General features: G+C 48.8%; 19 protein-coding genes, 1 long non-coding RNA gene and 2 other non-coding genes across 161 annotated transcripts in view; 11 read left to right on the top strand and 11 right to left on the bottom strand.

The window, feature by feature from the left end:
* The window catches only part of Med27 (mediator complex subunit 27), a 173476-nt gene extending 78174 nt beyond the window's left edge, over nucleotides 1-95302 (bottom strand). Inside the window, exons 1-3 of one of the 3 annotated variants that reach the window (XR_015682809.1) lie at nucleotides 95053-95290; nucleotides 92448-92592; nucleotides 33864-33994 (exon numbers count right to left, since the gene is read on the bottom strand). Coding sequence is in view for 2 of the 3 variants with exons in the window: in XM_087651296.1 (XP_087507422.1) it covers nucleotides 80635-81114; nucleotides 92448-92592; nucleotides 95053-95255 (828 nt within the window). In the remaining variant the exon portion in view is untranslated. Of the gene's footprint in view, nucleotides 1-33863; nucleotides 33995-77903; nucleotides 81115-92447; nucleotides 92593-95052 lie in introns of those variants that run through there. The other 2 variants (NM_001106565.1, XM_087651296.1) reach the window with 2 other exon arrangements.
* A 78656-nt stretch (nucleotides 95303-173958) lies between these two features.
* Ntng2 (netrin G2) lies at nucleotides 173959-233377 on the top strand. 35 transcript variants are annotated; one of them, XM_087652631.1, is made up of 14 exons: nucleotides 174443-174473; nucleotides 178533-178667; nucleotides 178925-179611; nucleotides 194375-194792; nucleotides 198008-198094; nucleotides 198787-199430; nucleotides 219819-219991; nucleotides 222249-222275; nucleotides 223230-223367; nucleotides 226490-226564; nucleotides 228255-228356; nucleotides 230005-230172; nucleotides 231385-231519; nucleotides 232136-233377. In XM_087652631.1, the coding sequence occupies exons 6-14, from the start codon at nucleotides 198856-198858 to the stop codon at nucleotides 232366-232368; spliced, it is 1626 nt and encodes a 541-aa protein (XP_087508757.1). In that variant the 5' UTR covers nucleotides 174443-174473; nucleotides 178533-178667; nucleotides 178925-179611; nucleotides 194375-194792; nucleotides 198008-198094; nucleotides 198787-198855; the 3' UTR covers nucleotides 232369-233377.
* Nucleotides 233378-244483: 11106 nt separating this feature from the next.
* Setx (senataxin) lies at nucleotides 244484-296762 on the bottom strand. Of its 10 annotated transcripts, XM_087652964.1 has the most exons (28): nucleotides 296632-296762; nucleotides 296028-296088; nucleotides 294906-295020; nucleotides 290413-290602; nucleotides 288144-288354; nucleotides 284985-285094; nucleotides 281415-281634; nucleotides 280653-280772; nucleotides 279025-279196; nucleotides 278821-278908; nucleotides 274310-278434; nucleotides 272829-272928; nucleotides 269776-269934; nucleotides 267845-268077; nucleotides 266770-266937; nucleotides 266015-266171; nucleotides 263799-263900; nucleotides 263504-263619; nucleotides 262290-262361; nucleotides 261096-261245; nucleotides 259629-259736; nucleotides 255969-256156; nucleotides 255101-255193; nucleotides 253773-253937; nucleotides 253230-253394; nucleotides 250581-250679; nucleotides 249496-249583; nucleotides 244484-247734 (listed from the first exon to the last, which is right to left on the bottom strand). In XM_087652964.1, the coding sequence occupies exons 4-28, from the start codon at nucleotides 290587-290589 to the stop codon at nucleotides 247009-247011; spliced, it is 8112 nt and encodes a 2703-aa protein (XP_087509090.1). In that variant the 5' UTR covers nucleotides 290590-290602; nucleotides 294906-295020; nucleotides 296028-296088; nucleotides 296632-296762; the 3' UTR covers nucleotides 244484-247008.
* On the top strand, nucleotides 295430-317181 carry LOC108350345 (uncharacterized). Of its 4 annotated transcripts, none has more exons than XR_015684212.1 (3): nucleotides 295430-295801; nucleotides 300786-300937; nucleotides 316721-317181. It is a non-coding gene; the product is annotated as an uncharacterized LOC108350345 (long non-coding RNA). The 4 variants fall into 4 exon arrangements; XR_015684211.1 differs by lacking the exon at nucleotides 295430-295801 and adding an exon at nucleotides 298386-298488; XR_015684210.1 differs by lacking the exon at nucleotides 295430-295801 and adding an exon at nucleotides 298481-298665.
* Nucleotides 317089-341726, bottom strand: Ttf1 (transcription termination factor 1). 6 transcript variants are annotated; one of them, XR_015683287.1, is made up of 12 exons: nucleotides 341608-341726; nucleotides 336269-337549; nucleotides 334760-334983; nucleotides 332342-332848; nucleotides 330919-330997; nucleotides 329223-329353; nucleotides 328440-328667; nucleotides 324593-324682; nucleotides 322939-323004; nucleotides 320413-320498; nucleotides 319471-319648; nucleotides 317089-318394 (listed from the first exon to the last, which is right to left on the bottom strand). XR_015683287.1 is itself a non-coding variant. In NM_001427196.1 (12 exon segments), coding segments are annotated over 11 exon segments (2574 nt in total). In that variant the 5' UTR covers nucleotide 337549; nucleotides 341608-341645; the 3' UTR covers nucleotides 317089-318375.
* Nucleotides 341727-345030: 3304 nt separating this feature from the next.
* Nucleotides 345031-467769, top strand: Cfap77 (cilia and flagella associated protein 77). Of its 2 annotated transcripts, none has more exon segments than NM_001127563.1 (6): nucleotides 345031-345256; nucleotides 412588-412687; nucleotides 413662-413887; nucleotides 433932-434037; nucleotides 440554-440655; nucleotides 466823-467769. In NM_001127563.1, coding segments are annotated over 6 exon segments (852 nt in total). In that variant the 5' UTR covers nucleotides 345031-345061; the 3' UTR covers nucleotides 466946-467769.
* Nucleotides 467770-477378: 9609 nt separating this feature from the next.
* Barhl1 (BarH-like homeobox 1) lies at nucleotides 477379-486167 on the top strand. Of its 3 annotated transcripts, none has more exons than XM_087646777.1 (5): nucleotides 477379-477462; nucleotides 477593-478505; nucleotides 478585-478754; nucleotides 482267-482489; nucleotides 483919-486167. In XM_087646777.1, exons 4-5 carry the CDS (start codon nucleotides 482425-482427, stop codon nucleotides 484211-484213), a joined length of 360 nt encoding a protein of 119 aa, XP_087502903.1. In that variant the 5' UTR covers nucleotides 477379-477462; nucleotides 477593-478505; nucleotides 478585-478754; nucleotides 482267-482424; the 3' UTR covers nucleotides 484214-486167.
* Nucleotides 486168-488269: 2102 nt separating this feature from the next.
* Ddx31 (DEAD-box helicase 31) lies at nucleotides 488270-553434 on the bottom strand. Of its 4 annotated transcripts, none has more exons than XM_087652612.1 (20): nucleotides 553008-553434; nucleotides 548694-548865; nucleotides 548515-548590; nucleotides 547674-547717; nucleotides 546135-546205; nucleotides 545310-545374; nucleotides 538748-538792; nucleotides 537350-537391; nucleotides 536426-536490; nucleotides 534242-534361; nucleotides 534003-534109; nucleotides 533010-533218; nucleotides 532187-532363; nucleotides 529601-529660; nucleotides 519596-519646; nucleotides 518030-518169; nucleotides 513109-513190; nucleotides 507340-507451; nucleotides 500850-501012; nucleotides 488270-489262 (listed from the first exon to the last, which is right to left on the bottom strand). In XM_087652612.1, exons 4-20 carry the CDS (start codon nucleotides 547688-547690, stop codon nucleotides 489109-489111), a joined length of 1680 nt encoding a protein of 559 aa, XP_087508738.1. In that variant the 5' UTR covers nucleotides 547691-547717; nucleotides 548515-548590; nucleotides 548694-548865; nucleotides 553008-553434; the 3' UTR covers nucleotides 488270-489108.
* Nucleotides 553435-553525: 91 nt separating this feature from the next.
* On the top strand, nucleotides 553526-571449 carry Gtf3c4 (general transcription factor IIIC subunit 4). Of its 11 annotated transcripts, XR_015683417.1 has the most exons (7): nucleotides 553526-553985; nucleotides 557857-557958; nucleotides 558640-560466; nucleotides 563415-563545; nucleotides 566278-566366; nucleotides 567053-567183; nucleotides 568655-571449. XR_015683417.1 is itself a non-coding variant. In XM_087654455.1 (6 exons), exons 1-5 carry the CDS (start codon nucleotides 553641-553643, stop codon nucleotides 567115-567117), a joined length of 2457 nt encoding a protein of 818 aa, XP_087510581.1. In that variant the 5' UTR covers nucleotides 553526-553640; the 3' UTR covers nucleotides 567118-567122; nucleotides 568655-571449.
* A 5242-nt stretch (nucleotides 571450-576691) lies between these two features.
* On the top strand, nucleotides 576692-576855 carry Rnu1-136 (RNA, U1 small nuclear 136). The gene has a single exon (XR_015685204.1). It is a non-coding gene; the product is annotated as a U1 spliceosomal RNA (small nuclear RNA).
* Nucleotides 576856-581821: 4966 nt separating this feature from the next.
* On the bottom strand, nucleotides 581822-697996 carry Ak8 (adenylate kinase 8). 9 transcript variants are annotated; one of them, NM_001004266.1, is made up of 13 exons: nucleotides 697848-697947; nucleotides 695271-695355; nucleotides 688580-688629; nucleotides 686251-686364; nucleotides 681125-681193; nucleotides 661428-661509; nucleotides 660874-660945; nucleotides 659648-659848; nucleotides 655951-656082; nucleotides 653186-653275; nucleotides 634864-635005; nucleotides 585499-585579; nucleotides 581822-582154 (listed from the first exon to the last, which is right to left on the bottom strand). In NM_001004266.1, exons 1-13 carry the CDS (start codon nucleotides 697929-697931, stop codon nucleotides 581917-581919), a joined length of 1440 nt encoding a protein of 479 aa, NP_001004266.1. In that variant the 5' UTR covers nucleotides 697932-697947; the 3' UTR covers nucleotides 581822-581916. The 9 variants fall into 9 exon arrangements, with proteins under 9 accessions (NP_001004266.1, XP_087508730.1, XP_087508733.1 ...); XM_087652604.1 differs by lacking the exon at nucleotides 697848-697947 and adding an exon at nucleotides 696929-697028; XM_087652607.1 differs by lacking the exons at nucleotides 581822-582154; nucleotides 585499-585579 and adding an exon at nucleotides 613688-614099 and having other exon boundaries at nucleotides 697848-697996.
* A 56-nt stretch (nucleotides 697997-698052) lies between these two features.
* Spaca9 (sperm acrosome associated 9) lies at nucleotides 698053-707513 on the top strand. Of its 7 annotated transcripts, none has more exons than XM_087651293.1 (5): nucleotides 698053-698232; nucleotides 703511-703687; nucleotides 705775-705977; nucleotides 706532-706679; nucleotides 707441-707513. In XM_087651293.1, exons 1-5 carry the CDS (start codon nucleotides 698140-698142, stop codon nucleotides 707450-707452), a joined length of 633 nt encoding a protein of 210 aa, XP_087507419.1. In that variant the 5' UTR covers nucleotides 698053-698139; the 3' UTR covers nucleotides 707453-707513. The 7 variants fall into 7 exon arrangements, with proteins under 7 accessions (XP_087507419.1, XP_087507417.1, NP_859045.2 ...); NM_181694.3 differs by lacking the exon at nucleotides 698053-698232 and adding an exon at nucleotides 698598-698667; XM_087651295.1 differs by lacking the exon at nucleotides 698053-698232 and adding an exon at nucleotides 700146-700317.
* Nucleotides 707514-708300: 787 nt separating this feature from the next.
* On the bottom strand, nucleotides 708301-757205 carry Tsc1 (TSC complex subunit 1). Of its 8 annotated transcripts, XM_087654159.1 has the most exons (24): nucleotides 756655-757205; nucleotides 747911-747995; nucleotides 747123-747185; nucleotides 739971-740156; nucleotides 738312-738415; nucleotides 737502-737654; nucleotides 736497-736641; nucleotides 735114-735268; nucleotides 734686-734759; nucleotides 727366-727541; nucleotides 726520-726635; nucleotides 726067-726181; nucleotides 725702-725820; nucleotides 723198-723267; nucleotides 722673-722777; nucleotides 721855-722413; nucleotides 720373-720416; nucleotides 719493-719659; nucleotides 718221-718403; nucleotides 717136-717246; nucleotides 716421-716543; nucleotides 713571-713758; nucleotides 713339-713500; nucleotides 708301-712951 (listed from the first exon to the last, which is right to left on the bottom strand). In XM_087654159.1, exons 4-24 carry the CDS (start codon nucleotides 740074-740076, stop codon nucleotides 712435-712437), a joined length of 3492 nt encoding a protein of 1163 aa, XP_087510285.1. In that variant the 5' UTR covers nucleotides 740077-740156; nucleotides 747123-747185; nucleotides 747911-747995; nucleotides 756655-757205; the 3' UTR covers nucleotides 708301-712434.
* Nucleotides 757206-773846: 16641 nt separating this feature from the next.
* Nucleotides 773847-786693, top strand: Gfi1b (growth factor independent 1B transcriptional repressor). Of its 31 annotated transcripts, XM_087652587.1 has the most exons (10): nucleotides 774343-774677; nucleotides 777413-777587; nucleotides 778053-778142; nucleotides 778885-778957; nucleotides 780669-780792; nucleotides 781388-781525; nucleotides 782249-782520; nucleotides 783328-783465; nucleotides 784515-784779; nucleotides 785955-786693. In XM_087652587.1, the coding sequence occupies exons 5-10, from the start codon at nucleotides 780693-780695 to the stop codon at nucleotides 786131-786133; spliced, it is 1092 nt and encodes a 363-aa protein (XP_087508713.1). In that variant the 5' UTR covers nucleotides 774343-774677; nucleotides 777413-777587; nucleotides 778053-778142; nucleotides 778885-778957; nucleotides 780669-780692; the 3' UTR covers nucleotides 786134-786693.
* A 13248-nt stretch (nucleotides 786694-799941) lies between these two features.
* On the bottom strand, nucleotides 799942-800043 carry Rnu6-592 (RNA, U6 small nuclear 592). The gene has a single exon (XR_015685040.1). It is a non-coding gene; the product is annotated as a U6 spliceosomal RNA (small nuclear RNA).
* Nucleotides 800044-812803: 12760 nt separating this feature from the next.
* Gtf3c5 (general transcription factor IIIC subunit 5) lies at nucleotides 812804-833163 on the top strand. 3 transcript variants are annotated; one of them, NM_001079941.1, is made up of 12 exons: nucleotides 812804-813203; nucleotides 816118-816337; nucleotides 819037-819235; nucleotides 824671-824866; nucleotides 825839-825943; nucleotides 827306-827420; nucleotides 828613-828693; nucleotides 828850-828947; nucleotides 829972-830054; nucleotides 830781-830923; nucleotides 831616-831795; nucleotides 832253-833156. In NM_001079941.1, exons 1-11 carry the CDS (start codon nucleotides 813051-813053, stop codon nucleotides 831768-831770), a joined length of 1548 nt encoding a protein of 515 aa, NP_001073410.1. In that variant the 5' UTR covers nucleotides 812804-813050; the 3' UTR covers nucleotides 831771-831795; nucleotides 832253-833156. The 3 variants fall into 3 exon arrangements, with proteins under 3 accessions (NP_001073410.1, XP_087509086.1, XP_087509088.1); XM_087652960.1 differs by having other exon boundaries at nucleotides 812824-813203; nucleotides 831634-831795; nucleotides 832253-833163; XM_087652962.1 differs by having other exon boundaries at nucleotides 813039-813203; nucleotides 816118-816356; nucleotides 816435-819235; nucleotides 831634-831795; nucleotides 832253-833163.
* Nucleotides 833164-835993: 2830 nt separating this feature from the next.
* On the top strand, nucleotides 835994-843476 carry Cel (carboxyl ester lipase). The gene is given in 11 exon segments (NM_016997.2): nucleotides 835994-836080; nucleotides 838081-838231; nucleotides 838311-838433; nucleotides 838673-838870; nucleotides 839438-839568; nucleotides 839720-839827; nucleotides 839981-840098; nucleotides 841272-841458; nucleotides 841585-841788; nucleotides 842366-842563; nucleotides 842920-843476. Coding segments are annotated over 11 exon segments (1839 nt in total). The 5' UTR covers nucleotides 835994-836014; the 3' UTR covers nucleotides 843275-843476.
* A 3474-nt stretch (nucleotides 843477-846950) lies between these two features.
* Ralgds (ral guanine nucleotide dissociation stimulator) lies at nucleotides 846951-887223 on the bottom strand. 15 transcript variants are annotated; one of them, XM_087651029.1, is made up of 19 exons: nucleotides 886944-887223; nucleotides 859450-859560; nucleotides 858009-858202; nucleotides 857456-857551; nucleotides 856582-856775; nucleotides 855937-856334; nucleotides 855034-855249; nucleotides 854758-854861; nucleotides 854311-854395; nucleotides 853079-853147; nucleotides 852677-852763; nucleotides 852198-852230; nucleotides 851808-851929; nucleotides 851592-851687; nucleotides 851187-851388; nucleotides 850835-851077; nucleotides 849623-849737; nucleotides 847731-847921; nucleotides 846962-847646 (listed from the first exon to the last, which is right to left on the bottom strand). In XM_087651029.1, exons 1-18 carry the CDS (start codon nucleotides 886959-886961, stop codon nucleotides 847746-847748), a joined length of 2559 nt encoding a protein of 852 aa, XP_087507155.1. In that variant the 5' UTR covers nucleotides 886962-887223; the 3' UTR covers nucleotides 846962-847646; nucleotides 847731-847745.
* Nucleotides 887224-897832: 10609 nt separating this feature from the next.
* On the bottom strand, nucleotides 897833-900773 carry Gbgt1 (globoside alpha-1,3-N-acetylgalactosaminyltransferase 1 (FORS blood group)). The gene is given in 8 exon segments (XM_087655315.1): nucleotides 897833-897882; nucleotides 897885-898154; nucleotides 898157-898258; nucleotides 898261-898382; nucleotides 899777-899908; nucleotides 900096-900109; nucleotides 900626-900647; nucleotides 900727-900773. Coding segments are annotated over 8 exon segments (759 nt in total).
* Nucleotides 900774-920608: 19835 nt separating this feature from the next.
* On the bottom strand, nucleotides 920609-923850 carry Mrps2 (mitochondrial ribosomal protein S2). Of its 3 annotated transcripts, none has more exons than XM_087652958.1 (4): nucleotides 923739-923797; nucleotides 923395-923638; nucleotides 922934-923063; nucleotides 920609-922449 (listed from the first exon to the last, which is right to left on the bottom strand). In XM_087652958.1, exons 2-4 carry the CDS (start codon nucleotides 923579-923581, stop codon nucleotides 921864-921866), a joined length of 903 nt encoding a protein of 300 aa, XP_087509084.1. In that variant the 5' UTR covers nucleotides 923582-923638; nucleotides 923739-923797; the 3' UTR covers nucleotides 920609-921863.
* Nucleotides 923851-925330: 1480 nt separating this feature from the next.
* Nucleotides 925331-929862, top strand: Pierce1 (piercer of microtubule wall 1). The gene is made up of 3 exons (NM_001106564.1): nucleotides 925331-925541; nucleotides 926281-926359; nucleotides 929275-929862. The coding sequence occupies exons 1-3, from the start codon at nucleotides 925399-925401 to the stop codon at nucleotides 929461-929463; spliced, it is 411 nt and encodes a 136-aa protein (NP_001100034.1). The 5' UTR covers nucleotides 925331-925398; the 3' UTR covers nucleotides 929464-929862.
* Nucleotides 929863-936797: 6935 nt separating this feature from the next.
* Ppp1r26 (protein phosphatase 1, regulatory subunit 26) lies at nucleotides 936798-945194 on the bottom strand. 2 transcript variants are annotated; one of them, NM_001427208.1, is given in 4 exon segments: nucleotides 936798-941890; nucleotides 943218-943418; nucleotides 944095-944191; nucleotides 945130-945194. In NM_001427208.1, a coding segment is annotated over 1 exon segment (3498 nt). In that variant the 5' UTR covers nucleotides 941833-941890; nucleotides 943218-943418; nucleotides 944095-944191; nucleotides 945130-945194; the 3' UTR covers nucleotides 936798-938334.
* Nucleotides 945195-972500: the final 27306 nt, after the last annotated feature.

The raw sequence follows: 972500 nt of genomic DNA, 5'->3' as shown, positions 1-972500 counted from the left end.
AGTGGTACATAAGAGGGAGTTGCCTAATTTGAATAAATTAATCAATTTAATTCTGGAATTTTTCTAAATCTCTCCTGGAGACCAAACTAAGCAAGTAAGGCAGTGAGAGATGATGGATGCTCCAGCAAAACCAGACAAGTCCCTGGTAATACAGGACACAGGACTCTACAGGGCCAGCAGACCCTAAGGCCATCAGGAAATGTTACCATAACAGGAGGGTCCTTAACTGAAAGAGAACACCGAAAGGCAGGCACAGGAAACGCTGGTCCTAAACGGAGGCCCTGTGGGTGTGAACAGCTGCTCAGAGAGGCCCCCACCCTCTGGCAAAACCTCTGCAGGCTGAGAGCAGACGGAGTCACAGATCCAGGCCGAGTGGGGCAGCTAACAGCTTCTGATGGCCTTGTAGCTACAGAGTCAGAGCATCGCCAGGTACTTCAGGAATTTGGGAGGGCTGCCCTAGAGTCCCAAACGAGGAAAAGGCTGAATCCTGATTCTACTTTACCCAGTACAACAATAAAAAACCAACCAGGACAGTGACTCCTAGCCAATAAAAACCAGAACCAATAACTTCAAATTGGCTTAAAAGAATAAGGAACAATTAACCAATACTAACACAAATCAACCGACCGACCGACCAGCCAACAAAACCAAAGACACAGAGCAGAAGTCCTTGGAGATGAGGTGGCTGGACGCGCATAGGCAATGAGAGCTAGGACTCAGAGACAGTGAGGGACATTAGGAAGAAAGGAAACAGAAAGAAAATAGAGCCAAGAGATCACAGAAGGTGGGCTGGACAAACAGACAGAGAAGCCAATCAGACCACATAGACAAAACAACCACGTGAGTCTGTCTGGACCATGGACATCCAGCAAAGGGCATTTCCAAGAGAGTCAGATATGAGCAGGGACTGAGGAGACAAGCTGCGAAGTTGTCCTTCCTCTGTTAACTGGGCTATCAGGAATATGATTTCCAAAGCAAACTTTCCTGTTTTATAGAAGCAAGTACTCAGGAATGAAATGACAGGGCTTCAGGGATTTACTTTAGAACGCTATGGCTCCACCAACAAGAAGCAAGCACTGGAAAGAAACAAAGGGCTGGGAGAGACATGGCTAGCAGCGCTCGTCTGCGACCTGGGCTTCCTGTGTATTCTCTTCACCAGTCTGCTTCTATGTCTGTCTATGCTCCAACGATAAAGTGTGCTGTGGGAGCACTTCCAGTGGAAATGGGAGGACACAGCAGCAGGCATCCAGAGGCCACACAACATTCAGTCCAAGGAAGAACAGGCAGAGAGCTCCAGGCTGGTAGGTAGGGCAAGCCAGGGGAGGGTGGGCGAGACTTTGGAGGCCCCAGTAGGCCAGAGGTGGGGCTTAGGTGGCTGGAATGAGGAGAAGAACCTGGAAGGATGGTTAGTCATTAAGGACAGACTATGACTTGACGCTTCGACTGATGGATGTGTATGAGGCAGAAGCTGAGCCCAGGAGGCCAGCTGCAGGGGGGCAACGAGGGCAATTAGGATGGGTAGCCCAGTGGTAAGGGCCCAGGAAGAAAGGAGACACAGTTATTTGGCCATGTCACGATTTAATTCCTTCCTGACACCCAGAATTAAGAGGGAAAACTTGGCTGCTCAATGCACTTTTGGCTTTTCCAAAACACTTCAAAAGCTTCACCACGTTTATACCATGGTCAGAGTTAGAGGACTGAGCCACATCACACACAGATAACAAAGCCATCAAGCAGGTAATTGCCAGAAGGAGGTTTACTTAGCTACTGTCAGTTAAATCAGGCAGAAACTGACACCACCGTCTGCTCTCTGCCTTCCCAAAACTCTAATTCTAGCACAGGCTTCTTCTAGTTCAGTACTTCTCAATCTGTGGGACACAACCCCTCTGGGGTTGCATGAGCCTTTCATAGGGATCACTTATCAGATCACAGCAGCAGCAAAAACTTTATGCTTGGGAATCACCACAACATGAGGAACTGTATTAAAGGATCCCAGTGTTAGGAAGGCTGAGAAGCATTGATCTAGTTGGATCTGTTCCCTCACAGACCTAAGGGCTTCAGGTGGGACATGTTTGAAGTAATGAGGATTTTGGATAGGTTAGGAAGGGTGGCCCTTCTGCCCACATGGAAAGTGAGTCCATATATATTCTGCTGCAGCTGAGGCTCAGCTTGCTTTTCTTTTCTTTTTTTAAAAGATATATTTATTCATTTATGTACATGAATACACTGTCGCTGTCTTCAGACACACCAGAAGAGGACATGGGATCTCATTACAGATGGTTGTGAGCTACCATGTGGTTGCTGGGAATCGAACTCAGGACCTCTGGAAGAGCAGCCAGCGCTCTTAACCGCCCTGGAGCCATCTCTCCAGCCCTTAGCTTGCTTTTCACAGTCAGCTGTGACCAGAGCACATGGGAGCATGTGGTGAGTGTGGAGGTCAGAGGCCTGAGAGTCTTTTTCTGTCGCTCTCCACTATTCTCTAAGGCAGTCAGTCTGTCTCTGTCTCTCTCTCTGTCTCTGTCTTTCTGTCTCTCTCTCTCTCTCTCTCTCTCTCACTGAACCTGGGGCTCATCACTTTAGTAAGGCTGGCTGGCTTCCCCAACCCCAGCTCAGGTTACAGACAGGTGCTCCGTGTCTGCCTATGACATGGGTGCTGGGGATCATCCCAGCTGAGCTGCCTCCCCAGTCCCACTCTTTCTACTGATCTACCCTACAGCTCATCACCATACCCAGCAGTGGGAAGAATCTACCATGAATGGTATTGCTGGAAAACCTGGGAAAGCCATGCTGGGAAGGAGGCAGGTGCTACCGGGAAGCAGTGTGAAGGTCCCCAGGCTAATTTCACAAAGTCAGAGGAAATGTCAGCTCCCTGGCTTAGACTGTGTGAGGTGCAGCGTGGCATAGCCCTATGGTAAGGGGCTGGGCAAGCAAAGCCTCAGACACAGCCCTGGCCTTCGAATGCTCACTCACCACAGGGAGGGGATTCTCCTCATTCACCTCCTTGAAAGAGGAATTCAGGCCAACTGGAATGAACTCAGCTTTGTCTCACTCCACCAAAGGAGCTAAGCACACGCCAGCTCTAAGTGTACAGGGGTAGACTGCATTCTCTCTGCACCCTCACCATCTGATGGTAAGGTATGTTCTCAAGTCGGAGGCCAAGAATGACTGAGAAGAGGCCCAGAAGCCAGGCATTCAGGTTGAGCTGAGGGATGGGCTAGCTTCCGGGGCTCCTGAGTACCAATCCCATAACAGGATTGAAAACCAGAATCAGTTCCCAATCCCCACCTTCCACCACACACACAGGCCTGTGCCAGGGAATGAAAGGCAAGCCTGTGAGCAAAGACAGGCGATTTGGGATGTTAGCAAAGATTCTGATTCTCTTTGCTTCCTTGAAAAGCTAAACTGTTGACCAATTTGTTTTATTGTTTGCTTTTTAAAAAAAAAAAGGATGTGTAAATATCAACTGTTCTTAATGATTATGGAAATAGCCTACCAAAAGACACAAAGTCAGTAACAAGCAAACACAGCATTGAACCTCACTGGCTCCATTTCTAACCTACAGTGCTATTATCTAATCAGAAAGGCCCCCAAAACACATCATTATGCCTTAAGAACACTGCAATTAGGAAGAGCCCTTCCTCCCTTCTGCTCTCCCAAGCCTGATCACAACAGCCTTGCAAGATTCCGCTAGCAGGAGCCCATTTAAACAGGAGAAGCGCTAATTGGGCTGCTAGTCACAGCTGTCCCACTTTGATGTCAGTTCCAAGGATGAACTTGACCACTTTTTTTTTGGCCCTGCCATTCAACCAAGCCCCAAGGTTAACCCTTTGGTGTTGGTCAGTCATCCCAGGCCCCAGGCTTGGTATTGGTCAGTCATTCCAGGCCCCAAGGTTAACCCTTTGGCCTCTGGTCATGCCAGTTGTGCTTTTGGAGTCTTGTTCAACATCTGCTTCTCCTGGAACATTCCTCACAAGACAAATTCCCTGACCATCTTGGGGCCACCCAGGACAGCCAAACAGGCCAAATATGGAAAGGCAGCTCTAGCTCCATGTACAGAGGAGCCACCCTGGCTTACTGCCATGGCGCCATCCTGCAAGCCATAGAATTTAGGTGCCAGCTCCCATGAGCCACTATGATGTGGCATCAGACCATCTTTCTAGGCCCACTTTCCTTCTCTAGAAAAGAAAGCCAGTATGGATGCTTGGCCAAGCTTGGCTTCAACTCCTTGCAAGCAAAGACTGACTGCCCAGCCATGATTTCCACCGGTTCTCAGGGCATGCGAGAGCACTTGATGAGCTGCAGGTCTGAGAGCTGTGGGGCACTCTACATGGAGTTTTGAAAGGCGACAGACACACAGTTCCCACAGAAATCCATGTTTATACCCAGAGTAATAATCACTTTTATAACAAATTGTGTGTGTGTGGGGGGGGGGGCAACTAGTCATTAATGAAAGAAGCCAGAGAGCCAACTCTGCTCTGAAAACTAGGATCCAAAGGGCAAGCATCAAGCATCTCTCCTGCTGTCCTGTCTGGCTGACACCCACACATCTGGGGACAAGAGGAAGCCCCTCTTCTTAGGAGCAGGGCCACAGCATCACTACAGCATCTCTCTGTATTCAGACCCAGCTGCAGCCACCAGCAGAAAGTCAATCAACCAGCAGTCCCGCTCTTCCTTACCGGGCACTATGCCACTGGAGATGACACCGAGAAAACAGACAAGCCTATCACTGCGAACCTGGCTAAATGTCTAAATCATGCCAATGGCACCACAGGAACACAACTGGCAAAATCCAGACAATAGAAAACAAGTTAGTTCTTAGACAACAACATTTCACAGAAAGAGAAGGGCAGGGTTTGAGGAGAGAGGGGGAAACTGTATAAAGATACAGAAGTCTACCAGCCAATCACAGATGTGCGTTCTATTTGGATGCAATTCAGACTATTAAAAACCACTGCTGACACCTAGAAGAGAACTGGAAACCTAAAACTGACAGGGCAGCTGGTGTGGGGTTGCTATGGTTTGCCTTTCAGCAGAGCGACCACATTATGGTTGTGCCTCATTAAGAGTGTTTGCATATTACAAATCTTTACATTTGTGGGCTCCGTGGTGAAATATTTAGGAATTAATAACCATGATATCTTAGATTTGCTTTAAAAATCACAGAAAAGGTTGGGTGTAGCTAGGTGCACAACCCATTATACTATCTGTGTCCTTTTGTGTACATTCAAAGCTTTCCTTTAAGAAGGTTTTACAAAAGCAAGTAAAGTGACTGCCTTATGCTGAGGTAATAAGGAGGTGACTTTGCCTAGACATAGGACTGCCATTCTGTACAGGTCTGAGCACAATGAGGCACACCATACTCTTCAAGCAAGCAGAGTTGTGGATAGCCACCTCAGGGGCCACTGTCTGAATATGAGGAGCCTTTAGGACAAGACTTCTCTTGGCATCTATGGTATGTCTACATGAGTTCTCTTGGCATCTATGGTATGTCTACATGAGTTCTGCAGCTCTCATCCTGCTTCACTACAGAGAGGCCGCTCAAACATCTTTATAACACACAGGTAATATCCACCAGCCACATAGAAATATCACTGCATACATAGAAAGTTGGGGAGCACAGTTGGTGACACTTTGGGACACAAGCCTGTACCACAGAGACAGGGTTGGGCCTTACTCAAATCCTTGCCTGCGTGCTTTTCTTTAGCCACATCTGGGGCTTGGGTGTTCCATGGGCATAGCTTGACCCTCCTAATACACAGGGCTGGGCACAGTGGACACCTACACTAGGTCAAACATGAATCTGACGCCCTCCTCTTTGCCTCATTTTACAAAACAATACAAGGAAAACACTCAAAAGCCAGGGTACCTATAAAAATCTCTGATTTCATTTGAAACATCTGAGAATTTAAGTCAAACTTGGAATCCTCCTTTCTATATTAAAAATACACAAGAGCCACTATCATGTTATTTCTTTCAACTAAGCTCCAGTACACTAACCTGCTCTGAACATTAAAAGAATCTGAATGTTTCTAGAGAAGATGACAACACAGAGGGTCCTGGTCATACTCTGCTGTCACCCTTGTGCAGAGCCTAACACACAGCAGGTGCTCAGCAAAGAAACTGCTGGGTGAAGAAATGAAGGAGGCTCGAGCATCAGTGAAGACCTTCCCTGTTTGAAGTGGAGAGTCCATGCAATACTCCTATGGAGCTATCTTCTCCATGGCAAAGTCACTAATGCTGGAATGGGTCACTTTTCTGGACCTACAACTAGCGTAGAACCTGGCAGAGAGACCAATGGGTGTGGACAGAGGGTGGAATCGATCTCAGGAATCTATAGGTTCTCTTGGGTTCTAAAAATCTTGGGCTATATATGCTTTGCCTAAATTGTAATTGTTTTTATTTAAAACATAATGTAATCATACACATTCCTAAGAACCTTAACTGTCTTTAAATGACTTTTGGTCTGTAAGTTTTCAGAAGTACAAACACATTGCTAACAAGAACACAGCTCACACTGTGCAAGCGGCTTTTAAGAGGGGGGGTGGTTGGAGGGGAGAGAGGAGAAAATGAGGGCTGGGCCAGAGCATCAGCTCTAAACACTGTGCTGCTCTGGAAATAAACCAGCCACCCAGTTCATTAGCTATCAAATGCTGGGGCAGGCAAAACTGCTCCTCTCATTCAGAGCACACCTGATTTTGACCCTAAACAGTGGACTCCTGCAATCAGCAGAAGACTGTGTGATTAAGAGACTCCACTGCTGAGGGAGGCTGAAAGGAGACTGGCAGGCAGCAGCTCACAGCCACAGTGAGCAGTTCACGTGCCTGCCCTTCCTCTTTTGTGAAACAAATGGGACCTCAGGGCAAAAATGGTAAGGGGCACAGACGATCTTATCACTCTTCCCTGGTGGGAGGAACACACCAGGCACAGGACAGCTCCAATTAGTTCTTAAAAGTAAGCGCACACCAGTCAATCATCCTCGAGCCACATTCTCATGGAAACCTTCAAATGCATTTTAACTGTTTATTGGAAAGAGGCTGGAACACATTTGCCTGCTTGGTCCCATTTTTAAAAAGGCTCTTTAAGGGTCTTTAACCTCTTCCCTGCTGCCCAGTCTGGTACTCAGTACCTTCTGACAGAGGTGGCAGCTGGCAGCAGCTAGCCCTGTGCGGTCTAATCCTTGTTAGTGAAAGAAATGGCTCAATGGAGCAGATTAGAAAATGAAACCCTGGGGGAAGAGTTTCAGTCACCCAAATTTTCTGACAAAATTTGCACATTTGAAAGCAAAGATTAGACACTTTAAAAAGAAAAAGAGAGAAAAATCAGCATAACTTTCTTTATCCCAACTCAATCTGGATGAGGGTATGGTGTCTCCAAGCAGCAGGGCTCCTAATTGCAAAAAAGAAAGCCACCAAATTTGTTACCCAAAATATAAAGGCGATTCAGAGCTGCCGGCTGAGACTCACATTTGTGACTGCATGAAACCCACCTCACACCTTGTACAAACACTTGCTCATTCACAGCACTGTTGCAAGTTTTCAGGGAAACCATTATTTGTCTTGGCTAAATTACAATCTATCTCATTCTCTGATGCTTGCCCTGAGTGATGGCTAAAGATGTTCTCCTTCAAAACAGGCACCAGCCATTTAGACAACTGCAATCTGGGCCTCTGGGCCAAGATGAAACTAAAATACAATTTCTGATACTGAAAAGTCAAACACACACGAGGCACAGATGATATGATTCCTCTCTCTGGGTTTATTTTAAAATGGAGCCATTTGTGAGCACCAACCCTAACTGGTGCTACCGTATTCCCAGGAGAGGGAACTGCTAGTTGGAGAGGGGCATCAGGAAGGGCTCAGGATTTACAGTGCATTTTTGAGAGAGCGCGCGCATGTGTTTGTGTATATGTGTGTGTGTGTGTGTGTGTGTGTGTGTGTGCGCGCGCGCGCGCGCGCGCGCTTGTGTGTATATGTGTGCGTGCACTCTTGTACATACTGAGGCTCATTTGCATCCACAACAGCAAGAAGCTATTCAACACGCTAGTGCAGTGACAGAGCAAAGCAGGATGTGAGGAAGGAGGCCCTATGAAGAAGAATGGTAACTTATAACCAGCTCTGCAGGCCCCAAGTCACCACTCTACTGCTGAAGACAGCAAGAGATACGGAAAGAAGGGCACACTGCCAGGTAAGGGACTGGCACACTTTCTAAGAAAAACCCAAGCCTCAGATTTCCAACCAAATTTAACAACTGACCCCATTTTCTTCCCACTTTATTTTGAAGTGTTGAGAAAGAGAGGATTCCGATCAGTAGGAAGTCACCTGAGGAAAGGCCCACTCCCACATACAGAATATCCACACACAGCAAACAACACACATCGCATACTCTGTCACTCTTCCTCCATGTGTGGCAGTCTGTCAGCTGACGGGTCCCGGCAGGATGTCTATGTCCTGGTATCTGACAAGGTCTGGCGATGCTCTGAGTAAAAAAGAGCAGTGTCACTGACCACCAGTCCCGGCCTGAGCACTGAAGGCTCAGCCACTTTCCATTCTGTCCCCAGAGCCCAGGGTGCAACCAAGAAGCCAAGCGAGAGTAGGGAGGCCACAGCAGAAGGGAGCTGAGGCCACAGGGTAAAAGAGCTACAGTAAACAAGCAAGTGACAAGGCCAGAGGAACAGCTGACCACCTGGGCCAGACCAGAGCGGGAATCACTAGTAAACCCCCGTGTGTTATGAAGGACACAGGAAGTGAGTCATCCCAAGCAATGGCATCTCAATTGTGAGGGAGCACACAATGCTCCACTGTTACACAGCCAGGAAGAGATGAGGTGTGGATGTGAACCCAGGACATAGGATCAGAACTGGTCCTCTAAGCCAAGAACCAAAGTCCTTTTCTTAAAGGTCTAGAGAGGAAATGCTTTTAGTTTTGCTGATCACATGACCTCTGTGGCAATAATTGACCTCTGTCAGTCACTGATCTCTTTCGATTTACAAATGAGTGGACATGACACAGAACTCTATTGAGGAAGCACAGCCAGTGGGCCTTGGCTCCACAATCACTGCACTAAGCCAATAGTTTTCTATTTTCAACTTGTGTATGTGTGAATGATTTGTATGCTCATGTGGGTGCAAGCCCACAGGTGCCGTGGCGCCATGTGAAGGTCAGAGGACCTCAGGGGTCAGTTCTTGCCTTTTACCCTGAGAAGGATCTTTACCTTTTCACTCTGAACTAACCTGGTTAGCATGCATGATTCAGACAACATCCCTGTCTCCCATCTTGCCAGGAAGCACAGTTATTACAGATGTTCATTACCATGCCTGGCCTTATATGAGCTCTGGGGATTTGAAGCAAGGTTCTCACTCTTAAAAACCAAGTGCTTCACTCGCCCAACCAACTCCCCAGCCCTCCCTTTTCCACTTTAATAAGCAGGCTAATCACCAGATGATTTTGTTGCCATGCAGTCTCATGGGGGTGGTACAATGGACAGAGGCTTGAGCTCTGGCAAGTGCCAGGAGACCTTGCTGCAGGACTACAGACAGCATGAGGCCTGTCATTCCGCTCTCTCTTGTCATATTTAACAACCCTACCCCCCAAGTTCCATCCACCGCTGTTTGACAGAGGCAGAAAAGGATCAACGAATTTGGTCAGGCAAAGCAGACCTTCCTGGGAAGACAGGGTGCTTCCCTTCCTTGCCTGGTGGCTCCCTGACTGTACTCTGATGCAGTCTCCTTGTCACATCTCCAGAGTTTTTACAACATAGACCACAGTGGCCAACCTTCCAGGCAAACTTTCCCAGCGTGCTTAGCCATTCTACCAATGTTCCTCTAGGACGGAACAGGTATGATGGCTCTTGGGGAGAGCCTACTCTCATTCCAGCAGTAGTTCTATTTCAAAGACTGCCTGGGAGACTTGCCAGAAGTGGCTCTGACTTTGGTATGACAAATATGAAATGCTTCTTTAAACACACCCCCTCGTCCATCACTAACAATGGGTATTTTTAGCATCTCAGATGGATACGTAAATATTTAGCACCATCCTTTCGAGATTGTTAAGCTTTCATTTTCGATCATGCGGAGGTATGTGAATGTCTTTATTAATAGTCTAATTATATCATATATTTTCATCCTGTACAATATTTTGCTTCTATATTTGAAATAATTGAGTTCATTTGTGCTAATAAATGTTCTAAATGGACTTTTTAATAGTTGGGATTAGCACATATTGTTCACTTCAAAAAAATATATAAAACAAGAACTCTTGTTTGAATCACGCCATGGCGAAGCTGCCTGCGACAAGCAGCAGCTCAAGGTCATTTACAGCCCAAATTCCTCTTGCTCAGCTGACCCAGACACTGGGCAGTATCAGAGCAGGGCTGCTGTGAGGCCTATAGTCTCAGGAGCAAGTCCAAGCTTGGTGTGCAGGGCCCCAACCTACCTTTATTAATACCCTTGTCCTTGGCATGCCTGTCTCAAACACCTTCCCCCAAGAGGGCCACATGGCTAGCACCCCATCTGCTCCTCCGTCACCACCTCAAGGCGTTTTTCCCTGGCTGTATTCTCTGGGTCCTTTCTGCCAGCTCCACTCTCCCTAAGGCACTGCCCTCCTCCCAGCATGCTGCACTCTACCTACTGATCCTGTGCTCTCTGCTAGAAGGTAGGGCTTATGCTTAGACTGTCATTATAGTCAAGAATCCCCACAACAGACGGAATAGAGCAGGTACCTGTATGCATTTCCTAAGTCAGTGGAGGTTTGGCGAGCATGTTCCAGGCTCTGGAGCTATAACAGTGAAAAAGACAAACAAGGTCCCACTTTCAAACAGAACTTTGCCAACCGACAGGACATAAGATAATAAGCCAGTCGGGGCAGAAGAGAGAAAAGGGACTGTAGAGGGCCTGGAGAAGCTGCTTCGGACCCAGAGGGATGACATCTCTGCAGGGGTGGCAGCACACTAATGATGGGGACAAGGAGACAATATGTAAATTATGTACATGCTTGTTCGAGTCTCTGTCACCCTGATCTGCTGTGGGCTCCTAAAGTAAGTCTTGGTCTCTCTCGGCCCTTCCTACCTCCCTCACACAGCTGGTATCTGGCTATCAGGACTTCCTGTGGATGTCACTCTCTTGCTGGAAGTTTCCCTTTCTTGACCACTGACATGTGTTTCCTGAACTTAAGAGGTTCCCTCATAGATCTACCATGTCAGGGGTACAGACAGAATCTGCCTCTATGCCCATCTCCAGTATATGATGCATGGCAAAGCCTTACTGGGGGCTGTCTGCTTCTTTTTCCAATTAATTAACAATAGCATTGTTATCCATTAGCTTCAGACTATGGCCAGTCTTACATTAGTATCCCATTCTTCCTTTGTTCTTTTGTTTTCTTGGTGGTGGTAGGGTCACATTGTATTTTTACAGCTTTATATAATATGCAAAAACCTTGATTTCTCTGTTTCTGTCTCCATCTCCATCTATCTGTCTGCACCCCGTGTGTGTGTGTGTGTGTGTGTGTGTGTGTGTGTGTAGTAGTAGTAGTAGTAGTAGTAGTGATAGTAGTAGTAGTGATAGTAGTAATAGTAGTAGTAGTAGAGACCAAAAGTTGCCATTAGGCCTCTACCTTATCTTTTGAGACTGGGTCTTTCAGTGAACCTGGAGTTCATCAATTCAGCTAGGCTGGCTGACCAGCAAGCCCCTGGGGACCTTCCTGTCTTTGCCCCCTCTGGTATAGTAACTGTGTACCACTGCACCTGACATTTTCCATTGTTGCTGAGGATCTGGACTCAGGTGCTTATGTTTGCATACTGAGCCACTCCTGATTCTAAAATCTTGATTTCTTGTTAGCCATAAGTGCTTATTCCTATACAACATGAGGAAGCTCACTCACTCTGAATGCTGGCTGGCTATGCAGTGAGAATTTCCATACCCTTCAACAATGTGATCTCTGACCAGTATTTGACCTTGGCTATGCATTTAAATGGACAAACAGCCTTGTTACCCCCCACCCCCACCCCAGAACCCATCAGCAAGAACACTGTTATATTCCCAGTGCCTGCCTCCTGGAGGAATTCACTCACTTCAGAGAACCCATCAGCTAGAACACTGTTACCAGTGCCTGCCTCCTGTAGGAATCCACCCACTTCAGACCTTCACTAAAGACCTGCTCAACTATGGAGGACCTGGGTGATCCTCCCAACCCACAGGCAGTCAATTAAGATCTGCTCCACTGGAGCAGACTGGGTGATCCCTCTACTCACTGTGCTTTGTGACTCAGTATTTTTCAAGGAAGACTTGTGACCTTTCCCAGAGGATATGTAACTTTAAACAAACAAACAAACAAATAAGTAAATTGAGTTGAAGTAAAAGAATCTTGGGTGGAACTTCCCCCTAAATACTGTACTGCTGCTGGCCTGAATAGGTGACATGAACAGGACTCAGGTAACAATTTTATAACCTGCTGTACCACCTTGCCCTGACTGCCAGCCCCTCCCATAACTGATGTGGGCGCATCACAGGTTTGGGCTTTTCCTTGTTCAACTAAATGTGCAAGCAGGGAGTCACAGGCTAGAGTACAGCCCCGGAGTGTCGTCCTCAGGGCGAGATTATTACATGTCAGCAGTGAGGACTGGATGAGGAGCAAGCCCCAACATTTTAATGAGGCCTTACTAAAACAGAGCAGTGAGTTAAAGGACAGGGTTGGGTGTGTGCATTAGGTAGTGGGTGCACCAGTCAGGAGACTCTTCGGGTGTGCTGTGTTCCCAAAGCAGGTGGGCATCTGCTCAACCAGGAAGCACTGACAGGCAGGACCCAGCTCTTTGTAAGGCTGCTTCAGGTTCTGACTTAGGAAACCAAGCCCCCCCCTACCCCCCCACCCCCCGAAACAACAAGCCCGGGAGCAGGTGTCCTTCTGATGCTGGCGCATCAGCCCTTTAGGTATTTCAAAGGCATTCTTTCTTTCTTGCAGATTACACGATTTTCTACTTCCTCTTGCTTTTTATTTATATTGTCCCAACTGTCAGGAGGGCAATATTTTGACACAATAGCAAACAATTAAAATGCTATGAGAAGTCATGATAATATGCATGAAATTGGGCCTCTCCCTGTTGGATAGGGTGCAAGGAGATCTCATTAATTTGGATTCCACTGAGGCAGTGGAAAAGACATCCAGTGGAAATTGGGATCCTTGGTGGTTATGCCTGGCTACCGGGGGCCATGTAGGTGGCCGCTCTCCTGCCAGGGCTCAGGGTTCCCAGTTATAGAAGAACACACTGAGAGAGCCTGAAGCCAAAGCTGAGAAGGACAGAGGCCATACCCGTGAAGACCTGGTGGGGCTGGAGATTTGGGAGGTGTGAGTTTTAAACATAAACTAGGAGGAATATGTATGGTAAGCCAGCACTCAGGGGGCTGAATGAAGCAGGAGGACTGCCATGAATAGGAGTCTAGCCTAGGCTACAAAGTGAGCTCTAGGCTATTCTGGGCCTAAAGTGAGACATTGCCTCAAAACACTGCAAAAAACAACAAAAAATGAGTTAGGAAAATTGTTTCTGTAAACATAATCAAAAGGTAAAATCGTATTAAGAATGTTAAATACGCTGAGTGGTGGTGGCGGTGCACGCCAGCTCAGCACTTAAGAGGCAAAGGCAGGCAAGTCTCTGAGTTTGAGGCCAGCCTGGTCTACAGAGTTCCAGGACAGACAGACAGATAGGGCTACACAGAAAAACCGAAAAGAAAAAAAAGTTAAATAATGTTGGGCATAGTGGCATATACCCATAATCACTATGCACAAGGAGGCTAAGGCAAAAGTTCATGGCTAACCTGGACTATATAGTGATTTATAAGATTAGCCTAGGCTACACAGGGAGAGCCTTTTTCTAAAAAAGACAGGTGGGGAGGGGGGCAAACTACAAGTTTGTTATTTTTTTTCTTTTAAAAGGTACATTGTGATTGTACCTTTTATTTCTAGAAAATAATATATGTATAGGGTCAGTCTTTGCCTGCTACTTTTTCCACCTAAGAATTAACACATCAATGCCGCCCTATACACTAAACCATTTACCACACACACTCTGAATGAGTGCACTTGGAGGTGTTTTAAAAAAATGACTCGTCCTCTCATTTAAAGTTCACAATGATCTTTGTTGTGTGGCTGATGAAGACTGAAAACGCAGACAGACAGGGAGAGGGAGGAATGGGAACTCACACAGTGGAGACGGACTTTGCTCTTGGATTTCCTTAAGGAAATCGCCACTGTGCCTGGGTCCTCCCTCCCTCTCAGGACGCAGCAGGCCCATACCTGAGAAAACCCTGCCTGTGTCCAGAGGCCTTGGCAGCAGGCCCTGTGCTAGTCAGCTGGACAATGCTATTGCTCTGCAGGTAAGACAGACCTAACAGGGATGGAGTTTACCACTGTCACTTCCTAATACGCACAGCTCCGTGCACCAGGTCCACTCAGTTTTTGTGAGACTTGCTGTGTTTTCAGTTCTCTGCTACAGAGAAGCTCAAACATACCCACAAGGAAGAGAAAGTCATGACAGACTCCTGTCAGCAGCTCTAACAGTTACACACATCTTTGCTTCAGGTCTCCTTCCCGCTGCAGAACTGCTCTTTAGTGAACTGCAAAGCAATGCAAACCCAGACACTGTTACCAAGTCCCCATTACCTACGCCAGCGAGATACAGTTGATCCTCATAGCTGTCAACAATAGCTACACTAGCAGGGACTTGCACAGGCACTCTTGTCACTGCCTGACCTCAGCTTGCCACTAAGAAATCCTGAATTAAGCCACCAAGCTCCACAGCTGCCCCACACCAACACACTGGTCTCCTTGCCATCTTTCTTTCCAACCTACCCGGAACCAGCTCCACCTCTGACCTTCCCCAGCTGTCCCGCCCAGCTGTCCCAACACCACCTCCCCATACCCGAGTTATAGGAAATCTGCTTCTTCCAAAGCTGCTTTACTCTTGTCTGAAGGGGTCAAAGCTCTTAACGGTTGTTTCTGCCCATGTGAAGAGACTCCACAATAAAACACCCATGGTTCATCCCTTGCTACTCAGCAAATCTTGGAAGTGAGCTCTAATGGGACCCTCTTACAGCTGCTTTGTGCAGAAGCCTCTATGTGGATTTCTTCTTTGATCTTCCCTGAGACTTTTGTCCTAGGCTCCTGAGAGTGTGTTATGTGGCCATAGACCATCTTGCTTTGTGTTCAAGATCCTTGTCACTTCACAGCAGGCTCACGCCAAAAGTTTGCTGAGCACCCCAGGGGGAAACAGAAGTCAAAACTGCTACCTTGTCCTTTTAGATGTGTGCCTGTATCCCACAGCACACTTGGCCATCAATTTTCATGTCACCTACAAGAGGGTAGTAGTTTTTTCACCCTTGACTCCATGCACTGCAGCCTGAAAGTCTGCCTTGCCTAGGAAATGCAGGTGCTGTCCAGGTCTAGGGTTTCCATTAACGCAGCAGAGCTGGCTGTTGACCCTCTCCCAGGACCTCAGCTCACAGCACTCCCATGACAGACAGTCTATACAAATCACCAGGAATTGATATTCTCTTACCTGCATCTGAAAACAATCTCGTCCTTCAATCAGATTATAAATTCTTCATAGCCAAGGGCACATAACTCTGTGCACTAATCAGACATGGGTGGAAAACCCATAAACACTTGTGGTCAATTCATTAATCAGTGTGATCGGCATTATGGCCATAGGCTACAATGGGAAACCCGAGTGTGAGCTAGAGCTCAGAGCAAAGAAGACCTACCTAGCTTTTCAGTCATAACCCAGTACACAGCAAGAGGAGGCTGTTTTCCTTTCTACGACAACTTCTGACAGTTTCTCCTAACTATGACTTGTACCCAAATATCTTAGAGGCAGCCATACAAAACAACAGACGCTTGCTATGTTAAAGTACAGCTGTGTTTCAAAAATGCAGGTGCCACAAGAGACCTAAGTCTGCACCTGTTGAGGGAGGCATACCCTCAGCCACAACCATTCAGAAGTGACATTTTACAGCAGAGCTGTTCCTTCCATATCCTTGAACCCAGCAGGAACCCCTTAGAGTCTAGGCAGAAGCATGCTAATTGCACTGGCTGCTGTGGAGAATCAAAATGGACTCATTTCCAACTGACTGTTAGAAACAAGAAACACACCTTTAAGCAGGCCTCCTACCCACACCACAGAAAGGACCTGAGCTAAACTCCAGGGTGACAGGTAAATCTTCACTTAACTCTGTAAATGATCTGTCCTTGCAACAGCTATCTCAAGGCACTACACATGTGAATAAATAATAACATGTATTTTGAATAAAAACATATAAAGTAGGAGTTAATTTCCCTTTGAAGGTTCAAGAAAGCATGCATAGATTTTTCAGTGTCAACATGATTCATTAATTATAAGTAACCAAGACATTTACTCCAACTGTCTGTTAGGGGAGCTTTTATAAGTTCATCTAGGGACCACTATAATGACGTTACTTTTTATTTGGGATCATTATTTGGGAGGGAAACTGTGTCCTCTGTGTACACTGAGTAAACACGTGTGTGCCTGGAGGAGACAGGACAGTCTTGGTACTGCCCACACAGCAGGTGTCTTTCTACAGGTTGTGGATGAGGAAAGGATGTGGCACTCAGATAAACGGGAGCCCCAGATTGAGACAGTCTATTCAGAAGCTAGGCCGTTTGCGCTGATCCTTCTTCATTTTCATCCACCGTGTATGTGCAAACAGGGACTGAATTTCTGTGAAATTCTAACCAACATTTCAATCTGCACCGTATCTCTTTTGGTGCCAGCTTTGAAAAGAGAATGCACAAAAGAAAGGCACGAAAGCCTGACTCCACCACGGACCCTTTGTCACAGCTCTCTGCTGGAACACTGAGACACTCATCTGGGACATACTGCTGCCACCATACATAATCGTTGCCACGACATATGAACAGCTAACACTTAGTGATTGCCATCTGGGACATGATGTGAGCTATGTTTCCATTATCGTCACCCTGTTTGACAAAGGAAAGGATTAAGATAGTAATTTCCAAGAGGCTGGGGAACATGCATGCAGATAAATGGAAGCCTCAGGTTGAGACTCAGTCTATCTAGAAGCTGTGCAGTTTGGGCGGATCCTTTAATCTACCACATATCCTAAACCCACTGATAAACAGCAGTTTCTTGAGCTGCTCTCTGTGGAGAGTTTCTTTCTTTTTCAAACCCTATCTGCCATGTTGGAAGATGGAGTCAAGCAAAGCACACAGCCTTGTCCTGGGGACCAAGGGGAGCAAATCCCGGTGTTCCAGCACCAGAGCTGAGCAAGAGCAGAGCCAGCAGTCAAGCATCTCATTCAAGCTCAAGGCCCACTGCAGAGCCAACTACGGCTGACATGAGTTCCTAGGGACCTCAAGTTTTGTTGAGGGAGACACATGGGTGCTTGCACAGATGGGGTAAAACTCAGATCGACATACCTGACGGTCTATTCAACAACCATTTGGAGTCCTTTGTGGGTAAAGCCCACCAGTGTAGGGAAGGCCCAACAGTCTGGTCGGCTGCTGCTCCACTCCCAGCCATACTGTATCAGAGGCAATACTGCAACACTGGAGATCAGCGTCTGCCTGATGGATCAGGGACGTGGAGCACCTTATTTATTTTGTTCACTACTCTGGCCTCTGCAGAAACCAGAGGCCTCTCCAGGCTCCTGGAGGACTGGAGAGCATTATAAGCCCACAAGGCAGAGGGCCTCACTGTAAACCATGTCAGTCGAGAAACATTTTTGTCAATGTCACCACTGAAGGTTGGCAAAGCCACTTCAGAGTGAATGTATTTTCTTTCCTTATCTCAATCAAACATAGACTCAAGCCCAGTTCATGTTCTTCGGAATGTACATAGCTTAAGATTTTCTTCTTTGGGAAAGTTCTCCTACCCTTTGCCACAATAAAAGCCCACCATGGCTGTGCCTGTCCCCTCCCAAGACTTCACCTATGGCTAAGCAAAGGAATCCAACATGGCCAACTGAAAGAGAAAGAAAAGGCCCAAATGGTCTACAGATGGGTCATCTGATAAGGGATCAGCAGCCAAAAGTACATATCAGCTGACTTACAGATCCAAGGGGTTGGCTTCAAAAATCAGCAATGAGGGGAAGCTGCCCAGAGGTTAGGACAACAGTAGTACAGCAATACTGTACATCCCACAGGAGTAGTAGCAAAGGTTATGTGATACATGGTCTCGTGGGTGGCCCACTTAGATCAGTAAGTCAGGACAAGGGCTGAAGTAGACATGTGCATGGGCACATAGGGAATGGGAAGGGTGGAAGAACCCACATATTACCATCAACCCACAAGGAAAAGGCACTGGCAGCTAGTAGACAGACTCCCAGCCCACTGTTTGCCCAATGTATCCATTCAAGGTGGCAGAAATGGGCTGAACATGAACACATCCTTCTTGAAGTGATCTGGCTACTGATGCCAATCCGCACTGCCGGCAAGAGAGACTGATACTGAGTGGCCAAGACAGGTTACTCCTCAAGGAGGCCAATCAACATCTGCTTGGTGAAGCTGATGAGCTGACATCTTCTAGCAGTCACAAGACTGATGTCTGTGATGCCAGGACATCACTATGTAAAGATGAGGTACCATCCCCCAAGATACAGGATAGGGATCAGAGAGGATCAGTAGGATGCTGTGCCTCTGGGGGAAAGAATACACAGTCTGGGAGTCAAGGGGAACCAAGAGAAATGTCTCTACACTCAGAAGTGACTTGGAGCATCCCTTTCCTGGGACCATATATTTTGACCAGGGGAAATGCAGTTCCACTGTCGTGGTATAGCTGTTTCATGGGTGCTCTGCAATCCTGGTCTTAGGATCTGTAGGAGTACAGGGGTGTCAATATCTTGCCTCAACACTGGCTCTGAGAAGGAGGCAGTGGAATGAGGTGAAATCCAGGTGTCGACCCTCATGGTGTCCTAGTATACTTACCCATTGTGACTCTAGGCGCCTGGTCTTAGAGGGGCCTGGTGATGGGGGCTCAGGTGTGTCAAGAATGAAGCTGTGTGCCTCCCTGGGCCACTTCTGCAGCTAACGGTGAGTAGACTCCAGAATGATAGCTCAGCAGCTGAGCGTCAGTGACAGCAACAGCATTCACCACTGGAGCTGGGAGACTGCGTGAGTATGCTTCTGGGGGTGGGAAATCAATGACTAGCTTTCTGACACACCACTCTGTGGTACCAGAATTGAGACTGATACAGAGCAGGGTTGGTGACATTCAGCCTAGAATCCTCTCTAGGAAGCCCCTGTGGCCAGCTTGGGGGCAATCATCTGCCAGCTGTCAGCTCCTTCAGCACCTGCCCCAGCTGCATGCAGAAGCCTCACTGCAGTGGAGCCTTCTTGGAGCCCCTGCAGCTTCTGACTGAGTGAAGTAGGATACAGAAGGGCACCTCCTCTGAGCACCAGGCAATGGCTCCAGACATCTCCCGGGAGATCAGGGCCCTGTTGGATGCAGGCGAACTGTTGTCTCATGGCTTAGACCCCCCAATAAATACACCATACCTCAGCACCCATGCCTTGTACACCTAACATGTGAGGCTGCCAGAATTCTCACACCCAGTTCTGCATCAGCGACTGTGGACAGAGTGTGAGTGCCAGTGTCAGCACACCTACAGCTGAAGAGAGTGACTGCATCTTCAGAATGACTCATTTTCCCCTCTGTGGCTGACTGGCTTTGGCCAGTGAGCTGTCATCTCACTCCTTGGACTGTAAAGCTATAAATCTAGACTCATTTGTAGCACAGAAGTATCTGTCCATCCTGGCTGATAAAGTACTGCCTCTGTCAAAAAGCAGCGTGGCAGCGGGCAAAGCTCCAGGGCCACCAGGCACACTGAAGCATGAAGCTCTGCAGAGAGGGGCCATGCCCTGCCACCTGCAGACAAGACCGGCTTGACACTGGGTTCACAGACAGGCCTCCAGCAAGTGGGCAGATGACCTCTAGGAACAGCACAGCAAAGCAGAGGAAGGGTTCAGAGACCGCGCAAGATCGTGGGGAAAGACAGACGTAACTGGGTTCTACGTCCGGATTTGTCCGCCTCTCCTAATCCATCTTAGCAGGGTGCAAGCAGGGCTGTCCTTCTAAACCCCAGGAAGTCAGACGGGTTCTCTAACCCAGGAGGACGGGGAAGCGATGCCTCCTGGCTCTTCCGGTCTGAGTTTCATGGTGCCCCAAATATGCTTCCTCAACAATACAGAAGTTCCTCTGGGGTGAGGACAGTTCTGCATAGTGTCTACATGTCTGCTGAACAAACTGTATTGAATTAATTGGTCATAAGGGACCTCTAAATTCTAAGTGTTCCTTTGTTAAAAATAAAAATCTGCCAAAAACCATATTTTTGAGAAAACCCATTCTAGCCCACATGTAATGTGGGAAGTCAGATCTGTGCACAGCCTGTGGGGGTAAGGTCCATTTCAACCGACAGAAGAGGTTTAGAGGAGGGAGAAAATGCAGTTGGTAGCTTCAACTTAATGGATTACATAATTTCACTGCTATAATTTTCCAACATGTCCAAGTCTTCCCCCGCCCCCCACTTCAAATCATCTTCTTTTTGTTGTGTGGGGAGAAGGGCTCTCTAGAAGAGCCATGTTTGGGAATCATGTTCACAGTGTTGGTAAGAACAAAGTAAATGTTATGGTGAGCCTATGAGAGAATTACAGGGCTTTGTCTTCAGAAACCATGATGCCCTGCAATTCCCTCTGAAGGCAAGAAATCCTCAGATTTAACCACCACACAGGGAGCTGGAAAAGCTGTCATGAAGAAAGTCCCTAAAGCCAAGAGTCACAGCCCTTCAATGGTGTGCCTGAGCTCCAGAACATATTGGGAAAGAGACCTGAGGACATGCATGGCACTTTAGGAGTTTCTCTGCAGAATGGACAAAAGAAAAACTAGGGCTGCCCTGTCCCATGTGTGTATCCTCCGTAGTTCAAGATTAAGCTGTTTTCAATCTGATCTGAGGCTAAGTCTTGTTACAGAAGGTTAAGGATGAGGTCACTGGGCTATGAGGTCACTAGGTGAAAGGTGACAGAAAGGTAAGCAGGGGAGTATCTGCTTAGCAAGCCTTACTCTGCAAGGAAGTTTACTGGCCCCCTACTTCTTATTCAGCACCCAGCATCCTGCATGGCAGGCAACAGGTTTTCTTCTCTGAATCATGAAAGTGACCACAAAGTGGAACTTAGTGCAAATACGTGAGAATAATGTCAATTTAAGCCAGGCACAGTGGCCCTCGGGATCCTAGCTCTCGGGAGGCAAAGTGGGAGATTCACCACAAATCTGAGGCCAGCTTGATCTATATAGTGATCTAGACCAGCAGGGACTACACAGCAAGACGGGTTTCAATTAACAAACAAAATTAAACAAAAAGAATTGCAATAGCATGAATTTAGACATCAGTGGCTCAAAAATTAGTAGGTATTCTTATAGAAAAAAAAAAATCAAAGCAAACTTGCTAGCTGCCTGTCATCACCACCAACAGCCACTCCAGACCACAGCTATCACAGCTACCCAGGAAGGAAGACAGCAAGAGCTCAAAGCTAAGGAACAGAAAACACACAGGCAAAGCTCTGTGTTTAGACCCCTGCACATTTTGGTTTCCATCTCTTTCCTCTGGAACCGCCATGGCAGTTGAGGGGATGATGAGCACACAGTAGGTACTCAGCAAACAATCAACCATAGATCTGCAATAACAGTGCCTCTTTGAAGCCAACAAAGGAAATGCTGACCTGCCTTTTGACCGACCTAACAAAAGGCCTGGCCTTGCCTACACTTCACCAAAGAAGATACCTTGGTGTTTAGTCAGCATCAGTGGTTATAGGGAAATGCCTGCTAGAGCTTTAAGGAGACTCCATTGCACCCTACTCACACATCTGTTGCTATCAGCCATGAAGAGTACGGGTGAGGGGTGGAGAACCTGGACCCTCAAACCTTGCTGCTAGGGATATGAAGTGATACAACTTCTTTGGAAAATAGTTTATCGACTTCTTAAAAAGTTAAACATATCTACAATGTGACCAATATACTGTAATCCAAATCCTTATACAGGAAAACAGAAGCGTATGTCCATGTGAAAGGTCAGAATGGCTTTGTTCGCAGCATCCAAGCATCCCAACTGTCATCCAGACAAAGGGACGAACTGTGGGGTAATCAGTATTGTACAGTAGCAAACAGAAATGATCTGTACAGGCGACACTAGGCTCAATCTCAAAGGTCATGCCAAGTGACAAAGACAGATTTTTAAAAAAGAGGGCATATGTTATATAGCTTCATCAACATAAAGTTCTAGGAAATACAAACTAATTTACAGGAAGAATGATAAGGGGGTATGTGGCAATAATTGAGCTGGGAAAAAATTTTCATTTTGATTATTGCAAAGATTATTATAGTATTTCACAATTTAAATACATATGATTTACCACAAAATACAGCTATTAAATAAGAGCTATAGAGAAAAATATACATTGTATCTACAATAAACTAAACTGTCACATGTATACAAACACACGCATATACACATTTAGTGTTAAAAATCTAAATTGTATGCTTGTGATTTTATAAATATACTAAATCTCAATACCCACAGGGCAGTGCAGCATGTCTAGTTATGCAGACTAACTACATAAATATTATATACAATGGCACGGTGAAGAATGAAAGTGGAGCCTGTCTTCCTGTAGTCATGGGCTAAAGCGAATGAAGGAGGTGGTTGGTCAGCGCTAACAATGCACTCCTGAGCTGAACCCAGCAGGCCCATGACTGCCTCAGTGAGCCTCGCAAGCTTTCCTCCCAGTGCTCCTCTCACCTGCATACTTCAGGCACTCACAGGTTCTCCAGATGCATACCCCCTACCCCCATCTCAGTAGATGAAGTAGTTCTCTGAATATCAGGTACCTGCAGGAACCCTCCTGGGTGCTGGGTCTCTCTCCCAAGCATCCCGTATGGTTCCAATGGGCAGCTGTGGCTATCTCTCCCCTTTACTTGGGAGCCTGTTCTGCACTGGCCCGGCTGTCTGAGTGCCCAGGAGTGCCCACACCCCTGCTTCTACCCTCAACAACACATTCCACTACCTTCACCACGCCTCCAGACAGAAGGAAAATATCCAATTCTTTCCACACTAGACCCAATTCAAGAGATTTATGTCCCAGCAAGCTACAAGTCAATATGACAGGGGCAGCAAACAGTGTGTTTTACTGCTGAGAACTCCCGTGTGTACATCTACTGGCAGTGAGTGCTGGGTGAGCTGGTATCACAAGACCAGAGTCCATTCTGCCCTAAGTGACTCCAGCTGAGACACAGCCACTGCCTCCTTAGGCCTGATCTCAAGCAGTCACTGTGCCTGTGAGTCTCTGGACTCTTCAGAAGTGAACAGAAAACCTGGCTGTCTGCTTCTCCATGGCCTTTAGGCTACACGGAGACCCTAGTGACTTCCTTTTACCTATAGCTTACTAATGGCCAGTGTAGCAGACAGACAGAGAGAGAGAGAGAGAGAGAGAGAGAGAGAGAGAGAGAGAGAGAGAGAGAAAGCAGCACCCCAGGAGGTTACAGGAACTGCTTTCCAGCCCAGGCAGAACAGGATTTCAAAGACTCACTTACACCCAGCTTTACTTGGGAACCCCACGGTGTGAAAAGCTGAAAATCCTAGGCTCAGCTTTTTGTTATGCAAAAGAAACAAATACCCTTTACTCTCAATTACTTTATCATGTCTGCTGTTGGAAGACTTGTACTAAGCAAAATTCAACACATAATGAAGCCATAGCTTTCTTTACTGTGATTCTGACTTGATGCAATGCTTTAAAAGGACCAGAGCCTATCTGATAAGCCTCTAGGAACCACCCATTCTTTTCTTCCTTTGCCCTGTAATGGCCAGTGATGCAATAGCCACAGCAGACAGCTGTCTTCCTGGATAAAATCACCTTGTAAAGGAGAAATGCAATTAGAGGGCGCAATGAAATATCATTTTAAACTGATTCTGCAGGCTGCCACGTCCCACTCACGGTTTAACGGCTAGGTTCTTTATTACTGTTCCCTAGTCTGTGCGACTGCTCTGTGATTCAGTGTCTACAGAAGACAGAGGTTCTTAGTTCTGTCTGTGTTACATGTAGTCTGAGACAAATACAAGACATGGCAGGGCTGGGGCCAAAGCTTGTCCCTGAGGGCTGTAGGTGCCCATGCTGACCAGAGCTGGGCACTAATGGCTTCAGGTTTCTGTGAGGTCAATGGGGCAGCATGTGACAGAGTTGTCACCATAGCTCGGTGGTCTCCCTTGCCGCCTGTCACTTGTCTTACGCACTCCCCTAGAGTCACAATGGTATCGTAAAGGTTTCAGACACACTATCCCCCATCATCCACGGCTTTGCTGTCTGCTGCTGTAGGTTCCAGCAGTCAACCACAGTCTGAAACATCTTCAGATAAACAATGTGGCATCCCAGAATTTACATTCCAAGAACCCTTACTCAACCTACGCTGACAGCCTGAACTTGCCAAAGAGAAGCTGGAAAGGGCTCCTGTAAGTAAAATAGCAGTTTCCAACTTGATTTAAAAAAGTAAAAACATGCTGAGGTTCCTAAGATCTGTGGCAACAAGAGCCTTCCGTCTGTGAAACTGGGAAGAGAACACGCTGCTCTCCCACTGTGGGCAACGTGGATTAGGCTTCATCACACATGGGCTCATATGGAAAAATGCACTTGGACTCCTGAGATTCAGTACTCAGTTTCCATTATCTGTGAACATTCTGCAGATAAGGGCATGAGTGTACACATGAACACAGGCAAGAGTACAGAGAGCCTGACAGACAAGCAGCACATACACAAGACGGTCTCATGACCCCACTCCAATAGCAGTGGTATGCTGACCACATGCTTGGCAACAGGATGCTGGAGTATTTAAGGTAAATGTGGCCCATCCATCACTCTGTCTGAGGTTTGTGAGCACCTCAAGCTGCACATGCCTTGAAAGGAATGCTTCCTCTCTCCCTCTGTTTACAAGCCCTTTCTGCCATGATGTTCCTGGTCTGGCCATCCACACCTCACCTGCTCTGAGTGGAAAAGGACACAGGAGTGCATGGAGAGCAGATCAAAGGTCCCAACAGAGGCCAGATGGGGTGGGGGTTGGGAACATCAGGGGTCTCTCGACAGGCAGTCCTCTGAGCTCGAGGAACCAGAACCCCTCTGGCTGAAACAAGGAGCAAAGTTCTGCCATATGTCTCCAGTACTACAGTCCCGACAAGCTACAGATTTTGGTCTGTGGCTATTAGCTGAATGGAACACAGTTCTCTCAAGCGAAGAGAAGCAGCTTTTACAACATATATGCTAATGAATTGCAACGATATAGAGCATTTAAAACAAAATGTCCCTATATTTATTCTCCATGGACAGATTTTTGCATTAATATTTATGAGGGATTCCTCGTTTATTTCTCCCAGAGACTTTTCTCCTGCCCAAAGAGAGGGGATAAAAGATAAGTAACACGAACCAATTATCTTTTAAACAGCTACAAAGGACTAGCTTATTCATCTGCAACCTGCCACTTGATTCATCTTCCTAATATACCACTTGCCACATACTGGGCCCTGCTTGCCAGCCCCAGGGGCCTGCTCTTCAACAGTGTTAAGGCTGGCTTTGGGGCCCACTCCTCTGTGAAAGGTTCCAAGTTCAATCCCTGCACCCTTCCCCTACAACCTTCTTCTGTCTAAATAGTCCTTGGTTCCTGGCCACTTAAACACTCAGTACTTACAGGCACACTTCACCATGAGTCCTGGGTACTGCAATCACACCTAAAATGTCTTGTAAGCATTGTTGGGAAGGTAGGAGGTGACTCAGTTGTTGAAGTAGGTGCCACACAGGCATGAGGATCTGAGTTCGATCCCCAGCACCTATATAAAAAGCTGGGCATGCTTCATATTTATAATCACATCACTAGGGAGAGAGACACAGGCGGATGATGCCAAGAGCTAACAGCCAGACACCCTAAGAGAATAAAGAGCACCTCAGTACCAGGAAACGACCCTGCCTCCAAAACCAAGGTGGACATTAGGTGGACACCAGAGGTTGAACTCTGCTCTCCACAAACACGTGCCCGCGCGCCCGCGCGCATGCGTGCACACACAAATGCACACACACACACACACACACACACACACACACACACACACACACACAGACAGTGAGAGACACAGAGACACAGAGACACAGAGAAAGGTGTTGGGTACCATGGAGAAGCCTGGGCTTTAAAAACCCTTACTGGATGAGGAGTGAGAGAGCACTCTTTTCTGCACAGGAACCGCATCACACTACATCTTCCCTCCATCCCAGAGACTCAGTCTCTGTCCTCTTCTACCTACCACTAACACAAGGGCGTGAGCCTAACAAGGTTTATGGGCTTGTCTCTCCTCAAGGGAGACTCTAAAGAGCAATAAGGAGAGAGAGCCACAAGGCGGGCAATTCCACACCTTTGGCCTCAAATGCTCTCCAAGTCTGTTTCAATAGCCCTGGGAAATTAGCGGGTGCAAGCAGCGGCAAAGATGGAGTGACATAATGTTTGGGTTGTCACAGCCCAGTAAGTGAGGCTGGGTGGAGAAAGGCCCTGTGCTCGCCCTAGCCCCTGGGAGGCTGAGTGTCTAGACCTGCCTCAAAAGCTCTGGAGACCAGATGCAGCTCTGCCGGGCTTCCTTTCTGTTCCTGGGTTGAGATGGCCGGTCAGCCACAGTTATAAACATAGCTGGCTCTGGCAGTGTTCCTATCAATATCTTTGCCTTTGCATGTGAACTGGGTAAAAGGAATAAACTGAAAATTACTGTGTCTACAAGAGAGGGTAGCAGGAGGCTGCAGGGTCTGAGGTTCCTGTAAAGGCAACCCTGGCTCTCTCAACCCACCCTTCACACTCAGGAGATCAAACAGATGGACATGCACTAGGCTCTTCTTCATGGGTACTGGAGCCTAACTCGATTCCTCACGCTTGTGCAGCGGCCCTTTGCCCTCTGGGCGTCTCCCCAGCCCATGTAAGCTGTTTCTGAGGAAGGCTTGGGACTGCTAGCCAGTCTTGGAGGAGAAGGGCAGAAGTCCTGAGTCAGAAGCTCAGACATAACGGTGTTAATAACTGAGCCCCAGCAGCAACAGTTATTGGAAACTGATCTCCTCCTTATTAATATGGTCCCGCAATGGAGAGAAAAGATCTCTCCATGTTCTAGAATGCAAACAATGTTTTAATCTTTAATTATATTCTCAATTTCAGCTCTCCTGGAAAACTGCAGCCACCTAGGCCTAGGATTATTTCTTTATTACGCAGCCTCTCTGTGGTATTTAATGAATATTGTTACTTAATGCTTGCCAATGGGGGAAAGAAGGGCTTAGTGAATTTCTACCTAAGTTTTGACGACTTTCCCCCAAACTTTTATCTGCATGCTTCCCTCCTCTGTGGGACAGCAGCACAGGCCAAACGCTTGCTCTGCCACAGCCCCAGTGCAGGCTGAGGCTGCTGTAAGCTGTGCAAAGCCTCGACAGAGGGACGGTCAGAGGCTATGCTATTGGCTGTGCTCAGGTCAACTAAACTCAGCTCCGATTCAGGCACCTGTCACCAACAAGGCAATGAATTTAATGTAAATTAATCACCATGTAACATATTCTATCCTCAACAAAATAATCTCAGGAGTGAAAAACAATCCACGATGCCACCATCACACAGGATGTAAGCTCATGGTCACTGTGGACATGACTTTATTGTAGTGCTGCAAATTTTTGGACTTCACAGCTGCTGATGGGGACAAAGCTGGAAAAGAAAACAAATCCTCCATCTTATAAAGGTCTTAGAGTGGCAAGAGGCAGAGAGCCACAGGACAGCCTCCCACACAAGCACTGCCTTTGGTGGATGACACACCAGTGGCCCAAGCAGTCCTCACTCATCCCTCACTCCCACCAAGGACACACAACACCACCGCTCTGCTCCCTGGTGTTTCTACACTAAACAAAAGGCAATGCGAGCCTTCTGAGAACAAAGCTACCATGTGGAACCATGAGTGGGTGATCTTGGGAGCCAGGCACACATAGTGGTAGCAGGAAACTCAAGTCCCAAAGCAAAATCAGCGGCACAGAGAAGGCCCTGTGTTTAAGTACAGGTGAGTGTGGCGCCATTCTCTCCCTGCCCCGAGTTGATGGCACTTCTTTCCAGCAACTGCACTGCACACGTTTGCCACAGTGATGCTATTACGCAAACACATGTGGTGTGAAGATGGCTCCTAAGGTCTTACACAATACACGTTGAGGAAGGGTCACTTGGCGGCTCAAAGGACGTCAAAAATACACCATTTGGCCTCCAATGGGACGAGGCACTGACACACACAATGAGAGTGAATCTAAAAGCTCCATATTGAGCAAATGGGAGACAGATGCCACAGCCTGCACTCCACTATTGCCGTTCTAGAGACAAACTGGAGCAAACAGCAGAGACCACACAGGCTGCAGAGAAAAGAGGAGACAAGGCATGAGCTCTGAGAGCCTGGCTGCCAAGCAGAGCAGGGTGAGATGGGAATCAGCAGGGAAAGATGGTTTGGAGACAGGGTTCCTGCAGGAGATGGTTTTGAACCAGTATGCTTTGTTTACTAAGAGGAGCAAGAGAAGGAAAGGAAACCCTGACAAACATAAAAGGAAGACCAAAGGAGAACTAGCACAGGGCGAGCAACCAGCAGAGAATGGCTTGTTCCTCTCAAGGAAGGCCTTAAAGGAACGGTGCTCTGATTCCACAGGCAGGATCTTTTCAGACAAGAAAATGTGAAAAGATGCTGCTAGCCCTGCCTACATGGCATAGTGGTAGTATTTTCAAAAAGAACCTTTCAGAGAAACTAGTTTACCCTCACACCTAAATGAGGCTGAGGCATGCTGGGTTGGATCCTTCAGCCTGACCACACAAATCCAAACTAGCATCCCATGGTAATAGAGAAGCACAGCCAAGCCCGCTATAGCTACACCTGATGGATACTAAATACAGGTCTCTCAGAACAGGACTCACAGACCAATCAAATAAGACACAAGCCAACCTCAATCCAATGAGGGGGTCAAAGGTACAGCAATGTTTCCATAGCAACAGGGAGACAGCCTCTTTTGATGGAGCAGCACCCCTTCTGCCAGCAGCATCACTGAGCTGGAGCACTCAGGATGGCTGTGAACGCACTCCATTTTCCCCTCTTTACAAGCTTCTTCGGATGGGGGTGGAAGGGGTGAGAAGTTTCGGGAGTGAGGGGGGCAGTGAGTCTTCAGCACTCACTCATTCTGTGGAGCACAGGAGCAACCAAGTGTGCAGGCGACTACTGTTCAAGCACATTCTGCAACTGTCCCACATTCCTGTTCACGGCTACTGCACAGCTCAGCAGGGCCAGTACAGAGGGTGCAAGAGGGGGCAATCCCGGGAAGTCCTGGCTGCTCTCTTCACTGGTTAAGGCCCACCTAACCTTGGAAACTTAGAAGTCTGGTCAAGCTGGAAGGAGGGAAACCTGGTAAAACTTCATGGGTCTGAAGTGGATCTTCCTTAGCACCTGACATAGGACTCTCGCTCAGGAACATGTCTACAAACATCCTCTCCTCTCCTTTAAAAGCGCCAAGAAAAATCAAAGTCTGGTTCCACAGAAGTCCAACCTGGGGAGCCACTGAATTTAGCAGGCTTCAGAGTACAGGGGTCCCTAAAGCAGCCATACCACACACAGGTGGTCTTATCCCAGGCCAGATGCTGACTTCCCTAACACAGCATCGTGGGATCCCTTCTTCAGTTAACCTCCACACTCAGTTCACCCTAGCAGCTCCTCATACCATGAGGACAAGTGCAGTTAGGATGGAATTACATGCAAGTGACCAGGAGGTGTAGAAGAGAGCCCACAGGACCTCAGGGGAGGTAAGTGACCCTACCCCCTTCTTCTGTGAGGGAATGTCAAAGCCAACAAGCCTGGTCTTGAGAGTCTCTTACAGCAGGACAAGGAAGGTGTTGGCTACTCTGCTCGGAGGATAGCCCTTTACAATAGCACCTGAGCAGACAGGGGTCTTGTCTAGCACAGGACCTGGTACACACTCATATGATGCCCTGTGACTCATCTATCCCCATCTCTAATCTCCTTAAAGCAGAAGTGCACCTCAGCCCTCTCTGAAGCTCCTGCTTGGTGCAGACTGGGACACTTGTGGGTCTAAGTAAACGGACCTTACAGGGGTCTGTCTGCTCTTAGCCACCCTTCCCTGCAGTATCTTTCCACTGGGTGCTTTTAAATCCTGTCCACATTTTTCTTGCCACTTTCTCTTTCACAAAGGACAGTTTGTGCCCTCCTGTTGAATGCCATTAGCACTCAGCGACTTATCTCTGATGAACAGGATAGTGGACAACAGACACTCTGAGGCTAAGTCAGAAAAGGACAACCTCCTCTTGGCTCATCCTTTAGTCGACTGCATTTGGAGAAGTCAGTGCCATACCTGAGGACACTCAAGAAGCCTGTGGTGTGGGAAATACTACCTCCTATCATGAGCCAACAGTGGCTGGCTTGCTGCTGAACTCTTAGAATGTTCAAATGAGACACCAGCCAGAGAGCTCAGCTGGGGTCACTGCGTGACCTTGGTGACCTGAATTGAGCTGAGCCCTTGATGATTATGGCCTTAGCTAAGTCTCAGTAGAACACTCTAAGAGACAGAGTAAGACCTGTTCAGGCAAGCTACTCTCAGAACCCTGACCTAGGATGACAAGACAGAGGATGCCTCTTAAAACTAACATTATCATCAGGGGCAATTTATCTAAATTTGAGAGTGGTGGGTTGGGGGTAAGTGACAGTTAGCTAATATGACAACCTTGGATGCTTCATAGGGGCTCAGGAATTTTCTTAAAGGCGAAGTGAACCTATGGTGATCATGTGTTTTTAAAAAAAAAGTGTTGTGATTGGGACTCTTGTATAATATGGCATGACTATTACACTATTAACATGCATATGGCATGACTGTTACACTATTAACATGCATATGTCTGAGTACTTCAGAGACCACGCCATGCTGCCTTCGTAAGACACTAGCACAGAAAAGTGGGGAAGATCTCAATTCCATCGTTTTTGGAAAGTTTTGCTTATTAAAAAGATCTCCTCTGGGCTAGAGAGATGGCTCAGTCATTAAGAGCACTGACTGCTCTTCCAGAGGTCCTGAGTTCAGTTCCCAGCAACCACATGGTGGTTCACAACCATCTGTAATGGGATGTGATGTCCTCTTCTGGTGCGTGCGTGCGTGCGTGCGTGCGAGTATGAATGTGCATGTGTATGTGAGTGTGTGTGAGTGAGTGTGTGAGTGTGTATGAGCGTGTGTGTGTGTGTGTGTGAAAGGGTCTCCCTGGGACAGTGGGATGCATTTGCTTCCTTCTGTTTTTCTTTGCATCTATATTACACACCTATATATTACACACCTATATATTACACACCTATTACTTGTGGGTCGTTTTGTTGTTATTACTGCTGTTGCTTAACTTTTTACAACTGTTCATGGTTCCAGTGGGCCACCAGCCATGTTGTGTCCTATTTGTAGCCAACATCAAACACAGTGAAGGGCTGTGTGGATGTCTGCATATAGATCCTGCCTATGAGGCAGTTCTAAGAAGAGATTCCAGGAGGCTGAGAGCCCTAGAGCTCAAAGATGTGAAAGATGAGCCGCCCGTCGATCTCTGCAGGAAATGGCTCCATGGACAGGAAATCATTCCCTGGTTGTATTCTTGGGCTGCTGTAACAACTTCTCACTTTGAAACCAAGTATTTTGAGTGATCTATTATAAATGTACGATGACAGTTGTGAACACTCCTCTCTCTCTCCTTCCCTTTGGCATCAGAACAGTGTCTGTTGATTGCCTTAGTGCTTAAAATAGCTTCTAAGTGTCCTCATAATAGCATGTCACCTGTAAACAGGTTTCAAGCCAATGCAAATTAACAAATGGTGAACAGATGGACCAAGAACTGACTTTTGTCAGGAGAGAGTTAGCAACAAACACTTTTTGGCTTCGGTCTTATGGGACCATTAGAAAGTCTTTCACTTCTTGCCAAACATCTTGCCTCAGTAGACAATCCATGCAGGGAAAATGACAGATTACAAGGCCCGTCAGACTTTGGGGAGCTGCATGCTGAGATGTGCAGAGTCACCGAGTCAACAGGATGCAGCAACAGAGTAACACTCCTCGAGAAGCTTTCTGCCTCTCAGCTTCTTTTCAAAGAACACAGCCCATGTATATGCATGCAGCATGCGGAGAGTGCTACTTGCCTGTGCTCGTCCTGTCTGGCTGGTGCAGGCTGTGAGAGGGTCCACAGAACACCGAGACAGCTGTGGACAGGTGCCGGCTGCTGCAGTGCCGCAGGGACTTTCCTCAGCCCTCTCTTTCCTCAAGTCTCAAGGACCGCTAGTGGGTCCTTGTTTGACCGCTCTGTTTAAGCCGGCCCCTCCTCCCACACTCTACTCCTGTTTCTTCTTTTCCCAGCATTAATTATAACTGGACACTATAGTATTAGCAGCCATCTTGCTTGTAATTACAGCTGCAAGACATGGAACCGTGTCTGGCACATAGTAGGCACAATCAGTAATTGCTAACCAGACAAACCCAGTAAGGTCCCGAGTGAAGGTGAGCATCATGTCTTAGATCCTTCAAGTCTTCCGTGTAAAAATGCAGCTCTGAGCAGAGGACGGGGCAAAGGGGAGGGCAGGGAAGAGAATGACGGTGAGGACCGGCTGAAGCCCACACACAGCCTCTGAAGTGTGACCCTCTCAGTTCACAGCTTGCAGGCCAGTAGCTGAACCGACTGGTGCAACAACTATTAAATGGAGTTGAAAAAGACATTCATGCTTCCTATTCTTATGCTGATCTAGGGAAATAGCTCAATGGAAAACACATTCTTTGCAGACAAAAGACTTTGGGTTCAACCCCCAGTCCATACACTTACACACACACACACACACACACACACACACACACACACACACACACACAACTAGCACAAACAACAGCATACGGTTTTATTTATATGAAGTTCGAGGACTGGCAAAACTGTCTTTTTGTTCTTGGACTTTTTTTGGTTTTGCTTTGAGATAGAATCTTACTACATAGCCCAAGGTAGCCTTAACCAGAGATCCCCCTGCTTCAGCCTCCCACACGCTGGGATTCACAGGCACATGTCACCATACCATGCTAAAGTTAAGCATTTGAAGAAATGGGAACAATACTCAGCATAGGGTTAAAGGCAGCTTGGGTGGCAACCTAGGGCCTGCCGACTGACTCCCTTAGGGTCTGACAGGACTAACTCTGGAGCTGGTGTCTATGGGGGATGGGTACAGGAAAGGAAAAGCGCGCGGGGGAGGGGGGAGGGGTTGCTGTGCCTGTTACCCCTCCTAGGGATAACCACAAAAGCACATGGGGTACTGGGTAAAGGCAGCAGCCAGCCCAGCTCTAACTCGAGGCCAGCTTACACATGTCCTTTAGGCTTGTGCTTGCCAGAATGCACACAGGTCAGCTCTACTGCTGTTCTGCCAGCTTCAGAACTGGTCTGAGGGAACAATAAGATAGGAGGTACCTAAAACTCCCAGCTGGCAAGTCATATGCTAGACACATAAACTAGGAACTATGTCACAGCTGATCCAGAAAACCTTAGGTAAGTTACACCTTCTAGTCTTATATACTTTTTTTTTTTTTTCCGGAGCTGAGGCCCGAACCCAGGGCCACCACTGAGCTAAATCCCCAACCCCACTTTCTAGTCTTGATAGGGTTCTTTTAAAAAATTAAACACTGTTTGGAAGGAAACCAAAGCCTCCCCACCAACTCCAAAGGAGAACAAAGCAATGTTCACCCACAAGGAAAGCCCTCCACAAACCCTTCACTCACTGAGGCGGTAGAACCAGAGTGGTGGGCTGGGCCTTAGGTCTCCGCTTAGCAGACACACCCATCTGATTTGCAGAGCGCTTCAAGGACTGTTGATTCAGAAGGCCAGACGCTAGACCTGCATGGTACTGCAGCTGCAGAGACAAGAGAGAACACTGCATGAGCTCGGGACAGCAGGCGGTACATTATCAACCCCAAGCCATTCTGTCACCTTACACATTTTATGTTACTTCAAATACTGCTGCTAACATTCTGCTGCAAGGAATTTATTCCTAAGGTGATAATTAGATGAAGAGAAACAGAAGAAGTTGTTCCTCACGGTAACAGCACACCAATGAGAACTGGACACCACTGAAAGTGGTTGACATAGTAAAGGGCCTCACAGCACCACTGCACTGATTTAGAAACAGCAGCCGCACAGTGAACCAAGAGACACTCACAGAGGCGCTGCAGAGCACTGCACACGTCTGAACACTAGCAGAACTGGGGAGATGTGGCTGTGGAAATTTACCCAGGTGTTTCAAGGGGTGATCTGAAAGCCTGGGGTGTGTTGTGTTGCTAATAAGAGCTGGACAGTTTTCCCCAGGTAGAGTAAGTTCTGGGAACTCTTGCTTATAATGAAAGCTGAAGACTGATCCTGGGCTGTAGTAAGCTAGGACCTCAGCTTGGCTGGTCACAGGGGCTCAGACACACCTTTCTCTAGACCACTTTTCCCACTGGTGACGGTACAAGTGTCAGCATTATGCGCCAGCTCAGGGCTCAATCTGAGAGCGACCTGCACAAACAGACACAGGGTCAGGAGGGAATGGCAGAGACAGTAATTTCATTTCCACTCACACGGCACCGAACTGTGCAGCAGAGAGGAAGCTGCATACATGGTGTGGGCTTGGGGCCAGAACCCTTTGCTTTATTCCTGGACAAACTGCTGAGCTTGGAGGTTACTTAACACAGATCATTTTACTCCCTGTAGTATTTTGACTTCTGTGGAGGGAAGAAATGGCGCTTCCTAATTCTAACCCAGACAACGTTGCATAGAAACCCATTGTACTTTTAGTTTATGTAAAGTGGAATGCATAGATTTTAAATGTACCATTTGATGGGTTTAGACCAGTGGTTCCCAACCTGGGGGTCACAACCCCTTTGGGGGTAGAATGACCCTTTCACAGGGGTCACATAAGACCATCATAAAACACAGATATTTACATTGTGATTCATAATAGTAGCAAAATTATAGTTATTAAGTAGCAATAAAAACGATTTTATGGCTGGGGGTCACCACAACATGAGGAACTGTATTAAAGGGTCACAGCATTAGGAAGGTTGAGAATCGTTGGTTTGGACAAAAGCATAGATCTGTGTGACTAAACTCTAGACAAAAGTCTGCCAGCACTGCAGAAAGCTGTAGACAGACCCCCAACTTCTGCCATCCCAACATCTGGGCTGAAAACATAGTCCCCCAGTCTCACACACTGCCAAATGCAGCACAGCTCTGTGACATGTGACAGTAACCTTCTTCTGCTTTTGTAGTCTAGATCCTAAGAACTGCCATCAATCTCTCTACAATAAAATTAGCCTTGACAGGTATCCTAGTCCCAAACAGACATAAATAAAGCACTCAGATGTGCAGACGCTAAGCTGAAAACCTGGACCAAGACCATTTCTAACAACTGATATGCTTCCTCCCCTCCTCCCAAATGAAGCAGTCTTTAGAATATATATTTAGAATTAACTAAACATACAAATAGTAGCTCATTCTGAATCAATTTCTTCCCAATTGCTTTTCCAAGGCATGGGCTGTCTTTGCTGAGTCGGCTGCATTGCAGCTTTTGGTAATGAAATGGTGACCACCACACATAAAGGACTGGGCCTAGATGTAAAGGGCAATAAAGACCTGAAAAACAAATGACCTCACCTAAGGCCACTGGGCGCACACAGAAAAAACAAAGACGATTAAAATGATCTGTTTCTGAAAGTGGCTATAAAAGAGAAGCTAGCTACCCTGTGTCCCAGGGAGGCAGAAATGCTGTATTTGGAGCACCCATACTTTCCAACAGGCACTTGATTTACCTGTTGGGGAGCCTACGGCCACCCATACAGGACAAAGGCAGACTGCCTTCACACTGAAACAGGGGCTCTTCTCGGGGTGGAGAAGGGCAGGCCGTGGCTTTGACAACTCAGACCATTGAGTGTTGCTCAGATTTGGTTTCTCCCTCAGATTCCTTAAATGGGAAATCAATGGAAGCAAGGGACAGCACAAGTTTGAAAGACAATGTTTCAAGATGTCAGCTGCTTGGGCTTCGATCTTCCCTACTAGAATCTGCAGTGAGAGCAATAAGCAAGGGCCTTTCTGGAATGAAGGGAGAGACAGCTTGGCAGGTCCATCCTGGCCCAAGGAACCCTCTCTGCCTTTGGCTCTCCATCTTCTCTGTCCACGCAAGCTCAGCCGCCCCAGCCTGCTGACTCTTTGCAAGGCAGAGTCCTGCTAACTATGCAGAGTGGCAAAGGGGATCCTGTCCACCTGGCACCGTTTGGATCATTTGCTGGAACAGACAAAAAGCAAAACAGCAGAGCTGCGTGCCGACTGCTGTCTGTCTTTTGTAGGGTCCTGCGAAAGAAGCCTCCCCGCCCTGGAGGATGTCAGCGTGCAGCTCCACAAGCACATGTAGGTGGAACACTCCTTCTTCAGGAACAGAGCCTGCCCTTGCAAGCTGACTCATAATGATTAAGTGACATTTGTTAATCATATATAAGATCCTGGTTTCCAGGAACATGGCTCCAACTGTCAAGATCTATAAGGGACCATTAAATATTAACTGAACCACCTTTATAATGGGCGGAAAGGTCAAAGTTAATAAAACTGACAGGCAGCTCCTGTCCAACTGGATTTATACATTATTTAAGCTCCAAACACTTCATTCCATGGAACACTGTTTAGATCTAAAAAGACTCTTGGAAAATGTCCACTTAGCCAATGGTTCTGAAGCAGAGGGGGTTCAGAGCAAATCCACACACATTAGGAACATATTATGCCACAAAACTCTGCCATAAATTTTCAGTTATAAGTTCGGTAATGTTTTCTATAAAAATATATTTTAATAAACATACTCCCTTCCAAATGTCTGTGGTTCAGAAACCGCTCCGCCCCAGAAAGCCACTTATTAAAGTTCTAATGTGATGTTCCGTGCAGGATCACTAACAGAAGGAACATGAGAGAGGAGAGGAATGAAGCAGCCTGGCGGCACCTTTCATATCCTCCAACTGTGGGTGCCAGAGCTTATGCTACACGTGGGGTTTTCATGTACCATGGAGCTGCCAGCCCCCCACACAGCAGCTCACGGTTCTCTGGGTTGAGGGTGCCCCAGTTAGGACTCCACTATGTGTTAATTTCAGCCTTCCACCTTCTCCCAGGACCATTCTATCACTCTCAACCTAAAGCCGTCTAGTCCATGCTATCTGCTAGTCACTCTAGACCTGGGAAAACTTCAACAACTCACCAATCAGAACTAGGAAAACTTTGATGGCAACTAATTATAAATAGTGTTGAGACTCACTGCCCATGAGAGATGCTTCAATATTGTCAGGAGGGGTCCATGAGACTGAGAGCCTGCATCAGCATCCTCTCAAGAAACTGCTGCTGGGCTTTGTTTGCTACCAGGAGAGCATGTGGCTGCACACCTCACAGCCATCTCGAAAACACACCATGCTATCTAAAGGAGCTGGGGGGTGTCTGACTCCAGCACAGGGGTGGTAAAGCCTCCCACAACACTCATACGACAGGTGATCCGTGAGGAGACACGAGCATCCTCCCCCCCCCCCCAAACTACAACCCCAAAGTCCAATCTGGAGAGTCAGTGAGTTTATTGGGATTACAGAGCATAGTTGAGGGGTGACTTACAGGCACCTGTGTGACCCCAAAGCTGCTGCGCCTTTGAAAACCCTCACCCTGGCAGTGATGGCAGGTGGAATCTCCCTTTCAGTTAACCTTCCATGCTGTATCTGCTCCCTAGATCACAAGGCCATGTGCAATCAGGCCAGAATTCCATACAGTGATCTGAGATTGTAAGAGGGAGCGACCAGACCCCCAGTGAGGGCCCAGTGGCTTTCTCCACCCTCCTTCTATGAGGCAGTGTCAACAGGCAGTCAGAGCAGTGCTAGTGACATCAAAGACCGTTACGATTAGAGGCAGCACTCTTTAAGGCTTACTCAAACCTCTTCCTCTAGGTAGTCTAGGTTTCACAGAACTTTCTTCAAAGAACCTAGCCCACCAGGGTCAAAGTTCAGCTGGCTTGAGTATGCTCTGAATTACAAATAGTAGCACAAACCGAAAGAGAACAATCAAAGACAATGATGGAGGCAGGAGTCAACGCCAGGCTCCTGGTCAAGACGTGAGTGTTTAAACATCTCAGTGAACCATTAGGTGAGTTCTCGGCTTGCTATGTCTCCCCTGCTGTCCTTATGGCTTCTACCTGCTTCAAACGAAGGAAAATGTTTTGCAATGGATCAAGAATGAGAAGGAAACTCCTTGGCCTCCTCAAGTTCAATGCACTGATTAAGCCAGGGCCCCTGGGGTCCAAGGCCACAGCATCTCTCTGTATGCAACATCTTTCTATCCTCGCCATATGGCCTGGAGCCCACATTAAGAGAATATGACTTTCACAAAAATCTGAAAACTTAAAGCCAGATCAATCAAGCTTTGATTTTATTTCCTTTTCAAGGAGTCACCCAATCCTTAAGGGAGGCCTGAATCTGAAGGGGGGATGCATTTACAAGAGGCCCTGAGGGATAAGAGGAAGAGACAGAAGGGCAGGGAGCCCCTCAGTCCCCTCTGCCTGTCATCCTAGCCCCTCTCCAGGCACATAACTGTTATCCTGGGATTTGGATAAGGAAAGGCACCCAGGAAACGTCTTTCGGGGACTACCATGTATGCTGCTGGTTACCCCATATTGCTAATGTCCAGGACCACTCACTATACACAGGGGCTGCTGGTGCATCTGTCAGTACTCAAGCAGATGGGCCACTTAGTGAGACGACTATGTCCTGGCCTGGCCTGGCATTGTTACCAATCTGGAGAACAGATACTGTTTTTACAGAAGACACTGGGACTTTTGATCAGAAAGCAAAGGAGTCCATGCACCAACGGATGGATGGATGGATGGATGGATGGATGGATAGATAGATAGATAGATAGATAGATAGATAGATAGATAGATAGATAGAACACAGTAGCATTCAGAGCCGCGATCTAAGCACATACGCTATAGGTCCACTGCATGCCTGAGTCACCTACCACCATGCGCAGCTGGGACATAAGACTGTAACATGGGTAGACTGAGCTAATTGAGATTTTCATACAGTCCTATTTCCCCAAACCATTAAATTCCAACTGGAACTAAAAACCAGGAATACTTCATCACAGCTTTGAGCTGCAAAGACCTTTGGCCCTCATTACTGCAGTAGCTTAGCTTCCTGCTAATGAGACAGCACTGCATCACTGTGAAGCTCAGCTCCTTCTGAGCCCAACTCTGGGCAGAGACCAGGGAAGCCTGCCTGGCATTGTCTGCTCCAAGGAAAACAACTACAGAAAAATACCATAAATCTAATTGTTCTGCTTGGGTTTCAATCTAAATATCAGATGACGGCATTAGCATCAGTAGCCTTTTATCTCGTAGAACTCCTTTCAAACAGCCCATTATTTTTTTTAAACCATTGAGTTGAGCTTTTATAGGTAAATAATCTTTTTACTTGGTCAAAACAGCATCAATAAACCATAAGAAGGAAGCCTCCAATTTACTTGTCTATTTGTTCTCCACCGGGCAGCTGGGACTCAGGCCCTTCAATTACTCTGAAAGCAAGCCCTGAAGCAGGGCTGTGCTTCCTGCTCAACTGTGGCATTGTGTTATGTGCTAACTGCCATTCGGATTTCCTTTTCCTTCGGATGTACTAATGCATGGACCTGCTCTACTGGTGCTTCCTGGAGTTCACGCCTTTATTAATAGGCCGTTCCCCCACCTGCTCCTGTTTACACCACAGCTGTATGCACACAATCACACTTCAAAATGCCAATCAACGAGGGAGAAATCACTCACATAGCTGAACATTCAGGAACAAAACACACTGGATACGGCTAAAATTGAAGGTAGAGCCATCAGGGGCATGTCACCTAGGAAGGAAGGACAGAAGGACAGAAGGACAGAAGGATGGAAGGAACAAAAAGAAAATGAGCAAGCCTCTAAGTAAAAATGGACAAGGGGAGGTGAGACGAGATGTTCTGTTGTCCCCCAGGGGCCACTGAGTGTCACACCAGGCTTTCTTTCACCCAGGTGCCACACAAGGGTCACAAAGAGCTGCATGGCTAATAGGCTGATGGTTCTGTCAGTCTACTGAAGGCCCCACTTCAGTACTTGGAAGTAATGACATTAGATGAGGTCACCCTGTGAAGGGACTATTGCTTGGATGAGAATTCATCAAGAGGGTGGTCAGCGGCATACATGGGAGACCATCCTCACTGGGCACCCAATCTGCAGGGACCTTGATCTTGGACTTTGCAACCTCACTGTAAGAAGCATTATTGTCCAGGCCATTCATTGTGTTATGGGTTATGAGAACAGCCTGAACTACAATGACACACCACCACTTAAGATGCAGCCTTAAAGTACAAATAGGACCAAAACCACAGTTACAGTGCAGTACCAAGATTACACACGTGCCTGAGGGCAATGACAGAGCTGAGATGGAACCCTCCTGAGAGCAGCATGGTTGGTCTGTGACCCATCATCCCCTCAGGGGCAACATGGTGGGCCTGTGTGCCCATCATCGTCTCAGAGGCAGAAGTCCCTCATGCTTTCAGAGCAGCAATGTTTACACTACCTGTTTACCCTGACACTACTGACAGTAAGGCACAATGTACACCTAACCTACTACAAAGACTTCTCTGGCTGACAAGACGGTTTGGAAAGTAACAGCACCTGCCACCTGAGTTCAATCTCTGAAACCCGCATGGTGGAAGGAGAAGCCGCCCTACAACCTGTGCTCTGATCTCCACATGCATGCACCGTGCACACGCACGTGCACACAGGCACTCGCGCACACACACGCAGCCTTTACTACTTTATAGGTTCTTCTTTTTCCCACCCTTTATCGCCTCAGTTTCACCCCCTAACACTGGATAGAAGAGCAACAAGATAGAGGGGAAAGAGGAATTAGGGAAATCTCTGAATCTAATTTCTTTCCTTTTGTTTCTTCTTTGACCACTGCTATCAACAAACCGCAAACACCTCCCTAAATGATCAACAACCCCCAACCTCACCTCTCAGGGCCCTCAAATTTACGGACCCTCTGAAAACTTCCCAGAATTCCAAATGTCACACAGTCGCAGACTATCTGCAGCTGGCAAAACCATGCTTCTGCTAGAGCACAAGGCAAATCATAGTCAGCTCTTGTAGTCAGTTCAAAGCAACCCCATATCCCCACACATAGGATTAAAACAAATACATATTCTTATATGTCTGTGTTTAAAAAAAAAATTACCCAAATTCCAGAGTTCTCAAAAATGTCACTACACATGCTCACATGCAAATAAAAAAAAATAGTAAAGATTCTTCTATGAAAACACAATCTGAGTCTGGCTTTCTACTGCAGAGATCCATGTCTGCACATTTAAGGCCACTTGTGATACAACTGTTTCACTGCTCTCAGTCTCCAGTCAAAGCTAGTGGTAGAGGGGCAGGGGTATCCTTGTGAACCCCAGGCCTGGGTTAGCCTTGACAGGTTCCCCAATGTGAGCTGACAGAAAACTGTAACACTCATGGCAGAGGCATGGGGAAGAGAGAAAGGAGGCGATGCAACAGAAGAGAAATGAATAAAAGGGGAACCCAGACACTAAAGCCTCAGCACTGGTTCTCTGACAAGTTCTGTAAACTAGGAGACGGGATCTCTAAAAGATTACCAAGCTAATGAAAATAAGAATGTGATTAAGTCATTATAAATGTCTTCTTTTACAGGTAGTCATAGAAGGGATGGCTCCTTCAGAGTGAAAAATGAGTGCTATACAGCCGCTGCCGCTGCTGCCGCCACTACTGTTAGATTTCTAAGGGAATATTAAACTCCTCTTCCTCCCAGGTCATGAACTGCCTGCTTCTAAGCTAAGTGCCAATTCAATGCCATGGCATGCAGCCCCTCTGCTTTCCCTTTGCCCACTGACCAGTAGTCTGCTGAGGGGCAAAATGGCTGCCAGCCTGGGACGGACCTGCTTGTTCCCAGCGCCTGTTAACAGAGGAAGAAGAGGGGGCAGTGGAGAGAAACACACATGGGCTGAGGTGCAGCTCAATGGTACAGCATGTGCTTACCATGCATGATGCCCCAGATTCAACCACAGCATTAGGGACTAGAGGATGAAGACGGCAAAAAGAGGGAGTCACATAACCATTGACTTGCCAAGTCCAGAAGAACAGAGAGGGCAGGAGTGGAGAAGAGCTGATGGCCCCTTAGTCTGGAGGCCAGCAAGACCTCCAAAAACAGGAAACTGGAGAAGGCAGTTAGAAAGCACCATTTTATTGATCCTCTGAGGAGCTGTATCATCTCTTCAAGGTAAGGAGTCGTGAGGCTAGTGCCTGAGGGCAAGAGGAGCCGGTGGTCCAAGGCAGCGGACACCCTCCTCCATACTGTCACGGAACAGCAAAGTAGAGCTTGGCAGTGTGGCCTCATGGGCAGCAGACAGAGCCCTACAGTCAGATGGCTAGCTGCACACAAAGGATCCTGAGTCTCCTCCTCTCTTCAGAGCCTGCATTTATTTTATCCGGCCACTGTGAACAGCAGTGTTCACTTAAAGGGACCAAGAGTGGTCTTTATGTCAACTGAACCACTCCCTAAGGTGGATGTCAGAGGGGTTCTTATTTCACATTTCTGTGGAGAATGGCAGTGATGACAAAGAAGGCCAAGGACACCAATGGATGAAGCCTGTGATGTGGACAGTGTCAAGCCTAGCACTCTGCAAACGGAGAGACCAGAGCTGCTCTCCAAGTCTGCAGAGAGCTCCTTTCTTAGCCTCAAGCACAGAGCCTATCACTCTGCATAAAGAGACCAAAGCTGTCCAAGGTTTGCAGAAGGCTCTCCACTCAGAAATGCCTCATCCTGCTAGCTAGCCGATCACTTTTTAATCAAGCGCTGTCGCCCTGCCCACATCGGATAACAAACTGGGAGGATGGAAAAAAGGGGAAGATGCAGCTGCTAGCTACACTGAGAAAAAATCCAACTTAGAATTCTCCTCACACAGTGAAGGAAGACAGTCTGGCGGGCAGAGACGCCTCCTGGCCCATCTTGAGTAAGTCTCTCACTAACAAGAAGAATGACTCTGTGGGGCCTCAGAAGCCCTGGAGCACAGTAAATGGAAGGCAGCAGAGCATCGTTGGGAAGCGCCTTCTAATAGACTGTCGAGACTGTTCCGTTTCATCTGCACTCAACCTAAATGGCTGGCTTGTTAGTTCAACCTTGATGTGTTAAGCCATGGAGAAAGGAGCACAGAGATCTCAGGGAGACAAGACCAGAGTCTCCTTCCACCCCCCCTCCCCCCCACAGGCCTTCTCTTTCTTTGTGGGACTGATGAAGGGTTTTCACTAGCTGGTTTTCAATTTGGTTTGGTTGGTGGTGCCAGGAATTGAACTCAGGGCCCTGTGCATGCTAGGCAAGCAGGTGGACCGGGAACATTGCTGCCTCCACAGCAAGAAAGAGAAGAGGCAGGCAGTGCTGGCAATCAACCTAGGTGCCGGAACTTCCCCACACAAATACAGGGCTGCAATTTTTTTCACACTTGGAAGCAAAAAAAAAAAAAAAAAAAAAAAAAAGAGGCACCCGGTAGAGGTGTTTTTGGTTTAAAATCCAGAGTGAATGTTCTATTGACCAATGAACGCAACTGAGGCAGAGAAAAGTTTAATTCTGAGACTGCGGGTGTGCAGTCATCTGTTCACATACTTGGCAAAGGCTCTCTAAGCCTGTGTCCTGTGAGTGCGGGTTCATCAGTTCACACCCACCCCCGAAGCCTCTTCTCTTGTTAGGGTAGTGCTGCCTCTCAACACTGCTCAGCTGCTCCAGAAGAAACCTGGTCTTGAGTCCTCAGAGTTGGGGAGTGATGAACACACAGAGAGAGCTGAGCAAAGAGGCTGGCAGCGAGTATATACCGAGATATGTAATTTGCGGTTGCTACTGACAGGCTGAGGTTGATGGGCCACTACCACAGGTACCCAGAACAAGCCAATGACTGGAAAGCTCGCTTTGGAGAAAAGATTTAGAGGACACAGATGAGTTTTGGCCTTGAGAAAGCCAAGTACAACTAGGCTAGAAAGCAGAACAGCTAGGCTGGGGCTGAGGCTGGCCCCTGATATACTTTCTCTCCCACCTGCCTTTTCTTCACCTTCCCTCCTTCTTTTCCCTCTCTTCCCATTCTCTTATTCCTCCCTCCCATCCATCTTCCTTCTTCTCTCCCTCCCTACTACAGACTACACACGGGACTTGATGCATGCCAGGCAGACACAATCCACTTGGCCACACCCCTAGCCCAAGAAAGGCAGCTTGGAAGAATGAGCACTTCCTCTGAATAGGTGGTGTAGCCCGTACAAACCGTTCATCCCATCTGCTGGGATGAAACTACAAGCAACTGAACCACACAGAAGCAGCAGCTAGGTGGGGGGGGGGGGGGGTTCGGGGGGAGGGGGACGGGACTCGGTATCCATGAGGGAAGACCAAGAACATGACTATACCCAACTGTGCCCATCCAGGGGAAGAATGCCCTATGGACAGGGCTGGGAAGATAAGAACAGGCTGCTGGGCTGCACTACTACTGTCCTCTCACCTTGGATACCACAAAAGCCACCCTTCACATGGGTGTCTTCAAATCACTCCAGATACCCCACTATGCCTCTCAGATGACAGCATGTGGAATTCATGCATGTCCCACTGGTTCTGCACAGGGGCCCGTGTAGATGTTCAATGGCAATACGCTTAGAATGTGCTGGTGTGCCAGATGCAGAACAGAGCTTCACGTGGCTAGAGACCAAAAGTAGTGTCTCTGCTCTCAGGTAAAGGTTTCCATCTAGTGAAACCCCTAGAGCAGAGACTTCCCTTGTCTAGAACAGTGGCTAGCCTGTGGTCAAAACGCTAACATTACTAATACACAAGTTTATTTGTTAGACTTCACTGCCTTGATAAGACTCCTGAGAAAGCAGGTACAGGGAGGAAAGAGCAACTTCAGTCCATGGTGAGCCAGCTCCTCACTGTAGGCCTGAGGGCAGGCAGAACGCTGTGGGAGTAGGTGCAAGTGGAGGAGACCTGTCACTTCAAGGCAACAAAGTACGAGAAAGAGTACAAAGAAAGAGGCAAGGACAAGATACATCCTTTCCAGGGATGTCCCCAATAACCTACCTCCTCTAACTAGGCCATGCCCACTGCCTCCCTTTCCCCCACCCCCAGCAATGCCATCATACTATGAACCTACCACAAGGATTAGTTCAATCGCCTGGCAACCAAGTCCCAATACATGAACATTTGGGGTTATTTAATATCCGGAGAATAGCGGGGCTCACTGTGAGCTAGGGACTCAAATAATCCATGTGATGACCGTGTAAAGTAGGCACTGGTATTAACGCTAAGCTGATGAGGAGGAAACTGAGGCACAGACAATGGTATGCTGAGGGCTGGAATCTGGCCAGCCTGCAGAGCACCTCTTCTAGAACCAGTACCCTGAGAACTCAGTACTGAGAACTCAGTACGGCCTGGCTATGGACTTTATAAGGAAATGAGTGAGCAAGAGCCTGACCAGTGGGGAAAGGCAGAGGAGAGGAAGAAACTTCAGACTGTGCTGAGAGTCAGCTGGGGGTGACGGAGGTCCTAGAGAAGGTTGGGTATGGGGTGGGCGCTGGCTCTAATGTCCCTGTTACTTGGTTAGGTCAGTTACAAGGAGCCGTCACTCTCAGGATGCCCAGTTAGTAAGGGTTTATCGTGAGGGAAGAAGCAGGAGAGGTGTCTGTCTACAGCCAGACCTCTTGGAAGATGGAACCATGGCGTACAACAGCCTAGCAAACTGTCCCTGCTGGCTCTGGAGTCCCAACCCACTGACTACTTTTCCAGCTCTAGAGGAGCCAACAGCATTGGACTTGCACTTGCTCTCCCAGAAGCCCCTGCTGCTGCTGCTGCTGCTGCTGCTGCTGCTGCTGCTGCTGCTGCTGCTGCTGCTGCTGCTGCTGCTGCGGGAGTGTTCTAGCTGTATACACACCTTTCACCCACTCACTGCCTTCTGCTGTCTCACACCCAGAACAGAGGATGGGACAAGAAGCTGCCAGCACAGAGCCAGGATTCCTTCTCAAAATATGAAAATGCATAAAAGTCCTCAAAGTCAAAAGCTTTCTCATCAATGTAGGCGCAGAACTCGTGTGGCAGAAAAACCTGCCATGAACTGATGTGAATCTATTTGAATCTTAATTTATCTCACTTACTGTGAAGAGGCAGACATTTCTACAGCACAATATCTGATTACAAGGTATTATCCTGGATCCCGCTGGAGAAATTAGTGTTATATGTGGTATATCGACAGACTACCTTTCTTGAACATCAAATTCTAAAATCAAAACCCATTCAGACTCTCCAGCTTTGGATATGGAGCTCTCTGAACTTGTGCCATGTAGTGGGGCATGAGTGGACCGCACACAGTACCCTGACAGCCTGCTTCACATGGATCTCAGGCACACTAAAACCTGAGACTCGTCACGGAACCATCTTAGGAAATATGAGTGGACCTGCTGATTGGTTCAATATCTCCCTGGAAGCCATCAGAAATACACAACGGGGCTGGGGAGATGGCTCAGTCAGTTAATGGGTCCGATGTCAAGCTGATGACTAGACCGTGACCCTTGGAACTCACATGGTGGGTGGAGAGAGAGAGAGTTGACTCCCATAAGTTGTCTTCCGACCTCCATACATGTAGCAGGGTGTGTGAGCGCATGCACACACCCAGATGGATAAGTACAGAAGAACTTACCATGCAACAGAGTTTCTCTTGGACAAATCTCAGTGAGCTCACTTGAGCTGTGCCCAACTCACCACAAGAATCTAGGGGTACAGATGTAACATGCTTCCAGCATGAAGAGGCACCTAGTCTTTCAGTCACCATCTGCTGTCTCCATGATGCCTTTGGGGATGAGTGGAGACAGCTTTGGGGATTCGGACTCCCTATCCAGTGCTCAGCTACTCGTGACTAAGCAAATACAGACAGGCATTGCAGGAGTCTTCAAATAGTTAAATTTTCAATCTTTATAAAAAAGAAAATCTATCAGACATGATTGATAAGTGTACTTTTTAAAACTAAAGGTAAAAAAAAAAAGTAAAGATTGGCAACATTTTTCCCCACATAATTTGCTTTCTTTGCCTTTTTCCACAGCACTGCACATAAATCAAAGAAATGTTAAGGAGGCCTATATATCACCAACTGGCATTTCAAAACTATTTACAAAGTCTTTAACAGACACAGGACAAAGTCCGGAAAACCAGGACCTGGGAGGCTGAAATTCAGGGAGAAAATTAACTCAAACACTGACAGAACTAATTAAGTTTACAAATAATTCTCCAACGAGCAAATTATGATATTTAATAAGTCCTGCCTTGGTGAAGCAGGGTTACAAAACATAGAGGGGGTAGGGAGACAGACAAGCCGACGAGAGTTTTCCAAACAAGAATAATGTATACTTGAGCAAGCTGCCTTTCTATGATTAAGCACAGAAATCTGGGAACAAGGCAGGGGAATGATGTCTTAATAAGGTCTGAGATAGCCTTATGAGCTGCGTTTTGCATTCCCTTGCAACAGGGGTGGAGATACAGCAGGAGCAAGGTGCAAGCTGGGACTCCAGGTTCCCAGGTCAGGGCCCATGCACCAGCTGAGGTGGGGAGAGGCAAGAGCAGAGAAAGGTGGGCTGCAGTGGCCATATCCCACCCAGACAGTACATCATTTCCCAAGGGAGGTGACAGATCAAATTGGTAGTTTGTGTTCTGGTTTCCAAAGACAGGGAGAAGTATGCAAAGGAATTTATCTTCCTTCTTATTGGAAACAGCACAAATGACTTGCAGGGGGTAGTGTCAAGTGGACAACACTGGAGAAACACCCAACTACACAGGTGTGAGAGTCATACTGTCCCTAGCCCCACACTGGAAAGTGGCTCTAATATCAGTGAAGTCTATTTTCTTTGTCAAGCTCAGCTTCCATTGTGCTGCCATTGCAAACCATGTGCCTCTGTCCTCAACTACTACAGTCCAGAAGATTGAACTGCCAGCAGCCCAGGCAGCAGAATGGGCTGTATGAGATAAGGCTAGCCCCTGAGGAAAGGCAGCATCCTCCTCTGCATCTCCAGCTCCATCGTCTCTCCCTTTAAGCACGGTCCATAAAGCACAAAGTCAGGACGATAAGCCTGTGTACAACACAAGGTACAATACAATACCTTAATGGAAGCCAGGGCTCTTGACTGAACATGGCAGATAAACAACATGTTCAACTGCACTCCTTCCCTAAGTCACTGTAACGGTGGGGATGAATGAACACAAAGGGTCCATTCAGAAGGAAAAAACACAGGAGTTCCTCAGCCTTCTGTCTCTGTAACAAAATCTCTGGACAAAATCAACCTAAGGGTGTATCTGGGGTCCTGTTTCATGGCCCATCACTAGCTGGCTCCATTGCTGATGGTCTGAGGTGAAGACACAAAGGCATAGAAGTGGGAGTGAACAGCAGAGGAGACAGCCAAGGCAGCTGTGAGCAAAGAGCTAGAAGAACCAGAGACTCTCTGATACCTATGTTTGTACTCAGACTAGCACAGCCTTCATCACAGAGGCTGACGCAGTGCACGACGTCAATGCAGAGACCCACAACTCGTCAGGGTGCTTAGGGTAAGTGACAGCTGAGTGCTCAGCCCTAAACAGGACATCTCTATCTTTCTCTTTGGTGGCCTGGGGAACATTGCAGAAGAGGGGGTAAAAAGAGCACACTTACTGCTGCACATACACACACACACACACACACACACACACACACACACACACACACACACGGAACTGGCTGGGAAGAAGGGGGTCAGCAGAAGTCGGAGGGTGTAAGGGAGGACAGTCAGGGTGAATATGATCACAATGTATTGTATACATATATGACATTTTCAAAAATAAAGAGAAGATGTAGAAAGGGCCAGAGACAAGACAAGCCTCCAGGGGCATACCAGCAAAGACCCACTCCCATCAACCGGGTCCCACATCCTGTTCTTATCATCTTTCAATAGCCTGTCAAACCACAAATGTATCAGTAGATTAATTTCTCAGTGAGGTCAAACCCTTCATGTCCTGTTCATAAAAGACCCACCCCTATACATGGCTGCACTGGGGACCAAGTCTTCAACACATGAGCCCCCAGGGGACAGTCCAGCAGACAAAATGCATGGCCAACACCTGGCAGAGAGAAGCTCATTGAGACTCTGCACAGTGTGGAGAGGTGGTGGAAGGTGGAAGAGGTAAAAGCCAGCCAGTGGCATGGCACACAGAATCCCTGCACACTGAGATGAGGAAGGTGTCGGGGGCACTGGGGGTGTAGGCATGGAATCGAGCAGGATGCTTAAATCTCCACTGAGTCCCCAGATCCATCAGACACTAATGTGGAGAGGCTAACCCAGCGTCAGGATTCATGCACAGCTGGAAGAGAGGCGTGTACACCCCTCCGACCTTCACAAAGAAGCAGCACACTGCACGGTGTGGTCACTCCATCCATCAGGTAAACTGACATCCATCAGAGGAGAGCAAGCCATGGGGAGAATGTGATGTGTAGGTGCCAAACCCTCCTCTTCCTCCATGGAGCCCACAAAGCATCTGAGGTGGCCTAGGCAAATTTCTCAGAGCAGCACAGGCAAGAATCAAAAGCAAAGAGCTTCAGAAAAGCTCAAAGAGGTACTTCTGAAAAGTGACATGGGGAGAGCCAGGCAAGGGACCTACCCTCTGTGAAAAGTCCTGCAGTATTAGCCTCCTTTACACTATGGACACAATTGTACTCCTCTGATGAACACAAAACTGACTCGAGGGAAGGAGACGCAAGGCACAACTCAGGTCATGAGCATGTGTGTCCCCCACCTTGCTCCATCACCTGGGGACTATTAGTTTACTATAGTAACACTTAATTTTATTTCAAGCTTTACTGCCTCAACTAAAGGATTTTACAATAGCAGATGCCTTCCCTCCCACACATCAATTAATTTGCAAATTCACTCAGGTTGTAGAGATAATGAGGCGCTGAGAGCCTTCCCCAGTGTGAGGGAGAGCTGGGCACTCCATCAGATGTGGGTGGGGTGGATACAGCACTGAGCTTCCGGGTGCTGGATGGCACTGGGCACACACAAACGGCCTCTCTCAGTGCCACTAGCTGGAGGCCCACTCCTGGCAGAAAATAAAGATGAAAGATGATGGGAAAGTTCTGGAGACATGTGAGCTGTCTTATGCCCAGGGAAAAATGTCACGGTTTTAGGCTTCTTTTTATAGATTTGTATTTGGTGTTTATTGAGAAAGCAAACTATTTGAAAAAAAGAATGTGGCCTCAGCATTCAGCTTAGGTGAACCCTGGCAAGCTGCTGATCAAGCCCACACATCTGAATTTCTTTTTCTTCATTCTGAAAGAGCTGAACCAAAGTAACCACCAATGTTGTTTCAAAACACAGTAGTCAAGAGTCACGCTACATGTGCCCTGCCAAAGATCTGTCTTTTCTCCTTTTGACTTGGATACAAGACAGGGTTTCAGGCCTCAGTGTGCCCGTGCCATCTTGTGACAAAACATGCTGGCAACTACTGACCTTCCCTCATTATATGAGCAGTGCAGGGTCTCTAGAAGCAATGGTCCCATCCAAGCACCAGCGTCCATGTCGTGGAACCCCAGACCTGAGGAAGGAGGGCTTTCCTCTGCCTCATCCCCTTCCTGCCTCTACTGTCCTCTCTCCCAGGACCCTGAGGTCAAGTTGCCCTCTCTCCTCCTGAGCAGTGCCTTGCTCCCTTGCCTGCCCTTTCCTGGCTTAATAAAGGGCCTGCCTGTGGGTTAGCTTCAGAAGGCCTCCTGCTTGAAGAATCCGCCTTCCCAACAAATTAAGTAGGCGCTGACAACAGCCCACCAGTGAACAACAACGTATGTTCTTCCTCAAAACTACGTGAGGCCAGAAGTACAATCTCACTCAAGCATTTTTCACTTCCCACCAGCCAAAGGCAGCCCCGTGCACACAGTGCTGTCTGGCTCTCCGACACTCATCTACAAAGGAGCCTGCCATGGGCTCCGGACCCTGAAGACAACAATTTTCTTTACACAATTATGAAAGCAACCTGAAGTTCCCCCGACATTTTCTGACCCGGCATTGTCTGCAAAGGGCACAGGTTAACAATGTTTAAGAAAAAAATCACATACAATATATAAATCATGAAGGTCCCCAAGACACTGTGTGGCCCAGGGCTTCAGCTTCAATACCACACCAGCGAGGAGAGAGATGGCTTTTCTTTTCACTTGCTCCCTGAACTGGACTCACAGAGCCATTCAAATGCCAACAAAGACAGTTTGGGATCTACAATCATTTGACATTTTTTTTCCTAAGGAAATTTAAACCTAAAAAAGTTGAGTAAATTTAGTCTTGTGAAGTGCCACCCGCCTCCTCCTCTCCTCCCCTAAAAAGGGCAAGAAAATTCATCACCAAAGGTCGCCCTGAGGAATGTCATCAGAGTGTGGTATTTCCACGCGTGCATTTGTGCACACAAATCTCCAACTGTGCCAAACGCTTACAGGCAGAAGTGGGAGCGGGAGACTGGGCAGGGGCAGCCGCTTTCCCTAGCAGTTTTCGGTGGCTTTTCCTCCACTCTGGTCAGTACAGCTTAGGTTCCTGGTGTTCTGGGCAATCCTGTCTCTACTCAGCACACAGGGCAAAGGAAGGGAGACCTTTCCTTTCCTTGCCCCACCATTCTAACTCAGAAACCCAAGGACATTCACACCTGCTGATTAAAAATGCACTATTTTTATTCCAAAAGTTAAACCACAGCATATTTCCTCCTTTAAAATTTTTATGGCATCCACACTTTCAATTTGAGAGTTTTCATTCATGGTAGGTGAGCCTCTTATGTTCTATATTAAATGCAAGGCATGTGTGATCAGTACTATTAATAATATAACAGTGCCAATCTCAGAAGCGGCACACGGCACCAGCATGCAGCCCCACGTGAATAGACACGAAACCATAAGTACCACGGCAACCTTTATTAAATATGTGGGAATAGAGGATGCAGCTCACTGCCCTGCCCACCCCAAGCTCAAAATCAGGAGGAATTTTTTTCTTTCTTCTCCCCAGGTACAATGTGTCATTAGTTCTCATAAATATAAACAGGTCTGAGGCAGAAGACAAGTGATTACGTTTATTAGATTCAAGGGTGAAACACAGAAGCGCTCAAATATTCGAGGTCACATCAAGACTGCAAATTTATCAAAGCGCATAGGACACAAGGATTTGAGGTCACCAAGGTCACCTGTGATGGCAGAGAGACAAACTGCTCTTCACCTTGTAGAAACTACTTTCTTCACAAGCCTTGCCCTTGACTTTGGACTTTGAGGCCACCCTAATGTTCCTGTCCACGAATAAAGGGCAACTTGGAAAGTGATCTCTAAAGAAGTGTGCGGGGAAGTCACAGAGCTTCCCTCACTGCTGGACAGAAAGAAAGCTCAATACAGGCTTCTAACAGGGAACTGAATCTCAAAATGACAGCTTGAGTTTTTAAGACATATTACATAAAGCCACTTAACTGTGCCTCATGTGTCCCCAACAGTGTCACGTACTAAACTTAGAAATAGTCCCCTGTCAGCACAAGGCAGAGAGTTAAGTGGAGACCCTGACCATGCACTGGCTGTGATCTCTTCTCTCCTGCCAGGCAGGCACAGGTTAATGAGATGAAGGCTCACAGTAAAGGATGTGACACACAGGCCTCTGAATATCAAACACGTGCGACTAGGAGAGAACTATATGGCCAGAAATGGCATAGCAAGACTGCTGGCTTAGCAGGCATCTTTACTGGTGCACTGGTGGGGCTGACACCTTGGGGTAACCAATAGCTGTCCAACTGGACTTAAGACTAGTTCATGAGTGCTACTTGAGCCCAGCCGTACCTGTGACGAATGAGGCCATGGAACATGGAGGACAACCTATTTCTGCCACTTTCCTAAATCAGTATTGCTTCTTACCACACTCTACGTGCTTACACCAACAATGCATTGAGGAAGCTTGCCCGTGCGGTACCCAGATCCAGCTGACACAGCTACAGCACAGCCCGCAGACCTAAGGCTCGGCGAAGGCTGTGGAAAGTGTGTAGAGAGACTCAGAGGACCAGGGCATCTGCTGCTGTAAGACTGTGTCTTCTGTAAAGGACAGAGAGCTTCAACCATGACAACTTAACAATGCAGTTCCCTAAGCAAGACCTGCACAGTGACAGCACCAGTGAACATGGAACAAGGGTGGGATCCCATAAGGCCCGACCCTTCATGAAGGGGAGGGAATCTTCTTATAAGGCCCAACCCACCATGGAGTGTCACAGGCAATTAATGGACTGAGAGAAGGAAAAACAGTCTTCCCCAGAGAGACGTTCTCTAACCCCAAGAGGTTAGCCCTAAAATCAAACAAATGATCAATACCAAATGAACTGAGCAGGTTGTATTTATATATCCATGTAGCGATAATAAATAATAGAAATAATACATGACAGTAGAAGGAGGGCTTGGAGGAGGGAAGAGAGCAGTGGGAGGAGAGTAAATATGCTAAGAGGGGATTAAAGATGATAAAGGGTATTACAGATATGTATAAAGTGTCATAATGAAGCACATTGTACAATTAACAAATGTAATCAAAGCACAGAACAAAAGACTACTGGTCTACCTATCTGGTGAAACAGCAACAACCACAATAGAACTCGTATCTGCTACAACACGCATTAATGATGCCTTCCCAATGCAGTCCATGGGAAGGTGTCCCCACAATCCATCTCACCCACACAGAAGAGGCCAAAAGAAGCTGTCACTTGCCCAAAGTCATACTGCTGAGACGAAACTCACAACACTTAAACTAACAGTTCTCAAACTGTGGGTCACAGTTGAATAACAGACATCCTGCATATCAGACATTTACAATTCATAACAGTAGCAAAATTATAGCTATGAATTAGCAACAAAATAACTTTATGGTTGGGGTCATGACAACATGAGGAACTATATTAAAGGCCCAGCATTAGGAATGTTGAGCGGCCCTGAAGCACTTCACTACAGATGTGTACTGCTGCCAACCAGACCTTTGCTCATCTAGTGATGAATCAGCACATAGTTAATCTCATATATAAATCTTAGAACAGCTAGTAAATACGTACTAGGCATCTAATGTCCTAACGCCTAGCCCTGTTCTGGGGTCAGTGCTGAGAATAAGCTCCAAAGACAAGCAGTAAGGAAATCATGGAACTGGTAGCAAGGAGCACAGAGAAAATATGGCAGAGACACCAGTGGGGAGGTGGCAAGGCAATCACTCCCGTATGGAAGAGTTCCTGCAGAGGTGACAGAGATCACAAAGTTGAAGGATGCAGAAGTATCATGGAGGAAACCAGGGGAGTAAGGACAGAGCAGGAGGTGTGGAAGAGAACCGGGGAATTCCATCACACCTGCAATATACCTCAATGGCAAACTTCCCAAAGCCCAGAGTATGAGATTCTCTTCCTTTGACTGCTGTGAGAGTGGGAGGGAGGAGGGGAGGGCAGGCCTAATGGATCCCAAGCATGGAGCTCTGCCTGCCAATGCTCCCTTGCACACGCTTACACACAGGTCATCACATAGTTACATGTAGGATGGCAATCTCGTGTGCTTATGCTCCTCTATCAGGTAACCTAAAACCTCTGTGGTCAGGCAGCATCCAAAAAAGGCAGAGGGAAATGGACACCAGATAGTAAATGCAGTAGCCCTTGGCTCAAAATCGTTCCTCTGCAAGTGCCTGGGTCTGAGCTTTCACACCACTATCTTCAATGTAGCTGTTATGCAAACACAAGAAATGGGAGCTGGCCTGAACTCCCTCAGGGGAGAACTGATCCTGGGAGGCCCAAGAGTGGATCCTGAGCAAGTGCTGGAAAAGGAAGCAGCTGAGCTGAGGGTGTGGCTTCACTCACTTGCTTTGCATGCCCAAGGCCCTGAATTTAAGAGCATAGCAAAGTGAAAGAAAAACCCAAACAAGAATGAGACAGAAGGAAAGACAATTCTGGCCTTTCCAGACAGCGTGCTTGGAAACAGTAGGTAGAGATAAGAGCACCTTTGTTCTGTAGCAGCAAAGAGAGGTGGGCTCCTGATCATCGCATACAGACAGCCACACCACCAAGCAGCAGGAGGAGAGGGGGTGTGGGTGGAGTCCACAGAGCTCTGCATGCACTACTGGGGACATTTCTAGAAGCTGGGAACATATCCGAAATAAAAAGTTTAAGAAAACTGTAAAGATGGCAGATCCTCACTAGGGGAACACTTTGCCACATGCAGCTGACCTGAAGCTCCCAGCATTCTGCAGTCAGTGCTGAACCCCAACCTAGCAGGGGAGTGGCAGAAGCCCTGGGTCTCCTGGGCAATGACAAGGCCAAGGCCTCAGTGACACGGACTCAGCCTGGTTAGTTATTATCACTTGAACAACAACCTGGCAGCAAAGCCCATTCTACCGTGGCTCCCAAAGAGAATCTCTTCCTGTCGCTCCCAGATGCCCAGTCTAGCTTCCTTGAGCTGACACTCTGAGTGACAACTGCAGATTCCTCAAAAGAAAAAGACTGAACTGCATTTATGTGGGGGATTGTTTAAAGTAGAAAAACAGACATTTTGGAAACATCAGAAAAGAGAGCTGAAAAACAAAAACATTCTTTGGCTAACACTTAATAAACAGGAACGTCAAATCTCCCGGAGCGTGTGGATACGCTCTCGAAAGACAGCTCTGTTGGATGGTGTGCGGCTGCTGGTTAAGTACCTTGGCAACAGGATTCTGCTAAGACCAGCACGCCTGACTTTGGAAGGAAGAGCGCCATGAAAATGTTTTGCACCTACCTCCACCCAGGCACTCTTAGGCAGGCACCCTACTCTGTTCCAGTTCCGCATGGCATGACAGAAATCACACTGTGCAAACATCTTTCTACGGCTGTCTGTGCAAACCCACTCTGGTTCCGAGAGCTCAATGCTCGGTGGCACCGGGAACCTCATGGAGGTGCAGTCTTATTAAACAGCTCACTCACTCCAAAACCAAAAGTTGGTGGCCTCTGTGAGAGATGCAACAGAGGAAAGACACAGTGCTAGAGGTGCTCACCATAGCTCACGGCAGGCGGAAGGAGCAGCACGTGAGGAGGGCCAGCATGACGGCTGTGTGCGAGGGAAGGAGGAAGAGGGCAGGGTGAGCCAGTGAGCATAGGGTAGGAGCAGAGACAGCACCTGGCCAGGGCGGTGTGGTAGGAGATGCTACAGGAGGAAGCCCGCGGCACACATTTGCTCTACCACGGAGCAGGTGGGACTGGAGTTACATAGCAAATAAACACTGAAATATGTGGAATCTTTATCTAAGAACTTACAGCAGGGGGATTTGACACTGGGGCTTTCTCAAACAGCTCTGATCTGGAGGTCCTGTTGGATAACGGCTTAAAGGAACAGCACTGTGACAGCTGGGTGCTAGCTCACCCAGTCTCAATTCCTGCCCACAATGCCTCTCAAAGTAAGAGGAAGCAAAGCCTCTGCGATGGCGGCTCTAACAGTTGAAACTCTAGCTACTGGCATACAAAACAAAAAGCCACTGAAATTCTTGGAGCGGCTGGCAATTCATATTTCAAAATCTAAAGCTTGGATGGTAAAGGGAGCAGATGGCTGTGCAATATGCAAACAAATCCACAGCAACAATGGCTTGGGCTTTGGTGGCATCCAGGAGAGCGGAGCTGCCATGCTGGCACAGGGAAATGACAATGGCATGGCAGAGTCCCCAGGAAACATCACCAAATGAAAATGGGCAAAACATGTGGTGCTTTCTGCTGTGGGGTGGAAGTGGGGTGCGTCTCCCATGCATGTTCAGGCGGCCACAGCTCAAGTTCCCTTCCCAGAAACAGCACTACCATGACACCTGCCTCCTCAACACCAGCTAGATCCTGCCTGCCCCAGGAAGCCACATCCTGGGGTGGGGGAAGGTGGTGAGTGACGCATCAACACCACTAGATGCAGAGAATCGACAGAAGTCACAGTTGGGAGGAGATGACATTTCATCTAGTACAAGCTGATATTTTACTTTAAAAATCTTAAAGACCCAAAGAGAAAGTGGCTTGTTCAAGCCCATACCTCATCCAACCAACCATCCATCCATCCATTCAACCATCCATCCATCCATCCCACAAATATCAGTGGGCTACTCCCTCCAGTGCCAGGCACCTCCACCTCCTGTGCCAGGTACTTCTCTAAACACTTAGAACACAGCAAGGCACAGAGACAAAGAATACCTCTAGGGAGGAACACATCCAAAGCTACATTTTTCAGGGAGAAAAGGATGTCACATAGGAAGATGAGGTAAGTCATGGTTTCTGCAGGGGAGGGAGGGCACAATGTTAAACACAGTGCTCAATGAGAAGATGAAGGAGAGAGATCTGAAAACAAGGAGACAGGCAGATGGGATAGGTGTAGAAGAATAGCCTGCCTAGAGGCTCAGGATGGCCAGAGAGTGGCGATGGAAGCCAATGTCAGGGCAGAGAGCAGAGTTCAGGGGTGATCACTGAGGGCTTCACAAGAGCAAGATAAGAGCTGCTGCAGAGCTGGAGGCAGATGAGAGACAGGAGCTGGCCGTCCTTGCTGAAGGACACTGCCTGCTGGCCAGCGAGCAATACAGCAAGGGAGAGCAGGAAGTCCACAGCAGGTCCAAGACAAAAACACGGAGGTCAATGTGTTTAGTAAAGCCTTTGGATGCAATTAAATAGCCCTATTTGGGCCCCTTGGCCTTCACTTTGACTTCTAAATTACAAGGAATACCATTTGTCAAAATAACTCCCATCAGAACGTTGATTACCGCTCTAGGTGGGAAAGAACTTTCCAGGCCTCGATGCTAAAGAGCAGAGTGAGGTCAGCACATGACTGGTCTAACTTCAGTCTTTTCCAGCCAGCCAATCTCCAGGTGAGTCCTGTGTCAGGGGCTCTGCTGTAAGGTGGAGCTTGGAGTGGCCAGGAGGATGCTGGGATTGAGCTCTACTACCAGCTGCTGTACCTTTTACATTTCCTCGCCTCTAACCGGGACATGAAATTAACAGACCATGTCCTCCACAATGTCGTCATGCAGAGCACGCAATTTCAGTCCCCAGGACACAGCAAATACTCACTAAGTATCAGCACTGTCTCCACTGGCTGCAGCTGTAAAGTCCCATGTCCACCCCATCCTACCCGGTGTCTACACCGTCCTATCACAGAGGAAGAAGTCTGGGGAGGTCTCAGAGTGGGTCCTGACCATATCACCTGGACTATCTGATGGCACAGGCGTCTGTGGGGCCAATGCATGCTTTAAGGAAAGGAGTATCACTTCAAGCAAGTATGCACAGAGAACACACACACATGCCCCAACAAGTGAACGAGGAACAGGAGGCAGATGTGCCTTGCTCAACAACCTCTCCCTGTCCATAAGTCCTGTCACACAGTTCTGGTCCTAGGAAAGGACCCTCATGACTAGATCCTGCCTCTCTAGACTTACTAAAAGAGACACACCCTTCACCTCTATGATACAGCACCTTCCCTTGTAACACAGTACCTCTGTGGCTTTTCTCAAACCCTACAATGTCAACATTCCATGTCTTGTTTGCTTTTGTTTCATAAGACCATGGAGGCTGAGGAGTGCCAATAAGAGGGCATTTTGATAGAGAACACACAGTATTCCCTTCACACAACAAACAGTAGGCTATGATAAATCTGAGACTACCACACCAATATCACACACTTTTCAAAATGTTATCAGGTAGTCTGATGGCCAGTGAGCCTCATCTGAACTGCTCAGGGCCCCTCCCAGCACAGGGGGCGAAAACCAGACAAAGCCCTGGCCTCTCAAGCCTCAGACTCTTCCCAGTGGCGGGAAAATGAATTATTAAAAGATGGATGTGCGGGGTTGGGGATTTAGCTCAGTGGTAGAGCGCTTGCCTAGGAAGCGCAAGGCCCTGGGTCCCCAGCTCGGGGGCGGGGGGGGGGGGGGGGGGAGATGGACGTGCAAATGCTGGCTCCGTATCTCCGTTTTCTCTCCTTGTGGAAAAACTGTTAGACCCAAACTAGATAGAGGCCTTGTGGCAGGTTCCTTCTGAACAGATGCTTGGAAACCACCTGGACCAAGAGGTGGGCCAGGGAAGGAGTTGGCTGAGTCCTGGCAGGCCTGCCTGGAAGACAGAAAGCTCTGGAGGACAGCCTGCCCATACAAAATGTCAGGAGAAAGTTCCACAAATAGGGCTTTGGTGCATATATCAGGCAAAGTGTGGGGCAGAGACCAAATATGCAGGAAGCATGTTTGCATTACGTGTAGAGCAGACCTCTCAGCTTGTCAGGCTAGAACCTGCATCATAGACACCACAGACTCAATAAGAAACACTGAAGGGACAAAGAGTGACAGAATATTACATGTAGTCTGCTTCTTCTGCCAGCATACCGTCCACGTGTGGCTCCTGTTTCCTGCCCATGCGCAGACTCTTCTGGAAAGGCAGTACAGCTACTTTACTTTCCCTTGAGTAGCTAATATTAGGCTGTGAACGCTTCAGTCAAGCTGAGGTTAGGGAAGGGGAGCACCCAGAGTCTGGTTCCCAAGCGCTAAGCTACATCCCCGACCACAAGACTGAAAGAGACAACAAAGGAAGGTAAACCTGGCCCTCTTGGTCCTCAGAGTCTAGGGTAGGCTGCTTGCAATGAGGAACATGGGGGACAGCAAAAGGAGGACAGGAGACAGCCATGCCAAGAGCTAGGACTTCAGTAGACAACCCCAGAGATTATTGCTATGGTGTGGTTGTGGCCCTTGAGTGGTAACCCTGGAGGCCGGTGAGACCATTAAGAGGCACAGTTGAGTGGGATGGCACTGGAGGCACTGGCTGTAATGCTTGTGGGAGCAAGGCGGCTTCCAAGAGGGTGCTATAATAAAGGAGGAAGCCTGGTCACACCCTGACTGCTCTCTCTGCATAGCTGCCTATGTGACCTCTCTAGCTCGCACATGCCCCTGCCACTGTGGTGCCTTCCATCAGGAGGTGCTGCAGCCAAGAAGGAGAGGGTTCCTCCCAGAGCTATTGTGCCTTTCAGCATCTGTTGCTGGGAAGTAGCAGACCTCAGGTGCTTCACTGCAATACCAAGCTCGGTCTAACGCATCCTTTCTGCCTGGCACTGCAAGCACAACCGCACACTATGTCCACACACCCTACCAAAGCGAGTACTTTCTACATGTTTAAATATTCAAATATTCAGCATAGCTTTAAAAACTGTTCTTTAAGGACCCAAGTCCAAATTAGTACCATGGCAAACAAGGAAACGGGGGTATGGAGCGGCCAGACTGAGGCAATTACAAGCGGCACAGTCACAGGCCTGGCCTGTGGTGGCAGCTGCCACTGACTTTCTTCTCCTCAAGAATGCAAATGATTAAGATAGATTAAATACCTACTTTGCTTAAATACTCTTGATAATGAGTTTCTTTCCTTCTTTTTAGGGTGTTTGATGTTGGCAGTTGATGGATCTTGAGTTAAATTGTTTTAATTCAAAACAGCACCATCTGTTGTCAGGATCTGCCGGCGCTGCAGAGAACCGAGGAGGTGACAAGTACGTGATCTGGAGCTGAGTACAGATGGGCAGGTGGCTGGGTGAAAGGAGCAGTCTGGGCCTGGCCTCTGAGCAGTGCATGTGCTCACAGGAGCTGGGACCCAGTTCCTCCCTCTATAAAATGAGGAGGCCGAGGACCACAGCAATGGTGACAATGGCCAAGTTAATGACTATCGTGCATCAGACTCCAGAGAAACAGTTCCCAGTCTCTCTTTGACTTGCTGAAATGCATGATGGGAAAGAGAGCAGGCTCAGAGAATTAATGTCACTTGCTCCAGGTCTATATGACTGCTCCAGAGTACACTCAGATGACCGAGCACTACACAGTCCAGTGGTCTCTGTGCAGACCGAAGTGTCTCTGCCCCTCTAAAATCCACGCTCCAGTGCTGCAGCCTTCCCATGTGGTTCCTATCTCTCACACATAGTAGAGCTCTCTATACAAATCTCATGATTTTTTTTTTTGTTTTTGTTTTTTTGTTTTGTTTTGATCACTATTGAGGAAGTGCAGAACCTGGAGTCAGGTTATAACTCAATGGTCCAGACCCAGGAAGCAACTCACTGTCCAGAAGAAACCTACAGTCATCCAGACCTTTGGCCCAAACAAACTAATCTCGGTGCCCGCAGAATGTGACCCCCGTAAGGTGGTAAACCTGCAAACTCCAATTTCCCGAAGAATCCTTTGGACCTCAGATAAAGGTCAGGAGGCAGCAGAAGCCAGCTCCTCAGTGTCTCTAGCCACTCGCATCCAGACAGACGTCAGGGCTGCAGGCTGTGCCGGGACTACAAGCCCCCGTATTACGTTGGGTTTGGAAGCAATCAAACAACCAGCTCCACTTTGGACCCTAACAGCTGTAAATGGAACCAACCTAAGCTCACCCTAGGGGTCCTCCAAGGTAAGGGTGCCTGTTTAATGGTACTAAGATACTCCCTATGAAGTCCCCCTATGCAAGTAAATGCCAGGAATGGTGGCTGGACATAGTTCCAGGTTTCAGAGACTACCTGGCTTGCTTGTACTAATGACTTAAAGGAGTGTGCAACTTCTGAATGTTTATGCTGGAGGAGAACCACTCCACTGTGTCCTTGTCATGCTATAATACAAGTGTTCACTACAATAGGGAAGAAGGCAGGACACACCTAACTCTAGATTCTGGGCTTCCCCAAGTGTGGTGAGCCACACCCACTCTCAGTCCCCTGTTGGTGGGGCGGGCATGGCAGGCTCTGCTGCAGTACAAACCTCGGCCTCGGCCTGGTCACGAAGGATAAACACACAGCTCTGGACCATCTAGAAAATCATGCGGGGCTGGGGATTTAGCTCAGTGGTAGAGCGCTTGCCTAGGAAGCGCAAGGCCCTGGGTTCGGTCCCCAGCTCTGAAAAAAAGAACCAAAAAAAAAAAAAAAAAAATTCACTTAACTCCATGAAGAGTTGTAACCTATCGTGCTCCTTCACACTGTGCACTTGAAATACCTCTCCATAGCTGAGATTTAGAGTATGAGATCAAACCACAGCAGAGGTGGCAAGAAAGCAACTGTGAATGTCTCCCATCTATTTTTAAGATTAAAAGAAAGAAAACAGAGAACGGACCAATAAACCCCACCAATAAAAACTTAAACCCTGTGGATGTTTGTGGGAAAAAAAAATCCCAAAATCTAAAATGGTCAACAAATGAGGAAGATTCACAGAAAACAAAAGCTTAATATTAGGCTTTCAAAGAACAATGAAAAATATCTATGCCATGTGTGCCAAGAGATATGCTTCAGACACCCTGTAGCAAATCTGTAACAGAAAATACACCAGGCAGTCCATCTATCAACAGCAGGAAAACAGACCACGTGATCCAGGATTGACTATCAAGATGTACGGCATTTATGTGGGCTGTACCCATGATGTAGTAGAAAATCAAAGGTTACATGTCTAGCAGGAGCCCACATTTTTCTTGATATCTCTCTTTCTCTCTCTCTCTCTCCCTCCCCCCCACCTCTCTCCTTCTGAGCCTTGTCTTCTTTCTACTCTCTGGTCCCAGCCCCTAAGTCATGGCAGCAGATTGGTGACAGCATTGGTGGTAGCAAAAGGAGCCCCATAAAGTCCATCGAGGAGCCTTATGTTTGAAAGTCTGGAAACTGCCTTCCCAATCAGGAGCTGTGCATGGAGGAATAGCCCCTCCCCAAGCTCTGCCTTTGTGCTCTCAGGGTCTTTCACTGTGTTGTCAGTTTCCCAGGGAGGGAAGCCCCACCCACAAGGATGGGAAAGCACAGAAAGGATTGCACTGGCATCTCTGAAGTCCCTGAAACGGAATAACAAAAATTCAGAGACAGCGGCATGGGAAATAATGAATGGAGTTGATCAAATGTGAAAGACCCAGAATTGCTAAAACATTTGCTAGGAAGAGGAATACTTGTTAAAGAACTTAACTTACCATATTCTAGGCATTCCATAAAGTTTCAATGATCAGGACATGTGCGTCCAGCATGAGCCAGACATGAGGACAATGAAAGCCCTGCATGGACTGAGTTAGAACCTGGAAATGCACTCAACAGTCCTGCTCAGCCGACTCCAGCAACAATGAGAAAAGGGACTCAACCAACAGTGCAGAAACTGCTGGACAGCCTGACCGCCATGCTCCCATGCCACCAGTAAATATAACTTAAAATTACTCTAATGTTAAATGCATACTATGAAGCTTTTAGAAGAGAGAGGAGAGGGAGAAGGGGAGGAGAGAAGGGAAAAGGGAACAGGAGGGGGGAGGGGAGGAGAAAGGCTGTGAACCAAGAATAAAAACTGAGATTCCTTGGCTATGACACAGAAAGAAAAATCACAAAATTCATACAAATGTCTACAACACCACTTAACAAAGATGAGCAATGGTCCTTCAATGTGTGTATGTCCAGATATGCAGCTATGAAAAATAAAATGGCTCCATCAGCAGCCTGGATGGAACTTGAGGCACCATGCTTAGTGGGAGAAGATGGAGTGAAGTCAGGTGCTGCACGGCTGCACTCGGGGGACACCCTCCGGCACAAAGGACGGTTGGGTCTTTTTTGTTGTCTTTGTTTTTTGTTTTTTTGCAACACAACTGTTCTGGATGCTGGTGGTAATGTTCAGTCCAATATATCTACACAAGTCCAAACTCACAAAACTGCATTTAGACAGACAGAAAGGCCACCGTCAGCTTTTTAAATGGGGTTTTCTTAAAGCCTTCCTTGTGATCAGTGGTCCTGTGTTGTTAGTATCATCGACGAAGAGGTGAGGTGAGCACGGGTGTGCAGCTCTACAGAGTACAGCGGCCCTGAGCAATCGCCTCTTTGTCATACCAGACACTACAGTCCTCTGACAGTTTCCATACTACCCACAGATGCTTGGAAACTGAGGGGGCAAAGTCCAGTTTCCATGCAACACCTTCCCATATGCCCTTCCAACTGAGCACCATGCTTACTTAACTGCAACTCCCATCTCCAAGCTCCTTTCGGAGCATCGTGTTGTTGCTGTCCTTTATTTCATCCCGTGTCTATGTGGGGCTGGCTCTGCAGTGTGAAGGCAGTGCCTGCAGAGGCTAGCAGGTGCTGGGGCTGGAGTGATAGGCAGCGATGTGAGCCACCTGATACAGGTGCTGGGGATGAAACCTGGTACACATTCCTAACCTCGGAGTCGTCTCTCCAGCTCCTATTTTGTGGTTGGTTGGTTGGTTGGTTGGTTGGTTGGTTGGTTGGTTGGTTGGTTGACCATGATAAAATGAATGTATCTCCTGGCATGCTTCAGAGATCTCAGTGCCCTTAGGCTTTGCACCTCACTCCAGTAACCCCATAGAAAATGAGGGCAACAGATTACCTCAGTGTGTGCCGAGATAACAAGAGGCAGAAGACAGGTGGAGAAAGCAGCAGCAATGGTCAGGGGAACATGAGAGCCGGCGTGAGCACCAGGAGGAAGAGCACCAAGCAGAGGGATGTGTGTGTAAGGCCACAGAAGACAGTCAACACAAATCAGCCAGAATTCGTGAAAATGTTAAAGACCTGAGCACTATATGCAAACACATACACAAAACCCTCTTGATTCAGCTGACAACTTTGCAATGAGGTAGCAATCTGGACTCTTATAAAAAGCTTATTTAAATCCTGGAAGAGAGAAAAGAACAATATGACCAGTCATCACTCTGGGGCTGGGTCCTTAGGCAGTCCTAAACAAGGCACTGATCCCATCCGTCTTGTAGCAGCAGCCACTGAAATTTTCAACACAGGGAAATAACATGGTAAATTGTGGTACATGTCCTGATGGAATATTAGGCTGGTTTAAAAAAAAAAGTCTAATTTTCTAGTGCCATGCAACACTGTCATAAATATCATACAAAATTCTTAAGGCCCAGGAGAAAATGAGACAAGGTCATTTTCATGGTGTATAAAGAATGAACAAACAAATATATTTCCCTAGAAATGGGCCAGTAGAAAAGCAGACAACAGGACACATATTTAGGTGGCAAGATTAGAGATGAGCTTTGTTCTTCTTTCTACTTTTCCAGATGGTATAGTGAGCACATACCTCTTTGAAAACTGTAATCACCCACTACATGCAAAAAAATGTTAATTTTTTCTAAAATCTTACAAACATTCTCAACATTCGCTCTCAGAATATTAAATAATATTACAGATTTTCCCAGCCCAACTTTTCCCCCTCGAGAACAAGGAAGGGTATGGAGTGAGGGGCTTGTCTCATGGAGGAACCATGGTAGCCCTTGTTTCTAGTCCTCCCGTTAACCACCATGACAAGAAAGAAGCATTCCTGCAGCTGATGGGCAATAAATACTGTGAAATTATTCAGAACTATTCAAATCAAACCATTCCTCCTTATTAGGGAGAAGTTAATAGGAGACATTTGCGATAGTGTCATTCTAACGCAGCCTGGTCGCTGTGGACAGTTACGGAATGTCAGACTGTCATCCAGAATGCAGCTAATAACTAAACTGTTCTTTTGACTCCTCATAACTTAAAGGTCCCCACCCTCCCGAACTGTCAAGGAGGCCTCTTCCTCTCCATCTGTTCTACAGCACCATACTTAACATGAAGGGCTAGCAGCAGAGCCCCGTGCCCCTGTCAGCTTGCTTCATCAACTGTTTGGAGAAGATGGCCCACTCGGTGGCTGCTGTCTGTCCTTCCTCCAGCATCTGTGTCACAGGCATGGAGAGCAGGGCTTTGACAGCCTGTTGGGATGTCAGCCCATTTACATTAGGATTTCTAGAAGTGAACCCTACCACTACTAAACCACCGCCGACTGGCTGTGACTAATTTTCAGGATAAAAATGCACACCGGGTTTTTGCCCTTTAAGTGCAGGCCTACCTGCTTGGTGAACTGGGGATGTGCTGTTAAAGGCAAATATCAGCAGAGAATAGCACAAAGTCAACTGCAGAACCCAGGCACTCTAGAATCTTCTCCAGTAGACCTACAGCCTGATTAAGCATGACCTTTAAGAGTAGTGGATCAGCTAATCGATGCTGGTCCAACAGCCTTGAATGGGATGCAGGGGTGCTGTGTAGACAGAGAAGCCTACTATGGTAGCTGTGTAGACAGAGGGCCCTACCACCTCACCATGCAGGAAAAGTTACTAAGATTTATCTGCATTGATTTTACTTGCAAGAAAAACACATCAGCAAACTGCGGCGTCAGCAGGACACTAAAGGTCGGACTCGGCTTCTTGAGGGATGAACTTGATATCAATAGTTATTAGGACACATTCATACAAGATACACAGGAGAGACAGAGGGAAGATGCTAGTAATCCTACTTAATCCTGGTGCGGCCCTAAATCAGGCTCTGCAGACTGTGGGAAAATAAGGCAAAGTCTCGCCATTCGGAGGTGAGATTCTGTGCGCATGTGCTTGTGCTCGGAGTCAACCGTAAAGCAACAGCAGCACGGTAACCCTCAAGCCCTGGGATGGAAGAAAGTGGGGGATGGGAGGCGAGGAAGGGGAAGAACAGCATAGGCAGGCAAGGCTCACCTGATCCTATGGGTCTCTGGGACAAGCAGTAGGTGTGGGCCCAACATGTAGCAGAGCCCGGATGGGCCCCAGCAAAACAGCACCATCAAGGGGCTAGGAATATTTGGATCTGGGCAGGGCCTTCCAACCAGAAAGGGCTGAGAAAACAACACCAGCAAACGACCCCTCTGTAGCTGCATCTGGAGCCAATCAGGAATTAACAAGATGCCCCTGGTGCCTCACTCCACCCTAAGGACACATTCAGTTCTCAGAAAAACCAGAAGACTGAAAGAAAACACTGCCAAAGAGAGGTGGGAACTAAGAGAAAACAAAAGGTGAGCTCTTGTCTAAAGAACAGGGTTGGAGGAACCTCTACATTCTAAAACAAAGTTATTGGGTTTTTAAATTTATTTTTATTTTATGCGCATTGGTGTTTTGTCTGCATGTGTAAGGGTGTCGGATTCCCTGGAACTGGAATTGCAGACAGCTGTGAGCTGCCATATAGGTGCTGGTAGTTGAGTCCTCTGGAAGAGCAGCCAGTGCTCTTAACAGCTAACCCATTTCCCCAGCCCTAAAGTTATTGTTTCTTAATGCAAACTTTAGAGTTCTTGAGCCTAAGTCCAAGCCACTAGAATCTACTGTGGTCCCTGGACAGAAATGAGATCACCTGGGCTGAAGAGGCTCCATGTGGGGTGTAGACAGAGGGGACAATCATAGCACTCTACTCAGAGTGGCAGCCACCACTGGGATCACCACTGAAGGACAGACACTCAGGCAGGAAGAAGGCCAGCCATCAGGTTTTGGCTGAAAATGAGCAAAATGAGCAAAGCCACTCTGTGGGGTCATAGGTCAGGCCTACGACAATGATAGAGACAAAGACAGTGGGAGCAGCTATAGCATGGATATGCAGGGCATCTTGTCTAATAGAAAGACACCAACAGCTAGAAGCCTACTAAAAAGGCTTCAAAAGACTCTGAAGCCACGCTTCTTAATGTTTGCTATGCCCAGACAGCTTAGTTTCCCACCAGGCCTGTCCCCAAACCCATCTAAAGGCCCCACCCAGTCTCTCTACTTTCAGCCTATAGACTTAATATCTTTAGAACGCTCGTCACTGCTTAATGTTGGTTCTGCACCTTGGTCTCCCCCAGCTGAGGGCAGCTTCAGGACACCAAGCCGTTGTGGTTTTCATCCCTACCATGCCAACATCTGGGCATCTTGTTGGTACCTGGGCATAAAGGACAAGTTCGATGCCTGGGAGATGGCCTAAGGCTATATTTTGTCAGCCATTACTCAGCCAAGAAACCTAGACTCAACACACACCATGAAAACACACATACACACTCCCCAACCCATGCACACACAACAGGTGCTGCAGATGTTGTCATCAATCTTTGCAGCAGAAATGTCAAAGCACGGTGGCTTTCGTAATCAATTACGAGGCCCTTCACAAGTAACATGTTCCCGATAACACAAGCTTGTCAATGATTTACTAATAAATTAGATCAGATTCAAGGTTATCCCTGATAACACATCTACCACTCATCTGCATCTTGTGAAGATTTTATTGGCAAAGGAAGGAGAGAGGCGCTGGTGGCTGGCAAACGCATCACTCCGAGGATTAATCCCCAGCACAAAGCTTCATGCCTCACTATGTGGGTGCTAGGTAGGGATGAAGCTAAGGTCCCCATGCTTGTGCAGCAAACATTTTACCAACTGGGTCCATCTCCCCAGGCCTCCTGTTTTAAAGGATTAATTGCACTCTACTTGATAGCAATGCAATAAGTATGTTTTGAAGTGTAGACTCAGGATAAATCTGCATACAGTTGTAGAAGTCACATTTCAAAGGTTAAGACAGACAGACAGACAGACAGCCACAGAAATGGTTCCATAATGAAGCCCAGGAAGGACAGGCACAGCAGCTGCACCCCACATTGCAGGTGGGTCCACCCCACTCTTCTTGAGCATGCACTTCAGTCACTATGCTTCTGTGCTCATCAAATATCCGTGGGTGTGGCTATGAAGAGAACCAAAGAAAGGAGCTGGATGTAAAGATGCTGCTGTCCTGGGTAAGCTCCACAGAGCCGAATGCAGTATTCCAGAAGAGACAGCATCATGGAGGGCATGAGGTCTTCCCTCCAAAGGCAGGGAGGAAGATCTGACAAAGGCTTACCTTACCCACCCTCCCTCAGCTATTACAATCTGGAACTACTACATCCAACGTGTGAAAACACAGGGACAGACAGTAAACGACAACCCTCAAGAGTAAGCAGCAGAAGCCAGCTACAGACCCAGTGGCCTACCTACACCCAGAGCCAGGCTTGTAGCTCCGAGGCTGTGTTCCCAGCCCCTCACTGTTCTGCCTCATTGACTCCTCCTTCATAGAAAAACAGCCAAGTCTCATTAGCTGACTACACAGTCAGCCAAAGTGTGTGGGGTGTACCAAGGTTTAGCAGACAGCTCCTGGGTGATTCCAGGCACACTGCTCCGCGCTCTAGCACATAGATGTAATCCATTAGCAAATCCCTGTGTATATAATTAATACATGGCAAGAGCTCCTTTCTAAAGCAAATATACTTTTAAAAAGCTAATTTTAAAAGATATCAAGTAATCAGAAATAAAGATATTTAAGTATTGCAAAAAAAGGAGCATTCTCTCATCTTCTCCCCTTAACCTCCACATCACCCATCAAACACGGACAACCTAGGAAAGCCAGCCCCTCCCTAGTCTTCTTTGGTGCACACAGCAGTATCTCCGAGTCTACAATGCCCTTCCTTTGACTTTCAGCCCTGTACCCCTACTCCCACCCCCACATGCATTCCTCTCAGTGTCCTGGAAGTGCTATGACAAGACCTGGTTCCCCAGAGTTCAGCAAGTGGCTCTGGGCACAATGGTCCAAAATGACCATGTCAGGTCTCCCCCAGCATTCTTAGGGAATATTTCTACCATGGAATGGGAAGAAGCACAAAACAGGTATGCCTGTATAATGTGAGTGTGTGTGCACATGTGCGTGTGTGTTCAGGTTGTGCTTGCCCATGTAGCATGTAGAGGTCAGAGGCCGACATCGGGATGTGTGTGTGCATGTGTGTATATGTGTTTGTGTGGGATCCCTGTGTGTACACATGTCAGGCTATGCTTGCCATGTTCCTCAATTACTTTTCCACTTTGTTCTTTAAACAGCATTCCTCCCTCAGACCAGGGCCCATCACACTGGCTAGGCTGGTCGGCCAGCTAGTCTCTGAGATCCTCCTGTCTCCACCCACTGGTGCTAGGAATATTAACACATGCTGCTGCACCTAGCTTTTTATATAGATGTTGGGGATCTGAACTCAGAGCCTCATGTTTGCAAAGCAAGCAAGTTACCCTCTACACCATCTCCCCAGACCTACCACACATTTCTTAAAACAAAAGACTGGGATAGGAATCATCCATCAAGCTACAAGACCTGGGGATTCCTTTCACTTTGACACTCATCAGGTTTTCTGCCAGTCTATAGACCTAAATGGCGATAAGAGTTTTCCTAAGTCCTCCACAATATGCCCAGCCTCCTGTGAGCACTTTATAAACAAAATACAGTAATTAACCTTGGGACCATTGGAAACCACATGTACAAACAGACTAAATTAATATTTACAAGATCAAACAGGATAGCAGAGACGATTAGATCAAGAAGGATTTAGATGTGGGTCAACTCATACTGCCAACCACAAATGAAATCTGCTATTAAGATGCCTCAGACTCACTAAAGAACAGATAAGCCGCTTCCAAGAGAGCGCATTATGAAGGGGAACACCATTTGGACTAACATTAGCGCAGAGAAGACGCCCCACTACCAAACCTTTGTTGGAGCCAACAGGGCAGCCAAAGCCATTAAATCTGCAGACAATGCAAAAACTCCTGTTAGTCAAACCCCAGCACAGCCCACTCATACTGAATGATGGTGCTGAGAACAGCAACTGTTTACTGAGCCCTTACTACGTTCCAAATGCCCTCTAACAATTCCATGAATCGGTAAGGTGGCTACCCCATTTTTCAGCTAAGGAAGCAGAAAGAGAAGAAATCACATGGACCTGGACATCCAGGAAGGGAACAGCAATGCCAGCGGCTAAGCCTGGCACCGGGGTCCATGTGCTTGGTCATCACATCTGCGCTGTGCTCCAGGTCTGTGCCTCAGCTATAACTGACAGTTCCCACCACAATCACGGGGGCATACTGTTTACCTCACGCCTTTGATAAGGTAACCTCATTAGGGAGGACAAGTGCCAGCGTTTTTCACACCTCCTTATTCCGTCTCTAACAAACACTGCTCAGGTAGGCAAGATGCAATAATAAATCTTTCTGCATCTGCACGGTCCCCAGTTGGTGCCGCCCTAACAGGAAAATGGGAAGATTAGAGCTTTAAAACAAAGGTTGACACCTGGCTAATAATTATGTTATAGCCAATCTCCTGTTCCAACAAGAAATGAAAATGCTGGGTCAGATGACCACCAATCTTCTCTTTAAAACTAGAATCAAAAGATCCTTCACTAGGCCCACAGTACTGTAAAAAGAATTATTTTAATATAAATGTAAACAGTGAATTAACCCAGCGGCTGCATTTCTTTACCTTTGTTAGTTCAATAACCACACAGGGAAACCAAGACTTATTTCAAGCTGCACCTCAATATCTAATCTGGCTACCTCCTAGCCATGATCCTAAATACTACTGGAAATTCGGGCTTGAGGCGTTTCTTCTCGTGATGTCTTCTCGGACTCCCTGCCTAGTGGTGGTAGCCCGTCTGAATCTCTCTCCCAGCTTCTCTCTTTCTCCTCAACTAAGCTGAAGAGGTGTGACCTCAGAAGCACAGGGAAACCTTGTTCCACCACTACAGACAGAAAAGCCAACAGAGACACAATGAAACAGGGACAAGGGACCATGAGGCCCAGGAGGGCCAAGACCCACATTGGAGTTGCCATTAGGAGTCCAACATGGCCTTCCCACCAGTTCCATAAATACCCAATAAATGTACTTTACTAAAAGAAGCTAGACACACGTAAAGGTGAGCCTCAGACTGCAGGCCTGATGTAATCCTCAGCCAGCCAAGTCAGACAGATGAGCGGCTGGAACCTGTCTGGGGAGAGGAGCAGCCATACACAGTCCAGGCCTCCACCAGAGTGCTGTCTGGTTTTAGGCTTCTTTCTGGTCTTTGTTTTCCTTGACCCTGCATCCTCATCTGGCAAACCATCAGGGACTGCCATGCTCAAAGGACTTGATTCATAAGTCCCTAGGGAACAAAGGTCAGACACAAGAGTGGGAAATTCGCCTTATTGTAAACAATTACTTCCCTGGAAATCTGCACATAGAGTCACCACATGCAAAGGTGGTAACCACAGTTGGCACGGACCACACCCACACTCTGTATGGTGATCCAGTGGTCTCTTACACCTGCAGCCAGCTTCCTCCTGGCTGAAATAACGAGGAGTAACTTCGATGGGTCCTCATTCAGCCTTACTTATGCTTGGATAAATATAAGCCACTGAGAAGGCTGGATTTCGTTTCCTAGAAACCAAACCAGCAAGTGACCAGCCAATTAAGCCAGGAACAGTGCTTTTCCAGCAGGTGGTCCCAAATCAACAGACTCCCCAAGTTTCTTTCCTCAGACTCAAATTGCCACCACCTCCCTTTTCTCAGCATCCCCTTGATGACAGCAATGGAGACTGGGCTCAAGAGAATTGCCCTGGGGAGAAGAATGGCTGCAATGACAAGCTTTTCCTGATGAAGGCAGAGGTTGTTGTGAGTTTCTTGATATGAGTGCTGGGAACTGAACTTGGGTCTTCTGGATCCAAGTCCCAAGAATCTTTTTTAATATCAAGAATTTAATGTCTTGTACAGAAATGTTATGAGGAAAAACCTTCTATGAAGCCAAGTGAAAACACGCTGAATGTGTTCATTTCAAAGTCAGACATGACACACGGCCACAAGCACCGCCCATCTTTCCCATTTTCTCTAGCAGGGTTTGGGGGGGGGGGACGACGCACTGGTCAAAAGCAAGGCTCACTGCTCTTTTCTGGAATTTGGGCATTCACTTGAAGGTCACTGAAGAACAGCAGCAAAAAATACCTACCTCTTCACAGCTTCGGTGAAACTGCCTGAAAAGCTAAGATTGCACAGCCAACCGCCATCAATAAGTCATAATTCACTTATCCTAAAACCTGACGTCGCAATGTCTCCCACCATCCGGGGGTCTGAAAATTATCTGACAGTGTCTTGCTTTCTCTGGTCGTTTCACAGCAGTACAAAAAAGAACGGCATGCCTTGTAACCAGCAATAACAGTCAATAAAGCACAACCAACTTTGTGTGTGCCCCCCACATGCTACTTGCAACCCCTCCCCGTGCTTGGATAGAACACAGGAGCCTGCTCTAGTCCCATTCTAAAAATCCCACTTGACTCAAAGACTGAAGCAGCAGCAGGCAGCTTCAAAACCTTGCTGCTGAGAGAAAACGGAATTGCACTCACAGGCAAAGATAAAAGAGCCAGTTCCTGCCCTGAGATACGACAAACGGGATCAGACTCCAAACCAGTGCTCTGCTCTTCTCAAACGCTTCTCACTCAAACTAGAGTATTCACCTCGGAGAGTCTGGTGTCTCAGGACGACAAGAGAGTAAGAAACACTCTCGCAGAGACTTCGGGGAAGAGCCATGGACCAGCATGGGGCTCGGGAGGGGAGACAAGCTTCCAGTTTAAACAGTAATTTGTGCATAATTATCCTTGCAGGTTGATACAAGATAGTTAGATTAAATAAATTAATCAAAGTACAGATTGTGCTGGCAAACTCCGGTGCCTAGCATCTCCTAAGGCCAACCTGCCAACAGCTCCGATGCTATCTCACAGTCACCAAATCAGAGCTGACAGCTAATGGGTCAAAGAGATGCAGTACCTCTGGAACCTGAGAGGCAATCTGCAGGGCGGGACCAGGGAGGGCTCTCCTGAGCCATGACAATAGAAACCTTAAACACAAGATCCATTACAGCCTGCACGCCCACAACCATTTGCACGTGATGGATGGAAATAAATTCTCCAAAAAGCAGCCATTAGTATACCTTGGCCAACATGGCTGAGGCATCCCGTCTGTTGTACGGTGTCCCTGGGACACCTGATTTCCCACACCCTAACTCCTTGCTCCTACTGTGGGTAACACAGGTCAACATTCTTAGCGTGGACATTCAGGAACATATCTTCATCACCACACTGGTAAGAGCTAACATGCCCATTCTTTACCAGTGTTAGCTCCTGGAAATCATCACCAGACACTGACGCAGTAAGAACCATGATGACCTTACTTAAAGACGAGGAAACTGAGAGTCAAAGCCACACAGCCTACCCAGGGTCACATGTTGAACTTGCTCATCTAAGGAACTAGAAAGGAAGACCATATTCAAGGTAGAAAATCATTAACAAAAGCAGTTCAAATACTGTTCTCTAGGGTTTTTTTTTTTTTTTTTATTTTTTTGTTTTGTTTTTTGACAAGACTTGATTAGTGTAAGAATATGCATGGTACAAGGAGGAATCAGGTCTCTGCCAAGAGGCCAGACTGTAGGACCTACAGGGAGCTGTGCCACTGCGTCCAGAGAGGAGAACACATGGGGAAAGGCACTGCACAGTGCCTGGGGGTGCTAGCCCATCCCCAAACTCTAGTCATGCTTCTGTGGAACCTTTAGGACACGCTTCCTTCTCCTGCAAAGCCTTCATTCAGTGCCTCCTCAGTGTCGTGCTCGACATTCCAACTTCAGCATTTTGAAACATTCCTTCCTTTTTCCAGAGGAAAATATCCTAAAGTGTCACCTCTCCTGACAGCTGTTTATACATACTATGGCTATCTTCATCAACTAAATGGCAACACCAGATCCTTTCTGACAGACAAGCATTCCTGTAGTGTTAAGGAGCATGTTAGAGAAAAAAAAACCAAGCGCAAAGCAGCCTGGGTGAAGCCTTGAGAGACACAGGATGAGCCTCAACTTTGGAAATGAATTATCTAATAGAGAGAGGACATCAGGGCCAAGAAAACTAGGTCATCTTACTGCAATGTACCTCTGTTGTTCCTGCCCAGAGGCTCCAGCAGGGTCCCAGGAAGCCCAGCAAGCACCAGAGGGGTGAACTGAAGGGACAGGGAGCACCAGAGGGGTGCACTGAAGGGACAGGGAGCACCAGAGGGGTGCACTGAAGGGACAGGGAGCAGCACTGCAGATTTGTTGGGGTGTAAGCTTTTTAAACTTATGCAGATGGTAGCTGGCAAGTTGTCACACTGTGTGTGTGTGTGTGTGTGTGTGTGTGTGTGTGTACCTGTGAAAGCCAAAAGACAACTTTAGATGTCATATGTCATTCCTCAGGTAGCATTTACCTTGTGTTTGGCTGGCCAGCAAGCCTCAGGGGTCCTCACATTTCTGCCTCCCCATTGCTGAGATTACATATATGCATTACCACGCTTGGCTTTTTTAAAAAAGGGTTCTGAGGGAATCAAGTTCAGGTCCTCATGCTTGTAAATCAAGTCCTTTAGCAGCTAAGCTCGCCCTGGCTTAATCTGCCATGGTTTTAAGTTACACTGTTGTGGTTGGAGCAGTCTGATAGACAAAGTGAAAGTGTTCATCTCTGTAAAATGTGCTCTCATTCCCAGATGCCAGCTACTCTCCTGTGAGAGCTCTAGGCTCAAAGCAACCCTGAGGTGGAGACCACCCTGAGCCCCAGTTTACACACCAGGGGACAAGATTGTCCAAGGTCACAAACCAGTGGAGAAGTACACTGTGAACCTAGGCAGTCTGGCCCCAAGGACATCTTTGGTCCCATTTGGACACGATGTCTCCCAGGTTTAAAAGATGAGAAGCAGGCCCAAGCTTCACACTGTACAATGCTATGAGGTGTGTAGTAGTTTGAAAAAGTTTGGCCCACGCAGATTCCTGCGTTTGAATGCTTGGTCTGTAAAGAGTGGCAGTATTAAGAGGTGTGGCCTTGCTAGAGTCGGTTTAGCTGTGCTGGAGGAAGGGTGAGGGTAGGCTGTGAGGTCTCCTATGCTCAAGCTCTACCCAGTGTGGAATTCCAGTCTCCTCCTGGCTACCTTCAGATCAAGATAAAGAACTCTTGGCTCCTCCAGCACTGGATCTGCCTGCATACTGCCATGCCTCCCTCCTTGATAATAATGGATTGAACCTCTGAAACTGTAAGCCAGCTCCGGTTAAATTATTTTTATAAGAGTTGCCCTGGTCATGGTGTCTGTTCACAGCAGTGGAAACTCTAAGACAAGGTGTTTCTTTAATTTTCACTTTATACTTATCCTGTCCTTTTCCTATCTACCTTAAAAAAATCAAGACATTTTGCCTTCTGTTTATGTCCCCAAACTAGTCTAAAAATATGCATTGTCCTTCAGCAAGTCTCCCATGAGTGGAATGCATAAACCAAAGACAGATCTCCTGCAGTTGTCAGAGACCCCAAGCCACCAGCAAATTAGGACCCACCATGGGTCCCCATTTCTGTCTCTCAGACCTACAGGTATGAGAATATCACTTCCCTAGCTGGAGTTGTCCTTGTTGGTTTGTTTTCCTCTCATGAGCCTTGGTGGACAACAGAAATACAAGGTCAAAGAGGATGACATGATCCCCAGTTCTGGTCCAGTACCTAGAATTCAACTGAGTCAGGTCGTAATGACATCATCATGGGGAGAGCAGGTGGCAGAAGCTCACAGAGGGGCATCTCACCCCAGCTTGTGGGTGAATCTCCCAGTGTGTGATTCTAAACAAACGCACAAGAGAGGAACCATGAGTCAAGCAAAACAAGGACTTGGAGTCCAGTGAAGCAGAGCATGGGACGTCAGGTGCTCTTGGGCATCTCGGGGTAAACAGGTGTCAAGTTGAAGTGCAGCTGAGACAGTGCAGGACCATTAGTGCATAAGACGTCCTTAGCCAATCCTAGCGGAGCTGTATAACCAAGCTTGTGTTCTGAAAGGCCACTCTGCTGCAGTGTGGGGCAGCAGTCAGTGTGCAGCAAAGTCAGTGAGGCTGGTAGAGACTGCTACCAAACAGCAGTGGCTCGCTCCTGCAGCAAATGCTTCCTGCGCCTTCTGAGGCTCCCCGGGAAGCACATTACAAGCCACAGACGACTGTCAATGTTCCCCTAGGACCAAGTCGAAGGGGAAATTGAGCAGAGGAGCTTCTGCTTCCCAGAGATCCCCAAGGATATGACACTGTTTCTGGAAAGCACGACCCATGCCTACCATGGTAGTGACTGGGAAAAAGGCTTCTCTACTTGGGAGAGGTCACAACAGAAAAGGCAGCATCCCCACGAGACCTCTAGCTAGGAAATGACTACATTCCAGCTTCCTTGGCAGAGGTCCCCAAGTACAATGTTGTGGCCAAGGATCCCTGTGAACTGCCAGCAGGATAATGTGGTCCTCCGCCTGAGGATGTGAAAACACTCATGCCTCAGTGTCTGAGTGCACACAAACAGAACCAAGACAGCTGTTTAAAGCAAGGGACAAGAGTGGTGGCTGCCACATCCCACTGCTGGCTTTTTGGGTTGCTTTTCTTTTTTAATTTTGTTATCCCACTATTATAGTTTAAATGAATGTCCCCTATAAGTCTCAGGCATTTAATACCTGATGCCCAGCTGATGGCTGTTAGAGGAGGATTAGGAGATGTGGCCTTGTTAGAAGTATGTCACAGGGGCAGGCTTTAGAGTTTCAAAAGATTTAGGCCATTCTGAATTAGCCCTGTTTCCTTTCTGCAATTCTAGCCGTGAGCTCTCAGCTGCTGTTCCAGGTCCCTGCCGCCATCACTTCATACCACCATCCTGGACCATAACCCTCTGGAAGCCCCAAATAAACCCTTCCTTCTATAAATTGCCTTGGTCGTGGTATTTTATCACAGCAATAGAAAAGTAACTAAGATACCGCAACCTGAGGGTCATGGAAGGAAAATGGCACAGGGAAGGGAAGGAAAGAAAAGAAAACTGAGACCTACTGAGTGTCTCAATGTGCCTGTCCAGCACTAGGTGCATTCTCTCCTGGAAAAGAAATGTCTTCGGACCCACTCTGCATGAAGACAGTGAACTACCCAGTGGTTTAAGCAGGAAAACACACTCCTGTTTACTTGGGGCTTCCAGAGGGTTATGGTCCAGGATGGTGGTATGAAGTGATGGCGGCAGGGACCTAGAGCAGTGGCTGAGAGCTCAGAGCTAGAATTGCATACAAAATTCTTCAATGGTGGCCCAATTGCTTCCTGTTCACTAGAGAGTCTGAGAGCCCAGTTTCTCTGGATGCTCAGTTGAGTCCTGCTCATCATAGAAGCTATGGATGACATCCTGGCTTGAACTGATTCATTCAATTCAAAGAAACAGGCTGGTTTATAAAAAGTAATTTTAAATGGGAAGGCAGGGTCAAGGAGATAGCTCAGGCGGTAAAGTACTTGGCTTGGAAGCATGAGAACCTATGCTTCCTGCCTAGAATTCTCATTTGAACAGCAGAAATGGTCACTGTAGTCCCAGTGCTGGGGTAGAGTCCTGCCGGTGAGAGAAGCCCACTCAAAAGGTGAACAGTGCCTGAGAAGCAATACCCGAGGTTGTTCTGTGGCCTACACACACACGCGCTCGCGCACACAAACAAACAAACACACACACACACACACACACACACACACACACACACACACACACCACAAATGGTGAGGCAAACACAGCTCCCTTGGCTGGATTATTGATGGAGAACCAGATGGGCTGTCAGGCAAATGGAGGCCAGGTAGTGTGTTGAAGTGGGACAAAAGGCCAGTGTACACATGAGCAAAATTACCCTTCAGGACTTCCAGCATCCAGACTCAGAGGAAAATATAGTCATCCCCATAACTATGGCTCAGCTTTCCATAGCCTCAGATACCTACAATCAGCAGTCTGGAAGTGTTAAATAGAAAATTCTAGAAATCAGTAAGTCATAAGATTTAAGTCCCATGCTATTCTCAGGAAAATCGTTGAGGTGTGTGAATGAGAATGGCCTCCATAAGCTCACGTTTGAATGCTTGGTCCCCAGTTGGTGGAACTGTTTGTGGAGGATTGAGGTGGCCTTGTTAGAGGCGATATCACTGGGTGCAGGCACAGAGGCCATTCCCGGTGTGTCCGCTCTGTTTCCTGCTTCGGACAGACTAAGATGTAAGCTGCCAGCTGTCGCTGCTTCCATGCCTTTGCTCTGCCATCATGGACCCTCTGCAACAGTGGCCTCTCCACTGAGGATAACCCAGTGTCCTCACCATTTATGCTACCTGTCTGCGAACACCTCAGCAATGCCTGGGTTACGGGGTGACTGTTGTGCTATTATTCAGTAAGAGAGCAAAGCATAACAGATGTGGTGACTCAGACATGTCAAAGAAAAGCTACAAAGGCTTCAAGTGAAGAGGCAAACACTCTTGGGTTAACAGGGAGAGAGAGAGAAAAGCAGAAGCTGAAGTTTCTCAGATCTAATACAAAGAACGACTCTCCTGACCATGAATTAACAAGGAACTAGAACTCCACACTAGTCTGGTGTGCCGCCTCCAAGTACAAGAAAGGTAGCCACAGTGCACGGCACTTCCTTAGGGTGACACAGGCACTCCACTGTAGGACTCAGCTCCACTGGGCTCTGGAAGGCCTCCCCTGCAGTCATGGAGTGACCATACAGGGAAGGAGAAGAGAGCAGCACTGTCTGCTATGCTGTCACCAGCCCATGTCATGAAAATATGGGAAGTTGTGACAAAAGCAGACCAACTCGGCCAGGTTTAAGGCTGACAGTGCAAGAAAGCTGGTACGTTACGTGTGATGGCTTATCACCACTGTCACCTCCACCAGACGTGATTCACCTAGTACCTGGCGGGGGGGAGGGGGGAGGGCTTTTCCAGGGAACCCACTCTGAGTGTGGGCAGCACCATCCATAGGCGAGGGTCTGCTCCCCCCTCTGCAGGTACAATGTGAGCAGCTCCCTCACCACTGCTGCTATCCTCCCCACCGTGGTGGATTATACCCAACCACAAGCCCAAATAAACTCCCCCTTCAGTTGTCTCTGTCAAGTGTTTGGTTTTGGGATGAGAAACAAACAAGAGCATCCTAACGTTGATCGTGTGACTACTTCTCCCTCTGACAGATGTAAGACATACATCTTGAGATCAACGAGAACCCCTTAAAACAAGCTCAGCTTTGGGCTGGAACAGGGTAAGGGCAAGCTAATCATATCCAAGGACCAATAAGCGAGTTCAGGGGACAGCACTAGAGATTTGCCTCTGTATTGTGCAGGGGCAGAATTAAAATACAATGAGCTATAACAAGATAAAACTTAAGATAAAACTTGGATATTAAGACAAACCAGCCTTTGTGTTCAAACCCTGTTCAGCTTTCCTCTGTGAATTATGTCCCTCTGTGACAATAGGAATACAGTATGCTGAGCCATTTCAGGCTCTTAGCTAAAGAAAAAAACGTGAGGAGAGATTGGGACCCAGCAGTGGGGCCGAAATCATGGTTATAAAGCTTGGGGCACTGCACTCTGTCTAGTTAGCAAGCTGCACCAGGATTGGGAATTTATCACCTTCATTCGCCATGTCTAGCACAGTGCCCACACGGCAGGTACCTACACAGCAGGGCTCAGTTCATCTGCAATGGGCAGGTTGGGTATCACCTAGCAAAGAGTGCTCTGCCCTCTTTGATCGTGACTCAGTATCTTAGAAGTGTAGCCACTCCCTCACCCAGACACTCAGAACACAGCTGATTCTAACAGTATACAGGCATGGAGAGAGCTGAGCCCAGAACATTTATGTGGCTGGGGGTGGCCACTATCACACAGTACCACTCTCTGACCTAGAACACACAGGCAGGCATGAGTAGGGGGAAGAGCCACTCGGGATACTCTGATTCTTGGTGAAAACAAAGACAGCAGGGTTTGGCACTTCATTCACTGATGCCCCTTTTCATGTCAGGAGGTTAGCTGAGGCACTGGACAGTCCCATTGTCCTTCATGAAAGTCCTGGAAATTACTTGCTAAGACCTTCACGTTAATGTATCTGCAGCTCATTGCAATAGAGGGCTGCAGCCTTTCTAGTGAGGAGGGGCCTGTGGCTGTTTTGCCCATGATGGTGAAGGCAATCCCTGACCACGCCCAAGCCTGGACCACTGCTCCCACGATGGGAAAAGGGGCCTCGGCAGCAAGGAGCAGCTCTGCTCTTCCAAATATCAGGCAGCCTTCCCTGCTGCTCTCATGAAGAGGGCCAGTGCATGGCCAGGGGCAGGTTATTTTCTGAAGGTGAGGTATGGTACCGTACCCGACTGCTGGCCCTTGAGGTCTCATGCTCAGCTGAAGAGGTCCCTGAGTTTTCTTGAAAGTACAGTAGGTAAGGTTCAGTCGCCAAGTGTCTACCAGATACAAGGTGTCCGAAGGTGGCCCACAGTTCCAACCCTGGAGAAAGAGGGCACAACAGGAAGCCCCTTGATACAGTGTGATCAGTGCAGCCACATGAATGCTAAGGAACAATGACAGGTGGGACTATACCTGCTTGACCTCTCTAGGACAGGAGGGAGGGTATATGCACAAAGCCACAGGCATCCCAGGGCAAATGGGCAGCTCAGCAGTCATGGCTTTAGCTTCCAGTTTGCTGAAACTGGCTAGTCGGACCAAGACATCAAGAAGTTCTACTTAGTGTCAAGTCAGCAGGAAGAAGCCCAGCCCAACACCAGCCAGTGCTGGCCAACAATGGCAGGAACTGAACCCAGCAACAAGTCTCCCCAAGCCCTGGGGGCACTGCAGTGAGCTGCACCTCCCAAATAAATGAGTAACTGCAGCAAGGGAATGCCCACATCGGGAGAGAGGTCAAGCCAAGACCTAGAGCCAAAGGACAGCGCAGCGAGCACGAGGCAAGAGAGATGTGCCTCACCTCCCAAGTCTGGCAGACCCCTGAGCCCAGCCTTGAGGAACCCAGAGAAGCCCTGAAAGCAGGGGATGGCTGTGAGAGAGGTGGAGAAGGGGCTTGCTTCCACATCCACACCTCCTCCCACAGGTCTCTAATGAGCACAAGGAACTCTGCAAAAGGTCAAAGATACAATCTAAAGGGGAGAGAGGAGGGTGGGCTTAAGTTTAACTTGGTTCCAACACACAGAGAGGGAGCCAATGGCAAAAACTACTTGAAATGTCACTGTGAGCCCAGCCCTGAGGTGGAGACAATGGAAATCTGCAGCACAGCAGACAGAGATCAGAGCAGCTCTGGGAGCTTAGAGTCCAGCACACTAAGCCCTAAAGGCTTCAGAAACTGCTCAAAGCAGAAACAGGCTTTGTCTTGTGATCAAACAAGTGGTTAAGCCAACAAACTAGGATAAAAGCAACAATGGGGACAAATGGGGGCACCTACCAGATTTCAGAGAAGCAAGGACAGCAAGAGGAGCATAGTGACTAAGACTTTTAGAGAGAGAGAGAGAGAGAGAGAGAGAGAGAGAATGAGAATGAGGTGTGATGAGATGTAAGGAGAGCATGCGCAAAGGCCCTCAGGAGACTGCAATGCACTTTGTAAGATCAAAGTGGCCAAAGAGGGGCAGGCAGAGACCAGTGCTGGACACACTACGGAACACTGTGTCTGGTCAGTCCTGCTGGAGGATAATGCATGTTAGTAATGCTAACATTCAGAAGGCAAAGGCAGGAAAACTGGGAAATTGTGCCCAGCCCTTCCCTTCAGCAAAAAGAAAAGCACTGGGGGGGGGGGGGGGGGGCACGAATGAAACAGGACTGTAAAAGGTCCTGAATTATCAAGCGAGGTATATAGAATATCAAGTTTGCTTTCTCTGCTGCTGTGCTAAAACACCAACTAAAAGCAACTGCAACTTGGGAGGAAGGGTTTGTTTGACTTGCAGGCTAGGTCCATCATGGAGGGAAGCCAGGTCAGAAGCTGGAAGGAGCCTGAAGCAGAGTCCACAGGGAAAGGCTGCTTCTTGGCTTGCTCCCTCTGGCCCGCTCAACTACTTTAGTTTGTTTGTTTGTTTGTTCATTTGTTTGTTTGAAGACAGGGTTTCTCTATGTATTCAGGACTATCCTGGAACCCAATTTGTAGACCAAGATGACCTTGAACTCACAGATCCATCTAGCTCTGCCTTCCGGGATTAAAGGCATGAACCACCATGTCCAGCTTCAACTACTTTTTGTATATCGCCCGGCCCACCTACCTAAGAATGCTACCACCCACAGTGGGCTAGGCACTCCTATATCAATTATTAATACAAAAAAAAGCTCCACTGACATGTCCACAGACCAATCTGATAGGAGGCAATTTTCAATTATGGAGGAAATTTCCCTTTTCCTTTCCAGGTAGGTCAAGTTGTCAACTGAAGCTAACACTGACAAGAGTTATGTAATCCTTATTTCTGTGTCTATTTGAAATTTCCCATAATGAAACCTTTTGTTTTATATTCTGCAGGAGGGAGAGGAAACAGGAAGGGCTAAGGAGGGCATTAGGGAAGCAGTGTGTGCCAGGCCATACCAACAGGCCCACCTGGAGACCACGGACGGAAGCAGATTCAACCTGTGCCACACACAAGTCACCATCATGGCAATGGTCAGGCAGGACTGCCAGGACCATTTCATAGAAACTGAGGTGGAGTGACACACTGAGCTTCACCACACTGGTGCTAAAATGCTCTGCATACCATTCAGGGGGCTGGAATCACTCCCACAAGAGACAGGGATCACTGGAAAGTGGCAGGAAAATGGCATGCCTTGAAATCTGAAGAGAGAAGTTCACTGGACAGGAGAAGCTTGTGGTAAAGCTCAACTAAGTAGCAGCAGCCTGAGTGAGGATGGACAGGTGAAGAGGCCCAGCCCAGAAAAGGCTGGCAGAGCTGGGGGTGGGGAGGGAGGTGCCTCTCAGGGCAGATTGCTGGAGCAGCTGTGTTAAGGCCCCAGGTTCCATCCCCAGCACTGCAAAAACAGTGTGAGGCAGGGTAAATGGAAGAAGGCCACAGGTCTGTTACAAAGCTGCAGTTACCATGGGTGGGCCAGCCCTGAGTCACAGAAACCAAGCGAGTCACAAATGTGAGTCCAACAACAACAAGGTAACTGTTTTCACAAATTACAACTAGTAAGAACAGTAAGACGTGGACTGGTCTGAAGCCCTGGGCTGGAAATCATTTACATATGGGGTGTCACCTGGCTCTCATTAGCATTTATACAGGCACACTGCGAGAGCCAAGGTGCTGAAGAAGCTTTGTGAGGTAATTTTCCACTGAGCCCTCAAGGGCTGCCTTGTTCTGCCTGTCAGACACTTGGAGCATGGACTCAGTTCCGAGGGCTTCCTTCAGAAGCTTCCTGGACAAGTGAAGAACAGGAGAGTTCCTCCCCAGCCCTCAGGAAGCTTTTCCTCCCTACCCACAGCATGCATCAAGGCCACTGAGCCTTTCCAGACCAGGGCAGAAAGGACCTTCAGAGCACATCCAGCCCAACCTTTCAGTCAGCCAAGGGAAAACCATCGGCATCAGATGGCAGAAGAGCCATGAGACAGCTTACTACCTAGTCACCACAGATGAGTCACTCTTACCCTGGCGACAACTCTGAACCAGCAGCTGCCTAGGAGGGCATACAACTCACCTAGTCATAACTGCTAGTGACAAACTGGACATAATCCAAATCTTCTTTCCAAATCAGCCTTTGCATTCCTGCAGCTGAGGACTATGGGAGCAATCGCAATTCTAAACCCTGTGACAGACATCTTACTGAACCTCCAGGTAAGATGACCTCTGGTCACTCAGTATACTTGACTGGGCCCCTCCCTGCGGCCTTCTCCTCCTCCCTGTGGCTTCTTCTGAGCAGGCTCTTCTCCCTGCTGGCATGCCTCACAATTCCCAACCTTTGCCAACTCCCCACCCCTCACTCCACACCCACGTTTTACAAGGAAAGAACTGACCACAGACCACCTTGCACCATGTGTGAAGGGTTGCTATTGCTGCTCAGGCACTTCAAAGAACGTCAGTACCAATGTCAACGGATGGAGGGCTGCTGTCAGAGTGGAAGCAATGACAGGGAGGTCGGAGCATCCTGGGAGTCTCTCCTCAAAGAGACTCCTGTTTGGAATGTGGTACCACCAGTCCTAGTAGTACTCAGAACTCCTAGTCATCTCTCTGAAACATGCCCAACTTAGGGAGTTACGGAAAGAAGCAGGAAGGCTGGTCTCACGCCCTCAGTATTGGGATGGGATGTGCCAAAGTGCTTGGGGCCTGGAGCTTACACACATACGCCACACCACAGATGCACATGCATTTGCACACTCCCATATGCTGAACACAGCCACCACTCATTTAATGCTTACTACGTGTGAGTTTGCTGTGGACAATTTCTGTTTTTATGTTGCCAGCAGAAGATGAAAGCCAGGGCCCCTCGAATGCTAAAACAGATGATTTACCACCAAGCTACACCCAGCCCAACAGCCAAGGAAGGCATGGATGGAAACCTTAGTTCTAGCCTCATTTGTGTCAGGACACCCCCACTCAGGAAGAAGTTTATTGCTCAGACAAGGCACTGGGTGAGTGAAGAGCTGGATCAGAACCCAGGCAGCCTGACTCGAGAACAAGCATCCAGGCCTACACAGGTCCAACCTCAGGGCAATGGAGCGCCAGCAGGCTGCCTTGATGTCAGGGTTTTCTGTCTGGTGATGTTACTCTTCAGTCTTTCTAGCTCGCCTCACATGAAAGGGGAGGTGCCAGGTCTGAGGCTAATGAGAGCAGTAGTAGATTTCAGTCAGCCCCCAGTGCCAGCATAGCTCACTATGTGAGCAGGAGCTCTGAATACCAGCTTCAGGAGAAAACACCTGTAAGAATGGTCCTTCCCGGAACGGTGCCAGGTCCCATGGTAACAAACACCTAAGTAACTGTCTGACCCATCTCACTTGTAAGAACTCGTGCCCACAGGTTCGCACATACAATGCATATGTGCATGTGTCAGATATGCATAAAAATGGTCAGGGCCAGGCCTGGAGGCCAGAAGACTCTAGAACAGAAATAATTAATAGGTAGTAGTGGGAAGATGGATGGGTCAGTAAAGTGCTTGGCACAAAAGCATAAGGACCTGTCTGTACCATCAGTGTCTTAGTTAACCAAGTATCAATTTGCACAGCATAGAGGCATCTGAACGGAGAGTCTCCCCTGAGGAACTGCCCAGATCAGACTGTTGTATGGGCAGGTCAGCTTGTATAGGATTGTCTTGATTGTAATTGATGTAGGAGTGTTGGGAGCACAAAGGGCTTTGCACCCACAGATCACCAGGTAAACCAAAAATGTTAATCATTTGGGGTTGACATCTCCAAGGAGGAAATAAATATCTGTTTTCTACCCAGAGGACTGGGAGGATATTGTCAATGACCTGGTGACCTTTGCTATTTATAGAGCCAGACCAGACCCAAAGCCCCAAATGTTTATGCCAGTCTTTCCCCACCCCCAGACCTTTATTTGTAGCTTTATTGGTCAGCAGAGCCCACTCTTGGGGGGAGATGTCACATACACATTATGGCCTGCTGACCTCTACACTATATTCAGTCAGAGACCACACCAGAACCTAGGTCCTTAAGACCGCTTCAAGGTCATACGCACTTTGAGATTAGATGTAATTATGCCTGCTTGCACCCCAGGAATTGTATTATACTAGAAATTGTTTTCAAGTTATACTGTGTTTAAATAAGCTTTCAATAAACTAGCCTGGTGCCAGACTCTGTAGAAGTCTGAACCAACACTGACTAAATCAGACTAAACCAAGTTTTCCTTCTTGCCTCTCACAGTTCATTTTCTTGCTGGCCTTCATGCTTGCAAGAGCCGCCATATAGGAAGACCCAGTCTCCTGTGGAAGGTACAAGCCCTGTGGAGGTGATGTTGAACTGTACAGAAGCGAGCTGAGAAGACGGCAAGGTAAGAGCCTTATTGTCCTCCATAGATCCTGCTGTACCTCGCTGGGGGTGAAGTGGGTTCCTTGGTCAGAGGTCCTGCTGTGTGAAACAATAAGCAGCCTGCTCATTGTCACATTCCTGACTCAACTTTCCTCAGTGGTGGAGGAGCGGTCAGCAGAATAAAGCCTTCCTGTCCCAAGCATCTGGTCAGTACTCTCCCACAGCAACAGACCACGGGGCTGCTCACTGGCCAGTCAGCCTAGGCAAGCCAGCAAGCTCCAGGCTCAAAAGCAAGGTGGGACTGAAGAAGACCCCCAGTGTTAGACTTCTGGCCTTGAGAAGTGTGAGCATACATACACACACACACACACACACACACACACACACACACACACACACACACAATTGAGAATTCATAAAGTGGGACCCCCGAGATTGGTAGAGTTGACCCTGGGCAGTTCCTGTGATGCTGTCAAAGCAACAGCTGTCACAGAAAGCCTGCATCAGGTTCGGCAGTTCAGACTTCTAACAAACTCTGTCCCCTGCTAAGCACTGGCTGTGGATCTGGCCCACTAAGAAGGGCACCTGGGTGACACCACTCACAAATGAGCCTGCTTCGCTCAGCCAGCAAAGAGCTTCCCATTGCCTACCAACTGACCTCTGCTTCAACTTCCCAAATTACCCTCTCGCAAGGCAGGACCCTCGAAAGTCCTAGGATGTCATCTCTTCTAACTGTGCAACTAGACTCTCAGAAATGGCTAAGAATGGACATACCCTGTCACATTTCATCAAAAACGCAAGCAAGAAAGCCACACCGGGTCGTGAGTTTAAAATCAAAATAAAAGTCCTTCCATTCCTTCAGAGGTGGTCTCTGCTTCCCACATGCTATGCTAAGCAAGCACTCTGCCACCGAGCTGTGCCCCAGCCCTCACGGGGTGAGTTTGTATTGCATCTTTATTCTGCTTGTCTATCAGGTTCCTTGCAAGGTTCTGGAACAGCCTACAAAGAACAAGATGGCTGTGGTGCTTCCCCTCTGGGATTTACAGTTTACCCTTAAAACAAGACAGGCTTCCTACAGGAAAACTCAATGTCATACTCTAAAACAACCCCCAGACCTGCTAGTTCCAGAATGCAAAATCAGAAAGCACACTTTCAAAGACAGGTATCAACCTGGACACGGTAAGCCAATGCTTGGGAAGTGGGGCCAGGACGATCACACAGTCAAGGCCAGCTTGTATGGGAGGCCTCCCAGGCCCCACGAGATATGTGGCAGATAAACATCACAGTAACTTAGAGCCATGGAGTAACTTGAGTTCGTGGAACAAAAAAAAAAAAAAAACAAAAAGCTTGTGTTTTATTTTATTTTATTCTCAGACAGGGCTGAGCACATAGCCCCACTTGGAACTCACTTTACTAGACTTGCCTAGACTCATAGAGATCAGCCTGGCTCTGCCTTTCAAGTACTGGGATTAAAGGCATGTACCACCACATCAAGCCAGAATCTTTCTTTGAAAAATAAAACATTAAGCCAAGTATAGTAGCACACACCTTTAATCCCTGAACTGGGGAGGCAGAGGCAGGTGGATCTCTGTGACTTTGGGGCCAGCCTGGTCTACAAAGAAAGTTCCAGGACTTTTGGCTATTATAGTAAGAAATCCTGTCTCGAAAAACAAAAAATTAAAGATGTTAGAAAAGTAGGAAAATGGGGAGGAGGAAGGAAGAGCAGCATCTTGCTCTGTTGGTCTCCCCCAACTCAAGTAGCTGTGATCTGTTACTCTCGGTATCTCCAAGGAAAGGCAAAGTTATGGTTGGCTCTTCTAAGCCTGAGCCCTCCCCCAGTTCTTATCTGTGAGTCTCCAAATTCAACCAACTCCTAGTAGAAAATACTGCTCTTATACTGACTGTCACAGACTTTCCCTGCCATTATCTCCTGCACAGTGAGGTCCACAGCCATGCCATAGCAAACGCACTGTGCTGCTGGGCATCACATGACCCAGCAACCATGTGACACGTGGGGGGGAGAAGGTGGGCATGGTGGCAGAGGGAGAAGAATCGCTTGGGGGATACGTGGACAGTACAGCAAGAACCCATCTACAAAAGCACACAAAAAAAGAGGAGAAGGCAACATATTTAGTTATATGCATTTACAGCATTGTTTTACATGCCGGACTTCAGCTCCGTGGACCTCCTAACTTCAGGCATATGAGCTCCTGGGATCAAACCCCTACTGGGACCATGGAGGGCTCTAAACAAAGCAGCCTTCACCACAAAAGGGTGAAAAGCAGCAATGTCGGAAATTCAAAGCCTGGTGACAGCCTGAGGTTCCACTCCTCAGAAAGGGACCTTCAGGATACTCGGTCTCCCTCACATATCAAGTGACATAAAGTCTGTGCTGACTACTTTACAGCAGGGTCAGCGGTGGTGCCAATTATTTCCTGTCCAATTGAGAGAGCTTGTCACCCGTCTGCTGAGCAATTATCTACAGGCGCACTCAAGTAAGCAGCTCAGCTCTTTCCACGAGTCAGCATGAGGAAAGCGCTGCTCGCAGCGACTTGACACCATTTCACTAGATTAATCTCTCAACGCGTTATTCTAACAATTATGCCAACTACCATGTAATTAAGACTCCAACTGACTTTACAAAATTTAAGAAAACTCCCCCAAAGAAAATAAGCGGTCATTGGACATGCATGAGACCTTTCTATGGCCAACTGCACACAGAGTCCCCCACATAATGGGTGGTGTCAAAGCCTTTGCCCTGTCCTTCCGTTCTCAGCAACAGTGCAGAAAGCTGACATGGGCAAGATACCCAAATCCCTTCACACGTTACTGCGCACACTGTTTAAATTCCTTGGATAAAATGATGAATGGTGACTGTTTTCGCAATTAAAATCTCTTTTCATTTACAGAGGCAAGTAAAACACATAATTAATGATTGGCCCCTGGCACGTCAACAGCGGGAAACGAGAACACTGGCTTCTTCCTTAAGGCTACTTCTTGTGTTCATTTAAGAAATGTATATAAGGCACCCCCCTGCTGGCTATCTTCTTCTCTTTCTGGATTTATAGATCTCATAATTCTACGTCTTTCCCGGAGAAGAAATGAGTAAGGCCCCCTGTAGCCCTCCCCTGAAGTGCCTGGCAGTAGCCGGCTGCCCAGACCTAGAACATGCATACAATTCGGAGTCAATCCTGCAAAGAGTCTTAGCAGAAAAGAACGCAACAGCTGATTAGTAATGTCTACCCAGGGAAGAGCTAACGTTTGAAGACCCACATACCATGTATTTGTCTTGCCTGCCTTTTAATAAAACATGGAAATGCAGGCAAACTGAACGGCTTCTAAAAAGAAGAGAGTATGAACAAAATGACAGAATTTCTTAAGATGTGGCCAAAGGGGAGAAATGTTTTCTAAAGTTGAAAATTTAAGCAAAACTGGACCATCAAGTTTCAGGGAAAAAAGGAAAAAAATATAAAAGAAATTAAAAAAAAAAAAAAAACTATCTCAAACCGTAGTCCAGCTAGGAGCTATGACAAAGACAGTTTACTGGGCTTCAATCTGCTTGATTCTAGCACAGAGGCTCAATTCTTCTGCTGGTGACCCAGGGGACTAGTGAAAGAAGACTGTGGCTTTCTAAGCACATCACCACATGACAGGGCATCCACCAAAGCTCCTGACACTGGCTACGGGAGACATACAGCTTTTTCCAAGACAAGCTTCCATGAATGTCTAAACCTGGAGCACCTCTGAGGCGAGAGGTCCACACACACATATTTATTCTCCTTAATACACTTTCTCTCCTTGAGACAAAAGCAAGGGCCCGGGGCTCCTGCTTACATAGTCAAATAATCTGATTTCCTTACATTATGAAAGCAGCTTTGTTCAAGTGTAAATTGCCATCACTCCAATGTAAAACTGTCGCTTCTTCTGTCTGTCTCTGTCTTGCCACTCAGGCTTGTTACCCATGTAACAACAGGACCTCCTCAACCAAACAGGATTTTCCGGGAGTCAAGTTGGAACAGTTAGAGTCCAGCCATTCATCTGCTGGCCAGCTAGCTTCCACCCACTCAACAGCAAACTCATGCTCAGATCCTAGGCGCACCCCAGGAAAACCAGCCTCCATAGGTCAGCCTAGAAGGCTGGGGCTGTGGCCTCAGCACCTGCAGCAGACACCTGCCACTGTCTCTGCCTGGTGCCTGCTCTGGTTGGGCATGCTTAAGTGGGGGCTGTTACTGCCCTCCAAGCTTCACTGGTTAGCAGTCCCCTACATGGTGATTATCCCTTAAGAGGAAGAACCTAATAAGAGGTCCTAAGGTCAACTGGGACATGTCCTCACAAATGACTGGAGGACACCAGCCTCTCTGACCCCTATCTGACAATGATATCTGTCCCTCCTACATGCTTGCCCACTGCTACGATACTATCTGTCATAAAGTCCTCACCAGTATTAGATAGTCAATGCAGCACCTTGCCCTGGTATTTCCAACCAAGTTCTGAATAAACCTCTCTTCTTTATAAAGTTAGTCTAACTTCATTACAGGTACTTCATTACAGTAGCGAAACAGACTAATACACTCTTCTTTTGGGTAATGGCCCTCTCCAACACCAAGGAGAATCATTCCAGTGAGCCAAGCCGAGACTCCCAACCATGGATCCTATTAACCCTCCCTAAGGACGTCTATCACATGGGGCCTGACACAGTCACTGGAAGCACTACATAAGGATGCACAAACCTGCAGCTGACAGGCTATGCTTTCTCCCACCAGGGGAGTCTCAGAGCAACAAAAGCTAGCAAGCCCTGAGAAGCCCCTGAGTGACAGATACAGCAAGCACATGTGAGCTGACCCTCATGAGCTCAACTTCGAACCAGGGAGCTCCCTGACCACTGGAGTGACCAACTCAAACTCCAGGGCAGGTTTCTACACTTGGCACCACAGAGTTTGGGGAAAAGGTCTTAAAGGCCAAATCAATATATTCAGAGTCCAAGTTCTTTTAGTTCCTCAGTGGCAATCATCTTTCTAAATCTCCAATTCGCTTCAAACCAAAGAATTCTAAAATAAGCCTACCACAGAAATTCAAAGAAAAAAGAAAGAAACCTCAGATAAACTATCAAGGTTCATCTGTCACCAAGGCAGATGAGAGGAAGAGAACCCAGGCAGAGGGTAAAGGGAGGACCTTGGGGAGCATGGCAGTTCACAATCAAAAGCAAGAGCTACTGAGCAAGGCTTCTATGCCTACTCCTAAAACACACCACTTTCCATCCAGGAACACACACAACACACAGCAGACAGACACAGGGACTCAAGCAAACAAACTGCTTCCAGGTTCGGAAGCTCAATGGTTCCTGTGATCTTACACAGTTGCTCAGTTCTCCTTTTCCAGCTTTTCTGAGGGCTACGCCATGGTCCTGCCCACTCAACGACACCACAAAAACTATACTCTGTAGCATATGGGTTCAGGAGAAAGTGGAGTATAATCTAATCCATGGCACTCTCCAGATACTCTCCCAGCATGACACAGAAAATGCAACACAAGACCATAAACAATGTGAAGGGCTAAGCCTTCCCATCTGCAGTCTTTAAACTTGTAGGAGTCTGGAGCCCCTGGTAAGCTGAGAGAAGCTAGAAGAGATGGGTCTTCCTCGGGCAACACTGCACACACCACAGCACAGTGCATGCACCAGCCATGGTTCTATAAACAGCTCTCCACACCTGATCTCAGGCTAAGCATACCCGATCTAGAATTCCCTATCATCTACAGGAAACCCTAGAATTCCAACTCTACGGCCCATGCAGATGCAAAAGAAAACCTGCTTTCATGCTCTGCATTTCTGGGAGAAACACTGGGTTTCGCTCTGTCAGCTCCATCCGCAGCAGCCCCTTACCTTGTTGGACCATTTGTATGCTTGAAGAAGCTGGCTGTAGAGTGGAGTTTTGTCCTGCACAGGATCCAGGCTTAGCAGCCCACTGTTATGGAGAGGGTGGTTCTCAGACGGCTTGCCTACCAGGTTGCTCAAACGTTCCAGTTCGCTAAAAGTAAAGAGAGAAGCTACATAAACCTGAATCCACTTCACTCCCTCAAGGCCAAGCACACTACTTCTTCTGATACCAACAGACAAAGGCAAAAAAACAAAACAAAATAAAACAAAACAAAACAAAAACAAACAAAACAACTAGGGACAAACAAGAGAGTGCCTAACTGGGGAGTTCTAATCTCAAGCATATTTGCCAAAACCAGAACACCAGTCATGGTGGCCCACACCTTTAGCACTGGGGAGTCAGGTGTGGTATATCAATGTGAGTTTGAGGCCAGCCTGGTCTACATAGGGAGTTCCAGGGCTACACAGAGAGGAAAAAAATAAGCATCTCCTGCTGTGGATGAATCTGAGCTGTTACATCCCAATCTTCAGGGAACTCGGAGCTTCTTTGTCCCCTAGGTTTGTCTTCCCTCTGGAGTGGCATGGGACTGCTATATTTTGTTCCGCTTTGTCTGCGTGGCCCTGGTCAGCTGGGCTGTGATGGCTCAGCAATGTTTAGGGTCTTGCAGTGGAGTCTAACACTGCTTCTCACGCAGGATTTTTCAGACCCATGTGCGGTTCACTCCATTTGGCAGAGCAGCAAGTACCTGACTAAATCCTGATTATTTATCATTCCACATTGGGACAGATCTGTGCGCAGTGCTTCACAGATGGCAAAGCTTAGCAAAACAAAGAAGAGATAAAATAAACAAATGGAATGGGAAGACACCATCATGGGGGCTGGGTCAAACCAGTGCACTCCAGCCTAGCAAGAAAACCAGGGAGACCTGGGGAAGTGCAAACAGTGAAACCGGGCACTCTGAGGAGCCAGTTCCCAGCAACAGGACGCTGTGAACCACTCCTATGCTGCATTCAATCTCAAATCTGCAGCCACCTTCTTCTTGGCACTACTGTACATTTAAAAAGTCAAAGAAATATCCACATTGCTTAAGTTTCTAAAGTGACAAAGAGCTGTGACATCCTGTTAGAAAGCAGGACAGAGGCAACACTCTTCTTTAATCCCAGCACTCTGGAGGCAGAGGCTGGGGCATCTCTGTAAGTTTAAGGTCAGTCACCATGATCTACAAAGAGAGTTCCAGGTCAGCCAAGCACTACACAAAGAAACCCTGTCTTGGAAACCCGCCCCTGGGGAGGGGGGTCCTTTGGGGGGGGGGGGAGCATGTCATCTTCAAGCTGACACTGCACACAAAAAACATGTACATGTGGAATTTAAGGAAGGGAGTGGAATTTGGGGGAGGAAAGGTACACATCACTTCACTACTTTCTCCACCATCCTACGTGGCCAGTTGAGAGGTGGAGGGAATCCCGGGGTTAGCCCAATAGCCTGATACATGGAAGGCCCTGAGTTGGAACCAGGCACTGTAGAGGAACATGAGATTGGAAGACTGGAAACCCAACCTGTCCAGAGATTCTAGGTGACTAGGTCACTAAATGCTCAATTTCAGAAGTAACTCTAAATTCTAAGGCAGGAAGAGAACACAAGTTCAGGCAAATAAGAAGTGTCTGCTAAGCTGGGCGTGGTAGTACACGCCTTTAAGTACACATCTTTAAACCCAGCACTCCGGAGGCTGAGGCAGGCGGATATCTGTGAGTTTGAAAACATCCTGGTCTACAAATTGAGTTCTAGGACAATCAAGACTGTTACCCAGAGAAACCCTGCCTCAAAAATCAAAGTGCCTTCTATGTATAGCATCTGACAAATGTCCTCTCAGTTAATTCTTAATAAATTAATAAATAATAAAGTAAAAGAAGGAATCTTGTGAGGAAAATATGTAATCCCCAATTATTAAGCTGCTCAAACATGCCTTTCCCGTAGTGGTGGACTGAGTCCTCTGAAACTGAACCTAAATAAATCCTTCCTCCTAAACACCCTAACAGACGTGAGACTGCGTCTCTCACAAGAAAAGAACGGGACAGAAGGAATGATGGTGACAGACAGTACTGAGCAAGGTGGTAGTTGGGGATTGGGGTTGGGGTAAAGAGGCAAAAGGTAACAGAACAGTGTTTGAGGGTGAGGTGAGGTGGAACTTAATTCCAGGCTCTGAGGGTGAGAATTGGAGCTCATTGGATCGAGAAGTACGTAACTGGGCCTGGGACGATGTTAATGGGGAAGCTGGCCGGATGTGATGGAGCCCAAGGTAAGAAAACTAGGAAAGATCAACGAGGTGGAAGTTCCTGAGAAAAGCTCCTTTCCTCATCAGAATACGACCACTGTAGCGGAAACGGAGGACCACAAATGACAACCGGGACGAAACGGCCAATAGAATGAAGACTAGGTAACAGGATCCAAGACAAGGCGTCCCTGAGGGGCTGACAGGGGCCAGGGGATGAGCGAAAGTGACAGCGGACTGCGGATAAAGGAGAGGCCCGTGACTAGGAAGACTGGCGCGGGATCCCGGCGGGACGGGTGCCAGGAGGGTCCTCGACCCCGATCCCTTCAGCCAGTACCTACTTGAGGTCCCGGTTGACGGAATGCAAGTTGTCCTGGAAGTGCGCGATGAAGGCCTTCTCGCGGCCCTCTAGCGTCTCTTTGTTGCGCATGCCATCCTTAAGGCAGTCGAACACCCTGCTCACGCTAGAACGCAGCGCCTGGATGGCACTAATGGCCTGCGAAAAGGCCTCCAGGTTCACCCCAACGCTCAGCACATCCGCCATGTTGCAGCCGCCTCAGCCGGCTTTCCAGAGCTCGCAGCCTGAACGTCGCACGGCGCTTCATGATGACGTCGTCCTGGGAGGCTTTTGGGACGTGTAGTTTGCGACGTGATCCAATCCAGGGAGCTCTGTGAACATCTTGGAAAACAGCGCCAGTCTGACTAAATGAGAGGGTTGACCACGAGGTGTGATCTCCATCTAGGGAAGTCAGGTTGCCCTCGCCTTTTGCTTGATAGTGAATGACAAAGAAATACAGAAGCCCACCACGTATCCCCAAAAATTGGACAGTCATATAGGAATTTCTCAGAACAATAAAATATCCCCACAGTTCATGAATAAAATGAGTCCATATTCATAAAGGGGAAGAACTCTCTTACCTACAGTAAAATGCCAAGGCATAACTGAAGACGGAGTGATACTAGAGAACCGCCACTTAACAATCTAAATAATCGATTAAGGTATGAATCAATTGATGTTTAAGAAAAAAATCAAGGTATTCTATAAAGTCTCGAAGCGTTTTTCTCAATGAAACTTAATAGGACGGAGAAATCAGTTGGGCTACACGAGGCCCCTGTGTCCAAAAAGTAAATTAATAATAACAGTAGAAATGATGATATATTCCCAGAAGAATTGAAAGCAGTGTGTAAATGAGATGTTTGTACTTCCAAGTCCATAGTAACCTCATTCACAATAGTCAAGCGGGGAAGGAGCCAGGTATCCACCAACAGAGAAGGAAATAAGCAAAATGTGCTTATATGTGATACAAATCGATATATACTGTGAGATCAAAATGAACAACATACCTTTCAAGTTAATGGGAGATCAAAAGAGGAAAAATAATAGACCTTGGAGGTTAGGGCATCTGTTTGTAGTTAAGAGTAAGTTCCTGTTTGTTCTGTACAGGCTAAAGTTTCTGTTTAAAAATGAAGTTCTACTTGCCCCAGGTTAAATCCTTGCAAGTTAGGACTTTTATTTGTAATTAAGAATAAGTTTCTGGGGGTTGGGGATTTAGCTCAGTGGTAGAGCGCTTACCTAGGAAGCGCAAGGCCCTGGGTTCGATCCCCAGCTCCGGAAAAAAGAACCAAAAAAAAAAAAAAAAAAGAATAAGTTTCTGTTTTTTAGGTAAGCCACAAAACATGTTTTTAACCTACACTAAACTTGCAGCCACATTGACATGATGAGCCTCCTTCCCTTGTTCCTCCCTTTCATTGCATCTTTCTAACAATGTGTAACAGCCAAGTCTCTCATCCCTGCGAACATCTTATGACTCCTATAAGAAGGACCTCAAATCCTGACTGAGGGTGAGACAGCTGGCTGGCCATTCTAGGTATACCCCCAAATAGATTGCTTTAATTGGACGACAGTGGATTTGCTCTTTTCTCAGGTTTAACATTGCCTTTCTAATAGAAAGAGGGAAATCCTGACACATGCTACTCAGATAATAACCTAATAACATCTGTGGATCCAGTAATCATTTTCTCAGTTAGGCATGATGATAAACACCTGTAACCAGAACTGGAGACTAAATTGGAAGTCTAGGAGTTTAAAGTCCACCAAGGTACGGCATGAATATTATACAAAAAAAATAAAATAAAATAAAAAAGAGGGCTTAGTGGTTAAGTGCACTGGCTGATCTTATAAAGGATGTGGGTTTGGTTCCCAGCACCCACATGGCAGCTCACAGTCAGCTGTAACTGCAATCCCAAGGGATCTATTGCTGGCCTCTGGCCTTCAAGGTCACAGCACACACGTGGTGGTGCACAAGTGTTCGTGTAAACAAAATACCCTCGCAAATAAAATAATATGGGGGCGGGGGGAGGACACGCATTTGCCAGTGACAATTTCACAGATGGAACCAGAACAAAAGCTATAGGAAGCAAAAGTTGTCACAAAAGCAACAAATACCGTAAGATTCTGTTTTTGTGAAGTATAGAAGCCATCAAAATCACAGGGAGAGAAAGTGAAACTGCAGCTTCCAGGGGCTGGTTTCCAGTGAAGTTCACACATCCAAAGGAAAGACTCCTAGCACAGATACTGTAGAAAGAAGAGAGAGCATGGGATGTAAACAAAATGTTATCCAAATCTGGCGCTGCAATTTAAAGGGTCTTACTTATTTTTCTGCCATGTCAACTGTGGACTGGTCCTGTCCTGAAAGGAGCCTAGCACACACAGTTTGGAATAGAAAAGATAGAGGAGTAAGAAGGAGTTCATAATGCTGAACTTCAGTGCGTCTTTGTATCAATCGGGAGGTGAGTCCTTCTGGGGTTTCTAGGAGCAACAAAAAGAACCCGCTTGTACTTGCAGTGGTAGAAGGCTTCCTGATATAGGTGAGGCTCTAGATTCAGTCTCCAGTCCCAGGACCTGAATCAGTTATGCAGAAGCTGCAGGGAAGAAGAGTGTGGCCTGTTGTCTTGGGAACATTAAAGAAAGTAAACTTGGAAAAGTCTCTGTGGATGGCAGATGAGGACTCTCACAGAGCACTGTGAATGGTTTATACAGCATTGTGAATGGATGGAATGTCACAGAACCAAGCATGTATGATACAAATAAACAAACCAGAGACCAGAGAGCTGGCTCAGCAGGTAGGGGCCCTTGTTGCTCTTGCAAAAGGCCTGGGTTTGGTTCCTAGCACCCACTCAGTGACTCACAACCATCTGTAACTCCAGTTCCAGGAGGTCTGATCTACTTGTGCCCCCAACACATGGTGATGCACACACAAACATGCAAGCAAAGAAACACACATAAAACATGTTAAAATAGATAAATAAAAGTTTAAAACTTTAAAGAAAATATCTCAGAACATTTTTTTCTTTTTTTTTTTATTAACTTGAGTATTTCTTATTTACATTTGAGTGTTATTCCCTTTCCCGGTTTACGGGCCAACATCCCCCTAACCCCTCCCCCTCCCCTTCTTTATGGGTGTTCCCCTCCCCATCCTCCCCCCATTGCCGCCCTCCCCCCAACAATCACATTCACTGGGGGTTCAGTCTTAGCAGGACCCAGGGCTTCCCCTTCCACTGGTGCTCTTACTAGGATATTCATTGCTACCTATGAGGTCAGAGTCCAGGGTCAGTCCATGTATAGTCTTTAGGAAGTGGCTTAGTCCCTGGAAGCTCTGGTGGCTTGGCATTCATATGGGGTCTCGAGCTCCTTCAAGCTTTCCAGTTCTTTCTCTGATTCCTTCAACAGGGGTCCTGTTCTCAGTTCAGTGGTTTGCTGCTGGCATTCGCCTCTGTATTTGCTGTATTCTGGCTGTGTCTCTCAGGAGAGATCTACATCCGGCTCCTGTCTGCCTGCACTTCTTTGCTTCATCCATCTTGTCTAATTGGGTGGCTGTATATGTATGGGCCACATGTGGGGCAGGCTCTGAATGGGTGTTCCTTCTGTCTCTGTTTTAATCTTTGCCTCTCTATTCCCTGCCAAGGGTATTCTTGTTCCCCTTTTAAAGAAGGAGTAAAGCATTCACAGTTTGATCATCCGTCTTGAGTTTCATGTGTTCTAGGCATCTAGGATAATTCAAGCATTTGGGCTAATAGCCACTTATCAATGAGTGCATACCATGTGTGTTTTTCTGTGATTGGGTTACCTCACTCAGGATGATATTTTCCAGTTCCAACCATTTGCCTACGAATTTCATAAAGTCATTGTTTTTGATAGCTGAGTAATATTCCATTGTGTAGATGTACCACATTTTCTGTATCCATTCCTCTGTTGAAGAGCATCTGGGTTCTTTCCAGCTTCTGGCTATTACAAATAAGGCTGCTATGAACATAGTGGAGCATGTGTCTTTGTTATACGTTGGGGCATCTTTTGGGTATATGCCCAAGAGAGGTATAGCTGGATCCTCAGGTAGTTCAATGTCCAATTTTCTGAGGAACCTCCAGACTGATTTCCAGAATGGTTGTACCAGTCTGCAATCCCACCAACAATGGAGGAGTGTTCCTCTTTCTCCACATCCTCGCCAGCATTTCCTGTCACCTGAGTTTTTGATCTTAGCCATTCTCACTGGTGTGAGGTGAAATCTCAGGGTTGTTTTGATTTGCATTTCCCTTATGACTAAAGATGTTGAACATTTCTTTAGGTGTTTCTCAGCCATTCGGCATTCCTCAGCTGTGAATTCTTTGTTTAGCTCTGAACCCCATTTTTAATAGGGTTATTTGTCTCCCTGAGGTCTAACCTCTTGAGTTCTTTGTATATTTTGGATATAAGGCCTCTATCTGTTGTAGGATTGGTAAAGATCTTTTCCCAATCTGTTGGTTGCCGTTTTGTCCTAACCACAGTATCCTTTGCCTTACAGAAGCTTTGCAGTTTTATGAGATCCCATTTGTCGATTCTTGATCTTAGAGCATAAGCCATTGGTGTTTTGTTCAGGAAATTTTTTCCAGTGCCCATGTGTTCGAGATGCTGCCCTAATTTTTCCTCTATTAGTTTGAGTGTATCTGGTTTGATGTGGAGATCCTTGATCCACTTGGACTTAAGGTTTGTACAGGGTGATAAGCATGGATCGATCTGCATTCTTCTACATGTTGACCTCCAGTTGAACCAGCACCATTTGCTGAAAATGCTATCTTTTTTCCATTTGATGGTTTTGGCTCCTTTGTCAAAAATCAAGTGCCCATAGGTGTGTGGGTTCATTTCTGGGTCTTCAATTCTGTTCCATTGGTCTATCTGTCTGTCTCTGTACCAATACCATGCAGTTTTTATCACTATTGCTCTGTAATACTGCTTGAGTTCAGGGAGAGTGATTCCCCCTGAAGTCCTTTTATTGTTGAGGATAGTTTTAGCTATCCTGGGTTTTTTGTTATTCCAGATGAATTTGCAAATTGTTCTGTCTAACTCTTTGAAGAAATGGATTGGTATTTTGATGGGGATTGCAATGAATCTGTAGATCGCTTTTGGTAAAATGGCCATTTTTACTATATTAATCAGAACATTTTTTAAACTTAGTAACATAAAAGATTGCTTAGCAGGTAAAGACAGTCTGGATTCAATCCCCAGGCCAAACATGGTAGAAAAGGAGAACCAGTTTCCACAAGTTGTCCTCTGACATAAGTAGGAACATGCATAGCATGAAATAATAATAGTGTGGTAACGATACACTTTTTCAGAGCTGAGGACCAAACCCAGGGCCTTGTGCTTGCTAGGCAAGCGCTCAACCCCTGGGCTAAATCCCCAACCCCCAATGATACACTTTTTAATGAGGAGGAAATAGACTAGACATTACAGACAGCAGCTTACCTGAGGGGTCAGGATCACCATTACTGGGGACAGAACACACTGTGTTCTTCCTGACGCCGTGTACTGAAAGGAGACACTAAGACTTCTGTTTTTGCTCCCCTGCCCCCCTCTCAAGAATGCAAACCTTGAATTTAATAAGAACCTAAACTAAAAGCCAACCTCAAACTGAAAAGCCTGCAACAGAATAATTGACCTGTTGGGGGTTTGGAACGGAATAGTAATATTGTGTTAACAAGAGCTCACAAAGGCAGGGAAGCTGCTCAGGGCCAAGCATTTGCTTTCAGGATCTGACAACGGAGTGCAATGCTTTCCCTATGCTCCTCTGACTAACCCAGCTGACAAAATCTGAGCAAGATATCTGTGAATTAGTTGTGAGCATCTGCCCATGACAATTTCGTGGTGTTGTTCATCATGCTGTGATTGCAGAAGAAGATCCCCTTGTTGGGGATCGGGAGGATATATCTATTCAGGTGTGAGAATGACCATCACTATGTCTGCATGAGAAAGGAAATACCACGGATATGCCTATTTGGAGGGAGGGAGATAAGCAAACCTGGCAAGGTGTCAGGCGGCAGTCCTTCTACATGACGATTCTTTTTAATATTTTTATTTTGCAGCTGTAAGTTTGAAATGATGTCACTACCCATTGTTTTAGGTGACTTTATGATTTTAGGATCAGGAAAAGTAAAAACACAGTCCAGAAGGTCAGCAAAGTTTTCCTTTCTGCCAGGCTATGCTGACAGAACGCTGTGTGAACTGCTCCTCCATCCCCACTTGCTTAATAACTCCCACCTTCTCCTCAGCCTGACTGCAGCATCTCAACTTTAACCCACTGGTTTTGAAAGTTTAAAGAAAGATTCTGGGGACTGGAGAGACCGCTGCGATGTTAAGAGTCCTGGCTGCTCTTACAGAGGACCCAGGTTCCCAACACCCATGTGCTCGCAGCCACCTGTAAATTCCAATTTCAGAGGATCCAACAACGTCTTCCATCCTCCACAGGCACCAGGCACACATGTGGTGTGCACACGTAAAACACTAATGCACATAAAGTAAAAATAGGCCAACCTTTTAAAAAATAAATTCTGTACAAAACTCTGGTCCCCAGTGCTGCTTTGCCTGGGACAAACAACACTCAAGTGCTGTTTAAACCAGTTCACAGTTCCACACGAGGGAAAGGCATTCGGTTGACCTGGGTTTCAACAGTCCTGTTCATTTCCAGGCATCACCCTCACCTTCACAGTGCTGCTAGTGGGAGCTTTCCTTACGGTTGGAGTGGGCGCTGTAAGGACATTTGCTAGAGAGAAGACTGCGAGTGCCTGCTGTGCAGCCATTCCGACCTGAGTTTGAATCCCCAGTGCCAGGGGGAAAAAACCCAGAAACACAGGAGCCTCTAACCCCAGGGCTGTGGGGTTGGAGATAGGAGAATGACAGAGACCTGCTACCAGCTGATCAACAGATTCATAGGTGAACACCCCAACATGTTTACCTTTACATACACCACACACACGCACATGCCACAGACATATAAATAAAAAAAAAACTTTTAATTTCAGGCTGTGGAGTTTTACCTCAGTTACTTCTCCTTCCTAAGCTCTGGTTAGTTTGTTGCTTATTACTTTTGTTTTTGTTTATTTGAGACAGGTCTCTCTATGACCCTGGCTGGCCTAGAACTCACAGAACCCTGCCTACCTCTTCCTCCCAAGTGCCGGAATTGGGTTGTTACCTTAAAACTGATTTTCATAAACTAGCCACGACTTTAATGACTATCCATGCAGGTAGACGTGTTTAGATCTGAGGCAAGAAGATCACCTTAATTTTGAGGCCAGCCTGAACTAGAATGTGAAACCTCATCTCAAAGATGAAACGTTTTAAAATAATACCTGGTATATAAGAAACACACAGAAAACCATAGCCACTGGGAGAAGGTGCCTGTGACTCACCACAGGCGGATTCTTTATAAACAAACATGCAAGGGTTAGCATTGGGTCTATTTGTTCCCAAGATTTTTTTTTCCGGAGCTGAGGATCAAACCCAGGGCCTTGTGCTTGCTAGGCAAGCGCTCTACCACTGAGCTAAATCCCCAACCTCTGTTCCCAAGATTTTTAATGGCATGGTCCTGTTGCTATTACATTGTCAATTAACCGTGTCCCATGGTTCTCTATTTGGGGTAGACTTTTCATCAACTCTGGCATATAGGGTCTTTATGGTGTTTGTTCCTATTTTACAAAAAAGAAAACTGAAAAGGAAAGGAAAGTGTCTGAGTCCCTTGGCTCGGCAAGGCTGGACACCCTAAATTCTGGCTTTGTGTATTTATTTTTTTTAGTGGTCCCTAGAGGGTTAGAAGATGTGACTAGACATCTTCTAACAGGTTAGAAGATGTGACTAGACATCTTCTAACAGGCTAACATCTTACAGGCTCTCTCACCTGTAATCCTACCACATGGATGGCTCTGGCAAAAGAACTGTTGTGAGGTCAAGGCCGGGCTGGATACAAAGAGGTCCAAGGCTACAGAGCAAGAATGACCCTGATCAAAATGGGAAGAGAAGTGAGGCAGAGATGGATCTCTGTGAGTTCGAGGCCATCCTAGTCTACATAGCAAGTTCCAGGACAGACAGGACTACTTAGAGAGACCCTGTTGCAAAACAGACAAACAACAAAAACAAGAAAAGAAGGGGAAGGGGAGAGGAGGAGAGGGAACCCTAAGGTGTGTCCTTTGTCCCTAGGAGGGAAAATGCACTAGATTGTCTTCTCTTGTTCATATTTACCCAGATGAGATTCCGTGACATCTGTGGCGGGGGTGTCGTCCCCCCCCCAGCCTAAACGTGACCCTCTAGCTAATGCTCTCCTGCAGTCTCCATTGTGTCTCCAACGCCTTAGATACAGAGGCTGGGGTCTGTACACGAGGCAATGAGTCAATGCAGGGTGGCCTGCCGTTTTGTCTCCTTTTTCCAAATGGCTCTATCTCTCTTGTATCAGAGTCACCTCTTCATCTTGTCCAGCCCCTCCCCCCACCTCCCCCAGCATCTTCCTTTGTCTCCTTCTGTGATTCGGTAGTTTCCACCCTGATTGGAGCAATAAAGTACAAATAGAATTTGCTCCTGAAGTCATTAGTTTTCTGAATTTCTCCATGGCTCCCCTCTTCTGGGAAACTGAGAAATTGATCAGTGAAAATACACATTTCCCCTGAACCTAGTAAGGAGTCTTTTATCACGTCAACAGAAAACTTTTCATTTCAGAAAGAAATGGACAGGGGTTCTCTGAGGTGTTGTAAATTCTCGAGGATGTTGGCGTGTACATGCCGGCATCTGTGTGTGTTGGCGGGATATAAATTATTTTAAAGGAGTTCATCTTGAGCAAAATCAGATTTTAATTATTATGGTCTTCTGTTTGGGTAAAAGGCAGTCCCCCACTGCTAACATCTTCTGAAATGAGCAAGCCATTAGCTGGATGTTACAAGCTCAGGAGTCTGAGAAGAGGCAATCAGAATCATAGTTGTCAGTATTTAATTAAAATACGCTTGTGACTCCCATTGTATGCTGAGAGCAGGCAGTTAAAGCATTCAATGAAGACATCCTCATCAATTAATAATTATTAAGGGCGCCCTCGGTACAAAGCTATGAATGAGACTTTTGGGCAGAATGTCACCAGAAAGACTTCCCCAGACCTGCCCTGGATCAACCACAGTGACACTGAGCTGCCTGTGATCATAAAATATAATGCTTAAGACACTGTGGGTTGGGGCAGCGGCCGCGCAGGGTCCTAAGACATAGTCTACATTCATGTTAGTCATTCAGTACATATGCACACGGGATGTGTTCAGCACTTTGCAGCAGCCTGGAGGTGGGGGCAATGGTCTGGATAGCCCAATAGACAGCCCGAGAATGTGTGAGGGAGATTATGTATTCCTCTGTGTTTACCTGGCTAAGGCTCAGACGCCAGTCATTTGTAAAGTGCTCATCATCAAGTCTATTGCTATCCATCTGAAGTGAAGGTGGTGCGGGCTCCTCCCGTGCTCTCTTGCTTTCTGCCCACCAGGATGCTGATGTGATGCTGAAGACCGCAGGGTGGTGCGAGCAGTGATCAAAGTGACCCCAGAGTCAGAGAGGCCCCTGCAAATGAGCCTAGGCAGAGCCCTCTGCCCCTAACCCTTCCAAACCTGTGTTCTTTCATTTCTTTAAAAAAGATTTCTTTTCATTATTTTTGTATATGTGTATGTGTGTCCATGTGGGTGTATGCCACATGGATACGGGTACTGGTGGAAGCCAGATGGGGATGTCAGATTCACAAGGAGCTGGGGTTACAAAGAGTGCTTGTGAATCACTGAACATGGATGCTGGGAACCAAAGTTGGGTCCTGTGGAAGAGCAACAGGCACTCTTAATCCCCGAGTCTCTCTCTCCAGCCAACAAACATGTGGTCTTGCATCTAGAAGACAAGGAAGCAGGGGCTGGGAGGATGGCTCAGTCAGTAAAGCACAGGCGTGAATACCTGAACTGGGATCCCCAGGGAGGTCTGATGGTGACTATACACATCCACAGTACTGATGGAGGAGGTGACAAACAGATCAGTCCCCTGGAGATCACTGGGCAGGCAGCAAAGCTGACCGAGCACCAGATTCAGGGAGAGGCCATGTCTCAAAAACTTAGATGGGGCGCAATCAAGGAAGACACTCAGTGTCAGTGTCTGGCTTCCACATGTGTGCACACTCATAGGCATGAGCAGTCACACATATGTTCATGCAGAGAGACACAAGCACACACATACACACACAAAAAGACAGACTAAGGCATTGGATTCTTCCCAGATCTCACAGCATGGGGTATGATAACGGGGGGGGGGGACTCTATCAGTCCAATGAGACAAGGGGGCTGAGAAAACGTCTTGGTGGTTAAAAGCATATGCTACTTTTGTAGGAGACATGATTTTGTTTCCCAGCACCAACATCTGTCACTCACAAACATCTGTAATTCCAGCTCCAAGGATCCAATGTCCTCTTCTGGCTTCCTCAGTTACCTGCACACACACACACACACACACACACACACACACACACACACACGCTTAAAAATAGAATAAAGCTCTGTAATGTCAGGTTGTCAGGTATGGTAGCACACATCTTTAACCCAGCACTCAGGAGGCAGAGGCCAGTGGATTTCTGTGAGTGCAAGGTCAGCCTGGTCTACACAGAGTTCCAGGGCAGCTAGAGCTACACAATGTTCCAGATAAATAAATGCATCTTTTTTTTTCTTTAAGAAGAGGAAAAATAAGCACTGATCCTCTGCTGCCAAATTTATTCAGTAACAGCCACCTAAGAAAGAGACTCAGATCTGAGGGTTGAGGACACCACGGGAACACGGCCTACAGCAGTGCTCATGGAGGCTCCCAGAGACTGAAGTGACAATCAGAGAGCCTGCTGGGTCTCTGAACACATTATGCTTATGTAGTTTGCTGTTCCTGTGTGACTGCCAACAATGGGAGCGGGAGTCTCTGATTCTTTTGCCTGCACTTGGGGGGCCCTTGTCCTCCTACCGGGTTGCCTCACCCAGTCTTGATATGAGGGTTTGTGCTTAGTTTCACTGTAACTTGTCCCATGTTCCATCGCTATCCCTTGGAGGCCAGCTTTTTGAAAAGGAGAGGAGCAGATCTGTGAAGGTGTGAGGAATGGGGGTGGGGAGCTGGGAACAATAGCAGGAGGGAAAATTGTGACTGGAATGTAACCTATGAGAGAAATTTTTTTAAAAGAAAAAGAAAGAAAAGAAAGCTTAATAAGGGTTCAAATAAAACATGCTTCCCTGTGGTTTAGAACGAATGCGCGCGCGCGCGCGCGCACACACACACACGCACGCACGCACGCACGCACGCACGCACGCACGCACACACACGAGCGCTCGCACATGCATACATACATACACATGTGTGTGTGTGTGTGTGATGTATTAGAATGTCTTACAGTTTGCCTTCCAGCTAGTCCAACGATGTCTGTCTACCAGTAGAAGGTCTGAGAATCCAGTAGTTGTTCAGTCCATGAGGCTGGATGTCTCAGCGGCTCTTCGGATGATAACACCAGTGAAAGAATGGACGTGTCAGTGAGAGTGAAAGCAAGCAGACAAAGAGAACAAGCCTCCTTCTTCCATGTCCTTTATACGGACTGTCAGCAGAAGGTATAACCCAGATTGAAGGTCTATTTTCCCACCTCAAAGATCTGGATTGGAAGTAGATTTAATGGTCAATTAAGGAAAAAGTTCCCTGCTGGGCAGGGTGATGCACACCTTTAATCCCAGCCCTCCGGAGGCAGAGGCAGGCGGATCTCTAGGAGTTCAAGGCCAGCCGGGTTGTGGTGGTTTGAACGGGTTTGGCCCCCATAGACTCATGTATTTGAATGTGTGGCCATAGGGAGTGGCGTTATTAGGAGGTGTGGCCTTGCCAGAGGAAGTGCCTCTCCGTGTGGCTGGCATCAAGGTCTCCTTTGCTCAGGCTCCACCCAGTGTGAAATTCAATCACCTTCTACTGCCTACAGATCAAGATGTCGATCTCTCAGCTCCTCCAGCACCGTGTTGCCTGCCTGGAGGCTGCCATGCTCCCTGCTATGATGATAAGGACTGAACCTCTGAAACTGTAAGCCAGCTGCTGCAATTAAATATTTCCTTTGTAACAGTTGCCTTGGTCGTGTTGTCCATTCACAGCAATGAAACCCTAAGACATCAGTCTAGAAAGCAAGTTCCAGAGCAGCCAAGACTACACAGAGAAAACAACAACAATAACAAAGCAAACCCAAACAAACAAATGAAGTCGCTCGCAGGGTTGGATTTTAGTTGATTCCAGTTGTAGTCCGTTGACAACCAAGAATAACCATCACAAGGTGGGCATGCAAGGTAAGAGATGTGCAGAGGGAGTTCTGGAGTGGCTACAGAGGATGGATAGAACACCCCCAGCCAGGGGGAGGCTGAGATCTAGCTCATAAAAAAGAATAGGGATTTGCCAGGTGAAGCAGTGGGAAGGGAGGACTTGTACCCAGGGCAGGTTTGGGCAGTAAGAAGCAGCGTAGTGTGCAAAGCCTGTAGCAAAATGTCATAAAGACCTTAGCCTGCACTTGTGTTAGTCTGTTTTTATGGCTATGACAAAATACCTGAGGAAACCAACTTAAGTAGAAGAAGGGTTTGTTAGGGTTCACAGTTTTAGAAGTTTCAATCCTCGCTGACCTGGCTCAGTTGCTTTAGGACATGTGGTAAGGCCACATTAAGGTGGTGTCTTAGTTACTTTCCGATTGTTGTGTTAAGACACCATGACCAAGCATTTTATTTAGGGACTCAGTATGACCATCATTGTAGGGGACATGGCAGCAGATATGCAGGAGGGCATCATATTAGGACAATAGCTGAGAGTTTACATCTGGCCCACAGGCAAGAGGCAAAGAGCAACAGAGCTAACTGAAAATGGTGTGGGCTTTTGAAACCACAAAGCCCACCCTCCAGAGACACTCCTCTTCCAATAAGGCCACACCCTTAATCCTTCCCAAACAGTTGCACCCACTGGGGACCAGGCATTCAAATATATTTGCTTACAGGACCATTCTCATTCAAACCACAGTAAGTGGAGAGACTATAACAGAACGAAGGTGGCAAAAAGAGAAAGGGAGAGGCTGGGTCTGTTATGTCCTTCAGGAGCACATCTTCAGTGAGCTCACTTCCTCCCACTAGGCCCCACCCTACTAACTTCACCACCTCCCACTGGCACCATAGACAGGGAGCCCAGCCTTTATACCACATGGAGACTTTCCCCATGCAGACTAACGTACAACTTTACAAATCCAGGTAATAACTGCCCTAACGGGGCCTGGCATCATGTGGGGGTGGGGTGATTTAGGAGATAATCTTAAGTGGAGACATCGGGTGATTAGATTTGCCTTTCTGAAAGTCTCCTTGCTATGGAACAAATGGGCCAAGGGATTCAAGTTTAGGAGCGGAGAGACCAGCAAATCCGAGACCCACACACCACACTGCAGAGTGACCAACAGAAGACCGTGGGTGAGCTGGGTGCTACCCATCACAGAAAGCTGAGAGGTGTTTTAAACGTCATAATAAATTATTGATCAACCATTTGGACATTCACTTAATCAGTCTCTGGGCATGTTGTGAGGGGCCTCCACCCGCTCTCCCATACTCATCTGTAATTAAGTACAATGCATCTCAGGAATGGACGCTTTTACCAACACATTAAGTTAGGTCAAAGCAGAGTGAGATGCAAGTTGTTTGTTCAGCCCACTTGAGAGTGGAACTGCCCACTAATTCTATTACTAGGTTCTGTGGTGATATGCTTTAACCATGGGCTGCCCACAGCAGACACTTCTAACCCTGGAGCCCTCAGTAGAATCTGGGGTCAGAGGGCAGATGCCCTGGGTCCCAAGCTCCCAGGAGAGAACATGGTGCATGGGATGGTGACAGACCTGGGATCTTTCCTTTTTTTTTTTTTTTTTTTTTTTTGGAGCTGGGGACCGAACCCAGGGCCTTGCGATTGCTAGGCAAGCGCTCTACCACTGAGCTAAATCCCCAACCCCGGGATCTTTCCTTTTTAAAGATGTATGTATTGTTATTTTCTGTATATGAGTGTTTTGCCTACATGTATGTCTGTGCAATCCATACGTATGGTGCCCATGAAGGTCAGAAAAGGGCATGGAATCCCTTGGAACTGGAGTTACAGACAGGTCTGAGTTGCTTTGAAAGTGCTGGAAATCAACCCAGGTCCTCTGCCAGAGCAGCCAATTCTCCTAACCTCTAAGTCCTCTCTCTAGCCTCGGCCCTGGGATCTCTAGTTCAGAAGGTCGAACCCCTGACTGTCAGCCGGACTCCCAGCCGACTCCTGGTAAGGCAACAGAAGACGGCTGGTGAGCATCCCAGCTAGGAAGAGGGTGGCTCCCCTTGAAGCCTTCCCCACGTGCCCTGCTTTGTTTTCTTCTAATTAGAAAATAAATCATTATCCTGGAATCCTGGAAACTATAGGAAATGCTTACATAAGGAGATAAGTTACAGATAATCATAGCACTCAATGTTTCAGAAATTCATACATACACAGTCTCTCACATAACGGAAATCTCAGGATTTTCAAACTTCTCTCTTTTTTTCCATCATATAGCTTAAATTCCTTTGTTTGTTACAAACACTCTCCTAAGACATCATTTTAATGACCACCAACGAGCCAAGTAAACGGCTTTGCCCAATAGCTTGAATCCCTGTTGTTGGCAGCTAAGGTTTCCCATAAACTATACAACTGTGGCCATTTGTGCTGCGCAGAGAGGTTCCACAGAGCTGGTTTGTCACCGTTTGACCAGGCCAATGTTTTTCCTAAGTAGGGACAAGTGCAGCAGATCACGGGAGCCTGGTGCCATCAGTGTGTGTGTGTGTGTGTGTGTGTGTGTGTGTGTGTGTGTGCATGTTTGCATGTGTATGTGCGTGTTTGTGTGTGTGAGAGTACATGTGTGTGCAAGCATGTATGTGTGTACATGTTTTTGCCTGTGTGTATGCATGCATGCATGTGTGTGCATGCACTTGTATGAGTGTGTGCTTGTGTACGTGTGTGAATGTGTTTGCCTGTGTGTGTGGGTGTGTGCATGTGCACACTCACATGTATGGAGTACAGAGAACAACCTCAGATATTGTTCCTCAGGAGCCATTCATCTTCCTTTTCCTTTCAATGTATTTATTACATGTATTTATTTATTCATTGTATGTATTTATTTAGTTAGAGAAGATGTGTGCACGGCACATTCAGGAGAACAGGGGACAATTCTCAGGAGTCACTTTTCTCTTTCTACCACGTAGCTCCTGGGAACCAAACTCAGCTAGCCAGGCTTGCTGGCAAAGACCTTCACCTGCTGAGCCGTCTTGCTGGTTCTGTCCTTAGTTTGAAGACAGGGTCTTTCTCAGGCCTGGAGCACACCAAATGGGATACACTGGCTGCCTATCGAGCCCCAGGGCCCCTGCTGGATGTACCATCATCAGACCTGGATTTTTTCATATGGTAGCTTGATTAGGTCTTACTTTGTACTTTATACAACCCAGAGTCACTTGTGGAGAGGGAGTCTCAGTTGAGGGAACACCCAAGTCAAGTTGGCCTGGTGGATTCCTGTGGAGACATTGTCCTGATCAATGACTGCTGAGGTAGGGGCCCAGCCCACTGTGGGCAGTGCCACCCCTGGGCAAGTGGTTCTGATTTGAAATAAACTGAGCACGAGCTAGGGGACAGGCAGAGAAGTGTTCCTCCATGGCATCTGCTCCAGCTTCTCAGCATCCACCAGGGCAGCCCTCAGTGCTGGGCCGTAAGCTTGAGATGGACGAAACCCCCTTGTCCAACTTGCTTTTAGCTGTGATGTTTATCACAGCAACAGAAAGTAAGCCGGGATTTACAGATGGCTGAAACTCAGGACAAGCGTTTTACCAACCAAGCCATCTCCCAACTCCCCCAAACCATTCTTCAACAGCAACAGGTTGTGCGTGCGTGGCAGGGAGGGTAAAAACACACGAGAAGACTTCCTGCTCAGACCCTGGCTCTGTCAGTCACACAGAGATATCCCCAGCACAGAAGTGTCTGGCTGAAGTCAACAGAAAAGCTGCCAGTGGACGAAAGGGAAACGAGCTTGCTGCTCTCCATACGAGGCTGAGGGTGGGTATGAAACACCACGACCAAAGCAATTCACAGAAGAAGAGGGTTTATTTGGGCTTATTGTTCCAGAAGCCTAGAGTCTATGACGTAGAGGGAGGTATCAGGCTGCAGGCACACGGGTGGACTGAAGGCTCACACAGGCGAGAAACAGAAGTTGAACTCAGAATGGCTAGAGGATTTGAAACCTCAATCCTACCCTCAGAAACATATTTCCTACAGTGAGGACACACCTCACAAGCCTCCCCAAATGGCAGACCAAACCCTTGGGACACATTTTCACTCAAAGCACCACAGGATACATACATGTGGAGACTGATGCAGTGTCTCCCCGGCACCCCACCTTTCAGCAGACTGTGATACCCACCCTGAGCCTCACCCTTGAGTCTTCATCTCCATGTCCCATTCTATGGTCGCAGGATGACTGAGCCCGACCACATAATAGAAAGAAATAAGCTAGAGGGAGAGGCAGAGGCAGCAAACTAGTTCTCATCTTTCATCAGCCAAAATAATGTCCCATGGCCACCTCTGTCTACAAAGCTTTCTTTCTTCCCCAGCTTCCCAAAGTACCACCAATAAATACAACCTGGGCCACAGTTATAACCCAGGCCCCAATTGCCGTGTTCATCAAGTAATGCCCCTCACACCCATTAGGGCGGCTGCTAGAAAAATAATCATCTGGCCGTGAAGATGGCTCAACCAGTTAAGTGCTGGCCATGCAAGTACCAAAGGCCTGAGTTTGATTCCCAAACTCAGATTTAATAAATAGATTTAAAAGGCTGTTCAGAGCTAGACATGGTGATGCATGCCTTTGATCCCAGGACTCAGGAGGCAGAGGCAGGAGAACCTCTATAAGGCTAGTATGTCTATGTAACAAGCTGCAAGCCAGCCAAGAGCCCTGACTGTGAGGCCCAGTCTTAAAAAAAAAAAATGCCGGGCAGTGGTGGCACACACCTTTAATTCCTGCACTTGGCAGGGATCTCTGTGAGTTCAAGGCCAGCTTGGTCTCTAGAATGAGTTCTAGAACAGCCAGAGCTACACACAGCTACCCTGCCTTTAAAAAAAAAAAAAAAAAAAAAAAAAAAAAAAAAAAAAAAAACAAGGGTTGGGGATTTAGCTCAGTTGTAGAGCGCTTGCCTAGCAAGCACAAGGCCCTGGGTTCGGTCCTCAGCTCCAGGAAAAAAAAAAAAAACAAAAAAACCACAAGGTATGCAGGCTGGCAAGATGGCTCACTGGGTAAAAGCCAGGGAAAAGGAGAAAACTGACTCCTATAAAATGTTCTCTAATCTCAAACGTTCCGTGGCAGTCATGCACCCACACACATATACATGTACATGAAAATCCAGAGTGAAGAGAAACTGGATTAGATGTTCACAGTGAGGACGAAGCAAGGGCATCCTAGAGCAGGCACACACTGAGAACTCCAAGGATGCTGTGAGCAAGGAAATAAGAAGTCACGAAAGGTCAAAGGCAGATCCTGTGCATAGGAGGGACCTGAAGTGGTCATTATCTAAAGAGACTCAGAGCTGAACAGAGCCTACCATGCCGGTTCTCAGTGAGGGCCCCACTGAGAATGCACAGTTCACAGGCTGTGGGACAGGTGAAGGCTCGGCATAAGTTCTGGCTTCCCAGAACTTCTCAAGGTACCTAAAAGTCAGTTCCTAGTGATAGAAAGTACAAGGGGGGCTGCTGGGAAGGGTGGGGGCTGCAACGTCACAGGGTCTAGAAGTGCACAGTGGTGATGGGGACACACTACGGCATGTCTGTGCCGAATCACAGACTTAAAGTGGTTAAGGACAGGGCATGTTCAGTGACACAGGGTTTGCGGCACGTGCTCAAGGCTCTGGGTATAATTCTCATTACTACCTTTCCTCACAAAAACTAGGAAACAATTTTTTTCTTTGTTTTCGACAGCACACTCTCGTTGCTTTGCACCTCAGTGCAATAGAGAAGTACAAGGTTTTACTAGCCTGGGCTAACAGAAGAAGTTTTAAAGACTGCTCACTGATGCCACCAAGAAGTCCCTAGGTAGAAAGGAATCTGGGCTGTGGGGCTATCGAAACGCACAGGTCCAGACAGAGATGGCTCCTGTCCGTTCATCGGGTGAAAGAGTTAGACTATTGACCACTCACCAGCACTGTGATCCAACACATTTGAGGGTTCATTTGCCCTGCAGAAGGCCCCTCTTCCCTTAGCTGGGTGGAAAGCAAAAAGAAATATGCTTTCTTGTGCATTACATTTTCTTATTAAAACATGTCTTGCTTCGTAGGATGCCGTCTATTAAGCCTGCAGGAGACCCCCTGGGTGTTACTGAACTGCACTGTATGTGTGTGCATGCGCACACGTGTTTGTGACAGCTCAGACAGTTTCTTACAGCGTTACTTAACACACCGTTCTCCCGTGTCAGACACACAGTAACATGCGTTCATAATTTGCATGAGAAGAAGTAAACGCACCTCATATTTGTTGTTGCCCACAATTTGGGGATATTTAGGTTGTTTCCGATCTGGGGTAGCTATCAGGAATCACGTTGCTATGATGCTTTGTGCACAAGTGCTTGAGTGGATTCCCCCCCCCCCCCATTCTATTGGATATTTATTTAAAAGTAGAATTGCTGAGTCATCTGGTAACTCTTGAGATGGTTGAGAAATTGCCAAACTGGTTTCCATAGTGACTGACACGCCCACCGGCAATGATAACGGCTGCTTTCTCCCCTGCTCACCAAACACTTTTTACTGTATGCTTTCCGATTCTAGCCACCCCTCTGTGTGTTTTGGTTTGCATCTCTGAAGACAGGGGATTCTCAGCATCTGTTGCTGGACATGGTGGCCCATGCCAGTGACCTCAGCATTTGGAGGTTGAGGAAAGAGGGTGGTGAGTCCCAGGCACTAAGGCAGTGACTGTGGTGGTTTGAATGAGACTATTCCCCATAAGATCTGGCATTTGAGCACTCGGTCCCCAGTTGATGGTGCTGTTTGGAGAGGCTCGGGAGGTGTGGCCTAGCTGGAGAAAGTATATCACTGGGGGTGGGATTGGGGTTTCAAATATTTGTGCCACTTGGAGCTTACTTCCTGCTTCCTGCTTCCTGCTTGAGGATTGGGGTGTGTGTCCTCAGCTTCTAGTCTAGCTACCACGCCTGCAGCCTGATGCTTCCCACTCTGCATCATGACTTTTGGAACCATATGCACCCATAAGCCTTCTCGATGGAGCTCTGTGCTTTCTAGCATAGTGGCGTGCCAGATAGATAGGGCTTGGGTAAGGTTCGAGGAGATAAGGACTCAGGGGATTCAATGATCTCCTTGGTGCTAACGAGTCAGGTGTCATGGAGATGTCCAGGCTGGTGCGATGGTGCTCTCCGGTGCATGCTAGAGTCTGCAATTCCAAGCACTGGGGAGGCAGATGCAGGAGGATATCGAGTTCAAGGCCAGTTTGGGTGAGACCGTGTTACAGGAAAAAAACACACTAGTTTGGAACTCTTAGAAGATAAGTTGCCTTGGTCCTGGTGTTTCATCACGGCAGTAGCAAAGGACCTAGTGTACACCACAGCCACTGTGCACTGTCTGATGCAAAGCAACTAGACAGGTAACCTGATAAAGAATAGATGGGGGGTGAAGGCTGGGGAGACAGCTCAGAGCTTTAAGAATGCCTTACTGCTCTTGCAGAAGACCAGAGTTCAGTTCCCAGCACCCGTGTCGGGTGGCTCAAGATAGCCTGTAACCCCAGCTCTAGGAGGTCCGAGAATACCTGAATTCATCCAAGCACACAGGTACACCCACACCTAAACAGACAAAAATGGAAGAATACATTGTAAACAGACAAAGGGTAGCGTGGGGTATGGGACTCAGTCAGTAAAGCACTCACACTGCAGGAATGAGGGCCTGAGTTTCATCCCCACGACTCAAGTTAAAAGAAACAAAAATCCAAGCATAGGTGCTTGCCGTCCCCGCGCAGAGGCAGGTCAATCCCTGGCACTAGTCTATCTTTTTATTAAGTTCCAAATGGATGTGTTTTTTTTCTGTGATGAGCCAGCCTTGGATCCGAGATCCTCCTGTGTCTATCTCCTGAGTGCCAGGACTGCAGGCTCACGCATGCGCCAGTCGGCACCACCACACCCACCTGGATGTCTCCCGTCTCCTCCATGAGTGCTGACTGGCACCTGACACTCACTATATTAGCATCATGGAGAACAGCATCAAATACTCTGAGCTCTTCGTCATCCTAAACTTCACCCAAGTGCTAACCAGCACTCCATGTAACACTAGAAAGGACAGGTTTCCATCTTTAAAAAACAAAACAAGAACACCTTGCCGGGCTGTGGTGGCACACACCCTTAATCCCAGCACTCGGGAGGCAGAGGCAAGCAGATCTCTGAGTCTGAGGCCAGCCTGGTCTACAGAGTGAGTTCCAGGATAGCCAGGGCTACAAAGAGAAATCATGCTAAAAAATAAACAAATAAATAAACAAACAACAAACAAAACAAAACAAAACAAAATAAAAACAACTCAAGCTGAACCTTTGCAACTTTCTATTTCCGGGGCAGACAGAGGAGAGGACATCATTCCATTTTGTACTTTGTGTTTCCTGAGTGCCCGCTGGCATCTGATTGAGTGATTGCTCTCTGGGATCTGTTGCTAACAAGAGAGGAAGAAACATGAGTCAACTTACACTCAAGCTGTCGTAGGAACAAGGCCATTGGAATAAGGTTTAATGGACCCAGGTGGGAGAGGACAGTCAACTGGCAAGAGCGGGTCAGAACCAGCTCGTGAGAGAGACGGCAGTAAGACAAATCCATTCACCCTTAGGTCTGTCTGTGGCATATTCTTTAGCTCTGTAAATGGGCTCTTGACCATCTGTACAATGTGCATGAATTAATCCGATACTCAGTGCCAGGCATGAACTGGGCTCAGAGGATATCAAAGGACATTTGATAAAAGTCATCTCTTTGCACCTACTGAGGCGAAAGCAGATCATCTGAAGGAATGGGTGCGTCTATGATGTGCCACATGGTGAAATGGGTTAAAGGAGAAGGAAGCGGAGTTGTGGACAGGATGACAAGGAGGTGGCTATTTAAATGTGTATTTGTTTGCTGTCATTATTCGTGTGTGCACACACACATGCCGTGGCATAGGATGTGGCAGTCAGAAGACAGCTTTGTGGATTCAGTTCTCTCCTTCAACCCTTACGTGGGTTCTGGGGATTGAACCCAGGCAACCAGGCTTGCACAGCAAGACAGTATTTTGATAGGTTGTTCCAATAAGACCTTTGGGTGTCCCTGGTATGAACCACAAGGCTACCGATGGGAAGGAAGGGCATTCCAAGAGGGAATAGCAAGAAGAAAAGGCTTGAAGGACAGTGCAGAAAGCAGGTGCTGGGAACACAGGAGGGAGGGCAAGAGGAAGAAGAGAGCTGAGTTTGGAATACAGGACGAGACCGCATGGACACGACAGAGCAACATTACTAGGGAGAGGAATCACCTTGGAGCTCCACAGCCACAACATGCTATTGGTCCATTAAATTGCTAGCAGACCCAGGCCAAGCTGGATTGGGGGTTTGCGGCTTGTCAGACGGGGAAGGTCTCTGAGAACCTCTCCCCTGCTTAGAATCTGGGCTCCAGCCAAGCCACGTCTTCTGAGAGGATACAGAGAAGGAGGAATAGAAGGACCAGGAATAATGCAGAATCAGAGGACTATTGGCTGAGTCTGGCTTGTGGTTGGGTTTTTAATGCTACTGTTCCTAGAGTGTCTGCCCAAGCGCTTGGTTCTTTCCTCACTGGAACTGAGGATACGAGAGAGAAGATGGGCAGGAGGAAGGTCAGGCTGGTTGAGCTTCAACCCCCTTTCATGTTAATGAGGGAGAAGTGACCATCTGCATTATTTGGGGAAATAAGAAGGGTCCATATACAGGGAAGGCTCCGGTCTGATAATGTGAAGGACTTTCTACAGTCAGAAAGGTGTCCCCAGGACTGAGTGTCTCTGGTTGACATCCCAGGGCACTTTTAGGCAGAGCTAAGATTCCCACATCGTGTTGCTGCTGTCTTTCTTCTGGGTCAGACTCAGATCATTTTGATGAGAAACTGAAGAACATGTTGAAGGTCACTTACAGTACACCCGAGTCTTTCCTCGAGTCTCGAGCTGCTGAGGGGTTTTAATTAAGCTTTCCCCTCTGGGCACAACCAGCTTGTTTTTGGTGAGTGCAATATGCCATCCCAGAATATGTCAAACTTCATTTGCAAAATATCAGACTGCTGTTCCCCCCACTCCAGAGCCAATCTGCAGAGTAATGTGTTCAATAACTTTGCTCTTTTTTGCTCCCAAAGATAGGTCTCTTTCTGGAGTCAATATCGCAATAAATACGGAATCTGGTGCAAAAGCCAATGGAAAGAAAAGATATTGTTATTTAAAGGCCAAATAACGGCTTAAAATTAGAGTCGTGAAGGCATTGAAAAACACCAGACTTCCCAGATGGCTTGGAGATAATTCACTTTGCACTGGGTCCACTCGTACGCTAAAAAAAATCCCTTTGACTCCGTTTCTCCCCAGATTGAAAGCCGGTGCCTGCGTTAAACATATGTGCTTCTCTCTTTAAATTTAGCTCTGAGTCATGTTGCATCACATTAGGGATCCAGCAGGCAGGGCTTGGAAAATGTACATCCATGCGTTTATTTTTAAAATGATACGAAAATAAAAATATATATGTTTAGCTATATTAGGCAGTATTTTTGCCCAATTTCAAAATGGTTGTTCTTCAGAACAGATTAGATAAAACAATAATAAGGATGACACTCAGTTCTGGACCGAAGCCCAATCCCGAGAATCCCGGAGTGACTTGGCAGCTCCCATGGCTCCTAGCCCCCTACACAGCTAAGTGCGGGTTTCGGGTTTCGGGTTTCGTCACTGAAGCCTCCGCCTCCACCCGGGACCAGGCAGCTCCCTTAACAGCTGCAGGGTGGCCTAATTAAGATGCTCCTGCCTCCGGAGTGGCAGGTCTATGGGCAGAAGTCAGCTAAGGGTGGGAACAGTCAGGTGGGAAGAGGCCAGAGGAAGACAGTCTGGAGGGACAATTTTGGTTTAGTGGCTGTCGTAATGTTTTATGCTTCTGTATCAGAATACCTGAGAATGGGGACTTTATGAAGGACAGAGATTCATTGGTCAGAGTTCTGGAATGGGGGAAGTCCAAGATCAAAGGTCCAGCATCTGATGAAGGGCTTCGTCCTATGAAAGCCCATGGTGGAAATTAAAATTGCCTCTGTGGGGGTTGGGGATTTAGCTCAGTGATAGAGCGCTTGCCTAGGAAGCGCAAGGCTCTGGGTTCGGTCCCTAGCTCCGAAAAAAAGAACCAAAAAAAAATTGCCTCTGTGTGTGTGTGTGTGTTCCTTTGTGTGTACAGGAATATGAGTGTGCAAATGAACGTGCATGTGTGCACCTGTGTGTGTTCCTTTGTGTGTACATGTTTTGTGTGTACATCTATGTTCCTTTGTGTGTACAGGTATATGACTGTGTAAGTGAATGTGAGTCTGTGAACCTCTGTGTGTGTGTGTGTGTGTGTGTGTGTGTGTGTGTGTGAGAGAGAGAGAGAGAGAGAGAGAGAGAGAGAGAGAGAGAGAGAAAGAGATCTCCCAAGCAGGATGAAGCAGAACTCACTTTGTGTGTGTGTGTGTGTGTGTGTGTGTGTGTGTGTGTGTGTGTGTGTATATACACATGCTCCCATGTGCTTTGTGCATGTGTTATGTGTTAATGCCTGTGTAGGGAGACCAGAGTTCATTATCAGGTATCTTCAGTCACCCTCCACCTCTCTCTCTCTCTCTCTCTCTCTCTCTCTCTCTCTCTGTGTGTGTGTGTGTGTGTGTGTGTGTGTGTGTGTGTGTGTGTGTGTGTGTGCTATATAGCCCTGGCTATCCTGGAACTCACTGTGTAGACCTATGTAGACAAGCTGGCCTCAAGCCCACATAGTCCAGCCTGCCTCTGCCTGTCCCTCACTCTGCCTTCCTAGTCCTGGAATAACAGGGTCTTATTCCCATGCCTGTCTTTTTATGTAAGTGCTGGGATTTGAAGTCAGTTCTTTATGCTTGTACAACAAGCACTTCACTGACTGAGCCATCTCCCCAAACCAAACTGTTATAATAATCCACTCCTTCGGTAGCAGCATTAATCCCCTCACAAGCGCCAAGGACGGGAGCGCACCTCCCCTCAGTCCCTTCCTCCCAACACTCCTAAGTACTGGGGATTGAGGTTACAGCACACAGACGTTGAGGGACATGGAGGAGCTGAATATATGGGCTTTAGGGTAGTCAAGTCAGACAGTGCTGCCTTCAACTCTTGGCTTTGCCCCTGCATTCCCGGGAACTGACGGGGCCTTACTTGCATCTCGCTTCTGGGAAATGGCTGATGACTCCCGTGACCTACTGTTCCTGCTGCCAGGGCTGTCTGGGACAGCTCGTCTACTCATCTCGTCATTCGCCTACCATACCCTCATTAACGCCTTCAGGACAGACCCAAGACCATAGACCCAAACGCCAGACCCACAGCACCCGCCCTAGGGGAATGCCAGCTAGTGGATGGAGACATGAAGAAACGATACAAGTACAGTCTCTCAGTGAGAACGAGCATGCAGAGAGACTGTCTGAAAAGCAGAACCCCCAGCGTCTGAAGGCTCGGGATAGCCTCCACCAAGACACAATACACCAAGGAGCATCAGCCACTTAGTGGATGCTTGTTGGTTCCTGCCTGTGTTTTCAGTGGCTGCTGTCACAAATGGCTGCAAACTTAGTAACTTTAAATAACACACATTTGTTATCTTCAACTTCTGGGAGTCCTGAGTCTGAAATGAGTCTCACTGGGCTGAAATTCAGCAAGACGTTGGCAGAGCTGTGTTCCTTTTGGAGGCTCGAGGAGAGAATCTATTTCCCTACCTCTTCCAGTTTCTATTTTGTGTGTGTATGCATGCATGTGTGGGCATGGGCGTGGGTGTATATATGGGGATGGATGTGTGCTTTTTGAGTATGCGCTTGTATGTGTGTGCATGTGTGAGCTTGTATGTGTGATTGTGTGTATGTGGCATGCCTGTGTGCATGTGTGTATGTGCCTGTGTATGTGTGCATGACTGTGTATGCATGTGTTATTTGTGCATTTGCATGTGTGTGTGTGCTAGAGGTTGGCATCAGGTGTCTTCATCACATGCTCTCCACCTTATTTTTTCACTGAACTTGGATCTTGCCCAATTTGGCTAGACTGACTGAACACCAAGTCAGGGGAATCTTTCTGTCTCCACCTCCTTCCCGCTGGAATTACAGGCATGCCCTGCCCAGCCTAGCTTTGTATATAGGCACTGGCAATCCAAACTCAGGTCCTCACATTTGCAAGTACTTAAGCAGCTCAGCCCTCTCTCCAGTCTCCTTTTCCAGCCTCTAAAGGTCTCCTTCTTTCCTTGGCTCTTGGCCCTTCCTCCAAGGTACATCTCGCAGCCCCTGATGCCATTGTCATGGTTTCCTAACTGTAGCAGCCCTGCCTTGTGATATAAGGATCTTTATGATTCCCCTGGGCCAAAAGAAACAAGCCATGGCAATCTCTCATCTTGAGACCCTTCCACATGATCTCCCCACCAAAGCCATAGCCAGACAAGCAAAGCAACCCATTCAACAGATGCCAGGGGTTAGGGCACAGGAACCGTGAAGGCAGTTATTCTGTTCACACAACCCAGAAGTTCAATAACCAAAGCTAGGAGCTCCCATCAAAGAACAGACAAAAAAGAAGGGAAAAATTACTCAAGAAGTAACACATGGATCCCCAGCCAAAGGGCACATATCTCGGGACTTAGAGAGCCTTTGGTGTGCCCAGGGCTGAAATGCTTCGAAGGCTTCCAAAGAGAGGTTGGTCATCTATGCCACAAAACCACAAGAGCCTCAGTTTGATCCCCAATACCCACATTTAAAAAAGCCTGCAGTCTCAGAACGGGGGCGGGGGAGGGTATAAGAAGGCCCCTGGGTTTCACTGGACCTCAACCTTGCCAGATTGAATTGATACCCACAGGGATCAGGAAAAAACTCTGTTTCAAAAAAGGATGCAGAAGGGTGTGAAGGAATATGTCTGTAATCACAGCACTCAGGAGGCAGAGGCAGGTGGATCCCTGTGAGTTCCAGGCCTGTCAGGCTACATTGTAAGGCCCCAGGTCAAAAGCAAAATAAAAACAAAATAAGCAAAAATAAGGTGAAGAGTCAGGAGTCAGGCGGACACTTCTGGTCTTCTCCACACCACACACACACACACACACACACACACACACAAGCTTTCCACAAAAGGATGTCACACACGAATGATCCTGGATTAGGACTGGAGTTTCCAGCCCCGTTACTGGCCACCAGAAGACATGGTGAACATCTTTCATGGTTCCCAGAAAAAGTATCTCCAAGCATTGCTGAGAATGCCTTGCCAAATACGCCTGCCCTGCACCCTTTCTGAAGAAACCCTCAGAGGATTGCTACATCAGAATAAGATAGGAAACTAAGAAGTGGGAAGCTGAAAATCCAGGAAGGGTCCTGTAACATCAGAGAGGTGCACACTGTCTGATCCACCAGTGGGTATCAGACAAGCCATGGCAGCCAGGCCCCCTTGGACCAAAGTCAGAGCGAACAGAGAAAAGGCAGAAGCAGCAGGTTTTCTGGGTGTTTTGTATATCAGTAAGAACCTAACTAAGCTATGACACAACACAAATAGAAAACCACGGAACTCTGACAGGAATACAGATTTACCAGAAAATGCAATTGCCAGCTTCTGTGAGCAGGGAGGTCGCGTGTAGCTCAGTTGGTAAAATGTTACACGAGGCCCCAAACTCGACCCCCAGAACCCACATAAAAGTCAAGCATGACAGCTCACTCTTGTAAACCCAGAACTGGGGAAATGCAAATGCGGATTCCTAGATTCCTTGGCCAGCCGGTCAAGATGGAGACGCTGGAGAGGAGGCTCGGTGGCTAAGAGTACTTGCTGCTCCCCAGAGGACCCAGCGCCCACACCAGGCAGCTTACAACATACTGATTCCAGCTCTGGGGCAGCTGATAGCTTTTGGTCTCTACAAGCACCTGCACACACGACACACATCACACGCACAGTCACACACGCAAATAACTAAACATCTTGTTTTAAAAGTGGGTGACTTCTGAGGGACAGAACCCAAGATTATCCTTTGATCTCCACGTGATTCGCACACATGTGTGCCTGCGTATGCATGTACAAATACACATGAAGTCCTGCACTAACATCATATGAGTGATAAGTCAGTAAACACTGGGTAGTGACTTAGCTAGAAACTATGGCATTAGGGAGATAAGGAGGGGCCAAGTTAATGTTCTGAGAAAAAGACAAGGGGGAGGTGACAGCAGGGCATGAATTAGTGGAAATAAACTCAGAGAGTTGCATGTGGCAGCCTCTGAAGGTGAGGGCAGACACAGTGAGCGGGGTGTGACATAGGCACTTTCTAGGTCTCTTTTACTCTTTTGAGGACTGTGAATGCCTGAGTTCTGTTAAAAATGTTTAAAGTTCTCAGCTCGGAGGGTAGGGAAGGATGCTAGTGTGCTCCTGAGGAAGGAGGCGGGTGATGGTTGCCAGGATGAGACAACCCCTCCGGCCTCTGCAGGTCCTCTCTGACTTCGGCCTCATTAAGTCACAAGAAGGCGATGATCTCTACGAAGGACATGGAACCTGTGGGAGGTCCTTTGAGGCCACGCAGCCCTCCACCTGCCGCCATAGAGCAAGCAGGGTGGCAGACAGGGCCTGGAGAGCAGCAGGCACCTGTCACTGCTCAGAGTCCTCCCAGCAGGCTCGGTGGCCCTGGTGGAGGGGTCATTAGAAGAAACAAAGCCGTGGGACAGACCTGAGTGGGGAAGTGGTGGGAACACAGCTCTGTCTTGGACTTGAATGCACTCCACCCTCGTGATGCCCCCACCGGAGATACGAATCCAGGTCAGGTCGCTGCAGCAGCCGAGACTCTCTGCCTTCTGAGGACTTCGACTCACCTCTCCAGACTCTGACTCAGAAAAGATCTCAAGAGTAGAGTGCGGCCCCTGGAGAGGTGGCCTGGAGATCACAGAGGGCTTCATCAGTGAGGCACAAACTCCCGCTGCTCCTTTTTTGCCCCATAGTCATTTCACCCCATGGGGCTTCACGATCCCTAAAACTAGGAAAGGATTGAGTAAGGCCCCCAGGAAACTCAGGGTTCGTGGTCCAGATACCTCAGAGCTCAAAGACAAGTGGTCGTCTACTAGACCTGAGACCTAGCTCAGTAGGTAGGGTATTTGCCTGGCTAGTAAGAAGCCCTGGGTTCCACCCCAGCATAAACCGGGTGTGCTGGTGCATGTCTATAATCCCAGCACTCAGGAGGTAGAAGTAGAAAGACCAGAAGTTCAAGGCTATCCTCAGTTACACAGAGAACAAGAGACCAGTCTGGGCTGTACAGGAGAGTGTGCCTTATGAACAGAGTGGCAGGTGACCTTACACGGTTCCCTCTATGCCTCTTTCAAAAGGCAGTGGCTGTCAAGACATGTTTGATCCTGACAAGTAAAAAGCTCACTTGAAATGCTGTTGAAACACTAGAAACTAAATGGCAAGAGAGGATCTCTTTTGTGCACTATCTTCCTCTCCTGCTTTTCCTCCTTTCATTTCTTTATGCGCGCGCTCTGTGTGTGTGTGTGTGTGTGTGTGTGTGTGTGTGTGTGTGTGTGTGGTGTGTGTGTGGTGTGTGTGTGTGTGTGTGTGTGTGTGTGTGTGTGTGTATGTGTGTGTATGTGTGTGTACTTACCTACCAAGCCACCAAGTCAGGCAAGGAGTCCACTTCGTAAAGGAAGGCCTTCGAGTGACAGACTGGAACCCAGGAAGGAGCAGGTGATTCCCCACATTCTCCACAGAATGAACACAACCAGTCCTTCTGGTAGCATGACAGAAGGTGTGTGTATGTGTGTGTGTGTGTCTGTGTGTGTGTGTGTGTGTGTGTCCAAGGCCACTTATGGGAAAATGCTAATTAAACAAAGAAAATGGGCAGGAATATGAAAAACATCACTATTCATGGTAAACACCCCAGAAGTTACACTTTTGGACAATTGCGCCTGCTTTCTAGAAAGATTGCATGTTGCTGGCTTTCACAGAATGCATTTTGGAGAATACCAGCCAAGCATCAGGAGCTCCTGAGGGCTTGTGCATTTACAAAACCAATTTGCAATGTGCTTAGTGAGAACATGAAGCTTTGCTATTCCTCATCTCCCAGCCCCGCACCCAACCTGCAGCCCAAGATGCTAGCAGCATGGACCCATGCTTTGATCCTGCACCAACCAGGGATTTCTGGTATTCACTCAAGGCATCTTTGTGTTTTGGTAACATGTATCTTTCTTTTTAATCTTATGTCTCTGGGTGCTATGTGAACATTAGTGCATTGTCTTCGGGGACCAAGGCATCGGACCTCCTGGAGCTTGAGTGAGCTCCTGCTGGATGTGGTTGTTGGGAACCAAACTTGGGTCTTTGCAAGAGCAGAATGTGCTCTTAGCTGCTAAGCCATCTCTTTGGCTCAGCCCCACATCTTTGGGTTTTTTTTTTTTTTAAACCGATCACCTTACATGGAGTCTTGGAAAAATGGGGCTTTAGGTGACCCAACTCTTCTGATTCTTTTGGGACTCCTTGGGATTTTTTTCACTTAAAAAAAAAAAGCTTTGCACATTTTTATGCCACACTCCCTGACTGAGAATCACAATGTTCCCTGACTTCATTCTTCATCAACTCGCTGAGTCTAAATCTTATCTCAGCAAAGCCCTTTGGCAAAAGAGAAGGAGGTTCTCACACTGTCTAGGTGCTTCAGGGGCACCAGACGATGAAAGTGATCTCGGGAGCATCCTCCCCCCGACGCACACACCCCAAGCCTCTGGCTGTGCAAACCCCAGCCAGGTAAGTCAATAACCCATCAGTCTTCCTTGATTCATCCATCTGTCCAATATGTATTTAATTAAGCAGTGGCTCTGAGTCAGGAACTGAGCTAGATGCTTGAACATAGTGACCAGGAAGAACGTTGTCTCTGCCCTAGTGGGGCTGACAACTCACCTTCTTAAATGACTACTTCCTGCCAGGCCACCATGTGTGTGTGGTCCTGCAGGGCAATCTCTGCACCAGGGCTGCTGGCCAAGGGGGCATGTGGGAGCTGAGACCTACCCATAATTCCATTGGTCAAGTGTCTCAGTTCACTCTCTGTAACGAAATACCTGAGGCTGAGTCATTTAGAAATGAAACAAACTGGTTTTTTGGTTTTGGTTTTGGTTTTGTCGAGGACCTGGAGCCTGGAAAGTTCGGTGAGATGCCTGCAGTTGTCTGAGATGAAGGGCTACTTTGTAGCTTCCAAGATGACACAATGTTCCGGAAGGGAGGAAAATGTGTCCTCACAACCGGAAGATAGAAGGCGGAGCCGGCAGCCTCTTTCACAAGGGCCTTGCTCACATTCCTAGAGGAGGTGCCTTCCTGGCCCAATCAACTCTTAAAGGGCCCACCTCTTACTATCACTACACTGGAAAGCCCTGAGCATTGGAGGGGCTCTCATTAAACCATAGTATTATAGTCAAAAAAATACATAGTGGCAATGGTGTCTTGTCTGCCTTAACAAAATCTGAATCACGGGAGCTCAAGAGGTTGTTGTGTAGTCTCAGTGCACCTGAGGCTGAGACTGCGCCCCACACACGGTTACAGCTCAGTAAGTAGCCGCTCAATGAATGACTAATCTCTTACACCAATAATAGTAGCTGTCACAGGCAGTGGGTCCCACTTTCCCTAAGGCATTAAAATTAGACTATGTGGGAGGTGGGGATAGAAAGGAGATAAGAAAAGCTCCTAGAGACTCTGATGCTCCCCCTAGGAGGTAACCCTTCTTCCCATTTAGAAATCATTTTCCACAGGGAATTCCAAAGACTTCATTCCCTCTCCTCCAGGACCAAGATGCTCTCAGTGTCACACATCGGTCCTTACACATGTAAAGAGAATCAAGGACAGCCAGGGAGCTTGGACCAGGACCCTCCTGGGACATCTACCTTGGAGACCTCACACTGCCTGAACTGCTTCCCCGGGCTTGGCACTCGTGTACCCTGGGTCAGGGCTCAGGCACTGTCAACCTTGCAACTTGCTGCCTAGCTCAGGGCTACCATGCCTCTGCCCAACATGGATTTCATGGCACAAAACCTGTGTCTCTTCCACTCCACCCTCTCCAGCAAACAGAGCTGTCTGGGCCTTGCCTTTTGCTTCTTCTATTTCTGTGGGTGTCCCAGTGTTGACAGTCACAAAGAACCAAGTGTTTTCCCTACGTAGTTCAGAATAGTGAGGCCCCTCTCTGTTTGGTTTTTATCAGGCAGTCGTCAGACGGAAAAACCTCAAAACATTTGGGATAAGTAAAGAAAGTTTGGAATCACAGCAATGTGTTACTGTCAGATTGATGACTCCTATGGCCATCAAAGCCCAATGGGTGCCTAAGCCTGAGGTGCCCAGCTCTGTGCCTGAGGCCACAGAAAGGGAGCTGCCAGCTGCATCCCAGCATTGAGGGAAGCTCACATTCATAAGAGATTTTTGAGGAAGGACCGCGTGAGCAGCCACGGCCGGACACGTGACTTGCTACCCAGACTGATGACCTAAGCCCACGTGTTGGAAAATGACTCCTATCAGATGACCTCCGATCTCTGTGTGGGTGTTCTGGCACAAACACCCCCATCCCACTCACCCTCCCAAATGAATGAATAAATGAATGAATGAATGAGTGAGTGAGTGAATGAATGAGTGAGAATCAGAAGTTGTGTTTAATAAGAACTAGGAATCGGATAGATAGCAGGAATAGCATTAATAGTAAACACAGCATCTCCCCAAATCCATGACCCATCACACATTCAGTTTCTTTTTTTGTCTTAAAGGGATATTTTTTCCTTGATTATAAGAACTATATTTATCAACTAAAAATAGAAAATAAAACACAGAAGTATGTGAAAAGAATGAAAAATGTTCCCAATTCTACTCTCGTGTGGATATGCTATTTGTGTCTGGCTCATTCATGTAGACTCAGGGGTAAGGTAGCAGCAGCATGGCCTGAGTGGCCCAGACTCCATGTGAATGTCCCTGGCACTCTGCACCCAGGGTAAGCTCCATAAAGCCACCTCTTGAGAAGAAACCTGACTGCAGCTTCCACATTCTGAATATCACCCCTACCCCCAACCTTTGAGGCTCAGAGTAGGATTTGCTTTCTGTGTTGGAGGAACCTTACCATGCATGGTGTGCCATCCAACTGGTCCCAAGTGTTCTAGCAAACATAATATATTTCTAATCTCATCAGCTCTCACCACCTGCTCAGTACCTCCCCGGTCTGGGTCATGATCCTCTGTCCAGAACGATACCATCTCGTTCCCTCTGGCCTTCTTACTTCCTGCTTTGGTAACGGGTACATTCTTTTTACAGAAGACCCAGAGGTCTTTTGTGGAAGATTCATTGTTTTATTATTTTTAATTGTGTACATATCAATGCAGATGCTCAAGGGCAGAGGACTCAACGGGTTTTTTTGTTTTGGTTTCTCTAGAGAGAACCCTGGCTGCCCTGGAACTCACTATGTGGACCAGGCTGGTCTCAAACTCACAGTAATCCATGTGCCTCAGCCTCCTGAGTACAGGGATTAAAGGCTACACCCCACACCCAGCTCAAGTCAGCTTGTTTTAAACAACACTTTTTTATATCTGTTTCTGAGTGTCCGTTTCCCACACATATTCAACCCATGGGTCTGAAAAGCTTTTAGTACACACAGCAAACAGTACATTTTTTAAGTGCTTCATTTTTGCCTACAGTTATCAGATAAATATGACCATACAGTACAAATGGCACTGAAAGAATGAAAGTGTGTATCAATAAGCATCATGTGTCTGCTTCCTCCCTCGAGCGCAGTTAGTGTACCTTAACTCCAACACCAGGCTCCTAGCGTGACACGGACCTTCAGCTCCACGGACAGCTACCAAAGTCCTTGTCCCAGGAAAGGATAGTTCTCAGAGTGCAGCCAACAGAGTGGGTCAGACTGAAGAGTGAGTTCTAGATCTCTGAGAAAAAGAAAAAAAAAAAACTCAGAAACATCCTCAATACAAACTGAAAATAGGACAAGATGGTGACTTGCTTGAAGACCTTCAAAAAGTCCACTGTGGGGATCCCCAGAATTCATGTAAAAGCCACATTCTGTGGTGTGCATGTCTCATCTCAGTACCCCCACAAGAAGATAGGAGACAAAGACAGGAAAAGCCACAGAAGCTCGTGGGCCAGCTAACCATGCAGAAGCAAACAAGAGATCACATCAAAACAAGGTGAGAACAAGCACCGAAGTTGTGCCATAGCATGTATGTACACACACACACACACACACACACACACACACACACACACACACACACACACGACTTTAGAAAGCCACTGTTAAACTACAGTGGAAATACGAAATATGGGCCAGCAAGATGGTTCAGTGGATAAAACGGGCTAGCTGCACAAGCCTACTCTCCTGAGCTTGCTCTCTGAGGTGCACATAAAGGTGAACAGAGAGAACAGCACCACAAAGTTGTTCTCTGACCTCCACGTGTGCACCATGGCATGTGTGCCCACCTGCATGTAACACAACTATTAATAATAAAATAATAAGAAAGGTTTGGCTTGAGAAGAGGGGTGCAGATGATCAAGAGCCCTAGGAGTCTGGACTTTGTCTCAAGAGGTGTGGCAAGCCACTGGGGCATTATGAGATGAGCAGCAACTTAGTAATAATTTCTTTTCAGTGTCTTCTTCTGCACTGATTCCAATGTACTAATGGATATTTTTCTTGAAATTTTACTTTAATTTTAATTGAATGTATATGCTTGTGTATGGGTATTTGCATGTGAGTGGGGGACCCATGGGAAACAGAAGAGGGTGTTGGATCCTTTGGAGCTGGAGGTACAGAAGGTTGTGAGCCACTTGGTCTGAGTGCTGGGAACTGAGCTCAACTCCTCTACAAAAGCAACAGGCACTCTTGCCTGTGGAGCCATCTCTCCAGCCGCCAGGATATTTTCCCTTTACTTTCCATCAGGCAATATCTTACAGGATACAAAATTTAAAGTAATCAATGAAAAGTCTATTTTCCCCTGAAATAAGCAACCAATGTTATTCACTTCATATGCATATATAAGGGTTATATCTACCTAGAGATCAAACACACACACACACACACACACACACACACACACACGTATGAATATAAAACTCATGTATAGACATTTTAACAAATTTATTTTTAAAAATTACAAATGCATGCTTCACCTATCCTTCAGTACTGTGGCGGTTGGCATACGTTTGACCCCGGGAGTAGCACTATTAGGACACATGGCCATTTTTAAAGTAGGTGTGACCTTGTTGGGGGAAGTGCATCACTGTGGGGGTAGGCTTTGAGGTCCCATGCTCAATTTCAGCCCATTAAGGAAGAGAGCCTCCTCCTGGCTGCCTGCAGGCGACAGTTGTGCTCTGGTAGAACCCTTGGTTCTTTCAGTACCATCCCTGCCTAGACATTGCCATGTTTCCCACCATGACAACAATGGTAACTGTAAGCCAGCCCCAATTAAATGCTTTCTTTTACCTTGGTTATTTTGTCCCTTCACAGCAATGAAACCCTAAAAACAAGACAAGCACCTAGTGTTTTCATTGATATCAATATATCTGGGGGTTCAATGATTGTACCTTGAGGACCCATTGTCTTGTGCAGCCTCGGCAAATGGTCTACCACTGAGTAACATCCACAACCATCCCTAAATGGTCACACAGCTTGAATTCGCACTGGAGAAATTTACTCTGTCCAACAGTGTGTCCTGCTATTATTTGTAAAATAAATAAATAAATAAATAAATAAATAAATAAATAAATAAAAATAAAAAATAAATAACTTTTTTCTCTAGATGTAATTATCATTTCAGAGGCTTATTGAACATGTTCACCCTTTCTATTCTTTCTGGGCTCTGGCTGGCTGGTTCAACTTAGCTGTTCTGGTTCAGACTCCTCTCTGAGTTTACTGATTCAATCTGGCTTCTCTCTACTTCTCACTAAATTGCTCTGCTTGGCCTCAAACTAATTCTGGCAATTTGTTCTAATCCTCTGAATCCTTCTTATTTTCTGATTTCAGCTGTCTCTGCTGACATGCACTGAACTGCATGAGCTCACAAATGGACTGACTCTACTGCCCTACACTGGATTGGACTGCACTGGACTGCACTGCACTGGACTGCACTGCACTGGACTGCACTGACTCCCGATTGACAGAATGGACTCTCTCCTCTTGCACTGTTCTTAAATAGCTTTTCTCCTGAGAGTTGGGCGTATCCTATCTTTGACTCATTCTTTCAAATCTTTCTCTGATTCATCACTTTGTCTGTCTCTCAATTAGATGTCATTGTTTGGGATTAAAAGTGTATACAAAGTGCATATCTGTATTCCAGCCAGAAGGATTAAAGGTGTGGCATATCTGCATTTCAGCCAGACCACACAGACCTAGAAGGTCTTGGATGTGATCAGAGAGCAGCCATGTTGCTGAATTAAAATTCCTCTATGATTATTTCATTATCTTTTCTTTTGTATGTTTTTCCATGTATATGTATGTGTGTTCATGTGCAGATATACATAAGTAGGTAGTAGTATTGTGTATGCATGTGTATATGGAAGCCGGAGTACAACATCAAGTGTCAGGACCAGTCTGGCTCTTTTCCTGTGAGAAAGATCTCTCACTAGGGCCTGGGGCTCACCAAGTAGGCTAGGCTGCTGACCAGGAGCCCCTGAGGATTCCTTTTCTCTGCTTCTCCATCTATCACTATGATTACAATTCCATGCTTTGTGAAAAGATTTCTCTTTAAATTGTGTGTACTAGTTCATGTCTTTGTGTGGTTATGTGAACACAAGTGCCAGTGGAGTCCAGAGATGGCATTGATTTCCTTGGACTTGGAGTTACAGGTGCATGGGAGCTACTTGATATGGCTGCAGGACAGCAAACTCTAGTCCTCTGCAAGGACAGTAAACACCCTGAACTGCTGAGCCATCTCTCCAGCATCCACACTTAATGTGGGTTCTGTGAATCAACCTTGGCAAGCACTTTATTGACCGAGCATTGCCTTGGGTTTCATGATCTTTTCTTGTAAGCTGTGGTCTTGCTTTTGGTCTCAGTCTCTAGGGTATTCGCAAATCTTTCTCTCTTCACCTGTATCAATATTTGCCAGAAAGACAAAGTCAGTAAGATATCTGGATAGAAGATGGATGGATGGATGGATGGATGGATAGGATAGGATACAGGCAAACAGATAGACAACAGAGAGATGAGAGGGAATTGACAGTGACAATTGGCAGACATGCCTGTGAAGGCTAAGAAGATCCACACTGCAAGCTGGTGACCCCCAGCTCCCAGCCCCAGTTGTATGGCCAATCCAAAGAAAGACCAGAATGAAGGACTGTATATAATACACAATCTAAGGCTGATAGCCTAAGAATCTGGCACTCAAAGCTTTGAGTTCTGATGCTCATGACAAGAAAAGAAGGGCCCCAGCTACACTAATAAGAGCAGATCAGTGGGGTGAAACTCCCATCAGCTTAGCAACTTACATGACACCTTAACAACCACACTCAAAACTAGCCCTTCACCGGTTTTTAGGCCCATTGATAACAGACACACTGACTGTGACCACATCTCATCCCCTGTTAATTCAGAAGTGTCAGGTAAATGAAGTTCAGTGGCCATCTTCCTGTAGACATTCCTTGGCCTGAAATGAACTTGGGAGGCTCACATTCCTCAGTAGAGTAAGTGGGGCTCTTTCTGCCTATGCGGGCTCTGAGACCCCTTTCCCAGGCTCTTGAAAGGGATTTGCTGCAGAAGAGTTGCTGGGGCAGATGCTGCTTGAGCCAGCCTCTCTCCTTTGTGTGAAACCCTGGTCAGCTCCCACTTTCTGACTCTTTCTCTGTGCTTGTTGATGACCAATATTTTTCTGTTAACAGTTCCTCTTCAGACAAGCTAGAGCACAATCTTTTACATGGCTACCTTCCTTGTCAATCCAGAGGCTAGGTTGTGATCACCTTGATTAGATTTGAGTGTTCTCCAGGTCAGCAAGGCATGCACAAGCTGTTTCTCTGAGTGGGTCCAATTTATGGAACCTATACTCCCTTTTTTCTTTTTCAATTTTCATGGATGCATGGTATACACGTATAAGTTTACATGTTTGAGTGTGAGGGGACACATGTCGGGGATGAGTACATGTGTACATGTGCGTGTACGCATGTGGAAGCCCAAGATTGATGATGGAAATCATCCTTAATCACTCTTCCACTTTACTCATTGAGGCAGGGATTCTCAATCAAACCCAGAGCTCATTGATATATCAGGTCTCACCAGCCAGCTTGCTTTGAGGATCCCCCTGCATTTAAGACATTGCTGGGATCTGAACTTCAGTCCTCACCCTTGCAAGGTAAGCACTGTAAACACTGAGCAATCCCCTTAGACCAAACGCTAGTTCTTGATAGAACTGCATTTTAAGAGAGCCTCTAATCCAAAGTTGGGTCACTTACCATACTCCCCAACAGTTGGTTTAAACCATTGGGGAATTAAACCAGAGGGCTTTAAACTCCATCTTCATTGCTGTGTCTCCTACCCTGAAGCTGTCTAGCCCCCATCTTCAGGTTTGCTTGGCTAGGCTGTTTCATTGGCCAGCCATCCTCTCTCTGGAGTAACTACCAACTCTTTCAAGGCAACGCCTTTGTTTTCTTCTTCTTTGCATGTTTTATATCAACCTCCCACAGTGCCAGGCACACCAGTGTTGATTAATTATCTTTTAAATAATTCGATGGGAAAGGACAGAAGTGTATAACCCCTCTCTCCACTTGTCAAGCAAAAAGGAAACACAGCACACATTGCTTAGTGTCTGCAAACGCATAATTTTTCCTGATTTCCTATCTTTGGATTGTCTGGACACATCTTAAACTTGGGGTCATTGGCTTCAGCTAGGAAATGATGCTCAATGTTCAATAGCCATCCTGCAAGTCAGTGTGTGCATGGGGTGGGGGCTGAGGGTGGGTGGCTCTATACCTTCCCTCCACACCTTTCCACTGCCCTGCTTGTAGAAGATATCTAATGAAAACTAGAGGGGTAGATACAGTCTATACACGTAATTGAGTAGTCACAGAAAAACTGGCTGTAAAGGCTGGGCCTCCTCAGAGGTCATGAACCCTTAGATTCCTCTCTCAACTTATGTAAGAAGTGGTAAAGCAAGCTTGGCTTTCTCATAGTCCATGTAGACCTGGGGTGATGCCTAGTCCTGCTGTTCTTGCTTGGCTCTGTCTATGGCAATGTCTCTTCCTTTGTAAAATAAGGTCAGTGTTAGCTTCTGGGACTCCCTTGAGCAGGCATGTAAATCTTTTCATGCAGTGCCCTGGCACTGTGGTTGCTCAATGTGTAGCAGTGACTATCATTAAACTGGCATGGAAAAGTAAGGCTGATTTCTCTGCAGGGCTATTTTCTACCTGTGTCACAAACTTCTTGGGGTCCAGAAGGCATCTGATGATGGTGACACACAACTTTCTTGTGTAACTTTCCTTTAAGGGCTCAAGTGAACATGTTGGGTCTTCTTGTTAAAGATGAAGATAGCCTGATTACTAGTTAGATAAAATTTGAAATTCCCCCTGCCTCAACTTACCCCTTCAGACCCACAGAATTTGGCCATAGGAAGAAGATACAGAACACTTTGATTGATGGATTCATTAGGGCTTGGAAAGGGGCCTCTGGTCCTCAGAGCCAAGGGCCGTTATTTAAAGAACACTGATGGAAGAGAGGAGTTAGATATTCAAATCACCCTCCAAGGACCAGCAAGTCAGCCAGTCATCGTGGGGCATTTAGAGAGCTAATTCCTTGCTTCCGTATTTAAGGCCTCCCAAAAAGCTACATCTATCTTCAAGGAAGAAAAAATGTTCTCGAGTCTTCCTGCTATCCAGAGGTTATTTACTGCTCTGGTATTGATGCCACTTCTGTAGGAAGATTTAAAGACGAAAACGCAATGTGTTGGAGCGTTGGTCATTTTTCATCGTCACTTAGTGACAGAAGAGCCTGGAGTCAACCACAGCAGATTTGTCTTTGTGATATTGATTGTGGGCTGCATGCACAACTGATCCCAGATCCTTGGCTCCCTCTGCCAGGAGCCTCAAAGAGGCAGGAATGAGACGGGGACTGGGGAACCTCACCTCCAGATCGCTACTCTACAGAAAGTCTGGGTAACTAATACCAGGGCCAGGTGGGCCAGAGATGGCTGTCCATTAAATACCCCACCACTTGATAGCATGACCTGCTACCTAGTCATGGTGGAAGACCCCTGAGGCCTGAGACCAAAAGGGGCTCAGAGTTCTTGCATCCTGGGGCTTATTAAAAACTGCCAAGCTGGAGTTTCACTCCTCTTTGAAGTTCATCTCTCTTTTGGAAAAGTGTGTGAATCAGCAGCTCCTAGGCCTTGGTAAGAGGCTACTGGCTAGAGGACCACACCCTTGGCTGTCCCTTGTAACCACAGGGATATCTGCCAGAGGCAGCTGAGCTTCAGACACCTCCGAGCTTCCTCTTCTTAAAAAACTACTGGGGAGGGAAATGGGAGACCAGAGCGGAAAGGAGGCTGCAGGGAGTCAGGGTGGGGCACGGGCATGGTAGTCATTATTTTGCGTTTCACAGATGAGACTGAAATGAAAGGAAAGACTAGGGCCTGCCCCCAAACCACCCCACCCTTCCTGCCTAATCACTTTCTGTCATCTGCTTCCCTGTGGTAAGCTTAGCCTAGGTCACTTTCCTTTCCAATTCTAGGCAGAAAATGTGACAGTTGGTGGGGCCTGGCATCTCAGTGGGTGAAGGCACAAGCTGCACAGGTCTAGAGATCTGAGTTCAATCCCCAGAGCCTGTGTGAAGGTGGAGAGCGAGAATCTGCCCCACGGAGTAGTCATCTGACTTTTGTATATGTGTCATGGTACATGTACATACATGCACACCCACACAGAGAGGAGGGGCAGACAGACAGACAGACAGACAGACAGACAGACAGACAGACACAGAGGGGGCAGAGAGGATTCTCTGCAAGGCTGACCTAGCTGGGTGCACATTGGAAGCACAGCTCCTTGCAAAGAGGCTACAGTGAATTTTGATACAAATTTAGATCCCAGTTCTCCATCCAACCATGTCTAGTATCTACTGGTGAACAGAAGACTCCCAAGGGCTCTGCTCCCAACAAAAGCCATCAAAAGTGCTTAAAAAACCTTGATTCCTGTGGAAGGCAGAGCTCCAGACATCTGGGTTTCTGACATCTAAGGTGCAGATGCTGAGAATTCATAAGAGGGCCATCTCTCACTGTCAGACAGCTTTCCTCAATATTTAGTCTACATCCACTCTTCCTAAATTCCATCCATCATTGCTCCTCAGACCCGTGAAGTCATCCTCCCTCTGCCCGAGGCTCTACCCTTTCCGAGGGATGTCATTTTGACACCTCAAAGACAACCAAGAAGCATTCTCACACCCTGTCCCACCTCAGTCGTAGATACATGGGTTTCTGAAGAGAATTGAGGCCTTAGAGATTACAGGAAATTCTTCAACAAATGAAGAAAATGAGGCCCAGAGAGGGAACAATTTCCACAAGATCTCAAAGTTTCAGAAGAGTTTGGCCTTCTAGAAATGAATATAAGATTAAACAAACTTTAATGTATCTTCAGGTTTTAGTGGTAAGATAATGCCTACAGGGCCGAGAAGCCAGTTTAGTCAGTAAAATATTGGCAGGCCCAAGATTGATATCCAGAAATCCAGCATACACATCAGGAATAAATACAGGGAAAAAAAAGAAAAGAAAAAGAAAAAGCCAGGCACAATGTGCACACCGGTAATCCTGGTGCCAGTGGTAGAGACATGTAGATCCATGGGCTTGTTAGCCAGCCAACCTAACCTATAAGGCCTGTTCCAGGTCAGTGAGAGACCCTGTCTTAACAACAACAGACAGACAGCTCCTGACGAATAACATCCCCAGCTTTCTTCTGACCTCCACCCACATGTGCAAACACACACACACACACACACACACACACACACACACACACACACACACACACTGACATGCATCACTGCAACTGTGAAGGGCACTTGTCCCTGCCGTGACCCTCAGAGGTGAGTGCTGTCACCGAGTTGACTGAGGCTCGGAGACACTAAGAGCCTTCTCCACAGACACACATCGGTCTGCAGGCACACATCAGTCTTCACACAGTTGGGTTTCCAGTCTGTGCCTTCAAAACTTAATGACCATCACTTCTGTCGTGATGACATTTGTGACCAGAGGTCACAAATCACCAAATGTCAAATTCTAAAGGTGAGAACAAAGCAAAGTGCTCCTTAGGAGCCAAACCACTGGGCATCCCAGGACAAGGACACCAGGGACTCCTGGTACCTCCATGTCTGGTGGAGAGGATACACAGTCGTTGCTTTTGAATGACAGACACTGAAAACTGACTTCATCAAAGGGAAGACTGAGCTGGCTGATGGTGGCACTTGGCTTTAATGGCAGCACTTCAGAGGCAGAGGAATGATTATCTCTGTGAGTTCGAGGCCAGTCTGATCTATAGAGTGAGTTCCAGGAAGACTTCATATTCTAGCATACCTTCTGCTTACAAATGGGGGTCAAGAAGGGATGTCAATGTCGCCCCAGATAGAAGTCTGGCGGAGTGACAGAGAAGCAGGATAAATGCTGAGACCATGCCTTTTACTTTCCAGCCGCCCCTCCCTACACCTCAGCCAGGACTGTCCCCGGGTCCTTCCTCAGGGAGGTTAGGGGGAGGTCTGAGTTTCCTGTCCCCTCAGGCCCAGACATCCATGAGTACACACTACTCTCTTGTAAAACTGGTAGCTCCAGTGATTGGCATTTCACATGTCAGTGTCTGGCTAGTTCAGAATTAACCATCTGACACAAAGTTCCTGACCAGCCAGCCAGACCTCTCACTGAATTAGACTTGAGACCCTAGATGGGTCTCCTGCCTCCTGCTTGCTGACCTCTCGCTGCTGGGGGATTTTTGCTGTTGTTTGTTTTGAGATAGAGTTTCATGTAGCCCAGGCTAGCCTTGAACTCCCTATGCAGTCAAGAACGACCTTGAATTACCTGCCTCCATCTGTTGGGTGCTGGGATGGCAGACATGTGCCCAGTTGATGCAGTGCTGGGGACTAAGCCTAGAGCTTCGCATATCCAGGTAAGCTCTGAGCTACATCCAAACCCTAATGTTGCTGTTTTGACCCATGTCCATGTTTTTGGACACACAAACATCCAAGGAGAATCGTCTTAATAGAGTGTCTAATTGCGACACTATCTCCTCTATTCCCATGGAGGAAGTTGGCCACCCTAGGAGACCCACCAAAGTATCCTCAAGAGAGTAAATACCAGGACAGGGGCTCTGTCCAGTCAAGAAGAGCCTCAAACATTCTGCTCCAGATTTTCTTCAGAGGGAAAATAACTGGCATCTCCAAGCAAGATTGAGCAAAGCACCCTTCACAGAGGGGCGCAGCCTGCCTCCCTGCCTCCCTGCTTTCTGGAGCCCATTTCCAAAACCTGCTGTTTCTTTCGCTGGATCCAGAAAACAGAGTGCCTTTCAGTCAGCCTGACTGGCCTGCATCCCAGAGTTCACCAAGGGCCATCTTGTCCTGGCTCTGCTGCCCTCCCCGGGGATAAAGACTCTGGGAACTGGGCATCCAGTCCCCAAAAGGTCAGGATGACTTTGAAAAGGAATTCCCAGGTTTTTCTCCCCCATTTTTCTAGGCAAGAGGTCCAAGGCTACGGAGACCTACAAGGCTCAGCATGATGTCTCTGAGGTATCCCAGAATGGCAGAGGTTGAGGTGGGCTCCCTCCACAGGAATTCTTGTCTTCTCCAGGAGCTTGGCCATTTTCCATGGAACCTCTGGCTAAGCTCGCTGTTCCCAAGCTGCTTACAGCATTATTTCTGCATTGCTCTCTCTTGCCCTCTGGGGAATATCCTGTTTTAGACTTTCTTCCCAATTGAATTTGTCTTCCTCCCTGTGAGCCAAATCTCATTTTGTTATTTTTCCATCGATGTCTTTAGCCCCCTTTGAGGCGTCTGCTTCATTCTTCTGCCTTCTTGGTGACAGCAACACCTTCCAATTAAGAATCATATGCAAATGTCATTAGTGTGCTGTGGACTCCTTCTTGCTGATCATTATTAAAGATGTTAAATGAAGACGAGCAAACACTGCCTGCACAACACTTCAGCCGGCCTTTGCTCTTCACCTGGTTTGTGTGTGTGCGTGTGTGTGTGTATGTGTGTGTGTGTGTGCCTCTGTGTGTGTATGCATGTGTGTGCCTCTGTGTGTGTGTGCATGTGTGTGCCTCTGTGTGTGTGTGCATGTGTGTGTGCCTCTGTGTGTATGCATGTGTGTGTGAGTGTGTGTGTATGCATGTGTGTGAGAGTGTGTGTATGCATGTGTGTGAGTGTGTGTGTCCCTGTGTGTGTATGCATGTGTGTGCCTCTGTGTGTGTGCATGTGTGTGTGAGTGTGTGTAAGCATGTGTGTGTGAGTGTGTGTATGCATGTGTGTGAGTGTGTGTGTGCCCCTGTGTGTGTATGCATGTGTGTGCCTCTGTGTGTGTAAGCATGTGTGTGCCTCTGTGTGTGTATGCATGTGTGTGTAAGCATGTGTGTGTGAATGTGTGTGTATGCATGTGTGTGTGAATGTGTGTGTATGCGTGTGTGTGTATGCATGTGTGTGCCTCTGTGTGTGTATGCATGTGTGTGCCTCTGTGTGTGTGTGTGTGTGTGTGTTTACTCCATTTACCAAGAAGATTCTTTTTCATCCTGAGGTGAATTCATTTTGCAAGAAAAGTTGCATAATATGCTACAGCAAATGTTTTAATAAAACCTAATGTTATCACTACCCACCCTCCATCTGTATCTGTGGACACAGCAGAAGAGGGAACAGGCTTAGGTGACTTGTTTGTGTCCCATAGAATCTGGGCAGTTCATGGTCTCCAGGACACCAGCTAAGTTTCCTTGAACATCTCTGTATTCCTTGGTCAATCAACCAAGGGCGTGTGCTAAATATCTATGTATTTATTCAGACTTCTTTGTTTTTGGGAGGACATGTCAAAGTGGGAAAGCATAGTTATGTTAGTTCATTTTCTGTTGTAACAAAACTCTCAAGGTTGGGAACAGAGAGAGAGAGAGAGAGAGAGAGAGAGAGAGAGAGAGAGAGAGAGAGAGAGAGAGAGATTAATTATAACTAACCAGCAGTTTTGGAGATCATCCTGTGGCAGCTGCATTGATGTGGCTTGTGGTGGAATCTATGGCAAAGAAGTCATGGTGGCAATATGTCTAAGGAGATCACCCAATGAGACAGGAAGTCACCAAGTGAACAAGCAGCTAAAGAATCAGATTCACTCCTTTGTAGCAGCTTACTGTGGTGAGTCAGGGTCCTCAGAGACCTCCCCTCATCTGTTCTGAGAGTAATGTCCCCAGTGACTTAATGACCTCCCACTACACCCCTCCTCTTCCCGATCCCACCACCTCACCCCTACCCCACATGCTCACAAACCACAGCTAAGGCCCACGTTCTCAAGGCCAGCTTAGTTAGCGGAAGGAGTCCTCCAGCCCACAGTCTCGGGGCACACAGAAGGGGGGAAAACTCAGATTCTACGGAAAGTCGAACAAAATCAGAGGCAGGCCACCCACTAAAACATTCAAGCATGTTTTTGTTTTGCTTTGCTTTGAACTGTGTGTGTGTGTGTGCCTGTGTGTGTGTGTGCTGATGCCCTCAGAGGTCAGAAGAGAACATCAGGTTTTCTGGGGTAGGAGTACCTGGAGGTTGTAAGTCTCCTCAGTTAGATATTGAGAACTGAACTCAGGTCACCTGTAATAGCGGTACATGGTCTAACTGTGGAGCTATCTCTCCAGCTCCCATGAGCATGCTTTACACGCTTTGTGTCATGGTGTTTCCACACACTGCTTACCCAGCATGCACACTTGCAGCATTTGCTACTCTTATCTCATAACTCCTTTTTTCCTCCCTCCTTTTTGATAACATTATTTTAAACTTTTTATTACTTTTTTTTTACTTATTTAGTGTCCATGTGTGCATATGTGGGCACACATGCTGAGGTCAGAGGACAGCTTGCAGGAGTCAGTTCTCTCCTTCCACCATGTAGGTCCCAGTGATCAAACTCAGCTTCTCAGGCTTGACAGGGAGCACCTTTATAAAGCACTGGGCCTTCTCACCTACTCAAAATGCACCTTTGACCAATTAGTCTTTCATTTTTAAGGTAATGTTTATATTAATTCTTTGGGAATCTTGTACAACGTATTCTGTCCATATTCAATCCCTTCCTCCCCCTCTCATGTCTTCTCCCCAACCTCCCAACCCCCACCCCCATCCCCCACCCTCAGTCCCCCACCCACAATTCCTACCTTCCCAACTCCATGCCCTTTCCCTTCTTTGAAACGATGTCTATCTTCTGCCCCTTGTTTAACCTTTGCTGGACTGTGCCCTAGCCCCCAGCCAAAATAAAAAGCAGTCTTTTTACAGTTGGAGTACTTGGTCTCAATTAGGGACTTTATACCTGATGGAAATGCCTCAGAAATCGACCTGCAATACAGCCTTGTAAATGTCATTTGGGTGTTGAGAGCTGTTAAGTCACCTCGCCTGTAGACTTATGAATGAAGACTGTTCCAGAAGATCTTTGTCATATAAAATATAAATATAGAGATACCTGTACCCTAAGTGTGAAGTCTTAGGGTTGGAAAGGAGCATGGAGGTTACTTGTATAAGCCAGATCCTCACCGGAACACAGAAGCCGCATCAAGAAGAGGCTGACATATTTGACAGATGTGTTTCCCCTTCCGTTTGCAGAGAAACCCATTTTGAGATTCTTGTAAATAACACATTGTCCTTGCATAGATACACAGCACTGCCCTGCTTAGTAAGTGCTTGCTTAGCACGCAGGCTCGCACGCACAGGTGCAGAATAGCTGCTGCCTGCAGTGTGCGACGCTGGGGAGGCTAGAAAGTGAGAAGGGAGGGCAGGGAAGAGCAGGGAGAGGAAGGAAAGGAGAATTAAGATAGACCAGATAGACACGGATAGACCAGGGAAAAAGGGGGAATAGGTGTGTGGAGGAGAGCCCCAGTGTGCTGTTAGGCCCCCAAGGGAAACAGCTAAAGCAAAGGTGGTTGATGTCTGTGCAGCTACAACCTGTCCTAAGGGCTTTCTTTGTTTGTTTTGAGATACAATTTCACTGGGTTGCCAAGGCTGACCTTGAAATCCTGGGCCAAAGTTATTCTCCTGCCTCTTGGGCAGCTGAGAAGAGTGTGTGTGTGTGTGTGTGTGTGTGTGTGTGTGTGTGTCCTCCTGGGAACGCTGTCCTCTTCTTTTGGGACAGGGTCTCTCTGTGGCCTCTATGAGCTCATCCCGTTAGGCTACACTGGCTAGTGAGCCTCGTACATCCAGTCCCCACCCTCACCCCAGTGGTGTGATCACAAGCACACACCTACAGTCCACGCTTTTTGTACACACATGAAGCCCCATGACTTAGGCTTTCCACCACATACCTGTCACAAAGTTGAGTCTGCCCATGCTCAAGGCCGAGCTCCATTTGCAAACCACAGACAGGCTGTTTATCCTGCTTCTCTGGCAGCAGATCTTTGCATTGGGGAGAAATCTATGGAATCAATCGGGTCTTGTAACAGGTTGATTGGGGGATAATAAAACCTTCGGCTAAGCAGAAAGAGGGAACAGGCTGATCCCTTAGAGGCTTCCTTGCTGCCGGCTTCGCAGCTTCGGCAGAGTGAACTTGAGATCAGTGCTTTCTCCCTTCCTGAGGTATGTATGACACACTCTGATCATTTTGCATTTCCAGCCTCAGCTTTAGCTTTTAGAATTTTCCCAAAATACCAAGTAGGTTAGGTAAGCCCTCCAGGGCCCTGGAATCACAGGGCCTGACATGCTGATTGTGCATTTGTTTACCTATGGGGATCCAGGTGAGGGGAGTAGCTCCCCACCCCTCCTTGCCTACCTTGCCTCTTTGCCTTGTTGCCTCAGGGCTCCTCTTGCAAACCACAAAGCCAGGCAGGGCAAGAGAGAAGGACCCCAGCCTCTGAGCACTCCCTGCGGTTAAAGAAAGTATTGGTCCAGTCACTAAGGACTGGCAGGAGGGATGCCAGGGGCTATCAGCATGTCAGGGTCAGTGGACTTAATTCCTCCGGTTGCTTTGGTTTGAGACGAGGTCTCACGGAGTAGTCCGTAGTAGTCCATGCTAGCCTGGAACTTGTTATGGGCCAAGGATGATCTCGAACTTCTGACCCTTCTGCCTCTATCTCCCAAGTGCGGGAATCAAGGCCTGTGCTACTATATCAAGCTATAATGTGTGTACCAGACCCAGGGCTTCATGTGTGGTAGAAAAGCATCTGCTGAGCCACATCCTTGGACCTGTGTTTTTACTGAGGCTTTCTATCCTCACAGCTGTCTCAGACATCCATTCATGTCCAGTTCCTATTGAAATAAGGTCACAAGACAGTCGTCTGCATCCAGTCGGGGTTCCCTGTCCTCTTGTCTGTTCATCCCCGCAACTCTGTCCATAGCCCTCTCTGAACACCAGCCCCTCAGTGTTCTCTGGCATGTGGTTTCCAGAGAAACACTGATACTTTCCCAACTCCATTAAAAACCCATTATTTAGAGCGGTCATTCTTACTTCCTCCCAGGCAGGCCCCTCACCTCTCACCACGAAGATCTCCCTTCAGGAAGCTAAGTGTTTCCTGAGGGAGAAAAGGTCCCTCTGCATCCGGCAAGTGACTCACACAGCTGAGACCCATGCAGGAAGGAGCCTTCTTGTTTCGTTCCCAGTCACCTGTTTGGACAGAGCTCTCTATCCTGTAGGCAGAGAGGAAGGGAGGCAGAGGCCTTGGAAGCCAATGCCTTCCTCAGAGCTCTTCACTATCGATCCCTAGCAATCAATACCTTCTTTTCAATCAGCAAGTCTCATATTTCACCATCTCTCCAAGAGCCCCCGAAATAAACCCTACCAGCAGTACAAACCCATCCCCCATTACTGCTGGTATCTTCTCAAAGCCAACTTGACTTTGTTTCCAAGTAGGAGCATTCCTGCTGCCACCACTGCTGCTGCTGCTGCTGCTGGCCCGATATTGAAATGTAGAAGTCATGTCTTCTTTCTGAGTTTTTGTTTTTGTTTGTTGTTTTGTTCTGTTTTGTTTTGGAGACAGGATCTCACTATGCAGCTCTGACTGTCCAGGAGCTCCCTATATGACCAGAACTCACAAAGATCTGCCCGCTTCTGCCTCCTGAGTGCTGGGATTAAAGGGGTGTGCCACTATACCCAGCCTTTTTATATATTATATATGCGGTTACTTATATCTGTGTGTGTGCATGTGTGCATATGTGTGTATAAGTATGTATGCATGTGTGCATGTGTGTATGTGTATGCCATTTATTCATTACATTTTATTTACTAGTTTTCTATGTGTACGCTGGCAACCTGTTGGAGTTGTACTTCTTTCTCCACAGTGTGGGCTCTGGGGATGGAAACTAGGTCCTTGGGCTTGGTGGCAAGGACCTCTCCTTACCAGTAGAGCGAGCTCGCCCATCCATTCACTTCATTTTTAATTTAATTTAATGAGACAGGGTCTCTCACTGAGCCTGAAGTTCACCATTTTAGGTAACCTGACTGACTGGTGAAGCCCAGGCTGCCCCTATCCCCAGTTGTAGGGTTTCAGGTGCCTGCCTCTGCACCTGGATTTTACCTGAGTTCTGGGGTCCCAAACCTAGGTCAGCATGCTTGGTCAGTAGGTATTTTACCCATTAAGCTGTCTTCCTAGCCCAGAGCCATGTCTTTGCCATGAATAAGGGCAGCAATGGTGACCCATCCGCTGCGCCCAAGAGCTCCAGAGTGACCCCGATCCTCCTCTGGCCAAAGCCCCCTGAGAGCTGATCCCCATCTCTCCAATTACACTGTTGGTTTATTAATAATTCAGTCGAGATCGAGGTTGTCTCTGCTGGCGATTGTCTCTGCAGGTTATTGAAATAGTAATGCTACCCATTTATCAGTCCTTGCTGATGGAGTGTCAGAAGTTTCTGGAAGTTGCAAGAGACACAGAGCCGCTGTAGGAGGGATCTGTTGGTTGTCGGGAATCTGTGCATGAGGACATCCAGGTGTACCAGTCCTGGACCCTTGAGGGAAGACTTTGGCTCAGACTTTGAAACACCTCCTGGGACAGAGGCCAAGGTGGGGTCACACAGCAACTAGTTGGTTTAGATTTTAAATCTGGCACACAGGCCCCTGTGAGGTCTTTCTACGGGCCCATGTCTGTCTGTCAACATGTGGGCTATGCTGGGGTATGAGTGGACTCCCCACAAAGTTCCACACTCATGATGCCCTACAAGCCAAGAGCAGCTCCCTCCTCCTTCCAAGGGATCTGTATTGGGAGAGTTTACTGCCTCCCTCACGCCTGCTCGTCTTCCTGAGGGAGAGCCCCACACCCGCAGGCTCCCGTGAGAACTGAGCACTGAGTGTTCGGGGGGATTTTGTTATATTTGTTTTTATCATCTCCTTATATTTATAACTGGTTGTACCAATCTTCAGTTTACCATGCTGATACATGCTTTCCTTTGAAAGAACTTATATTCAAGTTAAACACCTCCTGATTGGCACTAAAAATATCAGGAAAGTCTGAGGCTGTGGAAATCCAGTCCTAGATGTAGAGGGGACCACGGAATGCCAGGAGTTCAAGAAATCTGCGTGCGTTTGCACTGCCTGAGAAGCTTGAACACTGTCACTGTTTGGTACTCTGGGAGGTAATTGGACAAGTGGCGTGTTTGTCATCAGGGAAAGGCACGCCAAAGCCCCTGAGATAACCTCACAGCACCAGTTCCTGGGGGTAGAGACAGGAGGGTCATAGTTCAAAGGTCATCCTCGGATACACAGCAGAGTTCAAGGCCTGCCTGGGATACCTGAGAACTGTCTCAAAAATAAAAATAAAATAAAATAACCAAAACAAACCAAAAAAAAAATCCAAAGCAAAAATCATGAGCTACCACAGTGATGGTCAGTCTTGGCTGTCAGCAGGACTGGATCTGCAGTCAACTAAAAGGCTAGCCGCAGTCCTGTTTCTTGGTCAGATCATGTGAAAGAGCAAGACTTGCCCTGAGTGAGGTGCTTTCTGGTGACAATGCAGATGAGAGAGGGAAGAAGGGTACTTTGCCTGCTTGACTTCTCCCTCATCTATCCTGTTACTGTTGCCGCTACTGACTCCATTGCTGATAGCAGGACCCAGCATCAGGCCTCCAATGGGGATTGAACGCTAGCAGCTCTCTGGGGATCCTCACCAAATTGGAATCCTGAGGCATACAGCTCTATTTACTGAGTGTCTACTGGGTCCCCAGCCTTCTCCGTGTGAGACAGCTGTTGTTGGACTCCCTGTACCATATCCTGTAAACCAATCTAGTAAATCCCCTTCCGATGTGTATTCGTTCTCTCAGCACTGTTTCTCTGGAGAATGCTAATATGCCAGTTCACACCCACAATGCCCTAGGAGGGTGGAAATCCAAAATGCTGACAATACCAAGCATTAGCCATGAGGTAGGGAAATATGCGATGACTGACTCACCAGGGAATTCCTCAACGGAGGAATTGCCTCCATCAGATTGGCCTGCGGGTGTGTGAGTAGGGGTATTTTCTCGATCGATGTAGAAGAGCTCAGTCCACTAAGGAACAGACCACGTCTAGGCGGATGGGCCAGGTCTGGGTAGGAAGGGAAGCTGAACACGAGCTTGGAGCAAAGCCAGTGAGCAGTGCTCCTATCTGGATTCTGCCTCGAGCTCATGCCTTGAGTTCTTGCTCTGATTTCCCTCAATGACTGTAACTTGTAAGATGAACCAAGTCCTTTACTCCTCAGCTGTTTTTGGTCATGGTGTTCATCGCATCACCGGGAAGCAAACTGGGACAAACAGGGACCTGCAGGCTCCGTGGGTGAGGACACAAAATGGTGTGGCTGCTCTGTCAGACAGTCTAGCAGTTCCCTACCAAGAGAAAACAGTTATCATTTGTGCCCGCGATTCCCCATCCACGAGAAACGAAGGCCTGGGAACCTTGAGTTAGGTGTGTTTGCAGCCTGGGTGTCCATCAGCGGCTGAGAGGACGGAAAGAACACAGTGTCTCTTGAACGAGAGGATGTTAAAAAGGGTTAGGGAGCCAACCGTGGTAGCACACAGATAAACTTGAAAGTCCACGCTAAGGGAAACCAGCCAGCCCCTGAGAGTCTGAGTCAGACTCCATGAACAGACAAGCAAAGCCAGAGGCAGAAAGTAGATTGATGGCTGCCAAGGGCTGGGTAATGAGGGGGTGGGACGCTTGGGGGTGATTGGGAAGGGTGGCAAACCGAGGGGAGTGGGGTTTCATTTTAGGATAATGAAATTGTTCTAAATTGATAGTGCTGGTGGTTGAGCAACCATGGGAATATGCTAAAAGCCACTGAACAGTACGATGCAAGTGGCTGGATCGGAGTATGTGAATTATGGCTCAATAAGACCGGGGAGAGAGCTCTGACTAACTTACTGGTTACCTGTATGATTCAGGAAGGTTTGGGAGATGTGGTCACTTTGGAGCTTATTGAAGATGTTCTCTGATTGGCCACTATCTGGGCACAGGTGATCCCCAGGGCTCTGCCAACTGTTGATTCTTGACTAAGACCCCAAAGCCATGACCCTGTGGGACCCTGTGGGCCTGAGTCTTCCATTTGGCATAGAATTTAATCTAAGCATATCCAGTTAGGGAGAAAAGAGTGGAAGGGAACAGCACACGCAGGCAGAGCCGCAGGGGGATGCGCTGAGGTATGGCTGCTCATGTGCCAGGAGCAGCAAATGCCTGAGTCCGGGGAGATGGGGTAGGTGACAGAGGAAGGCAGAGATCCCAAGAACTAGGGACACTCAGCTCATGGTAGCTCCCAGAAGGGACTCACTGGCTAGCTATCATTCTAGGACATTTAGTTGTAAAGTCTCCCAGAGGGGAGATGTCTTAGCAGTTAAGAGCACTGGACCCTCTTCCAGAGGATGCAGGTTCAATCTCCAGCACCCACATGGCAGCTCACAGCTGTCTATGAATCCAGTTCCAGGGGATCTGACGCCCTCACACAGACATGCATGCAGGCAAAACAGCAATGCACACAAAACAGAAGAATAACTAATGGAAGTCTCCCAGAACGGGGGTTCTCGTCATATCTCCTTTGTGTCCACATAAGAAAGTGGCATCTGTACTAGTCACTTGTCCTATTGCTCTGACAAAGCACCTAACAAAACAGACTGAAAGGAGGAGGAAATGGGTTGCTTGGGTCACAACTTGAGGGTCCTTCCCTCCTGTCCTAGGAAGGTACGGCAGCAGGTGAGTGAGGTGGCTGGTCACGTCGCATCTGCAGCCAGGAAGCAGGGAGAAATGGCTGCTGGTGCTCAGGTCACTTTTGTCCTTATATTAAATCAAGGACCCTAGTCCACAGGATGGTACCACTCGTAGATAAAGTGTGGTTCCTACCTCAGTTAACCTGACCTAGACAACCTCTCCCAGGCAGGCTTGGAGGCTTATCTCCTAGGTGAACAAGTTGACAATATTAACTGTCACAGAAGTTATCCATCTTCCCACAGACTAGGTCGAACAACTCTAATACATGGACCAGTGTTGTCAATCTGGAAGGAGAAAATGGTGGGGCCTGTAGGAAAACTACTGAGAAAACTGTCTTGATTGCCAACTTAATGAGGATTACCAGAGAAACAAACCTCTGGGGATGTGCCTGGGGGCTTCCTGGATTGAGTTAACTGAAGTAGGGAGGCCCAGTCTGAATGTGGGTAGCACTGGTCAGTGGGCTGGGGTCCAAGGTTGAGTGAAAAGGAGAGAGGAAGCTGACCATTGACATCTGTCTCTCCCTCTGCTTCCTGACTGCGGGCACAATGTGACCAGGGACTTCAAGCTCCCCCCTCTTTGCCTTGCTGGCAAGGTGGAATGTATCCCTCAGGAGGCAAATGAAACCTTGAGGCAAATTAAATCATGAGGCAAAATAAACCTCCCTTAAGTTGCCTCCGTCAGATGTGTCCTCACGGAGATGAGGTCATCCACCCGAGCAGAGCAGTCTGGCTGTCTCATTAGTGCCCACGAGTCAAAATAATAAAGAGTTGCTTCTTACTGGCCCATTTCAGTGTGCCAGCCTCTGACTCAGTCAACAGAGGCCCAATTCCAGCAAGGCTTCAGAGTTACCATGAAGAAGTATTGTCCCTGTTTTATAGATGAGCAAACTTTGGTAGAGAGAAGTTAAAGGACCCAGCTAGTCATGAATGGATTTTTGGTAAGTCCCTTGTGGGTGGTTCTTCCAGATTCACTTCTGCTGTGTGACAGAGCACTCTAGCAAAAAGCAACATGGAAACGGTGTCTTTTATCTCATAATTCCTGGTTAGAGTGCATCACTGTGGGGCAGTCAAGGCAGGAGCTTGAAGCAGCTAGCAACACCGCAGCCCAAGTCAAGAGCAGAGTGAGGAAGGAACGCATGCAGAGCTCGAAGCTCGCCTTCCCACCTCCCGCAGTCACAGTGGGCTGGGTCATCCCACAGCTCAAGGGAAGAAAGACAAGTCCTCGCAGGAGTGCCCAGCCAGTTCCTGATCTACACAGGCCTTCCTCAAGTCCCTCTGCCTACGTGATTCTAGGTTACGTCAAACAGACAATTAAAACTAAGCATCACAACAGCTTAAACGAAACACAGATGTTTTATTTACTTTCCTCCTCTCTGTAGCAAAATGCCCGACAGAAGCAACTCAAAAGGGAAGAAAAGCCTCTTGACTCCGGGCTTGAGAAACTGTCTGTTGCGGCGTGGAAGGGTGGGTAGCCGGGGCTCCAGCAGCGGTAGCAGGAGATTGCGTTGAAGTGTGGTACATCTCAGCAGATCTGGGAAAATGGTGACACAGTGACACCCCCACCAGTGATGCCTCCTGGCCCAAAGATTCCGCAACCTTCCCAGGCAGCACTCCCAGCTGGGAGCCAAGTATTTGAACATATAAGCCTGGGTGGGACATGTCACATTCAAACCGACATATTGGACATATAAATTATAGGTGTTATTTCCTATAGGTGGGTGACAAGGAAGAATGAGCAATGTTGGCCACCCTGTGCCAGGGCCAAGCGTGGCTCCAAGTGCTTCATGTGCACCATCCTGGGGAGTCCTGATGAAAGGACTGTAGGTGGCTCTGGTGTTGTTTTCTGTGTGATATGAGGGGGAAAGCTGGTTTTTTTTTTTTTTTGGTTCTTTTTTTCGGAGCTGGGGACTGAACCCAGGGCCTTGCGCTTCCTAGGTAAGCGCTCTGCCACTGAGCTAAATCCCCAGCCCCAGGGAAAGCTGGTTTTAATTCCACCCTCAACTATTGGGGCTGGGGATGTGGCTCAATTGGTCCAGAGCCTGCCTCGCATGCATGAAGCCCCGGGTTCAATCTCCAGTCCTCCATAAAGCTAGGTGTGGTGATGAGCATGTGTAATCCCAACACTCTAAAAATCCAAGATCAAGAGGGCAAGGTCATCCTTGACTGTGTACCGAGTTTGTAGTCAGCCTGGACTACTTGAGACCCTGCACATAAAACAGTTGTCCATCATCTGCATAATGAGCAAATGCAGGTATCTCTGTTCTGTGCCTGTCTGCCAGTTTGTCTAATAGTTCACCAGTGAACATGGTTACCGCAGCTTTGTGAGATATTTAATGTAAGTGAAGGCCTGGCTTCCAGCCTGGGGCCAAGAAGGAGAGCTGGGGATCACTTAGTTTGCCTCTCAAATACGTCTGATTCCCTGTCAATCACAGAGATATTTAGGGATGCTTATTCTGGGAAAGTTCTTGTAAACGGGATAGGTCACTTCTGGTGTCATTGCCGCAGCTGGCCTTGAATGAGTTTTGGGACCTCCCTGACTTGGCTGGAAAGGAGGAATGTGAAAATCATTGAGAGAAGCAGAAGAAACAGTGGCGATTAGACAGCATGAAACACCAGCGCGTGCATCAGTCCGCGACCATGCCTTCTTTCATGCACCTACAGACATTTATTGAAAGTTCCAATGGTGTCTGTAGCAACAGTTACCATAGCAATGCTACTCATCTAGTGGCTAGGGCCATAATGGTTTTAATGTCAGCCAGCACAGTACCAGTGGCTGTAGTAACAGTGGCTGAACTAATGCCTGTAGCAATGGTAGCTACAGTAACAGTGACTGACTAGAGTAATGGAGGTCACTGTTCTGGGCTGGAGACTATCTAGACTCCTTCTAGCTACAAAATGCAAGACTTCAGGATTTGTCCAGAACCAACCTACGGTCCAACTCTACTCCCAACCTGGCTCTTCCCCAGGCTGGCCCGGAAGAGCAGAAGTCATGTCTTTACCAGGGTTTTCCTGAAACCACCTACAGTGGTGGTCAAGCCTGGCCTAGGTATAAGGACTGAAACCCAACGAGGCTGGACTGTCCTGCTCTGACTCAGAAGGGCCCCCTGCCAGGGTCCCAGCCCGAATACACATCCATAAATCAGACCCAGGAAACGCTCAGCCTGAGATTTGGCCTGGCCATGAGAAAGACCACAAATGTTTTCTAGCTCCTGATTCAACCTCTGGAGTGCTCCTAACAAACCGACTTAGCTTGGGAAATTTCTCCACCCCAGTTCTGTTCAACCATTGTCTGACCAAGATGTGGCCTGGATTATTATCCGTCTCTCAGCCTCTTGGCATACACATGTGATATTCTCATGGTGATCTGAAATGACTGACACTCTGGCTGCCCAGTCACATGCAAGTTCCTGCCCACGTAGAGGCCACGCCCACAGCACCTGGCTGGGGCTACAGCCCACCTTCAGGAACTTCTAGGCAAAGTGGGGTGGGGAGGGGAGCAGACAGCCAAGCCATATGGCTAAGCAGCTGACTCTCTCTTTTTTTCTGTTTGCTCATGTGTCTGGAGCTCCCTAGGCCCTTCTAGAATCTTCTGTCCTGCACTTAGCAGATATCCTCTCCTTTGACAATGGATTCCACTCCCCCTTGGATCAGGATTCCGCTGACTAGTGTGCATCCTGCATTATAAAGTGTGTATAGGGCTTGGCACTGGCAGTGCCCTTTCTCCAGTCTCCTGTCTGTTCCTCCTGGAAGATGAGTAGCCGGGGAGGGCAGTGGCCAGCCAGGGCTGTGGGTGCTGCCTCCTACAGCTCTTTCTTCCTCTTTTCAATACAGTCCCACAGTTGTTAACTGCACAGTGTCCTACACTGAGATGCACCCCGGGGACGCCAAACATGAGCAGAGGTGGGGGAAAGAAGGCTGGGGGCTCTGCATGTAGCCAACAGGGGAGGCTCAGACTAGAAGGATGCAGCTCAGTTTGGGAGACGAGTCAAGAAAGTTGCAAGTGGGGGGGGGGGGAGGATCAGAGGTTGAATCAGGAAAAGGATCACAGCTAGGAAACAGTAGAGACGGGTCTCTAGGTGTCACAAAGAGAATGGCAGCATGGCTGCCACACAAGCAGAGGCCAAAGAAAACGTTTCTTTCTTTTCCATTCCTTTCCTTTCTTTCCCTTTCTTTTCTTATCTTTCTTTCCCTTCCCTTTCTTTTCTTTTCCTTCCTTTCCTTTTTTCTTTCCTTCCTTCCTTCTTTTCTTTTTCTTTCAAGACACTTCATTGTGTAGAGGTTCCAGGTCGTCCTGGAACTGTGTAGACCAGGCTGGCCTCAAATTCAGAGATCTGCCTGCCTCCGTCTCCCAAGCTCTGGGGTTAAAGATAAGTGCCACTCCATCCAGCCAGAAGTAGGTTGTCACAAACAGTGGTCAAATGCCATGCGAGGTCCTCAGGCAAGGCAGCTTGGGAAACCTAGCCTTGCCACAAAGGTGGGGCTCTGCTCTGTCATCAGCGTTTGGGATTGTCCAGGCCAGTCTCTAAATCCACCAAGCCTTGGTGAGACACCTAAAAGCTGAGCCCAGCCAGCCCCACACAGTGCCTGAGAACAGTCACCTCGGGGTGCCCACTTAAGCTCAGGATAAGGGCAGAAGATGCCACGAACCAAGGTGGTCTGGGTAGTTTAGAGCGATGGTGTGGTGAGGGAAATCAGTTTTGTCAGCAAATGTTTCATTCTAATTTGCTCATGGAGACGGGAGTGTGAGAAGATTCTGCCCTGAGACTCAGCCGTCTTCACCCAGTGCCTGGTCCCTGCTTGCTGCAGGCAGTCCCTGCTTTCCCAAGGCAGACTGTTCCTGTCTGCACTGGGGTGTCAAACAAGATTGCTCCAGAGAAACCTGCATCTTTAATTTGAGCTCTATGGAAAAGAAATGTGTTACTCAGCATTAAAGCACTAACTCCTACCCATTCAGGAAAATTAAATAGTATATTTATTAAAGAATATCCAGATATGGCCTGGGCTGTAGCTCTGTTGGTAGAGTGCTTGCCTGCTAAACAGGAAGCCCTGGGGTCCATCGCCGGGATTGCATAAACTTGGTGCAGTGACATATTCCTGCACTCCAGAGGGAGAGGCTGGAGGGTTAGGAGCTCAAGGTCATCCTTGGCGGTACAGTGAGTTTGACACTGCATGAGACCCTACCCTAATGAAAACCCATATAGAGAGAGGTAACTCTTTGGGTGGTTAATCTGAGACAGCCCCTTAACTAGAGTTGGGATGGATGCCCAGGTAGCTGGTGGGGCATATTTCCCTGTGTGTGTGTGTGTGTGTGTGTGTGTGTGTGTGTGTGTGTGTGTGTCCTGTGTTTGAACACTTAGTCCCCAGCTGGTGGCACCATATTGGAAGACTGGAAATTTTACGAGGTGGAGCCTTGATGGAAGGTGTAAGTGGGGTAGGGGCTTGAGTTTTGATAGCCACACTTGAGTCTGAAGCAATGAGACCAACCACGTTCATTCCCCTCCTGCTGCCGTGCCTTCTAGCCATGGTGAACTATACCCTCTAAACCCTTCCTCTTTTAAGCTGCTTCTTGTCGGGTGTTTGATCACAGCAAAGGAACACGCATATATGCACGCACTTCTGTCTCTCCAGAGATCCCTAATAGAGCTATTAAAGATTAGCTCTTATTAAAAATTAAACTATGTGAACCTATAATTAAACAAATTATGCTAAAATCAAAGGTGATTACTACTCAAGACATACGCCTTCCTAATTATTTTACCGCACTCTGGCTCTCCCCGAGCTCCTGAAGTTATTTGCACCTCTGGAGTCAGCATGACAGGAATGAGGACAGCCCCACAGGTTGTGACATCATGCTGGTGAGTGTCGTGCTGGTGAGTGAAGTCAGCCATGGCAGGGATTTTTACACCTGGAAGTGCCCAATGTACAAATCGGGGCGGGGGGGGGGGAGCAATTGTAAAACTTTCCCTCTCCCTCTCCCTCTCCCTCCCCCCTCTTTCTCTCTCGCCCTCTCTCCCTCTCTCTCTTGCGCTCTCTCTCTCTCTGTCTCTGTCTCTGTCTCTCTCTCTCTCTCTCTCTTGCTTTCTCACTGGCTCGCTCTGTGTGTGTGAATATGAGTGTGTGTGTGTGTGTGAGTGTGTGTGTGTGTGTGTGTGTCTGTGTCTGTGTCTGTGTCTGTTTGTCTGTCTGTGTGACTGTCTTAGAACCGGTCTGCTTTCTAACTTGTAGTAACCCTCCTGCCTCACTCTTCCACCCAGCACAATATTACAGGGAATGCACCTCCACAGCCAGCTGTTAGCTAGTCGCAGCTACAGCATGCATCGAAATCTGGTATCCTGTGCAGTGACACCTGTTCTCAGCAAGCCTGTGGCATCCATGTATGTGCTTCTTCTGATTTTGTCCACAGATAAACGGCTTGTTCCTCTGCACATTTATGAGCAGCATACAGGCTGCAAGCTGAAGCCTTTGTCCACATGCCCTATCTTCACCTTAGGTCAAATGTTGTCACTGCTAGTCTTGATGGTCAGCTGGACAGAACCTAGAACTATCTAGGAGAAAACATCTGCGCATGTCTGTGACTGAACTCCTATGTAGAGCTACCCACCATAAAGACAAGTGGCCTCATCCCATAGGTTGGAAGCCCAGGCTGCAAACATAAAAAGCTAGCTGAGCGAGCATCAGCATTCACTTCTCTCTGCTGCCTGACAGCGGACACAATGTAACACAACATAACACAATGTAACACAACGTAACACAACGTAGCACAATGTAACTAGTCCTACATGCCTGCTTCCAGGACTTCACCCTCATGGTAAGACTACTTGAAACTCTAAGACAGAACAAGCCCAGCCCCTAAGTTGTTCTTGGAAGGTTTTTTGTCACAGCAGTGATGTAACCAGGGTGACATCATTGGTCCCATTGATCTTTGGACTCATAGAGCCTAAAAACTGGACAAGCACAATAATAGCCGAGGCAGAAGCATTCTAGGGGCTGCCTTCTCCGGTGGGACAAGAAGGCCTGGACGGGGATCCTGGAGGGGAGATATGAGTCAGGGTAGAGGCTTTGATAGCCAGCCACACTTTTGGCCATCCACATTATGGTTCTAGAATTTAGCCCTGATTGGGCTCCAGCCTGTAAACTCTGAGGGTGTTGTGAGGGGCACCTCTCCACTTTTACTAACTCAGGAGCCTATCCAGTCTGAGCCGTGCGCACATCTGAACAGTGAGAGAGATGAGCTTTGTTCAGACTGACATAGCAAGCCAGGGTCCTTGAGAGGGAACACGAACGTGGTGGCTCTTCCTGGCCCTTGTCTATGCCCAATCCTTGTGCTCCTGACCTCCAAGAATGGCCTCCAGCATTTAGGGGCTTCTGGAACTTCAGAGTCAGAGGGATGGGATTAAACCTTAAGTGGGATGAACTCAGGCAGGTCACAGAATTCCTAAATCTTTATTTCCTTTTCTCAAAGGCCAATGGCAGATGTGGCAGCTTAGTGCTGTTTTGAGGGACCAATCTCATTGCCTTCACTATAGCTCACCACACTCCTTCAGACTACATAGGCATGTGGGTAAGCCTCTGCTAGCAGCCTGTGCCTATCTGTTTCACTATGTAGCTCTGGCTGGACAGGGTTTGTTTGTTTGTTTGTTTGTTTGTTTGTTTGTTTTGAGTCAGGGATCTCTTATAGTTTGCGCTGGCTTCAAACTCTCTATGTAGCTGAGGATAACCTTGAACTTATCCCCCTGTCTCTATCTCCCAAGTGCTAAGATTATAGGAGTGCACCACCACGCCTGGTTTCTGAGATGCTGGGGATTGAACCCATACCTTCCTGCCTCCTAGGCATACACTCTACCTACTGAGCTGCATCCCTGGGCTGGAACTACCATCCTCCTGCCTCAGCTTCTTGAATGTTAGGATCCCAGGTGTGTCTCCCCATGCCAGGCTTGATTCAGGTTTTAACAAGTTAATTGCAGATGTTTTGCTGTCTGGTATCTTCAAGACGACAAAGGAAAGAAATCAACCTCATGTTCCTAAGCCTCAAGATAGAAAGCCATCCACAACAGAGCCAGAGCCAGAGCCAGAGCCCTGTGGTCACATGACCTCGGGCAAACCCTTCCCCCTCACCAGCCTTGGTAATGATCTATGAAGCTGGATCCTGAGGAAGACTACTACAGAACCTTCCAGGGCAGGACTGAAAATGGTCACAAGGCTCTCATGGCCTGATGGGGGCAACTCAGCCATCTCTGTGGTCTGGTATCTTCCCTCCCTGCTTCCTCACCCACCACTGCTCCCTTCCCTGCCAAAGAGGCCCTGGTTCCCAGAGCAGGGTCCAAACAAGCAGCCTTGCTGCCACTTGGCCCTGTTGATGGGAGCGGGCTTTATACAGAGGCTTTTAAACCTCCCTGCTTCAGTCTGAGTATCGATCATCCTGGGGCCTTAATGGGCTGCTTCTAAGATTGTCAGCCTAGGTTCCTCCAGCTTCCATTCTTCTGGGCGATCTCCGCTTTGACTGCTCCTCTCAACTCAGAGCAGGCCAAGAGTCACCACTTTCCTTTGAGGGAGAGGGAACTGGGAAACAAAGCCACTGCTCTTTTGTGTGTGTAGGGGGTTGGGGGGAGGGGGGCTGAGTCTCTGCCTCTCACCACAAGTGGCAGAGAGCAAGCTGCAGAGAGGCTCCCAATGAGCTGTTTAGTGGCTGCTATTGTCCTGAGTCTAGTTGAATCTCAGCCCTTGTTAGAAGGCACAACCGCCACCTCTCTGACCTACCTGTGTCCTTGTGCGGATGACTTGCTGTAGCCCCAGAGGCTTCCTCCTTTTGTTACCAGAGAAACCCCACAAAACCTCCCCTCAGGGTTGAGCCCCCCTCCTTCTTCCTGGGTTTCCTCATCCCTGGGTAGCAGTCTTCTGATCTGCTGCTGCTATGGACTCTAGCCTGCGTCACTGTGGTAGCACAGGGTTGGCTGCCTGCCCTGGGTCCTCTGGCTTCCTTTACAATCGAGTCAATAAAAGTGTCACTTCACCCTCCCGTTTTTTTAGGATCTATGTTTCAGATCAGTGTGAGGCCTTCAATTATCCTCCAATGGTTTACCCAAGCACAGGACTAAACAGTCTCGTTTGAGAGAGGTCCAGGAGGTAGCTGGATTCAGTGTTTTTCAAACACCTACCCGGTCCGATGTCTACCTTGATTGGAGTCCCTTAGTGCCATTCCATGATGCTGGATGTAGATCTACACACCACAGTTCTGTGTCCTGACAGGTGGCTTCACTCTTACAGTTCATGGTCAACCGGTATGTGACATTTTCTGTGGCCCCTTCCCCAAAGAAGGTAACTTCAAGAGGGACTCACCGGCCCCCAAGGGGAAGCTGGGAGAAGAACATGCTTGTGCTGGGTTGCGTGACATCTTTGGTGGCTGAGCCACATCCAGTTAGATGACAGCTGGCCTGAGTCCATACATTCTAACAGCCCTCTCCTCAGGCCATCAATAAAGCAGTCAATCCAGTCACTTCCGAAGTCATACTGGCCCCAGGGCTGCCTTGGAAGGCAGCCTAGAAAGGAACACAACCATCCAAGGGGTGGACTGAGCGTCTACAAGAAGGACACAGTGACAGGCCATAAACAACACAAGCCCCTCAGTCCCCCAGCTGCCCTTGGCCAGTTTCTCCTGGCTCCCTGGCTCCCTCACTGTGGATGTTGTGATGGGCCGGAAAGGGAGCTGTCCAGACTTCAGGAGCAGAAGGGAAGCGTCATAGAGACAGCTCACCGGCAGAGCCAGATGAGGGAAAGGAACTTTCATTTAGGTTTTACGGTCTAATTTGGTTGGGGGAGGGGCACAATATGCACATGCCACAGGACACATGGGGTTAGTGGCTAGCTCCCAGGGCTCGGCACTCTCCTTCCACCTGAGAGATTGAAGTCAAGTGCTCTTATCTGGCAGCAAGTGCCTTTACATGTAAGTCATACCACCAACCTGGAAAGGGAGATTGGTTTTGTTTTGTTTTTAAACAAAACATTTTTCCTATTTTACAATTTAGGGAGCAGTAGGACATCAAGGAGGCAATTGGGACTGAACTCCAGGCCCTAGGTCTGTGAACTGTATGACGACTTAACACTTCCAGGTGTCCCTTCTGTGTGAGGTGGCCATAAAGTTAATGGGAGGGCGCAGGGACAGACCCACCAGGGCCTCTGTCCCACAGAATTTGCCTCATAGCCACTGTGCAGAACCCACAGGAGATCTGAGAACATAGTTGGTGTCATTGTCAAGGTCATCACTGGGAAGACTGGGTGACAAGAGCTGGGGATGTGCAAGGGACACCCAAAGGACATGATGGGTCATGTGTACCAGGAGATTCTCCCCTATTCTCTTTTTTATTTTTCTCCCCACCCTTTTGGTTGTTTAAGGTTTTAGATGAAATTCACATTAGTACATTCTTGATGTACCAATTGGGAATTTAGTTCCAAATCTTTATCACTATCCCAAGGTAGGACTCTCATGACCCTTGACATTCAGCCCCTCATCCCCTACCTTGTCACCCTCTGTCTATGGAGTTGCCTTTCCTGGGTGTTGCATATAAGAAGGATAACACAATGTCCTTTGGTCTGGCTTCTTACACTTAGCACCAGGACCTCATGTCACTCTATGTGGCCGCCACATCAGTGTTCTTGCATGAGGTACTTTTTTGTCACTATAGCCAAAATGCCGGAGAACACCTTAAAGGGAAGAACTCTTTATCTTGGCTCATGATTTCTGGCTGGGCCATAGTTACTTGGACCCATGTGATGGGAGATCACCGTGGTGATATTCTCTTTCCTTCCTATTTCATCCAGACCACAGCCCATGAGCTGGTGCCACACACACTCAGGACAAATCTTACCCTCTCTGGGATCCCTCACTGACACACCCAGAGAGCCATTCATCAATCTCCTAGGAGAGTCTAAATTCAGTCAAGTTGGCAATCAAGTCCAATCACCGTAGACTCCATTCCCTTCTGTAGCTGAAGTCCATTGTACGGCCGTACCACACTTTATTATCCATTTCCTGCTGACAGACAGTGGATTTTGTCTCACATTTTGGACTGGTGTGGGTAACGCTGCCGTGAAGATCAATGTATACCATGAATGTCTTTGATTGGCACTGCAGCCGGGTGTGTGTCTTTGATTAACAACCAGGTGTGCTGCCTTCAAACCTGCCCCCTTCTCTCTTCATGTCTCGGGGTGCATCCTAATCTATCTCCTTAATTTAATCCCCCTTATTAACTTAGATGGACACTTACCCACATGTCAGGGTCCAGTCCCATGCCCGTTCTTCCAGGAAGCCTACCTGGCACCCTTAGTCTGGTTCCCTGCTTCTAAGGGGATGTGGCAGGATCTGTTATCAGTCATCTTTGATGAGATGGCCTGGGCTGCTCTCAACACCATATGCCTGGAGACCTGACCCACTACTGATTGTATAGTAGTCATGAGAGAGAGACAGAGAGACAGAGAGACAGAGACACACACAGAGAGAGACAGACAGACACAGAGAGACAGAGAGAGACAGAGACACACACAGAGAGAGAGAGACAGAGAGACAGAGAGACAGAGACACACACAGAGAGAGAGACAGACAGACACAGAGAGAGACAGACAGACACAGAGAGACAGAGAGAGACAGACACACACACACACACAGAGAGAGAGAGAGAGAGAGAGAGAGAGAGAGAGAGAGAGAGAGAAAATAGAACAGATGTCGACCTTGGATCTTTTCTTTAGATACATTCTACCTTGTTTTAGAAAGGCTCGCAGAGTGTGGAATTGGGAATTGCAGATTAAGTTACACTCCCTGGTCAGTGAGCCCCAGGGAGCCTTCTGCCTCCTCTCTGCCCCCATGCAGGGATTACAAGTATAATTGCAAGTGTAAATTCCAAGTGTGGAAAAGATTTATTTTATTTATGCGTATGGGTGGTTTGTTGGCTTGTATGTCTGTGTACCATGTGCATGAAGTCCAGAATTCCCCAGGGTACTGGAGTCACTGATGGTTGTCACTACAGGGGCTGTGATTGGACTCTGAAAAGCAACGAGTATTCTTTTACAGCCCAGTGCACCCAGAGGTTGGTTTTGTTGTTATGTTGTTTGTTTGTTTGTTTTTGTTTGTTTGTTTGGGGAGGTCTGAGGATCAAACTTGGGTCCTCATACTTACAGGATAAGCACATGACCAACTGAGCCATCTCCTTAGCCCCATAGTAGGCACTTTAAAATGCTCCTTGAGTGACTGACTGTGTGAACATAGTCTCAGCCATTTCTGATGGGAACAGCCACCTCTATTTACTATTCCCAGAAGCAGAATACCCCTGGGAGACTTGTTGATACGAAATGCCATGTGAAATGGAACCAGGGCTGCCATTAAAAATGATTAATGAGAGTGTCACCATTCGTCCAGTCCAGAGCCACACCGTCAATATTAATGACCCTTAAGAACATTCCGTGCGCACACACTGACTGTTTAGTTCTGTACTTTGCTATATACCATAGTTTCATCCTGTCCTTTTAAGCTCTCTCTTAAAGCTTGGCTCCTCCCCAAAACTGTACCTTCAGGGGCAGCAGGCCACAGTTTGTGCAGCTAGCTTGTTCATGACCTGTGAGCATTGTTTCCTGGGTACACAAGTGTCAGGCAGCTCAGAAGGCACCATTCCCTCCCATGCCAGCCTTGAAGCAGGCAAACTCCCTTTGACCTGTTGTTTTATAGCCCAGTTTCTGGGAAGATCAGGACAGTGTGGAACCCTGGGGGAGAGGGCTCAGCTTTCCTAGTAAGATGGCAGCTGAGAGAGAACACAGATGCCACAAAGGAGCTGCCTCCATGGGGGACTGAAAGGACACCATTCACAGGGTAGCAGGGCCTGCAGGGCCAGGCGCCTGGTGGCAGTGAGAACACTGGCTACAGTCTGGGAAAGCGCCAATTAAACTGACCTCCCTGAACCCTGACATGTCCCCTTGGGTTCCTTCCCCAGCATTGCCAGGGAGATGGGATAGGCTCCAGAATGGCCCATTTTACTCTGTTTGGGGAATCAAACATTATCCCCCTCTTCACTCTCTCTGTTTCTTGTCCTGGTGACATCTAAAGCTTGGGAAGGGACACCTGCTCCCAGATCCTTGGAAGGACAGTGGCCATCCTGGCCCATCTGAACCTGCCATGGAGAGAGAAACTGGCTTTCTCCCTGCTGCTCATCATGAGCCTTCTCATGCAGCGGTGCCTCATAAATGCTGGTTCAGGATTAATTGGGCTACTTGTCCCTCAAATAGGTGGCCCTCCAACTATCTCTGCAAATGCTCAGGGCAAGTACATTTATTTGCTTGGGGGGTGTTTTTTTTTCAGTTTGTTTGTTTGTTTGTTTGTTTGTTTGTTCGTTCGTGTTTTAATTTATATTCACAAAAGAAGTATGGATGTTAGGCATTTGCCAAGAATTTTTTGTTGTTGGGTCCAAGATGTGTGAATTAAAACTTTTTAAAAATAAAACTTTAAATGCAACAGGCGTTTTCTGGGGCACTGGGCATGTGTCTAGGCCTCGGGAAAGTCTTATAGACAACATGCCCCATAGCGCCATAAGAATAACTTATTCAGGTTGGTCCCAAATAAAAGACAGCTGTCCCTGCCCCTCCACTGCTCAGCTGCACCAGCGCATGTGTGCAAGAGCACACCACTAGAAAGAAATTCTCACTCTACAGACTGAGTTCCCCTCTCACCTGTGATCTTGGAGAAGAAACAGAGACAAGTCAGGTAACTTCCTGGTGTCGCGGGCTCATTATGAGGCACATGCAGTTGAAGCTTTACAATTTGAAAGCCAGAAGTTTATTCAAGTGGATCTCATGTCCTCAAGCGAACAGTATTTCCTTCTGATTTGGTGTCATGTGACCAGCTGGTATCACATGACCCACTCCTGCCCCTCCAGTGGAAGTAGGGTAGATCTCAGGGCTCCCACCTTGCAAGGGTATCCCAGTCCTGCCAGCTGCTAGCTGATCAAACCTGCCCCCCTCTCCTACCTACATCTGCCTTCAGTCCCTGTTAATTAAACGGCAATTCCCCAAGGATAAAAATTGAATTATCCAATCATGTCCTCCTAACCTGATTACTGTTCTTAACACAGGTGTCTTGGTGGCACAGACCAGCAGGTGTTATTGGGGCTCAGTGTCTGCTCCCTGCCCAAGCCCACATATCCAGTGGCCTGTGCCAGATCAGTCACTATCCCTAAATAATGAATAGCCTGGAGCTCAGAAGTTGATGGGGCAGGGACTCCATCCCTCCCAGAAGCCCCATCCCACTGCCAGTGCCTGGACCTCTAGGTGGCCCCTACAGAACTGGATGCACTTCGTTCCTGTCTGTTTCATGTGTTCACCCTGGGGGCCTCTAGTAAGTATCTCCATGTGCCAGGACACTGCCAGGAGCTGAGCTCAGAAGACAAGTGCTCAGTGTCCCCTGGTCATGGGTGAGGGGCACAGTCATTACCCCACCCAACACAGAGCAGAGCTCTGAGCCCATGACAGAGCAGGGCTGAAACATGTGGGTGAAAAATAAAAATAGCTATTAAGATAAAATTCTCATTCCACATGCACTGTAATGACTCCTTATTGTGTGAGGTTTCTGTGTAGCAGTGCCCATTTCTCTGAAATGAAATCTAGTTGTTTTTACTTCTTAATTTAAAAAATATTCAAGCCTACTTGGGAAGAGTAAAGTTAACTCCTTGGTACCTGTCCCCTAGATTCACCAACTGTCAACAAGTTGCCCATTTTCTGCAGGTAGGCTCTCTGTTATCATGGCTGGTGTTTTGCCTGGTCTTGGAGGAGAAGCCACTGGCCTTAGGGCCCTTCACCATGAACTTCTTGCCTGAGAACAGGCAAAGCTGTCTTTGGACAGCCTTTGATGCTGGGTTGCTATGAGAATTTTCCTGAACAGATGTGAGCAAACATCTCTTCATCCCTGATAGAGAACTGAAGACAGCAAAGTTTCAACCCAATTTTAGATTAGCAAACCAGCAAGCTGACGGAGTTTCCTTCAGGAGCTGTCAAAGACAATTGCATTCGCGAAAAAGCCCACTGCAACTTGTGAGGACACATCAAAGCCACATCTCTGGTGCTCCCTCCAAGTACTCCCCACCACTTGTTACTGCTTTTATAACTGTGGGAGGTCCCTGTGAATCCTGTAATTTTCAGGAATTTCCTGAGCCCTTTAAGTTTCCTCTAGTTCTGGAGTCTTATAAGCTTCCATCCTCTCTCCAGAAGGGAATGTTTCAATAGCTACACTACAGGTCTCTGTGTTGTTGTGTGTCCGCTACAATGACAAAACACCTTCCCAAACACAGCCATCAACCAATACATGAGCCTATGAGAGACATTTCTCAGTCAGACCACCATTTCAAACCACCATAGTTTGCTTCAGAAAATTTAATAATTTATGATATATGTGCGCATTGGCTAATTTTCTCAATATTGATTTTAAAAAACAATTTATATTATTTGTTTTGTGTGGTGGAGTCAGAGGAAACTTGTGGGAATCAGTTCTCCTCTTCCAACCATGTGAATCTGTGTGGAAATCAAACTTCATCATCAGATTTGACAGCAAGCACCTTAGTCCACTGAGCCATCTTCCTGGCCCTCGACACTAATCTTTTCAACAATTTTGTTTTTCCTCTTGACCTCTGAGGACTCAATCTAAGGCCTGTATTTTGCTGAGTTGAGCCTCTGTAAGCCTCTTTGGTGCAGACTAGCTCTTCACACAGTGAGGCATGGCCTGGGAAATGCATACTGGGGGGATCTTGTAGGAGCATCCGAGGGCATCCTCACACACAGATGGCTGCTGCCACTTCATGACACCAGGTGGGCTCTTGATGCTCAGGCCTGAAGCTGTCGCGTGCCTCTCAAGCTGTTGTAGTGACTGTATTTCATAAATAGGAGAAGTACTCTCTAAGATAACAAGAATCATACAATGCTAAAAGTTGTAGAGGGCAGGTCACAGAAAGGACGCCAAGATCAATTAATAAGTAAGAAGATGAAAAGAAAGCCAGGTGTGGCTATGAACACCTTTAATCCCGGCACTCAGGAGGTGAAGGAATATGGACTCAGTGCCTGCCTGGTCTACATAGTGAGTTCAAAGCCAGCCTGAGCTACCTAGTAAGACTCTATCAATTCCAAAAAGAGAAAAGAAGAAAGATGAGGAAGAGGAAGAGGAAGAAGTTATTAGCAGACATTATATAATTTTTTAAAGGATAGTATAGTAAACCAAGTGTGGTACATATGCCTGTAATCCCAGAACTCAGGAGTCTGAGGCAGGAGAATTGCCCTGAGTTTAAGGCCAGCCTGGGCTACCTCATGAGTTGCATACTAGCCTAGGATGCATGAGCCGCTGCTACATCAAAAGAGAAAAAGGAGAAGGGGGAGGGTGGAGGGAAATAATTCAGGAGAAGCCACGGGGTAATATGCCAATGGCATAGCCTTCATCTACACCTCAGTGGGAGTCCTGGAGACCTGACACATCTTAAAAAGAGCTTCCACTAAACAGCAGTGGGGATTTGAACCCAGCTCTCTCCAGGTGAAGGTCCCCACAGCCCTGAACATTCTGATTCATTGTAGTGGAGAAAGCCAGATGGGATGGCCAAACAGGCTCTTGGCCACTCTTTAATCAACCTGGGGACTACTGTGCCCGGGAGGTGGGGTCGTCTTGGAGGGCAGCCAGCACCCCTCTGCCACTCACTGAGGAAATACTAATCTGGGGGCTCCACTTTAATGAGGGGTCCAGCTGGTGGGAGCTTTTATTTTAGCAAAGTGTGAATGCTGTTGCCATGAGACGCAGCCTTGTGTCCAGGGAGCAGGAATCACCAGGAAGGGAAGCCACTGTGATGCCTTTGCCTTTATCCGAATTCGGCTTCCCTTTGAGAGCGGCTTCATTTCAGTCTGCATGGAAAGCTGGCCCGCCTTCATTAGTGAGCAGCAAGGCAACCTCACAGGCTCCCTTTCCCCTTCCATGTGTGCTCGCACTGCCCCTCCTGGGCAGGGAGGGAAAGAAATGGAGATTTTCCCACTGTGGATGAAAATAGCATCCCAGTAAAGAGTAGCCAGAAAGAGCCCAGCGTACTGATTGCCAGACCCTCGTTCTCAAAGCGCTCTCCTGAGCTCCTGTGGAGACTTGGCTTAGAAAGTCTTGAAGAAAAGCAGGGTTTGAATCCCCCACCCCAGAGGATATAGTAGGTAAACAAACATCCCAGAAGTCACACGTGTGGCAGGCCACATATGCAGGCTTCTGAGTTGACAGGCTGAGGTCCATTTCTAACTAGCTAGATGACTTTGGGCCAGAGGCTGTGGTTTAGTTTGTACAGCATTTGTCTAGCTAGCACAAAACCCAAAGTTCAGGCCTCAGCCCTTCAGAAACCAGGCGTGCTGGCAGTGTTCTGAGTGTGGCATTGCTCACGCGTATGAGAGCAAGTGGCACGCACATTGCCTTCTCATGTCCTGGGAGAAGAGCGAGCGTGTCTATTTCAGAGCTGGGGTTGTGGGCGCTGTGTATGCTTGGAGATAGTTCATAGTCCAGACAACTGTCCAGGAGGAATGAGTTGTCTGACAATAGGAAGACCTAGATGGAAATTTGATCTTAAATATTCCAATTGTCAGCATAGTTGCTGGGCCCACGTCTACGCTCAGCTGGCCCGGACTAGCCTTCCCGTAACAAGCGAAGCCGGCTGTCCAGCAGTGCATGGAGAAGGAGCAGAACTCCACATCACAGTGTGACAGGATGGGGACGCATAGAACCAACCTGTCCAGAGCCTGCCCCAGAGTCACATCTGACTAGCTACGCCTCCCCGCCCATCCGAGAGTTCCAGGGCAGTGTCCTTCGCAGCCACTCTCCACCTTAAGGCCCATGTCACAGTCCAAGCAGGTATTTGCTGCACACCAGCAGCAGCTACCGAATGCAGTGCCCTTGACAGTCACAGCCTGTTTCACATAGCTCCGTCTCCTTCCTGGGATGAGGGACTGGTTATCCCTCCCCCACCCCTCCTGTCTTCCAAGGCCCCTCCCCTCTCCATCAGCACCTGCTACTTTTCATAGATGCTGCGGGGAAAGGGCAGGTGGAAAGGGGGCGGGGCAGGTCAGGAGTCAGGAATATCTAACATGCTCTCTGTGCATCTTAAGCTGAAACTCAAGAGCCCCCTGACTCAGCAGGGTATTAATAGCCCTGGCTGGTCTGGGAGGCTGGCTCTGTCAAGGCTATGAAGTGGGGCTCCACCAGATTCCTGGTGCTACCCAGCAGCCTTTGCACCCGTGGCACTAATCTTGTCTGTGTCTCCACACAGGGTTGTGCCTCTGAAGCTCTGAGCTCTTGGAACTGATATGGGTTTGCGTCTTGAGACGCCCTAACACGGAGCCTGTTATACAGCCCTCAGTGTGCTGAAATATTGGAATACTCTATATATTTATTTATTTGTATGGGACGCCAGGGAAGCTGCAGCCTTATGTGTGGATGGCTGGTGACAATGGATTCTTTCTGCAAAAGGTCCTGTGGCACCTGACTGAGGAGTCCAAGTCTCACGCCTTCGGGTTTCTGAGCCCTCATAGACGTGTAGCAGTCTCATGCTTGGCCGTTGAGCCCCAAAAGACATTTCTGGAACCCTTTCTGACAAACAATTAAAAAGAAATAAGAAATCAAAGCCACAACCAGACCTTTGGGCCGGCCTACCTGGCACCTCAGTGTCCCTGGTGGCCTCCCTCACTGTTCTCATCACTGCAGCCTCTCCTATGCTGTTCTGCCTGTGTGTTAATGTCAGGCTTCCAACCAGCCTGCTCCAGATGCCACCTCTCTGCTCCTTGGGGAACTGTCACTCTGTTGATGAGAAAACCACTCTGAGCCGGCTCAGATGCCAGTTCAGGTTAGCCCCAGGAAGTGTCAGAACATCCAGAAACATTAAATCGGGAGGACCCCAGGCCTCCCTGCCCCACTCCCTCCCTTGACCACAAAGATCCAAGGCCTCAGAGGGAGCCAGGGGCCTAACAACTCCAGGGTATAGATTGGAGCAGGGAACTCTGGAGCCTGTGTGGTGTTTGTGGGAAGTGAGAGGGACCAGGGTAACAACTGTGGGGTCACTGGCCTGGGGGTAAACCTCGGTATAGGACTTGGGGCAAGTGTTTACCTCAGTTTCTCAGTCTATAATGTAAGGATGACTATGAGCACTGCTTCCAGGGCCAGTCCTCAGTGTGTTATTTGGAATGGGGACAGAAGGACAGGGAGTGTGGCTTCTGGCATCACAGGGACTCAAGCTGGCCTGAAACACTGAGTTCATGAGGATAGACAAGCTTACTCGGGAATCCCCACCCTGTTTTTCACCAAACTGCTCCAACTGCTTCTGGCTTCCAGTGCTGTCTCAGTTTGTTGCCTGAAGATTCAAATCCAGAGGCGGAGGCTTTGCCCCTCTGAGGTGAGAGAGAATCCACAGACTGTGCTGGACAGGCTGGGGGTGCCCTTGAGAGCTAAGTCAGCCTGCAGCCTGCATGCAACTTGACTGTGCCGGAGGAGAGCCCTCGGAGTACAGCAGCGAGTTCGTGGTTTGATCCTCCTGACAAGTGGGGGTTGTTGTGGTTCCCATAGCAGCCATAGGAAACTGGGGTGCAGCAGGCAGCCTGAAATCCCAGGGGGTATGTGCAGGGATTCCAATCAGATTCTGGCCCCAGAACTCCCAGACTTACTGTAAGTATGGTCATGGATTTTTATGACCTCAATTGGACAAGAATGAGGTGAAGGGGTGTAAGCCCAGAGCTTCCTGTTCCCGCACTAACAAAACTTCAGAAGCTCCCATAGGGATGGGAAGGGAGATATCTGGAACTGTGTCCTTCAGACAACTTCAAAAGCAATGTGTTTAGTCAGATGGCAATGGGCTCTTTGCCAGCTTCTACACCTGGATTTCCTTAATGAAGGGGACCCAAGGGTGTGTGTGGGAACCAAAGAAAAACAAGGTCGGTGAGGAGCCCCAGCCATGGGGAGAGGCAATAAGAACTCCAAGAATGGGAGGACCCCCTTCCCCATGGAAACAGAGGCAGTATGAGTTACCAGTGAGAGATCACAAGTAATGGCCACCAAAGCCAGCAGAGTGAGAGAGACCAGGGGCTTCAGGAATTGTCCCCACCCATTAAGCCAAGGACCACTAAGTGAGAAATCCACTATGAATCAGTAGAGCTTTCAGAGGGATGGCACCCACCTCCCCCAGGTAAGTTCCTCCCATCTCGACCTCTTTCTCAGATGGGCCCAGGGCAAAAGGAGGCAGGAGCCAGGGGCGGTCTCAGAGTGGACAATTTTTTTTTTTTTTTGGTTCTTTTTTTCGGAGCTGGGGACCGAACCCAGAGCCTTGCGCTTCCTAGGTAAGCGCTCTACCACTGAGCTAAATCCCCAGCCCCCAGAGTGGACAATTTAATGAGGAAATTGTTGCTTTGGACAAGTAGTGTGACTGACTGAGAGAGGCCAAGAAGACTGTTGGAGGATGCCTTTCTGGGTGTTTCTTCAGCAGCTGCCACTTCCTTTCTTCAGCAGCTGCTCAGCTTGCCCCACCTCAAGCAGTTCCTCTACAGAAGACGTCCATGCTTGCACATGGGTGCTCTGTGCTGGATGCTTGCTCGGGGCTCTCCCAACCATGCCAGTGACTGGGGAGAATGGGGCTGTGGGCTCTTGCCAGCAGAGCAGGAAGGAGAGGGCCAAGGTGCAGAGCTGGTATTTCTATAACTGGGTCAATTATTTTGTGATCAGCACCCGTCGGAGAGGAAGGGCACATCTGCTGTGCCACCCTGACCCAGATCACCTGCTCCAGGAGGGAAACCCACTCTCCTATAGATATGGAGCCGGAGCTGGGGTGGGTGGGAAGCAGAGTGTGCCCAATGTTTCCCTCCTGTGGTTTTCCTCCAACTCTTCCCCTCCAGGCTGGTGTGCTGTCTCCCCAATGCATCATCTGCAAACAGCCCTACAACCACCAACTGGGCAGCCCCAAGAGAGTCCTGCACACCTTCCAAGAGGCAGGAAGACAGCAGAGATGGAGGCCAGGCCAGCTTCTGTTCCCCAGGTTGATGGTCAGCAGAAGCATTCCTCAAACAAAAGAGATGGATGAGCTTTATGGGCTGAGATTGCTGTAACTCCAGTGTGTGTGTGTGTGTGTGTGTGTGTGTGTGTGTGTGTGTGTGTATGCGTGTGTGCGTATGTGTATGAGTGTGCTTGTGTGGGTGCCTGTGTTTGTGTGTGTGTACGTGTGTATGCATGTATGTGTGTATGTGTGTACATTGGATGCATGTGTGTGCGCATGTGTGCGCATGTGTATGTGTGCGCTCATGTGTGTGTACATGTATATGCATGTGTGTTGGCGTGTGTGTGTATGCATGTGTGTATGTGCATGTGGATGCATGTGTGTCCGTTTGTACGTGTGTTTGTGTGATGAGCACATGTGCATATGTGCGGACCACCTCACTAGCTTGACATTTGTCTGGCACATGGCACAGGCTTAGTCACCCTTTGTATGATGTGTGGGTAGCATGGATAGTCTCACTAGCCTCACTATGGTTCTGTCATCTCTTGGGCCCAGCAAGATGCTGTACATAGTAAGGACTCAGCTAGGATCCCAGCATCACCTGCAGAGAGACACCTTTCCAGGTTCAACCTGGTGAGATCAGGCAGTCACCTGCTCTCTGGTAGAGGGGCTCTGTGCATCCTGTCCCAGGACCGCAGTGACTCCCCGACTCCAGGCTCACAGAAGTGAGCTTCACTGTTCCCACCAGTGAGGCTTCACAAGCAAGATCTGCTGCTGCCAAGGAGCCCTGGGATGGAGTGCGGATGGAGGGGACAGGGCATGCCTGGGCTTCATCCTTCTGGAAGGAATCCAGCAACTTCTCCACAGGGGCTTTGGGCTCTTCCTCCTAGTCTGGGCTTCACTAGTCCCCTCTCTCTACCACACTGTCATGCTGCCTGGAGTTTGGGAAAGTGACATTCTGACCCCCTCCCCATTACAGGAATCCTGACCAGACACTCTGGGGAAAGAGACCCAGTGCAAGAAACTGGGCATCCATTCACAGCCTGTTGTGAGCTGACCAAGGGCTCCTTTGGTGTGAGCTCTACTGGAGGTGCCAGGCCTCTCCAGGTCCCTGTATGCTTCGCTTGCGATTAGAGACTGCCATTTGAGCTTCCTCGAAGGTTCCTGAACAAGAGTCCTAGAATAATAAACATACAACCAAGACCAAATATCAGTGAACCCAGGATTCCCGTGAGGCGCTGGCCAGACTGAACAACCCAAGACCGAGTCTTTAACCTTGGTGCCTTCCTCTAAATAATGGGGGAATACTACCCCCTCTCTTCTGGCAGCAGAGGGTGGAGATGGGAGACCACCGGCAAAGTATCATGCATCTGCCGGGGGCAAAATGGCAGAGCCAGTCCTTGCTACTCACCTTCTAGAAGCCAAAGGTTTCAAGTATTTGCTCATTAAATGCTTACACCAAGCTTAAGTCTTTGGATGCCTAAGACTGGGCAGGATGTGTCCTTGGCTCAAGGTCACAGAACCAGAAAACGGCAAACAGGATCATGAGTACCTGACTCTGAATCCTCAAAATCCCAGCTGCTACTGTTGTTGGTGCTCACTGAAGAATCTCCTGAAGCGAACCTACCATCCCATTTTATGGTTTTATTTTCCTGTGTGTGTGTGTGTGTGTGTGTGTGTGTGTGTGTGTGTGTGTGTGTGTGGTGTGCCGTTACGTACAGAGGCTAGAAGAGGGCATTGGATTTCCCTGGACCTGGAATTGTAGGTGATTATGAGCTGCCTAAAATACGTGGTGGAAACCAAACTCAGGTTCACCTCATAACTCCTGGACCATCTCTCTGACCCTCATCATCCCATTTCAGTGCTGAGAAAATTGAGGCCCAGAAAAAGAAAAGTCTATAGACAGATCTGCCACAAGCTTAAGTTCTGGTGCAGTAGTTCCGAGGTGTTTAAGTGGTTTTGTCTCATTCAAATTTCACTGTAGAGCTGTCCAGAGAGAGAGGGGCTACTATTAATGCCACTGTGATTCAGGCAAATGGAGGCAGGAAGGAAGCAGCTTGCTCAAAGTTACACAGCTCATTAGCAGAGAGCCTAGCTCTAGAGCCCTGACCCAGAGCCGCTTTGTAGCATTGCTTTCTGTAGAGGAAAGCTGGTCTGGTTCAAGATCCAGGGGCTCCTATGGACTTGTCTGCCAAAGAACTAGTCTACAGGACTCCCAGAACACAGCCAACACCAGGCAAGGCAAGATGCCATTGCTCAGAAAGACGGGCAAGGAGATAGGGCTGGCAAGCCCAGTCTGCCCAAAGACGATTAGCCCCCTGCCTCTGTGAAGAGAAGTTTATTCAACAAAATGCAGACGAGCTAAGAACAAGTCCTGCTCTAGGTGAGTCGTGTTGTAGGCTGTGCACATCTTGGGAGATGTGTGGATGAAAGGCGCCATATAAAATGCAATCAATTATGAATCACCATTACTGAATTAATCACATGTATGATTAATACGGTAATAATAATTAATGGGAGTATGATCTAGAGATTACAGCTGAGAACCGGCAGGGAGGAGCTGGATGCAGCTTGCAGTTGCTGCTGCTGCCTGGAGGCATCACCTTGGGGAATGCCCTGGGAGTGAGTCCTGTTCTTCATCTCTTGCACCAACCCAGGCTGTAGAAATCAGAGACCCTGGGATGTCTCGAAACCCCTAAATGCTCCTAGATCCGTCCCAGGCAGCTGTCACCAACTCTGTATCTCGACTGGTCAAGGTCAAAGGGACAAAGGGTTTCTCAAGAATCCAAATTTTGGTCTGGCACAGAGAATGCAGCTACTGTGGGTGTGGCCAGAACGCTCAGGGTCCTTAGGTGGTATGAGTTCACTCGATCTGTCCCTCCTGTCTGTGCTGGGATCCCTGGGGGCGGGACCTCATCTGTCACCTCTCACTGCAGAGCTAGGAGTTTATTTTTGCATGTGACTTTATAATTTCCTGTTACTCCTCGATCCTTTTGTTTATCTCCCGATAGCAAAGGATTCGGAAGGCACTGGGAAGATATGTGCAACAAAGCCTGCCCAACTCCCGTCTCCCCTGCTTATGGCTTGATAAATGTCTCCAGAGTCTTCGTACAGTCTCTCTCTATGTATGTAACGCGAGCATATGCACACACATATATGCTTAGACACACATCCCTTTTTACCAATAAAGACCAGCCGGCCGGTGCCATGTTGCTGCACTGCTCTGGGATGTTTTTCAGTAACAGATTTTCACACACACACAATTCAAATTACAACAGCACAGTGAGGGCCGGAGTCCCACCAATGAAGATGATTAGCCGCTGGAGAGAGGGAGCCATCGATGATTCTGGTGGGGGTGTTCATTAACACTTTTCTGCCCCTGGTGCTCAGCTGCTTTTCTCTGCCAGTGAAAGGTCATTTGTCAGAAAGCACCTTAATGCACTTTAGAAATGAACGGGGGCCCGGGCCACCTGGTCCCTACATGGCTGGAATCCTATTCATTCCTGGATGCTTTATTATTCTTTGAAAGGAATGCCTTTTCCTGGAGGCTTCTGTGGAATGCAGCCAGTTCAGGATGGAAAAGCAGGGGCTGCGCTCCTCTTTGCACGCACTCAGGGAAACTGAGGCTAAGGGCAAGGAAGAGTTCTCCCCAAAGGCACACAGCTCGTTAGGTGAGGAGCCAAGAAACTCCATTATCTTATCGCCATGGAGCTGTAATTTCAGTGGCAGAATCTTTGCATGTGTGGGTCACAAGAGCCATCCTGAAACTCACTAGGAGGACCAGTCCAGGGTCCCAATTCATCTGAACCCAGAGCTACAAGCATCCTCCTGCACGCCTTGTTGGCTGAACCCCAGACAGCATCCAGACACTGTGTGATATAACAGCAGGGTACTGCTGGGGATTGAGGGCCCCACGTGGGGGAGACAGCAGGCCAAAGGCCTACAGGGTCATCATTCACCCTGGGCAGAAGTCGCACAGTATGCCCTTCACTGCTGCCTGAGGTGCAGATGCTTACAATCCAAGATTCTGTGGCCTTCCTTCTGAGAGTTTCCTCTAGTTGGAGGCATTGAGGCCAGGATAGGAGCCCGTGTGTGCTGGGGGAAGGGCATCGGCCTGCATCTGCTTTCCTGGACAGCTTGGTGGAGTGGCCCCTCTTTGAAATCTGAGGACATGTTCAAGTTGGTACTCAGAAAAGGAAGGTCTTGTCATTCATACTCGACAGATGAGGAAACTGAGGCTCTGAGAGAACTTGTGTCATACCATGAATAATCCAGCAAGCCAGTGGGGCAACACCCAACTAAGAACCCGAGATCCATCTCTCAAGCCAGAATCTTCCTTGGTTGTGTGACCTTGGCCAAGTTTCTTAAGGTCTCTAAGCTCCAAGTTGGGGTTTTGCTGACAGGGGTTAAGTCACACAGATTGGGGACGAACTAGGGACCAATGCCCACAGGCCGCTTTGCATGTTGCCTGACACGAAAGGTGTCCCATAAATGCTTGCTAGTGTCATCGTCATTATTACCGATGACAACCTTTAATTCTGCTTCTTCTGCTTGCTTTGTCACAAGATTCCAAAGGTGATAACCAACAGAACAACCATCTTTTAAGATTTAGGCTCCCCTAAATGTTGGGAGCAGGGAAGGGTTAAAGAGAATGTAAGCGCTGGCAATGGGGTAGGGTACTGAGGTACAAGAGCCTACCTTGTGACACCCTCTGTGACCTTGGACCAGTCTCTCTCTCTCTCTCTCTCTCTCTCTCTCTCTCTCTCTCTCTCTCTCTCTCTCTCTCCCTCCCTCCCCCCCTCCCTCCCTCCCTCCCTCTTCCCTCCCCCTCCCTCCCCCTCCCCCTCCAGATCTTTTGTTCTTGATGCATCCAAATAACATCTTTGTAAATACTGCAGCGCGAACCCACCCAAAGGAGGTTAGGAGCACCCTAAAAGACCCACAAAGCGCCCCTGGAAAGACCAGGAAGCAGTCCTACAGCCCCGAACGCAGCCTAGCAGGAAGCCTCCAGGGGGCTGAAGAGAGCACAGGGCTGCCCTAGCGCAGTCAACTCAGTGGCCTCTGCCCGGCCTCTGCTGGAGTCCTCCCACGTGGTCCTCCCAGGCCTGCCCCAGGGAGGCAGAGAGCTCCTTAGCAAAGGCCCTCCTGCCCCCCTACTCTGCGCTCCCTGCAGAGCTGGCTTGGCTTCTCCGTCAAAAGCAGGGCCCATCAGGCTGGAGGCGGCGATGTGTCAGCTGGTATTCAGGCTTTGGTTGTGCGCTCAGAGCGCTCCCCCTCCCCAGCTCCCCAAATCCACCCACCCACCCCTTTACCCACTGCTCAGGGCCTTCTGGGTGGCAGCGCTTCACACAGAAAGAAAGAGACAGAAACCAAGGAGCCAGCAGCCTAGAGCCCTGGCTGTGGGGGGTGGGGGCTGACTCACTTGGCCCCCTCCCTGGTGCCGATGGGGCAGCCCCCACACCCCTGGGCGCTGGCACGGAGTCAGGCCCCACAGTTGGGAAGAAGGGAGATGCAGCTCCGCTGTGCCTGACCCGAGTCCGCTGAGGATGCACCCCAAGCTCAGGGACCGGTTGGTCCTCGGGCCGACAGGCGATGAGTAGGCAGCGACCCCCCACAGCAGGCTCACTCCGGCGGCCGCCTGCTGGGGCCACCCTGGCCGCGGGCCCGCCGGGACAACCCTGTTCGCCGCGCCCCTCCCCGGGCCGAGCTCGTCCCCGGAGCTTCGCAGTATTTCCTTCCTGCACCTTTAAGAAGACCGTTGCTCCGTGGTGGGATGGTGTGTTAAAGCCACACAGAGGAAGTTACGCAGCCCGGATCAGACCGGGAGATAAAAGCCCCGATGGTGACCGTGAGTGATGGCAAGAGGATTTAGCCTCGGCATTAACTTGGAGCGGAGTGCAGGGGGGCGGTGAGGCGCCCCGCCATCTGGCCGGCGCCGCGCTAGGGGGATGCTCAGGCGCCTGGACCAGCCGCGGCGAAGCCCACCCAGACCCGGGGCTGAGTGGGGCGCGCGTGCAGGTTCTCCCCTGGCTGCACAGGGGGCCCCAAAAGTTTGCACTTGTTAGCAGCGACCTCCCAATCGGCCCGGGAGGGCGATGCGAGCGGCGCGGTTGGCCCCCTTCCCTGGCCCGTGTCTCCGGGACGGCTGCGAGCGGGCCCCCCGGCGGCCCGAGGGTTCCCCAGCCCAGATCTGACGGTGACCACCGCAGCGGCGGCCCGGGGCAGGAGTCCCTGGCTCTCAACCCTGCGGCCCCTGCGTCCACCCAGCACCCGCCAGAGGGTGGCGGTCTCCGGCCTCTGGGGGCTCGCTCCGGGAAGCTGCTCCGAGCCCGGGTAAGGCGAGCGGGGAGCGCCCGGGCGGCGGGCGGGGACGGAAGCGCCGCAGTTTCGCCAGGGTGCTTTCATTTTGAAAAGGCTTCAGTGACGGTGCCAGTTCTCCCCGGACCGGGGAGTCACTCCGAGCCTACCAGCCGAGGCTCGGACGCAAAGTTATCTGGTGGCGACTGCTACTAAGGAGGACTGGAGCCGCTGAAGAGGGGTGTGTGTGCGCGCCGGGTGCAGCATCTTTAAGAAGTAGAGTAGCTAGTCTTCTCTCTGGGCTCCCCGCCACCCAGCTGGTCTTTTTCTATCCTGTGCGCCTGTGTGGAGAGGGGATGGGCCGTTGCAATAACGCTGCTTACTCGTGTCTATGAAAAGTAAATTAACCCTTCTCCGCCAGCGCTCCCCTCCCTAATTTAGTCGCCTCCGGGCTCTAAAGGCGCAAGGAGAACTCTTGGCCAGGCCGGTTAGAAACTTCCTTCGGTGCTGTGGAGGGGGTCGGCAGGTGGAGAGGGGACTCCACCACCGTGGAGAGTCGCACTCCAGGGGGAGCAGAGGCAGCGGGAAGGTGGGAAGTGGACCTCTGGATCTCCGGTCCATCCGCTTTGGAGTAAGTTGCAGATCTGGGCTGGGGGTGGCGGCGACAGCGTCTCCGCGGGAGCAGGGCGCCGGGAAAAAGAATGCAAATAATTCCCTAGAGCTTTGCTCGGTGTCTTTTAATTAAGGGAGGCGATGTCAAATGAGGGGGCAGCCTGGATGCTGGCCTGGCCTTTATTAAAGGCGTGATTATTAATTGTGCCAGTGGTTTGCACCGAACTTCGGAGAGGCAAAATGCAGTGGCGGTGTGTGTTCTGTGTGCGGTGCACGCCACTGTCTACTCGCCCCAAGCTCAGCGCGGACTCAGCCAGACTCCTGGGTGTCTGCGGGTCTCAGGCTAGCCCCGCCCGTCCTCGGGGACTTACACGCGGCAACCTCAGCTACACGTCCTCAGAGCTGGGTATTCTGCCCCGCCCCCAAGAGCCCAACTTTTTGGGGCCCTCCCCAGCCGCTGTGAGGGTGACAGGGAGAAACCAGAGTCTGGAGAAAGCTCCCTTCCCAAAACTGGGGACACCGGGACTCCTGAGCCCGAACGTCCACCAAGGCAGCGGTGAGCGTGGGGCAACCCAGGAGGGGGTGGGGGTGGGAGGGAAGGTAACCGCCGGCCATGGGGTTCCTCTTTCCTTCCGGATCCTTCCTACCGCCTCCAAAGCAAGTTTCACACACCCTTCTACCCTTTGTCCAGCCTGGGTAGAAGAATTAGCCTCTAGTGGACTGCCCCCCACCCTCCCCATTCCCCCCCACCCCCAGGGACCCTGCGCCCCACAGAGGCAAGTTTCCCACAAGGAGAGCGCACAGCCCGAGACTCCGGCAAGAGCCTGTTGGCAGCCCGGCCAGCTCGTAAAAGCGCTAATTCAATAAGACAGAGAAATCCGAGTTCAGAAATCTTGATAAAATCTAATTTTCGGGTTTTAATACCCAGGCTATCAGACCCCCCCTCCCCGTTCCTGAGGACTCTTAAAAGAAAATAAAGCGCATTGATTCCATTTGTTTCAGAGAGCTGCAGTTTCTTAATAATATCAGGTGAAGATTTATTTTCCAAGGAGAAAACGATCCGCGAGGATGCAACCTCTTACTCGGAATTTCTCCCCTGCCGGCTCCTCGCTCCCTGCTATCCACCTCGTTTTTTTCCGCGGACTCTTGCCTGAGTCCCCCGCCCTTGATTTTCTTTTTGGCAAAAAATCTACTGTAATTTTCGAGTGCCGAGCTCACAGTGCCCCCTCGATGCCAGCAACGCCCAACTGATTGACGGGTTGTAAACACATTTTCCCCTGGCAGATTTTGTTGTTGTTTTCCCCACCCCCATTTTCTAGGGAATGTGTGGTGCTTAAGCCAACAAAATTGCAAAGCAATTAATAGATTTGCAAGTTGCGCCGCTTGCTCCTCGCCGGGCTCCGGCCTCAGGGCCTGGTTGCCTCCCCACCCGGGCCGGAATCCAGCGCTGTCCCAGCCAGGAGCAGCCGCTGGCCCTGCAGATGAAGCCGGCAGCTGGGCCCGCCTTGAGAGCCGCAGCCTGGCGCTCTGGTCGTCCCCAGCCGTCAGGAGCGCCCTACCTGTTAGTGAACAGTCGGGAGCCGGCTGCTGGAAGAATTAATTAGGGGCATGCTGTTTTCTGGGCAGCTCAGAGCTTGGCTGGAAACGTCCAAACCATTGCCGGAGCCCGTGCTACTTTATTTTTACTACATTTTCTCTGGTTGGGAAAAAAAAATAGACGCTTGGTCACGTTCTTTCAGAGAGTTTTCTAGCAAGAAGCGAGCCCGGGGCGGGGTCTAGAGCAGGTTTCTGTTTAAGCAGTCAGAGGAAAGGTGTGAAGTGTGGTCTGACTGAGTTCTCATCCATCTATATTAGGAGTCCTTCATCCCAAGAGGGGGCAGGGGCGGTCTTAACCTAGATGGATGAGGCCCAGTGCAGCCTGCAGCAGAGCACTGGCTGGGGGCTTACCCCTGAGCAAGGAGCTCTCAGCCACCAGGCTGGACCAAAATGTCTCACCCTCCTACTTGTCATTTGAGGGCAGGAATGTTCTGTGTCTGGGTGTCAGTGTTCTGTATAAACACAATTAACTCCTCTGGGACTTTTGGTATACAATGGCTGACAGGGGTTTCCTTCAGGTGAGAGTCAGGTGGCCTTTTGTGAGGTTTGGGAATTGAAATGTAGTATCTGTGAGCATTATAACCAGAATAATTAATAACACAGACTTTATTTATTTATCTATTTATTTACTTCCTTCCTTCCTTATTTTCTACATCCATTGCAGTAACCTTTGCCCTGGTTGGCCAGGGGTTTTGGTGGGGAATCTCATCTGGCCGGGACTCTGATTCCCCCCTGTAGCATCCGCCTGGGAATACACTAGAGTCTGAGAGTCATGTGTTTCTAGACGCAGTACTCCTATTAGCTATATCTATTTTCGCTTTTAAATGATTACTGCTGGCTTAAAATAGATGCTACTCTCCTAAAATGATTGCAAACTGTTGGCCTTGGTCAGAGAGTCTAATAGGACAAAACACTCCATCCCCGTGGAAGCTTACAGCATCCCAGCCTCTCACTGTTAAGTCATTGAACACGGTGCCGGTGACAGGGAGCGGATTGTGGGTGGCCCACACAGAGACCTCCCTATTGGGCTGTAGCAGTAGGAGCATAGTCTGCTCAGTCGGAGGCTCAGGCCTCTGTTAACAACTTGGACATGTTGACTGCTCTAGCCTAGTGTGTTAAAGCAACTGTTAAACATTGTCTCTTGGGGATGTTTTAGAAAGTTCCTGATCCTCGAGAAAGGCCACTTCCACTGAACAAACATCTCTACAGATGATGAGGAGATGCACCACATTTTTAATAGCGTGCCCATCTCTAAACAAGTAACTCAGATATTAATAAGAAAAAAAATAGCCCAGCTTTCTCTGGAGACCGCACTAATGCAACCTATTTTTTGTACACATTTTGCCAGACAGCTTTTGTTCTTCTGTGTCTCTAAGTGCCCCCCCCCTTTAATTTGTTGCAGGTGCTGCTGCTAATGAACACATTCTCTCTCTTCTCTCTTCACGATGAAAGCCAAGCCAGAGCTCAGGTACCTGGATGAAGTGAGAGTTGAAGTCTCTGGAATTTCACAATAAGTGGCCGATGGCTACTAGCCAAGGTCAGCTGGCCCCCGTCAGAGCAGAGGCAAATGGCCTCTCCTGTTAGCATTTTAGTGGCCTTTTAATAGGCCAGTCACACAGTCATTGTCACTTTCAGCCCATATGAAAAGAAATCTTTTTTATTAGTCTGAGAGACCAAGTCCAGTCCCAAAGAGGGGACTGGTTTCCAGCTAACGTGTACACGTCCTGATTTCATGTTACTGGTTTCCAGCTAACGTGTACACGTCCTGATTTCATGTTACTGGTTTCCACGAAGGCTGTTATGCAGGCACGCGGAGCACAGTGCACATTAAGGGCCCTTTAAAGACCTGGATTGATTGGAAGGACAAAAATTAAAAGCAATCTGATCCAGCCCCATGCCGGATCCCTGCGGATTTCCTCCTTATCCCATTTCCATCCACGGTCACAATTTGAGAGTCTGCCCGATTTGATCAGCTTCACCTCCAGGGGAGGTGTAACACCAAGGTTAGGAGGACGCCAAGTTACAGGCAACTTTTTGATCTGCCCATCAGCAGCCTGAGAAACGCTGGCTCTGGATTTTCTGTCTCGGCCATTTGGAGAACGCAAACTCCCCCGTTGGCAAACCAGACCTGCACTGTCGAATCAATGGTACAGCCCAGCCGCCATCGCCTGGTAGATGTGGCATTTCCATGCTGAGGTCCCAAGTGCCCCCTGACCCCACCACCTCTCCAGTGCCCCTCTGGGCCCCACCCATTCGGACTGCGCAGCCATGCTGCACCTGCTGGCCCTCTTCCTGCACTGCCTCCCGCTGGTCTCTGGGGACTATGACATCTGCAAATCCTGGGTGACCACAGATGAGGGCCCCACCTGGGAGTTCTACGCTTGCCAGCCCAAGGTGATGCGCTTGAAGGATTATGTCAAGGTCAAAGTGGAGCCCTCGGGTATCACGTGTGGAGATCCCCCTGAAAGGTTCTGTTCCCATGTAAGTCATCCCACCGCTTCTCTACCGCTTCACTGAATTGAGGGGTACAGGGACAGACGTGGGGGGGTGGCTAAGCAGAAGCAGAGGCCCTGATACAAGACCACCTCCAAGTCCCATTATGGAAAGATGCCAAAGCCAAGCTACCCTGAGGACCCTGGGGGTTGAGTGACATTTTGTGGGTGGAAGCAGTCTTGGCCAGCTGACCCTGGCATGGTTTCCTGCCAGGATTTGCACAGCAGTCATGGTTCTTTGACTCAAAGCCAGCCCCTCCTCCTATGCAGGAAGTCAGCATTCAGACCAGAGATCTGGGTACTATTTGCAAGGTTACCCTCCAACCTGCATGGGCTCACCCCGCCCCAGTGGTGCACCATCCCAACCCACCCAGTCCAGTCCAGTGCATAAGTAGCATCAGGATCCCAGCCCCCACCAGGCAGCAACCAGGCATTTTGCGGAGGACAATTTCTGGGAGGCTTGGGAGGGTTGTTGAAGGAGGAAGCATGGTGGTGGTGGGGATCAGGCCGTGTAGATAGTGCAGCATCTCGGCTGGTGCTGTCCCCCTAGTCAAGTGCTCAGGCCTTGTCACGTGAGCCCCAAGAAGAAGGAATCTTAGAGCTATCAGGAGCTTCAATGCTTAGGCAATGTTAACAAGGGAATCGCAGCCTTTGACAAGAGCTCGGGATGTGTGGTTGAAAGCCCAAACAGTGTTGTTCTATTGGATTTCCCCCTGGGCTCCACCAGGCTGATTATACCTCAAACAAAGTCAGAATGTTGAAATGGGCTGAAATGCTGAAACAGGTCTCAGACCACTGTCACCATCTCTGGGTTGTGCTCTTGTCAACTGTAGGGTGGGTACAGTAACAGAGTACATTAAGGAGTCAATGGCTCTGTGGATACATGTCCGAGGTCAGACTGGGCGCAGAGAAGGTGTCCCAGATGTTTGCTCCTTCTGGTCATATGGATAAGGGGTAGGGGGCTGTGGGAAAGGCCCTTGGCCAAGGTCACACAGCAGAAAGTGGTGACGCTGCTGAGTTAGGCTTGGCCTGCCGGATGCAGCAGCCTGTCCCTGGCAGAGGCTGGGCAGAGCAGCCAGAGCAGCAGGCAAGAGGGGTCCGATGTCACCCTGCAGGTGGCTGCTGCCTCTGAGTGTCCTTGGGGAAAGCTAGGTTTATTGCACAGTCAACCTGGTGTCCCCAGCCTGAAATGCCTCAGTCCCTTGGGATGGCTTCAGTCACAGTGCAGTGCAGCTAGCTCAGGAAGGTAGATCCCCACTTGGGCTTGTCAATGGTGATGAGGCTGTCACTGTGGGTGGTGGCTGGGCCTGGGCCAGCTTGGAGAAGGGGAGGGAGTGAGGGAAGGAGAAAGAGAGAAGACAGCCTGGGGCTAGGAGCCAAGATTGGATTACGTATGGACATTGTCGAGCATCGAAAGACCACACGCTGGCTCAAGACAGGCGAAGGCCATGAAAGTTAGGGCTGAGGCTGTAGAGAACCCCGTTCTGGGTCCATAGCTCCTGTGGGAACTGCCTTCACCACCCATTTCTCAGGCGGAGTCTCAACATGATTTGTCTTTTAAATATTAATCATTGCCAGGGTTGGGAACAATTCATAGAAACAGCTTCTACTCGAGGGTGTAGGAGCTACAGATGACCACCAGAAGCAAATATGGGGCCCTCTCCTGGTTTCTGACCTTGATATTGGCTGAGCTCTGGGGTCTGGATGGGTGGGAAGTCTAGGAAGAACCCCTCAGCATTTTCCCACTTGCCTGATGGTTGCAAATGTTCCGTGATTACAAGTTTGAAACTAGGGAGAACAGAGTGCCTCAGGGGCAGGTGGAGGGCAGCCCTCAGAAGGTCCTGCGAGGTACACCCCAGTCTAATCCCTTTCTAAAGATTAGAAATATCGTCTAAGTCATGCCAAGGTCAAGGAGCTTAGCAAGCAAGCCAGAAACTCGTCTGTGGCCAGAGCGCATCTCATGCCTACCCACCAGAGTTCATGGCTTCCCTCTCTGAACCTCGGTTTTCTTCCTGTTTCAATAAAGCACGGTAATGTAGGTGTCCCACTGCTGGTGCTGGCAGGGAGACAGCTGGGCCAAACACTAGCGAGCACGAGTGCTTTAATGTGCAGTGGCCGTAATTATCTTACGTCACCATTGTTATTGCTCCCTCGGTGGCTTCCCTGGAGTATATTGCTTCACTCCAGCCTTGACCACATCCCAGTCTGCACTGCTTGTGTACAGGCAGCAGGTGGAAGGTGAACTCTATGCCAGAGCAGGTGTGGCCACCAGAGGGCACCCCGTGGCAGCCAGACCACCCAGTGCCCTCTTAGTTCTCTAAGCTAAGGCCAGCTCACCCCTGCTCTCTGGCAATCCTCCTGCTGATGAATTTGGGCCTGCCTGTCCCACACTGCAGACAGAGCATGAACACCCCTAGACCATAAGACGGGACAAACGGGCCAGGGCGCAGCCCCTTCTCTCCCAGGTTCCTGTCCTTCAGCAAGGCCACTAGAGAACTGAATTGTAAATTCCAGCCTGGTGAGGAAGGGGAGGGGGATAAAAGACAAGATAAATGAATAAATAAAAACCTATTGGCTCTAAACGCGTAAGGAAGATGAATAGGGATGAGCTTTCAGACGAGGGCTCTTGGGCAAGGGCGAAATTTCAATGAGAGCTGCGGGTCACAGAGGGAGTCCCAGGAGGGGAGGGAGGAGGAGGAAGAAAAGGAGGAGGAGAAAGAGGAGGAGGAAGAAAAGGAGGAGGAGAAAGAGGAGGAGGAGGAAAAGGAAGAAGAGGAGGAAAAGGAGGAGGAAGAGGAGGAGGAATCCAGCAGAAAAGGCCCTCTTAACTTTACATAGGGTGGGCAGCTAAGGTTCCTAGACACTCCCCCTCCCCCGCATGAGGCAAGTGAACTGGAACCTGGAGCCTCCTGCCTTCAACCTTCATTCCTTTCTCTATGCCAGGGGACAGAACCCGAGACTTAGGACAACAGGGGTGAAGGAGGAGGGACTGAGTGTGTCCAGACCTCTTGCAGTCTTATTGCCATAGTGTGGACCCTGGACTCCAGCCTCATCTGCCTGAAAGACAGACTCCCAGGCCCTGCCCCAGACAGGCTAAGCTAGACTGTAGCACATGCAGACACAGGCAGGGTCTGGCCTATGGTGGGAAGGCTTATTCTGAAGGCTCAGGAGACCTGCTGTTTTCTTGGGATCTCTGCAGCTTAAGAGGAATGATGCTCACTGCTCAGGAAACAGAGGGGAGAGAGAGGAAACTTGGAGTCCCGAAAGAAAGGTAGTGGGTCAGGCAGAGATCATTTGGGTTGGAGTGCACCAAGACTAGGGTCTGCGTGAGTGAGACAGTGCCTGCTTCTAGGGCACAGACCTATTTTGGTGACAGCTAGAGACCTGGAATCACATCTTAGCACTACTTCTTTGGGCTCTATGGTCTGGAATAAGCCATCCAAACTCTCCATACTGGGCAGTGGATGTGGCTCAGCTGCTGGCGTGCGCAGCATCCACAAAGCTCAAGGGTCAGTTGCTGGCAGGTGCTATGGCAGGAGGGTCGGAAGTTCAAGGCTAGCCTGAGCCGAAGGAGATCCAATCTCAACAGGCAGAGGTGGGGCTGGAGAGATGGCTCAGCAGTTAAGAGCACTGGCTGTGCTTGCAGAGGACCCAGGGTTGATTCTTAGCCCCTGCATCATGGTTGGCAACCATCTGTAACTCCAGTTTCTGATGCTCTCTTCTGGCCTCCAAGGGCACTGCACACATGTGGTACCCAGACATACATGCAGACAAAATACAAAATACCCATGCACATAAAATACTTTTTTGCTTATTTTTCAAGACAGGATTTCTCTGTGTTCCCTTGAATGTCCTAAAACTTGTTCTGTGGACCAGGGTGGTCTGGAACTCACTCTGTAGACCAGGCTATCCTCAGAGAACCACCTGCCTCTGCCTCCCAAATGCTGGGATTAAGTCATGCACCACCACTGTCCAGCGTAATTTTTAACTGAAAGAAAGAAAGCTGGGCTTGGTGGCACGTGCTGTTAATCCCAGCACCAAGAAGGCAGAAGCAGGTGGATCTCAATGAGTTCAAGACCAGGTTATTACATGGTCAATTCCAGATCAGCCAGTATTATAAAGTCAAACCCTTTCTCAAAAGCAAAACAACAAACAAACACCCAAAGACAATTGTCTAGACTTCAGTTTCTCCATCTAACAGCCTGCCTTGCCCACCTCATCCCCTTCCTGAATAAGGAAGCAGGTCTCAAAGCCTGCAGGTGCTCAGTCAGAACTCATCCGCCCGCTAGCCTGTAGCTCCTCTCCATCATCTTGAATTTTCCATGTTGGAATGTGTCAACATCCAACTTGTCTAAGAATCCTCCAGAGATACAACAGTTTGCAGTCTCACACCATTTAAGTTTCAACACAGGATGTAACTTTGAGTCCTCAGAGTGGGGCCAGTAGGAGACCACACCCAGGACACTGTCACTAGCTCAGTGCCTGACACAGGGACTTGCTTCATAGGGTGCCTAACAAGAGTGCCTCCCACCATGCAGTGCATGCATATGCATTTAATCTCAGCACTCAGGAGGCAGAGGCAGGCAGATCTCTATGAGGTCAAGGCCAGCCTGGTCTACAGAGTGAGTTCCAGGACAGCCAAGGCTATACAGAGACCCTGTCTCAAAAAAACAGAACAACAACAACAACAACAGAGTGCCTCCCTCCTGTTTTCCTGCCTAAGAATGGTTTGCTGGACAAACGGACGGATGGGCAAAGGGATGCCGTGGCCCAGGAAGCCTTCCCGGAAGAGGAGGGATGAGTGCTGAGCCTTGAGGAAGACCCAGAGCTATGATCAGGATCTAGGGCAATTGAAAGAACTCACTTGTCCATACCCCTCATGGCTGTGGGGGTGCCCAACTCTCTGCTTAACTGAGTTGCAATGTCTTGGAGTTGCCAGCACCAGCCTTTGGCCTTTTAGGGCAAGAAAAGATCCTGGGAGGGAACTTGTTACACAGAGATGCCTCCTGCTGCCCACAGATGGGACAGGATGGAGCAGTGCTGCCACTGAATGACAGGTCCTGGAGGCCATCGGTGCTTCTGACGTTTCTGGTGGGAAGCATTGGGTCCAGACACCCTGAGGTGATCGACAGAACTTCCCAGTAGTGAGAACACAAAAGGATCTAGGAGAGATACCTAGTCAGAGTACCAAGGACTTGGAGAGCCTGAGCCTACCGCCTTTCTGAGCTCAGCTTCCTTTCTGTCCACATCCCGATTTTTATATTTTTATTTGCTTTTTTTTTTTCTTTTGAGGCAGGGTCCCATAGAGCCAAACTTGGCCTTGCAGTTGCTATGCAGCCGAGGCTGAACTTAGACATCCGATCCTCCCCTCCCACCTCCACCTCACAAGCGTAGGCATGACCCACCACATCCAGTTTATGCCATGCTGGGGATCGAACTCACAGCTTTGTGCATACTAGGTGAGCACTCTATGAACACAGCCAGTCCACAGTTCTTACCCTAGATCTAAGAACTTCTTTTTGAGTATTTACTATGCCTTTAGGTGAGGCAGGCATTTGGTGGACAGACAGCCATGCAGGCTCTCCACTCCATGGGCTTTGAGACTCTGAGTTTCTAGGAATGAGGTGAGGCAAGAGGCCAGCATCAAAGGAATGCAGAGAGAAAGGGGGTGTTTCCATTCTAGAATTAGCTAGCAGAGCAAATGAGATAAACACAGAGACAACAGGCAAAAGATGGCACGTCAGTCAAAGTGCATGACGAAGTTGTAGGGGCAGTGGTCAGAGGTGGAAATTCCGGAAGATTCAAAAGCAGAGGGCAGGAGAAAGTGGGTGGTGGAAAGGAGCAGGCTCCTGCTGTGCCTCTGTAAGGCCTGAGAACAGGGAGCCACACTGCTTACCACTGCACTCTCCAGCCAGTTTCTCCTGATGTGTCTTTTAGGCCAGATGTTAGTTGACTCTCTGTGAAGGATTAGGGGGTGGGTGGGATGGCTGTGTCCCACCCCCACCCCTATCAGCTCTCCAGGTCCCCCCCCGTTCCTCTCCTTCTCCAGTTCCTCTCCTTTTCCAGTCAGTCAGGAAAGTTCCCACCTCGGGTCTGCTGTATAGTAAATACTAAGTCAATATGTACTCCCTCCAGACTTAAGAGCAATCGGACATCGTCCAAGGCCAGAGGAACCCTACTCTCTATAAGCACACTGTAATGGAGCCAACCAGTGGCTGGCCGCTGGCTGCTGGCTGCTGGTATCCCTCTGTTCACAAGTCCCTGAGATGTATCGCATCCCTAGCAAGTACTAGTCCCTGATGGAGTCCAAGCCCTGCAGGCACAAGGCTCTCCACCCTGGGCCTCCATCTATCATTCACATCCTGGATTTGATCTCACACAGTGACACATGGTAGGACATGTGGGACATAAGCTGGAGGGCACCGGTAGCAGCTGAGGGCTGGAGCTGCTCCTACACAGTCAGCAGGTTAAATGTGCTCACTTTCCGGCCCACCTAGGCAAGCCTTCCCAAACTATCACTTCTATCACCAGAGCTACCTCTCTGAACTCCATCTTGAAGACACCAGGAGTCAGAGATCTCACTCTTAGCTCTGTCAGTAATCGCTTTCCTGTAGAAGTACCGTGAGGGTATAAGGTCAGGCTGAGGCAGGATATGATGGTGGTGGGAATATATATGATCATTGAAGTCAGCACCTTTGACGGTCCTTGAAGTAGGATTCTGGGAATGCGCCCTCCATGTCACGTACTGGCCATCTCCCCTGGCACTATACATATTGTGCTTGTTTTTATACTTGATGTATGAAATCTTTTCACCCTCTCCATAAGATTGCCACACAGATGAGGGAAGGGACATTTAGGTAGGTGGAGACACTTAGCCAAAGTTGCACAACCAAAGCTAGGATCCTTCTCAGAACCTTGCCCACTTGTCTCCCCCAAGCCTTCTTCCGTGCATAGGTCTGAATGGCTGCTGTGACAGTGGGCAGCTGTAAGGAGACCTGGCTCCTAGGAAGGGGCTGAAATTGAACCCCCACTTGATAACCAGATCTAAACCCTGGCAGGGATGTGTGTGTGTGTGTGTGTGTGTGTGTGTGTGTGTGTGTGTGTGTGTGTGTGTGTAGAACCACCCCTCCTGCAAGGAAGATTCAGTGTAGTTTGTCATATGTCTCTGGGGACGCTTCAGACCTCCTCAGCCCCCATTGCCTCTCCCTCCCACCGCCAAGTCATCTGTCCACTTGACTGGAATCACTGCCCAGGGAAATAAGTGGAAATTAACCAAGACCCTGTACACCCCTGCCACCAGGCACTCTGACGGTTGCAGGCAAAGGTGAATAGGAGGCTGGGAGAGGCATCTACCGGGGAGGCTGCAGGCTCTTGCAGAGTGCCCTCCCTCTGGGGGATCACAAGCAGCAGGACAGGAAGAAGGGGAGTCAGTGGTGCTGGGGGGAAGGCAAAATGCCTCCCAGTCCTTTACTAACAGTTGTGTGGCTGATCCTATGTTGGGCCAGCTCCTTGGGACAGGTCTGCCCTCTGTAATAGGAGGGCAGCATTTTTACTTTCCCCCAAAGAGGAAGAATAAAGAGGGGATCTGAGTGGATACCCCTGAGGTCCCCTGCACTCCTGACTCCCTCCATCCTATTTACTGGCGGACAGAGAGGAGCACCCTCCTCCATGAACCAAAGATGACCTAGGAGAACCAAAGGCAAAACCCACTCCTGTCTCAGCTCCTGACTTACAGAACCACAGCTGTCTGAGAGCTTGTAGGGCTTTCTGGAACAGGACCCGGGCATGTGTACAAGCATTTGTGTGTGCACATATAAGCACAAGGCTATACACTGTGTGGGCATTTCCCATGTGGGACAGCCAGAGCCTCCTGTGGACCCCAGTGCACAACTCAGTGCACAACCCCATCAATGCAACTCAGGAGGATCCTGCTTGCCTGGGCTTTAACCTCGGGGAAGTCAGGGTATGTCTTCCTGCTATCTAGCCATTGTGATTCCACACCCTCCATCCCATTAGAGACACATTTATTGAGTGTCTAGTGTTTACATAAACTAGTTCAACTGAATCCACACAAAGAACATGGTAGGATATTTTAAGTATCTTAAATATGAGCAGTTTTAAGTATGAGCCTATTTTAAGTATGAGTAATCTCCAAGTCAGAGAGGTTAAGTCACTTGCCCAAGATCACACAGCTTCTAGCATGCTGAACTGTAGACCTGTGTCTGCCCAGGTTCCGCAACTGATGGGAGACTGATGGGAGTCTCTCTGATTATCTCAGAAGGAAAGGGAGCCGGAGGTAGCTGTCATCTCTCTCTCTCTCTTTCTCTCTCTCTCTCTCTCTCTCTCTCTCTCTCTCTCTCTCTCTCTCTCTCTGTGTGTGTGTGTGTGTGTGTGTGTGTGTGTGTGTGTGTGTGTGTGTGTGTGTGTGTTGAGCAGAGTCCCCATCCGCCCTGGAGGAAGGAGGCTGAGGAGGGGTGATGCTGTGTGTTCCCGCCCACTGCTCTTTGAGCTGAGATGGAGCCTGCTAATCCACTCATTTGATAACTTGCTTGCTCTGCGTCTATTTGGAAGCATGAGCGCTCCCACGCACCAGCTCCAGCAAAAGCGAGGTGGCTTTGCTTAGAGGAACCTGATCTGCCTTTCTGGGGATGGAGTGGTGAAACTATACCCACCAGTGGGCAGTAATGGGCCTAAAAATAGAGGGTGCAGGGAGTGGCGGGGGCGGGGAACGTTCCGGGTCTGACTGGCACTCCTGCCTGCCTGCTCACCTGAACTCCGGAGCACTTAGGATCCTCTCGGCTTGGAGAAAGGTATGGGAATCAGGATGGTGAGGAGACAGAAGGTCCCACTGATGCCACCGCCCGCCTCAAGATGGGAAGTCATCCCACCATCTGAGGTCTGGAGGCAGTAGCCCTGCCCTGGGCACCCTGGAACTTCCTGGATAGTCGTAAGCTGTCCACTGCCAAGGAAAACCCCAAGATTTGTGCTGTGTGGTGGGTGTGGGGATCCCCGGGCTTTCCACTGTGGGGTGGGCAGAGCGTCTGTGCTATCCTTCTGACCAACCATCTCAGCGTCCCAAATCCAGCTGCATGCATAGGTCTTTCTTTGACTGGTGTATTAGCTGCTTTTCTTTTTGCTGTGGCAAAAATAGCTGATGAAAGAAACATGTTTGGGATCACATTTTGGGGGTACAGTCATCATGGTTGGGGATTCATAGTGGCGAGAGTGTGAAATGGCTGCTCACTCCACCCCACGGTCAGGAGCACAGAGAGAGGAACACTAATGCTCACGTCACTGGTCCACTCTGCAGCTGGGACCAACGCTCATGGCGTGGTCCGTAAAGAACACGGGTTTCCTTCTTCAGTTAAACCTTCCTGAAAGCAGACATGCTCAGACATGTATCTCCTAGGGGATTTCAAATCCTCTTCAGTCCACGGTGAAGATTAACTCTCACAGCTGTTCAGTTGGTTGGGTGACTAATTGGTCTATTGGTTAGCTGGTTGGTTAGCTGGCTAATTGGTTTGTTGGTCAACTAGTTGGCTAGTTGGTTAATTGTTTCTTGGTTAGCTAGTTGGCTGTTTGGTTAATTGGCTAATTAGTTTATTGTTTAGTTGGTTGGTTGATTAGCTAGTTGGCTGGCTGGTTAGTTGGTTTGTTGGTTGATTGATTAGCTGGTTGGCTGGCTGGTTAGTTGGTTTGTTGGTTGGTTGGCTATCTGGTTGTTTGGTTAGTTGGTTAGTCACACACCCCCGGACTTCTGAACTTAAGACTCGTGAACACTGCTACATAGCCTTTCCTTTTGTCTGATGTCTGAAGCTGCTTCTGCAGAGTGACATTTGAGTGGCTGACAATGGCTGATAAATGCATAGAAGAATAAATCTGTACCTCTGGCCCAACCCTGATCCAAGGCTTCACCTCCACAGCCTGCAGCTGCCTGGGTGCACCCCACCTTGTGGCTCTGCCACATCTCTTAACTCCCCAAAGAGAAGTAGGAAATCACCATGGCCCTCTGCAGCAGCCATTCCAATCTGTTTGGATGCTCCGTCATGCCTAAGACTTTTTTCTGGCTGCTGAGGTCCCCAGAGAGGGGACCCACTGAAGAGGCTCTCGCTCTGCAGCCCTGAGTGCATTTCATGGGCCACACTCTGTCCTGTCTTCTCAGAGCCCCCTGAGCAGGTCGTGAAGCTTGCTCTTAACCAACGATGTCATTCTGTGACACTGTGGTCAAGTGTACAAATAGGCAGCTGGGACAGAGCCAGGGAGGTGTCCTGAGGTCAGGGAAGTGCTGAGGGATGCTCGTTCAGATACTTGCCACTGGGTGGCACCCTGAGATAGAAGTGCCCCAGTCTGAGAAGAGAGGTGGAGAAGCTGGTGGGGTGGCTCAGCTGGCAAAGTACTTGACAAGGAAGCTGAGGACCTGAGTCCTTCCTCACACACCAGTGATCCTGGCTGTGGGGAGGCAGAGATAGGTGGATCCCTGAGGCTCAGTGGCCAGACTTAGGACTCACTGGCAGATGTCCTCTACTATTCGGAAAATTCAAGGTCAACGAGAGACTCTCTCATTGTCTGAGAGTCATAACTGAGGTTGTCTTCTAAGCTCTACAACCTACACACACACACACACACACACACACACACACACACACACACACACACACGCACCTTCCCCAATCCCCCAAAAGAAAGCAGAGGCAAACTGGAGAGAGGCTAGAGAAGAGAGAGAGAGATGAGCTGTGTTGGAGAGAATGGGCAGGACTAGGGTCCAAGGCTTGGGCTCATGAATATCCCAGGTGCTGAGGCTTAAGAGGGCAAGGCATCCACTACATCACTTCACACGAGGTGGCTGATGTCAGGTGGAGGATGGGCTGGGGAGAGGAAGTTAAGAGACTGGTGGTGTCTCCTTCGGGAACAGGACGGGGGGCTGGGACAGAGTTACCAGTGAGTTAGTGGTGATTAGGTATGCTGCCCCTGTGGGTGCCTTGCCTTTGACTCTGTCTGTCCCAGGCCCCAACCCTATTGCCCTACTCTTCGGCAAGCAAGCCCAGGGCAGCTGCCACCAGCAAGTGGAATGACTGGGGCTCTAAAGGCCCCAGGGCTATCTGGAGGGGCCATGCTGCCCAGCCCTCACCCCACCCTGCGCTGGAATCCTCAGTCTGCCTTTTCCCCTGGTGATGAAATATTCATGTGAAGAGAGTAGGTCCTCTCTGGGAAAGATGCCTGCGTCTAACTTATGCCCTGCACAAGCTTTTAAAGAACGGGATGCTTTTCCTACCCTCTAAGCATTTTCTGAGTCTCCGATCAATAATGCACTTTACCAGTGGCTTCCTCTTCTCCAAGCCCTATTCCCAGCCTACCCCTTCCTCCCTCTTCCTCTCTTTCCTCCTCCCACCCCTTTTCCTTTTCTTTCATTTACTTGTTAAAAAATTTTTTTTAAAGTAAATATCTTGATTCACTCCGGTGCTGAGCATAGCCCCTAACAGAGAACGAAGTGGGTAGGAGGGCGAGCCACCCAGAGTGTGAGCTCAGAGAAGGGGTGCGCAGATGCCACAGGTGGGAAAAGAGCTAGAGGGAAATCTTTGAGCCCTGCTGAGCTCGGATTTGAGTTTGTATCAATTGCTGGACAGGTTGCATAAGATGCACATGAACCCTGGGATTGATCCCCTGCACTGCATGAACTGGGTATGCTGGCACACACCTGTCATCCTAGTGCTCAAAGTAGAGGCCAGACGGTCAGGAGTCAAAGGTCAACCTGAACTATATAGGGTGTTTGAGACCAGTTGGGATATGAGAGACCCTCTCTTAGAAAAAGTCAGGAGGTCCAAGTTTGGTCTCATGAGGCCCCCTCTCTCACCTTCCTCTAACGAACTGGAAATTTTTGACGTCATAATGAGAGTAAATAGGACCACAAAAGGGGTCCTGGAACATGCACAAGGTAGACATGCCTACGTGTCTCCGAACAGAGCACTCCAATCAGAGAGGCCTGCCTTTTTGTGGTAGTGAGCACCCTGTGCCTAGATGTATGCTAGCACAGAGAACCATCCTCTTCCGAGGCCGGGGCTCACATGTGTCTGCTTGGTAGGTGGTACATTGAGGGCCTGGAGCACATTCATTGCATGTGGGGGCCGCACGGCTGGGTGCCAGGCACGCTTCAGAACTGGGAAAGAGTTTCCCACCCCAAACATTCCTGGAAGTCTGGCTGTGGGAAGAATTCACATATGCCCAGGGCAAAGCAGAATGGAGCCTTTTTTTTTCTTTTTTAAAGATGATTTTGAGTTCTTGGAGAGATTAACCCTCATGTAGTCACTGCCTTGGCAAAACTCTCACCCCCACTCCCTGTGGCTGCTCTGTTGGTGGAGAAAGCCAGCCGTGCTGGGCTGTGTCCCTGCAGGCAGGGCGAGTCTGAACAGGATTTGGCTTTCTGCTTTGAGCCAATACAGCACCTCCTGGATGTCTCAGCCACACGCACAGCCCTGTGTCCTGAGGTACTCTGAAGGGCTGTTGAACCCCAAACAGACTGAAGGTCTTGGGGCTGGCATCTCAACTGCTGCTTAACCCACAGCCTGCACACAACTCTCATGCACAGGGTGAGAGTCTCTGCTTGGTTGTTCAGTGGCCCTACATAAAGCCATTGCTGGGTGATCCTAGAAGGAGGACAGTGGTGGGAAGGTTTGAAATGAAAGGGCCCCCGTTGTCTTCCTCCAAAGCTTCCCTGCGTAGTGAAGGACCATGAAGTGTTTTTGCTGACTCGGGCTAAAGCCAGGACAGGCTTGGAAGGTGGCCTGAACACAGTCACTGAGGCTGGGTCTGGGGGAAGAGGACAATTACTAAGACTCTGGATGGCACTCTGCTAGGATAAAGGGTTGAGGATCAGCCCCAGCATAGATGGTTTGTCCTCCATGCCTGCAGAATTGACAGAACATGAGAGAATTGTCCCCACAGAATAAGTGTCCCTGGACGGTTGTCCCTCTGAGTGGGTTTCTGCTGATTCGTGAGTGAAGCAGGTGACCTTGCTGTCGGCTGGGGCAGAGGAAGAAGATGGGATAAATCAATGAACCCACAGAAGGATACAGAGAGCTAGCCAGAGGTGGAGCTCAGCGAGGGAGGAGGGAGCTAAGGAGACAGGGCAATCCGAATTAGGACCAGCAGCACAATCTTCGTTTCCGTCTTGTTAATAATTCATCGCCACTGCAACTTTTCTTACCAAGAAATAGGAAATAATTTGTTAGGGCGAATTCCCCCAGCACTTGGCTTTCTCCCTGCCACTGGGGAGGAGGACATGGCTCTGTTCCCTTCCTACTAAGCCACCAGGGGAGTGAAGACTATGAAGAATTTGAAATTCTAGGATAGTGATCGCACAGCTGACCTATCTGCTCCCCGCTCTATCAGTTCCTGAGTAGGGAGACTGAGTATAGACAGAGCCAGGCTCAGCCCAGGCTTGCACAACACTGGTGCTAGGGAAAAAGGCACCTAGGAAGTCAATGTGCTTATTGCCTTCTAGACTGTCCAGGCCAGGACAGTTTCTCCCCAAGTCCGAGGAGAAGGAAAAGGCTTGTTTGACTGCCTTTGGGTTCTCCACCACCATCCCAACCTTCACTTCACCCCTAAATCCCAAGTCTTTGTAAGAATAGTAGTTGGCATTGTGTCCCCTCATCTCAGCACCCCATGCCCTGGCTTACTCCTTGGGAGTCTCCTGCCTCCCACCTGGGTCACAGAAAGTATCTTCAGCCCCCATTGAGGCTGACAGCTCGGCAGCCAAGTTCAAAAAGAATCTGTCAGCTGCTGAACTGTTCAGGGCCCGCCCACACACCCGGTGGCAAAAACACGGCTGTCTGCCTCCTGGGTGTGGGGTGAGTGGCACGGGCTGGGGGTGGCTATGTCCTTTCCCTCTTGGACAAATGGGAGTTTTCCTAACTCGTCTTAGAGCTGGGTATTGGGCATTGGAGACTCTGACCCTTGGGAAGCAAATGGGTAATTGTGCCGCTGGGTTGGGACAGGCACATACATGGTGGCCCCAGAATGGACATCTTGCCTAGATCCAACATCCATGAGCATACATTACACAGGCTCTCGTCTTGTGGTATAAAGTCAGGGTCTCACAGTGTAGGCCTGGCTGGCCTGGGGTCCCTTGTGTAGATGAGTTAGACCACAATGCCTTTCCCTCACCCACTCTGTTTGCATATGAGACCCATACAAAAACCAGAGGCTGAAGAGACAACTCCAGGCTGGTTTTCCAGAAGACTCAGGTTTGATTCTCAGCAGCACACAGCAGAGCCCAGCATCTATAACCCCAGTTCTAGGGTGTCAGTGTCCTTCTATGGCTTCCATGGACAGCAGGCACCTGCATGGTACCCAGACATATATGTAGTCAAAACACATAAACAAACAGACAACTTTAAGGGAAAGATCAGGAGACTGGGAGTGTGGGTCAGCGTTAGAACACTTGGGCAGTGTACACAAGTCCCTAGGTCCGTTCCCAGCACCAGGAAGACAGAGGGGAGGAAGGAAAGGAGGAAGTAAGAAAAACATAGATTAAAAAGAGAAAAATGTGCTTAGTTTAGGTTAAGTGTGACATATGAGCCTTCGTAAAGACTAGGACAGAGTGGGGCTGTGTGTTGTTAAAATAACTTGAAGTTCTATTTACTATTACTGTGTATGTGAGTGCATGATCTGAGGTGAGGCTGGAGGAGAACATCATGGAGTTGCTCTCTCCTTACGCCTACGTGGGTTATGGAGCCTGAACTCTGCTCTACAGGCTTGCACTTCTTGTGCTGCTGTATCCTTGTGTGAGCAAGAAGATGAAGCCGTGACACAAGGACTGTTTATGACCCAAGAGGCTTGTGAAGAGACTCACATGGCTGGACGTTCCCAGATGAGGGTTGCTCCACTGGGCAGCTCACTTCCTGTCCCATGGTGCTTTTGACCTGGATCTTGCCCGGTGCGTGTACCAACCTCTGACTCCTGCCCTGAAAGTAACAGAGGAGCAAAATCACTAAAGAGACAAAAGAGAACAGTTTCTCCACAGGCTGCCCCATTTAGAGAGACCTGCCATGCCACCCTACCCCACCCTGGTGCCTGTGCAGCTGGGTCAGGGCTGCTGCACTGCCTACCCTCCAGGTGACTTGCTTGGGTGTGTGGAAAGAGGAACACTGCAGAGATCCTGATTCTCCAAGGTCAGTCCCGTCATATCCAGGGGAGTGACATTGGGCCGGTACATAGTGACCATAGCAACAGCGTCTGCCCCTGGCCCACTACTGTGCTCCTCTGGGCTAGCTGTCACTGAAGCAGTCTGTGTTCAAGGTGGTATGCGTCATGGAGTCCCTGGGTTCTCAACATCTCCCAGACTCCACCTTCCCACTCCAGCTGACACGCACAAATCGGCTGTGTACAACTGTCACTGCTGGATGGTGACATCTCCCCAGTTTCTCATGCCATATCTAACAGACACAGGACAAGAGAATAGAGGCTCAGAAAAGTCACATGGCTTTCTCAAGGTCACAGAGCCTCTAGAAAGAAGGTCGAGCTGAGCTGAGTAGTGCTTTTAGACCATAGAAGCAGTTTCCTTTATGGCCCCAGACTTAAACAAGTAGTTCGAACCCTTGGTCCAGAGGGGGCCCCTAGAAATTATATGGGAAATGTACATGGTGGGTGACTGCAACCAGGGGAGGGGGGCCGCCAAGGCTTTTTGTGTATGTAGTGTGTGCATGTTTTTGTGTGAATATATGAATGGAGGCAGAGGTCAACCTTAGGCACTATACACACCTTGGTTTTGAAATAAGGTGCCTCATTGGCCTAGAAGTGGCCAGTCAAGCTCAGCAGGCTGGCTGCCGATCCCTGTGCATATTTCTGCCTTAGCCACCACAGTATTAGAGTTTTAAGTGGGTCTCTCACCTAGCGCCTTTTTTCTTTTTTTACTTTTTATTGATTCCTGGTGAACTTTACATCATACACCCCAATCCCACTCATCTCACTGTCCCTCCCCAACAAACAAAAACATCTCACCATGGAAGCTTCGATGTGTCACAGTGTGCCACACAGTGCACACATCTTTACTTGCAAATGTTCATTGCAATGAGTCATTGGCCCGGTTCAAGGCCTCCGGCTTCTGCTGTATAATCAATACTGGAACCTCACAAGGTCCCCTTGGATGGACGTCCTATTGTCACCCTGTGTCATGAAGATCCTGCAGCTTTGCATCTGCAGGACTGACCCCTTCACACACTCCAGCAGCTCATAGATGGGATAGTTGTTGCGTGGGACAGCTCACAGCCCTGGATTAGGGCCTGGGAGATAGCCTTGGTCAGCCCACAGCTCTCCCAAACTTCTCCACTGCCTGCAGCTGTCCGGCACCAGGACCAGCCTCCAGAATTGCCCAGGCTAGCTCACCCAGTGCCACAGCTGGCAAGTTCACCTGGCTTTTGAGGCTCAAACTAGTGTCTCTACAGCAAGCACTCTGCTGACTGAACCATGCTCCAAGAACCTAAGGCTTTAATAATAAGAGGTGTGTGCATTTGTTCTGTTTTGGGGTGCTGACCATTAAATGGTCAGAGAACAAGTGCTAGTTTTGAAAGCATCAATGCTTAGCCTGAGTTCCCTTCTGCAAGGTAGAAGTGTGTCCAAAGCGTTGGCTGTCCTTGTCTGGCTGTTTTCATTAACAGGTAATCTGCTCTGTAGTCTTGGATGCTAGAGACCCGGAAGGCTGGCAAAGCCACTATACTATACTGATATAGGGGCTCTGCCAGGGGCTGGGGACCCCAGCCTGATTCAAGATCCTTGCTGCCCAACCTGCAAGGCCCTGCCAGCCTCACCCCAGCCCCTGGGAAGCAGATGGTGAGCCACTAATGAATGAGCCTGTGTGTTTACCAGCCTCATGGCGGCTGCAGAGAAGGCTTTGCCAGCTACAAGCACAGCAAATGCTCCCAAGCCATGGCCAGCATAGTCCCCCCAGCTTCTTCACACACCTCACAGCCACCCCAAGATCTGAGTCCTGCCTCACCAAGGAGGCATGGGCTGTGTCCTCACTGAGTCAGCTCCCTTCTGAACATTCATTGGTTCAGGCCCTGGCTTGCTCTTCATGCCACTCTAGGGAGACCTCCAGGGGAGCTCCAGCCAGCCCTGTCCCTACCCAGGTGGGACAGCTGAGGACAGTGGGAGGCTGGGTAGGTAAGGCAGGGGGCTGGAAAAGGATCCATCAAAAGGTCATACATGGTGACTCACAGCTGCTGAGGTGGGGTGTGTGTGTGTGTGTGTGTGTGTGTGTGTGTGTGTGTGTGTGTGTGTTGACACAGGAATATTGACAGTCAATATATGATGGGCAGACATTAATACAATTACCAGGAGGCCAGGTAGCCTATGACAGGACATGGTTTTCAGAGGTAAGTGAGGTGGGTAAAAGAAACGAGTTTGTGGAAGAGGTGTCTCTAAGGACACCCTGGAAAACCCAGGGTGGGCAACACCTCTCTGAGCTGCTGCCCCGCCCACTTGGCTCACTAGGATGAGCCTACCAGGAACTGACATTTCCAGTAGACATTTATTGTCGTCCACTGGGTTAAGACCAGGATGCTGGAGGTGCACTGCCTCCTGCAGCTTCGCTCCGTGAGGTGATGTAGCCACCTCTGTGTCTCATGACCTTCCTCTGTGGGGTGTGTGTGTGTGTGTGTGTGTGTGTGAGAGAGAGAGAGAGAGAGAGAGAGAGAGAGAGAGAGAGAGAGAGCACTCCTGCGCTCCTGGCATTTCCATGTGTGTCCTTTTTCTGTCCTTATTCAGGGGTTTTTCCCTGAATAAGGAGAAGGATCACCTGAGGGCCTCCTTCAACTCTGTAAAGACTGTCTCAAAACATAACCTTTAGAGGTCTCTTAGGGTTAGGCATTAACGTATGAATTTGAAGGGACTCCATTGAGTCTCAGATGAGGCTCAGAGCAAAAGAACAAAGTGAGTGAGAGAGAATCCAGCCTGAGTCAAGCTGCCCTCCAGCTCCCTCATTAACGCACGAACTTTGTCTGCCATCCCAGTGCACAAGCAGGAGTGCTTGGGTTCCGTGTTTCCCTCACACTACCTGGAGCAGAAGGTGGAGGGGTGACCTCCTGGTCAGCCAGCCACAGTCTGTTGCCTTCTCCTGGTCTCTGGGCTTGGCCTCTGCTTGTCATGGAGTCTGTAGAGGTCAGTCAGAGTCTTCCATTCAGGAGTAGGCGTGAGACGAGTCACCAGTGAAAGTCACAAAAGCTTCTCCTTTGTCACTATGATTTGTAAGTTTGCCAGACACTGAGGCAGTGTAGGGCTGGGGGAAGGAAAGAAGCTGGGTGATAGGGAGGAAAACAGGCAGAGAGGAGAGCGGGGAAGAGGGAGGATGAGAAAAGAGAGGGGTGCAGAGAGGGCTTTCTTCTTTCAGAAATACCTCCAAATCCTCTGAGAAGACCTGGTTCATCTTGCCTTCCCTGGGCCTCAGTTTCCCACTCAGCAATTAGGAGCTACACTGGTGAGAAACTCCTTATAAGGTTTCAAGCCTCACCCATCCTCAGGGACAGGCAGGTGGGGTGGACACTGGCACCACAGGGCATGAAGGACAGAGTTATTTTGGTGGGTCAGGGCTTTGTGGGCCCTGCCTTAGTGAACCCCTGGGCTAGCTGTGGCCAGGTGCCCACAGAGCAGCCCTAGGCTGCCTGGGCAGCAGCCCTGGTCTGTGGAGGATCAAAGCCCGTGGCCAGTGGCTGACTGCAGTGTTGCTGGCTGCAGTGGCCAGGGGATGGTGGCAATGTGTCTACCCCCTCGGGGGCCTCATGGCTCATTAGAGAGTGAGAGGTTTTTAACTCAGATCCAAGCTACTTTGTCTCTGCACAGACACCTGAAATATTCATCAAAGTGGCCGTGTGAACTGAGGCACTGTGAGGCTGTCAGTGGCAAGGTCTGTTGTTTGTTAATTAATAGGTCTACCACCTAGAATAGTTAAAGGCTTAGAGAGCACGCAGTAGAAAGTGCAGAATGCCTTTGACCCCCACCCAATATCTTATTATCATGCATCTGCTGTCTGTGTGGGACAGCCATTTTCCACGCCTGCATCCAGGGCTTGGTGGTGGCTAGCAGGTGGCTAGCTCAGGCACAGAGCAAGCACATGACAGACCCTTTCCATTGACCAGGATGGACTTCCTGACAGACTCCCTTCCCTTGCAGGAGAACCCTTACCTGTGCAGTAACGAGTGTGATGCCTCCAACCCTGACCTGGCCCACCCACCCCGGCTTATGTTTGACAGGGAAGATGAGGGACTGGCCACCTACTGGCAAAGCGTCACGTGGAGTCGCTACCCCAGTCCACTGGAAGCCAACATCACCCTCTCATGGAACAAGAGCGTGGAGTTGACAGACGATGTGGTGATGACTTTCGAGTATGGCCGGCCCACGGTCATGGTCCTCGAGAAGTCTCTGGACAATGGCCGCACCTGGCAGCCCTACCAGTTCTATGCAGAAGACTGCATGGAGGCCTTCGGCATGTCTGCCCGCCGCGCCCGAGACATGTCACCCTCCAGCGCCCACCGGGTGCTCTGCACCGAGGAATACTCACGCTGGGCAGGGTCCAAGAAAGAGAAGCATGTGCGCTTTGAGGTAAGGGACCGCTTCGCCATCTTTGCCGGCCCTGACCTGCGTAACATGGACAACCTGTACACGAGGATGGAGAGCGCCAAGGGCCTCAAGGAGTTCTTCACCTTCACTGACCTGCGCATGCGCCTGCTGCGTCCTGCGCTGGGTGGCACCTACGTGCAGCGAGAGAACCTCTACAAGTATTTCTACGCCATCTCCAATATCGAAGTCATCGGCAGGTAAGGCCCAGAGCCACTGGGATGTCAGGTGGGATGTCATCTGTTTTCTGGAATGTTGTCACTTGGTACCTGGATGTCTCCGGGAGTATCTGGTTTTTGAGGGATATTGTATGATATTTGAGCTGTCACCTGGTTCTAGACATGTCACCTGTTACCTGGATGTCACCTGGTTCTTGAGGGTGTTATCTGATATCTGGGAGGTCACCTGGGTGCCTAGAGATCACCTCTTTCCTGGGATGTCACCCGGTACCTGAATGTCTCCTGACGGCAGGATTGTCGCCTGATTCCTGGAATGTTCATGTGAACCTGGTACCTAGGTGTCACCTTGTTCTCAGGATGCCACCTGGCTTCAAGAAGACACCTGGTCCAGATGTTACCTGGTGCTACAGCCAAGGACTGCCCGTGCAGTCAAGATCCCCAAGCTTCGCTATTGGGGGAGCCTGTGCAGGTGGTAAACGTGTGAGAGGGTAGAGGTTCTGCACCATCCGGGGAACTTTGTTCGTTAATAGACACCATGCAGGCTTTGCAAGAGGTCCTCATTCCCAAGCCACCTGTGGACCTCAGGGTGCTCAGATGAGTCAGACTTGGCAGAGCTCACGGCGGTGCTCAGCATGCAATAAATGCTTTTTAAAAAAGGTATTGAACAAAGCGAATGCTAGCCCAGGGGATGGCCCCAGAGGGCCAGAGCAGGCTGGCAGAGGGCAGTGTGAAGCCTGGGGGTGTTGAGGGGCTTTTGTATGTCTCTCCATTCCAGGCTCTGTGCTGCCTAGGGTGTAGCACTGACATGGGGGGGGAGCCATTAATTGCCCCATGTGTCTGATTAGGTGGTTTTTCTTTTGCTATTGTTTTGAGCTTTTTTTTTTTTTTTTTTTTTGGTTCTTTTTTTCGGAGCTGGGGACCGAACCCAGGGCCTTGTGCTTCTTAGGCAAGCGCTCTACCACTGAGCTAAATCCCCAACCCCGCTTTTTTTTTTTTTTTTTTTTGAGAAATGTATACACAGAGACTGTATTTGTATACAATGTATACAATGTATACACAGAGACTGTATTTGCATACAATGTATACAATGTATACACAGAGACTGTATTTGCAGCATTTCTACCCCCCCCCCCGTAGCCTTCCCCACACCCTACTTTTGTAAAACACACAGTATTCGAAACATGTACTTTCATATTTGACCAGGATTGGGAAGAAGGGGTGTGGAGTGAGGAAAGCCTTGAGCCAGTTCCTTCCCTCTGCTTGGAGTGGGATGGCCCAGTGGGGTGGGGTGGGGTGAGGTGGGGTGGGGTGTGCTGGGGTGAGGTGGGGTGGGATGGGGTGAAGTAGGGTGTGGTGGGGTGAGGTAGGGTGGGGTGGGATGGGGTGTGCTGGAATGAGGTGGGGTGAGGTGGGGTGAGGTGGGGTGGGGTGGGGTGAAGTGGGGTGGGGTGGATGCCACTCTATTGAGGCTGTGTGTGCATGTCCTTCTTGTTGATACTGTATGTGGATTCCAGGGATGAAGATAGAGGTGAATCAGTCAGGAAGTAGAGTCAGGTTCAAAACTGGCAGGAAGACAGAGGCAGGTGCACATTGGTCAGTGGCTGCCTGTGATTTACAGGTCTTACCTACTTGGGACGGGGCATTTCAAATCTGGCATGTTCTGGAAGCCACTGAGAGATAGCATCCCCCCTCCACCCATTACTGTGATAAAATCCCCTGAAGGGAGCGGGCGGAGAGCTGGCTCAGCGGTTAAGAACGCCCGTTGCTCCTGCCGAGGACTCAGGTTTGGTTCTGAGCATTCACACAGTGACTCACGACCACCACCCATGACTCCAGTTCTAGGGGATCTGAGCCCTCTTCTGACCTCTGTGAACACATACATACAGACAGGCAAAGAAATTCTATGCATAAAAATAAGTAAACCTAAAAAAAAATTTTAAAAACTCTGACAGAGGGGCTGGGGATTTAGCTCAGTGGTAGAGCGCTTACCTAGGAAGCGCAAGGCCCTGGGTTCGGTCCCCAGCTCCGAAAAAAAGAACCAAAAAAGAAAAAAAACAAAAAACAAAAAACAAAAAAAACCCAAAACTCTGACAGAAGCACCTTAAGGAAGAAAGGGTTTACTTTGGTTCAAAGTATAGTTCACCATGGCGGAAAGAATAAAGGGGATCAGTGGTTCTCACCCTTCCTAATGTTGTGACCCTAAAATACAGTTCCTCACATCGTGGTGACCCCCAACCATAAATGTATTTTCTTTGCTACTTCATGGCTGTATTTTAGCTACTGTTATGACTCGTAATGTAAATATCTGTGTTTTCCAATAGTCTTGGGTGAGTGACCCCTGTGAAAGGGTTATTTGACCCCCAAAAGGATTGCAAGTCACAGGCTGAGAACCAGTGCTGTCTGTATATCATGTCCCAGTTAGGGACTCATTGCAGACAGCAATGAGTGCAGGCTGTCCCTCAGCCCCGTGTCTCCACTTACACTGTCCAGGATCCCAGTTAAGGAGTCGCTGTCACTCACAGTGACATCCCAATTGACATGAACAAGATAATCCCCACAGGTGCTCACGGTGGCACTTTAATCCCAGTACTCAGGAGGGAGAGGCAGGTGGGTATCCATGAGTCTGAGTCCAGCCTCGTCTATACAGAGAGGTCTAGACATAGAGAGACCTTGTCTTAAAAAACAAAACAAAAAGCTAATTCACACAGGTGATTCTAGAGGTTGTCAAGCTGTCAATGAACAGATCAAAGATATTGTAATAGGAAGCACAGGCCCACACATTTTAGCATTGATGTAGCAGCCATGTCCCCAGGCCCCTCAAGACCCTAGCCTGCTTTCTTTGTCCACTGCTACAAGGGACCCTCATGTCCAGTATATCCAAGACTCTGCCTTAGAGGGCTGCATGCTCCCTCCTGTGATGAAGCCAGTGAGGACCAGAATATACCTAGAGCCCCAGCAGGGTAGCAGCCATGTCTCTTGTAACCTGGTTCAAGCCCCACACCTCTACACCCCCTCTAGACCTCTCCTTTCCATCTGTGTGACAAGACTGGGACCATTGGGAGCCGCTGTCTCCATGGCAGGGTGGCAGGGAGGTGAGGTGGCAGGCAGCCCCTGCACTCTTTTGGCATGCAGCCTTTGTGGGCATAGGGATCCTCTGTCATGGTGGCAAGAGTGTGGCAATCAATTCACGGGAAGAATGAGTACTCTTCAGGTGGCTTGGTTGGCAGGAAATCAGCAACTTGGTTATTGATTAATTAGGTCTAGTTAGATGGTATGAGGCAAATGTGTGAGCCAACAGAGGGAGCATCTGAAGTTTCCAGTGGTCTCAAGCTCTATGGTTTTCTCACCCTGCAGCACCTGCCTTCCTTCCCCGGCCTGCAACAAAATAACAATAAATAACCTGCAAGTTGGTGTTAAGGTTGGAGCATCCAGCAAGCTGCACTTGATCTTGGCCCATGGTGCTCACCCTGTACTCTCTGCCTCCTGTTTTCTCAGCTGAGCTAAATGTCAGCCAGTCAGGATCCCAGTCTAGACTAGTCCAAGGTCAAGCAAGCCTCAGATGGCTTTCTCTAATGAGGCCCTGACCCCTGGGTCTCCTGGGTTCGCATCCTAGCTCTGACTTCATCCCTCAGTGCTGAAGCAGTACGCACCACAAGACAATGTCCCCACCTCCTCTCCCAAGTCTAGAGTTCTTTGTTTCTCTGGTGGTCCCATGCTTTGCCCGAATCAGCAATTGTATCTCCAAGGAGAGCCCAGATGGCTGCGAGGGTGGGATCAGGAGGCAGAGGCACCTGGTGTGGTGTCAGGGAAGAAGAATGGGCACACAAGGTGTGCCAGAGCTGCAACGGAAGGGTTGCACGGGTAGCTAAAGTGAATCCATCAACCAGCACCCTGGGGTTCTGCCTCCCTGCTGCCCTGTCTCCAGGGGCCCATTCCTGGAAGGCTGGAAGGAGGTGGGAGCTATTTTCTCCTGCGTGTGGGGGAGCTCAGGTACAGAGTCTGGGCAGGAGAGGCTGGCTTGAAACTGCAGGGAATGCGGGCCAAATACTGCACTGGAGGAAAGAGGAGATCACCCAGACTCATGCGGAGCAGGGACACACAGCCTGTCCCAGCGGTCCAAGCCTCACCCTGAATTTCCAGGTGTGTTTTATACAGTAAGACCCACCACAAATTGACTTTCATCTGGCAGGTACAGAGAGGTTCTTGCACAGCCCCTCCAGTGAGCTGGGGAGAGGGGAGTCTCCAGGAAATGAGCTGCCAAATGGAAACTTGCCTGAGTCTCAGTTTCCTCATCTGCAATATGGAGCCATAGGCCTAATCTCCCCAGTGTGTGAGTTGCTGATGGTGTTAGAATGTGTCCCCTTTTGTTCCTCAGGTGGCAGGGGACAAAGGAGCCAGGGGCAAAGACAGAGCTGCTGGGGAAGATGTCTTGGCAACACCCAGCCCGGGTCTTGGCACCTAGAAAAAGCAAGAGGAAGTGTGCCTTTGGGCTAGCAGGGTGTGCAAGTCCAAATGGCTTCCAAGGCTCAGGAGCACTGGGAGAGAGGGGCAGTGTCTTCAGAAGCAGTAGGGAAGAGAGAAGCTTGTGAGAAATGCAGCCAGTCCCTTGCAACCCAGCAGCAAAAGAGAGAAAAGGCACACGGCAGGCACCTGTGTGAAATCTCTTGCTTTTTAAGATACCAGTGTTGCCTCTCAAAGTCTATGGATTCCCTGCAGACCAGCACTGACAGCCCCTGGGCCACCTTACAGCTGTGAACAGATGGCTGGGCTGACACACTGAGGGCTGCTATGCACCAAGTCTGGGAGTCAAAGGGAAGTAGGGGGCCACCCAATTCCCACTACCAGGTCTTACCCTGGAGACAGATTTTTTTCTACCCAGAAATCTCTTACGGGCTCCAGGAAAACTGCCACACTGCACCCTCTTATACCAGGGACAGAATGGGAGTGGGCTCCCTACTCAGCTATCATAGTGCCAGGTGTTGGCTGGGTTCTGTCCTCTTTTGCCCTGAAGGGGGTCAAAACCCTTAGAAGGAGGGGACCTGCTTGACCCCAGAATCCTCACTGAGCCTATGGGCAGCTCTCTCTGTGGGCTCTGGGCCACGCCCACCCCGGTCTTCTCCCTTGACCCCGCCCCCTCTCTTGCCTCCCTGTCTTTTTCATAAACCTCCTGTGCCTATTGATCGCCAGTAACTGGAGATGCAGTCACAGGACAAGAATAGCAGTGTCAGAGAGAAGCAAACCTCTGCTGGGGCAGGCAGTGTGGGGGGCAGGGAGGGAAGGCACTTTTCCACTCACCCTATGCCTCTGTCCCCCTTGACTCCCCACTGCAAACATGGATGGGAAGAGAATCCCAAGAGGCTGTGGAGGATGGAGATGACCTTCATCAATAGTGACCATCACTTACAGAGCAAGTCTCCAAGGCTAGTGACCCCCCCCCCGACACTTCATTGAGCCCCGCCCCAGGAAGATCCATGTCCCCATTACATAAATGGGAAACTGAGGCCTAGGAATTAAGATATGGATGGGACTGGGTGTAATAGTACACGCCTTTAGTCAGGAGGCATAGCAGGTCGGTCTCTGAATTCCAGGCTAGTGTGGGATACATAGCGAGTTCCAGAACAGCCAAGGCTATGTAGAGAGACTTTGTATTTAAAAAAAAAAAGTAAGAAATACAAAGAAATGCTGCATATACCATCAGAGGGCTGTGGTAGGGGGAAAAAAACAGCCCTAAGTGTTGGTGAAGACTTAGAGCAATCTGCATGGCTGGTGAGAATGGTAATGCCCCAGCTCTGCTGAGAACAGTATGGTGACACCCGAAAACGTTGAATGCAGAATTAACATGTGGGCCAGTGGTTCTCCTTCTGATCCACCAAGAAGAACTTAAAACAGGTATCTATACACCGTGTTACATCATCAGGCTCACCAAAGCCAGTGATGCAAACAGCCCAAGGGTCTTTTGGAAAATAGATAAATGCCAGGCAGTCTAGACATGTGATGGAATATTACTCAGTTGTATAAGAGGAGAAATCAGTGTGTGGTGGAGCAGCTTTACAGCCCCGCGTTAGGGGGAAAGGAAGAAGGATTCTGAGTTTAAGGCCAACCTGGGCTCTGTAGTGGGTCTCTCTCTCTCTCTCTCTCTCTCTCAGTGTGTGTGTGTGTGTGTGTGTGTGTGTGTGTGTGTGTGTGTAGGCTGAAATCACAGCTCAGTAATGGAGCGCTTGCCTATGACCTGGATTCTATTCTTAGAACAACACAAAAATGAAAATGGATAGGTAGATGGATTGATAGATGTATTGATGGTGGACAGATGGATGGATGGTAGGTGGATGGATGGATGGATGGATGGATGGATGGATGGATGGATGGGTGGATGGATGGATGGCTGTGTGAATGGGTGGATGGATGGATGGATGGATGGATGGATGGGAGACAGATGGAAGGATGGATGGGAGGACAGATGGATGGATGGGAGGACAGATGGATGGATATGTGGGAGGACAGATGGATGGATAGATGGATGGGAGAACAGATGGATGGATGTATGGATGGATGGAAAAACAGATGGATGGGTAGGTGTTAGATGGATGGATAGATGGAAAGGTGGACAGATGGGTAGATGGATGGGCAAGTGGACAGATAGATGGTGGATAGATGATAAATGGGTAAAAAGAGACATGGATGGATGGGTAAATGGACATATGGATGGACAGGTAGGTAAGTAGATAGATGAGTGGGCAAGTAGATGGATAGAGAGAGGTAGGTGGGTGTATACATAGCTATGTATGCAGTTATATGGGTGGGTGAGTAGATGGATAACTGGCTTCCATATTGTATTGTCCAGGTAAAATTCTAGTGTCTGGTATGACCAGTTAGAACAAGAGAACTAGCCTATCTGTCCTCCTTCCCACCTCTGTGGAATGGAGACAGGGGCCATGAGCTTGTCCCTGAAGGAGTATGAGTCAGAACCAGCTATCGTGGGCAACTGGAAGGAGTCCTGGGTTGCAGGAAGCCAAAAGGTTTTCTTCCTGGATTTGTGGGCTCATAGGAGGGCGAAACACCTGAAGACTCCGAAAAGTGTGTTCTTAGAGTTTGTGTGTGAGGTCTGCTCAGGAAAGGGCCCACATGGAACTCACATTAAAAGGCCTTGACCCCCAAACCTCTGGTCAATCTCTGGACAAACAATCTGGCTTCTGCTTTACATTGTCATTTACTTACTTACTTACTTACTTACTTACTTACTTACTTACTTACTTACTTACGAATTTGGTATGCGTGTGGTGCGATAAAAGACCCTGATAAAAGTAATGTGAAAGAGAAGGGATTTATTTTAGCTCGTAGGTCAGGAATACAGTCCATCACAGTGGGAAGTCAGCAGAAGCACAGTCACATGACACCATAGTCAGGAAGCAGAGAAAGATGAAGGCATGCTGCTTGTGTAGTCCAGAATCCCTGCCAAGAGAGGTCCTGCCTACAATGAGCTGGGTCTTCTCCCATTCACGATAATCCCTCCCAGGCATCCTCGAAGCTCTTGCTAGTCTTGGTAATTGTCCACAGGTCCCTAGAGTCTTGCTTCATGGGTGATCCTCAATTCTGTCATGTTGACAACACTCAACAGGCACAGTCCTTTATCTTTAACTGTCTCTCTCACACCCTCCTGAGTGTGTATGAGAGTTGGGTAGCAGATCCAGGCTGAGTCATATGTACAGGACCTGTAGGCCCTGAGGCCCTCTGGTTGGTGGGTTCTGTTCATGCATTGGATGGGGTGGACCCACCCTCTGTAGGGGAGAACTGGAAACCTGGCTTTTGACGGGGATATCAGGACGTCCGGGAGTCTCACAGGATGGGTCTCTTGGGCTGTGTATCTTGTAACTGCCAACTCCCTGGTCCCTTGTTTCAGGGGTTCCCCTCTGATCTTTCTTACCCCTTGTTAAGTAACTGGCAGGTTCTCAGGTACTATATTGGCATCCATCCCTGTGTCAAAGTGCCACACCCCGGGACCTTGACACCACAAGAAGAGCGTTTCCATCTTACCTTTCCAACTGAGGTGCCAGCTTCTCTGAAGCCTGGGGCAGCCTTGGCAGTCTTCATGCCATTGCAGTTGCCTCCTCCCACCTCGCCTCTCTCTGAGTCTTGCCTGGCTTTTCCCTCTGTCCTGTCATAGAGATTCTGAGCATAGGGCTAACCCTATCCAGGATGGCAACATCTTAATTAGTTAAGATGGCCACATGTCCATGGACGTCACATATCTGTGGGGTAGTAGGGTAATGATCTAACCTATATTGTCACCTACAACCTGCTGGTTATGAGCAGGGGCTGCGGGTGGTGCAGACACCATAAAAGAAAGAGTGTTGGGACCAATCAAAGTCACACATGGGAACTGAACCAACGAAGACACAGGATAACGCTGGGACCAACTGAGAGCTGGACCTAGATAGTCAGGGGGTGACTTCTAAGTGGCTATTGGAGGCTAAATGGGGGAGGGGAGCCTCTCCCAGCAAGAGCAGCAGGTGCAAAGGCCTTGTTTAAGACAGCGCAGAAGGCACTAAGGACTCAAGAACTCAGTGACGATAGCTGAGATGTGGTGAGGGAGCACAAGAGGGGACCAGTACACGCAGAGCTGGGTGGCTGTGGTCCCTGAAGCTAAAGGGAACAGTGGTTTTAGTCTGAGGAGAGGTGAGGTGGGGCTGTGAGCAGGCCTGGCCAGGTCTCTGATCTTAGTGAAAGGCAGAGGAAGATTCAGAGAGCACGTGAGGTCAAGCCCTATTGCAGCTATGACCCAGTCTGGTGGTGGAAGGTGGTGGTGGAAGGTGGTCGAGGAGGGGACAGGTAACAAGCCACCTCAGGACAGCTTCCATGGGCTTGAAAGAGTTAGTGGGAGGGAGCTGAGAAAGGGGGTTCCCAGACTCCTGGGAAGGAAACCTTGAGATCTTTGAGGGGAAGGCAAAACACAGAGGTGTGGAGGTAGTTAGGGCATCTCAGAGGGATGTGGCCCAAGGCGGGTTCACTATTTGAGAACCCGAAGGTTAGCTTACATTGGTACAGACTGTGCTGGGCTCCAGGGAAGGAGTCACCAGCAGCTGCAGGGACTGTCATCTGAGTATGGGAGGCTTCATCTGGCTTCCTAATGGATAACGGGATTTATCAGTGGGCCTGCACAGGTGATGTATGTCGGGGCACTTAATAGAAAAGGGCTTGCACAGAAGCCCAGATTTGATTTAGCCAATTAACTCAATTGCCGGCCATCAACTCCAGGAGGAGCTGCAGCCTGCATCTGTCCCCATTACCTTGGCATCATCCAGCCAGTCTGCTCACGGTGGCCCCTCATCCTGCAGTGTAACATCCCCTCCTCCACGGGCACTCAGGTCTTGATTGGCAGTGTTCTTTTTGGTTCCAGTTTCAGGTCCCCCAGCCCTGAGACTTCTGTGCGGCCCCTTAGCAGGTTTCTTTCAGCTCCCCACGGTCATGGTCACAGATGTGTTATGCCCTCTGGACACTTGGGTCCTTCAGCTTCTTTCTTGACTTTTCTCTTGCTTTTAGTGCAGATGGCCTGTCCCCAGTATCACAGAGCCCACCAAAGATTCAGACTTCCCACCCACCAATGGCCCAAGGCCACAGGTCACCTGTCTCATTATCCTGAGCTCAAAAGGGACAGAGGTGGGAATTAACATAGACCTTGAGGCCTACCCCACCCTCCACCCAGCTGTACCTCCTGTTCCCTGTAGACCTCAGGAAGAAATGCCCTGATGACTCCTTTGTCACTCAGAGCTGGCACCTGGCCAGCCAACGTAGAGTTGGAGCCTGCCCTGTGATAACCAAAGGCTCATCAGTTTTTTCCCAAATAGAAGAGGATGCTCCTCTCGGTGAGGGGGGGGAAGGCACTGCTGTCTTTTTTTTTTTTTTTTCCGGAGCTGGGGACCGAACCCAGGGCCTTGCGCTTGCTAGGCAAGTGCTCTACCGCTGAGCTAAATCCCCAACCCCGGCACTGCTGTCTTAAAGAACTAGCTTTGCTTCCAACTTTAAGGGTCAGAACCCGTAACCGTGGCCTTGGCTGGACTCCTGGGTGACAACAGGTGGCCGTTTGAGGGAGAGAACAGGTTTGGGGGACCTTTCTGTAGTGAGTTGCTTTATAAGGAGACAGGATGGGCTCTCCCCTGCTTCCCACATGGTCACCCCATTTTTGGAGATGTAAATGTGCATCCCTTGGGGCTCAGTCTTTGTGGGGAGCCAGATCTGGGTCCCGTCCTGCCTATCTCCAACACCCCTTGTTCCATGCTCACCCAAACTCCCTGCAACTTCCTCTTTGCCCCAAGGAGCAGGTGACATCACTCACTGGCTAGGAAGCTGACCTACATTTCCCAGCTCCCGTCTGGGAGTTGCTCCAACACCCGCTTCTCTTGCCCAGAGGAGAGAAGGGCCGGCTCACGATTTCTGTGGCACACTGGTGCCAGGCTGGGGCCCAGATGGTGCCCCTCCTGGTAACTCCTGGGCATCACCCGCCCCTCCCTGCTGGGCAGGGCACGCTCAGGCCTGGCACAGGCCAGAGCCCCTGCGATCCTCCATGTGGCTGTCAGACACCCAGCTGGGCCTGCCACGTGTCCTGAGAGTTAGGCTTGTTTGGTGTGTGCTTTCCCTGGGAGGTGAATCTGGCCCTGTCTTGGAAATGTTATGTTCTCCAGGGGCTGACTCGGGACCTGTCAGCTCCAGAAAAAGGCTGAGGTAGGCAAGACCACAGAGACTCTGCAGTCTGGGAGACATGAGGGCTAAATTAGGCAGGTGAGTGGGTGCACCCCACGGGCCAGAGCAGAGGGCATGTCTTGGCCACATGGTAACCAAGGGTGGCAGGTGAAATACAGGACATCTCAGGTTCAAGCTTTAGAGGAACAGAAAATAATGCTTAGTCTCACGGCATGGAATTATGCAAACAAAAAGCATTCATTATTTACATGAAATTCAATCCAACCTGGGGTCCTGTATTTTTGTTGTTGCTTTTAACACAGAATCATTCCATGTTGCTGAGGCTGGCTTCAAACCTTTGACTGAAGCCAGCCTCTTGCCTCTCAGACAGTGAGAAGAACAGGTATGCCTCCCAGCTCCCAGCCAACAACCGTGTCTTTATTCACTGTGTGTCATCCACAGAGGCTTGGGACACCCTGTGGAAGTGATTTCAAGAGGTTAGAAGCTATACCCTCCACCCTGTAGGGGACCCTAGAGACCTCAAGCAGTCACATTTGCTCTGAAGTCTGCTAGCCACTGAGACATGGGACTGTCCCTTGGGGCCACCAGGAATGGCTGGAAAGTACAGTTTTCTCACCCCACTGGCCTTTGTGCTTGTTGGCTGTCAACCATAGCAAGTGTTACTTTTCTGAGCCCAGCCCTCTGCATAGACTTGCTATCTCCTCCCATAGTAAGTGCCTGCTGCCAGGTCCACAGGCCACTGGCTACCCAGACACTGGCCACCATGCTTGCACAGCACTGGGGCCTCTCTTTTCTCTCCTCCCACCCTCCTCCCTCTCCACTGCACCCTCCTCCCTCACTCCCACCCTCCTCTCCATTCCTACCCTCCTCCCTCTCCATTCCCACCCTCCTCCCTCTCTACTCCCACCCTCTTCCCTCTCCTCTCACCCTCCTTCCCCACTCCTTCCTTCCTCTTTCCTTTCTCTGTTTCTCCTCCCTCCTTCTTCCCTCCCTCTCTCCTCCATCCTCCTCACTCCCCCACAGAATTCAAGAGCTTCCTGGGTAGCCAGGCAGTGTGTTAGGCACTTAGGAAAATTTAATGACAAGACTGAAAATCCAAGGTCTGATCCAACCACTCCTTTCATAACTGAGACCCAGAGAAATAACTCTTCAAGGTCACACAGCAAATCAACCCCAAGGTCTGGGCTAGAAGGAAGGTAGCTGCTGAGTCAGCATTGAGAGAGTGGCCCTCCTCCCCCTGCCATCCCAGCGGTGAGGATGGAAATGGTGTATCCACCTGCCCCTGGCAGTGTGGGCTGGCCCACCCCACACTGTCCCCTTCTTTTATGATTAAATAATTTATTCTGATGGCTGAGCTGAGAAGAACTTAGTAGTAAGGGAAGGCAGCCTGGGCCAGAGTTTTCTGGTGAACTGATTTTCAAGGTCAAAACTAGTGAAGAGACCCTTGGGAGAAACAATTCCTCCATGAAGGAGAGGCATCTGAACCAAGAGTGTTGTCAGGGGCCCAGGGCCACCCATAGGGTCTGGACATAGGCCCTGCCTGGAGGTCCTGCTCAGAGAGGCCAGGCCTCACAACTCTTCCACAGCCCTCTGCTGCCCCCCAGAGACCTGAGTGATGGCCTTGACCTATGGAGTTCCTGCCTTCCCACACAGGAGACAGAGAAGTGGGGCCTTGTGAGTATTCTCGAGATTTGGTTAATAATGCAGGTGCTGGTGGGTAGCAAGGCTTGGAGTTACACACATGCTTGCTTATTTATTTTTCCTTACTTCAATCCCCCCCGTCTTCTTTTGAGGCAGGGTCTTGTGAAGATCAGGCTGGCCTCTGACTCTATATGTGAAGAGGGTGAAGTTCTGATTGTCTTGCCTCCTTGTCCCCAATGCCGGTATCACTCTCCTGCACTGCCTCCTGCAGAGCCTAACAGGTTAGGAAACTGAGGCAGAGTAAAGACCAGCATTCTTTCCTATGGCCATAACAGTAAGTGGCCGGTAGGACCCAAGGATCACGGCCACCAGTTCCCAGGTGCTGTTGAAGGAAGAGAAAGAAACTAGCCCCAACGCGTGGGTACCTACTGTGTGCAGGGGGCTTTGTGTCATATAGTGATTTCAATGTGTGTGTGTACCACAGGACAGACACCTGCTCTCTGTCCATCCATCACTCTTTCATTTGTTCCCTCATGAGTGGTCAGTGTTTCTGGTCTCCTGACAACCCAAACATAAAGGGGATTTGTGTTCCCATCATATGGATGAGCAAATGGAGACTCAGATGGACTGAGCACATGTGTACCTGTGCTCAGAAGCCCTGCCCACTGTTGTGCCGCCTCCCTATGTCTACCTTGGCTCTAGAGTGCTGGGAGATTAGCCACGGAGAGCAGCTGCGAGTCTGACTGATGTTTGAACTCCAGCCTGGTACCACCTTTGGCCTACCCTAGGTGAGCCCTCAGAGCCTCTGTGGCCTTTCCAGGCCTCAGTTTCCCCATCTGCATATTTGGGTGGGGGTAGGTTGCAAGAGCTTATAGAATGGTTCTCATGCAAAGTGGGAGCTTCAGGGCCAGCTGTCTTTGCCAGAACTTTTGAAGGCTGGAGAGAACAAGGCTCTGGTGGAACAGACACTGCCAGTGAGCCTACTCTGGGGCCACTGTCACTCCCCTGACCCAACCACATGCACACTGTCCATTCACTGACCGGAGCTCTGCTGGACGGAGTTCACCTACTGTACATGCACCCACTTAAAGTGGGCTTCAGTGCCCCCTAAGAGTCATAGAGGTCTAGGGAAAAAAGAGAAAAACAGGTTTGGGAGCTGGAGAAATGGCTCAGCAGTTAAGAGCACTGACTGCTCTTCCAGAGGTCCTGAGTTCAAATCCCAGCAACCACATGGTGGCTCACAACCATCTGTAATGAGATCTGATGCTCTCCTTCTAGAGTGTCTGAAGACAACTGCAGTGTACTTAAGTAAATAAATAAGTAAATAAGTAAATAAATCAGAAAAAAGTAGAAAATTCATAGAGAGCTGGCCATGTAGCCACCAAGCCTAAGAGTGTGAGTTTGATCCTGGGTTGCACGTGGTGAAAGGAGGAAACTGACTTTTGAAAGCTGTCCTCTGACCTCCACACATGCTCTAAGACCTCCACATATATTCTGTAGCATTTGCACACGCAAAATAAATATATGAAATTTTAAAGTTTTCAACCTCAGCTACTTGAGGCTAGCCTGGGTTATATGAGACCATCAAAAAGAACACTCAGCCAGGCAGTGATGGCGCATGCCTTTGATCCCAGGCCTCAGGAGGCAGAGGCAGGCTGATCTCTGAGTTCAAAGCCAGCCTGGTCTACATAACAAATTCCAGGACAGTCAAGGTCTACAAAGAGAACCCCTGTCTGGAAGAAAAAAACAAAGAACAAAAAAGAAAAGAAAAGAAAAGAAAAGAAAAGAAAAGAAAAGAAAAGAAACACACACACACACACACACACACACACACACACACACACACACACACACACACACACACACACCAAGGTCTCTCTACATAGCCTTGGCTGGACTGAAACTCACTATGTAACTGTGGCCCAGGCTGACCTAGAAGTCACAATGTGACAATTTTAGGACATCGTCACCACCTAGGAGGAAATACTGCTGCCCCACAGACCCTCTCTCCCCTCAGTCCAGCCAACTCCCACTAGTTTGCCCTCTGTCTGCACAGGGTGGTCTCTCTGGACAGTTAGTGGCAACTGACTTATACATTGTATCTGGCTTATTTTGCTTAGCATCTTGTTTTCAAGGTTCATCCAGGTGCAGTATGAACCAGCATTTCCTTCCTTTTATGGCATAATAATACTCTATTCTCTATCTATGCTGCCTCTAATGTGTCTAGGTATGTGTGGAACCCAGCTTTGGGGTACAAGAATTCAAGAGTAACATCAATTTCTCTTGCATGTGTATCCTAGCAAGAGCAAGAGCAAGGAGGGCTACCTTTAACCTTCAACCTCATGCATTATCTCCCTGAGTTGCCTCATACACCCAAACATAGGAAGCAACTCTGAATGTAGTGATTTAGGGAATGTGGTTGAGAGGCATAGCAGACTAAGAGGAAACGTGGCTGCCAGATGCCTCATTGAGGAAGTGACATTGTTGTTCAACTTGCCACCTTGGCCTCAAAATGTTAGCTTTGGAAAAGGGACAAAACTAGGAGAAGACTGGCTCCCATGTGGTTAGGACAAGGGTCTTAAAACTCATACCCACAGTGACACACTTCCTCCCACACGGCCACACCTACTCCAATAATTATACACCTCCTAGTAGGGCCACTCCCTGGGCCAAACATATACAAACCATCACAGAAAATGGAGGAGAGGAGCCAGTGAAGTTCCCCCACTGCACCCCCACTCCAAGAGACAAAGTCATCCAGAAGCACTTGCAAAGTCAAGAGAATAAGAATGCTCTGGGCCACTAGTCCTTGGGTAGCCCCCCTTACCCCAGTCAAGGCTCTCCAGTCCTTCATGGCAATGCAAAGACCAAGATGCCGTCTATGTTCTGGCAGAAGATAGGGAAGACTTGGGGCTGCCAGGGCGGGGCCTGAGCAGAGCCAAGGTCAGGGAGGGACCGGCTGCTTGGCCCTAGACAACTCCCTCCTGTGCCACCCAGGCCACTGGGCTCTAACAGCCAGCCTTCCTGTTAGCATGAACACAATCTGCTCCTCAGATCCAGCTGATCTCTTATGCATTTTTAATAAGCCAAGGTCAATGTTATCATCACCTAAAGTTGATGGCAATCTTTTCTTTACGTAGCTGATGTCTAAAAATATCCCCTCCTCAGGCCAGAGGTGTAGAATATACTCCTGGCTTTCTACAACTGGGTGTTCCTCTCCAGCTAGCTCAGCAGGGTGTTAAATAAAAATTCACAAGAATTAAAAAAAGAAAAGAAAGCTTTGGAGGTCACACACACTTTGCAAACAAGTTTCTGTCAAAGTCAGATTTCTTTCCTGGAGGGCTTGTAGGAGACTCTGGTGCACTAGTGTGCACTGTGAGCTGGGTTGTTTGGGGGTGTCAGAGCCCCGTTGCATGTTCGAGCAAAGAGGCTCAAGCATGGGACCTTCCTTTACATGGATTTCCTGGGGCCCAGTGTTCCCAAGAAGAACGTACAATGCCAGCTAGTGCCTACCATCCACCTCTGTGCCTTTGGAGGGGTGAGCTGGCTTCTTTGCACTCTACCCTATAGCTCAGAGCTGCAGTGCGAGCACACAGGGCCAAGCCAGCTGCAGGACAGTGTGTGTAATGACATCTGTCTGTGTGGTTTTCCCTGCTGCTGTGACAACACATTGACAAGAGCAACTTAAAGAAAGGAAGGTTGACCCTGATCCACAGGTCAAGAGGACAGTACATGATGGCAAGGAAGTCAAGGCAGCTGGTCACATGACATCCAGTCAGGAAGCAGCTCAGCTCCCTTTCTCCAGGATCCCAGCCAGTGAATGACACCACCCACAGTGGGCAGGTCCTCCCATTTCAATTAATGCAATCAAGATCAACCCCACAGGCATCCCCAGAGCCCCCAGGTGATTCTAGATCCTGTCAAGTTGACAGTTAACATTACTGTCACGGTGTCTTGTCCTGGTTTCCTCTCTGTGGCTGTGATAAAGCACTGAGACCCAAAGCCACTTGGGGAGGATGATTTATTTGGCTTGCACTTCCAGGTCACAGTTCATCATTAAGAGAGTCCAAGCTTGAAGTGAAGGCCTTGTTATTTCACACAACATTACCTCCAGCCAGGACTCAGGCACAGCCACAGGAGTACAGCAGAAACCGTGGAGGAGGATGCTGGCTGGCTCACGCAGGCTTATACTTAGCTAGCTCCCTTATATAGCTCAGGACCACCTGGCCATCGAATGGTGCTGTCCACTATAGATGGAGCCTTCTGCATCCATTAACATTCAAGACAATCCCCACTCCTATGATACAAACCAGTCTAGACCTTGGAAGGGGTTGGATCAATGTGTCACGTGTAACTCATGTTGTAAGATCATTTGGAAAAGCATTCCTATACCACCCCCAAATCCTCTGCTCTGCCAAAGAGTGTGTCAGTGTGGACCTAGGGAGCCTAAAAGCCAGGATGTGATTCAGTGAGTGTAGAGCTCACCTGTTACTCATGAAGCACAGGTTCCATTCCTCACACTGCACCATCGGGTGCTGGTGCTACCCCGTGATCCCAGCACTCCAGAGGTGGAGGGAGGTAGAGGCAGGAGGATAAAAAAATTCAGGGACATGTTTAAAGAGTTGAAGGCCTGGGATACACAAGACTATGTCAGGGAAAAAAACTGTCATAGAAAAAAGTAGAAATCATTTGTAATCCTGTCCATCTCTCCACCACTTGCCTTTATTTTAGGGTTTGGGGTACTGGAGTGTGTGTGTGTGTGTGTGTGTGTGTGTGTGTGTGTGTGTGTGTGTGTGTGTAATTTGGGGGTGGGACAGGGTCTCACAATGTAGCTCAGGCTGACCTGAAACTCACTTCATAGCCCAGGTTGGCCACAAACTTGTGGCAATGCTGACTCAGTGCTGTTACAGGCATGAGCTTCCCACTGGGCTATAGAACTGAGGGCTTCACTGTGTCCACTCTGGTATCTACTTTGTCATGCTCCATGCTCTATTCTGTGTGAGCCTTGTGACTTCAGAAGTTGAATTCTGAGTCCATGTCTTCATCTCTGAGGAAGCTGATGCGGGAGAGTGGAATGAGAATTTTCAGGAAATGTGACTTTTTGCCCCCACATTCAAAATGTTCCTTGCAGCTGGAAGTATTCCTTGGCATGTGCATTTATGACTGAGTAATATTCCATCTCTTGGACATACAGCACTTTAATTTACGATGGATCCTCATCTATCAAGCATCACAGCCCACCTTAAGCGCATTCCCAACATTCCCTCCGGTTAGCCTGTGGCTATGTAGAATTGCCACACTTGGTGGCTTATCTATAACAAACCATGGGGCAGCTGGTGTAATTGATTTTGTTCTGTATGAGAGTGTAAACAGAACCTAGGTATGCTTCTGCTCCATCATAAAGTCAAAGATTGAAGGACGAGAGACCATGAGTGGGGGCCTCTTAAATCCCTCGCGTGTCAGGATAACATGAAGGAAGCCACGGAAGGCAGACAGCCTGGGCAGTCCAGCAATGGGGGATATTTGGTGGGGTTTGCCTCTCATATCCCTGCCCCAAAAGGGGTCCCCTGCCGAGACTGCTTCTAGTGGGGGACACAGGCACAGGAAGAGAGAGGCAGAGACAAGACATGATGAAGGGTGACAAGAGGTGTTAGCTATGCACGGTGTGGGCGTGAGGAGACAAGCAGCCATGGGCCTTCTGGGAGGATAGAAGGAGTGGGTTGGGGGACACAGACATCATCCAGCCCAGGTTGGCAGGGGAGCTGTGGGGAGGGAAAAGAATTCAGTAGACAACTTTCCCAACCCCATGCTGGGGATAGAACCTGGAGCGTGGCTGGCTACTCCCCAGATCCCAGCAGTAGTCTTTTTGGAATGATGTTGTTCACCAGGTATTGCAGGGATCCAAGATAGCTGCTGGTGCCCTGCCTGGGCCTTGTCCCCAGACACATCCATGTGCCCAGAGGAGCCACACTGTCGTAAAATGTCAACCAGCCAATTGTATCCCAGCAGGATGCTACTAGCTGCCACCATCTGAGCCTCCTCTGCATCCCAGGAACCTCCTCAGGCTCTTGATCTTTCTAGAAGGGTCCCTGCTTCTAGACTGTCCTAGGTTCGGAGAAGTTCTCCCTGGAGCTCCATCAGAGCAGAGCTCTGCCCATCTTCCTTGACAACCATTAGACTTACCTAATTCATTAAACCCCCAGCTCAAAGCCTGCTACATTACTGGTGCCCTATAAATATTTTCCTTGCATATTTTAATAAAAATAAGATTCCATTCAGCATACCAGTCGCAATTTGCTTTTTGCAAATATTGACAATATAACTTGGGAGTCTGCCCATTTCAGAATAAGGCACACTCACGTCGCACACAGCAGCTCCCTGCCCCAACTCCCCACTAATTTTGTGAGTTTGGCTTAGTCTTCTGGACAAGGACTTTCTATAGCCCTGGCCAACCTGGAACTTGAGTTCCTCCTCTCAGCCTCCTGAGTACCAGGTTTTCCAGGTATGGACCACTGTGTCCAGGTCTCTCTTTTTAACTTTGGGCTGCTAAGAACTTCACATTCACACACACACACACACACACACACACACACACACACACACACACACACAAAGAGCACCTCCTGTTCCAGTCACCATCTGGGGTCCTCTTTTCCTTAGTGTCTTTGCTGTATGGCTCTGTCTAACAAAAGGCCACTCTCATCTGTCCCATAACTGCATTTACAAATATTTCTGGATTTCTCTAAAAGACAGACTCTAAGGGCTGGTTTGCAACAGCATTGTGACAGCTGACTGCATTGATGTCATAAACACCCTTAGTGCCAATTGCCATGGTACAACTGGCATTCACTTGAGTGTGTTTCCACCAAGGCCCAGCCAGGTGCACATTTGGCCCTAGGTTGACACATCTTTGAGGTTCACTGGGGTCCCCTCCCTTCATAGCAACCGGCACTCTCTGGCATCCACTTATGAGCACCCAGGTGCCCGCTAGCACCGTATGGGCTGCATCCCACTGGGTGGTAGTCAGTTTGCTCTGTGTCCTCTGCATTGCTGGCCCAGATTTGGTTTAATTCAAGTTCCATGCCAATGTGAGCGATCTTCTAGAAAGTCCCTGCTCTGGTTGTGTCATCACTGATCTTCTGGGCTGTCATGGCTCAATGTCTGGAGCCCTCGATTCTTAGGGGTCCCCAATTCTATCATGAAATGCTTCTTTGAAAAAGAATGTGCCCTCATCAACTTTAGGTTACCCTAAGGTAGAGCTTGTGGAGGTCAGGTGGAATCCACACTTATTCTTTCCCTTTATTTAGCAGTTTGCACAATGACGAGGTGCCTATGAATATTTGAATAAACGGTGAATAATACATGTGTGGGTGAACTGACAGGGCTGGGAAGCTGGGGTTTTCTCTGTCACCCTCAAGTGCCTGGGTCTGCAGCTTTCGGCCAGGACTCTGTATGTACAGGACATGCTGGGGCACGGTTCACGACCTGTCTGTCACCTGTCTGCCCACCTTAGTTAAGAGGTAAGGTAGGTGTGAGGATGTGGCTTAGTTGTCAAGTGTTTACGTAGTGTGCACCTAGCCTTTGGTTCAATCTCCAGCACACACACACACACACACACACACACACACACACGACTTTCTCCAGCACTTGGGAAGTAGATGTGGGAAGATCAGAAGTTCAGGTCATCCTTGGCTATGTAGCTAATTCAAGGCCAGCCTGGACTTTTGTGAGATTTCTCTTAAAATAAAAAATAAAAATAAGAAGGAATTAAGGTGGTCAGGTTGCTGAAACGTCTGGGATGAGGGAATCTCTCCTGACCCAAGAGCAGACGTCTAAGAATTCAGGTAGACAGCAGTCAGAGTCAACCTCAGGGGTCCAGAGCTCCCATGGCTGGGAAGGGTCTCCAAACCATGAGAGAGGGAGTCTGGACTCTGCACAGAGGAGAGTCTGAGTGTGCACTGGCCTCCAGGGTCTCTCTCAGGACAGCACAGACCTGCCTACTCCTGCTCCAGAACCCTTGCCTTCACAAGAGGGCCTGACCTCCCCCTCAACCCCGTCCTCTGGTCTCCTCAGGTGCAAGTGCAACCTGCATGCCAACCTGTGCACTGTGCGTGAGGGCAGCCTGCAGTGTGAGTGTGAACACAACACCACAGGTCCTGACTGTGGCAAGTGCAAGAAGAACTTCCGCACGCGCGCCTGGCGAGCTGGCTCCTACCTGCCCTTGCCCCACGGCTCTCCCAATGCCTGTACGTACGTAACCTGCCCAGCTGCAGTCCTTGTTCAGTGACCCAGCGCGGTGGCTCACATGTGCATTGTGTGCACACCACACACGCACACACGCACACACAGAGGAGGGGAGGAAGCATCCCTCCTCCATGTCTTCTGGGCTTTATTTTCAGTCCTAGTTAGAGGCAGGTCAACCTTTCTCAGTATCTCGTCTGCCACCCTTCTTCGTTCTGAGATCAGGGCACGAACCCCATGGAGATGCAGAACAGGGGGTACAGTGAATGGACCCTAATGATGAGTCTTATGGGATGTATGCCACATGGCACATCTGGTACTGTGTCCCCAGCCCAGCTGCCAGCACTCAGTGTAACTGTCACATTTTGTAGATGTGTCCTTTGAGACTCTTGGTCTGAGCCCCTGCTCCCAGCCCAGTCTCGTTCTCCCTTGCTCAGCCATCGAAGGACGCCATGTTTTGTCCACACATGTCTGCATCATGAGCACCCTTTGAGAACCCCCACCTCCTCGGAACCAGAACATGCTGCACTAAATCACAGCTCCCACAAGTCTCTAGGCTGTGAGCAGAGGAGAGCCTAGGCTAGCATGTGAAACACACCAAATGACCTGTTCCAGGCTGAGGCTGCACCAGATGCCACATGTCGTTTCCCTGAGACCTCACAATACCACAGGAGTGTCATGACTAACCCGCCCTCCAGATGAGCATCCGGAAGCCCAGACAACCCAGTGCCCTCCTGGTTCTATGGCTGGTCCCAGACAGCATAGGACCCTGTGACAAAGCCAGGGCTCACGTAGCTCCTAAGCCAACTGTCCCATCTGGCACCCTCCCTCACCCCTAAAAGATTCATGTGGCTTTAGACTGATCAAAGCTAAAAGCTGCAGCAAGGCAGACGGTGACAGGCCTAGTGCGCGTGGGCTACAGCCGGCAGTGTGACAAGCCTTTGAAGAGGTGACTTGCCAGGCACCTCGAGGCACTCAAGGGTCTTCAAAGGCACAGAAGGGGCTTGGCGGACTGCTGGCCTGCCCCCTGTCTAGCTCCCTTATCCTGGGTTACTCTCCACATCTCTTTGTACCCTGAACCTTCCTTTAGTCCTTGTGGTTGTCTCTCGCTGGTGAGCTTGTCTCCCCTCCTTCCGTCCTAAGGCCAGAACCAACCCCCAGCACTTCTGCCTGGTTCCTGCCTCAGCCCCTGACTGACTGTCACCTCCACCATCACGGACCAGGACTCCGACCTGCAGAACACCTAGGGCACTGTCCCCATGCCCTGCCTAAGCAGCGGACAAACAGACCCGAGTTGCTTTTGTGTGTCTTGTCTCCTTTCTGCTGAGAGAGCCTGCCCCCACCTCACCCCCATTTCCCTCTACCTACCTCCACTCAGGGACCTCTGCTTCATAATCACTGGGGCACCCCCTCCTAGGTGCCCACTACCCCAGAGCCTTGGGGATGAAACCCTAAGTTGTCAGTCCCCCAAGTACAAGGCCCCTGTGAGATCACCATACCTTCTGCCTCCGTGTCTCCCCATCCCTCTAAGCCCCGTCTCTTGGAACTGGACCTCTCCCTCAGGGGCAGACTCTGAGAGAGTCTTGCCTCTATGCCCCACTCCCAGCATCTATGAGCCCTTGCTCTCAGCTCCCACACTCCCAAAGTCTTGTACATATCACACGCATACGGTACCTGCCGAGCTGTGTAAAACCAGAGTAGATGTCAGGAAAGTCATGTCACCCAACCAGCCCACTGTCCCCTCCTAGGGTAAAGACTTTCTCAGAGCCCCCTAGAGTGAAGTCATGACTGACTCCTTCCTTCCGTGACTGTGACAGTTCTACTCTGAGATGGTGACATCCTTTGTCAAACCATAACCCGGGCTTCCTCTCCAACAGAGGCACAGAATACCTAGAGAGACTTGGATTCAGCCTCTCCCACCACCATGTCTCCCAGCAGGCCACACCTCCAATTCCCCGCTGATAACTGTCCATGAGGGACATTATACTGCCCTAGGGAGCCTGAGGGTTGAGGCTAAACAGGAGGGAAGACTTGTCACAGGGTCCTGGGAAAGAAACAGTTTATTGTGTCCCTCCCGTCTGCAAAATGGACTAAAAGCAGCCTTCAGGCAGTCAGTGCCGGGAGTCCCCATAGGTATGGTCCCATCGAAGTTGCCCCTGTGACTGGACAGTCTTGGGCCCTCCTTCCTTAGTGGGGCTGGAGGACACCTCTTGGCTCCCCACTCCTTGTGTCTAACTCTGTAACCCTCTTGTGCCCCTGTAGGTGCAGCCGCAGGCTCCGCCTTTGGCAGTAAGTACCTTGCTCTGTACAAGACTCTGCAGCCGGGCCTGGAGCTCGGGCATGAACGGGCTGCTATCTGTCGGGGCTACCTCTCTATCTCTCTTCCATGTAACCTATTGTACCTAAGCACACCCATCTGCCTCTCCTGCTCATCTCAGGTTTCCTAGGAACTTTCTTATGCTGCTTTGAAAGAGGAACCGGGCTTTTGTGTGATTTAGTTCCCTGACCCCTGAGTGGACAGACCCCCCCTGTCTCCTGAGTGGACAGACCCCCCTGTCTCCTGAGTGGACAGACCCCCCTGTCTCCTGAGTGGACAGACCCCCCTGTCTCCTCACACTCTGTTCTGTCTTTTTTGCACAGCCAGAAATAGGGGCCTTCTTTACTAGAGCAATGCCTGTCCCCTGAGTTTGACCATTTGGTACCTCTCCAGGCAGCCTCTGAAGCCAGTTTGCTCTGCCACAGGCTGGAGGGGGCAAGTCTGATGCCAACCCTTCTTTGTATGTCTAGGGTATGTCAGGCTGGGGAGGGGCATCTGCAAGAGTGCAGGTGTCGTAGAAATCCCAAGGATGGTGAGGGGCTCTGATGTAGGTGCCTGTTGACTCCCATCCACATGGTCCTCCCAAGCATGTAGTGGGGCCAGGTGGCTGTGCATGGCAGCATCTCATTTAGCATTGCAAACATAGCCCCTGCCCCAAAGCATCTTCTACTACTCCCAAGAGTCAGCAGGAAAGGGCTTGTCAGTGTCAAACTGTGGCAGACCCTGAGCCTTAAGGATGCTTCTGAGGACTTCATCATGTTTCTGTGGGGACACACCCTGCCCCACTGCCTTGTCTCAAACAGCCTGGGATGCTAGCGGGCAGAAGGAAACTGGACTCTAAGCGACACTGGCCCCGACATCAGAGTAAGGGAAGGAGTCTCAAGATGCCCCACCCACCCTTTCTTACTTTCTCCATGTCTTGCCAGGTACCAGCAGGTCCAGAAAAATCCCTGCTCCCAAAGCCCCTATGGCCACTGAGGCCACAAGGAGGGGCCCAGTCACTTCTATTCCCTCCACATCTACCATCCAAGTCCCTACAGCCCCAAGCACCCCGCACCCCACAGGTAGGTATGACAGTACACCAGGGATGCCCGCCCCTTCCCTTCTTGCCTTCCTCACCTGGGGAGACCAGGCGCCTGCCTCTTAGAGTAGAAACTGCTAGCATCTAGCCCCATGAAAGCACTGACTGAGGGGGTCCCCAGGCTGTGTCAGGAAGCCATTCCATCAGGAGTCCTAGCCAAGGCAACCCCTGACACTCCCAGAATTGTCTTGTTTGTCCCGCCAAGCATTGTAAAGAAAGGCCCAGAGGCCAGTGTAGCGGAGGGTACAGGGACCTTGTAGGAGGGTGCCCATGGCAGCAAGTCCACCCAGATATTCAGCCAGAGACAGTTCTTTGTCACTCAGACATGGTTTGTTGTGTGTCCATGGAGCTGGCTCAGGATCTGTCCCCAGTTGGTTCACCTACTGGGTCCTCTGTCCAGGTGCTGGCCAGGGGGGAAACAGGGCTGGATTCATAGAGATCGTGAGACAGGCCCAGGCCAAATTCCTGCCTTACAGAAGATCTACATGTGCATATACACACAGGCCTACAGACTTGGCTGACTCTTTGCCCTCCTGAAGCAGGATTTGTGCATGCAAGTGGTATAGGTTCCTGATGTGGCCCTCTGGACTCACCTGGGAAAGTCTTACCAGGTCTGGTCCACTGCAGATGCTGGGAATCTGAAACGATTCTTCCTGCCAGAGGGTACCAGCAAGATGGTGGCCAAGTAGCTTTCTCCTGGCTCCAGCAGCCCATCCCTCCCCAACCCTTTCAGGGGAGACCTGGCTGAAACTCCTTATTCCTTGGATAGTCCTGACCTTTCTTCTCTTTCATTCATTGTCCCTGACCAGACACCCCTTGCCCCATGGTGGGCAACATCTGATAGAGATTCCTCAAGCAGTTGAGGAAGAGGTCAAACCCCACACTGTCCTATCTCTGTCTGCTTCACAGGGTAGCCTCTCAGGTCAACAGACAGCCTTGAGAAAATCACCTTCCCAGGACCACACCACAGGGGCTCTCCCTGAACCTCTCTGTGGGGAATTGTGTAGGGAGCTGAATCAGGAGATAAAGACTTTTAGGGGAAACCTTTGTTGTCTGGGGTCCCTTTGAGGTGGAGGAATCTGGGCATTGAAGCTTAGCATCCTGGGCCTCCTTCAGAGACCTTTGGACTTTACTGAACCTGTGATGGTGGGGGGGGGCAGAAATAAGCAGAAAGGGGTGGGGGCTTCCACCTGACACTGAGCAGTGGTCCTCCTAGGTGGGAGACAGGCCCTGACTGTCAGGTACTGAGAAACCTTGAACCTACCTGGAAGCTGCCTTCGTGTAAATGTTGTGGGGCAGAGAAGGCAGAGGGGGGCCAGTGAGCTCTCTCCAGAGGTGGGGCCTGAGTTCTGAAACTCCCCCTGGGTTACAGAAGTGGCTGATTCCAGAACTTTGCTAGTGAGCAGGAGGTATGCCCATCTTCCAGGCAAAAACAGCAAACTTTCAATGACTGTCAGATCTGCAATTCTGAGCCCCGTGCTGGATGGCTGAGCATTGAGGGGAGGAAGTGGCTTCAAGGTAACAGCCAGCAGCCTGCATCTTCCGCATCTAGGTCATCCTTAGCTCTTGTGTGGCCTGTGCCCAGAGTCCCCGGGACACTTGGCATACCCTTGGTATGGGTCCCAGTTGCATGCAGGTGTCTGGCCGGACAGTGTTATCTTGCTAGTCTCACTGGAGGAGAGGACGAAGGCTTAGGAAGAAGTTGCTGCATCTATGGTATGCAAATTATACCTCGATAAAGCTGTTTTTTTTTAAAGACAGAGAAAAGACAGGAGAGGAGAGAGGGAGAGGGAGAGGGAGAGGGAGAGGGAGAGGGAGAGGGAGAGGGAGAGGGAGAGGGAGAGGGAGAGGGAGAGGGAGAGGGAGAGGGAGAGGGAGAAAGAGCTTCCCACGGTCCCAGGAAATCCACAATCCAAGCAGGAGCACAGGGCTGACTCACTCCATTCACTCCCTGTCCCCTCTGCCATTCAGAGATACTGCCCTGAAGTCTCAGGTGCTTAGAGGTGATCCCACCATTAAAACCCAGCTAGCATGGGTTCTTGGTTCCAAAAGACCTTCTGTCTAGTCTTGGCACACAACACAGGACACCTGAGCATGTCCTAGCAAAACGCAGCCACAAGTTTTCTCTTCCTGGACCCAGCGCCTTCCACCGGGTTCTCAGGCCTCTTTAGCTATAGCCCAGCTGGGCCCTGAAACCCCAGCCCCAGATGCTGTCTGGAAGGCAGTGCTCTCCTGAAAGCCAGGCTAGAGAGCCAAATCCGTCCCAGCCTCCTCAAGGGGGTGGGGGAATCCAAGCTCAGAAGCAAGATGCCTTCGGGGTGGTTTTACCAGGGCTCTAATTAAGCCCTTGCCAATTTGGGTCCTGCGGTCTTGTCTCTTCACTGAATACTGTATTAATGTCAATTTGATGTCCAAAGGCTTCAGGCTCCCAGCTGGGAATCTCCCGCCATTTTTTTACCTAGTAGAATTTCTTTTTCTTTCTCCATCAACCACCACAAATAATCCCTTTCCAGAGGGGAAGACATCAACTTCCCCTGACCCCCCACCCCCACAATCTTCTCCCAGTTCTGTCCTTTGAATTTGACAAAGCGAATACTGCCTGTGCTCCTTGCTCTGGGAACTGAATGTTGGGGATGGGGCAGTTGGTGTCTCAAGCCAAGGATCAGGAGGTGGAAGGGCAGTGATCAGAAAGGAGAATTAATTAGACATCCGAGGACACTCTGGGGAACCTTCTAGAACTTTTCTCAGTGTGTCTATCACCCTGGCCAGGACATCATCCCCCAGCACAGCATTGGAATGTGTCTTCACACACAGGACCTGTTCTGGCTGTTTAACTGGAACAGAAACCATCCAAGGAGGGAAGGGTTTTCGAAAGCAGTGCCCGGTGAAGGAAGAACTATTCAAAGCCCACAGAGCCACAGGCATGGGGGCCTCCTCTCATCAGTGTGCGCACGTCCTCTGCAGCTTCAATAGTGTAGATGCTGCCTCTGTAGTGAGTTTGGACCCTGGTAGACAGAGCCTGTGGTGCTGCCTCTTACAGGAGCCTCTGAAGGGTAGGGACATCATCCCTCGAATGACTTGATTTCTTCTCTTCTTCCTCCCAAGGTCAGACCAAACCAACTACTGTGGCACCCCTTGGGGACAGCTCCTTCTGGCCCCAGGTGTCTTCCAGTGCAGAAGGTATGGGGGCAGGACCTATGGCAGGCCTGAGACCCCAGGAGCTCCATTTTAGACCTTCCCCCTGTAGTAAGGGTAGCAGGGTGGGGGAGGACTGAAAGGGAGGGGGCAGAAGTTAGAGTGAAAGCACTGAGACGAAGAACCCTTACCCTTACTCCCAACTTTGCCTCTACTGGAAGCCAGTACGTAACATCTCTAACCCTTTTCCGAGAGCTTCAGAGGGTATGGAAGGACGTTCCTCATTCCGGAACCTCTCTTCTCCCTCCTCAATATGTGGGTCACATGTGGGATACCTAGGCAGCTGGTGAAGCCCAGAGAGGGTCAGATGGACTCAAAATAGGTGTGGCTGTGAGTAAATGAAGGTGGCAGAGGAAGCCTGAGGCAAAGACTTGTCAACCTAACAAAACCCTTGTCAGTGAGGGTATGAGCCATATAGAAGCCCCCGGGACTAGGTCAAGAGAATTAATTGTTCTCGAACTGTGGGGAAACACCCAGGACAGGGGGCTCGCCTGTAGCCATAGATGGATGTGGATATACCTGGGCTAGCTTGACTCCTCTGAAAGGAAGGTTGCCCTAAGTTGTTCCTAGTTGACCTGTTCTCTGTCCTATTATCCTTGCCCCACCCCATTCAACATCAAAAGTTCCCCTCCATTACCCTCCCCATTGAAAGAATGAGCAGTGAGCCGGGCTTTGAGCGCCCTCTACTGGCAAATGTTTGCACAACTAGTGGGGTCAGACGTTCTTTTAGCATCCTAGAGGTTCCTCAATCAACACGTCCTCTCTAGAGATGAATACACGAGTCATCTCCTGCCCTGGCCCACTAAAAAGCCACAGAGTCCTAGGGGGAAGTACAGAGCCTGTGTTCTCTGTGATAATGTTGTGCTTACCTTCAAGAATGGACCCGGGCCCTGGTGGGATTCCAGGCAGGGAAGGATACTGCTGCTGCATTCTTGGCTTAATGACACTTTCAAGGACAGCAAAGGACCCACCCTAGCTAGAGCAGAAAGATGTCCTCTGAGGGGAAGAAGATGCAGTCTTAAAAATATTTAACATACTTATTTTATGTGTGTGTTTTGCTCTCATGTGTGTATGTGCACTACGTTTGTGCCCGGTGCCTATGGAGGTCAGAACACCGGAACTGGAGTTACAGTCAGTTATGAGCTAACACACGGTGCTGAATCCACGTCCTAAGAACAACAAGCACTCTTAAGCACTGAACCATCCACCTCTCCAGTCCCAAGATACAGTCTTTAATGCCAGGTTTAGACTGGAGATTTGACCAGGGGAGATTGGGAGACAGAGAGAAAGGGCAGAAGTGCGGTGCCATTTGCTTTCAAACAGCCACATGTCTCTCAGTGTCAGCAAATGACAAAAGTGTCAGCAAGTAGAGGGTGTTAAGAGCAGGAGAAGGTAGTTGGGGGTTGCTCCAGAAGATGTGTAGGTGTCCTCGGGGAACCAGAGACAGTAAGTAGCTACCCACTGTCATGGCTACAAGATGCTTCAGCCTGGGACTCTGAGAAGACCCACACTCTACACCATGTAGTCTCTCCCTACTTAAATGTGAACAGGTAACAGGGTTGCCTGGGACTGACCCAAGGCACTCCGAAGCCTTGATTTAGCTTCTCCCTTGGTGATAGCTTCCCTGGTGGCTGGACCATGGCAGGTATAAGAACCCATTTCTTATCTCTCTAAGCTGTGACTATCCCTGTCGCCATCCCTTCCCAAGCCAAGGACTCTACACTTTTCCAGCTCAAGCCCAGATCTCCTCAGGTGATACCCATTGAAGAGTTTCAAGGTAAGAAGACGGCCTGAGTCAGGCCTCCCACCTCCTCCCCAGGTCCCTGGAGAAAGACGGTGCAGGGCAGACCTAGCTAGTAGGAACCAACTCAGAAAAGCCTCCCAGAATAGCTGGGTCAAGGTTAAGCCGAGTCTCTCCAGCCCCAAGGGAGCTAAAAGCTGGGATGAGTCAGAAGGCAACTCAGGCACAGTGGGCAGGCACATGGCAGGAGAAGCAGCTGCCACAAATAGCCTGTCCTGGCTCCCCTGGGAGGTGTGGCCCAGGGGCTTGTCTTGGTTGGAATGGAATCTGGGACACCCAGGTCACTGGCAAGGCTCTTTGGGAGGATTTGGAGGATGCTTCCTGGCATCTTTGGAAGGCCAAGGTAAAGAAAGAGTCAGGTCAAGTAGAGCCATGAGTGGCTCTACCAGCTTCTCTTAGATGTGTCACAAAGATTTCTTCAGGCTCTCTTGTGCATTGACAATATGGAGACCAGGTCAGCACCACCCTGCTCATCACAAGAAAGGGAGCTGAAGCCTTCTAGGGATAGTTGCTCCAAGGGTGGCCAGCTTTCATGTCCAATGGCATGGGGCTACGGAGTCCCTTGATGGCCCATCCTGCTGAAGGAAAAGTGGCCCTCCACATTGACCTCTGCTACTCCAGATCCTAGGATCCTTGGCCTAGGCAGTCATGGAGTTGATAGAGTTGTTTGGAAGGTCAGCCTGAGAACCTCGAGTGGCAGGTTGAATATGTGGTGTGGTTGGTAAAGTGCTTGCCTAGCACACAGGAAGGAAGTCTGCACTAGAGTCTCAGCACAGCATTAACTGGGTGTGGACTTGCATGACTATAATTCCAGGAGGCGGAGATTGGAAGACCAGAAGTTCAAGGTCATTCTTGGCTAACTCTTGAGTCCAAGGTCAGCCTGAGCTACCTGAAACCTCCTTGGGTTTGTCTTAAAACAACAAAACCAAAATCATTTGTGGGATAGAAAGAGTAAAAGCTCCCACAATGGCTCAGAGGTGGTTTTCCTTGGTATAAACTGAACGGTGAGATTCAGAAGCTGGGCTGAGGCCAGAGGAAGCCAGGAGATTGGTGCCCTGAGTCTCGCCGAAACTAGCAATTCAATGCCAGTCAAACTCGTGGGACATTCAGGCCAGTGACTTGCAGAGACAGTAGCCAGCTTTCCTCTTCCAAAGCAGCATGGGAGGAAGGTTCTTTGTCCCATTTCATCATGTCCACATCATGTCCACATCCATGTGTGACTCCTCCATCCATAGGCCCTGAGGGGACTAGAGCAAGCATGGAACCTTTGCACTGCCCTTCCGTGAATGCAGCCTACAGCATGACCCTGCCCTCCTAATCAGCCCCAGCATGTGGGCATCCTTCACACAGCACCTTGCCCTAAGACCCAGTCAGACTTTAGCATTCCCCGGCTTCCCTGACTATCTTCCCACAGGCCTCCTGGGGACTCAAAGGTTGCAGGGCGAGCTCTATCCACATGCTACAGAAGTGTCCCTGACCTGAAACCCCTTCCAGATCCCCCTCCAAAGATGCTTCCTGTCACCCTCCCTGTATATCCTTGGCTATGTCCTTCTCTGTATCCCTGTTCCCCCAACTCCCCCAATGCTCCCTGACCACTGCTGTTTCTCCTACTCGGCTGGTCCAGACTGTGAGTGCTACGGGCACTCCAACCGCTGCAGCTACATTGACTTCCTGAACGTGGTGACCTGTGTCAGCTGCAAACACAACACTCGAGGCCAGCACTGTCAGCACTGCCGCCTGGGTTACTATCGCAACGGCTCTGCCGAGCTGGATGACGAGAACGTCTGCATCGGTAAGCACCAGGTGCGGGGTGGGCCTCAAACCCAGCAGAATCAGTTTTGGAGGTGCGGACACCCCATGGTAAGGCCCCCTTCATCTGAGCATCTCTAGGGGGCAGATCCACTACTAGTGACCCCCCAACTGTGTTGGCACTGGAAGCATAGGTGCTAGTTGGAGCAGAAGACTTGCTCTGCGAAGTTGCCCAGTCCCTTGCCCTCTCTAGCCCCAGAGAAAGCTGGGCAGTAGACTACTAGGTGAGCAGTTTCTATCTCTCCTCTGTTGTTGAAACCGTCCTTCAAAGAGAGTTTAGAGCCAGCCATCTAAAGCTGTGAAACTGCCTGCTGTCATAGGCACCCACTCTTTCTTCAGTGTTCTGGTCCACATTTGCCTTTCTGTAGAGAAGCCTCTTGGCACTCCTTGGGCCTGGACAGTAGACAGACCCTAAAAACCAAACCCATAGCCCCCAACTGGTACCCAGTAATATAGAACGGCAGTCAGGACTGTCCATCTTCCGACCTGCTTGCAGCAGGTGCCAGACAGGTCTCAGGTCTTAGCCATCAGTCAGCCCATCCCCCCACCACACCCCCATCCCCCACGGATCAGTTGCAAAGCTAGAGCTGTCACTCCGGATCATGGCTGAGGCCTTCAGATAATTCCATCAACTCTAAAGTGATCAAGCAGAATTGTGTTGCCAGTGTCACACAGGGCCAGCTGCAGGGACAGGGTAGAGCCAATGGATCTGATTAGAAGTGCCCTTTCTTGTCTGTCTGTGCCTCCATCTCAGGTCAAGGACTGGGCTTCAAGGACTGGGGGGCCAAGGACACATGCACACTCATTCGTGCGTGTGCACGTGTACACACACACACACACACACACACACTCCACACTGAAGTCTCCTGATGAGACACCTGTCACACTCATAGTTTGGAACTGGTAGCCCCCTTCAGCTGTCCAGAAAGGGATGGGGCCGGCTCAGCCCTCACAGTGGAACTAGAAAAAATGTTGGAGGCCAGGAGAGGAAAAACTCTAGAGCCTTTTCTCGCTATGTGAATGCTCCAGCAGTCCCAAGTACAGACCAGCCTTGTGGGGAGCTTCGTCAGGGAGTGCAAGAGACCCAGCTGAGAAGGATATAAAGGCGGGTTATAGAAGTTGGGCCTGGGGCAGGACCCATTTGTAGGTGTTCACAGGCCACTCTGGCTACACGTGCCCTCTTGTTTCCCCCCAGAATGTAACTGTAACCAGATCGGCTCTGTGCACGATCGTTGCAACGAGACAGGCTTCTGCGAGTGCAGGGAGGGCGCAGTGGGGCCCAAGTGCGACGACTGCCTTCCTACACACTACTGGCGCCAAGGATGCTACCGTGAGTAGACCAGCCCCTGAAGGCAGAGGCTTTAGACTGGGGGCGTGGTTCAGCATGATGGGAGGGGCCTACGTGGGCCTGCTGCTGCCTGGGGTATGGGCTTTGAACACGTGACTGCCGTGAGAAGGGTCTGATGCAACCATGGGCAGGGGTTCAAAGTGTGTTGGGGGTGGTGAGCTCGAGTGGGCATTGCCCGGTCTCCAGTGACGGAGTCCGTGGCAAGTGCGAGCCAGGAAGGAGGAGAGCTAAGGATTGAAGGGGAGATGACTAAAGTTGGCTGAGAGCTCTGGAGTGTGCGCTCAAGAAATGAAGGCTTGGGGAGATACGAGGAACATAGGTTGTCAGAGCGATCCAGGTACCTGCAGCAGAGTATGCAAAACTCTGGGGACAGACAGCAAGTACTTCTGCAGAGCCGCGCCACTGCGGGGGAGGAACGGGAGAGAGAAGGGGGTCACTGGCGGGAGACAGGTAGGGGCCAGGTCCCACCTTGCAGGGTTGTTTCCCACGGTGTGCGTCCTAAGTACCGCCCCCCCACACCGAGGGAGTGTCCCAGCCCCCTATTGCAGAAACTCAGTTCATCCCTACAGCTGCCTCAACTGTCCCCTCCTGTCCGCAGCCAATGTGTGCGACGACGACCAGCTGCTCTGCCAGAACGGCGGCACCTGCCAGCAGAACCAGCGCTGCGCCTGCCCGCCTGGCTACGCCGGCATTCGCTGCGAGCAGCCCCGCTGTGACCTCGCCGACGACGCTGGCCCGGACTGTGACCGCGCGCCAGGCACCGTCCCGCGCCCCGACACCCTGCTCGGATGCCTGCTGCTGCTCGGGCTGGCCGCCCGTCTGACCTGCTGAGCCCGTTTTAGGGGTCCGGGGGTCCCGGGCCCGGCGGCGATACGGGTGCGGCCGAGCTGCTCCCAGGTGCTACTCGCAGAGTCCTCCTGCCCTCCCTGCTCCGCCCGCTCTCACCAGCCCCGCCCGGCACTGCCCTCGCCGGCCACAGGGGGCGCTGTGGAGCCCTGGCTCGGCGGACTGCGACTTTGAGTTTTTTTATGACCTAATGTCTCTATTTTTTTCTCATTTTTCCATTTTCCCATGTTTCTTTCTTTGCTCTTTCTTCTTCTTCTTCTTCTTCTTCTTCTTCTTCTTCTTCTTCTTCTTCTTCTTCTTCTTCTTCTTCTTCTTCTTCTTCTTCTTCTTCTTCTTCTTCTTCTTCTTCTTCTTCTTCTTTTTTTCTTCTTCTCCTCCTCCTCCTCCTCCTCCTCCTCCTCCTCCTCCTCCTCCTCCACCTCCTCCTCCTCCTCCTTCTCCTCCTCCTCCTTCCTCTCCTCCTTTACTTGCTCCTCCTACCCCTCCCCCCTTCTCTTCCTCCTTTCTTTTGCTGGTGGTGAGACAGGGACTGGGAAGAAACGCTGCTCATCCCAACACCCGCAAGTCCTGCCATACACAACACACAACACACACACACACACACACACACACACACACACACACACACACACACACACACAGAACTCTTGTGCACACCCCAGCGCCTGTTCCTGGCTGCCACCACCAGCCAGCGGACCTGGAACTCCAGTTGCCTACAACTCTAGTCACTGACTTGATTCTCTTTTGTATCTTTCTTTCTTTCTTTTTTTTTTTTTCACTCACCAGACCCCAGGCCCCCAAGGAGGCCTAGAGACAGAGGTACTCACTGTCTGGGGGAGGGGTAGGACAAAGGGCGGGAAGGGGTGGAAACCTTGTTTTCTAGAGAACTATTTTGTTTGTATCCACTGTCCCTGTGAGGAGGGACTCGGGTGGGAGCTGGTCACCAAGGGTGGCTGATGGTGTACAAGCCCACAGTAAAGCAACTTCACAGCTGCCTCTGCCTGCTTGCTTCCTGTGTTGATAGACATTCCAAAGGTTTGCATAAAAAAAGGAGCCCACAAAAAAGCTTGAAAGACTCCCTATTGGGGCCACTCTTCGAAGTCTGTCCTCTCACTGTACCCTCCCCCAATTTTACCTTCAGCCAAGATGCTAGCCAGCATCTGGTAGGTGGTTCTAGAAACAGAGGTGCCCTACCCCTTTCCTACAGCTCCTCCAAATCCAGGGTCTCTGCTGTGGAAGCCCCAGGAAGAACTCGGGGAGAACTCTTAGAATTTTGCTAAACCCCATGCTGACTTGTAACCCGCTTCTGTGGCCGTCTGGGATAAATGTGTTGACTCAGGACCAATGGGAGTTACATAGAACTCCCGGCTGCTGCCTGCCTGCCCAGTGTGTCCCGAGGTGGGCACTACACCTGCTGGCTTAGGCGCTTTGGTATGTGAGGACCCAACAGGTCACTGAAGCCGGCCCAGTGTCTGCAGCTCAGTATCCTCTGCTCACCCTGCAGGAGGTCCAGTTTCCTTCCTTCCATCTCCAAGCATCCCCCGCCTCCTTGTCCAGGTTCCTAATTGCCCTCTGCTTCCACAAGAGTCACCTCCTTGTAGGCTATCTGCCAACTGCTCTTTCTAGCCTGGGCTATCCTCAGGCCTTTGATCAAGTCTCCGAGGCAAAGCTAAGATTCTGCTGAACACAGGCTGGGCATGATGGCACACACCTTTAACTCCAGAACTCAGGAAGCAGAGACAAGCGGATCTCTGTGAGTTTCAGCCAGCCTGGTCTACACAACCAGGACAGCCAGCATTACACAGAGCTGCCGTGTCTGGGAATTGGGAGGAGGACAGAAGACGGAACGTTGATCGACTGAGACCAGATACTGCCCCTCAGGCCACTCTCCACTCTGATCCCCTGCCTTAGGTTTCAGGAGTCAGTTCCAAACTCCAAGGGCGGCTTCTGTCAGGTCCCTGACCCCATACATGAACCCCAACATGCATAAGAAATAAGCAGAAATGACAGAAGGGACTTCCAGAAAGTCCCTAAAAGCCCTTCCCCCGACCCTGGTCACACTGGCTCCAGTCCCTCTTCTGCCTCTCTCCCTGGTACTCAGTCCAAAGGGTGGAGGCAGGAGCCAGCAGGCTGAGCATGAGTGGAATGACCCGTAGGATGGTGGAGCAGAAGCAGACATTGCCTCTGTGAAGACCCAGGCAGGCTGCAACCCAAACTTCTGAAACTTGACTTTATGTGAGGCTGTGAGAACCAAGATCTCTGTTTCAGGCAAAATGGCTGCTCCCTAAATCTCTGACTCTCCAGGCTTGACATCCAAACATCCACTGAGTTCAGAGAGAAACCAAAAAACCCAGTTTACTACACAAAATCAACACCCAAGCCTGAGACATCGCTCCCCAGAGCAGGGTGGGCCTGCTCAGTAGGGACGCAGAGGGTGAGCTGATGCCAGCCCTCTTCCTGCAGATGGCTGGGAGGCTGGGGTGTGGAGGAGGATCCTGCAGCAGTTAGAACCACAGTGACAGAAGCCCCTGCCCGGACGTAGAGGAACAAGGACGTGTGCACGGATTAACAAAGGTCTCAGGGAGACTCTAATAATGGAGAGAGGGGAAATGGGCCTGGGAGTAGGAAGGGCTCAGCTGTGGCCTGACTCATGGGTTGGGTGGGGCTGTGAAGCAGACAAGCTCTCCTGGCAAGGCTCTTGTCTTGAGCAAGGGTGTTGTGGTGCAGAAGGAGGCCGCTGGGTCTGTTAAGGGGCTATGGTAACAGTGGGGCAGAGTCTCCTTCCTGCAAGAGGCCACCACATACACTTACCCCTTTACGTCACCGGTAGTGTCCTAGGACACTGGAGGAGCCTGGGAGGAGAGGGGGACCCACTCTGTCCTTCCTGACCTCTCAGCTGGCCTTGCTGTGTCAGCATCTCTAGGGGTAGCCAGTCATCTCCAGAGCAAAAGGCTGTTATAGCTCACTGTAAATCAGAATGGCATCCCCAGTCCCTACAGACTGCTCAGGCCCTGACCTCAACTGGAGGTCAGGGTGGAGGGGAACGTTGCCAGCAGCCATTGGGAAACTCTTAACATCTTCCAGACCATGGAGCAAAGGAGAAAGCAAAGTCACCCAAGCCAGAGTCACAGCTCAGCTTTTGATGCCTGGTTCCCCAAGGAACAGGCAGAGGGGGAGGCACTCTTGACCCAGCTAAGCTCATAGCAGCACCCACCTGAGCCACCATTTGGGTGTCAGGATGTTAGCCCTGCCCTTACCCCAGGGCCAGGTTTTTGCACCAGGGCTCCAGTGATGCCAGGGCCCCTACCCCAAGTGTTGACATCCATAGGCATCTCACAAACGCCCAGGCTGAGGTGTACTTGCCCTAGTTTGAGAATCACTGTGTTAGAAGGAAGGGATGGCTCATTTCACAGAGGGGCAAGTAGAGGGTAGGAGGAAGGAAGGGACTTGCCTGAAAGCATGGATGGGTGAGATTCATCCCTAAACCTTGCGTGCCTCTGCAGGCCTCTGTCTCCTCTCTGCCCACCTCCCTCTTCTACTCTGAGTGGGGGATCCCTGGGGAGCCTGGCTTCATCCCATTGACTGCTGGGAGCCAGGGGATGCTCCCTCTGCACAAAGGCTGCGTTGGCCCTGCCCCCTAAATAAACAGGACTGCTGCGTTGGCAATCTTGCCTCCAAACATGTTTCTCAGTTATGAGGCATTTATGGGCATCTGGGGAACAACTTGCATCTCTTAAAGGTCTGGGAGAAATGGGGTGTGCGGGAGGATCCAGCTAGCCTCCCCAGAGTGAGGCACCTAGCCCATCCTAGCTCATTCTAGGTGGGGATTGTGAAAGGATGGGCCCAGAAGAGAAAAGCTTAACCAACTCATTTTTCCTGTTGGAAGTACACATTGCAATGTATAGGGAAGTTGGAAAGCACGAGAAAGCTAACAAAACCTATGTATACTTTGAGGTCTTGCTATGCAGCCCAGGCTGGCAGAGGACTCCTGATCCTCCTGCCTCCTCGGCCTCCTTTGTGCCAGGATGACAAACGTGTGTCAACTTCACCCAGATAGTCATTTTTGTGTTAAAATTACCCACGAGTCTCTACTCAGAGCTAATAACTGTCAATATTTCTGATGGACATTTCTAGTATTTTTTATAACAAGCACGCCTATGGGAATTAACCTCGTCTTTCCTTCCAATCCCACAGGATGCTGGGATTACAAAGGCACCCACTCTGGCTAGCTTCTGTGTATATTCCGGAGATCCAAATTCAGGTCTTTACCCCTCTGTGACAAGTGCTTTACCCACTGAGACTTTGTTTTTTGAGACACGGTCTTATTGAATCTGGGGCTTACCAATCAACTGGTCAGAATGTCTGTCAAACTCCAGGATCTACCCTTCCAAGTACTGCGCCTATGGTGGGTATCGCTACCCTCCTTCTTAACTGGGCTGCTTTTACAGCCTCATAAAGGCTTAAAAGAAAGGTTAGCACAGCTTTTGCCTGACTCCTGACCCTTTGCCTCCTTCCTCGCAGCCTCAGCTGTTGGCAGGACTTCAGACCTCCACAGGGAATTGCTATGTTTCTCTGTGAGGACAGGGTCTGGCCATATCCGTGTCCACCCACCCCACCACCACCACCACATGACTCTGGTGGCAAAGGAGACCTTGCTGTCCTGAAGAGGCAGGAGCCCTACAGGCTGCCAGGTGGTTTCCAACCTATTAGGACAAGCGGATGACCCTGGTGACACAGCCAGAAGCGGAGATGGGCACTTTCCTTAGCTGACCAGTGCTTACATGGCTAACCAAAATAGGGAAGCCAGAGAAGATGGCAGCCCAGGGCAAGGGCCTAGGGCTTGCCACCTGCATTTGAGTCACTGGGTATCACTCAGTGTCACTCAGTGTCTTGTCTTCTCATCTGTGAAAAGGGACACGGCAAGAGTACTGCTCTCCCAGAGATATCTCTGAGTCAGTGAGTTCACACTGGTGGCGTTAAGAACATGTCTGGCCTAAAGCCAGTCGTCAGCCAATGTCTGCTGGCTTATGGATTGGTTACCCCTGCCCTGTCACCTCCATACCTGTCATGTGACACAACCTCACCCCTGCTCTCTTTCTCCCTCTTTTCTCTCATACACGAGTATGCCGGGCTCACAGCCATAATGCACAAGCGTCCTTGGATGCCAAGGTCCAGTTTCAGCATGAGGAGGGTCCTGAGAAAGGGATGAGTGGGAGCAGTGCTGATTAAGTCAGTGGTGGGCTCTCTCTCTGTCTCTGTCTCTGTCTCTGTCTCTGTCTCCGTCTCCCTCTCTCTCTCTCTCTCTCCCTCTCTCTCTCTCTCTCTCTGCTCCATCTGGTCAGAGAAACTGAACCCAGTCTTTTATTTACTAAAATTACATTAATCAGATCTTTTGATTATTGTTAATCATTTTCTTAAAAAAAAAAATCCATGGTTACATAAATTCTAAAATCCCAGATCATTACCCACAACCCCCGATTCTTTGAAATAAAAACCAAACACAAAGCAAAAGTACATTTCCTTATTGTTTGACCACAGCGTGCTCTTCACGGGCAGCTGGGCACAGCTCTTGCGATCTCCTGGTAGGGCAGACAGCAGTCGTTACAATGGCTGTTTTCATGTGAACAGACCACTGAGGTTAGGATTGTTCCTTAGGAAACGTTTAGAATCTATGCCAGTAAGGCAGCTAGCTCTCGCCGATCTCTGGGCACTGTTCTCTCCAGCCCTTCAAGCAGCAAGGAGAGCGAGGAGAGCTTTTCAGAGGCTTCTACATCCATCTTTTTTAAAAAAGATTTTATTTCATGTACGTGAGTGCACTGTCTTCAGACACACCAGCAGAGGGCATTGGATCCCATTACAGATGGTTGTGAGCCACCATGTGGTTGCTGGGAATTGAACTCAGGACCTCTGGAAGAGCAGTCAGTGCTCTTAGCCACTGAGCCATCCGTCCAGTCTCATCTTTTAATTCTTTAGTCTTCATTTCCTTATCCTAGAAATTCCATGGCCTCATGTCCAAAACTGACCACCTCTCCATGAAAGCTAATTCCCCAGGCCAGTGTCCTTTTCCATTAATCCACACTCTCCTAATACTGGTTTTTTTTTTTTTCCCCCGGAGCTGGGGACCAAACCCAGGGCCTTGTGCTTGCTAGGCAAGTGCTCTACCGCTGAGCTAAATCCCCAACCCCTTCTAATACTGTTTTGAGATCATATGCACCCCTTCCTCCTACAGGATAAACCCATCCATCTTTCCTTTTAATAAATCCTCCTTTTTCTATCTATGCCTTTTCTTCTCTGTCCTTGATGTCCCCAAGTTCACCCTGGCTAATTAATACAGCAGCCTTTGGACCGGAGGGTACATGTGTCTCCTCATATAATTCCAAGTTTAAGGCCAAGTCACATAATGAGCGGTTTTTACAAAGGACCACACAGGTTTTTTTTTTAAGATTTATTTATTCATTTATTATACATAAGTACACTGTAGCTGTCTTCAGATACACCAGAAGAGGGAATCGGATCCCATTACAGATGGTTGTGAGCCACCATGTGGTTGCTGGGAATTGGACTCAGGACCTCTGGAAGAGCAGTCAGTGCTCTTAACCACTGAGCCATCTCTCCAGCCCCACCACACAGGTTTTTATGGCCGCTGTGGTTATGTTGTCTAGGTCCTTTCCCATGGCCCCAAAGGCCAAGCAGAAGGGAGGCCTGTTCCTCATCCCACACAGCCTCATGACCACCACCATTCCTCATTCCTGAGAACCACATCTGTTTCATTTATTATGGAGGGATTAGCGCCAAGTAATGGGGAAAATATATTCCCCAGAAAGAGAGATTGACGTTGAAACACATGAGACAGCAGATCAGCTTCAGGGCAACAGCAACCATCAGCAGACTCGGGGATCCACAGCCTGGCGATGGATACTACAGGGGCAGGAACCGTGTCACCCCGTCCCTTTCACCACAATGCTGGACCTGGCACTTGGAGGCTAATGAGTCCCAGCCCTTCCACCTGCCCTAGTCCTTCCCAAAGTTAGGCAGCTGTTGTTGTAAAAATATAAAAATAAAAAATGTAATTATTGTCTTTTACCCCGCTAGGTCCGCGCGGCGGTGTCCCAAGATATTGGCTAGATATCTGGGTGGAAACACATCCCAGCCGCACACTTTCCTACACTCAAACCTTCACATAAAAGAACACACAACACAATAATCTTAGATCCAATTGATAAGATATAATTGCCCACTTAAATATACAAAGCCCGGTACCATCCATCCCTAGGAACATTGATAACAACCTGTAAATACACAGAGCAGAATATTAACATCACCTGCCATGGCTTTTCACCCTCTCCTTTCTCCTGTCTCCTCCTTTCTCTCCTAGTCTCCTCCTCTTCCTTCAAACTTATCTCCCACCCATCCTTCCTTCTCCTCCAATGACAGGCCTCCTTCTATCCTGTACCTGCCTCACCTGTACTTTACAAATTCAACGGAGAGGTGGTTCTGGTAAAGTCACCTGAGTTCTGAGTACTGACTAGGCAGCTGTCCTTGGGGCAGTGGAATTAGCATCAAAATACAGATAACTTCAGGGCAAACCACAACAGGCAGCTGCCCAGCATTCATACCAACCAGGACCCGAAAGGCTCTGCAGGCCTCTGCCCACTGTGTCCAAGGGATGCCCTTGCTCCTGGACTGCCCTGCGTGTAGCAGCTAGAACGTCAGGGCAGGAGCCCTTCTGCTTACTTCTTCATGGCTGCCCTGGACCCATAGCAAACCTCCTTCCCCAGCCTTGAGTGTAAGGATTACAGACGTGAGGCTTGCTTCTTCTGTTTGCTCTCCTGCACATGTTGGGTACTTTGGAGCTTGGGACTAGGCAGGGGACATTAGGCGGACTGGAGAGAGAGGTGTGGATGGGACATTGGGAATCCAGGAAATGGAGGTCATGGGACAGGAACTCCCAGGGGCTTTTCTGGAAGGCACAGATTGTCACGTGGCTGTCCTAGACTTCCCAAGCCAAGGGAAGCCCTCTGGCTGATTGCACAGCCCACCTGCCTCTGCTGACCCTCCCTGATCAGCAGCACCCCTATCCCCACCCCTTCAAGGTTCTGCTAGGCCCAAAAATTCCCAAAGAGGTATAGAGGGGCTGGAGGAAGGATATGAGGGCCAGGCAGGGCTGGCTCTAAAGGGGTCCCAGGGCCTGGCTGAACCCTAGAACCGGGTGGCAGTGGATAGGTCTGGTCTAGGAATGGGTGATGGGGCTTCTAGAGAAGGCCAGGTCGTCATGCTGGGATCGCAGACTTGGGGGTAGCTTTGTCTGGGAAATGCCTTTGATCCCCTGAGGGTGGGAGACCAGCTTCCAGGACCCCTGTGCATCCAGGAGAGGAATGAGGTCACAGATGGAGGCCCATATCCATAAGCCTAGTTAAGATCATGCCAGACATAAGAGGCACAGGCCTTTAATCCTAGCATTGGAGAGTAAAGTTGGATTCCACAGCTAGCAGACAAAAAGCCCAGAGGCTGGATGCTGGGGCCCTGGACCAGCAAGGTCAGAGGAGTCTCATGAACTCTTATCCAACATGGGGTATTTTTTCTTAAGACTGTACAGCAATACTCAGAGATTTTTACTGTGGCATGGGAAGGGTGATGGGAGGGCAGGCACTGGCACAGCCCCAGGGGGACAGGAGGAAGCTCTCCATACTGCACAGCATGATAAGCATCCAGCATTGACAATTACTAGTTGAATACTTCAAAAGAGCTGGAAGGGAGCAGGAAAGAGTTCTAAGAACCAGGCATCTCAAGGGATGAATGTGCCTCTCATCCTGACGTGGTCACTGCACACCATGTACCTGTACTAAGAGATCATACAAGTGCCACAAAGGAGCCCAGTTCCTGTGAGTCACTAAAGGTCAGGAGTAATGATTGACTGCCTCAGTTCAATCTCAGGAGCTACACGTGAGAACAGAAACAACTCCTACAAATTGTCCTCTGACCTCCGCAGGCAGTAAGTACTGTGGTGTGTGTGCCTGCACACACAAGATACAGAACATGCAATTTAAGGGCTAAGGAAGTGGTCCGATGGCTGAGAGCACTTGTTGCTCCTGCCGAGAACCTGGGTTTGATTCCAAGCACCCACATGGCAGCTCACGACAACTCCAAGGGATTCAGATCTCTATGAGCACACACATGTGGACATGACCACTGCCCCCAGCCCCATATTCACATAACTCTGAAAAGAAGGTTTGAATTTCCAAGTGAGAAATGGTTTTTCAGCCTTTTAGATGGATAGAGTAAATGACATTAAGACAAATCCTTTGCCGGGGGCAGTGGTGGTACTCACCTTTAATCCCAGCACTCAGGAGGCAGAGGCAGGTAGATCTACAGAGGGCCAGCCTGGTCTATAGAGGGAATTCCAGGGCTACAGAGAAGCCTGTCTCCAAAAACTGGAAAGGAGGAGGAGGAGGAGAAAGGAGAGAAGGAAGAAGAGGAGGGGGAGGGGAGGAGGAGGAAGAGAAGCAAATCCTCCGATATAACCAAAGATATGTATGAAAAGGCACAAAGCACAAAGCAATACAGAACACAGGAAATGGACAGGATGCGTGATTCACACCGGAAACACTGCTTCTAAAAGCAAAAACAACGAAGAGTACAGGAGAAAAATGATCAGAGAATGTGAGCCCCACTCCCCAGACGTGGTGGGTGTGCACTCTCGGCAGAAGCCTAGCCCTGCAGGCGTTGGGAGGAGCCTAGGGAGAGACAGAGCAGCCTTAGGCTGCACTGGTGTTAACCGGATGGCTGCAGCACCTGGCAGTCACCAGGCCACAGGCAGAGACCTGCATCCTCCAGGCTAGGGGTGCTGAAATCTTCTCTACACCCAAACTCCTTACGGTACAAGGTTTTTCATGGCCACAGGTGTACACAAACCAAACATCTGGCTGGTGAGGTGGACAGATAACTGGTGTGAGCTCTTCATTTCCATTATAAAGGGTCAGCAGTTAGGACCCCTTCCAGTTCATGCAGAGAGCCTGCACGAGGTCCCTGCACCCTTGTCTGACAGCTTACAAACTGCTTGTAACTCCAGCTCCAAGGATGTCTTTATCTGCTGCCTCTGAAGTCCGCATGTACCTGCACATGCTTGTCCCCCAGATGCACACGGATACACACAATTTAAAAGTATATATATAAAAAAAGTCTTGGGCTGGAGAGATGGCTCAGAGGTTAAGAGCACTGTCTGCTCTTCCAAAGGTCCTGAGTTCAATTCCCAGCAACCACATGATGGCTTACAACCATCTATAATCAGGTCTGGTACCCTCTTCTGGCCTGCAGGAGCATACACGCAGGCAGAAAGCTGTATGATGTATACATAATAAATAAATAAATGTTAAAAAAAAGTCTTGGGGGGCTGGGGATTTAGCTCAGTGGTAGAGCGCTTACCTAGGAAGCGCAAGGCCCTGGGTTCGATCCCCAGCTCCGAAAAAAAGAACCAAAAAAAAAAAAAAAAAGTCTTAATAAGTATCATGAAGAAGTACAAAGAGATAGTTAACCAGATGTCGTGGTGATGCCTTAAATCCCAGTACTCAGGAGGCAGAGGCAGGTGGACCTCTGAGTTCAGCCTGATCTACACACAGAGAGAGTTCTAGGCCATGTAGGGAGACCCTGTCTTTAAAAGGGGAGGGAAATCTCTGGGGGTGTGATGGATTGCTGGCCTAGTATGTGCCAGGTCCTGGGTTCAATCCCCAGCACTCAGGAGGCAGAGGTAGGCAGATCTACAGAGGGCCAACCTGGTCTACAGAGGGAATTCCAGGACTACAGAGAAGCCTGTTTAAAAAAAAAATGTCGAGTGAATGTCATGACTATCTAGAACAAGTGCACACACAGCTTTGGAAGTGGTGGAAACCTGTCTCCATGGTCTTATACATATCTCCAAGCCCAGAGTGTCCAAACCCAAGAGCAAACCCTCAGGAAAATCAGTTTTGAAATGTGGGCTCCTTGTAACTAATGAATGGGCTCTGGTGGGAGGATGGGTTGGGCCATTTTAGTTTCCTCCCTTGGCCCTGCTGCACTGCCCTGCTGCACCTCCCCTCTCAACAGCAACCGGTGTCCCATTTACTTTTCTTGGAGGGCTACATCCAGAATCTTAGATGATGTACTGACCCCTATGGGACCCTTATTCCTGCTGACTCCACAGGAGGTAGACCCCAAGGCTCTGCTATAGAAACACCCGAGAGCTCAATCTTCAAGAGCTGTGCCCTAATCTGTTAGATCAGAAATCATGGGGTGGGCCAGAAACACCACCTTTTAAAAGGTCCTTTGCTGACTTCAAGGCCAAAGGTTCCCACTTGTAACAGAAAGGCAGCCGTGTTCCGGTACTCCATGGCTTCAGATGCCATTGGAGAACTCCACTCACATCCTACAGCAGCAGCGGGTGATAACTCAGGTCCCTTGTGTGCAGAAAACTGCCTCTGTGGTGCTTGCAACACTAAATTCTCTGACGTTCGAGCTAAATCTTATGCTGCCCCCTGAATTATTTATTCCTCAATGAATAGTGAAACCCAGGGAGTGGAGGGACTGCATGCAATTGTGGATTGGTACAGAGAGGGATGCCTGGTCACTTTAATCACTGACAGCTACTGTGCTAACAAATTCCAGATGAAGTGACCATGGCACAGTGCTCAGCCCATTGGGCAAATTTATTATCAGCCTCCGTCTTCCCTGTGATTTCCAAGTGCACACTGGGTATAGCAAGATGTGGAAAGCAGATTAAGTGCCCTTTAAGTGCTTCATTCTGTAAGCCACTGCGTGTGTTCTCAGTTATCTGTGACCACTAGCAATTACCCAACTTAGACATGGATGGGCCATGCCTCCACTGGCATTCCCAGGAGTGCCTGTCCCAAGTCACTGCTCATTTGTGTTCTCTACCTCCAGCCCCAGACTAACGAACTTGCTGGAATCTGCAGTATGTCCATGTGCCAACGGGGACTGGGTATAACCTTACCCAGATTCTAAAGGGACCGGGCAAGGAGGGCGATGAAAACAGAGCTGGCAGGGGAAAGGGTCAGCAGGCAACTCGTCCAGCTCTAACCTAGCAGCACAAAGTACTTCTAACCCAGGCCAGTTTTCCTGTTTGTTTTTATTTCTCCATTTTCTCTTAAATTTTAGGTTTTAACAAAGATAACAGGTTTACTATTTGCCAAAGTCCAGTTATGAATCCAGAGCATACAAAACACAAGCTACAGAAAAATCCCCAAAGTGCACAAGTAATTTTAGAAAATAGTTTAGCACACTCTTGTTATAAAACACATTTACAGGAAGTTATTCACATGTGTTTGTTCAAATTTACTCCTGGTAATTCATGAAAACGTAACTGAACAAACTGTGGTAAATCAAGAGAGAAGCAAAGTAAGACAGGTATGATACATTCGCCTTGAAGTAACATTTCAAAGTGGTCGGGGCATGTTCTTTTAACCACAGCAAGGACAAAGTGAACTTTTCATCTTGTCAGGGTTCACCATTTCTGACAGCACTGTTAGGAAAAGGCCACTGGACGCAGCAAACACTTTTCTCCAAATACCTTTACCAACTGGAATAATTAAGAATTCAAATCTAATGTTACGCAACTACATTCTGCTGAGAAAAGGTCTAAGGTTTGCTTGCTGGAAGAGAGGATCCCCTGGCCAGAGTCTAATGCCAGCAACCCTTACACTCACAAAGTAGGCAGGCGCAATACGAATCCCAACATTCTGCTGTGGCCAGCCGGGAGCCAGTAGACGAACACACAATGTCCACAGCATACTTGGCAGATAGCGGCCAACTACATGTTTGGGAAAACTTCTTTTTACAAAGGCGTTTCTTTAGCGTCAAGTGGGAAATGTCCTGGCTATTGCTGTTTTCTTACGCCCCCCTCAGAAGCATACTTTTGCCTTTAGGTGGTTACAAGTCTCTGCTAAACTGAGCACACCCCACACACTAGGAAAGACAAGTTCAAGTGACAGTGAGGTCTCCTGCCAATGCAGGAGCTTACTGAACTCCCTACCCTAGCCAGAGTAGGATTTCCTTCCCACCTAGCTGGGTACAGCCAGGAGGCTGAAGCGCTTGAAAAGGTACCTACTCCCCAGTTTCAAAAGTGCTCAGCAGATATTGGGGTTCATGTCTGGGCACCAGTGGAGAGAGATCAGGAAATTCAAGTGTTGAAACTTGGCAAAATGCAGAATTCAGCAGAATTTCTAACAAAAACTCTTGTTTAAAAACAGATGACAAGGGGTTGGGGATTTAGCTCAGTGGTAGAGCGCTTGCCTAGGAAGCGCAAGGCCCTGGGTTCGGTCCCCAGCTCTGAAAAAAAAACCAAAAAAAAAAAAAAAAACCAAAAAAAACAAAAAAAAAACCCAACCAAACAAAAAAAACAAAAAAACAGATGACAAAAACCCCTCCAAGTAGCAAATGATTATTTTTAAGGCTGTCTTCTTGCCCCAAAGCAGCGGTGTGTACAGCAGTCACGAGAAACCCCACTCCCACTGCTCTTCTACATGCAGACTGGTTAAGCAGCCGTCCCTTGCCCTGACTCTGACTGACCTCCAGCCCCCTCTGCTCTCCTCTCACAAGCTCAGCAGCTCTGACACAGGCTAGTGCCTCAGTGAGCCAACAGATTGCACTTTCATCTACTGGATGGTCCTACAGCCCACATGGCTGCTCTCCTTTCTCACCGTTTCCCTCCTGCCTGAAGATAAGCTATCTGCTTTGCTCCTGTGTGGCTCCCATGGAAATCCCTTCAAATGCATCCTTTTTCATTTTCCTGGCAACTCTCAAGTCTTCACAAACATCCTAACTGGACTCTTCCAGGCCAGGCCAACAAGCCACACAAACCCTCCCTTTGGTACATAAGCATGTCTACAATTCGCCAGTTACACCAACCTCACAAAACATTGGAAACATGGATGGCAGTTCAAAAAACTGTTCTTCCGTTTGGAGAAGGGAAAGAAATTCAGCCAGAAAACTAAGTCATACACCAGTACAGGTAAATGAACTTGTCACAGTAATGCCCTGTGCTGAGCTGTCTTGTCTCAAAAATGCACCAATGAGCACAACAACCCCTAACTAATATGCTGGTTTCTAAAGGCCTAAGAAACCCTAGCTCAAGACACTGGCCACTGGTTCAAAGCTGGCTAACTCCCAGTACTGAGGTTGTTAAACTTGTCTACTACACAGTGGTTGAAGGACCAGTCCTCCTCTCTCTCTCTTTAAACATGAAGTTTGTTCTGTTGGAAAATGACCAATATTTTAGGCTGAGGAAGGAAATGTGGTCTACCAGTTTACATTTTAAAAGAATTTTCCATTTGCTATATAGATTCATAGTTTAACCTTTACAGTACTCACTCTGATCTGACCTTTTCTCCAGAACGAAAGCTCCCAACATTTTGAATTCTGACCTCAAGAACAAGATTTCAGGCATACAAATGCCCTCTCCACGTGTATACAACTGGCAAGAAGTAAGCACTGAACACAAGACCAACAAACAGACCAAGCATCAGAAGGTATTCCTTCCTCTAACAGAGACTCTTCAAGGGAAACAAAAACAAAACCCAGTTTATATGTAAGGTGCTACTAGTTGGCCTGTGGTGACAGTCCCGTCCCCAGGCGCTACTATAGAAACCGTCTCCTCTTGGCACTGCTATCATCCAGCCTCCTCCTGTCCAAGTCAGTGCTTCTCAGCGCATGATGAGTCACAGAGCCGTGCCTCCCCTGCTCTCCAGCAAAGGCCCTAGGCTCTCTTCTGTGGCTGAGCCCAGCATCTGGGTCACTGTACTTCCTCTTACTTGTGGAGGCGGCAGCAGCAGGGTGAGCAGGTCGTGGCTCAGCCTGTATAGGCGACCTGTGGCTGCCCAGAGGAGCAACGATGGCAGTGGATGGTGGCACAACAAAACCTAGGTCCTGGAAAAGCACAGGACAGCCAGACTCTCCCAGGAGATGGACTACCCCAGGGAGCTGGGGGCTCTCGGGCTGTGGATCCCTCAGGAATGTCCCCTTGGCTTCAGCATCCAATCTCCTGAGTAGTCGTGGATCTCGAAGTCGGTCTTGAAGAAGTGGCCTTTCAGGTTCCTTTGAAGTGACAGTATCAGAGGGTGTGTGATATAAAGAAGGAGCAAAAGATGTTGTGGCAAGTCCACTGTCCAGTCTGTTGCTGGGCAAGCCACCCTGAGGTCTGGGTGCCTCCGGAGCAGTGGCTGGGGGATGGGTCAGACTCCTCTGCAGCACAGGCTTCAGTTTCAGGATCTTCATGGCGTCATGTCTATAGTTTGGGTCACAGGTCTTAATAATGGCCCCACGCTTCTGAGCATCCTGAATCAGTTCATACCAATGTTGATTTTCCTGAAACACAGAAGAGAAACAATCACACCCTACAGAAACACTCATTTTGCTGGAAAAGCATGGGTGTCCAACTTCTGTTTCTGAAGGAATAAATATAGTCTGATAAAACAGACTCTCAAAACTTCACCACTCAGAAGACAAGAGTGAGAGGAGGCGTTCAAACGACCAGCCCTAAGGCGGCATAATAAAAGCCAGGGCTGGTGACAGCTGTAAGGAAACCCCACTCCTACCCCTGCCATCCTTGCAGCACAGGAAGATGCCTCCTGCAGATCTAGCCCTACTGGGCTATCTATTTTAAATTTGTTAATTGAAATGAAAATTAAAACTACAGCCCCTCAGATGCATCAACCCCACACGTGCACAATGGCCGCACTCCTCTAGCAGCTACTGTAATAAGCATCCATCCTGCGGATCTAGATTGCCACCAGGCCCTGGGCATGGCTGACATTTTAACAGTTAACACTTAGTTTTAGAAGGCAAAATCCTGACCATACGTGACTGTTCTTGAAGAAAACCCACAGCATTTATTAACTTCTCAAAGGACTATCTACTGAGAGAAGATTGGGAGAGCTCTTAGCCCCTGAGCACCTCTCCAGCCCCAAACCTCTCTATTATCTTACTCTAATCTTGCTTAAGTTGTATGCACACTGCTGGGGACAGACTCAGGCCCTTACACCTGCTATGTCCCCAGGCCATCGGTAATGGTTTATAATTTATTTCTGTGTTCTGTGTTTATGTCAGTGCAGTTGCTTTCAGGGACCTTGAACTTAAGTTACAGGCAGTTGTGAGTCATCCAACATGGGTGCTGAGACCCAAACTCCTGCCCTCTACAAAGGCAGCAAACGTTTTCAACCACTGAGTCATGTCTCCAGTCCCCATGACTTTAAACTATCAACATTTATGTTAGAAACAATCTTTTAGCAGTATTTATGATAAAATTTCAATTTTCCTTATCAACTTAAAAAGAGACATGAAACCAGCTTTTATGGCTCCCTTTAAAGGGTACACAAACAGCACAAGCTAAACCACAGGTGTAGGTAAGTGTGAGACAGGAAGGAGATACATCTGAATGCCCTTGGTTGCTATTAACAAAACAGTGAAGAAAAACAAGCGAGTTAGCTCCTCTCCTCAGAGGACCACTTTCTTAAAACACCAAAAAGTTATTGGGCTGGCAAGAGAGTTAAAAGATGTTAGAAGATAAGGCTCACAGCCAAACTTCAAAGCACCACCACACTGAAAGCCTCAGACAAGCTGAGCAGCAAGCACATGCTACCCTGCTGCCTGCCACCGGCTTCACTCACACCATCTATCCACCGAAAATACAGAACGCTATGCTTCATCCCAAGAACCCCTGCGGCAGAACAGCTCTGGGGCAGACCTCTCCTTGCAACCCATGTGCCCATAGAAGGCAGTCTCACATGTGCCTGTACTCTCTGGAGAAGCCACTCACACCCACGCCACTGTTTGGTAAACTCTGTCCTAGCACGTCCTATGTAGATTTACACACCCTCTTGGTCTTGTCGCTGATACACAACAGGTTTTAGACGGGCCACCTTGAAATCCTAATGTACACACTTGAGCTTTGAGCTAAGAAAGAACAGTTTGTACATACACGAAGGCTCACAGCTAAGCTGCTGAAGGACCTAACAATTTCTATTGTAACCATGAAATCATTTCCATTTTGATGAAAAAACAAACAACAGCCAACAACAGATAAATTTAAAACTCCCTGTAGCCCCACCCCCCGCAGAGTGTACCTACCATCAGAGTCCTCAAATGTCCAAGGATAAAGAGGCTGTACTTGGCTCGTGTAATGGTGACATTCAATCTCTGCAAACTTGCCAGGAATCTATGCAACGACAAAGTTATTTCTGTGAGCTCACTCTCAGGGTGTACTCTGTCCCAGGTCAGGCACCATCATGCACAGCTTTTAGCATGGGTACTGGACAGTCAGTCACATTCAGGTCCTTATGCTTGTATGGTAAGCACTTTACCAACTAAGCCATCTCAATGGCTAAGTTATTACAGTGGTTCTGCCTAATGCTGAAACCCTTTTATATAGTTCTGAAAGAATAAAGATTTTTAAACTATCCCCCACTGTCCCTGCTGTGAGGGCCAGTGCACCTCACAAAAGAATAATATCACATGTTATGGGGAAGTAGTCCGGCCATAGACCACTGGCCTCAATAAGGCCTGACTTACCAGTCCTGAGGAAAAAGAGTTGGGGTCAGCTCGCCCCAGAGGCAGGGTGGCCGGGAGTTGGACTGAGCCCAAGCTAGATCATGTGCGCCAATGTAAACAAATAGTAAAATTGCTTTGCTTTGTGTGACTATTGCCAACTGCCTATGTTATTTTCCCTATAAATCCCTTCCCCTAATTGGGCTCGGGGTCAACTCCTCTGTCTCCTGTGTGAGGTACGTGTCGTCCCCAGAGCTCTGGTTCCTTAAATACACCTCTTGTTCATTACATCAAGACCGGTTTCTCGTGAGTTTTTGGGGGTTGCGTTGTCTCGAGATTTGAGTGGGGGTCTTCCCCACCCCGCTGGTCTTTCAGTTCTCCCTGTTGTGGTGTCCCCACACATAAAATTATTTTTGTTGCTACTTCCTATCTGTAACTTTGTTACTGTTGTGAATCATAATGTAAGTTATCTGACAGGATGGATATCTGATATGTGATCCAGTGAAAGGTTATCTACATCCCCAAGAGGTCGTGACCACAGATTGAGAACCACTATTTTAAACAAAAGAAAAGGAATAAAACAAATGATAGGGCTCTAAGGGCAGTCACTGGTGGAGCTAGGTGACAGCTGCTGCCCAACAAGTGACAAAGAAATGTGAGCTACTTACCCTATCGAGCCTTGCACAGCACTTGCCCTGACACAGGTAACGATGATGCAGTCTTTCTGCCGGCCCTGGAAGGCATCTACCGTATCCACTTCTGCAGGTCTGTTTATAAAAGGTGTGAGTTTACTAAAACATTTAAATTCTGAAATACACATACACAGGCAGTATTTAAAACTCTTCATTGGATGCCGGGTAGTGGTGGCGCACACCTTTGATCCCAGCACTTGGGAGGCAGAGGCAGATGGATCTCTTGAGTTTGAGGGTGGCCTGGTCTACAGAATGAATTCCAGGACAGTCAGGGCTACACAGAGAAAAATCCTGCCATGAAAATGTAAAAAAAAAAAAAAAAAAGTACTAAGTTGTAAGGTTCGTTGTATATTCCAGATAACATAGTCTTTTCAGATAGACTTCTGAGGTCAGCACAACATCCTTTCTCCTTTCTTTTCATAGAGTCTTTTGAAACACAATTCTTAGTGTTTATGAGGTCCATAAGAAACCATCTCCTATTCTCAGGCTATACAGATCTCTACGTGTGTTTCCTTAAGCCTTCCAGTCTTCAGATGACTTCCATCAGAGGCAGGTGGAATTCTGGCAGAAAAAGCATCAGCCTTCCTGAGTTCAGCCACTGGGACTGCGTCTTCTTATCTTTCCGGGTCCTGGGCGCTTAAACTTTCCTTGTAGCACGCTTTGTACCTTCCAGTGGATGCATCTTCTGCTACTGGTCTGATTTCCTCCTAAGTACCTGATTACTTTTGGTGCCATTATAAATAGAATGTTTTTACTTCTTGAGCAGACTATTCACTTACAACCTTTTTTTTTTTTTTTTTGAGCTGGGGACCGAACCCAGGGCTTTGCGTTTGCTGGCAAGCGCTCTACCACTGAGGTAAATCCCCAACTCCCATTTTTTTTTTAATATATTGATCCTGTATTCTACAAGTCTCTTTTTTTTTTTTTTTTTGGTTCTTTTTTTTCGGAGCTGGGGACCGAACCCAGGGCCTTGCGCTTCCTAGGTAAGCGCTCTACCACTGGGCTAAATCCCCAGCCCCTCTACAAGTCTCTTAAACTCAAGTGTTAACCCTAATATTTTCTTTATGTAGCTTCATTACTGAATCTATAAATATAACCATGCTGAATTATTTACAGACTTAGATAAGAAAACTCTTGCTCTGGTGAGAACATCTACTGCAATGGACAACAGAAGTAGTAATAAGGACAAACATCCTTTGTGGTCCACAGGAAAGACTGCTTGAACTACCACAGAGCAAATTACCTATGTGTTTTCTACAGACAAGACATTTTCTCTGTACTCCTAATAGTGTTTTCTATTGTGAAAGATAGTTTTTGCTGTCTTTTCTGTCATCTGTTAGTATGACACGTGGGTCACCTTCTCAATCTGTTCTTTTAAAGACACAATCTCCATTTGGTAACCCAGGGTGGCCTCAAGCTCATGTTTGTCCTGCCTTGGCTTCCCAAGTATGGAGGTTCCAGGAGTGAGCTGCCAAGTCTTGTTTTCTTCTCTTATTTCATCAATATACTGAGCCAACACTGCACTCTGGGATAAATTCCATGTGGTGGTGATACACAGTCCCTTTAATATGCACTGGACTTAGTCTACAGCTGTCCACTTAGCATTCTTAAATCTGCAATCATTAGTGTTAGCAGTCCCATGGCTCTTGTTCACACCTTCCCTGGTCTGCTGTCATAAAAAAACTAGTATCCTTGGAGCTGGCAACATGGTTCATCACATAAGACAGCTTGCTTGATCATCAAGCCTGATGACCTGAGTTCTATCCAGAACCAATTTCTGAAAGTTGTTTTCTGACCACATGCACACCATGGTGTGCCTGCCTTACATAAATTAAAAAAAAGAAAAACAGGAAGTGTTCTTAGGCTTTTGTCAAGTCCTAAGTATTACTGAGTTTTCTGTTGTTTTCACATATGTAGCCAAGGTTGGTCTAAAACTCTAGATCCTCCTGCCTCAAACTCCAGAGTGCCAGGACTGCAGACACACAGCTAAGTTAGTGCTGACTGTGGACTGACATTTGGTGGAACTCAGCAGTCAAGTCCAACCTGTTTCTCAGGTTTTGGTTACTACACTAAGAGGTGTGCTATATAAACATACATACATACATATATTTTTTTCTCCAGATTTCTTTTCTCTAAAGTCAGTTTTGTGTGTTTCTAGATGAAGAAACTTAAAATGTTGTTAGTTTTGGTATTTTAAAAGATGTGTGTGTGTCTTTGGAGTTACAGCAATTGTGAGCATGTGAGGAAAGGCTTGAAAGCACATGTTTTCTCAGACAGGCTGGAAGCCAGCCAACCCCCAAATCTCCCCATCTCTGCCTGCTTGGGAGCTGTGGTTACAAAGAAGCGTACTGGACTCTCAGCTTGTTGTCTAAGTACTGGGATCTGAACTCTGGTCTTCATGACTGCAATACAAATGCTCTTAACCACTGAGCCACCTCTCCAGACTGTTTTGTTGAGACAGGTCTCACGCAGCCCAGGTTAGCCTTGAACTCAACTACGTACCAGAATATGATGATTAGTGTTAATACTCAACTTGGTAAAAGCTGCACTAGCCTAAGAAATGGGTTGGGGGATGTCTTTGGGGGATTATCTATTGATGGTGTTAGTTGAGTTGGGAAGACCCACCCAGTGTGGGTGGCACCATTCTCTAGGCTGGAGATCCCGGACTGTGTAACAGTGGAGGAATCGAGCTCATCACTAGCATGCATACATTCACTGCTCTTCTGCTGCTGCTTGGAGGCTTCCGAGTCTTGTTGCCTTGATTCCCCCATCATGATGGGCTGTAATAAACTGTGAGGTGAAATAAACCCTTTAATGCTTTTGTCAGAATATCTTGTCACAGTAATGGGAAAAGAAATTATGGTACCAAGGATGACCTTGACTGATCGTCCTGCCTCCACCTTCCAAGTGCTGGAGTTACATGTTTCTCACCACACACCTGACACTGACTTCCAGATTTTTATCTTCAATTTTAGTGTAGAAGTAATCTTAGCAGGGGCTGGTGGCTGAGGCAGGAGGACAGCAAATGGGAAACGTATAGACACGATCACAAAAATAATAAAAAGATATTAGAGCACTTGCCTAGTATACAAAGACCCAGATTCAACCCCAGTACTGTTAAGAACTAATTCCACATAAACACCAGAAATACATATAAAAGTACATCACCCTTTCTTATCAAATTCTTTCTCCAAATCCTTCTGGATCATCGTCTTCTGAGCCTTGTAATGAGTTATTATGCCAATATTTCGGAAGGAAATATCTTTTCTTTTCTCTTTAATAAGTTTAATTATTTCCATCACCAACTTTATTTCTTGAACATTTATGTATGAGCTAAAAAAAAAAGATGGGAAAAGAGGACAAGGTGTCAAATCTCACAGCAGTCTAGTCGCTCACTACTTCTAGTTAGTTTATTTCCCATCACAGTAAAGAGCACATAGGTAGGTGTTTTCCCTCTAGTCAGGCAGCAGCATGAAGATGATGTAATTCGTGATTGTTTATATATATAAATAACTATAAAATAACTGTCCAATCCAGGAAGTAGTTGTAAAAAAGGAATTTGTAGTCAGCTAAGTTTAAACCAATAAACCACGAAGCTGAAAAGATATCACCCAGACAGCTAAATATGAACAATGGCTGAATGTCAGAAAGCTACCTCATCATCCTCTCTGCTCTCCATATCCTGTTCTCCCAGTCCATACCCCAAGTATGTGTGTCCTTTCATTACCAGAGTAGATCCAACCGTTACCAACAGGGGCCCTTGTTTTCCTGAGTCATGCTACTGTCATGCTATCAGCTATGCTAACACATCACAGAAAGACGGCTCACTCTCCTAGACCTTAGCTATCCCTCAGGTTACGACTATCAAGTCCTTGTTGCTTTCTGATCCTGTAATGTGCCTGGGGCTCAGCTCTTCCTCTTCTGTTCTCCTTTCCAAGAAATCACAGGAACCTTCCTTACTGTTGGGATCCCGGTGCTGTTGACCCCTCTTTACTTTTCACTGTAAGGGAATCTTCTGCCCCATTTCCTATTCTCATTTTAGAATCTGTGGGGTTTTTCAGATTTTTGTTTTTGTTTTTTTTTTACATTTTCCCCAAAGCAGGGTAGTATTTAGTTCATAAACAATGCCTCCAAGGCTGTTAACTCCTCTGTTCAGAGCAATCCTTGGCTCTTCTGTTACATTTGCTACCTAGCAACATACCGCCTAGCTCCACTTGTCTATCGTTTTATAGGTACCCAACACATTCCTTCACAACTCAAAATTTTAAGGACTACCCATGTCTGCTTTCCCATGAGATCACAATCATCTTTTGATGGGATCTTGCATGGTTGTAACTGCTGAAGGACTGAAAAGCACTGGTCACCTGAAAAGGGAAGCTATCAACACAGATACCAAAATGACTATGCCTTGGTAATGGAGAGGTATGTATGGGAAAAGCTTATAACCTAATAATTCTGAGGCCATTACTGGAGACTGAAGGAAGACAAAAACATACTCATTATCCCGTTGTTCTGAACCATCTCCAACATCAAACACGAGGTAGGGCTGAAATGGCCACTCTGATGAACATCGAATGGTTTCAGTCAATCTATAGAAAAGCAATCATATTCAGAAAATATGCTCTAAAGCACACATTTTATCAATATCTTCTTCTTTTATTTTCTGTGTGAGACAGAACCAGGAGAAAGTTAGGAGATTAAGAGATCTTCTTTCACAAATGCACAGTAATGAAAAGTCTAAACTGGATTTTATTTCCATTCTGGTACCCAGGAAGAAGATCTGAACAATCGTGACTCAAGAACAGCTCACAACAGTACAGGAGACACACATTCAGGGCTACAAACACAAGGTGCGGCCTCCAGGGAGAGCAAATGCACAAGCAAGACTAAGAGCCTGGCTTCAATCTCTAGTACCATAGGTAGGCCATGAAATCACCAGTGATTATTGAACATGGTGATTCTCCCTTCCCCTTTTTTGAGACAGCTTTCTCCATGTATCCCCAGCTGGCCCCTAACTTGAAACCCTTCTGCCTCTGTCTCCTAAGTGCTGGGATTAAAGATGTGTGCTGTCACCACCCTGCCCCCTCTCTTCTTTTCAATCTATCTGCACTTCATACAGTCAACATAGCACAATGATTTAAGGTAAGCACCCTCCCTCCTGCCACCTCCAAACAGGGTCTTACTCTGTAGCCTTCGCTGGCCTCTTAAGTCTCAACAATCTTCCTGCTTCTACTTCCCAAGTAAATAGGGTCACCTGCATTGGCTAACACAGCTAGTCTGGTTTATGCTTTTTACACCAAGACATCTTCATAAGCAGCTACCGCTTCCCAAAGGACAAGCTTACAAGCACTACAGGACACCCACCTATTTGTCTTCAGGTTTTTATTATAAACGTAATTAGAAGGGAAGAGACATATGTCTGGATGCATCCTGTACTGAATGGTGAGCTGTAGCACCGGCAGCCTGCCAATCATGTTCTGCTCCACATTCTCTTCCAGCAGCTTGCAGAATCGCGCCATCATCGACTGGTCATAGCCATACTCCTGTGCTTTCTGGGAAGAAAAAAGGTTTGTTAAGAATTTATACCCGGGGGGGGGGGGGGGGAAAGCTTGGGGCAGTGGTGTACACACCTTTTATCCCAGCACTCAGGAGGCAGAGGCTGGTGGATCTCAGTTTGAGACCAGCCTGGTCTACAGAGTGAGTTCCAGGATAACCAGAACAACACAGAGAGACCCTGTCTTGAAAAACAATCAGTTTTTTTTTTGTTTCTTTTTTGTTTTTTTACAAGTTCCCACTACTGTAACTGATATTCTGAAGCAAATGCGCGTCAAAAATCAGGTGGTCCAAGACCACTATCAGCGTAAGATCACTATCGGTCAGGTTCAGGAAAAGATGTTTCAGATGCTGATCCTCAGGGAGCTGTGACCCTTGACTGGAAAATTCGATGTTCTCTCTCTAGAAAATCTACAAAGTGCTGTGAATGAGGTGAGGGTGTGAATGACCACAACAGAGCTCTTCTGATAGGTCCAAGAGGCCTCCCGGATGAACAAAAAAAGAAGCACAGAAACTTAACATAGATTTGAACAAATCTTTGTGCCCTCACAGCCCTCACAAACTTAAGTGTTGGGCATCACTACAAGGAAGGCTTTACACAATGGCTTTACACAGACTCATGGTGCCAAGTCCTGACACTGCTAAGTCAGCTAGGATCAAACCTACTGAATTGACCTTACAAGCCAAGTAATGGGTTATAACGCTAGCATGAAAAACAGTGACCCAAACAGATGATGAAAATTGCTCACGTTCTCAGAGTTGTACTATATAATTTTCAATGTCAGTATAAAAGATTCAAATCACATATCCTGGAAGTTAAAATGCCCTCTAAAACCTGTACACACAAACATGACCATGCTAATGGCAATACTCACGCATGTCCAGGAGGAATAAGACTGTTACGCAAACTTCCACAGTGCAAGTAAAACACTTGTACCCTAATGCTTATGTACAGATTTGTACACCTGTATGTATACGAGCTTGTGTAACTAAGCAGTCGTTAAGAGATATCTGGCAATTTTATCTATATCTTCCAGAGTTTACTCAATTTAGCCCCAAATCCAATTTTCCCAAATCCAATTTTAAATCTCTCTGGGAAAAATAGAAGAATTTACACAACATAATAGACCTACTTAAGAAGACAAAAAAAGGGCTGGAGAGATAGCTCAGAGGTTAAGAGCACTGACTGCTCCTCCAGAGGTCCTGAGTTCAATTCCCAGCAACCACATGGTGGCTCACAACCATCTGTAATGGGATCTGATGCCCTCTTCTGGTGTATAGGTGTACATGCAGGCAGAATGCTGTATACATAATAAATCTTTAAAAAAAAAGACAGAAAAAGTGAGTTCAACTTACAAATTTGTACTTGATGACATAAAAAAGGCTGTCCCTGAGGTAGCTGGAAAATAGTACCTCTGCTCTTAACAAAACCTCATATATATACCTGGGCATGCATCTATCTATCTATCTATCTATCTATCTATCTATCTATCTATCTATCTATCTATCTACTTACCTACCTACCTACCTACCTACCTACCTACCTACTACTTCTTACCTCATCCTGTAACTCGATACTGTCTGCCACCCACCAAGCCAGAAGCACCATGAGTGTAAGGACTTTGTCTTTTTATCATCACAGCCTCCATATCTACAACAGCGCCTGGCCGAGCTGGCTGTGGGAGTGCATACTCATAGTCCCAAAACGCAAGCAGCTGAGACAGGAGGATCACTGAGTTCAAGTCAAGCCTGGGTTGCAGAACAAGTTCCAGGCCAGCTTGGGCTACATAAAGAAAACTATCTCCACAGTAATTATCTCCAGAAAATAGTTTGTTTAAAAAAAAAAAAAAAAAGACAAGAGCACTAGAAAGTTGGCTCAGTAGTTAAGGAGCACTTCTTGTTCTTGCAGGGGCCCATTGATTCCCAGCACCCACATGGAAACGCAATACCTCCTTAAGGCATGCATGTGGTAGAAAACTCACACAAAGAATTTATATACTATACACACATACACACACACACACACACACACACACACACACACACACACACACACACACACGTATGAATGACGCAGTGTGAATATCGATTTTGTAACCATTTGTAAGTTTTTCTTCAGTAAGCTTCTTTTATTGCTCACAAGCAGGGCCCCTGCTGCAGTTCCCCACAGTGGCTGTGCACCTGTGCCTGCAGTTACATAACTGCACCATTGTTCTAATAAATCCAAAATCAAAAACAAATGGCGACAACAAACACACACTCATTGAGTAACTGGACAGAGATGTTTTCAAAGTGATCTTTTTTTCTGAGATTATGAGGCCACCACTCTGTATAAAAAGATATTAGTTAAAAAAAACAATTTTGGGGTTGGGGATTTAGCTCAGTGGTAGAGCGCTTGCCTAGCAAACGCAAGGCCCTGGGTTCGGTCCCCAGCTCCGAAAAAAAGAAAAAGAAAAAAAAAAAAAAAAAAAAAAAACAATTTTATTAAATTTCAGAACCACGGTATAAGCCTATTTAAATGACCCAAAACAATTACTGAGTTTGATTTCTGATACGAATTTGCAGAAGACAAGTCTAGTATGGAGATGAGTCCAAAACAAAAAAGGCAGCCTGGCCAGGCAGTGGTGGGCACGCCTTCAATCCCAGCACTCAGGAGGCAGAGGCAGGTAGATCTCTGAGTTGCAGGCCAGCCTGGTCTCCAGAGCGAGTTCTAGAGCAGCTAGGCCATACAGAGAAACCTATCTCAAACAAACAAACAAAGGGGCAGCCTGGAGCACATCAGTCCTCTAACACAACTCTATTTACATTGGGTGCACCTTCTTCTGTTATCACCTGCACTTTCAGGTGTGAACTCCTGAATAAAAATAAGCCAAACAGGGGTTGGGGATTTAGCTCAGTGGTAGAGCACTTGCCTAGCAAGCGCAAGGCCCTGGGTTCGGTCCCCAGCTCCGAAAAAAAGAATTAAAAAAAATAAATAAATAAAAAATAAGCCAAACTGAACATCTGTTTCCAAACCATGCCTCATGTTTTGCTTAGCTTCGAGAACACTTAGTGTAAAGCATGAACGGTGTGTGCGTAGGGGGTGGGGAGTAGTCGTCTTTACATTTAAAGTTCTCTTATGTGTTTTGTGTTCTTATCAGATAGAGCCCCTCCTCTGAATGGAAAGCATAAAGTAATGTGAACTAAGATTTTTGTGGCTAAGAGACTCTCGCCCATACACTCAGAAGCACAATTGTGAACAAAGAGGACATTGGCAAAAACTGTTCAGTGTGTTTTGAAGCAGGTCTCACTGTGTATCCCGGCAGGCCTCAGCACCCAGGGCAACCGGCACTGCCTGGCCACAGTTTCCCTTATGAGACTTCAAATAACACTTCTCTTTGTTCCTGTCATTTCCCAAATAAGAAATGACAATTTAAGACAGAACCATTTTCACAATCAAGGCAGAGCCTCTGCCGTCACAGAGGCACTCACCATAGAGATGACTGTGGGAGGGAGCTGCTTGGGGTCCCCCACCAGGACGAGCTTATTGCAGCGGTGGATGAGAGGAGAAAGCGTCTCCACCTCACAAGACTGCCCGGCCTGGAAGGAAGGAGAAAGGGAGACAGTGCCGGAATGAAGGTCTAATCATCCAAAGGAGCACCTATACTAGAGCTAGACCTTTATTGTTATTGCTTATTATTATTAATTTAATTATGCAGGACGACTTCATACCTGCTGGGCAAGTGCGTTATTACTGAGTTATATCCCAGCCTCCTCTAAACCAGGTATCAAAGATAAGCATTTTTTAAAAATGATCAAAGTAGATCATACTTTTATGAAAATGTCTTTATGTAGGACATTATACCATGTACAGTGAAGGTATAGCAACAAAAATTATACATATAAAAGATTTCATCGTAAGACAAAAACAAGTTATCTAACACAATTACTGGTTTACCAGCTGAGCTCACTTTCCAGCCCCTAAACACAATTTTAAACAATCTAACAAGTATTGTGAACTCAACCACCACCGCCGTCCTGTGGACAGACGGCCCACAAGGCTGTGCACATCTTAAGTGCCTGCTTCATTCCTGCTGAGCCGGCTTTAGAACTCTGCCTCTGAAACTCAGATGGTACTGGAGGCCTGACTGTCTCCTGACTTTCTAATTCAGTAACATTGTCTTTAATGATTTCATCATTTCTACTCTTTCTGGTCGTTCATTTTACCACATAATTTATATCTATGACAGGGGACAGGATCTCCTAGAATGGTTCTCAGTATCTAATGATCCACTCCTTCTGTCTTCTGACTTTTCACTCCAGCCAACCATGTACACAATTAGTCTTTAGTAAATGAACAAGAAATAAAAGACGTCCCCTAAAAATGCAGCAGCCAAAGCTGTTCCAAGTCATAAATTTGTATTTCAAAAAAAAAAATTGTATTTCAAAGTTAACAGAGAAACTGCTGGGGCTGGAGAGATGGCTCCGCGGTTAAGAGCACTGACTGCTCTTCCTGAGGTCCTGAGTTCAAATCCCAGCAACCACATGGTGACTCACAACCATCTGTAAAGAGATCTGATGCCCTCTTCTGCTGTGTCTGAAGACAGCTATAGTGTACACATATATAAAAAATGAATAAATCTTAAAAAAACCCAAAAAACAAAAAAACAGAGAAACTGCTGCATCTCAGGAGAGACAGTGCTGGAGAAGACTACAGCCCTCGCTCTGCAGCAGACGGTCAGCACCATGTTTCACTGCATGAGGAGAACATGGACAAATCAGCTAAGGGCTGGGGACACAGAGCCTTCCTCACAAGCAAGGCTGGTTGTTTACTCTCCAGCACTGCAAGAGCAGTGATCACTAAAGAAAAACCCCATTTCATCCACACTTCACCCATAATTCACCCACAACTTTTCTTTATGGTCCTAGTCACACCTGGACACTTGATTGTCCACTGACCTCATCTACGATGACACAACTGAAGGGGACACCCCCTTGCCCTCGAAAAGCAGACTCAAGCAATAAACCACCACTAGTGCTCAATGTGCAGCAGATGACATGGGACTCCAAGATGATGGTATTCTGTGCTCTCTGTGGGCGTCCCTGCACCTAGAATGACAAAGGGTAACTATAGCCAGTTATACGCAACTCCTCTAACACTCCTATTTTTACTATAAAATATTGTCCTTTATTGTTCATGTGACACAAGAATATTTAATAAAAGGGGCTCAGCTCTAGGAAGAGAAATCCTTCTGCACGAATCCATTCTAGACTTCAAGGACAAAGTATGTGAGTTTAAAAGAGGTGGTAAGCTAGCTCCAGTACTAAAGCATAGCCAGGGTCTCTCCTATTAGCCATAACTGTAATGGGTGTTCCCCCAAAAATGATTAATTTAATAGCCCCTAGAAGACACAATGAGCAACAAAGCTCACAATACGGATGAACAACGCACTTCGCCTCTAGGCATTGAAACACTAGTTTAGAGGTTATTTACGCTGCTAAGGCAAATAGACATTAAACTCAACTGTGTCTCCGGTCAAAAAGCACAAACTACTAGTTACCCTTAAACTGTTCTTCTAAACCTACTTTGGACTGTGGGTGGGTGACCCAGAACTGGGACCAACTGTATGATGCAAGATCCAAACAAAAGCACAGAAAGCTTATGTTCTATGCCAAGAGTAGAAAAGGGGGGCTGTATGTTTTTATGCCTAACTGCATCCCACTGTCACTCAACTTACATTCATAACACAGAGTCCATGATAGTCCACAGTTGCTACGTTCTTACTAAATTACTAACATGGTTCATTCCTGTTTTCTCTCTCAGTATCAACAAACCTAGTCTCATTAACTACTCAGGTTAGCAACTCTATTTGCAGCTGGTGAAAAAAGAAAATATTTAGTACTGACCTATAACTAAGGGAAAAATACTGAAGTCTTCACTTTTGCAAGTGTCATGTTTATGTTAAATACTTTTCCCTTTTCTTTTTTTCGGAGCTGGGGACCGAACCCCAGGGCCTTGCACTTGCTAGGCAAGCGCTCTACCACTGAGCTAAATCCCCAACCCCCCTTAAATACTTTTCTAAGCAGACTTCAGCCCTTATGTCCTCTGAACTGTTTCATAAAGAAAGTGAAATATGCAGGTTAACTACTTACCTCTTTAATTTTTGAAGCAAGTTCTTGCCTTTCTTTTGAAACTATGACAATGTGTTCATCTAATTCTTGCCTCTGAAAACAATTTTCAAATCACCATGAAAACCAAGCACTTTAGAAAGCTCTCAGATTTAGAATAAAAAACATCTTACCCATGAAATTCACTGAAACAGTGTGGAATCAAGTCTGGTCAAGTCCCAACACTGCTCTAGACACCCGATGGGCTAAACTATGTCTCCCATGTGCCCTGCTTGCTGTCTGCCTAGGTTCTCAAAGCTTCCTAGATCTCGGCTTCATTCTTCCATCACAGCTAAGGTGTTCACACACAGCAATCCTGACACAGGGATGAGCGTGCAACATAATGAAGACACAGGAAATCATGGCACCCTTCCCCTAAAGAAAACCAGGGATCAGATCTGCTTAGCAACAGAAACTAATCAGAATGTATCCTTTGAACAGACACAGGGTGTCAGGCACAGCCAGAGTGGTGGTGCCCAGAAACACTGGCACTTGACTTTTCATGGGGGAAAAAAAAAAAAAAAAAGAGGCTGAGATATAAAGAAAAGGAAACCAAAAGGTGGCAAAACGTTACCAGCTAAGTTTCTTGATCTAAACATACTGAAAGCTAAGTCACTCTTGGCTGCGTCTATGAGCCAGTAAATTCTCTTGTCTCAACCTAATCAGAAATATTGGTTACTATTATTGCTGTGTACATGTGTTTTGTTTGCATTGTGTCTATCACGTGTGGGCCCAGAGTCTGAGAAAACCAGAAGACAACATCAGCTCCTTGGAACTGTAGTTAATTGTGAGTTGCCATGTGGAGGTTAGGAACCAAACCTGGGTCCCCTGGAAGAGCAGCCAGTGCTTTTAACCACTGAGCCATCTCTCCAGTCCCTAAAATGGGTTTAATAACAGAAAAGTGCCTAATAAATGAAATATGCCATCTCCTTTTATAAATAAATCTTTACTGCAATACAATTGCAGCTGTTTACACTGATCTGATGAGGCTTTCGAGCCCCAGTCAAGCTGTCAGAGACAACAGACTATGGTCTATAAAACACACAGTATTTACAAAAGAGGCTGCTAACCCTGACACTAACCAAACAACTCCTACATTTTATGGAGTCACACCACATGGTAAGAGCAGCACTATGCACCCATTGACTAGTTCATGTCTAAGCCACTTCTGCAAGGCCCAAGTGAGGAGATGTTCTTACCTGCATCTCCCGCCCACCTCGACACAGAGCTCGCTGACGAGAAAGCTCATCAAGTTGAGCATCTAGAATTTCTTTTCTTCTAAGCATTTCTTGAATATGAGAAGGCAAGTCTTTTTCTAATACAAAATTTAAAATTACATGTCAACTCTGGCAAAATTCACACAGGCACATTTCACAAACACAATGAGAAAGAAGCCAGACTAGTTGTGGGGTCCGCAAAATACCACTAGTGCCCCCATCATCACTTGTTATAAAAACAGCAGAGGAACACCAATGTAAACGGGCCAGCACTTACTCATTCTATGGCTGACTTGGCTATCCAAACTGAATTTTAGGACCTCTGTATTAATAGACTTTTCTGGACCCAGTCTTACTAAATTTATATCTCCACAGTTTCCTGTTGATAAAAAGACATAAAGTTAATAAGGACATTGCTAATAAATCCCATCTCCACATGAATCAGGGAAGGGCAACAACTCTCAGCTGCATGCCAGGAGATGTACTAAAGCCTCTCACACATTCTCTCAGGATACCCAGATGAGAACTCTAAGACAAGTACTTACCACTTCACACAACACAAGCTAGGAAGGTCACATGATAGCACATGCAGAGCTCATACTGTTAGGCTGTTTCTCAAATTCTTCTCTATACAGTGTTCCATGAAGAACACAGATGAGGAATGAATGATAAATGTAGATGCTGAGATTAAAGGCATATGCCCCTACACCTAACGCTTAAGTTTTCTTTACCATATATTATTATATATTTAATTCAAACAGAATCTTACTTGGTCATTCCCACCCCAACACCCAGAATTAAGATATTTGAGAGAAGGTTTTGTATACAGTTCAAGCTGGCCTGGGGCTCATATGTAAACCAGACTGGTCTTGAACTTCTAACAATCCTCCTGCCTGTTAAGAATGGGGCATATGGGGGTTGGGGATTTAGCTCAGTGGTAGAGCGCTTGCCTAGGAAGCGCAAGGCCCTGGGTTCGGTCCCCAGCTCTGAAAAAAAGAACCAAAAAAAAAAAAAAAAAAAAAAAAAAAGAATGGGGCATGTGTACCCACTTGACACAAATTTTCAAACAAATATATGGAGAAGAAATGGCATATTTATATAGTTACCTTTAATACAAGTTCTTTAAAACCCTAGTTCAGTTCCCTCTCCTAAATGTAAGGCCATCTTCTCTAGTCTACACTTACTTGAAGTTTTCAACATATCCAGACAGAGTTGAAAACAAACCTAGGAAGCACAGAGTTCTAGTGGTTTTCCTGGATTCTGGAGCAGGGCAAAGGAAGAACACTGACAGATGGCTGGGCATTTATTATGCTCTTTAAATTATCATCATTAAGGTATAAGTTACATTCGGTAAAATGCAGGCTTGAAAAACCTCGTCTTGGAACAAGTTCCAGGACAGCCAGGGTTACACAAAAACCCTGTCTCGAAAATCCAAAAAAATAAAATTGCAATGACTCGACCCCTGAAAAAAAATTCAACAAGTCACAAAAACTTGCCAAAAAGAACAAAATAAGTCAACACCAATACTAAATAACAAACTGTATGAAGTCGTCTTTTTTATCCCGTTCTCACTTATGACCACTATCTTCGAAGCACTAAAATAACACATTAGCAATCAAGCATTGTCCCCTCAACAGATATAAAGACAAAGTGTCATCACCCACTGACAGCCGTTCAGACTCTTGTTTCTAACGTCACCTGTACTTGAATACGCTTCAGTATAGGTGTCTGTGGGGGATGCCCCCTCCCAGCTCTGCTACTCCACTGCATTAAGAGCACACTGTGTACAACACCTGCAGTTACATCTCCTGACTACACTTGCAGCTCTCTTGGACGCTGCTACCCAAACTGTGGCTTTCGAGCCAGTCAGCTGACTACACGGTCAGCTTAGGAGCACAGAGTTGCTATTACTTCAGAGAGGTAGACCAGAAGGATATAAGGATAATGTCTCTGCTCACAACCACTAAAAAGAAACAAGAGTTTGGCTATAGACAGACAGAGTATTAAGTCTCAGAGGAAATAAACTGTTTATTAGGTGTACATATGAAAGGAAAGCAAGAATATATGTCATCTCCCAGAATACAGACACGTCCCACGTAATTTGCAGTGGAAGGGAAATGAGGAGATGAGACTAGTGCATCTAGGAAGGCTCCTGAGACAATGATCATTTGTTCCCTTTGTCATTTCACCTGTCCTCACTCTGTGATGACTCATACTGCACATGTAACAGCTATCCCTGCCCAAGAGTACACTAAGGAACGGAGATTACGACACAGTAAGGCACCAATACAGAAGGAATCTGGTTTTCCAAAGACTGCACAGTGCCCAGACTAATGAGCTCACTCCCTAAGCTTTGTGAACCGGAAGCCAATGTACGCCATGCTTACACAGCACTCTGCAGCTGACTGACCCTAACTGCTAACAGGCAGAGTCTGATATCCTCAAGAAAAATACAATCAGGAGAAAAACAACAAAAACAAGTGCATATCATACCCAAAGGATTCTTCTTGTCTTTACATTTTTCTTTGAATTCGAGGATAATTTTTTTCATAAGCTCATCAACCGCTGCATTGGAAGGTGCACACACAAGGACTCGGTTTTGCTTGATTTTGGCGTTGAAATTTTCATCTGAATGGCCCTTCCTCTGGCTCTACAATTGTCACACAGCAGACAAACAATGAGCTGTCACAGTGGTTAAAGGACAGCATCTATTCCTTCCACAATATGAGAGTTACTGTGGCAAGCAGTGCACACACACGAGCACATACAAGATCCTAACCTTCATTCCTACATAAAACACGCACAGCACACACAGAAAGCCGTCTCTGCCAGAAAGGTTATCACAACTGTTGCGGGGCTCTAGGCCTTACATTTTACAATTACTTAATCAATATTCAGTCCAACCAACATTTAGCTCAAGATTACATTCATTAAAATAAAGAGCACTGGGTGCTCCTCCAAAGGACTCGGGTTCAATTCCCAGCACCCACGTCATGGCTCACAATGTCTGCAGCTCAAGTTCCAGGGAAATCTTGCCTTGCCTTTTTCTAGTCTCTAAGTGCTGTATGCAAGTACACAGACATAAATGTGAGTCAAACAGCCATACATTTTATTTCATATTAAAAACAATAGTAGTTAATAATAAACCTTTTTAAATACACAAGTAAAAGGGCGAAGGTACTTTAATGCCCACGTCTCTTAATTCGAGTCAAGCAGAGCCATGGCCAGGCTAACAGTATCACACCTACCTCTGTCAGTAAGCGGTACAAGAGACCTACAATTGTTTTTGATTTTCCTGTTCCGGGTGGTCCATGAATCAGACAGATTTTGGCAACTGATGGTGAGTGCTTCACCATGGCATACGCAGTTTCTATGGCTTTCTTCTGGTCTTCATTAAAATCTTTTAAGTAGGCAATCTATAGAAAAGATGTGTGTAATCAAATCTTTCTGTGGTAACACAGGGGAGAAGGTAAGAACCGCATCTGTTCAACTTTCTTCCAGTCCACATCAAACACAAAAGGTAAGTGACTGACCCCTCACAACTAGAGAAAAGCTAATTGGATACTAATTACTACTTAGCACCTATAGCTGTCAGCCCACTTATTACTGGGTTAATTACTAGTTAGCACCCATAGTAGTCAGCCCACTTGTAACTGTGCTTTAATGTGTTTTTACAAATATGACAATTTCCTTAAGTAACTTTTCTTCAATTATTCTGATAGTTTACATTTAATCAATTCTCTTCTTAGACAGTGAAAGCTCTAAGGATTCTTCTTTCCTAATACAATGTCACAAGGTGGCAAACAGTTTTCACGGCCAGACCCAGTCTAAATTTAGTCCTTCAACTTAGATGGCCATATTCCTAACCTCTGATTCATTAAACTAAGACAACTCCTTCGAAGATGAACAATGAGGGTTAGAAGTACTGGTTTCCTTTCACGTTTTTTTGTTAATTTTCTGGACTATATGTACTTTTTTAACAGTGAAAACTACAGGTTCATCTCTTCATTTGCAACAATCCCCCAGTTCTCCCAACTCTCTTTAAACACAAAACTCACTCCACAAAATCTGTTAACTCCTGAACGGTGAGACCCAGCAAATACTGAAGCAGATGCCGGAGAACAGCTGAATGGTGCTCTTTTAACACACCACACCCTCTTCACTTTCTTATCTTTACCCTGACATAAGCTAACCTACTTGCCCACCTTGCAACACTGAAGGGAACAAAGCACCGCTGTGTACAAGCGTACAGGACCATGTAGCAGCTAAAATGTCCTGACACAGTTCTTTCAGTTTCCTGACTTCATTCAAATCAGCACTCACAATTCTTTCAGAAGTTGTAGTCAGTAGATCTTTGGTACAGAAGTCCATGGGGTTTGGATTTAGAACGGCTCTGGCCAACTGGTTCCGACCGCTCAACAGAGACATGGCTTTGAGTTTCCTCTGTGTAGTCACCAGAGAACTGATTACGATACACTTTGTAAGCTCTTTAACACTGGCTGGCATGTTATCTTGTGTCTGGATGCATAAGGAGCACTCGGTTTTCCCACTGCGCACTATAATCAAAGAGGAGAAAAGCAAGCACCGGTGTAATATTATCCATTGTTTAGAACTTGTATTTTACATGATGTCCAAGTCACTTCTATTTAGCAGATGTAAAATTATTCTGACTTTTTCCCACTGTTCAGGAGTTGGTTTGGGGTTATTTTTACACTGGAATGACTGGTGGAGAACTGTGTGGAACTGTTGCAAATGAAATAAACCTGTAGCTTTCACTGTAAAAAACAACAACAAAAAAACCAACCTCTGAGTTTGAGACCAGCCTGGTCTACAGAGCTGGTACAGTGCAGCTTTACGTAGCCAAGGACCATGACCACAGAGGCTTACATTATGGACTTTCAAATACAGAGTTCAAAAGTTTTGATCTTATCTATAATGAGTTCAGAAAAAGAACTTGTAAATTAGATACTTATAAAGCAGCAAATGTAATAATCATTTTCAAGAGCCAAAAACAAAAATTCAGTCACATCCTGCTGTAAATCTTCCCCATCAGATAAAATGCACCATGGTGCTGTAGTCTCAGGACAATTGACAGTCTTCTGGAGACACAATGTAGTAAGGATGCAGAAGTGGGAAATCATCTCTTCATGCAAGTTAGAATACTAGCGTGTCAACTGTCAAAAAGCAGAGTGAAATAAAGAACTTGGACTTCACAGTAAACTGCAACTAGGGTTTGAACCATGTCTAGTGACACAACCTGCATGTAGTAGCAGCAGCTTCTTGGGAGGCTAAGGCAGGAGAATTATGTGAACCCACTAGCTCAAAAACAACTAAGCAACACAGAATGGCCTGACTAAAAACAATGATTCATTATGTCCTGTGAACTGATGTTAACAGCAACCTTGGCTATATTACTTTATACTTCTGAGACATGTTTCCCTTAGTAACAAAGAATTAATTCTCACCACCTTTGGAGAACACTACAAATGTGCAGGAGACCAAGACACACTGCTCAGCAGATGTTCTTAAGCTCAGGCTCTGGGGGAATCCCTACAATGCAATGGTTGGAAGGGATGGAAACATTAAGTTTCCAACTTAAGCTGCCTTATGATAATAAATTGTTTGTTCTTCTCATTAGTAATTAGTGAGAAAGCTAAGGTTAGAATTTGACTTATTAAACAGTTGACTTACAAGTGATAAACAAAAATGGCAGATGGAAGAATGCCTCAGAAGAGGACATTAAAACAAAGCCAGGCGGTAGCAGAGCGTGCCTTTAATTCCAGCACTAGAGAGGCAGAGGCAGAGGCAGGCAGATCACTCACTGAGTTCAAGCCCAGCCTGGACTACACACAGAGAGTTCCCAGACATCCAGAGCCAGAGCCATACAGACAAACCCTCCACATAGAGACACCCGCCACAAAAAGAAAAAAAAAAAAAGTTCAAGGCTGGAGAGATGGTTCAGCTGTTGGGTTCCCAGTACTCATGATGCTGGGCAGCTCATAACTGCTTGTAACTCCAGCTCCCAGGGGATCCAGTATACCTGGCCTCAGCAGGCAACTGCATTTGTATGCACATACCTACATACACATAATTAAAAGCAAAGCTTTTAAATAGTAAGCAGTAAACTCGGGATCTTAGGTAGGAAAAAGATTTCTAAATGGAAAGTGATCAACCTGGCATATAACAAAATATGGGACGAAGAAAGCACAGTGTATGGCAAATGAGATCACCTTGTTGCCCCCTTATTTACTTACTGACTGAAGTGCGGCGAAACTTATGAACATAGCCACAGTAATAGTGACTGCGATCTTGCACGCTATGCCTGTCCATGTATTTCTTCTCAGGAACCAAAAACACCAGATCATTTTCCTTTGGATGAAGCTGTTTAGCGAGTTCAGATTCCTCCAGGTAAACTAGGAAACAAAAATTAGCATTTATGCAACTTTTAACAGATTTCAAGATTTACAAGAAATTAAACCTTTGTACTAAGTTCCAAAGTATAAAGTCGTGATGAATTCTCTACATAATGTTAAAAGGGTGACCTAAGCCAAAACAAATTTAAATATCTGATACAGACCCTAACAGTGGCAGCTGTGGTGGCCTATATATGGAAAGCAGAAGGGCTCCACAGTCCCACCACTGGCTGAGGAGTTACTGAATGCTTATAAGGGAGGAAGGGCCACTTTTCTTTAGGAGGATGGACAGTTGATAAGATTCCACAGGTTCCAGTGAAGACCCCACATTGAGAGACAGAAAAGTAGCACCAGCTGGGCTCAGTGGGCTTTAAAGGAATCAGCTGGGGGGGGTGTGGTGTACGCCTTTCATCTCGGGCACATCTTCTGAGTCCTAGCCAGCCTGGTTTACAGAAGTCCAGGACAGCCAGGGGCTATGTAGAGAAACCCTGTCGCAAACCCCACTCTACCCATTCATACAATCTCCTAAGATTTATTTATGTTGGTACCCTGTAGCTGTCTTCAGACACAGCAGAAGAGGGCATCTGATCCCATTAAAGATGGTTGTGAGCCACCATGTGGTTGCTGGGAATTGAACTCAGGACCTCTGGAAAAACAGCCATCATACAGTCTTCTAATAAGACCAGAAGTGACAGCACACCAGTGACTCACAGGAACAAAACCAAGAGGAGAGGGGTAACTAAAGAATCCCAAGTAAATGTTTTGGAGGGTGGGAGGAAGCCCCTCTCTTCAATGAGGGAACCTAACTTCTAAATAAAGGTAACTTTGAAGTATCATACAAGGGATTGGGGAGGTAGGTAGCTTGGTAGGTACTTAGCTCACAACCATTGAGGACCTCAGTTTCAGACCTAGAACCTACATAAGAAGGCTGGGCATGCTGCAAGTGGAGCAATGGGGTTAGGATGGCTGCTCTTCCATAGGACCCGGGTTCAACCCTCAATACTCACATAATAGCTAATAACCATCTGCAACTCTAGTCCTAGCAGTCCAGCAACCTGTCTGCCTTCCACACCCATACACAGGCAACTTTAAAAAAACAAAAAAACCCAAAAAAACTGGTCATGGGGCAGGAGAGATGGCTCAGAGGTTAAGAGCACTGACTGCTCTTCCAAAGACCTGAGTTCAATTCCCAGCAACCACATGGTGACTCGCAACCATCTGTAATGGGATCTGATGCCCTCTTCTGGTGTGTCTGAAGACAGCTACAGGGTACTTATATATAATAAATAAATAAATCTTAAAAAAAGAAAGACTGGTCATGGCAGTACACACTTATTAATACAGTATGGTTAATCAGGAGATACAGATCCCTCTGGCTCCCTGGGTCTGCTGGTCTAACTGGTGAGCTCCATGACAATGAGAACCTATTTCAAAACCTAAGGTTGTTGTTCTCTGGCCACCATGGTGCTCATGCAGGCATGCACAGGCGCATAAGAAAAATACTGAATAAACTTGGCAATAGTTAGGATTGTGAAAACTATCTTTAACATGAACTTTTCAACTATGTTATGATATAGCTCAGTGGTAGAATACAAAGGTCCTGGGTTCTAATCTCAGAACCCCAAAACAAATTATAAAAAAACAAAAACAGGGAAGAAAAAAGGGACACAACACATTGTTGATTACAGGTGGAAACCAGTAACTTCACAGAAGATGCCCAGCAATCAAGTGATCATTTAGCTGCTACCACGAAAAAGCTACCCTTCTGTTCTATTTTCACCAAAGGCATAAACCTCTAAAGTAGTATCTAGGAAACAGGATGTGCTCTACGAACTAACAGGACAGGACTCTTTAGGCATCAAAGCATGCAATGACGACCAGCTGAGGAATGCACTACTCTAGACCACTGGGGACCGAAGACAGCACAACTACAGATGCTGGGACTTCAGACTGGATCTCAGGACAGAAACAGACATTACTGGGACCACAGCTATGATATGAGGTCTCTCTCATGCCCTGTACTATTACTGCAATGGAAAAGCATGTGCGTAAGATGTTAGCACGTGGGAAGGCTTACTGAAAACTGTATGTGGACTCTAGAAGTTTTACACTTTTTAAACTCTAAAATTTGAATGTGAAAAGTTAGTTCTTCCAAACTAAATGCCAGAATTTAGCACCTAAGCCATTCTATAAACCCTCTTCCCATGAGAGCGGTTTCCTAATAATATCAGGGTTTGCATTACTCGCAATCCACACGAGTTCTAGAGAACCACAAAGGCAGCTCTACCATAAATGTACCAGGACCTCTGTGGACATATTACAGATTATAGATTTGGTGTATAAGAGTCACTTTTTTTTTCTATTGTATTTTACTTCTTTGTCACTCTTTGCTGATTTAATAGTACAAAAGTCAGGTATGTTGTGTGCTGTGCGCCTTGAGTCTCAGCACTGGAGAGGCAGAGGCAAGCAGATCTGTGTGAAATGAAGGCAGCTTGGTCTACTATCGAGTTCCAGGCCAGCCAGGGAGAGACACACAGAAAAATTCTGTCTCAAAAAAATGTCGCATGTACATGAAAAGTTTACTTTTTAATCCGTTCATATTTTCTCTACATATCACATACACATGTGCTAAAATTACAGAACCTGTTAACTGAACTTCTGACCATTTGTTCTTTTTATCTCAAGTAGTGTTTTCTGCCTTAATGTCTCATTGTAACAAGAGCTAAACGAGATGAGTTTACTTGCTGTCTTCATCTGATTGCTGACTGCTGGCTGTAGTATTCTGGAAACCCTTAAATGTTTGTCCCACTGGGCTACCCTACAAGTCCCTAGCATCTCTCAAATAAAAATTTCCAGTTATCACATCATATATTCCAAGTTGCATATGAACTTACTCAGAAATTCCCAGTATTTTTTATAGTCGGCTGGAAATTTTCGTAAATGCAACTGATAGAAATTCTCTTTATTTGGAGAGTTCAGCCATTCCTGTGCCACCTACACAAAGCAAAAAGAAAAAAAAAGAAAAAAAGTCAAGAAACTGAGAAATAAAGAACATGTAAAAGTCACTACATACAACAAAATGTTCCAAAGTGGGGCAAAGGAAAAGCAGATCAGCATCCCAAGTGAACACCTAAGAATCAGTCTGTGAGGTCTGTCAAGTTGTCCACAACCGTCCTTTCCAATTCAGCAGCCATTAGCCACATGTGATTCTATTTGTCAACTGAACTCCAAAGGCTAGAAATACTATTCCTCAGAGGAAATAGACACCTCTCATGGTCAGCAGTGACCTATGGCCCTGGAGCTGGTCCTGTGCTGCTAGATCTTACGGGTAGCAACTACTTCACAATGAGACCGTCTGACCTACATTTCTCTCAATCTCTGGGAATTGGCACAAGCACTCTTCCTGTTGGTTTCTATGTCACACGTAGTAGTCTTTCAAAGCCTCAATGAAACCCAGAAGTATCTTTGAGATCTTTCATGAGTTAAAAATGACTACTCCTGGGGTTGGGGATTTTGGCTCAGTGGTAGAGCGCTTGCCTAGGAAGCGCAAGGTCCTGGGTTCGATCCCCAGCCCCCTCCCCCCAAAAAAAAGAAAAAAAAATGACTACTCCTAAGCCCAAAATTATAAAAAAACAAAATAAAACAAAACCCTAGTGTAAAAAGGCTATTTTACATTAAAAAACCAAAACAACAACAACAACTGGCCTTTGAAACCTTGTTTTATCTCACAATAACATTTCAGTCAAGTAGCTAAATCTGCATCTGGTCCTCAGTTCCTTGTATAACTGTTCATCAACCACTCAGTGCCAAACTACTTCTGCACAAAGTTAACCAGGCAGAGGGGTAGACACAACCCACTGTCACACTATGCATCACTTTTGTCTAGAAAAATCCAGCAGGGGCTTTCCCACCATGTACTGCTCCAGCCTATAAATCAGGAGAGGTGAACTCAAGAAGTTCTACCTTACTCCTGGCAGAGAGTAAACATAAACATTACAATAAAACCAGGTTAAGCCTCAAAAGAGTCATCTTTTCAATGTCCACTCATCAGTGTGATATTCTAAAATGTACCTTTCCATCCCCACAACTACCATCCAAAGCCACCATTTTACCCCCAAGTTGCTGTAACCAACCTGTAACTAGTCTATAAGGTCTGTTAGCCTTTCCACATTTATTCTCTACCCAACAACCAAGGATGTGGGGTAAGAAATAAGCTAGTGTGTATTACTAGTCCCTGGTCTAAACACAGACCAACTCCAAACCTTCCAATAGCTTCTCACTGAAGTGAGTATAGACTCAACCGAAACTTAGGGAGCTATATGCTCATAACCATTTCTCTATCTACAGAAGGGGCAAAGAATTAAAGAATACTTACTGTTTCAAAAGCATTCAATATTATCAAAGGTAGAAAAACATTAAAATATTCTGCACAATCTTGAAATCGGACAGGCACAGGTCTTGAGATAGACTGACAGAGACTTGTTGGAGCACCACACTTATCAAAGTTCAAAAACATTTGGTATTTCCATTTTAAGACCTCTTTAATGAAGGTGTCAAAGATAGACTGGGATGGCAAGAGAATGTCCACTGAAGAAGCAGCCGACGCAGGCCTGTTCTCACTAAAGGTAAACTTGTAACTCTGTTTGCTGGAACTGCTCGGAGTCTGAAAATGGAAAATATTGCATAAACTTTTCACCTCAGCCACTGGCTTCTGAGACCCCAGGGAAGAGGATGGTGTCATCTTCAAATTAGACTGTGCTCCACTTGACTTATTTTTCAGTGCTGACTGAAGTGTGGTACTTTCCAAAGACTTGGAAAGATTGGCAGTTCGTGAAGCACTGCTTGAGCTAAATATCTTGGTAGTAGTAGGTCTCGAGGACCTGGCTACAGAAAGTGGCAAGCCAGGTTTACGAAACACGTCGTCATCTGCCGCTTTAGCTTCAGAATGTTTTGGGCAGTATTCACCCTGGTTTTTTGTGGTTTCAACACAGTCTTTGTATTTACACTTTATGATACTCAAAGACTCCAACTGAGGCCGACTTAGAGAGTCTTCTCTCTGAACTGTATCTTTATGAGCCACAATAATGGCTTTAGAATTTTCCAACTGTGAGCACAGATCCATATCTTGAGGGTCATGTTGTGTTAGGAATAAATTGTCATCATCATCTGTATCACTACTGGACTCTGGCTCTGCAGCTCTCACTGCTGCCACCTCCCCAACCTGCACTGTGAGAGCACCTCCACCCACAGGGTCCTCTGAAGCAGAGCCCATCAGCACATCTGTTGGCACTCCTCCACTTAACACTCGAGATTCACACTGGTTCACAAGACAAGTTATACCTGTTCCCCAAGGACCAGAAGCAGCTTCTGCCACTTCTGCTTTGGAAAGCGTGCCTTTCGCTAACTGCTTTTCACTGCTGATGGCAAGCGGCTCACTTCCTCCAGGATTATCCGGCTCATCAGAGTCTGCTGCAAGTACATCCGAACCCTGCACTACGCGTGACACTGCTCTTACGCTATCAGTATTTTTGTAATCAAAGTCTCGTTTTTGGTGTGATCTGGATCTCATAAGCCTTTGAAATTGAAGATCCTGGCTTGTCAGAAGCTTCTTATTATTTTTGATAGAGAGAGTCTGAGGAGAAATTAATTTAGTCTTTTTGGGGGCTTCAACTACTCCAACAGTCTTGCCGTGGTCACGTAATTGGACTATACACTCCAGAGACCGCTGGGACAACTCAAATGCTTTCCGAGGACCTTTTTTCAGACCAAGTTTTTCAACTGTCGAAGTTGGCTCTGGACACTGGCGAAACTTCTTTGGTGGTACAATAGCAGGAGAAGTTCTACAACTTATATAACATGAACTCTTAGTCTGTCCTCTTCTGGTATCTGGATGGGTTTTCTTAGTAGCCTTTGAAGCTGGAACTTTCCTAACAGGTTTTGAGTGAGGGCGAGGCTTTGTAGACTTCTTCTGTAAAACCGTAGAATCTCTCTCAACACTAGAACTGGGAGCTGCCATGTCCACATCTGCGCTCTCTAAGTCCCTTTCAGGAAGATCTCTGTGCTCAGCCAATTGTTCAGTTCTGACAGAAGATGAAGGCCGCTGAGGATCTTCAGCTGTAACTTTATCACATCGTTTCCTCTTAGGTTTTCTTACTCCAATTTTACAAAATCCCTCAGCAGAAACACTACTGTGTGGTTCTGCATGCTCTTTAACACCCTTTTCTTTGTTTCTAACAACCTCTTCAGACACAGAATCTGCACCACAACCTAAGTTATTGTTTGTACTATCAGCTACATGAGCTATACAGCTCTTTTGATCCTCTTGAAGGGAACTTTTGCTGTCTATTTTATGATCTTGCCAAACTGAAAAGACTTCAGATGAACTTTCAAACTCAAAAACCTGAGATTCAGAGTCCTCAAATTCTATAGGACAATTTGTTTCTTCTTCCTTCACAAGCTTCTTTTCCACACTGGTGTTAACTACCAAATCATGCTGCTCTGAACAGTCATTCTCCCTGGACACTTTGCTCTGTTCGATGTTTCCCTCAATACCACAACGTTTATCCTCATCTTGCTCATCAGCATCATCTTCATCATCAGAATCTGAAATAATAATAACTTGTTCATGGCAGGTGGCATCTCTGTTGTGGTTAGCTGTCAAACATTTTTTATCATCTTTCTGTAGCTGAAATGAATTCTGTTTACTTAAACCTGAGGGAAATTGAATAACAGTGGTTTGAGATATTAAAGTTATGTTGCAAAGGTCTACCTGAGGACCTGCTACCAAAGCCTTGTTGCTGTCATGAGGCACCTGTCCTTCCAAGTTAGAAGTCAGCACTCTCATCTCCTTATTATCTCTTGATTCAACTGCCACCTTTACAGAACCCTCGCATGGAGTTTTCTTCACCAGTGTATCAGTAACTTCTGTAAATGATATCAAATCATCATCAGCATGGCCTTCCTGGATTTGAAGCTTGTCTTCATCATCAAAAGAACTATTATCCAACTTCTCACTTTTTATCTCTTTCTTGAACAACGAACTGTTTTTAGATTTTTGCTCTTCATGGTCATCATTCAGAACAGAGTCTGAAGACACATCATGTTCGATGGTATCTTTTTTTAGAGCTCCTCTATCTGTTCCTGAACAGTTCTCAAGGTCAGACGTGGCTGCATTTTCCTCTAAATCAATAATGTTATTGACCAAAGTACTTTTCCTGTGTTGCTTCTTTAGGACATGTGATAACTTTGCACAAATTTCATCTTTCTGTACTTTGAAATTTGGTTTTGAAGTTTTACCAACAGTGCCATCCTTTAATGGGACATCTCCATTTGATGTAGATACCTTTTCCAGAAAATCGCTGCTAGAATCAGTCAATGAATGTGTTGATATAATTACTCCTCTGTCACACCCCCATTCTGGACCACTTCTTGAAGTACTATTTGGTGCTGTATATGAAGAGTTTTCTTTTCCAGACTTTTCTGTGCTTATTTTAACTTGCTCTGGAGCACTTTCAGAAAGAAGAGCCTCACTTTTCTGCTTCACGCCCAGCTCAGCCGGCAGAGGCTCTTCTTCATTCAAGTCAATATAGTGCTGCGTGAAGTCCTCCTCTTCTGTAGCACTTGCTTTCGTCGGCACTCGATGGCTGTCAGCTTTCATTGGCTCTTTAGAAGGTATTGGGCTGCAATTTCCCAAGGAATGAATGTCTTTTTTAGGCTTCCTGTCTATTTGTTCACTTTCTTCTTTAAAAGATGGAGGGGTTTTGAATGTAGAAGTTGTATCCCCAAAAGTGCTATATTGGGGCATTTTGATTTTTATGTTTCTAATTATTTGTTTCAAACACATTTGTAACTCATGGGTTTCTTGACCAGTCAACTGCCAACCCAGAGACGAATTTCCTCGTAAGAATAAGTTAAGTTTATCCCAGAACCGCTTACAAAGTGTTTGCTGACCAAGCTGATAACCTTCTTTGAGGAGACCCCTAATCAACTGTACACACGCAAGCTGGACAGAGTTAGATGGCACTGAATGCAACGCCAAGGACGACATTATTGCTGCTCCTCTGGGGGTACTTCCAGGTGACTTCTCACAACTCCGTACAAATGCGGTGGTAGGAAGCTTGGCACACTTCACAACAGCATCTACCCACTGCTGAGAACTCACCCACAGCAGATGCAAGCATTTTTTATTTCTATGCAGTTCAATCACTGATACTAAAATCAGAATAAAAAATTCAGTGACTTTGTCACACACAGCATCTGTCTGGTTGAGGACATCTTTGACTTCTGAGTATAGATGATGAATTACTTCTACTATGTAAGCCACACCCAAATCCTTAAGATCCATGAGTGACTGAACAAAAGGTATGAACCACAGAAAGGTGCTGTTATGAACACGCATATCTTGACCAATATCTGACTGAAGTACATTGGCTAACGTTTCCATTTCTTCATACATGTTTGGACAATAATCTGGACAAATGGCTGATCTCCACCCAGAATCCTAAAATGAAAATGATCAATATTCAGTAAGCAAGTATCAATGGTATTAACACCCAATCTGTAGAAAAGGACTATAACGTGCAGCTTTACTCTCCTGGTCTATAATATGCAGTACTTAATGTCATTTGAATTATAAAATGCTTCAAGAAAATGCAAATTCACATCTCCACATACTTCAGTCTTCCTATCAGTTGGCTTGATTACTATTCCTCCTAACAAGATACTCCCCTCCCTCTGGTTAGAGTCCATGTTCCCCACATGAAATGCATCAACCCCACCAAAGGGCCTTTATGAAACAGTGGATTTAGACCGACTACACAGTCAACAAGCAGTCACTACCCAGAACACTGTCTCTACAGAGTCACTCAGCTTTAAAATGTTCTCTACCTTTTTGGTCTTTTCAGGATTATAGTTATACACAATCTGGCTGCACGTCACCATATCATCAAAATGTGGCTCCGGTTCTAATTTGGTCCTTAAATATTAAGAATAAATAAAAATTACTGAAATGAAAGGGGTTGGAGAAGAGGGGGAAAAAATCTTAGAAAATCAGCTACAATATGTTATTTTAAATTCTAACATTTAGCGAACCTTATAGAGCTGTTCCGTATATTCTGGATCTCTCTGTTGTAGCTCTCGTTGTTAATGATGGTTTGAAATGCTTCAATAGGGTCAATAAGTTGACCCCACACCTTAGATCCAAGGCGATCAAGAATCACCATGAAACAGTGTAACGCTGGCCAAAAAGGATCCATGCTGTCATCTAAAATAAAACGTAACGATTACTAAATTACAAAACAATAAAAAAAAAGTCTAAGATATATTGAAAACATTTTTAGCCAAAAAAAAAAAAAAAAAAAAAAAAAAAGAGCAAAATACCAAGTAATTTAAAGTGGTTTTTTTGTTTTTGTTTTTGTTTTTGTTTTGAGACAGGGTTTCTCTGTAGCCCTGGCTGTTGTGGAACTCCCTCTGTAAACCTGGCTGGCCTCGAACTCCACATGTGGAACCTCGAAGTTAACACATGCTTCTGCCGCCCAAGCACAGGGAAGATTTGGGCCATTATTCCTGACATACAAATTTTCAAAATGTTCTAAAACTATAATCTCTTTGCAAAAAATAATGGGAACCAAACTGATGATCAACAGAACAGTCTTCTAATCTGTCTTTCTCATTCTAAGTATTGTCTGAAAGAGTGAAAGAATAAGAAATGGTATTTACTATCTATATAAGGTGTAGGATCTAAAACATTCTGCTCCAGCAAGACCCTTAATTTTGCTTACTATGTCACAGCATGCTGAGGATTAAAACTGCTGGCCAACAGCAAGCACTCTCCACACTCATTCTTTTATCTTTGCTGTCCACTTTTTTTTTTTCTTTTTTTTTTTTCGGAGCTGGGGATCGAACCCAGGGCCTAGCGCTCTACCACTGAGCTAAATCCCCAACCCCTGCTGTCCACTTTTAATAACTCACACTACCCATGCTCTCCCCCTTTCCCTCTCAAATACAGTGGCAAGATCCCGGTTAATGACCTTTGATGATTCCTCAACATCCTTAGTCAAGCTTAATTTCTCACATGCCCATAATCTCTCTGTAGCAAAACAAACCCGCTACTTGCAGATATTACCAGAATGCCTTCTCCAACAGCACTGCCTATCAAATTCCTGACCATCTTTACTAGATTCCATACTCTGTTAACATTCCCAGGTGTTTTGATTCCCAGAGTACACTGTTAAGTGACATGCTTTTGCAAAAGAATCTCACAGAGACTCTGGTTTACATAATGGAAAAGAAAGCTTACTTCTCTGGATTCATTTCCTCTAGCAAAGACAGGAGCTAAATTAAAGTGTAAGGGGTCCTTTTGAAATTTAAAGTCTGAATCTATGACCTAACTCAGTCCTTGGGTCACACTGTGCTAGAGCACTTCCCAGCATCCCTGAGGCCTGAAGGTTCTTTTCACCACACTCTTACAACCCCAAATTCTTATAGTGACACAAACTTTATTTTTTGGCTTTTCAAAACAGAGTTTTTCTCTGTGTATCCTTGGCTATCCAGGAACTCACTCTGTACGTGAGCTTGAACTCACAGAGATCTGCCTACCTCTGCCTTCTAGTGCTGAGATTTAACAGTGTGGGGCACCACTCTGCCTAGCATCACCAACAATTTTAAAAGTACACCATCACAGCATTATTCAAAAGCATTTTGCAAGTAAAGTATATTACCATCCGATTGCTTCTCCATGGTGTGAAGAATTGATTGCATAAAATCATTTTGTTTGTCTGAACCCAGCAACAGTGAATCCATGGCTTGCTCCTCAAGAATAGTCAACAACATGCAAATACCTGTAAGATTATCCCAGTTTACTGGACTGATGAAACAACACTACACTAAATGCAGGGAGAAAGCAGGGCAGGAAGTCAAAGCAGAACAGACTTCAGCTGCCAAGACGGCTATTTAAGTGTGAGGCACTTCACGCACCACTCCCCAACACTTTCTTTCCCTGTGAAACAGGTTAAGTGCTGGTAGCCTTGGTAGAAGGTAGTTTCTAAGATGACCATCACATAACTTGAATTTCACAAGATGCCACAAACATTCATAAATGTTATATACAGTTCATATACCACTAAGAGGAAAATTGCTACCAACTATGACATGTAACGTTAAAGAACAGACATTAATGAAATAGTGACTTGCAAATATCTCTCACCACATGGAAGCTTTTATACATTAAGATAAACGAGGTAATAATAATCACGCTGACACTTCTACTCCAAACAAAAGACTTACTCACCAGGGTTTGAAAATGTATCTGTTTGGAAGACATCTAGAATAAATGGTATTTAATAAGATATAAAATACTTAAGCTAATTTAGCAAAGGAACAAGAACTGGGAACCATGAAAACTTGCAATATGGAGATTGCTCAAAGATTGCTCTGTGCTCAGAACACTAGGGAAGACACGTCCATGTAGGAATAATACTCACCTAGCCAATAGTTTTTGTAGTTGGTAGTATCATACATGTGTGCAGGCAAAAGGATCAGTTTGCCTTTTTCAAGCACAGAAGATGTGTAAATGTCTGGACTTTCCAAAAGCCCCAATTCAATGACTTTAAAAAGGCAAGTTAAAACTTCCTGTAAGTCATAATAGTCATCTCTGTCCACCTTCCCCAGGTTTCTTGCAGTCAGAATAGCCCATCGCCGAACCTAAGCAATTGTATTATAAATAACATTGTAGGTTCATTAATTCAATGAGCAATGAACAAAGAAAATCTTCTGGTTACAGATTTCTGTAGACTGATCAAAGAGGCATCACTACAGTGTATGGGCCTTATTTGATCCTGATGATCATTTTCATTGATTTAAACACTAGCAGGAACCCGTCCTATGTCAATATCTATTTAACATTATTATAAGCACTTGGTAATTTTTTTCCATTCATTCCATCAATCTTTTGTGTTCACTTACATTTTAAGTATGTCTATTAGAAGCAATCCACTTAAGACTTCTACTAGCCGAATTGGGGATTTAGCTCAGTGGTAGAGCGCTTGCCTAGCAAGCACAAGGCCCTGGGTTTGGTCCCCAGCTCCGAAGGGGAAAAAAAAAAAAAAAAAGACTACTAGCCAATCTACTCTTTAGCTATTAAGTTCAGCTGGTTTGATAACACAGATTTGCTCAAACCTGTTTTTATGCATGAACTTTTTCCTTTAATACTGTAAGATTTATTCATTCATTATGTATACAGCGTTCTACCTGGAGGCCAAAAGAGGACAACAGATCTCATTACAGATGGTTATGAGCCACCATGTGGTTGCTGGGAATTGAACTCAGGACCTCTGGAAGAACAGTCAATGCTCTTAACCACTAAGCCATCTCTCTAGCCCCCCTTTAATAGCTTTTATTCTTTGAAATTTCATAATTTTACAATATATCTTGGTCATTTTCATCTACCATCACACCCAACTTCATTTATAGCATGCCTTTCCAAAATAACCCACATTCGCCTCTGCCCTTAGGGTGATGCCTTCTGCTTCTTTCAACCCCATTAACATTTTGAGATACCAAGGCACTGACATGCACTTTCCTTGAACTTGGTTCACCCCTTCTCCCACCCCAGTCCTTTCTACTTCAGACTTTGTTTGACTCTGTAACCCATGAAGCCTGGAACTCATTATGTAGATCAGACTGGCCTCGGATGTGTGGCATCTCCCTCCTTCAGCCTCCCAAGCACTGGGATATCAGGCATAAACTACATGCCCAACCTGAACAAGATTTTTGGTTTCATTGTTATGCAAAGGCTTCTAACGTCCACATTAATGATAATCAGCCGTCTGTTTGCCTTATCTCTCAGACTCCTCCTCTATGTACTGTTTCGTAAAAGTCACTGTGTGACACCTCTTCAAGAACCTTGAACAGTGGTATATTCTAATATCTAAGGAGTTTGCCTGGATATATAATGTTAAGCCCTTCCCCTAAAATCTCTGTACAAACGCACTTGTCTTCTCCCATCCCATGTGAAAAGGCATTTTCCTACAGTTCTATTTGTTTCTGTCATTGGGGACTGCAAAAGAAACTTTTACCCTGACTTCTGCTTCGGTGACTTTAAGAGAAATTATATGTCCTAAAATCTGGTGTCCCTCCCCAGAGTGGAGAAAAGAGCAGTTATTCTTGTCTCCTATCTAATTTGTGACTTCTAGAAATATCTCATTTTTGTATCTTTGTATATTATCCTTTAAGAATTTTTTCAAATTTGGCTTTGATCATCTTCCAGTATTCTGCACAGGTTTGGGGTTGCCCTTCTCTCTCCTTCTGAAACCCTCAAAGGTTCTCCATGGTCTTATTTGTGCCAGTGAAGCTGCCTCTACTGTTTCCTTGGTTTTTTTTTGTTTTTTGTTTTTTTTGTTTTTCTTTTTTTCGGAGCTGGGGACCGAACCCAGGGCCTTGCGCTTGCTAGGCAAGTGCTCTACCACTGAGCTAAATCCCCAGCCCCCTTGTTTTATTTTTATCTTTCTAGACTTCTTACATCGACTTGTAACACTACCATCTTTCTATGCATCTCAAATCTTAATTTCCTTTCTAGGATTTGCTTATCTCATTTCACTGAGTAATACACTCTCTGAAACATACATATGTCCTCATTTTCATTATCACATACCTAAAAAGTCCTTTTCTCTTAAGATAGCATCTTCTGTTTATCCCCAGCTGATCTAAAACTTGCTGCATAGCTGAGAATGACCTGAGCCTCCCCACTCCCACATGCTCACTATTACCATGGCTAGTTTGTGTCGTGAAAGGGGTCAACCTCAGGGATTTATGCATACTAGACAAGCACTCTGACTGAACTACAGCCACAAGGATTTAGTCCCCAGGTCAGAAAGCAGCAGCAAACAGGTCAAGGCTACATTTTCCCTCCATGAACCTGAAGAGGCACAATATTAAAGTCATCACTTAAGCTCTTCCACTGCTGGTCTATAGAAACACTTAGTCTGACTACCTCACTTCCTCTCTGGGGACTTTTCCTACCATTTGTTTAGAAGGAAGGAAAGATTCACCATCATTTTGACTACAAGTCTATTACTATGCTCCTTTTTTCCCCTGAGACAAGGTCCCACTATGTAGTTGACTGTCCTGGAACTATTAGACTAGGCTGGCCATGAACTCAGATCTACCAGCCTCTGCCTCCCAAGTGCTGGGATTAAAGGCATGTACTATTACACCCTGCAGTATGTTCTTTCCTTGCTGCAGGTTTAAAAACATCTTTTCTTGTCATTACTTTGGCAGAGCAGACTTTCTCAGCAATAACCTTAAAATATTGACTCTACTCTAACTGCTAGTGTACAAGGAACTGTACGTGGAGGCAGTCTCACTTCATGGTAGGCTAGGGCCTGTCTCCATGCTTAGGGGTAATGTCTGTATCTGTTCTTGTCCACTCTCGGAATTTTATCTTTCTTCATCTCTAGCACCTAGGAATTTTTCTTGCTCCAACCTATCCTCTACAATTGCACTCCCTTCAATCCCATTTATTAGCAAATTATTTAAAATGCCATTGCCACATATCTCAGCAGCAAAGTGAGAAAAGCAGGACTCTTTCATTAGTTCAGTTTGATACTATGCTGGCTAATTTTGTCAACGTAACACAAACCTATAAATATTTACAAAGAGCAAGTCTGGGACACTGTCTTAATGACCGAAATGGGAGGGCCCAGCCCACTGTGGGTAGTATCTCTTGTCCTCTGGACAGATGATGGCTCTGGATTGTACAAGAAAGTAGGCTAAGTCAGTAAGTAGTATTCCTCCATGGTTATCTGCTTCACTTCCTCCTTCTAGGTTCCTGCTTTCCTTTGATGAACCCTGATATGGCAGTGTATTATGAAGCAAACCCTTTCCATTTTTTCCAAAGTTATTTTGGCTCGTACTTTATCACAACAACAGAAAGAGAAAAAAAGTAAAAAGCTTAACTAATACTTTAAACAAAATACACACCACGTCTGTAATTGAGGCTACCTGACATGTACCAAGTAAAGGCAAAGCTGGCACTGCCTGGCACTCATACTCACCATTTCATTGGGATGAACCAAAAACAAATAGATGCCTGGGTATTTGTCAAAGACCTGAAAGGAGCAATTGTTTTGTTCCATTCGACAAAGCGCTTCCACACACAGTTCATCTAAACAGAAAGACAACAAATGATTAAATTCAGGGCCTCAAGAGGCCCTAAACATTGGCTCTTAGGTTATTTTGTACATAAATGTTAATTGTTTTTAAACAAGGCATTAAAAATTCTGATGCCAGGCTGGAGAGGTGGCTCAGTGGTTAAGAGCACTGACTGCTCTTCCAGAGGTCCTGAGTTCAATTCCCAGCAACCACATGGTGGCTCACAGCCATCTGTATTGGGATCTGATGCCCTCTTCTGGCATGCAGGCATGTACACAGGCTGAACACTATACATAATAAATTTAAAAAAAAATGCTGATGCTGAAATTGGTTAGACTGGTATTTACACACACACACACACGCTTTGTTTTTGTTTTTTGAAGTGCTGGAAATCAACCCTAGTTCCTGAGGCAAGTCTCTACCACTGAGTTACATTCCAGTTCAGACAGGTTATTCACTGTGCTCATCCATGGCATGTTCCTCTCATTTTAAATTTACTGAAACATGTATTTATACTTTATGTAATGATCTACAAAAGAGTAGCTTAGGAGCATAGTTTCAGGTCCAGTGTCTTACGTTTGATTATTTGGTCCGCCTGGACTGGAGTTAGAACAAGGGAACCTTCTCCTCCTAATGTTAGTCATCTCAATTGCATTTATTGATCAATTAATTTTATTAGATTTAAAAATCAATTTTAATTTGTCAAGCTTCAAAAACAGTATACTAATAACAGCACTAGCTTTGGAGGGTGACTATGACTTGGTCAGCTTACTGGGAACACCTGCAATACTATGTATGACATATATGAAAGCATAAGCAATCTTCAAGCTTATATAAACTTTTATGGATTTTCACATTTTTTAAAAATTTTATGGATATGAATATTTTGCCTGTCTGCATGTTTATCTACCACAAAGACCTGTGGCCATAGAGATCAGAAGGGGATGGGGCGTCAGATCCCCTGGGTCTGGAGTTACTGACAGTTGTAAGCTGCCATGTGGGAGCTGGGAACTGAACCTAGGACTTTGGCAAGAGTAAGTGCTCTTAACTGCTGAGCCATCTCTCCAGCCCTGGCATTTATGGGTACATTTTTCTTTAATTAATGTTTAAAAGGCAGGAGGATGGCTTAGCTGTTAAAATCACTGACTACTCTTCCAGAGACCTGGAATTGATTCCAAGCACCCGCACAGTGGCTCACAATCATCTTTAACCACAGTTCCAAAGGGTCAAACATCTTCCTCCAAACTCCTTGGGTACTGCACATATGTGGTGCATATATGCAATTACATGTACATATATGCAGGCAAAACATTCATACACATAAAAAATATTAAATGAAAATGTTTAAAAGACTTTTAGTTTAAAAATCAAGTTACTTGGAATTTAGTAATGTATCTAGTCAAAAGTAGAACTTGGTGATACACGCCTATAATCCCAACATCCCAGAGGGAGGTGAATCTCTAGAGATCAAGGCAGCATGGTTGCTAGGGCTACAAAGAGAGACCCTGTTTCAAAAAGACTAATAAAAGAAAAATAAAAAAATTAAAAAGTATCACAAGAAAATTGAAAAATGCATAAAGTGTATATTTTATAGAGCAACTGTGTCACATAGCAATATATAAATACACACACAAGTCTGGTGGCAAAAGCCTGTAATCCCAGCTCCTGGGGAAGCTGAAGTGAAAGGATCTCAAATTCAAAGTTTGCCTAGGCTACAGAGCTGCCAGCCTGGCAACTTAGTAATGTGCTGTCTCAAAACAGACAATACTAAGAAGGCTAGAGAAGGGCTGGAAAGGTGGCTCAGTGGTTAAGAGCACTGGCTTCTCTTCCAGAGGTCTTGAGTTCAATTCCCAGCAACCACATGGTGGCTCACAACCATCTGTAATGGGATATGGTATCCAATGCCCTCTTCTGGTGTGTCTGAAGGCAGTAACAGTGTACCCATATACATAAAATCTTTTTTTAAAAAGGCAGCTAGGGTTATAGAGTGCTTACCTAAGGTGTGCACAGCACCAAAAACAAACAAAACAGGGCTGGGGATTTAGCTCAGTGGTAGAGCGCTTACCTAGGAAGCGCAAGGCCCTGGGTTCGGTCCCCAGCTCCGAAAAAAAAAAAAAGAACCAAAAAAAAAAACAAAAAACAAAAAAAAAAAAAAAAACAAAACAAGCAAGCAAAATAACCACCCCACATATGTGTGCAAGTAGACTATATTGGATTAAGAGAAAAATATAACCCAACTTAATGTGTTGTCCTTAGTCACTCTAAAACAAATCGGTTACATACCACATTTGTAACTTTTGAGAATATATGGGCTAAATACTATATATCCTAATGTGTTTTTTACATTATGCATTTTACATTATACATATATATGCTGGTCCACACTTCTTCCAACTCTGGAGGCTAAACTAGGATTTTGATTTCAAGGCCATTCTGGATAGACAGATTCATAGTAAGAAATGCAAATACAGCAAAACTGTTTAATGTAGAACCTATATGGATGGGTATATCATGCTCACTCTAATTTGTTGAAAACAAAATATTAAAGTATCCTAAGTATGTATGAAAGCCAACAGATTTTCATCTCACATAAACAAATTTAAAAAAATTTCTTTGTACCCAGAGCCTCACACATACACTAAGCTATACCCAGACTATTATTTCATATGTATTATTTTATGTGGTGTGTACCAGTGAATACCCAAGTACATATGTGCATCACACGGCTGTAGGAGCCCACGTGAGCCAGAAGAGGGCATCAAATCTCCTAGAGCGATAGTTAGAAGTTATGTAGCTGTGCATCACCCAATGTGTTGGTAACCAAACCCAGGTCCTCTGTGAGAGTAGTACAGGTTCTTAACCACCGGGCCATGTCTCCAGCTCCAACAGATCCCAATTATGTTTAATTATTTTATGTGCATGAGGTATGTGCCACCATGTGGGTGCTGAGAATTGAACCAAGATCCTCTGGAAGAGCTGTTACACTCTTAAAATGCTAAGGCATCTATCTCTTCGGTCCCAACTCCAACTCTTAGTAAAATTTATACACCCAAGATACTCACTAACACGCTCATGCAGAAGCAAGTAAGGGTACTTCAGTATTTCAAAAAGAGGAACTCTAAGCCTATTTTCAAAATCTTGGCCACTACAGTCAAAGAGCTGCTCCTCTCCATTGTTGTCTACTATATATAACTCGTCGTCATCCTCAGCTTCTGCCTTCATGGACTTTTCAAAGTGACTTATGAGGCGTAAGGTTTCTAGCTCCCATAAAACCTGCAGAAAGAAGAAAAGGGGCAATGTTTTGTATCTTAACAAAATATGCTATGTGTATATCTTTCCTGTGGAAAGCCTTTTCCTCTTTATGTTTAGAAAATAGAACTGCCTGGGGGTGGTAGTGCACATCTTTAAATCTCAGCACTCAGGAGGCAGAGGCAGGCAGATCTCTTCAAGTTCAAGGGAAACCTGGTCTACAAAGTGTGTTCCAGGACAGCCAGAGCTACACAGAGAAAAACCCTGTGAGAAGCTTAAAGCAGCACCTATCACACAGACATAACTTGGAACTAGAGGTTTGGTTTCTACCACTGCAACGAAGTGAGTACTGAGATAAGTAAGTCTCACCCACCGTTTGGCTTCCCAATGTAGGTAAAAGTTGTTTACATGATTTCAGTCCCAAAAATACTATATATATATATATATATATATATATATATATATATATATATATATATATATATATGAATCAGTTTTAAAAAGCAAAAATGGTTTAAAAGCTGTGATGCAGCTCAGTTGTTAGGGCACTCACCTAACAGGCATAAAGCTCTTGTTCTACCTCAGCACAAACAGACTTGAGTGTGACGGTACATGCTGAAACCCAAACACTAGAGAGCTGAGGCAAAAGGACCAGACGAGCTCAAGCTCACCTCCAACTCTATAGAGAGGTTGAAGGCAGTATAAGCTAAACACCCATGTCAAACAAAAAAGATTTCCCTTGACATCCACAACTTAGATTTAGAAGTTGTTGGGCTGGAGAGATGGCTCAGTGGTTAAGAGCACCCGACTACTCTTCCAGAGGTCCTGAGTTCAATTCCCAGCAACCACATGGTGGCTCACAACCATCTGTAATGGGATCTGATGCCCTCTTCTGGTGTCAGTGTACTTATATATAATAAATGAATAAAAAAAAAAAGTTGTTAATAAGGTTTAACTTTCAGCCAGTCTTGGCTTTTACCATGCCTTCCTCACTAAGCAAATCTAGTTTTTGCCTGAGAAATGATGTGCTAGTCTTCCTTTTACTTGAACACTTTATGTCATTATAGGTGGACTAACCTCAAAATGGTTATCTTAGCAACTAAGGAAGCCTAAGGAGATGGAAAGAGACAGGAGATGTCAGGTGAATGAAGCAGGCAGGATTCACTCATTTACTGATTAGGGAATTCTCCTGCCTTACACGAGTGTGATTCATGGCACTCCAAAATAGTTACAATAGTAACTTCAGGATGGGTGATCATCAGAACCTAATGACAATGATAAAGTTCAAAATGGAGAATTATATACAGTGACTCAGAAACAGGATGTTGAGTCCATGCTCCTAGAAAAGTGGGATTGGTGAGATTGGCTAATAAACCTCCAACTTGTAAGAGTCAAACAAGACACGCTACATAAACTAAAAAACGTCCAATGTCATGAGAAGCTGCTGTTGCTCCTTCAAATACATGAAAGCCGTCATTTTTGCCTTGTGCATGCTTGAAATGCCAGTATTCACAAGGTGGAGACAAGTAGAACAGAAGCTCAAAGTCATTCTTGGCTACTACTTAGCACGAAGTTAGTTTTGTTTCAAATGAGGGGGAGGGGACACATTTCTTTAAATATAAGTTTATACACAAATAGGTTAGATAGTTTGAATATAAAAATTAAGGATGGGGAGATAGTCAGTGAGGTGATTTCCCCAGCATATATCTGTAATCCCAGTACCAGGCTAAGATAGATGAATCCCTAGAACTTGGTGATCAGCCAGCCTACTTGAATGTGAGATCCTGTCTCAAAAGCTAAGGTGGAGTTCAATCAAGGTAGACATCCGACATCAATCTCTGGTTCTTTCTCTCTCTTTTGCTATTTATAACAAAATAACTGAAACTGACAGATCATAAAACTGTACTTTTAAGTTTCAATTCAAGCCCATCGATAAGCATTCATAGCAACTGTTACATACCGGATGTTAGGTGCTGGAGTTGTACTGGATTTCAAAGCTTTAGTCATAGCATCATCTCCCTGAATGCTTCTCACAGTAAACTACACCTACTGTCTTCCCGGTTAGGATCTACTGCAAATTACCTCATGCAAGAATGGCACCTCATCTCTGGCTCTGTGGTACTCAGCCACACACTCTAAGCAGTAGCAGAGGTCTTCATCAGCTGTCTGAAATTCACTTGATCCAGTGCTAGATGCATAGCACTTCAGGACATCAATGGTGGAAGAACCACCTGGAGTGCACCAGCAGCATGTGCTCATTCTGTATCTGTAACTAAACAGAAACGAGAGGACACTCAGAAGAAACAGCACTTGAGACTTTCTCTTTACAAAGAACAGAATGCCTTCTACTTCATCTAGAAACTGCCTCCACAGCCAAAATGTTCTGTTGGCTCATCGTAACTGACTGCACCCAAATCTGAAAGCAGGGCAGAGGAGAAGCATAGCGACAGAGTACTTGTTCTAAATGAAATCTCGGGGTTTAATGCCCAACAGCAGCAAAAACCTCAACACATTCCATTAGTTATAACACTGTAAGGGGTACACTACTTAACGTGTGCCAAATGGGATCAACTACACGTTACTGATGCAAAATCAGAGAAAAACACAATTCAAGAAAGTAGAGTCTCCCACTAACTTAAAATCAAAAGCTAAAAAAAAAAAAAAAACAAAAAAAAAAAAACAAAAAAATTCATATTCTTTTTTTTGTGAGTTTTTTAAAATATTTTATGTTTCATTTATATGAGTGCACTGTAACTGTCTTTAGACACATCAGAAAAGGGCATCAGATCCCATTGCAGATGGTTGTGAGCCACCATGTGGTTACTAGGAACCAAACTCAGGACCTCTGCAAGAGCAGTCTTAACCACTGAGCCATCTCTCCAGCCCCACCTTTTATAGTCTTAAAAAGCAGTTCTAGAAATTTCTAGAAGTAAAAAACATAAATCTATACCAATAGTAATACACACTTACTAGTAAGATCATCTTCTCTTATTTGACCCAAATTGCTGCTCTACACTCCCTGACACTCAATCACTATAAATGGCTACGAATGGTACACAACCTATTGCTATCGAGGTTTTAATACGATGACCTACTCCATCCTTCACTGTCCAAACTCCAATTTGAAAGGTTTTAAGATGACCCTCCAAATCTGACCTCTCTGAAGAAAAAGCAGCAAGGACAAGGAAACCTGAAAATCCAAACACAACAAAGATCCAAAGAAAGACACTTGTTTTGTTTTATAGTCAGGGCTCACTGTGAGGCACGGAGCTCACTGTCAAAGAAGAGGTTTCAGGCAATTTGTGTATCAGAATTCCAAACACAGTAAGGATTACCAAGCAACATCAAAGCCAGAAACCAAACGATCACTGGATGAAATACAAGAAACTTTAAATAGATGTATGAAACAGTATACCGTGGCTGAATAGAAAGCAAATGTGTGCCCTGATACACATTAAGAAACATATGTGAACCCCCAAAAAGACCAAGGAGCCAAGTCCAATGCAACAGCATTAGGGTCTCTTTACTCAAGCTTTGGTTCCCTGCCAACCCTGCCACAGCAGGAAGTAGAGCCTTGAGCCTAATTTTAAGCAAGTATTTATAGAGGCAAGAAGAGGGTATCTAGCCTGATATATATCGGATTGGGGAGCGGGGCATTATGGCCTTTAACATAATTGGCTGGTACTAGGAACTAAACTATAAACTTAACTTCTGATTTCCTCCTGATTGGTGGTGGTTAGAAAGTGAAGTGCCAGAGCAGGCTTGTAACCTGGAGGTGCAGATTTGTTGGGGAATAACCTGAAAATTGGTACTAGACACAGATTTTGCTCGGGGGGGGGGGGGGGCACCTGGAAACTGATTATAAGACATAGGTCTTGTTGGAGGTGGTGGGTGGGGGAGCCTGAAAACTGGTGCTAGGTACTAGTCTCTTGAGTTCAACCTTACGTCAGGTTCCCTACGTCAGGTTCCCTAAGAGTCTGAACCTAAAGATTTGGTCTCTCAATAGGTTAAGGCAGGTAAAATGAAGAGTGAGCCTGGAGCATCTTGCACTGCCAGACATAAATGAAAAAGCTCAACAGTTAAGGCAGAAACACTTTGAACAGGATAAACAACACTAAATAAGTCCTATAGTAAATCAGCACAATTCAATTACAGTAAACAAATAAACAAATGAGACAGGAGAGATGCACCTTCCCTAAGAATCCCAAATAACCAGCTACTTCTTGTTGCAGAAGGTGGAGCTTAATCCCAGCTACTCAGAGTATATAGGAGACATTAATTAGGGATGAGGGGTAGGGGAGGTCTTTGTATAGCCCTGGCTGTAAAGGAACTGTCTGTATCTCTGTAGAACAAGCTGACCTCAAACTCAGAGATCCGCCTGCCTCTGCCTCCCCAGTGTCACCACTGCCAGGCTATGGAGTGGATTTCTTAAGCCACCTCCAAAAACCAGAAAGGTATAAAACACATATACTTTCTAATGCATGTGAACTATAGCCAAATGAAGAAAAAAGTTACAAGTATCATTGCAAAGTTCTTTGAATTCAGCCCACAATGCCCTAATCCATGCATTCATCAAGCCGTATCACTCTTTAGAAAAAAACAATCTGGGGTTGGGGATTTAGCTCAGTGGTAGAGCGCTTGCCTAGGAAGTGCAAGGCCCTGGGTTCGGTCCCCAGCTCCGAAAAAAAGAACCAAAAAAAAAAAAAAAAAAAAAAAAAACAATCTGTGAGAGAACAATTTCCTCAGACATAACACATATTTGCACACATTATACAAAGACAATATATTTATTAGCGGTACTAAATTTCATGAAAAAGGCAATTTTAAGAAAAAGGTTTAGTTTCTTTTCACTAAGAAAGAAGAGTTATCAAAGTCTAGGAATCTCATCAGAGCCACTGAACACTTGCATGTAGCAATGTGACACTCTAAAATGCAGAGACCATGATCTCTGCTACTAAGAAAACATTAAGATAGCCAGGCCTTTAATCCTGGCACTCCTGAGGTAGGGACAGAGGGAACTCTTTAAGCTAAAGGCCAACCTGGTCTACATAGTGAGTTCCAGGATAGCCAAGGCTATGTAGAGATCTTTAAAAAAAAATTTTTTTTTTGTAAGTAAATCACACCTTTCTGAGGCTTTAAAACAAACAAATGAAAAACCCCCAGGAAACTACATAACTTCTTAACAAATGTAAAGATAATTACTGCTCTCTCAGAGGACTACAGTTCAGTTCCCAGTATCCATGTCAGGAAGCTCCCAACTTACTGTGACTCCACCTCCAATAGGCACCTATACTCTCCTGCCCACAAACATACACACAAATATGAAATATGGCTAACTTCAACAACCATGTAGGTAGTGCACCCCTTTAATCCCAGCACTCGGAGGCAGAGGCAGGTGGATCTCTGAGTTTGAGGCCAGCCTGGTCTGTAGAGTGAGTTCCAGAACAGCCAGGGCTACACAGAGAAAACCTGTCTCCAAAAGAAAAAAATAAGTTACTTTTACACCTAAGAGCACAGGATGCTTTCACAGAGGTCCAGGTTCAATTCCTAGTAACCACCTGGCAGTCCAGGGGATCTGACACTCTCACACAGACATATACAGACAAAACACCAATAGGCATAAAAATACATTATTAAAAAGAAGGCTGGAGAGATGACTCAGTGGTTAAGAGCACTGGCTGCTCTTCCAGAGGTCCTGAGTTCAAATCCCAGCAACCACATGGTGGCTCACAACCATCTGTAATCAGATCTGATACCTTCTTCTGGTGTCTGAAAACAAATACAGTGTACTTATATATAATAAGTAAATCTAAAAAAAAAAAAAAACCTTGCACTAACTGCGTGTCCCCCTACACTGATAGTGCTACCGCCCACTCCATCCCCAGAGTCGCCTTGTTCTTTCCCTCTTTCTTGGTGAGTCTTCCTACACTTTCATCATTTGCCGGAATTTCGAAGGAAATCTAATCTCTCTGCCTCCTCTGACCCACCTCCAATACTTCCTACAAGACACTGCCAGAGGTTACTGCACAAATTAGATGTGTAAAACACAGGTTAACGCCTGCACTTTGGGGATAAAACTCTATCACTGAGCCGCACGTATAATAATCCCCCCATGTCCTTGGTTTGTTCTCTTTATATATAGCTCCCACTTACTACATTTGTTCAGCCCAAAACTCATGGTGCATGGCATTCTGTACTGTAGCTCTCCCATTCGCTTTCAACACACACACCCTTCAGACCAGTACAGTTCTTAATCTTAAAATGTAAACCATCAAGTTGACAACTTAATGCACTCCACTAGTGATTCTGAAAGAACACCTACTGAAACCAGTGTACAACACAATCCTGAGTGACCTGGAAGCCTTTCCTCTTCCAGGGTCTTGGAGACCTCCTCCTCCCTGTCCTTCATTTTCATTACCTTCTTTCCTTATCAAAGTGGTTTGGATTTCTGTTTACTTGTCTGCCCCTACCCTCAGTAATTAGGGATGTTAAGGTATGGACTTATTCTACATTTCTGTAACTCAAGTACTTATCAAATAACTGAAAAAGAAGTGATTGTTTAAAAAGACAGTTACCTTGACAAACGTCTCACAGTGAAGTGATCCTCTTTGAGCTTGCTGGGCTTATCTGTGAATAGATGTAGCTCTGCATCCAGATATAGTCACACTTTCGCCCCCAAAAAGAACATTTCTGAAATTAAAACAAATTAGAAACTGATAAAATGTCCTTTAATTTATGTATCTCACCTGGGCCTTGCATCAACCTTGCACAGTGTCATCTAATAAGTTACCTCGGTCAGGTTAGACCACACTCTACCGTGCATGAAGGAGAACAATTTAACACTAATTTCTCCAAGGGCTGTTCCCCCTCAGGGGCTAAATAGGTATTTGATCAAGTCTGCTGCGGGCGTGCGGGAGGTCATCAACACTGCAACGCCTGGGATAGTAGGGAGGGCGTCCCAGTGCCCAAGCGGAAGCGACGCCAGGGCAGAGGGCAGCATCCAGTCGGACCCATACCCGGGAGACCTCCCTCGCCCGGAAGCTCAAGGCCCTCCCCGTACATCGCAGCCCAAAGCCGGCTGTGCTGGTGCCTAAACCGCAGGGCACCGGGGGCGGGCCTGGCTAGCAGGAAACACCAAGCGCTGCCTGCCCGGGGCCGCCGCCGCTCCGTCGCGCGCAGCTCTCCAGAAGGCAGGCGCCTTCTCCCGCAGGCCGCGCACGAGTTACAGCGGCAATATGCCGCGCACCCCTCCATGCGCACGCGCCCTCCCGCTTGTTCACCCGCTCGCGGCATGACCGCTGCACTTCTCACCCGGTTAGGCCCGGTTGCAGCGCGCTAGCCCACCTCCATGCCCCCGGCTAGATGAGCAGCCGCAGACGGAAGTGCGAGGCAACGCCCAACGCCCAACCCGCCACCGCCGCGAGAGCGGGCTCCACCCTCAACCCGCCCCCGCCAGGGCCTGCTTGTTATGGTATGCCAAGGGGGCGGACCATGGGGGCGGAGGAGAGGTGGGAAGAGCAGCAGCCGGGAACCACGGGCCAGGCAGGAGGATACGTGGCGTCACTTCCGGAATGAGGGGCAAGTCCGACCAATTAAGAGCTCCTGTCCAAAGGGGCGGTAAATTAGCCTAGGAGCCTGCCCCGCTGCCCCGCCCCTTTCCTCACCCCGCCCCTCTTCGAGTTGGGTGCTTAACTTACCGTTTCCTCTCAGCGCTTCCACTTCCTAACGTCCGATGCCGGTCACGTTCCCGTCCGAAATCTAGACAATAAAATGTGCGCTTGAGACAAAAAAGTGTCTATGCAAAGGCGCCACCGAGTTCAGGCTCCTGCAAAGCCTACATGGATTAGTCCTTGTTTCCGACTCAGAACAGGCTCTGATAACGGAACACGGTCACTCCAGATTTCCCAAAGGACAGTTGGGTCACCCAAACCCTCTCCCCCTCAAAAATGGAATTTAGAAAAGAAAATCACTTTACAAGCCCAACATAATCGTAAAATTTTACAAGTCCAACACGCCTGTAGTCCCAACACTCTAAAGGCTTGAAGCCAGAGCATCCACGGCCAAAGGCCAGCCTCATACATAGATTTTGAGGCCTACATTATAGTCACCAAAAATTAAAAATTAAAACAATTCTTTTTTTAAAAAAAGGAACGAGTGCGAGGAGGCAACTCCAGATCCAAAGGCCAGTCTCGTACACAAAGCAATGTCGAGGCCTACATTATATTCACCAAAATTTAAGAATTAACATTATTCTTTTTTAAAAAAGGAAAGGGTGTGAGGCGGTAACTCAGGAGCACTCACCTATCACACTGTACCCCTGGGTTCCACTGCCAGCGCCACAGAAAAGAACAAGGCTCTTAGAGGTGGCAGGTGGGTCAGAGACCGTCCTACCCTGAAGAACCGTCCTACCCTGGAGAACCTTAACGCAGAATGAGAAGCCAGCGCCAGAAGCACGAGTATAAAGCTCTAAGGAACGTTCCAGAAAAGGGGGTGTGGTTTATAAGGCAGCAGATGACCGTTAGAAGGACTTTAGCCAATCAGGAATCGGCAGTTGGGTCCCCCGATCGACTTTAGCCAATCAGGATTAGGCAGTTGAGTCCCCGCTCGCGGCTGACCGTTATTTTCTTGCCTTTTTTTTTTTTTTTTTGTTTTGTCAAAGGTTTCTACAAAATCAAAGTTGCAAAAAATAGTTTCAAATTAAGAGTATGTGTATGCATGGTTTTTAAAATAACACATTTATATGATAGAGTTTTTTGTTGTTATTTTTTTTTTTTAAATCAAGGCTCTGGATGGCTAGCTGAAATTTTCAGAAATGGGGGGAAACGATAGGAACTACCTGCAGTTCCATGTCCCTGATGATACAGATCCTTGCAGAATTCGTAACAGATTTCGGATTTCAGCAATTTACCATGCTTTATTCGTGAAAGAACAAATGCTAAGTTACTCGTGGAGTGTAAGAAACACTAGTATGACGCTGGATAGAGAGCTCAGCAGTTATGAACACTTCATGCTCTTCAAGAGGACCCAGAGTTAAGTTTCTGGCGCCACATTGCTGTTTACATCTGTCTGCAACTTTTGTCCTTAGTGATCAGAACAGATTCCCTTCTCCTGGCCTCCTTAGGCATTTCATGGCAAGGAGGCAAATACACACAGGCAAAATACTCACACACATAAAGATGAAATAAAAAGCAAATATATATAATAAATACAAATAAATACTACACTATATTTTTAGAATTATAAAACAAAATATAAATAAAATACATATTACATATATGTATAATTTGCTATAGGATAGCTACAGGATAACTTAGTTTTAAGGTGAACAAAAATGTTTTGTCTTCTTACGAAATCAGGACAAAAAGGTGTATTCTGACAAAGATACTTTCCATGTAATCGTGTATTTGTTCTTATACCAGCACAGTCATAAACATGATTTTTGCTACTTCTTTTGTGGGTTAAAATGAAGACAAATATTTCCTGCAGCCCACAAAATATGTACTTTCATCCGAGCCTCTGTGGCTCTTTAATCTCCCCACCCTTGTTTTTTTCTACAAACAACAGAACAATTCTAAGAAACTTTTAACTCTGCATGATTAGATTTTAGATTGTACCATCAATCGTAGCACTTGGGAGATGGAGGCTGGAGGATCAACAGGAGTTCCAAGCAAGCTGGGGCTATAGAGTGGATTCCAAGCCTTGTAAGATGCAGAATGAGAGCTTATCTCAAAAAGCCAAACAGGCGTTTGGGGGTGGCCATATGTCCCAGTCCTACGGAGAAAATTCATGCTGCTTTTGGCCTTGGCCAGAGAAGCTTCTTTTTGCTGTGGGTAACAGTTATGCAGACTCTCATAACTGGTCAAAGTGTTCAGGGGCAGGGAGTCATCTACATCATCCTCCCTAGCTAAGCTCAAAGAAGCCAAAAGGTAAAAACTGGCAGACCGGAAGGAGAGCTGTGAGGTGCTCACTTTCAGACATGACGGGTACGTGCATGAAATCGCAGCGTATGGACCAGCACAGCATCAAGCCAGCCAAAATTCCAGCACTGGTGGGGGTGGGAGGGACCCCAAGGCCCCACCCTTATCAGAGGAGCTATTGACAGTTGATGGCAGTTGAAGGAGAGAAGGGTCACTGTCCTTTGGGAGGATGTGACTGTTGGTAGGTGGCTTGTTCCCTGGTGGGTGGCATCACACCCACGTGCGTGTGAGCAGCTCTAACTGGCTTGGGATGATGAATGGCAACAAAGAGAAATAAAGCGGATATGAAGCTGGGAAGGAGGGAGCATTGGGGAGTTGGAGGAAATGTGGATGAAATAGCATCAATATCCAGGAATGGGTAAAGCTTTCAAAGAATAAAATAAATTATTTTTCAGCCAAATATGTAAAACTGACCCCAAGGAGTTGAAGAGCACAAACCATGTACAATTCCTAATGCTGTCCAACTCCTAATGCCAAAGTGGGAGGAGAAAACCATAGATCCTAATGACCATGGCCATGTAGACGGACAGGACGCCTCCCCTTAAGGTGGTGTTCAAGAAGTCAGCATTGGATGTGAGGAAGACTAGGTTTGTTTGTTTGTTTTTTTTAATAGCTCAAGGATAAGGGTTTTCCAAATGGCATTTGGAAGGCAAACGAGTTGGGGTTACAGAACCAGAACAAGGTAGACACAACAGGCGGCCACAATAACCTTTTAGAAAAAAAGAAGTAAGGTTTCAAAATGGTATAATCTTTGAAACAAAGACATGGCTGATCCCTGGGAGCAGGCAGTGCAGAACCAGTTGCCGTTAAGGTTACAACAGGGGGAGCATAACCTAATCCTTGAGAAACAGAGGCTTAATCAGAAACAAGATTGAGCCTAGTCTGTCTTCATTATAAGATGGCTTCAAGCCCAAGATGGAGGTTGGCTGCTTCGACACGACAAAAGTACAACGCTAAATTAGTGCTTTGTTTGGAGACAGGCTCAGCACTCACTGTGAGGCTCCCATTGGTCTTGAACTCTCAGCAATTACCTTGCCCCCGCCCCCGCCTCCGCCCCCACGCCATGCTTAAAGGATTAAGGTGCGAGACAGTCTGTTGTTCCTCTCTCTTGTTTCTGCCACCATTACCATCACCATTATCATGCAAAGGGCTTGGAAAAGGCTAGACCGTAGAGCTACGTGGACAGCCAACTGGTGGATAGCTGCTGCTGCCAGGAGGGTGCCGTTGGCACCAAATGTTGCCCAGGCTAGTCCAGAACTTGCTATGTTTCGGAGGATAACCTCCTGCCTCCACCTTCCAAGTGCTCAGATTGTGTGCCACCATGCCTCTTTTACTTGGTCTTGGGATCAAGGCTTAGGGCCAGACTCATTCTAGGAACAAAAGTTCCAACTGAGGTACACGAGCAGTCCTGGGTTCGCATCTTTAGATGCATATTATGGGAGTATTATTGTTACTGTTAGCTTTTATTTTATGTGTAAGTGTGAGTGCCTGCATGTATTACTGCGTACCACCACATGTACCATGAGTACAATACCAAAAAGAGGGCTTTGGATCCCCTGGGACTGTAGTTACAGGTGATCATGAGACACCGTGTTATAATAGAGAGAGCCCACCAGAAAACACCACTTAGACACAGTTTATAACCAACTGAAAGTCTGTATTTGGTGCTGGAGAGATGACTCAGCGGTTAAGAACACTGACTGCTCTTCCAGAGGGCCTGAGTTCAATTCCCAGCAATCACATGGTGGCTCACAACCATCTGTAATGAGATCTGGTGCCCTCTTCTGGTGTGTCTGAAGACAGCGACAGTGTACTTTAAATAAATAAATAAATCTTAAAAAAAAAGAAAGAGGGGTTAGGGAGCTCAAGGCCCTGGGTTCGGTCCCCAGCTCCAAAAAAAAGAAAAGAAAAAAAGAAAAAAAGAAAGAAAGAAAGAAAGAAAGAAAGAAAGAAAGAAAGAAAGAAAGAAGGAAGGAAAGTCTTTATTTCAGAAGTTGGGACTACATTTAGGTAATCCAGATCAAATATAGCCCCAAGGGTTATCTAAAAGCAAAACTTATATCCTGGATCTTACTCTGCAGCTGCAAAGGGAGCTTACACAAGCAAGCAGCTTAACAGAAGGCAATAGTTAGAGGAGATTCTGCACAAACAGGAAGTTAACAGAGGAAGCTGGAGCATCTTGGCCTCAGGTCCTAGAATAGATCTGGATAATTCTCTATGGGATTCTCCATCAAAGAGATCAAGTTCTAGCTAAACTTGAAATGGCCCAGCAAGAATGCAAGATGAGGGAACCTCTGCATTGCCTTGCCCTGTCACAATCTATTGATGAATGTTTAGGCTACTTCAAGTTGGAGAGTCATTGTGAATTGGGACTGGGAGTTGTTGGTTTAGTGGTTATGTTAATCTTATAGACTCAAGGAGAAAGACCACCAACCCATTTCATGGCCAAATTAAAGCAAGCTTTATTTGTGTATACAGGCTGACTTCCCCCTAATGTGGGTTCAAGATATAGCCAGTATCTGCAGCAGCCTTCAGATGAAGATGTAGAACTCTTAGCTCTGCCTGCACCATGCCCGCCTCAATGCTGCCCTGCTCCCACCTTGATGATGATGGACTGAACCACTGAACCTGTAAGCCAGCCCCAATTAAATGTTGTTCATTATAAGACTTGCCTTGGCCATGGTGTCTGTGCACAGCAGTAAAACCCTAACTAAGACACCAGGTCAGCCTCACTGCTCCTCTAGGGACTTGGTTCCCAGGCTTGCACTCTGACCCAGGAGATTTGCTATATTATCTGTTAATCCCTATGGGAAAAAAATACCTTCAAGGACAGTATTTTTTATGTGTGTCCAGAATATCCAAGCTCACCAGAGAGGCTGTGGAGGAGCCTCACACTAAATTGTTTACAATGGGGTTGTGAAAGCATAGGCTCCATCAACTGGGAACCCTCCTTCAAATCTGACTTCATCAAGCTAGTTAGAAATGGAACACACACACACACACACACACACACACACACACACACACACACACACACATGCTTTTCTCAGACTTCTATTGCTCACAGCTCTCACCCAAATCTACCTTGCAATGCCCTGACACTCAGCTTCACAGGCAAAGGAAAACAGGCCACAGGACGGGATATGGGTTATGTTTGGGGGTTGAGATTACATCAGAGAGTAGGGGGCTCATATGGAGGAATTCTGTTCACTGTCAGACAGTTGTTAGACAGGTTCTAGGGATATCCATTGGACCCAATAAAGTCCTAGCAAGGCCTTTGCTCACATCTATTCCTCCCACCCCTCACCAAGAGGCAACTTCACTAACCTCCTGCTCCAACAAAACCCCACTTCTCATCCTGGCTCGGAACCCTGCCAATGCTCCAGCAGCCCAAGTAAGACTTCTCTCAGTCAAGGGCCTAGCAACTTTCCAACTTTTTAACCTTTTCCTGTCCTGACACTGGTTTCAGCCTAATCTAAACCATATGGGAAACTGTTATGTTCTGTTATGTAAGTCTCTTTATGAAGTATGTTGTTGTGGTTTGCCCTGAAGTTATCTGCATTTTGATGCTAATTCCACTGCCCCGGGGACAGCTGCCTAGTCACTACTCAGGAATCAGGTGACTTCACCAGAACCTTCTCCCCGTTGAATTTGTAAAGTACAGGTGAGGGGCAGGTACAGGATAGAAGGAGGCCTGTCATTGGAGGAGAAGGAAGGATGGGCGGGAGAGAAGTTTGAAGGAAGAGGAGGAGACTGGAATAGAAAGGAAGAGAGAGGAGGAAGAGGGAGAGAAGCTGCGGCAGGACAATGGAGGCTGACGTTAAGATTCCGCGCTGCACCTTTAAAGGTTGTTATTAATGTTCTCAAGGGATGGATGGTACCAGGCTTTGCATGTTTAGGTGGGCAATTATATCTTAGCAATTGGGTCAAAGATTATCGTGTTGTGTGTTCTTTTTTTTTTTTTAAAAGATTTATTCATTTATGATATTATAAGTACACTGTCGCTGTCTTCAGACACACCAGAAGAGGGCACCAGATCTCATTACAGATGGTTGTGAGCCACCATGTGGTTGCTGGGAATTGAACTCAGGCCCTCTGGAAGAGCAGTCGGTGCTCTTAACCGCTGAGCCATCTCTCCAGTCCCATGTTGTGTGTCCTTTTATGTGACAGTTTGAGTGTAGGAAAGTGTGTGGCGGCAAGAGACACTGGGCCACCATGGAGTTGGGATGTGTTTCCGCCAAGATATCTAGCAGATATCTTGGGGTGCTGAGGTGTCAGACCTAGCGAGGTAAAAGACAACAATACCCCTTTTATTTTTATATTTTTACAACAACAGTACGTTTTTGGGTTAAAATACTAGAAGAGCTTCAATACAAAGCTGACTTTTAAGGCTCAAACTTAATAGGGATTGATAGGCTAAAAACTGATACAGTTAATTATAAGTTAAAGCTTTAGTTTCCTGTTTCATGTTTGCATGGTAAAGTTTAGTATAAAAACATTGCTTAAGGGCTGGGGATTTAGCTCAGTGGTAGAGCGCTTACCTAGGAAGCGCAAGGCCCTGGGTTCGGTCCCCAGCTCCGAAAAAAAGAACCAAAAAAAACAAAAAACAAAAAACAAAAAACAAAAACAAAAAACATTGCTTAACTCAAATATGATAGGTAGATACTAGCCCTCAAATGAAAATGGCATTTAATATGTTTAATCTCACTGTCCCTGCATGCTGGTAATTTCTGCAGAGTAAATGCTCTTTATTTTTGCATACTATTTGAGTTCTTCGGCAAATCATGAACCCTTACATTAGTTCTGGGTTTTATAAGAAGACATGCTAAGGAAGCCAGGGGAAGCAATCCAGCAAGTAGCACCCCTCCATGGCCTCTGCATCAGCTCCTGCCTCCAGGTTCCTGCCCTGTGTGAGTTCCAGTTCTGACTTCCTTTGGTGATGAACTTCACTGTGGAAGTGTAATTTTTTTTTTTTTTTTGGTTCTTTTTTTTCGGAGCTGGGGACCGAACCCAGGACCTTGCGCTTCCTAGGTAAGCGCTCTACCACTGAGCTAAATCCCCAACCCCTGGAAGTGTAATTTTTTAACCTTTTTTTTTTTTTTTTTTTTTTTTTTTTTTTTCTTTTTTTGGAGCTGAGGAACGAACCCAGGGCCTTGCGCTTACTAGGCAAGCGCTCTACCACTGAGCTAAATCCCCAACCCCTTTACCTTTCTTTTTTTTTTTTTTTATTCTTTTTTTCTTTTCTCCATCTTTATTAAATTGGGTATTTCTTATTTACATTTCAATTGTTATTACTTTTCCCGGTTTCCAGGCAAACATCCCCCTAGCCCCTCCCCCTCCCCTTCTATATGGGTGTTCCCCTCCCCATCCTCCTCCCATTAACGCCCTCCCCCCAACAATCGTGTTCACTGGGGGTTCAGTCTTGGCAGAACCAAGCAAGGGCTTCCCCTTCTACTGGTGCCCTTACTAGGCTATTCATTGCTATCTATGCAGTTGGAGCCCAGGGTCAGTCTATGTATAGTCTTTGGGTAGTGGCTTAGTCCCTGGAAGATCTGGTTGGTTGGCATTGTTGTTCATATGGGGATGCGAGCCCCTTCAAGCTCTTTCAGTCCTTTACGGGGGTCCTGTTCTCAGTTCAGTGGTTTGCTGCTGGCATTCGCCTCTGTATTTGCTGTATTCTGGCTGTGTCTCTCAGGACAGATCTACATCCGGTTCCTGTCAGCCTGCACTTCTTTGCTTCATCCATCTTATCTAGTTTGGTGGCTGTATGGGCCACATGTGGGGCAGGCTCTGAATGGGCGTTTTGTGTGTGCCTACAAATATGTATATGCATATGACTGCAGTGCCCAAGAAACCCAAGAGAGGGCAGCAGATCTCCCAAAACTGGAGTTACAAGCATTTGTGAGTTGCCACGTGAGTGCTGGGAATTAAAAACTCAGGTTCTCTTCAAAAGCACCTAGTATTCTTTTTTTTTTTTCGGAGCTGGGGACCAAACCCAGGGCCTTGCACTTCCTAGGTAAGCGCTCTACCACTGAGCTAAATCCCCAGCCCCAGCACCTAGTATTCTTAACCATTAAGGCATCTTTCATGTGTGCAGTACCTTAGTACCTTTGGAGAGTGTCAGAGCCCCTGTAACCTCCCAACTTTACTCTCCCTGTATGTAACTCCAAGAAGCCAGACCTGAATGGAATGTTTTATTTAGTCTAATGCAGGTGCTCTATTTAGGGTGAATAGATACTTATTGATGTCTCCCCAGGAAAAGTCACCCCAACAGACTTCAGTGAGCCTCCTTTAAATATGATGACATCTGGGAGGGCAAACCAGAGGGAGGTTGACAGGGCAGAGCCCTGACCCCAGGGTTGCTGCTCTGCCTCTGATGCTCCCACTGCTGTGCCTGCCATGGAAGGCTGCCTGCTCTCCAGGACGGTTGTCTCTACTTCCTCTCCAGTCAGCTTTGTTGGCTTCCAGAGAGCTGATCCAAGCTTTAACTTCTGTATAAGGGAGAGATCCCATGGGAACAAATTAAAGGCCAACACAGCAGGACACCTAGAGGAACAAACTCCTTGAGCTACAAACTGTCAACACTCATTGGAGAAGACACAGGAAATCTGTGGAGCTGTGTAACAGAGACTGACTCAGGAAACAGGCCTGACAACTGAGAGGCATCCAGGTTGGCAGGTGTTCAAACTGTCGCTGTCATCGTTAGTTTTGTCAACCTGACTCAAACCTAGACCCCTGGAGAGACAGAACCTCACCTGAGGAATTGCCTCCAACAGATTGGCCTGATGTCTGTGGAGCAATCTTCTGTCTCAGTCCCTTGCTGATGGGCTATAAACCGAAATACTCTCCCCAGGTTTACATACACACATACACAAGCTGGGACCAACACACACTTAGCTGCTCTCTGACGTAGGAAGGGGAAAGAGCCCACGATAATTGCCAGTGGCTCACATATGCTGCGGTGAGAACCGAGGCCATGCTAGAGACTAACAGCACAGCCTGGAGCACCAAGGAAGATGGACAGGAGGGCTTATAGCTGGCTATGAGGTAACAAACTAGACAGAGAGGAGGAGGGCAGCGTGTTAGGCCAGCAGCAGCCCCTCCACCATACCCCACACCCACTTTACACTTCCACATTGCTGCTCATCGCCAAAGAGGACATGTGTAACACCCTACAGTCTTTCCTTTTCTCCTCGCTTTGAATGCAGCTAACATAACTAAGTTGCAAGTAAATAGAGGAGACTACATCCCACCACCTTATAGACATAGAGCTGAATATGAGGTAGCTGCACCTGGATGGCTGGGACAGTTAAACTCTGCCCCCGCAGAGCCACAGGCTGTAAGAACAAAGAGGCTCACTGTAATTAACAGCACTTGAGACACCTGCAAGGTCAGAGGGTGTAAAGCTCGCCAAGTGACAAGCAGCTAGCTGACTGCAAGGTCAAAGCTGGAGTCGCAGTGGGCAGAGGGGGCTTCAACCACCCCTGTGCGGGCTGAACACGAGCACTGCAAAATCATCATGACTGAGCCGCTCCTTAGTGAGGGCCCTCCATTGGCTCTGCCCATGATAGCCAGAAAATTAATCTCTAATCTCAACAGAGACTATCTCAGCCTTTGTTCAGTTTCTGCCATGGCCCAATTAGTCTGAAGGCTTCTCCCTGTCTTAGAAGTCCTTCCCACTCTTGGGAGTTTCTCTTACTCTCTTGATTTTCCTTAATCTTATTTTCTTGTAAAGGTTCTTAATAAAGTTTGATTTGCTTCTGAATGCTTCTGTCAGAGTCTGTGCCCTTAACACAGTGGAGCTGGCCCCAATGGTGAAGGCACGGGTGAGCTAGCCCAGAGGGTGAGAGAGGGAGCTGGCCCAGCCCCTCACAAGCTGCAGTACTTGGGAGAGTGGGCCCTGCATCTTGACAGGGCAGCAGAGTGGAGCTGGCTCTGGAGGCATGGACACGAGCCAGCCCTGAGGGCATGAGAACTGGAAAGCTGACCCTGCCTCCTGCTGATGTGGCCTAGCTGGAGTAGTGCTAGAAAGCTTGCCCTGGTGGTAGATAAAGGAAGGAGTGGGCAGGGTAGCTCATCTACCACCCAGGCCCAGATCCAGAGCTCTGAGTTGGCCCAGTCCAAATCTACATCATTTGCAAATGGTTTCACTTAGGAAAGGGCCTGTCCTGCTGATCCAAAATTGCGGGATTGCCACGATACAGGGCAACAACAGGATAACTGGGAAGAGTCTCAGGGAGGATCTAATATACATACAGTCTCACAGAAACCAGAGCTCTTGAACTAGACCAATGACTCATTGCTTCAGTGAACATTTGCAAGTGAAGATGTGTGGATGGAGGGATATCCTGTGGGCCACACTGTGGCATAGCACAGGTTCCATGGCAAGATGTTTTCTATGGTTTATTTTTGCTATTGTTGTCTGTGTGTTGCAAGGGCAAGGAGTGGATATAAAGGGAGGGGGAGATGAGCAGGACTGGGGTGCATGTTGTGAAACCCACAAAGAATCAAAAAGTTTTTTTAAAAAATCTGTGCCCCTAAGTTTTGTTGTCGTGAAACAATGAACTCAGAGCCACTGTCTCAGGGTGACTTTTGTTGACGATTGAGTATCAGGCACTTTGGGACCCAGGGCTAACATAACTAGAACAAGAAAGGTCACAAAAACTCAAAACCTGTGTCACCTGTGTCAGGAAGATACTTCCTAACTTATCCCATGAGGCATCATGACACTGACCGCAAACTCAAAAAGACATGTCACAAGAAAAAGATTAATGTGTCATAGTAATGCAGTTATTCTATAATCAATCTGCTGATTTATGCCTATACTCCAGGAGCTTAATCTATTTAAATTTGATGCAGTAAGATCTGCTGAGGGGTTGGGGATTTAGCTCAGTGGTAGAGCGCTTGCCTAGCAAGCGCAAGGCCCTGGGTTCGGTCCCCAGCTCCAAAAAAAGAAAAAAGAAAAAAAATCTGCTGAATTTTCTCCTTTTTTGTGTGTGTCATATGAAGTGGAAATTTCCGGTTTCTTTGGAAACTCAGTTGTGTCATTTGATGTTTTTCCGGAAGCTGTCTTGTGAAAGGACATTTTGCTGAAGCAGACGCTTGAGAGGGTGAGTGATGTGTAGTAAACTTTTAATAGAACCTCACAGGCAGTGAGAGGATGCTTTTGCATTGCTACCCCTTGCAATGCCTCTCTGGTCTTCACTGGTCTTCACTTCGTAGAGCAAACACACCAAATAACTTCTCGGGGTATTCCCGTTGACTTCCACTTCTGCTGACCAGTGCTGATTCAGCAGAGCCTTGCGGTTTCTGCTGGATAGAGCCGTTGCTGCTGATTCCTGTTTGGTGCTTGCTGTTAGATGGACTGCTGGTGTCCTGACAATGAAGAGTGGAACTGCCACAAAGAACTACTTTTAAACAGGTCCCATAACTCCCCTTTCCTGTAAGCCTTATTTCCCCCCTACCTCTGGTAGAGAGGCTAGAAGAGGGTAAAATGTTCTAGAACCTTAAAAAAAGAAAGGTTTAGAAAAATCTAAGCCTACAGTCATACCCTTTTTTTCCACTCACTTTTTTTTTGAGACAGATTCTCACTGTTTAACCCTGACTGGCCTAGAAATTACTGTATAGATCAGGCTGGCCTCAAACTCACATAGATCTGCCTGCCTCTGCCTCCTGAGTGCTGGGATTAAAGGTAAGCACCACCATACCCAGCCAATTTTGCTTAACTCTTCATTACTACCTTTGCTTTTGTTAAAGATCTTATTCTAGAATAGCATTTTATTTTATTTTTTAATAACATTTATTTTATGAGTGCTCTATGTTTATGTACACCTGCATGCCAGAAGAGGGCATCAGATCCCAGGACAAACGGTTGTGAGCCACCATGTGGTTGCTGGGAATTAAACTCAAGACCTCTGGAAGAGCAGCCAGTGCTTTTAACCTCTGAGCCATCTCTCCAGACCTTATTTTTTAAATTGATTGATTTTGTTGTTTTTTTTTTTTAAGATATGGTTTCTCTTTGTAGCCGTGGCTATCCTGAAACTCACTCTGTAGACCAGACTGGCCCTGAACTCAGAGCTGCCTGCCTTTGACTCCCATGTTCTGGGATTAAAGGTGTGTACCGCTAGCCCTGGGCAGACATATTTATTTTTATTTTATGAATATGAATGGTGGCCTGCATGTATGTCTGTGTACCAGTACCACATGCATGCTGGGTACCCAATGAGGCCGGAAGAGGTCATCAGATACCCTAGAACTGAAGGTTGTGATCATGATGTGGGTTCTGAGAACTGAATCTAGGTCCTGCTGGGTCTGGCACGGCCTTGTTTGGGGATAGAAATAAATGCTCCCTGTTCCTGGCACAGGGTCAGTGGACGTGGGCCTCCTCGAGTGTCTATGGCTGCTGTAGGTGTAAGACTTGTTTGTATGATATCTTATACTCCTTCAAGACATTTCCTCCCCGTTAATGTTAATGACTCCATGATAATCAGAGATAGCACAAGTGTGGGAGGCCAAAGTGTGGGTAATGTCTCAGCAAAGTGGTAAATGCTGGGACCTTCAGAACAGCCCTTAAGGCTATGGGAAAGAACTCTAAATACATAAGTTAGAAAATACATAATTTCTCAACTATGCAAAATATAAAGATGCGATATGCAAAATGCAGGCAGATTACTGAGTTCAAAGTCAGCTTGGGACCCAAGTCCAGGCCCAGGTGTGGTAGAAACAGTAATTTCAGGACAGGGTCCCACCCAGCTAGCTTATTGTCTGTCCTTAACCAAGACAGGTAGATCTCAGAATTCTTTTGCAAAATTAAAAAGAAATGTGTGCTTGCTGTCTCCAAAGAATTAAAGGGCTGGGTCACAGGATGCTGATTCATAGGAAAATCAAAAGGAACCTGGAATAAATGACTGGATTGATATGTAAAGACCATGGGCTTATGGTCTGCAAGAGAGGAGTTATCCAGGGAATTTTTTAGAATTGCAAGAGAGAACTGCTTAGAGAACTGAATCAAGCAGAACAGAGAGAGAGAGAGAGAGAGAGAGAGAGAGAGAGAGAGAGAGAGAGAGAGAGAGCACTATTTGGAGATCTTCAGAGGCAGCAGATCAGAAAGAATGCAGAACAAAGAGAAAGGAGGCCCGGGAAGCTCAGAGCCACGATTTGACCTCGAGTCAGTAGTTTGTTTTTGCTGCTCCCAGACACCTCTTTTCTCAGAAGCCTTCTCCAGGCCTAGCCATGGGGCCACCTCTACAATTCTCTTTCTTATTTTGTCATCTATATGGCTGTGTGCATGCATGCGTGTGTGTGTGTGTGTGTGTGTGTGTGTGTGTGTGTGTGTGTGCTGCACGCGCGTGTTCACATGTGGAAGGTACCTATGTATGGGAGTGCCAGAGGCCAGCCCCAGGGATGGCCAGGACGCAGAGAGCAGGTAGTCAGCAGAGGATCGAATGAGACAGAGAAGATGAGGAATCTTGCAGCTCTGACGAGCAATCAGGTTGCTTCTTTACCCAGATCTCATAAAACAAGGCCAGACTCATGATTTTCCAGGAAATACAGATCATATTATTTTGGCCCTGGACACGTGTTTGAGTTTTCACTGTAGGTCTCAGGTCGCCGGTTCAATTACAGTTACCAAGTTCAGATAGAACAGATTTGGTTTTTAGTATCAGAACCATAACCCAATTTCAGAGAATCTAAATTGTTCTGCTGAAGCATGCATTTAATATGCTGCAGCCTATTCTTAATTTCAATACACTAGACAAATGTGTGTAATTTTAAAAAGCATGCATACTCCTAGCCTGGTCTCCTTGCCCAGTGCCACCGCCCTTCACGACTTAGCTCCTAGATCCCACCCGTGCTGCTAGGACCGCCCAACAACCGTCCCTCCCGAGAACGTGAGAGGATTCACCGCTCACGGTTCACTAATGGAATGCCCCAGTGGCCCGCTTTCTCCTATCCACCTGAGTCACCATGGATGGAAAACAACAGACTGCCTTAATATTTGAAAACCAGCCAGGTAACACAAGCACTGGGCACAGAATCTATTGTCCTAAACTCATCAGCTATCTTATTCTTCTGGTGGCGGAGGCCACCACCAGTTCTAACGGTGTCCGTGCTCCTCTCTCCAAAGCCTGGCCCAAAAGCCCCCTTTCTCTATCTCATCTCCTCCTCTTCCTCTGGGGACACAGAAATCCTGCCCCTATATCCTTTCCCAACAATTAGCTTCTTCTGTCTTTATTGACCCAATCAAGAAACAATTAGGGACCCTCCCCTTACAGACAAATAGAAAATGTCTGAGCAAGTCCAGATGAATCACTATGCTTTGAGCAATGTATTATTAACGCTTGTGGTCAAAATGTTACTTACGGGGTTGGGGATTTAGCTCAGTGGTAGAGTGCTTGCCTAGCAAGCTCAAGGCCCTGGGTTCCGTCCTCAGCTCCAGGAAAAAAAAAAAAAAAAAAAAAAAAAGCCAAACAAAATGTTACTTACAAGTCAGCCTGAGTCTGAGAACCTTCTCAGGAGTAAAAGCTGTTATTTAATCTCTGTTATCAATCCAATATTTAGATCCATGATCTCTAAAAAATCTATTCATTTGTTTAAGAAAGTATTTTTGGCTATGCATGGTGGTTCACTCCTTTAATCTGAGCACTTGAGAGACAGGGGCAGGTGGATCCTCCAGTTTGAGGCTAGCCTAGTGGACACAGAGAGTCCCAGGACATCCAGGGCTATACAGAGAAACCTTGTTTCAAAAAACAAAAAGAAAATAATTTTTTTCCTAGTTAAATGATGTAACCATAGCCTATGTGAGCCAGCCTTTTTATGAGTGGCAAATCCTGATATCTAACTTTTTTCTCATATATTTAAAACATCTATGAATGATATTAAGTAGGATGAAAGGTTATTTGAACTAATCTAACTTTATTACTGAGTTCTTTTTCTCTAGGACAGACCATTGATCCCCTATCTTGTAAGCTACATTTTCAGGGAGCTCTGAGCATGTAGTAGGAGGCCTCTGGTCTGTTACCAATTCTTCTGGTCGGTCGGAGCTTGTCAGTGTCTTCTAAGTTTATACTGTTTTGATTATTCTGTTTCTCAATTTGCTTAGGGATGGATGTACCAAGAAGATCTGGGAGCCATAGCCTCATAAAGAAATTGTAGTGTCTTTGTGCTTATCACAATCTCCAGGGTACAGGGAAGACTCCCAAATAGGGCCAGATGAGGTTATTTCTCCAAAAGCAGAAGGGGTGGTACGCTTAGGACTCTCTGAGAGTCAGACATAATTTTCTTGGGAAAAGACATAAAATGAACCATAATACAGAAAGCCCCCCAAGAATGTCACATGCAGACACCAAAACCAGAAGCAAGAGACAGCATGACAGCAATCTCTGTGTTTGGCTCAGCTTTGCTGAAACAGTCAAGCGCCAGTGCTGGCTTCATGATACTTGCCATTTCCAGTAGATATGGACGTACCACGAGAGCCTGGACATTGAAGTCCAATGTGGATGTTATCTTCCTTATTTACTAAGGCAGGGCTCCTCGAGGAGTCTGGAGCTTGCCAATTCCAGCTACTCTAGATAGCCAGATTGTACTAGGGGTCCCCTCTCTGCCTTCTGAGTGCTAGATTGCAGGCAGCCACCACATACGCCTGTATTTTCACATACGGTCTGAGGACCCAGATTCCAAGTCATTATGCTTGTGTGGTCAGGGCTTTATTTACTGAGCTCCCTATTCAGTCCCTCTATCTCATATGTGTGTGTGTGTGTGTGTGTGTGTGTGTGTGTGTGTGTGTGTGTGTGTTTGTGTGTGTGTGTGACAAATGTATTATTTTTATGTATATGAGTGCACTGTAGCTGTCTTCAGACATGCCAGAAGAGGGCATCGGATCCTATTACATATGGTTGTGAGCCACCATGTGGTTGGTTTCTGGGAACTGAACTCAGGACCTCTGGAAGAGCAGTCAGTGTCTAACAGTATATATATATATATATTGGTCTCTGTCTTCTGTTGGAGACATTCTCTTATTTTTTTTTTTTTTTGGTTCTTTTTTTTTTTTTTTTTCCGGAGCTGGGGACCGAACCCAGGGCCTTGCGCTTCCTAGGTAAGCGCTCTACCACTGAGCTAAATCCCCAGCCCCTGAGACATTCTCTTATTACATTGAGTTTTGGACCAAAGAGTGTCTTGACACAGTTGTGCCCTCTCCTCAGACGATTATGCAATATGCCAGGAGACTCACAGAGGCAAACTAGAGACAAGAATAGCTTCAGGAAATTATCTTTGTTCCTGAGATTTGCAGAACTGAAAAGCACATTAGTGGTAGGCAATTGAGTGAGGAAGGGCCTCCACTTTTCCCCTGCCATCTCCTCAAGACACTGCCCTAAGTCGGTCTCTTGACAAGATGATGTATAGAGTGGTAGTGGCGGGGGTCAGCCCTGTCAGTGGCCAGGAGATGAGGAGTTGGTTGGGAAGGAGTGAGTCAGGCATGGTGGTTGGGAGAGTCTTGTATCCTGACTGACTGGCAGTCAGAGTACTTCTTTATTTATTCAGAACTCAGTAGCAGGGATCGATTCATGTCATTCTAAAACATAGATCATATCATTTTTGTCCCGGACACGTGTTTTGACTTCCTCTTGGTCATAATTTTAGTCATCATTGATAAACCAACTGTGACAGAACTTTTCTAAGAAGGGAAGGCCTTAATTCTTCATCCTCATCATTCTTCCTTTGTCCATCACTAAAGGCCCCTGTGTAGGGCAGAGATAACTCCAGACATCTAACCTTGCTGCTCTTTTTCTGAAGGGCCATATCGTATGTGGCTCCCAGTCTTATACACCACAGTTGCTGGGCTGTGGTAGGAAGAGGCTTTCGATCTGATCTGCTGCCAAGTCCTCTAGCCCTCTGCATCTTGTTTACCTTTTAACATTTACTCTGTTTGCATTCTAGTGCTCCTGAGTAAGCACAGGGCTATCTTGGAGTGGAGCCTCATAAGGAGGCCTTTGGCATCTTCTTGTGAGTCACAACCTCCTGGGCATAGTGGGGCCAGATAAGGATATTTCCTGAAAGCAGGAGAAGTAGTATGCTCAGGACTTGCCTGGGGGAGCTTAGAAGCAGCACTCCTGGGAGAAGGCACAAATTTTTCAGAAGAAATTCCCCACCAATCCAACATTCCCAAGTTGTACAAATATTAAATGACCCCTGAGCATGCAACATGGGAGATCAAGACCAAGAGTGAGAGACCCTCGCTATTCCCATTAGATATAGCTGTGTCTCCTTAGTGTGCTCAGTCATTAGCTGAGCTTAACAAAGCTCTCCCTCCACCACTGCCTTGCACCGATTGCCTCGGGTGTGGAGCACTTTAAGGCTGTACAGAGAGATAGCCTGTCTGGATCCTCCCTCCCCTTTGAGGAAGTCTCTGTTCAGCTGTCCATAGTACTAATAGGGGGTGGGGTGGGGAGCAGACAACTTGGGGGTGCTCTAAGAAGGTAAACTGGAGTTCCAATCTGGTGCTGGCATTTCTTGTAAGAATCCTATGAGATTGTCCTACCAATATTATATTAGTCAGAGTGTGTGTGTGTGTGTGTGTGTGTGTGTGTGTGTGTGTGTGTGTGTGGTGTTTTATATCATATGGGATCATTGATGGGGGTGGAAGAGATACTTTGCAGGATGGATTTGGGCTTCTCAGCATCAGGGGGATCTGCCTCTTAGGGACTGAACACTGACATCTTCCTAGAAGCTCTTTGTTACACAAAAGGCTCTTTTAGCAAGTCAATTTCCACATACCAACACTTCTTTTCTGATCTAGGGGTTGTCTTCAAAGACTTGTCACCTAAGCAATTCTCAGCTATAGGAGACTTCCTGGTTTGCCTGACACATCTAAAAATTCAGTTTTGCAAAGGCTTTGAGAATCCTTCAAAAGAATAACCCCATCAAATCACTCCAGATTCATGGCAGATACAACTGGTTCTGCTAACATACATATATATATATATATATATATATATATATATATATATATATATATATATATATATATATATATAAAGTGGGGATTTATCAGATTGGCTTACAGAGTGTGGTCCAGGTAGTTCAACAATGGCTGTCTCACAAGTGAAAGGCTGAGAATCAATAATTGTTCTGTGCGAGGTGCTGGATGTAGTTACGAAGTTCCAGTCTGGTGCTGGATCCAGGACGGTTCTGGGAGAGCTGCTGGTCTTCAGTCTGGAATCCTAAAGACCCTGGATTTGATATTGGCTGCAGCAACACAAGATGAACTTGCCAGCAAGAGTGAGCACAGCTGGCGAAAAGCAGTTCCCTCTTCCGTGTCCTTTTATGTGGCAGCCACCAGAAGGTGTGGCCTACATTTAGGGTAGATCTTCCTGTTTCAAATATTAGCGTTAGGAAAACCCCTCTCTCACAACCATCACTATTCCCTGTGTCAAGAATGTTTCCTTAGCTGAGTGGTGGGGATGCACACCTCAAGCAGCCTGGTCTACAGGTCTGAATTACAGGACAGCCAGGGTTACACAGAGAAACCCTGTCTGGAAAAACAAACAAGTAAACCCCCAGAAAAGAAAGAAAGAAAGAAAGAAAGAAAGAAAGAAAGAAAGAAAGAAAGAAAGAAAGAAAGTAGGAAAAAGAGAAAAGAAAGACAATTCATCTTAGGAGCTCCTAGCAGCTTAGAAAGATCCTACCCCCTAAATTTGCATTCGTTTGCCCTGCTGTGACAGCAGCCATCACTGTCAGCCATCACATCATTTTGTTTGTTGTTTACAAACTTGGCTCCATCAATTCCCCCTTTCACTCATCTGTTCAGCCTAGACACTGTTCAGGTGCTGGGGGAGCAGGCTAAGTCAGGCTCTGTTTCCTCCTCCTTCCTCTCCTCCCCCTCCCCCTCCTCAGAGCCGGAGCCTCAAAGTGGTTAAGAACCAAAATCAGGATCCACATCAAATGTCGCAAAAGTAAAAGGAAGCAGAGCAATGCTAAATCCTTGTGTGTGTGTGTGTGTGTGTGTGTGTGTGTGTGTGTGTGTGTGTGTTGGATGGGGTACTTAGCTCTTGCAATGTAATTAAGGGGTTTGGCCTTGTATAAGTAAGGAGGCCCTTAGCTTTTGTCAACTTGACACACAATGTGGAGTAGCAGTGAAACAATGGCGACTGGGGGTTGCCTGTGGGAGACTGATTATCTTCATTGTTAACCTGGAGGGCCTGATCTATGGTGGGTTGAGTCATACCTAGGCAGAGGTCCTGTTTTAGAGGGTTTTAGAGCCAAAGGCTGTCCTTTGAGGAGGCCTTGTTCTTCCCAAGTATGAACAAAGAACTGAAGTGCTGGGACTAGATATCCCAGGGTAGGGTGGTTCCCAAGGGGGGGGTCCCTTCTCTGAGAAAAAGGGGGCAGTGGGGGGAGGGCTTGTAGGGGAGGTACTGGGAAGAGAGGGGTTGTGACGGGGATATAAAGTGAATAAAAAAATAAATTATTGGAAAAAACCCACCTAACCATCAGAGGTGAAAGACCCAGAAAAAGGAAAAGAGTTCACCGAAGCAGAAAGCACATTGTGAAGTAGAATAAAGTAAGAGAGAGAGACTTTTTATTAGATTCATTGATTTATTTAGTGATTTACTTAAAGCACTGCTTGTCCTGCCTGCTTGCCTTGCATGACTTCACTTGTACTTGGAACACAGCGACCTGGAGAAGTAGCTGAAACAATGGGTCGTTGCCCTTAACAACCCGTGGACGGCCATGTCCGGCTTGTTCACTTGTTCACCCAACCTTGTGGTTTAGAATATAAAATGAGATTGCAAATTGGACTGAGATCAAAGCCTTTCAGGAGCTGCTCTGGCTCGGGTCTGCTGTGACATGTGACATCTCTCCCATCTTGAGTGCTTATTCCAGAAAGATTCCCACAATAGCAAAAGAGCGCCTGCAGGGCTAGGGTCTGTCTCCAAAGCTTCTAGGCTGCTCCATGGTTTCTGCTGTGAGTTCTTTCCCTGGCTTCTGTCAATGATGACTGGGCCTGGAAGTGCAATCAGAAGACGAGCCTCCCTCTGGCCACTGAGCCTCCCTCTGGCCTCGCTCTTCACCCCCCCCCCCCTGCTGGGGACCGAACCCAGGGCCTTGCACTTCCTAGGCAAGCGCTCTACCACTGAGCTAAATCCCCAACCCCAACACTACTCTCCTCCTCTCACACAGGCAGTTTTTTCTCCAAATCCTGTGACTACTGCTACAAAAGGGCAACTGGTGGTGGACAGGAAAAGGGGTGGTGGTAAAGGTACGATCTATGTAGTTTCCTGGAGTGTGTGCACTTGTGTCGATATCTGAGAAAGATAAAGAAAAGGTTAGGGACCTTGAACGTTTCCACAGCACACAAGCTCCCTGGAAACGCTGTGCCTTCGGCCATTACATGCCTGTGGCTTGCTTCTTAGGAGCCCATCAGTCCAATCTGCTACGGATGCACTGACTCTATTGGGGCACTGCCTTCTCAGCCACAGCCACCTTCAAAGCTGAGCCACCCAGACCCTGCTGGCCACACTAACAGCTGTGCCTGGTAGATCCGGATCTGAGAAATGGCGCCAAGGCCACGGCAGAAGCAGAACGGACTGTTGCCGCTGCTCCAGAGCCATGGAAGTGAGGCCATCCTGTGTGGGTAAGAAAGCCTCAAAGAAACCACAGAAAGTCAGCCCAGTAGCCCTGGCCCAAGTGAGTTTTGGGAGCTCCCATGGTGCTTTGGGTCTCTGGGTTCTAATCTGTCAAATGTGTAATGGGCCGGTTTTCAGGTCAATCCGCACATCTGTATAAACAACCAATTTATTCTTCATTTTTATAAAACTGAGAAAATATACATTCTTTTGAAATATTTCACAAAAATATACTTTCATGTCAACCAGATCTATTGTAATCAATTTAATTTACCATATAATATTCCTTTCTAGGACCATACTTCATGTTAAAGAATATTCAATTTTTTCTCTATTACAAACATAGAATTGGTTTATACATTAGTACTATTATTTTTGTAGGAGTCATTTAGTCCTGTTAGCACAGAGACTAGAATGCCTGAGGGATAGAGGGGGCTGGGTAGAGAACCATGTTCTAAAATAACACCATTCATACAATGCTTTGTGTGTGTTCGAGACAGAGTTATCCATAGCCTAGGCTGGCCTAGAACCTGCTACTTGCAAGGACCACTCAGAACTCCCGATCCTTCTGCCCCATGTGAATGCTGGGTTCATTAGTGTGTACCACCGATTACTCTGTTATCTGCACGTCTGTGCTGGATACATGGCAAGCAGAAGCCCGTTATTGTGCTTCCTTCTCACAGTAGCTGGCTTAGCCCACCTTCTAATGGTGCCATGGAAATTATGCCTGAGATTTCTGGGGGCAGGTCGGCACATGGATACAGTAGACTGCCGAGTGGCACCGATGGGGGCAGCAGTATACTGTTTCATTAGCCACAGTTTCCTTTCTCTGTCTCCCCAGCACAGATGGGCCAGACTCCTTGCAACAGTGTTCTGCTAAGGGTCACACATAGATGCATTTCTCTGCAGAGCAGTAGAAGCAGTCGCTGCCAGCCTGGGTCTGGGGAACAGCTGGAAGAACACAGGGAACCGGAGACTGCAGAGCTGGAGGTGGGCTGCCCACTCTCTGGGCAGTGCTCCAGCATTCCAGGTCGTGGTGTGTGGTGCTTGAGAAACTGTGGAGCCCGGGCTGGCCTTAATCCTGTGACCCTCTGCCTATCTCCAGTGCATAGTGTGTGTCCCATGCATAGACCTTGTGGGATGGGACCTAATCCCTAAGTTCTCTCTCTGAAACACCTACAGTTGGTTTACCTTCCCGACTGACCCCTTTCACCCAGTCCTGAGAATCCAGTGGGAGCTGTGCTCCAGCTGCCAGACTCTTGCAGTTGGACAGACTCTTCCAAGACCAGCAGCTGGGCTTCTAGGAAGAACACGAGTGCTCCAGCAAAACACCGTGTGAATTAGGAGCCCACATGGGAGAGGCTTCATAGGAAGCAGGATCTATGGCCAATGCACAACAGAGGTCAAGAGAATAGAGCAGTCTGCGGGAAGAGGAGATCCAGTCACTGTGTATCAGAGGTGCTGGAAGAGAGCAGAGTGACAGTCGTCAGGAGGCTGGCTTTCTCATTTTACAGCGGGCTCTGCTAAAACTGGGGCTGGTGGCTGCATTGCTTCAGTGGGACCATCAGTGTAACTGCTTCAATACCACAGTACTGAAGTATTGTCAGCTCACTCACACTGTGCTCTCACAATCACACCGACTTTAACGTCAACGCTAATACTTTTAAAGATGTGTGTGTGCACATGGATGTTCAGTGAACACACATGTATGTGCATGTGCAGCCCAGAGGACAGTTTTTGGTGGTGTTCCTCAAGTGCTGTTCTGCTCACCTCCTTTGTTTACTGCCCTGTGACTTCCTGATTAGACTAGTTTGGTTGCCTATCCTTGAAGATCCATGCCCGGGTGAGCGCTGGGGATCTGACTCCATTGTAAGCAAGCACATGGCATGGTCTTCTCTCCAGCCCCCAACTGCTCACCCACCCATCACACCATTTGTTTGAGACAGGGTTTCTCTGTGTAGTCCTGGCTGTCCTGGAACTTGCTTGCTAGACCAGGCTGGCCTTGAACTCAGAGATCCACATGTCTCATCACGCCATTTTTAACAGACATCAGGACTGAAAATCTTCCTGCCTGGTCATATCTCAACCACTCCCCCAAGGCCTTCATGTATCGTGTGAGATGATGGTTGGGCATGGGAGTTCTGCAGGCAATGGGGGTGAGCCTTGAAAGGACTGTGGGATCCTTGTTCTCTTCTGCTGCCTGGTTAGGAGGTAAAGGATCTGCTGTCGTGTGTGCTGCTTCCACAGGCAGAGAGCACCAAGGCCTGGACTGGAGCTACAGAAAGCCAAAGCGACCCCTTCTTGGTTTTTTTTTTGTTTTGTTTTGTTTTGTTTTTGGTTCTTTTTTTCGGAGCTGGGGACCGAACCCAGGGCCTTGCGCTTCCTAGGCAAGCGCTTTACCATTGAGCTAAATCCCCAACCCCGACCCCTTCTTGTTTTAAGGTGAGCAACTTAGGTGCAATTTGGAAGAGGAGCTGATTGTCACGTGTGCATGCAGAACCTAAGGAACAGGAGGGGAATCAGTGACCTGTACTTACCTGGGTTCCTCTAAGCCCCCTTCATCGCTGTCATCATCGCAATGGAAGATGTCTTTGAAGAGGAAGTTTTGTTTGGGAGCCATGGGCTTCTGGATCTGGCTGTCTTTTTTCTTCATCTTCTTGGCTAACTTTTCCTTCAGCAAAGGCAGACTGTTCTCATATAAGTAGTCAATGATTTCTACAGAAAAGGTCATTTTGGACATATCTGTATAAGCCTCTAAGGTCAAAGGTCGCAGAGCCTTAATGATAATGCCCACACCTATTAGCACACGGAAAAGCCAGTTTATCTGGTGCACAGTCTCTTACACAGTCTTTGAAAAAACCCTACAAGGCAGACATTATTTCTTCTTCTTCACCACCACCACCGCCACCACCACCACCACCGCCACCACCATCATCATGGTACGGGTGACATCTGTGTGGAGTCCAGAGGCTGATGTCAAGTGCTTCCTCAATTGCTCTCTACCACATTTCTCCAGACGGGGTAGCTTTGCAGGCCTGGCTGAGTCCTGTCTTTGTCACCCACAGTTGCACAGTAAACACTTACTGAGACAATTCCCCAGCTCCCTCTAATCGGCCTTTGCAATAAGGACACTGAGGCCTGACAGTATTAGTCCTGGACTTGACAAGGAGGTGAGCTGGGTAGTGATGTCTGCACAGTACAGAACAGTGTTTTAGGCCACTCTTCAGGACAGGGTCCCTCCCTGACTGGCTTTATGAGGCAGTAGGGCGCAGCACACTGCCCTGAGAACCTGTCAGAGCCCTGGACTTAGCCTGAAGGGGTGGAGACTCTGGAGACAGGTTCTCATAATGCTCAGGTGACGCTGTATAGCAGAGGCTGGCGTCTACCACACAGATTCTGATACCCCACCTCCTCAGTGCTGGGATCACCTCACTGGGACAACACCATACTCTTAACTAGACAAGGGTTTGCATACTGACCTGGAAAAGTCTTTTTCTGCCAAAAGGGAACACAGGCAGCTTTCAGCTTATAAAATTTTGCCTGAACGAAAGGTGGAGGGACATCCCTTTGAAAGGAAAGGTAAGAGAAAACATCAGTGAGCACGTTATCAGTTCTTTTGTGATGGAGTCTCATGTATTCTATGCAGGCCTGGGACAGTCTATCCAGTCAAGGATGACTCTCAACCCTCCTGCCTGAAATGCTGTCCTAGTAAATCCCTGTATCTAGGGTAAGCATTAGAACGAAATAGCCGTTTTCCACTGTATCTAGAGCAGACATGAGAATGAAGAATTGTATTCTAGAAATACTTTGACCTTGAAGAAATCTTTGTGGAAAACAGTGATCACTTCCTGTTATCTACAGTTGTACTTCTGAAGGAGCTTTACAGCCACATGACTTTGGTCACAAGACAGTCCTGGCGCACCTGGAGTCTCCTGTACTGTTGAGTACTGCAAACAGTGAGCTATGAGGATTAAAGTTGCAGGGCCGGGAAATACAGAGATGAGATCAGGGGCTTTGGTATGAGGAATTTGTTCTACCCAAAAAACAACTTTTGTGTGACAATCAATAAATGTGCTCTGCTGTCCGAGGGTCAGGTCAGAGGCTGGATTACAGTCTGCCGTGACCCTCTTTGATTGTCCTGAGCAACTCAGGACACTGACAACTAACTTTACCTATAATGCTGGCATCATAGGTGTGGTGACCAAAGCTGACTCTACGTGGTGCTGGGGACAGAGCCCAGGGCTTTGTGCATGCTCTCCGATCACAGGCAGCTACCACGGCAGGTCATTCTACATATAACTCATCCCAAGTATACCGAGAGTTGATTCTGTAGACTGTATTTCTAGAAACAGAATTACTGGTATCCAAATGGAATTTCTCAAAGGGACTTTCCAAGTCCTGCGGGGTAGCAAGGCTCTAAAGCAGATGGAATTTACTAAGAAAACAAGCAGAAGAGGTGGACACAGCTGAGTTAGGCTGGTCGGCTGCGACCAGTTTCTGAGGAGGGGGTGGGTGGGTATACAGAGGCCCATTTCTTCCTTTGTCTCTTTAAATCCGGATAAAAGGTTAAAAACTACTAGGTGCTGTCATAAAGCAATCCTTAGGAAAAGGCAGAGTTCAGTAGAAAAGAGGACTTCTCAGGAAGCTCAAAAACAAACTCACAGAGCAACAGAATAACAAAGAGAAGGGGGGGAGGGAGGGGGAAGGGGAGAATGCAAAGGAGGAAGTATTATTGAGCTAAATCCCCAACCCTAGGAGGAAGTATTATAAAAAGACTGACTCAGTCAAAGCTGGCCCTCGGAACGGCAGTCCCTGGAGACCCTGCAGGTGGAGGAGGAGAAAAGTGCAGGGCCAGCATTAGCTGTGACAGTAGGACACGTCCAGGGCCTGTAGGCCTCTGCACAAATGCTCTGGGAAGGGACCCAGAGGCCAGTTTCCCATGGTCAGAGGGCTACTCACTGTTCCTTTTCATGCCTCTCTTATTCTGGACAATGTAACCTATTTTCTATTAAAAAGTCAAATTGTGCTGGCTACATTATGTTTGTCATAAGCCAGAAACATTTTGGAAGAGGGAAGCTCAACTGAGAAATGCCTAGGGGCAAGCATGTGGGGCAGGTTTTTGAATGTGGGAGAACCTAGCACACTGTGGGTGCTGCCACCCCTGGCTTGGTTCTGAGTGGCATAGGAAGGCAGGCTGAGCAGGCAGTGCTCCTGGCCTTGGCATCAGCTCCTGCCTCCAATCCTTGCCCTGACTTCCCTCAGTGGTTGCAGGTGAGACATCAGGGACCATGTAACACTTGTCAATCAGCAACACCATCCTACTGCTTCTGGATGTGGACTGCTTCCCCTAAACGTTCCCCAGTTCTCTAAGTTGAAGGCGAAAAGATGGTGAGTTTGAGGCCAACCTGGGCTACATAGCAAGATCCTGCACAGAGAAAGCAAAGCAAAGTGAAGTACGAGGTGCAGGGATGACCCAGCGTGGCTGGTGCTATGTGTGGAGGGTGGAGGCTGAAGCCTTCCTCATCATGTCCACCTTATCTTTTGAGATGGTGTGCAGCTCGGGCTGGTCCTCCGATTTCTGCCCACCCTTCCAGCAGGGGCTACAGATGCCGCCACCCTGTATGGCTTTGATATATGAGGAGACTGGACTCAGATCCTTGTGCTCTGGTGAAAAACACTATAGAATGAGATAGCTCTCTACCCATCTTCCTGCACTCACACACAATTCCACATATGCCATGAATTTTTGGCCTGATAAGGTATGGTAGGGAGTCATGTATTGAAAGTTATCTCTCTGGATGCCGCCACAGAGCCTGGTAAGATAAGACTGATCTCTATAACCCACATGGTGAAGGAGAGACTGAATCTCACAAGTCTTCCGACCTCCACGTACGCACCGTATACACAGGCACATACACACTCACACACAGGCACATACCATAAGGAAAGCATATTTTAAAATGTCTCATCATTGAATAAGTTTACTGTTCAATAAGTGGTCTTACCCTATGGCACCAGCAAGATCTTCCCAATCTATTTCATTAGCATCATTCACATTTAATTCATACAGCCTGTAAGAAAAAATAAAATTTTCAAGGGAAATTCACCTCTATAGGCTCACAGAATACCAAGATCTGAAAAGCCAGGGGCTTTCACCCCAATTCAATCTCCTCAACTACACTACCCAGCCTAGCCCAAGGTTAATCCAAGGTCAGAGAATGAGCTATGGAGCTGGGCTGAAAAGCCATCTCTCTATTCATCACAGATCCCCAGGAACAGCACACTGTCTCATGCCCTCTCCTCAAGACACTATAGCATTGTGTGTGCACTACACATGACCAACAGCCGGCAGTCCCATGGGGACAGGTGGCATCAGACAAATAAATGGAGCTGAGGGTCTGGGCCGACTCAATTTGTCACAACTACCAATTGGTGAGACCCAGGACCTCAGTCCTGTCTGGTCTTAGATGTCTCCTCAGATCTGCTCATCTGTCTCTCCTGCAGGAGGAGTGGGGGATAGCCAGTCAGTGTAAGACAGGAAGCATGGCAGACAGCTGGGATATAGAAGCTGGATAGGATGGCCACAACAAGGGCCTCTGATGCTCTTGCTGGTCCTCCAGCATCATCAGCCTAGGTCTGCCAGACTCACGGCTGTTACAGAGATTCTCACACCTCCACTTCCCTTGAGACTACTGTGATGAGAACTCTGCATAGACAGGAACTCAGGACAAAACCACGCAAGTCACACCAACAGTGTCATTGTGGTGCAGTGTAGAGGGATTGTAATCCAGCCAAATGGCTGCTCTGGCAAGGGATCACATTCAAAGAGCTTCTGGGTCTGCATGATACAGCTGGAAAGCTACATCTTTAATCCCAAACAGTGAGGGTAAAGTTAGAGGGAAGCAGCAATGTTTCAAAATGAAATTAACTGAGGAGCAGACAAAGTGATGAATCAGAGAAAGATTTGACAGGATGAGACAGGATATGCCCAACTCTCATGAGGAGAGGGAAGACAGGCAATTGAAGAAAGCAGCACAGGGAGGTGGGGAGGAGGCAGGGGTGAGAGGAAGAGAAGGAGACAGCAGTTTTACAAGGACAGTTTTAGAGAGACAGGTTGCAGGTGAAGACAGAATGATCCAGAGAAGGAGGAGGAGCCAAAGATTAGAACAGATTGCTAGAGGTACTGTGAGACCAAGCAGAGTAATTTAGTCAGAAGCCAAGAAAAGCCTGTTTGAATCAGTGTGGAGAGGAATTTGAGCAAGAACAGCTGAGTTGAAATAGTCAGTCAGAGTGCAGTAAGAGCTAGAAATGGTGACTTTATTCAGCAACAAGTCTCCAAGACAACAATTACATATGGCAAAAAAAAAAATCCATTTACAGTGCAGGGGGCTATCTAACTTTTCCCACAGGGACAGCTCTACAGACTGAACTAGCACCCTTGACTGAGTACACAGTGTGACCGCATGCACTGTCTCTCACTCTCCCAAGAACACTGGGCACAGGTAACTTCTATCAGCCTCATTCAGAGTTGGTCAACTGAAGCTCAGAAAGGCAAGTCACACACCCACTGGGACACACGCGAAGAAAGGTGCAAGCAATGGCACCCTAATCTCTGGATTAACAAACGGGTTCACACAGCACCCATCCCTATTTTGGTACCTTTCAATAAGAGTTATTTTGGCCTGTAGAGCCTTGACCCCACGATACACGAACCCACCATGGGTCATCCTTTTGGTAAGAATCTCTGTCCTATTAAAAAAAAGAAAAGCATAGTTTAATTTTAGTTTTTTTTTTTTTTTCCTTTTTTTTCGGAGCTGAGGACCGAACCCAGGGTCTTGCGCTTGCTAGGCAAGTGCTCTACCACTGAGCTAAATCCCCAACCCCTTAATTTTAGTTTTAAAAGTACAACTTTCCAGGGCTGGAGAGATGGCTTAGAAGTTAAGAGTATTGACTGTTCTAGAGGTCCTGAGTTCAATTCCCAGAAATCACAATGGTTTATAACCATCTGTTATGAGATCCAATGCCCTCTTTTGGTGTGTCTGAAGATAGCTGTAGACTGGGCTGGGGATTTAGCTCAGTGGTAGAGCGCTTACCTAGGAAGCGCAAGGCCCTGGGTTCGGTCCCCAGCTCCGAAAAAAAAGAACCAAAAAAGATAGCTGTAGACTGTACTCATATACATAAAATAAATAAATCTTTTAAAAAAAGGGGGGTGGGTGGCTGGAGAGATGGCTCAGCAGTTAAGAGCACCGTCTGCTCTTCCAGAGGTCCTGAGTTCAATTCCCAGCAACCACATGGTGGCTCACAACCATCTGTAATGAGATCCCATGTCCTCTTCTGCTGTGTCTGAAGACAGCTACAGTGTACACATATATAAAATAAATAATTCTTAACAAAAGTACAACTTTCCTATTTTAATCACAGCAGTCGCTCTCATTCACTGGGCAGGAATAAATACATGGATAAAGTGGGCATCAAGGTCGAATGTGGATAATGGGCATGAGAGTCTATTTTGTGGTATGAAATTTTTGTAAGGGAAAATTTTTTTTCAAATTGATAAACGACAAAGTTTGGTTTTACTCATGAAGATTGATGAAAAACCATTACTAGTTCTATAAAAGTAGAATATTTCAACTGAAAAGCACTTACTTACTTCAAACTACACTTATCAATACTATTTTCATGATGCACCTTCAAAACATCAGCATGCTGACTTCCCTGTACAATGGACTTTGCAACACGTTAAGATACACGCATTCCGAAGGCTGTCATCCCCATCCTTCTCACCTCCATGTTTTCTCTTCAGCTCCTCTGCTGACTCACTGGCTGTGCTTTGTGACATCGTATTAGTGGAAATAAGACTGTTTTTAGACCCAATTAATTGTGGACTAATGAGAACATTCTGAACTGCTGGCTTTGCAGGAAGTGAAGCTTTCACGTAAGTAGGCATTTGCATGGTAAGACTGCACCAGAAGGGGCACTGCTCTCCTACTTGACTTAAACACATGGGGTTTGTGGAGTTAGTGGGCCAGGTTTGGGCGTAATGTGTCTGCTAGTGACAGAGCCAACATGTAACCCCAGAACTGTCAGGCTGCTGCTGCTGAGTTGTACCCTTGACAGCACTCCTGTTCTAATTGCCCGTGCTTTTACTGGGACACAGGCTGGCAGCCCAAACTCCAACCATGAGCCTCAGGCCCCAGGAGTCAGCATTCGAACTCTCAGCAAGCTTGGCATTAGTGTTCAGAGGCTTGCAATGGTAGCAGGAAAGCTGTTTTGTTTGCTTGTTTTTATGTTTATTTACTCGTATGTTTGAATGCTTTGCCTGTGAACTCAGGTCCTTAATGCTTTACCCACTGGGCCATCTCTTTATAGCCCCGTAAAGGCAGTGTTGGAGAGAACAAGATTAAGCCTGTTTATAGCCATTGAAGGGCACTCTGCATATGCTCTTGTGACTGTTTATAAATGGCTATTGGGGCTCAGCAGGTAAGAGCACTGGCTGTTCTTCCAGAGGACTTGGGTTCAATTCCTAGTACTACTATGATGGCTCACAACTGTGTGGAGAGAATCTCTTATGTTCTGTATGGAAGCATCGCCTGTCAATAAAAAGCTGATTGGTCAATGAGCTAAGGCAGGAAGTAGGAGATGGGAATTCCAGTAGGGAAAGAGGAACTCTGGGATAGAGTCAGACGGGAAGAGATTCACCCCAAACTTTTAGGAGACAGATGCACGAAAGTAACCAGCCGTTGGCACTCATAGAATAAACAGGTTATTTAAGCTATGGGTAGTCAGGGAAGAAGCCCAAACTTATGACCTAGGCACTGATTTAGTCATATATAATTACATGTCAGAATTGTTATTTTGGGAACTGGGGCATGGGTGAAAAAGCCCTTGACTACACAACTGTCTGTAACTCTAGTTTTAAGAGATCCAGTGCCCTCTTCTGACCTTAGAAAGCACCAAGTATGCACGTGGTACACAGACATATATGCAGGCAAAGCATTCAAACATACGAATAAATAAATCCAAAACAAACAAAACCAACAGTTTTCTTGCTACCAATGCAAGTCTCTGAACACTAATGTCAAGCTTGCTGAGAACTCGCATGCTGACTCCTGGGGCTCGTGGCTCATGGCCGGAGTTTGGGCTGCCAGCCTGTGGGTAAAACTCAGCAGCAGCAGCAGCAGCAGCCTGACAGATCACTTTTTCCATGTACACACTTTCCCTCGTCTTCCCTCTCTCTCTCTCCTCTTCAGGTTTTCAATTAATGTCTCCCCTCTGTGGCCAGTGTTGGCCTTGAACCCTTAAACCCCCTGCCTTCAGCCTTCTGAGTGCTGGGATGGCAGGACTGCACTGCTATGCATAACACACACACAGCTAATACACACTGCTCCTCCCAACCTGGGTCTGAACCCCAGAATAAAACCAAAACAAAGTACCCAAATATCCCAAGCAGAGTTGAAAGTTGTATGGATAGTGTAAGCCATGGGTCTACTTTTTTTTTTTTTTTCCTTTTTTCTTTTTTTCGGAGCTGGGGACCGAACCCAGGGCCTTGCGCTTGCTAGGCAAGTGCTCTACCGCTGAGCTAAATCCCCAACCCCCATGGGTCTACTTTTAATGCAAAGTATTGTACTGTAACAGATCTTACCCTCATTTGGAAGGTGGGGTCACTGAGTACCATGGACAGATACTGTGGGTCCAGCCCATGAGGAATCACTGCTTCAGGCAGGATGTTGCTGCATGTCCAGGACTTGGGAAAGTGAGAGCAGGTAGGGAGCATGCAGCCAGAAGGGAACAGAAACTGCCCTCCTAGCTCAGGGTGTGACTACAACCACTGTGCTGTAGCAGAGCCCAGAGCAACTGCCGACCTACAACTGCAAACACACAAGGCCAAGCTATGCTGCCACTAGACCCTGACATCCTTGGATTTCTCTCTCAAATTCTGCCATTTCCTTCAGTGTTGCATATCTCTAACTTCTGGGTCACTACTCAGCAAAATATGGGGTATGGAGAAGCTATTTTAATATAAAAGAAAAAAAGTCCTATTTGCCAAACTAAAGCTATGGAAAGATGTGGTTAAGAGTCCTAAGACGGGCTGGAGAGGGGTTGGGGATTTAGCTCAGTGGTAGAGCGCTTGCCTAGCAAGTGCAAGGCCCTGGGTTCGGTCCCCAGCTCCAAGAAAAAAAAAAAGTCACAAGTCTAGCTAGTCTACTGTTGAACCTGGTCCCAAACTTGAGATCCTCCTGCCTCAACCCCTTGGATACTGGATTCACAGGTGTATACCACTAAGCCTGTCTTTAGGATCTGAAAGAGGAAGAAATACACACGACACAGAGGCTGCTGCACACTGGCACCCTGTCCATCAAGGTCCATTAGGTGAAGGAGGTGCAGTGGACGCTGGAGCATTCCTGGCACTGTGTGCTGTGCACACTATTGTGTGTACCTCTTGCCCAGACCAGACACTGAGAGCCCTACTGCAGGGTACACAGGAAGCCTCACACTTACCACTTACTTTTGCACTGCATCCAGTTCCGGGTCTCCACTCTAGCTTCCACCTCCACCCATGATATGCCCTTATAGAGTTTTTCCCGGACAATCGACAGGCGACCTTCAGGGTCTTCCTGGAGTCTAGAATCTAGTTCTCTTAATTCTTGGGAAGACATCTTCTTTAGAATCACATCCTCCACAGCCTTGATCAGCCTCTGAGTTTCTGCCTTACTCCAAGTGCCATGGTTTCTATCTGCAGACATAAAAGGATGATCCTATATCATAGCTGCTCATCCATTTGCTTCCAAGCACATGAAAAAGGGGATAATAAATCAGGTGCTTTCCACAAAATAATGGGAAAAGCTCACCCAAACAAACTGAAAATAACTGACAACAGGGTTTTTTTTTTTTTTTTTTTTTGGTTTGTTTTTTGAGGCAGGGTCTCTATGTAGTTCTGTCTGTCTTGGAACTCACTATGTAGGCCCAGGCTGGCCTCAAACTCACAGAGCTCTGCCTGCCTCTGCCTCCCACAGGCCAGGAGTGTGCCACTCTACCCAGTTTAAGGCCCAACATTTAGGGGCAAAGTAGCCGCACATGTCACTCTCATGGGCTTCCTCCTGGCCAACCTCTGGAAGGCCTGCCTGGCACGAGCAGCAGCTCATGCTGCAGGGTATGGACTGACGCATGGTTAGTGCATACAGACACGTCAAATGAACAGGCATGGAGAGGGTCTTTAAAAGGAGCACACACTGAGAGTGGACCACAGAGACCTCTGCATACCGGCTTATTTCACAGAGAGGCCACTCACCACCATCAATCTGAGAGAACTTGAGGGCAACTGAAAGGCTGCTTCGGGCTACCATGGCCCCAATCTTTTTCCAGTCATTTCCATGGAGGGAATGGTAGGCCTTCAGCTTCTTAGTATCTTCCTCATTGTACCTGAAGAGAAGGAAAAAGATTGCTAGGTTTAATGAAGTCTAAGACTAGGAACGGCATCTCATGGTAGAACATAGGAAAAGCTAATGGCAGCACTGATAGGAAGCCATGCCTCTCCTACCCATGGCTGGAGCCCCTCCCACCCATGGCTGGAGCCCTTCACTGTCTGTCTGTACACTTCAGTGGTTATTATGCCATCAATCACGGCTGAAAGAGCCAAGGTCTACTCAGTCTCTCATAGGCCATGCTGAACCATCTAGGCCTGTTCTTACGTCACAGCCTGCATTGGCTTGAACATGGATGGCTGTCTCCACCCACTGGTACTGCTATCTGGATGGTACCCTGCAGGGAACACTGAGTGCCCCTGCTGAGTCTCCTCTGTGCTGCTCTAAGCCTGCAGTCAACATCTATGGACCCCTGGATCATACTATGTCCTCTAGACCAGTGCTGCCTACTGTTAACCAACATCATGTACGCCACTCAGTCATACGCCACCCCCACATGGAAGAATTCTTTCACTTAGTATTCATATGATCAACGCGAGAACCAACTTCCTTGGAGCTGTGACTTGGATGTGACTCCATGACTTGGCATTTTGTGACAAACACAAGGCCTGGGTTCCACCTAAGGCCTGGACAGATGGCTCACAACCTAAAGGACGTGAACTATAGGTAAAGGCTGAATAGATAGCTCAGTGGTTAAAAGCACTTACCATTCTTTTTTGGTTGTTTTTGTTTTTTGGGATAGCCCTGGCTGTCCTAAAACTTGCTGTGTGGACTAGGCTGGCCTCAAACTCACAGAGCTCCTCCTGTCTCTGTCTCCCCATGCTGGGATTAAAGGTATGCACCATCATACCTAGCTACACTGACTGCTCTTGAGAGGCCCCAGGTCAGATCTCAGCACCCACATGGTGGCTCACAGCCTGCAACCCCTGTTTCAAGCAATTTTATGCTTCTTCTGACCTCTGCAGGCTCCTGAGTATGCATGGTGTATGTGCGCACGCACATACTCAGACACACACAAACAAAATAGGTTTTCTAGATTAAAAAGGATTGAATTGTGGGTGGGAGCATAAGGCTACAGTGGGCAGTGGTGGTGGGAGAGAGGGAGGGAATGGGTCCAGGAGATGACGCAGTAGGTATGGTGTTTGCAAGTCAGCATGAGTGCCTCAGTTCAGACTCCCAACTCAATTCAGAGTGTTGGACATAGATGAGAACTGGGGACTTTTTGGGGAAGAAGAAGGGAGAGGATGAACCACAGGGCAGAAGGGAACACTATGGTGCTTACTGCATCAGAGAGCAGAGCATACAAGAGCCACAGAAGAAAGGCAGGAGATGTCCAGTGCTGAAGCCCAGGTACAAAGGGACAGAGGACACAGGAAACAGAAAATTCCAGAAGGCTTATTAAAGAATTGGGAGTGGAAATGAATCTTAAAGGTGTAAGCCTAACAATCTCCAGTCAGGTTTTAATGCAGAAACCTCTGTGACCCTCACCTGTCACTCGGGGCTGTGGCTATTTTGTTTCTTGACATCAGGACAAATTTTGGTCCCGCACTGAGAGTTTCTTACCTGCCTTTGTAATTATTCACATCAAATATCTTCTTTGCACGATAGTACACAAGCTTCCAGGGCCGAGCAATGCCCTTCCCTACGGAGAGTTAGAAGACAGAGTCAGGGAGGTGGTGTGTGGCCAGTGTGAGTCATGGTCACAGACCAAAGTAACCTAGCAGAACCCTCGGTAACATGATCAAGTGCTATGCAGCAGTGTGAAGAGGAAGGGGTGTCCTGCGCCCTGCACTGTCAGAACAGGAAACACTGAGGAGCAGTGCACACTGGGTTCCCAGATCCACTCACTGGATTGCCACTTCGGCGTGAGCTGAGGGGTACCAAGCTCTTCAAGACCTTCTCCCAGCCTCCCCATCTCCCTCTCTCCAGAGAGCCTTCCCCCTGCCTCCCTGTGTACACTGAAAATACTTGTGAGATTACCATCTCCAGATTCAAAAGCGGTTCTTTCATGAGGGACCTATTACTACTTACTGATCTTTTTTCTTTTTTTGGAGCTGGGGACCGGACCCAGGGCCTTGCGCTTGCTAGGCAGGTGCTCTACCACTGAGCCAAATCCCCAACCCCCCTTACTGATCTTTTTTAAAAATACATTTTTTTTTTTTTTGCCAGACTTGGTGGCACGCACCTTTGATCCCAGATTTTGGGAAGCAGATGTGATTGGATCTCTGAGTTCGAGGCCAGCCTGATCTACAAAGCAAATTCCATGATAGCCAGGGCTACACAGAGAAACTCCTCAAAAAGATGAAAACAATTAAAAATATATTTAGGGGGTCTGGAGAGGTGCCCCAGAGGTTAAGAGCACTGTCAAGTTCTTCAAGGGGTCCTGAGTTCCATTCCCGGCCACCACATGGTGACTCACAACCATCTGTAATGTAGTCTGGTGCTCTCTTCTGCCTGCAGGCAAACATGCAGGCCGAACACTGTGTACATAATAAATCAATAAATCTTATACAGTGTATTCTGACCATATTCACTCTTAACTCTTTTCCCTGACTCCTCCAAGGTCCACCTCCTCCTTTCTTCTCTCCCCAACTTTGTGTCTTGTTTTTAATAATCCGCTGTGTACAATTTCTGCTTCCATAAACTTCTAGGCATGGGGTCATTCATGGGAAGCCTTACTGAGCTCCTAACTCTCTCAGCAGCAGCCCCCGAGCAGGGATGCTGCGTAAAGCCCTTCACTTAGAAGATCAGAATGCATGGAAGGACGTGTTTCATGCAGAAGGAATGACAGACAGGAACAGATAATTACTGCCAAGTGGACAGGATAGAAGATTGTTTACTCTTTCACAAAATCCATGGAGGACTACTCTTGAGAGACACGGAGACACTGCAAATCCCACGGGACTCAGAGGAAGTACTTCCTCACCACGGGACTTCAGGCAGCTGTGGGAAGGCTGGGGGAGGCTTGGTCTCCTTCCCCACTTACCAATGTGCAGTCTGAAGGCATGCTTCCGTTTGAGGTTAGTGATCAGAGACTTTTCCTCTGGGTATCTGTCTGTGTACAGCAGCTTGTCTGCACTCTCAATTCCAGTCAAGGACAGGAAATCTTGCACATTTTTCTCTATTTGTTTATTTTCTTTAACAGAAAATTTGCCAAATCTAATAGCTACCCCTAGAGTTGGAGTGAGGGAGTAGAGACAAGTACAGACTGTCAATAATGAATATAAGCAAACCGACTACATTCATTCCCCCTGCCCCCTCTGTGTGTGTGTGTGTGTGTGTGTGTGTGTGTGTGTGTGTGTATGCGTGTATGCGTGTACGTGTATGAAGACTACAGTTGTCATCCTCAGAGCCATCTTTTTTGGTGACAGGTTCTCCTGTTGACCAAGCGGGCCAGGCTGGCCGGTCAGCAAAGCCCAAGGATCTTCTGGTCTACCTCCCCAGTGTTAGGTCACAGGCATACGGCACCAGGTCCAGCTCTGTTACATGGATTCTGGAAACAAAACTCAGGTCATGTTTGTGTAACAAGCACTTTATCGACTGAGCATCTCTCAGGCCCACATGGAAAACCTATAGGATTCGGACTAGCTGGGAGCAGCCCATTGGGCAGGAGTGGCCCACTGGTATCTTTGGCACAGAGTGGCTCCCCAGTCCCCATCCTCAATTCTAGCCTAAACCATATCTCTTCTCCCCAAGTCTTCCCAGACAGCCGCTACCACAGGGACTAGCTTGCTTCCTCAATATCTTTAAGATAGTTATATTAAAAATAACGGACATTTTAGAAGATTCTAAAAGAAGCCCCACTCTACTTCCACATCACTAAACTCCCTGAGAGTAGTGTTCACAGGGGCTAGCAAGTCTGCTGAAATAACACAAGCTTTCTATGAATCAATCAAACACAACACAGTTAATACTGAACTCCTGTTCCTTGTGCAATCATTAAGGATCAAATGTGTGAAACCCAGTTCTTTCTTTTGGCAGACTTGGAGACTCAAGAGTTCACCTGTCTGGTTTTAGCTGTTTTGTTTGGTTGAGGCAGTTTCATGGAGCTCAGGCTGGCTGCAAACTCCCTATGTAGCTAAGGAGAGACCTGAACTTCTGACTCCTGGGATTAGACATGCACCAGCACACCACACTCAGTTTATGTGGATTCTGGGAATTAAACCAAGCGCTGGATGCATGCTAGTCAAGTGCTCTCCTAGCTGATCTTTATTCTCAGCCCTGACTTTAGGTTTACTATTCATGGTGAGGCTCCCTCCTTTGAACATAATCATAGCCACTTTGTATCTAGACGCCATGTTACTCATAAGGTGAAGTTAAGATCATACTTATTACTTTAACTGACACTGAAGAATGTTATTAATGAGCCAAAAAGTTATGGCTGAATCACTTATATCCGGTTATCTCAATGTTCTGAGACTCCCCTGTTCAACACCTGCCACCCTCCTTACCTCACTCAGGACCAGTCAGCTTGAAGGTCGGCTGATAACACTTTGTCTAGTTAGCCAAAAATGCTATACCACTTCACTGCTTGCCTTAAACTTTTGAACCTGGGTTTTTATATAAAAAGTGTGCCCTGAGGACAGACAGGTGCCACAATTAGGTTTTCCTTCTTGTGGCCCCGACTGATCAATCTGAAAGTGTTCGGTAACACCTTCATATTTAAGACTGGTGTCTGAATGGTTGGTGCACGGCTAACCCCAGGCCTAAACAATGCATGCATGCATATATACACACCACAAAATTAAATAAATAACCCAGTAATTTATATTTGGAGCAAGGCACGGTGATACACAAATGTTAATTCCAGCATTTGGGAAGCCGAGGCAGGAGGATTGAGAACTTGAACTCAGCCTGTTCTACCTCATGATTCAACTCGAGGGGGTATTCAGCAAAGGGAAACCCCCAAGATACTGTTCTGTAACTGTGCCTATGTGAGGTGCTTGGGGTGTATTAGATTGTTTCTAATCTCTTCGATGCTTTGGCTCCCAGAGTGAGAGGCCCCTCACTCGACGCACAGTGCATACTTATACGAAAGAGCACTTACACTGTACACTCCCATGCATGACAAAGACACGCAATGAGGAGGAAACACTTTAATGGGTGACTCTGACACTCTCTGGCCAGCAACTGCTCAGTACGGACTGCTCAGTTGTGGCCTTCTAAGACTTTCTTTCTTTCTTTTTTTTTTTTTTTAAAGACAGGGTATCTCTGTGTTGCCTTGACTGTCCTGGACTCAATTGGTAGACCAGGCTAGCCTCAAATTTATAGAGATCTACCTGCCTCTGCCTCTGCAATGCTGGGATTAAAGGTGTGCTCCACCACTGCCCAGCTTTAACATCTTTTTAAAGGATGCTTCTCCATTAATTCCAGTCACTCAAAAGCAGCACACTGGAAAGCTTACCTTGTGCCTTAAACTCTTTGAAGCGCCCTAGGTCATCTCGATACATGCGTCTAATTGTGGTGGCCGCCCTTTCCTGTATGTCAGGAATGAACTCTTGGAGCTGCCTCACTGCAGAGCCCAAATCCACATCTGACTCATCAGAATCTCTCCTGTCCTCAGATACGCATCTTGTTGCAGAATTGCTAGCTGATTCCAAATTGCTTTCTTCGTGGGTAGGTTCTAATCTAAGGGGAAAACCAGGTTACCAGCAAGTCAGCCCTCCAGCTAATCCCTTAACTCTTCCTGAATGGGTCTCAGTCTAAAAAAGTACTGAAGTTAACCTGCACCTTGGAGGGAGCTATTCATTCCATAATATTCAAATTCTTTCTGCACCCTGATTAGATTAAATGAACGTGTGTGTGTGTGTGTGTGTGTGTGTGTGTGTGTGTGTGTGTGTGTGTGTCTGTGTGTGTGTGTATGTCTGTGTGGACAGGAGGTAACTCGATCCTACCAGTTAGTGCTAGTTTGTGTGCTACTTCTCATCCTTGGTTCTAGTAAATAAAGCCCTTTTGATCTCTACAACCCCCACACCCCTGCCCTTACAATGAGTGGAGCTGTAGAATACACTGGCTCCTAGCTGGTTAGCTGGGTGTTCAGGGTGCACCTGCTGCATAGGCCTTATCTCTCCCTTTGGGTTTTTTTTTTTTTTTTTTGGTTCTTTTTTTCGGAGCTGGAGACCGAACCCAGGGCCTTGCGCTTCCTAGGTAAGCGCTCTACCACTGAGCTAAATCCCCAGCCCTCTCCCTTTGTTTTTGATGTGTCCATCCCAATTGTTTTTCCCAGCTCTCCAGCAGATGGCAGAATCTGACTGCTTCGTATGTTCAGGCTCAACACCAGTGAGTCCGTCAGACTGGAAGCTATACCCTCCAGCCTACTTGTCACCAAGTTAGTGACTTTCCTAAGACCTGTGGCCCCAGGAAAGTTAGAGCTACAGCCCTAGCATATCCCTGCCTCATGATCCATGTACTGACAATGTTCCAGTGAGAGGACAGTGTGAATGCCCATTCGTGTTATCAATACCATCCCATGTGACACTTAACATTTAGCAAATATGCAAAACTAGTCAAAGCCAGAACTACTAAACAAACACAAAAAGATTACTGAGTGAAAAGTAAGAAGAGAAAAATCTGTCTCGGGTCCAGGATCTGTAAGTAGGGAAGTAGACTAATACAGCAGTAACCATAGCTACATTCCTTGTGTGAGAGCCAAGCTTCTACTGCTCCAGAATCCCCAGTTTAAGGTACATAGCCCTTATGTCCACACGTACTCTCAGACAAGCTGTGGGGGCTGGAAATCTTAAAATGGCTCAAACTTATAGAATTAGGTAGAATAGATCTCAGTGAAAATCTAATTTAACTATATTTACATATGAAGACATCCAGTTATCTCCTCAATTAAGACCGTCACACTAGTCCTAAGACTGCTGTCACCTCATATGCACACAGAAGACACATCCCATTTCCACCTTACCTCTGTATCTCCTTCCTGTGCTTCTCGGTGGGACGGGCCTGGGCTTCTGCCTCTGTTGACCCGTGGTCCACGTCCTCTTCCCTCAAAGTACCATTCCCTTCTGGTGAGTCCACGAGGGCACTCTCAGCCGTGCTGTCCAGCACTGAGACACTGTCACCAGAGGTGGCAAGAGTAACAGACTTGTGCTTCTTCTTCTTGGACTTTTTCCGGATCCTGTGGGATTCTTTGATGCTCTCACCTTCTTCTTCAGTCTCATCCTCTCCTCCATGGTGTGCACTATCAAGACTCTCAGGGATAGTCTCTGAGCTAACAAGACTCTCAGAGACGGCCTCCAATTCTTGGCTCCTGAACACTTTTTTTTTAGACTTCTTCTTACAAAACACTGCTATTTTTGTGTTTTTGCCTTCTAGATCCACAGGAGACAAGGACTCTGACTGGGGCAGGGAGATCCTCTCAGGCTGGGTTCCCTGGATAGCATCCTGGGGTGCAATTTTCTGGGGGTGCTTTTGATTCTTTTTGCTCCTGATATCACTGTGCAGCTCTCGACAGTCACGTTTCTGGGTTTCAGCCATGGGCAGCTCTTCTGTGTCATTCACTTTTGCTGACCTTTGTCCCTTGCTCATATCAACATAAACAATATCCACATCCTTTCTAGAAGTCTCTAGCAGGTTCTCCATGTTTTCTTTATCCACAAGAATGATCCCAGTTTCCATATCCACCTCCCAAACACTATTCTTTTTCTTTTTGTGGGCAGCAGTGGTTTTTTTAGCTTTATGGAAGGTCTCTGAATTTTTCAGAAGGGAAGAAGTAAGCTGCTGGGACTCCTTCTCCTTCTTCTTCTTTCTCTTGGCTTTCCAAGGTTGCTCACTCTCTAAGCTCTCCTCAGCTGGTGTCTGGGACTCCCTCCTCCTCTTCTTCTTCTTGGCTTTCCAAGGCTGTTCACTTTCCAAGTTCTCCTGGGCTGGTGTCTGGGACTCCCTCCTCCTTTTCCCTAGCATAGACATTGGAGTCTGCTCACTCTCCAAGCTTTCCTGGGCTGGTGTCTGGGACTCCCTCCTCCTCTTCTTCTTCTTCTTGGCTTTCCAAGGCTGTTCACTTTCTAAGCTCTCCTGGGCTGGTGTCTGCGACTCCCTCCTCCTCTTCTTCCGCACAGATACCTGAGGCTGTTCACTCTCCAAGTGTTGAGAGGGCCATTTTTGAAGTCTTTTTTCAGACACAGAAGACCATTTCTTTTTCTTGTGCAAAGTTGCAGTGTGGGTCTTAAATTTGCCCCCTTCCATCCTGGGAAAAATGTGACAACAATGGTTTATTTTGGCATTTTAAACATACGTGTGGGGGCAGGGTGACAGGACAAACACAACTGTATGACAAATGACAAGCCAGGAGTCATGAATATAAATTTTATATAATTTTATACTATTCAAAATATACAGAAAGCTCAGTGAGACCCACTTTGCCTAGTCTCACTGCCTTTATGATAGACACACACACACACCCCTCCCAAGTTCACAGAATTCATGCACAGCCTAGGGCCACAGGCCACCTACAGACTCATCTTCTATGATGGGTACTTGCTGTGGTTCCCCCAGCATGCCTAGTCCTTTCCTGACTCTCAGTAGGTTCTCTGCTGACCCCCAGTCTACCAGTTGCTGTTGGGGCTCCCTTGCCTGCCTGTGAGCTTAGGTAGGAGACTGCTCTGCTTTATTTACTAAGACAAAGTCTTGCTATGGAGCCCAGGTTGGCCCCCACCCTGGCTGCAGTCCTCCCATCCCAGTCTCCTCAGTCCCAAGACACCAGCATGCATCACAACACCTGGCGGGAAGGTCACTTCTTTAAGAAAGTTTACTCCATACTGTCTAGCTTTCACAGTATCAGAAGGTGCTATGTGGGTTGCTGGGTGGAAAAAAAATCATCACTACCCAGCTGTGAGCCGTGTGGACTAAAATGAACAGCATGGCAAACTGTGCCTATGGGTGCAACAGTGGCAGAACTTGAGGGTAGCCAGCTGCTTTCTGGGTGGATTTAAGGCCTGCTCCACAGGAGGAAATACGCTCAGTACTGCAACTCTGGACCAGAGCCCATGGTTAGGGAGCTCCCAGCCCCAGGGTGAAGCTGGCACTGTTGTTGTGCTAATCAGACATGGCATCACTATATCTACACTTGTCCTCTGGACCACAGACTGGGGCAGCTCTCGGGCTGCATCACACAAGCTTCTTTGTGCAGTGGACAGCAACTGATTGGTGAAGAAACTCACAACCAGTCAAGGGACAGGGAACAAGTGTCAGTGGAGTGCTCAGCCACAAAAGAACAGCTGGATCCCCTGCCCACCCTCCAAGGCTCAGTGACCGTCTCAGAAGGGGAAAGAATTTACGAGCCAGAGGCTGGGGGAACTGGAGCAAAACATGTCTTCTGGACAGGCTAGGGCCGCTGTGTTCATAACTTATAGCAGCTGTACGGAGTTGCCTGTACGAGATCAAGCCAGTCAATATTCAAACATGGAGGGGAAGGGGCTGGGCTAATGCGCTCCAACTCCTAACTGAGGCTCCTGGGGAAGAGAGAGTCAGTGTTCTCTAAGGTATTATCCCTGGTAGGTTGACATGGCTCCAGAGGCTGGCCCCATACCCAGAGTACAGGGTGGCACAAACTTGACTGAATAGGTCATTTTTAAAACAGAAAGAGGACATAAAATTGTGGGGAGGGGGAGTAGGTGGGGGTGAATCTAGGAGCTGCGGAAGTAGTGGGGGTGAATCTGATCAAACAAATACTATGAAATCCTAGAACACTAGTATCATAGTTTTCACTTCCTTTCTGCATTCTCTGTGGCAATCTGTGCTTTTCTGAAGCACTGTAACTTAAAAGTTAGCAATCAGCCATTCAGTCACTCAACGTCTAGCTCCTCTGTTGGCACTCAGAGCCCACAAAGGCAGGCAGCTGTGTGTGCTGCTCCATTTCTATTGCCTGCAAGCCCTGGCCCAGCCCTACATTAAAATCAGGCAAGTCTCGACATCTTGATACCACGACATAGCCCCAGACCTCAGGCAGGGTCACTGGGCCCTGACAAAGAGGGCAGATGTGCCTTGTCAGTGACCAGCAAAACAAGAACACTCCATACATTTACAGTTGCACATACCTGTAACCTGGCACTGAGGAGTGGAGGCAGGAGGAGCCTTCTCAGCTACACTGTAGGACTGAGGCCCTGACTCAGCCCCTCCCCCTCATGCATAAAGAATTACATACAAACATTTCATATTCCTCTCCTCAATCTGAGTTGCTTCTGGGTCCAAATATTTAGAATTTATCCTTGACTAGATGATATATTTATGTGGTTCAAAACAGCACATTCCCCACAACCAGAGAGAATTTCTGTGTGACCCTGGCTGTCCTAAAACTCTCCCTCTGTAGACCAGGCAGGCCTGAACTCACAGGTATCCAACTGTTTCTGTCTCCTGGGAGACAGCCTTAAAGGCATGTACTACTGCACCCAGCCAAAACCAGTATATTTGAATTTCTTCCCAGTATGTTCTGACCTGTAGTTCCTGTTTTCCTTACAGACTGAATCTCTCTCTAGCACCAGAGGCTTTAGCCAACCTAGATGCTAAGCACCTTCCCTGTAGAAGGTACCTACCTCATCCTGGGTAGTGCATGGCAGCTGTGAGGACTGTGCTTTAGAGGTAAGAGGCCATGAACGAACACTTAATCTTTCACCTTCAAGGCAGGTCCTTCCCCTTCCATGGGGTACCAGAGCTGTTTTAGACCTGCCTCCCTTATAAATATCTCCCAGCTGGGACGTGCTACCTAGGGATGCAGGGGACCCTTTCAAAGACTTTTCAAGGTCTCAGCAGGGGTGCACAATGGCTACCAAGGATCTAAGACAGTCTTACACAATCACTGTGGCCCCAACACCGAACCTGGTTCTGCTCTTAGTAATTTTCATTTTTTTGGCATGGATTAACGATTTCTCTTTGGCTGTGCCTGTGCTGCTGAGAATACAGGGAAAACCCACAAGTGGGCAGATGGGCTGTATTCTAATCACGGTTGGAACCAAAACACTATCTAGAACCAGTTCTGTTTCTTTAGATCCGGAGTGTCCCCTAGGGTAGCCAGATGAGGTTAATGAGCACCTGAAATGGGGCAGAGCCAACCCATAAAATGGAAATAGATATGCTAGCAACAGTCTCTTCACTGAGCACCGTCCCCAGCGCTACCCTAGTTCCTGACCCTTCCAGGAGCCATCAGTAGGAGCGGTTTCCCTATTTTCCTCCACATCCTTATTGTTACAGCACATTGTTATTGTTTAGTGGGGTTTTGTTTTTTGGGTTTTTTTTTTCCCCTTAGCTGTTGAGCTCTTTTTGGCCCCAAATGAATTTTTGCCATGGTCTGTGGCCCTTTCAGTAAAATTAATTACAACTGCCCCTTCTGAACCTTGCCTTTAATTTGAAAATAGTATATGTTGTGTAAATGAATGCATGTCTGCTGGGTGATCGTGGAGGTCCCTGGAACTTAAGTCATAGATGGGTGTGAACTACTATATAGATTTGGATGCTGGGAACCAGGCCCAAGTCTTCCACACAAGCAACAAGTGATCTTAACCCCTGAATCATCTCTCCACACCCTTACCCGCTCTTGAGGAACTGGAGGGATTTATGCAGAAGAGCTTATTTACTTATCCTCACTAAATGCACAGGAGAAGGGTGTAAGTGGGGAAGCTAGGAGTTCAAACTCGGGTCCTCATGTTTGTGCAAGTTTTACTTGCTGAGCCAGCTCAACCTTAATTCTTTTGTCTGTTATCCTTTATATAAAATCAACATCCTTTCAGACTTCCAGGGCCTTCAGTTCCTCATGACATAGCCTGACCCATGCTGTGCATTTCCTGGCATCCTCTCTTCTTGGAACAATGTTTTGATTTCCTACGAGAGACCTCTCAATGCCTTTATGCCCGGTGACTAGCCTCGGTGCAAAAGCCATTTTAACAGGGTACCGTTACGGACTCCATAACTGGGTCCCATTATCCCTTCGGCACAGACTTCCCAAACAGCCCAGCGGGTTCCCGAGGAGCGCTCAGTTTCAACTAAAGAGCGGAAATCACCTATCCCTACTTCCGGCCCCACGCAGCCTCTGCTCACCGCCCTGGCTTCTGACTGACCCTGCTCTGCCCCTGCCCCGGGGCAGCGACCCGAGGATCCCGCAAACCGCGGCCTGGGCCCCAGGCCCCCACAACCCCCGGCGGCGAGGAACAGGCCGATCCGCCTCAGGCCGCGGCCTCGCTTGGAACAAGGCCACAGCGCAGTCGCCCGCCACACTTGGGGGGCAGAAATTCAATGAAAGCTCGTCCAACCTACCCTGAGATAGTGTAGCACTCGTCTTTCAACCCGGAAGTGTTGTGAGGCGGAAATACTGTACTGACTTCCGTCTTGCTGCGCATCCGGCTGCCATAGTAACATGGCGGCGCGCAAGGATTGGGCGCATGCGTAGTTGCCTACCTATGTTCCTGCCGTAATGTATAGGATAGAGAAAAAGTGTGTCCTAATTAAGCAAGCCAGGCAAATCCCAGCCCTCCAGAAGCAGAGGAGGTATATGTGAGTTCGAAGCAAGCCTGATCTACATAGCGAATCTGAAGTCAGTCTACAGTGAGACCCTGTCTTAAAAAAAAAAACTCCAAAATTTAACTTATAAGAAAAAGCAGCCCGGTGGTGGTAGCACACGCCTTTAATCCCAGCACTTGGAGGCAGAGGCAGGTATATCTCAAAGCCTGGTCCAGGACAGCCAAGGCTACACAGAGAAACCCCATCTCGAAAAGAAAAAAATAAGTCAAAAAGTAATTGGGCCATCAAATTATCAAATTAGAGCTAATATCACCCGAACGTTAAGCTTTTTGTGTGGTGGTCATAAAAGTCGAAAGACTTTCTCTTGTTTGAGATAGGATCTCCTGTAGCCTGGGTGCCTTCAAACACACCATGAACTTCTCTGCCTCTACGTTCAGAACTGAGATAACAGGCAGATACCACCACACCAGGTTTTTTATTGTGCTGAGGACAGATCCCAGGGCCTAATAGATGTTGAACAAGCACTCTACCAACTGAGCTATATAGCAGCCTAAAAGCCATAAGTTTTATTCTTTACTCTTACAAGAATCCTATGTCGTAGGTATCTTTATTAGGTAATACTGTCTCAGTCCCATTTTGTAGTGGGAAAACTTGAGGCTTTTGGCAAGTTGGTAAGATGATTTATCTGGCCCAGGGATACAATCCATGCTTTCCCCTCTACTTTGCCATTCTCCTTCAAACTACTGTGACTTTCTCTGTGTGAGCTGTTAAGCATCTTTCATTTAAATGGGCTGGAGATATGGTTTAGTGGTTAAGAGCACTTACTGCTTTTCCAGAGGACCCAGGTTCAGTTCCCAGAACCTATAAGGTGCCCTACAACTGCTCATAACTCCAGTTCTAGGGGATCCAATGCCCTCTTCTGATGTCCTCATGCACCAGGTATAGACACATGGTGCATATACCACATGCAGGCAAAACTTTCGTATACATTCAAAAAATCTTTTAAAAAGCACAATTGGCCAGCTGAAGTAACAAATGCCTGTAATCCCAGCATGTGTAAGGCTGAGGCAGGAGGATCACAGGTTTGGGTTACATAGTGAAGCAGCCTGGGAAAACCGTAAGTAGACACACTGCATCCCTGCAGGTCTGTGTCAAGCCTTGTCTGAGCAGCTGGACGTCTATGTTGTCTGCTTTGGCACTGACAGTGTCCACTGATGGTAGGCAAAGCCTTGGAGTTCATATTGGTTGTCAGTGCATCTTGCTCCGAGGTGAACTCAGAGTCTTGTGGAAGTGGGTATTTTTGTGTTTAATGTTGAAGGTGGAACAATGAACTCACATATACGGCATGCACTGAGGCATAGACTTTCACGTAGGCCGAAATCCATATGCGTACAATAAAAGGGAGCATTTTACAGAAATAATTCTTTTTTATTTTAATTTTATGTGCATTGGCATTTTGCCTGCACGTGTCTGTGAAGGTGTCAGATCCCCTGGAATTAGAGTCACAGGCAGTTGTTGTGAGCTGCCATGTGGGTGCTGGGCATTGAAACCAGGTCCTCTGGAAGAGCAGGCAGTACTCTTAACCATTGAGCCTCCAAAAAGAATTCTTATTTTTTCATATGGACTGCATAATAGACATCATTACTGCACCATGTTACAATCCATGAGCGTGGAGCTGGAGGAGAGCTTATTGGTTAAGAACACTTGTTTGCCTTGCAGAGGACCCAGCACTATACCGAGGCTCACAAACATCCATTGCTCTGGTTCCAGAGCATCCAGAATCCTCTTCTGACTTCCGCAGGCATCAGGCAGACATAGATGCATTAACACATGTGCTGACAAATATACTCATACACATAAATCTGTAAAGAGTCTTTATAACAGAGCTGTGGACTTGCAAAGCTTCATTACACATCTTTTTTTTTTCTTCTGGAGCTGGGGACCGAACCCAGGGCCTTGCACTTGCTAGGCAAATGCTCTACCACTGAGCTAAATCCCCAACCCCTTTATTACACATCTTTAATCCAGCCCTCAGGCATCGGAGGCAAATGGATCTCTGAGTTCCAGGCCAGTGAGGGCTGCACAGTGACAACCCTCTCCTAATCAGTAGCCATGGTGAGGACCTGGTCATATCCCAAAGTGCCCTTGACAGTTAATGGTTGTTGGGGGGCAAGGAGGACTTTATGTCCTAGTGTAAGTCACCCTCTCCTATGCTTAGGTCAGCAGCCTTAACTGAATTCAGTGGGGCACAAAATGATACCTGAGAGTGGAAGAGGGACTTGCTGACCAGAAGGGTTCAGCAACTGGGGAGAGGAATAAGGAGATGGTATGAACACAGCTCGTCATGCTTACGCATGAAATTGTTAAATGGTTTTTAAAATGCCCCAAGAGAAAATGCCTTCGATACAGGTTGAAATCTTCAGGGTCTACAGTGGTTCGCCTTGAATGAGAATGGTGTCATCTATTTAAACAGTTGTTTTCCAGTTGGTGGAGATGTTTGGAGAGGTCTAGAGGTATGGCCTTCCTGGAGTAGGTCACTGGGGTTTCAAAGTCTCCTGCTATTTCCAGTGTTCTCTCCCTCTCCCTCCCTCCCTCCTGCATGATTGGGGAGTTCAGGATGTGAGGTCTCAGAAACCTTTTCTAGCCACCATACCAGCCTGCCACAGGGGACCCGTATCCCTTTAGAACCATAAGCAGGAATAAACTCTTCCTTCTCTAGTTGTTCCTTGTCCTGGTGTTTTATCACAGAGGGAGAGGGAGAGGGGGAAGGAACTGTGACTAGAGTGGGGTAGTTAGAGGGAGGGTGTAAGCCAAGGATAAACCTCTTTTCTTTTAACACAACCTAGATTCGATTCTTGGGTTTTTCCATATGGACTCGAGACAAGTCTAAAAGGTCTCTGTGGTTGCTAAGAATTTCTGGAAAGAAAACCGGAAGCTCCTGAGCTGTTGGCGTCCTGTCGCCAAGGAGACGGGACATTCCATTTCTCTGAAAGGGGTAGTCTAGACACTCTTCCCTGTCTCAATCTGCAGCGAGGTGCCCAAATCTCTCCGAAGAACTGGCGGCGTTTAAGCGTTCGACGGAGGCTCCGCAGGTGGGCGCGCTCTGCTCCGGAGTCTGCTTTGCCACGGGGTACACCCCAGGGTCCCCGTGGTGCAGCCCGGAGCGCGCGCACGCTCGGGGCTGGGGTCCTCAGACAGCGCAGAACTCTGTGGACTTTGCAGCCAGGGTCTGATCCCGGAGACCCCCAGGATGCCTGACCCGGGGAAACCCCGGAAAGACCTCTCGCGATGGAAGAAGAAGAAGCAGCCCGTGCACCGCACGGTCAGCCAGATCTGCCCGCCGCCCCGACGGCCGCTGACGGTGGTCGACATCCGCCCGGGCATGGAGAACGAAAGGCTGGGGGTCGTGCGTGACTCCATGTTTCAGAACCCGCTCATTGTCAAGGTGAGCGCCCGGGCGCGATCGTCCCCTCCGCGGGCACCGACGCCGCCGATGGTTTCCGGCTGCTGAACCCCCTGTCCTCAGGGCCCAGGGTTTGGGCGCAGTGTTGGAAACTTGCTCTGGGGTGGAACAGGCCTGGACTCTCTGCAGTCGTAGCCGGTCCCTGAACCTCAGGAACCTCTGTGTCTCAAGTGGCACACGTTAGTGGGGTCTTTCCCCACGACTTGGAAAGACTATGGATAGAGCAATATCTACGGGGCTCGATCTACCCGCAGGGTGATAGATCTCAGGTACCCATCCTTGCCCTTGCCACCCAAGACCCACCTTCCCCAGCACCTCTGGTCTACAATGCAGCAGGTGCTCTGGGACTCTCGCGGAAGCATCACATCACCACCCTAAGTGTGTCGGGATGTGGGATCCAAACCCCTCTAGGAGACAGGGCTGGCACTCGCGTGGGAGCAGCGTTTATAGACGGATCACTTTCCCTTTCAGTGCCAGTTCCCCGCACCTTTGTTTGTTTTCCTGCCTGCCTGAAAACTACACGTGGCGGTGGACTCTTTACGCGCGGGGAGACAGAAAAAGTAAAGTTGAAGTTTAGTGGAGCAAATTTATATTGTGCCGCTAGAGGGCAGTATGCTTCTAAAAATGAGCTCGGTTTCCCAGGTTCCGGAGAGGGATGGGCGCGCTGATGGTTTCTCTGACTATAGGCAGACTTATATAATTAGAACTTTCTGGGCTAATTAAAGCTCCTCGGAGGATAGAATCTAGATACAGTGAACCCGTGCAGCAGCATTCTTAGCACTGGCCCTCTGAGTTGTCTCTACAGTGGAATAGGTCTTGCTTACTTCTTCGATTACTAATCTCAGCAGGGACCTGGGACAGACAGTTGGAATTCATTGCCTTAGGCCAAGGAGAAAATCAAGTACCGCCTATCAATGGCAGTACTAATAATTTTCCAACATTACTTCTATCTATCTATCTATCTATCTATCTATCTATCTATCTATCTATCTATCTATCTATCTATATCCCAAATGCTGCCCTCCTCTCACCTCTGTCCTCCCTCCAAGAGTTCCTCCCTTACCCCTCCCCTCTGAGAGGGCATTCCCCGTCCCCGCTGTTATCCTCCTGACCTGGTGCATCTAGTCCAACATCGCTTTAAGCAGGTGTCACTAGTGTGCAGCTCCTTTCCACTTAAATATGAGAGGAAGGGCATTATAGAGTCACTTCCACAGTGAATTCTTCGGTAACGTTCATACCAGGTGACACATATATATGTATATCTGCATTCACTTGTATATATGTCTAGCACACACATGTGTTATATATTTCTCACTATATGTTTAGCATTTGTACGTAGATGTATAAACTACAATGCGTGTCAATACAACATGTGAATACCGCCCCTCTTCCCCTTTGCTTTCTCCCTGGCTGTAATGAATGACAGCATTTGGCCTGTAGGTGGCGCTAACTTGACAGCCTTCAGGAGGAATTCCATCCTTGTTTCTGGAAGAGAGTTTAGGAATGATCTTTTTTTTTTTCTTTTCTTTTCTTTTCTTTCCTTTTCTTTTCTTTTTTTTTTTAAAATGGGTGATGATTGATCCACCAATGGGGTTCTGTTTTCAGGCTGTCCTGGTCCCTGATCCCTGGTCCCACCAATAGCAGGGGCCCCGTGTTAACACTCTTTGTGACAGGGCTTGGGACACTCTTACAAGTAGCAGCAGGGGGCAGTCTTTTCCTCCAGTTGTTCTTGGTGTTGGAAGCTCAGCTAGCTGTTAGGATGTCCGCATTCAATATTTGCCTCTTCCTGTAAGATCTTCCATCAAAACTCAGCCAGTATAAAAGTTGGCAGAGAGAGAGAATGTGAAAAGGAAGCCGGCTACTCCCTGTTGCCTCTTCTAAACCAGTGCATAGGGAAATGTCTGCAAGGTTTGACGCCAGGTTCCGGCAGAGATGGCTTAAAAGCCATGCCTAAAAGCCCAACACAGCTTTCTCTATGTAAAGAAAAATTGAATTCTGAAACATGGGGTGGGGGAGATTTAAAGAAAATGGAAATATTAAAGGTAGTTAGGGTTCCAGAACATTTAATATATATATATATACATATATATATATATATATATTTGTACAAATGTCTTGCTATTTTGATTGAGCTTGACTTGTAGGATCCAGTTTTGCTGGCCCCACTGTTGGGGTGAATAGCTTCCTCATCATGTGGGTGCTTCTGGGTCTGGGTGTCTTTGGGGAATACTGGGAACTGAGGTGTATGTTAGCTTATCTGTTCCTGAGCCTGAAGCAGTACATCTCTATGAGAGGAATCCCACACCCCGAAATGTTTATCCTACCATATGGGGGGGGGGGCTGTTGTGCACATTGAGTCTCCTCATGGATAGGTCTCTTGTTTGTTTCTCCTCCTCCTCCTCCTCCTCTCCCTCCTCCTCCTTCGTTTTCGACTTCAAATGCCGAGACATTGACTGAACAAACCCAATCTTCTTATTTTCCACCCGTGGAATTTACCAGGATGTATCTGCCTCAGTTATTAAAACACATCACATATCTTCATGAAGCCACAGCAACCAGAGGAAAAGGGGGAAACCTCAGATTTGCTAGCAGGTGTTTTAGCCATAAACACTCAGCAGCTGCTCATGTCCTGAAACCCAGGCCAACTGCTGACTTAATAGCCATTAATTGAGTCAAGATGGTGTCTTATGCAACCACAAAAATAATGTAAATAGTTTTCATTGGCAGGGGCTTCTCTATTGTCAAGTGATGTGCAGCCAGCCAGCTCTCCTTCCTGTGCAACTCTTTGGGAAGCCTAAAATTAAATTGGGAAAGAACCCAGCTTCCCCCTGCTTGGTTCTCATTTCCCTAGAATCCGGAGACTCAACATAGAATCCTGCCACAGTAGCCTTCGAGGCTCCCTCACAAAACCTGTCAGAGCATACCCTTCCCACCACAGCAACTTGGCTGATATCCTGTCAATACAATTACGGGGAGAGACTGCACAGTTTGCTCCGCTGACGGCTTTGAATCTTCTGTCACCCCAGAGAGGCAGGCTGCAGTACAGGGGCGGGATTGATTGAATCCAGCACCCTCAGAATGTGTGAATGATCAGGGCCCCTGATTTTTTTCATAATTTATTACCGACTTTGTTTTTTTGTTCCTGAGGGGGTTTATGTCACAAATAAGAAGAGCATACATTTGTAAAATAAAGTCATAGAATCAAGCATTTGAGGCTAGAAGGAAGTTTGCTGACATCAATGTATCTCCTTTTGGGAGGCTTAGGGAGGCCTCCAACCAGGGAAAACACTCATCTGGGCTGCTCCTGTGACCTGGTGTCTGGTCTCCTGACTTACAACCTCATGCTATTTTGGCCACAAGCCATAACTAATTAATCAAGGGTGACCCACGGTTGTCACATCCTGTATAACAGGCAGTCGGAAGTGTTCACAGATGAATCTGATTCCAGCATTGTCTCACTCAGCATCTCTGCGGAAGTGATCAATACTTTCTTAGGACTTGACAAGAGTGAAGAACTAACTTCTTAAGTGTTTATTAGACGCCTAGGGCCATCCTAAGCTGGGGTGTGGGGGGAAGCATAGAAACAAGTTCAAAACTCAGCCCCTGCCTACGGAGACTTGACTACTTAGGGTTTACCTGAAGAGATGAGGTCCACACATAGAGACACAGCCACACATAGAATCATGCGTACAGGCATATAGGCACACAGAGATACAAACAGGGAGACACACACGTGACAAAACACAGGCACACATACACAGTAAGTCAGGCAATGTCACAGGTCACCTCCTCTGAGATTTCCAGTGAACTACAAGCCCAGAACATTCCGTTTTGAGGAGAGGGAGCCCAAGGTAGGTCCGTGTCAGGGGTGAGGAGACTGGAGAAGCCAGCCCGCTGTGGATAGATGCTCTACCCTTCCGGAGAGTCTGAGCATTGGGGCCGTTCACTCTGACTCAAGTTCTAGTTCCTAGGACTCAGTGCTGCGCTGTTATCATTACCAGCACAGGAAGTGTTTATCCAGAGCAAGTGTGTTCAAATTGGATGCTCTACAAAGCCAGGCAGGCGCACCAAGCCCACTAATAGCCTAACATCGCTAATAAATATTAATGCTGGCGACCGTAAGCACAGAGACAGAGATGGGCATTAGGAAGGCAGGCTGGCCAAAGCCGAGTTGCACAAAGATACCCATGTTTTCATTACATGGTGGGGAAAGACTGTGTGCGGTTTGTCTGCCAAAGAGAATATGGCTGTGATCGCTTGGGTCCTTTACATTCAATTACAGTGTAATAGGAGGAAATGAAATGTTAGAGGGGAATTAAAAACTATCCTGTGGAACAGCCTGGGCAGGATGCACTGCCGTGGGTTTATCCATCTTGCTCTCTCAGTTCCTCCCTCCTCCCCATCCTCCCCTTTCTTACCCTTCTCCTCCCCTTGCCCCTCCTCCCCTTTCTCCCTCTTCTCCTCTTCCTTCTGCTCCTTCCTTTCCCTCTTCCCCTCCTCCCTCTCCCTCCTCCTCATTCTTTTATGTGTGCAACTGCGTGTGTCTTTATGATTGTGCACACCCATGTTTGTGTTGAGTGTGTATGTTCAGAGGCCAGAGGTCAACTTCAGGTGTTTGTTTCTCAGAAGCCACCCACCTTGTGTTTTTGAGACAGGATTTTACTAGCCTGGAACTCATCAGGTAGGCTAAGCTGGCTGGCCAGGGAGCCCCCGCAAATCACCCATCTCCACCTCCCGAGAGCCAGGATTTCAATCTCGAGCCACCTTGTCTTTTAAAAAGCATGGCTGTCGGGGTTGGGGATTTAGCTCAGTGGTAGAGCGCTTGCCTAGCAAACGCAAGGCCCTGGGTTCAGTACCCAGCTCCGAAAAAAAGAAAAAAAAAAAAAAAAGCATGGCTGTCCCCTTTCTTGTTTTAAATAAAAGCCTTCTTCTGGCTGGCTGATGCCCAGTCTCATCCCTCAGGGGCTGGAGAATGAGGTTCCGGTTTCTGGACTGGCTCCTCACTGCCCTGGCCTAGCTGCATGGCCACCTCTTAGCACAAGGAGGCGCTAGAATGAAGAGGAGACTTCAGAACCGGGCTGTTCCTACCGAACCCAGCCAGCCTGTGATCATGTGACCCTCAGAACAATGCTGGGGCGTGAAGGAAAGCTGTTCCTTTAGGGAGAACTCTGAGACCTCTCAGGACAAGTTCGAGGTCACTCCCTAACACCGATGGGGACGCTTTGGACCCAGTTGTTGCTGTGTAAGTCAGGCTCGTCTGTATTTTATTTGTGTGGTGATCAGAGGACACCCTTCAGGACTCAGTCCTCTTTTTCCCCGTGTGGGTTCCGGGAACAGAACTCAAGTTGTCGTGTTTGCACCGGAAGTGGTGACTCAGTAGGGTGCTGATCTCAGGCCTCAAAACCTGTTTTCTATTACAGTGGTTTTCAAACCATTCTAGGGTTTCCAGAAGCTTTCGAGATCTCATTGAAGGACTGATTCTGTTTTTAAAATGTATCTAGACTGGGGGTGTGGAGTTGTCCCGGGTGTGTGCGAATTCCTGATTCCTACTCCAGTCTCACAAAATAAGTAGATACCAATCATTCACTCGAATCACCCCCGGTTTTAAAACAAACACCATTAGCTGCACCCTCACGAGATGCTGATATGGACTCCCTCAGTGTGCCTTGCCATCTCACTCTGGACTGTTGGAGGTGCACTCCTGTTTGGGATGCCTATACCTGTGTCTCACCTACAGGAGACTGGGCCTTTCCCGATCTGAGACGTTCCATTCTTGAGGGGAAAGTGCCACAGAGCTTTGTCCTGACCTTTGACATGTGAACCTGTTAAACGATGGGCCTGCTGCACTCTTCCTCCTCCCTAGTGGCCTTCAGGATGGATGGACAAAACCAAGGGGGGCTCAGCACTTCGAATGTGCGGCCTCTGGCAGGCTTTTAGCAAAGACAGTAACCGCTGAATCTCTCATTGTTTGCTACTGCAAACAAACGTCAAGGAAACTAACCTCCCAAGCACGGGTTGGCCACTGGTTACAGTTCAACTCTAAATGCAAACGTCCCCTGGTTCCTCTTTAAAGTTCATCCATCTGTGCAAATGAGGCCTCTTTGGACAATTCCAGCTTGGCTGGGCAGATATGAAACTTCAGCTCCCTCATGAGGAAAAGGCCAGCAGAGTGGCTTCGAACCAACAAACCCCAGCCTTCTGCCACCCCTGGTGAGTAGGGGTGGAGCTTACCTCTGAGACGAGAGTTGGTACCTGTTCACGGGAGAGTCTTGAGGATCAGCAGGTTGTGACTAGCCATGGGTGTCCTCAGAGGGCATGTTAAAAGCGAATGCTTGGTTTTGTGATCACAAACCCTTATGTTCCTTAAGGTAACTCTTGTGTCCTCAGCTGTTGATGTTAGGTAGGAGAATGCTCAAGGCTGGAGAGATGGCTCAGCGGTCCAGAGGACGTACCAGGAGCTCATAGAGGATCAAGGTTCGGTTCCCAGCACCCATATCAGGCAGCTCCGGGATCTGACTAACTCTTCTGATCTCAGGCACCTGCATACGTGTGGTGCCCATAAGCTCACACCGACACACACCCATACTGTTTTTAATCTGAAAATAACATTGAGTTTGTTGAGTCTAAACACAGGGAACTTACAATGAGACATGCTTGCCGAGTGCTTAGGTTGGTGTCACTGTGCGCTGTGATTGACAGCACTGTCACCCAGTCCATCTGTCACCCTACCACCCTAGAGCTGACAGTGCACCCTGCTTAAGCCTGGTGAAAACCATTACTGGGTTTTCCTTGCCTACGTGTCCAGGCTCTAACGAAGACTGGTTTAAATGCGATGCTGTGTCACAGAAACGATGACGTTGACACCGATGGTACTCAGCTCAGGCCAGTATCACTCAGTGGCGCGTCCAGGAGATCAACAGACTCCGGGCACTCACTCCTAGAGCCGTTTTGTTTGTTTGTTTGGTTTTTGGTTTTGGTTAGTGGAACAGGAGGAGGTGCTCAAGGCCCCCGATTAGTGGACGGACTAATCATGGATGCTATTCAGGTTGTCAAAATGTGAAACCAGACCCTCCCGACCTGCAGCAAGGGATCGGAATCTCTAAGTTCCAGGCTGAGAAAGCTCGAGCTAGAAGCCATGAGCAAAAGGCTGGCCCGTCTATAGCTCACCATAGCCTCTTGAAAACCTAATGTAATCTCAGGGAGACTCCCTTTCGTCTGTTTTCTTCCTTCCCCTTAGAGCTGCTTTTGTCTGCTGCTTGTCTGCCTCAATCCCTGCCCACATTACAATTTAAGAAAAAAAAATTTTTTTCAGCCATCTTACAGGTGGCTCAATAAACTCATTAAGAAAACTAATTAGCAGAGAGACCGGTTTGTTGAGCAATCACTGATTGGGGTATGAGCTTCACGACTCTGCCTTACCAACTCCCAGGATCCTATTTCACTCTGCATGAACGAAGATTTGAAACAGGATTGACGCAGGGTAGAAAAATTCGGCTCATAGTGGGCGGGCGCCGCACAGCAGAGCCTGCGGTTTCATTGTGACTCTAAATACCACATTTCAGGGAAGCAGGAATGGGCTTTATAAGGAAAACAGCTGTAATGGTCCACCCACTAATCTGAAGGCACATCAGGGGTGGGTCAAGAAACAGACAAGGGTCAGTGAGTCCAAAGGTCAGAACGGACAACACCCAGAAGGGGGAAGGGTCTGTCAAAAGGATTGCAGAAAATACGTAATGACCCGAAAAGAGGGAGTGTTGATCTTTTATAGGAACCAAACAATACATATCCAAGAGGCCGGCGAACTCAGAAGCATGCAAGCTGAGTCCTTTGTGTTGACCAGCATCCTTTGTGTCTTGTCTAAGAGATTAAAAGCTCACCCTAAGAAGCTCTGTGATTTCAAGTTGTGGATGGCCACACTGCTGCCGGGTGGCTGGTCATTCGTACGTGATGGTAGAACATTCAAGCTGGACTACCGTGCCAGAAAATGTACCAGTTTACAGATGCTGAGAAGTCCCAGCCTATCCCAAAGAGCATAGAGAGGGGCTGAGGCATCCACTCGGTGGTCTGCCAGTGGCTTTGTGGATTCATTTCTGTGGACCACAGTGAGTTAGGCCATGTCGCCACCTTAAGGTGCCATTGTTTGAATTCTGTCTAATTGCGCTTCTATTTTTCCTCGGCCTCCTGGCAGATCTTTTAAGAAGACAGACGCTGAGGGCTGGGGTAGAGGTCAGTGTGTGAACACTTGCTTAGCTTCTGAGACCCTGGGTTCCACTGTTAGCCCTGCAAAAATAAACAAAGCCAAACAACAATGGAGGTTTGTTTTTGTGGTGGTAGCATTTGAAATTACTAATTAATCCATCAGTCCGTGCGCACATGTTTATCGCCCTACACTGTGGAGACATGGCTGGAAACACAAGGGTTAAAGTTGTGTGTGTGTGGGGGCAACTGTCTTTATTGGGAAATCCCCAATCTTCAAAGATTGGAACCAAGTTTTTAAGGGCATTAAGAGAGGAGAGGAAAAAAAAAAAAGAGAGGAGAGGGAGGCCAAGGCACTATATTCAGAGGTTGAGGCAGGAGCGGAGAGCACAGTACAGCTGGGCTGGGTTATCCAGTGAGTTGGCCCTCAGGGGTATGGATGGGAGAGGGGGGCACCTGGGGAGAGTCCAGTCTGGGCAAGGACAGAGTTGTGCAGATGTTCCCGACGAGAAGGATGGAACCTCCACCCTGAGTCTGTTAAGGAGGTGACAGAAAATGACACGTGAATTCAACCGCTGCTTTAGCCACCGTCTCCTTTCTGAGCATGTGTATACCTCTGGCATAGGAGGGCTGGGTACAAGACCTTAGCCTTGCACTCACAGAGCTCACAGCCATAGGCAGAAGAAAGACAAGGAGCAACAGTAGAGGCCTAGAAGATACAGTAGGGGTAGACAGGACATGAAGGGTCTCTGCTCAGGGCTGCAGACAGCTGGAAGGGAAGGCGAGGGTTTGCAGGAGGATTAGGTGTGCGTGCTGGGGGCTGGAGCAGTGAGAACAGAGGTAGATTCTGAAGGCAGTTTGGGGACCTCTGTTAATTTTTTTTTCTTTCAGGTTTCATGTAGACAAGACTGGTCTTGAACTCACTATGTAGTCAAGGATGGCTTTGATTCTCCTACCTGATTCTCCTGCTTCTACCTCCTGAGTGCTCAATTCCAGGCTGCAAAGCTCAGTTTTAGTTGGGTGGGGATTGAACCCGGGGCGTCGTGCATGCCAGGTGAGCACTCTATAGACAGAGCCACGCTGACAGTACGAAATGATAGTTTCAGAAGTCATGCTCAGTAGCTTGGAAGAGGCCGTGTGCTAGTGAGTGAGGCCGAAGCTGGTGCTTCATTAGTCACTGGGTAAGTCAACTTTGACTGGAGGAGAAAAGTGTTTCAGGAGAGGGGATCGTATGTATGGTGTGGTGGGGTAAAGGGTACACGGGACAGTGACACTAGAGAGTCCTTTGTTCCTCTCCTGGCCATGTGTCATTCATTTACTAAGTATCACACAGTTCCTCTGATTTCCGTGTACCTGGCCACAGTGATGAGCTCATAGTCTACTTGTAAATCACTCACTGCTGTCAGTCCTGTTTCTTGCACTGAATTCCTCTTCCCCTGCAGTCACCCTGAGACCACACTAACTTTGCCTGCTCAGCTATTTGCCAAAGGTTATAATGTTATACCAAATGTCTGTCTACCAGGGGCGACTCCTAGGACAAGATAGCCATTGTCTCTGCACCAGACAATTCATGAGGCCTTGGAGAAGAAACAGTAAGCCCAGAGTTCTTCAGGACAAGGGTGATGAGGGACCTGTTACCAGGGGCTAGACCCACTTCTAGGCTTTTAAGACTGACCTTCTGAAAAGCGTGGGGTATCCGCATTGTGTTTAGGGACTCGTGAGAGGAGATTGTCCCAGGACAAGTATGAAGTTGTGTGAAAGCAGATTCAGGGACAATCTGGGGCCCTGGAGCAGAAGGAGGCCAGGGTGGCCACCATGAGCTTCTGGAGACAGAAAGGGTTAAGGTAAGGCTGTGCAGGAAGTCAAGGCCTGGAAAGACTCATAGAGTCCAAAGATAAGGGATAAAGGATGCAGAATCCAAAGGCCCCAGAGTCAGGTCCAGAAAGCAGCCAGAGTCCCAGCTATGCCTGGCAGCTGCAGTGATGGGGATTGGCCAACAGGTGACAGACAGGGACATATACATTTGCAGGTCGCTCTGCATTCTGATATCTCTTCTGGCTGGATATAGAGAACTAAATGATGGCAGGACACATGTCACATTGATGGCTTAGGGTCACAGTCTTCCCTCTGCTTCCCTTTTGCAAGTTCAACAAGCAAGTCTGAAATGCTTTGACATCTCCAACAATTTGAGAGAACCTTCTGGAGAGGTTCTGAGGGTCCCTTTGGGCTGAGCACTCTGGTTGCTTCCAAAGCTTTATAAACTGCCACTGAAGCTTTTTGCCTGCTCTGGAAGCTATGAACTCAGCGGGCATGAATTCAGAGGCTTAAGTAAATCTTTTAAGAACTCTTCTGACAAAAGGAAAGCAGGTGCCTACCCCGTGTTCCGAGCCCCTCTGCTTCCTTCAGCCTTGTAGCGGGATGCTCTGGGGTTTGGCTTCTTCTAAAGTGGGAGTTGTCAGGAGAGACTGAGCCCAGAGCCTGCAGCTCTTGGCTGGAGACCACTGGACCTGGTAACAACAGTACTTCAGGTAGGGGACTCCATGCTGAGCCAAACCGGCCCTTCGGACACATTTCGTACCTTGTGCCTTTGCAACAATCACAAATGTGGCCGTTCTACTGTTCCCATTTTACAGTAAGGAAGCTGAGGCTTACAGAGTTTGCATAACTCGATTAAAGTCAGAGGAGCTGGACTTCAAGCCAAAGTAGGGACTTGAAGCACCAGGCCACAACCAATGTATAAACCAAGCCAGAAGAATTTAGGGGCAGCAATGGCTGCAGTTTGTCAAGAGCCTCTCACGTGTTAAGTCATTCCCTCCCTTCCTCACTCCCTCCCTCCCTCTCTCCCATCCCTTTCTGCCGTGCTTATTAAGACTTTGAGGGGGGTATCATCAAGGCCTGTTGACCTGGTACAGTGGGTAAAGGCACTGTCACCAAGCCTGAAGGCCCAAGTTTGATCCCAGATGCCTGAGGGATAGAAAGAACTGATTTCCTCACGTTGTCTCTGACACACACACACACACACACACACACACACACACACACACACACGTATTGCCATCAAAGGTACAGTACCAACACAGTCCTGGCAGGTGACTGCATACTGCAGCCTGCTACTGTTTGTCTCCCTTGCAAATGTACCCAAATGCATAGCCTTCCCTCCTTCTTTTTTAAAAAAGGTTTATTAAGTATATACTGTTCCGCCTGTATGTGTGCCTGCACACCAGAAGAGGGCACCAGACCTCATTACAGAGCCATCATGTGGTTGCTGGGAATTGAACTCATGACCTCTGGAAGAGCAGTCAGTGCTCTTTACTGCTGAGAGCATTCAGCCCACCCTCCTTCTTCACACTTGCTGGGACAGCTCAGGGGGTTAGCTGGGAGGGCTAAGGAGATGCCACCTCCACCCCCCACCGAGCTGCACCCCCCCCACCGAGTTGCACCCCCCCTGAGCTGCACCCCCCCCCCCACTGAGCTGCACACACCAACCCCTCAGCACTGTACCTTCCATACCCATCATCTTAGCTCTGGGAGGTCCATATTTTGAGCTCAGAAAGGCTAACAGCCCCAAGGTCATGTAGAGGACAAATGTGGGGTCTGCATTTGTGAGTGAGTTTGCAGCTTGTCAGGTTCTGTCACTGCCTGGTACCTTAGGAGATGCCTTCGTCCTGATGGGACAGGAGGATACAACAGGTCCGCATGGAGGTCTGATCTGTCTACAGAGCAGCCTCTTATGGAGAGGGCTGGAGCTGGCTGGGCAGATAAGCAGTTCTAGCACGTGAATACTGCTGAAGCCACTGCATGGGGACGCCAGTGTGGGGCTGTGATGTGGCCTAGATGCAGAGCTAGGAAGAGGGAGAAGGCTTGTACCTGGAGTGGTCCAGCAGGGGACTGATAGGATGGATGCCTGAGAGGAAGCGGAAGCTCGACTCCCATAGGAAATGTGAAATAGGAGAAGCATGAGCATGGACAACCTGGGGAGGAAACAAAGGCACAGAGGGCAGTCACTTGGGTAAAGGACATCGGGGTCACATTGGGACCGCCTTCAGAATCCGCACCAGCAGTGACACCACTTATATTTGAAGAGGAAACTCAGCATCACCAAAACCCAGCATGGCTTTTTGCTTTCCCACGGAAGCCCAGACCTGGGGGTGTATCTGCTGGGCCAAGCTGGGATGTCTCTAGCAACGACTCTATCTAGGCTGTCAGGGGTAGCCTTCCCCTTTCAAAAGGAAGGTGCCCTGCTTCTCCTCTCCCACACAGGGTCCCTTCTCTCTACCTCCCTAATCAGAGAAAGCAAATTGTTATCAGATTAGTCCCAGCAATGAAAAGCAGAGCTGGCCCTCTCGGTTAGTTTCCATTTAGATAGACTGGGCCGGGCCACACAATAGGCATCAAAGCCTGTCTCTGGGCAGCGGGAGGGATTAATTTCTTTAACCAACAGGCCTGATCTGGCCTAACTCATTACCCTGCCTTGTCAGTGTGGATGTTCGATGCGATTGAAGATTATACCATTTAGGCCTCTCCCTTGTCTTCTGCGCAAACCGGGGCTATTGAATTGCACATTCTTGCGAAGCTCCCCCCGTCGATACTCGGGCAGCCTGAGGTTCTAATTCTGCTTCATTTAAACTTCATCAACTTTTCCAATCAAGTGGAAGGATCCGAAATAGGTTCTGTACGCGGAAAGGCACGATCCCTTTGTCAGATAAATTTATTCCGGCTTCTCCCCTCCCTGGCTCTCTTTCTCTTTCCAGTCTCGCTCCCCAATCCCTTCTCGGCACTCCCCCCCCCTCCCCTTATCCCCAGGATGAAAATGAGATTACAGTATTTAAATGACTATGGTAATCAACCTGGGGACCCTGAGCTGAGATTGAGGTTAATTTTTCTTAGCAGAACAAAGAAGCGTGATGCCTTTGGGGACTTGGAGGTACAATCTGGGGTTCTTGCTTGTGGGTTTTTCCCTATGAAATTGCAGTTTTAGGAGTCTTTTCTTGTTACTAACTAGACACCGAATGTGAATGTTTTTTCAAGGCCACAGCCCCTAAGAGAACAGAAATATAATTTGGGGATGATAAACAGATAACAGCCTTCAATCAACAGTTTGAATAGGGGGAAAGTCACTGCCATGAGCACAAATTTAAAGAGAGGGCGATCCTTTTCCTCGTTCAGTTTTGAATACGCTCAGAATAGTCTCCCACCGTGTTAGAACTCATAATTACAGCCACCCTGGGCACCTGCAAACTTTTGAATGAAGAGCCTTGTCACTTGGGTGGTCTTCTCCCTGGCAGCTTTTATTGCTGTAAAAGTTGAGATTTCTGTCATGTTTTGGCTAATTAGAAGCTGGGGGTCATTAGACCATTGAAAAGTCGACATGAAAGTGGCTTGTTCACTTGCGGCCTGGAACATTCTGAAGCCGGCCAGTCATTCTGCCAAGCACTCCCCCCCCCCCCCCCCCAGCTTCTAAAGCAACATCAAAACCTGTGTGCTTCCCTGTCTCTCCTTGCTACCTTGTCATGGCTGTTTTACATACTTGCCAACCGGTGTTAGCTTTTATTTGTGTCAGGAGGAAGAATTGTGACAAGTTCCGTATACAGTGTTCATTTGGTAAGGCGCGTTCTTCAGAGAGCTTTTGAATTGGGAAATGAAACTGTCTCTCAGTGCAATGAGTTACATTGTTTCTGCACAGACTCACTAAGAGGGGGGATGGCTGAACTTTATCCCCCGGAACAGTCCTGAAAAGTCTTAATGGGTTTTTGTAAAAAACAAACAAACAAACAAACAAACAAACAAAAACCCCCCGTAGGATTTGGTTCCAATGGAAGCCCAGTGGGGGAAGGTGTGAAACAGCCACAATGGCTTCTCGTGGGGTGGGGGATGCCTGATATACACCTCTCCTTGGCCCCCCCCAAGTTCTTAAAAGGCCGGAATAAATTGTGGCCCTTCTGTATTTTAGCGGCTTCCTTTCATGCCCTTTAACTGTAGTTGAGTTCCTGACAGTCATCTACATATGCAAAGCAAAATATTTAACAACTACCATCCTCCCTACAACTGTGTTTGTTTGAGTGGCACCCCACCATCTCCACCCCAGCCCCAACCCCTAACCTTCTGGGTTTCCATCCCTGTTTGCCAAAAAAGAAAAAAGACAAAACAAAACAAAACAAAAACCCGCCTAACCCGTTGTGCTACCAAATTCACTGGGGGCAGTGGTTTATGGTGACATTTTTCTTTCTTAAAGTAAATATTGACTCACCATGGGGAAATTAAAACTCCATTAGGCATTGCTACACGGTAAGGAGGGCTGCGTTAGAACAGTCGGGCTGCTCTTAATTGGCTTCTTCTTCGGGAATAATTCCAGGAGGGCAGAGGAGATGGGGGGACAGGAGATGGATGAGACCCGTAATTCCTCCAGATGACACCGTCTAAGTCATCAAAGGTAATCATTACATAGTTATTAATCTAAATAGAAACAAGGTCCTGGCTAAGAATGGGGAAAGTCATCGATATGAAAGGCTTGCTACAGAGTTCTTTCCGGGCCGCAGAGAGTACTCGGGAGAATAGAATTCAGGTGGGCCAGCCTCACCCAGCCTGAGCATCAGCTGCACCACCCCTCCCCACCCACCCCCGACCCCGCTGCAAGGAAGGGGATGAAGTGGCGGTAGCAAGGCTTCCTTTCCTTTCACCCTGTTACGCTGTTCCCTGTTCTTAAAAAAAAAAAAAAAAAAAAAAAAAAAAGCTGGGGCTGGGTAGCGGTGGCTCTCACCTTTAATTCCAGCACTCAGGAGGCAGAGACCGGCAAATGTCTGTGACTTCAAAGCCAGTCAGGTCTACAGAGTAAGTTGCAGGACAGCCAGGGATACACAGTGAAAACCTGTCCCAAAAACTAAAAGGGAAACAAAAACAAAATCCAAGAAACCCAACAAGGATGACAAAAGGAAAACAACAAAAACAGCGTGTATTTGTGTGGTGTGTGTTCATGCCTGTATGCCTGCTCGAATGTATGGCTGTGCTAGTGGAGGCTGGATGTTGACGCTGGAACTCTTCCTCAATCCCTCCAGTGGGTTAGGTTATCTTGTTGAAGCTGGAGCCTGTTTCTAGCTATCCAGCTGCTCTCCTAGTGCGGTTAGCTTCCCAGGAGTGCTGGGATCCAGGGGGCTGCCATGCCTGCTCAGTGTCTGTGTGGGTGCTGGGGGCACAGTGCCAGTCCTTACGTTTGTGTGGCAAGTACTTTACCCACTGGGCCGTCCAGCTCCAGGCTCCCTTTACAATAGCGCCGCCCTGCTCTTCCTCCACTCTCCTCTGCCTGATGTGCCAGTCCAGCCCCGGTCCCATCTGCTCTGTCACTCCTTCCTGGGCACTCACAGCTGCTGTCAAGAGAACACACAGAAGCTGCAGGCGGCCCAGCAGTTAAGAGCACTGGCTGCTCTTCTGTAGGACCTGGGTTCAGTTCCCAGCACCAACTCTTCAAACTGTCCAGTAACTCCAGTTCCAGGGTATCTGATGCCCTCTTCTGGCCTCTTTGGGCAAACGGCATTTACGAAATACACAAGCACACTTGGAGTGTATTTACACACATGTAAAAATTTAAAACTTAAGAAAGATAAGAAAACAAACAACAAACACTGACTAAGATTCAGGGAAAGGAGACTCTTATGCTGCTGCTGAAATGCAAAACCCCAGCAAGTCGTACCGAAGATCAGTATGACGTCCCTTAGAGAGATGGAGAACAGGACTATCATGTGACCTAGCTACTACACGCCCAAGAATATCCCCAGATGAGTCAAAGTCGGCGCCTGCTGCAGAGGGGCTGCACACCCAGTTCCAGCCCGTTTATGGAATAACCTGGGTGCCCATCAGCAAATGAATAGGAGAAAATGTGGTACGTATACTGTATTCCGTGGTCACGGAATACTCCTCAGCCATCGGGATGAATGAAATGTTGGTGGCAGGAAAATGGATGAACTGGAAGTCATGATGACAGGCGCAATGGGAAGACATAGGTCACCTGATCTCATATGGGGCAAAGAATAAATGCAAATATTTTAAAAATAAAGTTTAGGAGGGACTGTTGAGAAAGGGAATCAGTGGGAAGAGGAGGGGTACGGGGAGGGCAGTGAAGGCAGGTGTGATCATGAAAAACCTCCTCATAGAAACCAGTCGCTTGGTTCGGTCCCCAGCTCCGAAAAAAAGAACCAAAAAAAAAAAAAAAAAAAAAAAAAAGAAACCAGTCGCTTAAGGAGACATTTAGCTGGGCGAGGTGGCACACATCTTTGATCCCAACATTCATGAGTCAGAGGCAAGTGGATCTCTGTGAGTTCTAGGCCACCCTGGGTTACTTACAGAGTTCCAGACTAGCTAGGCAACACAGTGAGACCCTGTCTTTAAAATAAATAAATGAGAGTTTGGGAGCTGGAGAGATGGCTCAGTGGTTAAGAACACTGTAGTTGTAGGGGACTGTGGTTGGATTTCCTGTGGGTATATGACAGTTTATAACGATCTGGTGCCCTTTTCTGGCCCGCCTCTCTGAGCAGTTCACACATGTAGTACACAGACAATCATGCAGGCACACATATATAAATCTTTAGGAAAAAAGAGCATGGCTTAGTTGTTTCACAGTTCAGGAAGTCAGAGTCAAGAGAGAGCTCTGTCACGGGCTCTCCTCAGTTTTGTTCCCAGGACACTCTCTCAGGCCACTTGGGTTAGAGTTCAGACTTCAGCATACGAGCGTTGGAATCCTACACTCTGGACTCCTGGACCACAGATGCTGATCGAGACTATAAAGGAAACGTGGGACACCTCGAATATCCCTGGTAGTAAGGCTCCTTCCAGGCACATTCAAGGCTACAAGCACCTGTCCCCTCTGCCCATCTGCATCTCCTGCCAGTGAGGTTGCGCTGGTGGCTTGTCACTTCCGCTTATTAGATGTGGTCCCAAGTCCCGCAGATTGGCTTTGAACTCTATATAGCAGGGGATGACTTTGAACTCATCCTCCTGCCTCCGCCTCCTGAGTGCCAGGATTACAGGTCTGTGCCACCATTCCTAACTTTACTGGGTGCTGGGATGCCATTCAAGCTTAGTGGATGCTCGCCAAACACTCTGCCAACTGAGCCGCACCCCAGACTTCCATATATTTTAAATAGTATCAGGAGCTGGAGGGGTGGCTCAGTGGTTAAGAACGCTGGCTGTTCTTCTGAAGGACCCGAGTTCAATTCCCAGGACCCATATGACAACTCACAACTGTTTGGAAATTCCAGTTCCAGGGGATCTGACACCTCCACACACAGACATACCAATGTACATAAAATAAAAATAAACAAATTATTAAATAATATTTAGGTTAATCATAATACTTAACACAATGTAAATGCTAGGTAGATAGTTGTTTAAGGAATACTGATAAGAAAAACATGTCTACACGTGCTTACAGCAGGCCTTGATGTTTTCTATCAGTGAGCAGTCAAATCTGTAGCTTCAGAACCCCTGGACAGAATCGGTAGAGTCCATTCCCTTCCCAACACTTCCCTGTTGCAGGACTTTAAACCTTGACACCCCTGTCACCCAGGATGGGCATTAAGTTGACACAAGTCAGTCACCTGCCAGTGGCCAGACTGCTGTCCCTGCCTGACGTGGCTTCTCTACCCACCACTGTGCCCTCTAGGGCTCACGGTTCCAATCGTCAGGCATCTTGGAAAAGCTGTCTCTGTCCGTCTTGTCCGTCTTTCGGCACCCTGCTCTCAGTTGTTTTATGTACCCCGACACCTACTCTAACCTGATTTCTCTCATTGCTTCTCCCATCACGTTAAAGTCTGCCTTGGGCGGTACCTTGTGGGCAGAAGCTGTGTCCTCTTGATTTTTGCACTCCCCGTGCCCACAGTGCTTGGCATAAAGTAGGTGCTCAATAAATGCAGGATGAGTGAATAAGCAGACGGTTTAATGAGTACCTGGGAGACTGCTTCCTAGTTAACAGTAGCCTTGCCATTCCTACCGACGTCTAGGTTTATTTTCAACTGAGACTTAAGGCCCTTTTATTTTAGGACTTAAAGAAAGGTTCTCTGTGAAGGAAGGCACAGTCAGCCTTACACACAGGTGGACAGAAGCTGTGCATTTGGCCTCACCGAGACTTGTGTAGTTCTGTGCCATTTGCACACAGTGCACATCAACGGCACCGTGCTCTCCCGCCTTTTTGGCGCCTGGAGTCAGTGACCCACTGTGCTGGTTGAGCATTTAATGAGGAAATCCAAATAAGGACTTTGAAACCATGGTCATGGCCCCTCATCAGACCCCTGATCTGCCTAAACAGTCCAGGACACAAAAGGAAAATCAAGAGGACACAGCTAGCCTCGAGTAGAATGGGGTCTTTAGTAACAGGATACTGAGCTGTTTGATAAAGCCCAATATTGCGTGTTAATCAGACTTGAATGCCCTGGGAAAGAACAGCGTTTGAAGGCGCTTAACATGGACTGGGAGGACCCCTTAGTGCTGTCGCCTCGAAGGTGGCATCCTGGGCTGTGATGCTCTGTCATCGTTCTCATAAGCTGACAGGGTAATCCTGGGGACAGCAGGTGGGCTGGCCACCAGTGCAGGACTTCTCAATCCCATTAATTAAAACAATCCTTCGTCTCCCCTCGAAGGCTCCTGAGACAGAGTGAGTGAGAACTTCTCTGCGATCCACCCACTTATCTAGTCACCCACTGTCACTGCTTCTATCTGGAAGTTCTGGTAGAAAAATATTCAAGAGTTTACTAGAAGCCTGCTCCCCTTCCCCACGGCTCTGCACAGCACAAGCCACAGAGCACGCTGATCACTGGTGACCCAAGTTGTAGCATCAGTTGTCAATAACAACAGTTGTAGGGATTCTAGAAAAGCCCTTGTTCGTGTCGAACTGAATGAAAGTCATCTGGGTCCTTTCCAGTTATCCATTTCCCTAATTCCAAGAAGCCCCGATCACTTCTGAAAGCCCAGCTCTCCTCGTGGGTGGGCCGGTTGGACCAAAAGACAACCTGTTTACTGGAAGGAGGCTGGTGAGATGGGAGAAGCTCTTCCGAATTCGGTTCTGACAGGGAAGATGGTGAGGGTCCAGTTAGTACGGAGTTTAGGAGAGTCTCCTGCGACTACCTCTTTCAATCAGTGTATGCTCCAGGCCCCAGAATCCACACAAATCCACCCTTCCTTTCTCTCCCTCACTCAGTACATAGTGGGTGGTGATGACATCATTAGCTGAGGTCATCCAGGATTCTAGGGTGAGTCGAGGGATTGAAATGAACACAGAAGACCCCGGAGAAAACTTAATTTCCCTCTCTGGGAAGCCATTAAAGGCCTGTAGCTCTTGATCTACAGGTGGGGCCTTATGAAAATTTCCCCTGTCCATGCTGGGATGTCAATAGAACTCTGTAACTGGTGAAAACGTCTAGAACAACAGACCGTGGGGTGCCCAACCCTAATTGATACATTTATCTGTATCACAAGCCATACACCAGAGGCTTAGAGAACATTGCAGGAGAGCGCAGGATTGTAGGGCCCTCCACCACGAGGAGGAGGCGGCGGCAGGAGGAGGTGTGAGGGAAGCAGAAGTTGTCCCTCGGCTGCATCTTGAGCCCTGCAGGTGTGTGGTCTGCCCTTCTCATAAAGACCTCCTGGGGCCTGGGTCTTTCTTCCTTAGAAAATCTATCTGGTGGCTTAGACTTGTTTTTGCCACAAACCCTGTGCGTTCAGCTCAAAATGGCTGCTGAGTGTTGGTCAAGGCTCCTCGATTTGAAGTTTGCAGAGACCACTGGTCCAGTCTTTCTCTCTATGCGCCGCCTTGGTCCCCCCATCCAAAATACATAATACCAGGGGTGGTGGGACAGCCCACCTTTGTTTTCAAACCTCACTGTAGAAAGCAGGACCCCCTCCACCTGTCATTTGCATATGGTCTCTTTGGGAGAAAGGTGGCTGTGGGCCTAGAGATTTCTATGCAGTGCTGCTCATTATTTACACCGTCAAGAAGATATTTCAGTAAGAATGCGCTGGGCTCTGAGTGACAAGGTATCTCTCTGCAGTGCAGGGTTCAGGGAAATTGTAGTGAAGTTGACAGCTTTTTAACGTACAGCCGCTATTCCACTGAAATACGGCGTGTTTTTATTTTGAAAGTACAAGATGACCTATTTATTAGCTGTGATTCCAGCTGAGTTTACATGCTCAGAAACACAAAGAGAGACGAAGAGCTTGTTTCTTTGGGGGGCCACAGATTCCCACTCCCCTCTCCTCCCGCCGCACAGAAGAAAACATCGAAGAAAAAATGGGTGTTCTGAATTGGAGTGGACGGCTTCTCCTTGAAATGACAGCTTGCCGTGGAATCACGGGAAAAAGTTGCCAATTACCTTAATCAGCCTTCTCCAAGAAACAACAAGGAAGAGCTTAGTCGGCCTCCGTGGGAGGAGACAGCGAGCAGGGACTTGGAGGGAGACAAACGCCAGGTTCAAAAGCCTCAGAGCATACTAGAAAACTGCTGTTTGTTTTAAAAACAAGACTGGGGTGGAGGGGGGTGGGTGCCTGGCATGTCCAGTGTTTGCTCCTTCAAGGGTAGACATCAGACCAGTGGCTGACATGCCCTGAGCCTGGTTACAAACGTGAAATCTTAGCCCAGACCCAGCCAAGTGTCAGAAGCATTCCCATGCGTGCGTGCAGAAGCACTGGGCTGGTCCCTCTGCCTCTTACTCAGGATTTTTAATGACTGCCCCCTCCGCACCCCATATTAGGCACAAACCACACCCAAACACCTACTTTCACAGAGAGATCCTTTCTTAAGTGGGGAAGAAAAGGTTAAAGTGGCTGCTTTCTGACTCAGGCAGAAAAACAGCAGCATACAGGACCTTGCAGGTGTAATATTTGAGAGGAGAAAGTCTGTTCGAATGGCTAGGATGCGATGGTATGTTCTGATTGGACGAATTAATTAGGTGAACCGAAGGGAGCTTTGAGGGCTGGACTGTGGTAGTCAGCCTCAGGACGGAGTCTGCCATAAGAAAGTTTCCAAATAAGGGAATAGATCTTGCTGGCCGGCTTTAGGGATATCATCTGTGGTTCACAGAGGGACGGGGAGAGGGAAAGGGAAGAGGCAAGGCCTGGCAGTGCCATTTTTGCCAAACCTGGGCTTGCTAGAGCCCATCAGGAAACACACCTGCTATAATCAATCCAGGATCACTTACCAGTCACACAAACCTCTCCTAGGCGGGCTTGTTTTGTTAAACGCAGTAAGGATCTCACTATGTACCCTGGCTGACCTGGAATCTGATGTGTAGACCAGGCTGACCTTGAATTCACAGAGAGCCACCTGCCTCTGCCTCCTGAGTGCAGGGATTGAAGGTGTGCACCACCACGCCTGGCCTTCACAGTTACTTATGTAGAGGGGTCCTGAGTTAAAATCCCAGCAACCACTTGGTGGCTCACAACCATCTGTAATGAGATCTGATGCCCTCTTCTGGTGTGTCTGAAGACAGCTACAGTGTACTTATATATAATAAATAAATAAATCTTAAAAAAAAACAAACAAAAAAACCCAAACTATTTTTTTAAAGATTATTCACTTCATGTGCATGAGTGTTTTACCTACATATGTCTGCCCACCATGTGCAAGCCTGGTGCGGAACTCAGGTCCTCTGCAAGAGCAGCAAGTGTGCATGACTGCTCTCCATGCCTTTGTAAAGTTTTACTTCTGTAATCTTTGTAGGGGCCAGTGAGATGGCTCGGTGTGAAGGGGCTTGTCACCAAGCCTGGTGACAGGAAGGAGAGAACTTACTCCTGAAAGTTGTTCTCTGGCACCTGCATGTGTACCGTGGCTTGTCTATGTGTGTGCACATATACACACAGACGAAATAAATAGATGTTTAAAGCTTTAGATATGACACCACTCATTCGTTCGTTTATCTATGGAATTCATATTTGTTCGGTTTTGTTTCGATTTAAGTTAGCAGTAAGTGCATGAGACATACTTTCTGGATAGGTGTCCTTCGTGAAGCGACAAGGCACAGTTGCATTGTCAAAAAGTCAGGTTTTTTGTTCAGTTGTGCGTCGGTAGCTGTTTTTCCACGTCTGTCCAAATTCAGTCTGTCTCTGAGAATGGGAAAGAGTGTGTCTGTGAGGCTGAAGTCAGAGTGTCATCTTGAAAGCAGGCCTCCAAGTGTCCTGCGTGAACTCCCAGACACACTCGAATGGTAGACATTGGCACTCGAGAACGACTCGTTTGGTTTGCAAAGCGTACATTTTGTACCCATATTGCTTCATGGAATCAGCAGCAGCTCGGGGCCGGCTGCCCATTTCATCCAATCAACCACTGAGTTTCGTTCGCCAGCCATTTATTGTCGACTTTGCGCCGGGCTCTGGGGAGGTGGTGGTGGTGGGGCCTCCAGGGCCCTGGACGCAGGTGCTTGGACACCCCAGAGATAAGAGTGGAGCAGCCGTGAGGGTGAAGGGCTCAGCATGCCCCTCCTCTGAAAACAGCCTTCCCCTTGCTCCTTCCTACCCGGGGGACCTTCCGGCGCAGAGGAAGCCGCGGGCATCAGCAGATGCAGTGGGGGGAGGCATTTGTGAGGATGAGGCATCAGATGGAGCTTTCCAGTCAAGCAAACCTAGAGCCACCTGCAGCACTGCCAGGGAGACAAATGCCACATCTGGAAAGATCTGCATAATCCACAGCTTGTCATTTGGGCAGGAAGTACTCTGTCTCCTCTGGGAGGCTGCCTAATTATGGGCTGGATCCCTGCCAGAAGAGAGGAAGGAGCGGAGCTAAGAGGCAGCCACGCTCTGGCCTCATCCGTGTCATGGCAAGCGTGGGATCTGTTTCCAGGTTAGCGCAGGTTCCAGGAGGACCTAAGGTCAGGTTCAGGAGCCCGTGGTAGGGCTGAGGGCCTTGCTGTGTCTCCTGAAGTTCTGCAGGGGTCACATCAGTGAGGCGCCACTGATGTCACTGCAGGGAAATAGCAGTGCCTTAGCTTATTGGCTTTTCTTCTTCTTAAACACTGTGTGTGTGCGTGTGCTTGCCTGTGCGGGTGAGTGTACAACCTTGGGGATCGTCTTCCATTGCTCTCCACCTTCAGCCCGCTTGTTTGACTAGAGTGCTGGCCGGGACTCCAGGGAACCTCCTGTCCGCTCTTCAGTGCTGGGATTGCAGGGCTGAGTTGCTTAGTCTGCCTTTTATGTTTGCTTTACTCGGTCACTGGGAACCCGAACTCAGACCCTCATGCTCATGGGAAGTGCTTTACAGACTCCTCAGCTCCTTTTAATGCAAAAGAGAACTGCGGTCAGATGTCCTAGACATGAAATCTGCTGTCTGGTTGGACACAGTGGTGCACGCCTATATTTCCAGCCCTGGGTGGGCAGAGGCAGGGGAAGCCACAGTTCAAAGTCAGCTGGATTGGCGCTTATGTCAAAAAGAAATGAATTTCCATCTTAACCATTTCCCCAAGTACAGCTCAGGGCAGCAGATATGTCTGTGTGGTGTAGCCATCTCCACTGCGCATTCCCAGGACGGTTTTTCCATCTCACAAGTCTGTACCACGTGTCAGGGTATCCCCCATCTACTGATGGACAGTGTTTCTGCCTTCCCGCGCCTGCCGACCAAGGTGACTGGTTTGAAAACACCACCAGTAAGAGCCTTCGCCAGTCTCATCCATTTCACATTGTGTTTCTGGGGTGCTCTCAGGGGAGGAGGGGCTCTGGACACAGCTGGGGGCATCAGGCCCCCTTCTCCACCCTCTGATCTGGAGACCCTGTTGGTTGGGTTGTGTTGATGTCTGGCCATTGTTCTCATTGCGTTACCCCACACGTGTGTGTGCACACGGGGAGGTTTCCTTAACCTTCTCTGTGCTCCCTGATGCTGCTAGATGGCGAGTGATGGAGAGCAAGCGGAGAAGAGACTCCTAACAACTTAGGCTCTTAGGGGCTAGGGAGATGGCTCAGCAGTTAAAAGTACTAGCTGTTCTGTAGCCACTGGCCACCAGCCTAACTGCAGGTCCAGCGAGAGATCCTGTGGAGAGCGTCATAGGACACGGGATGTTCTCTACTGTCATTGCACACATACCTACATGTATCACAGACACATGTATACATAGCATACATGTACCGTAATCATGCATACACGCACGCACATAAAATTAAAGAGAAAAAAAGATGAGAGGCTAGGGAGATGGCTCAGTGGTTAAGAAAGCAGAGTCCTAACTACCTGTAACTCCAGCTCCAGGGGCACTCTGAGGACTCATGTGCACATATCCCCACATAGATACACATACATATAGTTTAGTGATGGAACACTTGCCTAACATGAATGAGGACCTACATCCCTAGCACCACTAAACAAATGACAACCAAGGCAGGTACCGCATCATTAGCTGTGGTGACCCACCAGCCACCCAGAGCGTATTAACATGTAACAGACTTTTATATCCTTTGGCTAACATCTCTCTAGTTCTCCACCTCCAATTCCTAGACATCGCCTTTTATTCTTTAATGCTATGAGTTTGACCTTTTTTAGATTCCACATTTAGTTTAAATCATGTCTGTTCTGGCTGCTCTTCTGTTGCTGTGGTAAGATGCCCAGACAAAAGCAGTTTTTTTTTAAAGATTTACTTATTTATTATATGTAAGTACACTGTAGCTGTCTTCAGACACACCAGAAGAGGGCATCGGATCTCTTTACAGATGGTTGTGAGCCACCATGTGGTTGCTGGGAATTGAACTCATGACCTCTGGAAGAGCAGTCGGGTGCTCTTAACCGCTGAGCCATCTCTCCAGCCCGACAAAAGCAGTTTTAAGGGAGAAAGGGTTTGTTTTAGTTCACGACTCCAGGTCACAGTTATTGCAGGGATGACAAAGAAGGGACTTGAAGCAGCTGATCACATTCACAGTCAAACACAGAGAGAGAATGAACTTAATGCTCAGCCTACTCTCTAGCTCACACAGTCCAGGATTCTCTGCCTAGGGAATGGTGCCACCCATAGTGGACTGGATCTTCCCACATCAGTTATTATATTCAAGCCAACCTGATCTACAAAACCCTTGACTGAGATACTTCCTAGGTGATTCTGGATTATGTCAAGTTATAATCATTCTAAGGCCATATTATATGATCTTTCTTCATCACATTCATTTCTCTTAGCAAAAATGTTGCTGCAAATGACCGCCTCCTCTGCTAAGGCCGAATGATGAGGTTCCCTGTGTGCACACACCAGGGTTTCTTCATTCAATTACTTCTGACTGCCACTCAAGTTAATTCTATATCTCAGTGATATCTTGTAACTAACACTGGAAGGATCATGGAAGCACAGTGACTTCGAGCTACTGATTTCTCTCTTTGAAGAGATTCTGAGAGTGGGGTTGCTGAGTGTGGTGGTTTGAATGAAAATGGCTCCCATAGACTCTTAGAGAGTGGCTCTCTCTGATAGGATGAGGACCTGCAGCCTGTTGGAGAAGGTGTGGCTTTGTTGGAGGAAGTGTGCCACTGAGGGTGGACTTTGGGGTTTTAGATGCTCAAGCCAGGCCCAGTCTCTCTCCCTCTGCCGCCGTGCTTCCTACCATGACAATAATGGACTAAACCTCTGAACCATAAGCCAGCTTCAGTGAAATGCTTTCCTTTGTAAGAGTTGCTATCATCATGGTGTCTCTTTACAGCGTTGGAACATTGACTGAGGCATGGGGTCACATTGTAGGTACCTCGGTCTTTAATCTTTGGGCAAACTAATACCATGTTTTCCATAGCGGCTGCATCACCATGTCAGACATGGTGAACTTGTCCTCTTTTGTCCCTGCCCACGGTCCATCCCTTTGTGACTTCCTTTACATTGAAGATTTGGATTCTTAAAAAGTGGGGTTTGGCTTCACATTCTACATATTGTTCCGTGTGTGGATGTGTGTGAGTGTGTGTTTGTGGACGCTACAGTACAGCTTTAGGGCCCATCCACACTTAAAATGTTATTTTCATTTTATTTTTGAGGGAGAGGGGGTTCTCTCATTGACTCATCAGATAGCCTGGGGAGCCATCTGTCAGTGCCTCCCCAGCCCTGGGATGAGAAACTCATAGCACTATTTCTGGCTGGTCTTCTTATTGTTGAATTTTAAGTGTGCATGTCTGCATGTGCTTGTGTGCACGTGCGTGCAGGTATCTACAGAGGCCTAGGATCTGGAGTTATAGATGGTTATAAACCTCTAGACAGGAAGGCTGGGAACTGAACTCATGTCCTCCAGAAGAGTAGCAAGTGTCCTTAACCACTGGGCCATCTCTCCAGTCTCCCGTTGCTGCATTTTTATATGTGGATTCTGGAGACTGAACTTGGGTCCTTGGGCTTGCAAGGCAACACTGAGCTATGCCCTGAGCTTGAAAAGGGATATTCTAGATCACCAAAAGGTAGAACACACTGGGAAACTGGGTCGATTGAAGAACGAACCCGCAGCTGCTTCTCAGACCAGCTCTAGATAGTCTTTCACTAAAGCCAGCAGCAACATTCAAAGGTCGCCTGCTTAAGGGGAGGCCTGCTGAGGCCTGGATTTACCCTACAGCGATGGTATTTATTTTTCAGTAAGCTGAGCTGCTGCTGTGCTCTGCGCAGGCACTGTTGGGGGAGGTGGCCACCATCACAGTAGTGACACTCTGTACAAATCTCACCCACTGTTTTCCAAAATGGCTGCTCCCACTTGCAGAGTGGGACAGCAATGGTTGCTTTTCATTCCCTCCAGAGCTTGTGATTACTGGCCCTTTTAACTTTAACTTTGCTACTTGAGTTTTGGAGGATGACGAGGAGTTTGGTAGGCAAAAGTGGTAGGGAGGACACCCCTGTCAAAGAAAATATGGCATGGAGAAACAGGACAGGAAGGTGTTCAGCCCCTGTGCAGACTACAGGTGCAGGTGGGTTGGAGGGAAAGTAAGAACCATGTGTAATTACTGTGAGGGCAGCCGGAACCCATTAAAACAGCTTCCTCAACCTGTGGGTCACGTCCCTCGGCAAACTTCTAACTCCAAAGATATTTACGATTCATAACGGTAGCAAAATTATAGTTAGGAAATAGCAACGAAAACAATTTTATGGTTGGGGGTCACCACAACACGAGGAACTATATGAATTAAAGGGTCACAGTATCGGGGAGGTTGAGAACCACCGCCTTAAAATCTGCACTTGAGTGCCAGGCTTCCAAAGGGAGACTCTCCTGTTATCCCCTTTTACAGATGGGAAAACTGAGGCATGACTCAGTAACATAAACATACAAATAGTGAGCGAGCAAAAGAGCAGACAGTGAGCTCTAGTGGTCTGGCAGCCCACAGGCGTTCGTTCCCACCATTCCTCCCACATACGTGCTAGGAAGCCTTTAGACTTTATGGCTTCTAAAGGAGTTAAATGGGGGTGTGAAAGAATTTATGTGATGTTCTGTTAGACCCTGTGGCTGCAGAGACCCTTGACTGGAGAGTTGAGCACGGAGGGTGGGGCTTGAGTAGCCTGGCTGGGCAGGGGTGTTGGGAAAGACTTTGTGGGGCAAATTTGGCTTAAGCATCTGTGTCAGTGACAGCACAGAGAGGAGCATTCCACTTGGAGCCGTCCATGCAGAGACCGGGGCTGCGGACAGTGAGGGCGTCTGCCCGCTTGGCGTTCTTGCATGCTGGAGGCCTTAACTGCCAAGTGGGCCTGTGCCCTTCAGAGTCAGAGTTTTGTGGACAGATTTACGTATTGTGCACTGTGAGAGGTGAGTGTATGTAAGCGTGTGTATATGCTTGTATGTGTGAATGCGTATGAATTCTTGTTAATATGTATATGTATGTGTGCATATGTGTGTGTATGTACTTGTATGTGTGCATATGTGGCATGCATTCAGTAATCACTTTCACTAATGTGTGTCCTCTGATTCTTTCCTCCTGCCTTTCTGAGTCCATACCACCCTCCTCCCTGTGATGTCAGGGCCTCTGCCCTGCCCTCTGGGATAGCCATAATTGCTTCCTAACTTATATCCCTCACCTGCCCAGCCCTCCCCTCTTCCGCACACGCCAAGGAGTCTCTAAGTCTGTTCCCACTTCAGGCTCATTAAGGTCTGCCAGGCCTTCAAGATTGGTCACGCCTCCCGCAGGCTGCTCTGAGCTATAGAGAAGGAGTCATGGCAGAGCTCCACTGAAGATCTTCCTGAGGTAGATGAAACCTGCTCCCAGGAGAGCCTGACAGTGGCAAATGCCGGTGCGAGCCGAGGCATTTGGAAGAGACAACACCAGCCCCATGACCCTGTTGCATAGGGAGCACCCCGTTGTGTGAGGAGCACCCTGTTTCCTGGTCATCTGGAGTGTTGGGGGCCTGATGTGGAAGGAAGGGACACACTCTAGAAGCCTGATCAGAGTGGCCCAGGTCAAGGAGATGAAAAGTCAGAGTTGAATCTGACCTGGAGTATCTGATCCTAAGAAACCACCTTCTTTTCTATTTTGCTCCTAAAAGAATTGTTTGTTCAGCTGCTACCAACACCAGGCTCTCCACCAGGTGTCAGGAACATTTAGGGAGCTGAAGCTTGAGGCTGGGTTCCTATGTTCAGGGGGGCGGAGTCCGGCTGCTCATGCATGGGAGATACTCTTGCACGTGCCGTGCCCATCAGTGAGGTGGGCTCATGCCATGCAGGGGTCAGATCCCGAGTTGAGTCCAGCCTGGAGAGTCCGGGGCTGCCCAACACTCACTGAGCCCGAGCGGAAGGAAGACCAGATGACTGGCGGCCCTTTGTTTCTCAAATTCTTGGACTGTAGGCGTTAGCTCTGTTCCTGGTCAGAGCAGATCGGCAGATCATTTCACAGGGCTGAGTTGGAAGCACAGGGTGAGCTGCCCATCAGTGAGGTGGTCTCATGCCAGGCATCCCAGCCATGGAGCTGGAGAAGTTGGGGAGGTTGCCTTGGTCTTGAGCCAAACCCATCCTACGCGACCTCAGCATGCCTCATTTTCTTCTGTTGCAAAAAGGAGATAACTCAGAGTCTCTTGAATCATTCCCAAATGTAACTCTCAGCTTCTAAAATGCCAGTGCAGCTCGTATTTCAAGCAGAAGTTGCATTGTGTTGGCCAAACTAGAGACGGAAAGAGCTGTTGTCTAAAATAGCACACGGTGGTGAAGGTGGCTCAGTGGTTAGGAGCGCGTGCTTCTCTGGCAGAGGACCTGAGTTCAGTTCCTAGCTCCCATATCAAGTGCTCCACGATTGCCCCAAAACTCGTTCCATGGAATCCAACTCTCTTCTGCCTCTGAAAGTACCTTCTCCCCACCCCTACCGGTGGCCTTCGTGCATGCTTGCATGTGTGCATGCGTGTGAACACAGGTGGTACCTTGCTTCACAAAAGGGTTGCAGCCTGAGGTGGGGCCAGAACCACAAGGTGTAGATAGGTCTCAATCTTCTATCTTCCTAGCTGATTTTGTAGCAATTTCTGGTCTCTGTAAGGAGTATTTAGAAAGCCTGGACGGTAGGGGTTTCCTTTCTTAATTACCTTTTGGTCCTGAGTTGTGTGCATAGCAGAAACATTTCCCTTTCTAATTTATGTCAGTCTCTTTTGGAATATTGTTCCTTCCTGATTCGGAGAAAGGAAGATGTTCCTGCTAATAGATTTGCATTTTGTCAGCCTTCGTATCGGTGCCAGAGTACAATAATTGTAAATTACAGTCCCAATCAGCAGGCTGTCCAGAAGGACAGTCACGACGCCCCCAACAATTGATGCACACTCTTTGGAATTTAGGAGCATCATAATTTATTGGAGTTCATTTTTTTCCCTATCCAATTTGAGGAAAGGCAACTCTATTTTGTAAGCAATAACCTCTGCCGTTGTATTTCTTGGCTAAACAGAGAAAAACATTATTATAATATATATATTTTTGTGTGTATTTCCTAGTCAGTGCTGCAGAATCTAGTAGCTGCTTTATGGGAAAGAGTTTATCAATATTTCAATTATAAAGTCCAACTTTCAGGAGGTTTGTAATTCATCTTTTAAAAGTCAGGTAAGATTCTGAGTGTGGCAAGTGGTGTCCTCCCAGGACCCCAGGTGCTTTCTACAATAGGCGCGATGACTCTTTTCTTTCAGCTTTCAGGGTGAAACCTTGCTTCTGCTTTCCTAGGTGAATAGGGTTGAGAATTAAGCTTTTCAGATGCACCTGGGTCTTGCCGAGGTCCCTGCCCACAGCTGGAGGGGACAGCTGCTGGGGTCCAAATCTCTGACTCTGTTTGGTAGCAAGCGTTTCTGGGAAAATCCGCCAACATATCACATCGTCTGTGAGTTGACCGATCAGTTGCTAAGACACTCTGGGAAGCAGACTTATTTCTTGAAGTGGTGTGTGTGCATGTGTGCCTGTTGGTGAGCGTGTGTTCATGCATGTATGTGTGCACGGGCATGAGTGTGCATGTATGTGTGTGTGTGTGCACGCACGAGCATGCATACATGTGGTGTGTGTGTTTGGGTGTGTTCCTGTGTATACATATGTGTGCTTGGTGCACACAGAGGCCATCTTGGTGTCCCTCACTAGGACCTGAAGCATGCTGTTTAGGCAAGGCTGGTCAGCCAGTGAGCTGCAGAGATCTGCTCCTTTTTGTATAGGTTCTGGGAATCAAATTCCCGTCTTTATTCTTGTAAGGCCAGCATTGGATGTCTCCCTGCCCTGAAGACATCAGCAAAGCAAATGAGCATTCCTGATGATACAGCTGGCATGTTGGTCTTTAAGAAAGGGTGGATCTGGGGACTGGAGGGGTGGCTCAGTAGTTAGGAGTCCTCGCTGCATTTGTAGAAGACCTAAGTTCAGTTCCTAATACTCACACCAGGCAGCTCACAACCGCCAGTAACTCCAGTCCCAGGGGATACAATGCCGTTTCATCAGTATCTAAACATGTGTAATAGCCTATACACACATATACAGAAGTAAAAATGAAAGTAAAGATAAAATCCAGAGAGGGGGGGGGCGAGAGAGAGAAAGAGATAGAGATAGAGATAGAGAGAGAGAGAGAGAGAGAGAGAGAGAGAGAGAGAGAGAGGCCCAGCCAAGATTCAATGCTACTTTTATCACTGAGAGGCCCATGATGGGTCAGTCAGCTGCGTGGTGTCCCTGCTGCTATCCAGTCATGTGGGTTTCCGTCCCTGAGTGGGACTAGCTCCTGCCCTCAGCCATGTGCCTTGGCAGGTCTCTTAAAGTCGCTTTGAGTCAAAGATGAGTGATCACCTCCAACATCCCAGGGTCACCCAAAGGGAGACGCCTCAAAATGTCACGACCTCACATGCAAATTCTGCCTAGTTATAACCAGCTATAGGTTTTGTTTTATCGGGCCGGCCCTTAAAGATATAGCAGATAAATGGGACTGCTCAGAAAAGTCCTGCACATGGCGTGGCCTGGGGACAGCTGAGCTGGAGCAGACAGCCCAGCATCTTCTCTCTTCTTGCAGCCTTGGCCAGGACTTCTGTTAGGTCTTACGGATGCAGCTATGATCCTGGTGATGACGTCATAGGGGAAGCCTTAGTGCTTTGTAGTCCATGGGATTATCATCTGAGAGGACTCCAGAGTATGCAGTCTCCAAATACAGTTGCCAGCTCCAATTTGGGGATCTGGGGGGGCCTCCAATGTCTGTGTGTGTGTGTGTGTGTGTGTGTGTGTGTGAGTGGTGGCTTTCCCCAGGCCTGTTCACCCCAGACTCACCTTCTTACCGTCAGAGGACCATGAACAGATTGCTAAACCCCTTTGGGGTTGTACACCTGTGAACAGGGCCAATCCAGTGTACCTCAGAGCATCGCTATGGGGATATTTTGTTTCCAACACAGGGTTTCTCTGTGTAGTGCTGGCTATCCTGGAATGCTCTCTGGAGACCAGGCTGGCCCCAAACTCAAGAGATCCACCTGCCTCTGCCTGCTGAGTGCTAGGATTAAAGGCATGCGCCACCTCACCTGATCGCCAGGAGGATTTTACAAGGCAGGCGAGAGCACGGTGCCGGCACGCACGCCTTCTTTTATTCAACCACTGGGTTTCTGTCAAGCACCTACTGTGTGTCAGGTGCTGTCTAGGTCTGGGGAATGGGTCAAATGGGACAGACTTGGTGCCGTTCTTGTGCTTACTTGTTAATGGGGAAGGAGGAGACACGCAGTAAATAACTATCAAATAACGCACCTTTTCCAGTGAATAGTGGTTAGGAGCAGGAAGGCCGTCTCCAGTAGGTCATCAAGGAGCCCATCTGCCCCTTAGCCTGATGTCCCAGTCTGACGTGCCCCCAGCATAGTCCCGCTTTGTTTTCCCCTTGGCAAGCTCAGACCTGGGGCTGACTCACTGGCCCTGAGATGCCCCGGGGCACTTCTCTTCCCAAGAAAAGCATGCAGAGTCCATGCCTTTTACCCCTGTGCATGTGTGGGGTACACACACCCCTCCCCGGCCCTGAGCTGTCTGTGTTCTCTTACTCAGAGTCCCATTAGGATTTCTAGAACAAGGCATTCCTGCTGAGTCCTGCTCATGTCTGCCCTGAATCCGTGTCTTCTTTCTCAGACCACCCCCTCTATGCACGCGCATGTGTGGGTGTGATGATCATGTGTGTGCATGTTTGTATGTGTGTGTACACATGTGGCATGCGTACGATCAAGCTGGAGGACAAACTCGGTTGTCCTTCCCCAGACACCGTCCTCCTTGTTTTTTGAGACACGGTCTCTCGGTGGTCTGAACTCACCAAGTAGGCCGGGCTGACTACAGTGAGGCGGGGGGATGTTCCTGTGAATGGTTCTTTTTTTTTTTTTCCTGTGCATTTTGAATTTTGAGCTCAGGCCCTTGGCCCCGTAAGGTGAGTACTTCACTGTCTGAGCCTTGTCAGCTCCATCTCGGTGCTCACTGACGAGGTATTGTGAGATCGCCACTACAGATTTTACACAGGTCCCAGGCAGACTCTTAGGAAGATCCTTGCCTCAGTCCCGCTGTGAAAACAACTCTGGCCCATGCATTTGGGAGCCGATTAAGCTCTCTGGCAAGTGGGGGAGCTGATGTCAGGGTGCAGAACCCTCTGTCCCACGTCAAACAGTGGGACCCTGACAGCTGCATTCCTATACATGCTCCTGAGCTGATACCAAACCCCAACAACTGACCAGAGGCCCCATCTTATGAGGTGGAAAGAAAAAAAGGATTAAAATCTGAATTTTGCTCTCTGATAAAAATGCGGCATACAATGGCTGGATCGTGTCGCCGCTTGGTTTTTCATCTGTGTTTTTGTTTCATGCCACAATATCTAACTCCAGCTGCTCATGTCGTCTTTTCTTTCTCCTCACTTTGATCTATTCGTTTTCCCCAGAAATGGGGTTTATAAATCACTATAATGCAGCCTTGGGAAGGATGGTGCTTAGTGCCGGGAGAGATACATTGCTGCTAACAGCCCCGGCAGGGAGAAAAACTCCCGCCTCGTTGCCGGGTTCCGGCGACAGGTTACTGATGGTGTTTGCTTTTTATGTCTGTGTGCGTGCCATCGGGGCAGGGCCAGAGGGAGCGTTCCGTGCGCCACCTTCGTCATATTTCAAGATTCTTCCAGCAGTTGAAAACAAACTGCTCCTGCTGGCTTCTCAAGGAAGCAGAGGGAAAAGGAAGGAAAGGCATCGCAGGGAGAGCACCTGGATGTGTGTGTGTGTGTGTGTGTGTGTGTGTGTGTGTGTGTGTTTTATGCATCTTTCTGTGTGTGTCTGTGTGCTGTGTCTTTCTCTGTGTGTGGCGTGTCTCTCTGTGTGTGGTGTGTGTCTTTGTGTGTGAAGCTGTGTGGCGTATGTGTTCATGTGTGTGTATGTAGTGAGTGTGTCTGTGTGTCTATGTCTTTGTGTGTATGTATGTATGTATATCTGTGTGATATGTGTAGAGTGTGTGTGGTCTGTGAGTGTGTGTTCATGTGTCTGTGTATGTGTGTGTATGTATGTGTGTCTGGTGTGTGTATATATGTGTGGTTGTGTGTATCTGTGTGATGTATGTGTCTGTGTTTGTGTGTGTATGTATGCATGTGTATCTGTACATGTGTCTGTGTAGTGTGTGTGGTGTGTAGTGTGTGTGGTATGTGTGTGTGTGGTATGCATGTGTGTCTCTGTGGTGTGTGTGTGTGTGTGTATGTGTGTGTGTATGTGTGTGTGTGTCCATACATGTGTATGTATGTGGTATGTCTGTGTCTATGTGGTGTGTATATATGTCTCTGTGTGTTCATGTGTACATGCCTCTTTGGATAAAATCCACCTCCTAAAACATCCCTCTGACTTTCTGATGCCAGCCTGTGCCTTCTAGGTGGGCCCAATTATCTGGCATTCCAGATCATAGCCATGCGTCAAGAAGGCACAGTTAGAAGTCTCACAGCCTGGCTGCTTTTCCAAAGGCCTTGCCAACTTTCATTGTCCCATTTTCTCTGTAGCTCAGAGCAGCTGAGGATCTTGAGATGAGTCTTTGCCTGAGTCAAGGCAGCAGAATGACCTTGTGTGACATCCAGGGTAAGGCCATGAAAATGCCACCAGGCCCTTAATCAGAGAGTACAGAAGATTCCCTCACATGGGAGCCATAATTGGCCTCAAAGACCTGGCCCAGGGGGATTGGAGTACTCGCAAGTGCTGTGGACAGCTGCAGACATACGCATTTGCGTTCTTACCACCCACGAAAGCTCTCTCTAGCTGTGTCTCCTGCAGGGCATAGTAAGAGACCCAGTACCCTTCCTTACACCAGGAATTTCAACTCTGTCTCTCCATGTCTTTCAATCCTAATAATGGTCTCTTTTAAAATGTGTGTGTGTAGTGTGTGGTGTGTGTCTGTGTGAGTGTGTGGTGTTTGTGTGTATTTGGTGTGTGTCTGTGGTGTGTGTGTGTGTATGTGTGTGTATGTGTGTCTGTGCACGTGTGTAGTGTATGGTGTGCGTCTGTGTGACTGTGTGGTATTTGTGAGTGTATGGTGTGTGTGTGTGTTTGGGGTGTGGACATGTCATATATTTTGGGTGTACATATATGCATGTACAATAAAACCATGGAGGCTGGTTAGTACATGCTTCAGGAAAACCATGAAATGTGTATGTTGGGTGCGTGTGTACAGGTGCTCACACAGTTCAGACGAGGGCATTGGCTGTGCTACAGGCAGTTGTAAAGCCCCTGATGTGGGTGCTGGGAATTGACTTCTGGTCGTCAGGAAGAGCTGCACATGCTCTTACCTGCTGAGCCATCTCTCCACCCCCTGCAACCCCAATGACGATCTCCGCTCACACAAGAGGACTCTCTGAGTGGGTACGTTTTTCCTCCATCTTGAAGAGGCACCCACACAGGTGCTGACTGAGCACTGGAGGCTGGGTGGGAGACACAGAAACTGAGTGGCCATCATACCAGGCAGTACTGACACAGTCAGGCCCCCCGAAAAACGAAGAAGCAAATCTCTGTGCGACATCTTTTTGTTAGCTTGGCAGTCAGTCTCTCAGGCAGCACAGGGTGGATCTAGAAGATAAAAGCAAGGAGGAAAACCATGAAACAGTTGAGCCCTTTTGAAGCCACACTGCCTCCCGAGTTTAGCCAGGGGTGACAGTTTGAGCAGACTTGATAACTAGACCAGAGCTGGGAAGGAGGCTGCTGGGGCAAAAATGAGCAGAGAGTCTATATAAATATGTCTTCCTTTCCTTGTGCTTACTCAGTTTACAACCCAGAGTCACCTCACCTATCCATGTGCATCTAATCCAGCCAGAGGGATAGAGTGAGTGTGTAGGGTGTGTGTGTGTGTGTGTGTGTGTGTGTGTGTGTGTGTGTGTGTGTGTATTTGTAAAAACCATCAAGAACCTTCTGACTTTCCAGGCCTCCTGATGTCCACCCTGGGCAGGCCCCATCTACCAGAGAGGTTCACCACCAGCTTACAAAAGTCCCAGGAGTTCTCTGCCAGGTGTGGTGTGGCATAAAAAGTTGTGATCCCTTCTTGGCTGTGACCCCGGCTCGTGCCCCAGCCTCTGACAGCTCAGTCACCCCGATTACATCTGTTCCCTCTGCATTGTAGATTCCTGGGGCCGTGGGGAAAATGATCTGATTAGCCAAAACCTCCTCAGAATGGAGATGATAGCGGTGACCGGCCTCCAGATAGCTGGCTGGGTGTCTACCTGCTGGCCTGGACGGGCACACAGTGTGGTCCATCCACATTAAGGAATAGAATTCAGCACTGAAAGGGGTTGAGGCAATGACCCATGACCTCAGAGTGAGCCTCAGAGACTCCCAGCAAGAGCCAGAGCAAGAAAAGAGACAAAAGGCCACGTGCAAGGTGATGTCATTCGTAAGAAGTATCTAGAACAGGCAAATCCACACTGAAAATAGTTGAGCGGTTGCTGGGCCTTGGGGAATAATAAATTATAGATATAAATTATATATACATAAATGTAAACATATATTTATACTTTAAATATGTATTTATATAATATATGTGTGTGTAAATATAAATAATAAATAATGAGGACATTTTGGGCATTATAGAGATGTAGTCGTTGTGCCAAGCTGTGACTGTCCTAAAAGGCTTGGTAGAATGCACTTTGCAAAGGTTGGTGCTGAGACCAGGACATGGCTCAATCAGGAGAGCTCTTCTTGCCTTCCAAACAGGAGGACTTGAGGCTGGATCCATGCAAATTAAAAAACCGGTGTAGTGAATCCTGACCATCAGTCCCAGTGCTGGGGAGGTGGAGACGCAGCCATAGGGACCACTGGTGGGCTGCTCCGGCCTACTCGGCAGTGAGAGACCCCCTCACAAAAGCAAAACAAAAGGTGGAAGATGCCTAAGGAGTTGACCTCCCCCCTCCTGTGTCTATGCACATACCCCCTTACGTGGACAGGCATGCATACACACACACACCTAAGTAAAAATGTTAATGTATTAACTAACATGAACACTCACTAACGTGAAACTCTGGGCACAGAGCCTGGACTATTGGGACGGGCACAGCGGTCGTACAGCCTGTGCCATGTGCTCATGGCGATCTTTGCTTCGGACCCTAATGACCTCTCATGATGTTCGGGCTCCGTGGGTCTGGGTGGTGCTCAGAGGCGCTTGCGGATGGAACACGTGAGGCGGGACCTCTAGGTTAGACGGGGCCTCTAGCTTAGACAGAACCTACAGTGTGTGTTCAAGGATATGTGTCTGCAAGGCTCTACCTACTGCCATGACGGCAGGATCGGGAGCACCACCTGCGGTCTGGCTGATGCATACACTGCCTCAGCAGGCTTCCCTTGGCTTGGGGACCTCACTTTCCTTTCTGCCCTGTCCCCAATAGCCAAGAGGGGCAAGCCTTAGCAAGCGGGAGCAGCTTGCTTCCTCAGGGCCGAGCAAGCTATAAATCTCAAGGTTTAATCATGACTCCATGATCATTCAGCAAAGAGCGGCAGAGGATTCATTCTACCGGGAACTGCAAAGGGAAGACCGCAGGGGGCTGTTGTGGGGGATATTGGTTTAGCAGAGGCAGAACTGTTCCCCTGGGCCCTTCTGGGGACCGCCGATGAACGATGACACCGATGGCCGTAACAAGGCAATTACTGGTGTGCACAGCAATGCTTTGTTAACGACAGACAGGCTCTGTGAGTGCCAGTGGTGGCCTTTGTTGTGTGGCGGCGTCATCTGCCTGGCAGAGCAGAGTGACTGGGAACCCTCCCATGGCTGTGCTAGAGCCTGCGTCCTTGAGAATGCAGTAAGCATTTTTTAAAAGCCCCAAGGGTCCTTTCCAGTCTTCTCTGCAAATGTTAAAGAGGAAGAGAAATCAAGGAAACCCAGAGAGGACTCCGTGGTCCCTTGCACGCGGCAGGTACCTAATATCTGTTTACTGAACATCCTGGCGCCTTCATTTTATGGGAAAGAAGAAAGAGGCTCAGAGAGGGAGCGATTAGTAACTGTCACAGAGCCGGCCTCCCAATTCCCAGTGTGAGTCCATGCTTTAGTGCCTGTCCTTGTTTATAGAGCTGGAAGTTGGAGCAGCAGAAAAGGGGAGGCTTCCCCTGGGACAGAGAGAGGAAATCCAGCCCCGTTTCCCATGGGTGACAGGAACCGGGTACTTTCTGGGTTACTCCAGAAAACTCTGAAATATATGCAAGCGCTCTTGTCTTCTTTCTGTTTAGGAGTTCACTTTAGAAGACATAGCTATTCTTTGCCTGCCTGTGTGCGTGCCCGTGTGCGTGCAAGCGTGCACATGTACATACATGGAGGTCAGAGGTTGAATCTTCCTCTCTTGTTCCCCACCTCTGTTTCTGAGACAGCGTCTCTTGCTCATTGCCTGGCCAGTGAACCCCAGGGCTTCTCCTAAGCTCTAATCCCCAGCACCGGAACTACTGGGACTCATTGTCTAGCTTTTTACATGTGTGCTCGGGAAGCCAAACCCAGGTCCTCATCATTACCTAGAAAACACTTTTTCTTAGACAGGGTCTTGCTATGTAGTCTGTGTTGGCCTCAAACTCCTCATCCTACTGCCTCAGCCTCCCAAATGCTGAAATGACAGGGGCACCCCAGCGTGCCCCCCTCCCTTTTTTTAGGTTCATGTATTTTATTTTATGTGTATGGGTATTTTGCCTGCATGCACCACATGCATGTCTGCTGCCCACAGAAGTCAGAAGAGGGTGTCAGATCCCTTGGAACTGGAGTTGTGGATGGTCGTGAGCTATTGTGTGGGTTCTGGGAACTGAACTTGGGTCCTCGGCAAGAGCAGCCAGTGCTCCTAATCACGGAACTACCTCTCCAGCCCCCATTTTTCTTCCTCTTTTTTTGAATGACTTTGACTCACCGAATTTCCTGGCTATGCCTAGGATATACTCCTATCCATCCTTCAGCCAGCCCTGTCAGTGGTCATTTACATATGCCACTTCCAGATCCTCTACATTAGAGCACTTCTTGCCAGAACACGTGTGCACATGTAGGCGAAGTCTAAATAGGGGAGCCACTGGTATGAAGGTATTGAGACTGACTCTTGGCACAGGTCAGCTGACTTTTCAGTCTCATGGTCACCTGTTACCCCACCCTAGCCTTGTGCAGTCATCCTGTGTGTGTGCACCCTGAGTCTGCTTCCTTTGTGTCCTCTTGCCTTCCTAGCCAACCCCCAGCTCAGCCTCTGGCCAACTGCTGGGCCACTGGACTCAGGAAAGGTGCTTAACAGCCACAGGCCAGTTAAGGACCCTGCACACATGGACTCCCGCGGGTATTGAACTCAGTGCTAGGGTGAAAGACCCAGGACATCTCCACTTGCTCTCTCAGAAGGAGGCTGGGATGAATTGCTGGCTGTCCCTCCAAGCCACCCAGCTGGATTTCTCCAGTGCCTATCACTTATTGAAGTCACCCCCACTGCAAGGACAATCTGACCCTGATAGAGGACACCCCCACATCCTAGTGACACAGAGAAAGGAAGCAAGAGCCTAACTGATAGAAGCTGGTGACAGTGGCTCAGGGGTGGAGGGGTTCCCTGCTGGAGACACCCCCTGGCATTCCCCACATCCAGCTTGGGGGCTTCTGGAAGCAGGCCTGGGCCTGGAGTCATGAGTTAAATTAGGCCTGTGGCAGATGTCAGGCCCCCGAGTGCCTGGCACCTGCAAACGGAGCTGCTGAGATTCCCACCTGATATGTTCCAGAAATCTCTCACCTCCGCTCAGGATATACAGACATCATGAGCTCCCATTACGCTAACCCCAGGGATACCTGAGTGGGAGTGGCCCTGAGTTCCTGACCTAAGCTGCAGCTGCACAGAAGCCCTGGGCTGAGGTGAACTCCCCTGTGTGCTGACTCAGCCTGCGTCACCTATCCTGAGCCTTGCCCTATGCAAGATTTGTTTTCCATTCATCGAGAAGAAAAGCAGTCCATTTTCCCTTAGGAAATGGTATCTGAAATGAGCACAAGCAGCCCCTGGTTTCATATTTAAAGGGAACAGGCAGCCAGGTGTGGTGGCTCACGCCTTTGATACCAGCACTTGAGAGGCAGAGGCAGGCAGATTTCTGTGAGCTTGGGGCCAGTCTGGTCTGCAGAGTGAGTGAGTTCCAGGACAGCCATGGCTACACAGAGAACAAAACAAAACGACAGGGTCTCTTCCTGAATCTGGATAGGCCAGTGGCCAGCAAACCACAATGGCCCTCCTGTCTCTGTCCCCAGTGCAAGGCTTACATGTGCTCGGCCTTTTCCATGGATGCTGAGGAATTTACCTCAGGTCCTCATGCTGGATCGACCAGCAGTCTTACCCAGTGAGCCACCTTCCCAGACCCCTGTGATGTCTCTCCCGCCTACTGCTCTGTGCCCAGTATGCCCCAGAGTAGTTGCTCGTCTGATGGATTTTGCAGAGACGCCAACAAACGCCTGTGTGCTTCGTGAACAGCACCCGCATCACACACGGCACCCGTATGTTTGTGTCAACCTCTCAGCTGAATCCACAAACCAAGGCAGCTTTTTCTGTCCAATGAAGAATCAAAAACAAGGGTCCTGGAGAGATGGGTCAGTGGTTAAGAGCACTGGCTGCTTTTGCAGAGGACTTAGGTCCTGTCTCAGGACCTACATGGTGGTTCACAACCATCCGTAACTCCAGTTCTAAGGGATCCAACATCCTCTTCTGGTCTCCACAGGCTCATGTATGCACATGGTGCATGGACATATATGCAGGCAAAACACTCAAACGTATAAAATACATACAATTTTTGTAATCCATCGTAGGGACTTATAAGACGGCTCAGTGAGCAATGGAGTTTTCAGCCAAGCCTGACTGTCTTGAGTTCCATCCCTTGGGTCCACAGCCTACTCCCAAGGGTTGTTTTCTGGCTTCTCAATGTGAGCCATGGCAGGTGCAAGCCGTCTTCATCTCTTTTATGAATGAATGAATGAATGAGTAAATAAATAAATAACCCAAAATATTTAGTAATCCATTGTTGGTTTTGATTCTCCAGTCCTTGGCTCCTTCCTCCCACAGGTTGCCTGTCTTGCCTCTCTTTCCTGATTAGGTACAAAGTCTAGGAAACCATTCCACACCATCCTTTAAAAACCAAAACCCAAAACGGTCTCTCATCTTGAGCTCCCGAGCTCACAGATCCTCCTACCTCTGCCTCTCAAGCTGGCATGAGTCACGGCGCCCCAGCCAACAGCACCAGTTCTTGCTATGTGCGTCTCTGTGGTGGAGCTGAGGGGCTTGCTAAGGGCACAGTGGTGCTGTGTGTTAGCCGAGGGACGAGCCCACCCTCTCCATAGCGGAGTAGGGACGCTGCCACCAGATGGACAGGTGGACTAGCTTGTGTGACCCGAAATATCTGCACCCACCCCAGCCTAGGAAAGAGGCTGCGGGCGAGATGAAGGCGCCCTCTTCTCCCCTAATTTGTAGTTTTCTGGTGTTAGCAAGGCTTATAAGACACATGCTCCCAATTAGCTGCTGCTCTTAATTTAAATGCTTCATAAATTATCTCCTGCGTGTGGATTATCACTTCATAATGCGAGTTAGCATTTAAATAAATAGCTGTGGTGTAGGAAATTAGAGAGGTTTACTTCTGAGGCTGAGGCATAATGAAGGGAAATACCAAGGCAGCCGAACGGGGCTGGGGGCCTGGGGGCGGGCGGTAGGGGCGGCGGGGTGGGGGGCTCATGGAGTTCCTGGAAAATGCAAGTTATCTGCAAGTCCACACACTCTTTGCTGTGCACAGGGAGTCTCACTGGCCCATCTCAAAAAATAATATTATTTTTTTCAGTTTTAAAGTAATTAGAGGTTTCGATGAAATTGCAAAAACTGTAGAGAGAAGAAGCGAGTAGCGTCCCTGAGTCACCCCCAGGGGTAACGGCTCAATAACAGACGAAGTCACAGAGCCAGGAGGATGACAGGGGTCTAGCCACAGGCCTGACTTTGATTGTGCTATCTGTCCCGTCATCTTAAGGAAGGTCTTTCAGAGACACCCAGAGTTAGGAACGGCGATAGCCAGTGTCATTCAGTGAGCATTAGTGAGACTGTGCTTCACTAACAGATGAGGACAGGGCTCTCCGGAGTAGCCTCTTACTCGGCCCCCTTGTTGGTAAGTGCTGGAAAGGATTAAGGGCTTGAAAGCTGGGGTGACCATGGGGAGGGGACCCCTTGTTCTATACCTTTGTGTTCACAATGTCTTCTGTGAGATGGGAGAGATCTCATTCTGTGACTTGGAATTGGAGAGACTTGTTTTCTGTGAGGAAAAACAAAACAAAACAAAAAAGCAAAACACAGGTGAAGACAGGGACAAAAGCCAGCTCAGGCACATGCCTATAATTCTAGCACTGAGGGAGTAGAGGCAACGAGATTAGGAATTTTCTTTCATGGTTCTCTCTGGGATATTGGGGCCAGCCCGGGCTGTTGAAAATCATGTCTCAAAAAGTCAAGAAGAGGAATCCGGGAGAAGAGGAGGAGGAGGAGTGGGAGAGGAGAAGAAGAAGGGGAGAGAAGGGAGAAAGGGAGGGGAGATCGGGAAGGAGGAGAGGGAGGAGCGTGCAGCAGTGGCCATGTGGCATGGGCCATCTCCCAGGCAACCACACTTCAAGCATTTGACCAGTATTGACAGACACAGAAGCAGAGCCCCCAGACCATGGTCATGATCTCTGTTCTGTGACCACAGGCTTTCTCTCTCTCCTTCAGAAAATCACAAGCTTTGGGGACCTGGGATCATCTCTCTCTGTGTTGCCTTTACTAGCCACAGGTGACTCAGGGATTCTGTGAAGCGTGTGTCCTGAGGGCCACAGGGGGTCTCTGTGAGGTAGCCTGCTTCCTTAGGCACTTCTTTGTCATGGGATGAAAAGGCCAGTCTATAGCACAGGTAAAACACGAAAGGCGCTGTAGCGACTTCAGATAGTAGACACGTGTGGTCACGGTGCACAGATGGCGCTCACACAGCAAGCACCGTGGCTTATGGTAGTCTAGGCTTTGCTTCATGTCAAATACAGGGAAGAGGCTCCTGCCGAACCATATGAAATTATCCCAGCCTTCCAGTTTGGACCCATAAAATCAGCAAGCTGAGCCTCACACTTGGCAGACATGTCCTTATCTGGGTCTTAGAAACTCTCGGAGGCATTTTCTCTTTGGCCTCCCCAACTTCCACGGATGGTTTTGTCAAGGTTGTGCAGCTGGCTCCCCAGGGCTCTGTCCCCAGATCTGCCTCCTCAGTTTGAGGAAGAATAAGTGGACGCCTTGCCTTGAAGATTGGTTTTCTTGGTGTTTGTTCTCCTTGGCTCTGTTTCCCAGGTACCACTCCTGTGAAAACCTGTGCACCCAACGCACTCAGTCACACCTCAGCCGTGGCCCTGAATCCCCTTCACCCCAGGGAGGATCCACACCGAGTGAAATGGGATAAACGTGGCAGGCGTTTTGCGGCTGGTTCATGTCACTCAAGTCTGTGGGGATCAAAGGCTGCCCCTGGAATGTTCCACGGCCTTTGAAGCTGATAACAAAGGCGTCTTAGAGAGTCCCATCCTTAGAACCACGGGGCTGCTCACAGATGAAACCGCTGGGGTCCAGCTGCAAAGGGAACAGAGAGGGGTCTCAGCAGGAGATGCTTCTGCACGGAGAGAACGGTTAGGGGGTTATCAGGTTGGCGACAAGTGGGTATGTGGACATTATCCCTGAAGTAGGCAGAAGTGGGTGCAGCCCACCTTCCCACCTGACCTTTGAATCTTGTTCCTTCGACAGTTACATCCCTGACCCTTGTAAAAGGATCTCATGGAAGCGTGTTCTAAGCTGTATTTTAATAAGTCAATAAGAAAGCTCAAAAATTATTTAAAGCTTCTTAAAGAGGCTTATATTTGATTTCTTGTGGGAATTCTGGGCTGTAGAATAGCAAAAACACACAGACCATCCCAGGTTGCTTCATATGAAGGCAATGTCATTTTAGACAACAAACAACAACAACAAAACTCTATTTGAATAGAGTTGACCTAGCGAGAAGGTTTTTGTCACCTGTAGGTGACATTGTTGGAGCTTGAGGTCCTCAAGGGGAGAGGAACTGACTTTGGCTATCTAGCAAAGTGACACGGTCCTTGAAAGCCTCAGCCTGGCCTTGAAAAAACACATGTCCCAGGCGTCTAACAAAGGACAGTCAGCTTCCTCAGGTCTGAAGGGCAGGGAGAAAAGGCTAGCATCTGGGAAACACATCTGGGTCAGAGCTGAGATTTATTCTTGATCCTATGACTATGTTCACCCCAGGTCCCACCACCGAGGCCATTCAGTGTCAGGGGATGCAGGACCTCTGTTCACTGAAGCCCAAAGCCACGTTATCCTGCTGAGGGTATGCTGGGAAACCCCCTCAGATAACCCTGTCTAGATTTCCCTCTATATTCTATGAACTGATTGACCCAGTCTAGGAGGACACCAGGAGGATGAGGCAGAGAGAAGCCAGAAGGGCTTCACTGAGGGTCACGAAGAATAAAGAATTAAACGTGAACCTGGGCTAACAGCTTCTCTACAGAGAACCATTTTTGAGGAGGTTAGAACCCAAGGGGTCATGCTTCTTGTGTTGGCCACTGCATTGGGTGAGTCCCTAGAGCTGCTGTCCACACGCAGACGGTAGCAACCCCCCTAAATGGTAGGATTATGCTTTGTGGTGCCATGTGGTCAGAGATGTGGGAGTTGAATAGTGTCCTCCCATAAGATACAACTACATCCTAATTCTAATCTCTGTGAATGTGACCTTAAGGATAAATGCAGATCAGGAAAGTCTCTTGGGATACCACACTCCATTTAAGGTGACAGGCATTTCACAGGGAAAAGAAGGTAAGACTCGAGATGTGTACTCTGGAGTGGAGCTGTGTGAGACAGGCAGAAACTGACATAGTGTGGTCTGAAGCAGACAGATAAGGGCACTGGCAGGGGTGGGACAGGAACGTTGAAGCTGAGGCTTTGGCTTCAGACTTCTGACATATTTAAGTGCCACATATTTAAGTACCACAGACATATTTAAAAATTTCTCCCATACAGTGCTTCGTGCCTTCATTCACTCCACATTCATCTGAAGTCCCTGCTCCCAGTTCCCTTTCTAGGCCGAACAGTGAGGGGTAAAGCAAGAATGATCTAGACAGAAAGAAACAGGAACTTTTGGAGCTCCTGGTTGGTGGAGTTTGCTTAGCATGCACACTCCCATGTGCAAATCCATCCGAAGCATCACATATGCCAGGGGTGCTGGTGTGCACCTGTGATCCTATCTCACAACAAGAAGGATGAGGAGAAGAGGAGGAGGAGGATGGATGGTGAACTGGGCGGGCTAGAGTGGGGAAGAGAAGCTGTGGCCAAGCTTGGGTCAGTGAGTGTGACAGCCACTATCGGTCACACTCATTCAGCAAGTTCTAGCCCCGAATATGAAAAAGCTCAAACACGCACTTTTTCTTGAGAACGAAGAAAAACATTTGGTTGGAGATGGGGGTCAGGATGAGGGACAAGTAGCTTAACCAGCTTTGGCCTGCTTTCATTTCCACTCGAGGGGTCGTCAGACACATACTCACTGGGTTAGCCTCGTAGGCCTTTCTTGGCCACACTCTGCTCATTCCCAATAAAGCTCGGACCCTTGCCTAGTTCCTGGGTGATGACCTATAACCTCTCATCCTACCTTGTTCAAAGGTCTGCATTCATACCAGCTGGTCCAGGGTAATAGGGCAGTTTATACTGGGAGCTGTGGACTACACAGTATCAGCTAATCTTTGGAAAGACCAAAATCTAAGTTTAAAATTCAACCTAAGAGGAGGCCAGCCATGTCTGTGATGTCTGTGTACCAGTTTTGTTTGTCTGTCTGTTTTGAGGCAGGATTTCTCTGTGTAGCCTTGGCTGTCTGGAACTCACTGTAGATCAGGCTGGCCTCGAACTCAGAGATCTACCTGCCTCTGCCTCTGGAATGCTGCCGGGGTTAAGAACGTGCACCACCACCTCCGTCCAACAGTGTGCCAGTTTTAATACAAAGTTTGGATTCTGGGACTGGGGAGATGGCTCAGTGGTTAGGCACTCCTGCACTCCTATTGTTCTTCCAAAGGGTCTGAGTTCAGTTCCTAGCACCCAAGTCAGGCAGCTCCAGGGGTTCTTGTACCTTCTGGCTTCCATAGGCACCTGTACACACACACACACACACACACACACACACACACACACACACACACACACACACACACAGAGAGAGAGAGAGAGAGAGAGAGAGAGAGAGAGAGAGAGAGAGATAAAAAACCCTGGATTCTGAGGCTAAGACAGTGTCTCAGTCAGTAGGCTGTTTACTGCATGCACATGAGGTCATGAATCCATCCCCAGCACCCCTGTGCCCGGCATGATGCTGCATGCCAGCAATCCCAGTGCTGGCAGAGGCCAGGTAGCCTCGCTGAATCAGCGAGCTCCAGGTTCAGTGAGGGACCCTGTGAAAACCTAAGACAGAGAGCAGAGAGCTACAGAGGAAGACACCCGGTGTCAACTTCCGGCCTCTGTATGTAGATACAAATGAGTCCACATACACAGATGCTGACCCAGGGTTCAGGTCATCATCTCTGGTGGGCAGCACTGCATGTTGTCACTCACTGCTCCTGAAGGAAAGGAAGCTTCCCGATAGCCTTGTCAAGCTTGCCCAGTTTAAAATGATACAAAAAGTGGGGAGCAGAAGGTCCTCCCCCCGCAAGGCAGGTACACCCAGGGTGGACTGAAGTGTGGTGAAGAGTCTTATGGCCTGGTGAAGCCCCAAGCCAGTCGGAGTTGCACTGGCCCTTTAAAGCCCCAAGAAGGGCTTCATTTGCATTTAGATCTCCTTGCTCCCTCTTTTCATCTAAAGACAAATCCTCACAAAAGGCTGCTTAATTAGACCAAATTAGATTTCCACTCAGCCGCTTGTCATTCATTACAAAACGCTGTTCTTTTTCTATTTTGGTAATTACGGACTGGTCTCCGCCCGTTTGTAGCCCTCACTCCAGCCGGCGAGCCTGACTAGCATCCCTGATCTGGTAGGGAAGAGGAAAATTACCCAGCAGCACCGACCTGTCTTTTTATAAGTTAGATCCAGGCCGCCACTGCCACCTGTGCCTCGTACCATGTCTGGGTGGGCGGGTCTTCATTCTCAAGTCTTTACTGATTAATTGTAGAGCAACACAGCGTCTGGACATGTTCAGGACGGAAAGCCATGGACAAACAAACAGCTTTCACATGAACAGGGTATACCTCTGAGCTGTTTGCCTGTGTTGCTGTTACCTCACCCTGCAAGGTCACCCTCTAGGTCACCAGCAGGGCAGCCCCTTGCCCCTCAGCCCCTGCAGTTTCTTCACCCTGAGCATATTTGGGGAACTTGGCTGTTTTCTTGCACGGTTTGTCTTTTCTCTCCGATCATAGTAGGCTGGTATCACCAGGTGACAGCTGGAGTCACAGACATGGGTGTGTGGAGCTGTGGCGGGCCCAGACAGCTGGGGCAGTGTTCAATGCTGGCCAACTAAGAGGTGGGTGAGTTGACACAGACCCAGCTCTGGCCACTCATGAACTCTCCCTCGTGCAGCTCGGGGTTTCTGGACAACTGAAGCATGTGACATGGCTCAGACAGGGCTCTAGGTCGTGGGGTCCAGGAAGAAGGTGACAGAGTACATGAGGCCCTCCGGATCAGTTTACATTTTATGAATGGAAGTCTGAGGCCAGAAGACAGACAGGGGCCATGCAATGCCTTCCTGAGCTACCCTTGCTATTAGGCTGTGCTCTCTCTCTCTCTCTCTCTCTCTCTCTCTCTCTCTCTCTCTCACACACACACACACACACACACACAGAGCTGTCTCAGGCAAAAAGATGCCATTGTGGAGAATTTTGTGCCCAGCAACTTTTAACCCTTACTGCCCCTCAGGAGACGAGGCCAGAGGCTCAGGAGTTTCAAGCCCATCATTGGCTCTGTAGAGTTGGCAGCCGCCCTACGTTACACAAAAGCACGTGAAGGCAGGAGTTCGGAGCAAGCCTAACCCCTGAGTGACCTGAAGAACACATTTTATTTCAGATCTGGACAGGGAGATGGTGTGCTTTGTCCACTAGCTTCCAAAATATTAGCCAATATGCCAAGCATGACCCTCAGCCACACCAGTACTCCAAGAAGACTGCTGAATACCTACTGTGTGGGGAGCTCTGGGATCCTGTAGTGGGGGACTTGGGCCTGAACTGCAGAAACCACCACCCACTGACATGGGGCTACTGGGGTATAACGGCACAAGCAGGGTGCAGAGTCCAGGGGCACCCCCTGGTGGTGGGATCTACGGTTCTTAATTATTTTTTACATTTTATTTCATGTGCCTGCATGTATAGATATGCACCCATGAACGCAGTGTCCGAGGTTAGACCCCCCCCTCCCGTGCTGGAGTTACGGGTGACTGTGAACAGCCGTGAGGGTGCTGGCAGCTGAAGCTGCAAGAGCAGCCAGTCCTTTTAAAGGTTGAGCCATGCTCTCCCTGGGTGATAGCATTTGACTGAGGCATTTGGGAGCTCTAGGGGCGGAGAAGGAGGGCAGACTTTACTGGCTTTACTTGGAGAGTGGTTCAAGCTTTTTGAAAACTTCGAAAAGAAAAGGCACTGTTGGAAGGGAACATGAGAGGGTGTGGACAGGCAGTGGCCGGGAGCCGAGTGCGGTTCCTGCAGCTCCCGGGCTCCTGGCTGCACCACAAGAAGCACCATTGTCTTTTGGTCCCACGTGGTTTGCTCTTCTCGGAGACTCGGAAGCTGAAAAGCCTTCAGGCACCAGTCTCAAATTTTTATACATTCAATTATTTTAAAAGCTGCTCAAGCAAGCAGAATTTTAGCTGTTCAGAACCTGTGTGCGAGTCTATTGTATGAAACTGGCATGGTAGGCTGTGTGGGATAAAGTCCCCGGTTTCTCTCTACTTTTTTGCTAATTTTGTTTATTTGTTTTATTTCCTGAGACAGGGTCTTCTATGTCCCTAGGCTAGCCTCAAAGTTATTATGTAATCCAGGGTGACCTTGAACTTCTGACCTTCCGACCTCCACCTTCCAAGTGATGGGAGCATGCATGTACACCACCATGTCTGGTTTATGAAGAGCTAGGGACCAAACCCAGGGCCTCCTAAGTGCTATGCAAGCGCTCTACCAACCGACTCTAATTCTTACAACTGTAAAGCTCTGGTACCAGCACTCACAGATGCTCCTGAGGCTCAGAGACTTCCTGACGCCACAGTAGATGCACAGCAGCTCTCTGAGCTCCTCTCCCTGGGAATACTTGCTTTCCCCCACGCTGGACGGTCCCTGTATGCTGGACAGTGTAAGGGGGGGCTCCCCTTTCCATGGAATGACTCTTACAGTGTCATCACATTCCCCCCTTGATTAGCCCTCAAATCCTGGAACTCATTCCCACACCCCTCCTCCTCCTCCTGTACCCAGGAGCTGTCTTAGAAGCTGCCCCACCCCAGGAGACCAGTCGCCCATGGGACATCTGTAGTGGCTGCCACTGCCTCCACTACTCTCCTTGGGGAGCATGTCATCCCCACAGGAACCCGTCACCAAACAGTCACACAGGCTGCAAAGGAGAGGGCGCAGGCCCCTGGCCTTTGAGTCTTCCAAGTTTTTGCTAAAACCATCCCACAGGCTTCCCCACAGCCTGGCCCCCATTCCCACTGTCCCTGCCTTATTAACCAGTTTTGCGTCTCCCCCTCCTGAACTTCACTACACTCTGTGAACGGGTCAGCGGCTGTTTTGTGTTAAATTCCTTCTCATTCACTACAATACTGCTTTTTTATTGGCATGGAAATAAAACTTACAATCAATGAGCTCTTATGAAATATACATCAAAGAGGAATGCCGCAGTGCCACGGTTTCGTCTGTTCCAGGGAAGGAACAAGGGGTGGGGGGTGGGGGGGGACACCGAACATTTTCCTCCCCGATTACATGATGCGATTTTCAATGAATCTATAAAGAAAATGAAAACATAAATACAGTGTCCAAACAGGGTGATCCCTGCAGCTGTCAAAACTTAAAACAGCTCACTTTCCCTTTGATTTCTGTTTTAAGTTTTGAAATGTACATAGATCATTCTCAGCTTTTTTCTTTCTTTCTGTCCCTCCCCCTTTTCTTTCTACAGGGAGTCTCTTTTTAAAATCTGATCTTCCCTGGATCCTCCAGCTTTGACCCTTGGCAAAAACTGACACAATGCCAGCTACCCCAGGGTTGCTTTCTCGGACTCAGCCTGCCCATGCCTCCTCGGTGGAGGCCTCCCTTTCCATGGTGCTCTTCAAATCAAAGGTTTCTTCCTTCTGTGAAAACTGTCACACTGAGGTGGAAGGGGACCTAAGACCCCCGCTGCTGCCTGGGTTCTGTGGACCCACTGTGTTCTGCACCTCTCAGTGTTTTTCCAGCCAGGGTCACACCTGAATGTCTCTGCTGCACGGGGAGTGGGGGCCTCTTGTGTGTGTTTTAAGGGTAATGAGGCACAGACACCCAAAGAAGTCGAGCTGTTCAGAGTTCCACAGTAGAGGATGATGGACTGGGAGATGGTTCGGCTGTTAAGAGTGTAGACTGCTCTTTCAGGGGATATAGAGCCAGGAGAACCCCTTGGAGCAGAAGTGGTAAGATCCGGGTATAAGGATGGCACTTTATTAACCCCTCCCCCTACCAGGGAGGCAGAGACAGGTGGATCTCTGTAAGGTCAAGGCCAGCCTGGTCTATACAGTAAGCTGCAGGCCAGCCAGGTCAGGATACACAGAGAGATCCTGTCTCAAAAATTAAAATAAATAAAGGTATAGATAAAATAGAGGCGGAGAATGACTGAGGGAGACACCTGATGGTGACCTCTGATCTTCATATGTATGCATACACAAAAGTACACATGCACACACATGTGCACACACACATACAGACATTCACACAGACAAGCACACATACACCACACACACGTGCACACAGGCATGCACACCCACAGACACACATGCACTTACACATGCACACATACACCACACACATGTGCACACAGGCATGCGCGCACACATGAAATTAGCAATCACAGCTTCAATTCCACACTCCCTGTCTATCCTTTGCAGAGGGCTGTGGAGCTGAGTGACCATCCTCAGGCTTCTTTCCTTCTTGTTTTTCTGAGACAGGGTCTTCCTGGCTGGCCTTGAACTCACAGAGATCACCTGCCTCCCCAGTGCTGGGGTTAAGGTAGTTCACCACTATGCCTGGCCTTGACTATCGGGCCTCTCTTCCTCTCTTCTCTCCTATTTCTCTTTCCTCTTTTCCTCTCCCTTCCCTTTCCCCCCTTCCCTTCTCCTCCCCCTCTGGGGGAGTGGGATGGAATGAAGAGTCTTACATCTGCTGGACAAGTGCCCCATCGCTAGACCCATCCCCAGCCCTCAGCTTTCTGGGGCAGGCTATCCTTACAGTAGCTCAGACTTAAACTCTACCCTCAGGCTCTGAGTGAGTGTCACCACACCCAGTAATATCAATCTAGTTTTTAAATGAAGTCTGGCATGGGGACCATCATTTGCAAAGCATGTCATTGAGCCTGCCTGACTGGGACAGGATGAGGGGCTTCTGTGACCCCCATGTCTTCTTTCTCCATTATCCACCTAAACCTCTCGGAGCCACAAGGGATGGTGGCCCTCTGGGAGGTCACTCATCTCCAGTGTCTGGTGCTGTTGGGAGCAGGGGCATGGATGGGGCAGTGCCCGTGACTCCATGCTTACAGTGGCCAGCCTTCCACAGAGAGACCAAGGGAGTTGAAGGCAAGGTCTGTCCAGCTTTGCTCATCATTAGTTTGCCTTGGAGCAAAAGTGCTAAGTCCAGGGAGCTTCCAGCAGACATGTCTTGACAAAATGAGCCATCCACCATCTTTTCCCTTTTACTGAAAAAAGATCTCCTCCCCGTCCCCATTGGGCAGTGGCACAGCCTTTAATCCCAGCACTCAGGAGGCAGAGGCAGGCAGATCTCTGAGTTCAAGGCCAGCCTGGTCTACAGAGTGAGTTCCTGTACAGCCAGGGCTACACAGAGAGGTCCTGTCTTGAAAAAAACAAGAGGCAAGAAATGAAAACAAACAGCTTCTGAGAAATAATGGTATAATATAATATGAAAAAATAAAAACTAACACACCAGAATTTGACAAAGCAAAAAGGAAACAACCACCATGATGACAAAACCCAACAGAAGGAAAAGGGCTCAAGAGCAGGTGCAAGAATCAGAGACCCAGTGTTTCGTACACTCAGGAATCCCATGAAACACTGAATTTGAAGCCACAACACACACACACACACACACACATGTACACACACATGTACACATATACCACACACACAGACATACACACACACACACACACACACACACACACACACACACACACACACACACACACACACACACACACACACACAGAGGACCTGGAGGGTAAAAAGAGGGAAGAAAAACATACATTAACAAAATAGATGATTATTTTTATTTAAAACATTTTCTAAAAGGAAGAGCCCTGATAGAACATTATGGGACAAGGACCCTACGAAGATGCCCTGAGTTCCTTTTCTGTTGGTGTCTCCCGCAGCCAGGCAGCCTGCCCTGAAGTCTGCTTCCCCAGTGGACTGCACTGGAGTAAACTAAATCATCCGTAAGTGGTTATCAATCGGAGACAGCCTCTGGGTTTGGGATGGGGCACGTGTCTACTCCTCTCAGCTCTAGGACCCCACCTGTTGCAGATCGGCGCAGACCAGTGTAGACCGGTGCAGACTGGTGCAGACCGGTGCATGCCGCCCACCTCAGTCTCTGTGAGTTCTTATGTCCGATGATCATACTTGTTTCTTTGGTGTCCTCTATCTCCTCTGGCTCTTACACTTTTCTCGCCTCCTCTTCTGCGGGGCTCCCTGAGCCCTGATTGGAAGAATTTGATGGAGACATCTCATTTAGGGCTGAGTGCTCCAAGGTGTCCCAGGGGACGCTTCTCTGACGATGGCTGAGCAAGGCACTGATCCATGAGTGTAGCAGAATTCCACGAGGGATCATTTTATTTCTCCTCCTCCCCCCTCCTTCTCCTCCCCTCCTCCTCCCCCCTCCTCCTCCTTCTCCTCCTCCTCCTCCCCTCTCCTCCCCCCTCCTCCTCCTTCTCCTCCTCCTCCTCCTCCCCTCTCCTCCCCTCCTCCTCCTCCCTCCTCCTCCTCCTTCTCCTCCTTCTCCCCCCTCCTCCCCTCCTCCTCCCCCCTCCTCCTCCTTCTCCTCCTCCTCCTCCCCTCTCCTCCCCCCTCCTCCTCCTCCCCCTCCTCCTCCTCCCCCTTCCTCCTCCTCCCCCCTCCTCCTCCCCTCCTCCTCCCCTCCTCCTCTCCCTCCTCCTCCCCCCTCCTCCTCCTTCTCCTCCTTCTCCCCTCTCCTCCCCTCCTCCTCCCCCCTCCTTCTCCTCCTTCTCCTCCTCCTCCTCCCCTCTCCTCCCCCCTCCTCCTCCTCCCCCTCCTCCTCCTCCCCCTTCCTCCTCCTCCCCCCTCCTCCTCCCCTCCTCCTCTCCCCTTCTCCTTCTCCTCCTTCTCCTTCTCCTCCTTCTCCTCCTCCTCCTCCTCTGCCTCCTTCTCCTCCTCCTCCTCATCCTCTCCTTCTCCCTTCTCCCCTCTCCCCTCTCCCCTCTGCCTCTCTTCCCCTCTTCCCCTCTTCCCCTCTCCCTTCCCCTTCCCCTTCCCCTTCCCCTTCTTCTTCTTCCTCCTCCTCCTCCTCCTCCTCTTCTTCTTCTTCTTCTTCTTCTTCTTCTTCTTCTTCTTCTTCTTCTTCTTCTTCTTCTTCTTCTTCTTCTCCTCCTCCTCCTCTCCTCCTCCTCTCCCTCCTCCCCCTCCTCCTCCCCCTCCTCCTCACCCCTCATTCTTCATCTCCCTCCTCCCCCTCCTCCTCCCCCTCCTCCTCACCCCTCATTCTTCATCTTCCTCATCCTCCTCCTTCATCTTCCTCATCCTCCTCCCTGTTCTTTAGAATAGTGGTATTTTTACCCTTGGTCCCTGAACTACCCAGTCTCAGATTCTTGGTCAACTAAGCAATGTCGCACATGGGTTCCACCTTGTGGAATGGGTCACAAGTCAAATCAGATATCAACTGGCTGCTCCCACGAGCTTTGTGCCACCACTGTCTTAGCCTATCTTGTAGGCAGGACACCATCAACCAATTTTAAATGTACAGGTCGGTGGCTCTCGCTAGGTTCACAGCACTGCACAGTCACTGTCTACTCAGTCCCTGATATCTCCATGCCACAGAGAACACACACGCACACACGCACGCATGCACACACGCACGCATGCACGCACGCGCACACGCACACACACACACACACACACACACACACACACACACACACACCTTGGAAGTCTGCTTCTATCTCCTTGGATACACCTGTTCTTCACTTTCCACCTGAATGGATTCATGCAGCACAAGGCCTCTGGCTGCCTGGCTGCTCCCACTTGCATGCCTCCAGCGTCCATCCAGACTGTTTGTAACCTATCCGGACTGCCTTGTTCTTTTTCATGGCTTAATACTTTTCCATTGCGTGGATATACCACATTCTGTATCCATCCATCCACGGAGGCAAGTCTGTGTGGTTTTCTTCTTTTGACTATGGTGAATAGTACTGCTGTGAGTGTGTGTTCATAGGGTGACTTGAACTTCTGTCTTGCTGTGGGGATATTCCTAGGTGTGGAACCTCTTGGTTTTCATTTTATAACCTGTTTATTCACACAGAGACAGAAGGGCCAATAAGGCTGTGGTAACACTAACACACGGCCTGTAGCAGATAGGACTTTTTCTTCAGGACCCACCAAGCCCTCTGCTAAGAACTCGATGGATTTGGAGAGCACCCCCTGACCCTGGTCATGGTGAGGACCCTGAGTGCTTGGAAATTAACTCGTTCAAGGTCACAGGGAGTCAGGCTGCCAGAGCCACACCTCGGGCGGCTTGGCCTCAGCTCATTCTCCATCACTAAACTGCCGTGTCCCAGAAACTTGCCAGATGATTTCCTCTTGAATCTGGATGATGTGACGGGGGACAGGCTGGCAGCCGTGAACTCCATCCTCACCATGCCAGGCGCAGGCTGTCAGGAAAATGAGTTTGCCTGCCTTGAGCAGGCCCAGCTGTGGACAGCAGGAGTGTGCCTGCTTGGGCTCAGAACCAGAATTCACCTGACACACTCATTAACCCATAAGTGTGTGTGTGTGTGTGTGTGTGTGTGTGTGTGTGTGTGTGAGAGAGAGAGAGAGAGAGAGAGAGACACTGCTTCATCCCTCTGTTTCTTCCTATAACAGTCTGTCGCCCAGAATTGTACTGCTGTGTCTCCACAGAGGGGAGGCCTGGTGGGCACTGTGTCTCCCTAAGTCTGAGTCGTGACCGAGTCTGGCCATAGGGGTATGGCTGCTGAGCTGCTGGCCTCAGACATTCCTATGAGCTGATCTGAGCAGGGCACTTGCTCATTGCCTCCCTATATCCCAATTGCCTCTTTCCAGAGCTTCCTACTCCTCCTGAGAGAGAAGTTTCTGGAAGTTCATTCCCCAAGAAATAGACGGCCTCACAGGAGCAACTGGGCCCTCCTCATAATCTGAAGTGACAGCTAGCCATTTTCATTACTTAAAAAAATAAAAAGGCACTCAGACCCTTGGTGAAAGTTCCTTCCCATCTCCCAGTTAGCCTCTGTGCCCCCTCATCCACCTAAACCTGCTGCTGAGTTACGGTCCCCCAGAGGCTGTGGCTCTGGGTGGATGCACTCTCCCAGCCGCCGCCTTCTCCGAGTGTAATCAAGCATCGAGCTAAGTAGCAAATAAATCTCCCCATCTCATAAGCTGCACAGCGAGATCATGTAAATGCAAATGAAAGACCTGATTTCAAGCTGTCGACAGGGAGGGGAGACAGCACCAGGGCTCTGTCACCGTGACCGCCTCACTGGGCGAGGGCCATACATCAGACACAAGCTCTGAGCTGGGGGCTCACAGAGGGAGGCCGGCTGCCCGGGAGCAGAGAGCAGCCAGGTGGGCAGGTGGTGGGGTCCACGCGGCCCAGGGCCATGAGAAACAGGCACGGGTTTGAAGGCTTGCTGGTCAAGCCTTAGGGGTCTAGAACAGTAGTGTGCCTGCTGCCCTGGACCTGGGCTGGAGAGGCACTGTGGAGGTCTTAGCAGCTATTCCTGTGGGAAGGCAACCGATGCTCACTGAGCATGCCTGCTGGGCTCGGTCTAGGGACGCCTCTGCTCAAGAGGCTTGGTGGATGAGGAAATGGGGGAGGCGCAGACAACTCCAGGGACATGGAACCCACTCCAGCCACCTCAGTCCCTTGGCTGCAGTGTGTTGAAACTAGCGTCTCCGGGCTCTATATACCTGGGCTCAAGTATATATTTTAAATATACTATATGAAGTAATGATATATATATATATATATATATATATATATATATCAACCAACTCTGCTTTTTGTCCTTTTTAAAAAAAAAGTTATTTCAAGAGAATGTCATGCAGAACAGGTAGGACTTAAAGCCCTAGTCCTCCTCTATGTCCTCAGTGCTGGGGTCATGTAGCCTGGTTTCCTGAGGTGCTGCGGAGAAGGCCAGGGCCTGGTGCATGTCAGGCAAGCCTCTTCCAACGGAGCTGACTGCTTTTAAGTGAAAAAAGTGACATCTCCGAGCCCCGCCCCCAAGTGCCGTCTCGAACCACACACCCTCACGCTGCACTTTGTGCATCTCTGTTCCTCCCTGGATTCTTTTTGAAAGCATTAAAAAAAAAAAAAAAAAAAAAAAACAACCCAAACAAACAAACCAAAACCCATGTCTGGATGGTGGTGATATGTGTACGATGTTGAGTCCTGCTGAGTCTTTTCTTCCCATTTGATGTTATTTTACACGCCTTTGATCATATGTGGATGTGTTCTTCCGGTGTGTCGCTTATGGGATCATTATGCAATGTTCAGACAAGCTCACAGCTCAAAGCCCGGGCTGCCTGGGTCCTTTGATGCATAATGCGCCTCACTTCCCGTGATTGTTTATCTGAGGCTCTCATTATGGAAATAAATAAATATCCCTATGCTAATAGCGATCACAATTTGCATTTATATTGTGCTCTTCATTGGAAGATCTTAAGTTGTTTTACAGTAATGAACTACCCTGAGCACAGGCGCGGGATACGTGCGTGCATGTGTATGTCGAAGTGAGGCGGTGTGCAGATATTTATTTAATAACTACTGGGCAATAACTGGGATTTCACCTCCCTGGGTTCTAATAGGATGCAGGGTAGCGAGCGAGGGGAGGCTTTACCATAGCAGACCCAGCATCTGTTTTGTTCAGATGCTGGCTGGGGAGTTAACAGGTTATATTGTGCGTAGTGCTCTGGATGCGTGCGGAGAGTGGCTGATGCCTCAGGGGCGTTGCTCTTGTGGGATGGACTTCTAAGGTGAGTCTGGAACCCAGGCATCCAGCTCCCTGGCACAAAACCTGCCATTTTGGAAAATGAACACATCTCCCCATCCGTCCGGAGCAAGTTCAGTTTGGACCACCCAAGTCCAACGCTGGCCAACAGTACCGTTTTCACACACTTGACTGGAAATGAATGTTCACTAAGGATATAAATGGGTTTTGGGTGAGAGGCGATTCTACTTTGGCTTCAAGGCTCAGCCACTTCTCCCGCACCAGCCTGGGGGAAAGGCCATGGTTCTCACTGGACCGCCAGCCTCAGGCGGTTTCAGGGCAGCAGACCCACCCTTATTGGGAGTGTGTTTTAGAGCTCCAGTCTTTCTGTTGGGGAGTTGGAAGGAGCCGCTGTTGTAGAAGGAACTGGGAGAATCCCAGGACCCCTGGGACGAGGAGAAAGATGGTTTTAATTAAAGCAGAGAGGACAGGACTAAGGCGGAGGGGATGACATGTTAATAAGGCTTAATGAAGCTGTCTGCTGATGGGGACAGCTGTCACCCAGAGCTGTATTCCAGCCAAGCCACTCAGTGACAGAGGAAACTCCAGGAGAGAGTGCTTTGAAGGAGGCTGGGGAGGCAGGGTGGCCAGGAGCTGGGATTCTCCTCTCTGGAGTTTAGCGCGCGCACACACACACACACACACACACACACACACACACACACACCCCCCAAGATGAGGGAATCAGGTTAGGGAGCCATACTTAAGTGGCTTCCAATAGCTCCCAATTCCCTGATTGCAAAACCGAGCCGTGCCTCTTGCAGACCTGAAGGACTTGGGTGAGGTAGGTGTCTTAAGAATCAGCTATAAAAACGAGGAATGCAGGGATTTGAAGGCTAGTAAGACTTTATTAGCTTTTTCCCTTCTGGAGGCACTGTCTCCCATCTGTCCATGGGAATGATGTTGGGCTAAGCACAGAGGCTTGGCCTTAACCCATCTGTTTGCTCCTGGAATGGACCAGATAGACAGATTCTGCTTTATTTCTTTTTAAGATTTTACTTTCATTTTTGTGTATGTGTGTCTATGTGTGAGTGTTTGCTACATTTATGCAGTGCTCTGGGAGGCCATAGGAGAACAACAGATCCTATATAGTTACCCCTGCAGGTAGTTGTGTGCTGGGAACTGAACCCAGGACCTGTGACAGAGCAGTGAGCTCTAAGCACTGAGCCGTCTCTCCAGTCCCTAGTACAGACTTCTTTAAGGTTCAGTTTACCCATCTGTAAAATGGGAAAGAAAAGCAACCCCTCATAAGGAATTCTGTGAGATCAGGGAGAAGGACAAGAAGTTTGGCATAGTGTCACAAAGGGACGTGCCTGGGTGCCATGCCTGCCTCGCATACAGGTTTATTTAGAAAACCCGTATTCTTTGTATATTTGGCTTTTTGAGTTTCTCTGTGCAGCCCTGGCTGTCCTGGACCTAGCTCTGTAGACCAGGTTGGCCTCGAACTCAGAGATCCACCTGCGGCTGTTGGAATTAAAAGTGTGAGCCACCACTGCCTGGCCCCTAAATGTTTATTCTTTCCTCTGTTTCTTCCTTCACTAGAGTCAGCATAGTGGTTTTTGTCTGGGGAGGGTGTTCCCAACATCCCACCGTGCTGCCTGGCCCAGGACCTTTTCATAGACCACCCTGATCACTGGTCCAGAGACCTGTTTTGCAAGCCACCATCTCTTGTCACGAGATGAGAGGCAGGCTGCTCGGGGACCCACGTGACCCATTGTAGCTGAGACCTGTGCCGTAGTGACATCAGCTCCACAGATGTCAGAGTGGGGTTGCCATGGAAGAGCAGGTGACCACCAGGGCCACCTGAGTTTCCTTGCAGCACAGTGGCAGCTGGCCTCAGACACCTGTCATGGCTTGTTTGTCCTAGTCTAGAATTCAGGGTCAGGAGCTCCCTGAGCACACACGTGCCACACAGCCTGGGAGGGGCCCAGAGTCCCCTCTGTCTTTTCTCCCCCGCCTCTGGATAGCTCCTTCTGCGTCCAGGAAGCACCTTATTTACTGGGCTCCCCACCCTTGTTGGACACCTGCTGGATACAGTTTGAAATACTCTTCCTGACTGCTTCACCAGACTCAGTGAGACATCTTGTGTCCAGCTGGCCTAAGCTCTGTTCTCTGAAGTGGCTGCCACTTCTACAGCTCTCCTCACTAGTCCACTTACAGGACAGTAGCCACAACCTGGGCGTCTCCCAGTATGTGGCGGTGTTCTAGTGAGGAGGCAGGCACATAGAAAAGTCACAGGCTCGGCTACTTGCAGGAGCAGACCCCACCGGGTCACCCACTCCTGGGCCGACTTTGCCCATCACTGAATCTGAGATGAAAGGGTACTGAGGACTGGGCTCGAATTCTGCCTTGGCCTTTCATTGATTCTGAGCGGGCAAAGGCAGACTGCTCTCCTGATTCTGTCCTCACCTTCAGTACGGTAGCAGGGTGGCCCTCCAGCATCGTGGGGGAACATCGTGTTGCAATGATAGGTCAGGAGAGCCAGGGCACACAGCTGTCCTGGGCTGTTCGTTAGTGTCCTGTGGGACAAGCATAGGCTCACAGCTTTTCTAGAGACTCGGAGGTACCATGCCTTCACCCAAAGGAGCTGCCCCAGTGACTTCCCAAGGATGCCAGGTACTGGGGACAGATGGCATAGAGGAGATGGTAGAGGAGAACTCCCAGGTCCCCACATAGGCTGGTGCTCCACACAAGGCACAGGGCTGTTCTCAGCTGTGATGGCTTTAGGCTCCAGAGGGCCGTTAGGTCAGCACAGTTTGCTGCACACTGGCTGTGATCTTCAGGAAGGGCAGAAGCGGCTTGCTCTGGGAAAGTCTGAGGTAGGGAGGAAGCTGCACCCTGAGACTGCAGGATGGATCTCCTCGAGTGTGCCACTGATTTCCTTTGCTGGTTGCCTATACAGTATCCTGTGGGAAGAGGGTGCCTATACTCCCATGGAAGGACCGCAGCAGACAGGAAGTTAACATGAAGGCTGGATCAAAGGTCATAGTGACCTATGCCCCAGAGCCCCTGCAGCTTTCACCCTCAGCCCCCACTCATTCTCTGTTGGCTAGCGTGCTGTCAACTTGACACAAGCTGGAGCCACCTGGGAGGGGAACCTCAACTGAGAAAATGCTCCCATCGGATTGGCCCATAGACAGTTGGGTGGAACGTTTTCTTGGCTGATGGTTGGTGTGGGAGTGCTCAGCTCACTGTGGGTAGTATGATTCCTCAGGGCGGGGGATTCTGAGTTCTCTAAGTAAGCACCCCAGGCGTGTTGGCTGTCAATCCCAGTACTTGGAAGGCAGGTGGGTCTCTGTGGGTTAGAGGCCAGCCTGGGCTATGTAGAGAGACCCTGTCTCAACAAAACAAGAAACAAAAACCAAAATGGGGTGGAGGCGGGGGGTTGGCAAACTGAGCAAGCCACAAGGAACAAGGCAGTAAATGGGGTTCTTCCTTAGCCCCTGCTTCACCTCCTGCCGTGAGTTCCAGCCTCAGCTCCCCTTCTTTAATGACTATATCTATAAGCTGAAATAAACCCTTTCTGACCCACGACATTGCTTCTGGCCACAGTGTTTTAACATAGAATAGAAAACAAACTAAAACAGCCCTGGTACCAGAGACGGGTTGTGGTAGCATCTCGGTTTCCTATGTGAGGACGGCATTGAGTTCAGTTCTGACTTCTTCTGGCTCAGGCAGGACAGTTGCTACCACCAGTGTTTAATTCTCTGGGTTTCTCCACTGGCCTCACCACTGGCCTCTGGAGACAGCTCTTATATAAAATGATTAACCATGTCTCTGACCACTGCCCACAAGCTCAAGGCGTGTGTGTGTGTATTGACTCCTTTTCAAGTGTCCCTTGGGGAAGAAACTGGTTCTAGTTAAAAATGACTGCATGAGTCTGTGCGGTGACAGCTGCCCTCTGAGGGTTCTGGCACTGTCCTGAGCTGAACTTCATCAGATACAGATGTTTCAGGTGTGCACACACATACTTCTCCAGTGTTATGCTTGACCTCAAACCCTGAAAGCAACATCTAGAGGAGGTCTATACTGTCTATGGCTTCCCCATCATAATGGGGAGGGCACGGCATTGGGAGCATGAGGTGGCTGGTCACCTTGCACCTGCAGTCAGGAAGTTGAGTCAAGAGCCCAACTAGCTGTCTCCTTTATATTCAACTTGGGACTACAGCCCATTGGATGTTGCCACTCATGGCTAGAATCATGTCTCCTAGGTAATTATAAATCAGTCAAATTGACAGTGAGGATGAACCACTAGGGGTGTCCAGGACATAACAGTTGGATTATAGGCTAGACAAATGCTTGACTGTAACAGCTAATGCCAATTTCCCATGGCTGTACCAGTTTACAACCTCACAGATCATGAGTGCTCTGATTGCTTCAGACAGTGACAGTGCCATTGAACTTTTATGTTGTGCTTTTCAGAGGTTGAATACCTTGAGGTGTGGGCCTTAGCTACTCTGACATCTTTTAAATGAAGTACATATTTAAACCTTTTACTCATTTTTTTCCTAAAGAAGTGTTTTCCTTTTTATTGATTTGTGGATGCTCTTTATATAGGATGAATACAACAATAAGAATACAAATCACTCATCTCACTTTGTAGCCTCAGAAGTTTTAAGGTGGAACATTCCAAGCTTTCCTCATTGCCCTTGACTATCGTTATGTCTGTCCTCTCTGTAAGACAGTTCATGTCCTAAGAGCAAGGCCATGCAGCTGCTTTCATCTTGGAACCCCTGGCACAGGGCTCTCTGCAAAAAGGGAACAAGCTGAAGATCTGTGGAATAAACACAAGCAAACCGTGCCCCAAAGGTGATTCCTGATGGGACATGGAGACCGGGCTTCTACTGGCTGCCTGCCTCCTGCTGAAGATGTCCTCATTGTTCCTCTTGCAGTTGGAAGTACACCTGCTCGGAGGGAGGCAGGGCCTTTTATAGAGAAGCCATGTTTTAACTAACTTCCCCGGCAGTCCCTGGCGACACCAGCTTTCATACATATTTTTTTTTCTTTTCTTTTTTTTCGGAGCTGGGGACTGAACCCAGGGCCTTGCGCTTGCTAGGCAAGCGCTCTACCACTGAGCTAAATCCCCAACCCCACGACACCAGTTTTCAATCGAGAGGCTGGAGCTTCAGTTGTACCTCAAAGTGGGCTTTGTGGACAGGTATAAAACCAAACCACCCAGCCTCCGTGCCTACCTGGAGCCCAGAAGCCCTGCTCTTCAGGGAGAGAAATGGCTAGCTGCTTGTGGGAAGAACGGTGACTTTCAGGGAGGCCATTTCGCTGTATGCTGTGTCCACATTCACCTGGGACTGGGTGTTGGCAGACAGAACCATGGGGTTGGGTCTTGAGAGTCAGCCCCTCACAGTTGGATTTGTGCCCTCCTAGGGAACGAAGGGGAGCCCCTGGTCTGTATTCTCCATCGTGTGGGGCTTCGGGTGAAGGGAAGCCGTTCACTGACCAGGCAGACAGACCCTTCTCAGACCCGATGGGCTTCTGTCCAGATCTGAGACTTCCCAGCCTTACAACATCTAGAAAGAACCGATGATGTTCAAACCACTCAGTGCGGAGTGAGTTTGTTAGCACCGTGTTTACCACAGGCCTTGTTCATCCATGTTCTCACACAGTCCATGTTGCTAGCTTCTATTGCGTTGTTGGTTACTGGGGAAAACCAAACGTAACCTTTATTTATTTATTTATTTATTGGTTCTGTTTTTCGGAGCTGGGGACCGAACTCAGGGCCTTGTGCTTCCTAGGCAAGCGCTCTACCACTGAGCCAAATCCCCAACCCAAACGTAACCTTTAAATATATTATCCCATATTTCAAGTCACGTTAAGATCAACCAAATTATTTCACCCTCTTTAAATTTATTGTTCTAAAATGGTAAATGTTCTAATATGTGTTAAGGTGACTATTCAAACAGGGTGGAGAAAATAACTCAGTTGGTAAAGTGCTTGCCCTCCAAGCACAAGGACCCAGGATTCATGCAGAAAGCAAATGTGATTAGTGCATGTTTTGGACTCAAGTGCAGGGGAGGCAGAGGACAGCAGGAAGATCCCGGGCTCAACGTACACTGCAAGCTGCTGGCTCAGTGAGATTCTGTTGCAAAAAGCAAGCAAGGCAGAAAGAATTCTGAAGAATGACACCTAGGGTTGTCCTCTGACCTCTAAGCACACAAGCATACAAGCACACACACACACACACACACACACACACACACACACACACACACACACTTGTGGGCACCCTGGTCTACTACTCCCATAGGACACAGCCTCCAGGAGATGGGGTGGAGTTAGCCAAACATCAGGTGATCGCTGATTTAAGTACTTTCCTTCACGCCTCTCCCATGGCTTTGTTTGCAGTGTAATTATTGTACCATTCAGCTCCCCTGCTCTCAAAGCATGCTCAAAGCATGCAAGATGTCACACCCTCAGGATAACAGAGTCATACAGCTACCAACACCACCCCATAGAGCATTTTCCTCCTCCTAGAGAACTGTTCCTCAGTCAGCCACAGCATCCCTCACCCACCATCCAAGCCTGACCGGGAAGCCTCACACCTTCCTGTCTCTGCCAACAGCCTGCTCTGGGCATCCACATGATGGGCTGTCATGGCACGTGGCCCTGTGTGTCAGCTTTTGCAGAGTCATGCTGTGAAAGCCAACTTGTTGTGCTAGATATGGGCTTGTATGGGCTTTTGGGAGGGCCATGACCTTGAAGGGCGACAAGGACCCTGTCCGGACTGCCATTCCAGAGGCTTCTTCAAAGATACTTTTTATAGATTATTTATTTATTTTTATTATTATTAAATGTGGTATACACATTTAATCCCATCACTTGGGAGGCAGAGGCAGGCAGATTTTTGTGAATTCAAGGCAAGCTTTGTCTACATAGTGAGTTCTAGGGCCTCTCCCTGTCTCTCTGTCTCTCTGTGTCTCTGTCTCTGTCTCTCTCTTTCCTCTGTCTGTCTCTGTCTCTCTGTCTATGTCTCTCTGTCTGTCTCTGTCTCTCTGTCTCTGTCTGTCTGTCTGTCTGTCTGTCTCTCTCTCTCTCTGTGTCTCCCTAAAAAACCAAAACCAAACCCCAAATATTTATTTTAATTTATTTGTTTGTGTTTGGGTATGTGCACATGAAATGCAGTGCTCATGGAGGCCAGAAGGGGGCACCAGATGCCCTAGAGCTGGAATTACAAACAGTTGCAAGTCTCCTAGGTGAGTTGGACTCCTAGGAGGGTAGTACCCACTCTAAACACCCAGCCCTGAGGCACCTGTTACACACCTGCCACATGTCCCCAGGAGGAACATACTTAGTGACTGTGACCTGTGCAAGAGGGTCTAGAATGTGTGTCCCTGGCAAAGGAGCAGGGCCCTTCCAAGTCCAGTGAGTGGGACAGGATGGAAGAATGACATTCAGGAGTGGGGGCTGTGGAGCAGTTGGTAGAGCCCTTGCCTAGCGTGCACAAAGCCTTGGGTTTCACCCCCCAGCACCACATAAACTGGGCAGGGCAACCCAAGCCTGGAATCCAAGCATTTGGGAGGTGGAGACAGGGGGATCAGAAATTCAGGATCACCCTTGGTTTAGTGAGCTCCATCTAAGGTTACATCAGACCCCAGCTCAGAAAAATACGAACACTCAGATGAGGGAGGGGAAAGAGGGTGTGGCAGCAGAGTCAGGGCTTGCGGGGTAACGGGCAGGCCAGGGGTGTAGGAGGTGAAACTGGGGTGCCTGCCGATCCTTCAGCCAGAAAGCCGCATGGCCCTGACATTTCCTCAGCCCATGGGCAGAAGACAGAAAGCTGGAGCTCCCAATGAGACTCTCCCCTCTTACCATGGCCATATGCAACTTCCCTCTCCCCATCTGAAAAGTGGGGGTGACGAACCCTGATCCCTAGATCAGTGGTTCTCAACCTTCTTAATGTAGCGACCCTTTAATACAGTTTCCCATAAAATTATTTGTGTTGCTACTTCATAACTGTAATTTTGCTACTGCTATAAGTCGTAATGTAAATATGTGATATTCAGGATATCTGGTTTTTGGCCCCTGTGAAAGAGTTGTTTGACATCTAAAGGAGTCATGACCCACAGGTTGAGAACCACCGAACCTGATGATTCTAAGAGATGAATGAGAAAAGGCATGGACAGAACCACAGGAGATTGGTCATGTAGTAAGAAGAAGGCATGGGATGCTCTGGGTGCCAGGCAGGGCAGCGCCTCCAGCCAAGGGGAACTTTAGTTCTAGAGAGGTGTAGAGATTAAGAAACAGCCCAATCTTGGGTGTAAGAAACAGCACAGAATGGTCCATTGCAAGATAGAACTGTCTTGTCAGCTTGGGCCCACCTAGAGAAAAACTGAAAACAGTGAGCCCTCGGAGACACCTGCTGGTTTGGCTATCCTCACTCAACTAAAAGTTTAGCGTCAAGAATGAACAGCCAAGTTGGCTTAACAATCTACAGACCCAACAAAGTTCATATAGCTGAAAAGCTTTAAAATAAGAAGAGTGTAAAAAAGGTAGAGATGACTCCATGCAGGGTCCGTTGAGAAGAGATAAACCTGCAACAATCAGATAGCTCAGCAGGTAAATGGCGTGTTGGCTGCCAAGCCTGCCTACCTGAGTTCAGGTCCCAGAACTCACGTGGAAGGAGTGGAGTCCCACAAGCTGCCTTCTGTGTGGGTTAGTTTTATGTCAGCTTGACAGAAGCTATACCCATGGAGAGGGAACCTCAGTTGAGAGAATGCCTCCATAGGATCAGGCTACAGGCAAGCCTCTAGGGCATTTTCTTAATTAGTGGTTGATGGGGGGGGGGCGGCGCCTGTTATAAGTGATGCCAACTGTGGGCTGGTGGTCCTCGGTTCTACATGAAAGCAGACTGAGCAAGTCATGAGGAGGGAGTAAGCCAGTAAGTAGCACCCCTCCACGGCCTGCTTCTGTATCAGTTCCTGCCTCCAAGTTCCTGCCCTGATTAATTGAGTTCCTGTCCCGACTTCTTTCCACGATGGACTATGATGTAGAAGTGTAAGCCAAATAAGCCTTTTCCACCCCAACTTGCTTTTGGTCATGGTGGGTGTTTCCTCATACAGTAACCCTGACGAAGCTCCCCTCTGACTGCCATCCCCACCCCTGCAATAAATAAATGTTAAAAAAGAAAGGAATGTAAGCAACAATGTGTAAGATTTTGGCCACCCCACCCCCACTGCCACCCCTGTACTCAGCCAACCGGGAAAAGGAAGAAGGGAGCAGCCCTCTGGGTTGTATGGCTGCCCTCCGTGCTTGAGGCATGCCCGCCACTGTCTGTGTTGGCACCCAACCTTGTAAGATCCTAAGAAAAAGTCCTCTGGCTTTCCCTGCCGTGAGTCTCCATTGCTCATTCCTGTGTGAGGGCCCTCGTTCCTCACATAGGCTAAATCTGCCTGTCCTGGACAGACTCCCCATCCCTTAGTGGTTGTGGGCGATTGCTCTATAAATAGGGGGATGTCTGTGGCTGATAATGATGACATCCCGGGAGTCGTGGAAGAGCTTTCTGCAGACCCAGAAGGTAGGACTCACTTTCCAGGTGCCAAGAGGGTGACAGGCGCCCTCCAGACACCGGTGCTGGCCCAGCAGGTGCAGTATTAGGCAGAGAAGCTGGCCCTCTCTCCTGCCACCTCCCTCTGTCTTCTTGAACGTATTTCCCAGTTCTAGGAGAGTGGGTCTGGACTCCCAGGGCCAGCCAGCTGCTCTGCCTATTTGTGACATGAGGTGCACAGGAAGCTTGTTTGCCAATGCACGGGAAAAGCCCTTATCACCTCTGCTGCTGGTGGAGACAACGCTCACTCCAGCGGTCTTACCCCAGCCCTCTCTCCCTAACAGGCAGAACTTGGCAAGCCCAGGGAGAGAAGCTGCAGCCTGCCTGGCGTCGACTTTAATTATGGACTCTACATCCAAGGGATAGATGGAGGGGTTCCTGAAGGTGAGTGGGTGTCCGTGGCAGCATTGTATTTGAGAGGTGGATTGGGGGCTCCCACCTTTCCCCACTCTCAGCCAGCTTCAATAAAGTCGCTTGACTGGGGCTGAGGGAAAATAAGAGGGAAAGACAATATCCTGGATCAAAAGTGGTAGGCCATGGCCAAAGGACACGGGGGAACCAGCGAAGATACCCTTCCCTGCCTCCTCTGGGGCTGCTCTCATTCTTTACCAAGAAGCAAGCACTGAACGCTCTCAGGGCCAACCCTGGAGGTCCGATGCAAGTCAACGCCAACTGGTTTGGTTCTTGTGATAAAGAATTCTGACAACAAAGCTGGTGCAGTGGCCCACACCTTTAATCCCAGCACTCAGGAGGCAGAGGCAGGAAGATCTCTAAGATCGAGGCCAGCCTAGTCTACAGAATGAGTTCTAGGACAGCCAGGGCTACACAGAGGAACCCTGTCTTGGGGGAAAACAAGTCTGACAACAAACAATTTAGGGAAGAACAGGGCTTACTTTGCTTATAATCCCAGGTGGCTGCAGGGGAGCCCCAGAGGCGGGCAGTAGATATAGCAAATCCTTTGTCAGGAGCAGGGAGAATGAATGTGTGCCTGCTTGCATGCTAACCTGTGCTCACCTCGATCTCTGCACTCTCTCGCAGCGCAGGACCCCCGTCTAAGGATGGTACCACCCACAGTAGACTGGGTCTTTCCACATCCACTCACTTAGTTAAGACAGCCCCCCACAGGCTAACCCCATGTAGACAATCCCTCCTTGAAATGAAGTTGACAGTGAAAGCTGACCCTCACAGGCCTCCTGTGGGGTCTCTGGGAGACCTATCCCTCCCTTCAGGTGGCTTGTTTGCAGGGCCAGGCATCAATGTCCCCTGCAGGAGGATGATGGGAGCCCGTACCCCCTTTAAAAGTTCCAGGTACCTTCTTCCCACTGACACCCACCCCTTGGTTGTCTCCTTGCCTGCAGCCATTGGGCACTGGAATGTGTTTAAGCAGCAACCCACCTGTCCCCATGAGCTGACCCGGAACTATATTGCCATGAACCGAGGGGCAGTCAAAGCTGGCCTGGTGACTGCCCGGGAAAACATGCTCTATCGTGAACTGAATGACATTCGAATCAATGACCAGGAAGACCGGCGACAGAAGGAGCCGCCCTCCATCCCTCCCAACATGACCTTTGGCATCCGTTCACGGTAAGGACTGGACCCACCTCCAACCTTCCCCGTGACTACCAGGGAGCTGGGGCCAGAAGCAGAGCATTGGAGGGGCCGAAGCCAAGTTGTAGTGGGAATAGCAGGAGATCGAACACTCGCCAGTGGTTTTTCCGATTCTGTAAGCATCTGTAAAGACCGGAATCTGCCCCCAGGAGTTCAAGGTCAAGGTGGTAGCATTCACCTGTAATCCCAGTACTTTGTAGGCAGGGGCAGGGTGGGAATTCATCATTCTTGCCAGCCTGGGCTACATAAGACCTGGTTTCAAAGCCAAACAAAACAAACGAAAAATGCCAACTGGGTCCAGAAAGAGGGCCCAGACAACCAAGAACCTGCCACAAAAGCACCAGGAATTAAGTGAACCATGACTAGCCAGGGGCTTGCCTCAGTTCTCATACCTGTACAGTGGGATCAAAGCTGTGACCTCTGCCTCCCCTCGCTAAGAGGTCCCAAGACTTAGCTTTGTTGAAGACCTTATTACGGGAGCTGCAAAGAGCAGGCCCTCAGTGTGTGTGAGTGGTGTGTTTGCTTAAGGTGACATGATTCAGAGTGTAGACCCAAGAGTGAGGTGATTGGGGGCAGGAAAGACCGACTCAGAGGTGCCTAAGAGCTCATGTTACCTTTACAAACGACCCAAGTTCAGTTCCCAGCACTTACATGGGGGCTCACAACCATGTGTACAGTTCTGGGAGACCTGATGCCACTTTTGGCCTCTGTGGGCTCTCCACACACGGTACACATGCATGCATGCAGGCAGGCGTACACACAGAAAATAAAAAACCTTTTTGTTTTGACTTTTCCATGATAAACTCGGTTATCAGTGTTGGCTTTGTGAGATGAAAAGTCTCCTGACCAGCAGATAAATGTAGAAAGTCTAACCTGTACCCCAGACGTATGGGTTACCCTGAGAGGAGCGCTCTCTGCCTCCATGTTCTCTAGAGCAAGAACACGAGCAGTCTGGGGCTCAATCATTCCCTTCAGACCAAGAGAACCCACCCGTCCCAGAGCACGGGGCCTGCTGGCTGCCCATCCAGCTTCCAGGTCCCACCCCTCCCTAGTTCTATGGACACAAACTGCCTCCATCTTTCCCTACCATCAGCCCACGTGCATGATGGGTACTCGTTTCATCCTGATTCCAGGGTGGGCCACGGGATCAAGCTTGACCATTTGGGAATGCCGATTCCCCTGCCCCCGCAGTTGGCTACACCAATCCCTCTTGGTTGGTTGTTGCTTCTTGGTTGGTGATAATCCTTTTTCCTCGTGCTTATCGTGGTAAAGTCAGGTAATATAGATCTATCACTTTAACCAGTGCGAGCGGGCACATGCCTGTCGCCATCGGCCAATAGCATTGTTTTCACACCTTCCCGACATGAAACTCACCCTCCCCGCAACACATACACACAACGCCCAACAGATCCTGGCAAAGAAGTTTCTGCTTAGGCCTCAGACACCTTCTGATGACATTCTTGGTCTTTGAGTTCTGTGTGTACCTTACTAAAGAATATTAGCTCAGATACAGGTAGACAATGAAACGCTGTCAAGGAGTCTTAGGATAGCCCAGGATAACCTGGCCCTGGGCCTGCATCATTCCCTCGGCAATCACTGAAAGTCTAGTCAACCAGCCTTTTAGAATGTTTATCACAGGTGCAGCCGTTTCTGGGAACTTCGGTTCACACCATCTCGCTGGGAAAAATGTTCTAGTTCTTCAGAGACCAGACCAGCAGGCCCTTTTCATTAGCTCACCCTTCTCCTACTAGAAATGCACTTCTGTCCATACAACCTTAAAACCTGGGACAGGGTAGCAACGTGGTAGCGACATGGTAGTGTCCTGGTAGTAATGCGGCAGCGATTAGTGACGTGTAGTGACATGGCAGTGATGTGGGCGTGCCCTGGCAGTAATGTGGTAGTGGTGAGACACACTGGAAAGTCGTTCTGCATTCCACTGGTCACCTGTGTTCCTGGATTGCCGCAGCCCAGCTTGGCAAAGGCAAGCCTCACCTTGTCCCTGCAGACCGTAGACATGATAGCCCATCCTGGGCTCCTCAAGACAGTTTGTTATCAGTCTAGGTCAGGAGTCGGCCTCAGGTACCAGTTCTGCCTCTGTCCTCAAGTCCCCAGAGGAGAGAACACTGGACAGGGAACCTGCTGGGGGGTTCAGCAGGGCTCAGTGAAGCACCAGCTATGTGACCCTCAGAGCTATCTTTATCTTCCTCCCATTCTTCCTCGTTTATATATGGGCTCCCAGCGTGTGATCTGTGTCTTGAGCTTTGACTGTCTCTTTCAGATGGGAATTCTCCTCCTAGGATATGGGGGTGGGGCGCGTACCTGTAACCTGGCTCTCTCTCCATCTATCCTTACACCTACACATCAATTTCATTTTCTTGCCGTTAGAACCTTCACTGGAGTCTACCAGGGGTCCTGTCGACCCCGTGGGAGGCCAGGGAGGGTTAACTCACCTTCCCAAATTCATACAAGCCGGAGCCTGGCCCAGATTCTTACCCTGGTAGACTTCTATTCTGAAACATTTAACATTAGAACAGGTATTAGCAATCACTTATGGAGTGCTCTTATTGAAAACGGGAGAAGTAGAAAGTTCAGAGAGGCGATGGGAGTACCCCAAGTCACACAGCACTGCTGTGAGCAGATGGGAGTCAAGTGGGCAGGCTCCTTATCTGAAGCGCATCCTTAGATTCCCCCCTCTATCTGATGTCGGAGTGGGGCACACACCCTGAACCTCTGGTCCCTGGGGGGCTTCAGGTTTCCATCCTTCCAGTCAGCTAGGCTCAAAAAAGGCATGCATTACCATCAGTTTTCAATATCAAAATTTTAAATTGCTATAAAATGGAGTGGCCCCAATTCCAGGGCGAGGACGTGATGAAGTGCTGGGCCGCATCTCCCGTGATGGTAAATGAGCTTTGCATATGCAAATTGAATGGATTTTAAAATGGTATTTAATGACAATTTCGTGGTCGACATTAACATTAATTGCACAGAAATGAAAATGTGGCATTAGGTTGCTGTTAGCTGTGCGTATCGGGCCATAAAGCTCCATCTTTATCAGTGAGGCCCTTCCCGTGTGACAGGGCCACTCCACAAATTGCAGTCACAGGGCTTTTACGGATCAGAAATATCCCCCAGCCGGCCTGATCAGCATCAATTTCGCTTTATTTCTTCGTAAATGGAGGTTAAATGGCTTCGGGAAGGGCCTGGTGCTGCCGGGACACTGAGGTGAGCCCCTCTCCCTTCTGACTTAAATGCCTGGGAACAGTTAAAAACCCATCACCCCGCCCTGTAACGGGGGGCCGATTCCCTGGTGGTCCCACTTAACAAGCCTCTACCGTATTTATTTCTTTACTTTAAAAGCATGTTGAAAACCAAATCAGATTACACTGGACTGCCCAAGAATTGTTAGAGTGATTTAGTTCGATGAATAAATGATGAGGTAAATGGTCACCACCCACATACTTCCACAGACAATGTCTTAAAAACGAAGTCAACCCAGATACATGTAGTCGAGTGTGCCAAACCACAGTAAGCAGAAGAAATCCGGAGCGTGCGAAGACGCAATGCCGACTGGCCCCGGGGGTGCACCCCTCTTTGCCAGACACCCCACAAGCTCAGGTTCAGGCATCATCTTGTGCCAAGTGGGTGTCGGACCTGACTTTGGAACACCTCAGTCACTTTCTTGGTGGTGAAGTTTCAGCGTCTGAGCAGGCGAGGTGCCTCGAGCCCCCCAAAAGCAGAGCTCTGAGCAGGCATCTGGAAAACAGGGCCACATGACCATGGTCACGAGTGGAGGAGGGACAGGGGACAGGACAGAGAGGTTCCCTTGTCTTGTGTAATAATTTTTAAGAGGGCTAGAGAGATGGCTCAGTAGGCAGAGTAATTACTTACTAGGCAAGAGTACCTGGATCCCATGTAAAACTACCTGACGCCCTCCCACAGAGCCATGCGAGGTGGAGGTAGAAGGACACTGAGGCACTCCGGGCATGAGATGGAAGGTGATGTCCAACCCCTGAGGTCTTCTGATATGTACCCACATCTGTCTGTCTGTCTGTCTGTCTGTCTGCCTCTCTCTCTCTCTCTCTCTCTCTCTCTCTCTCTCTCACACACACACACACACACACACACACAAACACAGAATTTTAAAAGTTTGAATAGGTTGTCCCATTCAAAAGAAAGGGGTGGGGGAACTGCACATAAAGACTGGACTCCCTGTGCGTCTAGACCAATCAGAAGCCTGGGCAGCACTCTTGCCACCCACTGGCTGTGCTTCGTGCGGAATCCGTGTTCTCCATGTACCCAAGCTCATTAGACCGGCTTTTCAGGACTGTGTGTCCCGTTATCAGAGTTTACATCTACTGCTAGAGGCCAGCAGGAGCCTTACTATTTTTATTTATTATTTTTTAAGACAACACTGCATGTGTCCCAGGCTGGCCTAGAACTTGCTATGGAGCCAAGGATGGCTTTGAACTTCCGATCCTCCTGCCTTCACCCCACACCCAAGTGCTGACATCACAGCTGTTCCATCGTCTCTATTCCTGATCTCTTAATTCACTGTGATCCTTTCTTGTCCTTTGAAGGATCAATGATGCTCTGACCACTTAGACATCAAAGGCATTTGGCGTGCACACAGCTAACCCCTGCCTTTTTCTTCTGCAGCAGGGTCAGCCTGATGTAGGCCCTGAGAGGGAGGGCCAGGACTTATCTCAAGGAGGAATGTGAGGAGGGTTTATATAGGGTGTGCAGTCTCTGGTCAGACCGCTGTGAAGCCTTGGGAATGCCCCAGTCCTGCCTCCCTCTCCCAGGCCAGCGTTACAGGCTGGGTGGGGTTGTCAAGCATCATTGCCAGTACAGAAATCCACAACGCAGATCTCAGCACACGCTGTCACCCGAGGCCTGTACAGAGACATGTCTGGAGGCTAGAGATGTAGCTATTAAAGGCGTGCTTAATTATTGATGCATTTTAACAAGGGCTTCTGGGGAGGGGGTGCCCATGCCCTTGCATATCTTAATTGTTCCTGCTGCTAATTGGCCCTGTGTTCTCACTAACAGCGAGTCAGAGCTAAGTAGCCAGGGATCAGCCACAGCCAGGAGCTGGTGGAGTCCAGGTAGCCAAGGCTCTCCCACTATCGAGCCCGAGAGCCCATACCACACTCAGCAGCAGTGAGCAGTGGGTGTCCATCTCTCAGCAAGCAAAGGGTACGCTGATCACAGGCCAGATGAGCTCTACACACACCCGTCTGTTACTGTCACTCTGTTGGAAACCCTTATCTGCATCCTCATGAAATAACAGGACAGCTCCAATGTACGTCTCTCTGTGTGAGAGTGTGCACATGTGTGTGTGTGTGCCTGTGTGTGTGCACATGTGCGTGTGTGCATGTGTCCCCTTAGAACCCTTATATTTTCATGTTTTCAGAGAGGAGACAGAGGGTCAGAGTGGCAAACTGACTTGCCTGGGGCTTCTCTGTAGTGGGTCTGGGAATTGGGTGCCAGGGACAGAAGCACTAAGGGACGGTGACGTGACTTGGGATGATACTGAAGTGTCCCCAGAGTCGGGACAGCAGGGTGGATTTCTCCAAAGTCCTCAGAACTTCATCTAAACATGTAGGAGCTCAGTGAGGTTCCCCGCCTCCACTCCAGGATCACATATCACCTTCGCATCAGCTTAGGAGGAGGAGGAGAAGTTTATTTGGAGCTCAGAGTTGCAGAGGTCACTGGTCCACGGGCAGGTGGCACTGATGCTTTGTGCTGTGCAGGGTTAGCCATTGTGGTACGGGAAACATGGGAAGTGATATTCCCCATGGTGGCTAGGAAGGAGGGAGGGAGAGGGAAGGAGAGAGAGGGAAGGATGGAGGGAAGGGAGGGAGGGAAGAAAACAAAGAGCACCCAAGGCTCCACTGTCTTTCCGGTCCCTTTCGAGGGCATAATTCTGCATGACTAAAAGGCATCCAGTCAGATTCTACCTTTTAAAGGCTCCCACCTTCCAGTTCAGTCCCAGGCTAAGGGCCACACCTCTTCTTCCTCTCCTTCTGTGACTTACTACCAACAGACTCAGACCCTGTGAGGGAACATCCTGACAGAGACTTCCTCACACAGCCACACCAGGCCTCTGTGTCTCTAGGTCTAACTAGGCTCTTAACTGAAAAGGCCCTCAGTAAAGATGGCGGAGTGGCCATGCTGAGATCCAAGCGTCAGCCCGTAGCAATGCTCTCCTTCCCAGAGGTCATCCCATTAGTGTGATGTGGGCAGATGGCAGATCAGGGAGCTGAGCTTTGGGATGGAGGAGAAATGAGAAGCAGGGACTGCTGCTTCCAGCAGGTGCTGTTTCTCCTGCTCTAGGGCATCACCAGCCTGAGGAGACAAGAGTGCAGAGTGGAAGACGCTTCATAGGCAGTTAGATAAATGCTGCCACCCTGACAGGCCGCGGGAATCTCTCTGCCTAGCTGATTTATTTTTCAAATTTACAGTGGACCCATCAACCACACTGTCTTATTTTGTTTCTCCTGGAGCCGATACCAAAATCCAAGTCAGATACCCGAAGTCCCAGGAGGCTGCTCAGCTGTAGTCAGCAGGGCCCAATGGCTGATGAGGGTCCTGGCTGACCACAAGGGGGAGCCAGCAGATCTGGGGAAGACCCTTCCAGGAGATTGCATGCAGATTGTATGCAGAGTGTGCAGCTGTGGGTTGCATCCAGCAAGCCTCACACACAGTAAACTGCACTTCGACCGCAGGCCAATTTTCCCTTCTGGTTGCTCAGACCCCAGAAGACTGAGACGATGTCAGCTTCATCGAGCAGTGTCATTGTTAGGCTGGGGATCCCTTGCCTATCGTGACACTTGGGATTCTATCCCCACCACAAGAATGTCATCAGAGCCTTAGTCTCTGCCTGGCACACGTAGGTTTTGGCTAAGTAGGGAAAACACAGTCTAGGTCTGTTTCGGGCTTCGGGACAGTGACTGAAAGCAGAGTCTGCCCAGGACTCGGAGAAGGGACAGTCGCTGTTCACTGTGCCACTTCACAGACTCTATCCACTGCAGCCCCTCTGCCGGTGTGCGGGTGTGAGCGAAGCACGATGCTGCCTCATCTACCAACTCCATCTCTTGGTTGTGTTCAGAAGTAGAAATGAAGAATACAGGGCTGACGACCTGCCCGCTGCGCAGTCATGCCCCGGAGCATCAAGTTAAAAAAGGGCTGGGCACACCTAGGACCATGGCTCAGTTGGTAGCTTGCTTGACACTTACGGAACCCTGGGACGGGGCACCCCTAACACTGAGGGAAAGCAGACATGGTGGTGATGCATGGCTGTAACCCTAAGGTGGGAGTGGAGGCAGGGGGATGAAAAGTTCAAGGTCATCATTAGCTACATAAGGAGTTCAAAGCCATCCTGGGCTACATGAGACCCTGTCTCCAAGAAAAAGAAAGACAGTAAAAGAGAGAGAGAGAGAGAGAGAGAGAAGACAAGGAAGAGGAAAAGGAGGGAGAGGAGGAAGAGGAAGAGAAGGAAGAAGAAGAAAAGGGAGAGGAAGAAGGGGAGAGGAGGAAGAGGAGGAGAGACTATGTATGTATTTAGGAGAAGGTCCCCTAACTGGACAGTAGCCAGAGTGGAGCTGCCAGGATAGTGTGTGGGACAGGGAGAAAGTGCTAAGAATGGAGTCCTGATGCTGATGTGGTGAGGAGACGCCACATCTGGCCTCAACTCAACTCCCTGAGGCCATGACAAAGACAATGGAGGGGCTTCAGGGACCCCCCCCCCAAAGGTTCACTGAGTCTGGAGGCCACACTCCTGCCTGATATTTGCACTGTCTTACCTACATGGCCCCTGGTGCTGCAGTGAGCAGCCTGACACTGTCTCTAAAGAATGGGAACCAAGTTCCCTATTCTATCGCTGGAGAAACGCAGCCTCCAAAGGTTCATAAGGACGACGCTACACAGCCAGTGAGCTGGTGGTAGTGCCAGGGTTAAACCAGGCCTCCCTCCATGGTAACTGTGCACACAGGCTTCCAGAAGGCAGAGCAAGACCCTAGGAGAGACAGTTGCTCCTCTCCTGGCTGTTACTGTGGTGATAATTGTGGTTTGGTGCAACTGTGTGACCCCAGTAGCCAGAAGTGCTTGGAACAACCTGTTCCTGGTTTTCAGCATGGCCCTGTGCTTTCCCTGGAGCCAAGTGACTGATGCTCTAGACAGCTCCTGTAGTGAGCACTGGAAATGGGCATAGAAAGTTCTGTTCTCTCATGAAAGGTCACAGGTCACCTAGTGGGAGAGTGAGGGTTCATGCAGAAGCTGAAGGGGGTCCCAGAGGTGGTGGCTCTGGCTAGCATCCAGATCTGTCCAGCTGCCCCACCAGGGACAAGAGCTTCTGTCCTCAGGGTCACCGGCTTCCATGAATCTGGATCTCCAGGGACTCAGGTTGAATGGGGCCCACGCTGAGATAAGGTCGCACTCGGGATTCCTGCCTCTTTGGGGTGCTTTCCTCTCGCCTTACGCATGGGCTTTGTAGCTAGAGCTGGGATAGAGACATTTTTCATACTTTGCTATTTCCCCTTTGGCTCTCTGGCTGCCCAGACAGAGATTTATCCCCAGCCCGTTGCTTGCGGTGCGGAGAACAGGGGGCCTGTAATGGATCGTGATGCGGCTCCCATGGGGCCTGTCCAGGCTGAACCCCATCCATCAGGAACTGCTGGGTGCCAAGGTCAGCGCTAACAAGGCTGGCTGCTTCCTCCCGGGGCTTCCCTGCCGCATCCCGTGCCACCAGCTCTGCTTCAGGTTTTCCCCGCGTTAGGCTTCAGCCGGCACAAAGTGGGCTGAGGACCAACTCCCAGCTGCTGGCTTCTCCCTGCTCTGCACATCATCCGGAGGCTGCTGGGACCTGGTGGGTTCGGCTCCCCTAGTAACACAAGGGTGCGGAAAAGTCATGTGGCTATGAGTGTATGCTTTGGGTAAAATCCAGATTTTACTTCCCGGCACACTGTTCTTTATACTGTGCTCCCCCCTTCCCGGAGGGGGTGGGGGATCCGTGGCTTCTCGTTCCCAGGTGCTAGCAGCCTCCATGGTGAATTTCCCAGCCCTCTGGGGAAAGTGCTCAGCCATCTTCCTTCCCTCGCTTCTACCCAAGGCCCCTGTCACACTGGGGGCAGGCACCTGTGCTGGGAGCTGCTAATGGAATGAACCAGTCTGAAGAATAATGTTAACGAATGGCAAATGACCCCCTAGACAATCTAAAAGTCAGGACGGTTGATGTGACAGGGCCGCCCAGTCTGTCATTAGCTTTTATGTTAGACCCACAAACAATTAGGAAGTAATTTGTGAGCCCAGAGGTCTCCCATCTAATTAGCTCCCAGAGTCCTGTCAGGGGCTGGTCACTGCCTTCCCAGTTGTACACCAGAAAGCCAAGGCTAAGGCAGTGGGGCTGACCAGCCCTCCTCAGTTTCCGGGAGAGACAGATGGCCCTCGGGGCAAGAGTCCCATGCAGGGAACCACTGAGTGGGGTGTGCCTTGGAGAATTGCAGATTCCTTGGCTCTGCCCTGGCTAGAGCTTTGGAATCTGCCGCCTGTGATGCAGGTGTCTCTGCCAGTGTGTGTTTGGGTGGGTGACCGTGTGTACGTGGAGGCCAGAGGTTCCATTCCTCAGGCTCCATCTACCTCGTTTTCTTGAGGCAAAGCCTCTTACTGGCCCAGGAAACTAAACTGGCTGGCCATGAAACCCCAAGGATCTGCCTGTCTCTACTTCCCCAGCTCTTTCCCACAATCTCTGGAGCTCAAACTTGGGTCCAAGTTCTTCCGAGGCAGGCACTTGATAGGCTCAGCCATTCTCCAGTTCTGCTTTCAATCTGGACACTTGGCATTCTCTCCCGAGTGTCACCTGATCAGCAGAAGCAGGGGACTTCTGATCCAGGCTGATGAAGTGGGCTGGCTTGGAAGGAGTGAGGAGGTGGGATCCTCTTTCTCGGGCCTATAGGAGGGCTTCTGAGGACACCAGACACCCCTGCCTTCCTGAACCATTTCTACCATTCTTGGTTCTGCTGGGGTGAGGATAGATAGATTTCAGGCTGATTTTAAAAGAAATTAAAGAAAAAAATTCATGGGTCCTGAAAGTGTGTTGGGACTTTGCAACTTACCTCCTGGGCTGAATGGACACAGATCCTGCCTCATTTTGCTTCGCCACCTTTAAGGGTTCCCCATTCTCTCACGCCCCCCCCCCCCGTGCCAAGAGGTGAATGGTGTGGCATGTGGCTAGGGCCATCTACCATATCTTGGGCTAATGGCTTCCCACAAGAGACAAGGTAGCATTGCCAGCTTGGCTCTTGTTTCCTTGAAAGCCCCTGATGCTGTCTTGGCGTCACCTCATAACTCCATCTAACCCTAATAACCCACCTTCAAAGATCATCAACCTGTAGGTTTGGGGATCAGCTTTTCTTTTTCTTCTTCTTTTTTTAAAGTTCATGTTCATTGGTGTTTTGTCCGAATATGTGTCTGTGTGAGTGTCGGTAAGACCCTGGAACCATGGTGTGAGCTGCCAGGTGGGTGCTGGGAATTGAACCTGGGTCCTTTGGAAGAGCAGCCAGTGCTCTTAACCACTGAGCCATCTCTCTAGCCTCTAGGGGATCAAGAGTTCAACACAGGAAACTTGGATATACATTTAAACCATAAGCTCCCTCAGAGCTCAAAAACACCAAAAAGCACAGAATTCTCTGCTCCCATGCCTGGTGTCCACGGCTTAATCTCTGGGGGTCCCAAGTCTAAATCAATGTGACTAACGCAGCTTCTGCACATGTCAGAAAAACTGATGTGAATTCATCTCTAAATAGTTCTTTGAGCAAAATTTTAATGAGCATGAAGTATTTTGTGTTGTATAAGAGGTGGAGACCTGGTTACAAGGTAATCACGCTGCAGGTGAATAGGGACACTGCCCGTGGGTTCAGTAATAAAGAGAGGTCGGGACCATGCCGAACTCAAGCACATGCCTAGACTAACAACAGCACACGGGTTTTTTTGTTTGTTTGTCGCTTGTTTGCTTTGTTAATGATGGCAGTGGCCTTACTGTATTACCAAGGCCTTGACTTATGCTCTCCTGTCCTAGGCTTTGCCTCTGCACCTCAGACACTGACATGTGGGGATGTCAGAAATGTACTTTAGGTCTGTGGCCAATTGAACCTACAGAGTCAGAGCCTGCAGGTAAGACTGTAGGGAAGCAGGGTGTGGTGACCACGCCTTTAATCCCCGGCGATTGGGTGGCAGCGGCAGGCAGATCTCTGAGTTTGGGTCAGCCTGGTCTACAGAGTGAGTTCCAGGAAAGCCAGGGCTACACAGAGAAACCCTGCCTGGAAACAAACAGACAAACAAAAGACAGTACAAGTAAAACTGGGGAAACTCAAGTAATGTCAGTGGGCCATAGGAATGCCACCATCCTGGATGTGACGTTTTGCTACAGGATTGCAAGACATATGGTCAGGGGAAGCTGGGCTACGGATGAATGGGATAGAGGTCTGTGTTAAACCCTCCAAGGATGCTGCAGTGATCGTGATGGCAGTACATATGCACGTGTGTGTACCCGTGTGTGCATGTGCCTGTGTGTATATGCATGTGGGGAGGGGGCGTGTGTGAGCCCAGACCTTGAGGCAAATTGCAATGAAAGAAACTAAAGACTAGCCCAGGTGCAGGGTTGCTAGTCAGAGTTTTAAACACAAGCTAAGCCCTCAGTAAACAGCCTCCTTAAGTACCTCAGGGGCCGTACCATGAGCCCGCTGCATAGCGTTAGATGTGCAGAGAAGGGAAGGCACTCTGGCTAGCCACTTGGTGCTGTCTAGAATACCAGGGTCTTCTCTGGAAGGCATACCTGGGTTAAGTCCCAGGAGTGAGCGAGGGCAAGAGATCCCTTAGGTGGGCTATGGGTTTCGTTGCTGTCACTTCTTTAAGTCAGAGTCTTATTGCGTAGCCCCAGCTGGCCTGGAATTCACTCTGTAAACCAGGTTGTCTCCAGCCTCATAGAGATCAGCCTGCTTCAGCTCCTGAGTGCTAGGATTCAAGGCGTGTACCACCATGCCTGAATCAAGGGCTTTAATCCAAACCAGAAGAGAAGGACAACCCACCAGACCCTCCCTCTCTCTAAGGTGAACGGCTCCCAGTCAAGGCCTGTGGACTGTATAGCTCAGAAGGAGAACCCTGTCAAGTTTTCCTTTTCTAAGTTATTTTGGAAACAGGATTTTGCTATGTTGACCAGGGCAACCTCAAACTTGCATCCTCCTGCCTGGTCTCTCCAGTAGCCAGATTTACAAGTGTGAGCCACCGTACTTGGCCCATTGTCCACTCCCGCATCCCCTTGAGGCTGTGTGGATGCTCATGCCAACAGCTCCTGGCTTCCCAGGAGCAGCAAGCTGCTGGTGTATTAGGGGCGGATTTTAATTTTATTTTAACAAAATAGCTGTCTCCACTGGAAGAGGCGTCAGGCGTGAAAGAAGGGCCCGTCTGGAGTAGAATCACATTGAACAGACCTCCGTGCTGTCATTGATTTTCTAGGAAGAAAAAAATCGCCTCTGGCTACTAAACGGAATTAGTAGTCACTGATGACCAATTATTTTAGCCCGCTGTGAACGGAGCGCTGCACTGAATCCAGTTTGTCAGACCCGAATCTCCTTCTTAAACACCTTTCAACACATGTGTACCTAAAGTCCCTCAGAAGGCATCTTCACTTTCCTGGCTCCCGCCAAGTTCTGGGCTCAGCAAAGTTTTAATGAGCGTCTCGGATGAAGATGAGTTTCTATGAGAGGGCCTCTCTGATCCACGGAGCTCTTGCACAGAGGCGGCTGCAAATCAGAGCTGTCAGCCCTCATTTGTGCCCACCCCGCACCACGCTGCACCCATGTCAACCTAACGTTTGCAAATGATCCCCTCCATCTCCCTTGTGAGCTCACCCCGAGCCTTCATTGGAGATCAAGCCTTGGTCTGGGGTATCAATTGCAAAGCTTTGAGGGTAGATTTGATGGACCGAATCTGAACCTTCCCGGGGCCCGCCTGCAGCCCGAGCTGGCTTTCACTGCGTTTATTCTCGACTTTTCGCACCATTAGACTTAATTGTGACATGGTGTGGCTGAGACAGGAGCACTGGGGCCTGGAGGGACTTCTCTGAAGGTTCCTTCCAGGTTACAGCAAAGGATTTGTCAGAGCTCTGAGCAGTGGCTTGGCCATCACAACAGATGCTGTGTGAGGATCCACAGGCCAATGCCAGGCTGGCTTCAGAGGCAGGGAAAGCAGCGCGCCCAGCGCGGGCACCCAGTGTGGATCAGTACATGTATAAACCTTGCTGTCCAGTGGAGACAGGGCATGTTTCCATTCTCTGAAAGCTCTGACGTCTGCTTGCAACCAGCTCATCCCCACCTCCGACCTGGCTTGGCTCTTCCTGCTACTCCTGGAGCCGCCTGCTCTTCTCTACACCCAAAAGCCTCAGATATCTGGTTTTCAAGATCGGACACGAATGACTGCTGCTGGTGTCCGTGACTCTAGTCCCGGTTCAGGAAGGCATGGCCAGCCTCCATGGGTAGAGAGACCTCTGACTCTGCTCTGTCATGAGGATTCACAGGTCAGACACATCAATGCTTGCCGAGTCCCTGCACCATCTAAGGATGTCGGGGCTGTTACAGGGCTGTTAGCAGGGTTCCTTGAGGGTAGGCTCACCTCTCTCTGGCGTCCTCTTCCTGAGCTGTGCAGATGAGTGGGGCAGTTGTCCTTAAGAGCACTCAGAGACCTCCAGGGATAGTTGGTGCTTATCAGAGGATATCCAACAGTTGGCATGTCTGCTTACATTAGATGAATTATCTGAACCCATACGGAGCTGTCAACCTGCAGTCTGCCCATTTGGAGAACCAGTTGCAAAAACCCAGTTATAGAAATAACAGATAGTTGCCCATACACCTCAGAAACGCTAATAAAGCGGCTACGGATGATGGAGACCTGGCCCAGCATGCAAAGGCCCTGGGTTCAGTCCCTATAAACCAGGCATGTCTGGTGCAATTCCATCACTCAGGAAGCTGAGGCAGGAGGATCACAAATTCAAGGCCTTCCTTGGCTACATAGTGACTTTGAGGGCCACCCTAGGCTATATGAGTCCCTCATATTCTAGGTAAGTTTAGGATTGTGTGTTGGGCCAACTTATTGCTATCTTGGGCTGCAAGTTTGATACCCTTAGATGGAGTACAATTCCAACTCCAGCCAGGAGATCCCCAGAGAATGACATGGGGAAGCTGATCAGAATAGGTTGGAAACGTGGACAGTAACCCCTGACATTATGAATGATCTCAAACTACCCCGTGCAGAGTACAGCCCATAGTAGCTCAGGGTAGCCTGGCAAAGAAAGGAAAGGAAAACCCAGGAAGCAGAGACATTCAGGGAACCCTTGGAGGATCAGGAAGACAGGGGTCAACTGAGATGTGGCCAGAGACTCCTTAGGAGATGGAGCAGCCCATCCTGAGGGCAGAAGGAAGCCACAGGTGTCAGCTTGGATCAGCCGTCAATCTCCCCTAAAACTCCAGCTCCTGTGGGGAGGGGGGTGAGGGAGCAGGGCCGGGCACCAGGAGACATAGTGTCTACTGATGGAAACAATGCCCGAGAAAGCCTGGGTCTTCTGTATAAGGAGTCAGACTCTCCGGACTTGGCCTCCAGTGAATGCTGATTAGAATTTATTAGGCTGTGGTGTGGAAAGCTGAGAGTCTAAGCTTCACCACTCATGCGTGCTGTGTGACCCCGGGCAAGCCGTTTGACCTCTCTGGGCATCCACTGCCCGAATCCTACCCTTTCCTGTGCACATTTAGTGAGGATAAATAATTAAGCTTTTCTGTGTGAACCCCTCTGGCTCCTCAAAAGAGAGGTGCAGGAAGGGCAGCAGTAATTGTTACTGAAGGGGCTTCAGCCTGTGGCAAAATCATTCATGTTGGAGGCAGAAAAAGCTGCACTAAAAAAGCTGGACTAAACAAAACAAAAATTAAGTAAGTGGGCCATAGCAAGGACGCTGGCTGTGGAAGAAAAGAAGAAACCGGCTCTGAATGCACCTCCTTCATGAACCAGGGAGTGCTGGGATACCGGAGCGTGCTTACCCAGCCTGCAGGAGGCCCTCACGCCTTTACACGCATGCCAGGTACCTGAGAGGTGGAGGCCAGAGAACCAGGCCCAGGTCTTCCTCAGCTATAGAGTGAGTCTGGGGATAGCCTGCCTCCATGAGACCCCGCCTCAGAATCCTCAATGAATGAATAGTCTTTACCTAGCGCCAAACCTCAAAGGTTTTCTCTTGAACCGATATTCACCTGAAGTGAGAGATGTGTGTGGAAGGACGGGGTTTGTTTTGTTAGTTGCTCTAAGAGGCTTAGTATCGGGCACCACTTCACTTGTGAGGAAGGCGGCCATCCTCTCCAAGATGAATCCCACCTGTCTAATCCCATAATTTACTGTGTGTAATGCTCACACAGCCTAATTTGTACTGTACAAACTGAAGAAAAAATATCTGCCAAGAATTCGCTTAAGATTTCTTTTCCTTTCTCACCCCACCTCCGTTCTCCCTGCTCCATTTTCATGTGTACGTGTGCGCATGTGTGTATATGTGTGTGTGCATGTGTGTGCATGTGTGCGCATGTGTGTATATGTGTGTGTGCATGTGTGTGCATGTGTGCGCATGTGTGTATATGTGTGTGTGCATGTGTGTGCATGTGTGCGCATGTGTGCATGTGTGTGTGCATGTGTGTGCACATACATGTGTGTGCACATGCATTTGTGCACCAGCTTGCTGATTCAGCTAGCTGGCTGGTCATCACCCTCTGACCTGTCTCTACCTCCCTAATGCTAGGATTAAAAGTATGTACTACCACACCCAGTTTTTGTCTTTTTTTTTTTTTAACACGGGTCCAAGGGGATTGAACTGGGTTCTTCATCATTGGTGGAGTTACACCCACATACCTTTCCAGGGTGGAGCCCTGTCAGCCCCCAGCAGGCACAGAATTGTTTCTGCCCTCTCTCCCTGTCTGGCGTTCAAAGGTTCTTTGTGGCCAGAAGAAGGATGACTGGGCTCGTGCCCAGGTGGAAGGACACCTAGCCAGGCTGTTTAGGGCGGGGTAGCTGAGATCCACCGTTAAGCCTCTATGCGAAGGAGAGACTGCATATGGGGGTGTGCTGGCAAGGAGAACTCTACCCAGGAAAGCCATGCAGGGTAGAGTCGGTGCCAAGAAATGAAGAGGGAGCTAAGCCAGGGGAGCCACAGCTTCGAGTCCAGGTTTAGCACAGAATCGGGAGTTGGTGCAGGGGCAATGACATCCAATTTATGGCCTGAGTTCTCTCCACACCAGGCCAGACTCTGCACCTGTTTATCCACGTTAATGAGCCAAAACAGAAACTGGCCAGCTTGTGGGTGGCCGTGGAGGACCTAGAGCAGGGTCGCCTGCCATAACTCACGGTGTCGCAGGTTCCCCCTGGCTCAGCCTCCACTGCTTCTTCCCAGAGAATAAGAATTGCCCGGCTGGCCAGAGCAGGACGCTGAGTGGGTCAGCCAGGCTGGGGGAGGGCTGAGGAGCTGGTGTGATGTGATGGATCCAGTGGGGTGCTGGGAAGATGGCTGTTCTCTGGGAGCAGCCTCTTGGGGTAGATATTTCCAGATTACGTACACAGTGTTGTTAGAAACACGGCTATAAATTAGGCTGCTCAGAAGCATGGGGCGTGTAATAATTAAGTAATAAAAGTCGCCACAGGGGTACAGGAGGCAGGAACAAAGAGGCACTGTCTGTCTTTGAGAATCAAAGCCTTGGACCTCTGCTCAAGTAGAATCCAGCCTCACACACGCCCCGGGTCCTCTCGTGCCCCTCCTGTGCCAAGGTGCAGTAGACTCGGGGAGTAGGTGGATATTTAGGATCCTGGCTAACTCTGGTTGCCTCTGGGCCCACACTTCATGGAAAGGGCCTGTCAGGATTAGAGTTTACTAGTGCCAGGACAGCAGGGAAAGCTGAGAACTAGGGCAGCTGGGACGCAGGGCCAGCCAAGGTCACTGACTGGGAATTCCGGCCTATGTGGTCAGAACTTACACACTTTCACTATAATTGTTTTGAAATGCTGGCTGTCCTGTTTGTTCACAGGGAGGTGTGTGTGTGTGTGTGTGTGTGTGTGTGTGTGTGTGTGTGTGTGTGTGTGCATGCAGAAGTCAGGGGTCAACTATGGGGTTAGAGGTCAACTGAGGTGTCTTCCTTGTTTTTGAGACAGGGTCTCTCATCGGCCTAGTGCTTGCCAAGTCTGCCCAGTGAGTTACAGGGACCTGCTGGTCTTCCCTGCCCCAGTGCTAGGTCTACCAGTGCCTATCACCACATCGGGCTGTTTTTACATAGATTCTGGAGATTCGAGTCAGGGCCCCTCAAGCTTGCAGAGCAAGCATTTCACAGAGTGAGCATCAACCCAGCACAAACACCCATATTTCTAAGCGTTGACAATGATTTTAGTCTTTTAGAGCTACCATTCAGACCAGATCAATCAAATCCAAGGTCAAATCCTCCTGACCTTGCTGGGTGGTTAAGGGGCTTGCTTCTCTGGTCTGGGCAGAAAGGTTCTGGTTGAGCTGCTTCTCATACCCACCCTCCATGACTGCTTTGGAAAACTCTCCGCGCTATGACTGTCCAGACATGTGTCTGTATGCAGCTCAGAGGTGACCGTCGAAGCTTCCTAGGACCTCAGGGCTGTGTCTCAGGACTGAGAGAACCCTTAAATTACTGTGTATAGTGTTTCTGGCTCTGACTTTCTCACAGCATTTCCCAGAACGTCCTGGGGCTTCCTTAACAAGTTGCCACAAATAGAGACTAGGGAGGTTAGGGAAGGAGATGGGAGGACAATAAACAACACAAACTCGGGTTCGCAAAGCTGTGGGGGCCAGAAGTCTCACCCCGAGTGTCACCTCTCCCAGTAGCAGTGGTCCCAAGAGACTCTAGCTTGCATTCTGTATGGCTGGAAGATGCCTCTACTGGATAGCACTGGTCTGGAGGGCCGGTCGCCTGGACCTTCCCCAAACACATGTGGCAGAAGATGCTGCACCCTTCTGGAGCAGACCACTGCTAGCAGGGTTAATACGGTCATTTGTTTTTGTGGTGCCGGGGCTCGTACCCAAGGCTTCACACATGCTAGGCAAGCACTCTGCCATTGAGATAGCCCAGGCTTAGATGCACTCCTTTACGCCATGGCTGTGTTGCCACAGTGGTAAAATAATAGCAATAAGGGCTGGCCCCCCGGCTCTGAGGCTGACGTGACGTTCATCCACTGGGGGTTTCTCCACTGGGAATTCCCCCTTAGCCCCCACCGGTGAGAATCACCTATACTTCTGTCCATCATTCTAGTTAATTATATATTATTTAATTTTAAATGCATGTGTAAGAGTACTTCTCCGGTGTGTACTATGTCAGTACCTGGTGCCCTCAAAAGCCAGGACATCCATCTCCTGGAACTGGACTTACAGACAGTTGTAAACCGCCCTGTGAGTGCTGGGAACAGAACTTGGTTCCTCTGCAAGAGACTCCAATGCTCTGACTTGATGGACTGTCTCTCCAGCCCTTTTTATCTGTTGCAGTAAAATTAAGAAAGCAGCAGGAACCAGTCCTGCGCGGACATCTGCCGCCATGTTCTCTCGGCTCTCCCGCTCCTTGCTCCAGCCTCCTCAGCCTCTCTAAAACTTTTCTCCCGCCCATCCTTCCTTCTTGTCCAATGACAGGCCTCGTTCTGTCCAGCACCTGCCTTCACCTGCAGAATGACATTAACCTATAATTACCATATTTTTTAGAGACAGGGTCTCAGTATGTAGCCCAGGCAGTTCTCCTTGCTGAAATATTAAGTCTTAAAAGGTACGTAGCTAAGGCAGGGATTCATGAAATCACGTGGGCCTTAAAATCACAAGGCCAAAGGTGACCTTGAACTTGTGATCCTCCTGCCTCCACTTGCCAAGTGCTGGAGTTATGAGAGAGTAAAGCTTTATTTTTCTGCGCGTTTGACACAGCGGGGTGGCTTCTTGATTTTTGACTCTAGGCAGTAGGATGGCTTCCTGTCTTGTGTATGCTCACATTCTACCTTACAGGCTGTTTAGAGCTCATTCCCAACCTGGAGTCCTGGGTACAAGGCGGTACCAGCATCAGGCTGCCTCCTGAACAGCCACTGCTCTCGAACATCAGGGTTCGCCTTTGTACGCGGCCACTGTCCCTCCGTACACCTGTCATTCCATCTGTTTAGAGCTGGGTCCCAACCTAGGGCTTCGATCTAGGTTAGCTTTGAGCCCCGTGGCTCCAACTGCTCTCCCTCAGAGTGCTGCTTGCCACTGCTCTAGGACCACCTCTCCTCCTCATCGCCAAGACGGTGAAGGGTAGCAGAGCCCTCAGCAATGGCCCAGGTTTCCAAACTTCGAGCGGTGGGGCCGTCCAGTGCAACTTCAGAAAGAGATGGGTCCCGCCCGGTGCGAAGCTGAGGTCTGTCCCACCAGGCCAGTGGGACTGACAAATGTGGGACCAATTCTCCAGGACAGGGACAGAATTTGAGTGAGAAGAGACCCCCACCTTGGCAGCATTCTTGCTGGGGTGGACCAGGATAATGAGACCAAGGCTGTAAAGGAAGAGCCTGAGCATTCCCGGGGGAAGTTAGACTCTGAGGGTGAACACCTTCCTGTCAGGAGTCTTTTCCAGGACTGGCCTCAGCAGACTGAGGGAAGAGCCCAGGGTCTGTGAGAGGCATAGCTGAAAGGGTTCTGAGGAGCCTATGAACCTTATCTAACATCAGTTCGAGGGTGGAATCTTTGCTCCATCTGGTTCCCCCATGGAGGCTCCCCGTGTTTACAGAGCACTTCCTATATGGGATCTGAGTCTCTGGGGTTTCTAGGTGCTCCAGGAATCTTTCCTGGCCCTGGGGAGGGTGATTTGGTCTTCACCTGCTGATGGTGAGGCCCGTGGTCCATGGAGAGGGAGGTGTCTTGATCTGTAAGTGGATGCCCTGGTCTTACCCAGGCCTCAAGCTCTGTGTGGCCTTCTCCCCACAGGCCCTCGACACCCTTCTTTGACCTGTTACAACATCGGTACCAGCAGCTATGGATACAGGAGCAGAAGGCCACTCAGCAAGCCATCAAAATGGAGAAGAAACAGAAGGTAGCTGTGCCCTCACTTCTGAGGGGCTGAAGCTTGGGGAGGAAGAGAAGAGTTAGCATCAGGGTATGCGGTTGGGGCAGGAGCAGGGACCCTGTCACATCTTGCTGCAGTGAAATTCAAATCTAGACCAGTCTCAGTGATGCTCTCTCATTCAGCTTGTACCTAATCCTGGATTGGGTAAAAGATGGCTGGACATCAGTCAGCAGGCCCTGTCACCTCCAAGCTTCCAAGCTGGGATTAGGACCCAGTCACATTGACTCTTTTTTTTTTCTTTTCTTTTTTGGAGCTGGAGACTGAACCCAGGGCCTTGCACTTGCTAAGCAAGCACTCTATTGCTGAGCTAAGTCCCCAACCCACACCTTGACTCTTACATGGAGACCATTCCCTGAACTTCTGCCTGACTTGCTACAGAGGAAAGTAGGCCTCACTGCCACCAGCCTAGACAGGTGTGTGTGTGCCCCACACTGGCTTATGTGACAAGGAGTGTGTTAAAGAACATGTTTTCTTAAACAGTAGGAACGTGTTTTGTTACTGAGTACTGAGTAACCTTCTCATGAGTAACACAGCTTCTCATGCCGGGGTGGCAGGAGGCAGCACCCTTATCCTACATCCTAGGCAGGTGTCTTAGTTAGGGTTTTACTGCTGCGAACAGACACCATGACCAAGGCAACTCTCAAAGAGGACAGCATTTACTTGGGGCTGGCTTACAGGTTCAGAGGTTCAGTCCATCGTCATCAAGGTGAGAGCATGGCAGTGTCCAAGCAGGCATGGTGCAGGAGGAGCTGAGTTCTATCTACATCTTCATCTGATGCCTGCTGGGAGATACTGGCTTCCAGGCAGCTAGGACAAGGGTATTGAAGCTCACACTCCCAAGGCCACACCTCCCAACAGTGCCACTCTGGGCAGAGCACATACAAACCCTGACCACAGGGAAAGCTGTAAGAAGCAGCCAGGGATAGCACAGGGAAGTGGGAGCCTCAGGCCCAAACTCCTCCAGTTGCTACTGATGTGTGTCATTTGCAATGGTGTGAAGTCACTTTTTACCAGAAAAACACTCCCAGCTTTTCTTCATGCTGTCCCACACATTTTAAAGCACTCAGAGGCTCTTCCTTTAAAATATTCCAAACGTGAGGCTTTGAGAGGGTCCATGGTGCCTCCTCAGTTGATCCAGACCTGTGACTGACATGTCAAAGCCTGTGCTTTTTAGGTGTCACTGGAAGTAGAGGCAGCAAGCCAGGTACGCACTCCCCACGCCAGCACCTGGAGGTGGAGTCAGAAGGATGAGGAGTTGAAGTTTAACCTGACCTGCCACAGCGAGTTTGAGGCCAGCCTGGGTTGGGGGAAAGAACCTCTGGGAAAGCAGAACCAACCGAAACCAGTCTAGAATGCAGATCCCTGATCTTACAACAGTCACGGACAACCCCCAAGCCTTGTTCCCTCCCGAGAGCTGGCAAGACCCCACGGCCTCCGCTCGGGCTTCCGGGAGCTTTAACAAGTCAGCATCTCCAACTAGGATCTTAGATTGCTTCACTTTATGGAAGAACTGAGGTTTGGAGAAATGAAGGGACAGAGACTGGGGCGATAGCTTACCAGGAAAGCACCAGGACCTGAGTTTGGATTCCCACCATCCTCATTAAAAGCTGGGTGCCCAGTGCTGAGGACAGGGAAGGGGAACAAGACTCCCGGGATTCAGTTGGGAAGTTCAGTGAGAAACTCTCTCTAAAAAATATAAGTGAAGGGGTTGGGGATTTAGCTCAGCGGTAGAGCGCTTGCCTAGCAAGCGCAAGGCCCTGGGTTCGGTCCCCAGCTCCGAAAAAAAAAAAAAAGAAAGAAAGAAAAAAAAAAGAATGTTCTTTTAAAAAAATATAAGTGAAGAGTGATTGAGGGAGGTCCCAGACATCAGCCACTGACATCCACAGGCATGTGCGTGGACGTGGATGTGTAGCCCTTCCCCCACACACAAACACACAAGTGCACACCCACAAACAAAAGACAGTGAGATGAAATGACTCCCAGTGGCTTCCGACCAGGTGTGTCTGGCCCAAGTGTAGGCTCTTCTTGCTGATTACTTGAATACAAGAAGATCAGCAAAATGGTTCTAGGGACACGCTGGGGTTCAGAGGAACCTTCGAAGGTGGAATTGTGTAGCCTTTAGGATGGGTGTTCCACATGGTTTGGTATTCATCAGAGAGGCCAGCCCTGGACTGTTTTTAAAGTGGCCCGTGGTCTGTCTGTTAGTAAGTCAACACGCTGTGTAACAGCGCTTGAGCTTTAGAGGCAGCATTACTACCCCAAGCTGCTTCGTAACTCCACAGGGGAGCCTCCCACTGTAATCAGCACTGGTTCCCACCACTCAGAACCTCTCTGCCCTTCCCACTAGAGCTGACAGCCATGTCGAACCAGAAGATATTTATCCTGGGTTCCTAGTGAGGACCTGTGTGATGAAAGAGATGGACAGAGGGGCTGGAGAGATGGCTCAGGAGCTAAGAACACATGCTGCTTTTCCAGAGGACTGGAGTTCAGTTCTCAGCACCCATGTCTGTGGGTTCACAATGATGCAGTATTCCAGCCCCAGAGGAATAAAGCTGCTCTGGCCTCTGCAGGCACCTGCATGCACGCACACACGCGCGCACACACACACACACACACACACACACGCACACACGCACACACGCACACATGCACACATGCACACACGCACACACCAGATAAAATATTTAAAATTAGGAATTCTCCTGACTCAGGAATCTTTCCAAAGAAATGAAGACCCAAAGAAACAGGCCTGCATATTTTCATATTGGGTTTGAGGAGATGGTGGGCCATCCTGGGAAAGAGGAGTAGACTGAATTTGGTCAGACAGTGATCTTTAAAGGTGCATGTGTTCAGATGGCCCTCTGGCCTGCATTTTCAGAGACACAAAGGTCCCTTCCTCCTGTAGGAAAGCAGCCCTTCAGAGGGTCTCAGGGCCCTGCAGCAGAGCATTCTTCCTGTGATGTGGGTCCCACCTCAAGGATGAAGGGTGGCAGGATGTGAGGGCTGGACGAACTTCCTGGGTATGTCTTTTCGAGAGACTGAGGTAGTAAGTTTAGGGGAATAATGTCACAAGTCCCCTGCTTTAACATACAGTGGACATTCAGAAAGTGGCACGCCAACCTCAGAATCCTCCTCTTCTCATTCTGTGTGTTTGCAAATGCACGCACACATGCACACACATTCAGGTATACAGACACACATCTAAAGGCCAGAGGTCAACACTGAGTATCTTCCTCAGTCACTCTCCCCTTGCTTTTTGAGAGAGTCTCTCACTAAACCCGAAACTCCCTGGTTCATAGACTGTCTGCCCAGCAAACCCCAGGATCTTCCTGCCTCTACCTCCCCAAAGATGAGGTTAAAGGTAAGTGCCACTATTCCCAGCTTTTAACGAGAGTACCGGGATTTGAACTGAGGACCTCCCTCCCTAAGCATCCTGATCCAGGTCTTTGTAGGTATCGTGTTGTCTCACATACACCAGGGGAGCCGCCAGGTGCTGAGCTTTGTCTGAGCTGGTCACAAATCACCAGGCTTGAAAAGATAATCAGTTTTCAAGGCCAAATCACCCACATCCCAGAGGAAGCCTGGCTCTACCATAAGCCTGCATGCTGCTGAGGGGAATGCTGGCTCTTGGACAGCACTGATCCCTAATGAAGTTCTTGGTGACAGTTGCCATCTAGTGAGCAATGACCTTGAGCTGGGTTCTCTGCTCAAAGCACGAATAAGCAACTCCTACAAGGACCATGCTGTAAGGCATCGACACACCCTTTCTAGTCTAGGAAATGCAGCATCAGAAAAGCCACAAGCCTGTGTCTGTTGCATTCCTCAGCCTGGCTTGGCCACCTCTCACTGGACGGTCTCTCTGCTCTGACTTAAAGTCTCAACCTTGTTTTAGAAGACAGAGTGAATACCCAGCCTATGGGCTTAGAAGTTTCTGGAATACATATTACATTAGCAGAATGGCTCGACCGTAGGAATCTGCAGAAACAACGGCTTTTTTCCTTCCTTCAGTTCTCTAGTTGTCACAAACGTTTGCTTATACCTAAGTCACTTTAAGTCTGGTTCTAGAGTTTTGCACTTTCGGCCTAACACAGTTGGAAGAGTTCTAGGAACAGGTAGAAGGCCATTTTACATCTGGGACTTATATGCTACAAATGGTGCCTAAAAGATTTATAGAAACCTGTAGAATTCAGTTGTAGGCCAGCCAAAGTTCAACCCTAGTCTACTGCATGGCCTGACCCCAGGGAACTGCCACAACAAAGACTGTAGGAAGCAAAGCAGTAAAGGAGCAAAGAAGGCAGGCTGAGGAGGTCCTCTGAGAGAGGAGGGAACCCACTAGGACCTGTGCCTCTCCACCCTCCTCCTCACTACTCCAGATATGGCTCCAGCATCTATAACTCCAAGATCAAGGTGCCCGCAGGACTGACTTCTGCTGAGGTCTTGCTCCTTGGCTGCAGGCAGACACCCTCTGCTGTGTCCTGACATGTTGGGGATAGAACCCTTATCGCCCACCCCCTGTTCTACGGACCATAGTTGTGTTGGATGGAAACTCATGCCTGACTCCCTTTAACCTCAAGAACCCTCATGAGCCTCATCTCCACACAGTCACACGGGGGTTAGGGCTGCACCATCTGAGTTTGGTAGGGACACACCTCAATCCTGGACAGACACCAAGACGGCTATGGGCTTGCTGGTACCTGTTAGTGGGGATTGAACTCAGGTTTAGAAGAAATGGGCTTCCCCACCTTTGAAGCCTATGAGAGACTTCTCAGGCTCTAGGTATGCTCAAGTTTTCTCTCCCCAAAGATGCCCACCATCATTCCTTCTTCCTCCTGGGCAGCCATCATGGGACCTGCACCGTGAGACAGTGGACCCTGTTGAGCCATACATTTCCTCACATAGATACCAGGGTTCCCTGTGAACCACTGGAGATGTGTTAGTTTTAGTGTAGGAGGTAGCGACTCTCAAAAAACTGCTACTCCGTGGTCAAACCAGAAACCAAAATGTCTTAGTCAGGGTTTTTATTGTGTGGTGAAACACCATGACCAAAAGCAAGCTGGGGAGGAAAGGGTTTATTTGGCTTACACTTCCAGATCGGAGCCCATTATTGGAGGAAGTGGGGACAGGAACTCAAAACAGTCTGGAACCTGGAGGCAGGAGCTGATGCAGAGGCCACGGAGAGGTGCTTACTGGCTTGTTTCCCCTGGCTTGCTCAGCGTGCCTTCTTATAGAACCCAGGTTGTGGGGGTTGGTCTTGTGCGCTATATATTCAGTTGCTGATTTCCATGCCCAGAGATCTGGTTACACTCCAGACGTTAACATTGTGGTGGTTATTGAACCATTTTCTGTATATTTCCTGTTGTGCATAGAATGGTCCCCACTTATCTCTGATTGGTTAAAGAGTTGATCAGCCTATGGCTGGACAAAGGAGATAGGAAAGCTGGACTTCCAATCCCAGCTGGGGTCCCAGGTAGAGAGAGAAGTAAGAAAAGGACCACGTAGAGAGAAGGTCAAGAGAGGCCATGTGGAGAGGCCAGGAGGATACACTATGTGTTTGCAATGGGAAAGCAGACATGAGGACACACATGAACCTGAGTGAGCCAGGGGGAGAATCAGATTAAAGGTAAAGAACCATGTGGCTAGAAGGTAGATAGCCTTAGAGGGTCAGACTAGTTCAGAATCTGCCCAATCTAGGCTTAAAGCTTGTTAATAAACTTAATAGGCCTCTGTGTCAATTATTTGGGAGATAGAATGGGAATAGATAAGGCTCTCATGCTTAAATTAAAGACTACACTCAGGACCACCAGCCCAGAGATGGCACACCCATATGTGCTGGGCCCTCCCCCACTGATCACTGATTGAGAAAATGCTTTACAGCTGGATCTCATGGAGGCATTTCTTCAAGGAAGGCTCCTTCCTCTTTGATGACTCCAGCTTGTGTCAAGTGGATACACAAAGCCAGCCAGTACCCAAAGCAACCATGAACTGTACACAGGGTAGGGCCAGGGTGTCAGTGCTATGAAATGGCCTAGGAGACAGATCAAGTGGTGGAGGGAAGGGGCCTTCAAGACTGTCGGCCCACAATCCCAGCCCCTACCCCAGGACCTCATGGTCACTGCCCTGGTGTGTTAGCTGTAGTATTGCTATGACATGCATGACAAAATGACTTAAAGAGGGAGGGACTTCTTTTGGCTCAGTGTTTGAAGACAGGTCCCTCATAGCATCATAGCGGAGAAGGCTTTTGGAGGTGGGAGTTACATTGTATCAATCAGGAAGCAGGGAGGGAAAGGATGTCTCTGCTCAGCTCACATCCCTTTCCCACAGGACCCCAAGCTGTGCGATAAACGTGCGTGTGTCTTCCCTCCTCACTTAGCCCTGTTTAGAAACTACTCCACAGACATGCTCAGAGGCTTTGTCTCCATGGCGATTCTAGAGCCTCCCCAGGTAGCAGGGCGAGCATCTCAGCACTGCCTTTCCGGCCTGCAGGTAATCCTGGGAAAGCTGTATGAGACGAGGAGCAGTCAGCTGAGGAAGTACAAGCCTCCTGTGAAGCTGGATACTCTCTGGCACATGCCTCACTTCAAGAAGGTCAGTGGCCCCTTCATTCACCAAAGCCCGGGCTGGCTGACGCCACCTGTGTCAGAGTTCTGCAATGCTCAGGACACAGCAGCAGATGGCAGCTGAAATCTGGGAACTTTCCCTCCATCCAGGTTCTGAGTCCAGTGAGCTCATCAGAGATTCTATTTTTTTTGGCCGGTGTGTAATGTGTGTTTGGAGAGGGGCAGTAGTGTGCACATGTGTGTACATATGTGAGCACAGATGTCCACTATGAAAACAACTTTGGGCGTCACTCCTGGCTTTTACCTGAATCTAGGTGGACTCTCTGTTCTTGTTTTCTAGTGATGGGTCCTAATGTATCTTGTATGGGGAAGATGCCCTCAGATGGGAAGCAAGCTTGTGCCCTCACTGCTAATGCACCTGAAGGAGAGGCAGGGAATGACCTTAGCTTCTGCCCCGTAAGCAGGGCATCTGAATAAGAAGGAGTTGACACAGGGGCCAGGCTCACTCTGACTTTAAAGCAGACCTTGTTTTTTCACCACGTGGCCCTGTAACACCCAGGGAGTCATGCTCAGAAATTTGTAGCAAGACAAGGACAATGTGGGGTGGGGCAGGGTAGCAGACTAAGGGAAATAGGAGGACTAAAAGTGCTGGGTCTAGGACAAGAAAGGCTGCATAGACCGTGTGCAGCCAACCCAGGCAGAAAGAGCCTTTCTTGAAGGTCATGAGGGACACCCCTGGCCTTATCAAGACAGCTGCACCAGCAATATTCCCAGGCAGCCGGTTAGACAGTGACGACGGGACCGCTGCCTTCCTGAGCCTAATGCACTTGAACAAGCCGCTGAGCTGCCTCGGGAAAGCAGCTCTGCCACACTGGATGTGGCCTCTTGTGTCTTGCCCAAGTGGCCTCTATCGACAGATGTCAGTGACCATGTGCCCTGCTGCCCATCAGCCCAGGCCTCTGCTGGGCTCACAGCAAATGTCACGGAAAGTACATGACCGAACACTGATCAGGAGGTGGCAGGAGTCACCGCCACACTGCCACCTCTTAGCACCTGTCAGCGCGGAGTCTCAACAGCAAAACCTCCCTCTGGTTTCTCCATCTCTCTGTGTCCCACAGATCTCTCTACTTGCCTTCAGTTGGTCGATGCCTCTCCTGAGGCCCCTCCCCTGTCTCATTTCCTCCTTGGCTCTCTTTTCTATTATGCCAGTGACCACGTTCATGCAGGCATCTGGGTGACATTGCCAGAGGGGCACCAGGACCCCCAGCTCCCATGGGCACAAGATACCTTCCAGGTGGCCTCTATTTTTACAGTAGCTGGCCCTGATAGAAGCTTGGGGGGTAGAAATGAGTCAGTGCTTCTGTTTGGAAGAGAGGGGGTTGTCTCAGGGTCTGCCACCCATTAGGACTTCTGAGGTACTGTTAGAAGCAGTTACCCAACCATGACAACTCTTTCTGGTGGCAGGCATCAAGTGTGGCTAATGTGGTGTAGAGAATGTCATTTTATGCTCAGGACAAACATCCCAACCCTGGGTCCAGTGCTTCTTCAGGCTCCCTGGAGTGGCTAGCCTGGAACATTGCATAGTGCCTTTCTTGCCCATGCTGGTAACACACTAACCACTTGAGACAGAGGGGCAAGGCCAAGCTCCAAGTTTTTCTTGTGTGTCTTCCAAGGACACCCCTGGGATCACCTACTACACAGGCCCTGGAACGCAACATGTGTGCCAGGTTCTTTTAGCAGGACATGAGAGAACCTCAGACCTCTGGGAGCTGCTGTTATCGTAACTGAGTCTGCAGCACATACTCAGTGTTGGGCAAGCACAACTTGTATGTGTCAGTGCACCAGTGTGGATGCTGAGGATAGAGCTGCCTTAATCTTGGGGTTCCTGAGACTCCTTCCTGTCTCTGAAGCACCTCTATCAGGTCCTTCCTCATCGCCAAGGGGTACCTCAGGCCTAGAAGCTTCCCTTTGAAGGGCTTAGCAACTTTGCCATCAGGTGATTAACTAGATAAACTAGATAGTCTTTTATCTTCCTCAGTAATGCGTAATGTAAGTCCACAAGAACCAGGCTTCAAGGCTCTAGCCATGTCCTCAGGGCTAAACGGGGTGCCTGGCACAGAGGAGGCGGTGAGTCACCCCTGGAATAAATGAATGAATGAATGAATGAATGACCAGCATCCAATGACCAAAGATTTTCAAAGCCTCTGACAGACACAATGAAACCCTCACACAGATGCCCCAGCGCTGCCATATCCCTGCTGCCAAGCAGGGGCTGTGCTCAGAAGGCATGCCAGGGCCAGGTCAGGCTGCTGTTGTTGCACGGTACATGAAGCCCCAGGGGGGTCTTTGTCTGGGTCGCATGTCACTGCTGATCTGACGCCTCCATCCTGGCCCCATTATGATGGGGGAAAAATGCACTTCCAAAAAAGTTGAACCTGTCACAGTGATGGATAACGTAAACAGACCCTCCCTGCTCAAGAACAGATGTGGAGGCTGAACTCTGTCAGAAATAATTAAACACCTTTCACGTGGAAAAGCAGCGTGCAGGGTGGGGCGTCCACCCTGGCTGGGTCACTGTGTCACACAGGCTGTTTTCTGCTCCTATCGCCAGCCACAAAGGGGTCTGGGGAGAGCCCCAGGCCGAGGAAAGCAGTGGCACATCCTTGTAGTGGGTCCCACAGACAGGACTTCCGGTGGCCCTGGCTTCTTTCTAGTCTCTGTATCCTGCAGTTGGCAGGAAATAGCAGTACCAGGGTTGGGGGTTACCCATTAGCTGGTTTGGAGCCTTGCATCCAGGATACTCATAATGTGAGGACCCAGTTGAGAGGCTGGGAATTTGGAGTTTCAGTCTCTACATCTAAAAATGAGAGAGTAGGCTCAGGCCTGTGAGGCCTATTCTGGACTGACTCCACGGTTTCCTCTTACCTGGCCAAGGAGCCATGTGGGAGGTGGAGCAAGAACTCTTAGAAATAAAATACCCCATACTATTAGGAGAATAACTCAGACTCTTTGTGTTTTCCAATGAGGGACATGAAGTCATCATCTTCCACCCCTAAGGAAAGAGCCACCAGGAGCCCTTTCTGCTCCCAGGGGCTTGAAGACTCTTGTTCTGTCTGCAGTGTGTACTGGGGCCCTCAGAGGAGGATAGAGGCCAATGGCAGGGAGGTGGGAATGGCCTAGTAGATATCTGTGTGTGCAAGAGAGCCTCCAGCATCAGGTAATCAAATCAGGTAATCTGGTGGTACTTTGCCCTGACCAATGGCTTTGCCTGTCTAAGACTCACATCCTTTCCTGTAAGATGTGCTAATGAAGCTCTCTGTCAGGACACAATTGTGCAGAATTAAGCAGAGCTCCTGGTTCACAGTAAGCTGAGGATGGAGGTGATTGTTCATCCATCCATCATCCATCTATTCATCATCCATCCATCCATCTATCTATCATCCATCTATCCATCCATCCATCATCCATCCTCCATCCACCCATCCATCCATATCCATTATCCATCATCCAACTATCATCCATCATCCATCCATCTATCCATCATCCATCCTCCATCCATCCATCTATCCATCATCCATCCTCCATCCATCCATCCATCCATCCATATCCTTATCCATCATCCAGCTATCATCCATCATCCATCCATCATCCATCCATCCATCCATCTATCCATCATCCATCCATCCATCCATCCATCCATCCATCTATCCATCATCCATCCATCCATTCTCCATCCATCCATCCTCCATCATCCATCCATATCCATCATCCATTCTCCATCCATCCATCCACCTATCATTTACTCATGTATCTGTTCACTCATCCATTCACAAATTTCCTCCTTGAACACCTCTGTGGCAGGTTCTCTAATCTGAGGACATGGTGATAAACAAGCCAGAATGACTTTGGCCACCCTGCTGCCATGGAGTTACCAGCCATTGAATTAGCGGGACATGGACAGAGAAGCCACAGACTGACAATGGGACAATATGTAGGCAGCAGGGGAAGTTTAGAGAAGTATTGTCCTCAGTGGCAGAGCAACTCCACACTTGGAAGGTGGTAACAATTCCTATAATGACAATTGTATCATCGAGGCATCTACACACATATGCACACTTCACACATACCTATACCACACACATCACACACACTCTATACGTATCACACACACACACCTATACCATATATTATGCACACTTACGCCACACGCATCACACCACATACCGATACCATACACACCACACACACACTTATACCACACACATTACACACTTCTACCACACCCATCACACACATTTGTATCACATGCTTTGCACACACACACACACACACACACATATATACCACACACATTTATACCATACACATCACACCACACAGATCACATACACATTTATACCACATACATCACACACACTTATATCAAATGCTTTACACACACACACACACACACACACATACTGGACACACTTATACCATGCACATCACACCACACATGTTACATACACACTTATACCATACACATCGCACACACTTATACCACATACATTACACGCACTTATACCACATACATTACACACACTTATACCACACACATCTCACACACTTATACCATACATATCACACACACTTATACATATCACACGCACACAAATCCTTGCTCATCCCTGCACACCCCACCCTCCCTGCTTGCCCTTTTCTGTCTATGGTGCCGATCCCCAACATTACATAGTCTTTCAGTCACTAAAGGATGAACAAATTGACTATATTTTCATTTGGCTTTTGGTTTCAGCCCCACTGCTTTAGAATAATGGTCCAAGCCATTAAGCTAACAGTTTGATTTACAAGCTCCTGTGCTCGGACGCTGGGATCAGCCTCCTCTTTCTGGGGAAGACTAACCCTGCCTTGGGTCTCCTGGGCCTCTGGCTCCTTAACTAAAGCTGGAGATCGAGGGAAGAAATGCATCTGCAGTCAGCCAAGCAGGGCCACCCAGAGAAGCAACCGATTAGGAGAAGCAGCTGCATGTAAGAAAAGGATTTTCTTTGCCACCTTTAAGCTCTCGTACAAATCATAGCTGGCTGCAAAGTTAACTCTCTGTTAAACCCCAGAGGTCTCCCACCCAGTCTGCCCTGCGGCCTCCATCTCTTCAAAGAACTTAACACAAAGAAGGAGGACCACTCCCTGACAGCGCATGTCCAACCCCAGCATCCTAGTTCCTAGATCCAAGCAGGAAGGACAGAGGCAGATCTGCTGCCCCTCCCTGAGCTTAGGCTGTTACTGTCGAGTTAGAGTAAGAGACATCTGATGTCACCTAGAAGGGCACTGAGTGCAGGAAGGGGATGATGTGTCACAGGGAGAATCAGGAGGATGGAGAGAGTGACTTAGACGTCTGGTCCTGCTGCTGGGCCTCCCTACCAACGCTGCCCCGTTATAAACAGATCCAGGTAGAGATGCTGCCTGGGGTAGGGCCACCCTTTACATAACCTACACCTTCTAGGGTTCCCTGCCCGGAGGGTGAATTGACGTTCAAGTGCCTGGAAGTCACAAACAGCCAGAGCAGAGGACACACAGACAGGAAAGGAAGGACAGAGCTGGGTTGGGGCAGAGGAAGGGGTGCTGGACATGTACCTGGAACAGCAGAGATGTTTGGGGTGTCTGCTATCATGGGGCTGGAGAAAATGACATCCAGACCCAGCTGAGGCTGGCACCCTACAGGCTTTGTCTTGCCACGTGAGGACCCAACCCTCTGGATCCTGCCAGCTCCTGGAGATTTTCAACTTAATCCAGAAGGTTCTCCTCCCCTACTGACTTTGAAAATATGTTGAAAACCAGAAGCTAGGCCTGGTGGTGCACACCTTTAGACCCAGCACTCAGAAGGCAGAAATGGGTGAATCTCTGAGTCCAAGGCCAGCCTGGTCTACATAGTAAGTTCCAGGACGGCCAGAGCTACATAGTGAGACCCTGCCTCAGGAAAGAGAAGAGAAAAGAAGAGGGGGTGGGGACGGAAGGGGAAGGGTCTCTCCTCTTTTCTTTTTCTTGAGACAGGGACTCATGCATCCCAGGCTGGCCTCAAGCCCACTATGTAGCCAAGGTTGGCCTTAAATGCTTATATCTAATTAGGGGTATTCTGTGTGAGTATAGGTGTCTGTGGGGACTGAAGACATCGGATCCCCTGGAGCAGGCGTGAGCCAGATAAGGGTACTGAGAACTGGATTCAGGCTTTCTCCAGGAGCAGCAGTGCTCTTAACTGCTGAGCTGTCTCCCTAGCCCCTGGGCTTGAATGCCTCATCCTCCTGCCTCCTTCTCCTGAGTCCTGGGATTATAGGTTTGCCTCACTATAGCTTTATGTAGTGCTGGGTCTTGAACCCATGCCATCATCTGTGCCAGGCGAGCTAAGCATCCACTCCAGCCCAGGGATGACTCTCTAACCTCCAAAGGCAGTGAGAATCTCAGGCTCACTTTGGGGAATGAGGGAGATCTTAAGTTTCTCAGCACCTTCTCTTAGCTCATCTACAAGGGACTAAACGTTCCCTAAGCTAAGTTGGACCCTATGACTCAGGGAAGAGCCTGTCCTTTCTGAAATGCCTTCCTTCATGTCCTGCTTGTCACCTCCTGTCAGCCAGCACCAAAGCGACTGGTAAAATGGTCGCTGATGTTGCCTGACGCCCATGTGGGTTCTAGCAGGTAAAGGGCATTCCATGACTGAGTAGGATAAATCCGGGGCTTGTGGGTAAGCAGGTGAAGTGTACGAGGCTGTTACTGGAGCAAGTGTACCTTCACGGGCTTCCTATGGAGAAGATGTGCCCACAAGGGCATCAGAGAACACCCTGGAGAAAAGGGTAGTGGACACGGTGGCCTTCTCCCTTCCTCTACTCAAAGGCATCCTGGGAAATGGTGTTTTAGAGCAATGCAAACAATTAACCAAAGACTTGTGGGTGGAAGCAAGCGGGGGAGGGAGTGGGGATGTAGCAGAGAAGATGGGTGCAGGGACTATGACAGCCATGTTCTTGGCCCACCCATGCCTCGTACCAGACTGGGTGCCTCCGTGAATTGTCCCATTTCGTGGCACTCCCTCAGTGACCCAGTGGCACTCCCTCAGTGACCCAGTGGCACTAGAGAGTCCCCTGCCTTGGTGATGCCCGGTTAATAGGCAGGAAGGTGCCCAGTAGAGATGTGGACTTTGACTGGCAGCCTCCAGGGTCAGGCTCTGGAAGAGCTGATGAGGGCTGAAGGCCTGAAGCTGAGGTCAGGGGTCAGCGGTGCTAACTGCAGGGCCTGGGGAGGGGAAAGGAGGAGAGAGAAAGTCACACAGTAGCAAGGCTTTGATGGGTATCCAGAGGGCCGTGGCCAGCTTTGGCTGATTTAAACCCTTGCTGTAAAACTTCCCACTGCCCTGGAAGCCATTAGACTTTGAGAAAACCTCTGACATCTTTTAAATTGCAGTTTGGCCCCTAGGCCAAAGAGGAAAGAGATCGTCGATGCGAGACTTTGTTGCAAGTAGGAAACAGACGCGATTGTCATAAGTGGCTCAAACTTGCAGGCTGAGAAGCCGCAGGCCGGCTCTGTGGTTTGCTTGCCTCGTGGCCGCTCCCTCAGTGTAGTGTGAGCACGGCGATTAGGAGCAAAGGTTGTATACAAAGCACTTGGCCAGGGCCTGGCCAGAGGAGAGTCAAGTAGCACCACAATGTCTGGTCTGTTAGGTGTTAGAATCTTCTCCCATGAGTCATGTACTCTCTAGCATAGACCTGGCGCTTAAATAAAGATTCTAGGACCTGATCCAGCAGATGTGGGGCAACCTCCACACTTGTACTTTTGGCAAGCAGTTACCGGAGCACCCTGGGTCCAGGTTAGCACCTCTGCTTGGTAGTATGGGCTATGTACTTACTAGGGCAGGTGGGTGAGTATGATATGCAGCAAGCTGGGTCCTCCCATGGGAACCAGACCTGCTGGCGACAGGCCCTAAGGACCTGTCTGTCCTGGGCTACTATCACAGAACACCCCAGGTTGGAGCAGCCTGCTTGGGGCTGCTATCACACAGTACCCCAGGCTAGATCCACCTGCTCAGGGCTGCTATCCCAGAACAGTCCAGGCTGGACAGCCTCAGCAGCAGATGTGGCTGTCTGGTGTTGGAGGCTAGAAATTCAGTCTGCAGTACAGGCAGGTTCTGATGAGCATGCCTTCTAGCTGTGCCCAAATATGAGGAATGTGGTAGGGAAGGGGTGGTGAGAGATGGGAGTGGTCCTTAGATGGCCACCTGTGTTATCACTGATGCCCCTGATCACAGTATCACCTGACCCTAATGGCCTCCTGAGATCCTGCCTCCAATACCACCTCACTGGTGCTTTCACTGCGACTTGAAGGGACCCTTCAGTCCTTGGCAAGTTCTTTCTCAAGTTCAATGCAAATCTGTCTCCTCCTGCCTCCCACCTCCTGGTTATATTTCTGGCTTCTGAAGCCCCCTGAATCCCTGGCTCCCCCTTGAACATGACAGCTTTGCAAATTTCCCAAGGCAGTTACTTTTCCACAGCTGCCAAGTTCTTCACTGCTCTTGGGGGCAGAGCTCTGAGTGTGGAAGGTAGAGCCCTACTTTGAAACAATAGGGACCCACCCAGACTGTGACCTCTGGCCCTCAGCAGTGTCTTCTCTACCTTTTGTCCCTGTCATGATTTGTCAGTCTGAATGTTCTTCTGCACATTTTTGAACAAAGCCATGGCTGAAGATGCCTGACAGATGCCCCCCGACTCATTCCCTGTGGGAAAAGCTTCCGCTAGGGAGCGCTCAGGAAAGACGCTGCTGGGTTTGTGAACCACTTTGTGGTAACAGTAGCAGCAGCCACTCTGCCTTGAATGCCAGGGCCAGGTGCTAGAATCCAAGTCATGAACCTGACAATGACCCCATAGGATGAATGGACCATGTGACTCTAACTTTGTGAGAAACTAAGGTTCCTGGTCACACAGCTGACGTGATGGGGCCAGGACTAGAAGTCAGCGCCATCTGCCTCGGTGCCTCTACTCCTACACACGATACGCCAGTGCTGTTTCTCCTGTTGTAGAAAAGCGTGGTTGATGCTAAGCTGTGTGCTCCTTTGTGCCTCACATAGCAGACCCCAAACAAGAGTTGGAACATGTTCAGTCAGGGGGCCCAGGACATCTGAATTTCACTTCAGGCTGGATCTGCTTTACACAACCCTGGAATATATTATATCCCCTCACATGCAATCCATTGCTGACCATCAAATCATCTGGAAGGAGAGAGGGTAGAGATATTGGAGAAAATGAAATACTTTCTCACACTTAGAATTTAAATTGAGCAAAGCAGATGAATTTCTAAGGGCTCTGTTGTCTCACTTCAGGTTCCTAATCCATCCACCCATCCATCCACTCATCCATCTATCCATGTATCAATACATCCATGTATCCACCTATGTATCCGTTCGTCCATCCATCCATCCATCCATCCATCCATCCACCCATTCACACAGCATCCATCCATCCATCCATCCATCCATCCATCTGTCTGTCCATCCACCCATGCATCCATCCATCCATGTATCCATCTATATATCCATTCGTCCATCCATCCACCTACCCACCCGTCCATCCATCCATCTGTCTGTCTGTCCATCCATCCATCCATGCATCCATCCATCCATGTATCCATCTATATATCCATTCGTCCATCCATCCACCTACCCACCCATCCATCCATCCATCCGTCTGTCTGTCCATCCATCCATGCATCCATCCACCATCCATCCATGTATCCATCTATATATCCACTCGTCCATCCATCCACATACCCACCCATCCATCCATCCATCCATCCATCTGTCTGTCCATCCATCCATCCATACATACATACATACATACATACATACGTCTGTCCATCCATGCATGTGTCCATGCATGCATGAACCCAGGCAGCCACTCACCCATCCATTCATACATCCACTCATCTTTCCATCCATCTATCCATCCACCCATTCATCCATCCATCCATTCATCCATGCATGCATGGACCCTGGTGTCTATTCACCCATCCAATTCATACATCCACTCATCTTTCCATATATCCATCTTTCCATCTATATATCCATTCCACGTATTCCATGTATCTGTGCATCCATCATCCATCCTTTTGTTCCTATAGCAAATACTCATCAAACGTCTACTGAATACACTTAGTGGTAGACATTTCCCCTAGAACACCGTCCAGAACACGGTGTTGACATTCTTCCTATCTAGATGACTTGACATAGTTAGCATTATTGACCATGGGAAAGTTCTATTCTTAAAACACAGTAGAAGAATGTGTTCCCAATCATTATTCGACGAAGAGACAGAGCAGCATTAAGCCCCACACCCACAGGCTGAGATGCCAATCATCTGAGAGAGACCCTGGCTGCCCTAGCAGTATTGCCTATATGAATACTCAATTAGGTGCAGGGAGGCACCATATGAGCGGGACAGCAAAGGACTTAATTTACAATCGAGCACAAAATCAAAGACTCTGTCAACCGAGGAACTGTGCACTCAGATAACCACCTGAGAAAGAACTACCCAGGAAATTTCCAGAGAAAGTAATTAAGGAATCCCCATTGACCAAATTCAGCTGCAAAATTTGGAGCTCTGGAGTTTGAAGCTCATCAGGGATCCAGTGTCTCCTCCCATTTGATCCTTCATCAAAATGAGCTGTAGTATCTGGGAAGGGATCTGCTGGAAGCCTCCCTGGCTCTCCCTAGCACACCTCTCCAGCACCGCCCGTGCCTGCATGTGTTGTCTTGTCAAAGAAGCTGTAATCAACAAATGAGACCACCACTTTTTAAGACGGAGAGATTAATGCACCTCTGCTCTTCAAGATCTGCCGAGAGCCAGTTTGTATTTATCAAGTACCTGTGGCGTGAGTATTCTGAGAGTCAACACACTGCACCCATCCGCCCTGGCTTCAGGGTGACTCCACTCCCGATTCCTATCCTGACTGATGCTCTGTGTGCCTGGATGTGCCTTCATTGGTCAGAGAAGCCAACAGGTACTTAAGCCGTATTTTCTGTGAGTGACTGTTTACGAGGACCATGTAGGACAGTTGGCCACATGTCCTTAGCATGCCATGATCTCTCCCAAGGGGATGCTGCTGAGATAACCCAGTTCCCTGGGGCTATCCTATTTACAGAGGGTCCTCAGAAAGGTCGCTTTCAGAATATCTCCTCTCCTAACTTTTCTAGATAATCGAGCATGACCGTCTACCTTCCAATATTCTGAAAGGGTGGGCAAGCTACAGCTGAGCTTGGGGTACCCACTGAGTTATCCCACTGCTTGCTAGTTGTCTAAACCCCCTGTGACTGGAGGCCTGGGGACACATCTGCCACAAGAATAGAGCCAAAGGACACCCATCATGCAGCCTCTGAAAAGGGGGATCCCCCCTTCTCAGCAGCTCAGCTTTTCACTGAGTTTGTTGACAGGCCCATTGAAAGGAGACCTCCCTGCCGCTGTGAAGTTCTGTCTCCCATTCACTCTCAGACAGTTTCTGAAAGAGGAAAAGTCTGCGCGAGCATACACACACACACACACACACACACACACACACACACACACACACGCACACACACGCACACACACACACACCCCATGTTGGCTCCTGGGCCTGGCCCAGCCCGCAGAGGGAGCAGGGGTACAGCCAGGGTGAGCCAACTGCTGGGCCTCCTCACCTGGTCCCACAGTGCACCGCCTCCAATTAAATCAAAACGGTTTGTTTTTAATGGTCTTTTACGCTGACAAGTGGGCGATCATTTTGGGCCCACGAGCTGTCAGGGAGCTGAGGCAAATCCTCCGTTGATAATGCCCAATGCTTCCAATTAGGAGCTGCGGCCGATCCTGGCGCGCTAACGATTCCCCAGTCGCCCCCCAGGCCCCTTTGGCGCTGGCTGTTTCTTCTGCCTCCTCCACCGCAAATTACTGACACAAAACGGAGGGCCCCTCGTCTCCTCCGCCACGCCAGGCCCAGGCCCTGTTGGGTTTAATGAGCCGATGGAAGTTTCGTGGCTCCGGCGCTAAATTCTTTTCTTGTTTGACAGCTGCTCGGCTAAGGCGAGTGTTGACCTTATAAAAGATTTAGTGTCTCTCATTATTTTCTGTCAAGTTTCACAGTGATGGGTGGGTGGTTATCATATGCATCCCGGGTGTGTGTGTGCAAGCATGTGTGCGTGTGTGTGTGCGTATGCATGGGTTACACGGGGGGCTTGAGGTGGAGACAGAAATGGGGACAGAAAAGGGCTCTCTCTGTGCCACACACACACACACACACACACACACACACACACACACACACGCCCCAACGTGTCATCTTCCAATGTGACATTCTTCCTGGGCTGAGGTGTTTCAAAGAGCAGGAAAGATGCAAGTCCAAGATGGTGTGTGGTTCTGGGGTCCAGGTGGCGGGAAACCGTGGTGGAGCCTCAGGAGGAAGCTGTGTTGGACAGACACTGGGTGGAAGGAGCACACTGAGGCTCTGGATGGATGGCGGCTGCACAGGAGACCTTCCCAGGGAACTCAGTGCTCACACAGCTATGGCCACAGCTTTTCCATCCCTGCTCCAAAGCCTGTTCAAGAGTGGAGCAGTTTTAAAGGCAGGTCCAGTTTTTAAAATGGCTCATTTAAAGCACATAATGGTGGTGTGCACTTTTAGTACCAGCACTAGGGAAACAGAGGGAGGTGAATCTCTGAGTTCAAGGCCAGCCTGGTCTACAGAGTGAGACAGCCAAGGCTACCCCTTCTCTAAAACAAACAAAACCAAAATGAAACAGACTCTCTTAAGATAATTATGGAAGCCTGCATTGCTCCCGATCTTATTCCGGACCCATACCACACTAAGACTGTTCTGTAACCATGAGGCTGGGGGGCTCCACGTCCATGCCTTTGCAGGCCCCGCTGCCCTCCCTGCCTCCTCTTGAACCATTCCATTCCACACTGCCAAGGAGAGATGACGCCCACCACCACACTGACAGTCCCAGGGCCAGGAGACCTGAAGTTACCTAACGAGGGAAGTCTATCTTTGTTGCCTTGGAAAATGGTTTTGAGGGGGTCATTAAAATAAACCTCTTAAGTAGTTGTTTTCCTATTTTCTTTCTTTTAATGTCCTCTCAAGATGATTCTTTGTGCAAAAAGAAATAAAATATAACTCACTAAAGCAAACAAACACATAAACTGGCTTTCAAGTGTTCTTACTTCTTGGCCTTTTGACCAAGATAACGAATAAGTGTGTTTGTGCTCTAAATACTATGTCAGGATAATGAAATAAAATGGGGGTGGTGGTGCATACCCTGATATCAGAAGTTCAAGGTTATCCTTGGCTATGTGATGAGAGTTGGGCCAGAAGATCATGCCTTATCTGAGACGTGCACCCGTGGGTATATGAGGTCCTCCAGTAACTTGATAATAAAATGATAAATGCCCCAAATTCAACATGAGCAGATACTCTCTGAAGGTGCCATCCAGACCGCCCGTCAGCACGAGATGCCCAGCATCGCTGGCCACTGGGGAAATGTGAGCCAAGGCGTCAGGGGGCAAACCTGGCACTCAGAAGCATGGCTACAATGAGAGAGACAATATAAATGTGGGCAAGACCGGGAAGAAACCAGAGTGCCCATGTGTCGCTGGTGGAAATACACAAATAAACACCCTGCCCACCTTTGTAAAAACACTCTGGTAGTTTGCTCTGAGCCTAAATGGTCCCACAGGGCACAGCAGTTCTCATCATGTACAACCAAGAGATGTGCAAACATACAGACACACAGAGACTTGTACTCAAGTATTCCTAACAACATCCATCCGTACATACATACATACATACATACATACATACATACATACATACATACATGGCTCAAGCATCCATCGGTTAACACACAAGTAAAGAAAATGCAGCCTGCCCATGCAAGGAAGCAAGGCTAAGTCATAAGGAACAGGGTCTGTCCATCAACCCACACAGACTCTGAGAACATCATGCCAAGGGATAGACATCATCACCAAGAACTACAGGTGTCTAAACTGAAAACTGTGCCAATGCACAGGGACAGGAAGTAGATGGTGACTGCAGAAAGATTGCAGCAATGGCCTATAGCCTATGAACACGTCCAGATAGTTGATTTCTACACTTATGCTAAGGAACAGTCAGGCTTTCCTCCTCCTGTGTGGTATGTGTGCACACACAGGGAGGGCCTGCATACACATGCACATGAGTGCCTGCGAAGAGCAGAGGATGACTTTGGGTTTTCTTCAGGCACTGCCCACTTTTCCTTTCCTTTTCTTTCCTTTTCCTTTTGAGGAAGCATCTCTCCTTGGCTTAGAACTCAGCATTTTGGCTAGATCTACCGGTTAGCAAGCTGCAAGGATATACCTGTCTGGCTTCCCCATTGCTGGCATTATGAGAGCATGTGCCATACCTGGCTTTAAAAACAAGCACAAAACCATGGTTCTGGGAAGTGAACTGCAGCCTATGCTATCTTCCAAGCCCTTTGAATCTCGTGAAACAAATGAGGAAGCAGCTCCCTTGGCTTTGAGGAGCAGTTTCTGTGCAGACCCTCTACCATGGAGGACAGAGCAGGCTGCTCTCTGACCTCTGATGGTAGGAGTCTGTATGCCCTCAGATCTCACTTACACAGACACAGTCTGTGGCTAGAGGGACAGCCCAGCCTGACCTGGATGTCTGTGGGAAGTCCAGCTATACACCCTACCTCATGACTGAGGCTGCTGTAGTATTATCCACCTCCCCCGGCAACAGCAAATGGCTTTATTGTGGAATTTTGTTTTCAACTGCTGCAGACCGGCTATAGCCACTCCTAGGACGTGATGGAGAGATCCCGGTAGATTCTCACTTGTTTGTGTGCCGTGTGTGCATGTGTATGTGTGTGCACACGTGTGTACTCGTGGATATGGAAGGCAGAGGTTGAGATCAGTGCCTTCCTCTGCCTGCCACCTCCCATCCTTTCCCATCTCTGCTCTCCTAAAATTATTTTATTCATTTGTTATTGTGTGTGTGTGCGTGTGTGATGACCATGTGTGGGCCATGACGCTACCGCAGGGGTCAGAGGACAACTTATGGACTCAAGTTCTCTCCTTCCATCTGTACACGGGTGCCAGGGATCGAACTCACCTTCCCTGCAGAGGTATCTCTCATTGCCCTCCACCTTGTTTGAGGCAACACCTCTCTGACCCGCAGCTCATTGAGTATGCTGAACAGCCCGGCCAGTGAACACCAGGGATCTGCCTGTCTCTGCCGCCTCAGTGTGGGATTCTAGGCGAGTGTTGCCCAACTTTTATGTGGGCTGTGGGGATGGACTTCAAGTCTCATGCTTGCAGGCACCGACTGAACTGTCTCTGTAGCCCCAGGGTCTCATCTTCAGAGGCGCAAATGCCCCTGATTTCTCCTGGCCTAGTGAGTGGGTAGACACAGACCTGGTTTTCTAGTAGCAGAACCTCTCCAGGTTTGCAGAGAGTCATTGTCTCTCTGCACTTCAGTCCCCCGTCTTGTCAAGTGAGGGTGGTCCCTCCCCCAACCCCTTTCCAGTCATGAGTCAGGACTGGTGCTGAACAGAACCCTTGCAGGGAGGCAGGAAGTTTGCCTGCACAGTTGTTCTTTGAAGCCCCAGTGTGTGTCAGCAGGGAGGGTCGGATTCTGTGTCCTTGCTCTGCTATTTTTGGAGCCAGTAGCAGAATAACAATTTAGGGGACCAGATGTCTCAGGAGAGATTGTTCTCCTCATTAATTACTTAACCCACAACCTGCTACATCAGAGGGGAGGCTCCAGCCTGTTCGCCAAAGAGGTCTTGCCCTGACTAGTGTTCTACTGGGGCCTCTGACCTCCAGCTGCCCCGAACTTGACAGAAATTACTGGCCTGGGACTGATCCATAATTTTCAAGTGCCTCTCATTAGAGCAGACAGCCCCTCAATCTTTACAGCAGGATCGCTGTCCCAGTCACCTGCGCGGTTGTCATTTAAGAAACTCAACTAAACCTCAGTGGCTGTCACCCCCCTCCCCCGAGCTCTTTGGTAGATTTTCTTTCTTTTTTTTTCCCCTACTCTGGCTATTTTTCCTTCAAGCCTCTCTTCACCTTGTTAGGCCTCAGACCTGTCTCTGGAAAGCTGGGGCCCAGTTGGAGACCATGTGTAACCAAGTGTCAGAGGGCCCAACGATGGGTATGTGTCAGAGACTGGGAGTCTAGTGAGCTCCGTGGAAAAGCTGCTTGACCTGGGTGTGTGCACGGTCTTGGGTTTGAGTTTTCCTGGCCATTGCAAGCATGGGAGGGGCTTTGTGCTCCACGCACCAGTCCATTCCAACGCTGGCAGTTACCCAAGCAGACTGTAGGACTCCATTTTGAAGCTTGTGGCCAATTCCTGCTGCCCTTGTCCCTGGAAGAACCCCACTACGGCAGCTTAAACTCTCCATCTGTAGCAGAGGCTCAAGCTGAAGAAATGTGGAAACCACAAAAGAGAAAGGGGAGAAAACCAAACGAGCCTTTGACCTTGAGCAGGTGCACCCAGGCCGCCCAGTCAGCCACAGGCCATCTGCACTTGACCGGTGCCCCATGCCCTCACCTCTCTTCTGTTTTCATATCAAAGTGGGCTGGAGAGATGGCTCAGCCTTCAAGAGCACTGGCTGCTCTTCCAGAGGACCTGGGTTCAATGCCCAGCACCCACATGGTGGTTTACAACTCCAGTTCCAGAGATCTGACACCTTTTTCTGGTGTCTCCCAGCTCTGCATGCACCCATGACATACATTCAAACAAAAAACAAAACAAACCCCAAAAAACCTGTATGTATAAAATCAAAATACATAAATTTAAACGACATCGGCCCTATGTTCTAGTCGGTAGCCATTTTCTGTGATTATTTCCATACAGCCTCGTGGCTTTGAAGTGTCTGCCTGTTGATTCAGATAAATCCAGAGAGTGTGGTCACCTCCCCAGTGGCTGCTAGCCGTGTGGATGGAAGCCGGGCTTTGTTTGACTTCGGTTCCCTGCGATTTAAGGGTTGCTGTGGCGGTGGGGTCTCCGCACTGTCCACTGCCTCAGTCCGATAGGCTCCGTTGGCTTGGTCCTGTCAAGGAGATGTGTTCTGGGTTCCAGTGTTCATTCCATGTTACCATGTCACATGTACCTCCTCTGTCACCGTTAGAGGACACTCTGAAAAGTCTCTCTAGGTTCTCTTGTGATGTAAAACCACTGGCAGGACGTTTGTGTCCGGGTGCATGCATGTGTGTGGGTGCGTGTGCGTGTGCGTGTGCGTGTGTGTGTGTGTGTGTGTGTGTGTGTGTGTGTGCTGTAAAAAAAAATTATGTTTTCCTTCCCAGCTCCTACTCCTGGAATAAAGGCCTAGGCCACAAACCTTGGCTCATCCCTGACTAGCTCGTAACTTATTTAACCCATTCAAACTATTCTGTGTCTTCCACAAGGTTACTTACCTCCCCTTCAGTCCTGGCCTGCTTCTTCCTTCGCTTCTTCCTCAGGGTCTCCTCCTCTATCTCTCCCTGCATCTCCTTTTATTCTCCCCCCTTTCCCAGAATCCTTTCACTTCCTGTCAGTGTCCCACCTCCTATTTCTTGCCTCATCTCATTGGCCATCAGCTTTTTTTTTATTGACAGGTGGTGCTTATAAGAGACTTTCGTGTGTGTGTGTGTGTGTGTGTGTGTGTGTGTGTGTGTGTGTGTGTGTTGTAAGCTGGGTGTGGGGAGGGGCACGCTCCCCTGTGTCTACCAGAGATCGACTTCTTCTGTTGCTTCTGTCTCCCCTTGGAACCAGAGCTCACCATTTCAGCTAGACTGACTAGCCAATGGGTACCCGGGATCTGCTGTCCCCACGTCCCCCGTGCTGGGATCATACGCACTTACCATTGCCCCCGGCTTTTGTGTGGTTGCTGGGAATCTGGTCTTCGTGCCTGGGCAGCAGCTCTTTACTGACTGAGCCGTCTGGCCAGCCTCTGGTTCTGTTAGATGAGGTTTCACTAGGTAGCACAGGCTGCTCTCAAACAAGCCTCTACTTCCCAATTCCTGCGATTACAGGTACTTCTCACTGCGACCAACCAGCAAGCATGCCTGCGTTCAACCTCAGACATAGTTACTGCTGATCTTATGGACCCGGAGTGGTGTCCCCGCTCCCCTCCCCATCACTCTGAGATCCCATGAGCCTGTGTCTGTGGGCCATGGAGGCCTCCACGCTGGCATCCACGCACTCGTGTCTTCCACCCGTGAGCCTATCATCACGGGGCATACATTCCTTTCCCTGCCTTCCCATGTCACCTTTGTGTGGCTCTGCATCCAAGTCTCTTCCACAAGCCTCTCCTCAGTCTGCGTGTCTGTAATACAGAATACACTTGGCCCAAGGGAAGGATGTTTTAAATGAGGAGTGATGGTGTACTTGGCCTTGGAAAGTATAGTCAGGAAGATCAGACATTCATCATCATCCTCAGTCATAACATGAGTTCAAGTCTAGCCAGGTCTAGAGACTGCGGGTAGGAACAGCATTCAAAGAGAATGACTGTTAGAAGGGAATGAGTGCTTGTGGGGGGAGCCCAGGGGAAGCAGGATAAGGTGGAGGGCAGGGGGCAGGGGGAGGGGCCAGGGGAGGGGGAGGGGCCAGGGGAGGGGGAGGGGCCAGGGGGAGGGGCCAGGCTGGCTCACTGGAGACTCAAGATTGCTGTCTGCTTCTGGGCTGGGAGCTCTTTACCAGTGGTGTGTTGCATTCACAAAGTCTCTGCCAGCCCCAAATTTCTGAGATTCTTTTATTTAATCCAGCTGCAGGGAACAAAGGACGCAGCCTGTGAGGGGATGGTGACCCCAGGCACACTGGGGATAAATCTATCCTGGCACTGCCAGTCAGCTCCCTGCCTGGGCTCACTGACCCAGGCCACACTTGCTTGCTTTCATTTCCTCTAATTTGCCAAGATTCCTTCCACTTCAGACCTTAGGTTAACCCCTCCTGTCTGGGACATTTCTCTTCTTCCTTCCCCTGGGCAGTTCTCATCCTTTCTAGAGATTCTGCCTATGCCCATAAAGTTAGATTCTCCTGTCCCAGATCTCATTTAACAGCTCCGGTGTAAGCTGTAATTCAGCAGTTGTGTGCTTAGCAACTGTGCCGCTGGGCAGTGTGGGCCAGGCTTGTCCTGTCTTCCTCTGTGGTGTCTCTAGGGCACCGTGGAGCGGACGCTCAGGTCCATCTTTGAAAAATGTTTAGATTCATGCAGTGTCCCGCCTTTAAGCAGGGCCACACCGTTGACGACTAGGGGTAGGGTTACTGGTTTGCAGTGTTCCCTGGACTGCTAGGAAGCTGCTATGGTCATACTCTTATTTACCTGCATTGACCTCAGAGTGGCTCAGAGCTCCACTCAGCCAAGCTCTCTCCTGCCAAAGCCATTACAGTTTCTTAGCTCCAGGCGGAGACAGACCGCGGATGGCTTAATTTAGAAGCATCTCAGAAGGAATTTCCTTACTCCACGGCTCTCCACCAGCGGCTCCACAGGGTCTAACGGTCATGACCATGCAGGGGCTCTCAGGCTGATGCTTACCGGGCTCCTCCAGGGCCGCAAGTGGCTCCTTTGTAAGGGGAGCTATTACAGAAGACTGTGAGCTTAACCCCAACACCTACACTGAACCTCTGATCCTCCTGCCTCTGCCCCCAGTGCTAGGATTCACAGGAGTATGCCACCACGCCCAGTGTATGCACTGCTAGGGGGACCCCAGGACCTCATGTATACTAGACAAGCACACGATTTGCTGAGCTGTACCCCCAGTCACTCCTCTGTTCTAGAGGCCTACTTACTTGAGATGACTTCCAGGTAAGTCAACAGGCTGGCCACTAGGCATATCCCTAGAGTCTCACTTCTTAGACTCCAAGCTCAGGAGGTATACATTCCCTCTCCCTTCTGCTGAACTGTTTGCCCTCTAGAGCCTACCTTCCCCTCCCAATCCTCCCACCCGAGGCCACGTGAATTATATCCCTTTTAATTGGGTCCATCCTGTTTAACCACGTATCCAGTACCAGGCCTCATGTTGAACGAAGATCATGCTTCAAAGAACCTCGTGCTACATGTGCAGGCCTGCCCAAGCTCCCACTGTGAGTGAGTCCAGTACAGAGGCTGTCCTACAGTGGTGTGTGCTTGTGGCTTGCCCCACAGTTAGCCTGGTACTACTGAGAACAGGGCAGGTGAGGGATGCCCATGACCAGCCTCTGAAGAGGACTTCCCACAGCCCAAACACCCAGTCAGAAAGTAAGCCCATGAGAAATGGAGAACGGACTGATGCTAGGTAAGAAATGTGAGCTTGCTGGGCATGGTGGCTCACCCCATTAATCCCGGCACTCGGAGGCAGAGGCACGCAGATTTCTATGAGTTTGAGGCCAGCCTCGTCTACACAGTGAGTTCTAGGATGGCCAGGGCTATGTAGAGAGAGCCTGTCTAAAAAAACCAAAAACAAAACTATAACAAAACAATACCAAAGAGATATGAGTTTAACTGTCAGAGTAGACACTTGGTGCTTAATAAATGTATTCCAGATGGATGGATTGATGCATATTTCTGCTTCAGTGGGGTTGTTTGGTAAATGGGGGATGCAAAGTGAACGTGTCTTTGGGTGGTTGAGTTTGTGTGTGCATGTGGAGGCCAGAGGTTGACATCTGGGGTCCTGTCTCTGTAATCAGGGCTCACCTTAGTTTTTTATTTTATGTACCTAAGTATTTTTGCCTACATGTATATAAGTGCACCATATATGTGTTGTGCCCTTGAATACCAGCAAAGGACACGTGGGTCCCCTGGAATTGGGGTTACAGTTGCTTCTGGACTGTCATGTGGTGTTAGGAAACAAACTCAAGGTCCTCTGCCAGGGCACCAGGTGCCTGCCCTTAGGTACTGGACACCCCTCCAGCATCTGCTCACTGTAGGTCTTGAGACACATCTCACAGTGGGACGTGGGGCTCACCAAGTGGGCTAGACTGTCAGCCGCAGATCCTGTCTCTTTCTCTCTAGCCCTGGGAATATAGACATGTGTGTCTGTAATGGCTTGTATGTAGGTGCTGTGGATCAAACTCACATCTTTATGCTTGCAAGGCAAACACTTTACTGACTGTGGCGTTTCAGCTCTATGGTGTGATTAAATATCCTGGCAAACCCAATTTTTTAAAAAGATTTATTTATTTTATTTATATGAGTACATTGTAGCTGTCTTCAGACACACCAGAAGAGGGCATCAGACCTCATTACAGATGGTTGTGAGCCACCATGTGGTTGCTGGGAATTGAACTCAGGACCTCTGGAAGAGCAGTCAGTGCTCTAAACCACTGAGCCATCTCTCCAGCCCCAGCAAACCCAATTTTAAGGGAGAAAGGATTTTTAGCTCACAGCTCCAGGTGACAGTGTATCACTGCAGGGAAATCAAGGCAGGAACCTGAAGCAGTCACATCCAGTCAAGAGGAGAGAGAAAAGGAGTATATGCTCGTTAGTGCTCTGCTCACTCTCTCCACTTATACAGTTCAGGACCCCTTGCCTAGGGAATGGTTCTGCCCACAGTGGCCTGGGTCTTCCCACATCAATTAACCTCCCATAGACATGCCTGCCCCCGGACCTAACTGATTTAGATGATCCCTTATGAAACTTTCTCTTCCCAAGTGATTTCTTGATTATGTCAAGTCGACAATCAAAAGTAGCCAGTACATCAATTGTGCTACCTCCTCAGGCCCCACAAAAGGCCATTTCTATCAGGGCTTCTCTTACAGTATGTGAGTCAGCTGAGCAGTTCCACAGGGCTTCCGTCTCCTGCAGGAATGCCCAGGTCTGCCTTGAGGCTCCCGTAAGGAATCACCCTCAGCGTGGGGGTTAAACCACAGGAATGTGTTCTCTTACAGCTCTGGAGGACAGAAACCTAAAGCTAAGGTTTGGGCTCCTTCCAAAGGTTCTGAGGATCCATCCTGCCTCCTCTAGTCTCTGGTGGCTCCTAGCAGTTCTGGGCCAAGGTCCAGCACTTCACCCTCTTTCATGTCCTCCTCTGTATCTTCTGTCACTTAAAAAATGCCATGGATAGGGAAATGGCTCAGCTGGTAAAGATATTTGCCTCAGACCTCTAAAACTCATGGGTGAAAGCCAGGTGATGGTAAGAGAAGAGGCAGAGACAGGTGGATTCGGAAGCTAGAGTCAACTGGCCTGGCCTCTGGGGACGATGTTCCAGGCCTGTGACAGACTTTGTATCAAACAAAAGATAGGAAACACCTAAGCACCCATACCAGAGGCTGTCCTCTGATCTTCACCCTCACACATGCATGTACACACAAGAACACACACACACACACACACACACACACACACACACACACGTAAAAACCAACCAGCAAACAAAAATACTACTCTGGCACGGGGAGATGTCTCAGTGGCTCAGGTACTTGCTGAAGAAGCCTGAATTTGAGTCCCCGGGACACACATGAAGAAGCCACATATGGTGGCGTGTGCCTGAGACTTCTTTGCTGAGGAAGTGGAGACAGGTGGGTCCCCAAACTCCCTACCCCGCCAGCCTAAAATGGTGAGTTCTGGGCCAGTTAGAGACCCCATTAAAAAAAACGAAAATGGGGAGCGATTGAGGAAGCCATCTTCTGTCCCTGCTGGCCTCAAACTCTCTCCTGCTGCTGTCACTGGAGTGCTGGGATGAGCTGTGCACAGCCACATCCACATTTTTTATGATTTCAAAATCATCTTTTATTTTCCAGTGTTATGAAGGTTTAAATTTTTATTGTGCACAAATGTGTGATGGAGATGTATGTGGAGGCCAGAAGACAACTTTGTGAAGTTGCTTCATTTCACCCTTCTGTGGGGTCCAGGGATGGACCTCAGGTCATCAGGCTTAGCAGCAACTGCCGTTGCCCAGATCACCACCCATATTTATTTACTTTAAAACAAGGCTAGGTGTTGGAGAGATGGTTCAGTGATTAACAGCACTGGCTGATTTTCCAGAGGACGCAAGGTCAATTCCCAGAGTCCATATGGCAGCTCTGTAACTCCAGTTCCAGGGGATCCAGTCCCCTCTTCTGACTGCTGAGGGCACCAGGCACCTGCTTGTGGTGCACAGACATACATGCAGGCAAAACACACGTACACATAAAATAAACAACAGTTAAAAGCTCTGGCTGCTCTTGCAGAGGACCAGGTGTCAGTTCCCAGCACCCACGTGGCAGCTCACAACTACCTACAGCTCCAGTTCCAGGGGATCTGGCACCCTCTTCTGGCCTTCCATGGGTACTACATGCACGTGATGCGAGGAAGACACTCATCCATCATACAACACAAAATAGGAATAAACATTTAGCAATAATATAATAATAATAATAATAATAATAATAATAATAATAATAATAAAAACCAAAGTTTCCTATTTTCCCAGCTGGCCTCAGGTCTGTGCTCCGGCCTCGGCCTACCCAGTGACTGGGACTGTAGAGCGTGCCACCACACCCCACGGGAGAGTCTTCCGGGACGAAGGAAAAGTATTTTCAGTGATGTTATAGCAACATGGAATGCTGTTTTGCATACTGTTAAACGTCTTGTAAAACTGCCTTTTACTACTGCAGACACTGAGGGGCGGACCGCTTATATTTTAAAAGGCAAACTCAACTGGTTAACTAGCCACTAGGGACAGAACTCCTCTGATCATGATGTGGGCAGACTGGGAGACCTAAGAATGAGCCACTGAATGACCCCTCAGTGGGGTGCCTGAGGCCCAGAGACCCACGAAACCACTTTCCTGAGAAGCTTCAACTGTCTTTTAGGAGCAAAGGGTTTCTCTGCTCTCTGACAGCCCTAGACCCATCTCTGAGGACTAGTTTCCTCCAGGATTGGGCACTGGGCCAGAGACTTCCCACTAAGTTCTTTCCTTTCCTCTCTCTCTGCTACTTTATCCTTTCCTGGGTCTTTTCTCTAACTTTTGTTACATGAAGGTGCTGAGCTGGTGCTGAGAATATGGCTCAGTAAAGTCAGAGCTGGTGGCGGTGCCCGTCTATCACCCTCGTCTTGGCCAGGGGAGGGTTCAGAGGCAGGAGACTGATGCTGTAGCTATTTTGTGAGCTCCAGGTTCAGTGGAAATCCTTGTCACAAAAAATAAGAGGCTCGAGAGATGCCTTGGCAGCTGAGAGAGCTTGCTGTTCTTTGAGAGGACCCAAGTTCAGTTCTCGGCGACACACAACCACCTGTAACTCCAGATCCAGGGGATCCGACAAACTCTTTTGGGTTCTGCAAGCACTAGGGCTAGCAGAATATGTCACATACGTGTGCACACGTACAGAGGCTGCTAACCCAGACACACACCTACAAGGCTGACACTGGCCTGGGTTCTTGATGAGGACTTCATGTCTGAGGCCCTGCCTTATCCTGAAGCCACCGGTGCTCCTGACAATACAAAACTGTCTGTCGGTCCTCGACTTCAGCCACTCCATCTCGTCTTGAACATAAGCTATAACTGAGTGGGGGTCAGCAGGCGTGCCCTCTCTTCTCTTCTCCAGCCCTTTCCTCTGGACCCCCCAAGCCTTGGGTTCAGGCTGTCGTCGAACACACCTACCTTTCCTGACTGTAAAGAAGTACTCTGGGGGTTGGGGATTTAGCTCAGTGGTAGAGCGCTTGCCTAGCAAACGCAAGGCCCTGGGTTCAGTCCCCAGCTCCGAAAAAAGAAAAGAAAAAAAAGAAGTGCCCTGGAAGTTGTTGGGCGACATTTGCTCTCCAGAAGGGTGGGTCTCCCTGGCTTACATTACGTCCCTGTCTGACGCAGAGCTGTGTTCAACAGGCGTGATTGAATAAGACAGGGAGAGAACTGACTGAAATATCAGTGGTCAGCTAGAGCCTACATCTTCCTGCCCTCATGGTATTCCAAAGAGAAACGCTTTGTGGGGGATTTTGCACGATGCACGGGGTCTCCCAGCCTCTGGAACGGGCCAGTCCAGGGACAGCAGCAGAACAGACAGGTTCTCCACTTGCCACTATTTCTGGAGAGGGGACGGAACAAGCTGAGCAACTGAGGCTTGCTTGTTCTTAGCTTTAGATCTTAAAGTTGTATTTGTATATGTATGAGTGTGGCACCTGTCTGTGTACCGTGTCTGTGCCAGGTATCCACGAAGGCCAGAAGGGTCCCCTGAGGCTGGAGTTACCGATGCTTGTGAGCTGACATGTGGGAGCTGGGAACTGAACTCGGGTCCCTGCAAGAGCAGCCGATGCTTCTACCTGATGAGCTGTCTCAGCAGCTCACCCCAACCCTCTCTAAAAATTTATACTTTTCCTGGCTGGGGACAAACCCAGGGTCTCACACAAGCCAGCGCCTCTCCCTGAGCCACCCACCAGTGTCCCAAACTGCAGAAGTTGTCACTTCTTCAGTTCGTCTCCTTCTTCCCACTTTTTATTTTGGTTTACTTTGAGACTGGCTCTCATGTAGTAGCCAGGCTGGCTTTAAACTTACTGTGGGTGACCTTGAATTTCTGATTTTTCGGCCTCTGCATCTCAAGTACTGGGATTGAAGTTCTTTTTTCATTTGGTGCCACGAATGGAATCCAGGGCATCTCACATGGTAGGGCCAGCACTGAGCCAGGTGCCCGGCACTCCCCATGCCTTCTGTTTGCCATGTTCCTGCATTGTAAGGCACCGTGTCCCTGACCTGAGAGTCATGTCCTCACAGGAGAGGAGAAATTAGATTGTCCTCTTGGGAGAAAATGTTCTCTCTCTCTCTCTCTCTCTCTCTCTCTCTCTCTGTCTGTCTCTGTGTGTGTGTGTGTGTGTGTGTATCTGTGTCTATGTGTATGTGCGTGCGCACGTGTGTGTATGAGCTCACACACTCAGGTTTGGCAGCAAACATCTTTACTCCCTGAGCCATCTTTGGGGAATTTAATAGTAGAAATTTGCCACGTGAAGGTTACCAGCTCCGACTGAGTGTCAACTGCAGTCACTGCTGGGTGATGTCTGTTAGACATAAATCTTCCTCAGCAATAAGCTGAAAAGAACCTATGGTGGTCACTGCCCCTGCTGCCTTTGCCCTGGCTCCTCCAGGCTGGAGACAGAGCTGGTACCTTCCTGCCTGCTCCACTCACAGCTGCTTCCATTACTCCTCTAGGGTTGAGGCTTGCGGAGGGAGGGGAGTCAGGACAAGCCTCAGCTGACTGCGCCTCAGTCATCTGTCCTTTCCCTCTGTCCACAGGCGGTTTCCCATCTTGATACGTTCCCTACGGATGCCGCTCGCCAGAGGGCTCTCAAAGCCCACAAGGAAGAGCATGCTGTACGCCAGGGCACCCTACGAATGGGCAACTACACCCACCCCTAGCCTCCCCACAGGGGGAGCCTCCTAGATGCGCTGGGAAAAAAATCCCCAAAGAGCTCAGTTTTCTCCCCCAGACCCCAGGACGACAGTCCTACACTTTGACACAACCCTTTGCCACAGGGACCTCAGATTCAAGTCTTAGGTTGCTTATTTTCTTTATAAGAACCCCGACCCACACACACCCTTTTGTTACACAACACCAGTCCTGTCTTTCCTCTAGTTTCCCTTTGCCTAGAAACCACCATCCTCCTCAAAATTCTTTTCCCCTTCTCCTCACCCCTTCCTCTCTTCTTCCCTTTCTCTTTCTATTTTACCCCCTCCTCCTTCAGGAGACCCACTCTGCCTCTTTGCAAGTCTTACTTTACAAGATAAACCAAAAATACAAGGCAGTTCTTTAAAAAAAAAATATCCAGGCTAAGAGTCAGCTTCACTGCCTATGCCTGTGCACTTCCACAAGGCGTAGCGCCAGTAGGCGTTGGAAGCACTCATTTCTTATTCCAAACACGAGTTTTAATTGCCCTTCTGGGCACGGCTGGGGTCTCAACACAGCAGGAGTCTCTCTCTGGGACCCCTGACAGTAGGAAGAACCCGCGGTTCATTACTCAGAGGTAGGCCCCGCCCTCAGTGCTGTGGCCCTGTCAATCAGACAGACCCGCCTGGACTTCTTAAGACTATCTGGATGTGGTTCACTCTTCCAAAGGAGAATGCCTTGTGGTGGGCAGGTGGCAGCCGTGGGCTATCTCTTGATTCATACCTTTCTCTGGTGTCTTTGGCTTCTCTCCACAAATTACAAAGGGATTTATTTTAAATATAAAAAGATGACTTGCCCTCTTCTCCTTGCGTCTTTATTTGAAAGCACACTGTAAAAGGAATGAACCGAGGGGAGTTATGGATGTTGCTGTGCAGAGCCTTTCGAGGTATGCCAACCTCGAAATCATGGCCACAGAACCCTTCTTCAGGCCAGTTTCCAGACTCTCAAAGCTTGCCTTAGTCACTGTACTGTTGCCATGAACAGACACCATGACTGCAGCAACACTTACAAAGGACAGCATTTCGTTGGGGCTGGTTTACACTTTCGGAGAGTCAGTCCATTACCATCATGGCAGGAAGCATGGCAGTGTGCAGGCAGACACGGTGCTGGAGAAGGAGCTGAGACGTCTACACCTGGATCCATAGGCAGCAGGAAGAGAGCCCCTGGGCCTGACTTGAGCCCTTGAGTCCCCAAAGCCCACCCCTAGTGACACACTTCCTCTAAAAAGGCCACAACTCTTAATCCTTGTCCAACAGTGCCACTCTCTAATGACCAAGCATTCAAATATCTGAGTATATGGGGGCCATTCCTATTCAAATCCCACAGAGCCCCAGGCAACTTGAGGTTCTCAGGGCTCGCCTGTGTCCTTGCCTGACTGATACCTGGGTAGGGAGTCTGACATTTCTTTCTTTCTAATCAACCCCACATATACAGAATTGTTTCCCCCAAACTTGCCTCCTCCTTAGTCTTCCCAGATCATAAGTGACGCCATGCACTCAACTGCTAAAGCTCAAACCTTCCCTTGCTCAGGTCACTTTATCTGTCACATCTAACCCACCACAAGACTCTGAGGGTGTAGTCCACTTGGTAGAGCGCATGCCTGGCACGCACAAAGCCCCAGTTCCATTCCCAGCAGGGCATAAACCCCATACAGAGGCATTCACACCTATAACCCCAGCTCTTAGACAGAGGCATGAGGGCCTATGTAACATAGTAACCTTGGGCTGTGTGGGACAGGGTCTTAGAAAATGTAGGCATAGAGGTGCACAGCTTTAATCCCGGCACTTAGGTGGCACAGGCAAGAGGATCTCTGTGAGTTTGAGTCCAGCCTGGTCAACAGAGTGATTTCCAGGACAGCCAGGGATATATAGTGAAGCCCTGCCTCAAAACAGAAAAACAGAAACAAAACAGAAAAGAAAAGCAAAAAGAAAAGGGAAGGAAAGGAAGGAAAGAAAAATAGGTAAATGTGATTCACCAGGATCCTGTGGATGCTGTCTGCAAAGCAGAGCCCAGCAGCCCGACTTTCTCTCTTTCTCACTCTGTTCCGTGCATCTAAGTTTCGTCCCAATCCCCCCTCCCCCCCACACACACGCATACGCCACATGCCCACCTGCCACTTCCCAGCTCCTTACAAGCCTTGCTCTAGAGCAGGCTTTCAAAGTCTGTGGCTTCTGAAGGAAGAGGCCCGGGTCCAGCAGATGAGGTCCCTAGGCCCAGCATGGAGTCATTTCCTACCTGAGCCCTGAGTCACCTACCACCTCCTGCCCTTCTTATTCCCCTCTAGGGATGCTCACTTGTGCCTCAGGCTTAAAGTCTGTTTTCTTCTCTGCCTGCTGCACTGGAGGTCCACACTGTCACCTGACTCGTCCTTGTCTTTCAGATCTTACCTGAGTCCCTCCTCCGACAGCCCCAGGTAAATTCACACCAGCCTGTCTGGATTCTCTGCAGCGCATGACCTCACTCCAGTTTCTTCGCTGCCTTGCTGTCTGTCTTCCCTCCAGAGGGACCCTATCTCTACCATCAGGGATCTCAGACCTCAGAGCCAAATCCCAGGGGTCATGGGCTGGGTACCTGCTAGGTTTTCAGGGCTGCATAGTACCCACTGATTGGAGATCCCCTGAGCCTGGATGGTTGCTGCAGCACCAATCTGAATAGGCACCCCACACACACCTATACACACATATAAACAGTACATGTACATGCACACACATATTCATATGCAACACACGCACACCACACACACCTATGCTACAGCCCATTAGCAGCCACACACTGACCCCCTTGGAAACCCGTGAGGCTGTGATGTACCCTACATTACCTGTGGACTTGAACCCTGCTCTCATTCCCAGAGGGAGACAAGTCTCCTGACTCATTTGGCTAAAGCCATCCTGAGTCCCTGAGCCTGGTATTGATGCAGAGATGAGCCAGAGAGGGGCTTCGGCCACAGAGCTAGCAAATCAGGTCACTGTGGCAGAGAGCATGGGGCTGGCATGATCTGGATCAAGTGTCTTAACCTCAGCCTGGACGTGGGGCAGCATCCTGATCCGTCATAGCTGAGTCGGCAGGACCTTAAAGACCTCAAAGAGCGGCCATGTGATAAACTTCACACACTTGCCCTAAACCACACTGGAGTGAGAGAGATGCTAGTCCCACCTTCAAAGGGACTAATAGGGCAAGGAAAAGATATTTGGGATTGAGCCATCTTTTAGCAAGAAGATTAGCTATATAGAGAGCCAGAGAATTTTCCAAATTACCCCCCCCCAAAACCCCCAAAAACCTAGGCTTTGAACTACCAAGAATGGGGTTGGTCTTTCTCTGGAATTGAGAGTAGCTGGCAGTCCCAGGCAGTCGCCAGTACCTGGCTGAGGCAGTGGTTGGACTCATCCCGCACACACACTCAAGTGTCTTCCTTGTTCAGCGATTGTTTGTCCTGTGCCAGTTGTGGTGCCTGTGACAAATGCCTGGGTGCTGACCCCACAGGGGGTCATGATCAAGATCACGGCCAGATCGCTGAGCTCAGTGAGATCCTCAGCTCCTTGTCCTACAGCGCCACGCTCTGGAGAGCCAGCGGCAGACCGTGGAGATTCCCTGGCCCTGCCTCTTGATTCTTCTAAGCTCATCAATTATTCGAGCCCCACAACTGGGTCTGATCTGATTTTACTGCTTCAGGTGTTCTGTCACTTCAGCCAAAGCCCTGCCCCCACTCCAGCCTGGCTTGTGGTTTGGGTGCAGCCGTCGGTAAATCTAGGATGGAGAAGCCCTGAAGGCTACAGCCTACACTGACTGGGGATTCATTTTGTTAACTTCATGAACCTCCCTCTACCACAGTCCTCGACAATTTCACAGGCGGCAAATGTGTGTTCCGAAGACGCTAGAACCCAGGGCTAGGGAGATGGTATAGTCAAAACTTGTTTGCCTTACAAGAATAAAGACTTGCCTCCTCCTCTTCCCAATCCTCCTTCTCCTTCCCCCTCCTCCTCCTCGACAGTGTCTCACTATGTAGCTCTGTCCTAGAACTTGATATGTAGACCGGGGTGGCCTCAACTCAGAGATCTGACTGCCTTCACCCCCTAAGTGCTCGGATTAAGGTGTGTGTGCCAGCACACGGAGCCAATGTGCCTGCCATCTTGTAATCCCAGTGTTGGGGCATGAATCCAGGTGTACCCCTGGAGCTTGCAGGTCAGATACCTACCTACTTGGCCGGCTCTCACCGGTCCAGTGAAATACTCCATCTCAGAAGGTAAGGTGGATGGCTCCGGAGGAACATCGTCTGAGGTTAATCTCTGACCTGATTCCTCCTCACACACACTCACACACTCACACACATACTCACACACACTCACCCCCCCCACATGCACACACTCACACATACACACACACTCACACACATACTCACACACTCACACATACACACACTCACACTCACACACACACACACACGCGCACACACACACAGAGGAATAGAACTGAGTAAGGGTAGACCATGTATCATTTCAGAACCTGCCCCTAAAATGACTTCTCAACTAGGGATGTACACAAATGGGGAGAACTTGGCATCCCATCCCCGGTCCCCCCAGTAGTGCTGGGTGAGTACAGGTGTCCTGAAGGTACACCTGGAGCCCCTGTTTTGGCCATCCCTTAGCATCACCAGTTAGAATTCAGGAGCATTCTTCCTCCCAGTTGGTGGCCCTGGTGAGTACACACTGCCTCGGGAGCCTCAGGAAGGCCTGAAGTCTGGATGCACTCTAGACTGCTTACGATTTTCCTGATTTGCCTCCTGAGGTGGGGGCAGGTGGTGCCAAGCAGATATGCGTCCGGCAGGAAGGGACAGCATGTACGGGCCTGTGGTCTAGGAGGGTTGAAATGGAGCCCCTGAAGGAAGGGCTTACAAAGAATGAAGAGTTCAAAGAAATGGCCTGGAACCTTCCAGGGAAGCTGTGGGAGTTGGAGTGCCACTCAAGCAGCAAGTCCAGAAGAGACCTCGAGCACGGCAGGGTCCCATCTCCTCTTGGGCTGAGCCCCTTCTGCCTACAGTATAATTCCTAAATCCAAACTAGCATCATTCATACTCCTGCCCGCTGGAATAACTTAAGAATATTTTCTTCCTTGAGACGAGGTCCCATGAAGCTCAAGCTGGCCTTGACTGTTCTATTTTACCAAGAGTAAGTAACTGAATTCCTGATTTGCCTGCCTCCACCTCGAGTACTGGGATTACAGACATGTATCACCATGCCCAGTTTTACCTGGTGCTGGGGATGGAACCCAGGGCTTTGCGCCTGCTAGGCAAGTGCTCTATAGAACTGAACTGCAGCCTCATCACCCAGACAGTAACATTCTTGTCCAGAAGGAAGGAAGTGGCTTCTGAAATATAACTTCTTTAGCAAAGGATTGTCTGAAAGCAGGGTTATCATCAGGGCCTGTGCCACTTGCCTGAGACATTTCATAGCCCCAATTCCAGTTTCCAGAGGGGACCCTGGGTCCAGAGAAGCCTTGCTCTTTTTCCAAGTTAGGGGTATAGCTCAGTGGTAAAGCACTTGCCTGACCTGACATTCGAACTCGGGATCCTGAGTTCAATCCCGAGTGTCAAACGGAAGGAACATGAATCAAGTCAACCTAGGGCTGGGGACTTAGCTCAGTGGCACATTGTATGTCCCTCATGGGCAAACTCTGGGTGAGGTCCAGAGTCTTTTTTTAAAGACATTTTTAAAGACACCCAACTTGAAAGTTGAACATGCCACACCTTTAATCCCAGCACTTGGGAGGCAGAGGTAGCAGCCAGGCTGATGGCTCTAAGTTTGCTGTCCTCTGCCCCCATGTACTGGGACAACAGGCATGTCCCTTTCTACCCAGTCCTGGCCTAGCATTCTTCCTCTGCTCATTCTAGCACCCCAGCTAGTGCTGGCTCCGAGGGGTGCGGAGCAAGCAGCCCCCTGCTCTGGTGCTGAGGTAGGCCTGCACTGTGGCCACACTGCTCTCTGTCTTCAGCCTAGCCGTTTCTCTTATCCTTATCGTTGTGGACCAATTTCCTTTCTTCATTACCTTCCCTGGGGGAAAGTCTTTGATGTTTGGGCTAATCATTAAGGGAAAAGAAAACACGTGGGGGGGGACCAAAAACTGAAAACCTCAGCTGGCTCCCCCTGAAACCTCACCCAGAGTCTTGCCCATGAGGGACAACGAGCCACTGAGCTAAGTCCCCAGCCCTAGGCTGACTTGATGCATGTTCCTTCTGTTATATGCAGGGAAATGACAAACTTGAATCTATGGGTGGGAAATCTACAAAACACGAGTGCGTGCGTGCGTGCGTGCGTGTGTGCGTGCGAGGATTTGAACCCCGGGCCTCACACATATTAGGCAAATTCACTACTACACATTCACTACCAACTGTGTTATGACGGGGATTTAGACAAACATGCAAGATTGGGTCCCTGGGTGACACCCTAAGACTTGCTGGCATCTGTCATGAAGCAAAGATTTTATGAAAGGGAGGGAGGAAGAAAAGTCAAGAAGGCTTCTCCTTCTGGTTTCAGGGGCTCCCCAGGGCTTTGGCCTAAACAAGCATAAAGAATTGGGAACAGCCTGGCCTCAAGGCTGCTGTTTGTCCAGGGCCTTTTGGACCCATCTGCCTGAGAGCACAGAGATGCCCCGAGGCCTAAACTGCACCCCCAGTTGTCCACCCTAAGAACTGCCTTGGTAGGAAGGTCCTGAGCAAAGGAGTAACTGATGCCTCCTGGGACTGGGGAGCCTAGCCTGGGGCTCTAGTCTGCAGGCAGGGACAATTCTTTTTATTATTAGTTCTGGTAGTCTGGATGGCACAGTACAGCTATTCTCCAGGATCAGAACCAAATGCAGAGATGCTTCGAAGAACCGCAGAAAGTAGGCATCTAGAGCCTCATTTTATAGATGGAAAGACAAAAGAAAATGAAAGTTAGAAAAACAAACAAACAAGGTCAGAAAGCAACCTGCCGTTTTGTGAAAGGTGATGTTTCTTAGGGTCCTCCTAGAACAGAGCCTCGAGAGAGGCAGGTACAAAGTTTAAGGGAATCCCAATATAACCCAGCAACCAAGACAATATTTAAAGTGAAATCATGTTTTTAAAAAACCCAGGCTGGATAAATGAAGATGGGCTGAGGTTATTAGGTCCCAGGCTAAGATTCAGTCCCTCTGTCTGGTTCTTGAGTGGATGAATATTCAGAGTCACCTGGCTCTGTTTTTTAGTGACCCAAAGCTTAAAGGATGGCCCTCTGTATATATTAGCACAGAACTTGAAGGCATTCTGGAAAGACACTGAGACTTCTCTGTATGGCTCAGCCTATAGAGCCCGGAAAGCAGAAGGAGCAGAAACAAGCCCAGGCTGTGTCCAATCCCAGGCTGAATGTGGTGCTAGGGAAAGAGTCGGGGGGGGGGAGCTGGGGGGGTGTGGAACTGGGCAAATGAAGCATCCAGGTCTAGCCTTGACTCAAAGGCAAGTCTGAGTCTATGGCCCTTGATGGAGAAGGTTATGCATTCTTCAGGCAGGCTGCTTTGCTCTACCCACAGGACCCTCCTACCCTCATGTCTTAGGACAGAGCTCTGTGTGTGCCTTTATAGTAAAGGAAACTTGAGCCCCTAGCAGGAGCGACAAGTTCAAAGCAAGCAGGAGCTAGAGCTTCTGAAGACTTGTCGTCACACCTGCCGCCCTGGCCACACCTTTCTGGTAGGGTGGTTTTGGGTTTTGCTGGGGATCTGGATCTATGAGAGGCAATCTCTCTCGCACACGAACAGGAAGCAAATAGGAACTGGGGTCTGAAGCAAGGAATTGTTAAAGGAAGTGGAAAGGTGGGAAAAAGACCTGGGTCCTGAGTGTGAAGCCAGAAAGAGGGGCTTTCAATGCTGAAATGACAGCCCTGGGTCCTGCAGTGACATTGACTGGAGTCATAGGAATGCTCAACTCACTCTTTCCTTTGAAGCCCCCAAATCTTCAGGAGAGGACCTCCTACTGTGTACTACTATGTAAATGGAAGAGGTGCTCAGAGAGGCTAGGAACTTACAGAGGCTCCAACTGGACCTCTTAGGACCCCATCGACCTGACACCCCTGCCTGCCAACCAGGCTTTCTCGTTGAAGAGTGGGTTGGATCCAGGCTCTCTGGACCACTTGGTAAAAATTTCCCCTCGTATTTCCTTCCCAGACAAACACAAGGCCAGTTGAGCCCACACACTCACCCGGGACCTGCTTCAGACTGGCTGAGACGCAGAGTATGGGAGGAGTACCTCTCTGGTCAATGCCCTAGGTTGGGGGGAAAAAGGCAAGCACATGAGAGAGAGCTAGACCCCAAATCTCAATCGAAACAAGCCACGTAGCATGTTTTGTATTGCTATAGAGTACAATAATTCAGTACTAATGTTGTTATATTAACCAGCTGTTAAATGCTCGTGGGCCTCCAAGCATGGAGAAGCCAGCTCGCGCCGCAAGAGGTTGGGTCCTTGCCTGGTTTATTTTTTCCCCCTGCTCTGAGAAGGATCGAACTTTCTCTGCTTTCTCAGACTCTGATCTATGAGACTTTTGCTGGGTCTGAGATCTCTGCCCAAGACTAAGAAAGCTGGCCCGGGCAGGAGCTGCTAGGAACCCTTGAGGTAGAGGAGGCTGGAGACATCTACAGAAACCGCAGCTCTTTGCCAGGGCCGGGACAATAATGCAGACAAGCCCGGAAAAAGTGAGGTATCTGCGACTCATGTGAACTTAGGGTGCTACGAAAAATGAGGGTCCTCATGAGATGAGAAGCAGCTGAGATGTGGGCGACCGGATAGGGACCCGTCTGCAGCAGCAGAGAAGCCCAAGTTGGAGGCTGGCAAGGGAAGGCCAGAGACACCCGCTCACGGTGATTTATGACTCGCATCCCCATCCACCAAACTGAAAAGAAAGACAGGCAAGGCCCAGCGGGAGGCCCCCAGCGCAGGGGCCGCCGAGCTCCGGCCGGGCCCCCCCCCCCCCCGCCTCCCCGACAGCTTGCAGTCGAGCTCGACCCGCAGTCCCCCGGGAGCAGCGGGCCCTCGCTCCCAGCCCGGCCGGCGGCGGGGCCGCTTCCAATCTGCCGGTCAGAGCAGAGGGAGTGCGCGGGGAGCCGGGCGCGAGGCCACCGCTGGCCCAGCCCGGGAGAAGACAAAGTTTCCGTTCTGCGCGCTGCGAGGGGCCACTCCCGGCCCGAGATCGCGTTTGCAGGCTGCGGCGCTTAACGATTTTACCGCGGCCTCGGACGCGGAGCTGGACGCGGGCCACGGATAGTTTCCCAGGGGCCCAGAACAAGGGGTAGAGAAGGGCCGAAGGGGAAAGGCTGGGCTCCCCGTGAGCCGCGGGGCCCCTGATGCCCTTGTGCGCAACTCTGCTCTCTCGCAGACCAGAGCACAGTCCACCATCCAGGCCCCTGATCCGTTGCAGCTACTCTGGAGACCCGGGCCCCTGCTCTAGCAGTGGCTGACTCCACAAAGGAGCGGAACTAGAGCGCGGTTCGGAGGGCGAAGGGGAAAAAGCCTTATCTTCATTTTCAGCACTGCCTTGAAAGTAGCATCCAGGCTAGCCACGGCTGGCCTTAGACAGCCTCGTACTAGCTCAGAACTTGCATTGTCCTATCTAGAGGTACATATCACACACACACACACACACACACACACACACACACACACATATCCAAAAACCACTAGCTTCTCAGAACATGCCCCCCAAGGAGGCCACTGGCTGAGGATGAAGAGGTCACTGCCTTGTTTCTTGTGTCTCCTCCCTCGGGCCAGTCTTATTCGTGGGTCCCCTTAAGCTTCCGGACTTGATCTTTCCCATGGCTCAGCTCTCGCCTCCGAATTAGGCAGCGCTCGGGTCTCTTCTCGAAAGACAACAGGCCTAACCTTCTGCTGGCCCAGTGGACCAGGAGAGAATTGCCATGTCCTACATGGTTGTGTGTGTGTGTGTGTGTGTGTGTGTGTGTGAGAGAGAGAGAGAGAGAGAGAGAGAGAGAGAGAGAGAAGAAACCCAAGCAAAACACTCTGAAAACAAATTTTTAAAATGTTTTCTTGTACTAGGAGAAGAATTCCCTACACACTAAGGTCTTTTCTCCACCGGGTTTTGCTGCCATTTTTGTGGGATGAGGAAGGAAATTGGGAGGAAGAAAGGGGACGTAGACAGGATCGCGATTCAGTCGAGTAGATTGAATAACTGTGAACAGAATCGGGAGAAGGCTTTCAAGGCCCCACATCCAAACTGCAGGCCACGCAGCCCGGCTGGCCCTCCTCCCACTGGCCCCTGCCCCCCTTGGCTAATCATCTTCATTAGGGGCGTCATCGCCAACCTAATGAAAGCAAACTGTGTGGAAATCGCCGGTAAACAGTTAGGTCTGTGCTGTAATTAATTCAGTGTCTCTTTTAATCAAACTGAAAAAGAATCGGGCCGCGGATTGTAGAGCCGTGACATCACCCCCAAAATCGGCCCGAACCAATCAGCGTCATCACTCCGGGGACACGTGGGTGAGTCCCCTTTTTAAAAAAAACACAACACAACGAAAAAAAAAAAGAGAGAGAAAGAGAGAGAGAGAAACAACAACAAAAAAGCCAGCCCTAAAGTAAAAGTGACACAAGTTCTATTTTTTTTTTAAAGGAAGGAGGGGGGTTGGCGGCGAAGGCGCGCGCCGAGGACAGGTGAGAGCTGCAGTGGGAGCGGCAGGGAGCTGTCCACGGTGCTGACAGGCCCTGGCGGGGCCGAGCGTGCACGCAGGAGCTCTGGGGCCAGGTGGGGCTGCTTGATCCTGGGGCCGCGGCCGCTGTCCGCGGTGCTGAGACCTCCAGGTGCGCTCCGTTCTGCCTGCTGGTAACGCGGCCCGGGCCGGCTGCTATCCGCCGTGCTGACCCCTGCCCTGGGCTACCGTTTGCCTGGAGGAAGCGTGCCGTTTGGATTTTGCTTTTTCAAAAGACGATCTTTATTCAGATTCCATCAGCCTCGCGTTTCTTCAGTGCCAAAGGGGCCCTCGGGCCGTTCTTCTACCCTTTGGCTCTTCCCAACTTGGCGCGCCCTCCTCCCATTCCTCCCTGACACTCCCACCACCACCACCCCACCCCCTCGGCTCGGCGGCTCGGCGCGGTGCTGCAGAAGACGCTTTGAGCCCTTTTGGATGTGATGCGCAGAGGAGGTTGGCCCAGAGCTCCCAGGCTCCCCCAAGGCTGAACTCCATCCAAGGTGCCCACAGGCTCCCTGCCCGCCTTCCCCATGCCAGCCCGCAGCTAGGGGCAGGGGCAGCGGCGGCTGGGGTTGGGGGTGGGTGGGGAGCTTTTGGGGAGGACAGGTCGCAGCTTGGCTATGGAAGGCTCCAATGGCTTTGGGATTGACTCCATTCTCTCCCACCGAGCGGGCAGCCCCGCCCTTCCCAAGGGGGACCCCTTGCTTGGGGACTGCCGTTCACCCCTGGAGCTGAGTCCACGCTCAGAGAGCAGCAGCGACTGCTCTTCACCAGCCTCGCCCGGAAGAGACTGTCTGGAGACCAGTACCTCGCGGCCTGGTGCAGCATCTGGCCCAGGTTTGGACTCCCACCTGCAGCCGGGGCAGCTTTCAGCCCCAGCCCAGTCGCGAACTGTCACCTCCTCCTTTCTGATCAGGGACATCCTTGCTGACTGCAAACCTCTGGCGGCCTGTGCACCCTACTCTAGCAGTGGGCAGCCTGCAGCCCCTGAGCCTGGGGGCCGCCTTGCGGCCAAGGCCGGGGAGGACTTTCGAGACAAGCTGGACAAAAGTGTCAGCAGCGCTTCATCGGACTCTGAGTACAAAGGTAAGAAACCAAGGGGAAAACTGGGAGTTGGGGGATTTCTAAAAAGTGGTATGTAAGAGTTGAGAGCACACACTTGGAGACAGGAACATAGTCATCTCTGGTATTTCCCAGGCCCAGGCTGAGAGTTAGTTTTTGTCTAGACCTCTCTCTCAGCCCCAAAGGTTGGGGCCCTGGAGCAACAAAGAGTTCAGTGTGTGTGGCTGGGAGAAGTTGAGGAGGATACTGTGTAGAGGAGAGCAAGCCTCCCCAGGTGGACAAACTTTCTAACTTCCTGACTGGGACCACAACTCTTCCAGCAGCTGTGCTGGTGGACAAGAGCCTCCCCTTCTGAGGATCCTGGGAGGAGACCTTGCAACAGTGCATAGCTTGGAGGCTGCTGCCTTGTTGGAGTGAGAACCTGGTAGAAAATTCTCACCAGAGCCCTTAGTACAGTAAGACATTTCTAGCTTTTAATCTGAATTTCCCAATAAGAGGAAAACGTGGACCTCCCCATTTGGGTGCAGGTGTAGTCTAGGCCTGGGAACCATGAAGAAAAAGAGATCAACTCGAACAAGGAACAGGCAGTTAGGCCACCAAGTGGCTGGCTGGAAAAGGTTCTGAGGCGATGGGGAAGAATGTCACACCTACACAGCAGCTCTCTCTGACCTGGGTCTTCAGTGGGTTGAATAGTGGTCACCAGGCTGTGTTCAAGACCCAGGGATTTCTGAGTGGTCAAGTTAATCCTACTTTCACTTTGGGAATCTCTGTGACAGGAAAAAAGAGGAGGGGAGGGAAGAAAGAAGGAAAAGTTTCCTTAGTTTTGTATCTTTCCTTTAGGTTCTGCCTTGACTCTCGATGTTTATTGGGTCCTGGGGCACAAAGTTCTCTCGCAGGAGAAGTTGAGTGGCAGAGGCCAGGGTGTCAGAGGCATCAGATGGAGCTCTCTTAGCAGGCATCAGAAAAGCAGGACCTGGTAGAGACTGCTCCTGGGTTGTAACAATTACAACGGACTCTCCAAGCCTCTTCCTCGGGTGAATACTTTGCTAGAAAGACAGCGTCATTTGTGCTAAATTTCACTAAATTTAGTTAGAGTCACTTGAGTCTTCCTTTCAAAAAAGAATTCCTTTGAAGGTAGACCCAGACTCCAAAGTGAAGCCCACCAGGGGTCTTCTAGACCTCCTTTCTCTCTTCTTCCCCTAGTAGAAACGGCTAGGTCGCCTTCAATCAGGCTGTGGAACCATCGTTTCTACAAAGTCTCTAGTTTAACCACAGAGCTCAGGAAGAGGTGTTCGGGAATTTTGGCCCTTGTGCCTCCCCCGACTTCCCAGGGGCCTGTTTAGAGAGGCAAAGAGAACTCACCTTGGAGAAAGGTGTGTGTGTGCGTGCACATGCGTGTTATTCCTTACAATTTGCAACCAGATCTACCTAGTTTCATGATTAGGGCAAAGAGCGATTGGGTCTCGCCCTGCTGTAAAACTGTTACTTCCTTTTATGGTTTTGCCCCTAAGCAGGATTTTGAGGGGCGATTCCATTTCGTTTAAGATAATTGGAATATCAATTTTCTTCTCCGGTCCCTGGTGATATCTGAGGAGGGAGATGACAGAGAGAGTCGGCTATGGCTACAGCTAAGGCTCCGTATCACTTAAACAGGTTTGGAGCAGGGATGCTGTAGGAAGTTCCAGCCACCCCTAGGCACTGACTGTTGCTTTTGCCCTTAACAAAAGTCTCTGAAGTAAATGTGTGTGTGTGTGTGTGTGTGTGTGTGTGTGTGTGTGTGTGTGTGTGTGTGCGCGCGCGCACGTGCGGCCCACAAAGCCATGCCTAGCACATTTCTCAAACAGGGGTGACTTGCAAAGTCTGAGTTAGGAAGCTAGTTTGAGAGACAGACACAGGAGCCAGCCCGAAGGTGCATTTAAGTCCATCACCATCCAGCCACAAACTATTCTGAGTCATTTCATCCTTGGAGGCAGGGGTGGGGAACAGGCCAGTCTCATCACAAGTTTCTGGTGGGAAAGGTTTCTTAAACAGTAATTACTGAAGTTGGAACGGGGCTCCGGAAGTAAGGTGGGTGGCAACAGTACACTGGCTGGAGCTCTATGCTCTTGGAGAAACCAAACCAGGCTTCACTCCACGAAGACAGGGTCTTCGGCCCCCAGGCTCTAGACCCACGGAGATGGAGTGCAGCTCTGAGGCCAAAGTCTGAAAGATTGGACACGAGACTGAACTGCGGGAGTAAAGGCAGAGCCGGGAAAAGAAACGGTTGGCCACTCCACCGGAATGAGGGATTGTTATAAATAGTCCAAACAATTAGGAGGTAAAGTAAGACTTCTGCAACAACAAGTTTGAGGTTTGAATAAGGAAAAGTTTTAGGCTTTCGAGGGAGAAAAGTCATCTTTGTCCCTGCCGGGTTCTGAAAAGCCTCCCAGCGGAGGCAGAAAGCGGAAGGCCGTCTGAGGCAGAGTTACTCCGGACACCAAGTGCTTGGGTGCTGGGGCTTCAGGCTCCCTCCCTGCCTGCCGTAAAGCACAGCCTTTCCGGCTGAAAAGCCTCCCTCCCCAGTGGCTCAATTAACCGGATTATTGTTTCCTACAGAGAAAAATAACCTCGCATTCAGCTGAACCCTGTCACGGCAAATGCCACGCACAATGAAACTCACCATAAAAGAAAAGAAAGCAAACAGGGGGTAGGGTGGGCGGGAGCCCCGGCCTACAGGGTTATTTTGGGAGAAGTGGACTGTTCTGTTCCAATCTTTCCTTGGGAGATGGAGAGGGGAATGCCAGCCTTGTTTAATTAAGTGTTTTCTGTTAAGTCAAACCCAACGAAAGTAGAGGAAAACGAAATAATGTAGCTTTGTCTGGTCTACATTGGACCTCAGGAGCCGGGAACAGATGGACATTTGCCCGACCGAGGGCTGTTGCGCGGGTGGGTGGGAGCCACAGCGGGCACAGCGAAGCCGGGAGCTCTGTAATGCACGCAGCTCTTTGAGCCCTGGGACGATGGGTGTTTCTTGCAGCTCAGAGCACTCTCGGATGCCGGCATTCCATCCGCTTAGTTCGAAATTGGTCTAGGAACCCATCTCTATAGATTCCTGGCCAAACCAGGGTCGGTGAGGCGTGGGCACAATTGTCTGCTCTTTGAGGCGATGCGGTACTGTGGAGCAAACAGGGTTTTGTTTCTTCACGCCAGCCTTGCACCCAAACGGAGCCCACCCTCCAGATTTCTGTGCTCGGCCGGTCCGCCCCAGGCAGTCTTTATCCCCCACCCCCCAACCAACCCCCGGGGAGGCGGGAGAAAAAGGGTTGAATTTTTTCAGGGAGCTGCCAGCGGCCTTGGCCCTGTGCACTTCTTACACCATTTTCTCCTCGCTCATAGTTCACATCATTTTGCGGGCAGGGAATCCCGGCACCGAAGGCCGTGCTGTAGCGTCCCCACGGGTTTGGGTATTATGGGACCCCAGAGGTCTCTGCCCTGACGACTGGGACCCGAGGGTGCAGGCACTGCCCAGCCCTGACATGCTTTCTGTGTCTCCGCAGTGAAGGAGGAGGGCGACCGCGAAATCTCCAGCTCTCGGGACAGTCCTCCCGTGCGCCTGAAAAAGCCACGCAAAGCACGCACCGCCTTCACCGACCATCAGCTGGCGCAGCTGGAGCGTAGCTTCGAGCGGCAGAAATACCTGAGTGTGCAAGACCGCATGGAGCTGGCCGCCTCTCTGAACCTCACCGACACGCAGGTCAAGACCTGGTACCAGAACCGCAGGTGAGGTTTCGCTTTGGGGCGGGCTCCGAGGAGCCTTGGGTCTCTCCCAATCTGAGAAAGTAGGGACTCTGAGGCTGTGAGAAAAGACTCACTCACTGTGCCGGTAAGTCCCACAGTGAGGGACAGAAAGGACACCAGGCTGGAATCCAGGACAGGTGGACCTACACGGAGGGTTTCAAGCCACGCTCCATCCCAGCCCAAGTCCCCAAGGACAGCCCTAGGCTAGGCTTTGAGGCTTCTGCGCTCTTTGGATTGAAGGCCCGAGCCCTTAGGGGAGAGTGGCGGCCCCAGTCCCCAGAAAGCAGAGAGGTCTCTGAGATGGTCGTAGTAGGAGTCGGTGGTGACTGCTTGTATCTCAGAGCTTGTCTTCCTTGGGCCTCCTAGCATTTACAGCCAAGAAGGGGCTCTCTGCCTCACCCCAGCTCCTCTGGGACAGAGAGACTGGGAAATTGGTATTAAGACACTGGTCTTGAACCTGCTTCTTACTCTCCTTCTTGGACATTCACAGGACTTAAATAGATAGGTATAATATACATACACAGACACGTCAATCAGCATAGTGACACACATTTCCCACATACATAGCAGAGGCAGGAATGACGCCTTCCATAAACAAGCCTCAGAACACACAGCCCCATTAATAATAAATACCGATTACTGCTTCAGGCATCAATAATTAAGGCTCGTTGCAGTAATTACACAATTATGATGATGATGAATTATTCAGGGGGGCGGGGACAGGGTTAGTGTGACTGAGCCCACCTCAACTTCACTGGGACCTAGGCAGGCATCCCCAACCTCACTACAGGTGGGTACTGAGCCTTTGGGTTTGATTTCCTGACGTCTGCCTTGCCCTAGGCCTCTCAACTTCTGCGTCAGAGGGGCTCCTGGCTATCTATCCCACACTCTGGGAGGCCTGAGTGTGGGGTAAGCTGGGAGAAAAAGTGTTCATTCCTTCAGAGAAATCTTTGCTTGCAGTCCCAGCATGCTTGCCTCAATTCCGGGCCTCTGGGACTACACGGGGGTGGGAGGGAGTGTACGGGGTGGGGCAGGACAGAGGCGACCAGTAGGCAGCTCCACCACTTTCATTAGGGGCCTTCCTAGGAGAAGCAAATCCAGAGGAAGCCCCAACATGCGAGTTTGTAAGTGTGCTTGGAACAGGGGCTCTGCTTGCCACTTTGCAGACCTTTGTGAAAACTAGTTCATACCTCAAGCTTTTAATCCGTAAAATGGGGACAAAACTTATGGAAAGCCGGTGGAAGAGGGAATGATGCAGGCGCGTTTGATATGGATACTCCATTATTTATTAACAAGTTAGCATGTCCCCCGTTGGCCATCTTGCGGCTCTCGGTGCCAATCGCTAGGAAGGGGCAAGGGCTGTGAGTGTCCTAGTCCTGATCCCTTCGTCTGTCTTGATTTCGGTTCCTAGGACTAAATGGAAGCGACAGACCGCTGTGGGGCTGGAGCTGCTAGCGGAGGCAGGCAATTATTCGGCGCTCCAGAGAATGTTCCCGTCGCCTTATTTCTACCCGCAGAGTCTCGTTTCCAACCTGGACCCCGGCGCCGCACTCTATCTGTACCGCGGACCCAGTGCGCCACCACCTGCCCTCCAGAGACCTCTGGTGCCCCGCATCCTCATCCACGGACTCCAGGGCGCCAGCGAGCCGCCCCCACCGCTGCCCCCGCTGCCCGGCGTCCTTCCGCGCGCTGCGCAGCCCCGGTGAAGCGCGCGCTTGCCCCAAGCCATGCTCTGGGACCCACAGCTCAGCCTGGGCGCGGGTCCCTCCCTTCGTCCCGGGGCAGGGCTGCCCGGCTCCCCGCCGCAGCCCAGTGTCCCCGTGGGAAAGAAATTCACTGAGGCTACCCCTCCCCTGCGTCCTCTCTTGGCTGCTCCATCCAGGAACCACTCACACCCGCCGGATGTACATATGCGCCCCTGCCCACCTCTCAGCCACCCCCAGGTCCCTGCCGGCTTCCCCAGGTGTCCCCTGTCCCCTCAGCAGCAGGTAGGGGACGCCGGTCTCCCAGACCTGGGCCCACCCTTCTTGCGCCTCTGCGGGACAGGGTGGGAGCGCTGTACGGAGTTTCCCTCCCATTTCTTTTATTCTCCCTGAGCCCCGGGCTAGCAGCGGAGCTGTACATACAGTGTGCAAAGTGTATATGAAGTTATTTATTCGTGACCCATGAGCCCGTGACCGTGTCCGTGAATCAGTGAGTCTGTGGCCTGTGCCCTCCCCATCCCGGGTGGGGCAGGAAGGGGCCGAGAGGGCTTGCCCACGCGTCCTGGCCCCCAGCCCCGCTCGCTCCACCCAGGTCCCAGGACAGCCAGATCTCTTGGGTTCTCTTTTTTTAAATGTGGAAATAAACTTCTTACAAATGACCAGGCGCCTGTCCGCGCTACCGTCCGTTGGCTCCTGCTCAGGTCCTCCCCACCCCTTCCTCCATAAATAACTTCCGACATCTCTCGAACTACAGATCCTTCCATTCGCAAGAAGTAGTTTTGTCTCCCCCTTATCCCGGTCCCCAATTCCTGGGTGCTGTAGTCATGTTTAGGAGACCTCGGCTGGACTCCCAGGGGCCTTCCCGTTTCCACCCCAAGGCTCTCGGCCTTCCCATCTGATTCGTCTCGCTTCCACACGGCCTTGGGGGTCACGGGCGAGACCAACGCTCGGCCTCCCTCTGCTGCGTGGCAGGCCGCGAAGCACTCACTGAGCCGACTCATCTGGCTCAGGCCAGGGCGCCGGCAGCTGGTGCCCGGCCCTGCGGGCGCCGGGCAGACAGATGGACTCCGAGGCTGCTCCCCGTTGCCCCACCCTCCTCGGCCCGGCGCCCTCCGCTCTGGCTACCCGCAGCTCCTAGTCTCTAATGCCTGGTAGGACCCCTTGGGCCTTCGCGAGCTTGACGCCACGTCGGGCAACCCTTTGCTCTCTCTCTATCCTCCCCCTGTCCCCGTCCTGGGAGAAATAGGAGCGGGGGAAGGGGCGGATCACACCACCCGCCTCTGGCTCGGAGATTTCAGGAGAGTCAGCTTCCAGATCACGTTCAAAGGGCCAAGGTCATCTCCTGACACTGGTCTGTCTCCCGGGACGTGGGCGCAGGTGCTTCCCCTCCCCCGCACCACCTGCAGCGCCCTGACCTGCGGATGGAAGAAATGCTAGGGAGTTTGGTAACTTCCAACCTGGAGCACCTTCCCAGCATTTCTGGCCCAACTTGAGAGAACCGGGCAGTGGAGGGAGGGGACGTGTTCAGAAAGCACCCCCGCCCCCAACCATTTTGGCTACTGTTTCCTCCCCACCCCCCAGCATCCACGCACCCAGACTCTGCTCTTTTCGGACGGTGGGGGTATTATTCTAATTTTGCAAAATGCACAGCAGCTAATTAAGTCAAGGAGCCCCTCGGCTTTCAAGTTCTTTTGCATGTGAATGCGGGTTGGTAAATCCCTCGATCTGGCTGTGGTGGGGTGTGAGGGGGAACTGTCCCCAACTCAGGGTTAATGAAGTGGGAAAGGAGTCTCTCATAGCCTCCTGCAAACAAAACCCCCCAAGCAACAAACCCTGCCCAAATCCTACACGGATTGACTTAAACCCAGGGGATAAGTGCTTTAAATTAATCTCATTGAATAAGAATGAGACCAAACAAAACTCTTTAAAATCATATTAAAAATCTATCAAAGGACAACTTGCGGTGGTGTGCTTTTCATTTTGTGAGAGTGGAGGAGGCAGGTTGGAGCAGCCACGCTCACATTTACACAGTGCAGTGTAAACCGCAGACACATTCTGACTATGTAATTGTCCTTGTACCTCAGAGGCGATTTCATATCTTACATTAATGAAGAACAAGGCTTCCCTACAAGTTTATAATTACAATATTCTAAATTGCCCCACACGTCCCACCTGTAATAGCTCCACAACCTCTGCAATGAGGTGGGCTTGTGCTTCCCATCCACTTAGAAGGCTAAATTGGTTTCTCTTGTTCCTAACCCAGGGGCTGGGTGCCCTCATTCAAAACAGAAGAAAAAAAGACCATGAGAGACCCCCAGTGGACCAAACAATAAGGCAGGTCCTGAAGCAAACTTTCCCTTTTAAATCTAGACTCCAAAGGGCAGGGGCAACAAAGTTTGAGGTTAGCTGACCCTCAGCTGTAAGACTTACGGAACCCTGGCTGCCTTTTCATCTTGGGGGTGGGGTTCGGGGTGGGGAGGCGGGGTGGTGCACTACCAATAACTTGGTTCTATATTTTCCTACTGGTCTAGCTGACTGAGAAAGTTTGATGGTCATGTAGGCAAACTGGAAAGGCCTGGTGATGGGTTTTTCAATCCTGAAAGCTTGTCACTGGAAAGACCTGAAGGTCCCATCTCTGGGAGTGGTGGTTGTGGTTTAATGGCTTCTGCTGGCTGTGTGAAATGCTGGACCCAACCAGTGGCAGCTTAGAGTCACCTGCACTGAGAGGTGCACTCTCTTCTTCTCCTTTGTGCCAGGAGGAGAAATCAGAGCAGCCCTCGGGGCTACCATACATTTCCTTGGCTGGGCCATGCTTGGCCCTGGCTTCTGTGGGAGTGGAGGAGATCCATCGAGTCACTGAAGACAGCTGCGTACCAAGGGCTCTCTGCCCTCCAGGAATGGCTCTTCACAAAGGACAGCAGCTGGACTACAAAGGGAGACGCTTTGGGTCCCAAACAAGTACTCTACAGCCCTCCCTTTGCTGTCTGAATCTTCTGAGACTTTAATACGGCAACCAGACTGACGTCAGAGATACACTAAGTCTGGGACCTTAGAAAAAGGTATGATTAAAAATATACACAAAGGGCTGGAGATGGTTCAGCAGTAAAGAGCACTGTTTGCGCTTCATAGGACCTGGATTCAAAATCCAGCACCCACACGGCAGTTCACAACTGTCTGTAACTTCAGCTCCACATGATCTGACACCCCCAGGGACTCAAACACAGGCAAAACACCAACACACACACACACACACACACACACACACACACACACACACACACACACACACTGTATAGTAGAATGGGCTAACATACTGTGTCCAGTGGATACCTGGAATGTGCAACTTATCACGATCCATGAGATACTCCCTTTAACCCTTAATCTGTCAAGTCTCCATCACCTTATCGACTGGGTGCCGTGTTCACTAAGCAGCAGGTCCATCCAGCATCTGACAAGACACCCTTGCTAAATTAGAAACTCCATGTGTCAATTCCCACTTTGGGTGCGGTCACTTCAGAAACGTCCAGCACACCTCACAGCCCTGAGCGGAGGAGCTGTTAGACGTTGCGGGGAGGCAGACTCAGGTTTTTACATGTCCATCCCTGTTTACAGGCACTAATCCTGTTTCCTCACAGCTCGGTCAATCTTCATAGTTTGATCCCTTGTTTCCCATCAGAAGCATGTACGTCATTACAAATCCAAAGAAAGGTGGCCGATTTGTGCAGTCAGCCCACACCTGCTGCAGCTTCACATTCTCCTTCTGAATCTCACCAACAGGCTTTCCCGATTCTGTGACTGCCAACCCTGGCACCGCCATGATCCCCATCCATAGCATTTTTTTCCTAGTGTGGGTGTTCCCCGACCTTCCTCCTCTCCCTGCCACAGTGTCCACCCTGCCAGCTCTCAGGAGGAGCAGAGTGGTACCACAGCACTTGCCCTAGGGCTGGCTTCAGAGGGCCTGGGTGGGCTGGGCACACAGTAACCCAGAGGAAAGCAGACACAGAATGGTGTCTGAATAGAGCATGCTGAGCTTTAACCCTTTGTCTCCTGAGTCCTCTGTAGTGCCCAAATCTTACATTTATTGAGAAATCAATACGCTCCAGGGATCCTCTTTCAAACCTCCCAGAAACACAATGGTGTGTGGGTTCTGGGTCTAGGTCACACACAAAGACCTCAGACATTGAAGAGCAGTGAGGCTTCCCCAGGGTAAAAGGCAAGATCGGGTGCTGGTGCCTTTTGATTTCAAAGGCAAGTAATAAAAAGGCACCAGTAAATCAATTAGCCCAGAGAAAAGAGAGTCCTCTGTGGACATGAAGGGAGGCAACACGCATGGTGCTGTGCTGCGCTTACAGCGTTGACAGAGGCGCTGCTCCAACACAGCCAGGCTTTTGACCTAAAGTAAAAGCCCTCGGCCCTTCCTAACAGAACATGTGGACTAAGAAAATAACTATTCAATAATTATTTTATCCTTCTGTACAAAGTTCAATTCCTGTTTTTAACATCTTTTATCTTACAGCACTCATGCAATACACATGTGGCTGCTTAATCTGGCAAGCTTGCCAGGAGCTACACTCCTCCAGGCTGACACACAGGATGCTTGCTGTCCATGAGTGCAATCTCACAGGGCCTGGCCAAAGGTGGGTATCTGTTTAGCACTGGCCCCGGCCTACTTGGTCTCATCAGGGCTCCTCCTCCAACAGGTGAGGGTCTGTGCTCTTGTGAGTCTGTATTCAGGGAGAGGTGCCAGTCATTTTTCAGAATCTTCACTAATAACAGGACATCAATCTAAAGCTGAGAGGCCATGTTGGATCCACCCTGACCTGGTCCTGTAGAAATTAAAACACAACCCAGAGAAGCTTGCTGGCTGGCAGCAGCTTCCGGATGCAAAAGCAGCTTCATTATCTCCGTAGCCCAGGCTTGCTGGGTGCCATCCGAAGGCCTTGCTTTCTGCCCTTCGTGCCATTGCCCTCCAGCCCACTGGAGTGTTCCGAGTGCAGGACTTCAGCAGGCACAAGGTGGTGCTTCCTCTGGGTCTTCCTCCGAGGGTCAGGCCTAAGGAACAGTAACAGCAGGGGAAACTTTAGTGTTTTCTTTCCCATTGGGAGAGAGGCTGACAGCAGCTGGTTGTGAGCCCAGGAGGCTGGCATTTTTGTATTAGCAGAAGAGCAGCCTCTTCAGTAGCACTTGTTTTGATAGTCTATGCACCGGAAGATTAGATACGGTACTGACAGATTTTCATAATGGTGGCAAAATATCATGGCATTTTTAAAAGTGAGGCTTTGTTCTGAGTTGTTTTCATGGGGGAAGAAAAGAAGAAACCTATACTCACTTCTGACGGCAAAGGAGGTGTATGAGACAGCAGTTTGCCCATGGGTGGGGAAGCCCACAGAAACCTGGGAGTACAAAGCAGTTCAGCTGTGAAGCATCCATGTGCAGGTCCTGGGATGAACCCTTGAGGGCAGACTATAGGCACAGTACCTTGCTAGGCCAGCTTCCAAGCTGGGTATGTACACAGATGCTCCAACACTCACTAAGTGCAGAAGACACCCTGATCCCATAGAACCCAAGCCCAAGGGCATCTAAACGCAACCACTACATAAACCTTGGGCTACAAGGTCATCCCTGTCCTGACCCACAAGATGCCAAAGCCTGCCATCAGGTTCAGTCCTACCACCTGATCAGAAGAGAGAAATTGTAGAAATGCAATCACACACGGAGAGGTGAGAATGCACGGAAGAATAAAACGAATGAACTCAGAGGCAGTGAGAGTCCATGCTGGCCATCTGGAAAGTCTTTCAGCACTCACATGGCAGCAACCCAGGGAAACTCAGTGTAAGGAGCTCAAGAAAGGCCACTTGCTGCTCTCTGACCTGACAGCATGTTCCGTGCTGTGGTGGTCAGAAACCCTGTACTCAAAATAAACAGTCCTTTAAAGTCCAAGAATTAGACACAGCCAGCACTGTGCTATTAACCTGATTAGAAAGGTTTGAAGAATCCCATAATAATAATAATCTTATCCAGAGTACAGGGTTGCAGTTGTAAGAAGCTGATTTTTCTTGCAACAGAGAAAGTCAGTCTTTGCTAGGGAAAAAGATTTGAGGAAAGGGTGTGTTAGCAATGACACTTAGGACTTTATTTATTCAGTAGATGTGCTGAGGCAAGTTCAGACCACTAGCATCATACATCCCTGCACCCATGTTATCCCTGTTTTACAGGGGTCTATGCATTGTGCCCCCACGCTGACCCTGGCCTTCCTTCTCCTCACAGGGAGAGCATGTGCTCTAAGGCTGCCTGCCGTCTGAGCTTCCAGGCCTGTGCAGATGGTTGTTGGAAGCGCTGCCTTGCTCCATCGCAAAGGCTGCAAGTTCCTGTACATGGAGTTTATTTTTAGTCAGGTTACGTGACAGAACGAAAGGTTCTGACAGGAAGGGATGCCTTTTCTTCCCTCTTGTTTGAAGTAGGTACTCACAATGTGTATAATTTTAAATTTAACAACCTGAGTAAGCTTCAAGATATGCAAAATTTCTCTCAAAATACTCTGCCAAGCAAAAGCACTTGCTTCTGCCATCACTGGAGACAATAGTAAACAAACTCTTACCTGGTGACTGATCCTTGAACTGCCTACAGAGCAAGGCAGCCTGTGGGAAGTGGCCCAGAGCATCAAACCCATGCCTTAGCTGCCAGTGACAGCACACCCCATAGGCCCCTTCCAGGGTGCCAGCGTACATCTGATCTCAGGCAGGGAGCAGGGTGGGACAGAGATGGGTGAGCTCTGGGGCAGCGGATGTTTAGCAGGCACAAGCTGTCCTGCTCACCTTCATGAATCACCGTCACCCTTCCTAGCATCTCACACAAACCCAGTGGCCCACTCATGCAGCAAACAAGCAGGTACCTATACATTCCAACTCAGGCTATTAGATGGGCAACCCTGCAGGGCCTCACTGATGTCACAAAAGCCATGCCAACAGGATGCACTTCTCCCATGGCCAACTCCCAGTTTTCTCCTTTGTTCTTAGGCCCATAGCTGAGAAAGTGCAGTACAGATGGGAAGGTGAACCCTCGAAACCCAAAGCGCGCATCCGGCATTCACGCCTTCTGACAAGCTGCCGTTGTCTCTCAGCTCCTGCCAACTTTCTAGCCCTCCAAATACCTGGCTGGACTCAGCCTTTCTGACTCAGGCTTCCTGAGCATCCACTGTGGTTACCAAGCAACAGATCAGTTTATCTAACTGCAGGGAACTCTCTCACAGTGAAGGCTGAAGACCCTGTTCTCTAGGCTAGATTATTCAGCAGAGCAGGCAGGTGCTGCTACTTAAACTGCCAGCAGAGCAGTCAGCCTGACCAGTGATCGTCCCCACTGCCACCAAGGTCCCCGAGGGAAGTAGTGCACGCAGCTCTTGACTTTATCTGCAAGTTCAACAGGCACTGCCTGGGCAAAACGCAACTTAACCCAGGACTCTGCTCAGAGCATTCTTTTACAGGACATAATTTATTATATCCATCCACCCATCCATCCATCTGTCCATGCGTCCATCCATCCACCCATCTGTCCACCCATCCATGCATCTATCCGTCCATACATCCATCCATGCATGCATGCATCCATCCAATCCATCCATCCATCCATCCGTCCATCCATCTACCCATCTGTCCGTCCATCCATCCATCCATCCATCCATCCATCCATCCATCCATCCATCCATCGTTTTTTCAAGACAATGTTTCTCTGTGTAGCCCTGGCTGTCCTGAAATATACTCTGTAGGACAGGCTCGTCTGAACTCAGATCCACCTGCCTCTGCCTCCCAAGTGCTGGGATGAAGTGCATGCTACCATGCCCAGCTCATGACAGGAAAAGATCCACTTTAAATCACTATTTCTTCTTTTTATTTTGAAAAACAGCTTTAGGGTCACAGCACAGCAAAGCCTTTAGGATTTTTTTTTTTTTTTTTTTTTAAAGACAGGGTTTTCTTTGTGTGACAAAACCCTGGCTGTCCTGGACTCTTTGTAGACCAGGCTGGCCTCAAACTCAAGAGATTGCCTGCTTCTGCCTTCTGAGAGCTTTGATTAAAGGTGTGTACCAGTATACCAGCCTTGTTTTAAGATTTTAAAACCACTCAAGCATATCTTCTTGATGACTACTGCTTCAACTTCATCTTGCTTTCATATTGCCTTAAGACACAAATGCAACCATTTCTTTCCAAGTGTCACCCATAATACTAAACAGTAAGTCCAACCTCGGACTGTGAGTTTCTGTGTAACTTCTGGCTTTTAGTTATAAAATGGGCATGTGCTCTTTCAATAATGATGGATAAAAATCAGTATATTTGGTTTACAGGAAACAGGTGTAATTTGTTCTATTTGGATTTTCTATTTTTTGAAAACTTCACTGCTTTTTGGCCTCACAGTTACTTGATTTCCCAAGCCCTCTTCTGTTGCAGTGTAATTAAGATGCCCGAGGACCAAGTCTTCCTTTCTAGTCTTTCCTGCTTTCTAATCTGGGAAACTGAGTGTATGTATACAATCCAGAAGGCAGGAATGACCTCAGGCTGACTACAAGTTTCTCCACTGTGACTATCACCAGGTTCTCTTGGCGCGAGCGAGAGCCAGCCCTCCCCTAGTATAGCATGGAACTCAGGTGAAGCAGCAGCCAGCATGGGAGGATCAGCTGGCCTCCTGAAGGGGAGCATGCCCTTTAACACCCAGCTCGCTAAGTCATGAGTGGAAAGGGAAGGAAGGCATCAGCCAGGCCCAGCTTTTAGTTGGATGGGCAAAGACCTTAGCTGGCAACCCAACCACTGAAGGTTTTATCCTGACTCTCAGGATCCAACTAAGTCTACGTTCTGTGTCTCCATGGACCCCACTGCAGACAGAAGTCAGGCCTAAGCAACGTGTGCTGCTTTTGTCCACTAAGGCAGGCTAGTTATCTGAGAAGAGGAAACCTCACGCAATTGAGAAAAACCTGCACCAGGCTGGCCTGTGGGCACGACTGTGTGAGTATTTCTTGATTAATGATTGATGTGTGAGGGCCCAGTCCACTGTGGGCAATGCTGCTTCAGGCAGGTGGCCCTGCATAGTATGAGAAAGCAGGCCGAGCAAGCCATGAGAAGCAAATCAGGATTACTCTATAGTTTCTGCTTCACTTCTGGACTCTAGGTACCTGCCCTGACATCCCTTAGGAATGGACGCTAAACTGTAGGCTGAAACAAATCCTTTCCCCTCCCAGTTGCTTTAGATCATGGTGCTTATCACAGTTAATAGAAATGTAACCGGGACACCTGAACATTCAGCTTCTATCAAAAACCAGGGCTACTGAAGACTTGAACAGTCCTTAGCTAAAAGCAGACCAATGTTGGGAACGTGAAGTGTGCCAACTGGCAAAAGCCTGCAGAAGCTAGGGCTCATGTACTATGTGGGAGTGCAGAGGCCCTGTCAGGTGACTCAGGAAGTGCTGAACTAGAGTCCTCAAGTGGGAGGAACCCTGAGCTTTCTTAGCCCAGGAGACCAAAACTCTGAGGAGACTTCTCAGCCCTTAGGCATGGACCTCAAACGTCAGGTGGCCATGTTGGGGGATAGGGAAAAGAACAGAATCTGCTGGCAGTGGTTTGAACCCCAACTCAGACACTCATCAAGCTGATGACTTGAAGTCAGCAGCAAGTTCAGAAAAGGGCTGAGCAGAGAGGATGAACAGCAGAAGCATGAGAGACTTTTGGTGTTATTTCAGAGCTCCATACAAATAGTATTATTGTTAAGGTGGGTAAGTAGTGGGTAGTCCTGGAAAACAAACACATTGACCAGCTTAAGAGCAGAGCCTTGGGCCCAATCCGAAGGCTCAGCCCTCTGGCCCTCCTATCTAACCCTTCTGTCTGCGACCTGGGTGCATTTATTACATTACAGAGGGAGGGCAGCACAATGCTCTACTGGACCCAAAGGACAGGCTCAGAAGGTGACCTTCAAGATGGACATACATGAGGCCCTTACTGGAGAGTAAGGGGAAAGGAGCTCCTGAGTGCAGTCACCCGGCTGTTAGCCAGGTCTGATCTGGACTTGGAAGGCTCTGGAGAGACCCACCCTGCTGACAGCGGTGGGGCTTCAGGCAGCCTCATCTGTAGACACAGGAGGATGAAAATAGGTCCTCTGAGGATGGGGCCAGGCCCTGGTGGTGGACATCAAGTCACAGTTCCTATAGACATCGTGAGCTGCACTACTGCAAGTGCCCACCTGGGCACCTGTGCTGGGCAGTGTCTCCTGTACGTGTGAACGGTTTCCATGAAGCAGATGAGTGTTATTAGTAGGGATAATATGGGACAGATGGAATAAAGGGGGAGGTAAGGGCTGCCATCTATCTGTGGCCTCTTGTGGACCAAGGACTGGTTGATTGCTGTCACCAACACCTTGCTGCTGTATGCAAATGGTGCACACACAACATCCAAGTGAGTGAGTCTCACAGGGAACAACTGGTGGGAACTGTGGCCTATTTTGGGGAACTCTAATCTAATGATATGCTGGGGCCACCATCCCTGAAAGTGGCGTCTGAGACACAGGCTTACTGTGGCACAGGCTATACTGTTCATCAGAAGAGTGTTAGAGATGACGGCCAGGCCATGGTAGATCAGAAAGAGGCCACAGGAAGAAGAGAGCCTTTCCAGAGCACTCCTGGCTTCACCCTGCACTGCAGGCCAAGCATTCATGGTTTCCTCTGACACCAGCTGATGATCTGCTGCTGCCTTTCCCACTTGACAGTTAGGCTGTCACAAAGTGCTAGGGGTTAGGACTATTCAGGAAGGGTCAACTCCAGAACCGGCTACCTCTGCTACCTCTGCACACACAGAAACTGACACCACTTCAGAGCCAGACTTTACTCATGAGTATCTCGTTACAGGCCTATTGCTGGCTACCCCATAAGCAGAGCGGTAAAGCTCACCTGCTCTACATACAACCTTGTCTCTTTCTCTAAGTCCATTTCTTTGGTTACACAAAGAATAATCTCACATTAAAAAAAAAATCTCCTTGGACTGGAAAAATGGCTTCCTGGGTAAAGGTGCTTGCTGTGCAAGCCTGCTGACCTGAATCCAGTCAGCACCCTGAACCCACGAACAGTAGTGGGAGGAAAGAACCAATGGTGCAGACACACACAGAGGGGAGAAGGGAGGGAGTAGAGTACAGTCCCTAACAGGGCTACATGCTTGCTACTTAGCTCGAGAAGACTCTAAGAACAGACATCACTCTTGCCGGGAATGGGTCTCCACAGGATAAGTCATACAAGAGAATCAGCTTGGCATAGAGCAGGAGTCCTGAGGAGTCCTGCTGCACGCTGCCTCATCTGGTGTGGCCAGCTTTTGAGACCAGTCACAGCTTCCAATCCCAGTGCTGGGATGACTCTAGCAACAAACATCACCATCTCCAGTCTTCCCAGGAGAGGCTGGCTGGGTTCCTGCTCTTTGTTGTCAGCCTGACTGTGTGACAGAAAGCATACCCTATGGCTCCTGCGGTCTGCAGGTGACTCAGGTGTGGAGGAAGCTCAAGGTCACTGTGAATTCCCCCTAATCGCCTCATTAGCTGGGTGCGGATGAGGGTGTGTTTTTTCCACAAGGAGGCAGAAAGCTGGTAATTGCACAGTGTCACATAGAAAAAAAAAACAGTGATAGGAACAAGAAGGGCAGATGTAAAGGTTGCATGTGCAGAGCTGTAATTACCCCAGAGTCTAGGGCAGCAGGGCAGAGAGAGGAGGGCCCACGTGGCCAGTCCACTTGGACGGGCTTATGACAGGTAGGCCCATGCCCTGTGCTGTTAGTATTCTCCACCCAGAAGAGCCCACTCACTCACTCAGCCACCTTCTTGATGGATGAGCACCCAGCCTGCACCTGCACATTTACTCCACTGTCTGGCCAAGGGCCTGCTGCATAGCTCTTCTGCCCTTCCTCTGTGGCAGACTCTACTGGCACCTGCCCGTCACACTGTTAATGACATCCTTTTTAGTCCCCAGGTCAAGTCTGTTGTCATCTCTCTGTTGCTCTCTGAGTGAACTGTGGTCTCTGGGATGGGGCCTGGGCACTTGGTGTTTCATGGTGCTCCCCAGCAGACTTTGTTCTGTCCACACTCTCCCTGGGAGGCCAAGGAGACAAGTTGATCTTCCTAGGGGACTAGTTGCAATCTGGGGGTAGTCTAGCCCCACTCTTCTCCACACAGAAGGGTGGCCACCTAGGACACAGAGCTTTGAAAGATGAGGGCTCCTCCATGTAGGATTGGCCATCTTCACAGTTCACTGAATAGTAACTGGGTTCACCTCCCTTCACAGTAGAACGACTCCTTTTCCCTCAGAGTTCCAGAAGGATTCCACCCATCTAAGTCACAGTGTTTCCTTTGTACCTACTATGCGCCAGGAGTGAGTTGCAGGCACAGTGAACAAAGCCTAACAGAGTTTCTCCTGAGGGGCCTCAGACAAATCCCACCCTAGAACCAACTGTGCCACTGTGTCAGAACAAGTGAGGACATCTGCCTGCCCAGGCAACTCTGAGAGGAGAAGGGTGAGGGCCCATGCCAGGCCCAGGTCTTGAAAGTGACAGCAGGATGTCACCCAAGACTCTACGTCAGGGTTGCATAGATTAGGAAGGGAGTGGGAGCTGTCTGCACAGCAGTGACCACAGGAGGCATGGAAAGACCAGGACCTCAGAAGTCAGCAGCTGAGAGTACTCAAGAGTTTTAAACCCAAGAGTTTTAGAAGTCTAGGGAAGAGATGGAGTCAAGTAGGCCTAAGGGACCAAGGTTGTTACGTGCTGCAAGATGGACCAAGAGAGCACCAACTCAGGTGCAGGAGGCAGGCATGGAGAAATCCTCAAGCTTCCAAGTGGCTGTGCCCAGCCTCTCATCTCACATTTGGCCAGTCTGTTGTTTGCAGAATAACTGGCTCAAAGAAATTGAGAAAAAATTCACAATGGGCAAGATTCCAGGTTTCCCTTCAGCTAATTAAGTGATATTAGGGAGGTTGTAAATGCCACGTAAAAATTGGCAGGCAAGCTGCTCCTAATGATGAGGATACTGCTTCACAGGGTGACACAGCTGCAGCTTCTTAGTGCTCATCTTCAGGGAACCTGATTCTGCTTTCAAGGTTGCTCCAGAGTGCTGGAAGGTTGCAGCTGCTTCCAGACATTCTCTGGTCCTTAGCCCCAGCAATACTTGGCTACTGGAGGCCAGCAGAAAGGACCAGACCAGTCACAAGGCCATCACCACAATGGCAAACTGCTTGTGTCTTACAAGACACTGAAGCAATGTTTCGTATTCAGCATCTGGTTTGTCTCCACAATGATGGATAACATGGTGCCCAAGAATCTTCCTTCAAGAGGCAAGAGAGCTGAGACATAGTTCTTGGCGTGTGCCTAAAGGTGCACACAGCATTCAAGTAACTTAGCCTACCCGTCGTGTGACACTTTAATAGACTTAGGAAGCAAGGGGAAGGCAAGGGAGACAGCTAATGGGGAACAAACAGAACCAACAGCAAGAGCTAAGCAGTCACATGGGTGAGCCCTTCCTATCTGTTTACAGTGCCACAGCACAGTGACGGCTGTTAACAGGGAATGTGCCCCAAGCCAGTGAACTTCAGTGATAAGGCTTCGGTGCTGATTCAGGGAGGGTCAAGGCTGTCTGCAAGTAACTGACTGCCATGTGTGATTTCCATAAAGATGTTTACTATTTTGAGACATGAAAGACTTGTGGGGCTTTAGAAGTGTGGAGGTTAAGAAATGCTGTGCTGTGCTGGCCAGGTAGAGCCAGCTCTCAGCATGTTCTCCCTGACTAAGCACAGCCACATCTAGGAGGAGGCTTTAGAATGCTTGTCTTGTAGGCAAAATGGGAGCTAGTAACGCTCTGACAAGGATGAATTGAGAGAACATACAAGTCAAATAAAATGATTTAAAACAGTTAACTGAGACTGCCATTCCTCTAATTAATTTTAAAGGAGATGAGTTGAGAACAGAACCAAGAGTTGGATTCTGATGACACTGTGGCTGATGACCACACTGGAGATGTCAGCAGAAGCTGAGAGAACTGTCTTGGGAAAGTGGGCTTGGTGTAGGGAATAATTCACACAAGATGGGGACTTAGAAACTGCAGTCACATTTCCACACTATCAGTGGCATCAGTCTTGTTATTTTGGAACCGCTTCCCACTGAGTGAAAAGGAATTATGGCCCTCACAGAGCATGTCCCTGGACTCGCTTTACTCATTCACGCCTACACAGACACCTTGGCCAACAGTCCAACCGACCCTGTGCAGCAGACAGGCTCCGCCCCCAGGTCTCTAGGAAAGATGGCAATTTTAGAGGACTAGGTTACCACTTTTGCTTCCTGGGAACTGCTGTTTTTGTGATGAATGTTGCTGAGGGGCCATTCAATATTTTACCAGCAGCATCTGTGTAGATGTTTGGGGTGGGGGCTGTTGACAGGTTTGTGTGTAGGTGCCAAGAAAGGTTTTGTGACTCTGACTGTACTCCTATGTGTAGAGAGATGTTTACTGTTCCTTTTCAGAACTGAAGCTGAGGGTCGGGAGGCTGACAGAGACCTGACTGTTAGGATCTCATTTAGAGATGTTACTTATTTTCTTGCTCTGAGAAGTGGATGTGTGAAGAAAGAGGCCATGTACACGGAAGACAAAACCCCTTTGCCCGCCCTTGGCTTGCACCTGACAAGCACGAAGTTTCCCACCTGAAGTCGACAGGCTTGCATCTGGCTGGACTTTGCTAGCAGACATCATGGGTTTGAGCACAGCAGGAACCAGAACTGGGAAGCAGAGCACTGAGAACTTAGTGCCACCACTGTACTCTTCTGCACGGGACAGAAGGACCCTGTTCTCTTTCCTGACAGGCAGATTTCAGGGAAGACCTTCAGCTCAGAACAATAATCATGGCGACAGCAGGCCTAACTCTTTGTACCTTGTGAGGTTTAATGGACTTTTCTTTGCAGCCCTCAAAAAAAAAAAAAAAAAAAAAAAGCAGCAACTGGCATTTGCTTGAGTCCTGACCAAGAAGTGTGGACAATCTGTCAGGTTCTCCCTGCCACTCACCCTGGCCACAATTATACAGTGCATGTGCAGATTAGCTGCAAAGCCACTTCTTTTCCAGGAGTGACAACACTTTCCCAAATACAAAAAGGTAGCTACAGTCTCCTCAGTGCCCGTCTGTGTTAGAAAGCCAGGGGAGGGATACGTGGTGAGAAACACCTTCAAAATAAGGACACAGCAGAAAAGGGTTGTTCCACATGGTGACAGGGTAAGAACAGAGTGGCATAGGCACTCAGAGTAATCCTGTGACACACTGCTGTCACTCACTGCCTGGCTCCCTGCTGCGCCAGCCCGACATCAAAGACTGCCCCATACCATCGTACATGCTCTTTAGCAGCTAATCAGCCCATTCTTTCCCGAATAAAGCCCAGTTCAATCAGCTGCTCACAGGGGTATAGTGGTCTTGATGCCCATCTGCTGGCTAGGGTCAGCTGAGACATGGGGTGGTGATTGCTCTCTCCCCAGTGGCCTCTCATGGTAATGTCAATGCTGCCACTTAAGTCATCTGCTTCCCAGGACCCCGTCAGAACGGAGCTGGAAGTGAAGTCTGAGGCCCCTGACTCTAAAACCCTACACTGGGCAGCCCCCTTCCCTCTGAAGCTAGGTGCTGACTGGGCTGGTGAGGCAGCAAGTGCTTCCTGGTAAAGGGAACACCAGCACAAGTATGCCTAAGCTCCACACATGGTTACTGGAGGTCGATGGCAGCACCTGGAACTAGTACGCAGAAAAAAGGCACACAGCATAGTAAGTACCCGAGCAGTCAAGGAATTTACACCAAAACCTGGGCAAGGGAGGCAAAGTTTCTATACTCCAACACTCACAGTGTCCCTCCCACACAGGTCACCAAAAAAATGCCCCTCCCCCAACCCCTACAGAGCCCCCAGAGGGGCTTCCAGCGCTCAGACTATGGTAGGAGGCTGAGCCGGCTGTTGGAAGACCACCACTCCTGAAGGAGAGAAAACAGACAATGCAGACATACAGACAGCTTGCTGAACAATCATTAGCTTAGGTCAGTACTGTGGGACTGGGCTCAAGGACAAGCCAAGTTCTCCACTCCGGGGACTCAGGATAACTGAACTCAAAGGTCAGTTTTGTTTACACTGACATTCCTTTCACAAAGATTCCTTGGACGAAGCAATCCTGCACCTACATGTGCACTTTGTGGTGGAAAGGGCAAGGGTCTGTGCAAAACTAAGCACCAGAGCTAATGATATAGAATACACAAGAAGCCTCCCAAGTCCCTGGGTTCGGTCCCCAGCTCCGAAAAAAGAAAAAAAAAAAAAAAGCCTCCCAAGTTATTCTAGTGGGGCATGAAGACAACAGACCCATCTTCCTGTTCAGTAAATCCCCACTGTGTTTGTGTCCAACTGATTAGGGATGATTTTTCCTCATGGTCCAAGTGCTTCTGTACTGAAGACAGGCAGACACTAGTGGTGTATCTCTCTCTCTCTCTCTCTCTCTCTCTCTCTCTCTCTCTCTCTCTCTCTCTCACACACACACACACACACACACACACTCTCCCCCCCCCCACGTGAGCTCACCTGCTAATGTAAACAGAAACTTGCACATGGTCTAATACCCATCTCACCTTTTAAAGCTTGCCTTTCTCACAGCAGAGACACCGAGGTTTCTAGGAGCATCTCTTAGTCCGAAACTCTTAGCCACATGGCCAAGGTGTAGGGACCGGACATGGAAGATAGACTTCAGCTCCTTGGGGTAGGTGGCATAGGCTCGGATGAAGGACTGCAGGGCTAGAAGAAAGGGGGAGGAGGAGGTCAGGACAGGGGTTCTGAAGTCCCAAAGCTACCTCATCCCTATCTTACCCTACTTATCTTGCCAAGAAAGAACAGAACCAGGACAATTACAACACAGGCACACTTGTATTTTAAAGTCTCTAAAAGGCCTAGGGAGATGCTCAGTGGTTAAGAGGACTTACTGCTCTTGCAGAAAACCTGAATTTGGATACCTACATTGGGCAGCTCTGCAGGGATCTGATGCCTCCCTAGGCGACTGTACTCACCTATGTATATGACTGCATAGATATACATGCATACATATAATGAAAATAATAAAAATAAAGTCTGGAAAAAAAGTCACTAAACAAAAATTATAGCCAAAATTATCACTTAAATAAATCCTATAAAATTTCCTTTGCTTTATGAAGAGCTGTCAAGAATCCAACAGAACAGGACTTCTCTTTTGTCACATACAGTTTCAAGGCCTACCACAGAGCCTGGCATGTCACATGCACTTGATACCTGTTTGGTACATATAGTAAAATGAAAGAAGAAACCAAGTGATCGACACTTCTTATGAAAATGAGAAACTCTTAGATACTTATATTAGGGGAAAATCAGTTACTTTGAACAATCAATGCTCACAGCATGCCAAGGAGAAAGGAAATTATAAAAACTAAAATAGTGCAGATGGCAGTTGACCTGGGTGCCTGCCACCAGCCTGGAGAGCCCAGTTGCAAAGCTGCAGTCCTACTGTAAAGCCAGGAGCAATCGATTCCTTGTTCTAGACCCCAGTGCAGATACAGAGGATCTGGGCTTTTTCCCTGGGTGCTGGAGCTTTGGCCAGGCCTCAGTACTTTAACCTGACATCCTCCTTGAGGACACTCTCCTGCATCTGTTTCCTCCTGGAATAGCCCACAAGCTCCCCTCTTCCCAGCAGGGAGATGATCCGCACTGAGCCCTGCCCACCACTGTTCTTTTGCTTTTACACCAGCTCCTCTACCAGGAGGGACAGAACCAGCCCTGTACCACTGACAAAAGAGGCACCAAGCACCAGCCTCCCTCAGCTAGGTGGTTGAGCCACTGGACTGGCAAGTTTGCCCACAGCTTAAGTGTAATATCCCAGCAGTACCTGGAGATTGCCGTTTATGAACAGTAATAAAAAGTGTCATTTTAGCAGATCATCTCCTGGAAGGATCCTGGGAATCCATCAAAGCTCTATTTACTGAGCAAAGTGAACTCCTTTTCCCAATCGATGGAAACAATAAGCACAGCGACTCCTCTGCACCTCTCTTAAATCTGTGTTCCCTTCTCTTCCAATAACCAGGGACCAGCTTTTCCAAAGAGCAGCTTTAACGCTTCAAATCGTCTGCCCCACCCACGGCTACTCACATTCTCAGAAAGGAACTCACTGGCACTGCAGTGACCACCAAGACCTGACTTCCCTTTTTTCCTCAGTTCTAACACTGTTCTAAATCCAAGCTGATTCAAGAGTCTGGGTCACCCCAAGGCAGCTTCTATGTCACTTCCTGCCACTTTTCCACATAAGAAGCTGAGCCCCAAGGTCACTGCTTGGCTCACAACCATCCTCTCCTCCACAGAACGCACTTCCCTGAAGCAAGCAAGTAGACAGATGTCTGTCCCAAGAGTGGTAAGGACCCAGCTTTACGGGGATGACCAGTTGCTGAGCAGTGGCAAATGGCAGGGAATCTTTAAGTCCTAGACATCAGCCCAGGCAGCATTTTACATTGCATATTTTAACCAAACCTTCATGTCCTCTAGGCTCTAGTGTCACTGGGGACAGCAGCAGCAGTGTCCTTGCCCACTTGCATGGACTTCCATGTTTGGCTAACTCTGAGACAGCAGGGGCAGGAAGTGGTTCATGCTGGCAGTGTCTAGAATGTACAGAAGGAATATGGCTGTGAGGCCAGCACAGTACGAAGTGGAAACCTGAAGGAGATGTTTATTCAGGGTGACGGACGGAGCTACAGGCAATGGAAGTTGAGCATTTGAGCTGCTGGCTCTTATTTCCAGGGAGCTATATGTAAGGTGCATGAATTAGAGGAATCTGTCTACAATAATCCACCCGGACACCCTGGTCTTTTTTTATTCATGGGCATCTGGATCAGGAATGGAGGTGTCATACAGCTGACTCCTAGGATAAGAAGTCAGAGGAATAATACTACAGCCTGAAGACAGTCCTCCGGCCCTGTATCATAAGCCCAGTCTGGTCCATGGCAAAGGCATACACATACCTATGCCAACAGCCATATTACCTAAAGGATGTGAGAAAAGAAATACCTTCTTGCAGTTCTCTTAAAGACAAAGGCCTCGGCAAGGTGCCTGGCCGATGCCATCCACTGAGGAGGGGTAAGTATATCACTACTAACAAGTGTCCTTTGCAAGCCCAGGTGCCAGGGCCACACATGACCCCTACTTTGCAGGGAGGCCAGAAGATGATCATGACAGAGCACCAGAACAGGGCAGGCACAGAGGGCTCTGCTCGGTAAAACTTCCCTTCAGAGTCTAGAATGAAAACACAATACCGCTATTTCTACAGCCCAAGTCCTAGCTAAAAGACACACAAAGAAGACGAAAAGGAAGAAGTAAGTATTAGCATTCTGTCTAAGCTTCACCCCCAGTTACCTGGCAACAGCCAGGTATGCCTGACACTATAAAAGGGGTTGCTTGCCCCCTCCTCACTCTCTTGCTCCTCTTGCTCTCTTACCCTCTACCCGCTTTGTCCCCATCTCCCCCTTCTCTCCACATGTTCATGGCCTGCCTCTAGTCCTCTCTTTTTCTCCTCTCCTCTCCTCTCTCTCCCTCCCCTGCCTCCCCCCCCCCACCCTTTCTCTGCCCCTGCTACCCTGTTAACTCCCCTCCCCATGCCCTGATTAAACTCTATTCCATACTATAGTTGTGTGGCTGGCCCCTCAGGGGGAAGGGGTGTCTCAGCATGGGCCGCACTGAAGCACCCACTTTCCCCAGACCTCCATAGACCATATTCACGCCCCCCTCTATCTTTTCTAAACACAACACTGGTGCCGAAACACGGGACATATCCTCTATCTTCTTATAAACACAGGGACAACAAGGAAACAGCCAACTCCTAAGACGGGACAAACATCACAGACCCACTTTCCTAGGTTCCCTAGAGACACACTGCCCCAAAACGAGCATGAAGCAGTCAGAGATCACAACAACCCTATTCCTGCCCCACCGTCGCCTTTCTAATTTTTCTTTTTTAATTAAACCAAAATGGGGGAAGGTTAGCATGCTGTCTAAGTTCTGCCCCACAGTTACCTGGCAATAGCCAGGTATGCCCTAACACTACAAAAGGGGCTACTTGCACTGTCCTCACTTTCCTGCTCTGGCTCCTGCTTTCTCTTGCTCTCTCTCTCTTCCCCCTTTGTCCCTTCTCTCCCCATTCTCCTCCCCCTTTCTCTCCACGTGCTCATGCTGGCCTCTACTCCTCTCTTCTACCTCCCTCCCCCTCCCTCTCCCTCCCCCCCCTCTCTCTCTGTCCCTGCTACCCTGTTAACTCCCCTCCCCATGCCCTGAATAAACTCTATACTATAGTTGTGCTGAGGCACCCCCTTTCCCCAGACCCCCATAGACCATAATCCCCCTATCTTTTTTTTTTTTTTAAACACAACACTAGCTGTTCTTGGACTGCAACAATCAAACTGATTATTAACAAAGATGGGTCAAACAGTGAAAAAGTCTACAAATGCAGACTTGGCCCAGTTTCTATCTAGTTTTCAGCTGAAAGGCAAGGGCAGCGGCATTGTTAATTATTCATGAGGTAGGTTCTGCAATGCCACAGAGGGGAATCAAGTTGGTTGAGGAATTTAAATATGTAAACTAAAATGCAAAAGGTAAGTGTCATCTTATGGGATACAATGGTTTTCCCTATATCTTTTTTTTTTTTTTTTTTTTTTTTTTGGTTCTTTTTTTCGGAGCTGGGGACCGAACCCAGGGCCTTGTACTTCCTAGGCAAGCACTCTACCACTGAGCTAAATCCCCAACCCCGGTTTTCCCTATATCTTAAGTTCAGTTTTTTAGAGTCCTAAAGTCACAATCCTAAGTGATTGGAGAGATTAGTGAGGGGCTTTGTGTCCCAAGGTAGGTGACTAGGATCTCTGGGGTGAGGGCAGCTGGTTCCAGCCCCTATCAACCTGGAGTGAAAGTGAGTCAGCAAACAAGAGACCGAAATAGAAGACAGTGACTCTGACGACAGTCAACACCCCCAATCACAATCTCTGACAACTGCTTGTTAATTTTCAAGGGACTATTTACACAGGGCAGTCCCAAGGCATGGGAACATCACTGACATGCCCAAAGTGGATGGTGTTGGGCAGGCATCTTTTTTTCCACTGCAAGGTTATCAACCTGAATTCAGCTGAGTCAGTACCTTCTTCCAAAGACCAAAATCACAATGACAGTCTCTACAGAGAGGTTCTTGGGAACTACTTGGAATTGCTGAACTCACTTTTGGGAAATGCTGAAGACAGAGCATTATTAGAGAAAAGACCAGAAGGACATCAGTACTTATCTGGCTGGCGTGACAGACTTCCATTGCATGCGACTGTGTCTGAAGTGTTCTGACAGTCTAATGTGTGCAGAGGATGAGTGGTGGCTATCTGCAAACATTTGTCTTTATTGGTAGTGCTGGGGCTGGAGCTCGGGCAAGTGCTGACCACTGAGTTCCACCTCTAGTCCTGATGCTGTTTTTCTCACCTACTGCTTGCTGGCCATTCACTGTAGCCTGGTTTCTAGCTTTCAATTTTACCCAGGGTCAATTCTCATACTGTAGCTAGGTGAGCTTTTAAAACACTGGTTCACTGAGCCACATCTCAGCTCAAAGCCTCCCAGGGCTCCCAGTTCCCTCAGGGTGACCTCAGAGCAGCCTCTGGCTCTACAGGGCTCTGTGTCAGCTAATCCAGTCTCATGCATAACCCATTTCCTCCCTTCAGAAGACTGAGTGCTCATCCCATTTTGTTTTGCTCACTCTGACCTCTGTTTGGGCTTACTCTGACCTTACCAAACACAGTGCAGTCACTACCCCTGACTCCATACCTGGTCTACTTTTCTGTAGGTTGCAGCGCTGTCTAAAGCACTCCCTCACCAGGCCCACTGTCTTGAAGCCACTCCGGGCCCTTCAATACATTAGCTTACAAAGCAGAGGGTGCTTCCCACCTGCTGCCTCCCGTGCTGAAGGCCTGGAGCACTGCCAAACCCCAATACTGCTAAGTAGTTATTTTTAAAAGGTACTTGTAGTTGGGAGTGGTGGTCCGCGTTTGTAGACCCAGCACTTGAGAGACTGTAGCAGGAGGGACCCAAGTTTAAGACCTGCTTGTAACATGACCCTGTCCCAAAACTAAATGAATTTAAAATAAAGAATGATAGATAGCAAGGCCTAATAACACCTCCAATCCTAGCACTTAGCAGACAGACAGATCACTTTTGAGGCCAGCCTAGTCCACAGCATACGTTCCTGTCTTTAAAACAAAACAAAACTTCTCTTTTCTCAAAATTCTCAAGGAACTCATAAAAAAAAAACTGTGTACCCAACTTGGGTCTTTTTGTTGGTTGGTTGGTTGGTTTTTTGGGACAGGGTTTCTCTGTGTAGTAATGACTGTCCTTGGAACTCACTCTGTAGAGCAGGCCAGCCTCTGCCTGCCCCAAGTGCTAGGATTAAAGGTGCTGCCACCATGAGCACTGCCAGGCTCCGTCTTAGGTTTATTAGCATTAATCAGTCACCATCGGAACATCTCCCGAGGAAGACGAGCTGGCTATTTATGGCCACCGTTCAAGTGGAGCTATGAATGCCACCTTTAGCACTCGGACCCCAGGGATAACTTACACTACAAAGGGTCTGAGAAGGACATTGGCATCCTTGGATGAACTGTCCAGGTTGAAGGTCTAAGCCCGTCCTCACCTCACCAATCTCAGTTTCCTTGGCCCTTCAGACAGGAACTGCTTAGGCCTGATGCTTCCAGCCCTACCCTCACCTCCAGCTACTTCTGCCAGCCTTGTCACCTCTGCTGCCTGGTGTTCACAGACAGAGAAAAACAGATCCCCAAGATCCAAGTTGTTGGGTCAAAGCTTTAGCCTTAATATAAGCCAAGATAAAGCCTCATTTGTGTAAAAGATGGAGATGGGTAAAATTAACATTTAATATCCCTTTAAAGCCTCCTGAGCTTGCTGCCAAACCCTGCCGAACTACTGCAGAACGAAGGCTTTGATGGGTACACAGAGGTTCCTGGACGTCCTCTCAACCATGGGTGGCTGTGCTGAGGGGGCAGTCACAGCACTCAATCTCCTGAGAGTCACACTGACCTTTCTTTGCCCAGGAGACCATCCTCTGACTGGAGTGCACATAATCTTCAAACACTGTCTGCAACACCGTGGCTCGCTCTCGGATTTCCTGGGGGCCAGTGGCATGGGATCTCTGGGAGGGTGGTGGAAGGATTAAAGGAGAGACAGAGTTGAAGTCAGGAATAATGAAGCAGTTTATAATAGATTTAATAACAGTAAAATCACACGGTAACCACCCAGGGGCCAACGAGAGTAATCCTTTCAATATTACTAGGGAAAGAAGGGAGCTATAAAGATGTTAAAGTCAAGCAAAGATGAGAGCTGAGTAAAAAGGGGGCAGACCAGGTCTGTTTATTTGTTTGCCCACTTTCCTTCACGCCCTCTTATTGCTCAAAGTGGAAGACCTTTGGTGGCACTCTGGAGTTTTCCAAGTCTGATTCTGGCATTTCAAATGATGAACGACAGGTTGTTTTCAAAGAACTCTTCTCTCTTAAGATTTTTCTCCCTTCCTCCCTTCCCCCTTATCAGTGGAAAAAGCATCCCCACCCCCCATAAGACCATTCCAGTGATCTGCCTAAAATTCAGCCTTATAAAGCTATATATCCCTGAATTTTGAGCTTGCGAATGGTGAGTGGTTTAGATCGGCTCCAGAAGCCGGTAACAATCCAGCTGAGTTCTGAGGATCTATGAAGAAGGCAGCTTTCCAGTAAGTCACATTCGGAGGCTGCCCGAATCTCTGCAGCCAGCTACTCCTGCAGCCTCTGAACACCATTAATAATATATAGGACCATTTTCATCTTTTAAAAGTTCCAGAGGAAAAAAATGTCTTTTAAAAATTCCTTCTAGGAAGTACTTTTTATTTCCTATATCGCACAATATGAAACACAGGTGTTTTTACTGACTAGAAGGCTCTGCAGCCTAAGTAGACGGGCTGCTGCTCATGGGAAGGGGCTACTGAGCCCCGGACCCCACCCTCACGGGTGGAGCCTTGGCCCTCAGAGGACAGGCGTCAGACCTGTGTGTGACCCTTGTCTTCCCTTCACTCTTAAGGCCAGAAGAGGAGGAACAAAGGAGAGGAGGGAGAGCCTCCCTTCTGGGGTAGACACTCATCTCTGCATTAATAGAGACTTAACAACCTGAAGATGTTTTTGGTGTAGTCACATCGTCCTGCTGCCTATTTGGCTGATGACAGTCTGGCTGATTTCACAGTACACGGTCCCCCTAAGGGTTTTATCCACTACGATGTCAGGAGCAGCGCCACTGAGGAGCTGTGTTACCAAAGTGGACATTTGCTATTGTCATTAGCAAGGATTTTTTTCACCCCTTAACTGATGTGAAATGCAAACTTCTCCGCTGCCCTCCTTTCGTTAAGCCACCTCAGCAGCACAACTGTCACCTTGCCTGCATTTTTTTTTAATATGAATGTGAAATTAGTGAGGATGCCCTTTCCCCTGGCGGACAGAATCCTCTGTTATTAAAAAGTAAAGCACTTTAATAATGAAAACTTTTTCCTCTTTTTCCTGTGTTTTAACTGTTTAAAATTAATGAGAAGGGCAGAATGGTTGTCAAAGCGATATTGAAAGCCGGGCAGCCAGGACCGAATAAGCACAAAAATCCCTCTAGAGTGTTAAATAAACAGAGCTGCAGCCCTCTCTGGATCCCTCTGTTGGTTATTGTATACATTCTGTAACAGCTCTCAGAATAGATCTGAGAGCCAGGGAGGCAGAGAGGTTTCAGAATTCCAATAAAGGCCTCAAATTAAAGACAGCCTGGTGCGAATTCCAGGAGAAAATTAAAGAGACCTCAAGCTTAAGTGACAGGTGACTTGCTTCTGTGTCACAACTGTCAGGGGATTTAGTGATAATATGGCAATATATTACAAAGGGCTTTTCTTAGTCCCCCCTTTAGGTTTCAAAATGAGGCATCTTTTCTTCCCAACCAAAAAAAAAAATTACATATATATAATGTGAGTGTGTGTACAAGTGAAATGTGTAGAAAATGATAAAATCAGGCTTACAGTTAAAATGATGAGGTCAGTTTAGAGATACGTAGGAAAAAGTTAATGACAGAAAACAATGCATGTAGGAAAAAGCACCCTTACCACACTTCCAGAAACAGCGTTAAGACTGCCCCTCCTGAGACTGAACGAGGTGACTTTAGTTGTGGGGAGGACAGTCTAAATTTAAACTGAAGACAGAACGGGGCAGAGTTCGGCAGTGCCACCTCAGCCCGAGACAGGTAAATGCTCCTTTAATGAGAGGGGGTCAGAGCCTGAGGCTTGTGAGCAGGCAGCACCGCCTCTCCCACCCTCACAGACACAGGCTACCGGTTAATGAAGTCAACCTGCAGCCAGCAGAGCACAGGCAGTTGAGAAACCCTGCCTCCAGACCCTGCCTCCAGACCCTGCCGGCCGGCTCTCGGGCGTGCCTCTCTCTGCAGCACCCCACTGATCCTTCAGAAGAAAGACCACAAGAAAGGATGAGCTGGGGCTCTGATCTGATTTTAACACTTCCCAATGCTAGCGACAGTCTGGAGAATTTTATGAGCAGAGCTCACAAGACAAAAAAAAAAAAAAAAAAACCAAAAAAACAAAAAAAAACTTGTAGAAAAACATGCTGGGAGGGTGCATGCAGTGCATGAAAACTTCACAACACCCAGAAACTGAGGTGCCCCAGTGAAAACTAGGCCGGGCCCCTTGAACCTATGAAAAGTTTTAGGTTGTGGCAGTGGCACGAAGGGGTGTGCACATTGAGGCATTGTGCTGAACAGCCAGCTTCCAAAATATATTTAACTAAATGGAAGGGTTTTGTTTTAATCACTCCTGCCTAGCTAAGCTTCACCCCGTGGTCCCCAGAACCTTCTGAGTGCCTCCCAGTCAAGCTGAAAGATCAAATTTATTCTCTTTGTAGGGAGGTGAACACTCACACCCAGACGCAGCCGTATATATATTTCATATACCTAAATATGAAATATACATTTTACAGATGCTTCACTAGCTTTCTTTCTGTTCACAGAAGCCCAAAACTGTGTGTGCCAAAGGGACATTTACCATGGGCTCGAGTGGAGCTGGTGAAGTAGAGGGGACGGTAACGAGGTACAGCATTTGTATGCTGGCCACTTGTGCATCTGCTGCAGAACTGTCTGCACTGCAGGGAGTGGGTAGCCAGGACAGGTACACTTTTCACCAGAAACAGAACGAAAAGAAGCTGGGCCCCTCCCTCCCTCCACCCTCCCAGGCCAGATATCTGTGTGATTAACAACACAGCAACTTAGACCAGGCGGTCCTTCCTTTGAATTAAAATACGGCTGGGTCCTACAAACTAGGTCTCAACCAACAGGAAGTTTAGTGCCATGAATTTAGTTTTCCAAGTTAATCATATCTAGCAATGTTAGTAAAAGCCCAATCTTACTTAGCATTTCCCCCTCAAATAAACAGCAGCAAATTATAAAACTATAAAAACATTCAATTCATTCCCACCAAAAGGTGGGAGCCTGGGGTGAAGTGATGAGATGGTCTCCGCCAAGCTGTTTCTGCCTCATTTCACTCAACCCCCAGGCAGCCCTCAAATATGGGCACTCTCATAATCCTTCTGCAGAAAGGAAAACTGAGTTCCTGCCCAAGGCCACAGAGGCACCAGCTGTGAGGCACGGACTCAAGTCCTGGCTGACTCGACTCTTGCAACTCTTGCTCAGACCTTTACAATGGCTCTTAAGGCTCAGGACGTCTTTGAGGCTGGCCCCTAGCCAGGAAAAGGCTTAAGGAGAAGGCCACAGAAGGGCAGATGTTAAAAATGACATGGCCAGTTGCTGAAAGGACAGAGGGAAATGCAGCTGCTCTGTTCCTTCCCTGGGGACATGTACTCCTGTGAGGTGGGGGTGCTGCTCAGACTTACACAACAATCACCTCCCTAGAGGAAAAAAGTCTGTGTTCAGGGATAAAGACTACTCAAACCAAAGCTGGTCTCAGAAACAAGCTACAGAAGGCTAAGTTTGACCCAACCTCTACGATTTCACTCGTCATTTCCAGCTGGTTCTCCTTTCTGCAGGGCAGGCACAGGCTCGTGATCTGTTTATTAGGATACAGCACTGCCGGCCCAGTGTCCAACTACAGTGTAGCCTTCTGTAGCTTGCAGTAGGATACTGGGCACTTTAGAACTGTTTCTTACACTACTCTATACTCTCCTCGAGTGAGTACTGTATATCTCAATTTTTACACGTGAAGACACTGAGACTTGCATAGGCCCAGAGCTCTGCCAGTTTCCCAGAGGCAACCAGCTGAGGAGTCTGACCCAGGAATCTGCTCTCACGCACTCTCAACACTGCATCCTCTGTAGCTCCCAAGCTCCCTGCTGACACTGTGGAGCTGGACTGGAACCACAGTGAAGTAGCCAGTTGAACATTAAAATAAACACTCTAAACACAACAGTTACAGAATGACTGCGCAAAGACACTGCGTCTGTGTCAGCTGCTCGATCCCTTAACAACAGACTGATACGCTCACTCTGGTCTGGCCGCTGTTTCATACAGAAAGTCATTCAAAATAACTTGCTGACATAAACTCCCTTAGTTGTGCTCTGGAAGAAGAGAGCTTAAGCTAAGACCAGATAAATCTAACCCCTGCCTCAAAAGCAGCATCGACTCAAATGCTGCACCTGACACAAAATGGAACTAGCACAGCCGGATCTAAGTGGGTCTGATCTTCCCACTCTGTCATCAGGCCTAAGAAAACAAACATAAACATGCATGCAATTAGCCCAGTCACAGAGCAACACACGTGTGCACACACTATACTAACGATGGACTAGAGCCACATACGTGTGCACACACTATACTAGCAATGGACTAGAGCAACACACGTGTGCACACACTATACTAGCAATGGACTAGAGCAACACACGTGTGCACACACTATACTAGCAATGGACTAGAGCAACACACGTGTGCACACACTATACTAGCAATGGACTAGAGCAACACACGTGTGTACACACTATACTAGCAATGGACTAGAGCCACATACGTGTGCACACACTATACTAGCAATGAACTAGAGCCACATACGTGTGCACACACTATACTAGCAATGGACTAGAGCCACATACGTGTGCACACACTATACTAGCAATGGACTAGAGCCACATACGTGTGCACACACTATACTAGCAATGGACTAGAGCAACACACATGTGCACACACTATACTAGCAATGGACTAGAGCAACACACGTATGCACACACTATAATAAGCAATGGACTAGGGGGCAGGGCCGAGAGGCAGCAGGGAGGGGATGCTCAGGCCTGTGGGCACAGCTCGGTATCTCCATATGGAACTGCACGGATGGTAAACATTTTTCTTCTTAATGATCTCAACTTTACTCTTCCTCTGTAGACAGTGCATTCCATTAAAAATGGGGAACCTAAGTATGTCTGAGAGAGAGACAGCGATATTTATTTCTTCCATCGTGCTATGAACGGGTCTAGCCAGTGGTCCTTGCTGATGATCTGGAGGGGCTGCCACCTGGGTGAATTCACAATGCTGGCTCCAGACTCAATGCCCTAGACCACCTTTCTGCAGAGCCTGCTGCTGCCTGGCAGTCCTCCAGAATGGACTGGTGCCCATTAACGGAGTGAGACTAGCTAACATATCCAGAGGGAAGAGAAGGAAAAAAATCCAAAACATCACCATCAAGGTCTGACTTCATCTAGTGCTCATGGTCCTTAAAATGTACACTCTGTCTGGCAGAAGACACAGCCCACACATAAAGTCTCCATCAAGATATGAACCACTCACCTGGGCTCCCCTTTGTCTCCTTTTAAAACAATCATCCTTTGCCAGGACAGCCAAAATACCTTCCAGCTTAATCTCAGAGACACTGTAAGAAAAGAGCACAGAAGTCAGCCTTTTCAGTGTCCCAGAGATAGCCCAGATTCTGATGTATAAAACCAACCCATTCTGAAATGAGAACTAAGGACAAGCAACATCTGAGAAAGGGGAGAGCAGGCTAGTGAGTACCTCAGCTGGCACAGGAGCTTGTTACCAAGCCTACAACTTGACTTCAACTACTAGGACCTAGAAGGAGAGAACTGAATCCCAGAGTTGTCCTCCAACTTTTATATTTTTACCTCCCCCACAACATAAATGTTAATAAAAAACTGTCAAAAAGACGATAATCTTTTTTTCTCCTCCTCCTCCTTTTCCTCCTCTTGTTGTTGTTTGAGGCAGGGTTTCTCTGTGGCCCTGGCTGTCTTGGAACTCACTCTGTAGACCAGGCTGGCCTCAAACACAGAGATCTGCCTGCCTCTGCCTCCTGAGTGCTGGGATTAAAGACAGGTAATTAAAGAGAATTTTCTTAAGCCTTAAGGCATTTCAAAAAAGGAAAGGTGGCAACAGGGCCAAGTCAGCCAGTGTCCCCTGCTGATGGGCCTAAGACAGGTTACCTCGCATGGGGGTCTTCCTTGTATCTGCCCACTCATCATGCTTTCCTTTCCTTTCTTCATCCCCTTTTTTGGGACAAGGTCTCATGTGCCCTAAACTGTCGGTCTCTCACTATGGAACCAAGGCTGTCCTCCATCCCTTGCTTCCATCCAGTGCTGGGTGACAAGCAAATATCACCATACTAGGCTTCTGCCATCCCTCCCTCCCTCTTTATTCCTTCCTTCCTTCCCTCTCTCCCTCCTTCCTTCCCTTTTCTTTGTACGTGCTTATGTGTGTACACGGGCACACACACAACATGGCTTGTGTATGGGAATCAGAGTAACTTCAGGAGTCATTTCTACCACGTGGTCCTGGGTATGGAGTCGGTCAGCAGCCTTGCCAGCCCTCTGCCATTGCTTCATCCTAAAGTGTAGTTACCAACACAGTAGGCTTATTTCTTGACATGACACTTGAACTTGAACAGGCAAGAACATCACTTCACACAGGCTGCTATGCAGGATCCATAACTAGTGGACAAGGACTGCAGTGACAGTGGTGAGTGTTCTAGCTCTGTGCATAGCTCCTCTGTTCTTTCTCTACTCTAGAGAATCTTTACTGTTCTGGCCTCTAAACCATTGAGGGACCTAAGACCAAATGATCCCCTAAGACCTGCAGCCATAAGCAAACTGCTGAAGGCAGGAATCAAAACAAGGGAGCATGACTGGCCTCTGAGAAGAGTCTGGCAGGCTCCAATGCACCTGGCAAATACAAGATCATGGCTCTAGAACTGGCGAGCAACACAGAAGCACAACTAGAGACAAGAAATGTGAGAGGCTGAGCTCATCTTCCAGAGGAAAGGGAAGGAGAAGCTCCAGGGGAGAGAAACAGATCATGAAAAGACAAGTGATTTCGCTGTATATTTTCTTTCTGTTTTTTTTTTGAAAATGTTAACAGCAAATTAAACCATGAATGGAAACCTCTTCTGGGTGAAGACAGTTCTCTCTTTCCCCAATGGTTACTGTGACAAGGCTGTGAATGAAGCTGCCACATCTGACAGCCACTCACCTGAGACCTGTCAACTCTCCTGAGCTTCAAGCCTAGCCCCCGTCCCTGAGCATCCACAGACCCATGAAGGAGAGGCGTTGCTAGAGCAGGGAGCGGTAGGTGCAGGAGTGGAGGGCTGGGGAGACAGAAGGAAGGGCAGGGCACCCCTTCCCCCAGAAGCATTTTCTCCAGGTCCCAACCTGTGAAGGACAGAGACATATATGTGGTGGCTGACTCTGAGGATGGGACTTGTCTCACATGACTCCTATGTGTCATCTGTAGGGCAGGCAGAGACAAATACACTAATGGAAAATAAATTGTGAAGTGGGTTTTGAGGGCTCACAGCTACAATTACAGCATGTGGGGCTAAAGCAAGAGGACTGACACAAGCCTAAGGCTAGCTTAGGACATGCGATGTTTAATGCCAGTCTGGGTTCCAGAGTAAGACCCTGTCTCAAAAGTTAAAGAAAACAAAAACAATTTTGGGGGTGAAATATTAAAAGAGAGGAGAAAATGTGATAAAGAGCTAAGGGGAGGAAAAGTGATTAAACAACCACCAAACCAATTCAGTCCCAGAAAAGAAAGACGCTTTTGCACGCACAAGGTCAGGCATCAGCAAGCTGGAATTTTAGGTAAAGACCTGCAGTCACCAAGTTCTCCCTAACCTGAGGCAGTGCTTCTGAGAAACAGAGCAGAGCTACCATGATTAGTTCAGTCCTATGGACAGATCCAAATAGTTCTGTCTTGCTGGGACACCCGGCATGTCCTGACAAAGCTTGTACATTTTAACAAACCAGCAATGGCTTTCCTAGCAACACTGAAGCAGGAAGGACCCAGCAGCATAAACAAGCGGAAGGACAGAGGGACAAAGCTCTGAGCATAGATGGAGGTGGCAACAGCCCAGGGCTCCTGTCCCTTGCCCACTATGCTAGAGCAGATTGTGAAGAGAGCACTCTACATCTCCCACAAGAGCGCATACCCCTCTTCTACCGCCTTGTCCTTTGAATGATTAATGTTCCCTTTAATTTTCAAAAACGTCCTGGACTATTTCTGTCTATTACATATAATGTAGTGACTTTAAAAAGTTTTAAAGATTCTTATTTACTTACTTACTTTTTAAGACAGTGTATAATGTAGACCAGGCTGGCCTTGAACTTCGCTGATGACCCTGAACTTCTGACCTCCCAAGTACTATGATTCGAGGACTGTACCACTCCTCTCAGTTTCCACTGGTCTTGGGAACTGCACACATTAGCAAGCACTCTACCAGCTAAGCTCCAACTCCATCCGGCTCAGCTCCTGCAATGTAGTCTTTCTCATCAGAGTTTATTTTAGTTCCTATTTAGGGGACCAACAGAATTGCTACTGTGGACTGTGAGAGAGTAAGCAGCCGTGAGCACCCTGAGCAGGCAATGAAAGGCTGAGTGAGCAGGCCTGGCTGGCCTGGGCTGGGAGTTAAGGAGATAGGAAGATGGGCTGCTATGGGGCATGCAGACATTCCTTCCCACGACTGCACTGCTCCAGGCCCTCAGCACAGGGTGCTGTGGTGAGAATCAGCAGGGGAAACTGAGGACCAGCTCCAGCAACAGGCTTCCAACTCAATTTGCCAGGACTCCCCAAGAATACTAGCCTAGGAAAAGGGCAGCCCAGATGCGGACTACCACGAGGAGCACCATAAGCCCCAGGTTGGAAGGCTCTGAATCCAGCTGGACACATCAGAGAGGAAAGATAATGACCTGACCAGTATGGCCTCATGAGAGAGAGCAAACAAGGGCACCAAGGAACAAAACCATTCTTTTTCTTCACAGACTTTTTTTTTCCTTTAAAGATTTATTTATTATATATAAGTACACTGTAGCTGTCTTCAGACACACCAGAAGAGGGCATCGGATCCCATTACAGATGGTTGTGAGCCACCATGTGGTTGCTGGGATTTGAATTCAGGACCTCTGGAAGCAGTCAGGGCTCTTAACTGCTGAGCCATCTCTCCAGCCCGACAGACTGTTAAGACGAGGAACAAGGCAAAGAGAAAGGAAACCCAAGCTACCTTAATTTAGGCCCACTTGAATGACAACCAGGAATAGGTGTCTACCTCTCCATATCAGAGGTAGCTGGTGTACTCTGTCTGTCTGGTGCACTCTGTCTGTTTCAGCCCACAGATGCCCACACCAACAATCCTCAAAGAGTTCTGAGAAATCTCAGTAGTCAGAGAGAGTACTGCCTGCTGGGAAATGGTCAGAGTTGGTGGGACAGCCACATACAGCTTTGCAAGTCTGCAGTCAGTTGGGCTGGCATCTCCACACCAGGTCCCCAGCAGTGTTTACAACTTTGTAAAGGAGGAGAGAATATCCTTGGAGTTTCATGTTTTACATAAAATGTATGGCTGGTCAAAGAGGAAAAGACAGGGAACCACTTGGCAGCTCCACAGAGATATGCAGACGCACGCCCGCTATAGAGCATCCGTGTTCAGCAACACCCGAGCAGCCAACAAGACTTGTGGGCTTGGCAGGCATCATGTCCCAGCACCTTGGGCAGACACATGGCTCTCCCAGGGCTTCCAGACAGACATGCATCCGCCATCCCGCCATGTCTGAGCAGAAGAAACTCTTAAAAGTAGACCCGTGTCAGACACTGCATGCCTTTACAAGCTCACTGCCAGAGTCTGTGACTTCAGGAATCAGAGGATTTATGGAAGGCAGGACAAGTCCTTATAAGTGGCCCAGGCCAACAACCATTTCCACGTGAGCTTCCCACAGGGGCACAAGGCCAGTTATCTGACAATACTACACACAAGACAGAAACTGGGCAATCCTGGCTGCAGCTATGCAGACAGTGTCTTGTTTCGACTACTCTGAAGATCCCTTTCCTTCCTGAAGGAAAAAGTCTGTGCTTAGCAAAAACATTCTTCTTTCTATTCAGACAAACCACACTGAAGCTGTTAAGATGCTAACCGCAAGGATGGAAATTGAGAATGAAGAGGCTTCTGAGAAGCCGGCGTTAAGGGCTTGCCTCCTACTGAAAGCTGAAAAGCCAGGGGCACAGACGCCCTGTAAGTTACTGGCACTGCAATGAGAACTGCCAGGTGTGAACGGTACTGAGGGTTTCCGTTTTTGCCATTGGCTATTCTGGAACTCATTTAGGGATCACAAGGGTTAATGGCTCTTCTGCAGCTTACAAGGCCCATCCACTCAAAAAGCGACAGAATGTTAATTATGTGAAATCTGCTGAAACCCCTTTCAGGTTTCTGACTCACTTGATTTTGTGAGAAGCCAACGAGTTGACATACTCTGCCTCCGAAGGAGCCAAAATGAGCAGGCTGCTCCCATGACAGCCGATCCGGGCAGTCCTTCCAATGCGGTGAATGTACTCTGCAGGTGCAGACGGAGCACTGTACTGAAAAGGACAGCGCAGATGAAGGGGTTCAGACATCAAGGGCTGACACTAATAGGAGGAGCACCCCTCACCTGCAGCAGGCACCAGGCTACGGCTACTCTAGCACAATTGGAAATCTGGAATTATTCAAGCTGAGGCTGTTGGCTTCACTGGAACACGGTTCTCCCTTTTCCAGTTTGTGACCTTTCACTGAAGTGACTATGCAGAGCACAGTGTAAGCAGGTGGGTAAATTTCTCCAGATGACCACATGACCTTGGCCTACTTCCTTGGTAGACACAGCAGCTGGGAGGAAGCAACAGCAGACAAGAGGTGCAAGAATGAAGGACACCAACCACTGTGCTGGCAGAGTCCACCTCTGCTGCTGGCTCCAGGGGCACGCAGGCCAACCACCTCACTGGTGGGGACGTAGACCGTTAAGAGCAGACAGTGCAGGTTTGTGCTATGGGGAGTGTGTTCCTGACTCAGGGAAAGGGCAAGCTCCCACTCAAGAGAACAGGCAGGCATCTTGTTATCTTTGGCAGTAACCTTACCACTATTAAAGTTAAATGACCCGACCCCCCCATTCCCCTCTCCCTCTCTGCTGCTACACAAATCAAAGATTAGCAGTCCAAGGTGAAGATATCATACGAAAGGCCAGTCATTTAAAACTTGTCAATATCCACAGTATGAGTCTTCCCATAATCAAAGCAGAGTCTGCCCCTGGCACACTAAAATCGGCCCTGAATTCCCATCTCCCATTGGTTCTGTGGCCAGCAGGAAAGAGACACAATACTTCTAGTCCCAACATGATCACTTATGACGAGCAGATCAAGATCAGATTTTCCAGCATAAGACAGGCAAGAAATGCCACAAAATGTGAATAAACCATGAGTCATGTAAACAGGGCACATGTCCCCTGGCCCCCACAGACAGGCTTAAAAATACCATTCTGCAGACTAATGAAAAAAAACCTAAACAAAAACCCCAAACAAACGAAACCCAACTAGACTATAGGGCTAACACCTTTACCCTCCGGCAGAGTGTCTAAGGCAGGAGGTGTGTGTAAGATGCTGTCAGGACCTTAATTGCTCCCCGCAGGTCAATGTACATGGACATTGCTCTCAGGACAGCTGAGCCATTTCCTTCTGGACACAATGAGGCCTCCCGGGGGCCTGGGTAACTCCTGTTATTTTCAGACTCCAGAAACTTTGGTTTGTGACAAGAATTAGACTGGAAGCAGAAGAGCTCATGCCCTCTCCTGAGAATGCCGTCCTGGCTGCTCTGCTGCAGTGCTGCAGAGGGGCTGGGCTAAGGAAAGATGTCAGAACTGTCGAGATACAGCTGGCTGCTGCCTGGTTACCAGGGCAACACCCAAGAGAGTAATACTGATCATTCAGTGCATTTTCTCATGCTCATATACTCATACCTCAGTGACTAGAAGATTACCTGAACAATCCAGGTGACTTGTGGGAGATCCAAGCCTCGAGATGCAACATCCTTTAAAACAAAGAGAATATGGTTTATGATTTAAAACTGAGTTTCTCTGCCTTTTTTTTTTTTTTTTTAAGACAAAATTACTACTCTGTGGTCCTAGAACTTTGTAACCCAGGCTGGCCTTGAAGCTGAGGTAATTTTCCTGCCTCAGTTTTATCAATGTATATTACTATTCCTGGCCCAAGAGCTAAACTTTTAATACTTAGTAATACAAATTCTGAAGACAGACAGAGACAGACTGACTGACTGTCTGACACACACACACACACACACACACACACACACACACACACACACACACACACACCACAAGGCATGCTCAAGATTCTGAATACAAAAAGGGCCCAAAGCATTTCATCTATCATTAAAAATTCTGAGTGAGGGGGTTGGGGATTTAGCTCAGTGGTAGAGCGCTTGCCTAGCAAGCGGAAGGCCCTGGGTTCGGTCCCCAGCTCCGAAAAAAAGAAAAAAGAAAAAGAAAAAAAAAAAAATTCTGAGTGAGGAGCTAGCAAGATAGCTCAGAGGGTAAAAGCTCCTGCCATCAAGCTTGACAACCTGAATGTGATCCTTAAAGTAGAAGACCAATTCCCACACGCTGCCCTCTGACTTCCACACACGTACCAGGCAATGAAACCCACCCAATGTAAAAATATAAAAAATTTGGTGGGCTGGAGAGATGGCTCAGCGGTTAAGAGCACGCACTACTCTTTCAGAGGTCCTGAGTTCAAATCCCAGCAACCACATGGTGGCTCACGACCATCTGTAACGAGATCTGGTGCCCTCTTCTGGTGTGTGTGAAGACAGTTACAGTATACTTAAATATAATAAATAAATCTTTTAAAAAAGATTCGGACCTGGGACGAGTTAGGCAAGATTCTTTCACAACTCATACACAATGTGCAGGTCAGCCCTAAACCTTGAACTGCAGCTGATGCTGTACCATGTAAGAGTTCTGAAATCGTGAATGGCTTCGATGGCACACACCTATTAATTCCAACACTTGGGAGACTGGGGGGAGGAGGATCAGGAACTGAAGATCATTTTCAGCTACAAAGCAAATGTGAGTCCAGTCTGGGCTATAAGAGACTGTTTTAAAACACACAAACAATCATCCCTCAAATTAGAGTAAAAAGCCATTAGGATAAATGTACCATGGACCGCAATCCCAGCCCTTCAATACCAGCAATGCCAAGAAACTAACAGTCACAAAGCAAGCTGGCATGCTTTTGGAACACCCCTCCTCAAGTCATTCGTGTGTAAAGGTGGTAAGCTGCAGTGTTTACTGAGGACTCTGCCTGTTGGGTTTAGAGCAGGAAAGACTAAGTAATTTGTAGTTGTAGAAACAACTACAAATTAGGATACATTCTAACCCTGCCCACCACTTCAAAGACTTGACTGGACAACTAAGAAGTCATAAAAGGGATAGAGATTTATTTTCCCTTGCAACTGGTCACCATCCAAAGAGCCCAAGTTCTCAGCTCTGTGCCATTCTGGCAGACTAGCTGGAAACACCCAGGCTATAGCAGTAATGTGCACTCGGATTCCACACTTCAGTCCAGCAACCATAGCAAGAGTCCAGCCTTCAGCATTTTACTTACAGTATCTCAACTAATCCTTATTCAAAAAGGTATTCCGTGTATTTAACTGGGGCATAGGGTGGGGAGCATGCCACTGCACACGTGTGGAGGCCAGAAGACGGCCTGTAAGACTGGTTCTCTTCTCACACTGCATGGTTCCTAGGACTACAGTTATGTGGTCAGGCTTGATGGCAAGTCCTTTACCTGCTGCGCCATCTCACCAGCCTACCCTACCTAATCTTAAAAACAGCCATCACCTCACTGATCAGGAAAAAAACCAGGTCTGAAGCAGGATACGAGGCTGTGGTAACTTCAGATGCAGCCTCCGTCATCTTGCTTCATTCTACTCCGCAGGAAATGCTGGGTCTCCAACACAATGTGGTGGGGATGCAGAAGCGGGCACTCTCAGCAGGGCGTCTGGGGATACTTGAAAAGCACGTTTGCACTTGCCCCCAGAAAGCAGCCTCACTTCTACAGAGATGCTGGCAAAAGGCAATGCCAGGCAAGTGGAAGCTATTCCTTCAGCAGTGTCTATGAAGAAGCAGACTGAATAAAATGTAGAAAAAGAAGAAGACTCTACTAACTTGGAGAGTTTCTAAGAGACCTCTGTGTGTGTGTGTGTGTGTGTGTGTGTGTGTGTGTGTGTGTGTGTGTGTGCGTGCGCGTGTGTGTGTGCGTGCGCGCGCGCGCGCACGCACGTGCATGTATAAAATGCTTTTGTGTATGAATCATAAGCATACTTGTTTATATTTTTTTTAAAAAAAATCACTTTTCTTTTTTAGTTACCTTCAGGGAGAGGAGATCAGGAGAAAGACTGGCCAAAGACACACAGTGGACACTAGAGTGTCTGGTGTGAAGGACGGTGATCAGCTCTTATGCAACAGAATCAGTGTGGCCTACAATACCTCTTGCCAAAAACTAAAGCCTAGAAGCCAAATCTAACCAACTGTCTAGAACTAATTATTAATTTGCAGGAACACAGGAGACAGGAACATTCTAAATCACTCCAAAAAGATGTACCTCAGAACAAGACCATGAGAAAAATGAGAGCGAGGAAGGCTCAGAAGGTAAGTGCTTGGCAGCAAGCATGAGGACCTGCGTTTGAGTGCCTAGAACCACCCAAAACTAGGCACAGCAGTGCCTGTCCATCAGCCCCATGATTAAATGGAGACAGGAAAATCCCTGGAAGCTCATGGGCCAGTCAGCATACACAGTTGGAAACAGCAAAGAGAACTTGGCTCAGATAAGGTGGGACAGAGCTGATGGAGCTGCCCTCTAACCCCCATACATGGGCAAAGGCATGAAGCAGGTCTCCAAAGGAGACTCAAAACTGCCACAGCTGTGCGCCATGGTTCACACCTGTAATTCCATAATCCCAGTGTGCAGAGGCAGAGGCAGGATTATGACATTGGGTTAAGGTCCAGCCTCATGTACATAGCAAGGTTTAGGCTAGCCAGGGCCCCATGGTGAAATCTTGTCTCACACAACAAAAAGCACCCGATTTTAGACAGAGAAATTCAATGTGGTTCTTACTTTTCTGTTCATATTTTCCTGTAGTGTTTACTTTGTTTTAAAGAATAGGTGTTATCCATTCCCCTGAAATTCTGATATAGAATTGCAACCTACAGAACAGTGAGTGTCCATCTCTTCGGTAACCCATCAACTGCTAATCCTTAACACATTTGCTTTCTCCTTCCATCGGAACACAGACACAGGAGACAGAGAGTTGAGCGGATGTGAAACACACGCACACACAAACCTTAATTGTCTAAAGCCACTTGCAAATGTCGTGACATTTCCGTCTGCAATACTTTAGCAAGGGCTCCCAAGTCAAACAGTTCTCTTCTACTAGCCACCGTATTCGACTCCAAGAGAAGGAGAAACACTGTTCTCATCAACAGCCGGTGGCAATTTCTCCACTCAAACTGAGATGGGATGCTTTGCTCTCCAGTCCAGAAGCAAGCAATGATCACAGTCCTTGCTCAAGACTTCCTTAATCCGGAATGGTGCCTGAATGGTCTGGATGAAAATGGCTCCAAAGACTCAAAGGGAGTGACACATATTGGAGGTATGGCCTTGTTGGATGGAGTGAGTCACTGGTGGGGGAAGGGGTCTTTGAGGTTTCAAAAGCTCAAGTCAGGCCCAAGTGTCACTCTCTGCCTACTGCCTAATTATTGAGATGTAGAACTCTCAGCTATTCTCCAGCAGCATGTCAGCCTGCACACCCACTGTCGTGCTTCCTGCCATGACAATAACAGACTTAAACCTCTGAATGGTAAGCCAGGCCTAGTTAAATGCTTTCCTTATAAGAGTTGTCATAATCACGGTGTCTCTTCGCAGCAGGAGTACACTGACTAACAGCATCTTTGCTTTCCATTGACTTTTGAGTTTTAAATTTTTTATGTGTATGTGTGTGGGCCTGAATATACGGATTCCATGTGCATACAGGTATAGTGGAGACGAGAAGAGGTGTAGGATCCCTTGGAGTTGGAGATGCAGGATTCTGGCAGGAATGGTACCTTTGGGCTGTTATGGACTACATATGGCTCCATGACATTGGGAGGCCTGCTAGCTGAACATGGGGAAGTACCTAATCATGGGAATAAGTGGTGTCTACCCGCTCTTTCTGCTGATAAGGACACAACTGGAAGTCAGATGTAAGTCATGGCACTATCATCCCCAAACATTCCATCCAAGGATCTCAGTTCTATGGATTTCCTTGTCTTTATCAACTACCCTGACGATACAAGAATGACCAAATCCACCGTGCTTTCCTTAGTTTCACTGCTGAGCAATGTTGGAGTTAAAAACAGCTTCCCAACTGGGTGGTGTTGGTGCACACCTTTAATCCCAGCACTTGGGAGACAGCGGCAGGCCAATCTCTGTAAGTTCCAGGCCAGCCTGGTTTACACAGGCTACACAGAGTAACCCTGTCTCAGGGGAGAAAACAAAACAAAGAAAGCAAAACCAGCTTCCCCTACCACCTTTTTAAAGTAAGGATTTTACAAGGTGTATGGGCTCAGGCCTTTACTACAAGCAGAGCACTTGAGAGAGAGGCAGGCAGATTTCTAGGAGTTTGAGGCCAGCTTGGTTTAGAACAAGTTTTAGGCCAGTGGGGGCTAGATAATGAAATCCTACCCTCTCCGCCTCCCCCAAAGTCAAAATAATGACTAAAAGAAAGAATCTGGACAAACAAGTCTCCTAAGTTTCTGTAAGAAGCAAGGACAGGACTGAACAAGAGACCTGAGCAGGACGGGGCTGTATCACTTATGCCATCAGATCAAAATCCTTCCCGAGCCTGAAGCCAACACTGTAGAGCTGCTCGTGAATGTGTTTGAGAATGCAGTCTAGAATGTTCTCTACACACAGGGAGCAGGAGAAGCTCTCAGCAGTATCCACTGCTAATGCTTAGGAAGACCAATGGCTCTGCTAAGTGCCTGGAGAGAAATGACTAGCTTTCCGTGCTCTGTTGTGGGGACTAAAGCTACTTGAGCTTTACAGACAGGCTTGGTGAAAAGCTCAATGCTTGGCTACCTGGGATAGACATAGAAAACTACAGCAGCACCTAGATGAAACTGAGGCTGGAAAGGCCATGTTTGGCCATCGCAAACTTCACCCCACACAGCAAGCTTAGTAAATTCAACCAGGAGAGATTACATTCTCCAAGAGGACTGAAGATACATCCTGGTGCAGCACTTACCTGGTGTGTGATCTTGTGACACTCACTGAGCCCAAACGTCCTGACAGTGTGTGCTGAGGGGCACAGCAGCCCTACATCCCCCACTGCTTTCCCTACTCCAGCAAGCACCTACTTACTGCCTCTGGCAGACTTGCTGAGGAGCCCAGGCTGAACTTGAACTCCATTCCTCCCATCTCAGCCTCTCAAGCTATGCTGTTGGCATGTGTCACCTCAGGCTGATTCTTTTGTCGGGTTGAGCTTTCGAATAGCCAGGCACTTCCACCTAGGTTTAATCCAGACACTTTCTGCATGCCCTGCCTAGGCACCAGAGGGAAGGAATCAGACCTGGTCCACACAAGGGAGGACTGGTATCAGCATGGCAGCAGTGGGGGCCAGCCAGCCAGGGGAGGGCAGTCAGCCCACTGCACTAAGCCTTTACTGTAGCTAAGAACTGCCTTGTTAATGAAGGACAAAAGAGACAGACTATGCAGGAACCACCCTAGAACTGTAACCCAAGTGTGTTGCTTCATAATGAAGAAATGGTGGCAAGTGTAACACTCCCGTACCACTTCGTGCTTGGCCCTGGAAAGGCACCAGAGATAAACCAACAATGGCTCCATCTTCCAGGAAGGTGTTAGCCACCTACATTACATCAACAGAAAACTGACTTGCTGGAAAGGCTTCAGTTCTGTCCTCTCAGCTCTCAGAACTTAAGCCTAATCACAGCCTCATTTTATTCCTTTAACCTAATTAGGGCAAAAGAATCACTAAAGTCAGCTCTGAAAGACATTCACCAGTGAAGCCTTGAAGGCCCTGGGCTCGACAACTGGCAGCCTCCACGAGACCCAGGAGTACAGATGGAAGGCAGCTTGCTCAGGTGCCAGCCTGTCAGTTGGATTAAAATGACTCATTTATTTACCCAAGAACCTCACAAAGTGCTTTTACTAACAGGGAGAGGGGGCCTGCCATCTCTCTGAGAAGGGACGCACAGACTCGCCTCTGACGCCTTCCTGGCCTGCCAAAAGTCATTATTGCCATGTGTGGAAAGCCATCAGCAGGGTACAGGCCCCCGTTGTCCGGGTGACAGATTGGGCTGCGTAATCAGAGGAGGAAGGGGAGAGTGCAGAAGCTGTCAGAGGCGAGAGATCTTGGCTGGAGCCGCCAAAAAACTGGCAACATGAGTTAGCGTGACTGAGTAAACAGCAAACAATCTCCAAGTGAGCCTTCCATTAGCAGAGAAGAAACAGTGTTAAGGATAAACTTCCCCTGAAAAGCAAGACCAGAGGAGCACAAGAACCACACTCATGCCGGGCACTGAACCCAGGCTCGGGACACGTACAGTCCTTGCTCCTTAGTCTCTTGGCTGGCACAGTAAATTCCCTAGGAGGAGAGGACATTAAGAACTGCAGACAACAGTATTTCAGTCAGAGAAAACAAAGCAAAAGCAATGAGCCAATGGAGAGGTAGCACAGCTGACTCACACGTGTATCTTTTAGGTATGAAACCTACCTGGTGTTTTTAACCAACAAACTCAGGAACCTGAAGCTCCTCCTTTCTGAGGAAGGCACTGCATCCTACTCATCCAGTGGCAACCAAGGAACAAACCCAGGTGCCCACCTCAAAACCAGAGGGGACTCGGAAATATCATTCTGTGGTCACCCAGTGGCATCTTCTTGCATGAACTAAGGACAGTACCTCCTCCTGCCTTGGTTCTGGTCAAAACAATCAACCAGCAGAAAAAATGCTCTGTAGATAAATCAAAATCCCAAACCTAATTCCTTTGATTTTTCAATCCTATTTAAAACAAGCAAACAAACAACAACAACAAACAACAAACAAAAGTCAGGCCTTTAGCTTTGCTGTCCTGTCTCATCCTTACTCTGCCTCACTTGTGGTTTTGGAACAGGGCATTTGGAGGTCTAGGTCTATCTTCCTGCTTCTACTTCCCCAGTGCTGTGATTACAGGGAGGTATATACCAAAACATCACCCACTCCTCATCAGTTAAGACTTCTCTTGTACACAGCAAGCTTCTGTCCCAACTGTCCTTTAGTTCTGCAGGCCACCCCTTACCACAACCCTATACTATCAAACAGCCAGTCTCCAAGAGCCCTAATACGTATCTGGTCCTGGGAAAACCTCGTGACATTACAAAGGTCCTAGCTTGTAAGACGAGTACAATTAAGACGAACACACATCTTACATACCCTTAACTGTTACTACAGGAAGGAAAAATGAAGTAGAGAAACTTGCAAACAATAAGGAACACTGTGTAGTTATACCAACACCTGCATATTTTCATGAAGACATCCACCCAGTCTTCTCTAACCTTATTAAAAGAATCTAGGGTGGTTAGTTAAAGGTAAAGGCTTGGTATAAAGGGGAAATCCCACACAATTAACAACATGATTTATCAAGAGAGACCAGCTCTCCATCTGCCTAGTGCTGACATGGCCCTCATTCCTCATTAACACCACGGAGCCTCCTGGAGTGTTCAGATAGTCTGGTAAGCAACAGGCTGCTTATAAGGAGTTAGAGTGACATTCTCCCCAGCCTGAGCATCATCTATCCCGGTAAGGCTCACATACCCTATGGCTCATAGACATTGTACTGAAAGAGAGCAAACAAATATAACAGTAGCAGCAGGGACCTAGAGGGACACAGCACATAGCACCATGGAACCTGAGCTGAGTCCCACTCAGTTCCGCAGTCTCTGTAGCGCTGAGAAAAGTTGAGCCCACAGTATACACAGCATACACGCCGGAATTAATCTGACCAACATGACCGAGAGTTCAAGAAATTAGATGTAGACAAGAGTTTGCTTCACTCATGGTGGGCAGGAGCTGAAGGCTCTGTGTTTTGCCAGGACAATGGCAAGCTGACATCAACTGTTCGCAGGTAGCAGCCAGAGAGAACAGGAAGTGAGCACGTGCTTTTGACCCCACAAGATTTACTTCAGAAGAGTGATCTTTCCCTCCATGTAGAGCTTCTAAGACATTCAGCTTCAGATAACTGGACTTTCTAGAATGCAAAGGTCCCCAGTATCTAGAAAGATACTCTTTACATACAGGAGGTGTCAAAGCAAACCAAACATGGTAAACCTAAGTATTCAGACTCCTACCTCCCACTCCAGCATAAAGGTTCCTACTAATCCGTATTTCAATAAGGACTATTTAAGTTCACTTTTCAGAATTTATTCTTCATAAGTAAGTCCATAAAACCGCACCTCTGTCTTTTACAAACAGGCAGGTCTAATCAGTCTCAGAGGCCTATCTACCCACTCAGCTTCTGCATAAATACCGTGGGCCTACCATGCTCCACTGGGATAGAACTGAAAGTAAGCAGCCCGGTCTTCTTGGAGAACTGGAGCTCTAAGTGTGAACTAGCTGGTCTATGCTAGGCATAAAGAGGCATACAAAGAAGTGCAGTGAGATCCAGAGCATTCTTATTGGTGGTGAGGGCTACTAGACATTGCCTTACTAAGTGCCAGATTGGATTTAATCTTCGCTTCAGCAAAGTTATTTGCTCAGACACAGGTCTCCTTGGGAGGCAAGTGGTTTAAAGAAATTAAACGTGTACAGGTCTGAAGAAATGTGTGCAGGGTCACTTTTACATAAACATAAGAAAATGGCATCGGGGTAAGGTTTCTGGGTAGGCCTTATAGTAGATGGAAGTGTGCATGTGCGTGTACACACACACACACACACACACACACACACACACACACACGAAAGCTGACCTTACCTACAAACTGTTTCTGAAGGAAACCAGACTCTATTACTTTTGAATTAAACATGGAGTAGGAGTTCCTTAAGAAGTAGCTGCAGTAAATGAGGCATTCGGATGGCTGAATGTCACTGTCTCTACCCAGCACTGGCCTGCAAGATTACTCGGTTCACAGTACAGTTAGTACCTCATTACACTCAGAGGAGTCTCTCCAATAGCCATTTGTGAGTTATGCCACCCATATGGCATGCATAGGAGGAGAAGGCATTTAATCTTGGGAGGGAGTAAGGAACAGCTAAGGAAATGTGGATCCCTAGGGAGGTGGAGGATATGGAAGGCATGTGTTTTCAATCTCAAAACAGCATTAGAGAGGTATGTGTTGGAGGCCACAGGACAGCACTGCAGACGGAGGCATAATGAACTGGCCTGAAGCTCCTAAGACAATCATGGTTTTAAACTAGAGCAGTGCTACAGTGATAATCCCAGACAAGAGCAGACAGAACCTGCCAAGCGCTGTGACTTTTCTTCAGGACGTGAGCAAAGCACAGGCCCCTGTTGTGCAAAGACTTCCTCAGCTCCAATCACTCCCAATAGCTGTAATTTACAAGTTTTTGGTTGATAAATTCACACCTTTTCACACTAGCAGCTGCCACTATTAGAGAGCAAATCGCCAAGTCTTCTCACCGGTGGCAGCCAGTACCATGTGCACAGCCAGGTGGCAATCCAGAGGTGCAGAGAAAGCAGACTCACCAAGAGATCCGGATGTGCCAACTATCCAGGAGGTTGGACACAGGACAAATGTCAGAGGATCAGCAGTCAGCCACCTCTGGTCATGGTAGAGGGCAGAGGCAGGAGGATCTCTGTGTGGCCACAGGACCACACAGTAAGACCCTGTTGTCTTAAAAAAGAGCAGCAAAAAAATAACCACTGCCACTGTTGTCCCAGGAATCCACCTGATAACGTGCAGGGACACTTACTGTGCAGAGTAGGACTCCAGTTCCAGAATGTGAGAACTCATGAAACACAGAAGTTCTTTCCTGCAGAAATGGGAAAAGTCAGAGAAACTCCTGAGATAAATGTTAGCAAAGGCAGGCTTAAACACAACTTTTCAAAATTTTTTTCTAACATTTTTTCAGGTACAGAAAGGTTCAGGTCTTTGAAGCCCAAAGGGGTTCAGCAGAGAAGAGGAAGGAAGTGGCTTCTTCACATTTCATAAGGTGTACATGTATGACTGAACCCGAGACCAGGTAAAGCAGAAGAGCCTTGTGAACCGCACATTTCAAAAATCCAGTGTCAAGGGGTATTGCCTAAAATGTCACTCACTCATAAATACTAGCACCAGCAAAGAAGAAACCCATTTAAAGTATTATTAATGAAATATTAGGGGGAGAGTCTAAAATTTTCCCTAATTGTGTCTAGTTTTTAAATCTAGAAATTATGCAACCTAAATGAACAAAGTAGGTATGCAAATCATTTACTTTTAGTATGTCACGTAAGTATCTACCTGTCTGCTTGTCTGTCTATCTAGAGGCAGGGTCTCTCTGTGTAGCCAAGGCTGTCCCAGAACTCAGAGATCCGCCTGCCTCTGCCTTCTGAGTGCTGGGATTAAAGCTGTGTGCTTCTAAGCCCCTTTTCTATGCCATTTCATGGAGTGCAGTAGGACTTAGCCAATCAGCTGTAACATTATTGATGACCAGTGTTTTGTCACTAGGTGAGCTTTTCTTTAAAATGGCTCCTTTAGTTAAATTTTAAAGAGATCCATGGTGGCGGAGGGGAGTGAATCCTGAGACTTCGGAATGAACTGTGGCGTGCATACCAAGTGGCCTAGATTCCAGCGCAGCACACACCTGAGATCTGGCTTTCTCTACCTGCTATCAACAGATACATACGGTGCTGAGAGGATGCACCCTGTGGGTGCTGGCACAGTTCCAGTCATTTGTGGGTGTGCACTCTGTCCTATGGCTGCAAGCATACCTCACTCAGGGCAACAAGGGACACAACAGCAGCCAACCTTCACCAGGGGCTTTTCAAGTCTTAATGTAAGTACTCCTTAAGAAACTCACTGTCTAAGCTGTTAGATTTTGGGGCCTAGGGGTTATCACATTAGTCTTCTATGATTTTCTCTCAACTGTGAGTTTGCAGTCATTGACACCACTGCAAAAGTAGATTCCCGCCCTTCACAGTCAGCAGGAGCATGGACATCCTCATGGCCTCCAGCACTGGCCTATGTCATGGACCGTAGCATGATATCTGGTGCTAGCACAGGTCATGGACATCAACATGGCCTCTGGGGCATGGTCTATGGACATCAATATGATCGCCAGCAGCATCAGTTAGTAGCACAGACCCCTGACATTCACACAGCTTTTGGTGGGCCACAGAGAGGGCTTTTATTCTTGTCTCAAGTCAGAGAGCCAGAAGACAAGCAGTCTGTCCCAGAAATATACCATGGAGGACTTACCACATCACATATGAGATGGACAGTCTGGTACCATTTAACTATGAATCTTTCCTGATTTACTAAAACCCTTCAGTCTTTTAGGTCCATAAGTTACTCATTGTCCTCAGTCACCTCCCAAGGAATTGCTCTGGGAAGCAAGGGCCCAAAGGATTAAAAATCAAGTTTAAAACAAAACCCCAAACCACACATGGCACTCAAGGAAAAACCAACAGACTCAACCAATCGGGGAGCTGTAAGCACAACAGGAATCTACCAAAGGCCAGAGTATCCTGTGACTTCTATAAATCTAGTGGCAAGGAAGAGAGTCCATGAGTGACCTTCACCAAGGACATTTGTAGGCTCCATTTAAAAACAAAACCATAGGGAACGGACCTGCTTCCAATCAGACCTCTGGCCTCTCTTTTTAGCTCTCCTGACATGTAACTTTCTGAGTTTCTAAGATGCCTGGAAACCTCGTCACAAAATGGCTTCTACGTCAAGCCTATGCACTGTTTTAAGAGGGAGGTGTCCCTGCCAACTCCCTATGATGGCCTTGCTAAGAGCCTAGGAATGAGGCTTACATGGGACATCTAAATGCAGGGAAGGCTGTTCTTCTTCAGGAGGCTCACTCTGCAGAGGAAGAGCGAGGACCAACGCCTTTTGGTGTGCAGTAAGTACCCTCTCCCAGCCCCAAGTGCTCAGAGTGCAGCGCTGTGTCTTGTTGACAATGACAGCCGCCGCGCTCAGCAGTACCATATGGGATCTACAATTTAGCTCCATTAATGCTCTTAATTTGAAGACATCAAGCCCTAATTACACACTGGGTACTAAAAAGGCAAAGCCTTCCCTGGTGCCAGCTACTTAGTGCCACTCAGTTGCCGTAACAGCTGGCTCAGTAGACACAGGCCGCGCGGGCCTGTGAGCTCTCAGGTGGAAAGAAGAGGCAGCTCCAGGGCAGGAGCCCAGGAACAACGGGCTCCTTACCGCACCCTTCGGCAGGCCCCAGCTTTTCTGTTGGTTTCTTCCTTTTCTGTCCTGGGCCAGGAGAGCCTGAAAAGGATGTAAGTGCACCAAGACTCTAGCAACCAGGTCATGGCATTTGGGGTGCGGAAGAGCAGCTCACCTCCTGCTTCATGTTGCCATGCAGCCGAAGGAATTTCAGTGGCCAGGAGGCAGATGGCAGCGTCTCTGAAGCAGGGGTCCCGGAGTGGCAAAGCAGGGTGTGAAGGAAGAGGTTGTAGTGGAACTCTACCAGCTCACAACTTGAGAAAAAGACAATCATCTTCTGGTCCTTCTCAAACTACATGAACAAGGGGAAAGCAAGCGCATGGCCGTAAGCACAGATCCCCTAAGAGTGAGCAGTGTCTCTAAGGTACAGGTCCACGCTGGTCCTGATGTGGTGACGCGGAGACACAGCTTTTAATTAGTAAAAAGTACCAACATTCTACCCTACAAAGATGACAGAAAGGACAATGACAAGAGCTCCAAGCTCAGAAGGAAAGACAAATGTCCTTTAGGACGAGCTGTCCCACACATGTTGGTCTGTTACCATCAGTAATCCTGGCCGCAGCCCCAGTGTGCAGTGACTCCTAAAGCCATTCTCTCACATCCCAGAGTCACCCCACGAATCTGGGAAGCAAATGCACTAGTTCTAGGAGAGTGTACGAAACACTTCACTCCTGCAAGCCTGCCATCTGCGATGTTCCCCCAATGCTAGCCTCCAAAGGCAGATGGGTTCTTTACCACTGTTTTGGGATTCATAATCATATACTCACTCACCCACCCACATACATATCCACCCACACATACCCACCCACCCACCCACACACTCAGAACAAACTTAATATCTCTTTCCTTTGTCTTGGTCCCTTGGCGCAAAACTGTTTACCCAGCACAAATGAAGATCTACTTCTCTAGATCGGTCCAGATTTAAGCCACACTCCTACCTTGCACTTCTTCAGGATGAAGGCTGCAAGGCAGACAAGGCGCAGCTTGCTGGGAACCAACACCACATACTGGTCGAGACTCTCTGGTATGGCAAAGCTGTCCAGCTGGATACTAGCAACTTCCTTAGGATTGGGCTGGTCCCAACTTTTGTCCAGGACAGAGATACTGACTGGATTGTGCAAACTGATATCAGCCAGCCGAGTTACACCTTAGATACAATGAGAAGGACAAAAAGGGGTGGTCACATATATATCCCCCAGAGCACGCTCTTTAGGAATCTGCCCCTTGCCATGTTGGTGGAGTAATGTACACACTGCTAGAATTTTCTATGTTCTTATCAGATGTCTGTACCTCACTGTAGTAAAAGTTCTCTGCTAACCAAAAAAACCTCACATCAAAAGAGTTCCATAGGGCTGGAGAGATGGCTTAGTAGTTAAGAGCACTGACTGCTCTTCCAGAGGTCCTAAATTCAAATCCTAGCAACCACATGGTGGCTCACAACCATCTATAATGGGATCTGATGCCCTCTTCTGGTGTGTCTGAAGAGAGCAACAGTGTACTCATATATAATAAATAAATAAATCTTAAAAAAAAAAAAAGAGTTCCAGAGACTTCTTGGCCACATGCCTTCTCAGAATCTTTACTGAACTCATGACTACTGTAACCCAAAAGACTGAGGTCATAAAACAATCCTTAGATTTATCTGACCACAGAATCCCTTTTCTGAAGATCATTTCTCAAGAATAATGTTTCTCAGTAACACTTTAAAAGTCACTCAAATGGCACCTAACTCGTGTTACCTTATTGTAGCCTAGATAACCAACTCAACCCCCCACCGCCATGAAAGCACTGGTAGTGTCTGCACAGTGACTCTTTATGGAGGTGGAACTGGTGAAGTGGTTCTGTTTTCTAAGCCTTAGTTTTCCATCTGCAGAACAGCTAAGAGCTCTTGCAACGGTAGAGTCAGAATGTGGACTCGGCCCACAACGTACCTTCCGTGAGTGTCGCTGACAGGAGGACATTCTGCCGCTTCTGACACTCAGCATTTACAGCATTCAGAATCACAGTGACATCCTTCTCAAAGCCCAAATCCAAGATCCTGAAGATGTAAGAAAAGGACTTGACCCCATGCAAAGAGGAAATCTGACACTACTAGGCCACAGATTTGTCCTGGAGATGGTTGGACAAACAGCCCCCTTTCAACTTTCCCTGCTTCCTAGACGAGGCTCACCTGTCTGCTTCATCCACAACCAGCCACCGTACTCGGTTAAAGTGAATGTTCTTTGTGGATTTTATATGATCCACTAACCGGCCAGGAGTTGAGATAAGGATATTTATGCCTTTGCGGAGTCTGTTTAAATTATATATCAAGAAAAGAAAAGTATGTCAAACAATGTAGCAACAAAACCCACAAGAAACAGGCAAAGGAGACAGTCTTTTTATGTCCACCATAACTGCTACAGCCTCAAGTCAAAAGAACAAACAGGTGAGATTTCACTCTTTTGTGTATAGAACTGCTAAGATCTAAAGATACATGGAATCATAACCCTCATTTTGAAAGGGGTTTTAAATCATATAACCCAATGCTTTCTATGTGATTCATGGATTCTTTCTAGAACACTCTGGATAGATGGACATCTAGCCAATCCCTTTCTTCCTTTTAATATCAATTCCTACCCCAGGATAGGGTTTCTCTGTGTAGTCTTGGCTGTTCTGGAACTCCCTCTGTAGACCAGGCTGGCCACAAACTAACAGAGATCTGCCTGCCTCTGCCTTCTGAGTGCTCAGATGAAAGGCATGCACTTCCACTGCCTGGCAAAAGATCTACTTTTTAAAGATTTATATATACTATCATTTTCTATGTGTCTGTGCCAATGTAAGTATAAGAAGAAGCTCCTGAGCTCGACTTACAGGCAGCCTATGAGCCGCCCAATGTGGCACCGAAGTCTGAACTCTGGTTCTCTGGAAGACCAAATGCTCTTGACTATTTTCCAGCCCCCTATTTTGTGTATGTATATGTGAACACTTGGGTGCTCATGGAGCCCAGAGGGAGTGGTAAATCCCTCTGATCTGAAGTCACAGGTGTGAGGTAGATACCGGGGGTGCTGGAATCCAAAGTCTGCAGTAAATTCTCTTAACTTCTGAGACATCTTCCTAGCTCCCTAGCCAGTTAAGGCTTCTATCCCAGAGAACCAGGTGAGCAGACATAGATTACAGATTCCAACTGCTAGGACAAATAGTCTAACTTTAGTTAGGATATATTCTGTCAGTACACACATTCTAGTTATTAGGAAACAAATCTAGCCATCAGGACACACATGTCTAAGATGTTTTCTTATATTGAGCCTTCTGGATTGATGTCATAAAATGCCAAACTAGCATATCCTTCAGGTCCTTTAAAACAAAACAAAACAAAACAAAATAGTAACTTTCTGACTTTCCAAACAACCATAGTCCCGTTATTAGAACACAATTTTACTGGGATAGGTTCTCTTGTCTTCAGTCAAGTGGGGCAACATGCTATGCTTTGGCAATGGAATAAAAAGAGTGCATAATCATACATGTACCTCTGCCTGGAGGATCTATGACGGTTTTTGTCACTTCTAGTAAGAAATGAATAGTGCAATGGCTGAAGCTCCCACGACAACCCAAAGCTATGAAGTGTCCTTGCCAGAGGAAAGCCTCCAAGAACACAAGATGAAGGAGTGGGCCTGGACCCTCTGCTGCTGTTTACAGCCTACTCTAACCTGACCTAGGTTTTTAAGTGTCAGGCTTTATGTTCACTCTCAAGTTGCGGGTGAGTCAAAGAACTGTGTAACCGCTGAAGTGTCATTTACCTATCTGTCTAACAATTTTTTAATGACAGCCTCTAATGCAGAGTTGGAAATGATAGCACTAAGAACTTGCTAAGCATTAAGGAAGTTATCCTGTTTTGTTTTTCCTGTTATTGATTTTGAAATACAGTGACTTATGTAGCCCAGGCTACTCTTGAACTCAGTACATAGCCGAGGCTAGTCTGGAAACTCCTGATCTCCTGTCTTAGCCTTCCAAGTGCTGGGGTTACAGATGCAGGCCACAGGTCTACCTATTGCCTTGTTTTTATATATCTAAACAGCAAAACCAAACTCCCAATATACACCAAAGGGAGTCACATGAAAGGGTGTGCACCAAACAAGAGGTCCATGGGGCACCCAGTGGGTGGGTTAAGCAGGTCACAGTACTGTCACTAACCACATGAAGGGAATCTGTAACAAAGAGCACCGTCTAGAGGTAACTGCTGACCTGGTCTGTCTCTGTATGTGGAGACCAAGAGGCATAGTAGCACAGGAGGCTCTCATATGTTGAAGAACCAAGTGTTATTGGACAAGACAAGGCAGACTCCAAGAGTTAAATAAATAAGCCCACTTCCTCCTACCTGGCCTTTTCTGATTTCCTCTTCTCTCCGCCCATCAACACTCCAGGAACAATCCAGGTAAATGGCTATATAAAAATACCAGGCCACAGTGAACATAAAGCTTCTTCCTTAAATGCAGAGCTTATCCTAAGTTCCTAGCAAAAGCCAGTCTGCAGCAGGGAGTACTTGGTATTTACAGAATGCGAGGAGTCTCTGTGCAGATGCAATCTGGTGGCACCGAGGCACCTGGCATTATTATCTGCAGTCTAGATAGCAGCTATACAGCAGGACAGGACAAATGTGAGCTTGCAAAATGAACCAAGTAGCTCGCTCCCCTGCTTTTCCTCACGGTGTCCAAATAAAAAAATATTTAAGTTAAGCCCACTGCCTTGCAGGTAGGGTGGGGGATAACACATTCCCCACTCACTGGTAGGTCAAAGAAAGGAAAAATTCTTGGCCAACCTTTGTAGGTGCTGAACTTTAGCTCTGCTATCTTCTCTTCCAAACCTCCTTAAAGGTTCTTGTTGCTTTCTACTGGGTTCCTGAGGGCTGCACATTCAAGTCCCTGCATGTGGCTTGCTACAAACCAGGGTGAGCTAACAATAACACTTAACCACTAGCAACTACTAGCAAGAGTTATTAGCTGCTGGTGGTGATGCCTTTCCCAGTATTCACGAGACAGAGGTAGGCTGAAGAGTTCCAGAGTAGCCTGGTCTACATAGTGACTTCCAGGATAGCCAAGGCTACATACACAGAGAAACCCTGTCTCAAAAACCCAAAAAGTTGGTGAAACACACCAACTGCTCTTAGGGAGACCAGAAACAAGCTGGGAAGATGAGACAGGAACCATCCCCACTTTCCTAACAACATAAGCCTGTGCCACATGGCTCTCTTCCCCTCACAATGTCAGAAGGGAAGACCACACTGACACACGGCTTCTCTTACCTTAAGTAGCTTCTGAACAGTGTCAAAGCTTTGCAGAGCCAACTGTAAGTATGAAAAAGTTGGAGACAGTAAGCAGGGCCCCTTGCTTCCTTTTTACATTTGTAAAGAAAAGACCGTCTGAATCGATCAGGGTACAGCCCTGGACCTCAAGGCTTAGGACAAGTAAATGCTCTACAGAGATCTCTTCTTAAGACTGGTTTGAAATCTGTCAGTTTAGGAACTGAGAGTGAAGATATCACATACATTCTTAGACATAGAAAAACAGTGTTCTGTGCTCCCTCTGCTGGCTCAGACTCCCAGTGTCACACAGAGAAGTTCAGTGTAGGCTTGGAAGAAAATGAAAAGATGTCAACTGGTCTTGGCTCTCCACAGAAAGGAAGCGTATTGTGCATTAGAGGGAGAGCACAGCAGCAGCCTGACAGGTACTGGGGAACTTGGCTGTATTCTCAGGTGCACAGGGTCAGTCCTGAGTTTACAAAGAGAAGCCCAATGGATTTAGGAATAGTAAAATTAATCTAGGTGGTAACTACTAAACACTATCAAAACAGTCCTACAGAATGGTGTCCATAGTTGTGTGCTGTCCCTACAATGATTAACATTCTAGAGAAGTGACAGGTTTGCTGCCGAAAACATTTCAACGTGCCTCCCCGCTCATGCTCCTCCCTGGACAGAACAGACACAGAGTAGAGAGCAGACTGTATGAAAGGCAGACCAGAGAGGCTGGACAGAGCTTAGCAGTCAAGAGCACTGGCTGCTCTCGCAGAGAACCCAGGTTCGGTTCCCAGCACCCACATATCAGCTCACAGTTGGTTCTAACTTCACTTCCAAGACTGACACCCTCTTCTGGTATCCATGGACACTGTACACATATGGTTCACAGACATACACATAGGCAAAACACCCAAACACATTAAATAAAAATAAATCTTAAAAGAAAACAAAGTCAGAAACAAAGAAAGCAAAGCTGTCTGGAAATTTCCATTTTCCTGAAAGTTCTTTGAGGATGCATCACCCAGATCTGACAGAAGCTATTTCTATTTACTTCCATGAACAACAAGGTTCATTTTTAGATCCAAATTTTTCAGTCACATTCTTTAAGATACTTGGAAGCATAAAAATGCAATTCCTCTAATTTATTTTAAAGGATTAGCAATCTAAGTATTGTTAGTCTTTTATTAGACAACGGAGAAATGTCTTCTCGTACCCAGCCCGTGATTTTTAAAGAGCACTTAACCATTCCTCCTTAACAAACCCCGCAGGACAGGTCCTGAGAAGGCATGTGAAGAAAAGCAGGGGCAGAGATTCGTCTGCAGGGAAGTGAAGAAAGTGCTTCAAGTCAACAGGCCACCATCACTTACAGTGCGCACAAACCTCACCTACAAGTATCTGCTTACTTACCTCTCTGGTGGGCACTAGGACCAAAGCATAGGGGCCATCACTACGCTGTTGATAGAAAAAAGAAATACCAATGAGTAGAGAGCCAGGCACAGGATGAGGTAGGAGGGTCAGAAGGTTTTTAGTTTGAGGCAAGCTTGAGCTATATGAGATCCTATCTTTAAAGAGAATTATAAAATGAATCCCATGAGGACAAATGGAGGTTAGACTGAGGATACATAAATTTATGGGTGGTTGGCTAAAAACATCCAAAGCTTTTCTATGGAAGACAGAGAGGAGACAAGAACGGCTATTACACCTGTGACGGCAAACTAGGGTCCCAACAGTCCTGCCCCATTCAACCAGATAGGACGAAGAAATATGTACAGAACTGCAAAATGGAAGACAAAATTATAATCACAAGAATATAATGTTATTTTATCTTAGATGAGGGAAACTATAACAGTATCAATAAGGTATTTCAGTCAAGTAGCTGAATGTAAATAATAAAAATAAAAAGATCAATAGCCAACCAGGGCTGGAGAGATAACTCAGTGGTTAAGAGCACCAGCTGCTCTTCCATAGGACCTGGATTCAGTTCCTAGCATCCACATGACACCTCACAAGTGTCTATAACTCTAGTTTTAGGGGACCCAACACTCTCTTCTGGCTTCTACAGACAAAGCACACATGTGATGAACAAGCATACATGCAAACATAAACATAAACAAAACAAAAACCAACAAAAAAACCAGCTAAGTCAGGCATGGTGGAGCGCATCTTTAAACACAGAACATGGGAGGAAGAGGCAGATTGATGTCTGTGATTTTGAGGCCACTCTGGTCACTATAGTTGAGTTCCAGACCAGCCAGGACTACACAGCAAGACCATGTCTCAAAAACAATCACTAGGCAGAGCAGTGCAGTGAGCAGGAGAGCTATTCCTTCTGCCCTATGGACTCCCAAGCACACCAGGATAACACACCACGATATAGATTCAAACAAAGAAGAAAGAAAACCAACCGAAACTCAATGGCCTTCTACTATAAAAAATTAAGACGATGTAATGAAAAGAAAAACTTCATGGCAATAGCAACAACAAAAGATACAAATATTATACAAAAATATATGAAGTCTTAAGGACTGATGGCTTGTGTTTACAATCCTAGCACTTAGGAGGCTGAGGAGGGGGATCCTGAGTCTGTTATAGACCCAGACCACACAGTGAGAAACTTCCAAAAAACAAAAGGAAAGAAAGGACTGCATAAAAAGGTGATGAAGTTATTCTAGATGAAGAACAACTAAAACACACTGTGGGACATAATTTTTTTTTTTTTTTTGGTTCTTTTTTTTTTTTCCGGAGCTGGGGACCGAACCCAGGGCCTTGCGCTTCCTAGGCAAGCGCTCTACCACTGAGCTAAATCCCCAACCCCAGGGCATAATTTTTTAAAGGAAAGATGTCTCCTGTCCTTGGAGAAGATTCCGTATCAGTGACTCTCCCTAAATGAGTTCACACTGTAGTGCAGTCCTACCGAATGCCCCAGGGAATGGGGCAAACGACAGCAGAGCCACACACGGGCAGTTTCAAGGCAAGTGTGCACCTGGAAAAGAACAAAAGCCACTAAGACACATTTGTGAGAAAACATCCCACATGAAGTGACTTAAAGCTGTAGCAGTCATAAAGCAGAATTGCACATAGAGGTTACCAGAACAACTGGGGTTTGGAACATAATCCAATACAGAAAGACTTGTAAAGCAGCTGAGTGCCGATGGGCCGGGACCAGATAGCACACTGCTGGTAGGCACACCCAGTAGTAAAGTCCCTAACAGAGCAACACGAAACTACAAATCCCACTTCCAGGAATTATTCCTACACAGCCCGTGTGTAAGGAGTTGGAGAGTATTTCACAATGTGGAGAACTGTAACTGTTGTCTGCACACAATACTGGACATAATGTATGAGTGTCGCTTGCCGGGAATGGCATGGCCTAGCAATTCATGACACACACATAATGAAAAGCAAAGGGAGGAGCAGGGTCAGCGCTGAACGAGACTCTGCCACAAAGCAGCAATACAAGCAAGAGCACAGCCAGGTGGCACAGTGAGAAACTCCACTACCCCGGGCTTGACAAAGACAGCACAACTGCCATCCGGGAGAACCAGGTGAGGGTCTAGACCACAGCCCTATCAGAAGGGCAAGTGAGTGCATATGCCAACGCCTGTGCGTAGCAAATGCAGAAACAAAGTACTCCATGAAAGGTGACGAGAAGTGTGCAGTCCTCTTTGATGAATGCGACAGGCTGCCCCTTGGAGAAGAAGGTGAGGCTTTGTTTCTACCCTATATATTCTTAAAACTCTTTGACTAATTTTTTACATGTTGTATCTAAACAACGATAATAAAAACCAAAACCAATGTAAAGGCGGTCCTATCTATGGAGCCTTCCTCATCAAGGGCTCAGAGACTATGAGCAGCCCCATGTGAGAGCGAAGATCGGGCTCTGCAGCAAATCCAATTAGGGTTTGGCTCTCATGTTGTGCACTGGGAACATTTACTCAGGAGAGGAGGATTTAGGATTTGAAGCAGAGTAATCTACACTTAACACCAACTTTCTGAGAGACTGCACTGGAGCCCAGCGAGGAACAGTAAACATGCTAGTACAACAGGATTAATGTGCCACCATGTGACGGCAGGAGATTCTGACATTTCAAAAGGTGTTACTACATAGACAAGAGGAAAGAAAAACATCAATTCCTCGAAGGTGTGAGTACATGAAGTAGGATGGACGTGATGTTTAAAAAAATCAGAGCCAAACCAACATATCTTGGAGAGCAGATGCTGCCGGGGTCTACTCATTCATACCTGCCCCTCAGCTGAGAATAAGCTAGGGCCCAGGGCTATGGCTTCCAGGTCACAGAATTTTATGATGAACTGCAAGGAGCTGCACAGAGCACAACTAGAAACAGTGAACTAAACTGAGGCTTACAGGGGATAGACGGCTCAGCAGTTAAAAGGCTTGTTGCTGCTTTTACTTACACACACACACACACACACACACACACACACACACACACACACACACACACACACACACACACACAGGCGGCTCACTGTAATTCTAGTTCCAGGCTTACAGGGGATAGACGGCTCAGCAGTTAAAAGGCTTGTTGCTGCTTTTACACACACACACACACACACACACACACACACACACACACACACACACACACACACACACACACACACAGGCGGCTCACTGTAATTCTAGTTCCAGGGATCTGATATCCTCTTCTGATCTCCACAGGCCCTAGGCATTTTGAATAAACATATATGCAAACAAAACACCTGTTATCATACAATGAAATATATAAATCTTTAAATTGGAGTTTCGAAAAATTTTGTTTTACATTTTTTGAGACAGAGTCTTGATTGTATAGGGCCCCTGTCTTCTGTCACAGCTATTTGAAACGGCCACATGACTGTGCTGATGGTGCTGACGACTAATATTCAGTGACCAGCTCCAGATGCTAGGTTTCAACACCTACAAGGGCAGCTCATGATATCTTATCATAACCTTGGGAACAGAGGCGTAAAAGGATCTGCCCAGCTAACCTTGGGGTGGGAGAGGACATCACAACAGAGAGAACTGAACACGCACAGGCCCCTGGGCTCAGTCTTGGCATTGAAATAAAAATAAAACCACTATTCAGGCCAGGGTTTGAATCTACCACCTGCCTGCCACCTGCCTGATGTCATCTAATCTTTTGATCTCAGTCCACTGTATTCGAGAGCTGGGTTGAAACTGTGGGATTAACCCCAGCTCAAATATTGTCAAACTCTACAGCGTGGTATCAAGAAAGAAAAATTCTCTACTGGCCAGTTCTCCTAGAATCTATGGGTGGGACTTGGCCACACACATAGCAAGTTACAGCCATTCTTCTCCGACTGTGTGCGAGGGACAGGCTAAGCACTGTACATGAACCTCTATAAAGTTCTTAGTGGGGCAGTCACTTACCCTAGAAAATGGAATTCCCCACGTCCCTCCCTGTTAGCAATCGGCTGACCTGTAATCCACACACACTGTCTCAGCTTGCTTTGTACTGCTGTGTGAGCAAACACTAGCTGGTTTAGTTTGCAGTCCACCATGAAGTGAAGTCAAGGAAGGAACCTGGAGGCAGGCACTGATGCAGAGGCCCTAGAGGAATGCTGCTTACTGTTCTTCTGTTCCTGTGGTTTGCTCAGCCTGCTTTCTTATAGCTCCAAGGACCAACTGCCTAGGGCTGGCACCACCCACCGTGGGCTGGGTCCACCAAAATCAATTACTAATCAAGACAGTGGCCTACACACTTGTGACAGGCTCATCTGATGGAGGTAATTCCTCTAGTCAGAGTCCTACCTCCCACATGTGTATAGGTTTGTATCGGGTTGGTAAAAAAACCAATTGGCAGATACACAGGCAGCACTAAATAGATATTAAATTTGAGGGTGTGGGCTGGTAGGGAAAAGTAGGGAGACTGGAGGAGGAATAAGATCCAAACATACCAGATGCATATATAATGATTGAATAAAATATTTACTTTTAAAAATTGTTGAGCAAGACGTGGTAACACACGCCCACAATCATAGCACCCCAACAGCAGAGGCAGGAGGACCAGGAGACAGGCTTGGCTGTATTACACCTTTTCTCACACAACAAAAGCAAAGCAAAACTCACAGCCTGGCATTCTAGATCGCTGAGCCAGGAGTCAAGGACCACTGTAAAAGCACAGCCATAGCACGCACTTCTGTAGCCTCACTCTTCTTCAGCTAACAGAGCAAGAGCATGTGTTCTAGTCTACAAAGTATAAAGAAACACTGCTTTAAATATTCTTATAGAACCACTTTTAACTGATTTAAAAGAATTGAACCTATTCACTTTGAAAGTTCAGGATTTTACAAAAAAGTAAAAATGGACAAATTAGGCAACTAACTTTGACATTCTCAATTTGTAATGCCATCATTCAAACTACAGAATTATCAGAACCAGGAAGTGAGCACTGACTCAGTATGAATCGAAAGGCTTCATTCAAATCTCATCAACTCAGCCTAGACCCCATGCATATCATTGGCGTGCTTTCTTTGTCATGCTCTGTGACAACCCTTCGTCTGTAACATTCTTCAGTATTTCTCTTTTATCCCCTCAACCTTCCCAAAAACTGCCAGCCAAAAATCCTGCAGAGCACCTCTCAATTGGTATAATCTCATGTTTCCTTGAGATTAAACTCAGTTCTGTCAAAAACCAAAAACCAACCTATACAGAAGCACATCCTTCTCAGGACTGGCGAAGGAGTAGCAGCCAGGGCTTCCTGCTGTAGTCACTGTCTTTCCTATCTGCTCAGAAGTCCCTGTATGGGTATGTGAAGGCCATGGAGGTACCATTTCTCCCCTCATTGTCAGCTTCTCAGCTCAGCCTCTGATGACACACAGCAGAGACAGAGACCAAGAGCAGGCTCTTGCAGCCCCTTGCCTCTCTTCTGTGTCGATTCAACATCCGCTCTACACTGGCTCTACACTCAGTGCTCACTCACCCAACACCCTTCTCCTTTTTTTTTTTTTTATTGGATATTTTTTATTTACATTTCAAATGTTATTCCCTTTCCTGGTTTCCTGGACATAACCCCCTATCCTGTCCCCCTCCCCATCCACCTCCCAACACCCTACTTCTGATCACACCATTTTCTCTCAAATCAAAGGAAGGGCACTGCACTGGTAAGACTGTTTGGGATAGAAGATGAAGTCTGTGCCCACAGTTTACAACAGCCACCCAAACTCCTCACCCTAACTTTAGCTGTCAGTCTGCCCAGAGCACTAACCATGTCTCACACTCTAAGAACAGAGTCTAGACAATGTTGACTACATAACAGCCCAACTGCTAAACCCACTTAACGACATTCAAATCCAGTCGGCATTAATAAACCACATGCTAAAGATAAAGTCCGGCTCTCCCCAGTCAGAAGAAAACTCACTGGAACGTATACAGCTGCAACGTAACTCTACATGATATACAACTGATCCCTACACGTGAAAATAAATGGGACAGGGGCCAGTCAGAGCACGTTGGAGTGTTTCCCTAACAGTCATTCTGTACGAGGTTCAATTCCCAGTACTATGAAAGACAAAGGGAAGGCCCCCAAACATGGTGGGAGCCTGTAACAAAGCTTCACCACAACCCCTGACCCAGATGACAGTTTCCTCTCTCCAGTCACACAGGAGTAAGGTGGGAATCTATGCCCACTGGTACTTCTACGTTGCCTTGGTTGTTTTACTTTCCTACACTACTAGGGTCACAGGACACCCATAACTTGACGGTGGGCAGAGGGTGGAGTTAAGAACTGAGATGTGCCCAGCACTTGGCACATCTGGCACACTGGAAGCATTCTACCCATATGCCCTGCACGCGGACTCCACTCTTTGTACACTCACACTTGATAGAAGACAGAAAACGATGCCAAGTGCAGACAGAGCAACTACTCTAGTATTCCACTACTTGCCTGAAGCGAGGCAGGAGCATGGGCACAGCAGACTACAGCAGAGAATACAATTTGCTCACCTGTATTTTTGATGTCAGTGCTTGAAGAGACTGGACCACAGGGATGCAATAGGCAAGAGTTTTACCTTTCAAAAGAGAGTAACATCAGCTGGGATGCACACAGCCGGGACGCACACAGTTGTAAATAATGCTAAATCTGGGAGAAGCTGAACTGTGTGTTCTATATCTACGAGGCACTGCATCTGTCATGACTCCCAACTTTGCTTTGTAATCAGTACTCCAAAACCTCTGAAGTTTCAGCTCCTTAGGTTATCTATAAGGGAGGGATGATGCCTTTCACATTTGATAGAAGCTAGCCTGACAGTTGCACGTGAAAGCTAAGAAACGGCTATTTCCAAGTTCTCGCTCTCTCAGCTAAATGGCCTCTGTGGTGCTGGTGTGTCAGGTATGAATCCAAGCCAGTCTCTGAAGTCAGAAAGACTAAAGGGAAGCTTTGAACTTCTCACCATGGCTAAGCTTGCAAGAAGGCAAAAGTGGGGCAGAAGTACAGACCAGGTAGAAAGTGGTCTATCCCTGACACTACTGTGTTCAGGCTGGAACTGCTTTCAAGACATAAACTGTCAATCCATCCAGAGTGAAGGCTGACCACTGGCAGCAGGCACACAGGAAGCAGCAGAGCTCAACTGTGAATACTCCCTCATCACCAGTGACCACAGCCCATCACTACCTTCCTTCAACTTAACACAGGTCTCCCAACAAAAGCGAACATGGCTGCCCTTTCCCAGACAAGTCAGATGTTGCCACCACAAAACACCTTCCTGAAGAGGCCAGCATGTAACCATGGTGCCTCAAGATAAATGGCAAGGTAAACAAGCAGCAACTGACCTGAGCCCGTCTGCGAGCGCACAAGGGCATCTCTGCCTTCCAGCAGCACTGGGATACTCTGCTTCTGGACACTGAGGCAAAAGAGAGAGCACACTTCTTTACCACACGGCTCCATCATGCATGCAGGCAGATTACACAGGTAACCTGAAAAAGACCCTCTGCTTGGCTCTGCCTACTTACCGCTGAAGTTTCCTCATTGAGTCAAAGCTTTTAAACTTTTTTTTTTTTTTTTTGGTTCTTTTTTTCAGAGCTGGGGACCGAACCCAGGGCCTTGCGCTTCCTAGGTAGGTGCTCTACCACTGAGCTAAATCCCCAGCCCCGCTTTTAAACTTTTAAACTTGGCTGAGAGTAGAGAACAAAACTAGAGATCGGCTACAGTATTAAGCTAATTTAAAAAAAAAAAAATTTTTTTTTTTTTGGCTGTGTGTGATGGCACAGCCTTTAACTCCAGCACTGGGGAGGCAGAGGCAGGTGTATCTCTCTGAGTTTGAGGCTAGCCTGGTCTACTGAGTGAGTTCCAGGACAGCCAGGGCTACAGAGAGAAACCCCGTCTTGAAACCCCCCCCCCCAAAAAAAAAGAAATAGGCATAACAACAAATCAGAGTCAACCACAAGCCTCCTGCCTGCTGTGTGGCATGGAATTGGGAGCATGTAACACAGAGAGGATTTCCACACAGAAAAGCAAAGGAGGCTGCAGGCACCCAAGTAACAGCAGCAGCTCCCTTCAAAAAACAAGGAACATGGGGGCTGGGGATTTAGCTCAGTGGTAGAGCGCTTGCCTAGGAAGCGCAAGGCCCTGGGTTCGGTCCCCAGCTCCGAAAAAAAGAACCAAAAAAAAAAAAAAAAACAAACAAGGAACATGTACTGAAAACAGTGCCTACATGAACATTAAAACCCAAGCCCAAAATGGATAGAGAACTCATTTAAGTGTGGTTGATCCAAAAGCAAGCCAGGCATGATGCACAAGCCTGCAATCATAGCATCTGGAAAACTGAGCAAGAGAAAAATAGGTTTGAGGCCAGCTGAACTATGAGACTGTCACAGAAGCAAAACAAAATGGAAAAGGCTGGTGGTCTCTACTCTTCCATAGTCTTGCGGTTTGCTTGTGCAACGTGAACTCTGATTACACAGCTCACTGCTCACAGTCTAATTCTGAATTTCTCTTTTACAAGCATTTAGAACACTTTTTCAGTATCCCACTAAACTCCAGCAAATATATACTCCCATCATTTTGACTGACCTTATTTTTACTGCTAAGAAATAACATGACCAAATAGTGTATTTTGGCCCAAGTCATTTTCAGAGATGGCAGATGTCCTAAACCAGCTATGTCCTACAGTAGGGAGCTGGAAGGAAACCCTGCCTGCCTACGAGCAGGTGGGGGGCTCCACAGGCTAAGCACTAAGTCAAGTCCTCAGCAGTTTGTGTGGTTTCCAGCACCAGACACAAATGTGCTCTGCCTTCCATGGACAACTGGGGTTACCTCTGCTTGTACTCAAAGAAACCCTAAGAAAATAAAAAATAGCCTCGACTTCTTACCTGGTCATACTGGACATTTTTAAAACTGTATTTATTGTGGAAATCTAAAAGAGAATATAAAAATAACTATTACTTTAATGCAAATATATTCAATGACATAAAGACAAAATACTGGAGTGACATTTGGCATTTATGATCAAATTCAATCCCACTAACCCAGTACTTTCTACTGGGGAGTGAGTCTGCCCTCATTATCTGCAGGGTTTGCTTTTACAGAGTGATGACATACAAGGCAACCCTCATAACTCATCACTGAAGCCCCCCATAACACTTACGCTGAGAAACAATCCTACATAGCCTACCCGAAAGAAAAGGTCAGCTGTGCCCAAATGACAAGGGATCCAGGCTTCCAATGCCCTTTTCTCTCCCTTTTCACAGTAACCAGAAAACTCACTCATGCCATTAAGCAAAAGGAAAAAAAAGTTGAGGAAACACACTTCAGTCTTTTTTGTCTTTAATTTCTGAAAACATGCAGGTCCTTTGACAGTAAGAAGCCAGCTCAGTTCCCTCCCCAAGGCTACACATCTGCCACCATAGCAACATCACATCTATCCAGAAATTAGAAAGCTGCTTTAAGCCCAATAAGTCAAGTCTGAAACTTAAAAATCACTGTGGAGATGAGAGTGGGGATGACAGCACAGGCTGCTGTCAGGGAGAGACCCATCACCTGAGGTCACCCAGGTGGCCAGACCAGAGACAGACTGAACATGCACGCACGCACGCACGCACGCACGCACACACACACTCTCTCTCTCTCTCTCTCACACACACACACACACACACACACACACACACACACACACACACACACCCACCCTGCAAAGCAGGGCAGGGTACTTACTAGATGTGGGTGGAGGTCCAGCTCCTGGAAAGCTTCTGGAGAGAACACTTGCTCTCGAGCCTGCTTCACTACTGTTCTGCAGAGGGAAGACAAAGTGTGCATCAGTGCCAAGGCAGCAGAGGAGAATGCGTCGTCCGTGACTGCTCACACCCAAGGCACACTTGCACTGCAAAACACACCTGTGGAGTTCTGGGATCTCGGGATTGTTTTTAAACAGCGACGAAGTCTTAACACACGGCTTCTCCTCTTGCCTTTCATTGCCTATAGTGTCCAAATGCTTCTTTGGAGGAAATGTTTTGTGTGCGCTCCCTTTAAATGCTCTCTGAGTTTCTTTATTGCTGGCTTTCTTGGCTGAAAGAGAGGATATTTCATTCCTCCGTTTTGCTGGTGGAGCATCGCTGGACACTTGGTGCTTTCTCTTGGTAGCCTCTGTTTGCTGTGTTGTTCCCAAAAGGAAAGATGAAGAAGGGGTGCATTAGTCCATGAAGACAGTCCTCAGAGTGAAGCCTGACTGCCCACAGAATGTTCTCTTCCTGCAGAGATCATTACACCCCATATGCCAACCATCAGTCTAGGGTTTACAACCAGATCCTGGGCTTCATCTGAAATGGGGGTGGGGGAGACACAATCTCAGCCCATTCATCTAGCAGGCCTCAACCCATCTGAACTGCTAAGTCACCCAGGATGACAGTGGGGTTCAGGAAGAGAGAGGTGTCCTGCCAGCTGACGTTAACCAATTCTGTCCATTCTAAGAGAAGCAAGAATCTACCTTGTGAAGCACTCATGCTTATTAAGCCAAACCACACCCCCAGGAGTGAGTCCATCTTACGTGAGAACAGAGACACACAGGGAAATGAAATCTGTTCTTCTTTTTTAACCAACAAAGCACATTAAGATGAGATTGGAGAGGCGAGTGGGATGTGGAATCCCAACGCGTGCCCAGGAAGCGGAAACTGTCATTACTGTTCTTCCCTAGGGCTTGGATCTGTCGTCCTTTCCCCTCAAGCTGCTCAGATTCAGATGCTCTAGTGTTGGTTCCTACTTGCTGTCCATCCCCACCCAAATGAGTGTCGCTCCATCCATCACTTCCATGGTATTGCTTCCAGCCCTCCTCACCTTAGAGTCCCCGTCTGACTGCTGACCACAGACACACACCATCGGGGCAATTCTCGCCTGTTGCTTATTCTCACAACATTGGCGTGATTAAATGTAGAACAGTGAGATTCCTCTGGGAATCTCAACAGCTGATTCCTCTGGGGTTCAAACGGCCCTTTCACAGAGGTGACATATCATATATTTATACTATGATTCATAACTGGAGCAAAATTATAGTTATGAAGTAGCAATTTTATGTTGGGGTTACCACAACATGAAGGATTTGTATTAAAGGGTTGCAGTATTAGTAAGGTTGAGAACTACCACCCTAGAAAAAAACATCTTGTATTTTCTTTAGTCTTTTCTTCCAGTCTGCAGAAGGACATGAGAAGTCAATGTCTTGAGTTTTAGAATATATTCTCTTCCTCTTTACTTGAAACAATGACATGTATTTTCACAATGACTTGTTTCACAGAGACTGTTAGCTTCGGACCAACCTACCAATGAAAAAGACAAACCTCTTTTCCTGGCAATCATAAGAATTCCTTTAAAGAATTCAATGAATACAACTTGAAATATTGAATATTATTAGTCAAGTAATCCTACTTCATCTTAAAATTTGTTTTTGCAAAGTTCCAAGTTTATGAGTTTTCCAGTTAAAGAAAAATGAAGTCAGCTTTCAGGTCTGCTGAATCTTTTGTCAGAGAGCAAAGATTTGCAAGCTTCACCTGGCAGTTCCAAAAGGCCTGAAGAGTCACTTACCACAGGTTTCCTGAGCCGACCTAGCAATCTCTGCCCACAGACCTCCTCTACTTGGGTTGCAACCTATTCTGCTCCAGGCCAAACTCAGGTTCAGGAAGCTTTTCAACCAATCAAGACTAGACCCTCCTCCTTGAGCATCCAGGTACCACCATGATGATGAATGATGCTGCAGCAAGAGCAAGCGGAGGGTCTCCTTTACACACCTTCCCCTTCCCTTCTTTGGACTAAACACACCAGGTAGCACACAATGAGACACCTCCACATCCTACCTCCGTTACAGATAAGTCAAGGTCTCTGGGAAAACAAGCACTCAGAAGCTAGCATGACAGCTCACACAGATAAGCCTAGCACTCACGAGCTTAGGCTGGAGGGCTGTTGAGCCTTAGGTCAGGCTGGGTAACAAAGTGAGTTCCAGGCACCAGGCTAGAGTAAGATCACATCATAAACAAAACAAGTGCTGAATTGAAGCAGGTTCTTCACTACTGCTAGGCTAACCCTGAAAAATCTCCGGGGAGATCTAGGAAACTTCCAGATCTCTCAGCCTTTACCCTTTGCCAATCTTTCTTAAATTCCCAAAATGCACCATGCTCTTTCATGAAGATAAGGCTGAGATGCCTGATTAACTATAGCCTATCTGGCTAGAAAAAAAAAAAATCACATAGTTATGTTTCTTTAAAGGCTATATATCAAAATGCTGAAGTTATTTCTGGGAATGTTGACTATAGGTAGGGTTGTATCTTCTGATTTTTCTTAAATGAAACTGTATACTTTAATAATCAGAAAACATCCTTAAGAAAAAAATTTTTGCATAGTATTAAGACAGAGCAATCCAATTTAAGCTGTGAAGGGTCTTCCAAATCTAGTCTATTAGCTATCCACCCCAGTTCCCTTGTTAAGTTTTTTGCTTAAGCAAATCTGCTCAGTACATCTTCCACTCCCACTTGGATATATAAACCAAAGCACAGACATCAAGGCTTCGATGGGTACCTACAGTATCTATTGGTTTGTGTGTGAGTACATATGTCAGTCAGCATGTGAAGGTCACCCAACTACTGTGAGTTCTCTTTCCCCCTTTACATGAATCCTAGGGATTAAACTCAGGACATCAGGCTCAGCAACAAGCCCCTTCACCCACTGAGCCATCTCACTGGCCTCTATCACCCTCCTCCACTACCACCACCACCACCACCACCACTTCTTTCTGTCTCTTCTTTCTTCTTCTTTTTTCTTTTTCCTCCTCCTCCTCTTCTTCTAGAGAAGTCCTCACTATGTGGCCCTAGTTGTCCAGGAACTCATTATGGTCTCAAACTCAGAGACCCAAAGGCCTGTACCTCTCCTCGGTGCTGGGATTAAAGGCATGTGCCACCACACCCTCTTAATCACCTTTGAAACAACAGATAATCCGTTCACTCAATAAAATTTTGGATTTCTTTCTTTTCTTCTTTTTCTTTTTGTATAATTGAGGATGGAACTCAAAAGCCTTGTATACTAGGTGAGCAAGGTACAAGTTCCTTCTCCAGGGCTGGGCATATCCAATGCTGCTGACCTAAGGCAGCCACATACTTCCTCAAATGGAAACAAGCAAAGCTGCTTTTATTTCTATGACTGGCAAAGTAGCAACTGCCTCTAAGGACCTGACAATATGCAGTCATTGCTGGTATTATCCCATTGGAGCCTCCTAACAATATTCTAAGAAACAAATTAGTGTTCCTATTTATGGAGAGGAGAGACTAACTCCCCCAAAGTCATACAGGGTACCGTGTTCCATCTCTAATAGCTACTACTGTGTTCCAAAACTGACATCTACAATAGCCCAGGTCTACTCTACTATAAATCTTATGCCCCCTCCTCCACTATTCTGAAGATTATCTGTATTTTTCCTCCCACATAGATTCAGCTATCCCAATGGCCGGCTTGCTGAAGACTCCTTACTTCTAACCATCCAAGGACCCTTAATAAGGTCCCTCCTTCCTTCTACCAAGGTGAAACTAGGCAGTGGGTGTTAGTCAATGGAGGTTAACAACACTGGTTGACCTGAAACTGGCTGGCAATTTGCATTTCAGTTTCACTGGCATTAGATTATTATTTTTTGAGTGAGGGGGTAAAGCCTATCACATCTTCCTAGACTGTCAAGAAGACAAACCAGCTACCCTAAAACCATCTTTTTGCTGTAGGAGTTACTTTTCTCCTCTCTAGGGAACGGATTATAATGACTGTATATTTTTTTCCTGACACGTGGATGAAAACCTCCAGTTTAAAAAGTTCTTCAAAGAAATGAGTCCGGTCTCCATTCCTAACAGATTTGACCCTTCTTGCCAGCAGAAGACGTGGCTCCCGGCAGTTAAGACCTGTCAAAGCTCATGTCTCAGGCATTATTTCCCAGCTTGCATACACCCAGCCTCCAATCCTTACGCTGACTAGTCCTCCCATTTAGTCTCAGGAACTTGACTAGTTACTACAGCCTCCGATCATAACCTGTCTAACTAAGTTCTCTGGAGCCCGCCGGTCTCTTGCCCCCAAGGTGGGGTTCGCGGTTCATCCACGTGTTTCCGAGAGCTGTCCGCCAGTCCCTCTAGACACCTTGAAGAACCCAATCCTGATCAGTGCTGCAGCTCCCGGGTTGGGTTTGTACTCACCCGCCTCATCTTGGTGTGGGTGCGTCCGAAGCACGTCCTGGGAGGCCGGTCGGAGAGAGCTTCAGGCTGTAGCCAAAGTCCGAGCTCAGAGCCACAGACCGAGCAGGAGGCCCGAGCAGCACGTGGAGAGTAAGATTCTTCGCAGCTGTTGCCCGTCCGCTGCCGCCCCTTCCGGGTCCGGGAGCCAAGGCTGCAGGCACCGGCCGGAGACAAGAGGCCCCGAACTCCTCCGAAACCGGAAGAGGCCGCGCGCCGCCCACCCAGCGGGAACTCCCTCAGCCACCACGCTGGTCTTCGCAGTATTTCAGTCACCCACGGAAACTCACTCTCCCGTGGGCTCTTAGTCGGGCCTAGCACCCAGTCTCTAGGAAAAGTGACTCGCTGAAGCTCCCACCTTCTCCGCTTGTCCGCAGGCGCGCCGCGGGTCAGCTCTCCCGGAGCGCACTTTCCAGACAGGCAGTTCTGCGGCCACCTAGCAGGGTGGCGTTGCCTAGCAACGACGGGGTCCTTTCTGGCTCAGTGGCGCTCGGGACCTGCGGGGATCGAACGGCCGCGGAGGGCTCTGGGAGCGGCCGAGCGACGGTGGCGAGCGCTCGGTGTGCCCGGTAACTCGACCTCCTCGCCCGGAGTAAGATGAGCGAGGCGGACCAAGCCCGGGTGGGGCCCAAGGCCGACGAACCTTCGTCGCCCGCAGAGGAGAAGGACGAAGGGGGCGGGAAGGAGGCGGCTGCCGACGCGGCCCCGGGGCCCAGCGCCTCGTTTCGCCTCATGGTGACTCGGCGGGAGCCTGCCGTGAAGCTGCAGTACGCTGTGAGCGGGTTGGAGCCGCTCTCCTGGTCTGAGGACCACCGTGTGTCTGTGTCCACGGCCCGCAGCATCGCCGTGCTAGAGCTTATCTGCGATGTGCACAACCCAGGCCAGGACCTGGTGATCCACCGCACCTCGGTACCCGCTCCTCTCAACAGCTGCCTCCTCAAGGTAAGTCACCTCCACCGGTTCTCCCGCGGACGCGCCACGGATCCCAAAGGTAGCCCGACCTGCACCTGACTCTAGGATTCCCTGCGCATCCAACTCTGAAGAATGAAAGGACTAGCATTGCCGCAGCTTTTTAAAAGCCTTGAAAGCTTTTGCGCTGTTAATAGACACCCCCCGCCCCGAGCCAGGATCCGCTATCTATTCTATTCCTTCTTGCTTGGTGGAACAACTATCGCCGTTTGTCCCGGTTTTTCTGGGACTCTTGTGACTCCACCCCCAATGACCCAACCCCTGACCTGTCTCTACCGTTGCTCCTATTGTCTGGGGCCAATTCCCAGAGGCCCTGGGCTGGCTTTGTTTTTTATACTGTATTGCAAGCGCTCTCCTCTCGCGCCACTTTTGCTTTTAGAAGAAAAACTGGTCTATTTCGTTGTCTTACCTGTTTGACAGTTTCATTGTGAACGGTCCTTGAATCTCCTTGAGTAGACAGCTCTAAATCTTTGGAAGTTGGATGAAAACTAAAACCTCGGAGAGCATCCAGTGCTTAGATTTCTAAACTCTAAATTTAGTGCCTTCAACTTCATATAACCCAAGTTTGCTCCCGAACTTTAGGGTTTCTAAAGTTTTGTTTTATAAATGTACATTTTCAAACATGGTTTACTTTAGTGAGCAATGTTTCTTTTCATAGCCTAGAAGTGCAAAAGCTTACTTTTATTTCTACTTCTGTATGTATATACAGTATGCAATCAATCAAGTTGAGTAGGTGTCCACCAAGTTCTAGGATAAATCAGAGTAGACAGCCCCTGCTCTCAAGGAACCTACATCCTTTGGCAGGTCATGAACAAATAATGTAGTCTAATAGCAAGGAGTGCTAAAAAGCTATATGTGCATATAGCGGTATGCTTACTTGAAAGTAAAGTTGTTCAATACTCTTCTAGACAGTCATTCCAAATCTAGGCAGTTAGTCACGGTACCATTTGAGTAGCCCTCATGAGCTCTTTTTAGCACACTTGATTCAAATTTCAAATACAATGTTGAATGTGGATAATGTTTTTGTTCTTTCTTTCTTTCTTTCTTTCTTCCTTTCTTTCTAATAGCATCTTGAGCTTGATAATCTTGTCTGGAATTACTACAGGCTTACAGATTTAATTAGCCAGCTTGACTGAGTGAGCCATGTAAGCTCTTCTTAAAGAACAACTGAATGAAATGATTCAAATGTACACTGATAGTGCTGTAGTACCATTTAAGTGATACACATAGGGAGGGAAACGGAAGAAAGGTGCTCTGGACAGCTGCACCCTCTGCTGAAAGGATTGCTTCAGTGGATATTCCAGTGCCCACCAGTTAGGGAAAATCTGCACCTAGATGGTAAAAACTGACTGAGTTTGGTGAAAGGAATAGGAGTGGGGAGACACATCAGGGAAGATCACTGAGTCTGTAGCAGTCCTAAGAAATGGCAGTGTTTGGTTTATCAGGAAGCTCAGAAAGGCCACTCAAGGTGGCAAGCAAGGCATCCCGTCATAGATCTCCCATCGTAAGTGGAACAGTGTGACTGTTGCTTGAGTATTGATGGATTGCCTAGAGCTGAAGAATTCTTTCTAGAGTCAAGAAAGTGACACCAGTTTAGAGACTAGGAAGGTTAGTCCAGGAAGTTTCTTGAGTGCTGTTTCAGTTCATGAGGATAGAATGATCTAGTGTAGTTTAAGAGTATGAGACTGCTTGGGCTGGAGGTAAGCAGATGATTGCAGGGCTGAGGATAAAAATGGGGGTTAAGAGACTGGGCTTTGGCACAAGATAGACCTAACTATAAGACAAGAATAGTAAAGACTACCTTGTTTAGACTTTATGGAGCTTTAAGTTTGATACATAAGACATCACATAGCATATAGCACTATCACTTAATGTCTGACACTGAGTTAATGCCTTCATACTCTAATGTCCTCAGGTTCTTCATCTTTCCTTCATGCTTTCCAGGCTTGAGGAAAAGCCTAGGTTAATGTTGTATATGTGGATCTGCACTTGATCTTAGCCAAAAGGCCAAGAAGCAATGTATATGTGGATCTGAAGGTGATACTAAGAGTCTGAGAAATTGGCTGACATTTTGCTACATTTGACATTGCCACACTGTTTAAATAGCAGTAGAAAATCTTTATGTAGCCCTCCAATTGATAAGGAGTTTACATGAGAGGCCTCCATTGTTGCAATGGTATAACTATAAAGAAATCACCAGTTCTTCTGTGCCCTACTACTGATCATCCCTAAAGATTTAAATCTGTTCAGTCTTGTCCAGCTAGTTATTGCCTCAACTCAATAGCAGATAATTTGTAGCCTAGGGGAAGGTTTTTAATATGTAGAACAGCTAAAGCACTAAACACTGAACCGTTTTTTGAAGCTGATGCTCTTATGATTCTGTTAAATCACAGTTCAAACATTATCAGTTATACGTAAGTTATTATCTTGGATACTTCTAGGAGGAGTGGTGGGTAATAGTAAGCATTTTCAGAACTTAACTGTCCATAGAAATCTTTGGTAGGAGCACTTTAGGATAGTGTTCTGTAGTGGCTTTTAGGAAAAGTTGGCTTAAGCTCTAGGAACCTGCCACCTCCACCTCAGTAAGATTACAGGTATGCACTGTACCTAGCTTCTTTTTTTTTTTTTTTTTTTTTTTTTTTCTTTTTTTCGGAGCTGGGGACCGAACCCAGGGCCTTGCGCTTGCTAGGCAAGTGCTCTACCACTGAGCTAAATCCCCAACCCCTGTACCTAGCTTCTTAACAGGAGTAAAATGAATTCCATTCCTGTGTTTGTAAGGCAAACTCTTTACTGATAAACCATGTCCCCCGCTTCACTGCTACCTCACATAGTGTTCAATGCTAGTACATTGAGGAACGCTGTTACTGAGTAGCCTTAATAGCTCGCATACACTTAAAGATCTTTTAAAAGTGGTGTCTGTGCTGGTTCACACTGCTAGGATGCATGCACGGGTTCCTAGTGGTTATTTTCCAAGTTTTACTGTGTCCAGAGCATTACTTCAGTGCGTGGGAACTTACCATCAAGTCACTTTTAATAACTCCATATACTAAAGGGATTTGGACTTCCTTGTAATCATGCCCTACTCTTTCCATTTCCAAGATCACATTTCTTTAAGAAGAGTGGCACTAAAATCAAAATGGAAACTTGTACTTTTTCACTGTTCTCCTTTATTTTCTTTGGCTATTTGAAATAAAAGTCTGGTCACATACCCGCAGCTGTCCTGGAACTTGCTGGGGTGATAGCTACTGACTCTGATTACAGATGTGCACCACCATGCTTTTTATCCATCTCTCTAAAAACAATAGTGTTCTTCCTACTTTCAGTGTGTGTGCTAGGAATATCTTTAGATCAACCTATGTTCTTTTTGATTCAGTCCTGACTTTAATTTTAGTCATAACTTCCCCTGTCTTTACTGTCTCTTTAAAATCTTTTTACAGAGCTTTCATCATTTGGCTGAACACATGATACATGTTACAGACCCAGAGAGGGGGTGATAAAACAAAGCTAGAATGATCTGAGAAGGCCTCCTAAGATTAGACGTGCAAAGATAGGTGGGCAGGAGCAAGTCAGGCAAGGTGGCCAGGAAAAGTAGTGGTTGGAATAGAGAAGTTTGATAGGAGCCAGCTGACTGATAGCAAGAGTAGTAGAGTAGTAGACAAGGCAATGTGTGTGGTTTGTTTTAAAAAAAAAAAAAAAAGCTGCAGATTAAAACGCCTAGAGTTGTTCTGTAAGGTTTAGCAGGTAAAAAGCACAGACTTGGTGACTTTGGTTAAATCTCTAGAACACACATGGAAATGGAAAGCCCAGTGTGATGGCTTGTGTCTTAATCCCAACATTCCTTTAGTTAGATGGAAGGCAGAGGTGAAGAATCAGGAGGAAGCTGACCAGCTAGCTAACCTGGAGTACACAAGTACAACAGAAACAAGACAGCCCTTACCTCAACAAGGTGAGGGGGCGTGGCATGGTAAAATGAATAAAGAGGCTGGGATTGGGCTGGAACTTTGTTTTATCTCGACTATAAGTTCATAGTTCCCTAACTTTTAAAACTACTGTTGTTTGTAACTGGCTCAGCTAAGTGTTCCTCTCACTCTGGATCAAATGTTAACTCCATAGGCCAATTCTAAAGGGAATATAGACAAGTGGTGCATAGTCACATTTACTTTAAGTTAGTTTTTCAAAAGCTATTTCTTTGAGTAAGTGAACATTTTTCTTTTTTCTTTTTCTTTTTTTCGGAGCTGGGGACCGAACCCAGAGCCTTGCGCTTGCTAGGCAAGCGCTCTACCACTGAGCTAAATCCCCACCCCCGTAAGTGAACATTTAATCTTTAAACATGCTTCGTTTTTTAAATCATTATTGTTTGTTTTGTTTTGTTTGGGGATAGTTGTTCTACCTAGCTTCGGCTGGTTAAACATATGATCTTCTCGCCTTAGCTTCCAGTGTGCTTGGATTAGCAGGTGTGCAGCACCACACCTGGTGGTTTGATCTTTTAAATGTACATAATGCCAAAGTTAGCAGAATTAGTATAATGTGTAGTAATATAGTGTGTGTGATATAAAATTATTTTGTGTGTTAATGCAGGTACTATGGGTAGATATTATCTGAGAGCTTCTCTATCTCTTATTTTCAGGTTGGCTCGAAAACAGAAGTTGCTGAGTGCAAGGAAAAGTTTGCTTCCTCTAAAGACCCCACCATCAGCCAGACTTTCATGCTGGACAGGATGTTCAACCCTGAGGGGAAGGCATTGCCCCCAATGCGGGGTTTCAAATACACTAGCTGGTCTCCCATGGGTTGTGATGCAAATGGCAGGTGCCTCTTGGCAGCGCTGACCATGGACAATCGCCTGACCGTGCAGGTAAACCTCAACAGACTCCAATGGGTTCAGCTGGTTGATCTGACTGAGATTTATGGAGACCGTCTTTATGAGACCAGTTATAGACTGTCTAAAAATGAGGCTCCTGAGGGAAACCTTGGGGATTTTGCTGAGTTTCAGAGGAGACACAGCATGCAGACCCCAGTCAGAATGGAATGGTCGAGTATCTGTACCACTCAGCAGGTCAAGCACAACAACGAGTGCCGGGATGTGAGCAGCGTGCTCCTGGCCGTCCTCTTTGAGAACGGGAATATAGCTGTGTGGCAGTTCCAGCTGCCGTTTGTGGGCAAGGAGTCCATCTCTTCGTGCAACACTATTGAGTCAGGAATCAGCTCCCCCAGTGTCTTGTTTTGGTGGGAATATGAGCACAGCAATAGGAAGATGAGTGGCCTTATTGTAGGCAGTGCTTTTGGACCCGTAAAAATTCTCCCTGTCAATCTCAAAGCAGTCAAAGGCTACTTTACTTTACGGCAGCCTGTTGTCTTGTGGAAAGAGATGGACAAGTTGCCTGTGCACAGCATCAAATGTGTGCCACTTTATCACCCTTACCAGAAGTGTAGCTGTAGCTTAGTGGTGGCCGCAAGAGGCTCCTATGTGTTCTGGTGTCTTCTTCTGATCTCCAAGGCGGGTCTGAATGTTCACAATTCCCACGTCACAGGCCTTCACTCGCTGCCCATCGTCTCCATTACCGCAGACAAGCAGAACGGAACCGTGTACACCTGCTCTAGTGACGGAAAGGTGAGGCAGTTGATTCCCATCTTCACAGATGTTGCATTAAAATTTGAACACCAGCTGATTAAGCTCTCAGATGTATTTGGCTCAGTGAGGACTCACGGCATTGCAGTGAGCCCCTGTGGTGCTTACCTGGCCATCATCACCACTGAGGGCATGGTCAATGGCCTCCATCCAGTGAACAAGAACTACCAGGTTCAGTTTGTTACTCTCAAGACCTTTGAAGAGGCAGCTGCTCAGCTCTTGGAGTCTTCAGTTCAGAATCTCTTTAAGCAGGTAGACTTGATTGACTTAGTCCGCTGGAAAATTTTAAAAGATAAACATATTCCTCAGTTTTTACATGAAGCTTTGGAAAAAAAGATTGAAAGCAGTGGGGTTACCTATTTTTGGCGTTTTAAGCTTTTCCTCCTAAGGATTTTGTATCAGTCAATGCAGAAATCCCCATCCGAGGCCTTATGGAAACCCACCCATGAGGACTCAAAAATCTTACTGGTTGACTCACCTGGGATGGGCGATGGTGAGGATGAGCAGCAAGAGGAAGGTACTTCCAAGCAGGGGACGAAGGCTGGCCTGCAGGAGAAGAGCAAAGAGGGTGGTGACACGGAGGAGACTCCTGAGGATTCACTCACTGCCGTGGGAGACACCGGAGGCCGTGAACCCATAGAGGAGAAGCTCCTTGAGATCCAAGGGAAGATTGAGGCTGTGGAGATGCACCTGACCAGGGAGCACATGAAGCGGGTCCTCGGAGAAGTGTACCTGCACACCTGGATCACGGAGAACACCAGCATCCCCACCAGAGGGCTCTGCAACTTTCTCATGTCTGATGAAGATTATGATGACAGAACAGCACAGGTAAGTGTCTGTCACAGCTGAGCCATCTGTCTCCCTAGGTAGAAGGGTCTTGGTTTGGCTTTGCATTGGAATTATTAAGGTAACTGATTGGCATGCGGCACAAAGGGAGTAGATGGGAAGTCTGGATGATGCTGAGGACACACTCTCCCTTCATGTGCCCCGGAGAGCTCTGCGGGGTCGGCCAGATGACATTTTCAGGCTGTGGATGAGCTAAAGAGTCTGCAGTGGCAAATGGGGTATGATAGACAGTCATAGCAGTGGAGATGCTCCCCCATACTGTCTTCGTCATTTTTACAAAGGTTTATTGTGGTGCATGTTTTCTATTTGAAAGGCTTGAGGTTGGATATTGTAAAGAAAACAATTGTTAAGTCCAACTTATTTTTTTAAACTGGGTTGTTATGTTATTTTGGTACTGGGAAAATGTAGTAGTCTTGTCTGCAGTGTATTCCACAGATGTCAAGGTTTCCCCAGAGGTCAGGAAGGCTACAAGCTTAAGGAATATGGTAGGATGTGCTCCTCAGTAAGGTTCCTTCCACAGGCTATCATCCTGTGGGTTCTGAAGACTCTTGCATAAAGCAACTGTTACCTAACCTCCCAGGCTTGGTCACAGGAACAACATTAGAACAGCAATTCCTAAAGAGCTCCCTACCAACTAACAGGCTAAGCATTGGGGTTAAATCACAAGGGTTCCTTTCTGGAGATTGGCGCTCACTGACTAAAGGCTTGCTGGAAACAAGAAGTCCAGATAGTTTTGTCCCTGCCAAGTTATTCACAGTGAATGTCTCTGCCCCTGAAACTGCTGCCCACAGGACAGTTGCTGTGATCCTGAACACAGTAAGAGGTACTGGTCAGGCTGGAGAGATGGCCCAGCAGTTAAGAGCACTGGTTGCTCTTCCAGAGGTCCTGAGTTCAAATCCCAGCAACCACATGGTGGCTCACAACCGTCTGTAATGGGATCTTCTGGTGTGTCTGAAGACAGCTACAGTGTACTCACATATAATAAATAAATCTTTTTTTTTTTAAGAGGTACTGGTCATATATGCAACTTTTCTTCTTTAAAAGTAAATGTTCAAACTGTTTCCTGCGTTCTAAATTGTCTGGAAGAATATTGTTTTTCACTGACATGCAATTGGCTGGAATTACTAGAAATAATTTGTGACATACTAGCAGAAGCCTTTAGGGAGGGTTGTAGTGTTCGTCCTTACCTTTAGGATTCCTGTTTAGAGTGTTCTGGACTCAGACACCCAGCGTGTCTAACATGGCTATGTGGTTCTGGCTAAGCCAGTATAAAAACAATGGAAAGACTGTACCCTACTTTCTCATAGCATCTCAGTTCTAATTAAAAGAAGGACTTGTGTGTCCTGAGAATCCAGTTATGCTTCATACAGAGACCTTTCAGCCTATGGTGTTGATTTTACTGCAGTTTTGGATGTTCTGTGACTTCTGGGCATGCAATATACATCTCACAAACTGTTTTCATTCCCAGTTGCCCCACTTCCCTTCTCCTAGCTCTTGGATAGAGGTCCTTGATGTGAAGTACTATAAATGAGAATGCTGAAAGCCAAAAAATTTAGACCAAGAAGTATTTAAATTCGTAAATTAAGTTGGACGTGGTGGTGCACGTGCCTCCAATCCCAGTGTTTAGGAGGCAAAGGCAGGAAGATCACTGAGTTTGAGGTCAGCCCTGTCTACATGAGAATTCCAAGACAGCCAGGGCTACGTGGTGAGACCCTATCCAAAAAACAAAGAAAGTCCACAAAAATTTGTAAATTATTACTAAAGAATTGAAATGACTAGCTCAAATTAGTGATTAAGGTCACCTTTTGAGATTTGGGTGAGTTAATTAACCCAAATTACTAAATCTTGTCAACTGCCAGAAGTAGTAAAGCATAAATGCATTCAAACCTGGTAAGGACACGAGTTATTAGTAAAAGGAGTGGCTTAAGGGTTGGTATACACACCCGTGCCTGTAAGATGCCCCGTGCCTGTGAGATGCCCCGTGAGTGTAGGACGGGGTGGGGCAGTGTTTCAGCAAATAATAAGATAGGCAAATGCCTTTCGGATATTGTCTCTGAAGAATGTAGTCTCATATCAGATCAGGCCTGCACTCTAATCCAGCTGTTCCGGAAGCGCAGGGGAGGAGTAAGTATAGCAAGTCCCACACTGTCTGGACAGCCTACGGTGACCCTGTCATAACATATGGGGTTCAGCGGTAACCCTTGCCTAGTGCTTGCAAGGCCCCGCATTCAGTCTAGGACCTCCCCTACACCTCCCCCCGCCCCCAGCACTCTCAGTAAAGGCCAAGGAAAGCACCTACTTCTCCCATGCCGGGTTACTTGGGGCTTTCTCGGGTGCAGATGCTACTAGATCAGTCGTCTTTGAGCCCTCAGAAGGTGAGCAGTCTGAACTCCCTGACAAAAGACTACACACTGGCCTGGAGAGGGTCTGCCGTGCAACAGCTGCTGCTCTTACAGGGGTAGTCTGGCACCCACTTTGTGGGTCACAGCCACTGTAGCTCCAGCTACAGGGCCCCTCTGGGCACATGTCCACAAGTGGTGCATACACAAGCAGAATCTGAAAGATAAATGGATTTAAAGATTATAAACATGTATATATTCCTACAAGCGTCACGGTTTTCACCTAGGGAAATTATGGATTTCCTTGTGAAAGCAGCCTAACTAAAAACTATAACAGCTAAAACGAAGTAAGACCCTTGATTTTTAGAGGTTTCTCCTTTGAGTAGAAAGTAGGTTGGGGTCGCTGGATCTATTTACTTTCCTATGCTGTTGACACTGGTTGAAGGTGCGGGTCTTGAACTCTTTGGACAGCTTCTGTAGAGGCACACGCCTCTACTGTCCTGGCACAGTCCTCTGGTCACTATGAGGAGCCTTCGATCCCAGAAACCCCTACTCCTCCTCCTCACTCTGCCACCTGGGATGTCTTACCAGGTCTTGATTGGACATATCTCCAAGAAGATGAACAAGCAGACCTTCCCTGAGCGCTGCAGTCTGTGTAAGGAGATCTTACCATTCACAGATCGCAAGCAAGCTGTTTGTTCCAATGGGCACATCTGGCTCCGGTAAGCCCCCAAGGCTGCTCACCCTTACATTTCAGTTTTGTGTAGCATAGAGCCACTATCCAGGGCTGATCTGGTTGACAGACAAAACTTTTCCTCCAGCCTATGACTTCATTTCTAGTGCAGCTTCCTTGTCATCGCCACAGTGCCTAGCCTTTGGTCACCCACTGTTCCTAAAGTGTTCTCTTATTGGTTGTATACAGATACATTTGTATCTGCTTCGGTCCAGACTTGCCTGCTTGGCGTCTTTAAGTGTTCCTGCTTCACTTCACATGGACCCCCACCCCCCACCCCACCCCACCCCCCCGCCTCTCTAATCCTCCCCTAGCCCCCGACACTGTTCATGCACTTGATGGCAGCTATCTTCCACCTGAGCCTCCTGCTCCCATACTCGAGCCCTCAGTCTGTTCTCTGCAGTTACAGTCATGACACTCAGTCTCTGTCTGCTCTTGTCATGTCCGTCCTCAGTACTCTCCACTAGGGCTGGGGTCTGGGTCCCTGAGAGAACACACATAGCATTTGCAAGGCACAGTTCTGCCAAAACCAACAAAAGCTCTCCAAGAGCTGACTAACCATTTTTGATGGGAAAGCTAAAACTCTTAGTGACTTGCAGACCCTCACAGCCTGTTCTTGCTTCACACCCTCATTCCTGCTCTGAACTCAGGTAACCTGGCCACCATGCTCGGGTCAGTATGGCCCCTCTCCCACTTGAGGACACAGTAGATTTCCTGATGCTCCCTCGGCTTTCTCTCACATGTGCACACACTTAACCTAGTGCTATGTATCCCTCTGCTTTTTCTCCTTATGACCACATTTCATTCTTTTTTCTTTGTCGTTTGATTGTTTTTTAAAGGCTGAGTTGTCCTGTAGCTCAAGCTGGCCTTGAACTCACAAAACTGCTGAGTGCTGAGATCAAAGGCATGCATCACCACACAAGGCGCTTTTATACCTTTGCCTGACACCCTTCCTTTGGACTAGGCAGTTGTGTGAGTGCAGAGTCTAAAGCAGTGTCTGCCACCCTCAGCAGACATGTCGGGTTTATCTAACTAAGCAGGTCTATGCTATGCAAAGCATTTACTCATTTTCTTTCTTGTTTTGTTGACAGATCTTACCATAGGCTGACCTCAAACATAAAAATCCTCCTGCCTCAACCTCCCAGGCATGTGCCACCATGTCCAGCAAGGGTTCCATTGGGGGAGTTGAAACACAGTTTCTCTTTAGACCATGCTGGCCTCAACCTCAGAGATGCACTTGCGTCTGCTCCCAGATTCTGGGACTAAAGGTGTGTGCCACCGCTGCCCAACCAGGGTTCACCTCTTGCAGAGGTGAGGCTGGAGCTCTCAGTCATACGGGCGCTCTCTGGTTAATTATCTTACTGACACATTTGTTTTTTCACTTTGTCCAGACCGTTTTCTCCTTGAAGGGAGAGGACAGTTAGCAATCTAATACTGGATGAGCTCTAGAGTTATAATCAAAGTAGCATCTGCTGAGCAGCCAACTTGCCAGACAGATTGGGACAAATGCACATCTGTCAAGTGACCGTGTCCTCACAGTGGTCACACACAGGGCAGATTTGCATTTTATAGGTAGAGTGCTATTGGGGAACAGCTCAGAGCCCACACACAGTTAACACTGCCTGCCCATACCTCCCACATCTGTGGGTTGTTTCACAGAAGTTGTTTTTCATTCTTCTGATTAAGGTTAGTCTCAAAATGCACTGGTATGATTTCTCTCAGGTAAACTCTCTTTTTCTGTATCTCTAAGTCCCAAGGTCAACTTTGGAGTCCCTCCCCCAACCTCCCATTTTCTAATCTTTAGTTGCTTACCTGAATACCGTTGCTCCTTGGAATTTTGGCATTTATTAGTTTGTTTGAATTTCGTCTTCAGTACCTAAAGAGAAGGGGGCCTGGAGTGGGGCTGTTCGTCGTGTGTGGTCTATGTGCCTGAGGATTACGTTCACTTCTGTGTGTAGAATCTGGAGTAGAGCAAGTGTCCTCTATCAGTCTCCATTCTCTTCCTTTGCTGCAAAACCTCTTTCTGGACTAGACCTCACACTTTTCTGCTGGGTTGCCTGGCAACAAGCCCCAGTGAGTCTCCTGTCTCTGCCCTGCTCTGTACTGGGCTGCAGATGCAAGTGGGAATACAACTGGCTTGTGACATCGGTGCTAGAGTCTGGACTCAGGTCCTCAGTCTTACACAGCGAGCACTCTTACCTTCAGAGCTATCTCTCCACCCCAGTACCTAAGGCAGTGGTTCTCAACCTTCCTGATGCTGTGACCCTTTAATACAGTTCCTCATTTTGAGGTGACCCCCAACCATAAAATTATTTTCATTGCTACTTCATAACTAATTTTACTACTGTTATGAATCATAATGTAAATATGTGTTTTCCAATGGTCTTAGATAACCTCTGTGAAAGGATTGTTCAGCACCTTCCTGGGGTCTCAAACTACAGGTTGAGAGCAGCTGACCTAAGGGCTCTTAAAAATGGTCTGTATACCTTATCTTGAAAAGTAATGAGTGGCTTTGCATATGATATGTGAGTGCTGTTGATGATACCGAGAATGCAGTTAGGGAGGACCAAATGGAGCTGTTGTTTCCCAGTGCTTCTGGAACTTTCTCTAGAGAAGTTTTGTGTCTCTTCAGAGAATGCTGGTGTAGATTTGGCCACACAAAGCATTGCCTGATAACTATGGGCCCAGGGAGCATCCTCTGACTGACCTGTCTTCTTTCAGGTGCTTTCTAACCTACCAGTCCTGCCAGAGCTTGATCTACAGGCGGTGTTTGCTCCATGACAGCATCGCCAGGCACCCTGTTCCAGAAGGTGAGTGCTGGCCTAGCCTTGCGGTAGGGGTGGAGTCAGGCTTGACACCACTTAGTGTCACATCACATTGGTTCAAGCAAAATAAGTGTGCTGTCTGCAGTTACTGTGAAGCCAGAACCAGTTAATGCATGCTGCCTGTTGTGTGTGCTATGTCAGCTGACAGTGGAATGGGGGCTTCAGTCCAGTGTTAGGGCCTGGCTCAAGGGAGTGTGTAGGGCAGTATTTGGCTGGCAGCTCTGCAAGTAATGCTGTGTAGAGAAGCAGCATTGTTGCTGTACTGGTGCAGGCATGGCTCTTCTAGAAGCCGCTGAAGGCTACTTCCTGGCTGGTCTGTGTGCACGTTAGCGTATTGCTGTTTCTGAGAGCACTAGCTAGAGATAAGGTCTTAGGTGTGAGCAAGAGATCAGGCATCTATAGTCCTCAGAATGCCAGTTGTTGGTGTGAGCTTTGCTAATCGTATACTCCAACCAAACAGGCCAGTGAGGCAAGTGTGTAGAATCAAACACAGTAAACAGAAAACAAAAGTATTCTACTTAAAACTCAGTCTGTACTGATTTTTGCTAATTCTCTCAAGGCAGCATGGATTCTGTTTCTGCTTTCAGTTGACCTCAGTTCTCCGTCTGTCATCCATACCTTGTCAACCTTTTCTGAAGCTGATGCTTGGTCCCACTGGCTTTCCCTTGCAGATCCTGACTGGATTAAGAGGTTGCTGCAGAGTCCTTGTCCTTTCTGTGATTCTCCTGTCTTCTGAGTTCGGTGAGGAGGATGCGGGAACATGAAGTTGGCTAAAGAGAGTGCCCTGAAGCCTGAAGAGCAGGTGCGCTGGAGAGAGCCTGGCGCTGCTCAGTGGAGAGACACTCTGCTAACTGGAAGGGGGAGGTCATCCTAGGAGCTCATTTCACCAGCACACACACCGTCTTCACGTACTGAAGGCGATCTTGTAAATGACTAGATTCAGAGAGTTGAGTCATGTAAGGGGAGCATTAGCCGTCCCCAGCTCCCCACCTGGTGAGGACCACTTGCTTCCCAAGTGTCTTGCCTAAAGCAGCTTGAGCAGAAGCCTTCTGCTTCTAGAACGCAAAGGTCTCTTCTAGAGAATCTAAGGACCTTCTCGTGAGTTAGGTTTTCGTCCTTGCTTTGTTCTGGGACTGCCTGTAGCTCCAGAGGGCTTACATTGGTTGGTACATGCATGACACTGCGTATGCCAATACACCTTCAAGTGTATGAGGCCAGCTGTTTGTGGCTGGTGTGTGCTCAGCAGACTCATTGCCCATTGACTGGTTTTCACTCATATGGAAGACATTTTCCTAAAACTATATTTTTGAAGCCAAGAATAGAATCATCTTAATGTATCAAATGATCAGGTGACTATTAGAAGTTAATAATTGTCATCTAGTTTCATCTCCTGTGTCATCAGATTTCCTGTCCCGGCTCTTTAGTGTGTAAGAGGAGATTAAGTACCCCGGCCCTCATCACAGCTCCACTTCATGCCCATGTGGTAACCTAGATATTTGTACATACGGGGGAAATGTTGTCTCCTTTTAGTATTAAATCAAAGCTTCAGTATTTCTAACACTGACGTATCCCGACATCTCACTGAGTATTGGGGGAAGGCTGGTCTAGAGACCTCTGGAGAAGGCTGGTCTAGAGAAAGATGGAGAAAGGTGGAGTGGAGGTCCTTGAGCTCTGTGCTACAAGCATGTGCAGCTCAAGTGGAAAGCCTAAGAATTTCCTCTCTTGCCAAAGGGCCTCCATCTTTGGAATACAGGTATTTTTCTGTGGGCTTAAGGAGGAGACACGCACTATCAGTTGGCTGCTAGCTCTTCGCTGAGACCTGAAGCATTCTGGAATGGTGGTCTGGGGTCATCAGAGTAAGTCTCCTAGGATTGGTGCTAATGACTTGGACTGCAGTGCACACATTCTGAAGCTGTGCGGTTGGAGAGTGAGGCGGAAACTAGAGAGCATGAAATGCTTTACTCCTTGATGATCCTTTTTTAATCATTATTATTATTATTATTTTAACATACTTTCCCACTTTGATTTTATATCCTTGGCAAAAGACATTTCGTGGTCCTCACTTCAGAAATGATGTCTTAGTACTTGGGTACCACCACGAGAGACAGACCACATGCCACCCTGCCACACTTCCTGCCCTGAAAAGTAGCTGCACACTGGGCACAGACCCTAAGACGCTTCCAGAAGCTGCTCTGAAATTTCCTATTAAGGTTCTTTCCCTGTGCCATGTGTCTAATGGATTGTTTGTTGGGGTCTTTAATGTCCTGACATAGGGTTGTTTCAAGAACAGCGTCTATCCAGACTTGAGGGGCAGCAAGGACAGAGCCCTGAGTGACCCAGTTTAGACTCTGCATGGCTGCAGCTGAGCCCGCAGCTGTCACTCCTCAGAGGAAGAAGACGGCAGGAGTGGCGATGGTATTGATGGTTGTTCCTTCTGTGTCTACCATGCATGCCAAGCTTCCTTTCTCTTACTCTTGGATCAGTCTCCCTCGGTGTCCTCAGAGACTTCGTGAGAACTTAGAACCTGCGGTTCTTTAACATTTTAACAATTAGAAATTACAAAACAATTTCCAGGGTCTGTACTTGTGTACAGGAAGAAACGTGGCAACTGGAACACAAGTGTTCAGCAAGAGGCCTGTCCCTGCAGCATTCTTAGGACTCTGAAATCTAGCCACAGCCAGTAGGAATCTCTCACACATACACACACACACACACACACACACACACACACACACACACACACACACACACACACACACACTGATGTTACTCTTCAGAGCTGGTGAACAAGAGAATTTGTGGTTGATGGTAGCCTCCTGCAAGGGTCTGTATATAGGACCATGGAGGGTTGATGGAGAAAAGTGGGAGTGATCCCAGCGTCTTGTCCCGCTTCCAGCTTGTGCTGCTTGGGGGAGGAGTTGAGGTCTCTTTCAGTTGCAGCTGTAGTAGCTGTTTCAGCAGGGAGAGGAAAAGTAGCCATCAGATTGCTGGCCTGCATTTAGAAGACTAGAGCAGAGATTCCACAGAGACCTTACTGCAGCACTGCTGGGTACCAGGCTCCGTGCCTGGGGCTGTTTGTTACTCTAGGTAGGAATAGGCAGCTTGTTGTGGTTGCCGTTCGTACTGATGTCCTGATATGTTCACCCAGACTCTCTACCTCCTACCAGATCCGCCAGAAGCTGTCATGAGTACCAGTGACGTTTATGGTCAGTCGTAACATTGTTCTGCTTGTCCCTCTGGGGTCTAGCAAGTTTTTAAGAACATGTGTGTGGAAGCATGTAGGCCGAACCTAGCAATAACCTTACCAAGTGAACTAATTAGACTGGGAAAGGTATTTTGTTTGTTCTGTCTGGTTTTTGAGACAGGGTCCCACTATGCTGTAGCTCTGGCTGCCCTGGAACTCTTGTGGACCAGGCTGCCATTGAACTCATATCTGCCTGCCTCTGCCTCCAATATGGGAAAGTTTTAGGGGTTAGTAATTATTAAGTCATTTGATTGGTTATATTGGTATCAGATAAGGTGCAGACCTGGCAGAGGCTAAATAACCTGGGGAGCTGAGCACCTACAGCTCCTGAAATAGCTCAGGTTTACCTTCCCTTCCCCAAGAGGCAGCTCCCAGCATGAGGATGCATTCAGGGCCAGGAAAATAGATAGTGATATAAATTTCTAACGGCCAGGCCATGTGGGTCTTCCTAGAAAACAGCAGTGAGCATCTCGTGGGCAGAGGGCCGCGGAACTCGGGGCTGACTGCAGCTTCATGCCACCACAGTGTCAGTTGTCTGAGCTGAGTGGAGTACAGTCAGTCAGATGCACAGAGTTCTCACACAGCACACCTTGGACTTAGCCACAGCTAGTCACTTATGGTGTGGCAGTCTGCAAAACCTCAGCAGCCTACCTCCCCCTGGAGGATTGGCTTGGAAGGACACCCGGTAGGGTGCAAGGAAACAGATAGTCTGGCTTTACTTATGGAGAAGCCCTAGTGGACGCTGAGGTACACTTTAGAGTATACCTCAGACTGGCGTGGTTAGTTCTTATCTACTCTTTGTTGAAGCTAAGAAGTTCTTGAAGGTAAATCTGCTTAGAGTCTGCTGCTCAACCTGAGTGCTTAGTAGATAAAATGTCCTTAAATGGAGCTAAGCTGCACCCAAGGTAACCTTGCTTCTAGCTGCCAACAGACATGGCAGCTCTGTCCATGGTTCAGGCAGAAGGCAGTGTTCTTGGATCATGTTCTTCAAGGTCATGTTTCTGTCTGGGGAGATGATGCAGTCTGGGATCTAGTCATAAATTTATCTGGAGCCACGTGGGTGTGGCTCACCAACAGGACCTAAGTATTCCTTCCTTGTGATGAAGGAAGCCGCACACATCTGGATTACATTGTAGGCTCACGAACAAAAAACTGGTCCTGGGTTGAGCAGGTCACCTCAGAGTTCTAAATCTCCACTGTATTTTTAAGACTGAAGTTCTTTATCTCAGAGGGGGGAAGAGCGCTTGCTTAGCATTCCTGAGGCCTCAAGTCCATCCTCTGCCTCACTTGGGGCAGGGTCACTGTTTACATCACTACCGTGACATTGTGTTGTTTTCATAGCAAAGAATACTCTAAAATAGATTGGGTGAGGCATGATGGCACACCTATGTTCTAAGCACTCAGGAGCCTTGAGGCAGGAGGATCAAATTGAAGGCCAGGCTGGGCTGTGTGGAGAGAACCTGTCTCAGAGCCAGTGCTCAGATTGGGCAGCATCAGAGGTAGTGATGATGCTGCAACATTTTCAGACCAGGTCTGCATTTTGGCTGACAGACTAGGGTGAGTACTGGTGTTCTCACTCTCTCTATAAGGTACTAATACAAAATCACACACAAGTGTCCATGAACTGTGTCTTTTCCAAGGCTTTGTTTCACATTTGTATTTTGATACGACATGGATGTGAGCATCGCAGTTGTTTAAACAGATGTCTGCTGCGCTTAGTGGTTGAACCTCTGTCTGCCTGATGTCTGTGTAAAGTCTGTGCTTGGCTTTGAATTGTATGTTTACATCTTACTGTTTTTAAATAAAGAGAAAATTTTATGGTTATGCAAAGGGCCTTCTTTTTTATTCTTACCATCTAATGAACTGTAATTTTCAAGATTTTAGCTAAAAACTAAGAATAATAACAAGTGTTTTGTTTTTTTTTAAACAGCTGCCAACACAGACAAGGCAGCCATTTGTTTCCCCCTGGCATGTGTACCCAGTGCTGTTAGCCTGTATGCCTCTCTAGGCCGGAATGTGTCTCAGTCAGATGCTGGTGAGCTGGCCAGTGGGGCTCCCCTTCCTTCACTGCCCCTTATGGTCAGCTATGGAGCCACTGAGACAGGAGAAGGCAAGGTTGATAAGACCACAACACAGCACTGTTTGGTCTTTAGGCTTTCCAGATCCATCAGGGCTGATGAGGGTGCTGAGGCCCAACTGGGTGCTATTGGAAACATCCAGTCCCGTGCTTTAGCAGACGTGGCTCCCCTTTAAGGATGAAGGGTTCCTGACCATCACCTTCAGAGGTTCCCTGTCCTTCTCCCTCCCCCAGGTCAGAAACTCAGTTCCTTTTAGCCTCGGGACAGGAGTGCAGCTCACTGGTACTTGCCCAGCAAGCACAAGGTCACGGGTTCATTCCTAGCACTGCCAATACCCAGGTCAGGATAGGGTTGAGAACAGGCTGAATGGTCACAAAAGAGCCATACAGTTTCAAAGTTGAGGAAGGAGTGCACAGAGATGTGGCTAGCCTAGGTTCAGATCCTAAGGCAGCCACAGTGACAGACACCATTGCTGCCTCATTGCAGTGTCAAGAGGGACCTAAATGCTCCTTTGCCAGAAAGGAGCAGATTAGAAGAGAGACCTGAGGCAGGGACCACTCCTCCAGAGAGAGAGCAGACACCCTCAGCAAAATCAAGAGCAGGACAGACATGGGGGTCAGGGAGAGGCTAGTGGTTGGCTGTGTTCCAGCCCAGGACTGACAGTGAGTGGTCAGTAATGATCGGTCAAGAATGGGATTCCCTTGTGTCCCTCCTGATACAATTCTGGAACAGCACAGATGAGGTGGTGGCCCTCAGATGAAAAAGTGACCAGTTGATTCTCAGGAGTGCTGCAAAGTCTGGCCCTGACCCATAGGTCCTGGTACTTTAGGGGTGAGGGACATGGTGAACTGAGCCATGAAGGTATTTGATTTTAACCATAATTAGTAGACCAGGGCCTTCAAAGCACATTGTCCACATCACCCAGCCTAAAGCTGGCAAAGCAAGGTTGGCTGGCTAGCCATCGGGCCCCAGGGATCTGCCTTAGTGCTGGGATTATAGGCATAGGCCACAGCACCTTGCTTTTTCCAACATGGGTTCTGGGGATAAAAGCCAGGCCTGTGGGTTTGCAAGGAAAGCACTTTACCAGCTGAGCTATCTCTCTGCACAACTACTAGGGCTTTCAAGACAGACCAAATATAATGAATATATGTAAGTCAGCCTAATAAAACTCATATGTATGTACATATGTACATACATGCATACACACACACACACACATACATATGGCCAGAACAGTCCAACAATGGCTGACTCATGCTGGAAAGGACAAGAACCCAGTAGTTGGTTATTCCACAAGGCCGAATGCTCCAACAGTCCCATTTTGACATTGAAGGCCTGGAGAGATGATGGTCCTCAGTCTATATGAGAAGCCCGAAGAATCCGGTTCTGACATCAGCTGCAACAGGATCAGGGTTCTGGTTATGAAACTGTCAGTCTTCCCATCTGTAAAATGTGTATCACAGAAGGCACCTGTCTAGCAGATCAGCCCTGGCTGGAGGCAGGAGGCCTCAGTTCTTCCCTCTGGCTTTCACCCTCACTGGGAGGAAGGAAGCACTTTAGCAGTTGCTTTTCCACATCCTGTCCTGCTTTTTCTCACCCAAAGCTGCTTCTAGTTCAGACACTAACCCCCCCTCCTCCACACAGCCTAGGGCTACAGGTAGGCTGGGCTCTCATCTCCTGCCTTGGATGGTCAGCACTACCAACACCCTGTTCCCAAGGGGTATTAGGGAACAGGCTGAATGGTCACAAAAGAGTCACACGGTTTCAAAGTTGAGAAAGGAGTGCACAGAGATTGTGTCTGGCCCAAGGCTCAGATCCTAAGGCAGCCACAGTGACAGACACCAGTGCTGCCTCACTGCAGTGTTGAGATAGAGACCCGTCCTGCCTTGGATGATCAGGAACCCTAGAAAGGCTCAGACCCAGGCCTGGCCACAGGGCTTAAGGTGCTCCAGGGAACTGATGTCCACACCCTCCAGGAGTGGGGTAGTGATTCCTACCATCCACTGGTTCAGTTTGTTTGTCTTCAGGACAGGGTTTCTCTGTGTGGTCCTGACTCTATAGATCAGACTGGCTTCAAACTCAGAGATCCACCTGCCTCTACCTCTCAAGTGCCTCCTAGCACTCAGGAGGCGAAGCTGGGGCATCTGTGAGTTTGAGGCCAGCCTGATCTTCAGAGTGAGTTCCAGGACAGCCAGGGCTACACAGGGAAACCCTGTCTTGAGAAACAAAACAAAAAATGGCCAGGTCCACCACCTCCAAGCTCTGTTTTTGAGACAGGGTCTTTCTATGTAGCTCAGACCGGCCTTGAACAAATGATCCTCCAGCCTTAACCTCCCGAAGACTGGGATTATAGGTGCTTACTACCATGCCCAGTGCCCTATCATCGTAAGGAAGAAACAGCAACTTACTACCATGCCCAGTGCCCTATCATCGTAAGGAAGAAGCAGCAACTTCCCTCAAATATCTTATTGGCTAGGTCCATATTCTCTAGGAAAATCAGGATACATAGCTGTTATCTTAGCAACTGAAGTAAACAAAGTTATCATGACATAGAGGGAAAGTAGACAGACAGCACAAGGCTGTGGAGATGGCTAATCATAGAGTGCTTGCCACCCACATGTGAAGATACCCATCACCTAGATATACCAGAAATGCCAGTTAGTCATGCCCTGCCTGTTATCTCAACACAGGGAAGCAAACTGGCAAGCTAGACTTGTGGAATTTGATGCGCCCTAGAGTCAATAGGAAACTGGGCCTGAATACAGAAGATGGAGAGCAACTGAGGAAGATAACTGCTCTGGTCCATACGCACAAACACCAGCATGTGCATGCACCTATGCAAGGAAGTTTTAAAAACAAGTGTATGCAATAGAATCCTATCATTGTATCCATCCATCCATTTACCCACCCATTCACCACGCAGCCTTCTATCCACTTAGCCTGTTACCCACCCACCCACCCACCCATCCATCACACTAGTCATCCTTCACTTACCCACCCACTCGCCTATCCATTCATCTGCCCACCCACCTATTCACCCATCCATCTGTCCATCCATCCATACACTCATCCACCTGCCCACCCACCTATTCATCATCCATCCACTCATCCATCCATCCATCCACCCATCCATCCACTCATCCATCCATCCACCCATCCATCCACCCATCCATCCACTCATCCATCTGCCCACCCATCCATCCACTCATCCATCCATCTATCCATCCATCCACCCACCCATCATCCATCCACTCATCCATTCACCCACCCATCCATCCATCCAGTCACCCATCTGCCCACCCACCCACCCATCCATCCACTCATCCATCCATCCACCCATCCATCCACTCATCCATCCATCCATCCACCCATCCATCCACTCATTCATCTGCCCACCCACCCATCATCCATCCACCCACCCATCAATCTATCCACTCACCCTCCCCTTCAGCTGAAATTGCAGGGCTTTATCTGTGGTCACCACAGCGATGGCCAGGAGGATGGGCATTTTCTTCCTGTGTGTTCAGCCACAGTATTTGTACTTTTTTTTTTTAAACAAGGAACATATTTAAATAATAAAAGATACCTATAATTATGTTTTCTAAAAAATGGAAGTTTGTTCTGTGGTCAACTATATGGCTTTTTTTTAATGACCCTAAACTTCTTTATGCACCTTAAAACTCAACATCTAAGCTGCTTTGTCTTCCGTGGGGTCTCCCATGAGTGTGGCTGCATTTAAATTGCCTCCTTTCTGATCCCCTGGGACTCCCTAGACTAGCCGTAATCCTACCGCGGTGCTCAGGAACCTTGACTGACAGCCCTAGGTAAGAACAAAGCCTGGTGACAGATACAATTATTTAATAGGGTGGGATGGTTCTCAGGGGCCATCAGAAACCAGATTGTTTCCCTCTCTCTCACTTTTGCTGTCTCTTTATAGAAAATGCCAGTCATGTGCACAGAAACTTTGCCTTTTCCCCTCTACTATCTACCTAGCCCTGGAGAAATGGCTGAGATTCAGTAATCATTTGTTGGCCAGGAGATGTGGTTCAGTTGGCAAAGTGCTCACCTTGAATGCAGGAAGCCCTGGGTTCCATCTCCAAAGCTGGATAAACCAGATGTAGTGGTACACACCTGTAATCCCAGCACTCGGGAGGAAGGTGGAGGCAGGAGGGCCAGAAGTTCAAAGTCATTCTTGGCTACATTGGGAGTTCAAGACCTGTCTGAACTTTGTAAGGCCTTGTCTCACAATATCAAACAAAGCACACAAGCACTTGATGAGGGAACAAGACTGGCTTCCCCATTTTCTCCAAGCAAAGTTAGACTACTCTCCTGCACCAGGCATATCCCAGATCCTCTCCCTTCTGTGACAGCCAGGTGTAGCAAAGGGTAGCCAGCTGCCCCTGTTTTTCACTCTGAGCCTAGGGAGAAGCTGATTGGACAGACAAGGCAGGTGTGTTCCTGATCTCACTGCAGCCACAACCAAAGACCAGGTCTCACTGGAAGAGGGGAACATGGACACACCCCAAAGGTACCTCCCACACCAATATGAGCTGATTTCACCTGAGACCCTGTGATGTCCAACTCTTGCAGAACTTCAGTGTCTGGATGGCAAATTATTCCAGGGGAGTTCATATAATACACAGGGGTCCTGCAGATGGCCCTACCCTGGTGAGGGGCAACACAGACAACTCTCTGAAAGCCAGGATGCCTGTCCCAAAGACACCTGGACAGCTAAAACAGGAAAGCAGGTAAGGCCAGGATCCACTGTCCCATATAGTCCAAAAGTCATTGTCAGAAGACTTTGGTCCTGTCTCCCCTACTGCCATGGGTGGCCAAAGAGCAGGCTGTCTAACTTCTTGGAGCTCCAGTAACCCCTTCTAGGAATGAAACAGGGACTTCTTGGTTCTGTGGAAATGAGAAGGCTGTTCTACCTATCCACTGCCTTTGTGTGTGTTAACTTTTCCTCTCAAAAGATCCTAGAAGAATACTTACTTACCTGGCAGGGGAGATACCATGATCACGAAGGTGGTTTTCCCAGGGCGAGGCTTATCCATTGCACTCCAGATGTGCTGACCCCTGCGATTTCCCCAAATGCGGGAAACTCGACTGCATAATTTGTGGTAGTGGGGAACTGCGTTTGCGCTCTCCCCTGGCCAAAAAAAAAAAAAAAAAAAAAAAAAAAAAGGCTCCTAGAAGACAATAGCTGTTTACCCTCATCTTAAGACAACACAGGCTAAACCACTTGTTTTGGTGGCTATTTTTTTTTTTTTAATAAAGCACAGGGCTACGACAGTGGCTTACAAGTGTCCCAGAGGTTAAGAGCACTTGCTACTCTTCTAGAGGACCCTGAGTTTGGTTACCAGCACCCATGTTAGGTGGCCCACAACTGCCTGTAACTGCACACACACAGCATGTGTGCACACACAGAAATAAAAATCTAAAAAAGCTTTTAAAAATTATATTTATGTATATCTCTGTGTGGGTTTGTGTGTGCAAATGTCCTGCTCATGAAGACTGGAAAAGGGACATCAGACCTCCTGGAGCCAGAATAATAGGCAGTTGTGTGTGAGCTGCCTGGATTGGGTGCCGGGAAGCAAGCCTGCATCTACTGGGACAGCAAGCCGCCACCACCACCACGGTGGCTATTCCTCATCCCCCTCCCCCTCCCCCTCCTCTTCCTCCTCCCCCTCCCCCTCCTCTTCCTCTCCCTCCTCCCCCTCTTCTTCCTCCTCTTCCTCCTTCTCTTCCTCCTCTTCCTCATCCTCCTCTTCTTCCCCCTCTTCCTCCCCCTCCCCTCTTTCTTCTTTTTCTCTCTTGAGTCAAGGTATCATTATATAGCTCTGGCTGTCCTGAAACTCACTACGTAAACAAGGCTGGCCTCAAACAGAGGTCCACCTGCCTCTGCCCATGATTAAAGGTGGGCGCCATCAGGCTCAGCTTGATGGGTAATTTTTTTTTTTTTTTTTTGAGCTGAGGACCCAACCCAGGGCCTTGTGCTGTAAGACTCTCAGAGAGAATCTTCCCTCAGGAGGGAGATCCTCAAGCCCAATGACCAGACCGAGTCCATAGGCTGCAATCTGCAAGAGGATTTTTATTGATCAGGAAGCACAGGTATCTGTGGGCGTCCCAGTCAATTCAGAAGACTGGCGCGCCTAGCAGAACCAGGGACGGGTTTTTATAGGGCATTGAGGAGCAGAAGCAGGCTTACAGAAGCAGATGCATGGTTACAGGGATGTGATTGGTGGAGTAAATGAGGCATACGTGTATGTTACCTATTTTGGCTATAATCATAACAGTGAGTTAGCAAAAAGTACATGGTGGTCAGGGCTTCCGGGGGGTCAGGGACTTTTTCTTTTTCCTGCCAGGTGGCCCATGGAGCAGTGCCCATAATTTAGTCTAGTTTCTGCATTTTGTTTTCTTTTCTGGTCTGTTTCGTCTAAATGATGGGTCAGCTTGTCCCACATATCTAAAAACTTACTTTTTACTTCTATAGTTGAGGGCCTTGGGCTTGTATAATTCCCTTTCTGGGAGGGGGTCTTTCAGTGCTTGCTAGGCAAGTGCTCTACCACTGAGCTAAATCCCCAACCCCTTGATGGGTAATTTTAACATTGACTTGCTGAGGTTAAAAGTCACCATAGAAACACACCTGTAGGTGTGTCTATGAGGGGTTTTCAGAGGACCTTCTGTGAACATGAACAGCACCACTCCATGGGCTTGGAGATCCTGGACTGAATACAAGGTGGGAAGCCAGCCAAGTATCAGCGTTCATCTCTGTGCTCCCCGACCATGGATGCAGTGTGACACAGAGCTTCACATTCCCACTACACACCTTCCTGCCATGGTATCTACTCTCAAACTGTGAGGCAAAATAAACCCTTCCTTCCGTAAGTTGATTTGGTCAGGGTTTTTTTTTTTTTTAAGTGTGTGTGTGTGTGTGTGTGTGTGTGTGTGTGTGTGTGTGTGTGTGTGTGTGTGTGTAGGTACCCACAGAGACCAGAAGAGAGCATCTGATGCCCTAGATCTGAAGTTTATAGTGGTTATGAATTACCATGTGGGTGCTGGGAATTGAACTTCTTCCTCTAGAAGTCTAGTAAGAACCCTTAACTGCCGAGCCATCTCTCTGGCCACTTTTATCAGGTACTTTTGTCAGCGCAATAAGAAAAGTACCTAATACACTTGTCTAAAGCCACTTGGTGGCATGGGAAACCAGGCCATTGAACTGGACAAGGCCATGCTCTATGGGAGGGACATCCCTCCTCGATAGGCAGCCTACTATGTTTAACAAGCTGGCCACAGAGTGCACACAACTGAGGCAGGAGGGTGGGCAAGAGGGAAGGAGGGTTAAGAATGTGAGCGATTGATCATGCTACCCACAGACGCCACTCCCTACACAGACCATGCGTGAATCTGCTCACTGCAAGTGTGGAGTCCCACAGTTGTGGTTGTATGAGGTCACATTCTCTGGAGTCCAGAATGATGTGCAGAGGAGGGAACAAGGAACTATGGGAAATAAAGCCTAGCTAAACTGGTGTCCTGCTGTCTCCTCTGATCAAAGAGGAAAGGGCTAAGTGGTGGAGCCTCTTTACCTATGTGAGAATTCATGTTTTCTCAAAGGCAGCTAATCTGCCGGTTACCAATGTTCCACAAATCTCCCTTCTGCAAAGGAATTAAAACCTTAACTTTTTTTTTTTTTTAAGTTTTTGGACACAGAGTCTTTGGGGTGATTGAATGAAAATGACTCCCATTGGCTCCTACGGAGCAGCAGTGTTAGGAGGTGTGGCCTTGTTGGAGGAAGTGTGTTATGGGGTGGGCTTTGAGGTTTGAGAAGCTCAAGTCAGGCCCAGTGTCTCTTCCTGCTGCCTGCAGATCGCCTGCAGATCCAAATGAACTCTCAGCCACCTCTCTAGCACTGTCTGCCTATGTGCCACCATGTTTCCACCATGACGAAAATGGACTGCAAGCCAGACCCATTGAAATGTTGTCTTCTCTCAGAGTGGCGATGCTCCGTCACACCCATAGTAACCCTAACTAAGGCAAGTCTCACTGTAAGCCCTGGCTGGTCTCGAGCTCACTGTGTAGACGTAATAATCATACGCGGAGAGGAGTGCCTGCCTGACCAGGTTAATTTTGCTTTATTAAGGTGTTCCTTTGTATGACACAGAGAATATTCTTTCCCAACACCCTGCGGGGAGCCCTGGCACACGAGACATGTGCTAATATGGGTGTGCACTGCCAAATATGTTTCAAGGTGGCCATAGCAGGGAACCTTGGTGGGGGAGACCCTGGTGGAGATTTGGGAGGTGAGACTCAGTGTCTGACAGACTAAGAAAATGAGAGCTGAGGCACACTCAGCAGACAGGAGGCACGACCCACAGGACGCGCCCCTGGACCTGTGAAACCCAGCTGAGGCAGGCCCAGGGGGCAAGCTCTGCTAGATATTCTGTGAGCTGTCCTAAGCTAGAAGGGCCTTGGGGCATTGGGCCCAGGGTTCTGACCTTCCCAGAGTCCTGTGTGCTAGAATCAGATCAGCCTGGTCCCAAGAGTCCTAGATTTAGGGTAAGTCTTAGGACAGGGGACCTTAGGCAAGGGAGTTATCTTCTTGCATCTGCGTGTGGCGGACCATCTGGAGGGTAGAGACAATGGAAGGAGGCATGAGAGGAATTTCAGTCACACCATCAAACCAAGGTCTCCCTGTCGCGGCTCCCCTGCTGGGTCTGTGGGCTGCACAGAGGACAGGGGATGACTTGTTAATCTACAGCCCTGCAATACTGCCGCCACTACTGCCACCATTACACACACACACACACACTCACACTCACACAGACACAGATACACACACAAACACAGATACACACACACACAGATACACACACAGATACACAGACACAGATACACACACAGATACACACAGACACAGATACACACACATACATACATACACACATACATACACACACTCACACAGACACAGATACACACACACACAGATACACACACACAGACACAGATACACACAGACACACACACACAGATGTAGACACATACACTCACAGACACACAGAGAAGATACAGATATACACAGACACACACACATAGACACACACACACCCCTCTTACAGGGCAGCTGCTAGCTGAGAGGCAGTTTAAATTCGAATGTGTCAAAATTAAATCAAACTTAAAACTCGCCTTTTCAGTGGCACTACCACACTGCAGATGCCTCGGGCGCCTCCTGTGACTAGAGGCTGCCAACATGGGCAGCACAGATAGAAGCAATGTCCTTCATTCCAGAGACTTCCACTGGGTGCCAGATTTCTCTTCTTCTTGAGACAGGGTCTTCTGTGATACAGAATGACCCTGAACCCCCTGGCTCTCTATGTACCTTGAGGCTGTCCTTGAATTCTCAATGTTCTTCACTCCATCTCCCAAGTGCTACAGGTGGGTGTCATCACACCTGACTCATATAATTTGAATGTTTGGCCATAGGGAGTGGCACTATTATAGATGTGGCTTTGTTGGAGAAGGTGTGTCACTATGGAGGAGGTTTTGGGGTTATATATGCTCAAGGTATGCCCAGTGTGAAACAGTCCCCTTCTGCCTAAGGACTTTTTTTAAAGTTTTATTTTATGTATATGAGTACACCGTAGCTGTCTTCTGACACACCAGAAGATCCCATTACAGATGGTTGTGAGCCACCATGTGGGTGCTGGGAATCGAACTGAGGACCTCTGGAAGAGCAGTCAGTGCTCTTAACCGCTGAGCCACCTTTCCAGCCCTCTGCTGGATTAAATTGTAAGAACTCTCTGCTCCTTTTCCTGCACTGTGTCTGCCTGCCTGCCTCTCACCATGATGACAATGGACTAAACCTCTGAACCCATAAGCCAGCCACAATGAAATGTTTTCCTTTATTAAGAGTTGCCTTGGTCATGGTGTCTCTTCACAGCAGTGGAAAACCTAAGACAGCACCCACCCAGTTGCCTACAGTGGGATGGCGCTGCTCTTTGAGGTGGGCCTTATCGGAATCTGACTCTAGAAGAAGGCCTAGCCTCTGGCATTCCACTCTGCCCTGCCATGCGCCTCTTGTCCTGTGCTGTCAGACCCCATAAGAAGGCTACTGAGGCTGTGACTAGCATCTTTATTGGCTGGGTGGGGTCTGATGAAGGTTGAGGGCAGGGGATTTGAGTGTCTTTGGGGCTTGTTCCTGGCTCCCCACATATCAGGTAACTTTCCTGGGCAGAGGATTAATGATTCCACTCTCTATATACTCAAAAACTGTGTATGGGTCCTGGTCACCGTTGACAATGATGGCCCGATCGTAGTACTGCTCCAGGTCCCCAGAGTTCCTATAGAACAAGTCCGTTTGGAGCTTGATGTACTCCTCTGAATCCTTGGGGTTCTGCAGGAGGCGAGCCTGGACCTCTATGGTGGGAGGGGGCTTGTACATGAGATGGAACCTACAAGGGAAGCAGATGACAACGGCCTCAGTCCTCTGTTGCCCTCACTAGAGTCCCCTTGTCCTGTCACCATGACTGCCAGACACAAATGCCAGCTGAGCATCAGGACTAGCCTCAGGCTTCTGGGGCAAGAAGCTATGATCCCAGCTCAGGAAAAGGACAAAGGCCAGTGAGTGGGGGTTGAATATAAAGCCACAGTAAAAGCCAGATCCCGCTTTGATCTCAGAGGCCCAGGCAGGCAGAGCTCTGCAAGTTCCTGGCTGCCAGGTCTGTGTCGTAAGACCCCACCTGAAAACAAAGCAAACAACATACAAAAGGCCCAGTTCCTTCATTCTTCCTTTCCCCTACTTTTGCGGCACCCCCCCCCACCGCTCTCCCCCAGTCATGTGTGCAGCTGCTGAAGGCCAAAAGAAGATGTTGGGATCCCTGGAACTAAAATTCTACACTTTGTGCAGGCAGCCTGTATGAGGCATGGAAGAGGGAGCTCTCTCTGCCTGCCCGCCCTCGCTCTCACTGGCAACCCCATTCCTCCACTGGCACTGGAGCCGACTTGTTTGGGATTCCAGCATATACTGAAGACCAACTCTTGAATCTTCCATTGGCAGACTGGTATTGTTGGATCAGTGGTTCTCCATCTTCCTAGTGCTGCAACCCTTTAATACAGTTCCACCCATCCTTAAAGTTATTTCATTGCTGCTCCATAACTGTAATTTTGTTATGAATTGTAATGTAAATAGCTGATATGCAGGGTATTTGATATGCGACCCCAAAGGGGTTGCAACCCACAGGTTGAGAACTTATCAGTTAGCTGGACCACAGCCTGTAAACCACTCTAATAAATCCCACATATGGGCTGGAGAGGTGGCTCAGCGGTTAAGAGCACTGACTGCTCTTCCAGAGGTCCTGAGTTCAAATCCCAGCAACCACATGGTGGCTCACAACCATCTGTAATAGGGATCCGATGCTCTCTTCTGGTGTGTCTGACAACAGCGACAGTGTACTCATAGGCATAAAGTGAATAAATAATTCTTTTAAAAAATCCCACATAGATTCATTCTACCACTTCTGTTCCTGTACAGAACCCTGATAGATACCGGTCCTGGGGTCTAGAATAGGAAAATGTTCTTCAGCAGCTCCGAATGCTGCTCTACCGCTTGGACTTAGGAGCCAGCAGACCCAGTGGTCCTTGAGGTGCTGTTTAGAGCCTGTGGCAGGCAGCCCCTATAGGTGACTCACAGAAGATACCTTTGGGATTTGGGAGCAAGACTCTACCATTGTCTGTAGACAACTATTCCCTGTAAGAGACAGCTCTTGGCCTGCTATTGGGCCTTAGTGAAAACGGGACATTTGACAGTGGGCCACCAAGTTACCATGTGACCTGAGCTGCCCACCATGAGCTGGGTAATATCTGGCCCACGAAGACATCGTGGGATGTGCACAGCAGCAACCCATTATCAAGTGAAAGTGAATACATGACTGGGCCTGAGCAGGCCCTGGGGGCACAAGCAGGTTGCAGGAGTTGCCCAAATTTCTACTGCAGTTTCTACTCCCAGCACGGTGCCATCGGCCTCTGGGCATGCACTCCTTCTGGGGTGAGGAAGAAGATTGGGGCCTCGTTTACTGATGGTTTCCCACGCTGTGCAGGCACCGCTCAGAAGCACAGCATTACAACCCCTTTCTGGAACAACCCCGAAAGATACCTCTGAAAGGAAAATCTTCACAGAGGGCAGAATTTCGGGCGGTACACATGGCCACGTGTTTTGTTTGGAAGGAGAAATGGCCAGATGTGTGACTGTTCACTGATTCAGGGACTGTAGTTAAGGGGTTGGCTGGATGAACAGGGACTTGGAAAAATCATGATTTGAAAATTGGTGAGAAGGACACCTGGGGAAGAAGTGTGTGAACAGATCTCTGCAAATGGGTGAAGGATGTGAAGATACGTGTGTCCCATGTAAATGCTCACCGACAGGTGACTTTAGCCGAAGAGGAGGTCAGGAAATATGATGATTGTTCTGTGGCAGTCAGCCTCTCTACCCAGTCAGTCCTGTCATTGTCCAGTGGGCCCATGAACAAAGTGACCATGGTGGAGAGACGGGGGTTAAGTATGTGCTCAACACCATGGACTTCCACTCACCAAGGCTGACTTGACTACAGCTGCTGCTGACTACCAGGTCTGCCAACAGCAGAAACCAACACTGAGTTGGTCTTCTGAGTTCATGGCCAGCCTGAGGTCTACAAAGCAAGTGTAACAGCCAGGCTGTTACACACACATACACACACACACACACACACACACACACACACACACACACACACCTGTCTCAAAGAAAGCAAGAAAGCAAGCAAGCAAGAAAGAAAGAAAGAAAGAGAGAGAGAGAAAGGAAGGAAGAAGGAAAGACAGACAGTCAGACAGAAAATCCATCACAAGTGTACCCAGCCACTTGAGTTTTAGTTAATTCCAGATGTGGACAAGTTGACAACCAAGAACTGCCACCACACAGAATTTCTTCTGTGTAGGACTTCCTGCTGTCCCGGAACTCCCTATGTAGACCAGACTAGCCTCAGAAGAGCTCCATCTATTTCTGCCTCCCAAGTGCTGGGATTAAAGACATATACTATTACAATGGGCTTATTATTTTTATTTGTGTGTGTATGTGTATGGGTGTATGATGTATACATATGTATGTGTGGCTATATGTGTATGTGTTTGTATGTGTATGTATGTGTATGAGTATGTGAGTTTGTGTGTGTGTGTTTGCTGTATATGTATGTATATATGTGTGTGTTTGTGTGTGGGGGTGTGTGTATGTGTGTATGTGTGTGTTTGGTGCATATGTATGTGTGTGTTTGTGTGTGTGTATGTGTATGTATATGTGTGTGTACATGTGGTATGTGTGTATACACGTATGTGTCTTGGTGATTGAACTCACGTCCTCATGCTTGCAAGGCAAGCATTTACCAACTGAGCATCTTCCCAGCTTTGTCTGCCCCTTTTTCATCTTCGCAAACATGATTTGTCCAGTACTTCGGGCCTACCCATCCGGTGCAGCTATTTCTGAGGCTGGAGTCTAGCTGGGGGCCAGGATCACGGTGGCAGACTTCACCAGTCTGCTGCTGCCGGACCTGGTATGTCCCTTCCCTCTTTACCTTTCAGACAGAGGGAGCCAAAGGCATACCCAGAGGAGCTCACTGAACAAGCGTGTTTCTTGCCTCTGTCTGTAGTAGCCAGCACTACCCTGAAGCAGGCCCACAATAGCACTGCGTGCCTAGATGAAGAGGTGGCTCTCGGGGGACCTGGCCATCAGCAGACCTCCATGACCAGCCACCAGGAAGCCCTGACCAACCTTTCTCCTGTGACAGGGTCTGTCCTTCTCAGTGTGAGCCGCTCCAGGATGGAATCCAACGGCACATTCAGGAAGAACACCCTGGAGAGAGACCACAGTAGTCAGTTGTCAGTTGCAGGGCCAGGCAAAGTGTTGACAGCCTGGGCCTGCTAATCCTGGGGAGACAGTTCCTCCTGGCAACACGATTTCGAACACAATTTCGTACATAGCAAACTCACCAAGAGCCCGGAGCTCCACCCACCTTCTCTGTCCACTCTCTCTCTAGGTCAGTAACACCCTAATGGCAGAAATAGGGTGAGTAAAGACTGCCTAGTAGCCCAGAGCCTTCCAGAGTCACCCACTGGCCACCCTGTCCCCTTCCCTCTGCTGCTCCACCCCTTCTCCCCCAACCCCCCGCCTCCGTTGTGGCCCTGGGGGACACTAACCCTCTTGTCACTCATTTACCTCCATAGACCGAGTCCTGCTATAGTCAACCACAGGGAACCCCATGGTTGTCATTATTCCCCACATGTGGGTATCTATGTATTTCAGGGAGGGTCTGCCCCAGATTCCTGAGGCAGCCAAGTGTGTCCTTGCTTCATTCCTCTTGTCTAGGAGACACCTTTTCCCTCTGGCCCTCTGATGCCTGTGGCTCGGCTGTGACCAAGGCTTCGAGGAGGCGAAGCTGAGCTCAGGCTCCTCCTGGCTGCAGGGCTCCTGCAGACCCAAGCCAAGCCAGGCAGGTCACCTGCTGACTGCACAGTGGGAGAAATGGAAGCCAAGACTTAGCCAGAGGGCCTCCAGAAGAAGGCAGCTTGCTCAGAGCCACCAGGGAGGTGGCCAGAGACACTAGGACCAAATGTTGCCTGAGGCCGATGCTTGAGTTTGACTGACACAGGTGTGCAAATTTCTTTCCCTTAGGCCAACTCTCTCTGGGGCTCCTTCTAAGACTTACCCAAAGTTATTTTTTTTTAAATTCTTAAAAACGTTTATGTACTCATTTGGGGGGAGGTAGCGAGTGGACATGCACCACAATGTGTATTTAGAGGTCAGAGAATAACCATGAGGACTCCTGCAAGCTCTAGTGGAGACGAAAGGATGAAACTCGGTTCAGCCCCACTTACTGAGCCGAAACTGGTTCACACTTCTAAAGTCTGACACCAGATGGTTCATTTTAGCCGTATTTAAGCACAGCACAGTTTTGGGGAAATGTTTCCCAATGATGGTACTCAATCCTGTGTACGAAAAGTTTAAGACATGTTTACATTGGAACTCTACAAAGAACACATGCTTCTTCCATAAAGATGATCAAGGCAAAGACCTAGGGAGAACGACGGAGTCATGGTTGGCCTGGTGCAATAGAAGTTACTTAGGCTGTTGTAAATCAAATGTGACATCTCTCATAAGGATGCATTGAACTGAGAAGCTTGAAAAAAAGCCCAATATTCAGTGGAGAAAAGTCAGGGATGAACAGACATAATTGTCTGGGGATGTGGGTGAAGCCCTGCAGACAGCAAAACTCACCAGGTGGTAAACCCGTCCGTTCCCAGCATTCCAGCCAGAAGGCAGGCAGACATCTCTTTCCTTTGAAACATGCATGCGTGTTTAACCTTCCTGGGTTTCTTAGTGTTTGTCTGTGAGGGCAAGCATCCGGTACCCACAGACAACTTGCAGGAGTCCATTTCTCCTTCCACCAAGTGGGTCCCAGGGATTGAACTCAGGTCATCAAGCTTGGCAGTCGCCCTCACTACTGAGGCTGTGCCCTACTACATGACAAGAAACGGCTTGAGGTCGGAAGCATTTGCTCTGGCTCACCGTTCAAGGACACAGGCCTCCTGATGGAGAAGGCACGCTGGCGGGAAAATGAGGCAGCTCTCACATCGTGCTGACACGAAGCAGAGAGCAACAGGAAGTTGGGATGTGTCATTAAAACCTCAAGGCCCGTCTCTGGTCCCAGTGACAGACTTTTGCTAGCAAGGCTTCCACTCCTAACGGTTCCAGATCCTTCCTAGAAGGCACCAAGGGGCCACACACAGCAGCCAATCATGGTCCCTTCACATTCAAACCACACAGACACCTGGACACTTGCTGTCATGCACTAGAACGTGTATGAGCTCAAAAAAAAAAAAAAATCACCACCACAACAACAAAACCCAGATGAACACCAGACAGGCAAGCAGAGCCCAGAGTTCCTTCTAAGGACAGACACTCCCAGGACTTACCTCCTTTTCCCTTGCCCAGTGTGATGATTTTGCTTATGCTTGGCTCAGGGAGTGGCACTATTAGGAGGTGTGACCTTTTTGGAGTAGGTGTGACACTGTGGGCACGGGCTTTAATACCCTCATCCTAGCTGCGTGGAAGCCTGTCTTCTGTCTGCCTTTGGAACAAGAGGTGGAACTCTTAGTTCCTCCAGTCCGGTGCCTGCCTGGACACTGCTATGTTCCTGCCTTGATGATAATGGACTGAACCTCTGAACCTGTAAGCCAGCCCCAATTAAATGTTGTCCTTATAGGAGTTGCCTTGGTCATGGTGTCTGTTCACAGCGGTAAAACCCTCCCTGCTGGTGCCGAGTTTAACTGCAGCTACCCAATGAGGCAGGCACAGCTGGTTCCCAGCAGCCTGGCAAACCAGAGCCATGACCAGCCTTTCCTCATCACACTGTTGTCTGTCAGGCTCATTCACTCTCTTGACACTGAGAATGATGTTGTCTACAAAGTTTACACTCAAGGACCAAATCAGGTTACAACCCATATGCTTTCGCACTTACTTGCACACACACATGCTCATATACACACACACTCATGTTTTACTAACCCAGGCTGCAAGTGGCCCACGGGCTTGAGGTGAACACACCTGCTTCCTAGCGACTCCAATTCAGATGGCACAGGACACCACCAATACAATGCAGTATTCGAAGCGCTGTATAAATTAGTGAGTCAGGTCCACCAATACATTAAAAGAATAATTCACTATTACAGCGAAGTGGGCTTTAACCTGGGAATGGAAGCCTAATACTTTTCAACTCAACTTTACATTTAAAGTGAAAATTACCATATTTTAGACTAAGTAGACAGCCTTAGTATGTAGCCTAGCCAGCTGTTTGCTGCTGCTGCTTCGCAGCTCACGATGGCCTTGGATTCTCAATCCTCCTGCCTCCAGCTCCTGGGTGTTACAATTGCAGGTGCATGCCACCGTGCATGAGGAGAGAGGACAGGACGGGTCAGCTTACAAAACAACAGAACTCCTAACGCCAAGCAAAAGGTAAAAGACTGAACGTTTTCCCCTGAAACAGGTCACAGGGCAGGGGTATCTGTTCTTACTACCCCTGCTAGACCACAAGTACACACACACACACACACACACACACACACACACACAAACACACACACACACAAACACACACACACAAACACACACACACAAACACACACACACAGTGATTTTAAGAAAACTGTATACCAAGCTATGTTAAAAAATAAAATATAAGCCAGAATGGGGAAAATATTTGGGAAATGCGTATTGGATTTGTATCCATATTTCAGAAACTGTGAGCTGCACACATGGTTGGCAACGCACGTGTGAGTGCTCCGGGGCTGATATACAAACGGGAAGGTGGCACACTCAAAAGCAGGTTCTGGAAAAAGACTCAAGTTGCCTCCCCCTTCCAACAAAGACCCAGCCTCTGTCCTGGGGAGCCCTCTTTCAGGCTGACAGGCACAGGGGCTCTGTCCAGGCCATCTCTGACTGTCCCTGGCCATCCTGGCCACGGGACAGCTTATGGTGTTTCCTCTCAAGAACAACAACACGGTGACCACCACTAAAGGAGGAGCTGGGAAGAGGAAACATATACGGGGCAGCAGACTGGGGCTGAGGATGGCCAAACGCCGAACAGAGCACACTGCTTGACTGGAAGCACCATCTGGGACAGGGAAGGAGAGGATGATGCCAAGGCGGTCCTCTGTCATCGGCAGACTTCAGGGTGTTCCCAAGCACAAAGCAGAAGGAGCCAGTTCTTTTTTTCTTTTTAGGTTTTTTTGATGTAAATATTTTTTATTTTATGTGCATGAGTGATTTGGCTACAGGTATGCTGTGTTCCACATTCGTACCTGCTGCCCACAGAGACCGTAAGAGCATCAGATCCCCTACAACCAGCCTATGGATGGTTGTGAGTCGACATGTGGGTGCTGGAAACAGAACCCAGATCTGCCAAAGCAATAAGTGCCCCTAGCTGCTGAGCGTGCGCATGAGGAAGCCATAAACCATCCTTGGGGGTGGTCCTGAGAGACTCTGTCCACCTTCCTTGAGATAGGGATCTCTCATTTTTCTCGAGCGAGCTCACCGATTGAGCTACGCTGAGTGGCAGGGAAGCCCGGATCTTTCCGTTTCAGTCTTCCTAGTGCTCGGGTTACAGCCACATCGCAGCATACCCAGCATTTTTCTGTGCATTCTGGTGATGCGACCCAGGAAGCACTTTACTGACTGAGCCACTTCCCAGCCTCACAGTCTCCACTACACGTTAGGACCCTACTGGAGGATACTCAGTCTCGGATTCAAACTTTGCCAGGCTTATGGACATCAAGGGCCAGGACAGGAGTTGAGCCTGCCTTGTTGATGCTGTGTCCTTCCCGCCCTGCAAATGCTCACAGCCAAAACCTATGCTGAAAGTGGACAGCTGGCTGTCAGCACACGAACTGGTCCAACCCCGTCTCGCAGCAAAGCACAGCTTTGACTCCCTGCTGTTGGCTTCTTGGCTCTCCTGGCAGGTGCCTGGGTCACAGGCAAAGCCTGCTAAGATTCCTGGAATTAAGTGTTGAGGGCGGCTGTGTCCAAACGGAGCAGTGGGGACATGAGAAGAGTCTGGACACGAGGCTTCCCTTGCCAGGATTTTAAAGTGTTTGCTTTGCAGATGTTTCACTGTAACACACTTCCATGAAAATCAAGGGCCAAGCCTTGCCAGCTGGTCCTACCAACCTGAGTGCCGTGTGTCTGGCCGTGTGTAGCAGTGACAACTCTGCTCACCTCCAGTCCCCATTCCTTCAAGATAAGGGCTCCCGCTGGCCATTTCTTGTTGAAACCAGTGCATAATTGACTGCACAAACTTACCCTGTGGGATGTGCAGTCTCTCCAGGGCAAGCAACAAAACTCACTCTCCGGCTGCTAACCAATAAATTAGTGCACACTCTTGGCAGTTTACCAAGTACATTTCCAAACACAGCAGTCCAGTTGAAGGGAGGAATGACCCAGGATACTCTAGCATAATCCAGCTCTTTTGAAAAAGCCCTCTAAAAATTTCTACCTCCTTCACACCAAGAAGAAAGGAAAAGAAATTTTCCCCATGTGCACACTGCCACCCAGGAGCTCCCCAGACAATGAGGAAAAGCCAACTGTCAGAGCCAGGTGGTTCTGCAAGATTCTCCCACAGAGAAAAGCAATGAATTTAAGGAAAAAATGACAGTAGACAAGCTGGCCACCAACAGTAAAGCCAAATCCCTTAGCAGGATTCCCGGGAGACCCAAGACATCTCAGGCCATCCTTGGGGCTTGGTAGGAACAGGAGGATGGAGGTGGGACAAAGTGTTCAGCTGCTCGAGCCTTCTGGTTTCACTGGTCACTGGCTGGCATGTGCACTCTCATACAGGCTTTGGGTCAGAAAAGGGCTGGGACCCGCATTCCTGAGACAAGAAGCCAACAGGACGCAAGACCTTCTAGGCTCTGGTGAGCTTGAAACATCTTCATTTGAGCAGCTTTTATGCCCTCAATTCCATGTTCAGACTCCCCCCATTATTCTGTTGTTTTAAAAACTAAGTTCTTGGGCTTGGGAAATAGTTCAAGAGATAAAGTGGCCTCCTTTCAAGAGCAAGGACCTGAACCAATCTGCAGGGCTTATCTATAGATGGATGGATGGATGGATGGATGGATGGATGGATGGATGGATGGATGGATGGATGGGTGGATGGATGGGTAGATGGATGGACAGATGGACAGAGAGATTCCTGAGGTATGTGCTGGCTATCCCAGTGCTGGGAGGCAGAGACAGGTAGATTCTCTAGTTTATGACTAGCCAGGCTTGCCCACTTGGCAAGTTCTAATCCAGTCAGAGACTCTTTCTCAAAAGAGAAGGCATTGCCTTAAGAATGAAAGCTATGAGTAACCTCTTTGACTTGTACAATCAGGCCACAGGTCCATGTGTCCTTTACAGCTTGACCAACATCAAACATTGACAAAAGGGTGCAGATACTTTTTTTAAAGAAAGAAGATATATTTATTCAATATGTATATGTGAGTTCCTGTATACATACATGTTCCCCACGTGTGTGCCTGGCTCCCACAGAGGCTGGAAGAGGGTGTTGGATCCCCTGAGATGGAGCTACATGCATTTGTGAGATCCCAAGTGGATGCTGAGAACCGAATCCCTGTCCTTTGCAAAAGCAGACTGCGTTCTTAACCATGGAGCTATCTCTCCAGCCATCAGAATACAAACGTTTTTGTTCTGATCACTGTCTGGCTAACACAACCAAGTGGCCCAGCTGGTATGATATGGGAAGATGTTCTAGTTTTATTTCCATTGCTGTAATAAAATACCCTGACCAAGGTTACAGTCTATCATAACAGGGATTTCAGAGTGGCAGGAACTAGAAACATCTGGTCACATCATCTCCACAGTCAAGAGCAGAGAGAATGAAGACATGCTTGCTTGCTTGCTTTTAGCTAGCTTTCTCCTCTCTTACACTAGTTAGGAATCTCTGCCTAGGGAATGGTGCTACCCATGTGGACTGTGTCTTCCCATATTAACAGTCAAGACAGACACCCCAACTCCAGACATGCCTGATCTCAAAAATTCCTTATTAAGACTCTCTTCCCAGGTGATACTAGGTTGATTCAAGATGACAGTTAAAACGACCCAGAAAGGTTTGGAAACGTCCTTTGTGGGACCTTCTTGTTTGAGACGACTATGATTTTGAAATGAAGAAACAGAGATATTGACTTGTGAGTATTAATACAACAAATGGTGCACAGCACAGAGATGTACTCACGGTATGTTAAATGAAAACAATAACATTGGGACCAGAGACTAAAGACACATGGTAAAATGCTTGCCTAGGTAGCATGAGGCCCTCGGTTCTGTTCCCAGCACTGCAGAAATCGGCATGTGGTGCCTGCTTGTAATCCCAACATTTAGGAAGTGGAAGCAGGAAGATCAGAAGTCCAAGGTCACTTTCAGCTGCATGAACAGTGAACAGAGAGGTGAAATTGTCTGATGCCACTCGAAGGTGACCAGGACAAGCCAGGCGTGCTGCTGTACCCTGCACTGCTTACTCAAGACTGACACAAGACGACGCTGGTGAGCTCAAGGGTTTGAGGTTACCTCGGACAACATGGTGAGATCTTGTTTCCAAGACAAAACAAAAGCCCAGTGGATAGAATAATAAAGATAACCCTCTCTTGCCACTGGTAGGACTACAAGCTCGCACACCCCCTCATCCTTCATGGTTTGCTGGGGATCTAGCCTCTGCAGGTCAGGGGGAGCCTGGGCAGTAACAGCACTTGTCCATTCCCCTGGTGTAAATTCTCCCAGCATATCTGCAAACTGCTTATCTGACAGCCTGAGCACGGAGCTGGGAATGATACAGAGAGTGATGTCTCAGGAGCTGGAACACATTGGCTCTTGTGCCTGCCACATGCTGCAGCCTCTGGGGACTACATGGCTGAGGGGTTCTTGAGCTTTGAGCTGGGTCCTGTGGATACACTGCTTTACTCCATCCTCACAACACCCTGTGAGGCTGTGGTACTATGAGGACATTAACACATCTCAGGCTATGAAGATCCAGACCCTGGACAAAGCTATTCAGCTGAAAAGTGCCTGAGACCTGGCCTTGGGACCACTTCCAGATGTTTGTTGCCCTCAGCTTCCAGATGTTTGTTTGCCCTCAGCTTCCAGATGTTTGTTGCCCTCAGCTTCCAGATGTTTGTTGCCCTCAGCTTCCAGATGTTTGTTGCCCTCAGCTTCCAGATGTTTGTTGCCCTCAGCTTCCAGATGTTTGTTGTCCTCAGCTTCCAGATGTTTGTTGCCCTCAGCTTCCAGATGTTTGTTGCCCTCAGCTTCCAGATGTTTGTTGTCCTCAACTTCCAGATGTTTGTTGCCCTCAGCTTCCAGATGTTTGTTGCCCTCAGCTTCCAGATGTTTGTTTGCCCTCAGCTTCCAGATGTTTGTTTGCCCTCAGCTTCCAGATGTTCGTCCCTGACCTCCCTGTGCCATGCTTACTTCCTTCCAAGTTAGTGAGGGAATGACTTCAGTGACTCCTGCTCTGGGCCTTCAGGAGGCCAGAGTCGTGACAGTTACCATTGCAAGAGCAAGAGACCTACCGGGGCTAATTCCTACTCTCTGGCCTCCTTCCCTCTGGCCTGCTAAGTCATTGTCCCACTGCCTGCCTGCACCACGTCCTTAAAGGTTTCAAGTGTTTTGCTTCTTTGCTTCGGTTTGAATCTGTGGTCTTCCATTCATTTCCAGCACCAGCACCAGCACCGTCATCATTAGTCACCACTGTAACTACCATCACCCCATCACCACCATCACCATGGTAACCACCATCACCACCATCACCATGGTAACCACCATCATCACCATCAGTGCCATCAACGCCGTCATCACCATTGATGATATCATCATCACCATTAACAGTGGCACCATCAACACCTTAGTCACCAACACCATCGTTTCTATCAAAAACTTTTGTTAACTGTGTGCCAGAGATTTGTACTAAGCACATGACACATTACGGCACCCATCCTCCGCCACGAGAAATACCTGCATAGGTGCTGTGGCCCGGCACTCAAGGGTCAGCCTAGAGGCTTTGTGCTGTCTCTAGGCTGCGCTCCAGGTCCATCAGACTCTGCGTACTCTGTCGCCGCCCTGTGCTCCTGTGTCAAACAACAGTGAATCACTCTCCTGAGTGGATGGGATATTCCAGACCTCAGGGAGACTTGGGACTGCACAGCGAACACTGAAGCTGCGGAACTCCAGGATGTGGCTAACTGCTCAGGGCTCTGTGTCCGCCCAAGGACTGACTGACTCCTCACTGTCTTCAGGAGGGATGGCGCTAGCTGCCTCCTGGGGCCAAAGACAAACAATGCAGATTACACACACACACACACACACACACACACACACACACACGGTGGCTGCCTTGCCTGAGGACTCTGACACTGTTTTTCTTAAACCGACACTTTAATTACTCCAAAATTATGTTAACTCCTTGCAGAAAAGCAGCAACAGCCCTCTTCTGAGGAGTTTCATCACAGGAAGTTGGGCTGTCTCCAGAACACTTGGTTAAAAGGAAATAGAGGTCTTCAAAATAAAGGCAAGGAGTCCGACCTTTGTCCGCCCCTCCAGGGGTCAGAGACTTGGAGGGGCCAGAAACCTCCCAGTTTACACACAGAAAGGAAAGGAAACACCCTTTGGCTCTGCAATGTAATAGGCTTTACTTCTGGAAAAAAAAAAACAAGCCCAATTAAATATTAATAACCAGTGGTATTAATTAAGGGGGAAGAGTCCATCAAGAGAACCCCAATATGTTTACAGTGTCCCCAGGAAACTGGGAAAATTCACAATCAAGTGTGTAAATGTTCTAAAAAAGGATCTTGAATATTTTATGAATATTTGTCATAAAACAGAAATAATAACCACTGTGCAGAGCTATTAGAATTAATATTTATGCCGCCCGCCATGAAATATTCATGGGGACAGAGAGAGGGGGGCCTAAGACAAGAATTAATTTACATTGGGCTCGGTTTACCCGCTGGCTTGATGTTTAAAGCCAGTTGACAAGCCTCCCTATGAATCCACCAGTCACTTCCCTACAGTCTAGGACGTGGAGGGGGTGGGGACTGGTCCAGGCTGCTGACAGCTCACAGATTGAGTTTCTGACAGCCCTGAAAAAAAAACCTAAGTGGCCCCCACCTTTTTTCCCTTATTCCATTGCCCAAGGCGCTCTGTTCCAAAACCGTTAGTCCTATCTCCCCTTCCATCTGCTGGAATTAACGAATTAATGAGCGCCGATACACTTTACTGGTGGGCCCTATGAATGTTTACAGGCGATTAAATTATAATGCAGGGGGTGACTGTATAATTCATGAACCAATTAAAGAAAGTGTTAGTTGATTTGATGGGACTAGGACGTACAAAATGCATTTAACTAATGGGGAGCCTCGGGCTGCCGAGGGCCAGCTCCCCTCTCAGATTACGCAGCTAATTGCCCGACTTTGCGGGGCTGTCACAGATAGCCATGCATATTTCATTGTTCTCAAATACTTCAATTGTCTGCGTCAGTGCTGGGGCTGTAATGTGGAGAGGCCAGGCCAAAACTTGGGTGTCGTTACAGTGTCTGGCCTGGCCTCACCAGAAACCTAGACCAGTGAGCTCAACAACCAGCCATTAGGTGATTAAAAGGGCTCAGCATGTGATCGGTTGTCTTCTGTTTGACTAGGGGACACTCACTCCACTCGCTGACTTCATGACCTTGGGGACCCTAGGGACTTGACCCCCTTTTATCAGGGGAGATGGGAACTGAATTTTGCAACCCCCTGTATTGTTTCTACCCTGGGAGCCCTCCCCAGCACAGTACCAATCCAGCGTTCCGGGGTTCTGAGGGTCCCCCTGGTTTTCCCCAGGGCAGCTCACCTGGAGGCACTTGCCACTCTAAGTGTCTCCTTCAGGCCTGACTTTGTCCATTTGTACAAAGCAGCCACTCGGGGCTTCATTAAATGCAGATCACGGCAAACTTGGACTTAAACTTGAATTTCTGCCACTGGATGCTTGAGGGGCTCAGGAAAGGAAACAGGCAAAAAAGCAGCGGTACCCATCTCAAGCATAAGAAGTTGCCTGTGCCAGAGAAGAGGGAGGGCTAAAGGAGGTGAGAGAGGGTCCCACCTCCTAGCTGGAGCAGCTGGATGCCTGGGGGAGGGTCTGCCTGCTGACTCCACCCACCCCAAAGTTTTCTAGCTCCCCTCAGATGGTCAGAACCTCCGTAGTGACTGAATCATACTGTCATCTCTGGGCATCCAAGTCAAATCACATGAGAGAATTACATAGGAACGCCTGAATGCACACACACACACACACACACACACACACTCACGGAAACATGCATGCACACAGTCACACATGCACGTGAGCAAATTAAAAGCCTGCAAGGAGCTCGGTCAAGCCCGTATGTTTGCTCCTACTCGTCCACAGCTGAGGGGAGGACCGTACAGAACCAGCAGCTTCCCCTTTACACAGACTTATTGTTGACGCCACACCCTTCTTGGGAAAAAGCAGAAGGCACCGTTTACTCACTTAGGAAGGGTGAGGATACTACTAGAGTTGAGGTGAAATGGATCTAACCCCAGGCTTAGCATCTAGGCTGACCTGATTGTCATCTGCTTCTGCTGAGTGTGTTTTCACAGAACCTGACTCCTGGGGTCTGGTCTCATCCCTTTTCTCCACCCTCTCCCTCCCTGCACCTCACAGCATGGGTCAGCCTTTGCTCCCCATCACACTATGCTGTCAAATTAAGCAACTGGCACTGCCTACAGGTACAGCCTTGGCAGCCATCAGGATCTCTGGAGATGTGCGCTGGGAACCTCCTGGATAGGTGGCACAAACCCAGCAACCACAGGTGAGAGGAACCCAAACAGCAGCCAGTACACCTGCAAACTCAAGCTTGCTTTTCCATATTCACTCGGAGCCTCTGCTGAAGTGGGCCAGCAATGGGTGGTCAAGCTGGGCTTAACATATTCTAGCTTAAAAATTAAACCAAACTGTCATTTACCAGGCACACTGCCTTAGGGGCTTTAAAGATATCACCTTATGCCATCTGGGAAGGCAAATGGTATTCGTGTTGCATAAATGGGGAAACTGAGGCAAAGGAGTTCACACATCTTGACTCAGAACTTCTTCTGTAAGAATACATTAGCTGCACAAGAGGAAAACTATGTGGCCTTGTAGAACAGCCACCAATTGCTTGCAAACGACCATTATGAGGCCTGTTGATTTCCCTCATAGAAGGAGGGGTGAGGCGGGCTGTCTATACCCTCACCTGAGATGCCAGACACTGTTCCCCACCCCAGCTATATACACTCTGGTCTCAGGAGATGCTGCCAAATGTAGTGTGTATGGGTTGCCTGGAGATGGGGGAAATACACCTAGATAGCTACAGAGACATTGGCACCCATGCTGGGGCAGACTTAAGGGGTCACCTATAATCCTGTACTGAGCCTCTCACCTGGGCCTCTGTAAGCAAACCCAATACACTTATCAGTGTGCCAAGGTAGGCTTGAGTGGAACCTTGAGTTTGAGGCCAGCCTAGGCTTCAGTGTGAGACTCTCAAAAGACAAACAAAATTCCTGAAACATGTTAAAGGCTGTGTTACTGGCGTCGATTATAATAGTCTGGTTTTGCTCAACAAGGAAAGCAAACCTGGACAGATATATAGGCACCCAGTGACTCAGAATGATCTGGGGGAGGGGAGAGGCAAGAGGACAACCATTTGTATTTATACAGGTCTATTTGCTGTGTTTAGTGTGGCTGCACTGCTCTACCGATGGGGAAACGTTAGCCATAAAATCTTCAGAGAAAGACTCTATTGTACTGTAACGGAGGTAGGGTGTCAGGCTGGGGGAAGAAACCATTTGCTGGGCAAGTGCTCTGCCGCTCCAAGCTGCACCCTGAGCCTGAAAAGAATATTTTGTATTTGTTTCTTTTTATATATTTATTTTCAATGTGTGTTTATGAATATTTTGCCCATATGAGTGCAGTGCCCATAAAAGCCAGAAGAGGGCGTCAGATCCCATGGAACTGGAGTTACAGATGGCCATGAGCCCCAAGGTAGGTGCTGGAAACTAAATCCAATTTTTCTGCAAAAGCAGTTAGTGCTTTGAACTGCTGAACCATCTCTGCAGCCCCCAAAGATTGTCTTTAATAAAGGAAAAGTATCCATTTGAAGCGAAAGGAACAGCACAGTGGCATGTGTGTAGACCGGTCTTGGTCCTCGCTGCTGAATTAGAATGCTCTTGTTTTGCTGTTACTGAGGACAGGATTTCATACCTCAAGACCTGATACTCTGTGCTTTCTTTCCCCTCAGAGACGGAACTAAGATACACTGCTCCTGAGTGACACCTGCCACTAAAAAATCTTATCCTCAGCATCCTTGAAGACACATGGATGCCAGACTCTGGGAGCAGACAGAGGCGGGATGAGTCAGACCCAATTGCCAGGTGTAAGAGGGGCTGTAAGTGAGAACAGAACAGCTCAGTACAGATCAATGCCTCAGGGCTAGGAAAACCAACTGCTGTTGTCATTCAATCAGTAACCATGTCCCCAGTGCTTCCCGTGGAGTCTCCACAGGGAGGTAGTAAACGAGCCCACAGTGGCTGCTTCCACACACCAGACATCATCTACCTGTGTTTGGAAAGTGGGGTGGGTACCACGATTTGGGGATGGTGCCCTCCTGGGACAGGTGGTCCTGGGCTGTGTAAGAAGATAAGCTGAGCAAACCACAGAGGACGAGGGTAAGTAGTGCACCTCCATGGCACCCATGTAATTCCTGCCTCTTGGTTCCTGCCCTGACTTCCTGCTTTGGCTTTTCTGGGATTTCCTTAGTAATGGACTGTGGCTGTGAACCAGATAAGCCCTTTCCTGCCCGGGCACTGGTGGCTTACACCTTTAACCCTAACTCTGGGGGTGGGGGCAGGGACAAAGGCAGGCGGATCTCTAAGTTTGAGGCCATTCTGGTCTACAGAGGACAACCATGCCTACACAGAGAAACGTCTGAAAAACCAAACCAAACCAAGCCAAGCCAAACAAGCAAGCAAACAAAAAATTTCCTCCCACAAGTAAAAAAAATTAAAAGTAAAACAAAATGTGTTTTTACTAGAAAAGATGAAAAGGAAAAGAAGAGGAAGAAGATGATTATTATTAAAATATATTTTTTCGTGGTGCCCTCTGGGTAGTCAGCCTTGTCCAGATGGAGCTGAGTATCTCCTTCCCAGCCAGCAGCTATCACAGACTTCCTGAAGTGGATGAGGAACACAGGCGTCGTGTTTTCTATGTGGTCAGAATCAGTGGTGAGAGCAACAACAAGGTTTTGCCATGAAGCAAACCCACAGCGCACCTGCTGTAGTGAGGGGCACTCCTGTTAGAGACCAGGGAGAGCTGGAGAGGGGAAGGTTATTGCTGAGAGAGAGAGAGAGAGAGAGAGAGAGAGAGAGAGAGAGAGAGAGAGAGAGAGAGAGAGAGAGAGACTACTGCACCCAGGAATCAGTGTCCTGTTCCTCCACTATCCTGACACACAAGCATTGCTGGAGAAATCAAACAGCACGCTAAAACAAGGAGGATGCCAGGCACATTGAACTGTTGCCGAAGAGAATGAAGGCAGCCAATGAGAACACTAGGGTCAGATTGCCAGGGTTAAAGCTCGCCACAGGTTAGGGAGAAAGAGCGAGAGCACTGGGCACACGAGTTCCTGTAGCTAAGGCTGTGGGCGGCGCACACAATCTTTGGCTTGAAAGCTTTTCCATGACGAGTCTGAGTGGTCACCAGCCTTTGTCCTCGGTGCTGATTGTGGGCTGAACGGAATCCTCTCCCTACAGGTTCTGGGTACCACTGTCCCGGACAGGATAAGAACGGGAGCCAGGGCTTGCAATGACTCCAGCTCTTCCAGGTCACATCCCAGGTACGGAAAGGCCAAGTTCAAGCCACCTAATGTGCAGTGGTGACAGTCACCTTACCAAGAGCCCTGGCCTCTTCAGAACCCACACCTAGTTCCGTGTAGGTAGGATGCAGAGGACAGAGCTCCCCCACTCTAAGGGTGGGAAGGTTGCTGTTACCATGTACCAGGAAAGAGTCTCTGGCCGCGGCTGAGCCCCAGGGCAGTGCCTTTGCTCAGTGGTGTTGGCGCATGCGCTCTCACATTCTCTTCAAGAGGCTCTGCTCACTGCTTATGTTTTTGTTCTTTTAGTTTGCTTTGGAGTCACAGATTCATGTAGCCCAGGCTGACCTCGATCTGGTTAAATAGCCCAGGCTTACCTTGAATTCCTGATTTTCTTATTTCCACCTCACCGGCCACTACTATTTTTAACTAAGATGAAACCCACAGGATGTGAGACAAGTCACTTTATGGGGTACAAGTTAGTGGCACCCAGTATGTTCACAGTGGTTCACACTTATCCTCCCCACTGTCACAGATGCTCTGCTTCTGCCTGTGGCCTCGGACAGTCCACGCACCCATGTGACGTCCCCTTCTATGCGCTCGTAGCATCTTCGTTCACATGGCTAAGCTCAGGAGTCAGGAGGTGGCCCTCCTGGTCCTCACTTTGCACTCCTGGCCACAGGCTTCTCTGCTGGGCCTGGCTCTGTGTGGCACATTAGTCAGGGTTCTCTAGAGTCACAGAACTTATGGAATGTCTCTTTATATTAAGGGAAATTACAGGGATGACTTACAGTCTGCAGTCCAACTAACCAACAGCGGGCAGCTATGAATGGGGAATTCAAGACTCTAGCTCCCCTCACGAGGCTAAGTGCTTCAGCTGGTCTTCTGTCTACGCTGGAATCCTGAAGAAGCAGGTTCCGACAGACATGCTGGCAAGTAAATGCAAGCAGGCAGAGAAGAGTGAGCCTTCCTTCTTCCAGTGTCCTAAAGTCCTCCAGCAGAAGGTGTGGCCCAGAGTAAAGGTGTGCACCACCACCCTACACCTAAGCTGTTCTTTCTGTGGAGCTTGCTCTGTCCAAGGCTGGCCCTGAACTCAGAGATCTGCTTGCCTCTGTCTCTTGAGGTTAGAGGTGTGTACCTACTTTGCTTGTGTCTAAACTTTTTATGGCCACTATGCCTCAAGAATTGGATCAAATATGTGCTTCATCCCATGTCAAGATCTGGATCACAGGTGTGCCCTCCATTTCTGGATTGTAGTTCATTCCAGATGTAGTCAAGTTGACAACTGGGCACAGCCATCACAGCAGGCCAGCTTTTTAGCCTGGGGTGTCCATGTCCTGGGTTGACACAGGCCCACCTCTAGGACTCTGCTGAGATGGCACTATGTTCCCGAGTCTTCACTTTGTCTCTTTGTAGATGGTGACATGTGTTTTATATTTACTATTTGCCCCCTGCAGGGGCAGAAAGCACCTTCAATGTCCCCTGCTTTTAGCTCTTGGGACAGTGCCTGACACACAGTAGGTACACTGTAAATGTCCACCAACTAAAGTGTGTCAGTCTTCGAGGAGGTCTCAGAAGGATGCGTTGAAACCAAAGGCATCGGGATAGATCTCAGGTATGGAGAACTGACAAAGAGTCAGTTGTTGCTGTAGGAGGCGACAAGACAGAGCCCACGGGGGTGGGAGTGGGGCTTGGCATGGGCGTGGATCCCATCCGTCATCTTCTCATTTCCTCCAAGACAAACTTCCTCTGCCTTCCTGCCTCCAAAGTATTGATGCGTATTTCAGAGTCCCGCGGTGTGAAGAGACAATGAGGGCCTGCATGAGAGTTGCTCGTGGGCTGGGCTTTGCAGCAGCCTCCCATGTCACCTGTGGCGGGCATCTCCTCCTCAGGCTCTGCTCGTAGCCTGGACAGATCCACCCTCTCTTCTATTCCTCCGTAATTGCTGTTCAGCATGGGGGCCAGAGATCTGTGTGACACAGCCTGGCTTTCCCAGCATTAGTCCTGAGCTGAGGAGACATCTCAGCCAGTGAAACACTTGCCTTGCAAACACAAGGACCTGGTTTGATCCCTAGAATCTACAGGAGAAAACTGTGGTGGTGCATGCTTTTCATCCATGAGCCAGGGTGGTAGAGACAGGGGGTCATGGGAGCCCCTGACAAGCTGTTCTCACTTTATCAGTGTGCTCTAGGCCAGTGAGGGACCTTGTCTTATGACCAAAAAAATCAGGTGACATCGCCCGAGGACATCGTAACTTGACCTCTGATCTCTACACGCATACTCAAACACTATGTGTGCATGGGAGTGCGAGAGTGAGGAGTGCGTTTATATTTGTGTTCACGTGCAAGTGTGTTAGCATGTGTGTGTGGCTCAGAGGTCAATATCCGATGTTAGTCCTCGGGAACCATCAATCTCAGGGGTTGTTTTATCATTAAGATTTATTGTACGTGTGTTTGTGTATGTGCCCTATGTGTGCCTGATGCCCTCGGAGGTAAGAAGAGGGTGTTAGAACTGAAAAGCATGTCACTGACTGACCCATAGCCCCAGCCCAGTATCAACCGGATACTGAACAGGGCCACTCTTACCTCCCCAGTCTGCCACAATATTCCTCACTTCCTCCTCCTCCTCCTGCTGTACTGGGGAGGAAAAGCTTCAGCAAGGCTGCTTTCTTCTCCCCTCTCCCAGCTCTGAGGGTCCCACACTATGGGTTGACATTTTCCCAGCTTTGCTGTCCGTCTCCCACCACTGAAAGGCAAAATCCTCAAAGCTAAACCCGGTCGCTTCTGACCTGAGCTGAGTTTTGATCAGCATCTTCCCTTGGTCCAGCTGACCTGGTTCAGCACTCGCTCAGGGAACCACAATATTTGGGTCACAGTTAACTGCCTAAAATATCTAACAGATTTCTTTTCATGTGTCAGAGACCTTGAACTCCCTGGGCTTCTTGTCTGTTAGTTTTTCCTGCACCCTGTGAGCTACCCCTGCTGTGGATAGGCTAGGAGCTCAGACAACTTAGAGAGTTCCTGGGGGAGGAGGTCTGGGTTAGGCAGGGCTTGCATCTCCGGAGCTGGCCCTGTGGGCACACAAACTTTACCATAGGGTGTCGTCAGGGTTTGAGGAATGCACAAACAACTTGTACCCACTTGCTGACATCGGGAAATCATTAATCATCACAGAAATCATTAATTATCACAGAAATACCCCAGTAGCAGTTGCATTATGGCATCCCCAGACCAGAGAACCCCAGGAGCCTCAAACTTCACAGTCTTTGTCCAGTGAGTGCCTCTAGACCTCAAGATTTCCAAGCAGAGAGACTTCCTCTGTGGGTCCCATTGCTGGTGAGTTTTTTCTCAAACGGACAACTTTACAGAGACTAAAAGAGTTGCCTCTCTCCAGATTCCAACCAGTCCCTTCGAACTCGCTTTCCTTCCCTTTCTGAGGAAAAAACAGCTCTTCTCATGCAGAGGATTACCCTGGAGGAGGAGGGAAGCACCCAGGCTTTGACCTGGCAGCTTCCAGGGCAGATCAGACTTGCAACCTTCCGTGGCACCTAGGGGAAGGCTCCTGGGAGGCTCTGCTTATCCTCAGCTGGGCTTGGGGTGCAGAGCCAGTGGGCGAGTGTCTGCAGCTTCCCAAACCATTCGTTAAACGATCACGTTGCTTACTTTGAAAACTTTCCCTGCCTTATGGGTCACAAACTCTCCCCAAAGCATAAACAAACCTGAGTGGCCCCTGACCCCAAAATGTCAATGACTCTGCTGAATATGACTCCAGGTTCCTTCTCAGCCGGGCGTGATAGCGCACAGCCATGATCTCAGAACTGAGGAAGTCAAGGCAGGAGAACTGCAAACTCAGTAGTCCTGACGCCCCCTTTCCCAATGACATCATTCTGACCACGTGACGTGATGGGTGCCCACGATGGGTGCCGGCTTCTTCAGAGCTCATAATGAGTCATTTACTTTTTACCACAGGTGCTCATCATCGACCCCAATTGGCAGAGGTGAGAGAGCTGCCCAAGGTACATGGCCAGAATGTGCGAAACAGGATTTAGACCTGCACTAAGTCTTCCCCACCGACACAACAGCTCTGAGCCCCCTGAGGGACCACAACAGGTTTGGAGCACATTCTCTACCCTGGACAGCTCCTCCCCTCCCCCAGACCTCCTCACTCTGCATCCCTGCTCCAAGCTGTGGTATATGCGGCCTGCTAAGCTGAAGCCACACCTGGCTGCCCTCTAGGCTCAGATTTTGATGCCTTGTGGATGCTGTTAAAGGCGGATGCTTTCTAGGAGGCCGCACCTGCCACTATGTAGCATAGGGCACAGGGCGATGTACTCGAGCAGCAGCGCAGCCCCCGATTTGTGTGCCTTTCAAATTAGCATCCACACACCCACAATGTGGCTGGCTCAAGATCATTACCAGCCTCTCAGAGACAACTCCTTGGATTGGTGTCTAGAGAGTTCTGCCTGGCTGACTTTCTCTGTCTCTAACCACTTTAAAACTAACTGCTTCACCAAGCCACTCCTCCCACCCCCGGATCATTATGATCTGAAGTGTTTATTAGCCTCTCTATCATGATCAAGATTTTATGAGCACTCCATTCCAACTGTGAATTAAATACATAATTCCGGACCCATCATGTCCCAGTTTGGCGCTGCGTTTGTCTCTATTATGCCACAGTGGTTGCCGTGGGCATTCAGCAGATGACAACTGAACACATTTGACCAGGGGCAGCTAAAGTGACTGACATTTCAATCCAGGGCAGCCACGGGGGTTAGGGCCATTAGCGGGAAAGATCTCCACAGCTAGGGATGGTGATGGCGGGGCAGGGCAGGGAGCTGAGGAATGGCTGCCTCTAGCCCTGCCTCCTCCAACACAAGGTTATCTACCCACTCAGTGTTTAAGGAAAGATGGCTGCCGTCTTATACCTGCAGAGGTGGGAAAACGAGGTGAAAAGACTTCTCATTCTTCATACAGCAGTACCAGCTCTCTGATGGAGCGATCTGGGCTACACCTGGGGACCTACTGGTTAATCCTGCTCTCCGTGGATAATTGCCACAACGCTTCACTCTGTGTACATGGCCTCATTTGAGCCTCCGCAGTGTGTCACATAGCATACACTACTGATCCACCTTGCCAATGAAGGAACTGAGGCTCCAGGGTGGAGAAACCCTCTGCCCTTCCTGTTTCCTCTCCTATCGGGCCATGATCGCTCTTCCCCATGAGCCTCGTGCTCATCCCGGGGGCTCAGCAGTCTGCTCTGCCGTCAGCTCATGTGCAGGAGCCTAGAGAGGAAGCTGGTCTATGTGCCCTGGCCACTCTGAATGCCTGTTTACTGACATGAAATCAGAATCAGCTCTCTCTGGTTCCAAGACTGTTCTCCTAAAGGATTTAGCAGCCTGGCGTGTTTAAGTCACCCACCTACTCCCCATAGGACAGCAACAGAAACCCCGGGAAAAGGGCAGAGCTGACCAGGTTCAGGGGACCCACTGAGGCTGCTCTACAGATGGCTGATGCCGATCAGCTCCCCCTTCCCAAGGTGGCAGTCTACGTCTCCCCAAAAGGCCTTTTCTCATGACTGTTTCCCTGCCTGTCTCATGCTGCTTGCAGCTTGCCACTCAAAGTGCTAAGAGTAGAAATGATTGTTATTGATTAAAGGCTCTACATAGACATGAAAAAGCAAACCCCTAGGGCTGGGGAGGTGGCTCAGTGGGAAAAGTGCCTGCTGCACAAGTTCAGATCCCCAGTGTCGTGAGTCCAGTGCTTGGGAGGCAGATCTCTGAGGCTTGCTGGCCAGCTCATCTGGCTGAAATGACCAGTTCCAGGTTTAGTGATCCCTTGTCTCCAGAGCTAGGTGGATGGGGTTACAGAGATGGCGCAGTGGTTAAGAGCAGTGGCTGCTCCTGCAGAGGACCCAGGTCCAATTTCTAGCACCCATACGGTGGCTCACACCATCTATAACTCCAGGTCTGGGGGATGCAGCACCCTCTTCGGACCTCCACAGGAAGTGCATACGCATGGTACCCAGACATAAATGCAGGCAAAACACATACAATTCAAAAAAATGTAAATGAAAGATAGAAGGCAATAGAGAAAGACACCCAGACACCTCTGGCCTCCATGTATGAACCACAGGGAAGGGTAACACACACCCACCCACACACACACACACACACACACACACACACACACACGTACGCACACATATACACACACATGCACGCACAGCAACTGCTGTGTGTACACAGTCAGTCTTAGAGAAAACATGGACATATTTAAAACCTGTCACTGCATCACTGCTCCTAGGCAACAATCAGGCTTCCTAGAGTTTACATTTCCTGCCGTCAGACATTTCTACCACCTGAGCCTGGGGGTGGGGATTCAGCTGAGCTGAACTGAGAACCCGAGGAGGGCTGCAGACTCGCCAGCCCCAAACCATCACTCACATTGCTGTTGTGAGTCTTGCATCCTGGTCTCCCTGAACATGCAGGCTGCCTTTGGCTCTTGGGCACAGCCATCTCCAGGGCTCACACCACCCTGTATGGTTCTTTGTCCCCTAAGCACATCAGGAGCTCCGTGCATGTGGGTGGCACCCAGGGACAACACGCTTTGGGATTTTAGTATTCAGACAGGATGCTGACTGCATCACTGTTTACTGAGTGAAAGGAAAAAGCAGCCCAACAGAGACCCGGCCAGGCCATCCTCAGGACACGCATGACACAGGGTTATGGAAAAGTAAGAACAATCTGACCTATGTACACTCACGTGTCCATCGATAGAAAGACAAGTGTATAGATTTGTATCGATGCAGAAGAATTTTCTAGAATACTCTAGAAGCCATTACTAGAGACTACTTCTGGGGAAGAGAGTAGAGGTCTGGGATGAGAGGATGGATGAGAGTATTTTTCCCCACTTGATCTGAGGTACAAAGTCACCTGCATCTACTTCAAGGCCAGCCTGGGCAAAGTAAAAGCCCTGCACCGGGGAACAAAACCAAAACCTGTTATGCAGTAAAGATTTTAGAATTACAGCTATGTGTGCATGTGCGGTGGGGAGAGCCTGTGAGAAGGGCGTGGTACCCAGAGATTGAACACAGGTCCCCAGGCTTGGCGGCAAGCAGCTCTACCTGTTGAGCCGTCTTGCTGGTCCTGTGATGGTAAATTGTGATTGTCAAGGTGAAAGGGTTTCAAATCCCCATAGAAACGAACCTCGGGACACATCTGTGTAGAGAGGTGTCCTTGAGGGAAGCAAGAGCAACAGCATTCATCTCTCTCTCTGTCCCTGGGTGTGAGACAATGTGAGCAGACGTCCCCAGTTCCTGCTGCCATCCCTTCAGACCGTGTGAGTCAGCACCAACCTCCCTCCCTGAAGCTGCCTTTGTCGGACGGACGCTTAGTCACACATGGGGATTAGTACTGAATACCCAGCCTTTGGCTGCATAGAAATTCTCAGCTTTCAGACTGTGGGGCTCACTGGCCTCTTCTCTGAGGCCTGTTTTAGGATGCTCTCTCTATTCCAAGGTTGCAAGTCATTCCCTCTGCATTCTAAGAACTCTAGACTCCTTTTCCTTTCCCATTCAGGCTATGGATGACTTGGGAGGACATCCATTCTTTATAAATGCTTGTCTGATTCAGCCTTCCCCATATGTATTCAAAACCGTTCTAACATCATTTGTGGGGAAACTCATGTTTTCACACCAGGTCCTGCTTCTCTGTCCACATCAAGGAGTACTTACAGGCATGAGCTGTTTCTCGGCTCTGCACTCTCGTGTTGGCCAAAGGATTTACTCTAGTGTTGGTAGCTAATATCTCAGACAGCCTTGGTGCTTGACAGGGCAAGCCCTCCCACTTGGCCTTTCTTCTGGAATATTCTTGCCTCTCTGCTTTTCTACATAAATCACAGAATGAGCTCAAAAACATCCACTACCCTCACCACCACCAACCATGCAGCCCTCGCTGGCTTGGAACTCAGAGATCCGTCTGCATCCTGGATACAGGGATTATAGTTGTGCATCGTCACATCCAGCACACGGAATCTTTTAGAATATTTCTTATTGTGGGCATATATGGGTAGGCCAGAGGGTAACTCTATGGAGTCAGTTCTTCCCTTCCACCTTTACACAGGTTCTGGGGACGAAATCAGGCCATCCAGTTGCCAACTAAGTGCTCACTGAGTGATCTCACCAGCCCCTCCCCCTTTAAACAGTATCTTTAGAGTAAGTGGGGTCTGTAGGCTCTCTTGGGTCTCGTGTGTCACAGGCTGCCCTCCAGCTCTGTATATGGCTTGGGATAACCTGGTCCCCCAGCCCACGGCTCTCAGATGAGGAGGACAGGTCTGCAGCACCGGGGATTGAATCTGGCTTCCTGTGTGCTAGGCGGGCACTGGACCAGTTGAGCCACATCCGCAGACCTGCCATAGAGCCTTCCAGGTTTTCTTAAAGTACACGACCATAAATCCACACATGGGGGCTTCTGGTTCTTTTAGACCATGTTCCTCGCCCACATTATTGATGCTTCGTCATCTGGTTATATATCATAGAAATGTCAGAAATGGGAAAAAACTTGATTTTAAAGCACATGCATTTCCCTGGCGAGGTCTGTGTTTGGTATACGTGTGGTTTGTATGAAAAGGGCCCCATAGACGCTTACGGTATGGTGTTATTGGAGAGGTGGCCTTGTTGGAGGAAGTGTGTCGCTGGGGATGGGCTTTGAGGTCTCAGATGCTTAAGCCAGGCCCAGTGTCTCTCTTTCACTACTCCTGCTGCCTGCCAGTCCAGATGTAGAGCTCAGCTGCCTCGCCAGCACCATGTCTGCCTGCGTGCCACCATGACAATGGACCAAACCTCTGAACTGTAAGCCAACCCCAATTAAATGTTTTCCTTTATAAGAGTAGCCTTGTCATGGTCATGGTGTCTGTTTACAGCAATGGAAACCCTAACTAAGAGAGTATCATTTGGGAAAATATTCTATATCAGGTTAAGAATTCCTTTTCATTCACAGCCAGTGATGTTTTGGATTTAAAATTAAATGTCTTATTTTCACCGGTTGAAATAACCATGTACTTTTCCTGTCTGTCTGTCTGCTGTCTTCCTGCCTGCCTGCCTACCTGCCTGCCTGTCTGCAGTCTTCCTGCCTGCCTGCCTGTCTGTCTGCTGTCTTCTTGCTTGCCCTCTTATATACTCCAGATTGGCCTTGAACCCATGATCCTCTTGCCTCAGCCTCCCGAGAAGAGAATACAGGGAGGCTGTGCCCAACAGGCTTCCTCTGGAGAGCTAACCCTACGGTGAGTTCGAGACTAATTTCTGATGCTGAGACTGTCGTGGATGTCTGACATGCAGCTGGATTGGGCTGCGCTAATGTTCTGTTTAGGAGCTGGCAACTATGAGTCACATCGCGTCTCAGTGGCCTGTATCTCTCCTACCTCGTTTACCCTTGGCTTTCACAGTTCCTATTACTCCTGCTAAGTGTATGGTAGAATGTCTCTCAGTGTCTGTCTTCTGGAAAGTGTTCATTCAGAAGATGACGGATCCCATGAATGTCTTAGTATGTTTCTGTATTAAAAAAATATAGGGGTTGGGGATTTAGCTCAGTGGTAGAGCGCTTGCCTAGCAAGCACAAGGTCCTGGGTTTGGTCCCCAGCTCTGAAAAAAAGAAAGAAAAAAATGGCCTGGTGTGGGGGGAGGGGAATTTGTGTTTGATTCAGTTCATTCTGTAGTTGTAAGTAATTAGGATAACTGGAGTGGCTGAGGTGGTCATTCATAGCACAGAGCACTGCGAGGGCCTGGGTCCAATCCCTAATACTGAGAGGAGAGAGAGAGAGAGAGGTTGTTTGGTTTACCATCTCTTATGTCATTATCGATAAGACATTATTTTCCTTTTGTCAATATTTCCAAATGTACTATGCAGTTATCGATCTAATTTTTCTAATAATTTAATATACTCTACATGGACTGTATAATGGTGTCTATTATAAACACTATAAACTTGCTTATCCTATTCCTAGAGAGGTTTACCGACCTTATTAATTCTCTCTGAGACTCAGCCTCTGGCCCTGCAGGAGCTGCACCTTTTCTCTGCTCAACCTGTTCTTAGAGCACTTTTTGGAGTTATTACCTCAGGAGCTTAAATGTTTAAAATCAGGAATTTTTGCTGGGCAGTGGTGGCTGATGTCTTTAATGCCAGCACTTGGGAGGCAGATCTCTGTGAGGTCAAGGCCATTCTGGTTTACAGAGGGAATTCTAGGACATTCCAGACTACACAGAAAAACCCTCTTTCAAAAAAAAAACCATTAATTTTCAGTTATTCTCTTAAGATTTCCTTTTCAATGAATCCCCAGCCTTTCAATTAAAGATCCATTTATATTATTTTTATTTATATGTCTGTGTGTGTGCCTGCATGAGTTTATGTGCATCACACACATGCCAGGAGAGGGCATCAGATTCCCTTGGAATTGGAGTGGCAGATGGTTGTGAGCCACCATGTGTGTGCTAGGACTTGCGCTCCCATCCTGTGCAAGAGCAGCAGGCACTCATGACCATCGAGCCAGCTCTCCAGCCCTGACCCTTCCAGCTAAAAGAGTAATTAGCTTTGGAATTGGCACTGCAATCCTGTTTCTGTGAATTCTTCCTAAGAAGCCTAAACCAAATACACTCTCATCATAGGAAACAGAAAACTGAGCCCTCTGCCAACAGAGGGCGTGTGGATGCCCCCTAACACACACGGACAGTGTAAGACTTCCTGGTGCTTAGGGAGGTACGGTTCCAGGTACAGATAGGGCGACAGTATTTTGTAGACGAAGAAGCAAGCTGGATGCAAGGACCAAGGACTCTTTGTTCAAAGTTGTTGTTTTGCAGCTCCGGGAAGCAACTAGGTCATGGCCCAGGTGAACTCTTCCAACTGGCTTCATGGCTCACTCACCAAACAGTGACCAAGATGGAGTCCCTGAGGCTAGGGGGCAGGTGGCAGGCAAAATGAAAATAGTGGGCAGTGGGACTTCATGGTGGTCAACCTCCTGGGAGGAGGCATCAAAATCACAAGACAGCAGAGCCCTGCTTGCTGCTCCCTGGAGTATGGTTTTGAGCTCTAGCCCCACCCACCCGAGTTTTTAGGAAACTTGCTATTTATTTATTTATTTATTTATTTATTTATTTATTTATTTATTTAGGCGCTCTCAAGATTATCCACTGAAAATCTCTCTGGCAGCCGTGAGCAACCGGGCTGACTTCGTGCTGACTCCAGAGTCAGTGGGACGCTCCCTGGGCAGGGACCACAGGTGGTGCTGGGTCCCAGCATGGCTCACGTAGAAACAGTAAATGAAGGTCAGGCAGCAGGTGAGAGTGAGCAGCCAGAGTGAGCAGGAAGCTCCGTTAGAAGGGCCGGAAAGAACCGGAAAGAACGTGAAGACTTCTCCGGAACAGTCCGTGCAGGTGCCAGCGAGCTTGCTTCTGGCCTGGCGGGGGCTGAGCCTCAGAACCAGCAGCAAGGCCCCCACCATCCCCATCTCTTACTTTCTGAGAAGCCCAGCCTCTACACTGCCTACCACTTGCCACTCCAGCCTGTAACCAGATCTCTGTTAATTAATAAAGCTGTCAGCGGACAGTCCTCGCTGGTCATTAGGAGCCTTTCAGAAACACAATCCTGCCGTCATCACCCACCCCGACCCTTCCGCTTATGGTGCAATTAACTTAATGCTATGCAAATGAGAGGCTCTTTTCATCATTAGCTTATAGCTAATCGCATAATTGGGCCTTCAATGGGGTAATTAGACACGAGCTCCTCCATTAGTCTTACAAGGCTAATTATTGTTGAGGGAGGGAGGGCGGCCCTCCCAGAGCCTCTTGCCTGGTGCCACATCTGGCACAAAGCTAAAACAACCAACGGAGAAATACCAGGGAAAACGCCATCCAACACCATGGCCCGCCATAAGGCTGGGCAGGAAGCAAACAAGGTCTTGGGAAGGCTGGTGGGCAGCTCTGCCCTCACCTGTAGAATATGGCATTTTACAGCAAAAGCAAAAACAACTGAGGCCAGTGCCAAGCCTTAGCTGGGGCAGGAGGCCTATCCCAAACCACCAGTAAATAGCTCAGGGGACCGGCTTCAGCTCTCTGAGCTTCCATCTCCTCTTCAGGGCCGTGAGGAGGGCACTTGTGGGTGTGGCTTTCCTTACTCCATGCAGTGAGAAAAGACAGCCCAGTGTCTTGGGCCTACAGTGACAAAGCAGCAGAGAGGGATTGGGAGGTTGGGCGGTCTCTCCCACCAACACCCGCTTGTAACCCAGGAATAGGCACAAGTGATAACTTTCCAGACTGGTTGTGTTACCATCAGGTGACTGTCTGCTTCAAGCTCTGACAAAGTGTGGGGGTCTGGTGAACAAGCTGGGGAATGTACGGGGGCTCCATGGGTTTAGGCCGAGAGCAATAACAGGGTCCTAGATTGCCAGTCACCTCACAAATACTGAAGGACCAAGGCCCCTAGCCCCTGGGCTCTAGAAACAAACACCAAATGAGCCAGGGTCAAATGGGGTGAGCAATGTTAGAACTCCTCTCCGAGCCGGCAGGGCTGAGCTGGGGGAGGCTTCCTGTATCTCATCTGGATAGTGAGAGATAACTCAGGGTGAAGAGCAAAAGCCTCACAGGAAGCAGTCAATAAAACCCCCAAATCAGCCCTAAGGGGTATACCAAGGGCTTCTCAGAAAGGGAAGAGCTAAGCTTGGAAACACTGTGAAGAAAGTTGGTTGGTGTGAATCTCCATCTATCTAGAACATTCTGACCAAAATTCCCTCAAGCTCTCAGCCTTCTACTGCTCCATATGAACAACCACTGTCCATCCATGTCACATTTGGAACCACCAAAGAAATAAGCAAGGCTGGAGTTCCTTCTAGAACCCCAGGGACACTACCGTACTGAGCATGCATGAGCTGGAGGTCCAATATCTCCACCCCACCCAGCTCGACTTACCTAGATCCCTCCCGGTGTTCCGCACATGCTAACCTGAGCCCCTGGGTGTTCCGCACATGCTAACCTGAGCCCCTGGGTGTTCAGTACATGCTGACCTATTCCCCTGAGATTAATACGAGCAACTCCTGCTCTTGGTGCTTCAGAGGGCAACTGTGTCAGAGAGATAGGGCTTTGGAGTGTGACTCAGATACTCTCGGCAATTAGAGGCTGAGCCAGCATGCTCTGTGTGGTCCTGTAAGAGGGGACCCAGACATTCCAAGACACCTGGGGCCCCATGTGCTCAGGCGGATGATCATGTGAGGACATTGCTAGAAGAGTCTAAAGCCAAGGAGAGAGGTCTGTGCCTGCTGTGTAAGCCAAGCTGAGCAGGAACTTGAAGTAATCCTATTGCCTCTGACTCCTTAGTGTTGAGTTTACAGGCATGAGATACCACAGCTGACCTGACTTCTCCTATTAAAACAGGGGGGCTGGGGCTGGGACCTCAGTGGTAGAGACTTGGCTAGCATGCATAAGGCCCCGGGTTCAATCCCCCAACACAATAACACGCAGAGAAGGCAGATCTCACCATACACCTGTCTAACTGCAGCAAACCTCTGTTCAGTGTCACAAAGGCCTTCCCTGGCCACCTTCCAGCCAATACGTTCCCTTTTACTCCCTTCCCGCTTCCTCTCCCCTTGTTCTCTACAGAACCTGGTACGTCGAGTGCATGCTGGCTGTTGATAGCCTTCCTCACTCCAGCCCGAAGGTGAGACGCATGACGGCAACGAGTACTAGGTTCCCTCTCCCTTTGTGTCCTGAGAACTCAAGTGGGGTATGCCACGCAAGCATTCCACGGCGTGACCACTGACCTGTCACACCAACAACAGTGTGTGTAGTTCTGCGCTTCTGTGGAGCTTAGAGAGACCGCAGCAGGCTTTCCTACAGGGGGCAGTGTTTGAGCTAGACCTTTAGGAAACACAGGATATCTGTGAAACCCCACAGGGCTCTGAAAGAAGAAATGCCATGTTTAGGGAACTGGAAGTAGGCGGGACAGGACAAAATGGGAGTCGGGGTGGGGTGGGAAGGAGCGCCTGGACTTCTCTCCTGCCTGGAATGCCTTTGGCATGTGGCCCTGTCTCTGTTTCTGGAATACCCTCCCCAAGGGCAGAGGCCTAGGGCAAAAGCAGAGGTGTCATACTGAGGACCCAGTGGAAGCTCTGACTGAGAGCCAGCCGGGGGCAGGCAGCTCTGGAGCCACCAGGCGTCTGGAGTTGCACAGTGAAGCTGCACTTTTATTTGTGGGAGACTATCTTAGAGTTTTTGATATTAAATGGTTTAGCTGATATTTAGGCAGGACGGCCTTGCACTGCCCACCGTGTGATGCCTCATCTGGCAGGGGCCTCGGCTTTCCCGCTGGAGGCTGGGTTCAGCAGATCAGCACTTTATTTAATACCTCTGAGGAAGCTGGAAATTGAAGTCTACACTGACGTCTCCTGAGTCTCCTCTGAGTAAAGAAAAACAAACACCATTTCCCCAAGTCGGCTGATATTGCTAGGTGCTTGCCCGTCTCCAGGAAATGAATTTAAGTTAACGGTTGAGCGTCATGTCTGTCTCAAATGGGGGCATCTCCATCATGGCGCCACTCAAATGCCAACTACCTTGGGCTCCATTCTGTTAAAGGTCACCTGTCAGTCTCCACCTGAGGCAGGAGATTGCTTTGATCTGACTTCTGCCTTGCAAAAGGCCTGTTTATCTTCCCAGATGTCTTCTAGCTATCTTGGGCCAACCTGGTTCTGACTGAACGCAAGGCACTGGACCTCTAATGAGAGCCTGGAATCCATGGGGGGGGGGGGGAGAATGAGCTGGCTTTGCCAGAGAAGAGACGGGGCCTTGAAGCTGGGCAGAGGGGCAATTCCTGGCCCTGAGGTTTAGCAGTTGCTGATGCAACGTCCAGAAGGCCATTTCTTTCTCTCCAAATGCCACATGCACTTGGAAAATTGTACCAACCAGTCTTCTCTCTATGACCCTACACCTGGTTAGAAGTAACTTAAGGAAAGAGTATTTATTTCGGCTCACTGTCTAAGGATACAGCCAATCCTGGTAGGGAAGCCCTGGAGGCAGAATCATGTAGCAGCTTGTCACGAGGCATCCATCGTCAGTGAGCAGAGAGCAGTGAACACTGGCTCTGCTCACTTTCCTATTTGCATTCCGTCTGCATCACCTGTCCACCGGATGGGGCTGTGGGCTTCTAGGTGGCTCCTCCTGCCTCAGTAAAGCTTCCCAGAAAACTGTTTGACATTCCGGATCTAGTCAAGATGATGATTAACCATGACAGCATGCTAAGATTCAGGGACAGCAAAGAACCTCTCCTAGGCCTCTTAGGGGTACAGGAAAGTGGGGTCCACGCTATTAGCAGGTCTGGGTGCCCCTGGGCTACATTCAGGAAAGCTGGCCAACAGCACTGAACTTCAGTACATGCCTCTGACTTCCTGCCTGTTCTTTTTTAGGTTCCAGGGATTAAAGTCAGGTCATCAGGTTTGGTAGCAAGTGCTTTACCCACCGAGTTACATCACTGGCCCAGTGCTTAGCTCACAAAATCATGTTTAAGAAAATATTACATCAGGGGTTGGGGATTTAGCTCAGCGGTAGAGCGCTTGCCTAGCAAGTGCAAGGCCCTGGGTTCGGTCCCCAGCTCTGAAAAAAAGAAAAAAGAAAAAAAAAAAAAGAAAGAAAGAAAATATTACACCAATCCCTGCTCTCCGGGGTCTCTTAAGCCAGTCTGCAGGGACTCTTCCTTAAGATAACCTGATTACTTGAAGTACGGGCCAGCTCTCCTGTGCTCGCCAGCCGTTTGCCACGCTGAGACACCACACAGCAGTCTTCCCAAGGCCCAGCTTCCGCACCGGGCCCACAGAGATACAGCTGTGGCCCCCTTGGCCTGTCTGTCTCTGAGATGTGCAGATTTTAACACTCTGCAAAAATCCTCATGGCTGCAGGCAGAGGCCAAAGGCCATTTCTGAAGTTCTTGCTTCCAAAGTAATTGCTCTTGTGCTCTCAGAGACAGACAGCGAATCCAGTGACAGACTGCCATCAGGTTTTCACCCAGGAGAAGCAGTGTGCCCCTCCGTCTGCTCAGGGCCCTCTTCCCCAGACTTTTCCCTTACACAAACATCAGAAAGAAATGCTAGAGAGCCAACAGTCTCTTGGCTGCCGACTAATGGGAGCATTCGCATCGTCCGCTCCATTTCTGACTTCCTGAAAGATTAAAACGCTACAACTCCAGGGACTGTGGGCTGATGGCCCCTCACTGCCATAACTGGTCTCTACCTTGGGCTTGAGGCCCAAGGGTGTATGTACCTTTCCCTTTGTCTTCAACCCCAGACTCAACTCCTGAGGCAGCCTGCCCTCTGACCCCGGACCTCTCAGAGCTCAGGCACTCAAGCACCTTGTTTCAGGGTAGCCCCGCCCCTCAGCACCCCTAGAAGTGGCTTCCCATTGGGCCCTTAGCTTCTGCTTCCTGCAGGAGACTCACTGTTAGGTCAGTCACAGTGCTATCTCCAAGCACCTTTGTAGCTGAGCCAGCAGCCCTAGAAGCCCGTGTCTCTGCCTTGTGAGTGAGGTCTATGCTAGAGACAGTGCATAAAAGACAGCCCAGGACCCACATGGTGCCACAGAGAGACACAGGAAGGTCATGGTGCTGCAGGATCCAGAGATGAGAGGGGTTGGATTCCTGAGTGAGCTTTAATGTCACTTGGTCAAGGAGCAGCACCAGCATAAGCTGTCCCACGGAGGACCAGGTATACCACATTACAAAAGGGCTGTCTTCATCCCAGCTTGAAGTTGGGGCTAAATATTTTGATTCCTGGGGCCAAAGAGAGAGAGAGAGCTCTTTCAGAGGACCTGAGTTCAATTTCCAGTACCATGCCAGGTGGCTGTAACCACAGCTCCATAGGCAATTATAAACACTGCACACATTCACACACACGCACGCACACACACACACACACACACACACACACACACACACACGCACGATTAAAAATAAAATTTAAAATTTTTCTGGAGGGTTGCTAAGCCACAGCCATTCCAGAGCCCAGAACCCTACATGCATCAAAAGCCGGGAGCCTAGAAATGATTAGAGTTTGCCAGTGTACGGGAAGCCTTTGAACTCTGGTATCTGTGGCTAGGCATGACCCTACCTGGCAGCTCCCTCTCACTGTAAGTGACAGACCTTGGGCTTCCATTTCTCTGCCTGTCACACTGTGTCATATCTACCACTCAGACATGACCAGCTTCCTATATTGCAACATAGTGAGCGATTTCATCTACAAAGATCACATCTTAGAATCAAGTCATGGGGCTGGAGAGGTGGCTCAGTGGTTAAGAGCACTAACTGCTCTTCCAAAGGTCATGAGTTCAATTCCCAGCAACCACATGGCGGCTCACAACCATCTGTAATGGGATCTGATGCCTGCTTCTGGCCTGCAGGTATACATGCAGATAGGGCAATCGTATACATAAAACAAATCTTTAAAAAATAAAAATAAAAAGAATCAAGTCACACGCGCACAAATATATACTTCAGGAAAGGGAGATTTCGAGGAAGATTTTGTGTCAGGCTGAATGCAGTGCTCACTTGGCCTTGGCCTCATGTGTTTCATGGGCCACAGGTTGGACACACCTGGGCCCTAAAGCGCCTTTACTCTTATGTGGCTGCAGGCATCGGAGATGAGAATACACGTGGTTTTCTTTTCGTTTTTGTTTTTTTTAATTTACAGATGGACACCAGTGTCTGTGTGATCTCAGAGGCTCCTGGGCTGTGAGCACACCTGATCTCTTGATGTCTCAAAGGGGACATGTTGAGTCTTTGCACCCTTGACCCCAGAGTCTTAGCTGAAACAGTGATCACTTCCTCCAAAATCAGTGTGTGTGTGTGTGTGTGTGTGTGTGTGTGTGTGTGTGTGTGGTGTGTGATGTGTGGTGTGTGTGTGTGTGGTGTGTGATGTGTGGTGTGTGTGTGTGTGTGGTGTGTGATGTGGTGTGTGTGTGTGTGTGTGTGTGGTGTGATGTGTGGTGTGTGTGTGTGTGTGGTGTGTGATGTGTGGTGTGTGTGTGTGTGTGGTGTGTGATGTGTGGTGTGTGTGTGTGTGTGTGTGTGTGGTGTGTGATGTGTGGTGTGTGTGTGTGTGTGTGTGTGTGATGTGTGATGTGTGGTGTGTGTGTGTGGTGTGTGTGTGTGATGTGTGGTGTGTGATGTGTGGTGTGTGTGGGTGTGTGTGTGTGTGGTGTGTGATGTGTGATGTGTGGTGTGTGTGTGTGTGTGTGTGTGTGTGTGTGGTGTGATGTGTGGTGTGTGTGTGTGTGTGTGGTGTGTGATGTGTGGTGTGTGTGTGTGCGTGTGGTGTGTGATGTGGTGTGTGTGTGTGTGTGTGTGTGTGTGTGTGTCTCACTCTACAGTCCAGGCTGGCCTTAATTCATGGACCCTGCCTCAACCTCCCAAGTGCTAGAATTACAAGCATGAAACCAAAGTAGGAGAGCTTAGGCCTGCAGGCCCAGAGTGACACCTGCCTAGCAGACCAAAGGCAGCACCTGGCCCCGAGTATGCTCTTGCTTACGGAAAGCGATCATTCAGTGCAGAGACCGCCCTCTCTACCCCTGTGCCAGGCAGCTCTGCTCACCTGCTTAGAGTCTAGAGTTTGCAGCTCACAGGCCTCAAGAAAGGAACCCTACCTAGTCAGAGACATCCGGTCTGCTTGGTGATAAGTATTCCAGCCCATGTCTGGCAGACTCTGTGACGACAGCAGCAAGCCAGGGTCACCCGGGTTCTATTAGCTCAATTAATGAGGAGTAAGATAAGGCTAACACCCTGCTGGTCGGGCAGCTCAGGCGTAGAGCTGCGGTAATGGAGTTATTAACCTCTGCCAGCTGCGGAGTTCTGCCGCGGAGTCCAACTCCATTTCTTCATTCAGGCCTTCATTAATGGGCTGTTTATTATCCCTAATCCACATAAGGATCAGCTGCTGAGATGTGAGAGCTTCCTGGAAGGACCAAGTGATAATGAGAGGAGACAGAGAGAGAGAGAGAGAGAGAGAGAGAGAGAGAGAGAGAGAGAGAGAGAGAGCAAGCAAGAGAGCGCATGTGCTCCACAAAAGCAATTCTACTTTGCATTTTAATTTTTCTTTGCTCTTACTGCCCTCTTAGGAATGCTCTTCCTTTGGAGCGATTAGAAGAGGCCCTGTCCTCATCCGGGGGCTTCAGTATGCTCTTCTTGCCATAGGGAAGGAAAAGTAGCAAGCTTTGAAATGAAACCGAGAGAGCTAGGACATATGAACTTCCCGCCAATTCAGTTCTGGACTTCACGGTACAGCAAAATATTCTATGACTTAAATATTAACAGAATTATCTGGGTACACAATTCATACCTGTGGTGCCAGCACTTGGGAGGTTGAGGCAGGAGGATCGGGAGTTCAAGGTCTCCTTGGCTACTGTCATAGAGTTTGAGCCTAGCCTAGACTCGAGGAGCCCGTCTTATAATTAGTAATAATAAAGCCTGAGCTGTTTGTGTGAGTGTCTCACAGACAGTCATCTCTGGCATGAAACGATTCAGCCATTTCTACTTCTACTGAGCTGGGACTAAACAGTGCATGGTGAGTGTCATTAAGCAACGTGTTTACACTCAATCTCAATAAATATCCCTGAGGTTGGGAGGGTGTGTACAGGCTACGCTATGACAGCACTCAAGTTGCATCCTCCATGTTTGAGTGAGCCTGCCCAGTGGGAGACTGTGTGAAGTCAGCTCATTTCAGTCTATTGCAATTACAGAATTTATATCAATCACCCCCTTATACACACACACTCACTCACATACATACAACACACACACATAACACACTCACACACATATACACTCACATTCACACACATATATGTACACACACAAACATACACACATTCACACAGGTTCACACACACATGCACACACACATTCATACACACATATATACTCACATGCATATACACATGCACATACATACACTCACACACATACACTCAGACACACACACACACACACACACACACACACACACACTCATATTCCTTCCATTCTCTAGAGCAAGCTGCCGTGAAGTTAAGAGTAGTGATCGCCGCTTCATTTGATAGACAAGGAAACTGAGGTTAAGTGTGGCCATAGGAATGAACACTAGTCCCACTGTGGGGATTAGTGACAGTTCCAGAGCTGGGTTTGAGGGTGGTCTCTACCAGGACCCAGCTGCTGGAATACAGCCGTCTTCCCTGAATAAACCTGCCTCACGGCTGTGGATGGGATGGAAGAGGGGCCGAGAGCTAGCACTCTGCAGAAACCCTGATCTGTAAGCCTTACTCCTGTGCATCACCAAAGGGGGAGGCGGGGAAGCACCCTCCTCAGACTCAGAAACAGCCACAAGCAATAGATGGTCCTGTGAAGAAAGGACCACTGAGGTGAGCAGAGAGTTCTCAAGAGATGAGGTTCAAATGAGCAATGAACCCAGGGAAAACGTTCGACTTCACCTGTCATCAGAGAACACAAACGAGACACACTGGGATCAAGAGGAAGCACTACTCTTGCAGCATTCAGTTCCTCCCCGAACTCCAACTCTAGGGGATCCAACATAGGCTCAGCACGCACATGCATGTAACTTAAGATGAAATAAGTCTTGAAAAAAAAAACCCCATTACTACATTGAAACTCTACCTCACGCCCATCCGAATGGCAGTCATTGTGAAACTAACAGCAACAGATGCCGGTGAGGATGAGCAGAAAGCTGGGCGGGCTCCTCCAGCCGTTATGGAGGTCAGCATGGACATCCTGGAAACCGCTCTTCCCCAGGACCCAGCTCCACCCCTCCTGGGAACTCGTATGGAAGATTCCAGTTAACAGGTCACACCGGTGCGCAGTGCAGCCTACGGCCTGAAAGCCAAATGCTCGACTCGGAATAGCTGTCCAGGCCGGGTGTAGTGTGCACACCTCTGAGCTCAGCACTCAGGAGGTAAAGACACTTGGATCTCTGAGTCTGAGGCCAGCCTGGTCTGTACAGTGAGCTCTAGGCTGGCCAAGACCACAGAGTGAGGCCCTGTCTCAACAACAAAACAAACAAGAACCCAGGTGCTCAAACAGTAACAGACCAAAGGTAAAGAAAATGTTGTGGGACTCAGCGGTTAAGAGCACTGACTGCTCGTTCAAACATCCTGAGTTCAATTCCCAGCAACCATCTGTAATGGTTGTGAGCTCTTTTCTAGTGTGTCTGAAGACAGTTACAGGGTACTCATAAATATAAAATAAATGAATCTTGAAAAACGAAAATATTGAGTATGTACACGATGGGATTTCTAACCATGAAGAAGGCGGCCATTTCCTTTGAAGGAAAACAGATACAGCTGAGGTTCCTCACATTGTGTGGGTTACCTCCGGAGGACGATATTGCAGGGTGGTGGTGGCCCACGCCTTTTATCCCAGCAGAGGAAGGAAAGGGAGGCAGAGGCAGGCAGACCTCTCAGATGGAAACCAGCCTACTTTACAGAGTGAGTTCTAGGACAGCCAGGGCCACAGAGAAACCCTATCTTAAAAAACCATGATGATGATGATGATGGTGGTGGTGGTGGTGGTGGTCGTGGTGATAGCGGTGGAGGGAAAAGAGGAGGAGGAAAAGAAAGAGGAGGAGGAGAAGGATGAATGTCACTCACCCACTTGCTTTCACTTGTGGGGTCAAGACGCTCCCTCTCTATGCACAAAGTCACTTTCATGTGGATGATATGAAAGTGGGAGGGCCCTGTCAGGGGAAGGAAGGGGATGGGCAGGAGCTGGGACGGGTGAGAAAGGGGCATAGGCCAACTCATATGGCATACTCCATGAAAACGGCCTTAGTTAGCCAGTATAATATAATTAAAATCAGCGGTTAGGAACACGAGCTGCTCTCCCAGAGGACCTGGGTTCAATTTCCAGCACCTACACAACAATCTAGGTGCCAACTGTCTGTAACTCCAGTTCCAGAAGATCCAATGTCCTCTTCTGGCCTCTGCAGGCACCAGGCACACATGTAGTACACATACATGCATGCAGGCAAAAGCCCATACACGTAAAATACATTTTAGAATTTTACTGAGACAGGGTCTTACTATGTAGACCTTGAACTCATAGCGACCCAACTGTCTCCACCTCTCAGTGCTGGGATTAAGACCTGTACCACCATGGTAAAGGAAACTGGAAAGAAAGCTTGGCTACATGGAAGGGCTGGCTCTCTCAGACAGACTGCCCTTGAGGTGTAGCCTAGCCCCATGCACACAGGGTTGGTTTGCTGGCCTCTCTCCATACGGGTTGGTCTTTACATCCTTGGAGGCAACAGCTATGCAAAGTGTCAGTCTAGCAGAAAATACCAGCAACCAGCACCAACAGGGTGCTGACAGCCACAAGGGAAGAGCCCTTTGTCTTGGTAGAGACAAGCCAACCTCTGGACGCAAGACACACATACAACTTAGAAAACATAAAATCTATGAATCCAGACCCCACCATTCCTCAGAGGAGCCTAGATGCAGTTTCCAGTTCGGCACAGTCTAAGTCACAGATGGGGAACATTCTAGTGTTCTTGATGGTCATAAAGTTAATCCTATGGGATAGAGAGACACTGGAGAGGACAGCTGCCACAATGCCCTCGTTAGCAGTCTGCTACAGGGCAGATCGGCCAAGGTCCTCTCCTTCAGCTCCCTTTCCAGGATCCACGATTCTGACTGAGACCATGGGGGCAGGGTGGGCTGAGGTCTCAAGGAAAAGTATGGCTTCAGATACCCAGCTGTCTGAGATGCCACAAACTTCCAGGTCTCCTTCAGAGCCTAGGCCCACCCCCTGCATAGTGAACATGGGTCTTAAAGAAAACACATGGCCACAGACTTGCAGCAAGAAATGAATTATTTCACAGCAAGGCGAGGGCAGGCTTCTGTGCACGGCCTTGGAAGCGGCTCTCTTTGTCTCTCCCCCATTATTATTACGTTTTAACAAACTTTATAGCCCATTTTATTTGTTCTCAAATAACTTTTTCTCCTTCCTCTCGACACATCAATTGCTGGGCTTCCCTCACCGTGCGGTGGTAGAGCGGAGAGATTGATACTGCTCGGCGGAATGTAATTTACTATTATGGGCTGTGGGTTTATGAGGTAGGAGCCTGACAAAGCATTACATTTGAACACACTGCACTTATTGGCTCAAAGAGGAGATTTATATTTGGGGAGGAGACAATAACTTTGTTTTCTGATAAGCCAAAGAGGTCTATTTTTGAGTCTGGCATGCAGACAAGCTTGCCCTTCTCCAATAACTCTATTTACTAGTGTGAATATATTTTAATAATAAAATTGATATATATGTAAATTTATTTTATTCTAATTTCATTGAATCCTCCTGGAAAAAAAAAGAGGAGGGTGGGCGGCTGGTGGGCCTTCGGAGATGGTTTCTGTATCTGAGTTATAGGTTTCTGTATTGTATCCCTGGACTGGCTTCATGGCTATAATTCTGCCAGGATTTCCTCCTAGTGTCAAGCCAGCAGCACCAGAGCGGAGTGTTTTATGGCTGGCATCACACCCAGACCAGAGTTACAGTGCTGGTGTTTGTCCTCACGCCAGTCGGACTTATGTGAGGACATTTCTCTCTTCCCTGGATGAATCTGGGGGTCTGGGGAGGAAATGGCTCATGGTTGAAATCCCTTTCTGAGTTAATCACCAAAATATTCAAAGGTGAGACGCTGTCAAGGGAAGATGCTGTGGGAAGAGAAAGGGGGAGGAAGGAGGGGGAGGAGGGAGAGCGCACAGTACTCGGGAAGCAGAGAGAAAGGTGTACCAGGGCACGGGAGTGGACTGTACTGTGGACAGCCATCTTGGTACACTTTCTGCCTGTCTTATGTCCTAGGATCAAATAAAATAGATGAGAATTATTTACAAAGTCCTTAGAAAGTGGTTTTTTAAAAACTCCATGGTGATGGAGATGTCCACTTGCCAGCCTGCCTGAAATCAAATTGCTTCTTGGCTATTCTTCCTGTGTGCTCCAGAGCCAGGGCACCCTCTCCTTGCCAGTCCTTCTGTGCCGGCCGAGCGCCCTGAGTTGACCGCCAACACTTGGTTCTCTTCCTGAGCTGTTGGTGGTATCTGTGTACACTCCCTTAAAGGAATATTTCACAGCCACACACCCTGCCCCAGACTCTACCCACCCTTGGGATAGAATGAGCTGCCGCTGCCCCTAAGGCCTGACTTAGTCCCAGGGGCTTTGACCATGCTTGGTCCGGCACTGCTGGCCACCTGGAGGCTCACACCAAGACTTCTAAAGCTTTGTCACTCATGATCCCTTTTCCTGAGAAATGTTCATGCAACCCCGCGGCCCTCTGTATATTGGTGCATGATAAAGTAGACATGTAAACCAAACACGTATTGATACTAAACCATAAAGGAATTGATTTTAAAACAATTCTTTAGTAAAAGCATATTTACTAATCAAACAGGGAAATAAATTTGCATACAAGTGAATTCAATCTTGGCAGAATATTATATACTATAGGACCCACAGTAGATGGATATTTGGTTTTATAATAGTCAGCGCTGAGAATGCCACCTCACATCAACAAAATGGCAAAAGTGTATTTTGGAGGTTGTTAGAAATCCCTTTTCCTCCCCAGGAAAGCGACACTTTTGTTTCTTTTCTTTTCTTTTCTTTCTTTTTTTTTTTTTTTTAATTTCAGAAGGCAAAGTAGCAGGTTTCCCTGTGGCATTTTTAATACCTGCTAGATTTTGGCTGACCCTCCGCACCCCTCAACCTCCCTGCCTCTGGTTCCCACGGGAGCCCTCGGTCCCTCACAGGTCTTCCGTTACCCACACTCCCTTTCCACCTTCTTATGCTCTCCCAAGTGCCCTGCCACACGCGTCTGCCACTGCCACGTAGATGAATATTTATAAAAACGGGAGCTGCGGTGAGCAGAGGAGGAGAGTACTCAGTGCGCTTTGCCTCTCTGAGCCTGGATTACCTCATCTGAGCATGCAGTTTCTGAAGGACAGAGAGATCCAGCAGCTAAGGCTCTTCTAATGAACCCGAGTTCAGTTCGCAGTACCCACAGCTGGCAGCTAGCAACCTGCGACCCCAGGGCCTGGGGGATCTGTTCTCTGTGAGCACCTGCTCTCAGATTTGTATACCCACCAGGCAAATAATTAAGAATAAAATATTTAAAAACTGTATTTCCACTTCCATCCCCTTTTCTGTAAATTGTATAATTTCACTTTTCTTCAAAGCTGAATAAAATTCCACAGTGTACAGCACTTGTGGTGGCTGCCCTTGGTCGTCCGCTCGACGACATCTGGAATTAACTAAAACCCAAAATGAAGAGTGCACCTGGGAGTGATTTTTGATTAATTTGCAGTGGGAAGGCCTACGGCTAATCCGGATCTACATGGTAGGAAGACAGACCTTTAATCCAGACCTTTGGGCTGGGAAAACCCACTTCTAATCTGGGCCACTTCCTCTGGGACACGGAAGAAGGAAGCTTTTGCTCTTTGCCTACTCTCCCTTGCCCTGCTGGCCAGTCCTACTTCTTCAGGATTCAGGGGTAAACTGAAGACCATCTGAGACACCCAGCCTCACAGACCAATAATTCTATTGGATTCTCGAACTATCTGTTCACAGCCAGCCATTGTTGGATTAGCTGGACTCATTAGTCTGTAAGTCATTCTAATGAATCCCCTTTCTATGTATACAAAGAGATTTATTCTGGAAGTTCTGTTACTCGAGAGGACTCTGCCTAATCCAGATCTAAGTTCACGTTATGTATGCTTCAGTAGACTGACATCTAGCCTAGTTCTAACCTCCAGCTGTTTTTAATAGAGCTTCAATGAACAAGGATGAGTGAGTGTCTCTGTGGCAGGATATGGAATATTCTGGGACTCAGGAGTAATATAGCTAGGTCACAAAGTAACTCTATTCTTAGCTTCATAATAAACTTCCACAGTGCCAGTCCACACTTCCACCAATGGCGACTAAGGCTCCTCTTTGCCACACCCTCTCCAACATTTGTTTGCTTGATGACAGTCACTGGGCAGAGTGAGACCAACCACTTGGGAGTCCTGACCTCAAGCCAACATATTTTGAGTGACTTTATTTGTTTATTTTTTTTCTGGACAGGGTTTCTCTATGTAGCCCTGACTGTCCTAGAGACCTGGCTGGCCTCAAACTCAGAGATCTGCCTGCCTCTGGATCTTGAGTAGTGGGATAAAAGCAGGACACCAGCACTGCCAGCCAAGCTCTGTGTGATGTTATAAGGTTGTGACCCGCCTGGTGTAGATGCTGGGAACTGAGCCCATGAACTCTGCAAGAGCAGCAGAGTTCTAGAGCCTTCTCTCCAGCCTCATTGAATGATATTTTTTTCCCTAAAGACAGGCTCTTAGGGGGTCCAGGGTGGCCAATACCACTCTATCTAGCTAAGGATGACCTTGAACTTCTGACCTTCCTGCCTCTACTTCCCAGTACTGGGATAACGCATGTGTTTCACCATACCCAGTTTTTATACCGCTGTGGGGATCGAACCTAGCACCTGGTGCTTTGCAGGTGAGCACCGTATCCGCTGAGCCACACCACCAGCCCTGACTTAACAATTTAAAATTGAAATCCAAGTCAGCAAAACAAGCAGCAAGTTTTAAAACCAAATGTTCTAACACAAACAGACTAATCTGCTACTCACTTGACGAAGAACAATAGTAGGGAGCGTGGTTTTCTGTAATTAAGCCATTGTTTCCATAGAGCAGAAACCTGTTGGTGCCACAAAACCCCTGCAGTTTATAACACCCCTGAGCTGTGGATGTTTTCAGCCTCGTTCTTGGCATTGTGTGGCATAATGGCATATACAAAGCAAATTTGTGCACGTGTGCGTTCAGAACCAAGTTCCGTGAATTTTCACCTTGCAGCACAGGCAAGCGCTGTCAGAGACACCTTGGGTTCGAAATGTGTTTCATTACAGATTCCTGTTTTGTTGTGTGTTCAAAAGCCTTTTATTGTTGCCCCATTTTTCCTAAGCCAGTCATGTGACCCCAGGTGGAGTGGCAATATGTCTACCGCCTAATCCCCAGAGTCCACAGAGGACAAAAGGATATGCAATGAAGCACATTAGGGACCTCGGTGTGCCCATCACCCTTGGCTCCTGGGATGAGCCCCATCTTCATAGTTCCTTGGATCTACGGGTCTAGGTGCTGGCCGGGATGAAGGTGAGATATGAGCCAGAGACCGTGGCTGCTCCTCCCCCAGCCTCAGAAGAAGGCGGCCCAATGGAATCTGTGCAGTTTGGAGAAGACAAACTTGTAGTAACTTATGACCGAGTCTGTCAGACCTAACACACCAGCACCCTCCGCTGTGAGACATGCACAGGCCTCTTCAAAGACAGATGATTTATGAAATACCTTGGACGTAGGAGCTTCTCAGAAAGGGAAGGAAAGTGATAAAGTTAATTTAAAAAGACAAGAAATATGCTTTAGACGAAAAGTCGCTCCTCAAAACATAAGGGCATTTTAGATGAAGCCTTATCAACATGCTCAGAGTCATTTGGAGAGGACAGGCTCCAGGGAAGTAAGTCAAAGAGGGCGAAGTTCTCAAAAGGACGAGGACCCAACACGGTTCAGAGAAAAGCCCCACGGGAAACCAGAAGCTTTTGGAACGGAGGAAGTGGCCATGAAAGGGAGCAAGCCCAGCAGGGGGTGGGGTGGGGGTGGGGGTGGGGGTGGGGGGGAATAGATCGGAAAAGGACAGAGGCAGGAAGAGGCAAAGTCCAGCCTGAGAAGAGACTCCAGGCGGGGAGAAGACTAAGCAAAGGCCAGGGAGGAATCCATTCACACCCTCGAGGGGTGTGTTCCTAGCACTTGTGAACTGAGGGGGCAAGAAAGGAGCAAAAGAAAACGAGAGAGAGAGAGAGAGAGAGAGAGAGAGAGAGAGAGAGAGAGAGAGAGAGAGAGAGAGAGAGAGAGAGAGGTGGATGATGGAGAGAAGGGAGGGGGTAGAATGGTATCCTAACGTCCTCAGGGCCTTGGCCCCACATGGTGTCACAGGCAGAAATGATTCAGGATCCTGCTGGATGTGCAGGGTGTTCGTGAGGAGAATCCTGCCAGACGATGCTGACAGGAAGGGTGTACAAAGGCATGCTTAAGGATGCACATCTGGGTGTTTACAAGCCCTACTGAAGATGGCTCCGTATAATCCATTGAAATGAAAGATGGATCAGAATTAATAAACAGGGAGGTGGCTGGAATAAACAGCTGGTGACCATGGCTGAATCTGACTCACAGAGAAGGACTTTGTGAGGTAAAAATGGGAATTGGAAATTGTCATAAATCTAGAACCAAAGAAGATCAAGACAACAGTTTATGTAACGGACTGACACACAAGTATCCCAGGATGCATTGGTCTCTGCCTCCCTACCCTCAAAGTGGAGCACAAGGTAAAGGCCAGTGTCCATTTTTGGAAGAGGAAGGGTATCTAGTATCAGGAGTAGAGGGGTAGAGGGAACTGTTGTCCATGAATGGGGGAGGGGAGGAGGGGGAGAAGTGTGTTCAGGAGGCAACTCCAATTCAGAAGAAAGACAAAGAGACTTCCCTTAGTGCTAGCAAAGGAAGGCTCCAGACAGCCACAAGAGTGAAGCCAGTCCACACAGGACCACAATGGGAGTCACCCAGAGAAAACAGGAAGGGACAGATCCCTCTGCAGACTCTGTGAGCTTCCCTGAGGGACTGACCCTCGTGAAAGAACAAACATGTGCAAAGGAAACTGGCCAGTGGGAAATTGAGGCCATTGAGCTGCTCACTTGCCCAGAGGTGACGGGGACACGAATGAGAACTGGCCCTTCTGCCCTTGCTCTATGTCTGTCTTTGCTAGGGCCAGTCTGCAGCTTGGCTCTGTGTAAGTGTTAGTCACAAGGAGCGTTGATCTACCTCATCCATCTCATCTCCTTCAAGGCACAAGAGGCTGAGACACTAGTAACTAAAGCAGTCTGCTGTCAGTTTTTACAGTATCCTGCCACAGGTCCCCCCAGCATCTACAGGTCTCCAGCCACTGTCCTAAAGCTCCAGTTACCCTTGGATTGCAGGGGCAGCAAAGCTTCACGGGGCTGACCAGGCCCCACGAGGAGAACAACTGCAAGAGGCTGCACCCAGGGCGGATCATCCCAAGGAACACAGGCTGGATTTACCTTATCACTGTGGGGCCTGAGCTGGCACAGTGCTGGCGGAAGCACACCTTCGCCAAGGCTGCTTAACTCCTGTGCTCCTGTTCCTCCTCTATTAAAACCCTGCCATTAAAGCTCCTGTCGGCAACCTGAGGTAAACACAAGGTGGCTGGACCGCCCCATTCTACTGTTATTTCTCCTCCTTTCTCTGTCTCCTACCATTATTCCTGTGTCTTACTGGATCCATGGAGGAAAGCTGGACTGGTTACTGTTTGTCAACAGGACACAAGCTACTTATCTCCCACGTCACGTGGGAGAAGGGAACCTACACTGAGGATATGTCTCCCTCAGATTTTCAGTGCCTGTGTCTATGTGACATTTCCTTGATTGTCGAGTGATGCAGACAGGCTCTGCTCACTGTGGGTGGTGCATCCCCTAAGCAGGTCATCCTGGGTTCTGTTAGAAGGCAGGCTGAGTAAGACAGTGAGCAGCTCTCCTCCATGGTCCTGTTTAAGTTCCTGCCTTTACTCTCCCCAATCATGGACGGTCAACCATGATCTGGATGTGTAAGCAAAACACTCTCCTCCCAAAGTCTTGTTTGGTTCTGAGTCAATCACAGTGAAGAAAGCAGAGGACAGGGGTTGAGCCTCACCTGCTGGGGCATCTGACTTAAAGCTCTGAGTAAAACAATTAGCTCTGAGGAAAACAAAAAGGAAAGAAAGAAAGAAAGAAAGAAAGAAAGAAAGAAAGAAAGAAAGAAAGAAAGAAAGAACGAACAAGCAAAGAGCTGAGTCCTCCAGTTAAGTCAGCTCTTTCCCAGTTAACTACTTGCAGCACTTAGGCCAGAGCAGAGCAGGCTGGTTCCACACAGCTATTAAGACTGGCGGGCTAGAGGTGTGGTTGTCTAACATGTAGAAAGCCTTGGTTTAATCTCCAGCACCACACAAACCAGGGCTTTATACATGCAGGTTGTACATATGCAATCTCAGCACTTCAGAGGGTAGAGACCGGAGGATAAAAAATTCTAGCTATATGGGGAGTTCAAGGGCAGCCCAGGACCCACGAGGCCCTGCATCACACATACAGAAGCCTGGAAGTAGACTCTGTTTGCCAGTGTGTTCTGTTGTGGTTTGAACTGGAGTTGTCTTTGCAGGATCCTGTGTTGGCCACTTGATTCCCCCAATTGGGGGCACTGTTTTGGGAAGTTCTGCAAACTCTAGGAGGTGGGGCCTAGTCAGGGAAAGGTCACTTAGGTTGTGCCTCTTGAAATTATACTCCGTCCCCAGGCCACAGGCAGTAAAGACACTCCCCACACATGTTCCCACCCCCGTCATGTCCTGCCCAGGCCCATGGTGCTCAGTGACCACATCCTGACCCCAAAACAGTGAGAAAAAGGAAACCCAACCTCTCTTAAGGTGCTTCCCCCAGGTGTGTCATTCACAGCCTCCGAGAAGCGCCTCACACAGTAACAAACACAGCACCAGACCACACGGGCAGAACCACAGGAAACAATAAAAGCAGGCAGAAAGGCCACGTGCCAGCTCTGGCAGTGAGCTCTGAAACCCGGGAGACGATGAGTTTGAGGCCGACCAGGGATAGTGACCCTGACTTAAATAACAGACCTGAGGTGGTGGCTTAAAGATGGAGGGGGATTGACCCCAACCCTAAAAGCGAACCAACAGGGAAAGAAATGCCATATTAGGGAGAAGTTGGCAACCACTTGGTCCTTAAGGGGCTGACCATGGGCAAGTTTTTGAACATCAGTAAGAACGAGGAGGGTACAGATCTGAACACACCCTGCCTAGACCGTATAATGACATGACATTGTAACATACATGTTAGAGAGAGTGAGATGGCTCAGATAAAGGTGCTGGTCTGATGGCCCAAGTCGGATCCCTGGGATCTACATGGCTGAAGGAGAGGACCAGTGTCACTGACTTCACACGTGTGCCCTGAGGTGTGTCAGTTCCGTTGCTACCCTAACAACCTCAATTGCTTGGAAATACTAAGGTAGCCTCTGTAGGCAGGATCTGTATGGGTCTGGGGTGGTGGCTCTCCCCTGGTGCTCACTGATGGCTGTAGAATTATTTTCCTTCTAGAACTGTTAGGGGCCCCCAGTCTTCCAGCCAGCAGTGATGTGCCAGGTCCTTCCCTTGTCCGGCCTCTCTGTGACTTCTATCCTCATGAATTTGAGGGCTCATTGGATAATTTTGGACTCATCTGTGTAGTTCAGGATAACCCTGCTGTTTCCTTAATTTAACTTTTAGATGTGGGGTGTGTGTGTGTGTGTGTGTGTGTGTGTGTGTGTGTGTGTGAAGTCCTGTCTATCGTACAGCTGGCATATTTTTCTATCCTGTCATTGTCTGTTAGGTTTTTTTTGAGACATGGTCTCACTATATTGCCTTAGTTGGCCTGGGCCTGGAACTCACTATGTAGACCAGGCTAGCTTCAAACTCACAGATTATGTAACTGATTCTGCCTCCTGTGTGCAGGGAATAAAGATGTCTACCACCATGCCCAGCCTGTGTAGAAAATTTTAACTCCATGTAGGAAGAAAGGAACACTTATTCACTCCTGGAGGGACTGTAACATAGGGAAGCCATTATGGAAACCAGCACAGAGGTTTCTCAAAAAAAATCACAAATACATCTCCCACATGACCCAGACACACCAGTACTAGGTACATACCCACCACACCCTCTGTGTGTATCCAACCACAGAGATGCGTGGCCATCCCTGTCTAGCTCGCTGTATTCACAATGGCAATGAGACCAGAGAGCTGTCCGTCAGCTGTCGTGTGTGCAGTAAGAATGCAGAACACAGACACAGCCAATAAAAGGAAATGAGATTACGAAATTGTCAGGAAAATGGATGAACTTGTGAAGGATAAAAACCACATTCTCACCAAGACTCAGAGTCCATGCTCATGTCCATGCGTAAGTGGATTGGGAATGCACGTGACAGGACAGTGAGTGACAGGACAGTGAGGAGGGAGCTGTGGAGACAAGGACAAATGAGGCAGCGCATGTAGAGGCAGGAGGCCTCCTACAGGAGACTCGGGAGCGGCTCTGTATGGTGAGGACCCTCCCCTGTGGAAGTCCTTGATGAAGGAGACAGTCCTTCCTTGTCCAAACAGCTTATTCATGGCAGATGAGGATGCATAGGACTTACTCAGGGTGGACCAGGGATTGAATACCTTTGCAGGGAAGGATGCCCAGGAAGGGAAGCTCATTGGCTAAACCCTCAGACAGCCCATCGAGATACTTCATTAGCATGGAGGACTCTGGGCTCTATGCTACATGACCAGTTGTCATGGTCCTTTTAGTGGGCCGTTATGGTCATGTGCTCCATAACAGAAACCTGGTCGGGACCTTATTTAAATGCCTCCTGTTCTCAATTATGAGATTTACCAGGGTCTTTTCTAATCTGCTCAACTATACCAATTATTCCATTTGGTGACTTGGCTCCACTTGCTCTACAGGGGCAACAAACATCAAGACTGGAAAGGAAGAGAGGTGAAGGGTCCATCACCTTCACCTGGAAACCTGGAGAGTGACAGGTGCAGACACTTAGAAAGTTCTAGAAAGGAGCTAGAGAACATATTAAAAAGCAAGAAACAATGTCTTCTCTGTTCTTTTAAAACCAAAAAAAAAAAAAAGTAAAAAGTTAAAATGCATGAAAACAACTCATCCAGATATCTCCATGGCAACAAGACAACTCATCCAGTTATCTCCACGGCAACAAGACAACTCATCCAGATATCTCCACGGCAACAAGACAACTCATCCAGTTATCTCCACAGCAACAAGAACAGACAACATCGCATCTAGAAATGGGCTCAGGTTTCCAAGTGTGTGCCCCAGGAGAGCGCTGGCCCTGTCTCCAGCAGGCTAGGGTCCTGCAGAGCAGTTGATAAGCCAAGGCAATTCCCATGGCAGCCCTCCCTCTGTCCATGTAAGATAAATCCATCCTCCCCCCATCCCCCGTATATAAAGAGCAGTAAGAGAGGGCCATGCGATACATGGTGTTGAAGTATGTCACAAAACTAATTCAGCTAAGGCCGGTGAGACAGTAAGCACACCTGAGTGTGTTCCCCTGAACCCACAAAGCATGCAACAGGCATGCAAGCACACACGCACACGTGCACATGGCTCAGTGGTGTGATGGTATTGGGAAATAGACATGGGGATCAGAAAGCACGGAGGTGGACCTAAGAAAGTCGAGCGTTGTTAAGTCTCGAACCCAGGACAAGTGGTCGAGGTGCCTATTGAACACATCACAGTGGGCCTGGCCACCAGGCTCTCCCAGCATCCCTCAGTCCCTCCCTGTTACAGGGTATGGCTGGCATACATCTACAATAAACTTTTCCCTCCACCATACCTAGGAACAGTCCTGTCTTCCCTTAACTTATTTATTTCATCCATCTGGTGTTGAACAGTTAGCAAAAACATAGGAAGTTAGGTATAAATCTCTCGGCCAGCTTTTGTTAATCTGAGTAGACCTTTGTAATCTTAAATTTTTATCATCGGAGAAGTCCATACCCATCCAAAATATTCTAGGGACTAGTTGTTGTTTCCTTAGTCTAAAAAGAGATGCGGTGATAACCTAAGGGACTGGGGGGAAGTTTTACAGTTGTTGCTTTATGCCCCATGGTCATCTTAAGATGGTGAAGTCACATGGCATGCACCGGTTAACCTCAGTAAAGATGGCTGCCAGGCATGCCGTTGCTTCCATGAGGTCATGCTTGGTGAGGTCATTAGACAAGATGGAGGCAAGTCACATGGTTGCCGTTTAAACCTTGCTTTCCTAGCAGATCTATTTTTAACAATTGAACTCAAGTTACATAGACATATATTCTAAACCAGAGTTAAATCACAAATGTAGTGTTTGTAGCTGTTTGGTTTCAGACCCTGGGAAGAGACTGGGGTGCATATTTTACATATCAAAGCAGACCTGGCCTCCAGGTTCTCCCAGCATCCCTCAGTCCCTACCTGGCACACCCCGCCCCCAACCTTGAACTTTCCAGCCCAGGAGCTGGGCTGCCCTTTCCCCATAGGCTCTTCCCTGAGTAATCAAGACCTTTTGGTCTCCTCCCTCTCTCTCTCCCTTCCCTCACCCTCTTTTTCAATGGTGACCTCCCTAGTCTCTGTCTTTAGTCATTTCACTGGTGGAGAAATAATTTATCAGAAGCAAACTGAAATTACCTATGTATAAGTGTTAACTATAAACGTTTCATTTTACATTTTAAACCAATTTTGGTTAGATTTCACTGACTCTTTAACCATTCCAGATGAACTCACAAAGACCAGGTCATGCATGTGGATGGGGCCAGGGCACACATTAAATAAAATTCGAACCCACAACCCAGAAGCAAGAGGGCAAGCCAAGCAGGATTTGAACCTTAGCCTGTCAGAGTTCACAGGGCAAAGGGAGTGGGAGGCATGGGATGGGATGACACAGCCTGCTACAGTGCACCAGAAACAACTGGCACCCACCACCAGAACCTCCGTGGGAAGTGACTGCCAGGGCCTCAGGAGAGGCTGGGGCTCAGAGAAGGCAGCTCACCTGTTGGGACTGTAGCCCATAGAGTTCAGCAGCCGGGCCTGGTCCAGGTCTCTTGGGAAGCCGTGCAGCACCCACCCTTTCTGGATGCAATCTTGTTGCTTCAGACGCTCAGTCAGAACTCTGGTGATGATACTGTCTGGAACTGCAGAGGAAAACAGATGACAGAGCATCCTGTAGCTTTCTGACCTCCCAGGCCACACATGGCTACTCCAGGGTAGGTCTCTGCAGAGCCCTCTTGGGGACTACCTGGAAGCTCTGTGGTCCAGCAGCACGAGTTCACCTTTCAGACCTTAGCAAGACACCATCTTGGTCTGTTGTGACAACTAAACCAAGATCTCAGGAACTGAGAAACATAGCAGGGGGAGGATTGGGCTCTTAGATCTGGAGACTAAGAGGCCAAGCTTAGGGCAGAGTGCTGTCTGAGGAGGGCACTTTCTAGCTGATAAGTTCCCTGCTCCTTCTTGAATAATGGACCTTCTGTGGATATTGACAGAGGTGTTTTAGCACAAGCTTAAGTCTGAGGATCAAGACAAAGAGAGTTGTTCAGAAGAAAGACCACTCAGAGTATGCCTTTGAGAATCTGACGTGTGGTGGGTGTGGTCTCCTGGGTGGGTTGTTACTGGGGATCTCTTGTTTATTATTTACCTATAATTCATTTGGTGTGTCTGGGCATTTTGTCTGCAATGTCTTTGGTGCACCACATGCATGCCTGGTGCCCTCAGAGGCCAGAAGAGGGAGTCCCGAGTTACAGAAGGCTGTGAGCCAAGTGTGGGGGTTGGGAACTGAGGCTGGACTCTGTGCTGTCAGCAGCTGACAGCTTTCCAGCCAGTGCCCAGGTCTCATTCTCAAGGGATGCAAGTGGAGGTCAGACAGAATTATATGGAGTCATATCTCTTATATACCTTTGTGCGGGTCCTAGGGGTTGAGTTCAGCCTGTCAAGCTTCCGTGGCATGGCATGTAATTTTAGCTACTGGTCCCTGGAAGGAGGGCTCAATCCCACGACGTAATCATCCCTTCGTGCCTTATCTCCTCCCACCTCCATATCAGTCAGCATATGAAATTGGGTGCAGGGACACAGGATTGGGACACGTCAAATGCTTCTCATGGAAGCACTCTAGGTCTGGTGTTTTAATTTCCTTCCAATAACATCAAGGTTCCATCCCATTGGCCTCAGTGGATTAGAATTCACCAGCAACCCCTCTGGTCTCACCAAGAGCCTCCCCTTCTCTGTGCAAACCCAATCTCTCTCTCCAGAATCACCGCTCTGCTTAAACCCGGAGTCTGAAACAAGTTCCCAGCACAAGGAGATATGAGAAGCCTGTTTACATTGCTGCGAGTGACCTTTTCCTGAAACTCATACCCTCGTCCTAGACTCATTAAATGTTCCATGTTGCTAATGTTCTGCGTCCTGGCAATTTGCACGGCATCGCCCGCGCTTTGCACTCATTTCCCCAGAAATGCTCGGTAAATATTACCACTGTTTGCCGTGGATGTGGGCCCCAAGCGGGGGGATGCCTGGATGTTTCTCTAGAAGCTTCTGCAAGGTTCCTCTCTCACCAAAACTCTGTGGGTCCAGCAAGTGGCCCTAGAGCATTTTCTGATGCTTTGCGAGGCCCCACAGGCTGACAGTGAGTGAGAGGCACTTTGCTGCACACCACCATTTGCTGGGTGCTGCCCTGTCTTGAAAACCCCACAGACTGTACTCCAAGGGACGTACATCTCCTTCGATGAGGGGCTTTCCAGCCAGTACAGTGGTGCATACCTTTATTCCCTGCACTTGGGAGGCAGAGGCAGGTGGATCTCTGGGAGTTCAAGGCTGTCATATGTAGGGAGACCCTGTCTCAAACAAAGAAACAAAGCCCTTGGCTGTCCAGGGTGGTTGATAGGGTGGCAGCTTGCCCTGCAGTGAGTTCTCTCAGGGCTTGACAGGAACCCACTTAAAGGATAAAGGTTTGATTTGTTTGTTTGTTTTAGTTGGTTGCTTGGTTTGGTTTGATTTGTGTTTTTAGGTCACAATTCCAGGTCGCTGTCCATTATACCAGGGGAGTCAAGGCAGGAACTTGAATTTGCTGGTCACAGCACATCCACAATCAAGGGGGCTCAGTGTGTGTGCACATTCACGTGAGTCCACAGGAGCCTGGCCTTCTACTTTGGGACAGGATTTCTTTCTTCACTGCTTGTACTGTTTGCATGGGCTCAGAACACTGGACACTGTCCCCAAAGAATTCCCGCCCTCCCTCCATTCCTTCCGACTCAGGATCTCGATACGTAACTAATAAACATCCATGAGCTTCTTGTCTTCCGTCTCCCTGCCTCTACCTCCTAAGTGCCAGGATTAAATCATCATTCCTGGCTTATGTGGTGCCGGGGATTGGATCCACGGCCTCATGTATGCTTCACGTATGCTAGGCAAACATTACACATGTAATAAGCCATGTTCCTAGTCCCATGTGTTATTTCTTTAGAAGAGGAACTTCTGTCTGCAGGAGCTTGCACTGGCCGCTGTGACTTGTTCCATGGGACAGACTCCCAGAATGCTGTCCTTAGGTCCATCAGGTGGCTCCCACATGAGGAGGAACTCCTGTCTTCTTGTTTTAGCAGCCTGGGAAGTTATGTCAGGAGGCTGGCATGATGGGGGCTTGCCCAGACTTGCCCATCTTGGGTTATCCTGGCAAGGTCCACCATCCTTGTTCAATGGGGAGCATCAAAATCCACAGAGTCTCCAAGGGGCTACAGAGCCCAGGCGAGTGGCCATCTTTTCTTTTCAACTCTTAGTGTATTGTGAGGGATCTCTTCTGGGGCCCTGACTGTGCTGTCTTATGTGGACTGAGGTGAAGGGAGTCAGAAAGACTGCTGGCAGAGGACAAGAGGCAGACCCTCAGGACATTGCCTCTGGGCCACTGCCCCACCCTCCATACAGCCAGCAGAGGGGTACGGTCTGGGTGTGGAGGGTAAACCTTGAAAACCCCCAGATGTGGCCCAAGAGTCTGTAGGAGGCTTGTAGGTACTTCTGTGTGTCTCTGCTTCACAAGCGCCTGCTTCCTGCAGGGACTGGCATGCTGGCCCAAGCCTGCACGCTCTGACCAGTCGGTTCAGCGGCATGAGCTCCTCAGACCAGATTCCACGGAGTTGCTCTGCTGCAAGTTTAAAATTCCCTTGATACCAGCCACATTTATCCTTCATCCTCCTCTCCCAGAGATTTTTCTCCGTCTAAAGTCGTTCACCATTAAGTCAGATGCCTCAGGCTTGATTTCTAGGCTTGACAGTTAACATATTACCCTTCATACCAGCCACTGCCAAGGGCTAGTTTCCCAGAACGTCCTGTCAACCGAGGTTAGCTGAGTGCAAGACAAGAGTGGTCTATTACTCCATGACATCATTCCATTCGGCGTTGGTTAGTTGGGTTTGTTGGTTGGTTTTTTTGTTTTCCTTTTCTTTCCAGGGCCATTAAAATCTCAGTTCACTGTTTCTGGGGCTGGGTGTGCTTGACATGAGTTTCCTGGGGTGCTTCCAGGCCCAGAAGGGCACCTACCAAGACCCAGGAGCTCTGGCCAGCCTCTGGTCTTGCATTAGGGGCTTGTGGTTAAACTCTCTGCCTACATACGGCTTCCTGCAAGCATCAATTTCAGGCCCCAGATTGGACAACAAAGCTTCCTGAGGTGACCACTCGTGGTATGGACCAGGACATTGGTTCCTCTCTGGCTATGGGTCTGACATGTCAACTTTAGCCTATTCAAGAGGAGGTGCAAGCCACGGACAATATCCAGGGTGTTAGCAGACCACAGTGCCCCTGCAGTCCATCCAACCAGGAAGCCACCAAAGTCTGAGTCTTTTGATCCTCCTCGACCTCTGAAAGAGCTTTAACGGACTTACATCAAATATCTAGTCGCACCTTCCTTCCACACTCCCTTACAACTCCCTCTCCAACCAGTGTGTCCCTCCATACACCCCTCCCCACTCCTGTGCTCACACACCCCTCCCCCGCACCCACTCCTGTGCTCACACACCCCTCCCCCGCACCCACTCCTGTGCTCACACACCCCTCCCCCCGCCCCCACTCCTGTGCTCACACACCCCTCCCCCGCACCCACTCCTGTGCTCACACACCCCTCCCCCCGCACCCACTCCTGTGCTCACACACCCCTCCCCCGCACCCACTCCTGTGCTCACACACCCCTCATATTTCCTTCAAGCTGCTCCTGTAATTTCTTTCCTCCCTTAGCTCTTCTTGGAACACTATAGATGCCAGTGTCCTCCCCATAATGTCACCAGAATCAAGACTGGCATGTGAGCCTGAAGGTAGGCCATCCAGAATAGGGCTCCTTCCCCCTGTACTCTACTCCCTGGGTCTCCACTCTGTCCCTCCTGAGTCACCAAGAAGGGAGAGCTAACTACCATAACAACAACAGCAACAAGGATCTTGGAGAGAAGAGGGCTGTTTTAGGTTTGACTTTCATTCCATATACCCCAATGCTCCAGAGAGGGAAAGTGCTAGATGCCTTCCAAGGCTTAGCCTAGGTCTTGGGAATCTCTAACTCTTGTTTAAGTAAACAAAAGAAAAGCAGCCATTTCCAGGAGCCACTTTCCTGATGGTGCTGCCTGTGGCACTGATGACCTGTAAATCCTCCCTATAATGTCACCAGAATCAAGACTGGCATGTGAGCCCGAAGGTGGGCCTGAAATAACTGGACCTGGTGCCCAGTGTTCCTGGAAAAGACGTTGTTTGTTTATTACGCACTGCCACCTAATGTCCAATTGTGGGTACTGCACCTGAGTGAGCCTACAGCTAGCGGTTTCCTAAACTGCAAGGGAGGTAAGGAGAAACCTGGGTTGCTCTGCCTGCTGCATCCTGCAGTTGCACATGAACAAAAGCCTTTAGGTCTCTCTGGCTCTTTAGTAAACCAAACTCACATTCCCCAGACCATCCCGTCCTGCCAGACCTTGGACCCCAAGTGCAAGGTTAGACCAAATGTCTTCTAAGGTTTCATTAGATTCTGAAGCCTTTTTCTTTTTGAAAACAATTAGTGCAAACCAATTTTACAAAACTGTGGGTTTATTATGCCTTCATCAGTGCACAGTGGTTTAGCCACACACATCTGTTTACCTTCTGCCGGCCCCTCCCTCTTCCCAAACAGTCTGACCGATTCTACTTTCAAAAATGAGTCCACATATGAGGAGGAGGAGTCCATATATCTCTTTCTGGGTCTGGCTTATTTACCACAAAAATCTTCAGCTCTCTGTCTTCCATCGAATGGCACAATTTCTCCTGTGAGAGGCCTCTATTCCCACATCCATGTTCCCTAACCATGAACCCATCTGCTTGGAAAACAATGGCTCCTGGGAAGGTCAATGCTTTCCTAGCCAGAACCGTATGTTAGCCTTGAGCTCTGTGGATTCTGGAGTCTACTTTGGTCCTCACTTCTCAAAGCCTGGCAACTTCCTGCTCTGTGATGCCTACTTAGATGACACGACATGGTGCTGGTGCCAACACACCCATAGCTGGGACATCTCAGTTCGTCTCTGTCTTCTATAACTTCATATAGACAGCATATGATGTGAGAACATACTCAGCCAGCCACACAGTGCGCTACACCTTGGCGGCTGGTCTTACCCCCACCTTACCACCCCCTCTGTCTCTGTCTCTCTTTTAAAGATTTATTTTATGTATGTAAGTACACTGTAACTAATTTCAGACACACCAGAAGAGGGTATCAGATCCCATTACAGATGGTTGTGAGCCACCATGTGGTTGCAGGGAATTGAACTCAGGACCTTGGAAAGAGCAGTCAGTGCTCTTAACCATGCACCACTGAGCAACCTCTCCAGCCCCCACTTTACATTTTTAATGGGCCCTGAGAGAATCTGAGAAAGTAAGACCAGGTCAACCAGTGTGTGCGTGTGTGCGTGTGTAAACTGAACGAAAGTGTGATGTGCTAAAGTCCCGGAAGTCAATCCCTTGCACCACAAGCATGTAGCTTGGAAACAGCTTATTCCTCTTACATCCTCCTGGCATCTTGGATATTGTTACCCTGGTGATAAAGACCGATAGCCATGGTGAAGGAGTCCTGTGGTCTGGATAGAGAAGAAGGCCGCTGTGGGTGTCTGTAACCAGAAGTGTGCTCCAGTTCCTTCCCTGAGCCAAGCTCTTGTCTGAACACGTATGTTCACTTTAAGCCAAGTAGTAAATCACTTCATCATTGTGATAATGATCCTATGTGCATGGTGACAGCAGTGTCCCAGAACCGAAGCGTAAGAGGAAGAAGCCACCTGGCTGCAGCTGCACAGATAACGGGTGGCAGAGCTGGGAGACGTACAGCCAGTCTGAATACTTGGTGGCCCAGTCAAGCTCTAAGTTCTGTCAAGCCTTTAGAACTCTACAAGAGTAAAACCAGGAAGCCTGCATTGTGCCCATGTCCATACGGTGCTAGGGGAAGCTAACCACGGCTTCAGAAGGCTGAAGGACCTGAAGTTAGTACATGTGTGAGAAACAGAGCCAGCCACACAGGGACTACAGGGAGAGATGCATGGCCAGCCCCGCATGCCCCACACTTACCACCCAAAGCACAAAGCATACAGCTGAGGGATCTGGGTTGGTCATGCTAGCCCCAGCAGAGATATATGGAAGAGGCTCTGGGGGAGAACCCCCCGATGCAAGGCTCTGAGGACCAGCCAGCAGTCTTCAGGAATTCACATGTCAGCTAACCCCAAGTTAGGACAGAGTGGAGGCCAGCCCTCTACGGGGGCCCTATTCCAAATCCTCATGCCAAATCAGATGGTGATAAACGAGCTCCTATCTTAGGCCACTGTGGGCCAGCTTATCACAGGGTTACTATAGAGACCAGGCATCCAAGCAGGTGGCTTTCACAGGAATAGAACAAGATATCCAAAATGCATCCACGAGGGGTAGTCAGATGGCTTGGTGGGTAAGGTGCTTGCTGTGCAAGCATGAGGACCTAAGCTGCATTCCCAGCATCCACATAAAAGTGGAGTAACAGTGCACATCTATAAACACAGTGGGGGTAACAGTGCACATCTGTAACACAGTCAGGGTAACGGTGCACATCTGTAAACACAGTGGGGGTAACGGTGCACATCTGTAAACACAGTGGGGGTAAAGGCACACATCTGTAAACACAGTGGGGGTAACGGCACACATCTGTAAACACAGCTCCGTGGAGGTGCAGACATGATGAATCCCTGAAGCTCACTGGCAAGCCAGTCTAGCCTAACTGTCAAGCGTCAGGTTCAGTGAGAGACCCTGCCTCAAAAAATCAGGTAGAGAGTGAGGAAGACACTCAACGTTGACCTCTGTCCTCCAGAGGTGCAGGTACTTAAAACACACATGCGATGCACACATTAAATGCATGTGTGTTCATGTATGTCACCACTACAATAGCGATGACCCCTGTCACTACATGGCAGGGTAGTGAGTGGGCCCTGTGCACACACTGTGCCTTGCATCCTGTGGTAGTGTGTGGTCACCTTTCTGTTCTTTCTCATTGAGAAAGAGGTAGCAGAGGGCAGAGGGCAACATCTGGGTGCCAGGGTCAGGGGGTCAGGTTCTGTCCACAGCGCAGGGGCTGTGTCATCTGTCACCTGTCTGCTCTCTTGTTCACAGATATCAGCTGATCTGTCCTCGTGAGCATGCTGACGCTGGAGCTGAGCACTGAGGACTAGCCTACTAACCCATCCTCTGAGAGCAATGCACAAGCAGACATAGGTAAACGCTTAGTTGGGGACTGGGGGTGTTCTTTTCACCTCCCAGTATCCTAGTCCTGCTCAACAGGCTGGGAGGAGTCAGAAGCCAAAAATCAAGGTCAGGGGGTTGGGGATTTGGCTCAGTGGTAGAGCGCTTGCCTAGCAAGCGCAAGGCCCTGGGTTCGGTCCCCAGCTCCGAAAAAAAGAAAAGAAAAGAAAAAATCAAGGTCAGGGTGAGAGTAAGGAGGATGAAGGACTCCCTCCTCAGTACCAGTGCCTGGATCCCTGCACAAGGCTGAGACCCCTCTGTTCTCAGACCCTATGCCCCTCAGCCCCAGCCTGGCCAGGTCCCTCTGCACTCTGATTTCTGTTGCCCACTGCCCCCTTACTGCCATAATGTCACTCAGGGTGATATAAACAGGCGTGGAGTTGCAGGCTGAGTCCAACAGAACTGAGCCAGCCTCCCCAGAACTGACTGGAAGCTGAGCCCTCAGATGTCCTCTTGTACCCCTGAGCTGGGTTTGTAGGTACAGAGGCCACAAGAGGCAATGGTGGGGAGGTAGCTTCCTCCCTGCAGCTCAGGCTTTAGTGGGTCCCATGGGTCCCACGGGTCCCACTCGAGAACGAAGCAGCCTTGCTTCCCTCAGTTGGAGACAGTCCCAGAGGAGAAGGGGCTCTCAGCCACCCCTGCCTTTGGGAAGGCCTGAGAGGGGCTTGATCAAAGTACCAGCCATGCCAAGGGCTGCCCAGATGGTATACCGGGACCTCCTGCCTGGAGAAGCAGGCTGGGCTTCTAGGGAAAACCTGTCGAGGACAATTTCACAGCTGAGCGCCTCGCAGTTCCATTTCTCTCTGAGGTCTCTTTGGCCCCCCAGAGAGGAAATGCTTCCAGAAACTCTGGTCAGAGCAGAGGAGGTGGACACTTTGCACTTCTGGGATCTCCATGGACTGCATAGAAACGTCTGGGTTTGTGTCGTTATCCACTGGATACCTGCTACACAGCAAGCAGGCTTGGAGTCTGCGGGAAATCTGGGATGGGTGCCAAGCAGCAGGGATGGCCGAGCTGCCTGGCATCTTGTTCCTGCTTGCACTCAGGAATGGAGAATCTCCAGCTATCTCAGTTTCCCCCACAGGACTAGTCACATAACAGAAAATCTCTTGGCTTGTGGTGTCAAGGTGACATTGGTGACATTGGATGTCATTTTAATCTCATAGAAAGACAATGTGCACTTTGCAAGGAAAGTCAAGTAACCACAAATGGGCGACTGAGCTTCCAAGAGGCACAAACCTGTTGACAGTACGGGGTGGAGTGGGTGGGGTGGGGACACACACGTACGGACCCCTTTAGAGACCCAACCTCATTAACAGGCCCTTGGACCCTCAAAATGCAAACAGCACTTCCATACCAGGGGCCTGTTTGGCTAGCCTGGCCACTGTGCTCTACTGGGCTGAAAGGAAGTGTGCTACCTAGTTTCCATAAGGAAGTCTTTGTAGCAGTCCCAGCGGAAAAGTCAAAAGTTTGATTTGAAAAAGGGAGCTACTTCAAACGCATTGTCAGGCAGAGGTGAGGGATCCTGGTGAATGCATACATTACAGGGGGCATCCATTAATCCACTGTCAGGCCACCCTTCAGCGGGCTCTGGCTGAGGGGGGCACCCTGAGGGACATGGGTCGACATACCTAGGGGAGGCAGCTTTAGGACAGCCCGTGTTGAATAGGAAAGTGAATTAATGCGTTTAGGATCCAGTGCTTGGACTGTGTGCCTGTGTGTCTGTGTGTGTGTGTGTGCACGTGCACGAGTGTGCATGAGCACAGGGGTGGGTGGGTGTGCATGCACAGAAAATGAAAGAAAAATGTGGGGTTTTTTTTCAATAATAAAAAGGAAGTTACTCTGCGGGGCCCCTAAAGCTTGTGAAAAATTAAACTCGACGGATTCAAACTGTCCTATTTCCACTTCAAAAGCGAAGAGGCGCTGAGCTCTTCCCAACTTAGCTTCAAACGCCCAGCACCCTAGAAAATTTCTGTAGAAAAATAAAGGCTGGCTGTTCCCCCAAGCGTGTGCCGGTTACTGTGCCCGCTGTCTCTCCTCCACTAATTATGCCCCTGTGAGTCTATTAATCATCTGGTAAATTATTTAGAGAGGCCTGCGCCGTCTTCAGCGAGTACAAACACAGCACACTGCAAGGCTGCTGGTAGCGGGCAGAGGTCCCCCAGGGTCTCCCCTCGGCAGGAAGGCAGTGCGCAGCCAGCACAAGCTCCAAACAAGGCCCAGCATCCTCTTACCTCCTCAGACGGGGGGCTTTGTGTGGTCTTTCAACTACACAGCTCTTTGCAAGTTTTAAACAAAAGGGGAGAGAGCAAGCCCATTGTCGGCTCTTTCGTGTGCATTTAGCGGTGAGAATATTAATTCCCGATTTTAACAAAATGAGGGGTTTGCGACTAGGCTCTGATGAAGGTTGCCCCCTGGGACCTGGGACTCTCGGAATGCTCTCAAAATCGCTGTAACCACCCGTTTGGGCTGCTGTGGGCTGCCATGGCGTCCTTGAGCTCTGTTAGCTGGTTTTGGAGGTGATTGCTCAAGTGAGGGTCTCAAATCTCTGTCAGACCTCCCACCTCTGTTTGGATTCTATGAGACCTCAAGGGACCTTACCAGGCAGACATGTTTAGGAAATAGAGGCTGTGTGGGAGAAAATGCCGCTAACTCTAGGTAATGATCTTTTCCCAAACAAAACACAGTAGAATTGCCATTTTTATCACGCCAATTAAATAGCTGCAGTTCCCCTGGAAACAGGCACAGGCCTGGGATGCGACAAGGAGGGCGGGCCTTCCTATAGGAACCCTGCATCAACTGCTGGTAAGTCAGGAGGAGCCCATTGCAAGCCTGCCAAGAGCCACCTAGGCAGAGCTGTGGCGAATGGCCCGCCCTTCTTTTAGAGCCAGGAGATGGGGAAGCTAGAACCCAGTTCTAAGGAGCCCCACTGAAGAGACATGTCCTGCCTTGTGGGGTTCTGATGGGACCAAGCTAGCTGTGGCCTTCAGCTCAAGATAAATACAATACACATTTAAAGCAAAGGCTTCAACCAAAGCTAAGCTAATCCTTCGGCTGACTAAGAGTCCTGGCTGGCCTGGAGCTCTCAGAGGCTCGCCTGCCTCTGCTTCCTGAGTGCTGGGATCAAAGCTGTGTGCCACCACACCCTGCCCTTTGGCTGTTTGTAACCTCCTCCATTGAGAACCCAAACGGTATCCAAGAACAAGACAGATGACCAGATCAGGAGTGGACGCTGCCCTCCTGAACTGTGGTGAGGCAGGAGGGTGTCACCCACAGTCTGGAGCTCTAGCTCCCTCCCCACCAAGGGCAGTGCATATTTTCCAACCAGGTGAGTCAGCACAGCCAATGAGGGTCAGCGAACCAGACCCTCTGATCGCAAGGATGCATTGGCCACTTTCCTGCCCGATCCCCAGAATTCAGAAAGTCCACAGCAGCAGAAACCTTTCGGTAGGAAGCCAGCCCAGGGGAGGAGCCACACCGCCTGGAGCTGGGTCACTTCCAGCACACATGGAGACTTCCTAGCCCTGTACTTGATTTTGGGGAAAGAACCTTGGCCTGTTCCGTGGGCTTCCATAGAAGCAGGGAGGGAGTCCGTGCTGCTGCTGATTTGATCTCAAATGATCCAGGAATGCTGGAGAACTTGCTGTTCTGAAAGTCTGGAATCCTTTTTTGCTCATTTCGTACCCAGGCGGAAGCGCCTGGAAGCTCTTAGGAAAGGCGACATGCTTGAAGCCAGACCCTGGCTGGCAGACCGAGAGCCCGGTAGGCCGTTACAGAGGAAACTGCCTGGAGAATGATGCGTATGGAGCCCTAGGGGATACATTTGTTGCGTGTGCTGAAGCTCAAGTCAGAATGAGTTTGGGAGGTCAGACCTAGATATTTCAAAGTCTGGGATAAGCAGGATAAGCAGTTCACTGGCCCTCTGTGGTGGTGTCGCCTAGAGTGGGATCAAGAGATTGACAACAAACCAAGATGGGGCCCTGGAGTGCTTTGCCCAGAAAATGTGGGAAGTTGGGAGAATGCATAGTACACTTATTAATTTTCTGCTGAATCGAGGGAAAGAGGTGTTGGCAGCAAGGACAGAGAGAGAGCATCACCAAGTCCGATGAGGTCACAGCTGGGACACAGCAGCGTGAGGCCCAGTGGGGGCCTTGAGGAAGGCCGATGACATCTGGATCCACCCGGCTAAGCCAGTGACAGAATTGCAGGGTGGCAGGGACCACAGAGCTGGGTGCATGGTGAACAGAGACATGAGAGACTGTCCCAGCAAGAGGTCCTGTCGATGGGAGAGGTGACCAGGAGGCCAGGAATGGGAACGTGAGCGAGCAGAGTGCTTGTGGGCACTTACGGGTTCTAATGGAGTCCGAGCCGCCTGACCTGGCGGTTGTTCAGGGTGAGGCTAGGTGGTGGTGTTGCCAACCAGCTCAGAGGCCCCAGGGGCTGCTGGGCCACAGTGTCGTCTGTCTTTTTACTTCTTTTTTTCTATACGTTTTCATGTGGCTCCAGGCTGGCTTCAAACTTAAGCTATAAATTAGCAGTGGTGGGCGTGGTGGCTGTGGTGGCGCACGCACACCTTTAGTCCCAGCAGTGGGTGGGCAGAGGCAGGGGGATCTCCAGGTTCGACGTCAGCCTGATCTACAGAGTGAGTTTCAGGACAGCCAGGATACACAGAGAAGCCCTGTCTCAAAACCAAACCAAAACAAACAACACCACAAACAAACCAAAACCAAAACCCTAAATGTAAGCAACACAGCTGAGGGTGGCCTCGAACTCTTGACCCTGTTCACTGTGCGGAAGTGCGGTGATTACAGTCACGTGACACATTTCTCCACAGTCTCTGTTTTTATAATCCTCTGTACCCTGTGGGTCTTGGTTATGTTTGGAAAAAATTCATAATTTAGTATTACCACATTCCTGGGACGGCTGTTGGCACTCAGGGTTAAGGTACTGGAATACGACTAGAAATCTGAAGAGGGGCATCTGAAATGCCTGGACAGACTCCTGTACACACAGACACACATACAGACACACATGCACACATATACATACACAGACACACACACATACAGAGACACACATATGCAGACACACACATATACAGTGCACACATACACATATACATACAGAGACACACAAACACACACATAGACATGCATACACATACTTACACATGTAAACACACACATACATACATACATACATACATACATACATACATACATACATACACATACACACACTATAAGTGATAGAGGAGCAGCTGTGATCTCCCTCTTCTGACTTTAAAGTGTGACAGAGTGTGCCTGTCTTTTAGTATGCAGAGAGACCATCTGACAGGGCAGTGTAACAACACATGACAGGGCCTCTTTCGGGAGGGGCCTTCTGGACTGCTGCCTTCTGCCTCTGCTCAGCAGAGGTCTCGTTCTGGGCGAGGTCTGAGAGTCCATCTCACAGGCCCACCATCAGGATGTGGACATTTTGGGTGTCTTTCCTCAGGCCTGGAGGGCTATGACCTCAGACCTCAACCACATCTCTACTTTGTGGTCCCTGCTGCCCTGGGAGCTACCTTTTCATGGAACCTGCCTCACAGAAGAAATGGTTTATTCTGACTCATAGGTCAAGGTACAGCCTTTCATAGTGGGAGATTGAAGCAGCCTCTCCTGACTAGTTTTGTGTCACCTTGACACAAAGTAGAGTTATCTGAAAGGAGGGAACATCAATTGAGAAAATGCCTCCAAAAGATTCAATGGTGAGCATTTTCTTAATCACTGGTTGATGCTGGAGGGCCTAGCCATCATGGGCAGTACCATCCATGGGTGGTGGTCCTGGACAGGCTGAGCAAGCCATGGGGAACAGCCCATAAGCAGAAACCCCCATGGACTCTGCATCAGCTCCTGCCTCCAGGTTCCTGCCCTGTGTGAGTTCCTGTCCTGATTTCCTTCAGTGATGAACAGTGATATGGAAGTATAAGCCCAATAAACTCTTTCCTTCCCAAGTTGCTTTGGTCCTGGTGTCTCCTCATAGCAATAGTGACGCTGTCTAAGACACAGCTGTTGACATCACAGCCATACTGAGGAATCAGAGAGTGGAGGATGCATACTGCCTCCCTCCTCGCTTACACAATCTGGGATTCCAGCCGGAATGTTCCTGCCCACTCACTGTACGGTGAGCCGGCCTGCATCAATTATCATATTAACCACAAGCTTCACAGGCCTGCCTCCTAGGTCCTGCCAGACCACAGTCACAGGATCGGAATTCAGGAGCATTCATTCCTCAAGCCTGATCATGACACACCTGTGGGCTAGGGTCCTCTTTAATCACAGGTGTCATGGAGAGCTCCCCCAGGCTGTCACATAGCAGTGACTTGGCAGTAGGTGTGGCTGTGGATGGTCAGGCAGTCCCTTGTTCCACCCCACCCTCCCACCCCAGCCTGTGTGGAGTGGCCTCTCCAGCTTGAGCAGAGCTATGTCTGTCCCCTCCTCAGGCCCAGAGCTCTGACTGGCTTGGCAGCTACCCCTGAAGCCACTAATGAAGCCCTGAGTGGTGACGTTATGTAAATGCACTCCTGGCTGTGCCTGTGAGATTGGGCTCAGTGAGACAAGAAGGCAGGTTTATTGCTTCTGTTGGGAAGGTCTGATGCAGACAGTTGTAGTGTCATTAATTTGTAGGATGCGTGAATGCAGCGTGGTGCACAGTCTAAACAAACACAGAGCAGCAAAGGGATGAAAACCAGCACAAACACCGAGGAAAGAAGCCATCCAGAGGAACACACGGCTGTCTCATTCTCACAAGGCCCAGGAGCAGGAGGAGAAAGCCATGCCTGTCGGCTGGGCTCCTCAGCTTGTCTGGGTGAAGGCTGAAGGAGCCACTGTATGCGGAGATGGGCCACATCTCCTGGGAGGAAGTGGCGAGCCACTGTTCCTGATTACAGCATCTGACTGAGTAAGTCAAAAGCCTGGTACCCACTCCCGAGGAGAAAGGGAGAGGACGAAAAGTAGAGGGCTGTGTGCCTCAGGACCCCACCAAGAAGCAAAAAGCAGCACCTTAGGAAAACCTCCTCGGTGATAGTGACATCCCAGGACACCTGAGGACAGAGTGGCTGGGACAAGCCACCACACTCCCTTGGCAAAATACCAAATCTTCAAAAGTAGTCTGGGACCTGAAGTATGCTGTAGGCATAAGGATCTTGTGGAAGATCCAGTAACAGCACTTAAGAGCATTTGAAAGCAGTGACAGCCACCAACCAAACGGCCCAAACCTTCACTGACGGTGGGGCTGGGGTGTGGGGCAGCGGCGGGGCACTGGCCTAGTGCTGGGCCCTGGGTTAGCACACCCCCAGAACTGTAATAAACAAATGAATAAAGATTTGGTAAAGTGAAACACAAGCCACAGCAGTACACACACACACACACACACACACACACACACACAAAGGGAAAACATGTAACAATTATCTTAGCAGATCATAGTCAACCCTACCAACCTCACTTATAATCAAAAGGTGCTCACAACTGAAAATAGGTTACATGTTGGTCTAACAGGTGAGCAAAGCTAGTTTTTCTGGTAGGCAGAATAGCACTCCTCCAGCCCCCAGTAGATGTCTATGTCTTCGGGGCAAGAAGCATAAGGAACAGTCTAGCAACCTCAGACTCTGCTTGGTTTGGACCATGCACCTGCCCCTCTCCAAACAATGCATCTAGGGTTAAGCAGCCTAGGATGCACCCACATCAGGCTGCTCCTGTGCCTGCATTAGATGAGGGCAATAAGTTACTCCCTGTCCTAGTCTGCTTCCTGCAGCTTGGGGAGGAAAGTGTTTATTTGGCTTCCAGGTTACAGCCTATCACAGAGGGAAGCCAGGGCGGAACTCTGGAGGTGGGAACTGAAGCGGAGTCTATGGAGGAATGCTGCTCACTGGCTTGCTCTCCAGCGCTTGCTCACCAACCTATCTACCTTTCTTCTTCAACCCAGTTCCAGCTGCCTAAGGAGTCCACCGTGGACTCCCCCACAAACCAAGAATCAAGAAACAGCCCACAGACATGCCCACAAGCCAATCTGTGGAAGCAGCTCCTCAGTCGAGGCTCCCTCTTCCCAGATGTGTCTAGGTGTGTGGTAAGTTGACAAAAACTAACCTGTACACCCCCCTCAGTGGTCCCCTTGAAAACACCCCATTTCTCCTTAAACAGACCCTGGGTGGAATCCAACAATTACAGGCTGAGGGCTGGGCCAGATCACACTGGTTTTAGGTGCATGTGCAGTGAGAAAAATTGTGTCCTCGAACATTTTTAGGGCAAGTTCCCTAATGCCTCAGTGAGTGTGAATAAAGCCAGATGCATCATGGGAAGGAGTGTGCACAGTGAACAAAGGTTTACACAGTCAACTATTCATCAAAACACAGACCAGCCCTCACGGTGCTCCTTACTGAACTCCTCCTCTGAAACCCCTATGAAAAGAAAGCCCCGAACGATAACCACACACGTGGTTATCTGTCTGTCTGGACAGTATACTTTTGATCTGAACCGTTGCTTTGCATTTAAGTGAAGTTTCTCTCTACCTCTGCACACCTCTGAGTCCATTATTTCAGTCCTTGGATGATGGCGCCTGCGCCGCCAGTGTGTGATATCATATCAGGCATAGGTCTGCAGGATTGGAAGAAAACACATACATGGGCCACCCGTTTTCAGAGAGTGCCACCAAGGCTTTACTGAGATCTCCTTATATACCCGAGGCAAAAGCCGTGGAAAACAACAAGTCAGGTGAAAATCCCCAACCAGGAAAACAGGAAAAGTCTGTGTGGTGAAAGTTCCAGCCCAATCAGGGGCATAAACAACTTCTTAACAACGACAAGCTGGAAGGCTCGGTGGGGAGGAAGGGTGCCACGGAAAGTCCTGCCTCAAATCAGGGGCTAAGAGCAGCTGCCAAGGGTGTAAACAACTTCTTGCTATAACAGGCTAAAGGCTCATCGAGGGGGAAGGGAAACACCCCAAGGTAGGGCCCAACACTTGGGGTAAGAAGCCAAGGACAGCTGACTTTCAGTAGGCAGAAACAGGCAAGTCTGTGTGAGCTCAAATCTGCCTGGTCTACATAATGAGTGCACCTACACAGTGAAGGAGGGAGACAGGGAGGGAGGGAGGGAGGGAGGGAGGAGGGAAGAGAGAGAGTGAGACAGAGACAGAGAGAGAGACAGAGACAGAGAAAGACAGACACAGACAGACACAGAGACAGAAAGGCAGAGACAGAGAGAGAAAATGCTACATTGCTTTGCTTCTAAAAGGGAGGAGGCCTAGCAGTCAAGGACTACAGGAAGTCTCTAGAAGCTGGGTGTATATTCTTGCCAGAGCTGGGACAACCCTTTAGTTCAGGATTTCTGACCTCCATAGTAAAATAAACTTGTGTTACTTGATCTACAAGGCCTATTACATCAACAGACAAATGTGCTAGTGATGACCAGAAGTGGCTAAGAAATGGAGGAAGCAGGAGCACGCTGAGGTCGCCATGCACCACAGCACAGTTCAACACCCCAATGTTAAATGAATCGGTGACTTCTGATTCAATCCATCAGTGGGCAATCGGACAGGCTGTTAAGCATGTCTACATGAGAAACATACTTCATAGAATAACCCGAGGGATGTGAACTTGGAAACTAGTCTAATGCTTGCTTTTATGCAATTTCATATTTTGGGACACCTGTGGGCATGTTACGCAAAGGGTCAAGGGTTGCTGTACATCCACAGCTGCTGTTGACTCTGTGACCTTGGCTTGGCCACTCTCTTTGGGTCTAATCTCCTAGGTGCTGGCAGGGAGCTAGTTTTTCAGTCATCAACAGCAAGTCACAGGGTGGAAGCCAAGACTACCCAGTTATGTGCCTTGGGCATTCTGCCTATTCATTCAGTCCACGTCTCTGCAGAGTGGGACTTGGCACCCTTAGGGCAGGGGCGGGACTCAAAGAAACACATCAGGTGCCCCGAGTTTGCTCCAACTGCTATTGTTATTGTTGTTGTTATCGTTATTGTTATTGTTGTTACCATCATTATTATTCTGAAGCAGGGTCCCACAGAGCTCAGGCTAACCTTGAACTCACAACATAACTGGGAGTGATCGTCACTCCCGAGTGCTGGGATTCCCAGTGTGCATCACCATGCCCAGTGCACGTGGTGCTGCCTCAGGACGCTGGCCTGAGGACTCAGGGATGTTCTGGAGAGTCAGATCTGGGAACACTTTCAGAGTGTACATCACACAGGAGACTTGAAAAAGCTATCTGATACCGTTTCCCTATCAAGCCCTCCTCTGGTTTATCCTGGAATTTGTAAAACCACAGGAAGCTTCTGGCTTCCAGCAGTTGCTCAGGGTAGCCCACCCTGTAAGCACACTGTCAGTTGTGAAAAGTAACTAGGAGGAGATGGAATGTTCTAACTGCCAGTGGCAAGCCACCACATCTGTGACTGACCTGGCATGGGACCAGGTGTGGATGCCACAGCCACGGCACATCTGCATCCCCTCCCTTTGCCCACAGGTGGACAGAGCACCTGCCCCGGAGCCACCAGGCTGAGGCGGTTAGTGCAGAGTGGTCTACCTACCTGTCATCCTCTTTTCAAAGAATGGTTCTATGAGGTCCCCAAGGCTCGATTCGGCTGCCATAGCTTCCTTCAGCAGCTGCCCGCAGCTGACTGAGGGGAGAAGAGGGGAGACACTGTTAAATTTTAAATAGAAGGAAGGACGAGAAAAAAGGCATTCTGGCTCATACTGCCTGCTGGGATGGGAAAGGTCGTTGAAAAAAATATATAAAAGGGTGCGGGGGTGTCCAAGAGAAAGTAAATATCAAAAAAAGGGGCCTGGAAATGAGGAGAGAGGGAGCCGCGAATGAAAAGGAATGCATTTGCCAAAGAGCATTAAGAATGGACCACTCGGGAAGACACTAACGAGCCTGGCGCCGAGAGGGAGGCTCCTGCAGGGTCCTGGCTGTACCTGGAACCGAGGCACAGACTCGGTGCTCCCTGGGTTGCAATGGAGGAATGGCATGCAGGCGGGGACACATTCACAGTGTGTTGATGCGGGGAGGCTGGGAAGCATGGTGATAACCCAGCCCTTCCTGGGTCCTGGGGGTTTGGGGGTGTTCAAAAGGATCAAGGGATATCCTAAACGCATAACTAAGACTCTGTCAGAGGTGCCTGCTGGCTGCCACGGTCTTCATTGCTCTGGCTGCATGTGCACTGCAGCAGGGCCTTGTCCCACTGTGTCTCCTGCTCCGATCCACAGCCAGCACATGGGAGAGCTTGGTCAGTGACTTTCGAATGAAAAAATAAAACACTCCAAAACCCCAGAAACTTTCATCCCTAAACAAAGCCACAATCGTTTGTTTTAAGATAGGTTTTGTGTGTGTGTGTGTGTGTGTGTGTGTTCGCGCGCGTGCGCGCGTGCGTGTCACGCATCCTCCTCGATCACACTCTGCCTATTCCTTTGAATCAAGGTCTCATCTTAGCACATGTGTGGAAGTTAAAGAAAAGCTCTCAGGAGTCACTTCCTCCGCCATCTTGTTGGATCTGGAGCTAGAATTAAGGCCACGAGGCCTGTGAGCCAATGGCTCACCTCTGAGCCAGCCTGCTGGTCTTGAATTTGAAATTCTCAATACAGAAGTCCAAAATTCACTCTCAAAACAAGCACCAAAGTGTCCAAGTATGAAAAATGAGAATTACTAGAAAACTTAGAAAAATGCAAACCTTTGCAAGGAAGGAAATGGACCACAGGCTCAGGTCAACAGACAACATAGCATCAGAATTAGCACACCAAGGCTTCGGAGCAGCAGCACAAAGTGCATTTTCAACTTCAAAAGAAAAAAATAGTTAGCATGAATGAACAGATGGAGACCTAAAGCAGACGAATGGAAACAGGGAAAGATGGGACGACATGAGAATCTTTGGAACCGGACACTCACTACAGGCTAGTAAATGAGAATGTGGCTGTATCCAGTGGATAAAAGGCAAGAAAAGTGGAACGGATGACTCTAAAACCAAGCCCAGAGCAGGATGGCAGACAGCCCAGGGCAGTGCTGGGCAGACGAATATACTCATCATCAGAGCCCCAGCAAACAGAGAGGAGGAGAGGGACACAAAACACCCAGGAAACAGTGGCGGCAGAATTTCAGATTTTGGTGACAGATACAATATTCAAGAATCAATGTGTCCCAGGAAGAACAAACACAAAGTAAGCCTTCCCCTATGCAACTGTATGAAGACTGTTAAAAGCCAACAAGAAAGAGAAAACACTAAAAGCCGCCAGAGGGGGAGAGACAATGCTTCTATAGGCAGGGTGACAGGACACAAAAATAATCTGAGTTCTTATCAGAACACGAAGGCCAGGAGACAGTGGAATGACACCTTCAAAGTACCGAGGGGGAAAAACCCACAACCGAGTCTGTCAACACAGATTTCTATATGTAACGAGCATTCTTCAGAAATGAAGGCAAGAAAATGATATTTTCAGACATATGAAAGGAGAGAGAAGTTGTTGCTGGCAGATCTTAAGGAGAAGAGATGTTAAAGGAAGTTCTTCAGGCTGAGAGGAAATGGGAGGTGGAAACCCATATCTCACCAAGAAATGAAGCCTGGAGATATGTGAGTAACAACACAGTCGCCTCTCCGCCTCATCCCTCCACGTCTTTAATAGCAAAAGCATTAAAAGGAATGGTTTTTATTTTACCAAAGCGTGACCACGACTGTAATCTATCTCTAGGTATATTTACATATGTGTACTATTTTGGGAATGTCTGTGCACATTTGTGTATTGGGGGGAAAGTAATTTTCTGAGAAGTTAGTTGGGCTGTGGCACACAGGGGCAGCACCTTCAAATGCCCCCAGCACCATTCTGTGGGCTCGGCCCGCAGCAGCTTCTCTCTCCTTCCCGGCCCTTGATCCTACTAACACAGGCCAGCAGCCAAGGCCGCCTGGGACTACCTCGGCAAAGACCTGGAGAGCTGATTTTAATATTTCTCTCTCTGCCTGGTAAAATATTTATTGAAACTGTGCAGAGTAAGACGCCTTCCTCTGGTGCAGAAAGTGTTGTCTGTTGTCACACCGACCTGGGTTGGGGGGGTGAGGGGTGGCAACTGAAAGGACAGAGAAGAACATTGCTCCAACAGATTGGAAAATGGACAGCGAGGACACGGTCTGGCCCTGTGTGCTGTGGACACGGTTTTTTGTTTAATGTCTTATCCCTACGCGGGCGAGCTAAGAGGAAGGGTTAAGGACCAGGCAAGGCCATTGCTACTGCTTCTTCCCCATCAGCCAGGAACACACAAAGCCTAGGCAGCAGAAGGCAGCAAGCAGCACTTTGGGGAGATACTTACTGTTCACGAGGCCATATTTCTGGGACAGAAGGGCAGCCTGCAGTTTCTTCCCACAGCCCATTGGCCCACACAGCAGCACCTTGGGGGTGAACGGGGCATTACATCGGTGGCCAGATTGGACGTAGGTCAGAGCTAGAACAAGAGGAGTTGAGAATATCAAACCTAGGTCCTATGGGAAAAGAAGATAGCCCACACCTCTGCTTGGACTCTGTCTGCTTGCAGCACACCGGACCCCTCTGTGCGCCTGACATTCAGACAATAGAGGAACCGTCAGGGGGAGGGTCTGCACAGCTGGGCCCAGGCACCGAGGTGTACGGGGGTCATGCAATTTCTAAGCACTGCCCTGGCATCTCTCCAGAGCGTGCATACGGCAGGCAGCTGTTTGCCCCCAATTTGAATTGGGGCTGAGTGTGTTGGAGGTGGGAGGCTGACCCGGGCATGAAAGCATTTCTTATTTACTGTTCAGTTAGTTGGTTTCCGCCTTTATCCAGCCCAAGCCTCTAACCTGAAGCCACAGGACCAAGCTAGTCTCCTAGGGGAGGTGTGGGCTGTATGTCACACGTAGGCTTTGATATGTGCATTGAGCTGAGAGGGAGCCTGGTGTGCAGTGACTTCTAAAGGACTCGGGAATCGGTGGAGAATAATTTGTGCAGCCACACTCCAGGGACACTACTTTGTTGCAAGTCTCCAAAAAGGCAGTAATGAAATAGGTCACTGGAGTGGGCAGACTCAGCCAGGCTCTCCTGACCGAGCTGCACCTCTGGCATTTGATGAAGAGAGAGGTGGGAAGACAGGGGTGAACATCAACACTGAGGAGTCTTCTCCGTGGGAAGGCATGGGATGCTGGAAAGTTCAGGGAGGATGTACTGCACACCAAGCATGTCCCCTCCTGCACCCATCCAAACAAGGAGAGCTTTGAGGACAGAAGGAGAGGCTGCAGAGAGCTGCCTGGTGGGTACAGGCACAGGACAGCTGTCCACCAAAGAGCCTGCAGACTCGCCAAGGCCAGCCAGCCATGAGTGGCACCTGCCAATCTTCCTTTGTCAAGGAGATCCTGTCCTGAGGAGGGTGGGGCCAACATGTCTCCTTCAGGAAGGCGTGGGTAGGTGTGACTATTACGGGATTTTTCCAATCTTGGTGTGAGGGGCATTTGAAGCCCACACTGGCCTCTATCCATATTCAATAAATGTGTTCGGACATGATCGAATGTCTTCCCCTGGAGGGTGAACTGTTTAGTGAGGGCAAAAAGTAGCCCAACTGGGCAGCAGGATTATTTGTTCATGTGCAGACTTTGGAATCTTTGCGGGTTGCATCTATGGTACATAGAAGGGTCTACATGTGTCAGTTTGTGTATCTGTGTGTGGGTGTTTCAAACCTGTTTTAAACATGGGTGCTGGGAATCCAAGCTCAGGCCCCACGCCTACATAAACACTTTACTGGCTGAGCTGTCATTCTTAGAGGACCATCTCACTGGTCATCAAAGTTTAAAGCTCCCTCTTCTTAGAACTAGCAGCACAGTGAGTGAAAGTTGAGCACCCCAATGCTGAGGTCACCTCTGTTGTGGGCACACCATACCACAGCCACACGTGTGAACTGCTGATTAAATAAATATCCCATGCCATTCCATGAGGGAGCTGTCATTCTTGTCCTCACATACAGACATGGTAATTCTCAACGCTGTGGCTGGGGTTCCATGCCTCCTCTAGGGCAGCTCAAAGCAGGGTACTCTCACATGACTCTCCACTCTTCTGGAAGCCAGCACCTCTGAAAAGCACAGCCACTCGGCCAGCTTACAAATGATGCTTAATTTACAGCAAATAACTAAGTTAATTAGAAGTAACGATCCCCCAGACAGTCTCCACATCCAGCTATTCTTTTTGGAAATAGACAGCTGCTGGATGCACAGAGAAGAGATTAAACAAACAACACAGAGGGAATCTTGCAGCCTGGTTTTCAATTTATCTCTCCGCATTATTAATTAATAATAATTAATATTTAGACACTCACGTTTTTATTTACAATTCCAGGCATGAATTCTTTATGAATGATCATATGAACTTTTAAATTTAATTAAGTAATTTAGAAGTAATTAATGTGTAAATTCGGAACCGTGGCATTAGATAAATGTGGTAGATGTTTAGCTTAAGAGCACGTGTTTGCTGCTAAAGATCTTTCTAAGATGCAGAGCTCTGGAAAATTGCAAGGCAGCCTCAACCTGACATGGCAAGCAGCACCACCTTCTAGATGCCTGCCCACTGATGAATGCAGCAGGAGAGGGCCTGGTCTTCTTCAGAGTACGCAGAGAGGCCCCAGCCAGAGAGGACTGCAGAAGGTTGGCATAACTCTGAAATCTACATCCAATCAAAATGGCACTTTTCATTTTGGGGTGTGTGTGTGTGTGTGTGTGTGTGTGTGTGTGTGTGTGTGTGTGTGTGTGTGTGTGTGTGTTTGCTTGCACACAGGTGCACGTGAACATATGTACACATTTGTGTGGAAGTCAGAGGACATTCTCAGGAGCCATCCACTTCGTTTTTTGAAACAAAGTCTCACTGGCCTGGAACCCAGAAGGTGAGGCTGGGACCTGTTGGTCTGTACCTCTCTCTGTCTGGACCTCCCAGCCTTGGGGCTACAATCATGGATTATCACACCTGGCTTTTGTCACATGGGTACGGAGATTAACCTCAGGCTGGCAAAGCAAACACCAGTGAAGCCACGCCTGTAGCTCTGTGACTTTTCAAATGAAAATGTTTGCTGCAGGATCACCCTGGACTTCCGAGCTGGCCTCAGCTTACTGACTTTCCTGCCTCAGCATCTTTAAAGTACCGGCTTCCCAGGATGCACCATCACACGCAGCTTAAAACAATTTTTTTCTTTTTTAATCACACGGTCTCATGCAGCCCAGGCTGGCCTCAAAAATCTCTACGTAGCAGAGATGGCCTTGGACATCTGCTTTTCTGTCTGTAACTGCCAAGACCTGGGATTACAGGCGTGGGCCAGTATGCCAGGTTTTATGTGGAAGCCAACACTTCAGGCACCCTTCCAACTGAGAGCCATACCAGCCAGCACCCCACTTTTTTCCTTGAAGAGATTTGAAAGAGACTATGAGAAAGGGGCCATCAAGGGTCTCAAATGTCTGCTGTCATTTTATTTTGTCAAAACACTTTAAATGCCTTTCCCCCCTGGTATCACACAGGAGGAGATAAGTGGATTTTGAAACATCAAGATTTAAATATTTTTTAATATTTATAAATAGCCCTTTTGCAAGGCTGCCCTTGAGCACCTGTTACATACGGGGACAGCTATGAAGTGTGGTAGTGGGTAGCAAGCAGCTTACTCTGGCTCATGTCCCCTTGCCTGTTTTGTGTTGATGAATATGTTTTTGTCTGAATTATTTCTCTTTCTTCTCCTTCAAGATCAGGCTCCAAACCTTTACTACCATTCTGTCCCTGCCATTCCCTAACCAGAACACTGTCAACCCCTCTGTGGGCTGGGGATACAATCACAGGAGTGTCAGATTTTAGCCCTGGGGCAGGGCTGGGGGAGGGTGGCCCATCAGTGACTTGCCTCCCAGGGTGCCCACATACCCCAGCCACTGCTGTTCCCAGCCTGAGGATATTGGGACAGGGAGGGTAGTCAGGTATTCAGAGTGGGCCCTGGCCCTTGTGTGGGTTGAGGTGAGGAAGCCTGCTGTACTTACCCTGGTAGAAGACATCCACACATGGCTGGTCTGAGCTGATAGTTTTCAGGATTTTAGGGTAGGAAGGAAGAATCCTGATGATGTGCCTGTGGTATTCCAGCAGCTTCTTCGCTGTGTCTATCTCCGAGATGCCTTCTGGCTGTATCAGCCTGTTCTGTATTTCAAGCTCAGGGGGCCAGTCGAAGGTGGTGTGATAGATCTCTGCACAGGGAGAGGCACAGGGTGAGAGTGCCACCAGGGGCTGCTGCAGGCTCTGCTGCTAACAATTCCCAGCCAACAAGTGTCTCACTAACAACATCGATGCGTGAAGAACATAAGCTGTTCTTCATAGAAACAACAACACAGTGATGGGGTTGGAGGAGTTGTAGCTTAGTTGGCAAAGTGTTTGCCTCAAATCCACAAAGCCCTGGGTTTGATTCCCACACAAACCAGGCATGGTGGTCCGTGACATTCACAGGTTTGGTGGAGTCATGGCAACTGTCTCAAACCTAAGCTGGTATACCATTCCGCCTCCAGAACATGCCAAAGCTGGGGACCCTCAAGTGGCTCCCTCTTCTTAGGCCTTCTAGAACGGAGACAGGAGGATCAGAAGTCCAAAGTCACCCTCAACCACATAGCAGGCATGAGGCCAATCAGGATCTATGACTCATAGACTCCTTATCACCTCAAGAAAAACAGACAGCAGTGCCTGTCAGCCTGGAGCTGAGAGCAGACGTGGACCTCTGAGTGCTCCCTTTGTGCTGGGACCTAGGATGGGCCTTGTAGACTCAATTGATCCTCACAGAAATTTGGAATTTCACCCCAAGTCCAGAGAAAACCGAGCCCAGGAGAGGTACCTTCCCCTTGTCCCTCAGTGAAGACGGGATCTTTAGGAAACTCATACGCCTTACTCCTCCACACAACGTGGGACATGTGGCTTCCCAGGAAGAGGGGCACAAGTCCCCCTGAGCAATGTCCCCTGTGCATGAACCTGAGCCTCAAGGCAAGCTCCACAGAGTCCAGCTTCCTGGGCACAGTCAATGCCCAGAGTCCAGTTTCCTAAGGACCAGGCCACCATTACCCAAGATGACATCTTCCCTTGCCTGCTGGGATTTCTGTTCCCAGTGGCTTCTGAGTCTGAGCCAGGCCCTCTCAGCTGTGGCCTCTGAATGCCCAGAGCAGACAGTGGGACAGGGGTGTTCTCTCCCTGTCTTTGAATCCCTTGGGTGGGGTTGTGGGGGCTGTACCTCCAGTGACAGGATCAATCCGTTTCCCCACATTTCTCTCGATCAGGACGGAGTCTGGAGCGCTAAGCACGACTGAATAGAGAAGAAAGGAACAAGCCAGGTGTGCTGGGCTCAGGTGCCGCGTGTCTCAGACCTCTGCCGTGCGATAACACTCACCCCCCACCCCGTGTCACCCATCTCCCAGATGGCACTAAACCATCCCGAGACAGGTCTGTGGTGGGACATGTTCCTGGCTGTCAGTTCTCACTGTGGAAAATCACAGTGTAGAGATCTCTGTGACTCAGACCCTGCCGCTCTTCCTTCCCTTGGTTTCCTAAAGAGGCCTATAGCAGAGGGATTCCTTACACAAGGAACCCCACTTTTCTTACTGACAAACCCTAAACACATTTAGTTTGTGAGTGAGGCTCAACTTCACCTAATGTGCCTTTTTCCTGCTGGGTCCCAGGCCCTTGAAACTGTCCTGTGGGCAGGGATTGGGCCTAGGGTAGAGGATGGGGGTGGCCAGTGCTAAAGCATAGTGTGTACTCAGGGCAGCTGGGGCAGGGGCTACTCACTGACGTGCTTGGGTGCCAGTCCCAGGGTCTGGATCATCAGAGCCTGCTCCCGCCTCTCGGGGATGCCATCCAGGATCCAGCCCTAGGTAAACAGCATGGAGAGCTTCTTCACTATGTTTCTACCTTTCTTTATTTTGTGCATGCATCTGTGAGTGGGTGGGTAGTGTGTGTGCATGTGTGAGTGTGTGCATGTGTGAGTGTGTGCATGTGTGAGTGTGTACATGTGTGAGCTGTGTGAGTGTGTGCATGTGTGTGTCTGCTGTGTAAGTGTGTGCATGTGTGTGTGAGTGTCTGCTGTGTGAGTGTCTGCATGTGTGAGTATGTGTGTGCTGTGTAAGTGTGTGCATGTGGGGGTGTGTATGTGCTGTGTAAGTATGTGCATGTGTGAGTATGTGTGTGCTGTGTGTATGCGTGTGTGTCTGCTGTGTGTGTGCATGTATGTGTGTGCTGTGTGAGTGTGTGCATGTGTGAGTATGTGTGTGCTGTGTGAGTGTGTGCATGTGTGAGTATGTGTGTGCTGTGTGTATGCGTGTGTGTGTCTGCTGTGTGTGTGCATGTATGTGTGTGCTGTGTGAGTGTGTGCATGTGTGAGTATGTGTGTGCTGTGTAAGTATGTGCATGTGTGAGTATGTGTGTGCTGTGTGTATGCGTGTGTGTGTCTGCTGTGTGTGTGCATGTATTGTATGCTGTGTGAGTGTGTGCATGTGTGAGTATGTGTGTGCTGTGTGAGTGTGTGCATGTGTGCATGTGTGTGAGTGCTGTGTGAGTGTGTATGTATGAGTGTGTAAGTATGTGCCGTGTAAGTGCCACAGCACACAAGCAGAGGTCAGAAGACAATTTTCAAAAGTTAGTTCTTAGGGGTTGGGGATTTGGCTCAGTGGTAGAGCACTTGCCTAGCAAGCGCAAGGCCCTGGGTTCGGTCCCCAGCTCTGGGGAAAAAAAAAAAAAAAAAAAGAGGATCAAATCAAAAGTTAGTTCTTGGCTACTACCCTATGTGGGTCCCAGGGATTGAACTCAGGCCACCAAAGTTGACAGCAAGCACCTTTACCTGCTGAGTAGCCCCTCCCTAGTTTACATGGTATTTCAGGAGGTCTAAAGAGTGCTGGAATCTTTGAAGCCAAAGAAGTGTTCCTGACAGCAGCAACACCTTTGCTGGTGAACCTTTGGAGCCAGTGCTCGCGCACAAACGCACGGCAGGCCCCTGACGTTCTGGCTGTCCCCAGCTGCCCTCAGCAGGTGTCCATGCCAGCATGGGCCTTCACTGCCTCTGTTTCTGAAGGTTTATACCACATCCCCTAAGTGATTGAGCCGTGCTGCCAGCTTCACCCACAGCTCCACGAATCTGTAAACATCTTTCACCATCTGTGATGGCTATTCTTGGTTGCCAACTTGCCTACATCTGGAATTAACTAAAATTTTTTTAAAAATGGAGGGCACGGGGTTGGGGATTTGGCTCAGCGGTAGAGCACTTGCCTAGGAAGCGCAAGGTCCTGGGTTCGGTCCCCAGCCCCGGAAAAAAAAATGTTAAAAAATGGAGGGCACATGAGTGAGGGAGTTTTGCTGAATTTGAAGTAGAAAGAGCCACTTCTAATACAGAACAACTCTGAGGTAGGAAGACACTCCTTTATCCTGAATTTTGACACACCTTTAATCTGGGCCAAGCCACTGGCTGGAAGCCTATCTAAGGGCATAGAAGGTAACGTTCTCTCTGCCTGTTAAACCCTCAACCTTGTTAGAATGTCCATTTCTTCAGTGGCACTGGAGCCTTCTTCAGGATTCTGACATCTACTGAAGACGACTGAGACATCCAGCCTCAAGACAGAAACAACCACTGGATTATTTGACATTTTGTTCAGTCAGCCACCATTGGGCTAGCTGAACCAGAGCCTGTAAGTCATTCTAATAGATCCATATATAGACATCATATATGTATGTACATATATACATACACACATACATATACATCATATATTACACATATATGATTCTGTAATTACACATATTCATTCTGTAAGTTTGTTACTCTAGAGAACCCTGACTACACCATCATAAATGTCACTGCAGGGAGCGTCTTTGGGTGCACAGCCCTTTCGTATGTTGAATTTTCTCTGGGATACAGGATTGCTAAGACAAGGAGTCACCAGGATCAAAGCCAAGCGTGGCAGTGCACACTTACAATCCAATCCCAACCCTTGAAGGTGGAGACAAATGCATTGCTGGGGCTGGCTGGACAGACAGCCCAGACAGCGAAAGACAACTGTCCCCTATAACAAGGTGGATGCTGTTCCTGAGGAAGAGCAACTGAGGTCCCCCTTGCCTTTACAGGAAATGTGTACATGTGATTCACACATAACACACAACGTATTAGGGTTCTCTAGAGGAACAGAACTGATAGACATACATCATACATAGACTACATAGACATATACATGTACATGTATGTATGGTAGAGTGGCACAGCCTTGTGGCTCAGCTTGTCCAACAATGACCGACTATGAACAAGAAGAATCTAATCGTCGTTTTGTCCATGAGGCTAGAAGTCTCAGATGGTCTTCAGTATACACTGGGATACCAAAACATCAGCTCCAATGCCAGTGGAGGAATGGAGTTGCCAGTGAGAGCGAGGGCGGGCAGGCAGAGAGAGCTCCCTTCCTCCATGCCTCATACAGGCTGCCTGCACAAGGCGAGACCCACACTGAAGGTTGAATTTTCCACCTCAAAAAAAATGTGGACTGAAAGTGCATCATCCCACCTCAGATAATCCAGATTAAAAGTGAGCTTTCCCAGGTCAGGCATGGTAGCCCATGCCTTTAATTTGAGCCTCCAGAGGCAGAATTTGAAGCTAGCTTGGTCTACAAAGTGAGTTCTAGGACAGCAAAGGCTACAGAGAGAAACCCTATCTGGGGGATGCGAAGGGGAATAAAATCAATTTAGAATTGTGTGTGTGTGTGTGTGTGTGTGTGTATGTGTGTGTGTGTGTGGTGTGTGTGGTATGTATGGTGTGGTGTGTGATGTGTGTGTATATATGTGTGTGGTGTGTGTGTGTGGTGTGTGTGGCATGTATGGTGTGTGATGTGTGTGTGTATATATATATGTGTGTGTGTGTGTGGTATATGTGTGTAGTGTGTGGTGTGTATGGTATGTGTGTGTCTGTGTATGTGTGGTGTGTGTGGCATGTATGGTGTGTGATGTGTGTGTGTGTATATATATATGTGTGTGTGTGTGTGGTATATGTGTGTAGTGTGTGGTGTGTATGGTATGTGTGTGTCTGTGTATGTGTGGTGTGTGTGGCATGTATGGTGTGTGATGTGTGTGTGTATATGTATGGTGTGCTTGTGTGTGTGTGTGTGTGTGGTGTATGTGTGTGTGTGTATGTATGGTGTGTGTGTGTATAGTGTGTGTGTGTATGTATGCATAGTGTGTGTGTGTAGTATGTGTGTGTATAGTGTGTGTGTGTGTAGTGTGTGTGTGTGTAGTATGTGTGTGTGTGTGTATTTTAAACTTTTGTTTTAAAGGTTATTATGTGGTTGTATGTCTGCATGTGCCATGGATGCCCTCAGAGGCCAGAAAGAGACCTCAGATTCCCTGGGGCTGAAGTTATAGAGTGGTGAACTAGCTGATGTGGGTGGTGGGACTTGAACTCAGTTCTTCAGAGCAGTCACAGCACTCACCTGCTGGGCCACCTCTCCAGCTCCATCATACCACAGTTTGTGACTGGTGGCAAAGCACCTGTCTCCCTTCCCTGCATAGTTACCAATGCTGGACACTACTCCGGGAGAAAACCTGTCCCACAAAATATAATATACCCCAGACTGCTTTAATTTACACATTAAGAATCAAATCCACATTGTCAAACACTACCATAGCCATTTGAGGCAGATCCTTGCCACATTTTCCAACGTTTGCCTGTAACTGCCAAGTGTGTGCTCAAGGAGTTTTTGTTAAGTCAGTGCCTCTGCTTTGGACTATGGTGTTTGTGGGTGCATAAAAAGGCCTTTCCTACTACAAAAGGAGGTAAATATTCTCTTGTATTTAAAGCGTGCTCGCTCATGGTTTCAGACTGAAAATTTAATAGAACGATGCTTTCTTTTGTGAACACAGGAGGCTGAGATCTACTTTGCTACCTGGAGGCTCCCAGCCGTCCCAACCTTGGCCCAGAACAGCTCTCCCCATCAGAGGCCTTTCTTTTCAGACTGTAATGGCTGCCAGGAACTTGGCTGTCACCTCTTTCTTTGTAGATTACTAAGCTATGTTTGTTTAACCTTTAAAGTTATCACAATTTTATGGTTTATTGTTTTATATTTAATAGAATCTTTCCTCCTCCTTTTTCAAAAAATGTACTCTTTCAAGTGAGCATCAAAACATTTTTTGTTGAGTTTCCTGCAGGACAGAGGCTCTGAGGACTTCGGAGTAACACTGATGGCGTAGATTAATTCATGAGCAGCTGATGGTCTATGCAGAAGCCAGTGACTCGTTTTCCCGTTTGCTTTCTTCTGCCCATCAGCAACTCCTGCACTTAACAGTTGCTACAGTCCTTTCAAGTCCAGAGAGTCTAGAGTTAGACCACGCACGCACACACACAGGCACACACACATACACACGCACGCACGCGCACACACGCACACACACACACATGCACACACATGCACACACACACGCGCACACACACACATGCACACACGCATGCACGCACGCACACTACATCTTTAGATTTGAAACTCTGACACAGCAAAAGTGAACTTTTTAAGAGTGAAAGCAAGCCAGCAATCAAACAGCTTTGAGTCCACCTCACAGTGAAGGGAGGCCAAAGAAGCCCTCCACTTCCCAGAGACCCTCCCAGGCATCCTGAAGAGTCAGTGTCTGTGGCTGGAAGATGGACTGACAGGGTGAGCCTATACCCCACATCCTGACTTACGAGACGGAGGGCAAATGGCATCTTTCCTTAGAATCAAGACTTTGCTGCACAAACATGGGGGCCAAGCTTGAATTCTCCAGGATACACATAAAAAGTCAGGGTGTGTCTAAAACCCCAGCTCTGAGGAACTAGAGACAAGAGGATTTCAGGGGCTCCCTGGCCAGCCAGTCTAACTGAATGGTAAGTTCAAGGCTCAGTTAGAGACTTTCTCAAAAAATAAGGCGGAGCCAGGCAAAGTGGCACATGACATCATCCCAGCTCTCAGGAGGCAGAGGCAGGCAGATCTTTTAAGTTCTAGGTTAGCCTGGTCTACATAGTGAGTTCCAGGTTCAGCCAGGGCTACACAGAGAAACCCTGTCTCGAAAACAAACAAGCAAACAAGAAAATACACAAGCTGGAGAGAAATAGATGACATCAGATATTGACCTCTGGCCTCTACACACACATGGACATGCACATTCATACATGCATTCACACACACCATCATGATCCTATTTCTTCACCTTGGAAATATTTAGGTGCCAAAGCCTCCCCGTGTGGTTTTGTAGAAAGCTAAACAAATTTACTGCCTAAAGCAGTTGGAAAAACCAGGCAACATTTCATTAATTCTCTATATAGGGAAGTACTGCCACAGGGCCTTGGTTTCAGAACGAGAGAGAGAGAGAGAGAGAGAGAGAGAGAGAGAGAGAGAGAGAGAGAGAGAGAGAGAGAGAGAATTAACAGTCTTTGGATCCCTCGAGTCTTTGTTATAGGCACTGACCTTGTTAGGGCAGAAGGAGCTCCTACAGTGGTGGGCAGCCATGGGGGCTGAGGAGAAGCTGCTGCCTACCCCTCCCTTTCAGATCTGGAAGAGGGGACCGGAATCCTCAGGTACTTCAGTTAAATTCTTACACACACACACACACACACACACACACACACACACACACACACACACACACACTTCCTATGATGGGCACTGGGGAGTAATCACAAGCCCAGATACATACAGCTATCTCTAGTACAAGAGCTAGTTGTTCAGCTTTAGCCCCCTTTTCTTTTCTTTTCTTTTCTTTTCTTTTCTTTTCTTTTCTCTTCTCTTCTTTTCTTTTCTTTTCTCTCCCTTTCTTTCCTTTTCTCCTTTCTTTTTCTCTTTTCCTTATTCCTTCCTTCCTTCCTCCCTTCCTTCTTTCCTTCCTTCCTTCCTTCCTCTCTTTTTCTTCCTTCCTTCCTTCCTCCCTCCCTTCCTTCCTTCCTTCCTTTCTTCCTTTCTTTTGGTTTGTTTTCTGGCTTTTGGTTTTCTGAGACAGGGTAGTAGTAGTGTAGTTCTTGCTTTCCTGGAACTCGCTCTGTAGACCAGGTTAGCCTCAAACTCAGAGATCCTTCTGCCTCTGCCTCCGAGTGCTGGGATCACAGGTGTGCATCACCACATCCAGCCTTTGTTTTAAAGACAGGGTCTTGGTATGTAACTAGGCTGGTCTCATACCTCTGTATCAATCCTCCTGCCTCAACTCACCTTCCAAGTTTTGGGATTGCAGGTTTGAGTCACTTCTGGATTGCCCCACTGAGCATGACTCCACAGTGGATTTCAGGACTGGTCTGAAGTCCTTAAAGCTGATCTCAGGAACAGCGCTCACACACTTTGTTCAAACAAAAACTGGGTTCCCAATGACCAGGAAAACAGGAGACCAGGAGCCCTGGACTCCTGGGCTTATGGTAACATCCTATTCGGGTTGGAGACCCTAGGAAGAGGAAGGGTGTCTCCAGGTCTGCTCTGATGGGGAAGATAAACTATAAAGAAGGGGGCTCCTGTGACAAGGAAGTCACCTGTCACACAGGGCAGGCGTCCATGGACACACCTATCCCTGTGCTGTCCATGTGGGTCTACATCAGTTGCCCTTGGAGGGACAGTAGTGGATAAAGGCTTCAGTGTGAGCATCCCCAGGCTCAGTGCTCAGAAAGCCCTCTTCCTCAGAGCGTGTGCTTGCACAGACACACACACAGACACACACTCATGCACACAGTGGCTCGATCACTGCACAGTTGTAAAACAGGCTGCAGTTTCCGGGGGAAATGGCGATTGGAGCTGAGAACATGTTCACTAAAGCAAGCAGTAGTTAATCAGGAAACACCAACTGATGCCTACCATGCCAGGGACATCGAGACAATTGCCACCACTGTGTTCTGCTAGGTTCTCGGGTCCAGTGGCCAGGACCGGCCTGGTGCTGAGGTGTCAGGCAACCCCTAATTAGATACATTATCCATTTTCTTGACACTTCAGTGAGTTGTCTGTTCCACACTGGAGCCCCAGCTTTGTTCCGAGCAGGTTAATTGATATTCCGATGCCTCAGCTCACCATACCCCCGTGGCTCGGCTCTGTTTTATCACACATCAAAAAGGCCGTATGCTCAGGGCACTCTGCACAGAGCTGGGGGCCTGCACAGCTGTAAGGGGTATGGTATCACAGGAGGGACAGGCACTGAGCAGATGTCACAGCTGCAAGAAAGGGAAGCAGAGAAGCCAGGCAGCCCGGGGAAGTTGTCGAGGCTCAGCAGAGTTCAGCCTGACGTGCGAGGCTCAGCCTGCACTGTGCACAACACTGGCCCTTTCTGCCCTCCTGACTTATCAAAGCGCAATTAGCGAGGCCTGTGGGAAACTTGGTTGCCCTCTGGGCCGCTGGCTCTGTGATGTGCTTCCCTCCTTCCCTGACTCCTCAAAAAGAAGCCAGAGTATGGGTTCTCCCTATCATCCTCTGGCCCCAGCTGAGGACCACTGGAGAAGGCTACGTGGGAGGCGTCTGGGAGCTTTTGGCTGCATCCTCCAGGGCCCCCAGGAGACCACAGAGGCCTGAGGCTTGGATTTCAATCACATTCCCTTGGTCCAGAGTCTGAGTTACCAAGGCAAGTGTGAGAAGCAACAGAAACCCACCACCACCCTCCTTTTTCTCTAAACGAAATGCTATGTGGTCCCCAACATGTAAGAGAAAAGGAGGGCTCAGGGGTAAAGATGGGTGTACGTCTCTAGATTTACTATGGCCCTCAGAGTTTTGAGAAAAGTGAGCTGTTCTTTGTGTGCCTGGCTCAGACTGGCTGGGAACTTTATACCTGATCATCTAGCTTCAGACTCATGTCTACTCCCTCCCGGTGGCTAGACTCTTTTCTCCGCCTGCCTGTAGGAAGGAATCCTACTTGGGTCTGCAGAACTCAACAGAGAAGTGGGCCACAGGGAGGAGAGGCTGGCCTTCTCCCTGACCCCAGTCCCCAACAGGACCTGGTTCGGACATACTTCAGTCTGCCAAGGGCACAGATGAGTTAATTCTCAGTGCTCAAACTCGTGCCTGACTATACCACCACACACCCCTTCGCCAACCCGGTTGTTCAGCTGTCAGTATTGTGATTCCATACAGGAAAGATCAGCTGTGGGCTTGAGGGGCGGGGCGGGGGCGGGGCCTCAGGTGTCTGTGATGTGCTTCCCTCCTTCCCTGACTCCTCAAAAAGAAGCCAGAGTATGGGTTCTCCTGATCATCCTCTGGCCCGGAGGATCTCGGCTTAGTTCTGCCCATCTAGCTGAGATTGAATGAATGGGCATGCTACTCATGATACAAAACAGGAGCCAACAGGATGATAGGATGCCTCTAAGGACCCTTTCGATAGTAAAACATAGTCATTTCCTTTGGGGATGGGGATGGCACAAAGGACACCTAGAATCTCAGGACTGGGGAGCCTGAGGCAGGACAGCTATACGTTCAAGATCAACCTGGGCTAAATAGTGAGAGAAGATCTCAAAACAACCCTTTCCCCAACAAAATAATCCCATAGTTTGCTTTTGTTCACACAGCCCAACTCTCTCAGTGTAATCCTGTTAGTTTCCTAAAATAGTTCAGAGAAAGTGAAGTTCCCATGAAGTTCTGGAGCAGGCACGGCACTGGGGTGGCCACATAGGTCAATTCAACAATATGATGGCTCATCCCTCCGCCGGCACCAGCCACACACCAGCCACCGTCCCCACCGCCTGCCCCCGGCTGTCCGATCCCCTCTATTGGTACTGCACTCTAAACTCTACCCGATTCCCACCCAAAAGACAACCGTCTTCGCCTAGCCTCAGTGTCCTTTGACTATTTGCTCTGAACCACCCCAGTCCCGAACCCCTGATCTCGAAGGCACAGCTACTTTCCCTGTCAACCTGAACCTTTGTCTTTGCATGACTTTGACCGGACTCCCATCACTGCTCCAGGAAAAACTCCAGGTCATCCAGTGGCTGGAGAGGGAATCTGAGGCCTCCTGTGCCTTCTTCCGGCCACACTGTGCCTGTCGCTCAGCCTGCAGACATCGGCCCACACCTCCCAGGCCAGTACCAGATCACATTCACCATGACCTCAGTCACGGTGAGGTTCCATGGCCCTCCAGGGAGGGCTGGTAATGTGGTAGTGACGTTCCTCACCCTACACCATGGCTGTTTACCTGCTTCTGAGCAGAGTTCAAGCCTCGGCTTTGTTTCCAGCCCCTTCCGTCCTAGATACGTCTGCAATGAGGCCTCAGAGCCTCAGGTATGTCAGCAACAGCTACCAACCCTTGACCCTCCACAGCGGCTTAGCAGCCCATGTCCTTGGACTGACAGGCTCTGATGTGAGTCCAGTAACACTGCAAGGGGGTTAGCAGGCAGCCCCTGGCTCTGTGCAATCGATTGGGCTCCTTAGCTTGGGTTACATCTCTGCCGTCAAGCACCTATGACCTATGACCAAAAATGAGGGTGGAGTTTCTAGAAACACACCGAGTAAACGTAAAACTGAGGGTCAGAAACACATTCAGTGTTCCAACTTTGTTGGGAAATCAGAATTGTCATGATTGCACACAAGGTCTAAAAGAAACTTATCTGTGAGTACCAAGAGGAGCTTTAGGTTCTATGTGGAGTAAAGACAATAGCCAAGGCATTTCTGTGGCTCTCAGGAGGGGAGACAACCCAGCTTCCAACCCCCTCCAAGGGTCAGAGCTGGCCTCTCTCTCTTTTTTTTTTTCTTTTTTCTTCTTCTTTTTTCTTTTTTTCAGAGCTGGGGACCAAACCCAGGGCCTTGTGCTTGCTGGGCAAGTGCTCTACCACTGAGCTAAATCCCCAACCCCAGAGCTGGCCTCTTTTTTTTCTCTCTTGAGACAGGATCTCACCTACCCAGGATGACCTTGAACTCAATAGTGTAGCCCAGGATGACCTTGAACTCAATAGTGTAGCCCAGGATGACCTTGAACTCAATAGTGTAGCCCAGGATGACCTTGAACTGATGATCTTCCTGTCTCCACCTCCCGACTGTTGGGATTACAGGTGTGCCATCATGCCTGGTTTTATGCAGTATTGGGAGATCAAATGTAGGCCTCCTGCATGCTAAGCAAGCATTCTACCAACTGGGCTCTATCCCCAACCTGCTGTCTGCTCTATCCCTAGCACATAGACCAGCCTCATGCACTCACTTCCTGCCCTTCCTCTGGGCAATGGGTGCCATGCTTCCTTTGGGTGAATTGATAGGCCAAGCAAGCTAATTTCCTTACTGCAGACCCTCTGCCCTCTCTTGCCTTTATGGGTCAGTTGTTCAGGGCCACTGGCGGGTGTGTGCGCCAGCAAATGCTGGCTCTCCACAATTTGTGGGAACTTCCTCCCAGGCGGCAGTTGTATTCTTCACTGTGTGTGCCTTCTTCTGCTTACAACCCTACCCCTCAGTCTGAAACGCAGTGAGCAGAACACAGGGTATCTGGGTTCTTGAATTATGCCCAGTTGCTTTCCAGCCTGGGGACAAGCAACTGTTCAAGACCCGGAGGCTGGTTACGGCTGGTTCTCCCTTTAGGGCCCCCTGTGTAAAAGACTGCACTCCTAGGTATGATGTGCTACCGACACTGTTAGATCATGGTCCTGAAAGTGTCCTTTAAGGCTCTTGGTATTCCACAAGTCCACACTGAAAATATGCAAGACTCTCCCTCCCCCTCCTTCTCCTCCTTCCCCTCCTCCCCCTCCCCCTCCATCTCCTCTCCCTCTTTTACCAACCTTCTTTTCTTCCCCTTTCCGCCCACCTGCCCAAGTGCCCCAGTTTTCCCAGACTTTGACTGTCCTCATGGATCTGGTTCTGGCAACAGAACAGGGCCTGGCACAAGTGTGTAAAGCCACAGTGACAGCAGCTGACCTAAAGCTCTGTTGTGGTGGTCTGGAAAACACCCTCAGTTCTGGCCCACTGGCCCTCAAACCACAGCCAAGTCCCCAAGCACCTCAGTTCCTCTCCTCTAGTTATCTGTGTGTCTGTCTGTGTGTACATGTTCAGGGTTTGTGCATGCATGCATTTGTATACGCATGTGTGTGGAAGCCAGAGGTCATGCTCAGATGTCTTCCTCAGGAATTTCCACATCCTCATCCTCTTCCTCCTCCTCCTCCTCCCTCTCCTCGTTATTATTTTAGGTGCTGATGGACTCCAGGAGGGGCCTTTAGGTACCCTGGAGCTGGAGTTGTAGGCAGCTGTGAGCCACCTGATGTGGGGGCTGGGAACCGAACCACTGGCCCCCCAAACCAATCCTGAGTCCCCGGAAGAGCAGCAGGGACTTAACCACTGAGCCATCTCTCCAGCCCTCCAGCTTCTGTGATGGGGCTTTCGCTTTTACCCAGTTTGCCTGTCTCTGCCTTCCTGGCACTTACACGGCAGGTGCTCCACCGATAGACCATCTCACTAGCCCCAGTTTCTCTTCTTGTAAAAGGTTTTAAGGAGATAATTTCTGAGAAGAAAACCTATGAAAGTATATGTTGAAACAGGAAAGTCGATGTCTTAGGGGTTTTTTGCTGTTAAGAGACACCGTGACCATGACAACTCTTATCAAGAAAGCATTTAATTGGGGTTGGCTTACAGGTTCAGAAGTTTAACTCATTATCATCACCATGGGAAACATGCCGGTATGCAGGCAGACATGGTGCTGGAGGAGTCGGGAGTTTTACATCTGGATCCACAGGCAGCAGAAGGTGACATGTCACAGGGTGTAGCTGGAGCATGGGAGACCACAAAGCTCCACTCCCACAATGCCACACTTCATCCAACAAGGGCACACCTGCTCCAACAAGACTGTACCTCCTAATAGAGCCACTCCCTATAGCCAAGTATTGAAACACATGAGCCTATGGGGGCCATGCCTAGTCATACCACCAGAGTCAGGGTGATGGTACACCTGTAATCCCAGCACTTCAGAAGCTGAGGCAGGAGGATTGCTGAGAGAGAGAGAGAGAGAGAGAGAGAGAGAGAGAGAGAGAGAGAGGCTATCCTAGGCTACAGTATGAGATCCTTTCTCAAACAAGCAGAGAGGATACTAAGAAAATAAGCTTGAATTCATCCACAAGGCTTTGTGGCTTAACAGCAGACATCCTGTTGGTTGAACCTCATTTCTATTAATGGAAGGAATAAAGAAAAAAACTGGGAAACTACACAGCAGAGGGCGCCGCGTAAGCATGAAAGAGGCTCCGAAGAACCCGAAGCCCCGGTCAGGATGTGCTGCCAGCTAGGGATGTAACGGTTGAATGTGATCAGCGTGTGGGAGACCAAGGGTGAACGAGAAACTTGGGAACATAAATGGTGGGGACCTTCATCAGGGTGTCACCAGAGAACCCCCCACCATCCATCTAAAGCACCCAGGGCAGCAGCTGCTCTGTCTCTGTGACGGAGCCTGAATACAAGCATGTCCACAGTGCTCACACCTCCTCTTAAACTTTCCACCCTGACCACGTGCCTCTATTGGACTTTAACCACCATCCCCACTCTGCTGGCCAGCAGCAACTTGGAGAGGGTTTTATTGCCATGGTGGTGGACAGCTCCAAGTGGCATCCCTTCCTTCCTTCCATCAATATTTACAGAGCATAGGCACCATGTGAGAGACTTGGAGATTCTTCACTTCCTAGAGCCTGGGCACTCAGTGAACAGTGCATTGAACATCTCTCCCCTCTCCTTGCATTACAAACATCGGCTAAAAATAACCCATGTGGTATGCGTCTCAGTGAGCCGGATCTCATGTCAGCCACCTGGATCCTCTTCTTTGGGTCTACAATCAAGGTAGCTTGTGTCCACCTCTGCTGGGTCTAAGCCACCTCTCAGAGAGCTGGGCTGGGGCATGCAGACAGGAAATGACCAGAGAGTCTCCCAGGCTTAGGTGGTGCAGTGCACGGTCCCTGTCAGTGACCACCTCATTCTCTGGTTGAGGAGCTCCAGCGCAGTGCTCAGCACCATGTGCTGTCCCGGTGTCTACTTGGACGGAGTTAAGAAATGCCGCTATTGGAGGAGCTAGGTGAGAACATCTGAGAGTCTCAGGGGGACGATGGCTCTGGCTCCTTCTGTGTTTTCTGCTGGAGAGCAGTGTCAGCTAGGTGGGCATGCACAACTCTGACCTCAGCACTTGGGCAGGTGGGCGGAAAGGGGAAGAAAAGAAGGTTGGTAAAAGAGGGAGAGGAGATGGAGGGGGGGGAGGGGAAGGAGGAGAAGGAGGGGGAGGGAGAGTCTTGCATATTTTCTACACAGCTGTGGGCACCAGGAAGTAGAAAACAGTGTCAAGGTCCTGAGTAGGGTGGGGTCAGTCCAGAGGAGAACTCAAAGGCCTGGGTATCCAGTGGGAGTGGGGGATCAATGCCAAATGCAGGCAGCCCTGCTGAGGAGGGTTCTGGGGTTGTAAGGACATAGCTTGGAAAAGTTAAGTGCACAGGTGAATGCGTGCGTGTGGAGGCTGCACAGGTGTGTGCATGTATGCATGTGGAGGCTGTGCATGTGTGTGTGCATGTGTGCATGTGGAGAATGCACAGGTGTTATGTTTGCATGTGGAGGCTGCACATATGTATGTGTGCATGTAGAAGTTGATTCTGCTAGACTCTCAGGCTAGGGATCCGCCTGTCTCTGTCCCCCCAGCTGGGTTACAGATTTGTGCCGTACCCAGATTCATATCTGTTTTAAAGAAATGCCATCTCCTCTGTGTATAGCAGCATCTTCTGAAGGGTGAGCATCCAAGGCAGGTTTCCCCATAGCTGTCTTGAGGGGAAGAACCATATGGTGGTGGTGGTTTAGGGTGGCCAGAAGGGCCGTCCGTATGTTCTGAGCTCTGAACTATTTGAATGGATTACTGTGGCCAAAAATAAATTCACTTTTTTTTCTGTCATATTGGGTTTTTTGATGCAGTGCTGGGAATTGAATGCAGGGCCTCGTGCATGCTAGGGGCTGGGAAGCCACATGAAGGAAGCCATGGGAGGAAACCTGGACCAAGGAAGAGAGTGTCAATCACCCGTATCAAGCAGAACGCCACATGCTGGCCAGGGCAGCACAGAGTCTCTGCTTCGGACCCTTTCTTTCTGTGTGCTTCACAAACTCATCCCTTCCTCCTTAGCTCACCCTTGTCCACAAAAGTGGTGCGGGCACTCTGACCTCCGGGACGTGACCGTCCCTACGGAGCACCTCTTAAATCTCTGGCAGGTTGAGCTGCCACCTTTTCATAGTTCTGAAACAAATTGCTAATTTCTCTTTCTCCAATGCATTTGATGGTCACTTCAAATAAAATTCTTCAAAGAGATTGCAAAAGAAGAAAAAAGCAGAGAAAAGAAAAGAAACAGGGCATTAACTACAGACTCCTGATGGGTTACGTTTCCCTGAGCGCTCTTCCCTGCGATCTTTTTGTGCTCTAAATTACCAATTCTAGTCCCTGCGTAGCTAAATAATAATAATTACCATATAAATGAATATGCATATGTGTCATTTTTCTCCCGAAAAGCGAGAGAGCCTCCTTGTTTTGGGTGAGGGCTTGTTTTGCTTTTGAACAACCAAAGCTCATAATTAGAAGCCTCGCCTCGCCCTGGAAATCTGTCTCCATCGGGAGGAGATGAAAAACGGCCTCGGATGCCCCTTGAAGGTTAAAAGAAATCTTAAAGCAAACTGGAGGTGGTGGCTCTTCCCCTCCAGGTAACTCCGGCTGAGGCACAACCACAGTCACAGACATGTAGGTCAGAGAGGCACCTCTGTCTTCAAGGCCAATGCCATCGTTGGACAAGTGGGGAGGTGGGAGGCGTGAACACGGACGGAATGATGGCCGAGTCTCAGGAGACATAACCTCCATGACAGGAGGCCCTCCTCAGTACAACACTGATGTCAAACTCAGGCCTCCACACACATTGCACGTGCGCGCGCGCACACACACACACACACACACACACACACACACACACACAGTGGGGGCGGGGGAGGGAACACACACACACACACAGTGGGGGCAGGGGAGGGAACACACACACACACACACACAGTGGGGGCGGGGGAGGGAACACACACACACACACAGTGGGGGCGGGGGAGGGAACACACACACACACACACACAGTGGGGGCGGGGGAGGGAACACACACACACACAGTGGGGGCGGGGGAGGGAACACACACACACACACACACAGTGGGGGCGGGGGAGGGAACACACACACACACACACACAGTGGGGGCGGGGGAGGGAACACACACACACACACACACACACAGTGGGGGCGGGGGAGGGAACACACACACACACACACACAGTGGGGGCGGGGGAGGGAACACACACACACACACAGTGGGGGCGGGGGAGGGAACACACACACACACACACACACAGTGGGGGCGGGGGAGGGAACACACACACACACACACAGTGGGGGCGGGGGAGGGAACACACACACACACACACACACAGTGGGGGCGGGGGAGGGAACACACACACACACACAGTGGGGGCGGGGGAGGGAACACACACACACACACAGTGGGGGCGGGGGAGGGAACACACACACACACACAGTGGGGGCGGGGGAGGGAACACACACACACACACAGTGGGGGCGGGGGAGGGAACACACACACACACACACACACACAGTGGGGGCGGGGGAGGGAGGGAAAGAAACAGCAATCACTTGGAGAGATGATAGAGGGAGCACTTGGCCTGGCTCCATGCTGTGGGCCTGATCAGGGCGGCCACCGTAGGTCACGGGCTTTCTAAATAGTAAAAATGAGCCTGCGATGAGCTGCAGCAGGTAAAGCTGTTCGCGCGTTATCAGTCACCATGGCAATAAGTATTATAAATATCTGTGTGGTCAGCACTGTCAATCACAATACAACGTAATCACACAGAATAAGATATAATCAAGGCTGCAACTGTGACATAAACATGTCCATAGCAGGAAATGTCATCATTCTGATGGCAGTGGGAACTCTTGGCAAGGACTCTGGAAGCTTGGCTTCGAACTAGGTGTCCTGTGAGAGGAGGGTGCATAGATCAAGCTTGTAAGTAGGTTCTAGAAGGCTCTAGACATCAGACTTGGTTAGGCTGAGAATGCAGCTGAGGCAGAAGAGAGATGGCCTGCCACATGCAAAGTCCTGGGCTCACCATCCCCCACTCTCACAGACCTGTATCATGGTCCCTGTCTGTAACGCCAGCACTTAGGACATGTGGGCACAAGGATCAGAGATGCAATGCCAGGGTGAGCTACGTGACACTTCTGTATCTTGGAGGGCGAGCTTGAGATGTACAACTGGAATCATGGAAGAACCACAGTTTCCCTGAAACCATCACCCTGTGACCAGTTGGGTTTGTGTCTATTTCATATTTATGTGTACATGTGTGTGTGCATGTATGTATGCAAATATGTATGCAGCTACCTATACATATTAAATTAGATTCCCCGGAAGTTGGAGTTATGGGCAATTGTGAGCCACCTGATTGCTGGGAATCAAACTCTGTAACAGCTGTAAGCGCTCTTAATTGCTTAGCCATCTCTAGTCCTGCATACTGCATTTCTATGTGTTACAATAAAACACAGAAGGGCAGCAGGAGAATGCATCTCGCTGCCGGGACACACAAGACCACTCTGTAACTCAGCTTGAGGCATTTGCGGCTGTGCACTGCAGGCTTCCACACCGGGACACTGTCACTGGGATGCAATGGAGTCAGAGAAAACACTCTCACCAATCAGTACTGTTTCTTCTACTCTGAGGCCTGAGAGGCCTCTGACTCTCAGTGCTTCTCAGCTGGCTCTGATGCCTCGGTGTCCACACTGGCCAGTTTGTCCCATTACACAGCACCAAGGAGAGCTTCCCCTCCCCGCCTCTTTACCTCCTTGCCTCCCTCCCACCTTCTGTGTTTCCCTACAGTTGTAGCTGAAGGATGGAGAGGAGACCACAGCACCCCTATAGACATGTCCTCTCCACCGCAACTGCCAGGCCCTCCAGGGTCACTCCAGCAACTCAGGCCAGTTATACACACCTGGCCAATCCTAGATGCTTTTGTAAAGTTTCACTGGGATGCAGTTGTGCCCTTTCAGACACCTGTATTTAGCTGCCTTTACGTTACATCAGAGCTGGGAGCTGCCGCACGGACATAGAGCCAGCAAGCCCAAACGATCTCATCACGGCAAAGTTTGTCAGAAGAGCCCTGGCTCTGGGAGGCAGAGGCAGAGGCAGGTGGATCTCTCTAAGGTTGATGCCTGCCTGGTCTACAGAGTTAGCTCAGGAACGGGGTCCCAAGAAATTGGAGTACATGTCCTGCTAACTCTTTCTCTACTATCCCAGTGTGTGGTCCTGGCATGGGGGTGGTCTGTAGGAAACATGAGAGAGGGTCCCAGGAGTAAAATCCTGAGGAGTACAACAGGAAGTGGGCAGGGAAGGGACCTAGGAAGGCAGCCCGAGTTTTTATTATTATTATTATTATTATTATTATTATTATTATTATTATTATTTTCTTTTTAAAGAAATGGTGATTGGCCTGCATTTCCAGCCTCTGGATTCAGAACCACCATGGAATCCCCTCCCTGGGTGTCCAGGAGAGCATTTCTAAAGGGTTAACGGAGCAGAGAAAACCCACGTGAACATTCGTGGCATCATCCCATTGGCTGGGCTCTCAGTGAGCTGAGCACCACCCCCATCTCTCGCTCTGACTCCTGTCTGTGGACACAACGTGGCTGACCGCCTCACACCCCTGCCACCACACGCCTTCCCCAACGGTATTCCAAGGAATTTGCTGAAAAATGAAGGCTTTGACCTCACCCAAGTTCTCCTGGGTGGTGCAGAGGCAGCAAGGAATGGCGTGGCCCTGCAGTCCTCACAAAGCAGCTGAAAGCGAGGTCCACACCAAAACCAAATCCCAGAGCAGCCTGAGTGGAACTTGTTAGATAGAACCCAAACGAATCAACTACCTGCCAAGACGAAAATGTCAACATTCTCACAGCACAGGACCCAGAGTCTCATGACGTGAAAAGCATCCAGGATTTAACCTGCTCAGCCCAGGAGATCAAGGCCAGTCCTGACTCATATGGAGGAAGAAAAACTATCACCAAGGTATGGCTCTGGGACTGAAATCACTCACGAAACAAAGACTCTGAGGCCAGCTAATTTTTGTTGTTGTTTTGTTTTTGTTTTTCAAGACCAGATTCTCTGTGTAGCCCTGGCTCTCCTGGAATTCACTCTGTAGACCAGACTGGCCTCCAACTTAGATCCTCCTGCCTCTGCCTCCCAGTGCTGGGATTAAAGGTGTGCACCTCCACTGCTGCCAGACAGCTATGTTTTTAAAGCCAATCTAGTAAACATGGAAAGATACAGTGTCTCGGCAATGAAACAGGAGTCAGAAGAACCAACTGGACTATGGGGACTGAGGAAAAAATAACCCAAATAAAAACCTCACTGGATGCGCTCAGTGGTGGACAGAAGATGGGACAGGAAGAACTAAGGAACCTGATGAAATTCGCTGTAAGTTATCCTATCTGAAGAACAGAAATAAAGACAGACCAGAGCCCTGGGGTCCTATAAGACAACACCCGTGTTACTAGAGCACCAGAGGGAGAGGAGAAAGAATGTATGGTGTGTGGGATCAACTGATGTGAGGACAGCCATGTTGGTTGTTACTGCCATGCTGCCACTGTCACCCCAATATGCACGCCGAGCCCCAGAGAACAGGTCACCAGATAGTCATCACGTTGCTGCACGGCCCCTGGCTCCCGCCTTGCTGCTCAGCCCACTCTGGGTGTGGAAAGGCCAGGCACACTGTGAGACACCCTTGCGTGCCTTAGCATGGGACCTTTCCCCCTGCCTTGTGGGGCAGGAGCCATCTGCTCTACTGTTAGCCAGCACACGCTTCTGTCCCCTTTCCTCTGATTGCTTTTAATGTGACACTGCTTACCTGTGGCCGGCTCTCAGACTGAGCCAGATGCCCTGAAACTGTCTGGAGAATGGTGGGAAGGACGAAAGCTGGGGCTGGAGCTCCACAGTTAAAAGCCCTGGCTGCTCTTCCAAACCAGAGTTTAACTCCCAGCATCCAACTCGACAATGTCTATGTCTGCAGTTCCACGGGACCTTATGCCCTCTCCTGGCCACCATGAGCACCCCACACATGCAGTGCACAGGCATACATACAAAACGAAGGTGAAACACTGACCCATAAACTAAAAATAAATAAATCTTCAAAACAAATAAAAAGCTAAAGACCTTGGTCACTTCAGTCACTAATTGGTTCTCTCAGTGTCTACACCACACTCTATGGCTATTGCCTTTTGCTTGCTGGGCTCTCCTAGGGTCCCTTCAGAATGGGTTAATTGTCCCCATAGACACCCAACATAGTTGTCAACACCCACAGCTACCCTGAAGCCCATGACCACAGGCTGACCTTTGTTGAGCTTCTAGTTCCCAATTTCACCTTCTCTGATAGCCACTCTTGAAGATGGACACCTCCCTTCCCCCTTATCCTGGTAACCACCCCCAGTTGGGCAGTGTTGTACCATGCAGGGACGGGCAGTCTTACCCTTCTGAGGCAGTCATCCTCATTCAGACGCTCCTGGACCAGGCTGACAAGAGTCGAATTGGGCACTCTCTAAAAGAAAGACATGCTGTGTGAGGCCCCAGTCCCAGCCTGGAGCTCAGGCAGGCAGACATGAGCAGTGCCCTTGATTGGGCCCTGAGCATTCTCCCTGGAGAAGGCATGCCCCTGTCAGCCCTTCCACATCCTCCGTCTTTTTTACCACCCAAATGCCATGCCCACCTCCCAACAGCAGGCTTCCCAAACCCTCCAAGTCTCTTTGCCTCCTGATGCCCCACAGCGCTCGGGTGGAAACCCCAGGAGTGCAGATACTGAAGGTCCCATTCCACAAGCTGTTCAAGGATGTGTCTGTCTTCCCCAGCAGTGGTAGCAGCATTTCTCAAGGAAAGAAACTGTGTCTTTGGCCTTTGTACCACACACAAAATAGGGGTGGGAGCCACTGGCCAAGGCCCAAGAGTGTACGTACGCCTCTCTCCAACCGCACACTCAGTGACTTCACACTGCTGCCCAAAAGCCGGCAATGTTCACATCATGATAATGGGCAAATGATGTGAGTTCTTACCCCAGAGAGCCGGGTGGGAACGTTGACCAACAGATCCCTGCCAGGGCATCATGTTTCTGGGAGCCTGGCCTTTATGAAGCAGTGACATGTCTAAGTCCTGGAGTCATAACAACCAGACCTGGCACCTCTGTCTCAGGAGCCACCTACTTTGCTTTGTGAGACAGGGTCTCTCCCTGGCTTAGAGCATTCTGGGTAGGCTAGGCTGGCGGGCTAGCAAACCCTGGGACTCTTTGTGTGTCTATCGTTATGCGTGCTGCATACCTGACTTTTTCACATGGGTGCTGAGGCCTGAACTCAGGTCTTCATGCTTGCATAGCAAGCTCTTTCCCTATTTACTCATCTCCCAAGGGCCCCTCCCACAGCCCCTGCATTTTTTTTATTTGTTTGTTTTGTTTTTGTTTTGAGATAGTTTTTTTTCTGTGTATACCTGATTGCCCTGGAACTTGCTCTGTAGACCAGGCTGGCAAACTCAGAGATCCTCTTTCCTCTGCTTCTTGAGTGTTGGGACTAAAGGTGGGTGCCGCTGTGCCTGCCCCACCCCTGCTCTTCTGAGAGAAGGTTTTGTGTTGCCAGGGCTCTCCTCCAACTCCTATGTAGCCAAGGATGCCTCTTCTTTCCATGTGCTGAGATGACAGGCACGTGTTACCATTCTCAGCTTACTGAGGGTCTAACACCGGGCCTGATGCATGCATGCTAGGTGAGTCAACTGGGCCACACCAGCCCTGCCAGTGGTTTTCCTGGAACCCAGTCGGGAAGTTCTGGACTTGAGAATCTGTTTTTCCAACATGTCCCCAAGTGATGGCATTGTTCCTAGAGTGGGGGCCTCACAAGGAGAACCTCTGGTCTAAGGTGACCTCAGAGTCAAAGGGCCCGCAGGTGAGGAGCCACTAGCAAGTGAGTTGCCTTTTGTTGGCACCCACTTAGTCCCAGGGGCCCAGTGGAGTTCCCTGCGTTGGCTATGTAGCAGGAGTGGGTAGGCAGCACCTTCTCATTCTCTTCCAGACTCCTCCCAGCCAGCACAGTTCCCAGGGTTCCCCCTCCCTCCCTCCTGCCATTCACCAATGCAGTATTCACATCGGTATAGAAACAGACAGGGAATTCAAGCAGTCAAAGCAATGAGGTTGAAAGGAAGCAGGCCAGGGTGGGGTACATGCCTCTGGAAGCCCTCCCAGCAGGGGCTAGGTAGTGGCTTTGAGCAGGGCCCATCCCAAGTGCCCCCTGCCGTTCCTTGACATTGTGCTGTCTAGATGGCAGCTTTGATGTGTCATATCACCACAAGGGCTTCTGGGCTGCTTCTCGAAGCCCTGCCAAACTGTCTTTGCAGGAGTCAGGCCTCTTCTTTCCAGAATCTGGTGGTGCATCCCCACCTTTAGGGAGGAGGGGCACAGACAAGTAGACAGAGCCCAGGGTGGCCTCTCCCAGCCCAGGTGTGAGTGCCTAGACTGACCTTGGGCAGTCGGCATCCTCACTGCTGAAAGACAGCCCTGGCTACATCTACTTCAGCAGCTGGGGGTTCCTTTTCTCCCCTGGCAGCGTCCAGTGTTGCTGATAGCAGCTTCTGGGGCCCAGTGGTGTATGCCTTACTCTCTTGAAGGGCATTGTCTATTGGCTGCCCAGAGGTGCCAGGTTTATGGTCTGTGCCTGGTTCTGCCTCCAGGACCACTTAATTCCTAGAATTGGACTTCATTTCACACAGGAATGGTATGAATTTGGGTCACTGGCAGGTTCTGTTCTCAGCCACCCTAATGTCCCTGGGTTACCTAGGTGGGCACTTTAATACCCAGTACAGACTCCAGCAGTATAGCAGAAAGGGAGGAACTGAGAGTCCCTGGTTAAGAACCTTTCCCAGGTCCAGAGAGATAGCTGAATGGGTAAAGACAGGAGCCGCCAACCCTGATGACCTGAGTTCAATTCTTGAAACCCACTGGGTGGAAAAGAGAATCTACACTTCCAAGTTGTTCTCTGATCTCCACAAGTGCCTTGGTGCCTGAGTACACACACGTGCACACATGCTTAAATATAATTTCAAAGTAAAATGTTTTTGTTGTTTTGTTTTTCTTTGTTTTATTTTGTTTTGCTTTCTTTTTTTTTTTTTTTTTTGTTTTTTTGTTTTTTTGTTTTTCTGGAGCTGAGGACCGAACCCAGGGCCTTGCGCTTCCTAGGTAAGCACTCTACCACTGAGCTAAATCCCCAGCCCCGTTTTGTTTTCTTAAAAGAACATTTTCCAGACTCTTATGCAAAGCTCAGCTGCTGCAGGTTAGCAGGAAATTAAGAGGCAGGGGTTGGGGACAGGGGCAAGAGAAAGAAGAGAATGAGAGGGGCACACTCTAGCCAGTGACACCCTGGGAGAAATGGGCAGCCCTGGAATCTGGGGAGAGGCTACCAAGCTAGCTCAGAAGCCAGAAACGAGGGCTGTATCCCCCAGATTTGAGATTTGTAGACACAAAGCCGAGCGTGGTGGCACGTGCCTGCCATCCTAACGCTCAGGACGTGCAGGACAGAGCATCGTAAGCTGAAAGTCACTGTCAGCTACACAGTCAGTCTGGGACGCAGGGGGAAAATACACTGTAAATAGTGTGGAGAACTGAATTAGGGAGAGCCAGCTGCAGGAAGGCCTCTCTGAGCCTAGTTCTCCAAGCTCTGGTCCAGTGCAACATACGATTGAACTCCCACTCCTGACACAGCAACTGTGACACAATTAACTGCAGGGACAGGGAAATTGTATTGGATGGTGCTGCACTGGGCTCTCATTCCCAGGACCTTAATGTTGCAGCTGGACCCTGCTCCTGAAGACTGTCTCTAAATGAAAGAAGCCACGCCACAGACAGTTTCTAAGATGCTGGGGCTCCATGAAGCTAGGAGTTTGCCTAAGTTGCGTGTTTCCTGTGGAGAATCAATCCTAAAAGCTGTGGGCCTGGCATGGGAGCAGCTGAAGCCAGGGCCTGGCCCACAAGGTTCTCATGACTCCTGCATATCTTTAACATATTTCATAATATAAAGTTCAGCACAAGCCAAAAGCTGTATGAACCCTGGCTGCCATGATTCCTCAGTGTCTTGCCTCTTGGGGTGTTCTGACACTTTGGTCCCAGGCTCTTCTGTGCCTGCCAGTACCTCAACCTTGCCCTTAGGAAAGCATCAAATGAACCTTAAGACCCTTCAGCTCATGCCCTCGCAGCCTGTGCATGTGGCTTGGCAGGTGGTGGGGGCACTGGACAGGTGGTGGGGGCACTGGTCAGGTGGTAAGTCACTGGACAGGTGGTGGGGGTCACTGGGCAGGTGGTAGGGCACTGGGCAGGTGGTAAGTCACTGGGCAGGTAGTGAGGCACTGGGCAGGTGGTGGGGTCACTAGACAGATGGGTCACTGGGCAGGTGGTGGGTCACTGCGCAAGGTGGTGGGGGTCATTTGGCAGCTGGGGAGTCACTGGGCAGGTGGTGGGGGTCACTGGGCAGGTGGTGGGGCACTGGGCAGGTGGTGGGGCACTAGGCAGGTGGTGGGGCACTGGGCAGGTGGTGGGGCACTGGGTAGGTAGTGGGGCATTGGACAGGTAGGTGGTGGGCCACAGAGCACACTGGCATCGTGTCTGACCACTGATCTTATCTGCTGCAGTCCACCTTAGTCTTTGGTTTGGTCCTTTGTCATGGTGGATAACTCAAGTTCAGGGTTTGGTTGGAAGATCAGACAGGCTCGTATTTCCGTCTCACGGGTGAGCATAACGGCTGGCTGGGGCTGGGGACTGATGGATATGGCTCCTGTGGTTCAGAGGCTAAGCACTAGAAAGGCCAAGAGGCCTTGATTGTGGCCAGGGCACCAGACAAATGAATGATGGGGCTGAGGGGACAAACACTCAAATATTAGCAAACCCCCAGGGTCCCACGGGAGGAGAAGGGAACCTGAGCCTCAGAGAATGACAAAAGACACATCCTCACTCTTTGCCCTAAACGGGGAAAAAGGGTTTTGCTTTTCTCTTTGACTGAAGAGAAACAGTGCCCTGAAATACAAGGCAAGGATCTAAAACAGGCAGAGACCCGGGTCACTAGCAGGACAGCCCAGCCTCACAGGTTGGGCTGTAGGTTCAGTGAAAGGTCTGACTCAAACAAGGAAGGGCCTGAAACCCCCCTGCCCTCCATCACATTTGCCTGAATCCTAGTTACCCAAGACTTTGCTGTTCGGTAAATTCAAAAGAAAATGGAGGGCTGGAGAGAATGCTCAAGAGTACTCGCTGTCTTCCAGAACATCTGAGTTCCCAGCACCCATGTTAGCTGTCTTACAACCGCCTTGAACTCCAGCTCCAGGGGATCTGACACCCTCCGCAAGCCTCTGAGGTCAGCAGCACACACAGCTGCGCGCGCGCGCGCGCACATACACACACACACACACACACACACACACACACACACACACACACACACACATGCAGAAATAAGAAGAAATCTCATTAAAAAAATTTTAAGAAGAAAATGGAAACTAGCCAAGCAAGTAGGAATGGAGATCTAAAGCCTTTGCTGCCCTGTCCTCTGTCCTTGGCCCTTGGCCCAGGGCCAGCCTTACCTTGTAAACCTGGTAGTGTTTCTTGGCTTCCAGAGACAGGAGGGAAAACTCTCTCTCTAATAAGTTCTCCTTGGTGATGAGGTTGCTGTTCAGATGTTTGCAGAGCCACATCGCCTGGAGAGAGGGAAGCAGGAAGGACAATGATCACAACACACTCCTTGGGTATACAACTATGATGGGCTGGGGATGACTCAGTCCGGAACGTGTTTCCCTCACAAGGAGAAAGACTTGAATCCAGCCCCCAGAACCATGTAGCAACTCCTGGTGTGGTGGCACTTGCAACCCAGTGCTGTGAAGGTGGAGGCGGGGATCCCTGGTCAAGCAGTCTAAGCCAGGAGTGAGTTCCCTGTCTCAAAGGAAGTAGACGGCACTAATGAGTACAATACTCAAGAATTTGTCTTCTGGTCTACACACACACACACACACACACACACACACACACACACACACGCACACTCAAGGCTGGGTATGATCCTACACTGCTGTAATGTTAACATTTGGGAAGCTGAGGCAGGAGAACTGTGGAGGCCAACCTGATCAAATAAAGGGACCCTGTCTAAAAACAAACAAAACAAAACACAATGAAATTAATTCTGCCAAATCCTTCCACATTCTATTAGAAAAAAAGATGGCTGAGGTGCCGGAGATGGGACCTTAGCTTAGCAGTGATGGACTTGCCTGGCATGTGTGAGTGAGAACCTGGAAAAAGAAGAGAAGGCTGGCCCTGGGAAATGGAGCCGCTCTTGGGTAACTGGAAAGGCCCTCAGGAGGTGGACACATCAGGTGCTTCCCAGCCTCTCTCTCATCTGCACTGTCTTGCCCGCCATTTTGGCTCTGTTTGGCTGTCCACTCATGGGCCAACGGCTGCCTTTCTGAGTGAGTTCTGTGGACCACAAGGGAGAGGTGGAGACTGGCCTCTGTGTTCCACACCTGCTCTGCCCAGCGACTCCCTCTTTGTGATCAGAGAGGAGCCTTTTACCTGAAGGAGGCGCTCAGCCCAGGGTGCTCCACTACTGCTGAGAACTCAGCTCAGTAAGAGAGCCCAGCAGGCATCTTAAATGCGGTCCAGCATAGCCCGGGGGTGGCACACCGTTCTATAGCAGAGGCCAGGACTCTGAAGTTTCCAGGTAATGCCAAGGACTCACAAGTTGGGGAAACCCTGTCTCTAAAAGTGAGGTAATGGTGGGGGCTGGGTTTGGGGAAACTGACTAAAAGGAGGAGACTAAACAGAAAAACTACAAACGGAGACACAGGACAAACCAACACAGAGACAGATGACGACAGCCGTGCTGACCCTTACCGTGCAGTATGTACTGGGTGTGTATGTAAGAATCACCCAGGACATGACACTCACCATGACATGAACGTAGAAGGGAAAAGAGTCCCACTTCTGATTATCACAATCTAATCCATCTGTGGCCTTTAGCAACTACAACTAGGGGCTGGCTTGGTGGGTTTGGGTGCCTGATGCTAATCTTGATGACTTGAGTTCGATCCCAGGGACCCACCTAATAGAGAGAGCATCAACTCCTAGCAGTTACTCTCTGACCTCGATATGTGAACTATGGCGCCCTCTCCCAACCACCAACGCACATGTGCACACATAAACACATGTGAAATAAATAGAATGTAAAAAAAAAAAATCTTAAAAAAAGGAAACCTGAACCTGCAGCTGGACATGGTGGCTCATGCCTGTTAATCACAGCTACTGAGAGGCTGAGGAAGGAGTGCTGCGAGTTTGGGGACAGTCTGGAGTCATGGTCAGCACTGAGACTCCATAGGGAAGCCTCTAAGGGATGCAGGCTGCTTGATGGAAAAATCCTTCTAGAAATGCACTCTACAGCTACAGCTGAGGGAATGCCCGCCTGTGATGGATGGAATGAAAATGTCCCCACAAGATCACAGGGACTGTACTATTGGAGTAAGGGTGCCACCGGGGGTGGGCTTTAAGGTTCAGGCTCCACAGCTCACTCTCCCTGTTGCCTGCCAATCCAGATGTGGACCGCTCAGCTACCTCGCCAGCACCATGTCTGCCTGACGCTGCCATGCTCCCCACCATGATGGTAATGGACTAAACTTCTAAACTATAAGTAAGCCAGCCCCAGCTGAAGGTTTTCCTTAGATGAGCTGTCATGGTCATGGTGTCTCTACAGACAGAAAACCCTAACTAAGACACCTAAGTAAAACCATAACTAGAAACACGAGCTGCCACTTGTAAGGAGAAAGTGGGCAGGAGGAGAAGTGTGGGAGTGCGGACAAGTGCATAGCCTCCTGTTCACTGGAGCATGAACGACGCATTCTACAATGACATTTAATATAATGCACTTACGATGGTGGTTTTCCCTGAGGCAGGCGGACCTAATATCACAACTCTCGGCACTGTGGAAGAAAAAGATTTGAATGTCAGCTCTGGGCATGACAAAGTGGCCTCCCACGCCTGTGCTGCTCTGGGTCTATTTCTTTCTTTCCTCCCCAGATTGCGTCTCTGCCAGTGACATGGCCATTCATAACACTGAGGCTGGGAGACGCCGAGCCCCAGACGCATCCTCCGTGTTTAGAGAGGTAAGCGATCACCAAGGTGGGTTATTTTTCGATCTCCGCTGGGACACAGACGCAGTAACTTGTTTGCCAAACTAATGAATATCAAAAACAATTGGGATTTTCAAATGCCATAAAGCATTTTAAGCAGGGACTTTGTCTTGGGGACACTCTTTCAAATAAAGTTGTATTTTATGTAAATCGACCTTTGATGCATTTTATATATATATTTATGCCTTCTTATTTAGCAAATTGTATCCTCCCACCCCATCATTTTACAGGAGAAAATAATGGAAAGAAACCTGTGGTGTACAGGCCAGATTTATAAAGCCCAAGGTGGGCAAGTCTTTGTTTCAAATGTGGGCATCTCTATGCAAAATTTTTTTTTTTGGTTCTTTTTTTTTCGGAGCTGGGGACCGAACCCAGGGCCTTGTGCTTCCTAGGTAAGCGCTCTACCACTGAGCTAAATCCCCAGCCCCTTCTATGCAAAATTTTTAAAACCCTGGCAGCTTCTTTGTGGCTGTAAGTCCTGGCTCTGAGACAGTATTGGTTTCTGCAGAAGCCCTAGTGGGTCATCTCAGAAACCATGGAGTAGTTGCTGGCAAGAGAAGCATCCCACAGTGCAAAGGATCAGGTCCCAAACAAGATCAAATGGACACGTAGGCCCACGGGTGAGTGCCAATGAAGTGTCTTGATGTCACCTCCATCCGACTTGTCCAGAGTGACTCCCCTTAACCTTAGGACACAGGACACGTGAATACTGTCTATCCCAACTCTCTTGAGACTCTACTGTGCACATGGAATGACTCTTTACCACGTGGCGGTGACATGTGAATGACTGTCCACTCTGGGAGAGACACAGAGGTGGGTCCAGGGATCCTTTAGCTCTGTAGTTCCAAATTCCCAGAGGACATGACAGGTTCCACATGTCTCCACACAGAGGGCAGGCTAGGCGCAGTGAGCCATATAACTCGGGCACCACAGTACTCTGCTGACCATGTCTCCTGATACTTTAGGTTCCTTTGAACCCCACAGGAGCACTGCTTCCAAAAGGTTGGGAAAGGCCTCACTTTTCCTAATAGTTCTGGGGCTCAGAGAATCCCTCTGGGGTCTCAAGTGATCCCCTCCTTGTGCTGAGAGGCCTGAGGCAGCCCTGGTTTTCCCAAATGATCCAAACATACTTTTCACTGTCAAGAATGTCCTGCCTCCATGCACCCGGGACATACCCAGGGTCTCACTGCTTCTTCCTGCTTGAGTCTGCACCCAGGTTCGACCATGAAGGGCTTGATCAAGCTATTTGCAGCAGCTTCCCTTCCACCATGGTGAGTTCCATTACAAAGCCTAAAAATGGTCACAGCTGTCCTCAGCAAATGGCCAGTCCCCTGCGGGCAGGTACAAAGTCTCATCCACAGGTCACTCACTGCTGCATGGTCACAAACACGGCAGCACCGGCAATAGCCATCTCAACTGTCCCAAGCTCTGGATGTAACCACTGAGTCACCATTGCTGCCACCCACAGAGGGCTCCCTTTGCTGGTCAGCATTGTAGGAGCTGCTAAGGATCCTCAGGGGGCCAAGTCAAGACACACACTTTAGTAAAAGGGAAGAGACTCAAAGAACCCCACACAGCTAGGAGCTATGCCAGGGTTACCTCCCGGGAAGGAGACCCCAAGCAAAGCTTCAAAATGGTCTGGGGAAAGCACTGACGCTACAACCTTTGTCCTTGATGTTCTGTGGTTCCCAGGGCTGCCACTGGCCACTGCCATCCAGAGTCCAGGCCTCACAGAGCCACTGGCAAAGAGGGGCAGCACATGGCATAGATTGTCATGGAAACTGGGGGCATTTCCAGCATCTGAGATGTCAGGGCAGGGCTCAGGGCAGGAAGCAAGGGACCCATTCCTACTCTAGAGTCACAGGCTAGGACAAGGCCTCCCAGGGCCTCCACCTGAGGGAGAGATGCCACAGCAGGTAGGAAATACCCGTGGGTTTGTGGACACTCGGTCCAGTGAAAGGTGAAGGTACGGCTGGAGCCAAAGTTTAATCTAGGGTTTGGAGAGCAGCAGGGGAGTGATCAAAGGTTTCCTGCTAGAACTCTGGAAAGTTGCTATGCCGAAAGAATGCCTGCTCAGACAAAGCCAGGAGGATGGAGGGCTGCTGTGTGAATCTACTCGGCACCCACTGCTCTGAGCACAGGCCTTAGCCCGTTCCTTGGAATGCCACTGGATCCATCAGGGTTCAGGGGTGCTGGAGCTGGGGAAGGAAGGAGACTTCTCTCCCGTGGGAGGTGTAACCAGGGCATCCTGGGACTAAGTCGGATAACTGGCTGGGGAGTTCATATTGGTGAAGGCCCTGGGCTGGGGCTCTGGCGGGGGTGGGGATGGGGTGCTCCTCCTCTCTCTTCCTGGCTCTTGTAAGTGCCCCCAAATTGCACAAGCCTAAGAAAACACTTTAAAGAGGAACATCGTGGCCCTTCTCCCCTCCCAACTCCTCGTACTCACTTATGTGACTAATTTTGGTTTCTTAAAATCTAACACCTTGAAACTCCAGCCTAGCTCATGAGTAATTATTTATAAACAGTGTCATAAAAGGCGGCTTGACTGCCAAGAGTAATCAAATTCCTCCAACCACTTCAAAGAAAATCAAAGAACCTTTCCATCCATGAAGCCTTTTGAGGCTTAACTAGGAACATGATTTAAAATTCACAAGGAACCCCTCAGGTATCAGAACTCTAATACAAGGCTTTCCTGGACAAGCGTTTGATAGAAAGCGAAATGAGCCATTATATCCGCCGCCGCCCGTGCTAATATTGCCCAGGGCCACCGTAAATGCTCACTTTGTACTAAATGCTTTTCTCAAGGCAAAGGGGCTGCTAGCCTGAGTGTGGGGCTCCTTCCCTCCTGCCTGTGCATGCTCACAGGCCCGATGACTTCTGCCTCCCATGTCAGTCGCTGGTCAGTGTTGCCTGTGCCCAAGTTTGCCCCACTGCCAGGAAGCAGGGTCAAGCTACTCTTACTGCCGCCCACCCAGCAGACAGAGGGAAATGCATGCTGGATGTCTTGGGACCTCACTAAGCTCCAGAGAGGTGTAGCTCAAGCTGATGTTATATATCTTATCTGAGACACCCCCGAGAAGTTGCAACAGCAAGGTGGGCCCCTGCTTCTCCTCCTCCCCCAACCCCCCATCCTTGCTTTTCTGGGAATGAAAGTCTGTGGATGTCCCTAACCAGATACAGATGCCCCATAAATACTTGCCAAGCCTGAGAGTAAGGTGGGGATCTAGGGGATAATTAAGCCCCTAAAGCCTTGGTTGTGGGACTAAGTGTGTGTGCCCGAAGACCATCCAGACTGGAAAGTGACACCCACCCCCACAACAGATGGGAGGCCGACCTGTTGTCCCCAACACAGGCCTGTAGCAGAGGGTGCTGCATGGAGTTAAGAGAAAGGCTCGTGATGAGCAGGCTACAAAGTCGCAGCCTGGAAATGTGTAGTAGGTGGCCACAAACTGTCACACAGAGAGGAGGTGGCCAGCCCAGAATGGTGGTGTAGAGACTTTAGCAAGCTGCTGCAAGGCATTGGATGCTGAAGTGCTGATCTGCAGCCAGCACAGCAGTACTGAGACTGAGAGAGAAGGCAGAAGCAGCCTCAGGTTGCAGCCTCTTATTCCAGGCCGAGGTTTACAGAAGCCTCGGGCCATTGGCTCAACACACCCCACCCCACCCCCCTCTACCCCTGCACACACACACACACACACACACACACACACACACACACACACACACACACACAGTGGGAGTTTAGACTGAGAGCTCAGTCATTAAGAGCACTGGCTGCTATCGCAGAGGACCTGGGCTCAGTGTCTAATACCCACATGGTGGCTCACAGCCATGTGCACCTCCATGGGTACTGCGTGTATATGGTGAATTCATACAAATAGGTGAAACACTCATACACAAATAATGAAAATAAATCCTAAGACATATTCCCTAAATGGAGTAGAAACTTAAGGGTTCTTTGGGAAGTCAGTTGGATGTTGCGTTGCCTGGGCAAACACATGAAGGAGTGCTTTCCTGAAGTGAACATGGTTTAGCTGAAGGAACATTTAGCTGAAGCAGACACAAGTGAAAGGACGTTCTACTAAAGCAAGCACATGAGAGGACACGTGATGAAGGATTCTTTGATAATGACACACAGGTATTGGTCCACCTTGCATTGCATAGTTGAGCTACATTTTTCGGGACTTTGCAGACTCAGGTTGATTGGATGCACGTGCTGAGGCAAGAGTCCTGCTGAGGCAAGGCACGTAGAGGACACGTGATGTTTGGAGGGTATAAATAGGACTCCATAGAGTGACACAGACAGAGCTTAGGTTGCTGGTACAGCTAGCTGTGCAACACTTGTGGGTCTCTCATCTTTGCTGATCTTCACTTCCCTGAGAGAGGCACAACCTAGAACTTCTCCTGGTGTTCCTGCTGGTCCCTCCTGTTGTCTTGGCTGAGGCTGAGGCCCGGCCGTCTCTACTTGCTGGGTCCTGTTACTGCTACTGCTGTCCCACTCTACTGAATTGGACTGCTGGTGCATCGTGAGGTGTTTATGAATAGATCGAGCTGTCGCTGCCTGCTAACCTATAAACGGCCAATTTCCATCCAACACAACTAACTCTCCAAGAAGTTTCCACTTCACCTGAGAGGCACACGCGCCCAGGCAGGACATTCATGTCAGCAGCAGACAGGGCCAGTGCAGAAGCTCCCTTCAGCACAGCATAGCCGCCAGTCAACCAGGGACGAGGCAGAGGGAATTAATTGTCGGGGGAAGGATAGGTAAGGTTGGAAAAAGCAGATGGAACTCTAGGAGACAGACTTCTCCAACTCCCTCCTGTCAGGGCTGTTTCCACTCACTCTGTGGTCTCAATCTCAGCTGAGTGCTGGGGTACCTAGACTCGACCACCTCTGCCCTGAAAGAGCCTTGGGGCTCCCTTAGAACTGTATGAGGTCCACAAGCTGGACTTGGGATAAAAAAGGACCCTCATCCTGACGACCACCAAGGTGTGGTGAGCTGGCTGTATCTGCAGGCACGAAGCCTGCTCTCTCTGCCTTATAAAAAAAAATTCAAGATTTCTTCTAGTTTAATTTGTGTTGCTAAATCATAAAGACTATAAGAGATAGTTAGTAGAGCTTAGAGTTCCAGGCTACAGTTCATTGCTGAAGGGAAGTCAAGCCGGAAGCTCACACAGCCAGACACATTACGTTCACAGTCAAGAGCAGGGAGAACCCACCTGCTTGTGCTCAGCTGGCTTTCTCTGCTTTCACCCAGTGTGAGAATGGCGCCACCCACGCAGGGCTGGGCCGAGCTAACAGTTCTAGTTTAAGCATCCCAAGATTGATTCTAGCTGTGCAGAGTGTGTGTCTGTGACTGTGCTCATGCCAAGGCCAGAAGAGGGCATTGGACCCCTAGAGCTAAAGGTACAGGCGTTTGTCGAATACCCAGTTTGTTATGGGGACGTCGGAATTCGAACTCGAGCCCCCACGTTGTGTAGCTCTTAACTGCTGAGCTATCTCTCCAGCCCTCCTCTCTCGACCTTTTTTGAACCTAACTCTTTTTGTTTGTTTTGGTTTTGGTTTTTCAAAATAGGTTTGCTCTGTGTAGCCCTGGCAGTCCTGGGTAGACTTCATAGACCAGGCTGGCCTCGAACTTAGGGATCCACTTGCCTCTGTCTCCCGTGTGCTGGGATCAAAGGTGTGTGTCACCACCCCCAGCTTAAACCCAAACCTAATTTTTCTTAGACAATTTAGCATCATTTCTGACTATATGCAGTCCAGTTTCACCAAGGGGCATGTCAATCCTTGAAAGCTAACTTCACTGGTAAGATAAAGCTCCCTCAGAACTGCTAAAGAACCAACCAAGACACCAGATCCCTCAGTGGCTCGCCCAGGGCAGAAAGGTCTTCTCTTGGCTTGGCAAATCTAAACCCTGGGATGCAGGGAGGGGACCTGCTTATTGGAGGGCCTTCCTCTTCCCAGTTCTGCACTCGAGCCTGGGGTCTAGCAGCCTGCCTTTGGCCGAGATTTGGAGAGATTGGCAACTCATTAGCAGGTGCCGATAATGAGACCCTTGGAAAACTCCAAGTGTTCGCCTGTCTAGGTAGACCAGAAACCAAACTTCACCTGACAAGTGGAGTGATCAGAGAGTTTAAACCCAACAGGCGACATCAACGAGGGCAGGCGGAAGCATTAATAATTGATTACATGGGCCATTCTGGGATTTGCATTTTAATAGCCTGGCAAAAGAATTTTTATTAGTTAGGCTCAAAAAGAAAACCAAGGCGTTCTCCAATTAATTAACTGCAACTTGTCAAAGTACCTCCCCTCCCTCTCCTGTTCTGATCCCCATTTAGACACAGACAGGACAGAGGGCTCTGGGCCGTGGTCAGGATGGGGTAGGGTCGCTGAGGGGGCAGCAGCTACTCCTCATGGGAGTGAGTGCCTACCATTATCGTTGTTCCTGCGAAGGTGACTGATCATGAAGCTGATGGGGTCCTCTGGCTGGTGAATCAGGAGCTGCTCCAGCATGCTCTGTGGGCCCAAACAAATTTCAAGGGATTAACACCTGCAGGGCCCCTGGTTGCCATGGGGACCACCTGTTGGGACATCTGCTGGTGTCAGGGGCCTGAGGAAGCTCAAGCAGCCAGGTCCCCCACCTCTTCTTCCTTCGTGTTTCCCACACAGCCTTCCTGTGGTTCAGCATGGCTGTCCTGTTGCAGCACCTCAGTGAATGCTGGCCTTCTGCCTAGAGGGCCTCTCGCTCCTTGACCTGGCTTCTTGGTCATCAGATCTCAGTGCACCAGGTAAACCCCCGATGCCCTCTGCTCCTGCACAGGCCTGCATGTGTACACCTGTGTTCTCTGCCTCATCTTATTCCTGCTCAACCACTCCATGGGTTCTGTGGTCCTCCCTGTCTGCACAATTACAGGAGGTGCCCAGTGCAGATGTTAGTTGGGAAATGAAGCCATTACTAGTGGCTGAGTCTTTCCACAGTGGGACAGAATACTTATCAGCCAAATATTTAAATAGTCCTGGCTATTCTGGCCATTTAACCCAACTGAGCAAACAAAACACATCAGAGGAAGCAATTTTCAGAGTGGCACACCAGAGAACGGGAAAGCTGACAGGAGTGTGGCTGCAGGGGAGGTAGGAAGAGGCCTAGAGGTGCACAGTAGTCAATAGCACCAATGGGGAGTCCTGTTCAGACTCTAGATCTCATCAGCAAGTCCCTTCCCTTCTCGGGGATTCAGCTCTCTTTCCACAGCCCCCTACCCTTCGTTCAGTGGCACAGCTGGGCTAACTCTGTGCTTAGACGCTCTGGTGTTCACTTCTTGACTAAGAGGCTCCACAGATATCACATCTGCACGCTCCAGACTTTGGTAAGGCCAAGAGTATTTCTCAGGACAAGACAAAAAGCATCCGAGTCTGCGACAGTGAACTGAACTCTGAGGACAGTGTTAAGATGGATAAACAGCAGTGGATCTGTGACTCCCATAAACCACAGACATCTGATAAAATTTCATAGAGCTGCACACAGAAACCCGAGAGCAGGTGAAAGGGGAGGAGATCCAAGAGGAGCCTGCAGTGCGGGCTCAGGTACTGGACCCACTTCTGCCTCCTGGCTTTGAGAAGGCCCAGGCTACATGACCCAAGGGTAGACAAGAGACAAGAGATCAACACAATTTTTATAACTTCCCAAGCCTAAGATTATTTGAAAATAAAGTGATAATAAGATAAAGTATTCTTGGTTATTGCCCCACCGACTGAACTAGAAAACAGACCAGAATCATGAATCTCTCTTCTTGTGACTCCAGATTTGCTTCTCTCTCTCTCTCTCTCTCTCTCTCTCTCTCTCTCTCTCTCTCTCTCTCTCTCCCTCCCTCCCTCCCTCTCTCTCTCTCTCTCTCTCTCTCTCTCTCTCTCTCTCTTTCTCTCTCTGTGTGTGTGTGTGTGTGTGTGTGTGTGTGTAAAATCTAAAAATACCTATGGCCGGGGTTGGGGATTTAGCTCAGTGGTAGAGCGCTTGCCTAGCAAGCGCAAGGCCCTGGGTTCGATCCCCAGCTCCGAAAAAAAAAAAAAAGAAAGAAAGAAAGAAAAAACATACCTGTGGCTCTCAGAACCATCGAGTGGTAAAGAGCGCATCTGTCTAGCCCCTACAAGACATTTTCACCTCTGGAGAGCACAAGTCGAAAGCTGGATCACACCTAGGAGGGGATCTGGTTTGGCCAAAGGCCACAGTTGGCTGGGAACCAGGACAGGGTAGGAGATACAATAAGGGATGAGAGAGGAGGGCTTTCAAAAGCTCAGTTCTGAGGATGGAGGCTATGTAGAAAATACTGCTGCCCTTTGGGGGACCACCTGGAAAAGGAATGCCATCTAAAATTTAAACAGTCGTCTACTTGTCCTAACAGGGTCAAAGACACCCCCGTGAGACAAAACATGTGTCCCTTTGGCTGACAGCTGAGGCCATGGTTCCTGCGAACTGGAATTACCCAGGACTCCAGGAGAAGGAGCTGGTCTCCAGGGAAGACACTCCACAGAGTTCCTACAACTGGTCAGACCACTTTGCAGGAGGGAGTGGAGCGGAGACAAATATGGGTCAGTGATGTGTGGGACCACACTTAACAAGGCTTGCTTAGTTATGCACCTCATAATCCTCATTCCGGACCCCAAAACTACACCCGGGGGGCAGATCACCGGACTTCTTGTGTGTGTTCCTCCTCCTGTTGTGGACACAAGGAATAAATCTTGCTCTGATTTTTTTTAACCGTTACTTATCTCTTTAACTGATCTTAGGGTGAGGTGGGTGAACCTAGCTTGTTAGGGCTTCGAGGGCCCATCTCAGTTAAGACTCAGGCCTCGGGAACCTGCTGAGGTGGTTTCCCACACAATTCTAGAGGAGGCCCTGGAGACTACTGCGGGATTTCACAGGTAGGGAAACTGAAGAAATGGATTCCCCTAGACTGTTCTGCCGGCCCGGCCCGGTAGCTGTACACCCTATCTATCCTCAGGTGCCTGGTCACCTGCATCATCTCGAAGATGTGGTAGTCTTCCCCGTACTGAGGCATTTCTGGGGGGATGCGGTGCGGGGCCGAGGTAGCATCCATGTTTCGGACAACGAGCCGCTCCTTAGTAACGGCGTTGCTAGGACGCCAATCTATGCGTCATCGGTGAGCGCCTCTGCTGTGGCGAGTCCTGGTCCCGGGTTCCATACACCGTGTTCCTGACCTGCAGCAGGTTCTCCTTCTCCAGGGCAGAGGAGCACCGGTCGGGCTACAACACAAAACCCCAGAACGCCTGTGGGACCACTGCGCAATGGCTCTAGGACGCCGGGAGAGGGCACAGAGCAGAGATTCAAAGACGTCCCGAGGAGCCGCCCTGTGTGAACGTCTCCAGGGGGGCGAGGAGGTGGGGACCTGAGAGGGATTGGATCACAGAAACAAGCCCAGCTTCTGGTGTAGCCATTGTGTGGATCTGGGTGCTAGAAGCTGACCCTGCTTCCTGGATCTTAGTTTCCCTATTTTAAACGAAAGACGCTGGGGTAGACGTGGGACCGGTGTCTAAAGGAACAAAAGTCATATGCGCCCAAGTCCCGGGAGTTTGGGGGGAACTGGGCGGATCTCCTGGTTTGGGCCGCCAGCCGAGCCATGTGACCGGATTGCCATAGCACCTGTGGTCACAATCGGCCAAGCCCTCCTGGTCTCTATGGCCTCGACCCCGCCCACGCCCATTTCCTGAGACCTTAGGAGGGCTTTCTCGCCCTCCGGGGGCCCACACACCCACGGAGGCACTGCAAGCTTCTGGGCAGTCTGTGAGGCGAAGGCCAGTCCAAGTCAAACCAGGGTAAAGGGGGCTGCGGCGCCGTCCATGAACTGGGTGGAAAACACTAGGGGAGTCAGGGAGAAAGAGGTGGCGGTTTCCTGACCTAGAGGGAGGAGAGCTGCACGTTGCTGTGGAAGGGACAAGGGTGGCAGGCAGCGTGGAGAAGGCATTGTGTACTAACCCAGAGGGAGGTGCGCACAACCTACAGGGACAGCCACAGCCCAACTTGTGTCTAGATGTTGTGAGTTTGACAAATTTGCCGTGGGCGGGCCTAGTTTCTACCCTGAGCAATGGGGAACAACTTAAACATTCCTCCCACGACTAACCTAAGTAACTGGCCTATAGGAAGTGGACAGTGTGGGCACATAGTGATAAATCTCACTTAACTGTTAGACTGATCTTACTTAACCTCACCTCAGTCACTTTAGACAACAGGAGCTCCTGTCTCACAAGTTTTATTTTTATTTATTTATGTGTATACCGGTGGGACAGAGGAAGAGCCGAGGCTGGAAAGGGAGTTTGGAACCCTGAAGCTGGAGTTGCGGGCAGCGAGCCGATATAGATCTAGTGCTGAGAACTAAACCCAGGTCTTCTGGGAGCGCAGCAAGTGCTCAGAGCTGAGTCACTGCAGCCCCTACAGTTTGTTTACATGGGCCAAGTACCAAGTTGGGCTTTCAGGAGCTCCTGGGGCCATAGCACCAGGCAGTGTCAGTCCAATGAAAACCTTTCTACTCGGAATACAGACAAGACACGGCAGATTAAGACAGGCCAGAGGAGTTAGCTGGGTGACTTTGGGCAAGTCATTTCCCCTTTCTGGATCTCTTTCCTCACCAGCGCTGGGCAGAGAGGAAGCTTTCAAGAGTGTGAAGAGTTTCCATCCAAACTCCCTCCTTTTATAAAAAACAGAGACTGAGGCCTAGCAAAGGGGAAAAGCCTTGCCCAGGGGCTGAGAATGAAATCAGAGGGAGCCTCAAGGCTAGAAGCTGGAGTCCTGACCTGGGATTATGACACCTGCCCATATAAAGCCGGCAGCGTGCAGCCCTGCATCCCCATGACCTGCTTCCTCAGAGGCCTCAGGCCTTGGTAGACTTGTCAGCTGGGGAAGCAAAGATAAGGCCTCCTCAACAAAGAAGCCTGCAGCTTGCACTGGGGGGTTCATGTGCTTCCTGGACATTTTTGAAGTGGCTTTCGTCTCTCCTCATTTATTTTAAGCCCTAGGCGCTTTTCATACCATGATCTAATCTTCTTGAGCAGCCTGGAAAAATACAAATCAATTAAAGCCTCAAACCTATGGGGTAATCACCTTTCCCTGCCTTCTCCCCCCAGAGAGAACGGAGCTTGCTTCTGGGTCTTTCATCTACTCTAATTTGGCTGCAGAGGCCTGTGGTCAGGGGCCAATCACTTTGGATAGCTAGTTACATCCCCTTTTGTGACATCCCTGACATGTTCATGTCACAAGTTGCTAGGATCAAGAACTGAGTCAGGTTTGCTCTAGGGAGCTCATGGGGCGCAGCAAGCCAGTTAGCACGGCTTCCTTGGAGAACCTGGGAGCCCAGAGGATGGGCTGAGCCCACTGCAGTGAACCCTGTGAATGCTACTTCTCATTGCTCTGGGATAGGAGTGGAAGTGAGGTCCCGAGCCCAGCTAGTGGAGGACCCCAGAAGTGGCTGGGTAACTTTTCAGATCCTTGCTAGAGCCATCCACCTGTTCCCCAGCAGCCACAGCCACCCTGATGTCTGTCATCTTGTCTCTAAGGGATATAAGAGAGAGAGAGAGTCTAATCAGAGAGCCACACTGAACCAAACAGGGAAGTGACAAATCTTAGCTGGCCCACTACCTTGTGGTTTTAGCTTCACCCTCAGGTCATCCTTTGTGGTTATTGTGGTTCCTTGTCCTGAGCTATGGCCAGGGATTGAGATGCTGCATGCCCAAGTCGTCCCTAGAACACCGTAGAGTGAAAGGCTCTTCTAACTCCATCATCAAACCAGTGTCTTGCAGATGTCTGCAAGCATCTGCCCTGTAGATGCTCCTCTGGTTGACTGCATGGCTTTGTTTTTTGTGTATCCATCCCTGCCTTCTCTGAGCTCTGCCTTGACCGCCTCCAATGCAGTAGAGTTCATCCAAGGCAGGGCCTCACATACCTTGTCCATTACTGTCGAGCCTAGCACCCAACTACATGAGGCACAGGGCAGGAAGGGTGAATGTGCTGTCCCCACCCCTGCCTTAGATGCCTTCAGCAGTTCTGAGTAACTGGTTTGACCAGGGGTCCCTTGTCCTGAGTACTCCACCCACCTGCTCCCCTTCTTTTCAAGCTTGGGGTTCAGCCCGTCCATCAAGAGAGAGAAACTCTGAGCAGCCCCTGCTTCTCTTGAGTCACTTAACACTCCTTTGAGGTATTCCTCATTGCCTGGATGCTGGGTAAACATAGCTCTGGGCTCTGAGGTCTCCACCTTCTTCGCAGCTGTCACCTCAGGGTATGCCCACCCCAAGACTCGGGTGGCTATTGCTGCCTCTTCCTGTGTGTCAGGGGACATGCTCAGACTATTGTCATCTGAGGTCAGTAGTCAGGGTTGAACAGGATAAGGGGATCTGTACCTGGGACTGGTAGTTACACAATGGCTGCGATGATAGCACCAACCACAGCACTGAGCAGCATCGGCAGAGGCCGGGCCAGCAAGGCACATTCCCTGTCTCCCTGGAGACCCAGCACTGGGCATCTTAGACTTTCCTAGGTTACGGCTTGAGTCATTTGTAGGCCTCAAGCTAGAGCAAGGCAGAACACTGGTCTCTGAATGGATCTCAACAGTCAAAATAGATACATCAATGCACTATTGTTCAAAATTCAAAATGAGTGGCAAAAAATCCACTTAGAATAAGCTATCAGGGCTGGAGAGATGGCTCAGCCGTTAAAGGCTAGGCTCACAACCAAAAATAGAATAAGCTATCAACACTTAATAAAGACAAACATTATTACAGATTTTTCTTACTCAGATTTTTGCCACAGGCTCTGGTAGGTAGGGGAAGGCACAGTAATTCTCTAAAATTCTGTCATTTTGCTCTTGTGGACTTTTTTTTTTTAAGTATTTCTTTACTCTCTTGAATGGATGCTGAAGTTTTTTTTTTGTTTGTTTTTTTTTGTTTTGTTTTGTTTTTTTGTTTTTTTGTTTTTTTTTTGGCACCCAACCCTTAAATTTTGTCTTCCTTAACCCTTCACCTTCAACCCTCCCTGGCGTGTCAGAATTCAGGGGAGGAACAAGAGAAAACCACTGTGTCCAAGTGAGCAGTTCTGCCCTGTGAGGAAGATGCCAAGGGCATGGCAAATGCCCAATAACAAGAATCCCTACCTCATCCTCACCCTGTGTGCACGGCAGGCAGAAGGCTAAGTACAGGAAGGCTGGAGAGGGAAGGAGGGAGGGGCAGCCTACCCTGGCTCCAGGGGGCTGACCTGCACCAAGCCAACCAGGGCTGCAGCTACACCCAGCTGTTGGCAGACGTGGTGCACGTTCTGTTAAGTATATAAGGCCCTCGCTTGGTTTAGCACAGTGCTGTTTGGAACAACCCTGGGTCTGTACAGGGTCTCCTGTAGTCCTCTCCAAGCTCTCTGATGTGCAGACCAGCATCCATAGAGGCCATGTCTGGTCTCTTCTCAGTTCTTACATTCTCTGGCTACCATTTACTTTGACACAGAGGTGGATTCCCACTTTCAGTGTCCCCATTAGGAAGCCACCGATATACTTTCTTTAATGTGCCTTCCTTATGCTTTTCCTGGCATGTCTGGCCCCTTCTACTTCAGGCATCTTGGAATGGCCTTGGATCATGTGATGCAGGCTGGCATGCTGGAGCCTGGGCTCTGTGTGTACCCATGGAGGGGTGGTGGGTAGTGAAGATGCTGTTTAGATGTTGGGAAGCCTGGGACCTTGGGATCGATGGCACAAATTCACTGGGTCTCCCTTAACTCTAGGTCTCCAAATACCTTCTGGAAGTTACAGGATAGGGGCTGAGGTCCCTTCCAGCACTGACATTTCCTAGAGACTATAAGCATTTTGCAGAGGTCAGTGACAGCATGGAGTAGGGCACCCCTGCCATGTCTGCTCAGGGGGCGGATTCTCAGTGCTTGAGGACACCCAGCATCACATCAATGCACCTCCTACAGATGGCTTTACTAGTCAGGTGATGCAGGGAATAGGTAATTAGCATAAGACAGGAGAAGAGTCTATACCCATACTCACCCTGGAAACCTGAAAACCTGAGGTGGGGGGAGGGGGGAGACAGGGGGAGACAGAGAGAGAGAGAGAGAGAGAGAGAGAGAGAGAGAGAGAGAGAGAGAGAGAGATGGGGAGAGAGGGAGAGAAAAGAGGGGGAGAGTCACTCAGAACAGCCAAGTGCTAACTCTTTCTTTATCCTGGTTTTCTCACAGGAAGAATCCCCAGACTTTCAGCAACTTCAGTGTATTAGACACTTTTTAAAAACTGCTATGTTGCTGGTTTGGGGGTCTTGTGGCATGTCTTTGATTCCCTGTGTTCTGCACAGAGAGGTCCCGGATGCTCTGTACACACACACTCAAGACGGTGTGATGTGTATGCAGGTATACCCTGTGATCTGGAGACACGGAGGACCACAGAAGCTGTTCCCGGGTGAAGGAAGCCATAACTCATGGCAGACTGTGTCCTGGGAGGGTAAATAGATAAGGGTCAGACTTAGTGCTGTGGCGGACAGCTTGAAGGACCTAGAACAAGCATGTCGCTTCCAGGCCCTGCTTCCTTTTCCACAAAGTAGGGACACAAAGCTTGGGAGTATGCTCCCGTCCAAAGCTGATGGAGAATCTGGCCTCTCGGGCTTCAAGGCTCTCCTCTCCTCCCAACAGACCCTTCCTGTCCTGTGGGACCTAACAGCAACAATGAATGAGGTGAAAGAGTCCCTCCGCAGCATCGAGCAGAAGTACAAACTCTTTCAGCAGCAACAGTTCACCTTCATTGCTGCTCTGGAGCACTGCCGGGAGAATGCCCACGACAAAATCCGGCCCATCTCCAGTATCGAGCAGGTGATGCCCGGCAAATGTGTGCGTGCGTGCCTGCGTGCGTGCGTGCGTGCCTGTGTGTTTGCGTGTCTTCTCCCCAGCCTCGCCTCCACCTGAGATATGAACAGTGGAGCCCGAGAGAGAACAGGTGTGTGTGAGTTGGAATGCAGACTCGGATTCTACCTGACGAAGAGAGTCCCTTGGTTATCCCCACCTATCAGGCACATAACAGTGATTAAAGTAGGGCTCGAGACTCAGACAGCTTGGGCCTATCCGCCTGCCACCCTGAGCCTTGAGCCAGTGACTCACTAAGCACTCAGTGTCTGGTGTCACCTGCTACACCTGGACTGAGCAGCGTGGATTTGTCAATGAGTGGTAGGTACTGGTCCTTCTCAATAGATTCTGCCATGAACTGGCAACTGGCCCAGCTCACTGGTAGAAGCTTTGCAGACTTTTATTAACCCATTTCTTTTAGGGGGAGCTATTGTCCAAGTTCACTCAGTGGCGGGTAGGGGGTGGAGGCCTTCCTGGATGTTAGGGGCCCCAGCCCGCAGGGCAGCTAAGAACACATACACAGGCTAGACCCTAGAACTAAAATTTTGAGGCTACCACCAAGGAGTCAAGCTCCCCTGTAGGACTTAAAAGGGGCTGGAGATGGGTGTGGTTCAGGCTCTGAGTACTCAGGAGACCAGGGAAAACAAGTGACCTTTGCCCAAGGCTCTCTTCAATGTTCTTTTTCTAAATTTTGTAAATACTTTGTGTTTTATGTGAAAAATGCTGACATGAGGGAAATCCATTCCCACAGCCAGCATCTACAGCTACTTAGCCATCCCCATGGTCCACTTTTCCATGCTTATGCCCCTGAACTACTGAAAAGGCAGTCGCTTACACTTCCCCAACAGCTCAGCCTTCCAAAGGCATGGGGCAGGTTTTCAGACTCTAATAGTGGCCCAAGTATACCCAAGCACCCGCATGGAGGGGCTTCCCACCACAGGCCCAGAAGGGGTGGTTCTTGAACACCCAGGGAAGCCAAGGATGCCACTGTGTTGTGGTCACACTGTGAAGCAGCCCCGCCCCAGGTGCCTGGACAGGTGAGCTGTTGGAAACCCCTGCCTCTTTCAGGCTTGGGAGGGGTCCCTTCAGATCACTAAAAAACAACAGCCCTGTCTAGACGGACAGTTTGGAGGGTGGGGGAAGTAGCCGGGCCCCTTTCGTTACTCTAGAGAGTCCAGCTGGCTGTGAAGTGATCAAACCATCCCTCGGTCCTGCAGCTGAGGCAGCCCCTCCCTCAAATGAGACCACTCAGCTCACCTGGCCTGTGCCAAGTCCCCGGGTGATCCCAAGCAACTGGCAAAAGACCCATAAGGGGTCCCTATCCCAGCCAAGGAAGCAAGTGGAAAAGCAGATCAGAGAATTAGTGTTCTCGACAGGTTGTGTGGCTCCTTTAGGCGAGAACCCCATGCTACCTACGTAGCCACATGGCGGGTCTTCAGGAGTACTTGCTCTTCTAGGTATGGTATGAACTTGTACTACTTCCCACCAATCGAGTACACACACACACACACACACACACACACACACACACACACACACACAGTAGTTGGTCTCTGAATCTGGATTGGGGTAGAGAGCACACGGCATTGGCCTGCGGATAGTCATCTTCCCAGTCAGGTCTGTAGCAGACCTTTTTTCTAACTCTAGAGTGTAGTACAACCAGCCCAAAGGTTTCTTGCTCCTTCTCCTCCTCAGTGGTTTGGGTGAGCAGGGTGGTGGAGCCCAGGGACTGTGTGAGGAGGCAAGTCAGTCAGGCTACTTCTGATGGCACCCAAGCAGGTCCTTTTCACTTGTCCGGACCTCTAGCATTTAGGAAGTGTATTAAATGAAGTCAGGAAAAGTCCCTACCTAGTGTGGAGGACTTGGGTGATGAGAAAGGGAGGTTAGACTTAAGCAAGTATGGTTTTGTAATGGTGCTTGGAACACAGGCATTAGCTGTATACCATGACAAATGCTTTGTCATTCAAATGCTTTGTGTCAGCATCAAGTCCATGGTCACGGAAAGCCTGGGGCAGTGTCCTCTGTCTCTCTAGCTCCTGACATGATGGCCTCTGCAGGTGCAGAGCTACATGGAACATTACTGCAATAACTCCACCGACCGGCGGATTCTGCTCATGTTCATGGACATCTGCTCGGAGCTCAACAAACTGTGCCAGCACTTTGAGGCCTTGCACTCCGGCACCCCTGTCACCAACAGCCTTCTCGAGAAATGCAAAACCCTGGTTAGCCAGAGCAATGACTTGAGCATCCTCAGAGCAAAGTAAGTCCGTCACAGGGCAGAGTCTCTGCTGAGAGGACAGGGACCTATGAGCCCGCTCTACCTCGCTGACATAGGTTCATACAAGTCTTAGGCCCCAATTACCTACTGGAGTCACTGACTTAATCAAACTGACCTAAACTGGGTCACAGACACAGGAGGAATCAAAAATGTCTCCTAGGACTTAGAACTCTAGACTAGGGAGAAGTTGACTACAGAAGGGACAGTGCAGTTTTTATCTCCTGGGAGTCCTTTGTGACACTGAGGAATCGGGAGTGCCAGGAATCCCATTTCCATGGGCTCTTAAGATGTTAGGGTGAGAAGGGTTTGAGGTAGTAGCCAGCATTTTACAAAGGTAGCAGGGTTCTCCAGCACCTGGTCTTGGTGGTTGACAGCTCTTGTCATCCATACCACAAGTACCTAGGGCTCTTGGCCTTGAACTTTCTGAATCAGAACCATGAAGACTGAGCCTGAGTTTGTGTGCCTGGTTCTTACACCTCTAGTCCATGCAGTCGAGTCCCCTCAGTAGGTCTCACCGCCTGCTCACTGTCCTGCAGGTACCCGCATGATGTGGTGAACCACCTCAGCTGTGATGAGGCCAGGAACCACTATGGAGGTGTGGTCAGCCTCATCCCCATAGTCCTGGACCTAATGAAAGAGTGGATCGCTCATTCCGAGAAGCTGCCTCGCAAAGTGCTGCAGCATGTGAGTGAGATCCTGGGTAACCTGGCAACTCCAGCACCAGCCGCCACCAGCCCTGCCCAGACCACGGTTACCCAGAAGTGGTTAGGAAAACACAAGTATAGGCAGCTTGCAAAAGAGAGCCTCAAACCTAGTTCGAAGAACAAAGCCTCCCTGAAACCTCCCTGGAGGCCGCCTGGTGGGAAACTGTAACTGATGTCAATGTACTTGGCTTCCACTGGTCATATTCTCACTGGGGGCCAATACACTATTGAGAATCTCTCTCTTGCTCTTCACTTCTAAAATGTCCGCCTCTTGACCTCCGTGTTGATGAAAGGATCCCCTCTCATGGAGCTGCCCAAACAGCATGGTGTTGGCAGGGTATGTCCCAGAGGAAGGAGGATGTGCTGATGCCCAGGCCTCTTGCCTACACTGTGGCCTCTGGCTCTGTAGAATGCCAGCTGGTGGGGGCCGCTTAGCTCTGTCTCCACAAGGGCAAACTGGATGAGCTGGAGGTCTCTCATGAACCGGTGTGCGGGGGGATCAGAAGGCTGAGCTCACTTGTGTTCAGTTCTCTGGACCAAAATAAGGGATATATGCTCTCTCTTGTAGCTGAGAGAGGGAGACCATGGCAGAAGTCAGAAGAATTGTTTTGTATCTCTTGAGCGAGACAGCAGCCTGGTCTTGATCGCAGTCTAGTCTACCCACACTGTAAGATGTATGTATACTCCTGGTGTCTCAGCTTGACACGTGTGAGGTCTGACTGTTGATTTTTCCCTTCACAGGGGACGACTTAGCTTCTGTACTGTTGCTTCCTCGGGGGGAGACATTCAAGAATAAAATGTTCTGCCACTTCTCTGCCTGGCTTGGTTTCCTGGGATTTACCCGACAAAAACCCTGTACTTGTAAGACATCAGAGGACATTGGGTAGTGGTCACACAGGCAAAGGGCCCTTCCGATCAGCACCAGAGGCCTCTGCAGCCAAGCCAAGCACTTCCCTTCAGAATGGGCTGCCTCTGGGAGGCTCAGGCTACTGAAGCCAGCCTGCAGCCTTCTTTCTCCAAGGGTGAACTGTCTGGCAAGAGACTTATTCAGACAAGAGACCTATTTAGACAAGCAAAAAACTGCCACCACTGTCTGCTGCTGTTAAGCTGGGCAGTGCAGTTAATTCCAGACATGTCCTGCTTGAGGCGTTGCCATGCAGTTTGTACCGTTTCTGCCTGCTAAGGCCTTTGCTGAGTGGTAGGACTAGATGGTGGAGAAATCTCAAAATTATGTAAAGGTTATCTCTTATCTCTGCCCAATACCTGAAGGGCAGGGTACCAGGCAAGCAGATGGTGGTGGTGGCGTATTACAAACACAGCTGGCCAGGATCAGGTAAGCGTCTGCTGGGTTCCGTCAGAAGGACTTGGGATGCAGACTAGGGTAGCCATGTTGTTGGAGGTGGCCTTCTTCCACACATTGCTTTTATGTCGGGCCATGAGTTTAAGACAGATGAATTATCTGTTCTCCAGCCCAAGTCCAGTACCTGCTATTAACCGTCCACCCCTGTCCATCCCAAACTGATTGCAGTGCCTAGACCATCTCACTTTACCCACAAGCCCCCAAGGCCAGCACAAAGTCACTCCATCTCAACACTGCGGAGTGCAAAACAATAAATCTTTATTTGTTCACAGTTAAACACAAGCAACTGCCTTGACATTTTCGAACATTCTAAGGACAGCAAACCTTTGATTCCATTCACTGAGACTGTACCATGTTCTCCTGCAGCCCATACTTATGGCATCTGATTCAGAGTGTTTGACATGCTTTTAAGATCACAGTGGGAAAGTTTAAACCTTTTGAGAAGTGACTTCCATTGAACTAAAAAGTTTTTTAAATTTTTGATTTGTTTTCACTGATGGGAACCCCCCCCCCCTTAAACTCCAAGTTAGCCATATATGGTTCATCCATGATTGATTATAAAACTAAGTTATGTCTTGGCAAAACCTGCTCCTCCATAATGTGTTTGTGGTCCAGTCTCAAGAAGGGTGACACTGAACTTCCTAGTGCAAAAAATGCCTGCCTGCCTGCGATGTGCCAGGGAGCTGACAGACAGCATCGTGTCCTCTTCTCCCTTCAACACTGTGTGGGCTGAGGCAGGAAGAGGGTCAGCCCAGCGCCCTCGGACTCCAGTGGCTCAGGCTGCCTACTTATCCAGACGTGGATAATGCGGGAGCCCTGGGAAGGGGGAACACTTCTGAGACCCCAATTAATTTCATTCTAAGATCAAAAGTGGTCAGGGTGCAATTTCTGTTGTAGCTGTTGCTGCCTTTCTATACAGCATTTAAAACTCAGGGTGATACCAGAGATGGACGCGCTGCTCTCCTGAACATACCGGGGACTCACAGACTGGAAAGCTGAATGAGAACAAGACTGGACGCAGCAACCCAGGGACCTGTCTTCCGCCCCCTTTCTACATCTACACAGGCTAATCCCAAGACAATCAGCGACTCTGCAGCCAACTGGAGGCCGGAGGTACAAACCAGACCTCTGGATGTTCACAGGGACACAGACACCTCACACTGAGGTTTGCTTTCCAGTGCACACAGCAGTGATTTACAGTATGGGCCTGGAGCAAAGGTGCAGCAGATTCGGTCCCAGTCTGCAGGGCCACTGGCCTCTGGCTGAGGCAGACTGCACATGCTGCAGCCCAAACTGAGCCTGTGCAATGCCCACACGGCTACCAGCTTGTCCAGGGTCTCCCACCCCCACTGCTCCTACCTTCCTATATGGTATGGCTGTTTGCTCCTTAGTTCTTTCTGGCGTAGTTCTTTAGGTGGTAGTTTCCTGCTGGCTGGTCACACTGCACTTCGGTTGTCACGCCTTCCTTGCTTTCTAAGCTTACTCCCAGCCTGAGCTCTGTGGCCAGGTCTCAGGTCCATTTATCCTTGACTACTAATTCTCATTCTCCTTTGAGCACTAGAGCTCAGAGATTCTGCAAGTGGCCCTGAGTCTACAGCTTGTCACCTATAGTGCCACCACCGTCCTGGGAGATGCTTGGTTCCTAGCTGCAGCAGCATGGGGTGGGGAGATTTTTGTCTGCTTTTTAAACCACCAGTAGTCACCAGACTTCTCCTGGGTCATGAGTTTGCCTTCTCAGAAGCCACTCCCTGCTAACCATGTCTCACAGCTGGACCCTTCTGCAACTTAGTCCAGAAGAGCAGGCCTTTTCTCCGAAGGGTCAGAAAAGCTACTGAGCTCAGCATTCAGCCCTGGTACCTATGCTGTGACTCCAGAGATTCCCCCTGTCTCCTCATTCTCACTGCCATACTGCTCTTGTTCCCAAACCCCGTGCTTAGGCTTCAGGGAGGGATGTTCTCTAGATATGTACAGAGCTCCTCTCCCGGGCACTGACCTCTTCCACTACCGTGGCACTGTAGGGCTGCTTCTAACAGATTCTGGACTACATGAGACACAGCCTCCAGTCTCCCTGGGGCCCATCAGCAAGCACAGCACATGTTCTAAGTGATTAGAGGATGAAGGCCATTCGACCCCCACACTCACACACACACACACACACACACACACACACACACACACACACACACACACACACACAAGGCTGCCCATGACACCTCCTGCTCTAATGCCTTGGCCCAGAACTCAGCTGCTTCTCAGAAGCTTTGCTCATGCCTCTGGGAATACCAGGTGACCCACTGACTCCCAGATCATCTGTCACTGCTCTCTAAAATGGAAGCCACCCAACCACACACTGATCCTGGAGTCCTTTGAAGGAGCCAATCTTTAGCTCCTTAAAGATGACTCTGGGTCACAGTCCTCCAACCCTTTTGGATGAAAAAAGTCTTAACAGCCTTCTAGAACTCAAGCCACACAGGATGTTCAGGCTCTGCCACTGGGCGTGGGAACAGGCTGGAGAAAGTGCGGAGGGCCCAAGTGAAATCTATGGAGATGGCGGCCTACACATTAGCTCACCTCACCGTGCTGCTGCCTCTTCTCCCTAAACACCATCACCTGTACAGTCTGTTTTCTTTCTCAATATTTTGTTCTCTGGCAGATCTTGGTGGTGGAGGTGGTAACTCTTGGAAACTGTTTACCATTAACCTGCGAGATCTGTTAATCTGCCATTTCTACAATGGACTGGGGGAGAGGATATCGGGCTTTAGCTTTGCTTTGGGCAGAGCTACATGAGAAGCACGCCAGCTGACACCCACACTCCAAGTGTGCAGAGGCGATAGCTGCCCTCTGCTGGTCTGAGAGTGGTCAGTGGCATCCTTCCTGTGAGCTGGCTGTGTCAGCTATGGCAGAGACATGGCCCTGACAGGTCTCCAGAAAGCGCTGCCATGGTGACATGAAGTCTTGTCTCTTAGGGATGCTAGGACATTTACTGCCACACTTGAGAAAGGCTTTTACCCTCAGGCCGGAAACTTTCACATGCAGTAAGAGTCGTACCATTAGTTTAGTTTTGTTTTAGCTTTGTCGTAACTAAACCCTTTTCTTTGTACATCAGACAGAATAGAAACAAGAAATCCAAGCTCATGGCTCCTTCCCAAGTCCCTCCTTGACTGGGCCAGAATATCAGGCAACAACTCTTACACTTCCAGCATTTATTTCAGGAGCACTGGTTGAGTTTGGGCTCTGCCACCATTGTGCTCTGACTGTGACCGATGTCACCTCTCCTGAGCATGAGGGCAGGCAGTGATATAGGCCACCAGCCTTTATCAGACTCTGAATTGCTCTGCTGTTCCTAACAGAAGTGTTTGATATGAAGCTCCAGAGAGTCTTTCCTGTGAGTTGGAATTGGTGTAAAAGCTGTGAGAACCTAGCACTGTGAGGCGATCCCTCAGCCCGAGAGCCATCATCACATAAGCCCCAAGGAGCTGACTTCTTCCCAGTCTGTCTGCTGCAAAATCACAAAGCAGCTGGACCCGAGGGGAGGCAAACAGGCTGAAGGGTGGAGCCATGGCCAGCCAGAGGCACACGAGCCTGGGAATCCTAGTTGCCCCTCCTAGTGACCACTCCCCGCTGTCTGCAGACTGCAGGTCGACCACCTATACACCCACCCAACAGGCAGCACGGTGCCAGCATTCAAGCAAATACCAAATCAATAAGAGGTAGTGGGGCAGAGGGGTAAGGGCTTTCTAGAGAGGTAAGGCAGTGCGGCCTCCACAGTGCCAACTGCATTATCAAAGCAGCTGGTATTCTCACAGAACCTTCTAGGAAGCATGTCAGAGCTGCCAAGAAAAGGCAGAGGTGAGCGAGCCATTTTCTCTAGAACTGTGGCTTAGATGCTAAACTTCAGAACCAAAAAGCAGTGGGAATGCTCCTGCTAAGATAACTTTGTACGTTATGTCCCCCCGGCAGGGACAAAACTGGACTTACCTGCAGTGCCACTAACTGCCTGGTCTACCCAAGAGCCACCCAGCTGTCTGAACCTCAGGAGAGCAGAGTGGTATGTTGGACCCAAAGATGAAATCTGGCCTCATATTGCACAGGTTCAAATGACATAACCATTTGGTGGAAGAAAATGAAGCACAGGCCCTCAATTAGTACATACTGCTGGGTAGAGGAAAGAGGCTGGGGTGAGGTGAAGGGAAGCGTCTCAATGCCAGACCCAAAAACCATCATCCCACATTCTACCCTCTGTCAAAAGGACCTCTGTCCCATTCCCACCACACAAGCAGCTGCTCAGACCCTGGAAACAGAGAAGCCTACACTGTGCATTCACACCTTCTGTTCTGTGCCGACAAAGACGCAAATTAACACTGACAGACCCTCTTCAGCTGTGTTCGTGATGAGTCTCATTGTAGTCCATGATATGGAGCTGCCCCATACTGTCTGAGCTTGGGGAAGATGGGTGTGGGGCGTCTAGACTTGGGGGAGTCTTGTTTTCCATGCCCGCCGAGTCTTTGCCCAGTTCTGTCTTCAGGGTCTCAGAAAAGCTACTCATGGTCATGCCATCCTCATCACACTGGCTCTCACTCTTATTACGGAACAGCTCCCGGGTCTTCATGCCCAAGAAGCTTTTGGAACTGGGAAGTGAGCCAACAGTGGTGGGGATGCTGCTGGAGGGCTCACCCATGGTGGGCTCCCACCGGCTGCTGAACCTCTGGTTCGGGGGTTTCTCTGGAGTGGAAAGCTCACTGCTGCTGCTGCTGCTGCCTCCAGTGACTCTACCTCCACAGCTGGCCCGGGTGCCACCAGGTCTGGAGGTCCTGGTCTCACCATTGTGACCAGCAGCCTCTTCATTATGTCCTAACAAGGAATCTGAGCATCCATCAGTACAACAGTCAAGCCTGTAAGAGACGCAGGGAGAATGCAGTCGGTAACCCCAGCACTGCAGAGCCAGTGCAGAATTATACCTGCCTCCTGACCCTGCGTGCTCCTTCTTTAATTAATATTTGATGTGTATGAGTGTGTGCATGTGTGTGCCTGATACCTGAGGAGGCCAGAAGACAGTTTCGGATTCCCTAGGTCCGGGAGCCAAACCAAGGTCCTCTGCAAGAGCAGCGCCCTTAACCACCATGCCATCCCCCCAGCCCCACCCCTGCTCCCTCTTCTGTAAGAGTAGCTACAAGCAAAAGTCTCAGGCAGCAAACAAGGACGAACAGAGAATGGCAGGCAACCCAGCTGCCTTTCAGAGTCCACCTTCCTTTCGCACAGCCCGACGTGGCTGCACTTACCTCTCTTCAGCTGCCTCTGCTGCCTCTGCTCTGTCCTCTTCTAGTTTCTGTAGGCGGCCATCTTTCTCCAATCTACCATACAAGTCTAGGATCTCCAGTTCCAACACCCGGGTGATCTTTCTCTGAGCCTCATACCTGCTCTCTGCAGCCAGCAGCTGTCCACTGAAAGACAGGGCGTGGTTCAGAATACGGAAGGGACCCCACTCACACCCAGACCTTTCCAGTGAGTCACCTCGCCTGGCTCTTGACATCCTCAAGGTACTTCTTCTGCTCTAGGAGAAGGTGGTCTTTCTTGGCCAGAAGAGATTCCAGTTCTAAAACTCGCCTCTGTGAGGCATCCAGCCTCTGGTTCTGCTGGAGAAGGTGGCTTCTGTTTTTCTCTAGTTCTTTCCGATAAGCAGTTTTCATCATTTCTACTTCCTATAAAAAGGTCTGGAGTCAGTACTTTCAGACAAGTGCACAGGGTAACTCTACGGTGTCCTCAACACTGAGAGGCACTTAGTGCCATGACCGAGCTGAGGGAGGAGGATGTCCTGGCAAGCAGGCTGGCTAGGCATTGCTGATGTCTCTCTCTAAGGAAACCATCTCAAACATCAGAAGACACCACCACAGCATGTTTACGAACGCAGATGACCCTCAGACATAACGTCAGGACTCTGTGAGAGAAAGCTTACTGTGTACAGGCTACAGAGTACCGGTAAAAAGAGATGACAAGTGAGCCATAGCCTACAGGACGGTGCCTACCACAGTACACTGACAAAAGCGTTTACGATAGCCACGCTGCACAGCTGGAGCTTCAGGTTAACCACACGGTGGCCATTTGCCTTCCCTTACCCTTTCTCCCCCTTCTACAGCAGCTGAGATGGTGACAAAGGAGACATGTTTGTTCAGGAGTAGTCTTTTAGCATGGGAACCTGCCAAAGTGTGTCGGCACAGGTCACACAGGCGGCCGCCTACATGAGCAACCCGCAGTACTGTAGAGTGATGTGCCCCCGAAAGGTAGACAAGAGGCTTCCCTGACAACTGTCGCTATGTGCTCAGCAGGCCACTCACCACCCCACTTGTCATTGTTCCCTAACACAGCAGCACAGATGCTTATCGCACGTCAGGCGCTTGCATGCCACCTAGTGATGGTTACAGTACATGGGAGGATGTGCGAAGGTTAGGGGCCAACACCCAATGGTTGTAAGAGGAACTAGCCACCTGGAATCTTGCAGGACCCTAGACGAAGACCCGCACAGCAACAGTGACACCTGTACTGATGTACGGAGACTCACACAAGGACTCTAAGGGCAAGCCCTGCGCAGGCATCTCCGTTGCCCAGACAGCCTGTGAGAAGCCTGCCCCTCCTCCATGGGTCTGAAGAGCAGCAACCCAGCTCCCCGCCCAGAGGAAGTTCTTGGTCTACTCAAGGCCTCACTGGCCAGTAACAAGCACCATTCAAAACTAACCAAAAGGAAAGTGGGATAGGAAGCACGCAGAAAGGTTTTGAAAAAGGTTTTTCTTGCTGAGACACCACCCATAACGGGAACCCCATGGGGGTTGGCCTATGTGGGGCACTGGGCATGTCAGTGTGTCTGGCTAGAGGACAAGGCTAACAGGGTAAGATGGTAGGGAGGGTCAAAGAGCCTGGCCTCCTCGTGCTGACCCCAAACTGCCACCACCTTCATCAACTTGGCATTCACCTGCATCAGGACTTTCTGTTGGATGAAGCAATAAAGCTGTGTGTTATTAAGCAAGATTTCCCCCACCCCCCCGGGAGCTGAGGACTGAACCCAGGGCCTTCCGCTTGCTAGGCAATCGCTCTACCACTGAGCTAAATCCCCAACCCCAAGCAAGATATTTTGTTTGTGTTTTGTTTTGTGATGTTGAACAGAAGGCATCCCAGCTAACACGAGTGGACTTCTCAATTCATAACTATGAAACAGCTCCCAAGAAGGAACATGCCCGCTGCCAATCTCAGGGTTCCATGTAACAGAAGCCAGCCCAGTTATGCGTCATCTCTCTGGAGGCATCAAAAAGTTGCTTCAACAGCAGACAGACATGGTGGCAACACATTTGATTCTAGTCCATGGGAGGCAGAGACAAGTGCATCTCTGTGAGTTCAGGGGTATCCTGGTCTGAGAGTTTCAGAGCAGCCAACACACATAGGGCTAGCCTATCTTGAAAAACAACAAGCTCTTTAGGGCTGAGTCCTTGGGTCTGTTATCTACCGTCTCTCAAAACTCTTCTGCCTCCAGGGTAATTAGCATTTGGATTCTAGGTAATGCCTGCCATTTTTGACATCCAGAGTCTGAACTGGAGGCTGAGAATTAAGAAGCAACTCTCCCATGAAGTTGTCTCCTCAGTTCTGAGACAACACTGTACTTGGAGACCACAAATGACCTTTGATAGAGCTTTGACCCAAGGGTGACTTGATGGAGGAGCAGTGTCAGAGCGCTAGAGTATACTCTACCGAAATTCAACCGAGCTCCTTTCTGACTGCCCGAGGCTGACTGTCCAGTGACACAAATGTCTGTCTCAGCACTCCTGCAGAACCTAACTGGTCCTGACCGACACCGGGACCAAATGAACGCCAGCAGGAGCAGTCTCAGGAGAAGGAGACAGAGCAGCCGCACACACCATGGGTCCTGACGTGGTAGGAGACAGCCTGGCTGCCCCCATCTTTCCCCTCACTCCTGCTTGGCAGCACTCACATCTCATGCTTTTACTGTGTGATGGCCGATCTTACCAACTTACAGGACACATAATCACTACAGAAACAAAGCTCTGGGCCTCTCCACCATGTCCCCTCCTGACTGTGACAGTGAGAGCCATCCTCACACTCCCATTACCATACACCCTTAAACTGTGAATCAATAAACTTTTCTTTGCTTCAGTTTTTTTTGTCAGTTTTGTCCCAGATAGGAGGTCAGTAACTGACATTTAGGTAGCCTGGACCCCTGCAAAGCAGCCCCACTTGGGCGCATGCCTGAGGCAGTCTTCCCATGCCTGGACACTGGTGTGTGGCTGGGCCTGGATGCTCTGCAGAACACGGGGCCGGGCAGTGCAGTCTGTGTCTCTCAGTGCCCTGGCCACATACCTTGGTGGTGTCAGGATGCTTGCTCTGCAGCTGCTCCAGGTACAGCTCATTGACCTCCCCGAGCACCAGAAGCTGCCTATTCAAGAACTCCATCTGCTGCTGCACTGACTCACTATTGGAGAGCTGCCAGGCGGAAGTGAGAAAGTGCAAGGTCAGCATGGCAGAACTAGCAATGGACAGTGACAGTAACTACTGAGGAGCACAGTGCACTGCAGGGCAGAGCAGACCACTCCCCTGAGTCCATGGCTAATAGAGAGGAAGGCACCAAGGGCAGCAGAAACACATCTGCGTTGTTCTCTGCACAGAAGCAACATGGATGCATTTCAACATAGCCAGTCCGAGAACACTGGAGCGGGGCAGCTATGTGAAGCCCAGTGAACTAACCTGTTTCTGCATATATGACACAGGTCTCACTGAAAGCCTATGGAGAGTCACAGCTCAAGAGCCTTAACAGATTTCAAAAGCAGGGTATGAAAGAGTCCCATGGGCGTGCCTGGCCTCAGCTCAGTAGGTACTTTTGTTGTGAGGACCATCTGCACTGGAGAGTGTGCTGCACTTGGACGTCAGTATCCACGGGCCCTTCCTACTCACTGTCTCCAGATGGTGCCAATGTGTTTGGGTAGAATCGCTCACTGCTGGATCACCAACACAGACGTACAAGAAGTAATGCAGCTGCCTGGCTGGGGGGGGGGGGGGGGGGGGGCTCTGCTCTTACCTTCTGAGAGACCTGGCTGAGCAGCAGCTCGGTGTGGCACACCTTGCTGTTGGCCTTCTTCAGCTCCACTCGAAGCTCCGCGATCATGCTTCTGCAGTCCTCCAGCTTCGTCTGCCAAACACCAGCGGCCGAGCGGTTACCAGAGCACAGCGGACACAGCCACGGGAGAGCTGTGGGTGCTCTGCTCCTCGACTGCTCTGCCCATCAGTATCAGACTTTCCAATTTTAAAGGAGAGTGTCAGAGTCTCTTACTACTTAAAATGAGGGAGGGAGCAAGGGAGCGCGGGCACATTCCCAAAGACCTGATCCCTACAGTTCCAAAACTGCATGTCCTAGACCATGCGACAACACAGAAAGTGGCCCAGACTTTCACTCTTCTGAGGGGACTATAGCAACATCTGTGGGACATCGAGGGAACTACTGATTCAGTGGTAGAGACAGTGCTACACAGGTGTGGATAACATCACTTCCTGGTATTATCTATGTGCTAAAAAAGCAATATGAGAAAACAGAGTGAAGGAGGAAATGAAGGCATCACTGTCTGCTGATTCTGAAGCCAAAGCACTGTGCTGACACCAGGGTCACCTGACAACCATGGCCATTTAAAAGTGAAGGCTAAAGTATTTTTAATGTAGGTGTGTTGTTTCTCAACAGCCACTATGCCAAGAGGACTCAACCCCATTCAGATCTGCTTAGAGCAGAGGTGCTCAGTGTGTGGTCCTGATCTCTGTCGGGTTGTCAGGGGAAACCCAATCATAAACTTGTTTCCACTGCTATTCCTCAGCTGTAATTTTCGACTGAGTGGTATGTCTATTCCAAAGGCCATAAAATGTGTGCTTCCCCTGTGGCGGTGACCACAGGCTGAGAAGCACTGGCTTTAGGACCACTAAGTTGCTTCTTTTGGCTTCAGGGTGCTGGGGACCCCAAGGGAACACTGAACGGAGAGAGCTGGGGACCTCTGCCCTCAGTTAGATCCACCCCACAAGCAAGACACTTGCCACTTCAGAGCGAAGAATTCAGAGTGAGGTAAGAAGACACGGCTGACACCATGCCTTCTGCCACCCGCCGGGTATAGCAGCCAGTACCTGTAACTCCTGACTCTGGTTGTAGAATTCTTCTCGGTCATGCTGCAGCTGTCTGATTTGGCTATGCAGCTGGGTCACCATGGTGTCACGTTGTTGCTGAAGCTGACTGTATCGGGCTTGTTCTTTCTGCAGACTCACCTTCCACATCTGGATGTCCTTCTCTTGTAACTTCAACTGATCTTTCTAGCAAAGGCAGAAACACTACTATTTTAGCTGTTACCCAACATGGGCAGTGACACTCAAGCTTAACACATGTCACCAACATTGACAGCTACACACTGCTCTGAATGCTAATCATATACTTAATGGGTCTGGTGCCTCTCTACTGTCAAATTTTTTTCTAAACTCACATCAGCACATGGAACCTTTTTCAAGGAACTTCTGACACTTGCTGAAGTCCTAGATGCCTACTGAGGAGGACCTTGAATACACAGTGTGTATCCTCTGAAATGCTGGGCCCTGACTCAGTGTGCCAGCTAGAGCAAATGCTCACTGGTATGAGTTAACACCACAGGCTACACACAGAATGCCACTAACTCTTATTATCTACGGAACGTGAGAAGAGCATCAAAGGCTGAACGTGAGACCCCTGCTGTGGTGCGCACCTTAAATCCCAGCGCTTGGGAGGCAGAGGCAGAGAGGCAGAGGCAGAGAGGCAGAGGCAGAGAGGCAGGGGCAGGGGCAGGGGCAGGGGCAGGGGCAGGGGCAGGGGCAGGGGCAGGGGCAGGGGCAGGGGCAGGGGCAGGGGCAGGGGCAGGGGCAGGGGCAGGGGCAGAGGCAGAGGCAGAGGCAGAGGCAGAGGCAGAGGCAGAGGCAGAGGCAGAGGCAGAGGCAGAGGCAGGCAGGTCTAGGTGAGTTTGAGGTCAGCCTGGTCTACACAGTGAGTTCCTGTCCCAGGGCTCTATAGAGAGACCCTGCCTCAAACAACAAACAAACAAACAACCCCCCCAACAAAAATATCAAAGGCTTAAGGTAAAAACCAACACTCAAAGTCCATATCTGGTTGGCTTTAAATCCATGGCATCAAACATCTTCAGTTCTGCGCCATGAAACAAACTCCTTTGGCCCTTTACATGAATGCCACGCAGTCACAAAGGCATTTGTTCTTGTGGTTCTTGAGAGTGTGGGAGAATTAGCCATGTACCCCTGTAACTCACAGCTAAGTGGCCTGCCCTTGGCCACTCAGGGCAGAGCTGGGACCCCCACGACACCCCCAACTCTGCAGCTGCTCCCACAGAGCAGTGGATGGGTGGGCTCGCCCTGGCTGCTCACCATCGCTGCGTTGTGCTCCTCCAGGGCCGCAGCTCGGATCACCTTGCGCAGCAGCCTTCTGTTCCTCAGTGCATGCTGCTGCCGCTTAAAGCGTTCGTACAGCAGCTGATTGTGCAGTAAGAGCAACTGGTCTCGGAGGGTCCGGATCTCATCTGAGGGGGGAGAGCCTGATTGTAAAGCAGAGGGAAGGTGGCAGATAGGCCTTTTACACATAGTTCCATCAAGGCCCTCCCATGTGCCTCACTTAAGAGACAATTCTCAGGGTCTTGGAAGACAGCTCAGACCACGAAGCGCTGTGCAAGCATTGGGGGCCTGGTTTGACCTCCAAAACCCATATAAAAAGAGACAGCACCCTTGGGGCTTGCTAGCCTGCTACCCTTGCTACACTGGCAAGCTCCAGTCGAGTGAGAGACCCTGTCTCCACGCACATGTACACACAATTCCAACACTTCCCAATTAGTCTGCTAGTTCCTAGCACCACCATTCCTGGGAAATGGGGAAATCTACTTTCCTTCCCTTTAAAGCACCCACAAGTGGTATGGAGAGAGGCTTCTGAGGCTGGAGCCTGGTCCTGGAGATACATCTGACCTCCTTTCTCTCTGCCACTGTCCCTCAGTGCTGGGCTTCCCAGGGAGATTTCCTAGCACATTCCCACCAAGTTGATCTTCTTGAGGGAAACCTGGGGCTCACTTTTTCACTAAACTCCTAAGATCACACCTGCCACTCCCTAAAAACACCAAATGCTGACTGCAAGGCTTGGGGTTCTCTCAGCAAGCAGAGAAGCTGACTGGGAAGGAGCCAGAGGAGGTCCCTTCCTAAGGGCACCCCCAGGACAGAGAAGGGGTGAGTGGGTCTGGATGTGAACCGAAGCAGCGTTTACCTCCAAAGTGGGTCCAGTCAACAGACTTGCTGGGCAAGGACAACCTAGGAAAAGATTTCACAGGAAGTTACTGATCATCTGATCTTCAAAATGTGAACCCGGACTTTCTGTTGTTGGTGTGTTCTGAAAAAGTCTCATGCAGCCTAAGCTGGCTCTAAACCTGCTATGCAGTCAAGGATGATGCTGAACTTCTAATCCTCCAGCCTCTACCTCCCAAGTGCTGGGACTGCAGGCATGGTCCACTGTGCCCCATTTTATATGGTTTTGGGGATCAAATGGAGGGCTTTATGAATACAAGGCAAGCACTTAGCTAATTGAGCAACACTCTCAGCCAAAACAAATGGACTTTCAACTGGAGAGCTTAGCTCATGTCTCGTGGTCAGAATCTGCAGTGCTTAGGGAAACTTTCAAACTCCAATGACACAGAGCTGAAGGGAGTCTTAGTGGCAGGGAATGGGCGGGCAATTCATTGTATATAACTAGTCCCAGCCCTAGCACTGAGCTCCCAGGCTTGATGGCTGTGCCACAGGATTTCTCCAACCACCCTCTGCAGATAAACACGAAATCCTCCTGCCACCACTCTCCTTATGGACACAGAGCCACTGTCCTTGGATAAGCTACTGTCAGCCTGTTACGATAAACGTAGTTCATTTACCTGACTCCAATACATCAAATTTCATCTTGTAAGTGGAGGTTTCAATATTACAATTCTTGTCAAATTTCATCTTAGTGTATTATATAGAAAAAAGGTAAAAACTAGCCAGGGATGGTGATACATCCTTGTAATCTCAGCTTCTGGGAGACCACAGTAGGAAGATTATGAGTTCCAGACTGGCCTTGGCTACATAGTGAGACCCTGTCTCAAAACAAAGAAATAAAACTAGCATTTCCCCAGAACCAGTGGCAACTTAGCCAGGTGATTCTTTTCTTTTCTTTCCCTGGAATCCTCTAACAGGTGACAGGGTGTAAAAGAAAAAAGAAAAACAAAACAAACCACTGAAAACTATTGCCTGAGGATTCAGTGGCTGAAGACTAGGGTACCTCTGTCCTTCAGGAACCCTGGCACTCTGAGGAGTGTCTAACCTCCTGAACATGAGAATGGTGGCAATCTAATCTTTCACCAGTAGCACAAGAGAAAATAAACCACTGTGACCGGAGGACATAATGAAACCGGTGTAACTCAACACTGAGCTATTGTAACGTCAATTTTATGTCTGCTTTCCAGAGAACAAATGTGCAAACAGTCACTGGGGCATCCATAGAGGCCCAGAATGACCTGCACTGAAGACTAATTTACAAATGGGCACCCTCTTCCTCACAGATCATCTCAGACTGTACACATGCAAAAGCAACAGAAAAGGAGGCTTACTAAGAAAACACAAGAGAACAAGCTGCCTTGGGTACGGGTGGACAGAGGTAGCTGTGTCCTCACGATCTTGTGCCATGTAAAACAGTTAAAGGCAACAGCACGGCCTGGCTCACCTGCTCAGTTCCTTGCTGTGTGCCCCTGCTCCCTGCTCTAGCAGTCTGTCCAGTACTTCCATTGGGGAGGTAGAGGGCACACAGTCTTCCTCAGGGTTTCCTTTCGCTTTCTTCAACAGCTCTTCAGTCTTTTTGCTGACAAAGTGACAGGCAGTCTTTGGCAAGGCCACCTCAAAGAGATGATCATATGGGGGAAGCTGCCCACTTCCAAAGCTCACTCCCCTCTGAGGTGGAATTTTGCAAGGGCTGGGAGTGAGGATACTGGTCTCCAGAGAAGTCTGGCGATCCCTGTCCCCAGCGGGACTGGCATCAGCACTGCCAGAGGGTGGGTCTATGGGAGTAAAGGCTTGCTTTGGTGTGTCAGGCCCATGTTTGTCCAGGGAGGAGTGCAAAGGCTCAGGGTTCACGCTGAAGCCCTGAGTCCCAGAGGCTGCTGAGTGAGTCTTCCGCTGAGAACCAGAGAGACTGTCTCGGTAGAAGGGAGAGTCAAAGCCCCCTCGAGGAGCTACAGGATCCGCCTCTGCAGTGGTGATCTCAGAAAGCTCTTTAGATATCGCAGCTGAAGGGAGAGTGGGGAAACAAGGGAACCCTGTAAACACTCGGCCAGGCAAGTGGGCTTGGGTTTGTGTACTACAGGGATTGTATGCTGGCAATACATGTTTCCTGTATTCCTGTATTTCCTTTTCCTGTACATGCTGGAACCAACACCACCTTTCACCCCAACGCAGAAAAGTCAATCGAGCCTGAGTTATGACTCTAGAGCCCAGGCCTGAGACAGAAGGACACTTCATCACCTTGTAGCCACCCAGGGATGTTACCTTCTTCCTTATCTTTCTCTATACTGTCTTCCTCTGAAGCCAGGTCACCTAGGAAATCTGGTAGATTCCTCAGAGTGACGGAACCTTTGCTTCCAGGTAGATCCTCTGCAGAGAGACAGACAGACAGAGACAGAGACTCAGGCCATACTGGTTAACCCTGGAAGCACAGTGGCATGATGTGCACACACATCTACAACAGTTCTTCTAGCTGAGCAGAGAAAGTTGGGACCACTACAGAAGATGGAGAACTTACACATCATTTTCAGAGGTTTCAAACCCAACCCCATAAAAAGGACAGTTCTCAGCCATAATGTCTCTGATAATAGATAAAATCACCTTGTTTGACCCGCTCAGAGAAGATGCACTTCAGAGAGTAGCTTGACAACCTTCTAATACTGCTGTTTCATATCCCTGGGAGGCAGCATCGGTGCTATCTCAGAGAACCCTTCTTCACCTGGCTTAGCTTTTAAACTAGAGTTCAACGCGAAGAGGCAAGCAAGGTCTACCATTCCCCGGGGAGCTTACCTAATCCGCGGTCACTCGGAACATCCTGCTGTCTGGGTAGGTAAGGCCTTGAAGAATCTGCTCTTTCTTCCTGAAATGGAAGACAGTGAAAACGCTGGGCATATTCTGTGGCACACGGAATTTAAAGGAATCTAAAGGTTAGCTTAGTGAACTGCTGGACTCCAGGATCCCTTTAGAATCTTAAAAAAGATCCTTAGTGATCCCTGTCCCAAGCAGGACTGGCATCAGCACTGCCAGAGGGTGGGTCTATGGGGGTAAGGGCTTGCTTTGGTGTGCCAGGCCCATGCTGAAAACAGCTCAGGGTTAAGAGTACTGACTGGGCTGGGGATTTAGCTCAGTGGTAGAGTGCTTGCCTAGCGAGCGCAAGGCCCTGGGTTCGGTCCCCAGCTCCAAAAAAAAAAAAAAAAAAAAAAAACCATTAAAAAAGAGTACTGGCTGTTCTTCCTGAGGACCTAGGTTTGACTCCTAGGACCCACATGACAACTCACAGCCATCTATAACTCCAATCCCCGAGTTACACAAAGTATCTGATGCTTTCCTCTGGCTTCTGTGGGCACCAGGCACAAATACTCATACACATAAAATAAATACTATATATATATATATATATATATATATATATATATATATACTGTATAATATATATATATGCTTCTATTTTATGGCTAAATTTACCAAAAATGTTTCATATAAAATTGAAACATAAATTAAAGAGAACTTATTAACTTAAAAATACAACTATGTCATGTTAATGTGTATAGCATACTTTTATGGAAAAAAATGCATTTTCTAAAACAATACTTAAAATTGCCACATTTTTACACTCTCTTTTAATAATTTTAATTAATGAAAACCAGTTGAATGTGCCTACATTTTACTCTCAATATACTTTAATGTGTTACTTTGGCTGAAATGTAAGAAAATCAGGGTCTTTACAGATATTTAACAGTAAAATGTATATTACATCTTACGGTTTCTAATCATAGCTCTAGTGTGGAACCTGAAAACACACATTCTTCCTACTGTGTATTGATTTGTTTTTTGTGTGGTATGAACAGGGTTCAGAGGTCAGAATCCCACGTTATCACTCTCTGATGCCTTCTGGAGCCTGGGCCTGTCACTTAACCTGGAATTTAGATGGAGCCAGCATCTACCTGAGACGGAGGTACCCCCGACCTCCAACGGCAGGGCTGGGGGACACAGCCTGCTCAAACATGTGGCTTTGGCATGGGTACTGAAACCTGGCTTGGATCTTCAATGCCTACACAATTAGCACTGATGCAAGCGCAACACTTTTCTTGTTGGCTTGGTTTGGTTGCTTGTTTATTTTGAGACAGGGCTTCTCTGTGTAGCCCTGGCTGTCCTCAAACTCACTCTGTACTTGGACTCAGAGATCCACCTGCCTCTGCCTCCCAAGTGCTGCAGCTAAAGGCTTGTGCCATCATGACAGCCACAGACATAGAGGCACAAGATATTTTAGGGTTTTTTGTTTTGTTTTGTTTTGTTTGTTTTGAAACAGAGTTTCTCTGTGTAGTCCTGGCTGTTCTGGAACTCACTCTGTAGACCAGGTTGGCTTCAAATAGGCACAAGTTTTTTAATGACCTATTTTTCCTTGCAAGGTTGCATTTTAAAATTGACTTTAGATATTGTCAGCTGTTTACCTTGAAGTGACAGACTTGGTTTATCCTTTAAGAAACTGTCATAGGTAGAAGAAGAAAACATAAGCAAAGTGCATATAAGAATGAAAATGTTATAACAAAATCCATTAGCTTGTACTGAGTTTGAAAACAATCAATTAAAAGGAAAGTTCCTGCCAAATATTCAGGCCGGAATAAACCAGTCAGTTGTCTTTCAGATAAATCAAGTTGTATAGGAAAAAAGCAGCGAGTTTAGCTCCCACTCCAACAGCAACAAGAGGACTCACCTCACCCTGCAGTGTGCGATAAATCACGTTTGAGTTTATTTTGTTCATTTGCTTGTCCTTTTGAGACAAGGTCTCACTGCTTCTAGACTGGCCTTGAATTCATAATCCTCCTGCCTTCACCTCTGGAGCCTGGATTAAACAAGTGCCATGATACTAGCTACATTCCCTGTGGGCGTGTACATAATTTCAAGGTCCAGATTTAATGACACCTCACCATTTCTTTTTCCTGTAGAATCATGCTTCTCATCTCCCCCTTCTATTTCTAAGCTAAAAACCATGTTAGGGAAGATACAATACCTTGAGAGTCTGGTCTGTAACTTGATCTATGCTAAGGGTATCTTACTACTGTCTGAACAGTCAAGGCCATGAGAAGGGCACACATGAGAAGGCACCCAGCGGTCCACGCTGACTTGAAAGCTGGTCTAATCCACTGGATCCTGGGATTGGCAGCTCTATCATGAGAACTGGTGGCATCTACTTTTCCATTATTATGATTCCACTCCATCCATCTGGACCAAGACTGTACCTGGCTTCACAAAGTGAGGTGTGGGTGTACTGGCATCTCAGGCCTGGAGCTCACCTTCCTGGGGGGTGTGGCTGAGGCCTGGGAGGCTGGACCGTGCGCACAGTCGTCTTGGGGACAAGGCGGGGCTGGGGGAGGAGAGGTCGCTGGGGTTCCTGAAGGAGTTCCTTTTCCACCTGCTCAGACACAAGGACAATACATAGAAAGGCTGAGCCAAAAGCAAGGCTGCTGTTTCCTTAACACTGCTGTCACTACAGATACGGTGATCCAGTTAGCTTCTCAGTGTCTGTCTGCTTTCTTACTCATTCTGAGAAGCCCAGAAACTTACACTAAATTTCAAAAACAAGTTTATTACTGCCATATGGCCCCCATAAAACACAGGCCCAAACCAAGCAATCAAGTCCCACCTAAGACCCACATACCAGTGGTAGTACCAAAGGCTTTACTGTATGGATGTGACAAATCAGCCGGGACATTTCCAGGAGACGTAGGAGGAGTGGTCATACCACAGACTGCAGATGGGCTCCAAAGACTAGCCTACAAGTCAGATCAGAAATCAGCAAGGGAGCACTGAGCCCTGCACACACTGAGCCCCGCACAAGGTCTCTAGGCAATGTTTGCTTTTGATGCAGAGTTTCAACTACAAGGAGCATGTTGTGATATCTTTACCACAAGACAAGTTGTATTTCAAGTGTCTGGACTCCAAGGTGCTTCATGGCAACAGTGACTTTGTCTGCTCATATCAAGAGCGCTTAAATGGCCCTCCTGAAACTCACACTGTGTGTGCAATTTCCCCATTACATACGAAATCCTGACCACTGGCCCAGCTTCACCCGGAGGCAGAGGTGGAGAAGGGATGCTGAGTGGCACCGTACTTGCAGCGGCTCAGGTAACGGCCGTGTTGATAGTGAACTCAAACTCTGAGGTAGCTGCCCGGGGGTACTGAACAACATCAGCCGAGAGGTGGAGGAAGGGGTGGAAGTAGCGCCCCCTGAAATGAAAGGGAAGGAGGCAGGGGTGAGTGTAGGGTGCTGGGCCACTCTGATAGCTAACCACGATCCTCTAGACCACATGATAACACTCAATTCTCTATTTAAAACCCTTGGCACTGGGACATCCCTGGGAACAGAGTAACACTTAGGGTTCTCATGGGGTTTGAGACAGGGTCTCGCTGTATATCCCTGACTGCCTAGAACTGGCACAAGGACCGTGCAGGCCTGAACTCTGAGGTCCACTGCCTCTGCCTTCTGAGCGTCAGATTCCATGTGTTCACCACTTCTACCCTTTAAAGGTTCTTTAAGTAGCTTTTGGAAGTTAAAAGTTCAGGTAGGCGTGACTCTACTTATGTACCAGGATAGTTTAAAGGGCACACCATGTCTAGCAGTCTGATGTGCAGACTCCATTCCAGCTAAAGACAGAAAGTGCTGTGCATCCAGATTCTTAGACCATGTCAGTCTAGAGCCTGTGGCACCCGCCCAGTGGAAGCTGAGCTTCAGTGTCCTATGACACAGGGGCCGCCTGTAAGCACGTGGACCTTGACTGTGTTATGTGCTGTGGATTGGCCTGGGATCTGCTGTTATTAGATAAGACAGCAAGAACAGTTAAGCTTGAAGGATAGAAAACCACTCAAACAAAGCGGAGGCAAACTCTGATGCATTTCAGAAGACCCTAGGTAGTAAAAGATGAAGTTGCAAACACAGGAGACCAAAGCAGCTTTTTACCATAGCTATTCTGTGTGTCCACGTAAGAGCTGGTGGTGACATCAGCTGAACGGTGAGGGAAGCAGGCAGAGAGCTGGTGAGACACAGCATCGCCATCTTCATATGAGGCTTCGGTAGGGTCCAGAGAGATTTTGGCACACTCTATTACAACATCATGAGTTTCTAATGTCTTCCACCTAGAAAAGGGAACATAAGTCAAAAAAAGCATGCATAATCCATCTAAGCACACCAGTTAAATCAAGAGGCCAGCTCAGTGGCAGCCACTGGACTGTGACTACCAAAGAATGAGGCACAGCCATGCCAACCCAGGCAGGAGACAGCACTAGGACAAAAACTTGCCATCAGTTAACAAGCCACTTCCTCAAGTTAGCATGGTTTCCTCATGTTAACAGAACTAATTGGAGAAAAAAACCATCACCAACAGAGACAAAGAACAGCCTCTTAAACTACACAGATGGCTCTCAGGGAACTCTGCTTTGAAACAAAAGAATCAGGAAATGGAGGAGCTGGAAGGCACCAAGGAGCTGGCTGACCTAAGGTCTCCAACCAAAGCCTAGGGGTTCTTCTCGCACATCCCTGGATTAGGAATACTGTGTGACCAACTAAGACTAAAGGTCATGTAAAGCACTGTTAAAGGGTTCCTCCATGTGAGCCTCAGGCCCACCTCCAATTAATCCTACAGAACCACAAGAGACAGTGCTGCACCACAGCATGGCTTTCACAGAAATAAGGGCAGTCATAGGGAGCTGTCCTCCAGCTGGACGGTCAGTACAACATTGTGAGCAACAGACTTTCAACAGACCAGTTGCTGCTGTGGGCCTTGGAAATCTTTTTTTTTTTTGGTTCTTTTTTTTCGGAGCTGGGGACCGAACCCAGGGGGAAATCTTCTTTACTGTGGTCACAGCTGTTGTCAAAACTTAACAAAACTATTGTGTGTAAACCATACACCTCATTGAAGGCAATTTTAAAAATTATGCCTTCCAATACTGAAGGACTCTCACCATCTTTCTGTTTGAGTTTTCTGTCTTAAGTTTTTTGAGACAAGGTCTCACTCTATGGTCCTGGCTCCCCTGAAACTCATTCTGTATCCCAGGCTGTCCCTGAATTTGTGACAATCCCAAGTGCTTGCTAAGATGCACCTGCCTAGAATATAATCTCTTTTTAAAGGATTTCTTTTTCTCTTTCTTTCTTTCTTTCTTTCTTTCTTTCTTTCTTTCTTTCTTTCTTTCTTTCTTTCTTGGCAATGCTACAGCAAGACATAGAGATTAAAAAGATTTCTTTTTCTCTTTCTTTCTTTCTTTCTTCCTTTCTTCTTCCTTCCTTTCTTCCTTTCTTCCTTTCTTTCTTTCTTTCTTTCTTTCTTTCTTTCTTTCTTTCTTTCTTTCTTTCTTTCTTTCTTTCTTTGGGGGTAATGCTACAGTGAGACATAGAGATTAGAGGCCAACTCATGGGAATTAGTTCTCTCCTTCCATCACGTAAGTCCTAGGGATTGAATAGGACTTAGCAGCAGGTGCCTTAAAAACCAATGAGCTGTTTCATTACTCTACACTATCTAAAATGAGAAAAAACAATACAAAACTGCCCTGCTGTGTGCCCACAGATAGAGTGACAGTATAGACATTCAAAGAACTAGCAGGATTCAGAAGGTAAAAGTGTCCACCCCACAAGGAAGCCTGGTAGGCCAGAGTTGACCCCTGGTACCCACAGAAAAAGCCAGATGTGGTAGTATTCAACTCTAATCCCTACAGCAATATGGGAGACAGAGACAGGAGTCTCAGCCAGAAGCTCTAGGTCAGTGTACTACAGTGACAAAAACATGCAAAGACCCTGCCTCAAAACACAGTGAGAGAACTAACTGATCCCTGAAAAGTTGCCCTCTGACCACCACATACACATGCCCTCCCACCCCCGCAAACACAAGCTTGGACTATAGCTTTGTCATAGATGCTTGCCCAACATCTACAGAAACCTGGAGTTACAGGCAACATCTATTCTCTTGCTTCCTTCTTGTATCTCTTCTGGGTCTGCCAAATGTTCTACAGATGCCCCTAAACCAGAAGAACACTTAAGACTATGCACACTGCCCTAGTACAAAATTGCTTGTAGAGCACAGAGCTCTAATGTCTGTGGTCTGAGTTCATAGTCACTCTCAGGGACCCTAGGGAGGGTGGATGGGGTGCCACCAGAGCACAGGGCTGCTTCCCTAAATGGCAAGTGTTTCAAGCCCTAGCCCAAGTCCCTTGGGTTATGGCAGTGCAGTGGGGAGGGCTCCACTTTCCACACCCTCAGTGTCACTAAACAGTGATTAAGTAAGGAGCAAGTCAGGACACATATATGCACAAGATTAATTTTAGTAAAGGAAGTAAGATTCCTTAATTAAACAACAAACAAACAAACAAAAAAACCAAAAAAAACCACTACATGGCTGCCAAGAGGACTTAGCAGGTAGACATCTGCAGCCAATCCTGACTGGCCAGGTTAAACCCGGGAACCCACCCACATGACAGAAACAGAAAATGATCCCAATAAGCTGTCCTCTGACCTCCACACACATGGCTCATGCATGCATGCATGCACACAGACAGAGACAGTAAATAAACATAAAAGAGGATTACACTAGATGTTTTACTTATGTTTGCAGTGCTGGGGACTGAACTCTGAGTATTATGCATGCTAGAGAAGCATCCAGTTACATATTTTTACAATTCTTTTTATTTATTTATTTATTTATTTTGGTTCTTTTTTTCGGAGCTGGGGACCGAACCCAGGGCCTTGCGCTTCCTAGGCAAGCGCTCTACCACTGAGCTAAATCCCCAGCCCCTATTTTTACAATTCTTTTGTGTGCAATAGAGCATCCCTAAAGGGGTCAGAGGACAACTTATGGGGGTGGCTCTCCTTCCACCATGGCTTCAGGTCCTCAGGCTCATGCTTTCGGCCACTAAGCCACCCACTGGTTCTAAATGTTTTATTTAAAGATTGAGCAAAATCATGCACTGTATTTCCTTGATACTTAAATATATTTATTAAAAAATTTTGTATTTAGTCTTTGTGTGACAAGGTTTCTCTGTGCAGCCCACATTGTCCTGGAACTCATTCTGTAGACCAGGCTGGCCTAAAATCAGAGATCTTGCCTCTGCCACCTGGATACTGGGAGTTAAGGCATGTGCCACCATCCCTGGCTTAAATAGACTGTTTATATTTTAATATCTCTAAAATTGCAAACTACAATCTTAACAGCTACACATCTGTTTAGCTGGTATCCCTCCTCTCAGATCCACATAAAATGTGTGTTGTGCATTTGATGGCATCTCAGGGTCAGTTTATAGTCCCCACAGACTATGATCACAGGGCCGGGGGGATGGAGACAGGAGACTGCGCGGTCAAGGCCCACCTGGACCTTGTCCCAAAAACCAGAAACAAGTCAGTGCCACGTCCAGGTGCCTTGCCCTGTTCTCTGTGACTGCTCTGGCTACTGCCTCCACGTCTGCTTCTGAACTGCTTCCCCCTTAAGGCTCAACAAGTGCACTGTGCTTCTCACTTGCTGCCCTGCTCTGAGGACCAGCGTCACTGCCATGCACCCTTCCCTCTCCTTGAGTTGAACAAGTATTAAGGCTATGTAAGCACCAGTCCTGGAGGGTTCTGATACAGTTTCTCATGCGGTATGACCTGGCATTGTTTCCTTCTCCCAGTTTGTGAGGTGTCCAATGCTAAGTGAACTACCCAGGCCACTCTGGACTAATGCCCACTGTTTCTCTCATATAATGAAATGCAAAATCTACCAGATTAGTCCCCTCTCCCCACTGAGCTCCCTTCTGGAGCTGTGTCAGCCTCTGGCTCAGTGTTCTGACACCTCTGTGACCAGCCTACCTTCACCCCTCTTGGGCTTACTTGGGAAAACACTCTCCCATAGCCAGCTGGGGAGGCAATGGGGTAACTCTGAAAACTCTGAGTCTTGTCCTGTCCAGAAGAGTCCCACACCACAGAACTCTAACCTGGAACCTTCTTTTTTTTTTTTTTTAAGATTTATTTATTTAATGTATACGAGTATACTGTAGCTGACTTTAGACACACCAGATCTCATTACAGATGGTTGTGAGCCACCATGTGGTTGCCGGGATTTGAACTCAGGACTCTGGAAGAGCAGTCAGAGCTCTTAACCGCTGAGCCATTTCTTCAGCCCCGACCTGGAACCTTCTTGAAGGAGTTGAGAAGCTAACACTATCCTGGCTTCTGGTTCTTATTGTCTGGGTATTTTCATCTTCCCACTCTCTGAAAGGTCTATTCCTCTAGTGTTCTTCAATCTCACAGAGTTGAGGCTGGGCAGCATTCCTTTGCACTGATGGAGCTGTGCACTTGACCAACACCTTCAATCTAGAAACTTCAACTTCAGGAAATTTCTTTTACAAGCTCTCCTATCAAAGTGTCCTCTTCTCCTTTTACAGGTGTTTTTATTGTCTATTGGGCGCCACCCAACATTTTAAATCTGTCTCCTGCCTCTGTCCTTTATTCAACTGAGCCAGTCTCAGCTCTATTCCAGTTCCTTAGCTGAAATACTTATTTGGGAGTTCATTTTAATTTCAAGAGAATTCTACTATGTCAGAATGCCTTTACTGTGTCACCCTGCCTCCATATAACCATGCACAATTGGCTGCTCTATGGCTTTGCTGTCAAGATTTTCTTCCTGGCTCCCTTTCCTCATCACAGTAGACAGAGCCTCCTTCCAAGACCAAATGGTCCACACCACCAGGCACTGAGCTGCTGTGTGTTACTTCTGAGAGAGAAGGTCTCAGGTTAATATGGCGGACTGAATATTTCTACCCCACTGTACAATCTCCTGATGTTCCGCCATCTATAGTAAAGACCTATTTTCAAATACAAAGCACAGGGAGAAAGAGAAGACAGAGAGCACAGTGTCTAAGTCCGGAGAGCAGCAGACAGACTTATGTCCAACCTCAGAAGCAAAGTCCTAAGCCAGAGCTTAAGGGAAAAAGAAATGCTTCAGGCCACCAGTTAGCTGCCACACACTGAGAGCAACCCTTAGGAGTCCAAAACCTCACAACACGGCCCCAGTGCTGGTATCCAACCCTGGATGCAGGTTCACAGAAAGGCTCTAGATCAACACGCCCAACCTCACAAGTACAGTTCCTGTCTTCCCACCCAAAGCTTTTATGAAAAGCCTCAAAGACTTAAAAAGGACAAATCAAAACAAGTAAATGAAGGGAGGGTGCTTAGAAGAAATAGACCATGAAGGGAAAATAAAAGACACTGTATCCAAGAGACAAAGAAAGGAGACTAAAGACAAGCACTCAGCAAGCTAAAGAGAGCACTCAGGTGAGAGGCACAAAGGTGGGAATAACTAAAGGGGAAGCTGCATTTCAATGACAAGAAAGCCTGTGGAGTAGACTAAAAATAGGTTCTGATATCACCACTGGGGATGTAGAAAGGACAGACAACCAGAGTAGGAAAGCCACTCCTGCAACATTAAAGAAAACCTCCTAAGACTTAAAGCTTGTATGCTGAACAATGACAACAGATTCATGCCAAGGTGTGTCACAGGGAAACTTCAGAATATCATGCCAACAGAGATATATTCTGTCAGACCCCATGGAGGAAAACGTACCATCAACACTGTCAGCAAAATGGCAGTGGGTTCTGCCTCCAATTTCTGAAGAAGACTAACTCTCAACTCAGCATTCACACCCAACCAAGTCAACAGCATCTGGCTAGAAGATACAGTACAGCACAACCTAAGTGAGGGGCTGGGAGATGGCCCAGTCAGAAAAGGAAAAGTGTTTGTACAATCCCTGGAACCCATACCTATCACCAAACAAAACAAAACAAACATAGTGGGGTGCTTTGCTATGATGAATTCCAGATTCAGTAAAAGATTATGCTTCAAAAATAAGATGGAGAATTGATTAAAGAAAACACCCACCTCTGGTCTTCACGTGCACACATGTGTGTGTAACTGCCAACTCACACAAGTAAAAAAAAGATACAAAATATAGGAAATAGTAGATGGTGCCCAGGAAACAGGCCAAGCAATAGCTCAGGAGAACAAGCCCAAAGTTAGGTCACCACAGGCTTATCCTAGAACAGACCAGCCAAGAGACAAGCATGTTACAGCACACCTCCTCTTAGCCGAGGTGCAGCATCCAGTGATCTGAGAAAACCTGTCTCACTACACACTGAGGAAGCTCACTCCCTCCATCAGCACAGCCTTTACTCCACAAAAGGATTCTGCACAGACCTCCCCTGATACCAGAGCATCCAAAACAGCATATCTGAAGCACAGCCCTCACGAGCAGCTTTGGGAGACACACACAGGGATAGTCTATGCTTCCCAGGCCTCACTTGTGACCTCTCGCAATGACTCCCCTGAAGGCAGCTTAAAGAAGGTGAAGCCAGGCCCACGAAGGCTGACAATGCTCCAGTCTATCCTCATCCTCTGCAAGGTGGCCTCTAAGAGCAGTCAGCTCTCAAAACAAGCCACACAAGGCAGACTACAGAAAGAAGAGTGAACAGAAAGGAAGGCAGCAGCTGCCTCTGAGGAAGATCGGGAGCAGGGAGGAAGAGCTTCTAAGACAGAGCTAACATGTTTGCATGCTCTTACAGTTTGCTTTAAGCTGACTTAGGCTGCACCACAGCAGTAGACTGTAGAGGCACAACTCTAGAAGGATTACCAGGCACGAGCCAGTCTTTCAGAGATACCCCAGCTCAGTTTTCCCCCAAAGCTTCCACCCCTCCCTGGGGATCGTAAGCCTGCCTGACAGGCAGAGGAGCTGTGCCTCTTGCAACTCAGCAGGCCCACAGCTCCTCAGGAAGCGCGTGGAGATTCCCGCAGGGCCCATGGTGATTGGGAAAGGAGGAATCAGACACCTGGCAACGTTTATGGAGAAAGGGACCCAAAGAGGCTCCTAACTCCAAATCTGGTCTCAGTAATCTCCTAGTTTCTTTGTTGTTGTTGTTGTTGTTCTTCTTTTCCTTTTTTCGGAGGAAAAAAGGGCCTTGCGCTTGCTAGGCAAGCGCTCTACCACTGAGCTAAATCCCCAACCCAATCTCCTAGTTTTTGGCTTCCCAATTAACTTACCGACCCAAATACCAAAAAGCAAGCCTTCCTGGGCTTCATGAGACAGGCAGTAGCTGTCACCACCTCTGCTGTGCTCACAGAGTCAGTAGCTCTCTGTGAAGAGAATGCTTTAGATGCAAAGTTCTAGCCCATTACACAAGTGGAATATCTATATTCCCACCGGTATCCATAGATCACATTTTCATCTCTTAAGAGACTCAAAAATTCTGTCACTAATTTAGTTTCTGTACCTTCGAGGGTCCAGTTCATGGTCCTTGGATCCAGTCACTAATTCCGGGTGAATTCGCACATGCTCCATCATTGGCTAGAAGAGTTCGGGTTGACAAATTATAGATGTGAAGTTGTGTGGCAAATCCACATGATGGAACATTATTTGACAACAAAAAGGAATACATGTCACAACACAGATGAACCCTGAAATAAGGTGAGCAGCCCATCACAAGAGACTGCACGCTGCATGATCCCATGGATGCACAAACCAGCAACTCTTGACTAGGAAGTCAGAAAGAGGATTAGTGGCTACCTAGGTGTGAAGTGCAGATGTCAAGGATTTCTTCCCAAAAGTTCCTGTCTGTCATATAATACAAAAGCTATAAAAGCACCTCTCTGAAAGCTCTAAGGATCCAATCAATGGGCAGGGTTGTTGGTTTGAACTCACCTTGACCACTTCTTCAAAAGTCTCCACGTTTTCCTTCATGCTGTAGTGAGAGCGCAGGAAGGAGACGAAGTTACAAGGGTACATTCCATAAAGGCGATGGAAGAGGGCATAAACACTGGCATGGAGGTGGACCAGGTAGACTTCTGTCACATGGCCTAAGGAAGGAAACCAGCGACAGTCGGCTCGCTGTACAGACGAACCTGAGGGTGGCAGCATGCTTTCCCTTGGAAGCTCTCCTACCGGGTTCCAGAAAGGTAAGACAGATGTACATTTGGATACACCACATGCCCCTGTTCAAAACACACCAGGGGATCCTCGGGCAAACTCCACTCTGCTTCACACGACCTAAAAGGACATTTACTCATCTCTGTCGTCCTCCTCCTCTCCAAGCATCCCTGCACGAAAAACTCCAAATACTCTTCCCACACTGAGCTGCCTGTGCACCACAGTCACTCCCTACAATCTGTACTGACATTTCCTGCCTGATTCAGATTTATCTTGAAAAGGGGCTCTTCCTCTCCCCCAGTGTTACACATAGTATTTGATACAAAATGTACATGTAAGGGTTTGTAGAATGAGCATGTAAGAGACTTTTAAAACCAAGTTAAGAGCTTTGCTATGCAGATTTGTACCTGAAGAGGAAGCATTACAAGGCAGAATTAGTTTAAGCTGCTGAGATATTTCCATTAATCTGGCCTTATCAAGATCCTATGGAAACTCTAGTTCTCTAGGAGTTTCCTTTCTCCCAAGAAGGTGTGACCAGGCTGATGCTCAATGGCCCCTATGCAGAAAGCTGCTGCAGTCCCCCGACAGGCCATAAATATTTCATCTTCTAATATAAATATTTCATGCTATGATTACCAGAAAACCCTGCAGTTCACAGACTGACAGCTGAACCACTCTGATCGGGCTATACTGCCTGCTGATATGATCTACTGTGGGAAAAATCCTACACACTGGACATATGTGTCCTAATGAACACTAGAGGCAGCTTCTTCCTCCTCCTCCTCCTCCATGCACAATCAATAGGTTCTCACAACTGAAGCTCTGACACTGTGGCTGTAAACATCAGCACAGGGCACAAACATTTTGTAAGCTCAGCTGTTTAGCACCCAGAGTTAGAGGCTGGGACTTAGTTTTACTAGTGAGATTCAGGAAGCTGTACATCCTGTGCCCAGTGTCTCTGACAATCCTTTCTGACCACCGTCATAAAGACAGTGTCTCACCAGTCCCGCTTCCTATGTGCCCTGTAATGAGTGCCCCCAAACATTTTCTCTTCTATATAGTGAATACCACATATCCTTCCTTCCTGGACAGCGCATGGCTGCTAACACTAGGGACAGCATTCTCTTGAGAAGCCTGATGAGGACCTTGGAGTTATACCTGGTTTCTTCAGGCACCATGATGAAAGACGGCCAAAGATGTCAAAGAAGTCGAGAAGGTGCTGCTTCCCTGACTGCGGGATCATCGGTAGCATGGTGATCAACACCAAGACACCAGTTGTGAGAACCACAACATCAGTGTCCATCTGCAGAAGGGAAGGGCGACGTCAGGCTCAGCACTGGGATGAGGGTCCAAATCCTGAGGTCACAGATCTGAAGCCCCTCTTGTGCTCATTTCCTGACCCCTAAGAATTTGAGGGACAGCACTGAAATAGACTTAGCAAAAAAAGAAGCACTGAGCCCTGTTGCCATTGCGGTGAGACTGGGAGATCATTTCCCATGTTCTACTTGGCTTGAAACTCCCGAATCCCAAATCCCTATCCCAGTGCCTGGATATGACAGTGTAAGAGACAGCTGGCACAGGGAACAGGACCCAGGGCACAGGGCACAGGACACAGGACAATGCTATCCCCACCTATCTGGCTAACCTCTAAGATGCTGACTCTCTGTTAACTGATTAAAGAACACTGCACATGGAGAGTCAGTTTATTATCTCACTAGTACTGGGAACCAAACCCAGGGCCTTCTGCATGCTAGGCAAGAGCTCCAACATAAGCCACATCCCCAGCCCAAACCACTATTTTTTAAAGGACTAATACAGGCCAAACATGGTGGCTAACTTCTATAATTCTAACAGCTGGGAGGCCAAGGCAGAACGATTGCTTTGAGTTGAAAGCCAGCCTGGTTCCTCAGTAATATATAGATTAACCAGGAATACATGTCAGGATTCACACATACACATAAAATACAAATAAACAAATCAATCCAAGGCAAGGGAGGTGGCTCAATGGATCAAGATACCCAGCACCAAGCCTGACGACCTAAATTCCCTGCTTGAGACCCACGTGGTAAAAAGAAAGAACTGACTCCTACAAACTTGGTTCAGTCCCTTTTCTGAACCAATATTTACAGAGGTATTTCCCTCAAAACCTTACAAATATCCTACCTTGAGACATTTCAGTAAAGAAGGCAGAAGAGGTGCTTGAGAGAGCTTATGCTTCCAAGATGGCTGCAGCCTCACAACATGCCCCAGCAGCGAGAGGATGGATAAGCGGGTGGCAGCTTTGCCTACATACTCATTCATTTTGTCCAAGAGGTGCTGAAAATATAAAACATCAAGAGAAAATTTCCGGGAAGCATATGAAGTTTACCAATAAACTGATAAACTCCAAGGTCTCAAGACTTCCTCTAACACAAGCACCAAAAGATGGGCTGGCGATGCACCTGCCCTGTAAAGGCTAGGGCTTGTTCAATCCAGGATTTCAGAACCACACTAGTGAACAAAGTTTTCTTCCTGTGGCCTGAGAGAACAGCTGCAGTGTAAGAAAAAGGATCCCTAACGACTGTAACAGCCAAGCACATACGCTCTAGCCTCAGCTAGAAGGCAGGCGCTATGCTGCTGCACTCAGCCCAGAATAAAGAAGAGCATGCAGCCCTGGGTGAACAACTTCACCAGCACATGCAGACGTAGAGGGCTGCACCAGGGCTTTCCCCTGCTTGGTAAATCCAAAAACCCGACTCACAGCACAGGTTTAAAGATCTTTATTTCAACTGTCATTAATTTACTCTAGTACTAGAATTATAAGATTTCTTTAAAGAGCAAGATCTGTAAAAAGCCTCTGAAATCAGTGCTATTTTGTCGATGTTCAGATTTTCCATGTCGATTTTCCAACCTATGGAGGAGCTGTTGCGGCTCACACCCACCCTCGCTTGGCTGAGGATATACGGACTGCCATGCTATCCCACCAGCACTCACCTTATCATGTGGCTCTTGCAGGGTGGTCAGGATGTGCAAGACCGGCTGAGAATTGGTTTCCAGGTAATAATCCACCAACGTGTTTACAAGCATAGGCCCACGTTCTAAACAAAAAGAGCAATCATCAAACTTATTTCCTTTTCCCTCAATGGGTGTCATAAAAGCCACAAAAAGCACTGTTTTTGGCCTAAATAAACACAAAAGTATATAAAATGCTATCTCAGTTAGATGGCTCGGTGGGTAGAGTGTTTGCTGAACAAGCATGAGAACCTGCATTCAAATGCCCAGAGCACATATAAAGAGCTAGGCTGGAGAGATGGCTCAGCGGTTAAGAGCACTGACTGCTGGGGCTGGGGATTTAGCTCAGTGGTAGAGCGCTTACCTAGGAAGCGCAAGGCCCTGGGTTCGGTCCCCAGCTCCGAAAAAAAGAACCAAAAAAAAAAAAAGCACTGACTGCTCTTCCAGAGATCCTGAGTTCAATTCCCAGGAACCACATGGTGGCTCACAACCATCTGTAATGGGATCCAGTGCTCTCTTCTGGTGTGTCTGAAGACAGCTACTAAATTAACAAACAAACAAATAAATAAAAGCTGGGCACAAAGCCAGGCAGTGGTGGTACACACCTTTAATCCCAGCCCCTGATCTACGGAGCAAGTTCCAGGACAGCCAGAGACACACAGAGAAAACCCTGTCTTGAAAAACAAATCAAAACAAACAACCACCACCACCACAACAACAAGCCTGACACGGTCATGAATGCCTGGGAGGTTGAGACAGGAAGATAAATTACTGCGACTCGCTGCCCACCAGCCTCACTCCAGATTCAGTGAGAGTTGATGTTTCAACGGAATAAAGCAAAGACTGGGATGCCCAAATGCCTTCTTCTAGCCTCTATGAGGTGAGTAGGTGTGCGAGCACGTGCACCAGGAAAGAAAGAGAAAGAAAGGGAGGAAAAGACAGATGGACAGACAGACTGGCTCAGCAGTTAAGAATTCTTTCTGCTCTTACAAGGACCCTACTATACCACCTATAACTCCAGTTCTCGGGAATTTGATACTAACCTCTTACCTTCGGAAGCACATGCACATGTGCAGTACACATAAACTCAGGCAAGCATGTTTGAATACATGCACACACAGACACACACAAACGTACACATAAACACAGGGGCACACATGGGACCTGTACACGTATAAACAGTCATACATGCACACACATTACATAAACAGAAACACATGAGCACACGCGCACCACACACACACACACACACACACACACACACACACACACACACACACACACCATATATATTTTAAGACAAAATGGCAGAATCTGAAGGAGAATTCACGAGCTTACTGTATGGTCTTCATATTAATCAGTACATGTATGAGGACTGCCATAACTAAATGTCTAGAACACATGCAGGATGAACCCACCAATTCTCTCTGGCCTAGCAGTTTAAGACTGGCATGGAGGACCCACCTGAAGTCCCAGCATTTGGAAAGCTGGGGTAAGAGGGTTTTACAAGTTCCAGGCTAGTTTGGATTGCATAATGAAACAAGGTCTCAAAAGAGATACAAAGAAAAATGAAAACTAGCATTTGCCTTCAACCCCCAACTCACACAGCTCCAGGTCAAGAGAGAACAAGTCTCTACTTACCAGAATTGAGGGACTCCTTGAAGATGGTTGTCACGTCATCACGCACACCCAGTGTGGAAGAGTCCAGCATGGAGAGTAGCTCCCCAATGTTGGCTAGCTGGGCCATTCTCTCACTCAATTATGCTGTGTGGGCTCCAGGACATGTGCTAAAGGCTTCCACAGCTCTTCATTAGGGCCACTACCAGACTGCAAAAGGGAAATATGAACAGTGTGACAAATGACTGTTACATGACACCACAAAAACTAAAAACCTGCAGGAAAACAAGCCAGAGAACCCCATCATTGCAATCTATGTTGGGCAGAACTATGTGGATGAAAGACTGGGAAGTTGTTTTTTGTTTTGCTTTATTTTGGTTTTTTAAGATTTATTTATTTAATGTGAGTACACTGTAGCTGTCTTCAGACACACCAGAAGAGGGCATCGGATCTCATTACAGATGGTTGTGAGCCACCATGTAGTTGCTGGGAATTGAACTTAGGACCTCTGGAAGAGCAGACGGTGCTCTTAACCTCTGAGCCATCTCTCCAGCCTGACAGGAGAGTTCTTTTAAGGACAAACTTAGGATGCCAATAGAGCTCTGGGACCATCAGCATAGCTACTTGGTGGTTCTCTGTGCCTCTGGGTCCACCTGGGTGCTTGCTAACACTGCTTCAATCCTGCTCTACTAAGGAGAAGAGCTGTTTCCACACTCGAAGCTGCACATGCTCCTCTCTTCATGACACTATCACTGCTGAAGTTGGAAGAACTGGTGACAGTGCCAGGCCAACAGCTGGAGTAAACCAGGGATTTTAACACACACTAAAATCCATCACAGACACACCTACTGCATACTCAACTGCTGGTAATAGGCAAGTGGTTGCACAGTAGGACCACTAAGACACATCTGCCAAACTCAGTGCTAGGAGGTAGAGCAACTACCGCCTTATCTTTACATTTCATACAGAAAGCAGCTCACTCCCAAAGCGGTACTAAACACGTGTGACAGTTTCTAAAGCTTCATTTTAAAAAGGCAAAGTCTCTACTGCTCATAAAAGGCACTGTGTACTTTCCATGACCGTCCCTGCATATGCTCCTGATACCACTGCCACATGATGGGCACACATGTCTATGTTAGAGAGAGGAAAAAGCAAATAAATAATTGCCTCTTGGTCACAAAGCCTTCTTCACACCTCTGCAGGCACTTGCACGAAATTGGTCAACATAAATACATTCAGGCACACACATTTACATATAAAATAAATGAATCTTTTTTAAAAAGCTTAAAACTAAAATTAGAAATAAACTTTATCTTCTTTAAAATTAAATTAAGCTCAGAATGAAGACAGTATCACCACAGCTACTCCTGCTCAGCGGCAGATGAGGTGTGGAGCAGAGCACTTAGCAAAGGTTTGTGCACTCCTCACCGACCAGCCGGACCCCACCACAGGCTCAGAGACAGCTTTGGACCACCACCTTTAGGACAATCTCAGAAGACCACGTTTACCTGGTTAATCCCTGAACTTCCTGCCAATAAGTCACAACGGATTCTTCCAACCAGTGATGAAGAATGCAATGCACAAATTTCTGTCCCGAGTTCGGTCCTACAAGGTTAGAAGATTCTGTCCTCTGCATAGGCAGAGGCGAAAGATGCAGTACAGAATGCAGTAGCAAACCAAGATGGTGTGCGTTCCATTACCTTGGCAATGTTAGGACAAGGCCCTTGGCTTAGCTTGTTTTCAAGTGTAAATGACATTTTGGTAAGCAACGGTTTGTGGAGCCTTGTCCTCCTATAGAAGTCTTATAGAAAGCGAAGATCAAGTTTTATTCTAAAGCACATCACATTATTATTAGCAACAATCTTTTTCTCTGTGGTTCTAAAGTAAACTTTTTTAAAAAATCTAACTTTTAATCCCAAAGAATAAAAAAATGGGTTTTGTGTGAGATTTTCCATCAGTAACCACAGTTCAAGCCCTTTTGACACTACAGAAAGCCCTCATAAAAGTTGTCACAGGCTTTGAGATCGGCTCCTACACAGAAACATTAACTTAGATTTAGGGACTACAAGCTACCAAGATGGATGTGGTAGGTGTGATGAGAACGCCTATGCGCTCACCACAGAAACAAACAAGGCTCAGTGCATGTGCGAAGGGGAAGAGAAGAGTCTCCGCCTGAGCAGCGGCTGGATGCGCCTCACCCTGCGGGAAGTCAGCACCACAGATTTGGTGACACACCCTCGGGCAGCTATGGAAATCACATACTACAGAAAAGCACAATCTAGAGAATTTGAAAGACAGAACCCAAGGAATGACTTCTGCATCCTTCAGGGCTAAGCAACATTTCCTTTTAGTCACTATCTTGGTGGCTGGATGCACATTACCACACAGATGGCCCTGCTCATGTAAAGGACTCATGACCTTCAATAACTACTCCCAACTCTCAAACCTGTTGCCCTGTGTTGTATTCTGAATCTCTAAAAGAAACAAACATGCTGGATGACACCCCGACCCCCAATCCCTGCAACCCTACATGTGCCCATCTGCAAACCTTCCTCTCAGAAACAAGAGAGCAGCAGCCTCCCTTACTCTGCCTGCACTCTGCCTCTGGCTCCCACTTAACATCAGCCAGCTTCCCCCGAAGAATCAGAGCCAGACTCGCCAGTGTCCTATACCACCCATGGCATGCAGCCAAGCACACTGCCCTCACCTCTGCCTCCTCCTAATAAGCCACTGTGTGTCTCTCTGTATGCTAGCCACACCTACAAAATTTGTCTTCTCTCTACTCCTAGAGCCCTCTCTCCACACCCTGTGGCTGTGTCTCTTCAGTTCTCTGCTCAGAGAACCATGTCTGAGCAGCCTCTTCTGAGCACTTGATTTAAAGGAGCAGAGGTTGTTGGCACTGCTTAAAATAAGGGAAACTTTCTAATCATGAGAAACCCTCTACAATGAGAAACCAAGTTGACCCTCTATAGCTATGGGTCAATTCTGACCACCTGGAACATTCCAGTCCCAGCAGCAGGAGAAGGAGGATCTGGCAAAGCTGACTTTCAGTCTGCATACTTATGGCAGGCCAAAGTGCTAGTCTTTGAAAAGCTACAGATGAACCCTCAGTTCACAGCATACCTGGCTACACCTCAGTCACGGACAAGAAGTGCATTTAGACTATTTAACAGTTCATAGCCACATATTCACTCAAATAAAACATTCAAGACAAAACCTAAGTTTATAAGTCAAAATTCTGTCAATTTAAGTACAAAGTGTGTAACTATGAAAATAAAAAGTGAGTTTAATATGTATTTTGCTTTTCGTTTTTCAAAACAGTTCTGGAGATCTAGCCTAGGGTCTTGAACATAGTAGGCTAACACTCTCCCACTGAACTCCACCCACAATCCTAATCAAGCACATTTAGATCACTTGATATACTAATTAATAATACAAATATTAAATGAGTAGTTTATTTAGATAACTTTATAAATAAAAGTGTATGTTCTTTGAGCCAACCACTTATAAAAATTTAAATAACATAAAAGCTAAATTCTATCCTAATCATAATTTCATGGAATCACTTTCTAAACATTTATAGTTGCTCCTCTGTGTGCATCTATCTCACGTGCACCGCACTCATGAATGGCGTTCAGAGGTCACTTTGAGGAGCTGGTTCTTCCCATCTGGTTTTTTTTTTTAAGATTTATTTATTTAATATATATGAGTACACTGTCACTGTCCTCAAACACACCAAAAGAGCGCATTAGATCCCATTTCAGATGGTTGTGAGCCACCATGTGGTCACTGGGAATTGAACTCAGGACCTGTGGAAGAGCAGTCAGTGCTCTTAACCACTGAGCCATCTCTCCGGCGCTGGTTCTTCTCTTCTACAATGAGGATCCCAGGGATCCTACTCAGGCCTTCAGGCTGGGTGACAAGCATCTACGATCTCAGAGCTATCCCTAGTCTCATGTCCCCAGAAATGTCACAGTACTGTTTTTTGAACCTTATTACAAACAAAATAACCTGTAAAACTGCATTTAATTCATAGTCTTTTAAGAAGAAAATTATGTTGGATGGTGGTAGCATGCACCTTTAATCCTAGCACTTGGGAGGCAGACAGGTGGCTCTCTGAGTTCAAGGCCAGTCAGGGTTACACAGAGAAACACTGCCATTCTGCCTCCCACCTTTTTTTTTTTTTTTTCTTTTTTTCGGAGCTGGGGATGCCTCCCACCTTTTTAAAGAAGAAGAGGAGAAGGAAGAGGAAGAAAATAGAGAAAGGAGGAGCGGGAGGAGAAGGTAGTAGAGAAGGGAGGAGGGGATGGGGAAGGGAGGGGGAGGGAGGGGAGGGAGAGGGAGGAAGAAGAGGAAGATGATGATGATGGTGAGTAAAGATAAAAGAATCCTTTTACCTCAACCTTATATTAAAAAAAAATTATAAAAAAAAAATCCATAGCCACCACCAGTAATAAAAGCTGAAAGAGAGAAGAGGGTTGGGGGTTGGGATACCTGATTGGTAGAGAGCCTTCCTAATTAATATTAGAGCTTGGGTGCCATCCCCACCACCACAAACAAAACAACACAATACCAAGAAAGTATATAAAAACACAGAAGGGAAACAATGTTGAGAAAAAATAGAAAATTAATTTTTATCTACTAGCCAAATTTGACTCTCTTCTTTTTTTTTTTTTTTCTTTTTTCTTTTTTTTCAGAGCTGGGGACCGAACCCAGGGCCTTGTGTTTGCTAGGCAAGCGCTCTACCACTGAGCTAAATCCCCAACCCCTTGACTCTCTTCTTTATAAAAACCCTTGAGTTCTGTGCCTATTAACAGAAAGATGCTGGAGTGAGAACTGAGGGTTGCAGTGCCCCCTGGCAGCTAGGGGGTGAAACTGAAGATGGCTGAGGATTTCCAAGCTGTGAGTCCCTAGACAGCCACCTACTGGAGACTTCCCTGAGTGTGGCTTGATGACAGGACCCAGTGTGCCTGCTCAGAGTGCACAAGCACAACAGACACAGTGATCACAAGATAATCTGGCACACTTCACAACATTCTTACACTTTTTAAATCTGACCACTACAATAATGGAATTGTCCTAATGAAAAATGCTTAACCCTCTGACTGAGTTCATAGTCAGTGAAATTCTAAAAGGAGGTATGGTAGTTCCAAAATTCTTGGCCCATGGGAAGTCACACTATTAGGGGGTATGGCATTATTGGAGGAGGTGTGGCCTCGTTAAAGGCAGTGTGGCCTTGTTAGAGGCAGTGTGGCCTTGTTAGAGGAAGTGTTTTATGTGGGATGGGAGGGTGGGGCTTTGAGGTCTCTATGTTCAAGCTCCACCCAGGGTGGAAAGAGAGCCTCCACCTGGCTGCCATTGGATCAACGTGCAGAACTCCTGATTCCTCCAGCGCCATGTCTGCTTGAACACTGCCATGCCTCCTGCCTTGATAATAATGGACTGAACCTCTGAAAGTGTAAGCCAGCCCCAATTAAATGTTGTCCTTTATAAGAGTTGCCTTGGTCATGGTGTCTGTTCACAGCAGTAACTAAGACCCTAACTAAGACAGAAGACAATACAGTCCAGTGTGGTGGCAAACACTTATAATCTCAGACTCTGCTGGCTGAGACAAGAGGATGGAGGTTGGTCTGGACTACATGGTGAGGTGAGAAGGGCAGGATGAAGAACATGGTTGACCTGAAAAACAAGAGTCACCATGAGGAGTTCTCATTCTTGAGAGAATGACACATCCATTCTCAGTATGGAATGCCATCTACCATCTGTGCTAAGTCCCTGTTTATGAAATCTGACTGCACTTCCTGATCCTTGGACAAGAAGAGTGAGGCACTGACGGACTTAGCAGCTACCACTGACCGTGAAATGAGTCACATTGCTGTGTATGTATAAAACTGGTAGTCAAATGCCAGCCCATCTTCCATGATTCCTGAACAGCACACAAGCATGACAACTGGTACTTGCAATGGCTAACCTTCACTGTCAACCGGACGAGATTGAGAATCACTATAGAAACACACTTCTGGGTAAGCAGATTAAGATGCTGCTATAAAGGTTTAACAGAACCCAGAAAACCTACCCTGAGTGTGGGTGGTGCCACTCTATAGGCTGAGGCCCAGACTGGATAAAACTGAACAGATGAGCTGAGCATTAGCTTGGCCTCCCTGTTTCTTAACTGCAGATGCAAAGTGACCAGCTGCCTCAAGCTCCTGCCACCATTTAACCTCCCAGCCATGAAGGAGGACAGCCTCAAACTGTGACCCCCTTCCTCTTCCTCCAGTTAATTCTGTTAGGGATTTATCACAGCACTTAGTATAGCAGCTTTGCTAACAAATTAAAGAATGGAGCTGGATGGCAGGTAGATCACTAGGACTAAACTCATACCTACACACCTGCCAGAGCCTCAGTAACTATAAAGGATATATCCTGGGCCTTCGAGACTCCATCAATTCTTAAAAACCAATAGAAGAAATAATTTATTCAATAATTTATTCAAGCTGACATAAGACCATGAACAGATACACACACATCAAGATGCCAAAGTGCTAACTCAGGAAGTCTCAATCCATGATGCAAATCAGAGTCACCTGCAGAGTCTACAGTGACAAGGCCCAGGCCCTCGCTGCACAGCAGCTCACAGGCTGAGTCCTGAGATGGCATTAAGTTTGTTTACAGAGGGGTTGGGGATTTGGCTCAGTGGTAGAGCACTTGCCTAGCAAGTGCAAGGCCCTGGGTTCTGTCCCCAGCTCTGAAAAAAAAGAAAAGAAAAAAAAAAGTTTGTTTACAGAATCGAAAGTAGATTCCTGAGGCCCAGGCAGGGTTAAAAACTGGTTAAGTGACTTGCTTTAGGCTTCAATATAATTAGTGACTAAAACTAAGATTTGCTATTCACAGAACTGATTTTCATCTTTGAGCCCAATTCTTCTCCTGTAAAATGGAAATATACCATGTGTAGTTATGAAAAACTGTGTATTACACGATCAGTGCCTAGCATTGAACAGCATTTAGGAGGTCACTGGCGATGCTGTTAACTACCTCAAGCTCTTGTGTCGGTGGGGAGCTAAGACCATAAACATTAGCCACCAGAACAAAGAAGCATCTGCACACTGGGGCACCCACGGGCAAGGTGAGACCTCCCCTCCTATCCTCCCCAGCCACTAGACTAAATGTCTGCCTTACCTGTTCTGGGGACAGACGGTACATCAGTTTCCAGTGCTGCCAGCCTTGTGTCTTCCATGGTCACTGGAGGGAAAACCAGATACACATGTATGTATAGTAACCTTAAATGAAGGAGAGCCTGAGACCTCCTCAGAAGGCCTTTAGGTTGGTCAGGTACAACTCTGCCCCACCAACCCTGGCAGGTGCTCACCTGCTCCCCAGCGCAGTGACCTCCTCTCCTGCTCTAGAGGAGGAGCTCTAGAACCTCCTCACCTATGCACTATTAGCAAGAGGGCATGGCGGCTCTAGAATAGAGTCTCTCTTATGAGCTCTATAACCGTGGGCTGTTCACTAAGTCGCTAATGTCTTGCCTTGGTTACATTCCATGAAGTGAAAATGGCCTCAACCTCAACACCCATACAGGATGTAGAGCTCCAGCGAGGACCTCATGAGAGTGGGTGTAGTGGTGAGTCAGCAAACACTTAGAGGGTCTGCACCATTGTCCTTTCACTGGTTACACCCCTCTCAGCCCTGTGATGTTGCCTTCAGAGCATTTAAACCCCTCAGTCAATAAGGCATCAGATACCCCACTTGAGCACCAGGCACATCCAGCCACATACCTAAAAAACTCCACCCTGCCCCTCCTCAGCTAATTCTTCATTTTTCCTAGGCCTTCTCGACCTTCCCACTGCTATACCCCATCAGGTCAGGCTCCTGATCCACCAGCAGCCTGTACTGGTCACTTCCTAAAACCCCATTAAGAAAGTGTGAGGAACTGTTGGACACACTGGGGAACAACTGCTGCCTACCATCCTTGGCCCCAGCAGCTGCCACAGGGGCTGGTAAATGTACAACGCCTGCTTCTGCCTTCCACAGCACAGACTAAGTCTAACCCTACAAGACAAGAAGAAAACATTTCAGCAGCAGCTTCTCTACTTTCTTCCCTCTACCCTACTTCTGTCTGTGCTGTTCATTATCCATGTCAAGAAAGTATGTATATGAGTATATTCTAGTTTGGTTCTCAGCCATGAGCCCTCAGAACTGAGATGGCTTGGGGGTACAGGTGCTCGGGGGTACAGGTGCTCAGAGGGTACAGGCGCTTAGAGGGTACAGGCACTTTGGTCCCTAAAGACCTACACAGTTGGTACAAGAGAGCCAACTCCTTCCAATTATCCTCTGACCTCCACATGATCAGTGGTGTGTGTACATACATACACGCATACATACGTACACATGCATATATAACAAATGAATATGTAATTCAAATCATTTTTCAAAATATATGGGTCCCTGGCCCCAAGTTTAGGGATCATTTGATTGGAAGACTGTAAACTCCATGAGGAAAGGGTCACATGTTTGAGACCAGGACTATCTTGGTACCTAGTACACGAAAGGAAATATATCCATTCAGACTGTTCCCTAGGACACCACTAAGGTCTCTGACTACCAGTCCTGGCTCCACACTACAGACATACACTTACATGAGGTCCTCTAGGACAAGCTCTGGAATACACGGTGCTGGTCAAAGGCAAACAACAGGATTGAACACCTCTCCAACACAGTATCTGCCCTAGTGACAGGGAGATCACAGTACCACATGGCACACACTCAGGGAGCCATGCCAACTGTCTCAGCAGCCACTGCAAATCTGTGGCAGCAGTGTTGCTGGCCACTGGCCCTACAAAAGGTCTGGCCAGGCCTTGCAAGTAAGAAATGCTACCTAGCTACTTCCACTCCACTGAGTAACAGAGCTGAGCTGGTGTGAGAGCCTCTCATCTTCAGAGCCCTAAAATTCATCAGCTAGTCAGTGGGTCACATTGCCTTCCTCTAATAAGGTAATTCCACATGGATCGTCTACCTGAAAAGAGTGCTTAAGGTGAGGAAAACACTGGGATACAGTAAGGTGAGATCCGGCCACCAGCTAAGGCCAGTTTCCTAGACAGAATACTACTACAGGAATCAGAGTGGGATACGTCTCAACATCATTACACTTTGCAGTAAAGTAATGGGACTGGACTGGCATCAGTATTCTGTGGTACAGTAGAGCCTACCCACCATTATTCCATTTTTAAGTGTTCATTTATTCATTTATTCTGACATCCTGACATGGGAGGGAAGTTCTACTGGGCATAATATTCATGTCAGCAAAGTGAGATATAAAGCGTGAGTCTCTGTGGAAGTAAGGGGTGTGGATGGAAAACACTCATCAGAAAAAGAAAAAAAAAGAAAATCTCCCCAGATCTTTAGAGTTCTCCTTCCTTCATATTTGACGTAAAAGCCATGCTGCCTGTAACTTCATTTCTATAAGCAGTCTTTTTGGGTAAAAATAAAAGGCAGAATTGAAGAAGACAAGGGCTTTGTGTGTCAGTACAATGAGAACAGAAAGAACACTGGTTGGTTTTCACAATTTATCTTAATTAATTTCAGTCTTTAGATATTGCCAGATTGTTTATGTGTCTGGGATTACACATGAACTCCAAAGCAATGGCTGTCATTAGCATCGCCTGCATAAATCTTTTCACTACCTTTGTCAGGATAGTGGCTCAGATAAAACAGATTAACTGTATGTCACCTCAGGGAGCTTTGTACCCACTGGTCTATAATAAACAAAGGCAACTTCCAGTATCCATAAGGGTTATCTCTAACTATAACCTGTCTTCACTGGTCTTGGTTTGTCTATAAAAACCTAAAGGCAATTCAGACAGACTCCTACATCAAGTAGATCTGAGACAAAGCAAAACTGTCGCACAGCTGTGCTTGGTCTAGCTCAGGAACTCACAGGTGACTTAGAGTAATTCCTATCAACGGAACCAGATGCTCTCAGCACCAATGCACCCATACAGATTAGACACTTAATTCTCTCTTTCTGGACGCAAAAGGAAGAAAGGGTAAAAGAGCCGATGAGAAGGGTGTGATTTACAGTCTTAGCAACTGTAGAATCTCTCGAGGTCACAGAAGCCAGCACAAAAGAGGTCCAACATGCCAGGCTGTCTGCTCAAAATTTCTGTCCCACAAGTCCTCAGTGGAGAATGGACAGTCACAAAGCTCACTCAACTCAAAAGATGACAAGCCCTCTAGTCATAGGCCCACAGAGCCACAGCTAGGTTCCACAAGGCATATTTTTTCTTCAGATAATAGTTTATTTTTGACTATTAGCATGAACAAAATTATATACCAAGAAAATGCATGCAGACTGGGCATGGGGATGCACACCTGTGATCAGGCAGAGACGGTCAGACTGTAGCGAATCCCAGGCCTGCCTGAGCAGTAGAGCAAAACTGTCTCAAAGAAACAATAAACAAAATAAATAAGAGATACCACATGCATATTCCAAGTAGTCATACATAGAGCTTCCCTAAACAGAAACGGTCCAGGGCAGTTGAGTACAGCAGGCCATGTGTGGAACTGCAGCCCTCGGAAGCTGAAGGAGTATTCTGAAAATTTCAAGGCCAGCCTGAACTACTGAGTGCAAATGGGATAGAGTGAGAACTTGTCTCAAACAACAAAAACGAACAAAAAAAGAACAAGTCTAGAGTAGAAAGCCACAGGACATGACAGCACAGGGCAGTGAGTCTCCAGTGTAGTCCCCACAGCATCAGCAATGCCCAGGAACTGACCAGAGATGCTTGTTCTTACAAAAGGAGGGAGACAGGAGCAGGAATGCAGGCAAGTACCTGGCTCTTCGTAGGAATCTTAGGCATGAACCTTTGAGGTGATCCCAACAACACTAAAGGTCAAGACCCAGGGATGGGAGTAGGGGCCTCAGGAGAGATGCCTCGGCAGTTAAGTGCACTGGCTGTTCTTGCAGAGGACCCAGGTTCAGTTCCCAGTACCCACATGGGGGCTCACAGCCATCTGTAATTCCAGTTCATCCTTACTGAAGCCTCCTAACCAACTGGACACATTTGATGCAAATATACATACTTTGGCTCGCGCGCGCGCGCGCACACACACACACACACACACACACACACACACACTTAAAAAATAATACTTAACTAAATCTTGGTGGGGGTAGGGCACAGTGAGGAAGGCACAGTGAGGAAAACCCAGCGAGAAGAAAGTGGTGGACACAAAAGACAGTAAGGGAAAAACCGCTCTTACTCCTGCTCTTCTTTTCTTCCCCTTCATCCTTTCTCTCCCCATTCCCTTTCCCCCTTCCCTTCACAAGCTCATGGCTGGCCTCTACTCCTCTCCTCTTCTACTCTTCTCTCTCCCATCCCTCTCCCTTGTCTTGTCCTTTCATTAAACCTCTCCACGTGGAAAATAAGGGAAAAACCTATATGCAAAAATCTTGGGGAAATAATGGGGTCCCCAGGTGCCAGCACAGTCTGAATGCCAAGTCCAACAAGCATTAGTATGTCGTATGCCTAAGTCTTTATAAAATGTGTTTGTTTTTGTTTGTTCGAGACAAGGTCTCACTGCACAGCCCTGGCTGGTCTGGAATGCTCTATGTAGGCCCAGAGCTCACAGAGATCCTCTTCCCTCTACCTCCTGAGTGCTGGGACTAAAGGTGTGCACCACTATCCCCAGGATGATTACTTTTAAATATGGTACCTAAGGCTGAATTCCTAGTGAAGCATACAGGATCATCCAGCACAGACGTTTAAGAAAGTGACTTGTAACATAAACAGCCCCCAGGACTGAGCTACAGTTTAGCTACTGTAACTGTGAGTTGGCCTCCCCCCCCCCACACCTGCAGGCTCATGTATTTGAATATTTGGTCCCCAGTGCTAGAGCAGTTTGGGAAGGAGTAGAAGGGTCTGGTCTTGGAGGAGAGTTGTCACTGAGGGTGGGTTTGAGGTTTCAAAAGCCTACACTGCTGCCAGTTTGCAGTTAGCTCCTCTTCTCATGTTCTTTCTCATTCATATTCTCTCCCTTTTCTCTCCTCTCTCCCTCTTGTGTTTATGGAGCAGATGTAAGTGCTCAGCTACTGCCCAGGCACCATGCTTGGCTGCCTGCCTGCTGCCATGCTCCCCTCCATCATATTCAGGTACCCTACCTCTCTGGAACCATGAGCCCAAATTAAATGTTTTCTACTATAAATTCCCTTAGTCAAATAAAAAAGTAACTAAGAACCTGGAGAAGAATCTGCCTGGAAGGCAGGAGTATCTAAGTTTGATCCCAGCATCCACATAAAGCTAGGTGCAGTGGCACACATATAGCCCAGTGCTAGGGATAGAGGGAAGGAGCCTAGGGCTCAGTGGTCAGCAAGTCTAGCTTAACAGGCGCAGGTTCCAGGCCAGTGGCAGACCCTGTCTCTCAGCTGGTGTTCTGAGATAACACCTGAGGTTGTCCTCTGGCCTGCACATGTTGTGGGCATATGTACATGCAGGAACGCAAGCACACAGACATTGAGTGAGTGGTGGGGCTAGTAATGCAGCACAGTTGATAGAGGGCTTACTTGCCATGTGCCAAGTCCCTTCATGCAACTCCCAGTATTGCAATAAAATAAATACACAAGAAAAATTTAAAAGTAGGCCTTTCCTTCCTACCAGTTTTTTTAAAAAAGTTTTTGATAATGCCCAAGTGTGCAGGGTTTGCTGGTTTTTTGTTTTTTTGTTTTTTTTACTGTTGTTGTTTTGTTTTTGCCTTTTAATATGTGTTTTGCCTAAATGCATGTCTGTGTGCCACAATTGTGCTTGGCACTTGCAGAGGCCAGAAGACTGTGTCAGATTTGCTGGAACTGGAGTTACAGATTGTTGTGAACCCTTATGTGTTGATGCCAGGAATTGAACTCACTTAGCCACCTCTCTAGTCTCTAAATGTGTTTTTAAGAGCAGGAAGCTATCTAGAGTGACAGGTTGGGTTCTAAGCAAGATTCATAACATTTCTAACATTTGGAACACTGGTTCCAAAATCCCATTATATATAGTCATTTTAGGGTAATCAGGTATCAAATGCGGATATTGGCTCACAGATTTGTATAGACCTTAAGAGAACAGATTTGCTCCCACCACAAAAAAGTTTTAAAACCACTACCTAGGGCTGAAGAGATGGCTCAGTGGTTAAGAGCACTGACTGCTCTGCCAGAGGTCCTGAGTTCAAATTCCAGCAACCACATGGTGGCTCACAACCATCTGTAATAAGATCTAGTGCTCTCTTCTGGTGCATCTAAAGACAGCTACAGTGTACTCATATATAATAAATAAATAAACCCTTAAAAAAAAAAACAAGAAAACCACTACCTAGCCAAACATAATTTCATAACAATAATTTCAAAAACTCAGGAGGTTGAGACAGGAGGATTAGAAACTCAAGGAAAGCCTTGCCTACATAGTAATTCAGGACTGGCCTAAATAAATAAAAGTAAAATAAAGTAAAAATCCTACTCACCCATGTAGTGAATTTAGGAGATTAACAGACTGGGCAGTTTATCTCAATGCAACATTAAATAGTTGGGTTCTGAAGTCAATCAAAGTTCATCTTCAAGCTCAGCAGACTTGCTATCAGAATTCTTTCCTATCCTCCTCAAGGTTATAGGAAGAGTAAAGGGGATGAGACACGAAAACTCTCAGCTATGCCTGGCACATAACAAACCTTTGTAACAATGTTACCACCAAACAAAAGGTATTGCAGAGTACAGAGTGTATAGCGGCACAGCCATTTACTAGCAGGTATTTGAAACACTAAAAAAACCATCCTGTAACTTAAAACCGATACACTTCAAATTTGCTACTGTTCTCTGTGAGGGACACAATGTAGCATAAGTTTAACCCCCACAGGCAGAAAATCACTGCATGGCCCTCCATCACCACCCTGCTCTGCCCTATTGCATGGCCAGGGTAAGACAAGATCAAGCATCATGATGACCCTACAGCCCTATTTATTTACATCACAACCTATGATACTCAGGTCAGTAGCTACCATGCCTTGTTTGGGAATAATGCTGTGCATGTAAGTCACTTTACTCATTAGATGTCAATCTAAACTCATTCAGCTACAAAATATATCCTTTTACTTTACTTTCTCTATTTCCTTGTATACAATCCGCCCCCAAAAAAAGGAGGGACTAGAAGAAACTGACAAGGTCCTAAGGTCTTTTATACGCATGGAAATATGCATATCTTTCTATTCTTTCTAATTAAAATTAACATTAAATTAGTAATTTTTAGCAACTACAGACTTAAGAAGTAAAAAGAAAAATTAAGCTCAAATTTACGGGAAATCTCAATGAAATTTAAATGAGTATGCACACCAAAAATATTGAGTTTACACACAAAACTCTATTACACATAGTTATCAACTGATGATCTAAGATTTTTAAAACACACATGTTCAAAACAACAACAACAAAATCCTCAACTATTTCATATACTTGTCTTTCAAGCCTGTAGCCAATAAGACTTGTCTTTAAAAGGAGATTTATAAGAGAACATACAGGGAAACATTGTTTAAAGGTAAACAACCTCACTGTCCCATCCAGCCCAGGAGTCACTCATTTTCTTTGTCATTATAGAACCATTAACATAGTAGGGTCAAGACCAATTAGCATGTGTCAGAGTATTTACTAAAGCTCAGGAAGACTTTGAATCACAGAAACCTGGCGTTAAGGACATCAGTCAGTTCCAGAAGTAAATACTCACTCAGTATAGCACTGGAATTTTTTTTTTTTTTTTTTAAAAAGGAAGACCTGCAGCTTCAAAAACTTTGAAGGAAGACAGAATAGATCAAGCCAGCTGTGTGCAAAGTACAAATTCACCACAACTTCACAAATAGGCTAGAAGAGAGCTTAAGAAAGGCTTCTGTAATAAATTATAAACTGAAAGGAGCAAATAGCCAAAATGATACTTTAAGCCCATGATCACCTAGCTCTTGGGTACACAGAAGCAGACTTCTTCCCAAAACAAAAAAACAAACCATGCACAGAATACCTCTACTCGAGGGCAGAGCACACAGGTATACCTACTATGCGGCCAGATGTTAGCTACACAGAGGGTCAGATAGATTCGTTTGGGATTCTTTGCCTCTGGCAATTCTGTTCTCCTGTAAACACTGCATGTTTAGGTTTGAGTTAGATCTGCCCTGGTCAGACTGTTTAGTTCTATCCCCCAAGTCTGCCCAGAAAGCATCACAGCACAGCAGCAGCAGGACCAGGTAACTGCTCTTGTCAACAAGGAAGAGTGCCACTTAGACACAAGACTGCAGACACTTCAGCTTATTGAAAACATGCAAGACATTGGCAGCCCACTTCCTTCTACCTAGGAATTTAGGGACATACCAAGTGTTCATGACAACAAGAGATGCATGCAGCTGAGAACGCTTACCTCATCTGCCCTTCTAGCCCCATGATGTAAGGGTGTTTTTAGAGAAGATATTAACTTTAGTGAGAAGGTATTTCCTGTTCACATCCTCTATAAATACCCCTTACATTTACACCAGGTGGTTAGAAAAGTCTGAACAGCCTCGTTTGCCTGATGTATGACTGTTACAGGGGCATTTCCTTACAAAACTCTAAATCAGTTTTCCCATTTGCATATCCCAGGTTTATTCAGCGATGCTCAACTTAAGAATCACATGTGGGTTGCTCAGTAAATCAAAGGCTCCCAGAAGATTAGGCTCTGTGATGCTTCTTGGAATTTACCACTGCACTTTCCCAGCCTGTTTGAATGCAGATGACTCCAACTTGATCCTAAAGTTATAAATCAAAACATCTCAGAAGAGCATTAATCTATTTTAGTACTTTCACAGCTTTGGCTACGTAAAGTGAAGTGCTAATTCTATTCTTTTTTTTTTTAAAGTAAGGATTTCAGCTTTTTTTTTTTTGCAGTGAATATCATTAGTTTTTTGGAAAATTACAAAATACTTTGTAATCCAATTTGTATTAACAAATACACGCTACTCTAAGAAACAAAAGCATACAACAAATTAAATGCACCCCGCTCAAAATCAATATCTCTCTCTCTCTCTCTCTCACACACACACAAACACACTCACTCAGTCACCTACCTTGGCCAAATAATTAACTACACTCACTTAATAATAGGCCAGCTTTAATCAAATAACAGACAAATGAAACCAGTCAGACCTCAATTCCAGTGCTGTCTCAGACTAGGGGGGTGTGACCTTGGGCAAATTATCCCAATCTCTCCAGGCCTCAGTTTCTTCATCCAGAAAGACTGCAAATTGCTTCTCCTTTGTCCAGAATCAAAGACAGGATGGCTACTATGCACTTCCAATAGTGCCCGGTCACACAGACAACCCCTAACCCCGCCCCCCAGGATCCCCCCCCCCTTGCAAAAATAGTTGCGGTTACTGGCGGACCACATTCCCAGCCATCCCCACGTCGCTGCCTTCCCAAATCCCAAATACAAGAAGCCAAACTCTTTTAACCCACAACACAAAGAAAGTGCTTGGATTCTAAAATGATGTCTGGGATGGCAGGCAGCGGGTCCTCCAGTTCCTCAAATGAATGAATGAGCGTTCAGCAGTGGCTGGGCAGGTAGCTGTCTCTAACCAGCACCTCTCCGACTTGGAGGTAACTGTCTTTCACCATCAATTAAACACCCACAAGTACACCCAAAGCTAAGCACTCGGCCGTGCACACTCTCACCGAGACAGCGGGCGCTGGACAGCCTCCGGTGCCCACAGGCCGCCTTCATTCATTGTCCACCCCCAACTCCGGCTGCTTCTGTCGAGTCTCGGGCCGCGACCCCACCCCCGGGTCCCCGTGCTCCGCCCGGGGTCTCTGACCTGCGCCGCACACCCCTACGGGAGCCTGTCACCGCAGCAAGCGAGGGGAGCGGGTTAGTGGAGCCACCCCGGGCCCGGAGCTGCAGCCATCCATGCCTTCGGACAGACCAGGCCCGCTTCAGTTCCCCGGGGCCCCGCCAGCCCTAGCCGAGCCCCACCGGAGCCAGCGCGCGATGAGGGCGAGGAAGAAGCTCCCTGAACCCCCTTCCCTGGACCCCCGACTCGGCCAACGCGCTCCGCAACGCCCTGCAACCTGAGATCACGCTGCCAGGGCTGCCCCGAAAAGCTCACAAGGAAAAGAAGGGGAAACACCCCCGTACTCACCCACCGTCTCCTCCCCCTCAGCTGTTTACCTCACAGTCCCTCCAGCCTACAGGGCGCCGCCATCTTGGACGCGCAGCACCTCCCCCTGGCGTAAAGCGTCCTGAACGGCGGAGGCCTCCGCTATGAAAAAGAGTCCCTGCCCGGGTCTCTCCTACGCCCGAGCTTAATGCCAGATGACCAAAGCCTCAGACACTCCAGATAAGATAGGATATACCACTTATGACGATACAAGCTGGCCGAGAAAAATAAAACCTAGATTTTAATGTGGGGATGGCGGAAGGATCGCGAAGGTGGTGGCCCACTGAGAGATCTTGTGACTCTAAAGGAGGCCGAAACAAGTGCCGGCGCAGAGGGCGGAGCCTCGAGAGCTGCCGAGGGGTGGGGTGGGGAGGGGCGGCCACGTGACGGTGACAGGAGGCGCGCGCACGGAGTAAGCATAATCAAAAACAAGCTGGCAGGGCTAGGAGCCCTGGAGAGCGCTGGCCCATCCAAACCAGGTCCCTCTGCCTTCGTCACACCTGCCACCTTTGGGGTCTCCCTGTGGGGCGTTCCTATTTCCCAAGGAGCCTCTGAGGTCCGCTTGGATGAACAGCCTGTCAATCACAGCAAAGAGGATGGGGCTTTTGTTTTTCTCCCACTTTCTCCTTTGCAGAAGTGAGTCTGTGGAGTGACTTATAGAGGCCAGCCTTAGTCACAGGATGCATTTTATATTGTAAAGCCAGAATACCTTGATTTACTTGCATGCGGTGACAAGGTGTCAAGTATTTTCATGCCTCGGTTTCTTCCTCTGAAATGGCGTATTAAAGAAGCAACGAGCTACAGCAACTCATGATACTGGGTCTCATGCCTAATGAGTGCGCATTGGCAGGATAGGATAAACAAGAGAGAGAGAGAAAGTAGAGCTTTGCATTACCGGCTGTATTGAGGTTTTCTAAGACAGAGTTTCTCTGTGTAGCCCTGCCTATCCTGGAACTTGCTCTGTAGACCAGACTGGCCTGGAAGTCAAGAGATTCTCCTGCCTCTGCCTTCCGAGTGCTGGCTTTAAAGGAGTGGGAGCCACCGCCGCCGCCTCGCTGCTGCCACCACCACTTGGCATTGCTTATTTTTTGTTTTGGTTTGTTGTTGCTGTATTTTGTTTTTTTTTTAATTTGGGTGGGTCTTTGGGTTTTATTATATTTAAACTTATATAATAAGACCTAGTGAGATATTATAAGCAGGACCTGTTCCCAGAATCATAGAGCAACTCCAAACCACCTGTTACTCCAGTTCAAGGAGATTTACGCCCTCTTCTGGCTTTCTTGGGCACTAGGTCTGCTCACCTGAACATACATGAGGCTCTCATTCTTGTACATAAACTAATCGAGAGGAGGCAGAGGAAGGGGAAGCTTCTTAATAAAAATAAAAATAAGGGCTGGAGAGATGGCTCAGTGGTTAAGAGCACTGACTGCTCTTCCAGAGGTCCTGAGTTCAAATCCCAGCAACCACATAGTGGCTCACAACCATCTGTAATGAGATCTGATGCCCTCTTCTGGTGTCTAAAGACAGCTACATACTTATATACAATAAATAAATAAATCTTAAAAAAATAAAATAAAATAAAAATAAAACGCAAAGTACTTTAAAGTATCAAGACTCAGTAGCACTGTGGAAATTCTGTTTACTTCTGAAATGGGGTCTGAGGCTCTGCAGCCCAGACTGGTTTTGAATTAGAGATTCTCTTTTTTTTTTTTTTTCTTTTCTTTTCTTTTCCTTTTTTCGGAGCTGGGGACCCAACCCAGGGCTTGCGCTTGCTAGGCAAGCGCTCTACCACTGAGCTAAATCCCCAACCCCCACTAGAGAGTCTCTTAACTCAGCCCTTTCCCACTGCTTGGATTACAGAAGTGCACTACTGTCCTAGTTTGCTTTCTGTGTGATGAGGACCATGACCAAGAACAACTTAGGGAGGAAAGCATTGATTTCTTCTCACAGCTTATAGTCTATCATGAAGAGAAGTCCTGGCAGGAATTCCTGACAGGACCGTGCAGGAATAGTGCTTACTGGCTGGATCTCAAGACTCCCTCTGCTTGCTCTTTCTATGATGCAGGACCACCTTCCCAAGCAGGACACTACCCACAGTGGGCGGAGCCCTCTAACATCAGTTCCAGGCTGATCCGAGGGGGGCATTTTCTCAGTTGAGATTACCTCTTCCCAGATGATCCCAGTTTATGTTGACTTAACCAAATAAACGAACATCCTAGTCAGCACAACTACCTACTCTCGGGTTGGATTTCACATAAAAGCTGATTTGGGGGAAATAGAAGAAGGAGAGGAGGGGTTGGGGATTTAGCTCAGTGGTAGAGCGCTTGCCTAGCAAGCACAAGGCCCTGGGTTCGGTCCCCAGCTCCGAAAAAAAAAAAAGAAAAAAAAAGAAAAAAGAAAAAAGAAGGAGAGGAGGCTGCAAAGAGAATAACATCCCAGACACAGGGTGTAGAGCTTTACAAAACGCAGTAGTATAGTGTGGCAGGAGGGAGCATCTCTACGGGCCCTGCTAACATATTCCTAAGGAAGAATCAATCAGCCATGTGACAGACCTAATATAAAAAAGGTTTATTGGTGGGATGAGAAAAGGGTAGAGACAGAGAAAAGGGGGAGATAGAGAAGGAGAGAAAGAGGAAAGAGGAAGAGAGAAAGGAGGGAAAAGGCTGGCCAGGGACACGTGGGGAAGAGAGGGAATGGAGAGGAGAAGATGGAGAGAGAAGTGGGGGGAGGGAGAAGTAACGAGAGGTCTCTCTTTTTTTTTTTAAAGATTTATTTATTTTGGGCTGGAGAGATGGCTCAGTGGTTAAGAGCACTGACTGCTCTTCCAGAGGTCCTGAGTTCAATTCCCAGCAACCACATGGTGGCTCACAACCATCTGTAATGGGATCTGATGCCCTCTTCTGGTGTGTCTGAAGACAGCGACAGTACAGTGTACTCATATGTCATTGTCATAGAGGCAGATGGGAGACATTGTAGATTCCAGACAGAGTTTCCCATCACACTAACCAGGCAAGCCTTAGTTTCCCCAACACACACACACACACACACACACACACACACACACACACACACACACACAGTGGTGCTAAGGAGTGGGACAAATCCAGTATGCCCTTAAAATGCAGACAGTGCACAGCCTCACTGGGTTATTATCAAGTTTGCTCAACCTGTGCTCACTGTGGACGGAACATCCATTAGTCCCCAGACTTGGTCCACATTTTGCACATTTCAGTTGCTCAAGCACAAGCCCCCAGGGAAAGTTCAGGGAAAGGAAAGGGGAGGGCTTGCGCCGAGTCTCTCAACTTCACTAGTCCATAAGCCATTTCACAAGAGTGGATTCTTGCCTTGACATTCCCACCAGTGTGAGGGTTCGAGTATGCTCAGAGACTTCTGAGACCACCAGTGGCTGGGAGACTTGGAGGGCTTAAGGAATGGGGGTTCCCCTCCCTGCCCTGCTTCCCTCAGCTTGCTGACCTCATGGGGCTGGAATGTTCTCACAGGCAGATGGGAGCAGTGAGGTGCTGAACTCAGGGATGCTGGAGAGAGGCCATAGCCACTTTGTTACTGTTTATACAGTGTCTGGAAGACGAATGATAATTGTTCCCGGGATATGGACCACCAGGGACCGTTAAAGGAAGGCCAAGAATACAGGCAGATTGACAGCCGAGTCAGTAGCTGTTTTACCAATCCAGGCTCTTTGAGATTGGTTTTCATTTCTGAAGAGCTGTTCATCAGACCGTCTCCTTCTACACAGCACCCTAGAGCCTCCCTATGGCAGGGACTCCCTAACTGTGGCCAGTGTGGGCAGATGGTGTTGATTTGATGCAGACTGTGGGCATCTGTCACTTTAGTCCAGGCAGAGAGCATCTTCTCTCTTCTGAGGAGGTGAATTGCCCTTCCCCCTTTCTACTTGTGGTCATCATAGCGCAGACCAGCAAACGTGGATCAGGCCTCATCAAGGCAAGATTCCTATCTTCCAGCTATACTGATAGGCCCCTGTTTGAACACGTGTCTAGAACTTTTTTTTAGTAAGGGAAAACATTTTTTTAAGATTTATTCATTTATTATATATAAGTACACTGTAGCTGTCTTCAGACACACCAGAAGAGGGCATCAGATCCCAATACAGATGGTTGTGAGCCACCATGTGGTTGCTGGGAATTGAACTCAGGACCTCTGGAGGAGCAGTGAGTGCTCTTAACCGCTGAGCCATCCCTCCAGCCCTGACTGGAACTTTTTTATGGAACTATCCTACCAGCAAGACTGCCTTCTTCAGTTTGTAAAAGACCACCCCACGTGGGCTTGTTGACTCGACACTCCTTCATAGAAGGAGTGGGCAGGAACGGTCACTGGATCCTCACCTTTAGACCTAGCACTTGGGAGGCAGAGGCAGGCAGATGTTTGAGTTCAAGGCCAGTCTGGTCTACAGAGTGAGTTCCAGGATAGCCAGAGTTGCACAGGGAAAACACTTGAAAAATAAACAAGCAAACAAACAAAATCCAGGGACATGGGACCAACTGCGTGATGAAAAGAACCCTCGGGCTGGAGAGATGGCTCAGTGGATAAGAGTACTGGGTGCTTTTCCAGAGGTCCTGAGTTCAATTCCCAGCAACCACATGATGGCTCAGGATTACTATAATGGGATCTGATGCCCTCTTCCAGTATGCAGGCGTACATTCAGACAAAGCACTCATAGAATAAACAGACAGGCAGACAGACAGACAGACAGGTAGACAGACAAAAAAGGAGTCCTTTAAGATAGAGGTACAGAGGTCAGGGGTCCAGGAGCTGTTCTTGTCACATGTCACTATGGTCATGCAGTCCCAAAGGCCACGGGTAGGCCTGGCTATCACCTTTCTTTCCCTGCCTCTACAGGGAAATCCCTTGGTGGGGGATTGTGTACCTCTGCCAAGAATCTTGGATAGTCTTTTAATTTTTCTGACAAAACTCTGGGTGAGCTTGTAGCTCTTCTGGGGGGACCCAAGTTTAGTTCTCAGCACTAGGAAATTTGACTCCCTCTTTTGGCCTCAGCAGGCACCCATATCCATGAGACACACATTCAGACAGACAGACAGACAGACAGACAGACAGACACACACACACACACACACACAAGCACATTCCTCAACACAGATGTACATATATACACATAATTAAAGATAAATCTTGTCTCTCTTATCTCTTACTCTCTTACTCTCTGCCCCTTCTCTCCCTGCCCCTGCTCCCTCTCTTCCTACCTCTCTCTCTCCACATGTTCCTGGCTGCCCTTTCCCCCTCCTCTTCTCTCTCTTTCTTCTCCCCTCTCACCTCTCTTCCCTCACCCATTTTCTCCCCCTCCCCCCTCTCTCTATGTGTTCCTGGCTGGCCTCCCCCACTTCTCTTCTCCTCTTCCTCCTCCTCTTCCTCCTTCTCCTCTCTCTCTCTCTCTCTCTCTCTCTCTCTCTACACACACACACACACACACACACACACACACACACACACACACACACGAATAGACCATGTTTTGTTTTGTTTTGAGATAGAGTCTTATCATGTACCCCTGGAGACCAAGGGTTTATGCCTGCCTCTGCCTTCCAAATGCTGGGATGAGGGACACTACCACAATTTAGATCAACTGCTTTTTTAATGGAAGTAGATGCTTGGCCTACATGTATGCCTGTGCACCGTATGCACTCTTGGTGCCCATGGAGTCCAGAAGAGGGTGCAAGATACCCCGGAACTAGAGCTACAGACAGTTGTGAGTTGCCACAAAAATGCTAGAAACTGAACTGTCCTCTGCAAGAGAAGCCTCTTACCCACTGAGCCATCTCTCCAGCCTCAAACCTACTGTGAGTAAGAGAGAGAAAGAGAGAAAGAGGGAGAGGGGCAGGGGGAAGGGGAGGAGAGCAGGGGTTTTCTTTCTACATAGCCCTAGCTATCCTGGAACTTGTGTAGACCAGGCTGGCCTCAGACTCGCAGAGATCCACCCACCTCTGCCTTCGAAGTACTGGGATTAAAGGTGTGTGGCACCATGCCTGCCTTCTCAAATCTACTGTTTAAAGAAAGAACTATATTGGGAAAATGTTTTCTGTGTTCAGATGTTCCCTCTCCATTTCTAGCATCCACCCTGTCTTCTTCTTTTTTTTTTTTTATTCTTTTTTTTTTTTTTGGAGCTGGGGACTGAAACCAGGGCCTTGCGCTTGCTAGGCAAGTGCTCTACCACTGAGCTAAATCCCCAAACCCCGGTCTTCTTTTTTAAGACTTACCTTGTGTGCTCTATCTGCACTTACACTTGCATGCCAGAAGAGGGCAACATATCCCAGGATAGTTGTGGGGCACCCTGTGGCTGCTGGGAATTGAATTGCCTCTGGAAGAGCTGCCAGTGCTCTTACCCGCTGTGTCATCTCTTCAGTCTACATCTGTTATTTTTAAATGGAGATCTACATTCTCATCTACACCGGTTCCCTTCTCTCACTACTGGGTTGAATCCCCAACCCTCATAAAGGTTCTTAACATAATGGTTAACTGATTGGTTCTAAAGCATCCTGAGTATAACTTGAACACACACACACACACACACACGCACGCACACGCACACGCACACGCACACGCACACGCACACGCACAGAGAGAGAGAGAGAGAGAGAGAGAGAGAGAGAGAGAGAGAGAGAGAGAGAGAGAGAGAGAGAGAGAGAGAGAGAGAGAGAGAGAGAGAGAGATTGAAATCCTTGGACCACACCATTATGGAGCCTATGAAGTCCAAACTCTGTAGGGTGTTTGCAAGTTGCCAAGCAGGAAAAAAAAATGTTGCAGGTCAAGTCTAAAGGCCAACTATAGCAAAACTATGGAGAGGAGTCTGTTCTACTCAACCTTGCTCCAATTTGTCACGGCCCACCCACTTTGTGGTACAAAGTGTTCTTTGCTCGTAATCCACTGATGTAAATGCTAATCTTATTCAAACTGCTCTCACAGAAACATCGGGAATAATGGTTGATCCCACTTGGTCCTTCAGAAGTACAGGAGAGGGATACTCATGAACTTTATAGACCAAAGAGACAGGAAAATTGTAGGGCAATAATAACTACCACCCGACAGGTGTTCCAGAGGGCACCGTAACAGCTACACCCCCGACTGATAATGCTGCAAATGGAGCATTAGCCAGGAAAACAGAAGCCTGTTAAGACCAGGCTAGGAAGAGCAGGAATGTGTGTGGAAAAAGACAGGGACAAGAATGCTGGAGCAGTCAGGAAGCTGCTGTCCTAGCTAGGAGATACAGGAGACAAGACACAGGTGACATGAACCAAAACCCCATGCTGTTCTGAGTGTTTGCATGCGTATGTGTAACCTTCAGAGCAACCCAATTTTATAAAGAAATTGAGTAAAGTGGGTGGTTGGTGGCACACACCTTTAATCCTAGCACTCGGGAAACAGAGGCAGGCGAATTTCTGGGGTTCAAGGCCAGCCTGGTCTACAGAGTCAGTTTCAGGACAGTCAGAGCTACGCAGAGAAACACTGTCTTGGAAAAATAAAAAAAAAAAAAAAAAAAAAGCAAAAACAAAAAAGAAAGGAAAAGAAAAAGGAAGAAGAAAAGAAAAAAGGGGGAAAGAAACAGAGTCTGTCCTTGGTCATCAGTTAATGGGCCTGCACAGGAACTGCTGGAACTGTGAGCAGGCCAGGTCCTGAGGAGCCTAGCACATGAAGGCACTTCATCTTGTCTCTGGGATGTGGAGAATGGATAGAGGAATCAGGACCATTTCGAACTGGACTGGTGAGCTCCAGTTTCAGAGAAGGACCCTGTCAAAAACACACAATCGAAACCAATGTGGGGATTAGTAGAAGAAATACTTAACATTGTCCTCTGGCCTCCACCTGGGCACAATGGATAAGTGCACTTTCTGTGCACACACACACCCCAGAGAGAGAGAAGAAAAACCTTGAGGGAAAAAGAGAGAGAGAGAAAGACAGACAGACAGAGAGAGAAAGAACTAAACTTTTGGAAATTGGCAGTGACCGTGATGGCTGGCTGTTGGACAACTTTAGGAAACGCCCACCTTTTGTCTACTTAAGCGATAACTACTCTTATTTTCAGGAGAAATATACTCAACTGTGGATGAATTGTCCTGTTGTCTGTGTTTTCAAACTATTCCATCAGAACTAAACATGCCACATAAATGTCTACGTGGATCAATAGAGAAAAGACAGATTTGGCAAACACTGTGATCTAATGTAGATGGTAGATCCGGAGTGTTCCTGAGATGGGGCTCGTTGGCTTCTCTGTTTGAATTTTGTATACAATAAGACTTGAGAAGGTATTTGAAGAGCCATGTGGTGTCAGGCGGAGAACCATGCCTCTGCTTCTGAGGAACTCTGACCAAATCCAGTTGGAAAGAAAGTTCTCGGAGGACGGCCCCTGCTTTTAAAAGGAAATGCAAATTGGGTACAAATTCTGGCTTCCTGGTTGACTCCTCCCCTGCCTCTCTCCCTAGTTCTGATCTGCGTGGAAGTGGAGCCCATGGGGCAGATGGGGACAGTCCCCTGCAAAGGGACACTCGCTCTCTGAGCTCTTGTTCCTTACTTTAAAGCTTTGCATTTTCTACCTGCGGTGAAAATTCCTTTCTTCTCCCCACTAGGTAGCTATGAGGGAACCACTTACGGTAATGAACATATGCGCACGTGCGCACATACCACACGCACACACACACACACACGCGCACACACACACACACACACACACACACACACGGCTTGCTGGACAAAGCACACATTGCAGTAAGTGTGTACGGTCCATTGAAATGGCTCTGTACACTAGTGAGTGAGGCACTCTCCTGCTAAGGCCAGTGTGCCCTTGGCCATCGTGTCAGTGTGCCCAGGGACTGGTGTTCAGACCCCAATTCTTTAACAAATTCTATTGATCCTATTCCCAGTCATCACAAAATGCTTCTTCCTAGGACCAAAGAAGAGTCCCGCCAACCCTTCCACACCACTTGGCCACTGTCCAGGACTTTTACTTTCTCCTTCGCCTCCTGCAGTCTCAGGGTGAAGTTTCTCAGAGTCTCTTAGGACAATGCAAAGGCGGAAGTCACTGGAAGTTTATAGAGCAGTAACCAAATGCCAGGTGCTTCATTAATGATCAACCCACCATGTAAATTCACACAGCTTGCCTGATTGGTCCTAGGCCAACACCGTCTGCCCTGTCCTCCTGTCTTCCTCTCCACCCCCAGCTACCAAGGTTTCTCTTGGACATTCGACTAAAGGGAAAAAGGTCAGAGCGTGAGTGTGCAGTCAGCTGCCAGCTAAGCGAGCTGAGAGCTGACTACAGTTCAACCTTCTGATGACGCCCATGGGAGCGTCATTCTGTCTCGCTCTGCAGATGCTAAGTCTGAGGCCTGTTCATCACCATGTGCCGCCAGTGTGGGTCAAATCCAGCCATAGTATGTAGTCCACACACTGCAGCTGGAGGCTGCCTGCCCTGCTGGAGGCCAGTGGCCATTTACATTTAGTAGACTGAGATGTCAAGATTACAGGCAATAAAACAAAGGCCTCCGGAAAGGAGGTGAGAAGGGGGGGGGGGGGCGCTTCTCTGCCCTCGATGTTTCTCAGGAGCCAAGTGCATTGCTTCCTCTCAGAGCTGTCCAAACACCTGGCTAAGTCTACTTGAGACAAGAAAGGTTGATTTCCGCTCAGGGTACCCGTCCATTTCAGCAGGGAAGATGGCTTGAAGCAGCTGGTCACACTGCACCTGCAGTCAGGAAGAACACTGGTGCCCAGCTCATCTCTCATTCTTACTCAGTTCAAGACCTCAGCCTGTGGAATGGCACCCCCTCATATTCAGGGTGGGGTCTTTCCACCTCATTTAACCCAGGCTAGACACTCCCTTACAGACACACCCAGAGGTCTTCTGGCTAATTCTAGATTCTGTCATATTGACAACACTAGGTAACCCAGAGGGTTTCTCACGGAGCCTCAGTTTCCCCCTCAAGGTTGGCAGCTTGCCTGGCCCCTCCCTGAAATAAACAGACAGGCTCCTCAATCTCATCCCAGCCAACAGCTCTCACTGGCCTCCTGTAGCAGCAAGCTCCATCGGCTCTGCCCTGAGTTACAACACACACATGCTAACTGGCAAAGGACGAGAGTCCAGAGTTCTGGCCATCTCACATCCAGACAGCTCACTTGACTGTAAAAAGTCAGGTGATGCCCAGTGGTAGTGACACACATCTTTAATCCCAGCACTTGAGAAGCAGAGGCAGAGATCTTTGAGTTCAAGTCTACAGAGCGAGTTCCAGGACAGCCAGCACCACACAGAAAAACTCTGTTTTGAGCAAACAAAGCAAAACAGAATCAGAAATGGCATTCCTTGAGTTGAGGGCGTATAAGGCATAAACAAAGGGAATTTTGGGTAAAAGTCCTGCATGTTCTTGTGATGCCCACCCAGGGAGACCATGCTCTCTCTCCCTTGGTAAACACCACACCTGGCCTTGCACACTGAGCATCAGGACAAGCCTTCAGCTGTGTATGTGTGTGGGACGGCTTCAGTATTCTTAAGGAAAATCCACAAATTTTCTGGATTCCAACGTAAGGCATTATGGGGAAGGATGAGACAGGGTTCTCAACAGTCTTCCTAAACCCAGAAACAAGAGGCTGGAGAGATAGCTCAGTGGTTAAGAGCATTGACTGCTCTTCCAAAGGTCCTGAGTTCAAATCCCAGCAACCACATGGTGGCTCACAACCATCTGTAAGGGGATCTGATGCCCTCTTCTGGTGTGTCTGACAGTGTGTACTCATATATAGTAAACCCAGAAACAGGTTGCTGGAGGTGTCGAAGGAATGACTTGAACACTGCTACCCGACACTGCTCTTTCTCCCCACCATGTCCAATAGACCAGGGGTTCACCCTATGCTCTTTTTCAGAATGTTGCCTCACGGCGGGGTTGGAGGACTTTGAAAAGCTGTTTCTCCACCTTGGGAAGATTCTTCTAGCCACATGGCTACCCAGGCAAATGTCAGTAATGATAAGGTTGAACTGAAGCCACTACACTCACATATGATGGGCGAAAGACATGGAGAGAGAGGCATGGAGAGAGGAGGAGGAGGAGGATTGGAAGGAGGGGAGGCAAAGAAAGGAGACAGGCCGATGGAGACAGGGTGAGAGAAAAGGAAAAGGCACGGAAATTAAAAAGAAATTGACATTAAAATATCAATAAAGAGGCAAATTTTAGATTCTTATTTCTATTCATTCGTATATTATGATTCAAACGGTGCCTTTAAATTATTTTTGTTCAACGAAAAGGAGGAGAGAGTGCCACCGTGTGGCCACATAGTAAAATGCTTCTCTAGGAGCTAGAGTGCTCACGCGGGTCGGGCTGATCCTGGAAAGAAGCCTAGGTTTGGAAGAGGCCACAGACCCCCATTCCCACCCCTCCACCTGACCCCCTTCCCATCCCCCCACTCCCACCCGGTCGAGTCCAGGTCTTCTCCTCTTCTCTGCCTACTACCCTGATCTTGCACTTCAAGCCGCGCATGCAAATGGGTGTTTTCCTGGCACCAAAATACATAGAGAAAGATAAACCCCAGATTCAACGGAAGGCTCACAGATGGCAAAGGCCACCTGGCCTATTCTTGGGTTCCTCCTCTTCTGTGTGCAAGTGTGAAGGCCAGGGGATCGTGTTGAGTGTCTTCTTCAGTGGTTCTCTGTGTTTGAGACGGGAATATCTCTTTGGGCTCGGAGCACACGGATTGGCTAATCTGTCCGGTCGATGTGCCGCCGCACCCCCCCCCCCCCCGAGATCTTACTGAGTCTGCTTGGCAAGTACTGGGTCACAAGTGCATGAAGCCATGCCTGGCTTTTTACATGGTCCTGGGAACCTGAACTCAGATCTTGACGCTGTGCCACAAGCACTTTACCCATGGGCCATCTCCCCAACCTTTCTACTCAGTACCCCTTCTTAAACTGTGAGTCAAACTGCACAGTCAAAGAAGTGAGGTCATGGCTATGATTATCTGATCCTATAATTCTTAAGCCTTCTGAACTGGTCTATTAAAGGATATAGAAGAATCTGGAGCTTGAAGCCACAGATTCCTGAGAACGCCATGTGTAGAGTTTATTGAACCATTCTGACGAGAAAGGAGCAGAGATGAGCTTAAAGATACAAACGAGGCAGAGACAAGAAAAGGATCAGCCCCACAACCGAGAAGACTTGGCTCCAGGGAGATAGCTCAGTGGTTTGTTTAAGTGCCTGTCCCAAGCTGACAGCTTGGGTTCAGTCTCCTGGACCACATGGTGGAAGGAGAGGAGTGACACCCACAGGTAGTCCTCTGACCTCCACACAGATGCCATGGCAAGTGTTTACCCACTCAATAGATAGATGATAGATAGATAGATGATAGATAGATAGATAGATAGATAGATAGATAGATAGATGATAGATAGATGATGATAGATAGATGATAGATAGATAGATGATAGATAGATGATAGATAGATAGATAGATAGATAGATAGATAGATAGATAGATAGATAGATAGCACAGACAGACAGACAGAGAGAGAGAGAGAGCCTTTTCTCTATGCAGATCCTGGGTATTGAACTCCGGTCCCTAGACCTGTGTGGTGTGTGCCTTTTTCCACTGAACCACCTCAACAGCCCCACATGTGTATGTCTGTGCGTACACACACCTCCTCCACCACCACCACCACCACCGTGGTCGTCGCCGTCGTCGTCATCATCATCATCATCATCATAAGTAAATAAATAAAACAATTTCCTAAAGAGAAGCCTTCTTTGTCTCTTTCCTGGGATAATAGGCAAGACCAACTTGGAAATATGCAAATTCATTTGAAAGGAGGGGACCTGACCTGAGACTATCGCTGAAAGATCCTGTGTTGAAAAGCAACTGCCCCAGGAAGTGTTGTCTGAGGTTTGCTCCCCAAGACACACCCTGGCTGTGGTAGCAGGGAACAGACCACAACCCAAGCTTGCAGTGGAATGTGGCCTTGTCATTCACAGGGTGCTAACTCTGCAGATGGGCCAAAAGGCAGGAGTTGTGGGGTCACAGAGCCACTGAGACCGGGAAAAGGCATTCACCTCTCTCTGCTTCCAGCGAGAGGCTGCTTCGTGCAAACCTTCCTTCATTAAGTTACCCTCTTCCGTGTTTTGCCACACAATGAGAAAAGTAATCTAGACAATGAAGACCACTGAGAATCCAGATTGTATCTCGATAGCAGCGCCTGCATCCAACCGGATCTGGGGCGGAACGTGATCAGTGGCAGGATGTGGTTGTTAGGCTAGTGTCGTCAAATTAGTGAGCGTTAGGGCGGGAAACGCTGCCCAGCAGCTAAGGACACCTGTTGCTCTTGCAGAAGACCCAAGTTCAAGTCTCAGCACCTACATGGTAGCTCAGAACCACCTGTAGCTCTAAGGGACTTGATGCTTTCTTCTCATGTCCGGAGGTACTAGGCTTGGACAGAGTGAGCATACATACTGTTTGCTTTCAGACCCCACCCCAGACAAGAGACTGAGGTGCATATTTTACATAGCAATGCATCCCTCCAGGTTTTACCAGCATTCCTCAGTCCCTACCTGGCATAGCCTGCCCTCAACTCTGCCTTCCCCCTCAGAGGTTGTTTACTATACAATCCAGACATTTTGGTCTCTCCCTTGATCTCCTCTCTCTACCACTTCACCCTTTCTCTCTTTCTCCCCACCCCCAACTTCTCTCTTCCCATGGTGACTTCCCTGGTCTCATCAGTCCTTGGGGTTAGTGAACTCACTGGAGAGCAGCTTCCCAATAAACCTGCATCTAATCTGGCTTGGGTTGGCTCACTTCGACGGCAGAGAAATAATTTATCACATATCTGCAGGCAAAACACTCAAACACAGGGCTGGAGAGATGGCTCAGCGGTTAAGAGCAACGACTGCTCTTCCAGAGGTCCTGAGTTCAATTCCCAGCAACCACATGGTGGCTCACAACCATCTGTAATGGGATCTGATGCCCTCTTCTGGTGTGTCTGAGGACAGCTACAGTGTGCTCATATAAATTAAATAAATCTTTAAAAAAACACTCAAACACATGGAATGAATAAATCTAAAACAAAACTTTTAAATAACTTGTATTGAGTTTCTGCAGCTGGCGTCTGAAATCCAGTTGTTATCTGACAGAGTGCTGACATTGTGGAGGACACTGACTGCTAAGCTCCGACATGCATACTTTGGGCCCCCAGGTAAAGGGAAATCAGGGGCAGCCTTTACATGCCCTCCCTGGCTTTGTTTCCTCTGTCCTCACTGGGCTCCCCTGGATTCAGTCTTTCACTTGAACTTGGCTGTGGCCAGTTCCCCTGACTTCCTGGCCTCTAGCTCTCTGTCTGTGATGTTTCTCTTCTCAGTCTCTCCTATCCGCCCAGGCATCCATTTAGAGGCCACTTCTGGGGACTGGAGAGATAACTCAGTGTTTAAGTGCACTGGCTGCTCTTCCAGAGGACCCAGGTTTGATTCCTAGCACCTAAGTCTGTCTACATTCTTATACATAAATAAAAATAAAATATTTAAAAGGTGGGACAAAAGCATTCCTTTAGTCTTCTGTCATTTGCCCTGTATGGTCACAGCCTTATAAGGTGTTTATCGGGCTAGAGAGATGGCTCAGCGGTTAAGAGCACTGATGGTCTTCCAGAGGTCCTGAGTTCAAATCCCAGCAACCACATGGTGGCTCACAACCATCTGTAATGGGATGTGATGCCCTCTTCTGGTGTGTCTGAAGACAGCTACAGTGTACTCACATACATTAAATAAATAAATTTAAAAAAAAAAGGTGTTTATCCCTACAGCCATGTGAGAGGGTACAACAGGGGCTCCTATTAACAGACCTTGACCAAGCATAGAAAAGAGAGGAGGAGGAGGAAGAAGAGGAGAAGGAGGAAGAAGAGGAGAAGGAGGAGGAGGAGGAGGAGGAGGAGGAGGAGGAGGAGGAAGAGAAGCACCTCATTTAAGAGCTGCTGAATAAGCGAATGAATGACCACGTCTCTGGAGGCATTGAGCCCTTAAGAACAAAACGAAGGCACAGCCTCCATGACTGACCACTTACAGAAGCAGTGTTGGCTCCAGAGGCCAGCTAAAGTGGCTTGGTCCAGGGCTGTGTGGGCTTGTCATGCCAAGTGGGGGTCCTGGTATGAAGGGGCTGGTACCCTGGCCACTGCTCTCCCAAAGAAGGGGGGTCGTAGCCTAAAAGAGACCTGGGTCTGGGGTCCTTCAGTGGCGGCAAGCCCCACCCCTTCTTTAGTGTGACCACAGCTTCAGAGCCACTGTTCAACTGGCTGTCCTGCATGGCAGCCTGAGGCCAGGCTTCAGGCAAACGATTGTGCATTCAGAAAGTGAAAGCTTTGGTAAGGTTATGGGGAGGGAAGGGGAGTGACAACCATTAAAGATGTCAACAGAGGAGGATTTGAATGAGATGTGGCTCAGCGGGAAAGACAGCAAGTGTAAGTGTATGTGACAAGAAATGGGGGCTGGTCCCTGTCAGGGAAGGGTTTAAAAATGTCCTAAGTATGGTCTATTAAGTTTTCTGCATAATGGCTTAGTTCCTACTGAGCACTGGCTGGCAACATGTACCATCCAAAGAATATTCAAGATTTTCCCTAAGTCTCTTTTATAAAGAGAGAACAAGGGGCTGGATGTAGCTGTCTCCTGTCCGTGGCCACCAGTTGGGACCTGTATCCCTGGTGTTCTGTGTACCCCTGGGGAATCTTTTGTGGCCTCCGGCCGCTGCCACAGGGTTGGCCCCTCAGCAGAAAGGCCTCAGAGGAAACGTCTCTTTTCTCTACCCTTCGAACCTTGGACTGCAGTTCCAATTGGTGCTTCCTGTCCCCACGTTTGTTTTCTTTATGAAGGAAATGTAAAATCTCTCCAGTCCTGGCTGCAAGAGCATGCAAATCAGCTAACAGTGCTGTTTGGTGGAGTCTCTGTATGCAAAACCTCCTGGAATAAATCAGTCATCTCCAAACGGGAGGAGGCCAAGGGGCAGAGGAGGAGAAAGAAAGTGGGGACCAGGGAATGGGGCTCTGCTCAAATGGGGTGAAATGGCCCATGTTGGCCTGGGTATCCAGAGGGGCCCCCATGGACCTCTTTGTCTCTTTTGCTGCCACTAGATGGCAGCACACGCCAGCCCTAGTACTTGGCATTCAATCTGTACTTGGACTTCACCAGGCACAGGGGCCAAGGCCCCCAAATTCACTACCTTACTTTTTTCTGTTCTTCTCCTCTGCCTGCCTGCAGTTCTACCGGCCTGTGGTTGTCTTGGGGAAACTCCTTTTTTTTTTTAATATAAATGAGTTCAGTGGGAGATGGAATCTTGTTGGTTATGGGTGATCTGTACTGACCCAGGATCCAAGAGCTTTAATGCACAGGGGCCCCTCTGATGCCCTGTGATGCTGGAAGCCAGGAGAGGAGGGGTAAAGGAAGAAAAAGAGGAAAGAGAATGAGGAAAGGAAGGAAAGGGGGAAGAAAAGGAGGAAGGATGGGGAAAGAAGAAAAGAGAAAGGGGAGAGGAAGAGAGGGAAGGAGGGAAGGGAAAGAAAACCTAAAGCAAGGGCCAGCTCCTTCCCACAGCCCCCCGAAGTCAAGGGACTGTAAGTAAACGCTTGACTTTTAAATTTTAATAAGTTAACTACTCCTTTTCACCCAAATGCTACTCAAAGTTTCTGGAGAAAATTCCAGTGGGTTAGAAGCTTCTGTGAAGTTTTGATAAGCAAATGTGGCTGCACTCGGGCGCCCTGGTCATTGGCTGACGCTGCAGCCGCCAGATTTTGACACAAATAATCAGATTGAAAATCAGGGAGGGGAACAGTAGAGGGGGGAAAACACAGAAACGAAAAGGAGAAGTGTCTGTTTGTGCAGAGACTCATAAAGTTGACAGAGCTGAGAGCAGTCAGCGTGGAGGTTCTCGGCTCTCAGGACTCGGGCAGAACTCAGGAGAGGGACAGCTCCCTGACGGTGAGTGCTGCCAGACCGGTGCCGGCTGGGCTCCGCTGAAGAGTTCCTGTCCTGGTGCCGAAGGCAGGAAGGGTATCTGCTTCCCTTTATGGTGAAAGGAAGAATACTGTGATAGTCTCTCTTCTGGACCCAGTGCTCATCACCAGGGGAGAAAAGGAGGAAGGAACACGCGCCAGACTGAGATGCCCCACGATAGCGCAGGAATCGCGTTTTCCCTCCTGTGAATTTTGTAGACGGTTACGCTTCATTTTCACCCAGATACAATCTCTCTCTCCCTCCCTCTCTCTCTCTCTCTCTCTCTCTCTCTCTCTCTCTCTCTCTCTCTCTCTCTCAATCTCTCTCTCTCTCTCTCTCTCCACACACACACACACACACACACACACACACACACACACACACACACACACACGGCACTTTTCTAGGGGCACCAGAGGGACACAAATCGGTGTCTCCCTGAGCCAGAACTGCCCTCTGCCAGGAACTCAGACGGAATTGGTGTCTCTGACAACCTCAAAAGTTCCTGGAAGCACCGGGGAGTCAGACACCCTCTCCTAAGGAATTCACTGAAGGGGAGTGACAAGGTGAGGCGGAGCAGCCTCTAGGAAGCACAGGATTATGGGGGGGGGGGGGGGGGGGGAGACGGTGCCAGGGGTTCTTGGCTCTTTTTACCTAGAGGAAAAGGTGAGTTTGAGTGGTGGGTTTCTTAGAGACCAGGGCTCATTGAAGCGATGCCCACAGATGCTGTGGTCTGTGTGGGTCCTGAGAAAGCCAGCATCTTTGTGAGACTACTGTGGGGAAAGTCAAGGCACCGCTGGCTGTGGGGTCCAGCAGCCTGGGTGCTGGTAGAGTTGAGCCTACCCACCTGTGCTCCTCCAAGTCCTGCAAAGTCCTCCCTCAGGAGAGAGGTAACGTCTTGATTTAGGGGGTCAACCTGTAGAAAGTTTGGGAGAGTCAAGCAGTTCTGGATGATTTCGGTCTGACTGATGGAATCACCCCAGTGGTAATCGCCATTCCTGGCACCTCAGAAAAGGTGGATGCAGGTCCCCCTAGAGGTTCTGGGGAGCAGATCGCTCAAGGTCTCCCTTCACTGGGACCCAAAGCACACTCCCAGGCAGAAATAGCAGGAGGCTCCTACGTTTGAAGGTGTTTGTATTGGTTCCTTTCTGGTGGCAATCCCAGCCACGGCGGGGTAGGGGTTGGGATGCTCTGCTCTTGGTATAGACAAGTGCAGACAATGTTTTGTTTGTTTTGTTTCCATCAAGGTAAAACATGTCCATAAAATTGACCATTTTTTTTGCTTTTGAGTTGCGTGCTGTTCTTGTGTGTGGGCATGGGATTCAGAGTCTACCACAGACGTACACTCCCAGGTCCCCAACTCCTTCCTTCTCTCCTTTTACACTATGTAGCTTTTTTTTTTTTCTTTTTTTCGGAGCTGGGGACTGAACCCAGGGCCTTGCGCTTGCTAGGCAAGCGCTCTACCACTGAGCTAAATCCCCAAACCCCACTATATAGCTTTTAAAAAGACCCTTAATTTCCGCTCCCACCTCCTGTCTTGAGCTGCATCTCCAGCCCCTTTCTTCTTTTACTTCATTATTTTTTAATCTCTCCTTTCTGTTTTTAACTTAAGATTACTATCATTAACTAGGCCTGGAGACGCACGCCTATAGCCTTAGCACTTGGGAGACAGAGACAGGTGGAGCTCTGTGCGTTTGAGGCTAGCCTGGTCTGCACGGAGAGCTCCAGAATAGCTAGCGTCTCTTAGAGATGCTCTGCCTCAGAAGAACTACAAAAAGTATTGTTGTTTGTTTGTGTGTGTGTAAGAGAGATGCAGGGCGCACATGCCTTGGAAGACATGTGGAGGTCAGAGAACAACTTTTGGAGTCCATTTTCCTTCTGCCCTGTGGGTTCTCAGGACAATACAAGTCATCAGGCCTGTGTGACAAGTGTTCCACTCATTAAGATAGCTCACTGACCCACTTTCTCCTCTGTTTGACCAGGCTGGCCCAGAACTCATGGGCTCAAGCAATCCTCCTGACTTCTTCCCAAGTATCCAGGACTCCAGATGCTTGCCCCATATGCCGAGCTCATCATAAGAGCTGGGGAGCAGATCCATTAGCAATTGAGTAGATTCATCTTGTTCAACTATGGTCACCACTGATCCCCAAGGCCGTGTCCATTTGTGAAACTCAGACGCCACACCTATTAACCAATTCTGTTCCTCTGCCCCAGCCCCGCTAACCTCAAATCTACTCCAGTCTGTGAACTTGCCTATTTTGCACAACTAGATATTTGGCCTTCTGTCGCTAGCTTATCTTGCTCCCCATGTTTGAGGGGTTCATCATGCCACGTATGCTGGAATTTCCTTCCATTGGAAGTCTGAATCCTATTGTGTGCTTTGGCCTGGCTCTCCCTTTGCTTATCCATCCTGCCTAGGCGGACTCCTGCACCTCTCAGCTCTTGAGGATGGTGTTGCTGTGGATGTCGATGGTCAGAGTCTCTGAACTCTGTGCTTCTCTGTGCTTTGGTGTATGCCAGAGGTCATTGCTGACTTTATGTGCTTATTGGTGGTGCTGGGGATTGAACCCTGGGCCTCGCACATGTGGGCCACTGACTTGAGGCCCCCTAAGGTCACCCAGGCTCCTGGCTGTGACTCCGTGATGTGACTCTGCAGCTTGTTTGTTACCTCCCTCCCTTCTGTCCTTACACATAAGGAAGTCCAAAGGGTCCCCTGTAGCTGACCCTGAGAATCAACCCAGTCTTGCCCAACCCTCCTGAAAAGGGAACCTAACTGGCCAGTGTCTCAGGCAAGGTAGGTCAGTCCCCAGCTGAAGGTCAGCAGATTGTACACGGGATTTTAGAGTAAAGGGGAAGTTTAGAAATCTCTCAGCCCAACCGTCTCCTCCGAGAGATAGGAAAACCAAACCCAGGTTAGCGGTGCACGCGGTCACAGAATCAGACTCATCCCCCAGGGGCTGCACAAGATGCCTGGAGTCAGGAAAACCTGGCGAGCCCACTATGCTCACAACCTGGGAGTACAGGATGCTACAGTCCTCCAGGCAGCCCCAGGATGGAAGGTTTATAAAGGATCCTGACAAGGGGCCTCTTTCCGGTGTCCAGATACCATCACTCTCTGTTTATGAAGAAATCCCAGTGTCTTTCACAATCTCTGCCTGAGCTCTTTCTCAGAATGGTCCATGTGAATCAAAACTGAGTGGTTGCTAATTAACTACATTACAGGTAATGGTTCCTCTTTCTTTCCTCTCTCTCTCTCTCTCTCTCTCTCTCTCTCTCTCTCTCTCTCTCTCTCTCTCCTCAGCTAACAAAGACCAAAAGGAAATTCTCTGGGTACAGTTGGCTACTGTAGGCTTGGGGGTCTGACGACGTGTCAGCTATCCTGCCCTAGAAGGGCAAGGATAGAGCTAAGGCAACCCAATGGGAGGAAGCCAGAAACCCAGGACCTCTTTCTTCCTGTTGTAAGCATAATGCATTCAGTAAGTGCTTATGAATATAGGAGGTGCTGATCCTGTGCTGCTCTAGGTTTGGGTCAGTGACCTAGCGTCGTCTTTAACTGGACCACGGGCAAAACTGCCTTTAAGGAAATCTGTTCTTTTCTACTTTCCACGTGATGCTGTTAGGACCCTGTGTGGAATCTTTGAGGATCAGGGGAAAAAGACCCCTTGTTCCTAGCTCCCACTTTCTTTTGATACTATGATCTACACCAGTGGCTACTGTGAGGAGCAGAGATCGGTGTGGTGGGGGTTAGAGAGGTGGGTCAGGAATCAAATCCAAGCAGGACAGTAGCCCTGGGCCTGGCTCTGTCCTGACCTCTGAGTCAGCATCCTCTCTAAGCCTTGAGATCCCCACCTGCAACCTGAGGACACTTCCTACTTCCCTGTACTCAATGCACGAGTACAGCAGCCACCATGGCTTGTTTTCCTCCTTGATGTACTGCGTAGTGACTGTCTCAGTGAGGACCTGACATGAAAGGCCTGGAATAGCCTGTGGCACATGGACCACGCTGAACAAATAACCTTTGTCCCAGTGCTGTGAGTATGGAGGTCCTGGGCCTAGATATATGCATGCACTCTCCTTCCCCCTGCTCAGGATTAAGAGTCCCTCAAATGAAGGGTTGGGGAGATTTGGGGACTGGGGTGGGAGGGAGAAGGCCAGGAAGGGAGGGGGCAGGGGAGGAAGGCTGGCCCTGGAAGATAAGGTCGTGGCCGCTGTGTGTACCAGAATGAGCAGAGGCCCTTCCAATCCTTTGTTTAGAGAACTAAGAATCTGTCAGTGGAAGAGACCCAAGAGGCCAAGTCCCATCCTTCATTTTAGAGTTCAGAGAACGGAGGGCATTGAACTTATGGCAGCTCTCTGGTTTATCCTTAGAGGGCACCTGCTGGATTGAGCCTAGCCTCCCTCCTGGCCCCTTCAGCTTTTCCTCAGCCGGTGGAGAGGCCATGTGATAGCTCAGCCTAGGTGTCTGCCATGCACCTTACAAGTTCCCAACAATGACAGACATTGAATCAGGCCCCCTCCTTAGTGATCTAAATATAGGCCTCACAGCAAGAAGTGCTGGACCTGTCTACACTGCACAGAGCCCCAACCACCGATACTCCCCAGCAGGACTCTGGGCCATAGGGCAAGTGGACTTAAGGCCTCTCCTGCCTGGTTTTGGTTCACCCCCTGGGACAGAGGTGACTCAAGCACCCTTGCCACAAGGCTAAGTAAACTCCAAGCTGTCTTTCCTAATCTTGCCTCCATCCTGGTCTGAGCTGAGGTCTTATCACCTAGCCTTCACTGTTGTTCAGAGGCAGCCAAATCCTTTTTCCCGCCTTTGCTGGGCATATCACAGATGCAGCCTTCGGTGAGTGGCCGGTCCTGGGTGGGGCTGGGAGGAGTCTGAGCTTTGGCCTGAACAGTCTGGAGTATGGGGAGGATAAAGGACACCAAGGGGCCTCTCTGTCTCCCAGGACCGTGAGAACACAGCACAGACTAGGACAGGGATAGGAGTCACTAGTGGGAGAGCAACCACATGCTGTCTTAGAGGACTCGGCAGGAGACATCTAGGGAGGTCAGCATGGTTCCCGCCTTATGAACTGGGCGGATCCTTTGGCTCATTCGGACCTCCAGTTCTCTCCCAGTCCCTGACTAAGAAGTTAAATGATGATGTCCACCACTGGAGTTGACGGACATTCACCTCTCCGTGTCCATCCACAAGGAAACTGAACCACCAGATGAAGTGGATGGGTCTCCTCAGGCTTCTTTCCACAGTTAACAGACAGAAATCCCCACCATTTCTGGAGAGCTGGCTGCAGGCTTAGGCTCCCACCTGCAGGGCAATACCGGCTTCAATTAAGTCTCTACTTGCCTCACTAGCCTCAAGCACCTTTAAGCACTGCCCCACCCCCTCAATCCCTGCTACGCATGGGCAGTGAGAACCTGGGTTGTTCGCCAGCATTCCAGGCTGGATAGCACAGCACACCTTAAAGTAAAGGAAACTGGCCCGGAGAAGTGAGGAGTCTGCCCAGATTGAACAACGGGCAAGTTGAGGAACTCCCCTCAGGAGCTTCTTTGTGGGGGGGGGAGGTATTTTGTTGTTTGTTTGCTTTGCTCTGTTGAGACAGTCTCACTATACTTGTCCTGGTTGGCCTGGAACATGCTCTATAGACCAGACTGACCCTGAACTCAGGGAGATCCACCTGCCTCTGCCTCCCGAGTGCTGGGACTAAAGCCAGGCACCACCACACCTGGCTTCTCCATGAGCTTTTAATCTAAAAAATCTAAGCTCAGAATGTGTAGTCTCGTAAGCGTGTCAATCTGGTTCTCAAAAACAACTTTTTAAATTTGTTGTCTGAGGATGGGTTTCAGATAGCCCAGGCTGGCCCTGAACTCATATCTTGCTGAGGATGACTTTGAACTCTTGCATCCCCTGCCCCCACTTCCCAGGAGCTGGGGTTATAAAATTGTGCCACCGTAACTGGTTTTCTCCAGTGCTGGGGATGTAGCACGTAGGACTCCACCGACTGAGCTGCACCCCAGTCCCTCAAGTACAACTAACTGGGGTCCGCATGTGCCTGCTTCAGGGGTTCCAGGTCTATCTGTCCTCCCTTCTCTTTCCCAACACAGTCCAGGCTGACTCAAGTTTCTAAGGATGAGTATACTCTGCCTGTGACTAATTCGTCATTCTGGGGGGAGGGGCACATGGTCAAAGTCAAGGTGTCAGTATGTTTGGTTCCTTCTGGAAGTTCCTAGAAAAATCAGTTCATGGATCTCTCTGAGCTCTTGATAACGGGAAGCAGCCCTTAGCGTCCTGAATCTTAGAGGCATGTCTCTAATCCCCGCTTCTGATGCACAAGCAGCTCTCCCCACGCCCAGCCCACCCAGGGGACACTGGTCATTTGGGGAGCAAGGCGGATCTTCGGGCACATCCTAACTTGATGTGATATTCACAGGTGCCAGGTGGATGTAAACCTTTGGGGAACATTATACAAACCAGCATGGGATAGCGTGTCATTGTTCCAAAGGAATGATACTGGTCGATCTTAGCCACTCCCATTCCCTCCCATCCCCCACAGGTGCGGAGCACACTCTGAAAAAAAATGCCGAGGTCCTTTCTAGTGAAGAGTAAGAAGGCGCACACCTACCACCAGCCCCGAGCACAGGGCGATGACCTGGTCTGGCCTCCAGCCGTAATTCCTGGTGAGTCTGCGCTTGGGCTATGGCCCACCCCACGCCTACTTGGCACTGTCTTTTTTTTTTTTTTTTTTTAAGATTTATTTATTTATCATATACAAGTACACTGTAGCTGTCTTCAGATACACTAGAAGAGGGCATCGGATTCCATTACAGATGGTTGTGAGCCACCATGTGGTTGCTGGGAATTGAACTCATGACCTCTGGAAGAGCAGTCGGTGCTCTTAACCACTGAGCCATCTCTCCAGCCCGCCTTGGCACTGTCTTGATGATGCTATGGCATCTCTCCTGCGTCTCTTAGCTGTCGCTGAGTGAATGAATGAGTAAGTGCATATGTGAATGAATGAAATAAACACTCGTCTCCTCTGGCCTGTGGAGTTCTGGGAGCATCGGATTGGGAGCCGGGAAGGAACTATGGCTCCAACTGAGGTCTGAAGTCAGGGTGCTCTGGGTTCCTACACCTCTCCCTGTCCCAGCAGAGGTGTGAACAGCAGCAGGCTGGTGTCCCTGGGTGCCCTCTCCCTGGAAATATGGTGCCCCTTGCTCTCCACAGGCATTCCAGAACTGATGGTGGTGACTCTTGGGTCTTATCTCCTCACAGTGGCAAAAGAACATACCCAGAGTGGCAGCCCTGTTCTCAGCACACTGCTTCCAAGCCAGACCTTGGACTGGAGCGCAGTCAAACAGAAGCAGGAGATGCTGCTGAACCAGAGCCTTCCCAAGATGGCCTCAGCCCCAGGTACCCAGCCAGGGTCTCCTTTGTCTCCTCCAGGTGCCAGAGAGGAAAGTGGCTGGCTCTGTGGTAGCACTTCTTAGGGTCATGAGGTTGGGGAGCATCAGTTGCTAGACGCCATCTGGACTCTCAGCTTCTGCTGGGCACGTCTAGACTAGCATGAGGAGTTGTGTGTGTGTGTGTGTGTGTGTGTGTGTGTGTGTGTGTGTGTGTGAAGCAGCTGCAAGGTCCATAGGGCAGTGGCCTGGTGGTCCCCCAGGGGGACAGAGCTGAAACTGCAGTGAAGACTCACCAATGGTACACAGTCAGGCTGCACATTGGAATCCTCAACAGGAGGTCACCAGGGGAGATAGACCACCAGGGCACACAGAGAGTTCTAGGACAGCCAAAGCCATATAGAAAGACTCTGTTTAGAAAGAATAAGAAAGAAAAAGAGGAAGGGAAGAAAAGAAGGAAGGAGAGAGAGAGAGAGAGAGACAGAGAGAGAGAGAGACAGAGACAGAGACACAAAGAATCTACTGGTGGCAGTTAGGAACATTCACTGGTCTTCCAAGACCTGAGCATCACAAGGCAGCTTACAGTTGCCCATGGCTCCATCTGTGGAATCCAGCACCCTCTTCTAGCCTCTAAGGGCACCCTCATTCACATGGTGCACACACAGGTACAACATACATTAGAGAGCTGAAGGCAAATCCTCAAAATAAGTCATCTGCACATGTCTTTGTACAGAGGGGCCTCACGTGACATCCCAACCCCAGGATGGGGAATCGCCACTCTCCGAGTCACCCCCTTTCTATAAGCCCAGCTTCTCTTGGGATACGCTGGCCTCCTCCTACAGACACAGCTACCAACAGACCCCCTCCACCATGCAGTCAGCTTTCCTGGAGCGCTCCGTGAGGCTGTACGGCAGCCCGCTTGTGCCCAGCACCGAGTCCCCCTTGGACTTCAGCCTCCGTTATTCTCCGGGCATGGACACTTACCACTGTGTCAAGTGTAACAAGGTAAGCGATGGGCATGGGTGGCATGTGCGCCCTGCTCAGCACCCCTTCTCTCTAGGACCTTGGGCCCTGCTATTATTTATGGTTGGACTGTCCTGTGCTTACAATCTTGAGGCCATGTTGGATTCAGACCATGCCCTGACTGTCTTACCTTTGCTTGACATGAATAAGATCTTGGGGGATAGAGAGAGGTTGAGACACGTGCCCCAGCCCACAAGGAGATATCAGCAACAACATCTATGTGGTTCTAGCTAGCTCTGGCATTCTTATTTTTTTGAGACAAGATCTCGTGTAGCTCAGGCTGGACCTGAGCTCTTTTTACATCCAAGGATGATCTTGAATTCTTTTTTTTTTTTTTTTTTCAGAGCCGGGGACCGAACCCAGGGCCTTGCGTTTGCTAGGCAAGCACTCTACCACTGAGCTAAATCCCCAACCCCTTGAATTCTTAATCCTTCTCCCTCCACCTCCTAAGTGTTAGGATTGCAAGTATCACCACAACTGGGTTTTCCTGGTTTTACGCAGTGCTAGGGCCCCATGTGCAATATGAGAGCACTCTCTCATGTTATCAGGTCATTCAGCCTCCAGATGGGCATGGAGGGACCTTCTGGCTCCCTCCGAAGCCCCCATTTTATAGACAGGAAAACTGCCACAGAGAGGTAAGAGACTCCCTGAGATATGCTTCAGAACAGCAAAGCCACCAATGAGGTGCCCTTCTCCTGTTCCATCCTGCTCTGGAGCTAGGCCCACGGCCAGGATAACCACAGACCTGCCCTCCTCCTTCTGGGGGCCTGACTCTTTGCTCTGCCTCAGGTGTTCTCCACCCCTCATGGGCTAGAAGTGCATGTCCGCCGCTCTCACAGCGGAACCCGGCCCTTTGCCTGTGACATCTGTGGCAAAACCTTTGGCCACGCTGTGAGTTTGGAGCAGCACACGCACGTGCATTCCCAGGTGAGCAACTGACAAAGGCTGAAGGGGACACAGGCGGGTTGGGGCGGGGAGCAGACTCTCTACTTGCCTCCCTGGGTCTGCGACTCCTAACATTCTGGGTCTCTGATTGGTTTGAATGGCTTCACATCTAGTTGGAAGGAACTGGGGATTTAACGGTGGGAGCTGGAGTGTGTCTATGAGGAAACCATCTATGCTCTGGGTAGCCCCGCAGCCATCCTCAATTCTTAGTTTTAGAGTTCAATTTAAATGCATATCTCACCCCTGATCTCTGTCCGTGGGGACCCATTCCTTTCCAGAGCGGATCAGGTATCTAAGCAGCACTCTGCCTGCTTCGAGAAAGGTCACAGGCCAGAGAGAAGTGGGTTACCAACACCCGGGGAGGTGGGAAAGGTGGCGGGATGTGACCCTAGGAGCTTCCATCCCTCAGCAACAGGCCAGGAGCTGGCTCTGTCCTCTACTTCCCAGCCTCTCACAGCCCAGCCAGGACATGGCTGGAACTGCCCCAGTGCAGAGATGAAGAAACCAACCAGAAATGGCTGCCCCCAAAGCATGTGGCTACTGGGCTGGTGGGGGCGGGTCTCAGTTGGTAGCGTGCTTGCCTGGCGTACATGAAGTCCTTGGTTCGAGCCCTAACACCAGATGAACCCGGAATGGCCGTGCCTATAACAGCACTCAGGAGGTGCAGGCAGGAGGATCAGAAGCTCAAGGCTATCATTACCTACAATAATAAGTTGTTCATGGCCAAGCTGGACTACACAAGAGCCTGTCCTAACTAAATTGAGGCAGCATGTCACCAGCTAAGAGGAACTCAGTCTGTGTTCCCGGTGAATCCCTGAAAAACTTCCATTTCATCAGTCAGTCAACAAACACACCCTGAGGCTGATTTTGGGGAACATACTGAGAGAGGCACAGGGAAAACATCTCATAGGAAGCAAGTCAGACCCCAAGCCTCAGGCCACGCTGAGGAATCAGGGACAGGGGTGGGGTTCTTCCTGCTCCTCTGGACCCCTGTTCTTGAGGCCACCCCAACGGAGTGTCCTCTTTCTCAGGGTGTCCCAGCCAGGTCCAGTCCCGCGCCCAGCTTGGCTGTCCCGGGCCTCGAGGCCCCACCTGCACCTGACCCCCCAAGGCCTCGTTTCCTCCGGCAGGAGCGTAGCTTCGAGTGCCGGATGTGTGGCAAAGCCTTCAAGCGCTCATCCACTCTGTCCACCCACCTGCTCATCCATTCGGACACTCGGCCCTACCCCTGCCAGTTCTGTGGGAAACGCTTCCACCAGAAGTCGGACATGAAGAAACACACCTACATCCACACAGGTGAGTGAGCGCCCATGCTGAGCCTGGTTTCTTGGCAGCCCACCATTTGCCCAGAGGTCCCCCTGAGGAGGGTCTGTAGGACTGGGCAATCACTCGCTGTAAAGAAACACTGGCAAGATAGCCCAGCCAGCAAGGGCCTGAGGGCAGAAAGAGGCCAGCATGGGGATTCATTCACCCTGCCATTCACTCTGTCCACTGGACCTCAGTGCTTCTTTGGGTCAGCCCTTGCACAGCCATAGTGATTTATTGAGAATCAAGGAGGGCCTGTGCCAGCTTGGACAGGCTGAGAAATGGAGAAATCCAGAGAAAGACTGTACCAGTTACCTGACATATCATTGTGACATAGATGCCTGACAAAGGCGGCTTAAGAAAAAGGGTTATTGTGCCTCACAGTTTGAGATGAAGTCCATCATGGCAAGATGGCTCAGTGGTAGGAACACGAGGCAGCTGGTCACATTGCTTTCGGAAGGTATCAGCCATATTTAGGGTGAGCCTTCAGTTAGCCCAATCCAGAAAATCCCTCAGTGACATTCCCAGCAGTGTGTCTCTTGAGTGACCTTAAGTCCCATCAAGTGGACGGTGTTGACCATCAGAAGGGCATTTTGCTTGTTTGCTTTCTTGCTTATTGAGACAAATTCTCATGTAACCAAGGCTAGCCTTGAAGGTAATATGTAGCTAAGGCTAACCTCAACCTCAAACTTGCAATCTTTGCCTCTACACATTTTCTTTCTTCCTTTCTCTCTTTCTTTCTTTCTTTCTTTCTTTCTTTCTTTCTTTCTTTCTTTTTTGTGTGTGTGTTGTTGTTGTTGTCATTGTTGTGTTGGTTTGGTTTGGTTTGGGGATATTTGGGTTGTTTTTTTTTTTGTTTTTTGTTTTTTTGTTTTTTTGTTTTTTGTTTTTTTTTTTTTTGTATTTTTGGGGACAAGATTTTTCTGTGTAGCCCCGGCTATCCTGGAATTCACTCTGTAGACCAGGCTGGCCTAGAACTCAGGGATCAGTCTGCCTCTGCCTCCCGAGTGCTGGGTTCAGAGGCATGGACACCACACTTGACTATTTCCCCCACTTCCTAAGGATGGCCATAAAAGAAGCACAATATAGAATGAGTGTGTGCAGGGCGGTGGCTGCAGGCCTAGCACTGCCACCTGCCCCTACCCTGCTGTCTGTCCCTTCCCCAGGTGAGAAGCCTCACAAGTGCCAGGTGTGTGGGAAAGCCTTCAGCCAAAGCTCCAACCTCATCACCCACAGCCGCAAGCACACAGGCTTCAAGCCCTTCAGCTGTGAGCTGTGCACAAAGGGCTTCCAGCGCAAGGTGGACCTGCGACGTCACCGTGAGAGCCAACATAACCTCAAGTGAGACTACTGGCCAGCCTGCCCCGGTGTGTCTCGCCTGAAGGCCAGCCTCGTGATTCCAGTCCGGATCCTCAGGCCACCTGGAAGCAGCCCTGCCCATGAGCCTCTCTGCTTCCTTCGAGACTGGGTGACCTCAACCAAGCCATGCCTCTTCTCTGACTGCAGCGGGTGTAGGAGTCAACTCCGGCCTTTCGGAACTGAAGCAGTCACAGATGTGCTCTGGTCACTTCCGCTGCCAGAGCATAGAAAGAAGCAACAAAACTCTGTGGGCAGAGATGGCAAAAACAGGCAAGAGCCAGGCTCCAAGAAGCCTTCTTGCTTGCTTCTCTGCGGCTGGTGAATGCATTTTTAGGGATTCTCTTTCTGCCTGCCAGTCAGAGTTGTCCCCTGCCCTATAGGTCTGGCACCCCTCTGCTTTGGCTAGATGTACTGGCTGTCCCTCACCTCTGACCACACTCATCTGCCCACTGGGAGTGGCTCCACAGGTGAGCCACCAGGCTGTGAAAGCAGGAAGCCTGCCTGCCCGTCAATGTCAATAATAAAGATGAATTTGTTTGTGTGTGACCCTGTTTGTAAAGGGCCTACTAGGCGCCAGGACTGCCTGAGGACTTGAGGGCCTTGACAAGGAGCTAGCAGAGAAGAACCATGACAGGTGTTCAGGAGGACAGGCCTAGAGCTGCTGCGGGCAGTTGTCAGTCTCCAGTCGCAGCTCGAAGGGATCCCAGACCTCATTGGTGTTGCCTTGTGGGTGTGGCAGAAGTGTGTGACTTCACGTGGGGCTCTGAACCTCTCTGGAGTTCAGCTTCATTGAGCTACACTGTAATCACAGCAGTCCCGTCCTGGTGGGGATATTGGCAGGATTCTGTGAGATTACCCATGGAAAGCAGTGCACACAGCAAGCCCTCAGCATTCTTCTTTAAAGTCCTGCCCCACCAACAAGGGCATGCCAGTGCCACCTCCTCCATGAAGCCAGAGGTTCTCTCTTCTGACACTAAGCTATTTGTACCACATGTCCATGATCCAGGAGCTGCTTACAGTCCTCTGTAGACAGTTTTGGCCTTGGTGAAAGGCATAGACATGAGCGTTTACATACATTTTCTCCAGTCCATACAACCCTCCACAAGGCACATTGTCCCATTTTACAGATGAGACAACTGAGGTTCACAGAGCCCAGCTTCCTGGAGATGAGAAGGTATTCAGAAAAGAAATTCCATGGGCTTTGCTATAGCAATGGTACAGTGCTTGCCTGGAATGTGTGCAACCTTGGGTCAATTCCTAATACCAAAACCCAAAGAATCCCATTGTCTTCAAATGGCTTCTCTACAAAACACAATTTAACCCCATGTGGTGTGTATTTGTTTCATGTGTGTATGTGTGTGTGTGTGTGTGTGTTTCCATATGTATGTCTATGTCTGTATCTATGTGAGTGTGAGTGTGTATTTGTGAGTGTGTGAGTGTCTGTGTGTATGTGTGTGAGTGTGTGGGTGTCTGTGTCTCTGTGTATGTCTGTGTGCGTGTCTGTGTCTCTCTGTGTGTGAGTGTATGTCTGTGTGTCTGTGTGTATGTGTATGTGTGTACATGTGAGTGCATATGAATGTGTGTGAGTCTATGTGTGTCTGTGTATGTGTGTCTGTGTCTCTGTGTGTGTGTGAGTACATGTGTGTCTGTGTGTAAGTGTGTGTGAGTGTCAGTGTGTATGTGTGTAAGTGTGTGTGTTTGTGTCTCTGTGTGTGTCTGTGGCTCTGTGTGTGTGAGTGTGTGTGAGTATGTTTCTGTGTGTGTGTGTGTGTGTGTGTGTGAAATTCTGCACCTCTCAGGTAAGGAGATAAAGTGTGAAGGTAGTGATTACTCTGAACCTACATGCATTATGTGCACACTCTTGTGCACACTTGATTTGCATGTATTTTGTTTGCTAAACAAAACCGAGACAATATCAGGGTTTCAGCCACTTCTGCAGTGGGGCAGGGTGGGGCCAGGAGAAAGCTGAGCAGAGAAGGGAAACCGGTAGACACATCCTCCATGTTGGCTGAGGTGGAAAGTGGGTGAAGCCAGGCACAGTCAGTTTGTTTATCCACTGGGTACCCCCAGTGCAGAAGGGGATAGGACCACAGAGGCCTCAGAGAAGGGAGTAGGCTGGCTCTCCATTTCACATCACAGACCAAGGGAGCAGGGACCAGGGCGCAGGCTGCGAAGGCTTTATGGCCTAGGCTGGGCTGGAGTGGCTCTGCACCCAGAGATAAGTGGAATTCTGTAGGATGGGTTTCACACAGACAGCAGCCCAGGGGCTGAGGAAGCCTGGAGGTACCTTACAGACTGGCCTGTGATAGTTTTGTCCAGTGGGAACACAGCTAGCTACAGTCTTTGTCTCTGTCAGGACACTGTACATCAAGAAAGCAGAGTCAGTGGGTGTGGTGGACCCCGCCCATCTATTGGAATTTGTTAAAGACCCTTCCTAGCTTCCTACCTGGCCAGAAATTTCCACCACCTGTATCACTGTATGAACTGAGAGACACCACCCAGCCCTGTGGAAATCACCTGTCCCCTTCCAATTGTTACAGATCAGACTGGGAGGCCCTCACTCAAGGTCACAGGGACAGACATTTAGGAACCCTATCAGAATCCAGCTTTCAAAGTTTTAATCCTCCAGCTGCAGACTCAGGAGCTACAGAGTGCGTTGGGAGGATGGGGGGGGGGTGTAAGAAGGCTGCCAGCCCTAACTCTTCTGTGGAGGGCAGGGGAGGTATGGAGGGGGGAACCTATACCGGGTGGTGCTGGTGAGCCAAGACAGGGCATCAGTCAGCTACTCACCGGAGAAGAGCCAAACAGATGCTCACAGGCTGCAGAAATGGCTCGATGCTTAAGAGCTGCTTCTCTTGCAGAGGACCCAAGTGTGACTCCCAGCACCCACATCAGGCAGCTCACAACTGCCTGTAAGTCCGGCTTCAGGGAAATCCAGCCTATGGCTTCCAGGGGCACCACCAGCACTCGTGTATACACACACACACACACACACACACACACACACACACACACACACACGCATAAAAGAAATATTTTTTAAAAAAACCAACATTTTAATATTGAAACAAATTGGCCACATCAGGAAGTGGACTGTCATATAAAATCTCTCCTTGGTTGACTGCTTGGCACTGTAGCCCCAGCACTGGGCTCTGTGCTCCTTTTGAATATGGGTGAAGCCTGGCCCATGGCTGCCAGGTAAATCCCTGATAAAGATGGAAATGTTCCCTAGGTCAGCTGAAGACTGTGAGCGGCTGAGTTGGCTCCATACTGCCTCTCTGTACCCCCAGCTAGATCGTGCTGTCAGAGAAGAGGAGGTTGATGGGTGGAGGTCAGGAGGCAAGGCCAGATGTTGGACATTTGAGAGCGGAGAAGTGAGAGTCCACGCTACCTTTAAGACTGAAACAGCCCTGAAGGGTCCCTAAAGCCCAGGTGTGGCCCATCCTATCATTCAGTTGAGCCCTAACTCTTGCTGCTCTTAGTGACCCCACTTTCATGGGTGACCTCAGTCCCCAGATTTGACAGCCCTTCGCTCAATCCTGTCAATGCCCTACACACCCCATAAGTCCTCTCAGGTGACTGGGCGGAGTTCCAGACGGGAAGAGCTGAGGATAAGGAAGAATCTTGTCCCTCTGGGTTCAAATGCAACAACGGATCCTTGTCTGTGGGTCTGAAGACAGGGAAGACAGAAACAACAGGGAGCTATGCTTTGGAGGGTGACTGAGGTAGGTAGGCACCACCATGGCCCTTGGGGAGTAGAAAGTGTCCCAGGACAAAGGAGAGGCAGGAGCAGGGATAGGATATTGGAGAACCAGTCTCTGCCCCAAGCACTCCAGGAGAGCAGCAGGTCTTCTCCTCATGTCCATGGTGTCTCCTCTGTGGGAGTTCTCCTTTCCCTTCCACAAGTCCACTCAGTCTCACGTGCTATCTCAGGGGCCTCAGAAAACGTTTTCAAACCGTGATCAACCCTTGACCCTTACTCCACTTCCGGGGGATGGGCCATGGGTGTGCATCCTGTCTATAAAAAAGAAAAAAGCGGGCTGGAGAGATGGCTCAGTGGTTAAGAGCACTGACTGCTCTTCCAGAGGTCCTGAGTTCAAATCCCAGCAACCACATGGTGGCTCACAGCCATCTGTAATGCGATCTGATGCCCTGTTTTGGTTTCTGAAGACAGCTACAGTGTACTTATATATAATAAACAAATAAATCTTTAAAAAAAAAAGAAAAAAAAGAAAAAAGCACTCTCAGGGGCCATGAGAACCAGCTGGCCACATGGCTGGTGGCTGGTCTGTATACAGTGTGCTTTTTAAGAACTGGTCTGAAGGGTTGTCTATAAGGCTGAGCAGAAGCACCAGCGCATAAGGGCACAGCAGTCTTCAAAGCAGCAGAGATCTGTTTGTCTGGCACTCCCAACCTGAGCCTGCCAACCGAGGAGAGGAACTTTATGGGGGAGAAAGAGCCTGACCTAACCATACCCAAGCCTTTTCTTATGAGGGTTTTTGGTTGTTTTTTAAGAGTCCCTTGTTTTTATTTTATGTGTACATGCACTCATGATTTTATGTGCAGGTGCCTGCAGAAGCCAGACAGATGGCACTGGATCGACTGGGACTTGAGCTACAGATGGTTGTGAGCTGTCCCTGTGGATGCTGGGATGTGAACCTCTGTTAAAGCAGCCAGTGCTTTTCCCCATGGAGCCATCTCTCTGCCCCCTTTACCCACTCTTTCTCGTCATTCCTGAACAAAATAACGATCATTTCCATCATGTTAGCTGGTATAAAGCCACAGAGCCATGATTTAAAACATGAGAGGAGGGGTTGGGGATTTAGCTCAGTGGTAGAGTGCTTGCCTAGCAAGCACAAGGCCCTGGGTTCGGTCCCCAGCTCTGAAAAAAAGAACCAAAAAAAAAATTTATTAAGAACTAAGACATTCACAAAGGAAGTTATTTCAAGTGGAGAGGTAGTTTAAAAGTCAATACAGGGGGGTTGGGGATTTAGCTCAGTGGTACAGCGCTTGCCTAGGAAGCGCAAGGCCCTGGGTTCGGTCCCCAGCTCCGAAAAAAAGAACAAAAAAAAAAAAAAAAAAAAAAAAAGTCAATACAGATTTTTAAAGTTGGCTCAGCAGTTCACAGCGAGTCCTTCTTTTGAAGCAGACCTAAATTTGGGTCCCAGAACCCATTTTGAGCAGCTCACAATCCCTTGGAACTCCACCACCAGGGAATCTGATGTCTCTGACCTCTGCAAGGTGCTTGTGCACACTTCAGGCCAAGAACCAGCACACAATCAATACACAGAGTTGGGCAGATCATTCGACGGTTAAGAACACTGGCTGTAGGGGTTGGGGATTTAGCTCAGTGGTAGAGCGCTTGCCTAGGAAGCACAAGGCCCTGGGTTCAGTCCCCAGCTCCAAAAAAAAAAAAAAACAAAAAAAAAAAAAAAAAAAAGAACACTGGCTGTTTGCTAGTCCAGAGGACTCAGACCCAATTCTCAGCACCCACTGGCTGGCTTACAACCATCTATAACCTAGTCCCAGGGCCTCAGAGAGCACTAGGTAAACAGGTAATGCACAGACAGACAGACAGACAGACAAAGCACCACACCCACAAACATAGATAAAGTTTTTTGAATAAAACAGCATATTCTTTATGATACTGTTCTGTTCGTTGCAAGCATACATGGAAGGGAGGAGCACGCAGGGCCACTGTGAACTGTGAGAGGGTGTGTGTGTGCATGTGCGTATGTGCGTGCGTGTATGCCTTTTTTTCTGCAACAGGCATGAATGATAACACTATCGTTGGTATTAAAAAAAAGACTCCCACAGCTCAAATATAACTTGAGTTTCATATTTGAGATTTATATTAATTTGAGGTTTGGCTCCCCCCTACCCCTTCCCTTTAAACTGCCAGCCTCTCAGGCTCCTGTTACGTGAGTACATGATGGCTCCTTGGGGACAAGTTTCTTTTTGCCTTAGCAATGTTGCATAGCAAATGCTAGGTCCTGTCATTTGGGGCTGAAACCTAGTTGTCCCAAGTAAATTTAGGTCCACAAGGACCTGGATCTGTGACAATTGGGAAAGGATTTCCTAGGTAGAGCAGGGCCTTTAGGAACTGAGGTCTAGACGGTGGACCGTTGACCCTTCCCAGGATACACAGTATTCGTTCTGGGAAGATGCCATCCCAATGGCCCCCATAGATCTAGCTGGGGTTGGGCCCTGCCAGGGGCCAGCCAGGCTGGCCCTGTGCTTCTTGGGGACTGGGAGTGCAGAAAGGCAACTGGAGGGAAATCTGAGGCAGGACACGTTCTGACCTAGCCATGCTCAGGTTTGGCCTGATAAGTTTATCAGCCTCTGCCGGCTGCCAACTGTCAGCAGGGAGCCTGGCAGTGGGCTGGGTGGGAGGACACTCCTGGCTCGATAGCGCCTTCCAAGTGTTATCAGGGGCACAGTGGGCCAGAGCGCGGGAAACGGAGGAACAGGAGAAAAAGACTTCCAACCACTTTACCCAAAGACAAGAGCTGGGAGGGGGAAAGAGGCCTCAAGGTTCCCGGGGACCCTGACAACTGCTGTGACGCTAGCAGACACAGCTGAGAACCCCCAGGCAAGCCCAAGCTGAGGACCCTGTCATGGACATCCAACCAATTGGGGAGCAGGGCTGCTGTAGTCCAGCATTTGGGCAAGTTCTGGAGAAAAACAATCCTGTTCTCTAGAAGGTTCCAATGCTTCAGAACACATGAGGAGAAGCTTTAGGAGCACAGACCATTGAAGACACGTCACCATTCTTTCCCATGCCACCCCCTCCTTCTGCCCCAAGTTCTCAGGTAACACTTGGTAACAGTTGGACTCACTTTCCATTAAGCAAAGCCACTAGGCTGTCCAGCCCAGCACTTGTTGGATGTCATGACCTTTGCTGATGAGCTTAGACTCGCCCAAGAGTAAAATCACTGAACCTCAGAGTCAGAGTAGATACCCGAGGTTGAAGACAAGGGCCCAGGAGACCAGGGGTGCAGGAAAGGCAGGATCCTCAGAGACCTACTATCCCAGCATCTCTAAGGCTCTGGGGCACAAGGGGAAAGTCGCTTGGGATGATGTCACACTTGGTGTTCAGCAGAGCTGCACTGAGCCTGATTCTCTGCCCTAAGAGCCATCTACAGAGGGAGTCACAGATCCCAGTCGGTGTTAACTTTACTGTGAATTTTTTTTATATCCTTTTTGCTATTTTCTTCTGGGGTTTCCATGGTTTTTATAACAAAAAGTGTTTTGGAGAGGAACCCAGGGAAGGGTGATTATGTGTTCTGTTTTTAAAGAGAGAGAAAGGGCAAGGGGCAATGAGGCTCGGTTGGTGCTGTGCCCACTCAGCTTGTGCCCTAAGTTTGAGCTCAGCATGGGAGGTGGAGGCAGGAGGGTCAGGAATTTCGTGTTGTTCTCAACAATACAGTAAGTTTGAGCTTCTTGGCTGTTTGAGACCCTGTCTGAAATAAATAAATAAATAAACAATAAAGGGAGAGAGGGAAGAAATTCAATAAAAGGAAAAGAAAGAAAGAGGGAGCAAAGAAGGAAAGAAGAGAAGACGGACGGACAGACAGACAGACAGACAGAAAGGGGGAAGCTCCTGCTGTGTTTCCCTGCCTTTAGGGAAGAGGGGTGGTGAGCTGGGCCTTCCCACCCAGGACAAGAGTCTGTGTCTGCAAGTCCCCCTTCTGCCTACACAAGGCCCAAGTAGGTGACTTGGGTAACTGCAAGTCACGTGTCCAGGAGAGTCATAATGAGAGCTGGACCCAGGACCCTTGCAAAAGTACAACAATCATCTGTCTCACTGAGTTGAATGTCACTCATGCACATCCATTACTGGTCTGTCATCACCAGGCAACCTTCTAGGAAGAAAGGTCAGGGTCTGGGGATGCCAGCCAACAATCTCAGCTTCTGCCTGGGGGTTGGGGGCACAGAATACACAGATCTGATGAGAGAGGGGTGTAGCATGGGGTGAGGGTAGTGATGGCCAGGGGACTCACCAAGTCAAAGGGTGCCTGAGGAAGCCTCACCAAAGCCCTGTGTGGAAGGAAGCCCTGGACATGTGTGTGGGATGGGGGCTAGGGATGGGGAGAGCATGGTGTATGGGGTGCTGGCTGCGGGTATGGCTGGGTGCTTTGGTTAGAAGGCTCCTCACCTTTGCTGTCCCTTGCCCTGTCCATCTCTGGGATTCTGGATCTTCCACCTGCCTCCCCAGCAACCTGTAGATTGCTTTTTGTCATTTTTCTTTTCTTTTTGAAACATACTCGTGTTATGTTGTCCAGACTGGTATCAAATTCATTACATAGCCAGACTGGCTTGATCCTCCTGCCTCAGCCTGCGGAGTACTGAGATGATGGGTAGGCCACCAGGCCCAGACTCTTCTGTCAATTCCTGAATGAGGGAATGAAGGGTGGAGGGGGCAATGATGGGGAAAGAAACCACACCATGGAGATCCATGAACACTGGAAAAGAGACATTTGATGAGTCTGCTGCTCACCTCCTGCCTGGCATGGCTGACAAGAAGCTAAGCTCTAACATTCCTCAGGGACTCACATAGCACCAGACAATGGGACAAGAAGTGTATTTAACAAGTTTGAAGACTGTTGCTACTACTCCCATTTCCCTGGGAGGGAAACTGAGGCCAGAGAGATTGCACCACTTGTGGATGTATAGATGGTATGCTGTAGCCAGCACTTGCCAGTGTCCCTGATGCTGGGCCTCTGTTTTTCCTGTCCCTCTACCCCAGTGGCTCATCCCTTCCTGGCAGATTGCTTTCTCCCAACCATCCTGCTCCAACCCAGACTCCATGCTTCCTCAGTAGCTCCCTCTCTTCTGCAACTTGTGTCATGATTTCAGCACCTCCCGTGAGGCAGTGGGGAACAATAAATGTGGCTGTCAGTATTATCCTTAGGGACAACTCTGGTTTGGGGGAACAGGCCCAACCTTCCAGGTCAGCCTGGGGCACAGGTGGCACCCTGCCGTTAAGTGATGGTCCCAACTGTGACACACTCCTCACTCACCCTGCCACCAGCTGCAGCCACAGGAGCTAGGCAGAAGCTCGGAGCTATTTCTGCCAAGGGTGACTTAGAACTTCCTCCCGGATCTCTTAAAAATAGAGGGGTTATCATGGTCCTCAGACCCCTTCCTCCACGTGGGGGATTCTGACATGATTTCTGGGGAAGGCCTGGGCCCCTGGCCTCTCTGGGCCACACAAGGACTTATCTCTGAGCTCAGTTGGGCAGCAGGAAGGGACCAAAGCGACCACTGTGGGCAGCTCTTCCTGTGCCCAAAGTCCCTTTTGGGAGCAGCAGGGGATGTGGCCACAGACTCAGGGGTATCAGTCACCCCCCTTCCCCAGGGCAGTGGTTGCACATTGGCCTTCAGGGAATCAGAAATAAACGAGGTAGACCAAGCCCTGGGGAAGCCCCCGGTTCTGCCTTCACTGAACCGATCTGTCTGCCTCTCCCTAAGCCCAGCATAATTCCCAAGACTGTGTGTGGTCCACTCAACTGCCCGGCCCCAGAGAGGGGCTGGGGGTTCAGGCACTAGAAGCCAGGTTACAGCACTCTGCACAAAGTGTACAGAGGAGAAGTGTAGAGGTGGGAGGGAGGCAGGCACACCTTTCTTAGCCACTGGCTCAACACCCCAGCAGATAGGAGACCCTGGAGCCTGCGATCTCATTTGAGGATTTGGTGGCATCAGATAGGTCCCAGCGTTTTAGAAAACAATTCCCCCTAAGAGTTAGAGAGACCCTAGGACTCCTTGGTTCTGCTCTGGGTTACTCCCTGTGAGGTAAGACCTGGGGGAAAATGATACTGGGGACTAAGGGAGTTTCTAGGCCCAACCCTAAGAGTCAGGAAGTGTTTGCAGAAGAAGCACAGGGAATTTGATCTGTTAAAATAAAGATGGCCTTCAGTGAAGAAGACAGGTGCTGAGACTGGCCAAAGAGACCAGACCCCTCCAGGCCTCTCCAGGCCCCTCCCATCTGTCCCAGCTCTTCCCACAAGAGAGGCCTGGCCCAGCACTACCCTTCCAGGGCCTCATGCAGTCAATGTGTACACCAAAAAAGTGATCTAATGTATCCCACCATGACCACTGTTACTGTCCACACAATCACAGGATGTGGAGAAGCAGGGAAGGCACACGTTCCCCCACCCCCACCCCAGAGCCCTGCCCTGTCCTCTTGAGAAGCTTCGGAGCTTCAGGATTCTGGGCTCAGTCTCCTCAGGGCAACTCTACAGAAGACGTCAATCTTAGCTAGAAACTGTCAGCTCTGGGTTTCCTCCCACCGGCTCCCCAGTGCCCCTTAGCTCAGCCTCAGACTTATCAGAGCCCTCCAGCTGCCTAGACCCCCAACCCCCTCCACCATCTCCCCAGAATGACTCAGCAAATCTTCCCTTGGTGGGGAAAAAAACAAGGATGAGAAATCACAATGTCAGATTACAAAGCCTCAACTGTAGGGCAGGCCCTTGGCTGAGAGATAAGGGGTCTGCCCCAGCACCCCAAACCCTTGTGCAAATAAGCCCTCTCCCAGCAGCCCCCGGCTGCTGCAGGCACAAGCTGGGACATCTGGGAGGACAGGCAGAGCAGTTGGGTGGCCCTTGGTGACCCTGCAAGTTGCTCTGTCACTGCCCAGCGAGCTGGGGAAAGAGGAAGCCCTGGTGTTGCCATCCACCCCCGTCCACAGGGCAAGAAAGAGAAGGGCGGGGGCCTTTCTAGAAAGTTCGAAGGGAGGGTACCCCACAAATGCCCTTCACAGATAGGGTGTGGGTGTCCCTGTCCCAGCTCAGCCTGCAAATTGTGTTCTTTGCAGGACATTAGTGGCATCCTTTCTGGGCAATTTAGCAGCTGCTGTGTTGAAGAAGTGAGGCCTGGTCTCAGGGACCAGGCTGGTAGCATGCAGGCTGGGAAAGCCATTCCCAACCTGGAGATGTGGGGGCTCTGGGTGTCTTTGGATGATGGGGTGAAGCTGAAGGTGGCTCCTAGTTGAGCTGTGGTAGCCCTGGAGACCTCTGGGAGAGTCAGCAAGTGGGAACATCAGGAGCCCCAGGCTGAGGAGAGGGAGAGGTGGGGATGACAGGCTGGGAATCGGACTCTCTGCTGCCCTCTGTCACCGTAATGCTAATTTCAAAATGAGAGATCTATCCTGAGACCTAAGGTGCCCACAGCAAGAAGGCGTGACCCCAGGCTCTGGCCTCTGTTTCCCAGGCTTTGGGGACCCGTGACTGCTAGAATGGAGGTATAAATGGACATAAAGCTCAGCACGAGGCCTGTGTCCTGGGCACAGATCCATATGTCCAGTGTCCAAACCCTGTCGTGTTCCCCAAATCTCTGCCATGGCTTCCTCTTCTGAGTTTGCGTTCTCTGGAGCTGCAGAAGGGAAAGAGCCTGTCCAGATAAGGTCTCCAGAGCCTCAGCGTGAAACTTTGCAAAAACACAGAATGCTGGACTGGACAGATGAGTAAGTGGTCAGGAGCACTTGCTGCTCTTGCAGAGAACCCCGGGTTTAGTCTCAGCACCTGCATGAAAGTTCGCAACATTTCCGAGCTCCAGTCCCAGAGGATCTGACGCCCTCTTCTGGTCACTCCTGGAATTGCATGCACATAGAGCACAGCTCAAAACCACCCAAACACCAGTACACATAAAGGCAAATAATCTTAACAAAGCAAAACTGCTCGGCTGTGGGGTTGAAGCACTAACATAGTGGAGGCTCTGGGTTCCAATCCCAGGACCACGTAAAACAAAACGTGAACAAAACTCGAACTGTTTATTGTGTGCGTAGCTGGCCCAAAGCCAGAACCAAAAAGCCAAGGGAAGCTGATTGGCCTCGAGCTGGTCACAGCATTGCTTACTGTGAGGGTAAATCTTGTTTGTCAGTTTGGCGGATATGGAACCAACTATGAGACAAGCCCCTGGGGACATTCTTGATTGCATCCACTGAAATAGGAAGATCCATCCTGAATAGGGAGAGGCCCAAATATAAGGAGGTTGGAAGGGAAGGCTTTGGGGTTTCACCGGCTTGTTCTTCTCTTATACTGCAAGTGCATCTACTCCTGTGAAAGGTCATCTACACTATTGCTGCCATCCTTCTCTGACTTTAAGGCCAGCTTTTTTGGCCTTCCATGGCGGACTGAAACCATTGACTCTCCAGGAGTACTGCAGGTCTTCAGTGCTAGGCTGGGGCAGCCAAGACTGCCAGTCCCGGGGCCCGGGAAGTTTGATTCTCAGCTGCTCCAGTAAGAAGATGGCCATGGTTGGATGATGCACTGACCATTGTGTAACCAAACCTAGCAATAATGTATGTTCATGTATTGGGTCTCTGCCCCTAGAGCAGTATTTCTCAAACTGTGGGCCGTGGCCCCTTTGGGTAGAACAACCCTTTCCCAGGGGCCACCTAAGACCATTGGAAAACACGGATATTTACATTCCGATTCAAAACTGTAGCAAAATTTCTGTTATGAAATAGCAATGAAAATAATTTTCTGGTTGGAGGGGGCGGATCGCTGCAACATGAGGAACTGTATTAAAGGGTCACAACATTAGGAAGACTGAGAACCACCGGTCTGGAGAATCCTGGCACACCAAGAGTAGCCAGAAAGTGGTGGTAACCCACAAGCCCACTGACAGTGAACACTCGAATGTGCGTTACGGGGGATATGGTCCGGCCCTGAAAGAAAAAAAAAACATTCTGACATGTGTTACAACAGATAACCTTATAGAGACCACAGTACTTGAAGGAAGCCAGTCGCAAAAGGCTCGGGCTGTGGGATCCCTCTAGGGTGCCTAGAGGCAGTACTAGAGGTAGAGTTGAATGGGGACCATGTGGATGGTAGGATTAGCATATTCAAGAAGCCAGCTGACAAGACTGCTCTGGAAGACTTGTCTCTACCTGAGTCTACAGGAAATAAAGCATGCTCAAAAAAGCCTGCTGCATACACACGCTGGAGGGACGGTGTGGGCAGGATCATGAGTCTCGTAGCCCAGTTCTCCTGAACACAAGCATTTACCCAGTTCAGTAGCTTATAACGATTCACAGAGACTGGGGGAGGGGGAAGGGGTGAGGGAGGGCTTGGGTTCTTTTTGTTTGGTTGGTTTTTTTTATTGTCGTTGCTGCTTTGTTTTCTTATGTACATCAGTGTTTTGGCTGCATGTGTGTCTGTGTGAGGGCTTCAGGCCTCCTGGAACAGGAGTTACAGACAGTTGTGAGCTGCCCTGTGGGTGCTGAGAATTGAACCTGGGTCCTCTAGAAGAACAGCAGTGCTCTTAACCATTGAGCCATCTGTCCAGCCTTTTTTTTTTTTTTTTTAAATGTTTCAAGATAGGGTTCTCTGTGTAGTCTTGGCTGCTACAGAACTTCCTATGTAGCCCAGGCTACCCCTCCAACTCAGAGATCCCCCTGCCTCCATCTCCTGAGTGCTGGGATTAAAAGTGCACACCATCACCACCATGTATGACTTCTGTCTTTACCAATTAATTAATTAATCAATTAAACTGTCTTCAGACACACCAGAAGAGGGCATCAGATCTCATTACAGATGGCTGTGAGCCACCTTGTGGTTGCTGGGATTTGAACCCAGGACCTCTGGAAAAGCAGTCAGTGCTCTTAACCACTGAGTCATCCTTCCAGCCCCTGTCTTTTTTTTTCTTTTTTTTCTTTTCTTTTTTTTTTTTTCGGAGCTGGGGACCGAACCCAGGGCCTTGCGCTTGCTAGGCAAGTGCTCTACCACTGAGCTAAATCCCCAACCCAGTCCCTGTCTTTTTAAAAACTTGTATTTTGAAATTTTTATTTACTTTAATATGGAATGCTTCACAGCCTTGTGTGCCCTCCTTGCTCAGGGGCTATGCTAACCTCTGTATTGTTCCAATTTCAGTATTGTTTTGTGCTAAAACAAACACTGTTCGTTCATTTGTTTGTTTTGGGGCAGCGTCTTCCTATGCAGCTCTGGCTGGACTGGAACTCACTATGAAGGGCAGGCTGGCCAAGAGAGCATGGAAATCTACCTGTTTCTGCCTCCCAAGTGCTGGGATTAAAGGTGTGTGCCACCCTGCAGCTGATGGATGGAGGTATGGCTTGGTCTGGTCCTCAGGCTTGGTGTGGTGTCTTTACCCACTTCACCATGTTGTTGCCTGCCCTTCTCTTTCTCCCTTAACAAACTGTCTCTGTTTCTGTTCCCACACGTCCCTGGAGCATGTCTTCGTCTGAGGGCGTAAGTTTCGGGAAACTTCAGTGCTTGACAGAGACAGAGCTCCAGTTTTACAAGGCAAAAGTTCAGTGCAGTGATGGCAGCACAGCAGCGAGGATGAGCTTCGTGCGTGAACCACACTTAGAAACGGTTCAAATGGACGTTTTGTAATGTGTATCTTTGCACCAACCTCTCCTCAAACAAAACATCAACTGGTTGGCACAGAGTGACCCCCATCTTTGCTTTAAAAAAAAATCGTAAGAACCAGCCCAGCCCCCACATCTCTCATTCAGGGAGAAAGCAGGGAGATCCAGGAACGGGGTCCACATCCATGATGGAGCTGTGAGGCACCTGCAGGGGTGTGGGAAAACTGCAGAGAGACTCCCCTTCTAGGAGTGACCCTCAACGCCAGAACCCCGGTGTCCTTCTCTTAGACTGCCTTTGCCTGCCTCTGAGCTGGGAATGATGGCCCCTGAGCCTAGAAGCAGTTCTCGCAACGTTTCACCTTCTTTATCCCCTTCCCGTCCCACAGGGAAACTTCTCCTTAGTTTGAGGAGAGTCACAGCCTGCAGACACTATCCCTCTGGCTACGGAAATGCCATAACTGTCACTGTAACCTTAGTACATGGGGGGCTGAGACAGAGGCCACCCTGGTCCTGTGAGACCCAGGTTTTCTTTTGTCTTTTGTCTTTTTTTAAGCATTATGGTTGGAATGTAGCTCATTTGGAAGAGTGCTTGTCTGTCCTAGGCATGGTGGTGACATGCCAGCAAGGAGGAGATGGGTGAAAATAGACCAGAAGTTCAAAGTCACCTTGGCTGTGTAGCAAGCTTGAAGTCAGCCTAGGCTACATGAGACCCTATCTCAAGGGATGAATGGGTGGAGGGTGGCTGGGAGATGGCTCAGGGGTACGAGGCTACTGAGGACCTGAGAGATTTCCCAGCATCATGGTGTGTGTGTGTGTGTGTGTGTGTGTGTGTGTGTGCGCGCGCGCGCGCGCGCACGTGAGAGAGCACGGGCACGCACACACACACACACACACACACACAAATAATAATAAAAATTCATTAAGTAGCTATGTGTGTCACCATGGAAACACATTTTGGAGCGGTCCTTCCTGCTTTCTCAGCAATCGGGAAAGAAATTCTTTTCAATGTCTCCTCGTCCGGAGCAGACTTGATGTTGGTGGTTGGATAGAAGAGCCTGTGCCTATGGTGACTTTAAAGGTCATCTGCCAAAGCCTTTATAACCTATCTCCTCTCTCCTTTCTTTCCTTCTCTCTTCCTCCTGACAGCAGGTGGCCAAGGACCTGGGGAAATTCCTTAGTTTTTAGTGCAGTAGATTTTGCTGCCCTTAGCAGGAGAACAGAGTCCCTATGGAATATGCTCACCAAGCCTAGGCCATTCTCTTGACGCTGCGGAGGGAGCATGGCGCCTCCTGGTGGCAGTACCGCGGAGGAGGCCTCAGAACTTGGACACCCCCACAGGTCTCAGTTCCCTTAGCTGGGTAGCTTCTTCACCAGGGACATGAATTCCAAGTCTATCTGATTTCTGCCAAGTTCTAGGAAACTAAAGGCCAGGGAGAAGGGAGACCCGGTGGGATGCTACGAGCTCACCACAGGCAGGGCCTCATAGAAGTAAGGTCGCCAAACTTCTCTGAGCTAGAAACGGGGTGTCCACAGCAAGGACACCAGGACCTGTGGAGGCCCTGGAGCCACAGTTAGGAACTTGGCGGTAAGGAACGAAACGGATGCAGCAGGGGGGAGATAGGAGAGCCAGAATCCTCCGAGTTTGTTAAAAGGTTGTGCTTGTAACCTGTAGGTCTTGGGCAGGCTAGAGACGAAACAGACATGGACTTTGGGGAGAGTAGGGTCAGGTGCGTGGAAAGAGAAACTGTAACAATCATGAGCTCCTGCAAAGGAGAATGGAGTCCCCAGACTGAGGGGAGTGGAGATGGATAGATGGCTTAGGGCTCAAGGCTGCTCTTGCGTTCATAGCCATCTGATCCGACACCCTCTGAAGGCACAAGGCACACAAGAGAATGAGGTTTGCCTCCAGTCTTGCAAAACCTTTCAAGGTGAAATTGTTCACAGGCCCCAGGACCGAGACACTGCCATATACCTTAGAGACCCCTGGACCTTCACCCAGGTCTCACGAACAGCGAGATACAGGTTGCTATGGACCCAATAGGGAGATGTAATTAAGGCTGACAAATCACAGATGCACACGCCCTTCCACCCAGTGTCTCCCAGATTCTTAGCCCAAGTGTAGAAAACCGCAGCACAGTGATTCACTACAGCAGAGTTTGGGTTGGGACAGGCTGGAAACAACCTAAGTGCCCATCCTAGAGGCCTGAATAAATCATGGTCCAGCATATGGGGAACAGTGTGCGTCTGTCGTAAGAAATGAGGAAGTGTTCTGTGAATTGATTGGGGAGTGATTGATTCCATGATATGTTGCCAGTCGAAAAAAGGAAGGGAGGGAGGGAGTGTCCAGTGAGAGGCCATTTGTGGTCAGCTGAGGGACAGATGGACTTATATAGCAATGAGTCACACAAGAGCCCGCCACCCCCACCCCAAGGGAAGTCAGTAAAAGAACCATTCATTACAGAAGGGATAGAGCAATAGAGCCAACTTGTGGGTGAACTGTTCCCTTTTTAAGTGGGGTGTGGAATATGTGTACTATTTTGGGTTCAGGGGTATAGGTTTTCTCCAAAGATATGAACAAGAAACTGCCCGCACCAGTCACCTACAGAGAAAAGTTGGACAAGCACAAGGACCTGAGTTCAAATGTTACCACTTCATGCATGCCTGGATACCAGCACTGGGGAGGTAGGGACAGGAGTAACCCTTGGGTTTGCTGGCAGTACTAATGGCTCGGTGAGAGAGGCTCCTGCCTCAAAAATAAATAAGGGCCCGGGGAGACGGTTAAGAGCATTGGCTATCCTTTCTAAGGGCCCAGGTTGGATTCCTAGCACCCAAATGTTCGCTCACAACCAACTCCAGTCCCAGGGGACCCAACACCCTCTTCTGGCCTCCATAGTGCACAGCCATGAATGCAGGCAAAACATCCATACACATAAAAGAAAAGAAAAAAGATAAATGCATTAGGTGGAAGGTAGACAAGTGAGTCAGTGGTAAATGCTCTTGCCATTAAGACCGATGGCTGACTTTGATCCTCAGCTCCCATGTGGTAGGAGGAGAAAACCAACTCCTGCAAGTTGTCCTTTGACCTCCACGTGTCATCTCCCCCCACCACACACACACACACACACACACACACACACGAAGTACCTGGGTGTCCGAGGGACGTCAGAGAAAGGGAAAGCACCACTGCATGGGGCTTGTAAGAGACAGACTTCAAGCGTAAGGACAAAGAAAGGTTGGAAATGGAAAGATGGGAGACGATAAACGCAACGAAACCACTTTACTAAAGCAAATCTCATTTGGCTTGGTCATAGAACCAAAACTTTACTAGGAAGCTGGGTCAGGGGTGCAGGCCTGGAATCCCCGTACTCAGGGAGGCTGAGGCAGAACGACATGAATTCAGGATCAGCGCAGCCTAAGCTTACAGAGAAGCACCAGGCCAGCCTGAGCGACACAGCAAGGCTGTGTCCCAACAAAGCAAACATGGCCTGAGATGAGAGGGATTTCACATGTCTCAGGGCCACGGACCAGGAACCTATGACACCTTAAACTTTCTATGAGTATTACATGCCCCAAAATGTATCTAGAGTAAAACTGACACATAAAAGAAGAAATGGGTAATTTCGCAGTCACAGTGAGAAAACTACTTGCCATATATATAGCACAAGCAGCTCAAAACCAAGTGTAAATAAAGACAAATCAGAAAAAACAAAACAAACAAACAAAAACATGGAATCCTGTACTTGGGGTCTGGGGGATATTGATGTTTTTCTCCACTGGTGAAATGAGTGAATTCAAACCAGATTTAAGTATATGAAGGCAAGTTTATTGGGAACTAGGCCAGGGAAGTCGCCATGGGGAGGGAGGCAGAAGGGAGCAGAGAGAGGGGGGGGAGGGGAAGGGGGAGGGAGAGGGAGAGGGAGAGGGAGAATGCATGTGTATGCGGAGAGGTGGGAGAGGAAGGAGAGGTGGAGAGAGGCAAGTGGGGAGGGGGAGCAAAAGTGTCTGGATTAAGTAGGAAAAAGCCTCTGGGGGAGGGGAAGTCCAGCGCCTGGGCTGGAAAGTTCAGAGTAGAGGACAGGGTATGACAGGTAGAGACAGAGCGATGCTTGGAGAACCTGGAGGCCAGGTCTACCTTGGTAGGTAAAATGTGTACCTCAGCCTCTTGTTGTGGGTCTGAATCCCAACAAATAAATGTCTTGTTTTTCAAACATCTTTTCTTTTGCACTACATTATCGTGTGTGTGTGTGTGTGTGTGTGTGTGTGTGTGTGTGTGTGTGTGTGCACATTCACATAGTTGTACCAAGGTACACATGAAGAGGTAGGTCAGAGGGCAACTTTCAACTGTTGGTTCTAACCTTCCACTACATGGGTTCAGGGATGGAGCTCAGGTCTTTAAATTTAGCAGTAAATGCCAACTCACCGGTCTGAGAACATGTATGCTTTTCAAACGTTTCCCAGAACACTTCTTCAGATAGACTCTGTGCTAGACACAAAACAAATCCACACAAGCTTCAAAGGTACGGTATGTTGTTTGATCTCAATGGAATTAGGCTAGACATTTATAAATATTTAAAAATAACCAAAATAAAAATAACCAAATTTTGGCTGTGGGCGATAGACTTATAAAGGAACTTATATATTAAGGAAAAACTTCTATATTAAGGAAAAAAATCGAACAACAATGCCAACCAACCAGAGCTTCCAGGGACTAAGCCACTACCCAAAGACTATACATGGACTGATTCTGGGCTCCAACCTCATAGGTAGCAATGAATAGCCTAGTAAGAGCACCAGTGGAAGGAGAAGCCCTTGGTCCTGCCAAGACTGAACCCCCAGTGAACTTGATTGTTGGGGGGGGAAGGGTAATGGGGGGAGGATGGGGAGGGGAACGTCCATATAGAAGGGGAGGGAGAGGGACTAGGGGGATGTTGGCCCGGAAACCAGGAAGGGGAATAACAATTGAAATGTAAATAAGAGGGGTTGGGGATTTAGCTCAGTGGTAGAGTGCATGCCTAGCAAGCACAAGGCCCTGAGTTCGGTCCCCAGCTCCGAAAAAAAAGAAAAAAAAAAAAGAAATGTAAATAAGAAATACTCAAGTTAATAAAGATGGAAAAAAATAAAAAATGTCAACATAAAAAAAAAATCATCTGGGCTCTGTGACACATGCCTTTAATCCCTACACTAAGGAAGCAGAGGCAGGGGGAATCTCTGAATTTGAGCCCAGCCTGTTCTACAGGGCGAGTTCCATGACAGTCAGAGCTACACAGAGAAAAGTTGTCTTGAAAAACCAAGAAAAGAAAAGAAGAAAAAAAAAATCACAGAGAATGTTATATGTGTGCAATGAGGGAGGGGGAGGGGAGGGAGGAAGGGGATGGAGAGGGGAAGGGGAGGGGGGGAGGGGGAGGGAGAGAATGGATCTGAAAAGCATCTGTTCCTTTGATCACACTTAAGGTGGACTAAAGAAATAAAGTCTATAAAAGAATCTATAAAAGATGTTCATGAATTTAGAGACGAAAGATTTCTTAGGACACCATGAAATGAACTGTAGCCACAAACGAGAAACAATTACATTTTAGTCAGACATTATACTATTAAATACTACAGGGTTTTGCCATACAGAAGCTGAAACCCTCACCAAAAGACAATGGTAAACATGCTAGGGTGAGGCTCGACTGCTAGCATAATTGCCTGGCCTGTACAAAGTCCTGATTTTGACCCCCAGAACCTCCAAACCGGGCTTGCTGCTGAGAGAGAAAAGCTTAGGGTTTCCGGGGTTCTGCTCTGTTGCAGACTTGGAGCATTAGACCCATGTCTAGTGGTGCACAATCCTGTTCCTGAGTGGCGAGGAAGTCAATGAGGGGAGGAGGAGGCTGGAACCCCACAAATCGCCTTCAAGGGTCTATCACCTAAAACACCTCCCTCTGGACTCCCTCACCTCCCAGTAACAGCAAATTGGAGGCTTAGCATTTTACGTGTGGCCTTGGAGTTGAGCACATCTTTAGTCCCAGACAAAGAGGCGAACAGATTTCTGTGAGTTGGAGACCAGGTTTACACGGTGAGTTCCAGGATCCAGGGTTACTTAAAGAGACCCTGTTTCAAAAACAAAACAATGCAAAACAAAGCAAAACGCAAATGAGTGTACAGCCTTGGGGGTTTTCCAGATTCAGACCGCAGCAATGTAGGGACAGACAGCATGGTCTGCTTGGCTGTGCTTGATGCTTGTGGTACTGACACAGATATGGGTAAATTCTGTTATTAAAATCTCAGCCCACCCTTCCTTCCTTCCTTCCTTCACTTTTTTTTTTTTTTTTTTTGAAGGCAGGTAGGAGATAGACTAAAGAATCACAGGCTGACCTCAGATTATAAAGCCAAGGACGACTTTAGGATTACAGATGTGCACCACCATCCCTGGTTTACTTTTTTTTTTTTTTTTTTTTTTTTTGGTTCTTTTTTTCGGAGCTGGGGACCGAACCCAGGGCCTTGCGCTTCCTAGGTAAGCGCTCTACCACTGAGCTAAATCCCCAGCCCCCCTGATTTACTTTTAAACTGCATTTTTACTTATTAGATTTGTTATTTTATGTGTCTGGGTGTTTTGCCTGCATGTGTGTGTCTGTGTGCCAATTATGTGCCTGGAGCCCTTGGAAGTCAGAAGAGTGCATTGGATTCTCTAAACCTGGCATTACACATAGGTGTGAGCATTACACAGGGTGGACGATGGGAACTGAACCTGGGTCCTCTTCAAGAGCAGCAAGTACTCTTAGCTACAGAGCCACCTCTCCAGCCCCTATATTCATTTGTTTGTTTAGTGAGCAAGGGGTGTGTGAGCAGAGGTCAGGAGACAACCTCGAACAGTTGGTTCTCTTCTAGCACTCCTATCTCGGGTGGAGTTTTGATTGGCAAGCCCTGCATGGAAAACCTTTGCTCCCGGAGCTATGTCGGCAGCCCTACCTTATTTTCTGAGACAGGGTCTTTCTGCGACCGTGTTTTGTGTTCGTTCACTGCCTGGTCAACAAACTGCTGGAAACTCCCTGTCTCTGCTCACACCCAGTGCAAAGGTAACTGATGAGTTCTGTTTTGTTTTTGTTTTTAACATGCCCGACTTTTATGTGGATGCTGGGGACCGGAACTCAGGACCTCCTGTTTGTATTGCCGACCGCTTTGCCCAGTGAACCAGCTCCTTGGCTCCTCTGTTTAGCTTTACACGTCTGCTCCCTGATGGATTTCCCACAGGATGGATTATGGCTCTGGAAGTCAAGAGGGCTTCATCCCTTTTGGTACCTCACAATCCGTAAGTTGTCACGGATGGGGCATGTGTTCCTGGAAGCCACTCCCACAGAAGACATGAGCAGCTACGGAAGCGACTGCAGGCCACACCCATACATCCTATTCATCCCATCCATTCCCAGCTCACTTCCCCTTAGCCAAGTCCCCATACTCCTGAGACACCCAGCAAAGTGTGACTGAGGACGGCATGGCTGGAAAGGGACGGATGTCTTAACCAAATGCAGTTAAAAACATGCTCCCACACGAGCACGATGATGATCCAGGGCCTCCCAACGCCTTCAGAAAAACCTACGCGCAATTGCGGGGCTACGGTGCTTAAATTTCATTAGCTTTACTCTGAATGTGTCTCGGCTAGACAGCATTCTGAAAAGATCTAGCTTGGCAACGTAAACTCTATGAACAAGCTCTGAAGCCTGGTCTTGTACTTGGTTTCATTTTGCCTTGGAATGACAAGCTGACCTGGTAATCGTTATTCCTTTTGGAAGAGAAACCTGTGAAAGACTTCACGCCCATGTCCTGTGGGTCATTGTCACACAATTGATGACAACCTGCCGTGCTGGACCAGATGGGGAGCAAGAATACTGGCCCTGGGACTAGCATTAGCCTTTCAGGGGGCTGCTGAGCTCAGGCTTAGACTGGGATCTCTCAGTGCTGCAACTTCTCTTCCAGGATATCCTGAGCACCTACCACCAGCAGATGGAGGGCCTGCCTATATGAATGCCCTGTCGCCATCTGATGGCCAAAAGTAAACATTACACTTCTCATCCAGTCCAAGGAGACTAAAGGCCCAGCAAGGAAATATTGTTTTTTCTTGGATATTTTTTATTTACATTTCAAATGTTATTCCCTTTCCCTGTTTCCAGGCCATAAGCTCCCTATCCCATCCCATTCCCCTTCTTCTATAAGGGTGTTCCCCTCCCCCTCCCCCGTCCTTCCAACCCCCCACCTCCACATTCCCTTACACTGGGGGTCCAGCTTCAGCAGAACCAAGGACTTCTCCTTCCGTTGGCACCCAACAAGGCCATCCTCTGCTATATATTCAGCTGGAGCCATGGCTTAGTCCATGTATATTCTTTGGGTAGTGGTTTAGTCCCTGGGAGCTCTGGTTGGCTGGTATCGTTGTTCTTATGAGGTTGCAAGCCCCTTCAGCTCCTTCAATCCTTTCTCTAATTCCTCCAACAGGGACCCATTCTCAGTTCAATGGTTTGCTGCTAGCATTCACCTGCTTATTTGTCATGCTCTGGTTGAGCTTCTAAGGAGACAGCTATATCAGGCTCCTGTCAGCATTCTTAGCTTCATCCATCTTATCTAGTTTTGGTGGCTGTATATGTATGGGCCACATGTGGGGCAGGCTCTGAATGGCCGTTCCTTCAGTCTCTGCTCCAAACTTTGTCTCCATATCCCCTCCTATGAATATTTTTGTTCCCCCTTTTAAGAAGGACTGAAGCATCTGCACTTTGGCCGTCCTTCTTCTTGAGCTTCATGTGGTCCCAGCAAGGGAATATTAAAGAAAGCACCTACTGTGTGCTCTGTAGACTGACCTTGCACATACAATGAGTTATACCCCATCTCTATTGAAGCTCAGAAGAAAATATTGTCCAAAGATTTCCTTTTACTCATTGATGAAAGATTAACACTCTCTCCACTCCTGGTTCCTCCAAAGGGACACTGCGGACAGTACTCAGTGTTCTGCAAAGCCCTGGGTAGGAGGACTGTTACGCTGCTTCCCTGACTGTGCTTTCCTGCAGAATTAGGGTCCGCTATGCAGCTAGCGCCCCCTTTCTATCGTCTTGGGTCACCTCAGAGAATAGGACAGCCGTCCTTCTCCAAGTCCATGTATCAGGGGCAGGACCTGAGATTTGAGTGCACATGTGAACAGCTAAGGCCCAGAATGTCCTTAGTCCTAGAGCAGTGGATGGAGGGGTGTTAAGGGTGTTGGTCACCAAACCTGTCTCCACACTGGTGTGCCCCAGTTCTGAGCCTTGGATAACTCACCTCATGTTCCAGAGCCTGTTGGAAACTGAATCCGAAGGGGCTGGGTGCAGAAAAACAAATAAAACGCCATGGGCTTGATCTTTCTTCGACATTATCTTTGCTAGGTATAATGACAGGTGGGAGGGGGCCTAGAGATGAAACCTAGCACCTTGAACATGGAAGCATACCCTCCACCGCTGAGCAGCCCCCCAATTCCTTTGCCACTCAATGCATGTTCTAGGAGGACAGGCTTTCTGATTCACCATCTATTCCTCACACAGACCCACACATGCAGGAGACAGCATTCCCTAAATGCTAAATGTGTGGACACCGCTTTCATTGGCTGCCTGATCCCTTTGGCTCCTCTCAGCTCCCAGCCTGACCTCCCTGGCTCAGATCCCAGGCAGGACCAAGTTTCTGTCTCTCAGAAGCTTGGTCTGATGCCCTCGGGTTGGTCCTTGCCTTCCCCTCCCCTCCTGCCCTTCTCCTTGGTTTCCGTTCACATACGGACATTCCTCTATGGAATGAGACCCAGTCACTGTTCTTTGGCCATGTCCTGATCTAGGACTGGATTGAATGAGTCAAGAGAGTCACCTCATTCATTCACTGGCTCACAACATCTTTCCTGAATGTCTACCTCTGTGTCCAGGTCTCAGAGGTCTGCAGCAAAGCAGTCCTTACCCTTAGGAAGCTGCCAATGCAGTAAAGCAAGGCCAACAGTAAGACTGCCTGATGTGTGCATTCGAGTGCCATGTATACCAAGGAAATCACCAAACTAGGCTTCGGTTATCATGGAGGATTCCCAGGGAAGTTAAAGCTTACACATAAACCTAAAGGTGAAGAGAAGCTGACAGCTAGGTGGTGGAGGGAAGAGGGGTTGGGAGCCCACTGTGACAGGAACAGCATGAGATCTGTTTCTAAGGTCATGTTTCTATGATAAGGAGAAGAGATTACAGCTGAAAACCGAAAGTGTTACTACATTGGAAGAGGATGTTAACTGAGGCTCCATATAGTTTATTATTTTGCCTTTTTGGGGGGAGAGCTGAGGACCGAACCCATGGCCTTGTGCTTGCTAGGCAAGTGCTCTACCACTGAGCTAAATCCCCTAACCCCCCCCCCCCCCATGTAGTTTAGAAGCAGCTTTGTAGGTTCAGGAACCCAACTTCTCCTCAGTCAGAGGTATGAGCACCACATTCAGCAAACAAAACGTACCGACCAAGTCAGACCCTCATAGAACCAACAAGTGGTTAGACTATGCTGCAAATTTTGCTAAGCAGGTGCTATACATACGTCCCGATATGGGATGCAATGTGCAACTAATATTTTACTGTCATCTCTGGAAGATAACAAAAAGGGCTCGGAAGTTTGTGTGTCAGACTCACAGAGGTATGAGGATAGGAAGCTGTCAATTTGTTAATTTGCAATTGCACTCAGCAGTAAAAGAGCATGCTACTTAGTCACGGTCTCCTTTCCGGAAAATTAAACCATCCAATGATGCTTGGAAAACAGGGATGACAAAAATACACATTGCAAGTTTTTCTCAGTGTGTGAAAAACTGTGAAGAGTCTCCTGGCTTCACCACCCAGGGTAGTGTAGTGGCAAAATGTGAGGTCGAATTGGAAAGGGTAGGCCAAGAACTACAACTCCTTTAGTTCAGCTGCTTTTCAGTGCACATTGCCAGTGTCTTTGTTAGCTGATGGCTCAGTGTGCTCAGAAGGGGATAGACAATAGTTCAGCGGTAGAGTGCTGCTGCTCCAGAGGACCTAAGTTCAGTTCCTAGCATCCATGCTGGCAGCTTGTAGCCACCTGTAACTCCAGCTACAGAAGGTCAGGCATGATCACACACACACACACACACACACACACACACAGACATACACACACAGAGACATACACATACACACACATACACACACAGAGACATACACACATACACACACGCACACATACACACATACACACACAGATATACACATACACACACATACACATAAACACACACACACACACACACACACACAGGTTTGGGTTCCTGGATGGGTATTTCAATTCAAATAATCATAAATACTTCACATCAGTTTGTGCTTTTCCTTTTTAAAATGCTGAACTGTCTAAACTTTGCAGATTTATTCTGCTTCAAATTTTTAAGAGATTAAAAATATATGGCTATGAGTGTTTTGCCTGTTTGTGAACCACATGCATGCCAGAAATATTTGTCAGATTTCCTGGAACTTTAGTCGCGGGCCATTGTGGCCTCTTGCAGAGGAGCCAGTACTCAACCACTGAGCTATATCCAGCCCCTATTGTGGCTTCCTAATCCAACAACAATGAGCTCTCTGACTGAGAGAAATCACTTTAGAAATCTAGGGTCTCCTAATATCCTCCAATGCACTTCCCAAAGTTCCTTCTCATACCCACCTTCCTGCCCCCAGGATGCATCTCCTGCCTGAATTAGGCTGCCTTGTCTGAATCCACTTTTCGCCTTCCTAATCTATTCCTCCTCACAAGAGAAGTCTTTACCAGAAGAAGTGTGTCTGCCTCCTGCCCTGAGGTCAGAATGTGTGTGGTGTGAGGAGAGCACTTGGTGCCCAATGACACAAGCCCATCATTCTTACACAGAATTCCCTCTAAGGGCGTTGTGCCTGGGCCATGGTGGCGCATGCCTTTAGGGACTACCCGTGTTGCACACCGTGTCCTCAAGGGCAGGAAAGCTGCACCCATGAAATCTCAACAATAGGATGTAAACATCACGATGGGCATGCCAAAGTGGACGGGGAAAAAAATCTCACAAGGGCCCATCCCTAGATAAAGAGCTTCCGCCAATCAATGGCTACTGAGAGAATTCGCCTTCTCCACTGCTAAGACCCCTGATATCCAGTCTCAAGTGGTCAGCCCTAAATACACACACACAGAAGCAAGGCTAAAAAGACTCAGCAGACCGTTTTTGTTTGACAGCCGAAAACCACCTCACGGATGGGAGGCGGGCCAGAAGGCTCCTTGGACACGCCTTCAAGCTCTCATTGGACAGGACGTCCGGAAGAACCCGGTCAAATCCTGGTTGGGTCACACCCTCGTCTCGCCCCTTTGTCCAACCCTCTTCTTTTTAAAGTAAAAAGCCTCTAGGCCGCTGTGGGGTCGCAAAATGAACAGATGCCATGGCGCCCCGGTTCCTGGAGGCCTTTGAGTCTCCCTGATTTAAGGAGACGCGAAAGGTAAAGAGGATCGGAACAATTCCTTCGCGGAACCATTGAGGTGAAGCCTAGAGGAGCCATTTGAGAGCGGACGGCGGCGGGCCGGGACCGGACTGGTAGGCATGGAGGCGGTGGAGTCGGATGCGGACCCGAAGGCCGCCATCCCTGTGGACCTGCGGCGAGAACGGCGACTGGTGTGCGTGGAGTACCCGGGCGTGGTGCAAAACGAAGATAAGATGCTACAGACTCTGGGCGGCGAGGAAGGCGTCTCTCGAGTAAGGAGCTGGGAAACTCCAGGACCGCGGGAAAGGAATCTACATCTATCGAATGGGCGGGACCACCCGGCGGGAGAGTGGTTTCCTTGGCAACGGAGAGTTTAGGCATGCTCTAGGACCTGTTGTGAACAAGACATTGTTTTCTTTCTGTCCCCAAATGTGAGTGGCATGCTTAGCATTTGTCCCAGGACAGTGAGCTGCTCTGACCTTACTGCTCTAGGTAGAAAACCGAGGCACGGGAGGAAAGAGTTAAGAACTTTTGCACCACCTGTAGTTGAAACTAAAAGTGATAGAATTCGCTGACGTTGTGTTCTGTGGTAAGCACGTATATACGAGTGAACAGGCCACACAACAAGTAGGGAAACTAAAGTGATACTCTGCGGGATCTTGGAATATTTCTTTAGAATGATTTCCCTGAACATCTTAGCATAAGTAGATTCTGTAGTTAATATCTGGCTTTCCATTGAATTACACTCAGACTTCAATTTGGTACATTTATTACCTGTTCATGTATTATATTTATTGGCCCTGGAACTGTAAACTCAGAGCTGGGACCTCTCTTGTTCTAATATCTGCTCCATTTTCTTTTTCTTTTTCTTAAAGGATTTATTTACCTTATGTATGAGTACACTGTTGCTATCTTCAGACACACCAGAAGAGGGCATCAGATCCCATTACAGATGGCTGTGAGCCACCATGTGGTTGCTGGGAATTGAACTCAGGACCTGTGGAAGAGCAGCCTGTGCTCTTAACCACCGAGCCATCTCTTCAGCCCTCTGCTCCATTTTTTTTTTTTTTCTTTTTTTCGGAGTTGGGGACCGAACCCAGGGCCTTGTGCTCGCTAGGCAAGCGCTCTACCACTGAGCTAAATCCCCAACCCCTCTGCTCCATTTTTTAATGAGTGTGGAAAAGAGCTGATGGAGCTAGTAGAGTTTCCATTACTCATGCTATGACATTGAGGGAATCCTTATTCTCCCTTGGCCCAGGGATGCCTGATAGGGACCGTCTTCTATAACTCATACATTCTACTTGGTTTTCTGGAGTACTCCTGATGTGCCAGGCCATGATAACCCTAATAGGCTCATCTCTGCTCTATTAGGTCAGAGCTGTGTGTTTTATGAGAAGGAGAGTTGAGCCTTATGTTTAATTGTGTAAACAGGTGATCGTGAAGGCCAGAAGAGGGTGTTGGATCTCTTTGAGCTGTGATTACAAGTGACTGCACTCTGCCCAGTGTTTGGGTGCTGGGAACTGAACTCCAGTCTTGGGAACTGCAGCGAGTGCTCTTAACTGCTGAGTGGTCTCTCCAGCCCCCAGGCTTCTTCTGACTTTCATGTTTTTCCTCGCTTGCTACTGAGCACTTCATGAAGGCCCCTATCCTAAGTATTGGGAGTCAGGAGTTGAACTTGTGGGTGAGACGAGTGGATTGACACTGTTGGTTCACACACACACACACACACACACACACACACACACACACACGCACGCACACAACTAACACTCACTGCATGTCTCTTACCAAATGTGGGGCAAACATCTGTTCACATGTAGGTGGCATGTGTTAGTACTTACCAGGAGTTAGGCACCACTCTTCTAATTTTAATACTTGTGGGGTTGGGGATTTAGCTCAGTGGTAGAGCACTTGCCTAGCAACCACAAGGCCCTGGGTTCGGTCCCCAGCTCCGAAAAAAAAGAAAAAAGAAAAAAAAAAAAAAAAAAGAAATACTTGTAACACTATGGTGCATGAGCTGGACACTAGTCTTTGAGTTTTTGTTGGTTTCTCTTTCCTTTAAGGAGAAGGAAGGCCATTGGTAATAAAAATGACTGCCAGAAACTATCAATTGAGTCCTGGAGCAGGTGGGTAGTGTTTGGCCTGCGTAGCCCTACCCTAGTCAGTTCTGAAAGCTCTGCCTGTTCGGAAGTAAGTAGGACAGTAACCCTGCCTGTCGTATGGTACCAGGAGAGTCCCTTTGTGTACTGCACTTGATAGGTGATAGCACTTAATCTCTCTCACTTTGTAACTTATTGGAAGGAGGCTCTTTGACTTCATTCTCTTTACTCTTTAAACATGAATAAACTTGGGTTGAAAAAATGAGTCCTGGGCTGGAGAGATGGCTCAATGATTAAGAGCATTGACTGCTCTTCCAAAGTTCCTGAGTTCAATTCCCAGCAACCACATGGTAGCTCACAACCATCTGTAATGGGATCTGATGCCCTCTTGTGGTGTATCTGAGGACAGCAACAGTATACTCATACATAAAATAAATATACCTTTAAAAACTGAATTAAAAAAACACCCATATGCATACAAATTTTAAAAAGTGAGTCCTACTTGGTCCACAGAATCAACTAACTAGAGCCCATGGGAACTCACAGAGACTGAAGGGACAGTCAGGGAGCCTGTCTGGGGCTGAGCCAGGTCCTCCGCATGTGTGTTATGGTTGTGTAGCTTGGTGTTCTTGTGGGGTTCCCAACACTGGGAACAGGGGCTGTTGCTGAGTCTTTGCCTGCTTTTGGGACCCATTTCCTCCTCCTGGGTTGCCTTGTCCATTTCGATATGACGCTTGTGCTTAGTCTTATTGTATCTTGTTATGCCATGTTCAGTTGATATTCCTGGGAGTTCTGCTCTTTTCTGACGGGAAATGGAGGAGTGGATATTGGAGAGACGGGAGGTGGGAGGGAGGGACTGGGAGACCAAGAAGGAGGGAAAACAGCAGTCAGGATGTACTATATGAGAGAAGACTAAATTAAAAAAAAAAAAAAAAAAAAGAGTTTACTGGCATGAAGAGCTGGAAGTAGAGCGCACTCCCCAGGCCCTTCCTGAGTCCCTGTCAGCTGGGCATCGTGGGAAAGGAGCAGAGCTCTGCTGGGTGTTCAGCTGCTTACCGCTTCCCTGTCTCCCTGGGCATTGCCACAGATCTACACTGACCCCACCAAGAGGCTGGAGCTCTACTTCCGGCCCAAGGACCCATACTGCCATCCAGTGTGTGCTAACCGCTTCAGTACCAGTAGCCTGCTGCTCCGAGTCCGGAAAAGAACAAGGCGTCGCAGAGGTGTCCCGGGAGACGAGGCCCACCCCCACGTCACGTTCGATCTGGAAATCCTTGGCACCATCTCCACAATTTACAAATTCCAGGGTAACTGCGACATCTCTAGGTGTACCGGGTGATCTCAGGGTAACTGCGACATCTCTAGGTGTACCGGGTGATCTCAGGGTAACTGCGACATCTCTAGGTGTACCGGGTGATCTCAGGGTAACTGTGACATCTCTAGGTGTACCGGGTGATCTCAGGGCTCCATGTGAAGCCACATGGAAGTGGGGTAGAGTGTGCCCGTGCCTGAGGCACAGCACAGCCGTTTCCCATTGTGGAAGCAGCCATTAGTCAACAGTCCTTTATGGATTGTGGGCATACTGCTTGGTGATGAAACACATGACAAAGCAGCGTGGGAGAAAAGGGCTATTTCACTCGCAGCTCCATATAACAGTTCATCAAAAGCAGTGAGGAACGCAGGCAGGGCGGGAGCTGATGTAAGGGGTTGGATGCTGCTTACTGCCTTGCTTCTCATGGCTTGCTCAATCTGATCTTACAGAAGCCAGGACCACCAGCCTAGGGGGGTGCCACCCACAAGAGCTGGGCCCTCCCTCATCAGTCACTGATTAGTAGATGTTACACAGGTCTGCCTACAGACTGATCTGAGGAAGGCATTTTCTTTTTTTTTTTTTGGTTCTTTTTTTTCGGAGCTGGGGACCGAACCCAGGGCCTTGCGCTTCCTAGGTAAGCGCTCTACCACTGAGCTAAATCCCCAACCCCGGAAGGCATTTTCTTAATTGAATTCCCTCCTCTGTAGTGTGGAACAAGTTGGCATAAAACTAGCCAGTACACAGGGTTTCTCTGCATAGACCTGAGTGTCCTGAAGCTCTCTGTGTAGACCAGGCTGGCCTGAAACGCACAGAGATCTGCCTGCTTCTGCCTCCTGGATGCTGAGATTAAATACGTGTACCGCCATACCTGGTTTTCTCTCTCTCTTTTTACGTTTATTTTCTGTTGTTATATGTGGATATTCCACATGTAAGTGCATGTAAATGTCTGAAGGAAGGGTCCAATTCCCTGGAGGTGGAATTACAGGCAGTTATGAGTCATCTGATATGGGAAGTAAACGTAAGTCCTAGGAAAATCAGGAAGTGTTCCTAACCCCTGAGTCTTGTCTCCAGCCCCAACCTTTTATACACTTATGAGAAGCTAACAGACTGGAGAGATGCCTTAGCAGTTAGGACCACTGGCTGCTCTTCCAAAGGACCTGGGTTCAGTTCCCAGCACCCACATAGTACTCAAGACCCTCTGTAACTCCAGTTCCAGGGGATCTGACACCCTCACACAGACATACATTCAGGCAAAACACCAATGCACATGAAATAAAAATAATGATTAAAGAAGAGAGAGAGAAGCTAGGAATCTAGAGTTCCGTGAGAAACCTTCCAATTTTAAGATAAACGGTTGTGTGGGACCAGATCAAACTAGTGGTCAGATCTCCAGTCTGAGACAACCGTGTTTTGGGATCTTCTCCCAAGCTGGCCTTAAACTCTACGCCCACTGAGCCTCTATATCAGCCTCCCAAATGGTGCAGTTGCAGCACGGTGACTGACAGCGCAGTTGCAGCAAAGTGACTGACTGGCGCAGTTGCAGCAAAGTGACTGACTGGCGCAGTTGCAGCAAAGTGACTGACTGGCGCAGTTGCAGCAAAGTGACTGACTGGCGCAGTTGCAGCAAAGTGACTGACTGGCGCAGTTGCAGCACGGTGACTGACGGCGCAGTTGCAGCACGGTGACTGACTGGCGCAGTTGCAGCACGGTGACTGACGGCGCAGTTGCAGCACCGTGACACTGTCTGCCTCCCCAGCAAGTTTCCCCAGCTGACTGGATGCCTTGTTAGGATCCTCATTGAGCATTGCTCTTTCCAGGAACTGTGGGGAGGAAGCAGGAACTGGAAAGGCAGCACCCCCAGCATTTACTTTGGAATTGTGGTTTATAAGCCCTGGCTGCCTGTTACCAAACTTTAAGTTAGCGTGTACAGTAGTGAGCTTCCCCGTAAGGTTTTCACACAGGCACGTCACTGTATTTGTTCTCCCACACACCCCACTCCCCAGTTTCTCCAGGCAGGAAGCTCAGTCTCCTTATCTGTGTACTAGGGCTACAGAGCCAGCATTCAGTAGGCTCTGGAGAAGATTCACAGAGACGGTGCTTCTTAAAGAGCAAGAGCTTGTGAGAGGTGCTTAGCAAATGACCAACATTCCTCAGATGGCTGGTTATAGCTGCTGCTCTAAGGGAAAATCTGAAAAGACTAGTGAGAAAAGAGAATCCAAAGAGAAAAAAGGAGCAGGAGTGGAGTCTGAGGCCAGCCTTGGTTACAGGAAAATCATGTCTCAAACCTGGAACAAAGGGAGAATAGGACCTGGACCTGGGGTCCCTTGGGCTGGGCATTGATGTACATCACCCTGATGGGTGAGTGTTCACCACGAGGATTGTCCTTCCAGAGGGAAAGTTGTTCCTAATGTAGCACAGTTCTGTTTCTCTAATTTGCCAACACCCTGCTGCTCATTGTGGCCCTGGACCAGCAGCCCCTGCAGCATGGCGGAAATACTGTATTAGAAGCAGAGGTTCACTGTGTTTTATGGACTAGCTCCCTGGGCTTTTCCCTGCTGGGCCATGGCTTCCCTGTCTCCCCCGAGCCATTCTTACTGCACCGCCCATTTGGCACCTCCCTGAGAGGGTTTGGGTGTCAGCATAGCAGCACCAGAGCCTGAGGGAGAGTCTGCCATCTGCTCTCTGTCTTTCCAGGAATGTCTGACTTCCAGTACTTGGCAGTGCACACAGAGACTGACGGCACGCACGTGTCCATGTACGACAGAGTGCTCATGCGCAAGCCTGAGAAGGAGGAGTTCTTCCATCAGGAGCTGCCACTCTACATCCCCCCGCCCATCTTCTCCAGGCTGGACACCCCCGTGGACTATTTCTATCGCCCTGAGACACAGCACCGGTAGGCAGCCCCCAGCCTCACCCAGGCCTCAGAGCAGCAGAAGGCCTGCAGCCAAGGCATCAGGATTAAATTCAGAAGGGGAACGCCCTAAGCAGTGGCCTGGTGGTCACACACTGGCTTCATTCCCAACATACAGTGAACTAGTGGGACTCAGAGCACCTGATGAGAAGTGCTCTCTGGTTTTGACCCCCTGGTCACTGCTGACAAGCCTCTCTTTGGACCTTGCAGTCACCGGTAATAGTGCTACCTGTGAAATGCCATATTCGAGCATCCCACACCAACCCAGGCCTTTTTTGTCTCCTCTGTCCATCTCATGGCCTCCTGGTTCCTGTCCTAGCAGAGTGCCTTCTGCCATCTCCCTGCAGAAGCTCAGTCTGTTTGTCCCCTTGGCTACCTCCCTGTCTGCACACATGGCTGGAGGGAGCTGCCAGCACTATCCAGCACTCACCTATCTGCTGGGCCCTCCCTCTGAGCTGATGATGGCTGTCTCTGAATCCTGCTCACTGAGTACGGGCTGTGGTCTGTGTTCTGAGGATGGGCTGCAGATATCTCAGTCAGCGGTGGGCATCTCTTGCGCTCAGGGTTGTAAAGTCCCAAATAAGACCACATGCAACTCAAGCGAGATGAGTCATTTAGTATTACACGATCTGGACAGAATGGGGCTGTTGAAAAGGCAGGTCTCAGGCATTGTCAAATGTGGGCTTTTCTCTGGAGGCATCTGTACATTGGCACAGAGGAAGAAGAGTTCCTGTGTATAAGAGCCAGGACTGACTAATGTAGAAGAAATTAATTTGAATACTCAATATGAGATTAGTAGTGCTCACCAGCTGTGGTGAGGTATCGAGCCTGCATTTGCTCTCTCTCCTCCCAACACTTGACAGTTCTTTGTCATCCCCATTTATAAAGGGTGTAAATGAAACTTGGGGTCTCCAGGCCACACAGGAAGCTCTGTGTCTGGCCTTGCCCAGTCCTTGGGCCTTGCCCAATCCTTAGTCTCACACTGTTCCTACTATTACGCTTGTGATATTTAGAGAAAAGGTCTGTCTCTGTAGCCCAGGCTGGCCCAGAGCAAATCGCAACATCCAGGCTAGCTTCAGAATTGCAGCCTCTCTAGCCTTAGCTTCCCAAGTGCTGGGGTCATAGGTTAAAGTCACCATGCCTGTTACTTTTTTAAAATGACATACGCAAAGACAGCCTTTCTTGTCGTGCTGTATGCTTCCCAGGGCAGTGCTTTGACTGGCTTTGCTCTCTCCTATAACCAAGTGCTGCCAATGGCTGGGGCCCAGTGGCAGGAGCCTTGGGAAGCAGGTCAGCACACAGATAAGCCAGAAGAGGAAGGCAGCTTGGAAGCCAGCCTGCGGTTGGTCTCCCGTGTTCTTTGAGGAGACTGTTGGCTGTGCGCAGTCTTCAGAAGGTCCAGCTCGAGGGCTGACCTGGCATGTGGTGGGTTCTGGGCAGGTGCTAGAACAGACACTGCAGTGTAAAACAAGTGGTAGTGTGAGGGACAGCAGAGGCATGGGATGGTCCAGGAGGTGTGTCCAGGGTGGCCATGTTTGGATGGGGTAGGACAGAAACTCTGATACAGTCCTGTGGTGACCCATAGGACTTGGTGTCAACAGATTACATGGCAGGGAGGTTTGTTCTAGGTTGGAGGCTGGGAAGCAGGGCAGAATGTGAGCAAATGCGTAAGTGCATTAAATACATTGTGAGGGTGGCTGGGGCTCCAGAAGCCATTAAGGAGCTAGTTGTAGGGGTTGGGGATTTAGCTCAGTGGTAGAGCGCTTGCCTAGCAAGCGCAAGGCCTTGGGTTCGGTCCCCAGCTCCGAAAAAAAGAAAAGAGAGAGAGAAAAAAAAAAAAGGGGAGCTAGCTGTAAAAATGAGTGATGGAGGACCAAGGCAAGAAAGTGTTCAGAGAGAACATTCTAGACTAAACCTGGAGCCTGTGCAGAGGAGGCATGAGGAGCTGCCACTTCCAAAGCCTCTGTGTGTGTGTGTGTGTGTGTGTGTGTGTGTGTGTGTGTGTGTCACAAACACAGAGAGAGAGAGAGAGAGAGAGAGAGAGAGAGAGAGAGAGAGAGAGAGAGAGAAGAGAGAAGAGAGAAGAGAGAGGAGAGAGGGATTGATTGATTGATTTGGGCCTGGCCTGGCTTTTAAAACCTCAGAACCCCTCCAGTGGTACACTTCCTCTAACAAGGCTACGCCTCCTCATCCTTCTAATCCTTCTCAAAAGGTTCCATCCTTTGGATAAGCATTCACATATATGAGTCCATGGGGCCCATTTTAATTCAGGTTAAAATCCCTAGGCTGTTGCAGCAGGCTTAGATCTCACCCCAAAAAGCATATTATTCCCTCCCTGTGAGGAGGATTTGGTGGTGTATGCCTTTAATCTTAGCACATGGGAGGCAGAGACAAGGGAATTTCTGTCTGTGTGTTCAAGGCTACCCGGTTTTCAAAGCCAGTTCCTGGACAGCCAGGGCTGTTAGAGAAAACCCTGCCTTGAAACAAAAAAAGCCCACATGAGCTGGAGGTGCAATAGTATATGCCCATACTCCAGTTCCCAGGAAAGCCGAAGCAGGGCACTCACCTGAGCCCAGGAGCTTCCGACTAGCCTGAGCAACAGAGAGTTTATCTCAAATAAGTACAACTGCTGGGATTATAGATTCACACGCTGGTAATCCCAGCACTCAGAAAGTTGAGGGTCACAAGTTTTAAGGCCACCCTGAGCTGACTTAAACGAAAGTAGAGAATGGTGGTGTTGCACAGTTTTAACCCCACCACTCAGGAGGCCGAGGCAGGCAGAACTCTGAGGTTGAGGACAGCCTGGACTACAGAGTGAGTTTCAGGACATCCAGGGGTACACACAGAAACCACGCCTCAAAAAACAAAAAAGGGAAGAGGCTTCCGTGCCTTTCGTGGTGCTCTTCAATGCCTTCTCCCAGGGCTGTTTGGTCTGTCGCTTTCCCTCCTCTGCTGGTTGTTTTCATTGTGAAAGTAAGTTGTGCTTGTTAAGAAGAAACAAGTGTTAAGAAAAGAATCAACCACAGAGCATAAGTGCCACTGCCTCCCTGCTGAAACCCTTCGCGGTAGAGGACCACTCACTGCACTGCCGAGTGCCTGGCAGGAGAGTGTGAGCCCCGCATTGGGTAGGATTATTTATCTAACTAGTAGTGCATGTGTGCGTGCATGCGTGCGTGTGTGTCTGTCCGTCTGTCTGTCTGTGTGTCCCCATGTGTTTACACCACTATGCTTGACTGCCTCGCTTCTTTTTCAAAATTTCTGATGTGCTTACAAAGTAAGCTTACTCTTACAAAGTACCTGGCACCTGTAGTTGGAAGAACTCTACGCAGAAGACCATGGGCTATGCTCTGCACAGAGGGGCTGGTAGGCAGCTGTCCACACTTCCGGAGTAGGTCGTGGCTTGGGGCCAGCTGTCTTTGGGCCCATGGGTATGACCCTTTTCTTCCTTATGTGATTGGGTAGATTCCTAGCACACGGAAAGAACCTGCTTTTCTTCCCAGGCACTATTGATTTTGGGGACTTGTCTGGCCAGGGGAGGAGGGCCTGGCTGTCTGCCCTCTGGGGTTGGATGTCCTATAGGCTGGGGTTACAGAGGGGAGGCTGGCAGGGTGTTGAGCCCCTTCTGCTTCTACCAGTGGTTCTCCACAGATTTAGGGTCACTGTGGTCAGTAGAGCTAGCCAGAGAGAGCCCTGAGGTCCTTCCCTTACGCCCCTCTCTAAAATGAAGGCCAGCCACCTACTTCTCTTCTTGAGGGTGTTGGGGGCTGAGGGGGAAAGTCTTTAAAGCAGGATAGGGATGTACCTACCTGGTATGGCTCCTGAAAGGCACATTTGAAAAAAAAAAACCCACAGACTTGACCCCTTGTTTCATATTTTGTTTGCCAATGGAAAAATCACTTATTTATTTTTTAAGTTTACGGTTGATATGCATGTGTGGAGAAAAGTAGGGTAAAGTGCAAACTGGATGGGGTTGAGCAGGATTGCTTGAGCCTAGGAATTCTAGACCAGCCTGCGTTCGTAGCAGCATACTGTTCTTATAAAAGGGTGACGGGGCTGAGGTGGCCCAGTGGTGGCAGCATTTGTTGCTCTTCCAGAGGACCAGAGTTTGTTCCCAGCACTCACATCAGGTGGCTCACAACTTCTGGCCTCCTCAAAATCCACACATATGTTACACAGACATACAGACACGTCCACATAAAAAGGAGATGACTATGTGGACGGGACTGTGGCATCCTGGATACACAGTAAAATGTACTTGTGGTGCTGTGGGGTGGGACTGGTATGGGGGAAACACAGGCTGAAACTGAGGGTTCCTGAAACTGCTGTCTCTGAGCCTGCGGCTCCTGCCAGCTATCCTTAAAGAGTCGCTCTAAGAACCTTAGGAGCCATCTCCTGGGCAGGCTCTATGCTGCTGATACAGGTAAATGCGTGTTCGCAAACTGCTGCTTTAGCCGGGAGTGGTGGTGTTCGCCTTTGATCCCATCACTCAGGAGGCAGAGGCAGACAGATCTCTGTGAGTTTTAGGCCAGCCTGGTCTACAAAGTGAGCTCTAGGACAGCCAGGGCTACACTGAGAAACCCTGTCTCCAAAACAACAACAACAACAACAACAACACTATTTTTAAGGTTCATGGCAAACTGAGGAAGGTGTAGCTCTCTGCCCCGTGTATGAGAAACACTGCTCGCCCACCTCTCAACCCTCCCATGCACACACAGATCACCGCCACACAGCGTGCAGGTCACTTGGGTCCTTCTTGGGTTGGACACTATGGGGTGGATAGATAGGACCCTGGCTTACCCTCTGGGCTTTGGTGACACCATCTGGCTACATCCTTTTCATTCTTCTGTGCTGCCCAGATGCTTCTGAGCCAAGTTGCTGTCTGCTCAGTAGAAGACCAGTTGGCTCAGGTAGCTGCAGCCAGGCTTCTTGGGGCTAAGGCCCAGCTTCTAGCAGGAGAGTTAAGTGGGTCATGTAAGTAGGCAGAGTCCACCACGACCCTGTCCACGTGCAGCTGATGGGCATTTGGATGGTGTTCTCTGCACTGGCCAGATGTTGTGTGGCTCTGCACTGGCTGGCTGGTGTCGTGTGGGGCTAGATGAAGTTGCAGTTGAGAGACCACCAGCCTTTCGATGGTGCCCTTTCCCATACCCAGCTCTGAGACATAGGGACCTTGCCCTCCTTCAGGGCCACTGGCCCCAGAGTTTCCCAGAGCCACTGCAGGCTGTTACAACCCAGTCTCACCCTTGAGGGAAACCTAAGGGCACGTGCTTTTCCAGTAGGTAGTAGTGGGCGTCCCTCCACTGAATCCAGAGAAAGGCATGTGGGTATGGTCTACTGGTGAGACCTGCTGGATCCTCTGCCTGCCTGACCAGGCCTGTGCCTCACATGGTAATCTAATCGTCTCCCTCTGTCCACAGAGAAGGCTATCACAATCCCTCCATCTCAGGAGAGAACCTGATTGGACTGAGTAGAGCCCGGCGCCCTCACAATGCCATCTTTGTCAACTTTGAGGACACTGAAGTCCCTGAACAGCCGTTGGAGGCTGCAGTGCAGACGTGGAAGAAAGCCTGCACCAACCCCATCGATCAGAAGGTGGAGGAGGAGCTGAGGAAGGTGAGCTCATGCCCCCCTAGCCTGCTGGGCCACCACACTGCACCACCACGCTGGCTCCGCTTTCCCTCCCACTGGCCAGTTAGCACCTCCAGCTGTTACATCTAAAAGCTGGGCTTGGTGGCCCAGCCTATTAGCCCAGGAGCAGGGGTAGTTGACTGGCAGAGTGAGATTGGGACTAGCCTTGACAATTAGACAATTACTGTAAGTAAAATAAAAAGAGGGCGGGAATCACTGTGCTGGGGCAAGGCTGAATGCTCAGGACCTCAGAAGCCCCGCATTTCCAAAGTTGAAAATGGTCCCTAGAGTTTTTTAAAAGTCCCTTAGGGGTGCCAGAGGTGGGTCGTTGCTGAGATGTGGCTAGAGTGTGGCGCTGGTCTGACAGTCTGTGTAGACCTATTACTTGTAACAAATGCACGGGAACTGGCCATGTGCCAGGCTATGGTGCCTTCACCCTGGGTGTAACTGGAAGCATGTCACAGGACACTGCCTTCTGGTTTCCAGTGCTCTGTGGCAGTGGCTGGATCTCTGCTGGGTCTACTGTCCTAAATAGCAGGTTCACATGGGGCTTTCTATTTTGAAGCTAGAGTCACCCTGCTCAAGGACTGGGTCCTTCAGAGACTGCAGCCCTTGCTGAACCTCAGTAGTCACCTGAGGCTTCCCCTGTGGCTCACAGTGCCTAGTACAGCCTCCCCCGGACCAGGCCATCCCCTCACCTCCTTCAGGGAAGGTGCCTTCCAGGCTGGGAGTGATCAGGGCTCTGGGGTTTCAGTGTGTGCTTGCTCAGCCCTGTACTGTGAACCATGTAAGGTCGTGTCCAAGAGGTAAAATCCATGCCTCTAAGGGATTGGGGTAAGGAGGAAGGGGTCATGAGTGACTGGTCGGTATGGTGGGTTCCAGATACACAGGGACAGCTGATATAGAAGCCAGTAGCTGTTGGTGTTTATCTCAAACTCTGTCCTTGACTTTCCCCAGCTCTTTGACATCCGTCCCATCTGGTCACGAAATGCTGTCAAGTCTAACGTCAGTGTCCATCCTGACAAGCTTAAGATCTTGCTTCCCTATATGGCTTATTACATGGTAAGTCTAGTCTCTCCCACCAGTGTGGTCCATGATCCCTGCTGGGACATATTAGAGCCATGCCAACAGAAGGCACACATACTTCCTAGCATCCCTCTTACCTGACACCTTGAGACAACTTGTTAAAACTATTTACAGAGCTGAGAAGATGGCTCAGTGGGTAAAGTGCTTGCTACAGTGGCTTGAGGGTCCCCAATACCCATGTGGTAGCATGTGCCTGTGACCCCAACACTGAGTAGGTAGAGTTGGGCAGGTCCTGGGGAATTGTATCTTAAAAATAAGGTGAAGAGTGAAAGAGACAACCAACCACACCCTCTGGTACTTGATACACACACACACACACACACACACACACACACACACACACACACACCACATCACATCACATACACACACACACACACAACACACATCACATCACATACACACACACATCACATCACATACATCACACACACACACATACACATCACATCACATCACATACACACATCACACACACACATCACATCACATACACACACACATCACACACACACATCACATCACACACATATCACATCACCTACCCCACAACCATGCGTGCACACACACACACACACACACACACACACACACACAGAGACGTATACCCACACATGTGAACACACACCAAGACCTATACACATGGACACCAAAAAAGAAACAGAAAGATTTCAAAGCCCCTAGGTCTACCACAACTTTCCAATCAGGCTGTGTGTGGATGACTTTAAAGGAAGAAGTATCACCTGAGTCTTAGGTAAGCCTTCTGTGCATAGTGATGTTGTAGTGAGAAATTCCTGAGGGCCTGGCACGGGATGAAGCTACATATCACTGCCTTCATTCCTCCTGGAGGTGGCAGTAAGAGTCCATTCTTATTTCTGAGGGAAAGCTGGACTCAGGGTCTTGACATGTCATGTCTTGGTTCTGCAGCCAATGAGTGGCAGAGCTACCTGAGGCCTCCCAAGAGAGGATGGAGATAGGGGTGGGGGTGGGGTGGTCCAGAGCTTCCTACAAGTTCAGAAGGAAGGGGGTCCTACCTGCCAGCATAAAACATAACCATAGCGGTTGATGCTGGACAGAGGCACTGTTGGCCTCTAGCCTGGAAAGCCACCTTCTCTCACTGAACATAACTTCTTAGTCTAACTGTCATGGAAGAAACAGTTGGGTACCACGAACAGTGGTAGAAACTCCTGATCTCACTTTACCCTCATAGAACCCCATCAAAGGGTGAAGCCTAAGGCCATGCTTTCAGAGCTCAGGGGCTCCTGCTGCCTCACTATAGGGGTTGGCCCCACCTATGGACTAGAGGATCCTCACACTCAGTTTCTTTTTGGTCTCCAGATAACAGGCCCATGGAGAAGCTTGTGGATTCGATTTGGCTATGACCCTCGTAAGCACCCAGATGCCAAGATTTATCAAGTCCTTGACTTTCGAATCCGTTGTGGAATGAAATATGGTAAATATGTTTACTTTCTGTCTTTGTCTCTGTGTCCACCATTTCTAGCACCATCCTTACCAAAACAAACAAACAAACAAACAAACAAAAATAAGACATCTGTGTGTGTATCTGTGTGCATCTGTGTTTTGAGTATCAGCAGCACATGTGTGTGCAGGAGAGCGCTCCTGTTCATACACGTGGGAGCCAGAGACAGGGTTAGGGTCCTTGTCACTTTCTACCTAGCCCTTGAGGCAGAAGCTCTTTATGAACCTGGGGCTCACATTTTCTCAGTTGGCTAGAAGCCCCAGCAATCCTGTCCCTGTCACACACCCAGGGCCTGGATTGGTAGGCATGCATGCAGGGTGTCCATCTTGCTGTGGAGGTGCTGGAATCCCAACTTGAATTCTTACGTTTGCACAGCACCTCTCCAGCCACCATTTCTAGCACTCTCTTCTGTTCTGGAGCTGAATGGGGATGGCTCAGCAGTTAGGAGTGCACACATGCTTACCGAGGGCCATGTTTAATTCCCACCACCCATGTCAGACAATTTGAAGTGTCTGTAGCTACAGTTCCAGAGATATAACGCCTCTGGTCTCCATAGGCACCTGTATTTACATACACATACACATATACTATATAGCTAATGTTATATAATAAAACACTATATGCATTATATATAATTATGTATAGTATGTATTTACTTGTTTATTTTTAAAGAAACCATTTCCAGCAGGACAGAGTAGCACATACCTTTAATCCCAACATTCACAAGACAGAAGCCGTCGGATCTCTATGAGTTCAAGGCCAGCAGTCTTTATAGTGAATTCCCAGGCAATCAAGGCTACATGGTGAAAATCTGTCTCCAAAAACTGAGTCTACTCCTGTGGAGCAACTAGGCTAGAAACCTTTCTGTGTCCCTAGCCGCGCCCACTACCGAGAGCCTATGGAACAACATAAAGAGCTTGGGACTGGAAACGCTGGCCCTTTGCTGGCTGTGCTGTGCCTCTAGCCCATAAGCAAAGCCTGACATGGGTCTTCCTTAAGTATCCAGCCCAGGGTGCCAGGGAAACCACATAAGGAGATCAGTGCCAGATGAGCTGGCGTCCATCCTCCTGTAGGTGCAGGTGGAGCTGGCCACCGTGAGGTGGGTCCCCGGCCGCTTCCCAGATGGCTTTGGCACCCACTCCTGACACATGGCTCTTGCATGCAGGATATGGCTCCAGGGACATGCCCGTCAAAGCGAAGCGCAGCACATACAACTACAGCCTCCCCATCACCGTCAAGAAGACACGTAAGTGGCTGAATCGTCCACATCAGGACCCGCAAGGGAGGTGGGCATCAGACTACCAGATGGGAGGGTCTGCCGGCCCTTCCTTACAGGCAGATGCAGAAGGTCAGGTGGGTGATCCCCACGCCTGTACCAAAGCACAGCCTTGTTTCCATGCAGCCAGCCAACCTGTCACCATGCATGACCTGAAGCAGGGTCTGGGCCCATCAGGAAGCGATGGCCCACGGAAACTGACCTACAATAAGTACAAGCTCAAGGTGAGTGCTCTCTGGCTCCGTGGACGCTCAGGTGGGGGCACTGAAGTGTCACTGCAGGGCTGGGCACTTCTAAGTGATGCTGGGGTCTTCGACTCAGCTCTTCCTACCCAGTGCCTTTGCGTTACTCACCCCTTAGGCCCCTCCACAAACAAAGTGAGAATCTGGGGTGCCATCTACCCAAGGTCATGGGCAACTAGAGCCGTCTGGGCAGAGGTGGTGTTGAGTCTTAAAGAGGGAAATTTGACCACAGCAGATATATGCAGCTGCCCCTTGGGAGCCTGGCTCCCTGAGGCCTATAACTGCTACTGGGATGTGGGGGTCAGACATATACATGAGCAGGCCAAGCGAGAACATCTTCGGATCAGCTGTGGGGTGAAATGCATTATGGGATGCACACAGCCCTCCAGAGCTCACACTTTCATCAGCACAGCCCAGCAGGAGCTAGCACACTCCCACACTTCTGACCACTCCACAGTCCTGGAGAAGGCCAAGCAAGTGTGTCTCTACCCTGGAGTCACTGCTTAAGTAGCTGTGTCAGAAAATTCAAGTTGAGCAGAGACAAGTGACATGAGGAAAACAGCTATCCCCTAGTGCCATCATGCCTTGGCCACCAGTGTCTTGGGGGCCTTGTCTTTGACTCTAGGGCTATATTCCAAGTGGAAAAGGGGGAAAATGATACTCATTAAACCCTGTCTTCCTCCCCAAAAAGTGGCCAAGGGAACATGCAGGGTCCATAGAGTGACTGAGTAGAAACAGCCAGTGAGGAGCAACCCGGCTCCTTTTGGAAGATGCAGAAGGCAGAGCCCAGCATGGATCCCATGCTGTAAACTGAGGAGGGCCTTACTGCCTCCATCCTCCCAGCACCTCCTGGGGAGAGAGCTTTCTCTCTCCACATCTGCTGGCTGCCCTGGGCCTGAGGACAAGCCAACCCCTTAGACTTCCACGAAAGTCACAGCATGGGTGTCCCCTGCATTGTTAGACCTGGGGTACTCTGCAGCCATCCCATCTCTTCCCTCTTCCTCAGGATTCGGTCTACATCTTCCGGGAAGGGGCTCTGCCACCCTATCGACAGATGTTCTACCAGCTGTGTGATTTGAATGTGGAAGAGTATGTATGGGGCGTCCTGTGCCCAGGGATAGGCCCTGGATTCTGGGTTAGAACTCGCTCAGTACTAGTGTTCTCTGTAGCTCTTCCTGCAGCTGGGCTCTTAGGGAAGACTTGGCCACTGGGACGGGTGCAGCCCTGAGTCCTGCGTATGTGAGCTGTAAGACTCCTGACAACCGCAGGCTTGCACTGTGCCCTGTAGAAAGCAGCCTTGCTTGCTAGTAGCAGTCACTCCTTGCATGTATGGTTCCTAATCCTGGGCCCCTTCAGCCTGTTTGTTCTCAACCACAGCTAAGAAACACCAAGAGTGGGCAACAGCACTAAAGGGGACATGCCAAACAAGGCAGCATGTGGGTGGGACCCAGGGAAAGCTGACTGTTAGCAGGAAAGCATCTCTGGGGGATACATCCAGCTTTGTGTAGGGTTTTATTTGGGTGGGTGGGGGTGTTCAGAGACTACAGAAGTTAGGGAGCCCAGCTGAGACCATTCGCCCCTGCAAGCTCTCCATCACCCACTGCCTCTGAGACACCTGTCTGAGCACCGTCTCCCACGTAGAGACCATGTACAAATCTCCCACTGGCCTCCTGTTTGCACAACCCCCCTGCCCATAGCCCTGTGTTAGAACATCCCATGATCCAGCGCACATGGAGTCCCACTCTGGGTCTCTGAATAAGCTCCCCAACAAGCCCTGTCCAGGGATTCTATCCATGCAGCTTTCTCTGCCCACAGGTTACAGAAAATTGTTCACCGCAATGATGGGACAGAGAGTGTATGCACAGAGAAAGATGGGTGGTGCCTCCCCAAGACCACAGACCACCTGAGAGACACTATGTCACTCATGATTCTACAGACCATCCGCTCTGAGAGGCCTGGTGAGAGCCACTTGCAGGGAAGCCTCAGACCTGTTCAAAACAAGTCTGACAAAAGCTGACAAGAAGCTCCAGAGACCTTCCTACTATCTATCTATGGTAGAGGGGAGGTCTGTGAGCCAGCACTCAGCAGTGACACTGAACATGTGCCGACAGGAGGGAAGCGATGCGACCTTCCCATACAGGAAGGACAGCTCTGCCCATCCTTTCCCATGGGGCTATGTGGCCCATGGCTCTGCACTGCATTTCTCAGCCTGTTGCTCAAAACAAAGCCTGAGCTAGCCCCTAGGGCACTGGAAAGTGAGGTGTTTGCAAGGCAGGGATCTACAAGGGGACCTGAGAGCAATGAGAAGCTCTTGGGAGGGACTCCTTCCAAGCCGGGTAGCAGGCATCTGAGTAGAGCAGGCTTCCTGGCGGTGTTGGGGTGTAGGCTTCACTCTTGGGAGCCCAGTGAAGGCTTTGAAGCTTTTCTGGGAATAATGGTGTATGCCCTCCAGGTACACTGGGCCCCAGGCTGCTCATGGTTCTCCCCAGAACATGGATTCAAACATGCCTTACTTGTCTGCACCCCGCCCTCTTGGTCCCCGCCCTCATGCTTTGCGTATTATTTGAGCCAGCTTCCCATCACAGTGAGTGGGCTCTAGGGCCACCTAGAAGCCTGCGTTGGAACACAGCCTTCTTTCCTTCTCGTGCAGCTCTGTTCTCCAACACAGGTAAGGCTGATCATGGGAAAGAGCAGCTGATGTTTGAATCTGGAGAGGAGGAGGAGGAGGAGGAAGAAGAGGAGGAGTTCAAGCCCTCAGATGGGAGTGAGAATGAGATGGAAACAGAGATTCTGGATTACGTGTGAGGAAGCACTGCTCCCGGGTGGCCAGGTGAGACCAGCAACTGTCCTCACAAAGACGCCAGAGCAAGGTCACGGAGGAGCCTAGAGGCTCCTCTGAAGAGAGCTGGTGTCCTAACCAGAGGCCCTGGCTCTGGCTATGTCTTGCTGCTTGGTACTATCTGCTTTTCTGTCCTGGGTGGAAGACTGCCATACAGATGTCCCAAGGCTAAGACCAGCAAAAGCCTGAGGTAGATGTGGTAAACCTAGGGCACCCATCCTGGCCCTAAGGGTCTTGTGAATATAGTGACAGGGGCCTGAGGAGCCTGGTTGGCTAAACTGCCTTTTTGAGCACCATCTGTTTGGGGTGGCCTTGGTATAAGCCAAGACCAGCCCTAATTGTCCTGTTAATCAATTTTCCTGGGAGTCTCAACATGGGGGGTGGTAAAGTTGGGAGTGCTTCTTTTGCTTGAGGCTTTAGCACCTCATTTCTTCCTTCCCTCCTTCAGGACATGCTGGTATGCCATGGTGGGACAGTTGGGACAGGCTTATGTCCCATCCAGAGTGGTGAGATGAGGACACTAGGCAACCCCAGGCTGTATGCAGCCTGACTTCACCAAAGGACCAACTCTTCAATTCCCTGAAAACACCCTGTCTCACAGCTTCCTTTTGTGCAACCAGAGACTGTCAAGTCCCTGCCAAGTGGGCCTCCATGGAAGGTCCCCTGTGCATAACCTCCCCCGGGCAGCAGCACCACTTCCTGAGGGTGCTGAGCCAAAGATGGGCCATTGCCTTGTCTCTTTGTGGCCTCAGTGCCTTGAACAGCCTGGCACACACAGTCCAGACACAGCCATTCACAGCCAAATGCCTCGAGCCAGCCCATCCTCCTGACAAGATTGAAGACCATTGTTTGACTTGGCTCAAGTGATTCCCCAGCTCACTGGGGATCGGCCAGCCAGACCCGAGTCCTTGCTGACCCTGCTTCCTGCTGCTTCAAAGAACACTCAGCCCAAAGGCAGGAAGGAGCTCTTCCCCAAAGGCTCGCTAGCCTTGCCTGTGCCCAGAGGACTTCTTTCATAGTGGCTGCCAGGACACTTCAGCTGGGGGCTTTCCCACTCCTAATGACTGCCCATCCTTGTCCTTGGGGAGGAGACCTAGGTTCCGATCCCATCTACCCAGGAATACTTTGACTCTGGATCTGAGGAGGGTGCTGAGGGAGGGACCCTATGCCCTCTAGAGGCCTCACCTGCACAGAGCCCAGGGCAATGGCCGTCTTGCCTTGGGTTGGCCAGACTAGAAGGACTTCCTGAAGTCTAGCCACACTTAGTAAAGTATTGTAATTCTCCTGAATTCCCATGTAAATAAAAGTGCTTTTAGTAAAAAAAAAATAAAAATAAAAATAAACCCCCCTCAGAAGCAAGCACTGGTTCTCGATGTCCTGGCCACTGGCGTCTGACGTCATATTACTGAGTCTGTGTATTGCACCCTATATTGATTTATTTTCCATTTGTGTTTTTCTGGGCGTGTTTGAGAAAGGCTGTACTTGTCTCCAGCAGAGCTATAGTACTAAGAAACAAAAAGAACTATAGTACTTTGTGGCACTTGCTAGCCAAGACTCTCAAGAAGCAGAACAGTCAGGATTTATTGTAAGCAGTTGGCTCCCAGTTAAGGACAGGTCCACAGTCTTGGGGCATGGGATAGGGTGGAGATTCAGCCAAGAGCTGTAGTCAAATGCAACCTGCTGGCTGCATAATCCCACCCCCGCCTCTGCTGCTCACCTTGTCTCAGCCCTGCAACAGGCTTGTGCAGGCCTGTTGGAGGCCTAAGTGGGCTTGTCAGCACCCACTAACTTAAACAGCATTTCATCAAGAACGCCTCACAGAAACATCTAAGATACTTGACCAGATGTTTCAAAGGTTGTCCTTGGTTGGCTGGTTTGTTTGAGACAGGCTCTCCTGTGTATCGTCCTGGAACTTGCTGTGTGGACAAGGCTAATGTTGAACTTAAAAGGATCCTCCTGTCTCTGCTTCCTGGGTGCTAGATTGAAGATGTATACCCCCATGTCCTCTTTGGCCAAATACCTGGGTACCAAATTAGTCAGATTAATACATGAAGTTGATCACCATCCTTGACACGATTCCCAGTTATTTCTAGTCCTTTCCAGTACCCCCCTCCCCAGCCTCTCAAGGCACCTGCACTCATGTGTATATACTCTAGAGACATAAATATACACATAATTTAAAATAAACCATTGGAGTGCATATGTTTAACAGTTGGTAAAGTACATACAAAGTTAGGGTCATTTTAGCCTCCGCTCCCTGTCCACTGGGTGAGTTCTGCAGACTGGTGTCTGAAGGAACTATGCTCACACAGGCCATTCAGTGACCCAGGCTGGGCCTACTGCATCCTTTATGTCTCCTGAGAACTGCACACCTTTCTTTGCCCTGCCCAGCAGGCTGGCAGGCTGGCAGCAGGCCTGGCCTTGGCTGTGGTGGCAATTCTGCTTTATTTGTCATCAAGGTTGGTGGGGTTTGGTTTTTTGTTTTTTGTTTTTTTTTTTGTTTTGTTTTTTGTTTTGTTTTGTTTTGTTTTTCGGAGCTGGGGACCGAACCCAGGGCCTTGCGCTTGCTAGGCAAGCGCTCTACCACTGAGCTAAGTCCCCAACCCCCTTTTTTTTACTTTTAGGAAAATTTTTCTCTTGAACACATTCACCTGCCCCTCCCCAAACCTACTTGCCCACGTCCTGGTGTGTTTGTGTCAGTGAGGTTAGTTTTCTTTGTGGTCCCTCTGTCAGTTCGCTTTGAAGGCCCAGCCTTCAGGAGATTGTGGGCTCTGAGCATCCAGCTGTGGCCCTGGAATCAAACACATTTATCCAGTGTCTGCAACAGCCATCACCACAGGGCTGTGTGACAGAGAAGTGTCCTTCTGGGTATGTCACTGTAGAGAGTCACTCCGGTGCTGGTGAGTGGACATGGGGGACTCCCCTTCCTGATCAAGCTGGGTACAGAGAGGCCTCTTCTGCCCTAGGCCACCCACCTTGCTCAACCCAGCACTCCCCAGTACTGCCTTTAGCACTGGTTCTCAGAATCAGCCCCAACATGTGTTTGGGCTGCTACCCCACCTCTGCTCTGTCCCAGCTTCCTGCCTGCCCCCCACCACTCATCTGCACACCTACTGTGTGCCATGCACACTGGGTTGGGCAGAGCACATGGACACACTAGTGGATGTGGTTCTGTAGTTCCCCCCAAACCCCATGCTCTGGCACAAGTGGAGCTATGATCTGAGCTGGGGACTTGAGCTCCCATAGGGGAGGAGCTACTGGCCTGGGAAGACTGGCTATGCCTGACCAGCTGCTGTGCCTTCTGGGTCTATCATAAAAAGCCGTTCCAAGGCAGCTGGACACCTTAAAGGGAGCCTCTTAAGACTTGGTTTATGGGCTGGCACCAGGATAACCTTTTCCTGGTAGCTAAGGTACACATCCCTAGGATCATGGCCTTCTCTCTGATGACCTCTTACTGGCCTTTGCTTCCAGGCCCATTACTTTCCTCTCCCAACCTCCCTCCCTCCCTCGCTCATTCCGTGCCTCTCTTCCTTCTAGGCTTTCTTTCTGCCTGGGTGCGCTTGGTATTCCCAGGGAGCCCCACCCACCCCTAGTGAGCACAGACATGAAACATTACCCTTTCTCTGAAGGTGCCACCAAGCCCTGGTAAGTGAATCATGCCAGGTTTTCTCGGGGAGCTCCCATCTGTGCCACCATGTCCTCCCCCTGCCAGGATTCTGCCTCCTGCACCCAACTCAGCCTGCACTACTCCATACCTTAGTGCACTACTCTGTCTCTTGGGCTCTCTGAATTACCAAGCATCAGCCACACCAGTGCCCAGTAGCACCCAGCCACCTCTGGCTCAGGAGTCCTTCATGGATTCCCCACTAAGGTAAGGAGCATTCAATGTCTCAAGATGAAGCCCACCCATTTTCCTGAAGGTGACACTAACTGAACCCTGAGAGGACCATGCAGAGTACCCAGCACTCAGCCAGCCCTCCCCCCACCCTTCCCCTACACGCAGCATCCACGCCACCGGCCTCTGCTCCCAGGTGGGCAGTTACCCACACAGGTGCACTCCGGGTTCCCAGGGCCAGCCTGGCCTGGGAAAAATGGCCCATCCCACACCTGTGTGTCTGTGTATACATGCTATGCACACACATGACCTTGGTTCCAGCTCCATAAATACTGGAGAAGAGGCGAGAAGGCTGCCTAGAGGCAGACACTCACTATGGGGCGCCTGGAGGTTCTGTTTCTTGGCCTCACCTGCTGCTTGGCAGCTGCTTGTGCTGCAAAGGTAAGCAAGTCAGAGACTTCCAGGGGGACAACAACGGCTCTCTCTCTCATTCATTAAGATCTGAAAACTGGGACAGAGCCTGGAGGATGGGGACAGAGAGCACAGAAAGGGACTGAGTAAGAGGTCAGGGAACCCAATAGCACTCCGAGCTCTGGTCCTGCCCGAGATACCCCGTTTGTCTTGTTTACATGAAGTCCAGTGCATCATGCAAAACTGCACCGGAATCAGACTCCAGCAGTGTGTTTATATAAGGACGTCCCATGCACTGTTTGAAAATTATACTAAGAAGCCCACTATTGCTCTGTGGTTTCAGGTGTGTCTAAGTCTAGCAAACCTCTCCACAGACCCTGACTTTTCCTTTTTCAGAACCCCCCACCCCCCAACAGAGAAGCAGCTTGCCTGACATTACACAGCAACCACATCCTGTTCTTGAACAGGAATCTGAAATATCTGTTCCAAATCAGGGCCCTGGCTCCCAAGTAACTTCCATTTCCTGCTCCTCCTGAGAAGGGCCAAGACCTACCTGCTGTGTGCAAGCTCTCCTCCAAGAGGAGGCTGCAGCAGCTCTTCTGGGGTGCCTGTAATGCCTGCCCTTTAACCATCCTTCTCGGGGGTGTAAGGATGAGGACAAGTCACAGAAAGCTTCACAGGTGCAGGAAGATGGCATAGGTCTCTGCACAGGGACCCCAGCAATTCACACAGCTCTCCAGCTGTTAATTCTTCAGCCCTTGTCTTGCTCTCTTGGGCCCTGGAGACCATCCTCCCTCTCCTGGAGCCTGGAAGTTGGGGTTCTGGTCTGGGGCTCCTGCCATGGGAAGGAAGTTTTCTTTCTTGGAAGAGATTTTTTTAGGGTCTTTGAAGGACCTAAACTGTCCCCCTACTACTCCACTACCAGCATGCCCATCCTGCCACTGGCCCAAACTCAGGCACTTAAGTCTACCACTACCACACAGACACACTTCTGAGAGGTGACTCTCTCTCTCTCTCTCTCTCTCTCTCTCTCTCTCTCTCTCTCTCTCTCTCTCTCTCTCTGTGTGTGTGTGTGTGTCTGTCTGTCTGTCTGTCTGTCTTTCTCGAGTGCACACACACACACACACTCACACACCTAAGCTGGCTTTCTGACTCCTACCTGCTGTGTGCAAGGAACACACAGTAATCAGGAACCTTAGATGCCCCAATGCTCTGTGTAGTCCCCCTGGTTCCTCTCTTTCTCCAGTTTTCTTACCCAGTTAGGTCCATCAACATGGACTTAAGGGGCTGCTGGGATCCCAGCTTGGGCCACCTACTTCTCCCTACCTGAATGCTTGCACAGGGGAGAAGCAGGTGGTCGGTCACACCATCACTGCTGCCAAGTAAGCAGAACCTCCTGCATGTGCCCTGGACCGATGCAGGCAGGGTAGGAGGGGACATGCACTGCACAGAGGTTAGGCAGCCTCGTCAACAGAACTTCCGGTGGCAAAGCCTCTGCACGTCAGTTTGCAGGGCAGTGAGCAGATGAGAACCTGACTCCAGGCCTCTGGTTGAGGCTGGACACCAAGAAGCAATGCTGATTGGCCCTGTGAAGACTTGGACATGGGGCCACCAGCTCCATGCCCATCTAGCTAGGCAGATGGGAGAGGTGAGGGAAGCAGAGTGGGACCTCAGAAACCCGTGGCTATGTTAGAAACATCCTGGAAGCATTGAGCATCCACCACTGTCTGTAGATAAACAGGCCTTCCCTCTGACAGCCATCAAGCCTTAGGGGAAGGTGCTGTGGCCCATCTTACCTACCAGGAAACTGAGGCCCCAGGTTTTAGCCGAGATCTAGACCGGCACTCCAGTTGAGCAGACGTGTGCTGAAGTGGCCTCAGATAGCTAAGGAAGGATGTACCAGAGTCTGAGAGGAAAGGGAAACAGCCCCTCCAGCACTTGGCAGAGGATCTGCTGGCACCTTGAGCTCCCTCAGTCAGCCACTCAGGATTCAGGCTAGCCCATCTGACGCTGCCCTGTCTCACCTACAGTTGGGTGCTGTGTACACAGAAGGCGGTTTTGTGGAGGGCGTCAACAAGAAACTCAGTCTCTTGGGTGGTGACTCTGTTGACATCTTCAAGGGCATCCCCTTTGCTACCGCCAAGACCCTGGAGAATCCTCAGCGTCACCCTGGCTGGCAAGGTGGGTGCTGGGTGTTGGTACTGGGTGCTAGGCTGGCCCTGGCTGGTTCTCTTCACACCTTGCCCTTCTCTCACTGTAGGGACACTGAAGGCTACAGACTTCAAGAAACGATGTCTACAAGCCACCATCACCCAGGATGATACCTATGGGCAAGAAGACTGCCTCTATCTCAACATCTGGGTCCCTCAGGGCAGGAAGCAAGGTCTGGATCCTAGTTTCCCAGAGGATCCGCCCCACCCCCAACCCAGAGCTCCAACCCTGGTCTGGATTCAATTCAGTGCTGCCAAGCTGAACAGCCCTGAAATCAACACTGAGGGGAGGAGAGGGGGGCGCTCACTGCTGATCCTCACAGCCCAGGCTGAGCACCTGCTCCAATAGGGTTAGCCAGCTGGCTGGGGAGAGGGCCTGCTGGTGTCTTAAGTCCCCGTCTGCCCCTTTCAGTGTCTCATGACCTGCCTGTGATGGTCTGGATCTATGGAGGTGCCTTCCTCATGGGGTCTGGCCAGGGAGCCAATTTTCTCAAGAATTACCTGTATGATGGGGAAGAGATCGCCACTAGAGGCAATGTCATTGTGGTCACCTTCAACTACCGTGTCGGACCCTTGGGTTTCCTTAGCACCGGAGATGCTAACCTTCCAGGTATGTGGGAGCCTCTGACCATGAGAGCAAGAATAATAAATATGCAGGACCCTGTGAACTCTGACCCCAGCAGATGGATGCACTTCAGAAGCTTCCAACTTGACAGCTGTGGAAAGGTCCAGAACCTTCTACACAGAGTTGGGATACTGGAGCTAAACTGTGAGACGTAGGAGCCTGAGGCAGCTATCAGGAAATGAGAGGGGCCAGTCAGAATGACAGAGAGGCAAGTTGAGTCCCAGAGACCGATAGGAAAGCCAAAGTAGACACAGATGCCAAGGAAAGACAGATAGGAGGAAGAAACGTGTGCAGAATGGAGTCAGGCCAAGCCACTGGTGGTTGTACCTCCCATGCCTCCTACCCATCCCACCTTTCTGACCCCTCCACCCGTCCCACCCCCCCTCCCCTGGTATTCCCCTTTAAGCTCAGCCTCCTGGAGATCCACCATTTGCCCTCCTGGGCACTGGTTGCTTCCTGTTCACACTGACTCTGTGTAATGTGAACTCATCTCTAGGCTCCTTCAGCTGTAGTGGAGGGCCCTCCTGATGAAGGCTCTCCCCTTACCCTCAGGTAACTTTGGACTTCGAGATCAGCACATGGCTATTGCCTGGGTGAAGAGGAACATTGCAGCCTTTGGAGGAGACCCCGATAACATCACCATCTTTGGGGAATCTGCTGGAGCTGCCAGTGTCTCTCTGCAGGTCTGAGGCCCTCTGGTGTGGAGGGTCTGACCCCAAGGTTAAGAGGTTAAGGGAGGGAACCAATGGGGCCTAGGATAATGGTCAGAGCAGGGTGTAGCTGGGAGCCCTGGACCCAGGTACAGCCTGTTGATAGAACTTCTGGGTGTTGCAGACCCTCTCCCCATACAACAAGGGCCTCATCCGGCGAGCCATCAGTCAGAGTGGTGTGGCACTGAGCCCCTGGGCCATCCAGGAGAATCCACTTTTCTGGGCCAAAACGGTGAGCACACAGGGCAGGAGTAGGCAGCGTGGGGACCTGTTTCGTTTCCATGCCGCCCAGACCTCCATGCTGTCCCAGACCTTCTGTTTGCCCTTAGTCATTACAAGCCTCACCACCGGCCTTCTCTAACCTCCTGCCTCTGCCTTTCCCTAGATCGCTAAGAAGGTGGGATGCCCCACAGAGGATACCGCCAAGATGGCTGGGTGTCTGAAGATCACAGATCCCCGAGCCTTGACACTGGCCTACAGGTTGCCCTTGAAAAGCCAGGAGTGTGAGTGGCGCTCCTGGGCGGGAGGCATGTAGGGTGGAAGAGGAAGGCCCTTGTAAGACAAGGCTGAGCTCCTGGACAAGACAGAAAGGTGCCACACTGGGCCTGTCTCTACCCTCTAGCAGGCCCCAATGGTAAAGAAGTGTCTCCCGGTACTCCAGGGACTTTTAAGAAGCCATATATGGCCAGGCACACACCTGTAATCGCAGCAGAAAGGAGGCAGAAGCAGGCAGATCTCCGTGGGTTCAAAGCTGGTCTGTTCTACACAGTGAGAGGACAGCCAGAGCTACACAGTGGGACTATCTTTAAAAAAAAAAAAAAGATAGGAAGTTAGGGAGGGAGGGAGGGATAGAAGGAATGAGGAAAGGAGTCAAACATTAGGTCAAACAGCAGAAACCCATACGTAGTTTCCGGGAGATATGTGGACCCAGACCCAGAGCCACTATGCTGGATGGCTCTGAAGCTTCTTTGTAAATGTGGCAATCATTTGTAAATTTCCGAACACCTCCTGTGGCATTTGGTTCTTCCAGCTGAGGCATGAAGAACCAGCCTGCTGGCCTAGGACACGGGACTTGTCCTCTGCTTACCCTTCCGAAGCAAACCAGGCAGCCTGAGCATCCACACCTTCTGCCTTTCTTTTTTCTTTCCATGCCGTAGACCAAACCCAGAGCCTGTGCTCTGCCTCCGAGCACCTCGGCCACCCAAATGGGCTATTTTATTTGGAGAGCCACTGAAGAAAACCTGGCTGTGCTGGCCCCAAGGGAAGCCAGGGTGTCTGCAAGTCTAGAGGCCAGGCAGGCCACACACAGCGGCCAGCAGGCCACCGTATCCCTGGTGTAGGTTCAATAAGGAGAGAGCGAGCAGCTGGGGGTGCTCAAGCAGGAGGACAGACAGCCGTGGTCCTCAGAGCAGTGGACTCTCCATGTGGTCGTGAGACAAAGTCTGGGAATGCACCCGGAAGTGTGCCAGTGACATCTAGCAGGTTACACTAGGGACACTGCTCAGCATCCCACACGGAGGACAGTCACCCCTGTCACTAGCTGACTGTGGCCAAAGGTCCCTGGGGCTGGGGTTGAGGAACCTTGGTCTGGTAAGAAAAGAAAGAGGTCAAGTCTAGTACAAAAGGCCAAGAGGAGGAAGAGGCAGGCACTTGAAGGTGTTGGCTCTCCCACCCAGACCCCATTGTGCACTACCTGGCCTTCATCCCTGTCGTCGATGGTGACTTCATTCCTGATGATCCCATCAACCTGTACGACAACGCTGCTGACATTGACTACTTAGCGGGTATTAATGACATGGATGGCCACCTGTTTGCTACAGTTGACGTGCCCGCCATCGACAAGGCCAAGCAGGATGTCACAGAGTGAGCGGGGTGTGGTGGGGGGCAGGATAAGTGGGAGGGAGGTGGGTGCTGTGTTGGGGAGAGCAGGGGCAGACATGCTCCGGTCCACACCAGGGCAGTCCTCCATGTTTGATCATTCTCATGCAGGGAGGACTTCTACAGGCTAGTCAGTGGACACACTGTCGCCAAGGGGCTTAAAGGCACCCAAGCCACCTTTGACATCTACACTGAGTCCTGGGCCCAGGACCCGTCCCAGGAGAACATGAAGAAGACAGTGGTGGCCTTTGAGACTGACATACTCTTCCTGATCCCCACAGAGATGGCTCTGGCCCAGCACAGAGCCCATGCCAAGTAAGGTTCTGGGAAGGGGTTGGCTGCAGAGGCTCTTGAGAGGGCTGCCTAGGCTTCTTGGCTCACTAAACAATGAACATAGCTCTGGGCTTCCTATCAGTCAAGGTTAAAAGTATAATAGGAGTATATACTTTGTCTAATCATGTGAGAAATGTGAGTTTAGGTGGAAAATGAATGACCCTTGATCCTGGATTATGGGAAGAAGGAGGCTTCTGAATATTGTAGGGTGGAGACACGAACATTGAATGTGGGCTATGGTGTTTCTTTCCCTTACTATCAAGAACTTCAGTTCAGAGCTGGGGGTGGTGGCACATACTTTTAATCCCAGCACTCACAAGGCTGATCTCTGTGAGTTCAAGACCAGTCTGGTCTATATAGTAAGTTCGAGGCCGGCCAAGGCTACATAAAAAGACCCTGTCTTAAACAAACAAACAAACAAACAAACAAACAAACAAGCCCTAGTTTTTTGGTGAGTCTCACTGGTCCCCTCAGGCCCTGCTCTGTTCCTCCTGACTTCTCTCCAGGGCCCACCTCCCAAGGGAGGCCCCTACCACTCAGCTGCCTCTGCTTCCCACAGGAGTGCCAAGACCTACTCTTACCTGTTTTCCCACCCTTCACGAATGCCTATCTACCCAAAATGGATGGGGGCAGACCACGCTGATGACCTCCAGTACGTCTTTGGGAAGCCCTTTGCCACCCCACTGGGCTACCGGGCCCAAGACAGGACTGTCTCCAAGGCCATGATTGCCTACTGGACCAACTTTGCCAAGAGTGGGTAAGATGTGTGGTGGAGTCCAGGACCAAGGGCAGCAGGCTTGAGGGCTCCTCCATCGCTTTGGCCCTGTAGGTCTGTTCTCTCACTTGGGCAAACTTCTTATCCTCAAGCCTTAGTAGCTTGCACATGAGCAGAAGAGCTTCAGCCCCAGCCCCAGCCCCAGCCCCAGCCCCAGCCCCAGCCCCAGCCCCAGCCCCAGCCCCAGCCCCAGCCCCAGCCCCAGGGCCGAACACATGCTCTCCATGACAGCCTCGAGAGGTTGGCTAGGATGGCCAAGCTGTCTGTGCAGAGCTGTCTGGGAGCACAGGCCTCCAGTCTCGTTGCAGGCCCCTGCTCATTCTCTTCTTACTCTGCAGGGACCCCAACATGGGCAACTCACCCGTGCCCACACACTGGTACCCTTATACCACGGAGAATGGTAACTACCTGGACATCAATAAGAAAATAACCAGCACCTCCATGAAGGAGCACCTAAGGGAAAAGTTCCTCAAGTTCTGGGCTGTGACATTCGAGATGCTGCCCACTGTGGTTGGTGACCACACTCCCCCTGAGGATGACTCAGAGGCTGCCCCCGTCCCACCTACAGACGACTCCCAGGTTGTTCCTGTCCCACCTACAGATGACTCTCAGACAACACCGGTGCCCCCAACAGACAACTCTCAGGCTGGTGACTCTGTGGAGGCTCAGATGCCTGTCGCCATTGGCTTCTAAAGTCCTATAAACCGGGGCTAGAGATGGCTCAGGAGCTAAGAGCTCTTCTTCCACTGTTCTTCTGAAGGTCCTGTGTTCAATTCCCAGCACCCACATTGCTGCTTACAGCTGTCTGATTCCGTCTACTGGTGTGCAGATGTACACGCAGACAAAGCGCCTATATATAGAAAATTCATACATAAATAAAGTCTTATAAGCCTTGGTCCCAGGGTCCTCCTCTTATTAGCTCTCCGTCAAGAAAGCCTCAGCCATTACCATCTGGTATCTGATTTGCTCCTGAAACAGCCTGGAGGAAGGAGGGACACCCTGTGAATGGTGACAGGCACTTGGCCCATTCCCTCTGAGCCCAAGGCTGCACGAGTCAAAGGACTCTCTTTGGGGATGGGTCAGTAGCAGTGTAGTGGGGAGCGAGGGGTTTTGGTTCTTTTTTTCGGAGCTGGGGACTGAACCCAGGGCCTTGCGCTTCCTAGGCAAGCGCTCTACCACTGAGCTAAATCCCCAACCCCGTGAGGGGAGGCTCTTTCAGGCCATGAGCAACACCCTGGGATTCTGGAGGATCCCAGCTATGATGGGCATCCTGCAGCCCTGGCCAGCATGTGTGGCAGAGAGGCGGGGCCATCTGAGGCACAGGCAGCTATAGGAAGCTGGAACCTGCTTCATAGGCCACAGGATGTTAATGGGAAGAGGTACCCTATGGCCTTAAGCACTGCACTCTGGCTTTCCCAAGCATGGTGCAGCAGGAGACGGACCCCTAAGGTTATCTGAGGGTCTTGGCCAGTGTCCCACATGTCTGCAGGTAATCCTCCTCCTTAGACTTTTACAAAGGACTTTGAAGTTTACTTGTCCCTAAACTGTGACCAAATTCTCCACCGGTGTGGGACGGCTTTCTCTTGGTCAGGAAACCATCCTCTCAAGAGGCTTTTGTCTGGAACCCAGGTCTTACAGTATTGCCCACACTGGTCTCAAACGCTGGGCTCAAGGGCTCCTCTGCCAACAGCTTTCTGAGAAGCTGGGCCTAGGAACTATAGCTTAGAATAATTATGTACATTAAACGAGATAATTATGTTTCAAGCCAGAGTTTTGCCCTCTATCTCACTCAGGTTAGCTTCCAACTCATGATCTTCCTGCCTCTGCCCCCACATGCTGCCATCTCAGGGATGCGACGTTGTGTTCAGCCTGCATGTGTCAAATTCTTAAAATCGTGCTAAACAGGTCAGCACAGCGGCTGAGTGGGTGAAGGTGCCTTGTGGAAGCCTGACATTTAGAGTTCCAGCCCCAGAATCCACACAAAGGTGGAAAGAGAGAACTCGCTCCATCAAGTTGTCCTCTGACCTCCACACAGGTACACTCCCCAGTGAGAAATGCTCATTAGCAAGGTGTGACAGCACACGTGTCTCAGGCTAATTGGACCATTTTCAGAAGAATTACACATGTGTCACTGTTGTAAAAACATAAAAAATAAAAAGGGTATCTTTTATCCCCACTAGATCCGGCACCACAGTGCCTCAAGATATCTGCTGGATATCTTTTTTTTTTTTTTTTTTTTTTTTGGTTCATTTTTTCGGAGCTGGGGACCGAACCCAGGGCCTTGCGCTTCCTAGGCAAGCGCTCTACCACTGAGCTAAATCCCCAACCCCATCTGCTGGATATCTTAAACCTCAGTCAGCAAAGCCTCTCACCCGCTTTGCTCCATCCCATATCACACTGCCGAAGGCCTTTCTCTGAGCCTGGCAGCAATCTCTCCTCCTCTCTAGTTCCCAAGGCAGGTTTCCATGCCAGAACCACACATCCCAATTCCATGGTGGCCCAGTGTCTCTAGTCGCCACACACTCCTTACACTTAAATTGCTACATGAAAGAACACACAACACAATAACCTCTGATCCAATTGATAAGATATAATTGCCCACCTAGACACACAAAGCCCTGCACACATCCATCCCTTAAGAACATTCATAACAACCTGTACAGGTACAGGGTGGATTCTTAACACCAGCCTCCATATTCTCTCTTGGCGGCTTCTCCTAGTCTCCTCCTCTCTTCCGTTCCTTTCTCCTCTTCCTTAAAACTTTCTCCCGCCCATCTTTTCTTCTCGTCCAACGACAGGCCTCATTCTATCTTGTACCTGCCTCACCGTGACATCATCCCACATGTCATCAATGCCACTACCTGCTTCTAAAACCCAGATAGGCGCTGGACCCTCTGAACAGCAAGCTTCCACCTCCCTTCCCTAGCCCCTTGTGACCTGCTGTTCGGCATCGTTTCAGATGCTTGTGTAGGGTGATGGGGGAAGCACTCGAGACCTGTCCACAGTCTCCAGCCCTGCTCCTGGCTGAGCACACCCCTAGTCTCTGGCTGGTGTCTGAGGATGCTGAGTACTCCTTTTGACTGATGCATAGGTGACAACGATGCTCTTGCTTCCAAATCGGAGCGACTCAGGTCCTCTACTTTTCTTTGCTGATCTAACTAAAGGCTTGTTAGTTTTGTTCATCTTTCCAAAGAACAGATGGTTCTCTATTCCAGTCCTCTCTGGCATGTATTTTCCCCATTTTCGTGCATGTGGTGTGTGCATTTGAATAGGTGTGGTGCATTCATACAGAGGCCAAAGGTTGATGTCAGCAACCTTCCTAGATTTTCTTCTGTGGTCCGGGGAATCGAACCCAGGGCCCTTCCCCATGAATACAGGACATGTCTCCGGCACCCAGATCCTGCTTGTTTTTAAAGATTGATTTATTTTTATGTGGACGAGGTTTTATTTACATGTGTTCATGTGCCACGTGTGTACCTGGAGGCCAGAACAGGGCACCAGATTTTCTAGAAGATACATGTGGTGGTGAGCCGCCATGTGGAATCCAATTCTGTCCTCTGCAAGACCAACGCACAAGAGCTCCTTCCAGACCCTCTTTCTAAAAATTATAAACATGTATTAACTCGTTTAAGAACACGCGCACACATGTTCTGACTGTTCACCACCATGCTGGTCCTAGGAAGCAGACTTGGGTTGTCGGGCTTAGTAATGAGGGCTTTCACCTGCTGAGTGTCTTACTGGCTTATGACCTGCCATTCCCTTCCCTTTAAAGTTCTATTAAGTTCGTTCTATCTATCATCTATCTATCTATCTATCTATCTATCTATCTATCTATCTATCTATCTATCACCTATCATTTACCCATCCATCCGTCTGTCTGTCTATCTATCTATCTCCTATTATCTACCCATCCATCCATCCATCCGTCCGTCCATCTATCTTCTATCTGTCTATCTATCTAATGTGCACGAGTGTTGGCTGCATGTGTTCCAGTGCCTGAAGAGTCAGATCCCCTGGAGCTGGGATTACAGGTGGTTGTGAGCTGTCGAATGCGGGTGCTGGGAACCAAACCCAGGTCCTCCCCAAGAACAGAAGCCTGCCTCTGGGCTCTGTCCTCCACACACGTCCCTGCCCCCTCCCCATATGTGTGTGGTCTTAGCTGTAGAGCCATCTCTCCGGCCCCATCTCACTCCCCAATCTCCCATCTCTATAGAAACCATTGTCTGACGCCAGCCGTTCAGGAGCCACTGGGGATTTAGCTCAGCGGTAGAGCACTTGCCTAGCAAGCGCAAGGCCCTGGGTTCGGTCCCCAGCTCCGAAAAAAAAGAAAAGAAAAGAAAACAAAACAAAACAAGAACAACAAAGCCAGTGACCAGGCCATAGTAGAAACGGGATTTTAATATAATATTCAAGTCTAGCATTTTCTATTTACAACAAATAAATATTGCCCCACCCCAATCAGTAAACTTTTTACGTTTTATACAAATATCCAGTCGTCTTCCCCCTCCCCACAAACCTCCCATTGCATGTAGTCTTGTACACCCGGGACGCAGCGGTGGTGAATGGCACTTTCAGTGGTATGGGGTTCAATGCCAACCAGGCGGTCCATGAGAGGGCTTCTCTCTCTGATCCATGGGAGGGCTTGGGCTCGTGGTGGGCGAGACTCCCTCACTCTGTAGGCCCTGAAGGTGGAATCTTTGGTGCAGCCTAAGAAAGGCTAGGACCTCCATGAAGGTCCCAGGCCAGTGCCTATGGGCACAAGGAGAGAACGCAGTTGGCAGCCCCGCTGGGTGTGTGGGTGTCCTGGAGCATCTGGGAGCATGGGTGGCAGTGATCTGCACTTGGGGAGGTGACAGGAAAGTGTGGTGGACATTGTCCAGGGCAGGCGAGGCTCCATGCCCAGCTGGCAGCACCCCTTGGCAAAGTCAGCTAGTCCTCTGGTTGCAGAGAGCAGAAGGCACCTAAGGCGGTGAGCGGTCCCCGGAGGCCAGGTCAGCCTGTCAGTGGCAGGTGTCAATCCCGGCAGCAGGACAGGTTCGGGGTGAAAGTGGAGTCTGGGAGTAGCCTGGGCTGGCAGGAGGGCAGAGGTACCTGTGTGGCCTGGGCCACTCTAGTCTGTAAGTGCTTAGTCCCCAGCCAGCCAGCCAGCCCCTGGGAGACGTCCTTAGAAGATGCCTCTGGCAATCCTGAGTCCCTTCTGCTTCATTCGAGGGAGAGTGGAGCTGGCTCCATGCTTGACTTTAGCCCCCTTAGTGAAGGCCCGCTTCTTTAGGATGAAGTCATAGTTGGCGGCAGAGTTCATGGCATAGAACACATTGGCGTTCTCTGGAATTTTCAGCTCTGGTGGGAAAGGGACAGGGAGGGGTGCTTATGTGGCTGGGATGCCCCCACCACTGGAGAGCCTCCTCCCAGCAAGTCCTGAGGGTCCTCCAATCCAGCTCCAACAAGGACCTCTCCTGTGACTCCATTAGAGACTGATGACAGCCTAAGGAAGTCTCCCCACACCACCCTGTGGCTGTCGCTGCTGACTGGGACTTCCAGCCAGAGCAGGCTTCCTGGAATCCACACTGCCTTCCTTGGTGCTCCACTGCTACTCAGAAAGGCTTCAAGGGCCAGCAGAGGGCAGAACCTTCCTCTGGGTTCCATTCCCACTAGTCACCTCTGGCATAGAATCTGTCCATCCTTGCCAAGCTGGACTTGCTGCTCCTGCCGACCCTGTGTCTGACTAGCTCCTTAGCCTCTAAGGCCTGCTTTCTGGAAGGTGGCGGGGTGGGTGGTCTCCTCACCCTGAGCATATAACTGAAACAGTGTAAGAAGCTGAGAGAAGGTTTACACTATAACATCTAGATGTCCTGGGAGTTACTGCAGATGGGCAAATAGTGGGGGTGTTCAGCTTACATCAGCAGTGTCTGCAGCGACAACATGCGTGGGTGGCCTCTGTGGTGATGTCTCTCTCTAGCATTAACCTGCTGGGCATAGGCACAGAGCCCCTGAAATTCTCCAAGATCCTTGAGAATGGCCTGGTTCTTTGATTTATCTTTTTAATTACGGACATGCCTCTATGGAGGTCCACAGGAGGTTGTCAGCCAGCTGGTGTGTGCTGGGATCTTCTGCAAGAACATTACACACTGATGGCATTATAAGTGGTTGCAAGTCACCATGTGGGTGCTTAGGAACTGAACTCAGGTCCTCTGGAAGAGCAGCAAGTTCTAACTGCTGAACCATCTCTCCAGCACACAGTTTATGCTCTAACCACCGAGCCAACACCTCAGCCCAGGCTTATTTTTGACTCTTATCTTTCTCCTGTCTAGAAGACTGACTTGTCTGTGTGCTTTTTGCATCTTATGTGTGGATTTTTTTTAAAAAAAGATTTATTTATTACATATAAGTACACTGTCACTATCTTCAGACACACCAGAAGAGGGCATCAGATCTGATGATTGTGAGCCACCGTGTGGTTGCTGGGATTTGAACTCAGGACCTCTAGAAGAGCAGTCAGTGCTCTTAACCACTGAGCCATCTCTCCAGACTGCCTGTGTGGATTTTTTTTATAAAAGACTTACTTATTTTTATTTTATGTGCGTCAGTGTTTTGCCTGCATGTATGACTGCGAAGATGACAGATCTCTACAAACTGAAGCTAGACAGTGATGAGCTGTGATGTGGGTGCTGGGAATTGAACCTGGGTTCCCTGAAAGAGCAGCCAGTGCTCTTAACCGCTAAGCTATCTCTCCAGTCTCTCGTGTTTGGATTTTAACACGTGAATATTATTCCTGAAGTGCCTGCTTTCTTATTGACAATGTCCCCTCAGGCAGACCCATGCATGAGCCTCTCTCAACTCTTGCCTCCTGTGGGGAGGCCCAGCAGCAGATGCTGGGGCAGGGAGGAGACCCTGGGTGCCAAGGGCTGCCAATAGTTTGTGGTGAGCACCGTGGCCACACTTGGCTGCTACTGTGAGTTCTAGGGTCCTGGCCTTGGAGCTGGGGCAGGGGCTGGTGCTGGCCCACCCCTCGGGCACTGGCCTGCAGTTTGACGGACTTACTGTGGTCCTCTGAGATGATCTGCAGCAGCTCATAGTCCTCGGGCTCGTCCTCATCTAGGTTGTGTTTGTCCATGGCTTTCCGGATGACAGTCGGAGCCTTATCCTGGCTGGTCACCTGAATAAGAATGGGGAGCAGGCTATCAGGACAGGGTACAGTGGCCTAAAACAGCCTGCCACCAACTCCCACACAGCCTCGGGGAGCTGTGTGCCCCTGAAAACGAGAGGATCTGTTGATCCAGGAGAAGCAATAGTTTCCACTCCATGGTAAGGAGGAAGCAACCAATGCTCACCAATGCTCACCGCCTCCTATGTCTTGCCCTGCCCTGAGGCTGTGATGGTGGTAGCACAGGCTAGCTCATGGGGCTCGGTCATGGCCTCTCCCAGGTGAATGAGACTTAGCACCCTCCCAGCTCCTGGCACAGGGGGGCCAAGGCTCCATTGGGGTGGAGTACGTAGGGCACCTGACCCGGTGCAGCAGCCGTCTGCAGTCCAAGCCCTGGCAGGTGGGAAAGGTCCTCCCTGTGTGCCCATCCATAATCTTAGTGGATCCCACTGGTTCCACGTTCAAACAACATCCACACCTTGACGCCTGTGACTCTGCCCATGGCCATCAGCCTGCTTTGGCCCCTGCGTTCCTGAGCCTGGACTGCAACGGCCTCCTTTTTTTTTTTTTTTTTTTTCTTTTTTCTTTTTTTCGGAGCTGGGGACCGAACCCAGGGCCTTTACCACTGAGCTAAATCCCCAACCCCTCCTTTTTTTTTTTTTTTTTTTTAAATGTATTCATTTATTATATATAAGTACACTGTAGCTGTCTTCAGACACACCAGAAGAGGGCATCGGATCTCTTTACAGATGGTTGTGAGCCACCATGTGGTTGCTGGGAATTGAACTCAGGACCTCTGCAAGAGCAGTCGGTGCTCTTAACCGCTGAGCCATCTCTCCAGCCCTGCAACGGCCTCCTAAGCAGTCGGCCTCTGCCTTGGTCAGCTGCCTATGCCCACGGCACACCAAGTCACCACCAGCCTCTGTTTCAGCCTCCAACAGAAAGTCAAGGGCCTTACAGGTCAGTGGGGTCCTGACTGACTCTTACTCCCTGCCCCACTGCCTCGGCCCTGATGGGCTGTGGGCCACAGTTCCCTGGGGGCCTGGGTATCTGTGCATGTCAGCTGCCCAGCCAAGCCGGGCCCCATACGGACACCGGCTACCACTCACCAGGATGCTCTTGTACATGTTGCCGTTGTCCACATCCAGGCTGACCCTGATGATGCAGCAGTCGCCCACCTGCTGGTTGTAGAGTGGCAGTGAGGAGCTGTAGCTGCAGACCCCTGAGACAGAGCGCTTGTGGGTGCGTGTGGTAGACACCGGTGTGGTAGAGGCTGACGAAGAGGAGGTGCTGCTGGAGGCCGAGCTGATGCCAGAGGTCTCTGGGGACGACTGGGAGGCTGACTCCCAGAACTGTGGGCGACAGCAGTGTCAACAGCAGCCTGAATCATGAAGGGCCCCGAAGGCCAGCAGCCAGCTTTGGGGAGGAGGGGCCGGAGGAGGAGGGAGCATGGGTGGTCACCTTCTTTTCCTGGCCATCAGGAGACTCTGGAACAAAGCTCATGTTGATCTCCTCCACGTCAGAGCTGGATGAACCAGCTGAGTGCACACTGAGTGCGTCCGTGATGTCCCCGCTGCTGAGGTAGGGGCTGCACCGGAGCTGGTCACATGACTTGGAGTGTGCACTGCTACTGGTGCTGAGCTCCGTGCTGGGAGCCTGGCGGCTGCAGGAAGAAGCTGGCTTACTCTAGGGGTCTTCCCAGGGATGCCGACCCTCACTGCTCTCAGTTCCAGCCCACCAGTCCTGCCTTCCCTGGATATCTGAGGGATCACCCCATCTCACAGAGGTGAAAACCAAGGCCCAGACTGCTGATTCAGCTCCCTCCATGGCTGGCTGGTGGGTGCTAGGGTAGGGCCCAACACATACTCGCTCCAGCGCTTGACGATAGCTGTGCTTTTCTTGCTCCTCAGGGTGTTGCTGGCTGACTCAGACGGGGGCTCCAGCTCACACGACAGGTTGTAGCTAAGGTAGAGGTGGCTGTGAGGCTACCAGGGGCCAAGCTGGGGCTCCCATCGGGGCTAGCAGCTATCAGCAGGCACCAGTGAAGACACCATGACACCCCCCACCAGCCAGTGCCCTCACCTCTCAGCCTCGCTGAGCCGTCCCATGGCTCGGAACCAGGCTCCAAAGTGCTCCTCGGGAACAATGCTGTAGTTGTTGCAGGCCGACTGGAGCAACTTGATCTGGGCGATGACTTCGAACTCCTGGATCAACAGACAACAGCGTGGTGATGGGCCTATGTGGGTCTTTATCTACTTCCCCACTTACACCCACTCAGGCCCCTCCCTGTTTTCACAGTCCAAATAGCCAGTGTCTGGACTTGCACACAGGAGGCTATCCTGGATGTTATCACCCCAGCTCCCTTCCTATGGAATAACCTCTGAAGAGTGTCCCAAATATCACCATAAATCAACATGTGCCTTGCCCAGTCCATGTCCCCATCCCCATCCCCTGAGGGCGGCAGCTCCTCACCTTCCTCCTCTTTTCAAAGTTGATCAGTCTCCCCTAGAAGACAGACAGCCAATGTCCGTAAGAAAACAGCACCTTCCACCACTCTAGTCCTGCCTACCTTCTGCACTACCACAGACACCCACTAGGGGGCAGGAAGCATCCACACCTGGTTCTAGGCACTAGCACAGGGGAAACCTGAGGGCGGAGGGTAGACATTTCTGTCCAACCCACTCTGTTAGAAGCCCCTGCTTGGCCCACATGCTGTCTGACCTTGGAGTGCCAAGCTTCACTCGCTTGCCCAGAGCCATCATCTGAGGGTCATGCACGACTACTCTGGCCAACCCTCTCCTCAGTTCTGCTCTCAGAACTCTGTAAAGTCCCCAAAGGGGCAGCTTTCAAGCTCTCAAGAGAACCAGGGCTCAGGGGTCAGTAGGGGGCTCTGTTCTCCCAGGCCTCAGGCCCTGCCCCTCAGATCCCACCTTGGTTCCGGGTTCACTCACATATAGATAGTCCTTCATGGCTGTGTCCAGCATCACCAGGTCAGTGAGGAATGTGCCCAGGTAGGGGACAGTGCCCTGGATGACACCCTGGGGCATCAGGTGGGAAAGAAGCAAGCCTCAGGGCCCTCTCCACTACTCACCTGACCCCAGCCCCACCAGGGCTTTCCATGTAGAGCAGCCCAAGAACCTTTGCTGCTTCCTTCCCAGGGTTCCCTGCTGCCCCCATCCCAGGCTAGCAACATCTATGACCCCTGCTCATTCATACCCTCCCCAAAGAGCTCTGCCAAGCCCCATCTCTGATAGAGCAACTGGTTCTTGTCCCCAAAGACATAGCTGGTCACCTTGCCATGGGAGCTAAGGGCCAAGGGAACCCCTTCCTCTCCCAACCAACAGGTCACTCACTGTCTCCTTCTGCCGCCTCTGGGTTCTCCTAGGGTTCATCTCCAGCGTGGCAAACTTGGAGGTTCCTTCCTGCCAGAGTCGAATGCGAAGTCAATGAGAATTTCTTCCTCTCCTGAGCCAACCTGTGCTCCAATCCTGGGCCTGGCTGGGCCAATGTGTCTGGCTGCCACACTGGTATTTCTAAATCAGTGTCCTATTCTAACACACATGGGGTAGGGGAGGGAGACCTGGGTCTGGCCTTGGTGCACCTCACCTTCGAAGTTCTTGGGGACAGAAGGGCTCAATTCCTGGTCCCTAGTGCCATTTTGACTGGCTTCCTGCAGCCTGGTGACCTCCTGCACACCCCTCATTTCCCTCAGACCTCATTGGGCTCCTGTGGGCTCAGAACCCTCCATTGGCAGCATCTTGCATGGAATCCCACGAGGACCCAAAGGAGTGCAGCCTACTGACTGGCAGGATGGTCTCTAACTGAGCTCTATCATAACAGGAGATGGATAAGGTGTCTCTAGCTCCTTGCTCCACTCCCTTCCCGGCTGCCCAGGTCCATTAACAGGTGCTTTGTTCTCTAAGGACCCTGGGCCCTGCAGGGCCACCTCAGCCTGACCTGTACAGCAAAAGCAGGACCCACTGATAATACTGCTTTTGTTTTTATGTGGAAGCTTCTAGGGTGAGAGAGAAAAGTGACTTCATTAGTCCCTGATATGTCTGAGATGCCTGGGCACCTGTGGCCTCAAGGGACACAGCAAGTCCACCACCGTTCCTCATGCTGGCCAGCAGTTGCTGCCTCAGGCCAGAGGGAGAGCCACCTATGCAAGCATAGCTGCACCTTGGGACTAGATGTTTGGAATGGAGGATGACCCCCGTCCCAGGTAGCCTCTCCCCTGGGACAAGCCTGGCACCACAGAGACAGAACGGGCTGGCTCAGGGAAGTTGCCCCCTCTTCCATCGGCTATTGGTCTGCCAGTGGCTAAGGCCCAGCAGGAAGCTGCAGACCTGCTAATCCGGCTGCTTCATCTTCCCGCAGCAGCCTGGCTGGCTGTCCCCACTACATCAGATTACCAGAGGCCTACCGTTCCACCAAATGCCTGCCACCTGTCCAAGGAACAAAGCCATCCTCCCCTCCTGTCCAGTCCTGACAGGACTGGAAGTCAGCCAAAAGCTTGCAGTGAGGAACTGAAACCCTGCCATTTCCTGCCTGCTCCCTTTCCCCGACACTGTGGCTGCCACCTCACCTTGATGAGCAGCTCTCTGCTCAAGGAGTAGTTGTTCTCATCAGAGAAGATTTCTGACAGTTTCTGGAACACTCGAAAGCTGCCCCTGGAGGAGGCACAGAGTGAAGGCAATGGTTGGGAAGAGCGTGCACCAGGGCAAGCATGGTGCGTACCAGGGCAAAACGGTGGGGAGCCCGTTTTCCCGTACAGCAAAGATTCTGAGCTGCTGGAGAAGAATCCTAAACGTGGTTCCACTGAAGACCACCTGAGTATGCAAAACTGTGTTTTGCTTTTAGCTGGACAGCTCTGTGGCTGTGTGCAAGCACGAGACACTTGCCTGGCTCTAATCAGGGTGTGCACACTGAGCTGTGCCTACCAGTGGGCCCATCCCTCCATCTTTGCTGCTGGGCCTCACTGAAGGCAGAGACAGCTTGGGGTACAGTAGGGGTTGGGGACGGGGAGGCCTACCTGGAGACCTCTTCCCATGTCTTCTTTAGGCGGTGGATGGCATTGCTCTGTAGGGCAGAGAGGATGGCGTAGAGGGAGGAGAAATTCTTGAGCACCCTGCACTCCTGGGGACAAGGAGTCTGTGAGTGGAGCCCATGGACGAACTTCCTTAATGGCAGGAAGCTCCCAGAGGGCATGCCAGGGACACACGCTCACACAGCACCCAAGTGTACAGTTCCAGGAGAGTGCATGCCAGCTGTGTGGCCCTGAGGTCCCCAGGACCCCCCTATAGCCTACCCTGGCCACCTCGATCCAGTGTTCCACCACCCGGGCCCTGTCCGAAGCTTTCATACTCTGGTCCCCAAGGCAGGTGGTGATGACACAGTTGGCCACGTTGTTGAACTGGGCGACAGTGGCACGGATGGTGGGCGCGAGGTGCTCCTTGCCCTTCTTGTCCCGCTGGGACCAGATGGAGCCCAGGCAGTGGTAGGGCACAACTTTCTTGAATAGCTCCTAGGGAGGGGATCAGTGTCACTGGGCCCTGCACAGCCCAAGGCAAAGGCTGCAGCACTTAAGAGTGAGGATGCGTCTGAGCCTGTGCGACTCTCGCCCCTCCACCTGACTTCTGAGGGCACCCAATGCAAGGCAAAGTAGGAAAAATGAAGGGGAGAAGAAACATACACACAGCAGTGGCTCCTGCCTCTCATCTCAGAGAGCATCTGCTGCCCCTCCCCAGTGGGCACGTCACAGCCTGCCCTGTGTCCCGGTCTCCCGTGCACGGCAAGCACTTCACAATGCTGAGGTTAGGGGTGGAATGGAGGAGGGTGGCCCAGGCACACCTCAGCAAGCACTCCTCCATCCCTAAGAGGTCAGCATGCAACACGCAGTCACGCACGCACCCCCACACACACACACACTCATGCACACACGCACCCCCACACACGTGTACACACACACACACACACACGCACTCATGCACACACGCGCGCACACACACACACACACACACACACACACTCTTCATGACCACCATGGGGGTGGGAAATCAATGCTTTGGGTTAAGTAGAATGCCCTAATCACATGTTTGTTAAGAGTGGAGCTAGGACTTGCCCTGGGACAGAGGCTCTGAACCAGAAAACAGGTCTAGACAGCAGAGGACAAAAGGAGGCCTGCCCCGCCCCGCCCCCGTGAGCCACTCACTGCGTCCATCAGCGTAAACTGTTCAGCCACCAAGTCTGGAGGGAACAGCAGTAGGTGAGGCTTTGCACACAGTCCGTTCTCCGTGGTTTCAGGCAGAGGCCAGGAAGGCTCTAATGCAGGAGCGGGCACGGGAGCGGGCTCGAGGTGGAGGCTCTGTGAGACAGTGGGGTCCAGCTCTGGAGCAGGTGCGAGGGTTGGCTCAGGGTCTAGGGGCGGCTCCAGAGCTGGTTCTAGCTCAGAGGCTGGCGCCACCACCGGGCTGGATGCCAGTACTGGCACCGGGGCTGGCTCTCGTACTGGAGTGGATGCCACAGCTCGGCTGGGCGTCAGAAGCAGGGCGGGAGCTGGTTCTAGCTGTGAAGCTGGTTTCAGAGACAGCACTGGAGCTGGGGACAGGGCTGCAGGAGAGAAGATGTCCACTATGGCAGCCTTGTCCAGAGCATTTTCAAGACAGAGAATCACCAACTGCCAGAGAACAAAGCCCTGTTCCCACAACAAGAGGCTACCCCAGACTATGGTATACTACCCACTGGGTGGGTCCCAGGCTGGCTCTTGCTCCTGGCCCAGTGGTTGGAGCCTCTCTGTGGTAGAAACAATTACTGACCCCTCCTAGCAGGTTCTGTGTAGCTACCCCTGGCTCCTCACCCTCAGGCTCAACCTCACTGGGCTCCAGGTCCTCCAGCTGGGCCAGGAGAAGGTGAGCACGGCGCTCCAGGTCTGAGCCAGGCATGTTGAGCTGCACATAAGCCACCAGCTGCTTGAGGCAGGGAAAGTCCGGGGGTTGACAGAAGTCCTCGGAGTATTGGTCCAGCCAGGTGCCCAGGATGGAAGAGATGGCACTGGGGACAGGCAACAGAGTCAGAGGCATGGTTTCTCCTCCCATCCTCCCACAGCACCCTGATGTGCCCCCACCCACGTAACTAGACAGAGGCTACAGAGGATCCTACAGGAGAGAGCGAAGGCTCATCAATGGAATGGGGGGCTCTCCTGGTTCTTTAGGGAACCGTCCCCACTCCTGATGGAACACAGATGCCTCAAGGGTCTGTCCTCTAGTCTGCCATTCACCCAGCGGCGAGGGTTACCTCAGCACCTATTCTTTTTGAGCTGGGTGTGGGTTGCATTTTTCTGAGGGACACGGGGACCAGCTAAGCGCCCATTCCTAAGGAGTGAGGCTGCATGTCTATTGAGATAGGCTATACAAGGGAAGGATTTTCACAGTGACTGCTTCTCTCTCTCTCTCTCTCTCTCTCTCTCTCTCTCTCTCTCTCTGTCTGCCTGTCTGTCTCTCTCTCTCTTACACACACACACACACACACACACACACACACACACACACACACACACCCCCACCCCTCTACTCAGCTCCTTGAAAGTGCAGTATCACCCTGAATTCTATCTTCCTTCGGATACAGGAAGAGCCTTAGACCTCAGCCCAGCAGCAGGAACCAGATGTGTGGGGCCTATAGTTTGCTCAGCCCTTGTTCCCCAAACCTCCCCTCTGGACTAAAAGCCTACTTACTTTTTGAGTTGGTCCTGTGGTCCGCCGTCCTCACTGGAGTAGGGAAGGATGCAGCCATATCTAGAGGAGGCCGTGAGGGCGTCACATCTACCGTACCTGCTTACGATGTCTAGTGTTACTGGTCAACTCCCTGATGGGAATGGAGCCCAGGGAGGCAGGGACTGACTCTTTGCTCTTGTCACAGAGTTAAGTGCCTGGCAGCATGGCTAAGCACAGCAGATGTTTTAGAAGCTCAGGCATTTCAGCAGACCTGGGGCCTCTCAGTTGACTACCACAGGGCCATCCTTGCTCTGTGTATATCTAGGTTGAGGCCTCCTTCCTTTCTAGGTAGGGAACCCACTTAGCCTGAGGCTGAGGAGAGAAAGCTTCTCCACAGAGGAAGGGAAAGTCATATAAACCCCATAGGCCTTGACAGCCCAGGCTGGGGCCGTCCTGGCAGAGCCCATCTAGCTATGAGGATGCTTACCATCAAACTGGGGCTCAGAGAGACACAAGGCATCCCCAAGATGTAGCCAGGAGGAAGGGTGTCCCTGGGTCTGGAGGGGGTGCTCACCTTTTGAACAGCAGGTCTAGCACCTGCTGAGTGGTTGTGAAGGCTCTGTAGGTGCACAGGAATACGGTGACGTAGGAAAGGTCACTGCCCTGGAAGGCAGGCACCAGGTGTTCCACCAGCTTCTCCAGAGTACCGGCCTTCACCGTGCGCACCTTGCAAGTCTCGTAGAGGTTCAGAGCTGACTCATTCTCGCACTGGGGGAGCAAGAGAAAGGCACGGTCAGTGGCAGGGTCATATTCTCAGGGAAGCTCTGGAGGCTGGAGCTCGGATCGTTTCCTGTAAACCCTCCGTAGAATGTGGCCAAAGCCGGGACAAGAAGGTCTCTGATTTTAAAAAGCCTTGTATTTTCAAGCAGAATTTGAAGTATTGAACCCTTCAGGGTAGTTTCTTAGGTGACAACATTCTCTAACACACGCTTGGGGAGGGAGGGTGGGATGTTCCAGCCTATCCTAGAGGTGGAAAGACTGGCTTACTCCAGGGTCATGGGGTTGGTCTATCCTATCAAGACCCAGAACATTTCCTGGATGGGTTCAGTGCCCCAGGGAAGAATCACGCTGGGAGTAACAGCAGTGATGCATGGCAGCTGTGGTGACAGGGCTGTCTTCTGGAATATCATGTGGCTGGGTTAGGCTCAGCTTCTTAGCTCAAGGGGTCCAAAGACTTCTGAGTCAGAAAGGTGCAGAGCACTCTATGTTGAAGAATTTTGTCAACTTGATGTATCTGACAAAACTAGAGTCATCTGAGAGAAGGGAACCCCAACGGAGAGACTTATGCCGCCATTAGACTGCTGTGTACAAGGCAGGGAGGCATTTCTTAGTTAGTGATTGATATGGGAGGGCCCAATCATTGTGGGTAGGGCCATCCCTGGGCTGGTGGCCCTGGGTTCTATAAGACAGCAGGCTGAGCAAGCCAGCAAGCAGCACCCTTCATGGCTCTTACGTGAGGCCCTGCCTCCAGGTTCCAGCTCTCTATGAGCTCCTGTCCCGACTTCCTTCAGTGATGGACTGTGATGTAGAAATATGAACCCATGAAACCTTTTCTCCCCAGCCTACTTTTGGCCATGGTGTTTCTTTAGAGCAACAGTAACCCTAAGACAGGAGGAAGTTTACAAAACCTAAACTTCCATTCACTGGGGGTAAAGGGTAGCCTTACTATGTGAGAGGATTTTGGACTAGGAGGAAAGAGGGGAAGAGTGACATGTGAGGACAGGCATTAAACCCAGCAAAATATTTGAATATGCACTGCCTTATGGGAAATGAGAAGCAAAGTCAATGGTGTCTCCTCTCCCCTGTAGGTAGGTATGTTCACAGAACCTTTGAGCATGGGCTGGGGAAGGGAGGGAGGGTCAGCCCAGAGTTGTCAGAGGGACTGAGACCCTCAAACAGAAAACCCTGAAAAGGAGTTGCCAGGGCCACCCTCCTGGTGTCCGCTCCATACTTACCCCTAGCCAGCGCTGGCCCTTGGTGGCTCCTGGGTGTAGCTGAACCTTGCGCAGGGAGATGGAGTAGATGACCCCGTTGATCAGCTCCTCCCCAATCTCCTGCGTAGAGCTCTGGAAAGACAAGGTCCAGGAGTCAGGCCAGGACATCAGGGGTCTGCTGCAGGGAGATGGCACAGACGGGGCTCCTGGACTTCCAGGGTAAAGAAAATGGAGAGCCCAGAACTTTCCTCCCCACCTGGTTCCTCATGATCATAAGGCCAACACCTCAGGAACCTGCTCCTGCCTCGTACTGGACAGCCCTACCCCAGTATACCTGAACAGGTACTGTTATTCACCCATCTCAGAGAAGGGTAAGTGGAGGCCGAGGTAGTCAAACTGTCTTGTGTATATGACAGATCCTCTATCCTAAGGCCTTAGTATGGTCACAGGTGGCACTGACCCTCAGAAGAACCTAGTCCCCAGAGCCCAGGGCTTGGGTCACCCGCACTCTCATCTCTGTGCAGTCTGAGGTTCCAGGCTGACCAAGCACCATCAGGCAGCTCTTTCCAGCCCAGCGCTCGAGTCAGCATAATGGGTCTAGGCAAGGTGCGGATGCTGACCACATCTGAGGCCACTTCCTTCCCCTTCTGCTCATTCATGCTTCTGAGACTTGTTGAGCAACAAGGGGGTTCCCAGCTGGCTGTTCTTGCTCACGTGAGTAGGGAACAGCAACAGTGCTGGGGATCCACAGAACCCCAAATCACAAGGCCTATTTGGGGAAGGAGGGAGTCATGTGGCTGCCTAGAGCCTAGAGCAGAAAGGAAACACTCGCTTCCCCTAAACCCCAGGCTTCTCCTTCCTGCCATCTGGGGAAGGGTTATAACTAAGATGGAGAGGATCTGATTCCTGGAAGCCAGTGGCTAACAAGAAGGCTCACGACCCTAAGCAATCCTGGCCCACAGCCCAGGGAACTTCCCTTCAGAGGCCAGTGGCACTGTCATCAGCTAACCTCTGACCCACATGTAGAAAGTCTTTCAGCAGAGAAAAAGGAGACCACGGCGCTGGAACAGCCACTGCACCGGCTCAGGCTGGAAGAGCCCTCCTTTCCCAAGGAGCCTGGCTATACCTGGCATCAACCGCAGAGTCAGAGTCACACATGAAGCTCCTGCCACGAGACGCTGGATTTCAGCCCAGCGAACCCCAGAACAAGGCTAGTTTGCAACAGGTTTTTATTGATGCCCACAGGACAGAACTCTGCCCTAGCCAGGCACACTGCAGGAGTAGCTGGATGCAAGCAGAAGCCGCCATCCCTGAGCAAGGATCAAGGCAAGGCTTTGCTCAGCCCCGAGCTTCTGCTGATAGCCCAGCAGCTGGCCTGGGCCCTGTGGGAGTGTCATGTGATCCCTGCACCCTTCCCCCACCTGAGGGGGGCCATTCTGCCAGCTGGATGGGGGTGGGGGTGCAGACAGACGCTGAGCGCCATGCATGCCTTCCTCTGGGGAGTTGACACCCTGTTGCACAGATGGGAACTGTTCCGGCCTGAGGAGCTAACCCCATGCACTCCGTTTCCTTCAAACAACCACAGCAGGAATGAACCAGGCCACCTCACCATACAGAGTGTAGGCCCCTTTGCACCAGATACCCAGAGAAGGCAGAGATGCTCAGGTCTGGTTAGAAAGCGACAGAGAAGAGCTTCTCCCCCAAGTCCAAGGTCCCTCTGAGGTTGGAAGGGCAGGGGCCACGTAACCTAAGGCCACCTTGGGCTACTTTTGTAGCAGGCAGCCCATGTAGGAAGTGTCCCAGGAATACTCAAGCAGTCCAGGGAGAAGAGGGGGGAAGCTGGCCTGGCAAACAGCTGAAACAGCAAAAATGTCTGCCTGTCTGCCTGCCTGCCTGGGGCAGGCATCCAAGGAGCCTTTGAGCTCCAAGGGAGGAATGCCACATGGTTGGCTGTGTCCTTAGAGAGGATCATCCCCTCCCACCCCCCAACCTCCCAAATGTGCAAGGCCCCCAGGGACCTGGGATGAAGCTGGTGGCTGTGTCTAACACACTTGGGGGTGAAAGTGTCCCCGGGAGTCCTGGGAGCAAGCTGCCCCCACAACCACAGTCTCTTGAGCATAGCCTAGAGCTCTCAGAATGGGGTGTGTCACCTGATCAGAGTTCTCAAGGTGGCAAGCTAATAGGATATATGTGACCAGCTAAAAGCGAGGGCATTGCAGGCCAAGCCCAGGACAGCAAGTAGCAAGGGGCTCAATAAGAATGGGATGCCAGGGGCTGGAGAGATGGCTCAGCGGTTAAGAGCACCCGACTGCTCCTCCAGAGGTCCTGAATTCAAATCCCAGCAACCACATGGTGGCTCACAACCATCTGTAATGGGATCCGATGCCCTCTTCTGGTGTATCTGAAGACAGCTACAGTGTACTTATATATAATAAATAAATAAATTAAAAAAAAAAAAGAATGGGATGCCAGGCCTGTGTCATCTGTCCAGTCAGACACAGGAAGCCTTAGCAGATACGTTGAAGCACAAGATCACAACTTCTCTCTCCATGTGCAGAGGCTCAGGAGATCACGGCTTCTCTCTCCATGGGCAAAGGCTCAGCCTACTTGGTGAGCCAAGGCGATTCCAACCTCACCATACCTACCTGGACCACCAAGTCACTCGGGTACCCCAGCGCTCCAGCAGGTACTGCAGACGTCCTACAGCTCTGGACACACAGGGACCCCAGGAGCAGCCCCATGCACTGTATCTCAGGAGGAGTCTCACTCCCCAGCTTGGCTTAGTAAGCTGGCCTTCGGCTGAGAGAGAACAGCAGCAGCTAGCAGGTGACATAGCAGGGGTTGCAGCTGACCAAGGATGGCAGACAACACCTGGTACAGCACAAGAACTGGTGATGTATGAGCGCTGCACCTGTCAGAGGACCGCCGACCACCCGGGACTACTGGACCCAGATGGCAGCTCACTCAGAGTCCTGGCTCTTGCTTGGAATGGACCTTCCAGAACAGAGAGGGGGCGGTCCAGATGCCAGTGAGCAATCTCAGGCTCTTATCACGGTGGGAGAGCACCTTTCCTGCTTTACAGGTGGAAACCAAGGTTCAGGGGAGGGGCCAAATAGACAGTGTCCAGGGAGAGGTGAGAACCCAAGACTTCTCAAGCTCAAGCCATAAGCTCTGACAGAGGGATGAGATGAAAACATGAAGCATTAGAGCCCTCCATGCCAGCTCCAGCACTGGGTGGACAGCCTAGATGCTGAGCCCTCATGGCAACCCTCGGCCATCAGGGGAAGCCTCAGCTAGGGAGTGTACAAGGTGCCTGGTTGCCATGGCAGCAGGGGAGCACCAAGCCCTCAGAAAGAAGTGTCTTGGGCCTGTGCAGAGCTACCACAGAGTCAGATTCAGGTCCCAGGAACCCTCCCTGTCAGCCTGAGTTCTGCTATTGGCCAAGTTAGCATTTCAGGAAAGAAAACTAGGCTCGAATGGGGGGGGGGACCCACCACTTCAGTAATCCAAAGCCTTGTACCCCCCCACCCTGCTGTCCATTTGCAATGGCCACCATCGGGCCAGGCCTGAAAGGGGGCATGCCCCAGTCCTCACAAGGTATAAAACAGACCCAGCTGAAGTCAGACTCACACCATACCATCCAGTTAACACAGGCACTTCCTGTCCCAGGTCCTCTGTACACTTAGTGCATGTAGCTCGCCCAGTATGGTGCCTGGTAGATGAAGGAACACCCAGGTAGGGACAGGCAGAAGCCAGCTCAAGTAGAGCTAGGAAACAGCAGTCAGGACCAGGATTTATCCCTGGCCTGTGAGGACACACCCAGAGCTGGCTGCTGCTTCTATCAGGGCAGGGTCCAGCCAAGGTACATAGATGCAGGGGAGAGGCTGAAGACAGAAATGACTTCCTTGGGCTAGAAAGCAGGTGGAAGGTGGCCAGGCCGGTGGTGTCACACCCGTGCCTCTGAGCAGAAGCTTAAGGACATGCCCAGGGGAATGGCTCTGCCTCAAGGCTAGCTTCACTACCGGCTGTTAGTCTCACGTGGTCCACTCCAGAACTCCTTTTTTTGTTTTTGTTTTTGTTTTGTTTTGTTTTTTAGACAGGGTTTCTCTGCGCAGCCCTGGCTGTCCCAGAACTCATTCTATAGATCAGGCTGGTCTCAAACTCATGATCTGCCTGCCTCTGCTTCCTGGGATTAAAGATGTTGCACCACCACCGCCTGGCAACATGTCCGTTCTACAGGTGAAGAAACTCTGGGGCTCAGAGGGGCTAGGCTGGCATTCCAGCACAGAGGCCTTCCATAGAGCTCAGAGCTCAAGCTCTGTGCCTCTTGGGTTCAAAAGGACAGACTGCCTGCAGGTGTGACCCATAGGACAACGGCTGCCGCCGGCAAAGGCATCAGAAGGAGGGGAGCGTGCCAACAGAACAGCCACAGCCCAGCAGTTCTGGTCCCTGTGCCCTGCTAGAGTGAGCAGCCCTCAGGTTGTCCTTTCTCTGGAGAACTGAGTTTGCTTGGAGCCTTAGCTCCAGCGTTAGGAAGCAATTCATGTCGATCTCTGTCACTCTCACTGTGCTGAGGTGGCTCCCTCCCTTTGGGTACACGCCTGAGAACACAGCATTTGTAAGAGCATCAGAAATCCGACTCAGGGTAGGTGCCAAAGTATGAGCTCTTCAGAGCGCTGCTGAAGCCCCTGCAGAAGCTTCCTCAGAGCTGAGGGTCAGTGAGAGGTCTACCTACAATCCTGAAAACTGTCCGACCACCTCCTGGACAGTCAGTCCCTGCTAGCAATCCGGTTCCTCCTGCTTCCAGAGCTGCCCGGAGGCTCCCAGGAAATAGGCCAGCATGTCTCTCTCAGTGTCCCAGACTGGAGACAGAGGACCAGTACCAGCCATCTGGGCCTCCTCATCCTTGTCTACTGTGCCTCTGAGGAAAGCAACCGTAGGAGAAGGAGATCCTGGGGGCATAGCTTTGATGGCAAGTCTCCTCATGAACATAACAGACTCTGAAGTTCCTGAAGGCTGCCCTTTTAGAGTCAGCCAGGAAGTACCTCTGGAGGATTATCATGTGTACACACACACACACACACGCGCGCACACACACATGCACACACACGTGCACACACACACATGCACACACATGCACGCACACACACATGCACACACACGCACATGCACACACATGCACACACACACACACACACGCGCGCGCGCGCGCACACACACACACACGCGCGCGCACACACACACACACACACACGCGCGCGCACACACACACACACGCGCGCGCACACATATGCACACACACACACACGCACACACGCGCGCGCGCACACATATGCACACACACACGTGCACACACACACACACACACACACACACACACACACACACACACACACCCTATGTACCTATATCTCTGAGTTTTCAGTGTCTAGGGAAACAAAAGAACCCTGGGGTAAACTAAGAGCTGCACACAGAATGATCAAGAAACCAGACAGCCCAGAGGAAGAATCCCTGGCCTCACTGTGTCCAACCCACACAGCCTTCAGGCATCACAGGCAAGTTGCCAGGGTAAGAAGCCTGCCTGGCCTCCCTCTGCAGTTGACCAGTTTGCTGAGCGCAATCTAATTAGTTGTTTCATTGGTTAAATGGGCTATTAATAGCCCTGACCCCCCCAAAGGACAACATGCATGCAAATTATTTAGCCTAGGCTCTGCTACCAAGCCCTAGCGGCTGCTAGCCATTATGTTAGGCCCCTGGTTCCACTGTTCCCAAGAGCTCAAAATCTGGGGTACTTTCACCTTCTCCTGGACTCTAAATAAACCTCTCCGTATCTCACTTGGCCAAAGCCTTTTTTGCAGTGCCTGGGTCAAGCTCTATCCATAGCCTTTGCTGGCTGCTACCGCTCACTAGCCATCTCTGCTGTGTCCTGCTCACAGCTCGTACATGGAGCAGGCACCCCAACCCCGATCCCAGGGAACACAACAGTTTGTGCTCAAGTCCCGTCTGCGACCCTTGCTGACGATATATTCATCTAGGTCAGGGACTTCACCTCTCTGCCTCCAGCCTCTTGGCAGATGGCGCTGGCATCTAAACTGGAGGTCTGTGTGAGCCGGGGAACATGGTACCGGTGCCTGCTCCAGATCCACAGATCCTTGCCAGGACGAAGCTGAAGTAAGCCTGTAGCGGAAGCATGAACTATATGACCTCCCTAAAGCAGGCTGGAGCAGGTCAAGCTAGGTCATTGGTGGCTTGACTTAGAATTGAGAGGGCAGGCAGGTGCCCAGATGTGTGAGGACATCTGGCAACCCCAGGCTTAAGGGGACAAATGACGGAAGAAGAAGGCAGAGACAGAGAGTGAGGGGACTTCAGGCCGTAGACCGGGTCTGCTACCAGGAAATCAGCCTCAGGATGGGGATGGGAGGAAATTATTGGCAAAATACAGGGATTTCCCTGCCCCTCCCCCAGGCGAATGCTAAATGGTCATTGTGTTCAGTTTCCGGCTGTGGCCTCCTCTCCTGCCAGGACCCTGGCTTTCCTGCCCCAGCCAGAAGCTTCCCCTCTGATTTCTAAACAGTGAGCAGGCTGCATGACAACACAGAGGCCTGGAGAGAGGGGTGGCAGAGGAGGCACGGACAGCAGCTACCTGTGCAGGGACAGAACCTTTCGTTAGCCCTGCTACAAAGGGTCAGGCATGAGGTCAGATAGAGCCAGAGAGAAGCCTGACACCCCCTCCAGGAGTGATCAGGCCAGGCCCTTCCAGCACACAAAGCCGGAGACTCTGCCAGACATAATGAAAGCCAGATGAGTGCAGGGCTGGTGGCGGGCCGCCCACTACCAAGCTCCCCGGAGTCCCTCCCCAGCCGCAATGAAGATGAGACCATTGGGTGAATGAGGAGCCTGGCTTGGGACACCTGCCAAGCACAGGAGGCCTCCCAGGCCTGGGGCTCCATGAGCAAAAGCTCCCAAGCATGCTTTGTCCAGACCCTCTCTAGGCAGAGCAGGATAGAGGGCTGCCTTAGGGTTCCATTACCTCTGGAGCATGGTGGGCGGTGCACACTTAGTGGAAGGAAGAGGGCACTGCTCCTACCCACATTGATTACTCCCACCTCCCACATGTAACGGCATGGTCTCCCTTCTCTGAGTCCTCCCAAACTCTTACAAAGTCCTGGTATCAGCACATTTTCTAATCGGGCAGAAATGAATCAAAGGTTACCGTGATTGAACATCTTACACCCTCTTACTGACTGAACCCTTGGTTCCACGCACTGGAGATCAGCACCTTCCACCCCCTTTCTTTCACTGCCTCCTCTGAGTAGCCTTCATGTTCCTGGGTTGTTAGGCCTATGTCTGACTCAGTGATGGGTATTCAAAGGCCCCGAGGTTCCACTCACCTCTGGGGGGTCTAGGACTGTGTTACTACAACCATTTCCTGGTCCACTATATTGTGTGGCTTTCTGGTGTCACATGCCCCATTGACAAGAGTCTGAAATAAGGACAGGCCCTCGTGGTTGGAGCATTCATGCACCACAGAATTTGTAAATAGTGATAGCATGGATGGGCTTAAAGGTCTGATTGATTGCAGGGATTGGTTGGCGTTGTCACCCCTGTGATGGGTGGGCGCAGGTACTGGGATAAATCGCCGGGGTATGGAAATTCAGCTGTGATCCCCAACTGACTGTCCCGGGACTGGTGCAGCAGGGGGATTTCTAAGGAAGAAATCCCCCACCCCCACACAATGCTGCAAAGGACGTTAGACCTCGGTTCACCCACCTCCAGGCGCGGCAGATCGGGGTCGAGCTGCGTGAAGCTGTGCAGCACCACTGGACAGCTGTCAGGGACGCCCACCTCCAGACGCACGGCGTCCCACACGCTGCGGCTGCGCCGGGAGCCGGGAAACAACGGCTCGGCGCCCCCTATGGGCCCGGACGCCTCGGCCCACATGCGCTGCACCATGGACGACTCCCGGTGGCGCGGGTGGCCGGCGGGCCGCGAGACCCGGGGCGGCGTGGGCGCAGGGCCGGCCGGCGCGGCTCCGCGCTGCCTGCGCTCTGCGCCCAGGGCCGGACTCGCTGATGTCAGCTGAGGGTGGGGACTGACTGATGGGGGCGTGGTTTCCGAGGGCCGTAAGCCTCCTCTAGTTGTTAGGCCTGGTGGATACCGCTGGCACTAGGGAGTCTGCGTTGTGTGGGCGGGCCCGTGATGCTGTTTTGCTGAAATCAGATCCACTTCCTGGGAATTCCAGTTACCACACCCCCTAGCTCTGTAGCCTCAGTTTCTTCAACTGGAAAGTATGGGTAATGAAAATGACTTCCTCCAAGAGTGACTAGGAGGGAGGATGTCATGAGGTCACTGGCTATGTGCTCATATACATATGGGGAAGGGTGACCCTGAGTATTTGGGCTAAGTATCCAGAGGGCATTGGCATCCAGTCCAAGCTCCACTGGGAGAGGGGCGCCCAGCTCTGCACAAACTAGGCAGACCTACTGTGCAAAAGCAATGCTAGTTACCTCTAGGTGAGGCTGTATACTTTTAAAAGGTTTGTTCATTTTACTGTATGTGTACAGTTATTTGCTATGCAAGTGTGTACACCGCATATGTGCCTGGTGTCTGAGGGGAACGAACTGCCAGCGCCCATATGGGTGCTGGAAACGAAACCCAGGTCCTCTGAAGAACAGCAAGTACTCTTCAGTGCTAAGCCATCTCTCTGGCCCCAGGGCCTAATTTTCTCTGAAATGTTTAACTGTCAGAAAATATTTTTAAGAGCAGGCTCCACTGATAAATATGATTTAAGAAAAAAATAGGCAGATCTGGCTTGGGGCAGAGATCCCATCCCCTAAGGTTGCTGCTGGGGAAAGTCCAGGTGTGTGTGTGTTTGGGGGTGGAGGGGATATCACAGGAAGGCAGTGGCTTCCACACATTCTGTAGGTTTTCCTCAGCCCTATTCCTGGGCCAAGAACCCAGCTGGAAAGTCTGTTCGTGGATATCTCATGCACAGGTACAGAAACACACACATGTGTGGGCAGATGCACAGAGGGAGAAACAAAGAAACTCCCTCCCACAGTCCAACAGTTCAAGCCTTTTTACTCTGACCCCCTTTCACCAATGTAAGTGTCCTATGTCCCTGCGTGCTGCCCGAGACCCCACAGGGCTTACACCCTTAGCATCCTCAGCGCCAGCTGTGACTTTCTAGATACTTCCAGAAAGCAAGCCCTCCCCAAGGCCTCCTAAGCTTCCCCTCATGATTACCCCAACCTGCGGGGCATGTCCTTTACGAAGAGCAGGTTGACCCTAAGAGAGCGGATAAGGACAATGTCCTGCAACCCACACCTAAATCCAACCATCACTCGGGGGAACGACAAGAGTCGGAAGGAGGACATCCTCCACACACCAGCAGCCTATAACCTACAAAAATCCAGCCTGTAAGACCGACAGGGGGTAGGGAGGTACACAGAAAGAGGAGATACCAGCCAGTGTGTGGTTTTGTGAACCTGAAATGCACAAACTGACTGCTGGGTAGCAAGGCCCCTCGTACCAGAGAGTGATGCACTCTAAGATACCCAGCAGGATATTGAAATAAGGGGAACAGTGAACTGTGCTAGGTCTCATAATGGTCACAGCAATGGTCCAGGCAGCCAAGTGGCTCACTAGCAAGCAGAGTGTTTGAGTATAGTGGGCAAAGGGATGATTTCACGTCAGGGTCAGGGCGTGGGGAGGGAAGGCTTGATTTCATTAGGCTCCTCAGAACAGCAAGAGATTTGATTCTAGAATTTTCCAGTTACTATTGTTGGAGCAGGCTCAACCTTAGGTAGCTTAAGACTACTGCATATTGATGGCATTGAATATTGCTGCTGCTGCTGCTGCTGCTGCTGCTGCTGCTGCTCCTCCTCCTCCTCCTCCTCCTCCTCCTCCTCCTCCTCCTCCGTTATTTCATTTTTGAGGCAGGGTTTCTCTGCATAGCCCTGGCTGTCCTGGAACTCAGAGATCTGCCTGCCTCTGCCTCCGAGTGCTGGGATTAAGGGCGTGTGTCCCATGCCTGGCTGGACATCTGGACTTGGCCGTTGTTTCTTAGCTGACACAATGGTACGGTTATTGTTAGGAGTTACATGGCGGCTGTGCCTGGGATTTGCGGAGGAACTTATTATCTTATTAAGCTGTATGCTGCCATATTCTCTACCTTGAGTCTATCTGGGATTGCTCCATGATAAAAGTTAAAAGAACAAAGGGGGCTTGGCTGAAAACTTCCCCACTAAGGCCCCTGGGGCTCCCAACAGTCGATAAGGGAGGGTTATAAGCTTTAGACCCTGGGCTAGATTTAAGCCATTTCCTATGTGCTTCACTCTGCCCAGTCACTGACAGGATCCTGAGAACAAAGCAGCCCCAGGCAGTGGGTCCTTGGGGAAACTGAGTCCTGATGCTCACATGTTCATAAGGGAGGTGGGGGACAACCCTGGTGATTGAGGGAGGGTGAGTCTGAAATGTGAGGCTCACCTTAACCCTAACGCCTGGGCTGTCACACAGCACTGCTCTCCTCTGCAGGAGAAGGTTACAAGGAAGGAGCCTCTCTCCCCTTCCTCATCCCAGCCCTCCTGGGAGTGCATCTGGCCCTCACTGGGAGGCACAACAAACCCCTCAAGAACAATGCTGACTTACACAGTTGGGTGATGTCCCTCAAAGAGCCAGGCTTTGAGCTGACAGTCGGAGACTAGAAGCAAGCCAAGAGTGCCTCACACATGTATTTTGTTTGGACTGCAAAGTGTTTTTAAATGTTTGAGCCAACAGTAAAAGGTCAGGTGATTTCACATAAAAATCCGAAATTCAGGCGTCTCCTGTAACTCTGGGTGACCCGACCACACCAGCTGTGTTCCCGAACATGATTAGAGGCTGCGTGGGAGCTAAGCGGCACCTGTGGGCTTTACCCCTGGACACCATCCCTGATTCCCAAATGAGCCCCCAACTGCCTCGGTCCCTGGAGTCTGGCTTCCTGTCTTCTGAACCTCCCCCGAGTAGGATGAAAGTCCACCCTCACCCCACTTTGGTGAGCGCTCACTAGCCCTTCAGGCTGCCAAAGCTGCCCTGTGATGGCTCCCAGGGCCCAGTTCCATGCTGCTGGGTATCAGACTGCCAGACCTGGACACCAGGCAATGTCAGAACAACCACAGAAATGAGTCAACACTTCTTCATACCCAAGCTAGGCCACAGCCAGTGAGGACAGCAGCCGGGTGAGCCCTGATAGAAATCCTTTTGTCCCTCTTGTCTAGGCACAGTGGCCAACACCTGCAACCCCAGCACTGGGGAGGCTGAAGCAGGAAGATCATGAACTTGGAACCAGCCTAGGCCACAGAGCAAGGCCCTGCTTCACAACAGAAGACTTTTCACCTCCGGCTGGCAGGTGAAGGCCTGCCCGCTCATCTGTCTGTTGTTCTACATTTCCAGCTCATGGCATTAGGTCACTGCTAGGGTGTGGCCCAGCTCATCTCCTCTGTCATTTCCCGACTAGGGCATCATCATTCCTGGCCTGCCTGGGTTCTGGGGTGGCCCTGCGTGGGCGTGTGAGCACACACCTTGGTGGGAGGTGACGCACCTGGGCCTGAGTGGCCCAGCTCTACCCTGTGCCCTGCAGTCGCCAGGAGCCTACGTGGAGGAGTGGAGGAGGGAACTGAAGTAGCAACTCCCCCAGGAGGTCATACTGGGTGGAGGGATGTGACATGATTACCCCAAATCTCTGACCTCACATAGAGTTACTGCCCAAGGAAAACTGGAACAAAAGCAGCCTGAAGCTCAGCGGATGCAGGCTCACTGCCAGACAGTGCAAGCCTGACGGTCTGAACCCAGCTACGTTCCAGGGAAGCTGTCTCCTGTCCACCACACATGCACGGTGGCACACAGGCCCACATACATCCCATGTATATGCATACACATAATAAATAAGAGGGGCTGGGGAGATAGCTCAACTGTTAAAAGCACTTACTGCCCTGGAGGAGGACCTAAGTTCAGTTCCCTGCATCCACTGCTAGCTCAAACTCCAGCGAGAGGGGATCTGATGCCCCTGACATCCCTGATATCGAATAGCTATACCCACACGCAGATGCACACATCTAAATATAATTAAAAATATTAAAAATGTTGTCTGTATACAGGAACATGCTAAATGACTGTTACACACACACACACACCAAGAAGCCTGGGGCAATGCTGATGGCCCATGTAAGGACACACATGATTCTGGATCAGCCTCTCTGGGTTCAGCCTCAAGGAATCCACACTCTGGATTTGCTCTCTGTCCCACCAGTGCAGCTCCACACTGGGAGCGCTCACGGTGGTGAAGCCCAGTCTAATTGGCACCATGAGAAGTGTTATTCATGGAGCAAGAACCAATGTCACCCTTATGGCTGCTCCCCCTAGTCACAAAATACCCACTGTGGTTGTTGACAACCCTGGGGATCAATAATGCTTCAGGTACCATGTGAGGTACATGGAGGCAGAGGAGAAAGCCAGTGGGGACACAAACACATAGAAATAGAGACTGAGACTCAGACCTGAGCCCCAGACAGAAAACTGAAGAGAGTAGGAGGCCCGAGGGGCAAGCTCGGGCCTGTGTGGGCTGATCAGAGCAGTCAAGGGAACCACTGAGCACATGCAGAAGCTCCACATGTCCCACAGTCTCATCAGTCCCCCAGGACCCCAGGAAGGCCCTGGCATCAGGCACCCATTCTCTCCCTTCCCTGAAGAGTGGTCAACAGACTGCCAGCCCTGCCCTCCTTACTCTCAGCCAAGTGCCAGGCGGGAAGCATCCCGGGGGATCTGGAACCTAGCTTTGAGCCCTACTCCCTGCTCCACACATCCTCAGAGCCCCAGGCGCACCTCAGAGCTCAATGTCTCTGCCAAGAAGATAGAGACAATGAGGACAACATACCAGCTCTCCTCGGAGTCAAGAGTCAAGACACAAAAGCTGTGTAATCCAAGAAGCACCAGCCAATGTGAGCTGCTGAGACAGGCCCACAGGCATGCTGCCCCGGCTGGGGACAGGTGGCCAGCCAGAGCTCACACACAGCACCCCAGCCTCTGAGCTGACACTGGGTACAGGAGACTCAGTCTCCTGGTCCTTCTAACCAAACTCCTTCAACCAGTTCTGACAAGGAGAGTAAGGAGCCCTAAGGTGCCAACTCCCATGGCCCAGGCCAGGTCTTAGCTGTGACCTGACAGCTTTTCCCAGCAACACTCACCTCAGCAGAGGGTACCAGCAGGGGTGCCAGACAAGGTGTCGGAGGCGGGGGAGGAGTGGGAGAGCAGGCTGTGGTGTGGCGGGCAATGGCCCACCGCCTGGCAGTCACCACTGAGACACAGGCAAAGAACACTGATCTCTTCCTTCCCCTGGGTACAGGAGGCCTAGCATGGACCCGGTCTGCTTCCCGGGCCATAGTAGGGTGAGAACCCAGTGGGGGAGTGGGCTCTTTGGCCGGCTGTTGGATAGTGTGTCTGTGGCTCTCCTGCCCCAATGGAGTTGAGCCCCAAGAGTGCCTAGGCCTACTGTCACCTGCATGGCTGTCATACCTGCTGCTGTGACGGGCAAGGCCAGGAATTCCCACTTGTACCAGCCACAGGGCAAGCAAGGATGAGTGGCCAGGACTCTGTTCTGGGCTGGCCCAGTAATCTAGCTCTAACTTACACCCCTTAGATGGCTCTCCTCCAAGCCTCTTTCCCCAAGACCTCATCCCACTGATCTCCCTTGGGGGCTGGAGGTCTCTACACTGGGATCAAAGCAGCCTTTGATGGGGCAGAGTCACCAAGTGGGCATAAGCCAGGTCTTGGTAGCCCTGCTTCCCCACTCTAAAAGCCTTTCCTGACCACCAAACTCAGAGCTCCTGTCCCGGGTATCTGGCATGGGCTTTTATTTTTTCTTTAAGATGGTGTCTTGTAGCCCAGGTTGACCTCTAACTTTCTATGAACAAGGATGACCTTGAACTCCTAATGCTGGGATTACAGGTGCTGCCAGCCAAGACCAAGTAGGGTGGTAAAAGCTGAGTACCGGGGTTGGGGATTTAGCTCAGTGGTAGAGCGCTTGCCTAGCAAGTGCAAGGCCCTGGGTTTGGTCCTCAGCTCCAAAAACAAAACAAAACAAAACAAAACAAAACAAAACAAAACACCAAAACAAAACAAAACAAAAACAAAAAACAAAAACAACTGAGTACCACCATTGCCAGGATTTTGGAAAAGAGACCTCAGAAAAACTAGGTAGGGTGTCTGTCCAGTCAGAAGGGCAGCGACAAAGCTGGTGTTAGACTTTAGAGCAACCCACCATCCTTTCCCTAATGTTACTGCAAAACAATCCCTGGAAGCCACTAAACGTGCTCAACACATCCATCGGACACACAAGAACCAGAGTCAGGGAGAGGAGGACTTGGCCAAGGTCTCACTGATCCTACAGCAAAGCCCACCGATCCCCGGATGAAATCGGCAGAGGCTAGGCTGCATTTTTACCTCCTGGGACTCTGGCAAGACAGGCATCCAGACAGGAGACAGGAAGCAAGGTGGGGGCCGCCAAATCTACAGCTCCCCCAGAGGCACTTCAATCCCCGGTGGGGGTGGTGGAGACCCAGCATACAGACTGGGCCCCACCAGCACCCTAGCTCTATCCTCTGAGCAATCTACAATCATCCAGTGGTCTTCCTGTGCAGAGTGACAGACTGACAGCTGGCTCAAAGCCTTGAGGAGGGAAGATTGCAAGCGCACCCCACACCACACTCCTCCATATTGGCCCCTCTCTCCCGCACTGCCCACCTAGCCATTGGCATTAGCTGGTATAGGTTTACCAGTGAGAAAGGGGTCTCCCACAGAGGCCTGTGGAGGAAGTGGGAAGGGACCAGGAGGCGTTGTGTTAGTGCCTTTGAGGACAAGCATTCATATGGACTTTCTGACCACCAGGCCTGTGCAAGACACAATGCCCGCCTCTGAGGCACACTCCTTATTGCCTGACACTCCCTCATCCCTCCCACCATTCCCCTGGCCTAGTACCCTCATTTCCCCATCAAGCCCCAACCTTTAGCTTAGGCTGCAGGGCTTGATCCTGGGGCTATTCTTATTCTCTGCCTGGGGCAGCAATACTGAGCAGGCTGAGAGGCCTGGAGGGCCTGAGTCACAGCCAGGTCAAAGAACAGCACCAGAAGGACCAGCTGCCACTCCAGAAGCTGGGGTTCCAGGAGGAGGGACCAAAGGGAGGGAGGAGCCAGTTGTCCTCCTGCCCCTCCTCCCGTCTACATGCTCCCGGCCCCACCCTGCCACAGGCTGGCCCGGGAGAGCAGGCCCTTTGTTCCAGGCCCTCAGGAGCCACGTGACACCTGTCACTGTCACAGCCTAGAACCGAGGATGGCCACAGGAGTTCCCAGAGCCACAAGAGTCGGCTTTAGGGGCCGAGTATAGCCCCTGACACAGGGACAAAGCAGCACCCCTGCCTGCACACTAGCGTGTATGCTCCTACCTACTCTCTCAAGACACCCGTGTCATCTGCTCTGTTCTACACACCAGTGGCCCTGGGAGAAGGTACCTGGCCACTCACAGAAGTCTGTGTGGCGTCCCTTGGCCCAGGTGCTAGCATCTGTGGGGGTACTACAGCTGGGGGAGCATCTTCCTGCCTTTCACAGGTGGGGGGCAGGCTCTGAAGGGTGAGAGCCCATTGTTTATAAACAACTGGTGGCTGTTGCTAGGAGCTGTGACTCAGTTGAGTGGTGACTTCCAGAGCTGTTTACTCTGTATAACATCCTGTCCAGGAGGCTGACTAGAGCCAAGTCTCTGTTCTTCTTTCCTGATGCCTGTTGACCTGATGCTTAGGGTCCTACAGGGAAGGGAGGGGTCAGTTCCTCTACCCCCCCACACACACACCAGGAACTGGCTGTCATTGAGTCACCCCACACATGTTCTTGTGGTCCAGGCTTCAGTGGCTTGTCTGGGGCCAGTGGAGAGCGCAGGCCTCGGGTTAGGGGAGTATGCCTTAGCTCTCTGACCAAAAGGCCCTACCATTGGCTACCATTGTCTGTACTCCTCAGTCCCAAAACAAAATTTATCCGTAGAGGGAATAGATACGGAAGCCCTGGTCCCCAGTCAGGCTGGGCTTTTAACGCTTCTTAGTGAACACAAAACATTTCCTATCCAGCCTGGGCCAGAATGCTGAAGCTGGCATCATTATCTTCATAGTAAAGCTGGGAACATGGAAGCCCAGAGAGGGTAATCTTCCTGAGGTCACGAGGCCATGGAAATGCGCAGACCCTTTCAGTTCCCAGGGCTGCCTGCTTTCTTCTACTCTGAATCAAGTTAAAGGTCAGAAAATATTCCTTGTAGCACTGACAGGTAAATGGCTGCAGGGTTCATATCCCTGAGAACAGTGGTCTGTCATGTGGATGAAGCCTGGGTTGGGATACTGATCTCTGTTTCCCCTGACCACTATCCCTAACCTGGTGGGTGCCTGCTGTCCCAACAGCAGAAGGACAGAAGGACATTAGGTCAGAAGGACAGGTCTTTTTCAACCATGCCACAGTTCAGATTCATGATTTCAGGGAGCCCTCACTTAACAAAACACACCCAGTGTAGACATCACTGAATCACCACAAAGAGTCAGGCAAAAAGGCTCCCTCAGGGTTGAGCAGCAGAGCCAGTCTATCCAATACTGCTGACTGTAGCTGCTGCTTCTAGCTGCTCCTTCCCAAAATCCCTTGCCTTTCTTAAAAAGACCAGGATGCCTTTGTCCTCACAGCGCCACCTATGGTCAGGGTGTCAGGGGAGCATTTCGGGAACTCCTGGGGTTTGAAAGAGCCAGAGCCTCCAAGTGACTTATGGGAAGCTTCATAGAGCCATGGGGTGTTTGTTGCCTTCTCCTGCTCTGGACTGGGGAGGCCAGGAGCACAGCAAGCACATGCCACACCTGCCCCAGCATGGGCTAAGCCTAGGGGGACCAGGTTGGCAGCTGAGGCCCGCCCCAAGCACCTCACAAGAGACTGGCTCACCACAGGGCTTCCCTGTGCTGCTGGCTGCCTTGCTGCCAGGCCTTCCACCAGACCACTGAGTCATGCGGTTGCCAAGAGCTGGAGGACCTGAGAATAACTGCCCGCCCCAGCCACTCCCACTGGCGTCGGCCCAGCAGGATCCAGCACTGCCAAGAGCTTGAAGCTCCTCTTGGGGGCAGCTGCAGTTAGCTCTGCCTCCTGCAGCCTGGGCCTAACCCCCATGATGTCCTGCAAGTAGCCTGCCTCCAACTGGAAAGATCCAAGTGGCAGCTGGGAGCTAGGACATGGACAAAATTCTAAGCCACCTGATGGCTGGGTAGGTCTTTTTTCTTTGTTGGTCCTAGCCCACAAAGAGCGAATTAATCTCTGCCTCACACAGGCTGCACATTTAAAATAAATATTCAGTGGAAACATGACAGGGCCTGGCGTGGGCCACTTGTTCAGAAGAAGGGCACCCCAAAGCTGCTCAGCTGGTCCTCGGAAGAACCAGGCCAGGTGTTTTTTGTTAATTAAGAGCCATGACACCTTTGCAAAATGTAACCAACATGGCTTTGGTGACAAATGCTACAGTTTCTAAACCTGGTCCGTATCTATACTTAACTAGGAAGGTCACAGGATCTGACCATCTAAGACCACAGACCCCCACCCGCACCCCCACCCCCGGCCACACAGCAGCTTGCATTAACATCAGTCTGGTGACACTGTTCAAAAGCCAGTGATACACTATCGAGCAGAGCAGATGCGAACCCACCCATTCTAAGCTGGGGGACACTGCTCTGTTGATAGAGCCCAGTGTGCATGAGGCCCTGGATCGAGCCCCACAAATGCACAAACTGGACATAGTGGTGCACACCTATCATCCTCCCACTTGGGAGTTTGGGACAAGGGAGTGGGGAATTCAAGGGCATCTGTGGCTACATAGAGAGTTGGAGGCCAGTCAGGGTTACATGAGACCCTATCTCAAAACAGACATGTCACAACTCCCCTCAAAGATCCACCTCTCATCCTAGGGCTTCACAAGTAAACTACATGTTTGAAATTGAGAATGGCATAGCAGGAGAAGAGTGGGGTTGGCACAAAGGATGTCACAGCAACTGTCCACAAGCCAAGGGGCCCTAAGCTTTATGGGCACAGCAGCTGTGGTGTCCTGCTTCTCACCTATGTCCACGGCTAAAGTGTGCTTGAAGGCAGGGACTTCTCACAAGTATTGACAACTAAGGGGATGCACACACGTGTAACAGCACACACACCAGCACTGCTAGGTCAACCTGCAGCCTTCCTTCCTTCTGACGCTAGAAGGGATGGGAGCTGGGTACCTGCCCCTGGAGGACCGGGACTCTGCTCCCGGCATGGTAGGTGCCTGACTCGGCACTGGTGAGTACCTGCATAGACAGGTGGATCTGAATGTCCTTGTGGCTCCTGTGGCTTCCAAATTCTTGGACTCTAGTCACAATTCCTCAGGACCATGAGAGCGAGCTTCACAGAGGAGGAAGGGTGCATTGTGTGCCCACCTGATCCAGCAGACGCGTTGTCTCGCCCCAGAGGAGAGTGAAGCAAAACACCAAAGCACGGGAAGGTAGGGGAGGTGGCAGCCAGGCTCTCTGGGAAACAGCCGCCCTTTTCCCTAGAACAAGAGCCAGGTTCTTCCCAGAAATCATCTTGCTCTGAGATGCCAAGTCAGCTCTGGTTCAGCACAAGGATCTTCCTTCTTTCCTGGCTGGCCAGAAGCAATTTTAGGCAGTGGCTCTCTGGCCATCGGCTAACTATAGGTTGTTCTGGTGCAGCTTGGCCCGAGCAGAGAAGCCCACACCAAGGGTCAGCAGAGAGCTGGGAGAGGCTGTGGGTGAGTGGAGCCCACAGCCAGGCTCTTGTGCCCAGCAGGGCATGGTCATCCAGGGTTCGGGAACCACAGGAGTCGGGACAAATGGGCCCTTGTGGTGCGGGGGGACTGTTTGCTGTGCCAGGGACACTGCGTGCCCAGAGCTGTCACCAGTCTGCAGCCCAGGGCTGGGAAGCAGACTACCCTTTCAGAAGGACCTCCTGAGTTGCCCTGACCTAAGAGGGCTTGGGACTGCAGCTGGATGCCAGGAGATGGCAGAGCTGGTGCCTGCTGCCCTCTTTCCCACAGAACTTTTCCAGCAAGGAAGTTCCCCAGCCTGGGGGCTGGTACTGCTTGGTTCCCCACCTCCACCCCCAGCCCCCAGCTACCTGCTGGCTCTCTACCAACCCTAGAATTTTGTTCCTCCATTGGTGTCTTTCCAGAAGGCAAGACTCTCAGATGCTCATATCTGGGAACCTAACAGAAGAGCAAATTGCCAGGTCTCCTCTCCTGTTGGGGCCTGCCAGAGGCTGCCTGGTCTCCATGTCCCCATCTGGAATGACCATGCACACCAGGCACTATGTAGAGCCCTTCCCAGCCACTGAAATGCCAGGTGAGCTGTGAATGGTTATCAACATAGGAACAGATCAGGAAACGGACACTGAGGCAGCGGAGGGCAAAGGCTCACCTCCTCACTCCACAGCCAAGATGTGACAGGCCCTGCACACAGCTACTTGTCCCTTCACGTATATACACATTGGCTCAGTCACCTGTAGGTCTGTCCTGTCTGGGGACACACACACTAGTGGACCACAGTGACAAGGGCCTGGATTTGCTGAAACATGGGACAGGGAGATATTCCCGAGCCACTGGCATGCACACAAAGCACACACTGATGTGCGTCCCACACAAGGCAGCAAGCGACACAGCCGCTCCATCTTGAAGCTGAGGCCTGGAAGGCCTAGCATCTTTCCCACACACCTACCCAACAAGGGCAGAGTGAGTGTGACCCGGTGGCTCACTCTCTCAGCGCCTACATCCAGCACCTGTTCCTGGCAGGGCTGCTGGGAGCAGTGCAGGAAGCGAGGGCTCCGTGAAGGGATTTCCCAGCCCTGGCTGCCAGGAAGGAAACACTCTCAGAAAGAATCCCAAGGCGTTTTGAGGCTATGAATCTTAACCCCTTCCTACTGGACTCTACCTGCCCACATGCTCCCTCCAGCCTCCGGGTGTCACTCTGGCCACCCAGGGCTGCTCTAAGCCAGCTGAACCACCTTGCTCTTAAAGACCAATTCTGAGCATGGATGTTCAGTTCAGAGGCCAGTAATGGGCCCTTGGGAGGCAGTGGATGACGGCAAGGCCGCCTCAAATGGCTCAACTTTTCAGGGTCTGTCTGGAAATATTTATGGATTCAATTCAAAGTCTGCAAGTATTCCTGCCTGTTGCCTGTTCCAAGGGCAGTCACTCCTGCATCTATCAGGCCTATAGAATCCTGTAGCTATATGCCATCATACACTCCCTGTTCCTTTGGTGTCTGAGCACCTTCACGCATACTCCATGTCTTTAAGTCTGCAGGGGAGATCCTGGAGGCTCGGTGTTAAAGAGCCTGTCCAGGTCCAAGCCAGGATTCCCACCAGCCTGGATTCATCCTCCCTTCTGACTTCCAGACCTGCTAGCACCTACCCCTCCTTGTGACAGGGGATAGAAGATGAGGCTGACAACCAGGGCTGGGCCTCAGCCAGGCATAGGTAGATTCCTTTAGAATGGATTCCTTTCAGGTGGGGAGAGCCCCAAGGCCTCAAAACCCTTTCTTCTCCGCCCTCCCAGTTTGAACTTTACGGGATATCTCACCCACCGGCGGTCTCTTGGGACATGTTACCTAGGCTCAGGATGGAATTTTAGAAGAGATAGAAGAGGAGGTAGGTTAGACAGGCTCACTTCTCCTCATCTCCTTTGGTAATAAAGGCACTACTAAGAGAAATGGCTCAGCTCTTTGCAGGAGAGAAGACTCTGGGTTCCAACTCACGTAGAGGAGAGCAGAGAGAGGACTCACTCCTCTCACCTAGCTCCAGAAGAACAAGAAGCCTCGGTTCCTTTAATTATGCACCCAGTCTAAAGGGCATGGCTACGAGGCCAGGGGGCAAAGCTGTGCAGAGGGTAGGGTGCCCAAGCAGTGGTGGGTTGGGGCTCTAATTTCATTCCCTCCATGCTGGGATGGCATGAGCAGGGACAATCTTGGTCACTGTTTACCCCACTCTTCCCCTTGGTGAAGCCCCTATCATGGGCTTGCCCAAATTGTGCCTCTGTCCCTCCCAGAACAAGCAAACTTTGCTCAGGTCAGAGGCCAGGCCATAGCCCAAGGTTATCCAGTAAGAGACTGAGCGACTGTGACTCCTCCTGGGTCAAGGAGTAACCAACAGCTCACTCCCTGCTGCCACACCCAGATAGAATGGCTGGAGGTTGTATCCTCACATCTGCCCCTCCAAAAAGTCCACCAGCGGGCTAGAGAGATGGCTCAGCGGTTAAGAGCACCCGACTGCTCTTCCAGAGGTCCTGAGTTCAATTCCCAGCAACCACATGGTGGCTCACAACCATCTGTAAAGAGTTCCAATGCCCTCTTCTGGTGTGTCTGAAGACAGCTACAGTGTACTTATATATAATAAATAAATAAATCTTTAAAAAAAAAAAAAAGTCCACCAGCTCCTTCCTGCCCTCTCCTCTATGCTGCAAGGCCAGTCCAGGTGGTCAGACGCCGCCTCTTGCTCAACTCTGTGCCCGGGCAGCCTTCTTCCAGCACCGGGTTGGGCTCCGCAAATGAACTTAGCACCTAAGGGAACCTACAGTTACACAGTCCCTTGCAGGGAAGCCAGCGGTAGGAAATTCCTTGGAGAAAGGGGAAGAAGGAGAGAGAACAGTCAGGTTCTGAAGGATGGTGGCACTCATCTTTATCCCAGCATGTAGGAGGTAAACGCAGGTAGATCTCTGTATATTCAAGGCCAGCCTGATCTACATGGTGATATCGTTCTCAAAAAAATATACAAACGAAAAACACAGACTAGCTTAGCAATCATCTCAGGATATTTAGTACTAAAGCCCTGAGTCTGGTGCCCAGCTGCACAGACAGTGTGCTGGAAGCCAGTTGCCTCAAGTTGAAGCCCTGGAATCTACTGGCTGAGGCGGACTCAGGCAAGTGCAGGCCCTGGGCCCGATTTCTCACATCCCATGCAAGTCCCCAAAAGTGACATTAACTTTCAGGGTAGCATTTATGTTTAAAGTGTTGAGCACACAGGAAGAGAGGCGAATGAGTCACAGGTGGAGAAACAGGCTAATAAGAATTATTATGCTGGGGTCACCTGGCCAGTTAGTCTCAAAGCTGGTTTAGGACAACAGCCTTGTACTCTAGGCGGTCCAGGGGACTCTCGGTCTTTGCCATATCCGAGATGCCACCTTGCCCCAGGACTAGGGAATCTGGGACTACAGGTGTTTGTGTATGGGCTGGGGTGTTGTTAAAACATCACACCTGTCCCTCTAGTATGGCTGGCACCAGGTTACAACTGACTGTAGCTCTGATTCTGAATTTTCTGACATTCTCACACTGTCCACAGTCACGCAGACATTCAGAAAACGGCACTGGTTGCTAGGGGACTGGCCTGACGGTAGGCAGCTGCAGCCTGGGGTGACAGGAAGAGGGAGTAGACTGGGGTTTCTCTCAGAAACGATTCAGGAGGTGAAGGCTGCTAGGTCCTGTGTGGAGGTGTGGGTGAATCAACCTTAAGAGGTACCCAAGCAAACTCAGAGCTAAGAGCCACACACAGGCGGTGGGAAAACCCCTAGCTGGGAGCCTTTCTGCAGGTATTTTGGGGGACTGTGGTTGCTAAGCAACTGTACTAGGTTGCCATGGGAACTCTCCCTTCTTCTGGGGCTTGTCATTTTTAAGGGGATGTCACGTTCCTTCCCATCTCTACCTCTTCAGGCTGTCTCAGCTACCTGTAAGGGGACCTGGAGGCTCCCCAAACCTACCTTGCCCACAAGGAAGCCACCTAGCCATACCTCTAAGAAAAGACTCTTGGATTTTTTGGGGGAGAGGGGGAAAGAGGTCTCACAATGTACCTCAGGATGACCTTGAACCCATAATTCTCCTGCCTCGGCCACGATTAGAGGCGTGGGCCACCGTGACCCTCTAAGACAGCCTCTTGAGGCCCCAGACCCAACACAGCACAGAAAGCAGAGCTAAGGCCCTCATTAAAATTAGGGGATGAGAAAACCGTCTAGGTTGGTTTGCATCTCCACTCCCGCTAACCACCACCTCAGGGCCTTCCCACCCTGCCAGGGCTCTGACTACCGGAAGCCCAGTATAACTAGAAAGCATTCCTGACACTAGCCCTGGTGCCTGGCCCCTCCCTGGCTTGTCTGTAAAGGAGTGTCACCTGGGGCTTGTCATTATCCAGCTAAGGGTTGTCCCCATGCCCAGCCAACCAGTGTCCCCACCCAGAAGTAAAGTGCCAGCCTGGAGGGAGAAGCGAACCTCACAGAGCTCTTGGCAGATGATTAGAGGCTAAAGTGCAGTCAAGGGGTACCAGGACTCCCACCGCTCCCTGGCATGGGATCCTCACCCACCAGACTTCAGACAGCTGAGCTGAAGCTGAGCTCAGGTCCCGAGGCCTCCGTCACACCCTCTCCCATCAGACCAGCTCCTGGCCCCATATTCCTGCCCTGTGTTCCTCTTTATGACTTGTTTGGTGACAGGCTGAGGTGCTGTCCATGGGAGAACTGTTTGGAAACTGCAGTAGGCCAGGACAACTTACTGGTGAAGATCCAGAGGGAAGCGAAGTCCAGGCCCCAAGGAGTGTTTGTGTTGGAGAGAGGGGTGGGGGACGAGCTCAGGTCTCCTCCTCAATGGCTATCAGTAACACCCTGCGGCTCACCCACTTTGATTCTGATTTCCTTCAGTGTGTGTCACCAGTGACGACTCCTGACCTGTTTACAGTTTGCTTGGTCTCCTGGTAACCAGGTGAGCCTTTGTGGAAACTCAGTACCGGGCAGTGCAGTTCTGGACCTACACACCAGAAGTCACAGCGCCACCTACTGGTGCTACCCTTGGTAGCCTCCAAGCCTTCCTACAGGGGTGAAATTCCTGCCACATCCTCAAATGCCCCCTAAGACCTGAAGGAACCTGGCCTTCTCCATACCCTCACCCCAGGCTCAGCTGTGTCCTTCCAAAAGACCTTGGGTCCTGCAGATACAGTCAACACAAGGCTAGACTGGGATGGGTTAAATCAGGCAGAGTTCATCCTAACACACACACACACACACACACACACACAAAGAAGGAGAGGGAGAGGGAGAGGGAGAGGGAGAGGGAGAGGGAGAGGGAGAGGGAGAGGGAGAGGGAGAGGGAGAGAGGGAGAGGGGCAGTCCTGTGAAGGCAGAGGACTTGGAGTGACATGTTTGGGGGGTGGGATTTAAAAAGCTAAGGACTACATCCATGCCAGAGGCTGAATGCTCTCCTGGAGCCTGAGGACAGGACTCAGTGGTGTTGATGCCCTGCTTTTTAGGCCTCTAGAACCATGAGAGCAGGTTTCTGTTGCACACGGTCATCCTGTAAATGGCATCTTGGCTAGAGCAGCCACGGGACACTAACACAATGTACCAGGTCTGTCACCTATTCATCACTGTCATGCTTACCTACTTGACTCCTGTCTCACTCCCTGATAGCTTTCTGCACTGCTCTTCCTGCCTTCTCTGGTGTGGCCGGCCTATGAGGTACACAAGCAAATGGACAATGGGTCTCTGTCTCTACTCCATGTCCGCTACTTTACCAAGTTCAGACGACCAGAAGAGTCAGAAGCTGGGGAGGTGGCCCAGGGGTTACAGGGCCGGGACCGACCCAGTCAAATGCCTGATGGGTGCAGCTATCCAGCTATAACTCTAGCCTCAAAGGGTAGAGACAGGGATCTCCAGAGCAGGCTGGCCAGCAAGACTGGTCATATTAGTTGAGACCCTGCCTCAATGAATACAGCACCTACCATATTCGTGGCCCACACATGCGTCTAAGCCCGGTGTGGTGGAGTTCCCGAGCACCTGGAGGAAGATCTCTGTGAATTCTGGGGTCTAGAGAGTGAGGTGCAGGACAGCTAGTGCTATATAGAAACCCTGTCTCAAAACGAACAGACCAAAACTACGAAAAGCAAATGATCGAAACACATGCATGCATAACATACATGCACATATGTACACATACATGTGTAACACACATACATGAAAACGGAAAAAGAGTCAAGAGACAGCAGCATGCGTGGAGCCGGGAGTGACAGCAACGAACACAACAGCAGGTGAGGAGGTGGCAGCTTCGTGCCGCTCATGGTCACCCCGGTGCGAGGACAACCCGTCTGTGTCCACATCCCTAGCCCTTCAATCTCAGGAGGTGAAAGGCCATATGGGTCACCCATCTTGGCCCTCTGTTTTCCTGGGGTAGCCATGGTGCCTCTCAGGGCCTGCCTGGTCTCCCATGAGCACAGTGGAGGGGGGGTGTTCATTCCGGCTGTGTGTATGAGATGACACCGTAACACTTGGGGGTTGCTGTCAGCTGTGACTAAAACACAACCTTAAGAATCACGGGCAGGGATGGAAAGTGGCGGGGATATAACCCACAGCACTCCTGGCTCTGGGCAGGGTGCAGGGACAGTCATGCCCTTTTTGGTCCCGTCCCCTTGTCTACACACTGGAGGGTTGACAAAGTCAGGCAGTGCCACTCTGACACACACCTCCCCGTGGCCTGCGTGCACACTAAGTCTTCCGAAGCTCAGCCCATACCTCAACCCAGAATGCCTCCCACTGACCTGCCTTTCCTAACTCCATCCCCTGAAGTGTGCTGGATCTGACCAGCTTCCAACCAGCAAGTACTGTGACCACAAGGCCACCACCAATATTCGGTTTAGAAGTGGAAGTATTTTATGTCTTACTGGCTTTCTCTTGTTTCTTCCTGGCCCTCCATCTTCCCTGCCGGGTTCTGAGGAAGCAGGTTCTGATGTTATGCGCTGTCCTACAGAAAGGCAGGTCCACGTGGCAAAGAACCCACAGAGGTATCATACCCATGGTCAACACAGATCTGAGGTCCAAGGCCCTACTGGATCCTACCAGTCACATATGAATGAGCTTCAGGGCGGTTCTTCCCAGCTGAACCAGCGAGGGTCTTGTAACACGAAATGGATTATTTTCAAGGTCTGGGGGCCATTCGCTGTGAGTTAGGGGCAGACTCTCGCACCCTGGAGGATAAGCAGAACTTCTGCTTGTCCTCTTGCATTCTTAGGAATTCTCGAAGAACCTATCTACAGACATCATTTTAAGAGCCACACCCAGGAGCAAGGCAGCCACTGGTTAGAGTTCTGGCACGCAAGGTACACTACGTGAAAGGACAAGAGGAAGCTGGGGTCCTTATACCCAGCTCACTCTGAGGACAGGGGTGCTAGTTGGGAGAGGCCTAGAAGAGTGGAACACACAACACCCAAAGAATGACTCTTGGAACTCTGCTCCCCCTCAAGTTGCTCCATTGAGTACAAGGACACTGCTGCCCCCCAGTGGCCAGTACCGACACTACAGCCCCCAGGCAAGGAACCCTGAAAACAAAACACAACCTTTTGTTTGCGTGTTGTCAAGGTAGCAAGTCTCCCAGGCCCCAGCTGGGCAAAGGAACAGGACCTGTAGGTTTCAGGGGTTACCACAAAGACCTCAGAAGCCTCATTTCTCCCCTCTTTCCTTCTGATGCCTCTGGGGCTCTGGCTCACTCAGGAGGCCTCCTCTTTCAGTCTAGGAAATGACTCGGACCCCATTTCCAAATAAGAACCACACATTCTAACGAGGGTGGTGGTCTTGTCCCTGGACCCTGGAGGAATGGTCTAGAGTTTTGTCTCCCTGAGTTACCCTGGCCTTTAAGTCACTCAAACCCTAAGGCCACTCGCTCTCTGCTCACCAAGTCCACCAGGGGGAAGGCATTTTCCTAGAATTCTTATGGGTCATTGAAGGACCAAAGCCAAAAGACATTCCACAAGCCCCTGGAACGCCCCCGGGGAGGGGGCGGTCCCAAAGGCTAAGCATCCTAACGTGCAAAGGAGGAAACTGAGGTCTCCTCCGCAGCCTCCTTCACACTAAAGACCTCCGCCCTGCCCTCCAGGCTAGTCTGAGGATGGTCCCTGACAAGCAGACCCTGGGAATCTTAGCATCTCTCTGTCCACAGCGCCTGCCGTACAATAGGCACCCCCAATGTTGCTAGGAGACTGGACGCCTCAGCCCCAAGACAGAGCTGCCTCCTGCCTCTTCTTCCACCTCACCACACCACCTCCACTGTCCCACCCTCCTCGGAAACCTAGAAAGTCTGTAGAATCTACCGAGAGTGAGTAGGGGTGTGGGCTCGTGCCCGGGTGGGCTCCACGAGGAGGGGTTAGCCAGTGTTACCCAGGACCTCAGGAGACTCTCATTCCTCTCCGCGAGGTTAGAGCCCTGATGACCCCAGGGGCCGGAAGCCTTTCCCTCTCCGCTCGTCTCCGCCCACCTGGCGTGTTTCTTTCCAGACCTCAGTTTCTCGATTGTACTAAGACTGGTTGGAACAGTGTTAAGTGCACGCTCTGCGTGGATGCGGTCACTCTCGCTCTCCAAGTGGGTACGGGCCTTGTCCACGCCCACGGCTACAGGGCCCCACGCCAACTCACCTGGCAATCTACCATCATCCTCAGCCTCGGCAGCTCATCGCCAGCCCCAGGGCGCGGCCCGGGACTCGCAGAGGCCGCTCGCCTCGGCCCGCGCGCGGCGCAGCGGGGCGTCCGGCTGCGGGGCTCATGGCGCGGCCTCCGGTCCTCGCCAGGCCCGGAGCTCCGCGGCTCTCGCCAATGCCGCTCCCATTGTCTGCACCGCGCCTCGCCTCGCCGCGCTCACGGCCTTTTAGGGCCTCGCTGCTCGGTTCCGCCGGAGCTCCCGGGGCTCGGGACGAGTGGGCGGAGACAGTGCGGCCCCGCCCCGGCCCCGCCCAGCTCGCCCGCAGGTGCGAGGGGCGGGCCCCGGTGAGCGAGCTCGGGGACGCGCTCGACCTCCTTCCTTGCGGGACGCTGAGGACTAGACCGGGGACGTCCGCCTGGTGTCCACGGTCCGGCGCGCGCACGTGACCCCGCCTAGCCGCGCGCACGCGCCGCACACCGATCGCTTCACTGGGCTGGTCTCCCCTGTCTCTCAGGCTAGCTGCCTGCGTTGTACTCCAACCCCGGCAGAGTTTAGAATCACCATCACCGGTGCGGAGTCTGGGTGGACATGGAGATCCTAGACACTTTGTTACCCAGGTACCTTGTCGCCACCTGCAGGACTCAGCTTGGTGGCAGTAGACTCTGAGCCTGGCTGGAAAATCAAGTCGCTCCTTCCAGTCCCTGGACCTCCATCTCTTCTATCCCTTTTTTTTCCATGTCACTACAGATAATCAGGTTGCCTCTGGCTGGTATGAGGGTTAGAACCTAAAAGGAGGTTCTTGTACCTGGGTATGTGCAGGTGTTGGGTAGAAGAAAGTTTCTTCTACCAAGAAGTCCTTGATCACTCGGGATTAAGCCTCCTTTTAGGAGTTGGAGAGATGGTTCAGCTAGTAAGAACGATTGCTGCCTTTCCGGAGAGCCCAGGTTCAGTCAGCACCCATCCTGAAGCTCCAACACTGTCTTCTTGCTTCCATAGACACTAGCATACATTCACACATACACACATACACCTAAATAAAAATAATTCTTGCTGGGTGTGGTGATGCACACCTTAAATTCCTGCTCTGGGGAGGCAGAGGCAGGCAGATCTCTGAGTATGAGGCCATCCTGGTCTACATTGTAAGTTTCATGCTAGCCAGGGCTACAGAGTGAGACCTTGTCTCCAGATGGATAAATTGCTTAAACAAAAAGCCTCACTTGTAATGAGCAGTGGCACCAATGTTCACGACTAACCAGCTGTGACCACCTCTGGCTTTGCCTGGGAGACTTAAAAGCGGTCGGCATTCCTCCTCTGTCCTGGGTTGAGCCTTCCCCAGCCAGTTTATCTCCTGTATCAGCCTTTGGAGGCTCTCCACTTCCCCGTTTTACTTTGAAGCACACTTACAGGGGTAGTCACTAATGCACTTTCTTTTCTGTTCTCTTTTTCAATTTGTTTTACTACTTATGTGTATGACACATTTCTGTAGGACTTCCGTGCAGTGTCCAAGGAATCCAGAAGAGGGTATCTGGTCCCTTGGATCTGCCTTGTGGTTGCTGGGGATTGAACCTGGGTCCTCTGGAAGAGCAGCCAGTGCTCTCAACCACTGAGCCATGTCTCCAGCCACTAACCCATTTTCAATGTAAGAAACAGGTTTTCAGAAGTCACTGAGACCCTACCTGTCTCTGGTTATGATGAGGCCCAACTATGACTTTGAAACAAGGTCAACAGGCCCCAAAGCTGTGTGTGTATGGGAACCCAGGAGGTGTGATGGGGGCTCTGAGGAACTAGGGCTTGGAGTGCCCAGTGATACCAGGCAAGGAGTTGAGGGCTACTGCAGGCTAGGGATCCTGAACCCTGTCTAAGAACTCTCCTCAGAGCCAAGGCCTGTTAGAGAGGATGGCTGGAGGTGTTGGGTGGGTATTGGTACCCTGACATGGACCCTAAGCATCTGTTTCATTGCCTTTCTGTGCCTCATGGAGCTATGAGCAGTTGCGTTTCCTCAAAGGTACAGTCTACTGCCTGGATGGCCAAGGGCTGGAGTAGTCAAAATAGCTGTCCAGGAAGTGCACATGTCAAAAGGTCTAGCCATCATCACATTTGACTGGGTTCTGACGGGTGGGTGACCTGCCCAACATTGCATAGATTCTAAAACAAACTCCTAAACTAATGTTCATCCTCCTGCATCTCACAGAGCCACTCAGACTGTGGAGCACTCTCTGGATGTCAGATACAAGCTCAGCGGCTGTCCTGGAGCCCACTGCCCACAAGGACACTGCTTGGGATGGGGAATCAGCAGTGCAAATGATGCTTAGTGAGAATTTATGGGGAAGCAGGGAAGCGCCCACTCTAGAGAACAGCAGAAATCAAGGCAGGCTTCCAGGAAGATGTGTCAGTAGAAACAATTGCCTGGAAATCTCTCCTCCGTCCACTGGCAGATGTGCCTGTGAGTGGTGTGAACAGAGTTGTAAGCTCAGCCATGACGATGGATGCCACTGCCCACGAAGGGACAAGAGTATTTGAACCTGGAGCAGGTGCCCTGTGCTTGAACACCGGCACAAGTGTTGCTCCTCTGTCACTATCCACCCCTTTGGAGCCATAGTCCCTTTTACTGGCCTGAAGCTTGCCGATTAGGTCAACAGCCAGTCGGTTCCAGGGTGCTGACCCACTCCAGCTCCCCTGCACTAGGATAACAAGTGTGTACCACCACATCTGGCCTTTTCTAACTCTTCGGGAATACCATATGAGCACAGCGTTTACATCATCTTCTTACTCCAGTTCCTCCCATGTCTGTCCCAGTCCTAAAACTCATGGCTTATTTGTTCAGTGGTTACACTCAGACACACACAGTTTATCAGTACGGACTGCTGGGCTGGAGAGATGACTCAGTGGTTAAGAGCACCAACTGCTCTTCCAGAGGTCCTGAGTCCAACGCCCAGCAACCACATGGTGGCTCACAACTGTCTATAATGGGATCTGATGCCCACTTTGGGCACAAAGGTATATATGTAGAGAGCGCTCTCATATACATAAAATAAATAAATACATCTTTAAAAAACTAAATATATTCAACTGAGTTCATTTAATGTTGCTCATATGTGTTTAGAGCTAATCTTTTGGGATTGGCTACCTTATCAGGGAGTTTGTCCCCAAAGAAGACTGATTTGCCCTCTCCCAGCAACATAGTTCTCTCTAGGGGAGATGCCTGTGAGAATTTCCCTATTGTCTTAGGGTTTCATTGCTGTGAAAAGACAACATGACCATGACAACCTTATAAAGGTCAACATTTAATCATGGCCGGCTCACAGTTTCAGAGGTTCAGTCCATTATCACCATGGTGGTAACCATGGCAGCATCCAGGCAGACATGGTGCTGGAGGAGCCTAGATCTGAGGGCAGTAGAATGGGACAGTCGCCCTCAGGCATCCAGGATGAGACTGTCTTCCACACTGGACAGAGCCTTAGCATAGGAAGCCTCAAAACCCACCTACACACGGACACACTTCCTCTAACAAGACCACACAGCCTCCAATAAGGCCACACCTCCTAATACCGGCAGTCCCTGTGGCCTAGCATTCAAACATGAATCTATGGGGGACAAACCTATTAAAACCACAACACTTCGTGTCTCTGACCCCCATAGGCTTGTAACTATAATATAATGCAAAATGTATTTAGGCCAACTTCAAAATTTCCATAGTCTATCATAGCCTCAACAGTGCTTAAAAGTTCAAAGTCTCTCGATGTGGTAATATTTTGAACCTGCTTTCAACTTCTTGACAGATGTTCATGTGGTTCCTCGCCACCCACTTCGACGTTTTGGATCCTAGATGGAAAGACACACAAGCTGACATGTGTGAGTGTGAGTGTGTACGTACGTGTGTGTTTTCATTTGTGGATCCAAAACACCTGGGCAGGTGTAGAGAAGGCATGTGCACCCACCAGAAATCTAGAGCGGAATAACAATTTACTGCTTTAGTCTCTTCTAAATGCAACTTCTTAACTGTAATCCCCTATAAAACCAAAATAAAAACGCAGATCACAGATTTCCAACATCACAGGACATACATCACCATTTCAAAACATCATAGTGAGGAAATACTAGACCAAAATAAGACCAAAAACCAGGTGGGCAAACGCCAAACTCTGCCTCTCCATGTCTGATGTCCACCTTCTTTCAGCTTTGTTGAGCCCAACACAATTCTTTCTGTTGAGCTGGTTCCCTCCCTGTTAGCAGCTTTCCTCAGTAGGTGTCCCATGGTTCTGTCATCTCTAACATCTTGGAATACCCAAGTCAACTTCAGCTTCACAGCTTCTTGTTCTGAAGGACCCTAGGGGCTTTCGCTAGCCTTAAACTCACCCGCTTTAGGGCAAGGCTAGGCCAGGTTCAGCTTCCCGCCTCAGGTTGAGGCTAGGCCAAGTTCCATTCTCCACCCAAGGAACATTCTTGAGTAGAGAATTCTCAGAATGTACTGACTGATGCTTGCTAGCCAATACATTTAAAGGTCAATATGCTTAGCCAATAAGTTTGAACTGTAACCTTGCTAAGGTAAGCTGTGCCCCTAAAAAGTATAAAAACTGCTTGTAAAAGCCATTTAGGGGTCACCTTCTAGTCACTCGCCTTGAGGAACTAATTGAAAGTTGACCCTGATGTGCTGGAAAATAAACCTCTTGCTTTTACATCGATCTGTGTCTCGGTGTGCACTCGAGGGCATCTCGAAGTAAGTACCACTGACTGAGGGTCAGGTTTACAGCTCCAATGTCTGGGATCCACACGTGATCTTCTGGTCTCCTCCAAAGGGCTGGTGTCACTTCTCCAGCTCTGCCCTCTGTAGCACTGACTGACTCCACGGAGGCTGCACCTTCACCAGTGGCCTTTCCTGGCATTTCAGAGAGCCAAACCTTAGCTGCTCTCCCTGACCACTTCATGCCTTCAAGACCAGTCTACCTGGGTGACTCTTACACATTACCAAGTCGGACTAGCAGCATGATGTCTATCTCTGGAACACAGCTTCTTTGTGCTCTCAGAGAACACTTTCCAGATGATTTTGTTTCAGAGATGTTGTTTTCTTCACTCCAGTTAACAAGTACCAATTGTCCCACTAACCCCTTTAACTCTTGACTCTAAAGCCAGAGCCATGTGGCTGAAGCTGCCAGGTTCTGTGGAACATGGTCCCCTTGTCCTGTTACATCTTCACCAGTGTTCTGGTTTTGATTGTGGTTCCAGGTTCCACCTCTCCTCTCAGGATATGAGGACACTGCCAGTACACCAGCTCAGAGAGGACAAGGTGAAGTCTGGAACTAGTGGGGTCCACAGTCCACCCTTCCCTCCAGGGTATCAGACACTGTTGTCCTTCTCCAAGCTGGAAGTGGGAAGAGGATTCTAGAACAAGCCAGATACCAGTCAGTTGTGAGTGAGTGCCAGGAGGTAGGAAGAGAGAGGGGCTTCTCTGAGAATCTCAGTGTTAATGGCTCTTTTAGGCGAGAGACTTCTCTGATGATCTTTAATGAAGCAGCTCTCTCAGATGATCTTAGCTTGCTTGTATTTCTTATTGGGAATGGGTTTGGCCATAGACACCTTATTTGGGGTGAACCAAGGGTTATATAATTTTGGGGAAGGGCATGAGAATATCCAGGGGAGGAAGGTCATTGGTACATAAGGCTTAGCATGGAGAAGAGGTGTTCCAGGTGTTGGGTATGTGATTGACTGCCTATGACAAGGAAGGGGCTGGTTCTACTCCTGCCAGTCTCAAGTTTTGGGATTTCTGGGGTTTGAACTTGCTCTACCTCACCAGCTCCATGCTGGTTCCTCTTGTGGCATGAATGTTTGGCTGTTCTGGAACTTGCTCTATAGACTGATGTGGAGAAACCTTGCTGCTAAGGTTGAAGTCTGACATTACCAGAAAGCCCCGAGCTCAGTGCAAAATAGCAGACTTCCTTTACCTTTTCCTTCTCTGATGTTGCCTGGGGACCTTGAAACCCCCACATCCTCTGTCTGGGGAATGCCACCTCGTAGCTTTGGTTAGATTACAGCTTCAGCTTCCTCTCTCCTGATAAGGAACCTGTTGAGCAAGCATCTGAGATTCCTGGAATGCCTCCCTATGCTAATGAAGCATCTCAGTACCTGAGCCTTCAGCCAATGACCTTTGCCCACCCTGGATATTCCTACACCCTTCCCTGAAACTATATAACCCTTGGTTCACCCTAAATAAAGTTGATCTGTCTCCCCAAGCTGATCCTGATATGTGATCCCAAAATGTCACCACGTCATTTGTACTCATGGGCTGTCTAAAAGCCTTTTCATGGGTTGGGGATTTAGCTCAGTGGTAGAGCGCTTGCCTAACAAGCGCAAGGCCCTGGGTTTGGTCCCCAGCTCCGGAAAAAAAAAAAAAAAAAAAAAAAAAAAAGCCTTTTCATAGACTCTGCTCTCTTTGTCCCCATGGGCCAGTGGCCAGTTACCCCAAGGGTGGGTCAGTGAGAGGACCACAGACTGGCCTTGAACTCAGAGATCTACAAGTTCTTGTTTCTTGAGTGTTGGGCTCAAAAGCATATATCACCAACACCTGGACCTAAGTTTTTCTTTACCTGGAACTTGCTCTGAACCAGGCTGGTTTTGAACTGAGAGATCTACTTGCCTCTCTCTCTCCTGGAGTTAAATGTGAGTAACAACTTTTCTGGACCTAAGCTTTTCTTCAATTCCTTTACACAATATCTTTATAAGCATGACCATTATGCTTCAAGATCTGGGTCAAAAGCCCGTGTCTTCCGGCCTCAAGATCTGGATCAGAGGTGTGCCCTCCATTTGTGGATTGTAGTTTATTCCAAATATAGTCAAGTTGACAATTGAGACTAGCCATTGAAAGACCCCTGAAGTGGGGAGAGCCTCACTCAAGTCTCGGGAAGATGCGACCCCCCAAGAACTCACGCGAGACCATCCTTGCTGTATCACCTGTAGGTCTTTTAGCCTGGCATACAAATCATTATTACTATGACATGTTGGTTTAATAACATCATCTAATATAGTCAGAGGAGCTGGGGTCCCATATAAGATCTCAAAGTGGGTATGGCTGAATCTGGAAGGGGTATTTCTTGCTCTGAAGAGTGCCACCCAGTCTGTGCCAGTTTGGTCAATTTGGTCAGAGTCTCTTTTAGAGTTTTATTTATTCATTCTACCTGTCCTGAACTTTGAGGTCTGTAGATATAATGTAATTTCCAATCGACTTCTAAATATCTGGCCACACCCTGGTTTACCTTGGCATCGAAAGCAGGGCGGGTGTCTGACCCAATTACATTGGGCACTCCAAACTGGGGAAGATTTCTTCCAGTATCTTCTTTTTTTTTTTTTTTTTTTTTATAAACCAAGGTGAAAGTTATCCTGTGTGCTTCAACAAGGAGTCAACGCTTTTTTTTTTTTAAGATTTATTTATTTTATTAATAGATGGCTGTGAGCCACCATGTGGTTGCTGGGATTTGAACTCAGGACCTCTGAGCCATCTCTCTAGCCCTCCAGTATCTTCTTGATGACTACTGAGGCCATCTTTTGCTTGGTGGAATAGCTTTTATCTATTCCTGAAAAGGAATCTACAAGCACTAGGAGATACTTGTAGCCATATTTTCCTGGTTTTATCTCAGTGAAGTTCACTTTGACTTCTCACTAAACTCCCTAGGTCTCTTTTCCCTGTTTGTTTGCTAAGCATTCACTTACTGACATACCCCTGCGTAGGAGTCTTGACCCCAGTGCACTGGTTCCTATCAATAAACCTCATGTGATTACAGCAAAGATGGTCTCTCATGAGTTCTTGGGGGGGGGGTCACGTCACCATGAGACTTGAGTGAGGGTATCCCCTCTCCAGGGGTCTTTCACCATCACAATCTATCCTTGTCAATTTGACATACAATTATATCTCCTTATGTCCAAATTAAAATAATAACCAGGTCATAATAATGCCTGACATAACTCTCCCTTGTTGGACTGCAAACGAATAAACGTGCTTCCTAAAATAATAATACCAACGTCCAGACAGTACTCGGCTTTCTGCTGATACAGAAATCAACATTTGAATAATACAAACCATTATTGCCCTAAGGTCAGCACTCCCTTAATTCCATTTAACACCCTTGAACACAGGGTTTAGCTCTATTCCACTTCCTGGTCCCCCTTTTATACTTGACCCATACATTTTGTATTTTTCCTTTCTAAGCTTGCTACATTTGGTCAAAACTCTCTTCAGAAGAGTGACCCACAGGGCAGAGTCTATGCTAGGCTGTTTTGAGATTTCCTTCCTCAATACAGTTAATCTAAAACTCTTCAGTTTAGCACCAGACAGTGCTGGGATAATCTTCTTGTAAACTGTGTAAAGGTTGTCTTTGTATTATTCTTCTCCTCTGAAACCTCTAGAGCCAGGCCCCCACAGTTCAAATTATCTTGAGGTCAACAACTATTTTCCATGTTCCTACTAAGATAGCCCATTAAGCCCCACTTAAAGCATTCCACATCCCTCCAAATACATGGTCGAGCTCATCACACCAATACCCCAGTCTCTGGTACCAACTTCTGTCTTAGGGTTTCATTGTTGTGAAGGGACACCATGACTAAGGCGACTGTTCTAAAGGACATTTAATAGGCACTGACTTACAGTTTAGTCCATTGTCCATTGTCATCATGGCAGGAAGCATGGCAGCAGGCAGGCACACGTGGTACTGAAGAAGCCCAAAGGCAGCAGAAGGGAATAATCATAGGAAGCCTCAAAACCCACCTATACAATGACACACTTCCTCCAACAAGGCCACATCTCCTAACAGTGCCACTCCACACCGTCAAGCATTTAACAGATGAACCTGTGGGGTTCAAACCTAATGAGATCACCACATCCGTCCTTGTGGCATAGCAACAGGTGGTGTTATTTTCTTTGTCTTATTAAGGCAAGAATATTGCTGTGATACTTCTGGGTGATGCTCCACTGGCAAACGTAAGACACTATCTTGAAGCAGGCAAACACCCATGTCCTGCCCTGGTCTTTTGGCTCTTCCAGTCTTTCCACACCCTCTTCTGACATGGCCTTAGGTGTCAGGGTAGTATTTTAGATTTATCAACTGGGGTCTGGGTACCCCATCGTCAATTCTCTACAATTTGACCAGTTGTGGCTTTCCACAATGCTGCAAAAAGAAGCTTCTTTGGTGAGGGGTAAGAGCTACATTTATCTTTGGGTATGGCTAAGTATTTAGAATTCTGTTAGAAATTTTTATTGGTTTTGAAATGACCGCACCAGCCACAAGTAGTGGGTTACCTTTTTTTTTTTTTTTTTTTGAGACAGGGTTTCTCTGTGTAGCCTTGGCTGCTCTGGAACTCACTCTGTAGACCAGGCTGGCCTCAAACTCAGAGATCCACCTGCTTCTGCCTCCCAAGTGGTTAAAGGCGTGAGCCACAATGCCTGGTACTGGTGTTTGGTTTTTGTTTTAAACAGCAAAACACAGTGTGCTGGATAGAGGCTACAGTCTGTCCAGCTCCTCTGTCTAGAAGGCCCAGAGGCTCTCCTACCAGGCTGTGCCCCTGCTCTGGAGGCTTTGCCTGGCTACTCTCATAACCACCACTGCTTGGCAGATGAACTACAAGGTATAGAAAAAACAGGCTCGGGGTAAGTCTCCAGTTTTGCCAGGGATGGGTGGATTATGGGGTACCATCATGACTTCAGAGTATAGCCCCAATCCACACGCTGCTTCCTTCCACAGAAAAGATGCTGCAGCCAAGGGAAGGCAGGCAGGCTCTTTTTTTTTTTTTTTTTTTTTTTTTTGGTTCTTTTTTTCGGAGCTGGGGACCGAACCCAGGGCCTTGCGCTTCCTAGGTAAGTGCTCTACCACTGAGCTAAATCCCCAGCCCCAAGCAGGCAGGCTCTTGATCAATATCCAATTCTATCTTTTCCTGGCCCTCAAGGGCCCTTGAGATTCTGGACCCAGACTGTTACACCCTCTGATCTTGTCCTATCTGTCCTACTGCCCTAGAACTGAGGGGTACAATGAGGCTGTTGAGCTTGCTACCCTCTAGGTGTGGCACATCTGTCCACAGGACCCCACCTTACCCAGGCTCCTGGAACTGAAATGAGCAGTCCGTGGCAGCAGCCAGCTTTAGCTCTATCTCCTGGAATAACCATTGACCAACCCTCGCCTGACATGGATTGTTTGAAATCCATTCTGCTTGGATTCCCCAGAACTATCTAGACTGGCAAAACAGTCCACCGTAAGGGTAAGATCCTGGTCAGGATCTACTATACACCATCTTTATTGAAAGCTGCCTCAAAATGTGTAACAAAGTGGACATCTGGTCCCTGAGAGTGTCGCTCGCTCACCATGGGATGCAGGGGACCAGAGAAGCTAAGCCTGGTCTGCTTCAGAGGTAGCTCAGGAATCCAGAGTAAAGAGCAGCTGCCTGTGGCTGGGGTGCAGCATTGTACTTGGGAAAAGGTCTTTAACATGTGGGGGTGAGGATGGCTCAAAGGCAGGGCATTTCCCTTCCATGTGCCTGCCGCAGGTTTGATCCCCACTGTCGCAGATTAAAACGAAACTAAAAATCAGTATTTAACTAACAAGGGAAGGTAGTGGCCCCCAGGTACCTTGATCAGAGCTGGATTCCCCAGCCTGCCGAGAGAAGGCACATCCATCCCTTGGGTAGGTGTGGGGAGGCCTGACAGGCCCTGTGTTTCGTGATGCCTCCCTCTTGTCCAACCAATCATGTGCTGGACCGCTGTGGGTACACAACCCCTCACAGTTCACACCGTCTCTATATCCATTTTCCTGGTTGGACTCTCCTGGTATACCGAGGTATGCAAGGGGTAGACTGGGCTTGGCTTGGGGTGGGATCCAACAGGGCTCTGGGCGGGTCTTAGCTTGGTTTGTTAGTTCCTCAATCAGTTGGTATCCCTCCCCACTGAGGAGAATCGGATGTCTTCAGGTTTGGTGGCTGAGTCTTCCTGTCATCCCAGAGGTACTCATACACCTTGGCCACTCGTCTCCCAAAGACTGCCCCACCATAATAGAAGTCCCCCTCGCTGTCTGCCACAAAGGCAGAGGGAACTTGCCTGCGTTCATAAGGGAGTTGCTAGTGAGGTACAGCAAAATACCCTGGGCGAATGGCAGCCACCAGATCCCTCAAGGTCTCAGGGCCCCATCGGTTACGGAAGACCATATCCACATCGACACAGAAGAGGTAATCCACTTGTGGGCCCTCTTGTCAATGTGTTTGTTGATGGTCTCCATTCAGCACATAGAAATCTCCTCCCACTGGGAGGGACCCTGGATGGGGATGATGCTGAGGAGCCAACTGGGCCCAGGGGAACTCTGGGAACAGCTGCAGGATCATGGGTAAAGAGGTAATAGTGCACTTGGTACCCACGCATAAAGAACTCTTCAGCTGACTTCGGGAAGGACTGAATGAAGCAGGTGTACCTGGGAATGACAGTTCTGTTAACCACTGCTGTCCACCACTGTCCGGGTCCCCAGTATGCACTGAAGTCTACACACTAGTTCTCCACCTCAGAAAGTCATTGAGGTCTAACCTTGGGGTCCTTATCTGTCAGACTCCCACAGTCCTTATCAAAGTTGGACACCCCCATCTGAAAGCCCTGCTTCAGAGTTTTGGATTAAGATGTATTATTGTTGAAGTCTACACAAATTCTAAAGTCCGTATCATGAGACACTTCCGGTCCAAGTGTTTCTAATTAGTGATATCAGGGAGACTCAATGTGTAACAACCATTTGAGCCTGATCCTTAGTCACATGTGCACACATGTCCCGGAGCTTGGTGCTGGACATCTGGGCATCGTCCTTGCTCGTGCTCTGGTTTTTGGTTTGTGTTTTTGTTTTTGTGAGACAGGGATTTCCTGTGTAGCCCTGGCTGTCCTGGAACTAGCTCTGTAGACCAGGCAGGCCTCAAACTCACAGAGATCTTCCTGCCTCTGCCTCCCAAGTGCTGGGATTAAAGGCCTGCACCACCACCACCTTGGCAAGGCTCGGTGATGTTCCTATCTCTGCATCCCTGGTGTTGGGATTATAGGTGTGTGCTGTCTTTTTTTTTTTTTAACATGGGTGCTGGGGATGGAACACAGGTCTTCATGTATGCATGAAAGCACCTTACTGGCTGGTTGTCTTCCCCAGTGTGTAGTATGCTTCCTTAAATTAAAAATAGACATTTATTTATGTGTATGTGTGCGTACAGAGGATAGCTGTGAGGAGTTATATCTTTTCTTCCACTCTGGGGATCGAACTGAGATCACTGGGCTTAGAGGCAAGCTCCTTTACCTACAGAGCCATCGCGTTTTGATTGAACATTTACTAATAGGAGTCCCATGATCTCTATTAGAGTATTAATGCTCTGCTCAGAAACGTGGCCGTTTTATAGGAACACATATTGAATACCAGGAGGGTGAAGGTAGTTGAGAAGCTATGGGGGGTGGGGGGGAATCGAGGGAAGATGAATGCTAGACACTGGAGACATACAGCAGAGTGGACGGCATGGATCCAGCCCTAAGACCAGGGGTCACCTGACCTGTGTGGTCCGTTTTTCATCTGGCCAGTATTTTAAGTCCCAGGGTCCAAACACAGTCCCAGATGGACTCAAAGGAAAAGGCTGGGTAGGGCCGAGGAGAGGCAGGGAGGACAAACCTCTCCCCAGACCCTACTGATCCTCGCCCAGGCCTCTCGAATCTCCTTTTCCATGGCCTTACATCAGAAAGCTCTCCCACATCACTCTACAGCACTTGATCAGGCTGGCCTCTCTCTAGACCAGACACCCGTGTGTCTCAAGGAGACCGAGCCCCACCCCTGCCTTATCCATTACTCACTTCCCTACGGCAAACATGGTGACTCTGGTCAGGTACAGTGGTTGATACATATTCTTCAGAAGCTCTGGGTTGAAGGTTTCCGTGGAGACGATGGGTGCCAACCAGGGGGTAAGTGTCAGCAGCTCTGTGGGTCTAGCACAGGGGAGGCTCAGGCCATGGAAGCCTCCCTGTTCAGAAGGCTGGGCAGCATCTTGGCGCTGTTTGCTGGGCCTCAGTTTCCCCATGTGGAAATGGGGATAATAACAGCTATCTCTAGCTAGGCTGGGAAGCCTGGGAGTTGGGGTGGACAAACAGACTGTCTAGAACAGTGGTTTTTAACCTGTGGGTCACAACCTCCACATGAGTCACATATCAGATATTTACACTTATGAATCATAACAGTAGCCAAATTACAGTCATGGAGTAGCAACAAAATAGTTTTATGGTGTGTGTGTGTGGGGGGTCACCTCGACATGAGGAACTGCATTAAAGGGTCACAGCTTTAGGAAGGTTGAGAACCACTGCTCTGAAGGGTCCTAGCACTCCTGTTGCAGATCAGGGGATGCCCATGAGGTGATAGACTGTACCATGGTGGCATGCCCCTGTCTAAGTAAGGCATGTCCCACAGAACCACCATTTACTGTTCCAGCCTTCCACAAAATAGGTAACGTATGATCTCACGAGGTAAAGCTCAGAGCAGATGGCCAACTGCTTAAGGTCACACAGCCAGTGATGTGTGGAGCTCGGCTCCCTGACTCTCTGAGGCCCAGGGTCCCTTTGCTATTGGTCCCTCCACCATCCTCACCTTCCTCTAGCTGGGTCTCTTTGGTCTCCCTCCCTGCCACTACCAAGTCACTCCCTGACACTTACCTTAGGCTGAGGGTACTGTAACCTGTAGTCAAGAAGAACCAGTGCGAGGGAGGCAGCACCCACTCCTGGGGCCAGAACACATGAAGAAAGGGTCTACTTACTGGGCCACAGGCTGGAACAGTTCCTACCGCCTGAAGGGCAGCTTCATGTTGTGGGCGATAAAGAGAGAGGGGGACTTGGTAAGGACACCTCACTGTAAGCTTAAACACAAGCACTAAGAGACAGAGAAGCATGGGAGAGGGGTCAAGGTGGAGGTGGGTTATAAGACACACAGGAGAGGATGGGAGAGGATGCATGTGTGTTCAAGGGAGAGTTGCCTCATCTTTTCTTTGAGAAAAGAAAAGTCTCTCACTGGTTTGGAACTTTCCTACTTTCCTAGTACGTTAGGAGGGAGAGGGAGGGAGAGGGAGAGGGAGGGAGAGGGAGAGGGGGAGGGAGAGAGAGAGAGAGAGAGAGAGAGAGAGAGAGAGAGAGAGATTTTTTGTCATTCTAAAGATTGGTCTACTGATTTGTTTAGTGATTTACTTAAAGCACTGCGTGAATTGCCTATTTGCCGAGCATGACTTCACTTGCTACCTAAAAAGCTACCAAAACAGGATGAGCCAGAGAAATAGCCTAACCAGTGCAGACTGGGACACTCGCTTACCGATGGGCTGTTGCTCTCAACCACCTGCAGACTGTGACATTCACAGCTGCAAAATCTTGCTTGCTTGCCCACCTTGCCTTGTGGTGTTAGCGAATAAAATACAAACTGGGCCCCTTTCAGGAGACATCTCTCTTCCGGTCTCTGTGGTGTTGGAGTGCTTCTTCCAGGAAGGTATTCAACAATACCCTGAGTGCAAAGTCCCAGTAAAGTCAGGGACCAGACAAGGCTGCCCACTCTTTCCCTACCTATTCAATAAAGTTCTCAAAGTCCTAGCCAGAGCAATCAGACAACAAAAGAAGGTCAAAGTGATACAAGTTGGAAAGAAAGAAGTCAAAATATAACTATTTGTAGCAGATGATATGATAATGATCCCAAAATTCCAACAGAGAACTCCTGCAGCGGATAAAAAACTTCAGGAAAGTGGCTAGATATAAAATTAACTCAAACAAATCAGTAGCCTTTCCCTACTCAAAGGATGTATAGGCTGAGAAAGAAATTAGGGAAATGACACCCTTCACAATAGTCACAAACAATATAAAATACCTTGGTGTGACTCTAACCAAGCAAATGAAAGATTTGTATGACAAGAACTTCAAGTCTCTGTAGAAAGAAATTGAAGAAGATCTCAGAAGAGGTTAAGATCTCCTATGCTCATGGATTGGCAGGGTTAATGTAGTAAAAATGCCATCTTGCTGAAAGCAATCTACAGATTTAATACAGTCCCCATCAAAATTCCAGCTCAATTCTTCATAGAGTTAGAAAGAGAAATTTGCAAATTCAATTGGAGTAACAAAAAAACCCAGATAGTAAAAACTATTCTCAACAATAAAAGAACTTCTGAGGAACCACCATCCCTGACCTTAAGCAGTGTTACAGAGCAATACTGATAAAAAAAAAAAAAAACTGTATGGTATTGGTACAGAGAGTGGCAGGTAGATCAATGGAATAGAATTGAAGACCCAGAAATGAACCCACACACCTATGGTCACTTGATCTTTGACAAAAAAGCTAAAAGCATCCAGTGGAAAAAAGACAGCATGTTTAACAAATGGTGCTGGTTCAACTGGTGGTCAGCATGGAGAAGAAAGCAAATCGATCCATTCTTATCACCTTGTACAGAACTCAAGGCCAAGTGGATCAAGGACCTCCACATAAAACCAGATACACTGAAATTAATAGAAGAGAAAGTGGGGAAGAGCCTTGATCACATTGGAGAATTTCCTGAACAAAACACCAATGACTTATGCTCTAAGATCAACAATAGACAAATGGGACCTTGTAAAATTGCAAAGCTTCTGCAAGGCAAAGGACACCGTCAATAGGACAAAATGGCAACCAACAGATTGGGAAAAGATCTTTACCAATCCTACATCTGATAGAAGGCTAATATTCAATATATACAAAGAACTCAAGAAGTTAGACTCCAGAGACTCAAATAATCCTGTTAAAAATGGGGTACAGCTAAACAAAGAATTCTTAACTGAGGAATATAGAATGCCCATGAAGCACCTAAAGAGATGTTCAACATCCTTAGTCATCAGGGAAATGCCAATCAAAACAACCCTGAGATTCCACCTCACACCAGTGAGAATGGCTAAGATCAAAAACTCAGGTGAAAGCAGATGCTGGCGAGGATGTGGAGAAAGAGGAACACTCCTCCATTGTTGGTGGGATTGCAGACTGGTACAACCATTCTGGAAATCAGTCTGGCGGTTCCTCAGAAAACTGGACATAGCACTACCTAAAGACCCAGCTATACCATGTCTGGGCATATACCCAAAAGATGCTCTAACATACAACAAGGACACGTGTTCCACCATGTTCATAGCAGCCTTATTTATAATAGCCAGAAGCTGGAGAGAACTCAGATGTCCTCCAACAGAGGAATGGATACAGAAAATGTGGTACATCTACACAATGGAATATTACTCAGCAATCAAAAACAGCAACTTCATGAAATTCTTAGGAAAATGGATGGAACTAGAAAATATCATCCTGAGTGAGATAACCCAATCACAAAAGAACAGATATGATATGCAATCACTGATAATTGGATATTAGCCCAAAAGCTAGGAATACCCAAGATACAATTCATAGACCACATGAAGTTAAGAAAAAGAAAGACCAAAGTATGGATGCTTCAGTCCTTCTTAGAAGGGGGTGGGGGGACAAACATACTCACAGGAGGAAATACAGGGACAAAGAGTGGAGCAGAGACTGAAGGAAACATCATCCAGAGACTGCCACACATGGGGATCCATCCCCCATGGAGCCACCACACCCCAGACCAGTAGGCAACTAAATGGGGCATTTTCCTGTTTAATAGTTAATGTGGGAAGGCCAAGCCAGTGTGGGCACCACTGGGCAGATGGTCCTGGATGGTATAAGAAAGCAGGCTGAGCTAGCCAGGGGAAGCAAGCCCGTAAGCGGCACTCCTCCATGGCCTCTGCGCCCAACTTCCTGCTTGACTTCCCTTTGGGCTGTGATGGACACATGTAAGCCAAGAAACTCTTTTCTCCCACACTGCTTTTGGTCATGCCATCATAGTACAGTAAGTGGGACAGTGTGGTGGTTTGAATAAGAATGGTCCCCACCGGGTCATAGAGGTGTGGACTTGATGGAGGTTTCAAAGCCCCATGCCAGCTCCAGTCTCTCTCTGCTGCCTGCAGACCATGATGTCACTCTTAGCATCATATCTGCCTGTGTGCTGTCGAGCTCCCTGTCATGATAATGGATTAAATTCTGAAGCTGCGAGTAGTCCCCCAATTAAGTGCTTTCTTTTGTAAGAGTTGCCTTGGTCACGGTGTCTCTTTAAAGCCACAGGACAGTGACTAAGACACACAGCCTGAGCTGCATAAGGTCCCGTACAGGAACTGAAGAGATGGCTCAGTGGTTAAGAGAACTGACTGCTCTTCAGAGGAATTATGTTTAACTCCCAATACCTACATGGTGGCTCACAATCACCTATATTTCAGTCCCAGGGCATCTGACACCCTCTTCTGGCCACTGGCGGCACCAGGCACATGGTACATAGACATGTAGACACACTGAAACAATAATAATAGCCAGGTGGCGCCATATGCCTTTAATCTCAGCACTCAGAAGGCAAAGGTGAATGGATCTCTGTGAGTTCAAGACCAGCTTCTTCTAGGACAGCCTCAGGGACTACACAGAGAAATTCTGCTTCAAAATAATAATAGCCAGGTGTGGTAATACAAACTACCTTTAATCCCAGGTAATAATAAATGAAGAATAAATTCAAATAATAATAAATTCAAGGTCAGCTTGGTTGATGTAGAGAGGAGCTCCAGGACAGGTAGACCCCGTCTCAAAAAACAAAACAAAAACAACAACAAAAAAAAAAACAAAGTAAAACAAAATTATCTTCAAAAAAAAAAAGGAGTCTAAAAAATGCACACAAATCTCCATTTCTTAGCATACAATGAGAACTGTTATAAACACCTGGGCAAGGATTAAAACTGTGCTGTATTCTGTTTTTAATAAAAGATGTGTCATGCCTGGCAGTGGTGTGCACACCTTTAATCCCAGCACCCGGAAGGCAGAGGCAGGTGGATCTCTGAATTTGAGGCCAGCCTGGTCTACAGAGCAAGTTCCAACAGGCTATATCATATCCCCCATCCCCAATCACAAACTGTCGGAGGCATTTTTCTCTGATAAAGACACACTGAATGAGAGATCATCAGGATCTGGTGAGGTATGATGGAAATCCATCTCTTCTAATTCCAGAGGTAAATCTGACAGCAGTGCCCACTGCTTTTCTTCGTCATCAACTTTCATAGTGAGGATCAGGTTTCTACCGGAAGTCTGGAGCTTAAAATATTTTTGCTTTTGAATCTCTAGCTCATTTTCAATGAACCTGACTTCTTCGTTCCAAACTGTTTCACAGTCCACATTTAATTCAGTTGCAACAGCTTCAATCCTCTGTCTATATACAGAACCCCGGCTGGTCATACCATTGTCACAGTACTTCTCAAGAGTAGCCAAGTCTCGGTTGCTGGATTGAGGACTTGCTAATGCTCGTGCTGCCACTGCCGCACACCTCCATCTCTTGGTCCCAGGGGTCCTCCACAATCCCAAACATTTTTGCTTTGTCAGAGGCTCCTCTGGGCTTGGATTTCTTCTGCATGTTGTCTCTGTCGAGCTGTTCTGTTTCTACTTTGTGCTACAGCAAGCCTGCCCCAGCCGTTTAGCTCAGTGAGCCAACCAGCTCGCAGAGTGGTTGTTGGCCAAAGGTGGTTCCAGGCCGTGTGTGCCATTTGCTGGCTTCTCTACCCTGTCAAGCCCGTGCCCAGCTGCAGGCTTTCACCTGTGAGCTCTTTTCTCAGACTCTAACCTTGGATTTTCTGCCCCATGTTAGGAGCAAATATACCCACAGGCCTCTCTAAGCCTGCCCCACATCCCGAATAATGGCACTGGGAGCTCTACTTTTTATAAATGTTTGCCCTTATAGCAGGTGTTGTTTCTCACTGGCTCAGGACTCGGTTGTCCTGTTTGTACTAATCCGAGTTCTGCCACATGGCCGGCTAATTTCCTCTTTTTCCTTCTCGCTTGTTTCTCCCTCCATTCCCAGCTGACTCTTTCCCGTAGTTCCTCTCTCTCTCCAGAAGTCCCACTTTACTATTCTGTCTTTGCTATATAGGCCATAGGCTCTTTATTTTAATCAATTAGAAGATGTCCTAGGCAGGCAAGGAAGGGCAGAGACACATCTTTACACAGTGTAGAAAGCATCACTCCAACATGTAAGAACTACCCTGAACAGATCTAGATAGGAAGAAAGAGGATATCAAGTTTGTTTGTGTGGTGACAGAAGTTGCCACCATTGAAAACTGAGCATGCCAGTTATGGCCACTGAACTGTACTGGGGCCAAACTGTTTGTTGTAACAGAGTGAGGATTTGATAAAATATGAGCCCATGGAGGAAGAGTGGAGGGGTTGCAAAATGAATTCCACCAAAGGGAGCTTTATAAGCTCCAAGTAGGAGCTGACAGACAAAAAAAAAAAAAAAAAAAAAAAAAAAAAAATGAAGCCCAGGAGGGCATAGAGAATCTCTGAGACTTCCATGGTGGAGCTGAGAGACAGAAGGGCAAGGTTTCAGAGGTCAGGAAAAGCTTAAGAAAGCTTCAGGACTTAGCCAGCAGCTCCTAGGGAGAGGAGGCAAAGGAACAGGGATGGGGGAAGTGGGGTTGTTCCAATATAGGGAGAGGAGCGAGTGTCTTAGCAACTAGAGAATTACCAACATGGTGGGGCCCCTGGAGAGAGGAGGGTATAACAGGCTCCAGGAGTCAGAGAGGACACCATGTAGGTGAGTTGGTGAGGAGACACACAGAGTCATTGCTGGTGGAGGAAAGAAGTTGCTGAAGAGGTGGTCTCTAGAGTTTGGAGTGGCTGAAGCCAGCAGACGCGGTGTCTGTACACATCTCCGGAGAGTCTCATCGGCACTTGAGTTGGTTGGAAATGGTAAGACGTCAGGTGGTGCTGCACACCTTCAGTTCTAGCACTCAGGAGGGAGAGTTTGGGGCAACCTGGTCTACAGAGTGAGTTCCAGGACATCAGGGCTTCACAGATAAACCCTATCTCAAAAAAAAAAATGTTGAGGTACGGGCATGGCTTAAAGATAAGTGTGGCATCCTCTACCGAGAGAGAGAAATTAGGAAGAACGTTGTGTTTGGAGTCCCTTGTACATTAGAAGATGGGATAGATAGTGAGGAGAGAACACAGAGTGAATGAGCGGAGGGTTAACTGTCGGGGTCCAGCCTCCACACAGGATGGGAGTTCTCAACGGGAAGCAGGGATATCTGGAAGGCGCATAATAAGTATACACAGACCACTCTTTGGGTACAAATTGACAGGCAATTTTTCAAGGCTTAAAGTTCCTCTCTTCTCACTCTCTGTTCTTTTTGTCTCGCTCACTCACAGCTTGGCTGCACACACTCTTTATTCCCTTGAGCACTCTGCTTTCCTTTTGTGTGCTCTTCTTTTCTCGAACTCCCACACTCCTACATGCCTCTATTCATTCCCCTTTCCTTCTCACACACACGTCTCCACACACCTCACAATCTCTCTTCACTCATTCTTCACACCAGTTTCTCTTCACTCACTCACTCTTCACATGCTCTCTCTCCCTCCCTCCCTCCCCCTCCCTCCCTCCCTCCCTCTCTCTCTCTCTCTCTCTCTTTCTCTCTCACACACATCTCATGCACACTTCATTCTCTTTACTTGCTCTCCACTTGCTCTTCACATGCTCACACATGCTCTCTCATGCTCACACATGCTCTCTCATGCTCACACATGCTCTCTCATGCTCACACATGCTCTCTCATGCTCACACATGCTCTTCACATGCTCACACATGCTCTTCACATGCTCACACATGCTCTCTCATGCTCACACATGCTCTCTCACTCGCTCCCTAGCCTTTCTCTTGCCCGAGTCTTTTATTGATACTCCAAAAACAAGTAGAAAAAAGGGCACTGTATAATCATTGCCAAATTAAATTCAAAAGAATAACCACATCACACAAAGCATCAAGAATTACAATTGTTCCCCAAAGTTTCAAGCTTCCCCTATTTCCAGGCCTGTAGCCAAAATAATAATAATCGCAAACTTACCATTATTTAAACTTTAACTTTTGACTTATTATACTTCAGAGCTCAGAGCTCCAATGTCAGCTACTTGCATTTTCCTGTGAAACTCTAATGATAAATGACATGGGCAAAGCTGCCAGGCAGTGGCCAGAAAGAGTCAAGTTAACCCTGAACTCAGTAGTTCCGCTGGCTTTCTGCTTCTGCACATTGCACAGGGTGACTCTCCTAAGAATCCCAGTGCTTTGACTTAGTTTTACTGCTATAAGATTTTATGCATTCTATACTTACTTATTCAGGAACCACTCTCAAATGTTGTGCAAAACTTATTTCATAATATCAATAGTTTTTTTTTCCTTTTTTGGGGTTATAATGTTGGCTCTAATTCATTTTCTAATATTTTCTTCAAACTTTCTTTGCAAGTCAAGCATTAATCTGGAACTACCATTGTGCAGCTATTGCATTGTTTCCAAGACGTGAACACATTGCATGTACCTGGGCTGTTAGGTCTGTGCTGTGCTGTGCTGTGCTGTGCCCCTATGCCTCAATTTTTAATTGTTTAAGAATCATTACATCAAGGAACATCTAGTTTCCCTAGCATTGTCAAAAGCAAAAAATAAAGTGTTTTTGTTTTTGTTTTTAAAGAGGTTTGGATGTGGCCAGAGCACACAGGCAAGGAGGCCCAAAGATTAGTTCTAATTTTTTCAATAAGTATGCAACATAGACAAAAGGTCCTAGGCAGTGACCCAGGTCCCTGAAGGTTTCTCCCTCCTTTTCTGTGACATAGAGAGAGAGGAAGCAAGTTAAGTTTGGAAGATGTAGGGCCAGGGTCTGCTGCAGAGCCTGTTGAAGCTTATGAAAGAGTTTGGAAGTGGGAGTGACTAGATTAGGTATTTCGTGAAAACCTCTCTAAGCAAAGATAGTCCTCCTCATATCATCCAACTACAGAACTCTTTCGCTCCTGGCCAGGGCAAAAGCAAGACCTTGCCTGTCCACCTGGTCCTGGTTGTTTGGAAAGTTTCGTCTGTCTGTTTTATGTGTACAGATGTGTCTGTGTTTTCCAGTTTGGGGGCAAACATCAGAACTGAGATGTCAGTGGTTCAGTTGACTGTATGAAGGATGGTGGCCACCATGTTTTGTTACTGCCTCGTCTTTGGGCGTGTGAGCCTTCTGTGGTCTAAGTTTTTGGCTTTGGTTTTGCTTTCTCTGCTGCTGCCAGCTACCAGTTACCACCACTAACGGCTGTAGCTGGCCTTTGCTCCCTTGGGGTTCTTCTTTTTCCCCACCTTTTATCCCCTCCACCCCCAGTTTCATCCCCTATCATTAAATAGGGGAGAACGAATGGTAGAGAGGTGGGGGAGAGAGATCCCTGAATCTATTTTTTCTCCTTGTTTCTTCTTTGAGCATGACTACCAACGAACCAATGAACTACAACCAACACCACCACCCCACAATCAACAATCCCACCGCTGACGGGAGCTCTTAGCATCTATAGACACTGAAAAATTCCAGAATTCCAAACATCAAACAATCACAGAAACTGTCAGCTGCTGGCAAAGCCACGCCTCTGCCAGAGCACGAGGCAAATCACAGTCAGCTGCTGTGAAGCAGCCCCACGTCCCCACACCTGCAGTTAAACAACAACGTATTCTTACAATATTTCTGTGTGTTTTTAAAGAAACCAAACCTCCAGAATTGTCACTACATCTCTCCCCCTTCTGTTTTAAGCCATTAATTATGATGGGTGTAATGGGAAATTGTTAACAGATATTTTCAATGATCTAAAAATGAAACAAAAGGCTCTCTGGATCCCTCTCCTACTCATTCTAAATTCTATCAGTTTTAATGGTATCATTTCCTGTGGAAATATAAACAAATTCATGTCCCCAACACAAAACTTTCACTGGCTTCATTCTGATGTTAACACATCCTTATAGTACATACGGTGATTTAACCCCAAAGGGTTTTTTTTTTTTAATTTTTTAACTATAATCCAGTGTGTCTCAGTTGTTATTCCTTTCTCATTAACATTCAGAAAAATTAAAGTTAACAGAGCACTATTTAGTCTGTCTCTGGGGGTCTTCATTCACTCTTTTGGTTTTAAAGCATTTCCTTTAAGGTACAAGTAGATCTTTCTACAGCTGTTTGTCCTGTAGGATAGTGTGGTTTACCTGTAATTTGCTTTATATTCCAACATGCAAAGAATTGCTCATCTTACTGGAGACATGTGTGGGGGCACTGTCAGTCTTGATTTGTACAGGTGTCCCCCTAATAGCCATAACTTCCAGGAACGTGGACTGACAGAATCCACCTCCTCAGATCTCAAAGCCCATTGGAACCCTGAATATGTATCCATGGTATGGAGCGTAAACTGTAGTTTTCTATATTCTGCAAAATGAAACACATCTGTCTGTCAGATTTCATTTCTTTTGTGACCCCCCTAGGGTTACTCCCAGTGGGCAATGGAGTTTGGTTATAGGAAGAACAAGTAGGACATTTTCTTATAATTTTCTTGGCTGTTGCCAGGAGATTGAATTTTTTTCTTTAAACATTTACTGTTAACATGGTGGTTTTACATGAAGTTTTGAGGGTTTTGACACATTTCCTATTAATAATTGATCAATTTCTTCATTTCCTCATGCAGTGGACCTGGCAATGTAGTGGGTTGGCCTAACGCTGCTTGTATTCTAATGTTAATCTGGGGCCCCCAAAACTGGTTGCTCCAGAGATGAGAGAGTCCACATGTAAGCTGCTGAGTGACCCTGCCCCCAAGTTATTTCCGATTGGTAAATAAAGATGCCAACACCCAATAGTTGGGCAGAAGAGACATAGGTGGGGTTTAGGTTTCATAGGCTTGGGGCTGGAGGGGGCCACAGGGAAAGAGAAAAGGTAAGGAGGAGGAAGGAGAAGCTACCATGGGTTAGGAGTCAAGAGAACATGACCTATGGGCTGGCCAAGTTAAGTTTAGAGCAGCCCAGATGAAACAGCACAGAGTAACTCGGGGTTATTGATGGGAAAGTAGATTCTAACAGCACAGAGAGTAGTAGCTGTTCTTGTGTTGTTTAAGGCTTATTGTAAACATGAAGGATGTGTGTGTGTGTCTGTGTGTTTCATCCAGGAACTGAAGGGGCAAAGGCGGGGTAGAAACCTTGGGCCGAGATTGAAATAATTTCCAAAACACTGGCAAGCCTATGTGAGACAGAATATGGGGAATGTACACTGGAGAGCTCCTATTTCTGACTGTGTGCAGCTGTATAAGTAACCAGGTTAATTGTGAATCACCCAGAGTAAACGCAGCAGTTTCTATACGCAGAACAACTCTTTTTTTTTTTTTTTCTTTTTTTTTCGGAGCTGGGGACCGAACCCAGGGCCTTGCGCTTGCTAGGCAAGCGCTCTACCACTGAGCTAAATCCCCAACCCCGCAGAACAACTCTTTCTGCACATTGAGAGTCAGCGACTGTTTTAAGAGATTCAGGGAAACCTAATGAAACCATAGACTCCACCCAGCCCTGATTTCTCTCTCAACTGTATGGTTTTGGATTATTTTGCTCATTTTGTCTGACTTATTGCTTGTCATTCCCTACTCATTTGCATCAGTTTGCAATGAGTGCAAACTGTAGGTGCCTTGGGAGTTGCCATTCCTTTTAAAATGTGTGGGAGAATCCAATTAGTTCTTTTTATACACTGAAGATGTCTGCTTTTAGGGTATTTACTCTTATTTCTCCAAAACAGTTGCTACAAGCTCTTTGCCAGTCTTCATTGATTACCCACAATGACACAATCTCAGCACTGTTGTTGTTTGTGGTACTAAGATTTCTTTTAACCATTTTTAAAGATTTATTTATTACATATAAGTACATTGTAGCTATCTTCAGCTACACACCAGAAAAGGACATCAGATCCATTACAGATGGTTGTGAGCCACCATGTGGTTGCTGGGAATTGAACTCAGGACCTCTGGAAGAGCAGTCAGTGCTCTTAACCACTGAGCCATCTTTCTAGCCCCAGTACTAAGATTTCTACCTGTTCCTGACAACTGACATAGTCTTATTCTAACTTTTATGATTAAATTAGAAATGCTTTCTATGTAATTCTTTAATGTTTTACTTTGTGTGTTAAGAAAATCCATTTTCGGGGTTGGGGATTTAGCTCAGTGGTAGAGCGCTTGCCTAGCAAGCGCAAGGCCCTGGGTTCGGTCCTCAGCTCAGGAAAAAAAAGAAAAGAAAAGAAAAGTAAAGAAAAGAAAAGAAAAGAAAATCCATTTTTCTCTTAGCAAAATGAGCCCAGGAGAAGAATGAGTTAAAGGCAAAATAACCAAAATATAATCAAGTTTGGGATCTATGCAATCCACATATGTGTCTTACAGTCTCTGTTCTACTAGAGTTCTCTCTCTCTCTCTCTCTCTCTCTCTCTCTCTCTCTCTCTTTCTCTCTCTCTCTCTCTGCTTCAGCTGTTAACCATTTTGGACTGTTTAAGTCAAAATCTCCTTATAACATTTGAAACTAATTACTTAAATATTGAGTAGTTAATCCAGTGGTAGGCCATAGCCACTTAATATCTCCTATTAATTTTTGAAAATCATTAAGAGCTTGCAACTGATCTCTTCTGATCTGTACCTTTTGTGATTGAATTTTTAGTTGACTTATTTTATAACTCAAGTAGTTGAAAGGATCTCCTCTCCGTAGTTTTTCGGGACTATTCTCTATTCTGTAGCCCCCAACATGGCAGAATTCTTTGTGTTTCCTTAAATATCTGCATATGAATCAGCCAACAAAATATCACTCATTTACTGATAAATAAAAGACTGAGAAATACTAATTATTTCTAGTGGTTGTCACAAAATATCGACATAAAGTAGGACTGTGTAACATTCCCTGTGGAAGGGCTTTCTACTGAGACCTTTTTACAGGTTGCGTATTGTTATTAAGTAGCACTGTGAAAGGAAAGCAAACCTTCCCCTCTCCTGCTCATGCAAGAGGATAGCAAAAAAAAAAAAAAAAAAAAAGAATAATAATAATCATTTAAATCAATTACTATCAGAGGCCATGATTTAGGTAGTAAAGGAATTCCAGGCTATAACGAACCTGTTCTTAAATCTGTTAACAGCCTCCATTTTCCTCGTTTACTTTTTTTATAAACAACCACAGGGGAATTCCTCCAGCTGCTCTTGTACTAGCTGCTCAAGTGCCTGTAAACTTTTCCTTTGCTCTACCACACAGGCTTGTCAATCAACTATTTTAAGGGTGGGGCTGTTGGTACTTCCACTGGCCTCCATTATAAATTTGGAAACTCAACCCCTGTGTGTTTGAACAATTGGCAATGCCTGTTTTGGTTCTTTTGGTTTTGCTTTTGATGACCTATATCAATACCTTCCCTAGGTACATCTACCATTTCACTCCTTATTTCATTATGGGCTTTCTCTGGGATTTCAGGAATGCTAATCTGAGTATTCTACTATTGTAAAAAAAAATCCCTTCCCCATAAATGTATGGGTATTTCAGTGACCTACAGCTTTTAATTTTATTTTTTTGACCTTATAGTCCCACACGTTTAACCTATTACACACTTTGATTTATCTGAGATAACTTTCCAATTCCTAAAAACTGGGCATAAACCTTTTGAAGGGCCAGTTCTGAATGCCAAGATTTTTGTGAAATGATAGTCACAGCAGCTCCTGTATCCACCAAGCCTTATATTTCGATACCATTTACTTGATATTTTAATTTGGCCTCCGATCATCTATTTTCCAGAACACATGTTTTCCAGTTCTTCCAAACCCCCCTGCTCTTTCTACTGGAATGGCACAGAAACAGTTAAATTGCTAAAATTGTTTTTTTTTTTTTTTTTTTTTGGTTCTTTTTTTTCGGAGCTGGGGATCGAACCCAGGGCCTTGCGCTTCCTAGGTAAGCGCTCTACCACTGAGCTAAATCCCCAGCCCCGCTAAAATTGTTAAATTGCACCTCTCCTTTTACACAGGCCATGGTTTTAACTTCTCCTTTGAAATCTTCATCTATAATTCCTGGATGCACAATGAATCCTTGGGAAGTCAACCTCCTCCTTCCTAAGATCATCCCTACTGTCTCTGAGGGCAAAGGATATAAGTGAATTGTGGGGCTCTTAGTATCTATAGACTTCTGAAATTTTCCAAGAGTTCCAAACATCACACAATTGCAGAAACTGTCTGCAGTTGGCAAAACCAGGCCTCTGCTAGAGCACGAAGCAAATCAGACAGCTGCTGTGAAGCAGCCCCACAACCCCATACCTGGGATTAAAATGAAAAATTCTTATATTTCTCTCTCTCTCTCTCTCTCTCTCTCTCTCTCTCTCTCTCTCTCTCTCTCTCTCTCTCTGTGTGTGTGTGTGTGCGTGTGCGCGCGCGCGCGTGTGTGTGTGTGTGTGTGTGTGTGTGTGTGTGTGTGTTTAAGAAACCAAAATTCCAGGACCCTTACCACAAATAGTGTTTGTTTTGGCTGCTTTGGTGGTCAGGCCAGGGCTTAGAATTTATCTCTGGGTTTTCTGGTCACTCGATTCAGTACAGCAGGGATTCAAATGTCTTTTGAGGATAGATAATATTCAAGTTATTTTAAACTTCTTGTTTAATATTCAGACTTTAATATTTAAAGTTTAGTATTTTAACTTCTTGTCTTCAACAACAGATCCAAAAGATATCTATCCAGACTTTTAATCAGTTGCTATTACAGGATTACCAGCTCCAAGCTACAGAGCCAGGAGTCTGTAACTCCTGATTATACCCTTATAGTGAAGATCAAACCCAGGACCAGGGCCAAGAAACAGAATCCCACCAATCCCTGAGCTGGCCCCCAAATCAGGCCATATAATCCCTCCGTTGGGGAACCTTGCTATTAAGGTAGCAGTCCCCCACGACTGAATGGCTTCCTGAACTTGGCACAGAATGGGGGACTTCCATTCTAAGCAGGGCTTCCCTGTCTCTGCCTGTCTTTGGAGAGTGTCATTGAACACAGGTGGCTGGCCTTGTCTAGAAAGTTACCTTTGCAAGGATGCATAACTTAGCATACATGTCTCACTCTGGCTTCCTGCGCACAGGATAATTTGAGAGTTCTGGAATTTTAATTAAAAAAAAACAAAAATATTATAAGAATATGTTTTCATTTTAATTCCAGGCGTGGGGCTGCTTCTGACTGTCGGCAGCAGCTGACTGTGATTTGCTTGGTGCTCTAGCAGAGGTGTGGTTTTGCCCGCTGCATATGGTTTCTGCAGTTGTGTGACATTCGCATGGGGGACTGCTACCTTAATAGCAACATTCTTCAACAGAGGGGTTATATGGCCTGATTTGGGGGCAAGCTCAGGGATTGGTGGGATTCTGTTTCTCCGACCTGGTCCTGGGCTTGACCTTCACTATTAGGATATAATCAGGAGTTGCAGACTCTTGAATCTGTAGTTAGGTGCTGGACTGCCGCAGACCACCCAGGGGAGTGTGTCAGCAGAGGGAACAAGGCTTGGATTTCAGGTAGAGAACGGATTCGGCACGACAGACAGACACAAACTCGAGGTGTGTGCTGCTGCAAAAAGCTTTACTTCTTGGCACAGATTTAAGCAGTTAGAACAGGTACATCATAATTGGCAATCATCCAGCTCTTATTCATCACCCCACCAATGTCCCAAAGGAGGAAAGCTAAACATACAGTCTAGGAAACAATTCTCAACTGCAAACAATAGTTTAAAAAACTGCAGTTATACTGCCAGATTTGTGGGCACCAGGTATGCATTCATCATTTACCTTTGTTTTAATAAAGTTTAAACTCTATATTTATGGCCCCTCAGATAGTAAGGGAACTTTTTTTTTTTTTATTAACTTGAGTATTTCTTATATACATTTCAAGTGTTATTCCCTTTCCTGGTTTCCGGGCAAACATCCCCCTCTCCTCTCCCCCTCCCCTTCTTTATGGGTGTTCCCCTCCCCATCCTCCCCCCTTGTCGCCCTCCCCCCAACAATCTAGTTCACTGGGGGTTCAGTCTTAGCAGGACCCAGGGCTTCCCCTTCCTCTGGTGCTCTTACTAGGATATTCATTGCTACCTATGAGGTCAGAGTCCAGGGTCAGTCCATGTATAGTCTTTAGGTAGTGGCTTAGTCCCTGGAAGCTCTGGTTGCTTGGCATTGTTGTACAAATGGGGTCTCGAGCCCCTTCAAGCTCTTCCAGTTCTTTCTCTGATTCCTTCAACGGGGGACCTATTCTCAGTTCAGTGGTTTGCTGCTGGCATTCGCCTCTGTGTTTGCTGTATTCTGGCTGTGTCTCTCGGGAGAGATCTACATCCGGCTCCTGTCGGCCTGCACTTCTTTGCTTCATCCATCTTGTCTAATTGGATGGCTGTATATGTATGGGCCACATGTGGGGCAGGTGCTGAATGGGTGTTCCTTCAGTCTCTGTTTTAATCTTTGCCTCTCTATTCCCTGCCAAGGGTTTTCTTGTTCCCCTTTTAAAGAAGGAGTGAAGCATTCACATTTTGATCATCCGTCTTGAGTTGTAAGGGAACTTTTGTAACCATAGTTAACTCTTGATAAGTTTGTTCAACTTGTTGGAACTTATCTATGATCTTTCTAAAAGGATCATTACTATTTTGAATCATGTTAAACAAAACTTTTCCAAAAGGGGGGAAAGGCTTTTCTGGAACAGTCATGTTGTTAGTAACTGCAATAATTCCTCTCATATTTGCTGGGAGCTAATGGATACAGCAGTTGAATTCATCGCAGCCATTGAGTTCATCAGGATCATGTTGGTGTGAGACGTTTCCGTCTCGGAACTTTCAGTTCCTGAGACATCTAAAGGTACATGCCCATCTTCCCACACTGCTATATTCTTAAAATCAGATATTGTTGACAGCTTAAAGTTGCTAAGATCACCAAGGCTAGAACACAGAAGGCACCTCCACCACAAGCCTAGACCCTGGTCATCATCTTTTTGTAGGGAGACGGCCAGGACCTCCAGGAGGGCAAGCCATTCCAGGCACAGGCCTCTGTCTGGACAGAAACGAAGCACAAGAGCTTCACGTCACACAGGCTCCACTGAAGTGGGCGTGGCACTGGACTATAACCAATCGGCTCTTTCTGCTTGCTTGATGTCATGACCAATTATCCCTTCCCACCTGTACTCCTTATATACCCTACTCCCCAAACAGTAGACTTCTCTCACTGCATCAGTCTCCAACAGCCATTCTGTCTCCTTGCAGCTGTGCAAACTCTGCTCTACCTCTGCTCCTTTTCTTCCCTCAGGCTGTTGGGAGGTGAAAGTGGGGACAGACACAACCCTCCACTTCCCAGCCACCCTGGAAAGCAACTCTTTCCAAGAAACCCTGTATAAACTCTGCCTCTGCTCAGTTTCCTGCTGTTTCTCGATGCTGAACAGATGCGGCCACTCTCCTGGGTTTCTTCCTGCCCCCAATAAATCTCTTGTGTGGAGTTGTTGTGTGGCTTGACTTTGTGGTATTCCTTGGCTCCCGGTTGCCAGGATACCTCTAATAGCAGAGCTGCCACACTTTCACTGGGGAAGCCTCTCCCTGCCAGAACAGGAGAAGTTACTCTTCCATTAGGAAAACTTCCTCTACAGTGGAACAGAGTGCAACGCTTTTGTAAAGGGAGCCTTATCCTTTCAGAGCTGCAATACTTATTTTTGGTATATATATATATTTTTTTTTATGTTTTGGTATCTTGACTGAGGCTAAATGTTTTCTATCTAGGCTGATGGCCTTGAGAATTGGAGCAATAGCTAATCCCAGATAAGTAACCTGAGGGGTGGGGGCCCCTACATCCCTAGCTGGACAGAAAGTTTAATAAGGTAGAGGTGTCTACCTGGCTAACTTATGCTGTGTGACTTTGTGGTTCTTCCTTGGCTCCTGATTGCCAGGTTAACTTTACATTCTGAGCTCTAACGTCTGCACTGGGGAAACCCTTCCCCTTAGAGTTTCACACTTGTAAGTTTGTAAAGGGCTGATCACACATAAGGGGGAGGAGAGCTGAAAAGGGCTCCCATGACTTATACGCTAATATCTAGGGTAAGAGAAACTGCATATGCACTCGGAACATGGGTGGGAGAGTTGTAGCTCGGGTCTTTGCTATTTTGTGGGTTCTTCTTTTTCCCAACTCTTTTCCCTTGATTTACCTCCTATCACTAATCAAGAGAGAAAGGATGGAGAAGAGAGATTCTTGAATCTAATTTCTTCTTTAAGCATGACGCCTAACCAACCACAATGCCCTCCGCCCCCCACCTCCCAACGAACCTCCTCCTGGGGCCCTAGCATTTATATAACCTCTGAAAAGTTCCCAGAATTCTAAATGTCACACAACTGCAGAAACTATATGCAGTTGGCAAAACCATGCCTCTGCTAGAGCACCAGGCAAATCATAGTCAGCTGCTGCCGACAGTCTGAAGCAGCCCCACACCTGGAATTAAAATGAAACATTCTTATAATATTTTTGTGTTTTTTTTTTTAAAGAAAATAAAATTCCAGAATTCTCAAAAATGTGACTACATGTGGGGATAGGGATGTTATTGTTTGGTTGGTTTGGTATCCTTTTTTTTTTAGATAGGTTTTTTTTTGTGTAACAGCCCTCACTGTCCTGGATGTCACTGGTAGACTAGGCTGGCCTTGAACCTACGGAGATCTACCTGCCTCTACTTCCCAAGTGTTGAAATTAAAGGCATGTGCCACCACACCCAGCTTGGCCTTACTTTTTGTTGGAGCGCAAGTGTGACCTGAAATAGTACTTGGGCAGACATAGAAATGTTCAGGTAACTAGCATGAGGGCCAGAAAGATCAAAACAAGATACAGGCAAAGGGAGCCATGAATACGTGGCTCGGTGTTTGCCGTTCCTTCTCTGCCACACTTGGCACAGAAACGTACACATGCACATACGCACCGTTTACACCTTTGTATATGTATATGTGTGTGTAGTGTATATACGTGTTTTCATGTGTATGTGTTGTGTGTTGTGTGTGCACACGCTCATGTGCATGTGGAAGCCCAAGGTTGACATCAGGCATCTTCCATTGCTCTCCGCCTTAAACACTGAGGAATATCTTGGGTTTTCTTTCTTTCGCATCCTCTGATGCGCATGTGTTACTGATGAGTCCAAAGTGGTTGCTTGCTCCAGCTTGCTTGGTCTAGTCAGCATAATTTCATTGAGATAGTGCACCAATGTGACATTTTGTGGAAGAGACAAATGACCAAGATCCCTTCTAACTAAATTATATAACACAGGGCTGGAGAGTAAATATGACTTTGAGGTAAAACTGGTCTTGACAACTGAGAGCAAGTTGTTTCTAATGGTCCTCATGGACAGAGACTGAGAAAAAGGCATTTGATAGATCAACAGTTGCATACCATGCACCAGAGGTGTTAATCTGCTCAAGCAAGGATACATTTGGTACAACAGCTGCAATCAGAATCACTACCTGTTTTCCATAGTCAACTGTCATTCTCCATGATCTGTCTTCTGCACTGGCCAGACAGGGGAGTTGAGGAAGCTGTGGTGGGAACCGTCACTCCTGGATCCTTTAAGTCCTTGAGGGTGGCACTAATTCTGCAATTCTTCCAGGGATGAGATACTGGTTTGATTCTCTTTTTTAAGTTGCCAGTGGCAACTTTAAAGGCTTTCATTTAGTTTTTCCAACCATAAAAGCCTTCACTCTACAGGTCAGGGAACCAATCTGAGAATTCTGCCAACCTCAAATTCTAAGCGTCTCTATCCCAAATATACCTTCTGGGACAGGGGTTAATAACCGCAGGATGAGTTCAGGGACCCACTGGGGACCTACCGAGTTGGACATTAGCCAAAACTCCATTCCTCAGTTGACCTCCATAAGCCCCTACTCTAACTGGAGGACCACAATGTCTCCTAGAATCAGTATCCAGCAGACCCTGGAGTTTGATTCTTTCCTTTTCCCTAGTGTAGGAGCTCTTGTCAAAGGCTACTCCCTGGAGAAGGACTAGGAGAAGGCTAACAGTGGAACCTTTAGGTATTTTATCAAGGTCCTCCCTCAAGAGAACCTGGCCAACACTTCACTGTGGGTCTCCAAACTGGAAATTGGTTCCTGGATTGAGAATCTCTTTTGCGCTGATCCCGTGTATCCTTGCTGATTTGTTTGAGAATTTTCCCACTTAATGCAGATGCAACAAAAATTCACTGCGGTTCTTTTCTATTTAATGTCTGGAAACACTGTGACGGATTAGCTAGTTCCAGAGGCCCACACAAATCATGCCTCCATCAAATTCACTTTTCCTGTGCTGACCGTCACAGGTCAGGCCAGTATGGCAAAGCTTTGTCTGTGCTGTTCATGGTGATAACTGTGATCACCTTGCCTTCGGTGACTCAGTGCTGCCACCTGGCCCCCGCTTCTTCAGGAGGCCCACATAAACCCACCACATTTAATTCATCCAACAGAGCATCTCCAACCCTAAGGTCTAGTACAAGGAAAAGGGCAACAGCAAAGCTCCTCAAATGTGTTGGTGCCCCTCTTACCGATCAGTGAAAAGGCTTGTCCTCTGAGCCTTGTCGTCATGGAGGATTAGGTTTTAGAGTGTACCACTCTAGCATTACAATTTCCGAGCCTTAGAAGCCCTTCATCACCACTAAGCCAAGAGATTTCCCGTATCTCCAACCACTTTTCAGCAGGCTTTGGGTGGTCCCTGCGGGAAAATAAAGTGTGAAAGGCAAGAAAGAAAACTTGCCTGACTTAGTTTGTGCTGGTTCAAAGTTCTAGAGTCTGACACCATGTAGTTTATTATAAACATATTAAAACCGTACAATTTTGGAAAAAAGCTTCCTGGTGTAATACAACCCCAGGTAGAAGAGGCATAATTACATCAAAACTCAGCTCAAAGTACACATGACCACAAAGATGGGTCTTATAGCTTAAGGGCCTAGGATTGGTGTGGTCTCTTGATATCTCCCCTACGGATGGGTTCTATTGGTGGAGAAACCAAGCTAAAAGTAAAGGTCTAGGAAAGGAAAAGTCCGAGATAAGCATTTAGGGGGATTTGGGTAAGGTCTGGCTCCACAGATAGCAAAGGTCACCAGGTCATTAACAACAGTCACTCCCAGTCCTCTGGGTGCAAAACAGGCATTGATTTCCCTTCTTTGAGGAGACAACCCTATGTGACTAACATGCCTGGTTTTCTTGGTGATCTGTGGGCTCAAGGACTTTGGTGCCTCCAGCAGTAGGCTCTTTTAAGAAATACTTCAGCCAAACATTTTTCACTATCAGAGTTTCCGTTTTAAACATAGATCTCTACTCAGAGAGCCCATATCAATAAACTCGTCCTGATTTCAATTTTATGTTCCTCCAACCATTACCCCACCTTTAAAATCTATTCCTACACATATTCCCCAGACTTCTGCCTGAACGGGTTAGCAAACTCCTAAGTTCTTTAGGTGTGTCACAACGCATGGGCTGTACTTCCACCTCCCCTCTGGGAGCCTGCTTGCTTAGCCCTATGTCTGGTTGCAGGTCTAGAGGCAACTACTGGGGTTCCTGAGGGACATCAATATTGTCTGGCATGGAATTTTCTTCAGAGAATGAAGGATTAATTAGCAGATAATGAAAGATTAATTTCTAACTGAAAAGAGAAGCCAAATGGAACCCACGTGAGACAGATCTACTTCTGAAGTGGAAGTAAGACCTAGGAGAGTGAGAGAGAGGGAGATGGGGGCGGGGGAGCGAGAGAGGGAAAGGGGGAGAGGAAGGGAGGGAGAGATCCACTTTGCTAGCTATGTTCAAATCTTAATAGATGCAAGAGGCCATGTGGATATGCACTTTACCTGAGTTTGTTCCCAGAAAAGAGACAGACCAGGGTTAGCTCAAGATGATTGAACTTTGGGGTGGCCATATCTAGGGAATATAGGACTGTGGTGCTGATGCTGAGGATGGAGAATGGGGACATAGACCAGGGTTGGACAAGGACCTTCCTGCTCAGAAGAGGCCTGGCTATCTAGGGTGGGAGAAGGGCTTTCTGTCATGGGGAATGACTTTGATCAGGTGCAGAGGCTGTCCCAGTGCCCTCGGACCCCTTGGGACTCTGTAGCCGATGGAGGGCCTCCATCTGCCTCCTCTTCTCCTTGGCCCTGTTGATGGTTGTCCGGAAGAGCTTGCAGAAGAGCTGGATAGCTTGGGGTGAGTCATCATTGCCAGGGATAGGGTAAGTGATGAGGCATGGGTTGCAGTTGGTGTCCACAATGCCCACTGTGGGGATGTTCATCTTGGCCGCATCCCTCACGGCTACATGGGATTCAAAGACATTGTTGAGTGTGTGCAGGAAGACGATGAGGTCCGGCAGGCGGACTGTAGGCCCAAAGAGGAGTTGTGCGTTAGTCAGCAAGCCACCCTTGAAGTAGCGGGTGTGGGCATACTCCCCGCAGGCTTGGGCTGTAGTCTCAATTAAGTGAGAGAATTGACGATTCCGGCTCACAAACAGGATGATGCCTTTGCGGTAGGCCACATGGGCGGTGAAGTTCAAAGCCAGTTGGAGATTCAAGGCTGTCTGATCCAGATCAATGATATCTTGGCCCAGGCGGTTCCCAAAGATGTATGGCTCCATAAACCTGCCCCAAAATCCCCAAGGTAAGCGGAACAGTGTTCGTGAAGCTGCCCTTCCCCTTCCACAGACGCCTATCCCCAATGTAGGCTTTTATATGAGGGCACTGCAGGCCGAATGGCACTATTTACACTTACTGACCCCCACTACCCCATGTCTAGGGACAAGGGACACAGTTGTGGAGTTAAGCTAGGATCAGGTTTGTGGCTCAACGGTCTCGCCTTCTCCCTGTGGAGATTTGAGAACCAACTGCAGATAAACATGAACCCAACCAAGGTGTTCTGTTTACTGGAGCACTCTATGGCCACTTCTGTTCTATACAGCAGGACCTCTCAGGAGGGGTCCCCAGTCAGCAATGACCCTCAATTTTCACCATGTCTGTGAACAGCATCAATATTAGTACTTGGTGTTGCTCCAGACACCCCCACCCAGCCTCACTTACGACCTTGACCCAATCCCACCACTCTGCCCGCACTGCCCGTGCCAACTACCTATGGCGGCAACCGGCTTTATGTCCCAGGTGTACTCGGGCCTCGAAGAGGCTCTTCACAGAAAACAGCTCCTTGACATTGAAGAAATCTGAATGTTGTAACGGCACATCTAGTATCCTGCTCTGGAAATCTGAAAAAGGGAGGACGGACAGACACTGTGTCCCATCACCACCAACCAAAGACTCACCAGTCTCCTGGGAGTGGGAGCCTTAAATCTGCGGAAGAGAAACACCAGGAAAGATCTAGAAGACATAGGAGCATTTTTATATCACCGAGAGGCTAGTGTCAAGGTCTGAGGTGACTGTGTGAGGAAAGCCTGGTCAGCTTTCTTCCTTTAGTCTCTAAAGTCTTAAGAGAAAAACGAGTCGGGGGCCTCATTGACTTCGGCCTTAAATGCCCCGCCAGAAGACCAGCAAGATGGACAGATAAAAAAAACTAGTCTTCGTGGTCTCGAAACCTACCAGGCCACAGGGGTTCTATTCTCCATCCCACCACACTCAGATTGGTACTGGGCTCGTTTGGGGATCCTGCAATGACAACCCCTCCACGATTCCGCGCCTTGACCCAGCTCCACCCGCTGGCCTTTACCGTCGCCGTCCTGGGGCTCGCTGACTGCGGGGACCGGGGCTCCCGTGACCTTCCTTCCATTCTGCCCCGCTGGGCCCGGAGCCGCCTTCTGCAGGAAACCTGGCCAGCGCCGCAAACCTGCGGGGAGAGAGCCGGTGGGGCCACGCCTAGCTCACGTCCCTGTCCTCCCTTCTCGGATCCCCGGATCCCTCCGGTCTCCGGGATCCTCTGCGCTCACCTGCACACTGAAGCCGGGTCAGCACAGCCGGAGCGGGTGCCATGGTAGGCGCGTGGACTGAGATGCCGCAGAGACTCTTCCTGCCTGGCAGAGCGCCTCCCGGGTCAAGCGCACGGGGCCGCAGCGCCGCTTGCTGGCTCGGAGGACCGACTCCCGCTGTGCACCGCTCGCTGCGCCTGCGTCTTTGTAAATGGGCGAGTTGGTACTGTGGTTGGTGCTCCGCTAGGAGGTAAGGACGAGCGGACTCTCACAGCTCGTTCCTTTCGGTAAAATTACAGCATCCTCTGGAGGAGACCATCCTCTTATTCAAAATTGTTTTTTAGTGGGGGAGAGGTTGTTGTTTGGTTTTCTTTGTTTTTGTTTTCGTTTTTTCCTGAGACAGGGTTTCTCTGTGTAGCCTTGACTGTCATGGAATTCACTCTGTAGATCAGGCTGGCTTGAACTCAGAGAGCCGGCTGCCTCTGCCTCTAGAGAGCTGGGATTAAAGGCATGCCCTACTACCGCCCCGTTTATTGTTTGGTTTTTAATTGCATTCTTTTCTTTTTTAACATTTATTTTAGATTTACTGATTTATTTATTTATTTATTTATTTGCCTATATGTATTTATATGCACCTTGTGAGTGCCTGGTCCCCGTGGAGATCAGAAGAAGGTGTCTGACCTCCAGGAGCTAGAGTTAAAGATGTTTGAGTCACCTTGTAAGCTCTGGGAATTGAACCCAGGTTCAATTTGTCGCAAGAGCGACAAATGCCCTTAAGTGCTGAGCCATCTCTCCATCTCCAAATTACACTAAACAGTGATGACGACGACGACGACAAACCAATCTTCCTGACTGGCCAGACATTCATAGAGATCTGACTGCCTCTATCTCCTGGGCGTTGCAATTATTGGTGCACACCACCATACTCTGCCTCAAGTAGTTTTTATTGTTTGTTTTAAAATTATTTATTGTTATTATTGTTGTTAAGACAGGGTCTCGATATATACCCCTGACCGGTCTAGACCTCTCTTCGTAAACCAGGCTGGCCTCAAACTCAGAGAGCTGCCTGCTGGCATTGCACTAGCACTTCATTGACCAGTCACTCTTGGCGTCTGAACCTCCATGTGAACTACGTGCATGGCTCGCAAGCTCATTTGCTATATTTGGCCTGGGATTCCCTAAATTTAGTAACATCTCACAAATAGATTTAGGCTGAGTTGTTGGGGGTATGGGGTGTTGGAGGCCAAGGAGAAGCCATGGCCAGTACAGTAAACGACAGACTAGTGAGGACTTGCTCAGGTAGAGCTTGGAAGCCGCTAATCCCTGCCTATTGGCTGGTGAACTCCCAGGATCAAAGGTTTCATTAGCCGGGATCTACTTCCTAGTGCATTTTGGGATGATACAGGGTTGTTCCCACAGTCCCAGAAAGAGACCAGCGGAACTCCCAGAGGAGCGGCAAGTGGACGCTTGGAATTCCTTGCTTAGAACTCACGGTCTCCTTTGTTATTCGCCCTCTGGAAGATTCTAGACTTGACTACAGCTCCTAGCCAAAAAACTCACAAAAGACTACAAAAGACCATTCCGCCTCCTGGTCAGGTGACTTCGTTGCCTAGCAACAGGACGCCCTGCCGCAGTAGCCACAGACTTGACTGTCCTGGGCTAGTTTCCTGTGGGAGGCCAAATGTCTGAAGAAAACCCCCAAGAGTGCGCCGAGCCGGTGGAGCCCAAGGCTAAGCCTGCCCCAGAGAAAACGAGCGACTACTACCGCATTAGCGAGAAGCTCCCAGACAGGTTCAACAACCCGGGGTGGTTTCATGGCTACAGGTAAGGCCCTAGCTTTGGCCATGAGTGTGAGAACTCCCAAGTGCCTGGCTGCTGAGGTCAAAAGAAGTCAGACATGAACCCTGTGCCCGTGTCACCATTACTATTAGGGTCCTGCTGTCTGAGCACCACAAGAGTGAACGTGTGTGAATGTAGCCTTGTTGCAGGCAGGGGGTGTCTCCAGTTTTAAAGCTTCCCTGAAAGTTATACCCTGTACAGAGCAGCCTGTCTCTCTTGAAAATAAGGATGGAAGCCGTTGACTTCTGTGAAGCAGGTGCAGGCACGTCCCCTTTCTACACAGCTTGCTTGAGGCCTCCGGTGTGGAGAAGAGCTGCTGGTAGCCTCTCTGTCACAGACCACAGCCTCACACACTAGATTTCCTTCCTCCTCTCCACCTGACAGAAGCTCTGTAAGGTTGGAGCTCAAAAGCAGAGGGGTTCCTGAGTGATAGGGGTCTGGAAACCGAGATGTCCCTGAGGTAGCTAACAAACCTGGCAGTGGCAGTCTGTGCCAAGGTTCCACCAAGACCCCTCCTCCAGCATTTGCATATCCTGAAGGGGTTCCCTTTGGAAGGATCAGGGGCCACGGCCAGCAGAGGAGGCCAGAGAGGCAGGCCTGATGGGAGAGGGTATTGTCTACGGGGACATGGCCCTAAAAGTTCCATCAATCAAATTCTTCCAGGCTATGACTTGGCTGACTTATTTTGAGGCTGGATGGGAAACAGTGTATCTCTCTTCCACAGTACCAATGAAGCTGTTTCCATGTACAGGACCAGTAACCAAACCTATGGGAGCAGAGCTCCCACAGCGCATGAGATGCCGGTAAGTGCAAGCCACATATGCCAGGAGGAAGTACCATCTGGAAGAACGGATCCCCACGTTATAAATGCATGGTACTTCAAATCGCAATCGAGTTAGAACAAGGCAGGGCAGAGAAATGATAGAATACAATTTCGAAGCAAAATATATTGTAGAAAGAGAAGTCCAGGTAAACTTGCTTCCACAGTCTCCTCCTCATCAGACAGGCATGCACTTCTTCACATGGGCACATACACCTTTGCAGGGGCTCCCAAAGGCAAATTAGTGAAGCCCAGTGTTCGTATGAGTGGCAGAACTCCTCTGAAGAGCATGTCCACTAAAAGATTTTCTGGACTCAGTGTTCTAAGACCAGATGCAAGGTGTTTCTGAGGGAAGCAGGAACATGGGTTCTGCTGTCCATACAGTCTTTTTTTTTTTTTTTTTCGGAGCTGGGGACCGAACCCAGGGCCTTGCACTTGCTAGGCAAGCGCCCTACCACTGAGCTAAATCCCCAACCCTGCCCATGCAGTCTTAAATCGCATTGGCCTTGTCTTGATGTGGGGGTGTACCATGGCACACAAGTATGGAGGTCAGAGGACCACTTGGAAGAGTTGGTTCTTGAGGTGGCTCTCCTCAGTAGTTAAGAGCACTGGCTGCTCTTCCAGAGGTACTGAGTTCAAATCCCAGCAACCACTTGGTGGCTTACAACCATCTGTAATGGGATCTGATGCCCCTTTCTGGTGTGTCTGAAGACAGCTACAGTGTACTTATTTATAATAAATAAAAAAATCTTAAGAAAAGGAAAGAAAATACACTGTACCTTAAAAAAAATAAAGAAAAAGAAAAGAAAAGGAGTCGGTTCTCCTTTCACCAGGCTCAGCAATTAAGGACCTTTAGCTTTTTTCTTTGAGACATGGTCTCAAGATAGCCAGAGCTAGTTCTGAATCAGTTCAAAGCTTTGAACTCCTGAACCTCTGGCCTCCACCTCCCAAGTGCTGATTTAGAGGTGTGCTCTCCCACATCCTGTTTCATGAAGTGCCAGGGCTTTGCAAATGTTAGACATCATGTTCTACCCAGTGAGCAACAGCCCCGGCTTCTGCTTCTGCCTTTGTAAAAGGCCACTGAGAAGAGGCCACTCTTTTTAACGCTAGGTGCTTTACAGCCAGGTTAGCAGGCCATGATGGGCCACAGGCTGCACGCAGGTATCTGAGGCAAGCTAGGAGGTAGGTATTCCCTGCTTCTTAGTCCTGTTCTTGGGGGTTGGCTTTTCAGCTTTCTGACTCAGTCTGACTGCACTCTGTGAGCAGCTCTTAGTATTAGTCTCTATGACACTACAATGGTGGATATTTATTATTATAGACCTGTCAGAATGCACTGATTGTCCCCCCAAGTGTTCAGTGCACAGCTCAGTAGCAGTATTGGCTCAGATAGATCAGGTCCGCCTGCAATACACCATGCAAACAATGGGGGGAGCTGTGTGTATTGGAATGGTATTCAAACACCCCCCCCCCCCCTTTTTCTGAGTCAGAGGTTCTCTTGTAACAGCCCTGACTGTCCTTGACTCTTTGTAGACCAGGTTGGCCTTGAACTCACAGAGATCCGCCTGGCTCTACCTCCCACGTGCTGTGGTTAAAGACGTGCTCCATCTCACCTGGCCTTGGACACTATATTTTATGTTCAGTTTTCTGGGAGGTCTCAAACGTGCTTCTTCAAAAATGCCTGAAATCATTTCTCTTTATTTGTACCTCCTGCCAAAGAGAGAAGGCAGGAGGTGAGCCTGACCCAGGGTGGTCCGAGGACAGGTCATCTGACCAGGACACCACTACCTGGTGGAGGTCAGTCTGCACACGTCAGACATCCCCCTGTCATCTCATGATTCCGTCTGGCTAGGCAGATTCTCACTGGAGCTCCTGGACTCAAACTATTCACACTTTCAGCAAGAACTGAGTGCTTCAGGCCACAGCAGGGCGCAACCCCTTCCATACACTGGGCTGGTGGTGCATCACGCCCTGGAGTCTTTTTAACTTTTTTTTTTGTTTTGTTTTGTTTTGTTTTTTTTGTTTTTTTTTTTTCTGGAGCTGGGGACCGAACCCAGGGCCTTGCGCTTCCTAGGTAAGCGCTCTACCACTGAGCTAAATCCCCAACCCCTACGCCCTAGAGTCTTTTTAAAGCACTTGACAGAGGATTTTGGCTCACAGGCTAGAACCTCATTGCTAAGGCCTAGAGGAGTTGACCCCAAAAGGTCTGTGTGTTAAAGACAGGGTTATTTTACTAGTGTGTGCTTTTGGGACGTAGGACATTATAGGAGTTTTCAGGGCTCTGGAGAGGGATCCTGGGATCCAGCCGGGCCTCTCTCTGCTCCTCTTCATGGTCCATGGTGTTTGCTCTCATCACAGTCACCCAGCAACCCCAGCCAAGGGCCAGCAACCACATGGTGGCTCACAACCATCTGTAATGGGATCTGATGCCCTCTTCTGGTGTGTCTGAAGACAGCGACAGTGTACTTATATGTAATAAACAAACAAATCTTTAAAAAAAAAAGAGAGAGAGAGAGAGAGATTGCAAACACAGAGGAGAAGGTTGAAGCTTATGTAGGCCCTAGTGGCTTGGCTTGTGTGGCATGGCTAGCAGGGGTAGACTTTGGTGTGTGTGCGTATTTAGGGGTATAACTGACCTACCCCCAGGTTAATGATGGTTGTCACACCTGTGGCAGGCAGATGATCCCGTAACTTCTCTCGTTGTCCATGTGGAAAGGGGAGGTGTTAAGTATATTAGATTAAACTGAGATGGTTGGAGCATCTGGCTCACCTTGGTTTCTGGGCTTCCTCTCACCAGAGGCTATAGTTTCTCACAGATTCATCCTCTTTGTCCAAAAAGAAGGTCAGTCTGCCTGCTTGAGTGTTACCACTAATCCTCTTGTCTGTTTGTTTGACTTTCAGAAAGCATATTATCCATCTTCAAATAAGTTTTCCACACAACACGCAGCTTTCGGAATGTTCCGGAGACATAATATGAATGTCTGCCTGGATAAGAGCCTAGTGACTGGGCCGGACAATCACGTCACCCACTACGACCCCTTAAACTTTCACCCCAGTTACAATGTCAACAGGCCATCCATCTGTGACTAAGGAAGCTGGCTGCCTGTCGTCGGGGCTGTCCTGACTCAGGGCTGCTGTAGGGAGCACGGATGCCCCTGATTCTGGACAAGTGCCCCATTCTAAAGGCACGGAGCTCACTGCCTTCTCAGAAAACACTTTTCCTTTCCAGAGGAGAAAATTATGTAAATAGGGCCATAATGTCTTGTGTTCTGCATTTCACACAGGAAGGATGCTGACAGAATCTTTGTTTTATTAAAAAGTTGCCACGGCTTCAATTTCTGTCGTGCTTCATATTTGTCCTGAAGTAGCAGGGGACCCGCACATCTTGGAACCCGAGTCTTGGTTTGCAATGTGGGGTGTTCTAGGGAGTGCCACAAAGCATCTTTATTTGGGAGCTGTTGCCATGTGTGTGACTGTTACTGGGATAAAGTCTGCACAGACCCCAGAGAGTGTGGTGTGCCCCACCTGGGAGGACAAGTGTCCAGTGAACCTCCTTCAGCCACAGCGAAGGGCGGGGAGGAACATATGCCATGTACCAAGGTTGACTATGATCGTCATGGTGGAGGTTGCAGGGTTCCCATCCAAGTCCATCCAGGTCTGACCACATTTAGCTTCCCGGGTTGGACATGCTCTCTGGTCTTTTTTTTTTTTTTTTAAGATTTTATTTTAAAATGTGTGTGTGTGTGTGTGTGTGTGTGTGTGTGTGTGTGTGTGTGTGTGTGCCTGAGGAGTCCAGAAGAGGATGTTAGATTTCCTGGGGTCACAGGAGGTAGGAAACTGTCCCAAATGGGTACAGGGACCTGAACTTTATAAGAACAGTATTAACTATCCATCTCTGATTTTCTCTTAACTCTTTTTTTCTGTCAGGCTTGTCAGCAAGTGCTTCGTTCAACCTGCTAGCCATTTTGCTGATTGCCTTAGTTAGGGTTTTTTTTTTTCTTTAAGATTTATTTATTATACATTACAGATGGCTGTGAGCCACCGTGTGGTTGCTGGGATTTGAACTCAGGACCTCTGGAAGAGCAGTCAGTGCTCTTAAGCACTGAGCCATCTCTCTAGCCCTTAGTTAGGTTTTTTTATTGCTGCAAGGAAACTATATGACCAAAACAACTACGTGACCAAAAAGCAAATTGGTGAGGACAGTGTTTATCCAACTTATACTTCCACATTCCAAAGGATGGCAGGCCAGGAACTCAAGCAGGACAGGAACCTGGAGACAGGAGCCGATGCAGAGACCATGGATGAGTGCTGCTTACTGGCTTGTTTTCCCTGGCTTACTCAGCCTGCTTCCTTATAGACCCCAGGACCACCAGCCAAGGGATGGCAGCATCCATCCATAATGGGCGGGGGCTTCCTGGAATGATCACTAAGTGAGAAAATGCCTTACAGGTAGATCTCATGGAGGCATTTCCTCAACCAAGGCTTCCTCCTCTCCGATGACTCCAGCTTGTGTCAAGTTGACACAAAGAGCCAGTGCACTGAGCTTGATTAGTGTTTTCAGTGCATGTGTGCTCCTTCACCTGGATGTACACAGTGAGGCTGTATTCTGCCATGTGTGCGTGTGCATGTGTGCGTGTGTGCATATGTGTGTGCATGTGTGCATGTGTGTGCATGTGTGTGTGCATGTGTGCATATGTGTGTGCATGTGTGTGTGCATGTGTGCATATGTGTGTGCATGTGTGCTCCTTCACCTGGATGTACACAGTGAGGCTGTATTCTGCCATGTGTGCGTGTGTGCATGTGTGCATATGTGTGTGCATGTGTGCATGTGTGCATATGTGTGTACATGTGTGCATGTGTGCATGTGTGTGCGTGTGTGTGTGCATGTGTGCTCCTTCACCTGGATGTACACAGTGAGGCTGTATTCTGCCATGTGTGCATGTGTGCATGTGTGCATATGTATGTGCATGTGTGCATATGTGTGTGCATGTGTGCATATGTGTGTGCATGTGTGCATTTGTGTGTGCATGTGTGCATATGTGTGTGCATGTGTGCATGTGTGCATGCCAGAGGCTGACATCTGTTGTCTTCTGTTATTGCTCTTCACCTTGTCCTGAGACAGGGTCCCTCACAGAACCTGGAGCCTGGAGATCCAGTTTTGGCTGGACTGACTGGCCAGTGAATCCCCTGCATCAGCTGGTGTTTGTCTTTCAGTGTTAGGGTTAGAGATGTATGCCTCTGTGCCTGCCTGGGAATCCAAACTCAGGTCCCCAGGTTTGTGAGACAAACGCTTTACCCACTGAACCACCTCTCCACTCCTGATTGTTTTTTTCAAACTTCATTCCCAAAAATGAGGTCTTCTCACTACTGGAAATCTGGGAAGGGTTAAGCTCAGAAAGAAGAAATCCTAACACACAGTCATTAATGTTTTGTTCACAGAAATTAAACACCCTAGTTTTTTCTCTTCAGTATTATTAATGCACAAAGTAAACCTTTGGCAACAGTCTTAATGTCTAACTTGGAGTGGAAATGCTTTCCAGAAAGAAAATCGATTGGTTTAATTAAAAAGCTATGAGCTGAGGCCGATGCCAGGATCTTCAGACTGCCCCTCTGAGGTAGAAACAAGGAAGCTAGGGTGTCCAAATGAAAAGTCGGTCTTGTTTTATTTTGTACTATTTATTTAGGGATTTGAGGAGGTGATCCATGCCTTTAATCTCAGCACTAGGGAGGCTGAAGCAGAGGCAGGCAGATCTCTGTGAGTTTGAGGCCAGCCTGGTCTACGTAGCCAGTTCTAGGATGGGCGGAGCTCCACAGAGAGACTCTGTCTCCAAACGATTTTCTTTTTAAATTTAAGGTCTGGAGAGATGACTCAGTGTTAAGGGAACTGGTTACTTTTTCAGAGGGCATGAGCTCAATTCCTAGCACCCACATGGTGACTCTCAGCTCTAACTGCGGCTGTACAGCCTCTGAAGCACCATGTACCACACACACTTAGATGCAGAGAAAACATATATACACATAGACAAATTTATCATTTGTGTACACATGCATGCCTTCATGAGTTTGTGCACCACATGAGTGCAGGGGCCTAAAGAATCTAGAAGAGGGGTCCCCGAGCTGAAGTTACAGGAGGCTGTGAGCCACTTTATTAGGAACTGAACCTGGGTCATCAGAAAGTGCCGTACTGCTCTTCCCTGCGCAGCCATCGCTCCAGCCCCTGAATCAATCCATTTGTGGCTTTTCGAGACAAGAGTCTCTCTACATATCCCTGGCCAGCATAGAATCAACTATGAAAACTAGGTTGGCTTTGAATTTACAGAAGCGAACCTGCCTCTGTCTCTCATGAGCTGGGATTAAAGTTGTGAACCATTAGGTTCTTGCTGAAAATAGGTGGAATGGTTTCATATGCTCGGCCCAGGGAGCAGCACAATTAGAAGGTGTCGCCCTGTTGGAGTAGGTGTGTCACTCTGGGTGTAGGTTTTAATACCCTAGTCCTAGCTTCCTGGAAGTCAGTATTCTGCTAGCAGCCTTCAGATGAAGATGGAGAACTCTCAGCTCCTCCTGCACCATGCCTGCCTGGATGCTGCCATGTTCCCACCTTGATGATACTGGACTGAACCTCTGAACCTGTCAGCCCCACCCAATTAAATGTTGTCCTTATAAGAGTTGCCTTGGCCATGGTGTCAGTTCACAGTAAAACCCTAACTAAGACAACCAGCACAGCAAGCTGCAAAAGGGAAAATATAAAATATATGGTTTGAGTATTAAAGGGGCACCAGGAAGTGGAATGGAGCTGAATCCTGTGTTCAAGGACATTAAATTGAATTAAGGGAGTAGTGACCTTGAGGCTAAGTTTAGATCCAGGCATGACAGTATAAACCTTTAATCTCAGGAGGCAAAGACAAGCAGATCTCTGAGTTCCAGGCAAGCCTAGAACAGACAAAGTTCTAGGTAAAGAAAAACTTGGCTGGGGATTTAGCTCAGTGGTAGAGCGCTTACCTAGGAAGCACAAGGCCCTGGGTTCGGTCCCCAGCTCCGAAAAAAAGAACCAAAAAAAAAAAAAAAAAAAAAAAAAAGAAAAAAAGAAAAAAAAGAAAAACTTAAATCCAGGCTTGGTGGAGCACACCTTTAATCCTGGTCCTTAGGAGACGGGCTAGCAGATCTCGGAGTTCAAAGTCAGTTTACACAGCAAGTTCCAGGCAGTGAAAGGAGTTGGAAAACAGAAAGCTGGTGATAGTGTAATAGAACAAGGGGGCCAGCCATGTTCCAGTCCTGGCAAGCAGCAGAGCTCAGCAGCTTTGGCCACATGGCTTTGGCTTTGGCTTTACACTCCAGAATAGAAAGGACTTCTGGGGCAATTGATGCTGGTTAGCTAAGAAATTAGTGGTGGTTAAGAAGAGACCAGCATGGGCTGGAGAGATGGCTCAGTGGTTAAGAGCACCGACTGCTCTTCCCAAGGTCCTGAGTTCAAATCCCAGCAACCACATGGTGGCTCACAACCATCTGAAATTAGTCTGATGCCCTCTTCTGGTGTGTCTGAAGATAGCGACAGTGTAATCATAATATATAATAAATAAATAAAATGTTTAAAAAAAAAAAAAAAAGAAGAGACCAGCATCACCGAGGTGAAATTTTCCGGGGAGTTTTTTCTAAGAACACAAAGAAGCTGTGTTCCAGAGATAGCCAAAGTTGTACCTCGTGCTGTGGCTGGACTTGGTAATGTAAGAGTCGCCCAGGTGGTACTGGTTTTGAAGGCATGAAGGGGTCATGGAGAGCAGCTGAGGCTGGGCACTGTGAGAGGCCACGGAAGGCCATTGGTGAAGATGCAGCCTCAGTTGCAATTGATGGCCCAGGACTGAATGGCTCATATAAAGGAGTTGAGGCTTGGCACCATGAAGAGAGCCTAGGAGAGGCTATGGGTGAAGCCTAGGTGCTGTGGAAGACCCCAGTGTATTGGAGATGCCAGGGCCATGGGGTGATCACCAAGAACAGCAGCGGCAATGAAGTGGATCAACCTGAGCTTAGAGTGCTACAGAGGGCAGAGGTGGAGAAGAGACACCAGCCCTTTGGAGATGCCCAGAAGATCATGCGTGGATTCCAGACATTAAAACAAGGAGCTGTAACATTGAAGTTGCCTTGGAGACCCTAAGATGCCAGAGCTGTGGGCTATCTGCTGAGGAAAGCCGCTAACAGGGAGTGGAACCCGCCCAGGAGAAAGAAGTTGTTGCAGTCAACAAAGATGCAAAAGGAGGTGGAAATGTGAAGAGGGCTTTGACATCAGACATGGAGATGCGGAGTTTGGAGTTTGCCCAGCTGGCTTCCTGTCCTGCTTGGAGGACTACAGTTAGGGGCTTGGATGGATCTCAGAAGAGACTTGAACACTGTTGAGACTGCTCTAGACTGTGGGACTTTGGAAGTTGGACTAATTGTATTTTGCATTATGCTATGCTTAGGTGTGGCCCCAGAGACTCATATGTTTGGACAAGCCTATAGGGCCAGGGAGTGGAATGTGCTGGTTTGTATATGCCTAGCCAGAAGAATGGTACTATTAGAAGGTGTGGCTTTGTTGGAGTAGGTGTGTCACTATGGGCATGAGCTTTAAGACCCTCATCCTTGCTTCCTGGAAGCCAGTATTCTGCTAGCAGCCTTCAGATGAAGATGTAGGACTTTCAGCTCCTCCTGCACCATGCCTGCCTGAATGCTGCCATGTTCCTACCTTGATGTTACAGGTTACTTCTGAACCTGTAAGCCAGCCCCAGTTAAATGTTGTTGTTTAATTGCCTTGGTCATGGTGTCTGTTCACAGCAGTAAAACCCCAACTAAGACAATAGGTTAACAATCATTAAAAATATTCGTTAAATGCCACCAGCCCTTTTCTGTTTAGCCTCTCCTGTTTCCACATTACTGAGGATGATCTTGAACTTCTGACCCCTGTCTCAACCTCCTGAATGCTGGGGTGACAGGCGTCCACTGCTACACTTGGTTTGTGTGGTACTGAACTCAGCTGTGTATCTTCTGTGGAAAGAAGAAGGCCACAGGAGCCAAGTGCTGTGGAGAGGGGATACCTTCCCAGCAGCCATCCTGCAGAGCATGAGGCTAGCCCAGGGTGACTGAGCTGGCCTGCTGTGGGATGAGGTGGACTTGTCTCAGCAACTGAGGGCTGGACTGTCCCCACTTCCAAAACCCAGGGTAATATGGGGCCAGGGCTAGGATTGTCAGCTGGCAAACAAAATGTGGGTTGGCACAGGGACCAAGCTTGCCTGCGGGCTGTGTGGGCTTCATTTTGGCACTACGGTTGGGCGCTGAATTGCTTTAATTGGCCATGTCCAATAAAATGCTTTTGAAAGTACAAAGCTGACAAAAGTACAAAGGTAGACAATGCCTGGAAAGCAAAAAAAAAAAAAAAAAAAAAAAAGCAAAACCAAAAAACCTTTGATGTCATTTACCCCTCTTACTCCATTTCCTGTTTGTATAACAAATTATCTTAGGTGTATGGAGGATAGAAGTTTGGTGGCTCGGGCTTCTAGAGCCTCCCTAGGCCGTCCATATCAAGGCCCTGCTGTCTGCTGAGCCCCTGCAAGGCCCTCACTCTGGACTAGAACAGGAAGAGGCAACACAAGGAGGCAGAACAGGCCAGCTGAATCAGGTCTCTGACAAAGCCACTAGAACTACAACAGAAGCATTTATCCAAGTTCCGATCGCAGTGGTGATGTGACCAGCTGCTTCGTGATCCTGCCACTGGCTTCCCCCGCTGTGATGGGCTGTATCTCTGAACCGAACCAGAATCAACCCTGAAGTTGCTTCTGTCAAGAGCATTTTATCACAGGGGCAGGACAAGAAACCAAGATACCGGTGTGCATGTGGGACTTGCTGGCCATAACTGACCAATGATACAGCCCTCAACCCAAGGGTGATGTCCTTCCCAGAGTCAGGAACCGCTTCTCTGTTGCACACAGCACAGCAGACTTGGAAGGAAGCATTACATATCCTGGGTTCAGGAGACTGGACCGGTGCCATCCCCATTGTCTGAGTTAGAATAGCTGTTGCTGTGAAGAGACACTATGACCAAGCCAACTCTTATAAAGGACATTTGATTGGGGCTGGCGCACAGGTTTAGAGGTTCAACCATTATCATCATGGTGGGAAGCATGGAGTGGAGAGTTCTACATCTTGACCTGAAGGCCACTAGAAGACTTGCCTTCAGATAGCTGGGAGGAGGTTCTCAAAGCCCACCCCTATAGTGACACACCTCCTTCAACAAGGCCAAACCTAATAGTGCCACTCCCTGGGCCAAGCATATTCAAACCAGCAGACATGGAAGGGAGCAGGAACAGGACTGAGGGACACTGTTTCAGGACGTGACACTGTGTTTGCCCCACTCAAGCCAGGCTATGTTTATAGACCCTCCCAAACAAAGGACAAGCTAATTTGTGGATAGTACTTCGTTTATTCATTAGAAAAACAAAAAACAAAACTGGACGGGCCTTATATACAAAATAAGATGTTTTTTTGTTTTCAAGGCTTAAAAGCACTCTAAAAATTTAAGGTGGGAACACGGATGACACACAAAGACGTTTCTTCCAGAAACACATGAACAAGTATGCATAATAGATGTTATTATACACAGATCCAGATCATTTAGGACCAAAATGGGACCCTAGAGCTCTACACCACGTCAAAGCTCCAACATGGCAGACACAGAGAATGGTGGGGGTATGTGCCAGCATTTGGGCACAGAAGTGATCTACAATTCAGACCCAGGTACATAAAGTAGAAAACTCACTTCCATGGTAGAATACCAACAGAATTCAGCCACAAGGTAGACACACAGCAATCCAGTATACTGAGCTGCAGAACTCAGGGGAGACAGGTGTAGTCACAGCGCAGATGTAATCCTCACATCTGGGGTCCAGCACATCCTCAGCGCCAAGGTGTATCACTCTGCCTGACTCCCAAGACTCCGATGCCTGCAGCCTGGCCTTAGCACTGGCCAAGCCCTTCTTCCCTGGGTAGGAGCAGGGTTGCAGAAAGCCATGCAGACCGCTGGTGTTTCCAGGGCTGGGGCTCACCATCACAGGTGGCTAAGGTGTTTGGGGACCAAGTCATCTCATGGCCTCAATACTCTCCCATACAGATCAAGATAAGGACAGTCAAAAGGAATGTGGGATCTCCTTTTAGAGCCACGATTAAAAGCGAATCTGTAGCTCACACATGAAGGGGTTTATATGGATGTTAAGGACCCCCCAGCAACCGGATACTGGATGATCTGGGCTCAGCTGAACTACAGAGCCAGTAGCCGGATTCCCACCCTACACAGGGGTGGTTGGTTAGCTATTTGCTGGCTGCTGTGCTTTGAAATGCTATCCAATTACAGGCCATGACTACAGCATCCAGAGACAGCGTCTGGCCCAGTGGTATCCCGACACACCTCAACCACATTGGCACGTCCAAGGTGGATAGCTGCTATCTCCAGCCTGAATACTTGCCCTAGAAATGGTGACCGGTTCCAGCCTCTGTCTCTGACCCTCACAGGGACACTTGGAACCAAGTGTTTACTCATCTACCATACATGCACGGAGAGCACAGAGGCGTTGCAGCTAGGAACACCCTGAAAGACTGAACAACGTTCTCAAAAAGTATTTTGTACAGCACTTTTAAAATAATTTACAAAAATCCCTACAAAACCTATTATGTACCAGGACACATTCATTAAATAAAAATGTCATTTGAAGTTAGTGTACATATTTATACAGGGGCAGGGGGTGCTGCATGGAAGGGACCCAAGTTTTGCTCTTTAACTGTCAGGACCCCCTACTTCTACTCTATGCTGCCTCACACACACACACAGGCATACATAGGCAGACATACACACAGGCACACGCACACAGACAGGCAAACACACACGCACATCATATAAGACACAAGCACTGCTTCCCATGGCTATGGCAAGAGCCATGTCTGTCACAACTTGAGGCCTTTACTGCTCACTGTGGCACTGCCCCCATCCTCCACGGAGGTGTCACTGAATTCGCTGGCATCACTGCCCAAGGTCTCCTGGTCCTGCTGCTCCCTGTCAACCCTGTGCCGATATCTCAGGTCTAGGACTTTGTCCTCAGAGCCAGAATTCCTCCTGTCCTGCTGTCTCAGGGTCCCCTGAGCCTTCCGGCTTGGCCAGTTCCCACTGTCCTTCATTAGCAAGCGTGGGCTTCCAAATACAGGGTTGTGGCCAGGCTGGGTCTCCCTGAAGGCTGAGAAAGCTGGACCCTGCAGAGGTAGGCCCAGATTGGGGCTGAAGAAGCCAGCCTGCTTGCCTCCCCAGGAAACATTCTTCCCAAAGTGGAAGAGCTGCGTGGAAAGGAAAGGCAGGCCCTTCCTGGGGCCTGAGGAGAGGCTGGGTGGGTCCCCAGCCTGTGGTGTGGTCCCCTTTTCTTTCTCACCCCGAAAGACCCCTGTCCACACTGTGCCTTGACCCGAGTTCAGCATCCATGGGCTGGAGAGCCTGCTCTGCTGTGCAAAATCACTCCAAGGGAGGGAGAGGTCAGCCTGGGACCCGGGGTTGGGGGTTAGCAAGTTCTGACTGCCACAGTTCAGGTGAAAGGTCCCCTTGGTGCTTCCAGCCTCGGTACCCACTGTGGCACAGCTGGGCAGCTGACCGAACACACTTTCTGCCATTGCAGTCTGGATCCCCTGTGGGCTGTGGTCTTTGTGAACGTTAGCACTTTTCCTGCTGGGTAGAGAGGCTTTGGCAGAGCTGTTCTTGCTGGTGTTCTTGGGTAGTGCTGGCTCGCTTCGGCCCAGGGCAGAGGTGAGGTGGGTGGCCTGCTCCGCACGGAGGGCACCCCTCCCAGTCTGGCTCAAGAGGCTGGTTGCCTGTGTCCGAGCTCTCTCTGGGCCTCTCCTTCCTTCTGCCAGCTGAGGGGTTCCCCTGGCTTTTTGGCTCCGTGTGCACACTCCAGGCTGCAACCCCAGCGTTGGCTCTTTCCTACAGGCCATCTCCGGCTTGGCAGGGACTCCTTGAGGTTCCGCGTTGCGTACAGACTCCTTGGCCTTTTCTGCCAAAAACCTCCTGATCTCCAGCTCAATGCTGTCATCACTGTCCACTGCGCTGTCCTCGGATGTGGGGCTGGAGGCTGAAGGAGGGTGGCCACTGGCTCCTGTGTCCTTGGAGGGAGGAGCCCCTTCTGGACTTTTCCTCCTGGGGAGAAAGGTGGGGATGGCATCTTCAACCCCTATGCCACCCAGCTTCCCCCTCTCTGTCACGCTGCTGCAGGTGCTTCCTGGGCTTCTCCCTGGGCCATCTTTGTTGTCCCCTCTGCACTTGTGCAGACAGCTCCGTAGTGCCTGCTGTCTGTGGTCTTTCCAGTCCCCTGGAAGGCTGCTCAGTTTCTCCCCACACCGAGTCTCTGTGCTGCCAAATCTGACCTTCTTACACGAAGCCCGTGGGTCTCGGCCCCTCTTCCTAAACTTCCGCTTGGATCTTAACAAGTCCTTGATGGCCATGTCCAGGTCCTCGTCACTGTCCAGAGAACTGCTCTTATCCTCAGAGCTTTCTTTCTCACTGGCCTTCCCAAGGGCTCCATGGCCTTGTGATAGGTGTGTGTCACTGAGCCCAACTATCCTGGAAGAGACAGGCGGGTCCTTGGCTTCAGCCTCTCCTCCTGGGGTCTCTGTGATTTTGCTCTGCCCGAGAGGGTCCCACCCATCATGGCCATGCTGGACCTTCCCCTGGATGTGGTCACCATCCTGGGCGCTTTCTCTACCCTCCCTTATTTTCTTGGGCACTGTGGTGCTGCCCCCACCTCTCCGTTTCCGTTTGAAGCCCAGAGGGAGATCTGGTGTTTTAGCCTTGGGGACGCCAGGCTGGCCGCTGGGGCCAGGTGAGGGCAGTGGACCCTGGGCAGGCTGAGGACTCCCTACTTGTGCCTTGAGGGCCAAAAAGGTCCGGATCTCCTGCTCGATGCTGTCGTCACTGTCAACGTTGCTGCTGTCACCTTCAGAGCGGGGAGGCATAGGTTGGGGACAGAAGAGTAGGTTCCTGGATGGTGGCCTGTCATGTCCTTCCATGGGGGCTGGCAGGATGGTCTTGGAGATGTCCAGGATTGCTTCTGCGCACATCAGCTCAGTGGATGTGTCTGCTAGGCATGAGGCCTGGTGCAGCACAGCGTCACTTTTGGCAGCTGTGTGTCCTGGAGATACAGAGGTTCTCGAATCTGTTAGGAGCTTAGAGAGGGGGTCAGGGTGGAGGCCCCCCTGGGTGGTGTCTATAACCTTTGGAACTGCCACCTTTTTCTTGCTAGGGGGTCTCCTGTGGGCTTCAGGCAAGGCACTTGGCTGGGTACTACCAGGGCTTTCCTCTTTCGGCTGGGCTCTCAGAGGTTGGTCCCCACTGGCCTCCTTCCTGGTTTTCTCTAGCTGGTACAGCTGAATGGCTTCCTCAATGCCGTCGTCACTGCTGGAGTCCGATGCCTGGTGCACGGGGGCTGAGCTCCTGATACGCTTGCTACGCCTGGCAGGCACACCTCTCCTCATTCCACCCCTGCTCTGGGCAGCCTCTGGTCTGTGGGCGGCCAGCTTTGTGCTCACTGGGGTCTCAGGCTCCGTGGTGAGCTTAGGCTGTGAGTTTCTCGGCTGTGTGCTCACCTTTGTTAACCTGGGAGGTTTTCGGAAGATGAACTCCTTACAGGTTCCTATCAGAGCTGCCCTGGCTGAGGTTTCTCGGTTTCCTCTAAGTCTCGCAGGGTTCTCGTTTGGGCCTGATTTCTTATCCACAGACCCATCACACTTCGGGTGTTCGTGCTGTCTTTTCTCATGAAGAAACTGTTCTATTTCAGCTCGGATGCTCTGTTCAAAGGAGTCCTCGCTGCTCATGCTAGCTGGGGAGGTGGAGCCCTGGTCTTCACTGGCTCCCACAGGAACACTGCCTGAGCCAGGAGTGAGCTGTGAGGGACACGGGATGGGCAGGGCACTGCTGTGGGCAGGCTCTGGGATAGAGGGGACCCCCTGGGACACAGGTCCAGAAGCCCCACCCTTTGCCTTCAGGTACTCTTGGATAGCCTCCTCAATGTCCCGGTCCACCGAGTCATCACTGTCAGAATCCAGCTCTAAGGGACCATGTCTCCCAGCTTCATCTTTCTCCAGGGTGCTGCGGTTTGCAACAAGACCACAGGCAGGGAACTCTGGCTGTTCTTTGCACACAGCAGGCTTGGGGGCCAGCCTGGTGTCCCGGGACCTCTCTGCACGTTGGCCTCTCTGTGTGACACGCTCATGGTTCATGCCCAGGGCAGCCTCGTCTCTCTGCAGGGTGCTGATAAGCATCTGTACCCTTGCACTCACTGAAGCCCTGGAGGTGTCCTCTTTAGACTCGGAGAAGCAGTCTGGAAAGCAGAAGCTCCTGGGCTGGCCAAAGGCCTCCCATCTGGATTGGAGCGCCACCACTGGAGGGGCGTTCATGAGGAACATCCTAGCAGGCAGGCTGGGGACTGAGAGGCTGGGCTTATCCGGCAGCCTGTTTCACATCCTGGGAAGAGAGAAAGCACAGTGAAGGCTATAGCTAAGCAGGTACATCCGCACACACCCACGCTGCTACAGGAAACAACACACCTGCGGCTACAGCCTACTGTCTCGTTGGCTGGGGTGGCTTAGGCCAGCCTCTTAGGCCTCAGTTTTGCCAGCTGTACTAGGAGTCACTTCCATCCTGTAGGTGAAGGTTCAGTTAAAAACAAAGTGCGAGGGGCTGGGGATTTAGCTCAGTGGTAGAGCGCTTACCTAGGAAGCGCAAGGCCCTGGGTTCGGTCCCCAGCTCCGGAAAAAAAAAAGAACCAAAAAAAAAAAAAAAAAAAAAAACAAAAACAAAGTGCGAACTCCAGCAGCCCTTTCCTTTCCCTTCTGGGTCTGACGACAATAGAGACGCCTTGACCTCCCAGTGTCATCAGAAGCCACAGCAGTCTACAAATGCTTTCTCTGAGCTTTAAGAAGAGTGACTACACACTTGCCCAGGTTTCTGGAAATGGCCAGAAACCTTTAGTCAAAGCTGCACCATGTGAAGGACTCAAAAGACGCTTCCTCAAGCCTTCTGCAGAGTTGCCTGCCCTACACTGTTTTATGTGGAAAACGTCAAATGTGTATTTGACAGATGCTCCTCAAAGGCTGACACCAATTGTGGCCAATTAGCATGAAAGTTGTGCCAACATTTTGGTGTTCCTATCATATGGGCGGGTCTGGACACAGGACTGGGTGGCGTGTAGACAGATCATGGGCTTGTCAGCCCAGATGCCCAGGATGCTATGAAGTGCCACATGTGGTCAGAGCCAGGTCTCTACATATCAGCTAGGCTGGTGTCAGGAACACTAAGAGAGTTCACAGAGTCACCAGAAAGAGGAGCCTTATCTAGGAGGCATTGAGTCATATGGAAAAATACCAGCTGCCCTGTAGAGCTCTCAACTCTTCAGGCTTCTCTGACGCCCTTCTGCCTCCCAGAGATGGAGGAGCGCCTGCAGGACTGAAGGACACAGAGCTGAGTTCCGGGGAGGGAAGGCAGGGAAGGTTGTCCCGCCCCTCACCCAAGGCCAGATGGTAGAGCCTGGCCTGCTGTTTGCTTTGCTTCTATGTTCTGTCCTCTCCACCAACTATTTAACTGGGACCCGCCTTTCTGACAGGCCGTGGTGTGCCGTAGACAGACTGAAATCCCTCCCCCAAGAGTTGGGGCTGGCCATCTAGACCAAAATCTACTCGGGGAGGCAGGCAACAAACTAGAGGACACTGCGAATGCAGCGGCAGCTCGTGGCGATTCCCAATGTGTGCTTCGAGAGTTAAACTAACATAAAAAATAAATCTACTGTAATTACTTGAAAGTCTCAGGAGCACGGCTTCGGGGATGAGATCTTCACTCTTTCGCTCTGTACTTCAGGGCATCTTCCGCCAGCTTTTAAAATGGGCTGCGAGGGCTGGGCACGGTGATGCACACTTTCAATCCAAGCACCAGGACAGCCTGGTCTGTACATAGTGAGTTCCTGGCTAGCCAGGGCTCTCTAGTGAGACCAAATTGTCTAAATAAATAAATAAATAAATATCAGCGTTTACTACCGGATTATAATCAGTAACATCTAATTTAGAAACTGAGCACGACTTACAAATACTTTTCCTGTTATGAGGTCATTAATGTAAAGAAAGGCTTGACCAATTGGGGAAAGCTAGCTCTGACACCAACTACATCAACTGCAGCTCATTTGCCTCTCTTGCAAGAGCCACAGGGTGGGAGGTGCTTTCCTCTACCTGAGCTCACATCCTGGCCGGCCAGCCACCTCAACAATAACTTTGTCTTCCTGAGACACCAGGCTCAGGGCAGTGGGAACTAATGGGGAGAGGAACTTCTTCACTGGCTCAGGGACCTACTACAGAAATCACAAAACACTTGCTCAGCTTAACTGTGAAGGGTCTGAGTCAAGTAGGGTATGGTGGAGGTATGTCTTAATTTCAGGTGAAGGCCAGAGGATCTTGAGTTCAAGGCTAGCACTGGTTCCTTACCTATTTCAAAGACAGCATCTGGACTACTGAGATCCAGTCTCAACCCACCAAAGTAAACACGACCAAACGTGCTCTCCTGGGCGGGGCAGGGAGGGGAGGGGCAGGGCGGGTGGGGTGAGTAACATTCCTATCTAACAAGAAGGAGACCATTACAGCAGGTGCAGAGTTGAGGGAACAAATCAGTTTATTTCCACTCACCTGCTCACAGCTTATACGATGGACCCAGAGCTGGGCTTCTCTGACAGTCTCAATGGTTGTTGGTTCAACTACCTGGTCAATCTTGGGAGCTGTCATTCTGGAGAACCATGAACTTCAGAGAGTTAGAAATGTGAGCTGAAGCCAGGATTGGGGCTTTAAGGGGAATCAGGTATTCAGGGTGGTTGTGGGTACAATCAGTCCCTGGACCCCAGCATGGCCTCTGCACTTAAGTTATGATGTAGAGGGCTCTGTACTCCAACTTAAAGTGGGTGTGGATAAGATTTGGTCTTTAGGAGCCAGAGGTGCTGACAAGATTTGGCCATTCCCCGTGCACATTGAAAGCAAGGGGAGACGGATTCCCGCTGCTGCCGGAGAACTGACTGCTCATCTTGCTGCCTGAGAGCAGCTGGAGCAGCAGTCTGGTCTTCAGCAGGTTAATGCCAACCTTCTCCAGGCAGTGGCAGGGCCTCCTGTTGGTCTGTGATCCCACCCATCCATCCTCGGAGTCATTTTCTGGGATCCCAGGTTTAGGGAATCCAGGAGCCTCGAAGCTGCTCATGGCAGGGCGAGAAGGCAGCTTTGAAGGCCAGGCAGGCCTCGGTGACCCGGAGCCCGCCCCTCACCTGAGCCTCACCTGGGCCGGACCTGCGCCCGCTGGCTCTCGAGGAACGCAGGGCGCAACAAGCGCCAGGCACGCGCCGGAGGCGCCTCCCGGGGGCCATGACCCTCTCCCGTGACAGCGACCTGCCCCAGCCACCAACCCGATCCCGACCTCGCACGCCGCGGCCTGCACCGCGAAGCCGGACCAGCTGCCCGCCCGGCGCCCCGCGTCCCGGGAGGCGCCAGGCCCGGAGAGCGGGGAAGCGCGGTCACTAGCGCCCCGCCCTCCCTCGGTCCGGCGCCCGCGGCCACCCCGGAGTCCCTCCGGGACTCAGGGGCCCGGCGCGCCGTGGGAGCGCGGGAGAGGAGGGCGGGGCCGGCGCGGCGAGGGGCGGGGCGACCCCCTCCCCCCGGGCGGTCTCTCCCGCCACCTACCCGCGGCGGCTGCAGCGGCGGCCGCGCTCCGGAAGCCGTGCCCGGTGGCTGGGCATCATGGGAATGGCACGGCCGAGTTCCGGGGGAGGCGCGCGGCCCGGCCGGACCCCCGCCCGCGAGAGCGCGCCCACCTGCACCGCGAGTGCCCGCGCTCGGACACGCACGGCGCGCGGAAGGAGCGCACCGCCCGGCTCGGAAGCGGCCACCGCACCCGCGGGACTCGGAGGCTGCGCGGCGACCCTCCTTGTCCTCCCACCCGGGGCCTGGCGCAGCGCCCGCGCCGAGAGCGTGCGCAGCCCAGGGGTGCTGGAGGTCGCGCGCGTCGCCAAGTTGGACACGGCGAGGGGCGTGGCCGTGGAGAGCAGGAGGGCGGCTGGACCCTCGCACGTACCTTTAACTGCTTTATGCTGGTCCAGATCCAGTGGCCCCCGCGTGCCTGGCATCTGCTCACAGTTGCTCTCCCTGCCCTCAAAGCAGCAGAGGTGTACTTCCTTGCCCGGGGTTTGTTTGCACCCAGCTCAAGATTGCGCTTAGCATGCCTGATGCCTGAGCTGGACACCACGGAGCCTTCTGCCAGGGTCTTTGGTGTCGCCCATAGCTTCTGGACTGCCCAAGTCCCCTTTGTAGAACCGTTCTATACATCTGTGCACAATGCTCCCTACCCCACCTTAGGCAGACCTCAGACGGTGCTTAGAGATAGGGACCCTGAGGTGAGAAGAACTAAACCGGAGTCATGCAAGATGACCTTGCTGCATGTTCTCACCTGTGGTGTGGAGGAATAGGTGGGGCGGGACTAGCTTCTGTGAACGGAACGCTGTCAGGGTTGTACAGTGGAATTCCTTGGTACTGTGGCACACTCTATGTGACGTCGGAAATCTTCCTAGGTTTCTTTTATTTTTTAGACAGGTCTGGAGATAACTGTGTTGATAATGTCAGGAACAAGCCAGGCTCACCCGGGGCCCCTGGCACGCACCCTGTCTGATAAGGTAGAGGAAATGATTAGAGAGTGTCCGGGATCTGAATGGAGAAAACCCGAGAGACTTTGTTCCAGAGAAGAGCTCCTTCCCACTCTCCTCACCCGTGCTTCAGCACTTCTCTGGCTTTTTTGTTTTTTTATTTTTAGATAGGTTTTCTGTAACCCAGGCTGGTTTGGGCCTCTTATTCTCATGCCTCTACCTCCCTAATATTAGGATTAAAAGTGTTACTATGCCTAATACAGGAAAATGTATTTTTAAGCTTGGGGAATTGGGGTGAGGTTGGGGGTCAAGAAACACAAGACAATTTAGTGCTTCATGACTGCCCCCCCCAACACACTATCTCTTTCTCTTGTTTCTTTTTCTTTTTTAAATATTCATTTATTTTAGCTGGGTGTCAGCAGCACACGCCTTTAGTTCCAGCACTCATGTGGCAGAGGCAGGCAGATCTCTGAGTTTGAGGGTAGCCTGGTCTACAGAGTGTTCCAGGACACCCAGGGCTACACAGAGAAACCTTGACTGGAAACAAAATGATCCATTTACTTTATTTTATGGGCATGATTGTTGGGTCGGCATGTACGCAAGCCCAACTTGCTCGCCTGGTACCCAAGAACTACCAGAAGAGGGTATTGGATCCTCAGGAACTGGAGTTTCAGGTGGGCCACCATGTGGTGTTGGAAATTGAACCCAAGTCCTCTGCAAGAGCAGAATAGCAGTTAGCTATTGAACCAGTGTCCAGCCCCCACCTCCTTTTCTTTCACTGTGTGACACCCCCACTGGGGGCATTATTTAAATGAAGCTGACCTCAAACTAACACAGATCCACTTGCCTCTGTCTACTGAGCTGTGGGAATAGAGGCCTGAGTTATTGTTACTATGAAGAAATATTAACAGTATTTGGAGAGAATTACCCAACCAATAATGCCATCAACAAGATGTGGCTGTAGGCCTATTTTGGCATGCTCTTAGTGTTGTGAGAAACATCTTTGGGTGTCCCTGGAGCCACTCTGAGCATGTCTTCTGGACTAATGCCTAGAAGCCAGCAGTCTGCTTGGCAGAGATGCTGACACTTGGCAGGTGCCCCTCAGAGATGGGGACTGTTAAGTTATTTCCTATTGCTGTGAAGAGACACCACGACCAAGGCAGATTATAGAAGAAAGTTTATTAAGCTTATGGTTTCAAAGGGTGAGTTCATTACCATCACAGCAGGGAGCACGGCAGCAGGCAGGCAGCCATGGTGCTGGAGCAGTAGCTGAGAGCTCACATCTCGATCCACAAGTGTAACACAGACAGCAAACTAGCAATGGCTTGGGCTTTTGAAACCTCAAAGCCCACCCCCAGTGACTCACCTTCAATAAGGCCACACTTTTTAATCCTTCCCAAACAGTTCTACCAATCAGGGACCAAGCATTCAAACCTATGAACCTGTGGGGGGCCATTTTCATTTAGGTTACCACAGGAATCTACCTCACTGTCTTTGGGGCGTGCAGACATGCCATTTTCCACTTTTTTTTTTAAAAAAAAGATCTATTTATTCTATAAGTACACTGTAACTGTCTTCATACACACCAGAAGAGGGCATCGGATCCCATTACAGATGGTTGTGAGCCACCATGTGGCTGCTGGGAACTGAACTCAGGACCTCTAGAAGAGCAACCAGTGCTCTTAACCACTGAACCATCTCTGCAGCCCCATTTCCCACTTCTTGCCAGCCTGTAAAGCTACCATACCAATGAGTCTTTGTCACTCTAATGCTAATCTCTTAACTGTTGATGATATTGAGTATCCCCCTTCTTTTTTTATTGGCTAATGGAAAATTGCCTGTTTATGTTCCTTGCCTTTTTTTTTTTTTTAAAGTTTTCTGTTGGGCTATGTGTTTGTGCCTTATTGATTCTAGAAGGGTTATTTGTGTGTGTGTGTGTGTGTGTGTGTGTGTGTGTGTGTGTACGTGTGTGTCACTGAAGTGGCCAGGCCTTTAACTGCTGAACCCTCTCACCAGCTGGGATTCTAGTCCTCTTAAATATTAGGAATCCCATCCTGTCTCTTCCCTGTGCTTGCATAGTGCGTTGTAGTAGAAACTTAGTTTCTCATGTTGCCGTCTCCTTGTCCCTCTCTCTTCCTCCTTCCTTTCCATGCTTGTCTCGTTCTGTAGCCTTGGCTACCCTTGAACTTGCAATTCTTCTGCCTCGGCCTCTGGAGAGCTGACATTACTTTGGAGTTGCTCTTCCTCCTCGTCCTCCCCGTTTTTCTTCCTCTGTGGTATGGGGGATTGAACCCAGGGCCTCACGTATGCTGGGCCAGAGCCCTACCACTGGGTCCCACCCACAGCCAAGGGTTACTGTTTCCATCTGTTTGTTTACTGTTTCCATCTGTTTGTTTGCTATGCAGTTTTTTTTTCTTTTTCTGTAGTTTAATTTGTCAGATGATTGACAGCTGGGCTTGCATGAGCCCACAATAGCTTTGACCATGACGTGCTTATTAGTTAGTTTTTCATTATTGTGGCAGAATACGTGAGCTGAACAACTTTGAAAGGAAAAACAGGTCTGGAGAGACGGCTTAGCTGTTAAGAGCGCTTACTACACCTGTAGAGGATCCAAGTTCTGTTCCTAGCCCCTATGGTGGGTGACTCAGGACCAGCTGCTGATTCTGGCTCCAGAGTATCTGATAACCTCTTCTGGCTGCCATAGGCATAGGCACCTACACTCTCTCACACACATGCACTTTCACAAATAATTAAAATAATCAATCTTTAAAAAGCAGGAAAGATTTATTTCAACTCAGGGTTTTGGAAGTTGCCCTTCTTGGTTGCTTGGCCCCATTTCTTAATCCTGTGGCAAAGTAAACCATGGCAGAACGGTGTGGTGGAGACAGTTGTTCACCTTATGGCAGCCTGGAAATAGCGTGAGAGGAGGGGGCTGGGCTCCTTTCCCCTGCTGATGTCAGTTTCTGTCTCTAGACCCATTGCCCCTTTGTCCTGGTTATACCTAGGGTCTCACCCTTGTTTGTCGTATACCACTAACCCATGTATCTAGCGCTCTGTTTAGTGTTTACACATTCAGAGACTCTCCTAGGTTGCTCAGGTTAGCCCTGGACTTATTCTGTAGCCCAGGTTAGTCTTAAATGTGTGATCCTTCTGTCTCAGCTCCCTGAGTGCTGGGATTACAAATGTGAACCGCCATATCCCTTCTTACTTTATTAATTAGTAAATGGTTTATTTTTATATAGTTGAGCGTTTTTCCTGTGTGTATGTATGTGCATGCAGTTTTATCCTGCAGTTCTCTGTTCTGCAGGTAACAGAGGTAGGAAAAGGGTCTAGACACTGCATGTGGAGGCCCCTGGGCAAGTTCGGGGTAGAATGCCACTCAAACCCTTCTCTTGGCCCCTGGCAAGGTAGAAGAGACCCTCTCGGGACCTCTACATTTTTTAAAATGACATTTCTTTGCTTCTTTATTTGGTGCCCCCACTCTCTACATGTGCATGTTGATAGGTTATTTCTCTGCCAGTGAAGTGAGCCAGTTCAAACCGGATTAGATTAGATAAAATGCAGGTTTAGTGGGAAGCTGCTCTCCAGCAGTTCTCAGGGCTCAAGGAAGGAGGCCAGGGAAGTCACCATGGGAAGGTGAGAAGAGAGAGAGGGGAAGAGAGAGAAGAAAGAAGGGGAAGAGGGGAAGACCGGGGGAAGGAGTAGAGAAGGAGATAGCAAAATGTCTGGATTATACAGGGAAGAGCCTCAGGAGGAAGGGCAGCCCAGTCCCTGGGACTGGAACCTTCGGGGTTGGGAGCAGGGTGTGCCAGGTAGGAGGGACCGAGGGATACTGGAAGAACCTGGAGGCCAGGTCTGTTAGGGTTCCTAGTTCGGTCCCGGGTTTTGGCACCAATGTTAGGTTTTAAATAGAAGAGCAGGAAGGTGGCGGGCCATGGGCACGTTGAGGGGGAGGAAGGGGGCAAGAGCAGCGAAGAACAAGAAGGGGTAAGAGGGGAGGAAGAGAGGGTAAGAGAGGGCAAGCAGCCCCTTTTATAGTGTCAGGCACAGCTGGCTGTTGCCAGGCAACTGTGGGGCGGGGCCTACCTGGCTGTTCCCAGGTAGCTGTGGGGGTGGAGCTTAGACAGAATACTGACAAAGTCTGCTTTGATATGTAAAATATGCACCTCAGTCCCTTTTCCTGGGGTCTGAAACCAAACACGCGTTTGCATGCACGTTGTCATGTGGATATGGTGGTCAGAGGACAACTTGAGGTTCTCTCCTTCCCCATAAGCATCTCAGAACTGAACTCAGGTCATTGGGGTTGGTGTCAAGTGTCTTTACTCACTGAGCTTGCTCCTCTGGGAACCTTCTTCCGGCCATTAAGCATAAAGAAAGATAGGGACCTGGGTGGGGCCCTAATGGTAAACTCTAGGGGTCCTACGTTATGAAAGAACTCACCGGAACATAGTTAGCCCTGGTGCGCCAAACACGCTCGCTCTGCCATCCTTGCGCAAGCCCAGAAGCATCCCAGCTTGATTCTTCTTCGTATCTATTGGAGCAGGGGTTCTGGAGCAGCGCTGTATGTGATGCGTTTGGCGTTGTTCAATCCAGAGGCCAGAAGAGTAACCCTGAGCTTGGAACCAACTGGGTCCTAATGAACAATATGAGTTCTACTCAGTGAGTGTGGACAACCACAATCTGAAGAAAGAAGGCCCAGACTTCTCACCGATGAAGTTCACCGCCACGCTGCTGGTAATGAAAGCCTTTCCGAAAACGTCCGGAGTTCCTCTTACGCGGGACATACGTCTCTGAATGCATGCAATCATGTTGATTTTTTTTTTTTGAGTTTATCACACTGATGAGTAAAATTCTGAAACTTGAAAAATATAGTTACCACTAACACCTTTCCTCCAACTCCTCCCCTCTCCCCTCCCCACTTAATCTGAAAAAATGTGACAGTGAGCAGACCCGTTTGAGAGGACAAATAAGAACTGTGTTTGGGATGCCACCTCGACTGTGTGTGTCATAAGAGGCACTCACATTCAAGTTGTGTGGGTCTGAGAGGTGTGAACACTGTCCTGAAATTAGGCCCCTGGCACTGTACAGGAGCACAGCGCTGACCAAGTGCACAGCTGCAAACATAAATATGTTTGCTCGTCAACATAAATATCCCTAAGGAATGACTGGCAGGAAGGAAGTAGTAAACGTTGGCACTCGCCCTGGTGGCAGTGACTGTTTTAAAGAAGGGTTGTCTTGGGCCCTGGCAAGAGGAGCAATTCCAGGGTCATAGACATATGCAACAGACAAACAAACAAACAAACAACAACAAACCTGTGTGGCAGAAAAAAGGAAGTAGCATCAGGCAGGAGTCCAGGCGAGGAAGGTGGGCGTGGCCGCCCACAGCTGCTGGCGGTGCATCCTGCTGTGAATGGTGGGATGGATTCTGGACAGTGCCCTGCAGTGGAGCATGGGGTGAAGATAGGAATCCTGCTGGTGTTCGTATTGCTTTTTGTTTTATTTTGTATTTTAAGACAGGGTTTCTCTGCATGTAGACCAGGCTGGTCTTGAACTCACAGAGATCTGCCTGCTAGAGATTAAGGTGCGTGCCTCTGCACCCTGCTGTGTTGTCTTTTATGCTGTACGAACGCTTATAATCATGAGCAGTGGATAACTGGATAACTTAAATGCTGAAAATACTTAAGGCAAGTACATAAGTATTCATGTATGCAAGATGGACATGGTGGCTTCTACTAGCATATACTTGGTTTAAGAAACCAAAGCAGGGGGATTGCCAGTTCAAAGCACATAACAAGACCCTTGTCAAATAAAGAATATCCATGCTCTCAATACTTTTTTGTGCAACAGTATGTAATGTGTATCTGTGTGCATGTTCACATGTGTGGGAACATGTATGTGTAGGTATGTGGATATGTGTGTGCATATGTGTGGAGGCCAGAGGTTGACATCTCACATCTTCCTAGATTACTGCTCTCTATTTACTGAGGCAGGGACTCTGGGCGAACCCAGAATTTGCCTATTCAGTTAGTTTAGGTAGCAGATTTGCCCCTGGATCCTGCTCTCAAGTGCTGAGATTACAGAAGATCCACATCCACTTGGCCTTTCCACGCATGGGAAGACTCATGTGTCAGTCTTCATGCTCGAAAAGTAAGAATACCTCCATGAGACATCTCTCCGGTCCTCCCTGCCCCCATTCTGTGTGCATGAATGCGCCATGACATGCAAGTGGAGGTCAGAGGGCACCTTTCAGGGTTTGGTTCTGTCAGAGACTGAACTCAGGTGGTCAGGCTCAGCAGAATGCACTTTTACCGCTGAGCCTTGGCCGCCTTTTCTCACAGTTTTGCTTTGCCATGTTGTTTCACAGTGACGCTCTATCCCGTCAGAGGAATGCTAACATGGATCCAATTGATTGTGGATCCAAACCTCTGGAATGGAAATCCTAACAGACTATATGTGGGCTGTGCTTTGAAAGGCCCCTGACATTCTCTAGATTTGGCGTGTTAAAACATGTCAGGAAAAGATCCAAAACAACCACCTCGGCCACGACCATGTCTATACCAGAGGTACTTAAGCTGTGGCGTAAGTGATTTTTCTCTCTCTCTCTGCATTTTGTAATTTTTCATGATCACTATTACTTCCATAAACACAAAAATGCTTTATTTAAAAAAAATTAAAGGAGCGTGGTGTGGTGGTATATGCTTTTAATCCTAGTGTCAGTGCTTAGGAAGCAGAGGCAGGCAAAGCTCTGTGAATCTGAGGTTCAAGGACAGCCAGGGCTACATAGTGAGACCTTGGGAAAAAAGGTTTGTGTGTGTGTGTGTGTGTGTGTGTGTGTGTGTGTGTGTGTGTGTGTGTGTATGAGTCTGCACACGTGTGCATGTGTGGGGTTGGAAAACCATATGACCACGAGGGAGCAAGAGTGAGGTCGAGATGTGTCCAAACCCCAAAAATCTTGTCCTGAGACTGGCAGGAGAACTGCTTCCACCCTGCTCTGGCCCGGCATGTCCTGGTGCACACAAACCTTACAACCTCTGCCTCTGCCACACGCACTTGAAGTGGTCACGTAGCCTAGTGGCTAGGTTTCTGGTTAAACTTCCTCTCCTTATAAGAACTTGTCTATCTCACAGCTGGACTTCCTCTTCATGCAAATGAAGCATTCCTAGCCCCTCAGCCCCAGCCAATGGTGAGCATCTGCTCCTAAACCTCTACCTACCCAGCAAGGTTTGCATATCGCTTGTTCACTCCCAATAAAAAGAGCTATTTCACTGAAAACAGTTTCCAGAAGGCTGTTTCTTCAGCACTCACACCAACCGAGATCCTGCCTGAACCACCCACCCAGGTTAAGCTTCATTCCCTCCAGTCCAGCCCAGCAATTGCATTTATATGTATTTATTTGAAGGCAGGCAGATCTCTGAGTTCCCTTACAGATAGGGCTGCATATTGAGACCCTGTCTCAAAAAAAGAGTGACATTCATTCATTCATTCATTCATTCAAACTCCTGCAGAGGTCAGGAGAAAACTTTTGAGAGTCAGTTCTCAAGAAATAGAAAAAAAAAGGTTTTCTCCTTCCACCATGCAGGTCCCAGGTTATTGTGTTTGGTGGCAAGTGCCCCTATCTGCTGAACCATCTTGCTTGCTCCCCGGACTCCCAAACAAGAGTTTTAGAGAAAAATCCACTGAATGTCCTGTAGGTCTGATTTTTTTTTTTTACTTTAATGGGTTCTTTTTTTTTTTTTTTTAAGATTTATTTATTTATTATATATAAGTACACTGTAGCTGTCTTCAGATACACCAGAAGAGGGCATCAGATCTCTTTACAGATGGTTGTGAGCCACCATGTGGTTGCTGGGAATTGAACTCATGACCTCTGGAAGAGCAGTCGGGTGCTCTTAACCACTGAGCCATCTCTCCAGCCCCTTTAATGGGTTCTTATATCTACCACCCAACCCTCTAACACTTGGTAGGAGAGAAAGAAGGTTAGAGAGGAAAGGGGGCATTACCTGTTTAGACTACTTCCTGCTGACTAGGGCGTCAAGTTCCTTAGGGCAATTTCAGTTGTCAGAATATGTCCATCCAGCAATGTCAGACACAGCGTCAGGAACCAGCAGCAGCAGCAGGGAGCAGCAGTACCACAGTCCCTCTCAGGGACCTCCCATTTATTTCTCTCTAGAGTCCCCAGAATTAAACTATCTGTAGCTGGCAAAATGACACCCTTCCTAGAGCACACGACAATCATAGTGGCTGTGGACAGTCTGGAGCAGCCCCAAACTCCCAAGCCTGGGATTAAAACAGAAAATGTTTATATAATATAACTGGGTTTTTAAAGGAGCCAAGATTCTTCCTACAATTTCTTCTTTCTCTCTCTCTCTTTCTTTCTTATTAATTAATTAATTTTTCGATAGAGTCTCACTATATAGCCCTGGGCTCACTAGGTCAAATAGGCAGACCTTGAACTTGTCAGAACACTCCTGCTTCTGCCTCCAGAGGATTACAGGGGTGCTCAGTGACACACAGCTTATATACTTCTTTATTTTTTTTAAATAGAGATTTAGTGGGGCTGGAGAGATATCTCACTGACTGCTCTTCCAGAGGGCCTGGGTTCAATTCCCAGCAACCACATGGTGGCTCACAACCATCTGTAATGGGATCTGATGCCCTCTTCTAGTGTGTCTGAAGACAGTGACAGTGTTCTTCCATATATAAAATAAATAAATCTTAAAAAAAAAGATTTTGGGGCTGGAGAGATGGCTCAGCGGTTAAGATCACTGACTGCTCTTCCAGAGGTCCTGAGTTCAAATCCCAGCAACCACATGGTGGCTTATGACCATCTAGAATGAGATCTGATGCCCTCTTCTGGAGTGTCTGAAGACAGCTACAGTGTACTTATTTATCAATCAATCAATCAATCAATCTTGAGAGAGAGGGAGAGGGGGCGTTGAGAGGGCCAGTGAGCCCCAGGGATCCTCCCTTTTCTGCTGCCTCAGTACTTGGATTGCACATGTGCCATTAAAACAAAAATTTATTTTAATTATTTTATCTGTATGGTTATTTTGCCTGCATGTCTGTCTGTGTACTACATGTGCACAGCACCTGAGGATGCCAGAGAGACCACTGAATCCTCTGGAACTGAGTTACAGAAAGTTATGAGTCACCATGTGGGTACTGGGGATCGAATCCAGAAGAGCAGTCAATACTTCTAACTACTGAGCCATCTCTCTAGTCCAATGCCCTGCTTTTTTTTTTACATGGGTCCTGGGGCTTGAACTCAGGTCCCTGTGCTTGCAAGGCAAACACTTTACCTGCTGGGCTGTTTCCCTAGTCTTCAAAGCATTGCTCAAGGCTGGTGTGGTGGTTTGAATATGCTTGGCCCAGGAAGTGGCACTATTTGGAGGCGTGGCCTTGTTGGAGTAGGTGTGTCTACTTGAGGCTTAAGACCCTCACCCTAGCTGCCTGGAAGTCAGTATTCTGCTAGCGGCCTTCAGATGAACATGAAGAACTCTCAGCTCTGCCTGCCCCATGCCTGCCTGGATGCTGCCATGCTCCTGCCTTCATGATAATGGACTGAACCTCTGAACCTGTAACCCAGCCCCAATGAAATGTCATAAGGACAAGAGTTGCCTTGGTGATGATGTCTGCTCACAGCCTAACTAAAATAGCTGGGATTTTAGATGATTTATTTATTTATTTATTTATTTATTTATTTATTTATTTATTTATTTATTCATTCATTTATTACTAGCCTTTTACTCAACTCATTGCTTATAATTTCGGGAGACAACTTGACCCTTAGAAGGTCGATTTCTAAGTAGCATTTCAAGCTACTTCATGATTCCTGAGGAAGAATTGTTCGGGTGAGCAGCATGCAGCACACAGGGAAAAGCAGGATACTTGACCAGATTATTTCATGGGTGGCGTGCTTTCCAAGACACGGTGTGGGAGAGTTATTTCCTCATTGACTCTTTGAAGAAAATAAATTGGAGGAAGGCCGTGTTGTTGCTTTTCCTTCTTAAAACATTATTTTAAAAATGTAATTGTGTGAATTTGTGTATGTCTATGTGTGTTTGTGTTTGCATGTGAGGGCAGATGCCCTTGGAGGCCAGAAGAGGGCATCACATCCCCTGGAGCTACAGGCAGTAAAGAGCTGTCTGACAGGGAGCCGAGCTGGAAGAGCAGCAAGCCCTCTTAATCACTGAGCATCTCTAGCCTCTAGACCTTGCTTCTTCTTCTTCTTTTTTTTTCTTTTCTTTTTTTTTTTTCGGAGCTGGGGACCGAACCCAGGGCCTTGCGCTTGCTAGGCAAGCGCTCTACCACTGAGCTAAATCCCCAACCCCTTAGACCTTGCTTCTTATGAACTGATTTTTGGACAATTCATTCCTTCCCCTCACAGCGAGGCCTTGGAGACCTAAGTACAAGGTGGCTCAGAGGGGCCTAAAGGGACCAGAAGTGGCCCCTCTGCAAAGGCATGAGAATTTGGGGAAGCAAAGTAAATGTGGGGAATGTCTGAGGAAGTAGTACTTCTGAGACCAAGCAAACTTCGGGGACAGGAATCCTATACAACTGGTCTGTTGTGGTTTGCCCTGGAGTTATCTGTATTTTGATGCTAATTCCACTGCCCCAAAGACAGCTGCCCTATCACTTACTCAGGAATCAGGTGAGTTCACCAGAACCTTCTTCCCATTGAATTTGTAAAGTACAGGTGAGGGGCAGGTACAGGATAGAAGGAGGCCTATCATTGGAGAAGGAAGGATGGGCGGGAGAGAAGTTTGAAGGAAGAGGAAACTGGGACAGAGAAGAAGAGACAGTAAGGAGAAAGGGGAGAAGCCATGGCAGGTGATGTTAAGATTCTGCTCTGTGTATTTACAGGTTGTTATCAATGTTCTTAAGGGATGGATGGTACCGGGCTTTGTATGTTTAAGTGGGCAATTATATTTTACCAATTGGATCTAAGATTATTGTGTTGTGTGTTCTTTTATGTGAGGGTTTGAGTGTAGGAAAGTGTGTGGCTGGGATGAGTTTCCGCCAAGATATCTAGCAGATATCTTGGGGCACCCGAGGTGCGGACCTAGCGGGGTAAAAGACAATTACTCTTTTCTATTTAAATATTTTTACAACAACACAGGTCTCCACACAGAGAGAAGGGTGAGCCCCCCTTCCGACTCCCCACTCCACTCCCAGAAGTACCCTCAGGCAAAAGTGAGCAGTCCCACAGTTCTGTTGTCATGCTCACACTCTGGAGGCCTCAGCGAAGATGCCTGGCACTCCAGAACAGTGGCAGCCCCTTAAAGAGCCCCCACTGAAGGTGCTACTTGCCCTTTACAGCAGGCACAGTGAGTGACCCTCTCCCTGGACTGTCAGAATGAGCAGGCCCAAGGGTGTGCTGTCACTAGTGACAAGCTAAACACTGGCCACTGACGACTGCTGAGCCTTTGAGGGGCTCTGGGCAGCCAGCCTGTGTCCCCCATGACCCTCCCAGCCTGTGAAGCAGGTGTTGGATCTTCGACTTCCGAGTCTCTGGCAGGAGCTGGCGCCATCTCTATTTTAGGCTAAGGTTTCGTTAATTTTGTAGAACTCTGAGGCGCGTTGCTGAAACTACACGCAGTGGAAGAGGCTGTGGAAAATGTGTCAGGCATTCTAAGATTGTATGACTTACGTATGAGAACCTAAAATAGAATTTTAACTAGCAGGATTATGCCCACGGCAGATGTGACTGAGGAAGTTACCACAGGCACCGTCCCCACTCACAGAGAGCAAGTGAGGTGCAGGGAGGAAAGCAGGAAGTATACACTTCTCCCAAGCCTCCCTCGAAGATTATCCTATTTCCACTGCCCTTCAACAGGGAGACGATTGGGAATGACAACATAGGACACTAGGACACGTGTGTGTGTGTGTGTGTGTGTGTGTGTGTGTGTGTGTGTGTGTGTGCCTGAGACATGGGCTGGTAAATTGAAGTTTGTAGCGATTAGTTTGAGGCCAATGGAGGGCAGGTGGAAGGCTGTAGATTCTTATAATACAGTATCTGGCATGGGGTGATCGATAGAGAGAGGGAGGTTATTCAGCTCAAGGTCTGGAAGCCAGGAAGCCTGAGAGCATCCAGTGAGAACCCTCTTGCCGTCCTGTAACATGGTACAGGGATTTCATTCAAGTGAAACGAGTGGGCTAGCCTCGGCCTCCCATTTTTCTTTTATTCCTTTCCCTTTCCTTACACCCCCCGCTTCCCCTGACTTGTTTCTTGGGGCAGAATTTCATGTCGCTCAGGCTGGCCTCCACTCACCATGTAGCTGAGACAGGCCTTGAACCCCTCCCTTTCTGACTTCACTTCCTGATCGCTGGGATTACAGGTGCGCACCACCACACCCAGGTATATGTTTAGGGTTTGCTCCATAGTGTCTGGTGTCCTGTCGTAAGGGAGACCAAGGGACATGTGGGTTTTTTAGACTAGGTGGTACTGTGTAGACCTACAGATATCCAAGCTGCATAGGCACCCCAGGATGAGGGAGGAGGGCAGAGACAGGATGCTGCCTGCCAATAACCATGGAGATGTTGGCAGGGCTTTGGGAAGCTCACTGAATGGGAACATCTTCTGAGTGGTTGAAGTGGTGGCAAATGTTGCATTTCACAGCCTTGTTCTGAACCCAACCAAGAAGACTCCCCAGGCATTACTCAAAGCAAAATGCAGGTGCCGAGCAAACCAGAGTATTCTAGTGGTCTCCATTAGTGGAGAAGCCATTAGGACCCTGAGTCCCACCAACAGAGGTGTGGCTTCCTGAGTTCTGCCTGGTCCACTCACAGTTAACTTCTGATGCTGTGGGTTTCCCAGATTGTCTAGCACAGCAGAAACTTTCTGCTTAACTCTGTACCCAAGGGGTTCTTCAGCGAAATGAGTCTTAACACCCAAGGGCTCAGAAGCATGGAGATGGGGATGAGGAAGAGGCGCCCACTGCTCAGACCTTCATGTGTCCCCTGTCACTGACAGTGCTTGTAATCTCGGCCATAAAGGGACAGGGATGTCTAAAATCTCTAAAAGATACTCTTTTTTTTTTCTTTTCTTTATTTCGGAGCTGGGGACCGAACCCAGGGCCTTGCGCTTGCTAGGCAAGCGCTCTACCACTGAGCTAAATCCCCAACCCCTCTAAAAGATACTCTTGCTTTTAAGACAGAATGTCCTCCAGAACTTGGGAGGCAGAGGCAGGTGGATCTTTGTGAGTTCAAGGCCAACCTAATCTACAGAATGTGTTCCAGGACAGCCAGAGCTACACAGAGAAACTCTGTCTCAGAGAGAGAGAGAGAGAGAGAGAGAGAGAGAGAGAGAGAGAGAGAGAGAGAGAGAGAGAGAGAGAGAGAGAGAGAGGAGGTCCTGGCCCATTCTGATGCCCAGGGGCTATTGGAGTGTTGCTGGGCCTGTTACCACTGCTCCCCTCCAGGCCTGAGCCACCCTCTACCCTTGACCTGTTGAAGAAGCAGTTGCTTCATCTGAAATCACAAAGCAAGAAAGCTGGACCTTTGAAAATAACAACAAAGAGAGAAGCCAGTTTCATATCTGATGCTTGCCCTGGGATCCCCTCGACCTGACCAACCTGGGACAGCGAAGCTTTGTTTAAACTCCACTATATAGGAGCCAGGGAAAAAGAGCACTTCCTGCTGTGAGCCTGCCAGAACTCTTCCTCCTCCCCTTCCTCCTCTTCCTCCCCCCTCCCTTCATCCTCATCTTCTTCTTCCCACTTCCTCTCTTGTTCTTCCTTCTCCTCCCTTCCCCTTTTCCTTCTTCTCATTCTTCTCTCCATGCTCTATTTTGAGACAAGATCTCACCACACCCTGACTATGGCCTGCAAATCTCCTCTGTCTCCCAAGGAGGCAGGTGGATCTCGGAGTTGGAGGCCAGACTGATCTACAAAGTGAGTTTCAGGACAGCCAGGGCTACAGAGAGAAACCCTGCCTTGAAAAACAAAAACAACACAGCAAAACCAAACCAAACCAAAAGAGGTGCAGCCCTACACCTGGCTCTGCAGGCTTTTCCTAGCCCATAACTGGTTTGTGAAAAGAATCTTTGGGACAGATAGAGGAGGGGATCCTTAGAGAACATGGTGGAGAATCCAGAGCTGACAGTTTAAGGTCTTGGCCTTTACCGTTCAGTGAAGGGAGAGAATATCCCTTTATAACAGAGTCAAGGGCACCCAGGGAGTCCTCACCTCACAGGCACAGAACTCCTGCCAGCTGGCCAAGAGCCTGGGTCCTTAGAAGGGAGTGGCAGCTGCTGGAACCCCAAGGCCCCTTCCTTGGTTGTGGACTCCATGCTCCTGCAAGGATACTGAAAAGTCAACCAAGAACTGAGACTGTAGTGGGGAGGGGAGGTACCTTCTGGAGGAACGTGTAAAGCCAGACGGAAGCTTGATTGCCTCTGCCAGGAGCAGACCTTGCTGGTGACAGAGAGAAGTTACTCCAGATGCCCACCCTGAGCCTAAGGCTATACTGTTTTAATAAAAGTTGTAAAAATGTTGACAGTTCACTACAGTGTCGACCCAATAATACCTCTTAGTTTTCTAACCTACACAAGTGAAGACTCAAAAGATACAACAGTATGTACTCAAGAGCCTAGTTATAGGGGCCAGGGGAGCGTCTGTCTGTCTGTCTGTCTGTCTGTCTGTCTGTCTGTCTGTCTGTCTGTCTGCCTGTCTGCCTGTCTGCTTGTTTGCCTGTCTTTGTCTCTGTCTCCCTCTGTGTCTCTGTCTCTCTCTGCCTCTCTCTCTCTCTCTCTTTCTTTCTTTCTTTCTTTCTTTCTTTCTTTCTTTCTTTCTTTCTTTCTTTCTTTCTTTCTTTCTTTCTTTCTGCCCTGGCTATTCTGGAACTCCCAAGTACTGGGATTAAAAGCTCCATCCATCACACCTGATTGGAGGGTGTTCAAGGTAGGGGAGTTCTCAGGTCTGGAACTGGTTCTCCCACCCTGCAGCCAGCTAAGAAGGAGGGATCACCTCTGCTAGGTCTAAAGGAAATCCCAGTTCCAAACACTCCAAAAGGCACTCCAAGTATTCACAGCCTGGACTTTGGGAGACGTTCTGCAGGTTAGATAGAAGCCAGCATTCTTCAGGAACTTGAGAAGCCGGTTCCCTTCAACCAAAAGAAGTCATTTCCCTATCACTGACTGCGGGTACAAACGGTTATCTGCTTATCTGTGGTGCAAACTAGCATACCAAAGCTCATGCTGGCCTCCGGGCTCTCTCACTATCACAGAACTTGTTACACTTTGTAGAGCTCACACTGGTACTTTGACTCTTCTCCCCCCTCCTCCTACCCCCTCTGCCAAACTTTCTCCAGCTCAAGACCCCTCCCCCCACAGCTACTCATTTCTCTATATAACCCTGGTAATTTGGCTATTCTCTCTCCTGGTCTCCCACTTTCTTGGTCCTCTCTTTGCCTTCATTTTTTGTCACCCTGACCCTCCATGGCCAAGTCCTGTCATGTCTGTCTGTCCATCTGTCTCTGCTCTGAACTTTTCTGGATGCTTCTGGCTTTATTCTCCCTCCAATCTGCAACAAACACCTTCCTCCTAACCAGACCATGGAGTAGTCATGCTACCAGTTTATAGATCTGGTGTTGAAAACCTCCAGGTGGGGCATAAACAGGCCTCTTTCCAAGTGTCCTAGGCTCTCCTAACTTAATCAAGCTGCTGATCTGACTCTCCTAAGGTATGTGTGGACCATTTGTTTCTGCTGGCATCTGCTGCCCACCATATTCGACTCCAAGTTTTAAAGGTTTACTTATTTATTTTATGCATATAAGTAACTGTAGCTGTCTTCAGACGTACCAGAAGAGGGCATCAGATCTCATTACAGATTATTGTGAGTCACCATGCAGTTGCTGGGAATTGAACTCAGGACCTCTGGAAGAGCAATCAGTGCTCTTAACCGCTGAGCCATCTCTCCAGCCTGACTCCAAGTTTTAGAGTCTGCCTCTACACCTGCTATGCTTCTCCACTGAGATTCTGGGTATCTCTCATGCTCTTTGGATGCCGGTTATACCCTCCTGGGCATCCGTCAAGTGGAAAGACTCTGTCTCTCCCCGACTCTCCCTCCAGTCTTCTCTCCTCATTTATTGAGCCACCTCAGAGCTGCCTCCTTTGATTCTGTTAGCTCCTGGAGCCAACTATACTATAAAGTCACACCAGTGTGCCGGGAAGCTCCTCTTGTGCTACCTGTGTTACCGGTGGAAAGGGACGCCTGTGATTTGGGACATTTCTCTCTGACAAGTCTCTCCATTTGCTTAGGAGCACCCCAGATTGGAAGTCTTGTCCCCAGGACACTTACTCTTCTCCCCCATCCCACCTGTACGTTCTCAGCTCCTCCCCAGAGCTGGAACTGTCTCATGTGGATACCCTGCTCCTGACTGCTTCCAGCTCCCTCCTAATGCTTCTCCACCCTCTATCCCAGGAGCTGCCTGCTCTCTGTGACCTCCTTGGCTTGCTGGAGTCTGCTTTTTAAGTCCTGGAGATAGATCTGACAGCTTTCTTAGTTCTCCTGGGACTCTGCCTTGGAATCCTCCCACTGGTGGAGGTCCTGTTTGAGACCCTTTTCCTCCTTCTCTAATCTCCTTTTCTCTTTGGATTCAGAGTCCATTGAGCCTATATATCCTGCATAGGGCTTGGACTCAGTTCAGCTCAATGGCCACAACACAGAACACTTAGTTTCAAATTCAAGTTGATTGTGACAGCTTCTGCCAGCACACGAGTCTCTTGTTCTACGTGTTCCTACTTTCCATTTTTGAAAATCTCTTATCTCTCTTTACTGCAAACCTTTACTCCCAGCACTGGAGAGGCAGAGGCAGGCAGATCTCTGAGTTTAAGGCCAGCCTGGTCGACAGAGCGAGTTATAGGACAGCCAGGGAGTTTTAGGACAGGCTGCACCAGTCCCCCAAGAAAACCAACCAACCAACCCCCCAAAAAACTTGTAATAAAAGGCCTGATATTAAAATAAAAATCTGTATATAGGATATAATTATAATTACTATGTAAATATTACTATAATTGTTGGTATTCTGTCTAAGCTCCACCCCCACTGCTACCTGGGAACAGCCAGGTAGGCTCCGCCCCATGGTTGCCTGGCAACAGCCAGCTGTGCCTGACTATATAAAGGGCTGCTTGCCCCCTTCTCTTCCTCCCCTCTTACCCCCTCTTGCTCTTTGTTTTTCGCTGCTCTTGCCACCCCCCCACCCCCCCGACGTGCCCTTGGCTGGCCGCCTCTCCGCTCTTCTACTCTTCTCTCATTAAACCTCTCCACGTGGAACCGTGGTGTCTGGGTGTGTTCTGTCAGGTCATGGGCCGAGATTTAAAACCAACAATAACAATAACATTATTAGTATTAGTATTAGTAATAGCAGTTTTTTTCAAAACAGCATTTTCTGTGCAGCCTCTGTCTCAACTCTTGTTATACAGGCAGCTGTTGGACAGATGTTCTCACAGATGGACTTTCTGTGCTAGTCTTTTATAGTGCTCATGTGTAAACAAACACAGGTCTCCTTCCTTCCTTCCTTCCTTCCTTCCTTCCTTCCTTCCTTCCTTCCTTCCTTCCTTCCTTTTCCTTCAGTGCTGGGGATAGAATCTAGGGTCTTGTGCAGACCAGACAAGTGTCATTTATTAATTTATGATGAGGGTTGACATGAATGATTCCATTTTGACTAACGAGTTTCACAGGCACTAGTTTTGGGGGGGGGGCTACCCTGCACTGCATGAGTGTGTTTGACAGTAGAGAGGCTCACTTGAATTTTGTAGAGTAGTAGATTTTGACTCCCTAACTGTGCTTGCAACACTAGCACACATTTGCACATGTATATGAGAACATACGTGCACACATGCTCACAGTCTTACACATGTGTGCACACCAGCACATGTACACACATGCACATGTACACATCTGCATACAAATACACATGTACGTTTACACGTGCGTCACACTGCTGTGTTTTATAAAAAAGAAAAAGAAGCCAGGGACTTCTTTGTTTGGTGGAGGCAGGGTATAGGTGTCTCTGTGGGCCCATGCTGACTATTCTCCCCTGACTATATGACAGTATAGTAGAGGGGAGTTGAGGGGGTAGTAGAGAGAGAGAGAGAGAGAGAGAGAGAGAGAGAGAGGGTCAGTCATGACCAAATGGAGAGAGAGGGGAGAGAAGGGGGGAGGGGAAAGAGCAAGAGAGAGAGGAGGGGGCAAGCAGCCCTATTTTTAATATCGAGTTAGGCACACCTGGCTGTTGCCAGGTAACTGTAGGGCAGAGTCTAGAAGGAGCGCTAACACATACACTCACAAGCATCATGCATATATGCTTGGACATGTATATAAATGCACACATGTAAGCTTACACAATGCATGTGTGTACGCACATGCATACATACTCATACTCTCATGAACGTGTATATACGTATATGCTGACACTTGTGCACAGCCAGAGGGCTGGATAAATTAGTCCTGGAGTGTGGTCATTGTTTCACAGAGTATATGGAGACCAAGTCACCATATCGTATGCTCACTCACTGTACCCAGTTGTTACGGGGGGGACTAAGTACATTTTGTGAATTACTAAGGTCAATGATTGATGTAGCCCTGTCAGTAGAAGGAACTAAGGACAACTTTTATCAGGATCTCTCTTTAAAAAGGGAAAAACCCGACCTAACCTGGCGCTGTTCCTCTTCCCCTCCCCACCTGGTGTCCTGCTGCTCCTTGGGCGGCCAACAGGGGAAAGTGTCCTTTTGGTTTCTGATCCTTCAAATTGGAAAGGTGTGGAGGTTGCCCACCCCACTGAGAGTCTGGGCCCTGTGTCAGGCGCTGTCTACCCTGGTGAAGGGAGTGTGAGGAAATCCCACTGTGGCTGAGTGGGAGGTTGAGAGGCCACGAGGGACTAGAACTCACCGAGAGGAGCCAACCCAGGGCTGAGTCAGATCCAAGCAGAGTGTCAGAGGGGACCTGCTCCCATGTGGCCTCCAGGGCCTTCTCCTTTTGAAGCAATTACACGCGGCCTCTTTTCTCAGCGGCTCCCTCTGATAGCAGCCATCCGTTCCTGTTATAGTCTAGATGAAAGGCTCGGGGTTAAAATTCGCCTCCCAGGAAATTCATTCATACCGTGTTTAGTGGAAGAGACTGCTGAATATGTGTGGCGAATACAAACTCAGCCCAAAGCAGCAACCGGAACTGATGCTTCTGATCTGGGAGCGAGGCAGGGCTTCAATGGGACCCAGGAGCGGTCTGTGAGAACCCAGGTCATCCGCGCTGGGTGGGCACGCTTGGTAGCCTGGTGTCAGAGGACGTCTGTGAGTTCCAGGCCTGTCTCAAACACAATAAAGAGCGTGGACACCTTATAATCTCAGCACCGGAAGTGGGGGCCCCTTATACTCTCAGCACCGGAAGTGGGGGCCCCTTGGCTACACAGTGAACTGGAGGCCAGTCTGGGCTACATGAGACCCTGCATAAAAGAGCCAAAACCCCAAAGAAACAATAACAGCAAAATAAAAATGTTCTATTACACCATGTATTTGCAGTGCTCACTCTGGGGTGTGGGGCTATTGGCACTTGGAAGTGGAGGCCAGGGATGTGGCTTAAGGTCCCAAGGTGGGGTTAAGTTGGTCCCCAAGACTAGTAATTTATCCAGCCAAGGCCAGCCATGTACTGTCAGAAACCTTTGCCTTAAATGGGCCTTTTAGGAAAGAGAGACAAATCTGGCTTTTGGCAGAAAAGAACGCAGGCGTTTTTCTATTTTCTATTTGTGTGGAAAATATGTTTATTATAAAGAGAAAAGACTCCGTCAACCCCTGTGGAAATGGCAGTCTCTCGGTGCATCCTGTGACTCACACACACACATCCGTCCCCTGCTCTTTCATTGTGATTGATTTAAGGCAGCCAGCGAATTAATTGGTTTAAGTGTTCCAACCTGAAGGCAAGTCCCCGTGATGGACGCGTGAGCCTGGTGCACAGACGACAATCAATAGACATTTGCAGGGTACACAGGAGTGAGGGGCTGCTAGGGCGGGGAGGGAAGGTGGGAGCTCCCAGGTGACAGCCTGAGGTCACAGGCCAGGGCATTCAGGAAGGACCACACAGGGCCAGCAGATGGAGAATAAACCAAGTTGGCACAGAGGACAGCATAACTAGAGTTAGAAAAAGCCTCCTCCATTTCCCAGACTCTCAGGATGCTTCCCAGCCTCAGAGGGGTCATTAAAAATGCTCTTTGGAGAAGCAATTTTAGCTCTCATTGCAAATACTTCCCTCGATTCCAATGTCTTCTTTAAAAGACTCTGCCTGCCTTCCTCACAGAAAATACCTCGAGAAAGAGATAATTAGAGGGGCAGAGCTGAAACTCTGGGCTCTGCTTACAGGAAACCCTGGGCTCCATTATCTGCAGAAATCAATCAATCAATCAATCAATCAATCAATCAGTCAATCATCCAATCAGTCAACCAACCAAAGTAAAATAAAATAAAAGCAAAACCATAAAAACTAGCAGGGGTGGGTATGGGCAACTGGAGCCAGGGCCAAGGTATGGGAAGAGTTGGAGTGGGCTTGCACCAGAAATTAGTACACACACAGGGAAGCCTCCCCACCCCTTACATTGCAGGGTCGTGGCCTTGACACTAGGGCTGTAGGGATTCAGGAATTTTAGGACAAAGGCCTCCATCTGTTTCTGACAGAAGATGTAGAGCCATGATGAATTCCAGAGGTGGCATCCATCTTCACTGGGTTGGCTTGTGATATCCACCAGACCTCCGGAGTGCCTCCTCACCCCACAGCCCCCAGGAGAGGGAGTAGAAGGGCAGTGCCTCCATCAGTCAGACAGCTCATCAGGGAAGACTTCCCTCACAACGTTCCTCCCACCCAAATCCTAACCAGTCCCAAGCTCTGGGTAAAATGAAGGAGGTATTTAAGAGGAATATCAGACATGAGTATATTCTAAAGAGACACGCCAGCTCTCACACTGTTAAAACAATGACCCCAAGACATGGGAACACTACCACACAGTCTTATGCTGGAAGAAAGACAGCCTCCTAGCCAGAAGGGGATCTTTTCTCTCCAGCAGAGAGGAAGTCACAGCTTTACAGAGACAAGGGGGTGTTGGCAGTGGAGTGGGCAGGGTCACACCTTGACTGGGCTGTTTGGATGTGTCCTTCCATGTATGTATGAGCCTCATGTCAGAACAAAAGACTGAAGATCACTGAGAAGTCTTAACTGGCTTCTCAAGAATGGGTGGCCAAACCTGGCTTCTTGGGGTATAGTGTCACACACATGGGAATATGGAATTAGGAGCTTAAAGTCAGACCAGCACACCATGGGAAGTTCTGGAAGTACGCACATGAAGAAGGCCTGGACCTTAGAGAGGATGCAATGCCAGGGTGTGGTGGAATCTTGCAGTGGATTTTTTATTTTTATTTTATGTGAATGAGTGTTTTGCCTGCATTTATGTCCCTGTACCATATATGTGCAGTGCCTGAAGTGGCCAGAAGGTGGCACCAAATTCTCTTGTCCTCCTGGACAGAATGTGTGGTTGCTGAGGATTGAACATGGACCTGTCTTCTGGAAGAGCAGCCAGTGTTCTTAACTGCAGAACTCTCTCTCCAGCCTCTGGTTGTTTGTTGGGCTTTGAATAGGTTTCTTATGAGTTTTTTCCTACCACGGGGATGAATCAGGGAGGAGGCTGGAGGCTCCCCTAACGGGGATGGGTGCCTGTCAGGGTTCATGGTCCAGCTTGTGTCGCTGATGTGATGGAGGAGAGAGCTGAGTGGCAGCTGTTGGCTGGTGGACCTGCTCAAGTTCCCCCATGTGGCTTGTGCTTACTTGGCTCCACCTCAGAGGGAGCCCAGTGAAATGGTCTGGCCTTAGTTGTCTACCTCCAAACACACACGGCCTCATCGTCCCGCTGGTGGAAGCAGTCTCAGCTCACTGGGGGAGGGACAGACACCGCTACAGAGTGGGCAGAAGGCCAGAGATATCGGGATCCTCAGCTTCACCATCCCCACTGGGGTATGGCTTCATGCAAATTCTTCGTGTGTGTGTGTGTGTGTGTGTGTGTGTGTGTGTGTGTGTGTATGTGTGTGTAGGCTAGAGGTCAGCACTGGTTGTCACCCTCAATCACTCTCCATTGTATGATTCTTTAGTTTGAGCCAGAGTCTTACTGCCTGCAATAATTATATAGATGTGGCTAGTCTCCAACTCATAGAGATATGGTGTTTCTATCTCCCCAGAGTGTTGGGATTAAAGGCATATGCCATTGTGCCAGGCTCCACCTATTACATTTAAACATTTAGGTTTATTTTATTTTATTGTTTTGTGTACGAGTGTTTGCCTGCATCTGTGTAGATGTGGCACAGGCATGCCTGGTGCCTGTGGAGGCCAGAAGAGGGCGCCAGATACCCTGGAACTGGTGTTACGTTGGTGTGAGCCACTATACAGTTGCTGGGGACAGATCCTGGGTGCCTGTGAGACCAAATGCTTTTAGCTGCATTTCCAGGCTGGCCAGCGGGCTCCAGGGTCTCTCCTGTCTCTGGTCCTCCCAGTCCCAGGATACAGGTCTGTGCTGCTGGATCTGACTTTTTATTCCACCATGAAACTCATGTCCTCCAGCTTCCAAGGCAAGCCCTTGGAAGTCAGTAAACTGACTGAGCCATCTTCCCAGCCCCTCATGCTAATATCTTTAGGGAAGAAACACTTTGCTCGTTTCTCAGGCTGCTCAGGGCCCAAAGGGACAACTCTGAGTGATGAGAACCAAAGTCCTCTTGGATGAACCCCTACATTTTGCAAGGGTGGAAGAATTGGGGGAAGGGGTGGTGGTGGAAAGGACTAAGAAACAATCCAGAAATCCCATACCTTACTAACTAGACCTTGACACCACGGTGCCTGACCCCAGTGACTTAAGTCTGATACAAATGTGCGGAATCTAACTTCTAACTCCCTCGAGGCCCGTGCCAGTGGCTTTTCCGTTGCTGTGTTAAAGCACCTTGGGGGAAGGCAGCTTAAGGGAGAGTGTGGTTTGGCCTCTGGTTCCAGAAGGTTAGATGTATATGATGACGGGAAAGGCGTGGCGGCAGGATCAGGAAGCTGAGAAATGAAATCTCAGAAGCACACGGGAAGCAGAGAGAGTAAACCGCAAGTGGGGTGAGGCTCTAAATTCTCAAAGCCTACGCCCAGTGACATGCTTCTCCCCAAGGTTCCACATCCTAAAGGTTCCATAACTTCCCCCAAACATTTCCACCCTCCAAGGACCAAGTGTTAAAGACACGAGCCTGTAGGGTGTACTTCTCATCCAAACTATCACAGAGCCTTAACCCAAATGGCCACTCTCAAGGCAGACAATGTGCATGGAGAAATTTACAGCTCAATAAGACAGTCAGATGCTTGCATGTCTATGCATAGGCGGCCCAGGAGACAAGAACATATAATGTCTCTCCTCACGGTTAAAAAAGGACTTCTCCCTCCCTCTCCCCAGAGTTCTCTCTCTGTGGACTCCCTGCTACGTGCCCTTAAAATGTGTGTTTTAATAGATTTACTTTATCTTTTCATGAATTTGGTAAATTTGGTAAGTTCTTTTACTCCCCGAGTCACTGAATGTTGCACACAGTAGAAAACTCTTAAAAAAAAAATCAAAGTAAAAACCCACATAATAAGAGGTTGGAGAGATGGCTTAGTGGTTAAGAGCACAAACTCTTCCAGAAGACCCAAGTTTGATTCTCAGCATCGACACTGGGCAGTGCACATCACCTGGAGCTCTGGCTGCAGAAGAGTCTGGGCCTCTGGTCTCCTTGGAGGACCCGCACTCATATGCACGCGCCTTCTCATTAATAAACAAACCCTTACGTAATATAAAATTAGCCATCTCTTTAAAGAAGCAGATCTGAAAAATTTCATTTTAAAATTTATTTTGTGTGCGTGCGCTCATGTGCTTGTGAAAGTGTTTGTCGCAGGATACATGGGGAGGCAGAGGATAGCTTTCAAGGGTCGGCTCTCCTTTTTAGTTGGGTCTGAGGACTGAACTCAGGTTGTCAAGTTTGGCTGTAAGCACTCTTCTCCGTTCAGCCATCTCTCCAGCCCCCACCTGGCTAGCTTTTTATCTTCGGTCTATCTCTGTGGACATTTCTTTAAATTTATTTTGTGTGTGTGTGTGTGTGTGTGTGTGTGTGTGTGTGTGTGTGTGTGTGTCTTTGTGCCGTATGTGTGAAGGTCAAAGGACAACCTTTGGGAACTGGTTTTCTTTTTCTATATAGTCCTAGGGATCCAAGTCAAGTCCTCAGACTTATTCCAGGGCTGGGGGAGAGTTAGGCAAGGTTACAGGCTGTCTCTAATGTGCCGTCCCATGCACATGATAATTGTGCAGAGAGGGGGCTAAGGTCTCAAGTAGCCTAAGCTAGCCTTGAACTTCTGACCTCCTGCCTCTACTTCCCAAACATGGGGATTCTAGGCATGCACCCCAACTGTTTATGTGGTGCTGGGATGGAATCTAAGCCATGTATTTTATGCATGCTTGGCAAGCGCTCTTGCCCCTAGTCTCACCTCCAGACTGGCTTTTCCAGGGCCTTGCTCATGATAGGCAAACACTCTTCCACTGTGCTAGGCTCAAGTTTACCTTTCATTTCGAAACAGAGTCTCATTAAAATCCCAAGGCTGGCTTTCAACTTCTTCTGTAGTCCAAGCAGGACCAGAATTTGTGATCTTTCTGCCCCACCTTGAGTATCTGAGATCATAAGCTTGCACTACCCGGTCCAGTCTGACCCGTCAACTGTTACCTACTTTATATCTTGGTGACTCTCTAGCTTCTCCTGCGCCTGCCCTCTACTTGAGACCATTGTCTCGCCTCACAGTGGTCCCTGTCCGTCCTACTTCTGACGTTTTTGGTAAACCTGATCCCAGTGGATCCAGGCCTTCCGAGCAGGCTCCAGGAACAGGCCCTTGCTGGAACGCTAGTTTGCTACTGGGTATAGAAAGGAGAGTGACCAGCAGGGGGCAGGAGAGTGCTTCCTTGGATGGCTCAAACATTTGAAAAACAACCAGACATCCCACCAGCCCTTGGGAGCCCAGCAGGGTGAGCACAGGAGGGCAGTGGGGGAGGGGGGAGGGGTGTCGCACTGTCCCTCCCTGATTGTCTTTGCTTTGGTCCTGCTTCTCCTTCAAACTTGCGCTCATCGAGATTCCCTGGCTTCCATTATCTGGCTCTGGTAAATGAAGGGAGATGTCCAAGTCCTGTTGTAGCCATAGTAATATATGGACTCATATATTTCTCCAGAATATGGGGAGTGGGGGGAAGGGAGGCTGGTTGGAATCAAGATGGTTGTTTCGATGTACAGTCTGTGCTTGGTTCCGAGTGGTTAGAATAAACAACAACAACAACAACAGCAGCAACAACAGCAGCAACAACAACAGCAACTGCAAACAACCAACAGAGTAAGTTTCCTGTTGGCCACGGGGTGACAGTGCTGTAGATGGCCTGGTTCCAGAACTGTATTAGTAGAATGAGTTTTCTGGGCTCCTTTTGCCTTCTGAAGTGTGCTGGGTATTGTGTTAGAGGACAGTCACACCCAGAGAACCAGGTTTGCAAAGGCCATCCTTGTCTGTCTTGCAAGGTTGGATGCCCAGGATCCCCAAGGGACAGCAAGGCACTCGCAGTGGTTCCCATGGGTGCTCCTGCTGTTCAGTAGGCTTGGGACACACCTTGTTTTCCTGACCACTCTGCTTTCCACCCCATGGTCTGCTTGGGAGCAGCTCTTGATGCTGTGGTACGAGAAGGGGTGTGCGTCTCAACATTGTCCCTGATGTTCAGAGGCAGAACTTTCTCCCAGACCTCTGCTCCGGAGGTGGAAGTCTTGTTTCGGGGGTCACTGCATGGGTCACCTGTCACTGAGGCTGCTGGCCAAAGCAGGCCGTGGTCACTCACTGGGTTCTGCTCTGGACAGGCAAAGTTCTCCTCCTGGAGGGAAACCGAAGCAGGCCAGGTGCTTCAGGCTGCTGTCATGTCACAAAGATGACAAGACTTCTCTGCTAAGTGACATCCTGGTCCCTCAGCTGTGGACCTAACGCCAGGGCTCCATCTTGTTCCTCATACCATCTCTGCTCCCTCCTCCTGGCTGGACTCTCACCAGGTTATCCCCACACCCTAGCCTGGCACACCCTCTGCCTTCCTGTGACCTTGTGAATTGGTAACCACAGTGGCCCCACAACTACGGAGCCCTGCAGAGTGCCTGTTGGCCATTGCCCTCCGCCCCCAGTTTAGAGAGACTGTCAGACTCCTGATCCTTTCAATCTTGCTCCTGGGGTCCCCACCCTGGCTCCCGTAGTCTTGTGCCAACTTGCCAAGATGGAGGGATTTAATAACCTCTAGTCTCCTTGCCTCCTTTCTCCTCCACCCCATCCCAGCTTGTATCCAACTCTAGGCTGCCTAAGTCAGCCGCAACCGTCCCTA

Source organism: Rattus norvegicus, chromosome 3 (assembly GCF_021556685.1).
Source record: "Rattus norvegicus strain SHRSP/BbbUtx chromosome 3, alternate assembly SHRSP_T2T, whole genome shotgun sequence".
In the NCBI taxonomy this organism is placed as follows: domain Eukaryota; kingdom Metazoa; phylum Chordata; class Mammalia; order Rodentia; family Muridae; genus Rattus; species Rattus norvegicus.
The sequence above is the reverse complement of the archived record's forward strand: the minus strand, read 5'-3'. Positions and strand labels throughout refer to the sequence as shown.

Coding starts and splice junctions, on each gene's coding strand:
- Tsc1 (XM_087654159.1), bottom strand. CDS start 740,076: ATGGCCCAGCTAGCCAACATTGGGGAGCTACTCTCCATGCTGGACTCT. Junction 717,247..718,220: donor ACCAGAGTCAGGAGTTACAG/GTACTGGCTGCT, acceptor GGTGTTTGGCAG/ACGAAGCTGGAGGACTGCAG. Junction 712,952..713,338: donor GCAGAGGCAGCTGAAGAGAG/GTAAGTGCAGCC, acceptor CGTCTCTTACAG/GCTTGACTGTTGTACTGATG.
- Ttf1 (XM_087653770.1), bottom strand. CDS start 341,690: ATGCGCAGCAAGACGGAAGTCAGTACAGTATTTCCGCCTCACAACACT. Junction 337,550..341,607: donor GAGTGCTACACTATCTCAGG/GTAGGTTGGACG, acceptor CATTTTTCCCAG/GATGGAAGGGGGCAAATTTA. Junction 334,984..336,268: donor CACAGGAAGGAGATACAGAG/GTAAGGTGGAAA, acceptor TTTTCCCCTTAG/ATTAGAACCTACCCACGAAG.
- Gtf3c4 (XM_087654455.1), top strand. CDS start 553,641: ATGAGCGAGGCGGACCAAGCCCGGGTGGGGCCCAAGGCCGACGAACCT. Junction 553,986..558,639: donor TCAACAGCTGCCTCCTCAAG/GTAAGTCACCTC, acceptor TCTTATTTTCAG/GTTGGCTCGAAAACAGAAGT. Junction 563,546..566,277: donor AATGGGCACATCTGGCTCCG/GTAAGCCCCCAA, acceptor GTCTTCTTTCAG/GTGCTTTCTAACCTACCAGT.
- Gfi1b (XM_087652572.1), top strand. CDS start 780,693: ATGCCGAGGTCCTTTCTAGTGAAGAGTAAGAAGGCGCACACCTACCAC. Junction 781,526..782,248: donor CAAGATGGCCTCAGCCCCAG/GTACCCAGCCAG, acceptor GTCTTTGTACAG/AGGGGCCTCACGTGACATCC. Junction 783,466..784,514: donor ACACGCACGTGCATTCCCAG/GTGAGCAACTGA, acceptor CCTCTTTCTCAG/GGTGTCCCAGCCAGGTCCAG.
- Pierce1 (NM_001106564.1), top strand. CDS start 925,399: ATGTCTGAAGAAAACCCCCAAGAGTGCGCCGAGCCGGTGGAGCCCAAG. Junction 925,542..926,280: donor GGGTGGTTTCATGGCTACAG/GTAAGGCCCTAG, acceptor TCTCTTCCACAG/TACCAATGAAGCTGTTTCCA. Junction 926,360..929,274: donor CCACAGCGCATGAGATGCCG/GTAAGTGCAAGC, acceptor TTTGACTTTCAG/AAAGCATATTATCCATCTTC.
- Setx (XM_087652964.1), bottom strand. CDS start 290,589: ATGAGCACATGCTGCTGGTGCACTCCAGGTGGTTCTTCCACCATTGAT. Junction 272,929..274,309: donor TATTGAATGCTTTTGAAACA/GTAAGTATTCTT, acceptor TGCTTTGTGTAG/GTGGCACAGGAATGGCTGAA. Junction 268,078..269,775: donor GTTTCGCCGCACTTCAGTCA/GTAAGTAAATAA, acceptor CTTTGATTATAG/TGCGCAGTGGGAAAACCGAG.
- Cfap77 (XM_087653769.1), top strand. CDS start 359,877: ATGACACCGTCTAAGTCATCAAAG. Junction 412,688..413,661: donor AGATGGAGGGGTTCCTGAAG/GTGAGTGGGTGT, acceptor CCTTGCCTGCAG/CCATTGGGCACTGGAATGTG. Junction 413,888..433,931: donor ACCTTTGGCATCCGTTCACG/GTAAGGACTGGA, acceptor TTCTCCCCACAG/GCCCTCGACACCCTTCTTTG.
- Ralgds (XM_087651025.1), bottom strand. CDS start 867,381: ATGGTGCAGCGCATGTGGGCCGAGGCGTCCGGGCCCATAGGGGGCGCC. Junction 859,561..867,198: donor CCGATCTGCCGCGCCTGGAG/GTGGGTGAACCG, acceptor TTGTCTTTCCAG/AGCTCTACGCAGGAGATTGG. Junction 853,148..854,310: donor GCAGAGAGCTGCTCATCAAG/GTGAGGTGGCAG, acceptor CGACTCTGGCAG/GAAGGAACCTCCAAGTTTGC.
- Spaca9 (XM_087651291.1), top strand. CDS start 698,140: ATGGCTCTAGGACGCCGGGAGAGGGCACAGAGCAGAGATTCAAAGACG. Junction 698,233..703,510: donor GTCTCCAGGGGGGCGAGGAG/GTGGGGACCTGA, acceptor TCCTCCCAACAG/ACCCTTCCTGTCCTGTGGGA. Junction 705,978..706,531: donor TTGAGCATCCTCAGAGCAAA/GTAAGTCCGTCA, acceptor ACTGTCCTGCAG/GTACCCGCATGATGTGGTGA.
- Barhl1 (XM_087646777.1), top strand. CDS start 482,425: ATGGAGCTGGCCGCCTCTCTGAACCTCACCGACACGCAGGTCAAGACC. Junction 482,490..483,918: donor ACCTGGTACCAGAACCGCAG/GTGAGGTTTCGC, acceptor TTCGGTTCCTAG/GACTAAATGGAAGCGACAGA.
- Ak8 (NM_001004266.1), bottom strand. CDS start 697,931: ATGGATGCTACCTCGGCCCCGCACCGCATCCCCCCAGAAATGCCTCAG. Junction 686,365..688,579: donor CCTCAGGGAAAACCACCATC/GTAAGTGCATTA, acceptor CCCTCTCTCCAG/GCGATGTGGCTCTGCAAACA. Junction 582,155..585,498: donor GACCCTGTCACAGGAGAAAG/GTTGGTCAGGGC, acceptor CTTCCCTTGTAG/GTTCCATCTCATGTACAAGC.
- Ntng2 (XM_087652619.1), top strand. CDS start 179,399: ATGCTGCACCTGCTGGCCCTCTTCCTGCACTGCCTCCCGCTGGTCTCT. Junction 199,431..219,818: donor AATATCGAAGTCATCGGCAG/GTAAGGCCCAGA, acceptor TGGTCTCCTCAG/GTGCAAGTGCAACCTGCATG. Junction 222,276..223,229: donor CGCAGGCTCCGCCTTTGGCA/GTAAGTACCTTG, acceptor ATGTCTTGCCAG/GTACCAGCAGGTCCAGAAAA.
- Ddx31 (XM_087652612.1), bottom strand. Junction 534,110..534,241: donor GTTGTGGATGAAGCAGACAG/GTGAGCCTCGTC, acceptor TTACATCTTCAG/GATCTTGGATTTGGGCTTTG. Junction 501,013..507,339: donor GGTCTCCTGGGCAAAGAAAG/GTCAGTGTGACT, acceptor CCTTTCTTCTAG/CCCTGCAGTCCTTCATCCGA.
- Gtf3c5 (NM_001079941.1), top strand. CDS start 813,051: ATGGAGGCGGTGGAGTCGGATGCGGACCCGAAGGCCGCCATCCCTGTG. Junction 813,204..816,117: donor GCGAGGAAGGCGTCTCTCGA/GTAAGGAGCTGG, acceptor GCATTGCCACAG/ATCTACACTGACCCCACCAA. Junction 828,694..828,849: donor CATCACCGTCAAGAAGACAC/GTAAGTGGCTGA, acceptor GTTTCCATGCAG/CCAGCCAACCTGTCACCATG.
- Ppp1r26 (XM_087654454.1), bottom strand. CDS start 941,832: ATGTTCCTCATGAACGCCCCTCCAGTGGTGGCGCTCCAATCCAGATGG.
- Mrps2 (XM_087652958.1), bottom strand. CDS start 923,581: ATGGAAGGAAGGTCACGGGAGCCCCGGTCCCCGCAGTCAGCGAGCCCC. Junction 923,064..923,394: donor AATAGAACCCCTGTGGCCTG/GTAGGTTTCGAG, acceptor TCCCTTTTTCAG/ATTTCCAGAGCAGGATACTA. Junction 922,450..922,933: donor AAAGCCGGTTGCCGCCATAG/GTAGTTGGCACG, acceptor ATTTTGGGGCAG/GTTTATGGAGCCATACATCT.